The following is a 1,153,433-nucleotide window of genomic DNA, read 5'->3' as shown; positions in this document are numbered from 1 at the left end:
CACTTGTAAAGATCTTAAAAGAAAAGATTCATTAAACTTGACTCCCGTCTTGACTATTCGTAAAACTTGATATAAAACTAACTTTCGAAAATAATTAATTTTGTAACTAAATCAAAATTCGTAACAACTTTATTATGTTCTATAAAATTCAAAATATGTTTAAATATCAGAGATTCATTACTCAATGATAAAAGGTGTAATTAAAAACTTAAGGAAAAACGTTTTAAAAAGCTTTTCTTTCAAAGCTCTTAAGTACTGAAGCTGGAGAATTCGCTTATTTCACCTTATAGTTAAACATTTCTATTCTTGGAGCTTATGAGTGTACTCTCCCACACAATTTAGGGAAATTATTTTATTTAATATTGAAAAAATACTTTTCTAAGATATGTTTCACGTTTTCTTTAACATTTCTATTTTTAGAATTATCTTTTTTGTCGCTAGTAATAACAGTAGATAGAATACAGAACTTTTTGTTTGTAATAGTTATGATATAATATGTTACAGTAATAGTTATGATTTTTCTCAACCCTGATATTTATTTTGTATTCATCAGACTGTTTTTTGTTATTAAATGTCAGAGTATTAAACATTACTGATAATTACAGTTTAGAAATGTAGCAAAATGTGCCGATGAAAAATGTTTCCTGTCGCTGGAATTACATAAAAGAAAGTATTTTTTATCTTGTTGAGCATGATTACGTTTGAAAAATTTGCATAGCTGTTCTAAATTGAATCAATTCTAGTTGTGTTAAAATTTATGAATAACCTTTGTTTAACAGTTAGAATTATTATTATATTTGTAATTTAATTTTGAATTTTATTAAAATTATTAAATAAAATTTACCTACTTACGTCGCTCTTATACATTGTTATATATCGATTTGCCAGGTTGCAGAATAATATTACCTTCTCGTAAGAAAACATAAGTCTGTTTAATTAAGAAACGGTTGAAAAATGGCTATCAGACGTCAGCATAATAAAGAAAAATTTCTTACGGAAATAAAAAAATGAAAAAGGAAATTTGTAGACCACTAAAGGTGATAGCAAATCATACCATTATATTTAGGAATTGTTTTTACCCACGAGGAACGTAGGTTGATTTTATATAATATATTGTAATGGGATGTTGTAAAATCTTCCATTGAAAGTAAGGCCAAGCGGTCAAGTCGCTGAAAACTGGTAGTTCAGTCCGAGGTTCGAATTCCGCGAATGGGCTGGTTGCATGGCATTTTAGTGTTTTACCCATATGTAACGTGTATATGAGCAATTTTTCCTTAGAACGTCCTCCACGATGGCATCCCTTCCCATAATCGAAGACAGCCCTCAAAGCTTTGCTAATTATATTACTTAATATATTAAGTGTACAGGCACTGGTTTTTATTCCTTATTGATTCCTAACGAAATACAAGAATGATATAACAAGAAAAATTTTCTTGTATTTATTTCATTATTCTTTCTTTAACTGCCGACTTCCTTTAAATAAACAAATAACTATTTTCTCTAAGTTAAATGCCTTAAAAATACAGGTAACTTGTAAATCGTACTTTTTCTGTTACTTATGTTATGGTTTGTTTCTCTTGTCAGTGTTCTATTTAGTTTAGCAATGTCGTCCCTAGTATTATCCTATTAATCAGAGCTTAACTTTGCATATACTATGTTTATAGTATGCAAGAGAGAATTGTTAAAGTTAACTGATAGAAAGGAAGAATAATTCCTTCCATGGCTAAAAGAACATATTATCATTTAAGAAACTTTAAGATTTAAGTATAAATGTCTTTAAGGTGATTTTCGGCCATCAAAAAGTTGTACTGTATAACAAATCACACGATTATCTTCAAATAAAAGCAATTCACCAATGTTTTGTAAAAATCTCTAGAAACATGACATCTGAAATCTTACTCTTTCTCTTAAATTTAGGTACGATGTTACGTATCTAAATGTGCAGCTCTCATGACTTACGGTTTAGATATGTGAGTTGGTACATCGGTATTTTAATGCCTTCAGTTAATGATTTTGATTTATGCGCCATGCTAATAGAACTCTTAAGTTCATACATCCTTGTCTGCCTGTTTATGAGGGAGTTTCACAACTATTTATGTAATTAAATTTTCATAATTTTGTTTCATAATTTTGGTAGGTAAGATGCTAAATGTAATTGATATGTTAGAAAGTTAAAAGAACATTGTTAAAAGATATTTGAAAAATAAACACATTTCAGTGCCCGGAAATTATTTCTGTAAACATTATTTAGTGAATATTATGGTAAGCCTTCAGTCCCTTAGAATTTACAACATTTTGGATCTCCAAAATTAAGTTCAATTTTTCTCATATCTAACCGATTTTGAGCTTCCATTTTGTTGCCGTTAAATATTATATTGCTTCAGCAATTAGAATTAAATTCTAGTTCTTAATCTTGGATGTCTGCAACATGGAAGTTTGCTTTATATTATTCTGAATTTAACAACAATCATTTAGTGATTCTGATTTGCAGCCTAAGTATTTTAATTTAAATCCTTTATATTAGTTATATTCAGAATTTTGCGATATCTAATTTGACGTTAAGTGAAATTCTCAAATTTCTGCCCTTATATTAATTAGGGCATTTTATATTAATTAATGCAATATTTTTGTATGTTATCTTTCATATACCGTGAAATAAGCATTTTTTAATTTTAAATATTATATTCCTAGAAATTCTGAATTATAAATTTCAACAGTACTTAAAGTAAATGTAAAGTTAATTTTAATTGCAAAAAGTTTAATTTTTTGCCCTTTCTGCACCGGTGCTATCTCAGCGTTTCCTTCCTATCTCAGCGAAATAGTGCTACACATTCAGCTATTAAGAAGATTCCGTGCTTTCAGATTAATAGAATTCCAAATGTAAATTTTAGAATACAAGCTAAACTGTTCTTATTACAAATTAATTAATGTAGGATATAGTACATATGCACTGAAAACTGAATCTAAATAGAAACTGAAATAAGACATTTTGTTTTCTATTTTTATCTTAATATCGGTTGCGAAATTGAAAAAGAAATTTCTTGAGATTACGTAATGCAAAAATGTAGCAAGATGTCTGTTAGTTTAAAGCCAATGAAAAGACATGCTAATCAAATTAGGCAACACCGATTATGAAAAAAGTAATTTTTTATACAGCTTAAAGGAAATCCCTCACGAGTTCTAAATAGCTTTCAGTAAGTGCAATTGGTGTCCTGATAAACCAAAATTTGGGAGATACACTTGAATGGCAAATTTGTTGTAAGCTTCTTGCGTAAGCGATGCAGTGAAATAAATGTACAGCTGCGTTTTAACTATTGTTTCTTCTTCCTTAAATAAGCAAGCATTCACCATTTAGGGGGGATAATTTCCCGATTCATCATTTGAAGGCGATAATTTATGATGAAATAATATCGCAGCAATGATATTGAATTAAATATGATATAATACAGTAATAATTTAATTCTTATCTTATAGTATAATTATATTATATACCTCATTCTAGTGCCTAATATATTCTTTATCCTTATAGTATTAATTCTTAATAGTGGGCTAATCACCTATATTTAGCTTGATTCGTTGAGTCTTTAAACTAGAATTATCATAACAAAAATTATATTGGAGGTTTTTAAAATTTTGATTTATATGTATAGCTTTAAAATTTGTTTTAAAATTTTGAAACTTTGAAAGAAAACCACACAGAGTGACAGACTGTAATCTGAAATTTAGTTTTTCTTTAAACTCTTATTTCTATAATTTTATATTAAAAGCAGATCTTTTGAAATAAGATGCTAGCATATGTTTCCGAACGTTTTGTACAAGCCATATAAAAATTTATACATTTAACAGCTTAACCAAGACAATGAAATATAGTAACTACGTGCTGTTCCTACTTACAAACAAATGCGCATATAAAGCTTGGTTTCATGCAGTGTTATAAAATGTAGTTTGTATATTAGCTTGGTTTCATATACAAAGTATTTTGTTTTAGTAATTTAAATAATATAGTGGAATAAAATGCTCTTAGTATTATAAATACATTTGTGAATAAATAATTGCAAAGTTAATAAATGTGCATACATACGACGCTGTATAATACTTTTGGCAAAGAAAAAAGCAGATGTATTCCTTTAAAGATTTTGAAAATAGCTTACAAATATATGTCATGCATCTTAGTTTATTTTGAACAAGTTTAGTATGTAACCATTTAAAAGAAGAGTGTCCTCGGTTTTAAAAATTAAAGAATTTAAAGAAGAGTGCTTTGAAGCCTCGGTTTTCTATGATAAATCTGAAATAGAAATAATAATTTTAAAGCTTTCTCCTAATGTGATCATGCTGTCAGTTCGTAAATCATCCCTTTGCACTTAAAAAACACCGAAAGACCTGTTGCACAAATAAATTTAATTATAGGCATTTCCTGTTAAGTATAAATAACAGAACTTCGTTGCGGAGAAAACGCAAAATTTGATGCTCTATTCCTTCACTTCTAAGACTATAATTCAGGGTCATTACGTGATTTGTTAATAAATTAAAACATTTCAAATATAATTATGTATGGAAATTCTTCAAGGAATATCTGATTGTACCATTACTCATAAAAATTATGTGCAGCCATTTATTGTTTTTTTATTTAATCTGTAATAGTACGTTTCTAATATTTATTGAGAAGAAACTATTTAAACTTTAATTATTTATCAATGTAAATGTATTCAAATGAGATACCTTTCATTCACTCGAATAGCTGAATCTATTTGGATTAATTTGCTTTGTCAGTTATCATAGATTCAATTATTATGCAAAATATATTTTTTTTAAATTTGATGTTAATTAAAAAAGCTGCTTTATTGTTCATGATTAGATTAGACAATCTGAATTAGTGTATATTAAAGTTCAGAAATTTTTCAAGATGCGCGTTCCTTTCAAAAATAACGATAAAACTTGCTCAATATAATATCATTTGCCTATGAAATAAGATAGAGTATAATATAACACATTCCTCCAAGCATAAGATAATCTTTAACCAATTTTCTAAATCTTTCCGTGCTCTGTACGGAATAAATGAATACTCAGTGTTGTTAATTTTAGTATTCAGCCTGCTTAGAATAGATATGAGAGATAAAAAATTTAACTTCTCATTGCTGCTCTTTATTGAATGAATTATTAAGAAATAGTGAACATTATTTTAAAACTATTTACATAAACTAAAGCACGTTAATCCCTAAAAAGTGCAGTAACGCACCGTAAAATATAAATGAAATAGTTACCTGCAAATCTAACAAACATTATTTAGTTGTGTATTATACTTTTTTATCAAACTTTTATGGCTTTTATTTTAACCTTCGTATTTGTTTTTTATTTGGCAAATGTAGAAAAATAGAGTTATATAATGATTGGGTAATTATGTACGTAATTGTTGAAATTAGGTTTTGAAATCCATCGAATATCGCGTTTCAAAGAAACTGCATTATAAAAAATTATACATATGAAAAAGTATTTTAGAAAAATTCGAAGGAAATAGATCAAGAGTTGTTTCATAAATTCTGTTGCTAAATGCACTTTCACAATTCTTATCACAAATAAATCTCATTTCCGATCTAGGTATTCTAAAATCAAAACAACAGAAAAACATGCCAAAGTTTAACACGCAATTAGCATAGCAACAACCTTGTGTTCGGCGTAGATTTAGTCAAGAACTCATTCGATTTGGAGTGCAAACAGGTACAGGTCCGTTACAAATTCTATTGCTAAATGCACTTTCACAATTTTTAAACAAATGAATATCAAATTTACAAATAAATCTCATTTCCAATCTAGATATTCTAAAATAGAAACAAAAAGGAAACATACTAAAGTTAAACGTGAAATTAGCAAAGCCTCGTGGCTGGCGTAGATTTAGTCAAGAACTCAGTCGATGTGGAGAGCAAACAGTTACAGGTCACTCTTTGTCAGGAGGAAAGAAATTGCTCCCGATGATGTACTTGTTTGAATTTGAAATTGATTGAGTTCTTGACTAAATCTGTTCCAAGCACAAGGTTGTTGCTTTGCTAAATTTATGTCAGATTTATTCTGTTCATGAATTATAAACACAAAATTGTAAACACAAAATTGTAAACACAAAATTGTAACAGCTAAAAAACTAAACAAAAGTATTGGAAACCAAAACGGAAACTTAATGGCACGCCATAGAATGTCATAACCACTTAATGTCACACCATAGTAATGCCAGCTGGTTTATCATCAGTGAAATTTATTCATATCGTTTTTTATGGAAAATCAGTAAACAGTTTATCTAACGAAGGTAACTAACGTTAACTTTCTGTAAAACGAAAATCATTAGTTATAGCTTGTGCTATATAGTTTATTTCTTATGTGGGTGCAAAAAAATAAGAATTTATATCATGATTGACGAATGACATTTTGCGAAGTGTCATCCCTAGTATTTAAATTCGAATCAGACATGTAACTGTTCTCTAATAGATTAGTTGAGCTTTGTTATAAACTTTTATTTTAAATGTTTTCACTTAAGGAAATGTTTTGAATTTTTCTTATTTTAAACTTTAGTTTAATATTTCAAATGACTTAACTTTAATTATTTTAATGTTTTCAAAAAGAAAGTAATTAATAAATCTTTAAAGGGTGTATACCTTTTATGCTTTAAACTGGGGTTTTCAAGCAGTGTTAACTTTTATATTTTAGGATAATATGTCTTGCTAAACTCCTAAATTTAATGTTAAAACAGGTTTTAAAAATGTGAATCATATAGTAAGACATTCTGTGGAAACCTCCTAAAGCAGTACGAATAAAAATGTGATTAGCTACAAAGCTAAGAATTTCTTTCATTTGAGATAAATTACATAGATATTAAACAAGTACTCAAGTGCCAAATCCTGACTATTCTAATTTCTCTAAAGCTCAGCAGTGTGGATTATAGGACCAAATGATAATTTATTTCCAGACATTTGAGGAAATGAATTAGCTGCATACGTAACTCGATCCCCGTACGTAACGCTGAGCAAAAATGAGTATTTGTTTCTTCTTTAGCAAAGTTTCCAGAAAACGTATGAGAATTTTCCCTGACATGCAAATTATTCCGACTGTCTGTTTATCTAATAATAGCAATTAACTTAAAATTTCTGCAAAGTGTTAGAAAATACTTTCTGAATTTTTAAACATCGTTATGAGATTTTAGCTTCCTTAAAACAAAAAGTTTCATAATGTATTTAAAATTGAAAAGATGTAACTAATACCAGGATAAATTTAGAAGTACTACAATGAGCTATTATTTCGTATGAGTAGGTAGCAATAATGAAATCACGTGTTTTTATGTTTTGAAAATGTTAAAAACAAAACTTCCGCAGACTGTCAAAATTAGAAGCTTTAAAAACTAAATTCGTCTTGTAGAACTTGAATAACCTCTGGGTAATATACAGTATTTCCATATATACAACATGATTATTTTTCTCAATGCACATTAATCCGATTATGCCTCAAAAATCTTGTAACAAGCTTTAAAAAATCAAACATACGGGTTTTGTGTTTAGTCAGATATTTAATTTCCTTTAGTACCCTCCTCCTAATTAAAGTTTTTTATTGTGTATGTGATGGTTCAATAGATGAAACAAGTGAAGAAAATAAAGGTGTTAAATCATTAAATTTTAGTTCTTGTCAAATGAACTTTAATCATTTGTAAACATTATTATAACGAATCTGGAAATAACGAATTTTCGCAATTACCTTGAAAGCATGTACATATAATTTATACTCCGTATAAGCTACCCAGTTTTTATTAAAAAGGTTTGAAACTCAAATATATATATATATATATATATATATATAAATATATAACAGTATATATTTACTCTGATGAAGGTAACTAATGTTAAATTTAGTTTCCTTTTAGATGGGTTTTAAATTAATTTCATCAAAATATTCACTTTTACGATTGCAGCAGAAGTTCTATTTCGAAACGAAATATTACAGTTATTAACTCACCTTTAAGAGCACATGAAAATCACCTATGAGTTTTCTTACAGGTTGTTTCGAGGCTGATTTATATCTCCAACGATGTATCCAATCACACTATAAAAATCAATCATCTCAGGATGTGATAATCTAACATCGTAGCAAACGCACTAGGCGTGGTTCTGTAGGGTAATGCAGCATCAGGTACCTGAAGTACATGTATCATCGAAAAAAGGGAGGCGAAGTATTTGGTATTTTAATGCATTGTTTCGGTACTTAGATCACTATTACTCCTACTACTAGTGGTCTACTGGTCTGCTGTCCGCAAGTCTCGACCGAATGTTAAACAGAATCCATTAAGAACACGATGTTGTCCATAACTGTCGTGAGCCTAATTTATAGGCACAGTGTGGACGTTATTGAGGCACCGTATCAATTAGAGCGATTGATGAAGCGTAAAAACGAGTGGAAGGCCGATATTAATCATGTCAATCATATGAGTTCTGGGAATCAATCATATTACAACGCTCACACGTATGTTAACTGCACATTTTTCTTTTATGATTTCTTTCATTTCCATAAGCAACTTGATATATCTTTTATGGTGTACTTTCGACCTTGTGAATTCACTAGTAGCAACTGCTTTTCATAAGTTGTTCATAAGCTCACTTGGGGAAAGTAAAGTGAATCAGATTACAAATAATAAGTTTTCTTTCCTTTTCCCACCTACATAATCTAAAAATTTTAAGCGGTGATATTTTTCATTCGGTAGAAAAAATATTTTGATGTTTATATAAGCGTATAAACTTGCTTATGTTATAAGCGTATAAACTTGCTTATGATATTTGAAGACATGAATGTACTAAACGTATCTCTAACAGACTCAGTGATTTTCTAATAACGCTTTATTACTAGTACCTAATGAATAAAACGTCATAAATGTGCTTCTTTCCTAGAGATCTAGATAATAGATATTAGAGAACACTGTTACACATTTAATAAATTGGTTCGAATTTTGAATGAAACAATTTAATAGGTTGGTTTTGGTTGGCTACGTTGCAGTCTATATTAACTGCCGATTAATCTTGATATTCATAATAATTGACAAGCCTGCTATTTTACAACATTCTCTGGCTGATAATAGTAACTTAATGTTCTAAAACTTTAGCAGTATTTGGAAAAAAAAAAAAAAAAAAAACTCATTTCAATTTGGAATTTATACAATTGAACTATTTTCGCAATATTTGCCTGCGGTCCTAGAGAGGAAATCAATAGTGTCTTATTACAAGAATGATTGAATTGAAACAAAAGTGTTGTTGTAAAATCCAAACTGTTTCGTTTGCGACAAACATATATGATGTAAACGCCACATGACTTCCTTGTCCAGCCTATTAAGTTATAGACATTTTTACTGCACTTCATTTTAAACTTATTTTCTCGAATTTCATTAGATTCTTTCAATAAATTCGGCTCTTACTTCAAAGGAAAAAATGCAGAAAAGCTCGAAACGTCTTCATTAAAAATTGTAAATACAGAAAAATCTAAAGCACCAAATAGTTGCAAATATTTCTAAAATTATTATGCACTTAAAATTAGAGTTTCTACGCAAAAGCAAATAATGCGGCAGGCAGGTAGAAAGAAAAATTTTCAGTGCACAAAATTGAAAGTTAACTTCCGGTCTCACTGGGCAAAACCACACTGAAGTTGGCGTACCAACTGACTTAATTCTCAATTCTACTAAGATTTTTAAATGTAAATAGTTGGTGTCCTCGTTAGCCTTAGCAACATTTAAACTTTAATTGTTGTTGATTCTATAACTATTGCATGCAGATTAACTAAAGGCATGAAGAACTTCACCAAACACATAAGAACAGCATAACTCATTTATTTTTTAAACAAACGTGCACAAATTATGTACAAAATTTCAATGTTCTACGGCTACTCGTTTTTTTTTTTTGAGTTATGCGAGATATAAATATACATACGTGCATACAGACGTCACGAAAAAAATATCTTTTAAATGCACTTTTATATCCATTTTACAATTCCTTTTGGAAAAAATCATCCTTTATTTTATCCATACGTTCAGATGTCACTTAAATGTATGGTGCAAATGGATTCGAGAGAGGTCAAAATTATATTATCGTTGAAATATTATACTCGAAATTTTTCGCAATGGCAATACTTCCTTCATACAAGAAAGTAAAAAGACACATACAAATGTAAAGAAATCAGTGACAGGACAACTGAAGGAGTCCAAAATCTTGAAATCTAAAAGATCGTCGTTTTTATAATGAAATACGCTCAGTGGGTTAAATCATGTTAACCAGCGAAACTTTTAAATAAATTGTATAATTTTCCATAAGTCGTATTAAAATTAAAGTATTTTTAAAGATAAAAGTATTTTTGCTATTGAAATAAACTGAAAAATATTTGCAAAATAATGATCAAAACTAATTTGGACTACAGAATTCAAATTACAGCATTTCACGAAAGGAATTGCTAAATTCTGGGCCTAGCATGATTGTCCATTCAAATGACGCGTAACGCAACCCGTGTCAGATATTTCCTTTGTACGTATCTCACAATAATACTTAACTAAGGTTACATTCAACCATAATGTGTTATCATGGATTCCGAATAGATAATCAGAAGCAGGGTATAACCCTATAGTTTAAAATAACATTTATACAAAATATTGCGATGTTTTGAAATATAAATGACGACATAAAATACTCTTCGATTACGAATGTGAAGGCTAATAACTTTTTCTATTGGTTTGTACGTAAGTGAAATAATCATAAATATTGAATAGTTATTCTGTGTCATCCTTTACAACATTTGACGTAATTTTATGCTTTATATTTTACCTTTCTGCTTTGGTTTCAAGATACTTATGAAAATTTCGGTTGTGATATTCATAGACAAATAAAAACTATTTTCTCTTAAGCTTTACGAATAGGAAGAGTAGTATTTTGAAAGCTTATAGTTTATAAATGTAAAGAAATAAATACGCGTTCCTTCTTCTAAAATAACCGTTATGTCAAAGTAAGAATTGTCCTTTCTTCGCTTTAATTTCTTGTATTAAGAACAATTAAGACTCTACGCAGCCTTCGGTCTTAAATGTTATATACTTCACAAGGAATCATACAGGTGAAAGCATTGAAGGAAATACTTGCCATGAATTAAGGACAGAGAAACTACCGCTTCCAAAAATGTAAAGATAGTTAATTGCACTTAAGTATTTACTGCAGTAAATTAGAAAATGCTAGTTATTTGTTTTAATTTAAGCTTTGTGATAATTAACTGCATTACAAAAGCAATTTTAAAAATAACCAAAAATATCCTTCACATGTAGTTAATATTGATATACAGCTTTAGAAGTTATTATGACTTAGTTTCACGGGATTTTTAAGTATTTTGAAATCAAATATTCCACCCAGCTACCATGCAAGTAAATCACATATTTCTTCCATAAATGTGTATTGTATAATTATAGCCTGAGAAAAACAAATCTTTTCTACGATTTCTTAAGGGAACGGTGGACTTTAAAATAGCTAAAAATAAACCAAAATATTGAATTTTTTTCTTTTACTCTCATAATATTCCATATAAGTAACTACATTGTATGAAAAAAACCGAGTTCAAATATTCTAATTTTTAAAGAAGCTACAAGCATTTAAATGTGTAAACAACGTAAACTTTTCCCTTTAAATTTTAGAGAAAATTTTTAAAAAGTGTATTTCAACAGTTATTTACTGATGAAATTATTCATACATTTGCCAAAAAGAAGTGCTGATTTCTAAAAAAAGGCTAGGAATGTCAGAATGGACAACTATTAATTGAATTTAACTTTGGTTACGTGAATGCTATACACGTAGAACAGGAAGAAACAAACTCGTTTTCCCTACTCGTTGCAAAAAAGCGTGATCAATGTCCCTTCAACCAAAGCAAAAAGAGATCTTTACCTGCTTCGAAAAAAACAAAAATAGTAAAAAATATTGTAAAGCATTAAAAGATAATGCAAATGTAACAAATGAAGGTAAAACATATGAAGTGAGTGAATTTTAAAAGTTTCATTGGATATAATGCGTAAATTGTTTCTGCCTCTAACTTCGAATCACATACCAATTTGCGATATGTTTATTTTTCTCATGTTTAATATTATGAGATTAAAAATAGTTAAGTGATACGAAAATGTTATCTGGTGTCAGCATATTCATAGTTAAAGGTAATTTGATGTTTCTCATGAGCATGTACTAAAGGTAAGTTTGAAGACCAACTTTAAATTCGGTTTTCTCAAGACACAATTTTTCGCTGTTCGTATGCCTTGAAAATGCTCCCTTCGACTCATTTTTAGTCAAAAAAAGGATATTTGGCAGAAACTATCTTGTTATATGTTACAATAGATCTGTGTATGCATTTTTGGATATGAGGTTATTAAAAAGTTTAAACTTGTGATAATATTTAAGAAAAGGTGACGTTTTCCCGAAAACCGGGTTTAAGTTCACAAAAATCCTTTTTAAAAATTTCTGATTCATCATATTAAATAATGGATACACAAAACCTTTTGTCAAGTCTATATAACTAACTAAAAGGAAAAATTAGGAAAACATATTGAAAATTAGCGCGAAAGGAGCATTTTAAATATCTAATTAAAATAATTAATAATTTGTTTCAAAATTGTTAATTTAAAAAAATGAAATTTGGAACATATATTTTATAAACTGATGTTATAATACCTATATGTATAAAAGTTCTTGTTGAAAACACAAAAACGTAAAAAACTAATTTTTAAAGTCCACCGTCCCCTTAAACACAAAACAAAGAGAAACTTCAAAAGAACAGCACAATACTTATTACACTTTAGATGTTTCATATGGTAGTAAAAATCGCTGACTGCTGCACGGCAAATTACAGACATAGCGATGTCTTCTGAAATTATCGTCTAATGAGAGGAAAACTCAGAGATATAGGTCACATGTATCAATAAATATTTCCTGAAAAAGGAAATAATAGCACAAATTCTAATGGAGTTGGTGAAAAGCAAACAAGCAAACATGGACAATATTCTGATGTGTAGTTCATTATTTGAAATATCAGTTTCAAATAAGTAGGTCACTTTCGGATACTTCAGAGTTAAATGTAAATCCCTTTTCTCTGCATTAAGAGATATAGTGTAAAGAAGTTACCATAATGAATAGTAATTTATCAGTGCTTTAGGTCTATCTTCTGAGGTTTCAGTTTGTCTGAGACATGAAAAACTGAGAATATAACTTTGAATCTGTGTTATATTTAATGTTCTACCCCAAATGACGATCTCTGTAATACGTGAAAAATCTATTGCTATAGTTAAGAGCTCTGAACAACTAACCACACAAACAAAGCTGACAAAATTAAATTTTCATGTTCGATAATGAAATTATAAGTAAATTTGCGACGTTTAGTATATAGTTTTCTAATATTTTCTCGACCATATCACACAAATATTGAAATTCCTAAAAGGCATATTCTTCTATCTGTCGAGAAAACGTTCGTTTCTCTTATTCTACGGTATTTTTTGCTGAATAGGTGAATTCTGCATTGATAAAAATGCTAATAATAATAATGTTCAAGGGTGAAACTGTAAGACTTTATGCAGTAGTTCTTCTGGAGTACAGAAAATAATTCAAGCTCTTGTTACTATGCTTTTGTATATTTTGTGTCCATCTTCTTTTCAAGCGTAACACTCACGATCAATATGATAAGACATTAATCTCAGAAATGATTAAATTCGGAGTTATATAGCGCGATTCGTTAAAGTATCAGCAAAGTATTATCATGATAAAAATATTTCACTTGAATGTAAATGGTAGTCAGTCCTTGACTTATGACGAGAGCTACTTTAAGGGTTCAGTTGTATGTTGATTATGAAATAAGCTAGGGATTCATATTTTTTTCTTTATATCTTTGACAACATTTTTATAAATTCTGTTTAATCTAAAACAGGTTTAAGAATGTATAAATACAGGTAACATGTATAAATAATTTATATTTAAGCATATACATATGCACTATACACATACATATTTTATAAAATATACCTATACTCTTCTTTAAATTAATAAACAGAAGCAATCGCATGCAAAAATATAAAGATGATTTTAATGAAACACAATACTTGAAAATATCAATTACTTCTCATTAGTTTTGATCTGCACTTCTGAGTAACTGAAGTCTTTGATTTAATTTTAAATAAAATCTTGACATTATTTTATTTCAGTAAACTATTTTGACGGCTTTACATTTTTTCTTCCTCATTAATAATTTTATTGTTACACTGTAAGATATTTCTCCCACTTCCCTAGCGTGACTTCGTGGTGTAACGGTAGCGCGCTGCGCCGGTATTCCGTGGTTCGATTCCCGGCGAAGGCGGTTGCATATTTTTCATCTTTTCTGCTTCCAATTAACCTAATGACTCTACAAGCAGTTCCATTTTATTTGTATAATACTAATTCGTACACATCCTCTAAATCTATCCTTTTCCTTGAAATGGTTAAATGCAACAGGTTTTCGTCTCTAACTATTTCGCAGTTATTATTTCATTCTCGAAAACCTTGATAATATTTATCCTGAAATTATAATATACAGATATTCTTATCCTTTTTACTATGCTCGATTGATTTAGAGTTATCCTTATCTTTTTTATAATGATTGATTTTTTTATCACTACGTCGCTAGCTAGGCATTAAGACGGAATATAAAAATTATGTTACATTATTCGACTGCCACGGAAACTCCAATCGATTGAAAAGAGTGAAAAATAATAAAAATAGGTGTGATTTGACTAAGGCTAATATGTTTTGTAACGACGTTTTGCAGCTGCGCCTGCAAAATACCCTACGTGAGATTTGCCGATGATTTTATTTTCCCTTATTCACTTTTTGTGGTAATTATCAGAACTGACGAATGATACCAAATATCTGTATCGCATCATTTTTCAGATAATTTTACGTCTCAAGAATACTTTACCTCTTCCTACATCAAGCAAATAATGAAAAATAAATAAAATCGGTAAATTCCACATAGCGCATTCTGTAGAGCAGCGAAGTTTTGAGAAAATAAGACATCAATGTATATGCTGGCGGTAAACTTAAATTAGAGATTTTTTATTTGGGTTTTTACCCGCCGTAACAGCGGGACATCATATGTCGGTGCTACGCAAATCAAGGACTATCTGTACTTTAAACACTATTAGATCCCGAAATAATATTCTTGTACTTAACTGCATATTTTTTTCTCATTTCGTTTGAAATACAATACTTTTAAAGTTATCACGAAATGAATGACAGATTCTTTTCGCTTCAAGTAATTTAATTATAAATAAAAAGGTGTAAATGCATAAGCATGCCTTGAGTTAAATGTTATCTATATTGAATATTTTCAAATTGAAATATATAATAACAAATTCGAATAAATATGCATTATAAAATCTCTCTGATTGATTGTATTACAATATTTCTTGAATAATTCTTTCGTTATTAAATTAATGAGAACTCGTAAATTAGCGTAGAGCAAATTTAGTTTCATGCAATAGTGTATGCATACTTACTTTTATTTTATGGCTTATTTTAATGCTTCTAGCTGCATGCTGACCAAAATGTTCTAAAACATTTTAGAGAAATTAGACCTCGAAATTGCATGAATTATTCTATTTCAGATAAAATCATTCTGTTTCAAATTAAATAATACAGGAAAATGAGTGTAATATAGAAATGAAACGTTTCCTGTTATAATTTTACTAAAATAATTTTGAACTGCACAAACCTTTTCGATTCCTCAAGCTGTCGAGAATGCATCCCAATAAGTATATGTCAATGCTTTGAATCATGCATATCATAGTGCAGAACATAATAGCGAAATATTTAAACATACCTTACCAGCGGAAAATTACTTATTATAACAATGAATATAACAGTGTTTATATTGCGTGGCGTATCCTCACAGGATGCGTTGCATAGATGTTATCAACATTTTACGACTTATGTCGGACTATATGCTGAGTTACTTGAGTTACTATCTCTTACTTGAGTTAAATCTTATGAGCGGCCATTGCTAATAGATAAGCGTGTATCGATTTACTGGTCCACACACCATGACACGAAATTTCTATGATCCTAAAACGCTGTTTATTACCCGATGAAGTGCAGCGCATACACAGTCCAGATTATTTGATTTCAGTTGCCTTCCCGGGTTTAAACAAATATGAACGTGTCTGTTGCTTTTGGCATTTAAATTGTGATTTCAGTTAAAACTAGTACAGCTGAATAACTCATTAGGTATGAAAACATGTTCATGACAATTCAAGTTTTAATCAAACAAACATGTTTAAAACAAAGTTTTAAGCATGTTCACGACACAATTTTACACATTTTTAAACTTATGCATTTTTAAACTTATGCATTATATATAAATTTTTAAACTTATGCATTATATATAAAGACTTGAATAGGTATAAAAAATAACATCAAACTGCATGCAATACTTGTGAAATTGTTTTGTAACTTTTTATGCCTATACAGCTTACGGCTGTGTTGCGGAGTAACTTGAATTGTAAAACGAATTGCGAATAGGAAATTATATTAAAGACCTGATATTGTTTTCAATACTTAAAGTCATACAAATAAAATATTTATATTAATAAATTACTATTTAAAATTCCTAACAGTAATGATTTGCTACAATAATTAAGTTTCAGATTTAAACTAACGTTTGAATTTTAAATTCCAGGCATTGTAGTATACTTATTCAGGCATTCTGTGTTTTGTAATTTAAAAAATATCCTTCTATGTCATTGATTTTGCTATTCTGAAAACATTGGTACTTGGCATCAAATTTTTGACAGTTTTTTTAATTCTAGATATGTTTTCCAGTATACTTTAGTGAGACTGTCTGACTGATGGATGCATTTAGAGCAGCGTTCTCCAGTCGGGATTCATCAGGGTTCCAAAGATGTTTTAAAGAAGTGCACAAGGAAAAAAAATGCATTTTGGGGAGAGATAAGGGAACTAAAATGTTCCTGACAGCATACTATTAAAAGTAATTTACCGATAATGAAATAATAAACTAATGTCAGAATCCAGAAATATGAGGTTAAAATATACTCGTATATTATGGAAACTTCTTTAGTTTAAAAGGAAATAATTTCTGTCCGTGGAAAACTTTCGAACCCAAAATCATTTAAGCAACAGCTAATCTTGAAATAGTCCGACATTGAGATATAGCTTTTTCATTTTTCAGTGAATAATTGGTATCCCTGTGGTGAAATTTATTCTTTGTGTTACTGAGCGTTATTGTTTTAGTGGATTATGTTTCCATGAGTACTTACTTATAAGTAGTGGCGTCTCCTGAGAGATGTGGTTTCCTCCGAACACCTTCCAAAAATAAAATTAAAAAAATACTGCTTTCCTGTTAATTTATATATATATATATTTGTAAACTTTTTGCATAATTCAATTTTCAGTTTTCAAACTGTGTTGCCTAGAATTTCACAAATAATAAATATTAAGATTACAGTACAGCACGTAAGTATAGCAAAGACTAAAGAAATGTGCAGCAGTATGACAGTACCATCTGCGCACTGCTTCTTGTAGCACAGACAAAATAACGCCATCAGTATCACTGAAGTTATGCAGATATTAAGACACAAATAGAATAAATAATTAACCGTACATAAATTTAATGTTATAATAAAAAGGGTATTTAAATATATTTACACTGTGTTGGAATTTTTTAATTTTTGTCTTTTAACAACCTAACAATAAATATTATACTTACAAACTGTTTGATGGTCTAACCAATAACTTTCAGTATCTTGCAAGTAATATTTCGTTTAGAAATGTTACATATATGTCTATGAGATTCCATACATACTTAAAGTCAGGACTCGGGGGGGGGGAAGTCTTTACAAGCAAAAGAAGGTTGAGAATCCTTGATTTAGAAACACAGGAGAAACACACAAGAACTTAGCTTTATTTATCATATATTGCAAGTATTAGAATTTCAAGAAGGGTGAATTTGTTATTTTTATAAATCTTAATAACAATTTGAAATGAGAAACGCTAAAAGACATACAGTATGAAAGCGTTTTTAATTCTTGATGTTAAAACTGTTCCTTTTGCAAAGCAAAGCACAGATAAAAAGTTTAATATATGCTATAATAAGCTTTTCCACTGAACTGAGCTTGCAGTCATTCCAAATAAGCGTACTTCCATTTTTCGCAAAATCATCATTAAACACACCATCATTCTTTGCCCTGTACAGGAATGCATTCAGTTAAATGAAAGAGCAAATTCTGCACTGTTGGGTATTAAAATGTCTCTGTAATTCAGGAATCGTTAATGTTTGTTTTCCTGTCTGGTAGATAATGATTTACAAATATCCGCCGAAATGTCAAAATATGAAAAAAATATACCGCTAACCTTCCGCTGTGCAATGAATTGTAAAATTTTAATCCGCCTAGGAGAGGAAATTTAGCTTTAACAAATAAATTTCCGAACCAGAAAAAAGGCGAACTGAGTAATTTATTTCGATTTAATTCCCTTTCGGAATATTAAATTAAATAAAAATCGTAATGACTCTTCTGGAGCTAAAAGTTTTCATAACATTTTATTACTCGTTCATTGCTATATAATACGTACAAAACAGTATTATGCTTTTTTATTTATGACTAAATAATGGATAAATTGAGTTGTAACACGGAACTAGCGTAATAAATTATTGCTTGAGTCTAATATCTTTTATTACTTTTCTGAATACAATAATCTACACAATAACGTTTTTATTCTTGTGTTTAGTTAGAAGGCAGGTATAATAAGTAAATTATGTTTCTGACATTTTCGATTAAAAATGCATTTTAAATTTAAAATGCATAGCTGAACTGTAGTTATGAATTTTATTTCAGTTTTGTTAGTTTATGAAAAACTAGTATTGTGATTGTAATCTTATGTAAAATAATCGTGAAGTTAACGTGTAAGTCATGTAATTAACAATTCATCTGTACGTTATTCATCTAAGTACAGAGGCGATGAATTCATAAATTCAGGAACTTCATATATCTTTAAGGTAGTCCAAAACTTTGAATTCCTTTTTTACATAAGTATTTATATATATATATATATTATATTATTTGTCTAAATTCCAGATCCAAGTATACATACCAAAATATAAATTCGGTCATGACCTATTAGTTAATATTTTATTCCATATTACAATGTAGTATTTAACATGAATGAAAGACCCAGAACTCATTTTTCTAGCGATTCTTTCATATGTGTGCTGAAATCTAAACTCTCACATTTCAGAAAATGATCCTTTATAAAACTTCCCTTCTAACATGTCTGTTCTTTCTTTGCGTGCTACAACATTTCACAGAGAGGAGTTTGCCACATTTGACCTGCAGGTCACATGCTCGCTGATTTTCGTATCAGCAAACCCGGACAAGAGTATCGAAGTTTTTTATTAATTGATTTATCTCTGATACATGTATATTTATATATTTTTCTGAGATCATATAAAAGTTAATTAACCTTTTATTATGGTTTAGTTCTTTACTATAACGTTTCTTTTCAGTAGTTTTTTGCTATAAGTATTTCCGCGCAGCTCTGTTTAAAAGAGATATTCCGAAATGCGGGCCAATAGAATATCTAAGCCAGCTTAGTTTTAATCTATTTAATATGTTATAAAGTTTAATTTGAACTTCCTGTTATGTTAAGTTAAAAAAGTCATGGGTGTTTCGTCTGCAGTACAAGCTGTGCGTGTTCTGTTATATTAAGTTTACACAAACGTGCTATTTTAACCTTCTTCTGTATGTTGTTTGTTTGTAACGTTAACTCATTATTTGTCTAGTAAGATGTGCAGTGTTTTTGCTTCCTACAGACGGTCTTTGACATTGAAAAAGTGCGCAGGAAATATACCTTAACTAAAAGCGTTTAGTCGATTCAGAGTTCCTCATAGTTTAAGGAATAGATTCATAATTTAGTCAAATCAAATTTTTAATGTTAAAACATATTTGAAAATGCCAATATGTATGTAAATGTGCCTTTTCAAGTAAAAGCAATTAATTATCTCAATCAATGGCTTCACCGAAACGGCTTCAGTTTGAAATTACTAGCATTATCGGAAACTCATTTTCGTTAAACGCTTTGTCTCTCTTAATATCCACAAAGACTTATCACATTTTTATTTTATGTTAATATTTGTTTAACAATAAAATTTCATTAGATTTTAAATCTTTAAATTTCAGTTCACAATTATTTAGTGAATCATCCATTCAAAAATCTGTTGTTAATTCTGTATGATCTTATATTTTTCCCTAATTCCTGTCTTTTGCGAAGATATTTCGAAATAATATAACATATCTTTAGAAATAGTACATTTTCGTTCATCTTAATATTGGTTACAACACTTACTTTGGAACTCATGAAGGCAACACTTATTGGTCGTCATACATATTGGATCCCTTTAAGCAGATAGCCCGTGAACTTTGCCGCAATTAAATAACCTAGCCTAACCAAACAGTTCAAACCAAACTTGGAACTGTTCATTTTTGCCGTAGTATATTACAGGTACATTTAAATAATTAGATAAGTTTCAGAAGGCAATTTACCAGATGTTTGTTGATCATAAACGATTCCAATATTATGTATCATTTCTTCTAAATTCCTAACCAGACAGCTTTCCCAAAACACATATTCGAAATAAAATATTAAAAATACTTCTATGTAAATGTGTGTGCATTCATGAGTATCAAAGTATATAGTTAACGAACTCGGTAACTATACAGGCTTAATGTAGCACCTGTTATGATGTAATTAGTATTCAAATGCGCATCTGTAATTTTATTTTATTTATATAATGATTATGTTTTATTTTAGAGATAATGTAAATATGCTACGTAAATTGTGACTGCTATTATCTGCAATAAAAAAGAAAATCTGATCATGATTTTTTCGAATCAAATAATCATCACTGGATTTCATCATTGAATTCATAAAGCTGAAATATTAACTTTATTTTAGTAAATAAAATATATAAACTACATTTTATACAATCTCAGGCATTCACTGTTACTGCTCTATAACGAAACCTCTTGAAAACACAAGGATAATGGAGACGAAAGCTCTAAAGTTCCACCCTGTATCAAGTTAGCTTCTTAATGGAACTCTTTTATATGCACAGCCATGCGTGTGACTGCAAAGATTTTAATTTTAAGCACGTGTAACGAGTTTTAATACAGGTGCTAGCTTTAAATATGCTTCATAACTCTTGTTAACAACATTTTTTATCTGAGGCTTCAGAAAAAGCTCACTAATTTATTCCAGACTTTCTACATTTCATGTTTGGATCTGGCTGCATGCCCTATTTCCTTATCCATGGCAAACATTTAATATTGTAGCTTTACTAAATAATTATACGGAATTTCAACACTGGTGTAAACATGGTAAGAAGACAGTTATCATTTCTTGTTTGTGGAAAATGGAGAAATAAAAACATACTGTTGAATTATTTTCCGATTTATTATTTAGAGAGAGAGGTTAATAGTAAACAAATTGTGCATTAAAGTACACAAAGCATTTCTCACACACTTTACCGATTCAACAAATGAATGATAAGTTTGCATCTTAAAAATAAACCGTTCCTTTTTTCAAAAGTTTGAATTTTACACAATTGTATCAGTCACATCCAAATTTTCTGTTCCATAGCATGTAACATAGATGTCAAAAATTGTCCTTTGGTCAAAAATTAGTCAAATTTCTTATTCTCAAGAGACTATAATAAGTACATTCGAATAAAAACAGTTATTATAGTAATAGTTTCTTAATCTGTGCATTCACAAGTATAAACAATCTGATGTGTATACCACATGACTTCCTTGTACGGAATATTAAATTATACACATTTTTTCTTGCATTTCATTTAAACTTTATTCGATTGAATTAAATCTACTTCGTCGATAGCGCATAAACCACAATAGAATAAAAGCACTCTCTAAAATTTACTACATTTGTTTACCATAGCGACACTCTGGCGTTAGGTTCACTTAACAGCGTTATATTTAATTCATATTATATAACTCAGAATGCGCAAAATTTCTATCATTTTTTATATCATTAGAAATATCTAACCGTTGCTACATGTTTTATTCAAATACTATAATAAATCTAGAACGATATATAAAAGAAATCAAGCAAACAAATAAACAGTTTTTCATAGACGATTGTATTTCTCATTCAATTAATTCAAGTCTTACTTCGCGACAAGGCAAAAATATAAAAAATTGAAAATATCTATATTAAAAATTACGAAGTAAATCCTAAACACTTATTTTCTCGAATAAACTTCCAGAATGGTTTAAGATAATAAATTCCAGAATGATTTAATTCGCAATAATAAAAGAATGCGTTATCTTTGTTGTTGCAAAGCTTAGTTTCTCTAGATTGGCAACAAATCCGTTATTCTGCCAAATTTCAAATGTAAACAAACATGGCCGCCATCTCAAAAATAATTAGGCTTAGCCACACTTAAGAAACTTTTAAATTGTTGATAGCTCTAAAAGTATTGCATGCAGATTTATTAAAGGCATAAAAACCTTAAACGGAAGATAAGAACAACATAAATCAATCATTTTTAAAGCAAATACATCAAATTTGTTTTTAAACTTCGATTCAAAAATTTTCTGAATATTAATAAAGCAATGAGCTTAATTTCATATCGGTATTTTAGTTAGAATATTTTGGAAAAGCTATTGAATCAAAAATTCTAAACTTATTTTCTGTAGTTAAGTACTTATTTATTGCCCTAAACGATCTAAGTATTACAAAGAAAATTCATCAGTTAGAAGAAATGAAAATTTTATAAGTTCGAATTCAAAACGGATGATTTTTAATTGAATAGCCTATTTGAGGAAAACGGTGTATAACCTATTTATGGCGTAGGACAGTGAAATATATATATATATATTAGCGCGTGTGTGTGTATTGTTAGTTTCTAATTATGTGATATGAAATATCGTTTTACATTTATTTTTGAACTATCAGAATTCCAAACAAGGTAACTAAGAAACAAATTAATCTGGATTAGAATTAAACCAGTGTAATGCATTTATGAGCAGAAATAATTATTATGAGCACTGAAGAGATTTCCATTATAAAAAGTGACATATTTATAGCAGATTTATTGTAACAATTCTCTAGATTTATGTTAAATATCTGTTTCAAAAATGATTAGTATAAATTATTATTATAAATAATAATTTCATCTTCCTGAAAAAATGAATATTTTAATAATTTTTGCTGCCTTATATATTCTTTAATGAAGTTAAATACACGTAAGATGAAAAATAAGTAAACATATATAATGGTATTTATGTGTACTTCGTCTTACGCAGATGTTGGTCATATTATTATGTTAGTCTCATCGGTAACAGCGAAATCGGGAATACATTTGATGAATTGAAAGCTGTATATTTTACTGAAAAGAAATGCTTTTTATTAAAAGTAAAGGATTCATATTATTTTCCATCAAAAGAAGCATGTATATACTTTACTTCCATTTGCAATTTGTGTGCTTCTGAAAGTAAGTTTTAAATCATTTTATAAAACGGGACCGAGTCATAAATAAAACGTCTCTTTGTTTCTATCAAAGAGAGAAATATTGCTGCTAGAAATGGATGGCAGAAAAAAAAATTGATGCTACCAGTATTATTTATTTTCTTTCTTGTCTTTTTCTATTCCTGAGTTACAAAGCTAAGCTCGGTGATTAAAGTGTGCAAAAACGAAAGAAAGAAGGATTCAGATTCTCTTCTGGGAATTGCAGTGACTCAACAAATCTTCATTAAATCAGGATGGGGGATAGAGTTAGGATTGGACCCAATTAGGAATTCGACTTCGGATGTGAAGTCGTCATTTCTGTAACCACGTGAAGAGTCATGAGAAAGGGAGGGAAAGAAGAGTACTTCCTTTAGCAGATTTGTAGTTAAATGCATTCGCAGAATACTCTGAGTTTTCAATACCATCAATTAAATTTCATAATCATGCACTGCAGTTTTCTTATCTTAAGATAAACTACAGCTAATATGCGTGCATTAAACAAATTTACCTTGACTGAAGGCTTTATTAATTACCATAATCCTTTCACATAAATAGAACTATGTATGCCATACCATGGAAGTGATTATTTAATTAATGACATTTAACGCAAATTAAATAAATACGCACATACTCATTCAACTTCGGAATGTAGATGGTGATTGTGTGTGGGCATCCATATCACTTTATTAAATTTGTAAGCAGAATGATCGCATTAAATTTTATACTTATGTTACGTAAAACCTTTAAATGATACAATTCCGTTATAAGGACCGTACGAAATGGCAGAAAAAACATGTGCGCAAAAGCGCCTGCCAATTTCAGAGCTCTTAAATTTAGATAGTTCCACATCTGTAATTCGGCATTGAAATACTGGTTTAATTCTAGAATTTTTTTTTGATAAAGCTATGGATCTAACAGTTTGAGAATTGCCCAATGACGAAAAGTCTGCAATACAATTTTTTCAAAGGAAATGCATCATTCATGATAGAAAATAATGTTCGGAAAACCATGAGATGAAATTATGCTTTAGTGGTAACTCAGTAGCGAAATAGCGATATAGGAAAGAAAGATTAAGAGTTCAAAATTGGTTCGAAGGATCAAATATCCCCTTCCTTAGAGCCGTTAGGTTCATTTGTTTTTGCTGTTAGGAGAAGACATCTACAGAATTTCGTGAACTTCAACTGATACATGCATGAGGTGTGCGCCACAGCTTTAATTGCTCGGCCTAAATTGAAAATCGGCGGTTGTGGCAAAACTACTGAAGTAGACGAAAGCCACTGAAAGAAAAAATAACATTAGACATGTTCTTACGCCACAATAGATTTCTGGCGGATTGTGCAGAGAATCAAATGAATATTTCGTCGTCGCTGTTGTAGATCGATCGGCTAAAATCTTATTGAACGCCATAAAAGGAAAATGATTTATACTGATTTTGCTGGAAATCATCTAAGTAAGATGGACTGCGAGATGCAGGCTTTGAACATTTTACTGTCAACCACAATTTTGTGGACACCCTATGTGGGTGTCATACACACACAACAAAGTGGTTATGGAGCAGTGCTAAATGGCGTAATAAACGCCATTCTAACAGTGTTCGATAGTATTTCGATTCTTATTTGCCCAAGGTTATGTACAGATGTTTGCATAAAAAGTACTGAAATTTTCTCTGCAGTGTTTTAATTTCACTTATATTAAGCCGTTTCTTTATAAATCAAAATAAAAGAAAAATATATCATATGAAATTAACATTTCTTCAAATTAAATTATTTTGTATAGTTAATTACTACTATGCTTTCTTTCAGCTATTTTCAACCGTTTGTATATAACTTATAATAATAAAAAGTTATTACATAAAATTAACCTTTCATCTATATTCAAATAATTATTTTAGAAAGTTAATAATATTATGCTTCTTTTCTTGCGTAAAGGTTACCATAATTATTTTTGGCGTCACTGACATCAACAATAGTTTGGTGATTTGTTACTGCATCTATAACGGAATTGTACTCTTTAAATAAATAAAAACAAATTTCAGTCTCTGAATTTTGGTTGTAATCTCAATTAAATGATGCATTTGAATTTATTACACCTCCACGTATTTAAATGTGCAAATTTAACATTATAATGATAAAGAGTAAGAATCATCTAAAAGTGTTTCGTTACCTTCAATATAAGTAGTTAATAAATAATTATAGGTATAGCTTTAGTAACATAGTTTCTGGGTAATATGGTAGACGAAGAAATGAAATCCATCCAAGATCTCGAACGTTTAGGTAAGGTGTTACACAAATGTTTGCACTGCGTTGTCATGTATCAGATTCACATAATCCTGAATTTCGTTGAGATTTGCAGCATTGTGCTTAATAATTTCAATGTACAACTGTGTAAATCATTTACTCTATTTCTATCGCCACGCCTTACTGTCTAATCTATGGTCAATCTTTAAACTGTCCATGTATATAATTTTACTGTCTTTTTTCAAATTGACTTAAAAGTATATTTATATAATTTAAGCCCATCTGCATTCATTCAAATGTATGTCACCGATCCTCCTCAATTATCTCAGCAAACGACCAACAGCCACAGTAAATAAATTCAAGTGGAGTATGTTCGCTTTCGAGGTATACTCCCTCTCCTATTCCATCAACCGTCGCATGGAGTTCGTGAACTATTCTAAGCAATTCTTAAGTATTTCCGTGCCTAATGTTGTTTTGTGTGCATATTTATAACCACACGCTGCAAAATTTCTCTAATGCACTCTTTTGCCAAAACATCGAAGCACCATGAAGGAAGTGGTTGTTTTTGATGACATTGAATACATATATAGCTCATACACAGGTAATAACATGATTAAAAAATAAAGGTCACAGTACCTGTTCACGACTCACAGTCACCCACTGAGTGTTCAAAGTAGTAGATGGTCGAAACTCCTCTAGCGGCAATGCTTGCTTGAATTCTTCGAGGCAAGGAATAGTAGAGGTTCCTAATGTCATTCTGCGACACATTCTGCTAAGCATTCATCAGTTTTCGCTCCAGATCTTCGATATTTTGTGGTGCCCGAATCTGGAGGGGTACTATGCTCCAGACATGCTTGATTGGTGAAAGGTCTGGTGATCTTGCTGGCCAAGGAAAAGCATCAACCGCACAAAGACATTTCACAGATATGCGAGCGGTATGTGGCCTGGAATTATCTTGTTGGAAAATGGGCCCAGGATGGCATGCCATGAAGGGTAATGCAACCGGCCGCAGGATGGTATCAACATATCGTTCAGCTGTTAAAGATGTAGGGAGGATGACTAAAGGTGACATGCTGTCATAAGAAATAGCGCCCCACACCATACTAGGGGTTATGCCTGTATGTCTTTGTAAAACAAAGTCTGATTAGGACCGCTGGCCATGTCTTCTCCAGACACGAACACGGTGGTCATCTGCTCAAGCGGGATTCATCGCTGAACACTATACGACGCCAGTCTGATGGCAGCCATGATGATCGGCTGCGACACCACTCCAGACGACTCCGCCGATGTTGTGGGATCAAAGGCAAACGTCTTAAAGGCCTTTCTGAGCGTAACCCCGCCTCAGACAAGCGCCGTGAGATGGTGGACGGTACCACAGGCGTATAGGCGTGGCTGGTAGTGCTTCGAATAGCCGACAATGATACCGTTGGGGCAGTTCCGGCCTGACTAACAGCCATTCGATCTTGCTTCGCATTTGTGCTCCTTGGCCTTCCGGAGCCTTCATTTCGTCGACAATTTCCTTGTAGAAACCATTGCTGCCAACATCTTTGCACAGCAGTGTCTGTAGCCTGCAAGTGGCGGCCTATTGCTCGGCATGAGCATCCAGCTTCACGCACCCCTAAAATACGACCACGTTCGAAGTCGTTTAGTTGTCTGTAAGGTCTTCGGTATCGTCGTCATGGCATTTTTCGTTGCTTCTTTACGGAATTACAATGGCAGCAACTAAACAAGATACGTTTTCTGCCTCTGTTACTGGTATTATACTTTGTGAATTGCGCACTAGAAATGCACGCTATGATCGCAATTCATGTTCATTCGCCTTGAAACTTTGAACATTTGCATGTTCAATCAAGATGTTTGTGCGTACCAAATTTCATCAAGATCTCAAAGGTCCTTCTTCGTGCTTCGAATGATTCGCAAAAGAGTGTATTTTAGACAATGATTTGGAAGAGTTGTAAAAATTCCATTGAACAACTTCCTGTGACAATAATATTTACTTTCATTTTATTCCCGGCTATCATGTAAATCATGGAAAACAGTTATCATCTTATTAAAGGGAAAGCTATGCTATATTATTAAAATATAATTACATATTAATTATCCGTGTAAATAAATGCATCCATAATATAATATTTAAAAATTTATGGTCACCCATCCTCTTCTAATCGAAACATTAAATTTCATGCTTTTTTTCATGTTGAGAATGTAATGCTACTCAAAATAAAGTACAGCAAATTAGTTACTGTTTGAGAAAATGGCAGTTTAATCAAATTTATAAAATGATTATTTTATTTCAGTAACTTAAGGGGAGTCATACACCTTAAAGCCCGTAAGATCTTCGAATATGTGACTGTAGCAAGAATTGAAATATTATATTTATTTTAAAAGCAATTACTTCCATCTTTTCACAGCTGACTACATAATATAGCTGCTTTCTGAAATAGTAATCAGAAAGTTTGTGTTGCCAGAAATACTTTTTTAATTTAATCCGCTTTGTGACAAAATGTTTTGTCATGTTTTCAACTTAACGCGCACAGTTTAAAATATTCTATTGCATAATTTAATTCGATATTTAATATATAGCTTTTATAATATTTGGAAACTAATGTGAACCAACAATTCTAAGAATTTCATGTTACATTTTTATTTTATTTGGAGTTGAGTTTATAAAATGTTATTAATTAAAAAATTCGGTAATGTTTTCTTGCATAAATTTTTTAATATTAAAATATTCATCAGGCATCAAATTTCAAGTATGTACTATTAACCATTTTTAAAATATCATGCACTCGAGGTGGAAACATGACGAAACATTTTGTCACAAAGCGGATTAAAATACAAAAATATTTGCGCCAACACAAACTTTCTGGGTACTAGTTCCCAAAGCAGCTATATTATGTAGTCAGCTGTAAAAAGTTGGAAGTAATTGCTTTTAAAATAAATAAAATATCCCAATTCTTCCAACAGTCACATATTCGAAGATGATAAGGGGTTTAAGGTGTATGAGCCCCCTTTTAACTGATTTCATAAATACTTATTCAATAATACTTCACTGATACTTCAACTTAGAGAGGAAACATTGCAGTGATTAATCACAGAACTGAAAATATAAATTTGTGATAGAAGTAAGCATTATGCGTATTCTGGCTTTAGATTATATAAACACCTTGTTCTCGTTACATACAAAACATGCTTGTTGCTTCTGTGGAAAGAAGCCGAGGATTTTGTAAGTATCTGGAAAATAAACTATAGTTAAATGAATATCAAAACTAATAGCACTAGATAAATGAAGCGATAACTGACAACCATTGTCTAAGGAAAGTTTTCGTGTGAAATATGAAGCCTTGCGTAGTTTAAATTACATTTTGTTACATCAGGTATAGTTCAGAGACACAATATTTGCTAATGACAGAAACATACAATTGTGACACATTTTAAATCTCACTAAATATCTATGAGTGAAATCTTTCTGTTAAAGTCAAATTTTGTTAAACATTATTATTGTATTAATATATTTACGTTCCGTTTCTGTCAAAACAGGAACAACGTAAACATTGTGCACAAATTTGAACATATGATGCCAATAAGCAGGTTATAGAGACATTAGGTATTGTTTAGAAGCAGGCAAGATGAAAAATTAGCAATTGCCTTCGCCGGGAATCGAACCACGGACCTCTAGAATACCGGCCCAGTGTGCAGAACCACCACACCATGAAAGCACGCTAGTAAGGTGGGAGAAATACCTTATATATTCCCCCTTTTTCTTAAAGTGCGACAGGTTTTATAGGGCAACCAATCGCCAAATCCTGGGTGTGGAGAATCGTCATCCAACACCCTTTTAGTTCGGGCGTTACTGTAGAGACTTTAGGTATTTTTTGGAAGCAGGCAAGATGAAAAATGAGAAATCCCCTTCGCCGGGAATCGAACCACGGACCTCTGGAATACCGTCCCAGCGTGCAGAACCACTTCGCCACGAAGGCACGCAAGGAAAGTGGGAGAAATACCTGATAAGGTGGTTAGTTATAGTATTATCGATATGAATGAAAAGTATGGTTTATTGAAAAGATATACTGTATAATATTCTAAAAACCAATAAAACAATAGTAGATGAATGCACATAAGAACCATTCTGACAATAGGAGTTGACTAAATGGCCAGATTTATGTAAGGGTGAGATTAAACACGAAATTTAAATCCATAATAGAGCAAGATAATTCAATCAAAATGCACAATTTAAGTTTTTAAATTCTTCTCGCTTAATTTATAAAACAGAACAGACGCATTTATTGAGCAATATTTTACGGAGCAATCTATAGTGCTTTCAGAGATACTGTGTATCCTTGATGTTTTCCTAAATATTATTCTTGATGGACAAAATCTGTCCAATTGTGTTTAGAGTGTTTATAAAAACAATTTCAGTTCTGAGAAAAAGAAATACCTTAAATGTACAAAAATATAATACTTTATATGCTTACCGTGGAGCAAAATGTGAAATAGATAAAAATTGTATTTTCGTTTATAATTCAAATACATAATATTCTATGTTTTATATGCAGAATTCGTCATGATGCTAGAAAACGAATTTGCTAATGTATGACTGTTATCACTAAACATTCGCACATTTTAAGCCAAAGTTAGGGAAATGGGCGTTACCCATGCTCATGCTTAACGATTCTGTACTGAGACAAAACTCCCTTTTAAATTTGTTTGAGGACATATCAAAATATTTCAAACGTAAAGTATGTGGAACATCTTGCATTTATCGAAACATTATGAACATATATTTATTTTCTAGGGAATTAGATTCGATATTCACAATTTTCTCTGCCCTTAGTGTTAAAACTAATTTCATTAAATATCTACAGTTTTTAGCATGCTTGAGCTTTTCTTTATTAGTGTAGACTTTCAATGTTTTTCCTAAAGTAACTGGAAATGCAGCTCTAAATCATGTGTCTTCCCAGAATTATGTTTTAATAGAAACGTTTTTAAAACTATTTTTTTCTTAAAGAGCTTGGTTTCCTTTGTCATTAAACACCAAATAGAGATAATCTACTGAAATACACTTTCCAATAGATAACAACACAAATAAACGTTAATCAAGATTTATTTTGCAGAGTATTACTAGAAGAAATCACCAGATTACGCGGAAATAGTCTTTAGAATTAAGAAGATATAAGAGGAAAAGGATAATAATAAATAACAATAATTTCCTCCGATCCTATTTAAGTGCATCTGTTTATTTCCTGGAGATAAACGGAATTTGCTATAGAAGTAATGCTTGAACTCTTAGTATTCTTCAAATTCTGGTGTTATACCCTAATAGAACATGTGTGATGAAGAGATGCCGAATGCAATTATAAAGAAATATATACATACAAACAGAATATATAATACTATTGTTTAATTTAGGAATTTGCGTTGACTTTTTAACCCCTGAAATGACCCCTTGTGGTATAAGTATGCACATAGAATTTCAAGATTAAAAGAAACGGTATGATGACTAACACATTCAACTATTAATAATCTATTCTTAATTGATGTTTCTTGTCTGTATGGTTATAATAAATTAAATAACAGTGCCATCGCGTTTCGTCAAATGTCAAAACTGAAAAAAGATAGATGTAATTAATGTAATTAAGTAAATGTTTTTGAATGACAGAGAAAATTTTAAATTATAAAAATTATGCAAGACTGAAATGAATTTCAATGACTTTTATTATTTTATTTTTAAATGTATAGTATCATTAGTATCATGTATCCTTTTTATGTCTACTTCCAGTAAATGTTAACGATGAAACTATGTACTGCTTGAAATAAGTTCTTAAAATCGCAAAAATTTAAGGCTGTCTTAAATTTCTTATGTAGCAACCTAAATTTAGAGGTAATCAAGTTCCTTTTGTTACAATAATTCTGTTTTCAATTTCGGGTTCTTTATACGACAAATTCGTACACTTGCGTTCTTCAGCATTGTAGCATATATATCCCTCTGAAAAGTAACATTTACTGATATCTTATTTAATAGGTACAGGTAAAAGTGAGGCCAACATCTCTGTAATACAACAGGTGATTGAGGCATTGCCAGATCTAGCTAACTGTACGCTTCTGCCCCAATATTGAAGGCTAACACCTTAGGGATGCGATCCGAAAGTCTCTCACCCCTCTTCCCCGGCCGACAATCTATCGAAAAGACTTTAGGCTTGCCGCGTATCTTGAGTGCCCTTTTGCCTTACAGACATTGTAGGGTTACACATATCCATGCCTTAGCCGGGATTTGAACCCAGGCTCATCGAAGTCAATGTCTCTAACCATTACACCGGCTGGGCGGTTCTTATGCAGTAACAATGTAAAATGTTAAGAAAAGAAACAGACATAAAAAAAACCTTCAAAAAAAGAAAGATATTGCAAAATTACTTAAAAATGGCTTTTATATGAATCACTAGATAATGATACTCCCTTCCTAATAATTTTAACATAAGAGATGCTTAAAAAATTAATTTAATTTTTTAAGCATCTCTTATGAGATGTTGTTTAATTATACAATTATTTTGCTTAAAATAAGAAATAGGCATTTTAGCTGCATCATTTGCTTAAAGGTCAGTATAATCAAGTTTGATGCATTCAGAAAATGCTTTTCTATCTACTGTATCTTAAAATTATGTTCATATATGAAGATCACAATCCCGTAACTAGTGATTTATACGAAATGAACTCCCAATTACTTGTGCTAAACACAAACAATCCGGAAACTGGTTAACTTAACATAAGAAATACACTTTTGAGAGGTTTCGAATGATGACATGGATCATGCGAATTAATAGTGAGTTTATTATAAATAATGGAAAGAAAATGGGGAAGAACATGAGCGTTGTTTCGTAGCAAATATGTACTGCATTCCTTTTGTTGAGATATAAATTGACAACGTTTCAGGCAATCGCGAATGTTTCATTAAGCAATGTTTCTATTAATCTCGAACTTAGCTCCGTTTGCGCACGTCTTCGGAATTTACATCACTTACTTTTACCCCATCATTTGCCTAAATGTGATATCTTGAATACCTTGCTTCTTTTTTTGTTTTTCTTCACTCATTCGCTGAATTTTACCTGAATCTCTTTTAATGTTCTTTTCTCTTAGAATATCATAACAGAGTAAAATTTCATAGCTTTCTCATAGAGTACTGACTTTGCGTTGGATTGGTTGTTACTGGAATTATTCTCAGTTTTTGTTTTGAAATTATTAAATAACATTAAATTTCAGAGCTACAGTTTCGAAGTTGAATAGAATTTTTCTCCTAAGCTGTAGGAGTGAAAATTAAGAAAATGAAACGTGTTTTCTTAAGAACAGTAGAGATGTTCGAAAATGTTTAAGCGTAATGATAGAAACGAAACATCTACCATCATCTTATGGCTGAAAGTGACCAAAAAGTAAATAAAAATTACGTTTTTTAAAGGCTGACAGTAAAGAAGAGCAAGAACTCGATAAAACGTAAGACGTTTGTTAATAATTTTGGCTGAAGAGGGAAAATGTGCTTTTTTTAACGAGTAATGAACAACAGCGGCGGATATATGAGTTTCAGCTTTTTTAACTTTAAGTCTCCTTTTAAGAGCGAAATTTTAAGATCTTATTTTCTCTGTTTCATGCATACTAAAACAAAATGACAAAGAAAATTATGCAGAAAATTACATATATGGAATGGAGTCATTAAGTATTGAACTAACAGGTTTCTTAGAAGGAAGGGAAAAAATGAAAAAAAAAAATGTAAGAAATCTAACTGAAAATACAAGCAATTTTAAAAGTAACAGATGGAAAGAATGCAATTGCTTGCAGAAATCATACCATCGGTTGAAATGGAAGAATGGTCATTTTTGTGTCGAGATGAATATATTATACGTTGTTGGTTACCACTACAGGTTGAGAAATTTCTGGCAACGACAGCCGTTTTTAACTTCAAATACAACTCTTCGATGTATTCTTCTTTCTCTTATTTTCCTTGCTTTACTTATCATGTCCCTTTTTTCAATCATGGTTATCGGGAAATCAAAAATACGCTTTTGAAAAGATAGGGATAATTGAAAATTCAAGGAGTTCATTTACACTACTTGGAATTTCCACTTTGACTTGCTTCTAAAACGATATACAACCTTGCATATAGATAATGCGGGTAAATAATGCGAAGGTATCCAGTGTAGACTATAAAATATGTAATACTTTAAAATGTGACAAGTCAGTCGTGTATTGCAACTTTAGAAAAGCACATGTGAATTATTGTTTACGTATGAGAACCTTTCAATAATAGCAATTTAAAGAATAGTATTCGTATTTACGCTGAACTTGAGTAAAAGAAACAAACCACTAAGTACACAGTTTGTTTCACACGAATAAACTCCAAAGCGAAACTATGCTCAACGATTTTATTCACTTGGTCACTGGTGGGAACAAACTATCAGGTTAAATCTAAAAATTCTGCTTTCTTTCTTTCGTCGTAAGTATTGACGATAAAACGAATAACTCACAGTTGCTTAAACAACGTTAAACCTATGGACCAGTAAATAATTTTAAATCTCACCAATATTTTATCTTTCCTGAGAAATGTCACAAAGCTGAGGTTTATAAATCAGCATGGGTATACTAGTTTTACTTAATTGCATAATATATCTTCTTGATAAAATATGCAGATAAGAAAAACGGGAAGACTATAAATGCATCCTTTGGTAAGTTCTGTCGTTATGTACAACATACAGTCTTTAATTTATCTTCCCTAAACTTTCGTTCGTTGTGGATTTCTAGAGTGTCACCTCAAGCAAATCCGAAAATTTTGTTTCATTCTTCTGCTGCTGATTATCAAATTAAGCAAGTTAAAAGAAAAGTGTTTATATCCGTAAAATACGAGGCCTACACACAATTTATTTACCATGCAACCTTGCACGTAGCCGGTTTTTAATATGTTGCAAATTTGCAAATATGTGAATTTTTATAATTTTTTATTCAGATTTAATTAGCTTGTCATTTTGCTATTTCTCAAATATAATAATCTAGTTGTTTATTAAAAATCTGAGCGATTCAAAGCAATAAACCTAATTCTGAATTTAAATTTTTATTTAAATTGTTTTAAATAATACTTCTTATTGGTATAAGGTCAGTATGCATTTAAGTTATAGTATGTCCCACTGAGCGTTTTATGGTAATTTACACCGTTTGCATCTAATAAAAGATATTTTAATACCTCAAGAAGAGGTTAAATTTTAAAACGAAAATTCTGACATAATTCAGATACGCGGTTCTGTTGAAAATGCTTCGGCTGCTCTTTTCAACAACATTTTTTATATCAATTTCATTATTTTATTTTATTAAATTCATTTTGTTTCAGTGCTGATGTGTGTACATCAGGTTAGACTGGTAACACATTTCTTGATCCCGTTTGTGATTTAATATCTCTTGATTATATATATATATATATTTGTTGATGTTGTTTTAATGCACACTTTTTAAAAAATAAACTATTAACGGTAAGCACTATTTTGAGGTGCTAGATTTCAATTTAGAATCTTCAGATTGCAAGTTTAATTTTTGTAATTAGGAGAGGAAAAACTTAGAGTTCCAATGATCCAAGGACAAAACTCGATGTCATATAAATATGCTATAGAAGTAACACAATTTTTCCTAAAAGAGTGTCATATCAAATGTAATTACGGCGCGCTGCTATCATATCTCAAACGATTGAATCTAGAAAGAAAAAGGCTGACGCACAAAAGAGCACATCACCTAAATTAACAATATTATTTTCACTCTTGTTTCGAGTGAACCTTATCTTCTCTAATCATTTCCTGTAACATCAATAATACACATACAACTTCTTCGGACAGAGAAATGATACGAAACAAATTTGAAGCTATGCAAATCTTTCCTTATATATTCGAATTCCAACATTTAGTCTATACCGGCATCGCTTCGTAGCTTTCTTCACAGCCGAAATTGTGCAATGAAGATAAAGTGGTATACAGAGCGGGAAGAGTTTAATCGAAAAATCACATTTTTCTCTTGTCGAGTTTTGTTTTGGTTTAAAGAGTTCGAAGTCAAATTCAAAATTCTATTCGGAGGGATTTCTTTTGCACAATTACTGGTTCTGATCAGCAGATTTTTAAAACTACTAGAAAAGTTCACAATATAATGTAATTATCCTTCTTTCTGTTATACGTACTTTACAAATATTACTTTGAGGTCACAATGCAAGTTGTGGGTTTGTAAGTTTAAAAAAAAACGTCGAAACTTTATAATATTTTATATACATATAATAATAATATTTTAAACTGATGCCATATATTTCTATATTTCTTTTATAAAGGGTCGAATAATACCAGCTTAAGGGTAGGATGTCCTTAATCAATTTATGGATAGACTATACAGTTCCATGACACCTGATTTAAATATTTCGTAACTTAAATATTTGATTTAATTGAAAACGAAATTGTTGAAACCATAAAAAAAAATTATAGTTTAGAAAACTATAAAATTGTTGGCTATTATTCAACATTTCATGTTCCTCTTACAAAATGCCGAATTAATGCTAACCTTATTAAAAATCTTGCCTTCGAAATCGATAGAGATTTATTCAAACTCTCGGCCAAAATAAGGTTGCTCGTTACTAAATGAGCAATTAGTTTTGCTCATGACTTAAAACTAGTGTTAATGTACTTATTATAAGGCTAGTTAAATTATTCAACATTTCATGTTCCTCTTACAAAATGCCGAATTAATGCTAACCTTATTAAAAATCTTGCCTTCGAAATCGATAGAGATTTATTCAAACTCTCGGCCAAAATAAGGTTGCTCGTTACTAAATGAACAATTAGTTTTGCTCATGACTTAAAACTAGTGTTAATGTACTTATTATAAGGCTAGTTAAATAGAAGAATTATGCTCAGAATTAAGTTGCAGCGTCGATTCAACAATGCTTTGCAAATGTCTGTTTGTTTCTACTCACCTTGCATAGTTACGTGATTTACATTATCAGATATACCTTAAGAAGATGTTCGCTTAAACCAGACAGCTTTACTTTTGTGAACTCACTCCTCGAGCTTATCACTCTTCCTGCAAACAAAACAGCAAATAGAAACAAAATGTTATAAAATAGCAAACAAAACTACAAATCTATTGCTAAAATGAAAGTAATGGTTTATTTCTCAGGTGACAGTTACGTATATTGACATTTATTATTACCAGAAAAAATAAAAGTATTTATTTAACTCTCAAAAGACTTACCCGCTATCTCTAAACTCATGTTCAGTGTTATGTTGAACTAACTGAAAAGCAAAAAACCTACTTAGTGCTCCTCTGATACTCTTCCTATTACGAATAAATTCATTGCTTCTCGAAACTCCATTTCTTAATAACTTCATTCTCATTAGGACTTAATCAATCAATTAAAAAGATTTAGCCATTCACAATCACTTTATTTTCCCATGAGTTAACCGCTTTACTGTTAATTGCTGGAAACAGTATGTTAACATTTGCGGTGGAGCAAGAAGTAAATTGTTCCCATACGCGTTGCGTTTCGAGTGTCGTTGCCTGAAAGACCGTGTTCTTGTCGAGAATTAACAATTCTCCTGAGCACAATTAAGGTGGCTGTGGTGGCATGGAATTGAAATGCTGAAGGTGAAAAATTAACGCTTTGGGGGTGATGTTGCGGCATTCAGATTTCGGTGGTTCCATTAATGACGTGATTACAAATCTGAAGTTAACATATAAAGGAGCTAGAGACAGTTAAACTCTGCTCAGCTCCAAACTCGTTTAACCAGAATGAAACAGTTAAGATTCAGAATTAGAAATATTTCCCACATTTGGATACACTGGACAATGAATGCTGTGATAAAAAAGCGTATTTATTTTTAAAACTATTTTCAGAGAGAGATTAGTGGATTCTACTGCATGAGATGAAAATTTTGGTAGTTTTGTTTCATGCTAGCAGGATTTCCTTTTAATCACCAATTTGCCGTTGGAAATATATTTTTTTCTGGTGAAAGAAAATATAGTAAAATATCTTGTCATCTTTTCATGGTTCCTCATTATTATGTAATCTGTAAATCTTTAAATAAAATATCTGTAATATTTAAATTTGTGATCCTAGAGACATTGATAACAATTTCTTCTTTTATTCTTACATTTCTGTTCAGAAGACTTTGTTTACATCATTTAAGAAGCACATTTTTTAGAAATACTAATACGTAAATATGTGTCAGTTAACGATAGAACCTACCGGAGATTGTGATTAATTTTATAAGCATAAATTTAAACACAGACACAATACTATGTTGCTGTGATTTAGTGTTAAAACTGCGCCATGAGTTTGCATTACTTTTGAAAAGTTATTATTATGTACGTATCATAAAAGAACATTTTAGAAGTAGTTGAGTTTCTACTAGTTATTTCGATTGCATTTTCTGAAAATATAGAAGGAATATTGTATTTGATGTAATGCACTTGATAACAATCAGAATAAAAAATAATTTTACGTCTAAAATTTGCATTATTTTCTTCCATTCAATATAAAATGAAATCTAAAGAGAAAGTTAATATAATCTATACACATATTCTTAAGGAAAATCGTAATGACAACATAGGTTTTTGGTTTTATTTTCATTCCGATTAATTTTGATTCTATGTTTAGATACTTACTGCTTGTACTTACCGAGTTCTTAACAGAGATATTAGCGTTGTCATTGCTTTCTCTTTCGGAGTACTAAACGTGGCTTCATAACACAATATAGATACAGTTGTTAAGCTTAAAACAAAAGCAAAACTGCTAATTTAATTATAGGTTAGAGAACATCACATTTAAAAATTTTAATCGTGGATTACGGGTTGGGACATTTTACTTTCTTCAGATCTACCTTATTCAATACCCCTTTGCGATGTCGCAATATTTTTTATTGTTTCGTAAATTTCTTTGAAGAATTTAGAGTTCAATCTTATAAAATCTTTGAACTGTTACTTGAATATTTTTTGTAAAACTGTGCTAAGAAATTAACTTGTAATCTCATATTTTTTAATCATATGAAAAAATTAAATTACAACTAAAATTATAAAAGATTCGTTTTCATTAAATTATAAAAGATTCGTTTTCATTAAATTATAAAAGATTCGTTTTCATTAAATTATAAAAGATTCGTTTTCATTAAATTATAAAAGATTCGTTTTCATTAAATTATAAAAGATTCGTTTCTAAATTATAAAAGATTCGCTCGATTAAATTACAAGTAAAATTATGAACGATTCGATTTCGGTGAAAGATATTCTGATAATACATACGCTGTTCCAGGATCTTTAAAATTTTCATTACTCGGTTGCCTTGTTCACCACAAAGGTTTTTTTATCAAAATGTTGCCAGTTGAACACAAATGAAATATTATAACTAGCACTTTTTTTCTCAATCAGATGTTCTGCAAATTAAAAGGAACAACCTTAAATTCCATTACTTTTAGAGAATGTCAGGTTAAAATTTAAGAAATTATGTATAAATATTCGGATAAATATATGTATATGCAAACTAGTGACAGTTACTCGTGACTTTTGTTTGAAAGAAAGGAAAGAAAAATTTCTGCTGTGTAAAGAGTCGAGAAGAAAGTGCATTCACGAAACGATTTGATAACATCAGTCTCTTGCTTTTGTTTTAAACTGGCGATTCATGTACTAAAAATATTGATCTTTATAATAACGGCGAGTGAATTAAATACTTATTTACAAGTGCAACAGACAGGAAAATGAACGACAACATTCTTATTCGACTTCAACTGATGTTATGGCAACAGTCCTTCCTTTTTTATTCTTACGTTTCAAAACAATACTTACATTTTATTTACCTATGTACTATATTTGCAACAATAATCAGAATTGCGAATAATAAAACAAGCTATTTTTCTCATCTTTTATAGAACTTACACATTTTGAAAATTATTTCTTAAGTGCTGGTGGTAGGGCGATCTGCAGCAACGCTGGCTTTAAAGGTCCTGGCACTCTGAAACAATATGAAGTTGCCATTGCAGTTTGAATATGACTATTCTTATGCTGTGTAAAACTGAGCTTCTTGATGCCATATGAAACTAATGGATACGCACTTTTTATCGTGCATATATTCTTTTAACATATTTAAACTGATGATCAAGACTAAAAATCTTTTGATTTTTAAAGTTAATGCTTTTATTTCATATTTTATAGTAGTATCATTTTGAGTATCTAAATTTCCCAAAATTTATTTTGCGATGCCAATAAAAAGTATATTTTTAACAGCCCATCATGTTATCAAAACGCCTCAGAAATAATAGATCGAATATTAAACCAAAAATGTATAGTTAACAGTACTGTGCTAAAAAATGAACAGATCCGATAATAATTTTAACAACGATCAGTGATCTTCATACTTAATGATCATACTATGCACAAAACAAAAACTTTTATGCATAATTCTGTAGTACAGAAAAACCATCCTTTAGAACACGTCCCAATACATGAATTATCTAATAAATTAAAGCTGCCGTCAAATATGTACTACACATAGCAAAAACAAATATGAAATTCTCTATATGTTATTCAAAATCAAACTGTTAATTACAATGTATTTAGCACATGTTTACATTATTAATATTAAAATGTGTTATTATTTTGCGTTTCGTTTATAACATCAGCGTCCGGAGCAACTTATCACTTGCTAAACTAACTTTGAAGATCAGTATGTTTATTTGAACTGTCACACAAATAACTCATTAAATTATATTTCCCTCCTGTTTTCTGTAAAATGCATTTAACTTGTAACATACAAAAGTCTTTGTATGCCTTTGATATGTAAATGATAGAAAATAAGATTTCTTGATACACATTCAACGCCTTCTTAAGAACCCTACGGTTGATCTCACGTTGCAGATGAAATCTCAGTTGCAGGTGCACTATTTTATAATTTTGTACCATTTGGATGCAGTATTTTAAAGTGGTTCTGAAGATTAGCGTTACTGAGACAGCCAGTAATTATAATTATTTCGCAGGCTTTCAGTTTCTTGACATTGCATCTCAAATGGTGAGAACATAATGACATTTAGAGTGATTTGCAAGCACGGAAAGTGTGCATTTTGAATTCTGCACCTACCTCGTAGCTTCATGAACAAGCTACTTCGTCCAACAACTGGTATCCGCATTCCGGAAGGAAGGGGAATTCGAATGATGCATTTACAGCTATGCTAATGTGAACTGTTCATTTTAATTGGTAGAGGAATTGAAGGAAAGGGGTTAGAGAGCTCGCAATAACGATTCTAATGTGCGCTGCACTTCGTCGAAGGAGAGTACTAGTTTGCAAACTGATGCTCGGTCCGAATTGTAATGAAAATGGCGACGGAATCCCGAATGCCACCTAATGGAATGAGTCTTTTGTAAAGCGATATAAGTATAGCTCACAAGGAAGTGGCATGGGCGTTTGCATTAGTAAGAGTGAATCACCGAGATTTATCTGGCAATGCATGCTGCGTGTATATATAACTGCAAGTACGAATTGCAGCGAATGTAGATAATGACAGCTTGGAAGTGATAACGGGAACCTTTGACTTAAAGGCTAACTGTAGAGCTGTATTAAAGCTTTTCAACTTTAATTAGTTGTATTATACCAAAATATATTGGTAAGTAATACAAATTTAGTAATTACTTCCCGATCATGTTTAGCGATCACAAACAGTTATGCAGTGCACCCTAATGTTTCACAACCTGATGTATTTTAAGAATTACTACTGCCAATGATTTGAGGTATTGAGCAGGTATACAAGTTGTTTTTATGAAAAGTATAGTATGACTAGCACTTTGGCGGCAAGCCGCTTTAAGTAATTATTATAGAATATATATATATATATATATATATATATATATATATATATATATAATAAGTCCAATAAATCCAGTTAGTTTAGTTGTTTAATTTCACGGATCTAGCTAGAAATTAATAGAAATCAAGAACAGCATTTATTGCTTTTGTAACGTCATTTCTATTATTTTGGAATAAATAGCTATTTTTTATGTTTTCGGTCATTACTGTCACTTCTCATTTCCGTTTACCTACTGGAATGTAAATAAGAGGTATTAAGAAAAGGTTCCGAGAATCTAATTCAGAGCGTGTTCTGTTTTTGAGGCGTTATTATGTTAATTAGCTCGGATACAATTGTATATCTCTGCATTTTAGATGCCGTCATTTAAATTGTTACACTGGTAGGAACTTTTCAGTCAACAGTGCGTTAAATCCTTTGTGTAACTTTTTGCTAAGTTTAAATACTAAATGTTTAATTTTAATTTACAGTTTCTTTACATTATCTCACTATAAGTGGCTGGCGAAACTTGTAAGCGCCAGTCGCGAACTCAAACTTCTGACTTAATACAAGGGTTTGTTTTCAAATTTGCTTAAAACTTCTGTCTAGACAATAGCGATAATTTGACGTCTGGTCAGAATTTTGACACCAGTTTATGCTATTAAAGGAAGTCATATTTGACACTTTTAAATCGCTTAGTTTGTTAATTAATAATAGACAGCTAATTAAAAAAATTAAATATATTGCGCTTTGTGCAATGGCTACTCTCTAGCTCGTGGAAGATGGAAATATTTTATTTAAAGCAATGGCAACATATTTCTTTTAATTCTATGAAATGTAAAAATCTTGAAATATAAATATGTTAAGCTTTGTCGAGTAGTAAAACATCATACAAAACAGAAAATTAAAAACTTAAAAGAATTCGGGTCTCAGGTTTCGAACTGCACATGCTCGAAAGGAGGATTACATATGTTCAAAGTATGGTGGCTTTACGTGGCGTTGTTTCCGCAATGCATACATTCATACGTAAATACATGCATACACGCGTGTAACAAATTAAAATTATTTATGGACGTGATATGAACGCTTGAGGAGTTTTCGGCGATTTGTGCGTTCTTTCATGACATTTGCTGCGTTTCTCGCAAGAGTTGAGTAAATTTTATAAGGAATAATATTATATATAATTATAATATTTATAAGGTATTTTGTAAGGCGTACCTAAAATGAGTAGCTATGAATGTGTGAATGACGGAATGAGATGGAAAATCGCGGTTAGCTTGGAGGCAGGCCACTTACAAGCGCAGGTGGCTACAAAACTCAATGTAACGCCTAGTATCACCTGCAATTTGTGTAAATAGTTTCAGGACATTGGATCTATATCGAGAAGACTTGGGCAAAGCTGATCAAGAGCCACAACGAGAAGTGAGGATGGTTAATTGGCTCTTTCAGCACGGCAATACAAGACTAAAAACAGCTACATAGTTCTCACGTGAACTGCATTTTGCGACGGAACTCAAATTTCATAATATGTAGTTGCCCAAAAGCTTCATGTAATGAAGTTGTATACCAGAAGACCTGATGTTTACGTACCGCTTACATACAAGACAGCGCGTTTAATATGGTGCAGACATTAATGTCGAGATTCAGTCTGGACATTGATTCTCGCAGTACCTGTATCTAGAGAGAGAACCTGGAATTCTGATTTTCGGAGAACCAGTATTTAGAGAGAGCATGGAATTCGATACCATCCCTCCCTCATCAAGAAAAAGGAAAGTGGTGATTACGATGATAGAGGTAAAATAGTTTGTGCCGTCCTTATGTTCGACAGCATGTTACTGACAATGGCTTCCTGACTGCTATGACTGCTAAAACGAAAAAATCACTTATTAAAAATGTTTATTAATTTATAAAAAGTTTATGTGCTTTTAATGAAGTATATCGCAGGAGCCAAAATTTTGTGACCTAAAATGTACTTTTTTATTTGACTTATTTTGATCAGTAATTCAAAAGTTATTTAGTTAAAAAAATTTTTAGGGCCCATTACCGGCCGAGAGGTAAAATCCCTAAACCCTGGTAGAACACATGAATTCCGTTGAACAGGCAGGCTGCGTGGGCATTTTCGTGTTTTTTCCCATGAATCTTATATATGAGCCAGTTTCCGTCTTCATGAAGGATTTATCTACGAGAAGATAAGTCCTTTATGAAGACTTATCTTCTCGTAGACAGTTAGTCCTCGCGAGCTTTGTCATAATCAAATAAAAACAAATCAATGCACAAAATCTTCTTGAAAGAACCTGCTACGAGTTATATAGCCAATATGAAAACAATATGGTTTTCTCATGCCCGTCCCTAATCTTGAGCGTTAGTGTGCATGAGCGATTTATAACGACTTTTCATTTCTTACGTGATTGTTTGAAAAATATTCTGTCATCGTATGAAAGTAGAGTCTGCTGTGTAATTCAGGCAGTATACATTTTGATTGATCTACCATATCTTGAATATTAAGCTAAATCATTAACATTTGTTAAAGCTCAAAAGCGCAAGAGAAATCTAGAGTTGAAAAACACTTGAGCATCACCTTACTTTGTGAAAATGGTTAAAGATTCGTTTTCATACTTCATTTATCACTGATGCTGTCTCTCCGTACGAGTACATATATTTATATTAAATGCACCCTATTATTTTCATTTATTGATTCTTCTTATCTATGTGCGTTTCTTTTGAAATGTAACCTAAGCAATTGGAGATTATCTCTCCAGTATAATGTCTAGGAGATAGCTTAAATTCCTTCTTTTTTTCTTTCACTTCCCATTAGATTTTGAAAGCAGCTCGGATGCAACATCAAGAAATGCCCAATTAATTCTATCTGCAATTCTATATCCATTATCATCTCCAAAGCATTTTATTTTGCTTATTGACAGCCGTGTAAGAAAAGTACGTAGATCCTTTTATATGCAGTAATCTTATACTTTATTTATCCATTATTTATATCCTATTCCATTAGAGGGATCGTAGCTAATCTAGCAAACCCATCATACTTCAGCGAGAAGCGGTATGATAACATGAGGGAGATCTCATGAAAATATATACCACTATTACTGATGTAATTACCACGGTGGAGAGGCGGATATCTACGGGTGGGTGCAACACTGATATGTGGTTTGTCAGCATTGGATTATCTCCGCTGAGGTCATGAGGAAAGGTCGGGGGTGTATAAGAACTAGAGGGGGGGAAGTAGATGCATGCAAATGAGTTTGCATCGCGAGACCGCGCCCAAAACCTTCCTGTAATGATGGAATGTGGCGGATTACGGATGAGAAACCGAGGTGCACGCCATGCTGTAAAATGTTATGCGTGTTTATAGCAAGAGCAGCAGTTTAATAAAGAAAATACATTTTTTATATTCCTCGGCTCAACTGTTTGCGTAAAATGGCAGTGATGTTTCGTGTTTTTCTTACATTCTGAAGTGTATGAGATACGAAAGGAAATGATTCCTAATTAAAGGACAATCTAGCATGTAAATGCTTAGAACAGAGATTTATTTCATTTACAAAGTAACTGGCAGTGCGCTGAAACTTAAATTTTTATTAATGTGCACTTGTTTGAAGAGTTTTCTAAAATGCGGTAGAAATGAAAATTTCTTTTTGGAATAATACCCGCTAATCTAATCAGGCAGAAACTTAATTCTCCTTCTTGTAAAATGAGAATTTTCTTTATAATTTGAGAAAAATATGTAGTAAATTAAGCACACTATTTCCATCTTATATTTGACATCTTATATCTAACTAGAAATATTGTTATCGATTTGTACATCTACAGAAATAGTCGATATTGCGTTTATTAGACAAGTGGTAAAAAGCGCCGATTCAAGCCTATCTTTGAACGTTACAGTGAGAGAGGTTTACGACAAGACCTACGACAGGGCATATAATTTCGATTCACGCAAATTTTAAAGAAAGAACATAAAATCATAAAATATAGTTAATTTGCTTTACATTATTACACTACGCTTAAGGAAAGATTCGATAGTGTAACTGCGTTCAATATCATAAAATCCTCCTCCTCCCCGTCCACTGAAAACTGATATTAGGAATTGAAATCAGAAACTGAAAACTGACTGCATCATTTACTGCAGAGTACTTTTTAACTGTGATGTTCAAAACGGATTGAGTATGGCCTATGACATCTTTTCTTGTAGGTCCAGTAAGTGCATTTAGTAAACTTACTAAAAGAAAATAAGTGCATCTAAATTAAGCATTAAGCAGGTGTTAAGAAATAATTCGAGAAACATTTTCCTACTGCAAAACGTTTAGAATGACATGTGAAAAATGAACTTCATTTACAAAGCGCAGAAATACCTTATAATTATGAATATAAATAATAGCATTAACCATGAATTCTATATCGTTCGGTATGACCATCAAGGAATAGTTTGATCTGAATGCCCAAAACATTATAAATTCCAAATTCTAAAAATTTATTTCCTGTATATTTAATTTTATTTTGTCTTCGGATTATATGTAATTCCTTATTCGAAAGCAGTAGGCCGTAAATTAAAAAATCATTAAATCAAACGTGCCTTTCTACTTCCTAAGATTTACAAATGTTCTTAATTGATGGTTTATTTTTTGCCTTCTACGATTTCTTAGAACGCATTTTGATATTTTCTAGTAAAATTAAATACGAAAGAAAAAAGATTATACAGCGGCTTCATTTACATTGGTTAGTTTTATGTAAATATATGTACATTATTAAACGATGTTGTAATACATTTAGTTACCAAATAGTTTCGAATTTAAAAGTATACTAACTTGCCGATCGATACCAGACATACAACGGCCGACATGGAAATATTTTAACTTTTCTTGCTCTTCACAGTTCATACACGCTAACATTCCATTTACAAATCTAGACACAAGATACAAAGTGTTTATATTTCTGTTAACCAGTTAATCACACCCTCTGAATATTTGCTTTTACATCTTTTATCCATTTATCATTCTGTATTTCAACTAATGTACATTTTTGTTGAAACAAATCTCTTATGGTGCATTCTAATATAGCACGTAATACCTTAGTCCAAAAATTACTAAAAAGAAAATATGGCAACATGTATCTATACAAAATGTTTTGCCATTACATTTTTTTTTTTGAACAATTACTTCGTTGTATTTGCTGCTTATTTTTTGTGCTTTAATCATCATTAAACTTTACGCAGACAGCACATTTTAGTACAAGTTATCAAGTTCAGTAAGAACATAAATTTTTATACTGTATTTATAGCAGTTACTTTGCATGTATTGATGAAACAATTGACAGCTGGGCCATAAAAACTTAGATTCATCTATACATGGTTGTTTAACTGGATATTTCGTGTACCTTATTAAAAATAATGGTAGGAATTTATTGAGCCTTTCTTTGGCAATTTTAAGGAGAATAATTTTACTCAGTGAAGAACCCTCATTATAAGATGAAATCGATTTCTGTTAATTTGTTCTGTGAAATATTTCAATTTTGAACAATAACTCGCATATTTAGCTCTACCTAAGTGAGATTTGTTTCAATATGTAGTAAAATAATTAAGTATTATAAATATTTATATATTCGTGAAAAGTAAATTTACGTCATTATTTATTTGGAAATTTCTCATGTCTTCCCTTTTGAAAGAATTTGGTTATTCATTAATTTCTAGAAATATTTAATTTCTAAATTCCATCATTAAAATTACTTTGTAAAATCACATTGAAATAATATTATTTGGGATTTATATAATACGCCACTACCGGATTATTTTATTATATGCATTGCTGGTGAATAATTGGATTGTGCTCTTCTAATTCATGTTGCCTCTTCATTTTGCGTGTTATTTTCAGGGTGGTTTCGGAGCATTTTCCAGCTCTGTGTTTACCATAAATATGTATTTTACACTTAAAATATTCATCCGATAAAAATACGTATCATTTAAATTTTAACAAATTATATATATGTATCTGTTGCAATGTGAGTGATTCTGTAAATTTCAGAACTGTGTAAATCGCGTAAAACTGAAAGAAGAAGAAATTGCGCTAGCCAGCATAATAAAACCACCCAAGAATATTAATCCTGACAAACATGAAGTACGAAAAGAAATAAGATAAATTTGCATTGCAGAAACTAGCTCTGCTGCATTTTAAAGAGCTTCTAAAAGATAAGGGTTCAATACCCAAATTATTTTAATGTCAAACAAATGTAAGTATAATTTTCTATAGCACTGTAGGGATGGCGGAGATGAATACAAAAACCTGAAAACGTTTTTTAAGGGCATTCAATCTAAAATTAGTATTAAGGTACATTAAACAGAAATTTGCTTTTTTCGAATTTTAACGAAGCAAATAAATCGAGTTAAGATAGCTGAGATCTGAAATTATCTGAAACATAGAGTCTGCAAATTATGGGCCGGCCTGTGTGAAAGGGCTTAATTCTGTAAGAAATAGCTTTTAATTAAATTAAAGAGTTAATCAGTTCTTTATCCTTCTTTATCTTTCTATTTAAATTTTTAGTTAGCTTTCTTTCAAACATCTTAATTCGTGATTTATTTTTGAATTTATTCGACTTATATTCTCACTCAATATATTACTCCAGTTGTTTCTGTTACTTTCTTTATAGTAAGCGTTATATTAGTCTACCGATGTTTTGTACCCGAATTCGTCAACATCAAAGAATCAGCCGTTCACTTGCTATCTAATGGTCAAATAGTTACAAGTATTACTAATCTTCCAAATCTTACCAATCTTATAAGCTTTTATTTATGCATCACGTTTGCTTAAAAGTGGCTTGCTTTCATATTTTCTTAAATGTGGCATAGCTAAAAAGACTTTGTGCATAAAGTATTTTACAGAATGCAAAACTTAGGTATTGCATATTGTTACGGATTATATATTTAATTTGCTATTTTTAGTAGAATTATAATTAAAATTGTTTTAATTTCCCGTGGAATGCAGCGCGTGACAAGTTGTAAGAGAAAGCTACGTCAAAAAAGTAGAAACACAGGAGCACGCACATTTAAGATTTAAAATAAATATTAGATATCTCGTAATTGTACTCTTTCGCTTTTCAGAAATCTCGAGAAATTTCCAAAATGTTTTCATGCGTGATGAAAAAGCTTCAAAAAGCTGGACCGAAACACCGGATCTCAGTTCAGTTGTTTACTAAGATTGTGTTGTTGATTTTAGCGAATTCGCTGTGAGATCGAATGCGATATTGTGATGTGTGATGTTGTAAGAATAATTGTGAGGAAAATGGTCAGCATTTTGTTTTATTTCTTGTGATAATAATAACTTTTATTAACTTTGCATAAGACTTGTGCATTCAATCTATTACGCACCCGTACGCACGCAACAATAATATTTGTATACAATATTCCTTATTCTTGATATTATATTTTATTTATTTATCGTAAAACATAAAAATATAATAAGATATGTACTTGTGTATGGCTCTGAAACTTTGATCTTAATTGAAGTAGAAGTTACTCATTCAGCTGTTTTTAAATGGAAAATCCTAAGCAACATCTTTGGGGTTGCATGTAGTGATGACTTGTGTCGAGATAGATACAAGAACGATTTATATAAATTTTACCAAGAAAGTGTTATTATATGAACCTTTCTGGTAAGGTTTACTAACTTAAATTTTCTTCTTCAAAATTCTTAACTTTAAACCAATGGGAAAATGTGTCACAGGAAGTCCCCAGCTTTCATGGCTGAACTGCATCATTTTAACATTATTTAGTATTACCAACTGCAAAATTTAGGAAAAAGGAGAATGGAATAAAGGAGATTTTAACAAAGGCCATGGTTTACCCTAATCTATTCTGTTAATATAATATAAAGCAGAATTCTAGGGATAGTTTTGACGTTAAGGATATTTTCACTGTGAAGTCTCTCCAAATTCTTTGGTTTATTATGTTACTTACATCGCGCTAACACACCGTTGTTCATTCACGCGATCTAATTAAGTGTCGTACTGAAGAAGATATAAAATTTTTAATTTATATTTCGTATAGATTCTAATTCCATAAAGCTGCCTTTTGGTTTAATGATATCTTTGTCTTTCAAAACCCAAGTGCTGGACAAATTGGAAAATTTTGAAGCAATACATATATTTGTGTAATGTAAATTTTTATTTTATGTTTAACAATATATCTAAATTATGTTATTACATACGTATTTTATTTATCATATATACAGTCGATGAATAGGAATTTTTGTACCATTACAGTAACCTTTAATTTTCCTCAATTTATCTTTCAAAATACAAGTACTGAACAAACTGAATGCATTTAAAGCAAGAAACACATTTCATAGAGTAATTTCAATATTTCATTTTATGTTAAACAAAATATCTAAGTAATGTTATTACATAAATGTTTTATTTATAGTATGTTTAGTTGATGATTATAAATTTTTGTAGAATCACTGTTACTGATAAAAATAGCTTAACGACGTATGTTACGCAATTCTATTCAGAATGGTTTGGTTTTATGTTCTCTTACAGAAAATATTTTATTCCTTGAAACAAGATAAAAAGTATAACTAACTTAGCCCATAAGGAAGTTTCGTTTCTATAGCATATTAAGCAATAAAAAAATCTAGCAGGTGATTTATCTTGGGTTTTCCTGAATTGCGAGAAATAAATGATTCATTCTCTTCGGCTTTAGGTTCAACGTAAAGGATTTGATTTACAAAACATTATTGTAAAATCCGTTACTTATTTTGAAAATATAGAGAATATTTTTCACTTTCTTAACATTGTTTAAGAATTTTCTTTAAATGTATTTAATCAAAAATCTCAAACGACATTCTTATCTTTACATTTCACATGTAAACTTTTATTTAAACAATACATTTGAAGTAACTCGTAAATTCTTAAGAAAATTGTTTTCTTCTGTACTGTGAAAGACTTAAACTTTTGCAATTTGATGAAATTTTTCTTCCTTCTGTTTCATATCAGAAATTTTCTTATGAAACAGAGTAAAGAAAAATTTCAGACAGCTTAATTCGTGGCTAGATGTGTAAAAGCTTTCATGCAAAAGAAAATTTTCTTTTCGGTCTTTTATGCTTTTGAGTAAAATATTGTTTTCTGAGTAGCTTAATTAAAAGATATTTATATAAAGTGAATATTTTTATATTTTCCCATTAAAATATCTCCCCAATTCTTTAGAATAATTGAAATCAAATTTCAAAAAGATATTCATGTTTAATTACCTACTCCCCAATAACTGCTTTTAAATAGACTGCAATACTAAAGTTAGAATTTTAAATTTTTTTTTCCCATCCTAAATAATTATACATCACATATATTTACTGGTTATTACATTTTTTATAAATTTTTAATCCCAGATGAAATCCTCATATTAATAAACCGCATTGTTTTATGCTTACGGAGAAGCTCTTTATTAATCTAAGTATTCTAAATACCTTGTTCGAATGCTGTGCGACATAAGAACAACTTAGCAACGATTTTAAAGATATTACAGCTAGCCTTCCTGGTGTTGTGTCATTACCGACCAGGTATAAAGATACCCTTCGGATAAAAATGCGGTACTTAATTAGATCACACAGATAAGTTTTTGCCCGCTTTTATCTGATCTAGTCTTTATGTCTAAGAAAACGCGACAAGAAATGTCAGGACCAGAGAGTGAAATTTAGACACATTTTTATTTTAGAGTGTCCATTTTGCCTTTTATATCTGGGGAAATGATAAAGTATATTTTTAGGTATTAAACTTTAAATTCTTTACTGAAGTAATCAAGAGTTGATGCACTTTTGGCCCCATCTGGCTAAATTATCGATATAATTTTTACACGTTCGTGCGAATTTTCAGTTTGCTCAGCCTGGATAAAATATAGATGATAAGTGCCATTGCAGTGCTTCCAAACGGAAACCGTGTGATTTCAGTCGTACCAGATGGAAACATTTTGATCAGTATGTTTTCAGTCGGTACGTATAATTTAATGAGAAATAGTTTAAACGTTGTTAAGTTTCCAGTGCTTAGTTTCCATTTTAGTTTTTAAATTATTTCCCTATCAATTATAAATTAAATGGAAAAAGAAAAAAACGACTTTTTCTTTCACAATAGAATGTAGTGAAAAATATTTAGTTGAATCGTTTAAATAATTACAAGAATTTAATATATATTTAAAAATACATGAATTACGTTTCTCTAATTCATGAGCATGCAGAAATATAATTAGTAGGAGAGTTGCATTGTCTTTTAATGAATACGGTTGCTTTTCACAATGTATGCAAGCTGCTTTTAAATTCCTCAAGACATTGATGTCTTCAGACGATGGTGTATTTTGAAATGTGCTAATTAAAATCGCGATTTCTCTTTGAATAACTTTAAAGGGGAATATCAAATCTTACTACTAAAACTGTTTATACATTCTTTAAACAAACATGATGTTAACACAGATACTCTTACTGCCTGCATTTGCAGCAACAATCATTTTCTCACATGCATTGTTTGTCATTCTTTGTCTCCAGTGGATTTCTATATAAATTACATTATTTATTCATGCATTTGGCTTTCCACGAACTATCATTTTACTTATTAATTGTTTGCATGTCACGCTTTCGTTTAGCTTTTCCCTCGCGAATCGTATAACGGATAGTGTTCTTTAAAACGTTTATTTTTAATTCAGTGAGATCACATTGAAAGTAATTGTATAAAATATATTGCTCATTTACAAAGTATAAATGTTTCTCCGCTTAATAATGTTGCCTCATTCTTCGTTTATTTGCTTGATTCTATTAAAATATGAGTGACTGAGTTTCCATTGTTCTGTCTAAGCCTCTCTGTAAAAGAAACCGCTGATTAAATGTTTCTATAAATAAATAAACGAAAGTAATTGAATTTTTGAAAAATATTCAATTAACATGTAACTCAAATAGGAGAAAAGCACAGACATCTAAAATCTAAAACTAGGGAAAAAAGGTCAAATTGTATGTTCATTTCCTTATTTGAATAAAAAGCCTGATCTAAAGTAAGCAAAAATGCTGTTGTTCCTGAAGAAGAGAGATCTGTGTCTCATCACCTTCGACATGGATAGAATTTCATTGAAAGTTTACGTTTGCCTTTTTACGTAATTTTAAATGTCATATGACTGCTCAAATTATAATACAATTTAAGATAAAAGACGTGTAAAGCCATCTTAGAAGTTTAAAGTTATCTTACTTATTCACGTAGTGTGAAATATAAAATTCGGAACTCCAACAGTCCGACACAAATATATATAGATTCAATGTTAACAGATGTAAGCAAATAACTAACAAGGCAGCTCTTACAATGTTAGAGGACTAAACAGAGCATCCGTTTTCTGCTTCTTAAAAAGAAACATCTCATATTTTTGTCCTCCATTCATAGAAATTCCTAATAAAATAGAGTACTGAGCATTTTTTTAAAAATGAATATACTGTTACACAATTAAAAGTAAAAATAAACATTTAAACAATTGCTAATCTCTATCCTGTTATAAATTTTTCTTTCATTCTAATTCCAAAATTTTTATGATCAAAACTCCTGGGGTTCAAAATAATGAGAGAAGTACACAGAAGTTGTATAAGCCCAGAAGTACAAAATACATGAAATACAATCAAATAGACACGATAAAGTTATAAAGAAGAGCAATCGGTATATCTCTTGCTTTCCGATTTCAGAATACCTAAAGACTGAAAGCAATTCCTTGATATTCAAAGTAAAAGAATATGTAAAAAAGAATGGAGAATTGACAAGAAATGTTGAAAGGAAACCCAATTTATATGGCCCGAGACTAGCAATCACCACGTCAGCACATATCGGAGATTTATCGCTATAAGTGAGCTTTCAGCAGAGATATCTAAAAGATAGCTTGCAGTAGTAAAAATGAAATACATCATCATATACTTCAAATTTTCATTTTCTTATGAATTCTGACAAAAGAAGAAGCAAGACATGTCAATCGAAATATTTATACTTTAAAAAAGGTCTTGGGAAATAATAAAAAAATCATAATAAGGTTGAACTGTAAATATCAAACGCTTAAAAAATATCATAACACATTCAGATAAAAAATAAATCCCTATAATTGAGTTTTTTTATTTTTAATTTAATCTTTATTCATTTTTAGGATATCAAATATATATTTACTTTATAAGAAGCGAGAATATCATGTTTTCGTTTAATTTATTTTTTAACTTTGCTTTAACTATTACTACTAGGAAAAAAATCTATAAAATATGTGTAAATAAAAAAAATTAAAAATTTAATTTTTCGGCAGCCTAAAATTTTAATTTTTTAAGATTTTTTGTTTAACTTAACAATAAATTTAAAGTTTATTTACCTAGGCTTAACTTTTAAAAACAAAAACTCGTTATTTCATTTATTCTAAGAGAAGAAGGTATGATCCGGATAATCAGTGTTTCGGATATCCTGAATGTAGAAGATTCTAGATTTAGTACTCTCAGTTTCCAGCACGTGTAAGCAATGTATCGCAAAAATAATGCATTTCACTACTTAACATATTTCACTATTCGCATGCAGATAATACTTACTTGACTTTTTTCCAAATCATTGCAAAGAATACTCTGCTAACCATAGGAATAGTATGCTTAAGTATCCTAGCTGCATCGACTTCTGTCGAGCGACAGAGATGCGAAACACTGGTAACCAGTTTCGGAATCTATGTAGATGAAGGTATCGGTATAAATAAATTAAAACAGATCACAGTAAAATATATTTATTTCCAATGATAATAGCTCCTAGGGTGTCTCCCAATACATAAATGTTGTTGAAACGATTTAAAATCATTCTACAGACGGTAAACTACGAACGTACATAATTTTAATTGAATGACACAGAAAAAGACCTAGAATTAATAAGTGTCCTAAAATTAGCTTTGATTCATAAACCATATAAAAAAGTCTAATACTAGAATATTTTCATTAGGCATGATTTATTGCGTTTGCTTAGAATATAATTTAAAATGCTATTCATTTAATAGACAACATATTCAAACACATAGCTTTGTAGAGACATATGTTATTTTGAAGCAGAAGAGATGAAAAAGGAGCACTGCCCTCGCCAAGACTCGAAACACAGACCTCTCGAATACGCGCCGAGCGTGCTGAAAACTACACTACTAAGGCATGCTAAGAAGGTGGGAGAAATACCTTACATACTCTCCCTTTTAGAAGGGCGACTGGGGGTTAGGGGGTAGATAACCATCATCCACCTGCCTTTTAGTTCGGGCGCCACTGTAGAGACATTAGGTTAATTTGGAAAGCAGGAGTGATGAAAAATGAGCAATGCCTTCAACGGAGCTCGAACCACAGACTTCTCGAATACTCGTCGAGCGTGCTGAGCACTACACTACGAAGGCATGTTAACTCTTTCACATCGAAGTTGACCCAAACGCCTGAGCATTCAGACAAGTGCAGGTCGCCCCCCGACAACCTGAATAATTTCCTACCTAGTGCTTTCTCCCATCACGTTTTTGCGTTGCTCATTGCTTTCAAGAGTTGCTAAATGGCATGCCAATCATTCTTTTCAAGCAAGTAAATATAGTTCTGTTATTTTAATGCACCTTCTTTTTCCTTTGTTTACTGTCAATGATTAGCTATTGATTCCCAAAGTTGCAATGCCGTCCCAAAGGGAAATTTCAGCGTGAAAGCGTCCAAGAATGAAGATTTCGCTTTTCTTAAGTAGGTTATTGTTTGCGCGGTAATATTCAATTTGTCATGGGAGAAGAAAAAGCATTCCAACAGAAATTCGTTAACATGGGCGTTTTTTATGTTTGAGTGAAAGAGATTTGATGCCAAGATGCAAAAGATTTAAGAGGGCGGGAGAAATACCTTACAGCTTTACTTACATAAATTGGGTTAAACAACTAAAATATCCAAAAATACGCAGATACCATGCTTAAAAGTATTTTCGAAGATAAGTGAGCTAAATATGTCCTTTCACACAACAGTAGGGAACTTCTCTAGGCGACCATTATGAAAAACGTTCAGAAACATTTTGAAAGAAGTTGATATTTAATTTGAATATTGTCTTAAATTAATGCTGCTTTGTTCAGAGGGGAACAGGAAAAGCGGTATTAAAAAGTGTTTATGCTGGATATCAAAGTTTTGTCGACGATGCAAATTAGTGAACGTCAGCTATCAATAGACGTTATTAGAACTCCTAATGACATACATAAAGAATATGGGAAGTAATTCAACATGACGGTTGCGTCCTTGCAACGCTACAAAGAAAGAGTAGTGAATTCTTATGATATTTGATTTTTATTTCAGAAAAACGTGAAACTAGCGGATTCAACATCAGATAGGAATTCAGTACAGTTTTAAGTCTTATAATCTAGGTTTATATGCATAGATCGAAAAGGTAAAAATTTGTGATACTATTGTTGTTCGTTCGCTAGCTCTAGAAATCATAGTAAGTAAATATTAGAGCTGTTGTAAACGCGATGCTAAAACAATCACATCCCAATCAAAGTATGCGTTAGAAGGATGTGTGAACGCATGCCACTGAAATGGAAGAGAAACATGATGATCCTGAGAACTTCTGCATGGGTATGAGTTTAATAACGGAACAGTTCTGCTGTATGTTAAAACTGCAAATGATAGCAAGATACATTTCTGAGTTTTTTTTTAGTCTCAGAAAAGTCTGAACAATGATGATATTAAGTCGGAGGTGTACGAGCGTTTACGTGCACAAACAGAATTTTCTTTTCTCTCTGGTGAGTTCACGCATTTATTGAGCGCATCTAGTCAGGCAAAGATTATGTTAAACACTGAATACGTAATACTTTGATTTTCATAAAAGATACTCTGTTTAAAAAATTCGATTTTGAACTACGTAATCATAAAATAATGTGACTTATCTATTTGTTTATTTTATTTCTAAATAGTATGTTTATTTAACTTTTTCTGTTTTTTATAAATTACTATTGTTTTTGATACGCATATGTGATAACAAACGACCATCATATATTTGTAATGGAAAAAAAGAAAATTTAAAATTGCATTTCCTTTGCAAAGAGATCCTGTTCAGTGTAACAAACGTTTATTTCAGTGTAACTAATTATTTCTTTCAATATGCTTAAATTCTTGATTTTTGTCGGTAATACAGTTTTATAAGAGATAGAAATACACTAATTTAAAAATATTTCAAAATTTTGTATAGGGTTCAAATAAAATGACAGTAATTTTCGATTAATTGCTGCAAATAAGTATTTGCCAATGTATTCGATAATGCAGTAAGAGAGACTAGCCCCATGCAAAGGCATTCAGTATTTCCCTTTGGTTGCCAAGTATAGGCTTAAGTTTGCCAGAAGTTTCGGCAATATTCACAATATGTAAAAGCGTTCTCCAAGGCATATATTTTACTCATTTTACCGCACACAGTTTTATAGCTTTATATTTTATGCATTATATACAAGAATTCTCATGCTAGAATATTTAAGATCTTAAAGAAATTGAACAGTTTGTTCAACTTGAAAATGCGATCTATTTTAGAACATCTCGATCGACGGTTTCCTTATGTTAAGACTATGAAGCAAGAGCAGTAAATGTTTACAGAGAGTTCTACTAAGAGAAAAAAAAACTTGTCCATTCATTGCTATCTATAAATAATGTTCTCAAAACTTTGGCAAACTCATCCAATAAATGTTTAAAAACTTTAAAACGGCGTAGTAGCTCGTTCTATTCCAGGTTCTTCCATAGACAATTCCAGCCTCTCAACGCATATCACGCTTTCTCGCAAAATTTCCATCAACCCTTTTTACTTCTCTTCAGAACCACCCTGTCTGATATCCTTGCTGCCTGCTCTTTCTTCCCCACCACTTTACGGTTTCCCTCCCCAGCCCTCCCCCAGTGAACTGTAAAAGCTGCGATAACGCGTTAAAATGATGGAGTTGAGGCGAGTAAGAAAATTAAATTAAGGCTCTGCTACAGATCCGCTTCCCCAATCGACATTCTCACTTTTGTTGGAGCAGATCAGAATGAACCAGAACGACTTTGGTTTTAATAGAATTTGTAAGGAACTGCTATAGCTTATTCTTTCGCTCTCTTGTTATGCGAGTTAAGGGCATTAAGAGGACGAGGCGCCCTCGAAAGAAAAGGACAAGAGAGGAATAGGGAAGAGGTGACAGAGGAGACAGGAGAAAAATAAGAGACCTAATTAGTGCCATTGATAGTTTGGGGTTAGAAGTGACTCTTGTAATTACAAAGCTTTTTTCTGCCGGAAAATGCTGAGATTTCTAGAAACCATTCGGGCTTTGTGTTACTAGAGTCATAATTAACTTCTGTTTTTGGATCTTATCTTAACTCCCTGAGATGGAGCTTCTCCCTAAAGCAGGCATCAGACAACTTTGTACCAAGTTAAGATGATTATATTGAGAAGTTATCTGATACTCTTAGAACACGTATTAGCTCTTAGTTTAAATGTTTTCCCTAAGGATATAGGTATTTCGTAAAAGTTACTTGTTGAAGCACATGTAGTTTAGGAGATTTTAACTGTCATGCGCGAAAACTTGCTAGTGAAGTAAATGTCGAACCTTTAAAGAAGGACTATCAAATTACTAATAAGAATACATAATGAATAGGCTAAAGTTTATTATTAGTCAGTTAAAATATAATTTGTAGATAAAAGGCTTTCACTGACTTGAATGAGAATATTTGCAGTTCTTAAGCATTTCGCAATATATCGAAAATTTCTGTAGTTGTCTGGATGCTTGAAGAGAGCTCATTGTTGTAATAAAAATAGTGAAATATTATACTAAAAATTTTTCGTCACGAATTTATTTATAAATTAATGCTCGTTAAGGTTGTAGGGATTTATGTTTATTTTAAATAACCAATGTAAGTTTATGTTGTTTCCCATAAGCCTTCATTCCCCTACTTGTAAATGCCAGAATATTTAAATTTGCAAGCGCTCATGAAGTAATGCAAATTCTACTTTGAAGAGGAACAGTTTAAATACCGAGTTTTAGAAGAGAACGTTAGAGAGTTTGGGCAATCTTCGCCACCTTTGTAGCGTGAACTTCTATTTCTGCATTTATTACTACTTAACGTGGCGTAGCAGCTATTACTTTGCTGCCTCTACATTTCGACACGGGTTTAAGAAAACAGGATTATCTGAACCCTGTAGAGTAATTTCTAGTACTTGATAATATCTTTGAATTGTAGTTTAATTCTTGTTTTTTGAGGTACCGCTCGAGTGAGGTGTAGTGTATTAGTGTCCAGTCGACGCATTGTGAATTTTAAAGAGTTTAATAAAGGGTTCTTTTAACTCTTCTCCTGTGTAGTTCTTACACAGACAGTTGTCACTTAGAGGATAAGCAAGTAGATCTTACAAGGTAAAGTGCGTAACACGAATAGAGTAAGTTATAGTGATAATTCTAATTCACCCATTATGTAAAGTCAGTAGGTAAAGTAAAAGTTAGTTAACTTTTACGTTACCTACTAACTTTAACTACTAACTTTTAACTTTACTATCTACCAACTTTTACTTTGCCCATTAGGTTGTGGGGTTTCAACCTTTTATCTAACAGCTAAGTGTATAGGAACCTTGTGAACAGGTAAGCAAATAGTCGCTTTAATACTGAAACGTAAAACTCAAGAAAGGATACTTAGCCTTTTTTTCTCAAAATAAGAACTTACAGACAGCTCTTTCTCCAAGCCTCCACTTGGGCTTGAACACAAAGTAATAAGAAGTAAAACTTAAATAATGCTTAACTAAAAAGATATAGCCGAAGCTATCAAGACTTACAAGTATTTAACCCTTAAATACCAAATAAACTGGCGAAGCTATCAAGGGCCTAAAATACAGTCGAGCGAGGTAATAGCTTAGAGAGAGTGTAGTCAAAAGGCTAACGCGCGCTAGTCAGAAACTCTGGCCCTCTAACGAAGTCAGTGGAACATCCACTTAAATACCACTCTTACTCATTTGCATTAAATGCGATTCAAAAACCTCATTCTGGTAGGAAACCGTAAGCTGAAATTAGGAGGTACAGGGAAGTAGCTTTAACTTAACATATTCGTTAAAAACTTAAGATAAGGTTATTGTAAGGTAAAGTAAAATTGTGAAAAATAATGAGATTTATCAGAGAATAAAATTAGATTAAGATTCTTTGGAGTTATTTTCTTAGCAGAATAAAGCCATAAAAGAATCTCTTTGTTAGCTCAGTGCCACAGAAAATTATCTAAAATTCTTTATTTATTGTTAGACCTAATTTTTTTTAATCTAACACCTTTAATGGAGTTCTAATTTTCAATTGAATATGACTGACTAATGTAATGTAATGCGTTTGATTAGATAATTAAAGACAGGCCTAGAAGCAGAGGGAAAAGTAAAGTTTTTGCTGCGAGTTAGAAGTAACTTCTCTAAACTTACAATGAGTTTTCACTTTGAAACATATATGAAAACAGCTCTTAAAAAATACGAGAAAGCTTCTTTAATCGCTTTTTACATATAAATCGAATAAGTGTCGAAGTTTCAAATTTCATTTGTTAGAACTTTCAATTAATTTATATCCTAAAAGAAATTTGTAAAGCCAGAAATCCATATGGCATATGATACATGACCTTTGCTAAAGGAATCTATCCAAATTTAGCGACAAGCGCAATTTCTCCATACCCTCAAGCATGTCAGCAAACTAATGTGAAATCGCAAACTTTGGAAATTACTTCTCAGAATATTACTTACCTATAACGGCATTTATTAAAATGTCCTCCCTCTGGCAGGTTTGTTTCCCTTCCATTCCTAATTAGTTAGGTCCAAAAGTGCATTGGGCAGATTAAGGTATGACCTTCGGAATTTATTATGTTAAATTTATCGCATGTTTCTTCACAAAGATAAACATGATTCCGAGAAAATTACTCAATTTTAATGGTTGTTATCATTATGCCAAAGTGCAAAATGGTTGAAAGAGGAAAGTGGTTATTTCAGAATTATTTTTTGAATAGCATTTTCTTTTTCTTTTTTTATTGTAAATTAAAAGATAATGAATTGAAATGAAAACTGAGTTTTAAATTAGAGAGAAAAATTAATTAAATAGAATATGTTCATTTTATTTAAAGTGGTGCTTGATATTATAACATCAGAAAAAATAAAATCAATGAATTTTGACCTTAGTTGTGTACTATTTTTCTATAATTGCAATTATTATGATTTTTAGACCTTAATTAATCTTGTAACTTTGCCATTTTGCTTTCTGATCACTTTCATTAAAAGCAAAAAAGACGTTTTCATGCTCAATAATGTAATATGATTATTTCAATGCAAAGCGGAACTTCAGATGATCTGATCAGACGCTACATAATTCATTAATTTTCTTTTAATAATATTAACTTAATTTTCTACTTAAATGTTTTACTTAAATTACTTCGATGTTGTAAGTGTAACTAATTCTCTTCCATAATTCTTATAGTATAAATATGTGCAGTCATGCAGGTTGCTCCTTATGATAACAATGTACCTGAAACGTCCTTATGCAGTACGACTTTACAAATGTAACAAATAGTAAACGGCCGTTTGCGGTCTTGATATATTTACCATAACGTAATGTATAACTATTCATGTACACTCTCCTTACTTTTCTGTGTTTTGTTTTTGGCTGCTGCCTGCTGTATATATTGTATATTTTTTCTTTTGTATATTTTATTATTTTCCATTACTGTATACTTTAATATTTATTTACGTAAACTTGTGGTCACCACTTGGACTCTAAAATTCAGCGAGAATAGGCAATTTCTTTTATCCATACATGCCACTGCCATGCGTGCTTAACTCCGCCAAGGCCTTCAGTTACTGGAGTATTTTCCTCGGACTCATACATCGTTTCTCCCCAGACTTTTTTGTTATGAACTCCAATTTGTATCTTCGAATTTTTCACCATGCATTCGAAACATCACAGATTCGAAAATCGAAAAACATCTACGCCGGGATAGCGTCATAACGCGGGGACCCGAACAGCGAAAACTCGTCGAGTTTGCCTGAGCCGAAACATCCTTCGGAATAGATGATACGGCTATAGTTGTAACCAATTAATTAATTACTCGATTTTAACGGAGAGGGATATTAATAATAAATCCGAGAAGTCATGAAGTGTAATTTCGTTAAGTTTAACTAGTTATTATTGTTGTTATACTCTTATATTTATTTTTATTTTTGCATTAATTAATTTATATTACTTTGTTGTTCTATGTAGTCTTTCGTGATAGCCCAGTCTGTGCATCACTTTTGTGATATATGGGGGCTAGCGATTATACCAAGTGCCTTTGCAATAAGACTTAAAAAAACGGGTGATAATACTGAAACGTTAATTCACAATAACAGCATTTTCCATTACGCTCCATAAACATTTGTTTGCTAACTTTATGAATGTGCAGTTTATTAAATGCTGTTTAACGTACAATATTTCTGACGTTTAATATAAATACTTATTCTATTTATTATGCAATTTCTCTTCATCTAGACTTACCGTTTTCATTTCTCAAGCATATTATGTTTTCTTAAAATTAAGTACTATAAAAAAATGGCAGGATTTTCATGTTATCCGTCAAAAGAAAATGATACATTTTGACTAGTCGGAAGACACTAAAATAGAACTACATAGAATATTAATATATGCATAAAAAAGCGAATAAGAAACACACAATACTGAATGAAATACTCGTATATCTTATTTTTAGTAGCTGAAAAGTTATTGAACTGGAATTTGCAAGACGTAAAATTTTCCTGGTATATTTAAAGTGATATCATTACAAAAATTAGTTACAAATTATATTAAAAATTAAATTAAAAAATAAATATTAATAATTAATAAAATTAAAAATTAAATTACAAAAATAATTACATTCTAAGTTTTCGTTCTAACATTTAAGAAAAGAAATATATGAAGGATTAAACTAATTGTTTACTTTTACTTTCCCATTCTATTCGCTTTTTTGGGGAGAATATGCGTAGAACTGAAGATGAAGCTAACGAAACAAATGGCGATGTAAAACATTCACGCATGAACTTGAGAGCTTTTCATTCACTCTAAACTACAATTCCTTGAATTAAGGCTCTTGAAAAGTCTTAAGGAAACTTACAACAAATTGAAATAAATTACTTTTTCTCGGTCTGATGCTGAGGAATAAATATTCAGAAGTATAGTTTCAAATTATTTAGTTAAAAATGATCTCCTTTAGGTGCTAAAAGTATTTCTCTCTGCCTAATTTTGAATTAAATATGAAAGAATTAAAAAACAGATAGTTTGCTTACATAACCATTTATATAAATCATAATCTTGCAGTCTGTACAATCATCTTTACTCACTTTTCGTTTACATGGGGGAATAGGAAAGTTGTGTAAACTTGTTCCTTTTTTGATTATTCATTCTGTAAATCATTAAGTGAGGCATATTTGTAAAAATTAAGCTATAGCGTTTCATCATTAATATTCTAAAATACTCGACACCCCTACTTAGTAAATACATCACCTGTGTAACCTTAGGTCACAAATTAATTAAAGCCGTCAACACTCGGAACAGAGCACAACTTTGACCTCCTCTCATAACCTCTGAAGCAAACCATTTCAGAGGTAAAATTAAATTAGATTTCGAGCTCCGTAATTACTTGATCTCGTCATTTTGTGGACGCACATATTAAAATATCTCATCACGCTTCATGTAAGCTCCGTCTTTTGAATCGAAAGCTGCGGCTCAATTTGTATTTATATTGTCTCATTTGCATCAATTCGGGATTGCCTGTTCTGGTGCCGTTTTGTCTTGAAACGAGATATACATATTTAAGTAATGCCGAAAGAGCTCATTTACATTTCATGAGGGAGACAAGAAAACATTAAAGGTGCAGTTAGTTACTCGAGAGCTAATTTTGTACGTGACCTTATATTTTCTTGCAAGGGTTAATCTGGATTTAATTTATTTGAACTAAGTACATGAAAATGACAGATTCAGAAAGCTATTTGTCATGCGATTATCATAATCCTAAGCTAAATGTGCATGGTGGACATTTTCCAACAAAAACCTTATATCTAGAGTAAAAAAGGAAATTTGTTTTTCACAATTAGAATTGTAAGAATTTATTAGCATAGTCTAAATGTTTATTACAATTAATTACTGGCTGTACAATCAATAACATTATACATATATTATAAGCTTCCGCAACGAAAATTCTTTGTAAAATAGCGCACGTTTACCATTTATTTTATCGCATCAGAAAGTACATCTTTAACCCTATTAAAAACATTTGTGTTTGTGTCTTACCTTAATTTATTTTGCATTTAAATCATATAAAATTTAATTCAACAGTAATATCACAAAATATTTAAAAACTGCTTATCTCTAGAATTTTCGGTAAAGATTCTTGTGCGCTGGAGATAAAAATGTGTTTTTTTTTTCGTACGCTACCATTGCCCACTAAAAAATTCGTTTAAGTTTCACAAAATGTGAAATAGGTAATAAAACAAATTCGAAATTCAAAATTTGGGCTTCCAGGTGCCCGCGTTCGAGTGGAGGATTAATTTTTCAAAAAGCGATGGCTCTAGGTACCGCTTTTCTTCACAATGCCATAAATACACATACATTCATACATATTCTTAATTATTTAATTTCTTTAAATGTAACAGGCGATGATATTTGGTGGCAACAATTTAAAAAGTGATAAGCCGTTTAAAGTGAACCGACGCAAAATGTCGTTTCGAGACTAATAGCCGTCTGGGCTAACGTTCATTGATGCTAAAAAAATATGAGTACCCAATCACAGTTAAGCCTTTTATTAATTGCTAAGTAAACTGATTAATTTCTAACGATTTGTCATAAAGCGAGAATCAGGCTTTAGCGTTAATAAGTAAAATATTAGTAGCTTAGTTTGGCGATATATATGTATAATGCAAAAAACAATATATAGGTCTTTTCTGTCTTTTCTTAAAATAAATAAGCAAAGAAAACTATTTGTGGAAAGGAAAAAGTTAACGAAGCAAAAGGCGATATAAAAAATAGTCATGCATTTATAGAAAGCTGTTCGTGAGTATGAAGCTTAAGTTCTTGGACATAGGTGTGAAATGAAGTCAGCATGCAGCTTGTAGAACTGAGAAAACTTTAGATTATTGCTGGGAACAAATAGCTTGTTCAATGAAAAGAAATCTTTAAATGGTTGCTTATTAGCACATCGTAACTGATAACTACAGACTGTAGTCTAATACCTCGAAGTATTTATCACTTAATTTGAAAACATTTAAAAACTAAAATTTAAACATATATAATAATAAGTTTAAAAATAAATTGCGATCGGATCTTAATATGGAGATGTCAGCTAAGCTACCCAAATTAAGATGCTAATTTGAGGGTTTTTATAGAAAAATTAGTCCTCTGAGAAATTAAAGATTCATTAATTAAAGATAACGTAAAAAAGATTAAAAATAGCATAAAAATTGATATTTAAAATCAACTTTTCAAGTTAGCATATGCTAAGTAAATGAAAACTTTTCTCATGAGCTTTAATTGTCACTCTTCCTAAGACAAATATTTTGTATCAAACATGCAAAATCTATATTACCCTTTAAGAAATATAATATGATGGCATAAGTAAACTGTTAGAAATGAGAAAGAAACATAAATTACGATGTGACTCCTATTGATCAACCTATTTCAAATCTCGGATTAAAACATTACTGTGTAAAACCTCATATTTTTCTAATCATTGTGTCTGTAAGAATTTTTCTCTCGCCCATAATGCTTAGCTTGTGTACAACTTTTGTATATATGTTTTATTTGTTTTGAAGAAACGAAACTAAAGACTTTAAAAATTAAGAAATTAGAGAAAATGTTAACTACCATACGATCTTAAATCTTATAAATTACCGTGTATAAAACAAGGAGTTAATTTTGGTAATATGCTTTATAGCTCCTTTTACTCACTTTCCTGATCACTCCTTTTATCCCAAAAATATCCATATGCCATTTTTAATTTAATTTAGTATCTAATTTAAAGCTGCCAGAAATGATAGAACTATCAAAATCGTAAAACACAACCTTATATTTAGCTTAGGTATAATGAAACACTCAATCGATTTCGAGGGCAGCTAAAGGTCCCTCCTCATCAGGAGAAAGAAATACATAGAAAGGAGAAAATAGGAGAAGGAGTCACAGAAAGACGTGGTCCTTATCAGCACTGCACGTGGTTATAACTAGATTTTTAATCAGAGTTGCACTGGCCGCCTACTTTTACTGAGCCAGGCTATCTGATCAACCATAAAGAAATATTAGCGAAGTTAAAATAGGGAGCGAGGGGCAAATGCACCTTACGCTCAAAATCTGAACTTCAAATAATAGAAAGCAACCACTGAACGGATTTTTATACCCTCTGGTAGTACCAAGCGCGAGGAGGTAACGCCATCTATCGGCAAAAATAACTGAATTAAGATAGTAGAATTTTAAAGGCATTAGGAAGGACTTGGATTGGACTTCAAATCATTAACTAAACTTGCTAAATCTTTGTGAATGTGAAAAGCCTCAAGAAAATCCAATTCACCTATGGAAGAAGCCTTTTGGATGATTTTTGCAGACCCAAAATCAAAATTATGGTTAAAAGTCCAACTATGATACGCTATTGAAAACTTGTTAATTTCGCCTTTTTTGACATAAGATTCATGTTCCTTAATACGAAACTTCAACGCTCTTTTTGTTTGGCCAATATATCTTAAACCACACTGATATGATATACTAAATATTCCCCAAGAATTCAAGACAGAAATAGAACTATATTTTTCAGCGCATGCTTTCTGGCATAGCTAGTGTTGTCAACCTAGGTTAATCGCTAATATAGTTCACGTATAATGTCCTCATGTACACTGCAACAATAGATGTGCACTCGTGCTCTTGATTTTGGTAGTTTTCTTATAAAATCGGGTAGGAAAGATACGAAAATTTCGTTCCAAGGCCTTTCTTTCTTAGAGGAACGAATCAAGCAATAGAAAGGACCCATTTGGCGCCTGGGCGTGTTTTTCCCCATCCCGTCATGTAAGTTACATTAGCCACATCCACCCATTTCACCATCGCTTAGAAAATAATATTCCCTCCCCTCCTTTCCAAAACCCGAAAAATCCATATAAATATTTATTTAGATTCGATTATTTTTAATGTGTTTTATGAATTAAACAAAAAAAGTTTAGAAAATGTTGATAAACACTAAAACTTAAATTAAAGTAGCTTTTTATAGTTGTAAATTAAAACTAAATCCTTAACAACTGAATAAAAGGCTGACTGCATCCTATTGAAAATATGAAAATTCCCGCAGGTACTAATTACCTTGGTTGAGAACCTCTGGTATTGAGGAACTCTAGAAACGCGGATTACACTTGCATTCGACAACAAACCATGATTAAGAGCCCTAATGACTAAATTGGCACACTATTGTTAGATTATATATGTCAGATCTCAGTGTATATGATTTTTACCGTATATTTCTTCGGACTACCGGAGGCTTCAAATCTCTCCGTTTTGTTTTATTTAATGTAATAAAATGCTTTTTATAAAACATAATGCTTTTATAAAATGCGTTTTTTACATAAAGAGTTATGGTGAAGACGTGGGCATGTATTTTTCAGGGATCAGCATACTTAATGCGTCCGTAATAAAACTAAAGAAGTCGTAACATCGTCTTTACCATTATAACATGGTATGTATTACAAATAAGACTGGTAATATGTTGTGTATGTTATATTACTAATACGACTATTATTACTGAGTAACTTTATTTAGCCTACAGCTGAGAGCATTGCTACATATTTTTAATATATCCGACAAATGATTTATTTAATTTTTATACTGTGTTTATTGGACCAATGCTGAGTGCTTTATAACATGATTTTCAATTATAACTTTATTATTCTGTAATTATGAATACAATACAGTTTTATTCTTAAATACAGTCCCAGCTCACAACCATACAAAATAATTGTAAATTATACTTCTGTATGGAATGAATTGGATTAGAATATTTGAATATGCCAAAGCGTATAATAAACACTATATCACTAAACAGTACAGGAAAATTTTATTAGATAAATAAAGGATTCCATAATATTACCTACAAACTAATAGAAACAAAGAACTAATAGAAATATTTCAGTTTATCATCACGGTTGGTTTTCTATAAATTGTCTATGCCTTCCTGTTAAAGACAAATAATTTACATTTTATTATATCAACAAAACACGTTGCTTATTTTTTCACGCATGATTTCAGTATTTTGGAAACATTATTGAGAAGACGTAATCTCATATCTAAATCGCACATATCTTGGTAATAAATATTAGCAGCTTTTTAAAAATTTAAATTCAACCATATATATATATATTAATATTTTTACTTTCTCCACTGTACTTAAACATACTATAAATTCTGATAGCTTTGTCCGTTTATTCCAAATAAGTTTCGAATAAATCCTTTGTGATATACAATAGAATAATAAAACTATCGTGAACTATAAGCATAAAATGAATACAAATACAAACTATACTCTGCAGAGAAATATCCTCTTCAACAACAGAAATTCTTCACTTCTACAAATCATCATTGCTTTATTTCTTTTGATATCTTTCAGAAAATATATTTTATGTCCCGTTCAGCCCATTTCTTTTAAATTGACCACTTCATCTAAATGTAAAGTCAATCCTCTTGAGAGCCTTGAAAAGAGATCAACAAGAGCTGCGCTTTAAAAAAGAAGCTTAAACGTTGAATCGATTTTTAGGGGGATAGTAAGTTTAACTCTAACATAGTGGAGAATGGCGATTCAAGTGAACGGAACAATGCCTTAAGTAGGTTATACTGCGAATTACATCGTTTGTAGGACGTTCTCATTCGCCAAAAAGCAAATTTCTGTACCAGTAACTTTTTTACGGTGTGAAAGACAGAATACCCTTTAAAATCCGTCCTCAATTTCATCAAAAGTTGTTTCATACAGTTAAGAAAAAAATAATCAAGTAATAAATAAATGACTACTGAAAGACAAAATTCCCATATTCAAAATGTAAGGTACAAAACAATAAATTAATATAGTTGTCATTTTGAAGCTGCAAATAAATTTTATTTATAAATAAAATGTTCAAAGAACTTAGCTAGTTTAAGAACAATGGATCAAGTGATCTTACTTCAATTAGGTGACATTTTGAGACCTTAATTCAATCTGAAACGAAATAATGCATTTATTAGTTGAGAAAGGTAACATGCTACATTGCATTTTAAATAATACAACATTTTTATTAATGCAGTCTTCAGCCCCAACTACGAAATTATAAATTAGCCATTTATTTTATTACTTATTATACTTTTCATATATTTTACGCTCTATGATATTATATTTCTTTAAAAGTGGAGGTAACAAATTAATTTATTACTGACTATTTATAATAGAAGTCTTCAAAAAATTGAAAAACTTTTAGCTTTGCAGATTCTTTTAACTGCATATTGTTTTTATTATTCTGAGAAAAGTATTTGTTTGCTTTTATTAGTTTTACTTTAATTTTTTTGTGAATTTATTATTTTTTTATTTACATTTGAGAAATATTAATTTTCGAAATCATTTTCAGACTTCTAAATCCATACCATTTCTTTATCAACGCATCCTCTGTAGGTTTCCAATCATCAAAACAATATATAAAAGTCACATTTATTAAATAAGGTAGCTTTTTACTTTTTGTGGGGAAAAGTATTTAAATAATAAATAAAGCTCTTTATATAAATGAAAGTGTTGTACAGGTATAGTTTTTCCTTATTTTAAAATGCACTGATAGATTTAATGGCATACATTTTCCCTTTTTCTCCAGGCGCTCATAAAGATAATAAATAAATTTTAAAACTGTAATAAAATTAATTTTTTTCTCATTCAATTAGTTTATTTAAAAAAAATTGTTTCTTATAAAGTCGATCCATTTGGGAAAATAATAAACATTCTGACTTGAAGGAAGCACTTTACATTAAATTATTAATTCTACTGAAGTTTACGCTTCTACCGATAATTTTTAGTAAGAGATTTGATATGTTTTCTTTATATAATTTGAATATATGTTCTTTTCTGAAAGGACAGTATTAGGTCTCTTAATTATTCGAAATGGGAAAAAAATTCACTCCTACTTTTAAGCTTCTACTTTATCTCATGTATATGGCATTATTTTCTTGCAAGAGTGTCTGCTGTTATAACCTTTGGCCCAGGTTCGCATTGCAGAGAAAGCTGGATGTTTATAATTGTCTGTTTCCTCTCATGCGGCTGTAAATTCCTATGGTGAACGTTGGGCAACGTTGTGAGGAATCATACGAATAAATAGCCGATCAGTTCCGCCATTAACAATACTTGTCTAAGCAAGTGTTAGCATCGGTTATTGAATAAGAATTAAGTTTAACTAAAAAGTGCTTAACGTCAATAGGAGGGAAAGAATGTAGAGTTCCTCACTTTGTAAATTCTAAGCTACTGCTGGAAGTGAAGAATCTTAAGAACTGATAAGCGAATAATCGCTTGAGTTCGTGTGACAGGAAACAATAAGATAGAAGGGTAACTAACCCTTTATTATTTCAACTCAGATTTAACTAAACTCCGTCTTGGAGTGTACAATAAAGCCGACACTTGGGCTTTGAACTTAAGAGACTAAGAGTAATACTAAACTAATCTAAACTAAAGAGGTATAACTGAAGCTATCAAAATTTTAACAGAGTTGTCCCTTTAACGTTAACAGACTGCGAAGCTGTGAAGGACCTAAAATACGGCCGAGCGTGATAATAGCTTATGAGAGAGTAGCCTAAAAAGGCGGACCTGGAATACCTGGTATCTCTCTCGCTAAGACCGAAGAACTTCGCGGTTAAATAACGCTCTTCCTCATTATGTATTCAGACGTGATTCTAAAACTACGTTCTGGCCGGAAATAATAAGAATCGACAGGAAAGGAACCTTAACTCAAATTTAACTGTTAATAAAATTAATGTAATCCTTACAAGGAAAAAGAGGAAATTTCCTTAAGGCAGAGTTTCGCTTGAAATATACATTTTAAAATTTTTTTCATGTTATATTTGTATTTTATAGCTGACTAACAAGCTGTATTTCGGGGAAAGCAGCATCATAATTGTTTTCATTTTAGTAGTAGGATCACTATGGAATGCTCGCTGTGCTGTTTTCTGTGAAAATCGGAATATTATGTTTTATATGGAGAAACATATTTACTTCTTTTTACGAAGCAAGAGAAGTATTGTAATCGCAAAAAATTTCGCGGATCATATTTCAACAGAGATATCCACTTTCACAGCCCTGGAATTTATTTGGAGGATTTTATTTTTGAATGGCATCTGTCATACGGACAGAATAGAGGACTCTTTTTCGTAAACGGATCGCAAAATGGATTTAAGGGCATTATTATTGGGTATAAGTGTATTATTATTATTTGGGGCAGGATAAATGCCTTTTGATAAGTTCACGCTCATCCGAGAAATATGCAATGATTTACGTAACTTTTTATGCACTTACTGTTCTATTTTATGTTTGTACTATTATTTTCCTTTTTCGTTTTCAAATTGTGCGGTTTTGATACATATTTTTACAAATTTTAAACTTTTAAAACATTTATTAAAATTTTAAGAGTTTTAACACATTCATCTTAAGTGCTAACATTTCCCAATATCAATTTTTAATAGCTTTTACACTTCCTTTCCTAGGAGATAATCGTAAATAGAAAATTAATAATGATATATATATATATCCATCCCTTACCCGGATAAAAACTCCTGATCCGATTTTTATTTTCGTAATCTTTGATCGTAGATACATACTTCCAGTTAGAGAAGTGTTTTAAATGACAAAAATTTTCATGTTTTAGCAATGTCAAATATTAAAAAATAATTTCTGACAAATAACAAAATTTCAAAATTCTGATCACATTACCTTTCAGAGAATGAATACTTCCATTCTTATTTATTTAAAATTCAAATTACCATTAACAATCTTTTTATTCTGAGTGTTCGGATATTTTATTTATAGATTTTTAGCAGTATATAAATTTATATACCTTTAGTTGCTTTCTATTCAAAATGTTAAGTTCTGGGAATATTTTATGATCTGTACAATTTTCTATGAAATTATTCTGGTCAAAGTTTACGAGTTCCAATCACTAACAGTGCAATTGGTTTGCTCTTTCTCCCCCAATATCAGAATATTTAATGCATTTCTTATGCTGTAAATACGCGAGTAGAAGGAATGTATAGCGGACAAAAAGGAAGTTGATGTTCAATGTGCGGAGAGCTTCCATTGTTTGTATAACGTCTCATTTTTATGAGGCTTAACTTATAAATCTGAAAGAAAAATCTTCGGTCGTAAAGTAAAAACATTTGCCTCATAAATTTTGAATTGCATGCCTAACATAAAGTAGACGGCTTCCTGAAAACAGTGCTATAAAGACAGAAATGATACAAATCTGATGGAATTTCTGAGTTACAGCCAATATCAAAATCCATGTTTTTCGGACTTTTCCTGTCAACAATATGAACTTCCTTTACCCTTGTCTGAAATACTTTTTACTTAATGAATTATTGCGGATATAAATATTCAGAAGTTCTTTACCGCCACATTACAGCTGATTTCATGCAAATTCACTCGTGAGAGATCATTGCAAATTTTAATTGTTTGTTAAGAAAATAAATTTCGTCCGCAAAGGACAGATGGCAGAAAATTTTGTTTAAAAAGCATTCCTGCTTATTCTTTGAAATGTCACATTTGTCATGAACAAGTCTAGGAGGCTTTTTGTAATGCCTGCATTTACCTGGACTATTGTGGTTTAAACTTTGAATAGTTTATAAGCATGTTAATCTTAATATTAATTATGAATATTACGCAAAGAGATTTGGAAAATATTCTCCAAAATATTTTGCATTTAATACCCATTTTAATAGTGAAGATTTAAAGGACAATATAACCTATTTTAATAAGGAAAATTGAACGGGCAATATAAAAATATAAATTTATCATTCAGAAAGCGTTTTTCATATGTAATTTAAAACTTTAGTTTTAGAAAGTTTAGAAGATTACCTAAAACTTCTGAACTAGGACATAACACAAGACTCAGATCGTATTCTTATTTTGTATTTGTAATTTCCAGTTAAAGCATAAAGCGATGCAAATACTTTATTCTTCATTTAAGATGTAGGTTTTAACTTTATATCAAATAATTTCCCGATCATTATAAAAACAGCAGTGGGAAAGGTATATTCTTTGCAACAAGGGAATCTCGTTTAGAGCCATTTTGCAAAACAATGTTCCACCAAAACAAATAAGAAGGAAGAAATCTGTTGCTGTCATATAAATACTAGAGTGCTTTTTGTTCTGTTGGAAAGCATCTTTCTGCACTTTAAGACTTTACGATTAATAATTATCTGACATCTTCATTCTTGGATTTGCGATTAATAATTCTCTGACAGTTTTGTCTACGAATTTTAGTGATAATGTAAAATTTATTCTGATATATCTTCATCTTTTAAGTGATACCATTATTTTATCGGTCTGAACAGAGTCAGAACTATGGAATATTATCACTCATTTCCGGAAATCAAATTTAATGACGAATCGAGATGAGTTTCTCTTTCGTTGGGTTCTTGCTATTGCTAGTTGCAGTATATCTCTTTTTCTGAGGCAATCAAACTCAAAGAATTAAAATTTAAAGCACTCAAAATAATTTGTTAACAAGTAGATTAAAAATTGATCTAATCATGATTGATCCTTTAATATTTTGAAGTAATTCCATCACTGTTTAGAAATAAAAATTGATGTTACACATTTCAGCATATTTTTGACTAGCGGTTATTACTCTGATTCTTTAAATTCTGTCAATTTTTGGTGACTGTGTTATTGAAAGTTATTTTCAGCGCAGTAAAAAGAATATAGTTCGAAATGATTCAGTATTTATGCGTTTACCATTTTAATAGTATCATTAGAGCAAACCTTATAAGTACTTGATGTTATTTTTCCTGTATTGAAATCTCTGCAGTTTATAAAATATTTTCTTCCTCCTTACCGCTTACCTTCATAATGTATTTGGAAGTCTGGAGTTTGAATCGCGACGAGGTTATCTAAGATTTCTTCCATTTCCTTACTTCGAAAGATTCTAAAGACTCAACAGTCACATCCAATCTAAAATAGGGAAGGCATAAAAGACATACATAAAATGTAAATAAATGTTGTACATACATGTACATAGAAAAAGAGATCGATCACATTTTGCGTTATGCTGGTTTCTGCGTTTCTACTTTCTGTTGCATAAACAATGAGAAATCTTCCACATAGAATTTTATTAAAAACTAAAACATTTTTATTGTGATCGCACAGCGGCGGGCACATATTAAACAATCGTCGGGCGCCATGGTTCCCGCGGGCATAGGTTTTGGTACCCGTGGTCTAGACCATCATCTGCGTGCAACTGTGAGATAAATAATTTTACAGATCATAATAAATCCCTTGTGTCTTGAGAATAGTTTCATTTATTAAATCATCTTTGACAGAGTAACAACAAAATTCGTTCTGGCTTGGCATTTCTGAGAAATGTAAGATTGGCTCATTTTGCAGTCAATTGTTAGCTATGATAAGAGCAGAATCAAAACTACTACTGCTATTTTTATTTGGGAAGAATGCAGCTGTCCAAGCTTAAAAGATATTTCAAGTGCCGTGTGACTGTGGAAGATATTGCTCCCACAATCATTTGTTATTTTCGTGGTTTTCCCCATGTGTAACGTGTATACGAGCCAGTTTCCCTTAGGAAATGAATGAACCGAATGAAATGAAAGTATACCTAAATAAAAGAAGAAATGTTCTTATTTTATTTCATTAGTAAATATTTTATTTCATTTCTGTTTCAAAATACATGGCTAACCTAAATAGCTTATAATAACGTATAATCCGTATCCATACAAAGTATTTTCTTCCCTTTTAGTTTAGCAACATTGAAATTTTTCATTTTGTATTATATCTAGCACCATCAAATCAAAATCTCAAAATGTGCAATTTTATATATGCTAAATAGAGAGAAAACAAACAACGTATCAGAAATCATTCGAAGAAGGAAAAACCAGCAATTATTACATTTACGTCAGAATGGAACATGACAGAAAATGTAACGGTATTTGATTAATTACCAAGCTTTTTGATGCGTAAATGAGATAATTTTGCAAGTGCCATTTAGTCATTAATTATGGCATGCCATTCAGAAGTTACTTTTTACGCCTTCATTTGGACTGATTTGTTCGGAAAAATAGAATACTATGCATGGTACTTTACATTTTAATTGTGCATGCATATTATGAGAATTATTTACTTCAAATCCGGCTAATGCATTCCAATTTTCCCATTTTCTGATATTATATGGTTCAAATATACTATGTTGCAAATGAGGTTAGTATTAATGTTCACATGTTACGATGCACATTAGATGACTACAAGTAAGCATTACTATTTACTCGATTACTTTGTAATTTTATGTTAACAGTTTGCTGTTATAGGTAAGAAAAACTCGGTGATGCATATAGGAAACTGATATATATAAGTACACAAAAAACAGAATATTAGTTTTTTACACAAATTATGAAGAAGATTATAGCTTTTAAAATTAACAAAACTGTACAGAAGAATGTATTTTTATGTTCGGTGTCTAGAAAATTGCACGGAATGTGCTCGGAACAATACATTATACGGAAATTTCCAATATTGACAATTTCATCAGGATAATTTTGTAGCAGCAGAAGCACGTCATTCATTCCAGTTTTCATATTTTACTCTACGAATTCAATCTTGTATACTATGCTTGTGATTTTGTAATTTGGATTTTACACTTAAATTATCTAAAAAACAACGCATCAGAAGGGTTTGGTTTGGTATATTTAATTATAGAAACGCACACTAGAGCTATCTGCCTAAGGGGAGGAATGCCTTCGTGGAGGACTCTCTAATGGGAACTGGCTTGTATACACGTTACACGTGGGGAAAACCACCATGCAGCCAGCCTGTTCGCGGGATTCGAACCTCGGACCGAACTACCCGTGTTCAGCGACTTTACCGCTCAGCCGCTGGTGATCCCCGTATCAGAAGGGAATGGTTTTATAAATAATGTTAGTTTACATGGGGATGGCAGTTTAACTCGCACTAAATTGCAGCTACGTTTCATACGGACTCCGGCACAGTTTCACTTATAAAGCACATCTCATATACAATTATTAAATGAAAAAATGTGATAAAGTAATTAATTCTAACGGAAACAAAAATTGCGAATCATATTAGAATTTACATATTAATCTAAATTTAACTCTGAAATAATTCCATGAGTATAAAATTCATTCTGAGCACAATTGTTTAACAAATGATATTAGTCTACTCTGGAATTCAATCTATTTATATCTTCATATGTTGAATTAAAGTACTTAGTAATTCGATAAATCTATGTGAAATCTGATTTTTCTGCACTGTTTTCAAAATTAAATTATGAAACAAACCAATCGAAATCACAGGTTAAAAATGTTAGAATGAACAATGTTAATGTATCTTGCAATCTTGATCAAATACCAAAGAGTGTCTTTTTAGCTTCGCCAGATCTTTACCAATTGCCAGATTAAGAAGAACAGATCTGCTTGACAGATCTGTTTTCTGGACTACAAACCTCGAATAACCAAGTTTTTTTTTTTTTTTTTTTTTTTTTTAATTGATTTTTTTTTTTTTTTTTTTTTTTTTTTTTTTTTGGTTGAGAAAATTGTTTCTTGGTATCTCCACTTTGAAAATTTAATTAGTTTAATGTGTAAAGTATATTTGCTTTTAAACATTTAAATTTCAGTTCTAAGCACCTAGAATCACTAGGTAACAGTTTATAAAAATTAGTTCATATTCATACTGTTGCATGCATATGGGTTCGTAATAAATTGAATGTACAAGTCCGATGAAAAGTGAATAAAATTTATTCAGCATTTTTGTTTTATTTATTATTGCAAGAAATAAACCTAAAATGCTCTGTGCTCGGTGTATGTACGAATATCTCTGAAATTTCTTCAGAGAAGTTCCTACAATATCGCAATATCTCACAGTAGTCATATTTTAAACTACTAAAACGTTTTACAGAACGCAATTCAAAAGAGATAAAGCTAAACCGATCTCACCGCGAATTCCCTACCATCAGTATCAGCAATAAGAAAACAACTGCTAAACAATTGAATTGAAATATTTTCTTTCAGCTTTTATATGCTTTTTAATGAAGCACGAGAATTTTCTGGTATTTTCTCGATTTTTCCGTAAGACAAAAGCGTACAATTACGAGATATATAATTAAGACACAATAACACGCCGAATAAATATTAATTCAGAAGTCAAACAACAAAAATCAGCGTTATATTTAAAAATTTTTCAAATTTTTCAAATTGTTTGGGTCTGTCCTCTATTTTATAATGGTTATTAATGAGCCTTCAATGTACAGATAGATGCCTTTGAGAAGCTGTAAAAGGTAGAAACTATAATAAAACTTTTTCCATATGATTTTAATGTTTCACATGAATTTAAATTTATAATGTAAGTATTTGAAATACGTTTAGAATTTGGAAGAATTTATTAACTACATACTCGAAATTCTAACATAATTACATAACTTTTTTTATAACTCACGTTCATTATCGGATACAAAAAAATAATAATATCTTGTAAAAGGCCACTTTCAGTTGGCCCTTGGCAGTTTAAAATCTAATTACAATAATAACTAAAAAAAAAAAATCTTAACTTCATTTTACAGATTCCACTTGGGCGAATGAGAATCTTATAACGAAAGTAAATTATTAAATACCCGTTATCAGGCAGAATACAAACTGTAATTTTATTTTGTTCGCAATACTTAATTATAGTATTAGAAACACCGGTTATTAATTACAACAGTACTGAACATGTGCATACAGGGTGATTCTAAAATGTTTTTTACAAATTAAGAGGGGTGATAGTACTCATCCAGATGAGCTATAACTACCATAGAACATAGGGTCGCATTCCACTCTGAGAGGCAGAAAAGATGAATATTAGAATTCTAGCCTGAACTTACAATATTATTGGGAGAGCGAATCAATGAGACCAAAAGTTGCACAGTCGGTTTAGTGAAAAACTCACAGAGAGTGCACAAAACGGATAAACCCGAAAACTTGGCTTTCGAGTGTTAATTCGAGCTCAGACTTTAATGACAAAGGCTCAAATGCACATATTTAGTTGGCAAGGTCTCAACTTCGCAAACTATTGCAACAAGTTAATTATCTAATAAAGGGCTGAATATTATCAACTAACTCCAACTTCCGCTGTATGCCAAGATTAGAATGAAACGTTCATGCTGTGCGTCTGTTAATTTAGACTAAACATACTCATTAAATCAGATAAATGAGACGGCCCGCTTGAATCGACGAACAAGAAGTTTCTTTAGAGGCATAAACATTTTATTTCAATTATTTTCAACAAAACCGCTTAATTACAAACTCATTTCTATATTTAAAATATTTAAAGTACTGTTCGAATCACAGTCTCGCGATAAACTGAGACGTTTCTACTCGTTTTCAAACAAAGTTTTAACTGAGGTAATTTACTTACTGTAAGTGGCGCAACATTCTCCCCACTTGAGTTTTAAAACCTTTGGGAGAAGACCCAACAAAATATAAACATTAAGTGTAAACTTTCTAAAATACATATAAATATTCAAAGTATAAAAGTTCTATTTCAAGTTAATGTTCACATTATTCGAATCTTCGATAACTTCTAAGGGGTACAGCCTTTGAATAGGTCTGAGTAAAGATACTTTACAAATTTTCAATTTCACTAGTCTTGTACGCTCGTCTCTCCCAGGAAAGAGTTAGATCACTCTTGCTAATGGCCAGAGAATTCGTTTTTTTATCCTCTCTACTGATACGCATGTCAAAGGTATATTATTCATAACTGATTCACACTCACAGACGAGAGTGAAGAGTTCTTCGTAAGTCCGAGATGAACGTCCTAAGTTTTTTTCTGAGGAGATCTTTAAGTATGCCGTTTAGTCTTTCCCAGAATCCTCCCCACCATGGGGCAGGCTTTGCATTTTTGTCCAATGAAGATGTTTTAAGGAGGAGTTATTCTTGACTTGCTTGTAGTAGCTGCACCTTTACAGTACTATCAGAATATTCGCAACTGAAATTTCTTTAGATCAGGAGGTGTAAGGCCTTAATTTGTATCATTTTGGCCTTCAGATGAAGCCAGAGGCTGATCAGATGGTGTGAGGCCTGAATCCCTGTTCTGAGAATTAGGAACTGTTGAAGACTGAGGGCTGTTAACTGTTCCAACACCTTCATAATTGGAGGCTGAAACAGAACAACCATCAGGTGATAAATTTTGAGGATTTGAAGAAACACTCTTAGGGTCTGTTGCAAGATCTGCGTCAAGGGAAAGTGAAGGATCTCCACTGTCTGTAGGCATCACATCATCAGTATCACAATAATCTTCCTTTTCTGATTCTTCCTCGATATAATCAGCTGCTGCTGGATCATAAGTTACCAGATCTCTGTTCATAGTAGGCAGCAAAAACCAACCAGAAGTTAGATATTGTGAATTTATTCAATACAAAAATCTCCCTTATGTCCGCAATTTCTTCTCTTGTATCAAAGATAACATCCCCTTTCTCATCATCTTCCAAAGCTAACAGCAGCACAAGTACAAATACACTTTTCATAAGCTGTGTCTTCTTACAGGGTCGCTTATTTACAGCATTTTGGGAGAAATTCTTTCTCTTTAAACGGCCCACCAGCGGCCGAGCGGTGAAGTCGCTGAACACTGGTAGTTCGGTCCGAGGTTCGAATCCCGCGAACGGGCTGGCTGCATGGGCGTTTTCGTGGTTTTCCCCATGTGTAACGTGTATACGAGCCAGTTTCCCTTAGAAAGTCCTCCATGAAGGCATCCCTCCCCTTAGGCAGATAGCCCTCGAGGCTTTGCCATAATCACATACACACACACACTTTCTCTTTAAACAAGTTAAATTCTTGCCAAGTTTGATTTCAGTACTCAAAAACGGATCACTTAGTTTTTCTTTCTATTTCTTTGGCAGTTTCTTTCCTATTTTGTTGCTCAGCCTTTTGTTGCTTTGCTAATTTCTGATGCAACTGATTTGCCAAGTTGTATGTATACTCCAACTTTTTACCATATATACAAGAACTTCCTTGAAGCAGCAAAGCAGCTGAATTAAAATTTGGGGGGACTCTTCCTCGAACCAAATTTGCGAATTAAGCAGCAGTTCAGCAATATTGACACTGAAGGACTTCTCAGGATCTTTAATAGGATTCAAAAGTTCTTTGTAATGAGCTTCAATGTTTGGTGGAGCCATAATTCTTAACCTTATAAGAGAAATGAAGGAGCTAAGGTTTTTAAATCTATAAAATAAAACCCATCGCATATTATGACAAAATTGCAGTTTAACATATAAACACCAATAAACAATAATTCTAATTTATTATAGGCCTTCGTAAATGAAGCCTTTTCAGCGGTTTTGTTTCTCTTTATTATTTCCATTTCTACTATCTTAGCTATTCACATTAAATTTCTAAAACTTTGCATTTTAAATACATATAAATTACCGTTTAGGTATCAAGTTCAATTATTCAATCTTCAAAATTCAAGTATTAAATCTTCTCTTGCCTTTTCTAGTTTCTTATCGCCGTTCCATTTACGTCGCCCACCCTGGGGCGCCAAAAATGTCTTACTTTAGACTAAAGATACTCATAAAATCAAATAAATGAGACGGCTTGCATGAATTGACCGATAAGAAATTTTTTAGATGCATAAACATTTTATTTAAATGTTTAGCAACAAAACCGCTTCATTACAAACTCCTTTCTATTTTTAAAATCTTTAAACTACTGTTCTAATCACAGTCTCGCGATAAACTGAGGCGTTGCTATTCTTTTTCAAAGTACTAACTGAGGTAATTTACTTTCCATAAGTGGCGTAACACTGTGTTCCGACTGCCAGAATTTCGTGTCCCATAGAATGGCGCTTTAAGTAGAATGAGTGCAGCACAGTAAGTCCAGCAGGAAAGGATAGAAGATAGTGAAGGGGAAAAAACTGCTACCTTGGTACTTTATGTCAAGGTAGCAGTTTTTCCCCCCTAATAGATAATTTCCACCTAATAATTTAGATGATTAACTTGTCGCAATAGCTTGCGAGGTTGGGACCTTGCTAACCAAAGATGTGCATTTGAGTGTTTGTCATTAAAGTCTGAGCTCGAATTAACACTCGAAAGCCAAGTTTTCGGGTTTATTCGTTTTGTACGCTCTCTGTGAGTTTTTACTAAGCTAATTGAACAAATTTTGGTCTCGTTCATTCGCTTTCTCAACACTGTTGTAAGTTCAAGTTTAAATTCTAATAATCCTTTCTTCTGCCTCTCAGAATGGAATGAGACCCTATGTTCTATTTTAATTGTTTCTGATCTGGATGAGCACTATCACCCCTCCTAATTTTTAAAAACAATTTAGAATGACCCTGTATAAGTTATCAGTCATATAGGAATTATTATATGTAATAACAAAATATGAACTAATTGCACTATGTCAGTAAGTCCAGCAGGAAAGGATAGAAGATAGTGAAGGGGAAAAAACTGCTACCTTGGTACTTGATGTCAAGGTAGCAGTTTTTCCCCCCTAATAGATAATTTCCACCTAATAATTTAGATGATTAACTTGTCGCAATAGTTTGCGAGGTTGGGACCTTGCTAACCAAAGATGTGCATTTGAGTATTTGTCATTAAAGTCTGAGCTCGAGTTAACACTCGAAAGCCAAGTTTTCGGGTTTATTCGTTTTGTACGCTCTCTGTGAGTTTTTACTAAGCTAATTGAGCAAATTTTGGTCTCGTTCATTCGCTTTCTCAACACTGTTGTAAGTTCAAGTTTAAATTCTAATAATCCTTTCTTCTGCCTCTCAGAATGGAATGAGACCCTATGTTCTATTTTAATTGTTGCTGATCTGGATAAGCACTATCACCCCTCCTAATTTTTAAAAACAATTTAGAATGACCCTGACCCTGTATAAGTTATCAGTCATATAGGAATTATTATATGTAATAACAAAATATGAACTAATTGCACTATGAATTGTGTCAATTTTAGCAGTTAAAATTAAATAAAGATATGCTATGAAGAATACAATTTTTAAATCAATCACTTTGTTAAGAAATTCATTAATCTGAAATAAAAATTATAGCACTGTTCCATACCAGATGATGTTTGAATAATGCCTTCATAGAAAATTGAAACTCTTTGACTGTCACGATATTTCATTTCCAGGATTTTATTATGAAATAAGATTCTATGGAACGTGTCATGTACCAATAATTTGACTTTATATCAGCACCTTTTTTATTAAGTTTCGTTGGAGAGAAAAGGAGGGAAAAAGCGGGCCAGATATAATAATAAAGCAGACATATTGCATCAGCAAATAACACTGCATATGCTAGAAATGCAAAAATAATTTATATATATATTAGCATGCGAAATTAAGAGTTAATAAGGTACTAAAGTTGAAAAGAACCTTTAGAAAATCTATCTTGCTTGAAATTATACTCGTAACACATGTCAAGCTAGATCAAACGATGTAAAAGTAACGTTTGTCACGTTACGCATATAAACTTACAATTTTAACATCTACAAAATGTTTAATAGAGAGAACGAAACTAATAGCAGTAACAATCGAAAGGAATGTGTTTACGTATACTTTTATATGTCTAATACCAATATTTACTCCTTTATCCATATTCCAAGATTTTAAATGTGTAAATAATTATTTTTAATATGTTCCTTGTTAACAATTAATGTATTTATAATAAACCAAATGCACGAAATTTGATTGCATTAAATCTGAAAGTTGTTTTGTCATTTGTTAAAATAAAAACCGAGGTTAGCAATCAATTTTATTTAAACAAGCAGGAAATGTTGAAACTGATATTCCTACTTTATACATGTTAATTTCTTTTCTCTCTGATATTTATATCCCCCTAAAATGTTTGCAACCAACTTGAACATAATTCTAGCGTTTTCTAACAGGGTATCAAAAATTCATAAATGCAGCGAAAAGGTAAACGAAACAATGGTAATCTACTATTTAAACAATGTAAGTCAATTTACTAAAGTTAAAAAAAATGTATACTGAACAACATGTTTATCGTTTTCTTTTGGCAAAAAGGAAAACTTAAATTCTTTCATTAAAAATTTTTAAGTTAACAAATAAAAGGAGGTATTGCTAGTAAAATCATTTTCCAGGAAAGCAAGGAAAATAATGCTCAGATATTTACTTTAAAATATTAAATATATCTTTAAACTCTTTATAATATTTAGGTACGAGTATTTATACAAAATTGTTTATGCCTTCTGACTGAAAGCATAGCTTCCATTTGAACTTTTTTTTTTCCAACAGACATTCATTTCAAAGGTTATTAGAATTTTAAATCTGTTCTTTTGAATGGATGAAATTTTTCTTTTAATATTTTTTTTCAAACGCAATTTATATTTTATTTCTAAAGCAGGAAACCTGTGAGCAGAAACTCCTAACCAAGAACAACGATAAAGAAATACAAGCCAAAACTAGATAGAGACCAAATTATATATATAAGATGTCAAAAACGGTAAACGTGAACAAATACAAAAAAATTCAAATTCAATAAATTTAGCATGTTTAAAAATTCATCAAGCTGTCTTTCGCCACAATTTCGAGCTAAAATTATACATCTTTTTATGTAGGAACTAAACATTTTCACTTTATTTTCACTGTTTAAAGAATGGATCTACTTTTGCCTCTATCACTATATTTTGCTATATGAAAAATATTTCTACCATCTGAATGGAAGTAATTATTTCTTAAAACTGATTAAAAAAAGAAAACTTCCTTTTACCTTCTAATAGCCAGACTTGGTAACAAAGAGTTCTGTGGCTTCATATTCGAAACTTGCAACATGTTTTGTAATGGTTTAGGACGAAGGGAGCAAATTATAAAATAGGTTGTCAGAGATTGTGTCACATCTGAAACACGTTTATGCACTTGTTTAGCAATATAATATATTTTTAGGTATAGATCTGTGCCCAAAATTTGTTTTATTTGTGTGTTGTTATGTGTCTTCGATTTCTTCACTACGTCAAATAAAATGAAGAAAATATATGTTTGTCTCTTAATAAAAACGAAAGAAAGAAATAAAACACGTGTCTTAATTAACTTCAGAACATAAGCAGTTGCAAATAATTCACTGATATACACACTTTTGTAAAAATATCGAAACACCAAGAAAGACTTTTGCAATCTTGAAGAAATTTGGTATTCACAAACATCTTGATCGAATATACAAATGATCGAAGTTTCAAAGCAAATGAACAGGAATTGCGATCACAGTGCGCATTTCTAGTGCGCAATTCTCAAAGTATAAAACCAATAACAGAGGCGTAAAATTTATCTTTTTTTGCTGCTGCCATTGCAATTCTGTAAAGAAGAAACTAAAAATGATATTACGACGATATCGAAAACCTTACAGACAACTAAACGACTTCGAACGTGGTCGCATTGTAGGGTTGCGTGAAGCTGAGTGGTTATACCGAGCAATAGGCCGCCACCTGCAGCGTACAGACACTGCTGTGCTAAGATGTTGGCAGCAATGGTTGCTACAAGTAAATAGCCGACGAAATGAAGGCTCTGGAAGGCCAAGGAGCATGAATGCGAGGCAAGATAGGATGATTGTTCGCCAAGCCCGAACCTCCACAACGGTATCATTGTCTGCTATATCAATCACAACGGTATTCAACGCACTACAGCCACATCTATACCTCCCGTGGTACCGTCCAATATCTCACGGCGCTTGTCTGAGGTGGGGTTACGCTCACAGAGGCCTTTAAGACGTTTGTATTTGACCCCACAACATCGGCGGAATCGTCTGGAGTGGTGTCGCAGCCGATCATCATGGCTGCCATCAGACTGGCCTCGTATAGTGTTCAGCGATGAATCCCGCTTCACTATTGAAGCAGATGACCACAGTGTTCGTGTCTGGAGAGGACGGGGACAACGGACCCAATCAACCTTTCATTTACAAAGGCATACAGCCATAACCCCTGGTGTGATGATGTGGGGCGCTGTTTCTTATGACAGCAGGTCATCTTTAGTCATTCTCCGTACGTCTTTAACAGCTCAACGATATCTTGATACCATCCTGTGGTCAGTTGCATTGCCTTTCCTGGACCATTTTATAACAAGATAATGCCAGGTCACATAGTGCTCCCACATCTCTGGACTGTCTCCTTGCGGTTGATACTCTTCCTTGGCCAGAAAATTCAACCGACCTTTCACCAATTTAGCATGTCTGTTACATACTAGGCCGCCAGATTCGGGTACCACAAAATATCGCAGATCTGTAGCGACAACTGACGGATGTGTCGCAGGATGACATTAGGAACCTCTACACTCCTTTCCTCGACAAATTCAAGCATGCATCGCCGCCAGGGGCGGTTCGATGAACTACTAATTTAAACACTTAATGTGTGATTGTGAGTTGTGAACAGGTACTATGACCTTGATTTTTTAATCATTTTACAATCTGTGTATCAGCTATACCCTTATTCATTTTCATCAAAAACACCACTTCCTTGATAGTGCTTCGATTGTTTTGCAAAAGAGTGTATTATAAGAGCCCCATAAGTAATTGCTCCTGTGAAAATTATCGCTACAGATACACAATACCGTACTGTTTGGTTTACTTTTAATGGCACAAAACCTTGAAGGTTATTATGCGCCATAGAAAACAACCCCGTACTGAATATTTGTATAGAAAATTTCGCATGTATAAGAAAAGCACCTAAACAAAGAATTTTATTATAGTTAGATGATCTCCAATTTTTATGTATTCAAAAAGCAAATATTCTTTAAAAATGTGAAGAAGCCTTAGACATATTGCGCCAACAATAAAATTAAATGTATCGTGAATTTTCACTCAGAGCTTGAGAGAAAAATATTTTTCGCAATAGAAAAAAAATATTTTCCTTCTAAAGAATTTGTCTTATTGCTCATGCAGAAGTTACAGGATTTCTGTCTTTTCACCTCACTTTACCTCAGTAACTAGAAGCCATGTATTAAATATAATCTACTGTTTTAAGTAAAAAAACAGCCGATGATAGAAAAATTATATCTAAAACAATTATTTCGAGTTTGAAATCGGAAATAATAAAAATGTAAGAAGTCAAGGAATATGATACGATGAATCAGTTAGTTGGATTAAATGCACTTCCTTGAAACCATTGCGAACTTAATTTGATAAGTAGGCACTGTTAAAAATAAATTCTTCTGTAGTACACAAGAAAAAACTGAAGCGAGTTTAATCCTAAAACAGATAAATAATTTTTTATACCAGAACTTCGTCAAAGATACCCTCAACTTTCTGAGCGTTTCAGAAATTTTGTTTCCCACCCAGTGGCAGGCGCTCAGTCGACTTAGGCTTGCTCCCCTACTAAAGCCAGAAATGGTAGTCACTTTACTATGGAGGCATGTGTTAGCAATTACTTCCTTTAGTCAAAAACATTCCCGTCTAGCAATACCGTTCAAACGTTAATTGTTAGATACTTGCTTTATTCAAAAACACTGCCGTCAAACATTACCATTTTAACATTACCGTTCTAAAAAAAACTGTTGTTGCCAATCGGAAAAATACATTTAAAAAAAAACGTTTACATTCGTGCATCCTGACTTTTTTCCGACCTCAGAACATTAAGAACTTATACTTCAAAAATTAAATCTGTAATATTAAAGTTATAGTTCGAAAGTCTTTAACTGTCATATAGTTTCACCGTCGTTTTCTGTTCTCTTTCCGTGTCCTAGTTTTAGTAATATGCGGCGTGTTGTTATCGTTATCCCCAGCAATACTAATGTCATCACCATCATCATCGTCCTCCTCTGATTCAGCTTGACACTGTCATGATTTTAATTGGCTCACATGAGCTGTCGTACTAAAGAAACGTCCTCTCACCTTCTCTTCTAATTGAGTCACTCTACATGTATCACTTGGTAAAACTTCTGTAACTACGAAAGGTCCTCGATACTTTTGTTGTGTTTGGTTGATTCTCCAGTTGATTTGGGTACTCTTCTCATAACTACTATTTCTCCTCCTTCGATTGTTAAGGAATTGCTTTTCTTCTTGTCATAATTTGCTTTCATTTTCGTCTACATATCTTCAATTCTCTTCTTTAACTTATAAAATTGTCTCCATTTTAGATATACTCTTTCACCAGTAATTGCTTTCCTAGGAGATCTCTCTGTTCCCTCATTTATCTTAGATTGCTTTACAGATGGATTTACATCTTCCAGAGGTTTATTTCCTTTTGCAATATCTTTTCCCGGTTGTCTTTTATTTTGTTTCTCAAGTGCTGTAATTTTACAATTCTTGCTATATTTCTTAAGGTTTTGATTATAATATTTTTCTTTAATAAACTTACATTCTTTAATATCATTGATATCATCACTTCTAGTTTCTTCTATTATTTATTTTCTTCACTTTTATGCTGTTTAACGATTTTCTTTGAAGTCCTTTTCCTTTTCAGTGAATTTTTATCTTTGGAATTAGTGACTTTTATAGTATTTCGATTTTCAAACTTTTCATCATAATCCAGAGTTGCTGCTGATTCTGGACAGGAATCTTCATCATTTAAATTAGAATTGTCTTCTGATTCACTTTCATTTTTGCAATTTTTAACTATTATTTTTCCATATCTAAATGCTTTTACGTTTTTGTTTGGCAAAGTGCTTAACTGTTCAGCTTCAACTATTTCTGCTACTTCCGCTCTACCGATGCATTGATTCTCTTTTCAAAATAAATTTTCGATCGCTGTAGTTAGTGACTGGTATCACTGTTTCTCCCTGTATTACATCCAATAATGAGCCCAACTCATCTTCCGATCCACTTATTAAAACATAACCGTTATTTACTTCATCAGTTTTAACTTTCACGAAATTAACCGTATTACTTTCGATTTCAGTTTCATGGAAAGACTTCTGTTTAATTCGTGGAGTGTTGATATCATTTTGCAACTGTGAAAATGGACAATCATTAGCATAGCGTATGTGCAAGGTATTACCTATCTTCGCGTATGCAATTCGCGTATCAATATGTGGTAAATCAATCCATGTTCAATCAACTAATAAGTCGCATGGTTGCGTTTCATCTTCTACAATTAGAACTGTAATGTCCTTCCCTTCCACATTATCAATCTCTAAATTTACAGTTACTTTTACCAATGGCTAACTCTTCCCAATGCCAAACAATTCCTCCACATCAGATTTTATAATAAGATTCAGTTTCTTAGCCACAGACTGTTTCAATAAACACGAACTAGAATCCGTATCTATGATTGGAGTAATTTCTTCTCCATTATTGATGCGACCATACTTTATATATACAATTGGTGAAACACCTGAATTCTGGTTCGAGGATAAATTATTTTTAACAACTGTGAAGTCTGAACTCTTAGATATACACTTTTTAAAAGTATGACCCTTTTCATTACATTTTTTGCAATTAATTTCTTTTTTAGGTTGAGGACAATCCGTCACTATATGTCCATAATCATTACAATTCAAGCATTTCGCCTCACGCTTTTCATTGAGGATACTAGAATTATATCCCCTTTTTCTTTCGTCTATTTTATAAAATTTATCTCTCAAATTGTATTTATTATCAAAACCGAAACCCACTTTGAAATTACCATCTGTCTGCTTAGAATCGTTAACATTTCTGGGTCTTGAATACTGATTATAGGATCCCTCAGAAAATTTAGAACCAAATTTAGGCTTAGAATTAGCCTAAAAGTTTTGTTTTCTACTTGAAGTACTTTTATCCCTGCCCGAATATATTTTCATATTCATCTAGCTTTTCAGCCAACTCTTCCGGATTAATGAATTTAGACCAATCATCAACGAAATGATCTCGTATAGCAGCGGGGACCCTTATCTTTAATTGAACCGTAATAATAAGCTGTTTTAAAAAATCAAAATCTGTTACATTTAATCCAGCAAGCCACTCTTCAAAATAATTTTTTAATTCAAAGGTGAAATCTCTCCACGTATTAAGTAACGTTTTAATATGATCAACGAACTTTTGTCGAAACTTTTCAGGACTTAACTTAAATTTTCTCAATAGCAGTTGTTTAAAGTGCTTATAGTCGTTAGCTTTTTCTTCTGATTCAAGGGCAATTAATTGAGTTATTTCATAAGGCAATAGACCCAACAGTTGAGAAACCTAATTTTGTTCTTCTAACCCAATACGTCGTGCCTGTCTCTCAAATAAGACTAAACAAAAACTTATATCACCTTCATTCAAATCATACTTATGAATTAATTTACTCATTACTTCTACTATTACTACATATTACTTCTACTAACATTAAAAGGAGCAGAATCATTTACATTACTACTTCTAATTTCCGCTTCTATTTTAAATTTTTCGAGTTCAAATGTTCTTTGCTTATCTTTTCCTAGCCTTTCTTTTTCTAAAATTTCTAACTTTTCCTTGTCTAAACGATCATTTATAATTCTAACATTTGTTTAGTAAAGTCTTCGTTACAGTTCTTACTATTCAAAATCATATCCCTTAAGCCTACAATTTTAATATCAGAAGGAACATCTACATCAAGTTCCAAGGCAAGTTCTTTTAAGTCACATTTCTTGCCCCTTGCCAAATAAGCTATCTTAGACTTCAATTTTCAAATAATAATACAAAAATTATACTTAAGTTCTTTCCGTTTAATACTTAAACATAACATAAACAGTTTATAAATGCATGTACTTTTCTACCTTCAGTTTTGACGAGCTTCTGCATTCAGTTTAGGCTTAACGTACATTAAGGCAGTACGTTATTAAATCCTAGGTAACAATTCTAGTTAATTCCATATCTGAAATGTTAGCAATTACTTCATTTATTCAAAAACAATTCAGTCAAGCATTACCGTTCAAACATTAATTGTTATAGTATACTTGCTTTATTCAGAAACATTGCCGCCAAACATTACCGTTTAAAAAAATGTTGTTGCCAATCGGGAAAATACATTTAAAAAACCTTTTGCACATGTGATAAGTGGGCCACCTTTGCCTCCTATGAAGGAACGGATAGTTACAACCATGCATTCACCGGGATCCGAACCCTTTGGTATTGTAGTCGTCTCTCTTAACCACTATACAGTTTGGGCGGCAGAATTTTGGATGTAAAGAACGAGTATACAAATATACACAGAAAAATTTTCTAACGATAAAACTATCAATTAAATGCTGGTATGAGTATCAAAATTTACCGACAAGGAAGTTCCCTCAGGTTTTCTTGCTCACTCCCCCTTCCTTTACAACGGATATGTGTTTGATATACTTTACAGCATTAACTCTACTCAGTGGAACCTTAAGTATCGCAATGTAATTATAGAGCATATAGAAATTAGTAAATTTTATATGCTCTATAATTACATTAACAAAAAGCAAAGATCTTGAACAAATTATAGGAATGAGCAAACTTCTCAAACTTGTTAGTAATCTGTTTTATGTTTTCATAAAACTCGCTCTGTTTCTAATTTGAGTTCGATGAAAGTGATAAGAGTTATCAACTAATAAGACGTGAAAATTATGTTAAATTTGTGAGTAGGGCTGCCATTTTATTCTGCAAATGAAGCCACATTTTTGCAATTTTCTTTCCGCTAGTGATCACCAATAGCCTAGGTGTTTCAAATTTCTCACCGTTGCTTCTTTCATCTGAGGTTAGATTACTGAATTTGGAATAAGATAGAAAATGTGTGTTTTTATGAATTTTATGAAATCCATCACACCACGAATGTATCCATCCCATCAAGCAGACAGCGTGATATTATATAATCTAATAAATCCTGCCCCTTACGCTAATGGCCATCTGTTTTACTTATTTAGATAGCTTATTCGAAGATGTTTTCTGATAGGAGGACAGACTTTTAGACTTTCAACATAAATAGCTATTGTTCTTTTCTTTGAGTAAAACAAAAACTGTATGTATTTTTACATTTTGAGGCTGTACATTTCAATTACTGCCACATTGATTCCATTCCACTGCATTTCCTACAATAATAAAAATAAGGGAAAAGAATGTGATACAATTTCTTTCCTTCATCCCAGACAATTCTTTTATTATTATTACTGCTTTTCTTTACTTTCAATGTCTTTCAGTTAAAGTAGTCATACTAGAGATCTGATCTCCTAAGTTTAGTTCAATCTATTTTCTCTCTAGGTTATATAAGTCTTTTTAGGGTTCTTAAAAGAAAGCTTCTGAACTGCAACATTGCCCTAAGAATCCACTCACCTAACTGAAAAACAATACACCAGCGCAAGCTTTCTGAAACTCATGGCATTCTTTTGTCTTATTTAAACCTTCTATACTTTAAATTAACGAGTAGCTAATATCGCTAAGCAGTGGATATGTGTCTCTTTTCTTCATCTCCTGGAGAATTTTTTTTTATCTAGTTGTGCATAGCACAGGTTAACATATGCCGCAGCTATTTGCAGATCCCTTAAGGTATTTTCCTAAATACCTTCATATAAACATTTTATATGGCATTTTCTCCCTCCTTTCTGTATGTTTTCGTGGTGTAATTGTAAGCAAACTTGACGTGTATTCGAGAGGTCCAGGGTTCGAGTCCCGGGGAGGGCATTGCATACTTTTCACCTCTCTTCCTTCAAACAGCTTTAAACAAAGAAACCTGTCTTCGTAATTTATATATATATATTTTTTTTTTTACTCTGTCTCTCTCTCTCTCTCTTTTTTAAATCCAGTTTATATTATTTAACACATTTTTTGATTTGACTGAAGATAAAGTTTTGGCAATAAAGAGCTATCATATTTTCGAAAACGTTATTGTTATGTAGATTGTAGGTTGTTTATTATTCTAATTAACTATTTACTAAGTTTTAGAGCTTTATGGTCACTTCGTTTCGTTTCTATGCCGGAATACAAATTAGTTCGTTAGTGTTTAAACTGAGATTTTCAGATTGTAAGATACAGCGTGTTCTGCCTCTCGAAGTCACACTATTAAGTGGCTGTTGGTTCAGATAAGATTTATAGTCTTCGGCCTTGCATTATAATTGCCGATATCCGAATATCTACGCCGATTCGGTTTGTGAGCTAACTTCGGGTTAAAGTGATTTGTGTAGTCTTCGGCTAATAGCTTATTTTAACATTTACATTTGACTGTTAATTTAAGTTGCACAGCCACGACTGGTTGAATGAGTTGTAAGCACGAAGCGTGTCTTCTGCTCTTTTTACATCCTTGTACGAAGTAAAGGAAGTATTGTAATCAGGAAAAATTCCGGGTACCATATTTCAGCGAAAATACCCATTTAGATCGCTAACAAATGCAATTTAATGATGTTTTTTTTTTTTTTTTTTTTTTTTTTTTTTGTGACATCTATAGGTAAGGACAGATTAAAAGACTCTTTTTACCCAAACGAATTATAAAACTGATTTAAAATGGTTTCAGGAGAGATTTTTTCGTGGCGTCTGTACGTACGTAATTATGTATCTCGAATAATTCTAAAACGAATAGCCTCAGAACGTTGAAATTTTGTATGAGGAATGTAGATGCTCACCTTTTTTTCTGGTTGCAATCGGCCGCACAGAACACATGTATATATATATATATATATATATATCCACTCTATTACTCGGCTTGGTGGGCTCAGTTTTTTTATTCTAATATGTTCCTAAATTGTGCATATTTTACTTTAAAAATGATTGAATTATGTTGTTCTTATCTTCCGGTTAATTTTTATATGCCTTTTGTTAACCTGCATGTTATAGTTGCAGAATTATCAACAATTTAAAAGTTTTTTAAGTGCAGCTAAGTCTAATTATTTTTGCCATGACGGCCATGTTTGTTTACATTTGAAACTTAGCAGAATATTGGATTTGCTGTTAATCTAGAGAAACTAAGCTTCGCAACAACAAAGATAATGCCTTCTTTTATTATTTCGAATTAAATCATGCTTACTCCATTCTGGAATTATTATTTAATTTATTAAATTATCCCGTATATTGACTCAGCACACAGTCCACAAGAAATTAAATCAGTTTCTACGCCTTTAGTATCTTTTTGCTGAGTGAGACCAAAACTAAACTTTCAGTTTTCTGCATCAAAAAATCTGTCTTCTTGCCCGCTAACCGAATTGTTTGTTTTTGTGTAGAAACTGTAATTTTAATTGTAAAACAGTGTTTTTAATTTTTTTTAACTGTATTTGGTGTTTTATGTTTTTCTATATCTTTCAATTTTTAATTAAGATATTTTTAGTTCTTATTACTTTTGCCTTGGCGCAAAATGAGAACTGAATTAACTGAATGAGAAATATGTCTTTACTAAGATTCGAGGAAATAAGTGTTTCATATTAACTAAAGACACTGTCGGCGGTCTATTTCGGATAAAGGAGAATGTTTACGAGAGCATGCGCATTAAGTAAGCAGCTCTGAATCATCTGGGAAAAACTGCTTATTATTAATTTAGAAGTCAAGCAACAAAAATCAGCGTTATATTTTCATATTTTCACAGACTAGTTTCGATGGTTTTACCGAACCATCATCCTCAGCTGCAAAAGCGCAAATGAACGAAGTAAGATACAAAGTAGTCCTGTGAAAATTTGGAAATATAACACTGATTTTTGTTGTTTCACTTCTAAATTAATATTTGTTCAGCGTTTATTTTATCTTGCTTATTTTTTATTTGTTTAATTTCTTTTATGCATTGTTTTAGATTTATTATAGTATTTGAATAGGACATGTGGTAACGATTAGATAATTCTTCAGATGATTAAATTTTTATGCATTCTGAGTTATAAAATGAACGAGATGTAACGCTGTTAAGTGAATCCAGCGCCAGAGTATTGCTATGGTAAATAAATATAGTAAATTTTAAAAAGCGCATTTATACTATTGTGGTTCATGCGCTATCAAAGAAGTAGATTTAATTCATTTCAATAATTTTAAATGAAATGCAATAAAATGCGTAAAATTAAATATTTCGTACAAGGAAGTCATGTGGTGTGCACATCAAATTTTTTAATTTAAAATATGTGAGTCTGTCTAAAATTTGGTTGCAGTTTTAAGATAGCTGAAAAGACTAAACATTATAAGATAACTAATTTGTGGAGTCATGCTAAATTTAATTTCAATTCGCAATTTTGAACATGCATAAATGTGCGTTATATATATAATGGATATAAGTGGATATAAGGTAATTGTGAAAATTCTCTTCAAACTGCGATAAGTATGCAATTTCAGGAGCAGTTCTTGCTTTTACGTTTGATTTCAATGTGGCGTGGGGAGATTCAATTTTTTAAGATACAAAACGCAATTATTATTTATTGCAATCAAATACTCCACTAAAATGTTTAATAGCAATTTAAATGAATTCGGGAACACAATGTAATAATACTGCTGTAGAAAAAGCTAAGCTTTTCTATATCTTATGCACTTTTTTCTTTACACGGCAGTGTATGCATCTATGTTACATTACATACGCCTAAATTACGAACTACCATAAATAAAAAGAGACTTATTTATCATGTACCTTAAAATCTTTACATAGTAATGTGTAACAATTAAAAACTTTATAAATATCGAACAATTTTCAATTAAATGGACCGATTATTTTTACTTAAGTTGAAATTTATTGCTGTAAAAACGTCCGAATTTTCGCATTAATTTTTTTTTGTTTAGTATTTCATATACCAACAAGTGTTTAGGTTGTCCTTAAACAAATAAAATTCAACATTATATGGTAGAATCATTCTAAATCGTTTACGCGCTACTATACAGAAATGTCTTATGTGGTATATTTTATATGCATGCCTAGACAAGCATTACTAATTTTGTAAAATAATAAATAAATTTATTTCTAGGATATAATTCCATTTAGATGTATATGAAGGAGATTGCCCAACTTTCAAGTAAAATATACGCACTGTGACAGTTAAATATTTTTAAACTGCCTAATATATTTGAAGTTTTTATTGTTCTCAGAAAAGAACATTTTTGAATTATTCTAGAATGCGAACTTTTGCCAATTATATGTTCCGTATGGAGATATACAATATATTCTTTAATGTGTCGTCATTAAATGGGTTCGAGTAAAATCAAGATCTTAACGCACCTGATGCTGGTATTATCTTTGTAAGTCTGCTTAATATAGTCTATATACGGATGCTAACGATTGATTTTTCGTATTTTTCAGGTAAGAGTTTCTTGTTTATCTGGAGATGGATATTCTAATATTGAAGTAAGCATAATATTATGGTTACTATATAAGAGTTTAAAATCATATCCTTAGCTATATCAATGAGTTTATTTTGAGGTAGCAGGTAACTAATTTACTTTTCGTGTACTGCTTGTTACGTCCTTCCTTAAAACATACTTCATATTTGTATATAAGACCATATTTCCATTAAGATTCGTAGGAAATTTCTTGATTCGAGAATGAAATCCCAATATCAAAATGAAATTTTTTATGAGGAGGAGGAAAATAAATGGCAAAATTGTTCTGTCAGTATTGCATTTACATGTTGAAGTGTACTCCTTTGAAGTCTGCTAATTACATCATATCACGAATTATAGCGTTCCGACTGTCAATGACAGTTTTACCCTTCGTATTCAAATTAATCTGTAACAATATATACATCTTCTTCAAGTACTATCATTCTGAAAGGTTTACCGCTTTAAAAAAGGACAATTGTCTTCTTCCATGAAGTACATTGGTTTCCAAAATTTAAGGAAAAATCCCCAAAATAATGATAACTCGCCCTAAAGAAGGCCAATCCGAGTAAAATAAGAATTACAGAGGAAAAATGCAGTATGCAAATTAGTGGCTCTGCGATGAGCAGAAAATTACGTGTTTCAGAGCAGGCCTGCAAATTTCGCTGTGATACTAAGATGAGAAATCTGAGGTAGCCAATTTGTAACAATGACCTCCAAGCATCATCTGGCCGAAGCATTGCGATGGAGAGCTATTGGGATCCTAGAGGCAGGAGACAGAAGTGGCCATATGGCTAAATGTTAACCGTTCTGTGACCAACCGCTACGACGGGCACTGATGACTGATATTTTTTGTTATGTGCATGAAGGAATAGAACCTCAACTCCGCCTCAACTCAGATCCTTTCACGATGCAGCCACTGGAAGGTTGGTGTCAACGTCAACCGTGCGTAGAAGGTTTCATGAAGAAAGTTTGTACGCGAGACGAGTAGCCATTTGCGGGCGCCGCTCACGTCACGTCATAGAATGAAACGTTTGAGGTGGGCACGTAAAATGCCCAATGATCAATGGAAGGCTGTTCTCTTTAAAGCTGAGTTCAGATTAGGCTCTAAAGCGACAGTAGTCGTTATTTGATTTGGAGAGAACTTGGAAACCGTTATCATTCATCAAACTTCCGTGAAAGAGATGTTTATGGAGGAGGCATTGTATGTCTGTGTTTCTCTTTGGGTTGGACGTACAGACCTCCCTATCTTTCCACGTGGAACCGTGAATGCTCAGGCCTATAGAGACGACATCCTTGATGCTTATGTGCGCCCTTATGCTGGGATAATAGAGAGTAATTTTCTGTTACAGGCCGACAAAGCTAGACCGCACAGGCCTCGTATCGTGAGGGATTATCTTCAGGAGCAAATTATTCAGCGCATGGAGGGGCCAGCTCGACCACCGGACCTGAATCCTATCGATCATGTTTGGGATGCTTTAGGAAGATGTATAGCTGCTCTCAATCCTCCTCTTCAGATCCGTGCCACGCTTGCATCTGTTTTGCAAGAGTATCTCTCACTTCCTACGGTCTGATAGATATGCACACCAAACAGCATGGCACATCTCGGTATGTGCTGTATTGCTTTTAGGCGAGATCATACTCCATATTGAAAGAAATTTTCCCAAACCACACTTACACATTCGACTTGTTCATTTTATGAATATGCTAATTTCTATGACCCCATAATTTTATGAATATGCTAATTTCTATGACCCCATAATCTGGTAATTTCTTTTCATGTTATTTTATACCTTATTATGTGCTGTATACTGCGGGTGAGTTTAAATAAATTCTACATATAACTTTCTTAATAATCGTAATTTTTTATTTTTCATTTATCAATGATAACCAGTGCATATAGATCAATTAGGCGTCTCAAAATAAACGAGCAAGTTACGTCATAAGGTTGCTTTACTCTGAACTACCAACGATAATTCACGGTGAGTTTCATTATTGATCGAGAGTCTGTTATTATCAGTCTGATTATATATTAGTCGAGACTGACATTTTGAGAATTCCAATCAATATATAAAATTACTGTTTTAATGCTGTTTAATGTGGCATAGAGTTTCTCGTGCATGTTACTCGAATTTAACTAATTTTGAGAATTTAAAAGATGATAAATTGTTTTATGAAATCTCTAATTTTATTTGAACATTTGTCATGAAACGCTGTGGTGTCAAACGCATTAACATAATCTATCATTATAATATTTGTCTCTTTGTATCAGACTAAACTGAAAGCGCTTCAATAAGATTATAAATTTATATCAGATCAAAAATATTTTTAAACAAAAATGCTAAAACAACAGCAATTGGCAGGCAACTTACACATTGTTTTAGTTGCCAGAAATCAAAATATGATTCAACAGTTAAAAAAGAAATTCACATGAAATTCAGATAAACACTATCTTTTCTCACTTTTTTTTTATTTTTATTTTTATTTTTATTTTATTTATTTATTTATTTATTTATTGTAATAGTCGTCTTTAACATTCGACAGAAGGTGTTGTTGTGGTGTATTTAATAATAGCAAAGCACACTAGGGCTATCTGCCTAAGGGGAGGGATGCCTTCGTGGAGGACTTTCTAAGGGAAACTGGCTCGTATACACGTTACACATGGGGAAAACCACGAAAACACCCATGCAGCCAGCCCCATTCGACAAAAGACCAATAAGAAATGTGATATATGAAGTCACCAAAACCCGTTTTGAAATGGAACGAAATAACTTGCCAAAGCAAATATTCTCCAAGTCTCGTAAAATAAAATGCGAAATAGTTAAGAATTGAATTACTTAATTGTAAATTAATACTTTTAAGAAGCTCTGTATGATTGCAGACTACAATATTAAAATATATATATATATGAATTCAAAATTTTCGTACGACTCGAATAGAATTTAATTTTCATTGTGAAATAAATTACAGACGTCTGAATTTCCAATCGCTTGACATAAATTTACTAGTACCACCGTTTACAATGTAGTGTTACGGATTTGGTATTTGATTAGTGAATGTTATTAGAAGTATAAATAAAATTGTTTTATTCCCTGGGCAGTGCAGCGCGTGACGAATATTAAAAGAAAGCTAAGAACGAAAATAAAAAATACAACTGCACGTAAATAATAAATAAATATCTCGTTGTGATTTCGAGAAAATACCAGAAAATTTTCGCGCATTTGAAAAGTTCATATAAGCGGCATGAAAACCTCTCAATTCGTTATTAGTTAGTTGTTGTTTTAAGAGTTTGTTTAGAAAACTGCTCTTGTTGACTGTAGAGAATTTGCGGATTAGCTTTCTTTAGCTGTTTTGAATTAAGTTCTGTTGAATGTTTGAGTAATTAAAAGATAACTACTGTGAGATATTGTAATACGGTACGGATATCTGAAATTTAAGTATTTTGTTTTATTTATTTGTTATAAAAATAACTCTTATTCATTTTTCATCGGACTTGTACATTCATTTCATAACAAACCCATACGCACGCAGCAGTATTTAAAATAGGATTTTAATGTTTTTAAATATTCAAAGCAATAATGTCTTCTTCATTTAGCAAAAATCTTGATTAACAATTTTCATCTTACATTAAATGAGACACAGAAATGTTTTGTATCACATCTTGATTTGTTTTAGTGTTTGGAATATAATGCTACCGATATCACATAAGGCTATCTTAAGTAGATTTAATGATGCTGTTTGGAAATATTTCACATGCTGTATTCTTCAAGCTTAAACGCTATTCGTTTTATGTACTAAAATACTATATATTTCTACATACTAAAAATAAAAGATATATTATGAGATTATACTATACAATAAATTAGTGCTTGGGGAAACTGTGCTATAGAAATCTACTTTTATTTTAAACATTTCACTCTCAAAATAGATTATCAACTTTGAAAGAGTTACTTGGGAACAGCTTCAGTATAGCCCACCTTTAAAGTTTGGCGAATTTGTTTTGGCGACAAAGCACATGAAATACGTTGTTTTGAAAAATGGTTGCCATCCAGATTTTCGACGAAACACCGTATTTCAAAAATGGCGGCCATCTTGATTTCACCAGAAATCATGGATAATAGAAATAAATTTGTACTATTACACACGATTTTAAAAGAAAGAAATATTAAGGAATGATTAACGAAAATGATTAAGGTTAAAAGGGTGTAATTTTAAAAACAATGCCGGAAAATCTCATCTTTGCTTGGCTTTCTCAAATGTCAGATACCACCTTTGCTTAGATTTTTCACAACAAGTTTTATCCTTGAATAATCCACAATCGATTAAAAATCCTCTAAAACGTTCACACTCTCTTGTTAATTTATAAATAAAATATCTCTTTGGAATGCCTAGCTTTCCCAAACTTTTACCCTTGTTTGAAAACTCCCACCTTAAATTTTCCTTTAAAATATCTCAATACTTAATTACAACATCACTGCTGCAGGTTTAGAGCAATCCATAACTAAATGCAAAAATCTCATCTCAAAAATAGTATTCTCCACAATATCTGAGCGTTAAACATTCGCCGAAAATAGTGTTACGAATTTTGTGTAAATAGTTAATTTTAGTACAATTCTAATTTAAAAATATGGCTAATCTTTGGAATATGGTAACAGGTAGTTTGGCGACATTTTGGTAAGGCGATAAAGGTTACTAGGTAGGACTTTAGCAATAATCTGAGAAGTACACAGTTCGAATCACAGATTATTTTGTCTCAGAGAAATGAGAGATCATGAGACATGTCATGCGACATTTTCCGAAAAATTCCGATCGTGATTTTAGCTAATAAGCACTTAAAAACAGTTTCGATGCTAAAGTGCAGAATCGTCCACTTATTTGTTTGGCGCTTTTTACAAGAGTAAAAAAAAGTGGAATTTTGTCTTTTTTTTTTTTTTTTTTTTTTTTTGACTTTTTAAGTGAAAATAAGTCGATGTGTCCATGGATAAAGTCAAGAGTGTGCGCAATGCCATTTTTGCGCAATTCTGGGGTGTTTTTTTGAGTGAAAATAGGTCGACGTGTACATGGATACCGCGTATGTGCAATTCTTAAAAACGCGCGAAGCAGTGGGCGATTCTGCACTTTCTTCCAATTTCCCACCTAATCTAATCAATTTCGCACCTAATCTAAGCACTTTTCCATAAAAGTTCTAGCATAAGCGTAATTCGGCTAGCAGATTGTTGGAAAAAATGTTGAGTTAAAGAAAAAAATGCCTTTTCTGCACGAAAACAAAATGGCGTCCAAAAAAAAAAACTAGCAGTTGCTGTAGCAGGGTTGGTCGCCAAATTTTCGCCAAAAAATCATTAAGTTACCATAATCCGAAGATCTACCAAAAATATTGTATTTTCCCGTGCAATGCAGCGAGAGATAAATTTTAAGAGAAGCTATGTCTGAAAAGTAAGAAAACATTGGCACGTGTATTTAACTATGAGTAAATGGATATCTCGGTAATATGTATTGAAATTGAATAAATATAACTGACTACTATATTAGCTGTAACCGTAATTCCATCCTCTTGTTTACATTGCGTTTGGCGAATAGTATGGTTTACCACATCATATCATTTATAGCCGCTCTTGGCGATATTTTTTGGTTAAAATTCTGGGTGGGCTATACTGAAGCTGTGCCTGTGCCGTTACTTGCTCCATCTTATGCTTTATTAATAATTGATTTGCAGTGTCTGAATCATAAAATGCGTCAGAAAATATCATTTATTGTATATCCTTCTCACTTTGAACATCATTATAATCACTCTGTGGTAGATAAGTCAATATAGACAACAACATAGTTTAGTGATCTTGTAAAATTTCTTTCTAATCTCCAATGGCATCTATTCTGCAGTTTAAAGTTTCTTTTCAAAAAAGGAAATTTCAAAAAATGTATGCAAATTAATTTGTCCATGGAAAATGTGTCAAAGAGTGGACTCTCTAATTGCTTTACACTTGCTTTTCTACCCCATTGTTTTAAATTGTGATAATTCCAAAATAATTTAATATCCTACGAGCACGCTTACGGTAGAGCATAAAAAATGAAATGCGTTCATGGATAAACTACCGGTAACTATGACAATATTATGCATTTAATGAAACCTATGTTCTAGTAATATTAACATTACATTATCTAATAAGATATCTTCATTTCTACCTCCTTTGAATTTCGCCCACACTTCAACTACTCTCCAGATCTTACGTGAATTACGTTCTTTGCTACAGCTTGTCATCGTCTTTATCACAGTTAAATCCACTTGTCTCGTGCAGTGGTCTTCAAAACCACTATGAGCATCATGAGCATGATATACTTGTTTTCTTCACGGTCTTCATAATAATTGCTTCATCAGTCAGAACCCATGAACATAAAATCAGTCAACGTCCAAGACAAAAACAACCACTAAGTGAACTAATTCGCCATAAAAAAAATAAAAAAAAAAAATTAGGGAAGCTATTTGCATTTTGAACATTTTAAGGAAAAGAAAATTGCATGAATGTTAAAAAAAAAATTCAGAACATTGCGTTAAAAATCTAGAGTGGTGTATGGTGTAAACGCATTCTTTTCACATTTCCCTTCTCTGTCGTATAAACAGTGAAATGCTTATGAGATACGTTACTACAAAAATTTATGAATGTCCTCTGATGCTTATATAACTTAAATAACACATATTCTTACACAATGGTAAAAGCTTAAGCAGAAATGATTCTAGAATTATAATAAAAGTTTTATTAACCAATGGTAGTTAAATGTTATTAAGTTAATCTATTGAGAGCTATTGTAACTGCTTTATTTTTAATATAGCATAATATACATAATCTTCGAAGTTTTGTCTAACTGCCATACATTGTATTGTTTCTTTTTATCGCCTAGTTGCAAAATTGCAAGAATGCGATACCTGTTATTATAATACAAGAGCAACCAGCGAGCTTTTTGCGCAAATTTAGCTTTACAATCCTTTCTTTAAACACATTGTGCCAAAAATAAAGAACTGTATTAACTGGTTATGACTGCATCTTTATTGTATAAAAAACCATCCACCTCCATAAGCATCATCTGTAGTAACACAGTCAAAATTTCCCGACGCATATACATGTCAGAATTATTACAAAATGTTCAATTTTAATATAAATATATCTAAGAAGCAATAATGGTTAAATATATCTAAGATATAAATATATCTAAGAAGCAATAATACGTAATGGTTATTAGTAAAGTGACTTTACTGAGATACTTGTGGAGCGCGTTCTAGTTAATGTATTTCGTTGAAACCTGATATACACGTTATATGGACAATGGAGGAAAAAGACAATTCCGGAAAAAAATTAATTCAAATGTGTTTTACTATTATATGAACCATGGTGTAAAGACAAACTGCATTGTTACATATTAGTTCCAATTAAACGCTAGAATACGCTCCTTATGCATTTTGAAAAGCCATGAGGACGGGAATAGATTTCAAATGAAATGTTGTGCTACGGTTGATACAGCGCCTTATTCCTTATATTCTTCAACACGTGCTCTAGCCGTGTCTTGCTATTTATTTATCCTTAATCTATGGTACGTATTCTGCGATGTACGTCGTGCAAGATCCTCATCAAAGCCCTGGATTTGCTTGCTAGTTTACTGCGCCAATAGGCGTTTGTAAAGGACTCTGAGTATTTTGTGGTCAGATGAAGCGCATTTTCCCTAAACGGAATAGTGAATAGTCATAACGGTAGTTTATGGGTTATGTAAGCCTCAATACCGCGCATGAATAGCCTGTACACAGTATGATGTGACTGGCTTTTTTTTTCTCTGAGGACAGCATAACACCGCAGGCTGTTGCAATTCCCCCAAGAAATCTTTCGTACTGCTGTTGAACATGCTATAACTCGGCTTGCTAATTTGGTTGACGCAAATGGAATGCACGTTTAACAAATTATGTGATTAAATAAATTTGTATGTTTCCAGTTTGTTTTTCTAGTTCTTTATGCGTCATGTTTTTACCTGGTGGTCGAAATTCGAATTATTACAATCATCGTTTTCTCCATGGTCCATATAACGCATATGTGGTATTTCAATGAATCACATCAACCAGAACGGAATCCATTCAGTTAAAAATGTCAAGCTCAGTTGAGCAAGTATTTTAAAAGGTATAAATATATTCTATAAATATATAAATAGATAGGCAGAAAGGCAGATATAGATATAAAGGTATATTGCTCTATGTATAAACATATAAAGATTTCGTAAAAGATGAGGCTTCGTAGCAAACACAATTTTAGACTTTACATGTGTTGTATTTGCCGGATATCATAAGTGTGGATTGGGTACGCCACCTATAGAAAAATAAAAGAACTAACGAACAGAAACCGGCTTAAGATTCTCTTTAGATATCTATATAGCATCTAATTAAAATCGTCAACAAATCTAAAATCCAGTTTTGCGATTTTCAATATCAAAAACTAATTTCAGATTTCAGTTAACTACTTTTGGGCTAAAAAGCAATGCAGCCTCAAATGTGAACTAATTCTTATCATTCATACATTCATTTGTGTATATAGTTAATGAAAGCATAGACATTATAAATAAAATCACAGTTTTAATTCTGATTCCCTTTCATATGCATTAAAGGAATAATTTTGTCGTTTTATATACTAAAATAAGTGAAGGAAAAGTAATATAAGCTTAGTGACATCAGCATTCCAATAACAATATCCCAAATTTTGTGAAAATAATTGGATTAATGCGTATGAATTCTGAAATACAAATATTGTGTCACTTAATCAAATACTGGAACTCAAATCAACTTATCTGCAGAAGCAAAAACTTTGGCTTAATTACTAGTTGCTAGAGAGAAATATATTTCTTGAACATAAAGCTTTTTTATCACTAATTTATATTCACACATCTCTCTCCTAAGCTCTTTATTAAGGGTGAACGCATTTACATAATTAACATCAACCTGTTCTTTACCACCTAACGAAGTGGAGTTAATTCGAACTTAATGAAAAATACTGGACTCGTACTGCATTATTTCTATAAGCCAAAGCCAAATTAGTTTCCTAATTTATGTATGCATGAATGCTATGTATAACCAGAAACAAGTTAATAAAATCATATCGACTGATAAAAAATTTAAGCATTAGTAATTACTGAGACACAGCATAAATAGGAATGGTTTTAATAATTATTGAGACACGCATTACTGAAAATGGTTAAACATAATAATAAGCTTGCATCTTGCAGACTTCGGAATAATTAGTCGAATATGAAGTAGTGAACTTTCGAAATAATTTGTAGTATATTTGTCATTACGTATTTTTAAAGATAAATGATAATATATATATAAATAATTCATATTTTCATGATTTATATTTTCATAAAAGCTAACATACTAAATGAATATAATAATCCTTGATGCAGAATGAGATTTTTTACGAAATTAAAATGACTTATTTGTTTGTAATGTTAAAAGGGCTTATTTGTTTGTAATGCTGCAATATACCAAGTTAAAAGATTTATCCTGTGGCATACTTCTACTTCAATGCGCTAGACTAAAAGACAGAAAACATGTTATAACACATTTATATAAGGTGGTGGTGTATTTAATTATGGTATAGCACACTAGGGCTATCTGCCTAAGGGGAGGGATGCCTTCGTGGAGGACTTTCTAAGGGATACTGGCTCGTATACACGTTACACATGGGGAAAAACACGAAAACGCCCATGCAGCCAGTCCGTTCGCGGGATTCGAACCTCGGACCGAACTACAAGTGTTCAGCGACTTTACTGCTCGGCCGCTGGTGAGCCACATTTAGATAAGATATTCAGTTTTTCGAATATTTAATGCGATTCAGACAAACTGACCACTTTGTAAACACCAAACAATTTTTTTAATGACTAAATCATAAAGAAAATAATTTTAACAGTACGTGTTTGAATATTAAAAAGTATTTTGCATTTCATGAGATTTCAGCACACATTGTCTTATTATTTTATTTTTGTAAGAATTTCTTCAGTTTCATTAAGTCATAGGTGGATGAAAACGTTTTAAAACTTTTAATTATATATTATCATAACGTAAAGAAATCCAAGGAAAGCACATTATCTATAAAATTCATTACGTAAATACAGATTTTGCTATTTTAATGTATTTAATGTAATATAAATCGTGTGCCAGTATTAGTTTCGAGTGCAAATGTGTTTTGTGGTCAACATGTGTTTCTAAACAAAAGGGCTTTATTAAACAAAAATATGTTTTTAGACAAAAGTGTAAACATTTGCTTGATTCTAAAGTGGGGTTTTAACCAAATGTGTGCATTACAAGAAGCTCGAGTTAGCTGTCGATTGCATTTAATTTTAAAGTTCCAACTGAGCCGAAACGAATGGAGAGATTTATGACGGTTGTTTTCATTAGCATTAAATAAGATTTCTTAAAAATTATATAATTTATTCTTCAGAATTTAATAGTTATCTATTAATTTTTAGAAGAAATACTCAAATTTTTCTTTTTCTTTTCTTTCTTTTTTGTTTCAGTTCGATTACATTATTTGCGATTTAATTTACAAAGCTCAAGTGTTTTATGTGTGATCTATTGAGTTATGCTTTATTATTATTATTACTTTGCTTTACTCTCTCAGGATTTCATTTTTCTTTATGCCATGTCTAGTTTCATTATTGTGTTTGCATATTCATTTGAGCTGATTTATTACCTACATGAAGCTGAACTGCTAAATAAAACACGTTTCTACATCTGCTATGCTGAACAAGTTCACTTTTATGTATTTATTGCATCTTTATCTGCGGAAGCTTATTGTATATCATAAAAGTTAGTTTAAATTTTAATGTCATGTTTCAAATTCATATATAATATACGTAAACCTATTCATTCGAATAATCAAAATGTAAAAATCAGCCTAAACACTCTATAGTCATAGTTAAAATTAAGGACAAAGAAAAAAATCTTAAAGGTTTCAAGTTTTAATGTTGCACCAATGGGTTTTCAAACCCTCTGGCGTGACTCTTTCAGATGCATGTGTATTACAAATAACAGTTATAAGCGTTCTAAAAATAAGTTTTAAGAGTTACACGTTATCGTTCGAAAAGCAAAGATTCGACAACATGATAATTTTAGCGGTATAAGTGTCCGTACTTTATTTGAAAAGTGAATATAGTCGGGAATTTGAAAATCTAACTTTACATTAATGATTCTGCTCGAGGTATTTAATGCAATTTATGTTTCGATAAATATTAGTATGTTATTAAAAATGCAAAAACGACAAACGTTAACAAAGAATGCGCGTATTATTCTTAAATCTTTCAGCTTGTTGAACAATCACAAATTGTTTAAATTCAAAAAATAAATAAAACAAAATTATATTTTGCTGAGCTGCAGCTGTCTTAGAACTGTTTAACCCGAAGGAATATATGATATTAAGACCTCTTGCATCGTGTAGATGTGATGCTTGCTTGACAAAGCAGAAAATGATGTTTTCAGGATAGGATAAGATAACGTAAGATAATGGTCCAAACATTTTGAAAAAATTCAGCTAACGATGTATCTAAATGGTTAACAAAGCCACTACAACCTTTCTAGAACTACTACATAAAACGTATTCTATCTATTAATACCAGATGCACATACTAGAACAGCCTAGTTAAGCCGTAGGGTCACTTGCGGCCAGAGGGTGGGCTGCTTACCAAAAACAAACAAACCAGATAAATGCAGAGAAATGAGCCCATAATGAACGTGAAAGAATATAGAAAATATAGCAATAGTGGATATTTGTTCGTTTAATTTACTAAACAGGATCTCCGCTATTTCTCTCTCTATTAAAAGCGAAAGAGATCAAAATAAATTGAATATCTTACTTTTATTATAAAAGTGCAATCTAAATGCATGAAAACACATCTCAAATATATTTCATCGTCTAAATTCGTAGTTACTAAAGTATATCTTTAAACGATAAATGGCCCACATCAGAGGAAAATGTTAATAAAAAGCAGGAATGACGTCGCCGTACAAATATAGACTCATTACATTATCCGTCCCGGCCTGTCATTGATGTTCAGGTAAGCTGGAAACCTAAAAGATTGTGAATCAAGATTATCTGCCCGGATCCAGAATTTTATGTCCACTATTCCGCGTTCGATATAGCTATACACTCCATAAATTTAGAACGTGCTGCTGAGACGGTCATTTCATACTTTTTTCGACTCGATCAATTTCTCCGTTATTCCCATGGCGAGATTTAAGATATTTTTAAGTCTTGAAATGTTCATCTAAGTTTAATACCTAAAAAACATTTTTCTTAGCTTAAAAAATGCTTTCCTATTAGTTACGATTTCAGATGACGATACAAGGGTTATGGAAAGTCAGATTTTGAAGTCTTGTTTATAGACATACTGTTCTGGAGATAAAACTTCTGAATAAGTTTTCTTTTCTTAATAGGCATTTGTTGTTGTTTTACACAAATGTTTTATAAGAGCATAATTTTGCTTAATTCTAAATAGTTTGTGGAATATTTCTAAAATGCTCATTTATGGGGCACATTTTGTGCCTTGAATTTTATTTTGCGCAAAGGAAAGAGAGCATAATTTTTAACTATCTTAGACTTGTATAATGTTAGCTTTGGAAGTAAACTGACGTGCAAGTAAATGTGAAAAACAAAAGAAATGTGCTTTTTATTTTTTATGATGTTTCATATAAGTATAATAATAAATTAATCTTTCAGAATATCATTATTTTAATGGTTATTTACCTTCCTTTCTGTCCATCGCTCCTTATTAATTTTTACTTTACGATTTCTTATCATTCTTGCCATTTTTTATGTATTTGTTATATTTTCTTCTATGGGGGAACAGAACCGCGAGTTTTTTTTTTTTTTTCAAGTTTGTTTCCTTAAAAGGAAGTTTTAATTTCATATAAGAAAAGTTACACAGTGGGTTTAATGCGACAAATATTTTTAAATGCTTAAAAAATTTGTCTCTAGCCGTATTATTAATTTCAAGGAAATTATCATTTAATATAATTAAGTATTCAGATTCGGTGTAATATACCTTATGCTTTTACAGCACTGCAAGTAAACAATCAATCAATCAATTTGCAATAAAAGCTATTGCTAATTTCCGTTTCTCTTGTTCGTGTTAAATATCAGTCTCTTTCTCTTTTAGAGGAATAGTGTTAAATGGCTGTGAGAATAGAGATTTCTTTAACCAGACAGGGCTATTTTCAGTTTTCTTATTATTACTTTTATTGCTGCTGTTAGCAAACTCAACAAAATACAACGTGATGTTTTTGTTTAATAAATTATGTTTTCCTGAGCAAGATAATGGTGCTTTATAAATCTAGACTATATAATTTATATTTATAGAGACCGAAAGCTATTAATGGTACGCAATATTTTTTGTGGTGGTTTTCTGATCTAAAATATGCTTGCTTCCCTCAACTTATAACAGAAAATGGTTTTATTTGCAAATATCAACCTAATTGAAAAGGTGTTATTTTTACGTTGGAATAACTGATACACTACCTTTCACATAAAATTTGGAAAAGAAAGTCCAGATAATCTGTTAAACTAAAATTCTTAAATTGTGTGTCGAGATTAAAATGCTTTGCATAAAATAATATGACAGTACATCTCTTATTAATTTTATGCAACCAAAAATACCGAATCTAGTATATTTAGATATAAGTATTCTAATCCCGGAGAAAGCAGGGATGTTTGCAAATGTATAGTGTTTGTGGGACTTGAGGGCGCTCTAAATATGCCACGAGCCGAAAATTCTGTCGAGAGGTGTGAGGTTAGGGGAGAGGTGCTCTCCGTCAGAATTTGGGGCGGAATTCAGCGAAGTCGTACTGTCGCCTGTACAGTGCTCAGTGTTGTGTCCAATGACAGGCGCAGTTTTGAAATCCTTGCCACAACGAATTTCGTGGGCTTCTCCTGATGTTACTGTCAGAGAAGTGAGAAAAGTCACAACAACAACAATGTTGCTAAATTATTTTAAGACAGTCGTTAGTAAATATAATTTATTATTTCGTAATAATTAGTAAAAATATATCACCTACTATTTTTAAAATAATGAGGGCTTGCAGTACTGAAGTCCTAAGGTAATATTCGGGACTTGTGCGTTAATCAGAAAGCGTGTTAGGAATTTAAAACGTAATCGATTCATCTAGATCCCTTTGAAAACTGTTGCGATGTCCATCCGTAATCCTATATTTATATAATCTGATATTTATAACCTACATTATCTCCTATATTTATATTGAATCCTATATTTATCTTGAAGTTAATGCAAAGTAAAAATGAGAGAATTACCTAAAAGGTTATTGTTTCCATTTAGTATAACCTAATATTTTGCGTTCTTATGCAGAAGCTGTTACTTATTATGTTAATACCTTTCAATGAAATCTAAAGATTTTATCAAATGAAGAATGTATTTATTTGAAATTTTTTTAATTAACTAATTCCATTTTAGATTTATTTCAACTCTTAAATTAAATTACTTTTATAATTTGTCGAATTCTGAATAGTTGAATGCTATTTTTGAATGTTATTAGAGCAGTAAAGTCCAAACATATTGTTTGTAAATTCTTTAATTTCATAAATCATGTTATATAATATTGTGGTACAAAATTAAGTATGTTTATGGCTTTTAATGGGTTGCACATTTTCTCTCGGTATTTTATTGCAAAATATGGAAATAGACGTATTTCACTCTAGGATGTAGACGTTTTGTTTTAACTTCATCTTTACAAGAACTAGATCTTTTAAAAACTAGTTATAACGGTATGTTGAGGAAAGAAATGATTTCGAATAAAATAGCCGTATAACAATCTTAATCTTTTGCTGATCGCACTGAATCAAAACAATATTTATGTGAATATCAAATTGGTCCCCTTCAAAAATGAACCAGAAATAGCATTATCTAATATTTTATAAAATCATAAATAAAACACGAATAAAATAGGAAACGTTTTCGAAAATCCAGTTAATTTTTTTATCATTTTACAGTAAGAAAAAGCAAAACATGTGTTTTTGAACTCCAATGGATGCGTTTCTAGAGTTATCTATTGACTAGTTAATCATCCTATGTGACTCAAGATTTTCGCTAAAGATGCAGCGTAAGAAAAAATATTATTCTACTGTCGAAAGCCGCACCTTACGAAACATCGCTACCAAAAACATTCTGACACTGCTGAATACAAATCCTTAAATTAATATTATTTAAAATTTGTATGTCGACATTTTTTTTAGTGTTAAATAAAAGTTATTGCTGTGTTTCATCATTGGAGTTGCTTCATTTCGCCAAAGAAGTATCACAAGCTCAATCGGTAAACTGAAGATTACGGACTTAAGAGGGCTGGTAAATTTACCTTAGCACAACCCGAAATTCCTCATAGCCAGTTATAGGCAAATGCCGTCATTTCTTACGTAATATTTCAACAAATAATCTTAAAAATAAATTAACAGCTTATTATAAAAATTAAATTTTAATATCTCATGGGTTTTGCATTTTGTAATAGCATTTTTACCTATGTCATGATAATTTTAATTATGTGAACGAAATTAAACAAATTTGAGAAGTTCGTTTTTAAATCGGCATATTCAATTTTCGCAGCGCACCGCTTAAACTCAGGAATAGTTTCTGAAACCTTTTCATTGATCTTTTAATTTAAAAGCATTCAAATACATTGCTTCATTCATTTAAAGCAAAAAATTTTATTTTTAAAATTATTTATTACAGAACACCTTGCATTCTTTGCCAGCTGATGCCACAGTTTTAATATAAGGATAAATTCGCATTGTGCGAAATTTGAATTATTTGAATCTTACTATATATAAGTCCAACCGAATACTGGTGTAACTGTGTGATGAATTCGAATACTTTATCCGGAAAGAAAGGTGACAAAAATATCCAAACAAATATATTCTATTGTTTAGCACAAAATTATTTTTATATTAAAATTTTCATTTTGAATATTTTATACAATTTTAATTTAAATTGATTTCTTAAAATACTTTTACATAACATCTTAATGCTATTTTTTTCTTATGCACCGAATAGAATAACAGGGCTTTCGCCCTATCTTAAATTTGATTAGATAGCTAAAGTTATATTCAGCACTTGGCATTGCTTTTCACTAAGAAATCCAATTCCAATTTTGGTACTGGAAACTTAATTCTCCGAATGATCACACAGCAGATCTAAGTTTAAAGTTGCAAGTTAAAAAGGCTATCTTTTTAGCATCAATTTTTCGTCCTTGGGCTTACTACTATCAGATGGCACCAATGCATAAAGACCAGAGACCCACCCTGTCTAAATACCTATCATCCATCCATCACTATTAGCGTCAAAATCCTAATTAACTTTCTCCTTAACTCTAGAGGACAACACTAAAGTACGGCCTAGCAATTAGTAATGACCTTTCCACCGATATTGGCTGCAATAGACGGTGCTTGGTACTCGGAAGAAGGCTTTGGGGGTTAAAAAAGAGTAAGCCTGTTGAAGTTGATATCTTGGCTGACGTTCAGACTAATGGACCTAGTTTTTGTCTGAAATACTAGAACAATATCGTTTGTGAATATATGAAGTTATTCGCAACGTTTCCATATAAGTTATTCACTAGTTGAAAATTAAATCTATTTCATCTTAAAAGTGATAAACGAATTTTGGGGCTGAAATTAAAGAATGACTGGGATTAAATCATGTTTTATAAAGGTAATTTATTTTCGAACTCTTTTATACATCTGTTTGCATATTATACAGAGTAGCGAGTTAGAAAAACACGAGTAGGTTGGATTAGTCGTGTAAGTAAATTTTCGTTAGCTGTGAATGTTTGTATTATTCTAGTTACTTTTAAACAGTCGGAAAGTTTCAGAATTAATTTGCAAAATTATGCAGTATCGTATATTAAACTAGTATGACAAATGATGCAATATTTCATAAGTTTAAAATTATTATGAACATGACAAACTATTTCCCATTTATTCTTTATTAGATGTTCTATATACATCAGAGTGTAATCTATTTGTCACTTATGACTGAAATGAATTAAAGCTGAGCTGTAAACATCAGAGTTGGTTTATACTTTCCATCAAAATTTAGCGAATATGTAAAGAGACAGGATCTTGCACTATGCTTGTTTCAAGGCACTAAAATAGCAATTTAGATATCATATGCTAATTACTATGTGTAATTCAATGCCTAATTCAAAGAATAAAACATATATGCATGTTTTTGTTTTCAGCTCTGTTTTCGTGGAGTATCAGGCTTCCTTTTAATTTCTTTTTACAATTTAAAGAAGCCTTGTATATGTTAGTTAGTGTATTGTTATGTTTACTTTTTATGTACTTGTGTTCTTGGATTGTTGTAAAAATTATGAATAGTTATTTACCATATTAGCGCATATTGCAACAATAGCAGTATTGTTGCAATTATGACGACCTACATATAAACACTTAATATCTATTGTGAGATGTTCAAAGCTCATGTTGAGTACATAGATAAACTTTGGCAAATGTGTGTATTGGATAATTAAGTAAATCAGTTTGTTCTTTAAGGGCTCAGTTATAATTTTTTCTTTGCTATTATAGCTCATTAGTTTCATTACTGAGACTTTTAAAGTATTTAATTAATAGGATATTTTGAAAAACGCTTCCATCATGTAAAAATTTCTGAATCTAAGTATCCATCTACGCAATCACTTAAAATAGCTATTAATTCACAGATTTTAATTATACAGTATTATGAGAGACTGATTGGAGATTTTTTTATTATGCTGGATTAGAACATTTATAAGAAAAAGTTTCTTACTACTTACAATTCTTACTTGCAGAGAATATAACGAGCAATCAATAATAAGACCAGTCTTTTACAGCATGAACTGGCAACCTTTGCTTCAGCACGATTATAAATGTCCAGTCCACCACCATACAGAATTTATAATTACTGCACGATGAGTTTTAATCTCTACTCTCGTTAATGATTAAGGGTATATATTAGACTAGAATAAAAGGCTTTTTTGCTGTTGCAATTATTTATTTATTACTACTATCTGCAGTCTTGCTATAAACTTATACTTATGCTTTTTGCATAAGGTGTTTATGTTTAACCGTATGAAGTAAAACTCCATTACCCCAGTTTCACCCAACTATTCTACTCTTATTAATGAAACTTTTAACCTGCTATAAGATAGATTTAATATATATTTTCCTTCATAGTAATTTTAGATCTGAAATATAAAGATGATGAAATATATTAAGGTAATATGATATAAGCACGTTTTGCCGGTAAACAAATATATCATTTATAATGGGTGATTGAAATTATAACATCGTGTGGATATTATAATAAGGTAGATTTGTATTATTAATAAGTATAAAATAGGTGATTTCCAGTAGAGCTTCGTTACAGAACTCAAATCTGCCTCTTTCATACTTATTTTCCAATTCGATTCATTTCAGTTAATACTTTAAGATGCAAGATATGCGTTCGATTTTTCATTAAGTTACTTCCATTTGGTTTAGTATTAATTCAATAAATTTAATAAGTAGAGATCTTTAATTTAGGTATAAGATCATTTTAACTTATCAACGTACAAATTGTGACTGCTTTATTTAATGTAAACGCGATCAAAATGTGAAGATCAACAATATGACATAAGTGCAATCAATAAGGTAACTTTTATTATTCTTAAATTTCAACTGAGATAACTTAAACTGGAGTGTTGCAGATATGTACAGTGTAAGTATATAGTAATGTTTAAATATTCCAAATAATTTTCCCTGCAGGTTTTATATGAAGAAACACATACTCTTTCACTAGCTAAGCTTGTAACACCATTCAATATGTAGATAAAATAAAGCTTTTTTTTTTTTATCAAAGATCTTATTTCTTAGTAAAGAAGACTTAAAATACATGCAACAGAAAGGCAGTGTTGTAACTGTTTTGAGTTAATTTTCATTCTATAGTCTGTATGCATCTATATAATTAAGACAAGGTTTTTAATGAAAATATTCTACAGATTCTGAGATGCTCTTTGGCACTTCAGCTAAGTGTTTCATGTTTAAATATTATTCACTTAGCTACCTATCTTGGCGAACTACCTTTCACCAACAGTCAAATGACAAATTTTTCTGAGCCCTAGTTTTTATCCCAGCCCCAGGAACAAAACATACTGGCTGCGCGAAGTATTCTCGTCAAGTCAGATATGTGCAGTGCAGCGTTACAGAATCTCTTCATGAAAGTTGCTATTTTCTAGAAGATTTATCGCATGAAATGCCTAAAGTTTTTTCGATTCCATGATTTCATTCGGTTCCAGTGTTTTTAATTTTATTAACTGAAAGCAAGTTCTGAGAAAAAAGTATTAATTTCACAGCGAATTTTAAAAAGTCAGCACCTGAAATTTTATTTCTTTGGAGGTCTTTACTATGGAAAGTAAAATTTTCATTATTTCAGTTATTTGATAAATGTGAGTATCTTGCTATCTATTATCAAATAATAAATTTACTCAGCGGATGATTTTTCTAATTTAATCTAACGATATGCTACTACATTTACACAAAATACGTCTTTAAACTTCAAAACCAACATTTTTGAACGTATGATTTTAACATAAAACGTATTTCCTTCCTTATTTTCCTGTCATATATAACTAACCGATGCCTCTGGAATTTCATTCACCTACATATTTATGGCGAACAAAGAGCAATGGTAAAAATAAGTACCTATTATATAAATTAAATAATCTTTTCGAATTTTTGTTGATTATGATCTTTATTTACATCATTTGATTATGGTCTTTACAGTTTTGTTTTCATCTTAGCTTGTTTTGGTTCATCTAAACTATTCTGCATTTGCATTAGACACTAATGCCAATGTCGAGATTTTCCGATTTTATTGGATTTGTTATCATACTATAACTATTTTTAGTTCTTATCCAGTTTTTATATTATTTCAAAATAATTCTATTGACTGATGTATTGTTACAGTATATTTATTTTCCGTCTATATCTTAGTAAAAGCGGTACTAGAACTTTAAAGCTGCACTTATTAAAAGGGAACAAAAAAACTACCAGTTTCTACAGCGCAGAGGAGCTACTAGAACAATAACTAAAAAGGCAAATTTCTGAAAGGCAATACTTATACTCCTAATTCAGGAGCGCGAAGAGCTAATATGATTAACCCAATTTTCTTTTAATCATTCAAAGTTTTATTAAGTACTACACATTAATTAACATGATATGAAGGTGTGTAAGACTGAGAAATTTCAAAATTATAAGGCAAGCAGAGTTAAACCAATGACTAGGGACATCGATAGCTTGTAATGTTAGGTTTTATTTGCTCATTCTTTTACTTAATCAATTTTTACTCAGTTCAAAACATATTCAATAATATGCATTGTTTTTTTAATGAAAAAGAAATAATTATACTTCTTACAAATAATCGTATATAATATGTACAAAGACTGCCACACGTCGAAACAAATATTCCAAAGCAAGTGATTACTGATTCTAAGTTCAGATTGAAATGATGTCACTTATTTAATGCATTTATCATAAAAGTCATTTTAAGTAGTTATTTAATACATTTATCATAAAAGTAATTTTAAGTAGTTATTTAATACATTTATCATAAAAGTAAAGTTTTCTTAATATAAGACTGGATCATTAAATTATTATTATATATTTCTTCCCTTTTTTTAAAATTTTAAACGCTCCTAGATAGCAAAGTATACACTACCAGGTTTATAATAAAACATTCAATGATAAACAGTGTTAAACTAATATATATAAGGAGCTTTTTTAATTCGTTTATTTTTTATTATTTTGCACATAATATTCATAATAAGGTAGAAATTCGAAATGTAATAAATTCGAAAATAAATTAATAAAGTAAATTCAAAGCATAAATAATTATCTTATTTAATAGATACTTGTATTTCGAATTTAAATTCAGCGAATTAATTTAATGAAGAATTTCTCCTACCTTTAATTATTAAAATGTTTTTTTTTAACAAAGTACGGTTTATTTGAATTTTACGGACAAAAATGTATTTATTTTGAAAGTAAATATTTTTTTATTGAAGCCAGATCTTGTTGAGTTGTCATTAATGCGTAAAGTCGTTTTATTAGGAATAGTCTTTAATAGAGAAACAGATGAAAAATTATTAGTAAAATCTATTCAACAAAAATGCTTTTCCTAATTAAATGTGTGAGCAAATAATTTCAAAGTTAGTATTCCATTTATGAAAGGAATGAAGTATGTTTTCCATCTAAACCAAATTTTGTAAAATCAAGCTTTCAATAAAATTGTTAAAAAAATAAAAATTTCATATAAATCTTCCATTAAGAAAGTTCCATTTAGCAAAATTGTGTGACAGCCTTCAATTAAATGCACAGATTTTCAGATTTTACGAATCTGCTACAAAGTAAATTCTAATTTTGAAGTTTTCCTACTTGCATTGCTTTTATCATACTTATGATGTTTTATAAAAAGGAGAAAAATAAATAAAAACAAATTATGTAATATATTATCTAATGTGCAAAATCGTATCTGAAAAGATATTGTCTAAGCTAAATCATTTTCCCTCCTGAAAAGAAAGACGGAAATTTTAATTTAAGCAGCAATAAAAATTTAATTACTTTAGATGTTACAGCTTTATTAAATACACAGTTTTATACTAATATTCTATTAACGCAAAATTACAAATTTTAAAAATAAATAATAAACTTGTTATTTCGTTTTGGCATCATCTTCATACAAACATTCAAATATCTAATTAATTACATTCCAGGTAATTTTGATCGAATGATGCTAGATTTCTTCCATTTGAATAAATTTGCTGCAGAATATAGTTTGAGTGAAATTTCTTTCACTTGACCCTACAAAAACATTTATTTTTAATCAAAGTTATCTTGTGATTAAACTGTCATATTCTTCAAAATTACGTTATTGGTAATCTGATCCATTTTACGAATTTTGTTGTGGCCAAAAAGAAAGGATGGCGCTTGTCTTTGGCTCAGGCCCTTGGGCATCTAATTTCAAAGAAGAATACAACCGGAGATGGATACAAAGGTACCTTGCCTTTCTTTCACTTCCACTATCCTCTCGAGAAGAATGGACTCGGTAGTATTTTAAGTGCTATCATGCCACAAAAACACTTTTAACAACACACATTCCGAGATTCATGTCCTATCCCAAGACTGTGGCAACTGGCTACTGTACTAGTGTCCAACAAGAATGACACAAATTTCTTAATTTTTAAACAAGGTTCGACAAGTAATCTTTCAAAATAAATTTATTCGTGAAATGATACTGAAATATCCAATTTAATATTTACTGTCTATTATACTTTAGATTAAATAAAATAAGAAAAATGAGCTCACTGACATTTGTAATAACAAAATCCCAAAATTGCCCTGATACCCAATATAAAAGGTAATTATTTCAAGATAAATACTTTCTAAATCAAACTTTAAGCCCTAATTTTTATATGGCAGTTACTTTCAAAACTCTTTAGTTATGGAAAAATATTTTATATTAATTAAAATGATCTGCTACAGAGAAATGTTCAACGACATGTCAGTAGTTTATACCCTGAATTTAAATGCAACTAAATTACCTTTTTGTATTATATAAGTATTTGCTAAAATCAAGTTTCTAGCGAATAGGTTGAAATGCAGATTGTGTTGCAACACCTCTCAGTATAAATGAATATGGACATGTATCATGACAGCATATTTTATTCGTCATAAATTAAATTTGAGTCCAAAGAGGAATTTCCATGTGAAAATGCAGTTATAAAGTTTTATCTGAAAATGAAACATCTATCGCTCTTCGTTTACTAATTTGTTAGGCACTGTACTGAAATATATAAGAGGGAAATACCGGAAAATGTATAGTAACTGCTTCTCAGTCATCGAATATCTTGATAGAAACATTCATATGCATGCATTTGATAAATTGACACAAAACCTTATAAAATGTGCATTGCATACAGAAAAATGGTATGCTGTATTTAAATTGAAACGTTGCTCTCGTTGGATATTTTTTACATTGCGAAACTTCAATTGACTTGCTCTTGTGATATTTCAATTTTTGTTCCATTTCATGACGTTAGACTCACATACTAGGTGCAGTCGAAAGTAAATTGAATTTATATTTTTCTCAAATATCGCTTCGTGTTTTGGTCTTTCGAAATTGGGTTTTGACGTTCCCATCTTTGGTTACTGAATAAAATTTCAACAAGAAAGCAAGGAAATTTACATGTTGTTGCTTCAGTATAGATAAAGTAATATCATACCCTTATTCCAAGAACACAGAGACGCCAGCAAATACTAAAAAAAAAAAAAAAAAAAAAAAAAAAAAAAAAAAGACGCTACAAATATATGTTGAATTTCTGTGTAAAAACAGTGATAATTTAGTGACAGTGGAGTGAAAGAACACTATCATTTAGTTTTTTAACGTTTTATCATAGTACTTTGCATGAACTTCCTCTCTCTATTCAATATTAGGTGTACAGTCCTTTGGTGCAGAAAAATATGCCCATTTTTCTATTCCAGAAATTTACTCTAATTTAATTTGTTCGTGAAATAGAAGAAATTAATAATTTCATTATATTTCTCAATACGATATTTTGAATTGTACAGACATTTTAAAAAATATTTCACTTTTGAATTTTTATTAATGTAATTAATATTTTTGTGCGAGTTCAAAAAATTTAACTTTGCTACGAACTTATCAGAAGTATCGTTGCATATATAAAAATAGTGATATTATATGAAAATATTGCTGCCTTATATTATTCGACTTCTACTCGATTCATAATGCAGTTTATGACGTATAGAATCCTGCCCTTACTTCCAGTTTGTGTAATGTATTGTGATGCTTTAAGTTGTGGAAAAAATAGCTGTTTTGGGTGGGGGGGGTCACAAAACCATTAAAAATTAGCGCTGTCCTCGGGGGAATTTCAATCATGAATCTTTCGCTTCCCAACTAGATATGCTAGCAGTTACGCCACAAAAGCACGTACAGAAGTTGATAATTCCTTATATTTTCCTCTATCTTAAAGAGCAGCTGGTAAGAGAAAGAGAGATTTAATCTACTAAATTCAATTGATAACAAATTATCTTCTCCAGCAGTTTAGTGGAGTGCTACTATTGAAACATTAGACATTTTCCAGAGCTAGAAAACTTTACAAATCATTATATCCTCGTTCAGATTTAAACTTCGGACGAGGATTTAAACTTTAGATTTAAACTTCCAACTGCTAGCCGTATATGGTAACGCTTATCACACGTGGGAATGCAATAGTTCCTTATAATATTAGTTTCAAACTCAAATTGCATGCGGTTCGAATGCACAGGCTAAAAGCTGTTGACGGGCCGTAATTTCTTTTTGTTTACAAAATTAAATATCTTTCTAAAATTTCTGTTATTAAATTCTTTTTAAAGCATACATAAATAATTACAGCAATAATAATACATAATTTAAAAATTCAAATTTATATTTATTTTCCTAAAGTTTGGTAACTGTGAGAAATTGCTACTGGTTGCACTTTGTAATTCTAGTCTATTTATAGATAAATGTTATTAAATTTTCAGAATGACATTTAATTTAATGAAAGGTATTTACGGCCTAATTCAGCGAATTAGAGACGAAATAACTTACTTTTTGCTTAAGCTAAAATACACAAATTATGAAAACTTTCCAGATTCCAGAAAAACTTTTTCAAGTGGAATAACATTAAGAATAAATAATGACAACTCTTTCTTCTATTTACTAAATTTTTCCTTCAATACATAGCAAAAAATTGCAAATGGCGTACATAATCATAAAATTGCATAAATGTCTAGTTATCTTGAAAATCATGTCGCTTTCCGTTCATTTTCCGTTTACTCTTTTTTTAAATACATAGCCTCTGCGGTTTAATATCTCAGTTAAAATCTCTACTTTAATTGTATTTGCAACTATAATTCAACGTGATGAATTTTCACATGAAATCAACGGTCAAAAGTTATATTCAAATCTATACGATAGGTACAGATACGAGATAAATTCAACAACAAACAGAGAAGCAAATAAACAGGTTCCAGCTCTTCTTTTAACCTGCAACCGTGATGTCTTTCTTTAGAAAATGCTCCCTATTAATTAATTATTTCAGTTTTTATTTCGATGATGAGGGTATAGTTGTAATAATATTACAAAGGTACTCTGTAAACAAAGCGTCTTGATACTTAGTTCTTTAATTTGTCTCTATCTATACAGCAATATAAGCTGCCCAGCTGTGCATCCAGGTGAACAACCAGCGATTAGATCAAAGAAAATATATATATATATCAGGACCATTTCAAAAAAATTAGTAACTGTAGCAATAATAAAAAACTCGAAAATAACACCAGAATGTTGAAACATCACCAACTGTGAATGGCAAAGAATATTTACTGATTTTATCGACATGCGAAGTTTTTCCACCTTACCCTAGTCACGTGACTCGGCATAAATTTAAAATTTATGGACACATTTTTAGCAACCTGTAAAAAGCCGTATATCACTGTTTCATTTTGCTCCATTTTTGCACTCATACACCACTTTCTTACAAATACTTCGTGACATTTAACAGCGAAGTATGGCACCGTTAAAGATGTACAAGGGTTGCCATAAGGACAAAAGAACTCTCCGAAAGAAAAGCAAAAGTTTATCTTCCGCAAAATGAAAATTCAATATTGAAAGTAAGAACCCGAATGTGCATGAAATGTTAAATTGGAAAGTGAAAAGTAACTCGTAAAAAAAGGGAGCAACCAAAACATTCAAAAATATGACGAATGCATTTTCTTTGTATTTCGAATGTAAATATTACTTAAGGGACTGTATTTAGTTATGTAATGGCTCCATTAAACCGCGGAAGTGCACAGTTTTGGATGTTTCTTTCATATTGAGTAAATAGAGAATGGGAAAAGTGTAAAGCAAATATCCAGTGCTTTTACGAGGGATAAGTAAAAGAACTGAAACAGCTAAAAGTTTACTTTATAAATTAGTTTATCTGAGACATTTTAAGAATGTAAACAAAAACCTTTCAAGAGCATTGTTAGATCGATAATGCATTAAACGTAATTAACGTAATAGGTTTAAAATTCTTCAAATTCTCAAGGTATTTTAGGAAGTCTTGCGTATCGATAACAGTAAATTTACTCTTTGATACCATATTACATATTAATTATATGCATTAAACCCTTTTAGTTACTTAATGACTTTTTCTTACAAATAAATGTGTTTTTCATTCTATTTATCAATTATACCTTTATTGAGATTTACCAAAAAAGAGAAAGAAAAGAAAAGAAACAGTTTAAATGTATCTCAAAATATAGAAATATTATGTAATAAAAATAACATTTTCTTGTTCATTTGCGTAAGGAATTTAATTTGAACATGATAGTAATATTATACGGGGAAAATTCAAACTTATAGGATAGAAAAAATTTATCAAACGAAGGTAAAGTTAATACACGCACGGATTTTAAGCTGAACTGTGTTATTTTTTTTAAATGCTAAGATGGTATAATGCTATCTCTAATTATGTTTTAAAATAAATATACAATAAATCAATTTCAAATCTCGCCGCCGTAAAGTCGCTGAACAGTAGTAGTGCGGTCCAAATTTCAAGCGCCGCGAACGGGCTGTCTGCTTGGGAGCTTTCGTGGTTTTCCCCATGTTTAACGCGTATGTGAACCAGCTTTTCTTAGAAAGTCCCTTCACGAAGACATCTCTGCCCTTAGGCAGATAGCCCTTGCGGCTTTGCCGTAATTAAATAAGTGAAACCAAACCAGTTTCATATCTAATGTAATTAATTATTAAGAATTAATTTCTTCCCTTGAATGAAATATTACCTAAATTTTAACAGTTTCTCCATAAGAAAGTCTGTTTAAATGCCAAATCAAAAATTCTGAAAATCACGGTTAGCTTAGAGAAGGTTCTTGTAAACATTTAAAAATTTTAATAAAAGATGCATTTCAATATATAATAAGCATTAAAATTAAGTTATAAATATAGAAATATGCTTTCACTTTATGATAGACAGTCAAGAAACGTAATATATTTAGAAACGGAACCTTATAATAATAACGACAAAAATAAGTGCAAAAATTTAGCTTTAAAATTTACTTTTAATGTTTTACCTCATAGTTAGTACTTACAGCCACCAGAAAACTTACTAATAAAAAATTAGACAAATTCTGCTTTAGATTTTATGCAAGTACGTCGATTTTGTGGAAAATATCTATAAACTTCCTAAGTTATTTCAGTTCTGAATTTAGCCGAGTTTTAAATAATTAGTATGCCGCTTGCACCGCATACTTAATTAACATATTAGATGTTCGTAAAATGAATGATAAACCTATACAATTCACAGAATATATATTAAATATTCTTGGAAAGTAAATAATGAGCGCATAGTTGTTCATTTTATCTGGTATATATATATACACTAGTATTTTAAAGTAACATAAGCAGGTCATTTCGTATAATTTCCTGTTGTAAATTCATTAAAACCTTTAATCAAAGATATTTAATTTAATTTGGAAAACATACTATATGTATTTATATTGGGTTGGCAAGAAAGTAATTTCGTTTTGAACTTAGTTAGCGTTTCCTTCATTTTATTATTATTCCGTTAATTATATACTATATAGTATATATTGAGATCTGGCTAATGTGCTACACTTTCATGTGCTAGAGAAATAAGTGCTGTGTATTTTTGTTTATAACTGTCAATTTTAACATGGGTACAAAGATAAACATTTTCGGCATATTTTACTTTTTATTTTCATAATGGGAAGAAAGCGGCTGATACTCGCAAAGAGATATGTGAAATTTACGGTGCTGATTGCTTAACGGAATGCAGCTGTCACTATTGTTTTAAAAATTTTCCTTCTGTAGACTTTTCAGGTCAAGATGATCACCGTTCTGACCGACAATCTGAAGTTGACGATGACAAAATTAAAGCCATCATTGAATCGAATCGTCATATAACTGTGTGAGAGAATGAAAAAAGATTAAATGTATCACACACAAAATTGAAAGTCATGTAACAAACATATCTTAGTTTCGTTAAGGAGCTCGATATTTCCATTCCGCATGAATATAAAGAAATTCATATAACGCAATAAATCAAGATTTGTTCTTCTGTAGACTTTTCAGGTCAAGATGATCACCGTTCTGACCGACAATCTGAAGTTGACGATGACAAAATTAAAGCCATCATTGAATCGAATCGTCATATAACTGTGTGAGAGAATGAAAAAAGATTAAATGTATCACACACAAAATTGAAAGTCATGTAACAAACATATCTTAGTTTAGTTAAGGAGCTCGATATTTCCATTCCGCATGAATATAAAGAAATTCATATAACGCAATAAATCAAGATTTGCGACGTGCATGTTAAATGTAATGCAATCGATTGGTTTTCAAAATAATTATCACTGGAATGAAAAATGGATCGTTTACAATAAGATTAAATGACCAGTCATGGTTCAAGCCCGATTAATCAGCACAAATCATATCGAAAGCTAAATTGCAACTGAAAATGATCATGTTCTCAGTCGGGTGACATTACAAGGTATTGTTGAACGATCGGCTCAGATGTTACTGTCAACAACTTATGAAATTGGAGAAAACAATCTAAGAAAAAAGGCCAGAATTGGCAAATCACAAAGGAATCGTGTTCCACTAGAAGACCTGCCAATGCAAGGCCTCAAAAATCTTTAGCAACATGTCGAAATTACGGAAGCTTGATCGGGAAGTGCTATCGTATCCCCCCATATAACCTCGATTTTGCACTATCGGATTATAATTTATTTCGAAAGATACAATACTTCTTAACTAGTAAATGATTCAGTAATAGCGGTGACCTTAAATCGCACTCGGTTGAATGTTTGAAGATTGAAGTTACCAGAAGGAAAAATATCATCGAGCAGAATGGAAGATATTTGTTCGATTAAAGTTCATTTTTCATACAGAAAAAAACTGAGTTTTATTTCTCACTAGAAATAGAACACACTTCCTTTCCAACCCTATACTTTTATATAAACTATATTATTAATATAATTAACTATAATCATAATTAGTTAATTATGCAGAATTATCGTTTAAAGTGTTCTTAATGTTTCCTTGCTATACTACTATACACAAATATTACACACATATCATAAAATAGCATTCTCTAAAGAATGCAAGTATAAATTTGTTGCAAAATTTGAGTCACATTTCTTGGTGAAATTTACATTAATACAGTTTTGAAAAACGTAATTTAATTAACGGAATGTGGGCCAATTTTCTCTATACCTTGTTTCCTCTCATTTGCTAGATAGGAACGAATAAGGTTCAATATTCATAGTATTTTTCAGTTTTATTTTTCTTATCAAAAATTATGCAACGAGGAATATGAGACAAACTACGGCCGCAATATCTCGAAATTAAGAACAATTTCATAACTCAGTTATATTAGTTTTTTTATCTTAAATATACTATATGATTAATTATTCTTATGTGTAGAGACAAAAGCTTATCCGACTGCATAACACTAAATTGTTATTAAATTCTTCTATTTTATTTATTATTCTGTTTTTCAAAATCTGTGCGAATAAAATATTTTTTGTGTAATTTTAGAGTCTGAGAAATGCTTACACATGATTCTGAAAAGTATTGACTTTAAAAAATTGCGACTTTTAATTCCATCGTAGGAAATGAGGAATACGCGGGCTCAACGCGTTGATGCCATTTTCATTTCGAAGCATTTACTGAGAACCTAGGATTTCGATTTTTGATCCTATAGAATCTGTTATAATATTGTGTACTTTATACTAAAGTAAAGATATTGTACCTGAAGATTTGGTAACAGGATTTGTTTGTGTGCAGGATGTGTTTCACTGAAACCTATCGTGAGAAGAATAGTTCATGGAACTTGATATTTTTTTCTTCGTTTCTTTCTTTCCACTGGCCTTCACTTCCACGATCTGGTCACGGAGTTCGGAATATTAAATGTTTTATTTATACTGTGTTTCAATATTCCGCTTCGGTTATCTTTTCATGGTGAGTTGGAAAAAAAGAGCTGATTGTTTCTGGTCCAAGAGTTTTGTTTCTCCTTTTTTTTTATTTCTTTAACTTGGCAAAAGTTATAACCTAAATTGTGGAGAATGGAATACTGCTGAACTTGTTTTAGGCTATACGAAGAATTTCAATTCAAAATTTGATAACGTGGACAAAAATTAAGCTACTTTTTATCCAAAAATATTTTTTTTTCTTTTGGATGTTCTGCATTAAATGCTGAAATCCGTTTTTGTGAAAATTTAAGTTTGTAAATTCCATATTTACTTTTTCATCAGCTTCACTTTTGCTGGTGATTTCAAATGAGAATATTGATAGAAAGCAGTACCTAACACGTAAATTGTATTTCAGTTAGCAGGTTGCGTTTGTGTTAATTCATTTTTGCCTCTTCCCCCTTATTTCTTTTTGTCGTCGGTAACTAGAAAGTAAATAATTTTAATTTTAAATAACGCACAAAGTTGTTATTTAAGGAAATGAACTACGAAAAATTTCAGTACTAATCAGTGTCTTTTCCATATGTTAAAGTCGGGACAGAAACCCGTTAGGTAAAGCCGACTTCATTGCGCTAAATCTAAATTACAAGCTACATTGATTCAAATACGCCTGTTCTTGAATTTACGCAGTTCGTGGTGATTATCGTTTGTTAATTTTGATTTGTAATATTCGTAAAATGGTTTAATAATATTTTTAATGAAGTTTTATCTGTTGTCTATGTTACTGGATTTTAGTCAGATTCCTGTTTAATTGTTATGATAAAAATTCATGGAAGAAAGGTTAAGTAAATACAATTACATTGCTAATTAAATTTAATTTTACAAAATTAAATGCTCTTCCGATTGCTTTTAAGTTAATCATTTACTTCAATTAGTAGTAACTAAAAAGAATATTTTTAAATTGTTTAAAAATTCATTATTATTTGTTACCCTTTACGAGTATGCTTTCTGATGTTCTTTAATTTTTTTTTCTATCTCGAGCGTTGAAATTATAAAACATCCGCTTAACTAGGAATGCAAAGTATACCTCAAAAATTAAATTCTTAATTAAAAAATATGGGTGAGTTGGGTTTGAATATTAACCAACGAAAGCCAGCAAGAAAAGTATACAGAACTTCCATGGCATAATAGTTATATTTTTCTTCTAACCTGTTTAGTAATCAGAGAGCATATATATATATATATATATATATATATATAGACTGCCCACGTAAGTTTGGTACCACCCGTTTAACTGCCGAACGCCTGCCTCTGTAGTCGTAAAAGTGGTGTAGTAAAGTGGTTATACGCTATTAGACGAGACTGCTTACAGCTCTATCTGGTGGAAAAAGGCAGAGCTAGCTGTGAATTACAAGTTGCAGAGCATCATCGCTTTAATAAGAAAAGACATCTCGTGGACACGAATGTTAAGAATAGAACGTTTTAAAAGCACGTTTGTTCGCAATTTCCTACACTGGGACGGGATGAAACGTTCTCAGAAAAATAAAGTTATCACAATATATCACAATTATTTTCTATATTCAAATTTCTCTCCGTCAGCTGAAATACCGTCATTGTAATACGGCTAGTGACACGATTGCACAAGCATCTGCAATACGTCGCCAAGCTCTTGCACTATTTACGGAGGGGTTCCATAAACCTGCTGTTTGAGGCATTCCCACAGGAAAACGTTTATCGGAGACCAAGTCAGGTGAACGTGAAGGCTACTTCACGTTCTCCGAATTCTTCATCAGGCAGCGCTTCACTGGTCTTATGTGCAGGTATGCCATTCCGGAGTTGAAGTAATGGAAGTTTCTTAACAAAACTAAGTATTACGTCTTGCAGATGGTCTAAATATCATGCGACTGTTGATGTACCTTGTTAAAATATTAGGCAGATTAGCTGCTATTGTAAATTTCACAGAAAACATTAACCAAAAACCGTATTTGATATCCAACGTCGGCAGAACATGATGCATTTTCTAGTGCCCAGTAATGGGTGTTCTGACTATTCTGCATTTCATTCGGCGAAACACGTCTACTCTATGCCTGCCTAGAATATTGGCTGAACCTTTGTTTGGTTCCTGACGAAGTTGCACTATGCTAAACGTCTCTCAGCATCCTCGTCCGGTAATGTCCGATGAAGTCGTTTAAGATTTTCTGAATGTGACTTTTTGAGAGGCCACATATTTCACTTATCTTTCTTCTGCTATTATTCGTGTATATGAGGGCGTATGATTATGCATCTTTCGGTTTTACTAACCGTTCTACTTTAGTTAGTCTGCCGGATCGAAGTCGGCTTGCGCAGCCAGTCTTCTGTAAATATTCACAACTTGTAGGATAGCTTTGCGTGAAGGATGCGGGCAGCGAGGAAAAACATCGACAGTGCCAATACAACCGCAATGTTGATCGTGCCTTGCACCCATATTCACCTTAAAGTGGAACAATCTCACATTAATCACTGTAGAGACATTAGGTATATTTTTGGAATCAGGAAAGATGAAAAAACCGCCTTCGCCGGGAATCGAACCACGGACCTCTGAAATACAGGCTCAGTGTGCTGACCATTACACCATGAAAGTATGCTATCAAGGCGGGAGAAATACCTTATATACAACCCCCTTTCTAAAGGGCGACCAGGATTTTAGGGGCCCTAGTCGCCAAATCCTGGGTGTGTAGAATCATCATCCACGACCCTTTTCGTTCGGGCGCCACTGTAGAGATATTAGGTTAATTGGAAAAGCCGGAGAGAAGAAAAATTAGCAAACGCCTTCCCCGGGAATCGAACCACGGACCTCTGGAATACCTGTCAGCGTGCAGAACCACTACACCATGAAGGCACGCTAGGAAGGCGGGAGAAATACCTTACATCACTTTTGAAAAATCTCTTCATGATCATAAGCTTCAATGTACAACTCCAAGGAGATAACTATTTTATAGCTGTCTCAGGTGAACAGGTATGATCTTTCATATACTATTTGCATAATGCACAAATTTTGCACACCAAGCTCAAATTAAGTTGATGTGTTTCGGACATGGTTGTACAGGATCTTCATACTGTCTACTCTGTTAGTAAAGGTAGGCAACGATGCACTCCGCGTGGTTTAAAACTCAGTCATCTCGATTTTGAATTGAAAACGATACCAATATGCCACGATGACTTGTCTTTCGTCTGAAAGTCAATCTTTCCTCCTTTCGTTCAAGTTCACAGTTTCGGAAATCGAGAAGAAGCAAATGCGTGTTTTTGGTATTCTCTTTTTAATATTCATATCCACAAGATATCTTCCGGTACTAAATCGATAATGCTCTACCACTTTTTAATTCCCTTTTATTTTGTCTCGTACCGTTTTCGAGATACGAAATCCAACTCCGCCATTTTCCATTAGTTGGGGCTGTACGCGGTCTCATCTACTAGCGCATAACCACTTCAGTATATCTAGGTACTTTTATGACTATAGCTGGAGACGTTCGAGAGTTAAAATTCTGGTACCGAACTTCAGATAGCACCCTGTATTATACATATACGTGCTATATAGATATATATAATAATTTAAATGCGTAGAATGAGGAATCCGGTACTGTAGAATCCATTAATGGGTGAGGGTGAAGGCTTGATGTAGCAGATAACAAAACTGAATTGAAGAATCACCATCATTATTTTTACACATCTCAAATCTCTTTGGCAGATAAATTTGCTTTGTAATCCTATTTGAATACAATAACTTCTTGTATACGCAAATAGTAGGATACTACGTCATTTCAGGCAGGAAAGCATAAGCGGCGCAGAGTTGCTTGCATAGCAGAAGTCAGGAAGAAAAAAAAGAGGGCGTAGTTCCTCCCAAAGCCGTATTTATACTAGGTAGGTTCTAAAAGGATTCTAATCTATGATTGCTCATTATTAGTTTTAGTTACCTTTTTTAAGCAGTGTTATGTAGTTTGGAAGGATCTCGAATTTGGGGGCAGAGATGAATTTAGGGAGAGAGCAAATCTAGAATCGTTAATTCTGAGGTAGCCAATTAATTTTTAAAGCAGCTATCATATTTTGTTATATCTTATATATATATAAAGTAAGAGATTGTGGTGAATGGTTAAGACTTATTTTCGTTATTCGTTATTTTTTCTCAAGAATATGGCAAATCATAAATTATATGACAAAAATGAAATACCTCCGTTTTTTTCTGTCAAAATTAAAATCAAGTTATTCGAGAAGTATAGCATGTTAAGCAGCTTTATCCAAGTAAATTTACCTTAATAATAGATTTCACCTGCAAAATGGGTACTAGTAAATTGAAATACCATTTCCTTTGTATTGAAGAATTATGAAGCTTGCATACTATTTTATGCTTTCTGTGATTTCAATAAATGAATATCACTACCAGTTCTCTTTCAGATGAACATGCAATGACGCTGTAAGCGCTGCCCATGAAATAAATATGTAGCTCTCTCTAGAGACAGCTGGTTTCGAAGTGGATGGTAAAATCACCATGGTACGCCGTAGATGATTACAGGTTCTGCCTTTACCGAAGCTCCATCGGCCAGATGAACACGCACTTCACAAGCGTCTTCTGTTAGCCCATTTAAAAACATCGAATGAGAAAGAAAGGGAGCAATGGTTCACTATGCCAATCATAATTGGCCCCACGAGACTGGCTAGGTCTACCAAATCAACAAAGAGCGGCAACACTAACCAAGTCCGCTCCGAAAACACATCTTTGCTTTCCACTCTTCTTCTTCTGCTTTGCATTAATGAAAGGTAGATCATAGTTAGTTGTCATTATCAGAAAATGATACAAGTATTTTGCTTTGAATAAAAGGGAGCAACATGGCAACATTCATGACATTATTTGTAGAAATGTTGTTCCTGTTACCCTTAAGCAAGGTAAAGTGAAAACGCAATTGCATTATTCGGCACAGTAATTAAATCTCGAAGATTCTATGTATTTGCATCGTTTGCTTCCCCATTCCCGCCCATAAATAAATAATTTATTTCCTATCAAGATTTAATTTCCTGACATATTTAAATAAGATACCACTAGATTAATGATACATAACTAATCATAGAATTTTTTTGTTTCTTTCATTGCAAAAACCACAGGCAAGCGATATAACAGACTCTTAAACATTTCACGCAAAGCAATATCTTAAATATGGCACAAATTTAAATATAAAGAGAAACTGTGCTGGTGATTTATAAATTCTGCCAAAGAAAAAAAATCTTGTTGCCTATTTTACAGAATAATCAATGAATATCTGGTTGAATTTCTTTAATCGTTGTTCCCCTGTGTAAAATAACTCATAGAAAAGATTTTGTTTCTAATCCATTTAATTTCTCCTCAATATTTATTAGTCTAAATGGGCTTTTAGTCTCACATCGGCATTTTTCTACGAATCCCTTTAAATGTCCGAATCACTTTTCAGATTGTTGCCACTAGATATCATCGCCCTTTATTATATTTAAAGAAACTAAATAATGAAAAAAAGCAACAAAAATCTGAAAGCTTTCAGATTATGTATTATGCCCAAAGGAGCGTTATTTAACATTTTGTGTTTTACCTTTATTTATTAAATGTCATGTTCTTTGCACTTAAACCATAAAATTCACAAAACCATAAAAAAATAAACTTTAGAATTTCCAATACACAGTCTCGCGCCCTAGAGATAAAAATGTTGTTTCTCCGTATAGTGCAGTCACTGTTCCCTTTGAAATCGTTGAGTTTCTTAATCAAGAACTCATAAATGCTTTATGAAATATAAAAAATCTGACGTGTACACCACATGACTTCCTTGTACGGAATATTAAATTATACGCATTTTATTTAAAATTATTAGATTGAATTAAACCTACTTCGCAGACAGCGCATAAACCACAATAGAATAAATGCATTCTTTAAAATGCACTTTGTTTACCCTAGCGACATTCTGGGGCTAGTTTTACTTAACAGTATAATATTTCGTTCATATTATAACTCAGAATGCACAAAATTTATATCATTTAAAGAATTATCTAATCGTTGCCACATGTTCTATTCAAATACTATAATAAAGCTAGAACGATGTATAAAAGAAATTAAGCAAACAAAACAAAAGAGAAACAGTTTTTCACAGACGATTGAGTATTTCTCATTCAATTAATTCAGTTTTCACTTCGCGAGAAGGAAAAATACATAAAAACTCAAAATATCTGTATTAAAAATTACGAAGTAAATCTTAAACGCTTATTTCCTCGAAAAAATTCCAAAAAGGATTAAGCATGATTTAAATAATAAATGAAGGCGTTATCTTTGTTGTTGCGAAGCTAAGTTTCTCTAGATTGGCAACAAATCCGCTACTCAGCTGTTTCAAATGTAAACAAGAGCAATGGCCGCCATCAAATTAGGCTTAGCGGCATTTAAACAATTTTAAAATTGTTGATAATTCTAAAAATATTGCATACAGATTTACTAAAGGCATAAAATCCTTAAACGGAAGATAAAAACAACATAATTCAATCATTTTTAAAGCAAAAAATGTACAATTTACAAACATATAAGAGTAAAGAAACTGAGATCACTGAGCCGGGTAACAGAGTGGATATATATATAAATATATTTATATACGTTTGGCGCGGCCGATTGAAACCAAAATACGAGGTGCACATCTACATGTTATAGTAGTCTTATATACAAAATTTCAACGTTCAGAGCCTACTCGTTTTTGAGTTATGCGAGATATGTACGTACGCACGTACGTACATACGTTCGTACAGACGCCACGAAAAATTCTCTTCAGAATTCATTTTAAAGCAGTTTTTTAGTTTTTTGGGGGGAGGAAAAGATTGTTTTATTCTGTCCTTACGTACAGATATCACGCAAAAACATCGTTTAATTGCATTCGAAAGGGGGCAAAGTGGATATTTTCGTTGAAATATGCTGTCTGAAGCTTTTCGCGATTAGAATACTTCCTTTTTACTTCGTGCAAGGAAGTAAAAAGATAACACAACAAATTCTAAATTCAAGCTTCCAGATGCCCATATTCGGGTGGAGACGAACGTTATTCAAAATTTGATGGCTCTATAGGTACCGTTGCTTTATCACAATGCGAGAAGCATACATACATTTATGCAGATTCTTCATTATTTAACTTCTTTAAATATAATGCAGAACGATAACATTTGGTGGCAATAATTTAAAAAGTGATTCAGACTTTCAAAGTTTTCGACGCAACACGCAAAATGAAAATATTAGCCCTTCTGAACTAACGCCCTTTGGGCTCATAATCTGCCTGAAGGTATGTATGTTTCTCGCATTGTGATAAAAAGAACAATATACAGGGTAACCAAATTTTGAACAATATAGTCCTCTACCCTAACACCCGGCACATGGAAGCAGGAATTTGTTTTACTGTCTATTTCATAGTTTGAAAATTTTAACGACTTTTTGATTGAAAAACTCAACAATTTCAAAGCGCGCAGTGACAAAACTGTAAGCAATAAAACATTTTTATCTCTATTTATCTTTCTATCGGAAATTCTAAAAATATACTATTTTTAAATATTTTTAGCACAATGCGGCGTTACTCCAAGTGCTCTCGAAACGTGTATGTCTGCAAATGTAAAAATCTGAAAGTTTCAGATTTCTTTCATTTTTGTACACTGTACGGAAAATCTTTTTTTTTTTTTTTTTTTTTTTTTTTTTTGACATTTGTCGTCATAAGACATTTACAACGTGTTTCTTCGAATTTTGCAGTTTCAATATCAAGCCTTATATTTAGTTTGTTAAGCCAAACAGGTGAAGATTCAAAAGAAGGAAAAGAAAAAAATAACTTCTAGTCAAGGGTTATATGAAAACAAATACTCCATAAACCAAACAAAAACAAGTTACAGCAAGCGAATGACAACGATATTAAAAGAACAGTGAATATCAGCTTTGAAAATTTATCATAGCCACAAAAATGAAGCGACTGCCACTTAACTGTGTTATAGCATTTCGTGTTCAACCAGCATTTAATGAAATATCGTCAAGATAGTGTGACAGATATTAAAATTTATGCTGCTCTAATAATATTTTTGGAGAATTATTTATCATTGCTTGCGCTTAATAAGGTTAATGTATTAGCTGATATTGAGGAGGATAATTTTTTTGAGGTAGAATAAATAATTATAAGGAAAATGATAAATAGAAACAACAAATGTACCGCTTAGAAGTATCTGAAGTAAATTAGGCACAAAAACTGGCAGATTCAAATATACTTGAATCATACATTTGTAAAGAAAGAAGTTTATTTTAATCAATGGTGGCGAGAGAAATAAGGAGAGATATGAAATAAGCGTTTAATGCGATAGTCACTTCTGCACAACATATTCTTGTTATATATTTTGTAAACAAATTTTTAAGATTTGATGCTACCTTGTTAAATCCATGCACGCCGCTGGACATTTTGAATACTGCAAAGAATAAATAAGTTGTCACCTGTATGCTAGTGTAGACCTAACTCGCAAACCAATTCCCACCATAATGTAATAAGCAGCCATTTCTAGAAACATGCAGCAGAGTATCATTAGTTTTAGGCTTCGGGATGCAATGCATCTCCTTTGAAGGACGATGTCGCTTTGATCTCGCTCGTTCATCGATCAAGGAAATTCCCGAAGGTATTCCCTGGAAATGACATTCCCACCCTTTATGAGGAGCTTCCTTATCGATCCACAGTGATCATGATGACCGACTTTTCTGATTCGTCATGCGGTTGACACTTTCTTCGGCATTGTCTTATGTGATTCTTTGCCACATAAAGATTTTCAGGTCAGCCTTTGATTCGTCACTGAAATTTAAAATACAAGGGAACAGAAATTTGGCACTTATAACTGTTTACCTGCCATTAGGAACAGTTATAAAAATTATCTATATTATTACTTTCTAAGCAAATTTTGTAGTAGCTCATTTGTTTCAATTATTAGTTGAGTGTAAAGTATTTTTAAATAGGTTATTTCAGAAAAAGTAGTGATTTATTTTTCTAAACATACATTTTATAACACTTTTTATTTCTTTCAAATTTAATATTGGGACAACAGAAAAATGCCATATAAATTAACTTAAAAGACAATTTCAATTCATTATTTTATATGTGTATTGTATAGATTACATTTTTGTGTTTGGAATGCAAAAATATTCATTAGTAAAAGATAGAAGTGGATATGGGTATTTCAATAAAGGCAGACGTGGAAAAAACAACTAGTGTTTCTACTGTATAATAATTATGTTTTTTTTAATATCTTTTAAATTAGGGGTAAAACATTTTAAAAAGAATATATAACATAACTTAACTTGGCAATCAAGTTAGAAAAGCTATGAGGTATTTCAGTTCCTGTCGTACTCATGTTAGAATATCCTTTGTTAATGATACGAATAATTCAGTTATCCGATGCTTTCATTTCTGTAAGTCTTGGGGAAATGGAGACACGAACACTTCGTCTTTAACAAAAACCCCATAAAAAATCACAAGGGGATATATCTGGGGACCTCGGTGGCCAACAAAGCAATGGCATATCGTTTGATCCAGCACGGAGAGTCCAGCGATGAAATAGCCTATCGCTCAGGTTCTCGCGTACGTTTTTTTGCTAATGTGGCGGAGCACTGTCTTACTGCACAATGAAGCCGGGAATCGTTTCCTCCAACTAAGAGAGCAACCACTCTGATAGCATGTCTTGGTGAATGTACCCGTTAATCTAGTTTCCAAAGGAAAAGAGAACCAAAAGCAGGATTGTAGAAAATCCGATTGTACAAATGTAAATTTATAGCATTATTTTCAATCACAAACTTTCTATGGTTTAAATAAAAATAAAAAGAAAATGAGAAAAGTATAATTGATCGAGATGCATATAAATGACCTCCTGTTGCATTTTATTAATAATTATGCAAAATCAATGTGATGCAGAAACTGTCATCATATACTTACTTGCTGAAATTGACTGATTTATGACTAGCGTTGCATTACTCAAAATGTAGTTAACATAGATTAGGCAAACAAATCTCTGTCTTTGTAACGCTGATTGTTTTATGAAGACTCTATATTTCCATAAAAATACTGAATTCAGCTTTTTACAATGTATCATAGAATATTAATATTCTTGATACCTGAGCCGATGCAGTATTCATCTCGGAAAAAGGATAAAAAGCGGGGAATATATGACATCTTGAGATCCATCTATCACAAAGAATTCATACGTGAAAAGATGCATTTCTCCTCCAGTGAGCATGCTATGCTTCACGACGTCATCTGACAGCCTCCGTCATTTCCAAGGAATGCCATCGTTGTGTGATTTATGAATACCTATCTAAACATCAATACTGCAGAAACTGGCAGATGGCCGGAATTCTCCAGCTACCATCGTCATTTTCATATGTCTCTCATTTCAAAGCAGAAGCTTAAGCTCTTAGCTTAATAAAGAACTTCTTGAAATTTGCTGCGCGATATAGACCAAAATGCAATATTTATCTCTTCTGTTATGCGAAATTTTATTATGCTCAATTCATATAAAAATTAACTGTTGTAGGAAAACATTGTTACGTTGGAAATAACTTTATGTGGCATTAAAGTGCACAAATGAAGGTGTTTATCAGAAAAATTACAACAAACAAACATGAAATCGATTGTTGCTTAGATCTTTGTTCGAAATCACTTCTAGCGTTATTATAGAATTGTTGTGAAAGTTAAATCTGCAAAGATGCATTTCTTGGCATAACAGAAACACTCAAAACAATTTTTCCAAGTTTTCGGCAGAAAACGCGACAAGGTAGTACATCATTTACCACGTTGCTACGAACGTCGGATGCTTCTGAAATTCCCGAATGAAAGAACGAATTAGAATGAATAATAGCTTTCGTTTTTGAAAATTGAATATGAATTGTATCCTAAACGGTATATGCTAATAAACCTCTTTTTCCTCTTTAGTATAGAATGTATTCACATAAACGAATTTCAGTTACCTTATAAAATATTTCTGCCGCCTTCTTAGCTTGCTTTCGTGGTGTAGAGGTCAGCACGCTCGGCGCATATTCGAGAAGTCTGTGGATCGAGTCCCGACGAGGGCATTGTTCATTTTTCATCTCCCCTGCTTCGAAATTACCTAATGTCTGTACAACCTTTGAACGTTTTCTTTATATGCAATGCTCCATTCATAAGAAATTTTGTAAATGCCTCATGAATATTCTATTTATGCATCTGAGAAATTCGCATTATTGACAGATTTAAAAATATTATAAACTGTTCAACTTAACTTGTTTTAGCTCGTATTACAGTCAAAGTATGTGAAACGCAATTGGTAACTTTTAATTCAAAGGCTTTATCTGAGATTTATTTCGGAGCACTGGAGAAATCTGCGCTAACGACAACTTTCTACGACACCTGGGAGAAACGTTAGGTTCGACAATGTGTTTCTCATAGATCAAAAATAAACGAGAAGGTATATTCACGAATTTTAACTACACAAAATCCTTGAAAGCAAATTGATCCTTGAAACAAAAGATTCCTCAAAAAGTTGCTGTCGGTAATTTATTAAGTGACTTTGTTGTACTGAGAGGCAAAAATGAAAGTTCATGTTAGGTTTAAAGCACATAAAGAGATCTGAATGTTCTAAACATTTTTTTATATGCGATAGTGGCGAGGAAAACAGGATATGTGATGTATCATGTTTATAAAATGTATCATAGATAAATATACGAAAGGTATATTTAATTATCAGATAAAATGATAATACTAATAATTATAATGAAAGGAAACCGTGAAAAAGTATGTAAAAAAGGATAATATACACACTAGACCACTGAATACGGATAATCAATTTTTCTGCTGAGTTCGAACTGCGGTAGCAAAATACAATGGCTGCATGGCATTTTAATAGGTAACATTTTTTGTGTGGAATCCACAATATAATGTTTACTTAAGACAATAAAACTTTATTGCACTTCTTATAGCATTTACCGTTAGAAAGGACAATTATATCTGCGAAATTCCCTTCATTTAGAAATAGATTTCTATTTGATGTTATGAATAAAAACTAATTTTCTCAAAGCAGTGACTGTTTTGAGTAATTTTCTCAAAGCAGTGACTGTGAATTTCTGTAGAGAATCCTAATGAAGTAATTTCTACGACAATTTAATGAAGTAATTTCTACGACTAATTGTAGCTTAATCGCATTTCAAGGAAAGAAAACTACCTTCTATATCCATTATACAACCTTTAAATTAACATTTAAATTATTTCAGAAAGAACATGTATTAATTGCATATCGTATCATGGCATTATGTATTTTTATGTAATTTTTGTATATAAATACAGAGAAACATTTCTAGCACCACTATCCACGATTCCAGGTTATTTGGATCTTCTGTGGAAATAACGGACATAGACTAGGGCCCATGTAATGTGGATGTTTGTTTATGTTCTCAGAGATATTGGCTCCTTTTCAGAGGCAGTTACACGAGAGATTGTTGTCACGAAATTGCCGATGAATATTGCAGCTAGTCTGTCTTAGACAAAGGAGAACGTTTAGGAGCGGTGCGTGCTCATTTATTTTAAGCGTGTATGAATAGTCTCTAAAATCTATTTTTTGATTTGTTTAATTTTTGTTATGTATCATTTTAGTTTTATTACATATTTGCATCGAATATATGGCAATGATTTTATAACTTATCATGTGATAAAATTTCCTGCTGGATTCTTTTTCTGTAATATAATTGAGCAGTTGCATGCGTTTTTAGAATAGCGCCTGAGTGTTGCTTCGAAAATAAAAATTCAAGGGTGATGATATTATCTTTATAATATGTTTAAGAGTGCATTTATCAATGAAGTTGAATCATTTCAACTGTCGTTATGAAAAGTTGCATTGTATGTATGTTACATCTTTTAATGCTCATTCTGCAATAAGGTTGTAAGCAATTTTGTAATCCAGAAAGAAAAAATAAAATATAACGTTTGATATTTTAAAGTAATTATTTTGTCATTCGATATTTACTGATACTATTTGTATGATCAATTGACTCTCATTGTCACCTCAGGCTCTAAGCGATCATCTGTTCTGTAGAAAATCCTAATGAAGTTAATGACCTGAAGCTATAGGTGATTCTGTAAAGAGCACTTCAGTAGGGTATGTCGCCATCAAAGAGGATACAATTTTAAGAAATGGTCGACTTAGCTGGTCACTCTGAAATGTTTCTCTGCAAATATCGAATAATTGAAATTAAGTGTCTTGAACTCAGATAAATAAAAAAAGAAAATGGAAATTTTCAAAACTTGGTTGTAAAATAACACATTTAATACCCTGCAAACAGTGAACTAAAATGCATTTTGCGTAATTATGATGAGTTAAAATGTTTTCGTCATTGACGCCATTCAAACGAAAATGAACTGCGGTCAGTTGACATTGGACTGACTTAGATCACTATTGAATCGAACTGCTGAAATTTGCAAGGTATTATAAAAACATGCTATGAAGGAAGAAATCTGTATTCTTATAAATGTGTGAATGAGATTATGTTATATCGCCCTGAAACATTAATGTGAAAATTTAAATGTGAATTTTTAGATTAGCTGAAATGAAATATGTTTAATAAATATGTAAATATTTGTAGGGCTCTAAATGAGTATATTCTTCAACCAATGTCCTTCAGACCCCAATAGACTAACAAGCGAGTTATCGTTTAAGTCTGAAGCAAGATAGCAAAGTATTATGAAGGTTAAAATAATATTTTATTAGAACTTATAAGGCATTTCTCGCACCTTCGTGGTGTAATGGTCAGCACACTCGCCGCGTATTCGAGAGGTCCGAAGTTCGAGTCCTGGCTCATTTGCTCATTTTTCATGTTTCCTGCTTCAAAATAACCTAATGTCTCTACATTGGCGCCCGAACTAAAAAAGGCGGTGGATGATGATTCACCACCACCAGGATTTGTCAGTAAAGTGCCCTAATCTCCAGTCGCACTTTAAAAGGGGGAGTATATAAGGTATTTCTCCCACCTTGTTTAGCATGCCTTCGTTGTGTAATGGTCAACACACTCAACGCGTATCGAGAAGTCTGAAGTTCGAGTTCCGGCGAGAGCATTGCTCATTTTTCATGTCTCTCAGCATCAAAAATCCTATTGTCTCTATAAACTTGAAATTTAATAGAAGGCAGTATTTGTGTAGAGAACGAAACCTTGTCACTTTAGAGATTTGAAATAACTAAAACTTGAATTCAGATTTAAGTAACGTAGTCTGAGTTATATAGAAAATAGTCTATTTTAGCTGGCTCAGGTAATTAATGGAGCGTATTTAGCGTCGGCTAGCAAACTGGCTGAAGCCGGAATAAACGTAGCTATCAGTGCTGGCGATAGGAAGGGAACTGCAAAGCGAGGCTGCCAAAAACACTCATTCTAGGACATCCAAAACCTCGGCTTAAATACACAATTACTCTGAACGATACCTGTTTTCAAAATCTGTGTCTATGATTGTAGACATAAATTTCATTCAACTTTGTGTTGACTGGAAACCCATACTTTTAATAATCTCATTTATAATATGTTCGCTGAAAACGTTTTTAAAAAGCATTAGTTTTTAATATAATGTATTTTTCACGCATTCAAGATATTAAACTTCATTCCATGTACACTGCTTCAAAAGGATTACTTTGTTTTAACTTTACATAGAAAATGCGAAAGAGTGTTTATTAGTTGCTCCTCTTATTTGACTTGATTTTTTTGTGAAAATTTTCTACTACTTCAAATCTTTGATATTAAAGTAAAATAATCATGTTAGACACGAAAATAAAATTCTTAAAAGTAGATGAGTATTTTTTGTTAGCTGTCTTGAACTTAAATATTCTCTCTTGAAGTAAAACCAAAGTTTGCTAACATCTTTGCACTTTATATTATAACTTACATGAAATAAACTTCCACTTGCAGAATTAAAATAAATTTTCGCTCGTCTTTGTTTTTGTGAGGGACCTATCTTCTTTTTCACAAATTCATTCCAAGCTGATTAAGTCACAAGTGGTCCCTTCGATTCGTCTAAAGAGGCTAACCTGGCTTATCTCCTGGTCTCTTTCGTTTCTTGATTCAGTCTTTGATTCTCGTTAATTTCCTTTTAAGCTTTGGTGTATTCTGGTAGTGATGTTTGTTCTCTTCCTTGAAAAGTTCCTTTGCAGTTTATGATCTGCACCACCTGTTCTGCAGTTTATCTCTATTTTCTGATTGGTGTGAGCCTTTTAACTACCCTTCGTATCGGTTCTTCGTTCTCAAGTAATTAACGGTCCGTATTTAACGTCGATTAACAAAATGGCTAAAGCCGGAATAAATTTTAGCAGAGCTGGCGATAGGATGGGAACTCCAAAGGGATATTCCACACACAACTTTAAAAATGTATGTAATGTCAAACTATTCCTCTAGAACTACGAATGTACCGTACATGTGAAAGTTTTCAAACTAACTGTGTTGGTAGAAAAGAGTTCAAAAATTAATTTCAAGATCTGACTCAAACACAAAAGCCAAATTAAATAAATGTATGTAGATTTTCTAAAGACTGTGCAATCGTAAGCACTGAAAATAATCAAACTGACTCCTAGTGCATATGTCTGACATTTCACAATTTTGCGTTGAATTATGGCTTCATGATTTAAAAGAGGGGAGATTTCCAGCACAGCAGCATCGAACTGTTACTGCTCAGAGAACTGCATGCATAAAAGTGAAATACTTTTTGTCGGCGCTTGATTAATATTCTGGCGTAATATATCCTTCTAACTCATTCTAGAATGCAAAATATAGAGAAAATAAATCAGTTTGTGTTACAAGAGTTTAGGAGTACATCCTCACTCGGATTAATTTATCTGATATAAATTACAGAAAAGCTTCTGGAGTAATTTTGGATAGAACGCAAAAGGTGACATTTTACAAATTCGTTTTCTTTCACAAATAAAATACGAGAACGGCTTTTATTAGGGATTTCAATTTGCGAAGTCATATTTCATGTAAATTCTATTGATTTTGAGCTGTTTTAAAATTCCTCTTTAAATATTTGTACATTTGTGTAAACAGCTGCTTATATAAATCATACCCTGATATTTTAATATGAATAGATAAGAATCTATTACTATTATTATCTATTATGAATAGATAAGAATCTATTACTATTATTATCTATTATGAATAGATAAGAATCTATTACTATTATTATCTATTATGAATAGATAAGAATCTATTACTATTATTATTATCTGTCACTATTATTATTATTATCTATCATTATTATTAAATAATCTATCATTATTATTAAATAATCTATCACTATAATTAGAATATCTAACACACACCTATATCAAACAGCTACAGTTGAGTGGGGGTTAGTTAGTATGCGAGAATCATTCGGTGTAGAATACTGTCCACGCTTTCTCTTAAGAGTATGGAATATGAAACCTCGTTGAATGTAGCGTACGAACACCTTACCTTGATTCCCAATAATATATATCTGATGATAGTCTTCACATTTTAATCTCGATTATGTTGATCAGTATCGTTTTGCATCACGAGGGAAAATTCCGATTTCACCTTTCACTCGTAGTCGTGAAACGGAGAGAAAAAGAATAGAGCGACTGCACGTCTTTTCTCTTCTTACGGCCATTGTGTGTGAAGAAACTTTTACTTGTTTCAGATATTTGAAAAGATATTTCTGCTGGAAGACAAAGCATTGATCTGCCCAACCATATCTGGTCTAGTCTAATAGAAATCATGTACGTGTAAAAGGAGTGTTATTTCATCGAAGAAACGAGTGATAATCTTTATGGGTAAGAAGCCAAATTCTCTAAGCATATTGGCTATAGCAGATATAATGTAATATTCAACTGTCAATAAAATTCATACAATTAGATTCCTGTAAATTTTCTAATTTAATACTGTTATAATCTGGTTAGTTAAGGCGCCACAAATTTCAAGCTATCAACGAGAAAATAGACATGTTTCCTAGCTGATCTATGTACTCCTTAGCAACCAGTTCTATTTCAGCACGTGAAAAACATTTCGTGAGAGCGCGGAATTCGTATTACCCTGGTCGTGTAGATAAGGAGGATAATTACTAGAGTATATGGATCCTTATTTGGAACGATATTATTTCAGAGTTTTACGCACGCTGCAAACTTTGCACCATATTTCTATTGATGAGTTTCAAAAGGATGTCGTCGTGTATGTCTTCGTTGGTCTAGTACTATTCAGTGCTATCTGTATTTATCTAACACAAACCGCGTGAAACTCAATTGGGACACAGACAACCATCCGGATTTAAACCAAAATCTTTTGCTAGGATTATGTCAGCAGGTCAAAAGTGATCTTGCTCAAATCTTACATTGTCTTCAAATCTTACATTAATAATATGGATTATGTTTTTCACTGCTGGATAAGGCAAAACAGATTTAACACGGGACTTCTTCACTTATGGACACGAGTGCGTGTCTGAATGCATATTTCTATGAAATGAATTTAATTATTACGATGCTAATTACGATGCTAATATAAAAATATACACATTGCTTTGTGTATTATAAAAGACATTATAAAATCTTATAATACCTTACACCTGTAACTCCTTCTATGACCGTTAACAAGAATATCATTATCATTGAATCAGTTTGCGTAATTTCTGCCATTTTGTAGAAAATGCTTTCAAGAACAAGACTGAAAAGAAGTGCAAAACTATGAGACGTTGAAGTTCTAAATCACAGTTCTATGTGAAGAGATTAGTCAAATTTTAAAACACCCAAAGGAACAAATGTTATAAAATGTACTGTCATTTTTGTAACGAAACCGTACTGTTTGCATTTCTGTGCGCCGTTTTTAATAGCATTGTTCACTTAGAAAATTAATATATGAATAGTTTCCTTATGGAAAATAGAAAACTATTATTAGACTGGGAACAATACAAAGGGAGAATTAAAGAATGTTTTCAAGAATATTCAAAGGATTTTATGATCACTGAATGAATGGAGATAACAAAAAACTGACTCTGAATTGGAAGTATTAAGTATTTCTTATGAACATAGGATGCCATTTTATCAAAAACTCGCCGAGAAATTTCTCACATTTTGTTATTAGTGAGGAACAAATATACTTGTGAAGTCATATACTTGAAAAATTTGTATGTGCCTCAATTTGTTTTTAATTTGTCGCTTGCCAAAAATGGGACTGACTAAAAACGGGGTAGCTACATCATTGTCTTCTGCCACATATAAGCATATGAAGAATTACAAGTAATAACTCAAAAAAGCAAAAGAAATCCTCATAGAAGTACAGCTATAAGAAACTCTATAAATACATTTATTATTACTCATTAACAAAACCTTAGAAATCCACACTCTTTCGGCATATTCTGTAGTTGTTTCATAAAACATAATTCATACATTCTCTAACTGGAGAGTTTTCGATTTGGCTTAGAATGCAAATTTAAAAGAATAGAATTAGTTAAGAATAAGCATTCTGCAGTTCTCGCATCTAAGCAAGCGTCTCATAATTTTCATCCAGTTACCAATATATCTACAAATGCATATGAAACATGAAACTCATGTGAGTCTGACAAGAACTAAGTTAAATTGAAAAGTGTATATTTGTATTATACTTTTTATTTAAAAAGAATTGTAAAATATTTTAAGTCATTAGAAATAGTTTTCATTCTACTTTATATAGAATTGTCGCGTATTACACTAAGAGAATCTCTCGAATTCCGCCCTTGTAATGAGCATGATATTCCTTAAAACAGTATCGATGCTTGACGCAGAAAGAGGAATCAAGTTCATCGTTTTAAATCATCACTCTTTGATTTGCTTTCAGACAGCAATATCATAATCAACAATTTTGGACAATCTGAGAAGCTTATGTCTCAGATTATCCTTATGCGTATCTTATGTGTATTTAAAAATGTATTAAACTTACGTGTTAATACGTTTTTATGCGTTAATACGTTTTTATACGTTAATACGTTTTTATGTATACACATAAAAATTCAATAAATTTATTAAAGGCTAAATATTTATAAATAAATGCTAAATAAATCAATTTTTCGTTATTTATTTTCATTAAATTTAAAGAACATATAATAGATAAAAATTCTATGCAAAGTCCCCCCCCCAACTAATTTTCCTTCTTTCCCATTTTTCTAACATATATGAATCTACGCACACTTTAAAAACTGTATTCCTTTTAACAAACATTCTATTGCTTCATTTATTTGAGAAAAAAATATCAATTTGCTGTGAAAGTTCGGCAATAAAATAACATCAACTAAGAATATGCAGCTATTTCATGCTTGCACACATTCATAACGCTCATGCAGTTTAAGGCATACGAGATATTTTCGTATGCATTAAATCTTTATCCTCTAGGGCGAAAAAAAACTGGCGATGCTAAATACACAGATACTGCTTAATTAAGCTGTTTATCCAAGTTGAATTTGGCAATTATGTCTTCACTAGCGGCCCGACAGCAATGTAATAATTCATAACTTACTCCACGCTCTGGTGGCTAGCTTTACCAGGAATAAAATGCTGTTATGGCAGCGGCTGAACTATTCTTCACTTTTAAGCAATGCCCTTCTTAAAAGATAACCAAATAAAAAGACGGTGACACTGAAAAGCCGAAAAGGAAATTAAAATAATTTTTAAAGTCTCGTAAGGAGAGCTCTTGAATTCAAAAGCTTAGGTTCCGTTTTTTATTACCTATTGTATTAAGTCGTTCGTGATTAAGTACAATAACAGAAGGTGACATTAGTTTAAGACTTAAAACCTTTCTTGAAAGAGTCACTCTTCTCAAAGCACTATCCTTCTCGAATGCATAAAAATTGCACCATCGTAAGTGCTTTTGTGCCCATTGTTCATTTCCAGTTTTGTTCATGAATTAAACTATAGAATATTCAGTTATTCAAAATGAAGAGAAAACTCTGAATTACAATTCATAGTAGGTACATAATGAGATTATTTGCGACGTTTTTCTTTAAACATGATTTGAATCCGAATCAGAGAATTTTGTAGTAACCTGAAACGAAAAATGCTTTGAGTCATCAAACTCATTTTCATCCTCGTGAAACTAACTTTCATACGTAGCAAGCGAAGCATTCTTCAAAAGTTTCCGAAATAATAGTTCATTTACACTACCAAAACATGTTTAAATTTCAACAATGATTTCAAAATGTCTTCATTAAAATGAATAAATAAATCTATATCTGTACTTGGGAGATCAAGTATTTTAAAGTGTTTTTAAATCTTTAAAAGTGTCTTAAGTAAACTTCCGCGATGAATATGTGTATGATTTAAAATTATTTTCAGTTCATCATGTATTATCTATTATTATCCCTTCAACATTCTATTGTTGTGTGCACTAACCTTTAAAGCATATCATTAAGATGATATTCAATAGTCCAACCCAATTTTTATTTTCGCCCTTATGTTGTGTTTTTCAGTATTACTAGGATACCATGCCCCTAGCTTAAGTACGTATTTCAATAATGCCATAATTCATTTTTCTTGTGCAGGCACGGTTTTTATATATCCTCAGAAAAATAATCCACGGTTGATATGTGGACCATTTTGCTGGTCAGCTGATCCTCTTTGTATAACTTTCTCATATTCTCATATTCTTGGCATAACTTCCTTTTTGTAATGACACATGATTGAGCATAAAGTTTTACTTAATAAGTTCAAGGGATTTTTTTGTTTAATAAAAAAAAACAATTATAGTCTCCTATGACTGGATAAGATGGATGAAATTAACCATGTCAATATGCATAAAGTTTGGATTCATGGAAAGACAGAAGCTGGTGACCGAAGTGTTTTTACATAGCTCTGATATCTGACAGTTCAGAGGACGTCTCTCACAAAGCGAGCAAACACTGACGTAAGTCAGGTTATGATATATGCTAACAAAGCTACCTACAAGAAAATCTCCGGCAATAGTTATTAGAATGATAGCACTCAGCAAGATGAGAGTGCGAATTGCATATGCCTGAATCAAAGGACGTCTAGTATAGTTAGTGACACGTTAGAGGAATGTGGTATATTCGATCCTATGATCTATGCTAAAGATTCTTCTGATTAAATGGGGATCAAGCATTGATTCCAAAATATACTTTTCGTAGAAACAATGCCCAATGACTCATGACAAATGTTTTCATCTATCATCAGTGATTCTTTTCAGGCTTATCTAAAAGACTATTGGTTGATTTAGTCTGAATTACATCCTTTGTAATGCAATCTATCGACAAAAAGCTACCTTTTCAAATGCTATAAATTGTTTAGATAATTTTTTTTTCATGTTTGTAGTTTTAAGAATCAATATCTCTTTAGCTCTTTAGCATCATATTGTTGTAAGACGTTTTACATTCCGGATAAAATATCAACAATTTTATATTTCTCATATCAGGATGTTTTATAAAAAATATTTGTATTTATTTTCAAAAGCTTTTTTGGTTCTTTCTGATTACCTCGTCTTCTGTTTCAGCATCCTGTAAAATTCCTGTTTTAGACTTATCTTCGAATATACACGAAATAGCAGCCACCCATGAATACGCATAACATACATATAAAGACACTTGGATTTGGTTGCTTCATATATATTTTTATAATTTTTATAATACTCAACGACTTAACAAATATAAGCAGCCATTTAGGCTTTTGTAATTTTTTCTTTATTTCTAAACTGCTTTTTCATTATTATTTATGAATAGTACTTATAGGCCATACAAGATACTCAGAAAAATGACCTCTGAAATGCCTACTTTTGTGAAGGTGCGGATAGTTAGAAACTGCATCCTGCAAATCCCTTACCTTTTCTTTCATCAAATATATTATCATAAAATTTAGAAAATTACAGCTATGGTCAAGATTGATTGCGCAGACTGCTCCCAGTGCGATATGTATTACGTACTGAGAAAGTACTCGGGAATAAAATAGAATTTGTTCGTCAAAACGGTTAACATTTAACTATAACTACATTTTTACGCATCTATACACCATCAGTTGCATCATAGTACACGCACATATACGCGCACATAAACACACACACACGCATGTATGTAGTATCATATTTTTTTTATTAAAAACCTAATTATTTACAGAATTTTCGCGCAATATCCTGCTGAAAATTGATCCGTCTAGACAAAAAGTAAGAAATTTAGAACCTATTTTACACAAAGGCCTACAAAGAAGTTAATGCAGTCCCAAAGGATTTCAAAATATCCTATAAATATACAAAATAAGAAGTAAAGAAATGTGAAATTAAAATCTAAAATTATCAATAACTGGAACAAAAATATCAAAAAAATAAAGAATAAGAATTCAATTAAAGCTTATGTAACAATATAAAGAGGAGGATGCTTCAGTCTCAATTACAATCTACTTTTGAGAATTCTTTGGTCATTTTCAAGGAACAGACTAAAAATTTTCAACCGAGCGGCGCTTCTGAGTTATATCTGAATGATTGTTAATTTCGGAAATAATATTTAAAAGAAAGGTGCAAAGTAAATATTAATTTAATAAAAAATCTCACTGAACTCAGTTTCTTTAAAAGGACAATAAAATGAAAAATTTCAAAACTTTTAAAAATTAATTAATTTGAATTACAGTTTAAATTAATCATCTGCCAAAATTTTGATTTTCATTTTAATTCATGTTCTTTTATACATTTTAGGCTATAAGCCTTTCATTTTTCATCTTTTCTCAGTTTGGAGGCTCTTTTTCATTAGTTAAAGCTATTTTGGATTCTTCTACTTCTTAGGTTAATTTCTTCTAAGTAAATTCGTTTCGTCAAAATTATGAACTTTACAAATTTGTGCTTTTATTTAACAAAATCGCTTCTAGTTAGTAAAGTTCTTTAGTAATTCTGCTTTTACTTTGGTTCGAAATTTAGTTAATATTTCTTTATCACATTACTTTTAATTTACTCACTGTTTATTCTCCATTCTCTTCGAAGAATTATTTTTCATCTTTAAATAGTTTTCAACAATTTTATTTGTAAGGTCACGTCGGGCGGATATTATATCCCAATAATTAATTTATAAATAAAACTAATTAAATTTTAAAAGTTTCTAAAATTTTTATTTTATTACACTTTTAAAAGACTTTAATTTGGTAATTTTTATTAAAATAATATTTATTTTGCAACTTCCTTTTAAACATTCTTTCCAGAGTTCACAGTCATTGAGATGTAATTCAGAAACGTGGCTGTGTTCTTCTCTTGCTCCTTCATAAAGACAAGGAATTTTTAACATTTTTATAGTAGTTTTATTATTTTGTATTAATTATGTTTTATTATGTTGTTTTTATTTCAATTTTACTGAACTGTTTTTGTTTCAGTTTTAATATATGTACTTCTGAGTAGGTGGTTGATCCTTTTTCTTGATTTAATGTTTTATTTAATTATTATTTTTTTATTATATATATGAAATGTAATTTCTCATACATTATTTGTTTTGTGCAGCCGGGGCAACAGGAATGAGACAAATTTTGGAATATAAAGTGGTAGGTTTATTTTAGCATCCATCTCACAAGCGTTCTCCTCGTACCTTAAGCAGAAGCCCTACTTATACATATGTGTACATCACGAGGCTCCTCCAATCAGCGATATTAATTGAAATCACGAGGTGACGCTATCTTCTCATCAGGAGTGTTCTAAAGGACTTTATGTAATATGACAGATTTATGAGTTTGGCGATTTGGCGGGCGCCAACAGGTTAATATATTTTATACTAAAGAAAGGATTTCGCCAAAATTTAGGAACAGGATGCAATTTAGGTAGAGAATCGCCATCACATTATTAAGCAATATTATTAGAATTTAATTTAATCAATTAATTTACAAATATCATTACAGATTATCCCCCCCATCTGAAAAGGCTTGCAGTCGCGGCCGTCGACCCAAGACAGTCCAGATAGTGAGAGCAGAAAATTTAGTTATTAGGAAATTAAGTGAGTAGGAAAACTGATTGGATTTACCTCAAGGGACACAAAATGTTTACATAAAATATGACATAAAATATTTGAATATAATTAATACAGTATATAAAATATAATAAATGATTAATGAAATTATAATATAGTAACTAAGTGCAGAACAAATAAAGCACTAATAACAGATTGCTGGTTAGCTACGCGGCAATAGGAAATAGTAATATAACTGAATTTGTAAGTTTATATCTTAGGGCATGCCATTCACAGTTTGTGTATGAGTCCGTACAATCATTAGAGTTGTCATTCAGGCTCATCTTTAGTCTTTTACTGGTCTTTGGAGATCTCCGGAGCATTTAATTAGCGCTAGAATTATGGATCAGCATTGGCACTGAAAACATTTGAGTTTTTATGTCACGATACTAGAGCTCTTATCTCTTGTTGAAAATACACATTTTGCTAGGTTTTTAACATATTTTGTCACTCTATTTTTCTCTTATTAATGATAACAAAACAAAATTTAACTTCCAACATCCATACCAGTTTTTTGTACACGATGCTGCAGAAACATAAAATGAAATTCAGAAATTTCAACAACTGAAATTTAACTTTTTCAACTGTTGCTACAATTTATAACACAAACATAGGAAAACATGAGCTCAAGGAAATGTGAGGGTATAGTACTCTACTTGTAGTATAGCCTCAATTGAGTGTTTCCCACACGGAAAGTGCATTGAACCTGAAACTCAAGTTTGAAGGAGCCCAGTAAAAGAAAACGGCAGACAAACTTTTCAGGCACTGAGAGATACATCAACTATTAAGGGGGACAACAGGATGAAAACTAAAAGAAGGGTTATGGATTGTTTATTGATTTATAAATTTTGATTTATTCATGATGTAATTTAAAGTTTTCAGGTGGATAATAGAACCTTAATTTTGACGCATGTACAATCTCAGTTGGTTTCTTCGTGTGAAAATTTTCCCTGTCGATTTCATAATTAACTTCAGATAATTTATTCATAATCTGATAAGGGCCTGAATAGGGTGAAGTCAATTTTCTAGTATTTGGGTATTCAAATTCCTCGTAAAGGACAAAATCTCCAGGTTGAAATTTAGATTCTAGAAATCTGATGTCATATCTAGTTTTATTCTTTCGGTGGTATTCGATAGTTCTTTTCTTTGCTAAAGCCCTTGCTTCATTTAAGGAAGGGTATTTATTTTGATCAATTGGAGATTCAAAAGGGAGGTTACCAAATAGTAAGTATGCTGGGGTGAACTTAGTTACCGTATGAGGGGAGTTGTTATATTCGATAACAACTTGCTCTAGCACTTTAGTCCACGGTACTTTTTTAGAAGAAGAATTTACTTTACATTTTAGTCGACTTACTATTGATTGATTTACTCTTTCTACTTTACCATTTGTCTGGGGATGGTGAGATGAAGTTAAAAGTTGTTTAACATTATGCTTTTTAAGAAATTTTTTGAATCTAGAGGAAGTGAAGGCTGCATTCCTGTCACTCAGAATTTTTTCGGGGACTTGTATTTGAAATATTTGTTTTAGACAATTGGCATAGGTTTCTGAAGTTACACTTTTAGAGGGAAAAGCCCAGACATATCTTGTTGCATGGTCAATAACTATATGTAAATATTTTTTTGTAGAATTATAATAATTAAATCCTCCCACAGTGTCAATAGAGAGACATTCGAAAGGTTTGTCGGTTGGGGGTACGTCTTGCATAAGACCAAATTTTTTCTGTTTTTTCTTTTTATTAAGTTGACAAGTATGACAATGTTTAACAAAATTTCCGATATCTTCGCTAATATGAGGCCAATAATATTGAGGGGTGATTAAGTTAAGCATAATTTGAACTCCCGGGTGACCAAAATTTTCATGGGTTTTATTCAACAATTTTAATCTTAAAGATTTAGGTACTACAATTTTATAAAAATTCTTTTTCTTAATTACCATCATATCATTTATCTCTTGGTAATTTTTTCCGCAGACATTATCAGTTTTTTGTTGTTGGATTATTTCATTTCTATCAAGTAAATGTACATAATGTTGGAGGTGCTGTGAAACAGGATGTCTAGAAAGCATGTCAGCTTCAATATTGGTAGAGCCCTTCTGATACTTTACTTCATAATTGAACATACTTAGTTTGAGTGACCAACGGAAGAGTCTACCTTTTAAATTTTTAACATTTTTGAGCCAAACGAGGGCCGCATGGTCCGTATGTATAACAAATTTTTGTCCATGCAGATAGTAATAGAATTTGTCTAGGGCATCTACTATGGCCAAACATTCTAACTCAGTAATCGTATAATTTTTCTCATAATTTCTTAAAGTTCGGGAATGATATGATACAGGGTGAAGGACATCATTTTCATCTGGTTGTTTCAAAACAGCTCCAACAGCAGTTTGAGAAGCGTCAACAAAAATATGACATGGCCTACTGGAATCATACAATTGTAAAACAGGTTTGGAAATCAGTATTCTTTTCATTTCGTCGAAAGCTTTTTGACATTGGTCATCCCATTCCCACTTGACATCTTTCTTCAAGAGTCTGTTTAATGGAGCTCTAATAGTTGCATAATTCGGAATGAATCTATGATACACATTCACACTTCCCAAAACTCTTTGTAACTCTTTGGTGTTACTGGGGTTTTTAAGTTTCTTAATAACTTCTATATTATGGTTATCGGGAATTATTCTACCATTTTTTATTTCATAGCCAAGAAATGTGATCTGATCTCGGGCGAACACACATTTGTTTCGATTCAATTTAATATGCTCCTCTTTAAACACCTCAAATAAAATTTTTAAATGTTCTAAATGTTCCTTCTCAGAGGAAGAGTAAACGATTATATCATCAAAGTAACTGCAAGCGAAATTAATTTTATTTTTTGTTAATATTCGTCTAATTGTTCTGTTAAAAATTGCAGGAGCATTTTTGAAACCAAAAGGGAGTCTTAACCATTCGAATAATCCAAAATTCGTGCAAAAAGCTAATTTCTCAGTATCTGCAGGGTGAATCGGGATATGCCAGAAACCAGATCTCAAATCAATTGTAGAAAATACTTTTGCTTTACTTAATTTGTCTAACAAAGTGTCAATGCGAGGAAGAGGGTTTGCATCTGTTTTAGCCAGGGAATTCAATTTTCGATAATCTATACACAATCTAGTTTTTTTTCCTTCCTCACGTTTAAGTACTAAAGTCACGGGGGACGAATATGGGCTACAACTTTCTTTAATTATACCTGCTTGTAATAATTGATCAATTTGGGTCTTAATTTCTTCTTCTTCCATAGGGGATGTTCTATAAGGTCTTAATGATACAGGCAAATCAGAATTTAAATTAATTCGTTGAGGTTCAATATTAATTTTTCCTACATCATACTTATTTTTAGAAAACACAGATGAATAATCATTTAACAATTTTTCCAAGTTATACTCTTTGTTATCGACAGTATTAGAAACAGCATTTTTCACATAAATGTTAGACTGAGAAACTAATTCCTTTGGATTTGTAGTCCGAGATTTACAAGTTGGAAAATTTCTTACATCATCATTATTAACACATGGATAAACATTTGTTGTACCACCTTGAAGTTGGAGGTGTAGAGATATGGGTCGGCTGTCAAAATGGCAGTCATCATTAAGTACAATAGCTCTCTGTTTAATTTTTAAATTAGTACAATCAATACTCAACTCAAATAATTTGCATTCATAAAGTCCTAAAATTACATAATTCGAATTATTATCAAGAACAAACAAGGTAATTTGTTTACTAATCCGTCCAATTTTCATTTGTATACAACATATTTTGTTGAAGATTATTTTTCCTTTAGTTTGGGTTACTGAAAATGATCTAACTCTTTGTACTTTTAAACGTAATTGTCTAGCTGTTTTGGAAGAAATTATTGATATGGTGGCACCACTGTCTACAACACACTCTAGACGTTTCTTATTGGGCAAATATCCCGACACCTTTAATAGTCAACTACTGTGAGGGGTTTCTGGGGTTGGGTCTATTGCTAGGGGCGTAACATTAGGTGTATCAGATCTCTCCCTTCTGAAAGGACAAACCTGAAACCAGTGAAAAGCATTTGGGATTCCGTTCCGGGTGCAAAGTCTACAGGGACTAGGTGGCAATGGCAATCTATTTTGAGAATTATAATGGCTTGTAAATCCTGGACCACTGAACCGATTATAAAAATTACTTGGTCTCTGAAAACGTTGGAAATTGTTGGGTCTAGGAGAATATTGTCTCACAGTAGCTGAAATTCTACTTCTATTAAATCGATTGTAATCTTGGGAACTGTTCTCAATCGGAGTAACAAATCTGGGAGGTGCACTTTTGATTTGTTGATTTTCTCTAATCTTAATAAGCTTATGGACATGAGTAAGCCAAGAGATGGGGTCAGAGGGTGCGTTGATCGTCATTAAGGATTTTAATTCTGTAGGAAGGCCATCCGTCAGACCCTCCAAGATCATTTCATGAGTTAGATTTAATTTTTTACCAATATCTAATTTTTTGCGAAAATATTGCGTTATGTCCTCTTTATGATTGTACTTGTAATTGGCAAAATCACCAAACGTAGTTAAAGTGGGGTCGAAAAAATTTTCCTTTAAAATTTGGACTAATTCCACATATTTAGTAATTTTATGGCAGTTTTTGACATATACGCTAAGTGCATTACCTTTTAGATATCGAGCTACATTATTAAGCTTCCACGTTTCATCTTTATCTAAATGAGTTTTGTTAAAGTACTCAAGCCATGAATTTATATCCATATCATTCTGCGCGTCAAAGGGAATTATACTTGTTTCAGGTTCAGCGCTAGCTGCCCTTAATGAATCATCAGGATCAGAGAGGTTTTCATTAGCCATTATTCTTTTAACAATACTTTCATAAATAAAACTAATAATACTTTATAAATAAAACTAATAATACTTTCATAAATAAAACTAACTCAAAAATAATATTCTTTAAATTTTCCCAAAACAATATTAAAACCAAAATACATCCTTTAAATACCAAATTTAAAATACATTTATACCAAAATAATACTTTTTAAAATTTTCAAAATAAAAACACTATTATTAAATCAGTAATTATAACTCAATAGTAATAATATCATTTGCATCGCCAATCTTTTTACTAATTGCTTCTGTTTGACTTATTGTGACGAGAATACGAGTGATGAAATCGACACGAAAATACACATTTTTGCGCACTCTTGTTTAGATTTTCGCAAAACACGATCAATCACCACACAAGCACAAAGCTCTCGAGAGCAACACAGAACGCCGTAGACGTAGGGAAAGATTTCCATCCTCAAAAGTAGGTCAACGGTAAGAGCACATTTGATGAACGACGAACTTTCGATGGAAACACAAATCACACATCACAGGGGGCAGAAGGATGCTTCTCTGGACGTAAAATAATCTGCAGAATACCAGAATACAGGTAACAGAAGGATGATTCTCTTGAAGCAAGAACGCCTAGCGAAAAATGTAGAAACATAGAAGTCGCACAGCGGGAAATTCATCTAAAGTGCGTAACATTTTATCCGTATAATCCTTGGGGTATCTTCTTTTTTAGATAATCCCTTTGAAGGTGGTATCCTACCGGCTTTCTGAAATGTAATTTCTCATACATTATTTGTTTTGTGCAGCCGGGGCAACAGGAATGAGACAAATTTTGGAATATAAAGTGGTAGGTTTATTTTAGCATCCATCTCACAAGCGTTCTCCTCGTACCTTAAGCAGAAGCCCTACTTATACATATGTGTACATCACGAGGCTCCTCCAATCAGCGATATTAATTGAAATCACGAGGTGACGCTATCTTCTCATCAGGAGTGTTCTAAAGGACTTTATGTAATATGACAGATTTATGAGTTTGGCGATTTGGCGGGCGCCAACAGGTTAATATATTTTATACTAAAGAAAGGATTTCGCCAAAATTTAGGAACAGGATGCAATTTAGGTAGAGAATCGCCATCACATTATTAAGCAATATTATTAGAATTTAATTTAATCAATTAATTTACAAATATCATTACATATATATATAACTAAATAAATTTCAAAACTCTATACAAGAAAGAAAAAGCCGCATAATTATTTTTATGCCAATCTATTATTACCCTGAATCAAATTAAATTAAAAAACACTAATAAAAGAAAATACCATATTTTAAACAAAATTTACATTTTAAAGAAAACAGTAAAAAAAGAAGGAATTTTGTATTAATGAAAACGAAAACAATAAAAGTTTTATTCATCACCTTTGCTTAATGCTTCAAGCCTTAAAACAAAATGATTAATGAGAGACGATAAACATGTTTCGTTCAAAAGTACTCACCGCTTTTAAATTAATCCAGTTTCCTTTACATATTTAATTTAATTTAAGAGTCTCATTTATATAAAAGATATTATTGCAGAGAAGAAATGAAAACATAAGGAATGGCAGCGGTCCGAAGACCCTCGTGCCAGAAGGCACATCAACGTTTTAAACAGGAAAATCAAGCATGAAATTATGGAATTCGGAAACAAAAATGGGACTTTCTCCTATCAAACCTGGATCCTGAAGATCAAGCAGTATGGAAAATTGCTAAATCTCTCAGAAATAGCAGACCAAATCAAACTCATGCAATTCATCACATGGGAATCTCCTATCAATCTGAGGACGAGATTGCTAATATAATGGCTAATGAATGAGAGAAAATCTTTCAACCTCAGCCGCCTGAGAATAACTCCCAAGAAGAAGAAGTTAATTTTACCACTGACAGTATTAACAATTATTCTATAACAAATTTCATTCTCTTCACTTCACCAAGAGAAGTAAGAGAAATTATTCACAAACTCAAGCCAAGGAAAGCCATAGGCTATGATCAAATTAGCAATGAAGCACTGAAAGCCTTCCTAGACGTTGTATTACTGACATAGTCAATATTTTTAATGCCTGCATCCGAAATAATTATTTCCCTCAGCAATGGAAACACTCAATAATTGCCAATATCTTAAAACCAAAGAAAGATCCTAAGCTCGTCACTTCCTACAGACCTATCAGTCTTTTACCTTCATTAGGAAAAGTATTTGAGAAAATCCTCTGCTCAAGGCTCACTAACCATCTCGAAAGACTCAATTTAATAGATGAACTGCACGACTCATCAAATTCTCAATTTGGTGGAATTTGTTCGCAAGTTTTTACTAAGAAAAACGGGGTGGCTGCATGCTATCTCGACTTCGAAAAGGCCTTTGATAGAGTGTGACATGCAAGCCTCCTGCATAAATTGAAAAATTTTATGCTTCCAAACAGTCTTGTAAAACTCATTAGTTCCTATCTGAAAAACAGGACTTTCCAAGTTCCCTGCGGTGATGCCTTATCTGTCAGAAAAACAATTCATAGCGGGGTCCCGCAAGGGTCCGTTCTTTCCCCCCGGCTATATAATGTTTATATCAATGATTTCCCGCACCCATTCAACACGAAAATACTCAAATACGCTGAAGACACTGTAGTACTGACTGAATCCAGAAGTCCCCAGCTCGCTCTAAGTAATTTACAAATGCATCTCAATATGATCAATCACTAGTGCAAGACTTAGAAAATTAAGCTCAACGCCTCTAAATGTTGTATTGTGCTCTATCGGAGATACAAATCAAGATTAAGAGTCAATACTGATATCTACTTAGATAAAACTATAATCCCTGTAGATAATTCCTATAAATATTTAGGTGTTTACGTAGATAAGTCTCTCAACTTCAAAGATCATATTTCTTATATCTTGAACAAAGCAAATTCAGCCTACATTCCAATTTATCCTATTATCGCCAAAAAATCAAAGCTCAGTCTATAAATAAAGAAAATGCTTTACATATCTCTAATTTGACGATCATGCTATATGTAGTGTCGGCCTGGGCAATCGCCAATAAAACTGAGCGCAAAAAACTCGATATACTTCAAAATAAAATTCTACGTAGCATTGTGAATGCACCTTGGTACGTGAGAAACTGTATAATTCATAACGACCTGGATATTCCATCTGTGCATAACTCATGACAGCTCACAAATTCTTCGAGAAGATGAAGCATAGTCAGCATAACGCACTTAAACAAATGTTGCGTTATGATCCAACCATTGAATACACTGTCAAACGCCCAAGGACAATTCATCACAATTCGTCATGGTGGTAACTTGTAAATTTTAATTTTAAAATTTACTTGAACTCTGAAATTGGACTCTATCCTATTATTTGTGCTGCATCTTATACTTATGTTAATCAATAAACTTTTTTATTCAAGATTTTTATGTTAGTATTTCATTTTTTAATTATTTTGTATGAATTTTTACTTTATCGTATGATTCTACGAACTTTTGAACTTTTTACGGCCTATCTAGCCACTGCATACTTCTGAAGGACTTTCAACTCTTGTGCCATTCACAGCTTCAAACTGTCTTCGCGCCATTTTCATGATGTCTCACTACTGCTTATACTGCACTCTTACTAGCTATAGTGCACTCACCATCTGCATTTGCCATACAACCCACTGAACCTGCCTGCATGCTTCAATTTAATGCCATTGCTTATCACTGCACAATTTTTATGATGAACGCCTACTTTCGTAAGTATTAAGATGTGCCTGCACACGCAGCTGAATTTTCTTCGCCCATGGGTGTTGGTACTTCCCTAGTACCATTTATTTGAAAATATCTTTGCCTAGTGCACTTTAATACGATCTACTGGCGAAAACATTTTAGTAGTTAATGCCCAGAAAAAAGTAAGTCATAAGAGTCTCATTAAATTCACTCCGTTTCTCGACATGATTTCGTCCTCCTATAGTACGAAATTTACATAACTGCAAAAAAATGACAAAAAATAAACTAAAAAAATCTTCAGAAAGGCCTAAAAATGCTAAGCATGTAACTATCACTATAAAAAAGAAGAAAATGTTACCAATTAAATTAGTCAATTATATTTCAACGAGGAAATATAGAGGAAGCATATACTGATGTGTTAAGATGCTCACAATTTTATCCAACTCAGAAGACATGTCGGATTATATTATTGCATGTCGGTCAGGATACTGCATATGTTAGTCAGTAGGGAAGAAAAATTTTATGTTATGCAATGACTAGATATCTATTGTTGCATCATTTCAAAACATTATTTCAAACAGCAAGGTACGAGAAAATGGAATCCCGCAACGTCATGCGAAAGATTTTAACGGCGCAGAAACTTTCATGCGTTTCCAGTGCATCATCGTGTAAAACCAAACGTCAGAAATTACTTTCCTTATTGTAAAAATATTTTACATAATAGTAGTAAAATTGTATGTTTTAAGTAATTGCACTTTAGCATTGAAAGGTTATAAATTTATTGATTTATTTTGAATACTTCCTTTCATTTTTAATATTAAGTTATTATTAAAAGTAAGGTAAATAAGGATTTATTATTTATTTATTTTGCATGTTTTTTGAGGAAAAATTATATTATATTGTTAGATACACATTTAAAACGTTATCCCCTGCTTTCGAAAGAGTTTCTTGAAGAAATAGTAATAAAACATATTATACCGTGATAATGTTAATAATAACATATTATACCGTGATAGATAGTATAAATTATGCTTATAAGCAAAAGGAAAATTTAAGCCACCTGTTAGGAAATAAATTTCACTTTTTCAGAAAATACCAATTACAGAAACAAACCCTCCAAACTCTTCCCCTCCAGACTATTGTATAAAGTCAAACCTATTACTTCCCAAGCCCATTTAAGTATTCAAGCACGCTATCTATGTTGCATGTCAATATTTGTGCAATGTACATCAGATATTTTCTATGAATAAGGCAGAAAAAGAAATTAGTTCCTTGATGGTGTAAAAGATCAATACTGTGACTATTTTCCTTTTCGAAAATTTCGTTCGCAATTGAAAAAATGGTTATCATAAACAGAACTTTCCAAACTATGCTTTGAAATGACAAGTGTATAGAAATATCATGCATTAAAAATAAGACAACATCAATTTTGTTAGGGTACCATCGAATTCGGCATACGTTATGAAAATATCGATCGATGTGTATTTTTTCGAACATCAGAAGTCTTATTTGAGCTTGTTAATTTTTATTTCAGTGAAAAGAAATAACTATGTAATGTAAATCGGGAACTAGATGTATTACTTTCTCATTCCTTATGTCTTTTCATCAATCTTTTAAATATTCACCAACGCAAGGGGAATAAAATCGAATAATAGCGAAGTATGGTTTTCCTAGTTTATTAAGAAACAGGAAAGAAATAAAGCTTTCAGTCATAGTTATTCTACCATTTCTACCATGATTTAAAAAAATAATATACTTTACTTTTAATTACCCATACTATATTAGTAATGTAAATAATATTAAGTGCTTTTGGTTTCTAATAAATTTATTACTAAATTATGAAATTACAATTACTTCTGTAAAACTTCTGTTTAATTTTTTAAAAAAATAATTATAAGGGAAAGTAAAGTCTTGAAATAATAGTGGCATGGAGGGATGAAACTGATTAGCACTCAATTATCTGAAATGCAAACAACGACTATATGAGCCAATAACATCCTTCTTTTACCAACAATAAACCGACATAGCAAATACTTTTGCTACATATATTTAAATAAGTATTTTTCTTTCGGATCCTCACAATACAAAACACAAACGCGAGCCTTACTTAATATCAACAACTAATTAGCAATCAAGTATTATATTGGTAATTGGAGTGCCTAGTTAATACATGTGTTTCACAGGTATGGACGAGTTAACTGTCATCACTGAGCGCGATACAATTCTGGTTAGCAACAAGTGTACTGAGCTTTCGAGTTTCTGTGTACTTGCACTCTTTGGTATATTTTGCAGACTAAATTAATCATTGAAGATAGAATTTTTCTAAGCATTTTAAGTTATCTGATTCGTTAGATTTGAAGATAATATCAGAGAAGCTGAAGAAAAAATTATTATTTATCACCGATGAAATCACGCGATGTTAGTGACAAACATACTGCAGATCACGAAGTCAGACGCTGGATAGAGAATGTTGTAACTTCATATGGAGACATTACTTATGAAGTCATTATTTTTCTTCTGTCAGTGTCTGTTAAGAAAAGGTGACTCTAAGTTTTCGATTGCTAAGCTTATTCATATTTAAGGGAATTCATTTTATGTCTAACACTACTTCTAATATTTAAGAAGATGTAAGGACAGGCGTTTTCTGAAATCTCTATTTGAAAACACTAATTAAGTTTATTTACTCTTCTCCTACCAGTTCTTACATGACTCAAATGTAATACAAATTCATAGTGAATTACAGAAAGATAAATGCAAATAAGAAAAAGCTGTTGTGCGCACCACATGACTTCCTTGTACATAATATAAATGATACGCATTTTCCTGCATTTCATTTAAAATTATTGAATTGAATTAAATCGACTTCGTCGATAGCGCATAGACCACAGCAGAATTAATGCACTCATTAAAACTCATTGTATTTGTTTACCATAGTGACACTCTGGAGCTAAGGTCACTTAACAGCGTTACATCTCAATTCATTTTTTAACTCAGAACGCGCAAAAATTATATCAGCTGAAGAATTAGGTAATAGTTGCCACTTGTTCTGTTCAACTATTATAATAAACCTAAAACGATGTATAAAAGAAATTAAAGAAATAAAAATAAACACTTTTTCACGGACATATTCAGCACCGCTTACGTAAAGCGCATGCACTACTCGAAAACATTGTCCTTTGCCTGAAACAGCCTGGCGACAGTATTTGCTGCTAATATGAAACAGTTATTTCCTCGAATTTCATTAGAGATATATTTCACATTCAATTAATTTAGTCTCACTTCGTAGCAAGGCAAAAATACTTAAGAAACTCAAAATATCTTCTTTAAAAGTTGGAAGATGTAGAAAAAAAAATAAAACACCAAATACAGTTAAAGCAATCAAAAAGGAATTTTTACAATTAAAATTAGGGTTTTTGTACTAAAGCAATTCGGCCAGCAGATTTTTCGTTGCACAAAAATGAAAGTTTAACTTTGCTGTCACTCGGCAAAAACATCACTGAAGGGGCAGAAACTGAACTCACTATTCTGCCAGGTTTCAAATGTAAACAAACATACCTGCTATGGTAAACAAAAATTAGGCTTAGCCGCTCTTAAACAACTTTTAAATTGTTGATAATTCTACAGCGATTGTATGCAGATTAACTAAATGCACACCTTAACTGGAAATAAGAACAAAATAATTCAATCATTTTTAAAGCAAAAAATGCGCAACTTGCCACCATATAAAGACGAAAGAAACTAAGCTCACGGAGCCGAGTAACAGAGTTGTTATATATACTTAAGGTTCGGCCGATTGCGACCAAAAAGGGAGGTGCTCAACTACATAATATAGCAGTACTATTTACAAAATTTCAACGTTCTGAGGCTATTCTTATTTGAGTTATGCGAGGTACATATATACATATGTGCGTACAAACGTAGGACACCACGAAAAAAAAAATCTCTTCCATTTTTAATCAGTTTTATAATACATTTGAGGGAAAAGAGTTCTTTAGTTTGTCCTTGCATACAGATGTCACGTTAAAAACATCTTTAAATTGCATTCGATAGCGGTCAAAATGGATATTTTCGTTGAAATATGGTACCCGGATTCGTTCGTGATTACAGTACTTCCTTTACTTCGTCAAGGAGGTAAAAATGAAGGAGATCATATTAAATATAATAGTTTCTGTTATTCACGATATACAAATTATTCGTGTCCAAATATTGCACATTTTCAGAATGCACTGTTTGCTTGTTTAGAGATTAATTGTATTATATGCAATAATATATTTTCTTCCATAGAGCTTATTAAGAGGCTAGAAGGTTTCCAGAAGAAACATTTTTTGATACCACTTGTAAGTCCCACAAAATAAAGTATTTGCAAAATCATCCAATAAAGTACTGCCTGCTATACCCCCATTAATTAATTTGATTCTAACAACGTTAAAATGGTTAAAGTAATAATTATTACGACTATATAAATATTTAGTGAAAACTCATTATTATAAAAGGCGGAAATTATTTGTGGTCTTTCAAATTAGTAATGTCGAGAAAGCGTAAAGAGTGTAATTTTTAAAATCGAGTTTTCAAAAGAAAACGAACTGATATTTTTCAGAATCAAGGTCATACACTTCAAATACAGTCGGGTTTGTAATTTTTCGAAGGAGCGTATAGTCAGAGAAGATACACTTAAATAGATGGATAAAGGATTTAATTCTACAAATATAACAGAAGATAGAAAAACTAGAGATAATAACTTTTTATTCTTATTACTCTGAAGCATTTCAGACACATTAAAAGACATTGTAAAAAGCTTTTCTTTAAACAATAACATTTTAGTCGTATTCTAAAAATACCTTTCATTGTATAGTATTCAAAAATTGCTTTTGATGAAAATGAACATATTCATTTACTTTTCATAATTTTCCTTGCAAGTAGTATTTTTATTGATAATGACTGAAACTGTATATATCTGTTTTAAATCCGAAACTAGTTTAGTTATACTGCAATGCCTCATAATAGCGTCGAACACGATCCGTTGTTAACGCTTGTCGGAAGTGATCGAATTTTCCGTGCAGAACCCCTCTTCTCTCCCTTACGTTTCCCCTACGTCCGCTCAGCAAGCACGCAACGTAAAGTATATATACTCTGGAGCGTAACTGATCTATTCTCGGATTCTGGTAGCGAACAGCTCGAGGAAATGTTCATCCCCCTTTGCGTGAGCAACACAGAAGACGTCATATAGCAAGAAGACGAATGAAACCGTTTTTCCAATGGTCAATTAGCAGCGCAATCATAAGAAGAGAAGATTTTTTTTTTTTTTTTTTTTTATGCTGTAATAAATGCAAGGCAAAATATTTCGTTACAGTTTATTGCTGCGGGCAGAAGAGTATGTTTTCTGTTGCAAATCCAGTGCCTTATGGTAATAACTTCCTAAGCGTGGCCAGGAATATCCATCTGTGGGTTCTCGTAACTGTCATTTTATTGGAACGTATGCACGGAGCAATGAAAATAAACGAAGGAATTATTAATCTTTTACTGTTGATTGCCCCAATAAAAAATCACCTGTACATTGCACCCTGCTATTGGAACTAGAATCATATAAAAGGGAGAAAGCCAATCTCCTTGTGAGATGGCGTGGTTGAAATTCCTTTGTTGGACATGATTGGAATGGGAATACTCTTGACAGCAAATGAGTAATCCTTTTACATCCTCTGCTTGGCGTTTTATTATTAGACTCCGTCTCCATTTTAATGTATTTTTATTGTTTTCTCAAATACGTGCAGCTTTAATTTCAAAATCTTCTGAAGAAATATTTTTCAAACACATTTTAAATTAAAATCTTTGCTATTTTTAATATTAACTCTGTTTTCAGGTTAGCTATTCTCGTAATTAAAGCTAAATTACCCATTTAAAATTGACTCATATCATTGATTTATATCTACTTCATTGATTCATATCTATTTCATATTTAACCTGAATATTTCATATTCAACCTTTGCCTAATGACCTGATGGTCAATCGCCAGGCAATTGATAAATACATATATTTAACCTTAATTGATAAATTTAGATGATGATGAAATTTTTAAAAAAATGACAGTAGTTTATTATTTTAGAATTCAAGAGTTCATTAAGCATTTCTTTAATTGAAATACTCATAACTCATTTTCCTTCAGTATTTAAAGTATTTGTATTTTGTTGCTTTTTAAAATAGCTGGATACCTTTTTTGTCTTTTTTTCTGCACATACTGAAACTGTTTTAATGAATTTTCTTTGGATTTCGAAATATTTCTATTCATTTAATCTTTCATATTTTATGCACCAATACGTCATTATTGATATGAGTCACTTTTATACATCAATATATATTGTTAATGTAATTTTTTCTCGTTAAAATGGGAAGAACGTTTAAAACATTCCATTATAAGATATTTTTGAGAAAATTTGCTTAATTTTAGTCAGATTTATAATCTGAGACATTCTTGATATTTCGATCTACATTTCTAAAATACTTCTATGCTCAGAGATTTCGTTAAAATGCATATTCTTTAATTTTATTTGAAATATTAAAGTTAATAGAATTGTTACCTTCTAAGTAATATCCATTGGAATACACAATTTATTCCAATACTTCTAACGTTCCGGCAAGTGTTAGTAGAATATCCTCTTCGGGAGTTGTCATAGAATGGCATTCGCCTTGTTTTGGAACGCCTGAACTGTCTGAAAATATTGACTTCACAGAACGGCGTGATAACAAAAATAATGGAACGCGAGAGTGATAAATCCGACAAATAAGATAGTTATACCATGACAGTGATTTGTTTCTGACCAAAGGAATCGAAGCTTCGTGGTTCAAACGTCCTATATTCCGAATGGGATGTGACACCGAATGGTCGAAAGATGTAAGTTTCTTAGCTCAAAATAAGATACTGCACTGAAGGTTCAAAATATGTGTTTGCGCTATAATGCGAACAATGCTATCCCGAGTGATTTAATTTCATACATATCGTCGAAAGCAGGAGTTCCCAAATTTTTCCTTTCAAGGATCCATTTTAAAAGAAAGATTTCTTAATCCATTCCTGCATATCTTTCTTTCTGTATGATATAGCTCACAGTATAATCATAATTTCAAATGATTGTACATTAAATATCTTAAAACTAACATATAGACTTAGGAAATGAACAAAAGTTTTAGAAAAGGAAAATTGTATATTAGATTTATGTTTTATTATTGTTTTATTTACAAATATAAATAAGCCTTCAGAAGCAAAATCACGGATTCTAACTGCACAGAAGTTTGACTTTAATGAAGATGATAATTGGGCTTTATTGATGCAACATTTTAAATACATGAAATTATTTAAATTCTTAAATCAGTTCGTTAAAAAATATTTAACCTGTTTTTTTGTTTTTCGATGTAAGTTATAAACTTACTACTGAAGTTAGCAGTTAGTTGTCAGCTTCTGCTAGGTAAGAAGAAGGAAATGTCAATATTGTTGCTCTAACAAATTTTATTTTGGGTTATTTTCTCTCGGCTGACGTCTTGCGATATAATATCAGTATCAAATAAATAACAGTTAAGCGGTTCTATAAGCCTTGATGGTAAGAGAACATTTCAAATCCTCTTTTAAACTTCGGCTGGAATATAACAATTCATGTTTTTAGGAACTTTTATGTTTTGACGGTAAGGGGATTTCTTATGTTCCTGAGTTTTAGTTTTTAGGAAGTATTGTAATCGCGAAAAGTTTCAGGCAGCATATTTCAACGAAAATATCCATTTTGACCGCTATCAAATGAAATTTAACGATGTTTTTGGCGTGATGTCTGTACGTAATTACAGAATAAAACAATCTTTTCCTCCAAAAAACTAAAAAAACTGCTTTAAAATGAATTCTGAAGAGAATTTTTCGTGGAGTCTCTACGAACGTATGTACGTACGTGCGTACGAACGTATCTCGCATAACTCAAAAACGAGTAGCCTCAGAACGTTGAAATTTTGTATATAAGACTACTATAACATGTAGATGTGCACCTCGTATTTTGGTTGCAATCGGCCGCACCAAACGTATATAAATATATTTATATATATATTCACTCTGTTACCCGGCTCAGTGATCTCAGTTTCTTTACACTTATATGTTTGTAAATTGTACATTTTTTGCTTTAAAAATGATTGAATTATGGTGTTTTTATCTTCCGGTTAAGGTTTTTATGCCTTTAATAAATATGTATGCAATAATTTTTAGAATTATCAACAATTTTAAAGTTGTTTAAGTGCCGCTAAGCCTTTTTTTTTTTTGGCGGCCATTGATTGCTTACATTTGAAAGAGTAGACTAGTGGATTTGTTGCCAATCTAGAGAAACTTAGCTTCGCAACAAGAAAGATAACGCCTTCATTTATTATTGCCGATTGAATCATGCTTAATCCTTTCAGGAATTTTTTCGTGGAAGTAAGTGTTTAAGATTTACTTCGTAATTTTTAATATAGACATTTTGAGTTTTTATGTATTTTTGCCTTCTCGCGAAGTGAGACTTGAATTAATTGAATGAGAAATACTCAATCGACTGTGAAAAACTGTTTCTTTTTTGTTTTGTTTGCTTAATTTCTTTTGTACGTCATTCTAGCTTTATTATAGTATTTGAATAGAACATGTGGCAACGATTAGATAATTCTATTCTTTAAATGATGTAAATTTTTTGCATTATGCGTTATAATATGAATGAAATATAATACTGTTAAGTGAATCTAGCGCCAGAGTGTCTCTAAACAAATACTAGAGTAAATTTTAAATAATTCATTTATTCTATTGTGGTTTATGCGCTCTAGGCGAAGTAGATTTAGTTAAATCCATTAAGTGTAAACGAAATGCAAGAAAAAATGCGTATAATTTAATATTCCGTGCAAGGAAGTCATGTGGTGTACACATCAGATTTTTTTTATATTGCACTCTTTGCGTTAAAAAATTATAAGATTTTCAAAAGTATTTTTAGTTTCTAATATATGAAATATTTTGGTGTATTCCCTCCTAATATTTATTTTATATGATATCGTTTTACGACATTATATACCATTATATTATAAGCAATTAATTAGCAGTTTTACAGCATTAATAAATATATGGATGGATAGATAGACAGGTATTGTAAACAACGGGATCTTCATTATGGCAACCAACTGTTCTTGCATATTCGGCTATTTATCTCTTGAACATAATTGATCCCCTTGGAAATTTCATCGACCTCCAGGAAATAAATTGGAACCTCTGGTCTAAAGCCTTTTAACAGGCAAATTATTACAAGTTTCATGCACGTGACATAGTGTTTCAGCAAACATTTTAAACAAGAGAAATATTTAAAATTTCACTTTGATTTAACTTAAAACTCTCGTTAAAACTGACTCTACTTAAACTGACACATTAGTCAATCGACTGAAATTTAAAGATTTTAACAAAATATGACTGATCGTCAGTATAAATTCTACTTATTTAATTCACGTTCATTAAAATATTAGCTCAGCTTCTTAAAATACAAAACAAGAATTATTTGAAACACTTTCTGATTAATATTATACTGATTCCAAGAATGCTTGTAGTTGCAACCTACGAGCAGCATGTGAAGATGGCATTGGTTAATTCATCTTTGTATTAAAGGTGTAAAGTCTTGAACGAAAATGTGTTATTAAATTTCTAAGATGAGAATTACATAACACGTATAATGTTCTTTCTGCCACTAAATTGTTGTTCAGTAACTTAAATGCTGATATATAACGGAAATATAAAAATTATATATATATTTATTTTATTTTCTTCGAAACGTTTTGCATATTGCAGATTTTGAGCTAAATTTTTAAAAAATGTTGAATTTACAACTTAATTGTTCTTTTCAAACCTTAATTCATTAGCTATGATGTTAGAACTGGCCATATTCGACTTATATTAAATATTATATATATTAAATGTTTATATTATATTATTATATTATATTAAATGTTTTAATATGCAGTTAAAATATATCAAACCTATTTTCAGAATACTCAAAGACATATGTAGCTGAATATAATCTTCCACGTTAATTTACAAACAAAATAATTTTAACTCGAATATCTTAACTTGAAGAAGGTATTTTCTTATGATTCATTTAAATAGTTTGAATCCGAAATGAAAAGATACGATCAGAACTTCAATATTATTTTATAATGCATGATTCTATGGCATTTTTAATCAAAGTTCCCCTTTACAGCAGCGGCTCTCAACCTTTTGACTAACGCATATAACTAAACAAAAATTGAAAACCTTTAGTACCACCACTACAAAATACTACTACCACCACCAACCACTCTCGAACAAAGCTCAGTTGGCATAAATTTACGAGTGTCAGAGAAAAAAAAAAAAAAAAAAACTCAATTAGGATGTTGGGGTTTTTAATTTTTGAACTTAATAGTTAAAAATACTTTGCTTCTTTGCATACCACCTATTTTCTCTTGCGTACCCCCGGTTGAGAACCCCTGCTTTACAGGAATTAGGGAAGATTTCTGGTTATTGAGAACTATCTGCTATAAATAATAAACAAATATATTGCAATGTGCGTATAAATCACAAACTGTCCTTAAGCATCACTGAGATTTCAGTTATTCTATTTAATAATATTATCAAGAACCGTTACTGATCAGTATTATGCAGTATTTTATACGTTAGCAAAAAATCTTCCAACCCATTACTGCTGCATTAAAAAGCCCATTACACAAGTCGAATATGGCCAGTTTACTGAAGGATTTCAGGATGGAAGACATATGTGACACATAAATACCTTTCTAAACATAAAACGTTGGGGATATTTAAATACTGTCATTAAAGTTTATCATCAGAAATATAGCATTAAATCTTTAGAAAATAGTGCTATTCTAAACTACGCATGTAAGCGTATGCCAGCAGTTAGTTAATTATTGCACATGTCCATAAGAATAATTTTTAGGTCTTTATCTTTGCATTCGTTTGAAGCATACCTATACTTCCAATTGCAAAATGTTTCTAATGATGTAAATATTCGTGTGTTGACAATTTTAAATTTTAAAAAATCAATTTTCTAAAAATTACAAAATGTAATATTTTATACGTTTTATCGATTCTTTTATTTAGAAAAATATTTTATTCAGTATTAAAAAATACAATAAAAAACGTTCGATTTCTATACAACATACAAATTTACCGATATATTTCATCTTTAATTCGGTGATGGAATTCGAGAGCCGTACACAAATGTAAGAACAAAATTTTGCATTTGTATGTAACTAAAAAAAAAGAAAATAGCAATGTAGGAAAGGATTCCTGAAGTCAATAAATTAAGGAGAAATATTTCTGTGCAGATTGTCTTAAAAAAGTGTTCATCAGTTCTTTTTGTTTAAAAAAGTAGTGATCTGATTCGCAGAATCTTATGGTATTTGCGTTAAGGAAAATATAGCAGGTATTAGATCGTAACATCATTTTCAACAATAAGAAATTAAAAATTATTCAAATTCAATGGATTTTTGCATGATTTTTAGAGAACGATTATGGAGTAATAAAACCTTACGTGAATATTAATAACGTATTTTAGTTTTTGAAAACATATCAATTGATTATTCTTATTTATTAATTGACCCCTCCAGGCAAGCTAGAAATGACGTCAAATATCAGAAATTAAATATTTTGATAATTTTTTTGGACAAGGATCAAATGTTTTGCGTTAAGTATAAAATTTATGAATATATGAAATAAATGTTATATGTAAGCTTGCATAAATATAAATAATACCATAAAAATTTTAATATATAAGTATAAAAGTTATATTTATTATATATCGTAATGTATTAAATTAAAAATAATTATAAGACCGACCGCATAAAAAGTTAGTTGTCGTAATTACAAGAAGAACTGTTTTCAAGAAACTGATGTATGTAAATTTACTAATGCTAAAACCCGAATATTTATGCCATTTAAAACATTTTTATGACTGATAGCTTATATTTACGACCAACAGTTGCGAAAATAAAGGCCAGTTAAGGACTTTTGTTCACGTGGTGAATTTTATATGGAAAGAGACAGTTTGTCGCCACTTTAAAACTAAATAAACTTTTGAAACTGAATATCTAAAGCTATCTGATGCTAGATATATAATATTAATTATATGAGTAAATAAGAAAAATTACCAAAATAAAAATATGCATTAGTAAAACACAATGGGATGAGATTAAAGGCATATTTAAAAAAAAATAAATAAGAAATTTTCTCTGTAGAAAGTGCAGATATGGATTCTCAAAAATGTGCCAAATGTTTCAACACTGGGCGAGCTGGTTCTTTAGTTTTCTGACTTGAGCATGAAAACAAAATATTTTTATTTTAATGAAGACAATTGTTTTTCTTCCCTCTTAAAATGCAAATAACTCAAAAAAGTACGCTTTTGTCAGTAAATAAAAGTACTTAAAGGTATGCGTGTAAACAATCATAAAATCGAAATACGCATATTCAATGGCATTAAGAAAATTTGGGTTGATTTTTACTTCCTTGCACGAAGTAAAGGAAGTATTGTAGTCACGAAAAATTTCGAGTATCATATTTGAATGAAAATATCCATTTTGCCGCAATCGAATGAAATTTAATGATGTTTTTGCGTGACATCTGCTGTACACCATAATAAAAGACTGTTTTTCCCGAAGTGAATTAGAAAACTGATTTAAAATAGATTCAGAAGAGTTTTTTTTGTGTCGTATGTACGTACGTATGTATCTCCGATAACTCAAAAATGTGTAGCCTCAGAACGTTGAAATTTTGTATATAGGACTGCTGTAACATTTTTGGTAGTTGTGCACCTTCCTTTTTGGTTGTAATCGACCGCACCAAAAGTATATATATATATATATATATATATATATATATATATCGCTATGCCTTTAGTTAATCTGCATGTCATAGTTGTAAAATTATCAACAATTTAAATGTTAAGACGCGATAACACGCCGAACAAATACTAATTCAGAAGTCAAACAACAAAAATCAGCGTTATATTTTCAAAATTTTCACAGGACTAGTTTCGAGGGTTTTACCGAACCACCATCCTCAGCTGCAAAACCGGGAAAAAAAGTGCAGCTGAGGATGGTGGTTCGGTAAAACCATCGAAACTAGTCCTGTGAAAATTTTGAAAATATAACGCTGATTTTTGCTGTTTGACTTCTGAATTTAAATGTTGTTTAAGTGCGGGTAAGCCTAATTTTTTTTTGCCATAGCAGCCATATTTGTTTACATTTGAAATTTAGCAAAACTCTGAATTAAATCTTTCTGCACCTTCAGTGTCTTTTGTCGAGTGAGAGCAAAGGGAATATTTTCGTATCGGCACCGAAAAATTTGCCTTCTTTCCCGTTGGCCATATTGCTTGTATTTGCTCAGAAACTGTAAATTTAATTGTAAAAATTGTTTTTAATTGTTTTAACTGTATTTGGTGTTTTATATTTTCTATATCTTTCAATTTTTAATGAATGCATTTTGAGTTTCTATGTATTTTTGTTGTGCCGCGAAGTGAGAACTGAATTAACTGAATGACAAATGTATCTCTAATGAAATTGGAGGAAATAAGTTTAAATGAAATGCAAGAAAGTGTGCGCATAATTTAATATTCCGTACAAGAAAGTCGTGTAGTGTAGCCATACGATTTATTTTTATCAGTTACATAAACCAACCAACATGTAACCAAGCATGTGAAAAGTAACATGTAACAAAGCTTACTAAAATGTGTCTGTTTCGTTCATAATACAATCCGCATTTCATTGTTCAGTGAGTTCACTAGAACAGCCGAATTTCAGACTAACCGAAAACCGCCATTGGGTGTCAATTTGACCCTCATAAGAAATGTAAGTAGAAACACAGTAAATGAATGAAATGACCACATAAAAGAGTTTTTACAGGTTTTTATTTATTTTTTATACTTTAGAATTTTTTTCGTGCAATTAGTGCAAATTAGCACACAATATCTTTCAATGTAAGATTACAAAAACAAAAACAAAATCTATGAAAAACAAACAAAAGATACAAATGCAAAAAGTGGAAAATAGAACATATGCAAAAAATTAAAAAAAAAAAAAAAAAAAAAAAAAAAAAAAAAAAAACATAAATTGGGAATAAACACACAATGTTATACATTACCGCAGGTGATACAATATGAACGCTTGACAGTGACAGCAACACATTTAGCACAAATTGCTTTCTGGTATCCCTCACAGCTGACAACAGTCTTGTTTTGTCACTTGCAACTTTAAAATGCACAGTTCTTTCGTTTAAGTGTATCTATTTTAGCAACTGGGGGGGGGGGATCTGTTGCGTAGTGCACCAACTCGTAGTTCTTCCACGAGTGCAAGAATAAATTCTCGACGGGAAATAGAGGTGCCCAAGGATTCTTTGAATATAATCCAAGCATTGAGTGCAGCAATGTCAAGGACGTTGTAAAAAACATGTACAGGCCATCTGCGACTTCCACTACTTGTACTATATTTCCTCAGCATCTGATCTGCGACATCAACGCCCCATTTTGTACTGTTGTAGTAAGTGACAGTGTTCGGGTTTTTCTTTATGCTGTCGTCAACAAACAAAATTACTGTGCATCGTACTCAGAATCACGACATTCTTTTTGCTCTTGCACCTATATATTGTGAGCGTTTTGTCTCCATTTTTCAGTGCAAAAGATGAATAGCGTGCCGAAGAAGTGTCATGAGCAATAGGGGGTAATTCTCGCTTATTCAGACGCATCATCCCGACAATTGTGGTTTTTTTCGCAGAAAGTTCATCTGCAAGTTTCACAGAAGTAAAAAAATTGTCAGTTGTGACACTGAGTCAGGTGTTTAGATGTGGTTGCAGTAATTTGAGAACTACACTTTCCCAAAGTTGTAAATTAGTTCGTCGTTCTTCATCCTTGCCCAGATAAGGATAACCATTCAAAACATATTTGGATTTTACATCAGTTGCTAGCCAGAATTTGATACCAAACTTGTCCGGTTTATTCGCCATGTACTGGATAAATCTACATCTTAATTTACAAGGCAACAATTGTTCATCAACGGTTATTTCTGGTCCAGGATTATAGCATAAATAACAGTTTTCCATTAGCTTGTACGAGGTTTCAGAAGCGTGAGCAAATTTGTTAGTTGCGAGACGATCAGCTCTGGTGCTTCGGACATCGAATCTGAGATACCGCATTATTTCACGGAACCGATTGCGTGACATTGTTTCTTTGAACACAGGTGTTCCCCAATTCTTGTTCCACAAATCATCTGCACAAAGTTTTGAATCGCGTAGTGCCCCACGGGCATACAGGAGGGCAAAAAAGGCATCAAGTTCTTCCAGAGTAACATGCCAGTTACTATCATCTCTAAGTTGGCGTCGTGCCTCAGCAACTGTACATGATTGAATGTGTTTCACCATTGATTCACTCACCATCAAACGCCACGCTGAAGCAGGATTTATTCCTATATTACGACGAGCAAACGACGTTGGTCCAATTGCAGTGGTTTAATATTTCGAGTTGGCGTGCGACCTGAAGTGGAAGCGGTGCTGCTAAGGTTCATAGGGGTCCAGAGAATACCGCTGGAGGAGATATACTTCTCATTACTGCTGCCTCGTCCTTGACCACGACCACGTCCACGTCCGCGTCCACGTGAGCTTCCGGCTTCCCGCATAGGGATCACATTTCTAGAATTGTCCTCGACATCACTATCACTGCTTTTAGAGAGCGACGCATACTGTAAGTTCACATCAACCACTTATATCACCACTTATATCTGATTTCAACTGTTCAAGGAGGGCAAGGCACTCTTGTGTACTCAATCCTCTTCCTCTCGGCATTGCAATGGAGAGAGAATATGCTCCGTTCTGGATTTTATTTTTCTCCGAGTCATCGCGATAAGAGCTGCGTGTTTCTCAATGCGCAGAAAACGAAAACGTGGCATCGGGAATTCGAAAACGGACATTCGCTTTAAAATATGTCGTTTTTCTTATGAGGGTTAAAATGACCCCAGTTGGCTGTTTTAGGTATATCTGCGATTATTTATTTAAATAATTAACGTAGAAATATGAAAAATTGGCATAGTATACTTGGAGACATTTTAGAAAAAGTAAAAAAAAAATGTATGTTAAAAAAAACGCGGAAAATTGGAAAAAAAGGTCAAAATGAACCTAACGGCGCTTCTAGTGTTAAAGAAATATTTCGTTTGAGCTTTGAACGTAAATACCGTGTTTATGATTTTTTTATATTGCCAGAGATAAACTCATAGGGAATTTCTTGACGTAAAAAGCTAATCAACTGCGTGTCCAATAAGTTAGGCCACGGATGCAAATTTTGAAATTTCAGGGTGACGTCTTCTTAAGTAAAGAAACTTGTTGTCCTTTTCGCAATGCAATTTGAGTTAAGACTTGCAAAGTGGAGAAAATTTTAATTTTTTTTGGTATCGCTCACAAGGTAGATTTGTTATTTTGGAATTACCTCCTGTACCTTATGCGAAACCTTGTATTAAGGTCTAAATCTTGCTGAGAAAATAAATTTTAGAAAAATATGACTATATATCAAGAGATAAAGTGAATCAGGTAGAATTATTTGAAATATTAAACATGGAGAATTGCAAAAAATAAATATCAGTTTTTTTTTTTTTTTTCAATTAATGTTCTAAAACTCTACAGACATTAAAGTTTTGCATTTATACATTCTTTGGCTCAGATGAATAAGTTCTAAATTTTAGGTTATTCAATCTTTGAAATTCATTTTTTTCTTTCATTACTTACCCCTCTATTTTGCCTTTTAAGTGGTGAGAATTTCATTTTGCATTTTTCTGTGAAAGCAAAAGAACTGGAAAAGCTCAAGGAATTCAGTAGCATGAGAGTGATACTTTTATCTTATGATAAAATATATTAAAGTAAAAATGTATTGCCTTTATAATTAAATTAAACACTACACTTTAATTAACACTTTTATTTATTTTTCAATCATAGCTTAAAACGGTAATTTAAGGCCAACATTCTAATTACGCAGTACTAAACTAAAGTTGTTAAACTGTATTCTGTTTCTGTTTCCAATTATAAACTACATAAAAAAGAAATTTATTAGTATCATTTTATGTTGCACTGTTATCCTTTTACATGCAGACTAAACTTAAAAATTATATTATGACTTCTGTCTGAGCTCTACGGTATTACGTTGCATTATATTTATACTTTATGCATATTTACAGTACATTAAAAACTTCCGTCAAAAATGTATTTAAATCGTAATGAATGATATGATAATTAAGACCAGTTAAGAATAGTTTATTCTTAGCATTGATTTTATATATTACTCCTTTTACAAAGATCAAAACTGGAAAATTTCTTAGACATTTCTTAGACATCAGATTTTTCCACTTTTTCGGCTTCAAAAAAAGAAGAAAAAAGTCTGCATTTTATGAATTGCACAAGTTAGGTAAACCTTAGAAGTTTCTCATTTCATGGTTGAATTAAAGTTTTATTAGTAGGATCTATAAATGGAAATGTACCTGAGGTATATTTTGATGAGACCGATTAAATAGTTATATATTTTATTTTGTTTATTGTAGATTCTTCTTTTCATATTAGAACGTATTGATTTTCAAATATGGAATACGATAATTGAGTTTCTATTATTTTTTTTCTTGATAGCATTCCGTAGGGGCTTTATTCTCACTCTTGGGCAGATGCGTATTCGGTTTAGTGTATAAGAATACGTTGGTGATAATATTTATTGCCATATATATATGTACAATTTCAGGGTTTGTCTTTCCAAATTAAAGGCAGACTATTTTTTGGAAAAAAATGTCTTTAATAGAATAGTTAAATAAATGTGTTGTTTCCTCATAATATCTGAACCTATTTAAATATGCTATGATTTGATGATTTCAATATGCTATGATTTGATGGATTTTAAAACCTTAACGCAAAATGTATCCACTTTTTTTTCACATTTCTGCTGTTACAGTTACAAGGTTTTTCACAAATGCAATGAGTACCAATTTATATATATTGAAAGCAAAAGAGAAAGACGCCAAGTGAAACATAAATTTAGTAACAAAATAACCTTGAGTTTGGGGTAGATTTAAGTAAATCTACGCCAAACTCAAGGTTGTTGTATTACTAAATTTATATTTTTATACATTGTGTATAAAATCAAAAGTATAATATAGCGGCATAATCCTGATATAGAATTCACTTGCACATTCGCGTTTCAAAATTATCACTTTCTTAACAATCCATATTAAAATAGTCTGAAGTTGAAATTTTACTATTTCACATAATTGAAAGACAGAAATAGGAATAAAACTGTGGCATTAAATGCTCATTTCAGATTACAGATATGCTATCGGTAATCCTACTGTCGATGAGATGCATCAAAGCACCATTAAAAGTCAGACTTATTACTGCGCAAATTATTATAGTGTATTTTATATCAGTGCATGTTGAACAAATAGTATAAAATTTTAGTTTAAAAGATGCTCATATTTAGCAATAAATCACTGATATCCACTACTGTTTTGTCTTTATGTCAATTTTTTGTCCTTAAGTAAAGAAGAGAAGTATATCTTGATAATATTAAAGTAAATATGTTACACAGAATGAAAAGACAGATTTACGTTTTAAAATGAGATATGAAACTGTATTCTTAGAAAGTAAATGTGAAAAAAAGGATATAAAATTATCAATTTTCAAAAAGTTACAAAAATCAAATTAAATATAATTTGACAGTTAAAGATGAAAGTAAATGCTAAAAATATGAAGTACGCTTAAAAAACGGGGGAATAAAACGGCTAATAAAAGTTTAACTTCTTAAACTCACTTTTTAAGGATGGAAAAATAAATAAATGAAACTAAATTTAATAAATGAAGCCACAGAAGGAAAAATGCTTCAAAAGCATTATAAGTTTCTTTTTACATTATAGTAATAAAAATGCAAAAGTGCAGTTTTCAGTTTCGTTGATTCATTCATTCTGATTTAAACAGTATCTCAAGAGAGCAGCTTTTATTCTTTTCAATGAATTTTATTGTCAATATTTTTTCTTAAATTACTATCCAAAAACCTGACGAGGATTCTGCTTATTTAGGTTTTATTTGCAATGTATATTTCACAAAGTAACACTGTAATGATTAATTAACTAATGAGAGTCCGAAGTGTAAGTGAAAAACAATAAAGAGGAAAGTTGTCCTAAAAACAACTTTAAATAGGTTATAAATGGATATCAGTCAATCAAATAGGTCGTAAATTAAATTAAGATGAATTTTATAAAACCTCATAAATTAAAACAAGAAGCGGAAATTTTAATTAAAATAATTGCAAGTGAAAGGTGAAATTAAGAAATGAAAAATTATATGTTATTTATGCATTATCAGTCTGGACGTATATGAAACAATTTTAAACTAAAATGAAATAAAGTAAATTCCAAGTACTTCATACAACGAGTAATATGAAAAACATAATGAAAGACTATGCATCAAATTTTAGACTGACCTTTTGCCGGTAATACTCGCACTTAATCACAGTATTACTAACTATTTTGTACATCATTATATTATTAATTTTCTCAGATTTATTTATTTCTGTTAAACGAAAGTATTGATTAACAATGCATAGCAAGAAGCTCATTTTTTGCTTTATTTAAAATTTTGGCGATACATTTATTAAGAAGAATCTTTATTGTCGCTTTAATGAGCTATATCAATGGATTAAACTTGATTTGAAATTTTTTTCTACTTATTTCGGAATAGAAAAATATTTCTCAGCAGAGACTAAATTACAATTGTGCTATCTATAACTTCATATACTGATATTAAACATAATAAAATTAAGTAAAAACAAAGGAAAAGCTTGAAAAAATATCCTTCATTAATGTAATGGTCAATGATATGATATGCAGCGTTGGAGACTGAGAACTTCAAAGAGTGTTGTACTAAATAAGTTTCAAAAGGTATACCCTACCTAACTAATACTAACTATTTTTTCGGTAACTTTTCACTAATAATAATTTTAAGACTAACTATTTTTTTCAACGTTTTTCATATCTTTTACAAGAACTACGAAATTAAAATATTAATATCTTATTTTAGTAGAATATAGAATTCTGCTAATGCAATGAAATAATCATAAAAACTCCAATGTATAAGAACCATATGGTAAATATATGTTAACAAAAAGCTGTAGATTCCAGTTGCAAATTTCATCTCCTTCTAAAATTTGATGCATTGTAAAACAATACGATTATTTCGAAAATAATACGATTATTTCGAAATTTAAACTGCATAAACAGCTTTCAAACATAATAATGATTTTTCTATTTCTGCTAATAGCAACTGAAATTAAACCGTTTTCGTAAGAAGCAACGTTTAGAGCCAGGTAATTAAATCCTGTGACATAAGTATTGTAATGAAAAAAGTACTACACGACGAGAACTTTGCCTTTAATCTCATAGTTAGTGACGAAACGACGTGTAAGTTCTGCAGATCGGTCAATCGTCGTACTGTATAATATGAGGATCAATGTGTGGAATGTGATTCAAAAGAATTAACGTCTTCTACGTCATTTCACAAATAAAAAAGGACGAGTCGTTTTCCTTCGAATACACTCTGATAGGTATCTCGTTATGATGGAACTGTGGATATTTTCTCAAATGCAAGAGGATTCAGAAAATTCTAAATTTCAATAAGATAGGATCCACTGTGATGGCACAAATAGAGGCTAGGACAGAACTTCTGTAGTACCACAGGTGATTGCGGTATTGCTTAGCCTAGCTAGCGGCTGCATTTTCCGCCTCCAATGTCGAGACACAACTGCCCGTGTGCGGTCTGAGAGTTCCAAACCCCTCTTCTCTAATCACTAATCTTTCGACAGGACTTTGGACTCGGCGTGTATTTTGAGTATCCCCTTGCTACTCAGATAATATACGCTTGCAAGCATACATGCATCTTCCGGAATTCGAACCCATACAAAGCATGGATGATTATAAGTGTTAGCAGAGGTGCAGGTTGCACTAAGCCTCGCACATGTATGGCCTTTGTGGCATATTAGTTATCGTCGAGTTTTGTTAAGTGTTAAGATTTCGCCACTGATGGAATTCCGAGGAAGAGCCCTCTGGGGGGGTCTGAGGATCTTCCACCCCTCCTACCTCAACATCAAACACTCTAGTGGATGTCCGGTTGGCCATGCATTTTCAGTGCTCCCTTGCCACACAAACACTATATGCTTACAAACGTCCATCTCTTTTCCGGGATTCGAACTAGAGTCTTTCGGTACGGCAGTAAGCGACGCTCACCACTATCACGTCTGGACGGTGTAAACTTTAGTAAAGTGAAATATATCGCTTCCTGAATAAACTCTGACATCGTTAGTCTTTTCTATATGGCGAAGATAACTTAGCATTATCCAGATGGCCACCAAGTCTTCTGACTTCTGCCCAGTGATTTTTTTTTTTTTTTTTTTTTTTTTTTTTTTTTTTTTGTATTATGTGTGCGTGTTAAAACAGTATTTATGTGCGCTCCCCATCCAGCACATTAAAAGAGCTTCAGGACTGCCTTACATCTGCCCTGGTGATCACCACCAGGGAAACATTACAATTTGTATGGGCAGAATTTGAGTACGACTTGGACATCTTGTGTAAAGAGGATCATATACCGAACCTTTAAATTGTTATGATTATAAGAAATATTGTTATGGAAGACTTGTGTTTAATTTCATTTAGTACAGAATTTCTTTTCTAATTTCAAATACTAAACGAAATACTGCGCTTTGAATCTCAATGAATAATTTATAATCAACATATACATTAAATTTAAATTTTTATCAGGTAATAATCAGGAAAAGGTATTAAATTATTACCTTTTTATCAGAATTTCTGTTTTTTCTACAATGTTAGAAGTTTACTAAATTTAAACATTCTCTGCCATACTGAAAGCATTAAAACATGCAAATATAAATGAGTAACGTCTCTCTGAAAGCAATCATTTGCTTGGGTGAAACTTTAAAAATTTGTAAGTTCGAGACCCAGACGTAGCGTGGGGACTTTTGCATTCAATTTCCGTAATTTATACTCGATCCAAAGAGAGCAGTTTCTTCATATAAAATAAGTTAGCTTTTTCATATGTTTCGTACTGAAGATTAAAGTTATTTTCGATGCTACACAGGCGAAAAAAGTGATTTTTCTTTTTGTTTCCAAATTCTTGCTAAAGTCTTTGGAAAGAAACACACAAAACAAATTATAGATGAATTGAACCAGCGTTTATCTATTAAACCTTAAAAAAGATTCAGGGAAAGGAAGCAAACTGCACTTTAATTCTAGAAAGTTAGGACAAAGGTATAAAAGAAAGAAACTTTCTTGCCATAGAAAACTGAAAATGAACTTTAATTTCACAGTCGAATTTCATTTGCTTTAAACGATCGTATCGTCACACGGCAACTTCTACTCTGCGTACCTGTACTCTATTGAGCGGAAGGAATTCAAGTGATGTTGATTAACTAATGGCGTAAGATGGCGGCTTCCATGCATACGTAATAAGACTTCCGCACTGTTCGTTGGGCAAATGGTATCAGCTTTAATTCACGCGTTCCTTAGCGTGGTGATTATTTTACAAAAGTTTGGTCGAACTTGGGAATGCAGCACGTCTAAAAAATTAGCTTTGTTTAATGAGACGAATGCATGTCTCTTTCTGTTTGCAATAAAATTCAGACCTGGATGTCATCGTAAAGATGCAATGAATTGCCTTTAGTATTTTTAATAGTGCTTTGTATAAAGCCTTATTATTTCCCTGTAATAGAAAGGGAAGTAAAGAATTTGAATAGTTATAGAGTGTAATAAAAGTTAGTTAAATTTAGAGGCAAATTTTTAGGAATTTACGCAAGTAAACGAAATTATGAAAGTAAGGTTAAAATAGGTAAAAGTGTAAATTTTCAAAGTTTGACTATCTCAGCTTAACACATTTGCAAGTGTATTTTCCATTTTCTGACAGCTTAATACATGTATACTAAAATGTAAGTAGTCTTTTATCTCCATTATGTTTATTTAAGTAAAGAGGAAGAAATTATGGAACTTTGTTCCGCATCTTTAGATATGGAATTGAATTCTATTCATAATAATTTAATTTTCCGAGTATTTATTTTGTCCAAATTGTTATTAACAATTGTGAATAATGAATACATATTAAAATCTCTATAAGTGAACTACGTTTTTAAATTCTCTTAAACTTTTAGCACTTTCTGCCATCTAGATATGAAATTAATATATCCAGAAAGTCGCTATCATAAATTAAAGAAATATTTTTAAACTAACAGACAATATTATAATACTATTTGGTTAATAGTATATGGTGTTATATGTTCTTCAAATAATATTGCTGCATAATTATACTTGAGATTATTCATAAGTTACTATGTTTTAATGTTATTAATTAATTGAAATTAAAGCAACGATCTTTCTCAGAAGAAATAAAGGTGAACCTGAAGTCACGCGATAGATATGTTTGATATTTTTAAACTTACAACTAAAAGCATACATATGCTAAATATTTCCCAAAATCATTCACGACTGCAACGTACTCACTACACGCAATAGCTTACCCCCCCCCCAAAAAAAATGTCTGAATGTTTCAGATTTTATATTACGCTTAAAGGGGAATTTTTTTTGGGGGGGGGAATCTAAAACGGGATTTGAAAAGTGATAAAGACATTCAAATCCCGTTTTGAATCCCCAGTGTCATTCGACACAACATACATTGTAACATCTTTGCTATGCTACGTTACTAACATAATACCAGTAAGAAATGTAAAGAAACCTTGTGCATAAAATATCCGTACTTGAAGATGAACGCAATGTCAATGAAACGCTTTGAAATCTTTGAGTTTTTTAATCAAAAATTCGTTATCGTTTTGCAAAATATGAAATAGATGATAAAACAAGTTCCAAATTTGCGCATCCAGATGCTCATATTCGAACGGAGGACTACGTTATTCAAAATTTGATGACTTTAGGTACCGTTGTTTTTTCACAACGCGAGAAACATACAAATATTCAAGCAGATTCTCCATTATTTAGCTTCATTAAATATTTCAGGGCTCTAATATTTAGTGGCAACATTTTTTTTTTCCCTTTGAGAACATACAGACTCCCCGTGCACCACATATGTACAACACGGGGCTTACAGAAGTAAGTTAACTAGAACATTAAAGGTTACATGTATAAATAAACATTAAAAATTACATGCATAAATAAAGCGAACAAAAGCAGAGAACAGCAGTCTGGACTTCACGAAAACAGATAAGTTCACTGGCCAAGTCACTCCGAACGTTTTCAAATCGTTCTGTAAGCATAATCTAGGGCCATCAAATGTAGGGCACAAGAAAATCAAATGTTCCGCATCTTGAGGAACTCTTTTTGAACATTCACATAAATTGTTTGATCGTAGATTAAAACGAAACAGATAACTTGCAAATTTACCGTGACCAGATAAAAACTGAGACACTTTAAAATTTAACGAGAGGAAAGACTCGGAATTCAGTCTATGGTAAACAGAAGGAAGGAACTTTTTGGTGAGTTCAGCATTACAAGATGAAATGTATTCCTCATTCCACATAGCTAAAAGCTTTTTATAATGAAAGGACTTCCAATACCTCTTTGGAATGCTAATTTTGATATCAATGGGTAAATTTAAGGCATCTTTAGCTAAGAAATCAGCTCTTTCATTTCCGTAGAAACCATGATGAGCACGCACATAAGCAAAGCAGATATCAATACCTCTAATTCTAAGTGAACTAACAGTTACTAGGGTTTTGATAACTAATTTATCGCAGCTGGTAATACTGTTCAAGAGTTGAAGATAAGAAAGAGAATCAGAACAAATAAGGTACTTTGAGGATGCTGTCCCATGATCCTGGATCCACTTGACGGCAAGATAAATGCACAGAAGTTCTGCTTGAAAAACTGTACATTCATTCCGTATACGGTGTCTAAGAAAACAAATCTCGGAATGGCCTTCAAAAAGAACAAATGCAAGGCCAACCTTGTTGTTCATCTTGCTGCCATCTGTAAAGAAAACCATATGAAAACTTATTTCAGCACTCTCTTTATAATCGCAGAAATTTATGGGTTCTAAAGAAGCGGGATGAGGAAGATCAGTGAAGGGGACAATTCCATTAATACAGTCTTCCGAAGCATGAGTTGCCAATGACTCAAAAATATTATTCTTATATGCAATTTCAAAATCAATAGGCGGAACTCCTGCAAGAACAAAAGTAGCCTCATAGCTTAAGGTTCTATAACCACTAATAATACGAAGAAGAATTCTCCGTTGAATCTTTCTTAAATTTCTTTTGTTAACCTTCTTGGCAAGAACATTTCCCCAAGCACGACAGCCGTACGAAATGAAAGGTACAATACATTGCTTATACATGAGTTTCTTAACATCGTAGCTTACTCCAAAAGTATTTTTGGCAATTCGGTGAAAGCCATTAATAATTTTTTCACATTTAGCAGAAAGGAATTCAATGTGCTTTTTCCATGTTAATTTTTGGTCAAGAATGACACCAAGATATTTAACATTTTCTACAAATTCCAACGGAGAATTATCGAGCATCAAAGAAGCAATATTTTGTTCATCAAACGTACTGGGAACTAGCATAGCTTTACTTTTTGAAGGATTCAAAGTGAGTTTATGAGAAATCGCCCAACTGGAGACAAAATCTAGAACTTCTTGTGCTCTCAAAAGAATGTTATTCAAAATCCTTCCTTGGAAAATTAATAGTAAGTCGTCTGTAAACGCAATTTTTAAACAACCGTCGAGATGACTTAAAAGATCATTTATGATTATGTTCCAAAGAGTAGGTCCGGATACAGAGCCTTGAGGACAGCCTTTTTCTAGAGAATAAACCTTAGCTTCGTTCCCAAGCTGAAGCTCAGCAGTCCTCTCGTTCAAGAAGCTTTTAAGAAGGTTATAGATATTATGTGGTATACCAGCATCTTTTAAAATTTTTAAGATAGATGGCCACCAAGCATTATCAAAAGCTCCTTTGAAATCCAAAAAAATAAGAAGTGTAGTATACTTCATTTTCTTTGCACACTGCAAGATATTACAAAGGCGAATAATGGCGTCTTCAGAGGACTTCCGAGGAGTAAATCCGAACTGAGAATCATTATAAAAGCATTTTTGTCTCAAATACCAATTTATTCTGTTAATGAAGAGAGTTTCAAGACATTTTCCCAAAGTAGGCAAAAGACTAATGCATCTAATATTATCAAGATAAGGGGTTCTTGTATCTAACGTTTTAGGAATCAAAACAACCCGAGCTCTCTTCCATTGTGCTGGAAAAACTGCTAATTGTAAACAAAGGTTGAAAAGTCTGTGTAGAAATGTGCTATCCACCGCATGAAAGTGCTGTACCATTTCATTAGAAAGAGAGTCAAGCCCAGGTGATTTGTTCTTCTTGAGATTTTTAATAACACTGTTAACTTCTGAAGTAGAGAACGGACAGTCCATAAAAGAAATATAAGGTCCATCAGACTCAGTGCGCATAGTTCTATGAGAATTTCTATCATCACGCGCATTATCTCTTGGGAAATTCTTTGTCATTATAGCAACAATTGTATCACTCAAACTCGAAGTAACACTGCCATCCGGGAGTTTAATTCCCGAAATCTCAATCCTTTTCGCAAAATTGGTCTTAACCCCATACTTATATATACTAGATTTCCAGACATTGTGAACAGTAATAGTTGAGAGAAAATTTCTCCACGACTCAAGCTTAGCATTAGTTAATTTAGCCTTGTACTTATGCCGCAATTCGAAATATGTAATTTTATAAATATTTTTAAGAAGACAGTTTCTTTCTCTCTGGAATCTACGCCTAGCAGCATTTACATGCTTTCTATAACAATCAATTTCCTTAGACCACCAAGGGACCCCATTCTTCTTACTTTTCTTCATCGGAATTGACAGTAAAGCACAATTAAAAACAACGGCAGAAAGTCTGTTTACAACATTTTCTAATGCAATACAATCAGAGCAACTGTTAAGAAGGATATTCAAGTCACACAATTCTCTCTTACAAAATTCAGTAAATAAACACCAGTTCGCTCTTTTTAAATTAAAAGTACACAAATTAGAAGATATAATCGGACGGCATAAAACAAGTTCAAAGATAATCATTTTATGGTCAGAAAGAGAATCTTCCTTAGAGATATCCCAACCTTGAACGTATGGCAGCAGTCCTAAGCTACAAAGCGTAAGGTCAATATAACTCGAGCCTTGCGTGGAACAGAAAGTAGGTCCGCGATTTTCATTAAGTAGAAACAAATGATTCGCACTAATAAAATCACTAAGTTTCGTTCCTCTAGCATCAGTAATAGGACTATGCCAAATCGCTGATTTGCTATTCGAATCGATTCCACATAAAAAATTGCATGGTTTCTTCATCGTTAAAATTTGTGAAATTTTTAATAGTTCTATGTCAATATTAGTTTGGGGCTCGAAATAAGCGGAACAAATAGTCAAATCAGATCCGTTGATTTTTATGTCTAAAACAACAATATTATAAACTGTATGATTTAAGTCTAAAAAAGGAGAAAGATTCTGGTTGCGAACAATAACAGCAGACTTGACAACCTCTGCTTCGGAATCATAGTAAACTTTACATTTTATTGGAAAGCCAGGAAGAACACCTTTATAAAAGTGCGGCTCCTGAATCAGTGCGACTTCCGTGTCATTTGCCTCCATATATAAAATAAGTTGCTGAGTAGCAAGTTTTGATTTGTGCAAATTTATTTGTACAAAAGAAACAGACAAATTGTCGAACTTACCCATAATAAAATTTTGAAGCTGCAAGATTCATCATAAATGTATGGCTGGGGCAAGTTCCAGAAAATGGCTTATGATTTACATCAACTTTCTTAGTTGCATTTTTCGTCTTTTTATTAAATCTTATGCAATTAATACACACTTGCACTTCTTTTTTATCACATTCTGAACTCTTATGCTCACCAGAGCAGCAATAACAAGCCAAGGGATTTCTGCAATCAAGACTTCTGTGGTAGCCTAAACATTTAAAACATCTATTTAAAACAACAAAATCTTCAGCTTTACACACATCCCACATCACTTTAATACGCCCAAAATTTAAAATACGCTTGCGCACAGAAGGATGCACCTCAATAACCACGCTTCTGTCACATTGAAACTTTTTTAAAGTAAAGCGAACTTTAACGTCTTTCCAAGTCTCTTCACTCACGGTAATTTCAGGATTTTGTTCTTCAATAATTTTTAACAGTTCATCATTACTAATGCTGTTTGGCACATTTTTAAGTAAAACTGTAGGATATTTTCGTCTTGGAATAGAGGGATTCAAAATAGATGAGTCTTCCTGCAAAGCAGTAAACAGTTTTTCTTTATCATATCCCGAAGCACATTTCACCATTACTTTATTGTTATGAACTGTTCGAATATTGCTAATTCCAATTTTATGTTTCCGAGGGTTCATTTCAGCTTTAAGGAGCTTTTTAACTTCATCAGATGTACAGTTTTGGGCACTCACAAAAACACAGCAATCTGAATCAGTCTGATTTGTCCCAACAGATGGCGCCACAGCATTAGCATACGATTTCGTTTGCATGACTGAATTCAATAAGTTTTCTTTACAAGCTTCACGAAAATTTACAGATTTAACATGCTCAACATACCTAGTAATCAAACTTTTAATCTCACCCAAAGCCTTCGTCGCATCATCACGAATCTGCGGATTCATATTGCATTTCGATAGGATGGCTGATTCCACCTTTTGAAGCTCATTGTCCAGAGCTGCATAGAACTTGTAACCATCACAATCCGCCATGTTGGCGATCCCGTGGCAACAATTTGAAAAGTGATTCAGACTTTTATAGTGAACCAACGCAAAATGCCAAAACGAAATTAATAGCCCTTCTGAGCAAATTACCCCTTTGAGCTAATAAAGTACGTAAGTATTTAAGAATTATATTCTAGATTTTCAGAATATAAACTTGCATTTTATATAAAAAAGATTAAGATTTCTATTAATTGGGCGTTTATGTGAATTATTATATCTACTGTTAGTTCATTTTGTAGTATGTTTTTAATCTTAAAAAATATCCCTCTTCGAAACTTTGTCGAGATAAAGAGCTAACGATGGTCGACTTATGTTACTTTGGAAAATGAATTTGTCTTGACTTCCAGAAGCTAAATTAAGAGCAAATATCTACAAGTGAAACTAATCTTAAATATTAAGTTTTAAAAAAGTATTTTTGCTTCGTAGTGAAATTTTTAAGAAAAGAAAATTTATAAATCTCTATTTAATAAAGAATAAAATAAAAATATAACTCCTTTCCAAAATACATCTATATTTGTTAAAACGATATAAACGAAATTTAGTAAATGAAGTACATAATTAATACTCTTGAAACTTGAAGCTTATTTTTTAACATAATTTGACGAAACATCTTTGAATAGCACTTCAAATTTTGAATCACTTGAAAAAAAAACAGTCATTAGAGATTTTTGATGCCGAGGGACTGAAGAAATCCGCATTGACCAAACCTGGATTCGAACTCCGGACCTCCCGAATATGCGTCGATCGTTCTTCCAGTTACACTACGAATTGTCATGCTCAAAAGGAGGAAAAAAATACCTTATACACTACCACATTTAAAGAGAGAGGAATGAGAGCAACTAATCGACAAATACTGGTGATGACGAATTATTGTCCATCACCTTTTAGTTCGGGTGCCAGTGTAGAGTCATTTAGAAATTCCCGATGTCAGGAAACTGCAGAAATCCTTATTTCCATCGCCGAGATTCGAGCTCTAGGCCTCCCGAATACCCGTCCAGTATTCCTCCAGTTACATCAAGAACGCATTCGGAGAAGGAGAATATACCTTATAAACTTTCCAAAATATTTTAACATCAAAGCTAGTACAAATGAAGGAAAATTTTATTAAGAATCAAACATCGATAAACATTTTACACAGAATGCTAAATTATCTCAGGCAACTTAAGACAGATAGTTGGGACGCCACGAAATGGCATTAGTGATCCAAGCGAACTGAAATAGCATCAGTTGCGTTCTTTTTGTAATGGGCGCATCATTTTCATATCTGCCCAAAATTTTGATAGAAAATTTTTAACAGTTTTTAAGTTAGGACTTTAAAGATTCGAATAGCGAAGAAAGATCGAAGATACGAATAATGGAATCTTTTGCATGTTTCGGAGGACTGGGGGAAGTCAGACGCTCCGTTCATACATATGATTCAAGTTCCAAAATATTGGCTGGAGATTTGAAATAAGATTACTTTGTAATGTATATTTAGCATTAATTCTAATGGATATTTGTATTAAAGAAATTTAAATACGAAACATACATTAAAAATATAAATAACATTTAAAATATAAATTTAAAAAAAATGAAAGAAAGTATATGAAACTTGCAAACAGCCTCAAAATAACTTGATAATGTCAGAATCTCAGAAATGCCTTGAAATTCGCAAAATAATCACTCAAATTCGTGGTGAGAAAAAAATTCTTCCCGAAATATAATAGATGTATAATAAGTTATAAATAATTATAAATTATTTGCTTTATTTGAACTACTGAATTTTGGACAATACTTTCACATGCTTTTAAAAAGAATGTAGTAATATACCACAAAAATTATTAATTTCTGAAAGCTAGGTACTTTGAAAGATTTTATATTTTTTTATTATACGTATATATTAGTTATAATTTAATTTTTAAGTTTCATAATATAATTATTTTATAGCTTCACAGCAATCTATAAGTGAAACAAAATGTTTAATAAGAAAAGCACTTTTTTTATGAAAAAAATTGCAAACGATAAGACATTTATATGAAATACGTTTGTATATCTTTTAAAATATCGCAGTCATTATGTTATGTGTAAACGAATAAGTAGAATAAAAATTATTCAAATATACTTGCAAAAATGTTTATGAGAAATTAGTTTATGTCTTAAAAACATCGGGTTCTTAAAATAAATATTAAACTCGAAATAAGTTATTTTAAAACTGAACTTAAATTTATGAGATAATATTGAAAATTAAAATAATGAATAATAAAGCTTCAAAATAACGTGCTTAGAATTTCATGAATGTATTTGAATTAAGCTGATACAAAATTAATTCAAGAACTTAATAAATTTCATTAATTAATTACGTAGTAAATTAACAAGTATGAAACCTGGAATGCAATTAAGGAAACGTTTTAATATTCAGAATTCGAAACAGTAAAAAATAAAAACGAGCACTATTAAAAGGAAAATAAACTGTAGTATTAAATAAAATAATTAATTTGAATATTAACAGCAAAAATCTTAGCATTTATTTGTTATTAGCTTTCTTCATTTAATTAATTAATAAATATAATTTAATGCTCCATTTGTTTTAATTTCCGCAAGGAAATGAAGCAATTGATGAAAAAGAATCGTTAAGAATGAGGAAGCGCATTATGTAGCATATTTAAGTAGCGTTTAGTGTATCCCACACTAAATATACACTGAAGCTGATGAAGGATCTTAAATGAGTCTGAACATTTTCTGTTCAATATCGTATTTTGTGCTTAGCAGCCATGTGTAATTTAGGTAAAAGGCACAATATAATGCATAATTTTAAGTAATGCTGGAATTGTTATTTGTTTTCTGTATTATGCACTGTATTGTGTAAATCAGAGGTGGGGAACCTTTTTACAATGCGAGGCCACATTTAAATTAGGCAGTGATAAAGGAGGCCGCATAAGTTGATGTACCTATAAATGCGACAATTGTGACATTTTGTGAAATTAGTTTAGATTTTGCATAGTTTTATCACTTTATTGCTTTATATATAGATAATACAAAATATCATTAAGTCACTTATTAAAATTAAAATTTACAATATAAAATATATTTGTATTCAGATAAGGCTAATATTAATCTTTAAGAATTCTTACTAAACAACTGCATATATTTAAATGCTGTTTCAAATAAACATAATAAGTAGAAGTATTTTTCAATAAATGCATTACATTATAAGGAAAAACAATAGAACAGTAATAATATTAAGTTTTAATTTTTGTCATGAGAGAAAATGTTGACTCGCATCAGGAAGTACTTCCAAAGTAGGAAAGTAAACGGACATAGCAGAAACTAGCCCCGAGCAGTGTTCTGTAGATATATTTGCCGATTCAAAATGCTCACGTTATTTAATTCTGTTAATTTTTAAATTGTCATAATCTTAATTATTAAATATTAATTAATACAAGAGCTAGATGCTGCACTAGAAACTCACGGAGGCCTCAAGGCCGCGCGTTCCCCACCTCTGGTCTAAATCTTTATATTATATTTTTTTAGTTTGCAAACTTAGAAAAGTAATAAGCGGCGCATTAATTTTCACTAGTTATAATATAAAGTAAAGCTGCGCGTTAATCTTCGGTAATTCTAATTTGCGCATTTAATTACAAATTTATTCAAGGAATCTGAAATAATTGATTGAATTTTTGAATTTTAAATAATACGAACGTTATTGTGAGCAGAAAGCTTAATATATATATATATATATATATATATATATATATATATTTTAATTACGGGTCCTTAGTCGACTTTGCCTTGGCCACTGCTACAGCTAGAAATGGTGGTCACTTTGAAGGCACCTAATACGTGGGCCAATTTTGTTTCCTATGAAGGGATTGAAAGTTACAACCATGCCTCCTCCGGGATTCGAACCCTGGCCCTTTGGTATCGCAGTCGGCTTCCCTAACCACTGTACCGTCTGGGCGGAATATTTCATATGTATATGTAACTTACGACGAAATATCATAAAATAGTTACTTACACATATTTGATATGTGGAAATAACTATTATATGACATTTCATCGTAGGTTGAAGTTGACATGCTTTTATATATAGCATACATCTAATTATATCATATATATAACGCAAGTCAAATAATATTGTTTCTGAGCAGCCTATATGCAGTGTTTCGTGTAAACGAGTTATGACGTCATATTGTATAAATTAAACAATTTCGGAATAGGAATCTTTATCTTCACGTTTTATGGCATCTTTCAATTCTGACAAATCTCGTGGAGATAAACCCAGAAACAGATATCCATCGGAGTTAGGTCGGGGAATCGAGGTGGCCACGAAGCTGCAAAATTACGAGAGATAACTCTATTTAGAAACGCTGTTTTGGAAACTGTATGAAACTCAGCTGTAATGTGATTTCTATTCAAAATTCTTTAGTACCTTAAAGAATTACCATATTTTTCCAGTACTTGTAACAATTAAAGTGATAGACTAGAAGAGAAACACGCTAATGTGACAATCAAAATCGTGAAAACAACCTTGTATATAGCGTAAGTATATTGAAACACTCAATCGATTTCGAGGGCAGCTAAAGGACCCTCCTCATCATGAGAAAGAAATACATAGTAAGAAGAAAAATAAAGGGGAAAGAGTCTCAGAAACACGTGGTCCTTATCAGCACTGCACGTGGTTATAACCAGATTTTTAATCAGAGTTACACTGGCCGCCTACTTTTACTGAGGCAGGCTATCTGATCAAACATGTAACACAAAGAACAAGAAAAATTAGTGAAGTTCGTGCTCTTGTATTTTTAATTTTTCCGGCTTAGCTTTCTCATAATATTCATCACGCGCTGCACTGCACGAGGAAGAAAACAATTTACAGTTACGCTAGGCAACCAATAAACTATCGGCAACAAACAGATGTTAAATTTATTTATTAAATGTTAAATGCACATGCTCTTGTATTTTTAATTTTTAAGGTTTTGCTTTCTCACAATATTCGTCACGCGCTGCACTGTACGGGGAATAAAACAATTTACATTTACGCAAGCAACCAATAAACTATCGGCGACAAACACTTAAGCCGGTTATATTTATGTATAGAAGATGCTATTACAGGTATGTAAAAAGAAATTTTAAAATGATAAACATATTAGTATTGCAAGAGAAAATGCAGGTTAGGGAGACGATAAAAATTTAAAACATAAATCAATACTAAAAAGTCTCTGTGTCTTTCCCTGAAGTCTAGTAATTCTGTATTTTTGTACTGATTTTCTGTATTTTGAGATGACTATTGAACTTTGTGATATTGTAAGAAATTACAGGCAACGTTGGAAGTATACCTTTAATTTCTTAAATTATTCCCACCTGAAGGCATTCGCGATAAAACCCTCCAAAAATCGAATATATTTTAAAATTGTATAAAAAAATTATCTTTCTTCGGATAACATGTTATTCTTAAATTATCAAGATACATACAAATTAGATGTATGAACTGAGCTATAGTTTTAATAGTTTTTAAATTGCTGTAAAAGGATATCCAGTCATCGGTTAATACGAACGTACAGCGTTATTTAAAATGATTCATCGTGCTTTGGGGTTCTATAATTTCCAAGCTATCGATGAACTAGTACGTATATTCTTGATTCAAACGTAAAAAAATATATCTTAAATTTTTAAATTATAGCATGTTGTTTTTCTTGTGACCAATCGCATAGCAAATATGAGTCCCATTTTCAAAATAACAAATTTAGAATATAAGCATTCTGTGTTTTGAAGTATAAGAAGTGGTAATTTTGAATTATTTTCAAACATATTTTTGAAACCATTTTGATGCAGAATCACTCCAGCATTCTGCTTGATACCAATAATTCAAGAACGCTGGTTGCTTGTTTAAAGCCAAGCTTTCTAGCTGCCAAACGTTTCTAACAAAACAGCAAAAAAATGTATCTGAAGTTTCCGTGTTCCAAATTGCAGGTGGGGATAAAACATTTTGTGAAGTGTTTCACGATCTGATCTTCTCCAGATCTCTTGAATGCATGCATGAATGAAGACGTTTAACGCCCAATAATTGATGAGTAATTTATTTCTTTTCAGTTTTTTGTTAAATTTAAAGGTATTATTTAAAATTACTTCATGAATAGCACACACTAAACACGTGAAAGAATTGTTTATACATAAAAGTTCGTGGAAATTAATATCTATTCTTATTTACCTCAGAGAGAAAAAATGGCAGCATAAGCATTTACTAATGAGAGCATGCATCGTAAGTAGTATGAGACTTAGCAAGATGTGTATCTAAGTTCGATCTTTGAACCTTCTGTAAGACTGCCTCTTTGCCATATTTTACTAAGTAGACTAGGATCATCATAGTATATTCTATAATTCACTTGGAAGCACAGGCAGTGCCCGTGCTAAATTGACCAAGAATGCTAAAATATCTCAGTTTCGTCCTGAATCTTAGTTTTGCGTTTGAGCTATTGAAGACATGAATTTCGAATATTGACGATTACCTCTACTACTCATTCCAAGGATTAATTCCTGGTAATATAAACAGTCTGTTAACACTTTGTCTTTGTTACGTTATAGAGTTTAACTCTTTCTCGTCAAACGAAACAAAAGACAAAATCTATTCCCCTTAAACATCTGAAACGCCTGTGTATACGAAATTCTGTTGGAATGGATTTCTATCCCAGCTGTCAAGTAGAAATTTATGGCATGCCAAATGGTAACTTCTCTCTTGGAGACTCCTTGTGAGGTTTCACCCACTGTGCGCAGTTTCCCTTTAAAACAGAATCACAAGTGCGAACATCAGTAACTGAACGTTGATGCTAAACAAAGGAGAGTAATGGCTCATTCAAATAAGAGAGCTTCTTTAGTCGATTGAGAAGAATGATTGCCATGCCATTTAACAACTCTGAAACCAATGAGCCATAACGGATGAGGAAAGCACAAGGTAGGAAATAGACAAGCGCTTCGGGCTGCCTGCCGATATGTGAATGCACGGGCGATGTGGGTGATTTCGATGTGAAAGGGTAAAGTTAATTGACTCATTCCGTTATGATTTGAGTCTATACTATAATTTCGTTTTTCCATTAGCTCCCTCCAGGTTGCAAATGAGTAACTATGTTTAAGGCGGAGCTCCTTTTCGAGCAGCACGTTTACAATCACTTTGACTTTTTAAAACCAGGAAAGTAAAAAAAAAATAAAAATTTTCCTGTCAGGATTCGAATTCCAGACCCGCTAATGCTAGCTGGGCGTACTTCCAGTTACACCACCAAAGCACCCAGTAATGAAGGAAAAAATGCCTTGTAATATTTCTTCTTTTTCCACAGGTTTTGGTTACCTGAGATAATTCATTATTATTGTAGGCTTTCTTTTCTTTAATTTTTATTATAGTTTACTTCACAAAATTTAACAAATCACAATGAAGAATTTTCTTCTCGAGAAGCTTAAATAAGCAGAATTATTTCGCATAACTAATGTTTAGGTCTCCAGTCTCATTTTTTATATTAAAATAAAGCATCGCTTGCACATATGTCTCAATATGTACTGAGTAACATCTTTCCGAGTATATACTTTCCAAAAGTTGCTGCTTATACAAGCATAAAACGTCCAATTTTAATATATTCCAGATTCTGAGAAACAGTTTCTTACTCTTAAAAAAAGTAATTTCATGAAGTATAAGTCTAGAAAAACAATTGCTCTGAATGTCTCAAAACTAAATAAAGATTCAGTAGTTTCTTGCAAATATTCCACTTTGAAAGTTTGACTTTGAGATGACACGAGATTTTTCACCGTGAAAAGGGAATTGCTCGCCTGAACTTTTGGAAATTTGAGTTTTGGAACTTAATCTGAAAAGATTTCCTTTTTATTCCCTGTTTAAGTTGTTCGTCTTCTGTCTCGGTTCATCTATGTCACGCATGAAAGAATTCTTGATATTCCACGCCCCAGCGAATCCTTTAAAGAGAATTCTCAGAGAAGAATTTTTCAGTCAAATAGTAATACTGCAGAATCGATTAAATGTTTAATTGACGAATGTTCCGCTCATCAAAGAATGTATATTAAATGCAAGTTATTAAAATGTCTAAACCTATAAGAGAAACTATGAATCATATAACAAGTCGTATGCAGATGACATTTTCAATGTAGACGAACACAATTTCCTGTTTCATTTGTTTAAAATGTTTTAAATGTAGTTCTTATATTTTTATGTGGCTTGTGATAGTTTTGTATTATAATGAATTCAGCTGTGTCAACGCATAATGCTGGAATTAAAAATAAAAAGATTTGCATTAACGAAAAGGTATGAGAAGTATTTTGCAATAACATGAAATAATCAAAATATAATGCATATATTTATATTAATAAATTTAATTTAAAGTAGTGTTATTTTGAAAGTGTATCCAAACTGTTTACAAAAATTATTCTTGTATAAATAAAATATTAATGTCTGAAAAAATCCTTCTTCCATTTCAGAATTTACCCTGTTATCAATCAACTATTTAAATCATATCAGATATCGAATCTCAAAGAAGACATCAAAATGTGATGAAAGTGAATATATTAAAATTTGCATACTTTATTTTCATACCAGTTTTTGATAGTTTTAATGAAAGAAATAAAATATATTTCTTCAAATACTTAAAGATTAATTCAGTTGCTTTATCTGGTTCAAAAGCATTAATCTTTGTTTTATAAATCGGTAAGGAAAAGCAACCGATAGCATACATTTAAAACAAGCACTCAAAGGAAAAGCTTTAATATTTTATGAATGAAAAAAGCCAAAATTAATCATAATGCTTGATACTTAATATCAACAAAACATAATTGGATTTTTAATTTAAAAAACAGGACAAAATTTTAGCAGAATGTAGCTGAAAACCATTAAGCATGTATACTAGTCAATCAAAAAATTCTTAACCACACATTCTTTTTCATCTCCTTGTAAGCCGAAATTCCTATGGCGTGTAAATTAAGTAAAATGACATTTAAATACAATACAGTGTCTAATTAAAATGTCATTTGAATGCAAAGCCGAATAAATTTCAAGACAAAATGTTAAGTAAATTGTTTGAAGATTTAGGTAATAAAATGATTCTAGAATAGGCTTTTGAAACTCCAGTGATCTGCTTACGCAATATTTAATTTTTTACTTTTGTAAAAAGGAAATAAAAAAAGGTCGAGTAGTAATAATCAAAATAAATTTATAAGTTAATATATTTCAGATCTCTTTCGAAAGTTATAATGCCTAACGTACGCTTATTCTCAATTTCTGATTTCCATTTGTTAAGTAATATATTTTTTCCATATAGGGAATTCCACAGTGTGCATGATCCAATAATTTGTTGAGCTTGTTGTTGAAAACTTTTAGCTCCTATTCAAGAAATGAATCAAATAAATTAGTCCTTTCAGAATGCGAAATTTTCGGTCGCGACACGGCTTTTAGTAAAATTATACAGAAATTAAATTTTTATTCGTCCTCGGAAGGAATTGTCGATAAAAAAAAATGCTTTCTCTTCTTAATCGAATCGATGAAAACAAAATTCACTTGCATGCAATCAAAATTATTGTAAATAACTACAATTTTTAGGGATCATTTGCAAAAAGCATAAAAGGTTGCAAACATGTAAATTTCGAAATCATACATCTTACATCAAACAGTTGGTGAATGCCAAAACATGAGTTTCATTTCCCATTTGCAGAAATGTAAATGTGTGGTACTTTAGACATATTCAGGTCTTAAACAAGTCTTTCCAAATTATAACTGTCTCACTGAACAAACACATAAACGGCCCCGAACAATTCATCACAATGTTCGGTGGTAACATCTGTAAATATTCATCATCATTTCGTTTTACTATTTAGCCAAGATTATACTTCAAATTTATGAACTTTGAACTTTAATTGAAGTATATGACTTATTTAACCAAGATTTTACTTTACTTACTGCATTTGTATTGGCTGCTCAGCAGCCACACCCATATAATCAAGTTTTTATTTATTCACAATTCTATATTATCTGCATCATCATTATATAAATTTTCTACGCTAACTGAGAACATTTGTATGCAATGCCAAACATCCACGAAGGCATCCCTTTTCTTGAAGATAGTCATCGAGGTTTTGCTATAACCTCATAAATCCAACCAAATTTGCAACTTTGGATTAAAACGCATCTAGTGGCCTTCATTTTCAAAATGTTGGTGTTACTTTATTTATACCTTGTATTGCAGCAATAGTTTTAAGTTCAAGCATCCAACAACTATTTAGTCGTTTAATAATTTTACGTGCCTTATATCTGAGACAGAATGATCAACATATGAATCAATAACTTTCTAGATTTTCTGTTCTTTTAAGCTTGTTTGATTAAGTGTTTTATCGTAGATCTTCTTATGCTTTAACAAACCAAATAAGTAGATGATGAGTGATAATTGAAGAGCTTCTTCCAAACAGTGTAATCTGAGAGTACATACGAGTGAAAATTTAAGCGGAGAATACCTGTTTTGAAGTTCGATGGGGAAAAACATCAAAGCCTTGCCAACAGATTTTTGACTTTTGAGACAAACATTAAACAGGCGCCCTTTAAACTTTTTTTGTTAATTTTACTCTAGCTTTTAATTTATTGCACTTTACTTTTGTCCTTTCGTATTTTTTTTAACCTGCCGGTGTCTCCTTTTCTTAATCTTTAACATGATTTGGAAGAAAACAGTAAAATAATATGGCTTAAGAGTCCTACATATTTGTAAAAATACAATGGTGTCCAAATATTGCACCGCTTGAACCACAGTGATTGGAGACAGAAACTATTTCCACAGAGACACTATTTCGCGAACTATACCACAGACCAGTATAGACAACAGAGACACTATTTTACGAACACTATATACCACAGACCAATATAGATCACAGAGACACTATTTCACGAGCACTATATACCACAGACCACTATAGACCACAGAGATACTATTTCACGAACACTAGATTCACCATTACCATTCTAGTATTTCTTGTAGAGCAGATATTCACACACAAAATAAACACAAATTCAGCATTCTCGCGATAATTTCACTCTCTGAAGGCAGTTGAAGTAAGTAGATACACAATGCGTTCTTTGATTGATAGTGAATTACATTTACTTTTAATATAAGCAATATTATTTATATCAGTCATTGCTTGATTCAATTTCAAACAAGAAGTCAGTCTTTCCAAATGCCTTCAGACGGCATCTTTACCAAATTGCTTGAAAGAACTGATAGAATCTGAATTAATTGCGCAGTTGTTCGAATTTGCCAACTAGCCTAAGCGCGCAAATCTCGAGATGTTCGTTTATATAAGCATCGAGTAAATAATGTACAGGTCTGCTTCTGACTGTCGCTGAGTTTTCCGCCATATATATTGGACAGCCGTTAAATATGCATCGTCTTTTAACATTGGACGTTTTTTCGGAATTCTTACGTATTTTTATTACTAATTAAATTTAATAAATTAAAAGTATTTATACTAAATTTACATTTCATTAGATGAATCTACCTTAGATTATTATATTTAGTTGAAATAAAGTAATGAAACATTGCAAAGTAAATCTTATACGGACTTCAGATTCCTGAAAGGGCAGATTTAGTCTCTTTTCATTCTAAAAGTAATGCTGATGAACTAAAAAAAAAGTGCTAATACGACCATGTCTAAAATAGGTCATATCATGACGTTTCAGCGACGTCGATAAATTGCCAAGATGCAACGGCAAATATCTTGCGTCTTCGTAACGTTGTAAAGACGTCGTAAAAGTTACCGACGACCACTTTGCAACTCCTCGGACCAGTTTGCAACGTCTGTGCAATGTCATGTGCTACTTGGGACATGAATTTTCTACATACTGGTAGTTTTTTTTTTTGTTTTGTTTTTATAAGGAACAGGAATGGGTATTTTTTTAAAGGATATTCGAATCCTGTGAATTTTAAAAATGATTCCGGGTTTTTTAGAAAAGTCGAGAAACCAAAATTATAATAAATTGTACAGTTATATACTCGAATCTTTGCAACTTTTTTCATAATTTGTAATTTTTTAAACCTGGAATGTTTTAAATAACTCTCAATAAAAAAAAATCATTAAAAATCATTTTTAGTGGACCTAGATGAACAGGATCATTTTGCATCGGCCCTCAAAAATACATACTTAATCTTTAAAAATTATAACTTCATTCTTAAACATTAATACCTACATTTATTTTTTAACAAACGGAAATTACAAATTTTAATTCAATTGAAACCTTTTTAATGTTGAATTTTTTACTTTCTTTTATATGAGAATACGAGATACCACAGATGCGAGAAACGATTTGAGAGCCGCTTAAAATTAGGATTCATATTTGAATTCGCAAAAATGTAGGATCCTTTCTCTGTATTTTGTAAATACTATGAAGAGACGTTACACTTTTGTGAAGAATATAAATCATTTCTGAAGATCGTTTCCTTTAATTACGAATATAAAGAGGTTTTCATTGCTAAAAAAATATTCTAGCAGAAAATTTTCTTAATTGTATTTTATAGGATTCCTTAAAAGATTTTTAATAAAATTTACGTGTCAAAGATACGTGTAAGAGCTATAAAGAGATCACGCATTTTCTTTCTTTTTATTTCAACGTAGCTCTGAAATATCCTGTCAAGAATCCCCCTCCCCTCCACGAAAAAGAAAGCTGGAAAAAAAAAAGTACTGATGATTTTAAGAATAATTCCATTAAAGAAATATTTTTGAATAATGATTATCAAAAAGGGAAAAATTATTAATCTTATCAGCTGTTTATATAATTACCCTAACAAAATAGCATTTATATGCTTTTTTGAATTCAGCGAAAAGACGACGCATTAATACTTATATGAAAAGCGAAGATTTATTACGTCATAAAGCATTAAAATAAATCTCGCTGTTTCAGCTAACTACATTTGAAATTGCATAGCTATCGTGATTTGTTTCGAATGTCTGTCAAATTGAAATGAGCGGAAAGGTATTTAAGAAAATCAGCAAATTTTTTATGAGTTCATAGTTCAGATATTCTTGAAGAAAAAGGAAGTATTTTTTTCAAACTTGTGCTCGTTTAAATATATGACATTTATTTAATAAAAACACTTCAAACGCTTTGATCTGTAGAAATCTTTACATCTCAAAGAAAAGACTATTTAATTGTTTCTTTAAAATCTTTCGTAAACGATGTTCAAAGTTCATCAGATAAAAATTAGAAGCTTAATACTAAAACATGGTAGCCTATAAATTGCATTTTAAATGTTTTATATTCATCGGATTTTATGTAACGCATATGTACAATGCGTTTGCAAAAAGATGAGATAAATTCAAGCTGGAATTATTACAATTTCGATGATATTTGAATTATAGTAAATACTGCATGGTTATTTTCTGGAAACAATTATAATCAATAAAAATTAATTTTAGTTTTAAAAATATTTAAAGTGCAATGACAATAATTTCAAAAAAAATGTGTCTGGGAAAGAAATTTATGAACTTGTACAGTCTTGCGGAATTACGGTCCATATCCTTGCATCCTGGAAAAAACCTGTCTCGCTGATTAAAGTCCTGAAATTTATAAAAAAAAAAAAAAAAAAAAAAAAAAAAAAAAAAAAAAAATGTTGCCAGCAGCTTCGCACAGTCCTGTCCATATGGTGCTGGTGGCGGCTTATTATTCGGTATTATCAGCCTCGTTCACACATCCCTACTATTGGACCACTTGGAAGTCCTCCAGTTGTCTATAAAGTCTTCAACAACGTGATAACGGTAATATATTTTTCTGTCTCCAGAGAACTGCAAAGCCCGCAAGAAGGAAATATTAACCTTCCGCAACTATTATCTATTTTATACGATGCTCGTTAGGCAGTAGAAACTCACTCTATGATCAAACTTAATACTCATTTTCTTTGACAGTTTTAACATTTGCATATATGGTACGAAGGATTTACATACAAAATTTCATTAGAAGTTCATTATTTTAAGGTGAGCATGAAAGCGGCAATGCCACTAGTTTGTTCATCTACCGGCAATAGAATTCGCGGCAAACTATTTTGCAAACTATTGTCTGTCGTAAAATTGTCTAGTCGCATTCAAACAGACAATTTAGCATGGAAGTGTTTCGAACTGAATCGAGATCATTAATTTATGAATTCGAACTTAACTTTTAAAGCCCTCCCCCTCCGAAAAAAATTGTATTGCATTATCAAAACATGATTTTCTAAAATTCCTTTAGATTTTCTAAAAATCATATGTGAAAGTAACCACCTTGAAATATTCCTCTTAGAACAGCGAACATAACCGCGGAAAGAAACCGCAATGATAAGGATAATGCTAAACCTCGACATTTAAGAAACTGAGCGTTTTGTTGCTCTATGCAAGAAACTCGTAATTAATTATTTTTATACTTTAATTGAGGCAGAATAACATCAATTAAATATTTAAAAGTTATTATGTTCCCGATCATGCCTATTAATTCGATATTATGTTCTCGATCATGTCTCTTCATTCCATATCTACCAGTGACCAAGTGGTTAAGACAACTGATTCCTGGGTTATCAACTTGGGTTCGATCCCAAGCAAACGGGTTGGCTGCTTGTCAGATTTTCATGGTTTTCCTCGTGTGTAACGTGAATATGAGGCACTTCCCTTTAGAAAGCCCACCTTGATGGCATCCTTCCCCTTAGACACATAGTCTTCGTATGCATTTCAGTATTTAAATAATTTAACCTAATCTAAGCTTTCATTCTGACTGTTTCTTAGTTTTCTTTTATTGTACAACTACGTTGCAAAGCGTGCATTAATGATGCTATATATACGTGTAGTTTCCAACATATTTATAACAATGAGGATAATCGGAGCAGAAACATAAATTTTCTGGTCATTCAAGATATGTGAAAGTAATGGTTACTTTTTTTAGAGCATAAAGCTAGCAGTTTTGGGAAAATTATATATTTGCTACAATTATAAAGATAGCATGAGATGTTGATTCAATATTGATCAAAAACTTTAAAATAATTCTAACTTCTTTGGCATTGGAGACGAGATTTCCACTCTAAACATCCCCAAAAATCTCTGGAAGTAGTCTTGTAAACTTAACTGAAAGTTAATTTATGTAATTACAGGTAAAAATGTATAAAGTATTTCATCGGAAGAGCTGAAATCATTAGTATGCGTATTCATATTTAAACATGCATATTTTGTTGTCTGGAGTGTGTTAGGTTTGTATTAAACAATTTAACGATTCGTGTTAAACCATTTCGTGTTGTTGTTGTTTCAAATGGTCGGAAACTTTCAACTTAAGGCTTTCATTGGGAATAGTCAATAACCATCGGTCCTTTAGCTATCTTATTCCGGGGAACTTTATCCAGTTTGTAGCATAGGGCGCGACCAAATTTACAGCCGAGTAATGAGAAAAGTTCCACCCATTTGGATGGGGAGCTCCTCAGTGTACGGATCTGAGGGCCTCTTAGACCTTTTCTTCTGCTATCAAAACTATCGACAGACCGTTCGGCTCGGCAGTATTTTAAGTATTCCCATGCCGTACAGTAACTATACACTTAAAAGCAACCAAGCCTTCTCCGGTATTCGAGTTCTAAGTTGAAGACTTGGCAATGAGAACGCTAACTATTGTATTGCAACCGGGCATCAAACTGTTAACAATGGTACTTACTAAACTTGTTATTAAAATATTACTTTTAACCACAACCAAGTAAAAGTAGTTTTTTTAAGGATACTGAAGTGTTTCATACAAAATACGTGATGGAAACATAAATAGTTTACCAGGAGTTACTGCTGTACCGTATAAGCATAACACTTCAGAGATGGTTATACAGACAATTTTAAATAAATTTCTGGAAAAAAAAATCCTATGAATAAAAATCCTAAATACATGGTAATATTATGTCAAATGCAACATTAAGCATGAACATATGTACAACATAAATTGCATTTTTTTTGGAATGATGAAAGCAGTTGCAATGCCGCCCCACCCCGAAAACAAAAATTTAAATTTTTGAAATATAACTGTCCTTCAGAAAGAGCCTGTAGATCATAAAATTATTAAAAATTCTCAGCCATATGGTAGAGATTTTATTTTTCTAAAATCCAGTGACTGAGGCATACTGAAAAGAGACTATATAAGTGACATTTTTACAAAGTGACAACAAGAGATGAGTGATTAAAAGCTACCTTATCGGAAACATATTGTTGGTAATGGAAGGCTAGTAGAAGAGTTGATAAGCAATTTATTACAGTGTTGCTCTTAGGAATCATTGTATTTCAATGATAGAGAAGCAAAACGCAGTAAGAGCAAAGTTTAATGTTTTTATTACATATATTTAAATGAGTCAAACCTTGCTCATGAGTTTATATCACATACAAACATTTCATCGTATTCTTATCATAATGCATGCAGAAAATATTGCCTAAACTTTTATGAGTAAAATTTTATTTCGCATTCTGCTTTTTGGAATAACCAATAAGACATTTTTAACGAAGTTTCTACGACATCATTATTAATGAAACGCTCAAGACGGTACTCAAGAGGTCTTTGGTTCCGAATACGAGATTGGAATTAATATTAGTGAAAACCAAATATGAATGCCTAATTCTGAATATTCTAAAGCTAGAAATTGCGATAAATTGGATGCTGAGGCAAATGTAAGACTTGAATGAAGTGCGGGACATATTTTAGGAATACCTTAACCTGAAAAAATTTATTTTGCAGATTATTGTAGAAAACAACATGCTATATATGCAGTTTTTCTCTAAACTATGAATTACTCTCTATGAAATGCTTCTCGCACGTTTATTACATATATTTGCGCACCATATATACACAGAAATGTAATTCGTGTCATCACATATAAAACATTTCATGAACTATTAAACCTAAATGTTTGTTTATTTACATAAAATGTTGACAATTTAAAATCATTTCGATATGAGATATTGTATTCTAATGATTAATACTAATTAAATTAATTATATATAATCGAACTAGGGGATTCAAATATTTATTGTACAGAGTATTAAGATTTTAAAATGCAAGTGCATTTAATAAAAATTATAAAATAAACAGTATCGAAAGAAATCTTTAATGATGCGCGTAAGAAATTAAACTACTCGTTTTTAGATAATTATGTGACATGCAGCTCAAGCAAGCGATAAAAAACGTTAAGACCGTTTGGGCAGTAAATACTTATTATCCAGTTTTTTGCTAGAGATACATCTGTTATCTGAGTATATTAATTATTTTGTTTGTTCGGAAATCTTTATCACGACTGTATGTTTTGCATAAGTATGTTACACTGTGGTTTTAATATAAACTCTTTAATGATTAAGCGAAAAATTAGCTTGATTAATTAAAGCACGCTATTATACGCTAAAATAATTTTGCTGCAATGAATAATAGAAGAATATAATTTTTATATTTATCGAAATGTAAAATTACATTATTTAATTTACATATAAAAAATAAAATATGGTAAAGTAGGAAAAAAAATGAAACGTAAAAATTAACTGCGAAAACTCTAAAACTTAGGATGAAGAAATAGACGAGTCTTCTGCTAAGCAATTCGTTGACATACCCTTTCCTCGAGTTTTGCTCAGTTAAAATTTCTGATAGCAGACATTATTTATTAAGAAAAAATAACAGAAGGTAACTTAAGAAAAAAAAAAAAAAAAAAAAAAAAAAAAAGAAATATAAAAATGAAAAAAATCGACGAGTCTTTTGTTATAAATTTATCTAAAGTTTATCAGTTACTAGAATTTCTGACAGCAGACATTATTTATTAATAATTAAAAAATAAAGTATAGTAACCTAGGAATAAATGTAAAAACTCTAAACCTTAGGCTGAAATAAATAGATGAGTCTCCTACTAAACCGTTCGATGACATATCTTTTTCTAGATTTTAGTCGTAATTAGAACTTCCGTTAGCTTTCTGCTGTTTTAAGTACAAACCTAAACCTCTCATTTCCTCCCATAACCTTTCCATCAGTACCTGCTTCCATGTAATCTGCTTTACAAGAACCTTCCATGCGTGAATAACCCCTTACGGATGCCTTGTCGAACCTCCTGCTCTGTAATCTCATAACGTTGGAAAGGGATTTCAAGACTCTTTAATGGCGCAGTAGATCGTTGATGGAATGAATCGATGTTATTATGTCGTAATCGATACCCCGATTACACGAGAGAATCGATAGTTCAACTTGCCAGGCACAGGTGTGTTATTAAGCTGTCAGAGTTTGTTTTGGCACAGTGAGAAGCTATAGTTTGGCAGCGCGGTCATATAGTTTAACTTTGTGGTGGTATCTGTATCGGACGTTTAATCGATTCAATGTTAGTTTAGTTAATAAGCTGAATGGCAGTTAAAGTAGAGGAGGAGGGTGGTAGCTTTACTAACCTATTTCCCGTATTTAGTAACATACATAGCGATATGTCAATAACATGTAAAAGTGATTAAATTCCGATGTTCGGAAATGGTACTAGGATTATAGGAAAAAATTATTTCTTCACGACATTATTTGTATTGAGTTTCAAATCTCAAGTGGCTTAAGGAAGTAGCTATTTTTCATGTAATACTGCTTGTGCTAAATTTTGAAACTTTTGTAAGCGTTACTAGAAAAAAAATTAAGCTATCAGGAAAACAAAAAGTACTGTGAAAAACTCATAAATCTTACAGTGATATTTCCGAAAACACAATTAGAAATACTTAGAAACTGTAGAAAAATGTAGAACGTCTTCCTGTTTAGAGTATACAATTAATAATGTATAGTTATATTTATGTTTTTTGAATCAAGTCCAGTCTAGTTTCCCAATTATGTAATCTAAATACACACAGTTTTCTTTTCTTATTAAATGTTGTAGAAATTAAATTCTTATTCTTTCGCAAGTAGTTTTGCTTCAGTAATACAATTTCAAAACTAGTTTAAATAAGTTTAAAACTAGTTTAAATGCGGTACAGTGACAGTCTAATACAGTACACCACCTTTGTTTATCAATTTTTAAGTTCCCTCAGACAGATTAAAAAATCTGCAGTTTAAATAAAACAAAATAATGATTATAAAATGTGCAATCTTATTAAGATATTTGGAATTTTTATGGAAACTCGATTACACTGCTGTTATTCGAAAAACAATCATGTTTATATGAAATAATGGACCCTGGAAATGTACTAGTTATTTCAGAACTTGACAAACTATCTCTTAATCCATTAATGAAAGCATTACCTTTCACTTGAAGGAAATCTTAAAAAATATCATTTTTTGACGTATTGTAGAGTAATAAGGGAAAACATGTAACGGGAAAAACATTTATTTTGTATTTAAGATGCAAAAATGTTGCGAAAATACAGCGACAGTCAAAACCCATTACGTTTGGGATACAAGGAAATCTTTGAAATATTTGTTATACGAAGGACATAACATTTATTACAAGCAGTTATTGTTTGACTACCACAATATTTGCATCCTTTAGTTTTGTTTGTCGAATTTTTCTCGATAATATTATTTGTGGGATACTTTCTTGTTTCGCTTAAGGCTGAATTCTGAAAGAACAAAGTGTCGGACAACAAAATCAGTATATGGAGATGAAAGCTGTGAATTTTCAGAATATTCTTCCTTTGCTTTGAGCAACGCAAGTTTCTTTGAAAATTTAGCAGTGAAATTTTCGGGTTTACAGTAATCTTATAAAGTATCCATGCATTTGATTTAGGTGTCAAATATCAACAAAATAACAAAATTCATAAAAATAGTCCTCCATTTCTTATCTGCACTCTATATACACTGCGAAAAAAAAAATAAAGGACGGTTGTATATCTGCCGTTTTACTGGGCCGATTGACAAACTTCAAATTACATTTTTCATGTCTCGAAAGTGAGACTTAGAATATATATTAGACTTATATATAGCAATTTTCTAACATAGGTATTTTGACACAAAATCGGACGTTTTCTGAAATAATATACCAAAAGTTTCTACTACTCAAATTATGCCCAGATATTAAATTTCGTAAAATTTGGTGAGAAATTTACGCAGAAATTCAAATTTTTATCTTAGAGTAAATTTTTCAGTGGATAATTCACTTGGCGAACTTCTTAATATATGGCAACCAATTTTCCTTTCCCTTCCATTATGCCCATGGAGGTTCCTACCTCCATGATTATGCCGGAGGGGGGAAAAGACACCCCGTTCCTTTCCTCTTACATTGTGCATGAGCAGGAAAAAAATTACTTCGCTCCTACTTTTAAATAATTTTGCAAAGTGTCTACACCACGTTTGATGTTTTATTGCCTTCTAGAAGTATGCCAAATTTCAAAACGCGCCAATATATAAATTCACGTATATCTTCGGAAATTTTTAATAACAAAACTGTAATTTTTTGCAAATTTGCTTAGAAATACGTCTACTTTAAGATGATGGTAAAATATTTTATAGATAATAATACAAAATGTTTTTTGAAAAATTTATAAAAATTATTTAAAAATTCAAATTAAAAAAATAAATCATAAAAATGGGTGAAATGTACTTGGAAAGAAAATTAATTAAAGTAAATTTCGAAATGTGAAAGGAAGAATTATAAGTTTAATAAAAAAAGAGAGATTAATAAATATATACCAATCTTAATGAACATGGAGAAGCTAAAATTTTGCGAGCTAATTTTTTAAAAACGATTTTTGCAAAACTTAGTAGTTTGCTGTAATTTGAATCGTAGAATCAAAATATGGGAAACAATTGTTATGTTATTTCAGAAAAAGTCCAATTTTGTGTCAAAATACCTATATTAGAGCATTGCTATATATAAATCTAGTTCGTAAGTCCCCCTCTTGAGACAAGTTGAATTTCGTCAATCGGCACAGTAGAACGGGAGATATAAAACTCCCCCCCCCCCAATAAAATTGTCCAGAAAGTCCACGCATGTATATATTTCTTGTATTCTTGTAATTCCTGATAGGTTTAATTTGCTTTATGGACACAGATATTTTTTTTTTTTTTTTTTTTTTTTTTGAGTACCTCTTGGCTACGCAGACGGATAAATTGTAACAAAGTTAGCTACCATATCTATGACGGAATTGTCATTAGATCGAGTTGCTGTGATGTCTTGCTCTTTATCAAATAGTGTGTGATATGTTTCACATTCTTCTTTTTCTCTTTTGTCCATAAAATTTCAGATCATTCAATTACGACAACAATATGTGTGTCGTAAAACAGTCGTCGAAATGTACGTAACGATTTGAGGGAATTTCGACCACACTTAAAAATCTGTTACTACATCTCCGGTAATTCATGATAAGTTAATGTCTTTGAAGATTTTTCTGAATATGTATATCAAAATAGCATAACTATACTTCGTAGGAACTCAAAACTCCAAATTTTGTACTCGAAACGAACGGTTTTCCTTTGACAAACATTTAGTATAAAAATGTACGAACGTAAGGTATCATTTTCTCGTATGTACAAAAAGTGTTAAAAAAAAAATATTTATGCTGCATGAAACTAGTATTTGAAATATTTAAGTAGAGGCGAACCTTAGTCCATTTTTCGGTTTTATGTAATGCATCATTACCAGCTAAATGCAAATTTTCCTTTATTACTATAAGTAGAATGTTTCATTGTTAAGTGTACTAATGGATTTTTTGTCCACAAGCATCACTGCGCTTACAGGAGAACAATTTTTCAAAGCTCTTTCGTTTCTCTTTTTTATGTGATTTAGATTATTGTTTTTACCATTTTTTGATGAAATCGGTACATTTTTACGTTTTTTAAATGAACAAAATCTCGATCTCACCAGTTTCATCTTTCAACATTGTTAAATTATCACTTAACGCATCATCAATGCATTTCTTATCAGCAGAGCTAGGCATTGGTCACGATGTCTGGATCTGAGGGAATCACTACTAAATCTATTTCACCTTTACCATAATCATTAGATGAAAGACCTACAGCATCAAAACATCACACTTATCTAACTTCTTTTATAAACAATAATGCTTTCTTCAATGTTAAAAATCGTTGTCTCGGATATTCATTATTTTAGAACTGAGGTATATTATGTCTAGGATTTCATTATTGTTTTGCCGTCTGTAACTTAGATTTATTATGTCTCGGATTTCATCATAGTTTATTGAATCTGTAAACTAAACCACCACTATATATGAAAATTTATGTACATTTATAAAACCACTGTTAACTGTGTTTTCGCAACATTTAAGAAAATTCATATTTATACGAACAAAAACAAAATAATAACTTAACTTTTTGACACCATTATACAGTTTAATATTTCTAAAAGATTCTCGTGTCTTCATAAAATTATTTGACTGTGAAAGATAAACTACAGGTACTAAAAACGATAATTTATAATAAAAATTTTTAATGAGGGAGAAACAATTTTTTTTGCCTAAGTGTTTTAATTACTGCTGCTAAAATACAACGTCAATCGATAATGATTTAACCGAACTGCGCTCGAAATTTCTCCTATAAGATATGGAAAGGAAATAAAATATGCAAAGTACAAATGCAACATAAAAGATACTGAATTTAAATGGCCTATATCAGAATGACATCTCATGAATTCTTGAAAACTTTTTTTTCATTCAATGGTCTCTACTAGGAGTTCATATTCAGACCCAGACAAGTTGTCACACTGAACTGGCCTCGGTGTAGGACGTGTGATAGAATGAAACGCATGTCTCATTTCTGATGTTTCTTTAATGCCAATTTTAGACTGAAATTAATTCGTTTCTGTTCAGGATGGCCTGCAGCAACTGGTCACAACAATTCTTCTTATATCTGCGCCTGAGGTGTAAGGAAGACAATGTAGCTATGATGGACCATTCGCATACACTGGACATGACGAAAAGGGCTTCAAGAACTAAATAATGCATCTAGCTTTCAACTTCGCTGTGTTAAAACGACTTTATCTGTACTGGAGTACAATAACATAGATATTTTTTTTTGAATTCTGTCATCATAGAGGATGAAAAATAATTCGTTTACAAAGTTCTAGAGTTAGATCAGTTACCTACTAATCCTAGACTACAACGTAAAAGAACGAATTGCTTTGACCATGAACAAAATATGGATTCTCATTCCGCATAAAATAATCTTCTGTGTCAGTGATATTCTCTTGGTGTAATTCTTCAAGATCTACTGACTCCGATAGCGGCACCATCAAGAAATATGTTAATGGAGAATATAGCCCTTCACTGACAAATTCATTGACGCGGACGCAATATAACGCAATTCGAATTTGCATGGCAAGGCAGAACCGCATATGGCTAAGCAGTCCGTAAAAGCTATTACAGGGTTGGTGAGGAATTTTTTTTATATTCACTATACATAGAACAGGTCTTGCATTTGTAGTCTGTAACTGCGTCCTGTTACTGAAAACGTGCTTTTAAGACACGGACCAGGTTTTCTTCAATTTAAAGTCGAACTGAATCAATGGTTTTCTGTCCTTCTAGTGGCTTAGAGTTTTAGAAAAGATCCGAAATTTCTGTAACTGCTAGCTAGAATTAAGCCGATACAAATGACGCGGTACTTTTCAGCATGCTCAATTTTACCGACTCTGTGCAAAATAAAAGTACTTGATGTGATCCTATTGGAGACGAAATATTACGAGCAACTTAATATAACACCTAGGAAAACGTCTGGATTCAACGTATCATCATAACTAATGATATACACTCTTAGTAAGCGCGATTATTACTTTAAACTTTTCCATTTATCAAGTAAATGTTTTTGTAATTAGGAAAATATTTTGAAGTATATATTTGCCAGATCGGGAGGATGATAAATATGCTAAAATGTTATGCCCCTAAACCCAAACTGGAATAACTCTGTTATAAACAGTTTTAACTTCAGTAAAGTAATGGATATGGAAACGAAACGAAAGCAGATACAATAGCAAAAAAATCTTCAAAGAGTGAATAACAATGGAAAAGACATACATATTTTAATTAACGTAGACGCGACATAAATAAACTGCAGATGATTGTATCCATGAGGCCATCAAATGATGTAGGGAGATGTAGAAAGCATGATTAGATTATTATTATTTTTCTTTTATAGCAAAAGGTTTGATAGTTATCACCCTTGGGAGAATGTGCTCGTGGAAGGCTGTTAGGGAAATTCGTTCGCTACCTTACATATGAGAAACATCAAGAAAGCTTCATACAACCATCCACTTAAGCCTTCAGGAAACTGAAATGGGGGATGAACTACCACAGTATATAAATATGTAACTTCTTCATTTGTAGGCGACAGGAAGAAGAGGAAAGGAAAAATATACACCTATAAATGTGACTTCCTTATCCAGTATGGCTGTCATGAAATGTATAACTGCAAACAATTCTCGAAATTAAATAAGGTGAACAAGTATAAATAAGGTAACTTAAATAGATATTTAACGATAAATTCAGGGGCTACAGTATTTAACACTAAATTTATGCATTTGAATCCTCTCTGTGTCCTAGAGTAATCTTAAAAAATTCATTTAAATTGGCAGGTTGCGTTATGTTCATTCTTGGATGCAAATTACTCCAAGGAATTTCGATGATGTTAAACTGGAATAAAAGATGCTTTAATTCATTATAAAGCAATTTTTACAAATAAGCTTGAACATTTGACAAAGAATACGTTTTCGTTTAATATTTATTTTCCAAAACTCCGTTAAAATCAAATGACCTTATCAAAATAACACAAGTAATTAGAAAAATTAATATTATTTAATTAAGAAAAATTCACTTTTTTCTGCTATTCTTTGTTGGGAGGTTTTTAGCCTGAAATAACATAGACCAAGAATGCTATCGTTTGCAATATCCACACTATTTTTTATTTTCATATTTATAGTATATTATTAACCATTTTATTTGTGGAGAATAGGAAGTATAAATGTCCTTAAAGCCAAAGCGAAGTGCTTTTAAAATGCATTTACTGTAAATCACGATAAGATGAAGCAGTCAGTTATCTTGCAAAGCCGTTACATTCTAATGATGTTCTAGAAAATGATGAGGAAAAAAAATCAATTAAAAACCGTTTTGTTCTAACCTCAAGGCATGAAAACAATCTTATCTCCGCACCCAATAAGCAATAAAAAGAGTAAAAGCTTTTGACAGGATAATTTATTATTTTACTGGAAACTAACTTGTACCTTGATTCTATTATAATCTTTCTTAGTAGCTATCTATTTTTAATTAAAAATATGTAAAAAAGAAGTTGCTTTCGCTTTTGGTTTAAATCTTGTATGTCAAATGCTAGCTTTGGCACATTTCGCTTAATCTGGTCTTAAGCACTTTATCAAGGAAAATTATTTAAAAATGTCTTTAACAAACTGAATTGTTCGTTAGCATTTTAATCGTTGCACATTTTCCCAGATACTAGATTCTTGATAGACTCTTTTACGTTAAAGCTAAGGCTGATGAAAATAATGCCAAAATTATTTTCTCATTTAAAGCATGAAGCAGTATCTGTTTTCTGACGAGATATTTATTTGTCAGTTAAGATAAAAGTATCATTAACATTGCATTACATACAAATTTTCTTCTCTCCACTCAAATATCTTAGGATAAGAAAAGAATTCAAATTAATAAATTGGTAAGGGTGTTGAGATATTAGGTTAATTGGAAGCAGAAAAGATGAAAAATATGCAACCGCCTTCACCGGGAATCGAACCACGGACCTCTGAAATACCGGCTCAGTGTGCAGAACCACTACACCACGAAGGCTCGCCAGGGAAGTGGGAGAAATACCTTATAAGGGGTTTTAATAATTTAATATTCTCATATACTTAAATATGATAAAAATTATTTAGCATTCATATGCCGTGCTAACAGTTTATGTTGAATACAAAAAACGCGTAGAGGATAGCCATTATACATGAGAGAGTTGGTATCGAAAGTAAAGACTCATGGTCACTCTGACAAGTAATTGCATGTCAAGATTTTCCTTTTAATAGATTGATAGATAAGTATGATTAGAATTTTGCAGTTTAAAAACCTACAATTTGCTGAAAAATTTCCGACTTTCTCCATTTGGTGTAATTAAAATCAGAATGAAACTCAATTAGCGAAATGTAACTGCAGGAGGTTCGAAGACATGCTCTCTTATGCTCTGTTTTGTCATAAATTACGTATGTCCATCCGGAAAACATTGGGAGACGCATGATTCGAATCCTGGAAAAGGCACAGTTGATTTTTAATTTACCTGCAAAGAAAATCTTAATATAATGTTTCTGCAAATTCTGCAAGTTCCTCCAAGAAAACCTTATGTTAAAAACTGTATCTATGACTTTGCTGGTAAATATGATTTTGTTATATATTTCCAAAGGTCAAGACAAATAACGTGCCCTTTTAAAATGCAAAGAAACACAACATCTGAGGAAATATGATAACTATTTCATGTTTGTAGAAGACAGCATTCAGAAAAATGCAGTTCGAAAATAGACACGTTTTAAAGAGTTGCTTTATACCTACAAAGCATATCTACACCTTTTCAATTTCTTTGCGTTAAGCCTACGGGAATTGCAAAGCTTTCAGTGCTTCTTGACATTTATCTTACCGCAAACCACAAAAGAATATTTTTCAGCTATCTAAGAAAAAATACTAACTTTCTTAAAAGTCTTTTATAATGTATTTTTGAATTTATTTATTTCCGTTCCGTAAGTTTATTTATTTATTTTTTTTTACCTTTGAAGCTTCTTTAGCGGTAAGCCAGGAACGTTAATAACGAGATGTCGCCAATTTCGGGGCATGACTCTTTCATTTATATATGTTGCATCAGTGTGCTGTTTACTAGTAAAACAAAATTAACCACTTGAAGATTATATAATACTTAAAAATATTGGGCGAATTTGCTACATTAACAAAATTGCTAAATAAATGCCGTCCTCCAAGGGACATCACTCCGTTTTTTGTAGGACCTAACTGAGGAGCACGTGATAAATTCAACAATTATATACACCAAGAACATTTAATGTTTTCAAATTATTTTAATGCGCAAGTATCCTTCGTTGCACGCCTACCCTATCATTACAGATGTAGTAGTAAGAACATTTTATGAAAAATTTCACGTATCTTCTCAATGCTTAAATATGGTATCATTTCTTTAAATAGCAAAATTATCAAAAAGATGTGTATTCACCTTTCGTATACTAATTTTATTGTTAATAAACATTTTATGTCCTTTTTAAAGCAAATATTATAGCAAGATACTTATAATTTTACCTTTATAATACAGTATGCTCAGAGTGTCGAAAAATCAGAAAATATTATGCTCTGAATAATTTTTTTTCTGGAAACGAAGGTCCTATATCATATTATCTAAAAATTCATAACATGTTCCATAAAATCATTGTTAGTTTAAATTTAAATTTTATTTATATTTAAAAGTTGAGATTGCACTGTTCCTCCCCCACCTCTACCAATTGCAAGCACTGACTGAAACGACGAAACGTTTAGACACTTTCATATTTTCTCTACAGACGAAATGAAAGTTTACATAAGAACATGTGCAGAGTTTAAAAAGTAATGAAGCGAACACTTCTGTATAATAGAAATGTAAATGCGTACATCGTCTGCGATGATATATTCAATAGTTACATTTTATCATTTTCTGGAAAATGATTCTGTCTGCTTACGAAAAAGTGCTGCGAAACTGAGCACTCTAATAGCGCGTGCGAAAAGAGTGAGCAATCTTCATTTCCACTTCAACGGAACAATAATTGCACTCGCAGACCTCATGCACAGATTTCTCTTTAAGCCACACGTACCCCAAGTTTTCCAGATTTCTAAACTATAGCAAAATGAAAACAGTTTTCTGTAATAGAAAATCATTGCTCGGGTGCGCGCCATTAAAGAACTGCTCTCTGCCTCATTTGCATACATGCATCCTTTCCGGTACATAAACCAGTAAAGTTGGGGTTAAAATTCATGATATTCCGTTCTAACCGAAGTCGTGGAGTTAGTCATCAGTATGAACAGTACAGGAAGGAGAAAGCGATGAAATAAATCATTCTCGTACATCGAGAAATTCAGTTTCTTTGATAAAATAGAAATGCAGTTTCCTTACTTAGTACTAGACAGTAATAATTTCTCGGATAATTTAATGCAGAAAGTATTGCATGAAACAAAATTTCAAACACTTTAGAAATACAATGAACGTAAATTTTAAATAAGCTATCTTGTACTTCATTCCTTTCTTTCAGTTTTAAAATATTTAAAATTATAAACGATTTTTGAAGAATTAAACGGAACATTCTGCTAAAGGAAAATATTCCTCTTAAAATACCTAATTACATATAAACATATGTGTTTTTACTACAGTTTTATTACCACAGCCGTTATAAATATTATTGCGGTCAATAATAGTTTAAGTACGATGCTAATCTTAAACAGATCTGGAATGATAAGGAAAATCAAATAAATTTATTTCAATTTTCAGTTTTCAGTAGTTCTCGAAGCTCAATACACTTAGTCTATCATTTCTCTAAATTTCGATTTTTTTCTCAACTTACTTTTCTAATCTGCCCAAACACTCATTATAGCAATCGCAATCATCTCTTCATTTGGGGGAGGGGGGAACTCTTTCAGCAAGGAGTAGTTTAACTTTTGCGAGCAAACGGAATAATGATGAATGTAAATCAGGTAATTGTAATTAATAGGGAAAGATTTGGAGTTACATTTTATTGTGCGACTTCATTGAGCAGTAATAATATCGGGGTCAAAGAAATAACCTTTTCTGAAAGCCTAAATAGTAACCTTTTCTGAAACCTTTCGGCTTTCAGCGTGTTCAGAAGTGTTGCATAGTAAACATGGTTCCTGTTTCAGGATAATAAATTATAAGGTATTTCTCCCGCCTTCTAGCATGCCTTCGTGGTGTAGTGATAAGCACACTCGGCGCGTATTCGAGAATTCCGTGGTTCGAGTCTCGGCGAAAGCATTGCTCATTTTTCATCTCTCCTGCTTCGAAATAACCTAACGACTCTACAAAATAAGTAAATTTATTTTCTCATTACAAATCCTAATGCCATCATCATCTTTATAGCTGGCTTCCCTTCTTCGAAACTGGCTCAGTATCGACGCATCAGAACAATTGGGTTTTAAATTCCTTTTCAAGAACTTCCAAACAAATGAGTTTGAATGTGTTTGCTCTCAAGATTGAGCATATGCGGAACTCATAAGCTCAAGACTGAATGAAAGCTGTACCTATTAGATCAAGATTGAACAAACGCGAAACCCACTGAGGAAAGCTTTCTTTAAGATGAAGTGTTCGTGCAAAATGGGAACTGCTTGTTCTTAAGAGATGCTAAGAACGGCTCCAATATCACGTACATTTGTACAGTTTTTGTTACAAATATGTTCTGAACGAAGTTTCTCATTTGTGTGAATGCGGCCATATGTATTTCATGGTGTTTCCTAAGCAGTGTTTGATTAGAAACTGATATTAAGGTCTATTATTAAGAGCTTAGAGGTGGTCATATTTTATTTGGAAGATCCTTTTGTTCAGCATGCAAGAAAAGCATATTGATGTATTTATATATTTTATTGTAATTTGTCTTGACTCAACTCAGATCTGACTTAAGGCAAATATTTTACGGAGGAAAAGTTGGGCTTTTGCTAGCATTTACAAACTTGGTCAGTTCCATGATACTGTTTTTTTTTTTTTTTTTTTTTTTCCCGCTAGCCAGAGCTCTGAAGGCACAACAAATGATTTTCGATACATTTATTTTGATTATGTCTTCCGCAACTCCAGTAGTGGTCAAGTAGTTAAGAGCTCTGAATACTGGAAGTTCGATTCAAACTTTCAGCTTCAAGTTTTCCCGTAGAATGAAAGATCATATAATTTTTAATTACGTAACGTAGTTCAAATAAGTTGTTAGTTCAAATTCAAATAAAACTATCCTTGTAACCCCAAGCATGCAGCAGATAAAACACGTAACTTATCGTTTTACAAGAGTATAATTAGTGTTACGGGATCCGTATTATTCTTTAATTATTCCATAATTAGGATTCACTGAATTAAAATCTTCCTTAAGTTGAAATAAAAACCTTTTAAGCAAAAAAAAAAAAAAAAAAAAAAAATGTAGATAATTAAATAATTTTCCGATACAAATAAAAAACATCAAATTTGTGTATTATGAGATTCATGTATTTACAGACAAATAATTACTAAACAATTGAAAATTATATTGAAATAATTTTTCCAAACCGGTATCTCCGGATGTATTAAAGCATTCTCAGAATTGCTAATAAATATGTTGTAAAATGTACTGTCCTCTTAAGTTATTATATACGTTGCGAATATACACTTCATGCTATATTAAACAATTTTAATTTCCCCATCATTAGTAAACTTGAGATATTGAATTTTACAATTTCAAGCCTTAACATTTTCACAAATATGCTTCATGAACCTCACTTTATGTAAACGTGTAATTAATGTTTATGGAGGATTATTAAAGCTTAAAAATTAGGCGAGTGTAAGAACTATTAAGATTTAATGAGAATTTTAGTTAAATTAGCCTCTAATTGGAGGAAGAGTTTTCCCCATAGTTTAGAAATTATATTAAATTTAATGATGAGCCGTCTTTGTTTTGCAACTAAAATTATTTTAATGTGTTTCGTTGTTCTTTATATGTCTCTAAATCCATAATTAAGGAAAGTCGTTTGCAAACATTCATTTAAAAATGCAGCTGTGATGAAACTTGGAAAGCAGAGAAAGTCATTACGTAATTGCGTAAGGCTTTTCGGAATGTTTGTTGAACTCTATTTTCGTCATCTCAAAATATCTCAATGCGTTGGCTATTTAATGCGCATTTCAAATCGCTTGCTGAGCAAGCAGAAAATCTGAAAATGAAAGAAGGGTAGCTTTTGTATCGCAAGTTAATTTGCATCTCGTTTTGATGAAATAAATGCGAATCACGATGTGAAACTAAATTGTTTCTTCTTTAAGCCTTCAAATTCTTTCTCTTTCAGACTGCAGCATGAGGATATGATTGATAAAATGCACCGTGCTGAATTCAGCGATAGAAAAAGACCTCCAGTGAAACGGTGTAGCACCAGAGCGCTGGGTTATCGTGAACCCTACCCCTTGTAGAATAAGTAGTCTGTTGCGAATAATATCAAGGCAATAACCACAGTTAACATAGATCAAATGAGTATATACATAAGATTTTCTTTTTTTCTTTTTCTTTTTTTTTAATATTTATATAACACATATACATATTTTAGCATTTCTATTTTTTTTTTTTTTTTTTTTTTTTTTTTTCACAAACTAGGAAAACTGACAAAACAATACTTAAAAACTAGCAAAATTCAGCGATAGAAGAAAGTGTTATTTTGAGGACTAAATAAGAAGTGTTGCAAGGATGTGTACTTCTACAAAACATATAAATTAAAAATTTCTTTGTGAAATTAAAAATCTTTTTTACCTTTACCAATCTTTATCTTAGGTTTGCATGTATCTTTTTTCGATATGCTGGCGTTGATCAACAATTTAAAATCAGCAAAGAAAGTAAGAGAATTTAATATATTTTTGGGTTCTGATTTCAAACCCATAAATGAACTTTTCTTTGTCTTTTCAAGCTTTCGAATGCAAAATAAACGTTTTATATAAATTTTAAAGCAAGTTCTTATATTTTATAATTTGTGTTCTTAAAATTTACAAGAAAAGCTTGAAGCAGCGGTGAAGCATTTGTTTTACGCAAATTTAGTTTTACGTTCGTAGTTTATGTTTCTTGTAGTCTTTTAAATTAAAACAAGTTATGAGAACCAGAACTATTAACCTGCTAGATTTTTTTCCAGCATATAACCAGCAGAGAATGCATTCAGATGAAGTCATCGTATATCATGAACTGCAGAAATCTGATGTCTATTCTTATATATAAATGTTTCTGTCTGCTTATTACTCATAATTATTAAGTCAAGAGTGCCGGGGTTTTCTTTTAATATCTAGAGAGCAGAGTTCCTCTCTATCGGTAAAGTCGCTGAACAGTGTAGTTCGATGCGGGGTTCGAATCCTGGTGAATGAGCTGATTGCATGGACATATTATGTGGAACGTGTATACGAGCCAGTTTCTCTTAGAACGTCCTCCACGAAAGCATGACTTCCCTTAGGCAGATAGCCGTCGATCGCTATGTTGTAATTAGATAAACTAAATAAAAGGAAAATATACCCCCTAATCACTTTAAATATATGATACAATAATTCTACTTCTGATCCTACAGTACCCAAATCTCCTAAATTTACATATAAATAGTACATTTATATGAGAGATTAATGCAACTTCAAATTTTTGTCAGCAGATCAGATAACCATAGGTATTCATTGTAATAATTTTGTATATATTACATTAAACATAGAATGGAAGGTAAAATAGTCTTCCGAAGCATCCAAACAAACAAATAAATAATATTACATAATCCTGAATTTATTTATTGAACGGATTCGTGTTTATTTAATTGATTCTTTAGTTATTCACTCATTAAATAGCCCTTAACATTTTCCTTTATAATTTGAAGAGAGTCTGGATTATTCAGCTTAAATCAAATTCCTGAAATGTATAAATTTAACGCTGCCCATATATTTATGCAAATATCACTACTATTTGGGAACTGCATTCACATTAATAAACTAATAATCACATGCACACGTAAAAGCAGTGGCTACTATAATATACATTCTATTAAAGGATATCTTTTGAATTTTATTTTCAATCGGAATACAATTTTACCCGGTTTATCACAGTCTCTTCCAACACATAATAAAATTACGTCAAAATAACGTTTCTAACACAATCTGTCACCAGAGGCATGTAAAGTTAATAAATTCGGTATTAATTAAATTTGGAGAGCCTTCCGGAGGATAGCACATGCTTCATTTTCTGTTATTTACACATTAAAGGATTTAAATTGACAGACTATTATAAACACACACACACAAAGGTAAATGGTTACTCTAATTTATGTTATATTTAAAGAAAAAATTTCTTTTTTCATTCGGGGTACAAACTTATCTGGTTTGTCATTGCAATGTCTTTTTTAACGCATAATTTAATTATGTCGCAATAAAAATAATAATACAATCAATCACTTGGACTATGCAGAGGTAAAAAATCAATATTTGTTAAACAAGGTGAGATTTTTAGAAAGACTGCACACACTGCATTTTCTGTTGGTTATGGAAGGGTTAAAAGATAAGTAAGAATGGAGGTCTATTTGAAAGCTGGCAAGAACAGAAACTAAATGGAATGGGAATTAATGCGCCAATTTTTGTGCAAGGAATGAAATTTCATAAATGAAGTCAAGGATAAAATTGAAACTTGAGCAAATCTCTATATGATCTTTGTAGTCCATTAACATTCGGAATGTAATTTTGGGAAGCACAAATCTATTCTGCAATAGGAGAATTTCGGTTTGTTTTTTATCAGATAATTACACTGTAGCAAACAGAATGATAAAACTATTCTCCGAAACCTGTTGTTTCTGAGAAAAGTTCAGAATGCCGAGCACCTTCTCTGAAATCATTTCAGGAATCTGGCCCTACAGTTTTCTAGCCAGAACTTCATCCTGAGTTTACCAACGTAAAGCTCCAAGTCAACGATCGAAAGGGCTTTATTACACTCCGTGAGGTTTCTGACAGCAAATCATTGAAAGGAAATAGTGAGAAATTCACATTTGATAAACGGTCACATCTTCGGCAGATATTTTTCTGCTCTGTTACATATCTCCCCTCAATACTCACTATGTTACTTTATTCTAGTAATTATTTAATCAGATGCAACCCGTAAGCTGCCTTTTCTTTGATCTTAACTAGATAAAAAAGTCATCATTAAATATTATCGATGAAAAAGTAAAAGGATAATCTCATTACTAAAAATCAGTCATTTCTATTTTAGCTGCTACAAACCTGCTCCAATGCAATAAATATTCCGTCAAGCTTATGAAAGATCACCCTTAGCCTATCAGTTATTAAAATTATCTCTTTTTCTTTGAAGTCATAGGAAAGAACTCAGGAGGACATACTCAGTGGAAGATAACGTACTTGTAACCTTAGCAAAAGCTAAATAATTAGGTCTATTCTTCAGACTCTAGCCTAGTGTAAAGCAAGAAAATACCTGAGCATTACATAAAATATGTACATTCCGAGTACATTGGCAATTCTTCCAGAGCGTTAAGTTTCCAAGAAGAAGATAAAACAGGGTGTTTTCCTTGTAACTAGTAAAACTAAAATCCATCGAAATTAAAGTCAAGCTTTCTAATCTGTATAAAGATAATTCTTATTTTATATTTATCTGACACGAGGAAATCGTTCTCCATTCTTTGCTTATCCGTATGTCGACCCAGCATCCCTGAACCAAACTTAAACTAAATACAATTCAAAGTATCTCTATCAATAAATTTTCTATTTTTGTTTTTGTTTTGTTTTGCTTTTGTAAATAGCTATTGTATTGAGTCAATTTCTGAAAATCCTGGACCAATCCGAAACTGTATTACAGCAAAACATAAATGACAACGGCTGATGAAATTCTCACAAGACACTAAGCCTATTTTTGATACCTAAGTATTATCCTTCTGTACGCAGATGCATGCTGTAAGCTCGTGCGCAATTGATCACTGAGCATTATATTTTTACTTTCTTGTACGAAGTATTATAATCACCAAAAATTCCAGCTACCGTATTTGAACGAAAATATTCATTTTGACTGCTATGGAATGCAATTTAGAGATGTCTTTGCGTGACACATGTACGTAAGGACAGAATAAAGGACTCTGTTTCCCCAAACGAATTATAAAGCTGATTTAAAATGGATTCAGAAGAGAATTTTTTATGGTGTCTGTGCGTACGTACGCATATATGTATCTCGCATAATGTAAAATGAGTAGCCTCAGAACGTCGAAATTTTGTATATAGGACAGCTATAAGATGTAGTTATGCACTTGCCTTTTTGGTAGCAATCGGCCGCACCAGAAGTACCCACTATGTTAATTGGGTCCATGATCTCAGTGTTTTTATTCTTATATGTTGGTAAATTGTGTATTTGTTCTTTAAAAATTATTGAATTATGTTGTTCTTATCTTCCGATTAAGGTTTTATGCCTTTAGTTAACCTGCATGTACATGATTTTATGTTTTGCATCTTGAAATTCTGGGAATCAATTCCTATATTAAATAATAAACAATAAATGCTTAGATTATACAATCTCAGATGTTAAATTAGTATTTAAACACGAAGGGCAGACTGCGATATTTTTATAATATTACTTTTAAGTTTTTAAAACTTTTAACAGTAAAATTTGTTTAAAACTTTGGATTGTAATCTGAAGTTTACGAAACAAAAAATTCTACGTCTAGATTGGTGAACTTTTTTTTAACTTTGCTCGGTTTAAAACAAAATTTTCCAAATCTCAGCTTTAGGATTTAATTTCTTACAAAACGCTTCTCAGATAATTCGTCTGCAAAATAATGTTGAGTCTAATCCCAAACTGTATGAATGTTACATTTTGAATTTTTCTTTGCTATGATTATACTTTTCTTTCTTTCAGATCCCAAGAAAAATAGATTTGAGAAATCATATAACATTTTTTTTCAGTACTCGCTTCAAGAAGATGCACGTGATGATTCATTTTTAATGGGATGAGTTGGGAATCCAAAATAACATTAACCCAAAATGAAATAATACGGCGTGCGTGATATTTATATTTTGTTTTACACTTGCAATGGAAAGAAATTCTAAAGAGATGCGCCATTTTGGCTCCATCGCAAGAAAAACAATTTTTAAAAGGTGTTTACTTTCCTAATAGGAGTAGGTTTTGAAGATTAAGTAATTAATTAGTTATCCTAAAAACGATTCAAGAGGGAATTGGGCAAGGTAATTAAGAAAGAGCAAAGAAAATTTAATATATATATATATATATATTTATAATAATTGTAATAGCACTAAAACTATTTCTCCTCCGAATCAATGTAAAATATTCGCCACTTACCTGTAGGTCATTCTGAAAATTTAATATACGTCTTTCAGTCTTTCACGTCTTTCAGTTTCATAAACAATTAAATTTAGGTCATATTTATCACCTATAAGGAAAGGCACATAATTTGCGGAAAAGCATCCCAGAAACATGTAGTTCTATTTTTAGTAACACATAACCTTTAATATTTTAATTGACATTATATTTTATCTTCTCTTTAGTTTTCGATATTACTAAACTACTTTAATTAGTTTACTGCCTTACTTTTATAGACGCCATTTTCAGATTTCAGTGAATCAGTTTTATTAACGGATTTTACTATGTTAATTTCCTCATCGCACAAAGAAAAAGAGGCATAACTGTGCAGAATCTTCGACTATTGGAGGAGATATTTTCTTTTCATAATTATATTTGCCTTTAATTTTTTTAAAAACCTTTAAAGTTAAAATCATAAGTAAAAAATAATAGCTTATAAAAGCTATAAAAGCTGCTGTTGCTTATAAAACTAAGCTAAATTATTTCTCTTTCTCTCTGTTAAAATTTATTTTTATGTTACGTATTTATAATAACTCCATTAATAATCAAATACAAAATTTTGTTTTACATATGTGTACCAAAAATTAAGAATTTGATATCTGTAATAGGTAAACACTATAAGTAATTAAGAACAAATGTATGAAATATTTGCTTTTATACATTTGTTTTTAATTCTTTATTTCTTTAATTATTTTAATATCTTATTGCTTTGCTGTAAAAATATTTGCTTTAATATTTATGTTCATAAATGTTCTGAAAGTTTAATCCATCAGAACAGTATAAACAAAAGATCTTTACATAATATATTTCTGATTCTATAGTTTACTACCAGGTACCACAATTGTCTTGTGAATTTTATCCGTTAAAGAGCATGAAGAAAAATGTATTTTGAAATAATAGTTTCTAACAAAGGAGAAGTAAAATTTATTTATGCTAGAAATGAAGAAATAATAGCTGAATACTTATTTATGATTTAATAATTTTTTGCAAACATCATAATATTTCATGTAATCCCTTAAAAGTACAATTTATGATCCCATACGTTTGAGAAATTCGCCAAAATACATATTTTTTTTTTACTTTTCTGCATTTGAACCGCGGAGAAACAGACAATCGTTAACAATTGTATTCAAATTTTTAGAAATAGATGATAAACAGATTGTTACGACCGTACTTAAATTTGAACCTGATTCATAGCATATTTTCATTTCAAAAATTATTGAAACGTGATTAAGAACTATATATACCAAAGATGCCTTTAAGAAACTATCTGTAAATTAAAGTTCAAATATTACTGTTATCATTTGAGTTCAAAAAGAAAATTACTGAAATATGTTCCGTAACTTTCAAATCTGCAGTTTCTGTGTTATGTGTGATAAAATTTCATATTTAAAATTTATTTCAATCGTTATACCGGAATTCAATATTCATACCATCCAATAAATTTTTGAAATTTTCCTAATATTTTCCCTTCAATTTTGATTAATTATTCCTTACGTATTTTCTGTAAATAAATTATCACACGGGACTATCAAATGTTTATTCTATTAAATAAACTACCATACTGGGCTAACCTAGTCACACTGAGCTATCAAATATTTCAATTTTTTCTCCGTTTGGGTTATGGATTTATATAGATTTATGACTATTAGCAAATAAGTGATCAGTGAAATCTGTACTGACATGAATATAAAACATATATCTTTAAAAAGGTTGTAAAGCTATCGCGGCCCGAATTTCTATAAATAATTTCTCGAATTTTAAAGAACTGAGTATTATAACGATGATAACTGCAAAGAGTTTACATGCAGAATAATTTGGATCGTTTTCGTGTTGGCGCAACTGGCGGCAGATCTTTCTAGAAAGATATATGCGCTAACTTATACTTGCAGCCATATGAGGTGCTACTGCCATCAACTCATTTTGATTAACATAACATTTCTCAGAGTTATTTGAAATGTTACTTAGTTAAGTATCTAAGTAAACAAAGAAGGAAATAGATTGCACGTATTAAAAGCGAATTTATTAACAAGGCTTAATTAGTAAACCAGAAAACATGTTTCAAGAGGCTAGAACAACACATTTAATTAAAGTGGTCAACTTGTAACGATGCCTCGTATATGTTTCTGTTTTGCAAAGCCTTTTGGCGCGTGTTTTCCGATAATGGAAAAGATTTAGTAATTTCTGTTTTAAAATTTAATACTATCCAGTTTAATGAGAAAATATATGTATGTGCAATATAATGCATCCAGCTGCAATCTATTTTAATGAAAACAATTATCTCAAATAACAAATTAAGTTATCAGAATTAATTTATTTAAATTGTGTAATAAATAGTTATTGAGTGGTATAGTAATTATTATTATTATTGTTATTTGTTATTATCATTTTGTTGCTGCTGTACTGAAGATTTGTTTGAAGATTTTGAAGATCGGAAATGATACAGTTGTCAGCTCATGAACTGCGGAAATATCATCATTCTACTAAGAGTTAGGCGGTATTGCCTCGCATGTTTAGCACATATTACGGTGTAATATTACATCAAATAACATTATAAAGCATAATTTCCGTTGAGCTCAGTACATTGTTTTCTGTTTAAAAATGCAAAGTTCAAAGTACTAGAAATGGTTTACAAAATTTACTTTATAAAATACATATTTTAAAATAATGCACTTTACAAACACACTTAACACAAACACTTTATAAAATCTACACTTTAAAAATATACTTTATGCACACTTTACAAAACAAAATAAAGTCTACAAATAAACTTTGCAAAAGCAGCATTTTGCAAAACGTTTATTTTACAAATTTTATAATGTTTTGACAAGCATACATTGCAAAAGGTTATTTACAGTCTGTTTATCATGAGAAAAGCTCTCGCCAGTTAGTCTGCAGCTGTCAGTTGCCGTAGAAACGAGCCTTGACCCATTTTCCGTAGTGATGTCTTCAAGACGAATGATAACTCTTTTCACCTCAGCCAAAAGTCGCCAAAAACAAAATAACAATAAAGCAATCCTTGAGTCGCCCATTTTGAAATATACTAGCCTTGTTGCTATAGCGACCGCCGCCCGCCTGACACTGTGGCGTGAGCTGTACTCGTAGACAGACAGTACAATAGAGCAGAAATTTACACTTTTAGAAACAAAATTTATTGTCTAAAGAGTGAGCACCGTTCTTATTCAGAAACATTATACGACGAGGCATAGGTAAGCACCATATTATGCTACAGCGAATCCCATACGACTGTGACAATTTCCCAAAATTATTACTGTACGTCACAGACAGAAAAAGACAAAGAAATGTTCCTTACGATAAACTACTAAACTATAACTCATCATGACATGTAACATCTCCCCAACACCGTTCTATTTCAATAACAAAGCGCGAATGAAAATTATCTGGCAAGTTTGCAAAACTACTCATAACCCATAAAAAGTATTTAACATCACTATTAATGTACTTCGCGACTTTGACTACACGTTTAATCTCGCCGAATGGTGATAATGCTAGAGGAAATTAGGTGGTGGTATCTAAAATTCAAATCTTCAAACGGAAAAACAAGCCGTAACGATATCAACCAGACTCATTTTATTCTCTCAAAATGCGGCCCCTTCCAGATCTTCCCACTCACTGCGAATGCGAATTGCTTCAGGACATCTTCTTATATGTATGGATTTCATTGTAAGCTGTCATTTATTATACTTTCCCATAACTGAAAGAAGGAATGCTGCGTTAAAACCAAGTCTCTGCAGTTTCGTGGCCTCTCAATCATGGAGAACTTCTCGGTTATTAACCAGATCATTGTAGGTAAAGATCAGTTGCAGATGAGTGATTTCTGACCTAAAGGCAGTATTGAACTGTAACTTGTTGTTGCATATCGAGTACTTACCTGAATAATGATAAAAGCTTGAGTATGTAATATTTATCTGAAATAAGAAAGGTGAGGTTTTGAATTTAATATATCATTCACACTTTCCCTCTATAACATCCAGTAATAATAATTTTTCCGCACTGAAATTCTCCCTCTTTGAATTAGCCCAAAGATCGTTAGCCCAGAAGGACTATTAATTTTGTTTTAGTATTCTGCGTTGAATACTTTAAAAGTCTAAATCACTTTTTTAAATTGTTGTCACCAAATATTATTATCCTGTGTTATCTTTAAAGAAATTAAATAAATAAGAATCTACCTAAATGTATGTATTTTTCTCGCATTGTGATAAAACAACAGTTCCTTGAGCCATCAAATTTTGAATAACGTACGTCTCCACCCGAATACGGGCATCTGGAAGCCGGAATTTGGAATTTGTTTTATTACCAATTTCATATTTTGTAAAGCATGTATGAGTTTTTAATTAAAGAACTCAATAATTTCAAAGAAAGCAATGGCAACACTGTACAGAAAAAAAAAATTATCTCCAGCGTGCAAGACTGCGTACCGTAAATTCTAAGGATATGCTCTTTTAAAATTATTTTGCGATATTGCTGTTGAATTGAGTTTTATAGTTTACATGCGAAGAACATGATATTTAATAATCAAAGGTGACACACAAAACGTTAAAAAAAACACTCCTTTTGACGTAATATAAAATCTGAAAGCTCTCAGATATTTTTTCTTTTTTCATTTTTACAGAACAACAAGTTAACAAGACGTGAACAAACATGGAGACTCTACTCAGCTTTGTTATTTAAAGAAAATTCACCGCTGCACCATTGTTATTCACAGCTCGTATCTCGCTAAATTTCTAATCCTGTGGAAATAATCCTAAATGGCTTTATATTTAGAGAAGTATCATTCTATTATTACTTGAGTGACATCAGTTACTTCATATATTATGCGTAAAAAGTACAAAAAATTCAATTGCCTAGCTCAACATTTTATGGGCGTCATGAATTTTACGTACGTTTAAATTCACACTTCGATGCCTTCGCGTGTTTCCACAAAATTTGGTCTTTTCTTAGCTTCGTAGAAATATAGTTCGGTGCTTTGTTCTTTGGAGGTGAGAATTTCTTCGGAAATTAATAGAACGCTGAAAAGAATTTGTTATTACTTTATAGGCCTGCTATTTATATTAAGTTCAGTGATAAATTATCGCAACAACTCCTTACTTAAGAAAAAGTGATGACATTTTTCACTAATTTATACAGCGCCATTCGTGTGTTAACATAAGTGCGTATATATTAACAAATTTTTCGGAATAATATATTTTATGCTTTAGAAAATCCCTAGAATATGACAACGGTGTATGACATCAGTGTAACGACAGCTTTAGAATTCATGATTTAACGAAACTGATAGCTTTTTATTTTAAACTGGCAAATGTGATAAGTATTTAAGAAAATATGACATTTTAGCTGCCTGGTTGCTTTTATTTATGTGTGTTATAAAAGATAGCGTACACAATTTAAGTTACGAGCGTGCAGGTTGTAAAATGAGGTATATAAGTTTGTCGGGCAACAAAGAATGAGTCTTAAGCAAGAGATACAGGTAAACGTTGTTGGGCATGATTACTGAGAGTTACTGAGAGGCATGATTTGAGAGAGTGAGTTCCACCCGTTTATCAGATGCAAATTGTAATTTGGTTCAGTTATGTCAGAGATAACAATAAAAGACTAGAATCTTAAAAAAAGCAAGCAAAAGCTAGTATAGAGACACTTCAGGCAACCTTGTCCAATGGCATTTTTTACACTTACTTCGAGATGTAAAATGTGGCATAAGTAATGTGTTTATCATTTTAAAATGAAAGCTGAAAGGAATGTATCGTATACTTTTTGCTGTACGAATTTGTTGAAGGTACTACCACAGTGACAGCACATGCCACCTTTGTTTTAGGAAATTCTGGATTGGAGACAGATAATGTATAGATCAGTCATGTTTTTAATCTCCGTGAGCGATTTTTGATACCTTCTGGATTAAATGATAGAAAATGAACTACTTTTAATGATTCACATCCTAGCGGAAACGTTTTTGGTACACTCAACAACAATTACAAACCTGATGCAATCACTTGTGTTCAACATGAAGTTCGATTGTGATTTCCAGACGAACATTTTGTGAAATAAAGATAATATAGAGTTAGTACCTATAATTCTTTCGTGTTTCTGAAATCAAATAGTTTTCGAACGAATTGTGATAGATGAGACACAGATACTGTACCATGATGTTACGGATTGAAAGATTGTGTGTCTAGTAGTAGAGCTGTGCTATCGACCTCAAAATAACGGCAGCATCTCAAGAAGATTTGGTTAAGTATATAATGGAACGTCAAGATAATTATTTGCTAGAATGCAATTAGACTGTAAATGCTGATCTCTGCTAGCAACAGCTGCACAAACTCAAAGGTTAGGTTATTTTATTTTATTTTAATTATGGCGAAACACTTTAGGGCTAACTACCGGATAGACTAACAGACATTTTAGACAAGGGCTTAACAGACATTTTATACAAGGGCTTTAGACAAGGGCTCACAAATGGCATAACTTATCGCAATTGCTTCGTCCAACCAGACCGTGCTACATTGCATTCATGCAATAATTGTGTCTAAAAATTTTGCCTAAATGTAATCTAAAAATTCTCATCTTTACGCAAGATCGTATAAGAATCGACTTATCTCAGCGAAAACAAACAAGACCCGACATCCAGTTGACGATATCGATGAGCCCGTTGCACATTCATGCATGCGCAAATTCACCTTCTCTGAATAGCTGCGACTTGTATAGTGTTGCGCAGGTGTGAACGTAATAATGGCTTTCACATTTCATAACTGTGGCAGTTGAGACAATTTAACTACCGCCTGAATGTCTTCCAAGAGGAAAGTGATTTCTAAACTCCTAGCATTTATCGATCCTAAAAATATTATCTTTCATAATGATGAAGTTAAACGCTGAGTTAGTTATTTGGCAATAATTAATAGATATTGATGGGGAAATAATATCTCACTCAGGGTAATTTCCTAACCTTGCATATTTAGACTACCTCTTCATTCGATCATCATCTTGAACTTCACTTTCCAAAATTTGATGATGTGAAGGCTAGAAAGATAGTATTTTGACAAATTTTTCCCCAGTGGCGGACACTAGCCATCATAGGATCTGACCACTACTAAAGCCGCGAGCGGTGGTGACTTTATTATGGAGGCACCTAATAGGTGGGCGACTGTTGCCTCCTATGAAGAGACAAGCGATTTACATCCACGCGATCTGTGGGATTCGAGCCCGGGGCCTACGGTATGGCAATCAAAGTCATCAACAATTTTACCGTCTGGGCGGCGTTGACAAACACGTACTATTGTAATTTTTTTGGTAAGCTGTGTGGGATAAATTTTCTGCCTTATTAATGATAATATGTTATATATAACAATGAAAGTTATATAAAAAATACCTTTAAAAAATACCTGTTCTGTACCTTTTTTATTATTTGCTTGTTTGTTTATGTGTTCACTGAAAAGATGCAACAGTTCTGCGCATTATTACCAAATCGCGTTAGGTGAATATAATAAAAATATTTTCATTTTCATGCATCTATCAATTAATATAACTCAGTGTATGTATCCATCGGATTTTACACACACACACACATATATATATATATGTGTGTGTGTGTGTGTGTGTGTGTGTGTGTGTAAGAGGCAGTAAGATAAATATGCAAATCAAAATTATAATTTAAACTAACGGTAGCCTTTAAATTCTCCCTCTCTTTTAAAAATCATAATATCTTCTCTGTATTTTCTCATTTTTAGACCAGTCCATTTTGCATGGCCTGCACAGCGCTGATGTCATGATAATTGGGAACTGAAACTCTTTCAAACAAAACCTTTCTCTCTGTGTGCTTCCATCTTCCATAACTACTCACTTCATCTTCGCTTTCTAGCCTCCTAGGATGTAATTTCGCTGTCTTGCTTGCTGTTGCAATAAAATCAAAAATGTAAATATTCTGTGAATAAGCACGACTAGAGTGCCAAATAATTGTGATCACAAAAGTCAATTGCAAATTCGCAAATAAAAATGGAATTAAAACTGCCTCGACTCAAGTTTTTTAGATATTACGAAGTCAACATATTATCATTCAACGAAATGTGAATTCCTCCTCTTCAATATGAATCTACGATCTTTCCTATCGAGGTATTACGCATCAACAGTGTTCCGGCTTTTCCTTGCTGTTATTTCGTTTTAGCCCGTGGGATAGTTTCCTGCAGCCTGAGATCGCAATGAAAAATTTATTCAGCTCTTCAAATCATCGTTTTGTGATAAATTCAAAGGCTATGTAAAAGAAGTGAATCATCAATTTATTTTTTTTTCAGTGTTTAAAAAATAACCTATCATCCTTCTATGATCTGATCGGATCTGAACAAGTATGGCTGGAGTAGCGCGCGAAGCGCGCTGTTTCCAGCTCAATCATTCTTCTACTGTGGTGTTTTGCAAGTGCTTCAAAAATAATCAAGTGTAATGTTTACAGAATGAAAGTAATCTAGTTTGAATGCCTAGTGAAATGAAATATTGAATTTGCTTCGGTCATCTCTACATTATTTAAGGGAAAAAGAAGTGCTTTAAATCATCAGTGAATTACCGTTTAGGAGATTCAGCATTACAGTGTTTTCAAGGTCATCAATCTGAGTTTGTGCTCTGCAAGTATGTGCGACAGAAAATTATTTGCGCTTCCGCTTTTTCTAATAGTACTTCGTCCATCGACAGCTCAAAAGTTGTTATAGTCGTGTGATAACTCTGGAACGAGACAAAATTATTTAATATGCTGCGGATTCCATACTTTTCATTTAAATTTTCGTTAAAATTTCTGCAATTGTACTGTTTTGCAAAAATGTGAAATTTTTTTCATTAATTTTCCAATTTGTCAGAAGTATGTGTGAGCAAATTAAGTAAAGAATTTTTAAGCTATTTATTTATAGGGAAGGATATTCAGGTAAATAATACTATTTTGGAATTTATGATTAAAATCTTGAATTGTTGATGAGAATTTTTAAGTGCATGAAGTAATTTTGAAAAACTTTGTGTAGAATATGATAAACAAATAATGTTTTTGAGTGTTGTTGTAGATAATATTAAAGTAGTATAATAAATATGATTAGTTCAAGAAACTGTATTATTATTATAAGTTGTATGGAATTATGTTAACTAATTTAAAAAATTACGGATCATAATATGCTCAGATAAACTTTGACGCCTCCCACTTTTACTTTTTTTGGTATATAATAATTTTTATTTTTTATGTAATGGAGTTGTTAATTTTTTTTTAATAAATGGAATATTTTAGTGCAGTCAAAAAAGGCCAGTTGCCTTTAAACCAAGGAACGGAGGCCTTTATAAATAACTACCGCCAGCGTCTCGCAACTATTGGTGAAAATTCGTTCACTACTTTGTTGTTGTGGATTTGCCCATAAGATGGAAATATTCGTATTAACAGAAAGCTGTGGGGTCTTCCAGTTTGTACAAAATAAGTAAATTAAAAATTTAGATAATCATAGTATATTATTTCAAATAATGTTTCAAATGAAAATATAAATATTACATTACAATATTTTGAAATTTTGCAATGTTAATGGATGCGTTTGAAATTTTTATATTTGAAAAGTTTATAAAAGCCATCCCTAAACAGGTATAATTATGAAACTTACTTTATTATTTCATATCCACAAAATTATATGACCTATATTATTATTGTAGGGCAGTGTAGAATTTAATATGTCTTTAATTTTTGTATAGTTGTTTTTCATTTCATTTAACTAGCTTGAAGACTGTTATGGCCATAATTTATAAATGTAAACTTTGATAATTATACAATACTAGAAGCCAGTTACCTTTATTAAGAAACGGGTGCTTCTATGTGTATTTAAGCATCCTACAGCCATCAGCAAGTTGACACGCTGATTTGCGTTGTAGAGGATTTGCTCATTTTCATCAAAGTTTATATTGCTATTGTAATGAATTTTTTAGCTTACTATACATTAAGTTATAAATTCTATTTTGCATTGCTTTACAATTAAGCAAATGGGGATTATTTTATGAATAATCACTTGATATTTTGTGAAACTGTAAAAGAAAATTTTGGTTTTATATTGGCAACATCAGGTTTTGTCAAAGACTTTTAAGCTAAGGACTGCAAAATATTGACTATAATTAATATTCAAGCAAAGATTTTACTGAACTGTGAACTTTTCCAGTATTTCTTGAAAAAACTAGGACATTTCTTACAGAGATTTACAGAAAAATGAACTTGAAGACTTTTAAATTTCAATAGAATTTTCAGTTTGAATCTATTGTTGAAAATGATATCAACAAAGCTTTTTATTTCAAAATATTAGTTATATCAAATTCTATGATATTTCCTTTGTTTTGCTACTGCTGTAATGTTTTTTCTAAAAAGGCTTTTCCGTCGCCAAGCCTTTTTCTCTATGAAGGAGGGAATGTGCAAGATAAATATGTAAATCAAAATTATAATTTAAACTAGCGGTAACCTTTTAATTCTCCCTATCTGTTTAAACCGTAATAACTTCTCTGGATTGCGTCATTTCTAGATCAGTCCATTTTTCATGGCCTGCGCAGCTCTGATGTCATAATAATTGGGAACTGAAACTCTTTCAAACAAAAACCTTTCTCTCTGTATGCTTCCATCTTCCATAACTACGCACGTTAGATTCGCTCTCTACCTTGCTAGGATGTAATTTCGCTGTTTTGCTTGCTTTCGCAATAATATCAAAAATGTAAATGTTTTGTGAAAGGCACGACTAGAGTGCCAAGTGATTGTGGCAGCAAAAGTTAATTGCAAAATATTGTTGCTAGTTTAAATCGCTGCTAGTTTAATGTCGCTAGTTTAAATTATAATTTGCGAATAAAAATGGAATTAAAACTGCCTCGACTGCCAAGTTTTTTAGATATTACGAAGTCAACATATTAGCATACAACGAAATGTGAATTTTTCCTCTTCTATCTTAGTGCGGTATTACGCATCAACAGTGCTTCGGCTCTTCCTTGCTATTGTTGCATATATATATTTTTTTTAATGTCTAAAATTTTATTGAGCTGCAAAAAAATTTAAATATATGTGTTTGAGAAGAGCTTGAATTTTTAATCGTGTTCATTTCATACCTACAGATTTTGATGTTTTGTTCGATATCAAAGCATCCTTAAGCAAGCTTTCGTTAGCTCATTTAAATTACTTGACAATTGACTCAACTGCTTGCAATTGGTTGCTTAGTTTTTTTATCTATTTTTTATCTAACAGTAGATTTGAAACGTCTAAAAGAGAATAAGAGAGAAATTTCACTTTACTTAAAGAGTTCACTTTTCTCCCTCTTACATTTTTATTTAAATCAATAACATTAAAAAGTAGAAAATCTGTTCTGAAGGATAGAGTTATACTGTTTTTGAATCGTTACCGATTGTTAACCCGTAACAGTCAGATTACATTCGGACTGGAAAGCTAAATATCTTCTTGCTTTTCCGAGTGTCAACACGTTCCCACGTAGAAGATAAAAGTATTTCGTTTCATGCAGTGTCTATACATTGGTTTTAAATAGGAGAGCTTGTAGATTAAAAACAAAAGGTAATAAGATAACGAAAGGCGTTTTGCAGAATGGCAACAGTCTGCCCTGAAGGTAAAAATATTTGATTTGAAGGAGCTGCCTCTGATCCCTTTTATATCGCATATTGCTAAGTTTGTTAAGCAAAAAATTCATTAAATTCGACAAAATTCACAGTCTGAATTTAATGAAATAAATAACAAAACAAATTCGAAATTAAAGATTTGGGTTTCGAAGGGCACATATTCCAGACAATTGGTTTATGTGATTACTGCAAAGCCTCGCGGGCTATCTGCCTGAGGGGAGGGATGCCTGAGAACTAAGTGAAATCGGCTAGTATACACGTTACATATGGAAAAAAACAATTGACAGACATCCCGTTCGAGGGTTTCGAACCTCGGACCCAACCTAGCAGTAAAATCGCCAAACTCGGTGTTCAGGGACTTTACTGCTCGGCCGCTGGTAGGCCCATATTCAGACGAAAGACTACGCTTGACGGCCGACCGGGATAGTGGTCAAGCGACGCTGAATGCTGTGCCGAAGGGCGCGGTTTCGAATCCCAAAGAAGGCATTTGTTTTGTAAATGTATAGAGTTTATACGGCTTGGGGGCTCGCTAAATATGGGAAGAGCCGAAAGTCCTCTTGAGAGGTTGGTAGTGGGGAACAGGAGTGAGAGACCCTTGAACCCATCCTCCCCCTCTGAAGGTGTTCTTCAAAACTGGGGGCAGCACTCAGCAAAGCCGTATTGTTAGCTGCATGGTGAAAAATCTATTTCCCATGACAGACGCAATCTTGCATTCTTTTCATAATTTCGTGGACTTGTTCTGATGTCACTCTCAGACAAGTGAGCTAAGTCACAACAAACGCCTTTAACGTTTGCTGGCTAGGTGCTGCCTCTTGCTCATAGTGCGAAGAACAAACATAGTGCATACATGAGTACAGATGTTTTATTAGTTAATAGTAAAGACAATGCCTATTCAGTTTTTCTTCAAAGCAACGAATTTTTATAATTTTGTAAAATATTATGCTGAATTTAAACAAATTTATGTTTACGAATTGGTGACAGAAACTTCATCATAATATAAATTATTCATTTTCTTAAAGAAGGAAATAATATCATTTTATTCAGTCGCATATATCGAATCCCAGTACACACGAACTATTTATCAGCTTGTTTTGATAAGCTGCATTCTAGAATTATCGCCGCCATTCGTAAAAGTTTCTTCGCTTAACTTGCCGAATTGTGGTAGGAAATAGACTTTGAGCGATAGTCTTCGAAATTATATGAGGCGGTTACTTTGGCAGAGATTGGTTATATTGGTCATATTATTACTGTTTTTAGGATAGAAAGGAGACTTAGCCATGTTAAAATGGGGAATAAAAGGGAATATTTACAATTTAATTTAGTACTGTGCTTTCATATTTTATATTTTTATGTATATAATATAATTTGTATATGTATTGCATGTATATACTATATATACATATATATAGTACGTGTGCGTGTGAAAGATTCAAAACACACATACATATATTATATGTATGTATTTACTAATTATAATTTTTAGTATATTAAAAAGATTCATAATGATTTTTATAGTAATTTTTTTAGAAAATTTGTCAATATGCAGACGTGAATACTGTAATAATGCTTTTTAATATATTTTTTATACTTTTTAGTGATTAACACTAAACTATCATCTTTTGTTTTAGGTAAGCCAAAAAAAGCGAAATGCTGTAATATTTCGGAATCAAGAAATGGTAAGCTATTTCTCCAAGTACATTGATTATATTTCCAAAGTTCATTAATTGAAAACAAAATCGTTTATATTGCATGTGACGAATAAATTTGTTGGAACAGTTCTTCAACGAAATGTATTGTGCGAAATCTTTAATAAACTCACAACAGAAATCAAATTTAGATTCATAATAAAATATGCGGTTTCAACATTTTTTCTGAACGAAATTGGTTTTTCCAAATATAATTATAAATTGGATTGTCAAACGAAAATCAGTTTTAAAAAAACTGAAAGATTTCAGAATTAACGTTCGCGCAAAAGGATTTGTTAAAGTTTTCTACGCTGTCGCTGAGATCGCTCCCTATCAGTTTGTTTTTGCACTCACTTCTGATAACCCACTTCTTTTTAAAAAAATTTAGCCTCGTTTTCTTCGCACTTACCCCATATATAGTTAAACAACAAAAATCACAAAATTTTTAAAAGTGACATAATAGCGTGTGTTTAGATTTCCCGATGCATTGTTGAGTGTTGGCATATATTTTTGTATTTTTTCAGTCCTTTTTGAATACTGAAATGATTAAACTGAGATTTTAATCATTTCAGCATTCCGTTTTTCTCAATAAGATGGTTTAAAAATGAAATAAAAAATGTTTTGTCTTTTCATTTGAAATTTCTTATATCTTAACATTTTTATTGAATATCACGTCCTCGCACTTACGCCACATAAAATTCAATTGAACATCAAAATATTTGAAAGCAGCATATCTTTAGAAATTGGCCGGTTGAGCTCATCTTTATTTTTGATAAAGTACTGTTGATTCAAACTCAACTAAACTGGCTTCTTTTCTTGAATATTTGCGATTTTGTATATTTAACTTTTTTGTATATTTTATATTTTTGCAATGTACTAAAGAATAGCGGAGGACAGCAAGCTTGTAAGGATCTTAAGTTTTACTAACGTTTATTTTATTTTAAATCTTTACTATCACTTCTTATTTTCTACTTCCGGCCAGAATTAAAAGCTTTTAACTTATTTATGCAAATTTGTCTTGCGAACGCCAAGTACTTAAGTTGTGGCTTTTTGCCAAGCAAGAGAGAGGAAGGAGCTATTAGAAGCAGGCCGCTTGCCATAGCAGTTTTACTCGGTTGCTGGTTGCCTTCAAGGCCAGAGGTTTAATCCTCTTGATAATTTTAAACGTATCGTAGTGTTAGCAGTTCTCTGTACTACATACGGCTTTTTGCTAATATACGGCCAATCTTGGAGTAGGCACTTGTTTGATTAATCCAAAGTTAGTTTAGTTAGAGTTTAGTTAATATTTTTATATTCCTACGTTCAGACCACAAGTGGTTGTTCTCTGTATTCCGAAGTCCGGAAATCATTGTAAAGAAAGAAAAATAAAGGGTTTCGTATACCCTTCTTGTGTGTATTGTCTACTTCCCAAATTTATTGAACATAGCTTTAGTAAGCTCCCTGTTCCGAGTCAGGATAGTAAATGTTTCCAAAGCAAGTAAGGAGTAACACAGAACCTGATAAGCTTGCAAACCAGAGAAGCTGAGAAAAAGTATGCAGTTGCTAATTTAAAGACAAGAGATAATGAAACAGTTATCCTTTCACATTCTTCCTATTTACTAATTAAGATTTTAGTTCGAAAATTTTAGTATTATAAAAGGCTGACATATTTGGTAAGTACTTACCTTTTTAGCGTTGTGTAAGTATCATGTGGAAAATTTTAAATTTGAAATGACGCAGTTTAGAGAATACGCAGTTTACTTAATTATAGGAAAGTTACTATTTTTAAGATAGAAATGAGAAATCCATTTTTCTACAATCAAATGATCTATTTTCGATTTAATCAGTTGTCATTGCGTACATGAGCAAAGAGAAGGAAATCTCAATTTGTTAGATAGATCAAAATTTTACAGACGTCAAATTTGCAAATTATATATCGATTGATGCAAATTTCTGGATTTTGGAGATGCAGTGTAATGATAAGCAAACATTGAATCCAGAGTTTATAATGCAAAACCAATAAAGCAAATTACAGTCGCAAATGCTGACAATATACAGTCTGCCAAAATTTTATAATGAACTGTGAAGTGAAAGATAAAATACCTAACGCACTTTTTAAAAGAACTTCAAGAAAGAATTTCAGATTTCTTTGTAGAAAATAATGCACTACTTAAATTAAAATTATAGAAATTCTGTTGTTACAGTCTGGTGCAGAGAAACCTTTATTTATTCATTAGAATCAGATTTTTAGTACAAAATAAAATTCATAAATTTATATTTCATTACAAGACTTTTACATTTATTTCATTTTCTTGAAAAAAAAAAAAAAAAGAATAACAATTTTTTACTCCTTTAAGTCTTTCGTCAGTTTGCATTTAAAAAAAGCAGTATGATGTCAAAAAGAACTGATCCATTTAAAATGAGTTTTTATTGGTGCAGTCAACTTCGGACTTTAGAGAAAATGGGTATTGGAGATGTTCCTCATTGATTTGTTACAGTACGTTTTTGCTAAGAAATTTCGTTATATGTGAAAGAAACATTTTGCAATCAAAGTGAAATAAATATATGTATTAGTATCGTAAATTAATCAATTTTAAACTGATTACAAAAATTAATAAGTGAACATTATAATGCTCTCAATAAAATTTCAAGATAACTGAAATCAGAAAACTCGAAATAAACAAACCCACACTAAAACATTTTAATAATGAACATTTTAATAAATAGTCCTACAAACTGTTGTTTGTAAGACTATTTATTAAAATGTTCATCCAATGAAGTTTGCATACTTATTTTGCGCTTTGATTTATCGCTCTCATGCAAGGTTTTCTTGTTCGTATATTTGCTTTTCTTTGTTCTATCTAGTCTGCATGTCTTATATTTAACTCACTTTCCTCCGCTGTGGTGCAACCTGACAATGTTTTGTGGCATGAGACGTTGAAATGACTTAATCGTCTCTTGCTGTGTCCCTGTATTAAAAAAGTAACAGTTTTGAAGGGCAAAATAGTATGACAGTAATGAAACTTGACAGGAAATATGGCTTGTTCAGTAGCTTCTAATAAAAGTTAAACTATATGAATAAAGGATACTTTTCGTATTCGGGGTCTGTTGCAGATAAAGAGAGAATGTTTACTCTTCCCTTAATGAGAAGCCAACCACAACGGCGGCAGCGAAACAACGTTGTGAAAAAGATGTGTCACATGTGAAATTGTCAGAAAGCCTTTCGTTGTAGGAGCTAAACTTGACTTTGAGCATTTTCGCTGTAATTTGTTTACAAGTTCTTTTGACTGCTATGCAAACAAAAGAATAGACAAATGCATTGTTTTTATAATAGATGTTGTCTTGGGGTGTGATTTATCTCGGAGAATTTCGAGAGGCAAATCCGGAAGAGGAAAACACCTTACTTTTCATTTTATGGCGCCGTAGAAAATACGTGCGGTGCTTAATTGTAATTGCTACGTTGTTGTAATTAGTTCAGAAGAGACTGCAGTAGATTGCGATGGACCCGTTATATTCCAGTTAGTCATGGTTGCGTTAGAAGGTTCCGTTAAATTAATAATTAGATATGGAATTAAATAAGACAGCTTAGGACAGTAAAGGGGTCTATTAATGTTTAGATTAGTTTCGGACATACTTTCAGTAGATAAAGAGCTAGCGAAAATGCAGGGAAGAAATAAGAAAGATTTTGTCAAAAATAGTTTTTTTTTTTTTTTTTTTTTTTTTTTCGATGCATCGCTTTTTATTTTGATGAGGAGGAAAAGGATGGGAAGGAGCTGTGTGATGTGCAGGAGAAGCAGGAAGACAAAATTCTAACAGGTGTTCCCCTCGGAGTTTAGCAGCATGAAGAAGAAAAAAAAAACGGAGAGGGAGAGAGAATGTGGGTGAAAAAATGCAGTACAATACGCAGTTTTTTACTGAGATGGAGAAATAACATTTTATTGGCGATAACTTATTGAATAGTGTGACAATGGAGAAGAGAAAGCACAGTAATGCGATGATGACTCTCGAGTGTGTATGAGATTGCAGAAAATTTACGAAAAAAACCTCGGCCTCGACCTCGAAAAGTACCTCGTGGAAGATGATCAGCTGTATTGAATGATTAAGCGTATGATAAAAAGAGAAATACAGGAACTTATAAAGCCTATGAGAAGGGAATGCGACTATCTGTTCAGTGTTCCCTGAGGGTGTTCCTGTAAGCGAACTACAAAGAGGCTATTCCGGACTCAATAGAATATCGGCTTCTGATTTTGACTGATGATGTGAAATTAATTTTTCCGTTGTGTTCCTGTTTCCTAACGTGTTATAAAGTGAATGTTAGTAATTGATACATAGGATGTTCAAGTAAATGGTTACACATTATGAACAATATTGAACAGTGCTAAGAATTGTTAGAGGCTAAGAATTGTTAAGGCCAGGTTTCATGAATTCATTTGCACTCTGATTTTCGGAAAATTAAACTTCAAGATTGCGTAAGTTTATTTTAGCTTCCGTATTCGTGTAGCCTGCTCAGTGTAAATTCTCTATACTTTCTCTTTGCATGTAGAGATGATTATGTAAACCTAAGTGATATTTTTGTGAATTTAATATTAATATAGTACTGAGGATATTATGTTAAAAAGGTTAATATTTATTCGGAAATTTAGTCCGAGATGAAGATAAGTTGTATTTGTATGTTATTTTGATTTTAATATGTTACTGTGCTACTTATAATAATGCAATAAAAAATTTAGTAGCTAATAATATGTGTTCATTTATGACGATGTCTTCTCTCCACGATAGTACAGTAAAAGAATGATAAATTGTGTATGTTAAAGGAACCTTCGATAAATTAATTGCCTTTGTATTTCTACTTAATTGCCTAAATATTCATTAGGGAGTAAGATTAAAATTTTGTAGTTTAATCAAACTTTCATTTGTGATTTTTCCGCACCAGAATTTTCTACACAACATTGAGTTTGCATTTGAATTTGTAATTGTATTTTATAGATACGATTAAATATTGATTTTATCAATTTAGTATACATTCCCCGGCATTGTAAACACGACACGAAGAAGGAGGGGGCAGAAAATTATGCAAATTTCAGGGTAGACGCATGTCACAGAGTTATGCGAATGATGTGAAATGCGCAGCTGTCCAGCCTACGTTGAAGAAGATATAAGGGAAAGAACCTGAAGAATGTTTAATTTTCGTGCCGTTATTTCTGACAAGTAAATCATCCTAAAAAACTTCTTTCAGAAGGCGCGTGTTATAGCAGAGAATGCGATACCGTTGTCAACGAAGATAGTTCCAGCAGACAGACGATTTTACGAGGGACATGGTGATCAGACTGAGAAGGGCAGATTGTTCTCAGCTGTGACACACATGGACGCGTCCACAGTGCATCTGCTGTGGCAACTAAGGCTCGAACAAGGACATATGGCAAGTTTGAGGGGTACTGGTACAGCCAGAGTGACGTCAGCACGAATGCATGACGCATCCGCCGACAAGGCGGTGGTACACCCGCTGACCACTTCTACCTCCATTCTGCAGCATGTTCAAGACACTCCGGATGTTCTTATATCGACCAGATCCATCTGCCGTCGACTGGTGGCTAGTAGTGGGGTGAATAGAAGCCGTTAAAAAGACTGCTATTTACCCCACATCATAGACACCAACGTCTGCGATGGTGCTGTGCTCGAGCGATGTGGACGACAGAACGGCACATGCTTGTGTTCTCAGATGATTCACGCTTCAGCTTCTCCAATGATAGTCTCCTCGTACGAGTGGGGCGTCGATGTGGAGACAGGTCCAATCCGGGAGCAATAGTGAAACGTCCAACCGCACGACACCGCGGCATCATGGTTTGGGGCGCAATTGCGTAAGATTCCAGGTCACCTCTAGTTCGTATTCAAGGACTATGTTGGCCCAACGATACGTGGATGATGTGCTGCAGCGGAGACCTTCCCTTATCTTCAGGGAGTGACCTGTACCCTTTATCAGCAGTTGACAATTGAGAGCAGAATCTGGACACCCATGCGGCTTACTTAGACTATTCGGGTCTAGTCCACGTTCCGCAACTATCCGGGGCAACACTTCATGGGCCCTATAAGGGCATACATTGATCCTGTATACATGCTTACATAGTTCATAATATATGCTTATAGTTAAATAGTTCATAATGCTTATATACAAGTATTTCATAATACATGCATAGTTCATAATAATTTTTTCATTGGCCATAATACATACATGTTTCATAATATATACAGTGGGCCGCAATACATACAGTTAAAAAAAAGATTGACAGAGAACTATTCCACACTGCACAAATCTGTTCAGCACCAATTACTTGCCCTAGCATTGTATTAAGAAACTAATATATGAATATGTATATGTATTATGCGCCTATTGTATATGTACCCAATGACAATTATGCACCCTATAATTGCGTATAAATGCATTATTTTTAAAATACTATAAAATTAATTGCATCAATTATCCTCAACGGCACTCTACAATGTACCATCTGCTCATGTATATAAATGTGCCATGTACCTATTGATTATGAAATCGAATGATATAAGCATTGTAAATAGGTATATTGTAAATAGGAAAACAGTATAGCATTGTAAATAGGAAGCTGTACCCATGCACCCGCATACATTTCTACGTAACGTGACACAGTAAGGCAAAATATCAACGTAGTGTCCTATTATGAAATTAAATAAGCACCTATTACTAGTTATAACATTATTTTATGGATCTAGAGTTTCAGTATATGAAGTAAGTACGAAATGTTTATGTCATCAATGACTATTGTGTACCAAAATATAAGTGTATATACGCTTTTGTCTATATGTAATTGTGTATGTCCTTGTTTATATGTAATTGTACCCATGTATTTACTAGTGTTATCACATATCTTGACACTGTATAGTTAATATACATCTATTACGCACTGAATAATCATGTACCTAATGTGTCTGTATATATGTATATGAATTTATGTTCTGTATATATGATAATGTAACTATGCATTTGCACATTTTATCCTGTAACATGGCACCATATCGCAAAGAACTAACTAGAGCCCCACTCTAAAATTAATTGCACCAAAGACACTGTACTACACAGTACTAATCTAGGGTCTAACTTTTAATTCACTGTACTAATTACTTATTCCAGCATAACATTGCGCACCTAATATTTCAGTATGTACATGTCTTCTGTAATCTAATGATAATGCTTCAAAGGGTCATAGTGTACACAACATGTGAGTACACACGTTATGTATATATGCTACCGTATCCATGCTTTTGCATACACGTTGTAACATGGCAATGTATTATCCAGTGTCTAACATTAATTAGCTTTAACGCCACTGTATGAAGTACCAAATTTGTATGTATGTTTATATATTAGTATATTAGCACAATGAACACGTATGGTTATCTAGATAAAGGTGGACGTGGCGCTATACCGATTAACCGTATTGGTAGAGGGGTGGTGCCCACGACCTCCGTCGCATGTCGCATGCACAAATCTGTTCCCAATTCCTCCAGTTTCTGCATTATCTTGCATATTTTGATGCGAAATGCTGGCTGTTTGATCAGATAACGCTATGAATTGCCTGTTCTAAAAGCTGCGCATGCCACTGTGCGGTTAGAGGGCAATGGGTCAAGTAATGGTCTGGTTTACCAATGCCTCCACAGACACACCTTATGACTCAAGACGATCGAGCGAAACTTTATGGTAATATTCATAGGTCTTTCTGCTTTGTTCGGTAGTGTCCCATTCCCATTGCCACTGGTGCTGAGCTAATGTCCTTGTCACTTTTTTAAGGTGAGACCACGGGAGTTTGGTAATAATGCTTTGTGCATCGATATTGAGAGCTGCTTCTTTTGCTAGCCTGTCGGCTTCCTCATTACCTTGAATGTCGGCATGCGCCTTTATCCAAGATATGAGGATATTCAATGTCGGCGAACGATCCTTCAGCATGTCCTGAATCTCCGCTATGATAGGAGAAGTATGTCTGAGATTCCGTAAGGCATATATTACCGAGAGGCTGTCTGTAAAAATATTAATAGTGGATCCTACTGTGGGGATTTTTAACTCGATAGCTTTGAGAATCGCAATTGCTTCAGCCTGGAAAACTAAATTATTCTGTTCCATATGACCTTTGCATGTTATCAACGTTTCCTTGTTCTTAGTTACTATAAGGCCACAGCCTACTTGTCCGTCAACTTTTGAACCATCCGTATAAACATAGTATTGATCCTCTATGTCAGAGTCATCTTTCCATGATGTGTGGGCCGAGACTCCTTTTCCGTAGTTAGACGAATGGATGACATTTGCTGGCCTTATTTCTTCATGGGGGCTGTGCTGAGAGGTGGTGTGTGCTATAACCCCTTTTCCATGGTGTGAAGGATGGGTTGCATTTATGAGACGTTTTGTTTCATACTCCTCTGGATCATAGCAAAGCGGTCCAAAAGCAGTGCAGAGATGTAATTGGAGGACAGTCGTTACTGCTGCTTCTTGTGCTGCTCTAATATGTAATGGCAAAAGTCCCGCCAGTATTGTGGCTGCCACTGTCGCTGTTGTACGGTATCCTTTTGTAATAGCCAGAGCAAATGGGTGTTGTATACTACTGAGCAATTTCCTTTTCCTTTCGTTCTTTGGAGTTGTCCAGATTGCCGCTCCATAGAGGGCCAATTTTTCCACGACGGAGATTGATAGAGGATTTTTAGGATATGTGGTCTAAGGCCCCTTAAAACTCTTTATCAGCAGGATAACGCCTGATAACACACTTCTCTCATGAGCCAACGTGCTCCGCAAGGTGTTAGTTAGTTAGTTAGTCAGTTCTAAGCACTGGCCCCAGTCCAGCTAGCAGGCGAAACCTGCCATATGGCTATAAGAGGACAGGCTAAGCCACAAAGCGAAATAAAACAAAACAACAACAACAAAAAAAACGTAAAGCAGATACATACATTCCAAAAACTCTCGGCGAAATAGTATATAAATGTGTCGTTTCCATTTCTGTATTTTTTCCTAAGTTTAAAATCTTTATAAGTTTTACTTTCAATTAGTTATTATTATTCAAATCTTTATATTACCAAAATTTATCTTAAATTTATAAGTTACTTCAATAATTTCTGTTTTCAGTATGATTTTCTGCTTTATTATATCTCGATACAAATATGCTTCTTATTCACAGTTTGCATAATATTTCGTACAAATTTTCTAAACAATTAATAGTTACTAAATAAATCCTCAAACTTCGCAAATTTATATTTTCCTCTCACACTTCCAGTCAGGCAACAGTCTTCGAAGAAGTGCTTTTAATCACCGAATTTATTACAAACTTTACATATGTCATTTTCCTGGAGTTGGAACCTTTTTAAGTAAGAAGAGAACCTTCCATGTGCAGTGAGAATTTGATTGACACCTACATCTCCTAAATTCCCATTTTTCCTAATTTTTAAACATTTTAGATAGTTTTTGTTTATTTCAGAGAGATCTCATAAATTTTTCCAGTCTCTAATAAGCTTGTCATATATTATAGTACATGTCTTCTTTTTCGAATCTTGAATAAAAACCTTCTGGGTCCCATCTCTCAGGGCGGCTTCTTGCGCTACAGCATCCGCTCTCATTCCCGCTATGACCAGCGTGAACTTTGATCCAAGGTAAATTCGAATTATGCTTCTTTCGTAGTTCTAAATATATATGCTTAATTTCATTAACAATATTATTCTTTTGAAAGCGGCGGGAGAGCACCATAAGAGCAGATAAGGCATCTGAGTATAAATTAATGTAATAACCTACGGATAATTTCTTGATCCAGGATAAAGTCACTTTAATTGACAATAATTCTGCTTGATAAACTGAATTTCTTGGTTTTAAAGTAAACGTTTTGTAATCAATTTCAATACCGTGGAAAAATACAACGAAGGAACAGCCGACGCTCTCCGCAAACCCTGATCCATCTGTATAAATTTCAATTTCTCCAACTGAAATATAGTCTTTATCGTAGGATATAGCGTAATATTCGTTAGGATGACTTGAACTCAGATCATGTTCTAAAAAAGCCTCGCTGGTAATTGCTTTATCTTCATACACTATTTTCTCTTTTATATTATATTTCAGACAAAATTTGTCATAAGTAAATTTAAATTGTAGTAAGAGAGGCGGTACACCAGCCAGTAAGCACGCAACTTCTGTCGGGAACTGTCCTACATGATCTTATGATCTTTTAATTGCAAGTGTCCAGGCTCTCTGCAATGAGTATAATTTCTGTCTTGTCAGCTCCCCTGCTTGATCACCCCATGCGCCAATACCACAAAGAATTTTCAGTATAATAACATTTTTGTAAATATCCCTTAGAGTACAGCTTTTGTCAGAAAGAGTGATCGGAGTAAAAGTATTTTATAATATTCTATTTTTTTTCCTATCTTTCGTTGTATTGACTTAAAATGCTCTATAAAATTCAACTTATATTCGATCATTACACCCAGATATTTAATATTGATACATTTTATTCTCTTTTGATCATATTTCAACCTGGGGGTTCTAACATTTCTCCCTCCCCGAGGGAAAAACATACCATTTGTTTTTTCAATATTAAAATCTATATTTTGCGCAGTACTCCATTTCTTAAAAAACATTTTTAAGCAGGTTTAAAGTAGCCTCTATTTTTCTGAGGGAGTCTCCTGTAATAGTTACCATAATATGATCCGCATAACATGTTATATTCGTATCAGGTACATTTTCTTGCAGTAATTTATTTGCTATGGGGCTCCAGAACAGAGGGGCCCTGGGGATTACATGAGCCCTGGGGACAGCCTTTTCAATTTTATAATGAAGATTAATTGTATTAGAGTTGCCCAGAAAAATTAATTCTCTATTCTCCAGATAACTTTTAATTATATCAAATAGATCTCTTGAGATGCCAGTTTCTTTCAATATAGACAGTAGGGAGAACCAGCTAATAGAGTCAAATTCCCCTCAGATATCGAAGGAAACCAAGACCACATGTTTACTTTGTCGCTTTTCTCTGACTTGTTGGATCACATTGTATAATGCTAGATCAGTAGACATATTCTTTCGAAAGCCATATTCAATTGAACTGATAATATTATTTTGCGTTAAAAAATGCTCAAGTCTTTTTGTGATGAGTTTATCTAGGATTTCCGCATGGGTCTCTAATAAGCAGATGGGTCTATGTCCACCTGTAGATTTAGGAACAAGAATACTTTCCAAATAGAACTTCCCAAATATCAGGAAAAGTCGTTAAAACCATACATTTGTTGTATAATGCTAAGTAACATATAAAAAGAGGTGAATTCCCCAAAAAGAATTCTAATTAAAGTAGTCCCGATTCCATCAAGTCCAGGGACAGTGCCATCTCTGAGGCTAGAAATAACATCAAGTATCTCTTCATAAGTAAACGCCCGCTCTACCTCCTCGTTGTCTTCCATAAAAATATTTCGATAATCAGGATAATTAAAACAATAATCCAGCCTCAGGTTGTCTTTAATCAACTCCTCATAACATTCCATGGCAGACGTGGATACACTACAATTATCTCTATATAAAATAACTTTTTCCTTTCCTTTCTTTGTGGCATATTTATAAAACTTGTCATATTAAATCTTATTTTATTGAACAAATAATTTCGAATGTTTCTTTTTGTCTTTTTAATTGCATTTTTAAATACCTCTTAAACTCTTTTGCAATTAATTTTCTTTTGTAATCTTATCTCCACGTCCAAACACTTTATCTGAGAACTTTTTCTTGCAACTTTTGTCTTACGTCTTAAAACATCTAATTCGGGGTCCACCAGGTTGTCCTCTGACACCCATTCTTTATTTTACGTCTTAAAAATTTATCCATGTTTTTTTAATCTTTTTTCTAGCCTGAGAACCGAATTCGTATAAATTATTAATTTTTATAGCATTTAAATCAAAATAAATATATCTATGGTCACGCAGGGCAGGTTCACCTAAAATGCTCATTTCCATAGAGCTAAAATCTATACTTGATGACTCTAATACCAAATCGGTCCAACCAATTTCCACCGGGGAGGAGAAAGTCGGAGGTGAGTCATCTTTATTGAAAAGTTTCAAATCATGAACCATAATAAAATCATAAACTAAAGTACCTCTTTGGTCTAGTGCCATAGCACCCCAATTAAAGTTTTTAGAATTAAAATCACCTTATATTATAAAGTTAAAATTGTACATTTTTTAAATGTTTTCTAAAGCATACAAATGTGCATTCAAATCCTCCGCCGGTGAGAAATAAACCGAAATAATTATAAACCAAAGTTATAATTATTTCGGTTTATAAATAACCAAAGTTATTTTGACCGAATAAACCAAAGTTATTTTGACCATCAGACGTGGAGACAGCCACAATACAATCTTGTACTACGTTCACTACAAATTAAAGATGTTTCTTAGTAATAATGATAGCGGTTCAACCCATTTCTGCATGCACAACTCTCCAAGTCCCCAGAGCATGCGCAATTTTATTTTGAATATAATAGGGCTCTTGTAAAGTAATAACGTCTATTGATATATTTATTTATATTTCTATATTTCTTTGATACATTTCTTTGATATATCGTCTATATTTCTTTGATAATGGTATCAATTGCAGAGAGCCTCCAAGCAGCGGCAGCACAGTGATTTAAATTAGAGTTTAAAATTTTCATAGATAAAAAGGGTTCAGAGGTAAATAAGAATACAAATATATAAAAAAAATAAAATATGAGTTCACTACTTTGTTGCAAATATTTTATACTAAAATTGATTTAATCAGCTAAACAATTTTTATAATTAAAATCATAAAATCACAGTCTCTAGATCAATTATAAACAAAATCTAGAGTAGCCGCTGTGCGTAAAAGATCAAAATGAATGGTAAGGGAAAATTCTTTTCATTACAAAAATTCATTAGAGTGCAGAAATGTAAATCATGAATAAGGACAATGATTTAAAATGTCCCAGCCGACTAAAATAATTTTTGTATATCAAGATGGTCTAAGTGTAATCTAATTTAATATAATAAATCTAATAAATCTAATTTCTTCCAAATACGCAGGACATTCCTTAGAAAGAGCATCGTGTTCCTCATTATATTTAGTACTGAAACGTCGATTGTATTCTTTGCAATTAGTACAGCGAACGAAATCAGAAGAACACTTAGAACGCAGGTGATTCTCCGCGCACATTCCACAAACGGTTGTGTTTTCACAAAATCTTCCTCCAAAATAAAATCTATCGTGAAACTTGAAAATCTCTATGCGATATTTGCTGTTCTGAGACTTTCATTTTAAACAATGGACGAACACAATTAGCAATACCTGAACATTCCATTTTTAAAGCCTCTATAAATACTTCGTCTAATAAGAGAAATAATAAAAGAAAATTCTAATAAAAGAAAATTAGAAACCTTTTAAATAATAACCTTAGGTCGTATAAGTTTTCTACGTTCTGGCGTTACAAGTTGATTACGTTTTGTTATCAATAACCGCTTTTTCCAATTTTCTACATTCTTCTCTGCTCTTTATTCTAACTACCATATCCCCATTTTTCCTGAAAAAAGAACCTACAACACCGATTCCAATTTTTTGGATCAATATTATTTTTTATTTCATCATATACATCGATATCTTTCTTGAGGGGTTTTAAGATGATTTGTTTATTTCTCTAGGAATCGGTATCTTCATTCTTCTTATAATTGTGTGTTTCACTTGATTTTTCTTCACCTCTTCCTCTATACATTGTCAGTTTCTCGTGATCTAATAAATCATGTATCTCACAAACTTCTTTGGCAATAAAATAAAATTTGTCTTCCTTACGTAGATCCCTTTACATTTCAACATGTTCCAAATTCTTTAGGGTAATCCATTCTGTGATCTTGTTAATACCAGAACTATAAGTTTCAATTAAACCTTTATAAACACGTTTTCCTTTCAAATTTTCCACTTCTTTGTTAATATCACATATCGTATTAAAGATATCATCTTTTGTACTGTCATGTGCAAATTCTCTCTCACACTCAGTAGTAGTTTTCTTAGATTCAGACATCTTATAAGGTAGGCAATAGAACAGAAAAACAATTTAATACATAAAAGATAAAATTTTAACCCAAAATTTAGTACATAAAATTTTATAAATTCAGTAAAAATTAAATAAAATCCTTCAATCAAACGCATGTATACACTAATATAGACACCGAGCAATTAAAATTTGAAAATACGTAGAAATATGTTCTTACATAAAAGCGCAAAAATTTCGAAAGTCAAAAATTTTCATAGAGTTGCAAGACAACTTTCAAATATAGACAAACCATCTCCTTGCAAAGCTTATCTCAGTTCGAAGTTTCAGATACTCATAAAAACCTAAAAACGTTGTAAAAATCCATGGAAATCAATTTGTAGGTAAATAAAATCATGTAGAATCATAAAGGTGCTTCGAGAGTTATTTTCATAGTACCTAAAGTTCAAAAGAACGTCGAAAGCACTCAGTCGCCGCACTTCAAGGCCAGCTACATTTAAAAGTAAGATTGTTTATAAAATCCAAAATAACGCATATAAGAACACCGAAAATAGATAAAAATGCATCGGAATATCTACAATTTAAGAAAATATCATTCAAAACACTCTTATAAAAGGATTCCACAACCAAAACTAGCCCCAAAATAGAGCTAACCAACTTGCGTGTTGTTTTCAGCCGAGTTGAGTTGTTGAGTTATCTGTAAGGTGTACCAGATGCTTCTCTGGATACCATTCTCTCCTTATCTTTCACAAATGAAACAAATTTGGAATTGTTGGACGCCATTGCAGACTCTGCCATTGGCACGTTCAGAAGACAAACTGTTGCAAATGTTTGACAGGGAATAGAGATCCATTTCTCAGTACACCATCCGTAGTCTCACTCACTTTGTACCTAAACGTGTTGCTTTTGTGTATCTCCGTCCAAATGGTCCTACAAGCTACTGAGCCGACGATGTTCTCGCTCTTTATTAAGCATATCATTTCGAAATTAAGACCACTTATTTTTTTTTACTGTCTCTGTTTGCCCAGTTTCATCACTTTCTGTCCACTCCTTTTTGGTATTGCATTTTTAATGTCGGCTAGTGCACAATTATTGTAACTTATTTCTGTCAAAACAACAACATTTTATCGAACAATCAAAATTTGATTGAATTCTACAGCATCTGAAATGTTGGCGAATGTAAAATCTTTAAGAATTAATTTAGCATGGTATTGTGTGGCAGATGACGTTCTGCAATATTACCTTTCCTCTTTTCTTAACATTTTTTCCCATGATATATTAGTTAAAAACAATTAAAACCTTTACAGGCGATAAGTTAATTCTGTATAACCATAGATTCGCCATTGATTCGCACCAGGATTTCTCTGCCGTAAATTCGCAGTTAAAGTGATCGTAAGTGAACTCGCATTGGATAAAACCTATGTAACTTGAAATACCTATTCTATGTTAAGGAAACTTAACAAAGCAATTAATAATATGATGCACAAATTATAAGTATCACAGTATCTCACAGGTGATGCTTTCACTGTTATAGAAATGAACAAACAGGGAGAAATTATTGTTATATTAATTAATACAGAAGATTTTATAAGTACACGAAAGCCCCGGATTGTCTAAAAATGGCTTCCAAAATTTAACCAGATTTTGTTCATTAAATATATAAAGATAATGCCTCTTTGCCATGTAATAGTATCTAATATATTAAGCGAAGAGAATGTACTACGTGTAAATGTATTTTCTTAACTGCCTCACTCATTTTCTGGGGAAAATTGCCAAACTTTGATTTAAAGTCAAATAGCAAGTACACTGCTGCACTTTCCCTGATATGCTTTCAATTATTCTGGAAACTCAACGATTCTTCCCGTTTTATGAATCCCTTGGCGGATGGGTACGGCAGGTATAAAGTTTCATAATACGACGTATCCGTTGCTTTCCTTGTTGCATTATAGGTCTCTGATGGGAAGTTTCTCTCATCATAAAAAGGAAAGGTTCTTCTTGCTCTCATGAAAAAGGTTGGTCTCCTTTGAGTTTGAAGGCTCCTGCTGAGCGCAGCCTTTTCGTTCATGTAAAAGATTTAGCTGTAAAATAACCCGCACATACTTATCCTTAAGTTTCAAGTATTCGACCAATCCCAAGTTTTTAATATTAATTGTATTTAAAAGTACCGATATTTTCCAGTTTTTTTTTGTGCATATGCATATATGTAAAAGTTGTTTCGGGAAAAAAAAATATGTAGACCAAGTGTTCTCAACCGGTGGTACGCGTACCACTGGCGGTGCGCAAGAGAAAAATAGGTGGTACGTAAAGAAGCAAGATATTTTTAACTATTAAATTCAAAAATTAAAACCCCAGCCTCCTGATTGAGTTTTTTCTCTTAACACTCGTAAATTTATGCGATCTGAGCTTTGTTCAAGAATGGTGGTGGTAGTTGTATTTTGTAGTGGTGGTACTAAAAGTTCTCAATTTTTGTTTAGATGGTACGCGTTAGTCAAAAGGTTGAGAACCGCTGATGTAGCCTATACTGAGGTAATTTGCAAGATGACCTTCTACCTTCCCAACCGATTTTAATTTTATGCGGTAGTGGTTGCTTCAGAGAGCTGATGTTCAGTATCGATGTATATTCTACATCTAACAGGAACAGAGCTCCGTTCACACACAAGTACTATACTTTAACGAAATTACAACACAAATAATTCCATTTCATCTATTTCTTCCGCTGTAGAATCCATCATCCTGGCTCATTAGAGCATTCAGTATTGCCCTTTCAGACACCTGGAAGAAATAACTATGAATACATGTTGCTATCCAACAATAAATAGCACTTTATTTTCACAATACATTAAAACCATCTCTTGTACTTTCCATAGCTTTTTTAAGTTTACCGAAATTTACCATTTTTACGAGTCACATTTACTCAACACTTGTACCTTTTTAATTGATTTTACAATCAAATATAATGTTGTTAAGGTGATTTTGATGGCAATAACATTCAGCCACAGTGGCAAATTTGTCTTCTTGAGTGTCATACCGTCAAAGCTATTGCCCTGTGAATTGAGATAGGTCATAAAATCTTCTCTTGTAATCAATCCTCCGTTTTCCTAGAACCACTTATATGATAAGTAACAGATAACAGATTTTGTTAAAGTAATGAAATTAATTTAACAAATTAATTAGATTAAAGATTAAAGATATGTAATTATCATTAATTAGATTAAAATATATATATATCATTGATTATATTATTATTATCATTAATTAGATTAAAGATATGTAACAAACTTGTTGAATATTATTATGTGAGAATTCTAAATTTCGTTAGCAGTTAACTATAGCTTCTTGAAAAATCATTACGAAAATTACATTCTTTGATGAAGCGATTAATTTACGAAGAATTTTCAGGATGTTAAATATGAAATATTCAGTTGTGTACGTACTAGCTGCATATTATTTATTCAATTAAATTTTCATGGCCAAGTTCACAATAGCAAAAGCAAATTCAGCTTACAACAAAGATAAAACAAATGTGCTTTTTTAACACGAATTATTCAAATTCCTTGAAAGTTATTTTTTCAAAATCCAGCTAACAATAGAAAAGTATAAAAATACCATTTATGCTTAATTATTTTTAACGATCTGCTGCGTTGCTTCTATTGACATAGAATAATTAAACATTCGAACCGTAATCACATTTACAGATAAGATATATTTTTAGAATAAACGCTTGCAAACACGATAAGAAGCAATTTATTTGAAGTTCCTTTAATCCGCTTCTTGCTTTGATTTATTCTTGATTTTATTTATTTTTGATTTCCTTTATTTTTGATTATTTTTTTTTTATTTAGAGTCATCTCTATTATTGTTTCCTTCCACGTAATGCTGCATAATTCCATATTTCATCCTACTGGCTGGTTTGGGAATTATTTTTTTCGTAATTCTTCTTGCCATTGTGTGTGCGTATATGTAAAAATTTCGGTGTTACTTTGGTTTATAATTAGCCTCTAAGAAATCGCTTGAAAATAAAATTATATGTAACCACTCTGCATAATTTGCAACCTGTAAATTTTTCGTGTTGCCCCCTTAAAAAATAATGAAATAAAAAAGAATCTGCAAGCTTTCAGATTTTATATTACGTCCAAAGGTGCGTTTTTTAACGTTTTGTGTGTTACCTTATTTGTTAAATATCACCTTATTCGCACTTATGCCCGATAAAATTTAACTCAAGAGCAGTATCACAAACTATTTAAACACAGCATATCTTTAGAATTTCAGGTAGACAGTCGCTCACGCTGGAGGTAAAAAAGTTTTTTTTTCATGCAGTTTTACCATTGATAGCTTTAAAATCGTTGAATTTGTTAATCTAAAATTCCTTAAAATTTTACAAAATATGAAATAGATAATAAAGCAAATTTAAAATTCAAAATTAGGGTTTCCAGGTGCCCATGTTTGGATGGAGGACTACGTTATTCAGAATTTGATGGCTCTAGGTAGCGTTGTGTTTTCTCGATACGAGAAACATACATGCATTCATGCAGGTTCTTCATTATTTAATTTCTTTAAGTTTAATACCGGGCGATAATATCTGGTGGCAAAAATTTAAAAAGCAATTCAGGCTCTTATAGTGTGTAGAGACGTTAGGTAGTTTTGGAAGCAAGCAAGATGAAAGCAAGATTCCCTTCGCCGGGAATCGAACCGCAGACCTCTCGAACTTGCCCAGCTGCAGACCACTACACCACGAAGCAACGCTAAGAAGGCGGGAGAAATACCTCATATACTCACAATTTTTATGGGCGACTGGTGCTTTTAGGGGACCCAATCGCCAAATCCTGAGTGTGGAGAATCATCATCTACCAACCTTTTAGTTTGGGCCCCACTATTGAGACATTAGGTTTTTCTTGAAGCAGGAGTCATGATAAATGAGAAACGCCTTCGCCGGGAATCGAACCGAGGACCTCTGAAACGCGCCCAGCGTGCAGGCCACTACACCACGAAGTCACGCTAAGAAGACGGGTGAAATACCTCATAAGTGATTCAACGCAAAATCCGATTTCGAAATTAATAGCCCTTCTCGGCTACCGCTCCTAAAACGTCCTAAAACGGCTAAAAACGTCCTGGGAAATATTAAATAGTTGCATTCTGTTTATATAAACATAAAAGTTTCGTAATTTCATACTGATACATAGAAACATTTTGCGACTCATCTTTGATGAAAGATATTCTTAGAGCATTATTTTATGCTAACATTTTCACAAAAGTGTTTAGGTATGCGATAAATTGTATCGAAAACTATGATAAATATAACTGTTGACAATACTGAATGAAATTAGCTCAAAGAGAAAAAGATATTTTCAAAATGGAAGCAAATGGAATTGCTATGATTAGAAAATGGGATGATTAGAAAATGGAAAGAAAATGCGATGATTTATGTGTAATATTACGACAAAAGGAGACAATTTTAATTCTTAGTTCGTTTTAATAGTTTATAGTATCCAATAACTTAACAATATTAGCAAAGTGTAAAACAAGTGGTAAACGCATGTAGAAAGAAATAAGTTCAATTCACTGCCATCCGTGTAGAATGTTTTAACAAAGCGTCCTTTGAGCCGTACTATTTATTCCTTTACTTTTAGAAAAGATTGGGATTCAAAGGAAATTAGAAAGAAAACAGAAAAGAACTTCTTTTGTTAGATCCTTCTATTGCAATATATTCTATGACAAAATTGAAAACACTGAAATAATTGGAATTTGTATTTTATTTTTGGAAATAAATAAAAAAAAGAGTAGAAATGGAATGCTAAAAGTGTAAATCTAGAATAAGTACAGAAATGCCTGAAATATTTTAAGACAGTCTCTTCACCTCATACTCTTTCAGTGTGGCTTTATAAGGCAGATTTAAGTGACTAAGCCTAATTTAAACTAAGCTATGGCAATATGGTAAACAGAAAGAAGGAACAAAATTCTCTAATTATTAAATGTATGAACTTGAAAAATGCTTATGGATAATAATCAATTTCTTTTAGAAGTTTATTAAGTGGTTTCGATCTTTATTTCGTGCACAAATCTGCCGTATATGTTGGTGCTAAGAAAATTCTCAAATTTTTAAGAGTAGAATTTTTGTTTCTTAAATATTAATGCGAAAAAGAACTATACTTCATTTTTGATGCATTTCTGGCATTATTTTCATTTTCTGAAATTTCCTTGTTGGGTAGTAACAGTAGTATTCTCAGAAAAGACCAAGAAATATAGATCAGATAAAAAAACAACGTAGTAATTGAAAGATAAGCGTGTCGCGGTTTCCTTTTCGAGAAAATTATAACTAGTGCATAACAATTGACTACAGCATCATTACATGCAAGCATCTTTGGCATACTGCCCGGAATATCTTAAATCTTTATCTTCCTTACGACAAGAAAAGGATAGAGAAAACAAAAATTATACGGTATTTACACGCACGTTTCTTCGACTTGCGCGTATTTTTCCATTTATGTTTTCAGCGTATTTATAGTGCATTAAATTCTGACGTGTAATACAAGATACAAGCATTAACAAAGTGTAGGTAGACAGCAAAATACATTGTTAAGGTAGAAATGAGAGTATTTTAAATTATAATTTTAGCTCATATGTTTGAAATATTGAATTCAGTAGTATAACTGTATTTATTCACATGTACTTTTCATCTTAATAAGTTCTACCTTTAACCCGTTCCTTGAGAAATAGTATAGACTGCGTGATATTCCCTTTGAAAAAGGTAAAAGTAGGGAAAATACGCCAATAAATTATTGATGCAGAGTGTATTTTCTAGAAGATAACACTTGACCGAATAATTTTTAAAAAATATTTTCATACGTAAGTACGTAAGTATGTTTCATGTGTAGGAGGAAGCATTATTTTAAAGATATTTTGTAAGGGATTACATTGCGTTATTTAATTACGCCAAACATACTAGGGCTATGTGCGTAAGGGATAAGAAAGCTTCGTATAATTAAAGGGAAATTTCGCGGAGACACTACTATTTCTTTTAAATCTTAAAACATGCAAGAAGACCAGCCAAATCATTAGAATTCAAATCAGTGTCGGACTACCAATAAGTATTCAGTATCGATCAGCATTGATCTAATCGCTTACTAGCTGGTTGAGTAGTGGGGCATATTTTATAATGAGAAAGAACTTGTATATGAGAAACGCAGGTGGCTTTATAAGGCTGTTTCCTGGAAAGAACATTAAAATTTTCTCAATAATATACTTTGAGCTAAAATCAAGCCAATGCACTTTTTAAGTAAATGTTTATGAATAAATAATAAAGTTTTACAAAAAAAAATTACAAATTTCTTTTAAGTATTAAAACATATCAGAAGGATTTTCAGGAAGGCCACTACGAAAATTCAACTCAAAATTTGCAAATAGTGTAAATAGCTCTTCTTTTGATACTGAATGTGGATATTTTAATCGTTATTGAATAGCCTGTTAGCGGAGTATTTTCGCCTTATTCGCATCAGTCTCGACGGATTTTCAACTTTCCGTGATTTGTTATTTTTAACTGAATTCAAAATTTTATGCATGTTGTTTAATCCTTCTATTTTCCCTTAATAATCTTTAAATCTCTTTTAAGTTATCTTTGATACTAATTTGAAATTTGTAACTTGTTCTATTGGTGAATATTTTAAGATGCCCAGGCACCATCGTGTCCTAAACACCGTTATATATGAAGACTGCTAACATAACTGCCTCATAAAACTAACTAAATTTATTATGCTCCTATTATTTATCTTCTTGAGTGTCAGAAACGTCTTATCTTCTTGAGCCCACGGATGTCTTCAAGAACTGCCAAGCGGAACAGTAGACCTGCCTTTGATCACCGAGCTTTAGCAGCACGAATAAAAGTAAGATTTAGTTTTCTGGTTAACTTCTACCTAATTTTCATTAAAACTGCGAATGAGAACGAAATTCGATGACTCGGCACTCTCTTCCTCTACTAGCCATGCAATTGAAAAAGAAACATTAGAACCATTAGAGCCGATGGATACCTCTTTCATAGAAACGCGACAAAAAATGTCACGGATTTCAGTCCAAGACCATCAACAGTGTTCATTGAACATCTGAACGTCCGGATGGCAATCCTATTATTTTATCACGGAATCAAATACCTTGAAGTATTCCAAAAATTAAATGACAGTGTAAGCATTCTGAAGGCAAACTCTTTAGCACATTAAATGAAACGCGGGAAACATTACTTTTAAAAGATAAAATGTCACACTACTTAACTTTTCTAATGTAACCAAAAGTAATATTTTTCGTCTTTTAATGACAACAATGAGTCCTAAAGTTTGTTTAAAACAAACACGCCATTTCGCTCTTGAACTATCTCTTCCCTCAGTGATAAAAGCAAATGTAAGGCTCGCGTGTGTAAGTAATGAGATTTTCCATGTGCTTCAACTAAATGCCGAATAATGCGTTGTTTACGGTAATGTCCATGGGACCAAAGCACTTCTCGTGTAACAAAAAGATTCGTCCTACAGAACAAAAGCACTTAATCGAATGCAGTTTTCCGATGTCAAAATGCTCGAGTAATTTTCTATTTAGTGCTCGAAGTTCGATTGCCATTCATGTGGCTGTACTTTTGCTGTGATTTATGCAGTCAACTGCCGCAAACGTGTCAAGATCGCATGCTTCTCAGAGAACACCGAACAAAAGCTTAAATTTGTTGGTTTTGGTAACTCAAACTGATATTAATCTTGATTTCGAAACCAAACTGTGTCAATATTTGTGCATGTATTTTCTTTTATAGCATGTGTGCGTGCCGAATGTGAGTGTTCTGTAAGCTTTGGCTTTTGTCGCAGTGTTTAACCGTGTATTTTCCACGGTAGCTGTTTTCAACTTAATTTGTAGTAGTAGACTGATGTGTGATATGTAGTTAAAATGATTCTTTTCCTCTATTTAATTAGAAATGTGGGTTTTTATTGTTAATGACTGTACCATTTGTTCTTCTTTTGTTAACAATGCTCACATACATCCATTGCGTTCAATTAATTTTCGTTTTAAGTATTTCTCTCATTACGATACAACTCTGAAATTGTATGAATTGAAAAATTTATCCATTTCATGTTTTATTAAAGCGTTGAAAATATTTGCCGTTTTTATATTTTTAATATATGTTATATAATTTCTAGATATTTAGTAATAATTTTATTTTTGCTCTGGAGATATGATATTGTTTATAAAAAAATTTGGTTGGCTTTAAAGTTTCAAAGCATTCATGTTATCATAGTATGTTTCGATTATTTATTTTATTAATCACATTTATCTTATTGTTCTTATTTAGTTGCAGTCCAAATCTGCGAAATTATTAAATATGACAATTGCTACTCTTATAATACCTATCAGGAATGATAGCTGAGTCATTTTCTTACGGTGGTTAATAGAGGTAAAAGCTAAAAAAAGTAAATACATATATCAGGAACGGTTCTTTTTATAAAGTGTAAAATTTAGATTTCCAAGCCTACTTGAATTAGACCTACCGCTATCAAACTAGGCGTTTAGAAATCTCTTCATCCATTGACTTAGCGATCACCATTTTAATTGTTGTATGCTATTTTGACAGTTTAATCATTGTGACGAGTCTGATAAATTTGGGATATTTTCGTTTATGAGAGGTGCCTGCTTAAATACCAGCACATCTATATTTGTCCAACTATTAGTAGTTTTGCAATTATCATTTTATAACATTTAAGTAATTTATCTTGCATGAACTTAAATCTTTTTTAAATGCAGCTCTCACTTTATAGTGACATCACAGTTCTGCAACTCACGACATATTCTTTCGATGCATGAAATAGCGATGTGTCCATCAATACATTCGAAAACGGATCAATTTCTTAACCCGTTTATGCCCAAGTTTTTTGGCAAGTTTATTCATTATTAAAGAATTTATACCGCTTAATACGAAAGCTATAAATACACTTTAGGGGTCAAAGTGATCACGATTGTCATATTTGCTGAGTTAATTAGTGTCCTGTTTATGGGACACTGGGCATACGTGTAAGCAAAATACACCTGTACTCGTATTTGGAACTTTCAGTGTTGAAAATCATTAATAATAAGTAAAGGTTAATATAAATAAATTTAAAAAAGATTTTATCATTTTACATAATATAAACAATGGAAATGTAAAAATAATAAATTAAAAACAATTATTTTTCATGAAATTGTTGAACGCGTTTATCATACAATCCAACGTTCTATTTTTGACATTTTCCTGTGGACTTATTTGGCATTGAGAACTCATCCTGTTTACTCATCTTTGTTGAAGCGGTTGTTCTTCCAGGTTTGGGAAGCACTGCAAACTGTTAATTCTGTGAAATGCTGCCGCAAAATTCCAGTTGATCCGTTGTGACCTGTTTCTTGCGAAACATGCGATGAATGAGACATGAATTTTGAATTGAATACACCTGTATTCGAAACTTTAACATCATTAAAAACAACGAATTAAACATGGTATTAAAAGCAATCATCATAGCAATCAAAAAGCATGGCAAGTGGAAACCACCATTTCTTTCCACGGAATCCAATACGATAATTTGAAGTATTATCATCCATTCGATCGGTACCTCCCATAAACCGGCTGTATGTAATAATTACCATCTTCCTGTTTCTCAGAAGCTGACCAGCGTTTGATTGAATTTAATGGATTTACTTTGGTACAGTTTGAAACTCTTCTAAAAACACTCTTGTCTTTCGAACGTACAATTATTACACCACCAGATGGCATTCTTTCCTGTAATCGATAGCACCCCTTTCTTTTTTCTCTCGGATTTTTAACGGTTTCAACCGGATAGTTTCCAAACGTGTTTCTCTGGGTGTACTTACAACCGCAATCCAGAACATAACAACTCCTCATTGAACTTTGTGGAAGTAAAGTAATTGTCTACTGCTATCCTAGATAGATATATGCTTTATTTAATGTTAAGTATCTGAAATAATTGATCGAGGTTTACCAATAAATAGCAATTAGAATTTGTTTTGTATGCACAAAATAATATAAATCATATTTTTGTTTCAATAATATGCGTAATCTGAAAAATGCATTTCAAGAAAAATTAAAAATTCATTTTTTCACAGTTTTACGAATATATTTTCTGTACACACAAACATATTTTAGCGAATATTGTTGAATTTAAATATTTTGTATACAATAATAGTAATAAGAGAGTAGATTTTCAAGTTCTATCGCATAAAACATGCATATTTCGAATAAAACTGCTTGTAGGTTATTGATAAGAGAGTAAAATCTTTTAGGCTTAATGCACGCACAAATGCCCAGTGTCCCATAAACAGGACGCCAAAGATTAAACGTAATTACACAAAAATGATATTGTTATTTTTGCAAAATAACTTTGAAGAAGTTTTTTGTGATCCATTTTAAGGAAATCGTTTTAATGTTTTTTTAGTTTTATGAATAAAAATGTTTGCAAAAAAATCTTATTTCCTGTGTCTACCCATCATTTGTCGATGCTCGAATGTTTCCTATAAAAATAACTTGTTCTAAAATAATTTTAATGTTCATCTAGTGGTTCCATCGTTTGCTAACAGTAAGAACAATCCTCAGGCGCATGAAAAATTGCTTTGGTTAAAAGATACGTATATGCACTACAAGATTTCCTACACAGTAATTTCCAAGCGTCCCATATTTTAGCCACTAGGCATAAACGGGTTAATAGTGATGACGACTCACTTCTCTTGGTGCTCCACGAACAGTTGCTGTGGAAAACACTGACGGAATTTTGTGACGAATCTGTGTATCTGTCTTGCTTTGTGTCTGCATCTATCTCTTTTTGTATACTGACAATGATTTTACTTGTTTGTAGACGGCTGAATGAAGTTCATTGTTTATGGTCTTGCACAGAACTTCATCGTAAACCACTGATATGAGTCCAAAATATGACTGATCTCAACAGTACCTGCTTCTATCCTAAAATTCCTGAAGCTAAGGCTGACATGTACTGTTGAAAATGATTAACAACTGCATTCATTCCGTTCTGGGCTTCTTATCGTCTTCTATTTCAAAACTTCGAGTAAATGAGTTACTTTGACAAACTCAATGCTTTTGCATATTCAATCACCCAGTCCTTTGTTTTTAAAAGATTGAAGTCAAACACTGTCATCTGTGATGTAAGGTATCACAGGGTGCATATACAAATTGTGTATGAAGTTTAAACATTCAGTGTCAAGTAAACTTTTACCGCTGATTAAATTGTAGTAAAATATACATTCCCTTCTGTTAATTTGTAACTACACTCTACTTAAATTCTATGACTTTTAAGTTGATACGTAGTTTCTTTCCCTTAATCTTTTTTTATCTTTTTCAGGTGTAGGAAACATTTTGCCTTCTGGGAATTTATGTAATTTCACATGATTTAATGACATTAAAAGTGACTTGGTATTTCCGCAATAGATATATTATCAGATTCAATATTCCGTCTTTACTTTCTTTGGGAACATATAAGGACCTGACTCGGAACAGGGAGCTTACTAAAGCTATGTTCAATAACTGTGGGAAGTAGACAAGATACACAGGAAGGGTATACAAAACCCTTTATTTTTCACTCTTTACAATAATTTCCGTACTTCGGAATACAGAGACCAACTACTTGTGGTCTGAACGTAAGAATATAAAAATATAACTAAACTCTAACTTAAATTTGGAATAATAAACGTGGAAGATTGGCCTTATATTAACAGGAAGCCGTATGTAGTACAGAGAACTGTTAACACTACAATACGTTTAAAATTATCACGAGGATTAAACCTCTGGCCTGGAAGGCAAACAGCAACCGAGTAAAACTTCTAAGGCAAGCGGCCTGCTTCGACTAACTCCTTCCTCACTCTCGCTTGGCAAAAAGCCACAACTTAAGTACTTGGCGTTCGCCAGACAAATTTTGCATAAATAAGTTAACGCTTTTAATTCTGGCCGGAAGTAGAAAATAAGAAGTGATAGTAAAGATTTAAAATAAAATAAACGTTAGTAAAACTTAAGATCCTTACATACTTCCCGCCAGAGTTAATTAGTTTGAAACTGAGGTCTAAAACGACCTTGTTGAAAACTTTTAGTTCTAGAATCTAACGCGAGGCCAATCTTTTACAAACATTTCTCACTATAAACTAGAAATTTAAAAAAAAAAAAGTTGTTTTTACAATAGCAGCTCCATGGACACCCAATTTTTCATCTGTACTGCATCTAAACAGGAGCTTTTATTCAAATCTGGTTCCCTCCAGATGAAATGTTACACAATGAAATGGCAAGTAACATGCATATTTATATTTCTCTTAACATTCTTATTTCATTCATGACTACTTTAATTATCTCTCCCCGTGCTCTATGACATGTGTTGTAAAAGAACACCAAACATGAAAGTGTTTATGTATACGTGTTCAACACTGCCTCCTACAATCAAAACACTAACGTGTTAAAATTCAACATGACAAGACCTCGTAACACACCCTATCTTCAACTCTAAACCCTGAGGTACTATTCTGAAAGTGGCTAACTCTGAAGTGTAGCGTCAGAGAGCCTAACTACATTCATTCAACCTTTAACACATATTCACCATAATTTGGTCTTTTTTCACTCACACAAACAAGTTTAATTTTTTTTTTTTTTTTTTTTTTTTTTGCATTACTTTCACTTTTACCATATCACAGTATTTCTTAACATTTAAAATAACAGTTCACATTGTATATAAGAACATATTAACATGCCGTTAATTTTATGCATTTTAAAACATACATTAGTAGTACATTGTTAACTTTTATTCTTTTCAAAGCAAGTGCCAATTCTTCTACATTGAAATACTACATTTCAAAAAGTCTTTCAGACTAAAACTTCTTTCTTGCCAGAATGTTTTAAATAAAATTTATACAATAACTTTTACAATATTTAAGTATTTACACATTCCTATTATACATCAACTTTAGTTTTACGCGCGAGTAATTGAAAAACATAATACCAAAATCGGTAACAACTCATTTCTCGCCTTTTTGGCGATAAAGGTAGACCTCACATGAGGTAAAACTTCTTGAAATCTGCCACTTGCAGTAAGAATGAAAGATTAACTTAAGTTTGCAAAGTAACATAAAATTTTACTTATCTTTGTGATATTCGGACATTCTTTTCTGAGCCCAGTCTTGGAAGGTAGCGCAGATTCTCGTTTGATTTATCCTCCTTCTTGTGCGAGCTCGCCCTTCAGTTTCTTCCTCTAGAAGCTTTCTTTTTCCTCCAGTTCGGTCACCCTTTATTACCTTCTTTTTCGCCTCTGCCTGTGGTCTTGGCCGTTTGATGGCAGCTGGTCTTGGCGGAACCGGGACACTTCTTTCTCGTTCCTGCTTGGACCTCGTTGCTGGCCGTTCAAATTTTCCTTGTAACTTTTCCTCCGCCGCTGGTGGCCCTTCCGCAGTTCGGCGACATTTTCTGCGGAGAGTCCTGTCCGATGAGTTGATCTTCCGTTTGGGAGCCGGGCTATAGTTGCCGTTATTTCTCCTGGCCTTCTTTGCATTCGTCGTACTTCTCCCTTCTTCATTCTGGGGGTGTTCGTGAGCTCTCTTTTCTGGACGGTGGAACGGCTTCTTTTTCTTGTTACCTTCAATTTTCCAACGGGGAAACTTTCTTTTCAATTGCTCCTGCCTCCTAATGGCTTGTCCTTGGGCTTGACGTTGTTCCACCTCTGGAGCTTGTGCCTGCCGTGTCTGCCGTGCCGAATCCTGCAAAAGATCTTTGAAAATTTGCATTTTATTACGATCATAGTAGGGTTTTATTTGATCAATGTTTGTGGAGCATTTTTCACCATTCCTGGCTTTTAACACCACTACAGCGTGAGTTATTTTTTCTATGACATATGGTCCTTCAAATCGTGGAAAAAATTTGGCAGTTTTATCTTCTGGTGCTGAAGAAAGTGAATGCTTAATTTTTAACACTTCATCCCCTACTTTATGAGTTACTCCCCGTCGTTTCATATCATAATAAAGCTTCTGTTTTCTCTGTGCTACTTCAGTATTCTTTTTTGCTTCTTTAATTAATTTTTCTATATCACCCATTTTAAATTCTGGGGCTCTTTGTTGCACATAAAATAATTTATCTAACGGCGTTATAATCTTTCTGCCTAAAAATAACTCAGCAGGAGTTTTGCCCGTTGTGTCATGTTTTGCGGTCCTAAGGGCGAAAGGAAATTCATTGACATAGTTATAACAGCTTTTATGAAAATTTTTAACATAACTACGGATAATTTTCACTATATTTCTATTGACCCGTTCCGCTATATTTGATTGCGGCCGATACGGGACCATTTTTAAATGACGTATGCCCAGTTTTTGGCACATGTCTTCAAATACATTACTTACAAATTGAGGACCATTATCCGATATAACTTTTAGGGGCGCCCCGTATTTTAAAATATATTTATTTAAAATAGAATCAGTAACTAATTTCGCGGAGGCTCGTTTTAAGGGAACAATTCCGGTCCACTTACTAAAATGATCAACCATAACAAGGAGATAGCGACTTTTATTTAACTGACTTTTTGGGAAAGGGCCCAATAAATCGATGCCAATTATTTCATTTGGAAATTCGGATTTAATACTCTTTAGAAACCCGGCCGGGCGGAAATTAATATAATAAACTGCTTGACATGTTGGGCAGGACTGGACATACGCCCTTGTTAACTTTTGCAGTTCAGGAAAATAGACTGCCTCGCGTACGCGTTGGATAGTTTTTCGAATACCAGCATGAGAAGCTAAAGGGTTGTCATGCAACTCCTGCAGGATATTTAATCTAAGACTAGCTGGGATAACAGGTCGAAATTCGTTGTTGGAATTTGTGGTTTTTGTATAAAATAATAGACCATCTATTAGTTCGTAATGGGCCGCCCTATTTCTTATCGGCACAATATCTTGGTGGCTAAAATTTTCAGGATCCTTTAAATACTCATAAATGCTTCCAAACTCAGGATCCTTACCCAGTTCGGTTATTAGAGTTTCTCGGGAATTTATTGTACATGCTGTGAGCATTGCCACCTTAACAGTATTACCTTCTTCATCTATTTTAATTCTGGATAGGGCATCTGCCACGATATTTTCCTTTCCGGGGGTATGCTTGATTAACAGATTATATTCTTTCAGCTTGAGTGCCCATCTTATTAACCTTGGAGATAAGTTTTTCCCTGAGTACAATCTAGTTACCGCCGCATGATCAGAGTACACTGTTATTGGCGCCTTTCCAAAATAGACTCGGAACTTTTGCACTGCTAACAGAACTGCAAGTGCCTCTCTCTCAGTCGCGGAATAGGTTCTTTGTGTTTGATTTAAAGTTCGGCTAAAAAATGCCACGGGCTGCTGATTTTGTGAAAGTACCGCTCCTACCGCATAATCCGAAGCATCCGCTGAAATTTCTAAATTCTCATCCTTTTCAGGAAATTTCAGCACAGGGGCTTGCGTTAATGCTTGTTTTAATTTTTCGAACACACTATTGGCTTCAGCCGTCCACGAGAATCTTGCCTTTTTCCTTTTTAATTTTAACAATGGTTCAGCAATAGCTGCAAAATCTTTTATAAAGGACCTATAATATGAACAAAGTCCTAGAAAAGAAGAGAGCTTCTTCGCCGTGTTTGGAGTCGGATACTTTTGTACAGCGATTATTTTTGATTCGTCTGTCTCGATTCCTTTCTGAGATATTTTGTAACCTAAATATTTAATTTCAGGGGCTGGAAATTTGCACTTTTCGACATTAACTTTTAGACCGGCCTCATTTAATAAAGAAAACACCTGTCTTAAATCCTGTACATGTTGGTCGAGATTATCACTAGTAATAATGATATCGTCTAAATAGATAAATGTGGACTTTCCAAGAACAGGCCTTAACACAATATCCATACATCGCTGAAATGTTACCGGTGCCCCTGAAAGGCCAAACGGCATACGCAGAAATACATAAGTGCCAGACTTGGTTATAAAAGCACTCTTAGGCACGTCCTCAGGCCTAACACCTATTTGAAAATAACCAGTCGTTAAGTCTAAAGTCGTCATATATCTGGTCGATGTTATGTTCCTTAGAATTTCTTCAATAATAGGTAACGGATATACCGGATATTTAGTTATGGAGTTTAATTTACGGTAGTCAATAGCCAATCGCCACCTTTTTGGATGTGTCAATGGATAGTCATTATTTTTCTTACATAAAACCACAGGGCTAACATAACTACTTGACATGGGCGTTATGATCTTTTTACGTAGCATATCGGTGATATGCCATTCTATAATTTTTTCCTTATTCTTATCATACCGGTATGCTTTGTGGCGAACTGGCATTGAATCTCCCGTGTCAATACTATGGTTAGTAACCTGAGTAAATCCTGGAATATCACTAAATAACGAAGCAAATTCACTTACCACTTGTCGGATTCTTCGTTGTTCTTCATTAGACAGGTGGTCAAGGTTTAACATCGGCGGTTCAGCCTTTTCTTCTCGAACTGGTTTCATCGTCAGCTTAAGGGACGCTTCATTAAATCCAGCGTTGCTTGTGCCTCTGAAAGGAAATCTATTCCTAAGATAATATGTGCTTGCAGATTCTTTACTATGAAAAACATAACCTTTACTTGTTCGTCCTTGATACGGATGTATAGCGGTAATTTACCTATGCACTTACATCTTTCTCCTTGCGCAGCTAACACTGTCGTATTATCCGAATTATACATGCGATATTTACGAAAATACTTCCTAAAAAAATCTTCTGCCACACAGGAACACTGCGCGCCTGTATCCAGGAGTGCGGTGGCTGGGATATTATGCAACAACACTTCAATCTTCGGAAGAGTCAAATTTTTCACCATTACTGTATTTAACTTAAAGGAAGAGGGGTTTTCTTGGCCTTTGGATTTCCGCACCCTCCCGTCAGCAGAATTCCGTTTTAGTTTAAATCATTTTTCATTTCCATGCTTTCCTTCTTTTTCCACTGGCCTTGAGACTTTTTTCCTGGATTGCTATTGAACTGTCGACGTTCGCCGGCTGTTTTTGAATGCTCGGGATTCCTTGCCCACTGATTCGCTTTGCTTCCGTAGCCGTGTGCTTGACTTTGCTGTGGTCTTGGCGCACCAAATTGGTTTCGTTGTTGATATTTTCGTCTTCTTTCAATGTCCGCCGTTCTTCTACTTTCAAACTGGATTGCTAGCTCAAATAACTTTTCCAGTGTAGTCGGATTTCTTAATTCAATAAAGTCTTGCACTTGGGGAAGTAACCTCGGCAAAATCACTTGAATTATCTCAGGATCCGGACGGTTTCCATACAAGAGTTTGAAGACGTGAATTTTTCTTAAAATAAAGCTTGAGAGATTTTCGATTGTTTGCTGATATATGCTGAAAAGTTCCGTTTCTAATTTCGCACGATCCCTTACGACAGGGAAGGCTTTTACTAGGGCAGTCTTGAAATTTTCGTAAGTATAGGTGGGACTTCCTGCCTGACCCAAGAGACTTCTGCCTATACATTTGAACCAGTTAAGCGCCTGGCCCCTCAAAGCGCTGGTAGCTAAGGTAACTTTTTGAAACTCGTGCACGGGGTAGAGCACGGAGTGGTCATCCAATTTTTCCAAAAAACTGGTTACCGGTGAGTTTCCATTAAATGTTGCTTCTGGTTTCATCGAAGCGCGCATGGTCTGGACGATGTAACCAAATCCTTCCAGGGCGGCAGCTGGAATTTCTGGATTCTGAGCCGTTTCTGCAGGCAGCACAGGTTCTTCTTGAAACTCGGCCATGGTTATTCTTCTTCGTTGGGCGCCACTATCAGGTTCAATATTCCGTCTTTACTTTCTTTGGGAACATGTAAGGACCTGACTCGGAACAGGGAGCTTACTAAAGCTATGTTCAATAACTGTGGGAAGTAGACAAGATACACTGGAAGGGTATACAAAACCCTTTATTTTTCACTCTATACAATAATTTCCGTACTTCGGAATACAGAGACCAACTACTTGTGGTCTGAACGTAAGAATATAAAAATATAACTAAACTCTAACTTAAATTTGGAATAATAAACGTGGAAGATTGGCCTTATATTAACAGGAAGCCGTATGTAGTACAGAGAACTGTTAACACTACAATACGTTTAAAATTATCACGAGGATTAAACCTCTGGCCTGGAAGGCAAACAGCAACCGAGTAAAACTTCTAAGGCAAGCGGCCTGCTTCGACTAACTCCTTCCTCACTCTCGCTTGGCAAAAAGCCACAACTTAAGTACTTGGCGTTCGCCAGACAAATTTTGCATAAATAAGTTAACGCTTTTAATTCTGGCCGGAAGTAGAAAATAAGAAGTGATAGTAAAGATTTAAAATAAAATAAACGTTAGTAAAACTTAAGATCCTTACAATATAACCACACAATAAAACGACCTGCAGTGGATATATGGTCATTTCTCAACATAACATTTTTCCATCTTTGTGATAATTATAATGATTTTTGTCGGAATCGTTTTTTAGATTTATTTCAGTATATTCTGCTATTGATATTTTATTCTTAAGAGTTGACTCCTGTTTATTTTCTAGGGACATTAAATCACCTAAACTTTAATTTTGGATACAATGAAAATATGATAACTTATTATACTTTGTAGTCTAGTGAAGCAAAAAACGTTATTTCTATAGCGTGGTAGAAATGACTAATTTACATTAAAGTAAAAATAGGTTGGATATAAGTCAACTAGTTATTTAATTCAACAGTTAAACTTTATGCGTTCTGTGGGCAAAAGGTTTGAACCTTCATGTATATGCGCTGCGTATTTTGACAGTGTTTAACATAAGCAGCGACATTATGTTTTCAGATATTAGAAAAATGGCAGACATTTTTGGGAAAAGGAGAAAAGACTGTAGAAATTCGTTATATTTATTAAATGCAATAATATTACATTTAGTAATAAACATATAAATATTATAAGCTCATTAATTGTAAGTAATTTTAAATTTATATGCTCTTTTAAGTATTCTTAAGTATAGTATTTTCAATATAATGGATTACTAAGAATTCACCCCTTTATTAAGAAAATATTAGGAGAAAATGAAAATTTGATTCAAAATTAAATAGATTCTCAGTTAGCAATTCAGCATGGACCGAGCTCCTCAGGTTCCATCCAGCGTGATGAAATGATCCAGTGAGGAACACATAAAAATGCTCCAGATAGTTAACCACCGAATACCGGCGTGTACCGTGGCTGTCTGACATGAGGAATGCAGTGGTTCTTGCCCGCAGTGTATTATGCTTTAATATATTGTACCTGCGAAAACACAATCTGGTTTATTTACATAATATATATATTTTTTCTATTAAAATAAAGTCTAATTTGATCTATCTCCCAGTGCATTATGAAACACAACAGCCTTTTAAAGCACTGCATATCAGATGTACAATTGATACACTATTATTATCCAGCGAATGTTTGCTCATGGAAAGGGTGAAATTTGAGATGGTGTAAAATTTTTTATCTTTAAAAATGTAAACAATAATCTTTTTTGAGATATAGTAATATATATGAGTAGACTGCATATTTATTCAGTACTTTACGTTAATATGCCATGTATTTATTCTAGTATATTAAAATGTAACTAGCATTTTAGAGTGTATTTTGAGAATTTCAACAGATACATTTTAAATATGTATAAAAATGTTTCGCTATATATCATGTGGTACCTTGAAACAATTCCGGAGTGCACGAAAGTGGAGTATAAAAATAACATCTGAAGTTTACACGAAACCTTTACTAGACAGACATAGACTAATTACATTTTTACAGTTTTCTCTCCGTAGAATTTGTATTATATTTACACGAGCTTTATTAAAAATTACCTTTTGCGAAATATTTTAAAATAACATCTGCGAAATATCTGTTGTAGTTAAAGGTTATTGGATTCGACTCAAAGTATAGGATGCTACATAAACAATATTTCAAATAAAATTTTATTTTACTTAAAACATAGTTTTATTCTGCATTGTAAGCTGTAAAGTTTAAACTTACGAAACTTCGGAAATTAACATAGAGTGCACTTTTCTGCAAATATTGCACTTTATGTTGATTCTGAGCTATTTTTGAGGTGAGTGGTAAATGTAACCAAGTTCTTAGCCCAAAGATTTTGGCATTTTGCGTTGAAAACTATAAACGTCAATTCACATTTCAAATTGTAGCCACCAAATATTATCGCTCTGTATTATATTTGAAGAAATTAAGTAATGTAAAATATGCATAAATTTTTCGTTTCTCGCATTGTGATAAAACAACGGTACCTAGATCTACCAAATTTTGAATAACGTAATTTTCCATCGAATATGGGCATTTGGAATCCCTAATTTGGAATCTAAAATTTGTTTTATTATCGATTTTATATTTTGTAACATGTCAACTAATTTTTGGTTAACAAACTCAGCGATATCAAAGCGAACAATGACAACACTGTACGAGGGAAAAAACATTTTTATCTCCAGCGTGCCAGAATGTGTATCAGAAATTCTAAAGGTATGCTCATTTTAAAATTATTTTGCGATATTGGTGTTGAAATGAATTTCATGGTTTAAGGTCATAGAACATTTAATAAATAAGTATAACACATAAAAGGTTAAGAAACTTTCTTTTGGGCGTAATGTAAAATCTGAAAACATTGAGATTTTTCTTTTTTTTTTCTTTCAGTTATGTTTCGTTTTCTCTTTACCTTGCAATATGAAACTATATTCTTGAATTATTATTCCGTTCACATTATTGTTGCTGGTTTCATGCACATACGCAAATACTATGGGTGATAAAAATAAACTTAAATGCTAAGTAAATGACGTGTTAACAGGATATATTGGCCAACAAGTGTAACTTTTTACTTTAACTTCTGTTGTATGTTAAATATTTGTATAAGATAGTTTAAAATTTATCTTTGTCTTATCATATGTGGATAATCAAATAACTGTATGACGTAGATGCGTAGTAACAGAAAAAAATGAGTGTTGTTCTAGGGTATGTGTTCGCTGGATTCTGTTATTCAAGTCAGATATTTCGATATCGTGCTGATCATTCTATCCTCGTTCGAAATAATTACATTTACTGCTTTTGAAGTACAATATTATAAAACCATTTTGCTCTGATAATGACTTCTCCCTCGCAAATACGTTCTTCAGTAAACATCATGGAGCAAATTTTATTATTCTTCTAACAAGAAAAAAAATCAATTATTTGTTACTTACTGGAAATATCTCTTTTATATCTCTGTGATACACCATATCCCCTAGCAACAAGAGAAAAGAAATCTTCGGAAATGAAAAGATTTAAAACCTGAAGTTAGGGAAATGTAGTCCTTTTTCAATGCATGTCTCTCAGAAGCATAATTTTGGAAAGACACTCAAGATTAAATTGAATAGAAATAGCAATTAACAGGTAAGGGGTTGCAAATTATTTGAAATTGCTACTTTGTTTCTTGTTTATTTTCGCAAGATAAATGGAAATACTGAATTGGCAGTCAAAGATTATAAAATGCGGTTTCATTAAGTTGAGATATTGAGACTTTTGCAGAATTTTGGGCTGATCATGAAAATTTTTTTTAAAAATGTTGTTTTGCAAAATAGTGGCTGTTCCAGAATATCTTAAGAGGCAGTGAAAGATTTAGTTCAATGGCAGTTAAGATCTTGAAAAGATGGAATAATTTTAAATAAAAATTAAGAGCACTTCGAAAATTATATTTTAAACTAAAGCTGAACATAAAATGCGTTTCTCACATTATTTTTTAGTAAAATCCTTGTATATCTCTTTTACGCATTAATTTTGTATCGTGGTAAAGCCGTATGTTTCTCTTAAAGATTTCTAAAAAACTTTACATTATTAATTTTCGTTAATTATTCAAAGTTTAATTTTCTCCCAATATTTAGCTATGCATCTGTTGAGTTGTCTTAAATGTCATGACGCATTTTTTTCTATGCTTCTCAAATGTTTTTTATAGGCGACTATGATACGCTTGGCGACACTTTTCATCCAAATTTCAATAATTTTTCTCAGTGATAGAACTTGTGTGTGGTCTTTTTTCCAAGCTCTTACCAACGAGCCAACAAATCAGTTCTAACTTATGCTGAAGCCTAGTGAACAGCTTCAACGAATCCATCTTCGAGAAACTCCCAGAACTCATTGATCGTTTAGGAACAGTATTCCGTCGCCATAACGCAAGACCATACGCAAGTTTGATCACATTTAGTACCTAATTATTTTCAATTGATATTTCTGCAATTAATTAAAATTTTTAATAATGTAAAATATTTTTAAATGAAAAAATTTTTATCAAATAATACATAGGGGAAAATAAATACTATAGCGTTTTATAATTAATTTTTTAAAAAACACCCCCCTCCCTAATTTTATAAAATGTACTTGATAACATGAAAATTCTTGATAAAAGTACATAACTCATTACAGAAGCTCATTACAGAACTTGCATTATTAACTGGCATAGAAAATATTTCAAGAACTTCATTTCTAGATGTCATTCTAGATATCATTCATTTAACCAACCGAAAAAAATTAGGATCACTATTTTCTAAACATATGCAGTAAATTTGGATGCATTATCTCAAATCTATATGTTAGATAAAGTGTGCCATTCATGTATTCCATGAAGTGAAAGTCATTTTGCTTCATATTTTTCACTAGAAAATTTGAAACACTAATATATTTTACAGATGGAATATAAGTAAATTTGTCATACTTTTGTTTAAAATTCAAATTTATTATCAAAAAAGAAAAAAATATATATTTTGTAGTGGATTAAATGGTTTTGTTCCAAGTGACATATAATGTACTTAGATGTGAATACAAAATTCGGAAGGGGCAACATGATAAGTAAAAACGCTGAAAACTTTCTGACTTTCTTATTTGCTTCAGCACCTGGGCCTCCAAAATCGTTTTGGCTTAAGTATGATATTTTACCACTGCGGTTACTTTTTTGCGTCTATTTTCCAAAGTTTTTAAAATGTTATATAGAAAACTTTAGAACCATGTCACAAAATTCCTCTATCCTCATGCTATACATGCTACTAACGTATCAAATGAGTTTTACATTTGTGCAAAATAAATATTTCAGTGAAATATTTTTATCAGGTTATTTTATTTATTTATTGAAAATTTTGCATTAAATTGAAAAATGCTGACCTCACTATTTTCATTATTTTTCCCCCCTTTCTAGACGTTTAAGCATAATTTTTTAAGCATTTTTAGCATAATTCTGAATTTGCCTAAAGTAATAGTGCCTAATTTAATTACATATACACAGCACATGGGATGCTTATCATTCTTTACTCCTGACAATATTAGTTATACGGAATTATGTCCAAATACATTAAAGTGTGCATTATTCATATTTTAGTTACATACATTATATTCGAATATCAAAATATTGGGTAAATACTAACTAATAAATCCTTGAACATTCTATTAAATTATTACGTTTTGGGTTAAGTTTTATTCTGGTTAATGAATAAAGATACCCATCTATACGTAACTTAGAAACATTCTTTCGTTCGAACTAATAACAAATAAATAAATCCAGTTTAGAACCAAGCACGTTAAACTCCACTCAAAAACAGCCATTAAAACCTTCCTAACTTTCACTTTCTGCACAGGGTGATTTTGCGAATGTTTTTATAATAATTTTTTAGTTTAAAAACATGAAGCCACAAATATATTCATTACTTCTCATGCGTCTTTTATTTTAGATTCAAGACTTGATTTATAATATTTTTTCTAGCCTTTACTCATTTAAGAAATATTTTTAATTTCATCGTCGACAGTTTTGGTGCTACGAATTGCTTAAACTTTTTTTAAATCTCCGTAAAATTCGAAGCGTAGGAGTTCTTTTACATTAAAAATCTTTTATATTTTATCTCATCGTTTTCAGAGTTATCTAACAAAATACTTTATTAATCTCCGTCTGTATATCATTTCAAATAAATTTCGCAAAACCTAATGGGTTTGTTATATCCGTCTATTGAAGATGTTAAAGTCATGAAACTTGCAGTACTTCATTTTCACTGTCCGTAAGTATTCAGGATGCAATTATAGAAGAAGTTTACGAAATAATATCAGCAGAGACAACTTAGCCTATGCTTCTGTTCAAACAGAATTAAAGCATTTTTCGATTACTCTGCGTGATGCCATGTCCTGAGTAGTGAGAGTTTGAACAAAGAAGCCCGTATTTCTTTTATGAGAATGAAATACCGAAAATGACTCAACAACCTATTTTATTATATTTCTCATCCTCTTTCGTCACTATTCTCTTCTATTAACAATTTCATAGAGCCACTTTTTAGCTCAACGCAAGTTCTCCAAGCCAATGATATGGTTAAGCTCTGACTGATGCCAAAATAATGCCTCAGTTCTTTCAGCTTCTCATAATATTTTAATAATTTCATTCACTTACAAGAAATTATTATATTATGATGGATGTTACTTCAAAAGTGATTAGGTAATATATTTTTATTTATAAATATATGTCTTATATGCATTTGCCTCGAATATTTTAAATATACAGGTACTGTTTATTTTCCTTTCTTTGTCAAATCTTCTCGGTCTTTTCAGAAATTAGAAGCGGTAATGAAGCTATCAGAAACACTAGATGGATAAAAAATATAAAAATATAAAAATGCAAACATCGTTTGATGTTAATGCTCCATGAAAACATCTCTTCCCACACGCACTTAGTTCTCAGTTACTTTTACTGTAATCAACTAACCAGTAAGCAGCAATTGTTTGATAATACAATCATGTGTCATTTTTATAAGATGCATTTTCTTTCTTTATTTTTCAGTGTTTTCGTTTAATCACCAATTCCATTTATAAAATAATTGTATGTTTCTGTTTCCTGTAATTTGCAATATTTTAATGTGCAAGATCCTGCGATTTTAGTTGAGACCTATTTCTTACGCAAAATGTTTGCTACTGGTTGCTATTAAAGAATTTACAGCTATCCTTCGTACATGTATTTTAGTACTTCATTCATTTATTACGTTTTCAAGCAGTCGTGAGTCGATTCAAAACGAATGGAGAAATTAAATAAAGCTTAGTTCCTCTGTAAGTGCGCTACATTTTCCATTAGCTTGTTTATTCTGATAACCTGTGTAGCAATGAATCTAAGGGAAAACGTTCTTCCTGTATAGAATTCTAGACTGTCGTATTATAACATCGAACGAACATTCCATTGATCAAAATAACTTCAGATTGAAACACTACTCCTTCTTTTGTGTTCAGCTGCGTTCAGCGTACCAAACACACAGTTATAAAATTTGAATAAGATCTAAGAGCCTCGATTCAAAGATTTGGTTCTAATTTTCCGTGAATCCTTATTTTCTAAGGTGAAATAATTTTCTAAACTTTTGATATAACGTTCAGCAGTCATATGGTTGCAACGACTATTACACCGATTATTCCGCGACTTGAGACTGCACACCAAACAATTGCCTTGGGATGGAGAAACTTGTCGATCGCGAAATGAATATTTTCATTCCCCCTAATGCGGCAATTCTGCCTGTTGACGTACCTATCCAAATAAAAGTGGGCTTCTTCGCTAAACCAAACAATACTCGCATTAAATCCTTGTTTGTCGAGTTATATCGGGAATAGTGTTAGCGAAATACAATCGCTGTTCGATGGAAATGGCGTTCTATAGCTGATGAGTTTGAATTTTATAAGGACAGAGTTGTACTCGTAGGTCTTGAAAAACAGTTTACCGTAAAGACTCCCAGTTGATTACAATCTGATGCGGAGGTCGTCTAATCGATGTCGTTGGGATATTTTAAAACACAGATCGTATTTTCTGATTTTTTGGATATTTTCAAGCGTTTTCACACTTGCTCGAAGGCTAACAATGCCAACACTGTTATCACAATCACTACCAGTTCTCTCAAACATTTTAATCAGGTTTTTAATTGTTATAACACTTGGACCGGTGGTCTTCAGCTTGTACTCGGTTGCAAATTTCCTTTGAGCCGCAGTCGGGTTGTTTTTGTTCGAATAGTATGCTTTGACGACGAATAAATGTTCATAAATGCTGTATTTCGACCTTTTCAATAAAACACGAGCAACAACAACTACAGCGCATGCTCAAATTCCCAACATGGCCTGCATTCAACCGCCAAGTTCGAAATTTTAAAATATATCTAAAAAATTAATAATAGTTGCAGATTTAATGTGGCAATAAAAAAAATTTCACTTCAGCTGAAGCAATTTTATTGATACAAAATATATGCACTATGACATATACAAAGCAAAATTTTTATACGTTATATATACACCCTGCACATTTAAATCTGCGTCATTACTTTTTATTTTCGATTAATTTAAAATATGTAAAGTACATGTATTCTGAAATCGCTTACTCAGAAAATAAAAGCGGGATTTTTTTCCCGCCTTTTCTCATGCAAGGAAGTAATTGCTGCGTCTCCCGATATTTCCCTCTCCCTAAAGCCGATTCCGATTACATAGATACTTATATTCATGCATCATCGAAACAGATTTCCGCCAGATATCTCATTTCCTCTAAGCACATCCTCATTACTGAATATTCGGAAAAAAAAAGAAAAAAGAAATTTGCTGCGGCTTTTCGTATTAAAGCATATATTTGTTCTTCGTGGAGATATCATTGTAAATAAAACCGATAAATTTTGCATATGCTTAAGTAAGTGCTTAGAGTAAATACTACCTATCTAATCTGCAAACATCACATTATTGACATGAATGGATTAAATATATAAAATGGAGAAAACTAGGCTAGTGAATAAACTTTCTGATAAGGGAAGATACGAAAATTTATTTATAAGTAGTCATAAATTTTTTATTGTTTTGCAAATTACTCACTGTCATAGTGAACTGATCAATCCGAATAGTTATTCCCGAAATAAAGTAAAATCATTTTCCATAATAGGTCTTTTTACAATCAATTGCAATTTCGTCATGTCTGCGGTGGTTAGGTAAGGAAGTGGCTTGAAATTTTGCCTTCATTTTGGGAAGTAAAAATGAACTGTAAAATATTATGTAAAAGCTATGCAGAGTGTGTGAGATATAAACAAATATTGCTTTTATTTATGAATCAACATCAAACAGGCGTATTATTATGTTTAAATAACAATTAACGCAATTAACACGTTAATAATCCATTTACTTTTAGAAAAAGAGGATTTCTGTTATGATTTTAATCTATACTGAATAAATATATTAATTACAGTCAAAAAATGAAATCGTAACGTTATGAATTTTTTTTTTTTTTTTTTACTTGCAAGTAGTATTTGTGTTGTTAAAGCATTTGTATTATTTTGATATGAAAATATATCTGCTATAAACTAAAATCGATCACTAAACGATGATAAACAAAAACATAGTGAATTAAGTAGCAGCAATTTTCTGTCGTCAGTGTCTTCTGTTATAGTGTAGAATGACCACAACTAGAAGCTTATGCTGGACTGCGTCGACTCATAACTAGAATAACTTATTTTGGTTTGGGGCATCTAAACCCATTAACGAAGCAGGAATATTCTTAGCTAGAAAGATCCCGAGAGATATTAAATGTCTTTCACGTACTTTCTCTGCATGCTTCACTAAATGTCATGTAAATCTAAAACGATGTTTATTACATTGTAGATACTGTATTAACTAAGCAACAACACCATAGTAAGGATCCAAACAACAACTGCGACAGAATTGTCGCAGTTGTTACAGACTCCTTCAGTCTGTAAAATTCAATCTCACACAATTCTTTCTCCACATGAGCCTTTGATTCCTCTTTGTAAATCTGTGAAGTGGTCTTGTGATGGAAGAAGAGTCCCTCACAAATCTCCTATAGCAATTGCAAACTCCAGGACTCTTCTCAGCGGATGAACATTTTTGTGAATTTTCCAATCTTTCAATTCTTTTCTTCTGAGTCCACTTATACACCTCCGGCGGAGATGACATATCCGTTGTAACTCATTTCATGCACGATCTATCATTTCATGTACGAATTTGGCAGGACTTAAGATTCGCTTCCTTCTGTTTCTTCTGAAATCACTTCTAATATTTTCCAGGTGCTCTTCAAAACTTTTCCCTACAATAATGATATCATAAAGGTATATCAGACAGGTTTCGTAGGGAAGACGCCTCAGTAGGATCTTCATGAGGCGTCCAAAAGTTCCTGGCGTGTTACATAATCCAAATTTCATCACTTTGAACTGCCAAAATCTTTTTCTGGAAGTAAATGCCGTTTTTTACTGTCAGGGTTTATCTTTATCTTCCATTTGCCATAAATAACGATTCAAATACAACTTGTTTCCTGAAAAAGCGCCCAGAATATCATAAAATCTGGGCAGCTGTCTTTCTTGTTAATGTAGTTCAACCGCTGATAGTCAAACCAAAATGTTGTTGAACCATCTTTCTTTTTGAATAGGACACTTTGAGAGGTCTAGAATCCGGTTGAAAGTTCGATTACATGATTTTGGATGTATTTTAGAAGTTTTAGAAGTCTTCCTGTTTAATCTATAGACGTCTTGGATTTTGCTTGATATGTGGATAATCTCTCCGTATCAATCCTATTCCATGCAAAAATTCGTTCGATCTACGTCATGATGCGTGGAAGAAAACATCTCGAAAAATGACATCTTTGACAGTTCTCCTTCTATTCATTGCTTAATTGTGCATTCCCACTAACTTCGATGTGGAGGCTGTTCAAAGATACAGTGACTGCAGGACTGTTTTTTCGTTTAACGCAAGTCATTGGAGTACATGTTGGAACCACTTTGCATTTCCTATTGACCTTCATTTTATCACTTGCGTTGGCAATTCTCACCAGTATGACGGTCCTTGATAAGTCGACAAGAGTCACTAGGAAATCATTCGAGCTGTTACAATTGTTAGAATACGCCATTTTTCCGTACCGGAAATGTCTATATTCGCTATGGAGAAAGGTAGTAAAATTTCCGTTCTTGCTGGTATTGTGATATCGTGTTTAGCTCTTACTTGGTCGACAGTTTCACTCCTTTATATGTGACTCCGAATAGGATTGTGTCCTCAGACACAGAATACATGTCATTATTTTTTAAATTCCAAGGAAAAAGTGTATTTCTTTAAAAAATCTTAATTCGAGTATGCAAGGGTCTGTAATATCTGCCACATATGCCGAGTGATAGTAGACGGCACTTCCAAACGTGATAGTAACGTTTAACGTTCCATGAATGTCGATTGTATCATCGGACGCAGTCTGGAAAATAAAGCAGCTCAGCGTTCAGATGAGTTTACCTTCGACTCTTTGAGACAGATCTTTTCGGACGATATTATCTTTTTCCCCGTGCCGATGGTCTTATTGCAAAGAACCTCCATTTCCCATGATGTAGAATCCATAACTGCCGTCACTGGAGAAATATAAAGATCTGTAAAGAAGGTAGCTGAAGGCTTCAGAATGTCTGGCAAACTCAGTCCCGCGAAATGGCCACTAATTTAATTTGCCTTTTCCATTCTGGGTGTGGTTTTAGATCCTGTGATTAGGGGTGTTCTGCAGTTACTTAGTGGATTGGTTTGTTGCCACTCATATTCCACTTCACGGCAATGAACGGACTGGATAAATCGTCTAAACAAGCAGTCACTTGATCTACTGGCTCTTGGATGTGAGCAGGTCTGATTCATTGGAGGTCATCTACAGGATGCTTTCAGGTCTACCACGAATTTCATGTCGTACACTAAACATAAACGAATTTCATGTCGTACATGCTTTTTGATTTTTCAAATCCTCCATTCTCAAGGCTTTCTGTATGTAGGATACCGGATGTCGTTGTCGAAGTTCCATAGGTACAGGAAACCTCTTGTTTCTGGTGGGCACTCCAAAAATATTATATGAGATGGCTACTGCTGCGTCTGCTCTCAGAGAACCAGCCAGATGCTAGGCTTTAGTTTCGGGATCCCATCCATTTTCGTCTGCCACTACAGGACGACGCAAATCCTTCTAGTATTGTGCATTTCCCAGGAGGTTTTTCTGTCCTAAGTGGATAGCTTTGGAGAGGATCGGTAAGAGATAGGTAGGAATTTAAATCGTTTCTACTGTGGCAGTAATTTTTCTTTTCATTTTCTGTTTATATGCATCATTCTTTTCTGAAACTTACTTTATGGCTCCTTCCATTTTTCTTTGCCTGCTTTCATCTCTTTTTAATGGCTTTCTATTTTTCATTCGAATGCAGCAAATGCTGCCATCTTAGGTGTTCACCATCTCACTGGCAATCAATGCCACTTCTGAGATTAAAAACTGTTACATGCTTACGGGTTCGTATTGTATTGAATGCACACAGAACCGGTGATAAATTTATGATATTTATAAAAAAGAACTATGAAATCATTTTACAGCTTTGATAGTTTTCATACACAAGTACTTTTACAGCTCTTCGATGTATGGTAGAACTCGATTAGTAGTTATCACTTGAAACTAGCTTGGAGCTGTATAGCGAATTTGGAAAGACACCCATTTACCTCAGTATTGCATGAATTTACTCCTCTAACGCAAGTTTTCCCGCAATGCTTCGCCTTCTGGACGCTGTTCATCTTACTTATATAAGTGATACTACAATTTACATGTAATTTCTTTAAACTTATTTGCATGTATACAAAAATTGTAACACTATCCTTCTAAATTCATGTGATCATTAATTAATTTAGAGTTAAAAAACACAATTTTAGAGGAAAGTATTAAGAATAATTTTCTGGAATATTACTAAAAAATGTTTTACATAAAGAGGAGTCATTATGGAGTTATTTTTATGTGGGTAACTTTATAGCATTTAACAAATTCATTTGATAATTCAGTGAATTTTATCACATAAATATTCTTTTAACAGGCTAATAATAATCTTTTACTCCTTGCCATGTAATCAGAACACATTCCTCATACATTGTACATTCCCCAAACTTATTAGGTGTTCTGTAATTTAACAAAGACGTTCTGCGAAGCTTGCATTAGTCGTACGCTTTTCTAGTTTGCAGTGTTAGATTCTTCAGTATCGTTTTGCTCAACTATTACTATATGCTAACGGATTATCAGTTCTTATCTATGCTACAGCTTCCTCATATTCTCATATCAACAAACTAATTGGCCTCGTAAGACTAACAGCTGATTCCATGAGTAACCTGATGCTATTTTCATCTCGCTGGTGAAAAGGAAGGACACATTTTCTTCCAGAGGTTTTTTGGGAAATTTCATTCCAAGATTCTTCAACGATTCTAACTGTCTAAAATATAGAACTTTGCAGGGAAACGAAGGAGAAGAAAGTAAAGTACCGCGTAATTCAAGTAAGTCAGAGTAGCATAACTTAGGATATTACAGTGTCTGTATGTATGTTAGAGCATTCTTATGGTTTGAAACAAATTTGATTAAAATTTCAAATTATTGATTATCTAACTGAATTACGCAAATGTACTGACCGAAAGAAATGCATTTTGAAATAATAAATAAACTTATGGCCTAATTTCAACCTCACTAATTTTTTGTTGAGCCTCACGTATTACTGAGTACATAGAACTTCTTTAACTCTACGCTTTAAATGTGATAAAAATTTGAAAACATCAGTGACGGAATGAAATGTACTTCTTGGCTTCCCCCCCCCCCCAAAAAAAAAACGCGAAGGAAAGATTTGCGAGTAGTTTAACACAACGTAAATAAATTTAGGTTTTTCAAATGTGCAGATAAAATTGCATAATCAAATTTCATGAAGCTTATAATAGTGAAAAAGACATTTTAAAAATAGAAGTCAGATAGATTAAAAGCCATTATTATAATAAAGATTAGTAATTGCTCAAAATGAGCATGCCAAAATTTGGAATGAGAAATTTAAAAGCTAAAGAAATGAGACGAAAGTTGTATGGCATTCAATTGAAGGATCTAAAATTCTCAAAATGTACTAAATTCTCTGAAGTGAATATATAGTGACAAATATGTTAAAAATTCTGTAATTGATTTCAAAATAGCAGTTAGTCGATCTGTTGTAATTATTTAAGTCAAATAAAGAATCATGTAACGTTTTGCAGAAACAAATATATTCCAATAATTTGGCAAATGATACTGTAGAGACATTAGATACTTTTTTGAAAGCAGGCAAGATGAAAAATGAGCAAGCGCCTTTGCCGGAAATTGAACCTCGGACCTCTGGAACACCGGCTCAGTGTGCAAAACCACTACACCACGAAGGCACCCTAGGAAGGCGGGAGAAATACCTTATATACTCCAACCTTTTAAAGAGTGACTGGGGTTTTTAGGTGACCCATTCGCCAACTCCTGGGTGAGAAGACTCATCATCCAACACCCTTTCAGTTCAGGCGTCACTGTAGAGACATTAGGATTTTTTTGCAGGCCGAAGAGATGAAAAATTAGCAACCGCCTTCGCCGGGAATCGAACCACGGACCTCTGGAATATCGGCCCATAGTGCAGAACCACTACACCACGAAGGCACGCTAGGAAGGCGGGAGAAATACCTTATAATACATTTAAGTGTTTAATAAAAATAAACCTACCTTATAAGTGTATTCAAGGAAATTAATTGAAACTGTTAATCAACATATTTTCTTTAAATATTTTAACTGCAAATTTAGCTAGCGTCAATACGAGATCTGCACTGAAATTTTGGTCTTTTTGGTTCATCAGAAAATGTTTCAATAGATGTGAAAAAGTTGTCATTCCGACTTCAATTTTAAATGATTATTAGCTATTTGTTAATTTGTAGAATAATGTTTTAAATAACTACATTAAAACGGAATTAATTCATTGTATAGCTTCATCAATTTCAGTGGATCAAAATGTATCATTTAAGCTTCCAAAGAGAGAATCAAATTAAAACCACTGCCGCAGAAAGTTCGTTATGCTTAAGTTCGTCCAGTAAAAACACAACGAAGAAATTTTATATTTTTTGCTTCAAAATTAAAACTATAGCGTAGTTGCCAATGGAAGAGAGTTCCTGGTTTGAAGCTCTATTAAAGACCGTGGCGGGGGGCGAAAATTAGAAGTAAAAACTCTAAATACTATTAAAGATATAACTTCAAATGAAGTTCTGAAACCAAATGTAAGGCAAAAGTTTTCAGAGCTAGACAGTACTCTCTGCCAACATTGTATATATGAAGGTCACCCCATCATAAAATAAAATACTCTAATACAGTGGTCGTCAAACTTTTCAATGCGTTCAGGTACTTTGATATTTCATCGGCCAAGGTTTTGAATAATCTCTTTTGAACTGCTTGAGCTCTAATCGTATTCAGAATTTTTCCTACCAATTTCATAATGTTGTTTATTTTTAGAAAATTTCGACAAAATGCTTGCTGATGGATAATGCAGTGGTAACAGATAAATTTCGGAAAATTTTAATCTTTACGACATAACAGTACCAGGCACTTATCCCAACCCACCACAGCTGGAACACGATTGGCTCTTAAGCCTACCATTTCCGATATTGGAATTTTTTCAGAAAAAATAATATTTTTGAAAGAAAAAATTGACTCCTGACTAGCAGTATATTCTTTCAGTGGAATAAGCTTTAAACGATCTTCTTTAATCGTAAAATCACTAAACACCATCCTGACAAACATGTCCATCTAGGAAGTGTCAACCACATTAGTTGATTAATCCAGTTGCAATGAAAAATAAATACAGTTATCTGAGTCAGTTCTTAACTGTAAAAAAAAAAAAAATAAATAAATAAATAAATAACATTTATCATTACTTCCACTCGTCTCATCATTGTTTTAGCAGAAAGTTGCATTGATTTTATAACTGAAACTATCTCATTTTTATTTCTACAGTTGGCAAATAACAATCTGCAGCTTCTAAAAACGCCTGTTTTATAATTTCTCCGTCTTCATAGGGTTTTTTTTTTTTTTTTTTTTTTTTTTTTTTTTCTGTGAAATTATCTAGGACACACGATATAATGCTTCAGTTGCACACTTTTTGTCGACTGTTTTCGAAAATATTGACAGCTGTCCAATTACATGGTTTTTAATTTTTTTTTTTTTCAATTTTTCCTTTCTGTTGGCAGAATGTAATAGCAATTAATAGCAATGCTTTTCAAAATTCGAATGTACAGTTTTATGATGCTTCTCAGTATTTTCTGTTTTAGCGGAAACAGAAATATTACATACCAAACATACATCTTTATTTTTAACTTCTGTAAAGAAGTGTTATTCTTCCCATTCCGAATAGAAATGGCATGTCTTCATCTTCTTTCTATTGCTTGCCATATTTTTTTTTATTGCTCTGTACTTGCTCAGCCGCTGGAAGTTTATTATGCCATTCAGTTTTAAAATGAGCGCAGTGTCACCGAGCAATGCATATTTATCTCGTTCAAAGTAACCCTGATCATTTTTTAATACTAGTTTGAGTTCTAGCTGATTCTAGCCTGATGACGTAGGCGGCAGATCGCTCACCTCGGTGTTTCCACTACTTGTGTTCATAAATGAGAATTTGCGGAAGCTTCTATGACTTATGCACATTTGTATTTTTAAAATATAAATATATTGTGAACGATCAGAATTGTCTTAACTAGAGGTAACTCGCAATCGAGAGGTTGGCGACCGCAGGTCTAAAAGTACATTTGTAGATTAGCAGTGAAATGATTATTAAAATAAGACAGAACATAACCAATGCTAATGTATTTATAACTGTTCTTCTAGTGAATGGAGGTTCAGTGTCTTAGAGTGAAGCCCACACTTGCACAAATTGCACTAATCTTTAGAATCAAAAATTCTTTATAAAACATAGACTTTTATACAACTACTGAAATAGCTGTTATAGAACTATGAAATAGTTGAATAGTTGAAAAATTGATGCAATTATGAAATAGCTGAAATGGAACGCACAGACGTTTTCATTCATTTCAGACTCAGCTTATAGAATATTTTGCATAACTATCAAATAATATACAATTATTATGCTTAGTACCATACAATTTAGAAGTAAACAGAGGAGCTAAAAAGGAAAGAAATACTGTTTAAATAATATTATTTACAATTTATAATGTTAATATATGATTAAAAGTTTCTAATCAGTTACTTTATGTTAATTTAATTTTCTATCACCGCGTTTTCAATTCCCTGGCAGAATGTAAATTTCTAGCTCGCGCAATATTCAAATTAAGTAGAATGAAGGAAGTATTTAAAAGAAGGTTTAGGAGGGTGAAATCAGCTTGTTTGAAAGCCACGTTACTATTCTGCGGCATGTGTTATTCTTGCCATCAAGCTTGTTTGCGCCGAATTCAGTTATATCCAGCTTGCGCGCTTGTTATACTGTGAAGCCATTAGGCAATACTTAAATTTCATTAGTTTTAGTTCATCTCCTAGCTTTGATTTAAAGCCAAAGCTACTGACTTCTGCAAGCACAATGCTGTCCTTTTAACTTACAAATAATTTAGATTAATAAAGGGCCCTTTACACTCTTTCCTGGTCTCTAAGGTACTTATAACACACAGTGAAAATTCACCAGTTGTCTTTTACAGTTCCGGTCTAATTGTATGCTGCCTAAAAAGACCAGATATATGTATTAGTGATCTTAGCTATAAATCAAAATCGCAGAAACAAATTTAATAACAGTGCAACAAAGGTGCACTGGTTTACTTAAATTAGTATATTTATATATACATATATATATAAATTTAAACAAATTTAAATTCTAAACAAATACGTATAAAAGTAAAAAAGTAGAAAAGCAGTCTGTCTCCTGCCTACTCTACGATCATTCACATATGCATTTTTAAAAAAAAATGTTTAATTTAATTTTAATTTATTAAATTAGTAGATTTATTTTCATGGATAGATTTTACACTTGATTTACTTATGCTTCTGAATTTAAATGATATTGTAGATTAGTTTGAGAATTAAATCTTTTACATGTTTGCACTTTTTCCCTTTTTTTAGAATTTAAATTTGCTTTTCTACTTTTTTACTTTTATACGTATTTGTTTAGAATTGAAATTTGTTTATATTTAATTAAATATATAGTTAAATTTAATTTTTTTAATTAAACTCAATTTATTCTTTTGAAACAATACATATATATATATATATATATTAAATTGAAATAAGTGAATGATTTAAGCACGAAAATAGTTTGAATTCAAGGCGGTAACTGATATTTTAAATATGTAGCTTGATATGATGTAAAAGGATAAATTTGTGAAACAAAACGTTATTTTTTCAAGATTCAAATATTTCCTCAATTTAAACAAATGTTAGATACGTTAATACTTCCTCTGGAACTTTTAATGTACTGGAAACGTATCTGAATACCCCAAACACATTTTCACGTTTTTCCAGTCATTTATTTAAAACGGTGTGGCTTATAAAAGTAAGATAGGTTACCTTGACGTATCAATGAATTAGTTAAATGTTCCAGCTGCAGTAAATACGACTGAAAAGTTGTTTTACTTACAAAAATATATAAATGATGTAAAACTGTTGCAAAATGTAATCTTTCTAAAATTCAGATGTACTTTTTATTTTACCATTCATTATCATTTTAATGAAGTAGATAAATTAATTTTGTCATGAAAATTTACAACACAAGATTTTATTAATATGCTTACTTACCTTCCATATACTGGTATATATTCCAGTTTTATTCGGATTTATACAAAGAAAAAAACAATAATTTGCATTTCGTATGCAACATTTATGATTGACGTTGCAGAAAATGCCAAAGATATTACGAAGCGCAGACGAGCTTTTGGATAGATATCCAACTCAAATAATTTTCCGCTATTCTTTCGTAGTCCATGCACCTAAATGACAGGCCTGTCTTTGCTTTGCAGAAAAATGGAAACGTGTTTCCTTGTCTAAAGAATAACACTTCCTAATCGGAACTGTCACCCAGCTAGAAGAAAAAATAATAAATAAAAAAAAGTCTCGAGAATGAGATAACTCTCGGGAATTCCTTTCCTGAATTGCTTTTCCGATTTTTCTTTTTAGTTTCTATTTCCTCTTTCTCGGAATTTAAGTTATGATTTAAAATTATACGCGAATATCTTTCAAGCGCAAAGAAATGGAAGAATATATGTATCAGTTATTTTATTAAAAGCCTTTTGTTTTTTTACTGAACTTTAATACCGGTTGAGAATTGTTTTTGCGTTCTGCATTTATTTTTTAATATCAGTTTAGACGGAGAATGAAAGCCGGATAGGTTGGTGCTATCAAACTGATATTAAATAGAGAAAATGCTCCTAAAATACTTCTCGTAAGACAAATTAGCCTATGTATGTATGCATTACTCTGAATGATTCATATATCGACTATTATGTTAATATCATGGACCATCATCTAAGTATTATTACTTTTTAAAACTTTCTTTCAGTATTTTGAATATTTTACACGAATCAGTTTTCACTGAAAAAGGATCCTTTTCTTCTTGATGTTAGGTAAAATGATCCACATATTTAAATTCAGAAGTATTCTTGCAATGATCTCAGTATATTACATTTACCACAAATCTTACCAATGCAGCCTTTTTTTAGCATAAATCTTTTCTAATTTTTATGATCTTCATCATAATGCGTGATTCTCAAGAGATTCTATTAACTTTCACTTGCATTTGCTGAATTTCTGTAAAATGAAAGAAATGCGCTAATCCAATAGCAGATCTGTAAATTCGTGCTTTCTGTTATGTATATAAACGTTTTGACAGAATGAATTGCTATTTAAAAGTTAAAGTAAACAATAGTTTTATAACTTTCACAACTGTTACCTATAACCTAAAATCTCTATTTTTCTGAAGCATTTGCGTTTTACAGATTGTATAAATTTATCGAAATTAAATGTGTCATTAAAATTAGGTGCCTTAAAGAAATATATGGTATAAAATGTATAGTATTGAAATGATCCATACTAAAAGAAAAATATAAAATTTTTCCACCACTTGGGCTGATTGTAATTTGCTACATTTATTTATAATGTAACAAACTTAAGAGCGAAATGATCTATCAGATATAATAATAGAATAGCAGCCAAGTAATACCGGGAGTAATTTTATCTTCAAATATAACTTCAAAGTAACCAGGTCTTAAGTGACAAAATTTACAAACAACTGCCATCAGAATTGACCAGTTTGGAGCTTAAAACATCTATTTTCAATCAGTTGCTTCATTGTATTGTTTTATTATTTATTTACTTTATTTTTAGTAGGTACATAAAAATATACATTGTTAAAAAGGCGAAAATAAATCGTGCTTATTTTGCAAGCAATGTAGGCAAAACAGAATTTTTGGCTCTAAATAGGAAACTTTAATTTCTCCCGCTAATGCTCACAATGCATTTGCAATTACGCATGATGTGAAATGGGACATACATGCTATGTATCATGTAACAGCATCCTTACTTTGCACACTAGTTGTGGGAGAACTTTCTGTCTTGAGAGATCATTTCAAATTCTTTTTGAAGAGATCTTTTCAGGCTCTTTTCTACCATCTCCATATTTTTGCCTTAAATTGCAACTACAGTACGGTACAGAGCGAAGTACAGTAGAATCTGTCCTAACCAGCAGCAGCAAGATCTTATTGATTCTGGAAAGCTCAATATATATTTCTAGAACTTACTTCTCTAAGTTTTGTAATATCATATATAGAAATTGCAGCATGAAAGGTCTCTTGGTCGCATTTTTAGATCGATCGGCTATTATTAAATACATACTATCCATAGTCGTACCGACAATTCAAAATTAAAACACATACACATGATTCTACATTTCAGAAAAATAGCATTAAAAATTGCATTAAATTTACCAAAATACTCTCGCATGAAAATAATGAATTTCTTAGAGAGATTACATACCATTATGTATACGTTTGAAGTCTATTTTTGAAATTATCACTGGAGTTTAAATCTTGCTGTGTATGCAATTAAGGGTAATAACATCATGCACAGGTATCGATGAACATTGTGGAGGAAATTTTATAAACGTTTGAAATCCTTCGTAAGCTTCCTTCCGCATAACTGTATTATTATGTATGCCTATTTTCGTCCTCCCCTCTTCATCACCTTCTTTCTGTACACGTCCCTGTACACCCTGTACACGTCCGATTATTTCTTTCTCCTCTCAAGAGATTGTGATGGGAATGTTATTTTCTACATTCGTAGGAGCCTGCACCTACTCTAAACAAACTAACTCTCTTCATAAATTTCGAAGAAAGGGCCAAAGTAAATGTGGGGTCTGTCACATTTACTTTGGTGTGAATTATTTCTGGAATTCATAGACGCTACTTTCAAAATTCACTCATCGACGTTTCAAAAGTGACCTCTAATTCATTTTTGTAGCTTGGATAATTCATTGGTAGGATAAGGCTTGTCACGTTGGGCAGAAGGAACGTAACACAAATGTTTTCCACATTTAAATTTTGAGATTGTTAATACATTGCGTATTATTTGTCAAAGTCCTAAATCTCGGATTTAAATTCAGACCTTTGAAACTGTCGTTATTTTAATATTGCCGATTAATTGGGTGCCAGTTACGAGAGATTTAAATGTAATTAGATATCTAGTAAAGCGCTTAAGCTTTTCTAAGTTATCTTTATTTGATAACAAGTGTTTTTTGTTTACTATGATTTTATTTATTTTGAAATTTAAAAGAAAATGTCATAAGAGTTACATACAACTTTTTGCACGTTTACATATACACGCAAACGAATTCTTATTTTCACATTGTCTTTGACACTGATTTCATTCACTCGAAGTTATATTACATAATCGTAGACAAAACGGTTCGAATTACTTATATTGAACGATATTTTCTTTGATAGGAATATGTTTTTCTTAGCTTTAAAATATTAACTGATTCCATTAGGTTTTATTAAATTTTAAAATTTTCTCTGATTGAATTACTTATGAAGTCTCTAAAAAAATCTGAATTGGTTCGTAATACTTTTTTAAATCCGTTCTTATAACCCAATGAGATATTTAAGAGTTCCCCAAAAAATTTACAACCTAAATTCACATCGTATTTTAGTATCATGTGAGATTAAATATTTTAATATCTAATGACATATTTTAGAACCAAGAAAACTGCAGTAGCATATAAAACTATTTTTATATATATAGAGAGAGAGAACATTTTTATTGCACTAAAATTTACGCTTATAATATACATTCAACCCAAAGTTATCTCAGTATCAGAATTTTCCTACATTGATTACGTATTTGAGATATAAGACTGCAATATTGGATTAGTTTTTGAAGTATGTACTGTTTTTCGATGTATTACTTTATCATCTGATCCTTATGTTTCGTTTCTAAGAGCACCGCTTAGTGTCAAGTCCTAATACACTCTTTCGTCAAAAAATCCAACCACAATGAAGGAAGTGGTTGTTTTTGATGAAATTGAATATGTGTGTAGCTCATACGCAGATAATAAAATGATTAAAAAATCATAGTACCTGTTCACAGATCACAATTCCCTATTGAGTGCTCAAATTAGTAGTTGGTCGAACCGCCACTGGTGGCAATGCATGCTTGAATTTCTCAAGGCAAGGTGTGGTAGAGGTTCCTAATGTAATCCTGCGACACATTCTGCCAGCATTCATCAGTTGTAGTTCCAGATCTGCGATATTTTGTGGTGCCCGAATCTGGCGACCTACCATGCCCCAGACATGCTCGATTCGTGAAAGGTTTGGTGACCTTCCTGGCCAAGAAAGAGTATCAATCGCTCGGACACTGGCCAGCTGACATTATCTTGTTGAAAAATAGCACCAGGATGACGTGTCATGAAGGGTAATGCAACCGACCGCAGGATGGTATCAACATATCGTTGAGCTGTTAAAGATGTACAGAGGATGACTAAAGATAACTTGCTGTCATAAAAAATAGCCCCCGCACCATCATACCAGGGGTTATGGCTGATTGGGGCTGCTGGCCTCTTCCTCTCCAGACACGAACACGGTGATCATCTGCTTCAAGAGTGAAGCGGGATTCATCGCTGAACGCTATACGATGCCACCCTGATGGCATCCATGATGATCGATGATGGATGCAACACCATTCCAGACAACTCTGCCGATGGAGTCAAAAGCAAACGTCTTAAAGGCCTCTGTGAGCGTAGTCCCGCCTCAGACAAGCGTCGTGAGATGGTGGACGGTACCACGGGAGATATAGACGTAGCTGCAGTGCGTTGAATACTCGAGAATAATACCTTTGGGGTGGTTCGCGCCTGGCGAACAATCATCCTATCGTGCCTCACATTAGTGCTCCTTGGCCTTCCAGAGCCTTCATTTCGTCTGAAATTTCCATGTAGCAACCATTGCTGCCAATATCTTTGCACAGTAGTGCCTGTACGCTGCAGGTGGCGGCTTATTGCTCTGTATGACCATCCAGCTTCACACATCCCTACAATGCGACGACGTTCGAAGTCGTTTAGCTGTCTATTAAGGTCTTCGATATCGTCGTAATGGCATGTTTAGTTCCTTCTTTACAAAATTACAATGGCAGCAACAAAAAATACAAATATTCCAACTCAGTTACTGGCTTTATACTTTGCGAATTGCGCACGAGCTCTTTCTCATCGGGAGAAGGCAAAATCTCAATTCCCCAAACATCGAAAACGCCCGTATCTAAGAATTTCTCTTGGAATGCTTTTCCTTCCCCCATGACAAGTTGAATACTACAGCGCTAACAACAGCCTTACTTAAGTAAAGCGAGAACTTCTTTCTTCGACGCTTTGACACTGTGTGAAGTTCCTCCTTGGAACGGGATTGCAACTTCGGGCATCAAAAGCTAAACACTGACAGTAAACAAAGGAAAGGAAGGAACAAAGGAAGCAAGGAAGCTACTTTTAGTAGCTTCAAAAGAATGATTGACATGTGATTTAACAACACCTGAAAGCAATGAGTAATACAGTAACGTGATGGGGGAAAGCACTGGGTAGGAAATTATTCAGGCGTTTCGGGCGTCCAGCCGATGTCTGAATGCTCGGGCGTTTGGGGCGACTTCGATGCGAAAGAGCTAGAAATGCGCGCAATGATCGCTATTCCTGTTCATCTCCTTGAATCTTTGATCATTTGCATGATCGATCAAGCTGTTTTTGCATACCAAATTTTGTCAAAATAGAAGTTCTTTTTGGTGCTTCGATTTTTCTTTCTTTTTTTTTTTTTTTTTTTTTTTCAAAAGAATGTATTTTGGCAATTGCTAGGACAAAATGTAAGAAGAAAAAATACTATTTCTTTGTTATTCTTCAAGAACGGTAGCTTTATACCAGACAGTTGGCGAACATAAATATTGTTGTTTCAGACGTTAAAAATGAATGTGAGTTTAATGCTTTTGTAGGTGAAAGCTCAAAACTTAGTGTAAGTGAGATAGATGGGAGCTTCAATTACCTGTCATTCTTGGGACCGTCATTGCGGCAGATAAGATGATTAGGCAGATGATAGAAACTTCTCAAAACTACTATCAGATATGGGTAGCCGTTTTGGAAGATCCGTTTCGAGCATTCCACAATATACAATTGCAGATAAATATTTTGATTCCTCAATAAATAATTGTTTCCAAACGCTTAGTTCTTTACTGAACTTTATAATTTTTTATATTTAAAGAACAAAGTGCAGCACCAAACGGTAAGGCTTGGAAGCAAAATGAAAGAGAGAGATTGCGATATGTCAGAGATGAAAATTCAGTTCAAGACGTTTTGGTTTTATTTTGTTATGGTTGACTAATTCTAAGTTTTGATGTGCAAATTGAAAATTATTTATGTTGTGTACAGTAAGATATAAGTACCTGCGTCATGCATTATTAGCATTATGTAAATTTTATAAGAGAAAAAATAAACTTGAAGACGCGATTTGGAGTGATTTTTTATAAGTAGCTGCTAACAGATTCAATTAACAACCTCAAATTATAGATAAACTTCACATATTTTTATCGTAATATATATAAAGAGAGAACTTGTCTTACCTTGTCGTCTGAGAAGACACTTCCAAAAATGTCTGAAACTTTCAAAGGATCGATACAAATATTATTTTCTCCCTTCTTTCTGCATGGCTTCGTGGGATAACGATTAGCAAATTTGGTGCGTATTCGAGAGGTCCAGGCTCGAGTCCAGGGGAAGGCATTGCTCATTTTTCACGTCTCCTGCTATAAAAAACCCTAATGATTCTACATTGGCGCCCGAACTAAGAGGGTGGTGGATGATGATTCTTCACCACCAGAATTTGGAGATTGGGTCTCCTAATTCCCATTGCCCTTTAAAAGGAGGAGTATAAAGATATTTTCTCCCTCCTTTCTGTATGCCTTCGTGGTGTAACGGTTAGCACACTTGGCGCGTATTCGAGAGGTCTGGGTTCGAGTCCCAGCGAGGGCATTGCTCATTTTTCATGTCTTCTGGCTATTAAAAAAACCTAATGACTCTACAGTCCAACTGACATGTTCAGTTGAACATTTGATGGAGATCATTAACAATGTTTACCCATTATGAAAACGGACGATAGGAATGTGAATATTCAGAGGAAATTCGTCACAATAAAGAATAATAAAAAAAGATCTTTCATCTTTAATAATGTAGTACAAATCTTTAAACATTTTATGTTGAGATAGCGGCCTCGTCAACTTTTTTTCACAAAACAATTCTCTCTATTAACGTACAGCGCCATCTGTCGGTCGTGAAAAATGATATCCCACATACATATATTTAGTTCGCAGACTTGGTAATAATAAGATTTTTTATTTTTCTTGTATTGTATAATTAAACTCAGTATTTTGCTCAAGTTAGTAGTTTTATTAAATTGTTATATTTGTCGAGGTTAGTCACTATATTGGGCTGGCTAAGTGTGATATAAAACTTCGTTCGTCGCAGAAAACGTTTATTCTTTTTAACTTACAAGGACAATCCCAGAAAAAAGGTTTCCTATTTTTTGAGGACGTAGAGAAAGTTTTAATACGGTTGTTGGCAACACTGTTGTGAGTGGTGCCTTCTCCGCTACCACATAAGCACGCAAGCGCTTCGCTCGGATGCTCAGTCTTGGCTTGGCAGCCATTCGAAATGGAGCTCCCGATAAACGTTACGCCAAGTGCGAAGTGCGCGCAGTTATTCAATTTTTGAACGCAAAAGGCGTTAAACCGTTTGAAATTCACCGCCTATTGACAGAAGTGCATGAACAGTCGTGCATGGATGTCAAAAACGTTCGCAAGTGGTGTAGAGAGCTTACAGCCGGTCGTACTGAAATTCATGACGAAGAAAGGAGCGGGAGGCCGTAAATTGCCGACGAGACAATCGCGAAAATTGAGGAACTCAACTTTGTTGACTCAACGACAATACGTATTCGTTGAGTTTCGCGATTGTTGAGTTCGTAAAATGCGTAAAGATCGGAGGATCATCTGGATGCTCCTGAACGCTTCCTGAAGGGCATGGCGGCAAGCTGGTATGACATGGACATTGCAAAACTGCTACAGCGTCTACAAAAATGCATCGACCGAAATGGCGATTATGTTTAAAAATAAAGCATTCTGCAATCTTAAAAGTGATGTAGCAATTATAGAAAATAAACGGTTCTTTGTATATCTAAAAATCTAGGAGAACTTTTTTTTGGGATTGCCCTCGCATTTTTATATTAGCCTTTTATACTACACTTAGGGACTAAACAAACGTTTTTGACTGGACGATATGGCTGAGTTTAAGCATTTTTCCTGCCTTCTTATTTTCATTTTTTAATTTGAGAGATGGATTCATCTATTTCAATATCGTAAGTCTTGGAGTCTACAATATTACCTGATGAATCCCTATCTAATTCAATTAACTAATTAAAATTTAATAAAACTAGGCTAGCAAAAACCTAAAATAATCATAGAAATATAAGTGCTAGCAAATTAAACATAAGTGTGATCGTAATTACTGGTAGTATAATGCCTAGTGTTTTTATACATCGGGGACCGTGCTCAGATAGAGATCAGATAAGTGATAGATACAGTACGTACACAAGTGAAAAAAGATAATTTCAAATTAATAAGTTTATTAAGGATCAGATTATTATCTGCTATTTTACAGTTACCTATAAATTCCTATTTCTGAATTTAATTTTTGGATCGTAATTGTTATAGACAAGATGAAATAGAAAAGAAATTCATTTTTATTAAGTATTTAAATATTAGAACAACAATAATTTCAAAAATGGAAAACATTCTTATTCTTTTACATTACAGGGAGCTTTCGGATCAATAACTTCCTCTCTGAGAAATGATTCCAGTCCAAGGGCGAATGAATTAGAGTTCTGCTAATTATATTTTTAATTAGTTTCATACAAGTTTAGTGAGTGAGTGAGTGACGGAGGACGTGGGCACCATCCCTCTACCGTTACGGTTAATTGGTATGAGAACCACGCCCGCTCTTATCTAGAATGACATAATTAGGTACTTAGGTTATCGCTACCCATTCAGACTTGCATGGTACATATTGCCATACTCTGACTTGCACGCCTATTACACATGCCGTACCATATTCGGACTTGCTTATTCATACTTGCATGGTGCATTTACATTCATATTGCATGGTACATATTTCACACATTTCATATTACACATTACATTTACTGGGAAATTGAATATGACTTATGTTTAAGGTTCTTTGCATCCGTAAGGTTCAATATTTACGTTAATTATACATGATTAGATACTTAGGTTAACTCTATGCATTCATTATTATTTACAGACTTGCATGGTGCATATTACACACAGAGAGATTGATTAATACTTATGTTAAAGGTACTTTACATCTTAGGTATTTAGGTTAACACATAGTTTAACACTACGCATTCATTATTGTTTACAGGTTTGCATGGTGCATATTATATACATTACATAGTACAGCTTATATTTACTGAGAAAACTTGCATTGTATATAGTTCACGCATTACATAATACAAATTACATTTCTAAGAATTTAATTATTAATTAATAATATTAATTAATACTTGCATGGTACATATCATACATATCATACACATTTCATAGTGCAGTTTACATTTACTGACAGATTGATTAATACTTTTGTTTAGGGTACTTAATATTTATGTTTAAGGTACTTTACACCTGTTTGATTCAATTCTTACTATAAGTATGTATAGCTGGGTTCTTAGGTTAGCACATAGGTTGGCTTTACGCATTAATTATTATTTACAGTTTGCATAGTACATATTACACACATTGGTACATATTACACACATTAAATAGTGCATGCTAATTAATTAGAATGGTACATATTATACACATTAAATAGTACTGTGAATATTGACATGGTACATATTACACACAATTACTGAGACATGGGGTATATTTGCATGGTACATATTACACACATTTACAATTTACAATTAAAAAAAAAAAAAAATACAATTGCTGAGAAAATTAGCATGTTACATATTACAATAATATTAACATGGTACATGTTGCACACATTAAATAGTACAGATTACAATTACTGAGAAACTTAATAGTACTTAATTTCGTTATGTTCAGACTTGCAGAATTGCATTTACCTATTACCATATTCTGACTTGCATGACTATTATATGTTCTATACCCTATTCAAACTTGCTTGATGCATATACATTCATATTGCATGGTACATATTCTCACACGTTACATACTATATATTGCATTTACTCAGAAATTGTTTTTACTTATGTTTATGGTACGTTGCATCCGCAAGGTTCAATATTTTAATATTAATTAAACATAATTATGCATTCATTATTGTTTACAGACTTGCATGGTACATAGTACACACATTACATAATATTGATTACATTTACTAAGAAATTAATTAATAGTTTATGATATTAATTAATACTTGCATGGTGCATATTACTTGCTTATTATAGTACAGTTTACATTTATTGAGTGATTGATGAATACTTGTCTTTAAAGTACTTAATACGTTCAGACTTGCAAATCCAGGCTTGTATGATACATAAACATTCATATTGCATGGTATATATTTTACACATTACATACTATATATTGCGTTTACCTGGAAATTGAATATAACTTATGTTTAAGGTACGTTGCATGCGTTGAGTTCATATTTACGTAATCATACTTAATTAGGTACTTAGGTTAACATTATGCATTCATTATTATTTACAGACTTGCCTGATAGATAGTACATACATTACATAAGACTGATTATATTTACTAAGAAGTTCATTAATAGTTAATAATATTAATTGATACTTGCATGGTACATATAACACACATTTCATAGTACATTAAACATTTAGTGAGAGATTGCATAGTGCTTAAGTTTAAGTGCTGAGAGTGTTAGCATGGTACATATTACACACAATTACTGAGACATGGTACATATTACACATAATTACTGAGACATGGTACATATTACACACATTTACAGATTACAATTACTTAGAATATTAGCATGGTACATATTACACGCATTTACAGTTTACAATTACTTAGTATATTAGCATGGTACATAATATAATAATATTAGCATGGTACATATTACTACAATATTAGCATGGTACATATTACACACATTAAATAGTACAGTTTACAATTACTGAAGGATACATTAAGCAGTTTCTTACAATTCTGTGCCAAGTTTTACATAGTGCATATTACAAACCTGCATTTCACATACTACACACATTATTATATAATGCAGGTTATATTAATTTGCATGTAATATACATGCAGAAAAGGTCACTATGTTGAAATATTGTAACATTACTAATTGCACAAGGAAAGGTAATCTGCAGATTGGGTTGCAGTCTGTATATAAATAGTCTGATGTGAAAAATAGGCATAGTACATGCATAAATTTGTGATTCCTATGTAGTAGTCACTATGCTGCTTGACACCATAAGTTACATTAAGCAGTTTGACACAATTCTGTGCCAAGTGTCATTAGCTTTGACATGACGGCAGTGATTTGGCGTATTGTTGGCTTATGCTTAACGAGGAACCTGCAGAAGGCCTGCCTATCCGTTACAGGAATGGCAATATGGTGGTCCTCTGTAAGGGGACATGCAGTGATGTAATGGTCTGCTGTGCCCTCTTCGCCACAGATGCATTCGTCAGTGCTGGTGATAGCGTGTCGATGATAGTACTGTGGGAAGGGGCCATGACCGGATATGTAACGTACCAAGAGGGGACTGGCGATAAGTCTTTGTAAATCTACTTTTGGCTTGAAGTAAAAAGTTCTTCTGCCGGTTAAGCTGTTCGTCCACTCCTGCTGCCATTTATTGCAAACAATTTGCCGTAAGGTCTTTTTTAGATATGAGGTAGGCCATGGGATCTGTACTGTAGTAATGTTGTTCCCAGTGGCGGCGTCTTTTGCCAGGCCGTCTGCAAGTTCATTGCCATAAATACCTGTGTGCGCTTTAATCCATTTTATGACGTAATGATTGTGAGCATTTTCACGTAGACTTTTTTGAATGCCTGCTATTTGCGGGGAGGTATGTTCTGAATTGGTAATTGCTTGCATAGAAGACAGGCTATCTGTATGTATTAAGGCTTTGGAGAATTTATTATTCGTTAGATAGCGTATGGCCTCGTGAATGGCGAGTGCTTCACTCTGGAAAACGCTGTTTTCAGTGCTGAGCTGCATCTGCCATTGGTGAAGGGGTTGTTGTTGTTCACTGAGCACGACAAAGGCGCTGCCTACCTTTTCGTCAATACGAGAACCATCTGTGTAGATGGAGATGTAGCCGGATGGTGCCACATATGCTGGGTTCTTCGTGAGGTGAATTCCAATACCCTTGATTGCTGGGTGTATATGAAGTTGTGAGGTCTTATTCTCAAACTGTTCTTGAGAGAAGGTAACGTAATCATAAGTAAGTGAAAGTCTTAACTGATGAACCTGTTGTGTCACCGCTTCTTCTTCTATGCGTAGATGAAGTGGTAGCACTACTGCCAAGATGTTTAGTGCATCAGTAGATGTTGTCCTGAAGGCTCTTGTAATTGAGAGTAGGAAGGGCCTCTGTAGTGCAGACAGGTGCCGGATTTTCCTTCCCTGCATAGGGAAGGCCCAAATGGCCGCTCCATAGGACACCATCTTCTCGACGACAGTAAGATATAACGCTTTTTGTATGTAAGAATTAATCCCCCAATGAAATCCGCGTTGCATTCTGAAATGCTGTGCTATGATTGCTGTACGCTTCCTTAAATTAAGTATGTGCGGCATCCATGTCAGTTTTTCATCTATGTAAAGACCGAGGTATCTCAGGACACGGACAATTTTAATTCGACGATTGTTGATGCGGATTGTCGGTCTTCTAATCAGTGATCCTCCCTTCTTTGCGATTAGTAGAATTTGACATTTGTGCTCTGCTACTTGGAGTTTTTGTCTGTTGCATTGCTGGTAGAATAGATTGCAAACTTCGTTTGAGTTGGCCTCCAATTCTGCTCTAGTACGTCCTCGGACAAGTAGAGCAACATCGTCTGCATATGCGAATATGGAGGAATGCGTTGGCAGTGTGAATTTTAGGACTGAGTTGAAGGTTGCGTTCCACAAATGGGGGCCTGCACAGGACCCCTGTGGACATCCTCTGGTTTGGGTACGCTTGATAATCCCACTGTCGTGCACTATTAGAAGGCAACGGTCCGTTAGGTAATGTCGCAAAGTAAGGAAAATATTGCGTGGACATTGAACTGTTCTGAGTGCTTCTAAAATTGAGGGCCACCACAGCATATCAAATGCACTTTTCAGGTCTATACTGATTAGAGCAGTATGATAGCCGTGGTTGCGATTATCGTGTATAGCTGAATGTATATCGTGGAGTGCATGCAGTGTTGATGACCCTGTTCGAAATCCATATTGCTTGGGGTGTAGATATTGGCCTCTTTCTAAGTGGTGTCGTAAGCGATTCATTAGAAGCTTCTCATATACTTTTCCGAGAGCCGAAAGTAAGCAGATCGGTCGGTACGAGGATGGATCTGAAGGATCGCAATCCTTTTTTAGGAATAATACGACCTGGCCGACCTTGAATGCTTTTGAGAACGTACCTGTTTGTAGCAGCTTATTAAAGAAGGCTATAAAAAGTGGCAAAGATGCTCTTATTGCTGTTTTGATGATTTGATAGCTTATCCCGTCTGGTCCCGGTGCCTTGTTATTGGGAAGGAGTTTCAGGACTTGTAAAACTTCCTGCATGGTGAAGTCTGGATCGTCTGCAGTAGACGGAGTAGATTTGTTACTGCGTAGAGATTTATGATATTCCGAGTCGTCAGAATTGTCATCTTGACTAAAGACATGGTCCAGGATATTTTCTAGCGTATTTTAGGTGGATTCTTCCGTAATTAGACCTATAAGCACCGTCTTAGCTGGCTTCTCACATAAAAAAAAAAAAAAAGAAAAAAAAAAAAAGAAAAAAAAAAAAAAAAGAAACTGCCGAGCGAACGTCCTGTTCCCCAAAATTCTAATGGAGACTCTCAAGCGACCACATCGAAGACAACCAGCAAAAGTCCTTAAAAATTCAATTTCAAAGTTTTTAGGTATTTCAAAAATTCTTACATTTATTCAGAAGATCGCCACATAAAATGCTGTTCTCAAATTTTAGTTAAACATGCTGCCGGGGAGCATAATTGCCGCTCCCCGCCGTGACTGCTGACAGACGACAACCACTTCACTCCATCCAACTCAGCCCAAGTGTAAAAGTCAGTCTTGTGTCCTGTACTCGAATTTTGCCTCACTTCTCACAAGGAACACAGGCTACCACAAAACTGGTTTTTCGCCCCCACCATTAGAGACCAAATTTCCGTTTTTCACCCCCAAAAGCTCAGACAACTCAAATTAAGCACGCACGACTTATTCAAAAGCGGGCCAAAACCGGATACTTAGATCGCCAAGCAATGACCTGCCTTGTAGGGTGAAACGTTAACCCCTCTGACCTTTCGTCACGTACTTCCTGTCATTCAAGGCAACTGAAATAAATCAATTTCTTTCTAAAAAGATCTACGGAAGTACCGCAGAATGACACAGCAAAAATTCGGCCAAAACCGGAAAAAAAAAAAAAAAGCGGGCCAAAACCGGATACTTAGATCGCCAAGCAATGACCTGCCTTGTAGGGTGAAACGTTAACCCCTCTGACCTTTCGTCACGTACTTCCTGTCATTCAAGGCAACTGAAATAAATCAATTTCTTTCTAAAAAGATCTACGGAAGTACCGCAGAATGACACAGCAAAAATTCGCGCCTTTCTTAATCCTTTCAAAAATCTTTCTTGGTTAAGTTAAATAAAAGCTATCATTGAAGCATTGATTTTTCTAAAAAATAAGAATTTACCTAACAAAATATTAGTACTTTAAATTATTAATTCAAGGAATTAAATAAAAGTCAATAATTAACTTAGTTCAGATACCATTAACACAACACTCATATGTCATAGTGGCTGAATGCAAAACAGCAAATGACAATTAAAAATTAACGCATAATGGAATTTACACTGCGTATACTTTCATTTAAAACGTGTGATAAATGTTAATAACGGCTTTTCTGATTTAATTATTAGATTTATCATCGCAAAAAAATTAGTGATTTTGAAATAGTTATTGCGTAATAAACGAAAATTAAATTATCATTATACTTGCCTTTTTGAAGTTGCTTGTTAAAACGTAACAGTGTCATTGCACGTTTTCATCAAACGAATTTCGATTAGTAATGTGTATGTCCCCCCAACCCATTCACCCCACACACAAAATGTTTTTGTAGTAAAGAATTGGAAAAGCATGCTCTTAATAGCTGTGCATACATTCAAATTACTGTACAAACGATAAAATGTTAAAAAGGCAAAGAGAGCAAAGCGAAAATACAAGTGGAATTATAGCATTCAAGAGGAAATATTTTAGTATATGCCAGCATACGTTAGTCAAAGCGGGAGAGGGGGGAAAACACTAAAATTACACCAAAAGCAGAAATACATTTTCAGAAAAGAAATAAAATAAGAAATACGAAACAAAAATAAGAAACGATTTATTTCGTGATAAGTAAGAAAAATCGCACTTGTTTCCGTAATCGAATTTGTAGTTTATGCTACTGAATTATGATTATTTACAATCTGATCTCATTAGCAGAATAAATTTTGAAATTAATTAAGACTGCCCTTATTTAATGACTAAAACATAATGTAGATTAACAGAAAACATGGAATTAATTTCTAAAGTATTACTTGGAAGAAATGGAAAACAAAAAAAGGATAAAAATGATAATTGATTAATAAAGAGCAAATCAGAATATATTAATTGAAAAGAGAGAGTGGTTAGCAAGTTATATTGAAGTTCTTTAATTAAGCGAATAACAAAAGGGCTTTTAAAAAGGTGTGAATGAAAGGAAATCAGCGGAATTTAGTGAAGGAATAAAATGGATTAACCTTTCTAAAGTAATATAAAGTCCTGATGAAGAATCAATAAAATATATATAAATAGTTTTGCACCAAAAAAAGTGAAGTAAGAAAATTAAAGCAAATCAATTAAAGTAAAAATAACCGATCTTTAAATATAAAGAAGATCGCATATCGCTTTGAAATATCATTAGATTAATATGAATCTTTTAATACGATTCGGCATCATTATAGGATCACTAGTATCCTTAGAGACAGTTATCTTTTTGTGCATCTTATAAAATTATAATTATCTTATATAGTTACGAAATTTTTTCATAATTGATGCACTAGGATTTATTACTTCTATACTACAAATTTAACTTAATTTCATTTTCAATTTATGAATGAAAATTGATTCAATACTAGAAATTTAACTGTATTTCATTTTCAATTTTATTGCAGCAATTAGAGATGTTTATATTAAAGTATTTTGCAACTAGCTTCTATATCTTTTGTAAAATTGCAGGACTGATAGAAAAATGATCTGCTCCCTTTTTTATATATTACACTGAAAGTAAGATTTTCTACGTTATAAGTTTTACAATTTATATTTATATTATAATTTTACATAAATTTACCCATGTTTAAGCGAAATTTACCTTTGTTTAAGCGAAAATTTTAGAAAGCAATTACGCGTTTAATCTTTGGTTGAACTTGCATATTTGAATGAAATTAAGTGAAGCGAATTAATATATATTTTAGAATTACAAGCAATTTAATTTTGTATTTAGGGAATAAAATAATTTTCTGCTTACAGTAAATTAATGTAGTAAAATTGCATAAATTAATTAAATTGCTTAAATTCTATCAAGTTGTTTCATCAGAAATAATCTTTTTTTTTTTTTTTTTAATTTGATAAAAAAATACATTATTAGATACGTCACGTTCTGATGATAACATGGACCACCATGGAAACTGCATCAATGCTAAATTTATGAGTAGTTTATGTCTATACCTGCACATATCTATTTTTTTTTTTTTTTAATTTTTATTTTTTTGACTTGTCACTGCAGTGAATGAGAAACCGAGTAGGATATCAAAATCTAATCTAGCAAATTTTATTCTTTCTATGCTCCTGTAGCAATATAATCCTAGTGGAGTTTAACGTTGACTAAAATACATCAAAAAAAAAAAAAAAAAATACATAACGTATACAAAATCTTTTCTGTACTAGAAAGCGTTTTTCTCTGCTGCTTTTCCCGTAAGCTTACTCTTAACGACATTTATATAACGAAGACACGTGAACGATAATGAGTTTAAATAGCATTCACTATTGTAACCAGGGCATTTAATATAGACAGTAAAACGACATCACAGCATATTCAGTGTATGCAAAATGACGTGAAGATGACAGTTTGCTTCGAAAGATATTTTTATGCGGATTTACTCTCACGAAAGTCTTTTTGTATTGTTTTTAGTGACGCGACTCATTTCTCCATCAGTGATGAGCGAGTCAGAATTATGATAATAAGATGATTTATCAGACCTTTACTAGTTCTCTCCTCAGTTTTTGAACTTTAGATTTCTCCTTTTAGTAGTATTATTCTATTTTGTATTGGTTAAACAATTTGTATATTCCTACATAAATAAGATTTGTGAAAATTTGAACAAACACAAACTGAATATGTTATAACAATATACTTATAAATATAGTAATATTGTTAACCATAACTAGAGTCTGCATATCTCTATTCCTTTGTTATTTTATATTTTAATCTAAAATAATCACCTGAAAGATCCCCTGTGAATCAACCACCTGAAAAGCCAGGATATAAACTTTTAAAATTCTGGAAATTCAGAAAGCAATATTGCATTGCCAAATACTTCTGTACCTTACATATTTTATTAGGTTTAATGTTTTAGTAGCTGATACTTGATTGCTATGTTGTTTTAGAACAGCAAATGAAAAATTAGTTTATTTTTAAAAATCTTATGAATCCAAGGTTGGCATATCTTCCTTGTGAATGGCACGGAGTTATAGCAGATATAAAGAATATATACATAATAAGCTGCTGAATGTGCTGGTGTTTCATTCTGTATTCTGAAACATGTTTATAAGAAACAGAAAGAGGCATAGAGCGTATCAAATTAACCTTTGGACTGTGGTCGGAAGAAAGCTCTCACTCATCAGGACTGACAGGAAGTAACCTAAAATCCGATTTATAATGTTAGGTTTTTATAAGATTGAAGACAAGTCATCTGTATAATTCTCGTTTCTGTCATCAGAGTTATGACGCAAAACGTACAATATACACCAGGTCGCCTAAATCTCCCCCAATAAATATTAAAAGAATGTGGTACACGTGTTGGGAATTGGATGTCTGATGTTCTCGGGATGTCCCAGATACTCGGATTATTGTCTCACTGAATAGTTTATACTGCACACATTGCCACAGCAATTGAACCAATAACCTTATATTCAACTTAGGTATGAATTCAAAATGTGTATTAATTGTTGCTAAGCTACTAGTAGAAAATAGATTTGCAGGGCGGTAATTGTAAAGTGTATCGGGCCCGAATTAACAAAAAAAGTTAAAGGAGAATTCTAAGATATTGAGTACTCCCGAGACGGTAAATTCCATTGACATAAGGCCTAGAGAAAAGTCTATCCGAATACATCTCAAATACGGAATTTAAATCAAATACTTCTATTGAAACATTTCTGATGAATCGAAAAAACCAAAATTTAAATGCCTGTCTGGTATTCCTTTACTTTCAGTTAATTTCCATGAATATATTCCTATATATTTGCAAATTATTGTTACATTAAGTTTTGCAAAATAATCTGTAGAGTCCATGCCACGGTAAATTGCTGCAGTCATTTCTGCCAAAGGAAGGTTAATAGTTATTAAATGCAAGGTTAAATTAACTGTAGTTTACCGTAAACCTTAAATGTATCCCCTTTTCTATGCATTTTATTAAATACTTCGTCTTCCAGTTCTTTAATCTAAAATTTAGTTGACACTGACGTTTCGAAATTCTTCTTATGAATCTCTCTCTCGCTGTTTTCTAAATCCTGATTGTTAGAGTAGTGCAAAACTAGACTTTAAGAAAGCAAGTTTTTCAGTAGCGGAGTAAACAGAAAGTGCTTGGAAAATATAATATAAATTTCCTAAAATAAATCCAGTAACTATTTTCTTAAATATTTTTTGCCTGGCAGTGGGAAAACATTTCCCATTTCACACGCCCATAAGCTTCTGTCATCAATTCAGTAACATTACCGCGATAAATATTTTGCTGATTCTTAACAATAAATTTTGATACGTTGTTTTGTACATTAACCATGCACCCAGGGGATTATTTTATTACAAATTCAGATTGGTTTGTACGTGTGTTTTATTAAGATATCATTTTTTTATTAAACTGGATCTATATTTTGGACAATATTTCAGGTAAGGAGATGTCTTCGAAGTAATGTGATTCACAATTTAAATAACGTCTTATTTAAGAAACTGTAACACTCTATCCAAATGCATTCCGGGCATTTGAAATATCTTAACTGCACGAATACTAATACTGATATTATCTTTCTTTGGAATTAGTAGAAACTTTCAGTAAAATGACTATTACTGAAATACTAAGTATGAATTTAAAAGAAAGATGCTTTTCCCAAAAATATTTCTTGAAGCAATATTAATAAAGTAATTATTTGGTAACAAATTGTATAAAACCTAATTTTATTTCATCTTTCAATTTTAAACGAAAGAAAAAAAAATAATAAGCAACGGAAAAATGGAAGCAATGAAAAAAGAAGTCTTCAAAATACACTATAAAAGAAGATTCTGGGGCAAACAGAATTAATGGGTTGGATTTATTTTCGAGAAATGATTCTCTATATGTCAATTGCAAAAAAATAAAGAAGAAATAGAAACTTTATTTGTCGACGCCATCCATTTGTGCTGACGATTCTTGTCGTATTTTAAAATGTTCCATTTTATTCGCCCTTGATAGGATTACGTAGAATGTTTCATTTGCGAAAATCTTCTTTTCGTTTCTCTTCGCTAAAGAGAAAAAACCAGTGTCTAAGAAATTGAAAATGTCCACATGATACGTGATCGAAACATATATAATTGGTTTAAATGAAGTTGTTTCCAAAAGCGGGAGATTTTTCCTATTTCAATTAATAAGAAGTTCAGTGTGTTTGAAGCTCTTTAACTTTTCCTTATTTGAATAATTTCACAGTCTTTGAGATTTACATCCGAAAATGCTTCAGGGCTTAAAAGATATTTGACATTTAAGTGCTGGAAAGTGATTCAGACTATGCAATCTTTACTTTCCCATTTGAAATTATAAATTTCTGTTCATTGGTGTATATCAGCGGTTCTCAACTAACGCGTTTCGACTAACGCGTAGCATCTAAACAAAAATGGAAAAACGTTAGTACCACCACTACATTTCGTAATGATTATTTTTCAGTTTCTCAATAGAAATATTAAAAAAGTATATATATATTGCCATTTGCACAACCTAGTCGCTATTTGAATTAAATATGCACTCATTAAAAAAAATATTATATTAAAAATTGGTTACCACTTTAATTATCAAATTTAAGTTATAATCTTTACTTTAATTTTCAAATTTAGTGTGAAATTTAGGCCTGTTAAGAGAAATCAGTTTCTTTACGTCTGGTCTTAATTTGACTTAGCTTTAATCGTAATCAAAATGCACTTTTAATTTTTTCTGTATTTATTTTTCAAATATAACATGGAAGAAAATCCTTGTTCACACAAATAGATTGTGCAAAAAGGGAATAAAAATTTGATAGCTTTATTTGAAATGCCTTTAAATTCTTTCTTTTCGGTTCATCCAAAAGTTAACAAGCGTGTTATTTTTGAAATCTTCAGTTAGAGTTCGATCACAGGAAATTTCCATCGATTGCCTTTTTTTTTTTTTTTTTTTTTTTTTTTTTTTTTTTTTTCGGGAGATTTTTGAATTTAATTGTTAAAAATACTTTGTTTCTTTGCGTATCACCTATTTTTCTCTTGCGTACCACCGGCTGAGAATCCCTTCTCTAAGCGGCTATTGACCTTGAACAAAGGTCAGATCGCAAAAATTTACGAGTGTTACAGAAAAAACTCAACCAAGATGTTGGGGTTTTAATTTTTGAATTTAATAGTTAAAAATACTTTTCTTCTTTGCGTACTACGTATTTTTCTCTTGCGTACCACCGGTTGAGAACCCCTGGTGTAGATGCATTAATATATGCCGTAAAAAATGAGCTTAGTATAAGCAAGTGTTTGCTGGTTTATTGATTTTTAGTTTGTGCCAAGTCAGTGATTCAAACTAATCTGTGAACTAATAACACGGCTGTGTCGGGTTTTTTAGTATTGACGTTTTCGAAAGAGTGAAGTTCAGTTGGCTATTGGTGAATATTCTGAAAGGCTGAAAGTATTTCACAGCAAACGTAAGTTCATCAGCAGGATTTTTCTAAGTTAGAATACATTTTTGAACTCTCCGCATTCAGGCATCGACGTTTCAATTCCATTTACTGGTTTATATGATTTACGCGATACTTTTACTGCATTTTCTTTTTTTTTTCTAGTTGACTGTTTTGTTATGCTGTGTGTGTATGTATACGAATGAGTGAAAAGTGCTGGAATGTTGGTATCATCGAGAGAGAGAATATCTTTCAAGTGTTTACTGATATAATGCCCTTCTTAGTATATTTGTTTCTGACATAAATCTCAGTACACATATACGAGTTCTTCTAAGCTTAAAAATTATATTAGGTATGTGTTGAATACTTTTGCTTATTTTAAGCAGATTCGTAGCACAACTTTGGACCTCCTTGAGATACGAGACATTATCCTGCTATCTTTATTGGCCTCGAGTAATAGAAATTTATGTCTAATACTCAGAAAAACAGTTGGTGAAAACAAAATAAATTTTTCAGCCATCTGAGTTTAAAAATATGTACTTGATAAAAGTACAAATAAACTGTAGCCAGTCAGTGGCTGAGAATCTGCAGAACATTGGTACTTCGATGGAATTTATTTCAAGGAACTGACTGGTTTAGCACTTTTGTGATTTCTCTCTCATGTAGCATGAGCCACTGAAAACGTCATATATAAAGGCATTCCTTTTCTGAGATTGCTCTCTTACGAATGAGCATTAAAATCTCTTAGTAGTAGTTCCCCCCTGAGCTGAAATTTTGAGCAATAGGATAGATGCATAAGAATTCAAGATTTGATCTGTGTGTAACATGAGTATTAGAGTTCTGTATTAGTATTTTCTTATTCCTTCGGCAGATAGCCAGCGGGTGTTTGCCGCAATCCAAATAATCCAGTCCAAAACCTTAAGCAAATAACTCCGCCTGTTTTGCTATAAATGATTAAACAGAAATTGAATTAATTATAGGTCAAGCGATCACATTCACAAGCATTTGGGGAGTAAAGAATGATTATTTATGAGTAACTTTTCATTTTTTGAAATTGTTACATAAGTTCTGATGCTTCTTTAAAGTCGTCCATCAGTAAAGTAGAATATAATTTGTTATCCCATTTTTCTAGTGCATTTTGCCGTCATGTACGTGGCTAGCATTTCAATTAAGAACTGGAAAACCCATGTTTTCAACTTCCTCAAATCCACTGGTAATTTTTCGTCTTTCGATAAAACCTTATGGTCAGGTAAAACTGTTTCCAAAAATTAAACGTTCAATCTTCAATCTTTTGCAGTACATCAAACTGCAAGATGCTGTAGTTTTCAGCAATGAATTCAATAGTAAAGAATACTTTAACTTAAAGACTAATAATGCTGAAGATGTTATTAAACGGAAGTTAATTGTAAATAAGTTATTCTTATTGACGTTTTCTCTCAAATATATATTTGTATCTTTCGTATTACTTGTCACAAATGGCTGATATTATTTAAAAACATCTGTTAGGTTACTATTATTTTGAATAATCAGTTTTTAATGATTTAGATCTTTACTGTCACTTCACTTTCCGTTTCCTTACCAAAATGAAAATTAGGTTTCAGAGTATTTAAGTTGTTGTTCAGATTGTAAGCCAGACCGTGTTTCTGCCTCTTAAGGCTACGTTACTAGGTTTTGCTAGCTAAGATGAGACTGTAGTTTTTTTCTTTGCATTATAATTGCCGACATTAAAATTGATGCGCTGGTGAGAAGTTTGAATCAACTTCGTGTTAATATCATCTATGTATTCTCAACTTTAATTTGAACTTGACTGTTATTTTAAGTTTCATCGTCACAAATTGTGGTGGATTATATCAGCACGAGAAGTGCCTTTTTGTTCAAGTTCTGTTTTAATGAAAGGCTTTGTTCAAAAAATGCCTAAAAAAGTTTTCAAGTCTCTGTAGTCTTCTTTTCATTTACCGCAATAATTTGCTTAACGTATATTAGGAATTTATTGCTAGATTATGCTAACCAAGACAATCAAACTCTTCACATCTTTTATCTAGCTTGAAGAAAATTTGCAAAATTTGATTAAGCACAGAGTATTTTACTAATTCAGAAGTCAAACAACAAAAATCAGCGTTAATTTACAAAATTGTACAGAGTATTTTATTAAGATATTACATAGAGCTATTCTTGTAATCAAGGGAAATATGATATACTAATTTTATTAAAATGCATCTAAGTAAAAGTATGGGGACACTTTGCGAACTGAAAGCTGAGAAATTAGTTTAAAATACCACTTAATATCAACTGCAATGCTTTCGAAACGGTTCATTGATCGTATTAATTCTTATTTATTAAATAAATTAAAAAAAAAAAAAAAACTTTCGAGTACTTATGAAGAAACCTTTTTGTCATTAATTAAAGGCTAATTAAATAAATTCTGATATCCCAAGTTAAGCAGAAAAATTTCGGAATGCAGATTTTAATTTTGGTTTAAAAATTTTGTTTCAACTATGGATACGCCAGCAGATAGTTAACCTTCCTGCGGCCCCCTTGGAAACTGAAATGTTATTCTGAGTCCTATAATAGTTGACGGTTAGTTTATATTGCAACAAAGCTTCAAAATTTAATTTACGAGTAATAAGGAACGAATATTTGCATATAGCTGCTGTACCCTAATATGAAATGAAATGGCAGAATATAAAATTAAAGTAGTTTTAAACTCTCTGCATTCCGAATAAAAGTCTAAACGAAGCAGTAACATTAGGAATGATAGTATACATACTTAAACGGTTGGTTTGGAATCTGTTCAAAACGCACCTGGAATGATAGATTGCAATTTCGGAAAGCAATATTTTAAAATATTTAGAAAGAAATATACACAAGGAACAATGCTAAATCCAATGAAACCGAAATCTCTTGCCTTAGATATGAAGGCGACGCATCTGAATCAATTTGAATATATTTCGTTTAAATAAAAATCTAGTTTATGAAAGCATACAGTTGGAAGGAATAAAATCCTTATGTAATTCCGAAATAGATCCCGCATATATTTGTTTCTATTACTTCCTCTTTCTTCTACTGTTTCGCATACGTTTCGTGGAGCATTTGCTTTCTTTGCTTGTAAAAGAGCAGTGAAAGCATTTTGAAACGGATTTATATAAATCAAAACCATTTATTTATTTCTGTTAAAAATGTTTTGAGGTCGCCAGCTTAATTCACTGTCGCCGGCTTAATACATTACTGATTTTCCTTTCCTGACATACGTATGCTCACAAATTTATATCAGGTCTTTAATGTCATTAGTCTGTGAGAAACTTTCAGGATGTAAATAATTTTAAGGTAGGAAAATAAATCTACAGAAATGGAAGATAGATATTATTTCAACAAAAAAGCTATGCAAAAAAAATTTTAATAATCCATTTACTAAATGAATAATTAAAATATTAATAAGGAAACGTTTCAAATTAGCTTTGGTGCACAGTTTCATATATACTAGTTTCATATGTACCATTCTATTTAATCTTCTTTAAATCACTAAACTTAAGTTTTGCTAATGAAGTCTTTTATTACTGTTTGTAAGTTTACTTTCAGGTCTTCAACGAAACTTTCTGACAAATAATGAACGTTTCTAAAAGTTTTTACGCGGTGGGTTTAGTGCAAGATATGTTCGGAAAGAAGTAGGACTGGATTTTAAAAAAATTAATCACAATTTGGATACATCGAATTAATAGTTTTCGAAATATGTCCCTTCTGAATGAACACGGCTTTTCCAGCGACTATGAAAGCTCAGGAACAAAGAAACTGGAATGCTCTTATACGGTTCCTCGTTACGTGCTCTTGAATGGCCTGGACCGAGCCGTGGTGTCGTCCTTTTATGACCCCTTTCAATCGGGGGGGGGGGGGGAAGAGGAAGAAATCTGACGGAGTGCTATGTTAAGATAGCAACCTTTATAAAGCTCATAGCTCATGAATAATTACTGTAAACGAAGGGATACGCTCGGCTGCGAGTTATCAGACTTCTGTTGCCTATCCTGTGGGAAAAAAGTTTACGTACAACAAGTACTTATATTATTGCAGTATAATTTCATTTTCTAGAATTGGAAACAGTGAGCGCATAGTTAATAAACCTGAGTTTGTGATATTGATGTTCAATATCACTATCAGCAACCAACATCACTATGATGAGGTGAGTAATAGATATTGCGTTGGTAATAGTATTGTGTTATGCTGAGACATGGAGTCTTGGATATTGTAATATGTTGAAGACTCTGGTGCAAACAACCTATGAAGATAGAAATTAAATTGCATTTTATCATCTTTTGAAGCTAATAGATATCTACATCTATCTCTGCATTCATCAATGCCGAACATTGAGACTTATCACCAGCTATGTCTGGAGTGAAAACTTGGAAATAAAAATCTGATATGTACACCACATGACTTCCTTGTACGGAATATTAAATTATACGCATTTTTTCTTGCATTTCATTTAAACTTATTGGATTGAATTAAATCTACTTCGCCGACAGCGCATAAACCATAATAGAATAAATGCATTCTTTAAAATTCACTCTAGTATTTGTTTACCATAGCGACACTCTGGCGCTAGATTCACTTAACAGTATTAATAATTATATAACAGTTAACTTATATAATAATTATATAACAGAAACTAAGTTAACTGTTATATAATCCAATAATTATATAACAGTTAACTTATACTATATTTCGTTCATATTATAACTCATAATGCACAAAATTTATATCATTTAAAGGCAAGAATTATCTAATCGATGCCACATGTTATATTCAAATACTATAATAAAGCTAGAATGATGTATAAAAGAAATTAAGCAAATCAAGCAAAAAAAAAAAAAAAAAAAAGAAAAGAAACAGTTTTTCACAGACGATTGAGTTTTTCTCATTCAATTAATTCAGTTCTCACTTCGAGACAAGGCAAAAATGCATAAAAACTCAAAATATCTGTATTAAAAATTACGAAGTAAATCTTAAACACTTATTTCCTCGAAAAAATTCCAGAAAGGGTTAAGCATGATTTAATTCGCAATAATAAATGAAGTCGTTATGTTTGTTGTTGCGAAGCTACGTTTCTCTAAATTGGCAACAAATCCACTACTTTGTTGTTTCAAATGCAAACAAGCAATGGCCTCCATCAAAAAAATTATTAGGCTTAGCGGCACTTCAACAACATTAAAATTGCTGATAATTCTAAAAATATTGCATACAGATTTACTAAAGGCATAAAAACCTTAACCGGAAGATAAGAAGAACATAATTCAATCATTTTTAAAGCACAAAATGTACAATTTACAAACATATAAGAGTAAAGAAACTGAGATCACTGAGCTCGGTAACAGAGTGGATATATATATATAAATAATATTTATATACGTTTGGCGCGGCTGATTGCAACCAGAATACGAGGTGCACATCTACATGTTATAGAAGTCGTATATACACAATTTCTGAGGCTACTCGTTTTTGAGTTATGCGAGATGCGTACATACGTACATACGTTCGTACAGACGCCACGAAAAATTCTCTTCAGAATTCATTTTAAAGCAGTTTTTTTTTTTTTTTTTTTTTTTTTTTTTTGGAGGAAAAGAGTCTTTTATTCTGTCTTTACTTACAGATATCACGCAAATACTGTTAAATTGCATTCGAAAGCGGTCAAAATGGATATTTCCGTTGAAATATGCTGCCTGAAACTTTTCGCGATTACAATACTTCCTTTTTACTTCGTACAAGGAAGTAAAAAAGGATATTTCATTGCTTAGAATCACACTGCTTGCTGTTAAGAAAGTGTTTGAGGGCACACTATATGTTCTGTAAATCTGGACTTTTCTATCTTGTCCTTTGAGCACCAAAGCCATTATCAGATTTTATGAAAGTAAAGCGGTTCAAGAATTTTTGTAAAATTCAAATGCACCAGTGAACTTTCACAAAGCGACAAGGCTGTGTACTAGAACTGAACACAAAACTTTCCACATAATAATAACCTAATTTATGTTTATTGTCATAGGATTTAAAATGAAATTTGAACTTAATGGCCTCTAATTAATGAGTTACATACTAAAGCTAATAAGTCTGATTTTTTTAAGTTGCGGGATTTCAAAATAAATTCAATTAGGAGCATAAATACATTACCCAACATTTTAAAGAACCGTAACATTTAATTCAATAAGTTATGCCGATGAGAAGTAATGTAAGCAGATAATGTAATATATTCTCAAAAGTAATGTTAAGCTGCTTTTAAGGAGTGGGTTTAGATGAATTAATTGCATTTATTAATCTCATAGCTACGTTTTAGGAAAACTAAAGTCAGGAGATACAAATAAAATTTCAAGCTTATAAACTTGTTATCAGTTATTGCTCTTCCCTATGTTTGTTTGTGTTATATAAGAGTGGTTAGCACCTCGTCTAGGAAATGGAAGTTATGTAATTCGAATACGTGGAATTATTTGAACTTTCAAATGCTTCCTGTCTTCAAAATCTGATATTTACCAAAGGTTAATAAATATGTATCTCATATTTAGTTTCTTTTAAAACATGTCTGAAACAAATGCTATACTTGCAGATCATTACTGGAATCTATATCTTAACTACCAACATTGAAGAAATAATCCGCTGTCTATTATAATAAAATCATGCGCATTATGGTACATTCACAATCATTTAAAAAATATTAAACAAATTATTTCTGAGTAGATATTGCCCTAATTTTCTTTCCGAATGAAATAGCTGTGCCTTTTACAAAATGCACGAATTAATAAACTATTAATTTAGTAATAGTTAATTTAATAATAGTCCCTTAATTCCTCATTTTTAATTTGGGTATTTCCTCTCTCTATTCTGAAAATAATAACAGCGTTTCTTGATTTCATCATTTCTAGATTAATCTATGTCGCATAATGTACTTGACGCTGACGGCGTAGCTTATTCGAAACTTACTCTTAAGAACTGAAACCTTTCTAACCTAAACCAAACGCTGCTCTTGGTGAGCTTCTATACTTTATAACTCCGCACTTGTTTTCTACTTTTGTTGCTGCTTGGGCGATTTTTCGCTGTGCTCTCTTTCTATTGAAACAGTATTAATATACATTTTATGGAAATAGGCATGATTAGAGTGTCAAGTGAATTGTGGCCGCAAATGTCGGTTTAAATAAAAATGGCATTTAATCCGCCTCGAATGTCAAGTTTCTTAAAATTACGAACCCAACGTATTAGCATACTACGCAATCAAAGGTGTTCTTCGTCACTAGTACGCTCTGTGAATTGTACGTGCTACCTCATCAACATTGCTACTATGCCTTTTTCTATTTTTTAATCACACACACACACACACACACACACACACATATATATATATATAGGGGTTATCCACAAAGTCCCTGTAAATTTTAACAGCTTGTTATTGGTATTGGAACATCGTATAGCTTTAATACTCATCACACTTTCACAAGAAGTGTTAGAAATTTTTATGCACAATCCCCAGTGTTGAAAAAGGAACTCGCGCGCAATGCCCGGTGCTGAAAAATGTCACCCTTTTTTAAGAATGTTCTTTCTTAGAAGATTGCCCGATTTTGGACAATTAATACCCACTGTAATTAATAATGTAATTAATTAATAAATTTCAATCGGTAGTTAATCAATGTATCGAGATTGACTCCATCTGTTACTGTTTTTCTTGGAAGAACTATGGTCCTAAAATTTTGTTGTGCAGCATCCTACGCCAAGGAGCTGCCCGCTTCACCCTCGTGACATTTAGATTTTCAAGTCCCGAAAACCTCATATTATATGTATATTAAACCAAAATAAACAGTTAGAAGAAAACTTTTATCTATGTGTAATAACACCATAAAAATTTACTGCACTATTCCTTAGAGGACACCAACAGTAATATTGTAAAATTATTCATGGACTTATATATCTTATTTAATATTGTTCAATATATCTTATTTAATATTGTTCAGGTACTTTGTATATCTCGTTTAATGATATATTCAAAATTCCTGTCAAGTTCTAGTAGTTCTATAGAAGTTTCTTCTGTATGAGAAAAAATATATTTTATTATTGAGAAACCATAAACGACACTGCGAAACACTTCAAATTTATTTATAGTCCGTTTTAAGTATTTTGACTTTGAATTAGAATTGAGTAAGATATTTTCTGGAATAAAATTCTAATTAAATTTTTTAATTTAAAGCTCATATAAGACAATTAAATAAATAAATAAAAAAGACTGTGTTTTTAGCAACGTGGGTATTGAAAACGTTAGCAATTTTTCAATACCGACATCTTTATTTATGAACAAATAATACCAGCGTACACAATTCCGCCTGAATTTATTTTAGGTGTAAGAGAAAAACGTTAACTCTGGGCAGAAAAGACAAATATTTGAATAATTTAAACATAGATTAAATTTGAAGTTTCTTTTTAAAAAATTCAGGTTCAGAGATTACCCTTAATTGCTGTTACGTTGAGTTCTTAAAAATGTAAACATTATTAAAAATTTATCGATTTTTTTCCCTTTAAAAGCGTTAAGAATAAGTATAGGTACAAGAAAATTGATTTGTGCGTTATTCTGATTTTCATTGCTTGGAGTGTTAGAATGTTTGTTCTTCTCTTTAAAGATGCCAAATATCAACAGACTCATAAATACAAGACCTTGTAGCAAAACAACACTTCGCTGTTTTTAACGTATATATTATCCGTCTGAACAATGAAGAACGAAACAGGGAACCTGTATAGTTTAGTTCAATGGCTCATGACAGATCTTCTTCCTATTTCTTAAAGGAATGACGGAATATCTGGAATTCTAAATATATTCCGCCTATATTTCACCCAAACGTTGCACCTTAGATGATGGCAGAAGTTACCGGGGGAGCCCAAAGACGATGGATGAAAAGCGAGATTTTCGAGCCAGCGAATCGAAATTCCGCAACAGTATTCAGGAAGGTAAGAATAAGAACAATGCGAAATAGTTCCTTTTTCTTTGTTGGAGGTAAGCGGATATCTGTCACTCCTACGACATAACAAAATACAGGAGGAATACTGAAGGGAAAAAGTACGGAATGTAACGGAAATCTATAATCGTCCCCCGTTTTCTTCGGGAAAGGAAATAACTTGGAGAACATTCGAGGAGGAAAATGTATTTCTCTGTTTGTTTTTATTGTCAGCTACATACGAACAGAAACAGGCTCGCGGATTTAAGTTTACAAACAGCCAGAAATAAGGCAGAAAACGGAATACAAATATATGGATTATTTTCGAAGTTTTTAGTTTCAATATGAGAAAACATTCGGCGTTATTTGCTTTTATTTTTCCTCTTCGTCTTTCATTCGCTTTCGTGCCGAAGTTAATGTTATTTCTTACGCAAGAAAGAAATTGGGTCTGAAATTGGATCGGCTGAGTATACATAAAGATCTGGTATGCGTATAATGAATATGCGTACGGCAAACAAGGAGGACGCTTGCAACTGCTTTCGTACTACATATAATGATGGTTCAGTAGTAATTTTAGGAAAATTACAATATTCGATTTAGTTTGCAATTTATATGCAACTAAATATTTATATGCTTTTATGTTTTGCTATTTTATTGTTCTGAAATTACAACTTACGTGCATTTATGTTTTGATGTTATTCAGTTTTGAAATAGGAAGTGGAATTTTTTAGTCATTTTAAGATCAGAGATCATGGTCTAAGATATTTTCTTCTTACTGTAAAGAAACCACTTTGCGATTACGTGTAAGTTCTAAAGCAAACTGAATGACAAAGATAAAATAAAGATGACCTGGAATAACTGTTACTGCTAAATAAAACAATATATTTCGCGTAGATATTAATATTCTGTATAACTTTAATTTGTAAAACAAAATGGTATGCCGCATGAAAGTATTCATTTTTCTCTTTTCAAAAATATTTTACGTATTCTTGCATAATTGAAATCGCTTCAGAACTATTCGGGATTTATTAAAACTATTCACAGAAGTCCGTGTCTATCATCGTGATAATTTAATAATCTAGCTCATGAAAAATAAATACATTCCAACAATATTCTGCACACTTGTCTACTTTTTTAAATGCAGGAGGATGGTAATATGCAAAAATGAGTGAACTTATTGTTTGTTGCTCCTTTTTCTTTAAATTATGGTATTGCAAGATGTCTACAAACACAGCAACATTGATATATTAGTGGAGTGTTTCAAAACATGATTTTAATGACAGCAAATTACAACGCAAATCTGACACAGGGCCTGATTCCTCCTATCCTGCTTTAATATTTAAAATATGTATTTTTTTATTTTAAGTTTCGAAAATATAAAATGTGTAGCATGAATAAAATGCTAACTTGATATTTTAGTTTCTTTGACTTTATTTGAAAACTGTTTTCTATAAATTTGAAATTAATAAGAAATAATTTATAAAAAGAATTGTCATATATATTTCACTATAAACTACAGATTATTAAACTAGGATTTATAATAAGCGAGACGACTTTCTTAAACTTTTGCAAAATTAGTTTTTAAAATGGTCAGGATGTATAAATAAATGGCAGAGTACCTTTCAGAAAGGAATGATTTCGCCATTTGACTAAAACAGAAGTTATTAATTCAACATTTCATTCTTATAAGATAAGCTATATCTCATTGTTGAATCGCTAAACAATTTAATGTGGCCATGTCCTCATTATGTATCATTGTATAATTAGTTTGTGTGTTAAGACGATTAAGAATATTTTAGGGTTTTTTGTTTTATTAGAAGAAAACAAGATTCAGATATAAAATTTGTAATTTTTATGTTTTGAGCAACACGTAGTAAACTTAAAGCATGAAAACAAAACACGTAAAAAGATGAAATATACTATCTGGTTTAAACACCTTTAACGAAAAATAATGGTTAAATAATTTTCAATGAAAACCATTGAGATATATTTATTGAGACTTCAAGAAATATTTATATGAAATATCGTTTGCATTATATGTCATTTACTTCAGTGACATCTACTAAGTTAAAAAAATTAAAGGGGGACTACATAACAGGCTTTGCCCAAACAAGCCATGGTCTGAGATAAACAAATGTTTGATGATAGAAACGAAGTACTGATGTGTAGTAATAAGTATAATTTTTGTATTACTTTGGAACATATGCAGCTGAATATTTCCTTTGTGTTAAATCGAATTGTAATCATTTTGATACATTTATTTACTTGGACAATATGCATATCAAATTTTTCGAAAGTTGACGATTTTATTTGTTTAGTTTTGGAATTTAGTATTTATTAAAAAATGGTGTTTTGTTTTACTTTTTATTTAGTTTACCAAATAGTATTAACTTTTAATTGCAGTTCGTTGCTATCAGGCTTACTGTATAAGATGCAATTTACGCAAGCAATATATACCTACAGTTAGCCGAAAATATTCTCGTAGATCTAAAGGAAATATATTTAAGAGATTAAGTTTCATTGTTTCATTCATTTTAATGATCAAATAGATAAAGCAAATATTTAGAATCATAAAAATGTTTTATCTTTTCAAGAACTTAAAGCAATGCACTCAAAACCTTTATAGAGTAGTCTCATTCAGAGATCATTTTAAACCTATTAAATTCCTACTAGTAATATTCCCTTTATTTCTAATTATTTCGGCATAAGATGCATTGTTAATCCTGATGTCACAAATATAATGTACTTACTTTCTACACAACAGAAAATTTGTCATAAAACGATATAATACTTTGTAGAAGTATTTCAGTTTAAAACTCTATCATTTAAACATTGACGATATTACAAAACTTTAACTTTCACTTCATATAAGTGACTTAGTAAAACAAATTCTAATAATTATTCGTTCCCACCAGCGGCCGAGCTGTAAAGTCGCTGAACAGTGGTAGTTTGGTCCGAGGTTCGAATCACGAAAACGGGCTGGCTGCATGGGAGTTTTCGTGGTTTTCCCCATGTGTAACGGGTATACGAGCCAGTTTCCCTTAGAAAGTCCTCCACGAAGGCATTCCTTCCCTTACGCAGATAGCCCTTGAGGATTTGCCATAATCACACACACACACTAATCACACACACACTAATAATTAGTCTCTGAAAAAGCAAATGCATAGATTTTCAGTCGTCAAATTAAATAGTGAGTAAAATAATTGGAAATTAATATTGAAAATTCATTTTAGTTTGCAGAAAAATAATTTCTTATTTCTCAAGTGAAACTAAATGTCTTAGAAAATAATTTGTCCTAACATTAAATGCAGAAATAAGATGACGATGTTAATTTGAAAGTGTTTTAAACCTAACTTAGGTATGTTTTGAATAATCTGTGCAGTTCAAGGAAGTGAAATGCGATTGAACTATTTTGGTTAGATAATAATTATTTTGTAATATTTAATTAATTTACATGTTATCACGTATGTATGCATTTTTCTCTGTATTTCAAAATAATTTCTTTAAAAATGCGTTTTATGTACTTATACAAAGCACTTGTTAGGCAAAATGGGAGTTAGTCCAGAAAAGCTATTAGTCTCGAAGTGGCATTTTCCGTCAATTCATTATAAACTGCCGAATCACTTTTCAAACTGTTGCCGGCAAATATAGTCGCCCTGCATTATATTTAAAGAAATTAAATCATTATTTAATTTATTAATTTAAGAATAAGCATGCACGTATGAATGTTTCTCGGGTTGTAAAAAACCAACGGTACCTAGAAACACAAAATTTTAAATAACATAGACCTCCACTCGTATATACGCACCTGGAAGCCTGATTTGGGATTCGTTTTATTATCTATTTCTGAACGAATCTTTGATTGAAAAACTCAATAATTTCAAAAGAAGCAGTGGCAACACTGTAGGGAATAAAACACTTCGAAGTTCGAAACAGTTCGAAGAGACTGTCTATAGAAAATTCTAAACATATGCTGTTTTTAAGTATTTTTAACCCAATGTGGCGTTAACCAAAATGCTCTCGAAATGTGAATGTGTCTGTAAATGAATAAAAAGCCCGTTTGAATAAAATCTGAAAGTTTCAAATTTTTATTTTTTTAACTTGCCTGTTTTGACATTTTTTGAAATTTGGATTTAACAAAATTGTTTATAAGCTTTCGAATGATTTTTAAATTTCGAGAATAGTTGAATTTTTTTAATTAATAAGATAAATAGAATTGTAATTATAAATTATTTGATGTGGTTACAAAAATATTCATATCAAATCTCGCAACATCAAATAATTTATATTTATAAATTCAAAGATTTGAAAATTTTGAAAAGGATCACTAAGTCTTTTTTACTCTTTTACGAAAATCTATTAAGACAATAATATTACATTACGTGCTGCTAGAGAAGCGCATACATATGATAAAAAGTAAAAATAATATACTTCCAAAGAAACCCAAATGACGGAATCTATACTATTAAAAATCTGTTTGCGTCTGTCTGTACGTTTGTTTGTTTTTCACATCATTTTCTCCGGAACGGCGAGAAGTTGAGTTTTGAGAGATGTAACCTCCCGAATCCCAAAATTTTGTGGAAAGCCATTTCGACCATTCCCATCTTCCTATGGCTTCCTTCAGCCCACATGTTAATTAAAAACACTGAAAATGCGAAATTGCATAATTATTTTTCCTAGTGAAAACAGTCTCGCGCGCTGTACATAAAAATGCTTCATTTCGAAAAGTGATCTCACTGTTCACTTTATATAAAAGTGAAGTTTCTTTACTGAAAATTTGTAACTTTTACAAAATATGAAATAAATGTAGCATTGCCAAACATTAAACATATTATTATTATATTAGGTCATATTCGAACGTTGAAGAAAGCATGTGATTACATGCGAGGTTGTATGTCAAAAATGTTTCATTAATGTCAGCATTTTAAATAAATAGCAGCATTTTTTAAATTTCAGTTTAGGATAATTGATACCATGTGTTATTGTTACTCTAATTCTTTTACTGGTATTGAGAAAAAGTTGTTACATTAAATTTAAATTATGACGTAATACCTGTAATGTCAAAAGATTTTGTTTCCTGCTTTGGCAGCAAAAATATAAACTACCGTACATAATTTAAGAAAAAAGATAAATCATTATTTTACAAATGATTAAATTTAATTGTGGGCTAGTGCCCCTGACTCACATTAAGAATTTTGGAATGTACAGTGTTACCATAAATAAATATTCATCACTTTCACGAGCGATTTTCGAACAGAAATATTAAACACTATGTTTGTTGCATACTTTTATAAAATAGTTAAATAATACCCAGAAATATAACAATCCCCAAGGATAATGTAGTTTGAAGTTGTTCTAAAGGTATTTTGACACAAAAGTATCTCATTATATATACAGAAAACCCATATAACAATTTATCGTAAAGAACTTTCATCACAATACCTGCTCATTCATATCCTAAGCTTGCTAACTGATAAAAAAGTATGTGATAATATTTTTGTTCGTTGTAAGTGTAACGGATATATTTTTAACCTTTCTTTTCAGAAGTAAAGGGATTTAGTCTACGCAATATCCTAAAGGTGCTTTATCATCCCTAGCGGAAATGGTTTTCATCCGTAGTTTTATTTGCTCCAGGGCATCTGCCATAATCTATACAGCTCGAAAAATGTTTATTTTTTACGAAGGAGATGGTTGGGATATGTATCGGGAGAAGGTGGCCTTTATCAGTATGAATCGCTGATCGCTTGACGAAATGTGTAAGCTTGTGTACATTATACGGTACCTGCTTCTGTAAATTACCAGCTTTGATTTAAAAATATAAGACCAACATGCAGGTGCTGTTGATATCCGATGCTTAGGTTATCAAACTTGCCATCGAAATATTTTTGGTTTTACGAGATATTTATTCAGTTGGATAAGCAATTTCCATTTCATTTATATGAAATAGTATGGAATAAACAAGATTCATACAGCAATTTATATCGAGATGTTTATTTTAGCGCAGTAAGGCGGTGAAATGCGCTTTTTAGTACATAATTCTGTTTTCGTTAGTGAATTAGAATTTTGAGTGCAGGCTTGTAAAAATACATAATTATTAACAGATGTGTTTCATTAAGCATTTTAAAGTGCTTTTTAGTACAGTTCAGGACCCTTAAAAGTTTCTATGTTGGTTTTTGAAACGATAGTTCTATAAACTGAGTGCTTCAAAATGTCAGGCAATAATCTACGAATTATGAAGCTACTGCTCATGTGACGATTGATTAAAATTGTGTTCTCACATTTTATTTTAATAGTTTTCATGTTATAGGCATATTTTGAGTTGTTATGTTTATAATTCCACTCTTGCAATAAAATGAGCATCGAAATAAAATCTGTCATAACAGTGCAAATTTATATTTATGCTATATATTTTATAATATGTGCAACACTGTGTTTTTTTGCCTTTCTTATCATTTGTGCTTAGTAATTTCATTCCCTGCGATACTTTTTGATGCAATGTATAACACACGAACTAAAAAATATAATGATTCGCTATTCCGCGGCGTACAATGGTTTTGTTAAAGACAAAACATAATTTCTAATTGCATAAAAACTCAAAATTTTTGTTATCAGCTCAAGAATGAATTTAAACATTTTTTACTCATTGTACATTTTTGTGCACATTTTTTCTAATTTAACGATAATGTTGGTTAATGTTGGTTTCCTTCAGTTACCCTAGGTAACGGATAAATCTTTCGATCACTATATATATTTAGTAAGTCCTCAATGTAACTTTTATAAGAATTTAAAGTTAATCTTTCTACATACCTAATAAATCATCCATTTAACTTTTAAAAAACTGGGCATTTCTCTTTTTTAAGTGGAAGTAAAAGTGCAATTTTTATAGACGTTCTTGAAATTATATCGAAATTTCTTTGAGATCGTTTTAAAGCGCTAAGGGTATTTGAGTAATTTCATAAAGAAAAGCAAAACTTTAGTTTCATATTATACACGAGCAGTGGACGATAAAAAGCATCTCATTAGAATTTTATAATCATCACTGCAAACTGCATATTTAGTAATACAAATTGTATGCTCTACAAAATCGATTTTGAGTCGTAGTATTTATTTCGTTTTCATCCAGTTTCATTGAAGACTTTTATGATTGAGGAAATACATATCCGTATCTTCTAAATTAATTCATTATAAATAAAGAAGTTATATATCATTTTAGTACGACAAAGTAGTGGTCACAAAAGTTATTGTTGCAAAGCACTGGCTGAGGAATTTTGTGTATATATTAATACGCAGGCATACAGTTCGCAGTTTGCAATTTCGGAAATGCATATCGAGAATGCAACTATCACTATATATCTCATTTACTGTTCTACCACCCAAATGCTGCTAGTAATTGCCTATAGGTGTAAATATGATAGCAATGATCAATTACCACTGCACTTCAACAAGCTCACATTTACAACTGTATACTAATTAATATATTGTTACGAAATGTACAGGTAAGGTAAGATAGCTTCCCCGCAAAGCAGTTTTAAGGTAGCCACATTTGGCTAGAAATGGCCCCTTTGGCGATATTTGGCGACCAAATTGGCGATATGCCATGGACGGATGGAGAACCTCCTGGAACAAATTCTTACCGGTTTAGCCCAGAATGTTCTCGAACACAAGCCGAAAGCTATACAAACCCTGCTGGTCCATAGTGACTTGAGTCTGCCTCCTCGAGAGGGCGAGAGTGTGTGCCTCGCACAGAGTGCGAAATAGTTAGTTAGACGTTAGTTGGTGTCTCGTCTAGCGAGTCAGTCCGTGCGGAGTCGATCGAGTTGACAGCAAGGCAGAGAGTGCCGAGTGGGTCGTCGAGTTCACCGAAGGAGTCTCTTAGTACATCGCGGTTAGTGTATCGTCGAGAAAGCGTGTTGAACGCCGGGAACGACTGAACCGAAGAGTCGAGAGCCGTGCTTTGTCTGTCGTCGAGTGCTTCGCGAGTTGTAGTGTGGAGAGTCTCGAGAGTACGTAAAGTTCCGAGAACGACCAAGCAGAGTCGGGAGCTGTACTCTGGTGCTTTGCAGTGAAACTGTCTCCACCGTGATAGGCTGATTACCTAAAGGCTGTGTCGCTGATCGTGTCAGCGTGTTTATAGTAGTTCCTCGACGACTGTAAAACGTGTTTTGGAACTGTCCTGACAGTACTGGCTAATAAAGTGTATTTCGATACTTCATCAAGTGCTGTCGTCATTATTCACTCCTAATCCAGACGAACCCCGTACGAACGTGAAGGAAGAAAATAGCGTAACAACTGGTGTCAGAAAAGAAAAACGCAACAATATGAACCTCTGGATTATGCTGAGTTTTAGACTAAAATATTAAAATCGTATTCGGGTATGTTGTGTTATCTATATATAGTGAGAGTCAGTGTGAAAGAGACATTTGTAACCTATAATACGGAAAGTATAGTAAGAAATAGACATAATATCGTTTCAGTTATTGAACACATAACGTACTCTAAAATAACACATATTTTATGAGACAACCTCTGAACGGCATATGGTATTGTTTGAGATCAGAAGAATAACTAAATGAATTTTTTTCGAAGGTCATGACTATCGTGTGAGAGCTTTACACGCAATCTTTCATATACTTTGTTAGCTCGGATGAAGGAGATTTCTATGAAACGGGCAAAGGAATGTGCGATATTATCTCATACATCATCTTACAAAACAGCACAAATTTTCCGCTGCTTAGGTTATCAGGTTCAATGTTTCTTCTTACCTTCTTCGGAAACATACAATGACCTGACTAGAACAGAGAGCTTACTAAAGCTATGTTCACTAATTGTAGTAAGTAGACAGGATACAAACGAAGGGTATACAAAACCCTTTATTTTTTTCTTTATATACAATGACTTCCGTACTTCGGAATACAATGACCCTCCACTCGGGGTCTAACTTAAAAGATATCAAAATAAAACTAAACTCTAATTTAACTTTAGAATAAGATTGGCCTTATAATAACAGAAAGCGTATGTAGCACAGAGACTGTGAACACTACAATACGTTTAATTTATCAAGAGGATTAAAACCTCTGGCCTGGAAGGCAAAGTAGCAACTGCGTAACTTCTAAGGTAAGCGGCCTGCTTCGAACTCACGGCTTCCTCTCTTCTGCTTGGCAAAAAGGCCACACTTAAATACTTGGCGTTCGCCAGACAACTTTGCATAAACTCCTTCACGCTTATAATTCTGGCCGGAAGTAGAAAATAAGAAGTGATAGTAAAGATTTAAAATAAAATAAACGTTAGTAAAACTTAAGATCCTTACATACTTCCCGCCAGAGTTAATTAGTTTGAAACTGAGGTCTAAAACGACCTTGTTGAAAACTTTTAGCTCTAGAAACTAACGCGAGGCCAAACTTTTACAAACATAACTTAGCTAGAAACTAGAAAATTTTAAAAGAAAGAAATTTGTTACAATAGCAGCTCCCGGAATATACAACAATCTTTTTTCTTTTTCATCTGTACTGCATCAAAACAGGAGCTTTATTCAATTCTGGTTCCTTCCAGAGATCTGGAAGGAAAACTAGTTTGATGAAATGTTACAGAATGACATTGTAAATAACATATAGAATATACTTTTCTTAACATTCTTATTTCATTCATGACTATTTTAATTATCTCTCCCCGTGCTCTCTGACATGTGTTGTAAAAACACCAAACACGAATGTGTTTCTGTCTATGTGTTCAACACTTCCTCCTACAATCAAAACACTAACGTGTTAAAATTCAACATACGAGACCTCTTAACACACCCTAATTTCAACTCTAGACCCTGAGGTACTATTCTGAAAGTGGCTAACTCTAAAGTGTAGCGTCAGAGAGCCTAACTACATCATTCAACCTTTAACACATATTCAGCATGATTTAATCTTTACAGTCACACGAATAACAAATTTTTTTAACATTACTTTCACTTTTACCATATCACGGTATTTCTAAACATTCAAAATAACAGTTCACATGTATACAAGAACATATGAAGATGCCGTTAATTTTACACATTTGAAAACATACATTAGTAGTACATTGTTAACTTCTATTCTTTTCAAAGCAAGTGCCAATTCTTTCTACATTGAAATAATACTACATTTCAAAAAGTCTTTCAGACTAAAACTTCTTTCTTGTTAGAATGTTTTAAATAAAATTTATACAATTTAAGTCTTTATACAACGCTATTATACATCAACTTTAGTTTTACGCGCGAGTAATTGAAAAACATAATAAGAAAATCGGTCACAACTCATTTCTCGCCCTTTTGGCGATAAAGGTAGACCTCGCATGAGGTAAAACTTCTTCAAATCTGCCACTTGCAGTAAGAATGAAAGATTAACTTAAGTTTGTAAAGTAACACAAAATTTTACTTATCTTTGTAATATTCAGACATCCTTTTCTGGGCCCAGTCTTTAAAGGTGCTGCAGACCGTTGCTTGGTTGATCCTCCTTCTTGTACGGGCTCGCCCTTCAGTGCTTTCCTCTGGAAGCTTCCGTTTTTCACCACTACGGCCACCCTTGAACATCTTCCTTCTGTCCTCTGCTTGTGGTCTTGGCCGTTTGAAGGCAGCTGGTCTTGGTGGAACCGGGAAACTTCTGTCGTGATCCTGCTTGGACCTCGTTGTTGGCCGTTCAAATTTTTCTTGTACTTTTTCCTCCGCCGCTGATGGCCCTTCCGCAGTTCGGCGACTTTTGCTGCGGAGAGTTCTGTCGGATGAGTCAATCTTCCGTTTCACAGCCGGGTTATAGTTGCCGTCCTTTCTCCCGGTCTTTTCCACATACGTCGTCCTTCTCCCTTCTTCATTCTGGGGGTGTTCGTGAACTCTGTTTTTTGGACGGTGGAACGGCTTCTTTTTCTTTGTACCTTCAATTTTTCCGCGGGGCAATTTTCTTTTCACTTGCTTCTGTCTCTCATTGGCTTGCCCTTGTACTTGTCGTTTTCCCACCTCTGGAACTTGTACCTGCGGTGTCTGCCGTACCGGATCCTGCAAAAGATCTGAAAAGATTTGCATTTTATTACGGTCATAGAATGGTTTTATCTGGTCAATGTTTGCGGAACAGGTTTCACCATTTCTTGCCTTTAATACTACAACAGCGTGAGTTATTTTTTCTATAACATATGGTCCTTCAAAGCGTGGGAAAAATTTGGCAGTTTTATCTTCTGGTGCTGAAGAAAGTGAATGCTTAATTTTTAGTACTTCATCCCCTACTTTATAAGTTACTCCCCGTCGTTTCAAGTCATAATACAATTTTTGTTTTCTTTGTGCTACTTCTGTATTCTTTTTTGCTTCTTTTATTAGTTTTTCTATATCACCCATTTTAAATTCTGGGGCTCTTTGTTGCACATAAAATAGTTTATCTAACGGTGTTATAATCTTTCTGCCTAGAAATAACTCAGCAGGAGTTTTTCCCGTTGTATCATGTTTTGCGGTCCTAAGGGCGAAAGCAAATTCATTGACATAGTTATCCCAGCTTTTATGAAAATTTTTAACATAACTACGGATAATTTTCACTATATTTCTGTTGACCCGTTCCGCTATATTTGATTGCGGCCGATACGGGACCATTTTTAAATGACGTATGCCCAGTTTTTGGCACATGTCTTCAAATATATTACTTACAAATTGAGGACCATTATCCGATATAACTTTTAGGGGCGCCCCGTATTTTAAAATATATTTATTTAAAATAGAATCGGTAACTAATTTCGCGGAGGCTCGTTTTAAGGGAACAATTTCGGTCCATTTACTAAAATGATCAACTATAACAAGGAGATAGCGACTTTTGTTTAACTGACTTTTTGGGAAAGGGCCCAATAAATCGATACCGATTATTTCATTTGGAAATTCGGATTTAATACTCTTTAGAAACCCGGCCGGGCGGAAATTAATATAATTAACGGCTTGACATGTTGGGCAGGACTGGACATACGCCCTTGTTAACTTTTGCAGTTCAGGAAAGTAGACTGCCTCGCGTACGCGTTGAGTAGTTTTTCGAATACCAGCATGAGAAGCTAAAGGGCTGTCATGGAGCTCTTGCAGGATATTTAATCTAAGACTAGCTGGGATAACAGGTCGAAATTCGTTGTTGGAATTCGTAGTTTTTGTATAAAATAATAGACCATCTATTAGTTCGTAATGGGCCGCCCTATTTCTTATCGCCACAATATCTTGGTGGCTAAAATTTTCAGGATCCTTCAAATACTCATAAATACTTCCAAACTCAGGATCCTTACCCAGTTCGGTTATTACAGTTTCTCGGGAATTTATTGTACACGCTGTCAGCATTGCAACTTTTACGGTATTACCCTGTTCGTCTAATTTAATTCGTGACAGGGCATCTGCTACGATATTTTCCTTTCCGGGGGTATGCTTGATTACCAGATTATATTCTTGCAGCTTGAGTGCCCATCTTATTAACCTTGGGGATAAATTTTTTCCAGAGTACAATCTAGTTACCGCCGCATGATCAGAATATACTGTTATCGGCGCCTTTCCAAAATAGACTCGGAACTTTTGCACTGCTAACAGAACTGCAAGTGCCTCTCTCTCGGTCGCGGAATAGTTTCTTTGTGTTTGATTTAAAGTTCGGCTAAAAAATGCTACTGGCTGCTGATTTTGCGAAAGTACCGCTCCTACCGCATAATCCGAAGCATCCGCTGAAATTTCTAAATTTTCATCCTTTTCAGGAAATTTCAACACAGGGGCTTGCGTTAATGCTTGTTTTAATTTTTCGAAAGCACTATTGGCTTCGGCCGTCCACGAGAATCTTGCCTTTTTCCTTTTTAATTTTAACAATGGCTCAGCGATAGCCGCAAAATCTTTTATAAAGGACCTATAATATGAACAAAGTCCTAGAAAAGAAGAGAGCTTCTTTGCCGTGTTTGGAGTGGGATACTTTTGTACCGCGATTATTTTTGATTCATCTGTCTCGATCCCTTTTTGCGATATTTTGTAACCTAAATATTTTAATTCAGGGGCTGCAAATTTGCATTTTTCGACATTAACTTTTAGACCGGCCTCATTTAATAAAGAAAACACCTGTCTTAAATCCTGTACATGTTGGTCTAGATTATCACTAGTAATAATGATATCGTCTAAATAGATAAATGTGGACTTTCCGAGAACAGGTCTTAACACAATGTCCATGCATCGCTGAAATGTTGCTGGGGCGCCTGAAAGGCCAAACGGCATTCGCAAAAATGCATAAGTGCCAGACTTGGTTATAAAAGCAGTCTTAGGCACGTCCTCAGGCCTGATCCCTATTTGAAAATAACCATTCGTTAAGTCTAAAGTTGTCATAAATTTGGTTGATTTTATGTTCCTTAAAATTTCTTCTATAATCGGTAACGGATATACCGGATATTTCGTTATGGAATTTAATTTACGGTAATCAATAGCGAATCTCCACCTTTTTGGATGCTCCAAAGGATAATCATTATTTTTCTTACATAAAACCACCGGACTAGCATAACTACTTGAGATAGGCGTTACGATCTTTTTACGTAGCATATCGGTAATATGCCATTCTATAATTTTTTCCTTATTCTTATCATACCGGTATGGTTTTTGACGAACCGGCAATGCATCTCCGGTGTCAATACTATGGTTAGTAACCTGGGTAAATCCTGGAATATCACTAAATAAGGAAGCAAATTCACTTACCACTTGTCGGATTCTATCTTGCTCGTCATTAGGCAGGTGGTCGAGATTTACCCTTGGCGGTTCAACCTTTTCTACACGCACTGGCTTCATCGTCAGCTTAAGAGACGCTTCATTAAAATCCAGTGTAGCTTGTGCGTCTGAAAGAAAGTCTATTCCTAGTATTAAGTGTGCTTGCAAATTCTTTACTATAAAAAACATCACCTTTACTTGTTCGTCCTTGATACGGATGTACAAAGGTACTTTACCTACGCACTTACATTGTTCTCCTTGCGCCGCTAATACTGTTGTATTATCCGCATTATATATGCGGTATTTGCGAAAATACTTTCTAAAAAAGACTTCTGCCACACAGGAACACTGCGCGCCGGTATCCAGGAGTGCGGTGGCCGGGATATTATTTACCAAGACTTCAATCTTCGGAAGAGTTAAATTTTTCACCATTACTGTATTTAACTTGTAGGAAGAGGGGTTTTCGTGGCCTTCGGATTTCCGCACCCTCTCGTCAGCAGAAATCCGTTTTAGTTTAAATTATTTTTTCTTTCGGTGCTTTCCTTCTTTCTCCACTGGCCTTGAGACTTTTTTCCTGGGTTGCTATTGAACTGTCGACGTTCGCCGGCTGTTTTTGAATGCTCGGGTTTCCTTGCCCACTGATTCGCTTTTTCTCCGTAGCCATGTGCTTGAGTTTGCTGTAGTCTTGGCGTACCAAATTGGTTTCGCTGTTGATATTGGCGTCTTCTTTCGACGTCCGCCGTTCTTCTACTTTCAAACTGGATTGCTAGCTCAAATAATTTTTCCAGTGTAGTCGGATTTCTCAATTCAATAAAGTCTTGCACTTGGGGTAGTAACCTCGGCAAAATCACTTGAATTATTTCAGGATCCGGACGGTTTCCATACAAGAGCTTGAAAACGTGAATTTTTCTTAAAATAAACCTGGAGAGGTTTTCCATTCTTTGTTGATATATACTGAAAAGTTCTGTTTCTAATTTCGCACGATCCCTTACAACAGGGAAGGCTTTTAGTAGGGCAGTCTTGAAATTTTCGTAGGTATAGGTGGGACTTCCTGCTTGACCCAAGAGACTTCTGCCGATACATTTGAACCAGTTAAGCGCTTGGCCCCTCAAAGCGCTGGTAGCTAAGGTAACTTTTTGAAACTCGTGCACGGGGTAGAGCATGAAGTGGTCATCCAATTTTTCCAAAAAACTGGTTACCTGTGAGTTTCCATTAAACGTTGCTTCTGGTTTCATCGAAGCGCGCATGGTCTGGACAATATACCCAAATCCTTCCAGGGCGGCAGCTGGCATTTCTGGATTCTGAGCTGTTTCTGCAGGCAGCACAGGTTCTTCTTGAAACTCGGCCATGGTTATTCTTCGTCGGGCGCCACTATCAGGTTCAATGTTTCTTCTTACCTTCTTCGGAAACATACAATGACCTGACTAGAACAGAGAGCTTACTAAAGCTATGTTCACTAATTGTAGTAAGTAGACAGGATACAAACGAAGGGTATACAAAACCCTTTATTTTTTTCTTTATATACAATGACTTCCGTACTTCGGAATACAATGACCCTCCACTCGGGGTCTAACTTAAAAGATATCAAAATAAAACTAAACTCTAATTTAACTTTAGAATAAGATTGGCCTTATAATAACAGAAAGCGTATGTAGCACAGAGACTGTGAACACTACAATACGTTTAATTTATCAAGAGGATTAAAACCTCTGGCCTGGAAGGCAAAGTAGCAACTGCGTAACTTCTAAGGTAAGCGGCCTGCTTCGAACTCACGGCTTCCTCTCTTCTGCTTGGCAAAAAGGCCACACTTAAATACTTGGCGTTCGCCAGACAACTTTGCATAAACTCCTTCACGCTTATAATTCTGGCCGGAAGTAGAAAATAAGAAGTGATAGTAAAGATTTAAAATAAAATAAACGTTAGTAAAACTTAAGATCCTTACAAGGTAACCTAGCTACATTGAATAAACATTTTTTCCTTTCCTTTTTTTCTAACTGATCCGCATCTATAAGCAAATTTACTTTGAATAGTTTATTTCCTCTTTTTGTACATATGTACATTGTCCCTGTATAGTTGTTTTCAAATTATGGTAAACGTTTCCATTAATTTCCATTAAAATCCTTCTCTAGTAATCATATATTATGTCGATTTTTGAAATTTGAGATTTGGGTTCATTAAGTGAGATATACAATTCATTAAAAATTGGTTTTAATATGAAGAGCACTACTAGGGACATTTATATTTGTTACCATTTCACAGCTTAATTAAAGTTTTAGCTTGGCTTCTTTTCTCCAGCTGTTCCATATCATTAAAGAAAAGAAACAGCTTAGATAACATACATAATTTAAATGATTATAGTCAGATTTTATATTTCTCTCTCGTTTATTTTTACTTCCTTGTACGAAGTAAAAAGGAAGTATTGTAATCGGAAAAAGTTTCAGGTAGCATATTTCAACGAAAATTTACATTTTGACCGCTAACGAATGCAGTTTAACAATGTTTTTGCATGATATCTGTACGTAAGAACAGAATAAAATACTCTTTTCCTCCAAAAAAATTATGAAACTTGTTTAAAATGAATTCTGAAGAGAATTTTTCGTGGCGCCTGTACGAACGTATGTACGTACGTACGTATTCAAAAACGAGTAGCTTCCGAATGTTGAAACTTTGTATATAGGACTGCTACACCATGTAGATGTGCACCTCGCATTTTAGTTGCAATCGGACGCACCAGACGTATATAGTAAATATATTTATATATATATATATATATATATATATATATCCACTCTGTTACCTGGCTCAGTGATCTCAGTTTCTTTACTCTTATAGTATGTTTTTAAATTGTACATTTTTTGCTTTAAAAATGATTGAATTATGTTCTTCTTACCTTCCGGTTAAGGGTTTTATGCCTTTAGCAAATTGTTATGCAATATTTTTAGAATTATCAACAATTTTAAAGTTGTTTAAGTGCCGCTAAGCCTATTAAATTTTTTGATGGCGGCCATTGCTTGTTTACATTTGAAACAGCAGGATAGTGGATTTGTTGCCAATCTAGAGAAACTTAGCCTCGCAACAACAAAGATAACGCCTTCATTTATTATTGCGAATTAAATCATGCTTAATCCTTTCTGGAATTTTTTCGAGGAAATAAGTGTTTAAGATTTATTTCGTAATTTTTAATACAGATATTTTGCGTTTTTATGTATTTTTGCCTTGTCGCGAAGTGAGAACTGAATTAATTGAATGGGAAATACTCAATCGTCTGTGAAAAACTGTTTATTTTTTGTTTTGTTTTCTTAATTTCTTTTATACATCTAGCTTTATAATGGTATTTGAATAGAACATGTGGCAACGATTTGATAATTCTTTAAATGATATAAATTTTGTGCATTCTGAGTCATAATATGAACGAAATATAATACTGTTAAGTGAACCTAGCGCCAGAGTGTCGCTATGGTAAACAAATAGAGTGAAGTTTAAAGAATGCATTTATTCTATTGTTGTGTATGCTTTGTCGCCGAAGTATATTTAATGCAATCCAATAGGTTTAAATGAAATGCAAGAAAAAATGCGTATAATTTAATATTCCGTACAAGGAAATCATGTGGTGTACACATCAGATTTTTCTGTTTATTCTATTAATTTTGTTTATTCTATTAAAGTGGTTGTGCTTTTATGTCTGTTGTTAGCAAACAATGTTTATCCTAATTCTTTACTTCTTTCCGGCACGCTACATTTTAAAGTCACAGTTTTGCTAAAAAAAAAAATAAATAAATAAATAAAAAAAAAAAAAATAAAAAGTAGGCAGTCTAATTAGGCCTAGAGGAGTACACAAGTAAAATTTTGTGAAAATAGCACTTATAGTTTTAATTCTGTGGGTGCGCCCAAAGTGGCACACTGATTGAAAAGAGCTTTGATAAAAAAAGGTAGGCAGTCTAATTAGGCCTAGAGGAGTACTCGAGTAAAATTTTGTGAAGATAGCACTTATCGTTTTAATTCTGTGGGTGCAACCAATGTGGCACACTGATTGAATAGAGCTTTGTAAAGAGTGCTGAAAAAAATACTTTGAAAAGCATTGTTATCAATGAACTGGCCGATGAGATGCAGAGAAACAAAGAATACAGACTCTCAGTTGTCCTAGATTATCGGTGAGCCCGGTCTGGGCACACCTAGGGTTCGCCGTTTGATTTTAGGCAAGATTTCAGTGTAAAAAAATTAAAACTAATATAGAATAAGGAGATTAGAATACAGCCAAAAATATAACATAGAAATTCCTTTTCAAACAATTCCTTTTATACCTTAAAAAAATATGGAAGATTTCTTTGAAAAATGAGGGTCCTAAAAAACTACACATGGCTAAAATATATGGATTGGTTTGTGTTGAGCTGCCATCTACTGTCAATAAAGAAGGTTCAGAGTAACCTATAGTAACTTATAAATCCTTTTTCATTCAATTTTTCTGCGCGTACAGAAAGAAAATTTTAGGCGTGTCCAGACCGGACACACTGTGCCGCAAAGGGTTAATAAGTTATGAAATAAATCACATGTTTCTATTTTAAACATCAACTTTTTTTCATTTATATTTTCTACAGATGTCAATATAAGTTATTTTTGAAAACTTATGTTTAATGGTTATACCATCGTGCAAAGTAATTTACTGAGGTTGTCACTGGAACAAGAGATAACAAGCGCACCATCAGCAGCAACTCCCAGTGATAGAAACTCTAATATTATATATTCTTAGACAGCAGAAATTATTTATTCCTTTCTAGATTCCGATACTGAAATTTATTCCGATACTGAAAGAGAAATGAATTAGCTTTCACTTATAATTGGTTGAATGGCTGACTAGTTCAGACGTAATCTGAAATGCACATTAAAATTGTAGTTTGATTATTAAAGTATTTCCAGAGATAAATAAGTGCATATCCATCGTCGTATATTGATTGACTGGTAACGAACTTCTCAAAAGAAATGGAAGAAAGTAGTAGGAGTCTGACAGAAGTTAATAGCTAAGAACATTGAGATTTAAAACTAGACTTACTGTACTGATCTAAAGAAAGAGAAGAAATTCACGTCACACTGTCAGTCTCCAATCCACTTGAGGAAAGAAAAACCTTAAAATTTTGTTTTGCAATTCTTTTATAAAGCATAATTATACTGAAACCAGAAGCTAATCGTTTACAGTTAGTTCTAGTTCAACTGAATCTTTAAATACGTCATTTTTCAGTCTGGATTTTATGGTAAGAAACAGTTACATTTTTCTTTCGCTGTAAAATAAAATTTATTTTATGAAAATGAGAATGATTTTCTTTTAGAATACGACGAATTTGAATGAAAATAATAATATTGATAATAAGCGGATAATATAGAGTCTAAAACTAAACTCAGTGGCGCAACAGCTCTTGTGGGCAATGCTCTGCTGTGCCCGATGTTATCCGCCGAAAACATAGCGGCAAAAACATCGCGGAGAAAAAAAACAACGCAAGGCAAAACCGTCGAGGTACAAAACATCGTGAGAGTAAAGAAAGCAAAGCGAAAACATAGCAGTTCTAAAATATCGTGGTAAAAAATAAAGTACCTACAAATCATCGCTTGACGATAACTTCACACATATGCGTTTTTCAGGTTTTAAAAGATATTAATGCATTTTTGCAAAACGATTTGGGAGCGAAGAAGGAAAGAGGGATATTTTTACTTTTGCATTTCATATTTTTGAATGAACTAATAAATTTTTTGTCGAAAAAGTAAGAAAGAAAATTAAGCATTTAAAAATTGGAAATGATTGTAGCCTATAGTACTTAATACACTCATGTCCATAAATTAAGGATAATGCAAAATCAGGCAAAGGAAGAGTTAGAAGCAAAATAAATTTGACTTATTTGTAAAGCTTATTTATTAAACAAAAGGTAAAGAGCAAAAAAAAAAGATGCTATATGTTTGATATTATTAAAAAAATTAGCGACTTGCTGAACTGACTTGCTGTTCTCCCTGGAGCAAATTAAAAAAAAAAAAAAACTGTTTACAAAAAAAAAACAATATTACATGGTTGGTATGGTTATTAATACATTGTATGTCTCCCAGACGATGCAATACAGTCCGTAAAACGCCTAGGCATGCTGAGTATCAAATGATCTGTCTGATCTTGGGGGATGTTACACCACTCAAAAAGCAATGCCCTCCGAAGTTCTGGTAGACATGTAGGAGGAGGTTGACGAGCTGCAACTCGTCGGCCAAGAATGTCCCACACGTGCTCTACTGGATTCAAGTCCGGTGAGAATGCTGGCCAGTCCATACGGGTGATATCCTCCGATTGAAGGCATTCGCTTACGATTTTTGCACCGTGAGGACGGGCGTTGTCATCCATAAACACAACTTGTGCGCCCATGGCGCCCCGAAACAAACGTACATGTTGTTCCAGAATGACGTCTGAATAGATTTGGCTTGTTATGGTTCCAATTTGAACATGTAGGTCAGTTCTGGAGCCCAGAATAACTCTACCCCAAACGAGCACTCCTGCACCACCGTAACGGTGTCGTTCAATGATGTTTTCTTGGTGGTAACGGGTACTTGGAGCTCTCCATATGAAAGTCAGGAGAGAATCAGACTGCAAGCTAAACCCGGACTCGTCGAAAAACATCACACAAGCCCACTGTTGCGGTGTTCACAATGCATGCTCTCTACTCCAGGCTAACCGAGGCGACAGTGAGTTGTAGTAAGTGGAACGCATCTGACAGGTCTACGAGCATATAAACCAATCACCCTAAGCGTCTGTACACGGTCTGCCTTGAAATTGTCATACCAGTGGCTGAAGAGAGCTGACGAGACAGGTCTGAGGCTGTGCTCCGCCTGTTTCTTTTGGCAGTAACTGCCAAATACAGGTCCTCATTCGGCGTTGTAACTCTGGGGCGACCTGTGCTGTAACGTCTGCTCACATTACCATCATCTTGGAATCGTTGCCAAAGCCTGGAGATGACACTAGACAATTCCAAGTTCGTCTGATACATCCAGTTGAGTACGCCCACATTCCAGACTACCGATAATTCTACCATGTAAAAAACCATCCAAATGCGTCCTTTGTGTCACAACTATTCGGTTATTGCACTGAAATGCTTATAAAGCGCCTGCGAACAATTTTACTTCTTTGCCTGTATTCCTTATGTATCACTCTCTTACACTCCCGTCATTGTGACGTACCATCGGTGTCATCTGGTTACTTCCTGAAATTTGCATATGATTCTTGAAGATGTGTGCAGTGAGTTTACAGGTGATATATTTATTTTATTCGATTTCCGCGTGACTCCGAATTATACCTTATTTATGGACATGAGTGTATAATTTTAAATTTACATAGTTAATTAATAAATTAATCTATTTTATAAAGTTGTACTTATAATTTTTTATGAAAAATACAGCCCCAAAATATTTAGAAAAATGAAGATAATTAACTGCATGAGGTTACCTCTATAAAAACTGCTTAGTTAATTATCAAATTACTTTCTTTCACGTTTGTTAATCTGATATTGTTTTGGTAAAAATTATATCTTGCTTTGTTTCCGTTTATTCTTAAAGTGTCGATAACATTGCTTTCGCTTTCAAATCATGAGCTTATGACCTGGAGAAGTGGTCAGCTTGTCTTAGTCCTCCCCCCGGTGTTTAGAACCCAAATGAACTTGGTGCTCATTTTATCTATCCACTCAAGGGTTGAACAGCTGAGTCAATCCTGCCCTGCCCGGGGATCGAAACCCGGATCTGTGGTGCTGCTGCGCCACCGATCCTTTGAATCTAAGGAAACTTTAATGTACTCTTCTTTTTTCCTGAACTGAAGGTACATAGCTTTGGACTAGACATGTTTCAAGGAGATTTAAATTCAGCAAAATAGCAAATTTATCTTGCTAAGATTTTGAATAGATTTCTGTCGATTTCGATGGTAATCAGACAAAGATCCCTCTTCTTCAGATGAAAAATTTCAAATTGTTAACTTCACTTTGACACCTCTAAATGTAACGAAGCTGAGATTTCACACGTATTAATGATTGCATTGCAGATTTACGAATTTTTGGTATTAACATTTTCATACTTTTTTATCCAGATATAATGCAAATAATTATCAAGTTTTCAATATTGCTCCACATGAAGTTAAATTAATAGCTTCGAGTAATGGCTTGATTGGACAGGCGATGTTTTAAATTGTGCAAGTAAATCATAAGGTTACTGGTAGAATAGTTTAGCACATAAAACAGGTCTAGCTCCTTAACCTGTTTAATAACATCATATATCTTTGTCAGTAGATTTATCTTTCTTCCACATTTCTGTGACCCATTGTGTTTGTAGTTCTTTCAAAATTTATCAAATTTAAACAGCTTGATTGATTTATTGTTATTGTTAAAATAAAAAGCAGTGCAACATGTAATATTTGGAGGCGATAACTTTAAAATTGAAATGAACATTTATATTGAACGGACGCAAAAAGGCCGTTTTGAAACTAATATCCTTCCGAGCTAACGTCCCTTTGGGCTCAAAATTAGTTGTGCTGCGCTCATACTAGAACTGAGGACTTATTCTCTAAGCACAATGTACTTGCCAGATGAGTTATCAGAATTCAGTTAGAAATTCGAGAACATATCTCCTTAGTGATGACATTTATATGACTGTGTAGAGTTACTATGCTTTTGTATTAGCAAGATACATGACAAATCAGCTGTGCTGTCGTAAGTAAAAGATTTGAAATCTTCCATTAAGTAAGCGGATATGCTGACCATTACAGCTCAAGGACATGTAGGAGAAAACGCTTTTAAATTACTTCTATTTGTCTCGCTTTGCACTGCAAACTTTAACGGAGGGTGCACTTCAAAATGTCACTTGTTTGTCACTTTTCCTTTAACTGCCAAAGCAACTCATTCATATTAAACTGGGTATAGTCCTTTGCAATATGAATAACCCTGTTCTGATTCGAGTTCTAACAATTTTGTAATTAAACATTTAACATGTTTTGTAAACAAGCGAATGGATTTAAATAGAATCAAACATATTCGAAATTATGCAAAAGAGCCTTTCTTTCCGGATTCACCAAGTGCAAAATATATACATTTTCTTATGTCACCTAGAATCTCGGTGTCACCTTCCTAGACGTAGTTTTCTTCGACAGAAAAGGTCTTCGCTACATCGGGTTTGTTTGTTTACTGTGAGAGTCACAAGAAAGGAAAGCTTTTCTGTCTCCCTTTATTTGTACCTTCAAGTTGTTTCCAAATAATTTGCGAATGCTTTCTGTCCAATTGAGTAGGAAGAGTTGTAAGATTTTTAAAGCCTACAGAGACGGAGAGAAAAGAAATTCTGTTTTCTTAGACTACGATTGCATTTAGACAGAAAGCCCTCTTGCATAAATCAGATCAAATTGTCATTCCGTATGCAGGCTTGAAACAACATAGTCGAATTCAAAATTGCTCTCTAGAATATATGCTGCTTTAAATTTGTATGTGAGCTTTCTTTTTTATTTATTTGTTAATTTAAAAAGATCCTGCTTAAATGTAGCTTCCTTGAATATTAAATTCTTGTTTTATACTGCATGAAACTTCTTGTATTGCTCGATATTCGTTTAAATTCTGCATAAGAATTTCGACGTTAATATTTTTCATCTTTTATGCAGCTACTATTAATATTTATAAAGTGAAAACCAAGCTGGTTGTGGAGAAGGAAAAAAATTCGAAACGTGAGAGAGTCACGAAAATAAATAAAGTTTCTTTTAAATAATGAATTTTTGATTTGTAAATTATTCTGCCATGTATTTTTGAACATGTCTGAATTGTTTCAAACTACAAATGAAATAAAAAAATATGAAAATTTTAAGTGTTATAAAATTTTGTGGCTTTAATACGTTATTCGGAATTGAGAAATCAGATTACTCTAAAAAAGATTTCTAAGACTCATCTTTTAAAATAGATGATTTAGTACGTTAAAAAACGTTGATAAAGAAAGTTTCAAATACATAGTTTCATTTTGCGAATTAATTTATTAAATTTAATTTGTCTGCGCGCTGGGAAACACAGTTGCAGTTGTTTTTTAAAATTATTTCACCATAAATTATATGTTCATTAAGCTATATATTGTATAAACATAAGCTACATACTATAAGAATGTGTAAAAAGAATAATGCACAATACGAATCTATGTTAAATCAACAAAACTTCACCCACAATGTTTCAACCTATAATGCTTGTGTTACTTCCGTTTGCATTTGCAACGATTACAAAATGGCAAATAATAAGAAATTTAGCTATCAATTTAACGAAACAAGCCAGTTTCCCTTAGAAAGTTCTCCACGAAAGCACGTAATGATAGGAATACCCGTAAATGTTAATAATAATAGAATTAATCCCAAAGGCTTAATATCCTTTAAACAGATGGTCCCAACAGAGCAACGCTTGTCAGAATAAAATCGTTGGTATACTGGAGCGAGATTTTAAAGTGTAGTAATTACGGCGGTATGCCTTGCCCTTGCTGGTATCATTTCCATGTATGCTTGAAAAATTTTTGTATATCAAACAGTTGCAAACCTTGCTTGATTTCTTCAGGTAGATTGCATTCTGCTTGGTGCAACCATTTTTGGAGGGCGGGGGAGCAATCTTTTCTTGGCTAAAAGAAGAATTAATGTACATAAATCTTCTAAGTAAAGGGGACCAACTGAAATGAGCCTGCAATTTCTGTAAGGAAAACTAGGACATCAAACATCTTTGGTTATAGGTGTATTTTGCTTTTTACACATTCGCGTTGCGAATTAATACGTTCAGTTTTTCATTTCGCGTTTGGAAATCAAAATGAATTAAAAAATTGCTAAAATTGCTATAGCTCTTTCAAAGGCTTAATAATAAGCTTCCGTATGTTTTTACCGTTCCGAAAATTTTAGAATTATTTGTAATTACTTACGCTTTCGATTACTTCATTCCTTCCTATTCACCTGTACTAACATAATTTTAGTTTATAAAATGTACTCCATCCAGAACACTTTCAATGTTAATACGCAAATATCTCGTTCTTTTCAACTGCATGCCTTTAATTTATTCTCTTATTCACCTGAGAAATTCATATTTGAAATGCAATTTCAGAAATGATACGTTGAAGTATTAGAGTAGTGTATTTGGGACATGTCTAATATTCATATATTAGAGAATGATTTTAAATAAAGACAAAATTCAACCCTTACTTCGGCTTTCATCAAAATATCTCTTTTGTTTCTTAACGAAAAGTGCATCATTGCCAGTTTGTTAAGAAAACAATTTACTGTGAAGCAACATAAAATTGAATTTTTCTTTAAGTTTCAAATCACCGTGCTTCTTTCTATACCAAAATAGTGTTATCTAGTTACTAATAATTTTAACACAGAGTAACGTAGAAACTAAATATTAATTAAGTGTTACACTACTGCGTCATTGGTACATATCAAGTAACCATACGTACATTATTTGGTTTTCTTTGCAATGTCATAAAAGTGTAACCTATTGTTTAAAAAGCATATTTTTATACTGATACGGTTGATGCATCTGGAGGTATCAATCTCACTCTATAGTGTATAAAATGGCAAAAATATTTCTTTACTTAGTTATCGTTTCACATACAAATTCACTTCTTAAAATAAAATTGATCTTCTAAAAGATACTCGAGTGCTATTCCTTGGAAAAATTAAACATCTCAGTTTGCTATACAGGATACATAGCTCAAATAATTGTATAAAATTTATCTATATATAATTATGCATGAAAGCAATTACAATGATTTTATTTACTCATTACTAAACAAAGTTTTGTATGGATATAATTTCAAATAAAAATGTTTAATTTACAGTAATTAAGTTTTTATTGCACCTCAAATATAACAAGTATAGTATTCGAAACAAGAATAAGTCGTTGCCTTTAATATCTGGAGAATGTTAATCATGTCATCACTAAGAATTTTATTTTAATTCCCTTTAAGTGTACGGCAAAAGTGAATTATTTTTTAACATTCATTTATTGGCATTCAGAAATGATCTTTACATAAATAATATTTCTTATTAATAGTTAAAGAAGATGAATCATCACGATAAAAATGGTAGAATTTTTGCCTAAACTATTCAGCTTATTACGGGAAATTCATTTAAAACACTCGTCCAATGAAAATATCATTAAAAATACTTTGACTTTCGAGAATTCTAAGGTTTCACTGTAAATCGAAAAGAAATTTTATATCGGATAATGATAGTGATGTATCGAAGCATTATAAATTCAACTAATGCGGAAAATTTCCTTGATTAAATGATATCTGAAACTAATTCAGTGCCAAATTTTACACTGAAAATTATTTATCTTCTGTTGCTTAATTATGCCAGCGGTTAATAGAAATCAAAAAGAACTTTTGTATTTTTAAGCTATTTGATTACAATTAGTTTCGTTTATTTTTTTATTCTTTGTTTGAACGAAACGAAGCTAATGCTATAAAAATCAGATTTCTTTCCGTGTGCTGTAGTGTAATGGTCTGCGCATTAACTTGGTTATTCGAAGACTCCTCATCAGATGCCGGGCTAACACAATGAATGTTTTAAGTTTTTTTCTCTCCCACACTTCTAGTTTCTTTACCGAGTAAAAGGATTCCTTTTGATCTGATCATTCGTTGCTAATACATTCATTTTTGTATGAAATTCATTGCTGATCCGCTCAGTTTGGAAACTTAATATTAATCACACATATTAAGAAATGCCTTAAGAAAGACATTGACATATTAAGAATAAATAATTTATAGTTTTATAAGACTTGTAGGTATAGTATTTTGTAAAAATGGGAAAGAAAAGGCTCTTCACATAAGCATGAATTTCGAAAATATCTTAAGACTTATTCCCTAAATTTATTAAGTGTTAATAAAGTGACTTTCAGCGTGAACATTTTTGGTTGAGTCATCTTTCAATGTATTATGTCTTATATTTACAGACTTGAATAAAATTATGTTAGTTTTAAAATATGCACTTCAGATACAATAAAATTAAATTTTCTAGTTTGATTCAATCATCAATTTTTTTAAAGTCTTTTCCTTTTGACGAAAATATATTTTTCCTACACTTGTTAGAAGCTTATCAGATGTTTAGTAAAATGTAAATCATTTGACTAAATTTTTAATATTTAGTCTATGCATACTTGTTAAAGAAATGTTGAGTGTAATAATATATATTCAACCACGTCTTTTTTTAAGTATTCTATACTGATTACTGCTATTAAAAATATAATTTATACATTACTTAACTGCCTTGGAGAATGAAGCATTTATATGATAGAATATAATTAAATAGACTTAAATAACAAACATTGTCTTAAAAAGTGACTGTCTTTTCTGCTGTAATTCTTACTTTTTTAAACGCTTTTGTTTAAACAAACTTTTTTTTTTTTAAACAAAAGCGTTTAAAAATTCGTAAAGATGTACCAAAATATACGGACAGAAAATTCGCAGTACGTAATATTTTTAACTCTTACCAGTTGTAAAATGAACAGGCTGCTCACACTAATGTACAAGAAAAATAAAAAATCCAAATGATACACAACTTAAAACAGACTTTTCGCATCCTATTCTAAACTTAAGCTTCGTATTCGGAGGCTTGAAAGCACGTGTAACGGTAGCGATAAAATCTTTTAGCTACTGTACAGAAACGGGTGTTTTACGCAAGCGGATGAGAATGCGTGAAGCCGTTTATTTAATCTTTAGAGCGGTTGTTAAATTTATACGTGAGGACAGGAACTGGACTGGTGCCTCTCCGAAATTGCTTTCTGCTGTTTTTTGTTGTTGTTGACGAAACCTGTGTCTCCCGATGTCCTTTCTCAACAAGTTTTCTAAGATCATTTAGCAATTTCACTAGAGTAATGAAAATATTAAAAAGCTGAGGAATACTAAATTAAGTATCACAGATGTTTACTACTTATTGTTCTATATCTGATTCTTTTTACTTTTAGTGCAATATGTAAAACTTCAGATTATTTTTATTACCATTTTTTAATTCAGCTCATTGCTCATTTATGCCTGAAATAAATCCTTTCTCTAGTCCCCGAAAACTTTATATGCGAAAATATGCATTAAAAAATACTGAGTAACATATGTAACCAAGATTAAAATCATTACCGAATTTATGTTGGTTGTGTACGGTAGACTTTTATTAAAATATTTTTGAGATAATAATTTGCAATTTTTATTGTAAATAAATTAAAGAAGTTACCTTTTATAGAACTTCTGTTTAATTCATATATATGCATTACAGAACGTTTGATTACTCAGCACTCACTGACGAAAGATGGAGCCATCATGCAAAAAATAATTTTCACAATGTTAAAAAAATTACATGAAATATGATTTCTGGATGTCATAATAAGTAGTAAATTAATATGTAATTTAATTGATTGAGTAAAATATGCAAATACTAAACCAGTATTTTGGGAGAAAAAGTATAATTTACTTTTACTAGAACATAATTTATCCTTTAATAAATCATTCTTAAGGCGTAACATGTGTGAGAGATTAAAATTAAATCCGGCTCAGCCACTAATATAGAAAAAGATTCAATAAATAAATAAATAGTCAATAAATTGATGTAACTCATATCTCGTAATCGTCATAAGGTGAACAAAAAAACAAACTGTCATATGGAACAATGTTATCATATATCACTCCGAAAAGCAGCACAATGTAACGGCCGCAGAGTTCCACTGATTTTCTTAAATAAATTTTTCCAAACAATACACCTTAATGCTTCGCTGCTCTTTAATTATGATTTAGAGAAATTTAAAAGTATTTTGCAGTTGTTCTGGCTTTTAGAAGAATACGAATTGAAAAACGAAACGGAAAAAAATGGATGACTATTATTCTAGCAGCACATTGTCTCCAGAAAGATGAATTACCATTGGTCTTTGTGTAATGGGCAGCTTACCTTCGTATCACGCCAAAGAGTGTTTTTAAGCCTTAAAATACTCTTGAACAATAGAATTGATATTCACTTACCGGCCTAGATTCATTGTTCCAAAATCCATTCAGAGCCAATGAATGGAAGACATTATCAGGAACCTATTTTTTAATTACCGCTAAAGAAGATGAAGCTAATGTCCCGAGAAGAATAAGGAATAATAATTTCTGTCTCAAAAGAGTTGCTTGTTGCAATAAATGAGGGTATTTAACTTCGATTTACATTTATCTTCGGCTTAAAATTTCATTAGTTTTGATTTGAGTTTTCATTTCTAAATTGGGTCTTTATTTTTGAATCAATGTTGTAATATGACTTGAAATTATTTTAAACTAATACTGTTAATTGATCGAAGTTATTTTAAATTATAAGATCTTGCATTAATAACAGTTTCAGGGTTGGCTAACTAAGCAGCGTCATTCTATGTGCTCGATTCATTTCTATGCAATGGTATAATTTGCATTTCCTTTGACTAGCTGATGCTGGCAAGAATTACGCGGACTGTTGGATTTTACAAGCCAGCTTTTAAACGTCTGAATTACTGTACCCACTTACACATTTTATTATGCTATCTTAAAACGTCACATTTTTGTAGAAGGGCAATTTGCAGCTCTTATTATTATACTAATAAATTTATGCGCTATATATTGACGTTAGATAAAGCTTATTTGTTCCCGCAACAAAACATTTCAACGTTTTTAAAACTGGGGCATGTTCATGCAAAAAAAAAAAAAAAAAAAAAAAAAAAAAAACTACTGCACTATGAGATACTATTCGAGAATCACAATTCAATTTAAAAATATTTTTTTACTTAGAAATAGAAATATAGTTAATCCAATACTTATTTCTTCATTTGCACTAAGTCAATTGCAGGTCAGAATATTGGAAGGTTATATAATGGTTGAAAAGAATTTATATAAAATATAAAGAAATATAAGATAAATATAAAGAATTAATATAAAAAAATCGAGGATTTTCATTGAAGTCAAAATTCAGTTTAAAGGTTTTATACACGCAGTGTGCAAGCAATAAAATTTTGTTCCCTCAATTTTATAGATAAGCCTTTTTGGTACCGATGAAAACATTTGTTTCAAATTTCCATCCCAAAAGATATTTACATTCTTTTTTCAGCTGAAGAAGAAAGGGTATGTGTCTGATCGCCCTCGAAGTCGATAGAGATTTATTCAAAATTGACGCCAGGCCAAGATTGCTTTTTACCAAATTTTGTTAGTTTGTATCGATAAGTTTTCCATATTTTTTTTTTTAAATATTCGAAATCAAACCGGAATACCCTCAATACCAATCACAATTGTCCAGAGACGAATTGCTTCATAGAATGATACAAATTTACTTAGTATTTCAAATTAACTTAATTATATTTATACAGTGTATTAATTTACATAATTTATTATATATATGAATATATTATTTAAAATTTCATTCATTTCATTTATGTACTTTTATATAATATCAACTTAGATTTATGATAAAAATTCACTTAATATTTAGCTATATACTCTAATGTTTCTTTGGTAACTGACATGAATCTTTTAACATTTTAAGGTTTCACAATTCATTCAGTGTCACAGAATACCTCTCACACAAAACAAATTTATTTAGCATAATCTATTAATAAATATTTTAAAGACCCCTTCCGAGTAACGATTTTACAGTCTGGAATTTTGTGAATAATTTTGCGAAAATTAAGGATGTTGTTTAAAATATAAACTTGATAACATAAATTTATTGAATCATTTAACCATTCTATATTTCCTAAGATTTTCAATTAAAACTAATTTTAAAATACGTTTGTAATATTAAGAAAAGTAAGGGAATGCTTATAGTGATTATCATACATATTTCCTCGTTTTTCATCAAATAATGCATATGCATTTTTTATACCTGGAATACTTGATAAGGAATATAAGTATTCGAAGAAAACCTGATGCATGAAACTATGTTAGAAATGCATATTAATATCCTCGGCATTTGTTTCCAGATTGACGACTCATAAAATACAATCAAATCACTCCTTTCAAAATGGTTCTGGGATCTGAACTTAACCTAAAAGTGATGCTAAGCAAAGCATAATTATATTAGAAGTATCAAAATGAACTCTCTACTGGCCAGAGTAATAGCGGAAATGGCTTCCATATTTAGCTGAAAATCACAGTTAAAATGAATGCAATTAAAAACCGCAGAAAACGGGAGCAATCTACATTAAAGTGAATAGAAAAGTATTATTAACAATTCAAGCGGTTTTATCTGAAGAATACGTTTATTTTGTTACTTATATTAAATCTCTGGGAAGACACTGTAAATACCGAAAACAGTTGAAATAAAGAAACTAAGTTATCGATGGGATTAATGAACAATATTTACAAGAACTTGAACAGTTTCATTAAGTTAAAACTCGCTTACAAATTCAGCTAATCTTTTAGTTGGCGTAGACATTTTACGCTACCAATACATTTTTCGTATCCTTTTTGTAGTTGCAGTAAATAGTTTTGTTTTTATGTTGGTGGTTTCCGAGATTAACCTTTTCGTCTTTCTTCAACTATCTTAATTCCTTTTTTAGACAGAGCCGAGTTAATCCACAACGCGGTTAATTCGCTTTGCTCAGTCGGGTGTTGGGTATATTTTACAAGTCACATTGCTGTAAAAAGTAGAATTTCTGTAGGAAATGTAATTATGTTAGAATTCAGTTAGGAAGCTAAAATGCTGCCTGATAGTTAGTGCAAATTTTCAATTTAATATACATTTACAGGAATATTTTGAGAAAAAGAAATGCAAAATTTGTATTCAAATGTGAAAAAAAAAATAAGGGAAGCTTAATGGAATAGAATATCTGAAGCATAGATTAGATTTATATTTCTGGAAATTCAAATTTGCAATATACCGTGTTAATAATGCATATTTTCGCAAGTGCAGCCACGCCATTTTAATCTCGTGCTACCGAACTGAATATTTATGATCCTGAACAAGAGATAACTCCTGTTACGCTCCCTAGGAATAATATGACTTCGCAAATCTAGACATTAAATTTAATATGTAAGTCCGTTAAATTTCTGTATACAAAAATATCAAGATAAATTTGATTATTAAATTGATGTTGTGATGAACATTTCCAGAATATGTCCATTCACTTTAACGATTAGCCACCTTAATGTCAAAGAAAATACTTATTTAACGCATGAGATTTTAAATTTCTGGCTACGAAACGGAATTTTGAGTTTAATTCGGAATAAAGATTGCCATATCTGTTCAGGTGGTTATTCGGAATTTCCCATTCTTTACATTACTCACTGTTTTATGAATTATGCATAAAATGCGCGTGTCACAACGAATTTTCAAGATGGGTAAAATGCATCATGGCTATTAATTTCAAGCACAGATTATTTAAAATTATGTGCATATGAACGTTTTATGCGAGGCGTAACTATATTATTCTAGAATGAATAGAGTATACATTTGTAGAAAGGAAAGCAAAAACGTGTTATAGATTTCATGCAGTTTAGAATTTAAAAAAAAAAAAAAAAAAAAGGTTAAAAAAATGTTTCATATATTTTACCCGAAAACGTAATCATTTGTATGAGTTTAATATTTTGTTTCTTTAATTCCAAAAATAATAATGGGTATTACTTTCAAGCATCAATTTAAGACTTTAGGCATATTTTATGAGAAAGAAAATTAACTTTTAGTTAATTAATTATTTGTTCTTAATTAATGTAAAAAGAGGTCATGGTTAAGCTAGTATATGAATCTTATATTGATTGAAATAAGTTTAATTAAAAGGCTGTCCGAGGGTCTCTCACCCCTCTTTTTCTATAACCAACCTCTCGAGACGACTTTCTCCTCCCGTGTATTTTGAGTGTCCCTTATCATACAGACATTATACGCTTGCAAGCACTCATGCCTTCTCTGAGACTTGAACCAGAACTCGTAGGTTCGGCATCACTAAACACTGTTTTTTTCCTATATGCTGCGACGGCTATATTACTTGAAAGTTATGCCCCTTTAATAAATGAAATAAGTAAGATATTTTCTTAGACTGTGACAATTAAGGCGATGAGAAATCCTTTAGTAAAACTACGGAGAATTAAAATTTTTATGCAGATTTTTTAGAAGAAAACACATATTTCGTGAAGAAAAATATTTATTGCAACCCAGTATACAGAAGAAGCAGAAAATTATCCGTATACAAAATCCCACAAGATAGCTTTAGTTAAACTTTTGACGACACATACATAAGTACTATGTTAAAGACAGCAATTCATGCATGTTTTCTGATGCAGAGAACTAATGCGAAATCCTTTGAAAAAGGCGCAACTTATTGCTGAACTGGAAGTGATATTACAAACGACTGTTCACTCTACACACAGAGTAAAATATCCACTCCAATACTACGGCAACAGGCATGCACAAGTATGGGTTCTTTTATTTTCTACTTAAAAAGTGTTAAAACTTAAAATTTCAGTTTCATATAATTCTTTTTTGATATCACGCCTTTGAAATAACATAGTCACCTTTTCTTTTGTTACTTAAAATGGTTAAAGTTGCAGTTGTTCACAATTCTAGAGCTAATTTCTCATATTTAAAAACAGATTTCCATATATAAAACCAATTTCCCTTGCAAAAGGCAAGTGAAAAATTTAAGTTTCATATTTTTATCAAAATTATATTTCGTAAGCAATATTATCTTTGTCAAAAATATGTTTTATTTCATTCATATCTCAAGTGATAATCGTAGAGTCTTAAATGGCCAGTCTTTTAAGAAATATTTAATAATGCAATCTGTTAGAAACAAATTAGATTATTGATAATGAAACCTTTTAGACGCAGGATTTGTGGTTTATCTCTCTTATCTAACCTAATAAGAGCAAGTCCACAATTTTATCCTGGCAAGGAGAGCAAAATTGCGTCTATCATTGGCAAAGGCCTTGAGCAACAGGTAAGAGCCATTATGGCTTTGGCCAGCTCCATTCCAATTTTAAGGTAAACGTCCCTGAAGGGTTTCACACCCCTCTGCCCTTGCGATCAAACCATTCGAACTAAAACCCAGCGAACGATACAGCGGCCAGTAACATTAACCACTATCCCGATCAATCTGGCAAACACGTTTGTACATGGTTTTGACGAAACAGCTAATACGGGATCTGTAATATAAAATTGATGGCAGAAACTTTTTTTTTCTGAATTAATGCAATTAAATTTTATTATGGAAGATGTGTTAATTAGCTTGTAGTAATAATAATAATGAATGCCTTTCCGTTTTGTGATGTATTTTTACGAATATTATTTTACTTAAAATAAATTTTGAGTCATTGTGTGATTGAACTTAATGAAAGAGGAAAGAGACAAGGTGAAATACCAGTGTTTGTTGAGTATGCGGGTTGTTAAACAAAAGTTTTTATTTTTCGCTGAGAAAACTAGATTTGTTTAAATCCTATTCCTTAAATTTAATCAAATGCGATGGGACATGGCGAATGTCTGAGTTATTTCTTGATGCAGTCTTTTCATGGTGTTACTATGTAAACGCAATCAAAGATTTTGATTGCCAGTGGCTTGAAGTTTTGCTTTGCTAAACTCTTTTGTATTTCATTATTGTATACATACTTACCAACAGTTTAAATTGAGATATATTGAACTCTAAGAATGATTCGTTGAATATGATCCATTCTCAAAGCGTATCAAGATAAACCAAAGTAAACAGTTGGAGATATAGTAAAGTTCTATCCTAGTGAAGGATCCGTCCCTTTCAGGAACGTTTTCTTCTTGAGAGAAGGAAGACCTGTGGGAAGAAGTGCCGTAGCGACTGGAAGGAAAAAAAATCGGAGGACAAGTCTACGTATATTTATTTTTTAACCAGTAACACTGAATGCTGCGCCATTATCATCTCGTTCTCCAAGTTGTTATTCTTTTACCAGGATCTTCATCATAGTAGGGATGCAGAGTTACATAGACAGATAACTAGCTGCACATTTATTATGAACAAACTTAAGAATAAAAAAAACAGAGAAAGACAGACCAAGAGATAAATAGGCAGATATATTGCGGACGCTATTAAATATAAAGGACACTATTTAACATTAATTTATTTATTATTTATATCATCTCTTACATTAATATAAATTTGTCGTACATTTTCGTTTTAGCCGTTACGTCTCATTCACTTGTTCTTAAAAACCAAGTTTTAGAATTTCTTTTTACCGTTGCCAAAACTAGATATAAAATACCATTTCACCAATGAATCCGTTTTCCTTTGAAAATATTAAATTGGTAAGTAACTTGCATTTATCTTATAAATGTAATTAATATTTAAATGACAACGGTGATTCCACAATGAATATTATAAAATATAAGCCGAAAGAGTTTTCACTTAGGATGAACGTGGCAGATATGTAAATGAGTTTTGCTATTTTTTACTAGATTAAAACATTTTGGCAATCTCTAAGTCTTAAAAATATGCTGCATTTAAATTGCGCTTGATTCTTCTTTATATTTGATAAAAACTGTTATGGAGTAGAAACCGTTTTTGTGAATGAGCTTCCATCACATATCTCAAAGAAAAAATAAATAAATATATTTGCATCCAAAGTAAATAACTGGAAGTTGAATTACTTATTTTCTAGGAACATCCATTTAAACAAATTAGGAATAAGTTGATCGCCTTATTTTCTGGATTATCCTGAATTTTTTAAATAAAACAAAACATATATTTTGAAGCATGAGGCTATAACTCAGCCTTAGTTCATTATTCCATTAGATTGAATGCAATCATGAATCTCTTCAGTTCCTTCCTATTTCCTAGCTCTCGTTTCTTGAAATGCGCTTAGTTATGCAGCAGTTATATAGCTCTTAGTTATATATAATGTTATATAGCAGATATGCATCAACAAATTTGCTAAATAAAAGTATTTAATTTATATACTGGAAAGATTTTAATTTCTACTATTATTCCATTACCCTGGCTGAAATTATGAACATTTTCAGAGCTTTGTTTGACAACAGAGAATACAACCATCCAAAGGATCATCATAGTTTTCATCATTTATAGAAATCTAACGTGGGATCACTAGAAACCATATTTTACAACTGGTGTCAAGTTAGCATCGACAATGTAGCCAAATTAATTCGAAAATTTTGCAAAGTAATGGAAGTTTTTCATGTTTCGTATAATAACACGGACGTTTGAATTAATGTAGTAAGTTTTATTTATTTGTTAAAATTTTTATGTATGTGCCAGGGCAGTTTTATCTACATTTATTTAATAATTTTAAGTAAAGATAAACCAAAGTTTTGATTTCAAAAAAAATTTCGTAAATTGTTAGGGGTTTTGTTAAATTTAAGAGGGGCAATAAAACTTGAGAAGTCCTAAGTGTGTGAGTGTGTTTGGTGGGGAGAAGGGAATTTTATTTCAAATCACATTGTTTTTTGAAATATGTGGTATCTAAAGTAATTCAAAACACTGGAAATAAAGCGATTAAAATTTTTATTCCAGAATTTCACACTTTAGTTCTTGTTCTTAGTTGCAGATTCGCTGTACTTGACGATATTCTAGTAAAAACGTAGAAACTTTTAATACCAAAATTATTCTTAGGCAATTCGCAAATAGTCATTGTGTAGACGGAGGAACTTTTTATGATATTGAAAGTGTCATTTGCATTTATTTACGCCGTTGGTTCATTGATGGTGCAGATATATTTAACATATTAAATTCAATGCAGATAAAGTTTCTTATTCTAAAATAAAAGAAAAATAGATTTCATGCTTATGGAAATTCATTCATGCTTATGGAATATTTAACTATTATAAATACAGGTTTTGTTCCTAAATCATTCAAATCGTTGTAATATATACACTGCATTTTGTACTTAATGAATAATGAAGAAGCTTTCTGCTAGAAAGAATAAGGTTTATTTAGATGCATAAAAGATACAAATAAGGAACTAGATAAAAGCAAAGGCATACAAGAACTGTGCAATACAACTGTAGCCATACACCTTTGCCCCTACTACTAGCGATCTGATACGATTCATTAGATCCATATTTAGTATATTTATGTGCAGCTCAACAAATTCACCAATCACAGTCTTGATAAGATTTGCGAACATAGATGTGAACTACACATGCTTCGTATTTTATCAACTGAAATAATGTTGTTAAACAAGGACATGCATTAAATCCCCGACCATAATTTGGAAATTAAATTAAGAATCGATTATAACTGGACAGGCTCGAAGTCAGGCTAATGGAATATTTAACTAAGGGCTGTTTTAAAAGTACAGGGTTTGTCTCTAAGTCGTTCAGTTAATAGCAATACATGCACTACACTTTTTAACTTGAAATATGAGAGATCTTTTTAACTTGAAATATAAGATCGTTTACCGCAAGATTAGAAATAGCTTTTGCATTAGTGACATGCGAGGAAAGACAAAGCGGAGATATTTTGCCACGAAACTGGCAACATCAATCAAAGCTATTAACTTTCTAACTGAATTATCAGTGCTTTGAAAGCATATGTGATTCACAAACGAAATTTAGGAATAAATGGAATCTAGCTACGTCCAAACATAAAAAAAGAGGTCTAAAACTTTCAGTAGCACATTAAAATGTAAGAGTTATGACATTTTTTCTGCTTTATGAAGGGAACCATTTTGTGGCCATCAAATGTATTGTAAAAATTTTAAATATAAATAAACTATATAACATTTAGATCGTTCACCCCTGAATATATGCAAAGAAATCAATCACAATATGGGTTTGTATAAATTTAAATCCTGTACAAGAACAACTCTATGAAACAGAAATAAAAAATAAGGTCACTAATAGCCTTAGAAAAGGCTTATCAATGCCATTCACGTGTAAAAATTCCTAAGAATATTTTTGACTTTATATAAAATATTTACTGTAAATAAAGAATCTCCGCCTGAAAGTTTCTTCACGTCGCTTCGAGCTTGTTTTTGTGAAGGAATTGTATTTCTTGAAAATCCTTCTTCCAATAGAAAATCCAATGAACAGTAGGATCTCAGTTAAACAAGACATGACGATATCGATTTCCGATATTGTCATCATTTCTTTCTATCAGAATGTTAGCGAAGAACTTTTCAATCCCAATCTCTGTTTTTATGTGTGTGTGTGCGCATATATATATATATATATATATATATGAAATTTTTCTAGTTATTTTTACACAATGACGTACTGGAAAAAATAAAGTGCAGGGAAATTTCTCTTATGACCCCCATTAGATTCAAATGTATTGAAAATTGTGGCATTTAGTTGGAAATTTTTGATTCTTGAGAATACTGTATGCCTCGATGAACTCTTTCTTATGCGATTAAAGAAAACTTTTCATCTGATGCTATGAGATCACTTAGAATGGAGTATTATGCACACAAATATCAGATAACGATATCCGGTGTGATACGCATTTATTCTGATCATATGTTTCTCGAATTTTACAAATCATTAACAACACATTACAATGCAAAATAGTCTAAATTGTAAGTTTTATAACTGATGGGAAAAGACTGTTTCAATTATGCAAAATTATGACATATTTGTGTAAGTATTTTGTGTGTATTTAATTATGGCAAAGCACACTAGGGCTATCTGCCTAAGGGGAGGGATGCCTTTCGTGGAGGACTTTCTAAGGGAAACTGGCTCGTATACACGTTACACATGGGGAAAGCCACGAAAACGCCCATGCAGCCAGCCCGTTCGCGGGATTCGAACCTCGGACCGAACTACCAGTGTTCAGCGACTTTACCGCTCGGCCGCTGGTGGGCCCCATATTTGTGTAAGAATATTTTGTGTAGAGATTCCTTCTGTTATTATGACTCAGTGAATAAATCCAACTAGCATCTAGAAGGTGCAGGCTGGATTAAAAATTAAGCGTAATTGAGTTTTTCATAATTGATTTGTCACGAAACAGATCGTCCCTTTGTAGGAGACATTGATTCTAGACACATATACATACAGAAAGCTTTCGTTTCAAATGTATTTTGTCTTTCTTGTATATCTCTAGTTATGTCAGCAATACATTAATAAATTAAATTTCAATATAAAGCAAAGGAATAGAACTGAAATCCTACCTTTGCAAACAAAAATTAAATTTTTCACATATTGCAAAGTTAATTTATCTGGCAAAATCTTCTATTTCAATTGGAAACTTTTCTTCTAAACAGTAAGAATTACAAATATTTCATAATTTCCATTCAATGGATTTGTATTCTTAAGAACGCTTAAATATAAATTAATGGATCTCTTCAAAATATTTTGCTATTTAATAATGTTTTGAAACTCGCTTTACTTTTCTCACTAAATTTAAGTAAATTACTCTAAAATATATAATTTGTTTCGAATTAAAAAAAAAATATCAAAAATTCTAAACAAATAATTTAAATTACATTTCTAAATATCTGGATATTGTGGCAAGAAATAAATAATTGGCACTTGTGACTGCTTCTGAGTAATATACTCTTCACCAGACTATCAGTTATGTCATTTGTCAGCTCAATTTAGCTGAACAAAATTTTGAATAAGACATTTCAGTAAAAATTTCTAAGTAATTAATTTCAGATCACAATTTCGATATTGTTGAATATATTGCAATAATTAATTAATAATTTTAAATGCAATTCAAATAAATTTTTAAAAAAAGTTCGCTTCTAATCTATTGTATGATTATGATGTTACACAAAATTTAAAATCTCCTGTTTTTCATATACCTTCCATAAACATTTGAAGTCTTACTTGGATTCTTGTTTTCAGTTATTTTTAGCCATAAAAGATTATCGTCCATTAGAACTTCATAGTTACAAGAATTTATTAAATACTACGCAAATTTACAAGAAAGTTTCCAGAAAGAATTTATTTTTCTCACTTGCCAATCGTAAATGCGCATTTTTCGTTTTTGCGTTAGAAAGAAAAAATATAATTATTCGAGTTTAAATTTAGCTACTTCGTAAAAAGGAAGATTGTTGAGCTTCCTCAGACGATTTACAGAGTGCAGTTATTATTATCGTTGTTCTGATGTAGATGTATGTCTGGAGTGAAAAGTAGCTAGAAATTAATGTTTAGTATATCTTACGAGAATATGTGTATTACTCTTTGTTTATACATACCGAAACGATAATACAGAGACTGATATATGCTTTATTTGACATGAAATTGTAACTGATATTTTAGGTTGACTAATGTATATTGCTATCGTATTTGCCCCATTTAATATACAACATAACGTTAAATTAGCGCAATGTAAATTCAAGCTACATAGCTCATCATTTATGAATTATTACTTCAAATCATTCACTAAAATTTTATGGCCAGTAATGCAGAGAATCTGCAAAGATTTGCCTAATAAAATTAATCGCAAATTTGTGAATCAAACTTATATGTAAATTAACCCTTTTTATCTGGCTGCTTGTTTATCTACCGGTCGATAGAAACTTCGAATATTTTTTTAATCTGTTAAAACATTTAGGATATTTAAACATAATACTATATCTATCATACTTTTTATCTAGTACTCAGGGACCAAAACAGTGAAGGAAAATAAAATTGCATTCTGAGACTCTTAGATTACACTTTAGCACCTACTTTATGTTTCACGATGTATATAAATAGTCTCGATGAATACAAATTAAATTTTTGTCCTTCTTCGAATTTAAATCAGTTGTTTTTCTAGGATTTCCCTCACCGCTTCTTGAAAGGTTTACACTTTGAATATTATATCACTGTTCAGCATTCAAGAATTTCTTTCAGTCAGGAAAGGAAATGAATATTTAAAATCACAAATTTAAATCGAGAAAAATTATTAGGTTTTCTGAAAAGAATGTTGAATCATACTAAAAAATTCAATGAACCCCGGATAATTTTTGGGAGAAATATTATTTTAATTTTTCAGAGGTAAATAAATCATTAATATATTCAATATGTATTAAAGCAGTGTATAAATATGTACCATTTTTATCAGTAAAACAGCATCCTCAACAATTAAAATCAAATGAAACCTTGGAAAAGTAAACTAAAAGTTTATTTTACACCTTACATTGACAATTTATTAAACTAAAACGTTCTTTTTGAATAAAATTACTTTTTATCATATACAACAATTCAAATTTAAAGCTTCGGTATTTACTTCTGCGTTTCGTTTTTAAATTAAAAGAGTATAATCAAAAGATTATGAAAACCCTGACGAAGTTATAACTGTTTCAGTAAAGTTTCAGGAAAAAGGGAATGTGCCTAGACGCTTGCAAATGTATGTTTACTACAAATTTAATTCGTTATAATTTATTTTAAAGCAAGAGTAGTGTACAGAAACGTTACAGTGACCCAGCTATACAGCGTTAGGCATCACTTTTATTTTAACATTCATAACAGAATGTAACGCTTGCTGTTGAAAAGAGAGAATGCAGAATGCATGTAATGTAGAAACGAAAAAGGGAACCGCGTATCGGTTCATTAGGCACTATGATTCCCAAACAGTTGGTTCATCTTATAATAAATAGCAATGTGTATGTTTTCGTATGTGAAAGATATAATAAATGATTAAGAACCGATTTTTTTGTGTTCTTATACATTGCACCACTGTTTTAATGCTGTTTTAATACTTGCTTCAAAATGTTGTTAAAAATTTCGAATAAAACAACTTATTAAAGATTCACTAGTTGGTTCATCTTATAATAAGTAGCACATCTGTATATATACATATGTGAAAGATATAATAAATGATTAAGAACCACCTTATGCTTTGTGTTACTGTACTTTGCACCACTTTTAATACTTGCTTCAAAATGTTGCTAAAATTTTCGAATAAAGCAACTTATTAAAGATTCACTTTTTTAACTATCAACCGATTATGATGTCTATTTATAATACCTCTTTTATCCCAAGCTGAAAACAACCATATTTCTTCATGATGCTTTCAAAATGACGAAAAGGGCTAAGTAAGGCAGTTCGTCAGTCAATTAATCAATCAGACAATCAATTAATTGAATTAGTTAAATATCTTTCGAGTTCAGTTGTTTTTTAAAATGCATTTTTAAAATACTGACGTTTGTGACGCTGTCGAAAAAGGCCTTGTGACATGAAATTTAAAAAAAAAAAAAAAAAATTTATTCTCATTTTTCTAAATTTCCACAAATTTGAAATCCGGAAGCATGTTTATAAGCAGCGCCTCTTTCGTGTCACCACAAGGTTGCAACAAGAAATTTTGAAAGGCAAATTCACCTGTCACGATCTAAGTTACTTGAAAATTAGACGCAGGTTTCTTTCAGTCAACAAGACTTTTTACAGACGCATTGGCTAATAAAGTGGCTTATGTATGCAGAGTTTGCACAATGTCGGAACATATTATATGTAAAAGAAAACAGGCGAAATTTTCTCATAGTTGTAATAACATAAATTTATTTCCTTTGACGAAGTATTAATTTGTTACATATCACGCGAAAAAAATTGGAGAATTTATGTCACCAAAATATTATTCTAAACTATTTTGTTTCCTAAAGGGAAGGTGTTTTAAGTCAACATGTGCATTAAATCCATTAGCTTAGTGTATCACATCGTATATTGTAAATCAACACATAATGCTAATTTTTCCTTCGGTTGGCATACTTAAGAATGTTTAGTGGAATGAACTTACTCCTTAAATCTATATAATCTCAAATACCATACTGCTACACAAACAGTAAAAATTATGATGAATAAATATGGTAAGGATCTGATTATCACTTTGAAATTTATATGTCATCAAGGGATATTACAAAGAGTACTTTTATATTATAGGTTTTTGTGTCATTTCATGTTTTAAATAGCAATCTATGACTAAAAACGTAAATTACGAAACCGTTATAATTCATATCAGTCATTCCAAGTAACCTAGAGTAACCTAGACTTCAATTTTACACGAGTGTAAATCAATCTTTGAATTGAAGTTACTTGAATTCGTTACTTGAAATGGTGTAGTTATGATACAATTCTAAAATAATAAATTGATATAATAAATTATGGTATTTGATGATAATAAAAATATTTATCTTTGAATGAGGATATTATTTCAAAAGATTCAACTTGAATAAATCTTTTTTCCTTTTCCAGTATGCATTTTTATCCAAGAAAAATCACTTACAATACAAATTGAGATCGTAATGCTAACGGGCGAAGCTCTTTCTTTGAATAAACTGCCACTGCATTTTTGTTCCTCCTTTCAAAAGAAACCTCCCATTTATGACGACAAATTGAACCAATATTATCGATTTCTTGGTAAGCATTCGAAATTCTACCTTGTCATTAAAAACCGATTTTTGCTAAAGGTGCAGATTTTTTTCTCTTCCTGACTCCATCGTTAGATCAAAAATGTAGATGTTCAATAAAGAATAGAAAAGATATAACGAGAAAAGGAGTTAAGAAAAAGAAAATGTTTGGGTTATTTGAGCGCATTTAAATATCCTAACGGTCCGAATACGCCAGAGTTTGAGAGAAAGTTGGAAGAAAATGTTCTTGTAAATATGCATGAAGCTCCCTAGTTTCAGAGCGTGTTGACGCCTTACTTCGGTGTATTCTTGCAATCGATAGTTTCTATATGCTTTTTCTTTCCTGTCCGGGGAATTAGTTTTATTTGCCAAAGAAAATTATTGTTTATTTGTTAAATTTTTTCTCATCACATTCTTAAAGATCTTGTTTTCGTGATCGATATGTATATTGCTTAACATAACATAAACGGCCTTCTAAAATGAGCTTTATTCAAAAACCAATATAGTTCCACATCAGAAGAACATTGAGAATTGAGCTTCACAGCTGCACTACCTTATATAACGAATATGTAAACACTCAGTAAAAATGTGTCGCGGCTTTTTTCACCTTTTAAATGCAGTGTGAAAATTTAATTCCTAAATGCTGTATGTTCATATCATATATTTTAATCTAGTAATTTCATTTTAATATAATTTAATATTTAGCATAGAATGTTAGTTTGCAATAATTTTTTATTTAGATATCTTACAAGATTATATATGGTTTCTTAATATACGAAACAAAACCTGATAACAATTTAAAAAAAAATCATCTTTACTCTTTTCTAACCTGTATTAAATTTATTGTTTTAAAACAATTTGGCTATTTAGCACGTTTACGATAACTAGGAAATAACTCACAATAAGTGTTGCTTTAGACGAGTAACTTTAAAATACTATATAGTCGTTGGGCTTGATTCGACTCAATTTGACGAATTTTACACCTATCTCGCTCTAGTAAAAGAAAGAGAGGTCAAAGCGTAGTAGAGTACGAATCAGTTCATTATTGATTACTGTTATTATATGAGGATTACAAGATACTATCATTTTTGCCCAAAAAATACCTGTTTGTGTGTGATTACTATGCATTTCAAAACTATTTTACGATTTCTATTTAAATCGATTACAAAGCGGTTTTAAATAATTGTTGTAACTTTTAATGCTCACTTGTCTGACCTAGACAGCCAAGCCCAAAAAATTCCTCGTAGAAAGGAGCAAAAGTTTACCCCTGTCGTTGGCAACAGCCTTGAGCACATTACAGGTGACAGTGCGATTTAGCTCAGTTCCGCCCTCAATTTTGACAGAGAACAAACACCCCGAAACCGAAAAGGCCGGTTCCGAGGGTCTTTCAGCCCTGTTTCCCTACAACCAACCTCTCGAGAGGTCTTCCGGCTAGCCGCATATTCAGAGTGCTCCCATGCCGCACGGACACTATACATTTACAAACATCTATGCCGTCTACGGGATTCGAACCCGGGCCCTTCGGCGGGCAGTCAGGGACGCTGACCACGCTCACGTTGGCGGTTTGAAGTAATATGGGTTATTTACATTAAATTAGCTTTCGAGACTCATTTCTAAAATCTGTAATGGCAGTCAATGTGTTAATAATGAAGCACTAAAAACTGAGTCTCCGAATTAATTGGTGAGTAATGATTGTTCATACTGACTTGATTTGACTATCAAAAGTAGAGCTATTTACATCACCAGAATCAAAATAGCGAGAAGATTCGCTAGAATTTGTATATAATTTTCACCAGGATTTAGTTAATTTTGTGTTGTTTATGTAATTTCATGAAATAGCGAAGGTAAGGTTTATATATTTTGTATTTAATTCAACTCGTAGCTTCTTGAAACTGCAATCAGAGTTTAATCAAATATTTACGTTTCAACGTTTTCAACAGCCACTTGATTCGTCGGCTGGGTTATTATTATCCGGCTTCTGATCATTGCTAAAATAGCATATTTCCGTTTCATTTTCATAAAATTTTAAATCATTCTAAATAAATAAATGAAATAAATAATGTATATAAACATGAAGTTTTAAACAAAGGACTAAATGAAGATGGCAAAAAGACTCGAAGTAATTCTCGACCTTTCCAAATATTGCCGAGGGAAATAACTAGTACGTCTTGCTCTCTTACAGCAGGAATGTTGGTGAAAGGGGTGCCGGAACATCAGTTGTACCAAGCCATTTGATGCGTGACTACAGGACTTTTACTGCATGTAGGAAAGCAATCATGATTTTTTGCAAAAAGACTGAATAAGGAGTTACAGGAGTAGATCTGCCAGTATATCTGGATATCTCATGGCTGTTTACCCTCGAGGAACACCAGGCCACCACTTCCATGTCAGAACATGCCCCATATCATGATACACCCACTAGACATTTTCACAATGCAAATAAGGCAAAATACATTCATGGCTTCATTAGTTCTCTCTAAATTCGACGTCTTCCATCAGTGCAAAATAAGGTGTAGCTTCATCCGACTACATTACTGTTTCCAATATTCAGATGACCAGTGTCTTCTTTCTCGACACCACTGCAAACGAATTCTTGCATGTCAGGCAAAAATGAATGGTTTTCTCCCAAGCAGCCGACCATACAACCCTATCCTCTGCGGATGGTTCGAGTTGAAATTTGTTAGAAACAGCCTTGGTTGACGATCAGTGTCAGTTGAAACACAGTAGTGTTCCTGTTCTTCCGTACAGTTCGTAGGAGACGACGTCGTTCACTCTCTAGGAAACCTTCGCTCGAACCACAGTTGCGTCTTCTAGAGAAGGACTGTGGGTTCTGATTCCAATTTTTGAAAACCTTTGATATGGCTGCTTTTGAGAACCCAATGAGATTTTTCGTCGGGCACCAACAATAAGCCCTTTTTCAAATGCTAGAAGATCTGTTGTTTTTCCCCATTTTACTGCATTCATCGGGAAAAGCAATCTTATACCTTACTTATACTAGCATTCTAACCGCGTGTAACCCGTGATAAAAAAAAAAAAAAAAAAAAAAAAAAAAAAAAAAAATTGCATACTTCATCCCTAGCATGCATTCAAATGAAAATCTCAAAGGTTTCTAATTCATTGGCCAGTGTGTGTATAAGAACCAGCATGCTACAATGTAAGTCCCAGTTTTCTTTAAGTAAAGCATCGGTCTCAATACTCCAATACTTCTTTTATTTTTTGAGTAATTAACTGAAAAAATAAATCTCCACCTTTTAGGATATTGTTGCTTATGAGTTAATTACTGGCACTAAATTCGAGTTAAAATTATATTCATCTGTTGAATCCGAATTTTATAAACTGCTGTTCAATTGATGTATTTAATAATAATTTAACAAAACTCTATTCAGGTACAGGATGCTTGAAATAACAGGAAAAATCGTCCGAGGGACTCGTTCGAGGTTCAAGTCCCTCGTCGGGACTCGAACCTCGGACCTCTCGAATACGCGCCGAGCGTTCTGACCATTACAACACGAAGGCATACTAAGAAGGCGGGAGAAATACTTTATAGGCTTATCTTTAAAGTTTCAGTCTGCCGTTAGAAAAGGATGAATATAAACTTGAAAAAAATACGCATGCGTTGAATTCTACCGTAGATGATTTTTCGAATCGTTAGAATTGAAGTCTTAAACATAGTGCTGCGATCTTGAAATTTTAATCAAAGACATGTCCCATTTCGTGTTTAAAACCTGCATGTGAGTAACATGAAGGGTATTTTCATGTACCATACTTCCTCTACAGCAAAACAATTCTTGAATTTTACGGCATTCACAATATTTCTTAAATTCTGAAATACGAAAACTTCAGAGCAACCACAAACCATATCATTAATATGTTATATTTTAAAATACTAATAAATCCGGTGTAATTTCTTTAATGTAAATGTAATTTATAAGGTATAAATGTAATGGACAGTTGTGGAAACCATCGAAACTAGTCCTGTGAAAATTTGAAAATATAACGCTGATTTTTGTTGTTTGACTTCTAAATTAATATTTGTTCGGCGTGTTATAGTATCTAAATTATTTATAACACTTGTTTAAATCGTATCTGCATAAAAGTCTAACTTAAAATGTATAAAAATTAAGCTAGTTTTAAAGTAAGTATTCTTCCTCTTTAAATTCCATAATTTGAGTTTTAAGACATTACAGAATCTTTAATCACTGTAAGAATACTTTTACAATTATTTTTACTGTCTGCGTCTTATCAGTGATAAATGAGGGCAACCTAGTTTCTCTCATTAGGAAAATGCATTAATTCATTCGCAGGTTGAAATTTTATCACATGAGTTCACAGTTCACGATTCAGTTCTCTCTTCAAATTAATTCTCTTATCTTAAATCTTTTGGCAATAAACATTTGTAACTTTTGACTTGCTTAGCGACTGTCTGTTAGCTCCTATAATTCTTTGCGGACTATTTTCACATAATTGTGTATATGCAAGATAGCAGAGAAATTCCCTGAGAAGAATTGATGAGAAGATAAAGGCAGTATCACCACTTGTCTCAGCATAGATAATTTATTTTCTTTGTTGTGTTAAACCTTTTCCTTACAATCTCCATCCACCATCTTAAACTTTCTGAAATTATGCATTAAAATACTTTGCCATAGATAATACTATCTTGTAGTTCTATGCATGTTCGAATGTTTATGAGTTGAATATACACTCCTGGCTAGTAAAATTTCAACTCCAGGAAGGGACGATCTGGCGAATGCCAAAATCACATGAAAGGAAGAAGACGTTGTGATCTGCAAATCATTAGTATTTCAGCGCATTTAGACGACGCAGTACTAAATGAAGTTCAAGGAATATTTATATGTCTCAGCTCCGTGAGTTTTTTTATTCTTATATGTTGGTAAATTACGCATTTTTTTGCTTTGAAAGTGGCTATTAGTAAGCGATTTTGGAACTGAGTTTAAAATTATCACCAAATTTACAAAGTACAGTATTTTAAATTGAAAAGTAACATTTCTACTTTCAAACCTTCAGTTTTTTACTTCCTTGTACGAAGTAAAAAGGAAGCATTGTAATCGCGAAAAGTTTCAAGCAGCATATTTCATTGAAAATATCTATTTTGACCGCTTTCGAATGCAATTTAATAATGTTTTTTGCGTGATATCTGTACGTAAGGACAGAATAAAAGACAAGTTTCCTCAATATATATATATATAAAACTGCTTTAAAATGAATTCTGAAGAGAATTTTTCGTGGCGTCTGTACGAACATATGTACGTACGTACGTATCTCGCATAACTCGAAAACGAGTTGCCTCAGAACGCTGAAATTTTGTATATAGGACTACTATAACATGTAGATGTGCACCTCGTATTTTGGTTGCAATCGGCCTCACGAAACGTATATAAATATATTTATATATATATCCACTCTGTTACCCGGCTCAGTGATCTCAGTTTCTTTACTCTTATATGTTTGTAAATTGTACATTTTTTGCTTTAAAAAGGATTGAATCATGTTGTTCGTATCTTCCGGGAATGTTTTTTTTTTACTTTTGTTAATCTGCATGCAATAATTGTAGAATTATCAACAATTTAAGAGTTGTTTAAGTGCGGCTAATCCTAATTTTTCTTACCATAGCAGCCATATTTGTTTACATTTGAAACTTAGCAGAATAGTAAATTAAGTCTTTCTGCACCTTCGGTGTTCTTGCCCAGTGAGACCAAAAGGAAATTTTTAGTTTTGTGAACCGAAAAATCTGCCTTCTCGCCTGCTGACGGAATTGCTTGTTTTTGCGCAGAAATTTCTAATTTTAATTGTATTTTTTATATTGTTTTAACTGTATTTTCTGTTTTATGTTTTTCTATATCTTTCAATTTCTAATGAAGATATTTTGAGTTTTTATGTATTTTTATATTATTCATTGAATGAGAAATATATCTCTAATGAAATCCGAGGAAATAAGTGTTTCGTATTAGCAGCAAATATTTTCGACAATGCGTCTCGGACAGAGGACAATGTTTACGATTAGCGCATGCACATTAGGTAAGCGGCACTGAATCGTCTCTGAAAAACTTGCCTTTTTATTTGTTTAAATTCTTTTATACATAGTTTTAGATTTATTATAGTATTTGAATAGAGCACGTGGCATCGATTAGATAATTCTTCAAATGATGTAATTTTTGTGCATTCTGAGTTATAAAAAATGAAGGAGATGTAACACTGTTAAGTGAACCTAGCGCCAGAATGTAGGTACGGTAAATAAATATAGTTCCTTTTAAAGAGCGCATTTATTCTATAGTGGCTTATGCACTGTCGACGAAGTATATTTAATTCAATTTAATGAGTTTAGATGAAATGTAGAGAAAAAATGCTTATAATTTATTCCGTACAAGGAAGTCATTTGGTATACACATCAGATATTTTTATATTATTAAACCACTGCTCATGAAAGCAGAAAACGTTGGATTCTAAAATTGAGTAACAAAATAAAGGCGTTTCTCCACAGCACTCCGAACACTTTAATATTCTGTTCAGGCAAATGAAGATGACTGAATTAAAATAAATACGAAATTTTGAGAAAACGCGCAAATTTGATACGATTTTTTTTTCACTTTTTCAAAATATATTTTTTACCTAAATAATTAAATGTTTATTTCCTTTATCTTCTGAAAGTTCAAAAATCTTGTTTTTATAGATTTGACTTAAATAATGTTAATTAAAAGATTTTTTTTTTAACTGAAGAATGCTTTTTCCTAAAATTCTGCTCTTAGAAAACACTTGACCTTACTTCATTACGTTTTTTAGCAAGTTTGTTGCAATTATATTTTTTCTTATAAACTTATTAATTGCTCTAGAATTTCAAATTTGATAGGAATATGATGTATTTCACATACCTGAAAACAGTTAGAAATGTGTTAACACTCTTTTGAAACAGGGCTAGTTCCTGATAAATAATGCAATCCTGATAGTAAAATTTTACACCATTTTTTATTTTTTTATTTAATTGAACTAAAATATTATTAGACATAAATAACATCACTAATGAGTATTGCGAATAATTGAAATAATATAAAGTATGTTATATATTAGATAATATTTGAATCAAACTATAACTTTATTGCGCTATTGACGTTCATGACTTAGATAATAATAGACGTTACAAATTTAATTTCACACATCTTAGGTTTACGTCGCAGTTGTTGCTTTGCTCTCTATTACTGTAGGTCATATATGGTAAGGAAAAAGCTTATAATTACCTTTTAAAAATAGATATTAATAATTCTACACAGTTTCAATTTTGTCATCACGTCGCCACTGTTGAGTTTCCGCTATCTGTTCTTACTAAAACAATTAGATGGCGCCGCGTTTGTTCATTCAGAACAAACAGGACTTTCCAGAACAGTGTAGAATTTTTAAATGAGAATTTAAATGCGCTGTCTGTTAGTTTTTCGGAATAATTCGAAAATGGCGAAGAAATCGGCCAAAGTAGAGGATGATTTTCCCAAAGATTGTTTCCTAAAAGAGACAACCAGAAATGAAGCATGTATTAGTTTTTAATAAAACCGTTACACGGCGACGCGTTAGTTTTACTTTGTTCGAAAGTTTCGTTCTCGAGTTTCGAAAATGTTTGCACAATTCGCCTTAAACCAAAATAAGAAAAAAATGACTATATATCTGAGCTTTCGAAAACACAACCCGCCATTCCCCTAAAGTCTCTTCACTCTGCATAAAACTAACCCTGCAACTTCAACTAAATGTCAGGTAATTTCAAGTTCGAGCGTATAAGCTTTTCAATAACTTCAGTTTTTGACTTGAAATTCAACATCAGTTTGCTTTAATTAATTATCTGAAGTTATTCGAAAGACTAAAAGTGAATCTGAAAAATAATAATTTGGCGAAAAGATTACTAACAAATATTAACTTTCTTCCCTTAATGATTTAAGTTAAAATTTAAAATATCAGCTAAGAAATATATTCAAATTTTCTTCTATGAGAAAAGATAAAAGTAAATGCAATTCTTTGATTTAATGCAGCCAACATCTACCGTTACAGATTTTGATGACTCAAAACACAGAAGCAAGATACTTTTTTAGCATAATCCAACTAGTGGCAAATGTAAGTATAAACAAAAGGTTCATTGTACACCAGCAGATTCGTCTTTGCTTCCTGAATTGAAATGTTAGCTTAACGGTTGCCATTTTAAGAAAACTGTATCGATGTATCCAAAGACAATTTCATGTCATGAATTTAATTAAATGATGACATAATTCTTTTTGAAATATTTTTAGTTTTTTTATTTTCCTTTCTTGAATCTTATCCATTAATTACTTTTGATAAAAGGACGAGCATGTCACTTAAAATGGCCTAATTCCAAAATCAATACCAAACACCACTCTCAATATATGCTTTGTAGGGGAAAAAAAAAACTACGTATTTTTATACATTTCATTAGAAAAATGCATTTCTGTACAAGGACAGTATTTGATTGCTGTTCCTGAATTTAACCATTATATTAAATTTTATTTCAACCACTAAATAGTACTAATTGAATTGAAAGTTATGTTATATATGGTTGGGTATTAACAATCCATTTTTAGGTCTCCTGAATTAAAGGAAATTTGAAACTTTTAAAATCTCCGAGCAAATAACAGTTTTTTTAAATAATAATAAAAGAAATAATTGAATAAAAAAGTATAGAAAAAGTAAGTGCTGGAGCTTAAGGAAAACGGAAAGATATCTTGCGTAACACAAAAGCAAATATTATATATTAAATGCGAAAATCACTGGCTATAATAAATTGAAAACTTTAATGATGAAAACAAGCAATAGAATTTAATAACTTACTAAATTGTCAAATAACGCAATACTTATAATAAGTAATAAAAACTTATAATAAGTAATAAATAAAATTATACAAATAAAAATCTGTACAATAGTAAAAAATAAAAAATAATGTACAAAAATTTAAATAAAAAAATCTGACAATTTAAATTACAATAATAGTATTAACTGCTGCATTATATAAATAAGTGTAGGTTTTATATTTCATTGCTATTCAGATATAATTACAGTCAGAGGGGCGGTATATAAAATAATTTAAATTGTGGTAAAATTTTGCATGAACTATAACTTATGGACCCTAAGGACACAAAATTGAGACTTAAAAAAAAATCTTAAGCGAAATCCTAAATATTGAAAGCCAGTATATATTTTATACCCGCGCCCTTCTAAGACATCTTTTTGCCAGGTAGCTGCCAATTGTTAATTTTTGTTTTTTAAATTAATTTTGCTTACGTTTGATGTGTATCTGTAGAGATAGGTGCTTGAATATAGTTATGTAAGTCTGAAGACAAAAACTTAAAATTTCGGTAGCAATTTAAAATTTTAAAAATAACATTTTTGTTTTTATCCACTTTGGTGATGCAACCCGGCTGAACATACTTACGTAAAATATGGGTAAAAAGCTTTTGAACTTGATTTAAATTCGATATTATTATTTTATAAAAAAAAATTAGTAAATATGACACTGCATGTGTAAATCTGCTGCAACTGAACTAGTATAATATTACAAAGAGATATAACAGCCGAAAAATTAAAATAAATAAATAAAAAAAAAATAAAAATAAATAAAAATTAAACACTAGGACTAAGATGAGAAAGTATGTTGTATTTTTGAAGTCATATTTTATGCTTTAGATAATGTGTAAAAAAAACTATGGTTCATGCTATGATACCAAAAAGTGCCTCCCCCCCATGCACACACACTTTAGATTATCGAGGACCGTATGGAGCCTTTTTTATTTTTTGTAAATATAGGTTGTAATATAGCTTTTTGTTCATGAAGAAACGCCGTTAAACAACTTTATTATTTTATACACCTCAAAGCTCTTATTTCGATATTCAACCCCTTTGGTCTCCTAGGGGCTGCTTTTCAACTTTTGAATAAATTCTAGTTTGCATCTAAAACGGGCCTTAGAAATATTTTCCCTCATTTCAACAACTGTGAAATTTATTTCAAAAAACCTATTTGTAAACAAACCCTAAATTTCTCTTGCGTTTTCTAGTCCATCATCTGAAATTAACAAAGACGATAATTAAATAAAAGCATGCTTTCAAATCAGCAGTTTTTGTGATTACAATAAGAGATGGACCTTAAGTGCACTTCCATTTCCGGTATTTTTAAGTGAGCTTACTCTTTGTGTGATCTTATCACACCACACAAAGGGAAGAAGGCGTGACTCCCGAATGACAAATCAGTTGTCAATCACCTCCTTTCATTTCGTTGGATTCTAGGATTTTGGAAAACACGAAGCAACGGGTGTCTTTTAGGAGCTAACATGCCACATTTAACCCCTATAATTATGTAAAATTTTGACCCCAGATGGAAGTTTTGAAATCGATGAGTCTTTCTCTTGGGAAAGGGTGAAGTGCTGAAGTTAAAATTTTAGATAGAAAAGAATGAAACTCGCGCAGAGTTTAAAAAATAAATAAATAAATAAATAAATAAAAAGAAAGAAATATAATTCAGTCCTAGTGTAGGGTCACTAAACTCCCATCCCTTCATGAACAACATAATACTGAATCCTAAAGAGCTTGTAAGTTAATCATAAACAAATTATTATATCATTATAATTATATATTATTATGTAAAGAAATGCTGTCATCTCACGCAGTAGAGAAGGAGAAGCCTGGTGCTGGCATCTATTGGCAAGGTTTTTCTCAGTAGAGACGCCGGTATATATTATATACCGGTAATTAAAAACGTATACATAATCTTCTTTTAATTATCAGTTTTGATTGAAATGCAGTAAATATAAAAGGTTCAGCATGTGTACGTCATATATTTACAGATTTTGATTTTTTTTCTTTCCCTCCAATAGAATTTATCAATCTTCAAACATGATACCTTGGAACCTGGTATGTTAATTTCATAACTGCAAAATATTGAGCATTCATAGGGTGGTGCTGCCATTTAGAATTGAAAGGAAACACTAGAAACTTACGATTATAGCTTTTGGAGTAGAGAAATTAGCATTTTTTCCGAGGTTAAAAAATTGACAAACAACCGGTATATATTACACACCGGTGCCCTTCAAAGGGTTAAAGCTATTTTATATAAAATATGCGCTTTAATATCAGTCTTTCTTAGATATTAGTATATATTTTTTTCTTTGTAACAAAATAATATTTCAACAGACATACGAACAACCGGAGAAATACGGCGGAACGAAAAGCCAACGACTTCGCACAAGTTTTCTCCCGCTAACTTATTGATGGTGAAAACGATGTCTAATTATGTTGTCAGCGGGAAACACAATTCATTGTGAAGGAACAAGCTGAAATATTTAACATATTACTCATTCTTTGTAGGGTTATCATTTGACATTTTCCTTTTCAGAAGTTGTTTTGAGTGTTAAAATGATGTAAGCCTGCACTCAATCATTTCAGATCGAAATGAAAACTCGGTCAAACATTGAGATATTTTTTAATGTCGAGTTTAAACTACATGTAACAAAATATAAAATTGTACAGAAAAATTATAAGCGTTTATTTATCAACTTTCATGGGAATTATCTTGGTATTCGTATGTTAGATTAAAATCTTGTCAGTGCATAATGAACACAATTATGAAAACTGGCTCTAAATCACATTTAATCTCTTCTTACTGGCAATAACAAACTGAAATGTTTAAAAGAATCAGCAACACGCAGTGGAATTTTAAATTATAGTTTCACGCAACCCGAAAATGTACCTTTAAAAATTTACATTCGTATTAAATTACTTTGCTCACACACTTTAAAAACCACTCATATTATAATATTTAATTCTTTCAGAAAATGCAAGTATTTGGTATTATTAACAAATAAATACATTCGGAAACATTTTCTTTATGTTTTAAATGTATAAATATATCGAAGGAAATATCTTCAAAGTGTCTCTCTTCATTTTAAACTTTTTAAGCCCCCTCCCCAAATCGCAGATTTCTTATTGTGGCAAACTAAAAAATATTCCCTTTTGAGCTAGATGCTTGTTGCAAGCCGCTTGCACGGGTGATACGGTTAAATGAATAGGCAGCAATAAACATTCATTAAGCGTAGTAATCCTTCATATAGAGTAATTTTACGGTAAAATAATATCGTAGACATTCTTTCCTTACTATTAGCTTTGCCATTTTATATAGCTCATTTTGGAAGATCTTGTATTCTATACGTACATTCTATATCCGGTGTACTAATTGCTGTTTAAAAGTCTTCTCGTAGCTGCTTGCCGTAAAGTTGTTTCAGATGTTAAACTGTAATCTATATATCAAGAACAAATAATAGTTTTTTAATATTAGGATTTTTATAATTCTTTAATTTTTAAATAGTTTCTTCAAGTAGCATTTCAAGTAGTTCGTTTTAATATTACAGGTTCCAGATTATGATGTTATTTTTTTTTTTGTTGTTTTGTTTTGTTTTGTTTTATTTTCATCACTTTATTCAAGCATGTAAAGCATAACCAGCTGATTCATTCATGCAAACTATATATTATAAGTTTTTTGAAAAAAAGAGCAAACCTCCTTTTTCAATTTGCAGTATGATTTGATGTTAACTGAATGCTGCTAATAGAATTTTTTTTCCTTTCCAAATTAAAGCTTTAATTTTACAGATAATAATTTTCATACTGAGATATTTTTGAATATTTGTATTAAGTTAAAAACTCTATTTAGAGCTCTTTGACTCTTAATAATTGTTTAATTCATATAACTTGTATTATATAATAGAAATGGAAAATAATGACATCAATCCTGCATTCTCTTTAAAAATTTAGCCTTGATTTTATGGCAATTTAGGTTAGCATTTGAGTTTAATATAACTACTTTTTATTAAGTAATTATTTAGTTCTTAATTGTTTAAATATGTATTAAGCTGCACTTGGATGCATTAAAATGCTGACGATGAACGATAATTACTAAATGCTATTATTATACTAAATCACGGAGTTTTAACTTTTAAAAAATGTTGCAGTTAATGAAGAATTAATTCAGTGCTATTCAAAGTTACTGACCTGTCTATATAATGAAATAAGTTAGTTTATTGAAGTATGAGCCGGGTAACAGAGTGGATATATATATAAATATATTTATATACGTTTGGCACAACCGATTGCAACCAAAATACGAGGTGCACATCTACATGTTATAGTAGTCCTATATACAAAATTTCAGCGTTCTGAGGCAACTCGTTTTCGAGTTATGCGAGATACGTACGTACGTACATATGTTCGTACAGACGCCACGAAAAATTCTCTTCAGAATTCATTTTAAAGCAATTTTATAATTTTTTTGGAGGAAACTTGTTTTTTATTCTGTCCTTACGTACAGATATCACGCAAAAGCATTGTTAAATTGTATTCGAAAACGGTCAAAATAGATATTTTCGTTGAAATATGCTGCCTAAAACTTTTCGCGATTACAATACTTCCTTTTTACTTCGTACAAATAAGTAAAAAACTGAAGGTTTGGAAGTGAAAATGTTACTTTTAAATTTAAAATACTGTACTTTGTAAATTTGGTGATAATTTTAAACTCAGTTTCAAAATCTCTTACTAATAGTATTATCACACACCTTTGAAAATTCGTTCTGGGTTACTAATAACCTAACCTAATAAGAACATCATGCCATCGTGCTTTTAGTTTAATTTCCTCATATTTAAACGCAGCGTTAAACCTCGATTATATAGAAAAAAATTCGCAAGTTAATAATAGGAAATTTTGAGTCATATTCCCGAAAATATTTCTTCATTTTCTCAAGGTTTATTTTTAAAACAATGAAAAAAATATACGCTTCGGAATTGTTTAGCTGCCACAGGGAAAAAACGCTGTATGGGTTTCTAACTGTTCGCTTAATTGAGTTCTGTCTAAAATAAGGCAATTTTATTTAAACGACGAAATACAATGTTGATAAAAAAATTACTGAAACATAATTACGACGAGAGACCGGGGAAAAAAGCGAAAAACTATAACAGAAAATGAGATATAAATGAGATAAAAATAAGTTATTAGATGACGAATGCGCAACCAATTTGCATACATTTGAAAAACCATTAAGACATAATTGTTTTTAACTCCAGGCCAGTCTCACAACTCAATTATCAAGAAATACTTATGCTTCTTTGGAAGCAAACAAAAGAATGCCTTAAACAGCATGAACTAATCGGGTATTCTTTTCTTACGAAGTAAAAAAAATCGGTATATCCGAAAGCGAAAATGGGAAAAATATTATCTAGACTTAACATTAGCATCCATTTTCCCGCATTATGTATTTTAAGTATTTTGCTTGAAGTAACAGACAGCAATTAGTATTTCCAGGTGAGTTAAATGTGCCATAATCGCCTTCTTAATGCGGCTACCCAGAAGTTTCTTCGGAAATAATTCTTTATAATTTGGTTGAAGAAGCAGCTAATTATTGATGACAACATCGAAAATGTAAATTTTCTTTATTTGTTATAAATTACACTGAAAGACATTTTCTTAATAATAACGTTTTCTATCGAATGATCTCTAGCATTTCGTGTTTGAATAGACAAAATTATAAATGTTAAGTACTACCTTCCAGAAGAGCAAGAAATTCGAAGTATTTAATTAATGATAATATACCACATTATGTGCTTTAGTAATTGCTTTCTTGAATTGATGATACTGTATAAAAATGTTAACATTAAACAGTGAAATCTCGCTATGTGATTAAAAACTTCAGTCGCTGATAGGAAAGTTCCTTATATGCATATAAAATGCTAATTCGATCTCTTAAACATAAATCTAAAATATGGTAGTTTGAGCAGTTAAACAAAATTTCGTATATATATTTTTTTAAAAAAATGTGAAGTATGTATGTATTATTAACTGCCTAATTTAGACCTGCGAAAGAAATGGGCTGTTTCTTTCTCATAAATGCGTATAACACAATAATAAAAGTTTCAATGGTAGATATATGACTATGAAACTCTTACATAAAAGTCGAATATCATTTCAACAAGTGATATATTATCGTAAAAATATGTTTCATTCCTGGTATAATTAACATGAAACAGATGATGATATTTCGAATATTATACTTAAGACACATAACAAAATCTTTTCATTTGGATAATTTACGGAAATTACTGGAAACGTTAACAATAACAGAAAACGAATATGTATTTCTGAGTGATTTTCTGGTATCTCAAAGTCAATGTAGATTAAAAATATGGTATGATAGAATAGAGTAAATACTTGTAGATAATGTGTTAAACTGTAGAAATAAAATATATACAATCGCACCCCGAGTATTTTAATGAAATTATAAACACGCAAAGATTTTAATGAGTCTTAAAACAGTTGCCTAACATTAAAGCTTCAAACATTATTTTCAATAATTTAAATTGGCTACCATAAATATTTTAAAATTAATGCTACACATAATTTGGGGAACATTAAATGTAATCTATTGGCTGTTAAAGCTTCAAATCGTACTTTGTTCAAGAAACATTAATGTAACGAATTTGAGAAATTCTTAAAATATAATTGTGTTTTCTGCAATAAAAATCACATAAATGGCAAATTTCATTTAAAAGGGTTCTCGGTTTCTAACGATGAGATGTACTTAGTCGGAGAGCCATCAGCGTTTTTTGAGCATGGCAATCTCAAGTGGAGGTCACTCTATGATTGAGAATGTCTCGAATGGGAGACCGAAGATTATGAAAGAATTTCAAACTATGAGTTCTATCTCTAGAAGATCTGACCAAAGTCTTTCAAAAATCGAGACATGTGAGAAGATCAATATGTGTCACTAAATGCACACGCCATAAAGAGATGTGCATTTAAGGACAAGGCAGTTATCTCAGGACCTTACAGCTGCTAAGTCTAGAATAACATTTTCCACGAAAACTATCAGAACTGGCCGTTTACGCCTGGAAAACAGTGGTAGACATCTCTCTAAAAAAAATACAGAAAAGAGCTCGTTTCCGCAAAGCTAGGTATATCATTTTAGTATAGACAGGAGTAAGGAGCGTCATCTTCCACTACGAGTCGAGTTTCAGCAAAGAGAATGCTTCTCAATGAGTATTCATATTGAACGAGCGTGGAAGCCGCTATCATCCCTCCAATAAAAGGGAAACAAACTTCGTTGATGGAAGTGGAATCCTTGTATGAAGAGGTATTTTTTCAAATGGTTGTGTGTAGAATTGTACTTATCTGCAATCTTATCTAAGGTTCTTCCAGGGAGGGTTTTTGAATAAACCATTTTTGCGGATGACAACACAGACGCAAACAGTTAGCAATTTTTTGGAAGAAAGGGGTTTTTTTTCCGATGTAAGTTGGGGCAATCAAAATACGCAGACATAAACCTTATAGAATATATTTAGGGCGCGCTAGGAAAAACCGTTGCATCATGTCACCACTATTCCAAGAACATCCAGGCATTAAAACTCTTGGTTTTGGAAGAATAGTATGTATCGGCTACAAGTTATGATTACCAATATGATTTACTGTATGAGAATCCCTTGGTCGGCATGTAAAACTCAGCAGGAGAGCCGCGTTCCTTGCTAACCGGACATTTTCCTGGAAATATGAAGCGCCATATTTTGGCTGCCTTTACTTTCATTTGCATATAGTCAGTTATTTATAGCATAACCTTATTGTTATCTGTCTTATAGTACTTGGAATATATGTACGAAATTTCGTAACAATAAACCAATTCGTTTTTGAGGATTAGTTGCTTTGTGCTAACCTTAATTCTGGACTCTAGTGTATGTCCGTTATGAAAAATTTTTGGCTAAATACTGTTCCATAAGCATGAAATTCTAGATTAATCATGAAATTTTAAAATTTGTATCCTAACGGCACACACATTCACATAATATACAGAGTTGTCATAGAAATACTATTCCTGTATATGAACCTGTAACTGCCTATTCGCTCAACCAATCAAAATGAAATTTCCAACATTCTGCTTTCCATTCTATGCTAATTTAAAACAGTAGCTATTAGATTATTTCGAAGCGGGAGCCATGAAAAATGAGCAATGCTTTCGCCGGGACTCGAACCACGGACCTCTCGAATACGCGTCGAGCGTGCTGACCACTACACCACGAAGGTATGCTAAGAAGGCGGAAGAAATATCTTATACGGTTTCTATTGCAGTAAAAAAAAATGTCGAAATTTTTGAATGCTAACACCCTATTTTTTTCCTGTGCATTGAAAAGCCTTAAATAGTGCTGGAACGTTTCACGTCTAAAGAAAACTACCGGCGTAAAACATTTGCAAAGAAGAGCATTGTAAGAGATATATGACAAATAGTAGAAGTCTGGCGTTTAAATGTCTTTCTTAATTATACGTACTTTTAATAACAATACTTTTTAGCTTGATTATGATCCTAGTGTTTAAGTGTCTTTCTTCATTATACTTGCTTTCGATAATAGTACTTTACAGCGTAGTTGTGACAAAATATTAGAAAAATTAGTGTGTTTTGTCTATATTAAACTTAAATTTATAAATGAATGCTAAAACTGAAATATTCTAATTCATAGCTATTTTTAATTAATTTCATTTTTCAAACAGTTGAGCTTTACTGTTTGAGCTTACTTTTACCATTTTAAGCTTTTTATAATTAAAAAAATATATATATATACTCTTTTTTTCGTTAATGTTATTGTCTCTTAATTAAGAGTCTGCTAAGGTCAGTCGAATCAACTGCGATTACAGGATATACAAGATTTTTTAATTTATTTTTTTTTCCTCCTGCCATTTCTCCACTTTTTATTTCCTTTCATGCTATGTTGCTTACTGGGGGGCTACATATAAAAAGAAGCTTTCTTTAATTTTAATTCAGTTTGGAAAAATGCAATCTGAAACTATTTTATATGTATATATTCCGGATAATACTAAAAGATAATTGTTTTCATTAAATTGCTTTCTTTACTTTTAATGTAAAATGACTTTCTCTTCATAGTTTATTGTAATAAATTTTTTCTCATTTCAGTACATTTGCTTTTATATTGTATTTTATAGCAAAGCATTAATATCAAATTTGGGATTAATATTTAGAACTAATATTTTAATTATTTATTGTGAAACATTACTTTACTTCTTACGTAAGTACTGCACAGTAAAATTTAAAAAGCTCAGTTAAGCCACAATCATTACTCATAAGAGCTGCTATAACTGTGCTTGTTATTAACTATTAAATTCGATTATTAAGATTATTAGATTTATTGGTAATTTATATATGATAAACACATGAGAATTAAATATATATTACAAAACTTAATGCCACATAATTGCGTGTAAAGTACATCTGCATCTATTCTAAAAATATTAACATATGTATATAGAAACGTGTTCAACCTAAAATGAAGCAAAACAACTGTCTTATTTTGGCATAGAATTTAAATAAAATTTAAATAAATTTGAAGATGATCAGACAGAGGATCTCTTCTTCCAGGATCAAAAATAATTCTTTATCTGATTTTTTAGTTCCTGAAGAAGAGGAGCCTGTATCTGTTGCCCTCCAAATCGACAGAGTTTTACTTAAATTTAACACCAAAATATTGTTGCTGTTTTACATTATTTAAGTTTGGCAATGGCATTATTCTCTTCTTGTCTGATATATTCAACCCTCAAGTTAGAGTTCGACAGCTAGTTTTTTTTTTTTTTTTTTTTTTTAAGGTTTTGGCAATCATCGCTCATTTTAGATTACAGAGGACTGCTCTTATTAACCACTAGCTTTACCCGCCCGGCGTTGCCCGTGCATTTAGAAAATGCAGATAAGTGAATAGCGCAGGAATAGTAGTGTAGGACATGTAGACTGTCTCTCTCTCTTCCCCCCCCCACAAGCTACAAAAAAGAAATGAATTGTAATTAATCGATTTAATGTATCGTCAAAACAGCAAACTAACGCTAGAATAAAGAAATCAATTGTTACAATCGAACGTTATTTGAAAACAAATAATAATATCAGTGAGTCAAAAAAACCGTGATTAATTAATTATAAATAATTTTTTTAAAATTTTTCTAATTCAAAAATCGAAAATCGGGCTTCGAGGTCTGGTGGCCAGCCCCTTTGTGCTTCCGTATAAAAAATTCCAGGTCCCTGCGTGCGATAGATTTGGCTGGAGAGCTCGGTCAGACAGACAGACAGACAGACACATTACACTTGCTTTTATTATTAAATGCCAGCGAAATACCACCGTCTCCTTAAAATCAGGTATAATTGTTCTTTAAATGAACATATTACTTTGCGCATGATGACGTGCTTTATTTTTATTGAATTGTCTAATCTAAATTTCGGGAATTTTCCCTTCCCTCTTGTCGCCTTTTTTTATTTCTAATTTATGCCTGTAAAAGTTAATTTTTTATATTTGCTGAATTTGGCATATATTTCATGCACTTATAATTTATTCTTCAGCTAAAGCGGATGAATGAAACGCATTGCATAAAATAGTATGTGAGAGAATATATTTACTAGATCTGAATTGAGTGCTAGGAGGTGTCACATTAATTCGCAATCAATGCCTAAATTGTACAAATTTCCTTAGTGTAATATAACTTTGTACAATATCTTAAAAATCTGCAAAGTTTCGTATAGAGAGAGTCGCGTTTTTCTTTCAAGAACTGAAGAAATTGTGAAGGTGCTCCACCCTTTCTTATTAAGATGTTAAAATTAGAGATCTTTCGATAGCGAAAATAGTGTAAGAACTTGGAGATTGAGCATTATTGCAAACTGAAATCTCTAGGTCTAGCTGCAGTCTTTGATACTTAATACAGGTGTCAAAATGTAATACTTTTTGGTTCAGAATTCTCAATAACATGCTATTTAAAATAATCTTTAATTCTCTGTCATGAATGAAATACAGTAATCCTATAGAACAACACCATTAGTACTATTTTTCTGAAAAGCCAAAATATATTTTCCTTATTGGTTGCTTTTTTATGTTTCATTTAGATTATGACCAGAAACGGAAACTATTATTTGTTGGGAGGGTAAAATAAAATGTTGACAAAAGAGTGTTCTGTTTCAAATACAGAAGATGAAGAAACTTGGAGAATTCAATGTGTAAAGGGGAGGGAGATTAGGCACTTTCTTTTCCTCCTCTCTTAACTAGTATCTCTAGAAAAATATATGAAAGAGAAGGAAAAAAGGAAAAAGAAAGTACTTGCATCAGTTTCGTTACGTGTCAGGAATCCCCAGTGAGAATACCGCAATGCTAGTTTTACTCATGGCGTCTTTTTCCTTTTGCATTAACTGGCGGTTGATAGGGCCGAAAAGCGCATACCCAAAAAACTCCATCCACTCATAAAATGTTTGCTTTCACTCTAGGTTGAGGACCTCAGTGAATATTTATCTTTTTTTCATTGCCTCTTCCAGGCCTCTCATAATGTTTAACTAGTCTCAAGAATCCTCGAGAGACTTTAATGATGCATTTTTCGTAATTCCGAAGTTCGTTCAAAGTTAGTTATACAGAATCGTCTGCTCTACATAAATTTCGTAATTAAAGATTAAGCTTTTAAAGGCAAAAAAAAGATTATTGATTATGTGTATTGCATAAAGCATGCGATATTATTTTTTCTTTTTAAAGAAAGAAATTAAGCTGCTGAATTTGAAGCAAATCATCAGTTAAACATTCAAGAGTTTTGTCCAAATAATAAATATTGAATAATTAGTCTAACACGAAGTTTAGTGAATTATAATTATGAAAAATGAATTATATTTACTTAATGACTTTGCTTTAAATGAATACTAAAGTTTCTCCTGTATATAAACAACAGAGTGGCGCATGGGATACCTGACTAGTGAGCGTTTAAATAACAGCTATTAAATATTATTAGAGAATTAGTTTTCACCAAGACTAAGTATGTATTAAAAGTTAGCTAAAATTAATATTGATAGAAGGGAATTCTTTTGCTAAGGTATTACGAGATTACACACTTATAATGGCATACATAGGTATATGCATGTGTGCATGGGTGTATGTGCGTGTGTGTGCGTGCATGTGTGCGTAAACATCATTAACATTAAACCGGATAAAATTCATTAATCAAACAAACTTTAATTAAAGAGCTTAAAAGTATTTTTATTGCTCTCCCACTTAATAAATTCTGGAACAGATAAATTACTGGTTTGAATGTATTTTTAACTTACTGCCTCATTTAGAGAATTTTTTTTTTTTTTTGTCTTCAACTTCTATGATTTACTATATTTCTTGAAATCTCGTAGCAGATTTTTGAGATAAACAATTGCGTTAAACTGAGTATTACTGAATATTAATATTGTTTAATAAATATTATTCTATGATGGAAGGCATAACGATATTATTTTATTTTCGATTTAAATGCACTATTTTAGCTGAGCTAGATTTAAGGCTTCTTTCAGATGTCGCGCAGCACACAGTATATGGTGCTTTCTTAAATACTGTTGTTCTTTTTTATTCAAATGCAGAGTCTCCCACAAAGGGGTTTACACTGTTCGAACTTTAGTAACTCGAATATTTTTTTTTTTTTTTAGCAACAAGATAATTTTTAAGTCACAGAAATGTTTAAAACATTACCGATGATATTCAAAATGTCCTTCATCGGCAGCAATACATCAACTGCAACTCTGTGTAACAAATTGACAAACACGTGATATAGTTTCCATAAGAATATATTCACAGTCACAATCCTCCTTTTCAGGATATCCAGTGTACGTGATTTTTTTGGCGTAATCAATGTTCTTATAGTACACTACAGAAAGAAGTCTTATACCGTGAAAACAGGGGGCGGGGATCTGGGTGGACTCGACACTTCCTCGCCGGCCTATCTACTTTCCAAAAAATGTTTTATCCAGGAAGGTAATCGAGGTCTCGAGGGTAATGTGGTTGTACTCCATCTTGTTGAAAAAACGTTTTCACCTGGATACAGTTTGTTGTACGCAACACCTGTCACGCAGCTGCTGTCTATTCCTTCAAAATTTTCTCTTGCCCGGTACACACAGTTGAGGCGACTGATGGTTCCATTCAAATTAAAAGTTGCCTCATCAGACCAATCAATCAAATCAGTCACCCGTTCAATACAGCAAATCCATTTACACAAATGTGGAAGCACTTATCAGAATCGTCTTCATTTATTGCGTGAAGTAACCTAACATAGAGTTTAATTTAGCTTGCTTTAAAATGTGGTGTAAATGCTTTAAAATATGATTTGGACACATGACTCACACGAAGCTTCTTTACACAGTTCCATTTTTCTCAAACTTGTTGTGTAATTCTGCAATCGTTGCACATAACGTTGGCAAGAAAGAACAGGTATGATCTTATTTAAAAAATGCTCTAAAAAGAAATATTATAAAGTTATAACCATATTGTACCTAATTTGAACAAATAGCAGTTGGAAAATGAATAGCTTTTCAGCAATCGCTTTGTAATTACTCTTGTAACTAAAATGCACAGTTGTCTTAAAGAATGGGGCATTATTTTTCTATGTTGAGGTACATGTAGAGTGATCAAGTGAAACAGTATTTCCGGATTTAAGGTTATAAGTGATTATAACACTTATTTTCCGCTTTAATACAAACATCAACACAGTACAATGTAATATGTTACATTCTGAGCATATAATATTTTTAACGGTTTCAGGTTTTTATTAAAATATTAAGTCCATTTTAAAAGTCCGTTGTGAAAGCATTAATTGTAAGTTTTGCCTTCTCGTTACACTGCATGTGCTAGTTGTAACAGTGGCTGGTAGCGCTTTAGCCTGGAATATTATATTGATGCATTTCGTTTCGGGCATTCGAAGAATGTGACAATTGTAACGTCTTTGCGTTTCTACGCTATGAAAATAAATATGGAGAAATATAAATCTTCGCGCATGAAGATGTGTTGAAGATCCTTGCGCTGAAAATGCCTTAGTTCTGTAACTTTAAGAACACAAAAAATTAGGTGTTCGACCAAAATGATAAAATTTTCTTTTAAACACTTCACTACAGCATATAGCATGTACTTTTCATTCTTATGTGCATTGTTATGTGTAAGGAAGTTTCAAAATTGTTAAAGTGAAATTGCCGTGAATGCACGTGCATATAGTCTCAGGAATAATAATAATTTATATGCCCAAGTTCATAACCGCCTACAGATATATTTATGGCAAGATTTAAAAAAATGCTTTAAAATGTTATGTAATAATGAAAAGAGAATAATGAACTAGATTTAAAAAAAGAACTGAAACTAATTATTCTTCCCACCCTATCGAATACTTTTTCAATTACAAGCGATTCATTACAATTTAATGTTTTAATTGACCTTTGCATGTCCTTTCAAACAGTAGAAGACAAGTTCTTTCTTTTGGCACTTTTATCCATTTAATTGGCAACAATCATACTGTTTTTCTCGCTGTAATTTTCGGAAACGTTGCTATCGCTTTTTCTTAACTAATGGTGCGGATCGATAACAAAGAGTTCGAATTATAACCCCTTATTCCTACTGTTCCGTTACGTTTTTGTAGGAGAGAGTCATTTCGGTCTTCTACACTGCCCTTAATGACTCTCTCTGAGTAAGGAAAGGGTGGAAGAGGTGAAAGGGGTCGACAGATACGAGAATACCGTCATCTGTCCTTGAATTGCTTTTCTCTCCTTTTCTGGGTTTTACTCTGATTTCGGTACTAGAACCAGACAAAGCGAAAGAGAAAACGATTTTTTTTTTTTTTCAGATAATACTTTTATCTACATTTCTTGTCCTCTATATACCTTTATTTCTGCTCTAAGCGCATAAGTATTTTTACGTGTATAACAGTGATTTTTTGAAGTATGTATAAGAGCATTCTTCAAATATTGGAGAGAAGGCGAAAGGTAAATACAATGAAAAAAATTATATCTCAGCGAAGAGTATAATATTTATTTAAAACATTTAAATCAGGGATGTCAAACTCATAGGTACACTTGGGCCAAACAAACGAGGTTTAACTTTAGGCGGGCCAAAAAAAAAAAAAAAAAAAATCAATATTCAGAGAAACGTAGATTTATTTCGAATAATACAATAATAAGCATATATATATTCATATAGAAAAGAACAAGAAAAATTTAATGCAATAATAAATTTGCAATTTTTTCTGCGTATTTTTGATACGAACAAGTATCATCTAAACTTGATTTGTTCATGCTGCACGTCGGGAAGTGCGTCAAATCTTCATTTTTAAGTTGTTTTCCCCAAAGAACTAGTTGACATCTGAATGCTTTAATTATGTCAAACATGTTCGTAATGATATCTTTTCCTTGTAACGATAAATTTAAATCGGTTAAGTGTTTGGTTATATCAACCAAGAAAGATAAATGTTGTATCCATATTGGATCGTGAAACAAACTTACGTCTTGATTTTTCGTTTTTAAAAACTGACATATTTCTTCTTTCAAATTGAAGAAAGAATTTCTTCCCAGAATTGTTTGAGAATCTTGGAGCAAGATAACCAACGTACCTCGGTATAGTAGGACAAACCCGAATATTCACTATCTAACTCACTTAAGAAAGCAGTGAATTGACGCTGATTTAAACCTCGAGATCTTATAAAATTTATAACTTTTTTTATATATGACAAAACATTCTCCATATTTATTACTTTCGTGCATAGAACTTCTTGATGTATAATACAATGCATATGATGAATGTTTGAACCGTGAATTTCACTAAGTTTTTTTCTTAGTAATGCTACGAAGCCCTTGTTTTTCCCGGTCATTGATGGAGCGCCATCTGTAGCTACAGAATTTAATTTTGACAAATTAAATTCTGTAAAAAAATTCTGTAAATCACAAAGGTAGATTGTATTTCCGCAGAAGTCCAAAAACACAAGTAAATATATCTTCTCCTGTGGTAGTACCAGGCATAGGTATTAGTTCCAGTAATTCCTCAAAAATGTTAAAATTCTTGTTACAAGAACGAAGAAACACTGCTAATTGAGCTTTCCACTAATGTCCGTGCTCTCGTCACAGGCAATGGAGAAACTTTCGAAACTAGATGATTTTGCTTTGATCTGATCACTTAAATTCGTGGCTAAATCAGTAACTCTTTCCGCAACTGTATTTCGAGACAATGAAATTGATTGAAAAGCCTTCACATTTCCAGGACAAATAATTTCTCCAGCTTTCGTTAGGCATTCCTTGATGAAATCACCGTCAGTAAAAGGCTTCGAATGTTTAGCTATCAACTCGGACAAGACGTAGCTTGCATGTACCGCCACTTCACTTTCTTGCAATACTTTACTAAACATGGACTGTTGCGTTTTCACTCCTAACTTGAGCTCTTTCAACTTTTCTTCTTTCATTAATCCTTCGTAATTGTTATATTTCAATTTGTGTTGTTCGTAATGACGTTTAATATTATATAACTTTGGTACATTAATAGTATTATTACATATCAAGCAGATTAGTTTATATTTTATTTCATAGCAAAAATATTCTAATTCCCATTTTACTTGGAATATTCTATGTTCGTTAGAGATTTTTCGTTTAATTTTACTACCACTTGGTTTTGATATAGACATATTGAATACAAAGGGCTGGAATAAACACGGTTAACGTTAAAAAGTTAACAAAAATTTATTCTTTCCACAAGAGATAAATCAAAATGCTGAAATATTTCTTCAAAAATATTCTAACAATATCACAAAATGTCAAACGTTTAGCAAAAATCAATTCAAAACAGAGAAACTAATTCTATCTCACAGCGAAATCGCTACAAATCAATCACAGCATTAAGTAAACAAACAGTTCGCTAGAACTACAGCTACTACTGAGATGAGTTGTTTGTTCTCGGCTTTTATAAGCTTTATAATTAATTTCTTTTATAAGCTTTATAATTAATTTCTTTTATAAGCTTTATAATTAATTTCTCGAATATACTGGAAACATCTATAAATATCTGGATTTTTGTGGATGGCAACAGCAATTACGAGATATTTATTTATTAGGTATTAAATGCACGCGCTGTTCTATTTTTAACCTTCCAACGCAGCTGTCTTTTCAAAAATCGTCTGCGTTGCTAAGGCAACATGAAGCAAATCTAATTACAATTCTAAATAAAAAAAACTAAATAAATAAATAACTATTAAATCCGTAACAATATGAATTAAGTAATAATTAATAATTAATAATCCAAAAATACTTAATGTCTCTACAAACTTTTTATTCATTAAAATATTACGAGTGTTTTCCTTTAGGAAATGTACCATTGTACGAGTAGCCTATACAAAAGGTTAGGTTTTTTTTAACATTGTTTATAGCACCTTTTTACGCATAATGATAAAACGTTTTTAATATATTTCTCTAACTCATTTTAAGAAGTTTAGCCTTTTTATTATTATCATTATTTCTATTATTGTTGTTAATATTTATAACTATTTTTGCTGTTGGTACTATTTACTAATATTATTTGAAAGCACATGTGTAAGATAGATAACGAAGACAATAGCCACCTTTCCGAACAGTCTATTTAAGGGATAAAACAAAAATGGTGTGTTCGAATTTCTCTAGAGGCCTACTGGCTTACTCTGTTTTCAAGAAGTTGCTATAGTTGTGTTTCAACCGCTCTTTGAAATTCATTCGGATAAAGAAATGGAATGTCTTGTGTAAATATCACACGTAAACCTTTTTTTTTTTTTTTTTTTTTTTTAGTATTTTGAGTTGATTTTAGCATCAACATTTAATTTTCCCACTGTGAGAGAATCTTATGACATTCGTAAGCCCTTTACTGAAACTTTCTTTGCATTGTCGGAACCAAGTTCTTAATTAATGTATTTATATTTATCTTCAGCTAAATAATTTTCATACAAGGTTCTATAAATTGTTCTGTGTTGAGTCATATGCCTCAGGGAAAGCTGATGAACATTGTTTTTTAAGATCTAAATCTTGTTTTTTTAGTTTATGTATTTTTGCTACAGATGTGTTTAAAGATTTTGTAATGGATTTCTGCGTCAGCGGATTTTCTCTTGTTATCAATGTTAACTTTAGAAACGTTAGAAACAGTACGTACATCGTTCGTGTATTCATTTGGAATCACCTTTTCATGTACAAATAACGAATGGAGGTTTTTCTCTTTCGTGTTGTTAGTGTAAATTATTTTGCAGTTCGACATTTTAATGCCATGCATTTCAAATGCTTTTTAAATTATGGAACGGGAATATTTTATTTCGAAAAAAGAAAAGATATATCCTTGCAACGAGTTTACATGGAACATTTAAATTGAAAAGTAGCATACGATACTTCCTCATTTCAAATAATAAGATATTGTCAGAAGTTTTAATTCGACAACATTCAATTTTTTAAAAATAGTTTATCGAAAACGTTCTGGAAATGTGTAAACATCCTCTGTAGCACCACATCCGTTATAATGCATCAATCAAAACATCAGACAAATGAAAGGTATGAAAAGCGAAATAACGAATATACTAAGCCGTGTGAAAGTAATTGCAACGATCTGCAAATCAGATAATAAAAATACTGAGTCTTACACATATTCCGGAGATCTTTTTTCATTTTCAGCCTGAGAATAAAACTTTATTAAATCTTGCAGCTGATTTGGTGTATTCCTGTATTTGGAACTCTTGGCTCAATTCTTTTGGGCATAGCCAGTAATTAAACTTTGTTTGGTGATATCTGTCAGAAATTCCCTATTTTAAATGCGGTCACTTTAATAACATTTAAAGTGATCGCATTTAAAATAGGGAAATCAAGATAAAGTAATAATATAATTTTAAGATGTGTGTGTGTTTGTGTAAAATATAAAATATCTATCTTTCAAACAATAAATTAATAATAGACCTATAACTTTCATTTTCATTCTAAAAATTACAGGGCAATAATTTTTCTAACTAAACTCTCTGTAGTTCTGATGCGCACTTATAGATGAAATATGAACTCAACATCTGGACATTAATCTGTCATGTGAACTGAAATTATATAAAAGGTATTTGCGTCGCAACTCCATCCCTAATCTGTTTTCTTCGCTGTCTCTTCTGCTGCTTTTCACTGTGTCGCATTGGCGCTAACCACGCAGAGTTTACTTTTCTAATTTCGTTCTTTAAGATGATGTAATCCGCACAAAAATTGGAGGTGGGGCATAGCGCACCCACAGTGATGATGTGCATTATCAGCAAATAAAATAGGAATTCAGGCCATGTCTCTAAAAATTAATCTAGATATTTGATTTCAAAATTGGACATCATATATGGAACCCGAACACAACTTGAAGAGCTAAATATTTTCGTTTGTGCATAACTAAAAATAAAATATTGTTTAGACAAATTATTATTAACAGATTATTAACGAATATTTCTATGCCAATTATTTTGAAAAATATTGACCAATATAAAGTTTTTCAAAATTGAGATCTATTTTCTAAATTTTATAAAATTCGGTTTCAGAACATACTGGAAGGATTCAGTATTGGTACGTACCAGCTTATGATATTATTTGCGTTGATTAAAAATTAAAAATGCTTTTATTTTAGTACATTTTTATGATTATCAGATTACTAATATGCAATAAACGTGTAAAATAACGTGTGTGGAAATTCTTTCGGCGTACCAAAGTGTAACAAAACTTTAAATACAGTAGTAAATCGCGGAAAAATATCATTAAATGGTATTGGGGGGGGGAACAACAACCTCCAATTATTCTAATTTATTTATGAAATCCTCAATGTAAATTCAGAATGACATCGAATATTGCAAATTTTAAAATTAAATATCTCGATGAATTATTGTTGTAAAAGTCTTTGCCTTATTATAATGAGTATATAAAATTTTAAATATAAGGACCGGAGGAACGTGTAAAAATTTAGATCACGTATTTTATATGAAATTGCTTTCTTAAAATTTAAATATAAGAAAACATAAATCTTTGCGTCATTTAAAACTTTGGAAGTGGAAGCATATATCTAAGACCAGCGGTTGCAAAAATAAACTACCGGTAAGAGCTTTCGTGAACAAATTGTATATATAATTGTACATAAAACGGAATGGTTTAAAATTCGTATTGCATGTACATTTTTACACATGTGTAAAATTGTACATGCAATACGAATTTTAAACCATTCCGTTTTATTTTTACTTATATATATATATTTTCGCCCGATGTTGAGTTAGTTATCTTTATAGAAAAAATATTCTTTCAGTTATAAATATTAAATCTTAGAAATTATCATAAATATTAAATTAAGACAGACTGCTAAAATTATTTCTAGGCGTATAAAAACGGATGTAACTTAACCGTTAATATCGTTGCAGTTATATTTAATAGTATGGCTTATTACTATTATATTTATTGAAAAAATATTCTATTAAAATTATTACATAACAAGAACAATGAAATTTTAGATATAATTTTTAGCATCAAAATTTTACCATATGTTTTTATTTCCGTACACATTTCGAAATTCAAATGGAACTAATCAAGACATTAAGGAAAGAAAGTAATCATATTTCCAGCATACAAAAGTTCTCTTTTTTTTTTTTCCAGCATTCTTAAATAACATCATTCTTAAATCAAGATCAGCAAAGAAAGATAATCGCATCCAAGAATGACAATGTTTTTAAGTGCTTCTTATTTTTTTTAAGTCGACAACATAATGCACTCATTTTACTCGATATTTTGAGATCTAGCTGTCTTAGCGTTCATCAGATACGTAATAGTATTCGCCCACAGGTTTGGTAAAAATTTCCATTTTAATATATCTTGTATAAATCGAAAGGGGGAACGCTTTGTTCAATAGCATTATTATTACCACATTATCTCGAAAGCCGTATCCTTAAAGAGGTTTCTTTATTATTTTTTTTTTAAAAGCAAAAACCAGAAATGATACTTTCTTCCGTCATTTAATATTTAAATGGATCACGATTTTCTACGTTAATGACATACTTAAGTAATCATTTTGATTTGCTTGTAAGCAATTCTAACTAGTGGAATGAAAGGGATAATTGGTATTATTTCCGCTCTGAAAGGATTTAAAATGCCCCTTTTATATATAAATCTATAATTACGCTTTGAGAACGCACAAAATGTATATCCGATATATATTTCCTTATTCCTTTTCTCTTAATTTAATTGTTTTACTCAAAAATTAATAATTACATATTATTCAGTAAACTTTACGTAATTTGTTTACGATCACAGAAAGTTGTATTGGCATATCTATTTCCTTTTACTGTTTTCTTTATATGTTTTCTCTATTTTTATGCGTTGTTTTTTGCGGACACCACAAACTCAAAATAATGTGTAATGAAGAGTATGACAGTTTTGCATTCATTATGATTACAGTTTAGCTTTAAAAATCTTAAAATGTAATGGATATTGAAACTTTCAATACGAAAACGCAATTTACAGCATCGTAGCATTATTTATAACAACAGATACCTACCTAGTAGAACGCAGATTTGATTTCACCGCATTGTCATTTTTAATCTCTGTTAAGGTAATCAGACCTAATTAAATTGATCCTCATGCAATTCAAATTCTCGATAATTCTTAGGTGTTTCAATCCAAGCTATAACCCCAAAATTCACATTTTAGTGGTAACAGTAGTACAGGCAGTCACAATCTATTCTAAATTCCATTAAACATACTAAAACTAAATTCCATTAAAAATTCTTAGGTGTTTCAATCCAAGCTATAACCCCAAAACTCACATTTTAGTGGTAACAGTAGTACAGGCAGTAACAATCTATTCTAAATTCCATTAAACTTCTTGTTAGACTTCTAGCATATATGGGACTTTCGTAGTACGTAAATGAGAGACAAAATAAAGCTTTTTCTTATTTCGGTATTTATTTACATATTTCTAGAACCACATAGAGAAATTTGCAAAGAAAAACGAAACTTTCGTGAGAATGAACAGGTTAGGCAAAATCACAGTTCTTGCTATAGTTAAATATTGCAGTAACAATTCAAGCCTTTTGATTTTTTTTCTTTGTGAAAGGTAAAGGTGGTATTGTAATCGCAAAAATTTCGGGTATCAGATTTCAAAGGAAATATCCATTACCGTTCCCCAGTCCATCTCGACAATTTTTTTTACGTGACATCTGTAGGTACGAACAAAATAAAGCGATTTTGTTTTTCCGATACGGTTTGTAAACTGGGTTTAATAGGGAGTTTTTCGTGAGGTTTGTACGCTCTAACATATGAATATACTTCACATAACTCAAAAACTATTAGCTGCAGATCGTTAAAATTTCGTATATGGGACTGCTATAATATATATTTTTGCACCCCTCTTTTTTTATTGCAATCAACAATATTAAGTACATACACTCAGGTGCTCGCGCGCGCGCACTCACACACACACATAATATATATACAAAAAGATGTAGATATAGATATGTATATATACACACCCACAATTTACCCGCTTTAAAGTCCTTACTTGGTCTTGATTTTCGTAATCGTTGGTCGTATTCGTATGCTTCCAATTATAGAAAGGTTTTGAATGACGAAAATATTAATGTCTTGGCAATGTCAAATAAAAAAATAAATAAATAAAAAAAAAATAAATAAAAGGTCTCATATTTTAACGGTTTCCCAAAATGGTTTCTTAAGGTTTTTCTGCGCTGTCGCTGAGTCACACTCTGCCAGTTTGCTGTTGCACTCACTGCTGCTAACCCATTTTACCCATTTCTTTTTGTGTTTTTTAGCTTTATTATTAAGCATAATTTTCTTCGCACCTACGCCATTTGTAATTTAAAAGCAAAATTTAAAAAATTTAAAAGCACTATGTGTTTAGCATTTCCAATAAAGTTTTAAGTGTTGGCATCATTTTCCTATTTTTTTCCAAGACTTTTCTCATTTCATAATATCAGTGTACAGTTTGCTTAGTAAGATGGCTTGCAAAACTCTTTTTTATTTTGTCTTTTATTATTTTGTTTTATGTTGTCTGTTTATTGTTAATGTTTTCTGTTTTAAATAATTAAATATCATGTTCTTCGCACTCGCGCCATATAAAATTTAGTTGAATAGGAAAATCACAAAATATTTAAACATCACATCTTTAGAATTTCCAATATATATACTATCCTGCGATTGGGGATAACAATGTTTCAATTCCTACAGTGCTGGTGCTTCTCGCTTTTCAATCCTTGAGTTCGTTAAAAAACTTATTAACGTTTTAAGAAATAAGAAGTATAAATTTCGAAATTCAAAATTGAGGGTTCCTTGTGCCCATGGTTCGTGCGGAAGACTACGTTAATCGGAGTTTGATGGGCTGGCATTTTTTCACAGTGCGAAACATACATTCATGCACAATTTGCATTATTTAATTTCTGACACAGAAAAAGTAATACAGGATACTATTTCGTGGCAATAATTTGAAAAGTTATTCAATCATTTAAAGTGATACACTGCCAAATCCCGTTTCGAGACTAATAAGCCATTCGAAAAGAAAAGTAATTATCAACGAGTAGTGAAATTAAGATCAAATAAAACGCAGAACAAGTATAAATTTAGAAGTCAAACTACAAAAATCAGCGTTATGTTTGCAAATTTTCACAGTTGCTTTTAACAGTAAAACATTTGACTGTCAAAATTTGCAAATATGACGCTTAATTTTGCTGTTTGATTTCTAAATTAAGTAGTGGAATTTAAATTTTAATGCTGTCTTAGGGTTTCTATACTTACATTTGGGAAAGTTTGATGCTTAATGAAAAAGTAAAACTATAAAAAGTTTGAACCCCATACGACAAAATTTCGCCTGGATATTTAATTTCACAATTTGTAGTTTTTAATGTCATTTTCAACTTACGTTGAAAGATCGGTTAATTAAGTTATAAAAATTCGAGGAAATAAATTTTAACCAAGTGCAGGTAAAAATAAATATAATTTAATAGACTGTACAGGGAAGTCATGCGATGTCTATATCAAATATTTTTAAAATTTGAATCTATTTTTAACAGTGTGCAGGCTCATTGTGCACATTGTTGGACTATATTTTTATAATCTAGTGTTATTTGCTTAATCTGCGCATAGTTTGCTTTATGGCTTCTATCGCTGATCAATAAATATCAACCTGTTCGCGTGCTGGGGAAATCCTCAAAGACGTTAGGCTTCCAAAGTAATGCCCCAGCATCGACGTCACGAGTTATCTGTGACACACCTGTAAGAGAAGGGAGGAACCTGAGAAATTTTTTAATGCCGAGACACACTAACATCTCTACTATAAGATATCGATCGAAGTAGAAATTGTGCAGAACTGATTATCAGTTTCGGAAGCACAAAATTGAGAAACACATAGAAAGTTAAGAAAGTTCTTATTCAAAACCTCAGTCGAAGCTTATATAAATAATACTAGAACTTTATATTAAATGTAATTCATCAAATAAATATTAAGTTTAAATGAATGCAAATCTTATATATCCGCAGTATCATTCATAATACAAAACAAGATAAAAACGTAGTTTGTGAAATTAAATGTTTTAGGTCCTTTTCCATTAAAGAAATTGTACAAATGTTAATATGAAACTTAATAATATAAATATGAAATAAATTTTCGTAGAAATCATGCTGTGTAAGTTTTATATTTTTAAACATTACTTTTAGATGCGAAATTTTGCAAAGAAAATATTGTTTAAATGTATCCGAAATGTGGAATGTATTTTGACAGCAAAGCAACGTAAAGGGACTGCAGACTGTAGACTAAAACATTTTTCCTTTTAATTAAGCTGCCATTTTGAAATACGCCACACTTCGCTTCTGCTTCTCATGCTAGCTCATTTACTGCTCTGTGTCCCTTCAAAATTATATTTTTAAATGCAAGTATTTCGAAACCAGGCTCGATTTTTCAGGCTTTTAATAACGTTGACTTAAACATGTATGCTAACCAAATAAAAATAAATATTTAAATTCGGCTACGACTGCAACTTCCTCTACGCATCTACTATTTTGTGCTTTTACATGACTTCAAAGTTTTCCAAATTATCATTTTCACTTTAAAATAGTTTGCAAATTATTTTGAAATTATTTTGCAATAGTGAAATTATTTTTGAAGATGCAAAATACTATTGCTAGAAACTGAAAGATGCTTATTCCAAAATCCCCAGACAAACCAACAAAAGAAAAAATGAATTCCAAACAAAAATAACTGCAATACAAATTTAAAATACTGTAATAAGTGTTAATGGATTTCACATCTCCCGGTTCATTTTCTTCAGGATTTGGTGTAGGCCAGAGACATGTTATGTGTATATTAATCTAATGTATATCTCTTGCTTTAAGTGCATATTTTAATGTCAAGTAATTACATTTACAAACAATACTAATGTCTAATTATGCAAAATTAATACAGCTTGAAAATTATTAATTTGAAATAAAGTCTGAAGGAATGAAATGAATCTAATTCAAAAATGAAAAATGAAAGTTTTCGCAGCTTTTCAAAGAATAGAATAAATTACAGAACTGTCTTAAACACAATCATCAATAATGAAAATTTATTAGACAGTTTTTATTCCGTAGTTTTTCCGCTATCTTCTAAAAAGAAATTACTAGTTTTGAAATCTCTCGACATCTCTTGACAGAAGATAGAGTTAATGAACAGATGAATACAAAACTTCAGTATTGGACGACTATGAAAACTTATATAAATTTCAGCATATTGTAGTATAATGTAATATGCAATACTTAACAGAGAATGTGTAACATCGGTAAAATCTGGTTGTATAACTCTACAATTTGCAAGGAATACGCAGCTGAATAAATTATGTACATTACTTGAAGTGCAAATGTGTCAAGTAATAAGTTAACGAGATAAAGTGAAGAGAAACGTCAAAGGAAGAATACGATATGAGAATGAGTTAGCTATGTATTAGTAATACATGGTATCATTAAGCCTAGGAGACAGCGTTTAAACAGAAGTTCATATCTGCATATTATCATGAGTTTGGAGAAACGTGTGCAGTCAACAATAAAAATTTTTTTGGCATGCGAAATTATGGCTAAAAATTGCTTAAGCGCACAAATAGTAGAATCACAAGTTTTTAAACTTCTAATTATTAATATTATTGTAATTCAATACCTAGTAATTTTCAAAAGTTCTTGTTACTGAATAGTGAGACGTTTGCTCTTTAAAGTACGAAAAAAGAAAGAAAGATAGATAGAAGCCTTCCTATTCAGTATACGTTAAATTAAAATTATAAATTATAATTAATAAATTAAAAATTTAAAACATGCTAATAAAGTTGTTTTAATTGAATTTTTTTACTACTCGATATAAAAGAAATTATTTGTATGTACATATTTCCTAATACTTACTGACCGAAATGTTGGAAAATGTATATTTACAAAGTAACAGTAATTACATTACGATAATGACTGAAAAATGTGAATAGCAGAATAGGGTGAAATCGCTGGTATTTATACAAAACTTCTCCATTAAATCACGATTCTTAAATACTGATCTCATCTCATATAATCGTACAATGTAATATTTATTTGTTAAAGAACGTAAGAATGCTCTACCGGATAATTGTTAAACTTGCTGAGAATGGCTACGCTTATATACTGCTATTTAAGCATGCAAACAATTAAACATAGATCTGGTGTGATAAATCATCCCAGAAGCCAGTTTCCCGAGTTTAAATGTCAGAGAGAATTTTAATAGTAACGTATATACTGAACTGAAATTCTGACTTATTCATTTACTCTCTCACTTGCATCCCACTTTGCTCCAATACAACCTATACAAGGTTTCCTTCTCATGCATTAAACATGAAGAGCCAATTAAACTGAACACGGCCTAAAACTTCTGCGAGTCATTGTTTCTGAGGAGAAATTGTGAACCGGTAAACAAATTCTGAATGCATTCCAAAATGTCAAGGTGAGAGAGATTGCTATAATAATTTATTTCTCGTGTGATAGCATATCAGTGAATATATAGGAATTGGTGAAGTTTTCCGGCTGGAGCATGAACATGAAAGAGAGTATTATAGAGTACTATTAATTATAGGTTTATTAAATCGTCAAATAGGTAAGGTGCATAAGAGATGCAACTTATACTGAGCCGTTGCTAAGAGCTAAGCTAAGAATGCCATAAACTTTACAAATATTATGCATAAATATTCCCAAATATTCACGTAGGCAAATGAAATTTAAAATTGTCTCAGTCGTAAAAACATATATAGTATATGGAAATAAAAATTAACACCGAATTTGTAAATAAATTGATAAGATATTGAGTAAAATACACGGTAAAACGATCAAAAAAAGATGTTTTTTTAGAAAGAAAGTAGGGAAAAGAACAGTAAAAAAGTAAAATGCAATATTCTGTTACGTATCGCAAAGAAAATACAGCACCTAAAATTGAAGATTTTAATTAAATAATAATTTAATAAAATAGTAATTTAATTATTACAGTATTGGAATATTTATTGTTGAACATCTCCAGATTTCACATACAAAAGACATGCAAGACGTAATTATAACGTAATATTACCTGAATCCCACATACCTTACCAGTGTGCTATTTTACTATATTAAGCCCAAATTGCAGGTTGTGACCTGATTGATCTGGACATGACGAGGGTGTCATCTACATATTTTTCTGTTTTTCAATATAGAGACTCCGGCATATCATTTAGACATATTAAATAATGTTGGAGGTAAGACCGAGGCTTGTGGAACTCCAGCCCGTATATTCTTTTTAAGGAGCGTATCGCCGACTGTTACTTAAAAAGTACGACATTTTGCATAGGAGATGAATCATTTTGCTTGGTAACTTGACCGTAGTAAGTTTGTATATCGCTTCGTTCCAGATTTTATCAAAAGACTTTTCTTTGTCTAAGAAACAGGCTGCAATGCTGCATTTGTTTGTGGAGGCTTCGGCAATCATTTGCAATTTGTAGCGTAGTACTGTGATTCTTTCTGAAGCCAAACTGATTATCTTTGAGGATATTGTTTAAAGTAAGATGTTCCCTGAGTCGGTCTATATATCATACCCTCAAATATTTTTCAAGATAGGGGAGTAGGCTTATTGGTTTACAATTGGTGAGAATTTTCGGGTCTTTGCCCGGTTTGAAAAATGTAATAATGATCGCATATTTCCACGGTTGAGGAAAATATGCTAACCTCAAATATGCATTAATGAGGTTTGTAAGCAGAGTGTAACATTTTCTTGCAGCTCCTTTCATTGCTTTGTTGGATATTTTGTCATATCCGGGAGGTTTTTTCGTGCCGAGGTTTTTGATTATTTTTGAGATTAAATTGCAAGTTTCATATGGAATTGAGTCACTGTTTTGCATATATGTAAGTAAGTGGTTTCGAATTTCTTCATCATATTGTAGGCTTATCAATTGGTTTGGATCAAAGGAACCCTCTAGGACCGTTGGGAAGACTTCTGTGATTCCCTCTTCTGACCGAGCAGTGATGTTTGAATGCTGCAATTTTTCAATGTTTTTAGCTCTTTTCGAACTTAGGGATCTGATTTTTAATTTAATGTTTTCAAGTACGTAGGCAGGGAAAGGTGTTGGACGTATTCAGTTGATCAGAAGAAGAAAAATTGTCATTGGAAAGCATTTAAGATCTTGTTTCGTTCAAATGATATTCTACTGCAGTATCCCATGGCGTCGTCTTCAGGAGGCGAATGAAGAGATCATCATGATTAGAGGACCCTCAAAGGAAAATAATGTTTCCGAATATTGGCACTGAAAGTATTTTATAAGAAATGTGCGATGAAGTCTGCACGAATAAGGAGGAAGTAAAAAAAAAAAAAAAAAAGGCATAAAATTAGGGCCTGTGGGAAAATGCATTTGAATCTGCTGGTAATTGGGACTCAAAAATGATAGGCTTTCTGAATGAGGAGAAACAGAAAAGCTGCGGTTAACCCATTAGCCGCTGGTGTTGCGTTGACGCAACGGTCAAAATAAATGCGTATATAAATATAACTACCTAAGATATTTTATACCAGCAGATGATTTTGTGTAGGGAATATTATGAAGATTATTTCTGTAAAAAAATATTTGCCTTCAACAATCATTTTGTTTATAGTAATTCATCTCATACTTTTAGCAAAATTTAAGCAAAATTTTCGACCGGGTATTTTTGCTAAAAATTTTTAACGAAAGAATCGCCGTCTTTATGAGTGATCTATTTTTAGTCAAGGTCACCGTTTATCAGAACATTACATCAGTCAGATGTTTATATTTGTGTTGGGAGGGATGGGAAAACAGGTGTTGCGCTGACGCAACGTCAGCAGGAAACGGGTAGTCAATCTCCTTCTTCACTCCTTTCTTTCGATGTTCTCGTTCATGTTCTAATTGTTTAAAAATGTCTAGAATGAGGTATCTTACGTTAGAAGAAGCCCTTCAAAGATTTTTTGACGAAACAGATGATGATACTGTTAATAATGACCAGAATGAAACTGATATTGTTGTTGTTCCCCCAGAAATTGCAGAATCTAGTGACGAAGAAGAAAGTAATGGCAATGTTTTAAATAATGATAATGATATTTTACCAAATGATACTGCTGGGGAAGTTGAAATTCACGTAAGAAGTAAGTTTCAGCCTTCTAAAAGCAGTCATAGTCATACTAAAAAGTTTAAAAAGCAGAAGACGAAAATCTTGAAGTGGATAAAAAAGGTACTGTTAGTTATGTCTCAAGAAGAACATGAAGAAAGAGATAGAAGAGAAATTATAAAAGACAAAATACAAGATAAAACTAGTGCACATATTTTCGATTTTCGTTTTGGTTTAGACATTTACTCTCTTCTCTTTGAACAGACAAATATATACGTTCAGCGAAAAAAAAGCGCCCAGAATTTATTGCATCTGGAGCCTATATGAGAAGATTTATTGGAATATTATTGCTTACAGGATATCATTCTTTACCTCAAGAAAAAATGTATTGGTCTTTTGATAAGGACATTTCTGTTCCTGTTGTACGAGAATCGCTATCACGTTTCCAGTACAGGAATATGAAGCAGAATTTGCATTTGACAATATTCAAATTGACAATACTGATAAATTATATGAGGTGAGACCGTATCTAAACTTACTAAATATCACCACATTTTACTACTGGAAATACAAAGTATCTTTTAGATTTCAGACGCGAGAATGCATTATTCCTTTTGAAAACTCCTATTGAGAGTGTAGAATCAGCCAGAAATAGGTCAGCAACAGGAAGACCTAGTAAAATCAGCATTCAAAAACCACTGAATGGAGATGGTAGACATTTTATCGTAAAGTCCGTTGATAACAAAAGACTTTGTTGTAAAGAGTACCATAGCCAGACTGTTTATAGATGCAAAGTATGTAATGTAGCTTTACATCATGATTGTAATCAAATTTTCATGCTTGAATCTTTCAATTGAAATAATATGTATTTGTAAAAGAAATACAATGTATATTTTAATATTAAATTAATTACAAGTAAAGTGATTTGTAGATTTATAAAACGTTATACAGCTAAAAAATAATCTTGCGCTCCACTCAAAAGAAACATCACACGAGTACAATCCTACTCACTAAACATCCGTAGTCTTATTCCGCTGACGTTGCGCGAACGCAACACTCGCGTTTTCCACAGGTAAGAGCATTTTTTTTTTTTTTTTTTTTTTTATTGTCAATGTAAATTTATGTTATAAATGCTTAATTTAATATTTGTTATTATTTTCAAGAGAAAAGAAACATTCCTTGTAGTTTTGGCGGTTAATGGGTTAATGAAAGATGATTAAGCAAAAGACTATAAGGAATTCATTGCTACATAGTGAAATTTGCAATAAGTATTATGCAGTATTATAATATGTATTGTGTTACACCATAGAACGTTATAGACGATAGAATTTACCCGCGGATGTCACGTGCCATGTCCCACTTAAGTCTTCAACTGCTAACAATTGACATGAAATGCAAACGGCATTTCATCCATAGTATTTTATTCATTAGATACCTGGTGTCATCCGAATGCTATCTAAGGTTAACTGAATGCGATGAATGAGCCCCTGTGTTCGTATCAAGGGTTTATAGCTCAGAACTCATTTCAGATGGCCAGATGTGAAGAAGTTGACGAGCTTCTGTTAATTTCTAGAAAATACGAAACCTTTGTTCGTCCAACTTGAAAATGATATCAGAAGACTTTGACTCACATATCTTACGAAACACGAAACCATTCTATTCTTCTAAACTTACGCTGTGTTAAGTTGATATACTTTTTTCTAGGACACCCTGAATATTTTTGCATAGCTTGACCGATAAATAGATACACAGATGCAATCCGGAAGTTACTGAGACATAACCAGAAATTGTAAAGTAAATATAATGTTTTCATACGATGTATTGCAGAATTAATTAAATAAGCAGAGGCATGTTAAAATATCATTTTAAATGCTAAACTAACAAATGAAAACCGCAGAAGTATTTTCCTTTGATTTATACAGTATAAGATAATTGATAGTCAACATTTTGCATACAACCTTAGTAAAATTTAGTTAATTCTAAAAATGAAGATGTACTTACTTATAAGATAAATCTGAAATGCATTTAATATTCTTTTAAAAATCTGAAGACGAAATGTATTTTTATTTAACGTTTTATGGCAGCCTTTCTTTGAGTTAAATGAATGCAAGGCATGTTATATGCAGATAAATAGTTGGAAAGAAATAATAAACTTGAATAATTTGTATCAGACATTCGAAATCACGTGAATTGAATTTTCTGTCGCATCGGTATTGAGGTTAAACGTCATGTGTATGATCTATGCATTGTTTCTAAAAGTCCATGATATTTCTTTATTTGAAAAAATGCAGTGTTTTAGAGAGTAGCATCGATTTTGGTACTTGATTGAAATATGAAATGAAATGTAATACATAAATTACAGTATTACTATTTTTTAGTTAATTAAAAACTATTTTTATTATTGTTTTCCCTCTGTGCCTCTTGTAGAAATTTCTATATTTAAAAGTATTTAGAAACCTTAGAAAAAATGCTGTTTTCTAATTCCTAAAATTGCTTTATATGAATTTAAATATCTTGTAGATTTACATTTAAATATAAATTATGTTTAACGTAAATCTGCTTGCTTTGTAATCATTAAAATATCATCATGTATACAGTGTGGTAAATCTTAAACTAAAAATACATTTTTAATGTTTTTTAAGATTGTATAAGGTAGTATTTTCTCCATCCTTTCTTTGTGTCTTTGTAACCGGAAGCATACTCGAAACGTATTCGGGAGGTCGGAATTCGAATCCCTGAGAGAGCATTGCGCATTTTTCACGTCTCCATTGTCAAAAAAGAACCTAATGACTCTACAATGGCACCCGAACTAAAAGTCAGGTGATGGACGATAATTAGTCATCGACAGGGATTTGGCAATTCGTTCGCTTTTTCACCAGTCTCTTTTTAAAAGGGGGAGTACATAAGGTATTTTCTCCCTCCTTTCCGCGTACCTTCAAGGTGTGATAGGAAGCACGCTCGAAGCGTATTCGGGTAGACCGGAGTTCGAGTCCAGGTGAGGGCATTGAACGTTTTTTATATCTCCTGTATCGAAAAGCTTAATGACTCTATAACTTTTTCAGATAATTACCCCAACGTAACAGATCAAACAGTATCAGCTGTTATGCAGTGACAAAGAAGCATATTAAGTTCATGCATTAATCAGATAGGAAATACTTAGCAAATCTGACAAATCGAAAAGAAGTCTCATGTTTTAAATTGCATAATCATGAAGTTTAAAGCAAATGCTTTTCGCAAAATATATTCAAATTAACTTTTAAATAAAATATGGAATCGCCTTTAATTTTCTTCTCTTTCAAAGATGATTTAGAGTTGTAAGTGGACATATTTTAAACATGCTTTTGTACTTACATAAGAACTGCCCTAATTTTTTGCATGTCAACAGCGCTATTAATTAAATAAATGTAGAAAACTAAAACTCTTCAAAATATTTTTCATATTTCTATTACTACAATTTATTGAATTTCTATTACACTTCCTATTGTTATAATTCCTTCTGCACACAGATACGAATATATAACGTTTACTTATGAAAAAGAACCTGAATGAATACTCTAATACCGAGACTTCTTTTGTAAAACTATGAAATAGCTTGAGCAGATTTAATTTTAATTATTTTTAATTAAAGTTTCCTTTCTAATGAGATAAAAATATAATTCTAATATATCAAAACAAGGTAATGAAAGCATCGCACTTATCTGCTATAAGAAGTGAAAATAAATAAGGGAATAGAATGAAAATTTGAAATTTGGTAAGAAAAATGCGACGCACAAAACATTTTCCTGATTTAATTTTCCTGATTTCACAAAACATTTTCCTGCTTATCCTTAGATGAACTTATTCTTCTTAAATTTTGTACTTATATATCTCTCGAATTTTTTTTGCCATCACTTTCAATTGAAAAGATCATTTTAAAAGCATTTTGATGATTGTCCATCAGTTAAAGAATTATTACAGAATTACTTAAAAATAAATATTAAAAAAAATAAATAATTTGAGAAATGTACGCAGTAAACTTTTTCAGTTATATAGCACAAGTAAAAATGAAAGTTCTTGAGGACTGATAATTTGCAATAACATTTAATTTCCTTGTTATTTTTAAGTTTCACATTTTAAAGTCTTTAATGATACTCAACGTTGTAAAACGAAATTTTTTAATTAAATACTTCATTTGATGAATTAATTCTGTACAAATTAACCCTATTGTGGATACTTTAATCGGTTTTGCAAGCAATATATATATTTCCATATTCGTGAACACATGAACTTGTTTTTAAATGAATATTTCTTTGTTTGGAGTTTAAGGGAAATTTTATTATTAGATATATTTTTGATGTAATACCTCTATTTTAAGAAAATAACGAATATTCGTTTAAAAGCTAGTATCTATATATTTCCTTTTACGTTTTCGAATAAGTTTAAGTAAAAAAAAATTAATTTAGAAAAATATTCGAAAAAGTTTCTGTTACATTTCAAGATGGCAAAACAAAATATATTTTTTAAGGTGTAAGATATATCTTACTTTTCATAATAGTTAAAACAAGATATTATATCTTACTTTTCATAATAGTTAAAACAAAATATATATATAGTTCATTCACTATTATCAGTACAGTAAAGTAAAATTATAAAAATATTTAAATGAAAATTAATCTTTGTTGATATATTATTTGGTCAACTGAAGGAAAGGTCACGCTAGAAATGCAAATATTGATTGTAAGAAAGCAAATTAAAATGAACGGGCTGAAAGAAATGGAAAATGAAAGTAAATTGCTTTCTTAAGTCGTTAAAATGTAAAAATAATACTGCAAACCTTTTGAAAACATGTTACTGAAATCGGTGTATATCTCATTTAATTAAGCAACGTGATAACAATGCAATTAAAATTACTCTAATACTACGTACGGGTTTTACTGTTTCAGGATGAACGTTTAATTTAATTATAGAAGAAATATTTTAGCTATGCAAATACTGTAATCAATTAAAAGTAAAAATCTCCAAAGTGTATATTTCATAGAAAATTTCATGCAGTCAGTGTTATCTGTGTAATTGAATATTGCTCCATTTAATTTAACTAGCTCCTTATGAATTTAAATTCTTTAGATATTTATTCGCTTATTTCTTTACAAAGGAGATAATTAGCTAGATAGCAAAATGTGCTGAGAACCTCTGATAAAGTTATGAAAATTAATAAAGAATATAAATAACTTGCTATTAATCATATGTCTAGGCATGCAGATTTACTCTCGCAACCTTCATTCAGTTATGTAAATTAATTAATGAGCATGAAATCGATTTGCATTATATGTACACTGAATTAATTACTTTGATAATGAATTAATTACTTTGATAATGGTTTAGCAAAATTTGAGTCATAGAATCGAAATATGGAAAACATTGCATTTGCAAACATTGGCAAAAGTTCGATTTTGTGTCAAAATACCTATTAGAAAAATCATATATATATATATAATACGTATTCTAAGTCGCGCTTTCGAGACATGAAAAACGCAATTTGAATTTCGTCAATCTGCCCAGTAGAACGGGAGATATAGAACTGTTCCATTTTTTTTCTTTTTTGGCTTAGTGTACATCACCATAATAATTATATTGCATCTGGCAGTCTAGGTATTGACGAAAATTGTACTTATTTTTCAATTTATTCTTACATAATGTAAAGTTTAAAGCAGATTGAAAATGTTGATTTTGTATTATTTTTTGTATAAATGAGTTTATTTGTATTTAATTTCTCTGGGATAATCCCTATAGCCCAAGCGCCCAGCACATATAATCAACATCTGTTTGAAAGGGGAAAAATTTTAGTTGATGATATAAACCCGAAAAATTAGAGATATACAATGACTTGTTTTTTCAAATATATTACGAAACAGAACATCATTAAAGTATCTAAAGTTAAAATAGGAATTTGATCATTTATTCTTCTTAACTAAATGTGATATTTAATCAAATAAATTAGGTTTAAAATTTGACATATTATTGAATGTCTGATGTAAACGTTACAAAGAATTTGTTCTCTATTTGCTATAAGTAAATGCATAACTTAAGATTTTATAACTTTGAAAAAGAGAAGTAGAGTATTTTTATGTATATTCTTCTTCGCCTCATGCTTTTGTCCAGTTACTTCAATGCAACTTCGCATTTTTCCTGTTTTTGTTGATGATGCTAGGTTTTGTTAACGTTTAGGCATTGTTTTCTTCACAGGGAGTTAATAGTTTTGCTTTTGCTACAAAGCATGGTATTTATCTCTTAAAAAAATGCAAAATATATAGTAATGTTAAATTACTTTTCAATGTAATAAAATGATAACATATTGACTTTCTAAGAATAGCTAATACTTTAATAAGTATTAATATTTATTGCTAGCAATTGCTAGTTAAAATAAGTATGAGATACGAAGCACAGGTTTACGCAGTTGAGTCATTATCCGGTATTCATTACCATTTTCCTTTAAAATCATTGTTCTCCTCCTATCTTTATTAGCGAGCGTTAAATGTGGGCATATTTTAGTACTCTTTTTTTTTTTTTCCAGAACATGTATTGTTCCCGATTGAAAAGACAGTCGATTATGAGTAACTACACAATGGATCGGCATTTGCAGAAAAATAACACTAAGCATTTGCATTGACAGGGACATTTCGCATCTGACATTTTTTTCGCAGTAACAGATGTCCCGTTTTATGGCAGCATAAATGTCATAGTTTATAGGGAGCTCATATATTTGAAAGATGGGGTATTGTTAGTATTTCCTATTTAAACCGTTGTATCATTTCTTAATATCACTTCAGATGCGTAATTTAAAAATGTATTTTAATCAAGGAAATATTCAAAAGCTTGATATTTCTTTTTAGTTCATCTGTATTTCATCGCCATTCATGGAATGTAACTTCTAAAGGGCACTGTAACTCAAATTTATTGCCAGCTCATTGTCTAAAGAAATGTTTCAGTATTCTTCTGAGTATATTGAATAATACATTGTAGGTATTATACGTTTTTGGTTTTTCATCTCTGTTTTGCTTATATTGTAAAGAATAATTATTTAGCAGCATATAATTTTCTCTTACACTGTAAAAATGGTTTATGCGTAGTTTATTGAATGAATACTAATATGCAGAAATAAATGAAACTGTATTATTCTTTTGATGCTTATACTGTTAAGATTTTACATGCAAGATACAATGCTTCGATCCACTGTAAGGCAGTATCTTATAATTGTGCCTAAGAGTGTGATGACAAAGTCGAATCAAAAGTATAATATAGTATATACTCGAACTAAGTGTAGCAGCCATTAAAATCCATGCAAACATATAAAAAAGAGTCGCCATATTTTATTTTTTATCATTAATTATGAATTATATACATCTGTTTCAAATTATAAAGTTTTTCAGAATAAGGAACAAGATTTTAGGAATTTGAAGGATAAGGATGCTTTATAAAATGCAAAATATGACTTTCTGTAAGTATATAATAACTATATAAATTATAACATCTGGCTTGGAAAACATTTATGAAATGTAGAGTAAAAAAATAAAATTTCTACTTATTTACATAAAAAATAATTCAAGGAATATTAAGGAATGAATTCACATTTAAGTTATCATTATTTTTTGTCTCTTGTAATTTAAAGTACCTCACGAACTGGATATTTTGATTTTAAAGAGTAGGTTGAAAAGTTAAATTTTATCTCTACACGTCAGTCTCATCCACAGCACTCAAATATTGTTACTAATTTACTTACTTATTTTGAAACGTTTGTAACTGAAAGTACCTTCACAAAAATAAATGTACTTCGTAAAGTTTTACTAACACCTTAGATAATAGAGATTACGAAAGATCAAACTAGAACTATTTTCGAGGAGATTGTTCTTGATTAAAACCGGCTCATGTTCTCGTTACATATGAGAAAAACTCAAACACTTTTATGTTTGACAGGACTCTAAAAATATATCTAAATAAAAAAACTGTAAAACATATATACATACATATAAAAACATATAGATAACCTATAATATGAACTACATATAACCTATGATATAGAAACCTATAACCTGTATAAAGAAAAGGAATAAAATATGAAAAAAAAGGACTGTATCAGACTGTATTTCTTGGTCCCTCAAACTGAAGATTCTGATTCTAATTGAAAATAAATGGAAAATTTTTCACTAGTGTTAGAACCCACAAGCGGCTGAGCAGTAAAGTCAAGTAAGCCAAATCAAACCAACCCACTAGCATTACATAGCCTGTATATTTTATCTCGAAAAAAGGAATTATTATGTCAAAGAGCACGAATATTTCGTTAATTGGTATCAAATACAAAAAAAAAAAAAAAAAAAAAAAAAAAAAAAAAAAAAAAAACAGAATAACTTTAATTTATAATGAACACTTTTCATCAAACCTAGAGCTATTTATGCGTACTTGTAAGGAAATATTTCAGAGAAGATTACATAAAATCTATTTGACGTTAGTGAAGAGATTTTAAATTTGTTCTAATTAACTATAAATTTTATTACGAATTTTTGAAGCAATTTTATTTCATTTTATGAATTAAAAGGGTGAATATTTATTTTGTTATCTTTCACTCGTTGTAATCTGTTCTTGATGTTTCGTTTTCTTTCACTGTATGAAATCTGGTCAGTCATTTATCAGTTTGGAACAGGAATTTTGTCCGTTGTTGGAATTTTTAAACCTGTAAATAAAATTTGTCTTTAAAGATGAAATTGTTTGTTAATATATAGTGCGTACTTAATTGTTGAGATGCAAAGTGTTTTTAAATTATTTGCTTACAGAATATGTTTCTAATAAAAAGTTTCATACAATATGCATTTTCTTTTGAATGTGGATGTAAATATGTAATTTAAACCTCAATTATAAAGACATCTAAACGTAATTGTTTTTTTAATTACTCGTCCTATAATCACGTTGCTAAGTAGCGCTTAATCTGCGAAATTAGCATTTAACTCATACGTACTTCACAGCTCTCAATTTATTAAGGAATAATGACTAATTTATTCAAACAAAATCCAGTTTGTACGAGTTGTACGAGTTGTAAAAATTGTACAAATGAGATAAATATTAGAAAATCGCAAACATTACTATTTTTTTCCAATGATGCAAGTTTTACCTATAACGAATAGGGAAATCCTTTTGGATACTTTCACTGAAGTAATACCTTTTCCGTAAATCTGTAACTCTGTACTCATTTATTTTATTAAAATAATGGTTCCTCTATCTTGGAAAGTATATAAACACAAATTCTGACATTTTATTACACTTATCACATTAGCTTTATCTAAATTAATAAGATCTGAATAATATGTGAAACCGTTCTGCTAACATACATCTTTTATAATTCAAAAATCAAGAAATAAATTGTAATGGAATAATTCATATTTATCAGTTCTATCGGAAATTTTAACTACATTAACTTTTTCATTGCAAGTTACTGACATTTTGTACGTAATATGGTTCGAAGAATATTTATAAGCTACACAATATGAAATACAAAGAAATCTAACATATATAGCTTTTATTTTATAACCATCTTGATAATTCAGGAATTTCTGGATAACTGTTATGGCTAACACGAAAGCACCAATTGATTCGTGTATAAGTATTCTAAATATAGTATCATAAAACGTCACTTCTGCATAACACGTCTAGTGTTTAAAGAAGTTTGTATTTTAAACAAAATAATAAGAGTTGAGAAAAAGCACTCTTCCATGAAAAGGTAAATTTTGTTACCAAATGAAAAACCAATTATGCTTAAAAACTAAGAGGAAGTTCTTCATAACTAACTGCAAGCGCTGGAAAAATAATTCCCTTGTGTGTCATAATTCTCTGCGCCAGCGACTAAATTAATCTGTGATTTGCATTCATGTACTACAAAGTTTCGTTTTTTGCAAATACTATAATCATTTAACACATTATGAGGAGGGCATTAAATGATCATTAACATATCATACAGACTAAATGAATTTGTTAATTAATTGTGCATTATTACCTTAATATGAAAGTAAAATAAAAGTATTAGAAGAATGACTAGCACATCGTGAAAATATTAACTTTTGTTCCACCTTTCACTTAGCAGTTTTACTTAACCTAACTATTTATAAATCCCTTTAAGAAAAAAGATTATTTATTTTTTAGATTTTCATATATTTTCTGCAGCTTAAAATATTATTAAATACATCTATTAAATAAACAATGAAATTGTAAAATAGCGGGAAATGTTACGTTCACTTTTTCTATAACGAATATATCAATTCTTTCTCTATGAACATAAAAGTTAGCTTTTCCTCTTCAGTACACTTTTGTACAATCAATATATTATTATTCTTTTAAATTATAGTTCGCATTCATGTAGAAGAGTCAGTTTTAAAACATTACTTTATGAAGAATTAGTTTCTGAATTTTTGTTTGACGTATTTTGGCTCCAGAACGTTATCGAAATTGCGAATTATTTAATGGCCATAAAATCTAAACATATATTTTACAATGCTCCGCGTCTCTTCTACTTGCCTTTGCTTGTTACAACCAGTTTAACGAGAAAATAAATTCGCCTTTAAATAAAATATACACTGGTATGCAAAAATTGAGGACGAAGTCGAAAAATTAGCATATCAGCTGATTGAAGAGGCAGAGCGGACAGAAAGACCAATCAGGAGATTAAGTAAGGTAAGGTGATGTACGGTAGCACATGCGCAGATATGCAGGTAGACGTAATGGGGGAGTGTCTGAGTAGTATAAAGCATGTTGTCGGCGTAAGATCAGTATTTCTGGTAAAGAGATTTCATGCCGTACAGTTAAAATCACACCGAGTTGCTGCCTCAGCGAGAAATGGCGAATAATCAATCTGTTAGACGACATCTGGATGCTTTTATCCGAGGTCGACTCATTGGGAAGTTGGAGGAAGGCCGCAGTGTGACAAGTGTGGCTGCAGAGTTCGGAATTGCTCACAGCATCGTTTCACGACTTAAGAGACAATTTCAAACTACAGGAACATCTATCCGGGGGTTTAGTAGTGGTCGTCCACGAGGAACCACACCCGCAGATGACCGGTATATTGCCTTACAGGCCAGAAGAAACAGGCGGCAGACAGCGGGAGAAATCGCTAGACACACGACACAGGCGACTGGACGACCGATATCGCGTTTTACCGTGGCCAGAAGACTGCGCGGTGGTGGTCTATTTGCACGACACCCTGTACGGTATGTACCTCTAACGCCTGCCCATCGTTCTCTGTGGTGCCGGGAACACCGGAATTGGAGAGACAAAGAATGGGGACGAGTACTCTTTACAGATGAGAGCAGATTCAGTCTGAGTAGCGATTCTCATCGCATACTCATCTGGAGAGAACGGGGAAGCCGCAATCATCCCTCGAACATCATTGAAAGCATGGAGGTAGGAAAGGGAGGAGGGGCCATTCCGCGCTAGAAGTGAAGCACTGCTTTGAAGCTTGGGTCACCAGACGGGGTGTTCTTTGTTTACATTCAGAAGCTCGCTTGACAAGATTCTGATAGTATTTCGACACACGACAGTTCCATAGAAATCGAAAAAGGGACACTCTCGCATGAAAGAAACATTCATAGTGTGATGGATAATAGCAATTTGTATAGTTTAGTGACATTTACGCAAAAATCACATCTTGGTTATTTTTCGATAACTAACAACAGCGATTTTGATTATGAATTTGTTTTATAAAATTCTAAGCTGTTACACTACAAAAATATAGATTTTAAGAAAATTGCTAAAAGAGATGTGCCAAAATTTATTTTCTAGAAGATTTGAAAAGTTTGAAACTTGATGGCTAAATGTAAATATAAAATTATGTATGTTAAAATATTTGTAATTAGGCACGTAGGTCAGATTAAGTTTTTATTAAATAGAGTAACGCATGCAAGGGCTATCTGCCTAAAGAGAGAGATGCCATCGTGGAGGAATTTTGAAGAAAAACTGACCTTTGAGTGGGTATTAAAAATAATACTCATAATTTTCATTCAAATTATATTCATATATATTTTTTATGTAAAACTTTCGGGTGTATGCTAAATTAGTGTAAATTACTTTAGACGAAAAATATAGTGAATGCACAGAAATTAAAGATTTGCACATGCCGGAAATGAAAAATAGGAAATATGTATGGGTATTTATGCATGGGCTTGCAAAAAGCATGTATCTGCCTTTGACAAAATACTTAAATATTCATTTAATTATTTATAAATGTGTTTGAAATGAAGAATTTATTCACTTATAAATAACTGCGAAAGTACTGTGAAGAAATCTAATTATTAAATGTATCTAATTTATAATGATTATAAATGTTATCTAAATACGAGTATATAATAACCTTAATATTGAATTGTAAACATAAATTGAAATCCTGTTGACAAATACGTTATAAAACTATTTAAGCAAGAATTGTTCGTATTGGAAAGCAATCTGTTAAAAGGTATTGTAAAGCAAATGCTATGAGATGCGCACTTAAGAACGTAATAAAGAGTTTTGGAATATGTATTGTTGAAATGAAGGGTAAAAAAAAAAAAAAATCTGATAAGTATAATTAAAAGAATTATTCCCTTTACATTTTATAATAACTCAGTTACAAGTTTTAAATAATACTTAAAAAAAAAAAAAAAAAAAAAAAAAAAAAAAAAAAAAAAAAAAATTATTTTATTCCCTTTCAGAAATGTTCAGAGAAAGTCAAATACTATTTAATACCTATTTAATTATTAGGAATTAGCGAAATACTTATTTAAAGTATTTCGCTAATTCCTAATAATTCTCTAATTTAAAATGAACCGAATAGAGCATTAATTATAAATTGATTTACATTTTTCGATTTAAAAAAAGCCAAAAAATCATGTCATATTTAAGAAAGTATTTTAGGAAGAAGCTCTATAAATAGAAAAGAAATAATGCATAATTTTAATATTAATAATACAATAAACTTTGATCTTAATTTTTGTACCTTAACCGAATAAAATCGAATTATCTTATTTTTTTTTTTTTCTAATGTAATTAACGAAAACTTGTGAAAATATTTCATTCAAATTAAACCATTCTGAGTAAACTGTCCTGTGAAAAGTATAGCATTTAATTCCGTTCAGAATGAAATGTTTAAAAATATGTTGTTTTCACATACTTAGGACTCTGAAGTGTTGTAGAAAAAGAAAATATATACATTTATATGTATATTTGCGACGTAATTACAAAATATTTACACCCGAACGCGTCAAATCCCATAGAACTCAATGGTAAATGACCCAATGTTTTGGTCACCACGTAGGGATCGCCGGTGCTTCAGAGCAGGGTGCGGAGAAACTTGTTTAGGGCGACTCCATCTTACTTCCTACCTCCATGATTGAAAGGGATAGATATGGAGGTGGCGGTGTACTCGTTTGTGGAGGCATCATGCTCGGTAGTCGTACAGACCTTCACATCTTCGACGCGGGTTCAGTCAACGGAACCCGTTATTGTAACGAGATTCTTCTTCCATATGTGCGTCTTTTTAGAGGCGCTATGGGTCCGCATTTCCTTTTCATAGACGACAATGCACCATGTCATCTCACAGTAGCTGCCGAACAGCTCTTAGAGAGTGAGGATATTGAACGTATGGATTGGCCGGCACGATCTCCGGATCTCAGTCCCATCGAGCATGTATGGTATTTTCTAGGCAGACGCTTGGCAGCTCGTACCTTACCACCAGTAACGATTCCGGAGCTTCGATTGGCGCTGCAAGACGAATGGGCAGCAATGCCTCAACAACTCATTGACACCCTCATTCTCAGCATGGGCAGACGCTGTGAAACCTGCCTAGCAGTCTGGGGAGATCATATCCCCTATTAAAGACCGGATGTTTCTTGCTGGACACCCATCACAGAGATGTTTCGGCCTTCAGTCGCATTGCGCTTCATGCTACTTTTTCAATAAAACTTCTTTTTATCCCTCTGATTTCTCTTTTAGTAAGTGTTGCTTACATGACTCATGTCCTTACGTATTGGGGATCTTACGGTATTAAATGTGTTGATTTCGAAAGCTTTTGTACAAAGTTATATTGAAAAAAACCGTCTCGTCCTTAATTTTTGCACACCAGTGTAAGCATTCTACTTAGATCATAGTTTGTTCTACCTCTTTATGAACTTTTGAATCATAGGCAATCCGTAACTTATAATCATTGGCATTGGATTCTTTATAAAAGAGAAACCACCATTTTCTCGCATAAACTTCCAAAGCCTAACTCAAAGAATAGTTTGCTGCAGTAAGACTAAAATCGCAAACGTTTCGCTTTCGTTTAGTTCTGAGTAGTTTTACTAGTGTCATAATGAACAATAAAGATTTATACTCTGAATATTTCTTCGCAACTAAGAAAACATACAATATGCTTGATGAATAAGGAGACAGCATTCTAAGAGAACTGTAGCTTTTTTTGGAAAAAAATAAAATAAAAAAAAAAGGTATCACATTTTACATCGCATAGTACTTCAAACTTCAGATACGGTATACTTGGTTGGATTGACTCACCGAATCTGTGCAATAACACTCTTCTATGCCAACGACAGTGTCCTCGACAAACTTTGTCACACCGCAATTTTTACAATGCGGAATGCTGTACAAGGCGAAGAATCTTAATCAAAATTCAGAATAACTATTTGTACTCACCGGGAACTTTAGTATGAGTACACTTGTACGGAATATTATGTTAATTAACCAGTTCTTTATCATTCAGCCTTTACTATAACTTTTCCTTCACGTATTTCTCGCCAGAATGCAAATGCGTGGCCAGTATTTAAACTGAGGTTTTTGGATTTTAGGACAGAGTGTTGTTTCTGGCATTGATTGCACACTACGTATTGGTTTCGTGCCAGCTCCTGATGTTTCAATTATTCGGCATTTTCTTGCTGCCGACATTTTAATTCTGATGCTGCCGTAGAATAGTAAGTTAGCTTCTAATATAGTAATTAAATGTGCTGTCTTTGACTACTGTTCCACTGTTAACTGAAATTTGACTGCTCTATTTAGTTTTATCGCCACGAATTGTAAGTATATTGTAGCATAAGAGAATGCCTTTGTGTTCCAAATTCTGTATAAGTAAAAAAAGAAATTTAATTTTCTCACGACTTTTCAAATCTAGCGATAATTCGTTTCACATCTGTTAGGTTAGTGGACTAAACAGCATTATAAAATAATAATAATAAAATAATAAAATAAGTGCAAATCTACACGTTTACTTTGAAAATTATGCATGATGGTAAAATTTGTAATGACCTCAGAATATATATAACTTACATAAAATTTTAAGATTATATTTTTCTTGTTGTGATAATAAAATCTTTGTAGATTAGAAGAACCCTACGTTGATCTCTGGAGTAATAATTAATGCCATTTTCTTCCTTTTAGAAGTTTCTCATAGTATACAAGGATATACGAGTATTTTTTCCTTTCCTATATTCTTTTACAAATTTAAATCACTTAAATTTGTAAAAGATTTTGTTAATTTGTTTGTTTGTTTGCCCTAGCGTTCAAGGATCTGTATTCCGCCTTCATTTTTATTTTACTCTTCATTTAATTTTGAAACCAACACTGCATACACTGTAGGCCTAGGATTATGTTCCTCAGTTTCTTCGCGCCATTTTTTTGTGATTAAAATTTAGAGGACAATACGGAAGGAATTTCTAAACATCTGAATTCATGATTTCAACGTATTCAACATCCATATCCAAATTAAATTTGCTTCCGGCAAAGACCATTTCCCATGAAGTATGATTCCGAAAATATACTTATATTCTTGGCAATAAAAAACGTCTAATGCATTTAAATATATGAAACATACACTTGAATTTTCCACACATACATACGTACATACGGGAACCATGCATACGGGAACCACACGTACGGGAACCATGCAGCCCGGCATTATTCATTAAAAGTGTGACCTACTTAATTTAACGAAATTCTTCATTAGCTTGCATCAAAAACATAGTTGCGGGTTGGCCCGAGACAACGTAAATGGGAGTGTTAAGTTATAGTATTTCGAGAAACAAAAATGTGTTCCACTTTTGTTACAGCTTCTATAGATACACCCCATTCTGCAACGAAATAGCTTCAGTTTAGACGAAAATGCTCACTGCTCACTTGTTGTTAGATCACTGAATTAAATCATATACTTTACTAAATCACGTAGCAAAAATCACTTTCCATTTATGCTTCTTCAAGTTCATTTGTATCTGATTTAAAATAACACGCCGAATTTCGATTATTGGAAGTGTCAAGGCGACAGTAATCAGCGTAATATTTGTAAATTCGTATTTCGTTCAAAATAAGTGTTACAAACCAGATGGAGGAATTATTCATTGGAAGCCCTGTTAGTTCTATCCTTGCTGTTATCTATATGCATTATTATGAAACAAAAGTATTTGTAATTTTAGATTTTTGCGTATGGTTTCATTAAGTTGACGACATATTTACTCTGTTTGACAGTAGTAAAGATGATTTAAATAAAATTCTTTCAATAATGAATTTCAGTGCTCCTGCTATTCAGTTAAATTTTAAACTTGAAATATCCAGTCCCTTCTGATCTTCGACATATTGGTCTCACGCAACATATCCAGCTTCAGTGCTGCTGCTCACAGTAAACATTCATCTGTTTGTCTTCCACCGCGTTTCAAATCATGTATTTCGACTAAATGGAAGTTAGCTTCATTTTATTCCTTCGTTTTCCGAATGCTTCACATTTGCTCCTCCAAATCGGCTCTTTATAAAGAACTAAACTACTTTAAAGTAGATGCAATTGACAGAGCCTTTATATCTAATATTGCTGACCATGCGGTTAACAAACCTTTATGTTAACACATCAAAAAGCACTCTTTAGAAGATTTCAAGAATTTTGCTGTCATTCCTTACTTCCCATCGATTAACTATAAAACTGCACTTATTTTACAGAAATTCAGCTTTAAGGTCATCTTCTCTTATGTCAATAAAATTAATATCTCCATGCTTAAAGACTCCGGATATGAACTTAGATTCCGTATATGAATTCGTGCCAATGTGGTTTAATTTACATTGGTCAAGCTGAGACAGCCTTAAAATTTCTCTGCAAGGAACATAAAGCATATGTCAGAAAACCAACCAATCTTCTTTTGCCCAACATTCTTAGTCATATTGTAGAGACATCAGGTTAATTAGGAAAGCCGGAGAGATGAAAAATTAGCAACCGCCTTCCCCGGGAATAGAACCACGGGGCTCTTGAATACCGGACCAGCGTGCAGAACCACTACATCACGAAGGCACGCTACGGAGGTGGGAGAACTAACTTATAATATAAAACTAATTTTAGTCAGAAATCAAATTTTCCGTTTTCTTCCAATCCATCTTTACTCTCAACTTCTAAGGAAGTTATTTCATAGCTGTTTGCATGTTTAATCAATACATGGCGCCAGTATCTTAACTTCCTTCTTGCCGTTGTTATAGCCTGATCACAGGTTTCTCTTTCCCCATTTGCGTAGTTGAAGAAGAATGTTCTATATTTAAACCTTCGAAACTAGTCCTGCAATTTTACCAGTACTATGGTGATTCTTACTGTCTTTAATACTTCCAATAATTCCATTCGTAGTTAGAATATATTGGAAACTGTTGCAAGAATTGAACATTTTAATGTGCATGAACACTTTGTCTCTGAAACAAAAATTTTCTGGATTCATATCCCGGAAACTATACGAGATTTTATAATCTTGGATTGTTTCTATAGCTTCCATAAGCAATAGTTATTTCTTATCAAGAAGAATAAGATAAGAATACTGCGATAAGAATGCTATAAAGGTACCTATACCTGGAACATGCATATTCATTAAACATAAATTTATAAAAACTTAATAACTTAAACAATTTAAAATCATTAGTCTTTTTTCCGAGTTATTTTATTTTCCTTAAACAACAACCAGCATGAAAGAGATTTCTCTGAAAAAACAAACATAAGTTAGTTAAAAGGTTTTTAATAAATGGGGACTTTTTGTTTATGATTTTATACAAGTAATCTAATCGGCATACTAAATCATGTCACATTAAAAAACATTAATATTTTGGATTAAAAATGCATTGCTGTTCGAGTGTCTTCTCTAAAGCTAAATTAATTTTGTATTCAAAGAAGCAGTTAATTTAGTGTTAATTGAATTGGAAATGATTATTTATATGAATGCCTGTGCAAAGTTACTGACTAAATAACATAATTAAGTAGGAATGAAAATTTGGTTTAATGTATAATTAGTGAACTTGGTGTGATAAGAAATTATTAAAGACATTTTTTATTCATTTAAAAAACAAAATAAAACTCTTTTGTATTTGATTAAAATATATTTACTAAGTTAACTGCGTTAAAAATAAATATTTAACAGGCGAAGAATTATTTGTTATGTGACAAAATTACCAGCGACGAATTCAGTTTTAAAGTGAAATTATGATGTACTCTTATTGTCTTAATGTAGATGCTAGATACATGCAGTAATCGCATAACTCTTCATTTTAGTTTTTGTACTATTCATTTTAGTTTTTGTACTATTGTATTTTGTACTATTGTACTATTTCTATTCAAAGTATAGTGTTGTTTATAGCAAACATCTCTAAACTGCATCATTTACAAATTAAACCATGTGATATGATTTTTACGTAACGCTCCGAGTTTAAAAACGTACACAATCTTTCAGCCTTTTATAGCTCTGTTAATTGCCCAACAAATGATGTCGAAATTGAAGCTGACTAATTCAGAAAAATGTGCACATATATATGTAATATATATTTATGTATAGAAAGAAAGAGATGAATTTAATTATTAATTTTCTAATACAGGTAGATAGCTAAATAAATAGATAGACAGATATACGAATATAGATATTAATATATAAACTTAGTTATTAATTTTCTATTTTTTATCTATCTTCTAGGGAAAGGAAAACTATTCGAAACTTGTAATAAACTCAAAAATAGTTTAACTTGTCATACACTTAAAATTTGTAATCTTGTCCATTAAAACCATACATTTACTTTTTTGAGAAAATAATAGCACATAAGTAATAATAGGGAAGAACAGAGCATACATAAAGAAGCACGTAAATTATTCCCGATTTTCCGAAAGAGGTTTGATTTATCAAGGGGAATTAACCCTCCCCCCCCCCAAAAAAAAAGAAAAAAAAAAAAAAACAATAATTTGAATATGATCACGTTTCGTCTCCTTCATACGTTTGAATGAATTCTTCAAATCTCGAAAAATTTAATATATAAAATTTGTACTTAAGTAAATAGCTAGTAATTTTCAAACATTTCCAACGCGATCAAAAATGTACATATTTACAAAAATATTTTTAAAAAACCTGATGGGAATTTAGACGTATTAATGCATATAAAGCTAGTGTAACAGTATTATACAATTTAAGCTATTATATAATCATAATGTCTTAATTATATGCATATACAAAAATATAGGCTAAAAATACATAATTTCAAACCTTACTGACAGTTTAAATTCCATAGTTGCTATTGGAATGGATCCTTGAAGAACGCTTAGGTTTACTATTAAAAAGAAGTGGAAGAGAATGTTAAAACTGTAAACGTAGATAAGAATGGCAGGAAAAGAATGCGAATGAAACCGACTGATTGGCAATAAACCAAGAATTAAATATGTTTTAGTGTTTGCATATGTTAAATTGCTTATGTTTGCGAGCTGTTCATAATAATAATAATTTTAAGCGTTTTTAAATTTTGTTTATGATTTTGATGCTTTATTTTTGCAGTTAATTACACTAGTTACTTCGAACTATAAAGTTCAACTGATAAAGAAGCGAATTACTTTGGTGGTTTCTCTGAGATTATTTTAAACTTTGTATCTTTATCTGTTCAGAAACTTTATATATCACTTACCTCTTTCTCTGCACGAATCCACGGATGACGGAGCGAAAGATGGAAATTTCTTATTTCATTTTTGGTTTTAACCCTTTTTCTCCCAGCTTGCCACCGCGTTTTCTGCTAATTGGTTCTTGCATATGTTTATTCCGAATTTAATATGAGATAAATTTTAGACGAATAGTTTTTAATTTATTTTGCATTATATATATATACTGGGCGGCCATAATTAAACTGACAGTGCTCACAGTGCCAGCTGCTTGGGTTTTAAAAGGCAATGTGTTACGCTTCGAATCAATCGGATTGAAAGTTTATGTGCAATGTCTCCTTCTTTAGTGGAGCGTGCGTTACTGGTCAGATTTTTTTACCTCAACCAGTGCAATGCATTAGCCGCTCTGTGGATTCACAGCGAAATTATCTTAGGTCCATTCTTCTATGAGAACATTACCCCGACAGGACCGAAAACCTGTTCTGTTACTGGAGAGAAATATCGCTCTGTCATTCCGGGACATGAACAGCTCTGTCATTCCGGGACTTCAGCAAAGACAATGCCTGGGAGAAATCATTTTCATGCAAGATGAAGCCCCTCCACACGTTGCTCTACGGGTGCAACAGATGCTACGACAGAAATTCACAACAGAAAGAGTCATTAGCCGCTACTTTCCAACTGCATGGCCACCTCGGTCGCCTGATCTTACCCCATGCGACTTCTCGCTATGGGGTTACCTTAAGTCCAAGGTCTATCAAGGAGTGGTCCAGGACCTGGCTACGTTGAAGGATAACATATCACGGACTGTACGGGAGATTCCTGCAGACATGTTACTTTCTGCTGTTATGCATACTGTGCACAGAATCCAATATGTGGTCCACAACAACGGCAGCCACATTGAACCTCATTTGAATGCAAAATAAAAGGTAATTTCCGTATTGATTTGCATTTGTTTACACTCTATTTTCTATTACACAGCACTCTATTATTATTATTTACACTCTATTTTCTATTACTATTACACTCTATTTTCTATTACACACAATATTCCCCTAGCGGTGACTTTTGGAACTAATTTGTTTTTTCGCGGAATCCTTCGTTCCCGTCTTGTTTAATCTTCTTACAAAATGTGCCGTCATTTTCGCAAATAGATCGCGCTACAGAACACTGTGAGCACTGTCAGTTTAATTATGGCCACCCGGTATATATATGTGTGTGTGTGTGTGTGTAAGATATAACAAAATACGATGGATGCGCTAAGAAACGCTTGGCGACCTCAAAAGTAACTATTCTAAATTTGATGTTCTTCCCCCAGGTTCATCTGTTCTCTCAAATTCGAGATTTTTCCATGTTACATAACAACCTAAAATTAACCAATATCAGCTTAGATTCATCTACTACTTCTACTAGAGCTTATTCATCTACTTAATATAATTACTGCTTTGCAAAAAAGTATGTCATTCCTTTTCCTAGCTTCCGCCATGCCAACATCTCTATACTGATATGCCCTCCTTTGTTCTTATTCTAAGATGACGTAATGTATTTCTAAAATTATTATAATTGCTAATAATCGAAAAGTATATTGTCTATAAAGAAATGACTCTGATATACCTAAAAATAAAGATATAAATTCGCTGAACTTAGTTTTTGTCTATATCTTCTTCGTGGCATTCCACTCAGCCATTACGACTGCAAACTAAAAGTACCAGTGCCTAACTACGCACTCGAAATATAAACCTTCAGCCCAAAATTGTTTTAGAGCTCTGATAATCACTCAATCAAATGATATCGAACTCGAAACTGACAGATTCTGATTTCATAATTTGTCCTGATCACTTCGCAGATGTTTCTGCTTCCCTTGCTAATTTAACCTGTTATTGCCTGTTCTCTTCAAAAATTTAAAAATTTTGAAACAAGCTCGTATATTGCGGCCAATTTATTTATGTTGGCTTACTGAAGTTATTTTCTTATTAAAATAAAAAGGAATATTTATGTCTGGCTACGACTGCAACTTATTCATTCAGCTCGTACAACGTATCATCACGACTTCGAATTTCATTGTATAGATATAGGTTGGCGCGCTGGAATGAAAGATATCGAAAATGGCGTAATGCATACTATTATTACATATAGCCTTAAGTAATTCTGAATATAAGAAGGTACCACATACCACTTAACACAGAAACATAAACAATTCATTTTCTGAAAGTAACTTCTTCTAAATGGCGTCCCTTTCTGGAATAACATTTCTGCATTCGCGAATGGATGTAAGAAATTTAGCATTTTCGTTGCATTTGTCTAAAAATTTTCAGCTAACGTTTGCCGATTATTTAGATTGTTATCCTGCAATAAATGGGTTACCTAAAGCTTATATATATATATGTATATACATATTGAAATTGTCATGCAATTTTCTACCCTAACTGAGACGTGTAAATAACAATGACTTGGCTTGTCGTCGTGAAAATTCTTTGCTCAATCACTGCATTTACTGCTTGAGTAGTCCCTGGAGTTCGTACCGTTTTTTGTGATCCTACATGTTTCAAGTTCAGTGTTGACCACGTTGCTTCAAATCTTTATATCCACTTCTTCACAAGTGAAATTGCACTGTATATGTGATATTATCATGGTATCAAGGTGTTGCTGTATTTATCAATGACAGTGTGCTACCCGATTCAAAATCTCATACTCCCGCACGCCATCGTGTAAAAACATATTATACAAATCATGATATAATAGACAGAAATGTTTGAGAATTTCAGGAAAATAATTTTACTAAAATAAACCATTTACTAATGGACAGAAATTTTCGAGAGTTTCAGGAAACAAATCTTGTCTTATATGAAATTAAGCTTGTATAATATATATATGCGTGATATCACTGCTAAGTGAATAATTAAAAGATAAAACATCATCCCACGCGTTTCATTATCCGGCAGACAATTAATAGCATAATTCTCGATGTTTTATTTAGCTCTTCCTTGAGATTTTCTTAGAGCTTGTATAATAGCCAGTTTTATGAACTGGTACCAGAATACTTACAGCAGCAATAGAGCGAGACATACTATACATTTTGGAAATGCATATAGAGAGAATCCTTTAATATGTAATTTCTAATAATCGTCAATTTCTTGATCCGTCTGGACATCTTTTATGGGACTACCTTAAGGGTTTCCGAAAGTCTTCGAGCGTCATAAAACGCCTTAGATATCTGAATGCATAAAGAAGAACATTATCGACGAAATCAGAAAGTTTAAATATATAGATTGTGACATTATTACATTGGGATATCGAAATCAAAAATGCTGTGACAATATGACGTCGGACACAAGTAACTTTAAATGAATAGTACTGGATATGAGGTTAGTCAAGTTTACAAATATCCTTAACACTTCCTGAACTAAGTGGAACTTTAGAATTCGATTTCGGACGAATCAGTCATGCATTTTAACGGATTAAGCTCTCTTAAATTAAATCATATCTAACTTCTGGTGTATAATATGATCATTTGAAAAAATAAACATGGACACCATAAAGCTCGAAAGTTGCATAGTTACTCTTGATATTAAATAATACTAAGGTAAATTAAAATGGTATGAATGCACAAGTTCTTCCAAATATATATAAATTCAAAATATGTATATATATATAATGTTATATTTATTTGAGTTAGGTGGAATGGCTTAATTTTTCTTTATATAAATTTAGTAATGATCAAATACTGATTAAAATTACCTACTTCTAAACAATAGTCTGTTTAGTCTGCGTGAAATATTTCTTTTCTGTTTTTAACGAATTCGATTTTGATCAACCGTTTAAATAAATTATACCTTCTCAGATAAGGCAATTATGATAACCATTAGGGCATTTGTTTTGAAAGCAAGATAAAAGGCGTCGTGAAAATGTTTGCTACTCAGCAAACTCTTTAATTCGCTTATCTTAACACACTTAATAGATTCAATTTATTTATTCAACTAGAAGCAACTCTTAACTTTTACTTCTTTAACAAGTCACTTGTCTCTTCCATTCTACTGGAAAGCTATTTCAGGAGAGCACTTACATCAGTCACAGCAAAAGCAAAGAGCGAAGGACGGATGAAAAACAAAGCAATTCTCCAATCCTTTAAGAGGTGGAATTGATTTTTGTGACAGCGTAAAAGTAAGAAACGTTGCCTTCGTAATTAATGAGTAATCAATAAATTAACTAGTGCTTCACACAAAAACATGTTCCTCTTTCGTTAATGCATACTCCTGAAAATTTCTTGGCCATGTTTCGTGATTATAAATTCGATTACATTCTTTAAAAAAGTGTAGTTATGCATGAAAAATTTATGTTCAGTGTATTCTAGTTAAATGTATGTGACATATTCTTTTTAAAATAGATCTACTCCCACTTTAAAAATTACCATAGCTACATTTTTGCTTACATATTTTAACACGAGTAAATAACAAGAGCGTTCCTTCTTTTGCCTAGGAAAAAGGAAATTAAAGGAATTACTCAGTTGTTATTATTAATATTCGCTTTAGCTTGCCTTCAGTTGACACTATATATAAGAATATAAATTGCTTCAATGCATAATGCCTTTCTTTTAATAACCTTTAATAATAATGCAGCGAATAGTCCTTAATTAAAAAAATAATAACTCATAATTGAAACTATAACTGATGAACTATAATTAACGTATATTAAAACCTATAAATATATATTAATTAAAGCCGATTGTACTTAATTGTTAAACTAAAAACAAAATAAAACATAATGCAGCTTAATACTTATAGGTGCAAAAAATGAGACAAATTTTAGTAATGATTCTAGAAATCATAAAAAAGGTAAATGCTAAAAAATACTAACCGAAATATAGAAAAATTCAAATATTTCATTAGCATTTATTATGTAATTTAGATTTTTATACTTGCTTAGGAAATGTTTGATTGATGTTACGATATTGATATAAGAATTAATAAAAACATATATAGTGTATTATTGCTTTTTTCTAAAGCGTGAATTAGAATTGTTTAATGGGAGCCAATTAATTGATTATAAATATATATTTATATTTGTATTGTTCAAAAATATTTATCAGTGTGTAAAAGAGGAAAATATGTATCAAGGGCTTCATTATAGTATTTGTGTTGTAAAATTACGAAAAATGAAGATACAACGTAAATACTTTACATTATATTTCATATACGTATTTCGCTTACTGCTTGAATAATTCTTTTCATGTTAAATTCAGTATAGTATTCTTCTCCAAACCTTAAATATGTTATAATAATACTTTTGATTCTTTGTAAATTTTTTAACATTGAACCGTACGAATTAAGTTTAAAAATAAGATAAAAATTTTTAAATAAAAATTCAAAATGCTAGCTTAGTAGTAATTCTCATCTTATTCAAAATTGTAGCTAATCGGCATCCTTAGATTTTAAATGTGCATCTGTTTATGGCATAATATACGTGATCTAGATTGTGGGTATTCTCTAATGGGACTTAACAAGAAAATGAAACATAATTTTTCGCCTCAATAATAACAAATGATTATTATAGACAAATATTATGATTAAATTATATTATTATTAAATGATTATGTTATGATTAAATATACATGATAATAATTTTACTGAGCAAAATAATAGAGTTAAAATAAGTACATTGTATACTGCGAGCATATGCTTTGGTTGTATTAAAATATTATTGCGACTTTATCACCCCAAGAAAAGATTCTTATGCAAAAAAAAAACCGCGCTATTTATCATTTATATGTGAGTTATTTTTAATTTAAACTTAATTTTAGGATCAAAGAACAAGGTTATTATAATTTACGCTTGACTTGGGTTTCTAACATTAACATCAAAATTTTTAATTAATGCTTATAAGAAAAAAGCTTCTTAAATTAAGGTTGAAAAGATTAACGAGATTTCTTTGCATACCAGCCTGGGTTAATGCAAAAAAATAACATTCGTATTAAAATGTTAAATAAATTTAGATCAGTTTATGCTAGCGTAATATGCTCAAATCACTCATAAATGAAATTTTTACTTATGTATAACGATCGTGGAGGGCATTATCATCCCTTTCATTTAAATGGGAGAGTCTTGGGATATTTTATCTATTTATGTAATAATAAAAGCACAAGGAAAAGACGGGAGCAGTGTGAATGCGTGCTTAGATCCATATTGAAGAAGAATTTTGATTGCGTAGTATGCTAATAATGCTAACTTGGTAATATCTAAAGAAATTGGCAGTCGTAGCAATTTTAATTCTATTTTTATTTGCAATTGATATTTGTGGCCACAATCGCTTGGCACTCTAGTCGTGCCTTGCACAGAAGATTTACATTTTTGATATTGTTGAGATAGAAAGCAAACCAGCGAAATTACATCTTAGCACAGTAGAGAGCAAAGCTGAAGTGCGTAGCTATGCAAGATGGAATCACGCGAAGAGAAAAATTTTGGTTTGCAATGTGGTTATTGGTCAAGAGGCATCTGCATTAAGGGTTACGTAAGATCGCATGATTAATTTGAATGACGCAGTTTAGACTTAAGCGCTATTTTTAGGACAGATAGATGAAGTTCCCAAATGAAATAGAAAATAACAGAGGTTATAGTGAATTAAATTTAGAAGTTTGCTTTCATATTTTTTATCTTACACACACACACATACACACACACACACTATATATATATATATATATATTCATGAACTATATCAAAAATGGGAAAAAGATGATTTCTGCAAAATTATTTTATCATTGATTTTAAAATATTAAGAATTATTCTTAGAAATATTAATATGAAAATGATAAAAATGATATTTTACTTTAACATTTGGAATGAAAATTACTTAAAATTATCAAAATTGCACTTAAATATATTAAAACGAGCAATGGTTAACGTGTATATTTTTCTCGGACTAATACAGTAAGCATGATGTAAGCAGTATCGCTAACATAAAGATATCAGATAAGAAATGTGTTTTTGTTGTATTTAGCAGACTTAATATAATTCATTTTCTCATGTAACATATCTTTACAACTGCAATTCATAATTTTTGTGTTTTAAGTATTTAAACCTAGAAATAGACGTTGTTAAATTAGGTTATTGTACTTGTGCAAGTACAAACATTTTCTTTAGAGGTGTTAAAAACTATTCTAGAAATTTGATTATTTAATTCTAGTTAATATCAATAAAATATGTAAATAAATCTTGAATGGCAGCCCGATTTTAGTTGCTGAACGATATTTTTTATTTTGATTAGTTAAAATCAAAACAAAATTGTTTAAACACCATTTTTACCAAATTTTAACTGCGGTATGGGTATCATTTTGATATCTTTATACGCATTGGCTCAAGGAAGCTAAATTTTTCAAGTATATTAGAAAATTACTAATATATTATTTCCCTCCAAAATGTCAAATTTTCATTTCATGTAAGTACCAACAATTAACTCTTACAGCAGTTTAGAATGTTCATGTGTGCGCCAAATTAAATTTGTCAACCTATATCTTAAATAAAAGATTTTTAATGTGATAGGGAACTAAAGGCAAGACAGCTGCGCCATCATGCTTATATTTGTTGAACAAAAATCCGGTGATTTTGGTTACATATTTAAAAGTAATTCCTTTATTATAACTTCTGATAACTAAGATATCCCCTATCGCTCATTACTCAGTGAATGTAATTTACATATTTCTATCAATAGACTCCAACAGGGAAAATATATCAAAACTTCATCCATACTATATTAAAGGATTTTTATCTAGGTTATTCTCACTAATGAAAGCTGTCAAGAATTTCAGTGTCACGAATGCTATTCAGATCAGTAGAGAATGAACACATATCTCTCGATTTATCATTGTCATCAACTGTTCTATTGGTTGAATGACTGAAGCATTCTTTCCGCTCATAAACTATTCTATCGGCTGAATCATTGAAGCATTCTTTCCACTAACTATTTTCTACTTATTTCTAGGAAATCAGAATCTCTAACTAAATATCTGTTTAGCAGTATGTTGTTTCAAATTCCGAGCACTTGCTTTCAACGCATAAGTCATTTCATTCATTTGGCCATCTCAACACCAGTAATATTGCCTAAGTTGCGCACAGAGGGCGTCCAATGTCACATCCGCGAAAGCGCGAAAGTTTTGGTAGACTGATCTGAGGTTTTCTACTCTTCTTTACTCACCACAAACCCTTTCCAAGGAAATTTCGGCTCACCAAAATCTTAAAAGCCCTTAAGCCGCATAAATATTAGGCATATACAAACATCGAAGCTCTCTACAGGTTTCGAATCAGAGCCTAACCGTATAGCAGCAAGGAACGCTAACAATATAAAGAAACATAAATATAAGTAGATAGATGCATATATATATATATATCAAAATAGGTAGTTAGTTGGATATGGATATAATCAGACCGCTAACTATATAGATACATAAATAGTTATAAATATGGAGGACTTGGCAGATGGGCAGATATATATAAAGTATGTAGTCAGAATTAGATAGCTGTTGATAAAATTGCATGATTTCTCCTAATTATTTGACCTATTTAATGTAACAGATTTTTATACATACGTGTAAGGCACGACTGCGCTCTGTATATGTCAGTATCAATAGAAAGACTGCAAGAAATTTGTTTTTAAAATGTAACGTATACTTGGCTTTTCTTGCTGCAAAATATGCGGCTATTTGAGTGTCTCATGGTGCTATATTTCTGTCTTTTAAAATATGCACTATCCATTCAGTTTAATAAATTATCAATCTCTGAGTTTTTCCGCCTCATAAAAGACCAATGTACAGAGTAAGTATTGGTACAAATCCATCATTCATAAATTATTATTACAATATGGAATGTACTATTTTATATTCTTTTGACCGAATGTAAATGTATAAAGTATTTTTGATACAAGTTGATGTTTATATCTCGTGATAAATCTTAAATAAAATTTTACCACGCAAGTTTTTGATTCAGCAGAAAATCAAGAGGAAGAACTCAAGTTTTTCGACCATCTCGTCCGTCAGTCCACTGATTTGATCTCCGGCCAAAGAAGACAGCTTCTCCCAAAATGAGATAACGCCCTCCCTCTTGCTAAAAGAAAACCTCGGTAAAAGAAGCAAAAAGAAGAGGAATGGGGTGGCGTGTTCTTCCAACTGCAATCTCAAAAAAAAAAAAAAAAAAAAAAAACGAAAATGGAAAAGTGGGTGAAAAGCAATAGTATTCCTTTTTTCTGGTTCCTTTTCCTTTTGCTCCTTCAAACCCTTTATTTTTCACATCCAACTTGAAATGGCACTTCTCTCCTTGTCCATGTGGCGTGCGAGCTCGAAGGATAACTTAAGTAACCTTCCTAGCGTGACGTCAGAAGTAAATATCTTCTTGCCTGAGATTTCTGTTTTTTAAGAATAGCAAGGAATGAAACAGAAAGGTTGCTTTGCTTTCATCTGCCACTGTAGTTTCCTGAGGCTGCTATAATTCACATGAAAGTTTTCTTTAGAAATAGTGAAATATTTCTAAGGTACATACACATTTCTTTCACGAAATAAAATATTGTATTTTTCATAAATAAAATATACAGGTTTCACCTCTTTTCATGATGGCAGAGATGTCTGCACTCAAATGGGATGAAGCCAGTATTTCTGAGAACATAATGATATTGAGCATCGCTAATAATAATGTGATAATAATTCTGATGTAATAATATTTACAGGAAACGAAAACTGCTTTAATCGTTAATGGTATTAGGGAGGTTTCGCTGTATTTTTCAAGATCACTTGGATATTTTAAGTGCATTTTGATTATTTCATAGATTTCTTACTCTTTGCGTTCGTAGTTAAAAACTGCATTGTAGAACTTTAATCAGACACACACATCATGATTTGTGTCGTAAATGGCCTGCAGACTAATGAATTATTTCCCAGACGTTAGATCATTACGGTATTTTTAACAACGCATTGTGAGAAATATTGTAATGATCATAACAGTATTTCCTTATAATGCGAAAAGTTCTCGTTCTTTTCCGTTCATTTATAGTAATAAGGTCTGTTCTTGATGTCGTGTGTTATTCCTCAGGATAGACGTCGACAGAAATGTTTTTAAGGTGGATTGGGGACAAATAATTCTATCAATATTATTATAAATGCAGTAATACATTATTCCACAAACTTATCCACAATCAAAACTCCATTTCTCAGTTTCAGGGAAAAGTTAAAGAATTGACCAAGTTGTTTCACCTTCAGAATGCCCATGATTTCCAGTTTTTATCTTTAATTGATGCTTAGATTTAAATTAGATTTATTTAACAGCAAAGTCAGAAAATTTCTTTAAATTAGGGATACATTTAACTTTTATACTGCGTGTTCATGCAAAATTCATAATTTATACCACGAACTCGAATAAGCTTACATTACATTACATTGCCTTTAGTTATATATAAAATTTTGAAAATAGATAAAAATTAGCCCACAAAGGAACATAAATATTATGCGAAAAGCTATTTAGTAGATTTGCACACAAATTTTGGTAAAAATGTTAAAATTTATGTCGTGAAATCTGAAGCATTTTTTTTCCTAAATTTCAGATGCATTATAGACCATTTTTGAGAAATAATTAATTAATATAAAATGATCTACTATGTAATCAAATGATAAATATTTATCACTTGGTTTAGTAATGAAAAGTCAAAAAAGGTTGGTTTAATAATAATAATAATATCAAGATAAATTAAATGTTATTCCTCAAATGCGAATTCTTTAATTATTCAATGTGCACTTTCAGAAAGACTCTTGCAGTGTTCTTTTATTTTAGGCAGCAAAAATATACTAAATTTAAATTTGATCAATGAGACGAAAATTATTTAAAAATAACTTCCACGTAATACAATAAAATATCTCATCAATGATTTGGAATTTTAACAAGGTATAAGCATATATAATCACATTAATGACTGGTATTAAACGTTTAAGTAATGATATGCTTCATTAGCTATATAACACCTCCATAGGTTGAGAAATCCTGCGTATATTTCTCGAATGAATTAATTTTTCGCAACGTTTTCTAAAAATTTCGAGCGCTTGGAAGAAAAACTCAAAACTGCATTGACATTGTACGTTCCGGTCTCAAATTAAATTTCTAATGGACATCATATCCATGGAAGATAAATAGAAAATAAAAATGAGGCATCCATGGTTTCGAAAGCGTGCTGTCAGAACAGTAGTTCTCAAAAGGAAAGCTGAGACAAAAAATACATGTAATAGTGTGGTGTGTGAAGTTATTTCTTAGGAACCACTGATCTACAGACGAGGATATTTAATCACTTAAGTTTCCTGTTCACTTAAGTTAAATCACTTAAGTTTCCTGTTCAAAATAAATTTTTATAGAAAAAGACATTATGTGCATATGATTAAAAAATATTTCTTCCAGGTACCTTAAATATAAATTTGCCAAAATTTAATAATTTTTCAAAAATTTCCAAAGTCTTTACATTTTAATTTACAAAAGTACGCTTTAAAATTTGGGAAGTCAGTTAAAAATATTAAAATTTGAAGAATAATGATAAAAGTAGCTAAAATATGTATAAGTTACTAATGGTAATTAAGTTGTTTCGTTTAAAAGAATTGACGGAAAGCCTAATTTAACTTTATTTTTCTTTTTAACAGCAACTCAAAAGTGAATTCTTCAAATGCCCCAATTATTGAATTATTGAACTTTAAATATTTAAATTGCATTTTTTTTTTTTTTTCCGAAATTCGTTTCATCGTGTAAAACTCATATTGAATTATAAATATTTAAACTGATTTATTTTTTCCAAATTTGTTTTACTTTGTAAAAACCGCAAACCCTATATTTTTGAGCAAGTTGGATAGGTTGTTGACGAAATCCTTGTAGAATGTCCATGATGCTGTATTAAATTTCAGTACTATATTTTCATGTATTGATTTAATCAAGAGAAATTAATTTCGCCTTAGTTCACTTAGCAGAGAACGGAACCAGGTCGAGAAGGGGTTCATTGTTGTGGAAGCGATAGATGAACAGCCAATATCCTCTGCAAATTCTGCGCCAAATTATTATTAGAAACTCCTTGCGAACACCGCCCTGTTTGCATCAAATATGTAAACTTTGCCAGCTACGAACGAGTTAAACACTTACCCGTTGCACTTACACGAGCCCTAACACGATTAGAACTTATTTACTGTCCTCGTTAAGCCGCGTCTGCTTGGTGTTCCTAATGAAATGATTTTACCTTTCGGAACATAAAGTTTCTTAATAGTTTGGCGCAGTGATCGTGGAAGTGCTTAGATGAAAGTATTTTGTTCTCGGTCAGCTTTAAGTAATGTTCTTTTAAAAGATTACTGTGCTGGCAAGATAACAGTTTAAAAATTTTTTCCCCTTTAGAATGTATTTGGAATTTAATATGTGATAAATTAGACTGTGGATAAAATAACACCATATATTTATTTTGGTTTAAATTAAAACGAATGTTCGAATTAACTTCAGACAAAAAAGGTTTAAGCGTTCAAAATTAACGCACTGGTATAGAAAATAAAGTAAATAAATAATAATATAGATAAATATTTGTTCGCATAGGACAAGAATCACACACGCAGACACAAAAATAAATAAATAAAGCAAATAATTACGTTCAAAAGGGCGTTTTTTGACACTTTGTGTGTTACTTTTAGATATTAAATATCATATCAATTAAACCGTAAAGTTCAATTCAATGGCAATATCACAAAATATTTAAAGGGGCATATCTTTAGAATTTCCGATACACAGTCTCGCGCGCTGGAGATTTTTTTTTTTTTTTTTTTTTTTTTTTTTGCTTAACAGTTGTCATTGCTCGCTTTGAAACCATTGAGTTTGTTAATCAAAAATTTTTTAGTGGTTGTCAAAATATGAACTAGATAATAAAACAAATTCTAAACTCCAAAGCTGGGCTTCCAGAAACGCCCAGCTTGTTATTGTTGCTTTTAATGGAGGACTACGTTATTCAGAATTTGATGTCTCTAGGTAGCGTTGTTTCTCCACACTGCGAGAAACATGCATACATTATTTAATTTCTTTAAATATAATGCAGAGCTCTAATATTTGGTGGCCACAATTTGAAAAGTGAACCGGCATTTAAAGTGAGCCGACGCAAAATGCCAAAATGAAATTAATATCTCTTTTGGGCGAATTGCTTCTTTGGACTAAAAGAAAAAAAAAAAAAAAAAAAAAAAGAGAATTATGGTTTTTATTAGCAACAACACAATTCCTATTAAAATTTTTAATTTATGGGAAAATAATGCTTTAGTATACTCAAAAACTGAAAAATAGTCTGCTGTTCTGTGAATCTATTAAGTCTGAAAAGACCGACCATTTTACTGCTAATGTAGAAAAAAGGGGCCTTAGCGTCTAAGAAACAGTGTGTATTTAAATCGTTTCCAAAATATTGTCATTTAAAAAGTATTTTCTATTCGTAGATTTAACTAATTAGTTATTTAACAATTAAGTATACATTCTCACTAAGACGACTAATAAATATTAATTAAAGAAGCTATTATTATTTTAACTTAAAATAAAATTAGAATTTTAGTTAGCTATAATTTTTTGTAAATTTATTGTAATCGCTTGATATTATAATTAATTACATGCAATTAATTGCTTTCTGCCTATTTATTCTTGAAAACCAAACATAAAACAATCATGAAAATATCGCGAAAATGGCTTTTAAGGAAAATACCACTTATTCACTGAAAGAGCTATTGTTGTATTGCAACAGAACCTTCTTGGCTTGAGAATAAATATTAATAAGAATGGATTACAACATACTAATTAGACATTGTATTTTTGGCTTACGAGTGACCGAGACACAAAATCTCCGAACACTGGTTGTTAAATTCGGATCCACGACTGGCGTAGTTTTCCCCAGAGCCAGTAAAGATTTTGCTCTTTTTAATGCTCTTCCTTCCTTAGTGATGTCCGTTGACCTGAATTGGGAGAACGAATACACAAAGGCGGTAGAGAGGAGCTCCTCTATTGTTGTTGTTGTTGTGACTAATCTCCCTGGTCTGACATCAGAACGAGCACACAAAATTCATAGCGGTATGGAGTACAACAAGATTACGCGTATCGTTAGTCAGAGCCTTGGGCACCATATAGGTAACAGTACGATTTTGTTCAGTTCCACTTCAATTTTGAGGGAGCCAACCCCTCGTCTCTTACCACCAGTCTACACAACAGAACTTTCGGTTCGTCACACATTTAGAATACCCTTATGCCGCAAAGACACTATACATTTACAAACATCCGTGCCTTCTCCAGGATTCGAACCTGGCCCTTCTGTACGGTAGCCAAACTCATTAACCACCATCCTGTTTGGGCATCTAGGATTTCCCTTGGATAAACTATGATACAAGGACTTTACACACAAAATCATTTTTGGACATAAGGAGAAAACCGTGCAGTACATTAACCTTGGTTTTCCCACATGTAACGTGGATACGAACCAGTTTCTCTTAAAACATTCTCTGCAAAGGTATCCCTCCTGTTATATAGATAGCTTGGTGCTCCTTGCCGTTACTCAAGTAATATTTTCATCTTTAAATTTTTTTTAAAGTTTCTTTACAGTACGTCACGTTATTCATTAAAGTAATAGGCACAATAAGTAACTATGTGCAAACTAGTATGCTAATGTTAAAAAACTCATGTATAGGTCGCCCACTGGAATATAAGATACTTTTATGTGATAAGTTAAATTCCAGTAAATACGATCTCGATACGTCCGAAATGGAACACGGTATTCCCCTTAAACTATTTCGAAAGCAGTTTGCCTTTCGTTCTTTAAGATGGATTGCATTTCATTTACTGACGGAAGAAATATCTTTCTTCAAGACTTCCGCTTGTACCGTTTTCTGAATAAATATATTTGACAATTCAGATTGCAGAGGACACCACCTTTTTTTGGAGGGAATATAAAGCAAGTTGGTCCTCTGATTTGTAAGAATCGGGCTTTCCTTTGTTTCCCTTTTTTTTTATTCTATACAAAAGGTTTTCGAAAGTGTATCCTTTCAGAGGATTTTGGTACAATTCTAAATGCAATTTTACTTTCATTTTATATTGCTGATAGCGTCATTGTGCATCTGTGAAATGATTGTTTTTATATTCGGAAGGATTGAATACGTTCAGACTATTATAAAAATAAATATATCACGCAGTTTTATTTCTTTCAGCGAGAAAGTCTTTAATGTTTATCTCCAATAGCGTTAAATGTATCACTTCAGTTCCATGTATGCAGCTCTCTGAATAAAGTTTAATTTATTCAGAAACTAAAATAAATAGTTGCATTAATATATAGTACTCTAGTTTTTAGTTAATATTCTTAGAAAATACGCCACTGTATTAGCAGCAGTGTTTTTGACAGAAATTAATGTATTATTCGGAATGAAAAATTATTAAATAATCAAATATTCCCCCAAAGAAAAACATTCTAAAGTAAATAATAATAGTAATAATAATAGAAGTAAATCTAATAACTTAAAAAATAAATTAATTATAAATATGCGTAATCTAAAAGTTATAAAGAAGTTGAATATTAACTCTAAAATCCTATTTATCCAGAATGTGGTTTATAAAAAAGGCAGATGCAAGGATTTCGAAGACGTCTTTCCCCCACGAAAACAGTATTTAGATTCGACAAGAATTTTGCAGCGTTTAATTAAATAATCCTATCAGATACAACTAAATTTTGTAAAAGCAAAGTCATCATCTTAAAAAAAACACCAATAGCGACACAGATTTTAAAATATATGAAATAGAAAATTATCAGTTTAGTTAACAAGAACATACATAGTAGCATTTATAACGCAAAAATGCCATATATTTAAACTAATTTATATACGAGTTTCAAGTAATATAAATTAAGCAGTGTAAAATACATATTTGAAACTAAAAATTAACTGATGCATAATAATACAAATACTTATAGAGATCGTTGCTTTTCGTTGTTATGTTGTTTCGATATAAAGAAAGACATAGTTTCATAGTTTCAGATATAGTTTTAAAAACATAATAAAAAAGACATTGTTTGCTTCATGTGCTCCAGTTCTGAGAAAAATACTTGAACAGTGGAACTGCGAAATGTAAAAATCTAATGCAGTAGGTCGAGCAAAACCGACATAAAAACGATTTATGCTAAGTATAAAAGAAGTATTTACTTATTAGAATAACTAGAATTGAATCGGGACACAGATGAAACCACGTATATATGTAAAAGACATTATCAGCAATTTAAAAGTTATTTAAGTGCGGGTAAGCCTAATTTTTTACCATAGCAGCCATATTTGTTTACATTTAAAACCTAGCATTATAGTGAATTAAGTCATTTTCTGCACCTTCAGTGTCTTTTTGCCAAGTGGAACCCAAAGTAACTTTCAGTTTTGTGCACCGAAAAATCTGCTTTCTTGCCCGCTGGCAGAATTGCTTGATTTTGCGTAGAAACTCTAATTCTAATTGTAAAAATTGCTTTTTTAATTGTTTTAACTGTATTTTTGTTTTATATATTTTTCAGTTTTTAATAAAGATATTTTGACGTTTTGTGCATTTTTGCCTTGCCGCGAAGAGTGCACTGAATTAATTGAATGAGAAATACTCAATTGTCTGTGAAAAACTGTTTCTTTTTTGTTTTGTTTGCTTAATTTATTTTATACACCATTCTACCTTTATTATAGTATTTGTATAGAACATGTGGCAACGATTAGATAATTCTATTCTTTAAATGATATAAATTTTGTGCATTATGAGTTATAATATGAACAAAATATAATACTGTTAAGTGAATCTAGTGCCAGAGTGTCGCTATAGTAAACAAATACTAGAGTGAATTTTAAAGAATGCATTTATTCTATTGTGGTTTATGCGCTGTCGGCGAAGTAAATTTAATTCAATCCAATAAGTTTAAACGAAATGCAAGGAAAAATGCGTATAATTTAATATTCCGTACAAGGAAGTCATGTGGTGTACACATCAGATTTTTTTTTGTATGCATTAATCTAAATATGTTTAAATTGTAAATATCATATCATATTTGGTATCATATTTTCACATCTGGTGTACATTACATACATAAAGCGTAAAATATATAATTAGTTAACTATACGTACCAAATAATTTAAATTCGTGCTAGGTTTTCTGTTAGCATGATATTTTAATTCCAAAATTTATTTATTACTAGCCAAGATAAATCTTTGATAAAGCAGATAGCCATCTTGAGTTCCCCTTTCTTCAATTAAACCATATAGACATCTGATTTCAGTATTAACGCATCTGAATTAGAAATATCAATTACAGCATTGTTCACATTTTATTAATATCAGTAATAGAAAAGTCTCACGAACGAGTAGGAATTCCTTGCCTTCTGTGCAAAGAACATTAGATGTAGTTTAGTTTCTGAAAGCATGACAAAAGCGGAGAAATGGGTGCTTTCTGTAGTGAGTTATGAGTCACCTGGGAAAATGTCTCCTTTGTGAGAACGTTTGTCTTTCTAACACAACACCAGCCGGCAATTGAATAAAAGCCGCTGCCAAGGGAACTGAAGAAATATATACAGTAATAAATATCCTTTTTTACGCTGATATAACTTATTAGTCACATATTTCTTCATTAGTTGCAGATATTCTTAGAACTTACATGGCTGTTATACAGAATGGAATAATTTTAAGATGTTTTCAAAATCTAATGTATTAAAGAAAAGCTGATTCTTATGTGCTCTTTCATTCATTGAAGAAATAAATTATAGTTCTTGCCAGTTAATTACCAAAAATTTTCATTCGTGTTAGAGTAACTGTGATTTAAAAAAAGTATTTAGATATACTTCAAAAATTTAATAGTAGTATAAATGCTAGAAATTTGTATTCATTGATACATATTGTATAAAAAAAGTGACGTAACTTTTGAAAGTTGTGATACATAGCATTTGAATTGTGCTCGTGAACATAAATAAGAAACAAGAAATTATGTTTGAATAAGTTTTGAATGAGCCGCCCAGATGGTATAGTGGTTAGGGGAGTCAAATACGATACCGAAGGGTCGGAATTCGAGTACCGGAGAAGGCACGGATGTGAAATGTCTGTTCCTCATAGGAAGTAACGATGGCCCCCTATTACGTGCCTCCATAATAAAATGACCGTTACTTCTTGCCTTAGTAGCGGCGAAAGCCTGAAAATGGCTAGTGCTCGTGATTAAAAAAAAAAAAAAAAAAAAAAGTTTTGAATGAAAAATTTTAAACTAGCTAAGACGCTCTTTGACTTCTGATTTAATAAATAATAATTTAATAAATTAAAAAGTTAGACCGAATTGTTTAAAACGAAATTTAACTGTTTAAGTAGCTTCATTAAAAGCTTGTTATCCACTTTGTCTCTTGTGCTCTGATACATTGCAAAAGTACACATAACCTGATTTTTGAACCAAAGTAAATACAGAAATACATAAGGTATTAATATTATACATAATTAAAATTATTTTAAAAGAATTGCTAATGAATACGTGAAAACAATAAAATTGCTTTTATAAAATCATTAAACCATGCTTAAGCATTAAATATAATCATCAACCCAGACAATCAAGTTATACAGCGACACCCACATTAATAGTTTGAAGATTAATATATCCATAAGCAGTAAGAATCCACAGATATTTTTTAGTTTGATGTACTATTATGGCTTGATTTAAACTGTCGTACCATTTTAACATTACATAATATGTCATAATTATATAAAACTTTTATTCCAACATAATACTAAAATATTGTAACATGATTAATATTGTAACAGGATTTAAACTTAAGAGCTTATTTTTTATTTAAATTAATTATCAAAACTGTAATTATTAATAAATAGTTTAATGCAGTCTTTGTATGATGTTGATTGATGAAGGGATTCAATGCCTTTTTACAGAAGATGTATTATCTGTAAATACACTTATTGTATTAGCTTTTTCATCCATATAAACAAGGTTTGTAAGTATTTTATTCAGTCATCTAAGTAAAATTGCTGTACTTAACAGAAAACCGAATTTACGCTCATTATCTAAACGTTTCATTACACACTCCATCAAATAAAAGTACTTTTCTTTTTCCCATTTTGCTCAATAAAAGACTCTATCAGTGCATCAGCTTTCCTCGCAAAGGAAATTTATTTAAAAAATACCAAATATATTTCTTTCTTAGTAGAAAGTTTATTTTACTTATTTATATATTTGTTATTCAGGTTAGAAAGAAAGTATTGCAGGTAAAGTTATTCTGACCTTGTTTTTCGTTATCTTAAATAATAATCCGATGATTTTAATGATAGAAAGGTAATATTTTATTTATTTTTGCTAAGATTGAGACCTTTCAGGTTGGTTTGGTTTTGGTTTATTAGATTACGGCAAAGCACTTGAGGGCTATCTGCCTTAAAGGAGGGATGCCTTCGTGGAGGACTTTTAAAGGGAAACTGGCCCGTATACACGTTACACATGGGGAAAACCACGAAAACACCCATGCAGCCAGCCCGTTCGCGGGATTCGAACCTCGGACCGAACTACCAGTGTTCAGCGACGTTACCGCTCGGCCGCTGGTGGGCCTGAGACCTTTCAGGACTAAAACGTTTCAGCTGATTTTTTATACTTATTCTCTCGTACTTATTCTCTATACTTATTTTCTTGTATTAAGAATATCGGAAACTTATCAGTATTTTACTAATAACAGAAAAATCGCACTGATAAATTAAATACTGCAAATGAATATTTAAGACTTTATGTTTTTAAGAACTTTTAAAATGCTTTGCTCTTCAGTGTTTTAATAAGTGTATAAATCTAATAATTTGCAAAATATAAATCGGATAAAGAAGATTGTCCTAATATGAACGTCACATAATCACGTAAAAATTTTTTTTCGGTACTTACGGATTATCGCTACCACCTCAGCAGAACTCGTCAAAGCTTCAGGATACACCAAATTCTGATAACCACTCGCATAACAGTTATTCAGGCAACCGATATGCATGACAAATATTCATTTTCAACGTAAACATTTTCGTATTCGTTCTTATTCTAAATTCCAATGGCTTTTATCGAAAATTTTTTTGTTTTTGTCTTAAACTCAGTTTTAAAATTTGTTCTTATAGGATTTTCCTACACTAGAAGAAAGGTGAAATATCTGCAGGTAAAACATTATTTAGCCGCAAAATAACTATAGGAACAGTTATAAAAGAATTTTTTCAAATTGTCTCAAAACGATTGCTACGAAAGTTCCATCACAACAAAAAGAAAAGAGAAATGTAACTAGGCTTACTGACTGCCTTGGTGTGTGTGTGAGTGATTATGTCAAAGCGTCGAGGGCTATCTGCCTAAGGGGAGGGATGCCTTCGTGGAGGACTTTCTAAGGGAAACTGGCTCGTATATACGTTACACATGGGGAAAACTACGAAAACGCCCATGCAGCCAGCCCGTTCGCGGGATTCAAACCTCGGACCGAACTACCAGTGTTCAGCGACTTTACCGCTCGGCCATTGGTGGGCGACTGCCTTGGAATATAGTTGAAACGTAGAGTATGAACATATATACGCATATGTATGTATGCAATATAATAATTTTTCGCAATAACTGTCATTCTCATCCGTAAAATTCGCCAAAATCCGCCAAGGTAGTTCCGCTAAGACGTAAGTACTCCTTTTTTCCACAAGAAAACTTCATATTGTACTTAACATTTTAATACTTAGCCCTTGAACTTTTATAGTTGTTTAATAATATTATATAGTTAATCGTTATATACTTACTGTAAATCAATAATTGCTAATTTTTTATAAATTAATGTAACAAAATTGTTATTAATCTCCTTTAAATTTATATCCCGGTTCTGTATTTCTGGAACCGTATGCTGCTAACATACTTAATCCTTCTTTCTCTCAATAAAATCTGCAGTTTTAAACTAATTTTCTAACGTTTATAGGGATTGTGCAACAAAATCTACATACGCGCTTGATATGAATAGCGTTCAAAGACGCCTCCATTATACGTTCTTAATGAACTGATTAAGTTATATGACTGATTAAGTTATATGATTTATGCATAGCACAGTGAATCGTAAGCTAGGTAGAAAACCATTTAAATTAGCTATTGTTTAGGTATTTTCGAAAAGAACAATACTTACATCCCATTCTATTTAGCCGTGTTTGGCGCCTTAAGATTATAGTAGAGACTCTCAGATGCGTACAACTGCTTAAATTTACATGCAGCTTCAGCATTTGAATAAGCTATATGTTTAATAAATAATAAAAGGATTGGCTTTATTTCTAAACTTTAAAGAGTAAATATTAAACAAATGTTTTAAAGAGTAAATATTAAACAAATGTCGCAGTAGCTTCCCATCTGATTGATGCCATTCAGAACTTTCTATCTGTGCCCGCTAAAATATCCTAAGTTCAGTAAAAAGCAGAAATTTCATATAAAGTAGGTTCCAAATGCTTCTGATCTCAATCAAGCCACAGTATTTCTTTTAAGAATTTAAATTAGAAGACAAATCATAAGACTTTGAAGAATGTAACATAACATATTAAGTTAGAAAATTAATTCAGTATAGATTTTCTTGTTCTACGTTCGATTCTAAAAATATGGTATTATTCTTCCCAATGCACCAGCTTCCGATGTTGAAAGTATATCTTACTTCTCTTCAATAGCTTTCCCATTAATAAGTTTTATCCTGTTAATTTCCTTCTAAGTGGTTGTCTAGGAAAGCATGTAACGCAAGTAATAAAACGCGTCTCTCTTACATTAAATACCTTACCAAAACTAGCTGTCATGTAGAAGTCTACACACTGGGGCTAATTTGTATGCGACGCAATATCCAGGCTAATTCAGTTATTGGAAGCTAGCAAAACGTGTCTGGAAAGAATTCTTTTATATCATGTCCAACTTCAGGATATTTTTTTTTACTTCTAGCCATCAGAGCGCAACCATGGATTACACGGAAGCCAAGTGGAAAGGATGCTAAGTCGCCAAATGTTGCGTGGCTTCTCGCCAAATTCTCTGAGCTTTAGTGAAGTACTGTATGGCGATTTCACGCTTCAAAGAGTTATTTGTCCGCTTTCATTTTATTTCTAGAACTGTTTTCTTAGGATATTTTCGCGCGTGACGATGAAATAATGATGAAGGTCTCATGCATTTCATGGATAGCAGTCATTCATCAAATCTGAATTTGAAGACAGCTTTTGATAATTATTGTCTTTCACTTTTCAGGAGTTTCAGAATTAGTTTCAGTTGATTATCTCTCTTTTTCAGCTTTTCTAACTAGAACTCTTCATTCGTTAATAGCCTACCGACGCGCACTTTCGCTGGTTTTCTTTTATTATTAAAGTATTTCATTCCATTATTTTTTTCGTTACATAGGAATCTCTCCTCAGTTTCCTTTTTTTTTTTTTTTTTTTTTCTTTTTTCTTTTTCACCTTTAACTTCAGCGCATTGTTAAATTACCTTTCACAAGTCGCTGCTGTACACACATCTGCGCAAAATAAAACCGGCTTACGCTCTAATATCATTAATTGCCAGAAAATATATTTCACGGTGAATGTTTTTTCCTTACTCATATACTTTATCTACGTCTAAAGAATATACATTTTATGGAGTACACATACGTATGTTACAATACCAGACATTCTTTTCTTGAAAAATCTCGACATTCTTTCTCGAGTTTTCTGCTGGACAGTTCTAATGAAATAGCTGTTTAAATTTAAATGCATATTAAAAAGTCTGATGCTTCAGCATTAAATTTTTGGTCGGAATTTCGCCCTCATTCCTTGAGTAGAGTTGATATAAGATCAACAGTTTTTTTAAAATCAAGACAAACATTTTTTACAAACAAATTCATGGATGAATTTGAAAGTTTATAGTTATTAGTTTACGTATTTAAAAGGCTTCGTTTTAACTATCACAGTGACAAACAGAAAATAAATTAATATAATTCAGTAGGAAAAGTAAATTAATGTTAATTCCGCAGAGGTAAGCAACTTATTCCTATAAGTAACTTAATTGTATTTGATTATTTGACTATAGCAAAGAACACCAAGACTATCAACCTAAAAGTAGGGATAGCCTTCGAGGTGCACTTTCTATGTTAGGCTTACGTAATTAGTCATAGCATACAAGATGCCGTTTGGGTTTGGTGAGATTAACTCGAGGGCTATCTGCTTATGAAGAGAGATGCCTTCGCGGAAGACTTTTTGAGGAAAACTGGTTCTTATCCAACACACGTAAGGAATTCAACCGGGCAGAACTAACAATGTTTAACTACTTTACCTCTTGATCATCGGTGGACCCTAAAGATGCCTTTAAGGAAGACTTTTTAACCCTTTGCGGCACAGTGTTTCCGGTCTAGACACAACCTAAAAAAAAAAAAAAATTAAAAAAACAGAAAAATTGAATGAAAAAGGATTTATAGGTTACTATAGGTTACTCTGAACCTTCTTTATTTATAGTAGATGGCAGCTCAACACAAACCAGCCCATATGTTTTAGCCATGTTTAGTTTTTTAAGACCCTCATTTTTCAAAGAAATCATCCAGATTTTTTTAGGGTATAAAAGAAATTCTTTGAAAAGAAATTTCTATGTTATTTTTTTGGCTGTGTGCTAATCTCCTTATTCTATATTAGTTTTAAATCTAGGACAATTGAGAGTCTGTATTCTTTGTTTCTCCGCATCTCATCAGTCAGTTCATTGACAAAAATACTCGTTGCAGCCTTCTTTTGGAAGCTCTTCAATCAGTGTGCCCACTGTGGGCACACCCACAGAATTAAAACGATAAGTGCTATCTTCACAAAATTTTACTTGTGTACTCCTCTAAGCCTAATTAAACTGCCTACTTTTTTTTTTTTTTTTCCTTTTTTTTTTTTTTTTTTTTTTTTTTGTTTGTTTTGTTTTCAAAATTGCAACTTTGCAAGGTAGCGTGCCGGAAAGAGTTAAAGGACTTTGGCTCGTATCTATATAATGCTTGGCGAATGATTTTCATTTCTTCAAACATTTCTCCATTAAATATCTTCCTAAAGTAATGTCGGAGTTACATTTGTCTCTCTGGACAGTAGTACTCAAGACAGTAGCATTCCTTTAAATCTTTCTTACAGATTATTTGAGCGTTGATATACGACATTTTATTTATGAGAACATGCGAAAAGACGAAGAAGAAAGGGAAAAATGTTCTGTAAGAGGCTAAGCTAAAAACATTTCTCTTGTACAAGAAATATACCTCTGATATTTTCTCAGTGAAAAGATGTGGAAGTCTTAACCCACATTTATAATGTTTTTCTTGTATAGTAAAAACATATATGCACTTTTAATTGTTCATTTGTACTTTTTAACCTGTAAGGTAAAAAATATTCATATATAAAAGCAAAATGAAATTACGAAACACAAAGCTTGCAACAGAAGTACACAAGGTTCGAAGAAAATATATCACGTTTTCAACATTTGATGTTGGGGATAAACTTTGTTATATTTCTTCATTTAACAATGTTAAGGAAAGGAAAGTACCTTTTTTCGTGATGCATTTGAATTGGAATTTGTAAATAATATGTATTCTGACTGATAGTTTGAAATAATGTTTTTTTAAATAGCTAGATTTAAAGGTACTGCGATTGAATAATAATAATGCGAATTTAGAATGCCTTAAAAAAGATAAATTATGAATTTATACTAAAAATTCTAAGCCATAGGTTGTAAGCATACAAAACCTGATACATGAGATATTTATAAGCGTTAATAATATCAAATATTTAGATTTTTAAGCGCATCTTAACAACTAAAAAACACTTGATAAAAATTAGATAATAATTATAAGCAAAGATTTTTATTGATAATTTATTGGTAAATAAAAGGCATAGTTATTTCAAAATTTGACCATTTCTGTCATCTGCATATAGAGAATAAAAGTTTATCTAAGTTATAAACAATTATATTTTAGTTAGGAAATGTTTAAGCAGTAGAAGATTTAGAAGATTTCAATGCAAATTTGAAAGAGTATTACTTGAGTACCTATTAAAGATGTGGGCCATTGTTGACATTGCGTAAACTTCATGCAATGTACACAATGATGGATTTCCCTATTTCCATTTACGATAAGCATGAAGAATAGTATGTGATCATTATCTACGAAAACTTTATTGCCTTATTATTTATGTCGAAGCTTTTGTTCAGTACGGCAATCTAGTCAGCAAGCTGTTTTGTAACCACAAGGTAACACAAACTGAGCAATGACGATGACGGTGACAATGGTGATGACGGTGACAATATGCAAGTTGTAGCAGAGCTGTACACAGAGAGCAATTCCAGCAACATTAAATCTGAGGCCTAGAAGTAGCAATTTACAACAATTAAAGCCGGCGAGATTCAAGATACAGGGAAGCATAAATGAAGATATTACATCAGATGCTTGCAAAAATATTATTTTATATTTTGTGCTTCCATCAAAGCATTATTCCTAGTTCCTTTGAAATAACATTCATTGGAGTAAACACAGACCTGATTTAGCGTTCCTGAAATTCATGGAAGTGTCTGTAGAATGTTTCGTAATGTATTTATACAGGCTGATCTTTGCACCGTTTTTGAACAGTCGGAATTATCTTAAATTATTGACTCGATAGAACCATTTGGTAAAAAAGAGTAACGAAGTCAGAGAGTACCAAAGCTGGCAAAACCATGGCTGGGATATAACAGAGCTATATCTCTGTCCTCTCCCCTACCAGAAAAATTAACAGCTTCTTTCCTCAAATGCCTTTCGCTCAAAATGGGATATCAGACCAAATAACTGAAAGATGCTTGAATTCCATCTGTATTAAAACACAAACTACGCTGTCCTAGATAATTTTGTTTCTACAAAGAGTACACTAAAATAAAGGAGATGTACTCAATTATCGCAAGTGCTGCGTTGTTGGTGTTGAAAGTTTTTGGTCTTTTTCAAGGAGCAGCCCTAGCTTATGTATTTTGAACAAAGTCACTTTTCTGAATTATATCTAGGTGATTATGAATTCTTAAAATAAATCAAAGGAACCTGACAAATAAAATATATTTAATTAAAATGATTAATTACAATTTTTTAAAAAAGCAACAAAGCACAAATTTAAAAAAAAAAAAAAAAAAAAGTTAATCAATTAGATATAATCTACTTCAATATCATCTTGAAACAAAAATGTAAAAAATAACGAGAATAAAAAGATAAAATTAAACATAATAAAATATTTCTGAAATTACGAATTGCCAGTAATCGCTCTGGGCAAATAAAAAGCAGGGAGCTAAATAACTATTAAATGCATTTCGAACCAAAGAAAGAGCAACTGAAATTTCTAAACTTTGCTTTATATATATGTATATAATTAAATATAAGGTTACACATTAATAACATGTTTAAGTTTATTTAGAAATTCCATTTTTCTTTATAAATAGCAAATTATACGAATAACTGGAATTCCTGTTGCTTCACTAGAATCACTGAAAATCTACCCGAAAAATTTAGTATAAACATTAAAAGATATTATTAATATTAATATAGCATTAATATTATTAATGTTAAATACAAATCTTTCTTGGAAGACAATAGATGAAGTATTTTAGTAACTAATAACCTACTCTAAGCAAAAGAAGAGTAATTTATCCAGGACTATATTACACAATGAATATCACCCTTTAAGATGAATGCAAGGTCTCTGTGTCATTATAAGCAATCTGTTAAAGTCAGACATAGTCACCTTTTGATCGAATAGAAAACGAAAGCAGTAATATATATTATTTACTCCTTTCGTTTTCTATTTGTAGCAAATCATAAAATTGATCCAAATTTCTTCTATAAAATACACAAAATTTTCTTTTTAGTAAAGACCTCACTTAAAGTGCATTAACGAATCTTTGCTGTAATTTAAAATCCTTACATATCCGAACCTCAACAGTGGTCGAGCGGATAAAAGCACTGAACACAGAGGTATTTTGACTAGGACTCAAGTACGCGCAAACGGGTTAGCTTTCCGGGTTTAGTGTTTTTCCCACGTGTAATACGACTATGAGCTGTTCAATTTCCCTTAGGGAGTTTTCCATCAAGATCTCATTTCCCTTAGACAACTCTAGTGTGTTTTATCATAATCTAATAAATCCAGTCCAGTTCTTATGTATTTAAATTAACCGATTATTTTTACAATTATTAAGTTTTAATCTAAAGCTATCTGTCTACACACAGGCTACGCAGAACAAATATATTCCAGAACCAAATTCCCACTACATGTGACTTATGCCTGTGTAATTTTCTTCTCTTCTGTTCTTCCGAGAGCTATCTATGACCCACAAAAGTCTGTGAAGATCCACTATTCCAGAAATGGAGTTAGTTATCTTTCGGGCTAGCCTTTTCTTAAATGAGTTTTGGCATATAGCGAGGCTTTCTTTTATAAAGTGGATTCAGTGCGAAATCTATTTTTGGCATATAACACACACTTTAAAATATCCTGAAGGGACGGCAGCCCACAAGGGCTATTAGTCTCAAAACGGCATTTTGTTGCCCTTCCCAATAAACAGCGAATAACTTTTTGAATTTTTGCCACCAAATATTATTCCCTGTATCGTATTTGAAGAAATTAAATAATGAAGAATCTGCGTATATGCACGCATGTTTCTCGCATTGTGAAAAAGCGACGAATTTTGAACAATGCAATCCTCCATCCAAACTATTTAAGCCTTGCAACAATGGTATTGTTTTCAAAGTAAGTATAGTCGATTAAAATTTTAAGTATGTCATTCTATTCACTCTTTGTTTATTTAAATATCTAACAGAGAAAGTGCAATTTTTATACTTATATCTCTTTGTAAACATACAAAATGTATTTCGTATGCTTATAAAAACTTTCATAGTCGAAATGAACTGATAATAGAAGTATCTTTTCTGGCTGGAAATATCAAGTTCATGCATATACATTTACATACAGACACAAACACACCATAAAAGGTGTAGTCTTACACGCACTTTCCCACAATTGAAAGATTCCAGCTCTCTTCATATTATTTCTCTTCTTTCTGTCAGTTTAATAAAATCATTTTGTACACTTATACCATGTTTTCTTTATTTTCCTTTTTATATCATTTTACGTTCAAAGCATTAATGCAAATTTAAGCAACGATGCTTTTGAAATCAAAATCTTGAGTTGATTCTTCAGGCAGCTAAGTTTAGTTGTCAACAAAGAAGCTATTATTTTAATTTTAAAAGTCAGCTAAAAATTTCTATATTTTAAGTTTAAAAACATTCTTAAATATTTTATTTTATTCAAACTTTCAATGGACGCTTTTATGATTTGTTTATTGTCACCCAACGAATTCAGTTTTTTTTTTTTTTTTTTTTTATTTATAGGACCAATAGCAAAATTTATTCCCTTAGCAGCAACGCGAAATACACATATAAATAAAAAGAGAGAATTTTCTGAACCGAATATTCAGTTTATAATTCGTAAAAAAAAAAAAAAAATGCTCAGGAAATTTGAAAGGTCACAGAAATCTATATCTTCCACGCTGACGATTCTACGTGCTTTTGAAATGCAAAGGAATCACAGCTGAGGAAAATGAATGAAGACAAGGGCAAATAAATCGTTTTTTGCCTTCTTCCCCTTCTATCTCGATGGCAAATGCCGAAGGTAATAAAAAAGAAAGGAAGCAAAAAGGGAGTGAATAAATGACACGGTTTGTGATAGATTGAAAGTCAAACTAAACAAAACAACGTAAGGAAGACAAGAAATAGCTTTTGTTTATGCGTTTTAGGGATGAAAATCTAAATTTATGTTCTGTAGTACTGAGTATCACGTTCGCCAAAACGAGCAAAAACTGTAGCGTTGCTGCTTTACGTGGTTCAGTTCTAGAATGTTAAGACTGATGAAACGTTTTGATTTCTGTCCAGACAAAATTCGGGTACACTTAGTGCATAAAGCAAATGCAGACCACGTGTATAGTTTTTCTGTCGATTCCCTATAAACGGCGAATCGCTTTTCAGCGCTTTCCCCTCTTCCCCTAGGAGCAATATCAATATATCAATATCCCTTGATTTGGTACCCCAAGCCAGGTCAAACTACCAGTATTTAGTAGTTTTCACCAGTCAGTCACTTGTGGGACCATTGTATACGGAATACGAGCAGTCGTTAAAAGGAAACGATTAGTGTTCATATTTAATTTCTCTTTTTTTAATACTTCCTATTTCATTAGCGATTTTAAATTCTTTCCTGTCCTATAATTCTATTAAAATACCACGTAAATAAAAACGAAAATTAGTTTTACTCTGCGAGCCTTTTGTTCTGTAATTAAGTTTACATTATCGTCATAATTTATTTGATATGCGGTTTGATTTCGATTGCCAGATTTACGAGGCATGAGAAACGTTTCTGGGTCATCGACAATCGCAGATAATTCTTTAATTTTCTAAAACTTCGCTCGCAGCTTGCAGATGTGGTCAAAAGCATAGAATAAATCCTCAGCTGCCCAGATAGTGTTGTGGTTAGGGGAGCCAACTACGATAACGAAGGGCCTGGGTTCGGACACTGGAGAAGGTATGGTTGTAACTGTTCGTCCCTTCACAGGAGGTAAAAGTGGCCGCCTGTTAAGTGCCTCCAGAATAAAATTGCCCCCACTCCGGCCTTGGGAGTGGCCAGTGTCGAAAAAAAACAAAATAGTGCCCGCCATTCGCTGGAAAAAAGGAATACATCCTCAGCGCAATATGTGTGTGGTTTTTGCGCAATATTTCCCTCGCACTTACAGTCAACTACTGTAAATATTCAAGGTAAGTAAAACTTGCAAACTATGTTTACGCTACAAAGTGCGTGCGTTGAACACAGACGTCGTCACTACAAAGAATACATAGTAGTCTCGTATTAGGTAAACGATGAATACTTACTAAATGACCAAAAACGTCTACGCACCCCACTGCTTGGCCATACAAAAAGAACTTTGAACGACACTGAGCATGGCATATAAGCGCCTGACTTTACAAAAGTACTAGCAACTACCAGTGAGCATATCTTTTAACGTTGGCTTGTCTTAGATAAATGAAGCGCTTACAAATTAATCAACAGCGTGTACAAATTTTGAGGAGTCGTTATTCTGGTATCTTTTTTTCGCACTGCAAATATCTGGTAGTAAAATTCGGTACTAATTTTTATTATTTGTATCACAGTTATCATTTTAACAGATTAAATTTTATTGTAATAATAATTATACTGATGACTTATCCTTTAACGTTTTAGATAAATATGTCTAAACGAATAATTAAGAGTGAAAAAGCAAATACTTCTATGGCTTTTGTTGTTAATAGAAACTGATATACCATCTTTATATAAAAAAAGAAGCAGTAAAACTAAATGAAATTTTTCAATGTTATGGATAAACTGGAAGTATTTTGTGTACTATTCATTTGTTCAGAAACAAAACTTCCAAGATAATTTAGTATAGGGAACGGGTGGGATACTTGGAAATTTCATTGAAGTGGCATTTAAATCTAAAATCAAGAGTGTAAGCACTAAATAAATGGGGAAGTTTGAAAAAAGGGTGAATTTTGTTAATTCGAATGGGAACTTCTGAAGAAGGTCATTTTAAGAAAGAAAATCAGAACGTACAAAATCAGATAATAATTTGATGAAAACTTTAATTCGAAACATGAGATTAGAAATAAAATCAAAGTCTAAACTAATCCCGTTATTTTCATACATCAACACATGGGTATATTTATTAATCTATCTGAATATTGGAGACATTATGCATATGAACTTATTGAATGCATAATTATATTTTTCTGGTATTCCCTCCCCCCCCCCAGTCGATTGCAAATGAATTTTGCGCGTGAAGCGCAAAATGAGTTAAAGGAAACATTAATAGAATATAGACCGAATTCGAATTCTAGTTAAAAATTTAGAGTAAAAATTGCGACAAAGGTGCGCTTAAATATGATAATATTTAAATTCAAATGAACTAAATTAAAGCGAATACGGACTTCATGTGATTCTTAATTTGGATTTGCCAGAATTATTGGATTATTTGAGAGGAAGAATATGAATTTTTTTTTTTTTTTTTTTTTTTTTTTTTTTTTTTAATTTGATGGCTGAAAATACTTGCAGTGTACTTAGATTACGTGCTGCTGAAATTAACTCCAACTGTTTCATGAAAATAACAATTTACTGTAAAATAAAAAAGATGATTTTATTTCATGATTGTTTTTTAAATCTAGGTTATCGAGTACTACAGTATAGTATTTGGTACTACACCATAAACACAGACATGTACATAGTATTTTATACTACACCATAAACACAGAATTACTTATTATTACTGCAAATAAACGAGATAACAAATCTAAATTTTTCTTCTTTTCTTCAGAAGTCGAAAAGTACTGCTTCTACACTCATGTCCATAAATTAAGGATAATGCAAAATCAGGCAAAGGAAGCAAAACAAAAGGTAAAGAACAAAAAAAGATGCTATATGTTTGATATTATTAAAAAAATTAGCGATTTTTTCTCCCTGGAGCAAATTACAAAAGAAACCTATTTACAAAAAACCAATATTACATGGTTGGTATGATTGTTAATACATTATATGTCTCCCAGACGATGCAATACAGTCCGTACTACGCCTATGCATGCTGAGTATCAAATTATGGATCTGATCTTGGGGATATTACACCACTCAAAAAGCAATGCTCTCCGAAGTTCCGGTAGACATGTAGGAGGAGGTTGACGGGCTGCAACTCGTCGGCCAAGCATGTCCCACACGTGCTCTACTGGATTCAAGTCCGGTGAGAATGCTGACCAGTCCATACGGGGGATATCCTCCGATTGAAGGCATTCAATTACTATATTTGCACGGTGAGGACGGGCGTTGTCATCCATAAACACAAATTGTGCGCCCATTGCGCCCTGAAACAAACGTACATGTTGTTCCAGAATGACGTCCCGATAGATTTGGCTTGTCATGATTCCGATTTGAACATGCAGATCAGTTTTGGAACCCAGAATAATTCCAGCCTAAACGAGCACTCCTTCACCACCGTAACGGTGTCGTTCAATGATGTTTTCTTGGTGGTAACGGGTACCTGGAGCTCTCCATATGAAAGTCCGGCGAGAATCAGACTGCAAGCTAAACCTGGACTCGTCGGAAAACCACACACACGTCCATTGTTGCGGTGTCCACAATGCATGCTCTCTACTCCAGGCTTACCGCAGGCGACAGTGAGTTGCAGTAAGTGGAACGCATCTGACAGGTCTACGAGCATATAGACCAACCTTCCCTAAGCGTCTGTACACGGTCTGCCTTAAAATTGTCGTACCAGTGGCTGAAGAGAGCTGACGAGACAGGTCTGAGGCTGTGCTCCGCCTGTTTCTTTTGGCAGTAACTGCTAAATACCGGTCCTCATTCGGCGTTGTAACTCTGGGATGATCTGTGCTGTAACGTCTACTCACATTACCATCATCTTGGAATCGTTGCCAAAGCCTGGAGATGACACTCTGGGCAATTCCAAGTTCGTCTGATACTTTCAGTTGGGTACGCCCACATTTCAGACGGCTGATAATTCTACCACGTAAAAAATCATCCAAATGCGTCCTTTGTGTCATAACTATTCGGTTATTGCAGTGGAATGCTTATAAAGCGCCTGCGAACAATTTTACTTCTTTGCCTGTATTTCTTATATATCACTCTCTTACACTCTTGTCATTGTGACGTACCATCGGTGTCATCTGGCTACTTCTTGAAATTTGCATGTGATTCTTGAAAATGTGTCTAGTGATTTTACAGGTGATATATTTATTTTAGAGTTCGATTTCCGCGTGACTCCAAGTTATCCTTAATTTATGGACATGAGTGTATTTCAAAGACTATTCCTATCACTTTACTCTGTATTAACAGAAGGTTTTAAAAAAACTAATTTTCTTCCCTTTAATCTGAATGAATTTCTCTTGCATACTTTTCTAAAAGCTATTATCTAAGAAATAACACCCCAGATTCTAAAGATGATATACTGTATATTTCATAACATTCTAATACATTTAAATACTATTTTAATAACGATTTTAACTCTATTACGTTATTCAGGCAAAAGTTTAAATTATAAAATTAAAATTAAAATTCTGATCTATCATGTTGCATTTGTTGAATTTTGTTTTCAGATAATATTCCTACCAGCTTTTCCGCTTAAATTTTACAGTAAGATTAAATTCTAGAACCTTTAAAGCAGGTTAATCAAATTGTCTTCTTCATTGTAATTTTATTGTTTAACGAATTTAGGACTTAGTATTATTGGCGTTTTGTTTTTACCTTTTCTTGAGTTTGGAATGAATATACTGAAATTAAACTGGTGTTTAACTGAACATATACAAGGGAATAGTTATAATTACAAATATTCTGTTAACAGACTATCTTGAGAATTATTTTGTAGTTGAAGCATTTAAATATATATATATATACAAGAAGTAAATGATTAATTAGAATGTTCGTATAAATTTTTATATTGTAACTAATTTGGTGAAGACGTTTCTAGCACAATTCCTTTTGACTGAATTAAACTGAACTGTTTTTTCAGTACAGAAAATTCACATCATCGTTGCTTTGAGTTATTTGTCGTATTTTGTATGTTATGAGATATTTTAATAATTATATATGTTTAGTATTTTTTGTTACCAAACGAATTACTAGTGTGTCTTTGCAACAATAGATGGCGTTGCTGCCTGATAATTCAATTCTGGTTGCTATGGTAACGAACTTTCAACTCATAACTTATGTGATTTGTATTCTATTCCTTTTTCTTTTTTTTTCTTTCTTTTTTTTTTTTTTAATTGCTACAGTGCTAAGAGTGAAGTGTGCTGTGTCGTCACGTAGACGGCATTCCTTCTATTTGAAAGTGTTATGTAAAATAAACAAGTGATATTACAGTCCGCTTACCTTTTTTTTTGTGAACTTATTCTTAACAATATACAATTTCAGAAATTATCAGTAATGAATTATCTTTTTACTTAAATTTTCAAAATTCAATAATCGTAAAGAATAAAATAATAATACAATCGTTCATAAATAAGAAAACGTATCGTACAATATGTCATGTTGTAGTAAAATAAAATTCATTCCAACAGTTTCGTGTTTTTGTTTCAAAAATCAGTTTTTAAAAAGATCTAAACACTAAGCAATTAAGAAGCTGAAGTAACACAGAATTGTGAAAAAGTCAAAAGATATTAATAACCCAACAGAACTTTTATCTTTCATTAAACTATTTATGCTGCAATTTACTCAATGCTTCAAGAATCTAAAAGTAAGTTTGAACTTAAAATAAATAACTCTGTGTTACACAATATTTTTTTTCTTTCAATGATATTTAAAAGGTTTTATGCAGTGGATTTAACTCGAGAATTCAATCAAATGTATCAGCATTAAACATTTTTATTTACATTTGGAATTCCTTAACTCTGATGCAGTGAAAAGTTATTCGTTACGCCAAACATGTTTTTATTTTATATTTTACATTTCAATCTTAATCCATGCACTTAATTTCTAAAATACAGAGACCGAAAGCAGGAAATAAGAGAAAAAAATGGATCCCCCATGAAACCCATAAAGGAATTCTTTATGCCTTTTACGTTTCTGGAATTCTAAATCTTTTTAATGGTAGCGCATTTTTTAAAACTACTTCTGGTTTCAGATACCAAATAGAAAACTACAGTTTCATGTGTCTTGAATTTTCTTGATAAATTGATCTTTACAATTCCATTCCTTCAGATCCCAAGTCTGGGTCCGAAAATTAAAAACCGACGTGAACATTTTATTCGGGAAATGAATACACATTTTTATTTTTATCTTTCTTTCTCCAGAGTTACTTTCTTCTACGTCTTATATTCAAATTCCATTTATAATTCTTTCCTTTCGAATTAATGAAATTGTTTCCTTTTCATTTGAAACTTTAAATCCAACGCGAATGTTTTTCAATTTAAGCTAAAATGTCTTTTCAAATAAATTATTCCGACACTAAACTTCTCAATTAAAATAAAAGTGCAACTTTGAATCAATATTTAGTATTTAAGTTAGAAAGTTTTCATTTAATGATCATGCAAATAGTTTTATTGTAAAGTTAAAACAACTACATTTTGACTGTGTATATATCAAATGCGAAAATTTGAAACCTGCTTTTGTGATTATATTAAGATAAGAATTGTTCCTTATTAATCTACAATATATCGATTAGTAGTATAACCTAAAAACTACACAACGATGAAGATGTCAGTTAGCGTAAAATTATTTTAATTGGTTAATTAACGTGAGATCATTAAACGTTTTGTGTTTTATAGTACCTGAAAGTAGATCAATAAATGCACATCTCAAAATTATTCGATCAGTTTGAACTAAATTTATTGAATAACTGAAAACATCATTATAAGGATATAAATTAATCTAGAAGAGTTAGTTACCAGCAATATACTTATGTGCAAAAAAATTATCTAAGATAAATCAAAGATATTTTTTTATCATTTTTTGATCTAACATTAAAAAATGATAAACATAATACAATGCCATATATCTATCAAAAAGAGATTTCATACCTTGGCGAGACTCAAACATCGTTAATGGCAGTTAAACGTTCTGTTCTATAAGAGTAAATTTAATCCGTAAAAGATCCCTCACATGCCATATAGGGTTTAGATCCGGAGCCTTAGTTCTTAGAGACGAAGTCATAGGGTATGAGATTGATTATACGATTCATGTTCGCATCTGCTCTATAGCTTTTCTTTTGGATGAGAACCATTAAGCGAATATCTTCTTCTTCAAAGAAATCGTAGACCAGTTGAGATATGTGTGCCAAAGCAGTGTCGTACATGAAAATAAAATGGAGTTCGACGGCATGCAGAGAAAACTGTCGTATAAATTGAAATCACCACAGTGTTTCATGCATTTCTTCGGAGAACGTTTTTTAGTTGGAGCGATGATAGTGTATACTACCTTCTCTTCATATAAAAACACGATGAGAATATTTTTTTGCCCTACATCTGGACTGATTAGAAAAACGACTGACGGCTTATCATTGTTGGGCTTCGGAATAATGTTTAAGGCGAATGTAAAGCTACTTCTACTAACGTCACCTGTCCACAGTTTGACTTAAGGAAGTTTTCTCGTTAATAATGACGCTTTTGGTTATATGAATATAATCACAGCTGGTAAATATTAAAGCAAAATATTTATTACTTAGTCTTTAAATACCAATGTATTTATTGTGTATTTTTTACTCGTTACAGACATTCTCAAAATTGTGTAAGTAATTAATTCCAATGCACTTTTCCTTTTAGGCTCCGATGGGAATGCTGAGCATTTTTTGACACGTACAGAACGCAGTTTTGGAGGATCTAAAGTGGAGCCGCCTTCTCGACCTAATATATTTTGGGACGATCCGCAATATAAACCTTATTTTGACAACAGCACTGAAAGAAATGTTACAGCGCAACTCGGAAAGACTGCTTACCTCCATTGCAGGATCCGCCAGCTGGGCGACAGAACAGTTGGAGCAGTAAGTTATGAATACTTCAAATTTTTCAGTCGTTCTAACTGTAAGAGAAAGATAACTATAGATAAAGAAATCTTTTTGTATGGGATACTATGGTCCTATGATATTTGCATTCTCTCTTTCGTAAAGGGCTGTATAGTTCTCCAAAGCTTAATCTACTGTTTAACGATGGCTTCATTTTCAGAAGAGTACATTGAATTAGCTTTTAACTTAAAATTTCGTAATAGTAAATGCAGTTAGTTAAAATAAGATATCAAGTGTAATGAAAACTAAACATTAAAATGATATTTTCTACCGAATACTGAACATAAATTTATCGCTTCTCATAGAAAAACGATAAAAGAAAAAGAGAAATAATTGCGATAGTGTAGGGTGCGGCAGAGTTTATAGCGTAATTTGACTTGCGTAGTATAATGACGTAAGTCATGAATGCGCGCCAACTCGTGCCGCATTCGTGTACTAATGAGCTGCCATTTCAAGTGTGACAGTGATATCAATCGGTGACGTGCACAACATTGTGCCTTTGCTGTTGAAAGTTATTTCAAGAATAACTACTCTGTTATTGCTACCCAGCTTCTATTTCGGCAACATTTCAATTAAGGCGTCATGGGATAGTTCCAGATGGACGGACCATTGTGAGGTGGGTAATTCGAACAACAGGTTCTGTTTGCTATGGCAAACCGGGAAGAAGTGAAAGAAATGTGCGGATACCAGAAGCCGTTGAAAATGTTCGTGATGCTATATTGCGTAGCCAAAAGGATCTGTTCGTGGTCTGATTCAAAAGCATCGCAAACTTTGATATGTCCAATCGCTCATTCAGGAGAATATTGCACGAAGATCTCCATTTTCACCCATATAAGCTGCAGGTTGTTCAGGAAATTAGGTCTCGCGATTGGGGTTCCATAAGAAACACTTTGCTTAACCATGCGTGAACTCCTTCACCTAAATCCACAAATGTTGCACACCATCCTAATGTCAGATGAAGCGCATTTCGAGTTATGTGGTTCAATGGTTAAACAGAATATGCGTTACATGAACTGCACATCAAGCCCTTGAACAGTTCTCGCGTCACAGTGTGGTGTGGAGTTGCTTCTTTTGGGATTATTGGCCCTTACTTCTTGAGAATGACCATGGTGTGGTTGTGTCACCAGTGAACGCCACCTAAAGATGCTGCAAGACTTCTTTCTTCCCCAATTAGATATGGTCGATGTGGGTGTGGAACTATTATAGTTTTAACAAGACGGAGTGACCTCGCATACAGCTGGAATTTGCGTGGATTTCATGCGACAGACATTTCCGGGTAGAGTAATTTCCTGTAGTTTTGACATTCCCTGGCCGCCTCGCTCACCTGATATTTCATGTGCAGACGTTTTCCTTTGGAGCCACCTGAAGTAAGAAGTTCTTCGAACACGTTGTGCCACCATTCCTGAGTTGAAGGATCGTATCAGAACTGCCGTCAACAATGTCCCAGGGAATACGTTACGCCGAGTTATGGCAAGCTTCCAACGCCGCCTAGATGAATGTGTTGTGCAGAGGAGGCATCATTTGACAGCCATCATATTCAAAAATTAATCCATGCAATGGAAAAAGACTTACACATTAGTAAATCGCATACTTTTAACTATGTAATCGCATACTTTAATTGACATAAGAGGTAATAAATAAATTACAGTTACTGCCTTATGGTGTGTTTGATATAAGAGGTAATAAATAAATTACAGTTACTGCCTTATGGTGTGTTTTTAATATCCTACTATGAATGCTGCCGAACCCTGTATAAATAGCTGACAATCGATAAGCATTCACCCTCAAACACATTTTTCATATCAAAGTTTAGTTCAACATTTGAGGGAAATAAAACATTGCAGTGAAAATAATAATCTGCGAGAATTTCAGACTGCGTTAAGAGTTTTTGATGTACTACTTATATAAAGAGAAAAAGAGATGTGAAATACTATAGCACTTTAAACATCGTTTAATCATTGAATCGCCAAGTAGCAGCCGAGTGATAAACTGCAACCAAGTGATAGTTCAAAGTGGGCTCAAATCTTGGTTAACGGTCTGGCAACATGGAATCTTCCGGGACATTCCCCATGTACCACATGGGTGAAGACCAGTTTCCCATTAGAAATCCTTCACGAAGGCCTATCTCCTCTTAACTGGTATCCTTGTATGCATCACCATAGTAGTAAAAGTAAACATATTTAATATACGCATAAGGGCAGAAAGTTCATTGTGGTACCTCAGTGTAAAAAGAAAACGCTTTTCGCAAATGCATTTTAAATAATAAATAACATAAGTTGCAAAATAAAAGTTTGTACCTATTTACCTGTTTAAAAAAATAAAACTTCGTATCTGATTGTTGCTCAATGTTGCATATGTGCTACCTAGAAAGCATAGTTTCGAATTTTTATGGCATAAGAAAATAATATCAGTAGATATAGCAAACTAATTTTTAAAATGTTTCTCTCTTTTCAATAGCGTAGTTTCACATGTAACAGAAATCATTAATTCGTTTACTGATATGTGTTGGTAATTCAAACTGATGAACATTTTGATGGAAACTAGTAAATGGCTCTTTCGCAAATGGGCAAATATGCAGGAATCTATATCGCTCATTATGTGAAGCAGTCTATTACTGTTGATTATCATCGACCGTGTATAACTGAATATTCATTTATACGAGATCGGTTTCTGTCAACGTTATAGTTGAGGAATTTATAATAGCTAGTTCTGTGAATATGCACTGACAATAATTAGAATTTCCAACAACAGATCAACTTACCCATTGAAAAGCTTCGTCAGCCAATGGTACACATCGTCAAAAGCCGATAAGTTATGGAGTGAGTAATAGCATGCTTCACTAAATTACATTTCCATGACACTTTCATGTTAGATGAACCGAAATACCACTGATATCTAACTAAATCATCGGAGAGTTTATATGGATTGATATCTTTTGATGTTTTGATTGCCTATCTTTAACAAACTGTATAAAATTTCAGTATGATTACAATGCATTTGTTCACAACGAATATATATAAATATTATATGCTTATAGCTGCACACAGGGAGAAAAAATGCGCGCGAACGTTGACACAAAGAACTGGTCTTAGCTATTTCGATTGATTAACAGAAGTATCTTTGAGTACAAAAATCATTTAATCGTTTATGGTTGATCTGACATGAACAGAACGTGTCAGCTGACAGAGAACGATCGATGCGTATGAATAGATTTCCATGGTTATCCATAAAGATAACTTATAATTAAATAAATAATTAAAACTTGGACACTTATTTTTTCTGTGTATGTAAACAAATTCACATCATGTAGTCTGTTCATAAAATGGAAGTCTCTATGGTAGGTTCTTTTTGTCATAATGCAAATGTTGGCATTAACTTGCTATAAATTCATTCATAAAAATTAAACGGTGGAAATTAAACGTTATGGAAACGTTTGATAGAAACATAAGATAACAACAATCAGATTAAGAAAGAATGTGCTGATGCACAAAATAAAAGCAACGAAATGGTGAATTTTTCATTGATGCAGGTTCTGTTAAGCTTTACGGAATAAGATCCTAACATATAATTCGGTTGGATGTTTGGATTACGGCAAAACACACGAGATAATATAATTAGCTTTGAGGGGAAAATTGTGCAGTCAGCCAGCACGCCGGGATTTCTAATACTGAGACTCATAAAGCTTCCCGAGCAACTACTGATATCATCACATGTTTAACCTACCAGCACGCGCGCTTGGCAATTTTACATGAGAACGCGCGAGTCGTATTTTTTACGACATCCGTTATTTTACCGTTTTTAGCACGAGAAACGACAGAAATGGGTGAATATTGATAATAAATTTGTTAAAAAGTAAAATATTAATTTTATTATTGCAAAATACAAATGGTATCACATTCAAATATAAGTAAATTATTTTTAAGTTCTCATGTTAGTGAGATGGAAATGCAATGATGTAGAATTATTATAGAAATGAATCGTTATAGAAAATTTTAAATTTATTATTTAATAATTATATTTTAAAATCGAAGCTAATTTTAATATTCACCAAAGACAAGTATAGACAATAAAAAAAGAAAACACCTTGGTAGGGATAAAAGTAAGTGTAGCATTACTTACTTCTGCAAGGAAATTTACCTCTTAAACGCATTTTAAACTAACTTTAATTTTTTATTTATTTTTAAAAGATAGAAATAAAAGAAAATAAGGAATGGAAAGAAATAAGGAATGGGAAGAAAATAAGGAATGGAAATCGCTATTGTTCTCTCATCCAAAGGTTTCATTGTCTTCCTTTTCTTCATCGGATAATTCTTAAAGAATCCGAGCAAAATCAGCTGGTTGCACATATTTTTTTGCCATGAAAACCGATATAAAATTTACAGAGCCAAATGTATTCAAATTAAAATAATACACGGCAGATAATAACACAAAATTACAAAATGTTTGAGAAAAAAATATTTTCCGAATTTTGAAACTCGACCACACGCGTGTCGTAAATATTATGAAAAAGCTGCCATGTAGCACAAAAGCCCAGTTTAAAAAAAGTCAAATGACTTCCTGTTGGCACATTCCACGATGTGGGGAAGGGTAGAAAGGAAGAATAGAAATGACTTTCAGACGTCTCAGCTTCAATATGCGAAAAATGTGCACTAAAAAATTGTCATCTTGCGATTAATATTGACTTATTTCCTTTCCTCAAAATTTTCAGTTCCATTAAGCAAGACAATAGTGCAGCATTAATTAAATATAAAACTTTACATCTTTATAAATTAATTTCTCTTTTAGACTAACAAAGGTTTTTGCTTGAACATATTTTTACATTCACTGAATCTTAATTAACAGAAACAGCGCAATAATTTCTGCAAATTATTAGAGCTAGATAGTAGTACAGCTTTGGACCAGTGTGTTAATTTATCCCGCATGACACATTACTGCTGTTATCATCATCATCATCACTGCTATATATGTTATATTCATCAAAGATCCAAGTATCATATAACTTCAACCTAAAAAATCATTGCCAAAAATCTACACTGCGAAAAAAAAAAAAAAAAAAGGGGGGGGATAGTTCTATATTTTCCGTTTTACTGTGCCGATTCACAAAATTCAAATTGCGCTTTTCATGTCTCGAAAGCGCGACTTAGGATATACGAGTATATTAGATTTATATATAACATTGTTTTAACATAAGTATTTTGACAAAAAATCGGACTTTTCTGAAATAACATATCATTATTTTTCCGTATTTCGATTCTACGAGTCAAATTATGCCTAGATATTAATTTTTGTAAAATTTGGGGCGAAATTTAAAATTAAAAAATTTAGCTTACCCCAACTTTTTTAGTTTGCGCCGAGAATAATTCACTTGGCGAACTTCTTAATATGTGGCAACCAATTTTCCTTTCCCTTATATTATGCTGGAGCGGAAAAAAAAAGGCACCTCGTTCCTAACTTTTTACAATGTGGATGGGCGGAAAAAACTCACATCGTTTCTACTTCCAAATAATTTTAGCAATATTCCAAATAATAATATATATTCCAAATAATAATAATCAAAGTGTCTAAACCACATTTGATGTTTTATCGCTTTCAACAAGTATGCCAAATTGCAAAACGCGCTAATATGTAAATTCACGTTTATCTTCGAAGATTTTGAATACGAAACTTATTTTTTGCAGGCATGCATAGAAATACGTCTGTCTTACGATGATGGTAAAAATTTAATAGATTATAATTAAATTTTTTTTTTGAAAAATTAAAAATATTATTTAAAATAAATCATAAAAATGCGGAAATTTTATTTGGAAAGAATCTAAATTTCGAAATGTGAAAGGAAGAATCAAATAAGTTTAATAAAAAAGAGAGATCGATTAATATATACCAAACTCAATTAAAATTAAGGAGCTAAAGTTTTGAGAGCTAATTTTTTAAAAATTCTCTTGCGATTTTTACAAAACTTAGTAGTTCGGCATATTTTGAGTCGTAGAATTGAAATATGCAGAAAACCCGGTATGTTATTTCAGGAAAAGTCCGATTTTTGTGTCAAAATACCTATATGAGAACAATGCTATATATGAATCAAATACATATCCTAAGTCGCGCTTTCGAGACATGAAAAACGGAAGTTAAATTTCATCAATCGGCCCAGTAAAACGGGAGTTAAAGAACTGTCACTTTTTTTTTTCGCAGTGTACCTCTATAAAGGCTATAAATTTTTATTAAGTGCTCGTTGAGTGCATCGATAGAAGCAGCCTTACTTGCTGCATAAAATAATGTCCTCAGTAATCCAGAGCGCCTCCTCAGTACTCCAGGCACCATTTATGTAAAAATTCTTCATACATTCGTCGATGTAAAATGCAAAATGCGGAATTTCTACTATACTTAAAAAAAAATCTTTATTATTTCTTTGGTACTTCTTTGTTAAAATTGCACCATTTAGGGCATTTTTTTTTTTTTTTTTTTTTTTTTTTTTTTGGTTATTTTCTCGGCACCAGATTATTTTGGCCTGTTTCCTGAAGAAAATTTTTATTACAGCCATCGTTCGGGCAACAACGTTTTTCATCTTATGTTTCATTTGTTTTTTTAAACCACACTTTATTGTCCTTATCATTTTCAAATGTTGCCACCAAATGGTATCGCCAGTATTATCTATCTTTAAAGGAAAAACATTATATGATTATACATTATATAACATATATTTATTATATATGATTATACGTTATATAACATATATTTATTATATATGATTATACATTATATTACATATATTTATTATATATAATTATACGTTACATAACATATATTTATTATATATGATTATACATTATATAACATATATTTATTATATATGATTATACATTATATAACATATATATATACTCGTATATATAACATATATTTTTATAAAATTCTAAGCAAGCATTAGTTTTAAAGAAACAACATAGAGAATATTTTTAAAAAATGTATGGTGCTTACATTCTATCGGGAGTTCCAAAGCTAGGCTGTTATTAAATATTTTGGGATTTGCTATTGAATTTTATGTGGCATAAAGGCGAAGAAAGTAATGTTTGACAAGCAAAATTAAAAAGATACATGTTAATAAAAAATAACCATACAGGTGATAACAATTAAATAACATTTAAAAACAAATCTGATGTTATTCGGATTTTAACATCTTCTAAAATGGTTTGTTTTTCTGCAATACCAGCTCTTCTGACTATCCCATTCTAAAAGTTCATTTTCTATGTTTTTGGTTTTTGGATCATTATTTTTCGTTATTGAAATTGAAATAAAACTTTTCTGAAAAAAACTAATTGCTGCACTGTATCGGGAGTTCTAAACATATACTGCTTATAAAATTTTTGTGATTTTTGTTGTTGAATTTTACGGAACGTAAGCACAAAGAAAGAGATGTTTAATAAAAATGTAGGTCATCCTGTTAAGAAAATTGAAAATTAATATGAAATTTTAAGCATTTTGTGATTTTACTGTTGAATTTTTTCGCGTATGCGCTAAGAAAGCGGTGTTTAATATTAAAGTTATATAAGTCAAAAGAAATTGGGTTTCCAGGAGTGAGTCTAATAGCAAATTGGTAAACTGCGACCTTAGAGCGAGCATAAAACCATAAACAACCCGCTGGTGAGAAGTTTAAAAATCTGTTACAACTCGTGATTGAAAAGTGATGAAAAAGTGGCTATCTTGTTTCTTCAAGAAAGAGACGTTCGACACAAAGAAATATTATGTTAGAATAATCAGCTTATGAAATTAAAATGGAGATCGAAACCAAAATAGTTATCCAACCTTCTTTGATGCCGAGCAAAAGAAAAAATAGCCAAACACAAATGTGAACTGTTGGATCATCATTGCATTCATTCAGCTTTACGATGCATTCTCTGAAAATGGTGTCGAGTTACAAGTCTTGTTTGTGTTTTCCGAGCTGAAGTTTGCTTCAAATAAATCACAACACAGCGATTAATTGAAATAAATACATTAAGAGAGGCATGTGTTAATTCCTTGAGATCTTGTTCTAGCATTTTATCTATGAAAACAAAAAATTGCAGAAACTGATAAAAGTGAATTCACAAAAAGAAAAGGGATTCTTCTCGCATTCTTCTCGCACAAGAGATTTTTGGCAGATTATGTCATAAATTAGAGTATGATCGTGATTTTTGTTCCTTAACATTCTGTTTCGTCTAGTATCGAAGGCCTAAGGAAATAAATAAATCAGGAAGACTAAAAATGCGAATGAAATAAACTGAAACCAAACGCGCTAAAAATGTAAGGTATGGCTTTAACGGAAAAGTACCATTTGTTTCCATTGGAAAGAAATAAACGAAGATATGCCAATATGGCGCTGAAAATAAGAGGTATAACGGAAGAGAAGCATATTTTTAATTATGTTTTCTTGCAATGAGCCTTAGTTTACCTACAGCAGAGAAGTAAGTAAATTATTTTGTCATACGTATGGGGATGTACATTATCATGCACAGGATAATATCGTGCTTGTGTTTTCTATTCGTATATTTCTAGCTTGTTTTACTTAATGCCAGATTTATGCTGTGCATTTTTGGAACTTCCATTATTTGCTATTAACTGAAGAAAAGGAAAGTTTTTATGAATAAATAAATTAAGAGATTAAATATATTTAGTTAGAATTTTATTTCAAACTAAGTAACACGTAATTTTTTCATATTTTTACTAAGGATTTTATGTACATGACACATCTAGGCATCTAAAGTAGCTACTTGATTCTACATTATTGTTTGTGTATTAGTTTTAATTAGTTTTTGGTACTTTTCTGTTAATAAGTACCAAAAACTTATTAAAACTAATACACAAAAAACATACCTACCTATATATATACATGCATACACGAACACACACCTACGTACATTTCTGGACCTGGTCCCAATAACAGAAGAGTACCAAAATTTTTATATTCATTTCTGGTTGCATTTGAACTTTATTTGATATAATCACATTTATTGTAAAATGAATTTTCTACTTATATTTCGTTTGGGCAGCGGGAATTTTATGCAGAGTATTTGTCGTACTGTACAAAATTTCTGTACATTAATTTGAGCATTTCTTTGAAACATTGTACACTTTCATAAAAATGAACAGTTAGAAATTCTTTTCCTTCTTCAAAGTCTTTGCTAATAATCCCAGTGTTCAAATCTGACAATTAAGGGTAAACATATTTTCTGTTCTTTACATCCTAAAAATATGCTAGATTTAATTTCGTTGAGCATAAAATCTCTTTCAAATTCCCTTTTCATTTTAAGAAGCATAAATAATATAGTTCTTAAATTCGGTTGTAGGTTCTTCTGAAACGTCTCATTAACATACGATTTGAAAAGATCGCTTTATGAATATTCATTAGAAACGTATTTTCCGAATACTAGAAGTTCAATTTGAAGTGATTTCAAAAGTATCTCGTAAGGCGTGTATGATGAACAATGAAGGTTTCCAGTTTTTTAAAAGGCTTTATTGTAAAAGAGAAAAATCCACATTGATCTTTTTATAGAAATAATGATTTCCTGTTTTGAAATGTTAAGCATACTTTCTTTTAGGAAGTAAAATTATATGTTGATTTAAATATGAAACCTTCTTCTATTTTAAGAGAAGAAAGAATGCGATATTCATGGTAAATAAACAATAATCCTTTTTCCTACAGTATGTTCAATAATTGCATGAATTTCATGCAATAGTTTTCTTTAACATTTTAAATTTTGCATTAAATAATACTATTTATGAACTTTGAGGCAGTTTATTTTAATAATTATATAAGAAACTATTTTACGTTACATATTTAGTTTTAATTTATTGTGAGAAACAATTATCTAACGCATTAAATGTATGAACGCATAAAAGCCAAAAGCACGGTGAATATCAGACATCGATTTTACAACATTGTTTCAATTCAATTTTGTTCTTTATTTAAGGTGTTATGCGAGAAATGGAATTCATGCTCAAGTTTCATGCAGTGTCATATGAAGGTTTACACACTGCATAATTAATTATTCATATTAAATGTATCATACACCGTTATTACCGAACATGTGGAGTAATGCTTCAAGCAACTTTTTTCGGCTTAGTTTAATGGCATTGGGGTACTTAAAATACTATATAGCCGGTGTCAACTCGGTTTGGCTATAGAAGAAGGGGACTGAGAGACCTCAGATTTGTTCCCGAAAGAATTTTGCTTCAAATCTGTGATAGAGCTAAGCATTTTTATGCTGTCATCTATAAGAGAGCGCTCATACGTTGCTCTAGCCGTCATTTTTATCATAGTCTTAGGTACAAAATGAATAATCAGTAATCTATCAGGGAAGGTAAATTTGTATTATGGGTGAATGTGTGGCTGATTCGGCAAAATAGTGCTTGATTTCTTGTGAATAGTCGGTCCTTATCGCAGGTTGGCCAAACTAAGTATATACATATATACGTGTTTCTGCAAATGAATGCAATACTACGGACTGGTCCCCAACTAAACAGCTCCGATATCAGTCACGGGGTGGGCATCCAGTCAAAAAGGAACCTTGGGGATGATTCGAACACACTCTGCCGAAGACCTCCCGAACCAACGAATTAAATTAACTCTCCTATCTCACCGCTGAACTACTCAGTCTGTGTCACCACCATAGCGACTAAAGACCATGGATAGGCAGTGCTATTTGCCTGAAGATCTCACTGGCCGTTAGGGATGCTACTGCCAATACTACATGGGTTCATGTCTTACACGGATTACGGAACACGGCGTATCTGGATGCTGAATAGCCCAGACGCTACCCTAGTTAGCGGAGACTTACGCCAACAGATTTATGAAATATCGTAAGAAAGCCCTTCGCCACGAGCCCTCGTGAACCGCCGGGCTCACAATTGTTATCCCCTCGTGCCGAGACTGCCAAGGTGTAAATACAAACTGGTACAGTAAATGACTCCGGGGGGCCAGTTTGGCATAAAGCCTAACCGTTCGAACATCTAGATATTATCATCATACCAGTTTGCGTGGCGTAGTAATGTCTGGCTGCTAGCAACGAAGTTCAGCTTTCGCTAATTAACCTCTGAAAGACCACACGTGAACGCTGCATAAGGTGTACAAGGACCATACCCATTGCAAACGTAATCTTGCGTTCCTGGCCAAGATAAACTTCGTGAATTGAATATCATGTTGAATATTAACCACTATTTAGCTAGATACGTTCAAGTATCAAAATCAGTGTTACACGTGCCCAATACTTGCTGGCCTAAAATTATATTTAGTACGTTGCGTCTTGACCCTATCAGAGAAATAAATAAAATACTTCACTTACCCAACAATTGGCATGAGCACTTTCACAATCACAATCTCATTTCTTAATTTCACTTTATTTACTTACTGAAGCACATTTTTAGATGTTATCTTGATTAAACAAACAATATGAATATCTTACCACACAAAAATAGAAAATTGCGCAGTTTGTCTCTAAACACAAAGCAACTTTAATCTAAAGTCATCGTTCACTTTTCTTGTTGGAAATACCCTATCATTTCGTATACACATTCGGGATGTTGCTTTACACACATCTCGTAGTCTATTTCCTTAACAAAAATCATCTTCTAATTTTAGCATGGATGATATCTCTGCTACTCGCAATTTCATTAAATAGACACGGCCTGAACCTCACCACAAGGTAACAAACTAGTAGAAACAATTTTTTGACGACGACACATGTGACCGAAATACTACTTTAGGTCAGATTAAGTTTCAGCATAATTAATTTTGGATATTTTCAACAATTTTAGCCTGCTTCTCTCCTTTTCACCATCAGTGTGACGATCTGCATTCCAAGTGTACGAGTGTGCGAGTGATGCACGGGTCGCAGCCTCGCATACTCGTTCGATCCGTAGTTAGCAAAGAGGAAGAAAAACCTGTTTGGCGAGTATTTATGTAGTAGGGGAGTTGAAGATGCTAAATAACAGTTCCAACTTTGTTTTCCACACCACAGAACATTTAATAAAGATAATCAGAAAAGGTACAAATTAGATTAAATACAAGTGCCGTTTGATACAAAGAGGATTATGATAGCTTTTACCAGTCTTATCACATAACCGATTAGTGCCTACTCGCATTTGCTGATGTATTAAACAGTACAGTCCAATTTACCACCTTCGCGTGGAAAACTACAGTTCCTTATTCTACACCTTCACGTGCAGCTCACCACCTTCGCGTGGGATAGCACAAGAGTCTCTCTGTCTATGTCATACTCATCTTTCACCTCGCTGCTGGCGCATCGGTGAGGCCCTCTGGTGGTTGTGTCGCACTTACGGATACTACAGTTCGGCCTTCCTGACGCTTTTTCGTCCTCGAAAACACGGATCAGCAACACTGGAACATCAAGACAGCACCTGAAAATAAATTTAAAAAAAAACAAAAGAAAAGGGAAAAAAACAAAAAGAAAAGTGCGGAAGAACCACACATGGTTTTATATAGTAGAAGTCCACGGCTTCATGAGATCAGCTGCTGTAGTGGTACATCCAGGACCTTCATGGTGTCCCACTTTTTCCACCTGGTAACGATCTTTGCCTTTCCTCGCTGTTACACGATATGGACCGAAGAACTTTGGCCTTAACTTTAGACCACCTCCATATTGCGTTCTTTGTATGGCAACTAAGTCGTTCACATTGTATACTTGTGCCTCTTTCCTCTTTTTGTTGTATGTTTTTCTATTCTCTTCCTGAATTTTTAGAATGTTTTTTCTTGCTTCTTCTCTCATATCTTCTCGATCTTTCATCATAGTATTTCTTTCTTCTTCTTCAAGAATTTCCATAATCTTTAAGTCCTCTCGATTTCTCATTTTAACACCAGTGAGAAGCTCAAATGGAGAACTCTTTGTGCTTCTGCTCTTAGTGCTGTTTAAGATCCTTTGTACATCGCCAACATATTTGTACCACTTGGTTGGATCATCTATGGATAATTTAGATAGGACTGGAATCAGAGTGAGATGAATTCTTTCCACTTGTCCATTTCCTCTAGGAACGCCTGTAGTTGTAAATATGTGCTGGATCTTCTCTTGATTACAGTAATCTTCAAAGTCTTTAGAGGTAAACGCCGTACCTTTGTCACTTATAATTCTCAAAGGATTACCGAAAGTTAATTGTTGCAGTTTCAGCTTCTGCAATGCCTCTTGAGCTGATGTAGACTTTACTGGATAGAGCCATACAAACTTTGTGAATGCATCAACCACGGTTAAGATGTGATTGTAGTTCTTATTTGTCGAAGGTAATGGTCCTATAAAATCGATATGAAAAGTGCTCAAAGGGATACTATCTTTTGGTATGGGATTGAGCAATCCTTCGCTCTTACCTCGTTTTCTGTCGCACAAAATACATTCTACACAATTTGAAATAACTTGCTCAATTCGTTTTCTAAGGTTAGGAATATAAAAGTCGTTTTTTAGCAGATCTTCTGTTTTAGACACTGCGAAATGTCCCTTGTTATGGATACTACGTATGATTTCTAGCTCTAATGCTTCGGGTACCACAAGTAACTCATGACCTCTGTCAAACTTGTATAATATTCCATTTTTCACTAGAAAATCTTTCTTTAGTCCTTGCTCGACTAAGGATTTTAGCAACTGGAGACGCTCATCACTTCTTTGCGCAGCTGCAATTTTGGCTGTAATTTCTCCCTGAGAACAAGTAACCATCATGACCGCGTTTCTACTTAAGGAATCCACATGCTTCATTTGTTGCCCAGATCTGTGAACAATTTCGTAGTCAAATTCTTCTAGAAGTAACGCCCATCTCGCCACTTTAGGAGTTAGATCTTTCTTAAACATGGTCTTCTGGAAAGCATCGCAATCCGTAACTATCCTGACCTTAGATCCTAAAAGGTAATTCCTGAATTTCTTTAGAGCTTCTACTATAGCTAAAACTTCAAGCTCATAACTAGATAGCTTCTCTTGTTGGAGACTCGTTTTTTTACTCATGAAGTAAATGGGGTGTAACTGTCCATCATCTGACTTTTGTAGCAATACAGCGCCGAAACCATGACTGCTTGCGTCTGTATGCAATTCTAATGGTGCTCCTTGTTTAAAAATATGAAGAACCGGACTTGTGGATAAAAGTTCTTTCAATTTATTAAATGCATCTTTTTGTTCAGGCCCAAATTTGAATTCTGCTCCGTTACGAAGAAGATCACTTAATGGTTTCGCTATTTTTGAATAATTGGCAATAAATTTCCTAAAATACCCAGTAAGGCCCAAGAAACTTTGAATCTGCTTAAGGTTTTTGGGTTCCGGGAAATTTTGAACAGCCCTGGTTTTTTCAGTAGAGGGGCGAATTGTACCATCCTCAATAACATACCCGAGAAATTCTATTTTTCTTTTCAAAAATTGGCATTTCTTAAAATTAATCTCCAAACCATATTCTTTGGCTACTTCTAAAACGTGTTTCAACTTTTCTAAGCCTTCTTTCTCATTTCGTGCTGGAATAATAAAATCGTCCATGTAAGTAACAACAGTGTCATCCCGAATTAAATCTCTAAACACATTATAAATAAATCTTTGAAACACACTAGGGGACGTGCACAAACCAAAAGGTGCTTTTAGAAATTCGTACAAGCCTGAATGAGTAATAAATGCCAAATATTTAGTGCAGTTTTCCTCAACTGGAACATGAAAAAAACCATTCTTTAAGTCTAATGTCGAAAAAACCTTTGCTTCACCTAAACGATCTAAAACTTCTTCTACTTGTGCCATAGGAAAAGAATCCTTAACTATTTTTTTATTTAACTGCCTAAAGTCAACACAAATTCGTGTCTTGCCCGATTTTTTCCTACACAAAACAATTGGCGAAGCATATTCTGAACACGACGGCTTTATAATCCCATCCTTTAACCATTCATCTATTTGATTATCAACAATTTTTTGATCAGCAAAAGGAATTCTCCTCGAACGCTGAGAAACTGGAATATCATCTTTTAGTATTACTTTCATTTTTAAGTCTGTACTGCGCGGCTTTTCTAACGGTTTATACTCATTAATAAGAGTGGAAACGGTATTGCGTAATCCTTCATCTTTAATATGCCATAAATCTGTTTCGCTGTCTCCCTCAATGGCTGCAGAAATAAAAGACAAAAAATTCCTTTCCGAAGAGACGGAATCATTTTCATATTGCGTAATCATCACCTGGTCACAACAGATCATTTTTAGACAGGAAGGGGGGAAAATACAGTCTGTTATCAATTCATCAACTATCGCTGCTTCAATCTCTTTTTGTTTTTTGCTTTCGCATAAAGAAAAAATAAACTTAGCCGTTTCCGCTTTAACCACGTGACCAAATGAACTTTTGAGTTCTATACATCCAGTTGATAATTTATTCGGAAAAAGGGATTTCTTCACAACTATCAATTCACTTCCAGAATCTATTAAACATTTTACTTTTTTACCATCAATCAACAGTTCAATAAATTCTAACTTATTTCTAGCTGCATTATCCGAGTCAATCTCTAACCCAGATACCATTTTTGGAGACAAACTTTCCTCCTTTCCTAACCGTTTGGGACAATTTCTAGCAAAATGAAATAATTCCCCTTTACTCCCACAAACATAGCAAATACGTTCTGGTTTACTACTGCCCTGATTTACAAACTTCCCTGAATCCTTGAAATTGCTCTGAGCTTTTCTAAGATTGTTTTTGGAAAAATTAAGCTTTTTATTTTCTGGAGTTTCGATTCGTGTGTTATTGGTATCAACTAAAGATTTACCCCTGGATGAATAAAAGAAATCACATTCTCTTCCCAATTGATTAGGTGGGAACCAACTTTGACCCTCCCGAACACTAATATGTTCCTTTGTTTTAGAATCAAGAGTTTCATACAACTTATCAGATACAATAAGATCACACAATTTCTTAAAGTCATCTACCTCTCTTAACTTGCAATAATAATTGAAAGTTGCACTGAGTCGAGACGCGAACTGAACATGTGATTCAGATGAATGTCTCTGCGCATTTTTAAAATTGTTCAAACACTCACGCGGTGTTGGCTGAAATTCTTTCAAGATTAGAGTTTTTAATTTATCATAATCCGCGATTTCTTGTTCAGAAACATACGTTAGAACATTATTACATTTATCACCTAATATATTAATCAACACTTCTGATTTTAACTCCACTGGTACACTTTTAGTAGTAAAAGCTTTCTCAAGTGACTGAAAAAACAAATGCATAGCTTCCGGTTTCTGAGGTACAGATATAGTTAGTGTTTTGACGCTTTTAATAATATCTTCAACACTAGTCTGCGCGTTTCTTCTATCACTCGATAATGATTGTGATTTTAAACTTTCTAATTCAATCTGCTTCTCAATTTGAGCTAATTTAAGACGTTCGATCTCTAACAAATAGTGTTCATTACTTGTTTTAGGCGTCCGATCCTCTGCGATCGACTTGACGACGCCACGAACAAATTCAACGTTCGTTTTGAAAACATCAGAATTTTCGATAATTCTTCTAATTTCAGCTTTTTTAGCATTTTCTGGAACAGTCTGTCCAATTTGTTCCGCAATTACTATTAAATCACTTTTCTTTAAATTATTTAGGAAACTCATTTTAAAAACGAAACAAAAGTATCACTATCTTCAAGAAAGAAATAAAGCAAAGTTTTCACAGTACCTTCTCTGAAGTATCCAAATATCCAAATATCTCGGACAGGGCCCCCAGATTTTCTGTAGTAGGGCAGTTGAAGATGCTAAATAACAGTTCCAACTTTGTTTTCCACACCACAGAACATTTAATAAAGATAATCAGAAAAGGTACAAATTAGATTAAATACAAGTGCCGTTTGATACAAAGAGGATTATGATAGCTTTTACCAGTCTTATCACATAACCGATTAGTGCCTACTCGCATTTGCTGATGTATTAAACAGTACAGTCCAATTTACCACCTTCGCGTGGAAAACTACAGTTCCTTATTCTACACCTTCGCGTGGGATAGCACAAGAGTCTCTCTGTCTATGTCATACTCATCTTTCACCTCGCTGCTGGCGCATCGGTGAGGCCCTCTGGTGGTTGTGTCGCACTTACGGATACTACATTTATATATGCATGTGTAGTTCTGAAATTCCGATTAAACTGCGTGTTGAGTGAAACTTTCGTTCTCACACTGGCATACAAGGGAGATAAGTCGTAACAACCACAAAAAGTGGCCCAAAAAACCCTATTTTAAAACCAGCATGTATATACTTAAATGCTTTTTCCATACCGGACATAAACGTTATTGTATGTGAGATATGTACGCTCATACCTGTCAGTCTAGTGTCTTCGCTACATATGTCTTGGAGTGAGGTATGTGCATGATATGTGCACCTTTGTGATAGGGTTTCTGATCTCTGTTGGCGAACAGAATGTTTTGGACCTCACATATACATTACTTTGGAAGTCTCTGACTGCAAATATTTGGGCATGAATGCAATTTTATACGCTTTGTTCTGGGGGTTATGGGTGGTTGCGAAATGCTATGATTTGCATCTGTAGTTTAGATTACATAATTCATTCCCCTGAAACTTCCGTTGCAGTTGCTCACAGGAAGGCCGACGTTTTTCCATGCAACACCCCTTGCTTGCCGAATGAGAAAGTTTTGCGTATAACTAACTTAACGACGCATAGCGTCTTTTCAGTGCAGACATTAGATACATTAGATATGGATTAAAATTCCTTTTGAATGCCTTTTGTGACAGTCTCATAATCACAAAAAGCATTCAAAAGGAGCATTCCACTTTTTATACACTAAAAATGACATAAAAAGCATCCAACTTGTTATGTCCATCTTAGAGTTTTTGGAATTTATTGCAGAAAAATGAACGTGAATTAAGTCTCACAGAAAAATATAAAGTTCATATGACTTCATGAAGAACTTTTTTGATCACCTTTGTGAGAGCTCATTTGGTTTATTTGATTACGGGGATATTTGTCTAAAAGGAGTGATGCCTTCATAGAGAACTTTATGTGTCACTTTGGAGTGTTTTGCTTCTGTTTTGAGTCGGAAGATTATTTATTCAATAGCAGTTATAGAATGAAGCTTAGTATTACTCTTAATGCTAGTAAATAATAATTTGATATTGTTAAATAAGTGTATGCACTGTGCAATGTTTTCAAAATTGTTCTCTTAATTTTCTGAAGTAAACCAATAACAATGTAAGATATAATTTTTGACTTATTTTCCACCTATATGTGTAATAAAATGCGCCTGAAATGTTAAAAATCTTACTTTGTTTTATCAGATGTTTATGTGACATAATTTATTAAAATTTTTTGATTGATTTTGAGTAACAATTTCCTTATCTTATTTCAAAAAATTTTTCGGTTTAAAATATAATTCAATCCTACTGAAAAGAATGAATTCTCTTTAAAGTTTTCTTTTTATGGTAAGACTACCTAAAAGAGCATTATATATTACAATTATGTTATATGAAAACATGCTGATTGATATAATAGCACTTAAAGCTGAATTTGAAAAACTGCTACAAATGAATGGGAAATTAACCATTCAGATTTATGTTTATGGCACATTTTATTCGTATATTGGATTGACGACATTGTTTGCCATAAGACTACTAATACTACCGAAACTAACAAAATATACTTTTTAGAATTCGCCAGAAATTCTAATGAATAAATCTTCTGTTTACCAAAATATTCCCAAAGTTGGATTTAATGTATGTAACATTTCCTCGCAGTTAAGGAAAAGAATGTACAAAAAATTTATCCAAAGAGGGGTAGGTCACAAAGTATCATTATTCGTACTTGTGTGATATGTTGGAAAGAAAATGTTATTTGAAAGCAGCATCCGAAGAATCTACCATCAAAAATTTCTTTCCTTAACGAGAAAATTCTTTCAAGAAATTTCCTCCTTCCGCTACATATCATCCTTAAGAATTCTTCTTCTGGACTGCAACTAGTACTTCCACAAAGAGAGACAGAATTAAATCATTAAATTACTGGGAAAGATGTATAGTGCCCTTATGGTGATATTCCCCAGATCCCGAGAAGCTTGCGTGTCGAGTTTCTGTCTGCTTCATGTCCTTGCTTATGCCACAGATTCTCCATCAAGAATGTTTTCTTGGATTCTTTCTCCAACAGCTGCCCTATGTGGCTGGCTTAAATAAGTAGACACAGTTGACTGCTCACGCAGAATTTACTCCCGCTTGATGAAGTTACTTCTTTCCGCTGTTGTCAAAATACACCTTAGGAGAATAACAGTAGTTTACAAATTGTTTTAAAGCTTAGTGATAAAAATTTTAAGGGTTATACAGTTGATTACCTTTGAACAGTCAAGAAAAAAAGATTCAGAAGCAAGATTGCATGTACTGAATTTATTAAAATTAACGAATCCGTGAATTACATTTTACAACTTTCTTTTATTCAGCTGGCGTCTGTTTTCGATAAGTGATAACGTAAGCAGTAATAATAATACACCGAAGTTTTAGCATACTTTATATGATGATGGGTTTTATCTTTTGCTACTTTTATTAAAATAGTAAATTATTATATTTCTTATTAGTAAAGTAGTAGTTACATAATAGTAAATAAAAATATCAGTTTTCTTCTTTTCTCTTAATTTAATCATAAAATTTGCTACTTAAATAGGACTAGTAATTCTGTTGGACTAGAAAGTTACGTATGAGAATCGTTTAATTTAAATTGTATAATTTAAAGTTTTCATAAAGTATATTTCATTCGTATTCTTAAAAAATAATACTTTCTTGCTCATGGACTTTAAGAAATACAGCAACAGAATTAGGCTATCCATTTTTGTTAGTAACATTCATAATAAAGTAATTTCATGTAGTTTGAGATCTAATTTCCCGGAAGTAAACGCAATGATAGTTACACTATTTTCCATCAGTCATGCAAAACATCGAAATGCTTAAGAGATATATCTTTCTCATTACTTTCGGTTTTAGTAAATCTAATTTTTAGCCTTTTGCTGAAATTCAAGCGAGAGTATCTGTTCTTAATATATAGTTATACAAGACACAATCAAGTCTCATCTGAAAGCTTTCAGTATAAGAAGCATATACATAAATAGCTGAATACGTATTGCATTTCCTTTAAAATATAAAAATCTTTAATGTTGATTCCTGTTGCATTAGGAAACCGTAGAACATTAGAAGTTGAAAACGAATAGAAATTTATCATGCAATACATTGATTTCGCATTTAGTTAGTAAAACTCGAGGAAAAAGGAATTATAAATCAAGAGGTGACCAAATTATCCTTTGCCTCTAGCTATCAGCTTAATATAGAACTTTGAAGGTCATTTAAAAGATGGTAGTCATTTTTTTCAAGGCCATTTACAAGATTTCGGGTCATGTTATTATGTATCTTTAGGGAAATGCTGGACCATTTTTATAAAACACTCAGTATTTTTCAGTGAGTATAGAATACGTCTACGAACCACAATATCCTTCAAAATATTCAGTAAATAATAAAGGACTCTTTTTCATTTTATTCAGTAAATTTTCATTTTATTCAGTAAATAATAAAGGACCGCAAGGGTTTGGTGACGGCTCTCTGCATCGATGAGATCTTCATTGCGGTTCCACCATGATGTGGTCCCTATCCATTTCAACTGCAACGCTCGTAACCACGTAGATATTATGTATGTAACCACGTATATACGAGGGCCATCCAGGAAGTAGATTACGTTTCCGTCTGTGTCCGCTAGGGGCGGGGCTAGCGCGGCCATCTTGGGGTCAGAGCGTTGCGCAGCTCAGTCTGCATCTAGCCGTGCTAGTGAGAGGTTCGTGCTGTGCTCCGTTCAGATACTGTGACGGTTTGAAATGTCTGCGTTAATTGAAAATCCCGCGAGCTGCGAGGTGCGCTCAGTAATAAGGTTTCTGACTGCAAAAAACTGTAAACCGATAGAAATCTATCGGCAGCTTCGTGAAGTGTATGGGGACAACATTATCACTGAAGGTGGAGTGCGTCAGTGGGTCATAAGATTTCAAAATGGCCGAACCAATGTTCACGACGAAGATCGAAGTGGGAGACCCAGCATAGTGACCGCCGAACTTCTCGAAAACGTCGATGCTAAAGTCCGTGAAAATCGAAATTTCACAATAACGGAACTTTCTTTGAGTTTTCCACAAATTTCGCGAAGTTTGTTGCACGAAATCATCAGCGAAAAGCTTGGTTACCACAAGTTTTGTGCAAGATGGATTCCAAAAATCTTGACAGAGGACCACAAAAATCAGCGAATGGCTGCAGCGTTGAACTTTTTGGACGCTTACCATAAGGATGGTGACTCTTTACTCGATCGCATCATTACTGGTGACGAAACATGGGTGAAACATGTGAACTGTGAAACGAAATTGCAATCAATGCAGTGGGGGCACACAAGTTCTCCCCAAAAACCCAAGAAATGCATGCAAACAATGTCGGCAAGGAAGATGATGGCGACTGTTTTTTGGGACAGAAAAGGTGTAATTTTGGTGGACTTCCTGGAAAGAGGCACTACAATAAACTCTCAAAGGTATTGCCAAACTCTCCAAAAACTCAGAAGAGCAATTCAAAACAAGCGCAGAGGAATGTTGAGCTCTAAGATCTTGTTGATTCACGACAACGCCCGGCCCCACACGGCAAATGTCACTCGTAAAGTTCTTGAATCTTTTAAGTGGGAGTTGTTTCCTCATCCGCCGTACAGTCCCGACCTGGCACCGAGCGACTTCCACCTATTCCCAGCAATGAAGAAGTGGCTGGCTCTGCAGCGTTTTGATGACGACGCACAGCTGCAAGAAGAGGTAACGAAGTGGTTGAAGGCGCAGGCGGCCGAATTTTTCGACGAAGGAATTTCCAAGCTCGTACATCGCTACGATAAATGCCTTAATTTGTATGGTGACTATGTAGAAAAATAGTATTTGAGTGTGGCTTTCATCTGTATATAATAAAATTTGTTTCCTATACTTTGTTTATTTTTTTATTCCAAAACGTAATCTACTTTCTGGATAGCCCTCGTATATGATATTATGTATAAACAATTTATCAGGCTTGAAATTACGTAACACTGCTTTCCTCGATCGCTGGATTTATCATGCCTTGATTTTTGTTTCTCTAGAAGCATCTGAAAATATTGATGCATGATACCTCCAATGACAGGGCCCAGGAACTGTATGCACGAAATGTAGTAGTTGACTAGAAGTCCGAAACGAACTTAGAACATTCGAAATTGCTCTTGATTCCGAGGTGTCTCTGTGAATTAAAGATAATTTAGTTCAGTTTAAAGATAATTTGATTCAAACAAAATGTTTCTTTTCGCAATATTTAGAAACTTGCTGATTAGGATTGCATGGCGCAAAACTGAACCTATAGCATTCGATAGACGTATAAGGGCTACGTTGCCAAGGATGCGCTGTATGGGCAAAATGATCTCAGAGAATGGAGACACGAAATAACAATCCTTATCAAGGATTTGAGGCTAGAATTATTTGTGCTGTAAGTAGCACATACCAACTGCTATTACCAAAATGGAGACAGCAAAATATTGTTTACATATTTGCACTTTAATAATTAGAATATTCTCACTGCACAATTAACGTTTTATTCTAGATACTTCGCAACAAAATAGAGGTGTTTTTTTTTTTTTTTTTTTTTTTTTTTGGTTTGTGTGTGTGTGTGTGTGTTGTAACGTATCCCACCCGATCAACACTAACATCAGATCAGGTCTCTGACATCAGAGGAAGCCGACGAAATTCATACAGACAAGGGGTCAATATTGCGCCCGTCATGGGCAAGAGCCCTGGGAACCATACAGGTGACATTACGATTTTAATTAATTCCACGCCACAATTTAGATGGAGAGTACCCCGGGCAGACGGCTTTGAGGGTCTCCCATCCCTCTTCTCATAACGTCAACCTCACGAGAGCCCTTTCAGCTCGCCACATATTTAGAGTGCCCATGCCGCACAGACACTGTACATTTATAGACATCCATGGCTTCTCCGGGATTCGAACCCGAAACCTTCGGTAAGGCAATCAACTTTGCTAACCACTATCCCGATTGGAAGACACAGTTTACTTGTATTTCAGACTTTACGATGGGGAGAATATGCTCGGTTAGATCAAGGTCAAATCAATCAATATAGATTGTATCACATAGTTTTGTAATGCAAAATTTATCTAATGAATAATCTGGGATATCTCAAACGGTCAAAGCGTATATCCGTGCAAAGAAAGTTCTGTATTCAATTGGATCCCAGATAGTTGCTCTATTAATGAAGCTTCGTAATAAGAACACAATCTCGTTATTACTCAAAGCTGTCGAATGCTTATTTTTTGATGAAGACTGTCATAATATAAATAATTGTTTCTTTAAATTACCTTCTTTTGACCTAAACATAATATATTCCATCGCTTAATTTCTAATCGTGTTTAATTTGGGGATGTAACAATTTCGCTATTCGTAGTATGAATTAATATTTTCCTTTTTCTTGACAGTAAATAAAATTGCTCTTAGTACTAGCAGACTTCAATTCAAGTTAACGATTAATTAAATGTTTTATAAAGTTTCTGAAACTATAATCTGTTTCATAAAAATTTTCCTGTTTCATAAAAATCTGAGAAACTGACATTACTTTGGCTATTATTTTCAATCCTCTTTATATGTATAATCAGCGTTCACTTTCTACAAGCTTCATACACAAATGTTCATCAGATAATGCTGAACCGATAGAAAGAAATTAGCTTAACTGATAACAATCATGTCGCTAAACAAGACATCACTAAGCAACGAACACAGGAATGCTAAGTTTTTGACTTTCTTTTGATTGCCTATTTACATTGATTAATGACTTTCTGTAACTGTCTAATTAACTTACAGCCAAACTGATATATGACTAAATAAAATGTTCAATACTTTTCTGAGTAAAGTTTGTTCTCATTGAGAAAGCTGACATTAAACTGCGAACATTAAGAGTTTTAAATTTATTTTCTGGTCTGGTATCGAATTATTCAATTAACTGCAGACAGAAGATTTTGATTAAATGCATTTAGAAATTCAATTTCCATTTAACTAATTGAATTCGGTTAAACTGTAATCATTCATTACAAGTCTAATATTTATCTTCAGATACAAATCTGTATAACGGGTTAAGTTTAGAGCTGATATCGATAGGAAAATGAAGATGAGAGTTTATTAAGTTTTCAAAGTTGCTTTGTGTAGCTGAATGTAAATTACTTATCTGTAGCAACATATTACTGAAAGTATCATGTAAATGATTTTTTTAAGTTCTGATAGATTGTAATAATGGCAATCACAAATCTTTAAGGTAAATAAAAAAAATTATTTTAGATTCAAAATTTCAAGAATCTTAGCTTAAAAATTCTAATAAATCAAGGAGAGACATTTTTTTATTTTTTTATTTCATACTTTACTACAATGGCATTATAGCATAATATAATTATTGCGAAGATATTAACTACATAATGTGATAATAATTCAAAATACATAAATTTGATGGATAAAATAATTATGATGAAGTAGTCGGCGTAGATAAGCTATTTCTTATCAGTTAAAAAATATCTTTTAATTTTCAGTATCAGTTATTTTGAATCAAAAAAATTATGTTTTATATTAGTAACTGTAAACTAATATTACTTGTTAACTTAATTTTAATCTTGAAATTGTCTTTAAAAATGCGTAATAAATTTTATACTTTTATAGTAGGGAGTGTAAATCGGTAATTTTATGTATAATGCATGACTTACTTAATGTTAATATTTTTGACAATTTTGGGGGTTAACCTTAATCTTACTTAAATTCAGCAGTTGCTCAGAAACATCAAGTTATTATCAAATATAATTTATTGCTAAGAAAAGCTCTCAAAATATTATTTTCAAGTACATTTACTTTAATTTTTATCAAGAAAAGACACTTCATTTTTCTTTATTATTACTATTAAAATATAAAAATGAAAATCATTCATCAATCGCAATAAAATTTTACTCTTCCATAAATGACACTGTTAAGATTTTAACTTGTGTGCTTTTCAGTTAGAGTTGAAGAATCTTAAGAACTGGTAAACGATTAATCGCTTGGGTTCGTGAGACAGAAAATAAAACTTGAGAAGGGTTAAATACCCTTTATTATTCCAAATTAATTTCACAGAACTCCTTCTTGGAGTTTTACAATAAAGCCTCCACTCAGGATTGAACTAAAAAAACTAAGAACTAAATTAATCCTAACTAAAAAGATATAGCCCAAGCTATCAAGATTCTAACAGAGTCGGACCCTTAATGCTAAATAACGGCGAAGCTATCAGGGGCCTAAAGTATGGCCGAGCGTAATAATAGCTTAAGAGAGAGTAGCCTAAAAAGGCGGACGCGCGCTAGTCAGAATCACTGGTTCTCCCTCACGAAGTCAGTAGAACTTCACGGTTAAATACATCTCCTCATTTGCATTCAAACGCGATTCTAAAAAGTACGTTCTGGCCAGAAGTTGTAAGCTTGAAATTAAGAAAGGATAAGAGCGTAACTTTAACTCAAAATTTAACTGTTCGTAAATTAAGATAATCCTTATAACACATTGATCATATTGTTTCGTACATCGTATATATTTAATTTTTGGATTAATTATACCAAATAATTTAATGACTGATTAAGGTTGATTAAAAAGCATTTAATTTAGCCTTATTTGCAGAAAAGGCATCACACTATATCACTAATTTAAATGATGGCATTTCACAGACAACAAACTGATTCATTGTTTTATAAGACAACAAACTTCATAACTATTCTTAGGTTTTTCTTAAATATATTTCTGCATCACTCGTAAAAAACAGGCCTGATTAAAACAAAAAGTTCTATTTTTTTTTTATTAGATTTTAAATATTTCACTATGCGTACATGTGCTCAAGCATGTACATAAAATGTTTGAAAATAAAGTTCGGGTCATTTGTTTCTCTCCTGCCGTATATCTTTTGGATTCACTCATAAAAAGATGCACTTAGGTAATACCGCATTATAGACCTTGCCAAAGTCAGGCTGTTCCCAATATTGACATCACATACGTTAGGGAAGTGGGAAAAATGAAGACACAAAGGGAGTGAGAAAGAATTTGCTTTTGAGCTGACTGAGAGCATGGACTTTCCATAAGGTTCATCCGTACATTAGGACTGCTGTTCCTCCTAATTGCCTTTGGAAACATTAGCAATCCTGAATGGGAGCAGGGAGCTTACTCAAACTATGCTCGTGTGTGTGTAGAAGGTACACCAATAAGAAGGGTTAACTTTACCCTTTATTTCTCACAGCGTACATCCGTCACAGATACAGAGATACACTCATAAAGTATTTCCTTAAAATAAATATTCCAACTAAATACCTCAACCTCCGATAAGACACCATCTGTTCTTGGAAATTAAGAAACTCAAGACAGCTTATTCAAGAAAGTCTGAATTTATATCCATCTATTACATTATAAAAAATAATTAAAATTCTTGGAACAAAAGAACGCGTTCAGGATAAGCATTTTTTCTTCCTCATAACTGGCAGCCAATACAAATAATGAATCAGCCTTGGAAAGATAAAATTTCTTCTTCCCTATAATGAGATCCAAAACAAAAGAACTCGCGTGAGGTAAAAGGGCTAAGGAAAAAGTGTTCCACAAAACCCGCCTTCTGTGCTCTGAGTAATTAAAACCAAAGGTACAAGTGAAAGGCGGTACTTCAGCTATGTGTAATGAAGGCACGTCGGTGCTTTTGTGAGATGACTAATTGAGAGCCTCTCTAATCAGATTAAGCAACACATTTTGGTCTATTGGTAGCCACTGCTTTGAAAGGGGAAGTTTTTAGAAGCTTTAACGCTGCTTTAGATTTTATTTTTGCTTAACCTCACCAATTTCCGCATTTAAGAAACTCAGTTTTCAAGCTCATATTCACGATAAATTAAGCGATATATGGAGCTGTAAAGATCTATTTATACAGGAAAACCTTTTTTTTTTTATTTTTTTTTTATTTTGACAAAATATTACGCATTAATGGCTGCATAAAGTTCCAATGACTTCATCAGTAGAAGCTATGGTTCTGCAGAAGCTATGGTAGCAACAGTCATTGAAATACACCTATTTGTCAATTATTTTATTTTTATTTTATTGAGGAATTTTAAAAGGTATACTTAATGTGCTTATTAAACTTTTTTGTTGTTTTTAGCAAACCAGTGTATTTATAGATTGAAGAATTTGTTGCAACATATACATAAAAAAGTTAATTTTGTAGTTGCAAATATTCGAATAAAATGTGCTTAAAACTGGTATGCGTTTTGTGTAAATTTAAAGTTGCAAATGTATGGTAGATTAAAAGCTATTTGAAAGCATGCAGAAAAATATTTCAGTAATTATAAACGGGCAGACATGGATTTCCGTCTCAAAGCAATGTGCATAAGGGCTACCTGATTAAATTCCATTCTGGTCTCTATTTGAAGTGGCCCAGAGGTTAGAACTTGGGGATCCTATACCATTTTCCCTTTAGCTAGTCTCTCGAGAGGAATATTGGTTTCAAAGATAAAGTGTTCCCATTTTGTAAACATCATATTTATCACAATAGCTTACCAAGGATTCTAGGCTTACAGATGCGCAGCTGAATTGCATGAAATGCGATATACGCATGCACTGCCCTTCACTGCGAAAATGCCTCGGCAATAAATTCATTATTTCTGAAACTTTAATTCTCTGTGTGTAACTTTTATTGTCAGGTTTTACATGAAATACATAGATTACATATAAAACATGAATGCAGAATATATCAAATGTCTATGAAATAGAAAATATAGGATAAATAAATACATCGCAAAAGTACATGAAACAGACTTCATGGACTTTTGAGTTATTTTTCAAGAACCTTTCTGAAATTTTTCCTACATCCAGATTCGAATTTTATTAAGTTTTTATCTGAAGTTTATAATAAAGCGTAACAAGAAATAAAAAGAATATATGGATGATATTGCTCTTTTCAGGTAAAGTTTTATTCAGAAATAATTCATATTTAAAGTAATAAACAAAAAAAATTGTACACCTAATAGACCAAAATAAAATATTGTACTCTTTAAATAGTATAGTAAAACCTTATTTTGCCTCAGAATCGAAGCGGCTTTCAGGAACTGTAAAACACAAAGGAACTACATTAAGTGTTAATCATTGCTCAGAGAAAATCCATGCAATCAACTGAACTTCGGCTACAATTAAATCACACGATATCGCTCTCGTCCTTTTTCAAGATCACTGGAGAGCGAGAGGGGGGAAGTCAAGCAGTGTTAAGCCAAGAAAATTACTCTCTCCTGTCTTAACACCAACCAAAATAAGGTAAGAAATCTGGTTCAATTAACTCTCTTAATTATCTATTTAACAACATCTGTGCAATGTATATCGACGGACTGCTATTTTGATAATGGTTAAAGTGTTGATATCATCGGAGGTAAAACTTTAATTGTTTTAATCATTCCAATGAATTCCTTATCTTTTGTATCTCAAAATAAAAATAGTCTCATGAGAGTTTTATCAAATCAGTCTCTAATATCTTCCTAATAATTTCATTTATAGAATGAAAACTCAAATATAATGACTACACCGAGAAACAAAGAATAAAAAAAAGTTCAAAAAGTACTCATTTAAAAAAATGCCGTTATGTAGAATGAAATGATTTTTTTCAGTCATATTTAGAATAAAACGTTAAAATATTGTTTCAAAGATAACAGCAGTGTTGTGTCAAATAAAAGCTCATAAAATATTCCTAATAAAACTATCAGGTTCAATGTTTCTTCTTACCTTCTTCGGAAACATACAATGACCTGACTAGAACAGAGAGCTTACTAAAGCTATGTTCACTAATTGTAGTAAGTAGACAGGATACAGACGAAGGGTATACAAAACCCTTTATTTTTTTCTTTATATACAATGACTTCCGTACTTCGGAATACAATGACCCTCCACTCGGGGTCTAACTTAAAAGATATCAAAATAAAACTAAACTCTAATTTAACTTTAGAATAAGATTAGCCTTATAATAACAGGAAGCGTATGTAGCACAGAGACTGTGAACACTACAATACGTTTAATTTATCAAGAGGATTAAAACCTCTGGCCTGGAAGGCAAAGTAGCAACTGCGTAACTTCTAAGGTAAGCGGCCTGCTTCGAACTCACGGCTTCCTCTCTTCTGCTTGGCAAAAAGGCCACACTTAAATACTTGGCGTTCGCCAGACAACTTTGCATAAACTCCTTCACGCTTATAATTCTGGCCGGAAGTAGAAAATAAGAAGTGATAGTAAAGATTTAAAATAAAATAAACGTTAGTAAAACTTAAGATCCTTACATACTTCCCGCCAGAGTTAATTAGTTTGAAACTGAGGTCTAAAACGACCTTGTTGAAAACTTTTAGCTCTAGAAACTAACGCGAGGCCAAACTTTTACAAACATAACTTAGCTAGAAACTAGAAAATTTTAAAAGAAAGAAATTTGTTACAATAGCAGCTCCCGGAATATACAACAATCTTTTTTCTTTTTCATCTGTAGTGCATCAAAACAGGAGCTTTATTCAATTCTGGTTCCTTCCAGAGATCTGGAAGGAAAACTAGTTTAATGAAATGTTACAGAATGACATTGCAAATAACATATAGAATATACTTTTCTTAACATTCTTATTTCATTCATGACTATTTTAATTATCTCTCCCCGTGCTCTCTGACATGTGTTGTAAAAACACCAAACACGAATGTGTTTCTGTCTATGTGTTCAACACTTCCTCCTACAATCAAAACACTAACGTGTTAAAATTCAACATACGAGACCTCTTAACACACCCTAATTTCAACTCTAGACCCTGAGGTACTATTCTGAAAGTGGCTAACTCTAAAGTGTAGCGTCAGAGAGCCTAACTACATCATTCAACCTTTAACACATATTCAGCATGATTTAATCTTTACAGTCACACGAATAACAAATTTTTTAACATTACTTTCACTTTTACCATATCACGTTATTTCTAAACATTCAAAATAACAGTTCACATGTATACAAGAACATATCAAGATGCCGTTAATTTTACACATTTGAAAACATACATTAGTAGTACATTGTTAACTTCTATTCTTTTCAAAGCAAGTGTCAATTCTTTCTACATTGAAATAATACTACATTTCAAAAAGTCTTTCAGACTAAAACTTCTTTCTTGTTAGAATGTTTTAAATAAAATTTATATAATAACTTTTTACAATATTTAAGTCTTTATACAACGCTATTATACATCAACTTTAGTTTTACGCGCGAGTAATTGAAAAACATAATAAGAAAATCGGTCACAACTCATTTCTCGCCCTTTTGGCGATAAAGGTAGACCTCGCATGAGGTAAAACTTCTTCAAATCTGCCACTTGCAGTAAGAATGAAAGATTAACTTAAGTTTGTAAAGTAACACAAAATTTTACTTATCTTTGTAATATTCAGACATCCTTTTCTGGGCCCAGTCTTTAAAGGTGCTGCAGACCGTTGCTTGGTTGATCCTCCTTCTTGTACGGGCTCGCCCTTCAGTGCTTTCCTCTGGAAGCTTCCGTTTTTCACCACTACGGCCACCCTTGAACATCTTCCTTCTGTCCTCTGCTTGTGGTCTTGGCCGTTTGAAGGCAGCTGGTCTTGGTGGAACCGGGAAACTTCTGTCGTGATCCTGCTTGGACCTCGTTGTTGGCCGTTCAAATTTTTCTTGTACTTTTTCCTCCGCCGCTGATGGCCCTTCCGCAGTTCGGCGACTTTTGCTGCGGAGAGTTCTGTCGGATGAGTCAATCTTCCGTTTCACAGCCGGGTTATAGTTGCCGTCCTTTCTCCCGGTCTTTTCCACATACGTCGTCCTTCTCCCTTCTTCATTCTGGGGGTGTTCGTGAACTCTGTTTTTTGGACGGTGGAACGACTTCTTTTTCTTTGTACCTTCAATTTTTCCGCGGGGCAATTTTCTTTTCACTTGCTTCTGTCTCTCATTGGCTTGCCCTTGTACTTGTCGTTTTCCCACCTCTGGAACTTGTACCTGCGGTGTCTGCCGTACCGGATCCTGCAAAAGATCTGAAAAGATTTGCATTTTATTACGGTCATAGAATGGTTTTATCTGGTCAATGTTTGCGGAACAGGTTTCGCCATTTCTTGCCTTTAATACTACAACAGCGTGAGTTATTTTTTCTATAACATATGGTCCTTCAAAGCGTGGGAAAAATTTGGCAGTTTTATCTTCTGGTGCTGAAGAAAGTGAATGCTTAATTTTTAGTACTTCATCCCCTACTTTATAAGTTACTCCCCGTCGTTTCAAATCATAATAGAGCTTCTGTTTTCTTTGTGCTACTTCCGTATTCTTCTTTGCTTCCTTAATTAGTTTTTCTATATCACCCATTTTAAATTCTGGGGCTCTTTGTTGCACATAAAATAATTTATCTAACGGTGTTATAATCTTTCTGCCTAGAAATAACTCAGCAGGAGTTTTGCCCGTTGTATCATGTTTTGCGGTCCTAAGGGCGAAAGCAAATTCATTGACATAGTTATCCCAGCTTTTATGAAAATTTTTAACATAACTACGGATAATTTTCACTATATTTCTGTTGACCCGTTCCGCTATATTTGATTGCGGCCGATACGGGACCATTTTTAAATGACGTATGCCCAGTTTTTGGCACATGTCTTCAAATATATTACTTACAAATTGAGGACCATTATCCGATATAACTTTTAGGGGCGCCCCGTATTTTAAAATATATTTATTTAAAATAGAATCGGTAACTAATTTCGCGGAGGCTCGTTTTAAGGGAACAATTTCGGTCCATTTACTAAAATGATCAACTATAACAAGGAGATAGCGACTTTTGTTTAACTGACTTTTTGGGAAAGGGCCCAATAAATCGATACCGATTATTTCATTTGGAAATTCGGATTTAATACTCTTTAGAAACCCGGCCGGGCGGAAATTAATATAATTAACGGCTTGACATGTTGGGCAGGACTGGACATACGCCCTTGTTAACTTTTGCAGTTCAGGAAAGTAGACTGCCTCGCGTACGCGTTGAGTAGTTTTTCGAATACCAGCATGAGAAGCTAAAGGGCTGTCATGGAGCTCTTGCAGGATATTTAATCTAAGACTAGCTGGGATAACAGGTCGAAATTCGTTGTTGGAATTCGTAGTTTTTGTATAAAATAATAGACCATCTATTAGTTCGTAATGGGCCGCCCTATTTCTTATCGCCACAATATCTTGGTGGCTAAAATTTTCAGGATCCTTCAAATACTCATAAATACTTCCAAACTCAGGATCCTTACCCAGTTCGGTTATTACAGTTTCTCGGGAATTTATTGTACACGCTGTCAGCATTGCAACTTTTACGGTATTACCCTGTTCGTCTAATTTAATTCGTGACAGGGCATCTGCTACGATATTTTCCTTTCCGGGGGTATGCTTGATTACCAGATTATATTCTTGCAGCTTGAGTGCCCATCTTATTAACCTTGGGGATAAATTTTTTCCAGAGTACAATCTAGTTACCGCCGCATGATCAGAATATACTGTTATCGGCGCCTTTCCAAAATAGACTCGGAACTTTTGCACTGCTAACAGAACTGCAAGTGCCTCTCTCTCGGTCGCGGAATAGTTTCTTTGTGTTTGATTTAAAGTTCGGCTAAAAAATGCTACTGGCTGCTGATTTTGCGAAAGTACCGCTCCTACCGCATAATCCGAAGCATCCGCTGAAATTTCTAAATTTTCATCCTTTTCAGGAAATTTCAACACAGGGGCTTGCGTTAATGCTTGTTTTAATTTTTCGAAAGCACTATTGGCTTCGGCCGTCCACGAGAATCTTGCCTTTTTCCTTTTTAATTTTAACAATGGCTCAGCGATAGCCGCAAAATCTTTTATAAAGGACCTATAATATGAACAAAGTCCTAGAAAAGAAGAGAGCTTCTTTGCCGTGTTTGGAGTGGGATACTTTTGTACCGCGATTATTTTTGATTCATCTGTCTCGATCCCTTTTTGCGATATTTTGTAACCTAAATATTTTAATTCAGGGGCTGCAAATTTGCATTTTTCGACATTAACTTTTAGACCGGCCTCATTTAATAAAGAAAACACCTGTCTTAAATCCTGTACATGTTGGTCTAGATTATCACTAGTAATAATGATATCGTCTAAATAGATAAATGTGGACTTTCCGAGAACAGGTCTTAACACAATGTCCATGCATCGCTGAAATGTTGCTGGGGCGCCTGAAAGGCCAAACGGCATTCGCAAAAATGCATAAGTGCCAGACTTGGTTATAAAAGCAGTCTTAGGCACGTCCTCAGGCCTGATCCCTATTTGAAAATAACCATTCGTTAAGTCTAAAGTTGTCATAAATTTGGTTGATTTTATGTTCCTTAAAATTTCTTCTATAATCGGTAACGGATATACCGGATATTTCGTTATGGAATTTAATTTACGGTAATCAATAGCGAATCTCCACCTTTTTGGATGCTCCAAAGGATAATCATTATTTTTCTTACATAAAACCACCGGACTAGCATAACTACTTGAGATAGGCGTTACGATCTTTTTACGTAGCATATCGGTAATATGCCATTCTATAATTTTTTCCTTATTCTTATCATACCGGTATGGTTTTTGACGAACCGGCAATGCATCTCCGGTGTCAATACTATGGTTAGTAACCTGGGTAAATCCTGGAATATCACTAAATAAGGAAGCAAATTCACTTACCACTTGTCGGATTCTATCTTGCTCGTCATTAGGCAGGTGGTCGAGATTTACCCTTGGCGGTTCAACCTTTTCTACACGCACTGGCTTCATCGTCAGCTTAAGAGACGCTTCATTAAAATCCAGTGTAGCTTGTGCGTCTGAAAGAAAGTCTATTCCTAGTATTAAGTGTGCTTGCAAATTCTTTACTATAAAAAACATCACCTTTACTTGTTCGTCCTTGATACGGATGTACAAAGGTACTTTACCTACGCACTTACATTGTTCTCCTTGCGCCGCTAATACTGTTGTATTATCCGCATTATATATGCGGTATTTGCGAAAATACTTTCTAAAAAAGACTTCTGCCACACAGGAACACTGCGCGCCGGTATCCAGGAGTGCGGTGGCCGGGATATTATTTACCAAGACTTCAATCTTCGGAAGAGTTAAATTTTTCACCATTACTGTATTTAACTTGTAGGAAGAGGGGTTTTCGTGGCCTTCGGATTTCCGCACCCTCTCGTCAGCAGAAATCCGTTTTAGTTTAAATTATTTTTTCTTTCGGTGCTTTCCTTCTTTCTCCACTGGCCTTGAGACTTTTTTCCTGGGTTGCTATTGAACTGTCGACGTTCGCCGGCTGTTTTTGAATGCTCGGGTTTCCTTGCCCACTGATTCGCTTTTTCTCCGTAGCCATGTGCTTGAGTTTGCTGTAGTCTTGGCGTACCAAATTGGTTTCGCTGTTGATATTGGCGTCTTCTTTCGACGTCCGCCGTTCTTCTACTTTCAAACTGGATTGCTAGCTCAAATAATTTTTCCAGTGTAGTCGGATTTCTCAATTCAATAAAGTCTTGCACTTGGGGTAGTAACCTCGGCAAAATCACTTGAATTATTTCAGGATCCGGACGGTTTCCATACAAGAGCTTGAAAACGTGAATTTTTCTTAAAATAAACCTGGAGAGGTTTTCCATTCTTTGTTGATATATACTGAAAAGTTCTGTTTCTAATTTCGCACGATCCCTTACAACAGGGAAGGCTTTTAGTAGGGCAGTCTTGAAATTTTCGTAGGTATAGGTGGGACTTCCTGCTTGACCCAAGAGACTTCTGCCGATACATTTGAACCAGTTAAGCGCTTGGCCCCTCAAAGCGCTGGTAGCTAAGGTAACTTTTTGAAACTCGTGCACGGGGTAGAGCATGAAGTGGTCATCCAATTTTTCCAAAAAACTGGTTACCTGTGAGTGTCCATTAAACGTTGCTTCTGGTTTCATCGAAGCGCGCATGGTCTGGACAATATACCCAAATCCTTCCAGGGCGGCAGCTGGCATTTCTGGATTCTGAGCTGTTTCTGCAGGCAGCACAGGTTCTTCTTGAAACTCGGCCATGGTTATTCTTCGTCGGGCGCCACTATCAGGTTCAATGTTTCTTCTTACCTTCTTCGGAAACATACAATGACCTGACTAGAACAGAGAGCTTACTAAAGCTATGTTCACTAATTGTAGTAAGTAGACAGGATACAGACGAAGGGTATACAAAACCCTTTATTTTTTTCTTTATATACAATGACTTCCGTACTTCGGAATACAATGACCCTCCACTCGGGGTCTAACTTAAAAGATATCAAAATAAAACTAAACTCTAATTTAACTTTAGAATAAGATTAGCCTTATAATAACAGGAAGCGTATGTAGCACAGAGACTGTGAACACTACAATACGTTTAATTTATCAAGAGGATTAAAACCTCTGGCCTGGAAGGCAAAGTAGCAACTGCGTAACTTCTAAGGTAAGCGGCCTGCTTCGAACTCACGGCTTCCTCTCTTCTGCTTGGCAAAAAGGCCACACTTAAATACTTGGCGTTCGCCAGACAACTTTGCATAAACTCCTTCACGCTTATAATTCTGGCCGGAAGTAGAAAATAAGAAGTGATAGTAAAGATTTAAAATAAAATAAACGTTAGTAAAACTTAAGATCCTTACAAAACATTACCGTGAAATTTGATATTCACAGGATTGCATGTTCGATATGGAAAATTTATCGAATAGTTCTGTAAAACCTCAGGTACTATAGTTTTTACTTTACAATATGAACTTCATCTTCCTCTCCTAAAACCGTGACTCAACCATGGTAGCAACTGCCTTGGAAGAAATGTCGAATCCTCTAATTTTCTAAAATCCTCTAATTCCCTCTGTGCGTTAATGACGACACACGTGACGCTCATAAATGAAGGAAGGATCGCTATGACATTGGGGGTACTTCTTTTAAACTGACAGATTTATGGCACATGAAACTTCAATAGAAAAAGTTCTTCCTGCGTACAAAAGATATAACTATTACTAAATGTGGCGAGAAGGGATCAGATTAAAGACACTTTATACCATTTCATGACTACAGAATATTCTGAACTTTTTTAATATAATATATTTCATCGTATATAACTGAAGAGTAGGTTGTAACTGAACAGACGCAAGTTCAGGAGATATAATATGGCCAGTTTTCATTTCGATCTTGAATGTTATCTGTGCTATGCACTAATGTGCTAAAAATGCATCTTTGTTATCGAGTCTCTTATTATGGAACAACCTCAGAGGTGCCTACTATTTCACTATTCTCTTATCCATAACGATAATAGTTCCCAGATTGCCGTATATTCAAAGTGCTCTGCATGCCAATTTTCGTAAGTTAGATTATTTTGCCAAATACAGGCTTAAAGAAAATTTAAGACGTAACAAACATAACTCTAAGTACTAAAATTTTTGGGGGTAACTGGACATAAAAACGCGTCAAGTAGCTTAAAATGTTTTCGATGAATTCCTTGTCTCGTTATATTTCAAATGATGTGGTCTGGGCTGAAAACTGGTAAAGAAGTTTAAAAACATCATAAAAATAAAAGTGACGCAAAGTTCTAAAACTTCAGTGATATTATTTACCATCAAGTTGATTGAAAAATTGTGCAGTAAAGTGGGGGCATAGTCACATTATGACAATTTTTATTAATCTTTGAAAGCAGTGGATTTCATTAAAATCCCTTCAAACTGTAATTTTATACGAGAAATGGCGTTGGTTTGCTTTATTATTATAGGCTTTTTAAATCACTAAGATTGGTTAATAATCAATGTGTTCGATTGTTAACTTATAACTGTGTGCCTTAACAGGTAAATAGTTAGCAAAGAGGATAGCTCGCTAGGCCAGCTATTTACATTCTTTGGTTAGCAGTTAAATTGTAATGTCAGATTTAAATTATTTTATACTGCAATACAATTTAAGTTATTCAGTTTAAAATTATTCAATTTTAATCAGGGCAGTTTTAAATTATTTTACAATTTAAAGTTGACACGTATCAAAATATTAATTCAAGATTAAAAATCTTGCATCCTTAGCATTTAGTAGAAATTCTTTGGAGGACATTAATGACTTCGATTTAGTTGAAAGAATAATTATCTTCCGTTTTATGAAGCTCTAAAGTACAAGGCTAGTTCAAGCCCAATACATCAAAACAGCGGACTCGGGAGTTTTACAAAAATGGCTATTCGTTTAATGTGTACTAAATCCTTTTAGTTAGAAGTGTAGTACAGTCATTTAGGCCGCATTACACTCTTCTAAATATCCTAAATCCTAGCATATAATCCTAAATTTCTAAATTACTGAAATATCATTCTTTTTCCATAAAAGAATACAGTAAATATCTTGCTATTTTAAAAGGGTAAATATTTCTTAGTGTTCATTCTAGGACATTATTAACTTTAGCTCTCCAAGAGTCATTACTACAAGATATGCATTATTTTCACATATGCACGATAATTTTATTTTAATTTCTACCTCTAATAGCAAAAAAAAAAAAAAAAAAAAAAGGGGGGGAAATAAATCTGAAAAAAAAGAATGACTCACCTTGTTTCTTCTGCTTCCCTGTCAGGATCCAAGCTTTAATGCCGATTTGTCGGAAATTCATTGACAAACTGTCATAAATTCTTTCAGTTCAACTCATCATGTGGCAGATTTTTTTGCTGGAGGAGAGACAAAGAGCACATTTGATAAGATAGTCTTCGCAAACTCTTTCTTAAACCTCTGGAACTTTTAGATAAAAAACCAAAGATGTCACTCTCTCATCAAAAGATCTTTCTAATCTCGAAACATCTTCCATTACCACATTTCTGTAACAAGGCTATAAATGCCAATCACAAAAGTGCTAGCGTCATTTATTTTCCTGGTATAGTAATGTGCGTAATCGTAAGAAATCTGTACCTTCTTTACATGTATTTCATAAAATCTTTATGTTTTCCCCACCACTTACGAAAATTAAGGAAAAAGACATGCTATTAGCACAAAAAAGCAAATATTTGCTTATATATTACAGCAGATAGTTTATTTGACCAAGTGAGAAATCTAAGATTCTAAAATTAGTAGTAATGCTATCAATAGTACCACAATAAAAGTTCTAGAAGATTTTTAAGGTTTACCTTTGGATTTCTAACTACGAATTCTAACTGAAGGACTGTCTGCAATGGAAGTATATTTTACTTAATTCATTCTTGGTGAATGAATACCCTAAGGCAAGAAAGGTAGAACAAAAATATGTAACTATAAGTATAAATATTGCCAAAATAAATGATCAGTTATCACAATTTAAATAAAATGTTTCAATTTCAGCGTTTTTATAATTTTTAACTTTAATAAATTTAGATTTCTGATTAGAATGTTCTAGGTTATTGATTTATTTTTCTTTGAAAAAGTGTCAATGATTTTTTATAATTGAGATAATAATTTTACATCACATAATTAGAAAAAAATTAAAAAGTGCATCAACAGGTTATCCCAAATAATACAAAATCCCTGATGCTGAATGAAGGGTCGATGAAAAATTTTCCATCTTTTATGGAGTATTCTCGAAAGTTTAGACAAATTTGGATTAAAAATATCTATTAGAAGAGTATAATATTTTAGTTCATGTTACTCTTAAATCATTTAGACATGTTTATATTAAATAATCAATTGATCAGAGAAATAAAATTCAACTATTTAAGAAAACTTTCTAATTTTAATTTAAATTTTCTTAATAAACACCATAAAGTTCTCTTGAAGTTCGATAGTTATCTGAGCAGAAATATATTCGATGATGAGGATCAGGGCTTCTTAAACTTTTTTCAGTCGCGACCTGCGCAAGTCCGACACACGCTTGAGTGATAACTGTCAATTCTTTCACTTGCACTATAATATGCCATTGCAGTTTTAGGTCATTAACTTTCATTTCTAATTTTAAGACATAAAACAATGTGAAAATTTTAAATTGGTAACAGACGAAATGACAGCGTGACGTTCAAAGCAGGTAAAATTAATGTTTATATTATTAAAAGAATTGCGTCGAAACGTTTTCGTTTTTTCTTTGCCTGTATTGTCTTATCTTTATCTGTTTTCAGATACATTGCGTTAAAATATTTGGTAATTCTAAATTATAATAAGTTAAAGAAATATCAAAACTGCTAACTAATTTCCTTAAAATCTGTATAAAGAGTAACAGAAAAAATATATATTTGAATTCTAAGTGTTCGGATATATTTTCACTATCTTTTCCCTAACGCATTGAAGAACATTATACGGCAACAAAGTTTTCCTAGCCTATCATATCCTCATCTATTCCAGCTAAATTCCAATGACGCTTTCGCCGCAATGCAATCCAGTCTAATGCCCATGAGAGTAACTGTCAGAAATTCTCTTAACCTCTGCCGACGTCCAATAATTATGTTCCCGGTTAGGGGCCTATGAACTTGACAAATGTGAAAACGTAATATGTCACTAGCGCTGATTCTCTTTCACTTAAAACGAAATGCCAGAATTGGCCATTTTGAATAATTACGAAACACGTGATCAGAGCACAAAATGAGGTGTTGTCTCTTCTGCATTTTGTTTTTCAGAGCATAGTAGGCTTTCAGATTAATTATTAAAAATCTTTTCTATACCGGGATTAATTCACAGGGTACCTGAACACATAAAGGTTTACGTTTGATGGTTAAAAGGTAGAATTTTTGTTTTGTAAATTCGTTAAATTTTCGAGGAAGTTTTTAGTTTTATTATAATTTAACATAAACAAACTCTTATGCTGTAGAATCTTGTTCTTCTTGGGGGCATAAAATGTAGATTCTACTGAAGACGAGATAGCGAATTTTCGCTGTGTCTTGGAAAACAGATAACTGCCAAGGAAGGTTGTAACAATCTTTTTATTTTAACTAAATTGAACAGAAACGCACACACTCGGTGCTTACAAACTAACCGCCACTTGTGGCGAAGTGACTTAAACACAAAATAGTATGTGCAATCAGAATGAATTTAATTTTAACTAACGACTGACTTCCTGCTTTAATCTAAATCAGATTTGTCGGCTGCACACAGAAAAGCTGAGTCTGAAATGTCAAATAAGTTAAAAATAAGTTTCTTGTACAAATGTTCAGCTACAGAGCTACTTGCAAACACGCGGCATAAACCTCGCCTGCGGCATAAACTGGTTTCCGGCGTAACCCGCTCTGCAGGTAACTGACTCTTCCACTCGAACTCTTCAAATCTACTACTTAACCTTTTGTAGACGGATGGCCAATATATTGGCAGTTGTCCACTTTAATGGCCATGTCTTTTTCCCCCATTTTACAGGCTGAAAAGTGGGGTGAAATGTCAAATTTGACGTCCCTGGGGTTTCAACCACTTATCTCTTTCAAAGATCTGCCTTTTGCGACATAGATGCACCCCTCTAAGGATCCATTAAACTACACACAAGAATCTTTGTTGCAAATAGGAGATGATTTCTTAAAGGGGGGAAAGCATTCGGTTCAAGATTTCCCGTCTTTTGGTAGCTTTTACTGCTACCAAAGCCCCGGCCTCAAAAGGTTAAATACTATTTCCGAACTCACTGAGATTTTGCATATATGTCATTTAAATTTGCATTCCGGCAGAAAATTGAAATCAGAGGAAAGAAAAGCTTCTTAAATTAAAAATAATTCATTAGTTCTCAATAAGGTCTTTACAATACAATATAAAATAATTTGAGATTAAGTAACTTGCTGATATTATTATTTATAAAGTTGCTTTCACTCATCTTAAGCAACCTAATTGGTAAAGACAGTCCTCATTTTGGCAAAGATAATCCTCATTTTTTCTATGAAATAACCTATAGCTATGTAACTTTATAAATATCGCATTAAGGAATTACTAATGAAATTCCCAACAGAATTAGAAAATCATAAGAACAAATTACAAAGATAAGTAGTATACATTCTTAAAAAGCATTAGAGAGAAGAACATAACAAGTATATGAAAAGTAAAAAAATAAGAAAGTTAAAGCTCAAAATATAACCTAAACCTCAAAAAGGCATTTTTGTACCAGGAAAAGAACTCAGTTTTATACGTCTCTCAAGCCAGCTCTACACATCAAATGAAAACCAAACTTTTATTTCCTTCTTTAAGTACTGACGGACTTAAGGACAAGAAAAAACATAAAAGTATATTAGAGAGGTATTTTTTAAACTACAAGATAAACAGCGACTCATAAAACGGTAAGAACTCTTTTTCTACCGTTTCTTGGGTCATCTTTTCCACTACTGTGTCCAGCATTTTAATTCTCCTGGGAAAAAGGTATTACATATCTATTTCGTACATAGTTTTTAAATCCTTAGTTTCATCATTTTCTTCCTTAGAAGTTATTTGCTTGAACAGTATAGATAAAAATTCTTCTGTTTGTTTTCAGTTCAGTCAAAACTTCTAGAGATCTTCAAGTCTAGAGAAAAGATGCTGGTTAAAGTACTTTAGTTTTCTCAGACAAAATTATGAAGTTCTTAAGAACAATCGGAATATATGCTTAAAAATGTTGTTTTCCCGTATCTTCTATATTAATGCGGTTACGTCTAAGACGAAATGCACAATATGTTTTCCTCATTTAAAAAGGTGAAATTTGTTGAAACCAAAATTCGATTTACTGTCAATCCTCATTCCTTACGTCAGTGTCCGAATTTATGAATAGCAGATCTTTCTGAAAGAGTAACGAAGACTTTCATAAATTTGCAAAGAAACAGGTATAACTTTTGCTACTTATGTTTGCAGATACATTGCATCAGTTTGTACATATACGTTTTATATATGTGAATGACAAATATATGCACATACTAATCCATTGCTCAAAATTTTCTGGATTACTCTGTAGAAGCAAAAATTAAAATTTTACTACACTGAGTAATTAGAACTATAAAGTTCCACTAAAATAGGAAAACTCCAAAATTTTCTGCAATTGCGAATTATAATACAAAAATTATAATACGAAGAAAAATATCACTTGATATTAAAATTTTTAAATTTACACAAAATTAGAACTCCGTGTTGAATGATAAATAAATTTATACATTTTTAAATACAGAAATATTTATTTTAGATATTCAAATGAAATTTAATAAAAAAGTACATAACGAAAACTCTCGTGTTTTGATATTCGTCATTTTTCAAAGTAATTTGTCAAAAAAGATTTTAAATAACCATTCTTTTTTCATTTTTTTTTTTTTTTTTTTTTTTTTTTTTTTCAGAAATGTTTTAAATCAAAATTAATGTAGAGAGGCAGAGGAATATTTCAGTAGTTACCAAATGTAAAATAGAATGCTTAATTTTTCCAATAAATAAAGTCTATGCCACCAGGACGTGAGCGTCACTTGTCTTGAATGTGGAATATTTCACTAGTGGCTATGTGGTTAAAATTGCTGGTAGTCCGAACCCGGTTCGAACTCAGGCAAACGGGCTGGTTACTTGGATATTGTTCATGATTTCTCCCACGTGTAAAGGGAATGAGATCCAATTTTCCGTAAGAAATCCTCTTCGAAAGCATCCTTTCCTTTAGGCAGACAGCCATTCTGTACTTTGCCACATACAAAAAAATCTAACCTAATTTGAATTCGTAAAAGTTATGTTATTTTTCTATTGAATCAATCTGTTATACGTCAACAAATATGATGCTAGAGCAAAGCGCTTTGTTTCGAGTGTTATTCCAAAATCTTTCGAGAGATTCATAATATTCAAATGTCTCATTAAATTTAAACGTTAACAGAGTAATCAAATGAATGTGGACGTTCATAGAAATATATCTGATAAAAAGCAGAATTTATATGCATTAATATATTCGAATAAAATAACTGTCATTAAATGAAATATACAATACCAATTCATCCGTAAGATGTCAATCATTTCTGATATATGAAGAAAGCTCCCAGTTCCACACTGTAATTAAGAAGCATATTATATGAGATATTATGCTTTGTAATTAATTGTTATTGCCTTTCTGTAAACATATCAGATTTATGTTATAACTAATATGGCAGACATTTACAAAAGTCTATATCTTAATGCACGCTTACTATTTAATGTCACTTGATTTTTCATGTATTTATGAATAACACGTGTTTTCGAGACTTCCTTTTTGCTACGAATGGATATTTTCATAGCTTAAGCTGCAAACGGAGTGGAAATTTTTACTTTGTTTGTTACGTGTAATTTAATAAGAAGAAACTTTTCTAAACTTCTACATCACAAAAGGGTAGTATTCTCACCAAGGCTAAGTCTTTTAAAACCATTACATTTTCTACAGAAAATTAACTCACTTAGCTCAGATTAAAGGTATTTAGATTAAAAATAACTTTAAGCTGCTTTGTTCTCTTTCATTTTCTTTCTCAAACAGAAAATTTAAGAACGGTAACGCTATTTTCCTTTATATAGTATTACTTATTGAAATTATTTATCTGCTTAGTAATGCAGACAATTTATAGTTTAAAACTCATAATTAAATGGATAAAATGCTTTTGTTATCTTAGAGATGTTTTAAAAGTAAAAATATTGCAAGTTCAAACATTTCTGACATTAGTCATATGCTGACAACGATTTTCGTAACTTAGAAAAAGTTAATATATCCCCGTGATATGCGTTCTTTTATTACGAGAGCATTTCCGTAATCATAAAGTCGGAAATTTATGTATTTATAAATATTTAAGACTTAGGATGGTTTGTTTTGGTGCAGTGAACTGTGCATTAAGAAATATTAGTTGTTAATAAATAATCAAGTTAGGACACTGAAAAGGAAATATCATTTTTCTTACATTAAAGTATATCTACAAATAAATAATGAAAAAAGATGCATCTAATTAGTAATTTTTAGACTCTCATTTTATTTACGGGATCAAAATTTTAAACTGGAGATTAAAAGTTTCTAATAAAAATGAAATATCCGATAAAATGATGAGAACAAATTCCGTAAAAAAATATTAATAATCGAGCTAGGATGCTTTGAGGGAGATTCAAATTTTCAAAATGAAAAGTCTTAAAAATGAAGCATTAAAAGTGTCCATAAAATTGATTAAAAAAGCGAAAATGACATACAAAATATTATTATTATTATTAGAAAATTCAGAATTTTAAAAGATACTTTTCGTTAACCCAAGAATTAAAACATTCTGGATAACCTTTCCATTTAGCAAACAGTTTATTTCATTTTCTCTTTTATGTTTTATCATTTTTATAAATTTTATCTATTTTATCGTATTTGACAAATTCTGTTTTACAAAAGGTTCCTTACATTTCCTAATTATTCAAATATTTTAATCAATAAGTAGTAGTATCTGTGTTTGAAACTTCAGAAATAATAAAAATCTCTTTTGTAAATGTAGGATCACAGTCCCTATTAAAGGTCGATTTGAATTTGAAAATCCTAATTGTATTACGTAATTTTTTTTTCTTTTTAATTTTTCTCGGCTTAGATAATTTCTAATAAATTACAGCTTTTGTATCTTTATCAGATGTTTCTGCAGGTGTCACTTTTATCAGTCGATGATATGTATTGTCGTAATTTTTAAATAATTTATCTAACATATATACATGTAATAAAACTGCGGTTCGATGACACGACATGAATTTGATTATGAATGCGACACAAACTTGCAATAAAATTTTCGCTGAAACAGGAATGAACTCCCATGATTCACTGTGAACACAGAATAACAAACCCGTGTAGATTTCTTCATAATTAGAACTGGCCGAAGAATGTGATAACGGAACAAATTCGGGAGCACCGATATAAGAACACTGAGATGGAGATGTGCAGAAATACTGATGGCATAGATACTTGATGCTTAGAGCGTCCATCCATTTTGATGAAGAAACTGTGGACCCGGATTAAATTCCATATTTACTTAAATTCACATCTGTGGCCACAATTCACTTGGCACTCCAGCCTGCAATTCACTTGGAACCAATTACTAGAACCTGTTATAAATCAAGATTAGAAACATGGAGAACTCGAAATAAAAACAACATAATGATTCTTCTTGAGCATTTGGAAAGCCGGAGAAATATTGTGATTGAAAATATTTTAGATATCGTGAAAGATAACAAAATATAAGTAAATTTACAATTGTTTGCTATGTATAAAATTGGAGATGAATTTAAAGAGCATTCGTTTAAAACACCAATACAGTAATGTTGGGTCCAGGTGATATTTATGCCACTGATAAATTGAATAATGTCTCAGACGAATTTATAGCAAAAGTATCAAAATAACACTTGCAGAAGTTAAATACTTCTCACTGAGAATTAACAAATACGATACACTTCATAGATCATATTATATTGTATTACCAGATATAATTAAAAACAAAAAAATTCAATCATAAATGTAAATAATAGTGATAATAAAGGTTTTATGTGATCCATTCTATCAGCTCTTTATCCTGCAAAATTTGTCCAGAAAGAGTGTGAAACTAGGAAATAAATTTTATAGGAAATTAATTTGCTCTAACCCTTGGTAATACTAAAAATTTGAGAATTTATGTAATATATCTGTAAATGTATACGATTATGAAAAATCAATGCATCTATTGAGAATAACTGGTAATAAAATAGAAAAACAAGTAAACTTGTACATGAAATTTGATAAAAAATACTCATTATTATTGGATTAAAAATATCAATATATAATAAGACGTCAAATAATTATAAATCAAATATTTCAATGTGATAGGTATTTAAAATATTTTTATTTAAAATAAGACTTAAGTGCACTTGAAACTGACAGTGTACGCAGTAGTTCTGTTGAAGCAGAAATGCCTAAAAACGATACATATATAAAACTTGAAAAAATATAAAAGATAAATGGTAGTACCATTTGCCATTTATGCTCTCAATTTATGCATCGATTTTCAATTTCTTTTAAAAAAGACAGATACTTGTCAACAAGATCAACGAAACGTCCACATATATATCATGAAACCTATTACAGAACCCAGTTGTTACAGAAAGCATGAAACCTGTAGAAAAACATTATTACAGAAACTATTACTATTACAGACACATGAAACCTATATTTACTACATTTTAAGTATGTGCATGAGTTTTATATGACACCTGTTATTTACAGAGACTATGACACTCATAATTTGTATACATGTTAGCAAACGCCGTCTGAGAAACTGAATAATTTATTGATTTGAAAACTAAAAAGTGTTAAGACTTTAGCATTCTATTAGATTATGACGAAAAGTATAGAAGTGCAAATGTTTGTCATATATGTAAAATGGAAATCATACTTGATGCTTCAGATTGGCAATTAAATTGAAAACACAGACGACTAGCAGAGAATATTTAAAAATTCAGTTATCAAATTACTAGTTTCATTGCAGTAATAATTAATAATTTACCAGAATATGATATGTATTTATTTATAAAAGAAATTAGATGTATAAAACCAAGATTAAAATTATTCCAGATCCCAATAAGATGTTCAGAATAATTTGGAAATAAACGATAAGCTATTTCCAAATACAGTAAGAAAGATATTTTAGCAAAAACAGATCGTAATAATGTAGCTGAGATTTATAGATTTTATTAAGAGTATTCATAATTTATTGCAAACTCTTAAGACTGGAGATGTTTACAGAAATTTCAGGATCTTATTCTGATGAAATATTAATTCTTATTACGCAAAACGGCATTTATTGTTATGACTACATGGTTTCTGAATAAAGCTATAAAGAAACAAAATTATCACCTAAGATAAATTCGATAATATATTAAATGAAAATAAATTATCAGATGAAGAATATAAGCGAGCGAAAAAAGCATGAGTTTGAGATTCAAAACTTGGGTGTATATACAGATTTATATGTATAATTGGATGCATTAATAGTGGCAGACATTTTTGAGAACTTTAAAGATGTATGCCTAAGACCATAGGATTTAGATTTCGCTTGATATTTTACAGAGCCTGTATTAGTTTGGGAAGCAATGCTGAAAGTCGCAAATATTGAATTGGAATTACTGAGTAATTATATCATGATTTGAAGGTTAGAAATAAGAACTAAAGGAGGTATAGCTCAATGTTGTAATACATATGGAAAAGCAAATAATAAACGTATGCAAAATACGATAAAAGTTTACATATTAGATGTTGATTTAAAATATTTAAAAGAACTACACGATAAACATTCTGATATGCCTTTAGCCACAGGAAATAGAATTTCAGATAGCTCTAGAAGCACTAGATTATTTACAAGATTATATGATAAAGAACACAAAGTTGTGCATTATAGAAACTTAGTATTATAGAAAAGTAATATTTGTATAAGGTATTTCTCCCGCCTTCTTAGCATGCCTTCGTAGTGTGGTGGTCTGCACGGTGGGCGCGTATTTCAGAGGTCCGCGGTTCGAGTCCCGTCGAAGGCGTTGCTCATTTTTCATGTCTCCTGCTTCCAAAAAATACCTAATGTCTCTACATTTGAAAATGGGTTTAAAATTGGAAAAACGTCATAGAATATTGCAACTTAAACAATCTCCTTGGTTAAAGAAATATATTAATATGAAATACAGAAATGAGAACTAAAACTATTAATGATTTTGAAAAAAAAACTTTTATAAATTTATGGATAATTCAGTGTTTACTCATACAGATTACGAATATTAACCGATAAAATAAATAAATTATTTTAAATGGAAAACATTAGAAAGAGAATTGATTTGAGATTATGCTGTAATTATGAAAATGTTAGAAAGTTAATTTCTGAACCAAACTTTAAACAACGGGCTATTTTTGATGAAAATGTAGTTGCCGTTCATATGAATAAAAATTTAGTCATCTTTAATAAACCAATCTATATTGAAATAACAATATTAGATTTATCAAAAGAATTTATGTACGACTTTCATTATGATATTTTGAAACCTAAATATTGGTATAATGCTACGCTACTATATATGAATACAGATAGTTTCGTATATTTTATTAAAATTGATGACGTTTATAAAGATATTTAGGGTATAACAGATTATTTCGTTACACCTGATTATCCAAAAATTAATAAATATAATATTATACAAGTAAATAAGAATAGAGAAAATGAAAGATGAAAATAATGGTATAATTATGAAAGAATTCATTGGATTAAGAGCGAAATTGTAGTTTATAAAACTGTAAAGGTTACAAGTAAGATGTCAAAACGTGTAAAAAAATGTGTCGTTAAAAACAAGATTTCATTTGAAGATTATAAAGCTTTTTCATATTGACGTGACGTAATAATAACGTCACCTTGCTTGATCATTAATATTTTTACTATAGAACTTGTACTTATTATTTTGGATATTCCATTTTAATTAAAAACTTTCAATCTCCAAGTTGAAAGTTTGAGCCCATAAATAAAAGGAGTTCTGAAAATCACAAAATTGCTAATTTAGACATTCTGAAATTTACAAAATTACTAATTTAGACATATCTTTTTTAATTATTTTTTTTATGTTTTCATATTAGAAAAATTAAATTTTCTTTTTGCTACCGTCTAAATATTCTGGCTCTATTATTTATTAACTACTAATATTTGAATACAAGTTTTTTTTCATGCGCTTATTAAACATAATTTATAATTACACGTTTTTTTTTTTTTGAGTGATTTAAATAGTCAGTACTTTTCCAGCACTGACTATTATTTTAGCAATGAAAATACGAGAGATGATGCAATAAATTTCTGAAATAATACATAATGCAAACGATAACAGAATAAAATTTCTGAAATAGTGTTTAAATAAGCAAAACGAGTAGTGAATTACAAATATTACGAATATTAACCGATAATATAAATAAATTATTTTAAATGTTCAGGTCTTTTTCACTTAAAATCAATAAATGAAGGAATAAATTATATGCCCATATAGAATGATTACCTTTTGTCATTTCTGCTTTAAATTATGAATTGGACTAGAGTTTTAAAAGGTTTCAATATGAAAAATGACGATTGTATAGCAACACGTGAAGAATAAAACGTTACTCAACAAGCCATTTCACCTTATTACGCAAGTTGGGGTTCAGCCCTAACGAGAGAAAATATAATCGAATTGCGAATCGCTCATCCTTTTTTGCAGATTCATTTTAGGTTGCAGTAGGACTCCAATAATGTATTTCGTCTCAAGAACGCTTGAAAAAGCAAAATGATGCATCTGATATGTACTTTGTACGTACTGCAAGGTAAGTTAAAGCTGCAGAATTTGCAAAATGTAATGAAAGAGAGCAGAACAAAGCTGTAAGAAAAAGCAGTGCCAGGTGGCAGTATATTTTTGATTTCAGAGATGGAAAGTGGGGTAATGAGAGTCAGTTACTCATTGTAAATATACATGGATTATTAATATAAAATTTAATGATTGATAAAATTATTTATAACTAAGTATTTACTACATGCTATTCTGAAGTTGAAACCATTAACTTTATTTTTAATAACCATTTTCGTTTAATAGTTAGGGCAAATGACAGGTAATAGTTTCTGCATTATAAAAATATACATATTAATTAATTTTTATTGTACTAAATATTGCCAACATCTATCTATCTATCTATCTATACGTTTTTAATAATTATGAGAATGAACAATTATTCTTCATTAGATTGCAAAGTATCCTTTTGTCATGTTATGCTTCATTCTCATACTTCATTTTACACTATACTTCTAATGTTTCGAGTAATTATTTCTTAAACATTCTTCTTTTGTATAAGAGAAAAGCATAGAAGCTTCTGTCGTAAAAATATTTATTATAAATAAATTTCTGTTTCATTCTGTTTTCATCTTCTTTCATCTCCTGTAGTGAATCTGACACTTTGTCATCAATTCCGGGTTCCTAGCTGGATAATCGCTCTGCATCCTGTCATATCTGCCTCCTATCCGGTCCAATGATAACACGATGCTCTCCTAACCAAAACACTGAATAAGGAACATATATATCACCCTCTTATTATTATATTCCCTGGTGATGACTCGTGAACCTCACCAAATCGCTGTTGATTACAACATTTCACGCCACTTATCATCTTGTTATTTTCACGTGATCATATTCGGAAGTTTCTTTTGCGGTTATGAAAGTATCCATATCATATATTATTATTCTTAGACAGTAAAATACTTTTCTTGGCTTTTTTTGTATTTCTATGGCTTATAGATATCTTAAATTATGTTTATAGATATTTTAGTTTGAGATTTGTTTAGTTCGGACAAAATTTCGTCGCAAACATCTCATTTGACAAAAGTTTTATCGAATTTCCTATCGCTTCTTTATAATAAGATGTTAGGGATTATCATAAAATGAAGAAATCATTCATAGTTACCTACTCTTTATAAATTAACCAAACTCCTTAATAGTGAGTCCCCATCAGTAGACCAATGGCTGAGATCGTTAAATATTAGAAGTTCAACTCAAGTTTGATTCTAAGCGATCCTTATATGAACGGGCCGGCTACATGGTGGGTTTTCTTAGCTTCGGTTAACATGAAAAAGAGCTAGTTTTCCATAGAAAGGTCTCCTATAAAGCATCCCTGCGCTTAAGCAGATACCTCTCGTGTGATAAACAATATTTAAATTACCATAACGTGCCTTAAACCATGAAGAAGTTGAGAAATTTTCAATGCACTAGGTACCAAAGTACTTTTAAGTGTACACTATTTCGTATTCATATAAAAAACAAAGTAATTAATTGTTTATAAAAATTACATTTTCAAATTTTAAAAGATTTTATGTTACTCTTACTTTGAGAAAACTTGCATAACAGACAGTTTCAGCTTAGTACAAATGTAACTTTTAGATCGCAACTTTATATAACGAGAAGCAGGATTTTCAAGAATTAAGACGACACCAATAAAAGGAATCTGAGATAATGAAAATGCAAACATTGTAACTTCTGAGTTTCTCAGTATAAAGTTTCTTAATGCAACTGATAAGCTAAGGTAGTCGTTTTGGCAAAGCTCAGAATGACTGAGATATACTTCGTTTAACTTTCAGCCTAACTGGAAGTCCTTATATAAACGCGTGATATATTTTAATGCTAAAGTAAAATTCATGGAAGAATGAAAAGAGTATATGAAACTAAAATAATGCCATGCAAATACAATATATGAAAATAAACAAAGAAAGAAAATATTTCTGCATAATATATAATAAATACCCTGATATACATACACACACATATAAATAGTCAGTTTAAATAGTCAGTGCTTTTCCAGCACTGACTATTATTTTGCAATGAAAATACGAGAAAATACACCCTGATACACATACACATACATATAATATATACAGAAATTTCATTTAACTCCTTAACTCTCCATTTTGATTTGCCTATTTTCATTTCCTGTTCTAAAGTAGTGACTGTTTACGAAAAACCCTCTGAACTGTGTTAGTTTAAAATTATGACTTTTGCGTGGTTCTAATGATGCAGATACGTGCAAAAGGCGTCAGCTAATAATAAATTTAGAGGATTGTTTTTAATCAGTCAAAATAAAGTTAATCCTAAACCATATCAGTCTGAACCAAGATTTTATGTTGAATACGTTGCATTCACACTTTTGTTGACTTGCTAGCTATATTGCTATAGCTGCTTATCTTACAGAAAGTCTTAAAAAATATGAAAAAATATTTCAAGAACAAGTGCGCTTACTACACCACATTGTCTGTGTTGGTTTAAAAATGGTTGTCAAAAAGAATAAAAAAATATTAAATTCTACCTTGTCTGCAACTGTCTCTTTTACCGCAACTACTTCTTTTCGCATCGGTTGTGACTGTTACCGACATCTAAATTATTTAACATACATGATCATACAATGCAGCATATCAGTATTTAAACATCTGAAATATAATTTAAAATTTATTTGGAAAATTTAATATTAATATTTTCAGTTGTCTTGAATTCATGAATGAATTGGAGGAAATATTAACTCTTGTGTGTTTCTAATGTTTTTTAATCAATAATTAAAATGCAAATAAAGGAAAGTAACTACTATTGAAATAATCATGGATTTTTCAAATCATTAAATTTATTTATATATCAAAACACAATGATTTATCACGAGACTTCCCTACTTAAATATTATTCATTGCTTTTGCAGATGTAAAAGGAAATTTACTAAATTTTGAATTTACTTCCGGATAAGAAAAATATTTTGTAATCAAAAGTTCTGAAGAAATGCATTCATTCTTGATGATTGTAGAGTAATACAGCAAATTCTATAGTATTTTATGTCCATGAGCGAAATAAAAAAGAATATACCAAAAGAATTACGAATATGGAACCGAATCTGAAATATCTTTATTACTGTGCATTTTCCTGAAACCGTGACCTTTAGAGATGAGATTCGTTGCTATAGAAACGAGAATCATCTACGAAGGTATCTCGGGAACTACCTTCTGTTTCAAAAGTTTTTCCGGGTAAAAATTGTGAGTTTATAGAAGAAAAAAAGAAAACTTTTCTGTAAGTTCAATTTGCTATCGTTCCTTTCTGGGGTTATTATAGCTTTTGTTTTCCTGTCGATAGCTGGTAATAAGAAGCTTCGCCACAAATTTGAAATTGTCCATTGGGAGCAAATCATCTGAGTAGTAGTAATACACAAAATGTACCTGGTGGGTAGAGGCATCTTTTTTATACATTTTGACCAGTTTAAAAGTTTTTTTTTCCTTCTCATTTTTCTACAGCAGCAATACCTTAGTGTGATGGATATGAAGTTAGTAGAAGATCTGAAATCAAAGCTAATAATTTCAAAATATTATATTAGAGGAAACTACTTCATACGTTTTTTAATTTCTGAATTCGTTTTATGAGCAAAAGAATCATTACGATATTTTAAGAGTAAATAAAACGTTTTGCGACTTTTTGTCTTATGCAGAAATACTTCCTTTCATTGCGTTTCATTATATCGCATTTTGAAGATATACTAAAATAATTAAAATGTTTCTAAAATAAGAATTTTAGAAAGTTGTCATGTTTAATGATAACTTTCTAAACCTATTATTAGCTGGAGCCATTTGTAAATATCTATAATTATCTTTAGTGTTACTGTATTATCCAAAAGAGAAATTAATGATAATTTATAGTTATTTTAGTATCCTAGTATAGTTATTTTAATATCGCTTGTACCGTAGTTATTTTACTTATTTTAGAATATGTCATATTCTGGGTCTTCTCATAATATTTCAAGTTTATTACATTAATAGTATATTGAAATGATTATTATTAATTCAAATAGAGAAAGAATTGGAATTGTGGCTTGAGTTTAACTTTTGACTATTTTAACAACTTTTGACAACTTGCTTGATATTAGTTTTTGTCTGTTTTACTTGATGTCGCTACTACTTTATTTGATTAACCACTTATTTGTTTTGTTTTTGCGTGGTGTCGTACGAACACCTTATTTACTTATTAGTTCTTTAATGTCTCGTAATGTGAGTCTTACTATTGTATTGTATTTTTTTTTTTGTTCTTTTTTTTTTTTTTTTTTTTTGTAGTGTAATATAGGCGCAGCTCCTTTGTGTCATATGTGGTTAATATTTAATTCATTTTTTAAGTCTTCAGAATATGACTATTCAGTTTAATTCGTACAAAGACAGAAAGAATTACCAGACATATAAAAACTTAAAGACAGAGATAAAAAATCCACAGAACTCGTGTCCCATTGTTGACACTTATCCTTCACCGTCTGTTCTCTTCAGCATCTCTTAAAAATTTGTTTATCCTTTAATATTTTACCATTTACTGTTACTCTAAAAATATTTTTCTTTGAAACTTTTTCTTACATTTTCCATTTACCATTTTCTAGACTCTGTCTTGCCGTGAACAAGTGCTCGAAAGCCGTTGGGTTACAATCCTAGTTTAATTTTTAACCCCTAGTTAAAAATTAAACTAGGATTGTAACCCCTAATTAAAAATTAAACTTTTAACTCTTTTTAATCCTTATAAGAAAAATTACTTTCTATTTCGTTCTCTGTTTTGAGTCTGATTTCATTAAATTTATAATGACGTTTCTCAAGTTGCACACGCCATTTCTAGAAAAACAAAACTATGCTGTGGAAATTAATATGTTAACAAAAGTTCAGAAAAGCGTGCTTCGTTGACTGAGCATTTGCTAACTCCCTCAGAACAGCATATTCTGCTAAAAGATTAGGTGCGGCGTTGCATTACTGGAAGTAACTTTACCCTATATTATTAGCTGCTGAATTTAAAATGAGTACATTAAAATTAATTACCTATGCTAAGTACCTATGCTTTTGTTTACTAAGTTCTAAATTATAGAGAACGTTTAATTTAGATGATGCGAACAACCCTTTTAAAAATTGTCTTGTGTAGGATAAATTTAAGTTCCATGCCTTTTGCAGCATATCCCTGCCAGTGTTCGTAACAAGCAAATGTAGTTCCTGCCTTTTTTTTTCTTTCTTTTTTGCTGTAACATTTTTTCTTGCTGCACAAACTTCAGAGAGTTGTTTCTTTTTAATCAAAATTTTGTTAAATAAATTGGAACAGCTTTTTTTATCTTTGCGTTTGTCACTTTAGTATCAGATTACGGCTACTTCGAAAACGTTTGTCTAAGTGAACATGGTGATATGAAAAACACTTCATAACATATACAAATGTAGCTTTGTAAACATATACTAAAATCGTAATACGAGAAAAAACAAACTTTTATCTTACAAAAATGTATTTTTTTTCAGATAGCTTTTCAAATTTAGCGACTTTTTTACTACAAATTACAGTTTTAATGCCAAATTTATTAAATGCAGATTTAAACTTCGAGCTTTGTTAAAATGAAGATAAAATATAACGCGTTTGAGTCCTTAACTTTAGTCATACATTCATATTTTAAGTTTAAAGTCTGGGTGTATGAAAACCTGTCTCTCAATGCTTCAATAAAATATACGTCGTCTTCAGTATGGAGCTGACTTACATATAAGCTAATAATTTTACTTTCAATTCCTAAAAAGGCAGATTTCTGGAAACTGCAGTTTGAAGAATTGGTCGATTTATTGGTTCTAAAAACTAAATGGTACCATGAAATAAATGGCTTTCAATTTGGGCTACTTTACAATTACATTGAAAATATCTGAGGTTTAATATCCTACAGTCACAGGTTTTGCCCCAGATATTTTCTTTGGAATGTGTGCTCGCTTAGTGTCTTAATCATATTTTCGTTTGCTATGTTAGCGGTGATTTGTAATACATTGATAAATTTAATCTTTATTCTGGAATCTTTGATAACAGTAAATGAATAAAATTCGGGAAATTAATTCATATATACAAAGCAATGCTAATGGATTCTGTTATGAACGGCTATTATAAATATTTCATGTAGTTCTGAAACACTGTATTTTATAAGAAAATATTATACGCATGTTATAATTATTGTATGAAAAGACCAAAAACACATCAAGATTCCTAAGTTCTGTATGTGCGTCCTCTCAGTCACATAACATTCATTCGAGCGGTAATCGAGTTTGGTCCATGCCTTTTGTAGCATATCCCTGCCAGTGTTCGTAACAACAGCACTGGCTCGAGCTCCGGAAGGTATGCATACTGTTCGAGAATAAACATACTCATGAAACACAAACACTAAGCTTTAATGGACTGTAGCTTTATTTCTTTTAACTTCTGTTTGGATGGACACTCTTGCCATCGCATAGGTGCACCTCTCAGAACGCAATCAAAAACACTAATCATGGCCGCTAGCTAACCACGTTGTCGTTTTCTCCCATCGTGGTTGCCAGATCACTTCTGCCTTAACATACCGCCCGGGTTGGGCATTTGTTACATAGTTAACAATGACCAAAATTAAACAGTTTTAAATCACCATATAGTCCAAATCATATATCAGAAAATTTAAATTGATACACATGAACAAAAGCAATAAACATAATTAACCACAGAATATGAAATGCACAACATCTAAATTAAAATACAATGCATAAATATAACAATTTTTTGAACTCAGGAAATATACATGAAATTATGTAACATCTACTGGTAGTACAGCTAATTTAGTTATTGGTCTTTTTAAAAAACCTGACTTGGTTCTTACAATACAAACTCTAACCTTTTTATCCTTACCATAAATTACCTCTTCTATTTTACCCAGTAACCAAGTCGAAGTGGGCATGTTGTCTTCCTTTACTAAAACTATAGTGCCCTTTTTAATGTTATCCTTAGAGAAATACCACTTAAATCGTTGCTGTAAATGACTGATGTAATCATTTTGCCATCTTTTCCACAAATATTGCGTTACTTTAGTAGTGCGCTGCCAGCGCTTTAAAGAACTATCAGAAAAATCAGTTAAATCAGGCTCTGTTATTGATGTTAAAGGTCGCCCGACTAGAAAGTGTGCGGGCGTAAGAGCTTCTAAATCATTGGTGTCATTTGACAAAGGGGATATTGGACGTGAATTTAAAATTCCTTCAATCTGGTTCAAAATTGTAAGAAACTCCTCAAATGTAAAAATCAATCTCCCAACTGCACGCTTAAGATAAAACTTAAACTACTTAACACTTGCCTCCCAGATACCTCCAAAGTGAGGAGCCCTGGGAGGGATAAACTTCCAATGAATTCTTTCAGATGTCAGATATTTGGTTAAGAATTCATCAGGGTATTTCAACAAATTGTAGAGTCGCTTCAATTCATTGCTAGCCCCAACAAAATTTCGAGCGTTATCGCTAAATAAGGTTGCGCATTTACCCCTTCTAGAAATAAATCGCTTCAAAGCAGCAATAAATGATTCTGTAGACAAATTTGAAACGATCTCGAGGTGGACTGCACGAGTCAAGAGGCAAACAAAAATTGCAACATAAATCTTGTGCACTACGCTCTTCTTCTGAGTTGTATACTTTATACCAAAAGGGCCACAAAAGTCAACACCAGTATGGTTAAAGGGAAAGGATGGATTCAGTCTCTCTAATGGTAAATTTCCCATCTTTTGATCCAGCAGTACTGGTTTTACTTTGGCACACGTAACACATTCTCTTGCTATCTTTCTAGCAAGATTACGCCCACTTATTGGCCAAAATTTTTGTCTCACACAATGCAAGAGCGCTTGTGCTCCAGTATCAAAGTTTCGAATATGGTAGTGTAACATAATTAAATGAGTCAGTTTATGATTTTTTGGCAGGACAGCAGGGTGCTTTGTGTTAAAGGGTAAGTTAGCTTCCTGCAGTCTACCACCTACTCTAATAACTTGAGATTCATCTAGAAAGGGACATAAAAATTTTAACTGACTATTTTTACATTACTTCCCTTCTCTTACTTAAGTTCTTGAATTTTTCAGGAAAGTTTTGACATTGGACTAAGGAAAGTAATTTATTTTCGCTTAACGAAACCTCATCTACTGTCAGATGACCTACTTGTTTTTCCTTGGATCTACAATTTCTTATAAATCTTAAAACATAAGCAAAAACATTAATTAATTTAGCATAACAATTAGTAATACTAAAAACATAATCCAAAAAAGAATTTTTAACAGTTACGGTCAAATTTACATTAGAAATAAGTTTCAGTTCGCGCACATAGTTCTCATTTGAATTTTCAAAGTTATTATTAACACTATAATTGATGACCTGTTGATGCAGAAGATTTGGTCCTTGAAACCACAAAGAGTTGTCAGCAATAATTTCCGGTCTCAGACCGCGAGAAATTAGGTCAGTGGGATTGTCTGCTGTTCTGACATGTTGCCAGCAGAAATCCTTAGTTAGCTCTTGGATACGAGCTACTCTATTTGACACAAACACTTTTAGAAGATGAGGAGATGTAGCAATGCAAGCTAACACAATTGTTGAATCTGTGTACAGAATAACTTTGTCAACATATAAACTCAAAGATGTTATTACCTTACACACAAGTTTGGAAAGGAGCTCTGCTGCACACAACTCCAGACGAGGAATGGTTATTACCTTGATAGGCGATACTCGAGATTTGCTGCAAAGTAAAGTCACTTTAACTTCGCCAATTTTAGAGACACAGCGCAAGTAAATTACTCCACCATATCCAAACTTTGAAGCATCAGCAAAACAGTGGAGCTCAGTTTCTTTAATTGATTCTATTAGAGTGCAACGAGGGACTTTGATTTGTTTCAACTCTGGTAGGGCCTTTTGAAATGTCTCCCATTCTTGTTGCTCTTTGAAAGGAAGTGGATCATCCCACTCTAGATGTAAAAGCCACAGCCTTTGCAAGAATATCTTAGCACGCATGATTACAGGCCCTAGGAAACCGAAAGGATCAAACAGTTTAGCAATATCAGCCAAAACCGTGCGTTTTGTACAGATTTTTGACGAACTAGACACAGTAAAACTAAAAGAGTCTTCTTCTGGATTCCATTTTAAACCCAGAGTCTTTACGGTGTGCTTTGTGAAGATTCTCCAAAACGATACTCTTGTTTTTCGAATGCAACTTGTTCTAAAAGAATTTTTTCGTTTGAGCACCACTTGTGCAATTCCATTTTCGCAGATTGTAGCATGTCTATTAACTGCCGCTGCAATTCTACAGCAGAGGTGACATCTTCTGCACCAGACAAAATGTCATCAACATAAAAATCGTTGAGTGTCGTTTTAGAAGCCAATGGATACTTATTTTTTTCATCTAAGGCTAACTGCCTCAAAACTCTTGTTGCTAAAAAAGGCGCTGATTTTGTTCCATATGTTACCGTAAGTAATTGATAAAGTTTAGATGCATCATTCAACGTATTTTTCCAAAGTATGCATTGAAGTTTTCGTTGCTCAGGATCTATACGAATCTGCCGATACATCTTGCATATATCAGCAGTGAAAGCCACCTTGTGTTTTCTAAATCGTAGCAAGATAGAAAATAGGTCATCTTGAACTACACCTCCATTTATCAAACAGTCGTTTAATGAAACACCAGACGATGAAGGAGCCGATGCGTCGAATACCACTCGTAACTTAGTTGTACTGCTGTCTGCCTTATAAACACCATGATGAGGCATTATGTATTTAGGAGTTTCCGTCACACTCTGCATTTTTTGCATATGCCCTAACGCTTCATATTCACTCATGAACTCACAATACATCCTAGACATGTCAGGGGTTTTGTCTAGTCTCTTCCACAAATTATTTAACCGTTGGGTGGCTAATTGCGAAGAATCACCCAAATGAACATCTTGCCTTAATGGTAGTGTCACTACATATCTACCCTCAATATCCCTCTGATGGGTGTTTCTAAAATGCTCCTCACATTCTACTTCTTCTTTATTTTTTAGTTTGAGAGATTCTGTAACAGCCTCAATTTCCCAAAAGGACTTGATTAGTGAATTTAAGTCTTCTTCGACTTTCATAAATCCGCACTGAATCGTATTGCCTGAATTTGAACCAACATTTACACCGGTAGCAATGTATCCAAATAAGGAATTTTGAAGAGTTAAATTAGAATTTCGTGGATGAATTTGATCAGCCTTCAATAGTTCATAAAAGCATTCTGCACCTAACAAGGCATCTATTTTCTGGGGCTTGTTAAAATGAGGATCCGCTAGTTTGATCTTTTGCGGAAGCTGTGAAAATGAAAGTTTAAAATAATTCACTGGTACCAAATCATTAATTTTAGGTACAACAAAGAATTCGAGAGCACGGTGTTAATCACGCTTGTTTGATATCACAGCAGTAAGCTTGGATTTTACCGATAGAGCTTTTCCATTTAAACATGAAATTGATATGTTAATTTTACTCCCTTTTATTCCAAGTCTATTAGCGAAATCATAGGTGAAACCAGGGATAAATAGAAGGGCTAGGTCATTCCTTTGTTCGACCCCTCATAGAGGGGGGGGGGACCGGAAGTAATCTGACGTATCTCTGTTGCACCTGCTCTGATTTCGCGCCTTTAAAACTGTAGTTTCATTCAGTTGTGAGACGATTTTTTGCAGATCGCATATCCCAAATTCATTTTAATCATACATATTTGTTTTCTAATAATGCAAATATTTAAAATAATTTGTGTATATATAGTTTTAGTCAGTTTTCCTTTTAAATTATATATTTAAAGTATCCTTTATGTAATATGGCTTCTTGTGCTGTAGCAACGTGCCTTAACACTTATAGAAATACGAAAGGAAGAGATATTGTATTTCATGCTTTCCCCAAGGACAATTTGCTTCTGACGAAAGAATGGATACATAAATGTCGAAGACAGGATTCTATTAATGTGAAAAAAGCAAGAATTTGCAGCGAACATTTTCTGTGCATTGATTATGAAGATAACATGAGAAATCGCTTGCTTGGATTGCCGCAAAAGAAACTGTTGAAATGCAATGCTGTGCCGAAAGTAAATTTATCGTGTGCAGTAAACAAAATAACACCAAGAAATCAGAGACATTTGAAAAAACTAATGCAGAGTGCTTTTGAAAAACTACATGAATTAAGCCCAAAGAAAATTTATTTTGAGGCCGAGAACGAAATTGAAGCTGACAATAATAAATCAAATGTGAATGATTTTGAAATAAAACTCACAAGTGACAATGCCCTATGTGACAATATCCCTGAGTGCCCTAAGTGTAAAGATAAAAAAGAATGTATTGATAATTTGAAGAACAAAATAATATCCTTAGAAAATTGTAATAAAATATTGACAAATAGACAAAAGAAAGATTTTAGAATGTTTGCTCAGCGACAAAGAAGGTGGACGACATTTAGAAAGAAATTTGTATCGGAAATTCAGAAATTAAAATCCCAAACAGCGAAATTTAGGAAAAAAACAGAACAGATCTGAGAATTTGGAAAAACGTCTAAAGCATATTTTTATAAAGACGCAGATTAACGCATTGCTAGAAAAGAAGGAAAAAATCCGGTGGACTAGTGAAGATATTTCACGTTGCATTGTCATAAGAGCTCTGTCATCTAAAAGCTACGATTTTTGGAAAGAAAAAATGGGAATTCCTTTACCTAGCACTAGCACATTAAAGAGATGGTGCACTAAATTTTCATGTAGTCCAGGAATTCAGAGTGATGTTCTTGCTGTAATGAAGGAAAGATGCCAATATTTGAATTCTGTAGAAAAAATATGCGTTCTCAGTTTCGACGAAATGCACATAGATTCTAAACTCTGCTATGACTCTAAACTGGACCAAAATCGGTCCTTTTCAAAAAGTGCAGTTTGTTTTAATAAGAGGTCTCATTTCGCAGTGGAAACAACCAATATTTTTTAATTTTAACACTCCAATGAAGAAAGAACTTCTTTTTTCACTCATAAGACATATTCAATCATCTAGAGTAGAAGTGAAAGCAATAGTGCCTAATTTAGGAGGATCTACTACTTTGTGGAAAGAGTTACAGATTTCGATTAATAGTTCTCATTTTCCAAATCCAGTATTCCAAACGAAAAAAATATGGGTTTTTGCAGATTTAGCGCACTGCCTCAAATTACTGAGTGTTGGTGTATTTAATTATGACAAAGCACACTAGGGCTATCTGCCTAAGGGGAGAGATGCCTTCGTGGAGGACTTTCTAAGGGAAACTGGCTCGTATACACGTTACACACGGGGAAAACCACGAAAACGCCCATGCAGCCAGCCCGTTCGCGGGATTCGAACCTCGGACCGAACTACCAGTGTTCAGCGACTTTACCGCTCGGCCTCTGGTGTGCTCAAATTACTGAGAAACCACTTCTTAGATAAAGGATTTGTTTTAGAAGATGGAACTGTTTTAAATGTTGATATTATTAAAGAGAATTAAATTGTGTCACAAACTAAAACCAAATTATTTAATGGTCAAGGGAAACGAGAGACAAAAAGTAAGTATATATAATATGTTTTGATTTGAAATATTTCTAGATCGCATTTTAGAAGTTCGTAAAGCATATTTCAAATGAGAACTAATTCTGTTAAGTTATTGTTACAGTTATTTTTATTGTATCCTCTGTTATTATTGATTCGATTTTGTGCTAGCTTAGCATTCTAGATAAAATATATATAAAGTATAATATTAAAGTAATTGGCATAAGAAGACCTGCCCCCTTAACCCCCACTTTTGAAAAATTAAATAATTATTTTAGGTACTGTGAATAAAGTTGTTTTGTCTAAATTAAGATAACAATCTTACATGTATTTATTTAAATGAAATACGCCTAAGTTACAAAAGCCTAAGTTACAAAATTATTTAAAAAAAAAATATATATGTTATTATAATGAATCGGGAGAAAAATATGCTAATGTAAAATTTACAATTAGGCTGAAACTCAAACTTAGATTAGCAGAAATTTTGCCATATATAACCATACACGTTTAAAACTATGCCAATTAAAGGTTATTATTTTGATTAATTTTAAATAGCTGTTATTATAGTTATCTTAGCAGTAGTACAGTTCTCTTAGTTAACATGCAGATAAAGAAATGATTAGAAACAAACAGGCATTTAAAGAAAAAAAAAATCCCTGCAAATAAAAAAAAAGAACTTTATGCTAAGAGTAGCGCATTTTATCTATTATTTTAAAATTGAGTAAGTACTATTAAATTTTGTAATGTTCAGTTTAAAATGCATACTGCAGTAACATTGTCTCTTCCAAATTATAGCTACCTTTCACACACAGCTCATTTTAAACGCTGATTCTTCAAATTTAAAACGCTAATTTTTATGTTGTCAATTGCATCTCCGCGCTCAGTGCCATCATTGCTACGTCCTCACTGCCTGTTTCAGGGGGAAACGCTCTATGAGCTAGCCCTTCTCTTTAGTCCTGGGTGAAACACGAACACTGACTTCCGCAGTCAAGTAAAGCTCGACAAGCAATAAAATTCCTGCAAGAATCTTTAACATAAATAATAGCAGTAGATAGTAATACCTTCTTCGAAATCACTTGTGAAGCAGTTACAGACGAACCAATAAATTCCGAATTGTTTATTTGGTTGCAATTAGATAACATTTCAAAACATCTGGCGTCAGGATTTAGATTCGAGTTGTCTACTAAAGGAGGGTCAGAATTATTAGCCGGTGCTTCCTCCTTCCCCACACAACTCGCTATAGTAGCAGGTGAATGCGAAATGTCTTGATTGGGAAAATGCAGTAAACTATGGTGTTTTTTCATGCATTTTGAACAGCTGAATTCTGAACGACAGTTCTTTGCAGTATGAGTCGGATTAAAACCCAAGCAATTAAAGCATAATTTATGTTTCTTAACAAATTCAAGACGTTCACTTACAGTCATTTTCAAGAAAGAATTACATTTATACAACTTATGAAAATTGATACTTTTACAACAAATACATTTAAAATCTTGACCTTTAACATTTGACACTAAGGCATTTGACCATTAACATTTGACCTTTTGAATAGGTTGACCCTTTTTTGCATTAAACACATTAGATGACTTTGACGACTGCAAAGTTCTAGCATGATTTTTTAGAAATGTAATAAGCTCAGATAATTTAGGTAACTCACTTGTTTTTGAATCTCTTTCCCACCAAAGACGAGTGGAAACATCCAATTTTTGCATCAAAATATATGCAAGAAATGTTTCTGCGAATCCCTCTATTTTTTGGTCTAATATTTACAGAGACCTTACACTTTCATTCACTGTGTCTACTAATTTCAAAATAGAAGACGGGCTTTCATTTTGTATGGGAGAAATTGACATGAAACGCTTTATCTGAGCGAAAACCTGATCACGTTTATTGGAGTATCTCTCTTCTAAAAAATCCCAAGCAATTTTATAGTTATTGTCACAAATTGTGACTGATTGGAATAATCCTAGCTGCTTCGCCATGAAGCGATAACTTCAAATACGAGAGCTTTTGGGAATCCGATAATGCATTATTATTATGAATGCTTGAAATGAAAAGATCTCGAAAGCTTAACCAATCTTGAATATTTCCACTAAAAGACGGCAAGTTTAATTTAGGTAATTTCATACCTTGTGCACTGGTATTTTCAATCTTTACATTACTTGCATCTTTAGCACTAAATTTTGACATTTGTCGTTTAACCTTAACCCACAAAGTATCAATACTGTCTTGAATAGTTTGTTGTTCAGTTACATATTTGTCAAGCTCTTTTTCATCAACTATTACAAATAATTTATCAGAAATATCTGAACATTCATTATTAAATTTTGCACATTTATTTTCAAAAAGTTGTAACTGAAATTCATCACAAGTATATTTTTTGAAGTCTGATGTCGCTTTCGTTATATTTGACTTTAAAATTCTTTTCTTAATTAAAAATGCTTCCATAATTAACGTTAATTAATAATACCGAACATATGAGCAAATTCACTTACCTCCGTTTGAGGTAATCCAAATGAACCCGAAATTTGTAAATCCAAACCCACACTAATTTTTATGTCGAATGCGAAGTAACATATCACACTTTTTTATCAATTTAACACTTTACCTTTAAGCTTTTTAACCAGCACTTTATCCATAGGCACTAATCTTCCTACCGGGTTGCACGGACCACAATATTGTTCGAGAATAAACATACTCATGAAACACAAACACTAAGCTTTAATGGACTGTAGCTTTATTTCTTTTAACTTCTGTTTGGATGGACACTCTTGCCATCGCATAGGTGCACCTCTCAGAACGCAATCAAAAACACTAATCATTGCCGCTAGCTAACCACGTTGTCGTTTTCTCCCATCGTGGTTGCCAGATCACTTCTGCCTTAACACATACTAAAACACAGTTCTTAACGAATCATCACGGCAATGAGATCAGACATGGGGTATTCGCAAGTCCTACACAAAGTGCTTCTTGCATGAATCGAATCCCACTACCTTTTGAATACGTGATATATGATCATTTGACCTTCATAGAATGACTGTAGTGAGTGACAAGCCTCTATTCCTTCTGATGTTTGAATTATTACTGTACGTTTGATACTTCTGATATACAATATTTCAAAATCTGACAAACTTTTAATTATCCCTAAATACTTTATGCCTGAAGATCTGAAGCTGCTTCTAAGACAATAAAGTTTCAACTTGGAGTAATGTTTAACGTTCAAGAAACGTAATTATGATTAAGGATGAATTTCCTCCACAGTTGTTTTCATCGATTTTTTAAGAAAAAGAGTCATTTATTAATTCAAATATCCATGAATAAAAATATAAATTCATTAAACCGTTTAATAAAATAATACAGTAAAATGCGATTTTGGAGAACGTATGAACACTTCCTAGGTATTCCAGCCGAATCAAACGTGCTTTTTCCCTTTTCTTTCGGGGTCGAACCCAAGCAAACGCTCTGGCTGCATTTCGTTGTTTTTCCTCATATGTAATGTCAAGAAGGCATCCGTCCCCCTTAGGCAGAGAGTATGATTAATTATATTCCATATCCCGTGCTCTTAACCATATTCGAATACCCTAACCCAAACCTAATCCATTTTCTTCCATTGGGCCGAAGCTACACGTATTTCCTACAAAATCAGAACTGATCTCTAATTTTATCGGTATCTGATGGAGAACTGCATCCCATTACTTTCAATTAATAAAAAAATAAACGTAATAGAGAAAGATATAAATTCATTTCCAGTAAAAGATCGAAATTTTAATTTTTCATTGAAGTTAATTGTTTTCATTTTTTACGAAAAGGAATATAAAAGGCAAATATTAATGCGTATTTTATATTCCTTTAAAAGAAGCTTTTCTTGTCAAAGATAATACAATTTCAGAGGAATTTGTCTTTAATCAAATTAAAGGAATAGACTACTAAGCTTAACTCTAAAGTTTAAGAAAAAAAAAAAAAAAAAAGAAATTATGCGAAACACAAGCAGAGCCTTTTCGGCCATAACTTTCCAGATTTAATAATTCATGCGCTCATAAATCCATTTTTACGTGCTTCCACGTGGTGATCTTCTTAAGACATTAATTCTAGGCCTTGCGCTCTTGATTTATTTTAGGCAAAAATCGAATTCCATTGCTCGGAACTGCTGCTTGCCTCGAGCTAAAAAATTTTTTTCTCTTAAAACTGAATTATATCTTTGTCATATATTAACACTAAACTATATAATACCCCAAAGCTTACCCCGATTTATCTAATAACGAAGCTAACCTATTGGCTATGCATATTATATAGAATGTAAATTGTATACCTTATACTTTAATTAACTGCGCAAAAATATAAGTGAAACGACAAAAAATGAGCTGGTAAATTTGAATTGGCTTTCAAAATAAATATTGCTTTTCCAAATTTAGAAGCTATACTGCTGGACTATAGCCAGAATGTTAGATAAGATTTCTGTACAATATAAATTTTATTAGATATTTATAAAACTAAAAAACTGAAGTAAAATTTATATTTAAAATTTATGACGTAAATTTGATGTAAAACCATGTAAATTGCAATATACGATACGGAAGAAGGAAAAGAAATTTCCAAAGGAAACATTGCCCAAAAGATTTGATTTAAAATGCATATAAATATGAAAGATACATTGAAGACATCCAAAACAGTAATAATTTTAAAATTTACGCTGTTCAAAATGTTAAAATCATTTTAAAAGAGCCTGCTTCGCTTTATGAAAGTTGTAGCTAAAAACTGTAGAAGCACGTTAAGAGATATTCAAGTTACGTTATATATTCATCTAATTAAGTTGTCAGAAGGATCACTTATTGCTGGTACACACAGAAGATTTTTTCAACCAATTATCTGATTTAGCATATACTTTTTTCCTATTATCTGAACCGTTTAAGTCTTAGAACACAGACAATTTTCATTCTACTCTACTGAATGGAGTGGCTGTATACGTCACACCTTTCCTGGTCCCCTTTTTATGTGTGGGAAGTCTTTCAAATATGGTTAAGCTGTTTTGAAAGCCGGTCTTAAATAGGTGGTTTTTAAAGCGCTTCTAATTCAATTAAATAATAAATGGATTTATCATGCGAAAGATATGATTTTTAAACTGAAAACTAAATATAAATATATTCAGAATATGTGATCCAGTTTATTTACAAATGGTGCTCATATGTCTTTATTAAATTTATAATTCCCAAATCTTTCCTAATTAATTACCTAAACTACTAAAATAATTTAGAATGTGAAAGAATTCTACTTTAAGTACGGAAATTAAATTAATATAAAATACTCAATGTATTTATAAATTGTGATGTTATATGAAACCTAAGGAAGGAACATAGTAGTTGATATAAGTATAACGGAAGTAGATACATACGACACTAAGAACGACTTCGCTAATAAAGATCGTGATGAGGTTTATAGCTACTCAAAATGATTGGCTAATACTTAAATATTTCTTAAAATGATTAATTGGTAAACCTCATTAAACCAAGAATATTTATTTAGGTAATTAAAGTATCATAACACATTATGTTGTTTAAATGACACAAGAATCAAACTACCACTTTAAACTTCTGGTTTAATTTTTAAAAATTTATTTGAACATTTATTTTACATGTGAATTCAGTCCTTTTTAGTAAAATATTTGTTAGATTTGTAGCTATTCTTTGAATATATTTTATTGAAACCTGAATTTGAAACTGAATTGGTAAGTCTAAATATCTAATAGTTTAATGATGAATGAATTAATTAATAATTTAATGAATTAAAGAACTGATAATTTAGGGAATTGAATAATTTAATGAACTGATACTTTCAATCATGTGTTTGAAATAAATTTCGATTTATAGTTTTGAAGCATTTATTGGTAAATTTTATTGCTTCATTATAGAAATAAAGTGCATGGAAGGTGATTCTGAAGTCATTACTATGGAGTTAATAATACTGAATGTGATGCTAATTCAGAAAATTAATAGAAATTACTTCTCTGCTTTGCAGACTTCTAATGCTGATGTAGGAAATGTGTAGCGCAATTTTCGATACTACCTTTAAAAGTAAAATTTTATTTAGTGAAACTTTAAAAAATGACTCAAATATTGAAGAAACTTAGTGATTAAATAGATATCTAAATGAATAAATAAAAACACAAAATTAAAAATATTCATCAAAATTATTTTGATGCATCTTCGTAGGCAGTATTTCAATATTGTTACGTTACTTCGACTCCAAAATAATGTAAGAAATGTATGTGGTATTCATTTATAATATACTGTAGGACCATTTCTTATTGGAAGTATGATAAAAAAAGCATATCAATAAAACAACTCCGGGAGCTTTTCCTCTTAGCAATAAATGTACATGTTCTACATTCAGCAATATATATACCCAGTCTGGAAAATCTTCCATTGATGAAATTGAAACTTAATCACAAGGAAAGTAAAGAAGTCTGACAAGATCTAAATCGCATTTAATGAAACAAACAAATAAAAAATATCACGATTTTTCTAACAATATAAGACGTAGAATGAAGAAAAGTAAGATAAATTCTTCTGAGACATATCTTCTTTCAGGGATTAACATCACGTGTTTTTTATTTTTATTTTTGTCCCTTTTACTTACCATAGAAAGTGAAAAAGTGTAACAACGAGATCTGGCTCTAAATCCTCTCCGCCTTAAAAAGTATCTAACAAACGTGGTTGTTCCTTTCTTTTTTGATTCCGGTGTTGTTAACTAGATAAGAGAGTTGGAAACTTTATTCAGCCTAATGTTAAAACTATCGATTGACATACCTGTGTGTGACAAGTGAATAACTGTGTATAAAAATGGTGCGTAAATAAACGTTTTAAAATTCATTAAATTTGTGCGGTATTTGCTAAACCATTTCAATTTGAAAATTTATGCATTTTTGTTTTAAATTTAAAAAATAGGAATAATCATTTTGCTTTAAAGGGTATAAGGGACAGAAAATGTACAAATTAAATAAAAGTAAAGCGTTATGCATGGCGTTTAATTGGCTTCATAACTAACAACAAACTTAATTCTTAAACAATACATTTATAAAGCTTCAGTAACTAATATGCACCTGTACACGCGCAGTCACTTTATTTCTTATTAAGTCAAAGGTTACATTAAAACTTTAAAACTCTAATCTCTGATTTATAAATGATTCATTTACAAAATAAATATTATATACTTAAATGGCTTTTTTTAGTGAAATGACGTACAATGTTTCGTTTCTTGAAGACAGAGACATTTGTTTTCTGCTAAGTGCATAAGGATTTTCTATCTAAGCGAAAAGACTTTTATTCATACAAACCAAAATTTATCTAAGACTTAAGTTTGCTTGAAAAGTATAAAAAATATTCGTATATTGCGAATTTAATGTTAAGGAACAGCAGATATAAAAACTGTATCTCTTCTGAGGAAGCACTCTTTTACATATTTAAGACAGCAGAGCAAAATTTAATAAAAGACAGATTCAGTTCAAAAGCTTAATTTATCCTTCGGCTGTCAAAGTATGGTTAATCAAACTAAAACTAAGTCATTTTTAGAAGTAAAAAGCAAAGTTTAATAGTTTGTACTACCAGACTAAGATTATATCAAACTAAGAGTTTATCTCGTAAAATTTTTCAATATTTTATTGGGAGGAACTATATTTTTCAAAGCTACGTGCTGTCTCGTATATCCAAGTCCTTAAAAAATACTTGATTAAAAGAATTACCTCTACCTTACCTCGTCAAAAGAAGAAGGGCATAAAACTTCATCTATTACTCCTAATGAGTATTGCCTGTAGGGATGTTTTAAAATTGAACAAATACAAAATGAAAACTGAAAGATATTTGAAGTGCAGTGAAAATGGGAATCAAGTAAGTAAATAAAAATAATTGACTGAATCCTTGTTGCATGGCTGAAACCTTTACATAAAATGTGTGTTATTCGCGGTTGTATCGAAAATTACGCATAAAAATACTTGCACAAATACAAATATTATAATTTAATATTTCTTATATTCTTAAAGAATCTAACCAGCAAGTATACAATAAATTGTCAGAATCATCTTTAGAATCATCTTCTTTCAATACATTCAGTCATGACTAAAGTTACAAATCTTTAAATGAACATAAACTTTTAAATTATTATATTTCAGTTAAACCAGGTGAAACGATTATGTTAAATTTATTATTCTTGTACATAGAAGTAAATTATTTCCTTTGAGAAGCTTATTATACTAAAATAAAGTGCCTGTTAAGAAAGTGGGTTATTAATTTGCAGATAGAATACTGAAAGATAAACTTGGACGATGCAAGTATTTAGAAATTTCATTAGAATAATTTCCTTAAAGTGAACAAATTGGTTTTATCCAAATTTTAGAAGATTCCTTAAACTGGGCCTGCAAACTAATTGGTAAATGAAATAAGAAACTCTGAATTAAGTATTACAGAAGTTTCAATGTGCATGCGCTTGGTTATGAAAAACATCTCCCAGCTGGGTAATTAGTAATTCTCGATGTCAGATATGATCGACATAAACTGAATATTCTTCACGTATTGAGATATCTGCGGAATTGCATTATGTGGTTATTTCTAAACAATACCTCCAAGTCGTCTTCTAAATGATGAATATGTGTAGAAGAGAAATCCTCGGAGTTAAATCGTGCTTTTATCCACAAATATGGTTCCATTGAATTTACCATCTTTCATACACGAATAAGTGCACACAAATGGTAAACTGAAAAAAAAAATGCATTTGCTTATTCAGTGATCAGAGCATAGACCGATTGGAAAAGACAAATGTAGCTCGATAACATTCCGTAGAAATGTCTGAATTTCTTAACAGGAATATTTCATGAAAGCACTGAATGTTTGAAAGAAGACTACTTTTCGTATTCATTGTAATATTATGCATTCAGTACCGACCAAGCGAAACTTATAATGGCAGCGAGTCTAAAATGAATTTTGAAAGAGAGATATTATCATCACTATTTATTTTTTCTGAGAGAGAATATTTCTCATTATAGTTTGAAGGTATCGATAATGTTGCTTGGAAGAAAAGCATACTGGATGGTAAATTTACTTTTTCGCTCAGATTATATTTCGCAATATTATTTAGTATATCAAAAGGCTTTTCATTTTCTTTGAATCTATGGCCTTGAAAAGAAAATAGATTCGACCTGATCGTACGGCTTCAATGAAGATTTCATTACATTGCATGAATTTTATTTGGAAATTATTCTATAGCATCCATTTACTATTTGGAAAAATATGAGGAAAAGATAGGAAAAATACAGAAATTTTATTAGTGAAGCAAAAGCTATATGGTCCCTTAAAATAGTTATATATGATTTAAATCACTGTTACTCTAAAGCGGAAGTGTCCTTGTTCAAAAAGAACTCTCAAAAATTACACTGTTCTCCTCTTTTGCTACTGCTGTTTGTGAGAGAAGAGGAATTCGTTGTTCTTATTCAACAAGCTCTTAGTTTTTATTTTGCTTCACTCCAAAATAAATTTATCTCTCGCTATCCATCTATTCTCATTTATTCCCTCCTCTGTGTCATTCTATAGTTATTGTAAAAGGCTGCCTTTTACAGCTAAGACAAATATGTGATACTTGTGTGCTACTATTTGTGTTAAATCAGATTTGGCACTTTCAGTTAAAGTGCTTTTCGTATAGTTTTCATTTTAAAGTAGAAAAGTATTTCTAAACAAAAGGAGCATTTCGCTTTACTTAAATGGGCATTATGCAACAGTGTTTTTTAATCTAAGGGGCATTACTTAATAATATGAAACAAATTATTGGAAATGTGTTACGCATATTTTTGCGAATTTTCATGGAGTTTTAAAATATTTTATAGTGTTAAAAACTTTTGTTTCAAAAATCAGTTACAAATTTAATTTAAAAAAATCATTTCTGAAATAAAACCTGAGCACTTTTGTTGTTTAAACTGAATTTCATTTTTATTATTTAAAACAACTTTTCAATTAACTTCAATTAAAAATTAAAAAATTCAGTTAAAAAACTTGCGTTTAAAAATTATTCCCGTTTATTAAATTTTTATCATACTCTTTGGCGTTATTTCATAAATTTATATTCGAAATAAAAGCTTTATTTTTCAGCAGTTAAAATTTATTCTCAAATCAGAAAAGTAAAATTCATTGATTATTAATATACAAGTATTAAAATAACATTGGAAGTTTACTTGAAGGGAGCAAAATTCTGTGTTTCTTCTAGATTCTAAAATGTTTGCTACATTCTGAATAACATGTTTCATTTTTAATCATGCAGGCCATCAGATTTAATCTTGCCACATTTAGAGCCCCTCAAATTTGAAACAGAAAACCCTACTGAAAATAAACACTTGGTTGCTCTATTTTAGTATCCCAAGCTAAGCTTTACTACATTGAATCAGTGAGCATTTATGTAACGTAACAAAATTTGCAATCAGGCATAATTCCCGAATTGAATACTAATTCTCATTCAACCATATAACTAAATTTTTCATAAATACTGCAAATAAATTTCTGTTCCCAGTTCATGTATCAATGATACAGCATTTCAATTTTTACAAAATTAGTCTACTTTAATTTAAGATTTTTTCTGTTATCTTCTAAAATACATTAATATGTATATAAGCAGTTTAAAAAAGATTAAAAGTCACCTCATTAAAACCTCATTTAAAATATCCCATGTTTTTTGTTTCCAAATATCCATTAAAAGCTATCCATAAAACGCGATCATCTGAATAGATGAAGAAAATTAATTAAGAATAAGGAGGAAGTTTGGTCAAAATGTTTGCTGTAACTACACCCGAGCATCGAATGGAATCAGTTGGCATCAACGCCATAAATGCAATAAAAGCCTGTGAAAATATAGAACTGGCTTCAAAGTAGCTAGAAGGCTCTTGTACAATATCCATGTTTGCTCTTAGTAATCCAAGGACTCACATTTATCTTCTATCTCTTGAATTATACGTCACATTTCCAAATCTATTAAGGTCATGTGACGGAGGCAATCGTACTAAAATTTTATTTAAATGTTCTTTTAATTATTTATCTGTTACTCGAACGCAACGCAGTCAGACAAAATGCAACAAATAAATTATACAATACATAGTATTTTAATAAATTCAAACATTTACAGAAACTTAACATATCTGTTCAACGACAACATGTGCGTATAATTTTTGTGTGTGACCTAATCGACTCTCTTCATTATACTCTTTGCAGTCACTTGCTAGCTAAATTTCTGAAATCTCATAATAATGCGTATAGAATATGCTTTTAACTCGATATTCCACAGCGCGTTTTGAAGAGATTTATTTGTGTAGAAGCTTAAATAAATGTCTTTCAGACCCTACTAGAGTGACAAGCGAGTTATTGCTCTTTCGAATTGGACAGACAATATCTTTCGAACGTTAAAATAACATTTACATTAAATTGAATCTTTATATTAAACAGAAATCACCGCTTATGCGTGCAAACAAAACTCTGCCACTTGCGGCTAGTTAATAATATGAAACAAATTATTGGAAATGTGTTACGCATATATAATAACATAAGTGGATATTGTGTTTCAAGTAAAAGTCGGAAGCTGTACAAAATGGTTTGCTAAAGCTGGTTCAGATATTTTAAAGAGCGCTTTGACATCGGCCAGCAAATTCGCTAAAGCCGGAATTATCTCTGCCAGAGCTAGCGAGGCCGCCAAAACACCTAACACTAAAACGTTCAATACATTCGACTTAAATACTCTGACAACTAATATTATTTCTGGTGAAGGCTATGGAAAGAAGAAGTTACGGCAAAGGTTTAAATTAAGGATTTCAGACCTTTTTCTTGCACCGACTCCTTTTAAAGGAATAGTGGTCTTCCTCGAACCCTTTACATTGTTCTCTATAACATACAGAATATATAGCATAATCATAATACAAATAACTGCACCTAAATAACTTTGAAGATATCAATTAGATTAAAATACGAACAAGAGTTTTGGAAAAAAATGGTTTATTCTATACATTTTAAATAGAATTTTAGATTATTATTGCATTTAATTTTAATTTTACAAATACAAACAAGTTAAACGCAGATTTTAACTGCAAAAAAAATTCGATTTTAAATAATGGGAAGGCTGCGCTTCGTGTACTGATGCAACTCTTTTCAACATTTGGGATAAAATTGAGCATATGAGTTTCACAGATGGAAGAATTTAAAAGCGTGAATTTTTGTGCCGTAGGGCTATTTAAACGAATCTGTCGACTTGGATGGACGGTATTGTGCTTAGAGATGCCTCTGCGACGTAACCGGCTGCAGTTTCGGATTTTGAGAAGGAGCGTATAGCAGGCCTCAAAGAAGTAAGTTGGTCGAACCGGCGTACCGGCTGCCACCTCGGTCGGAGCGATAGGATAGTTGCCCAGTGTTGTCGACAATGGATTACGGAAGGAATAATCTACCGTCGCGAAGGGCTAGAGCGTCCCAGGAACAGAAGTGAGCGCGAGGATCGAGCAATCATAAGAGCGACTACTTCCGCACTAACAATGTCGTTAGCATCGATTCGACGCCATTTACTACTATCCAGGCGTACAAGTGGCATGGGAAACCATTCGGAGACGACTGACCGACGCTGGTATATGCCACCGACGTCCATTAAGACGCCTACCACTGACTCCACATCGTAGGCAGTGTCGATTGGACTTTTGCCGAACTCTAGCAAACTGAAGGGTGATCGACTGGAGGCATGTGATCTTCAGCGATGAATCTCAAATCCGTCTCCTTGCTGATGACCAACGCACACGCGTGTGGAAGGCAGCCAGGCCAGCGGTCCGATCCGGCATTAGTTGTCTAGCGGCATTACACAAAGTGTGACATTGTGGGGAACGGTTTTTTTAGACTCACGATTACCTCTAGTCATCTTTCAAGGCGTTATGACGGCTCGCAGTTACGTAGACGACATTTCAACGCCGGTTTTACTGCCTATGCTATCAAGTCGTCCAGGGGCCATTTATCAGCAAGGCAACGCTCGTACACATACTGTGTCTCCCAACAATGTCTTGAAGGATGTGACGTACTCCTGTGTGGCCCGCCAGGTCACCAGACCTGTCGCCAATAGAGCACGTTTGGGACATGCTTGGAAGGCAACTGCAGCTGTACCGGAATATTGGGGAATTAACTGCCCAGTTGCAAAGATTATGGCATAGTCATCTGCGAGGAGGGGTTATTTGTGACCTACTTAATTCGCTGCCACGCCGTGTTCGTCTTGTATAGCTGGAAGAGGTGGCTATACCGCTTCCTGATTTCAAACCTTCTTCATTTCATAACATCTTAATAAAACGGTCTTTTGTTCTGAATTTGTAATCATTTGTTTATCTCCTTATACACTGTATACATTTTAAGTTTCGTAATAGTAGTTCGTTTCCTTCTGGGTGCGTATGTTTTTTTTTTTTTTTTTTTTTTTTTTTTTTTTTTTTTTTTTCCAGAATGTATTTACATGACAGTTTGTTTTTCGACTACGGTGGTGTTTTGAAGTCCATGAGTCAGAGACTAAATTATGATCCATACTTATGACACAAACATTTATTACATTCTATTTTACAAAAAGAAACTTGAACATTTCAGCGACGAATAACATCAATAATCACACCTATCAAATAAAATGACAAAATCGACTATAGTAAAAAACAGGAAGTTAGCTATTCAGCGATAAAAATTATCATCGCAGTCGTACTTTTCAAAGCCACTGTCTGACAGTTAGAGGATAAGAAAAGAATTCAAAATCAAATGATTATAACTTTTGAATGTCAAAATTCCAAAAATAAAAACAGAGGATAAATCATGGAGGTAGGATAAAATGACTCATAATATACCGCACTTCATTGTTGTAATTCAGTTAAATATCATTTGTTAAACTTGGTCATCATATTATAAAATACTGTAAATAAGTCGGATAGAATTTTAAACTGATATCCTAAATTATGCTTTTGTGTGTACTAAACTATTTACAAATATTTTAAATAACGAAATACATATATTAAACAATTAGGGATGGCTTCAAGAATTACGCATTCTAATACCGCATACAGAATAAAATGTGCTTGAAATTACCGCAATAAAGAATTTTTTTAGAATATGGAAATAAATCGGCTTTTGGGGATTTGTAAGAATCTAACAAGAGGAAAGTGTACTTAAAACTCGTTATGGATCTCCGTGCAACATTTATGACGTTCCGGAATCTAATTTCCTTCTTCGGCAGGGAGTTAACACGATAGAATCCACTGCGTTTGATTACTAAAGTCATTACAGAACCCAAAGACGTAGCAGAGGAATGTCAAAACTCGGTCTTCTTTTGAAATATGACTGTCTCTGTCAATTGAGAAGACATTTACGGAGAGAAAGAAATTATCCGATACCAAGAAAAGTGACTTCTTCTATTTATTATTTTGGATTCACATCTCAGGAAGATTTACGGTAATCTCAGAACCTGAGCAATCATTTTTCTTTAATGTCGTCATCATCTGGCTGCATCCTAATCGATCACTGGAAAGCACCAAATGATAAAGCTAACATTATCGTGGTGAACGCGTCACTAGCTAGAGAATAGTTTAAATAATGAAAAAAGAACTAAATGACATGCATTACAACGTTCAAAAAGTGTTTAATGTAATATGATTATGTTGAATAATAATAATTTTTATAGTGTCGTTAAAAATTATCTGAAAAGTGGTATTAAAAGAGGGATGATAGCTAAATTTTGTCGAATTCAAATCCTGAAAGATTTTTGAAGCTCTCGAAATCTTCAAACTATCAATGAAAACTGAAAAAAAAAAAGTGGAAATCACTTTAATTCTAGTTAAAAAAAGTGAAATGTTTACTTCAAATAGAAAAAGGAAAAATACTTAATATTAAATGTTTTCATAGAAGGACAATTTAAAATCTGCGTTTAGTGAAAAACAAATTTAAAAATGCAATTTTGAATGGAAGAAATATTTCTGTATATATATTGAAATTAAAAGTTCTTTTAAAATTTATTAAAATTAAAATTCTATTCTAATGAAATAATTCTGCATTAGTTAGAATTAAGAAACTTTTCTATATTTATTAAAACAATGCGAGTGGAATTCAGTAAATAACTAAACTCTTCAGTTTTCAAGTTCATTTAAAATTAAAGGAAAAATTATGTTTTAACTAGTTTAATGTTTGTATATTTTTCAACAATTTTCGAGATGGTTTTCAAATCAAACAAGTGTAGTTGTGAAACGATCACTTCGAGGGTTAGCATAACCACTAACCATACAATTCTAAAATACTATCCAGAAAATTAAGAAATATTAATTTTAATTGAATTTATTTTCAGGAGTTTATAAATCAACACTTGTAGCGTGTTGTTTAGTGCTACTGGAAAGCAGATATTGATGATAAACGTTATTGAAACTCCCGCAGTCACTTTTTTTTTTAATTAATGAACGTTGCTGCTGGAATTCAGTAAAAACAGTCTTTCTAAATATTTTATTTAAAATTTGTAATGATTTTTAGAACAGAATTCGAATGATTTTATTACTTATAGCACGTAGATTAGAGGTTTTTAAGATTTTCTGTTTCATGTCAAGTGCATAAGACAGCTTAGTTTCCTATTAAGCGATCGTTTCTACCTATTTCTCAATTAATGTCATCATATATGCTATCATGGGAAAGAAAAATTATTGCTTAAACATTTGTAAGGTTACTATTATTATTTTAATTAACCAGTTATACTAACTTTACTATAGCTTCCTTCGTTTTTCTCACTAGGATGGAAATTTAGTTAAAGTATTTAAGTCGACAGTTTTGGATTGTTAAGCAGAGCATATTTCTGCTTCTCGAGGCCACGATAACTCTGACAACGTTATAATTATTCGGATGTTCGTAATTGCTGCCCGGATTTAAATTGTTACTCTAGTGAGAAATTTTGAGCCAACTTTGCATTAAATCAAATGTCTTGAATACTAAGCTTAATTTTAAATTTGAATTTGACTGTTAAGTTAAATCACCAAAAGTGGTGGTTGATTTGTAAGTACAAGATGCGAGGTTTATGTTCAAATTTTGAGTAAATTGAAAGGTTATTTTAAACCCTTTCAAGAAACTGTTATTAATCCAGATGAAAGGATAATTCGCTCCATGCCTGTTAGGAGTTTGAAGCTGGTTTACTTTACCGACAAAAGTAAAACTCTATACGTTAAAGGGTAAAACAATGAACCAGAATTGATATACACTCGGAATTTCTCGAAACCTTTATAAGGAAGAGGAGTGGTGTAAAATATTTAACAAAATTAGGATAAAAAGCTATGCATATATATATATATATATATTATATTATATATATATGGAGAGAGAGAGAGGCAAAATATAAGAAATTTAGAAGACATTCTACACAAAGACCCAAAGCGTATGAAATTTAATACAAATATTTTTTTAAATCCAATAAATACAAAATGAGAATTAAAGAAATATGAAATTAAACCTAAAAATAATAAATACTTCAAATGTACTCCAGAAAAAATAAAAAAAGAGGAATTCATATATATATACATCTATAACTAAAAGCATATCACTTCTTCTCGTATTAAAATGTCCCATTCGTGAAAGTCTTTGCTAATTACAGTAACTTTTCAAACCTTACATTAGAAGATTTCTTATATTTCTATATGCTAAGGTTAAATAATATGGTTAAATTGGCTTCTTATGGCTCACTATGCAGTCATATAGTTTTAAAAAAAAGCAAAGTATGAAATGTGTTTAGTATTATGTTATTCAGTATTATTCATAAAATTTTAAGCATTTTATATACGAATACGTATGTTTTTGAAAGCTATTTAATAAACTCAAAATGTGTGTGAGATCAAAATTTAAATAAGGGTCTAACAGACCCAAAAGAGATACGCAGAGAAATAGTCAACAATCAGTTTTAGAAAAAACAAGTTCCAATAGAGCACTAACAGCTCTTGCAATTATACACGCTTCATTACTAATTAATTTCATCTACGTCATCGTCATTTTAACGTATCGAAAGTTCATTCAGGTGAAAATTATTTATTTTCAACAATTTAGTTTGAAAATACTTCACGTTGGGTAAAATTTACTGCTTTTTAACTGCTGCTGTTTAAAACTGCTGTTTAAAAAACATCTTAAAACTATATTTTAAGATGGTTTTTTTTCACTGCAGAATGTTTCATTTAACCTTTCTAGATTTGGAAATTAAGGATTGGATGAATACTCGAAAAACTATTATATCCTACTGCACCGATGCATACATGCGTGTGGAAATAAAAATAACTAGATTTACCAGCGTGTTGTATGCATTTGAAATCGCACAGAAGTCCTGAACTAAATATCAATCTATTTGTTATGTTTCTATAATAAATTTGAATAAAGTTTTTTATATTTCTACATGTATCTGCATCTGACAGTAAGGGTAAAGACACTGCATATGCGATGTTGCGTTTTAATTATTTTCTGTTAAATTTTTAATTCGCATATTCAATTTATTTAAAAAATATTTTAAATTTTAAGACAGCTCTATTTGGGTAGTTTCGATCAGAACTTCGTTTTGAATTTTACATAGAACCTGCGTACTGACTGAGTGATTAAAAAACCTCGTTAGCAAAAGTTTTAATTGTTGACAAAATGTTCTCGTAAAACAAGAGGTGAGGGCACAGATAAAAAAGATTTAGTTATATACTTCATTCAAATATACACGAAGTATACGTGAAGGCACTAATAATGTGCCAATGGCTCGTGAGTTTACCCAGTGCCTGTAATTATATTTAGAAATTTACACCCTGTAGTTGCACTGAAAAATGTTGCTGAAAAAGATAATTTCTCACTTTCTCCAAATATAGAAAGTACTAGTTTCAAATCATGAAATTGAATGTAAGGACACGGCGAACGGAATCGATGTTCAGAAACCCATAAAGTACTATATACAAATTAATATGAGAGCTCTGGAACTCGGTATTTTTATGTTTTTATTTCTACGAAGTTACTTTCTATATTTTTCCACTGTCAGTGAAAAACTGGATTATGGGATTACTTTTAACACCAAACTTTCTAAATTATATTCGATGAATATCCAAAGAAAAAAAGGATGACATTGCCCTTTAACATTAACCTTATAAAGAGCTTTTGACTGTAACAATCCGTAATCACCAGAACCCATCTCCACAATAAACAGGGATATTAAAATAAAGAAAAATAACGAAAAAGTAAAGGTCGCGTGTCAGAATCTGAGCTGCAAAAGTAAAAGTGATTTCGCGAAAGATTTAATACGACATAAAGTACGTATTAAGTTCCATACCCAATAAGAATTTTGGGGTACGTCATTTTATGGCTTTTCACATAAACTGTACTGGTTTCCACCCCCACCGCAAACTGGAACTTAGATAGAGAAGAAAAAATAGCAAGTACTAAAACCAAGCAGTGTAGTCGCCCCTCCATATCCAAAGAGTGAACCTTTAGTTTAAGAACCCATTATTTTGTGTCCGTCTGTTCTTATTAGCTGTTTTATGTGCTTTGCTAAAAGATCGCGTGACACGCACTGCAGGTTACGGATATCACATAAAAAGGGGATTGAGGTTTTTTACAGCTTCTTCTCAAATGTGTTAGTTTTTTGCACTTTAAGTTATCTTCCTGTAAAGGTTCGCATTTCATTTCCTTCGGCTTACGTATATCATTCCCACTTTTGAATTTACGTTTGTGTGACAACTAGAGCCCCTTTCGTTTCTATGAGCCTTTTTCAATTCAGATTTAATAGCTTATACCAAATGTCTTTCAAAAACAATGATCTTAACTTTTTGTTTTGAAAAGCGAGTCCTTTTTTCCAGTGTTACAACTATTTTGTAATTTTCAAACAATAAGATAAAAATTGTTACTTAGAAAAATTAGTTTTAAATACATATAGATCCTGTCCTAAATAAATTGATAATGCGTATCATGGATTTTTGGAAATTTTAGTTAGGTCTGGGATTAAATAAACTGCAAACAATTTCAGGAGTTTCTGCTTGGGTGAAAAATTAGTGAGCAGCTAATTAATTACGCTAATAAATTTAAAATGATTATGAACTTCCCTAACTGAGAAAATTAAGTCTAAAATACTTTTATGAATGGTATAGTAGGTACTAAAGTTTGTTGGTTAGTTTATTAAATGATTATGGCAACCCATGCAAAGGCTTTTTTGGAAGACGTACCTTCTAAGAAGCATTTCTGAGGAAAGGTATTTGTGTTATGTACTAATTGTTATTATTTTCAAGTTTAAGTTCTTCTTACTCAATTTTGTTTTGCTCAGTAATTGAAGTTCTTAATTTTTTTTAAACTTTAGTCGTTTAAAGTTGGTTGTAAGTTTAAACTGTAACTTTTGTAAACTTTAAATTTAGGTTTGGTTGCTTTAAATGCTTTCTTAAGTTGAAATTGCTTAGGTTTTAATTTGAGTTTAGGGACTTAAGTTTACTTGGTTTTTATACTTTTTGTTTTTGACCCTTAAGGTTGTTTAACTTTTAACTTTAATTATTTTAAAGTTTTGTTTGCTGAACTTTTGGTGTGTTACCTTAATTTTTTTTAACGTATGGTAACTTAATTTTTACCCCTCCTTCTATTAAAGTTGTCGAATACATATTTTCTGACTGGTGGTAAGGTAAATCAATAGTAATTGAAACTCAATCTGGTTAATGAGTGTGTATACTTAAAATGCTGCTGATAAAGAATTTATATAGTGCTGACATTTTTTAAAGAGTTATATTGTTATGTAATAGTTTAAGTTTTAATGTCCTAAATTCATAACTATTCACTGGTTCTGTAAATTTTTTCATCTCAACCGTTGGCTTGGAATTCATTCTCAGAATCCCTTATCAGGCGTCGCACGTGTCATGCACTTGCATGAGATCCAACTCAGCATATCCCATTGATCTGTGAAAGGATCAGAATCCCTTATCAGAGGATTACTGCACCCCGAAATTCTTTCGCCCAAGCGTTCGAACCATGGAGGTAGGAAAGGGAGGAGGGACCAACCCGCGCTAAAAGTGAAGCACTACTTTGAAGCTTGGGTCACCAGATGGGGTGTTCTTTGTTTACATTCAGAAGCTCGCTTGACAAGATTCTGATAGTATTTCGACACACAACAGTTCCATAGAAATCGAAAAAGGGACACTTTCGCATGAAAGAAACATTCATAGTGTGATGGATAATAGCAATTTGTATAGTTTAGTGACATTTACGCAAAAATCACATCTTGATTATTTTTCGATAACTAACAACAGTGATTTTGATTATGAATTTGTTTTATATATAAGCTGTTGCACTACGAAAATATAGATTTTAAGAAAAATGTTATTCTTAAAGAATGAAAAATACCTTACGGTACATTTAAAATTGTATACGTCTTTCGATACCCTTGATAGAGTATTCGCTACTTTTATTTTATTTTCCAAACGTCAAAATAGTTTAAATAAAACAAATTTTTTTCACATCCATATATTATTGTAACATGTACCTTTTAAAATTTTTTAGACTACCTCCATGGTTCGAACACATGTCGGATGACGTGTTGGATGTTTGCACCATCTGGAAACGAGACCCCGGTTGCTGTGACATCTCTAGCAGGGAAAGGTTCTGCAGCGAGTTATTGAGGAGGGGAAGTCATTGGATAGGAAGCTCTACATGGCCGAGTTGCGCCTCGAGTGAGGTTAATGCCCCTCCCCCTTTGTTTTTCACCCGCATAGTTGTTGACCCAGCGGAGTGGCCTTGGAGGCCGAATGGTTAAACTGCACTTTCTGGCTCTTTCTGGTAGTCGGAAAACCCCTTCCCGTGAAGATTTCTCTGTTTGCGTTGCTGGGCTTGGCTTCCTGCTTATCACCTTCTTCGCCAAATTTTTCAAAAGGGCGCCAGCTATTAAAGTTGCTGCGCAGCGTTTACAAGAAGCAAAATAGCAATTCTCCTTCTGAAGACAAGGAAGTGTTAATAATTAGTGTGATTATTACCCTCAGTATACCAAAAATGAAGATTTCAGAAATGTAAATGTAAATTTAAATACCGCATACCATTTATACAACGCATATTATTTGTAGGTGCTTGACAAGGGAAATGAATAGCAATCTTGCGGTTCAAAGATGAAAGATTCATAGTCATTATATATGCACTTAGTTTCAACATTATTGTAGCGTGCTGTTTTGTAATGGATTAAATGCACACAGAACCAATGATAGTTTCATAAAATTTATTTTACTAAAAGGGACATTTTACAGTTCTGGAACTTTCCACAGAATTGCTTATATAGCTCTTCTCAATATCACAGTGTACAATCGGTAGTTACACTTCAAACTACTAGGAATGTTAAATAAAGCACAGTACAAGACGCATCTAAAGAGCAAAGCTCACATGGAGATATCTCAGTACACCATTAGTCGACTCTGAACTGAGAAACTGAGAGCTGATACTTCTCTGATCTTATATAGTTATCCCCCTGCCTCCGAAAGACCTCTAATACCTTCCAATTTTCAAAATTTCTGCAAGTCATATAAAATTACATATAAGAATCGATGGTGGCCAAGTTTGGCGACCTTCTTTGGTATTTCACCAAACTTGGTGACCATCGGTTCTTGTAAACAAAAGTAGTCACTAGAATAATCGCCAGCTCGCCAATTTAGCGAGATAGCTATGTGTAGCCTTAATGCTATGTAAATCGACTTGCCGCTGTAATTCTGTTTTTCCTGCTGAGCTTCGTCCTCTTCAGACTTTTCAAGTTACTTTATATAAAATATATTATAATTTCTCTCTCTCTCTCTATATATACAGTTCTGGAACTTTTATATAAATATATATATAAAACTGGTCACAATATGTACACACTAATCTTCACAAAAACAATTTTATGTGTCAAGTGATATGCCTGTTGGCGTTCACATTCATTATATTTCCGAACGTAATAAAGATCGGACGTCCATTCACTCAGAAACTGAACTGCATGTTACTACCATTGTCTGGACCTGGAGTGAAATTGGAATTAAATTCGAATAAAGGTTTAACGAATCATAAAATTAAACACAATCATTATTTTATTACAAAGATATTTATTATTATTATTGCTCTGTAATATTTATGCTGTACTTATGACAGCATAAATATTACAGAGCATTTAAATAAGATGTAAAACATCGACTGCATCAGTGTTAAATGGATCATTTCGAAAACACCTAGAGTCTTCTCAGGATTAATTTTAACATATATTATAAAATTAGTATGAGAATCCAATTACCATTGTATTGTTTTATAATAATTATTTTTTAATACATGTAACTTCATTTTTCTTTAATGTGTACACTATTTGCTGATACCCCTTCTGACTTTAGATAAAAGATTCAAGATTTCAAGAGAACCTTACGGGAAACAGTAATGCATGAAATAGGTATTTAGGTAAAATTAGTAGTTTTTTATGCAATAAATATCATAATTTGTTAATTAATAGTTAAATGGTTTAATAACCATTTACTATTAATTTAATAATGCGTAAAACATCGCCTTATTAAATTTTATTAAATTGAAATGTTATCCCAGTTTTTAAGTTTTACGATTAATTTATTATTTTTAACTCTTAAACAGAATGCCTTACTAGGATTTTCGAATTCTTTCCTCTTCGGAGAAGATGCATTGTTTTCACAAAACTTATCAACTTCTGTTCTAGCAAAAGTGAGGAATAAATAAAACGGAGAGAATCTAGAAGCTTCCCAAGTTAAGTTTTGCCATTTTGCAAACATAAGACATTAAATTGTCTCTTCCATCCAACCTATTGTTTACCTTTCGGAAAAGCATCATAAGTTTAATTTATCTTACAAACTGAATCAGTGTTCTACGGATTAACAAATTGAGAAATCTAAAAGTAATAAAAGAACTACTTAATAATTTTAAGCTAATTTTTTATTGTCAATAGTTCATCTATTTAACAAAACTTTTATGACCAATTGCAGCTTTGTTATAATTAGCAAAAGATATACCTAATACTGTATGTTATATAACGGGATCATAATCCTTTCAAACGTTTTATTAATTCCTTTAATATTTTTATTTATTTATTTATTTAGTTAGTTAGTGAGTTAGTTTTAATGTAAAACTCTTCTTCAAGGAGCAGTTTCTCTTATATTTTATGTTAATGTATATATTTTTATTTACTAGGTATAAAACTTATAATGTTTAATATTTTATTCAAATTATTAAATTTATAATTCATAAAAGTATAGTGGCTAATTGATAATACAAATTCTAATCGATTAAAAAATTTCTTTGAAGACCTATTCTTATTCATTTTTCGAAGAATCATTATAATTAACAACATGAATTAACACTAAGATGACAACATTATCCACGATGGCTCTGAGTTTCGTTTGAAACCAATTGGATATAATATCTTTTATTACACTTTATGAACACTGAGTTACAGACAGAACAATTAAGTCAATAACAGATGTTTTCGCGCCTTTGACAAATAAACCACATAATTATAGCCGTAGAATTTCACAGAGAACATTAGCAGCCTTACAAATGGTTCGCACAGTAACGATGATGATAACAATAATAATAATAATAATAATAATTACAACAGCTTTGGTGGTATTTATGCCTTTAAGTTTCGCTCTCAGTTTCCACGTGGTTATGAATCTTCTTCCTGTAAAGGGTAATGGTATGGAAAAATAATGAGACGTTCTTTAATGTTTATGGTGGCGTAGTACTAATAGTCGCGTTCGCAGTCAAGTGATTATTGTTTACGTTCCTCTTTGGGAATAAAGAATTTTACAAGAACATCTAATTGGAAGAGGAAGAAGAAAAATGAGTGATGTACCCGTAAATAGTAATTACTCCTAATCGATACAGAGGTCTGATCCGCTTAACAATTCAGAAACAGGAGTACATTTTAAACCTCCGTAAATGTTCTTTAAGAAGAAAAAATACATAATTTCTCTTATTTTATGAGCTATTTTTACGAAGCGTTACAGATAATTACTTACAATTACACCGAAGAACGGGTGTTCTCGATACAAAGTTTTTCTGAATACGTTGTGAAATCTACTTTAGACAAGGAAAAAGAAACCTTAATCTATTCAGTTAGGTTTACATTTTCTTTTATATCAGGTTTTCTTTATTTAATACAGTGAATGTTAAACATATGAATGAGAAACATTTCATGCTTGCATACATATATTCGTACACTGGTATGCATATAGATGGGTAGCTAAACAGCTAGAGAGTTTGGTAAAAAAATGGTAAAGTTAACATTGGATAAATAGTGAGACAGGCAGATATATGAATTCGTATCGACAGGAATAAAAAACGGCTGAAAAATGTTATGTGTTTCTATTTTTAAAGATATTTCACGAGAATAAAAGGAGACTTTCCATACACGCAGTGAGGTACATACGGGCATCAGGCAAATTCCATAGACGCCAAAAGCCAACGCAGTTTTAAATTGCCAATATGTAATTTTCCCCTTATATATATTTTCTAAATTACTATTATTACCCTAAAACCTTATTGAAAATAAAAACAAATCATCGTTAAGCATCGTTAAACATTTGAAAATAAATCATCGTTAAACATTTTCTCTTTACTAATTTCTAATAGATGTCGAAAAGGCCTCTTTTTAAGATTCAGGTACTCACTTTTGGTTTTCCTTGCTTCACAATTTTTTCAATTGCAACTCTTATAATTAACACGGCCTACAAGCGCCTGAGCGGTTAAGTCTCTGAACACTGGTATTTCACTCCGGAATTCACATTTTCCAAGAACGGTGTGGCTGCTTGGACGTTTTCGTGGTTTTTCCGCATGTGTAGCGTGTGTACAAGCCAGTTCCTTACAAAACTTTCCACTATAGCATCACACCCTTAGACAAATATATAGCCTTATATGCCATACCATACCTGTAAGTACAGAAGTGTAAACGAACTTGTTTTTAAAGCTAAAAATATGTTTTACCAAATAATGCCGGATAAAATGTGAGTTTTCTCCAAAATTGGTCACTTCAACATTTTACAGATACTTTAAAGCAGGATTCTCAACCTTTTGACTAACGCGTACCATCTAAACAAAAATTGGAAACCTGTAGTACAACCACTACTCTTGAACAAAGCTCAGATCGCATAAATTTACGAGTATCAGAGAAAACACTCAATCAGGATGTTGGAGTTTTAATTTTTGGATTTAACCGTTAAAAATACTTCACTTCTTTGCGTACCACCTATTTTTCTCTTGCGTACCACCGGTTGAGAGCCCCTGCTTTAAAGAAAACAACTTATCGTCTATGAATAATAACTGCTTGTAGTTATCATTCGCCTCAGATAAGATTGATGGAAATCAATCTTATCATTACAGTCATCGAACATTACAGTCATCGAACATTATAGAGACATTGTGAAATAATACATATCAGACTTATCAATACATGACTTTCACATATTAAAAATATTGAAAGCAGTTTGCAAGAAAACACCTAACGGACTAAATACGACACTTTGAAACTAAGTACTCGTGTTTTCCTTTAACTTAATTTTTCTTTTAGCTTAAATTTTAGGTGATATCCTAAGTTAATTTTTAAACGATAAGTAGCGCGTATAAATCTAATACAATTTTCGCATGATCATTTCATAATGAAACATAAAAAGTGCAATCTTATTTTGATAAAGTGCAACTCGGAACAATTCATAAATTTATTCTTCAAAAGATTTATACAAGTGGTTCTCAAATATTTCTGTGTCTTGTACAGCCCTTTCACGATTGCTAGAAAATCATTTCCCCCCCCTCCATTCCGAATTATGAAAAATACATATATGTACATTTATTTCGATTTAGATTATTTTTAATCTGTTTTATAAATTAAGCAACAAAAAGTTTTGAAAATGTTGGTAAATACCAAAATTTGAATGAGAGTAATTTTTTATATTCATAAAATAAAACTAAATAATTAACAGTTAAATAAAAGGCTGACCGCATTCTCCCCTGAAACTTCCGAATTCCTCTCTAAGGAGAATTCCTCTCGATTGAGAAACTCTTGGTTTAGACACATATTTTGTTAAAAATCTTTTTACATCCGAGATTTCTTCTTCATATGCAGCTGCGTATTTATTCTTAAGATCACTTATACGCCACTGACATGTAGTTATTTACGTCATTTTTCTATACTTAAAACTCCTAGCTTTTATTTTTTTTTTCGCAGTCTATAATGCATGTAGAAGATGTCACGGTTCAAATGCAAAATACGGAAGTTTCGACGTTATTCAGTGTTATACAGTCATTTTCCTACATAAAAAAATTCTAGTTTTTTATACTATTTAGCAATTCTTTTAGTTATTCATTACTGATTTGTTCATCCGCAATTTCATCAGAATCGATGTTAGAAACTGATTCAGTTTTATGCATCGAGTATGCAACAATTTAATACTAGAAACAAAGATTATGTATATAGAGGCTATAGGACTAGGTTATTTTAAATTTGATGTCTCTAGGTACCATCATTGTTTTACAATGCGAAGAACTGCATGCATAGAATGCAGATTCTTCATTATTTATTTTCTTTAAAAATAGTACTTGGCGATATATTTGGCGGTTGCAATTTGAAAAGTGATACGCCGTTTATAGTGAACAAAAGCAAAATCCTATTTCGAGACTAATAACCTCTTTTGGGATAATAACACTGAGTATTTTACTAATTTTTTTTATTTAAATACTTGTGTTTTTATCACACTTAGTACATTACGAATTCGTTAATTATATATTAGAAATTTATATTATGCATTATTTCAATTGTTTATATTTCCTTCTTACTACTTTTGAAGGCTTGTATAAGATTAGTTTCAGACAATATTATTAAACGGATTTTTTTCCTTGGGGTTACCTAAGGTGGCAATGCTGAAGATTTCCAAAAATAATAAAAGACTTTTGACTACAGTGATCCATTCCTCGCATTTTCGATTTCTTTTATTATGAGTTATGAAAAGATGTGTGCGCGAATAGCTTATTCACGTTATACTTAATTTCTATCGCAGCCCAAACTATACAGTGGATAGGAGAGCCTACTGTGTACCGAAGGGCCCTGGTTCGAGTCCCCGAGAAAACATGGTTGTAACTGTCCTTCTCTTCATAGGAGGCAAGAGTAGCCGCCTATTAGATTCCTTCACAGAAAAATGGCACAACTTCTGTCCTTAGGAGTAACCAATGCTAAATAGATAAATGTCTGTCACTAGGTTTTCAAAAATAACACTTTATTTCTATCGCTGTAATAGTTTTGCATCATGAAATAGTCTAAAGTGTGTGCCATATGCCGAAGCGAAGTCACAAAGACAAAGCAAATCACGCTACGTGTCAAAATTCATTTAGGAGAAGGCAAGCCCGAAAGATAATTAACTGCGTTTATGAAACAGGGGATCTCCACGGAATAAAGGAACACATTCACTGCTCTTGTGTGCCATATAGGTGGTTCTTGGAAGAATAGAAAAGACGAAAATTACACAGGCATAACGCTCATGAAGTGAAATCTATGTGGCCTGTCTGCAGACAGAGAGCTTTAGATTAAAACTTAAGCAATTTATGTGGTAAAAGTAACTGGCTAATTTAAATATGTAAGAAATGATTTTGATTTATTAGATCACGATAAACCACACTAGAAGAAGAACAGAAGTTGATAAAACACACTGCCTGGCTAAGGGAAATGAGACCTTGATGGAAGACTTCCTAAGAGAAGTTGAACAGCTCATATTCATATAACACTTGGGAGAAAACACTAAAACGCGTAGCAAGCCTACCGAGCACGTGGTCAAGGTACCTGTGTTCATTGCTCTTTTCCGCTCGACCAGCCCACCAGCGGCCGAGCGGTAAAGACGCTGAACACTGGTAGTTCGGTCCGAGGTTCGAATCCCGCGAACGGACTGGCTGCATGGGCGTTTTCGTGGTTTTCCCCATGTGTAACGTGTATACGAGCCAGTTTCCCTTAGAAAGTCCTCCACGAAAGGCATCCCTCCCCTTAGGCAGATAGCCCTAGTGTGCTTTGCCATAATTAAATACACTACACCACCTTTTCCGCTCGACCACTGGCGGGGCTCAGATAAGCAAGGAATTTAAATTACAGCAAAGTTTCTTTAACACATTTTAAGTGAGGTTTTACTTAAAAGGAAAGGTATTACTTAAGGAAAATATTGTGTATTACATGGAAGAAATTTCTGTCAGTTTTATGACTTTCTACAAGTAATATGTATTATTTCTTTTCATTTTCTATTTGATCTAAAGGTTACTATATTTTATGCTTCAAACAGATTGCTTATAATGTTATACAGACTACATTCGTCTTAAAAGCTAATGTCCAATGTAGAATATAGTTAGATTAATCACTTCTTTCGCTTATAATAGATTATTGGTTGCTGAAGTACTTCATTTATTACCTTCTATGAAAGATTTACATTTAATTTTAATATCATTTAATGTTTATGCTCCAGCTTCTCGGCTAGATTTCCAGTGATTAGTGTTTCAAGCAAAGAAATTCCAGTTATTCATATCATTTGCTCTTTCTAAAGTTAAAGGAAATTTCTAAATAAAATTAAACATCTTATTAATGTGTATCCTTATATTTAATTTTTATTCATTAAATACATGGCACAGAAAGATATTACAGTTTATTATATCATTTTGCGTGTGGGTGTATGTATAAATGCATAATTATATCATATCACGTGTACATAATTAATTTTATTGCTTTTAAATTACCTAAACGTTATTGAATCTGCTTATTAAAGAAAGTACGTATGCAACAATATTTGGCAAATAACATAAATATAGCCTATAAAAATAGCAAATTTCGTTAACATTAGCGACATAAAACACACTTTGACAAAGATATATCCAACATATCAAATCTTCGTGTTTTGTGAAAGACACATATCGAAGAAGGATTATTTTTGTAATCAATAGACTTTCATAATTTTTACAAACTGTGCCTTTAATTTGTTAACTTGGCACCTTCTCATATTTTCAAAATCCAGTAGATTATCACAATATTGTTATTCCGCAAAGCGTAAGATCTTTAATCACATTTTCAAGTTTAATCTTTACTGATTAACAAATTGAGCAGTTTAATGCGATTAAGGCACTTGCTAACAGCTTAAAACTTTATTTTTTAAATAATATATATATATATTATATAAATTAAATTGCACTTTATTTTTAACCAAACTATATGAAATTTTGGAATCCATTTACAGATTTGTTTTAATTGATAAAAAAAAATGCTTTAACTTCGCACGCGATGTAATATAAGCAGGATCATTTAATTAAATTTTCATTGCATGCTAAAATTTTTAATTCTCTAATGTAAGTAAATTTAATTATTAGAAATTTGTAACGTTAAACTGTTTTTGAAGTGGTAGACTGTAACTTGGAATATTCAGAATTCCTTTTATTTATTTAACGCCGTAAAGAAAAAATCCTAGTTAGTTGTAACTGATTAGATATCGAGAGTTGTATTTGTTTTACATATGTGGAGGTGAGGAAAAAGTTAGATTTTAGTACGGTAAAATTAAAAACAGCGTTACGTCCTTTGTTTCAGGGTTTCCGTAGATAAAATATAATTTCATTATTTTAGTTTAAAGGAGGGAAAATGACTGGAAATGGTTTAATATAAATAATAAATTACCTTATTACTTAATTTCATGGAAAAGTTTGTAATTTCTTGAAAGAAAAAGATGATGAAAGACTACGTTTTATTTTATTTTTTAAAAGAAATTTGCATTGAATTTTTTATGAAATACGATAAATAAAAGTAATAAATATTATTATTTATTTCTTTATTTACATTATCATAAATATTCATTGCTTCTACAAATTAAAGAATTTAAATATCCTTGTTTTTTGAAACATAGAAATTAAAATGCTCAAGATTAATTGATATGTTTGAATTGGGTTGCATTTATTACAGCGAAGCATATTGAGGCTATCTACCTAACGGAACTGCTTTCGCAGAGAGTTTCCGAAGTGAAGATAGCTAATGCATGTTATACTTGCGGTGAATATATCATGCAAAACCCACTCTGCTAAACCATTCCCGAGATTCGAACTCTGGTCGAACTGCCAGAGTTCACTAGTCTTATCCACTCCTTTACAACAATATTAAATTTCCCACATACAGCTGGCGTGCAACTAAAGATAACTTTTATGTATGTATTCATTTTTTGTTAATTCTCACCGCTCTAGAGATAAAATGCTTTTCGAATTAAATGCTCTTATTTGGTTTTAAAAAGTTTCAACATAAATTATAGTTTGTGTTTTCTTTCTATTGCATTTTTCCATTTTACTGCGTTTCGCATCTTAGAGATTTCAGCTGAGTTTGTTAGTTAAATTATTTTCATTAGTCCAGCTACTTTAAACCGCTGTTAAGATATGCTGCAAATGCATCACACTTAGTTTGGTAAGATCAACAGAATATAGATCACATTTTAGGAAGTCATAAATGAAAAATACTACAAATAGAACCTTAACAAAGATTGTAACAAAAATGCACTTAACTGCCTTATCATGAATTTATGAATAAATATGAAATATCCATTCATCAAAAAATTTATAATTCTAGGAATCTAAAAAGGAACTATATAAATTTGTAACAAGAACTTCCCATTTTATATTCACACTCTTATCTTTTTGAAGAAGATCTGAAAGTTCATTGAAAATTTAGTAGCCAGGCTATAAAGAAAGTTGCGTGTCTTTTCTTTTCCGGTTCCTCTTTTTGTTTTCTTGTGCATCTTCGATAGAAAGGAATGTAGAAAAAGACCTTGGGTAAGCCGCTAATGGGGTGCCACTCAACACCACGGAACACAAACCCCTTAAAAACTCTCCTTGTGTTCTCTAGACAGCTGTTATTTCTTTTCTTCGAAGAGTGAGGAAAGGAGTTATTTGGTAGTATCGAGCCTGTATTTTTCCTTTTATTACAACTTGGGTCGATGAATAGACCGGCCTGCAATTTTTTAAAGAAATAAATTTCCAAATCACCATTGAATGATAACTGAATTTCATACATTATGTAAATAAGACTGTATCTCGTGAACGGAAAATTACAAAGAAAGGAAGAGCGAAACTCATAATGAGCACTGAGTGCATCTGTTCAAAGCGATTTTAAATGAATGTGTTAAACATATTGTTCCATAAGAGCTGTATTTAGATCATGAATGTAAATATTTAACATTGAATTTCAACTTGAATGGCATCATTTTTAGTACACCATATGCATACTACTCGATTCACATAAAAAAAAGGGCTTTATAAGCTGGAAAGTAATTTTTAAATCCCTCAAGTTGCTGATCATAATTTTTCGTTCTAAATTTAAATCGGTATCAAATGTGTAATTAAAACTAATTTTATTATTGTTTTTTTTTTTTTTTTTTCTTATTTTTAACTGATCTCTTTAATCATGTTGGGTTATGCAGATATGTGCGAATCACCAACTGAAAATTAAAAAAATAATACAATACGTCTATGAAAACTTACGTCATGTATTTTATTGTATAAATATTAATACAATTATTTGTTTAAAATAAAATGAAAATATTGAAGAAAAGCAGAAGCATATGCAATATAAACAAAAATGTGTTGCAAGAAAATCCATAAATATTTTTGTAGATTTAGTTTAATGAAAGTGTACACCAAACGTAATTACTGAAATGAAATAGTGGGAAAGGTATTTGGTTCCTAAAACTTCAGAAACAGGGTAATTGTAATTAAATGTGGCATTACGTTTAATTGTAACTCAAAGGGATCATGAAACTTGCATCAAATTTGTTAAGTGAACTCCAAACTAAATCCAAATATCCCTCAATCAACCAAAGAAAAATTATTCATTTTATAAGCATTTTCGATAATATTTTTTTTATATAATCTGAACAATTATAGACGGTTATGCAACTAAAAATATAATGTAGTGAAACATTTTTACTTCGAAATAAATATGTGTACAAGAATGTGTTGAGATTGATAGATATAATGATATGTATTGAAAACGGTTTAAAAAATGTTACATTTTGATAGTTTAATAGAATAAGACATACGTTCAGCTATAAGTAGGTCTAGCATTTTCGTGGTGTTTCGTTAAGCAACACAACTTACAAAAAATAAAACGTTTGGAAATCAAGCATTTAAGCATGTAGGAATCGAATGGAAAAGTGAAGTATTGCATTTAAAAAACACTAAATTCTGTTATTATATTGCAGCAAATAATATCTGATATTTTTGTAATACTCAGGCGACTATTTATGAAGTAAAATGTAAATTAGAATTATTTTTTAAACAAACATACTGTTTAATGTAATAAAAAAACAGATCGAAACAAATTTATTCATGGTTAGGAGGAATGTTAAAATTTTTGCATTCGAATTGTCGTTAATTAGATAACTGGAATTTGGTACTGGGAAATCATCTCCAATTCATTAATTAATGAATTCCTCAGAGAAATAATTTCAAACATGAATAACTGAATTTGATTACTTGAGAAAACTATCGAATATGAAAATGAGTACAGGAATTCAAATTCAGGTAATAAATGAATTTATTAAGTTTGTTTTGATTGCATAAGAATTTTAATTATATATCGTAAACATTATTTATAATATGATTATTTATTTATACAGAGTGTTTGTAAAAGGTATTGCTCCTACACATACACTTGAAAAGTTTCTCAAAATAAGGTAAACATTTATAGAAATCATTTTAACACTGGCTATTAAAATATTTTAATAAATACCAATCCTTTTTATACGATCCGCGAATCAAAAATAAAGATAGAGAAAAGAAAATCACTGAGCGAAATAGTCAGTAGGGTATCGTTAGTTTATAAAGAATTTTATTATATTTTTAGTGTTAATGAGTGGACATGTAAGAAAGCGTTTTCAGACCTACATTAATCTTCAGGGCATGTAATCCAGCAAATATTATGACTATTTTCATTTGAATATGTAGTTAAGCATTAAATGAAATGCTGCTAATTTTGAATATTAATAGTTCCGAAATTCGGTAAAGTAACGATATATATTATCTTTACTAATTAGTCAGATGTAACTATTTATTACAAATATGTCTGGTTGTCTTATGAAGACATGATGATATACTTATGAAGACATGATATACTTATGAAGACATGATGAGAAAATTTTGCTAACTTGAAATTTTGTTTTGCAGAAATTCTGTAAAATGTTGAATATTTTATTTACAGAATCGAATACAGTACTAAAGCAAATTTCATTATAATGCTCTACGTTGTTTTGAAAACCATTGCTTCAGGAAGCTGTTGATTAAATACAGCCCCGTCTTTACGAGCATATTATATCCACCTTTTATTAAATCTGAAAATAATCAGTCATAACTTCAAACGTAGGACGTTATTTACTGTACCGCTTGCTTTTGAATGCTCGCTCAATCAAAGAATATTTCATTACGTTAAAAAATTCATTATCGCACCTCTCAATCAGAAAGTGAAATATATCATAGATTACTTTATCTTATATTAGACTTGAATATAAATATTGAAGCATATGGAATTTTTAAAAGTTGTAAGTTTAAAACTCATTTCTAGAGTTGGAAATATGACGTAGAAATGCTCAGGGCGTTTCAATTCATCAATATGAAAGTGTTCTCGGTTAATAACGATGCGCTATGCTTTTATTTAACTAACCTGGGGGAAAGGAATCTACAATCCAACACACCACGTTCTTGCCACTTTGCTGAGCAGGCTATCCACGAATATCCGCCTTAAAATTACCCACTGTCAAAAATCTGATGCACTCCTAGAAGCACCACTTCAAGATTAACCTCGCAAAATTAACGGACCGTAAGACAGGGCACAACTTAATTATGTTATATTTATGAATGTAGGGATGTCAAGGACATCCTCTTCTGTCCCTAGGGGCAACTAGACCCTTTCCTGTTAATCCGTGTACGGTTTGTGCGCACCTTGTCAGGAGCTCTTCGTTTTAATTAGAATACCTCATAAATTGCTTTCCGACTCCAACTCCGTCTAGTGCAGAGAGTTATACGGTCAAGCAAGAATTGTCTGACAGCTAGACTGCATACGTAGATTGTTAAAACTGAACAGAAGAATTATTCATGGTTAAAATATCTGAGCTCTGAAAATTTTAGAATGTCACAAAACTGTTTTATTACACAATAATTTTTCCAACTTCAGAGAAAGCTTTTGAAACTATTTTTTTTTTCAATTTTAAATGTTTTTGGTTAAGTGAATATGTTTTTGAAAACGTGCAAAAGACTGTTTGATAGCGCCTCTTCATTTGATTTATTAAAATAACTGGTATTTACAATTACTTTTTCCTAAATAAAAAAATGAATTAGTTAAATACAGCGTTAGAAATTCTACATAATTATATATTTAAATAACCAGCATTCCACCCGTTTTTAATAATTATATGATTTCATTATTTTTCGCTGTAGTGAGAAACATTCACAACATTTGATCGTAAAATGAAATGTAATCGTGTTGTGAAATTTAAAAGCGTATATGAAAAGTAAATATTTGCGGAATTTCTTTCAATGGTTTTAAACATTAGGTAGGAAAATAATTTTGTAATCTCGGTGATTTATATTCTTTTGTTAGATTTATCATGCTGTGTCATAGACTCCCGAATTATTTGTTTTTTAATTCCTCAGAGATCAAACAAATTGGTGGTTATAACTAGCTTGCAATTCGATACGACTAGAAATGGTTTATTGTCTTCTATTCTACCCTTAACATAAAATTTTATCCTGAAAGCTTCTGAATGTAAATCTTAGTTTTTGAATACCAATACTTGAAATTTTTACTGAACTGTTATTGCAATTAATCAGCATGCACAAGAGTAAACGAGGACTTTTACCACTAAGTTATAACAGTAAAACGAAAAGGAAAAACAAAACGTAAAAAAAAAAAAAAAAAAAAAAAAAAGAAAATGTATAGGAAGATTTATGCGTCGAAACGCTTTCGTGAACAAATCACGTTGTCAAAGTCACACATTTTTCACTTTTCATCCTGAGGCAAGAAATGTGAGATGAGTGCTCGCATTAAGTAACTTAGTGAGTGAGTAATACTGTGAATTACAAGAAGAGCTTTTATGAAAAAGCAGATAGATACTAGATTCAAATATCAGCCAGTGGAATCATACCAATGGCATCTGACAATGCAAATATATTTATTATCAGTTTAATCTCAGTCGCTGCAAGATAGCTACCAAACATTTTGTATATCTATTGCCGAGATCAACAAATTTAAAAAAATTAAATTTTTATGTGTGAAATTAGTTTTAGCATCTTTTCTAGATTTTATTTTCTTACAAATACTGGGAAAACGCGTTTACCTTTGCGCATTTAATTTCTGTAATTCACAGTAAACAATGTTCGGAAATATGTTAATGAACATATTAATTTCTATATAGTTTTATCTCAATTTTGTCATAACTAGAGAAATCAGAAGACTGAAAAAGATTTCGTGACTGAGTATCGAATTCAGGATATCTAAATCTTCACCTGCATGTTATCGCAGGTGAGATACAGATCGTTTTGAGTTCCGTTTTCTTCTAACAAAATAGGTGCGGCAACGATTTCTTTTCCCCCTAAATGGGTTTCAGATCATGAGCGTCGTTTACGCTATTAAGGGTCTGTTTAGAGCGACACCTCTGTGGTATGTTTATCTACGACGCAGTTTAATATTCAATTATTTAGTACATGTACTTTTAATTAGTAGTTAAGTGAGTATGGCTTTGAGTTCTTGAATATTCTATATCTTCTGATAAATGGCTTTTGAGCCTGTGTTCTAATCTCTAAAATGCAGAAGTTTTCATCCATTCTTTATTTTTAATTATTAGGAGGTCGTTATAATTTTATAAACACCATAAATCTATAAACTGGTACTAAGACATAATTTGCGTAACATTTGTTATGAAACATCTTTTCTTTTAAGAAATAAAATCTGTTATAACACGAAGATTACACATATGAGTGGCACCTTAAGCCAATGTCTGCAGTTTTGCACTTAAACTACTCATCTTTGTTTTATTTTTTACCTCTATTTCCTACTACATCATAAATTTAAAATTGTAATTTTGCTATTCTGTTATTAATTACTGCAAAATAAAGCTCTTTTTTTTCTCATTTCGTTCATTATATCTTTGAGCACACAAAGACACAATCGAATGTAAAAGAAAGAAATGCAGATACAGTGTAACTTGAAAATATTGAAGGAGTTTTAATTTTGAATTTATCCCAGAAGAATTAACAGAATTATCTTTAAATCATATTATACAAATGAAACATGTTTCTACTAACATTATTTACTGCTTCTTATCTGAAATAGTGAAACAAATCTAATAACTTGACTTTGTCTGCATTGTGAATTTAAGCTATTTAAACTGTTATCTTTTTTAGTAAAATTTATTTTTTTTCATGTTCCTATATTCCTTGAATAAAAAAGAGCTCGAAATCAGAACTAAAAAACTTATTTAGCCTAAATTTTGAATCTTGTCAAAAGTTTTCTGTTTTTTTACTTAATTGCTTTCAATTTCAGTCATTTTCACGGGAATCATTTTAAAAGAATTTTTTTCTTACGGTTATGTGCTACAAATAACACATATAATTGTTCCAGAAAGTGTAAATGAGAAATCAGTTCGATTTAATTGAGGTATTGCGTAAAACAAGAAAAATATTATTGTGAATAAATTATTATGAATGCTGTCATTGGTCACTTGGTTGGACTCACATTGGCGGATCAATGCTTGAGTGATAACCTTCTGTGCAACGTATTTTGAAATGATGCCACTGCGTCTACGATTTCTTTCTGGGGAAGCTTCATTTTTCAGCTATCAGTTCTGATTAAAAAAGCAAAATATTTAGAAAAGAGCATGTCTCAAATATTTTTATTAATTTTTTTCAAGTTCTCTTGATGAAAGGATTGTTAAAGTTATGCGCTTTAATACAAAATGTATGTGAAATTTTAGTTTGTATAATTGTACAATACTAACAAGTTTTTAAAAACTTAAAATAAATTATTTGTGGTAGCAAAATGCTTAATAGCACACATATCTCTTTAGATATTTTATTTTAGATTTTAAAAATATTACATTTGAGACCTACACATTGACATGTTTTCCACTCATTTACGAAAAATTCCTTTTTAATTTCTCTTCTGCTAAAATTAAATCTACATCAGTTACGCTGGCTTATTTATAGCCATGTAAGAAATCCTTGTTTACAGAAAATTCCGAAGTTAAACGTTAAAATAAATAACTTAAGTGATTATTTTCGCACTGACTCATTTATTATATTTTTCAGGGAGAAGGAGGAATAATTAATTCAGTTACTTCTAAACAACTGGTTTAAACAAAACCATTAAATGTTTGGAGTGGTCAATACAATACAAACAATGGCACGCATTTTCCTATAATCTAAATATTGTAGCATATTTAAGAGAATTTAAACCATACTGGATTCAAATTAAAATAGAGCATGGGCATAGCTGAAAGATTATAATTTCTAGAATTAAATTATACAATGTGAGTTTTTAGAAATATACAGCTTTCTCTGAATTTTCTCGGAATGCATGAATACGTATTATAAAATTAATTACAAAATTCATAATGAAAAATTTAAATGATTAAAATTTCATGAAATATTTCATTATAAAATTCATGATACATAATTATGAAACTTTAAGAAATGAGTAACCGATGTTTATTTAATATTAATGAAAAAACATACGAGACTTCCTAGAAAATAAACATTTCCACATTACAGAAGCAGTTTTTCATACAGATGAAGAAAGTTAGTTATGCTTGTTAAAACGTGCTTTCAAATGGGACGTAAAAATTAAGACAATAGAAAGTTTCGCAAATAAGTTTAGAAAGAAAATTTTATAGCCTATATATTCTTAAACCTTGAAATGCTAGGAATGATGATTTGTGAGGCAAATGCTATTAAAATTGTTTACTAAAAAGGGCCGCATTTTTTTCCTTCTTATGAATAAGGAAAGTACAGCCCCCTGAATGTAAAGCAGAAAAAACACAAAGCAGCGACAAAAGTCACTTTTGATTTTTCCGTTATATAGTATTTCAGAAATCTTTAAGCAGACTTCTAAGACTCTCATTAGTCTTTATTTCTGCAATCCTTACATAATCTGAAAGGGGATGTTTTCATTTAATGACCGCAATAACGTTTTATATGCTTGTTCTGTTAATAACGGTGCATCCCAGCAGCTATTTCTCAGTCGAAACTCTCATTTAATGTTCTGAATGTTTTATTGGGGGTATGAGTACCATTTACTTTGAAATACTAGTTGCATAAATACCATGCATAACTTTCATATGCATGTTTCATGGAGCAAAACTCGGTAAGATTTTGAACAAGAGCAAATAAATAAGTCTTCACTGTATGATAAAATATTTAGTTTTATTGTTAGTTTTAAACTCTCTTGCAAAAGCATATTATTCTCCTTCTTTTTTTCGTTTTTCTATTATTTGTTTTGTTTTATTCAAATACTTATTTATTATTTTACGAACGGCCACTTTCTCATCTGAGTCCATAGTTAGTGTTTCTAGCCAACATATCTAATAAAGCAGTTTTTCTCTAAAATCAAGCAGCGTATGCATACGATCAAAAGGATTTGTCATCATACCTTAAGTAAAAGGATATGCATCTCAGACCATTAAAGTAGTATATTTATTGGCAAAAAATAAGTTACAGCACAAAAAGAAGCTTCATTTTGGAATTATAATCAAGAAAATACCATTTATTTATTGCTTTTGGGGTAAGTTTAAGGTTTTCGGGCCGAAAAACCTGGCTGTTTGGAGGGTTACGCGCGTTTGGTCAATCCCGATAATAATAACATGGAAGACGGACAATCTTAATCCTTCTGCAAGGCTAAATTACTGAGGAAGGTAAAATAAACTTTTTATCTAACGTTTTGATGGCTATAAACGAGCTCAGCTCGCATTCCAGTTACGCACAACAAGTAAGCTCAAATGAACTAGCTCGCATTACAAATTTACATATGAAAGAATTGCTTAAAATCTCTCAGCTGCCAAAGGATTAAGCAGAAAGCAGAGAATAAAGGAATTCTCGTGTCTGCCCAAATCGTGATGATTCAAATTAAAAAGAGAACAGTCCAAATGTAATCCAGTGTTAAACTGGAGTCAACGACTACATGATTAAATACTAGTAAAAGCTCACTCGTTAACTGAACTGCAGTATCAGAAATAAAGTGTCAGCTGCGAGAACACCCCAAGCCGAATAATTAAAACTATGACAGCTGGAAGAAAAATAACAACGTAGTGTGCGCGCTATGCCAGAAACGCGCTCCGTCTCAAAGCAGAATGCCTTAATTTAAATACTCGCTACTTATTGCATTCTTATTCAGCAAATTAAAAACAGCTGATTGATTAATATGGGATTCCCTAAATTTTTCCCACCAGAATTAAAGTACTCGAAGTTAGATCAGATATAAGCAATTGCGAAAATTTCACTAACTGGTTGAAAGAATTTGAAGTAAATACAAACATACAGGGGTTGGACAAAAATATGGAAACACCTTTAAAAAAACATTTTTCTTTGCTTAATATGGTGTAGGAAACCCGTTGGCATCCAAAACAGCTTGCAGTCTTCTCGGAATGGATAAATACAGTTCCTGTATGTTTGCCAAGGAAATATTATACCATTCTTCCTGCAAAACAGTTGCAAGTTCAGATAACGATGTTGGCGGTGGATAACGAGAACGCACTTTCCGTTCCAATGTAGACCACTAAGGTTCGATAATATTCAGGTCTGGTGACTGTGGTGGCCAGGGGAGATGGGACAACTCATCCTCGTGCTCAGAAAACCAGTCCTGGACAATGTGAGCTGTGTGAACTGGGGCTTTGTCGTCTTGGAAGACACCATCACCATCGGGGAACAAAGTTTGTACCATGGGATGAACTGGATCGGCCAAAATGTTCACATAAGTCTTGGCAGTCATGTGCCCTGACACAGTTATCATGGGGCTAGCAGAGAACCACGATATGGCTGCCCAAACCATAACAGAACCCCCGCCATGTTTCACTCTTGGCAACAAGCAGTCTGTATTATTGGCTTGAGATGGCGTTCTCCAGTCGTAAACTCGGCCAGAAGTGGGAAACAATGTGAAAGAAGACTCGTCAGACCATATTACTCGCTTCCAATGCTCTATAGTCCAGGCTTTATGACTTAAACACCACCTTTTCCTGTTACGGGCATTAGCATCACTGATGAGTGGCTTCTCCATTGCAGCACGGCCAGCAATTCCCTGTTTATGAAGCTCCCTTCTAATTGTTTTGGTACTCACAGGGTTCGGTAACACAACATTCATTTCAGCAGTAACTTTTGCAGCTGTTGTCTTCTTATTTTTCGTCACAATTGCCCTTAATGAACGTCTGTCACGATCACTCAGGACACACTTTCGTCCGCGCTGTGATTTAGCAGATGATGTTTTTTCCGCTTTTCAAATATGCGGAATAAATCTTCGATACAGTACCTCTTGAAACACTAAACACCTCGGCTACCTTGCTTACGGAAGCACCTACCATACGTGCTTCAACAATTTGCCCATGTTCGAAGTCTGATAACTCTGACACAATGCAATGACAACCTCACATAACAGTACTCCGACAACAACTGAACTGTTTAGCACATTTACGAAGTTGTATAGGTGGCGTCAGTAGTCAAAAACGCCAGCGCCACCTAAATATTTCATTAAAATCAATCTTTCTTTTCAAACATGCATTTCACAAGGTGTTTCCATATTTTTGTCCATCCACTATATGTTGGACACTCCGCAAAAATATCCATGTGAAATATTACTTAATAAATGGTAAATAAGATTAAGGAAGAAGTTTGTGACAAACATCTGAGCCCAAATGCTATCTTTACATAAAACTATGAGAAAAATATTTACACCAATCATACATGTAAATAGAAGTCAGCACTTTTTATTGCAGTCTATATGAAAAAGATGTTCTATAATAATAGACAATGCAGAATTGTATTCAAAGTAAACTTTGCTAATTTGCATTCGTACACAATTAGAGTGTAAAATTTCACATTTAATAACTGCTCGCTATTAATTTTACTGTCGACACAAGAAATACTCATCAAACAGAATTAATTTATCTTATTCACAACGAATATATTCAATTTATTCACATATAACTTTTAATGTTAACAAGTCTTTATAATCAGGTTATACACAATATGTATTCTGAATCTTACACTTTACAAATTAAAAGAATGCTAGCACTAAAATAGGAAAACACTAGATTCATAACACTTCCAGTCCTTCTCAGTTCAATTAAAAAAAAATAAAAATAAAAATAAAAAAACTATATATTTGAATTCTCTGAATCCACAAATGTTAGTAAATGCATAATATTCGAGGCTAATTGTAGCTTGAGTCATTTTCTCGATGTGAAGAGCGATAATATGCCGTGAACATCAATCCAAATATTAATGCATGATAAAAATCGCGAAAGTGAAATTTCAGCGATTAATTAAACTTATAAAACAAAAGCACAACGAGATTTTCTAATATTAAGCCATAAATTTATAACTGTGAAACAAATGCAAATTAAAGCGTAAACAACATACGCTCACATGCACGAAGATTTAGCAATAGCAAGATAGCAATAGCAAGAGCAATAGAAATTCATTGGTCCATTTTAGAAACCCCTCGCTCAGTGGCAACGCTGATGTGCACTTGTGAAATATGCTGCCCGTGGACCTGGTGATATAGCTAAAGATGTACAGTATCTCGTTTTCGGGATGTTTGAAAAGCTGTTTTCATTTCAGCTGGGTGAAGCAACGAATAGCAGCAATAAAGATGCCCATTTCATTGCTTATATTCGATTTTGCGATTATATGTCAGCAGTAGAAGAACACTGTTCTGAAAACCAATAGAATAGAAAATAACCACACTTGCTTTACTTGCTATATTAAATGACTTTATAAACGAGGCAAAACTAAAATGGGAAAATTGCGTCCAGTATGCAGCAATAGTGCTCCTTCAGTGTCTGGAAAATTCCAAAGCATACAAGCGACTGTGAAATAAAATTATATACAGTGTATATGGACACATTTTTGCTTCTCAAAGAAGCTCTGTCTTCCAAAGAAATCAATCGCTTCTGAATATTGTGCTAAAGACGGTTGTAACCATAGTAAATTATATAAAAATGAGACTTCAAGAATTTTTTCTGCTCTTTGTAAAGACAAAGGTGTTGTTCATTAAGCACTACTATTTTATTGCGAAGCAAGATAGTTTTCTGATAAGAAATGTTTGCAGCGGTTTATGAATTAAGAGATGTAATCACTATTTTTCTAGAATGACCTAGAAAACTTTCAGCAGCCATTTTCTAGACCTAGAAAAACCGACCAGACCAGGTTATTTGGGATGAAACTGAGCTTCTTGATGACATATTTGAAAAATTAAATGCCTGAATCTTTAAATCTAAGGAGTAAATACTCATACGTTGGATACGTGTGATGACGTTAATGCTTTTAGTAGAAAACTAGAATTGCATGGCAAGTATTTAAAGAAAAATCTAAAAATGTTTAGAAAGGGGGATGAATGTGGTCGCAAGTTACGCGAGAAAAAATTAGGTAATCATTTCAAAATACTTCTAAAAGTCTTTCCACTGCAGAAGAACTATTCATAAACTTCACGGCAAGTGGCGAAATCAAAAGAAAATTTAGTAATAAATCACTCTTTGAATTTTGATCAGGCGTGAACCATTTTCAACATCCTTTCTTTGAGAAACCGGGTTTTCTAAGTTGGCTGCTTTGAAGAGAAAATATAGACCTCAGATAAATATAAGTAAAAGAACTCAAGAATGTCTATTTATAATATTAAACTTTTTCTTCTAGAAACATTGCTGTTAAAGACAGGCCTAAGGGAACCGCTAAATTACTTTAGATGTTACTAATGCATCTGTTATCAGATGTGAATTACTCTAATTTGTGTGAACAGAATCCTTCTATTTGAATAATAATCTAAAAATAATTTGAAATAAGCTTTTATAATAACTTCGCATCACTTTTGTGAAACATATGGCACGTTATAACAAATTTCAGGGTAAATTAAACTTTCCTCCAGTGTCTGTTTAAATTTATTTTTCATGTGCATTTTCCCTTTAAATTGTAAAAATATAGAAAGTAGATATTTTCCAAAGATGAATTTGATCAAATCTGAATTAAATTGTTTGAGAACAATAGAAATTTCTGTTTTTCCTTAGGTATACACACACATATTATGCAGCATAAAAATTAGCAAATAGTAGTACCGAAAACATTAGACTAAAATGCTTGCTTTGTGTAAAATAATATATTATATACTGATAACATATGTTTATATCACATCCATTATAGCAAAAAAATTATTAAAAAATAATTGCTTTCAAATTAGATCCTTAAATAAAGAACGTAAAATTTACATTTTTTTTTTTTTCGTAATAGACAAAAAACAAATCTTCATTAAAAATCCCGAAAACGCAATATTAATTAAGTCTGTCTTTTTTTGCCTTTCTATTCGACAAAATCAATACTACTAGCTCGCAAAATTTGCAATTATGTTCTTTGGAGAAGAAAAAGACTTTTTTTTTAAAATTATTTTTATTAATTTCCGTCTACTCTGACTAAAATAAACAGGACTGCAGATATTTTTGCAAAAGTGGATCAAGTCAACTTATTCAGGTAAAAGAATATTTTCCTCTACTTAATCACCTTAACATTTTTGTTTGTTTACAAAACAAGATTTCATCTTCTAAGGTAATTTTAAGAAGAAAATTCCTGATTTATTCGTTGCAGTGAAATGATTAAAATTAATATAGTAAACCCTCATTAACATGACTCTCAAGGGACTGAAAAATCTAGAGTTCGTGTTAAAAAATTCTTCTTAACTGGCGACTCAAATTTAAATTTTGGAATAGTATTTTCTACACATTAATCATCTACAAGCTATAGTTACATAACTACTACTACAGTGCGTTATGTATGTCGCTGTAGAAAACACTGTACTATTTATACACTGAACTGTATCTTAATAAAATGCACTCACACATAATTTTTTTGTTAAAAAATGTTAATATAATGCTTTGTCGCAGACGGGAACGAAAATACCCGGTAACTTCATGGTCAACTGTACTCATGGCTTTCGTAAAACTGGCAGTCAATTCGGATATTGTAAAAAACGTTCTAAGGTGTCCAAGGCGTGTATCATTTTCCTGACAGATGGGCGAAATGACGCACTCTTCACTTTCTTCTGATGACATTTCTTGCATCCCAGACATAACTGCCTAATACACCATGGCCCTTGTCACCTTGTATTCTGAGGGTGTGACTTGGGAAAAGATTGAAAAAATGTCTAGTTTCGCCCATATTGCACAAAACATATATTTCACACTTGGTCAAATTCGTGCAACCAATTGTTTGCTCCTTCCTCATCAACATTATTTGCTTCACCCCAAATTATTAATGATGAAATCGAGTATCTCTTTTTAAAACCTTATAAGGTATTTCTCCCGCATTCTAACGTGCCTTCGTGGTGTAGTGGTGTGCACGCTTGGCGCGTATTCCAGAGGTCCGTGGCTCGGTTCCCGGCGAAGATGTTACTCATTTGTCAAGTCTTCAGCTTTTAAAAACCCTAATGTCTCTGCAACTTTTGCAACCAACAAGCGGAACAACTGAAATATTGAATGTCTAACATTTTTTGCAAAAGCGTTTACTTTTAATTGAATTATAGCTCAACTTAAAGGTACATTTGAAGTGCACATATGACTGAACCATTCTAGAAGTAAAATTTTGACATCTTCGTACGTAGCACTGCGAAGTCGCTTAGATTTTTAGATTTATTCCAGGAAACCGATGCAGCAGCATAAAGAATATTTTCGCGTTCTTTACGTATTGTAGATAAGTAGATTCAGTAAGTCCATATTTTTAGGTAATTGCACTTTTCTTCTACATACCACGGTCTTCGTCCTCTAGGATTTTAAATTTTGTTTGCAGATGTGTGCCGGTATCCTTCCTCTTGGCCATAAATCACTCTCTTACTGCTCGCGGTTTAATGTTGGCTGAACCGTCCATAGAGCTATCTACAGGTTTACAGCCATCTACAGTGCCGCTAGAACTTTCGGAGAATAAAGATATGTTGGTATGCACTGAACGTTCATGTATAACTAAACTACAGTTCAGTATATCTCTGAAAATATTTTACTGATTTAAATTTTGAGCCCTTCAGAGATTCAGATGGTTTAGCTTCTTTGATGATTGAACATATTCAGAACCTTAGTCTTATTGTTGAGAGAATATTAATCTTAAGTTGTCACAGCGGGTGTGATGTATTTAAGCAAGAATGGTAAAAATATTTTAAAACCTTTGTCCAAGCGTGCAAAAACGTTATTTATGTAAAATGAAAACTTTAAAATTATAGCACTCTTTCCTTTTCTAAAATATTTTGACAAGCTTCAAAGTTTAGAAAACAATCGTATAACCATGAAATATGTTTCCTATAAAGTACACTCAGTTGCGAATTTAAATCTTGTAAGTCAATATGAAAAATTTAATGAAATTCACAAAGCTCTTGTTCTTGCACATTTAGAACCAGTGAGATGGTTCTTTCCTCCTCACGAAGAGGAAAAATATTTTATTACGTAGTGCTGTTATCATTCTGTTTACATATTCATGAGTTACCTCTTTAACAAATTAAAATCACTATTAAAATGTATCATAATTACTGTTTCCTTAATTTTATTTCGATACATAATTCAGTACAAAATAAAGATTCCAGGTCAGCCAAATATTAATATTTCATTAGTTACATCCACTGCACTAAATCAACATATTTAATCGACGATAACTTTGTAGTGCTTATATAGCAATCACTTGAAAGGTGAGTATTTCCGTCAGAGGGTAACAAACTATTGAAAACTGGATTAAGCATTTAAATATGAAAATTCATGATTATGAAATACATTGCTAAAGCAACAAATCCAAAGTGTATTTAATCTGTTTATGTACAAAGGGAGCAAACTGCTTAGATGAAAATACTTTATTCTGATGCTCAAGATATCGTATGTTTTCCTCCATATCATTATAAATGATTATAAATAATTATAAATAATAATTTTTCATTAGAAATAATATAAATTATTATAAATAATAATTATTCGATACACGCGTTTATTATTATTTATTCACCTTATTATTATAAATAATCTTGAGGCACACCTTTCAATGATTATTATAATCTTTACTTTATTATTCTTAATCATTTATGAATTCTATCTTTTTATCAAAACAGCGACGAAATCCTAATATTTTAAAAGTGTCAAGTCATGTATATTAAGAAGATGACGTTATTGCTTAATCAATAAATAAAATACTGGAACATTAACAAACAGTTTCTACAGTAATAATGCAGTACGTAATATTGAAACAACAATTCAGTATTGATTGTATATCTATTTACCTTCTATAAATTTATTATAAAATTCTAAAAACGTGTGTGTGTAGATATTTATGAAAATGGGTGTATTGGTATCTGAAGTAAGAATACACAATATACCTTGAACACAGTAAAAGTGTTAGATAATAATTTTAAAATTTAATTGTAATTTCAGTTTTCAAAATTTATATGCTTGTGTATCTTGTTTTAATTGTGTTTATCTTTCGTCTAATGTAAAATATTGTAGTATTTACTTTAACAAAGATTTTCTTTTCAGGATCCTTTTTCTCTCGAGGGGGTATGTATTGAAAATCATAATTTTAATTAATTTTCTAAAGCCCCTTAACTCTTTTTAATTAGGACGTTCTCCTAAATTGCGTTATACATAAGTGACTTTATCCTTCAATTATTCTCTTCTTGATTAGCGTATGATATTTATCGTATATCATAAATATAGTAAAAACTATGGCATTTTGGTATCGGTTATTGCTAGTGGAAATACAATCGAAGTAAATTTTCTTAAGCCTCCACCCAATATCATGCATTTATAACTTCTTAATTACCAGTATTTTTATGGTGAAAATGCCACATTCAAGAGAGATTTCTTAATTATTTAGATCTTCAAACTGCAGTAATTCTTTCATTGCTATGATACCAAAGTACAATTACACAAAATTTCAGGCTTTGGATATAACCTATACAAGCGCTTATTTACACTAAAATGTCTATGCTACGTACATGCATCTTTCCCTATATCTTTACTGCGGCTAAGCGAATTTGAAATAAAGATATAAGATATGTGCATTTTCTAAGTAATATATTCTCTACATTACTCTCTAAGAACTGTTTCTTTTACTTTAAGCGATGAGAGTAAAAAACTGTTAACTAGTGAAACAATACATAAATGTAAAACCAAATCCTCTATTTGTTTAGGTTTGCGCGATGGTTTACCATCTTGTTTTATGATGTTAAACTATACTGCAGTAGGGAATGAATTTTACTTCAGTTGGCAAACATGCAGCTTCGTTACAGCAAGCACGCATAAAGTTTTCTGATATGCTTTCTATGTGAAATTCGAATCCTAACTTTTGTGAATTTTTACTGAATAGTTACCGTTAGTGTTAGTTAGTTTTTTGAATAGCTATTAAGTTACAGTGTAGAGTTTATTTCTGTGGTGACGTGTTTCTTTTTAGGGTGTAATATGTGTGGGACTCTGCGCTGCGTCTAAGGCAAGTGATAAAGCAGTTAGTTAAATTATTAACAGGTGCGGTCATAACTTTGAACGATTATCTAATCAGTAATCATTAGATGGATAAGACTTGACTTCTCTATATTGAGAAGTGTTTTCTAAAAATTACTCCAATAGAATGTTAATACGTATAAATTGATCCATAACTGAAATACAACGAAAGGAGGATGACACATTTAGTATTAAATAACCTACATAAATACTTACAGACTGAATAACATTATGAAATTTAAATATCAGAATAAAAATTAAGTATAAAAATTAAGTATAAATTAAGTATAATTATAATAAATCAAAATAAATTTTAAAAGAAAGAAAAGCCAATCAGGGCTTTTTTCATTTTACATAATTTTTTTTTCTTTTATGCTCGCTTGTTTGTTTTGTCTTGTTTCTTTTTATGTAGAGTGGATAGACACTAAACTATAGCATATATACTTTAGTATTTTTGAAATTTTGCTTGCTACTTTATCATATTTTGTCGTTATTTATATAGTTGCATTATATAGAGAGAGAACCGAGATGCATACATACAAATGCAAGGAAGATGTAAAAAGTTCAGGCATTAAATATTTATCAGACATTTAACTAGAAGATGTCTTATACTAAAGCTTCTTTGAAGAGCTTTTCATATGTATCCATTTACCACCTATGAATTTTTATGAATATTCATGCATACATAGCGGCATGTTATACATAAAAAACCTTTCATACTTTCATGCAATATCTAGAATAAATATGTTCCATAACATATCTTATTAAATTTAGAATCTTAGTTAAATGTTTTCAAACTGTATGCTACACTGAAATATTTTTAAAACTATTTAAAAAATATTAATATATAATTTCGCAAAATGTTACTTAGCATTTCTTCTTATTTTTATAATCACAATGGAATTATTTCAAAATGCATTGAACAGAAATGCACCTTTAGAATAAATTCCTAACAATTTGAAATACAAATATTTCGAATTCTTTTATTACATTTCACGGCTATTGAATTACGTTATTACATAAAACAAGCATTCACTTCAAAATAACTCTTTATGAAATTGCAAATATACATTTAGAACTTTGCTGAACATAGAATAATGTAAGTAAATGAAATTTATATCACATGCAATTATACTGAATATATTTTATCTCATCTTAAATGAAATTACATACAAGAAAAGTTAAATGTATGCGCTATATGTGAGAACTTTGAAATTTATCCTGCCACATACCATCTCGACAGATCTGGACAAAAATGTGAGTTGTCGAAGAACACTTTTGAATTTAACCAATATGTTTTTGTTAGCTGGTGAAGGATTTTAGAAGCTTATAAATACTGTGAGGTCTGCAATTTTATTTCCATTCAAAAGTAATATATATTATTGCGAACTGATAAACAGAAATCATAATCTTCAAGATAAATAAGAATTTTATATTTAATCATAACCTAAGCAGTTTTTAATGGGGGTTTCCTTTATGATTTTGATTATGATGTTATTATGGTTTTATATTATGATTATAATTTTAAGTGTAACAAACCGTGCTTAATGAGTAGTTGAATCAGATAACTATATGAAATGGAAATTTTAGAAGTTTTGTAAATGCAAGATATTTAACTAAAAGTTTTTAATATTATTAAGTTACTTTTTTCTACATAAGTGTCAATCTCTAGCAAGTATACGATGAAGAATATAAAAAGATGGAAACTCATAAAATTGGAGTCTTTAAAATAAAAGTAAATAATTAAATAAACCACTATACACACATGAGTTGTACTTTCTACAAATGAGTTTAAATTTTAATAATTAAATAATTAATCTCAGTGCAACGCTTGGTTTTGTACATATCAAGTGATTGTAATTTTGAAAAAAAAATTAAGCCAGATTTATTATTATAAGAACTAAAGAATATGCTTCATGATTTTTAGGTAAATGAGAGTTACAATGCGTGCTACATAATTACTAAAATATATTACTGCTTTTTTAAGTAAATGATGTGAGTGTGTGTGTGTGTGTGTGTGTGTGTGTGATTATGGCAAAGCCTCCAGGGCTATCTGCCTAAGAGGAGGGATGCCTTCGTGGAGGACTTTCTAAGGGAAACTGGCTCGTATACACGTTACACATGGGGAAAACCACGAAAACGCCCATGCAGCCAGCCCGTTCGCGGGATTCGAACCTCGGACCGAACTACCAGTGTTCCGCCAGTACTACCAGTACTACCGCTCGGCCGCTGGTGGGCTAAGTAAATGATGTAATAGGCCTTAATGCAAACAAATCATTATTAACATGAGTGGTGAGAAATATAATATTCTTATTTGAAGGTTCTTTTTAAAACAGGCAAAGTATATTGTTTAACATATGAAAAATGGTATTGATGATTATATCGAAGAATTGTATGCTTTTTAATTAATGGACAGCCGATTTTATCTAGCAGGTTTTATATTTTTTCTATTCAGAACTTTCAACAATATAATAAGTGATATTTTAAAATTTCTGTCATTAGTTGCAAAATATTAGCTTATAAGCAATGTGATATATGGAATTTTATTTTGATTCAAAGGGAATATTTATTATAATAACATGTTTTTAATTCTAAGCAAGTGAATTTCTTGGTTACACTAATATGCTGCAACTCTAACTATTAATTAACATTCCTGAAAATTCGTATTTCTACGCTAAATTTGATAATTACATGTATTTCAAATTATTTGAACTGAAATGCTAGTAATATTTAAGTATAAAAAATATATAACAAACCGCTGTTCCAAACGTAGATTACGCTAAACGCGCAGTATGAAAATATCACCTCTGACTGGTAATCTTGAAGGTACTTCTATGTACTAATAGCATTTCGAAAGTTATTGCCAGGGATATATAAGAATGTTTCCTCGACTGTTCTTTATTCGTTTAAGAACTTAATGCTTAGTCTAAAGTTTACAATCTAAATTTACCAAATATTTGATCTGGAATAAGGGACATGGTCTCGAAAGAATAGACTTAATACAGAAGATGTTAGAAAATTTGGAGTTTTCTATATTCAGATTATTTTCAAAATTATATATTTTAGACAACTTAGAAAGTAGTCCATTACTAGATATCGAAAAGAACTATAACTTGCTCTCCCAAAATTGTGTAAATAAATAAAATTATGTAAACCGCAAAAAACATATATAAAATAAAATAAATTGAAATATATATATTTTAATTTATTTTGTTTAACATATGAAAATTTTATCAAATTTTATCAATTTTATCAAAATAAATCAATCAATTTTATCAAAATAAAATAAATTGAAATATATGTATTTTAGCTATATTAACGTTCTCTCACTCATCATTATTACTGTAAGTTTAATAAAACGTTTTACAGGCCAATAATCATCTATTAATACTTATGAATCCTGTCATTTGCAATCCACAATCGCATATGCTACTGTAACTGTAGTAATGAGATTATGAAATAGGATTTAGAAATTTATTTGCCCTAATGATGAAATATTGGGTGCATTGTGAATATCTCTCCATTAAAAAGAAAAAGATCTGGCACGTTCAAAGCATAGCAGCATGATCGTGTTCTAGGAGCTTCTTTACTGTTTTCTGCGTTATACACGTAATTTCAGCAATGCAATATTGGAAAGCAAGAACTTCGTACTGCACTTGAATGCATATGGATGATATCCAACATGTTTTTTTTATCTGGGTATCATTATTTAAAAGGGAATACATTTTGCATAGGTCAAAATTGAGTATTTTTGGATTAAAGCTAGAATAAACGAATAGCATCCTAATGGTCCATTTGCTTAACCTAATTAGGAATTTTCTCTTTATCAAACAAATTTTAAACAAAATTTGTTGTCTTAACTTTTAAAGCAGTTCAGTAGAATCAAAATTTAACTTTTATTAGCCCAGACGGACTATTCCAATTTGCGTTGAAAACTTTAAATGTCGGTTCACTTTTTAAATAGTTACCACCAAATATTAGTGCCCTGTATTTTATTTAAAGAAATTAAATAATAAAGAATTTGCATAAATGTATGTATGTTTCTCGCATTTTGATAATACAACGGTACCTAGAGCCATCAAACGTTAAATAACGTACGTTTAAACAGAAATATGAACTTCTGGAAACATCAGTTTGGAATTTGGAATTTGTTTATTATTTGTTTCCTATTTTGTATAAAACTTTAACAAATTTTTTAATTAAGAAACTTATAAGGTATTTCTCCGGCCTTCCTAGCGTGCCTTCGTGGTGTAGTGGTTCTGCACGCTGGGCCGGTATTCCATTCCATTCCATTCCATTGACGGAAGACGCGAGCACTGTACCTTTACCATAGGGTGAATCAGTTCAGCAACGCGCCCCCAAGATCTAGAGCAGCCAGAGGCCACACGAGAGCCGAGCACAGAAAGACCAAGCCGAACGCCGGATCCACCCAGGGCAGTTCAACGAACCAAAGGCCCATAGGGGACCCACACCCCGTCGCCCAGGCGTCAGATTTATAAAAGAAATATTTACATGGCCAAACAAGGGCATAGAGAGATACAATTAAGTACATTAATAAGTACAAGGATTGTACAAATTTAACAATAAGAGGTAAAGATTACAGGATTACAAGATAAAGCAAGTTACAAGAAAATGAGTACAGAACAGGCGAGTGCTCATTTTTCATTTTGCCTGCTTCCAAAAAATCCTAATGTCTACAGTGGCGCCCGAACTAAAAAGGTGGTGGAGAATTGGCGATTGGATCCCCTAAAAACCCCAGTCGCCCTTTAAAAGGCGAAGTATATAAGGTATTTCTCCACCTTCTTGACGTGCCTTCGTGGTGTAGTGGTGTTCTGCACGCTAGGTCGGTATTCCAGAGGTCCGTGGTTCTATTCTCGGCGAAGGCGGTTGCTAATTTTTTAATTCTCCGGCTTCCAAAAAATATCTAATGTCTCTACAAACTCAACGATTTCAAAGCGAGCAATGGCAACGCTGTACGGAAAAAGAGACATTTTTATCTCCAGCGTACGAGACTGCGTATCGGAAATTCTAAAAATGCTCATTTTACAACTATTTTGAGATATTGCTGTTGAACTGGAATTTAAGGTTTAAGTGTGAAGAACGTGATATTTAATAAAGAAAGGTATCACACAAAGCGTTCAAAAAACGCCCCTTTAAGCCTAATGTAAAATCTGAAAGCTTTCAGAATTTTATTTTTAATTAAATTTAAAAAATTCAAAATTTATCACTAAAAATAATTGCCTAAACTATATCTATACTATTAAAACCTATGGGGGTCTGTTTGTTTGTGGCATTATCATCTTCGCAATAACCAGAGAATTGAATTTTAAGAGTGGTACTCCGGGATTCTAAAAATTCTTGGGAAGCCATTTTCCTACAATATTTTTAGTGGCAAAAAATTTTAAAATTTGGATGATGTCCAAAATGTCCTCTCGAGATATTTTGCTCAAAAATCAATTTATTTTTATGGGTCCGGGATTGAAAATCTGCACATTAGATGGCAAAAGGTTGTTGATAACGAGGGTGATTATATTATTGATTAAAAATAAAAACTTGTTAAAGATGTGTTCATTTGATTTAATGTAAAAACCATAAAAAGGAAATTTTTACCATAGTTCATGAGGTACACTTATCAATAGGCATGGTGGTAGAAACAGTATGTTAAAAGAACTTCAAAAAAAAGTACAAAAACATTACTACCGAAGAAGTCACGATTTACTTAAATTTGTGTGAAAGTTGTCCCCCCCCCCAAAAAAAAAAAGACAAGGTACCTAAGAAAGGACTTGTTGTTAGGCCAATGGTCTTTCAGGAGATGAACTCAAGATGACAGGTGGACCTAATTGACATGGAGTCGCAACCAGATATTTGTCTAGTTTATATCTGTTTATCAAAACCACTTGACGAAGTTCGTACAGTTGCGTGCCCTAAAAAGCAAACGTGCAGAAGAGGTTGCTTGTCATCTAATTGATGTTTTTACTATATTTGGAGCCCCTAGTGTACTGCAAAATGACAATGGTCGTGAGTTTAGTAACAAAATCGTAGAAGAAGCTTGTGCAATGTGGCCGGATCTGAAAATTGTGCACGGAAAACCTAGGAACAGCCACACTCAAGGTTCTGTTGAACATGCAAACCAGGATATTGAAAATATGCTAAGTTCTTGGTTGGAAAGCAATCACAACAGTAAATGGTCCGAAGGGTTACGTTTTGTGCAACTTATGAAGAATAGAACATTTCATGAAGGCATCAAGTGTTCTCCTTATGAAGCAATGTTTGGGACGCCTGCAACATTTGGCTTGAAAACGTCTTCGTTCTCGAATGACTCTATCGAACATCTTAGAATGAAGAAGAGCTTCAGGCATTAATCGTAACAGTTAATAATGCTTCTGAAAACACCAATAACGAAATAGAAAATGTTTCTAATATGGACAATAACGATATATCTCAAAATGACCCTCCATCTGAAATTAATTTCAAGACTCAGGAAGAGAATGAAGCAGCAGTTGCTCTAATCCAGACAGATATTTTATGCAGGTAAGAGCAAGCAAGAAAACATAGAATGAGTGCTAAAGAAGGTTTAGAATTACAAGCAAAGAAAATGTTGAAGGTTTCAAATCTTAAATTTCCTGCTGGTAAAATTGGTGACACAGTGAAACTGCGAATACCAGAAGTTGACAGAGCAAGAATTGATCACCGAATTTTATTAGCGGTGGTATTAGAAGTTCAAAATGAAGAGTTTTATCAGTTAGGAACGACACAACGAAGACTTTCACATTTGTATACCAGAAATCAATTCACAATTTGTGAAGAAAAATTTATTCTGCTTGACGATGTTCCAGATCTAGCAATATCACTTCGAGAATGCGTTAGAAAGACATCTCTGTCTGGAGGTCAGGGATATCAGCGATGTGTTTGTAAGGGACGATGCGAGTCTGATAAGTGCAAATGTAAAAAATCTGGTAAACTTTGTAATTCTAAATATCATAATAGTCTAATATGCTTAAATAAGTAAACTTAAAATATTTAGTAATTCGTAGTAATAGCATTTACCGTTATTTGAAAAAATGTTTTATTTCCCTCTAGAATATGGGCTTAGTTTGTTTTTTTATATGCAACTGCAGTTTTTTTATGTGCAACTGTTTTGTATAAGCTCGTGTAAATTCCATTTTTCTTTCATTTCACAACACCTGTCAGGTCCTTATTCAAATTTCGTTCAGGCTAAATAAATGTATGTGACCTAAAATAAGCATTTATTGACTTTTTAATTGTAAAATATAAAATATTGTAATTCGTGGTCTCTTACGCCATATTGTCCAACCAAAAAAAAAAAAAAAAAAAAAATATCTTTCTGAGTAGTAACTACTCAAAAAAAAAAAAAAAAAAAAAAAAAAAATGCACTTTATTCTACTGTCCCAATAAGTCATGATATTTATCACATTTACCATTACGAGTTGGATATTTCCAAAATTTAGTGGTGATTAGGATGATAAGTGCAAATGTAAAAAATCTGGCAAGCTTTGTAATTCTAAAACAGTCTGATACGTCTAAAGAAGTAAACTTACAAGTAAATGCAAATAAATGATTTTCCCCATAGAATATGGGGTTGGTTTGTTTCGGCAAAATAATCCGAATTTATTACCTTCCCCATTACGAGTTGGGGATTTTATAAACTAACCGGTAAATTTGATAAATATGAAATAATTTGGTAATAATTATCACATTTACCAAATTCAGTGGTGATTATGTATAATCATCGGTAGTTTTATATAATCAACGATTTATCATTTTTACTGTAACATATACACTAATACGTGATGCGCGTGCGGCAACGAGTGCTCGCATCGTGTCCCGCCATCCCTTGAAAACAACTGTGATTAGTTGCAGCTGTGTAACCTGTACGGTCTGTTCTGTGTCTTTAAAATGTTCAAGAGCTGTTTAAACAAACTTGGCAACTATGCTGAAAAATAGAGAAACGTATGCAGAATCTGAAAATCATTTCGGTTTTTGAAAATTTTTGTTTCTTTTGGTTTTTATTTTCAAACGGCTCTTACTTAAAAAACATCCCTCGTAGGTAAAAGCGTATTTTAAATGCTAAATACCTATTGTATCCTCATGACCAACGACCAATGCTAAAAATTTGCTGTATTTTAAAAAGTGTTGCTACTGCTCGCTTTCAGATGGCAGGGTTTGTCAATAAGAAATTGTAAGTTTTGCAAAATACGAAATTAAAGTAATATTGACAAACGTTAAATATATTATTATTATATAATCTCAATATTCTCATGTTAAAGAAAGAACATGATTGCATGTGACTTCACTGTATGTTAAAAATTATTCGTTAATGTCTGCATAGCTGCTGTTGGCCTCTTTTTTTTGCATCAGGTTAAGATAATTGACTGCCACGCTAATTCTTTTATTAATAATGAGAAAAAGTTGTTAATTACGTTAAATTTAAATTATGACGTTATGCGTATTAACTGAATTACCAAAAGGTTTTGTTTTCTGGTTTAGCAACAAAAACTTATTTGCGAACTGCTTGTTGCTGAGAAAGAAGGAACTTATTTTATTCATACTGAAATATTATGCATTTTCTTTTCATGTGCACATAATTATAAACTTTAATTGTACGCAACTATATTGTACAGGTGTACCTAATTATAAATTAATGATTATAAATTTAGTTTGGCCGAAGTCCGCTCATTCGGCAGGCTTGTCCGCTAATATGTTATAAAGTATGTACCCGTTTTTGCTTGCAAAAATGCGTCAAATACTTGAATTTAAAACAATGTAAAATCGCCCTTGTGACTTTGGTTAATTTTTAGGAAAGAAATTTTAATTTTGTGATAGTTGGTCGTTGATTTTCATCGACTACGATGTACTTTTTTTTTATCTGTACATACCTTTATTTACAATTTTTCCATAAAAAAACAGAGACCTCATTTAACATCTCGAGCCATTTTGTCTTACGCTACCATTTTTCTCTCCTGTTGTGCATAGATACCGTTTTCCGGGCAAGCCCGAAAAAGACTCTAGCAAAGAAGTCTTGACAGGTACTTTTTAAGGTGCGTTGTCTCGAGATATACCATTCTTGCCTCAGTTTTGATAAAAGCTGAATCTTAGCAAAAGTTTTCCGTTCGCACTATGTGGAGAACTTCAGAACATCGAATGAAAATTTCTTAAATATTTTAGATGCGTTGTATTAAAACTCTGCTCTCTGAAGCATTGATACTATTTTGGAATGTGTGTGTGTGATTAATGGCAAAGCCTCGAGGGCTATCCGCCTAAGAGGAGGGATGCCTTCGTGGAGGACTTTCTAAGAGAAACTGGCTCGTATACACGTTACACATGGGGAAAACCACGAAAACGCCCATGCAGCCAGCCCGTTCGCGGGATTCGAACCTCGGACCGAACTACAAGTGTTCAGCGACTTTACTGCTCGACCGCTGGTGGGCCGCCTATTTTGGAATGCGATAGGAACAACTATTATGTGATTACATTTGGACGCTAACTGTAAAAAATCCCACTTTGAATTCCATTTTTATTTCTATTATTTAGAGTAGTGTTTCAGAAACTATGCTCCGCAATCGCCGCACAGCTGTTCCTTGATCGCCGTAGGAAATTAAAATAACTAAAAAGGGAATGAAATTAAATATTAAGGAAAAGTAGAATGCAAATAAGAAATTTAGAAATTATATTCTGAATGCCGAAACGTGTCTCCTCAAGCAGGCGATGTCTGGCCTTTCCTTGAAATTGCAGTTCATGCTCATTCTCGATCTTTCGACAGTTTCTAGAACCCGCTGTATGTTTCTCCAGATGTAGCCGCATATAAACATGGCTAGTCGCTGTAGAATCACTTCACAGTGAACACTTAGAGGAATAATTGATTTTCCACGAGTTTTTTTATGCGTTTGATCTCTTTGTAAAGTTTAGTTGCCTGGCTAGTAAGTTTTCATTAATAAGGATGGCAATAAAAATAATAAATTGTACACAAAAACAGATTCTATACACTAAATATGTGAAAATTATAAGAAGCTACCATGTGTCTTTCCTGCTGCACACTGAAGTCAGATGTTGTATCGACGAAAGACATTGACAAATTTGATGAAACTGCATGCACAGGTAGAAGAATTTTTAATGGATCATAAGTCTACCTTGGAGATACTTTGAAATGATGAGAACTGAGTGTGTAAATTGACGTATTGGTTGAAATCCATAGCAAAATGAATGAAATGAATATATCATCGTTAGAGGAAAATTCCACATTTGTTTTATGAAAACACCAAAGTATCTTCTTTTAAGAAATAACTTATGCATTGATAAAAGAGCATAGAAAACAACGATATTAGCTGCATCTTTCTTACAAAAACCTTTTGAAAAAACTAACATCAGGATTCTAGGGAAAATGAACGCAAATATTTAAGCGCCCGGTGAAGCTTTGAAAGACTGGTTTGGACTTAATCTGCCGACAGCTCAAAAAAAGGTGCATAAATGATTCTGGATATTGAATGCGTTTAGCCTCAATAAAAAAAGTATGCATACATAAAGTAAACTCAACATAATATGAGACCCTCATAGATCTGACATGTCACAGTGAACTAAAAATGCTGTTAGCAGTAATGTAAAATTTCTATTGTAACAAAAAAAGAATTGATTTTTTAGCTTTCAAATAACCTTTGTGTATGACTAGATACCTTTGTGCATGGCTAGATTTCGATAATATCACGTTGAGACTAAGTTTAGATATTATAGACAGTGAAGATAAATAATAAAAAATACCTCATAAATTAAAATTATTTTAAGTATAATTTCATTCTACGGTCATTGCATAACTATTTAGATTACATTTCGTTCCGTTGCACAAATGTTTTAATTAGATTTCTTTCTCTTGCTGTTTTTAACTTTTTGTGTGTCTCCTATACTATTCTTAAACATAATTTACTTATAAGACATATGATAGGCCTATGGTTACCAGAGAAACGAAAAAGATTTCCTCGATTTAAGAAGTCGGAAAAAGGCTGATTTAAGCAACTGATGGCTCTTAAAACTTTATATGTTTACTGCTCAAAATGAATTTTACTTTGAGCCGTAAAAAAGTTACATCTAACCTTACTTTCAGTGTTAGTTCATATGCAAATATACTACATGAAAAAAAAAAGCTAACAGTATTTAAGATATTAGATTTTAAACACGCAACATTTCTAAGATTCGAGTCGCGATTCTTAACGACGACATAAAATTTATTTTATCCTAAGCACAAATAATTATTTTATTAAAAAAGCGCAATTTAATTAGAGTAATTCATGAATGTCATAAAACTTCGAACATAGTTTCACTTTTCATAAGAAAAAATACACTGTTCTTTTAGTTTTAGGTACTTTATTTATTTATTTTATATTATATATAATTTTAAGGCAATACATGTAACGACAACTAACTGACAACTGACTTAATCCATTTTGCGTTTAATCCTCTTAAAAGCAAACAAAATTGGACTTTTTTCCCACTTTGATGGAACGTCAAGACCTTTTAATTGACCTCGTCAGAAAAGACACAGATTTTTACTCTTCTATAGCTTGTTTTAATTAGTAATTTATATGCATTAATATTTTTATGAAAGTTTGGAAAAATATCGCTTACCGTGCACCTTCTTGGAATTAAAGCTTCTTCTTTTTTTTCGGTGTTTGCTTTCATGGGAAAATATGCTTTAATTAATTCATTTCTCTTAAAACTTCAGGTACATAAATGCTTTTTATGCATCAATTAAGAAATAAAAACAACAAAGGCGCTCTTTAAGTAAAATAATTGATATGAGGCTGAGTTACTAAACGTGACACTTAATTTAAAATGATATTATTCATGCAAACAGATATTGTCATTAATTCTTACAAAAATGCTAATGCCTTTGTCACCAAAGTAAAACTTTTTAGATTAAAAAAAAATATAAGATTTAATTTTTTATATCTCTAATCACTGCATATAATCCTCTTATCTCAGCGAAATCTGCGTTCATTAATATATTTCTAAGAAAACGGAAGAAACACTGGATTTCATAACTCAAATTACCGACGCATTTCTAGAGGTATTTTGCCGTACTTCTAAACTCAAAGAACTTTGAGCCTGGTAATAAATATCATATTTTTATCTGAAAAATAGACCTTTCTTCTGGGTGACATTTCTTCTGGGTGAAATTGCGCAGTCTTGAAGTAGAAGTGTCTGCATTCTATGGGATTACATATGGGTATAGGTTACTTATGTAAAAGGGTAGAAGGGTTATTTGCAGTTTAATATAGTCGATACCGAAAAATCATTTTAAAGTTCATCAATTCGGTAAATGATCACGTAAATTATTTGAAGATGTTACAAACAATTATTGGAGACGATTAGGTATTTTCTGTTTAACGGCACCGGGATCAATTTGATGCGTTTAAGGCACAATTAGCATATCGAATATGTTCTTCACTATGAAGCTGTATAAATTAACTAGAAATAATATAATTCTTAGGTGCAGTTACTCGAGTCTGTGAATGTAATCGCTGGCAATGTACTGCTCTGCATCTAGCTATGAACATAAGCTACAAAAGCGGTCTAGTTACAGAGCCTAGAATCTAGACATTTTGATTTTGAAGATAGGAGCAGAAGAATGGAAGATAATCAAGAGAATACTTTCTTCCAGAACTTCATTCTTCGACTCGTATTTGACACTCATTTCTTTTAACCGATTGTTGCCCTAGAATCTTTTACAAAATATTAGAAGCACAAAAGTTACTTTTCTCTGTCACTTGAAATGTAAAATCGCACTGTCACTTTTAGACGAAAAATGAATGCAGTCCATAAATAATGAGCGAAAATCATTATACTAACATCCCGTATATAGGAAAAAGAAAGGTTCAGAAGTCGTCAGCCTCCCAAGATGTGATCTTCAGATTACTGAAGAGATTTGGTTTTTCTCGGTTTCATTCCATGTCCACTCAACTCTGAAGTCCGCGTTGACAGCTGTTGAGGATGTTGCTTTTGGACTGAGTGATTTTGAAGTTAAAGCCATGCACGTGCAAAGAGAATTCCGCTATTTATTCCATGCTGAAAATTATAAGATCGTTCTTTAATTTTTTGTAAGTGAATTAGAGTTAAGATATACGCTAATTGTAAGTTTTGTTTTAGTAGCTGTCAAACTTTCATGCCACTAAAGACTAACAGTCTGATTAATTCTTTTAAGTGACTTTCGGTGTTAGGTACTAATAAATACCAATAACGCATTTGTTACAGTATTTTCTTTCCTTCAAATCATACGATCTTTAATTAAATACAGATGTAAATGTTATTGTTAGCATTCTCTCCATACGGGCGGACAAAGGCCATACCCAAAGGGCATTCAGCCGTCTCATAACCAAGACCTTTAATCAAAATGCATTACAAGAGGTGTCCGATATTATATTGTCCGAAGTTGGGAGAGGCTATACACCTGTCGGGATAAACCTACACTTCGATTGGGATTAACAGTCATTCTCTTCTAACAACTAGCGATGGATTTAACTCAATTACATGACGATGGTATGTTGAAGTCTGTGATGCCCCTTCCCACCTTTTTTTTTTTAAGTGAACAACAACTGTTTATCTACAAACAGAATAGCAAAATGTTCCTCGCTTCTTTTATAAAATTATCTCTAAACTTTACGACGGAACTTTTATTTGCGATAGCAGGTTCTCCTATAATCCTTACCTTGGGTAATCCTATTCTATGTTCAAAGCAGTAAAACTGATTTTGCAGCAAGACTAGTATCAGTATACTCTTAGAAGTTATTTTCTTTAAGCATCGAGAATATATGAGATTTGATTTGGAGGATTTTGACGAAAAGTTGCCTTTTCCTTTGTTTACAATTTTAAGTCTAAAATATAGCAGCAACTCTATTTCAATGTTTAATGGGCTTCTGTTTGAAGTAATTTGCATGTTCAAAGAAACTGGTGCACATTTTCCTTGTTCTTTATACTCCAGTTTCATAACCAAATATTGTGTTTCTTTTGAATCGCTGGAGACCAGATCACGTTCGATTTTCATGTGCTTTACAACGGATTCTTGTTATAGGATAGCTCCTGTTTTCCATCTAAACTTATCGTTTTTCTCTTTCCTTCTTAATATTGCTGTTGGGGATATTGATTTCTATTAATACTTTCCTTTGCGAATATATAATTATGGCTATTCTTTGATCAAATCATGAGTGAAGTCGCAAAATTTAATGCTGGTGACACAGTAGTAACATAGTTGCGTTAACTTTGTTCTCCTACTCAGTGTTTCCACATAGTAATTCATACAGGTGTCGTCTGGTTGATGTTGAATACTTACCTAAATTTAAAAGGTGTTCTCAGTATAAAGAATATTTACTAAAACAATACTTATTCAAACGTTTACCAGCTTCATTCATAAAATTAACATTTTCTGCTTTTTATTACCATCATATAAATTCATGGTGTAATGTAATAATTATATGTGAATTTAAATACAACTTTCGAACAGTAATTGTCCTCTTTTGTTTGGTTGGAAAAAAATCTGTCAAAAGGTAATTTCACAGCACAGTCTGTGAGATGCGTATTTAAGGAAGTAGAAATTTTAGAACGTGTTTTTGAAATCAAGGGTAAAAAAATTGCTAAATATTAAAAGAATTATTTCCTTACAATTTATAACTCAGTTACAAGTTTTAAATTATCTTAAAAAAATCCATTTTTAATTCCTTTCAGAAATACTCTTAGATAGTTAAGTATACGGAAATCAGTAATCAGCAGCAATATTTAACGTATTTCACTAATAAAATAAAAGGTGTTCTAATTTAAAATGAACCGAACAGAGTAACTATGATTTTTGATTTAAACTGGACAGAAACTGAAAATCGTACCGTATTTGAGAAAGTATTTCAGAAAGAAGCTCTGTAAATAATAAGTAATAATGTGTAATTTTAATATTCATAATACAATAACTTTGATTTTAATTTTTCTAATTGTTAACTGAAAAAAGTCGAATTACCTTAAAATTTCGTTCTAATGCAATTAACGAAAATTGTGAAGACATTCCATTCGAATTAAAACTATTTTGGAAAATGTACAGCATTTAATTCCGTTTACAGTGAAATCGTGCTTAAAAATGTATTCTTTCACGGACTTAAGACTCTAAAATATTGTAGAAATGTTTAATTCCGATAATATATTAATGTTTAATTCTGATTATAAAATGTTTAATTCCGATAATGTCAAAACTTATTGATCCTTAATGGCAAGTCACTGAATGTTTTGGTCACCAAGAGGGGTGCTTTACTGCTTTAAAGCAGTGTATGGGAAAAACCAGTTCGGGCCTCTCTTTTATCTCCTACCTCCGTAATGTAACCAAAGAATCTTGGTGAAACGTGTATATGTTAGAAAATCCTGCGCGAGTAACTAAATTCCACATTTCCGATATGAACTCCAGAGGTATCTATAATAGTATTTCCTGCCAGTGTGGCTTCAAGGGAAGAAACAAAGTTTTGCTTTAAAAAGGATAAGAATTAGATTCGTAGAAAAGAAATTTAAAATCCTCAGTTGCCCATCGTTAATGGCCAAAAATTAGCCTTTCTCATTTCCCTGCAACAAAAATTTCCATGAAATGTCTTCCGCTGGTAAATTAGATTTCCTGGAGGCGTTTCATATTTATAAAAGTCTCTGGACTCTGGCTAATAATCAGAATTCTAATCCCTTTTTATTCTTATATTTTAAATAAATTACTTCCTAGTTTCTTTAGGTTTTCATCAGTAGATGACACCAATTGTTTTACTTAACTATTCTTTAGTAAGAGCTTTTTTGAATATTTTACCTATTCTTAGCACATTTCACTGTCGCTGTTTTTACTCCTGCTGCTCAAGAAAGACGTCCTATTCAAGTTTCGAATCCTGAAAATTTACGCATGTTACGTCGTTGTTGTTGTTGCTAATTATCAGTATCTTTAATATCCATAATGTATTTTATTAACTTTGTGTGAATGATCAGCAACTTTTAGGCAGCAAACATCTTGGGATTAAATGTTCAAATTCTGTTATGATTTGTTTATCTCGTGTTCATCATAAATTTAATTAAATGTCTTTGTGACCCGATGCATCTGGATGGCTTCTAATCCTAGTAAACGGGCTTACAGCTTTGCGTATTTTTAGCGGTATTTCCTACCTTTATAAACATAATATAAATAGAAGACCATTTTCCTAAAAAAATTTCTCCACGAAATTATGCTTTTTCTTAGGTAGATAGACCTTATGTACTTTGCAATATTCAGTTTAACAAACACACGATTTGAGTCAAACGAACACACGCAAACGAGGTAAAAAGTTTTACGGTGCCTGGAACTGTGAGAAGCTGCATGTTTACGTCTTTTTCGCTTTACATTTAATTTGTTGAAAAGGATACATTTTTGACAAATGTGGTTGATCTTCTGGGGCAAATGAAGGACTTTCATGATGTTTGAAAATAACTGCATTCACAACATTTCATGAGCGACGTATTTCAAAATACTATGCAGCAGGAAGAATTGTAAAAAAATGTCTTGAAAAGTACTGAAAATTAATTGTGAAAGCAAAAGCTGTACATCGTTATTCTTTGCTTAGCCATTTTCGTTTTCTCACAGGTCAGTTGTAAGGAAGAGAAGAAACAATAAATGGCAATAAACTAAGGTAAAACTCATTTCGGGAATGAACGGGGAGGGGCATTTCGAGAGACAACTAACTCACTTTTCGCTCCATTAACCTTTTCTCATTCTGTGAGTTTCACTCCATTTTCCCAGATGGAACTGGCCTTTCTCTTCCCATTATGTGACTACCAGGTACTCAACTTTTTCCCCCTCCAAAAATTCGATGGTATTATTTTGACTAGAAATTTCAATTTAAATGTGTGAGAATAAAGAATTAACATTCCAGAAATTAAATTAACAGCTATAAAAATGTCATGAATTCATGAATTATGGGAAAATATCGCATTATAAATGCTTAGTATTTAAAACGTATACTAATATAACATGTCTTCCAATTTAGTGCTGAAATTGTCCTTCCGATTAATTATATAAGGCTTTCTATTGCTGGATTAATATATGAGGTTTTCTGTAGAGATGTTTTCAGTGATAACGAAATTTAAGCAAATTTAAATATCTTGCTGAATTTCAACTCATAAACGAAAAGACTATAGTTTATAAATCATAACAGAATTTTTAAAGAATATATAGAATTTCATCGCAATGTGTTATAAGCTGGAAAATATATTTATTTCTTTGCTGTAATCGCCTGAATATTACTGAAATATTATGAACTCGTATGTCAAAGAATCGAAAATTAGTTTCCGAAGGTGTATAAAAATATCTGACTTTCATCTTTTTAACGTCTCGAAGGGAAAAAAAAAAAACGCCTTTAAGGAATTTATTGTTTTCAAAAGCGTGTTATGACATCTTGGCAAGATAAAACGTTTTGCCACTTAATGTAAAAAAATAATAATGTTAGTCACATGCTGAAGTGATCCAAAGAAACAAATGCACAGTTACATCTTGAATAATTAATTCTTAAATAGACACATAATTCACTACGTAGTAATAATATTTTATAAAATAATAACCATCGGTATTTTTTTTTCTTTACCCTTTTTAATAGTTTATTTTGAACATGTTTAAACATATTTATGTTCTGTACCCTGAAAATTTTTAAGATTCAATTCTTAAACTATTATTCTAATGGTATATGTTTCAATTAAAATTATATTAAGCATTTTTAATCATCATACGAAAATTAGATTATGCATTTTTTTTAAAGTTCATGATTTTCATATTTTTAATATCCTTAGTTCTTTTCAGGCATATTTAAAATTTTAAGGATTGTTTTTCAGAGGTTCTGCACTGTAATCTGGAATTTTGGAAGCGTAGTTTGTTGTTTCAGTAAAAAGTACTCTAATTTTGAAATAACAAATGTATAAATAGATTCAAAATCTAAAATCAGTGGGTCCAGCTTTTACTAAATGTGAAAATTGTGCAAAATTTCAGACAAACAGAGAGTTACTCGAGCTTTATTTGTATGTATGGAATAAATTGCTCTAAGCATGCATTTTATTATTAATGAAAAAAAAAATCTGATTTTTTTGGTAATGAATTATGTGTTCAATATGTAGATAAATAATTGAGAATGAAAAATCCTCCCAAAACTGAAGGAATGGCATGCACATTTAAAGTTATATTACGATTTGAAAATGTGCTGTTAAAATACTTTGTATAAATAGTTATTTAGCTATTATATATGATTCGAATTTTAATAGCATTTAATGAAATCTAGTTATTATTTTTCTTATTTGTTCCTTAGAAAGTCTGCGCTAAATAGTTTCGTATTACAGCATAAGATTTTGTAATAGCGGTAGTACCGATAGTTTTGACATCTAGCTTCAGGATTAGAATCAGTGATTTCTGACGTTAACTTTGGAAACATCCATAAACTAGAAATTCTGAGGCATTCACATAGCGCAGCTTAGAAGGATTAACGTTGTTAGACTGCACGGTATTGTCCCGAAAACATTGTTTCGATGACAGACGAGGCATCGACACGTAGGAAGATGGAAGTGTTTGGAAGTGAATCACGCAATATTCGCAAACAGAGTTTGAACAACCAGTCTATCTCTTGCAACTTAAATGCAGTCTATTCTGGCTTGATAGTTCATTACAGAAAAATGCCAGAAGCGATATTCTAATGTTTACAGATAGAAGGATAACAAAAGGAATGCGTAACAATAATCAGTCATTGTGAGTATTATAATTGTTGTTAAAAACAAAACAGATTTATTTAAAATATTTTTAAGTGGAATTTAAACGGAAACTATGGGTAGAAAATATAAATGTTTTGGTATGGTATAAAGAAATTTGTCCGGAAACTCATTAGCTCACTATATTTCTCTAGATCAACTATGATTATAGCTAATTTTTATATTTAATCAATTACCTTTTCATTAGAATATAGTAACAGATGACATAGCCAAAGCTTTTATGATTTTATTAAATTTTTATTCATTTCATTAGTATGCGTATGTACGGCTAATGTCTCGCATAAGTGAACACATGTCACACTTTGAACTTAGATTTTTAAAAAAAGGTCAATTTCGTGACAACACTTCGATAGCTTTACTTTTTAAGAAACTCGTATCGGTGTCATGAGGTTGCTCTATTCTGACAACCTTGATAAAGAAACTTTTTTACAAAAAGCTGTCTTCTGCGTCAAGTTGGATACTTACACGCAACATCTTCGTCCAATGGCGTCGCTATTTTATAAGGATTATCGCGCGCTGTCAAACGTGAACATGTGGTTTACGTTTTTAACACATCTAGTTAATGAATGGAAGATCCATGGCTCGAATTCCGAGGAAAAAATAGTTAGTTGTAATCTTTCGTGGTAACAAATGTCTAATAGCTTCTGCACTGAGACCTGAACTAACGTCTGGTGTTAATCTTCATCTCGATGTGGTCCACGGGGTGTCATTTCTCCTTATAGTAGCATTTAAAATAGAGCCAAATAGGAAGAACTATGTACTCTTCGTGCGTACTTTTATTATATAAGTAATTTCACGTCCAGTTAGCAAATGGAAGATTGGCGGTTTGAATTCCAGTGAAGGTTGAGAATTTTCATGTCTCTTGGTGTAAAATGTCGTATAATCTGTATATATTTTTTAATGAAATTTACATCAAAGATGAGAACATCTCACGGGGGCAAATCTGAGCTATAAAAGACGCATTTCGCATCTGAAGTTATACAGCTGATTTTTTTAAATCCTGGCAGTGCGCCGCAAAGTAAGATGTGCCTTCACAGATACTACGGCGATGTTTCATCTTAGTTGCACTTTTGCAGGTCCCGGAAGGAAGATTTTGTCATTGGAATCAAGCCCAAATGAGATCATTTCAGCCTGATTCCAACGAAAAAATCGCTGCCTGTACAGTTCACCCATCGATGGTTCCAACATGATCTTACCAAAACGTAAAACAAACTGTCAACTGACTAACCTTTTTTGCAAATAGACTGAATTCTCACACTCATGCCCCAAAACATCGCAGAGATCAACTTAAGATGAGTAGATTCGATCATATGCTGAATATATAATTCTGAGATAACTTGCCAGTAACACATGATATCAGTTCACTCTAGATACACAGACAACATCCCTATAGAACGGAAACCTTTGGATCACAAATTCTCCTGATACTGTGTTTCGAGAATGTGTTTTCTCAAATCTTCCACAGACTCGTCAATTCGGAGAAAAATTGCCATTTGGCAATTATCTACAAAACATTTGCTACATATGAAAATATATATAACACAAAATTTATAAATTAGAAGAAAAAATTATACCATCTTTTAAAAAGTCTTTAAATTCAATTTAGAAAAAGAGAAGCTACTGAATTTTATAAGGAAGTAAAATGTAAATTCAGAAAAAAAAAATTAAAGTTTTCATAAATTCCTCGAAGGATTTTTCAAACAAACTTTAAGTGAATATACACATTAATTGTTCATATTCTAATGCTTCAAACCGACATTTCAATGGGTAATAATTTAAAACATTAAAACTTGAACAATTAAGGAGCATTTAATTCACGTTTCATTCCACTTGACTCTTTGAACAAAATTAATATAAGAATAAAAATAAAAGAAAAGAATAAAAAGCAACTTTTATACCATAACATTTACGCCAACTCTCAAAGCGTCAAGCCATTACCCCGACGTGATTTCAGTCTCGACAACAAAACGTAGTACAATACATTTATAACTAATTAAAAATAATTCAAAATAAAATCTAGTTTTTATCATGTCAAAGGTCAAAGAAAATACAACGGTCAATTTAATCTTAAAATTTAAAATTGCTGTTTTTTTTTCTCAACAAATTTTTCTCAATGACTAAGAGCCTATAAAACAAATTTTTTAGTAAAATATCAAAAGTCTTTAAATTCCACTGAAACCTACTGCATAAAAATGAAAAATGCGGAAAACATCCCTGTAAAATAAAATAAAACAATAGGAAAACCTTACTGGAATTTCTGAACGAAATAAAAGTGACGCAAATCTTTGGGACCAAAATTTAAATGGCGCAATATGTCAGTTTTCAAATGTGCAGGGTAGAAAATATGGAGCAAGGTTGCAATTTCTTGTAAAAATCTTTCAGATGCCGAAATACTCAAACTATATAATGTACTTTGAACAAAAATCGTGCCAAAATTATTGAAAAAAAAAAAAAAAAAAAAAAAAAAAAGGCGTGGGCGAGAAATTCGGCGGCAAAAAGGAAGAAGGAAGAATCTTCAAGAAAAAGTTTTCTATGTCAGTAACGAAATTTATGTTTTTCAAAAAGCAAGTGGTGAGACAATGTTAGTTCTTTTTTTTTACTTATTACGTGCTCCGCCCTTAGGCTCTACACGGAAAGGGAGGGATGCCCCGTGGAGGTCTTTTTAAGGGAAACGTGTGTTTAACATGTTTTAAGGGAAACACGTTACAGATAGGAAAAACCACGAAAACGTCCTTGCAGCCAGCCCGTTCGCTGGGACTCGAACCCCGGACTACCAGTGTTCAGCGCTTTTACGGCTCGGCCGCTGGTGGGCCAACGATGTTAGTTCAAATGTTAGATTCCCAGTGAATTAATTTGATAGCGTTAAAATTGAAGTCGATTCGTTTATCCTAAAATTTGATATTTTTGATATTTTGACATACAAAACGTATCCAGATTAAACCATTGTAATTTCCTAAACGTATCCAGATTTTGATGTATTATATAAAACATAAATAAACACATTTATACGCAAAACGTATATATTAATTTTAAGTACCTACACACAAAACATAAACAAACACAAATTCAGTTACGTACAAAGTTATTTCTAAAGTTATCAGCTATAATTAACAAATGTATAATTTATCTCAATAAAACATTGAACAGTTATATTCATATCTTATACATAAAAACAACAATGCAATCAAAAGCATTTAAATATTTGCCTAAATTTACAACAATATGCGGTAAAAGTTTACAATTGGGTGCTCCTTGTTTCTTGGCGATTCTGTTTTGACGACAAGATCGGCGCCAGGAAGGCACAATTTCAAGATGGCCGCTACAAAAAACCAAAATAAGAAGTCAAAGAATTGCACAAAACCTGTGTCCATGTACACATCGATCTGTTTTCACTTAAAAAAACATCCTAGAATTGCGAAACTGGGCATTGCGCACTGCGTTAAATTTGTCCATGTACACATCAATCTATTTTCGTTTAAATAAAATCAGGAAGCTAAAACAAAGTTAAAACTATCATGGTAACCAGAAGTGAGGTTTCATCGCCAAATTTTTTAAAAAATTGTCGCTAATCAAAGGGGCACCCAACACTAGACTTCTACACTAGAGCCCAATAGGGCTCTAGTGTAGAATAATATTAAATATAATATAGTATTAAAATGAAATTTGCTTTTCTGAGTTGCATTTTATTTACTGCTTCATTATATTACGTTTAAGGAAATTACTAAATTATCGATGCTTAATCATAATTACTAAATTATCGTTTAAGGAAATTACTAAATTATTTAGCATTACCACTTAAAAAAGGGTTACACGCCTATATTTAATATATATATATATATATATATATATATATATAAAGAAACTTCTAAGTTTAATTTGTGAGTATTTCCTTTTATTGTTCATTTTTATTTGGCTACTTCTCTTTTCTTTCCTTAAATTATGAACTGTTTATACTCGTAATATGTGAATCTAAAGTGCATCATCTCAAAATTAATCCGCATCATGTCATTTTATGTAACACATAGCAATGAAGATATCTTTTATTCAATCACAGATCAATTTTGAACAAAGGCGCCGTTCTGTCTCTCCCTGCTGTTGAATGCGTACTTATTTCTCCGTTTTCCTCTTGCTAATATGCATCGCTTGTCTTTCTCCGTCGTTTGTCTAAGATGTAAATTTCAAAGAATATTATTAAGATTAGGTGCATATTGCGCCCAAGAAAATCAGATTATGCTTTTCGAGGCTTGCTTTATCAAGAAATAAAATTGTGTGACGCATCTACCAGTACATCTGTTAGTGTCTTCTGCGTTTTGCATTTTTCAAGTTACACAGTAAAACAACTGTTTAAATCCATTACAGCTATCCGCAGTCATCAGGATATATATATATAATAAATATTCTCTATTCGTATAAAGCAAATATAAAATTAATTTTTAAATTTAATTAAGAAGAAATTAACTAAGAAATTTTAATTACTATTAAAATTAACTAAGAAAATTTAATTGCAAAGAAATAAAAATAAAAAATAAAAATACCATTGCTGTGAACTACATCATTTAAAGTCTAAGAGCATATGTAAATAATTCATTCTTGCAGCAATGGCGAAAAAGAATTATTTAAATTTAACTTAACGTTATTATTTTCTTGTGAAACAGTATATATGTATATATTCAGTAATTCCCATTCTTATTTTGCATTTTTTTGGAGACAGGAATATAGTGATATGATTAAAATGTAACATTATTAATTGATATCTTGAAATATTACCTGCTTATTTGAAGTCAAAACTTCTTCAATGGAGTATTTCGGAATTTCCCCGTTCAATATTTTACATTACACATTATATGAAATTTGTAAACTGTTCTTGGTAGATGTTGTTCTTGCGAAAGCCATAAGGCCTCAAATTCATCTTGAAAGCGAGTTCATGCCGGCCATGTTCTCAATGCGCTGGCATTAAGGAAAGTATGGTTTTTAATTAAACCTTAAATTTTCCTCAGTCTCCAACTGTTTAAAGTAACTGAAAAATTCAAAAGCAATAAATATACTGTTTAGTAATTTAAATAGTTCTTTTATTTTTCATAGTATGATTAATTCATACAGTTTTAAATGTATTGATAATAATAAATAAGTAATAAAAGTAATTTCTAACGCAATATATTACGTACGTGACACAAATCGTTTGATTTCTTGGAAGTATTAGAATGATTCGTTATTTGAGTGAGTGGAAAGAGAGAGAGAATGTGGCAATACCATGATATGTATTCCATCCAGTGATACATTTTATAAATAGTTTAAAAGTTTTTGCATGATAATTTTGACTGAACGTACTTATATCATAAGATTTTTTAAAAAAACATTTAAACGACTTTTGTTTTTGTATGTGATAAAGCAATAGTATAAAATTTGCCAGTCTTTCTCGTCTGCATTATGATTAATGATGTATTTTTCGATTTGCTACATTAATATATTGCTTGTCGTTAAATAGATTCGCGTGCTTAATATACAACATAGCATTATGTATATTAATAGAATAGTTTAACATGGTTCTAGATAATAGGATATTCACAGAGATCAATAATTGAGGTACGAAAAGTATACTAAACATTTCCGTCAATAGACTTTCTATATTTAGGGTGCTTTCTTTCTCCATGCTCATCTTTTTTTAAAGTATTATTATATTTTTCGCATGCAAGCCAATATATTAAGCCTATCAAAGTTTTAGAAAATGCTCTTTATGTAAATGGTGGTTATGCTGAATATGATCTGTATTCTTTCATTTTTGTCTTCTTATTATATCTTCTTAATTTTCACATGTACTGAAGGCTTTTTCGGTATTTTAGTAGAGGCTTGCTTGTGGTGACACCTGTGGGTCGAATCAGAAGTGCGATGAGAGATTCTTGCATTGACCCTTTTAAAAACAGAACCTGGGTCCAAATCATAACAGTGAAATAGGCCTATGGGTGGCACAATGTTTAAGTCTCTGTACACTGGTAGTTCGTCCGAGGTTCCAATCCCGTGAACGGGCTGGCTCTTAGGCGTTTCCGTAGTTTTCCCCATGTGTAATGCGTTTACAAACCAGTTTCTCTTAGAAAGTCCTCCACGAAGGCATCTCTTCTCTTAGGCAGATAGCCCTAGTGTGCTTTTCCGCAATTTCAATAACCCAAACCAAACCATGAGAGTGAAATACGTTTACCTAGTCACAAAAAAGCTTTTCGGTTCGAAATCAACTTTTGCAATTTTGGCGAATGTTGAGTAGCTCCTCAGACGCCCTAATAATTTAATGTTTTTGTACTATAAGTCGTTAAAAACTACATTATTCTCTAATTAATAAACTGAAAAACAAAGACATGGCTTAAAAAATGTAGGCATTCAGAGGCTAAACTATTCAAGAGAATATAGAATGATTACTTTACCATTTGGATTACCATTTTTTGATAAAAATTTAGATTATAGTATAAATGGTCAAAAATCTATCAAATGATGCTCTACAAGCTACTTTCAGTAACATATAACAAGTATTACCTTTATGAACCAAATGCACTGCAAAATCATGTTAATAAACTTTAAAACGAAGAATTACATTAGTTTTTAATGTGAAACAAGTTGTGTTATGTACTTTTTCTTTCTCTTGTTTGTTGCTGGCCTAAGACAAGATTTTCCTCTTGTACACATAACATAATTTCGTTCTTGAAAAATAATATATTCAGAAAAGCAGTTATGCTAAATAAGTAAAATTTTTCAAGATATCATTTTGCTAATATTACCTTACACGCAGAATAATTATTTTCATAAATGCAAATATATATATATATATATATATATATATATATATATATGTATGTATATATATATATGTATGTATATATATATATTTGATTATTCCTCCTGTAAGTGTCTTGGATAACTAGGTAATTTTAAACTATACAAATGACTTTACTAACCGGAATATTAAGCTGTGTGTTAAAATGACCATCTGAAAATCATATCCTTCTTATTAACACAGTTTAAGATTATTAAAATAGGTTATTATCCCTGAAAGTTAAAAAACGTATATATATTTAGATTCTTTTCGCCAACAGAAGAGCAGCCGAACCACTGGGCGTTAACATATCGGCTGAAAAGCCCCAGTGTAGTAATTATCTGTAGCATAATTCCCTGGGATGCCTATGTTTAGAACAGAGTCTTTGCGAAATACGTATGTAGTGCAACTGACAAAGGTAGAGTAAACTATCTAAAAGGATTGTAAACAAATTTCCAACAATAGTTCGTCGAAAGGGCGGATGAGCAAATGCAATAAAAATAAATAAATAAATGTAAAAATGAATAGAATAAGTGAATAAATAAATATACAGAAAGAATGAAAATATACATGTACTTGAAGCAGTGCCATTATACAAAAGTACAGAAGTAAGGTTGCGTCATATTGCTAGTAATTAAACTAAATGCAATTAAAAAAAGGGAACTCAGCGGATATAGCAAAGCAATGATTACATAATACACATGGTAGATAATACATTGTGAAGGCATTATATTTGCAAGTCTACAAACAAATAAATTAGACGGGAAACTTAAATATTATAAACGCAGAAGAAATAAACTTAGAAATGTGCATGGACAATATAATTCAATTTCACAATAAAAAAGATACACAGAAATAATGAAACAAAATCGCAGTGGCAAAAATAATTTAGATGATGTTCGGTGAATGATATGATACAAGTAAGAGCAGAGATTTGCAAAATAAATGTAGCTTAAAAAAAGAAGAAGAAAAGCGAGGCAGAGAGAATATTATAAATAGATTAATTACTGTTACATTAAAAATACAAAACAAAATTACAGTAGTGGAACTAAAAGGCAATTAGACAGTAAAGGATTAAATACTAATGAAATGGACAGTTGCACGAAGGAAAAAATAAAGTTCAAGAGAGTAAGAAAGAACTCAAAGGTGGCAATGCCTGCTATTGTTTGCAGGAAGTAATTTAATCCATAATGTCGGGAATAGGAATGGCTATTTTTACACATTTTTGTACGCATATGAGAGCAAGACTATATTTTAAAATGTAATGACTGCCATGTTCTTACACATGAATCTACAGGTTTCCGGAGATGATGTTTAGCGGTATTTCGGAAACTGAAAAGATAGTGGTCGTGATCTCTGATTAATCCAAAAGCACATTAATCGTTACCACGTAGGTTGAACTGATGCAACCGGGTCATAAATGTATCGTGCCCAGCTAAATACTGACTAAAGTGTGAAGAGCCATTAAATTGTTTTCCATAAGTCATAGAATAAGTCATAGAAGACCTTCGGTAATCTCTATTTTGGAGGAATTTTAGCGCATCATGTTACCACAAGGTGTCCTCTAAAGCGCCTCGAATGTCCAATGGAATAATCAATGAATGCAGTTTCTCTCTCTTGTGTTCCTCTGTTATGCTATGAAAATGATTTAAAGCACGGTCAAAGGACTTTCCTGCAACGATTTTGTATTAGCGGCTGTTCAGTGGTCTTCATGTTGTTGTGTACTAGCCTCTTCAGTATAGTTCTTTCCAACACTTTACTAGGTGTGGGTAATATGGCAAATTTTCCTGTATGGTGATGCTACGATGGGATTCTTCAGTCCTTTTAAAAATGAGCTATTTTTGAGACATCTACGTTCTCGGCAAAATGTCTCAACATGCAGCATACCGTAATATAGGCAAACAGAACAACTAGGTGAGTGAACAACAACAACTATGCTCTCTGAACGAAACAATTATCCATACCATCTAAGCTTGGAACCTTGTTTGTATTCTGAGCTTTGAGTTACTGAGCTCTTTATTTGATAGAAAGGGCCCTGAATCTCACATATTGGACCTGGAATCTCACATTTGTGAAGTTTGACTAAGTCTGATCTTTTTCTTGTGCGGGGGGTCATCGTTTGCGATATCTTATCTGAAAATCCTATTCAGGATATGTGTACTTTGCACAGTATTGAGATTTGCACTATACTGAATTGCAACGACAAAGCTGGTTGGTCTGAACACTTTGTCATGGGTGATTTTAAAAGCGGCAGAGTGTTTTGCGAGTATTGTGGTATAATAGCTTTGCTACAAGGTCAAGTGGCTACTTGGCTTTGTTAATATTGCATTTAAAGTAATTCCTATGTTCATTAAAAATTATGGCCAGGGCAACCTTTCCTTAGTAATATAGCACTTTTGCATTCAGGCTTTCATACGATCCGCTGCCAGCTGAATTTTCACCAGTCTGTTTTACTGTGGATTACATTTATTACATTTTTGCGGGGTTATAAATTTCGCCGCACAATAAATACAAGATATTTATAAGGCTATTATGGAACTCATAAATAAACCTAATTCATTTTTGTAGTTGTTGCGCTGTTCTACCATGCTTTGCACATGTGGAATGTGGAACTAGACGAGATCAAAGAATTTAGTCAATCACCTAGCCTCAATGACTTACTGTGAATCTATGCATACTCCAAACTCAATGAAACGATGATCTCTGAGCGAAGGGTGTTCATTAACTATCCAATCATTAATTGACGAATGAAATGCTAGTAGTAGCTAAAATAATGTTTAGCCACCCTTGGACCCTCATAGTTGAGACAGTTGAAGAACTATAAATTGGATTAAAATCAACTAGGACTATAGCTTGAATTAATCTTTGGCAACTGCAGCACCTAAGTATTCTAGAAAAAAGAACGGAAGGCTATGGAACTAAATCCGATAAACAATCTGCAGTCACGTTTGACAAGTTCGCGAGCCGTTTATATATATATATATATATATATATATATATATATATACTAAAGAAATATTGATTATATTATCTCCTAATATAAATTTAGTAGAAGTATCAAAAAAGAGGGAACCCTTATGTAGGAAGTTTAATTCCAAAAATTGTGTTTTAAAGTAACTTGTATGTGAATTATGAAAAAAACTTTTTACATTCAGCATTCAAAACATTTTCATTACAAAAAAAAAAAAAAAAAAAAAAAAAAAAAAAACATTTAATGTCCGTAGCGATAATCCTAATCAAACTTGTCTTTCATCTCCCTCGGGAAAAAACATCTCTTGCCTTCGGGGCTTTTCTTCCAAGGAGAAAAGGCACGGCGAACTGGAAGGAAATTCACGAAGGTCACGGAAAAGGCCAAAAATGACCGGTTCTTCCTATTGTTACCCGACTAACGCTCGATACGCAGACAAACTGCACTCTTACAAGAATTCCGTTAAATTCACAATAATAAAAATTACATCGAAATATAGAAAATTCGTTTTGGCGTATGAGGTTATAAAAATAATATATGCAGAATTGAAAAATTTGGTACATTCTTTTGTTTCAACGGGAGAACGCAAAAACCCGACTACACAGCAATTTTCTACTGCATATTATTTGCTATCTTTTAATTTAAAAGTATGTTACTCAGACCCTTTTGATTATTTTTGTTGAACAAAAGTATGTCATTTCATATCCTTAGTCCGGTTAGTTAGTTAGTTAAATGCGATCCATGTACGTAGCGTATTCGGAAACTAAGTACCGTTTCATTCTAGCGCCGTCGCAGCGCTGTGGTAGGCGTCCCGCGCATGCGCACTAGTCTTTCTTGTTGACTGACTTTCAATTGTCGCCATTTTGGTTGCTCTATTTTGTGTTTTCAGTTTGCTGTGCACATTCAAAATGTTTAAGACAATTAGTTCTCCAGCTGACTGTGAGATTCGTGCCGTGATTAAATTTTTGAACGCGAGGAAGATTAAATCGGCCGAAATTTATCGTCAAGTGACAGAAATTTGCGGTGAATACGCGAGAAGTGATGGAATGGTGAGAAAGTGGGTAAGAATGTTTAATGCAGGTCGAACAAATGTCCACGCCGAGGCTTGGAGTGGTCGGCCTTCTGTTGTCACCGATGATTTGGTAAGGAAAGTTGATGAAGCAATTCATGAGAACAGATGCTTCACAATGACAACTCTTTCAGAGGCATTTCCACAAATTTCACGTACTGTTTTGTTCGAAATTGTGTCTGACCGCTCGAGTTATCGCAAATTCTGTTCCCGATGGGTTCCAAAAATGCTCACTGATCTTCACAAAACAAAGCGACTTGCTAGTGCCCTGACATTTCTCACGCAGTACAGTGATGAGGAAGAAAACATTTTAAACCAAATTGTGACAGGTGATGAAACTTGGGTGTGTCATTTCACACCAGAATCGAAACAACAATCGATGGAGTGGAGACACACGCATTCTCCGAAAAAACAAAAGTTCAAAGTGACAATGTCATCACAAAAAAATCATGTGCACTGTCTTCTGGGATAGGAAAGGCGTTTTGCTTACTGAATTTCTTCCCAGAAGTGAAACTATTAATTCGGCACGATATTGTGAGACTTTAACAAAACTAAAGCGTGCCATTCAAAACAAACGAAGAGGAATGTTCAGTAAAGGAATTGTGTTGCTCCATGACAATGCTCGGCCCCATACTGCTGGTGTCACTCAATCGTTAATTCGACAGTTTCATTGGGAGAAATTCGATCACCCGCCGTACAGCCCGGACTTGGCGCCGTCCGACTATCACTTGTTCCTGCACATGAAGCGCGAGCTTGGTGGCAAGCGCTTTGGATCTGACGATGACACGAAAAATGCTGTGGAGTCGTGGTTATCGAAACTGGCGGGAAGTTTCTTTGACGATGGTATACAGAAACTGGTCACCCGCTATGACAAGTGTTTGATCTTTGGCAGAAACTATGTTGAAAAATAGTTTAAGACATGTATTTTCATGCAAAAATAAAATTGGATTCGAAAAAATAGTTTTACTTTTTTTTTTTTTTTTTTTCCAAACGGTACCTAGTTTCCGAATACGCCTCGTATCTAAACTCGTAACCAACTCTAAAAATTTAGAGCAGTCAAATATGCGAGGAAGTGTTATTTTGGTATCGCTATGGAACTTAATTTTGCAACATCATGTAACTTATAATATCATATTAAATATTCATAAGAAGGTATATGTGTCTTACAATGTAAATATTTTCTGTGTTGGTTACATGATTTAGATTAAGTAATTCTATAAAGATGTATTTATTTTTATCTAACCAGTTATTTTATGTTAAGTAGCTTTACTGTCATTCTCTTTTTCCGTATTCTTCCCAAAATGGTACATTTACTTCGCGCGTGTTCAAATGGAGGGTGGGGAAGAGATAGTATTTATAGGTAACTTTTAGATTGTTTAGTCACAGCATGTTCAGCCTGTTGATGCCCACGATATTATAAGCTACGTAACTACTGCTACCTCGTTATAGGTGCAATTCTTCGATAGCGTCGGTTTTCGGCGTTGTGTTATTCTAGCCAATAGTGCTTGTTACGGCGGTATAGGATTGAGCAAAGATTGTACATTTCAAAGAAGCCTTTGGCTAACTTGCGACTTAACTTAGTTTTCATTCGAATTCTTTAATTTTAAGTAACGCCATAAACGCTGGGTGGTTTGTGAGCGCAATAAAAGCCTTTTGTTAAATTATTTTGAGATCTGAATAAAAGAGTCTTTTATACCCTTTTTAAAATGTGTTTCATGTTGGACATCGCGATAAATCTCTTACACGGGTATTCAAGATTTTCTACAAGTTACAACTTTTACAGGCATAATCCTTGCAATTCCTTATCTCTTTTATTTTATTACTTACATTGCTTTAATAAGTTTTTTAAATAAAAAATATTAAATATTAGAATACGGACTTATAAAGTCTTTTGGTTTGCAATATTTGACACAACGATAAATACAAGCACAAAACAGTTTTGCACAATGCCGAATATATAAATGACAGATGCTTTTGGCTGGATATTCTTGATTGATGTTTTACAAAATTATAGGGATCTCGCTTAGCACGGTTAATTAATCCTTTTGAAAGACTGCTTTAAATAAAATCATTTTAATCGAAATATAAATACGTAACAGAAATATTAATTCTTTAACTCTCTCTCAACACCTGCATTTGTATTTCTCTTTAATTATACAAAAGTAAAAGGAAGTGAAATGAAACATACAATTATAATTTTTTTCCTATATTAAAATTTATCTTTGCATATTTTGGCATAATTATCTAAAGTGTTCGAAATTCTTCACTTTACCTTCCGTTTGACAGTTTTCCTTATACCAACTCAGGGATTGTCATTTACATAAATTGAATACTTCTTTCCAGATTTACATCCGATTCCATGATTCATGTTTCAGCACTTCACATGTTTTACTCTTTCTCAAAGCTCATTTCACTTTGAGTGAGTTTTGTTCATCTGAAAATTCATCATTCTCAATTCTATATGCTTGTTGTTCGTCAGAGTTAACAAGACTGGTATCACTCGAATGTCGGCGATGTAAACTCAACAACACTAGCCGAGTCAACAACTCATTAAAACCCAATTTATGTCCAAGGCTGAAGTGATCAGCTGTATGTTTTACCCAACGTAATTCAATGAACAATGGGGAAGAAGTTGTTTCCATACAGCATTAATATTTAACTGCATTTCTTTATCCTGCATTTGTTTTCAGATTTCGATTAGTGAAACAATGTTATGTCTCATAGTACCTTGTATTATTTGTTCTATACTAGTTTTAGATAATTGACATTAAAACAGGAGCGGACCTCCAAGATCCATGGGGTGCAAAATATACAAAACAGGTTGCAGTTAATAAAGTGTGTTAATTCGAAAATGTAAAGAATTGATGGATTCCAGCAGTACATTTTATGTACAACTGATTTAAGTTTTGCTATCAAAAATTCGGAATTAGTTATGTTACACGTTAAAAATATCTTCTCATGTTTCTGAGATACATAAAGCCTTTCATGCATTTCAAGGTTTTAAATTCTGATGAAAAGTAAAATGCTGATGCGGGCGTCGGAGCTTGGAGCTGATATATCGTTTTGAATTTTATTTCTAATTTTGTTTAAGGACGTTTTCACGAATTAAAAAAAAAAAATCTATAACAATTTAATAACTTCATGTTCTAGATAAAAATTAAGATTAAAGTTGTTATCTTATTTTTATCCTATATTAATTCTTTGCCAAAACCTGTACCCATAAAATGTTAGTTACATTTTTCTTATTTTACTTCTGCTTATCAAATGAAATAATAAAAGGCACATCACCTTGGAGATTTTGTAATGAGAGACCTAGTGTTCAATCATTTTATATTGTAATGATAATGACCACATAATAATGCACAATAAAATAATCGCGATGCGTAATTTATGGTCTTAGAAACGTTTTTTATTAGTTATGCTAAAAGTATTACGAAATTCTTTACAGGAAAAATGGGATAAAAAGGGAAAAGGTTTTGATAATAGTCATATAGCTTTAAAAATATAAAAATTTATGCAAAATTGGAGGATTTCAAGTACTTATATTTTTTCCTTAATGAGTCATATACAGTTATAAACTGAAAAATAAATTAAAGATCTTATGTCGCACGGATTAGCAACAGTACTAATCAAATTATCTCAACGCATGTGTCTTAAAATTCACAATTACCTGATTAAAGATCCTTCTGATCTCAAAAATGGTTTACAATACTAAACTGAATAGTCATAGGAGGAATCACAATTGTCAGAGTCTTTTGATTATTTTAATACTATACACCCTATTAATATAATTACTTGCTTAATATTTCAATAAATAAAAATTCGCATTCATTTTCCTCCATTATCTCTTCATTTCTGATTCATTGTTTCCATATTAATTGAACATTTCAGAATGAATAACAGACCGCGCAGAAACACCTGGAATGCAAATTCTGTATTCAGAAATCCCAATTCTCAGGCGTTGGAACTGTTTCATCCCTAGCGTCTTAATTACAGGGATCCTGAATTAATTCCTTCCTTAATTAGACTTGACACTTAATTAGGAGCCATATGCTGCGCTATTTAACGTATTTTTGCGGTGTCGACTATCATTGCGTTCGAGGCACTTCCCAAGGGACAAAATTCGATTCATTCTGCCCCAAAAGTTTCGAGAAGCAAATTAGTATTCTTTTTAAGTACACTCTGTATGATGGAGATATCTCAAAGTCTTTTCCAGTTAAATGGATTGAGCATAATAGGAATAGATTTGAGGGGGAAAAAACACAGTTTCTTGAACACAGGAATAGGAATATGCTGCAACAAAAGGGTTTAACTTTTTAAAAACTAAATGCATAAACTAAAACAATTATTTGAGTTGATTACTAAAAGGAAATAAATTACACATAAACTAGAAATTTAGTATAATACGGACTTGTATTTTCTTCTGTAATTTAAATTGCCTGCATTAAGCATCTTGAAAAACGTATGCAGTAATCTGCATTTAAAATATCCTATACTGAATGTAAAAAATAGTATTGATATGTATTTGGAAATTAGTAAGTGTATTCAAATCTTCAAATATATTAATTCCACGCATCTTAAGAAAAAATCCGAAACTTAAAAAAAACGAATTTAGGAAATTATTTTCTCATTCAGTCGGGAATGTAGCAAATGATTTATTAAATTGGTATTTTAAACAGCTATTAAAATCATAATGGCTACTAAGATTACGTAGTTATTTACTAAGGTCTCATTTATTACACAGACCTATACTTAAAATACTCTCATTAAATTGCACTTTCATTCTTTAGTTGAACTGTCTTTCCAAGAAATTTAATAAAGGTGGTTTATGCAAACATTAACTGTAGATTATGTAAATAGCACCATACTTATACTCAAAGGTACAGATGCCTTTTACTGTAGTATGGAAAAGGCCTTTGAAATAGTTTTGCATGCCAAAAATTAGTAAAGAAATAAATAAGTGCTTCTGCACTAGTTTGAAAGCTTTTCATTCTAACCCTAAGAATCCTTAGCCGGTAGAAGTAGCGGAGAAGAGAGTCTCGGAGCTGAATCGATAAAAGTTTGCTTTAATTCATGTTTAAACTCAATGAAGTTGAACTGTAATGCATATGTGTCTGCATAATATATTATATTATTAAAACATTATGTTGCTGTTGTTGTGACTTATCTCACTTGTCTAACAGTAACATCAGAAGAAGTCCATGAGTCGCGGCAATGAGTGGCAACAGTCTTGAGCATCATATAGGTGAGAGTGCGATTTTTCTCATTTCCTCCCCCAATTTTGAAGCAGAGTACACCGGAGGGGCGTGTTCGACAATCTCTCACCCCTCTTTCCCTACCAACAACCTCTGGAGAGAACTTTCGGCTCGCTGCATATTTAGAGTGATCTCCATGCCGACTATAGGCAGTACACATTCACAGACACTCTAGTATATTTACAGACATCCATACCTTCTCCAGGATTCGAACCCGGCCCTTTGGTACTTCACTTAGCGTTATTAACCACTTTCCCGGTTGGAGAGCTTAAAAACTTACATCTTGTGGTACGTATGCAATAATAAGCCGCTTTGTAATAAATTGCAACTATTAAAAATATGGCATTTTATATTACTTTAATAAAGCTATATTAAGGTTTGAAATATTAATGCATTTAGTTTATGTGGGATGAAAGTGCACTGTTAGCTTAAGGCGCTGAAAATGCAACATCCAATTCTTTCTACCAAAGAATCATTAGGTTATTTTGAAGCAGAAGAGGTGAAACATGTGCAATGCCCCCCGCCGGGACTCGAACTCTGGATTTCTCGAATATGTGCCGAGTATGCTTCCGATTACACCACGAAGACATGCGGAAATAAAAGAGAAACTTTTTATATTCTCCACCTTAAAAAGCGACTAGGGATTAGAGAACCCAATTACACTACGAAGGCATACGGAAAGAAGATATAAAATGTTTTACATACTCTCCCTTTAAAGAGTGACTTGGGATTAGGGAAACCAATCACCAAACCCTAGCGGTGACGAATTATTATCCACCACCTTTTAGTTCGGGGGCCACTCGCAAAGTCATTAGGTTATTTTGAAGCTGGATGAAAAATGAAGCAGATGAAAAATGTCCATTGTCGTCACCGGCACCTTCACATCTCGAATACGCGTCGAGTATGCTTCCAGTTACACTATGAACATAAACGAAAAGGAAGGAGAAAATAGCTTATAACACCTTCCTTTTAACTCGACTAACTGGTGAAATCGGGTACTTTAAATTCTGCTTTTATGATTTAAGATATTCGTACATTTATTTTCTCAGATTAGCTGGTTAATTAGTTTAAACGACTTTCTCGCCTAAAATCATTCAGAAAATTAATATAAGATTAAGAAATCTCAATGAATTTTAAAATCTAATCAAAAGGTATGGTTAAATATCAAAGGTAGCGAATTAAAAGTTCGTATAAACTCCGCTAAAAGCTTTCCTGGTATTAAATTGTTAGAAATATGAAATTATGTTATACCTGCATGCACATACTTGTCAAAAAATTCTTAAAATATTAAATTAGACAAGATTATATCTAGATAAATATTCAGGACTAAATAATTTATGAAATGCTACCATTCAGATTAGTCCTTGTCAGTTCTAACAGAAATGAAATATATTAATCTGTGGTCTAGACATTTTTTCTCTAGTAAACATAAGATATTAAATGCGAACTACGTAAATTTTATTTTTTCTGTTACTTAATTTAATTCAGTATGAAATATTTTTATTTCATTAAGCATTATTAATTCTGGAGGTTAATTACTTTTCATAGTTTAATAACGTATTATTGTTTTGTTATTTTTATTTCTAATTTAATTATTATTTTCTCTACTTTTCTAATTTTCTAAGTTTTCCAAAAATATTTAACTCGATGTGAAACATATCATTAAATGACTTTTCCGTTGCGAAAACGAGTACTAGAAAGTTTTATTAATGTTTAATTAAAGTTACTTTTTTCATTAGCATTACATTGATGTATGGAGTTTAAATTAGAACTCATTCGCTGAAGCATCTAACTTTTATCATCATAAATCATACTTTTTATGTTTTTCTTGCCAAGTTCTCTTCATTCCTTATTTCTGAAATATGCTAAGATGCAGTTATTGTAAAGATCAAGAACAACATTTATTATTGGGACATTTTGCCTCAGTTTTAAATCTTTCATTTTATTTAATATTATTAAAAGTTAATTTCAAATATAATCAGTATGCGGTAAAAATTATTTTATCCCATACTGATTATATATGTGATACTGATTATGATTTAGTTTTATTAATCAAATACTATATATATGAATTCCTACAATAATTTTTAAACTAAATACAAATAATAGCAAAAAAATAACTAAATTATTTCTAAATACAACTTATCAGTATTTTGTGCTTGAGGACGTTATGTAAGATTCATTCATCTGAACTGCTTTTGCTCTTATTATCTTTAAAGATCTCAATATAATTGAGAGCAACAAGAAATTAAACAATTTTGGACTGCTGAAATCCACAAGCGACAACTATGAAGTGCAGGATATTAAGCTTGCAGTCTTCTCCATTGAAAAGTTAAAATTATTTGAAAATAGGATCTTACACGGTTATTCGTTTGTGATGTTAATAATTACTTCGATAAATCTTCCCTCGGGCAAAATTAATTACAAAAATATATCTTTCACTAGGAATAGTTATTGTGGTTCATTTTTCAAGCAAAAATAAATGGTATCATAAACTGTTAATAATCAGTATCTAGTTGTTTGGAGCACCCACTAAAATCAAATTTTCTGTTAAATTTCCGAATTTAAGAATTAATAGTAATCAATGTAAGTATTCGATGTAACAGAAAATTATTCTTTATATTCAATTGTGCTGTTATGATCTCAGAGACAAACTACTGTATGCTTTTTAAATGACTGAAAGACAATTTTATGCAAATTTAATTTAATTATTCTTTAATATCAAGAATGAAAATAATGGCAGGTTTCATACATAGTGCTGCAAATTTAATTTAATTATTCTTTAATATCAAGAATGAAAATAATGGCAGGTTTCATACATAGTGCTACTTTTTATAGGCATACCATTTTAATATTGGTATTACTGCATAACGTTCTGTGTTAAAAGTATGTATTGTTAAATATTCCTGGTCGCTACTGACTTCTGCCTTTTTCTTAGCTTCATTTCGTAAGGGTGGGAGGGATGAATACATCTCTCTCCTTTTCTTGGAAAAAAAATTGCACTCTTGAAATGAATCCTAAATTTTATCGACTCCGAATCTTAAAAGGCTCTCGAATATTCTAATCACTTTAAGAAAGAAAAGAATATTGTTTAAACATTATAGTTTGTAGTTAAACTAAATTTCAAATCTTAGTTAAATCTAGAACAAGTTTCAGATTAACATTATTAAAACCCGATATATGTTTATTAAGAAGCTACAAATGAAATTTTATAATTGAATTTTCCTCAACATTATTTTGAGAAATACATAACAATAACAACATAAAACACAGCATAAAAGTTTCTGTGCAACTGTTGAAATTTTAACTAATATTTCAAAATCTAACAGCTATAGTTGAGTAATTCAGCTGGTAGACGATAAATTAATTGTCTGTCACACTTTACATAAATGTTATGAGCGACGGGACATTTATATATCGTGAAATGAATTTCAAGAAATAGTTAAGACATAAGTAGCATTTATCTGCCGGCTGCCAATGCCATGGTAGCCGACTCCACTACAACCATGCCCACACAGCGGAGAACCACAGATCTTTCAAAGCTAGCCATATGCGCTAACCACTTACACCGCGAAATTCTGCATGGAAATATGCCATAATTTTTTACAAAAATGTTCACAGATGCTGCAGAAACACTGTACACTTACAAGCATACAAAGATTCTAACCCGGCTCAATTACCGAGAATTTTCGAGAAAATGCAGCAAATTGGTTACAACAAAAATCTTGCATATTCCCCCAGGTGAGAGCTAAAATACTAAAGTATTCACAACCATCACGAGGTAATAGTTTTGATCCTCAGTCGTAACCAGTATATTGGTTAGCGCTTTTAACTGATATAATTGATCCTGTGTTCGAATGTAGAAGGTACAGTGTTCCTTTGGATTTTTGTAAACTTTTATAAAGAATTATGGCATTTTTTCATGCATAATTTCTCGGGGTAAGTGGTTAGCGCATACGGCTAACGTTGGAAGATCTGTGGTTTGCCGCTATGCTGAAATGGTTGTAATGGAGTTTGCTGCCACAAGATTGGGCCGGATTTGAATCTCGAAGGCTTAGTTATTTGTAAATGTATGGTATTTTTGCGGAATGGGTTCAGTTTAACACTGTCGAACCAGAGATCCTTGAATTCCTCCTCCGAGGTTTCTCCTTCAAAACTGAGATCGCAGTTTCCCATTGTACCTTGTACAAAGACGGTCGAGGCCCACCAGCGGCCGAGCGGTAAAGTCGCTGAACACTGGTAGTTCGGTCCGAGGTTCGAATCCCGCGAACGGGCTGGCTGCATGGGTGTTTTCGTGGTTTTCCCCATGTGTAACGTGTATACGAGCCAGTTTCCCTTAGAAAGTCCTCCACGAAAGGCATCCCTCCTCTTAGGCAGATAGCCCTAGTGTGCTTTGCCATAATTAAATACACCACACCACCACACCACAAAGACGGTCGCTCCCTCCTTTACGCCTTGTTCAATGTTCTCGGAGATGAGATAGCTTAATGACCGGTGGGTATTGTAGATTCCCGATGAGGCATTAAATTGCATGAGCATTTGATATTGTTGATCCGATACCGCTGAAATTACAATAATCGCCTTCTTTTTTATTGAACTCTTCTGTACTGAAAATCATTGAAATTAATTTTTTCAGGGTTTGAGTGTTGGTGAGAAATTGCATAATCTTACTACATGACAAGAACAGAGCACTTTGAAAAGGTTATTTGGTTGTAATTGTGATATGAAAATAAGCATTAGGCAGTTGAAACAATTTCCCTTAGCCATTTTTAAAAGACAGCACAAGGTATTCAATAATTATTTTAAAATAAACGTTTGCTGTCATATCTTAAGGTAATAAATAATAAACAGGTTCCTATGTTCATAATAAGTCTGTCAGTAATGTTCAGACAGAAATGACTTTCATTTATATAAATCACAGATCTAAGTCCGCCGCCTGTTGGCGTCTAGCATGACACCACTGATGATGCATATGATGGTGATTTAGAGATAAAGCTAAACATTTATAAGATAACGAGAATAGAGATAACTCCTGGAAAAAATTTTCTATAAGTGCACGATATTACAGTGTTCGTATAGTGATGTTGGTTCTCAATGAAGTTTATATCTATGTCACACGTGTATCCAGCTGCAAGGGTCATCCTACGGAAACGCTGATATTCCCTCGATCGAAGCCACTTCTGTTCTTGTAAAAGTATCTTTGTGAGACCACTCATGCCAACAGTTACATATTGTGGAGACGTTTTAATACAATTCTTTTGCAATTTTATGGTAAGAAAATCAACTTTCTAGACAACCTATGACATGGCTTTGTTCAAACTGAATTAAATGGATAAACAGAAGTCGCTGCCGCCTTGGAGGTACTCTTTGCTTTCAGTAATCCTAAACTAGTGGTACCAAAGGAAAAGAAGGAAAAGGGTTAATAAAATATTCCGTGGTAACTTGATATACATATTCAACATTATCCAAATAGCGCTACCTGCTTTCTATGAATTCAGCAAATGGCTTAGATGCCATTTTTCTAATATCACGAACATGTCTTCAAAGATGCATTTAATCCATGCTACTTTACGTACATAATGGTAAATATTACTTAATATTTCTTAGTATTAGGATTTCATTTTCATACAAACAGCACATCATTATAAGTTTGATATATATTACACTTAATGATAATATTAGAGCTTTAGTTGCGGATACTGTATCATTTTTTGTAAAATAAACCATTTATGTTTACTTAAGAAATGCTTCAAATTACATATTCATTCCATTTGGCCGAGGTCATTTACTTGTATAAAGAAGGTTTAAAGAAGATGGCTTTCTATTTTGTATCTTAAGCAGAGAAATTATTAAGCGTTATTTTGGAATAAGAAAGATTCTCAAAATAAAATACATGAATTTATAAAAATAATATGAACCTTAAGCTGGAAGGTTTCTGTAAATAAGTAATCTTAACTTTTAATATAGTCCCAGTAGAACAAAATATTCTAAGTAGTAAAATATCCATCATGCTTTTTAAGTATTGTTAATTTATTACATAGTTCACAGAGGTATATTTAACACTGGCCAGCTACAAATTTATTAGTAAGTGTTTTGTACTGAATGTGGAGTAGTTGATCTCCAAAACAAACATCATCATTATTGAGTTTCACATTAAACTTGATACAATTTTTTTAAATTTGTGTACGTAAAAGACTTTATGCTCTTTGAAAGTGCTTTAAATCAATAAATTCGTTTCTTGAATATAGTTGCAAAATTTCTATATAAAGTGGTTGGAGAATCTTTCGTTGGAGATAATCAGTATGTGACGTTGGACAAAATATTTATTGAACTACAATAAACAGAACGAGATCTAGAGAAACTGGCAGATGCACCTGTACTTTCATTTTTAAAGTCAAGCACAAATAGACACATAGCCATCTCACAACTGACTGATTTTATTACGGGATTTTGCCCCTTTCTAACCTATTTTCAGATACAAGTACGTGCACATGGATTAAAATAGAAGGTTTACCTGACCATTATGATTTTCACTTTCCACACATAGGTGCCACGTATTTACCTCAACCGCTCTGTAGCATGAACTCTTTAAAATATTCATTATCAAAACCGGTACATCAATTAAGAACATTGCAATACAATTAAAACTATTTCAGATATGAAGCAAGACATTTGTCAAACAGAATGAAGATGGCAAAAAAATTCAGAAGTGAAAATTACGATAGAACAAGTGTTAAAGCAGCATCCAAAGAAGTTTAAATCAAATTTCTAAGAACTGACACAGACACTTACCTATTAGCATAACAATTGAAATTTTACTGTAGGTTTCAATAATTATAACATATGCACTTTAAACAAAACAAAATATCTGAAGCCTTTCTGACTTTATATTACCCCCAAAGGGACTTTTTTTAACGTTTTATTCGTACTGAAACCATGAAGTTCAATTCAACAGCATCATCGCAAAATAATTTTAAAATGAACATGTCTGGTGCTGGAGATAAAAATGTTTTTTTCGTACAGTGTTCCCATTCTTCGCTTTGAAATCGTTGAGTTTGTTAACAAAAATTCATTAAAGTGTTACAAAATATGAAATCGATAAAAACAAATTACAAATTTGAAATTTTGTCATCTAAATGCCCATACTCGGAGGAGGATTACGTTATTCAAAATTTTATGGTTCTAGGTACCGTTGTTTTATCACAATGTTCTATACATTTATGCGGATTCTTCATTATTTAATTTCTTTAAATATAATGCAGGGCTCTAAAATTTGGTGGCAACAGTTTGAAAAATGAACCGACAATTATAGTGAACCAACGAAAAATGCCAAAATGAAATTAATAGCCCTTTGGGCTAATAAATTCCTTTTGAGTGACAATGAGCATCGATAAGCAAAAATATTTGAAAATTGAATTGAATATCGAAAAAAATTGCGAGAATAATAATAAATTTTCTTAGTAAATTAAATTTTCAACTATTCAAATTCTTTCTTGAAGCCTAACATTTCTGACTTGTCGAAATTCAACTGCATTCCATTTATAGCAGTCAGAATGTTAATTCACCCTTTGACACGATTTTAGATGAGTTGTCAATTCAATATCAAACTGAAGATTACCCATAAGGCATTTACGTAAGCATTACCCCGTAAATGTAGGAAATTTTTAACTTATTAAAGTTGCATTTAATATTTCATAAACTGGAGTATTTCTTGTGAATGGAACATGTAAAATTTTAGAATTTTTATTTGAGAATTCTTTTACCCACATGATCGAATCTAATTTCATATATCATATATGTTATTTTAATATGTATTGTACTTGAATGGTGACTATTAACACTTATAATTAAAAATCAAAACATTTAGTCGCCTTTTTAAAATGTCATGTTTACATTTTCATAACGTATCTTTACAAATTTCGTTTCCGTAACTTTTATAGCATTGATTCCTTTCATAAAATGCTATGTAAATAACGCATTCGAATTCAAACAATATATTAAGTAAATATTTCTACCCAATTTCGTATTACGGAGCATCAGTAATGTAACCGTATATTTCTATATATAATAATATTCGTTTTAAATCATGCAGATATCAAAACAAATAATGTACGAATGCATTGCAAATTGTCGAATAAATAAGTATTTCTAAGTGCAATACCTGAATGCGGTAATCACAAGTAAATTCGCGAAATACCCAAGAATAAAATTATTTCAGTGTTGGATGTAAACATCTGCTGTCCAAACAAAGATTATATGTTGAGTCTCTAAAACGACGATATCAGAATTTAACAAAAGGGATCAAGTTTATTATAAAGCAGCTAAAGGCAAAAGGATCAAGAGTTTCAGAGAGGATTTTGTTGTACATGAATACAGATTTTATTTCTCTAATATTTTTAATGGATAAATATGAATGTATTTTTTTTTCTCCTTTAGGAAGATTTGCACAACATATTTTGAATGCTAGAGCTTACGTACATTATTCAGATGAGATTTATATTCCCTTGAAAGTTTAACATAAATAAGCTAAAAAGGCTGGAAGAGAGATTTAAATTATTTTTCTGTTACTCTTCCAGCAGGTATACATATATAAGATATTATTTTATTCATTATGCAATTTTTAAAGTTAAGTATGGGTATCAAAAAGGCCATTGAATTTTGAAAAGTGTAATTACATTGCTCAAAAGGATTCAGTAATTTGAAGATATTTTTTGTATTTAAATATAAATATTAAATATAACATAAATTTGTTCAGATGATCGATTACATTGAAATACAGAATATAAGAGTTATAGGTCCCTTTTTACGTTAACTGTGTTATGTCAGTTAAAATATTTATATTCAAATTTAACTATTAATTTTAATAAACGATACATGCAGTTTGAACAGATTATTTCTTATTTCAATATTTTTAATTTAATGGCAGATTTCTTTATTGCGAAAAATTAAATTTAGTAAAATTCTGGAAGGCGCTACCTCGACATAGAATTAATATTAGTCGCTATTAGGAATCCATATAAAATATAATGTTATGTTGGAGAGAGACACAGCTTCAACAAATTGCTTAAAAATATGATTATGTTACAATCATCTAATATTTGTTATAAAAAGCTGACGAAATGATGTTATAAACTTTGATATTAACTTGCTAATCTGTTTTGACGCATACCATTGCGTTGTACGTGCATCAGAAAAATTCGATAATATTGTTACGAAATATACAGACGCGGTAAGATAGCTTCCCCTCAAAGCAGTTTTAGGGTTTCCATAAAATGACAAAGGAAAGCATGGTTGCCACATTTGGCGAGAAATCGCCCATTTGGTGACAAAATTGGCGATATACCATGGACGGATGGTGAATCTTCTTTAACGAATTCTTACCGGTTTAGCCCAGAATGTTCTCCAACACAAGCCGAAAGCTATATAAACCCTGCTGGTCCGAAGTCAGTTAGTGTTGTGCCTCGTCTAGCGAGCTGATAGTCAGTCATTGAGACAGTGTATCGTTGAGCGAGTGCATCGTCGAGTTTTGTCTTAGACTGTGCTGAGTCGAGAGCTATACTCTTGTGTATTGTCGAGTGCATCGCGTGGAGAATCTCGAGAGTACGTGGAGTTCCGAGAACAACCAACCAGAGTTGGGAGCTGTACTCGGGTGCTTTGCAGTGAAGCTGTCCCCACCGTTATTGCCCGAGAGTGTGAAAACTGTGTCGCTGAACGTGTCAGCGTGTTTACAACAATTCGACGCCTGTAAAAGTGATTTCACAGCTAACTGATTCATATTGGTAAATAAAGTGTGTTTCGCTACTTCATCAAGTGTCGTCGTTATTCACTCCAAATCTACAAACGCCGTACGAATGTGAAGGAAGAAAATAATGTAACAACTGGTGTCAGAAGTCGGCTTCGAACCCACGCCCACATTCATGGACCAGAAGCAGGGTTTATATAGCTTTCGGCTTGTGTTCGAGAACATTCTGGGCTAACCCGGTAAGAATTCGTTCCAGAAGTTTCTCCATCCGTTCATGGTATATCGCCAATCCCGCCAAATGTGGAAACCTTGCTTTCCCTTGCCATTTTATGGCAAACCTAAAACTGCTTTGCGGGGAAGCCATCTTACCACGCCTGTATATTTCGTAACAATATAATTCTCACGCTGCACACAGAAGCCCTGATCACAATGACATTGCTATATTAGGAAATATTTTTAATAAAAATTACTTTTTAAGTCGAAACAATTATTAAAATTTTACTGATGAGTAGATGAAGGCAATACACTGAAGCTCACATTTTGTTATTTTTTATTTTTTGAATCAATGGAATCACAGTATATATTAGCTATTATTTATGAACGTAAAATTATTATTTAAGAAAATGTTTTAAGGTGTCACTCGTTGTTTAAACCTTAATTCACACAAACCAAGTTTTTATTGCTTATAAACTTAAGAATATGCAGAAAAACTTCATCTTTACAGAAGATGATTTTTACCAATATAAATAAAAAATAACGCGAGATAAACACTTATCAAAAATGTATTACATTTTTTTTCTTTCTTTCCTTTTTTCTACATGAATTAAAAAAAAAAAAAAAAAGAATTAAGAGAAAAACCCATTGCTCTTTATCCGTTTTGCATACACTTTGTGAAATCATATTAGCTTATTGAGCAAATCTAGGAAAATGATCTACTTGAAAATACGTATATGCTTACATATAATATTTGTTAGAACAATTTTGTTGTTATAGTTCTGTAATATGTCTTGCATCTGAAACGTATTTTTATAAAAAAGAAACCCTAAAAATAAAATATAATAAGCAACATAATGTTTACTTTTCATTTGTCACAATATCCAGAGTATGTGGAATTTGACATATTCGCAGTGATGAATTCATATATATCTGAGCTTACAAATTGTTGCAGTAGATTTATTTAATCGCATTAATTCCATATGTCTGTAACATTAGCAAAAATGTAGCAGCTGTAATGTATATCATTATTCTTTTTAAAAACAATTTTAAAAATTTTAATTTATTTGATACTTTTGAAAAAGTTTAATGTTTTTATTAAATGGTAAAAAAGTCTCTTTCGGTTTGAAATATTTAAATATTTTTATGTACTATAGCTTTTAAAGAAATAAAAATAATTCATATGTGTTTTATCTTCTAAACCTTATTATCATGATAAAGTTGCACATATTGTTAAACATGCAATCATTATCACAATAAAGCAGAAAGTATTCATACGGTTACTCACACTGGACATTTATTTTTGATATTAACATAATAATATTAAAAATTTCGTCTTCAATACGCATTTTTTATTGACTAAAATAATGATTCTAATAATAGACGGCGTGATTCTGCGTATATAAGTCTGTGCATCATGAACGGGGAAAATTTTTTTAGTATCACTAATTTTGCCAGTTGAGATAAACTCATTATTCCAATTCGCAGTGTACTCTTTATGTCAAGGTATTTTTCAGAATTCTTGGGAAGCTAAAGCACATCAGTTGCACATAAATACCGCCTCTAACTAAAATTATAATTTTTTATTGCAGTGAATTCCGCAGTATCCTCGAATATAGATAAAAAGAATTTTGATATTTCTCCTGTTCTTGAAAGAAATAATAATAAAAAAGTTATTCAGTGGCAGATCTTTCTTCAATCGACGTATTTTTGGAAAAACGTGGTTAAGAAAAGCACTACTTAAAAAGCGTTTTGAGTCAGAATTTCCATATTTTCAACCATCTGAACACAAGAAAAATGCTGAATAATTTCGCCAGGAAACTATTTTATTAATTAGGGATGTATTGTTATCAAGACAATGCTTGAACTCTTACAAACTGAAAACTTAAAAAGAAGTCTTATTATGCAAAGATATGTTTTTGAAGTGCTTTTCAACTTTCGTTTCGTAATTAATTACTAGTGTTTTTCACAGCAGCTGGATGTCGAAAGTTACAAAAAGTAATTTCCTGTCAAATGCTTCACCAAAGAATAGCTTAAAAATTTAAATTAAGGTTCACTTTATATTTATACTCAATTTTCTAACCAATAGGAACAATTTCATGCAATCTCAAGTGTTGTGTCATACATGAAGATATTTGTACCCTCTAATAGTAGGTAGAATACTTCATTGAATCGTCTTTATATTGCGCCAAGTAACTTTGCTTGTCATAGCATGCAGCTATGTATGAGATTTGCAAGAAATAACAGAACATAATTCCGAAGAAGTAAACGGGGTAAAATAAGCAGCATTTGGCTGTACGGCAAAAGCCTGCAAGGAGTTTATCACACTTTGTAAAAACGTTTTCAGTATGATTTTTGATTTTAATTTTTTCACTGATAACTCAAAAGGTATCCCGCTGATTGAACAATCGTAACTTTACTTCTTATAGGGTTGAAATTAAATTTGCGAATATTTGCCCAACAAGAAACAAAATTAAATACGGTTTACCCATTTTAAGAGCTTTCCTTGAAAGACAGGAAGAATACCATCGCCATAATCAGGTTTGGGCAATCATAAAGACGAATTAAGCGACCGTTTTTCATAATATTCCAAAGAGCACGTCCAGAAATGGAACCCTAAGGACAATTTTTTTTCCAAGAAAAACAAATTCCTTTCTATTTTAAATACAATTTTACTGTTTATTTATTTAAGTAGCTTTTCGAAATATTATATTTATTTCTTGGAATACCTGAATCCCCTGAACTGTTTAAAAGAGATATCCTTTAAATACAGTCAAAGGGCACCCACTTGAAAACTAAAAAGTTGAAAGCGGAAGTAAATTTTTTTTCTGCTACACTCGCTATAGGCTATAGGATTTATTTTGAAGAATGAATCCAAACTGAAGTCAGAATTTTTTCTGAAGTGCCATGTGACTCTCTGTTAATGACGATGGCTTTAAGGCATTTTTGCTAAAGAAAAAAGCACGCTGAAGCAACCGCATTATTTATTGGAATTATGGATTCTTAATTCCAAAGATTTGGAAATATGAGTATTCATTGCAGCGTAAAGGCACCTAACTTTAAATAAAAGTTGAATAAATTATGCAAGACAACAACTCACTTCAAACAGACGTTGAAAGATTTAATTTGTAAAGTATCCGACCCAGGTGTGTTGCTTCATTTTAGGATTTTATTATTATACCTCATAACAAAAACACATAGGAGGAACAGTCCATTCCAAAACACGTTTGCAAATAAGACCGCGTTCTTGTACATAATTATACTCATCATCAGTCAGAAAACGCCTAACCGTAACAACATATATCACTGCATTCAAAGGGAATTTGTAACCAAGTTGTGCGATTCCAGAAATATCTAATTTAATCATGAAATTAGTTTTAATTCAATAGTTACAAATATTTTTCCAAATATTGTCTACATTGATATTTGAAACACTGATAAGCTAAGAAAGCAGAGATTTTTATTAATAAAAAGCGCATTTATTTTTTTTAAATCTCTTTGATTGTTAAGCAATTGTAATTTCAAAGATAAATTGAACAGCTTATGTCATGTGGAATGGGAACATTCTGGAAAGCTGTATTTTTCACGCCACCTGTAAAATAAATTAAAAATATTTTAGTTTAGATCACTTGCCTTGTTTTATGAATGATAAATGGTGCGGGAGGAATATACGTAACGTAATATAATATTTTTATAAGTAATATAAAAATGTTCAAAGACTCAGCTAAGGCATTTTTAGAGTAAATAGAAGAAAATATGAATGATTAAGAAGTATATTTATTTTTAAAGCTATCGGTTTTTAAAATGTTGCGTATTAATTAAATATTAAGGATAAGTCATATATTATGTTTTAACATTTGTCAGTACTGTGGAAACTTGTTATTTGTAAAGCATCATGGAAGTTAAAGTAATTTAAATTTTGGCACCTCTTACGAGATCACGTGTAGGATAACTCATCTGAGACGTAATTTAAGATTGTAAGAACTTAGAAAAGTTAAGAAAATTTCCTAGTACACTCTCAATGATTTTTATGTTACAAACGTCTTTAGTGAATTCGCAAAATTTTAGCGACGTTAATTTGTTGCGTTGCTTGTCTTTTCTTTAAAATCCTCCCATCTCAGTAAAGGTTGCTGTTATAACAGACATGAACTAATGCTCTTTGAGAATGACAAATAAAAATCTTCTAGTGTTTTTCATTCCATATAACATGAGAATGTAAGTGTATCTTTCAAAGCATAAATTATTGACAAACTATAGAATTTAAAAGCAGTAAAATATTCTTAATAATATAAATCTCAATCTGTCTTTTTTTTAAATCTATTTAACTAATATAATTTAAAGTACGTGCAATTTACAGTAGATCCAACTGAGAATTATGAGCAATTTCAACTTTGTTGTAATTAATAGGAATGTTTATAACGTCATTAGCCCACCAGCGGCCGAGCGGTAAAGACGCTGAACACTGGTAGTTCGGTCTGAGGTTCGAATCCCGCGAACGGGCTGGCTGCATGGGCGTTTTCGTGGTTTTCCCCATGTGTAACGTGTATACGAGCCAGTTTCTCTTAGAAAGTCCTCCACGAAGGTATCCCTCACTTTAGGCAGATAGCCTTTGTGTGCTTTGCCATAATTAAATAATCCAATCCAATCTATAACGTCATTATATTCCGTACATCGGGTTAGAATAATAAAGAGACAGTATGTGCGTCATTGACAAAATTAAATTATTTCCTCAGTTGAGTTTCCAGAGTATTTATTATTTCTATTTGCTTTAAAATTATTAGGTAATGAAGTATTTTAAATGAGCATTAAGTTGTGACATTATCTTCATAATTTAACCGCAAACCCATCAGATACAATTAATTGGACGTATATGACAAGTTGTGGTATACGTTACATTAATCAAATCAACAAAGTTTATCCCCGCTGGGCAGTAAGTTTTGACATACAAATTAGGTTTTATTGTGACGAAAAGTTGTTAAAAATATTCAGGTGATCTACAGAATGCATTATTTTCCATTACAGACGATATTTTAGGAAAAATGAGACCAATGAAACACACTCCGAATAAGCAACTTTGGTAACTCCTCGTAGAATCTTCTTGAATATTTATTAGCTCGTAGACTAGAATTATGTAGTCTAAATGAATGGCACAAAAATTCGATCCTCTCTTTCAAATGAGTTAAATTTAAATAAAAATAGCCAACAACTGCATGCGATATTTTCGACTTCAAGGAATTGTTTATGGTATTCATCTTCTTCTGGTGCAAGCGAACCAGTAGAGAAAAAACATTTTTGCACAATAAGATCATTTTCAATCAAACAAATCGCAGCCTCAATTTTTAATGCTCCAAGAAATTTTCTCGGTTCTTCTAAAAATTCAAGAAAAAAAATGCAAGTTATTTACGCAGTGCAGACTATGTATAATGCATGATGAAATCTATTTAGGAGATAACACGAGCTGTCGAAAATGGTGGTTTTTAATTTTTCCTGGGAAGAAATGTTGCAAAGCATTAAAATGTTGTAAGTGAAGGCGTGAAAATGTGGTTCTAAGTAATTTGCATTTAAAGCACACCGTGCGTGATTTGCATTCTGAATTCTATACATTATGAAAATTAGGAAAATTGCAGAAAGCCAGTAAAAAATGCGAATATGCTTGTTGCGTTGTTTTCTCTTGTTCGCTGATGCAGGATGAATTACGGCATGGAAATGAACATACGCTTGATAGAATATATTTGGAACCCAAGAACCATTACAGCTTCAGATTTCTTCAGATCCCTTCAAGAAACGCTGGCCACCAGAGTAAAATAACTTTATATAATATTTACTACTTGAAAAGAAAGAGATATTATGTGTTGACGCCAACTTTCTGCGAAGAACAATTTTATGCAAATTAAATCTTTATTCTTATCACTCTTACGTTCGTAATTTAGAAGGATAAAGATAAAACTAACTTATCAGAATTACAATATGTATGTTTACAAAACGTAAATGAGGAGAAAATGTTAAAAGAAAATGATAAGCGCTGGATCTACTTTAGATTAAAGAAAAATAGAATTGCATAAAATTGCATTTTAATAGAAAAGCAGAGAAAGCGAGTTAAAAAAGCAAAGGAAAACAATGTATCTATTGAAAAGAAACCAAACTATATCATTACAAAAATGTGATTTATTTGCTATTTTATGCAGAAAAGAAAGCTTATGAAACACTTTAATTTATGCTTCTGTCCTAATTTCTTTCCCCATATTACTTTGTACTGGTTGTCAGAACAGAACAGCAGTTATGTTACGGTTTTCTTACATCCTTCTTTAGTTCTTCTTCAGCTATAAGAACTGCAATATTCTGTAAGTAAATTTGTAGCATAATTCTGTAGTAAAACCTTCGAAACTAGTACTGAAAATTCTAAAAAATAACGTTGATTATTGTTGTTTTGAACTTCTAATAATTGTTATAATTGTTATTCGGGTTACATTCATTTTCAGTACCTGTAGTCCAATTATGTAATGCACGGCTTTAGCAAGTTCCTTCCTTAACGATGATAATAACAATTGTGAAGCAACTAACATTAACTATAAATCAAAATTGACAATATAAATAACAATGAAATCAGTGTATGCAAGCTGCAGTTTCAAAAATGAATATTTTTGCAGGAATGTTAGTTATTTGACTATGACAAAGACCATAACGATTATCTGCCGAAGGAAGGAATTCCTTTTCCCTTTAACGAACCTTTTAGAGAAAAATTATCTCATATTCACGTTATACATGGGAAAAACAAACCATGCAGCCAGCCCGTTTGCCTGGGTTCGAAGCGAGCACGAACTACCAGCATTCATCAATCTTCTGCCGATCATCAATGAATAGGCATAACACAATTGTAAAATATGAAGATGTAGGCTGATATACACCGAACTGTTGTAATTTGGAAAATAAAAGAACAAGTTATTGCTACATATTTTGACACTAATTTAGCAGCGTAGCTGTCGTTTAATCTTATGAGCCTATCCTAAAAAATACATGTATCTAAACGTACAGAAAAAAAAGGGAAACCAGGCACTACTCTTTCGTGTTCATATTAGAATATTATTATTAATTTTAAACTGTTTCATATACGTTCTGGTTTCGAAATGTGATAATTACGAGTTTTGATTTTGCTTTCTTATAGTAAATTAACAAAACATATTTATCTAGAAACTGCCTAGAATAGAAAGTGTTCAATATTATGTTTCATTCCTGAAACTTTTCTCCTGATAACGAATTTGATTTCTTAAATATGTCCAAATTAATCTGCCCTAAAAAACGCTGAATGAATATCAAAGGAAATAAACATAGTTAAAATGTTTAATTAACTTTCCTAATTAAAAAAAGATTCAAGGTATAAACATACTAAATTAATAATTATGTGCTCAAGTCTTTACATTTTTTAATAAAAATAACCAATTTTAAGAAATAAAACAATTAAATTTGTTTTGCTCGCGTTTACTCTTATTTTTCTATAATAAATGTTTGTGTCTATACGTTTGTGTGTTTTTGTATGCAATAAATTGGAAAATCTAATTGCATAGTTAGATGTTGAAGCATACAAATGATCCATAACGAAGAACAAACTGGGAAATCGTGTAGACGCAATAATATGCATAACTGATCGATATCTAATGCAAGACATCTTATTAAAATCAATTAAAATATTTCTATCATATAATTCAATTAATATGACTTTATTTTAAAGGATAAAAACTGAAACCATTGACACTGGTAAAGAAATTAATGAAATGTCAGGATTTAGAGATATATTAGTTGTAATAAAACAGCCCGCTGTTTTTTCCTTTCTTGTTACTAGACATATCACAGCGGTTCGTAACTTAATGAAAATACAAAAGGACTATCAATTTGATAACTAAGACGAATACTTCTTTTCCAAGTCTATTCAAGATTAATGAATTTATAGGGTTGCTATTGCAGCTGGAAGCTAAATCCTGCAGACCCTACTAGACAAATAGCATGCTACTGCTACGGTTATAGCTCACAAATACTGAATTTTTTTTTTTTTTTTTTTAAATCTCCTTAGTCTCAAACTGAAAAGGAAGACACAAATTGTGTTACTATAAAAATTTGGAAGGAAGTATTTGGGAAACCGAAATGGTAATTAGTCAATTCAAGTGGTTAAATCTGGATCCAGTAAAGAATTCAAATAATATTGAAGCTTTACATAGGATATTTTAGATACCTTGATTCAAAAAATAGCATTTGCACCAGGTTCACCGCTTCGAAGGGTTACATGGCTGTATTCAAGATTATGATTCTTCCTTGTTTGGAATTGATGGCTGCTTTAGTAGCTTCCTAATTGTCTAAATATTTGACAAATTTGTTTTCTGAACTGTGGCATCAAACGTTTTTTGGAGCAATAACCAAATAGCTAGCCAATAGATAAAGAAGCATCTGATGCTCTGTTATATTTGAGAGCTCGCCTCAGATATTGCTGTTTTTATATAGTAGAATGTTCACGCAAGTGGCCCGGGTTCCATTCCCAGCTGATATACTATATAAAATCCACGAAGTATGAGGCGGCCCATCAAGTATAACACAGCATCAGATGGTTCTTTATCATTTGTTATACCGTTTTATATATACATATATACATTTGTCGTATTATAAGATGAACCAACCTTCACATGATTCCTTTTGCCTAATCGACCGATACGCAGTTCCCCTTTTCATTCCTACATTGTATGCATTCTGCTGCAAAGCAAGGCCATCTGTTTTCTCTATTTACAACAGCCACAGAAAAATGCCCACCACTTGGGAATATTTAATATAGCGATAACAGCAATTAAATTTAAATGTTGATCACGTACCCTAAGGCTACACATTAAATAAAAAAAGCTGATTCAGATATTTTAGCGGTGCATATTTGAACATCGGCTAGCGAGAATGTTAAACCCGGAATATCACTTTTAGCTGGCGAAAATACTAACAGCAAAGCGCTATTGCTAGAAGCTCTTGTCTAAAGATTCAGAACCATCAGCTTAAATGCATGCAAAGGCGATTTGAATCCTGGTGAGGAATAAGGAAAGGAAAAGTCATAAAAAACATTTAAATCATAATCACTGGTTAATTAACATAAAATACTTTACAGATTTCTGAATCATATTAATTAGCAATTACATTTTAAGATGGCAAACATTAATTCACTATATGCTATCAAAAATTTTGCTTGCTCTGAAAGCGCAGAATAAATTCCTGAGCGCCCGTGCACTTCGCATTGTTCAAAATAAATGCCTATAAACGTCAGTACTGCCCCACGAACATACCCTCGAAATTTCCATTTGGAATCATATTATAATTTTAAACTACGTACGCTTATCTCAATGCGATTTCCGAAGCCGTACGTCATAAGCGCACTTTTATCATTGCAAAGACATCTTTCCATTTCCTACGGGAATATTTTCCGAGATAAATGCGTGACGACATTCTGTCCTACCAGATTTAAGGAGTTAAACCAAATCAACCGTCTATCGAATATAATGAAATTACCTCACCTCGTCGCAGCGGATTGAGCGCAGCTAAATAAACAAACGGGAAAGGATACAATCTACGTTGATTGCTTCTAAAAAGTATCCTCGTTAGGAGCAAACGGCCGCTTTCATTACTGCCTGTCTCAATCGCCATCAAATAAATGGGGACAAAATTGGCGAATCGTGTCCCCGAAGCGAGCGAGCAACTAACTATTGATGAGTTTATCGGCCTGGCAGTAACGTGACTGCTGCTAGACGCGACCCATTGGCAAAAGAGAATGAATATATTATAACGCAAAGGCCACACGCGGGACAGAAGAATGAAGTTCTCTTTCGAATATGGATGCGTATGATAATTGTTGAGATAATTCATAGTTCATTTCTGCTTCCTGTACCGTCATCTGCTGAATTAAATGCACCAAAATTTAGTCGCGCAACATTTATGATGCCAACGACAATTCCAGAATTGTACATTGTGCAAAGGATTATTTCCGTTGGCTAATAAATTTTATCTACATCTGTGACTGATTTTCTTCTCAAAGCAATGTCCCTGATGATTAATTCCTTTCCCTAAGTTTCCATGCGGAAGTCAGGAACTATATAATTGTCGTACAGATTTTTAATTATGTATAAGCAGCAAGTTCAGAATAAAGGGATACGTATAAGTATCATTCACATATTAAAGGAATACGCAAAATGTATAAATATCATTCATATGTCAAATCATGTACGTGGTGTTTGCTAGTTGAATACGAATCATATGCATTATAATTTCAATACAATATGCTAACTACCTTACATTACATAGGAAAGCAATAGTTATTATAATATTCACATTTAATGAAACTGATGGTTCAACCCGATGTTGATTCTTCAGAATTAGTTGTACCTTTAATATATTTTACAAAATAATTTATTCTGTGTTCTAGTTTTTAATGGTAATTTGTATTTTATGTACGCATACCTTTTCCCCAAGACGAACTCAGAAGTACTGTTTATGAAATAAATTTATAAATAATGTCTAAAAAGTTCCCTAACTAAAAAAATCGAATTCTGAAGAAAATTGTTGCATTGGTAAATAATATAATTAGATTAAGTAGGACAATAACAAAAGTAAATCTTTCAAGATTTCATGGCCAATTTTTATTGATTTCATAAAACGCTCCAAAGAAGGAACAAAACTATTTGTAAAAAAGATTATAAAACATTATCATTATAGTAACATAAATATATGATAAAACTTCAGAAGACCTATCATATAAATGCTATAATATTAATGTGTTCCAGATAAATGTAATCTGCCAAAAGTAAAGTGTGCATTTAAGAATTAACTTTAAATTCCTATCAAATTTTATTAAATAAGTAATGCAACCTTCTTCTTAAATTTAGGCAAATCTAGTTTAGCTCTTAATTTGTGTATCAGTTTTTAATTGATTCTTTAAATTCAAAATTAGAAGCATTTTGCAAAACTCCCAGAAGTTTACTAAATTACATTAATTCTTAATTTAAGTTCCTTTTGGTTTTGAACATTATTTACACTTATAAATACGGTATTGCGGCTTATCATTGAAAAAGTCACAAGTGACCGTAAATGACAAGCAAATTAAATGATATGATGTAGTATATTTTATATGGTTTTTATTACTTATAATATACATGAATGACATCTCTAATTTAATTTATAAACAAGAAAACTAAAAAAGAAATAAACTCTTCAGCTTCAAATTACCCTAAATATTTTTAAATTAAATTTCTGGCACCCGCATATAAATATTCCTGAATTTAGTTATCTGAATAAATTTTTAAATTCATGTTTCTCAAATATACATTTTACGACAGAAGAAGACTTAGTAAAGTTGGATTTCGTGTTCTGGTTTTGTAGAAATAGTAATAGTCAAAAATATTTATACAAAGGATATAGCTTTTATGCGGCTTCTAAAATCGATACATTTTGACATTTTATTTCGTTAGAAAAAACAGGAAAAGTTTTCTCCCAGCAGATTTGGATTATTATAGTAAACAAATCTATTTTCTCGCTTTAAATATCTTGAAGGAAACATTCTCAAAGTGTTTATTTTTTCCACTAAAAGAATATGGCAATTAGAAAAAATAAAAAGCATTGTCAATAAAAAGAATTATTTTTGCACATCTCTTGTGTAAACGACCGAATGAAACAAATTCACACAGCGTCTTGAATAGTTAAATGATGCCCTTATTTAATAAGCACATAATCTTCCACGTGAAGGTAATTTATGAGAGAATAATCTAAACAATAAATATCTCTACATATCCGTAGCGTATTCGGAAACTAAGTACCGTTTCATTCTAGCGCTGTGGTAGGCGTCCCGCGCATGTGCACTAGTCTTTCTTGTTGACTGACTTTCAATTGTCGCCATTTTGGTTGCTCTATTTTGTGTTTTCAGTTTGCTGTGCACATTCAAAATGTTTAAGACAATTAGTTCTCCCGCTAACTGTGAGATTCGTGCCGTGATTAAATTTTTGAACGCGAGGAATGTTAAACCGGCCGAAATTTATCGTCAAGTGATAGAAGTTTACGGTGAATAAGCGATAAGTGATGGAATGGTGAGAAAGTGGGTAAGAATGTTTAATGCAGGTCGAACAAATGTCGACGCCGAGGCTTGGAGTGGACGGCCTTCCGTTGTCACCGATGATTTGGTAAGGAAAGTTGATGAAGCAATTCATGGGAACAGACGCTTCACAATGACAACTCTTTCAGAGGCATTTCCACAAATTTCACGTACTGTTTTGTTCGAAATTGTGTCTGACCGCTTGAATTATCGCAAACTGTGTTCCCGATGGGTTCCAAAAATGCTCACTGATGTTCACAAAACAAAGCGACTTGCTAGTGCCCTGACATTTCTCACGCGGTACAGTGATGAGGGAGAAAACTTTTTAAACCAAATTGTGACAGGTGATGAAACTTGGGTGTGTCACTTCACACCAGAATCGAAACAACAATCCATGGAGGGGAGACACACTCATTCTCCAAAAAAACAAAAGTTCAAAGTGACAATATCATCACAAAAAATCATGTGCACTATCTTCTGGGATAGGAAAGCGTTTTGCTTACTGAATTTCTTCCCTGAGGTGAAACCATTAATGCGGCACGATATTGTGAGACTTTAACAAAACTAAGGCGTGCCATTCAAAACAAACGAAGAGGAATGCTCAGTAAAAGAATTGTGTTGCTCCATGACAATGCTCGGCCCCATACTGCTGGTGTCACTCAATCGTTAAATCGACAGTTTCATTGGGAGCAGTTCGATCACCCGCCGTACAGCCCGGACTTGGCGCCGTCCGACTATCACATGAAGCGCGAGCTTGGTGGCAAGCGCTTTGGATCTGACGATGACAGGAAAAATGCTGTGAAGTCGTGGTTATCGAAACTGGCGGGAAGTTTCTTTCACGATGGTATACAAAACCTGGTCACTCGCTATGATAAGTGTTTGATCATTGGCGGAAACTGTGTTGAAAAATAGTTTAAGACATCTATTTTAATGTAAAAATAAAATTTGATTCGAAAAAAATGTTTTACTATTTTTTTTTTTTTTTTTTCTTTTTTTTTTTCAAAACGGTATTTAGTTTCCGAATACGCCTCGTAATAAAAAAAAGTCTGTGTGTCTTTCGTTCGTGCTGCGCGTAAGCCAATAGACCCAGGACTACGAAATCTGGTACAAAGATGCATCTAGACAAGATCCAGTGCACCTTGAAGAGATTTTTTCAAAATTCGAATCAGATTTTTTTTTATTTTTTATTTTATCTTTTCGATTTTATCGCATCATTTTGAATAGTTTCATTTTTTTAGAAATGGGGTTTTGGCAACAGTTTTTCATTCAGTTGTATACTGGATTGCTGACTTGAAAATCAGCACTACTGCCACTTGGAAAAATGAGGGCGATAATTCTGTGCAGTTTTAAAATTTAATGTTTCTCTTGGATACTGGAGGTTTGTTGAAAGAAGGCAACGGGAAGTTGGTTAATTTATTTATTAGGATAATAATATTTGTATTAAGGGATATTGCTTATTTCATTGTAATCTTGTTATATGTAATAATTTTTAATTAATTTATTTATTTTATTATTTTTTTATGAAGATGTTCTCCAGAGTACAATTTTGCGCAGTTTTTAAATTTAACGTTTGGTGTTCCCTTCGGGCATTTTCTTAATACATTTAAAAGCCAGACGAAAGCTGGCAGCGTAACTGCTAGTATGTAATAAATGATTTTATATTTTATATCTTCACTTGTATGAAGATTAAATCTTAAATATATAAGCTTATCATAACAGCTTAAACTTATTTCAATTGTTGGAAAGAAATCTGGATATTGACATCAGACTGCAGTTTCATTTTGAGTTCTTATATTTTTTACATATACCGTACAGCATTTAAATATTTTTTTAACTCTAATATCTTAAATAATACTGAAAGCATTAATTGAAGTTTTCAGATCGCAGTTAAAATAATATGGAAAATAAAGAAACAGGATAAGAACCTTAATAATGGTACTTTGTTTTTTAAAGCCCAAAGGGGCGTTAGCCCAGAAGCGCTATTATTCAAGAAAAGGCATTTTGCGTCAGATCTTTTTAAACGGCATATCACTTTTTAAATTGTTGCCACCAAATATTATCGCCCTGTATTATATTTAAAGAAATGAAATAACGAAGAATCTTCTTGAAGGTATGCATGTTTCTCGCATTGTGAAAAAACAACCGTACGAAATACATCAGATCTTGAATAGCGTATTCCTCCATTCGAATATGGACACTTGGAAGCCCGAATTTGGAGCTTATTTTATTTTCCATTCTATATTTTGGAAAACATTAACGAATTTGTGATTAACAACTCAAGGATTTCAAAGCGACTAATAGCAGCACTGTACGGGAAAAAAAAAACTTTTATCTCCAACACGACTGTATATCGGAATAAAAATATGATTTTTTTAAATATTTTATTGTGCATTTCATACTTTGTTAAACTTTAACGAATTTTTGATTACCGAATTCAATGATTCCTAAGCGAGGAATGGCAACACTGTGCGTAAAAAGGAATTTTATCTCCAACGCGCGAGACTGACTATAGGCAATTCTAAACATATGCTGTTTTTAAATACTTTTAGCCCAAATGCTCTCGAAACATGTGTATGTATATAAATGAAAGAAAACGCCCCTTTTGGTGTAATAGATTTTTTTTTTTTTTTTGTTAGGCAGTCTGCGTAAAAATTTAAATATCATATATTTTTATTGAAATCTGTCAAACGATGAATATAATTGATGAAATTTAAAGGAAGATTTTATTTCATTCTATTCTTAAGCCGAAATGATCTGCTTATGATAAAATGTTGAAAGTTTAGAAATATTTCGCCATGAATTCTTTTAAACGCATCGATAGCACTGAGATTTTAAAAAATTGCAATTTACGTCTGCTATTTCAGATGAGAACTTCGCATTTGCGTTAATGAGATCTAATGTTGTGATTTTATCTAAGATGAAATTTAATCTGATCTTGTTTTATATATTTATGCTGTCTGCAACTGGCTTACAGTTCCTTATTCTCGATCTTCTTCATTAGATTAATTAATAACTTTTGTTTTTCTTCAATATATATCGAAAAGTAAAACTTTAATATGTTACCTTATATGCTTAGTAAATATAAATGTATATTTTCGAATTTGATAAGATAATGAAAGATATTATGCATCAACTGAGAGGAAGAGTGTAATTAAAATAAAATACTGCCTTTTGGAGTAAATATATGTAATTTTTGGCTTTGAAAACAATAGCGACCGATAATATAATATATTGTTTCGAAACCTTCCTTAAAAATCTTATTTTTAAGCTTTCCTTTTGAACTACTAAGTTTGGAACGAGACGTCTTAGACTGGCTAATTCGGAATCTTTCAGATTTTTTTTATCGTTATTAGTCCAAAGGGATTTGAATCCCGAAGGACTATTAGTTTCGTTTTGGCATTTTGCGTCGGACGGATAAATGTCGGTTCACTTTTCAAACTGTTGCCATAAAATGTTAGAGTCCTGCATTATATTTGAAGAAATTAAGTAATGAAAATCTGCGTAAATGTATGTATATTTCTCACATTGTCATAAAATAACAGTACATAGAGTCATCGAATTTTGAATAACGTAATCCTCCAACGAATATGAGCATGTGGAAGACCAAATTTGAAATTTGAAATTTGTTTTATGATCGATTTCCTATTTTTTAAAACTTTGACGAATTTTTGATTAACAAACTCAAGGATTTCAAAGCGAGCAATGGCAACGTTGTGCAGAAAAAAACATTTTTATCTCCAGCGCGTGAGTCTCTGTATCGGAAATTCTAAAGATATGCTCGTTTTAAAACTATTTTGCGATATTGCTGTTGCACTGGATCTTATGGTTTAAGTGCGAGGAACATGATATTTAATAAAGAAAGGTAACACACAAAATGTTAAAAAACGCCCTTTTGGACGTAATTTAAAATCTGAAACATTTCAGTTTTTTTTTTTTTTTTTTTTTTTTTTTTTTTTTTTTTTTTAAACCTACAGTGTTGCCATTGCTCGATTTGAAATTGTTGAGTTTGTTAATAAAAATTCGATAAAGTATTAGAAAATATGAAAAGCACAATAAAATAAATTATAAATTCGGACTTCCAGGTGTCCATATTCGGGTGTAGGATTATGTTATTCAGAATTTGAGGTTGTACCGTTGTTTCTCCGCAATGCGTAAAACATGCATACATTCATGCAGATTCTTAACTATTTAATTTATTTAAATATAATATAGGCCGATAATATTTGGTATCAACAATTTACCCCGTTTATAGTGAACCGTCTCAAAATGCCATTTTGAGACTAATATCCTGTCTGAGTGAACGCTCGTTTGGGCTAAAAAAGGAAAGAAAAAAAAAAGAAAATTGGAGAAGCTTAAGCAGAACAAGAAATTTATTAATACTTTCTTTTGAGGAGTAGTAGGGAATCTGCATAAAAATTTAAATACTTTTAGTAAGAGCTGCTCATTATTGAAGTAAGTGATAATGAATGAAGGCGTGTTTCATTTTCATCTTTCTTCAAACCAAAAGAATCTAGCTATGACAAATCGGTTTAGAAGTATTTAGTCGAACATTCTTTTGAAGTGCATCGCATGTGTAACCACTGTAACTATATTTTGAAAAGTCTTTTAGTCATCAATTTGAAAACAACTACTATTTTGAAATCATTGTTCAAAATTTATTATATCACATATCTCACTTCATTTTATATAATTTTAGGTACAGCAGAGTTCCGTTAGTCTAACATGAATAGTTCAGCATAAGTGTGGTCAGATACCTCAATTTCGAATAATGGAACCACTGAACGATATGCCAGATGGATGTAGTTCCTGAACATTGAAATCAATGGGCACTATCATTTTTATACTAGTAATAATAAACGCTGCTCACTAAAAAATGTCATGATGAGTCACTAAAAAAGTCACCTCAGCTACTGTAGAATGAAAACGAAATCTATTTTAGTTTCAATATGTACTCTATAAGTACCAAATTACGTTGCGATAAAGCCAAAAAATATCATGATGAGTGTCTACCGGTAATGAGAAAAGAGAATCATTCAGAAAGCTGTGACTCGCTTGAATACAGTACTTGTGACGTACCTTCATTGAAACGCGTTTAGCATGGATAGTAGTAAAAATAATTATGAGTTTATTAAGTTTTCATAATATGTAAGCTAAAAATGGAAAGCCATTAACGTATATTTTGATAATCGGAAGTTCTTTTCAACCGTTGCATGATACTTAATGTGTTATGATACAAATATACGTTTAATATTATATCTTTATTTATTGTGATGACCTAACTTATTGATGTGTTTTAGTACTCAAGTATGATATATTTCTAAGGGCTTCATATGCATAAGGTTGATATGTTAAAGGTGTTCCATAACAAAAATATTTAAATGGCTAAATGTTACACTTTAAAATTAATTAAGTAGGTTTACTACAATATAATATAAAAACTGAGGAATAAGAGACAAAGTGTTAGACTTTGCTTATCAGATAAATTCCATGATTTTCAGAAGGATATTAAAAGGAAAAATTATTATTGTATAATTATTTTCGATATCTGAAAAATTTTTAATACCAAACAGAATGTAAAATATTACTCCAAAAAAAGGGAAATTAGAAAATGAAATTTAACTGTATTTTATTACACGAAAAGCAATGTAAAATATTACTCCAAAATAACTTTTGAAAAATAAATTGCCATTTTTATCTTGCACTTCTTGAAACAACTTCAGAAATTTTTGTTTTAAGAAATGAAACATATCGAGGAAAATGAATTATGGAAGTATTAAAGTAAAAGCTCCCAATCATAAATCTTACATTTACCAATTTTGCGAGTGGCTAGATCTGAGAAGATGACTCGCTTCTGAGCTTGTAAAATCTCAAATACTTTTCAAGTGCAAAGCTTAATGCAATTATGCAATATCTGCCGTTGCATAGGAGCCTGGGAACTTAATTTAAATGTCCGAAATGACATAAATTCTAAAACAGCAGCCAAATTAATGAAGTTTCTGTTCAAGTATGGAGAAGCGATTCATCACAAGAAATTCTTCGAATTAACTCCGCTGAGAGTAATACCAGAGAAAATTACGCTTTTCAATCGCAGTAGCTTTTGTTTTTTCTATGTTTCTTCTGAGAAAATCACTGGTTGCAATTTATTAGCTTAATAGAATGAAAATGTAATCGCACGGGATATTTTTTATTTGCATGCTCGTTTTCATGGTAAAATAGGTTTTTCACTTTTAGCCCAATTATTTTCTGGCTTATTTCTATCTTAAGGGACAAAAAATAATTAGGTAATTAACACATATATATTGTGTATCCATTGACCTTAAACTCTTCAGTAATAACACATATCTTGCTCTAAGACAGCATAATTACTTCATAGAGAAATTAATAAAAAAATTATAACTACCTGTAATTCAAAATTTTATCACACAACAATGAATTTTTCTCATTCGTTTATTTATTAAGAGTTCTTTTTTTTAAATATGTAGCCTACTTTTATAGCGATTAACATTCTTTTTTTCGAAATGTGAACTCATATTTCACCGGCGAAGAATAGCCTTTTATTTTTTATTTTTAAACTGAAACTTAAGATCATCTATTTAGCGGAGAATTTTTAAATTTGGATTTTAAAGATTATTAAGTTACTTTTGATTAATGTAGGATGTAAATTCTTAGGGAAAAAAAGGAGATAACTCTATTTCAAATTTATTTTTTAATGATTTAGCTGATTTATACTTGCTGTTGTAAATAATGCACTGTAACTCGGCAAACTTATTGCCCGCTTCTATTTACCAAATATTAAATTGGAAATGGAAGGGCATAAATCTTCGAGGAAAATGTTGATACTTCTGAAAGGCAAGTCAAGAACTAAAATATAAATTCAAGGACTTAGGTGCATATTTTTTTTAAAAAAAACATCGTTTTATTAATTAGTACTTGAACTCAGCAATGTTTTTCACTCTTACGGATGTACAAATTAAAGATGAGTCAGAAAATTTTGCTTTAACTGAAATGCATTTATAAACTTACTAAAAACTACTGTATTGTCGAAAAACAGTTTTCATTATTTAAATAGCAGTACTTTTCAGTAAAACGAAGACGTACATATTTTTTTATATTTGATTGAATCAAATGTAATATTTTTTTTAATAAAAAGGTTTAATAAGTTAGTTGTCATGTTCATTTAAAGCGCCACTGGCCAGCAAACGCAGCTCCCAGTCTGATGAATTTGGTTTCGAATTCCAGACAAAGCAGATACGTAGAGTGTATGTAATTGGAGTACAGACACCTAAAATTAATTAGTTCGAAAGTCCTTCTGCATTGATTGCTGGTATTCATGGAGGATTCGCATTCTGCCGCTTCGAATCTGCTCTTCAACAAAATAGATTGAACTGAGTAAATTCACCTTGTGCTTAGTACGAAGTTCTTACTTCTATGATTATAATACATCCACTTAATATTTCATATATTTATGCGACAAATACCAGGTTTAAGTACACACAACCATATCGAGAAAATTTAGTTTAATAACTCATGATATTCAAAGCCAGCAATGGCAATTATAAGGCATTTTCTCCGTCCGTTCTGCATGCCTTCGTGGTGTAAGAGTAGCGCACTCGGTGCGCATTAGAGAGAGGTCCGATTCGAGTCCCAGCGAGGGCATTGCTCATTTTTCACGTCTCTAGCTCCAAAACAGCCTAATGTCTCTACACAATTAGCTTTAAAATTTGGCATAGAACCATTACAGAAAGAGTAATAACTTACGGAGTAGCAATCTGGGGTGGTGAACTTACCTCTCATATGAAAGATCTTTGCTCTCTATTCAGAAACAGCAGCTACTTCAAGTATGCAGGGCCTATCGTACCACGTCAACACTAGGTAGCCCTACAACAATTGGCAGGAATTCTTCCCCTAGATTTGATTGTAGAAAGGGAGGCAGCTATCGAAAGGATTACTGGCTGGGTCAAACTTCAACACTCTGGGGTCATAATTATCATCACTCGGACTACGTAGAGCAAACATCTGCAATACTTTTCATCCAGCAGCTTTTAATCTCTCCAACGGTATCATTGTAAACGACCAACCAATTCAAACCAACAGTAATATTTTTCCACACATGGCTCCAAAACGGAGAACGGCACGGGCAGCGCCTTCTGTAGACTGGAAAAATGGAGTTGTAATATTAGAGTCAAAGACAAAACTATGCTTTGACAACTAGGTATACCAACCAGAGCTTCAACTTATCAGTGTTGCAATAAGATATCCGAACACATGTCAACAGGAGAAATTCTCCATACTCAGCGATTCGGCATCAAGTCTGGCGGCTATTGCAGGTCAAACCAGCCGGAGTCCTTTGGTATACCAAATTCAGAAACAGCTTCTGGCAATGCCTATCTCGCAAAGACCCACTTTAAAATGGGTTCCTGCTCACACAGGGATTCAAGGTAATCAAGCCGATGACATACTGTCCAAACAGGCAGCCAACTGCACGGATATATTAAGACCAACTAAACTTGCAGAGGTAGGACGAAGGACATTTGGCTTACTTCAAAAAGTTAGCATGGAAATAAAGACCCACTGTGATAGCCTAACACCGTCCTTGACAGGTTATGGACCATTCTCAATATACCTCAACGGATTCAGACTTAGGTTTACTCCTTTCTGCGAATGCGGAGAGGAAGGCGACACGGAACATTATTACTTTGTAGAGTTCCTCACTTGTAAATGCTACGTTACAGTTGAGCGTGAAGAATCTTAAAAACTGTTAAGCGAATAATCACTTGAGTTCGTGTGACAAGAAACAACAAGATGGAAGGATAAATAAGCCTTTATTATTTAAATAAGATTTAACAGAACTCCGTCTTGGAGTGTACAATAAAAGCCGACACTTTGGCTTTAACTTTAAGAGGCTAAGAAGTAAACTAAAACAACTAAACTAAAGAGGTATAGCCGAAGCTATCAAAGGGGAGTTGGCCCCTTAAACAGGAGATGACTGCGAAGCTGTCAAGGACCTGAGTACGGTCGAGTGTAATAACAGCTTTGAGAGAGAATAGTCGAAAAGGCGGACGCGCGCTAACCGGGAACTATGATTCTCTCTAACTCAGCAAGTAGAACTTCGCGGTTTAATACCGCTCCTCCTCATTATGTATTCAGACGTGATTCTAAAACTACGTTCTGGCCGGAAGTAGTAAGTTGAAATTAAGAATGTGACAGGAAAGAAGTTTAATTCAAAATTTAACTGTTAATAAAATTAATATAATCCTTACAACTTTCATTGTGTACATACAAGAACCTGACACTTGAAGAAATCAGCGAACTGTGCCTGGGCAATGTGGGCATCTAACACACTCAAAAACAGAGTAGCTCTTGGTAAAATAGAGAAAATCTCAAGACACTGCGTAAGCATAAACAACCGTGAATAATATTATGTTTGTTAAGGCAGAAGTGATCTGGCAACCACGATGAGAGAAAACGACAACGTGGTAAGCTAGCGGCCATTATTGTGGTTGATTGCGTGCTGCTTGTATGCGATGGCAAGAGTGTCCATCCAAACAGAAGTTAAGAGAAATAAAATTACAGTCCATTAAATCTTAGTGTTTGTGTTTCATGAGTACTTATATTCTTGAATAATGTTCAAATGTTCAGAACTTAAAGCAGATAACTAGAATAACGCTTAGTGCCTGTGGTTTTCAAATTGTAGAAACTGTTATTAGTATGTAATATTCAACCTTGTTACTTTGAACTCTTTTCCGCCGTAATGGTACATTCCGTTTGGTTCATGTCCGTGGTCGGAAGCCATCATAGCGGTGCACTCACTCACACAATTAGCTTATCAAAGCTGAGGTGGAATAAAATAGAAATGGAGACAAAGGCACGTGTCTCAGTACGAGGATTAAAAATTTGTAGGAGGGGTAGGATCTGGAATCATTTAAGAATGTAGAGTCAGAAATGACAGACACAAAAATAATCAGAAATGAAATGACAACGCGTAAATGATTAAGAGTTTGAATAATAAATGTCCGTTCAAGAAAGTAACGCAGGTAAAAGGAGATAGTCTAAATAACCTCAGTGAACTGTAAATGATTGGCGTAACATCCTTGGTGCATGAAGTTCCGAATATTTTTGAAGATTCTTGGCGTGTCTTGGACTTTTCCGGTAGTTCTGTGACACGTATACTAGTTCCTAGGGGCTTTCAACGGGAGTTTCATATACCAGTGTTTTCATAGAAGAAGTATAGTATGAGAATATCACTCTCGATCCAATCGAGTTGTTCGTTATAGCTGAAAGGGATCACGCTAGAACCATAACGAAGATCGCATGGATGCAAAAAATTTTTCATCATCCAAAAGCTGTGGTAACACGTGCCACAGAAATATCATGTAGTTACTATCGGGCAGCCAGAAAGGTAAGATGTAAGATGAGATTTGGCGATTTTCCTTTACACCAGCCTAAACACTTGCCACTAAAGGTTTGTGCTTCAGGACTCCATATCGCTCTGCGGTTTGCCATCGACCGCATATTGGCATTTTGGGAACTGAACATTCTTTCCCTCGTGAAACACGACTCAAAGGTAAACAAGACAAAAACAAAGGAAAGGGGATCTGTAGCTTTCTGTTGCAGAAACTGTGATGCAAAATCATAGAAAGTACAGATGAATAATTATCTGCTTGAGGAACCTGGATGCGCTGCTGTGAAATGGATAAACTTCGTTTCCTGTTCAAATCTCTAGATTCTGTAACGAAAAACTTCACTCCATGCGCACTTGTACATAGCACAATAGCACAATCTTCTCTTCTCGATGTTCAAAGTTATTGATAATCGTTCCTGACTCATGTCAAGTATCTGGAAGAAGCTAGTTTCAGCTAACATCTTATCTTCTAGACCTTCAAAAACATGGCCACCAAAGCCATCTGTCGCGTCAGGAGAGCATTTACAACCCTGTACTAATAACATGTGATTCCGAGTTGTCTAGGTGCCCCATACCCATCTTATCTATAGTAACCCTGCTACTGAGACAATTTGTATTTCGAATTTGCTAGCTTAATTTTTCTTCAAAAACTGCGTAAGGATCCTAAATTTTACTAACGTTTATTTTATTTTGAAACTGTACTATCACTTCTTATTTTCTACTTCCGGCCAGAATTAAATGCTTTAATTTTGTTTTGCAAATTGTCTTGCTAACGCCCAAGTACTTAAGTTGTGGCTTTTTGCCAAGCGGGAGAGAGAAGGAGTTTTATTAAGCAAGCCGCTTGCCACTGTAGTTTTACGAGTTTTCACTCGGTTGCTGGTTGCCTTTAAGGCCAGAGGTTTAGCCCTCTTGATATTTGCAGACGTATCGTATAATTCAAAGTTAGCTTTAAGTTAGAGTTTTAGTTAGTAGTTTTTATATTCTTACGTTCAGACCACAAGTGGTTGGTCTCTGTATTCCGAAGTTCGGAAATACCTGCAAAGTATTGAAAATAAAGGGTTTCTTATACCCTTCCTGCTTGTGCTGTCTACTTCACACCTTCTTGAACATAGCTTGAGTAAGCTCCCTGTTCCTATTCAGGATCATTCATGTTTCCAACGCAAATAAAGAAAAACATAAGCCCTGACTGAAGGAAACTGAAGGAAAAAAAGTGTCTTATAAGATAAAATAGAAAATTCATAAGATAGGATTTATAATATTTCAGTTAAAAATATATAATTTATTTAAAATATTTTAATAGTTTTAAAGAACACTCAGTCTTTTAATTTATGTGATAAGCTGAGACATTTTTGCCACCAACAACAGCTATATAATACAGCAAGTGCTCCTAAGTTAACGGTTTAGAGTTTTCTTGTATGATGAAGAATTAAAGAATTAACTGGAAGTGTTTCCATTTTCTTCCTATAATTCAAGTTCATTTTTTGTATTTTTATAAAATAAAAAATTCTCAATATCAGATATATAAAAACATCTTAATTTAGAAGGTTGTAAATTTTGATCCCGCGTATTCACCTTTTCCATTTCATTAAAATGAAAGCCGAATCATAACGATAGGTAATATAAAATCTTGAGTATTCGAAAGGTTCTTGAGTATTTGAAATATGTATTGAGTATTCGAAAAATGTGAAACAAATTTAACTGTTTTTTATTTCTCTATAAAATAATACTAGATGCTCAAAATTATTTAAAAGCTGAAAGGAAATGGGGTCAGTTTTCACTTTTAGAAAGAAAGTTTTACACACGCCAATTAAGGGAACTAAAAATACATAGTTAATCTTTTAGACTAAAGTCTTTATTCCGCCGAAGATTCAGCAAAAGGAAATAAATTTCCTAAAGTTAAATGAAGAAACAATTCTCAAGGAAACATCTGTTTTGTTGCTGTGTTCTTCGATTTCAACAGCGAGTTGCCGTTTTCATCCTCAACGCAAATAGTCATATCATAATAGCAACTTGCACGACCCTACTAAAATAGCAAGTTAAAAAGAAAAATTAAAGAAATTCTATACAAGATGACTAAAAAATAAAAAGAACCGTAAAAAGGAGATAGTCACGCTAAACTTCCATTTATAGGTGAAATACTCCAAAAACGATGTAAAGACAAAAGAACTCTGCTGTGTGTTCGACACGTACTGTTCCATGTCACGTTATAATACCATTTGACAAAACCACAACGAAGTTCTCGTTTAAGATTTCTTTTATCCGAGTGTACTTTATTACGAAAAAAGACACTTTATGCAGTGCATGTGAAACGAATAAATACTTATTGTTGGATTTATTAATCTCAAAACATTTCAACATCAAAGAAGAAATATTCCTGAAGTAAAAGAAGAGATTAAAGAAACTATTCTGCGAACATTGATCCATGTATTTCTTTTGCATGCCTAGTTTTGAAGCTTTATTAAATAACCATTTATCATCAGATTTGTTCTCTTTGGCAAGTGAAATATCCATTTCCCGAAACAAAAATTTAAAAAATATTAAAACGAAATTCTAAGATAAATAATAATAACATAAATAGGATAATATAAGCTAAGACTAACAGGAACATTATATTTTCAATCCCAGAAATACATGTTTGGTTTGTTATCTCTTTATATATACTGCATCTAATTTCAAACAGTGTACAAACATCTGCATGACGTTTCTTACTTATATGTAGAACTTCTTCGGAGCGAGCAGTTAAAATGCTATTATAAAATGTTAATAAAATATTTCATTCAATAATTTTCTGCAAATGAAATAAAATCAGTAAAACCGGTTTAGAATTTATCCATCACATGAACAAGAAGAGCATCATCGTAGCGGTTTGCTGTAGCTGATGCAAACTTTAGCTCAAATAGTGCGTCTTTGGCGTGCGCAATCGGAACATACAATGAACCTCGGTCCAAAGTTCAATACTGACAGATGGAAAGTGCCACATTTCATCAACACATGGTGCCACTGCAATCTATGATGAATCTATATATAATGATTGCTCTTTCGGACTACAGTGTAATTACAGAATGGGGGTATTTAAAATATTGTTGCCTAAAATTCTTATAGAGAGGCGAAAATACTTTCCACTAAAGCCATACCGCTTGCCTCCATATATCGTCGTTTGGTTTGGCTTCTTTCTTGATCAATACTGTCGTTATAGCCGACCGCTTTTTTCATGTAATTATTTTTTTAATGCAATGGATTTTACGACTTGGGGTTTTTCAAAAGATGAACAAGCTGTGAACTTACGAAATTAAAATGATTCGAAATGTTTATCCAAGCTTCTTTCATGCCATGCAAAGAAACGAATAGCGAACACAAACGTAGTTTGTTGAATCAGTTTGTTTCTGTCGTACAATTCGTGTATGGATGACTGGAGCTATTATTTATTGACTTTTGCGAACTAAAGCTTGCTTCAAATGAGTCGCAACACGACGGCAGATTTGATTTATTAATCGAGATATTTATTCCTTGTAATCTCGTTCTAACATTAAAATCGATGGACAAAACTAAATTTTGGAGAAAATATAGGCAGCATTCTCTCACTGGTTTAGAGGATTTGTCGTGAAATTACACATTCTCCCCCCCCTTTTCCGGATCGTTCCGCTGCGTCTATACTGGTTTCAAAAAATTAAACGGCAAACAAGAAACTGGTGATAACTCAAACAGTATGCAAGCGAAGTGTATGAAACTTGGTGAAATTATTTATCATACCTTTTGTAACTTAAAAACGTAAGAAATTGTTTTACAGATTATTTGCATTTTACGTAATGAATAGGAACATAAAATGCTCTAAATTCGAGCAAACTAATAATATAGAAAAAACTTCTCAGTAGTTAGTGTGATCCCACCGAATAGCAATAAAGGCCTGATAGTGATGTCTCATACTATTTATGATTTTGTAATTGAGCTGCATGGGTGGCAATACCCACTGTTTATGTGAAACAGTTCTAACCCCATCTAGGATTTGGAAAGAGGGTTGGACTCCAACAACACATTCCCGAGAGCGTCCCACATATGTTTATTTAGATACAGGTAGCGAAAGTGTTCTGACGTTTTCATTTGGATTATAGTTTTATCTTCAAGAAATGGGACACGAGGTGAGCAGTGTGAGGGAGGGTATTATCTGCTTGCAAAATAAAGGTGTCGCCAGTGGCGGCAGCATACGTGCGAACAATGGGATCCAGTATGCCGTCGCTGTATCTCTGAGCATTCAGAGTTCCATATAGCAACACTTACAACTTTCTGAGTCCACCTTAAAATATTCGTACCCGCACAAGAACACTACCTCCTGTACATATATCGCGTTCCCGTATGTAGACGAGAGGCATCAAGTGTTTGCTTCTCTCCATATGTAAATGCGTTGAGAATCACTCTGTAAAGCAAAGTGGGACTCGTCACTAAATAGAACAAGGTCTCCACTAATTTTATATCCAGTTCTTATCACTGCATGTCCAATTCAAGTGCTTCCTGTGGTGACGGGAGGTAAGCGGGATGTACAGTGCCGGTTGCCTGGCATATAAACTTCTTTTACCCAGCCTTCTGCTTACTGTCCTGGCTCATACTGTCCTTTGTCTACGAGAAATAAGCTTAAAACTAAGCTGAGAAGCAGATACAGTTTTGCTGCGACCCGCACTAAGTCGCAAAAACAGTTATCTGCAGAAGTCATAAATCTTGGTTTACCTTCGGTAGGTCTTCCGAAAGGCTGAATCCTTTATTAGAAATTGGTTCCACAACCGTTTTACTACGGAAACTAACAGGTGCGATTTATCATTTAGCCATTTTGCAACGTTAGACTATCTTTCACTTGCTTCTAATCGGCATATGGCTGTATAACAAAATTCTGTTGGCAAATGTCCCCTGAACTAATTTTTATACTTTAGCTATCTCGAAAGTTTGTAATATATCGCCGTTCATTGAATAAAGATTCCCTCCTAAACAGCTGGCTTTAAGCTGCATCACATTGACTGAAAGCACACTTTTGTGCACACATTTTTTGCTTAATGTACTCGATGCAGCTTGCATTTATTCATAACATGTTAAAATTTCAAGAATTTCAAACTACTTTTAATAGATTAATCGAGATTATTCATTTTGTTGCTTAACTTTCGGAAATTAGTGCAATATCTAATCCAAGGCTAGGAGAAAGTTATAAGCAGAAATGCAGCATTATGATGCCTAAAATGTGTGGTGTGGCTTTTACGGAAAAATCCCAAGGTGAAAAAGGTGCACGAACTTTGAATTTCATATCTGGCAGTCTCCTTGATCAAAGCTGGTACTCAATATCTAGGATTAATGGCATGTCAAGTCACAAACGTATTCACATGCAGAATACTCCTATGCCTTGGGATAAATAACACAAATATAAGGACTTTCAAATAGGATTTAAATGAGTGAAATATTCAAAGAGTGATAGAAAATCATTATTTCTGTTTCGAACAAGTGTAGAATTAAGCAGTGTAAAACACTTATTTTATAAATTACGTATCAATTAAAATATTTGACATTTAACTTTTGATGTATATGTAACAAAAAAAAAAAAAAAAAAAAAAACACCATTTAATTTTAAATGCTTTTTTGCTACAGCTGTTTAAGAGATTAAATTTTAGCCATTTGGTTGAGGTTAATATAATGAGGTTAAATTCTATCGTCCAATACTCCACTAAAAAAATCTGAATCTAATATATATGTAAAAATTAAGAGAATAATCTTTATTGCTATTTTTTTTTTAACTATAACTAAGAAAGATTTTTTTCGCAAAGTATTCATGTAAACATCGAACGAAAATAAAAGAGGAAACAAATTCTTCTAAAACGCAATAAAAGAACTTACGTGTTTCGAATTTTTTCCTATGGCCTTTTACTCCTGATTAAATTTTGACCATTATTTAAATTTGACCTGATTAAATTTTGACCATTAGCTAGCAAGAATCGATTTTTTTTTATTTTGAACTGACATTTATTATGCATACACATTTTTAACTCTCTTTAATATTTTCTCTACTATATTAATTTATTTTCTGTGTCAATATTTCATTCCAAAATCCAACTTTAGATTCAGTGCTTAAATGCATGCTTATTTTAACAGTATTTTATGCAATTACATTAAAAATCATGCATGATTATTACACGGAACAACTCTATCAGATTACAAATATTGTCCAAAATCTTACTGTTGCTATTTAGTTACCGATTTTTATATATTTCGTTTTTGTGATTGAGTCAAGACTTCATATCGATCAAGATATTTTTTGGGATAGGGATACAAAATGGGTACGAAAGGAATTTAAACAGGTTCTGAGTTGCTTGCTTGTGCAGTGAAATCTTTCTCTAGCGACCAGCTCTCGTTCCAGATGGTTCTGATGTTCTATGTAGGTAACTATTGGTGTTTTGTGACGATATTTACATTCTTAGAAATACTAGTCACTTCCAAAAGCGGCCGTCTTAGGAATTTAGCCACTCAGAAAAAATACATTATGTTTTGAATTTTTTGTAATATTGTAAAAAACATTCAATTACAATTTGGTTTTCGAAATTGTTGAAATTAAATGTTAAAAATCATGTAAACCATTTATGCAATTTTTGGAATCAGAAGGATCTTCTATGATTTATGCTATGTAAATAGTTATATAAAAGTAATTCTAATGAAAGTATTTCTTATATAATTTCTGAAACAAAATTAATTCCGCTGGCTTTGCAATTTTAATTTTGATATAAAAAACACATATGTTACTATGTCACCAGAGTTTGACTGCCAAAGACCACAAGTATTTTTGTTTTCCGAAATAATTAATACTATCATGCCCTTTATAAACCATTATGATTGATAAATATTTACTGTAAATAAATTAAAAAAGAAGTTCTGCATACATTTATTACATATTAATTATACGATAAATTACGGAAATACCTATATTTTAATTGAAATCATTATAAAGAAGTAGCATAATACACAATAAGTATTCTTTTGAAAATTTTCATGAAGAGAAAATTATGAAAATGTTATAAAAAGATATGCATCATTCTGAAATATCTCAAGTTTTCTTCCGAATAAAGGATTACAGTATTAGCATAATTTCTAAGATATATATCCAGTAATATTATATAGATAATATATCCAGTAAGTATTTTCATATTGCTGATGCAAAACCAGCGCATTCACATAACGGTGCCGATCCCGCTGTATAGAACGATAGAACTAACATAAAAATGTAATAATTTGGATGCAGCATTAGAGGAAGAGGACAACGTGTTTGAGTGTGCAACATTTCTTCACAGACATTCAAAATTGTTCAACACCTTTATCAAATTAGACACAAGAGAAAGTTAAAATCTTCTTTATACAGTTTTGAGGGAACGTGAAAGACGGTTGTAAGATTTAAGTCACATATAATGGATTTTTATGCCAAGGTAGTAGCGTTAGGGAATTTCCTTTTTGAGGACTCAATGTAACCATATAACAAGTTCCATCAAGTTAGGCAACATGATGTACAATTATCTTGATCACACAGAGAACATTTTAAGTCAAATTTACGAAAGTTTTACAACTTTTTATGCCATTTTTTCGGGTAAATGTAACGAAGGTAGGATAAAAGGACATCACTTCATAAAGGATAACTCTGTCTAAATGGTACTCCAGCATGAAAAATGCTGTGAGCTTTATAATTCTAAATAGTCGATCTGAATCCATCAAACTTTAATATGATGTAGCACTTCTCCAAGGTAGAACCGTTTTAGTAATTCGGAAATAAACATGATTACTTCACTACAGCTAGGTAAACAGTAATGAGTAAAACTGAAAATATTGTGGTGTTGTGTGATTAAAGATATCATAAATCATAGTCAAATACACAGTAGTACTGCATTGCCTCAATACATATATATACAAAAGAAATTAGCAAAAGCAATATTTTTTATATTTTTTAAAAAGATTATCTTACCTGAAGAAGAATGTGTAGGATAGTAAAATGGCCGCATGTTAATTGGAAGTAAAACAATTAAAGCTGGGTAAAAAAATTTCTTCTAATATTAACTTGAAATTATAAAAATGTATGAAATGGAGAAACAAATAAAAGTGCAAATTAAAATTATTAATCATCATTTGCTTAATATTTTTAAACAGAACTGTCCCAGGGACTGGTATTTGAAACATTATACCAACAAGAGAGGAAACAAGCCTTACTATTCTTTCATTAACTTGCCAGTAGTTCATAGATTATTTAGCTTCATATCTGCAGACTTAAAGCGTTATTCAGATTACTTGCTTTAAATTCAGATCATTTTAAACATATTATTAATCACGGTAATTTCTGCTTACTCAGTATCTTGAGAGTTTCTCTATTTTATCGAGAACTACTCTGTTTTTGAGTATGTTACACATCTACATTGCCCAGGCACAGTCTGCTGGTTTCTTTGAGTGACAGGTCCTTGTATAAATTCACAGAAAGTAATAATGATCCGTAGCCCCTTCCTCAACGCATTCGCAGAAGGGAGTATCCCTAAATTTGAATCTGTTGAGGTATATTGATAAAGATCCATGACCTGTCAAGATTTGTGTTAGGCTGACACGGTGGGTCTTGATTTCCATGTTAACTTTTGGCAATAATCGCAATGTCCTTCGTCCTACCTCTGCCTCTAACCATGTACATTGCCAATTTTGTAGCAAGCTTATCAAGTTGTTCGTTTAATGTGAGGCCAAGGAAGTTTACTTGGTCGTTCTAGCAATTCCGTGGCATTGGCTGCCTACTTGACCAGAAGATCAGCCCCTTCTTCGATAGTTTCACATTTTTAACGTGAGACTTGGATTGTATAAGATCATTTGAATATGCCAAATCAAACCAGACTAATTGGCTTAAGATATGCCTTTATGATGGGCTTTCTAAGGAAATCTAGCCATCATTAACGTTTTACGTGCGGAGAACCACAAAGATACTCATGCAGCTAGCCAGTTTGCTTGAATTTGAACCCAAGTCAAAATACCAGTGCTTCGAGGTCTTATGTGCTGCGCAAGTTGCAGATCATAAGGCATGATATAGTGGTCAAAAGCCATTATGTTAATAATAGCATCGGGCATTTCAAGAAGGTATCAGTCCTTAAATTCCTCCCATGTATATACTTCTACGTCTTTGATCATTTGAGCGGCGCATATAATAATTACAGATTGTTTGCTTCTTTGTTATAATGGATATGCACGAGATAGCTTGTAACTAAAAATAGGTAAACCACTGTAGATTATTTTCGAAACTGGTTCATATTAAGTGAAAATGGCTCGTATTTATGACACACATTGAAAAAGGCCACAGAAACTCTTCTACAGCCAGCCCGTACGCTTACATTTTAATTTATCTGTATTCACTGGCTTTCTCAGCCATTGATGGTTTGCATATCAATTTTCATATCTGTGTTCAGTGGCTTTCTCAACCATTGATGGTTTGCATATCAGTTTTCATCAAATATTGTTGATCCAGTGTCCGAAATAAGAAGTATGGTTCCTGAAAGAACTATCAGAATTCCTCTCCACAAATTTATCGTAGCTCAAAGAACGATAGTCCCACATTTGAATTCCTGCAGGAAGTCCAGTGGTCTTCCACCCTTCTTTTCTATTATAGCACTCGAGAGGACATTCGGCTCGTCGTATATTTTAAGTACCCTTACGATAAAAGACACTCTACATTCATAAACATCCGAACGGTCTCCGGTATTCGAATCTGGAACAATGACACGGTAGTCACTGTGCCGATTAGGGCAACACGTATATGTACTGAGTTATTTATGATTCGCAAATATTTTCATACGGTATAAATTGAGCTTCCTGCTAGGGGTCAGTTACAAACTGAAAAGAGAGTGGGTTCCATTATACGATTCTCGGATTTTGGCAGGGTCGATGCTTTCGACATTTCTTCATTATCGAATAAGACAGAAAGAGCAAATATTTGGAATTCATAGCCATATAAATACGAAATTACTATAAAAAGTAAGTAGCGTAATAGAATCATTATGTTATGACTGTGTTTAGTTAAAATGAACAGAAGTTCATTCTAACTAAAATCAAGATCGCGAAAGGAGTAATATAGAACATGTCTGACTACACATCCTAAATTATTCGAGGACAAAAATATAATCATAATATTGTGATAGCATAACGAACTATTGTTCAGCATGAGTACTCTTAAAATGACATAAATAATACCGTAAACGGAGATCAACATTTCTGAATATAGCCCATTTTGTGCTACTGTTATGTTGAATATATTTAATTTTCCTCCAAATAAAACATTATCAAAAAATCTTTTTAAAGACATTTCAATGCATCTACAATAAATTGTTGCTATCCATAATGGCTATATCTTTACATAAATTTCACGATAATATAATTATATTAGGCTACTACCTCGAAACATACCTCTAGTTTTCGCATTTTTCTATTTGTTTCACATAATTAAGGGAGGAACAAATCTTACTAACCGTAGTTTCTTTGAATTCTAACTGAAGCAAAAGGATTGAGAATCACGGATTCGTGACCATAATCATTATGTCCAGAATAATACAGCTTGGTCATTAAACGGCCGCTTTCATGTGAATCATAGAAAATCTAGTTATTCGGTTGGCAACACACGTGAAAGGAAAAATGGAAATTTATTTACAGTTTTTACTTACTATTTCCGTTTTCTCATAGTATTAAATATTATAATTTTTTCTTCGTACTCTTAGATTGAGAAACAAAGTACCGTTAAAATATTTTTTCTTTCGAAGTGTACTGGTTTTCATAGTTAATGTATTAAAAAATGGATAAATTCGAAATTTTTTACCATTACTATTTCAGCCACTGAGTGCACATTTTTGATAAAGAAACATATTTATGTGCAACATTGAAAATAAAACGCATTGTGAGTTCGTATGTCAAATAATTAAGCTAAATGTATTTCATTTCAAAGAATTTGTTTTCCTTTTAAGTTTGTTAGACTTAAAAGGAGAATATCTTTTCCCCAAGAATATATAATAAATGATATGATAAAAAAAGGCGTTGTTATTATGCAAAATAAAATATCTTTTCCCCAATAAAATGCATTTTATTGGGGAAAAGATATTTTATTTTGCAATTTAAAAATTATTTAAAATTATTTATTAACAATAGGCAGAAAATACAAAAGGGAATTAGGAGGCATACTTGTCTGTCATTTTACCACATAATCACCAAGTTTATTTAAGCATTTATATGAGCGCAGAACGAACTTGTTTAACCCGATTTGCAAGAAATCACGTCCCATTCCACTGAGCAAGTTTCGAGTAACTGCTTTCACATTACTGTCTGAAGGGAACCTCATTCCAGATAATGTTTCTTCAATTTCGGAAAAAAAGCATATAAACACTGTGTTCTAAATCTGCGCTATATGGGGTGACTCGAGACTTCCCACTTAAATTTTTTCAGCAATTTGTAAGTTTGGAGAGTAGTATGAGGCCGGGCTTTGTCATGCAGGAAGATGACGTCATAACTTAACATGCCAGGGCGCTTGCGTCAGATGGTTTCACGAAACCTTGTCAAAGTGGCACAATAACAATCGGCAGTAACGGTATGGTAACGTTTCCAGATACTTGATCAGGATAGCGGATCACGGCTTGCACCTCGAAGCGAAACCTTTTTTTTAAACATCTTGCCATTTCAATCTCTCTGACGCGTGTGCGAAAATACCCTACCAACCTGCACAACCGCTGCTAGACAACTAGCGCTATCTGTCTACACCTTCACAATAATTACTTTTCTAATGCTAAAGCTTGTAGCCTTTTTTTTATTTATGGATCCATCTACGCATATAAAATATACTTTAGAAATGACGCGGTCTTCTTTTAGAGTATGTTTTTAGTTAGAAACAAGTTAACAAAATGTATTCTATATAATTCACAATGCAATTTCTGTTTTAAGTATTTCCTTTCAATTGCATATAAACATGAGTATCGGAACATTCTGTTTATTCTAGCCATTTTATCAGGAAATAAAACTGAATTTAGGGATTTTTTTCAATACGATTTTAACTACAAATAAATAGCATTGAAACCTCATCCGTTTTTAAAAATTTCCTTAAATGTATAAACTGTTGCAAATTCGGGAATAAAATACTTCCGCGATAAGTTTAAATCCAAGTATTGGGTGCTATCGGTTTTTATCAGTTGTTCTTGTTGTCTTTCCACATGGAACAATGGTTTCCAGAACCTACTCCAAATAGCGGTTGAATTTCTGTTTTTCACCTCCAAATCTGAGGTAGAGCACTCCGGACGGGGGATCCGGGGGCTCCCACTTTTTTCCACTTCCACGAATCCACACGAGAGGATCTTCAACTCGCTGCATATTTGGAGCGCCGCGATGCAGAACCGACACTATATAAACATCCATGCCTTCTTCGGAGTTCGAACCCGAACCCTTTGCTACCGTAGTAGACTCGCTTGGGCGAAGGCTTTATTCAATGTTTAAGAAAAATTTAATTTAGAATGTATTAGACAATACGTTCACTTTATTGCTTTCTCTTATTACGAGTAAACTGATAATTGTTTCCTAGTTCTTCGACTTTTAAATTACACGTTTTCACTATGCAAAGTACCCAGACAGCATGCATTCGCAAATTGCACGAGGAAAATACGTGCAGTTTACGAATGGCTCTTCGTATAAAAAAACGTTCAAGGTTGAACGTAAAAATATCATGAAAAATGTCCAGGAAAAAAAATAGTAAATATTTACATATATTTTTACTTTATAATATACGTAAGTTTTACGTAAATTTTAGGTATATTTGTGCGAAATATTGCGGTTTATTCGTGAATTTTACGTATAATATACGTAAATTTCAGAGATTTACGTATATATTAAGTTACAATTTGCGTATGTATTTAGTTACAATTTACGTATATTTATCGCATATACGTAAATTTCTTCAATTTTTTAGTTTCACATATGCGTATATGTTTAGTAAAAATTTACGTAAATCTTTCCGATTATTTACTGTATATAAACGCATACATTTGATAGAAATTCACGTAGATATTCCCCGCATTTTGCGATACAAAAACGTATATATTTGATAGTAATTTACCTAAATCTTTCCTGTATTTTCTTTGCATATGTGAATGTGGTAAACACTTAGTTCGCTGTCTTCTCCTCTTTACTGTGTATAAATGCACATTTTTGGTAAAAGATTTGCATTAGTCCTCAATTACCTTTCTATTGCATTTTTCATAAAATGTACTTATTTTATTGTCATATGTTTTATATAAATATATGCAAAAATTTTCTGCATGTTATGATTAAAAGTGAAAGTGTCATTTTTATATCAAATTTTTACATATCCTCCTTTTAAGTATGTACAGCAGAATGGAATATATATGTAACTGGAAAATTTAAATGCACTAGTAAATGCAAAAGAATTAATTTCTATTCAAAATTTACGTTACACTTAAAGGCTGAAAATCACTTTTAATAATTCATATTTCATTATAAATTTCTAAACATGAATTCTATGTTTTAAATCAATTAATGCTACCGTTCATTTACATGCCACAAGAAAATGTCCTTCAGTAAAACAAATAATTTATTTAAAGTGTTATTTAGCAAAACTGAATTTAGTAAATAACTTTAGCAAACAGTTGTTTACTAAACTACAATACACTTAATCACCGAATTCAGTAAACGACTGTTATTCTCTAATATGCTTTATGGTATTAAATGATTTAAAATGACGCAACTGGACAAACGAAAGCAATTAGAAGTTGGCTCAATTTTGATTAACTTGTTGTCAAATGTTGTGCATTTTGGATTGCGCTCATATGATGACTATGAGTTATTTAAATTAGAAAATTAATTTGAACTTACCCCCACATAAATTAACAAATATCAAAATGCAAGTTGTTTTTAATGAATTGTAATACTTGCGGAAGAAATACACATGTTAAGTTTATTTTACAGGTATTCAAAAATTGCAATTACTGTTAAACAATAAAAACTAACATTAAATCTCATAGCATAATTTTGTTCAATAATAAATTTCAGCATAGAATTCATTCAGCTGCATTTTAATTGATCTGAAGTAAGTGGAAGTAAGTGAACTTACTTCAGATCAACTAAAATGCAACAGAAATCTTGTACCGACGAAATCCGTTGTTAAAATGAAGAAATGATGTTCTATGGACGACCTGATTGCTAGCAGTTTCGGTAACCCAGTGGAAGAAAGGGAAAATTCTTTTGTCGTAAACAAAGTGACCGCAGGCGAGCATTTGCCCCCACAATATCTCTAAAAGCCAAAGTTCCGGATCCTTTGCTAAAGGTTATTTTGAACAAGGTTACAGGGCGCGGGAACTTCCAGCATTTCTATTCGCATGAAAGCTATAGAGTAAAACACAGAATTCCCGAAAATGAGTGATTGAGCTTCTGAAATGTAGCATTTTGAGGACAGAAATAAAAATTGCTCTCAGTAACTTCGGAAAATAAATTAAAAAATTACTTTCATGCGTACCTAATGGGCATAAACTCTTTGATTATAATTAAAATCATTTGGTCTACATTAAATTATTGTTCAAGAAGTTAAACATTTTCGAGCATCGTCTGTTTTATTTATTATTTTATCCCTCGACATAAAAGATTTGCTAGTCTTGTTCCAATTTAACTGCCAACATTTGTTAAATAAAGTAAGACGAATATTGTACCAAAATTCAGTAAGTACATAAACTTAATATACAGCTTATTCCAGTTAAATGGGTAATGAGATTTTCATAAAAGAAATTAAATTGTGTAAGTTAATGTAAGTGTTGATATGAATAAAAATGACAAATTTGATGTAAGAAAATAAATAAGTTATTTTTAAGATCTTTAAATCAAGAATATATATATATATGTGTGTATGTAAAATATAACAAAATAAGATAGCTGTTTCAAAAAAATAATTGACAACCTCAAAATTAACATTCTAAATTTGGTAATCTGCCCCTCTCACAGGTTCCAGACTTTTCTATCTTATTTAACGTTTTAATGCAGATGCCTCTTGTCCAATCAAATTAACTGTAAACCAGAACTGTGAACTGAAACTTTTCCGACTCCCACCCTTCTTCCTCTGAAGTTCTATGATACTCTGCCCTTTTCCGCGTTAGCTCTCCTGCTGGTAAGACGCTTTTCATCCATGCTGCTGCCGCTTACTTGCTTAAGATGACGTCGTACTTCAAAATGGGTGTTATTCTATTCAAATATTATTAAGAAACATCTTTTCTGAAAAAGGATTATTTGATATGCATGGAAAAAGAAAAAGATTGTGATTTTTCAAGATATGTTGTGCTAAATTGCGTCATCATGCTTTCCACTCTGCCACCTCCAAGCCACTACGGTCTTCTCAGTCATGTACGCAGTATCGTAAGCTGTTGGGAGGTCCACTGCTTTCATCTACGCATTTGAAATCATTACATATTTATAAAAAGTCAGGACAGGATTAACCTGGTGCAAGTTTTCCCAGATGGATTTCGAACTCTGCTGCCTCAAACTACCAGTGAATCATCAAATTCGTTTCCTGTGTGTGATTTAACGGCATATTCAAAAAGTGTTTTAAAAATGTTCGAGTATCTGTAAGTTAAAAATTGAAACTGTTTCAAATCAAGGTCAGTGCCACAATGTAGTGGAATATGGTTAATGGTTTTCGCTCGCTTCGAATATGCGTATTATTTATGCAGTTCCGAACATCGCGTAAAAAGAAAAACATCCGAAGTGCTTTAAACGTCAGCAACCTCATGAGTGAAATAGTGTTTTGTGCACATTCTGGGTTTTTCAGTGCTCATATTCAAAGAATGAAATATTATCAAAAGTTATTAATATGATAGTGAAGTGGTATTAAGTTCCAAATGGAGTAAATTGTGTTTTTGAATGACTTTGCATTATAAGTAATTTTGCATTTATAAGTAACTGCGTTGTTTTATGATCTGTTAATGGTAATGTTTTGCTTAAATCATATTGAGCTCAAAGTTAATAATTTAAAAAATTTATCATTTATTTAAAATGTAGTTTTGTATTTCTGAATTGGGAAAAAGAAATTATTGAATTTGGTAAAAATTAGGAATGTTTTACTTAAGGAAGGTTTCTAATACGAATAATATTTTTGTACTATTGTTTAATTTTTTTTTTTTTTGAATTTTTACTGTATTTTAAGAATGAAATTATTGTTTGAAATTTTTGAGTTGTAAGAATTGTTTTAATGTTTTTATGATAAACGTTCAAGGCTCTCACCTTATGAAAAAATACATTTTTTTAAATCTAAGTATTTTTATTTTTTCATAAAATGGAGTGTGTTTTTAATATTTATATGGAATGACAGCAGTTCGAAAAAGGCCAGTTGCCTCTACAGAAGGAACGGAGGCCTTTTCTACAGTAACTGCTTATTTGGCAAATCTTTTGGCCACTGGTTAAGAATATTAAACACGAGTTTGCTCAACTGATAAACCAATATGATGGAAATGCTAGTATTTAGATAAAGTTGTGGAGTCTTCAAGTTTTGTAAAGAATAAGTAAATTTTAAATGTCTTAATAATAGTGAAAAATTTGAAATTGTGTTTATGAATGATGTTTTACAAAATTTTTATATTTTAAAATGCCTTCCTTGAAAAACATAATTAAATAATATGAAAATTGGCATCTTAATTTGTAATATAATAGAAATATTTTCATCAACAAAAATTTGAAAGAATTTTATTTGAACATTTAGTTTGTGAAAAAATTTGAACTTTTACCGTGTGGAACTATCAAGAACTTTACAAAATTTCATTGGACATTCTTATCTCAGAACACTAAAATGTGCAATTGTTTTAAAAAAATACAGTGTCTAAAATTATTATTGAATTCAAAATTTTATGACATTCAGTGAAATGTCAAAATTGATTCAAAATATCGGTCAAAATTTTATGACAATAATTTTGTTTAAAAGTTAATATGTTTGTATTTTCAAAATTATATCTTTCACATTTTGCTGCTCTAATGCTTGTTCTTCCACCCTGCTCACCCAACTTTTCTTTTGAAGGGCGGTGATATGTAAGATATAACAAAATATGATAGCTGTTTCAAAAAATAATTGACGACCTCAAAATGAACATTCTAAATTTGGTAATCTGCCCCTAAATTCATCTCTTCTCACAAGTTCCAGACTTTTCTATCTTATGAAACGTTTTAATGCAGATGCCTCTTGTCCAATCAAAATAATGGTAAACCAGAACTGTGAACTGAAACTTTTCCGACTCCCACCCTTCTTCCTCTGAAGTTCTATGATACTCTGTCCTTTTCCGCGTTAGCTGTCCTACTGGTAAGACGCTTTTCATCCATGCTGCTGCCGCTTACTTGCTTAAGATGACGTCGTACTTCAAAATGGGTGTTATTCTATTCAAATATTATTAAGAAATATCTTGTCTGAAAAAGGATTATTTGATATGCATGGAAAAAGTAAAGATTGTGATGTTTCAAGATATGTTGTGCTAAATTGCGTCATCATGCTTTCCATACGAACTAGCGTATTTTGAACAACAATCCTAAATTAACTAGCGTACGAACTAGGTATTTTCTTTTAACTATATATATATATATATATATATATATATATATATAGTTATATATATATGTGTGTGTATATATATATGTGTGTGTGTATATATATATTATTTTTCTTTCAAAAATTTACATAAAAATTTAGCTCACATGTTAAAATCCTTTGAAAAATTTTAGCCTTATATTTGAATGCTAAAATAATGATTAAAATAATTTAAATTTATATAAAATATCAAGATGGGTTTAAATACGTAGAGACATTTAGCCAGAGGAAAATTAATTTTAAACGTAAAGGCGATTTAAAAACAGAAATAATTTTGATAGCATATTCAAATGCTGTTGGAAAAAATATTTCCATACCCTTTTTCATGTTCGTGGGAAATGGAAAACAAAGTAAAATTCCAGAAATACACTAAATATTTTGAATTAATAAACTTATATTGTGACTACCTGTGATTTTCAATCTTTTAAGAATTCGTATAATATCCGTAAAAGTGATGAGTGAAATATACTATAAAGACGGTAGTTTTTTTTTTTTTTTTTTTTTCTCTAGTACATTCGTATTCGTATAATTCTCAAAAATAACGCGTGGAAAATAACGATAAAGAGTCAAGAGTATCTTCAGCCTTTTTTATTCGCATAAATTTCATAAAAGTAACGTGTAAAAAATACCATACCTTTATTTCATCAAAATTATATTATACGTATATTTTTGGAGACGTGCTACCTGGGTATTTCTTTAAGTCATAATATTTCATGCTGATTTAAGGACTTTGTAATGTTTATTGTTCTAGACACATTTCCTATCATATTTTTTACAATTATTCAATTTGAACTTGATTTGTGAGCAAAATAAGTGTCGTTTTATGCAACATGAATTTCAAATTAAAATGGAAAAGTAAAAAAAGAAAGCAATGCAAAATTAAAAGATTTTTCTTATTTTTTTTTCTTCGGATGATCTAAAGCAGAAGTTACGAGAAAAAGATCTTTTCTGTAAACATGGTACTTTCATTCCTTATTAAAGAGAGGATTTTTCTTTCTTAGTCGTAATTACGAGAACGCTGTTTCGTTCAGATCGTTTTTCGCAAAGTATTGTACTTTAATGATCACGCCGACCACTTTTCTATGAAATGCATGTATGAGACAAATATGCTTTGAATTTTTTGCGCTATTTTCTTTCTCACTCATGAAGTAAGTTTAAATTTTTGTTACTTTCTTCTGTACATTACTTTTCTTAGATATAATAGTTGAGCATTTCAGAAGTTTTATTCAAGACATTTTCCGTGTTTCCCTCTTTATATTTTTTTTTCTTCTTAGAATAACGATTTACGCGTTTATTTTGAATCTATTGCAGCGGCATGGGAATCAGCCATATTAAGTAACAACTAAAATATTAAACTTCAGAACAGATTGGCTTAATTTGTTTTCTAGAAGAAATTAAATATGCGATTATCTTGAATAGAATGTTCTTAAATTGATTCAATGTTTCTTATAAAACCATATCCACTAAATGTAGTAAATTCTTGTGTATCTGATCTTGGCAAAGCAGGCGAGTGCTATCTGCCTAAGGGAAGAGATTTCTGGAACAAATTTCTGGACCAGATTATGAAATTAAAAAAAATGTATTATTTCAAATATATGTTTAAATATGATAAAATTATTAATAATTATTAAATACAAAGGATGCAACATTTGTTCAGCTTCGTTTCCCTAAGTTATTATTTTGCACATTAATAGTTTTCTTTGGCAGTTTTAGCAGAGAGATTTTTTGGGGGGGGGCTTGGATAACTTTGAATTTATAGTAAATAGTTATGTGTTTCCATATTCAGCATTGCATATATTTTACATATTGCAACAACTTTAAAGATACCAATTTGTTGCAAAAATAATTTTGCATTTTGGTTTAATAAATAGACGTCGTTTTCTGCTTATTTCTTAACCTGAAAGAAGTTACAAAGCATTTATTGGAAATCAAAGAATTCATATTTATAGAATATATATTCCTATGTATACTAGCAATGTAAATTGCACATTTGATGGAAGAAATGGAGAGTATGTTTTCATTCTGTAAAATTATACGAATTTTTGCATGAACAAAATATTAATGTGTTATTATGCGTAAGACTTATATATGCTTCGTGGACATGCTTCGCAAATATAACTTTAGGTAAAGATAAATGAAGCAAAATGTGTATATCGAAATTACTGTAACAAGTTGTGTTCAGGAAACTATGCTCTCAACGAAGATAATCCCAGATCTTTCAAACAATTGAAAATTTATAATAGCCCTTTCAAAAAACTGAAGAAAATTTGCGTCAACTCACATGATTAGTGAAACGATTAGTTTTTCAGTCAAGTGATGGATGGATATCGTTTTATTGTGGTCGGCGAAAAGCAAAGCGTATTGAAGATGAAATATATATGCTTTAAAACAGGGCTTCTTAAACTTTTTCAGTAGCGACCTTTTTTTATCACTGAGAATATTTCGCGACCCCAGGACTCATAATATTTGTGAAAATTTTGTCGGACCCCACAAACATTGCAAAAATCCGAAACGCGCGTGAATAAAACTGTCAATTTTTTCATTTGTACTGAAGCATACAATTGTAGTTTTAGGTCATTAACTTTAATTTCTAATTTTAAGACATAGAACAATGTGGAAATTTTAAATAAATAGGAGACGAACTGACAGCGTCACGCGCAAAGCAAGTAAAATGAACGTTTATATTATTAAAAAACTGCGTCGAAACGTTTTCGTTTTTCTCTTTGTCTGTATTGTCTTATCTTTATCTATTTTAGATACATTTATTTTTTCAGATACATTTTATATATTTTTATATACATTTAAAAAAATGGTAATTATAAAATTATTATAATAAGTTAAAAGAAATATCAAAACAGTTAAAATTTTTGGCGACCCCCTGCTGCAGGTGCCGCAATCCACACTTTAAAGAAACTCTGCTTTAAAGGAGAAATTCAAATTCGCGAAAGCACGTTTTGAGAACAATAAATATTTTAGTGTTAGTATAATTTCAAAAATAATAATAATAATATTTTAAGAGCAATTTGAGCTGAGCGAACTCATAAATTCAAACATTTCATGTTCAACATTTTGATTAAAATGGTTGTTGCAGCAAAGCAAATAAGCTTTGTGAATCGGAAGACAGTATAGCTCAAATAATATAAGCTATAACTCATCTAGCAGTATGTACAGAAATAAATAATTTGAGCTTTGGAATTCTTATTCAATCTTTATGTTTTACTGGTCTGTATGTTTTACTGGTATTTATCTTTATGTTTTACATACTCATTCATGTACGCATTTTATTAGAAAAATCGGTGAAATTGAGAAAAAAGTAAAGTAATTTTCGCGCTAGTTAAAATATGTATAGCAGAAATTTGTATCTAAAAGAAATAATTTTGAATTTTTTAAATTGATTATTTTGAAATAATGCGATGAATTTTTATAAAAATGTTACTAATACGAGGTGTGTAAATAGAATAACGAACCCAAAAGTTTAGCGTTCGATTTGGCAACTATGGGGACTTCGCGACTGGACGGAAGAATGAGGAAACAATCGATGCGTATCCAGTTCATATTCGAACCTCGCCCTAAAAGCCTTAAACCAGTTCAAATTCGAACCTATAAGTCACATAGTTGTCTGCAGGATTTCTTTTCGTAAACAGGATGCTCTGCGTAACAGGAAAACAGAAATTCGTGAACAGGAAAATCTCTGCGAAAATTCTTTCGAAAAACATTTTTCAGGAACTAAAGAATAACAGGAGCTGTGTATGCTGATAATGTTGATGAGTCTTGTTTTTCCGAGTGTGATACAGAAACTAAGTGCCGAACTTGGAATAGCACACGTCAAACTAAAAAAAGCCGAGGATCGAAAGCATTCTGATTTGCTTTTTCGATGACCAGGGAGTCGTCGAGAAAGAGTTTGTGCTTCTAGGACAATCGACGAACTAACAGTTTTACCGAGGAATTCTTGAAAGTCCTCGAAAAGCTGTCATTGATATGAGATCAAGAATCAAGACCAGCTGATGCTACATCAGAACAACGAGGATTGTCACACCAAATTTTTAGTTAATGTGTTTTGGCAAGTAAAATCATTTTCGTGGTTCTTCATCCCTGTTATTCTGCTGACTTAAGTCTATGTGACTTTCTCGAATTTCTAATATTAAAAATCCACTTCAAAGGACGCAATTTTGGGACACTACAAAGCATTAAAATAGCCGTAACCGACCAGTTGAAAGCAAAGCCAGTATACGAGTTCCAACATTGCTGTGAAGAGGAGGGGAGGCAGATAGTCTGCAAAGCTGCTGGCTCCTTAAGGTGAATATTTGAGAGAATAACCTGCAACCGCAATTTTAACTGAATAAAAAATTCTAAATATCAGTCTCATTATTTTATTTACACACATCCTACATCTTTAGATCACTGGGGGACCACCATTAATAATGGAGGAAATTACATTATTCAATAAATATATTTTTAACATAAAAAAAAAAAAAAAAAGAACTGGTATATTTTTTGCAGTGATAAAAGCGAAAATTATATCGAACAATTCTATTATCATTCAAGAAGTTATAATTGGTATTAGCAACTAAAATTAACATCAGGTTATGTTGACAGTTTGTACTATAAATTATCGTTTTCAAAAATATAAAATCATCTGAAACAGTAACTATCTCAGCGTCAGATAGAAATTCCCAGATGTTTTTACTTTCAAATTGTATTTTACTTTATAGATCGGAGTATCTTAAGCATTGTCATTGGAAATGAGAAATGCCGGCAGAACAAAACTTTATTTGGCAAACTTTCTGCCAACTTTATCTGGCAGAACTTTTATTTGGCAAAGTTCAAATTTTTTCTGTTCTTAATTCCTAAGTGCATTGATTGTAATATAATTTAATCCACAATGGCAATGCAAGTGAGACTTAGCTCCATCTGTTAACATAAAAAGAAGAACCAAAGAAGACCCAGGCGTATGCAAAGCAAAAATGAAAATTCGTTACGTATTGGGTGATTAGAATTAGGTTCTTTGACAGAATTTTTCAAGCTTTAATGGATTTAGAGCTTTCAGATAATATTATTCCAGCTGCTGAAAACGTTTGCTTGAAAATATTCAAAGAAATTAATTAGTTTCGACATGGTAATCAGTTGAAGCAGTAAACAGTTGAAAATTTATTTATCGTTGGAATTACTAATTAAATTCATATAATCTAAGTAAATGTGGTTTCTGCTCAAAGGAAACCTAAAATTTAAGTTTTTTGCAAACTTATATAAAATTATAATAATTATTTTGCATTTATTTTCGATTAAAACTATTTTTAATCCTAATTTAAGAAAATCTACTTTAAGCTCAGATGGGAATTAGAAAAGCACGTACGCAATTAAAGTTCTTAATTCTGTTAGCGTTTATCTTTTGAATACATTCTTTGCACGCTATACAAATTAAGAGTACCTTAATTATAACTGAGGATGTCTAATTATAGTTTAGATGAAACAACAGCTTCAAGAGACTCAGTGCGCAACTTTTGTTATTAACGATAACTAATGAGGTGATTTTATTATCGTTAATAAGGTGACCTGATTATCGCCGAGGATTTCACTCTTGTAATAAAATAATTAATCTATTTTGATATATTTATTCCCTCGGAGCGCTGGTAACTAATTTATTCTATCAACTACCTATAAATATCAAGTGTAGAAATGGAATACTGACTTTTATCCAAGTAAAAGTCTAAATCCCTAGTGTTTAGAGTAATTTAAAAATATAGAATTACAAATGAATTTTTCTTAATTAATTGTAGATCATTAATTATTTTGAATCAGTATTTGATGGCCTAGAAAAGTTTTCTTTAATGTTTGGAATGAGTTTGTCTTGTTTATAAAATAACTTTTGCAATAGAAAACAATCTTTATGATGCATAGCAAATAGTGCATTTCTAATCTTAAATTGAGGAAGATATCATGTCATTATATTTACAGTAATAGTTAGAAAATCTCAAAATGAATGAGCTTCTGTTGATTTTGCATTAAATTTTCAATGAATTTGATATTATTTTAGTGTGAAAAATTACTGATACTTCCATCATTTGATGAATAACAGAAAACTAGCGTTCAAATTATATAAGTAATATTTCTTATTGCTTATTCTAATTTTACAAATGTTTGTCTACTTAAATGCGCTAATTAATATTCCGTAATAAGTAATAAAATTCAGTTATTCATTAACATTTATCAGTAATATGTATATTTCTTTTTCTTTAAGAAGAATTAAGCATGAAATGAAGATCATAAAATCAATCAGTCGCAGATTAAAAGCAATATATTTTACCATTTATTAAATTTTATATTAAATGCGAAGCACATATTATCCTTAGTTGAATATAGCAAATATATTTCTCTTAATTTTATGTTCTTAAAGCTACTGTTAGTGTAAAATCTTATGTGACTACTTTCCAAATTTAATCTTCCACATTTCTAGCTGAAATTCCTGAAATTGATCAAATTTTATAATTTTAATTCTAAAAAGGCTACAAAAGTCACTTGGAAATTGTTAAAAAAATATACAGATAACTATATTAAATTACACCTTTTATGGGTTTTTAAGTAAGGAAACATTTAGTACACTTACCTTAAAAATGTTAATTTTAATCTGATATATTAATATCCGTTTGTCTAGAGCAGTGCTCCGCAAACTTTTCTCACTTGCGACGCACAAAAATTCTTTCTGGAATTTCGTGGCACACCAAAGAGTTCCGAGTTATCAAGGAAGTGCCGAAAAAATTCAAATGCTGACACACATAATCACACACACAACCACACAATAGTGAAATATATAAAAACATTTAAAATAGACATTATTAAGGAAAAAAATTGTCATTGTGTACTAAATACATGATAAAAAATTGCAAAATGTCAAATACATGTATTTGATTGCGGCACACCTATATCCTACTCATGGCACACCGGTTGCGGAGCACTGGTCTAGAGCATTGGTTCTCAATTCATGTACCTCTTCCACATTTTCAAGAAGATCATTCCCCCTTTCCAAAACTCTCTCTCTATATATATATATATATGTTTGTTTAGATTTAGATTATTTCCTCAAGTATTTTATAAAATTAAACTACGAAAACTATAGAAAATGTTCATAAACGCGAACACTTGAGTGAAAGCAGTTTTTCACATTCATAAATTAAATACCTAACAACTAAACAAAAAGCTGATTGCATTTCCCTTTGAAATTATTAAATTCCCATAAGAGCGGGATTCCCCTTTGGTTGGGAAATCCTGGTGTACACAAAACCTGGACACTAACCATAAGATTTCCATAACTATTCTCAATTTAAGGGAAACATTTATACTTGTGTCAATATATAACTCAGAATGTGCGTTGTGTGTAACTATACAGATATCGATCTGTCTACATAAAATAAGCTAAGAAATGGATTCTACGCGTAAACAGGTGACGCTGCTCATTCTTTGTGAATTGAAGTTAAGGCACTCGAAGCTATATGCCGAGAAAGTTTGTGCAAATCGATTGAGCGAGAAAATGGTTTCCTATAAACAGGTGAAGTAATGGTTCCATCGCTTTTTAGTAGGCGATTGCAGCTTTCGGATAAACTCCCTCGGACTTTCATTGCGAGAATGAAATCATGCACCTGTTCAAGAAATGACAAGAAGTAGTCAATAAAGATGATTCATATGTACTTCGGTGTTAAAATTGTTTTAAATAAAAAAATAAAAAATTGAAGCCAGAAAAATGTCAGATTATTTCTTTATACATCGAAGAGTTTATCATTTAAATAGTAAAAAGTTAAAATATATACTTAAAAATATAAACATCATAAATCATAAATATCATAATATTAAAATACGTACAGGGAGGTCTACGCAAATTTTAACAGCTGGAATAAATTTAAGCAATTACGACATACTAAACAGTAGAAAACCATATCTATGACTGTCGTGAGCAAAACTCTCAAAATGTTCTTATCGCTATATATTATTCCTTCGCACGCTTGACTGCAGTCGGCTCCGACTTAGAATGTGTAGTCAATTACGACAAAATAAAATTAACACTTTGAATTTTTTTAACATTTAATGCAATTCTATTTACAATTATATTTATGAATTAGACACACCTATAATAACATAGAAAAACATAAATAACATGCCGCGAATGAACCTGGAATCTTTTCTAAACGCGAAAGCTTTCGAAAATTGAACATCGCAGACTTAAATGCAGGAAACCTTATTTTCTAAACCAGAAAATTGAAAGAATTCCCTAATATACGCAGCGGATTTCGTCTCATATGTCACGCAACAAAACCCAGAACTCAATTCTATATCGCAGAATTAAAAATTAAAATTAACTTTAGAACAAAATAGTCAGTCTCAAACTGTTATGCTAGAAAATCACGGTACCAATATGTTATGTTAAAGTCATGGTACCTAAATTGTTATGGTTTCCTAAAGGTATGGTACCTAAAAGGTTTCCTACTCTGTTGACATAACACTTAAAATTTTCTAACAGTAATATACTAATATCAATAAGCCCTGTACATTTGCGTTGTGTTTTCGGATTAACCCTGAAATCAACTTGAGAATGAGACGGGTGAAAATCATGAGCACACACACAAAAATTTAACCTTTGAATAATCTAGAAAAACTTATTTATTTAACTATTAATGCCAATTATAAATATATATATATCCATTAGTTGAAAAAAAAATATCAAAATATATTCAACAAAATTTGAACTATTGTTTTACACATCAAACATTTCCAAGTAATATTTTTTTTTAACATCCTTGTAATTAGTATTAAATTTAATATTGCAAATCTGGTAAAACATACCAGAATAAACTATAAATTTAAGAACACTACCCTCCCCCGGGGAGAAAATAAAAAAAAAAAAAAATTAACAAGTTACACTTTCCACTTTCCACTTCACACAGAATTCCTCAATACAACAAAAACTATTGCTTAATATTGCACTCAATATCATCATTTAAATACTATTATTGCACATAACAATTTTATTTATTTAATTTTTTTTTCTTAGATTAATTAAATATGGTTTAACCGGATAAAGATAAGTAATGACACATTTACTATTCTACAAACAAGTTCGTCCTGAGAAACAAGAATGCTCTAATACAAGCACTATTTCAAATCATCGTCACCAATGAGTAATTCAAAAAAACATTCAAGTAAATAATTTCCTGAAGAACTTAATTTTCTTAACCATTAAGTTAAGTTACAATAACTTTAATAAGGTTATAAATCTTTATTCCATTTAATGCTTTTACTTGATTGATACACCAAAGAAAAATGATTTCTATAGAGTTAGGATAAAGTTATCAACTACAAAAAAATTTAGGGTTCAACAAATTAACAAATTAAGTTAATTCAATCATTTTAACTGCAGAAATCTATAATATTTAACTAACCAAGAATTAACCAAAAAAGAAAAGAACTTATCTGTTAAGGAGCATCAGCGAATTTAATTTAATCAAGTGATTCATAAAAATCAAAATTGTAATTTGTAATTATTCAAAATTTGAGCTACACAAGTTTGGTTATATTCTTTTTGGGCCTATTAATTCTAGTGTAATATATTTTGGCTTTCCGAGTTTACGCGAACTGCGTCTTCATTCTTGTACACGCAAACAATGGATAAGTATTTTTTCCTACGTAATAAACTCAGTTTTTCATGTCAAAAATTAATTTGATTTCTTAGTATTTAATATCATTAGTTGCAGAAAAATTAGCTCTTTAATTTGGCATAACTTTCATTTTTCTAACTTTAATTGCATTTCAGTTATGAGCTTTAATTAGTAGATTTTTCTTCGTTTCGCTTGTGATTTAGTTAAAGGGGGATGAAATGTCTTCTTTCCGGTTGAAAAGTCACTTTTTGCGAGTTTTCAGCGTTCTTTCGTTGGGACCCTTGCAGGGTTGTTGAAATTCCTAATCTCCCCCGGTCGCAGGTGGTGTTTGTTTGGCGAGGGTTTGGCGACATAGATTTTCCGTTGAGGTTTCAAAATAGTGGTTTTGGCGAGTTTGATAACATGAGGGTATGCTGTGGTTGCAACTATTTCAGCTTTCGGCGAAAAATGGGTTGCGCCAACTTGGCAGTCCGGCGCTCTCCCTTTTAACGGGTTGTTTTGTGGGACGAGTGCACATTTTACACTTTTTGCACTTTTCTGACACTTCTTTTGCCCTTTGAATTGGCCGGAGGCGACAGCTGACTCCGACGAAGAAAATGGAGCTTCGCCCCGATAGTCTCTTGGCTAAGCGCTGTGAGCGCGGGCCGTAGGTATGGGCATCTATGTCTTCAAAAAAAAAATCGAAATTCTTTCATCAGTTTTTGTTGTGGGTGTTTGTGTATCTCAAGAAAAATATACAGAAGTAAATTTCTAGAAAAATGATGCGCACCATTGATTCGTCGCTTCACTCGGAACCAGAGCGTTAATTTACAACCGTTGCTTTTGGAACCTCATTTGCTCATCCTAAAATCTACTAGAACTTCAAGGCTACCGTAATGAATCCATACTGTTCTACGAACATTTTTTCCATTCAACAGGCCGCCAGCACTGTATTTCACTTATCTTGCCGTATTGGAACATTATTTGTTCATCCTAAAATCTACTAGAACTTCTAGGCTACCGTAATGAATCCAAACTGTTCGACGAACATTTTTTTTTTTAATTCAACAGGCTGCCAGCATTCCTCATGAGCTTCGATGGATTTCTTTTGTTTGATGCTCCTTAACAGATAAGTTCTTTTCTTTTTTCGTTAATTCTTAGATTGATTAAATATGGTTTAACAGGATAAAGATAAGTAATGACACATTTACTATTCTACAAACAAGTTCGTCCTGAGAAACAAGAATGCTCTAATACAAGCACTATTTCAAATCATCCTCACCAATGAGTAATTCAAAAACACATTCAAGTAAATAATTTCCTGAAGAACTTAATTTTCTTAACCATTAAGTTAAGTTACAATAACTTTAATAAGGTTATAAATCTTTATTCCATTTAATGCTTTTACTTGATTGATACACCAAAGATAAATGATTTCTATAGAGTTAGGATAAAGTTATCAACTACAAAAAAGTTTAGCGTTCCACAAATTAACAAATTAAGTTAATTCAATCATTTTAACTGCAGAAATCTATAATATTTAACTAACCAAGAATTAACCAAAAAAGAAAAGAACTTATCTGTTAAGGAGCATCAAACAAAAGAAATCCATCGAAGCTCATGAGGAATGCTGGCAGCCTGTTGAATTAAAAAAAAAAATGTTCGTCGAACAGTTTGGATTCATTACGGTAGCCTAGAAGTTCTAGTAGATTTTAGGATGAACAAATGAGGTTCTAATACGGCAAGATAAGTGAAATACAGTGCTGGCGGCCTGTTGAATGGAAAAAATGTTCGTAGAACAGTATGGATTCATTACGGTAGCCTTAAAGTTCTAGTAGATTTTAGGATGAGCAAATGAGGTTCCAAAAGCAACGGTTGTAAATTAACGCTCTGGTTCCGAGTGAAGCGACGAATCAATGGTGCGCATCATTTTTCTAGAAATTTACTTCTGTATATTTTTCTTGAGATACACAAACACCCACAACAAAAACTGATGAAAGAATTTCGATTTTTTTTTTGAAGACATAGATGCCCATACCTACGGCCCGCGCTCACAGCGCTTAGCCAAGAGACTATCGGGGCGAAGCTCCATTTTCTTCGTCGGAGTCAGCTGTCGCCTCCGGCCAATTCAAAGGGCAAAAGAAGTGTCAGAAAAGTGCAAAAAGTGTTGCGCCAAGTTGCCAAGTTGGCGCAAACCATTTTTCGCCGAAAGTTGAAATAGTTGCAACCACAGCATACCCTCATGTTATCAAACTCGCCAAAACCACTATTTTGAAACCTCAACGGAAAATCTATGTCGCCAAACAAACACCACCTGCGACCGGGGGAGATTAGGAATTTCAACAACCCTGCAAGGGTCCCAACGAAAGAACGCTGAAAACTCGCAAAAAGTGACTTTTCAACCGGAAAGAAGGCATTTCATCCCTCTTTAACTAAATCACAAGCGAAACGAAGAAAAATCTACTAATTAAAGCTCATAACTGAAATGCAATTAAAGTTAGAAAAATGAAAGTTATGCCAAATTAAAGAGCTAATTTTTCTGCAACTAATGATATTAAATACTAAGAAATCAAATTAATTTTAGACATGAAAAACTGAGTTTATTACGTAGGAAAAAATACTTATCCATTGTTTGCGTGTACAAGAATGAAGACGCAGTTCGCGTAAACTCGGAAAGCCAAAATATATTACACTAGAATTAATAGGCCCAAAAAGAATATAACCAAACTTGTGTAGCTCAAATTTTGAATAATTACAAATTACAATTTTGATTTTTATGAATCACTTAATTAAATTAAATTCGCTACACAACATTCCTCCGATGATCGTGAAAAAAATTTTTTTGGCGAAGCCAAAATAATTTTAGGACCCACAGACAATGGAAAAGTTTTACATAAGTTACTAAATACGAAGAGAAAAAAAAGTACATAATGGTACCACATGTTAATCACAAAGAAGGATACATATACCTATTTATAATTAATCCTACCATAAGTCATGGTTAGCAAATATAAATCCTACCAAAACAATGGTTAGCAAATCCAAATCCTACCATAATTGTATGGTTAGCAAGTCCAATTCTACCATAATTGTATGGTTAGCAAATCCAATCCTACCATAATTGTATGGTTAGCAAATCCAATCCTACCATAATTGTATGGTTAGCAAAGATCCCTTAGTGAACCGAGTAAGAGGGTCAAGAAGTGTCCCTGGCACACAACAAGCATACATCAAAACAAAATAAAAGTGTTGTCAAACAACACGTGACACGCCCTAAAATAAAATGTGAAAAGTAAAATGTGAAATCACGAAACCCCCCCCAAAGGCAAATCAAGTGAAAAGTGTGTAAAAACAAAATATATGTAAATAAACAAACACCACTGAGTATACGAGTGTTTAAAGCAAAACAATTCAAGAGCTACTGGCGCTTGACACAAAATGTAAACAAACTAGTTCTTGCAATCACCCATTGAAGTGACAATATCAACTCAAAAGTACGCTTAAGGAAAAAGTGTACCGTATAAATCCTAAGTTTCCCTAACACACAGAATTTCACTTCCCTAAGAACTGACACCCCACCAATACGAGAGGGCAAATGAGTAAACACCGCGACTGTACAGCGCAGACTAAACTACTAATAAATCCTTGGCATAAGAAAACTAAAAACGAGTTGCACTAAGAAGAACAGAAGACCATCACCACGAAGTGTTGGCTGGAAAACTATCTAGTCAAAAATTCTAACCGAAACAAATCCCGACTACCATGGCTAAGGGATATCAAGAGAGAGAGAAAAAAAAATTTTTGAACTTAAGAAAAGGAGAAAAGCGGGGACCAGCCCAGCAAAACCTCAAAAAAAAAAAAAAAAAAAAAAAACCCGGGCTATTGAGACTAGAAAGTTCCCAGCCAAGACAACTTGATCACAACCTCACATGCCAAAACATGTGAAATCCAAATGCAACACTCGACCAATGATAAGCCAAGAAGACTACACAACTGTACTAATTGATTATAAATTTGACTACAAGAATACAATTACCAGAAACAAATAATAATTTAACCAAAATTGTATACAAAACACACTATTTCTCAAAATATTTCATTTCACTTTTTCGACACAAAACCATGTGTATCTCTAGGCCTTAGATGGTAAGGTGAATCGTGTGATGAGTTCTTTACATTATCTGTCAAAATTGAGTCATCCTTTTGAAGTGTGGGAAAAATAATTCTCTCCGGTACCTTCGTGAGTCTGTCCACGTGTATCGTCTGAATCCGATCAGGATTTGTAATTGAAGAGATTTTATAGTTAACTTTAGTCACTTTCTTAATAACCCTGAAAGGTCCCTGATTCAATTTAGAGAGTTTTCTAGCCATACCTGGCTGAACTACTGGAGTGTATAAATACACCAAATCTCCCACTTTTATGTCCTTATCATGAGAATTCTTTCCACGTAAATTTTCTTGCTTATCAGCAGCCTCTGTTAAATTCTGATTTACTAATTTAAAAGCCTTTTGTAATCTCAAAACCAAATCTTTAGAATAATCGTTTGTGTCATCATAAGTTCTAAAATTGGTTTGCAATAATAAATCAATTGGTAAGCACAAATCCCTGCCATATAAAATAAAAGCTGGACATTCCTGAAGTGCACTATGACGACCAGTTCTGTGTGCCAATAAGGCAAAAGGCAGATGTCTATCCCAATCCTCCTGAGTTTGAGAAACTAAGTGACTAAGTGAATTAATTAAGGTGGCATTTAATCTTTCTACTACACCATCAGACTGTGGATGATAACTCGTAGTAATATGTTTAGTAATCCCCAATTTCTTATAAACTTCCATTATAGCTTGAGAAATAAAATTAGTACCTTTATCTGTAACAATGTGCTGAGGTATACCATGTGTTGAAATAAATTGTTCTAATTTCTCAATTATGGATATGGATGTAGTGTCCTGCAAAGGATAAGCTTCAGGCCATCGTGAAAAATAGTCAGTTACGACCAAAATATATCTGTTGCCTGCCGTAGTAACTGGAAGGGGACCCACTATATCCATCGTAATTCGCTCAATGGGACGGGTAGCCATAGGCATTCTCATAAGGGGAGCCTTATGAGCAGGTCTATGACCCCTCCTCTGGATACAGGAGTGACAGGACGTAATGTAATTGTTCACCTGTTTATGCATACCCTTCCAGAAAAAAGACTTTTGAACTCTATGAAGTGTTCTGTGATAGCCTGAGTGTGCAGCAATAGGAGAATCATGATGCTCCTGCAAAATTCTTAATACTAGTGTTTTAGGAACAACTAGTCTATCTTGTTTCTGCCAACGTGACTTGGGTTTCTTGTATTTGCAATACAAAACATCTTCCTTTACAAAAAATATCTGAGAATTAGGTGTAGGAGACTTATTAATCTTAAGATCAGTTACAATCTGTTGGCAAGAAGGATCAGAAGCTTGTTCTTTTTTGAATAAATCCAACAATTCAGGAGTAATGGAAGTTTGAATTAACTGTGTAATATTTACTGCTCTAGATAAATAGTCTGCTGTTAAATTTAATCTACCTGGTTTGTGAACAATCTTATAATCAAACTGGGATAAACCCATAATCCAACGTGCAATTCTAGAAGTGGGATCTTTAAGTTTTAAAACATGAGATAATGAAGCTTGATCAGAATATACTGTAAATGGTTTACCAAGAAGATATTGTCTAAAATGTGCTGTGGCCCAAACAACTGCCAAAATTTCCCTCTCTACAGTACTATAACGTGTTTCAGGACCTTTTAATTTTCTACTAGCATAACAAATTGGATGTTGGAAACCGTTAGAATCTTCTTGACACAAGACAGCACCCAATGCATAATTAGAAGCATCTGTACACAAGGAAAAAGGTTTAAGAAAATTAGGTAAAGCCAAAACGGGTTCATTCAGAAGTTCAGCTTTTAACATATCAAAAGCATGCCGAGCTTCATGTGACCAATAAAATGGAACTTTATCTTTAGTGAGCTGAGTTAAAGGAAGTGCCTTTTGGGCAAAATTAGGAATGAACCTTCTGTAAAAGCCAATAAGGCCTAAAAATCGCCTAACTTCTTTCCTATTTTTAGGTGCAATAAAACTCTGAATGGTCTTTAAATTTTTATCATCAGGCTGTATAATACCCTTGGTAACTTTATATCCCAAATACGTAATTTGTTCTTTCAGAAAATGACATTTAGAAGGTTTAAGTTTTAAATTATGCTGTTTTAGTCTATCAAAAACTAACTTCAATTTTTCCAAATGTTCATCAAAAGTTTTAGAAGCAATGACAATATCATCAATGTAAATCCCTATTTTTAATGGTGAAAGATTGGCCAAAACTATAGACATCAACCTTTGAAAGGAACTAGGAGCATTTCGCATGCCAAAAGGTGTTCGTAACCACTCATAGTGCCCAGAAGGAGTCGAGAAACCACTTTTGAAGGTGTCATCAGGATGAATTTTCATCTGGAAAAACCCTGAAGTTAAATCAAGTGTGGAAAAATAATTCGAATCTCCTAACTGTTCTATCAATTCAATCATGGAAGGCAGAGGAAAACTGTCTTCTATCGTTTTCTCATTCAACTTGCGGAAGTCAGTGACTAAACGGTAGGTGTTATCCGCTTTCTTAACAAATAAAACAGGAGCACTGTAAGGGCTGTCACTTCCTTGAATGATGCTGGCTTCAAGCAGCTCTGCTACCTGTCTATCTAATTCATCCCTGAGATGGTAAGGTACTTTGTAAGGCTTTTGCCTAACAGGAATATTATCACGCAAGTTGATGTTGTGTAAGATAGTGTCACACTCTGTTAACTCAGTGACTGAGGCAGCAAAGATGTTACTATACTGATTGAGAAGGTGTGATAAATGTTGTTGTTGCTGCTCAGGTAAATGTGTAAGATCAAATTCACCACCCCAAGACTCGAAATCCTCACCTGTTTCTATGGTGGTATTGTTTACAAGCTCAGAGTTATGTGTGATGACATTAACAGGTTGGGCACTGGCCAATTTCATTCCTTTATTGAGATGTAGTGTATTCGGTGAAAAATTTGCAATTTTGATATAAAATTCGTTAGATGAAGAAGTCTGATTAACTGACCTGGCTATGGAAAATTGACTTTGAGCATGTTCTATTAAAGGTTCAATTAAGACAGTATCAGTAGTGAAATTTACAGAACGAGCAGTGAGCTTAATGATATTTTCAGAAAAAGGTGGTAATTTATGTTTGGTTACAGAGTAACAAAATGACTGAGAAACTGAAGTTGAGAAAACCTTATTATTCATAGCACTAGGCTGACTTAGATTCCATTTAAGAATTACATTTGATCCTAAGAGTTGAGAAGTGGAGAAATCCAAATGCTTATTGTGGTCTGCAAGAAATTTAGTTCCTAATAAAGCACCATACTGAGATGAAAGAGGTGTGTCAGTAATTAAAAATTCTGTTTCAAAATATTGTTGTTGAAATTCTATTGTTAAATTCATTTTCTTATTTATTTTTACTTTTTCTGCAGCAATACCCTTTAAATATATGTTACATGAATCCAATGAGATTTTATTTCCAAAACATTGAATGTATTTAGCTTCTATGATGTTTACAGTTGCCCCCGAGTCCAATAAAAACTTTACTTTATTTCCCAAAATAGATCCCTCAACAATAGGCAACGACGCCTCACTAGTGGATACTGTAAAAACCGATGGCACCTCCAAAAGGGTTTTAGGAGACGAAACGGAGACTGGTTTCTCCCCACCCTGAATTAGTTTAAATTAAAACTTGGTGCTTGGGGATTCAAAGCATTTGTAGCTACACTTGTGGTATTTGGAGCACCCGAAACAGCTGGTGTGGTGTTATTAGAATGTCTCCTGGCTGTTTGGTTATTTCGAAATCTCTGTTGACCCTGTCTAGAGTGCTGATTAGGCACAATATTCGTATAGCAGTCCCTGCTAACATGCCCTATTCTGTTGCATCTGTAACAACGAGGCTGTATGGGTCTTGAACGAGTACCTTGTGATATTAAACTCTGCACCTGTGTTTGGAGAGTGCCCATCATTTTTGTAAGCTGAGCTATATTTTCCTGCTGCATCTTAATAGCTGTAGTTAGCTCTGAGTTGGTTACTGATGGTGGTGTAACTGCCTTCTCGACTGCTGGCTTAGCAGCATTCCCTGCTCTAACGTCAGCTGTTGCAAAATCACTACTAGCATGGCTCTTAGCCCACATGTCTTCCTCAATAATTGCATGCTGTTTAGCAGATGCAAAAGTTTTGTGATTCTGTGGCAGCAACAAGCGTCGCAAATGCAACTGCAATCCTTCGATAAACACTGACAGAAGTAAATCCTGTCTCTGTGCTTCTGCTGCAGGGTCACTGCTTCTTTCCACTGGTACAGTTTTGTACGAAAGAGCCTCTATACGTGCTGCAAATTGTCGCACTGACTCGTGTGGTTTCTGAAAAGCCTGAATAAGAGCACGGATGTTAGAGTGCAAATTGTGCACTGAACTGAACCTCTCTTTCAACGCTTTCACAACATAGTCAAGACTGGCTTCTTTCTTTAACCTAGGATTATTCCTAATTAATTCTGCAGCCTCACCTGCCACCTTGACTCTGATCACTGTTAACTTATCTTCATCTGACCAACCCACATGAGTGGCAATGAGATCAATCCTATCTAAGAAGTCATTCAGACTAATTCCCTTGTCTGCACCTGAGAACAGAGGAACAGAATCCAGAGGATCAGATCCAAAAACTGATAGAGTCATTACTTCTTGACTCTCCTCCCAATCTATTGCACTATTACTAGCCGCTCTGGCTGCTCGTTTTGACACTTTCTTTGGCATTTTAAACCGCGATCAGCAATTTCCAGCACACAAAGTAGGGATGTATCCCAATGTGTGATTAACACGCGTGCCTTTTAACCTTATGTTGCAAACATACAGTTGCAAAAGTGTGAAACAGTAATCCTCAAAATCAATATGTAAACATGCAATACAAAATTTTGCACAACAAGAAAATACTTAACTAAACAGGTACTGCGTGAAAATGTTTGTGTTGGATACAATAGTTGTAAAGTCCAAATGTGTATCAGTAGTACATATCTGGTATGCAACCTCAAACAATAAGTATAAAATAAGCACAGTAATACGACCACTGTATAGGCCTGTCACTGTAACTAACTAACGAGTAGGGTTTCAGTAAAAAGCCTAGACATGTGGAAGAAAACTTTCACATAAATATGCAATAGTACACATGACAATCACCAGTCTCAAGTCAAAATTAAGTTCCACTATAAGCGCAAGCCAAAAGTGATGCAAAAATAAACAGCACAACAAAAATTGTTAAGTGCTAAAAATTTGGTTCGAAAGTTCACGGCACCAATATGTTATGGAGAACATCACTGTACCAATATGTTATGTTAAAGTCATGGTACCTAAATTGTTATGGTTTCCTAAAGGTATGGTACCTAAAAGGTTTCCTACTCTGTTGACATAACACTTAAAATTTTCTAACAGTAATATACTAATATCAATAAGCCCTGTACATTTGCGTTGTGTTTTCGGATTAACCCTGAAATCAACTTGAGAATGAGACGGGTGAAAATCATGAGCACACACACAAAAATTTAACCTTTGAATGATCTAGAAAAACTTATTTATTTAACTATTAATGCCAATTATAAATATATATATATCCATTAGTTGAAAAAAAATCTCAAAGTATATTCAACAAAATTTGAACTATTGTTTTACACATCAAACATTTCCAAGTAATATTTTTTTAACATCCTTGTAATTAGTATTAAATTTAATATTGCAAATCTGGTAAAACATACCAGAATAAACTATAAATTTAAGAACACTACCCTCCCCCGGGGAGAAAATAAAAAAAAAAAAATTAACAAGTTACACTTTCCACTTTCCACTTCACACAGAATTCCTCAATACAACAAAAATTATTGCTTAATATTGCACTCAATATCATCATTTAAATACTATTATTGCACATAACAATTTTATTTATTTAATTTTTTTTCTTATATTAATTAAATATGGTTTAACCGGATAAAGATAAGTAATGACACATTTACTATTCTACAAACAAGTTCGTCCTGAGAAACAAGAATGCTCTAATACAAGCACTATTTCAAATCATCCTCACCAATGAGTAATTCAAAAACACATTCAAGTAAATAATTTCCTGAAGAACTTAATTTTCTTAACCATTAAGTTAAGTTACAATAACTTTAATAAGGTTATAAATCTTTATTCCATTTAATGCTTTTACTTGATTTTTACACCAAAGATAAATGATTTCTATAGAGTTAGGATAAAGTTATCAACTACAAAAAAGTTTAGCGTTCAACAAATTAACAAATTAAGTTAATTCAATCATTTTAACTGCAGAAATCTATAATATTTAACTAACCAAGAATTAACCAAAAAAGAAAAGAACTTATCTGTTAAGGAGCATCAAACAAAAGAAATCCATCGAAGCTCATGAGGAATGCTGGCAGCCTGTTGAATGAAAAAAAAAAATGTTCGTCGAACAGTTTGGATTCATTACGGTAGCCTAGAAGTTCTAGTAGATTTTAGGATGAACAAATGAGGTTCCAATACGGCAAGATAAGTGAAATACAGGGCTGGCGGCCTGTTGAATGGAAAAAATGTTCGTAGAACAGTATGGATTCATTACGGTAGCCTTGAAGTTCTAGTAGATTTTAGGATGAGCAAATGAGGTTCCAAAAGCAACGGTTGTAAATTAACGCTCTGGTTCCGAGTGAAGCGACGAATCAATGGTGCGCATCATTTTTCTAGAAATTTACTTCTGTATATTTTTCTTGAGATACACAAACACCCACAACAAAAACTGATGAAAGAATTTCGATTTTTTTTTTGAAGACATAGATGCCCATACCTACGGCCCGCGCTCACAGCGCTTAGCCAAGAGACTATCGGGGCGAAGCTCCATTTTCTTCGTCGGAGTCAGCTGTCGCCTCCGGCCAATTCAAAGGGCAAAAGAAGTGTCAGAAAAGTGCAAAAAGTGTAAAAAGTGCGCTCGTCCCACAAAACAACCCGTTAAAAGGGAGAGCGCCGGACTGCCAAGTTGGCGCAAACCATTTTTCGCCGAAAGTTGAAATAGTTGCAACCACAGCATACCCTCATGTCATCAAACTCGCCAAAACCACTATTTTGAAACCTCAACGGAAAATCTATATCGCCAAACAAACACCACCTGCGACCGGGGGAGATTAGGAATTTCAACAACCCTGCAAGGGTCCCAACGAAAGAACGCTGAAAACTCGCAAAAAGTGACTTTTCAACCGGAAAGAAGGCATTTCATCCCTCTTTAACTAAATCACAAGCGAAACGAAGAAAAATCTACTAATTAAAGCTCATAACTGAAATGCAATTAAAGTTAGAAAAATGAAAGTTATGCCAAATTAAAGAGCTAATTTTTCTGCAACTAATGATATTAAATACTAAGAAATCAAATTAATTTTAGACATGAAAAACTGAGTTTATTACGTAGGAAAAAATACTTATCCATTGTTTGCGTGTACAAGAATGAAGACGCAGTTCGCGTAAACTCGGAAAGCCAAAATATATTACACTAGAATTAATAGGCCCAAAAAGAATATAACCAAACTTGTGTAGCTCAAATTTTGAATAATTACAAATTACAATTTTGATTTTTATGAATCACTTAATTAAATTAAATTCGCTACACAACAAAACCCACAAAAGCGTTTTCCTAATTTGCTCGTACAAAATTCTGCGACCATGGTTACCAAGGTTGCCAAGGTTTACTCTGACATATAACATGAAAGCCACACCATCCTCCCACACTGATTTTCTCAAAATCAGACGCTATGCTTTATTTTCTAACGTTAAGACCCAAGTAGAAAAACAACGTTTGTACATAAGCTAGTAAAACGTGTTTAAAACACAATACACATATGACAATACAAGATAAAATGAGATCAACAAGAATAAACTGAACGAGAAAACAATTATTACTAAATAGAAAGTTTTAAAGTCCAAAAACACTATATTGTATATAATGTTTATGAGCTTTTTCTTGGTTTTAAAAGTCTCCTATATCTAGATATCTTTTAAGGTGCCAGGGTTAGCACAGAATCGCTGGCAGCTGAAATCTTTAGTGGACATAGTTTTATGTTTGTTTTACAAATATCCAACTGCTGCTTTTCATTTATACTGCTCTTTTAGCACTATTTTTACTGTTACAACTTTGATTATGGGCCACATTACACGTTTTTTGTTCTCTAGTTCAATGAAGACTACGTCTCCAGCTTTTAGCTCTTGACATGAAACACTGGACTTCTGGCAATATGCGTGATTTGGCCACAACGAGTTTCACATGAACTCTGTCTTCTTCCTTACTTCGTAAGAAAACAGCGGTCGCATAAGCGGCTTGACTGGCATCGCAAAAGATGTGTAGTGTCCATGAATCCTTCTTTCCGTCACCTATACAACCAAGTAATTTAATGCGGGAAAGACTAGACAATCCCTCATCTCGTAAATCTCGTTTGGATTTCATCTGGTAATGGTATGTCCCAATTGGGTTTTATTGTCCACGCCTCTTGACGTATTAGTTTTGCAGAGAATATTGCGGGCACAAACATACCCAGCGGATGAAAAATCGCATTAACTAGACAGCAGTTTTCTTTTTGATAAGTCTCAGCTAACGATTTCTATTTTGACGGGAATTGTAAGGCAATCACTTCTGTCCCATTGTAAACCTAAGACTGCCGAGTAGCTCAGTTTCTTCATCCGAACTGGAAGTCACACATTCGTAAATCCATTTTAGCTTCTGCCATAATAGTAGCCGACTGATTCATAAAAATTTTTAACTATTCCGCGTTATCAACTGACATGACATAGTTTCTAAAGTAAAAGGATTTGGCAAGTTTTTTCGCAACAGCTTTAAACTCTTATGCAACATGCGACGAAATGAAATCACCAGCGAAATGAAATCAACAGCTGCCACAAATACGGGCTACTAGTTAACCCAAATCCTAAAATCAACCCCTTTGTGACGGAATACTTCGATTCTGTTGTTTACCCACCAACGAAATTTCAGGTAGTTTTGGTCTTCGCGCTGTATCTCGAACCTGTAAAAAGGCCCGCCTAATTTCGGAAGTTACACCAATCTAAACCGGATTAGAATGGCTGGGATTTCCTCCACAAGGTTTGGACCTTTTTATCAAGCAATTATTTAGCGAGGGCGAATTACTTACTATGCTCAACACATCGAATACGGACCTAATATTTGTAGAGAGACTACCTAATTTTATAATCGTGGTAAATAATGATTGTGATGGCAATGACCGGATGATGTGATAAATAGTAGTTTTCGTTACTCCTATCGCTGGATACGTTCTTATAGCTAAATATTATATAGACAAAATAAAATACCATTCTGGGTTTTTGTATTTATTTAGCTATTTTTAGTAGAATTTGTAATTAAAATTGTTTTATATTCCGGTGTAATGCAGCCCGATACTTATTTGAAAAGAGAGCTATGTCGGAAAAAATATTAAAATACAGGAGCACGCGCATTTAAAATTTTAATAAATAGATATCTCGTAATTGTACTCTTGCTATCCATAAAAATCGAGAAAATACGAGAATGTTCTCGTACATTTAAAAAGCTAATAAAAGGTGGTGGAAAACATCTCAATTCACTTGTTGTTGAGTTGTTTAGAAATCTGTTGCTGTTTACTGTAGCGATTTCGCGGCGAGATCGGGTTAGCCTTCTCTACGTTTCTATGTCTTGAAATGAGTTCGGTAAAACGCTTTAGTAGTTTAAAATGTAATTGCTGTAAGATTTTGCGATATTGTAAAAGTATCTCCGAAGAAATTTCAGCATTTTGTTTTATTTGCTGTGATAAGAATTAATTGTATTTACTTTTCATCGGACTTGTGCATTCAGGTGATTAAGAACCCTTACGCACGCAACAATATTTACAGATTAGACACACCTACAATAATATTAAAAAACTCTACTTATCTGCATGTCGGGAATAAACATGGAATCTAAACTTGAAAGCTTTCAAATATCTAACATCGCAGATTTAAACGCAGGGAATTTCATTTCCTAAACGGAGCAAATTGAAAGAATTCCCTGATCGCAGAAAATTTCATCTCGTACCCAGAACTCAATTCTATATCGCACCGTTAAGAATTAAAATTAACATTTGAATGAGATAGTTTCAAACCCCACGCAAAATTCTGTAACCATGTTTAACACTGCCGTTGTTGCTAGGTTTACTCTCGCACATATGTGAAAGACACAAAAATGACATTACTTAATCGCAAGTTAACTCCAGGTGCAGATGTTTCCACTCGTATAATAAAGAAAAGATTTAATTATGATTCTAAAAGTGCATTTATTCCACTGGATCGCTTGCAGACGAGACTTATAATAAATATATCCCTTTAAGTGGTAACACTTTTATATTTTCCATCGCAGAAAATCTGCTTGATGAAATCAACAAACACTTTGATGAAGTGTCGTTCGAGATTTTTAACAAAAAAACTGCTGCGCCTAAATTTTCTAATACGATGTTTTGTACCGCTTGCAGGTTAAGGAAAATTAAAATTTAAAAAACCTAATGTGGATACTGCGTGACTTCCTCGTAGGGCCTACTAAATTATACATAGTTTTTGCTGCAGCACGAAATTTATGTTAAATATTGCAAGATATTTACAACAATCAATTAATATTAAATATTGCTACATATATAAACTGTTATTATGAGTTGTTTATTTGTTTTTTAATTTGGCATTTCCAAACATGAATAATTTCCTCATTTAAAACACTTTTGTAATTGGAAGTATATGAATACGACCAACAATGCGAAATTAAAGGCTGTTTAGTACTCCCATTTATATATTTGTACAAATATATATGTATATTATGTACAAATATATATGTATATTGTGTACAAATATATATGTATATATAGAGAGAGATACACTTTTGGTACTGCCGATTGCAGTAAAGAAAGGAGGTGCACAATTAGGTATTATATCAATTCTATATACAAAAATTCAAAGTTCAACGGTTAATAATTTTTGAGTTGTGCGAGATATATAGATACATACATACTTACATACTTAGAGAGGCGTCACAAAATAAACCCTTTTAAATCTATTTTAATTTCATTTTATAATCCGTTTTGGAAGAAAAAGTCCTTTATTTTGTCCCTGTGTACAAATGTCACGAAAAAAGTTGTCCAAATTGATTCGGGAACGGTCAAAATGGATATTTCCGTTCAAATATGATACCTGAAAATTTTCACGATTACAGTACTTTCTTAACTTCGTACAAGGAAATAAAAAAAGGAGGACAGAACCTCCTGCACTCATATGCGATTTTATAAAAAAAAATTTAGAGGGCTGATTTGATTATAAAAGCTAACGTTAAAACCTTTAACCAAAACTTATTTCAAGACTGCTTTCAAGAATTCTAAAAGCACTTCAGAGTTTCATACGAAAACATACCTTAATCTGATTTATTTCTTTTACATAAGGTGAAAGCCTACTTGAAATGGAAAGACACCCAGTTTCAAAATATGCATTGTATAATTTGCAAAATTTTTATTATATTCTTCTGTTGATTTATTATGTATCTAAATATATATGCGATGTAAAACATGGCTATTTATTTCTTAATAGTAATTCATGCATGGCTTAAACACTCAGGTCTTAACATTAATTATTTTAATTTCCTTCATAAAAGTAGACTTTAAATAAATACTTAAAATTAATATCCATGCATTTCATTTAAATTAGCGATAAAATGTTATCTTTGCATAAAAATATGAATATGAAAGAATAGACAGAATTTAAGTTAATTTTTAATAAGAAGGGGTTCTTAATACTTAAAATAAAAGAAGAATATATCGAAACAAAGCACATTCTCTTTTCCTAAAAGAGTTAAATCTTCAGATATCTAAGCTTTTGTTCGTTTTAATATTGGAGATAATTCATTCGGTTTCGACTTTTCTGTACTTAAATATTAAAATTTCTATGCATATTTTATGAGCTGAGCTTCAGAATAGACAAAAGCCATTTTTATATGTGTGTGTTCCTCGACAGCACTTAATTAATAACAATGTGCTTTTTATATGCAATTTTATTTCTATCATAATTATGCAACACTTACTCTGTGCATTTCCGTTGATTATTTTTCTGTATAATTCCCTATTTCTTCTCTATTAAGAGCTGCATATATCTTAAAGGAATAACGAGCTTTCTGTTCTCATCTTCATGCTATGCCGTATACGCATAACTTTATTATACTAGACTTTCCTTCGCAGTATATTTTTCCTGTATATTTCAGGGCAACTAATCCGGACATATACGTAGTCTGATGGGAATGCCTGGTGCTTTACAGATCGTTTTGCAAGTTATTTTCATCTTTTATTTTCTTTTCTTCTGAAATTTCTTTGAATTCACAATTTATGTTACTTTTCATTAAATTAAGGTGATATACAATGCGATAGAAAAATGTGATTACAGGTATTATTTCCGCAAACATAAACCCTAGGTATGCATTTCATTTACAAAGTTTCGCAGATTTTCTGAAGAATTTTACGGTTTAGTATTGGGTTATAAGAGTTTCCTAAAACATAAAGTATAACTTTTAAACATAAAGTATAACTTTTAAACATAAAGTATAACATTTAAAACTCCCCGCAGAGTAAAATTAGCACTTTCGTACTCTGTCACGAAAGTACAGGTTGTGCTTTCGTGAGTGGATAAAAAACATAGGTTATCGAAAATATTTACGAAATTTTGCCCGTGAATTAGCAATTTTATTTGCCTTTGTAATTTTATTGAGCCAGGTATTAATTTAACAAGGACTGTGTTTTGCTCATAATATACTCCTTCTTAATCGCCGAAAAGATATTTTTGTGTACCTTATAGTCAAGCCCACGGAAAGTTGGTAAATATTGTTTAGCAATAGTCACTGAAAGTGATCTAAGTCAACCATTTTTTCCCTTAATAACTCCAGAAGTGTTGCATCTAAAATTATGAAACTTTTAGCTTTGGATATAGAGGGATAACTATTTAAATATATTTGTAATAATTTTTACAATAAGCTGTAATAAGCTGTTTTACAATCAGCTATAATAAGCTTACAATAAGCTGTAATAAGCTGTTTTACAATCAGCCGTAACTGTCTCACTTTCCCGATAAATATCTCAACCACTATGAAGTGTCCAAATTTTGTAATTTGCGGGTTTCGCTTCTTGGCAAAATACGAAGTATTACTCATTAAAAGTATTGAGGGAAATATTATTGCAGAATGATATAAATATGCAGTTACATCTTAAACAATTAAGTATATTTGATAAATGCTCGAGTTTCTTCTCGTATTAATTTATGATAAGTAATATTATGGAGCTTTTTTTCGTACAGTTTGGCTTTGCGATTTGAAATATCTCATTTTTTTCAGATTTTTCGGAGTTTGTTAGTTTGTCAAACTAAAATAGGCATGCCAGATTCACACTGCAATTTCTTTTTAACATTATTTTTTATATTTAAATTTTTTTCAACTATTTTAAGTTTTAGTGATAAAATCATCGATGTATTATATTGTAATGCGAAATTTTTCGATTGCAGTTCTTTTAAGAATCAAGTTTCGCATTCTTCGTTTATATTGATGCCCGTTAATCTTCCTAATCTACCTCATTAATGTGACATTTTCTACACGCAGAGGTTCAGGTACGCTTTCACTTTGTCTCATATTTTATAAGACATAATATGTACCTACCTTTAAACACGAATCATCTTATCTACTTTATCTTTAGTACTTTATGCAAACAAAAAATGCGTTTTCTTCTTGTCTTAGCAATCCGTTTCGATTTTGAATCTTGGTTCTGAAGTAATAATTTTTGACGCTTCATACATATTCGACAACAAGAAATCGTGAATTCGAGTGTACTTTTCCCCTGGATCAATAGTAAGATCAGCGTGTATCATTTTAATTACTGAGTAAACCTTGTTGCTTTCCAGAATGTTAATTTTCTTCCTTCTTTCTTCGTCACTATAATGTTTCAACGAGCGATTTACATTTTTACCCGTACCTTATGTATACCTGTATATGATTTTGCAAGTTATTTAATTTCTTCATCATCACTTTCAGCAATTGTCCATTAAGTTTTCTGCTTGAAATAAATTTTATTAAAGTTTCAAATAATGTAAATCATTTGTATTTCAGTTTTTTTAGGCAAACATTTATGATTTACTGAGTCCTTAACTCATTTTAATATTCATCCCCATAAATTATCTTATTCAAAGTTTTTGCTTGGTATTAAATTTTAATTTTTTGACCAAAATTAATACGCTAAGTAATTCTTTATATTTACAACTGTCACGCTGATTTTTTTGTTTTTAATAAAGAATGGTAATTGCATCTGATACATCATATTTGTTTCACATTTATGAAGTATATTTGGAAAAACGACCGAAAAGAGTTTAATTTTTTGTAAGTTCTTTTCTTAACACATTTATTTTCCTCTAGTCTGTTTATAGATTAGATCTAAACCGATTAACTGAAATATATAAATTTTATTTTTATTTTCGCTCCTTCATTTTTCTATTTATTCGATAATTATGTAAGAGTTAAAACAGGGCTGTTTTGTTATTCAGTTTTATTCTATTTTTTATTTTACTTAATGCACGTAATGAAACTAAATAAATAGGTTTGTTGTTTCTTCAGCAAATATAAAGAAATATGAAAATTATGCAAATGACATGAATTTTATAAAGTCGAATATCGGGGACAGAATGCTTGCGCATAGCATTGACTTCATAAAGTAATAAAATAAGAAGGTATCCTATTGCACACCTCCTTATGTGATATTTATAGAAATTACTACAGACAGATGTTATTACTATATGCATTATTTCACGTTTATGACCGTATGATTTTAATATAAAACCCACTACCAAGCTTTTGATGTTTTAAGACGCTCTAGAGCACATGATAAGTGCAACGTAAAAATAACGCAAAGCTTCAATTCAATGTATGCAAAACGTAGACTCTGGCTATAGAAATTTTGTAACTATTACATATTGCTTTCCTTTTTGGTAATTTCTTATACATTTTTAAATCTATCACAGAATAAAATAAAAGACCACAGAATTATGAAATTTTTTATATGTTAGGATTAAAGTATGCATTAAGATGCATTAAATTTTGAATCTATATATTATTTATAAATGAGATTTTAAACAGATATATGGCAAACGAGTATAGTACAATCGTATGAAGATTAAAAGCTGTTTACATTAGGGTAAATGCATGTAAAAAATTCTGATGTGTACACCACATGACTTTCTTATACGGAATATTAAATTAGACGTAGTTTTTCCTGCATTTTATTTAAATTTATTGAATTGAATTAAATCTGCTTCGTTGATAGCGTGTAAACCACAATAGAATAAATGCGCATTTTAAAATTCAGTATATTTATTTACCATAGCGATGCTCTGGCGCTAGTTTCACTTAACAACTTTCATCTCATTCATATCATCTGAAGAATTATCAAATCGTTGCTACATGTTCAATCCAAATACTATAATAAATCTGAAACGATATATAAAAGAAATTAAACAAATAAAAAATAAACGGTTTTTCACAAATGATTCAGCGCAGCTTATCTAATGCGTATGCGCTACTCGTAAACATTCTGATCTGTCCGAAGTAAACAAGCGAATTATTTTCTGCTAATATGAAAGACGTATTTCCTCGAATTTCATTAGAGATGTATTTCTCATTCAGTTAATTCAGTTCTCACATCGCGGCAAGGCAAAAATAACAAAAACACAAAAATATTTTTATTAAAAATTTAAAGATATAGAAAATACATTTATACCAAATACAGTTAAAAATTTTTAAAAAATTATAATTAAAATTACTGCTTCTACGGAAAACAAGCAATTCGGTCAGCGGGATTTTCGGTGCTTAAAACTGAAAGTTTACGTTTGGTCTTAGTCGGCAAAAAGACACTGAAGGCGTAGAAAATGATTAAATTTTTTGTGGACGCTATGCTGTGTCAATATATTTGATAATTTAATAACTTAAATGATAATTCCAGAGTGTATTGAGCATAATTTAATTCGTAATAATAAAAGAAGATGTTACTTTGTTATTGCGAAGCTTAGTTTCTCTAGATTGATAACGAATCCACTGTTCTGCAAAGTTTCAAATGTAAACAAGTATGGCTGCTACGGTAAAAAAGTTAGGCTTAGCCGCACTTCAACAACTTTTAAATTGTTGATAATTATACCCCTATAACATGCAAGTTACCTAAAGGCAAATAAACCTTAACCGGAAGATAAGAATAACATAATTCAATCATTTTTAAAGCAAAAGATGAACAATTTACAAACATATAAGAATAAAGAAACTCAGCTCACTGAGCCAAGTAAAAGAGCGGAATATATATATATATATATATATATATATATATATATTTATATACTTTTGGTGCGGCCGATTGCAACCAAAAAGGGAGGTGCGCATCTAATGTTATAGCAGTCCTACATACAGAATTTCAACGTTCTGAAACTATTCGTTTTTGAGTTATGCGAGATACATACATAAATACGTACATAGGTACGTACCCGTACAGACACCCCGGAAAAAAATATTTTCTGAATCCATTTTAAATCATTTTTATAATTTCTTTAGGAAAAAGAGTCCTTTATTCTGTCCTTACGTACAGATGTTACACAAAAACATAGTTAAATTGCATGCAATAGACGTTAAAATGGATATTTTCGTTTAAATATGATACCCGAAAGTTTTCGCGATTAGAATACGTCCTTTTTACTTCGTACAAGGAAGTAAAAACGTAATACCCGGTAATCGGGAAAATTCGTGCCGTTTTCGTTACTCATTAAAAACGGCCGATAAAAATTTTAAACACCGATTTCATTCTTCATAATAATCACCATTGGCTTCAGTTACATGTTCCCAACGAGAAACAATCTTATAAATGTCTTTTTTGAAAAAAAATCATTTTTTCTGGAGTCCAAGAACTGTTGTACAGCTTCTGTAACATCCTTGCGTTTTCGGAACTTCTGTTCCCGCAGGTTATCTGTGGTTAAAAATACTCGTAGATAATAGTGGCATTATCGTGGAGAATAAGAACTCTTCTTTTGTTAACCAGTGCTGGCTGCTGCTAGTACAGTGGAACTGAAACTCTTAAAAGTTTTGAGGAGCAGACTTCAGCTGTTATGGTTTTTCCTCTTTCTAAATATTCATAGTAGAAATATGCCAGTGCTGGTCCACCAAAAACACAGCATTACTTTCTTTTAACGAATGTCCGGTTTAGCGTCAATGAGACCGAATCAGAAGTCGATCAACGATGTTTCCTCTTCCGGTTATCATGCACGATCCATTTTTCGTAACATTTAAAGATTTGATCCAGGAACGATGTTTTTCATAGCGCGACAGCAAAGATAATCAGATGCTTAACCATTGGAGCTTATTCTCCTCGGACGACGTGAACAACCTCTTTGCTTATTTTCCATGTCATTCCAAGGTTATGAAGATGTAATCGAATTATTTCATCACATACTTCAAACCTGTGTGCAAGCTCCTGGCAGGTTTGATATGAGGATTGTGCTTTATTTCCTCCCCCAGCTGGACTTTGTTGAGGGTGGATGGATGACCAACACGAGTATTATCTTCAAGGCTCTCGTCTTCAGAAGAAAATCGGCTAAATCTTTTTTGAGCAGTCCGTTCACTCACTGACGTTTTTCCAAGAACGGAGTATATTCTTTTTATGTCTCTACAGCTTTGGTTCCTAATTTGTACTGGTAAAGCAAAATAGACCTCAAACTATCTTTATCCAATGATATGTTTAGTATGACATGCTTGGAATGTATGTTATCTTTATCCAATGATTGCGCTTTCTACAAAACAAATAGTGAAGCGTGAGATACACTGAACAACTCTCTACTGAATAAAGTTTGAAAGGAGTGTATGATGTCATCAAAATCAATTTGACCACACTGACAAGCCTAAAGAAACTGTTTCCAAAAATCGCACGAACTTTCTTGGTTACCTGATACATAGTACATAGTAATTATTTAAATAGTTTGTTGCTGCTTTCCGTTCCATGAATATTTGCTTCAGCTTTCCAAACCCGTTGAGATTAAGCATACATAGCACTAGTTCCCACAGTAAAAGTATTAAATAGTGAGCTATGATAAATATGTACTTCTGGTATCCATAGAACATACTGACAATTAAACTGCACTGATTTCTTTCTTAATTTCATAATCATTTTTGCTAATTTACAATTACATTTATCTTACACCTGTTTATAATATGCTTAAAATATGAGACCGTCAAAAAAAAGGTGATCTAAATACAATATGAAAAAAAAAGTACTTCATAAAAATTTTCACTGATTTCTTATTTTTAATTATATTTTTCATGGAAAATCTTCTTCAAATAGAATTAAATACAGATGTGTCAGGAAATAGGAATATAACATAATACAGGAGTTTCGTATCGACAACTTGCTGAAATTCTTTCGTTCGTTTTGTACCACTATCCACTTGAGAATCCTAGATGCTAGAAACGCAAAGGAAATAGCTCATAATTACAATAATTTCCGCCCAGCGCTCTGCTGCAAACTCGATCTGTACTTTGCATTTACCTGAGCCACCAAAAAGGTCCATTAGTGGGTTCGTTATGCGTCTGGGTATCATTTGCACGACTACCTTCTGCCGTTTTAAATAACAACCTATCTCCATGTGATTAATTGACGCCATTTCTACCTGCCAGGCGCTCTTCATTAGGAAGCAATATTCCTAAATCTTCTTTTAGCATCGGAATGGAAGTTACCCTGCTTCGAGGAAATGGATAACAATCATAGATGTGATGTTTTCTGGATCCTGAGCAGTTTATGATTAAAATGCACTTTTTTTTTTTCCACCATGAAGAACTGCAATTTTAAATAAGCTATAAAATTTAAACTGTGGTACTAATTTTGAATATTGTTTCTAAAAATAAATTAGGTGCTTATGGCTGGTTGTTTCAGATTCTTTGAAATATTTAATTAGAGTCTTATTAACATTTTCTAAATAAACGCGTATACACCAAAGTTACGCCTCCTCAGTTTCTTTTTACTTCCTTGTACGAAGTATTGTAATCGCGAAAAGTTTCAGGCAGCATATTTCAACGAAAATATCCATTTTGACCGCTATCGAACGCAATTTAACGATGTTTTTGCGTGATATCTGTACGTAAGGACAAAATAAAATACTCTTTTCCTTCAAAAAAATTATAAAACTGCTTTAAAATTAATTCTGAAGAGAATTTTTCGTGGCGTCTGTACGAACGTATGTACGTACGTGCACGTACGTATCTCGCATAACTCAAAAACGAGTAGCCTCAGAACGTTGAAATATTGTATACAGGACTGCTATAACATGTAGATGTGCACCTCGTATTTTGGTTGCAATCGGCCGCACCAAACGTATATAAATATATTTATATATGTATCCACTCTGTTACACGGCTCAGTTTCTTTACTCTTACATCTTAGTACTCTTACATCTTAGTACTCTTACATCTTAGTACTCTTACATCTTAGAACTCTTACTGAGTTCTCAGTTTCTTTACTCTTACATGTTGGTAAATTGTACATTTTTTGCTTTAAAAATGATTGAATTATGTTGTTTTTATCTTCCGGTTAAGGATTTTATGCCTGTAGTAAATCTGTGTGCAATATGTTTAGAATTATCAGCAATTTTGAAGTTGTTTAATTGCCGCTAAGCCTTTTCTAATGGCGGCCATTGATGTTTACATTTGAAACAGTAGACTAGTGGATTTGTTGCCAATCTAGAGAAACTTAGCTTCGCAACAACAAAGATAACGGCTTCATTTATTATTGCGAATTAAATCATGCTTAATCCTTTCTGGAATTTTTTCGAGGAAATAAGTGTTTAAGATTTACTTCGTAATTTTTAATATAGATATTTTGAGTTTTTATGTATTTTTGCCTTCTCGCGAAGTGAGAACTGAATTAATTAAATGAGAAATACTCAATCGTCTGTGAAAAACTGTTTTTGTTTTGTTTTGTTGGCTTAATTTCTTTTATACATCATTCTAGCTTTATTATAGTATTTGAATAGAACATGTGGCAATGATTAGATAATTCTATTCTTTAAATGACATAAATTTTGTGCATTATGTTATAATATGAACGAAATATATAAGTTAACTGTTATATAATTATTGGATTCTATAACAGTTAACTTAGTTTCCGTTATAAAATTATTATATAAGTTAACTGTTATATAATTATTAATACTGTTAAGTGAATCTAGCGCCAGAGTGTCGCTATGGTAAACAAATACTAGAGTGAGTTTTAAAGAATGCAGTTTAAAGAGTGAATTTATTATGAGTTTAAAGAGTGAATTTATTCTATTGTGGTTTATGCGCTGTCGGCGAAGTAGATTTAATTCAATCCAATAAGTTTAAATGAAATACAAGAAAAAAATGTATATAATTTAATATTCCAATACAAGGAAGTCATGTGGTGTACACATCAGATTTTTTAGAATACGCGATAATTATAGCTATGATTGGCAATGTACTACATTTTAATCGGAAAAAAAAATATCCAGTAATATTTTATTACAATTGGTATAAGTTCCGGATTCTGTGACAAGTTGCTGTTTATGAAGCAAAAAGAGTAAATTGAACTAAAATATGTTAGGTTTGTTATAGCAATTCCAAAAGCTATAGGTGCATATACAACGAAAGCGAAGACGTTTAGAGGATACTATAGTGTAGCATATCGTGCATTTCTATCTAGCATTTATAGTATAAAAATAGAACGTGAGTTTAAAATTGAATGACTCAGAGAAACAGTTGGGATAAAGACATTAAACAGTAAAAATAAATTACGAATTCCACTACGGAAAATATTTTTTTTTTTTTTTTTTTTTTTTTTTTTGTGCGAAGAAGCATGTGGAGTTATTTGTATTTACTGTCTTAATGGACGCGTAATGATTAAGCAGCTGATTGGAAAATGGATTTTTTTAAACGGCCTTTAATAGCAGATCTCATCTATGATACTCGTCTAGACGCGATATCTACAGTACATCATGCAAGTCCAGACAATTAATAAGTTTAATTTAATTTAATTTTTGTTTCATTATTTGTTAATCACTTAATGAGCAGCCGAATAGCTTTCTGCTATTTTGACCAATACTAGTAGGTGAAAGAATTGAAACCAATGATTCACTCGAATACAGTGGAATAATATTAGATAAAGAAAACTCTAATAAAATAGCATCAAAGATAAGTGAGCTGATTTTGCGCTCCAACGAAAACATCTGAAATGAAAGTATTCTACAATATAGTATCTCTTCTAATAGTTAACAGTGCATCATATTAGGGCTATTGAAGTCTAATAACAACGCAAACATAGATCTAGTATATATAAATAAAGAGGAAAAAGAATGCAACATATAAAATTTTTATAATAATAATGAGAAGAACAAGGAGAAATAAGCGAAATAAGGACTACATCACACCAATATACGCATGGTGTCTTATGTATATCTCAGAACATTTATGTATTTCTTATTATTAATATGATTAATAAATTAAAATAATAATATAGCATTACATTCTTTGTTTCAATACTGCAGATTTTTCTCATAAAATATTTGCTGATATTTTTACTAAAAGCTATTTTCAAATATTTTAAGACATTTATATTTTACATTGCTATCATGTAAGTTATTATTTAATAATATAATTTTAACGTATTTTAAAAGTTTTTAGTATTTTAGCAGCATGCTTTTTAAAAGATTTCTAAAATCCAGAATAAACTAGTTTTAAACTTGCAAGTATGCTTCATTCTGACACTTAAAATATTTATTACCGATCCATTAATTGTTATGGAATTTGATGACACAAGTGAAATGCATTTTCAGTATTCTTGGCATAACAACGTTTTTCAAACATTGATACAATTTTGAGTGCAGGAAAGCAAAGTAAAGTAGAATTTATTGTAGCAGAAACACTTTCAATAATTCAACCCGCCTTCTTTAGCGGCAACTAAAACAAATGGTATTTTACTAACGTTAGTTTTTCAATCAACGTTGATTTTCTTGTACTCGATTTTGCATCCCATGTTATCTTTCACAGCTTACAGTTTAAATAATTAAGGGATTTTGTTCCAAAATGAAATGAAGGATTGTAAATTAGGAAACGTTGATGAAGTAATATTTAGGTCATATATATACATATATATAAGAGAGAGAGAGAAAAAGATGCACAAAAGAAATACATCAATATATAAAAGACTATTGTTTCTGCTGTATTCTTCCCGATCTGATTCTTAAAAATGACGTGCTACTCTAGGTTTTGCAGTTAGAATTTAATTTGAATTTATCTGAAAATCTAAAAAAGCATGAATATAAAATTAAGTTTTTTTTTTTTTTTTTTTTCCCCAATGTAAAATTTATCAAGTGTAGAACAGTATGATTCAATTTAAGATTGTGCACAGTTTCTAAATCCAGTGTATAGTATTGGCATTTAAAAGTTTCCATTAGCAAATCATATTCATAGATTTCTTACGTCACTAGATGGCGCACTATTTGGCTATGCGAACCATGGAGTTCCTACCTCCATGATGCGAACAGTCGAAAGCCATCAACGATAGTGCTGTAGAAGTAACGAGAAATTGTGTACCCGTATGTATTCGTTACTCGGTGAACAAGTACTCGTTACTATCGTATCGTTACTCGTTAATTTCCGTAAAATCCATCGGTATTCGTATCCTGAGCCTATTTTATCGGTATACGGCCCTATGCGAGATAGGGAGTTTTACGTCGTATTTTTGGATGGAAATAATTCACCTCTTTTTGTGGTGTCACAAAAGTCAGAAACGCCTACAGAAGGCCGTCAGGAAAATAGGGAAAAATAAAATAATAAATAAATAAATAAAATAAATATTACAATAATAACATTAATTAGTAATTAAAATAATAAAAAATTACCTAGTAAAAAACTTAATAATTAAAATAATAAAAAATAGTGATTAAATTAATGAATAATTAAAGTAACATAATAATTAGCAACTGAAATATAAAATACTTATAAGTAAAATTTAACAAAAATGTAAAGACAAATAAAAATTAAAATAATTCTTAAATTTATGATGAACAGTTAAATTATAAAGTAAAAAACCAGACCTTGGCATATTGGCTTAGTACCTTTTCGTCCTTTCTCATTTCATCCGAGCCTCAAAAAGTGTCATTTCGTTCGCTGCCTTCCCCCACCAATTCCCTCTTTCCCGTTTTATCCGCTGTTTGAAAAATAGGTGTTTACTTTATAATAATAAGACGAACGTGATGTTCACTACCAGTGTTTGTTTATGTTCTCAAAAATACAGATCTCTTAGAAAGTGACCTCTTAGTGATGTCGTAATTAGATGATTTGCTATAATTATTTTCTAATAGATAACGGAATTAATGTAATTTAATGTCAATAACTCGAAGAAGCAAGTTTAAATACGGTGCAACAAAAATACAGAAGTATTTTAAATGACGAAAATATTCATATTTTGTCAATGTCAAATTTTAAAAAGAATTAATTTTGGACAAATTATGAAATCTAACTTTTAATGTTGTCTTCTGGTTCCTATATTTATAGCTGGCAAAGTTTTATACTCGTTATGAAAAATAAAAATACAAGAAGTTTGAGTCCCGTAGACAGAGATTGACCGGGAAATTTAATTTCAAAATTTGCAGTGTTTGATGCCATTTGTAACTTGCCTTCGGGTATCGCTTAATTAAGTTAGAATAATTCGAGGAAATAAGTTTAAATGAAGTGCAGCAAAAATAAGCATAATTTAAAAAGTTATGCGGTATCTATATCAAATTTCACTTTTCATAATGACAATAAAACTTTCCCAAATACAAATAAAGAAACTGGGTTGGTGTTGGTGTATTTAATTATGGCAAAGCACACTAGGGCTATCTGCCTAAAGGGGGGATGCCTTCGTGGAGGACTTTGTAAGGGAAATGGCTGGTATACACTTTACACATGGGGAAAACCACAAAAACACCCATGCAGCCAGCCCGTTCGCTGGATTCGAACCTCAGACCGAACTACCAGTATTCAACGACGTTACCGCTCGACCGCTGGTGGGCTAAAGAAACTGGAAGAGGGCATTAAAGATTAGATTTCGTTATTTGTCCTTTATTCGTAGCTGCTTCTCCCCATTCCTTTCATCATAACCGCTAATGACGAAAGGGTGAATTTCTAGTAAAGCATGTATATTAATGTTCATTATACATTTGTCACATTTTTGCTTTCTTTCAAAACAGCGATAATGTGGTTCTAAACAGCGATAATATTGTTTTAGAAATTAATAAAATGGGCCCTATGTTATAAAAACCTAATTATATTCAGATACACACCTTTTGCACATGTTTGAAATCCATTATTCTAATCAGAATATCTACAGAAAATATTGAATCAATATTAGAAAGCTAAGTGAGAATGAAGTAGTAAGAGTCATATCGTCTAACCTGTTTTAATTGAAGAAAACAGGTGCTTGCTTTATCGTAAAGTGAACACCTATTTTGCAAACAGCGAGAGCCCACGAGCGGTCGGGCTTACAGGTGTCCATAATCAGGTGGAGACGAAAGTCGCTGAAGACTAATAGTTCGTTCCGGGATTCAATTCCCGGCTAACGGCTGGCTGCACGGGCGTTTTCGTGGCTTTCCCCATGTGTAACTTGCATATGAGCCAGTTCCTTTAAAAAGTCCTCCACGAAGGCATCCCTTCCCTTAGGCAATAGCCCTAGTGTGCATTGCCGTAACCAATTAATCCGAAACCGAAAAAAAAAAGGGAATTGGTGCGGGAAGGCAGCGACGAACGTCGTTTTAGAAGAATAGGCTACATAACCAAATTTCTATCTATACTCTGGTAAAATAATAAAAGCCAAGTAACTTACTTAGTGATAAATAAATAAAATAAAAACCAAGGCTTTTATTTTCGCCTTATTTGGCTTTTATTTTATATTTATATATATGTGTGAGTACTTTACATTTAATTATAAGGATATATATATATATATATATATATATGTACTTTACATTTAATTATAATTTCTTTAAAATATACATATTTACGTTTTGTAGTATTACCGATTGCAATAAAAAAGAGAGGTGCACATCTAGATGTTATAACGGGGCCATATACAAAATTTCAGCGTTCTAGAACTAATCGTTTTTGAGTTACGCGAAGTGCATGCGTACTTGCACATCACGAAAAAATCCCTTTCAAGTATCAACTTAGAGTCATAATTATTTGTCATAAGTATTATCTTAGAGTAAATGGGATTACATTTAACAATCCGTTTCTGGGAAAAAAAAAATTGTGTTTGTACGTACAGACGTCATCCAAATAAATAATTCACATGGATTCTGTAATCGTCAAAAATGGATATTTCCGTTGAAATATGACACCCAAAAATTTTTCTCGATTACAATACTTACTTCCTTTTTATTTCGTAGAAGGAAGTAAAGAACTTATATTAACCTACATATTCTTGTTTAAACAATATCTAAGTGCAGTATATAAATATTTCAAACCAATAAAATCTCCCTATGGCACGCTCAAGAAAAAAAATCAATAATCATCTAAATTTTCAAATTACAAACATAATATGCACTATAAATCTAAATGTAAAAAGCAAATACAAAATAACGCTTCACGTTATCAAAATTGATCATTTTCTTAAATATCAACAATTAAACAATATTTCAACTGAAACGCATAATGTAAACAAGAGTTTGCCCGATGAGTTAACCAAAAAAAAAAAAAAAAAAAATTCGAAATTATTAATGAAAAATGTGGCACACTGGTATTGTTAACAAATGTATCGTTCGTATTCGAACAGCAACCGCATCATTCGTATTCGCATAGAAACCGCATCATTCGTATTCGCACAGCAACCGCGTTATACGACAGATGCGAGTAACGAAATGAATTTGTGAGTACCGAATCGGTACTTCGAGTCAACCGGTGTACCCGTTACTCGGTAACGAATACATGCGATTTGCTCCAGCTCTAATCAACGACCTACTGGCATGGGCAAAGAGGTCGAACGTTACTTAAAATGTTATCGATGCTTCGCTCCACGGTACTTAACTAATTTCCAAATGCAGATAAGAGCATTCGGGGTTGCGCTTAATCGAATCAAGGCGCTCTAAATGACAGATATCGGGTAATGAGTCTCCCCAACTGAAGGTTTGTTCACCGTTTTGAAAAGGGGATGCCCCCTTCTATTCAAATCGGAATCTTAAATCCCACTGGCAGGTTGTCTCCCTTTTAATTATAAGGGGATTGTTTGAGCTCTGAGTGGGATCTTTCATGAAGGATGGTGAGTTTGTATGCATTTAATATCGGAGCAATAACTTAATAAAGACGGTATACCGAAGAACCACTTATAAAGATATTTTGTCATCAGGCATTTATTATTTTTATTCGTTCAATAAAATATGTTAACCTCATTTTTGTCAGTATATATTAAGATAACTGAAAAAAAAAAAAAAAAAATACTGAGCTTTTACTGCTTTCAGGGTATACCCAAAAGCAGCGATTAGACAGGAATACTTAATTTTCTCAAATTCCTTGAATCTTTATAATCTGGTATTTCTGAAACCTTACGATCAATACGAAGAAGAAAGAAAGAAATGTTTATTTAGTATTAATAATAGCTATTAACTAAAAATAAATGTCAAATCTTCATTCTATGAAAACCAAATTTAAGTATACACATTAAAATACGTATACTTATCAAAAAGTTACAAATGAAATTTAGTAAATGAAACATTTAACTGAAACTCTTGAATATCGAGATTCATTTTCTCAGGGTAGGTTTTAAGAAAAATTTAATTTTTAGTCTGGAAATTTTTAGCCTTCAAGTTGAATGAATTCAAGTTGAATCAATGAAACATTTAACTGAAACTCTTGAATATCGAGAAATTTTCTCAGGGTAGGTTTTAAGAAAAATTTAATTTTTAGTCTGGAAATTTTTAGCCTTCAAGTTTCTTCTTAAATCAAAGCAATCTGTATTTAAAGTGTACGTTCAAAAGTCTTACAAACACTACCCCAAAATTTGACATAAATAAACACTAAATTTGGAACTACATTCTGTCCAGGATGCTAAGAAAAAAATCAGAAACATTTTGTTAAAATAAACGAACAAATCATTTTATAAAAAAATATAAAAAATCAAAAGCATTTTATAAAAACGTATACTGAGAGAGTCACATAGGATTCCAGAAGATTTATATAAGGTTTCACTATCAAGGTTTTACTTGCCGTGCAACATTGGCATTCTTTTTCAAAAAATGTTTCTGTTCCCTTTAGTAAAGCTAATTTTTTAAATCTTTGAAGCACTGAATTGATCTACTTAACTTTTTGTTTTTCTGGGACAAGAAAAATTCAAATGTCGAAAGAAGCGCAACATTTCGAATTTTCAAATCTGTTTCAAGATTTATAAAATTCGATTATTTTTTTCCATCTTTACAGAAAAGTGTACCTTCTTTAGTGTATTTTTGAAATTACAAATTTAAGATTTATTCTTCAAGCTCTAGTCACTGATTGTGGATGAAAATATATCCATGAGTCACCAAAATGACGTTTTCCTCTTAGATTAATCACTAGACTTTCATTTTTAAAATCCAAAAGGATGTTCTCTATGTCTCCTATAGTAAAATTGTCCGAATGACAAGAGTTGTCACAAAAATGATAATTCAAAATCTTTTCGTGTGACATAAAATAAATTTGTAAAACACAATATTAATTTAATAAATTTCATTAATCTATGTCATTAGTGCATGACACGTAGTAATGAATTGCAATACACTTATCCAAATATATTGCTAAAACATGGTAATTCTTATCACTTGTGTATACTTTCAATCGGTTATACTTAAAGTAGACAACAACAGTACAACAACAGTACATCAGTACAACTGATGGTGCTTTTATCTTCACGCTTTAACTTAAACCACTAAATAAACCTCTGAGAGAAACAGTGGTCGTAAAAACAAGTACTGAGGTCTAATAGCCTATTAAGTTAAGCGAGTAAAGAATACCGCTACATCTTCTGCATCATCTATATAAAGAAAGAAGCGTGTTCATGAATTTACCTTTCATACAAATCTATAGTTTTATTCCGATGTTAATGAAATTTGGCACACTTGAATTTCAAAACAAGATGAGGGGCACTGTTTGCATAAGCTTTCTCAAAATCCATTCCCTGGTGTTTACAGTCTTTATAAGCATATATTTTATGATAATTTAGCAAAATTTGATTAAAAACTCAGCGATTTAAAAGTTTTCTGTTGACATTCTGCAAATTGTGAATTTTTCAAATTTAATGAGAAAACTCGATAACATAAAGAAATGTGTTGGCATTCGAGAAAATGCAATATAATTGTCTTTCGAATTTAATAAGCAAGCTCAGCGATTTATAAGAAATGTATTGCCAGTGTCCAAATTAAAATATTCTTAGTGTGTTGTCATTCAGCAAAGTGTAAAATTTTCAATTTTTCTTTCCAATTTATTATGCTATCAATTAACGAACTGAGCGTTTTAAAAACGATGAATACAAATTCATTTCAGTTATTATTAATAACTAGCTGGAAGCATGAAATTACTCTGACTGGATTTATTAAAATTAAGTCGGTTTTTTTGTTTATGCTTGTGCCAAGCATACATATCTGCAGTTTTATTCCAAATTATTTTGATGAAATTTTGCGTACTTGACCATCAAAATAAGAGAAAGCTCATTGTATATATAAAAAAAAAAACCTCTTGGGATATACATTTAGGGCATTTATATTAGAACAGTGCACTCACGACATCCATCTTGCGCAGACATCACCCGTCTTAGGCTCACGTCCTCGTTGCTACATTCGCACTATGACTCATACATGCTAAGTAAGGAATTCATATTTTTTTTACAAAAATAAATATTAATATTCCTACATAGTTTCAGGTTTGAATTCAAGTCACCTTAGCAAGCTCAGCGATTTCTTAGGCCTAAGCTTGCTGCTCAGCTCAGCTTAGGTTCACGACGCTGTTGTTGCGTTTCCGCTATCAGTTCTTCTCGTCAGATGTATCGGTTTTCGTTTGCTGTTTAGAACGAGTAGAACTTTTAAAACCCAATTTAAGTGCTCGTTGTATCAGTTTTTTACGAATATTTCGAAAACCATTTGTAAAACTGTCTAAAGTGGATGGTTATTTTAAACTTAAAGATAATTTCTGAAAAGAGACAAAGGATAACAAACCAAAATTCAACTCTTCAAATAATCGATCGGCAGATAAAAACTAACTCATAATTCATAATAACCTTATTAAGGAAAGGCTTCCTGGAAATTGTCTTAACTTTTGGTCCATTGATTCAATAATGGGTACAGAGCAAGCTGTGTATTGCCCGGCAGAATTTTTAAATATCCTTGAGCCCCTAGAAGTATCATCACACAAGCTCACTGTAAATGAATGAGCCCTTATCAAATTATTACGTTAAATCGATCCTCCAAAACTGTGCAACGGAATTAGGCTCATCATGAAGAATCTATAGTCAAACGTAATAGAGGTCATCAATTATCTCGAGGTACGCCGCAACCGAAGATGTATTCATTCCGTGCATTCATTTGCTACTTAGATATTCAAATATGTCCTTCAATTTCAAGCGGAAGCAGTTTCTCGTGAGATTTGCATTTGCTATTAATTATCAACAAGGCAAACACTTTGTGTATCAGGTATTAACTTACGAGCTTCATGTAACTTAAAAGTGCCATATTTTTCACATGACCAGTTATGCGTGGCTTTCTCAAGAGTTAGCACGCCGGATTGTATTTTTGTTTATGGTCCGAATGGATAAACGACAAACACTGTGTACCCTCAACCTTTTCGATGTGAGAAAAAATAATGTTTGTTTTCTATCTAAATAAAATCTATAGTTTTAGCTTGATAAAATTTTGTACAATTTTTCTAGAGCGAAAATAAGAAGAAAATAATTATCTACTTGAGACTCTGAAAAAACTTCCCACATACCTGTAAATTAAACCTATTCACTTTGCGTAAAGCCTGGGCAGCTTCAGCTATAACTTAGTCTTAGAATAAAATTATTTCAGATAACTGAAATGCAGTAACAATTACTATCTTATGATTAAGACGTCTAAATTGTGCGATGCTAAATTAAATTTCATTTGTTAACCATTTCTCTTATTAAATCTTTTTCAAATTTGGTCCTGTGCAGAGTAGGCAAAGTGGTGCATCCAACGGATAACTAGCAGTCATTGAAAGCAAATAATAGTTCTTAAAATAATTCAAATGTAATTTGATATATTTGTTATATGTAAAGTGTATCTTTCTTTTACTTTGAATTAATTTGGGTGAAATTAGAATGATTTGCTTAGAAAATGAGATTAGGAAGGACCCAGTACATTGTCCTATAGTGAAAATTTGAACTTCTTGATTATGATTTTGATTTTACTTACATGAATCGAAAATTATATTGTTAAAAATCAAAGTTATAATGTCTAAGTGTAAAACTAAACTCAGTGGCGCAACAGCCCTAGTGGGGCACACGGTCTGCAGTGCCTTTTTTCTACTTTTTTGATCTGTGGGCACCGGAATGCATCAGCATATACCCTGGGCAAGTGGTCAGCTTGTCGCAGGACCCCCGGCGTTTAATATCTAAGTGTAGAGCTCAATAAATTTTCTTATTTACTTTGCATTTTAAAAAGTTGCATTAACATACGTAAATTTCATGTAAAATAATTAAACGAAACTTTGTTAAAAATGCAGTAGCATGAAATGAATTTAAATGTAATGACAACAGCAATATACAAATGAAATGAAAGGAAGTAATTTATCATTATATTGCATAAAATAACTCTAAACATTTACCTAATCCCGTTGTAAAATTTTGCTGAGAAATGAATTTCACTTACACTGAATTAATTTCTTATTTTGTGCCCATAATAATTTTTAAACAACATAATACTATTTCAGTTACCAAACTCTTTACTGCGAATTCAGCTTTGCATTCCATCTTCGGTAAACGCAAACAAACAGTGTATAAATTTATCAGACAGCATTATCCTGAACACTGTTTGATGAGTTTCGCTAATTTTTAATGTACTGTATTTGAAAAAGATTGCATTATGAAATATTTTTTGAAGATTTTTTCATAGGCTTATGATTTCTATTTAAGAAATCCATCAAAAAATTAGGCTTCGAACCTAAGTCAAAATTTTACTAATTTAATAAATAAATCTAATAAATGAATTTAATAAAATTTGTGGAGACATTAGGTTAATTGGAAGCAAAAGGTTTGAAAAATGAGCAATGCCTTGGTCGGGAATCAAACCACTGAACTCTGGAATACGCGCCCAGCGTGCAGACCAGACGAGAGAAATACGTTATAAATTGATTAATAAATTTTCATCATATGATAACAAAATAACTTCATATAATGATATCGGCAACTTTTCAGTTAAAATATACGTTAATAAGTTAATTTTTTAGGCGGACAATCTGCAGAAAAAGTTCTAATCAGTAAGTAACTTCTTACTGGATCTTTTGAGGGTCGGGAAACTTGTAACATATTAGCCATGTAAACTATCATATGATTTTATAACTTAACCTATTTTCACCTGACGAAAGGTTTTTAATTTCCATGAAAGAAAATTTCAAATACTTGCTTTTGCAGTAATTTTTTCTCATGTAAACTCTATCTGAGTGTACGAAAACAATATTGGTTGTGAAGATATTTATTTCAGTAATTCAGCATTTTCGCCTCCTTCAGCTACAGCTAAAAGGAAAGGCAAGTACCGCAAAAAGAATGAGAGGCTGACGTATTTTCGAGAACTTGCTAGCATTTAAACCCGATGGCCTATATAATGAAGGAGCACAGTGAATAGGAAACGAATTAAGTAGTGCCATCTAGGGATGGAAAATGGTTTCAGAAATTATTTGTTTACAGTTGCTTAGGGAAAACAGATTAGAATTGACTAATTTAGAAATAAAATAAAGAAAACATGGAGTGCCTGTAGGAAATGTAATTAACTAAAGAAGGTTTTGAGAGATTTTGGCAATAACAAAATTGAATTTCTGGTTTGCACCTAAAAATCGCTGAATAATACACGACTTCTTGATTCCTCTTTTTCATGCATAAAACTAAACTTCCTATAAATGATATCTTTTAGAAATCTTTATTCTAAAATTTGGTCATAATATTTGTATGAATTTTTTAACAAATATTTGGGTACGATCCCCAAGATCTTAAGTGCTTAATCGTATGAAGATTTTTCCTTTCAACTAAAACATTATTCTCATTTATTTTTTTTCTCCTGCGGAGCATATATGAATATATAAATTGCATTTGTGTTTACTAAAGATGTCACACAAAAAATCTATCTCACTGTAAAAGATCTAGATAATTTGATTCATTTTTTAATCGGACAGGTCTGTGAATAGTCAGTGAATAGATATTCAATCGCGCAAGCTTTTATAAAATACGTTTATATATATGTTTCAAATTCCTTTTTATGTCTAAAAAATGAATATTGCTGAAATGCAAATTCAAATAAGTACTGATGCCATTAAGCATTATTATAATACTGGGAGACTGAGAGTTTAGCTATAAATAATCCTTTTTTGTCAGAATTTTTATTTTTCTTGGAAGAATAAATAATGTAAGAGAAAATAATTTAATCCCTATAATCTGGGGGTTTGAACTCTTCATCTTGAGTCGCGCACTCATTAATTAAAAAGAATGCTAACTAACAAGGGATAACTAATGTTTCACTCTCCAAAAAAGGAAAGATATGCATGGAGAAATCCACTTGTTTATGCAAAGTGGGTGTTAAATTAGAGTAGGCTATTTAAGCTAAATAAGATATGTACAGAATAAAACATGAGAGAAATTAATTACAGGAGTTTATTACCATTAAATAACGAAACAGTTCACACGCACTCTTTATAACTGTGTTTCAGCACACTTATCTTCAGGTATTCTAACACAGTGACATTTGTATAACGAATATAATTAGATTTATAATATTATCTTTACTATATTTAGAGACATGATTATGTTAACAGAGAGAATAAACCTTTAATTCTTGTGTTTGTACTTGCATACCATAGATATGTTTCGGATATAAAAACTCGCATTCTTTCGAATCTCAAGGGGGGAAAAAGGTGTATTATATACAATTCGAGGTTCTGAATGAACCTTTTTTTCTTTTCTGTACTTAATGTCACTGTAGTGTGGGAATTTAATTATTTACGTTTTTATTAAATATTATATTACGCGTTTTATTGTTCAAAAGTCACCCACAGCGTTATGAATATAAGAGGGCCTAATACAAGATCGACGAGAAATTTTAAAGATGTTTTACGGTAGAAAAGAAAGGGTTTGGATATAAAATAACCCTACATGCCTATCAATTTACAATGACACGTTCAAAATATTATACAAGAGAAGAAGCAAATTGGTCTAAATATAGCACAGAATTAAATAACGGTATTTTCTTTAATGTTAAAATAATTGAAAATTGATATATTTTTAACATTACGCTACTTTTAATATCGATCGTGTATAATTGGATTAGTTTATAATTACCTGAATTATGAATTATTAAATAAAATATGAATTATTCTTAATCAGATTTATTCAGAATCGGCTTACATTTACTTTCTTTCTTGCACTTACCTGAAAGCTAATATTATTTATAGCGAAAAAACCTTAACATTTAAGTATTTATATATTATATGCAGTTTTTCGCTTACAAATCTTTTCGATTTGTACAACTGTATTGTACAAAATATGGCACATGAATTGATTATTCAATCAGCATTATGATGTGCTATCAAGCCATTAATTAATCATCCATGCTTCCTCTAAAAGTTACTAATCCACTCGGTCTTTATCTTTTAATTAAATATATTTCTGCACAGTATAAGTAAATATATTTTATATGTATTTACCTGTTTTTAAATAATTTATATCTGGAAGATTATTATCTCGTAGATATAATCTGGAGAAAAATCTTATTATATAATGCAAATTTATAATTTTTAGCAAGTATAAATAAGTTCTAATCACTTGCATCTTTAATATAATTATTAACAGATGCTTCTACTATCATACAGTATATACACCGCAATGAAATTGCTTCGCCGAATGAAGATTTATTTTAATTTCTATCTTTGTGGGAATTTAGGTTTATTATTTCAGAGAGCTACCTATGCTAAAAGAGGCGCATTATTCAGATAAGAAAACATTATTTTAAATCGCAAAGGGAATGTTTAAAAGCGTCCATGCCGTTTGTTTCCCGATGGGACTGAAACACTGAAATTGTAAACGATTGCCACTCAAACACTTTTTATTCAAAAATCTGAGGTAGTCAACGCTGACGCAGCCACAGTTTATACAACCGAAAACCGCGGAGAAGAAACAAAGGTCTAAAATGTGCCGATTTCGCGAAAAAAAGTATTTTTCAAGCATTTTCTCCCATTGTATCAAAACTCTTTTTCACCCCACACACTCAACAAAAGCTGTCTTCTTCCGGTGCGTCATTTCCGCCTGAAACCTGAATAGCCGCTTCGGCAGTAATCTCAAGATCGATACCAGGCTGATACAATGCGATGTGAAAACGACATTTGTAAATTTTCTTTCTCTACGTTTTTAAAAACTTTTTCTTTTTTCAATTTCTTTTCTAAACTTTTATCTCAAGTTTGCTTTTTTTTGTACGATATTCTTTTCATACGTGTGTAAAAATGACGGAATAGCCTGTTATTGTCGACGAACTAAAATATAAATCAAATAAAGCTTTCGGGCAGTGTTTTTACTATAACAAAATTTCCTCTTAGTTTATATGTTCAGCAAAAGCTAACAGGAAATTAACATTACTCTTAGTAAAGATATCTGAAAAGTACATCAAATACATTATACCGATTTTTTGTGAGACACAAATATTTTTAGACATTGTTTATTTTCTTTTCAGTTCTTTCAACTCTCTTTAAATATTTTTGAGGAAATATATGAGTATAATTAATTTAAACATGTTATTTAGAATTTCGATTTTTAAATTATTCATGAATTTAAAACAGAAACGTAAAATAGTTATACTTTTGAGAACATAATTTTAAATTAATTCTATGAATTAATTCATTTACGAAGCTAGGTCGTTAGTAATAGAAAGCGAGGAAAGGGCATATGTAAGAGAAAGAAAGAATTTCTCAGGGAAATTAGCTTGTAATTTTTCTTTTAATAAATTGTCACAGAAATAACTATGCAACTACCTGGAGAGGAAGAGCTACCAAAAACCGTTAAATATTCACGACATTTAGTTTATTTGTTAATTCATAACAAATAAACTAAAGAACCATAATCTGCCAGTTTCAGCTTCTTTTTAAAATGGGATACTTTTATGATAACAATAACTTAAAGTGTTTAAAAAAATTAATGTGCTAAGAAAAGAAAACTAGATAAAATTAGACTGAAAATTCAGTCACTTTCGGATTAACTAAACACGATAAGCTTATGTATTAAAAAAAATATTAAGAGGAAATAAACGTCAGCATTAAAAGTTGTGGTAAATAAAAAAAGTAAAAAATAAATATTAAAAAAAAAAAAAAATGTGAGCGTAAGTAACAATAAAGTAAACAAAACAAACAAAAAAAAAAAAAATCTTAAAGGTTTCAGATTTTAAATTACGTCCAAAGGGGCGTTTTTTTAACGTAGTTAAATTTATTTATTAAATATCATATTCTGTGCGCTTAAACCATAAAATTCAGTTCAGTAGCAATATCGCAAAATAATTTTAAAATGAGCATATCTTTAGAATTTCCGATACACAGTTCTGCACCCGCTGAAAATAAAAAATTCCTCCCCCCCCCCCCGCCGTAGAGTGTTGCCATTGCTCGCTTTTAAATCGTTGAGTTGATACTCAAAAATTCGTTAAAGTTTTGTAAAATATGAAATCGATAATAAAACAAGTTCCAAATTTAAAATTTGGTCTTCCGCATGCCCATATTCGTAGGAGGATTACGTCATTGAAAATTCGATGGCTCTATGTACCGTTGTTTTATCAGAATGCGTGTGTGTGTATGTGGTTTTGGCAAAGCCTCGAGGGCTATCTGCCTAAGAAGAGGGATGCCTTCGTGGAGGACTTTCTAAGGGAAACTGGCTCGTATACACGTTACACATGGGGAAAACCACGAAAACGCCCATGCAGCCAGCCCGTTCGCGGGATTCGAACCTCGGACCGAACTACCAGTGTTCAGCGACTTTACCGCTCGGCCGCTGGTGGGCCTATATCAGAATGCGAGAAATAGACATGTATTTATGCAGATTTTTCATTATTTAATTTCTTCAAATATAATGCATGACTAACATTTAGTGGCAACAGTTTGAAAAGTGAAACGGACATTTATAGTGATTCAACGCAAAATCGCAAAACGAAATCAAGAATAGTCCTTCAGGAACAAAGTCCTTTTGGACTAAAAAAAAAAAAAAAAAAAATTGTTAGAATAACAGCAGTAATAGTAGATGATATCTGCCGCTTGAAAAATGAAAAAGAATGGAAAGTTCTAATGATGATATCAAACTGATAATATCAAACTGAACTCCAAGATATTGTTCAAGCTCTCTTGTAATTATTCTTCTTGAATACCATTTCTATCTTAATCTCTTCATTTCTTATGATGCCATCATTCATAGTGGGCTCATTTGCTTTAAGTACTAATTTAATTTACGTAACCAATGTATTTATTCTTCAGAGGAAAAAAAATTACGTTTAAAAAATATCTGAAATGGTTCAGATTATAACAAACACCCAAAAGAGCACTTTTAAAGTTTAATATGGTTTATCAGTATAGATTATTGATTCCAGGTGGAATAACGAAACATTTTTAGTATATTAGATGACTATGCATTTAGACTAACATGGGAACGTTATACAGCTTCGGTATGTTTAAAACATCTGTGTGTACACCACATGACTTCCTTGTACGGAATATTAAATTATACACATTTTTTTCCCTTGCATTTCACTTAAACCTACTGGATTGATTTAAATCTATTTCGCCAATAGCGCATAAACCACAACAGAATAAGTTCACTCTTTAAAATTCACTAAATTACCATAGCGACGCTCTGGCACTAGGTTCACTTAATAAAGTTATATTTCATTCATTTTACAACTGATAATGCACAAAATTTATATCATTTGAAGAATTATCTAACCGTTGCCACATGTTCTATTCAAATACTATAATAAATCTAAAACGATATATAAAAGAAATTAAGAAAAAAAAAAGGGGGGGAAGAGTTTTTCACAGACGAATCAGTATTTTTCAGTTCAGTTCTCTCAGTTCTCACTTCGAGACAAGACATAACTCAAAGTATATACTCAAATATCTACATAAAAACTCAAAATATCTATATTAAAAATTACGAAGTAAATCTTAAACACTTATTTCCTCAAATAAATTCCAGAATGTATTAAGCATGATTTAATTCCCAATAATAAAAGAAGGCGTTATCTTTGTTGTTGCCAAGCTTAGTTTCTCTAGACTGGCAACAAATCCACCATGACAAAAATAATTAAGCTTAGCTGCACTTAAACAACTTTTAAATTATTGATAATTATACAAATATTGCATGCAGATTATATAAAGGCATAAAAACGTTAGCCGGAAGATAAGAACAACATAATTCAATCATATTTAAAGCAAAAATTGCACAATTTACAAACATATAAAAATAAAGAAACGGAGATCACCGAGCCGAGTAACAGAGTGTATATATATATACTTTTAGTGCTGCCGATTGCAACCGAAATACGAGGTACATGTTACAGCAGTCTACATGCTATAGCTATAGTGTTACATGTTATAGCAGTCCTATATACAAAATTTCAATGTTCTGAGGCTACTTGTTATTTCGTTATGCGAAATACGTACGTATGTACGTGCGCTCAGACGCCACGAAAAATTCTCTTTATTCATTCATTTTAATGTAATGATTTATTTTTCCTTTTGCCCCCCTTCATGCCTGCGTCTTTTAACTTCTATTTCATCCACTCTGGTTTCTTTGCTCTCTTTTGTGGAACTATCATTCTTGAAGTTGAAGGACCATCTTTCTTCTTGACGCTAGTACTTCCATTCTGCTAGAAGGTGATTCCGACAAATTATCTTAGAAGATTGTCTTATCATCGCGGTTATGATTTTATTTTATTTGATGAACATTGGCCGTAATATTCATTACGTTATCTCCATTTAGTTAACAAAGAGTTCCAGAAATTTTTTAATAGTGAAAGGCCCTACAAATTTTGGGAAGAATTTTGCAGTTTTATATTGAGGGGCGCAATACAACGAATGGTTAAACTTTGATACTTTAATCCCCGACCTTAAAGTCGAAATTTTTTTATTCATAATATAATATTTGTCCTTCTCTTTCCATGTCTGAATTTGCCACGGCTTCATTAATTAGTTTCTGAACATCTGGCCTCACGTTTTTGTACGAAGGACAATTTATCCAAGGAGGTAATTATCTTCCTCCCCCAAAATAATTCTGCTGGCGTTTTCTCGACAGTGTCGTGTTTGGCTGTTCTTAGGGCAAAACGCCAATTCGTTGACGCAATAAAAAAAGCATATATGGGCGCACAAGCACAGTAGGTCTAAGGATAACAAAGAAATTTATCAGTGTTTAACTGCATGTTTGGAACCGAAATTTCTTTGCATGTAGATACAACGTTCTCTTCTTTGGCGGCTTTTCTGGCTAAGGCACTAACATTTGTTAACCAAGCCCAAAAACTTTTGCTTTTACCGCTTTTCTGAAACATGTTTTCTTTATTATTTTTGTATGTTTTTCCCCCTTACTAGCCATGGCGGATTTTCTATTATCCGAGTTTTATGACTATTTTTTTTTTATTATTATTTCTGTGCGAAGATGTTTGAGGAATATGAATCGTTAAAGTATGTTTTTATTAATAATAATGAAATCGTTATATGAAGACGTTGTTTAAAATGTTCTGCATTTAATATTTATAAAATAATGATGATAATGTTGTGGACATTTCGATGCATCGAAATAATATTAAGAAGTAACTGTGATTTAGTTTGTGTCATTAGTAAACGATATAATATTGGTAGGAGATAAAAACAATTTAAGCGTGCCGTTTTGTTTGCAATTTCATCGATTTTCCGACCATCTTTCTTTTTTCCTACGAGAAAGAAACTTATAATAATTTTCAGTAACTCATCTTACTTAAAGCAAGTATAAATTCAAATCTCTGATTAAAGTATTGTATTATTTTTTAGCAACTTAAATTAATTTAAATAAACAACTAAAGCATATTCGAATCAAATTTCTGTCGGTATTTTTTTCTGAGATATAATATCACCTGACTTTTGATTCAAAAAAAAAAAAAAAAAAAAAAAAAAAAAATGAAACTTTGGTCTGAGTCTCTGCATCGAAAGTTTCAAAAATTGCGCTTCTGCAGTCATTAAACATTCACTGTATATATTTAGAATACATGAATATATAAATTTCTTTCATAATAAACCACCATATTAAACAGGAAAGAAAATTCCTTTCTTCCTCAACATATTTCTGAAACTGATAAAGCACCATCTGCGTTAAATTAAGCATGAAAATATATATCTATAACATGCTTTGAGACTCTACTACTTATTAATACATAACATTAACTCAGCCTTTGTCTCACCCAAAATCGCCATGACTCGAACATTATAAGAAAAGAATGTGAAGTAAGATATTCTGCCGTATGATTTCAGTTTTCAAATTAGATCTAATAAAAAAATGCAATTATTTTCCAACAAAGGTTCAACATAAATAATTAATTCCGTAAAATGTTAAAGAAATGCTTGAGAATATGATTTTCTGTCGTAGTTATTCATCCAGAATCCCAGCTTCTCAGCCTTCAAAAGAAGAGTGGAGAATATTTGAATAGAACTTAATTATTAATGCATTCTTAAAAATATTTGTCTTAAGTATACATAAATTATATTAATTCATTGTTTATTATTTAAATAAACAATAGCATATAACCTGGAATCAGAAAAACGATATTTGCTTGTTCTTAGAAGGAGAGATATTTCTTGATTTAAAAATCGTTTGAGCGAATTTGTGTGCCTCTCTAACACAAATACGATTTTTTTATATGTACTTCAAATAGTATTAAAAAGCATAAAATCTGAAAGAAAAAAAATTACTTATTACAGGAAAAATATTTTGAATTTAGGTTTTTGATCTGATTAAGTTCTTTACGATTTTGTCTTTTGAGTGCAGTATTATGTAATACTATATATTATTCCTACGCGTTATTCTATTCAAATCCTATGTCCTATGTAGTATTTTATTCAAATGTTATATTTTATAATACAATTGTGTGTGGGAACTTAACAAACAGAAACTAATGATAACTCCATATTTATTTCAAAGATCAGGTTTCTGAAATATCAGAAAATCTTATTATGTCTATCTATTTAAGCGTTAGAATGTAAATATTTGATTATTCTGAAATTTTCTGCCTTTAAATGTTTTGTGTAGGTGATGCCTTAATTTTATGCATTTAAATATTTTCTTGATATTTTTACCTTTGACTTTTTTTACCTTTAAATATTTTGTGTACATATGATTTATTTGCTTTTTTATAGAGACAACTAATAATTTTTGAAAGAGGATTTAAGATTTTTTTATTTTTTTAAATCATTTATGAGTGAGACTGCCGAAAATTGTGCACCGAAGTCATGACCGATGAATACGTAGCGGAGAAAACAACGCACGGGAAAACACAGTCATAACCAAACATTCTAGTAGAAAAGAACGCAAGAAAAAACATCGTGTTATAAAACAAAGTGGCACAAAATCTTCGCGATTTTAAAATATGATGATTGATTACTGGCATTTTCAGATTTTTTAAAAATTTTCAAATGCGTATTCACTTTTGCAATCTGTAATGAATCTTGGGCCAGTAAAAAAATGAGAAATATTTTCATATCTAGTATTTTAGGTTTTTGATTCCATTCATAAAACATTACTGATAACCTAAAAATTAAATTTAAGCATTCAAAATTTGAAAATTATTAGAAATTACTACTAAGTATAATGGTTATTGAAAATTTTAAACTTGTATAGTTAACTAGTAAAAGTATTAGCAAATTTTCATGAAAACAGGATTTTACGTGTCACACGCACTACATACAGACAGACAGCTACACACAGACCAAAAAAAAGAAAAACTAAGTATTTAGTCCAACACTGAGTTTTGAAGCTGTGGAATTTTATAGCCGTTTATTTTATACCACAATGTTTTTTAGAATTGCGATATATTTACCTTTCGTTCTTTTCAAGCACGTCGTTTCTCTTCATGCTGTTTTCTCGATGACAGATTCTCGTCCAGAATGTTTTTAACACCATGATAACTCTAATTTTCTCTAGTTATAAAAGGTCATAAAATGATAATATGTGTGAAGAGAGGAAGAACACTTGTCATGCAAATCGATAATAAAGTGATCGACTTAATTCATATATTTTAAATGTTTCTTTACCGAGAGCCATTGATAGCCTACTGGTACTGCTTGCGCCTATTATATCCAGTTATTTTAAAATATGAGCTTCAAGTTAATTTTCTGCAGCCCGATTTAATTAAGTATGGGAGCAACAATTGAGGAAAAAAGGTCGAGATACGCACTTGATTTGTTTGGCTTCGTGAAAAGGGCAAGAATGAAGGCTGACTTGAAATAAGCCTCAAATGGCGTTGTTAAAATAAATTAAGCGGCGATGACGACGAGAGTTAGTATTGCGAGAAGAAGGGACTGCAACGGCCTTGAAGTGTCTAATTTGAAATAAAGGCTACACATCAAATCCCGTTACCAGGAGAATATTAAAATTTATATAAATGTAATTTAGTTAACTGTATTTATTAACTCACAGAAGCGTTAGCTCACAAGGGCTATTAATATCGTTTTAGCATTTTCACTATGAACGGCTAATCACTTTTGAAATTGTTGCCACCAAATATTATCGCCCTGTATTATATTTAAATAAATTAAATAATGAAGAATATGCATGAATGTATGTATGTTTCTCGTACTGTGATAAAACAACGGTGCCTAGAGCCATCCAATTTAGAATGACGTAATCCTCCTGCGAATATGGGCATCTGGAAGTTCAAATTGAGATTTGGAATTTGTTTTATTGTTGAATTCATATTTTGTAAAACTTTAACGAATTTTTGATTAACAAATTCAAGGATTTCAAAGCGAGCAATAGCAAAGTTGTACAGAAAAAAAAAAAAAAAAAAAAACATTTTTATCTCCAGCTCGCGAGACTGTGTATCAGAAATTCTAAACATATGCGCATAAATTATTTTGAGATATTGCTGTTGAACTGAATTTTATGGTTTAAGTGCGAACTACATGATATTTAATAAATAAAGGTAACACACAAAATGTTTAAAAATGACCCTTTACTTTTATTTTGAAAACGATTATTCATAAAGCATCCTTTTAAGGTAGTTAGGCAAACATTGAAGAACTACGAAAATTTTGCAATAAAACCCATTTATTTATTTTATTTTAAATAAGCATGTTTTTCACATATTTATATAAAATTGATCATTGTTATCTATTGTAAAATTCTTCAATTATATAACACTGGCATCAGGTATGTTGATGATTTACTATAATTTCTATACATACTTATGAAAAATAAAAAAGATTTCAATAAGGGAAATACGTGTTATAATCTTATAAAAGCTAATGCAAATGTATTCGCTTGAATTTTTAATAACCCTTATACAGAAGCAAATTTAATTGCTGTAGCCATCATTAATTTAGTGTACCTGATGCATGTATTTTATATTTTGATTCCTTTTATGATAAATAATACTAATTATTGTTTCTTTTACAACATTATTCCCGCAAAATAATATTAATGAAAAAATTGTATTTCATAATTTAGTAACGTTTAAATAATCATTAAAGATGATATTAAGGACAATTGTGCAACGTTGTCCTTGGATTTAGGCATATGGTTACCAACTGGTCAGCGGCGCTTTCATAAGGTTTGGTTTATTTAGATATGGCAAAACATTATCTGCCCAAGGGAAGGGGTGCCTTCGTGGACGACTTTCTAAAAAAATTGTCTCTGTATATACCTTGCACATGGAGAAAACCACGGAAACGCCAGTGCAACCAGCTCGTTCACGGGATTCGGATTCCGGACCGAGCTACAGCGCTTGATCATTAGTGGGCCTTCTCAGTAAGAAACGAATTGAACAAATATGGGAAAAAATGTTTTAATCTCGATTTTCTGCCTATTGTTCAGAGACGCATTTCTTTTATAATTTTCCAGAATTTATGTGAAATCGATGTGACAGTGCTCTTTCTATGCTAGCAGTAAGCATAAGCAGACTTCTATAAATCTAATAAGATACACTTTCTGAGCCTAGTAGCAATGTACTTAAATAACTCTTTATTTCCTTTGTTTACTTCTGCTTATTATCTAACGTTTGCTCTAAGACTACATTTCGTCCAGAAGAGAAATTTTAAGTATTTTTATAATGCAGCCAGAAGTCATGGCAGCACAATTTGACCGTTATTTTCAGATATTTTGAAAATACTAAAGGTAACAAAAATTATGTAATGAAAAAACAAAATTGCTTGTAAAGCTTAGTATCTTTTGAACTAATTTATTTGAAAGTGACATGAATTACTTATTGCTAAAGAAATATATGGACAAGTTCTAACACAGAGACCCACCAGCAATCGAGCAATAAAAGCCGTTAAATACTGGTAGTTTGATCCAAGGTTCGAGTCCCGGCAATCAGGCTGGCTGCTTGAGCTTTTCTTGTGGTTTTCCCCATATGTAACGTGGATACGAGCCGGTTTCCTTTAAAAAGTCTACCATGGAACATTCGTCATTTTCCATGTAGTGCTTAATGGCGAAACGCGTAATAAATAAATAACTAATAAATTCTAGCTCTGTCGAAGAGTTTATCAATAAGTCAATATTTGCTAGTCAATATTAAATTTCTACTAATTGCTGGTAATTAGAATCTTACGAAATAAAGTGATATGAGTTCTAGATACTAATGCATAATTAAAACATTTTTCATGAAATCAAAAGTAATATATTTATAAGGTATTGCGAGCATTTATGCAATTAAAAATACTAATTTATGGAACTTCCTACCATGTAAAATTTAATATATGTGCAGTATGTAAAAGAAAACATCTCGATCATAGGAATCATTTTTGTATATATACGTATTTACCTGTGCTTAAATGAATACATATTTGTGAATTATGTTTCATTTCTAGATACTTAAGGGAAAGTTTTAAAAGTTTTTTTTTTTTTTTTTCAATACCTTCCTTCTTCACACAAACGTAATTTTAAAAGATAAGCCCCTAAACAGTGAAATTGTTCTCTGTAAATATACTGAGCTGGAAAGGGTGACAATGCATAATTTTCCTCTTTGTGTATTTACCGTTGACAGTAAAGGGCAGAATTCTATTTTTGTTAACGAAAGAACTGTTGTTGATATGATAGAATGAAAAGAATACAGTAACCGTCGTTTATGACTGAATTATTTCTTTCTTTTTTCAGGAGGGTGTATATTTCACTAATTTCATATTTTCAGGATCTTTGCTACCAAGATGATATGCATTTTCGAACCGAGAGTTCCTCCCTCCTTATTTCAGACAGAGGAGAGTTTTTATCTTCTCATTCCCTTTTTTGAAAAATCGCAACAAATTGCTACTGGCGTCATTCCAAAGGACGACCAACATCTCGATATACATTGTCTGCAGGGAGAACATTTGCCTGAATATTCTTTTTAATTTAGGTTTTCGTGTTTAAAAGTAATTATTTATTCTTACATGAAATATTTTTAGAGGACCTCTCGATTTCATGTCTGAAAACATTTTATCTCCATATGTTCGTTTTGTCTCCTGTTTAACACATGACTCATAATTCTTACATTCGCACCAGATTAGTGTTTTCTTATTAGTGAAATCACCTTCCCTTATTGCCCCCAAAGATCTGTTAGTCTCGAAACGCGACTTTATGTTGTTACACTTGAATGCATTATTTCATTTTTCATTTCAGTTTGTTGCCATTCGAGAAAACGTAAGATTTTACTCTTTCATATTTAATCTGTCTGTTATTAATTAACAAACTAAATAGATGGACTTCTTAAGAAAATAATTTTTAATTTTTAATTTGATAGATTTAAATAAAAGTGTATTTATTTCCTAATATATCTAATTAAAAACATTAAATATTTGTATTGAATTATATTACATATATTTTTTACTTGTAAGATATAGAAGATATGTATCTTTCCCAGGTCAGTCTAAATACATATTCATTTAATAACCTATAAAATATTTTGCCATACCACCTGGGCCATCTCTAGCGATAATCCCTAATTATAAACCAAGTTAGACTTTAAAAGAGCCCTTTTGCGCGATCTTTAAAATTTAACGTTTTCAGATTTTTAAATGTTTTAAAGAATACGCTCTTCATCAAACATTAACAGGAGACAAAAGTTCTTCAAGGCTATATGTAATTCAAAACTATTTATTTTATTTTATGTACTTGGGGGGTGTCGTCAATGCATATAGCAGAGTTGTTGTTTTTCATGTGTTTTATATACTTATTCTTCACTGTAACTAAGTACTGTCATTAATCTCATCTAGCTATAAGGAACGTATAAAGTTACATATCTTTTCTAATAATAATGAAATTATTCCAAATATGTAAAATGCTACTTGTAGTTATCTAGTAATTTATCTGTGAACTACTTATATCCAAATTAGTGTATACTTTGAGCACTGGTAAGGGTTTTGCAAGTATTTTACATTTTAAAAAGTGAGCCGTATACATGAATAACTGTACTTTAATTTTCATTACATTAGGTTTCTGCATGCTGAAAAATTAGTAAAAATATTAAGTAAACATTTTATAAACTTAATTTCCTTCATAGGGATGGTTATAGAAGGTATAATGCAAAGTTAATAAGCTCAAATTTAAAATATAAGCAATGAAGCAATTAAATATTTTGTTTGGAATTATTGGAAGAGTTAAAATGAATATGAAAATTAAAGAACATCTTTAAATATGATAAAAATTAATTCTAAAGTTAGTTTGGGATATATTAAAAAATAATATTCAGTTTGTTGCTTGTTTCGAATTATAAAATACGTCAAATATCAAAAGGTATTAATAAACACGCAGTTTAAAGGTGAACGTTGAAATCAAAATCATTAATTATCACGTCCCGAATGTGATAGTACAACAATGAAATGTATTAAAATATTACGATAGACTTTCACTTGAAATAAAATGTACAGTAAAAAAAAAAAAAAAAAAAAATTATCATCTTTATTACGAATTCAAAGCATGAACAGTAGTATAAAAATACGGGTTCTGCGACACGCGGTGTGCGGTGTGGGCGTGGTCAATGACGTCACAGAGGGCGGGGCCAAAGGGAACGTCATCACACTAGGAGGCGTGGTTTCGAGTGGAGTTGAGTTGTTTTTAGATTGCTGATTGAGTTGTAGACCTCCTGCTTCTCATTTAAAGTTAGTTTTTTTAAATTGGCAACGGGGTCATGGCGTCCTCTAGGGATGAAAAATGAAAATAATCTGTTTAGGAATTGCTCATGGCGTCCTCTACGGACGAAAAAAGAAACTAATTTATTTTAGAAATTTCTTTTTTTTAAAAAAAAAAAAATTCTATTATTCAAAATATAGAATTGAACTCTCAAACAAAATATCTCACCAGCTCAGTAGTTTGAAGATTTTAACCACTAAGCTGATGTGATACATTCAGATTCAGGTAAAAAAGCCTATTTAAGAAAATGGAATTTGAATCGACTCATCAATTTATTCTGATACTCTTATCCTTTCTAGTTTTTCATGAAACTTTAACTTATTTCTCAGGTTTTCTGTTTCATAATAACATATTCATTTACTGTCATATTTTTTTAATACTTAACGTTTCTAATTTGTAATATTTTATTTAATTACCACATACTATTTTTTTTCATACCTTTCATAAATTTCAGAATACCTGATTTTTAACTTATACGTTATATTTCACAAACGTTCCCGCACGTGCTGTTATTTGTTACATTACTTAATTTTAGATGCAATTTCACACTTTTTTTAACGTTATAATGTTCAATATATTCTGAATTTTAACTTCATTTACTTTTTTTAAACCATTCTAGTATTCTATACACACTTTAACTTAGTGGTATGAAATTGTATTTAAAAAGAAACGTTTATTTTTCATGATCTTAGTTCTTTTACTAAATTTTCTACAGAATTTCTAATTTCTTTCACGTGTTTAACAATATCGTCCTTACATTACCGAATATTTTTAAAAAAAAACTTAAGTCTATAACTGTTAATTGCTTTTCTTACGTTCATGATTTCCCTTCTGTGTTTATATTTCTTAATTCTAGCTTAACTTATTTATAATGTTTTTACTTCTGTCTCATCATCCGTAATTCCAACATTTTATCCCTTTTTATTCATTTTAACGATATGGATTGTTTTCATTTACTCCATATTCAAATATTTCCTTGCAATTTTTAAAATACTTGTTTTATTCCTCGATCATAATAGATCATCTACAGGTTTTACTCAGAAATTTTATGGTCTCATAGTTTTATGGTCTTCAAAGTTTCTAACATCATGTTTAGTTTTAAATCCCGATTAAGTGTGTTGATAATTTTCATTTCTAATTTTACAACCACGTTCAGTGTTTCATCCACACATACCAAAATATTTCTTACATTTTCTGATATTTAGTCTATGTCATATTTCAGTACTTGAAATGAATTTACACTGCTCACACTATTATTTTTTCATGTTTTAGAGACACTAACTATACTAATTTTACTATTTTTCCTGCACTAATTGCATCTATGTCAGCACTCATGATAAACTAGCAATTGTTTTGCATCACATGCATAAAGAAATTCTTAAAACCAACTTTTTCAATATCGTACTCAAATTACTGTTTTCCAGATGGGAATTACCAGTATTCTTTGGTTTTACTCTGTTACATCTTTTTAAATTTTAACATCTTACTTTTAATTCTAACATACATCTTTTAAACAGTTTTTTCTTTTAATGATAGCCTTACCTTATTTGTTCAAATTAATTCTTTCATTCACCTTCTTTACTACCTTTCAGTACCTTCATAATTCACTATGCAAACGCAATGTCTTTCACTGACATTCTGTTTAATAATACCACAAGTTTCCTTAATTGACAAAAAGCGAATTATTTCTCATTTCAAAATAGAACTACTATATTTTTGCACAAACATTACCTTTATCCATTCAAGCCACCCCTTAACCTGTAACTGACGTAGCGATAGGAAAGGAGATTCTTATCATATGCTCTTTCGACATTTGAGGTTTCTAGAACTTCTTTGACAAGTATATCAATACCATCAGAAAATATACTTAACACTTTTACCCAGTTTAAAGGCAACATACTGTTATAAGAATGGTTTTAGTTAAATTTATAACACAAATAAACGCATTTTGTGCTAAATAGGCATAAACATTTAGATTCAGAATATTTCTTTTTAATCTGATGTAAGACTTGAATTTCATTCATGATACGGATTGTCTCTTGATTTTCTTTTTGTTTACCTTACACTAATAGAAAATTTTTATTTTACAAGTTCAGCTTTTAATGAAATAGAAATAAAAACTACGATACACCTGCTGTTTTTAAGAAAAGAAACTTTGATATATTTCTGGAAATGTAAATGCTTTTAGAGTTTTCTTTCAATAACGTTGATTTTCATTACTTTACTAACTTCAATAATTCTCTTATTAGCTAATATGAATGAAAGAAGATTGTCAAAAATGTGACACAGTATAATTCTTACGAACATACGTACCTTTACCAGCATACAGATATTACCGATTGAAATGAAGAAAGATACAGATATTTTACTCCAATCTACATTAAATTAAAAAAATATTTAAACTTTCATACATTCCAAAGAATAAACGAAAACTCAATAGATATTTTCATGTTTGTATATATGAGATAAAAGTTTTATGAATGGTATTTAAAGTAATGCTTAGAACTTCATAAAAGCGAACATTCACCATGTTAATACACATATCATCAGTTATTTACATTAATCAATGTAATATTAATCATTACATGTACTATATGCATATATATTTAAAGTTTAATTGTCTTACAATTGAATAATTAACTATTGAGAGAAAGAGGTTCATATCTTACACTATTTAATTCACATGGAACAAATTTTTCCATCAACCACATTGAACCACGTTTATTAAATTCGCCAAAGCTCTTTTATTTCTGCATTTTCACACTTACGACACATTTTAAATGTAACTATTGATTACCATTTCAAACACCGATATCATAACTCAGTGTAAAACTACATCATAACTCATTTTTTCCCTACTAACTACAATTTTATATATTCAAGAAGTACATCTAAGACATGATCATTTTCTATGTTCTAGCAAATCGATTCAATTGCGAACATACTATTCAGACTTGCGATTTTAGAAGACTTGCATGTATTAACGATGTCAACGTTTCTTCGTTTTTGTAAGATTCGTATCAAACCATTTCGCATTCGAATGTGGTGTAAGAGATCACTTTTTCTTTTAAACACTTGTAAACAATGGATGCAATTTATAAGAAGAGAAGTATCATGCTGTTTCAAAACATCATCATCAGCATATTTCTGTTTCTTTTGACACCAGTTCGTGAGATTTTCTTCAAATTCTGTTTTACTTGAAAAAATGTCCGAACATTCAATACGATGTAAAGATTCATATTGTTTTAAATTCTTATGCTCACTAAATATTTTTTATCATGATTTACTCTTAAAAGTAACTTTATAAGTTTTCATATCCTTTTTACATGAAAAGAACTTGTGATTATTCACTACAAAATTCTAAGACGAGAAGCTTCGCGACTTTTCAAACTATAAACTTAAATTTCTTAGGACATACACTACATCTGATGTTTCTTTCATGAGATTTCAAATATCTCTTCAGATTACTCGTATTCAAGAAACCTTACAAATATATCACATAAGTTCAGCGAATAATCGCTTCATAAACTCTTAAATTTTCAACACGAGGGAATCACTTGAAGCATATACTGCACTGTAAACATACAATACTTAAAAAAATTGTTATAAAAAATAAAAATACATTCATTTCACCAAGAAGCTTTTCTATTAAATACATTTATTTATTTCCAAAGAACAAGTTTCTGTATTACACATAAAATATACTTAGAATTGTCTTACATTAATTAACATAAAATTAACAGCAATATCCATTTACTGACATTTGATGTACATGTTTGCTTTAAAATGAAAACTAAAATTTCAATATATTTCTATTAAAAAATACATAAGGAAAAAAAACATAGTCAGAACATCAAACAAACACAGAAATTTAAATAGAATAGCTGTACTTATATTAATGCATTTTTATAATCTTCATAACATTTCAATTCAAAAAACCTATCACAAAATAAATGAAAATTTTTTTTCTGCCTTAAAGAATCTCTTATATTTTTAAAATTAATACATAAAAATATATCTTCACCAATATATTTAATTCTATTATCAACACTTATTATAATGCAATCATGTCTTGTTTGTGAAGGATGATTTACAATGCAACCTTCGCATTTAAATAGTTTTTTAATCACTGAATTTAATTCAGTTTTGATAGAGTTTATGAGTTCTTTAAAAAGTTCATCATCATCACTTACCATATCCGAACAATTGTTTTTACATTTGATTTGCAACGGTAAAATAATTTCAAAAATACTTTTATATAAAGTATTAGATACATCAGGAATAATTTCTTTCAATTTTTTTAAAATATCACAGTTTACTTTTAGGTATGTAGGTTTTAGTTTAAAAGAATTTTCATCTTGTTTAAAAACTTGTTGAAAAATACACTCACCTTCTTTGTTGAAAACTATCAACTCATTATTGCAAATGATGCTGGCACTCGTATAGAGAAGATTAAATTCATATATTTTTGAGGAAAATTCTTGCCATGTTGCAGGAGTTATAACAACACCGCGTGTAGTAGGGTATAATATTTTACTTTGTTCCACACATTCACGTAGATGAATGTTCATTCTGTTTTCAAACTGATTTATGGACACAAAATATCCCCAACCAAGAGTCCACTGTGCAATCAACTTCGAACTTTCTTTTTTCTGTTCTCGATTATTCGGCATGAAGATATTTTCAGGAACAGATTTCGTATAGTGGGAAAACCAATCATCCTCTGGAAGTTCATCCTCATTATCTTCCAAGCGTCGTTTTTTAATTTTCAAAATTTTTATGTTTCGGAATGTGATACTAATTCTAGGATCTTTAACGTCAGGTTGAGAGGGTATTCCATGCATCCAAAATTGATTCGTTGGGGGTTTCATTACAAGGAGAGTTCCATGAGTTAAGTCCACGCTTCGAGATGTGAAATTTCGCCTGGTAAATACCATTTGACGTTTTGCACCTAAACTGATGATAGGTATATCACTTTCAGGTTCGAGACAAGTTTCATTGTCTTTATGCGTTGAAATTTTCGCCACTCCGTCAGGATAATAGTTCAATAAAGCAAAATTATATTTTTTGCCAGTTATCGTTTCAACATAATCTTTTACATTTAGAAGAGTTTGAGTCCATGGTTCTGCACAAATGCTCGTTCCAGAGAATTCGTAACTAAGTCCTTCATCACCAAAACCGAGTACTTTTCTTCGTGGAACATACTGAGTCCCATTAATTTCAAAACTAATATTTTTAAAATCATAATTTGATAGTTCATCTAGCAAAATATCAGCTTCATTTCGTGAATAAAATTCTTCGTATAATTCCACATTTAACTCTGTATCACATATATTCCTCATATTCGCTTTTGAATCTAACGACAATTCTGAATGATATAGAAATACGTAGCATTATTAAATAGCAAAAATTATCTAGAAAATACATTAACGAAATGATTTCATCAACACTTATCGTAATAATTCTTGTCATGTCTTGTTTGTGAAGCCAGTCTTTCTGGCGTCATATGTGTAAAAATAATCATGATAGGATAGTGGAAAAGAGTTATTAGTGTCCTAATGTTGTTATTCTGAACCTCGATATTACATATATGCATAAGAAGAATCTTCCACTTATCATGATAGAGTAATGGAAAATTTCTAAAACTCTGATAATCATACGCGAAAAAAAGTATTATTTTAAGATTGTTGTTGCTATTCCAAGTTTGACAGTACATACAGAAGTGAAGGAAGATCCTTGATAAGCGCTATAGACTTCACGTTATCATGATAACGTGCAGCACTTATCAAGTGTCTTCCTTTACTGTAAGACAATTAAACTTTAAATATATATGCATATAGTACATGTAATGATTAATATTACATTGATTAATGTAAATAACTGATGATATGTGTATTAACATGGTGAATGTTCGCTTTTATGAAGTTCTAAGCATTACTTTAAATACCATTCATAAAACTTTTATCTCATATATACAAACATGAAAATATCTATTGAGTTTTCGTTTATTCTTTGGAATGTATGAAAGTTTAAATATTTTTTTAATTTAATGTAGATTGGAGTAAAATATCTGTATCTTTCTTCATTTCAATCGGTAATATCTGTATGCTGGTAAAGGTACGTATGTTCGTAAGAATTATACTGTGTCACATTTTTGACAATCTTCTTTCATTCATATTAGCTAATAAGAGAATTATTGAAGTTAGTAAAGTAATGAAAATCAACGTTATTGAAAGAAAACTCTAAAAGCATTTACATTTCCAGAAATATATCAAAGTTTCTTTTCTTAAAAACAGCAGGTGTATCGTAGTTTTTATTTCTATTTCATTAAAAGCTGAACTTGTAAAATAAAAATTTTCTATTAGTGTAAGGTAAACAAAAAGAAAATCAAGAGACAATCCGTATCATGAATGAAATTCAAGTCTTACATCAGATTAAAAAGAAATATTCTGAATCTAAATGTTTATGCCTATTTAGCACAAAATGCGTTTATTTGTGTTATAAATTTAACTAAAACCATTCTTATAACAGTATGTTGCCTTTAAACTGGGTAAAAGTGTTAAGTATATTTTCTGATGGTATTGATATACTTGTCAAAGAAGTTCTAGAAACCTCAAATGTCGAAAGAGCATATGATAAGAATCTCCTTTCCTATCGCTACGTCAGTTACAGGTTAAGGGGTGGCTTGAATGGATAAAGGTAATGTTTGTGCAAAAATATAGTAGTTCTATTTTGAAATGAGAAATAATTCGCTTTTTGTCAATTAAGGAAACTTGTGGTATTATTAAACAGAATGTCAGTGAAAGACATTGCGTTTGCATAGTGAATTATGAAGGTACTGAAAGGTAGTAAAGAAGGTGAATGAAAGAATTAATTTGAACAAATAAGGTAAGGCTATCATTAAAAGAAAAAACTGTTTAAAAGATGTATGTTAGAATTAAAAGTAAGATGTTAAAATTTAAAAAGATGTAACAGAGTAAAACCAAAGAATACTGGTAATTCCCATCTGGAAAACAGTAATTTGAGTACGATATTGAAAAAGTTGGTTTTAAGAATTTCTTTATGCATGTGATGCAAAACAATTGCTAGTTTATCATGAGTGCTGACATAGATGCAATTAGTGCAGGAAAAATAGTAAAATTAGTATAGTTAGTGTCTCTAAAACATGAAAAAATAATAGTGTGAGCAGTGTAAATTCATTTCAAGTACTGAAATATGACATAGACTAAATATCAGAAAATGTAAGAAATATTTTGGTATGTGTGGATGAAACACTGAACGTGGTTGTAAAATTAGAAATGAAAATTATCAACACACTTAATCGGGATTTAAAACTAAACATGATGTTAGAAACTTTGAAGACCATAAAACTATGAGACCATAAAATTTCTGAGTAAAACCTGTAGATGATCTATTATGATCGAGGAATAAAACAAGTATTTTAAAAATTGCAAGGAAATATTTGAATATGGAGTAAATGAAAACAATCCATATCGTTAAAATGAATAAAAAGGGATAAAATGTTGGAATTACGGATGATGAGACAGAAGTAAAAACATTATAAATAAGTTAAGCTAGAATTAAGAAATATAAACACAGAAGGGAAATCATGAACGTAAGAAAAGCAATTAACAGTTATAGACTTAAGTTTTTTTTTAAAAATATTCGGTAATGTAAGGACGATATTGTTAAACACGTGAAAGAAATTAGAAATTCTGTAGAAAATTTAGTAAAAGAACTAAGATCATGAAAAATAAACGTTTCTTTTTAAATACAATTTCATACCACTAAGTTAAAGTGTGTATAGAATACTAGAATGGTTTAAAAAAAGTAAATGAAGTTAAAATTCAGAATATATTGAACATTATAACGTTAAAAAAAGTGTGAAATTGCATCTAAAATTAAGTAATGTAACAAATAACAGCACGTGCGGGAACGTTTGTGAAATATAACGTATAAGTTAAAAATCAGGTATTCTGAAATTTATGAAAGGTATGAAAAAAAATAGTATGTGGTAATTAAATAAAATATTACAAATTAGAAACGTTAAGTATTAAAAAAATATGACAGTAAATGAATATGTTATTATGAAACAGAAAACCTGAGAAATAAGTTAAAGTTTCATGAAAAACTAGAAAGGATAAGAGTATCAGAATAAATTGATGAGTCGATTCAAATTCCATTTTCTTAAATAGGCTTTTTTACCTGAATCTGAATGTATCACATCAGCTTAGTGGTTAAAATCTTCAAACTACTGAGCTGGTGAGATATTTTGTTTGAGAGTTCAATTCTATATTTTGAATAATAGAATTTTTTTTTTTTTAAAAAAAAGAAATTTCTAAAATAAATTAGTTTCTTTTTTCGTCCGTAGAGGACGCCATGAGCAATTCCTAAACAGATTATTTTCATTTTTCATCCCTAGAGGACGCCATGACCCCGTTGCCAATTTAAAAAAACTAACTTTAAATGAGAAGCAGGAGGTCTACAACTCAATCAGCAATCTAAAAACAACTCAACTCCACTCGAAACCACGCCTCCTAGTGTGATGACGTTCCCTTTGGCCCCGCCCTCTGTGACGTCATTGACCACGCCCACACCGCACACCGCGTGTCGCAGAACCCGTATTTTATACTACTATGAACTGGATTTTTTTTTTTTTTTTTTTTTTTTTTTTTTTTTTGTAATTTAGAACTTAAAAAATTTCATGTATATATCAGTGCATATTGGTTTAAACATAGTCTCAGAATAGCAGCCAGTATCTCAAAAGGAAGTACTATAAACAATTTGGAAATTGCCTTGTCCAAACTGTGTCCAATTTAACTCGAAGTTTTATTGGCGATTTTTTAAAATTATAATATGGTTCCGATTTCTGAGTTCATGACCTTTTATAGATAAGTTAAAACTGAAACAATATGCTTGTATTATCAGCATAAGCTTTCTTTAGCATTCAAACTTAGAATAATTGCCTATCAAAACTTTCGTAAAATTAAAATTAAAGGTACATCCTGTATTAGCTATTTAAAATTAGGCTTCAATTTTAAAGCAGAATTACTTTTCTTCTGTCTAATTAATAAATTTTTAAGCTGTATTATTTTGTTCTGAAATAAATTGAATACAATTTGAAAGAAGAGTAATTACCATTTTTCCGAAATTATTTGCTACTAACCAATATTAAAACTAAGCCAAGATGAAAGAAATCATAATTAATACAGTTTCATCATATTTAAAATTGTTTCTCGACACTCGACATTTCAATGATTTTGTTTTGAGAATATAATGAAAGACTTAGAGATGGCATCAAAATAATTCGTGAAATTAAATTTAAAGAATATCGTTCGTAAACTGGGACCAAAATTTTAAATTAGAAACTTTTGTTTAATGTTGGAACATAACATACAATTTTAAATCTCTTGTGAGTTTTGCAGTTCCAATAATCTTACAATTGCCGCCCAGTCGGTATGGTGGTGAGGGAAGCTGACTGCGATGCCGAAGAGCCTGGGTTTGAATCTCGGAGAAGGCGTGGTTTTAACTGTCCGTCCCTTCATAGGAAAGGCGATGGTGGCCCACCTATTAGGTGCCTCCATAATAAAGAGACCACCACATCCGGCCTTGCATAGATTAATTGACTGGGCTACATTTGTAATTGTTCACAATCTGCCATTGGAAAAAAAAATAATAATAATCTTACAATTTGATTTGGATGCTAACAAAAATTTTTATATCATTATATTACTGAAGTTCAAAAACCGCTAAAACTTGAGATCTTACGTTAAATGCTAAAAACAAACAAATTTAGAATTTACTAATTGGAATGTGTCAATAAAAGATTAAAATGAAAGAATTCACAAAGATTTATCGACATTTTACCGCCTCACGTTTTCCGGGCTCTAGTAATTTTAGGGCTTTTACTACGGTAACAAATATGTTAGATCATTTAATAGTTACTTTTACTAAGAATTAGGAGCGAAAAATACAGACGATCTCGTTCATCATTTTTATAAATTTAGAATAATATAAAAGTGTTTTACTCTGAAATATGCTATAGGAAATTCAGAAATCGAATAAGAAATATAAAAGCGTTTGTGCGAATTGGGAATTCTGAATGAACCATGACTCCTGAAAATTACCTTATTAAAATTCAGTGCTTTTCAGCCCGGTTGTTTCATGCAAGACATTTTACTATTAATTTTTCACAATTTGAGTTGCTCCTTTTTGACAGGTTAGCCAGAAACTTTGCGAAATTAGTTATCACACTATGGCTACATTAGATGATATTTTAGGAATAATTAAAATAAATGATTAAAAATATTGCATTCGTATTAGTCTTATCAATACATGGAGTGAATTTTGCCTGGGCTGGCAGAATTGACTACGTTCTCATTGATGATTATCTAAAGTCCTATCTGTTTGAATTGTAATAAAAAGTAATGACAACATTAAAGGGAAATACGAAGCAATAAGCGTGAGCTAGTACTCTACTAGCTGACGTAATACGATTCGCCTCAACAGGAGAGATTTTCCAATACTTCTCTTCCGCGATGGAATCAAAATGTCCGAAGCACCGAGCAGTTGCAAGCAGTAATGAGATATTGATTTTGTTACTTTCCCATATCGCAAAATCTGAACATTCCGTGTCCTCTCGAAGCCGGGGAGCGTGGGGTGGGGAGTCTCACTTTGCTGAAATGCTTCGCCCTTCTGTCACTATTTTCCTAGCACGCAAATATCATGCTGGAAATTTTTCCCACATATATGCGTTTCAGCAGCTTGGATTACAGTTTATGACAACTCGGAATCTCTCTCAATTCTTCGCACGTTGCTTTTCTGCCAGAACTGAAATTTTTTGAATTGAGCAGATACATTAGTTTCCTAACGCCAAAGTATATTCATCTCAATCTATGCACATTGTATCTGTCATTTACGATGCACGTATTCTGTTGTCATACGATTTTTGTCAATGCACAGAGTTCTAGAATATTTCTAATTAAGTTGGAATCAGCAGTCATTGCTTCTAAATAGGCCTTTGGTTACGGATGAAATTTTCCCGGCAAGATTAACTTCACTAACTAGGAAATAAAGAGAAACTAAAATGATCCAGTTAGATCTTCATCTGAATGAGAATGAGACTAGAGAAATCTGAATCCTTGTACGGTCTGTTAAATTATACATATTTTTCCTGCACTTCATTTAAACTTGTTTTCACTATTTTCATTACAGATGCACTTTTCAATCAATAAAATTCAGTTCTCACTGTACGGCAAGGCAAAAACACATAGAAACTCAAAACACATTTACTAAAAATTGTAAAATTAAAAAAAAAAAAAATACCTACAGTTAAATGTGCACCAAGTTAAAGTTAATCTTCCCGCCCCACTGGACTGAAAGACACTGGAATTGGTTAATCAACTGCTTAGTTCACTACACTACTAATATTTCAATGTTTTTTACTGAGTCTCAGATCTAAATAAATTAACGCCACGTTAGGCTTAGTTGCATTTGCACTTTTAAACTGTTGATTATTTTACAACTATTGCATGAAGATTCAATAAAGGCATGAAAACGTTAACCTAAACATAATAATAACATAATTCAATTTCTTTCAAAGCAAAAATTGCACAATTTACCAACATATAAGCATAAGAAAACAGAGCTAACCGAGCAAGATGTATATATATGTATACATAAGTATAAACTTCTGCTATTGAAGTGCCCGACAACGATCAATGATTGCGAAAATAAAGGCTGGGTAAGGGGATAGGTATCTCTCTCTCTATATATATAATTGAAAAGGTAAGTACTGTGCAGTAAAACCTATTTGGTCTTAAAAAATTTTTGTGCAATATGCTGCAAAAATTATGAAATAATAAGAAGAAAAATTGTAGTGAGCTCGCCAAAAAGTTACCAGGAGGTGTGGCTCCAAGAAATAGTTCAACACAGTAATTTTTAAAAAAACAATGACATTGAAGGGGAAAAAAATTAGGCACTCGCGAAATAAAATGTAGAATATAAAAAACAGTTAAAATTAATCGTTGGAAACATGTGAATGTCAAAAATTACAGTAAAAACCTATCGATATGATAAGTGAAAAGTTAACACATATAAAAAACCGATCGACGTAACAAGTTAAAACAAAATTAAAACATATGAAAAACATAAATGTACAAAAATTATAAAATTAAAAAGCGGAAAATGGTAAATTAGCCTAATTCGACTTCCAACCTGGCTTTTCAAGGGAAATTTCAGTTGGACGTCGAACTAAGCTAACACCATTACGCGTTAATGAAACTCTTGTGTGACGAAAAATTTTTTTAAATAATATGAATTGTCCCAGAAAATCTTTTGGAGTCTCAATTCTCTGTTCCAATTTCCCGACGCGTCCGCAAAAAATGACACATTATGTTGTAAAAAATGTAAATGCAACTCCGACGTACAACTTAAATTAAAATTTAAATAAAATAAATAGCGGTCTACTATTAGTCAAACTATACAATAACGTACGGGCTGGACCTGCTAGCTGAAAGAATTAAATCTTTATAAATTTTATAGATCTGAAATAAAATTTAAATGAAAACAAACGCCGTGGGTCTTGCTAAGACCAAGAAAAAATTTTAATATATATGTTTGGTAATGCCGATTGCAATAAAAAAAGTGGTGCACAAATAGATATCGTAGTCCCCTATACAAAATTTCAACGTTCTATAGCTGATTGTTTTTGAGTTATACTAGATGCATACATACGTACGTACTTCACGAGTAAAGTCCCTTCTGAATCTATTTTAAATATATTTTAGAAAATGCGTGTCCTTTATTCTGTCCGTAAGTAAGGATGTCAACCAAAAACGTCGTCCAAACGGATTCGAGAGAAACCAAAATGGATATTTTCGTCGAAATATGATTGCCGAAATTTTTCGCGTTTGCAATACTGTCTTTACTTCGTATAAGTAAGCGCAAGAAAGTAAAAATTTACATCTCAGTTTGCAATCCTGACTTATAGTTACGAATTAAAACTGGGTTGCAATTTTGATTACATTATTCAAATCTAATATTGCTACTCTGGTACTTGGAGTATTTAACTTGATTAAACTATACCTAGAGCTACACTGTCTAATATTTTCACGGGACTCAGACTGATTTAGTTCAGCAGAAATTTAAATATGCCATATGAAAAATGCAGGCGTTCAGTAAACTGTACATTCTTCGAAGCGGAACGAAAAGTAACTGGACTCTTTATCGGAAGAGCTATGTGGGTTTGATGAATCTCACAACATTTAGCTTCATTCTAAGCTCTTCTTCTAGTATTCTTTTCCTATGCGCCACATCTTCTTACTTACACAATTATTATGTATTTTTTGAGAAGGGTTAAGTTGAATCATGAGAAATGATATAAAGGAAACGAATGGATAAATTAAATAAAATGTTACAAAGAAGTTAGTGCCAAAGGACTTTAGAGTTGACAACACATACTCCTTTCTAATCATACTTTCTATTTAGATGCTTAGAATCAGAATTATTTTTTGTATGCCAAGATAGAGGTCATTGCTTAAACGGATATATTTTTAACATTTTTCTGAGTTGATTTACTTTGCTTTATTCACTGAAAGAAAGCTTTTTGGATTTGGAGTACTACTTTAACAGATTTCTTAAACAATAACTGAATATAAAATCTCGAGTATTTCCTTTTGAATTCTAATCAATAAAAAATGAATCTAGAATAATCCCAAAGGTTAAAAATAAAACAGAGAACTTAAAAAAAGTTCAAAAGCAAAGCACTTTTAAACTTGCTCTGAAGAGTATATCATTAAAACGATATCTGCATACAGAAAGTTTTTTATCACTACACGTTAAAAGATTTTGAATAATTGTATTAATAACATTTAAAATAAATTAATTAAACGGTACTTTTATATTATCAAACGCATTAAACTACGTAATTAAAATTTATTAGGATAAACTAAATGCAGTCGAGAATACTTTAACATAGCTCGTACCTCGTTGTAGAAGAAGTGAGAGATTTTTCAAAAAAGCATTATTATGTTAAGGATACAGAGCTAATTCACTATTTTAAAAAAGCAGCTGCGAAAAATAAAATAATGAAAACATTTTATTTGTAGTTCTTAAAGTACATTACTGAAAATAAAGTTATATTTACATACAATTTTCCTTAAGAACTTCTTTTTTGCATGCATAAAATAATCTGATAAGAAAATCAGTTGGTGAATTATAAATCGTTATGTCCTGGTGAATGAAGTATGATACGTCAGTGAAAACTGTCATTTTGAACGACTGGGAGAATAATTTTTTAAATAAATGGTAGCTAGAATTTATACAAAAATCGACTTTTTTGAAAAACAGGTTTTCTAATTCAATATTTCCAAAATTTCGAATGTTTTCACCCAAAAAAAATAGAATATGGATAAATATTTTATTTAATTTATATAAAATAACAAAAAACAAAATCAATATCAAAGTCAAAATATTAAAAAAATTAAGAATTGCATATACATATTGCTTACACAAAATAACGAAAACTGAAACAAAATTTTCAATTAATATTTATATTTTTTCACTACTTTTAATTTCTACTAAGAAAATAGGATATTAAGAAACATAAAATAGCCAATGAATGGTGGCTAAAGTCTTGTTCTTATTTTAGACACAAATTTGCCTGCAATTGAAATTTCTCGGTCACTAGCTACTGAGCTTGGTTTTAAAGTTTTCGGGGCATCAAATAACAAATTTAAGTTTTTGTTCTTTTATTGGTTATCTGAGATAATGAAAATTCAGCTTTCAGTGTGTTATTGGATTTGTAAGTTTTTCTTCAGGGTTTTCAAGAAACTTATGAATATATTTTTCATGTCTTCTTTTAAAAATGCATTACTCTGATGAGTACATTCTTCGACTTGCTCTTTATCAGAATCGGTTTCCACATAAGAATTTGGAAATAGTCTAGACAAAATCTTTCCAGACAACTTAATAATTTCGGTGTTTGAAGCTAAAGAAAGTACACTAGATTTCTTCGCTGAACTAGAAAAGTTTTGTGGATTTTTCAAATACATTGCAAACTCTATTTGTCGTCTTTCTTGAATTCGTTCTTCTAAAGCATATAATAATTTCAAACTTATTTCTGTGTTTAAATTGTTTAGTTCGTTTAACATAAATTCAAATATACTTTCACTTGTTAGTAAATCGGGATCTCGTCGCCCTAAGCTTTAAGCTGCTAGACGAATCTGCCCCAAAACTTTATGAAGTTCTAAAAGTTTAGGTTTAGGATATTGAGCTTTATTCCACATAAAATGTGTCTGCTGCCATTTGCATAGAATGAACAGCAAATCAAATAAGTTTAAAATTAATTTTTACATAATAATATAAATTCTTTCCGGTTTCCTTAATTAAAAATTTTCGAGTGTAAGAAATTTACTTTAAAAAACGGGTTTATTAAAACCGGGTTTGACAACTTTTCAAACCCTAATGGTAGCACATACAAGTATCAGTTAGAAGACCTGTGATTCAAATCCCAGTAAATGCGTAGTTAATATTTCATGTTTCCTGGTCTTAAATGGATATATTCTATACAGTGACGCACGAATTAAAATGCGGTGAACGAAAGTTTGTCAAACTCTGAATTAAGGCGATTGAATCTCTTACTCCTTACATGCTCTCGTGGTTTCAGGAATCGCTCACAACAGTAGCAAATGGACACAGCACATCCAGATAGCAAATGGCAAATCGTCGCTTCGAATCCTGACGAGAGCAAAGTTGATGTCTTTTATTTCCAGTCTCAAAAAGATTTACAATTTTTACATTTTTTCCATTTTTTTAGCTCGGTAGTATATAGTATAAATTGTCCAGACACGAAATTTTAAATGTAAGAAATCACTGTTCTTAGTAGCTGCATAAGATTCTCAAAAGAGATGCAATGCAAATGCAGTCGCGAGTAAAGATTCAATTGATATCAGTCAAAACATATACTATGCAGTATTCGCTGAAATATCTTGCGACTGGAATAAAATATCTGTATATTACCACTTTACACTCTTAGTTTCCTTGATATGTTTACTAAGAATAAAGCTTGTTTAAATCAGTTTTTTGATGAGCGTCATTCACATAGTCATGTACTAAATCTTTTAGTTGGCATTATACTAAGTCAGGTTGGACCTTTTTGTGAGTACATCAAGATAAATTGTCATTCATACACACACACAAATATACATGTACATATATATATATATATACAATGAAAAACGCTGTTTATCCGAACTCTGAATAACCACACTGTCCATTTATCCGAGCAATCTTGTGTAAAGCTCTAACCACTGTTTGGAATAGCTAAATAATTTGCAGTATGGTTTAAATTTGAGGACAATGAAAATAATTATTACAATAATGATTTAATTTCAGAAATATTTAAATACCAAAATATAGTTACGAAATGCTTGGAATGACAACATTGATTGATCTAATTTGTTTCTTAGGTTTAACAAGAATTCGTAATATGGCCATGTAAAAGAATATCTTCTTTGTACTGGAAAAGAGTTTTAGATTTACCATTCATAATGAAGAAATCATATTAACAGAATTAATTATATTTATTAATTGAATTCTCAATTACGTAAAAAAGTTGTATATTTTTAAAAGATTGAAGATAGCATAAGTCTGCACTGTTTCTTGCAATCGCTTGTGCGGCTCTCGAATGAAATTTGCAGTTACTTTGAAGTTACCCGAAGTTTTTCTTTGACTACTAATATCGAATTTAAAATTTTAGAGAAGTATTATTAAATCCTTATATCGCACAGATGCATTTGTCACGTACTTTCTTTGACGCATTCAGGTAAAATTTAGCAATCATCAGATTCTTCCAAGCTTAGAAATGATTCTATATGGGAATACGTTTGATAGTTCTTAACATAAAGGATCTTAGATTTAATGAATTATATAAACATAGAACAAAACTATTCTCTCTGTAAAATTTCTTTCTCAGATTCATATTCCTCTTCCTTCTCATAACTTTTAAATCATAATTCCGCATATATGATATATGAGAAGACTACGTAAAATTCAATTTGGCAATCTAAGGAAACACATTTTCTCATAAAGGATGGAATTTGAGCTGCGAGATTACGAATTGCGCTTCTTAAAGAAAATCCTTCTTTTCTCGCACGATTAAAGCACCACGTCTGCTGCAAAAATGCTTTTGTTTCCTAAATCTCAGCTTTGAAATAAATAAAAAAGAAACCTTATTTGTTTTCTGTCACGCGTTTGGGCGTCATTGACGTTTGGATGTTTACCTTCTTTCTGCATAGAGGCTATGGAGATTTTTCCCTAGACATGGAAGAAGGCTGCTCCATTTGCATCCTATAACGGAAACTTTAGAACCCGCATGATATAAAATCACATTCCTTCTTCTGCCTTCGGGTAAATGATTTTCCATCTTAAAATTTCTCCCATGTGCCTGTACGCCACAGATGTTTACATGTTTTCCACGAAAGATCTGAATAAATCAATGTCAACAGGTTCCAGCTCAGAATATTTTGTATAAAGATTGAGTATTTTAGGTTTGTTCGACGACGAGTTGTAATAAAGCGTCGATTTTTTTCTACGTTCCTTCAAGCATTAAGATCAGTGTTTGACTTTCAAATGTTGACTTTATAGGGCGTCTCTTTCAAATGGAAACTTTTAACTTGGGATTGAAATGTAAATAGCTTTATTTATAGTTTGCTTATTCAAGTAACTAAATTAAAAAAAAACATTCAATGGATAGCAGATTTAATTTACATCAGCACGTCAAGAGAAAGAATGTCAGGGTTAAAAAACATATTCCTTAAAATAAATGTATGATTAAATTGCTTAAATTTTAAGGAATTCGACCGTTTTTGTCTTACCTAAATAGATTTCAGTATTCTGTTGATTTCTGACACGCAGCCTGTAAGTTATTAGCTCATTCGTGTGTTTGTCGGTATAGTCAAATGTTTGTTATCGATTCTTAAACTTTTCTATTCACACACAATGTTTATGGATAACAATACAACGCGACGAAGTGATGTTTTTAAAAGTCAGTTTAATTTTTTTTAATTTAATGTTGAAACGATTTTAACATATATCTGCATAAACAAATATTCTACTCAAAAGACTTTTTACCTCATCATATAGAGGAAAAAGAAAATTTTAAGGAAAATTTATGTGGTAATTTCTGATCTTTTAGCAAATTTTCCAAAATTGCTCGATTTGTTCGTCTATTTGGCACCTATCATTTTGAAATTTCAACACATAAAAATGTATCGGTTGCATAGTTTCGAAATCGCATATCGTAAAACAAACTCTTTGCCTTCTTTTAAAAGAATAATAATAAAAACTATATTAAATGCGGAGTTTTTTACATTTTTACTTCCTTGTACGAAGTAAAAAAGAAGTATTGTAATCGCGAAAAGTTTCAGGCAGCATATTTCAACGAAAATATCCATTTTGACCGCTATCGAATGCAATTTAACGATGTTTTTGCGTGATATCTGTACGTAAGGACAGAATAAAATACTCTTTTCCTTCAAAAAAATTGTAAAACTGCTTTAAAATTAATTCTGAAGAGAATTTTTCGTGGCGTCTGTACGAACGTATACACGTACGTGCGTACGTACGTATCTCGCATAACTCAAAAACCAGTAGCCTCAGGACGTTGAAATTTTGTGTATAGGACTGCTATAACATGTAGATGTACACTTCGTATTTTGGTTGTAATCGGCAGCACCAAACGTATATAAATATATTTATATATATATCCACTCTGTTACCCGGCTCAGTGATCTCAGTTTCTTTACACTTATATGTTTGTAAATTGTACATTTTGTGCTTTAAAAATGATTGAATTATGTTCTTCTTATCTTCCGGTTAAGGTTTTTATGCCTTTAGCATATTGTTATGCAATATTTTTAGAATTATCAGCAATTTTAAAGTTGTCTAAGTGCCGCTAAGCCTTTTTTTAATGGCGGCCATTGATGTTTACATTTGAAACAGGAGACTAGTGGATTTGTTGCCAATCTAGAGAAACTTAGCTTCGCAACAACAAAGTTAACGCATTCATTTATTATTGCCAATTAAATCATGCTTAATTCTTCCTGGAGTTTTTTCGAGGAAATAAGTGTTTAAGTTTTTCTTCGTAATTTTTAATATAGATATTTTTAGTTTTTATGTATTTTTGCCTTCTCGCGAAGTGAGAACTGAATTAATTGAATGAGAAATACTGAATCGTTTGTGAAAAAGTTTCTTTTTTGTTTTGTTTGCTTAATTTCTTTTATACATGATTCTAGCTTTATTATAGTATTTGAATAGAACATGTGGCAACGATTAGATAATTATATTCTTTAAATGATATAAATTTTGTGCATTCTGAGTTATAATATGAACGAAATATAATAGTGTTAAGTGAACCTAGCGCCAGAGTGTCGCCATGGTAAACAAAGTGAATTTTAAAGAATGCATTTATTCTATTGTGGTTTATGCGCTGTCGGCGAAGTAGAAATAATCTGCAGTTTGAAACTTTATCAGCAGTACGTGTTTCTATTATTTTCCCCCCCTTCCGTAATGGTGAGATAATTGTTAAAAGTAAAAGAGGGATTATTCGTTGTTAAAAAAGATTTTTGAATTGAATAATTTTACGTGACAGTGACACTGATCAGATGAAAAGAAAAAAAAAAAGTTTATATGAAAAAAAACATTTTATTTAAAAACTCGTGAAATCATTAACGGGTTAAATGAAGAAAAATAATTTATTATTATTTAATGAGAACAAGAGATTGAATATATCTCTTTACCGAATGCATCTATAATTTTACATGACAATCAGAATGTGTGTGCTTAAGTTATAAGGTATTTTTCCCGCTTTCCTAGCGTGCCTTCGTGATGTAGTGGTTCTGCACTACATCACGAAGCTAAATAATTTTCAGTATGGTAACCACGAACCTCTGGAATACCGGTAAGAACCCGGTATTCCAGAGGTTCGTGGTTCGATTCCCAGCGAAGGCGGTTGCTAATATTTCATCTTTCCGGCTTTACGAGTTAACCTAATGTCTTTACGAAATCAAATAATAAAATTCCACTATCAAAAATATATATTATGTTTCTTTATTATTAGTATTTTATAAATTTATCAAGGCTTTTATTATTCGTGATATAAAATTGTAGATGAATTTTGTAAATTCATCTGCAGTTATTTAATCTCTTGTTCACAATAAACTGCATGTTAAATTATATTTCTTATTTTACTGATTGAAAAAATACTTTTATGAATTTAAAATTAAAGGTTTTTTTTCCATAAAAAATATTATACATTTTCTATATTTAAAGTGCTAGCTGGCGGAAATATCATATTTGTCCCGAATAATAGTCCCTCAGTATTTGCTTTGCGTCTCTCGAATAAATTTTACGTTACACTTAACTGAGTTGCTTTTCGGAGGGGGGGGGTAAGGCCCGTAAGGTCGGATAATCAACGTTCAATATTATATATTGTTTGGCGTTAATCTCAAAATGTGTTCCATAAAAATTCGTATATTCGTATTCGTATTTGTAAGCTAATAACAAAATGTATTCCGAACAAATAAAATTAATTTATAAAAGTAAGCATGTCTTTTTTTTAGTGCCATTTATCAGTTCTATAACATTTACCCTCGTTTCTATTTTTTCCCGCCATGAATATCAAGATGTGGTTTCTAATAAAGTAAAAATTCCCCTCAAATTTAATTTCGTTAAGTAGTTGGTGCATTCAGTGCAAAAAATCAATTAACCTTCTATTTTAGAAGAAATGAGTATAAAAACTAAGTATTTTAAATATTCTTTGAACGAATTAAATCATCAAAATATCAGATATCAGTATATGATTTATTTGGATATCATGCTGTTTTGTTTGTTCTCTTTCCCCTACTGAAATTTAATTCTTTGTTAATATCTATATAGTATATAAAATTTTCATTAATTTTAGACTTGAATTTTAATTTATCTTTTATATGTAAATTAAATTTTAAAAGTAAAGTTCATCGTTTATATCAGGATTAAAGCCGTTACTTTTTATTTTCATTTATTGTATACATACATATAATATATTTGTAGATATGAGCATATCTTTATATAATATATTTCAAGGAGATTTCATGATGATCCTTTGAATGACTGTCTATAAAGTTATCATTCCAGTTATGAAGTATTTAATAAACTAATTTATAAGGGGTCATAGTGGCTTTGTAAACTCTTGACATTTTGTTTTCTTTTTTTTATTTAAACATATTCATTTGTTTAAAAGAAATATCAAAATATCATGTAGCGTGTATGAGATCCACATAACTGAATTATGTTATCTAAAAATTTCAAATTTTAAAAGCTTTATAAGTTGTACAAGATATAATTTTTGTATCCGTGTATCTTTTGGACTTTTTATATTTTGGAAATCTGTATTTGAAAATGTGCACGCTTTGGCGATATTTGTAAAAGACCAGCAAATATTAGTTACTACAGTTGACGCTACTTTTAAAAAACTCTCATTATAATTAGCATTGATTTAGAGGGATAGGGACAAAAAGATCTGTCCCTAATTATAATTTTTAAAATCCACTATAACTTGGAACCAATTTAACAGACTCTTATGTGAGACACAAGATTGTTTTAATAATAGATTGTTTGTAGTATCTTCAGCAATGCTTAATTAGATTGAGTGCTCTTTGTTTGACTATTTCTACTATGAAAAACGTTCTTCATGTTGAAATTGTTTTCCGTAAGGCTTTTATAAAATTTATCGTTTTACATATAAATGTGACATAACAAAATATTGTCGCTTCGCTAACAGTCTGACATATTGAACTTTTTCCTTAACTCCGAATTGTAGATCTATTACCAGTTTCTAGAGCCGTATTTAACAGCGTATTCTGCCTGAAAACCGTATTTTGCTCGTTTAACTTTTTGAAACAAGCAATAGATAGTATAAAATTAAATATCGCATAAAAATGATAATATTTTGTACAGCAGTCCCCAGTAAGTAATATCTCATCATGCAATGAAAACATGTGAGATTTAAAACATGCATGCGCTTTTCAGTAAAAATAATTTAAAGGAAATGGAAAACTTTAACGTAGATGTTCTTTAATCAGTGCAAGGTAAGTTCTTTGCAATTTTAAAAGAGAAACAAACTTGAAACTTGAAAATGCACATCTTTCTTCAGAACGCATTCTTGTAAAATTAAAAATTTGTTTATCTATTGCATTTGTTGAAATACAGCATATTATTTAAATAATTAATAATTAATGTGATTCTCTTGATCAAAATTCAGAGCTTTGTTTCTTTATTTTTCATTATCTGTGTTTTAAACTGACACAGAGTAGTGTAAAATAGAGTTGTCTTTTGATGTCAAATTCAAAAGCTGGAAACAATGCCACGAACCATAAATAAAATTATGAAATGCGTAACGCAGTCGGTTTATAAGGCATCAAAAGCCTCTGTATCATTTAAAAGTTGCTAAAAAATTTCATTTTCAAAGAAAATCGCTTCATTGAAATGTCTGATATAGAAAAATGCAAATCATAGTTACATGGCTAAATAGTAAACAGAAATACTGCAGAAGGATTAATTATAAATCCCCAGTCTAGGAAAACTCTCAGAATTATTTTAAATAAGCTTGTGTCTCGAATGAATTATTCAAGTATCAGAAAACTAGTTATAATTAAACTGAAAAGACAGACAGCAACTGTTAATGAAATGCATAATTCCCTCACTCATTTCCATTTCTTACCCCCGGTGTCTTTTATTCATAATATCAAGTTATTACATTGCACTGTAATACTTCGATAAGCATCTATGTGTTTAAAAAACTGCATAACCTTTTATATATATTAAATTAATTCCCCAGCCTAGTTCAGTACAACGGTGAATGTACTATTTCTTAAAATTATTGATTACTTATTACCTGAAATTATTCATTTAAATTTATGCATTAAGAACATAGAAAACGCATTAAAATTATTTATTTGAAGTTGCTTTTTTAATTTCTTTTACATAAAAATTTCTAACACCTCAAATAAATCTATAAATACTGATCTTTTTATACACTGTTTTACTCGATTTCCCCCGATTGTTTGAATAAATCAGTTTTCCAAATTAATAACTGATCAGTATTGACAGATTCAAAATGAATTTTCAATATACGTATTTGCGATGATAATATAATTTTCTCACAAAATTGGTTTCGAAACTCATAGAATTTTAATGCTTTTTTTACATATCCGTTGTTATTGCTCAAACTAGTCGTAACAATATGCTCATCTTTACACCGTTGAATAAATCAAGCAATAATATTCCAAAGGAAGGTTTCTTAGAATTTGTAACTTGATTTTAGCGGCTTTCAAAAGTTACCTGTTTTTTTTAATTCAAAAAGTTTCTAAGAATAATGGATTTTTAAATCAAAAGGTTTAATCCATCGTTATTATCAGATAATGCTTTTAATTAATCACGACACAGGATTCTTAAATCAAACAAAAATTTTAATTAATTGAACGTAACTTACGTCATTGATAGATCGGGAAACTTTGAAAGAAAACGTTGACGTCACGCATATGCCGGTTAACAGAATTAATATTCTGATTTTCAAAAATAGAAGATATTTTACTTTTTGTATTAATTTTTTTCATATTATAGACTGAAAAGTTATAGAATAATGAATGAAGAAAAACGTATTGAACTGCATAGGTAAATTTCACTAAACGCGTTAAAATATAAAAAAAATAATTTTTAGTTATCGTAATTGTTTTCGTAAGATCTTACTTCCGCATATGTACTATAATAGAATTGCAAAAAGGGTTTCTAGTACAGAAAACGGCATGTATAAGAGTAATGACATTCAATGTTTTTTTCCTTCCGAGGGGAGGACACAGGTTTGATTTGAAGATACATCCAAAACAAAACAAGTGTACCAGCAGGAATCGATGCCAAATACAAGTATAAAACAATAGCAGCCGTATAAAATTAAATGAATTGATAAAATGATGACTAAGTATTAAATTGATGAACAAATAAATAAAGCATATAAAGCCTTGTAAATGGAATTAAGATATAAAACAGGGGTAAAACTCAATCCATGAGATGCGTTAAAGCGCATAATATTGAAATATAAGCACACAACCTCGAAACTAAATCAGGTTAAATACGAGTAATAAAGATTCGTCCCTTTTCGGTATTCAAATAAATTGGTACTGACCTCATTTCCATTTATATTATCAAGAGGCTGTCACACTCATAATGCTTCAATCAAAATCTGTTGAAATAGTTGATATTCTGGAGAAAAATGATGAACAGACGGAACACTATCTCAATTAGGACACACTGACTCACCTTTTGCTTTTAGAAGATGATTGTAAGTGATTCGCAAATGACTGGTTCGAAGCCGGGTTAAAAACACTTCCAAATTCTAGCATTCTTCCAGCATTCCTTCCTGGGTTTCAAATTGTCTTAACTTGAAGGCATCTGCGTTTTACTGCTACCTGACAACTTTGAAGGCAAATTATTAAAATTTGTTTTGACACTTAATGTGGTCTGATTTGATACAGTTTTGACTGAATTTACTGCTGCTAGATAAGATATTCATTTGGAACTGGCTGATTTTCAAAAGTACTATGTGAACTTCTCCGTGTGTAATGTTTCTGATGGACTTAATTTGTTGAACCTCCTTTTCTTTCTGTCAAGTGGGACAACATCTTTCATGGACAGGATGATTTCCTTTGCATTTCCCATGGAGCGGTACAGAAGTGTAGTTAGCACTCTTATGGCCAACAAGAAAGCATTTTACATATGGGGGCTTGCTACGACAAGTTTTCTTTGTGTGCCCAAACCGCTGGCTTTGGAAGCAATGCTTAGAGTTTACACATATGGCAAGTAGAGAGAATGCAAATAGCCAGCCATGACACTCTTTTAAAGATCAAAGGTCTTAACTTTTAATGTAATATTGTTAGTGGAAAGCAACTGGCCATTCTTTGCAAACTTTATCCTCTTAGCACCACTCGCATTTTGGTTTGACGCTCCGTTACAATTCTCTTCTCAATCAATGATATCGGGTCTGGATTTAAGATTACACCTTGCGAAAAATTTAGATATTAATGAGCTGAAATTGTAACTGAAATTTTCATAAATGTCATCTTCAGCAGATTTCAGAGTACTAGTTGTTTCAATGAGAAAGTCACCATATTTAAGTCGATTGATGTTCTTTTGTCACCCACATGTAAAATGCGTTTATAAATAAGGAACGGAAACATTTTCCTTAATTCGATTTCTGAATTACTTATCAGTAAAAAACGCGGAGGTCGATCAGTATACTGATAGCCGGCATTTTCTTCGTTGCGAAGCTTTTCAGTAATGTTACAAATTTCAGAATTTAGAGATGCCATACTATATAAAGTAAAGATTCGCGTCTGATCGCCCCACCCACTATAAAACCCAACGAAAGAACACAGATTCCCGTGTTATAGGTAGCTGGACGCAAAGCCCTTCAGTCGGCTTTCGCGCAAGCAGGTACTCCCGAATGTTTTCCCCCAAGCCACTGACAAAAGAACTAGTGATCAGTCGATTGACACTAAGGACAGCTAAGTGCTTCCCGTTTGGATTGATGAAAGCGCAAAGCAGCGTGTTAGGACTGTACCTTTCCCCTCAACTACTACGATTCTCTTCTCCAGCCGTACATGTCACCACGCGAGGTAAAAACGCAAGCAGTTTTCTCACCATAGTAGGCCAGATACAATAAATTTGTAACAGAATCTCACAATGAGCCCCATCTTCCAAAGAGGAAACCACAAGGGAGAACAAGAGCAAAAAACTTAAGCAAAGAGGAAGCGAAAACTAAAGAAGGATAGATCATTAGGTCTACGGGATTGTGAAACCTGTCTCACTAATACGATAGGCCTTGATGAGATAGGACACCACAAGATTGTTACAGCTGTACTCACTTCGTCCTATGGAGCCCCTGTAAAATATGTCTTCCATAGTAAAATATGTCCATAGCAAAATATTTCCATAGTAAAATATATCCATAGTAAAATATGCCGAAGATATATTTTACTTTCTGTGCCTTCAACTAAAACCGAGCAGCTTAATTTAAAATAAATTTTGATAGATTTTATATAACTTAATTTTGGAGAGCTCTGACTTCATAAATAACGGGTCATCGGAAAAGAATGTGGGAATCTTATAAGCATACTTCTTTCTTTCTTTATTGTTAGAAGTAGCTTGTGGTTTTAAATGATGATGAGATGAGATTTCTAACTCAAGCAAAAATTTAACTCATTTGGATGTTGGTTTACACCACTGATAGTTCGCTATATAGCGTTAAATATGTATTGCAAGTACACCAACGTAACTTTTAAATGTATTCAAAATGGTTCAAATCTTAAATGCTATTCACTATCTAAAACTTCCGTGTTATCTTCATAGGTTTCGATATTTGCTATGTTTATCCCAGGGAAGACCTCCAGATTACATCTGATATCTTGCCAAATCCGATTACTTCTGTATTTACAAATATTGCGTTCTGCTGCTATCTTTGCCTTAATATATGAAAGAATTAGCTGCTGGATCATGAATCTTTTCGGCGAAGACAATGTTGTACACGGAAAATAAAGTTCATTGTTATAAAGTAGTTCTCTCTAAAATTTAGAAGCTTTGATTTTATTGTATAAAATTGATGCTTCTTTATAGAGTAGATGATATTTTTATCGCATCCTTTCCAGAAATTCAAAACTTTTTCATTTTTTTACCTTTATTCTATTTATTTATTTAATAATTTTAATGAGGTCACTGTTTTGTTTATTTTCTCCAAAATCGCATCGTCGTTTATGCAGCTATTCTACCTAGAATTCGCTATAGTAGTACAGCTGTGATTTTAATTACCCTTTCCCCCAGGTTCATTAGAAAGATGCAATATGTTAGGGAAACAAAAAAAGTTTATTCATTGTTTCATTTCCGGGTCAGATAAGTGTAAAGAACCAGGTTTTCAATTCAAAGTCTCATCATAAAAATCTCCCTCCCTCCAAACAGAATCATTCATGTGAAAGACTACATTCAGCTTTATATTATATCGAAAGGAAAATATATTCGTACTCGAAACTGTTTCGGAAATTATTTCTGCAGAAAGAATAAACTTGCGATAGCTAAACTTTTATAACAACGTTATTATTCCTTTTTTAACATAAAGTGATTTTTGTAGGTAGTAATAAAATTCTGTAGATAAAACTTTCCAGCTCCATTCGTATGTAAGTTTGTGCATATTTTCGAGATCAATTCTTTAAAGAAACATGTTTGGAATTTCTCAGTAGATTTGGTATCATTATTCACTACAGAAATTTCAGTTAGAAATCTTTGTACAAAATATGTAGGTATAATTTAAAACAACATAATTTTACTTCTGTGTAATAACACTAAGACTGAGCCGAAACATTGCTTTAATTCTAGATGTTAACGATTTCCTTTCCAAAATTTCACAAGCAAGTACGCAAGTATCATTTTTAAGGAAATCAATAAAAGTGCTATTGTAAAATTATATGTAATCTGATATCCATTTAACCAAATATAAGTGTATTTTTACATAGAGATTAAACAATTACTTTTACTACCAAAAACAAAGTGTAATATTTTGATTAAAAATAATATTGAATTATTATTAAATTAGTCAATAAATTTATCTGCTACTCTAGTTTTTTTCATTAAATTTGGAAAGATGCCAACCTATATAAAAGTATTTATATATGGTGCATTGTTTTCTTATATATGTTTTGTTAGTTAATTAGTTGTGACAAAGAACAGGTAAGTTTTTTCATTAAATTTGCAAAGATGCAAACCTATATAAACGTATTTATACCTGGTGCATTATTTTCCTATATATATTTGGTTAGTTAATTAGTTGTGACAAAACACAGATCAGTTATGTTACAAAAGGCTATCTACTTTATAAAAGCAAGATTCGTTCAGGAAAGTTTTTCTAAGGTTGATACAGGCTGTTTTCTCTTACGTATGCAGAAATCCCCATGCAGCCAGCTGAATATGCTACTGGCACAGAACCCAAGCGGAACTGCCAGCATTTAAAGTTTATAGATATTCAAATGTTATTGAGCTGTAACCGCATTAGTAGATTATTTAATTTTGGAGAAGCAGATTAAGGCTGTCAGTATGTAAGAAATATTAACTACATGTAAGTATGACATAATTAAAGTCCCCTTATTAATTTAGAAGTCAAACAACAAAAATCAGCGTTATATTTTCAAATTTTCACAGGACTAGTTTCGATGGCTTTACTGAACCATCATCATCAGCTGAAAAAGCACAAATGAACGAGATAAGGTATAATGATAAGATACGACAAGAGAGCCTGGACAGGAGATAAGCTACTGGCGCCATCTGTTGATGAAACTAGAACTAAAACATAATTTCTTTAAAGGCTGAAGGCAAAGATGGATTGGAATTAGAATCGTTAATTAGAACAGAAAGATTTTTTTGAATGTGAAATGCTTCTAGAAAATCCATTTCAAAAATGAAAGATGTTTTTTGAATAATTTTGGCAGCAGAAAAATGGAAAATGTGATTTTCGGACCAACAATGTTGGGCAACAGAAGACTTCTGTGTTACCTTTTTTTCTAACATATGCCTCATATTCCTTAACGCGCAATTTTAATTTGCCCTTTTGCAGCTGAGGATGTTGGTTCGGTAAAACCATCGAAACTAATCCTGTGAAAATTTGAAAATATAACACTGTTTGACTTCTAAATTAATATTTGTTCGGCGTGTTATTGTATCTTAATTAAAATTCCCTTGTTCAGAACTACTTGCAGCCGCACCAGATAGTGAAAGAGTGCAAACCCCAAAATTAAAAATTAAAAAAAAAAAAAAAAAAAAAAAAAAAAAAAAGAAATAGCAGTTAGGTATAAATATCGCCAGTAGAAGGCGTATTTGTAAAACACTCGTAGTTTACAGGATAATTAAAGCAGTTCCACAGTGGAAGCAAGTCCTCTGAGAATGTTTACCAACTATATATCAGCTTCTGCGTGATGTTGAGAAGGATTTTATGCGAACTATGATTGTTTCAGTGTAATGCGTTTTCTAATGGCGTTATTTATAACAGATTGGTTTACCATTAATTGCTTTTCCAACCCCTTTGAACGTCATATATAAAGTTCGCTCCTTTATGATGAACATTTTGCAATTTAGGCAGCTCTGAACAAGAAACTTTAATCATAGATTTAATTATGGACACCGTGTATATACACTTGCTTTCTCATAGTCAAACTTACCAAAACCTTAAAAATATTTTATGTAAGCTCAGTCGTTGATAAGTAATCAATTTCTTGCAGTCCCGGGTTTAAGAACTTACCATTGGGAAAAACCTTTGTAAAGAATTAAAGATGTTCCTTCCGCGTATTATTATGTTATAGTAATTAACATATCCATCTAGTTAATTTAATCTTTGGTTTCAGTAGTCAGCGAGGGCTCGATTTAACTTTCAAGTTTCTCTTTCATAAAATCTAGTTCCTTTATGCTTGCCGTGATGCTTAATGTGTAATAATGAAAAGTTCTTTGACAAGCAATGTAAATATCTTTGCAATATTTTTCATGTGATTTAGCTAAAAAATAAGCAAATGTAGCGAATGTTGATGCTTTCAGAAAAACACCAGCTTTCATAAACTAATATTCAAGAATTAGAGCTCAATGAATACCTCTGCAAAACAATGCTATGAGAGGGATTTTAATAAAAGAAATTTAAAAAAAGAAAATCGATCTGTAATCTACTTGCCATTATTATCCAACACATCTCAGCTTTACATCATTTAATAACCCTCGCTCTTAGAACATTGAAGCATACCTTTAAATTTTGTTGCAGCTCTTAAAATCCCATAAAGTGCGAGTGAGGTATTTTTTCTTACAATTTCTAATACTTTAATCAAAATCAAATATTTCAATCGAATTTAATGAAAAATATGTTAATGTTTTACAAAATAAATAAATAAAAAAAAGATTTGTCTGAAGTAGAGCAAAATCTTACGTAACACTTTCACTAAATGCTGAAAATTTTTGATTATGTGAATTCGAAAACCGAAACATAGTCCAAAAATTGTTATAGTGCGTAATTCCAAAAATTATTGAAAATACATTTTTCCTTTTATAAATACCATAAAAACGGTTATTGATATATAACTCATTAAGTCCATTATTGCTAAGCAGAGGCATTTTATATTAACTTGATCAGAAACTAACTAATGTGTTTTCCTTCAAATAAAATACTCTAACCTGAAATTTCTTTTGCAGTCTCTTGTTTCCATCAGATTTTCAGAAAAAAAAAGGTAGTTCATTATTTTTTTTAATTTCTTTTTCATCGGAAGATCTAATTGTTCTTTTTCCATCCTTTTAAACATACTGAAATAAATTACGTACACATGTGTAATTTTACTTTGGTAACTTATTTAGTTGCATGGAGAAATATTTTACTTTAATGAACAGAATATTCTGAATTCAGCAAATATTCCTTACACATATATGCATTTTTTCAAAAATTTACTAAATGATGTAAAATCTCTGACACATAAAGTTACAGTTTTTTATAAGTAAATATTTGTAATAAAGTATGACCTCCAGCCAGTGCTACAATTCGAAATTCTGAAAGTACTGCTTTGCTTTATAACTGGCGTTTTGAAAGATAGACGTTAGGTTTACCTATTATGAAACAATAATGCTACTAATCCTCAAACATTTTACTTAAGCATTTAATTAAATGCCATCCATGGGGGATGGAGCTGAACTCAATGCAGCTGTTCTCTTACTTTAAAATTTTGGTTTAGGACGACATGTAGCTATTTTCCATATGAATGGTCACACAGATGCCCAGGCCTGAAATTGTTTCATATTTTGCTTAGAAATTGCCTGAAATCAGGGTCATAGAGAAACCATCCAGGTTTATGTACAATGTGAGAAGATATCATGAGATAGTGTATATCAATGATTATTACAAGAACGTTACTACTGATTTCTCTACATCCTAGCACACCTTCAAGCAAGAGTTTTGTTTTTTTCTTGAACCACTCATGGCTGCATTTATCATGCTTTTTTTTTATGAAAAAAGAGATATCTGATAGTTATGGATATAGTTATAATTTTAAAAATGGCGCTTAATAAAGTTCTTTATAGGGAAAATCATGAATTCATGTATTTGTAAACTAAGTTTTTTTAATGACTCACTGAAGTGTATATATATATATCGGAACACTGTACATAAGCTTAAATATTTAGAAAAAAATTAAGTTTAAATTAATATTTTAATTTGGGAACCTAGCGTTACGCTAAAGCAAACCCATGTTATAGGAAATATATGTTCATAAGGAATTGCCTAAACTTCTATATCTGAAAATATGTTCTCTCAGAGAGTAAGGGAGAAGAAATAAAAATAAAATAATAAAATAAAACGCAAAATTAGACGAAGCAAAAACTTTATGTTTGGCGTAGATTTTTAATTAAGATTATTTAGATTTCGAAGGAGAAAAGGTGCATCATTAAGGAGCACGAATCTGATGGCCAAAAGAACGAACAGGAAACTTATGTTTTTGCATCATGCAATACAAATCTTATATACGACAGCAAGAAATAAATAAATCTTCAATAGCTAATTGTAATTGAAAACTTAATCACAACTTTTCTATGGGTCTGCAACAATTTTTCAAAATATTTCTTCAGTTGGTGTATTGGATTCTGTTGCAGCTTTTACATTCACAAAGTTTTACCTTCTTTAGTTAGTTCCAATCAAGTCCTTCCTAACGCATTTGAAAATCTATTAATTTAATTTTTCATATTTCTTTACTAATTCTATGGAGAGATGGCGTTACCTTCTTGTTTGGTTTATTCCTTTGCTTTTGGGATAAATAGTATGTGGTTCCTACCTGCTTTGCAGAATAGTTTTCCTGATGAAGAGGTGACCTCTACCTGTTCTCCCACTAAATAGATAGATTCTTACTTTAAACACGTGTTTAGATGCGTAAAATTACTTTAAACACGTGTTTTTAAAAACCAATAAATATCTTCATAACTATTAATCACTTTATATATGAATAATGCAAATGTCTGTGTTTCAATTTAATGAAAAGAAGACGGATGTCAGTTTTTAGCAGCATTAACAAAAAAAATTATTTTTATTCTTCAGATATTAACAGTGTCTTAGCAATATTCATGTGTTGGAAAGAATATATTTAAGACACTATGCAAATATGCATAAGTCTTTTTATTTTCATATAATGCAGTGAGGTAGTAAATTAAATACGTGTTCAATAAAATTTTGGATGTGACTTTTCAACCATGCGTCTTCCTTCTAATCGAATGCTTGCAATCCTTTTAACGCTGCAAGCAGACAAGAGAAAGTTAATATGATGACGTCACTTTCTGCTTAATCCCCGGCAATCTTTTCCGCAAGTGTGGGTTTCCTTTATGCACAATGACACGTAAGCATTTAATGGATTAAATCCATTTATGTTAGATTAGAAATTCGAAATGGCAGTTTTCCGCTTTTAGCTTTACATTTACGAAGGGCATAACAGCCAGCCTCCTTAATCTTTTGGGTCACTAGACTACAGTTCAGTGGCGATATTGAAAGCAGACGTGGGTCGAAAGTAATTATTACTGGCGTGGAAAAGAAAGGATTAGATCGGGAGAATTTTCATCTTGTTCTATCGAAATTTTCACTTAAAAAAAAAGGATTTTTTTAATTAAAGAGTTTTAATTCCGATTAAACTTCATTTTTAGTAAATGGGATTCTGTTTTAATTCATACGGTACTTATATCAATTCATTTAGTTTTGACAGGTTTTGGTACTTAATCTCTGCACTTCATCTATACTACTAAATTCTGTGCGCATCTGTCTGTTAGTTTGTGGCATTATTTCCGGCGAGTTGAGTTTCGAGAGAGGTACCTCCCGGGTTCCAAAAATTCGGGAAGAGCCTTTTAGATAATTCTCATCTCCGTACAACTCTAATCAGCCGTGATATTAATTATAAACATCGAAATGCTAACTTATTGTACTCATTTTTTCCGAGTGGCAATAGTCGAACACGCTGGAGATAAAAAATCTGCTTCATAAAAAAATCTGCTTCATATCGAAGTTGTGGAATTTGTTCATAAAATCATTTCGTGTTTTACAATATATTTAATAAAAATAGCAATGCCAAACATTAAATATATTATTATTATATAGGGTTCTGATGTTGAAGAAAGCGTGCGATTGCATGTGACGTCCTTGTGTAGTCGAACATTTTTCGTTAATGTTAGGATTTTAAATAACTAGCTGGTGTTATCAACTTTTCCATTTCAGATTGAGATAATTGACACGATATGTTATTGCCATGTTAATTATTTTATTGGTATAAATGAAGCTGTTATATTACATTCAGTTTAAATTATGACGTCATACGTGATCTGAAATGCTTTTGTTCCCTGGTTTTACGAAAAAAAAAAAAAAAAAAAAAAAAAAATTACAAATTGGCTGTTGCTAGGCAAGAATGAAGTGATTTTATTCATATTGAAATGTTTTATGTGTTTTTTTAAGTATTTCATTTCTTTTATTACATTGTTTAGTACAATTTAAACTTTTATAGGTATTTAATGTATTTTAGTTGAATTTTAATTTATTTAACTTTTGTATAAGTTTTGTTCTGTGTTGGTATTTAAAATTTTGTAGTAATTATTATTTTAGTACAGTGCTATTTGTTTTTAAATTTATTAAAATACCAAACAGCAAAGAGTTACGGAAGATGCATAAGAAGGCAAACACCTGAAGCATAAAGGTTACGGCTAGCTACAGAAAATGAAGAAGAAACCACTAGGAGACTAAACCGGCAAGTACAACGGCAAGAGAATTTTTGTGCTGAAGAAACGGATGAGGAAACAACTAGGAGGCTCACCAGGCAAGCACAACGAAAAGAAAACTTACGTACTCAAGAAACTAAAGAAGACGACTAGGAGATTCAATAGGCAAGCACATCGACAAGAAAACTTACGCGCTGAAGAAAGTGAAAAAGCAACCAATAGGTGGATCACCAGACAAACAGAAACTGAAGAAACGTTGTGTGCTCAAGAAACTGAAGCAGAGTCGAGTAGGAGGCTCATCGGTCAAGTAAAACTACGACAGAATATGCGTGATGAAGAAACTGAAGAAGTTGCAAGTAGAAGAAGGACACAAGACTTACCATCACCGTCAGATTCGAGTGTAAGGCTTAGAACAGTGTTCTGACTGCCTAACGGTCAAATTGGCAATCGTAACAAACATGATGCCACTAAACGACGAAATCGAGACGCTTCACATAACAGACAAGTCCGATCTGAAGAAACAATGGATATACGAGAAGACAGGCATCTCATGAGTACAGCATGACATTCACGCAGCACTCTTCATAAGGCAAGAAGATGCGGACTCGAAGTTTAAGTTGAGCAACACAGTGTCGATTCAATGGATGCTTGCTGCGATCTCTGCAGTGGACTCTTTTTTCCTTTAGAAAGGAACAGGTAAGATACGTGAACTGCTGTCACTATGAGAAAACTGTAGAAGCTAAAAGAAGATATCCAGAAGAATGGAGTAATTTAATGAATGGGAACCATCAATTTTTCTCAAGATTTTTTTTTTGTTAACATACCTATAACTGTCTTCTTATTTTTGCTTCCTTGGGTGCCATATAGAAATGCCTACATGTTCAGGTCCCTATTGTTTTAGAATTCATGGTGTTATACATCATTGAGAAAACCACCTTCATCCACATCATTCTGATCAAGAACAATATATCAAGCTGTATATTTTATATTCGTATGAAGCCCTCAGACAGAGAAGGAATATACTTGGAAATGCTGCTCTAACTGCTGAACTGCTGACATAATTGGATGTAGTTTTAATGAATGTGAATCCATATAAAGCCTACAAGATTCTGAAAAAAATTCGAAGAAGGAACTCTACGAGAGCAAGGTGCTGAAAATACTGCTACTATCCATATGTTGCAGCTAGTTTCAAGAGTGCAGATGGCTTTTCTTCATCAAACAGAAATATTGCAATACATGTAAGATGTGCTGGTCTCCTTAATATCAGTACTTTAAATCGTAACTTGAAACGAATGGCGTATGTAATTTTCTTTCCTCATGATGTTCAAGGATTCAGAGTTTGACAACAGTACACAGAGTAGGAGTTTTATAGTCTCAGAGTGTCTGTACAACTACAATGGTACAACCTTATTTTGCATGGCGTTAAATTGTTAATGAAGCCAAAATAAAGCTGAAACGTTTCATATTGAAATGTTTTTATACATTTTCTTTTCAGATGTACATAGAAACTATAAATTTTGTTTGGCCGAAGCCCGCTAGTTAGATGTAAATTCTGATACTTAGCTTTTATCGTCAACTAAGTGCAAGTACTAAACTTAGACACACGGCAGTTTGTCAGCCAAGCTCGGAACATACTGAAAAGAAAACAACGAGACACCGTACCGTCCATGTGTATCTTACACGATCCATTTCGAGCTAGTCTGGATTCCCCCATTACTCAAAAACTATTAGATCTACAAACTTGTAATTTTGCATGTCTAGTAGAGAACATTTGACAACGTCACCAATAGATGGCGTTGCCGGTCGCCTCTTTCTCCGCCACTCAGATGCTAATCAACTTTGCCGAAAGTGAAGAACAAACACCTATTCATAATAGATGAAATGCTAGCGTAGATGTAGAGTGCATGACCGGCTGTTTTTTTAAATTTTCGAAGTGGATTCGGGCCTTACTACAACGACATCGCGGTAAAGCAACACGAGCCAGAAATAAAAAAGGAAACGCGAATCTGTATTTTAAAATAAGATCTGAATATTTATATTGTTTAATAATTAAAAACTGCTGTTTAAACTTATTGCTTACATTTTTACGTCATTTAAAAAATCTAAAACTTCAAAAAACTACATTATTATCGAGATAAATGAAAGAATTCTCATGGGGAATGTCGACAATTTAATAATTATTGTTTACAGTCGGTCACGAATGCATAACGTCAATCAGGTATCAGATTACATGCCATGGATGAAATAAATTGCTCTCGGTTCTTAACGAACAAGGGAAACTTTAAGAAAAAATAAGAATGGTTCTTCATTTACTGAAGGTTTGGAAAAGCCATCCTAGTCAAAATATGAGTGCTTGTAATGCTGCGTAAGAACACAGACGTTAGCAAGGGGCTGGTAAATGGATCGATCAGACAAATAGAAAAAATACTTTGGGACGTCGACAACCATAGCAAAGCATGAAAAATTAAAATTGAATTCAGCCGTAACATTAGATACATGTTAGAACAAGTGAAGAATAAGTTTCAGATAATGAATAATGCATATGCTCACCGAAAACAATGCCCTTAGATCCAAGCTAAAGTAAGGCTCAAGAAAGCTCTATTGGTAGAGTACAACCACCTACGAATGTTATACTGCCCAAACTTGGTAACTTTATCGATAAGCAGAAAACGTGTCAAAAAATACCAGACACTGAATGGGCTACTCGCTTTAACATTTGCATCCTTATGGAAAAAATAGAAATTGCGAATAAAGAGAAACCAGTGCAGCTTAAACGACAAGTAAAAAAATTAAAGTCACGTATTTCTTTAGACGCTTTTTCATTATTGAAAATTTTTTAAATATAATTTCTTAAAACGAAAACCAATGCAGCGTAAACGCAAGAAAAACAATTAAAGGTCACGTATTTGTTAAGACGCTGTTTTGATTTAGGTGTCTAAATAAGAACATAACCTTTAATTTACCTTTTCAAAAATTAATGCTATGATGACAACAATATAAATATGAAAAAGCGCCAGTTCGAGGGAAAAGACATTCGATGTAGTCGGCGTCACCGACAAAAGAGTTGAGATCTAATGGATGGCAAGTTCCATAGCAATTCCTTTAATCATGACTCTAGGAATGTACAACGTTCTTCAATTCATTTAATTGGATTTAATAATTCAATTCATTCTAATTGGAGATGTCAATTTTTTAACCCAGTTTATTGACAATTCAAATTTACCAAGTTATCAAAGAAAATAATAAATTGTTTTTTAAACGAATTGAAGAGCGTTGTATATTTCTACATCCATGATTAAAGAAACTGCTATGGAACCTGCTATCCGTTAGATTTTAATTCGTTTATCAATGACGCCGACTGCCTTGGCCCCTTTTTCCCATTTATATTGTTGTTGTGATACTACTTAACCATATTCAGATAGCTCACTTTCAAGTACTACTTATTATATAGATTTTTAATAAAATTCTGAAGTACTTTATGAAACATAGTTTGGTTTCAACAGAAACACATAAGATTTTTAATAAAAATCAAAATATGTTATTTCTTGAATACGAGAGCTTATCATATCAGACATTATTTTGTTATGATAAGTTTTCTTTTCCCTAATGTAGACCAATTATTCGACTCATTTTGTAAATGGATAAGATGCTTTGCATCAAATTCAGTTCATGTTTACATTGTTATATTCTTTGTTTCAGGTTTTACAAACTGTTATATGATTCTAGGAACTTAAATGTGTACATATTTCAATTTCCATAAAATAAAAGTTCCGTCTTATGAAATTCAATTTTGCTATTGAAAAACTAAACATTTGCAATAAAAGAAAGGTTTAACATAACATGAAACACTAATAATATACAAAGCTGTTCGCTTCTTTAGAAATAAATTTTTATTTCTTAGAAAGAAAATATTTTAAGCATTGTTTCCTGTTTATGTTTGCTTAAGTTTTAAATGTGGTTTACATTTAGTAAAACGTATCTTCGTTTATTTATGACACATTTAAAAACGTCTCTGAATAAGTAAAAGAATAAATCTAAATACTAGTTTATAGGGAGTATCACTTGTGGCCAAATGTAAAACATCACTAAATACTGGCAACTTATTCTGAGTTATTATTCCAGACAGCGGAGAGTTTGTTTGGATACGTTTTACACATACATAATTCAAATATGTTTCAACCTTTTTTTTTTCAAAAAGTTGGTCTGTGAAGACAAATTGAAATTAGACTTTACTTCTTTACTGTAATAAATTTACCTCAGCTTTTCAACAGCTGTGACTTAGAAGCATTGATTAGATTTAGAGCGTTGGAAATAAATGTGAAATTGCACTGCATTTGCAAGGAAATAATAGTTCGGAATACTCATTACTGAAGAAACCGTCCTCACCTGGCTTATGCAATTCAGCTTCTGCCAATCTAGTAATCCAACCACGTTCGAGGTCCGTGAGATGAAAGTAAATTTGGGTTAGGCATTGTGCAGTCAGTATTATTCTGCAAAGTTGCAGAGTGCTTATTTTTGCTGCGCTGCAAAATTTCACATTCTTTGCTAGAACACCTGCAACGCGGGACTCAGATAAATAGACTGCTTTTGCAAGATATCTTAGCTGCGGAAAAAAATACGCAAATGATTGATATAGCAATGGAATGCACACTGATTTTTGGACATTGTCAATAACTCGCACCAAGGTGAATAAACTCACTCAGTTGTCAAATAAATAATTGCAGTATACGCAAATCCTAAAAGCAATTAGAAACCATTTCGATTGCTTGTTTCTGCAGCTAAGTAAAATTTTTTAATAATATTATTTTCCTCTTTCAAATATAAAGGGGCATATATGTGTGGGATGGCATCGTTCATTATAATCAGATTACGCGACAAGCTGTGAAAATAAATCTTTTACTTTTCCGATGATAGAAGGCAGACGATTCCGCCATTAAGACGATGACGCGACTGAAAGATGTTCACATGTAAAAGACGGTCGATTCTCTTTCATCTGTAAATAATCTCATCTGTTTCCTTCTACGTATGTAATTACTCTGTAGTTTGTAGCAACTATACATGTTTCATTAAATATTCAAGTTTTACATATATCGGACTAGTTTATTAGCCCCTAGACAGCCACCTAAGAAGTAAGTTTACGAACATCATATTCCTAGACAGTAAATACCGATTCTACAGATTTGGGCGCTCAGGCCGCGATAAGCCTAGGAAGAAGCATGATGAATATTACAAAAGAAGAGAAGTAAGTTTTGTTTCGATTATTTCCACATTTTTACTTCTAAGAATAGTGTTCCATGATACTGTGAATTAAGATGACTACCTTAAATTCTATTCCTAGAATTTCAAATTCTTTAAAGACTGGGCCTACTAAGTCAATTAAACTTTTACATCAAATTGTATTTGGAACTTTGGGTGATCGAAAAAATAGGAGCTAGATTGCGTAACTTTTGTCGTTTTCCATCTGATTTTAATATTGAAGAAACAAAACACAAATTACTTAAAACTCTTACTGCAAATGATTTTATTTCTGTGTGTAATTTGTTACATCTTAATTATGACTCAAATCCTGATAAAAACTGTGATTTAATATTGAATAGTCTTTGTGATTTTAAGCTTTTAAAATCCGAAAGTGATGACGATGATGAGTTATCTGAAAACGAAAGTGTTTATGATTCTGATAAAAATGATGATATTAATTCTGTTCGGTCAGAATCACCTCCCACAAATAACTCAGTGGATGAAAACATTATAATGCCTAGCAATATTTCCTTACATTTTCGTGATATCTTAGAAACTGTTTCTGAATTTAATGGCACTGATACATATCCAGTTGAATCCTTCATTGGTGATTTAGAAGAATCTTTTAAATTATTTAAGTTATCGGAATTACAGAAAATTGTGTTTGCTAAAAAATTGCTTACTGGTTCTGCTAAAGTATTTATTAGGTCTTTGAAGGGTATAATATCATGGTACAAATTAAAATAAAATCTTTTATCTGAATTTGGTTCTAAAATAAACAGTGCACAACTTCATAATTTGTTACAGAATCGACACTTAAATCCTGGTGAATCACTTTCCGAATATTTAATTGCCATACGTGAAATATCCAGTCGCGGTTCTGTTGATGATTCATCAATTCTTGATTATGTAATCAATGGGATACCAGATCAGAGTAGTAACAAAATTGTTTTGTACGGGTGTAAAAATATTTCTGAATTCAAAGAGAAATTAAAAATATATGAGAAAATTTGAGTTCCAGATACGAAGAATAAGGGTTATTCAAGTACTATCATACAAAATAAGGCACGCACTATATATACCTAAGAGTAAGGAACCAAGGTGTTATAATTGTAAAAGTTTAGGCCATAAGTCGAATTTTTGTAACAATATAAGTAAAGTATTTAAGTGTTTTAAATGCGATTTGTTTGGACACAAAGCCGTAGATTGTTCGAAACCATCATCTAAAAATATCCAAGATGCCAAAGCTGTTACTCCAATAACTCATACAAAATAAGGCAATTATATTAATTAATAATTGTTATTCAAGTACTATCATACAAAATAAGGCACGCACTATATATACCTAAGAGTAAGGAACCAAGGTGTTATAATTGTGGAAGTTTAGGCCATAAGTCTAATTTTTGTAACAATAAGAGTAAAGGATTTAAGTGTTTTAAATGCGATTTGTTTGGACACAAAGCCGTAGATTGTTCGAAACCATCATCTAAAAATATCCAAGATGCCAAAGCTGTTACTCCAATAACTCATACAAAATAAGGCAATTATATTAATTAATAATTGTTATTCAAGTACTATCATACAAAATAAGGCACGCACTATATATACCTAAGAGTAAGGAACCAAGGTGTTATAATTGTGGAAATTTAGGCCATAAGTCGAATTTTTGTAACAATAAGAGTAAAGGATTTAAGTGTTTTAAATGCGATTTGTTTGGACACAAAGCCGTGGATTGTTCGAAACCATCATCTAAAAATATCCAAGATGCCAAAGCTGTTACTCCAATAACTCAGACATGTCAGAAAGAAATGCATAAAACTGTTAATTTGGGTAATTTGCAAACTGATGCTTTAATAGATACTGGTAGTCAGGTAACGTTAATCCGAGAAGATAGGTTCTCCTGAACTGAAGTCGGCAGAGCTACAGTTAACGGAATTTGGCAACAAACCTATAGAGAGATTTGAAGGTGAATTCCAAATTGATGGTTCTTTATTTAAATCAAATATTTGCGTTATCGCAGAAAATAAGAAATCTGATAGTGATTCCGAAGGGCATAAAAATGCTCGTTGCAGTGGAAATGGTTCTGAAGAAGGATATGGAAAAGTTGTTAATTATGGTGTTTTACTTCCAAAACCAGAAACTAATCCTGTTAGTATAGTTCCTGTTACAATAGAGAATGTGATCAAACTGGATACTTCATCTACAGTTAAAGCAAGTGGCATTGATTTCCTGATTGTGAATTCTGACGACGTCCAGAATGATGCAGATTCTGATATAAGTAAAAATGATGCTATTAAAGATGAACTTGAATTAGTGCAAAAAGGAAACTCAAGCACAATGCAATTAGCTCTGAAGGCAATGAGGAGAAACGCCACTGCAGAAGGAGATTCTGAAGAGAAGCATTTTCCCGAACAAGAGTCATTTGCTAAAGATGATGAATCAAATGCGAATTCTACTAGAACAATTTCAGTAAAATACCTTGCAATAGAGAAGCAAAAAAAGCCACTGGAGACGAAGAAATTAGAGACCAACGAAGAGGAGAAGATTGAAAAGCAGAAGTCAGTCAGAAAACCTGATCACAACAACGCTGATACGGAAAGCAAAGACGGAACAAAAGAAATTAAAGAAAGTGAGAAAAAAGAAGCGAAAAAGCAGATTCAGAAGATCCAGGAAAAAAATTGAAAATCTTTGATAATGAAATACCGATTTTGATTATTCCTGATTTAGACGTTTTTCCCAAGTTGACAAATTTCTCCCGATTTGACTAATGGACTATTATTTTAAAGACGTGAACTAATTTAAGAAGACTGAAGATGATGTCTAAGGATAAAATGTATGAAGGAAGACGGCTTAAAGAAGATGATTTTTAGAAGACGCATACGAATGACGGATTTTGAAGATATTTAAGACGCATTCAGAAGACGGTATCCAGACAGTATCTAAGAAGACGCATTTAGAAGACGTATCCAGATGATGTTTAAGAAGACGCAAATACGAAGACGAATCCAGACGAATTGTTCCAGACAACATGAAAGGAAGACGTGTTTGTAAAATACATGTATTCAGATAGACTCTTCGAGATGAACGAGCACTGAAAGAGCATTTAAGAAGAGCTAACGCCGTTATTTCTGAAGATGTTAAGATGATGAGAAAAGATGGCTGAAATAAACCATTTAAGACGACTTTTCCCTCAATAGTAACTAAGAATCTTTTTTTTTTTTTTTTTTTTTGTTTTTTTAAATTTTATTTTTCAGATCCCTAGATGAGATGGTGGTGCTACTAGAATGCGAGGCCGCATTCCATCAGGATGGACGAGCATTTGTGGGATGGCATCGTTCATTATAATCAGATGACGCGACAAGCTGTGAAAATAAATCTTTTACCTTTCCGATGATAGAAGGCAGACGATTCCGCCATTAAGACGATGACGCGACTGAAAGATGTTCACATGTAAAAGACGGTCGATTCAATTTCATCTGTAAATAATCTCATCTGTTTCCTTCTACGTATGTAATTACTCTGTAGTTTGTAGCAACTACACATGTTTCATTAAATATTCAAGTTTTACATATATCGGACTAGTTTATTAGCCCCTAGACAGCCACCTAAGAAGTAAGTTTACGAACATCATATTCCTAGACAGTAAATACCGATTCTACATATATTGCTAAGGAATTACACAAAAATGATAGCACTCGTTTTAGCATTCCACTTGAGGAAAACGTTTCATTTCTCAAAAAATAAAATATGTAAAGATGCAAGAAAAATTTTATTTTTATCGAAATGTATATGGTATGCATCTACAAGAACTTCTACAAGCATCTACAAGAAGAAACAGTGGATATATTGTTGCAAAGAAAGCAGTGTCAACAGAACCATACTACATAGTAACAGACTAATTGCAACCCACCTGAAAATCGGAATTTAATTAAGCTTTTCCTCTAAACGTGAAAAAGCTTAACCTTTAAAGTAATCAAAGAGGAAGTAAAAATTACATCTTTACTTACACAGTCGATTACTTAAAAATATATGTTAAGTAAAAAATATCGTAGGATCTGTTTTGAGGAATTTTTCCTACATTTCTCATTCCTTCATTTGCAGTTAAGTGACGCTATATTAAACTTTTCTCTAATGATGTTTTTGCATCACCTATTTCTGTAAGAAATGTTAAAAAGAATTCGACAAATACACTTTGATTGAGAGTCTCTCATCCACCAGAAAAAGTGAAAAAAAAAATGTATAAAATACTGAAATAATTGAACTAGATTTAATTTATATAAAACCACTCCTCAAAATACTTTTCAACTAGAGAAATGTATTACCTAAAACAATTTTTAAGGCAGTAAAGAGTAATCATTACATGTATATTATAAGTTTCTATTTTTAAAATTAAACGAGAAGGAAAATTGTTATGGGAGATGTCATATTATTGGATCACATCAGCCAGAATAAATATAATATGATTTAAAAATTAAAACGATTCATAAATTAAAAAACGGAATAGAGAAACAGAATAAAAAGAATGTTTTTAAATAAACCTAAATGTAAGCAATATTATTTATGAATTACATTCATGTCAGGAGGATTAGTCATAATGTAAAACATATTAAACTGACTTACTAAGATACAGACAACTGAAATAAATCCAGTCTGTAATAACAATAAATCTAATTATGGATTAAAAAAATTATTAAAAGAAAAACTGAAGAAATTTTGCGTGAATTAAAATTAATGGTAAATAAACAATTTTAAAATGTTTAAAATTATATTAATAATAAAAATATTTACGAAAACCTAGTATTGAAGTTAAAACTGTTAAAGTAGGAATGAAAATGATGTTTGCAGAGCCTGATGCAAAGGTTACGACAAGACCTTGAACTAGGCTGTTTTTAACTTGCAGGTTATATAAATACGTTGGCAGTTATTTTCCCTCATCTATAACCAAACACTATTTCATTTACAGTTTTTTTTTTCTTTTTTTGTTTTCCTGGCATTTATCCCTTCTAAATCCTGTTTACATCCACTTCGCTTTTGCCATTCTCTGTCTTCTCATCTGTGTCGTATTATTTCAACTTTTGTACTCAAGACGTTTAGTTTATTAGAGTAACAGTATCACAGTCAAATGTGAGATTGGTGACGCTATTCGTACTTGGCAAGCAACAGCGTGTTATTAATGATATAAAAATGAATAATTCTTAATTTTACTCGTCATTTAAATAATACGAGAGAAAGTCATTAAAGGACTTGAGTCAGAAATTAAGGTGATGTATTTGAAAATGGCAGTGAGTACTTTTCATGTTAATAATCCATGTGAATTACTGTATGTTAATAGGTGACAGAACGTATTCATTTCGTTAGTTACTAAGTAATAGTTGCACTTGTTCAATTCAGTTTGAAAATGCAGATGGAAATGTATGACTATACAAAAGAAGAGCAGGAAGCGGTTATCTTTTTATTTATTTATTTATTTTTGCGGGGGCGGGAGGCAAAAGGACTTTACGAAATCTTTCCTATTTAAGAATTTAAGAAATGAAGCGTTTGTTACGCAAAGCCGTGGTCATATTTGTCAGAAATTTTCTAAATGCCGTTCCAAAGTTTGTTATGAAAAGCAAAGGGGTCTTGTTCACTTAGAGACGGACTCTGCAGCGCAGGTGAAGGAATTTTCTGTACACTGTAACAACAACAGTAGTATTTCCTATTTGGTCTACTAAAATCATCTTCCAGGGAAACGCTCTGCAAGTATGTTCAACGATGTTCAAGATGAACTCCTATTGTGGCTGAGATAGCAACCCAAACAATTTTACGCAGATAGTACTGGGGGCACTGATAAAACGATGAGACCGGTGTATTTATAATTAGGAAGATTATATTAAAAAATAAAAATCGTTTTCCCCTAGGTGATTATATCATTAGTTTATTTTGTAATTGCCTTTTGCGATATGCTTATTTTCATTGCACATCATACTGTGTAGAGTACAGAAAGTGCATTTCTGTACTTCTTATTCGTCTTTTCCCGATTATACTAAAATGTTAGACTTTTTTTATTTTTATATAGGTACAAGAGAGACAGAGAAAATGTATGCTGTAGTGCGTAATATAAGTTTCTTTATTTAATTTAGTTGAACAATACGTAAGAGCATACACTATACATTACTTCGACTTTATTTAATGTTTGTAATTTCTTACTATTCGCAGTTTATCACTAAATTAAGTATAATTATGTATACTGCAAAAATATCCTGTTTTAGTAATGTACGTCACCAACTGTTATAAATTGATAGCTCGCGCCGGTGTCGCTTTGAGTGTCTTGTCTCTAATGTTATTACTTTATAACTTAATTTTAGTTTGATGGAAGAATGAAGGTGTTAAGCCTAATATTAAAACAAGACGTGCGCCTAATAATAATGATTGTAACTATTGTATTATATGTAAATAAATTTGTGTGTATTGGTAACGTAGCGGAATCATCACTTACCTCTGGATTTAATGCTCTCTGAACGGTAATAGAAATAGTTACTACACCAACAGCAAAAAATATCGGAAAGCCCTACACATGGGTACGAGGCACTACTGTTGCTTACAAATGTCTCCTACACAACAGGCTTAGGTGCCACTGTTAGCGCCTAAGTCCATTGTAGCTGTTGAGGTAGATGTTAAATCTACATATCTTTCGCGTGAATAATTTGCATAGTTAGAAAAGTATATTAAGTGGACTTTCCTCTTTAGCTGTTTTATTTTATATTACACAGTGCGTATAGGAACTCGCTATACACATCTTCAAACCATCCTTATCAACGAAACGAGTTCACTTGGTTATTTGTCCAAGAAATCCCTATGAGTCCCATTGTGATATACACTGCAGTTTATGAATCTTCAAGTCATCTATGACATTTTTGCCATCATTTCAGGCATGACTGAGGCTCAAAGAATATTATTCAAATGTTTTGCTTGGTCAGTTAACATCATGTGCCAGGCTGCCAGTGAAGTCATGTCAATTCATTCTTTGCCTGAAAACACAATATATAGAGTAAATAACCATAATGTGTGAGTATAAAAATTTCTCTGGCACAATATATAATAGGTGTTTCATTATTGTATGTCAAGGTTGAACATGTGATTATATATTACCTTTTCAGTCGTAACTATAATGCTAGTTATTTAGAAAATAAATGAGTAATTAGATGACACTATGCAACGGCACAGGTAAACTTTCTCAGGACAAGGCTTATCAAGAAGACTCATTTAGGGCTTTTTGCTATGCAGTTAAAAATTGCTAAAATGCTTGGGAGAAAAACTAAAGTAAATTTAATTAGGTAAGTTTACACTCAGCCTGTTTTAATTTCCTTCGAGAGGTGTCTGTCTTTGAAACGTGATGCACAGAGCAAACACTAAAGAGATTCAGGAACTTAAAAAAATGTTTAATCGCATTTTTACATCATCGGTTTAGATCCATCACACGGCCGAAATGTTCTGAATCAGAAAAAGTATAAAATCTTGCTATCGAAACGATTATTCGAGAATCGGGGAATTTAATGAAATTTGCGATTTGTCTCGTGAATGGAAAGGAAATTACTTGAAAACTGAGACTAGCAAACGAAAAAAAATTGTATAGAATTTAATAATAAAAAAATGGACGCCTTCTAGGATATTCTATTTCGCATCGTCTCTTTCTGGGAGATCTGCATTTCCTTTTTATGTGAAATAAGTGTTTTGTTTTCTGGCAGCTTTTACTTTTGTTTAAATGTACGAAAACTCTAATGTATTCAGATGGTTATTGTCACTGATTCCCGCGTCTCTTCAATTGAAGTAAGGCATTTCTTTTCATTTAAAAGTCCTTCCATAATGACAGTTTGAGATAAACATAGCACTCCATGTGATCATTGATGCAATAGTTTGTAGGTCATTTGCATTGCGCATCATTTGCAGTCAGAAAGTAAAGTAATATATGATATCAGAGGAGAGAGGAAAAAAAATCTCGTAATGGGAGGAATAAATGGAGATAGGGTATTACATATTTCGTTACATTTTCTGAATGCTTTAACTTTTAGCTGCACTTTTTTGAGCTATGAATGTTAGAAATAATTAGAATTACGTGTTTGAAATTATGTCATATAAATTAGAGCATTTCATTATAATATTTTATATATAAAGCTGATATATGGTGAGAAATAATCTAACAAATTTTAAACATATTCAAAGCAATAATTTTATTCATATATAACGCACTTGCTAATGGTATAATTCGTTTACATTTTGTATCTCCAAAACCCATTTTTGTACTTCTTAAGCGTACAGTGGTTGTAATGGCTTACGATAGTACTTTTGGTTCATGCATGTTTGCCTCAGACATATATGGGATCAGGTGAATTTGAATGGATCAGTGAATTTGAATTATTCTAGGTAGTGATGATAAATGGCTCCGTATCGTAGAAACGTAAAGATATATACATCTTAATTATACTCAACTGTCTAAAAATAATAGGTAGGCATAAATAATGATCATGCTCAAACCAGTATTTACAAAGCTCACTTATTCTTCAATTTTTATCTTGACATTTCTTTTATTGAACTTAATCCCCTGTCAGTGCGATTTACTGAAATCTATCTATTTGAGAGCTACTGACAGACAGGGAGCAAGTCATATAGTTCAGGTAATCACACATATAACTATATCATGAAATATATCTCCCCAGACGTGGAACTAGTTCCAGGAGGTGTAAAGATTTTTGAAGAAAGATTCCAATCTGTGAAAAATACCAATTAATTATTAAATTCGGTTTCGTAACTATTAAGTAATAATATTTCCTTCATTGTACTAGTTTTTGGGCCACCTTTTTCCAGTCTCCCCACATAATGACCTTCACATTAGAAATTGTAAATGATATATCTTTATGTGAGGCACCCAATATTGCTATTGCATTTATGTACATCTTGAATAGAAAATAAAAAGCGTAACTTAAGCCATTCTCTTATCTCAACATAAAGCAAAATCCAAACTTATCTCTTGATAAAATTGTTTCAGCGGTTACAGAAACAAAATGATTCCGTCATTTTTGATACGAAATAAGTAATTTAATGTTAAAATATTTACAAAGTTATGCAACACTAAATATAAAACCCTGTGTGATAAAATAGTTATGGTAGAGTTTCCTGTATTCTGAAAGGAAGAAATGTGCATTCTGAAAATTTCACATTCATATTTCTACAGCTGTGTGAAATTCACGCAAAGAATTTATTCTTATTGCGTAAATAATAGAAACACGTTTTTTTGTAAACTGGTGAAAATCATCTTAACTTAAAAATAAAACAAAACATACAAATATACAGTTTTGATTTAAAAACTTTAGCTTTTCTTTTCCTTCTCTCCTTTCTTGAACGAAAATTAGTTGTAAGTAAGAAAATATTAAAATGCGAGAAGTGCGTTATCATCTGTTTAAAACTTTAAAAAATACGTACAAATGATCGAAATCTACATTTGACTTCAAACTTTCATGACTACCGTTAAGTGTTATATTTCATACAGGCATATTTATACTAAAATGTCGATTTAGAACTTTTGCAATCAAAATATTACATAGTATTAGATTTATATTAATGGTAAATAATTAATGTTAAATGTCGCGTTATTTTATTTCGTGTAGGAAATATAAGTTGCTTTGAATTTTATTTCTTTGTTTCTTCACGGAAATATGCATATCTGATGAATAGGACAATTTTTAAATGCTGAATACTAATCTTAAACTGTAAGTCATAAATGAAAGAGCTTATGTCTATTACATCAATTACACCATACTATTTTGTTTAATTACAAAATTTATTTTTCACGCTGTTATTAATTACACACTTCATACGTTAATGAGACAGCAGAATTATTGCATAAAAATTATCCTGTACTTGCAACATCCATACATTTCTGTTACGTTAGCTAAATGGGGAATTTTATATCACCAATACGTACCTCTATTTCTGTGGCATGAGTCAAATGATATAAATATCATGGAGCTCAAGGTTTTTTAAAGGATGTTTAAGACAAAGAGACATTAAATAGTTAAAATATTTCCTTTCTGTTTCCTCTAGTGATCAGTTGTCAGCGCATGAGTCCAATGATCGGAAGACTCGGCTTCGATTCCTGAATGTTTGAAGAGATCTCGCTCTAAAACACTCCTAACATGTCTTGAGGCATCCGAGCGGAAATAAAATAATATAAATGTATGAAATGTTTCAAAATGATATTATAAATATGATACAACTAAATAAGTTTAAAAATATAACATAATAATATATTTAAATTTTTCGAGAGGGGTTATATTAACTATCAAATTAAAAAAATTGAAACATTGAACCATTCTGTGTATAAACAATTTTGAATATGTTTAATTGTAATTAGCAGCGTTTTAAATTTCGCAAACTTAAAGAAACTCATTCCTTGAAACTATAAAGCTGGCGCAAAGAAACAGCCAAAGCTTACATCTCCTCGAAATTTGAAACAATGCGACTAATTAAAGTAATTTGTTTTAATTAAAACTGTAAATTCTTTCTTTGCACATTACTTCTTAGTACCAACTCTATTAAATTGAAGCTGAAGTAAAACTTATTCATGATTGTTCTTTTTCTCTTTACTGGTATTAAAGCTCTTCACTTTCTAATCATTGCCTCCATGACTCTTTTCTCTCTTTTCAATAGAGCCGTGTCTAATATTTTTCGCATCAAAATGCCCAAAACCTTAATTATAGGAAGAAAGGATTCGAGAAAACTCAGAATTACTTCTTATAAAATTCTTTGTTTGATGAGATAGTTTTACGAAATTTTTATCTTAACAGTAACTCTGAGAAAATTGTTTGTACGCTGATATCATTAGCTTAATAATTACAGAGAATATTAGGAGGTATTCTTATTTAAAAGAATAGCATACGAGTAAATCTCAATAAAAAGTAATTCTTTTTGTTTTCATGGCGAATGCATTAATAAGAATATAAAAAATTAGTTGGCAGGATAAATATTAAGAAAAGATTTCTAAGGATATAAAGACACAAATATGGGCGGCTAAATTTATAAAAACCGATATAATTTAGCACATGTATGAAATATAGTTGATCCAGTTTCGAAGTTTGAAGATGATAATTTAGAATTTTTTAATATGATACGGTATAGAAAAATTTTGTTTATCATTTCGACAGAGCTAATAGAATTACAGTACTATTATTGTCCTCACAAATGTAATAAAGATAATAGATTATTAAAACGCTTTTGCATTATTCCTATTTAAACTCTATTCAGTATGTGACACTTTTATTCTTCGTACTTTTAACTTTTGCGTAGTACATCGGCAGATTAGCATGATCGGCAGATTAGGATGACTATCGGCGAATTAGCATGATTTGCTTTCTTACTCAACATTTTTGCTTTTAGTTTATCTTTAGTTGTTCAAGTATAATATCATTCTGCACAGATCATATACTTAATTTTATTTGCTCATAATTTTATACAAAACCATAAGCATTATGAATTTAAAAATCACAAATTTGCCTTGACCAGGTGGGCAGTATTAAAATTAATATTTAACGCCGACATCAGAGTTTACGAAATAGCAGATGGTGGAGGTTTCAGTTACATTATGGCGAATTCTTACGTCACTTTCACAAATGAATGTTACCTTCTCAAAAATGTTCTATGTGTTGAATATTTTACGCTTGATTATACAACTGTAAAAATAATCATGCTCAGCATTAACTTTGAATAAGGAAAAAATTTCAGTAATAGCCGAAAAAATTCTCATATAGCATAATTTGTAATAATTGTAATCTCTGTTGTTACAAAAAGTTTTCTTTTGTAAAATCAATGCAATACGTGACGAAAAAATTCCTTCAAGTTAAATTTCTAATTTGGAAATCAAACCAACAAATTTAAAGGCAACACGTATTTTAAGTCTGTGTTTCTTTATTATATCCGAAGTATTATTATATCCTGCACAACTCAACTCCTCTTATTGGTTTAGAATATTAAAAGAATCACAGTTAAAAAGATCTCATGTAGCCAGGACATTACTTTCTTCTAATTCCATGGTATTCTCCCATGCAATGGAGAATGATGACAATGATACATCGTTCGTGGTATATCTTCTGGTTATATAGCATTCAAGATTCACAAATCAATAATTTAACAATAAGAAAGCTGTTAAAAGCATGATATCTTTAGACTTTCCGATAGCGTGTTAAGTGTTGCCATATATTTATTTTTATATTCACTATATTATTTATATTTCCTATTTTATTTCTTTAAAAGTATACAGAGCAATAATATTTGATAGAAGCATCATTTTATTTGAAAAGTGATTCGAGACAAAATTAAAACAAATATAAAATTGAGAACTGAGTCTAATACATTTGACTGCTTCAAAATAAGAGCTTATGCTCATAATGAACTTATTCTTGTTGCATTTAGCATAATTCTTAGGCTATATTTAATGCTTATAAATGTAATATATTGTTCTGAATCACCTATTTACTTTGAGTATCAAAACTGTGAAGTTTTGGATTATTCCATAATATATTTTTTACAAAAGTCTGTTCAAGTAACTTAATACTTCCGATTTATGATGTTCTTTTTTGATCAAATTTTGGTAATAATTTCTTTCTTCAATAAATTAAACAGATTTGGTTTTAATGTAAACGGTCAAGCAGATCTTGAAGCTTAATAGACTAATAAGTTATTTATCTTTATTTTTTCCCATGTTTTATATTCTAAATGAATCTCGTGAAATCTTCATTCCAAAGTATACGCATTCGTCTTTATACTTGTATTTCTCCAAGTTCATGGCATATTGTAGTTAGAATGATGCTGATGTTTAAATACTGTCATCTGACATTTCCTAATGACAGAAAAAATTTATTGCGCTATATATAGATATATGAAGTCGTTCACTTGCTGACACCTTGCTTCCAGATGACACTTTAAGTGAACAGAAAAGAGGAAATATCCAAGGAAACAAAACAAAAGAGAAAGCTTCAAAATTTATAACGTTGTCGATAACAAACCACAATACAACGAGTAGTGGAAGTTTCTTTTTATCTGTCAGAGGTACGTTTCTCCAAAAACTAAAAGTCTTTAGATGAAGGAGTAGTAAACCGTTTTTTAGTTTCCTTTTTTGCCTGAGATGTTAAAAGAGAGAGCAAAAGGTCATTTTTCTGTTCCATAACGGCCAATGGCAACTTTCGTTACATCTTTAAAGCCCTAGGGTACCTGGAAGAACAGTGAGCGCTAGTGGCCGAAGATTAGGGAAAGATAGTACGTGCGCTGAAAGTAAGATAACTCTCACGGACGATAAGAAATGGACCAAAAGGATTAATCTTCACCTTCTGGGCGCATTTTTCCCCCTGTGGTCTCCCAAGAGAGCCAGATTATTGCCTTTCGATGGTCGTCTTATCTCAGGTGTATTGAATTCTCCACTCTTTAGTGCTTAGTTCAGTTATTTTTACTGTTTCGATGCCTTTTCATGGTAACAGTATAATCCTATCGTAGTTTACTTTCTAGAATAACAGCCTTATTTTATTAGTAATTGTTATTCACCGCGCTTAACTTCTGTAAAGGTTAGTGGTAACCATAAAATTACACTTTCAGTGTGATGACACTGCAGTTTGTCTGAGCTTAATGAATTAAAATGTATAGTGTGATTATATTTTATTATTTGCATTATCTTGTTGAAATTTAAGAACATTCTGGGCCATTAAACTGAAACAAACAGAGATAGTTTCTTGACCTTGAAATGATTCAACTTCATATACTGCATTAAACAGTGTTCAGAGAGATTGCAGATGTAGGAGACCTTTCTTTTATTAAATAATTTTACATTTGATATTTAATGTGTAATACAAAACTGAATAATACTTTGTTAAATTGGGTTTGGCAAACATTTATCAATACTACTGCGAATAAGCAATGAGAAAACTTTTTCTCAGTTTTACAACATATTGTAATTTTCAAATTGCACTATGTTTTTATCGCCGTAGAAAAGAAATATGAAATCGATATTATTTAGTCTATTGTAGGAATAACCACACTTCAAAATGACGTAATGAATTTAAACTGGTTGTGACAGCATTTATTAAACAAGTAAACTTTTAATAAAGAGCTAATACACATACTTTGAGTACTGTAAAAACAGGTGTCATTTATGCTGATTATAAATTACTGATTAAATCCTCGTTTTTATGTAAACTGTTTTTCATATTACGGGTGTTTATGTATCGCGAAGGAGTGAAATCAGTAACATATAAGAACAAATGTAAATGAACAAACTAGGAAAGAAAGCTTAAATATATTATAATGTTTTAATCATGACACATGATTTTTAATTTAAGAACTCTGGTTGTAGAGTCATTACATTTTTTCAAGGCGGAAAAATGAAAAATGAGCTATACTCTTGTTTGTATCTGAACTGCGGAACTGGTGTAATTGAAAGCTCGCCCAACTAGCACGACACCATGAAATCACCGATTTCACAATATCACTTTATTGTGATAAAGAGAGGGAGAAAATACTTTGCTTTCTCTTCCACTGAAGGCCTTTGGTTATATGGGCACCAACCCGCCAAATCCTGGTAGTAATGAATTATCATCCACCAGCGTTTAGTTGGGGCGCTACGTTAGAGAGACTTTGGAGTTAAGAGAGATTTTTTGGAGTCAAAAAACATGAGGAATCAGCAGTGGGTTTCTCAGGATGTGAACTCCGGTTAAGTGTTAATTATAGCTAGAAATATTTAAACCTCATCTAAAACCTCAACACGAATTTTAATTTTTTTATGTTTACATGGCTGCTAACATTATAGTAATAATTACGCGTAAAAACAATGCATATTTGGATTTATCAACATAAATTTGCGTGCAACTATTGCATCAAATGAAGTAAAGTATAGAAGCAGTAAATGGTAAAACAAATACTCTCATATTCGTGGAATGTGTCTCCAAGGAAGTTCTGTATGAAATGTAAAAAGTATTACCTATTCATTTTGAAAATAGCATCCATCAAAAGGCATACATTCGCTCAAATATCCCTGGTATTCCAGGGAACACTGGGAAAATGTGTCTTTTGATATTTGTTACAGGCTTAACACCTACCGTTTTGGACAGCATGAATTACTCTTAAACTTTGATTGCGGAGAATCATGTAGATAAGAGTTAATAGCAGAGCTACAGTATGAGAGGCATTGTGATTATCTAAATAAAGTGGCAGAAATCTGGTTTTGAGCAAAGAAACGCAAGCTGATTTTCTCACATACTCTTTGTTCAAGATAGTTGCTCAAGATAGTCCAATAATGCTTCGCTATTATGTATGCCCTTGTTTCGTGTATTTCTTCGGTGGAGGGTGTGCTGATTTCTTCTAATAGTCATACAGGATTATTAGATATGACCTTTCTGAAAATTTTCCGTAAAAATAAATTGGAATACCTTATAAAATAAATTGAAAAAAAAAATACTTTATGGAAGCATAAAGCAGAAGAATTTAGTTTAGAAAAATTTGAGTCATTTCTAAAAGACTCTTATAAGTCATAAAATATTTATTGATCATTTGATAGTATTAGAGCAAATAATTATTCTTTATTTCCCAAATTTAAAAATAAAAAAATATTTCGTCCGAAATCCATTTGTGATAAACACCATGTCGGTGTTGTATGAATTAACTTTGAAAGAAGCGGAAGGACTAATATCGGTAGTAATTTAATTGCAAAACATTCTGAAGATTCAATTAATTGCTTTTGGATTAATCTTTGATACGATTATTTGACAATATCACGAACAGCTTTTTTGTGTTATTACAATTTATATTTATCGTTATAATTTTATTTAGAAATGACTACATACATGCTGCTTTACATTACGTGATATAAACACTCCTCTTGCCTAAAACGTCAATTCGTTACACTGATAAATAAGTAGAGATTTAATTTCAAATATATTAATATGAATTAAGTGAAATCTAAACTATGACATGCTGTCGTATAATTATATTGATAAATATATTCTAGTTAATATATAACATGGAACATTAACAAACTTGAGCAGTCCATTTCAATCAGCTCATTTGGATTCTGACATGTTGTAATGTAGAGTTTCCCTATCATTCTACATTAATGGCAACTATACCTCAGTTTCAACGTCTGCGTTCTAGTGCTTAGGCTGACAACAGATTACGTATGCGTACATTATACCATATGCGCATGGATCACCGGGATGTGCTGACTTCCTTACGGACTGTATCGGATTTGATAATGAGAAATACACACTGCGCTTTGCAATCAGTCACCTGTTTGGTTACCTGGCCTCAAATGTTATTTGATCATGACAGTACATCAGAATTAAGTACGATTTGATTAATAGTGGTTTAAGTCATTTTAGATACCATCACCGTGAGAATCATAATTAAAGAATGTGAATAGTGAATATGCGTATTAAATTATAATTGGATATGAAATTCATTTAGAAATGTATTCATATTAACAGATTATTAAACTCAAATGTTAATTTTAGTCCTCTTCCTGAGTTTGAATATAGGATTAATATACTTCTTGAAAGTGAAATGCAGAAATACTTTCTACATCGATAAAGAGAAAAGCAAAACTTTGCCTTTAAGTAAATATTTGATCACTTTTATAGAACTATACATATTTTTACGAAGAATGAAACTTTATAAACGTTTAGTTACTTTTATTAGCTTATCCAAATCGATTCATTATTTTTTTATTGAACTTTAACTTTTGTAGCTGAAATTTCGTTTCACTATTCCATGAAAAATTTGAAACCTTTCATGAATAAATCAAAATGATAATTTAATAAGTGAATTAAAAAACATTTACTTTAGGATAAGTAATCTAAAAGGCAATAACATACAAGTCCTTTTAAAATCAAGTGAATTTGTTAAGATTATATTAATAAACTAAAAAATAGTTTATTATTCAGGAAGACAATACATTTTTATAGTCTATTTTTGTAAACACTGTTACTACGACAACTTTTCCTGTTGTCTTAGTAAAAAATCCTGCATACTTTAATCGCAATCATTTCAATATAAGTGGCAACAAGAAAATTCTGCTGATCATCTGCATTCTCTACACATTTGTGAGTAAAGTTTACTTGTGTTCAACACCCAGTTGCTACATATTTTCTCCCTACTTCATTACCTTCATATAAGCCTTAATTTTGTCCCTCGAACCGAAGATTTATATTATTTGGACAGTCAAATTCAATTTTATATCCTATGTCAAAATTTTCAGAATTTTTAGTGACGTAATGGTTAAAATACAGTGATCAGTGGTACTGCAGCATATATCCGTTTTGAAGTTCGTCCAACTTGGTGTAGTCCTGTTTTGAAGCGGAAAGTTTTATTTGATAGGATATTTGTCTGGAATACGACTCGAATTCGATGAGCCACAATAGCTTGCACTAACTGCCCTTGTTTACCTCTCTCAAGAGCAATGCCACTACTGCCCATGAGTATCAGTACGCCTGTTGCTACTATTCAGTAAACAACTCGAGTTATATAGTCTGAATTTCCAAGTAAATTTTTTTTTTTTTTTTTTTTTTTTTTTTTTGAGTAATTGTTTTGTAAACTCATCAGCGACAAGTTCAAGAAAAGCTAATGAGAATAGTCAAGCAACGAAGAAAATAATTAAGATCACCATGGAGGTGAAAAATAAAAAAGTCTGTTGGGAAGTATGAAATTAATATGCGTAATCCGGGACTTGGCTATTGCATACCGTATGCCAAATAAAGTGATGTCTACGACCGCGAAAAATCGGCTAACTTTGTGAAAAGGGTGAAACAAAGATCAGAAACGCTAGAGTATATTGAAAAATTGCTTTTGATCAGGATGTCAGAAAAGCATTTATGCGCTATAAGGTATTTTCTCCCTCCTTCCGACATGCCTTCGTGGTGGTATATTCGGCGCGTATTCGAGAGGTCCGGGTTCGAGCCCTAACGAGGGCATTGCTCATTTTTCCTTCTACTTAAAATACCTGATGTCTCTACAGTGCTTCATTTATAGGTAATATATATTCCAACCACCGCACTTATATTTTACAATGATACTATATTATACTATAAAAATAATAATGGGATTTTTATTATAACGGATTATTTATTTTACCGTTATTTCTTATTGAAAAAAATTCTTTTGTATGCATCCAAATATCTGGAACGGATTAATGACGTATACCGAGGAGCTATTGTATCTATTTTATTCACTGTTCTATCATAAAATTCTATTGATCATATTCATAATATATTTACTCCAAAAGAAGCGAAAATATTATAGAAAAAATAAATAAGAATTTAGTGTCTAGTCTTTAAGATACATTCACAAGAGTAATTACAAAAATGGTTTTGTTGAATTCGTTTATTTGTCCATTTCGATCACTACAAAAGCCAGAGGCACCTTAAAGGTAAGAACTACAAAATTTTATTTAGTTTTATTAAAGTGTAGCAAAAGTGTGGACAAGATATTTGAAAAGCGAAATGTGCGTAGTAAATGAAGGCGTATAGAAACTCTGATAATATTTCCTTAAAAGTGTTGGTAATTCTGCTTCTAATTAAAAGTTTGCCTTAAACACACAAAAAAATAGACTTGCAGTACTGAAATTTGTTTAATTTTTGAAGTAGTCAAAACAATTTTTTTCCAAATTTAAGACAATATTTGAAAGCAAATAAAAGAATATTCAAATATTTATTCTATTTAAATCGAACATCTCAGCTTATACATAAAACGCAAATAAACGCGTTTGTAATGTTATGGATATTTATTCTACTTTGCTAATTGGCTACGCCATTTTTTTAATTTAAGTTAATTTTTGTATTAAAATATATCATTATTTTCTCTCTCTTTTTCATTTATTTTTTGTAAAAACAGAAAGAATTATTACAATTAAATGTGTAAAAATAAAGGCGTGTTAGGTGCTACGTGTCTCAGTTGAACTAGTAATGTATTAGTAAAGCATCTTATATTCTACACCTATTGAGACAACACAATGCATTTGGTAAGTTAGAATAATACATTCACTTGTATGCATCAAATTCTCTGAGGTAAGAATTTTTAGTAGTTTTATGCAAAACATTGTACTATTTATACGTTTTTTATAAAAAGCTTTGAATATTCTTTCCTATTACGAATCATTCGATATAATTTATTTTGGCAAAAGGTTACCTCATGTTGTAGTTTACATGCCTTTTAAAAGAAACAGGTCTAGATAACCATCGTCAGTTTTTATTGCCAATATCAGTGCCCAAATACTTAGTTTTAAGTAGAAATTTCATACTTTTTTTTTTTAATTTTAAAAATTTAAACCTTCATTCAACTCAAGTTCACGAGTAAAGCAGAAAACATAAAATATATCGTCATTTGCTCGTCTTTTGATCGGTATTGGTTTGGTTATTTGAGTATTGCAAAGCATACAAGGGCTGTCTGCAGAAAGGGACGGATGCCTTTGTGGACGAATTTCTGAGGGAAACAGGCATATATTCAAGTGGCTCATGTAAAAACACGAAAGCAAACCGTGTAGTCATCCCTTTCACCAAACCCTTTCACTTGAGTCCGAACTTTAAGATATCTTTAACCGCTCGGCTGTTTGATCGGAAAACAGCAGAAATGAATGACCTTTAATTAATTAAATATCCGTTTCATTTTATAACTAGGTGTGAATTGCTAATTCTTTTCGTTTTGATAATTTTGCGGTTCCGTAAAGGTATCTGTGTATTTACATTTGCAGACTAAGAAACAACATATATTAACATTATATGTAAAAATATTAGACAATTTTAAAATACGTGCTATTTTCTTTTTCCTTTTACGGTTCGTATTTTTTTCTTCCATGGGGAAGTATTTCAAAATAATTACTTATGCATAAGATACTTACCTGTTTCTTTATTCAGTCTATTTCATCTTCTCACTAATTTTCTCTTATGTACATTGAATTTCATTATAATAATCTGGATTAAAACATAAAACTATGTCACGTACCTTATATGTGCGTAAAATATTTAATCAAGTTCTTGTAATATATCTGTTCTACCATGCTATGAAAACTTAATCAAGCTGCAAGACGATACACATGTCCAATTCACAACAGATATACTTTCTACGTATAACACAATTATTGTATCAAATTATATTCGTTCATGTTTATTCGGCCACCGTAATCAGACTGATAATTTAACTAGGTTTATATTCTGAGTCATTGTTGATAAAATGAGGAGTAATGTGTTTCGTATACTACTTCGTGTCTAAGCATTACTTATCATATTATGCGACAATCAGTCGATGATTTAAATCTCAACTAAATTCTGTTTAAATCAGATCGTTTCATCATACGTTACATCATCATCTCTAATATCTATGATTAATGTAGACCTATCAAATAATATCAAAATATATTATGCTGTTTTTTAAATAATTTTCTAAATATATTTGAATATTGCTCTAACCACTTTAAGCATGGAAATATTCATTCAGCTATAAATTAATCATAAATTATAATCGCAAGAATTATATAAGAGTATATTATTTAAATATTGTCTTAAAAAGTGTACCATTTTGAGACAAGGAAGGAAGAATTACTGGAAGAAGAATTGCAAATTAAAATGTTATTTGTGAAAAATATCGTTAAATCACTCATTGATATTAATGAATAAAATAATTTTGCATTTATTAAGTTCTTTCTTTTATCTGCCTTTATACTCAAAATGTGAAGTTTAATCTTTCAATCTACATCGAAGTGTTCTTAATTATTTTAAAGTAAAAATTAAAATGAAAACAAAATATCAGTCCAATTCTAAAAAGTTTGTAACTTAAAAATATAACGTAATATATACTCACCAATAATGTTTTCTTGCCTAATTATGAAAGTAAATAATAATATGGAATTTTGGTGAAGTAAAGTCGCTCATATTTTTTTTCTCTCATATGGCATAAGTCATGCAAATTAAATGTGCGATTATATTGCTAGCCTTATTCACTGCCAAATATGGCATATTTGCTTAAAGGCCGTAAAATGTACGTTAAACGCAGTTCAGTAACTACCTGTGTATGCAGATTATGTCTTAGACTAGACACTAAATTGCCCCCGAAAGTGAGAAAACTGAAAATCAGTACTGTGAACACAACGTTACATGATTTCTGAGAGGCATTAACAATCACAGCATTTTCATTCCTGCAAAATAAACGTTAATTGTCCATAGAAGAACTTATTGAAAGGATAATGAAAAGAATTACTAGATAAGCAGTTTTAAGAAAGCAGCTTAGAATATTTGCATTCACAACTTGGTGCTGTGTAGTGTTACAAAATGAAAATTATTTACCATCGGAAAGACGCAGTTACTTCTTGAGAAATCTTGTTTTCTGAATTTCCAAAATAAATCCATGATGTATTATAAAAAATAAAAAAAAAATGCTATAACCTATTTTTGTTTTGCTTGTGTTATATGCTTTGGCACACAGATACTAAATAATTTAAAGACATTTTGAAGTGTTAGCCATCACCCGCATATTCAGCAAAATGAAATTTTAATACGTGATGAACATGTCAGAAATAGTCGACAAAAGATTGTCATGAGTATGAACGTTGAAAGCTACCTAGAGATTCCCGAAGACATACACTGTGACAACCCATTCTTTAGACACTTCAGTTTTTGAAGGTATTTATTTACACGGTATCTACAAATAGAAATTTAAAAAGAGAGAGAGAGAGAGAGAGGAAGAAGAAAAGAAAAACAAATGAGACGAAAACATGTACATTGACTATTGCGTTTTTCGTCTCTATGGCTAACCTGTGTTCAGATTTGATATGCGTTTGAACGGGAAGATTCATTTTCAACTTTAATATGGAATAACAACAAAAAAATTTAAATAATAATTTAATGCAAAAATGCGCGTTTGAAATATTACTTGATAAAAATCACATGTTTTGTTTTAACATTATCATCTTGTCAATAAAATTCAGAAAACACTTTTAAACTTTTCTCAAAATTTATTCCTGTGTTATTAAAAGTTTAATGTATGATCAAAGTTTGCTTTAACCTGTATTCATAAAACTAATCGAATTTTTATTATTTTTCAGATGTTATTTTTTCATTTCATTACTATAATTATTAATAGTAAAGGCAGCTGCAATAATTTCGTCTTAAATTAATTTGCACAACGCCGCAAATTCTTTAGGCATTTCACAAGTACAAAAACAGCGCAAAGAAGTCTAAACAATCACCATAAGTGCAATTTTACTTTATTCAATACAATTTCATCCTCCAAATTTGAAATAGAATCCATGTTCCTGCGGAGTAGTTTGTATCCCAAATGATACTTGGAAGAATTGAGTGTTAAAAACGTGATTTCTCATTTCTTTAAAATTGAAAATGTGAATATGAGAAGAAAAACTTGTTTTACTAATGAAACATAAGTTTTACTGGTACATTATTAATGCTTACTTATAAGAATAAATAAGGTAATTCCGTTTACAGCTGTGATTCCTTAAGGCGTTTAGCATATCCTGTTTACAGTGTATATTTTTCAAGATCATTAAAATTAAAATTAATCTGCTTCATTAGAACCAGCATTTCCTAAATCTTAATCGTAGTTTTCTTAAGCATGCATCATAAAATTTCTAAGTGTAATTTTCAAGCTTATCCAAACAGTGTTAAGTAATCTGTATCAATACTTGTTCTTTTGTGTATTCTGAAATCGATAATCTTGCAGCTTTTGCAAAACAAATTCTCTTATCTCTTCTAATGATATCTTTTTTCATCCTTAAATGCTCAGAAGATTCTTAAAGTACTCCAGCTAACTGAAATTAACAGTTAACTAACTACTTCAGCAAACAAAAGTAATTACGCTGACGAAGGCAGCAGTTGTGTTAACAACGGGCATCAATCACTGAAGAGAAGTGCTGTTATTTTTTTGCTTGTCCTCATTCCAAGTTCTTCTTGCGTTATTTTTTCTTCTTTTCAATTTTACTTTTCTAAATCTAGTACAATGTGCCGTTTTACTCTTATAACCGAGAGATTAAACAAAACATTTGTCATTATTTAGCCGCAGGAAGAAACAAAGGTGCAGAGCGTGTTTTTTCCATAAGTGTTGCTGGTTGTTTGTCTTAGTTTGTTTTCAGTTCCACCCTCTTTTGTTTGCGTTGCCAAAGTTTCAAAGAGGAAAAGGTGTAAAATAAATAAGAAATGAGTGAGCGAACTGCAGATGGGGCTGATTTATGGACATTTGCGTAATGAGCCCGCAGGTGAAAAATCTGAGTTTCGTGATGAAAAAGAATTAAGCGGTGGGTTTTTAATTGTTCGGTAATCGATAAAAGGTTGAAAGAAATTTGTCTTAGGGTAACCGATTTTTATTTTTAGACACTTCCGTAGTTCGTTTAAAAGTATACCATAAGTTATTCCCGCTGTCTCTCCGACATGCGATACTAGACATGGGTTCTGCGAGTCATTTCTTTGCACAGAAACTTTAAAATTCTGATTAGAATTTTATTTCTAAACGTGTTTGCAGACTGAGTTTACCTACGCAAAATTTAATTAACTTTCCGGTTGGTCTCATTTCTAGTTTATACAGCTGCTCTTAGATTTTGTTTATTACTAATAACAATGAACCTGGGATAGGAACTTTTAAACTGGAAATTAACTCTTTCAATAAAATTCAACAATAATACGAAATGCTTATAACTGTAGTATAGCTGGACATTATTACTCTCTCTTTTTAATTTATCCAAATCTTTTTTTTTTTTTTTTTTTTTTTTTGGTTGCAAAGTAATCGAGTATTTTTATTTTAATCTTCTTAATGAAACAAAGAGAAAATGTTGAGATGTAAAACCCTCTATCAAATGCAATTTTTTATCTTTGACCTATATGGAACTATAAAAATTATATTTCATATTTCATTACAAATTTGCAGATTTAAAAAAATCTAAAAATTAAAACACGCCTGGAACTCAAATGTGTAATCCATATAAATTATACTAGAATAACATAACCTACGGATATATTCAGTTAAATAACGATAGTTTTCTTAAAAATAAATATTTAAAACTTTTCGATTGCCAAGTGCTTTATTTAAGCAAAGCAAAATAAAAATAATATGCCCTAAAACAGAGATTTAATTAAACTCACGAATAAATGTGAAGTTTTTGAATGAATCATCCATTCATACAAAAACGCGTACACACAAATTCAATTTCTTTTTCTTCCTCTCGACTTTTAAGGAAAGATTGAAAGTAGAGCACTTTTTTTAAACTTATGCTTCTTAATTAAAATAAAAATGATAAAACTTGATAATTAATTAAATTAAGAGTTAAAGTACTGGAAAGTATTTTCAGTTAAACTTTATTTCCTTCACTGCATTTTCAGTGTAAAAGAAATAACTGTTAACTAAGTTCTTTGAAATGAAATAATTGGTTTTATATTGCAGTTAATTAAGCATTTCTCAATCAATTGTTAAACTCAGTTTAATGAAAATCTCTGTTATAAATTATGCTGATTTTAAAGTTTTAAATACGAGTAGAAATTTTAATGTTTCATCTACGAATCGAAATATTCACTTCGAGAAGTAATTATAAAATCCGAGCATAACTAAATCATACAGACAATATATTACATTTGAATTATGAATGACTGCATACTGTCAATTTTCACTATCCTTCTGGCTTGTTTATGTTTATTTACATGCATAGAATACAGGAAATTCCGTTCTTTAAAACTGATTTTCTTAAGTATAATTTAGTGGGCAGTATGCATTTATTATAGCTATTTAGAATTATCACCCGTAATAAATATAAGTTAACTACTCCGAGTTAAATTTTAAGTAAAACTTAAATTTTATATTCCTTTTTAAAGTAGAAAGAATGAACAATGCATTTTGAGATAATTTGATAATAGATTCTCTTCCCCTAAGAACAAAAATATTCTGTTGTTAATCCTACTAATTCAATTGGCTTAAGCACGCAAAAGAAAAGAAATGCAGATATGCGTGTCATCTATTGAAAAAAAGTACTAATGAAGAAAAGTTATGCATTTTTTTAATTAAGAAAAGAAAATCGAGATATTTTCTCTGGAAAGGTGTTATGGTGAAGATTTTGATTATTTCTAGGACTTCGAGGAACAAAGCCTAGCCTGAGAGATGGGCATTAGGATGTATAAACAGATGAACAGACGTGAAGGCAAAATGGTAAATCGTGCACGATTGAATTAAAGAATAGTACAGAATAGAAAGATTATGTGTGTTCACTTGGACGCCCTCTCCAAATTCTTTGAATCTCTAATCTTTGAAAGAAAACCGAAAAACAACCTTATTTAAACTAAGGGCCTTGAAAAGCTCTTCATAAGTTAACTAAAATTCTCAGAGGAATATCTTATAGCTTAGCCTCAGGACCTATGCAAACTTAATTTCTTTTTATTGTGTTTAGCTTGAATACTCTAAGAACTTGAGCATAAAATCAGTTAATTCATTATCATTATAAGAAATTGTTATTAATAAAAAAGGGTCAAATTAAAAAATGTATATTCAAGTGTGTATTTATGCATATTAACGAACTTTTATTCAAGTGTTTATCCAGTATTCAGTATTAATGTATTGTTCATGTAGATTAGGAACAATTAGCGGAGAACGCAACTCAAATAAACAGATTTCCTCAAAGGTACAAACTTTTTCATGTTATTAGTGCTACTACAAGGCTGAATTCAGCTTTGTTTTAAATTTTCACGATAAAGACACAATGTATGCAACGGATTGCAGTGAATCAGTTATCTCGTACATATTTTTACTGCCTACACTTCTTGGCATTATCTGATCAATATTATTAAGGATCAGTGTTTAATAACAAAACTTATTATAAATCAACGTTCCAATTTAAAACATTAAATCAGAAATAAGTAATAAATGTTTCTAAGCTTTATTCAGCTAGCCGCAGTGACCAATCACAGTTTCTAATTTCAGAGTTTCAATTAGGGGTATCATTTGTTCAGTCTAATACCAAATTCAATTTCTTCTGCCACAAAGGCAATTCCTCTTCATTTGTTCACTCCAAAATCTTGAATAATAAATGTGGCGATTAATTATTAGTTCGGATTAAACTCACGCTCTTCTGATTCTAGAAGACAAGATGAGTCAGGTATAATCCTATCTGTATCAGATTTCTGGAAACTATTTACTGAGCTTTAGTCGTCTTATCTGAGTGCAATTTATATTAAGTATGTTATTTGGCAAAATTTCAGGAGATACCCTGCATCATTTAAGAGCCGTGGTCAATAATTAATTACTTTGAAAATAATTAGTTTCCGTTTATTGTTTCCCTGAGGTATAGAGACTGTGCTCGCTTGTTTCTGTTGATTTTAATTACAGAAATTGAGACTCGGCTAATGATGTAATACTGTATGCGTAAAATATTTTCCAGGAATACGCACTGCAAAAGCGATTAATTGAATATGCATTCTTCAGATACATTCTCAGAAAATAAATATAGTAGTTAATTTAAAGAATGATTGCAGTGCTGTGGTATAAATGATGTAAATATTTCTGAAAAGGCATTTTTCTTAAGCTGTAAAAAATTCTGGTTAATTATATTTACATGCCTGTTGTGTATATTTACATGTCCATTGCGTATATCGTACTTACCTATACGGGGAAAAGCTACTGTAGAAAAAAATTTAGCCGTGCGTTTTATAATAAATCTGTGAAGAAAAGATCATATTTATTACGGGCATAATACGAATCGTAAGGTATTTCCACTTTCACAGATTTAAGTGCATTAATTTTTGCAATAGGTTTTGAGAAAAGTCTCGAAATTAAATTTAATAAAAAATAAAAGCAAATATTCCCTTATCTGCAACATGATTACTCAGTTCAGGTAAAAAATTCTGAAGCTAAGAGTCTTAATAAGAGTTCAAATAAAATTCTATACAATATACTTTCTTATTGATTACTTTTAGATAACATTTATTCTTATTTCTTTTTCATAAATCAAATATTTATAACGTACTGAAAGTTGTTCATACATTTTTAATTGTGCAATATTATTGCAAATAGAAAAAAAATTATATAGGAATTAATTCCTGACACAAACTTTACTAAAAAAAAAAAAAAACCTTCCTTTAAATGAAACTTTATTCAACTGAAATACCAGTCATTCCCATTTTTTAGAATTGTTTATCAGGACTTGTGTTTCTCTTAATTTGCTTTGGAAACGTGATGTGTCCTGATTAGGAACAGGGAGCTTATTCAAGCTATGTTCAAGATTTGTGTGTAACAGACGACACAAGCAGGAAGAGTATATGAAACCCTTTGTTTTCTATACTTTTACAAGTACTCCCGAACTTAGGGATACAAAGATCAACCACTTGTGGTCTGAACGTAAGAATATAAAACTACTAACTAAAACTCTAACTAAAAGCTAACTTTGAATTAGTATACAAATGCCTAGCACTAAGACTGGCCATTATTTAAAAGGGTACGTATGTAGTACGCCGAGCTGCTGAAACTACAATACGTTTACAAATATCAAGAGGGCTAAACCTCTAGCCTTAAAGGCAACCAGCAACTGAGTGAAAACTCGTAAAACTGCAGTGGCAAGCGGCCTGCTTCCTAAAACTCCTTCTCTCTCTCTCTCTTGGCAAAAAGCCACAACTTAAATACTTGGGCGTTAGCAAGACAATTTGCATAAACAAGTTAAAGCATTTAATTCTGGCCGGAAGTCGAAAATAAGAAGTGATAGTACAGTTTTTAAATAAAATAAATGTTAGTAAAACTTAAGATCCTTGCATGTTTTCCTTTTGTTTTTCATTTTTTTTTTAAATAAAGATTTCACTATAAACATGTAATCGTGGTATGTATATGCAAAACTAATGACCTGCAAACCGTTGCCTTATAGATAAGCTTTCAATACCACGCTCATTAATGCATTATACCATATACAATATTAGCTAAACAAAAGTTTTTTTTTTTTTTTTTTTTTTTTTTTTTTTTTTTTTTTTTTTAAATAAGTAAACTATTAAGTGCGAAAGCACCAAAAATTTCAGTAAGGTTTAAAAATTATTGCGATGCATCTGAAATTATTTTGTATTCTGTGAGAATAACGCTTTTCTTTCTTTTTTAAAAACAAATTCATCTTATCACTAGCGGCAGAGTGGTTAAAGCCGCTGAATACTGTTAGTTCGACCCGCGTTAGGCAAACAGGATAGCTGCATAGTTTGATTTTCTGATTTTCTCCCATCTGTAACGTCAATGCGAGCAACTCAAGTTTATTAGTTTCTTCGTGAGATTTTAAGTAAAAGAAGTTTCAAATGCAAATTTTTTAATTCAGTTTATTATAAATATATTTAAAATTAATATTACTATGGAGAAAAAGACGATTTAAAACGGGATATTTCTATTCAATAAAAACTTACAATAGCTAAATTTAGTGTTATTCGAAATTGCTCCATTTAGTTTGCATGAAATTAAATTAAAAATGCATAACTTGAGGTGACAAGCTTCTCTCATTTTCTTCCATTATCTATTATTATTAAAAGTAGAACTCTAAATTGCCTCAAGTTACGTATTTCATATGAAAGCTATCTTATCAAGATTGTTTCTGTATTTGTATTCGTGTAATCTAGTGCTACAATAAAAAACATCACTAATACAAATTTCTAGTTAAATGAAATATTTTCCGTTTTTTGCTTTAAATTAAGAAGTGATAACAAAACAAATCAAATCAAAATAAATAAATAAGTAAAAGTTCATTTCTCCTTAACTTTGAGAGGAGGAGAAGTACACTGCTCAAAAAAAAAAAAAAAAAAAAAAAAAAAGGGGGACAGTCCTATATCTCCCGATCTACTGGGCCGATTGACAAAATTCAAATTGCGTTCTTCATGTCTCGAAAGCGCGACTTAGGATATATATTAGATTTATATATACCACTATTCTAACATAGGTATTTTGACACAAAATCGGACTTTTTCTGAAATAACATACCAATGTTTTTACATATTTCGATTCTACGACTCAAATTACGCCTAAATATGAAATTTTGTAAAATTTGGAGCGAAATTTACAGAGAAATTCACAAATTTATGTTGGCACTTTTATGTCAGTTTGCGCCAAGAATACTTCACTTGGCGAACTTCTTAATATATGGCAACCTAGTTTCCTTTCCCGTGAGAGGGAAAAAAGTCACCATCGTTCCTTTTTTCCAAATAATATTCTTTATATTATATTTTTAATTATTATTTTAAGTAATTTTTTCTTTTTCGAATTTCATTTTAATTGTTTAAGTCGCACTTTTTTTTTTTTTTTTTTTTTTTCCCCGAATAACTGTTTTAAAAATTTCTGTTTACCTATTCGAACTGCGTAAATAAAGGTGCAGCGATTATTTTTTTTCAAATAGTTTTCTTTATATATATTTTTCGTCATAGTTATTATTTTAGGTAATTTTTAAATTTTTATACTTTTATTTTAATTGTTTGTCTCTTCAGATAATTGTTTTAAAATTTTCTATTTATTCCTTCGAACTCATTTTAAATATATTTATTAATATCAATTTTCCAGAATTTGATTTTATTTATTTGAACTGCGTTTCTTTCGGAAGAATACTTTGTAACCCAGACTACGATGAGTTTGAAAACTGCATACTATATTATAAGAGAAAATACAGTAAAGCACAGTTTTACACGCCTTTCAATGTTCCGTTCAGAAAAGATATATATAAATAAGAGAGATGTATAACCGACATTTTAACTTAGGATGACTTGCATACACTGCTTTAAACAGTTCTATCATTGTGCCCATTGCTTTACATAATTTTATCCTACATTTGGTTTCTTAAAATGTTATTCATATTTTAGTCAAATATTTTATTTTTGAAATCGCAAGAATCAAATATCATAACACTGAAAAGTTTTAAATTAAAAAAATACAAATACTAAATTTTACGAAAAATTTATTTTTCTTCTCTTTTCCTTTAAGCATTCTGAAAGTAGATTAAAAAGTATCCAACTTTTCGAAACATTTTGGTATTTCTGACAATCATTTTAAATAAAGTTATCGCCTTCCATTTCTTAAAGGCCCACAAACGGCCGAGCGGTAAAGACGCTGATCACTGATAGTTCGGTCCGAGGTTCGAATCCCGCGAACGGGCTGGTTGCATGGGTGTTTTCGTGGTTTTCCCGATGTGTAACGTGTATACGAGCCAGTTTCCCTTAGAAAGTCCTCCACGAAGGCATCCCTCCCTTTAGGCAGATAGCCCTCGTGTGCTTTGCCATAATTAAATAATCCAATCCAATCCTTAATTAAATATAATTGATTTGTAACTTCTACTAGAACTGACGTTAAGAATTGAAGTGCAAATAAATAATATCGTGTGCAATCTTGATTAATATAAAATTAAAAATATTTGCACAGAAAAATATTTGCATTCAGACAGAAAGTTTTTTGAAATATTTGCAATTACTTTATAAGAAGGATTTATTAATAACCGTAATAATTACTTATTATATTACTGATGATTAGGAATCAGTTCTTGACAATTACATTCTAAATTAGAATTCTAAGAATTATTAGAATTTTAAATTAGAATAATGAAAATACGCTACGCACAAAAACACATTTTTTGATAAAAAATGAGTTGATTTTTTATGTTTTAAAACTTCTTGAATTCATTTAATAAACATCGTATCCTCGTTGTTAATTGAATTCAGAATGTTGGGTGTCGTTTATATAATTATTTTTACTTGTCCTCGGAATCTGCTGACTTATACAGCGATTAAGTAGCTGCAGATCATTTCTACATAACCATTGAACTTCCATTAATTCAGTCTCTAGAGGGTTGTATATTTATATCATAATTTGACTTTTATAAAAATGATTATTCTAAATTTTATGTTTCTATAAAAATATACTGTGCTTTAAAAATATGGATGATAGTACCAGCCGCTCTTTCAGCCACTTCAAAAGCATCAGTTTGTTTAGAAATAAATTGTGCAGTTAATGTCATAAAATTCAAATAAACATCAAACGAAAATTCTCAGTTTTAGACAATTCGATTTAAACGAAGTAACGTAGCAAACGATAAAACGCCGGAGGTAGAAATTTACTCTTACAAAAATGTACTCTTATTAAAAAAAAAAAAAAAAAAAAAAAAAAAAAAAAAAAAAAAGATAGAGAGAAATTTAAAAAAAATATTAAAAAATTTATTTAAAAAAAATAGCTTTTCATATAGTATTAATAAATATTTATTACGCATCATTGAGGGAAAAAATGTCATATAATTAATTCTCCGTAAAATTTTACTTGAAATTTAAGGTTAAAAATAGCTGTGGCAATACAGTGTAACAAAAATCCATAGACCACATCTGGCGTTATTATCGCTCAAAAAAAGATGCCAAATTTCAAAACGCGAAAATATGTAAATTTGTGTATATCTTAGAAAATTTTGAATAAAAAAGTCTAATTTTTTGCAGATATGCTTAAAAATATACCTACTTTAAGATGATGGTAAAATTTTTTTATAGGTTATAATTCAAAATTTTTTTCGAAAAATTTATAAAAATTATTTAAAAATAGAAATTTAAAAAATAAAACACAAAAAATGGGTAAATTTTATTTGGAATGAACCTAAATTTCGAAATGTGAGAGAAAAAAATCAAAAAAGTTTAATAAAAAAAGAGATATAAATAAATATTTGCCAAATTCAATTAACATTGAGGAGCTAAAATTTTAAGAGCTAATATTTCAAAAACTACTCGTACGATTTTTACAAAACTTGGTATTCTGGCATAATATGAGTCGTAGAATCGAAATATGTAAAAAAAAATTGGTATGTTATTTCAGAAAAAGTCCGATTTTGTGTCAAAATACCTATGTTAGAATAGCGCTATATATAAATGTAATATATATCCTAAGTCGCGCTTTCGAGACATGAAGAACGCAATTTGAATTTCGTGAATCGCCCCAGTAGAACGGGAGATATAGCAGTCCCCCCCCCTTTTTTTTTTTTTTTTTTTTTTTTTTTGAGCAGTGTACCTTAGTCAACACCTACTTTGTATATATTTCCGTGGTATGCGCAAGTAATATATTTGATGACATGTTTACGTTAATTTTAAAAATTCATGCAAACTTGTTATCACATTTTAAACTGGGTTGGATATCTGTTAGCATGGAAGTATCTTCATTTTTCGATATATGGCGTTTTTATAATTATACTTTTATAGCTTGTTAATTTGAAACATTATAGATTCTTCCGACATAATTCGCAAAGTTTTGGTAAGTTAAATAAAGGTCTTTCTACACATTTCTTTATAATTATATGCATATGGTGAAAAAATAGGCTGCCTCAATCAATTCCAGGTTTAAATGTTCATTTTATATTTTATTTCTAACTTAACTTTAGAAATTAATATTTTATCCACCAAAATTTCTATTTCTTTTTTAGTTAAAAGAATACATTAACAATATTGTCATAACGATTAAATTTTAAATAACAGAAATTATACAATTGCTTATCAATATTCTGCAAAATGCATTAATTTGAATTTGATAAGATATACAGTTATGCGGTATTTTTAGAAAATTCAATAATAATAAAACTATTTTTCATTTCTAAACATTTCCCTTTGGAACTAAGAAATCGCCCTTAAAATTTTAATGAGAAACCTCATAGCTTTATTAAATATTATAAATTTGCAAATGCCATGCTTAAAAATTAAAGAGAAACATTTTAGTTTATTGGAATTTTATTCCATGGGAAAATAAATTTTCATCTACGAGTTACAGAAAGCTTTTAATGAAAATTATTATTCAGTGATACTAATTCATTTTTAAGGAACTTATATATTCAAAGGCAATGCTAAATGTGGAATTATATGCAAAGATTTTAATACTTAAAATTTTTCCAAAGCAGTAAATATTATTTTTATTTGGTTTACATTAAATCGCATTTTAATTTAATTTTATGATCAGTAAGGAGCCTACTTATGCAACAAACTTAAATAAAGAAGCTGCAGTATCATGCCACATCATTTCTAAGGCAGATTCCATGTTTACAATTATTCTATTACCTTATAAGCAAACCACCTCCCCTCAGAATTTTATTATTTATTAATCGGAATGTGAAATAAAGTTATAATTGCTTTTATAAATTTTAAAGTGAATACAGAGGGAATATTCTAAACGTGAATTTTTGTTTTCGAAATAATTCATTTTATTATTTCCAAATAAGGACATTGAATTGTTTATTCAATATTGTATTGTAAGCATTGGAAAGTGAATTAAACAAAATTTCTAACCTTTAGCATAAACCAAAGCAAAATTTACATTTGTTGAAGGAAATCTGTATAATTCCTCGACGCGTTTTACAGTATTATTGAACATTGTTAAAGTATTTATGACAGACAACTTTTTTTTTTTTTTAATCCTGTTTTCAGAAATGGAGCTGTAAAGAGGAAATAATTTCAAGATTCAACCCAAATGAACGCTAAATATGGAATGATAAATTCTCTTCATAAATTTAAGATTGCTGCGCTTATAATATCACTAAATAATAATTAATGATTCAGGAACATGAAATTTGCACATTCGTGTTTTTATTTCAATAAACGATTCCACGAGCCTTCGATAAATCTTAATCATTCAAATTTGTTGATTTAATACTGTTGCGTTCTGCGGATTCGTGGATTTGGAGTGATTGATGGCAACACCTAATAAAGAATCAAAACACAGTTTATTCGTCAGTATTTCACAGTACAGTTCAGTTCCAAAGACTCCTTATAGTGGTCAAAAACTATGATAAACACCCTGAAACAATCAGCAACACAGCCTTTAGGCTATCAGGCTATAACAGTGAAGACAGCTTCACGGAAAAGCGCTCCCAACTCGGTCGATCGCTCTCGAAGTTCAAGGAACTCAACGTACTCTAGATACTCGTCACGATAAAACTCAAGGTACACTGCTACTCCGCGTACAGAAAGGGTTTATACAGCTTTTGACCTGTCTTCGAGGATATCCTGGTGTAAACCGGTAATAATTCGTTCTAGAATGTTCTCGCTCCGTCTATGGCATATCGCCAGATTTGTCACCAAATCGGGGATTTCGCGCCATATCTTGCAACCCTCCCTTTTCCTTCCACTTTCTGAAAAACCTAAACCCGCTCTTCAGCTGTCTTACCGCAGCTGGGAATCTTCGTAACACCAATGGCGAGATTTGATATCCGAACCTCTCTGTTGCTAAACGGACGTGCTTTTGTGTAAGTGGACGTAAAAGTACGTGCTTTTGGACGTGCATAAGTGGTGCTTAACTGCGCCATTTAGGCAAGAGGTAAGGCAGAAGAAAAATCCCTTACACGTTTACCGGGCATCCAAGTTTATAATTCAAAAGATTTAAAAGACGTAAAATATGAGAATATTCTTTCAAACCATTTTCATGTTTTGTAGATTTCTAGGATTCAAATGCCCCATCACTAATATTTAAAAAAGTAACATACAATATAATAGATTGAAATTCAAGTAAAAGGTTAATAATCTCTACAGTTTTCATGAATGTAGCCGTTTTAAAGCTTCTGTAATTCTACAAACATTTCAAAATTCGAAATATGCCTCATAAATTAAGCAAGTCTTTTAAATGTACGAAAAATATTTAAACATGTACAGTCTTTATTTCCTTCCTATTTTCAATATCTTTTTATCTGATTTTAGGGATGGAAACTTATCTATAAAAATTTAGTGAACCGTAGGATGTTCCTATAGAAATAAGTAAAAAGAAACAAGAGAAATAAAGTAAAATTTTTCGGTCCATTTACGCTCTCTTATGCGTCAGAAACCCCAAATCTTAAGGCTTCTTCTGCATGCGAAGTTACTCCTTTTTTAGCTTCCTGTATTATGATTATGACTTCCCTACTTTCCATTGTTTCCCCCCATGCTGATCCTATTGTAATAACGCCAGGTCTTCTCTTTTCTGTTCAAAATGCGCCAAACTGAGCATGATGGATAAAAGAAGTGGATGCGAGTCTTGGTAAAGAAAAGTACAAGGGATTTTTTTTTTCTCTTAGAATTAATGGGTCATGCGAAGTTAAGCTAAAACTTCAGTGCTTTTCTCGTTCCTTCGTTGGAAAAGGTTCGTTAGGTTCGGACAATCTAGTTCTTTGTTCAGACTTAATGGGATCATGGACAGACGGATGAATGTCGTTTGTAGCTGGCCGGAATATACTCAGACTAAAAGCTGGCGTAGCAATTTTTAGGATCACGATTCATTGACTACGAGTTTTATATAGCTTCAGGAGTTACTCTGCTTAGACTGCTTACTCATGAAAAATCCATTTGTAAGTTTAATGTAATGTTTGCAATGTAGTATTCCTACCGGAGTTAATCAATCTTATCTCAGTATAACCTGAAAAGAAATATGTTCCTTTTTTTCCGAAAGAGAAATATACCTGAAAATCCTATTAAAGAACAATAAAGTGTACAGACTTACTACCTGACAATATTTATAGAATATTGTCAATTGTGATAATTTATAGAATAAATCACTATTCCGTTTTTCTAAATTTCCCCTTATTTTTCAATAAACAGTTTTATACAATTAAATTGTCATAATTGTCTCCAATGTTGTTTCAAAGGTTATTTTCAACGTTGTTACAACTATAAATTTTATTTCCATTTTAAAAAAGTAAAAATTTCTTTTCTAGACCCAACATTTAACAAAAAAATCCTTCATCTCTTTAGTTCAGTTTTATGTCGAATATATTTTTCGTGCCATAGCATTATAATTTTCTAAGCTTTGAACATCGTCATGCATTGCAAATCGCGGTAATACATTATTGACAGTACATTGAATGCGTCCTCTCATTTTAGTAATTTATGAAAGTATTACTAAATTTGTAAAGTTTTCTTTTCATCAAATAAGTTAAACTGTGTATTGTAGAACTGAACATTCGAAAACTTATTTTGCAGCGCATGATAGAATGTATTGTCTCATTTGCGAAAAGAACATTTTAGAAACCATGTACAAATATATAAAATAAAATAAAATAAAAAATACATTTAAAATTCATCCTATATTTAATTCGGAATATAGCACAAGTCAGGTTTAGATGGGAAGGAGGCAAAATATATCAAATAAAAAACTAAAACAAAAGTGAAATCTACATCGTTTCCCGCATCGTCATCAGGGAGTTGCTGCAACGGAAGAAGTAAACAAATAAAACAGCCTGATTATGAACCGGCAAAGACACAAATTAAAACTGTCATATTTATTTTGCCTTCCAATTTTTGCAGTTAGCCACTGTACTTCTGTCTCTTGGTTTTGCACGTAGTTTATTCCGAGTTGAATATGGGAGGAATTTTAAATGAAATTTAAAAGTATTTTTTATTTATTTTATTTTGCATTTTTACCATCACTTGCTGCTGCTATCAGAGCGCAATTTGATTAGGTTTTGAATTGCTTGTATAATATATATATACATATTGGCCAATGAATTAGAAAACCGAAGATCAATATTTTATTAAACCACCGCTTGCACGGATAACTGCTCTGATTCGTTTAGGCATCGAGTCTGCATGCTTCTGGAGTGCATTTACTTCCAGAGAATACCATGCATTGGCCATGTAGCTTTTTAGATCTTGTAAGTTAGGTGGAGGAGGAGAGTGCTGTCGGTTGCGTCTTTCTACCATATCTCAGACATTTTCTGTGGGGTTAAGATCCGGGCTGTGCGGTGGCCAGGGAAGGTGTTACAAGTCAGACTAATATTCAGCGAACTAAGTTTGAACACTTCTGGCACGATGTATAATTGCATTATCGTCCATGAAGTACCCGTTGCCATCAGGGTGAAAATGCAGCATTAGAGATTGATCTGCCAGCATATTTAGGTATCTCATGGCTGTTTGTTTACCCTCGATGAACACCAGGGCACCACTTCCATGCCAGAACATGCCCCATATCATGATACTTCCATCAGAGCCTTGCACAGTGCGAGTAAGACAAGATGGATGCATGCCTTCATGGGGTTCTCGCCAAATTTGACGTCTTCCATCTGTGCAAAATAAGATGTAGCGTGATTCATCCGAAAACATTACCCGTTTCCAATCCTCAAATGTCCAGTGTCTTCTATCTTGACACCACTGCAAACAAATATTTACATGTCGGGCAGAAATGAGTGGTTTTCTCACAGGCACTCGACTATGCATTCCTAACCGCTGCAACTCTCTGCGCATGGTTCGAGTTGAAATCTGTAGGGAAAAGGCCTTGGTTGACGATCTGTGTCAGTTGAAGAATAGTAGAGTACCTGTTCTGCCGTACAATTCGTCAGAGACGACGCCAATCACTCTCTCGGAAAACTGCGCTAGAACCGCAGTTACGTCTTCTAGAGAAGGACTGTGGGTTCTGATTCTAGCTTCCGTAAACCTTTGATATGGCTGCTTCTGAGAACCCAGCGAGATTTGCTGTAAACCGAAGCCCTTGCTAAACGAGCACCAACAATAAGCACACTTTCAAATGATAAAAGATCTGTCGTTTTTCCCATTTTACTTCATTCATCGTGAAAAGCACTCTAACTTACTTATACTAGCATTCTAATCACGTGTAACCCGCAATAAAAAAAAAAAAAAAAAAAAAAAAAAAAAAAAAAAAAATTGCATACTTTATCCCTAGCACACATTCAAATGAAAATATCAAGAATTTCTAATTCATTGAACCAGTGTGTATGTGTGTATATTATATATATAACTTTGTAAGTTATGAATGCGCATGTTTCATGAAATTTAGGAAAATGTTACTGAAGGTAACACTGTAGAATCATTAGGATATTTTTGAAAGCAGAAGAGATAAAAATTAGCAACTCCTTCGCCGAGACTGGAACCACAGTCCTCTAGAATACGCGGCGAGCGTGCTGACCACTACACTACGAAGCGATGCTAAGAAGGCGGGAGAAATACCTTATATACTCCCCCTTTTAAAGGGCGACTGGGGACCCAATCGCAAAATCTTGGTGGTAAGAATCATCATCCACCACCCTTTCAGTTCGGGTGCCAATGTAGAGACATTAGAATATTTCGAAGATGGAGTTGGGAAAAATGAGCAAAGACCGGAATCGAGCCCCGGGACTCGAGCCAGGAGCCCCTCGAATACTCGCCTTGCGTGCTGACCACTACACTATGAAGGCATGCTAAGAAGGCGGGAGAAATACCTTATACCCCATCTATTTTGTGCTGAGGAGGAATCAAATAGGCTTGTGAAAAGGGCAGTTCCCAATCTCATGTACCGGTTGAAATAAATTTTTAAAGAGAGACTGTTAGGCACTATTGTAACACATGGACGTCTGCTTATCTATTTAGTTTAACAGCACAATAAACAGATGATAGTAGACTTCTAGATTTTAAATACAACTCATAAATGAATTACAATATTTACATTTCTTTACTATAAATTCGAGAATAATATATATGCGAGTGTTTTCGCATGTATTTTTATGGAATTTTGATTTAAAATGAATGGGGGATAGCCAGTTATTTTCATTTTCAAGTGTATGGTGATTTAATCGTGGTTCAATGGAACCTTTTATAAAAGTCTCCATGCAAAGTTAATTTCTAAAATTTTCCTATTTTAATATTTTTAGGATTTATATTTATAGGTAAGATATCAATTACAGTTATTGTCTCTGCAATTTTCGTTAATAATAAAGATGCTATTTAGAAACAGTTTGCTGCTTAACATTTTTTGATGGTCTAAGTAATTTTCCCTCTTATTTATGTTTGTAGTCAATACAACGTTAAGGCATATTGATTATAAGAATAATCAAGTAAAACTGAGCGTCAACCATGGAGTAAGTTAATTCAAAAGCAAAATTCAAGATTATTCTTAATTGTGAAAAATTTAAAGTAAACACAGCAGAAATAGGGATAAGCTCTAGAAGTTTATCTTATTTGTTTCACAAGAGCTCAACGCGTTCAACTTTACTGATGCAGTAGGCATCTCTGTGATAATCTGCTTCAGGCGTTCTAGTAATGATGTTAAGGAAAACCATATCTATATTGATACGGTGCGAGGATCCTTGAGATTAATGTGGAGTGAAAGCACATTCTTGTCAAACCTCCATAAGAAAACGTCGCAAAGAAATAAAGCTGAAGACCGGGATTAACACTTAACGTATCAACGCCTCATCTGTTACATTTACATGACGCCTGTACATCCTATTCATGTCTAGGGAAAATTTTGTTTTAAGTATTCTTGTAACAAATGTTGTGACAATTTCTTAACAAACTTCTTGATAAATTTTGATTGATACAATCTTGCTAGTAGTTTTGATAATGGTTTATATGGTAGTGATTCAGAAAAGTTTCTTGATGAAAGAGATTTTCAACATGATTTTCATTCAGCTCATTTAATTGTACCATCAACCAACCTCCAAGTATATCCTCTCAATAAGGGACACATCTGTCAAGGTGGGCATACCAACATTTGTGAAACGTGCATAAAAGGTAATAAATTTACTGTTTCAGTGTAGTACAACTTGGCATCGCTAGGGTGACTTATTTCCGATACAAAATATTGCTTTTTTTCCGTTAAAAATGAAGAATTCAAGTTTAAAATATTTATGACACACTTTTAAAAGTTACAATTTGTCATATAACTACTACTAGATTACTAATTATTGGTGTAACTAAAACACGTAACTTATAGTAATAATTCTGTAAGATTTGCCGTTCTTTGAATTTAATTATGCTTAATTGTGATGCATAATAACAAATAAAACAAAAAGTAAAAAATCTGAAAGCTTTCAGATTTTACATTACGCCCAAAGAGACGTTTTTTAACATTTTGTATGATCATGTTTCTCGCACTAAAAGAATACATAAAACTCAGTTCAAGAGCAATATCGCAAAATAATTTTAAAATGAGAATAACTTTAGAATTTCCGATACGCAGTCTCGCGTTCTGGGGATAAAAATTTTTTATTTTCGTATAGTGTTGCCATTCTTCACTTTGAAATCGTTGAGTTTCTTAATGAAAAATTTTTTAATGTCTCATAAAATATGAAAAGATAATAAGACCAGTTCCAAATTCCAAATTAGGGCTTCCAGATACCCATACTCGTTGGTGGATTACGTCATTCAAAATTTGATGGTTCTAGGTACTATTATTTAAACACAATGCGAGAAACATACTACATACATTTATGTAGATTCTACATTATTTAATTTCCGTAAATATAATATGGCGCTGTAATAGTTGATGGCAACAGTTTTAAAAGTGAATCAAAGCAGAAAGTGAATCGACGCAAAATGCCAAAAGGAAATTAATAGCCCTTCTGGTCTAACGCCGCTTGGGCTAATAAGAAAAACTTCCATTGTAACCATTATATTGTTTAGTCATTTCATTTGACTGGATTATGTGTTTTGCAACAGCAATTGTTGAAAATCTCCGACAGGGAAAAAAAAAAGTTTTTTTGCATCTATGATTCGTCCGCTCATTAATTTTACTAATATCATTCATCAGTATAACTTACTTTAGATGGGACATCAATGATTTAAATCTAGCAGCCCGTTTATTAACCTATTCTCCTAGATCGAAGGACTTGTTAACACTTTTCTCATTATGAAAATATATTTTAGGGTGTGGTGTCAAGAAAGATTCTTTCACAGCTTAAAATAAATGGGTTAATGTCCATTGATAATCTGTCTTTACCACTCCGTCTTTTTAAAAGAATACTTTCACATTGGCCATTTATTTGATTTTCGATAGTTGATGAAAAAAATAAATAAATAACGATTAATTTTTTATTCATAGGATAAATTAATAAGGCAATACAAAGTCAGAGTGTATCAAAGTAAATATCCCACATTTGATTAACGGCCAATATTTTCATATTGAAATATCTTTTCATGTGAAAGTTATAAGTTTCATTAAGAACATTAAGAAATTAGCATTAAGAAAATATATGAATTTTTATGTCAGTTTTTAGTTTCACGAGAGTGATCATGATATTTTCAATCCATTCTAAATACTGGAACTCTAAATTTGAGTTCTAACCTAGGCTGTTTTGATACTAACTCCTTATCTTGGACTAGTTACGGTTTTGAAGTAACTTAATTTAATGTCCCGCATTAAATTTTATTGATTCCGATAATAACACAACTAGCCAAAATTGTTAATCAATAGAGATTTGGAAATCTCCATTGTCGCAAAGCGTATATTTCAGTTAAATCTCATAAACAGGCTATGTAGGACACGGTGAGTTAATAACGAGGAACATTTCGTGGCAACGATGAGTCTTTTTTTTCCAGAAATAACTAATCACATTAAATGTCGGAAGTTATAGTTCAGAAACTGCAGAATTTATATTATTTCGTGCATATATTTTGGAACTTTTTGAGTTATTGCCATGGAAGCAGGAAAAAGTAGAAGATGTTAAAAGTAAAAACTCATCTATTGGAAAATAATATTATTGTCACATGATGTAGATGAAAAATACCGTATTCTCCCCTCGCGTTTTCGCACTAGTTTCTGAAAATTAAAAAAAAATATATATATTCGAATAATTTCCCTCTTCCGCTGTTGTACATAGCTTTTCCCCATGAGGACTAGTTTAGTAATGAATTTTATTCTTTTGATTATTTTTATTTTTATTCAGTGTATTCAATTTCCATTTGAATTTTCGTATTAGCATTTCGCCCATTTTATTTATTTATTTATTTATTTATTTATTTTTTTTTTGCATTTATTATTTGACATGTATTTTGTGCAGATTCTCCGTAAAGCTACCTAAACGTGGCTGTTCTCACACTTAATAAGAAACTTCCTAAACAAGTGATTCCATCTCATTTCCATTATTTACTTTCCAGCTGATTATTAGCTGATTAAGCTTCCAGCACCTATAGCTTATCTACTGGATGTTCCTCTTGGGAAAGTCAGAGAAGACTTCTTTTGTTGATGTGCCCCTGTAGCTTAACAGCGTGATTGAGCAGAGCACCCCGCCAGTTATCTGCTCAATATCTCTCAGATATTGCAGCTTTAATATTACTGTGCATTCTTATTGAAATTCAGGTTTTTTTAAAAAAATAATATTGTGATGTTCACCAGCAGTTGCTCCATGATTACGTTTATTCTGTTTATTTTTGTTCTATTTCTATAACCGCGTTCTTTAGAAATTAAATTACCGCGCAATTTTCCCCGCTGGATTTTCAAACGAAAAATTTAGTAAAATTTAGGCATAACTTTAATCGTATATATAGTATAAGTGTATAACGTAAAATACAAACTTTAATCTTTAATAGCCGCTTAACTGTCATTTTCATTTTCACCTTTTTTCCTTTCATTACTAAAAATAGAAACCGATTGTAATAAATCATTTTAAACCGCACCATTTCCAAATTAATTCTTCCCACATGAATCTTGCATAACACTAATGCTGGAAGTGCTTATGTAACGCATCGGCCAATTATAATATAGAAATCTGCAAACTAAAATCAAATTTAGCGGAAAAGTAAAATTAAAACTTAACTAAACCTTCTTTTAAAGAAGTACGCATTTTTCTTCTTGCTTGCAAATTTGCTATTCTCTACGTCTCTTTCTTCTTCATATATTTTCAAAGGAATAAAATTATGAAGTATTAATTCTACAAAAGGTGCGCTTTCTACGCCAGGTTATTTGTGGCTTCACTAAATATGGTGACAATCATAAGAAGTATTCAAACAGCCCCTACTGCATTTTCTGAAGTGCATTAGATATCAAGGAAATTCAGCATAATGGATATTTCATTCAAAAGCTGTACCTCTGCTATTTGTTACCTGAAAATAAATTTTAGATGTATTATTTGGATTTTATGTCAAGTGTTATTAACAAAACTAAAAATTTGAAACCACGTTAGATCAAATATTGAAGTAAAAACTGCACTGAAATATTTAGTCCAGCTAGATTAGAGTTGGGTGCCAAGAAAAGAGGGATGTCAATAGTTTTGAAGTAATATAACGGACGTGATGAACGATGTCAATAAACCTAAGTTGATCTTTTGAAACGACTAGTGATATGTCTTGATCAGGGACATTAAATTTAGTACACAGCCATTGCAATCAAAAATTTCTCTAGTACTTAGGATGGGTATGTGTCTCGAAAATTCTTAGGTACCTAAGTTGCCTCATGATGTCGCAAGAGATTACGTGAAAAGGATTGGGTAAACGTATGACCTTTTCGATAATTTTTCAATACTGCTGGAACGTTTTTTACTAATAATCAGTTAAAAAGTATAACTGTTGACCAGTTTTGTAAATGTGAATAAAATGAACGCTGAGATATTTTTTTTCCATTCAAGGGCAAATATTATGGGATATCAATATCATAAACAGCAGAATTAGTATACTACCCTTATTAATTAAAATTTTTCTTTGCATTTTTTCCTCAGAATGAACTAAACCTTTTTTTTTTTTTTTTTTTTTTTTTGAATCCTTTTGAATCAATCTAAATCTGAAATCTCTATTTTAGATAACCAACGAGCTGTAAACGCTTAACAGTTTTAGTATTTTATATAAAATTTATGTGATATTCTTATGCAAAATTTATTTGCTATGAATTATGCGTGCAAGGAATGTGTGGTAAAATAATTGAGAAGATTGTTGGTGAAAAGCTGTGATAGATTTAAAAAGGCTTCACACATTCTTTGTGTATACTATTGCACTGCGGTTAGAATTGAACACCAGCTTCTTTCATGCTTTTTTCTGGATGTCGCTCAAGTCGGCTTCCGTCCGTAGTGTTAGATATCTGTTCCCTACCGCATGCGTAAATGTCCGTGTCTCTATGACGGAAGCGTTGCAAGTAGCAGGCAATAGACCATTCAGTAAAGTATTGTGCCACTGACGCGCTTCATAACTTTGTTGCCATCTTTGAAAAAGTAAACAGAAACGTCCTCTAACTAGTGATATCTGTGAGAAATCTCTCCTGTCAAATTTCAGCATATGTTGTAATATTTACAACATGTTCCGAATACTAAATCGTCGAATTGTTCATTTACGACTATTGTCGATGTTTAGCATTAATCTGAAGGGAAAATAGTTTATACTTTTTCGACATTCCTATGATTTAGATGTCAAAAATCTTCCTGAATGTGGTTCATCTTCGTTCATTTTCCGGCAGTCTAAAAATTACCTTGTGTAATCTGAAAATTTTTGTTTTCAATTGAGAAAGCACTATGCACGTTTACGATTGTGTATACATCTTGTAAACATATTGCAGCCTGATATATTTACAAATTTTATTCAAAATTTGATATATTCATAAAATTTGAATCTCCAGTTCTGTAATAAATAATCAATAAAAATCGTTATAGCCTGATAACTATAATTCTTGAGATCTGGTGTGATGCTGGCAAACAATCCAGATTTATATCCATCATCTCAACTGCATGAATGCTTGCACTGTTATTAATACAGAATTTTCCAGCTCGTTTAATATGCTTTTAGATGAATATTTTTAATTTGCTATTCTTATTTTTAATATAAGCTTTGGAAATTTTCAAAAAACTTGATATAAATGGAGTACGTACCATTTTATACACTTTTTACAACACGCGCACTATAAATAATACATATTCTTAAACAGCACTACACCTGCGTTTTCTAAACGCTTCATCGTTTCCTTTTAAGAGCATCGAATCTGAGCCTTATTCTTATGAAAACCAGGTACGAGTATAATATAACCATAGGTACGAGTATAATATAGAATCTTCGTGTTTGTGTGTTGTGGTTTAACTCTTGGCTGTAACATCGCATCAAGTATACGAATTGTATTGATGCTGGGCTGTCAAAGTTAGGTCTGTCGTCGGCCTGGGAGGCTTATTGGTGACAGTAGGAATTTGCCAAGCCCCTTACAGTTTTGAAAAAGGATCTCCAAGGGGACTATTTGAAAATGTCACACCCCTCTTCCCTTACTACCAGGCTTCTCGAGAGGACGTTCGGCATTATTTTACGTATCCCCTTACTGGACAAATACCATACACCTAATAAACATTCAGAGCTTCTTCAGAATTCACATCTGCTCCCAACAATACATTATCTCTAATCAGTAATCATCATCTTTAATTATTATACATATCAAGCTACATAAAGCCTTCAAAGCCCTAAATTTTGAGTCTTACTGGTATCAGTTTTCAATATTATTATTGTCTTCCCGGTACTGACATACTTCAACCATATAAAATTTCATGTATTCAGTATCTTCCAATAATTAATTTTTAACTTTTTAAAGCAAATAGTTAATCAGTTTCTTTATTTGAAATCGGTTATTCAGAAATACGATTTGTGTTTAGTGATCATAATATCAAATAATCAATAAATCCCAAATGAAAAAAGCTAGTGAAAAATAATTTTCTTAAAATATGTTAGAGAAAGAACAATAATCATATGTCAAAAATGGAACCCCCAAATCGCAAAGATGAGGCCTTTAGAGCTATTTAGACATAAAGAAATCAACTAGCTTCCTATTAAGGATAATAGTGCAATTTAATTTGAAATTAATCTTTTGTGTTAATGTTGCATAAAAATTATGCAAATGTCATATTGTCAAACCTGTAAAAGAATGTTAAATCCTATTGCATTTCAAACAAGAATGTAACCGAAAAACTTTTATAGTAAACAACCATTAGTAGTTAAATAAATTGAAATAATTATTAGAGAATCAGTATTAAAGTGTATATAAATTGTTGCAAAATTTGATGGCAGGGTGACATAAAGGAAAATCTCAGATATTTTACCCGACACTTCGAATGAGTCATTGTAACAAAACCCGTCATACCCAGTATCCTGCAGAACTCATATATGCGTTTATCAGAATTTCGCATGCAAAATTAGCTTTAAAAATGAGATCTTTTGAGATGATTCACGATCATTTGGGTCTTCAGAATTGCTATGTAAGTACTGTAATCCATTTTAGTATTTTTTTTTAAATATGTTATTTTCCTCAGAGTATACTCAACTATCGCCAAACCAGTTTTTCTGGAGATGGTATAATTCTTCTGTAATTGTTGGCAACAAAGGAAGGAGGGCACAAAGATCCTTAGGTTCGATACAACACAGTATTCTCAATTAAATCTGGGTTGAAGCTTATGCAACTAGCTCTTATGTGTATCGTTTTCATTAAATAATCGAACTGGTGTAAAATGATTTAAGTCACCATCGCTTGCAATTAAGAGAATCGCTGTCCTTGGAATGAAACAGAAAGCTTTTTAAATGCAATTAAACTAAATAACTATAGTAGAAAATAAAGTTAATTTGACATGCACCGATAAGAATATTTAAGGCCGGTTTTACATATAAAACAATCGAAATTGCGCCTGGTGAATAATTTACAGGTGGCAGGTACGCTTTCCTGAAAACTACACCTAAATGACAGCGAAGCGGAATATTTTAATCAGAATGATTCTAGATATGGAGGACCTAGTCAAGCTTTGTTTTCAAGAAATATCAGCCAGTGGATGGTAAAATAAATCATCGTGGTTATGTTTTCCACGTTATCTATCAATTATTGGTTGCTTAAATAACGCCACTTTGTTGAAGAAGAGCGCATCCAGACCTAAAATGTTGAGTTTAATTCAAAGTTATTGTAAAGTAAACAAACAATTTACTCTTCAAGAAGAGAAATATACTTTTTATTAGAATCGCATCTATGCATGACTAAGAAGATGAAGTTTCTGACTAAGTACTTGAGATTTTAAGAACACGTGTTAGAGAAAGAATATTTTAAATTAAAGTAGAACTTAAATTTATAATGAAACGTTAATGTATTTTTGGTATAGAAAGTAATTTTTCATATTCCAGAATTTTTAGACCACAAACGTAATTTAAAAATTTTGATGATTATTATTTCTACTCTTTCTTCTTCGAATTAAAATTTCGTGTGAAATGCTGTCACATCACATATTTCAAATTAAGGAAATTTGCCTAGACCAAATGGAATAAGTACAGAATATTTTAACCGAAGAGAACACGTATCTTCGAATTTGTCGTTTTGAATATTCACAGAAATATTAAACATTTAAAATTATACTTGTCATATGATAACTCTGAATATGAGGTTTCCCTATATTTCCTTTATGATTAGTTAAAGTACAGAATGCCTTCAGCTGTCAGTTCATTAATTCTAAACATCCAAAAAGAGTGCTTTCATAATAAAACGGAAAGGCTTATTTTATTTTGTAATGAAAATTGTTCTGTTTAAGACAACGAGAAAATATTTCTATGTATCCTAAACCACATTTGCAAGTATCCATCGAGACTTGAGAGTACGTTTTCATATTTAATCATGCAAATTAAAGATTGGCATACAATTTAAAGAATAATGCATAACTGACGCAGAGTAAAATTATGGTTTTGTTGCTATATTACATCAAGTTGAAAATTAGTTTGTTGGTTACCTAAAAAGTTTTTTTTTTTTTTTTTTTTTTTTTTTTTTTCTGTTTTAGGTTTCTTGGGTTCGTCAACGGGATCTTCATATTCTCACAGTGGGAAAATATACTTACACGAGCGACCAGAGATTTACTTCGATTCATCTGGAAAATTCTGAAATTTGGACCTTAGAAATCAAATATACCCAGAAAAAAGATGCTGGAGTGTATGAATGCCAAGTGAGCACGGAACCGAAAATGAGTCTCAGCATAAGGCTCAATGTCGTTGGTAAGGAAGTAGTCATTTTCAATTTTCCTGTAAAATAATTATTTATTTTATTGTGCACTTTACTGAGATTTCTTCATTGCAACCTAACTGTGCCACTGCAATATGCCAGTTACCGATAGTTTGGTACTTCGTATTCCAGAAGGGCTAAATACTATTTTTATTATTCAGTTTTTTTTTCAAATAATTTGCCAGAGATATAAATAATCTTGCATATTCTAATCTGCATTCCAAAAATACAAGTCCGCAAAATCGCTGATTAAAGTAGGGAGAAATTAAACATTTAGTATCTCTCTTTGTTTGCAGAAAAACTTTTAAAGATTTCTAAACTTTCATAAAACAATAAGTACTAAAAACAAAATGAATGCGAAGTGAACAAAAGCAAAATGTGTTTAAATTTGTAAAACCAAAATACTATTTAATTTACCATTTAAATACTATTAATTTCTATTTAAAATACTATTAATAATAAATTAAATATGTTCTGTTCTAAGTTTTAGCTTATTAACTAATAGTATTTTACTTTGTTTTTCCATGTAATAATTTTGATACTTGCATTTATTTTAACAATATGCCCCAAAATTATGCTCAAAGAAAGTATTATTATATATAAATAACACGTGCTCTTTCTTGCAAAAATAGTATTTCTAAGACCGAAAACAATATTTTATCATAAACCTTTATGAAACTTACGAAATTCCAAGGAATTTTGGAGAATTATATAAATTACTTTCGGAGAATTAAATTTTTAAAAGTGCGGATTGGCTCTAGACAAAATCCAGAAATTATGGTATTAGCCTTTATTCTTCCCGACTGTTTCATTGTAGGAAATATCTCACTTGTGAGAATTCTCTCAGTGTTATAGAAAAAAAAAATATTTCAAAAGATGGCAGAATATTAATTATCAAAGGAAAAAATGAATAATTGTATGATAGCATATGCCTGTTAATAAAAATAAGCTTGAATAGGAAGCATTACCTTTTACGTGTTAAGTAAGCCTAATTTGAAGATTTCGAGGACATCAAGAATTATAAATTCGAAACTTTGCCCACTTCTCAAGTTTGTTGCTCTGTTGAAAATTATAAACATTTGCATGCTGTTTAAAATATCTTTGTTTTTAAAGTTTTGTCACTGTTAGATGTGTTGTCCTCTTATTTCAGAAAGGGAAATAAATGTTTTCTTAAGAATACTTCACAAACTGTTTAATGACAATGTTAATTACAATTCATGCTCAATAAACTAATAAATCTGTGTTTTTCTTGTTAGAAATGTGTCAGAGTTGCATAAGTTAAACGTAACTTAAGTTCGTGTTAAATGCATTAAATGTCTAGATGGAAGCATTAGATCATATGCAATTCTCATATGAATGACAACAGTAAAATGAGATCTTATTTTAGATTGTGCTTTGAGTCAAAATAAATACCGCTTCAGGTTACCAAAACGTAGCCTTAAAATCCTTGGTTCGCCTGAGTAATAATGATTAAAAACGTTATGCTGTTTCAGAACCATATGGTGAAGACGCAGTGTTTCTGTTACAGCATTTCGATGTTTAAGGACTATTCCTAAAGCAAACAACCAAGCGAGAAGGAAAGTAGTATGGTATACGACCATGTTCGCTGAACTCTGCAGTATTACTTTTCAGCTTTGATGAAACTTCAAGATTTCTTCTGGAACATTTTACTTCGGTGCCTTCAGCAGAATGCATGGGTTCATATAGGAAGTATTGTGAAATAGCATTTTATTAGAAATAATAAGTCATGTGTTTCAAATCCATTATGTAGCTCATAATTGGTATTATGAGTCTTCTCTCCCTCGAATTCCTCGTCGCCTATTGATAAGATGCTTTCCTATGTTATTTAGTCCGTACAATATATGCGAAATCAAGCTTAAAGTACATCATAGCGTTTGGCGCAGAATAGCAAGTCTAATATGTGAAAAAATTCTTTAGAGAAAATTTAATCATTTAAGAAAAGATTTTAAATAAAATTCATTCCGAAAAAATTCATTCTGCTGCTTTATTAAACAGCCTAAATTATTTAGGTTTTCAAACATCTAAAATATTTAGTTCTGCTAGAAGAATGCAACTCCTGACTTCAAAACCTTTTGGAACCATGGCGTAGTAAAAGTTACGCGCTAGTTCGCGATCAATCTAGGAAGCTACCACAGAGCTTAAAACGTTTGAAGTTCTTTAAAATGTTTCCGTAGTGTCAAAGCAATTGATAGAAATTTGAGGGTTGACTGATCATGCCTTATTAGCATTTTAAACCATTGAGATACACAGAAAAAAATATTTCAAAGCATATGACGTTACTGAAATGTTTACCTACTTTAGAGGTAACCATATAAAATTACTGCTAATAAGTAGTCTGTGTCTTTTCATTTTTCATGAATGTTTACTTTCCATTTCTTTTATGAATAACAATTCACTCATGCATTCATAGAAACTTACAGTTCCCATTCCTAAATGGGAACGTATTTCCCTTTCGTAAACAACATTTTTATTCTTTGTTTCTGGAAGAGCAGTTTTTTCTTTCTATTTGAATAGAATAAGGTTTTTAATTATGAATATTCCTGTACTGTTTATTTGTGCTCTTGGAAATGAATTTTTCATATTTTTCTTGATCTTTGAAATCATTTATTTTTCTGTTTACCTAAGCTGATGTTTAGCATGAAACATACAATTTATTTTAAAGTTTTCCTTTTCTCTTTAATGTTGAACATTCTTGTTCCTGATGTTAATTATATCTATTACTTTTTACCACAATTTAACTTCCAAACATAACGTTCCAAAATAAAAGTTGAGCAATTTCGTTGGGTATTATTGATATGTATGCATACATATATTGTTCTAAAAATATAATTAGCATAGATGTTGACGCATAACGAAGAGCAAATTTGCGTTTCGAGACAAATTAAATATTCATTTTCATCTCATCGATTTCTCATTTATTGATATCTGTGGCAATAATTCACTTGGCATTCTAATCAGCTTTCTTACAAGAAGCGAAGCTGCAAACAGCAGTCTATCTATGCTGAGGTTTAAAAAGTAAGTGCTTATTATCTAACATGCAAATTGATTAGGTGAAAGGTTTTCGGTACTGGAAATTTTGGGTTTAACTACGTGCTCATCGTTATGTAATAATCCTATGATGTGGATTAATTTAGAAATGGTGCTTTCCAGAAGACGTTATTAAGCAATTGCAATTTTTAGGACTAACAGGGAAAATATCCAAGTGAAAAAACTAAGGGGCTGTTGCTAATTTAAGTTATAATTTTGATTTAAATATATTTTATCCCTCACATACAAAGACACACGCATCAATACATATGATATATATATATATATATATATATATATGTGTGTGTGTGTGTGTGTAAGATAAAAAACATCCAAATCAGCTTTATAACTTAATTAAGATCTTAAATTATCATATATCATTTGGGTGTCTCCTCTCTGTATTCTAACAATCGAAAGAACTTTTCTGGACTACGCCATTCCTAGATCAGTCTGTGTCACATGGCTTGCGAGACAGTCGAAAATCTCCCCGATGCTCTGCTTGATGTCTCCCGTATTAATCTGTGTATATGAAAAATTATTGTAAGTGCAATCAAAAAGTATATTGTCTACGAAGAGCGATTCTAAGGTGCTTAGAAATAAAGATGGTAATTAGCTGAACTTGGATTATGTCAACATCGTTTTCTTGCCTTTCCACTCGACTATCGAAAGCTGTCGTAAGTTCCAGTGGTATGTGCGTATTTACAACATTACATATATATCATACATCTGAGATTATTAGACTGTTCATTTGCGATCTTATCTCCTTCTCTTTGGAAATAAAAACTTGTATTTGACACTAAGTACTTATAATGAAAAAAGATATAAAAAATTTTGTGGAGTTTATATACGACATAGGATCAATAATGCAGCAGACATATTTTATTAGAGCGCTATTAACAATTAAAGTGAATCTTAATTATTAACGTTTACCATGAATTTTTGGGGGTATTTAATTACTGTCTATACGGCATAGCTAAAAAGAATTCCGTAATGCTAGCAGTATTACATTTTGAAAAGCATTATACAGACAAGAGTTTAAAAATTCTAATTGAAAGTTACTTCAATTTAAGATGCGACTTTTAATTAGAATTTTTAAAATAGTGTCTGTATAATGCTTTTCAAAATGTAAAACTTTTTCTTTTCTTTTCTTCTTCTTTCTGTGTATGTATGTGTGTGAGTGTGCACGTATCTGTGTTGATAAGAACTGCAACTTCATGTTTTTAAAAGAACTGAAAGGTTTTGCATATGTTTTTATTGTATTTCATTCCTAAATTCAAAATAATCCTCTTACTTCTTAATCTGTTAATGAGAAAATACATGAGCCTTGAAGTTGGCAGGAAATGTTCCTTCCAACATGTTAACTTAAATAAATGTCTTATGTTTACTATATTTCCTCGAATCAAAGGTGTATTTTTTCATACAATTTACTATGAAAACAAAGTTCGTAGAATAGATTAATAATTTAGATGGATATCTTATTGAAATTATTAATCGATCACAGATTTTAATATGTGATTCCATTCATTTTATTGTCTTAGAACTGACATTTTTCTTTTCTTTTCTTCTTCTATGTATGTGTGTGTGCATGTATCTGTGTTGATAAGAACTGCAACTGAGGAAGGCATCCTAAAATTTAAGAAGTACAGTAATTATTGTAGCATCTGAATTTTTTGTAATAGTGTCGCGATAATTTGCTTTGTTTGAATTTTTAACACATTGCATTTGCATTTTTCATGGGTTCGGGTAACTTTTACGAACTGAATTTTTTATGCTTTTGTGTGACACTACCATTCTTTTTCAAGCGTTTTAAAGCAAAACACATTTAAAAATTTCGCTTTAGAAACAAGACTATGGAAAAAAAATTAAGCTTTTGCATTTTCAAGGGCGAGGTGGTTTGTTTGCATTTTCATTTCACAATGTTACTAGAAATGTATCACTTAATCTTCGCATAAAGTGCTTTTGTATACAATTGTGTCTCTATATTTATTAAATTTATAAATGTAATAGGGTTAAAATTTAAAAAGTAATTAATCTTCCAGTTTTGATTTTATATAAATATGATTTCTCTCCTTGAGTGCCTAATTTCTCTGAACAGGTTGATTAGAATTCCGAGAAAATTTAATGAATTGTACAAACTCTACATTTCTATAACATGGCTAGTTATTGTGCTTGCGGGATTGGAACTTACAGAGTCTCACCTTTTTGGGAAACGTGCATTAATTCGAGACTCTAGATGGATCTAAGCGACATATCACTGTGTCCAGTAAGAATACAAAGAAAGGTAAGAAGGGTGTAAAAGACCCTTTTATTAAGAATTCAAATTGTGAACAGAAAGCACTTCTTGTGTTTACAAACCAGCCAACATTTATGGTGTAACTCAAAAAGTAATGAATTCAAACTAAAACTAAGTTAAGTCTTAAATTTGCCAAAGGCTACTCATAAAAAGTAACTCGCATGTAGACTAAATTCTATATAGGCGTGACAAGCCCTATTTGCAAGAATTAAGCAATACCGAAGACAGACTACTATCGTAGAATTTCAGCTGGTAGAGCAGCCTTCAGCAGTCGGAACCCGCTCTGATTAAACAATCCAAATCTTACCTTTAAATACTATCTCTTTCGACCTCATTTGAATACGCGCGAACTAAAATGAGCATTCTGGCAGGAAAAAGAAATTGAGAACGACATTAAAGATACTAAAAATAGAATAACTGGTTAGATAAAATAAATGAATAGTTTACAAACTTTTAAAATTATAATTAAGTTTGAAATCGTATAAAAATTTTGACTCGCCAGTCTTCATTCTCTCAAATAAAATAATTATGCATGCAGTACTGTATATATATTATATATATAATTTTGCATAATTGTAAGGTATTTTCTCCCTCTTTAACATATGCTCTCGTGGTGTAATTGAAAAGTAAGTCCGGCTAGCAATCTAATGATCTGAGTTCGAATCCCGGTAAGGTTACTGCGCAATCTCCTGCTCTGAAATAAAATACCTTATGGACCTTTCTTTATTAACATTAGGAAATTAATGTGCATTTACAGGATTAGAACCTAACTATATTCATAAACTTATATTTTTCTAAACTATAATTTTATTACTTGCGCGCTTGATTTCCCGGAAAATGAACAACTTTTTGCTTCTAGCATAAATTTTTAGAAAATGAAGTTTAATTTTATAATAAAAAAATAATATACTTTGCATTCTCAAATTAAAAAATATATATATTATTTAAAGCAATATTATTTTTGAAAATTAACGCTGATTTTTGTTGTTTGACCTGTGAATTAGCAATATTATTAGGTTTTTATTAATAAAGGTTATTTTGATTGCGAACTATTTTTCTAATTTGTGAACAAAAATTAGGTAAAAATAGTGATTTATTCCATCCTCGGTTCCTGGGCGCAATACCGGATTAAGATTTTATGTCGAGCGCAAAGGGACTATATTATTTTTATTTTTATTTAAAATATTTTAACATATGCCACATAAAGTAAAAGTAAAAAAAAATACTGTGCAAAGTATATCGAAATACGTATGCAAAATTTCCCGATCGGAGCTCATTATTTAATCAGACACTGAGATTAAAAAATATGTAAAATGTTCAGAATATGTTGATATTTTAAAGGTACTTCTGTTACAGACTGTTTGCTACATGATCCTTGAATATATGCGCATTCTTTTCCGAAAATCTGATTTTTAAATCGCTGCAAACAAATTTCCGTCGTTCATAATGAATTCGATGCTCAGGTGTTAGAATGTTTTGCAATCACAAACCCGTCTCCCTTCTGTTCCTTCAAAGAAATAATACGTTAACCCTTCAAAATCTTCGCCTCTCTTCCTAGTTTCCTCTCTCTTCCACGAGCCCGAGGCATTCAAATCCATCCCATCACTCCTGGCCGCTACTATATTTATTTAGAAACCGAAGGTTCGTGCAATTTCCGATTGGAGGAGAATTCATTTTGCAGCCGGTCGGCCCTCCTTGCATCAGGATTGCGTGAAAGTCTTCCAATTTGCACGAAGATCAGACGTCCCCCAACGTAATGGAATGGGATGGAGTTTATTAACCTCTGGGAAAATGACAGAATGTCCTGCGGACCCTGTCACATAGCTGTGGCATGTATAATAAGCCTTATTAAAGTAGGAATTATAAATACCATAACTGTTCCTGTAAATGGTTCACTAGTATTCCATCATAGGAAAGTCTGTATCTTCAGAAATTCGATTTCCTCAAAGTTATAGTAACCCCAAATTTGTTTCTAGTCTTTAATCAAACATTAGATTGGTGTTCAAAATTTGCATGTCTCAGGAAAGTTAGAACTAAGAAACATATTACTTGGGTGTTATTTATTCACTTCATGCTTAAGTATTACCTGTTAATGTGAAATGGCTTTATTATTGTACGCAAAAAGTTACTAGAATGTTACTGAATTTTGCATAAATGGCCTGAAAAGTTAAAGTAAATTATCACAATAATTATACGTATATTTAAAAAATCAAGCCTGATTTGTGCATTAAGATATATTTCAAAGTATAATCACGCTTATATCTATTCCATCTGATGGATTATGAAGACCAAAATTTCATGATATATGTGTACCTGGATGCAATCGATTTTACTTACTATGAAGTTTCATTTTGATTTCGTAACAATGTAAATGGTTTATGTAATGAAAATTTTTTTATTTCAATTTATTATTTGTTTAATTTATTTTCAAACAGGCATTGTAATAAAATAATAGCTAATGTTTCATTAGTTGAAAATAATTTAAGGAACTCACCCTGTCACCCTGAAAATTTTTACGTCGATGCAGAGTAAAATTGCGCCTCTAAGTTTTAAGCAAAATATTTTGAGTTTTTTAAAATGTTGTAGGTGTAAAATTCAACCCTCAGTAAAATATGAAATGTACATATCATAATTTTGACACAATATTTTTGGTTTAAAAACTACATAATTCACCTCTTTTTATTCTTAAGTAATTTCTTTCAGAAAGCATCGTTAAAGCTAGACTCCCGCCTCCTTAACATTCTCAATTTTTGGTAAAAAAAAAGCAATAAAAGCAATGCAAATTCAAATAATATGCCACTTGATATGTTGTAACGAGCGTGTTCACAGAGCTAAACGTGACAGATATGCAGATGTATGAAGCATCCAAGACGGTAAAGTGTAGCCAACATGTATTACAAGTATTTTGCCTTTCCTTGTCGATCTCGAACACCGTATAATAATACGTAAAATATTCTTCATAGCTAATACGTTGTGTTAATGAATATTACCTGAAAGATTTAACACTAATTTAATTAATAATCTCAAGTTAAATTAAAGAATTAGAAAAAATCACCAAAAATATTTTTGCTCAATGTCTACTACAGTTTAACGGCGGATCCGCCATGGATTTACATAGATTTAATTTAACTGTAAATTTTCTTTTACCTCTATTTAGAATAATATATACTTCCGAGGTCGGGTGGAATATATTTTCATTACGTTTTGCTTTGTTTGTCAATGTGTATTTATTAAACCTTCTCATAAGACATTTCATTCTTCTGTTTATTCATGTTTGGCTAAAAGTAATACGCATTTTTTTTTTCTTCTCAGAGCAGTGAATTGCCAGTCGACAGAGAATTGCTTTAATAATGCGAGTAATAATAAAGCAATGAAGTATTATCTCTATCAAATAGCATTACATGTCTAAGAAATTTAAGAAGTTCTCTTTAAATGAAGCAATGTAATAAGCTCTAGGTGTCTTTGTCACTATTTCCGTGACCTGATTCATCAGCGTGTCATTTACATAGAAATGAGCTCGAGATACCATGCATCTGTCAGCACTTAAAGTTGGCAGGCCGTGAGCTTACCCCTCCTCCAAGCAAAGCAAATATGCCAGTTCATTTTACCAGCCTGGAAAATGATTAAATATTCATTTCCAAAAGACTAAACAAAACGAGTTTCCGTATACGAAGGATATTACTTTGTACGGTTGTCTGTGGAAGGCTTTAATATGCAGCAGATGGAGTACGGATCATTCCCAAGTTAAATGATATATCTGGGTAAATGATTTTAAGTATATCAAACGAAAAAAGAAAGTTAAAATTCTCGAATTGTCTTTTTCCTGTTTGAAAAAGGCACATAAAGCTGTTTCATGCCTGAAACTCCCATGAGTTTTAATTATATTGCATGATTTGTGTAAATTTGTTCTGGCGAACTCCTTTTTTCATTTAAAATAAAATATGTTAAACTGCTGCAAAATTCCTTATAAAGTTTGATCTTCTTAGCATTCATAAACTAGATCTAAGCTTTAAGTAGACTGACCGCAACTTATCGTTAATCTTAAAGTAACAACTGAAACTTGAGAAGGGTGTATTGTAACTAACTTTATTGTAACTAACATAGAAGAGATTGCGCATCTGATGCTCACACACTCAGCCAACTCTTCTGGAGAGAAAATTTAAAATAACAGTCAAATGTAACTTATATTTAAATACGTTAGTAATCAGAGACTACACAACTAAGTTTAACCCGAAGTTGGCTTACAAACTAAGCAGCGTAGATATCGAAACACCGGCAAATATAACAAAACTTCGAATAATACAATCTTAACTGAGTTAGAAGAAACCTAGTAATGTGGCCCCGAGAGATAGAAACACGCTCAATATTAGAAGCTAACAACCTCAGTTTAAATATTCAGTTTAATTTGCATTCTGTCTGGGAAACGAAGGAAGAAGCAACAGTAAAGATCCAAAACATAAAATAACTGGTTAACAAAAAATAATTAGAATCTTAAATCCTATTTTGGGGAATTAATAGACATATGTAAAGAGATATTGGTAACAGTTGAAATAAAGAATCAAATTATGTTGCTAAAAGACTATAGGTAAGAGGAGGAGTTCATCAAAGAATTGTGTCACTAAGTTCCGAAATGGAAGATATATATTTCCATTTAAAATTTCAAAGGCGACTGAAGACTTCCTATTTTAGGACTGTTTTAGGACCTACAAGTATTAAATCTCTAATATACTAAATAGACGAAGACGAATCTTGACAAGCATGTTTATCTTGGTAATATTGGTTCCAAAATTCTTTCGCTTAAAAGCATTTTACGACATTTTGCCTCCTCATCTCTGGATTATAATCTTAGCTAAAATGCATAATAATGATATAAAACTGAGAACAATAAATATAAATTTTTAGCGTTAATTAATATCATTCTCATATCGTGTATAAGGCTACAATACGTAGAAACTAGCAATTAAATGGAAATAATTTGGATAAATGAGTAAACATTTTCTTAAGTGCACAGCAAATTCTCAACTCAAAGTCTGCAAAACATATTTTTCCGAAACATTATGAATATGAAATTATTTCTGACTCAAGGAGCAGCAGCATTACGTGCTAAACTGCTATCGATAAAGGCGTCTGAGTTGTTAATAATTTTAATACTTCCATAAAAGAATAGAATATAAATGCAGATTTTAAGAAATGTCCAATAAGTGTTTCGGAGTAGTATTCTTTGAATGAGGTTGTATGCGAAATTAATAGTCTGGAATATATTTCATTCAGTGAGGTATGCGAAGCATGTGAAGAAATATGAGTGAGTAAAGCTATAAAATTTCGTTAGCATCTTTCACAAATTTATTGAGCAAAAGCTAAAATAAAATGTATAATTAATTCATTGTTGGGTTTTAATTTTCAATAATATTTTTGAAATGAAATTTATTTCACTTTTAGATTTCCTTATAATTCATTTAGTAAATCAGAAGTAAACTTTTTTGATTGAAAGATTATTACCATTGTTAATTCTTTTAGATATTCCATATCTTTCTAAAAATACTTCATTGAATGATTTGTTATAAGATCTAACATTCTATTAACAAGACATTTTATTTTAAGGAGTTAAACGTTTTCCTGCTTGCTTAAATTCTACTATTTCTCCAAAGGGTACCCATTTAAAATCCTTCCGATTATTTAATTTCATTAAGGAGCCTTTGAAAATTGAATCGCAGCTGGGAGATAGAGCCCCAAAATTCATTCACAATCTTTTTTGTAGACTTTGCTAATGTCCAAAATTATTCATGAAATGCTGGCTTATTTCACTTTCCGACGTATTTTTGATTCACTGGAAAGCGTTCATGAACCGTATGATGCGATACTACTAAAATTTGCATTAACTGTCTTTACAAAACAAGAATATTTACAGAATCCTGGATTTCGGATTATAGCCTGAAGCCGAATTTAGTATTGAAATATTATTAGTATTTTCCGGCAAAATCCGTGAAGTCTTGCCACTTAAAAATGCAACTAAAGAATATGTCTGAATTATTGAAAAATTCTTCACTCCATTAAAAGCAATAAAGTTTCACTACTTTCAACTGATAGTTATTTAAAGCTTAAGAATATTTAATTCCTTTTAAATCACGTAATGCACTAAACTCATTTTTATTTAAAAGTATACCAGAGTTAAATATGCATTTCAAAATGCAGACTTACAGCGCCTTCCAAATGATATACAAATCTGTTTTAATTATTATAATAATAATTGTATCCAAACATAACTGCTTCGAAACACTCTCGAATAAGCATGCATGCCAAAATGTAATATGCTGTTCTGGAAAGAAGCTCTTGCAGTGAGGAATATGATTCGAAAGCTTGTGACTGAGCGCTAAAATATCTGTTACAGCTCCCACAAACTCTGCATCTGAACACAAAATAAAATGAATAGATTTCATTCATCGGTGTCATTAAGAGATCATTTCAGTAGTGGATTTAAAAAAAAATCCATGTAAATACACAGACTCCATTGCAGTCGTAAAATTATTCCATACAGTAATAAAATTCATTACCATCTTCATATTAAAATTCACAACTGATTTCATGATTCATGATTTTGACTTGAGAGACAGCATAGATCCACATATGCCCATATATTATTTTTTTATCCTTCCGAAATAAAGCTGCGTCTTATCTGCATGTTTTATTGCACCCAGCTTTCTATATAGGTATTTTTTTATAGCAAACTCATTATGTACCAGCTCATGGACTATTCTAGAATACTTCTGCAGTTTTAAATTCTACATAAAGACAATTACATGTGCGGAAACTGGAAGACGACAAAGAATTGCCTAACCACAGTTCCCTTACATCAAGACATTATTTTCATTTTCCCTATTCAAATCAACGAGCGTATCTTAGATATAATTTAAAAGAAAAGCTCTCAAAGCAGCGATATTCATGATCATGAAAATTCTTTTTCAGTATGATCAAAGTCTTTGTGCAGTAATGTAGTCTGAATATTTATACTTGTCTATTTTTCGCATTCACACATGCGAAATTGCAGCCACGTTAGTATCCAGATTACATCCCGCATCACAGTATTGAGAGCAATGACAAATAATCCATGTAAGTAACGTAGTCTATAGAAGGGAAGGTGAGGAAATATTTGTCTAACCGGCTATAACAAAGTACCTGTATGCCCATCTGTTAACTATAGGAAGTTTAGGCGCCAACTTTTACACCATGTATGTTATGCAGTTACGCTGTTTATTAATATAGATTATACATTCCCTAACAATCTTGTCTCTTCTGTGATGTGAAACCCATCTGCCGTGCTACTTAATCTGGAACATAAAGAAATGAAAATCTTAATCTGAAAAGTAACTGATTTGCGAGTACAATAGATGCTGCCCATATCATTCGATGTTCAATAGTCTCCTACTCACCTGTGCTGTATATACTGCTTAAATTTGATCTTACTGAAATTCGTAAAAGTTTCAGCTTTCAAATTCTGTATTTTACCCGCTGCAAACATTAATATACCTCCTTTATTATCTACACACATTTTTTATTCTTCACATTCAATGTCAAATGTAGTTTCGTAGCTAGAAACTACTTCATTTCAACAACATACCATTGAAAACAGATTTATATACCATAAAATAAGCCTAAAAAGCACTGATTAAACACTTCGAAAGAAATCTTTCCTATATGTTTTTGTTTTCAGTTTGCAGGTTTCGATCGCTAGCAAAATAGAAAGTATTGCCACGTGACGAAAAATATTAGTTGTTTACCATATGCGCCAGCGATCCTCTGAAACATATGAGTCTGGAAATAACTAAATCTTTTCTACATTAAATGAATGAATAGTTTGTACACGGCGTGAATCTACATTCTATTCATACCGTTTTCCCCCACCATTTGAATTTGCCATTTCGAACAGTTAATAAATTTTTACATTAAAAAATGTAAAAATTTATATTCTATTTTTTAAATTTTGGAGGACTATTTTTTAAACTGATAGACCTATCTTAGTCTAATCACTTGTAAACTGAAATATACACATCAAGATCAAATTGTAGTTTCTTTTTAAACTTTATGATTTATATATTTTTATATTTTAACTATTTACTTTTTAAACTTTTGATGCTTTAACTGTATACTTTTCGAAGTTTCGTTACACTATTTTATCACTGCAGTTATTTTATTGATTTAGTTTATTTTCATTGTAGTATTTTTCCTCCAAGTTCGCCTATTTCCTAAAGTTAATACTATAGCGTATTGTAACCTGAACGATGATGGAAAGCGCATTCGGAAAGGCGATTATTGAAATTCTACTGAAAATATTTTTCTCCTTACATATTCAACGGAAGTTAGTATTTCCTTCAATAATTCTTTAGGGCAGAATTAACTGAGAAAAAAAAACGTTAACTGTTTCTTTTTCTACAGTACTATCATTTGTGTACACTACGCATATAAGAATAATTCAACCTTGAATCTGTTACGCTCTTCCTCAAAAAGTTTCGTGTACATATTTCACAGGAATGTAATTAATTTTGATATTAAGTATTGTCCATAATTTAATCAAAACTTTCCTTTTGTATTTGGTAGTAAATATTGAATAAATTGGCATAAATAACTAGCAGTTTTAAGCTGTGTCGTATTATTTCCATGAGAGATAACTGTCTTTAACCAAGGGAAAAAAAGAAATGTTTACGAGAGGAGACAAGTAATTTCAATATACTGAGGCAAACCACAATCTTATGCCTCAAAATTCATAAAAAGTAAATATATTTAGTGCTTAACTCTTAAATTCTACTGATTATAATAAAATAGACCTATTTTTAATGGTACGATAAAGGTGAGTGCAGTCGAATGACTGCGCGACAAAGCCACAAAGAGCTCAGAAGTTGAAGCCACATAAAAATCATCGACCTTAGGAAGTGAGCAGAAATTGCAGAGTTTGATGCTAATTAGCAACAAAAAAAATCCTGTAGAAGTAATGAAATTAAAAAAATTGTATGAAAGAACCATTCTAAGAAAAAAATGCATTGCAATAAACATTAATGGCTACAGTAATACTAAGAACATACAGAAAATAGTGTTGAACTGTTGAAAGGCTCTCGGAATACGCCCACTGATCTTATTTATTGTATATCAAAATCTTCGCTACTACATATACGAGCATCTGCAGTAAATTCACTCCCAAAAGAAATGCTTAACACCTCTTATTTTCAAGTGTTTTAATGCACATAGAGTGTATAATATCTATTTCTGTAAACGTATTAGTGCATGGCTGATATATTGATGAACTCTGGGTTCTTACCTTTGAGTTTAAGAACTTGCTTTCGTTTATAAGCCTCGAAACCTAATCACAGTATGAAAACTGCACCCAACTCCCCCCCAAATGACCTAGCTACTGATTTTGGTCAACGCACCCTTATGGAACCAGTGGAGTCACTCTTATACAGAATATTTCAACGTTCGGAATATCACACAAACATCTTTAGATGTTTTGTCTAGCATGTCACAGATTTTGTTTCCTTGCTGGTAAAATTAATATTTTAGAGTCACAACATAGCACGTCGCATAGATCAGCGATTGTCAATCCTTAGAACTTCACCGATCACTACATATATAATTTTATATTTGGCGGACCACTATAATATGAATTAAAAAAAACCTTAAATAACACCTTAAAAACAGCATCTCAATACGCAAAAACAATATTCAACTTTCCAATACATCTAATTCTAATTTTCATTTGTAAGTATAATTTTCGAAACATTTGGCGTTCTGCAGCATGCCTTTATGGAAATTCAGGCTACGCCCCTGATTATGAGTAATAATTAAAACATTATTAACATCTCACTGATATTTCGTTCATATTGAAAAATTATATGAAAAGTACAAAAATCATACCTTCTTTTACAGAAACCTTCACATTTCCATATCGCTGAAAAGGAACTTCATGAAAAGCAAGAATAAACCAAAAAACGCAAAGCAATATCAATAAACTGAAAGTGTTATGCCGCCAATTTTTAATTATTGTAAACATAATAATCATCGCATACTCTGCAATGCCGGCATCGATCAACAGTTAGACAAAAACGGAAATTTCCAGTGGCGCAATTATAAACAAGAATGCAGATGGTTCTCATAAAAATCCATCAAGTTGCCTTTTGACATGGAGGAAAAACTGTGTTATTAACGACTACAATAGCATGTGTTTGTAATGCAAAAGAAAAAAGAATTCCAGTTCGCGGTATTATTGATAACTGAAGCATATCCATGGACGCCAACTCTCGCTTTCAAATCTCGCTAGAGTCGCCTACAAAACTAGCTAAAAGACTGCTAAATTCAGAAGGAATTTTGCTAAAAGTAGTAGCTAAATTTTAAAAAAAAGTATCCATATTCGATAATAGGTTTCGTTACTCGTCATTTTTTAAACTGATTCTTCATAAAATTATAAATAATGTCCCAATTTTTCTGCGTACCATCAAAAACTTTTCACGGACCACCGGTTGGCGATCGCTGCTATTCCTTTTCTCTGATTTGTACAGTATGAAGAATATTTTCAAATTTCGTTCTAACTTCCATATTCTCAATTTATTGATCGTCTTACTCAAATTAAAATCCTCTTACTCAGCATTTGTGGGATAAAATAGAAGAAAATGTTCGATTTGAGGCCACTCAACTAAGTAATAAATTCTATGGCAGTCAGATTAGGGTACGGATTTGGTGCATTTGCTGGAAGAACATTTTGGATTTTGTCTAAAGTTTTCTTACGTTACTTACTGCCTCTACAGAAAATCAAATAATTAGCTGAGTAAAAAGCGCTTCATGCCACGCAAAATACTTATAAAAATTCTGGATTCTGCATTTCATCGAACAAGATTGGTGTTGAAAGGTCTCGGTTCGTAATAGACCAGATTTTACAAAATCGTAAAAGATTCTGTTTGATATAATAAGGAATGATATTTTTTTGTTCAGTTATAATTTGCGATAACATATTGAATTACTTCATATATCTGCTGTGTATACTGTACTGTTTTATACAATACTTTTCTTCAAATACAATATCAATATTTTTCTTCAAAGAAATTTTACTGCAAAATTTACTAGTTGATGAAATTATAGCTCTGTTTGAAATCAATACATAAATGTACTATACATTTAAGAAGAGATATATAGTGTTAACTGAGCCTGTCTTCCATGTCAGTGGTCGGGGTTAGAATATCGCATGAAACACAGACTTTTATTACTACCCAATATCTTAGCAAGACGAAGGTTGGGCAGCTTTAAAAACGTTCCGAGTTCTTTCGTGCAGACATCTCGCGAAGAAAAGAGAAAACTCCATCCACTACGGTATTCTATGTCAAAACTTACAGACATAGAATAAATGTACGGAAAGTTGTTAATTTGGTGCTGAATAATGATCAGTGATCTACTTTCCGTGCACTTAGTGAAACAATCCACTCTATCTGAGCAAGAGGATTCTGTTAAAATCCTCTTACTCAGATTCCTCGGATTCTTTAACAGAATCTCAGAATTACATCCATTCTTATAAAGAAATGAAACGCAAATATTTTTGCAAAGTTTTATATCAGTATCAAATCTGATTAATGAGGGCATACCTCAGAAATACTACTTTATATGTATTCGGATTCCTATTGGCATCTGAGCCGAGGAACTCTATTTCAAGCAGCAAAGCTGCTGCTGGGCAAAGAGAAAAGATATTCTAGCAATTGCTTCTTTAAACTGAAACTAAGATCTTTCAGCTTGAAGATGTCAACTACGGCCGAGCAGTAAGCTTCCTAAACTGTTGCACCTAACTCTGTGTGTCAGTTGTTCTGTCTGTGTGAAAACAAAGAAAGTAAGTTTGCTAAATACAGATAGTTGAATCCAGTTTCAGCAGTTTCCCGTAAACATCCTGCATGAAGGCATAAGTTTTCTTAGGCAGGTCAACCTCCTGAATTTTATCTTAATTAATTGACCAAACATCTACGTCCATGAGTTCATGATCAAATATAACATAAACGTCTTTTTGGTAAAATATGTTTCATTTTAATCAGTTTTAAGAATCTTTTGCATATCGGTTTTTTTATACGCTGAAATACAACTGTGCAATGAAATTTCTTCGCTTTAAATAAGGAAAAAAAAATCTATTCTCTAAACAATTTTATCTGCTTGCTCAAGTTCTGCTTTTGCAACTGCAGGTAAGATCTTTATCTTGTTGAAATCGATGCTTCGGTATATCCAGTTAATAATCGCGACGCTGAGACATTCGCTTGCATGTCTATCTTATATCCAAAGTCATCTCTCAATGCTGAAATTGAAATATTGGAAGTGCGCTCTTATACACAAAAATGATTACCTCAAAATCAACTACCGTGCACTTCTGCTGAAAGACGTGACTGCCGTACGGAAACTAATCAATAATTCAAGCCGAGATCGAACGCCCCCACCAAAGGAAGATAAAAATATTACAAAAGCGAAAAGAAAATACAAAGAAAAAGTTGGGTATTCCTGGCGGCTCTTATATGCGCTAAGAGTCACGCCCTGATTTATAATGGCATTATTCATAGCCCAGCCAAACAGGAATATCTTCCGCTCTTCGTCACGTGGTGGCGTTTGCGTCGCATATCAACACTCACCGAAGGCTTTCGCACCTTCGGGGATGTTGAGGGGCAGGGGTATGCAAGGAATAAATATGCAGAAAGGTGTAAAATAGTATTGGAGGGCTACGGTGATGTGCTATACAGCATTCTAAGATTTACTCTGCTTTGTGTGTAAGAATTTGGAAGATATAAAACAAAAACGCCTTCCTGGAGTTAACGAAAATTCCGAAAAACGCACATGAATTTATTAGTATGTTAATATTCATGGCATTTTAAACCGAACACTCCAACGTGAAGAGATTTTCGGTTGATGTTTTATAAAATATTTATTGCTTTCGTCTGCGGATTTAAGTGAATAGAGGGAAGTAAAAATGAAATTTTCAAATGTTAGAAGCATACAGTGTCAGGAGTTTCCAAATATACTTACAGGCAGTTTTTTTAAACATTTGCGTATGAATTTGCATTTGAAAATTTAAAATGATTTTTATATATACGTATAATATGTATATGCTGACAGTTTTTGCATTTCGAGAGTGCGATATTAGTATAATTTGCAAACATAAAATCAGACTTATAGAATTTGAGTAAATTTTTTCTAAAATGAAATTCTTGCAGTAATATAGATTCATTGTACATTTGCCTTACCAGAAACATCTGATGTGTACACCACATGACTTCCTTGTACGGAATATTAAATTATACGCATTTTTTTAAAATCATACGCACTTAAAGTATTGGATTGAATTAATCTTCTTCGCCGACAGCGCATAAACCACAGTAGAATAAATGTATTCTTTAAAATTAATTCTATTTGTTTACAATAGCGACATTCTGGCGCTAGGTTCACTTAATAGTATTATACTTCGTTCATATTATAGCTCAGAATGCACAAAATTTACATCATTTAAAGAATTATCTAATCGTTGCCACATGTTCTACTCAAATACTATAATAAAAAGCTTGAACGATGTATAAAAGAAATTAAGCAAACAAAACAAAAAAAGAAACAGTTTTTCACAGACGATTGAGTATTTCTCATTAAATTAATTCAGTTCTCACTTCGCGACAAGGCAAAAATACATAAAAACTCAAAATATCTGTATTAAAAATTACGAAGTAAATCTTAAACACTTATTTCCTCGAAACAAATTCAGAAAGGATTAAGCATGATTTAATTCGCAGCAATAAATGAAGGCGTTATCTTTGTTGTTGCGAAGCTAAGTTTCTCTAGATTGGCAACAAATCCACTATCCTGCTGTTTCAAATGTAAACAAGCAATGGCCGCCATCAAGAAAAGTATTAGGCTTAGCGGCATTTAAACAACTTTAAAATTGTTGATAATTCTAAAAATATTGCATAACAATTTGCTAAAGGCATAAAAACCTTAACCGGAAGATAAGAATAACATAATTCAATCATTTTTAAAGCAAACAATGTACAGTTTACAAACATATAAGAGTAAAGAAACTGAGATCACTGAGCCGGGTAACAAAGTGGATATATATATAAATATATTTATATACGTTTGGTCAAAATGGATATTTTCGTTGAAATATGCTGCCTGAAACTTTTCGCGATTACAATACTTCCTTTTTACTTCGTACAAGGAAGTAAAAAGAAACTTCACAAAACGGCCACATCATGAGATCACGGGTGAATCCAAGTTCAGAGAAGATTCGAAAATTCCTAGGTAGATGTATTAAGAACGTATTATTATTGGCTTTAGTGATTCAATAAACTTCTTTTCGTACGATAAGGACTAATATGTGATTCTTATTAAGGACCAAAATTTTTACAGCGACAACTGCAGAAAAATACATCTCTTAGTATGGCAAATCTTTATTGCAAACGCTTCAAATGGCTGAGAGGCGTCATATCCCTGGTAACAGAAAATGATATGATCGGAAGCACTCATGTTGGTACTAGGAGAGACTGGTTAAAAGTAGTTAGTGGTAGTGTCCTCAGGCACGGTGGCCTCAAAATTTTATAGAAGCTGAAATCACTTAAAAAGTGCAGAAATGGGTATCTATTTTACAACTGTATACAACGAATCTAGATTTGTTTTAAAATATTATTTTGAAATAATGCATACTAAACAACCAGTTACATAATATTTTGTTTCCTATTTCAGCAGGTACATACAGTAAATATGTGAATTTTCATTTCCCCTAAATATGCATGTGTCCTATAGGCATTAAAGTATGTACAATAAATGGAAAGATTAGAAAATGCAAAGTATTTTAGATTCCTATAAGAAAATCAAAAAATATTTTTGGATGTCAGTGTACAACGTACATGTGTAATTAACACTGTTGCATAACTTTTGTATAATTATTTCCAAATATACAACAATGTTAAAGAAATATTAAAGAAATTATTGTCTTTGAAGTTCGATTGCTTGCAATAGAAAAGGAAACACGCCAATACAAAATATTTATGTAGGGAAAACAACAATCTCATTTATAGTTTGAACAGAATTCTTTGGATTTCGATGGCGATCAGTACACAGGTCTCTCTTTTTCAGGTGCAGAAAAGGGTCAGCAAAATGGGAGAACCAATTACCGTTTCTGTACCGAACTATTTAATCAGTAACATTAATCCCAGACTAATCCTTTCTAACGCTTTTAGAATTCTAATATTTTCTTTATCATGTGTCATTACTATTTCCCTTGACAGATGGCGATACACTGGTGTTTGCTTTGCTCCACCCATTGTTTTCAATATCAAAACGATTGTTACTCCTCTCATTTTGCAAAAATATTTTGTTCCTGAAGAAGAAGGACCTATATCGGATAACCTTTGGAATTTATAACGTTTTATCTGCTGTATCAAGATCTGCTGTAAAATAACTTTGCTTTTTGCCTAATTTAAAATTGGAATATCTTCTTTTTGAGAAGTCTCTATCTGTTACTTTAGACTTATGTGTATATGTAATTAACACAATAGTAATGGAACAAATAGTTTTTTTTTTTAATTTTTTTCAGTTAGTTTTCATAATTTCAAAAATGAGACATATATTTTAGAGATTTAGAGAGAAAGTTTTGCAACACTTTTTTCCCTGCTGATTCAAATAAAAATATGCCAATATTTTTTTTTCGGAGCGGCTGACACTTACTTAATAAGTGCAAGAAATATTTTCTTCAGTTAAGAATATAAAAAATAATATGTTGCACCTTATATTTTCAACTATCTCTCATTTGATGAAGATAGCATTTTGGTAATGCGTCAAAAATACGCAATTTAACTGTCTCCTAAAACATTAGCTATCATTACATAGCAGTGACAAAAGAAAAGTTACAGCATTTAGAAGAAATTCAATTATTGAGAATTATATGCCTCCGTTGTGCTTTTAGCGTTCATATTCACTTTACTTTGTCATGCCTATTAAGGTGCTCATCCTTTTCTTTCCAAACCTTGGGATATCCACATTCTGCGTTAATAATTTGAAAAGAGATATTTTCGAACTTCGTGTTTTTTTCCGCAATTCAGATTAGAAGAATATAAACCACCCTCCAATTATGCTTGGTGAATTAACATTACCTAAAAATTAATACATAAACACAGATATTGGATACTAAATGAATTGCAAAATAACAAGAATTATTATTTTGTTAGCAGTCTTCTCGATTTCTAGCTAAAATTCAATACCAATAATATATATTGGTTCAAATGTTTTCAAACTATTTTAACATTAATATTACTTCTTAATAAGCTAAAACGATGGGATGGGATAAAGAAACTTGTGTAAAATCTGAAACCTTCTGCACCCTGCAGTCTTTCATACAGATTTGATCAGGAAACAGAGTACGTTAAAAACATACATTAGAAAAATAAAACTCTCAAAACTCATATTTAATTTTAATGTAACAAAGAATTGTATTTTGAACTGCGAAGCAAGAAAAAGAAATGAAAACAACTTTTAAATATACACGAAGTATGAATCTTTAAAGCAAATAAACAAAAAAGCTTAAAAAATTCTTTAACTTAAATGGTTGAAAAAGACTTAAATGGTTTAATGGAGGAACAAATGCAATTTTTGAAAATTCTAATTTGAATAGACCGCTCATAAACTACTGCTATATGAACTACTGAGATCTTGAATACATTAATTTATAACCGAAAGTTTCAATATTTGAACGTAAGAGAAATCTGACAATTTCTATTTCAGTTACAAAAAGCTTTCTAATTCATCTAAAGTCAATTTATTAAAATTTTAATCAATTCTTTCTAAATTTCGGTTTAAACCTGGAACCTGAGTCAGGATTTAGAGCAACTCGGAAATTCAAACCTGGTGCATAAGTCAATAACATCCATTGTTCTTCCTAAGAAACACCCATCAAAGCACCCTGTCACATAGTTATTAATCTTCTTCATCCCGCAGGTTAAAATCCAGTAACATTTTTCAAGGCATTGACATTTTACATGAAGTCTGAGGAAATTCTGATTTGCTATAAATCAGGACCCAAGAAATGTCTTTTTTCCTTTGAGTTATCGTTGTTGTTTTGATGGCGAAGTCTTGAGATTTTTGTTCTTATATCTTCTCGGGTGAGCATATGTTATTAATGATGCAGAGTAGAGGATTTTCCGTGGTTCAGGTTCAGAGCTTCGAGGAAAGCATCTTGTATTTTTCCAATTATGCTCACTTTGCGCCTGATTAATGTTAGGTGAAAGGAAACCGGCTGATACACGAATTTCTCAGGGGAGAAGTGGTTTGATACCTGAATAACACTGTTGCCACCTTGTAGACATGCACACTTCCTGACACTGATAAATTGCACTCGAAATTTAGTTTAAAGAATGTTAAGGTGTATAAACATCCCAGTTTGATTCGAGAGGTACAAGATTCTTCTAAGGTTCAGAGATAATACATTATCATAACAATGAAACTAATTAAAGGCCGTTAAGTGTTTGTGACATGTAACACTAGCGTAATGAACGCTACCTTTGCCCATTAAGTTAATCTATATTTTTCTCCAAACAAAATCATAGACTTTGGCTTACGGATTTAGATGAAAGAAAAAAATAATTTTACTAAAGCTGAGTAATCTTTATTTTATATAATAAAAAGTAATAGTACTTCCTTTTACGCAAAACAAAAGAAATTCGAATATGTAGTTTATTTTATAAAATTCTTATTATAAAACGTAATGCATTCCAAAGGATACTGTTGCGAGCGTACGGGTTCGTTATGAAATGAATGCACAAGCCCGATGAAAAATGAACAAAAATTTATTATTATCAAAACAAAAATGCTTAAATTTTCTCAAATTATCATGCAGTATTACAATATCTCACAGTAGTTTTCTTTTAACTACTCAAATGTCCAATAGAAGGTAATTCAAAACAGCTAAAGAAAGCTAATCCGCGAATTCGCTACAATCAACAAGAGCAGTTTTCTAAACAACAACAAACTAAGCAACTACTACGAACTGAGATGTTTTCCTCCTTTTATAAGATTTTAAAATCACGCGCTAGAATTTTCTGGTAATTTCTCGAAATCAAAAAAACATATTTATTAAATGTTTAATGCACGCGCTCTTGTATTTTCAATTTTCCGGCTTAGCTTTCTTTTAATATTCGCCACGCGCTGCACTGCGCAGGAAACAAAACCATTTAATTTATAATTGAGCTAACAGTAGCTATTTAAATACCAAATTCGTAACACTGGCCCCTTCCCAAGTACTGCACGTCCCGGGCAGTACAATCCCTGGACAGGAAGCCAAACTTACAACTATAGTATATACAAAATACAAACTTACAAAAATACAAATCAAATACAAAATACAAATCAAATCAAATATGGTCAAACAAAAAGGAAATAAAAAGGACCATGGTCTTACACTATTTACAAATATTTACATTACGTACTATGGCCATATTAATGAGCTAACCTAACATGTCGTAAAGAACGACTTTAGGTTCAGAGTTCGAAGACTTACAGATCCGAACTACGAGGTCATTCAGCCTGTTTAGCACTGTATATGGACCATCCGAAGGTAATTCCGGTGTAATTCCGGTAATTCCGGTGTAATTTAGAACTGAGTCCTTTTCGTTGAATCGGGTTCCACAACCACACCTTGCCTCCTTTGTTGGATCTATGTCCAGTAGCTCTCGTGTTGTACCTGGACTTCACTTCCTCCGTCACCAAGTTCACTCTCTTTCGTGCGGAACGGTGCATCATTTCGAAACGGGCCTTGACATCTTGGATGTGTTCCTCAGGCGATGAAGGCGCATCCGTATGGCGATCAAACAGGCGGTCACAAGGCTTACGAAGGTCTCGACCGAAGAGCATCTGAGATGGAGAATAGCTGGTAGTCTTGCGTTTCTTTTCGACCCTAGCATGATTTCAGCAGCTTCTCAAATTGGTTCTTTCGGACAAAGCGTCGGCATTTCCAGGTGAGGATCCCTTCTGAGGATGGATAGTCATGTCTTCAGATCCTGAAAGCAGTTTATTGTTTTTGAAGTCTAAGGAAAAATTGTATTTCCTTAAAAAGTCCAGTCCGAGTATGCATGGATCTGTAATATCCGCCACATATGCCGTGTGATGGTAGGCAGCACTTCCAAATCAGACGCAGTCTGAAGGGTAATACAGGAGGGCGTCCAAATAAGTTTATCTTTAAACTGTTCAGCTAAATCTTTTCTGATGATGGTAACATTAGCTCCTGTGTCAATGATCATATTGCAAGGAACTCCATCGATATGCCCGTTGATGGATAGTCCGTTAGTGTTGCCACTCACTGTAGAAATCTGGAGCGCTTTAAAACAAGGTTTTTCATTATCTGGCAACCTTCGTTCCTTAATATGGTCATTAATTTGTTTCCTGCGTCGTTGCTGAGAAATGGTCTCAATTTTCGTACCCTGGGGTGTTCTGCAATTCTTTCGTACGTGGCCTTCAGCTCCACAGATCCAGCACTTTGGTTTATTGTCAGTCCTTTTCCTTCCCGTGGCATTTAATTGTCTGTTTAAATCGTATGCCTTATTTTCCGTGCTCTGGGGTGTTCTGCAGTTCCTTCGTAGGTGGCCTTCAACGCCGCAATTCCAGCACTTTAGGGTCGGTTTCTTTTCACCACTATTCCGTCTTAAAGCATTCACTGGTCTTGTCAACTCATCCGTTTTATTATCCGTGCCCTGGGGTGTTCTGCAATGCCGTCGTAGGTGACCTTGAGAACCACATCTCCAACACCTTACAGCCACTCGATTCTCACTGCTACTCCGTATCAAAGCATCGACTTGTCTGGATAAATCATCTAAACGAAATATCAATTGATCCACTGGACTCGCACAGTTCTGACTGGGTAGCGATCTCTACGAGTTGCTTGCTGGGCTGCCTCCGATTTCACGGCGTACAACAAAGCGCTTTTTACATCTTTAACATCCGCCATTCGCAGAGCCTTCTGTATTTCGGGATCCCGAATGCCATCGATAAAATATTGCAGCGACAGGATTTCCCTCGTTTCTCTCGAGCACTCCGTAAAAGCGAGGTGGGACAGCCTTTCAACATCCGTAGCGAGCTCCTGGAGTGATTCGGTGGGCTTCTATTGACGGGATTTTAATTGAAGCCTGCTGTAGTCTTTTAAACGTATCTCGCCAAAGCCCAGCTCCAATGCGCTGGATAAAGCTTCGAAGTCAAGTCTTTGGTTTTCTGGAAGCGTCTGCAGGATATCCGCTGCGTCTGCTCTCAGAGAAGCGGCGAGATGACAGGCCTTTTGGGAATCCCATCCATTCGCATCCGAAACGATAGAAAATTGTGTTTTATACACTTCCCAGGCTATCTTCCCATCATATGTGGATAGCTTCAGAGATGGACGAGCAGGCATCGGTAAGAATTTAAAACTCTCAGAATTGCTTCCTTCTGTCGCTATGCTCTTCTTTAAAGTGTCAACTTCTTTGGCAACAGCAGCAGAAACCCTTTCCTCAATTTGTTGTTGGACGGCAGAAACTCTTTGTTCAATTTGTTGCTCTACCGCAGAAACTATTTCTTGAATTTCTCCAACTTTGTCTTCAACTGTATCTATTCTTCCTTCCTTAGCTTCGAACTTGTTTTCTATTATGCAAGTAATTTCTCTCTTCAATTCCTCTTGAACTAGTTTCATTTCCCCTTTAACAGATCCCTGGCCCAATTTCATCTGTTCCTGTGTCACTTTCATTTCTTCCTTAAGGGATTCCTGGCCCAATTTCATTTCTTCCTTAACGGAGTTGACGGCCCCTTCCATCTTTTCTTGGAAAGCAAGAAATGTAGTCATCATTTGGTTGAATTGTTCTTCCATTGCTCTTGTAATTGGCATTCAATATCCCACTTCTGACACCAAGAATTGTTGCGAGCGTACGGGTTCGCTATGAAATGAATGCACAAGTCTGATGAAAAATGAAAAAAAAAAATATTATTATCACAACAAAAATGCTTAAATTTTCTCAAATTATCATGCAGCATTACAATATCGCACAGTAGTTTTCTTTTAACTACTCAAATGTCCAATAGAACGTAATTCAAAACAGCTAAAGAAAGCTAATCCGCGAATTCGCTACAATCAACAAGAGCAGTTTTCTAAACAACAACAAACTAAGCAACTACTACGAACTGAGATGTTTTCCTTCTTTTATAAGATTTTAAAATCACGCGCTAGAATTTTCTGGTAATTTCTCGAAATCAAAAAAACATATTTATTAAATGTTTAATGCACGCGCTCTTGTATTTTCAATTTTCCGGCTTAGCTTTCTTTTAATATTCGCCACGCGCTGCACTGCGCAGGAAATAAAACCATTTAAGTTATAATTGAACTAACATTAGCTATTTAAATACCAAATTCGTAACAATACTAATCTCCAAAGTTTTCCTATAATTTTTAACTTAACTCTTCTGTACATTGACCATATCTTTAATGATTTTAATGTTTACTTTTTTAGACAAAATAAGGAATGCATTGTCCGTGTATGTAGAACTTGTAAAGTTGTATGAGCCGCAAAATCACCATTAAGCTTTCCTCGTTTACTAAGATTAGTTTCTTTTTCTCTCTATCTCCAGTGTTACTCAAAATTTGCATGTTAGTTTTATGAAAATGCAAGTTTCTCGAGACATGTTTTCACGTAGAATTGTGCTAATAGTTTCTGAATCTAAAGATCGAATTAAAAGGATTTCCTAGGAAACACTGGAAATAAAATTGATGTTTAAGGTTAATGGCAGCCATTATTCGGTTTGTTCCAATATGGCAATATGAAGCTTAGTTATTAAATGCTAAACAATCATTCATTATTTTTTGTTTGTGGTTTTTCGCAAAAGAAGATGTTTAAAACGTTTATGAATTTTCTGGTTATGAACGGATAAACATCAAAATTATGTTAGAAATTTGTTTTGATAATTCAGAAAGAATTTATCATGATTATTATTTTAACAAGACATCATTAAGCGTTATTTTGATCATATGAAATTTATGAGCCTATACAACTAAACATTAGAATCAGGTGTAATAAGTTTTAATTATGAAGATAATGTAATTTGTGAAACGTAACTCTTGTTGTTTTATTTTTAAATCTGAAAATTATAATTCTTTCCTTCATAATGACAATCTATAAGTACTAATTTATTAATTTTTCAATAACGTATATTTGTTAGTATGTAGCATAAAGTGATGTAACTTAAAGGATTCCTATTTTTAAAATATCGTAAAAGTAGATTTATGCATTGCAAAAAGCATGATACAAAATATTTAACGTTGATTTTGCGAAGCGTTTAAAAACGTTTAGTTCCCTTCAGCATTTAATCTAGTTTTCAGTTGGGTGGTTTATAATCATTTTATATTGTGCAGTATAAAAGAAGTTATAAAAAAACCCATCAATCTCAGGTTTCACACTACATGTGTTTTGTAATTTATCATAAAATAAACATTTTGTTTACTTTATATTACAATTATTTCATATTTCATTGAGCATTATTATAGTATACTACTTTTACGAAATATATTACAGCTTCATCAACTATTAACCAAGTAAAAATATTTTAAATATCTGATTGTTAATGTGCCGCCAAATTTTTCCGTCCCTTTAGCTAATTTGCATCTACATCTGGAACGAACTTTGAGCGTGTGAAGTATGATGAAAAGACAAGACAGAGTAAATATTTTAATTAAAGTACCTATTTATAACGAACATTATAATATTATATTTGATATTTTATTTTAAGAATGTGATTTACAATTGATTTGATATTTTATTTTAAGAATGTTGCAATTGTTAGGATGCTTCTTCTTTCGTTCTGCATAATTTTAATAAAAAATAAGAAATAATAAATTATGAAAAATTCAGAGTACGTTATCTTGCAATTATTTAATATGAAACTAGAAAGATTTCTTGAACAGAATAAAATCTAATAGATGTAGATGAACGTAATACTCATGAAATTTGGTAAATCAAAAATTAGGTTTTTGCTTTTTTATTTGCAAATGGAAGGTCTCGGCGCATTTTAATATCAAAATAACGAGGCTTTCCTCATTAGAAGAAAAAATAATTCATTATTGTACAGTATTATGATCATAATTTAGTAATATAAGACGCTGTTAGTAAGACACGCAAAATTAATCTGTTAAATTAGTTCATCTTGCAAATAATATTTAAAATTTTATTACAGCTTTTTGGATCCTGTCATTAAGGAGATTGTTTCTAAAACACTATGAAAATGTGGAATTACATGCTAAAAGTGTTACTTTTGAAAACATGTTGATTAATTTTTTATTGTCTTACATATTCCTTTAATTTATCAGTCGGTATTAAAATGCTTCAAAAAATTTTAACTGTTTTACGTGAATTTTTAACTGTTTTACGTGAATCATTGCATAAAATGAGGCGTAAAACTAATTAAGTCTCAAATAAATTCTTTGCAATACATTTTAGACACATTTTACTCAATTGCTTAAAATTAGTTTTCACCTTCTAATACTACAGGAAAATTAATTGGAAAATTTACTACGCAGTAATAAAATATATTTTCACTATCCGATTTTAATTAATATATATAAAAGATGTTCAGCATATATGTCATATCTGCTAATTAATTCTAAAGGTACCTAATTAATTCAAAAGGTAAATGAGTCATTAGAATGCGCTCTTTATATAAAACAAAACGTAACAAAAAATTAAAAAATTTTCAGGATGGCTTAATTGTACGTACAAGAACATCAGTTAGTTATTAACAACAAGCACAAGACTTCTAGCCTGAAGGAACAAATTAACAATCTGAATGTTCGTAAAATGGTATCTTGTAAAAAGTTAAATTAGTTATTACTAAAATCAGCGTAAAGTATTTACCTACTCACACTTAAGTTTATATAGAAATAACTGAGCTGTTCCATGTAAATAGTTGTATTATATAAGCTTCTGTCTGTTATACGTTAATCAGTCTGTGCCTTTTTTCGTTGAAGAATTATAAATATTGTTTACTTCTTAAGAAGAAAGATTTATGCGGAATGACTCTCGAAATTGTTATAGATATTTGCAAAACCTTTGATATTTAGAGTATGCCTCCATATTCTTCTTATTATTTATTTTTACTGTGTAGTTCTTAAATTTGTTTAGTTACCTGAATAAAATTTATCTTATAACACCTGATGTATAGAAGTTAATCCTGCTGGCTACTATATCGTTGCGTTGGGTTTCAATACAGAAGGAGGGGCTTAAAAGCTAGAAAGGCGGAACTACCTGTACGACCAATGGTGAATTTCTAGTCCACTAATACAGAGTCCTAATGTCCACTAATACAGAGAGTTAGGTATTGCTACACGATTTCGGGGCGTTTAATTAATATTTAAATTGTAAAGAGTATTTTTTAAATGCTCGATCTGATAGTCTTTTTCTGGACTAAAAATCTGCATCTTATATTAGAAGGGCTATTTGTAAAATTTCTAGAGGTATTGATTTCCATTCATCTTGCACTACTTTTGAGAGTGTATCAATAGTGGTGGTTTTGCGCTTAGGAAGAGCCATTTTCAAGAGACCAGAGGCACAATAATCTATAGAGGAAACGTCAGGATACTTCGTAGGAATAAATTGCAAAAGTATATACAGGTATACTGATACAGGTATATATTCAATACCTGTATCAGTCTTAATTTTTTCAAGGAATGCAGTGGTACAATTCGAAGTAGGATCTTTTGCTTTGTCTTGATGAAATTTCACTCTTTGAAAGTCATTCGGATAAAGAAATGGAATTTCTTCTGTTAATATTGGACGTAAAAACTTTCCTCTTGATAGTATTTTCAGTTGATTTTAACAATTTTTCCGAGCCTTCTTATTTTTAATTTCCTACTCTAAGAGAATCTTGCGACAATCATGAACCTCTTACTGAAACTTTCTTTGCATTGACGGAATCAGATTCGTACATTTTTTTTTCCAGCTTTTTAAGCTGCAAGTCTTCGTTTATTATTTTACGAATTTTTACGACAGATGTATTTAAAGACTTTTCAATTAATTTTTGCTTCAGCGAATTTTCTGTTGTTACCAATGATTTTCAACTTCAGAAATGTTAAGAACAGTACCTGTCTTTTTCGTGTATTCGTTGGAAGTCTTTTCTCCATGTTGATTGACGATTTTGCTCTTTCCCATAAATAATGTAACTTATTCTACACTTTTAAATTTTAATACCATGTATTTCACTGCTCTTTTGAATTATAGAACAGGAATATTTCTCTTCGGAAAACGCGAAAACCTTGTTTTCCACGGCTTGTTTAAAATCCACGGCTTGTGTACATATGGCATTAATAATTTTAATAGTAGCAGACGATATATCATTTCAGATACTAAACTGCTGCTAGAAATTTTTATTTTAAAACACTTGCATTTTTTAAATTCTTATCGAAATCGTTCTAAAAAGGAGTTAACTGTCTCTGGACCCTGTTACTTGTACAACTTAATTTTACACTTACAATCATGAACTTCTTTACATGTCTTTTTATTTGTGCGCTAAGCAACATGCTGTGGAAATGTGGTATATTTCTTGCAGAACATATTGTGAAAATTTGGTGTATTTACTTTTGATATTTTCAAATGCTTTGAAAATGTTTAAGGAATATGAAAAAAGCCTTGATAGGGGACAAAGAAAATCGAGAATCTGATGACCCGCTTCAAAACTAGCGGTTATTCTCGTTCCATAAAGCATATACTAGTTATATACCATAAAGCATATACTAGTTTAGTACGTACAATTAAGCCATAGCTAATCCGGATACTTTATAAAAAATTAATTAGGGGTTAAGAAACTTTTACTTTATGTTAATACGATAAACGAAAATATGATATAAAGAAACAAAAACAAATGAGAAAGCCAATCAACAACAACAACAAAAAAAAGTCTGAAAAGTTTTAGATTATAAATTACGTCGAAAGGGGCATTTTTTAAACATTTTGCATGTTACATTTATTTATTAAATATCACGATCTTCGCACTTAAACCATAAAATTCAGTTCAACAGCAATATCGCAAAATAGTTTTAAAATGAGCATATCTTTAGAACTTCCGATACAGAGACTCGCGAACTGGATATAAAAATGTTTTTTCTGTACAACGTTGCCATTCCTCGCTTTGAAATCCTCGAGTTTGCTAATCACAAATTCGTTAAAGTTTTACAAAATATGAAATTGATAATAAAACAAATTCCAAATCTCAAATTTCAGCTCCCACATGCCCATATTCGTAGGAGGATTACGTCATTCAAAATTCGATAGCTCTATGTACCGTTGTTTTATCACAGTGCCAGAAACATACAACATTTATGCAGATTTTTAATTATTTAATTTCTTCAAATATAATGCAAAACTCTAACATTTGGGGGCAACATTTTGAAAAGTGAAGCAGACATTTTTTAGCAAACCACCGCAAAATCACAAAACAAAAAACAATAGTCCTTCAGGTACAAAGCCGCTTTGGACAAAAATATTCGAAATAGTCAAAGTAAATTGCATTTTTCAGGAAATCTACTGCGGAGATCAGATCATTCGAGGATGATTAATGAAATTATCCGCTGAGATTAAAAAAAATAAAACCTCTTATTTTTTACCCATATTTCCTGTGTCCCAAGAAAACCATCACTAAAATTTCACGTGCTTTCCTTCCTTCTTCTTTAAGTGTGCATGAGTTTTTCTTCCTCAGCTTGTATAACCATTCTTTCAAAAATACCACATACATTTCTATCCATAATACAACTCTGAACGCAATTAGAATCCAGAACTGTCGAACCTAATAATCCAGTAAAACACCAAAAATAACTACTCAAGTAAATATTTGCGCATAATTTTATTTGCAACATTGCGTGATGTATGTAGCCGAAACTGAATCTGCGTTAATGCAATTAATGATGAAATTAAAATTATTTTCTTATCTTTCTATTCTTCCATACAGTGTGTTTCTAGAAACCAAATTTTTGTGTGTCTTGAAACTTAATGAGATATGACAAAAATTTCTTTGTTCGAAATAAATAATTCAAATCTATTACTCTTTTAGTAGTCTATCAAAAGTAGTAACGATAACTCAGATACTTCTTCAAGAAAGAAAAACACTGATGAGATTTTAATGTCTTTTTCGAAAATTAAAGTACTTCGAAATTATTCGGATCAATCTGAGCATGCTTTATTCGTGGTTAATCTGCACAAGGACTTACTGTCAAGTGCCATATGACTTATTTATTTTCAAAATTAATTTTCTAGACTTTTCTATACATTAGACATTGATTAAAGCAATAAATCATTTTTGACATTTAAACAAATTGCTTAATCCAAAGACTATCAATTATATTTACATCTTAAAAACAAACTTTTATTTCATGCTGCAGTAAACACAAATGTGAACATTCTAGAAAGCGAGAGACATTGAAATGATTATGTTAGTATAAATCTAAATTAAAGAATCAAAGCATAAATTCAAGGAAGAGAAATTCCTACAAAATTATTTGATTTAACAAATTTTAATAACTTTGTAGCACTTGGCACTTCTGAAATTTTTGAAAATATGGTGGCCATTGAAGTGGTCAAACGGTAAGAACGCTAAATGTTAGAAGTTCGTGTTAAAATCTCGACAAAGAAGGCTGGATGCATAGAGGTTTCCCGCAGAATGCAAGCCAATTTCCTTTAAAATGCCCTCCAAGAAGTCATTCCAGCACTTAGTCAGATTCTCGAAGTGCTGCTAAGATTTCAATTGGATATAGCTGATAAACATGCATATTTTTTAGAAAAAAGGTTAAATGTTTTTCTGCCATTTTTTAAAACCAATAAGCGGTATCAAGTTTTTTAATAATTAATTACTCAAAAGTTCGGATATCGGTTAAGGCAAAAGTTTTTTTGTTAAGATAATGTGATTTAACCTAGTCAGCTTCTGTATGATTATAGTTATATGGACCTTGAAAATATGCGATGAACTATAAAAAATGGATAAATAATGGATGCATTTATTTTATTTTTTGTGTTGTTGTTGACTGTAATTTTAACTTCCTGTATTCCACAAAGTATACCACAAGGCTTACATAAGTAAATTACAACACTAGCAAAATAAATAAACAAGTGTAAAATCGCACTGCAAATGGAACAAAAACTATTAAAAAATAATTTTATAAAAATAATAAATGTATAAAAAATAAGTAAAAGAAAAAATAAAATTAAAAAGTAGTAAAATAAGAAAACTCAATAATCTAAATTGAAAATAAAATTTCGAAAAGCAGAAATTGTTCTTAAGTTCAAAAAAAAAAAAAAAAAAAAAAAAAAAAAAAAATCAGAAAAATCGATGCCCAAGATACAGGCAGGCGCTTCAACAAAGTTGCCTGGAATATCATCCTCTGCTGGACATGATAAACGCAGTCAAGAAGAATATGCTTTCACTTTTATCGCCGTTATGGCAGCTGCAGAAAGGGCTTGAAATAAGTCTAGATCACTCTAAGTAGCTTTTGAAACTGCCATGTCCAGTCAAAAATTGAGTTAATTTAAAATGTATTGAAAACTGTTATCAGCTTTTATTATGGAAAAAATTATAGAAAAAAAAACCTTTGGGCATTTGTGCTTTTGGTGAGACCAGCTATTCTCTCTTCGAAATACAGATAGCATCATTTCTATAAAAGAGCTTCCGATGAGAAACAGGAACACGGAGATTTATATCAATGTGACGTTTCATACCTAACTTTGCTAAAGCATCCACTCTCTCATTTCAGAAATTTCCAGTGTCCACGAATGAAAGCACAATGAATGTCTAAAACTTTAATTTCCTGTAATAATTGTAGCGAAGAAAGATAATCACTGCATATTAAAATGCGCATTCATCTCACATAAATACAAGAATATTGAATCCATTGCACAGCAAGATTTTAAGCATAGTAACTCAGCTTGAAAAACAGATCACTTATCATAAATTCTAAGCTATATGAAATCTCTTTCTTATTTGTCTTCATAAATAACAAAAGCAAAGCCAGCTTTATCGTTTATTCCACTTTCGTCTATAAAACGAATTAATTTGCACTCTTCAAGCACAGCATCAGAATGGCAAACAACTGGTATGGGATACAATTATTTGAAGATTAAAATTTTAGGTATATCCTTTGTATTTTTAAAAATTGTTGATTCACATTAAGAGATGAAAGCTTAAATTCCTAAATCGTGCCGAATTGTTATTGCCAGAAATAACTGCAGAACTTAGTCAGACGAAATCGTAAACGGCATCCCTTTTAAGATTTGGTCATTTATAAATCTAGAATCTTATTTTTTCGCGTAGATTTTTTCCCTATTGTATTAGAGAAAATATCATACATTTTCTTATAATTGTATAAACTAATTTTGATGTGATATTCATTCTTCTGAGCATGGTACATGAGTCTTTCTAAAAATTTATCAGAATTTACAACTTTTCTTTCATCTAGTTATGATCCCAAAATATAAAGTGTTCAGACTGAATGCGTAATAAAATATACTCACAAATAACGTAAAGAAATCTCCTACATAGAGATGCGATCACGTCTTCAAGTTTGCCAAAACTCATTACACTTTAATCCTTTTTAAGAGTAAAACACTAAATCCTTCCCCCAAAGCAATTTTGTTGAAATACATTATAGGATTATTTCAAGAATGATACAGTAAGTAATGAATAATTATTTTAAAATATTTAAGCTTTTATGCGTGCCTCAGTTTAAGTAAAATAATGTTTCGGAAAGAAGCTTATGGTTACCTTTCAGAATAATAACGAACTGCATTTGTTAACATAAAATAGATGTAAAAATAAATTAAAATTACGGGCATGTAATGAAAACTAAAAAATTACAGTATATCACTATAGGCACTATAGGGGTAGGGCTTTCATATATTTGCCAAAGAGTTCAATAAAATTAAAATTGATAAAGTATAAAATAAATAAATAAAACTAATGATATTGATTTGCATACGTCTGTTTTACAGTAATTATAAATGTTAAAGCATATCATAAACCAACAGTAGTGAAATTTGAACAATGGTAAACAAAGTCAAATACGAATGCGGATGAATAGAGACTGGATCTGGATGCGTGTAACTTCTGTGCAGGCGAACGAGACTGTGTTTCCCACAAAATAGCCTCCGCAAAGCCATCTTTCCTTTAAACCACATAGTCATAGCGTACTTTCCTGTAATACAGAATGTAGGGGACTTTGTAGGGGACTGATCAGTTTTCCTAGTTATCATACGTTTGAATATTTTAGAAATCAATAAATGAATTTGATATATATTTTATGTTTCATATGTTTAATTGTGTGTGTATATTTTTTGAGTTGTCTGTCATGTCCCTCCATTTGTTTGAGCCGGGAGGCTTTTTAAGAAACATGGAGCTTTTATTGAATTTGTGTTATTGTTTTCCCTAGTGGGCTTCATAACGCTATTGTACTAACCCATTACCACTATACGCTTGTTCATATGATTATATGATTTATTTCATTTTTAGTTAGTATGTCTGGCACCTAGAAAGTTTTAAGATGAGTTAAAGTTAAAAGTGTAAAACACCTAAATTTTCAGATATTTAACAATAGTACCATAATGCCCAACATCATCGCTTTAGAATTTTCGGTGGAAAGTTTGATAATAACTGACTTATAGTCTCCATCTTGTGTCAGCAATTTCTAATTATTTAAAATATTAAACGAGTTTATGGGTGAAAGTAGTTTTTCTGCCAAAAAAGCGTTCTAGCAAAATAGCTGAATTCCTCAGTAGATTGGCGGCACAAGTACAGACGGAGATGTACAAAATCTCGTACAACACGATAGCGGCCTTAGTGCTGTCTATGTGGACTTATAATCCTATGTATGATTCATAAAATAAAAGAATGTTTATATGAAATAAATTATGTGTTTCATTGCTCAGGAAATGGTTACCATTTCCTGAACCAGCGGTATTTTCTATTGCCACGTATAAATGTACAAGTCATAAAATAGTAGATAAGCAATTAAAAGAAAGTAATGATATTTGAACTATTACATAATGATAATATTGCAATTGGCTCAATTTCATTTCAGTTATAAACTAAGCTTAATGGGACAAACACATAACGTTATTTTATGAACAACAGTATGTAAACAGAAATTTAGGTAGTTAAAAGGAAATAGTTTAAAAGCTCATTTTATTATTTGCACTAATGTTATAAACATTTATAAGGAATTACTTTACACAAAATCAATTCCTATATTAATAATATAATCCTAATTACAATCCTATATTATAATCCTAATTATTACAATATTATTTATTTAAAAAAAACTCACAATCTGAAAGGAATAAATAGGAATATTAACAAACAGTATCAATTCCTATGCAGTGTTCTTGGACTTAATTTATTGTTTCATCTATAAATGTGCACGATTTAATTTTCAAGTAGAAATTAGCATCTAAGTTGCCCTAATTTTCTAGGGCTCTCATTTATAAAACAAAAATGAGAATATCAGTGCTATGGAATGGAACCACGCATGAGAAGAATTTAATCTGTTTGAAATTTGGAATTACATCATTATACAGTTTACGTATTATGTTTATGATGTTCAGTTATTATCAAACTTTCCTTTATTATAAATTTTTATAACATGGAAAGTTATTATCAAACCGATACAATTCTTTCGGTCACCGAAATAATTGTATTAGAAAATGCATTTTGTGGTATTCACGTATCTTACTAGTCATCTTACTAGTTCATTCAAACTGTATGGGTGCAAAATTTGAACTTTATAACTTATTAGTTCAGTAGTTTAAAACTCGATGACAAAAGTCTGGCCATAGCGGCAAACACCATGAATGAGCTACATAAATTTAGAAAAGAAATTATGAAAAAGAAAAGAAATTTAATCTTTTTCAAACTGTGGTTTTATCTAGTTAGGCTGAAATTTTACTAAAGTTACGCGCATATTTCGTGGAAATACTCTATGTTAAGATTTGCAGTACCTACAGCTGTCCGAAAGAAAAAAAAACCCTTACAGTGTATTGAATTATTAAAATACTGCATTACATTTCTTATAATAAAAAATAATTACTTTCATTTTTTTTCAAAACGTGTTTTCCACTCTGTTTTATATAAACTAAAAATATTTTTAACCATGCTGTCTGTTTGGAAATAAAGTAAGCAAAACGCAAAAATAAAATAACTTTAATTTCATATCATTAAATATATATTTGATTTAAAAAAAGTCAATCCAGTTATCAAATTCTGAACACACTGATTGTGGTTTTATCTAGTTCGGATATTTGGAATGGATATTTTTTCATGAATCCTAATTTGTTTTTCAGTGTATTTTCAGCGTTTGCTTTTTCTAACAGGAAATTTACTAAAACAGAAAAAAGTGAATTGTACACTACATTGAAATTCTGAATCCCAACAATGTGTTTCCAGATTTCTGTTTATTTATTTCATGAATAAAATTATGCTTATCAAATTATCTCTACCGTATCATTTTTTCAGTCTTTTTTTACCCGTTATTGAATTTATGATGATTATAATTTATGAATTTTGCTATCCGCATGTTCGAATCGATTATATCTACTTAAATGCAGTCTTTCTAATTTGTTATATCGATTGCGCTTCTATGGTAACTAAAATCGATTTAATCTGCACATGTTTCGTTTGGTCATTGCATTAAGTTTTATCAGCCAGAATTCTTTCAAATATGCTTTAATAAAAAGAAAATGCTGTATAGTATAACACCCTCAGATTACAAATATAATGAAGTGTAATTTGTGCCAGTTTGTTATATTTCTGTACATGTGAATTCCGCAATTCGCATACATACGGTCAAAATGTGAGAACAACATTGCAGTATAAAGTAGAAAGTTAACCACAGAATAGCAAAGAAACGCCTAGGAGCTGAAGACGTAAAATTAAATGAATGCATGAAGTAATTAATATGAAGTAGCCGAATACCTAAATGTCGCAAGGCGGTCTGTAATTTATTATTACTTGAATTCTTAGCAAAATAATATCTCTCGTGTTATCGTTCGTTAAAGATAATTATTTCCGATTGTTATGAATTTTCATTCTGATTTCTGTATGCTTTGAATAATCTCCGAACGCCTAAAGATACTGATATTTGCTTAAATTGTATGAATATGAAAATCCTGACATTACCAACATTAACAACATTACAACTGTATTTTATATTTTAATATATTAAGTTCTAATTTCTGAAAATTATTGTATTTATTTATTCCTCAGTAAAAATGATGTTGAGAAAATGAATGATAAACTACGCAATATTGAAATAAATTTCTTTCTTTCTCGAAATTCGTGTTTTTAACTTTAAAAATATTATATAGTTGTAAGTAACTGAAAGTACTCTAACAATATATTAAAAATGATGTAAAATTCTGTAAGTATCTACTTCAATTCTGTGTGTAAGAAACGAGACATACAAAAATTCTGACGTTACTTTTTTTAAAGTTTTTATATTCAAGACAGAGGAGAAACATGCCTCAAATACATCATAAAAGTGAAGCAACAACCTGTGTTAGGAGTAGATTTTTAGCATAGAAACTCTGTCGATTTTGAGGATGGACAAAGTCCTTCTTCATCAGAAGCAAAGAAATCTGCAATTAAAAAACAAAGTTACGAACATATTTTGATTCTAAGGAAGTCGAGAGAGTAGCGCTATCTGTTAGCAGAAATAATAACGAAAGCCGAAAAGAAAATTTTGCATCTAAAGAAGAGAAGGTATGTATCTATGTAGATATCTAGAGAATCTATGTATGAAATATGTCAAAATGATATAGCTATGTTGCAGCGCGATATGCGAAATTTTCGTGCAAGATTGTAGGATTGCATTAATTGCAATGGAAACCATCTTTCTAATATTGTTTTTAAGATATGAATATGTCATCTAATAAAATGGTGTTGTTCTAGTTCTAATAACATACAGATTCTAACACATTACCCATTAAATATTGAATATGTATTAAAAATAACGAAACGAACGAAGTATTTGCGTTGATGATTGTAATTTTGATTTCTTTAAGTGCAAAATAAAAACAAAAATTGTCATTCGGATTCTTCAGATTTTAAGTGAATTCTTGAAAGATTACATAAAGTCATGAGAAATGTTACATCATTGTACAGTTATTAAACTTAAATTAAACAGGTATGTACACTGAGCAAAAAAGAAAAAAAAACAAGATGGGACATTTCTATATCGCCCGTTCTAACTAGGCCGATTGACGAAATTCAACTTGCGTTTTTCATGTCTCGAAACTGCGACTTAAGATATGTATTAGATTTACATATAGCATTGTTCTAATATAGGTATTTTGACACAAAATCGGACTTTTTCTGAAATGAAACGCCAGTTTTTTTTTTTTCCATATTTCGATTCTACGACTCAAATTATGCCAAACTGCCAAGTTTTGTAAAACTCGCGCGAGTAGTTTTGAAAAACTTAGCTCTCAAAATTTTAGTTCTGTAATACTAATTGAATTTTATAGATATTTATTAATATCTCTCTTTTAATAAAATCACTTGATTCTTTCTTCCAGAATTCGAATATTAGGCTTAATCCAGAAATAAAGCGCCCATTTTTATGATTTATTTTCAAAATTTTTATTTTTAAATATTTTTTATAAATGCTTTGAAAAACATTTCAAAATATAACCACCAACTCATAGTAGATGTATTTCTATGTATACTTGCAAAACTTAAGGTTTTTTTATTCAAAAATTTTTAAGATATACATAAATTTACATAATGGCGCGTTTTGAAGATTGGCATCTTTTTTTTGAGCGATAATAACGAAAAATGTGGTTTATGCACTTTGCTAAAATTATTTAAACGTATGATCGATGACTTTATTTCCGCTCTTCTACAATGAAAAAAAAAAGGAAAGGAAAATAGGTTGCTATAAATTAAGAAGTTCTCCAAGTAAATTATTCTTGGCGCAAACAGAAAAAATAGGCCAAAATAAATTTTTTTAATTTCTACCTAAAGTTTTCACCAAACTTGACAATATTTAGGCATAATTTGAGTCGTAGAATCGAAATATTGGCATGTCATTTCAGAAAAAGTCCGATTTTATGTCAAAATACCTATGTTAGAATGACTGTTATACGTAAATCTAACATATATCCTAAGTCGCGCTTTCTATACACGAAAAACGCAATTTGAATTTCGTCAATCGGCCTAGTAGAACGGTAGATATAGAACTATCCCTCTTTTCTTTTCTTTTCTTTTCTTTTTTTTTTTTTTTTTTCGCAATGTACATTTTAAATTAAAGTGTATAAAGTCTGAACTTTGCACTAAACTTTGAATCTGTGTGATCTGCAAATGAGTTTTTCACATCTCATTTAAAAAAAACAAATAACACTGCTGTTATTTCATCAAATAAGTTAAAACCAATAAATGATGTTTGCAATCAACATATTACTTTGTTTCCAATCAACATATTGCTATGGAATATTTTTATATTTGTTACTGCTATTATGCTTTATTTTTACATAGGTAACATTGTCCGAATTAAAAATTTAGTACAGCCTGATAATATCTGTAAAACCCGAGAAGCCTGAGAAACAGAAAAATCTGTAAATTAAAATAAGAAAGTCAAAGAAAACAAGAAAGTCAATTAAAAGGAAACTTAATACCCAGCATTAAAGCATATCATATTATTTAGGATCATATAAATGTTTGCAAAATAAGTATACCTAACAAAGTAACATTCTGCTTGTAAGTAACAATGAAATCACACACACACACACCATCACACCAAAAAAAAAAAAAAAAAAAAAAAAAAAAAAAAAAATCTGAAAGTTTCATATTTTAAATTACGTCCAAAGGGACGTTTTTTCAACGTTTTGTGCGTTATCTTTATTTATTAAATATCATGTTCTTCGCAATTAAACCATAAAATTCAGTTCAATAGCAATGTCGCAAAATAATTTTAAAATGAGCCTGTCTTTAGAATTTCCGAAACACAGTTCCGCGCGCTAGAGATAAAAAGGTTCCCACCCCTGTAGATTGTTGCCATTACTCGCTTTCAAATCGCTGAGTTTGTTACTCAAAAATTCATTAAAGCTTTACAAAATATGAAATCGATAATAAAACGAATTCCAAATTTAAAATTTGAGCTTCCAAATGTCCATATTCGCAGTAGGATTACGTCATTAAAAATTCGATGGCTCTATGTACCGTTGTTTTATCACAATGCAGAAATATACATACATTTATGCAGATTTTTCATTATTTAATTTCTTCAAATATAATGCAAGACTCAAAGATTTGGTGGCAACAATTAGAAAGGTGAAACGGTCATTGATAATGATTCAACGCAAAATTGCAAAACGAAAACAATGGTCCTTCAGTGAAAAAGCCCCTTTGGAGTAATAAAAAGTGAAGTTCAGGCAGTAAAATGTCTACTAATAACCAGACTGTCATTGAAAATATCGATATCTGATTTATCTATATTTTATTATTAACAGAAAATTTATTATCCAAGCAAGTTTTTAACATCAAAAATCTATTATCTCCCCAGAACTGAATTTTTCTGTTAATACTGGCGTTGAAATCTATACGGTTGCCGTTGAAAAATAATGCTATATGTAAATCTAGCATATATCCTAAGTCGCGCTTTCTATACACGAAAAACGCAATTTGAATTGAAGTTAATGCAGTTCTCATTTCATTTCATTCTTCTGATAGTTTTGGAATTGCACAGATGCTTCAGACGTTCAGCTTTTAAGTCATTATCTTAAATAAAATAAATTAAATAAATGCATTGCCCGCTTCCTAAAGATTCAACCTCTGCCTTCAGTTCTTGGGAAATTGATACCATATCTTTCCAGTGTGATTTGAGATATATTGACCAAACTAAAAGTGCGTTAAAATTTCGCGTCAAGGAACACAAATCTTATGTCCGAAGAAAAGAAATAAACACATCTTCGATAGTCACTTATAGTTGTAACTTAATCACAGTTTTGAGTTAGATTTTGCGAAAATGTCTTCGGTTGGTGAACTGGATTTCGATGAAAATTTTCATGTTCTCAAAAATTTATCTTTTGTAGTCAATGACATTAATTCCAATACAGTGTTTCTTAATAATTTTAGAATTCAAATCTTTTAACTTTTCACGTTTCAATACATTTTTCGTCAACAGATGGCGATATGTGCATTGCTCAGCCTATTGTTTTCCGATAAAAATGCGGTAATTGTTTCTCCAATTTTGTAGATTATCTCTTCCAGATTGATGGTGACCTGGTGAGAGTTTTACTTTACTTTATTAAACAGACAGAGCAGCTGGTAAACTTGGAGATGGTGCTTATCAGCCTGCTTAAAATCTGTCAGTGATTTAATTTTTTTTCGCAAGTCCGAATGGAGGAAGCTGTCTTTATAGCAAAGAGCAACGAATGTACAGTGTAACGAGTGAAGTTAACGTGCAGCTAAAGCAGTCTGTTTTGATTATACTACTGTTAAACTGGAGGGGCAGTGCATGTGGTGTTCTTTTGGTTTTGTTTTGAAACCAGAGCTGTCGTTTCGTGGGTTTTCGAAATACTACACTGCTGTAAGCGTACTCTTTTACTCACTTTGAAACATATGTGTGGAAATAAACTATTACACCTTTTAAAGAAAATAATACTGTACAGTATATAATAAAAAGTCATAGCTAAGTACTTGAAAACTATTGTGCAGTACCAAAATATTGGTGCACCAGTAAACGTACAAATTACATACATATAACGATATGATACAATTACTGGAGAGAGCTGAGGAAACTCTTCTCAATACACGTGATAGGCAATTATGGAATTATTATTAAAGAATTATTAAAGAAACAATATCAGTGAATTTTTCCTTTAACGCCTCCATTTTAACAGTGACAAGCATTTTCTTGCATGATGAAAGAAGAAGTACAGCACAAACTTTCATTAAAGTCGTCATCCGAGGGCTTCCTGTGGTTACATCGTAAGAAGAAATGCTGTTGGAACTACGCAACAAGAGCCTTCCTGTGCTTAAAGTTAAGCAATTTACTCAAAAAAATCAAGACTTAGTGGAAATGCTTACTGTGTTCTTCACTATAATCAGTAGAATAAATGAAGTAAAACTAAATCTACACTGTCCGATACTTGTGGACCTCCACGTGAAGATTAGAATATATATACCAGGTTAAAAGCCACAGATTTGCATAAATGTCAAAGATTTGGACACTGGCAGATCTTTTTCACTAACCTTTCGCGTTGCCTCAAATGTAGTAAAAGTCAATTTGCGTGCACTTGCAATCTCTCTAAAGAAGAGAAACCCATTTTCGTGCGGAATTACCAAAACGAAGTTAATTCTGACCCTGGATTTGAATTCTACCCGAAACGTCGCAGATTTCGGGAAAAGAATCGCAGATCGAAAGCAAGCTTCATACGTCTTCAGCGATTCCACCAGAACAATGTCTACAGAAAGGAATGCATCCTGTATCCAGCACTCTCACCGTACAGGCGCAAGTTGGTACGTTCAACAGCGGATTATAGATTTTCTTTCAGAAAAAAGACTCGACGTCTTTTTTCTGAAAGAAAATCCATCTTCTGCACAGTTGTGTAAAAATTGCAGAAAAACTGGTAAGTCGAAGACACCGATTCAAAATCTAAAATTGACACTTTCGATCTTAGATTTACTAGAAGCTGGGAAATTGTAAAGATTTTCTCGCCATAAAGATGATTCTTTATGAACAGTTACATGACATACCATTCCTTTCTAAATTTTTATTTGCTAAGATTTCTAGCTCATTCATGAACAATTAATTCGTCGCTGCAAGGTGACTCATTTTCTGTCTTTATATTTCTTCCTGCATGGATACAGCTACAACATTATACACGTGAATTGCCCATGAGGCGGTAATAATTTGAAATTATCAAGTCAGAAAATTTCTCATCCAGTTAAACGTAATCAACTAACTATCGGAATCTCTACCATTTTTCTAAATTCTTTCTTCTGAAGAAGTAAGATATATGTCTGCTTGGCCTCAAAATCGATTAGCCAAAATCTGAATTTTAAGGAAAAGCGTGTTTTTAAACGACTTATTGTGTCATTTTAATAAACATTTTATTGCCATAATGCAGAACATGAATAGCGAAAGATCTTACAATGCATGAAATGACAACAGCTTCTGTGATAGGATCGTTTATTTTAGTAGTATAAAACTATGCATGGCCTGGAAACAACACTTCCTGTTGTTAATTACCGTCAATGCCTTAGTTGCTTTTCTGTGCATGTGTTAAACGGTGCATGTACAAGAAATTAGAAAATTATTAAAGTTATCAAAATATATATGCAAAATATTCCAAAACGTTTGCATCAGTTTCTTTCATATCTGTGTATGGTAAAGAAAATGTTAACAATTTTGCTTCTCACATTAACTTATTTGCTCGGATGGAATAAAATTACAGAGCAAATTATTAGAAATTATTTCAATGTTTTAAAATAAATTTTAAACTTGTTTCTTATCTAATTACATTTCTTTCGAAATCAAATTGTTCAGAAAGCAGTAAAACCAAACTCCACTAAACTTTCATACACCACTTTCCCCTTTATTGGAATATTTTGAGCATGATGCATGCGAGTCTTGTTTTAGTGAGAACTTCTCTCGTATTCTTGATTTATGAGGTAAGTATGCTGTTCCGTACGCCACAAGATAATGCGATATTAATCGCTTCTCGAACAACATTTTCTGAGAATGACATTTAAATTGGTCTTTGAGTAAACGTTTATCTTGGTGGTGAAAAAGAAATTTCTCCTAACCAAAGCGTATGTTTGAATTTAGCGTTGATCTAGTCTGTTGAACATTATTTACATTTTCCGAAATCGCTTACATCAATTTTTCTTTTCCTGGAGAAATATTTTAATAGTTAAAGAACTCTTTTGAAATTAATGTTTCTGTATGTCATAGATTAAGGATAAGATAACAGGAAAATACATTTTAATTTCTCATCAATTATTTTCAGTACACTTTTTGTCTGAAAGAACTCCACAGCATAATTGTAATGGAATAGATTATAACATATGTCATTCAGAATAAAGTGATCTTCGTGTTGCAATTTTGGAATGCTTGCATAATTGCTTTGAGTAATTCTGATTCCTAGTTTTGCAGGGAAAGAAAATTTAAATAGAAAAGAAGCAAATAATAAACATTATTTGCTAAGTAGCCTACTTAGCAGGCTAGTTAGAAATGTAGAATAATTTGTTACAATCTCTCTTATAGGTAATATCTAATCGGTAGACCTTGCAAAACCAAATCTACATCACTTTATTCGCAATTCTCCTTCGTACTTTTGCTATATTCTTGTGGGATTGGGCAATACAGATAATTGCTTTTATGTGTATTCAAATAAGTAGAAATGGATTATACTTTTATATGCTTAATTTTCAAACTTATGTTAACACTCATGTTTCAAACAAAGCTTTAGACTTTGAAATACGAGAATTTAGTTTGTACATGTATATATATATATATATATATATATATATATAATATTCGCCATTTATAGAGGGTAGATAAAATTCTCCATAATAAATTTTTTCCACATAAGTTGCGTTTTGCTGCATGTGTACAATGCATGCAATGGAGCTTTTCCGACATAGTTAGTCATGTAATTAATTTTTGTATGCAAAGAAAATCTGTATGACAAAAGATGAAATAATTTATATATTCCTTAACTTACTTTGCAATAATTTTTAAGACCAAATATGTTATCATCACGTTCCAATGAAGCGGAGAAGGAACACTACACTTTCAGCCATGGTTATCTAAGGGCGTTAATGAAGGCCCTAGGTATCTAAGGGCATTGATATTGCTGTGTCTCGTGTGGCTAAACGCTGATTATCACTTCCACAGGAATATTATTCTAACCAACTGCAGCCACCAACCTCTGCTTATTTCGCAGAAATTCAGCCTACTTAGCCGGCTGCTTACCCTTGTGCTAATGGATAAACTTGAACTTTAGCAGAATCTTCCGATTTGCTAACCTCTTTCTCCAAGAGAACACACACGGGAGGAATAGTTATACCTTATAAGGTATTTTCTTCCTCCTTCCAGTATGCCTTCATCGTGTAACACTCGGTACGTATTCAAGAGGAGGGTATTGCATATTTTTCATGGCCCCTGCTTTAAAGAAAAACTAATGTTTCTAAAACCTCATAAAGTAAACAAAAAACACAGGAGATATTTTACAAATTACAACAACTGGTTTCAAAAATTAAAAGTCTTCCCTCTTCAGCGTTTAATTATCAATCGCCCTTAGGATGCTCGTTCACTCTAAAGTCCTCGTAAGCCGTAGACCTTTTTAAATCCTTTAGGCTGTAGCTCTGTGTTTTATTTTCTGTTTAGACATAACTACTACCAAATTGTTACCAAATAGCTATATTTTCCTCCCATTACAAAATATGTACTACCAAAATTCTGGAAATGACTCCAAAATTAAGTGCAAAGGCATCGACTGTAAATATTTATTTGTATATTACATTCAAAATTGATAAATATGGAAGTGTAATAAGGCTATACCCATCTACTTATAGGAAACATTGGGTGCCCTATTACATTTCAACCTGTACCTGTTTAGACATAACTTTCACCTTAAATTGCATTGTTTTTTGCATTGTTTTTCTTTTAAAAACTTCTTACATCCTTCTCTTAGAATTTTGCTGTGATTCTTAGATATCTGAAACCATTGGATTTAAATGTGCCCTTTATTTTTTCATTGTCACAAATTTTAAAGAAACAAAAAATTAAACTGACTTTTGATTTGATTGAAATATAGTGCTACATAATCCTCAGGTAAATAAATATTTCCTTTCCGATTAAGGTTCCATATGCTTAAATCTGAAACAATACTATCGAGTACCAAATATTTTTTTTTTATCATTTAAAGGCAGTGCAAAATTCAGCTAGGTCTTGCACATAAGAAACAACAGTATTTAATAAAGCATATTAGCATTCTTATGACTAATGTATAAATAAGCACGGAAGATTTACTGAGGGTCTCCATAAAGTAACAGCTTCTTCATAATGTAACATATTTTTAGGTAATGCTACAGCAGAGAAACAAATATATTCGCAACAAAAGGAAAGCTTCCGTTAACTTGTTTTGGGCTAGAGGATGAAAAGCCTTTAACTTTCCAAGTTATATAACTGCACTTAAATTCAACGAAACCTATTTGATCATCATGACAATAATGATTTGGTAGTACTCAGAGTCTTCATTCATGTATTTAATCATATAGGTATTATATTTTATTATGTTTGCATGATCATTTATAGTAATTTCTTTGGTTAAGCTTTTGTAAGTAATTATATTACCACATGCGTGTTATCATGGTATAAATGGTTACCACGCTTAGCTAGTATTGGAAGATCTGTGGCTCAAATTCCGACGAGAACACAGTATTTTAAGATAGCTGCCTTGGACCATATCTTCTACTGAGGCGATCGAACTAAAATATGGTACACCACCTGGATCTGCTAATCTGTTGCTCATGCCTCTCCCAGTCGTCTTTTAAGTGAGAGAAAACGTAAGGAGTTATAGCATTTTCCTTTGCGTACTCTCATGGCCTCAAGCTGTAGATACTTGGGAAGTCCAGAAAGCATCAGATGATCCATGGTTCGGTTCTTGAAGAATGCTCATCTAACATTTGTTACTGCTTCAAAAATTGATGTTTTTCTGCATGTTTAATTCAACAACAGCACTTCACGTGCTTAAGACTACATTTTTAATTAAAAAATTATTTTTTAAAATACGGCTTTAAGAACAGTTTTGGAGTAAGAGAGACTTTGCACCATATCTTCGATCCAATCAAAGCAGACATTACACTACGCTGACGTTAACGTTTAAAGAATTTGATTAAGTCTTAGTTTCAAAGTTTGTGATTATTAATTCCATTAACAGACATAATCAATAAACTGATATTATATAACGATATTTTCCGAAGCTATATGGTATAATTGAAAATTAAGCGAATTAACCTGCTTCTTACGTAGCTATTATAATTCTAACAAAAGCTCTCAATAAAATTCAATTCATATTCACTCCATTTCCAGCTTAGCGCTTTAAAAAAATATGCTGGATGAAAGAAATTAATATTGGTTCTCTTCTTGCTGAAGCACTAAACACCGCATCAACATTAACTACAGAACGTTCTTATGTCAGCAAATTAGTCCATAATAACCAAAAATACCGACATGATTCATCGACTTCTAAATGCGCTGGAAATTATATTATTTTATGAACGACAGCAACTGCTCCATACAGCTTATTGTAAAATTGTAAAATTATCATCTGCAGTTCTCTGCTCGATGTCTCAATTTCTCCAAGCTTTGCACATAATCTGCGGTAATGCATTTCGTATAGGTATAAGTGGATGAAGACACCTATTTTACACCAATAAGTTATCAGATGTGTCATATAATGCCGGGAATTTAATGGAAATCTTACTGTAATTGTAGAAGGAAAGCTGATTATAAGATATATATATATATATATATAAAGGCATAAAATTCAATTAAACATAATTAAAATAATATGACAGATAAAATCGAGGAAAATACATCAACAAATTGATAACTGATTTTATCACTGGAATATTTTAGTGCTGCTTGAATTCTTCATGCACCAGCCCTTCAAACCGGGTTAAATTAAATTTTCTCTTACTTTTATGCCAGAAATTTTAACTTTGTTAGTAATTTTGTACAATTTTTAATTCATTTTATTTATGCTTATTTTATTTAATTAATCACGTTTTCAAATTTAATGCTTTTAGTTTCTTAACTGATATCTTATGAGTAAGTCTATAAAAAATTATAAATTATACCTAACTCGATAAAAATAGCTAAAATATTTAATTAAAAGGTTTTTTTAAGATATTTCGCTTCCAGGTTCGGTTTACTTTGAGGTTCGATTAAAAATCATTAAAAATAATTAGAGGCTAATTTTGCAGTTAATGTCATTCTGTGATATTTTGTTATTTACTAGTGTGCAACATTCTTTAAGTTGCAGTTTTGTTACATTCGGTGTACCGAAGAATTTCACTCAGGTAATCGGTAAGTTTTCAAATGCTAAAAATTCGCTAATATTCACATACAGTTTTTTTATTATCATAATGTAATAGTTAATAGAAAAAATTTTATTGAGATAGATAAAAATATTTTTAATTTTTAGTTTATGCGAATAATGCCGTGCCCTGGCTGTGCTGCCGTGCCCTGGCCCTGTTGAAGTCTGGCTATAAACATGAATTCCATAATATTTTATGAATAGGATTTCTCTTTTTGGGGAAAATAAAATTTGTTCACCAGAATGTTTCGGAAGAGAGTGCATATCAAAGCTTCGATAGTTATACTATCAATATTAGGAACCTTTACGCAAATAGATAATTCATTTAGTTGCCTGTTATAGATTTTAATATTTTGCAATTCAATATGTTTGCTCTTCCTGAATTTCCAGGAAATATCATCTCAATCTTTAAAATTAAACATCTTGGTGAACTCCTATCATATGGAATTCAAGTGTTCTGTATTTTAATTTTCATAGGTAGTATAAACGTTTACTAAACATCCTAAGGGAACTGTGTAGATTTTGTAAATTTTGCAAAATTTTAAACAGTCAAAATATAAATATTTGTCTTACTTAAAAATGTTTATAACTGGATACATATGCTTATCACCAGTGGTTTCAAAACTAAAATACGTGTAAGGATTTTATAGATATGCTGTATAAACAAGCCAGTCGATATGAGCTCTAAAGTTCTCGAATATTTTATTCTCTGTTTTCGCTCGATAAATACAAAAGAAACGAAAAATGAGAAGGGACCTTCTATTTTAGATACAATACAACCTATTTGTGCCGAAGAGTTTCTTCAGACTTTCTTATTAGCAAATGGCTTGCTGGTAATGGCGAGATTGAAATGAAAAATACCATCTTTGATACCTAAAAGCATATGATAAAAGAAGCTTCTTACTACCCACTGTCCTGTTGTTTACCAAGTTCGCAAAAGGACAGGAAGTAAAAAAGCAGCCTCCAGCCTTTTCTGCTATTCTGAGAAATATATTTGAAGTGATGTTTGCTTGATAAGAAAATGCTCATGGGTAAGTACCATAGCAGTAAGAAAACTCTTTCTTACTTCCATGGTATGTATATATTCAGACATTTACTTCATCTCTGAAGGAGATACTGAAGCATCCCCTTAAGAGATGTGCATGAGATACTTCTTGTCACGTGGAATGCATGATACCCAATCCAAAAGAATCAGAAAATGTTTGGAAGATTTAATTAACTTCAGCAAAGCACGGGAGGGATATCAACCTAAGAGGAGGGATGCCTTCGTGGAAGACTTTCTTTCTGAAACTGGCTTGTATTTACGTTAAATATTAAAATAAAATTACACTACTAACCCCCCACGTAGCCAGCCCGTTTGCTGGGATCTGAACACGGGTCGAACTACCACTATTCAGCGGCATTACCTCTTGCCCACAAATGGGCGAAATAGGGAAGAAAAAGGTCTGAAAATAAAATTTAGTAAAATATTATTGCCGTATTTTAAGATAAGTAAAAGAAAGACTTATTTTCATTGTAGGACATTTATTTTGAGGATTCATCGTAGTATTACTTTTAATCAAGGATGACCGATTGGAAAATAAGACTGAAAAGGAAGATAAAACTTTGCTTTGCTTATTTATAAGAAAGTCGAAGTATATATTATTTTTCAATATTTAAAGAGTGCGAATACAAGATTTGCCTAAAAATTTACTTAAAATATTATTTTTTTCTACTGTAAATTTAATATTAGTGTTGAACAAGTAATGTGATAAATGGGAAAAAGTACCTTTTATGCTTTTTCGGCGCACAAAACTTTGGGACATATTTATTATTTCTGTAAAATGTTTCTAAAACACTTAATAACTGTTATTAGGCAATAATAATATCATGATAATAAAACGCTTCTAAAGAAAGTTAAAATTTACTTCTTTACAGAAACTTTTTATTCCGACAGCTGCAAAAAAATTAAAGAATTACATGAATTTCTTCTAATTCTTATAGCCACCGGTTATCAGTAACCTAACATTTAAATGTTTTTCGTGTTCTTTAACGGGTGGAATTCCTTCCAGATTCTCAAATAGCAAAGCCTCCTCCTATCATACTCGTTTATAGCTCGTGTGTCACGTGAGCCTCGTCTGGTAAAAAGCAGAAACAGCTTAGAGAGATGGCGAAAGGGTGTGACATCTATTTTTATAAGAATTTTTAGAAGTTCGAGTTATAGAAGAGGGCTGATATTTTGAATGCTTATGTCCTATTCCAACCAGTTTCCTATATGGAAGCAAAATTTCATGTTGAATTAATTATGAAGTAGTGGAATAATAAACGTCCTAACAATCAGTTATATATATTTAAATGACGCTTTTTCTTCTTGCCTAGTGATGTTAATTCCAGAGTAATACTCTAATTCCGTAAATTTAAATTTTTTAATATCATTAAAAATGTAATGTGATCGAACAAAATTTAGTTTTCTTCTTTCTGCGTTCAGACAATTTCATGAATTTGGTTTTTAATAATTTCAGTGTCTCGAGCTCATATACCGGAAGGCCCCAATCTCTACATCCAGAGTGGCTCAACTATCAATCTCACCTGCATCATTACGGAAAGCACATCTCCACCAGTATATGTTTTCTGGTTCCACGATGACCGAATGATCAACTACGACTCTTCCAGAGGAGGTATTCGCGTAACCACCGAGAATGGACCGACCACACTTTCTCGGCTGAGGATTCAGAATGCTCGACCTACCGATTCTGGAAACTACAGTTGCCAACCTTCATATGCTGATCCTGCGAACATAACGGTCCATGTTTTGAACGGTGAGTATAAATTGCATTACTTTTAAATAACAATCTATTGCTGCGTTGTAGGTTAGTACAAGAAGGCACTTGAATATTTTAATTAGAAGAGTGTCATAAAAAAGCATAAGTAAATCTAGCATGAGAAGTACCATATAAAAAAAAGGCAGGCTAATACTCTAATTGGTATTAATGATTATAATCAAATTTGATTCATTTTACTTGTAAAATTGCATAAAAAATTCGGAAAATGAAAAATAAAATAGCCTACTGTGATGTTTCGAGTGTATGCGCCACAGATGGATATTGACATGATTATGTATGACCCGATAATGTTATTCTTAGTAAAACTACTGAGATTAATGAAAGGCAAGACAGTTTTTTTCCTGAATACGTTTTCTCATTTAACATTTCAGAACAGGTAGGGAATGCAGCAATTTTTTTCTGCAGTTCTTGGTTTCCCAAGCCATAAATTTCAACAAATTTAAAGTATGAAAGAGGGATACCGTTTTTTAATACTGAAGTTACTGATATGTGCTTCAATTTTAAAGAATTGCAAATAATATTTTATTTGCAGAATTTTTACCTGTAAATAATATTTTTTATGAAAATAGTTGTTGAATAATGCAACCAATGCTCCTATACTGACATCTGGTTATAGATGGCATATCGTTATAACGGCCTGTACGAAAGGCTTTCATCTGATTAGAGTATATTATACTTATTTTAAATTAATACCAGTATGAATCGAGAAAACATCACCAGACAGAAGATAATAGACGTGGTTATAAAGCTGCAGTAAGTGTCAGTCCTACCACTTTGCTGTTACAGCCACTTTTTGCAGCGTTTAATTCCTGAATAACCCGAAATTTGTAGCTGTGTACATTTACCCATCAAACAAGCTCTATGTTTAAGCAAATGTGATTTAAGCTGCTATGTTAAGCTGCATCATTAGTAACAAATGGCTTAATGAAATGTATCCAAAATTTTTAATTTTTTTATTTTTTAATATTCATAAAATAAATGGCGTAGTCTGTAGCATTTTTTACTGAACGCATTTCAATAAAATGGACTGAGATTTCACTTAGGAAAATGCTTGGGAATAATCAGATTCTGTTGCGTTTTACAATTTTACTTTCGGGTCACCTTCTTTCTATCCTCCTGGCTGGAAAACAAACAGGGTGTTTTATTAAATTTATGCACTTTTGAAACCACATACCGCAGTTCTCCTTAGAGTATTCTGAGAATATTACTCATGGCCCCAGTATACGTCCTGAGAACTCCCGGAATTGTTCCCTAACCTCACATCTTACACAGTGCGTAATACCACATCATTGTATATATTCATAGTATATATCATTTTTATATTCCGTAACGTGCTCGCTATGTCATCGCGGCAATTATAAAAATGCCCTGAGTACTTAAAGTCCTACCCATGACTTCCCAAGAACATCATCGGTCATTTTCTTATGATCGCTGTAGAGCAATAAGGCATATTGCGAAAACTAAGATCCCGTGCACACCACATTACAGAGAAAACCTTCATACTTCGTTATAATGGCCTACACGTAAATTTTAAATTATTTTAAATTTGAATTTTAGTTTATTTAAATAATCCTTAAGGAAATCAAATGTGTGCAAGTATCGTAAAATGGATTTTCAGTGTAAGTGCAACAGGAAAAAGTCTATATTTTTCAAATTACTGTTTAAAATATGAAAACTCTTTTGACGACAGTTAAATATCCAGCAGTTTAGAATTTACTTATTCGTATGTCATGGGTTACAAAATCAATTTTCATTTAGTTAATTTGTTTTTTAAAATTACTTAAGAACATAAAACATTTATTTATTTATTTTTCAATTATAATAATTCCTCCCCACCTAATATATATTTAAAAGGAAACTTAGTAGGATTAATTAACTGATCGAGGCAAAACACGCAAATATTATCTGCTTAAACACAGGTGTGCTTCATGGAAGATTTTAAAGGGAAATACATTCACATATTCTTGGGTATGTGTAATAAAAATATGGTGGGCGTGCAATAACCCACAAATACTTGATAACGTGCAGAATGAAATGTGTGATCTGAAAAAAAAATATGGAATTAAAGTAACTTACCCCCAAAGGATGACACTTCAAATAATGTGAATTAAGAGAAATTTATTATATCTTGACATCGTAAAATTTTAAATTAATACCAGTATGAATCGAGAAAACATCACCAGACAGAAGATAATAGACATGGTTATAAAGCTGCAGTAAGTGTCAGTCCTACCATTTTGAATCCTAACCTTTCGTACAAGAAATGCGTAATGTTCCAATCAAAGTAAATCTCAGATCATCTTCGCTAATCTCAGTTCATAATTATATATTTTTGAAGAAACACAAAGCGAATTTCCGCACCATTAGGAAAGTGCAACACGTGGACATGAAGTCCTCTCGAGGATATTTGAAGTCGTAGAACATCATTCATTTGCTGCAGAAGTCAGCATCTAGATAAATTTAGTTGAATCTTCAGTACCAATTTCTATTTTCTTGGCAAAATGCATTTTCTTCAAACTATATGGAGATGGTCGTCAGAAAGACACGAAAAAGAACAAAATTGCAGAAACGCGTCATCCGCGGTGAGAACGGCTAGAAGCCGTGCTACACCTTCAGAGAACAGTTGCAGAAGAAAAAAAACCGGTTGTAATGGTCAGTCTCGCTCTGTCATTGAACGGTCGCAGTGAACAGACTTGATGTTGAATAAATGTGGAGGCTTGCCTGCACAGTATGGTTAATCATTTTATGAACATACACATTTATCATAGTACAGGTTTCCATAAATTAACTAGTAGCTTTGAGTTGCTTCCATAAATAACCCTCAAAAATAGAATTACCACTAAATAGTTAAATCTACCCCCATAACACAAGACATCCTCAGGATATCCTATTTAAGTCGCAATCTCCCGGGAAGCAGTTAGGATATCCTGAGGATGTTGATTCTCAGATATCCTGAGGACTTCTTAAGTCAACATCCTGAGGATATCCTATTCAAGTCTCAATGTCCCGGGATATATGAAGATCTCCTCAGGATGTTGATTTTCAGATATCCTGAGGACATCGTAAATCAACATCTTAAGGATGTCCTGTTCAAGTCGTAATGTCCCGGGATATATGAAGATCTTCTGAGAATGTTGTTTCTCAGATATCTTCAGTACTTACCTTTTATGGAAGCTCATATCTGAAAATATTAAAGTAACCTTGTACCACACGCAAGTCATGTTATAAGAATCGAAATCTTACTCTATGGATTACCTATTCTGCATATGAAAATTTAATTGTTATGCTTACACTGAATTTCGTCTTGTATATGTTGGCTGTAAATATTAAGTAATAATATTTTCAAATTTTTGTTGTTGTTTCACAGTGCCTATTGATCAGAGAACTTTCTTACAAGTTATAGGCACGCGTTTTCATTCGTTTTTGAGTTTCATATTGAAAGTGTGTTTAAGATTAAATTCTAATTGCTACATAATATATTTTGTAAACATTATTTTAGATACTTTTCTAATATCTTTGAACACAAATATTATGTACGTTACAGGTTAACTCAGAAAATCTTTTACGAAGACATTTATCCTATGAACAGATGGGCATGATGTGCATCCATGCCTTATATGGCATTCGAACTTGAGCCCTTCTGTACGGCAATCTGTCAATATAATCACTTACCCGTCTCTGAGGCACTAATCAGAAATATCAAGTTATAAAAGTATTCTATTAAATTCATCGATAGTTCTTAGCATAGAAATAACTGTACTTTGAAACTGCAAAAGAAAAAAAAAAATACTTTTTGATCTGTTACACTATGATATTAGTAATGAATGATGTTTAGTGCTGTGCAGTAAGAAGTAACAATATATATATATATATATATATTTTTTAACAAACGAAATTTTAAATTACAGACGCAGTTAAAAACTAGTCTGTACGAGGTTTAACTTGCTTTAATTTGAATTTATAAACAGAAGAATAATTTTATTGGGCTAAAAAATTCATTGCAGTTTCTTCGTTCATTTTATGGTAAGTTCTTTAATAATGAGAATTAGTTTTTCAAAGCGACTGAGGTAAGAAGTAACTTATTTTTTACCTCTCTGTAATAGGAAAATAAGGTTTGAGAATGGGAAGAACTAATATTAAGTTCTTACTCTCCTCAAACCTCACTTTGCTACCTCTTTAACCATACAAATATTCGGTCTTTGCTAAAAAAAGCGCGAAAAAAATATATCCAGCGCTCTGCAGTCTTATACGTTATGCCGACAATGCTACATGACTCCTCATAATTTAACAATAATTGCTGCTTTATTAATTTATTTGTAACATCCAGAAAATGCAGTAAACACGTTTCTTCAAGGTATATAACACAAAGTTAAATGTTTTTATGAAAACTCAAAATTAGATAACGGATTAAATAGATGTTCAAACTTTAAATTAAAATGATTTAATTCTTAAATTAAACGCGTTCTTTAAACTCAGCAGTTTTATTACTTTATTTTATACTATAAATAACAATTGAAGCTGAAAATCTTAAAGTTTTGATCATCATTATCATTGGTCGTAAAACCGCTTTTCAAATTTTCTTTGCTTTTGAGAAACCGAGCTCCGCTCAGAATGTAACACCTCTGAGCACTTTTTCTGTAGCCGATGCCCCAAGAAGATTTCTCTTTTGTTAACGTGGCAGATTTATGTGTCAGACCTTCCCTTCTTTTGTATCCCCCTACAACGGAAACATCCCTTCACATCCCTTCCCCCTTCACAACAAAGTCGCAAAACGCCCCCCAACGGTTTTAATTGCTCCGTAAAAGTGATAGCCTTGAAGAACCCCACAAAGTGGAAAGTACACGTACTTACTTTCTGATTTCCAGAATTCAGCTATTCTGCTAAACGTTAATAGCCGTCGTTCCAAATTCTCTTTCAGTTACGAACTGACTTGCTGACGCTTGCAAGCGTTACATTGACAGAGTGTGAAAAGTAAGTTTCTAAATGTTTCCTTTATTCTACAAAAATGATCAGAACTAGAAAATAAAAAATATCTCAGATATCTAAAAGACGGATTTACAGCAGAATAAATCAACGTATATTATCGGATTCGTCAGAAGATGAAGTAGTATTTAATTATGAAAAAGGACTGTGTCGAATTTTCGCGCTAGCAAATATTCTTTAAGTTCCATTTCAAACTGTGATTCGAAATATGAACTTTTATGTCTCAAGAAGAACTGACTGATGACGATTACCAAACCGATTATCCCATTTTAAGTAATATTCCAAATATAGGACTAATAAATAGTCCGTTAGACTTTATGTCCCTTGTGTGCTTAGGAGTAGTACAAAAAATTATTACTATTAGGATAGGCGGAGGCACCTTACAAGCACGATTACCACATAAAAATGTTGAACTAATTTTTTTTTTTTTTTAAATGACCAGTTTTTAAAGTCTTATGTACCAATTGAATTTGCAAGAAAACCAAGGAACCAACTCTAAAAGAATTGAAACACTGGAAAGCTACAAAATACCGTCAATTTTTACTGTACACTAGCCCACTTACTTTTATTTATTTATTTTTTTAATTTAACAAAAAGCTACATGATAATTTTTTACTACTTCATATTTCGATTAGACAGAATCAGACGGCAATTGATAAATACGCACAGTCTCTATTAAAACTCTTCGTAGTAAATTTTGGGCTTTATTATGAAAAACAGTATATTGCTCATAATGTTCGCGGCCTACTGCATATTTGCGAAGATGTAAAAATGTTTGGGCCGTTAGATAATTACAGTGCATTTAAATTTGAAAGCTATATATCTTCTATTAAAAAATTGATTAGAAAATCTTCCGCTCCATTACAGCAAATAGCAAGACGAACTCATGAGCTGTTTAATCATATTGTAGCCATGAATAATGATTCAATCAACATAACCGACTTAAGTTCAGAATTTCAAAATTTACACACATCTGGTCCACTACTTAAAGGTTATTAAATGCTTCATTTTATTATTGAATTTTGAATACAAATTAACTGAAGTTAGAACTGCATTTGTAGAATAATTTAATTATGAATATATCGAAGAATTCAGTTTTGGGCTATTGAATGGTTAAAAATGATCGAAAGATTTTTAGTACTTTAAAGCAAAATTTTCTCTTATAATATTTTGTATTAATAATTCATTTCAAGTCTCTTGCTCAGTTTTAGATATATTTACAAATTATTAAGTAAATTGAAATTCAAATTAGAAAATAAATTGTATAAATATTCTTAACATTTCTTATTTTTCCACAGTAACCACAGATGGAGGACCTGAGACTGTCTGTGGAAAATAAGCAAATTTCAGGTTATCACAACACTTTCACTGGAATATAAAGAAGATTTCTGGGGATATACTGGGATGTAACATTAAGCAGTTGAGAGTATGTATTTAAGAGGTTAAAGGGATATTGTAACTAGTATTTCAAATCCTGATAACATCCCATACGCTGTCGGTGGGACCTAGATAGGATGTCCTAAGGATATACTGGAATGTGACATTAAGCACTAGGGAGGATGAGTTTAGGAGGAAACTGGGTTATTACGGGATGTCCTGAGGATGTAGTAAGTAGGACTTTAAATCCTAATAACATCCCATACGCTGTCGATGGGACATAGATAGGATGTTTTTAGGATATAATGGGATGTGTTTAGGAGGTTAGTGGGATATCCCGGGATGTCCTGAGGATGTAGTAAGTAGGAGTCCATAATCCTAATAACATCCCGCACGCTGTCGATGGGACTTAGTTAGGATGTCCTGAGGATATCCCGGGATGTGACATTAAGCACTTGGGAGGAGGTGTTTAGGAGGTTCGCGGGATATTCCGGGATGTCCTGAGGATGTGCGCATATCCCGCGAGCAACATCCTCGGGATATCCCAAGGATGTTTTTGTGCTATGTGGGTAATGTCTTCAGTATTTTCCTAATCTCCTCTTTTACAGAATATCTCGCATATATTTTTTATATGTCTTGTAATGAGTTCATTATTACAGAAATACTAGTTTTCAAGCATTAAATTTCCTTATGGGGCTTCCCATATTTTATACTATTTAAATTGTATGTAGTGTATCAAATGGGCGAGATTCTAATTTTCAGAATTCAGCATGTCAGTGTCAAGAATATTTGTTTCAGAAAACAACTTGAGAATTATCTACATTATTAATAACATGCTTCTTTATAAAATTCATATAAATTCTCAAAAAAAATTCCTCGAAAAGGAAGCAAACTTTATGAATAAATTATAACCCCTACAGTAGTATATCCTAATAAAGTATATCTCAATTATAGTTTAAATTTAATGATATTCTTTTATTTAATACAGATTTTTTGAATTAGGTACATCAAGTCCTGATCTGAGTAAAGACTAGCTGTAAATTTTAAACGTATTTATCCAAACGTTTTCAGAAAAGGAAGTCTTTTAGAATAATTTCCAGGTATTTTCAGATAGTTGAATTTTGGGATTAAACTGTTTGTTCTTAAAGGGCTGTTAACAGAGTTCGCAAAAGTTTTGAATGCTGACTTTTAAAGCTTTATGTATAATAATTCAGAAAGAAATCATTAACTTTAAATACTTAATTTTGTATTTTATGATAATCTCTTACAGGTAAATCAGATTTATGGCTATTTTTAATAGCTTTCTTCTAAAGTTTTTGAAATTTCTTGCACATTCAAGAATGTATCTTACAATTCCTCCAACATACACATACACTATTGTAAAGAGTTACTTGTTCCTCTAAGCTAATTTCTAATTCAGCTGTATCTTTTGAAACATTAAAATTTTCATCAGCATACTGAATGTGTTGAATATAAATTTTGACGGTAAACGCTTAACCGGTAGAAGGTGAAAAATATGAGTATTATTTGTATTTGATTTTAACTGTTCATTGTATTGTTTCTGTTGTCTTTTAATCCTTTTGTAAAATGGCGTAGTGATAAGCTGACATCATTTATTCATATTCCTTTTTTTCTCCAGAAAACGTCATCCATCACGCTTACGATTCACTTTAAAAGAAAAACAAGTTCCATCCGTGAATTATCTACCGAAATTTTATCAATTCTAAGATATTAGTTAGTGTCATACAAGATTAGTTTGGACACAAAACTTTTCTAAATGAGTTTGTTGATTAGTGGTACATGATCTTAAATATTTTATTTCAGATCTCAAAGCTTCAAGGTATGTTCTTATATTCATCTCAGACTATCACTTCTAAATGATTAGAGGTACACTGCATATACAATTAAGGCCTTCGCGCTTTGTTATTTAAAGAAGTAATCGTTAATGTAATTTTTTACCAAACAGTATTCCATCACCCCAACTCTCCTATTTCACCCGTAATAATATTGTTAGATGAGAATCGTAGCTTCTTCTTATTTTTATATATGCATAGAAGAAAATTGTAAAAATTTCTGTTCTTCCCGAAACAGTAAGAATAAGTATTGCAAAATAATGCAAGAAATAAAAGCTTTATTTATATGATTATAGCAGTAGCTCGAGGGCTATCTGCCTAAGGGAAACGATGCTTTCATGGAGGACGTTCTAAGAAAAACTAGCTCGTATACACGTTACACAAGAAGAAAGCCACAAAAACTTCCCTGGAACCATCTCAATAATGGGATTCGAACCTCAGACCGATCTACCAATGTTCAGTGACTTTACTGCTCGGCCGCTAGTGGGCCTGCCTTTGAAATGTGTATCTTCAGAAGGGGGCTAGGAAGAGATGCTAAAACGCATTACATTTGCTAGCTGTTTCCATGACTAGTGCACCCGCTATCTCATTGTCTTTAATTCGTTTGTGGGCTACGACATAGCTGAGACTGATATTGAGAGCTGCGTTGTATCACTCATATTTGGAGGATTATGATAAGCGGTACAATGAGTATTATCAGGAGGTTTGCGCCAGGTTTCTGATGCACAACAATACAGTTAGGAAATTAATATTGGCTAACCGTCTTCTACAGAGAGCACCCACACCAACTATAAATTCTCACCGAAGTGGCCTTTAAATTAAGCCTACCTTTCTAACCACAATGATACGAAATCGAAGAGAAGAATACTGTGACAAAAGTCCCATTTCGAACTGATGGAACTGAGAAATAGTTGAAACCGTTACTGTAGAAACCAAACTGAACTGACACAAATACAAGACTGTGCAGTTTAAGATCATGAACTATGAGATATGATGCTGCTTTTAAAGTAAAAGATATTTTTAAATTGAGATTCTACATTTGTGAAAATTTTAAACTGCTCGATGACAATCTGAAGTTCGTTTGCTTGGAGAAATTTTCAGAACCAATTTACATCTAAATCAGAAATAAAATATTATTATAATAGACCGAAACAAAAACACTTCGTTGGAATTATTTCATTAAAATTATATAGCTACAAACCCATTAAGCTAAATACTTCTGTAACAAAGTTTCTGTATGAACTTGTAACCAAAGTTATAATCTAAAAGAATAAATTTACATGAAAATAAAAGATAAAAAGAAAAAGACTTTTTATAGTCTGCAAGTACCTAATTAACCATATGCATATATCAGTACTCAGTAAAGAAAACAGATATATTCTATTATTTATTTTAGTAACCCGTTTTCAAATCATGGTTAACTGCAGCTTCATTTAGTTTTAGGAGCAGTAATTACCGTACAGAGAGATGTCTGCAGTAAAAGATCTAAGTAATAATTTAACACGCTTCATTTAGAATAACGATTTCGCCTTCTACTAATTAGTGCATCGTCTCTTCTGTGAGGGAATGCGAGTGATCGATTCACATTTTAGAAAGTTATGCTCCGCTGTGATTAGTTCCTTAAAATGTTACTAGGCAAGTCTCGGCAGGATTTTAATGATGCAGCCGAAGAACTCTTCAAGTGAACTTACTTGCAGAACACTTCCGTTAATAACTACAGAAAGGGAATCCATATGTATCTCGAGTAATAACTAAATTTCATTTCTTGTACGGGAGAGAAAAAAATTCTCATTTTAATGAGGTATAGAATCTCCAGGGGATATTTTCCCGTTTTTTTTTCTTTAATTTATGTCTATATTTCATTTAAAGAGTAATTAGAATTTATTTACAACTGATAACGCGCGTTGGAAGTTATGTATTTGTAAAACAAATGGTGTGTTGTTGTGAATGAGTACTTCCAATAAAAAAATTCTGTTATTAATTATAACATTGAAAATAAACATCGCAAACAAATCGTAAGCATGCACACCATTCATTATTACATAATGACAAAAGGAAAATGAGAGGGAAAAATTTTTTAATATTTATAAATTAAAGTTAAATCGAAAATCTGCGCTTAATGAAAAAACAAATATAAAAGTAGTTTTCTTAGATTACTAAGAATATACGGATAAAATTTAATAAATGAAGTACATTTTTAAAACTCTAGAAATTTTAGGTTCATTTCATGCAATAGAATTCGTTCAAGATATGCTTGAGTGACTGTTAAAATTTTAAACATTTTCTTAGAACACGTTTTAGTCAAAGCAAATGTAGCTGAGAAACGATTTTTCAAGACTTAACACAAAGATAAGCATTGAAATAAAAAACGATAAATTCTGTCCAGAAATTAAAGAGTCTAATACCAAGAGCCACGACCAATATTACTGGTGAACAAAATCCACTAAAATTATAACAACGCACTCCTTTTTAATGAACTGTTCCTCTGGATATCAGTAAATGTGATGTGCCCAAAAATACGAGGAAAAAGAAAAATATGTACATTTTTTTTCCAGGTTAGGAGTTAAAAGATTCGAATATCAGGAAAGAATGCGAATATTTGAGTTTACGAATCTCAAGTATTTTGAAAGTTCTTGCTTAGGTTAGCTTAATATATCAAACTCCCTCGGGCTATCTGCCAAAATGAGCGGATGCCTTTGAAGAGGAATTTCTAAGGGAAACTAGCTAGTATTTGCATTACACGCGAGAGCAACCATGTAGCCAGCCCGTTCGCCTGGGATAGAACACCTAGTATTCAGTGGCCTTAAAAACTCAGTTACATGTGGGGATCGTCTCTAACTTCTCCGCGCACAAACCACGTTCTGGACTTTTCAAGCTGTCAGGCCATTCATGAGATTAGCTTAGTTGTCTGACAAAAGCGAATAATATATTCGCCGAGTATCAGAACAACACAGAAGAGAAGAGAGAAGAGAAACACGCCTCAAATAAATCATAAAAGTGAAGCAACAAACTGTGGTAGGCGTAGATTGGCCGCCCAACCAGTATAGTGGTTAGAGTCGCTGATTGCCGCGCCGAAGAGCCTGGGTTCGAATCCCGGATGTTTGTAAATGTGCTGTGTCTGTGTGGCTTGAGGGCACTCTAAATATGCGGCGAGCCGAATGTTTTGAGAGACTGTTGGTAGGAGAAGAGGGGTGGGAGAAGAGGGGGTGAGAGCACCACTAACCCGTTCCCCTCGGGGTGCTCTCCATCAAAACCTGGGGCGGAGCTGAGCTAAATCGCACTGTCAACTGCAAAGCAATCAAAGATAATTGGCCTTGTTTCACTGCAATTTGAAAGGCAAAATACCTATTATAGGCTATTTGAAAGGCTAAAACCAAATTACACTAAACCTGTCAAAGCATTAAGAATATTTCAATTGCAATTTGCAGATAAGATAAGAGGTAAGAGGAATGATAAGAAGAAATGGGAATGATTATTCACTCAAGGATGAAAGGATTTGTTTCATTCACAACATTTAAATGTAAATACTGTAAATACGTTTTCAGGCTTTATGATGAAATCACAAAATTATTCAGGGTACAGAAGTTTTGATGTAGCTTGGCATTCAAATTTCAATTTAATCTAATAACTACAAAAGTTATTTAATTACATTCATGCTTCCATGTGTAGCTTACATTTCTGCATTCAGTAAAACTCTAAAGTAGGGCATGTATAGTAATTTAGCAAAAACATGAGTGCAAAGAGGGAATACAAATGGTTCAGACGGAATACATGGTTCTTTTGAGAATTATGCATTATTATTTAAAAACAATGCACTGAAAACTTATGATTTTAATTTCGAATTATATTCCATTATATTTATTTTGAATATATGACGTTATCGTATATAATGTCTGTCTATATTCTACACAAATAAATTAGGCTTTGGAAGAAAATCGAGAATCATATACGTAACAATTCATTTTGTTTTAGTTTAAATAATTACTTAGTAGTGAAATACATGAAATAATTAAAGTAATCAAGGGAATAATAAATTTTTATACATAATAACGACCAGTAAATATTTGCCTAATTAACTTTCATGTGAAGCTATGAGTCTTACAATGATAAAATAATACTGTTAAAAATATAGATGCTCTTTTATAGTTTTCTGAAAGATTATTTCTAGAAATTATTCCGTACTTTTTAGAACGACGATTTTTACTGTCTTCATTAATAATTGTCCAATAAAACTTATTTTAATTATTTCTAAAAAGGATACTGAGTAAAGCACTTAAATCGTGTTCTGCTCTGTGTTTGAAAGAAATGCTCCTAGTAAATGCTAATAAAAAGTGAGCGACTGATTTTTACCTTATGCTAGAAATGAAAAATATCCTTTGCAAAATGTGTATCATATATTGCACGAGATGTGTTTTGAACTGACTAAGTATTGAATGAAAAAGCTATTTTTTTTTTCATATTATATAACAAAATACAGTGTCTGCAAATTGCAATTTTCTTCGATTGTACCTACACGCATATATATATATATATATGCGTGTAGGTATATTCGAAAAAAATTGCAATCTGCGGACACTGTATTTTGTTATATACACTCTTTTGCAAAAACATCCAAACACCATGAAGGAAGTGGTTGTTTTTTCTGCATGTCTGCAGTATTTTGTGGTGCCCGAATTTGGCGGCCTACCATACCCCAGACATGCTCAATTGGTGAAAGGTATGGGGGTCTTGCTGGCTAAGGAAGATTATCAACCCCAGTCCAGAGATATGCGAGCGGTATGTGGCCTTGCATTATCTTGTTGGAAAATGGCCCCAGGATGACGTGTCATGAAGAGTAAGACAACCGGCCGCAGGATGGTATCAACATTTCGTTGAGCTGTTAAAGAGGTACGGAGGATGAATAAAGATGACCTGTTGTCATACGAAACAGCGCCCCACACCATCCCACTAGGGGTTACTGTTATGGCACCATCACACCAGGGGTTATGGCAATCAACTTTTGTAAAACAAAAGTTGATTGGGACCGGTGGCCCTTTCCTCTCCATACACGAAAACGGTGGTCATTTGCTTCAAGAGTGAAGCCTCTGTGAAATCTGAAATGCCTCTGGTACCGTAACCCTGCCTCAAACCAGCGGCGTGAGATGGTGGACGGTACCACAGGAGGTATAGACGTGGCTGTAGTGCGTTGAATAGTCGGCAATGATTCCGTTGGGGCGGTTCGGGCCTGGCGAACAGTCATCTAATCTTGCCTCGCATTTGTGCTCCTTGGCCTTTCAGAGCCTTCATTTCGTTCGCAGTTTTCTTCTAGCAACCATTGCTGCCAGTATCTTTGCACAGCAGTGTCTGTACGCTGCAGGTGGCGGCCTATTGCTCGGTATGAACACCCAGCTTTACGCAACCCTACAATGCGAGCACGTTCGAAGTTGTTTAGTTATCTGTAAGGTCTTCGATATCGTCATAATGGCATCTTTAGTTGCTTCTTCACGGAATTACAATGGCAGCAACAAAAAAAGATAAATTTTCCGCCTCTATTACAGGTTTTATACTTTGCGAATTGCGCACTAGAAATGCGCGCTATGATCGCAATTCCTGTTCATTTGCCTTGAAACTTTGATCATTTGCATGTTCGATGAAGATGTTTTCGCATACCAAATTTCGTCACGATTGCAAATGTCGTCCTTAGTCCTTCGATGTTTTTTTTGCAAAAGAGTGTATATATATATATATATATATATGTTGTATGATCTTAAATCCATTTAGTGCGAATTATATATATATATCATATATGTATATATATTATGTGTGTGTTAGTGTAGATTTCCCCCCCCCCAAAAAATGAGACATGAACAATTGCAGTTACTATACCGGATGTCTCAGTACCTTCTTTTAGAACTTCTAGCAGGAGTAGGGGGCACCTCGATGGCTTGGAATCATAGAGTAATGCAGGGTCGAAAATGTTTTCCTTACGCGGTGGTACACACAGATACATCAAAAATAAAAGATGTCATGTAAGTTAACATTCATTTTAATAATTAATTACATGAACAAAAGTAACATGGGTAAAAGATAATGTTAAAAGTTCCATCCCCCGACTTCAGTGCATCTGCGCATATGGAATTGAAAATGTTCTTGAATATTCCATCCATATTTTGATTTTTCCTGGCAGCTACTGCGTTTATGCAACCAGCTTCGCGGCCTTGTCAACGGGGCTCTCGTAAACCAGTGTGTTTATATGCCCCCATAAAAAATCAAGATATGATAGGTCCGGTGATCGAGCAGACAGACTCTCCAGATACCACGTCCGATCTATTTTTGGCCACACCTGACGTCCAGAAGGATACGAATTTTATGGCTGAAATGGACATCGTGTTGGAACCATACTGTCTGTCTCATCGATGCAGAAATCTGTTCGTCATCCGAAGGTTGTGACAAGACTTGGTTCAAAATGATCAAGTAGTTACAGTAGGTTAGACGTAAAGGTAAAAGGTAAGGTCCGATGAGGTGATCCTCTACAAGCCGTCCGCACATTAAATGAAAACTGACTCTGTGCTGCGCGACGTCGTATTACATGAGAGTTATCCACCTCCAACAAATGGGATTTAAGTGTGATGAATATTCATTCCCTTATGAAGGATACCTGATAGATGAACAACATGTTAGCAGGGAAACGGGGATTTGCAGCACATGTTTCTATTATGCAAAAGCGATGCAAGCTGAATAATCATCGACTGAAGTGCTTGGACACGCTGAATGTGATACAAATGCATTTCGTTTTCTCTGAGAATCCTCCAGAATGGGAAACTCGACTGCGTGCACTACACATCGCGTATTTAACTTATGATTCCCCTGCTCATGATGTAACACATTCCTTTCGATGATTGGTGTCTGTGCTGATCGTTCCTGATTCGTCACAGCTGTTTGAAAGTCACCTGTTTCAGCTAACTACCGGTGCAACCTTGCAAAGAAATTATGGCTGGGAGTGCACTTCATAGAATACCGTTCCACGTACAAACGCTAAGCGGATGAACCACTACAATATGCAAATACATATCAGTAAATTCCGCGTTCGTATAATTAGTCATTTTACTAACTCTGCTTCTTTGTGCTAAATGATGATTCCCTGCAAGAACGCTCTGAACTTTCAAGCAACATCATCTTCTGTCTCAGAAAAGAATTTCAGATCCTATATTGCTATATGATTCCGAGTCGTCGGGTTGCACCCTACACGTCATAGAAGTTATAAAACATGGTACCTAGCACAGGTATATGGAGAGCATCCCCAAACTTCGTGCACAGATGTGGAGGTAGAGAACATCGTTTGAACTTCTACTCATATAGGAGAAAATGGGCGAACATGCCACTCAGGCATGATAAATAGACATAAAAGCACATGAAGGGCAACAAAACAAAGTACGAAATTACGTACAATCATCAGAGAAGGTGTTCGAAATTACACTTCCATTGACATTGATTTATGCATGACACCTATATCTACACATGAATAGGTAAAAATTGTCGAAGATACGTGGCACTTCGCAGATCGCAGCTGCAGTGATGCTGATTCATACTACCATCTCCATTTCAGAAATTATTGCTATGCCATAAAGAATGGCCTTCATAGCACTCCATAAAAATAATCCAGAAGAGATAAATCAGGTGATTTGGGGGTTCATGCTAAGGGTCTGCTACACCCAATATAACGATTTCCAAAGGTCTGGTTTAAAAGGTCACGTACGGTTATGGCGTAATGTGATGGTGCCCCATCAAACTGAAATCACCTTCGGCGACGAACACTGCAGGGTCAGAGTCAAGCAATTTCGAAAGAAGCTCTTGAAGGAAGATCCTTATCCCGATACTTTTGACTATCTAGTCGTGGAGATAAGAGTTAAGGAATGACGACACTGTCCACCACGATACCCGTATTGCACACTGAAGCGACTTTGTGCAGCATGTGGTCAGGTTCCGTGTGAATAATCTACGTGCATTGTGAGGATCAAAAATCCTTCACGTGAAAAGGTAGTTTCATCGCATAACAAAACAGAACTGGGAAATTGCGGGCAGACAGCAGTTTGGAGAAGTAAGTATGGTGCAGATGCGACACATAGCGGGTGATCGTTCGACTGCCATCCTCCTCTGAAAAAAATACGGATGTTAACCCTCGCTTTGTTGCTTGACAGTGGGGGAAAATAAAACAGCTGATTGAAATAATATGGTGACAGATAAACTCAGTCTAGGGCTCCAATATCTAGTTGAATAACTACCCTTATCTTGGATGCCAGCCACTTGCCGAGGACGGTCAGGTAGGAGCATCCCTCACGGTTCAGCATTCGAAAGGCTGTCCGCGACCTCATGACCGTGACAAATATAATGAAGACTGCCCCAGCACGCAGTCCACCACTCTGGTGCGGAGCTTAACGAAATCCCGCAAAGACACCTTTGTAGTCGGTCACCATTCCAGTCGCTCAAAGAATATCACACACGATGTTCTTACTGTGATGCATTTGGCCATGTGATGGCTACGCAATCGAAAACCAGGCAAAACTATTCCCACTCCGACGGCCGCTAACATCCACCACGTAGCGCAAAATCACGGCCAGCGGAACAAACAAGAGAGTACTAGTAGGTTCCTTGCGGAGCCTGGTTCTACTACAGAATAATATGTGGTTCTAGTCCTGTGAAGACTTATTTTGTCCCCGCCCCCGTGGTTGAGACTACCTAAGTACAGATCCTAACCAGTACTTCGCGGGAATTCTTCTGAGTCAACCCCCGGGGGATGATATAACAGTGAAAATACCCATATTACAGGATTTCGTTCCACAGCGCATACGAGTTCCTCTTCCAGTACGGGTGGTCGTGCTACTCGCGGCCGCTCTGTAACCTGCATCCTTTCTTCGAAAGATCTATTTTCCGCAAAGTTCGGATGTGCCCGATGATTAATGATTTGGTTATTGCCTCGTTTGATATCATTCTCGATACATCTGTAAAGCAGCTCCTACATTTCCATTAGCTAGGCTACAGACAAAGTGCACGCTTGTCAACTCAGTGTTCGTGAAACGATTCATGTTCACCGCACGCATTCGGCGAATGAAATGAGAAAGACCTTCAAAGGTCGCTTACAGCTCCATCTATCGGTTTCTGCCTCTGTTTTCTTATTTGATTATGAATTTTAAACGACGCCTTATATTTGCCCTTCAAGTCTGTACCCAAAAATTCGGGACACTTTATATATGTTATATATATCATATCAACTGCTTTAATACTAGAGAATTTAAATTTATTGAAATATTGAACACTTTATATACCCCGTCATGTACACAATGCTTGTTATGATAAATATAAGAAAATTGTTTCATTATTATACTTATTTGAGGATTGCTTTGTGTACAAATTATTGTAAATACGTATAAAATTATATGTAATTATTAATATACACTTTAAGACAGAGCAAAATAAGCATCAACATTAGACGACTGAGAGGAAAGGGATTTCTACTCGCGATGCCCATTGCGCAGACTGCCACTCACCTCCGCACACCGAAAAGCGCGTTCGCAGTCCTTCTCTAATCTTTCGATCAGGAATTTCGCTGATTATAGAAGAATAGCAATGAGATCCGCTGGTCGGATAGTAAGACTGTTACCTGTGACAACCTTACAGCACACTGAAGTCATGTTATGTCCCATTGTGTCTAATTTCTCTTTTAGTCAGCGCGAGCTAACTTGTAACAAAATGTTGCTATGGCATGCTATTTCTATTTTATTGATTGTCTCCCTGCTTGTGAAACACTTCGCTGGTACGCTAATTCGCCAGATCGTTCACCAACTGAGAACATCCGGAAAAGCAGCTCCGAGAGTCTTAGACTGCCGTCACTAAAGTTCGCCAGTTGAAGAGAGTTAGTAAGAAATTCAACAAATGTACGTGTGAATGCGAAGCCAGATAACAGCTTGTATAAGGACCAGACATGGATCAATGACTTATTTATTTATTTTCCAGTTATATTATAAGGTATTTCTCCCAGCTTCTTTGCGGGCCTTCGAAGTGTGGTGGTCTGCACGCTGGGCGCGTATTCCAGAGGTCCGTGGTTCGATTCCCGGCGAAGGCATTGCTAATTTTTCTTGATAATACATATATATCAATTATTCATTAATATTTATTTGTTTATTTATCTGGTGATTTCTTAGATATGTAACTTTATGATTTAACCAGTTTTAAAGCGCTGAATATTAGACATTTTAAGAGCTTTCCAAAACTGTTAATTTCATTATTTGTCATCAGTTTTTCTTCTTTGATTCATTATATTTTTCTGCTGTACGATGTTATATGCTTTGGTCTGAATAGTATTTTAATTATTTATTGAATTCTTTTCAATAAAGTAACAGAATTGCATTTCTTAATGTGAGACTACCATATCAGAACACAAAATAGAAGAATATTCGAAAGTTAAACCAGCAGTTTCAGACTGGTCCAAAATCTCATATTAAAACTATCACTGTTTCTTCATAAAATGTAATGTTTAATGTAATTACTAAAATTATTTACATCAAAACACATACGTTATTTTTATTATTTGTGGATTGTTATCGGAAAATAGAAACAACTGGAATATAAACATAAAAATATATTTTTCAATAGTTAGTAAATTTATAAACACTTAATAGAAAAGTATTCATTTGTGTTAATAAAAACGATTAGATCATGGAAATTTAACTTGCAAGTAACATTTCTAATGATATCATTATCTTATTATATCGTTTACCACTGTTAATTTAGTGAAAGGAGGATGTGGACATATTTACGACATACGAGCTCAACGACTATCGAAGAACTTCCGAAGTTTAAGCAGTTATATCTCTTGTAAAAGAATGTTAAATCTCTTGAGACCTTAAGTCTTCCATTCCACATCGGATCTTTAAAAGTCATTTGGAACCATAAAAGGGATATCCTTCGGAATATTCGTTTCGAAACTTAAGTAAGCTTTCAGTAAGTGAATAAAAGTAAATCCTTCTTTATATTAAACTACCTTTAGAGAAAATGCGTGTATGTTGATTACTGAAAAAAGTAATGAGATTGTCTCCACACAAGCTTGAACTACTTCTCAGTTCAAAAGGTTCATGGGAAACTCGTATCATATACGTAAAACTGTAAATAATTGAATTTTGTTGTTAGAAGTCGTCATTACTCTCTATTAAAATGTGTGAAGTGCTTTCATCCGGGACAGTGCAGTTCAAAATGTGTGACACAGTACAAATGACGATGAGGTACAAATAAAGTTACAATGTCTTTTGACCATTCAAGGCAGTGTTTGAGAAAAGAGCATTTGAAACATACATTTTTTTAAATCAGAAAGGGATTTCTGTCATGTTATAACCACCTGACTTACCACGTTTCCCACCTGAGATCCATCTCTATAACTACTTTCAAAACATGTGACTAAGAACTTCTTTGATATGTTACCAAAATGGTCTGTCAGCGTACTTTCGCATAAAATATTCCTATAGATCGTAACTCTCGAATCGGCCTTTATCATATCAAAGATTTCACTTCCAAGCATGTAAAACTCAGAAGCGTGAGGTGTGGTAAATAATGAGAGTGTATCATTGTCACAATACTCTCATTGGAATCAGTAGACATATGCAGGCATCTTCCTATCGTCATATAAAACTGCCTCGATGACACTGAACCTTGTTTCGTAGTAAACAGCGAAAACATAGCATTGTACAAAACAACGCTCTGTAGGTATATACACTTGTGCATTTCTTTGAAGTTTTTTTTCATACAAGCCACGTGTTAAGCTTTTTCAAATGAAATGGCTTATTTTAAGGACCATTTAAAAAGAAGATCTTAAGAAAACCTGGTTAATCAAAATAATTTTCATCAGAATAAATGCATTGGTGCCAGCGTGTTCTCAGGTCATTCATACCATTGTAGTCAAATCAGTATTTCAATGATAAAGAAATGAATAGGTCTATCGTTTCGAAAAGCATTTCTGGGTCCAAATCAAGGCAAAAAGGAATAAATGCCGAAAGAAATGATAATCTGTTGGTAAAATCCCAGGAGAATATTGAAAATAAGACATACTTTGTATCCCAAATTTTGACTTCCTGAGTGGTTGGCACTGAAATATGTTATCCTGAAGCAACAGGACTCCATGTCTACACACAACTGTATTTGCTTTAGTCACAATTCATCATTCATTTGCCTCACATCTGTACAATATGCAACCTGAATTGATTGGGATCCGAAACTGACATTATGTTTCTAATATTCAATGTTTAGTGCTTGCTGAAAGAAACAAATACTAAAATTGTATCAGCCACATATGACATGGCCCCATGACATAAAGCATTTGCATGAAATGCTTTCTTCCGCAACCAGTAGTAATCTGACAGCATTTGTTATTTTCTATTTACTCCGTTTTTAAATCCTTGCCATGTTACCGGAGATGTCTGAATACTATCCTTTTGTTTTAAGAATGAAGGGAAATATTCTAATGATAACTGACTGAAACTATAAGCTGCTACTGCAAAAGCAACTGCATTTTTAAAAGTTTTGCTTTGATAGTATGACATAAGTTGCTACATTTTGATTCCTCGTCGTACGTAGATGGACTTTAAAGAACATGAATAGTTATATGGATTTGGTATATTTTTATTAATTGATGATATTATTACAAAAAATGCAGTGTAACGTATTTAAAAGTTTTACGAAATAAATTTAAAGGACTACATATACTTTTAAAATACATGTTACATATTAAAAACAAATGAAGCTCTTTCTTCATATGCAATAATTTTATTTAAAAATGCGTGTTTGAAGAAATTTCTGTTTTCTGTTTTTTTTTCCCTTTATTTCAGTTTTAAACTAAAATAATTGCGATGCCTAATTATTCCATGCTCTATTAAAGTTTACTGATAACACTCCTTACATACATTTTATATAAAAAGTGATTTTACAAGCTAATTTTCCACGTTCTATTTAAATTACTCATTCTTCTCAGTTTAATTCAGAGGAAATAATATCTTTATTTCAAACTGCCTACGATACTTCATTTAAAATCAAAATGCAGTTCAAATAAGTCTGATATATACTCCTGGTTTATAAGGTATCTATGAGCATGAAGCATTCAAATTTCTTCCGAAAATCGGCACGTGTCATGCAGCTTAATGTCCCATTAAGGAATTGCATTATTCTGTTACATAGGTTTATCCATAATCAATCAAATTTATTCGTACTTTCCTACAGCTTACTTTTTACAGCAATTTGCACCGAATACACTCTAAATCAAAGTAACGAGACTATTCAAAAAACATTAAGGGGGAAAATTGCCAAGATTAATAAATTAAAAATAAGTTTGAAGTATGATCTTATCATTTCAAACAGTTTTTAAGGTATTTTCTGCCACTTTTCCGCTTGCTTACGTGATGTAACTGGAAGCACCCTTGATGCGCATTCGGAAGATCCGTATTTCAAATCCCGACGACGGCACTGCAGATTTCTTCAGTTTCCTTCAGTCGACGTGTATTCGGGAGGACCGGAGTTCGAATCCTGAAGTTTTCATTGTCCATGTTTCAAATTCCTTCGTTGATATAACACAATGACTCTACAAATTAATACACTCAGATGCTAATTATGGATGATGACCGGTTACAGTGAAGCCACACATACAGACTATACGATTGTAAACGATTTCATTCTTCTGTGAATTTGGTCAGCTTAGAGAAATTGATCTCTTCAGTTGTAGAGTCTTTAGTTTTTTTGTTTTTTTTTTAAGCAGGAGGCGCGAAAAATGTGCACTGGCCTCACCGGGATTCGACCCCGGACCTCTCGAATATACGTCAAGTACACTTCTGATATTGCAGATGTATTAGGATATTTTTGAAAGAAGGAAATGTAAAAAATGAGCAATGCTCTCGCCGGGACTCGAATCTCGGACTTCTTGAATAAGCGCCGAGCGTTCTGACCATTACACCACGAAGGCCTGCTAAGAAGGCAGGAGAAATAACTTATATATTACCCGTTCTAAAGGGCGACTGGGAATGAGGGAACCCAATCACCAAATCCTGGGAGTAGAGAAGCATCATCCACCACCTTGTTTTTAGTTCGGGAGCGACTGTAGAGACATTAGGTTATTTCGAAGCAGGAGAGACGTGAAATATGATCAGTGCCCTCTTCGGGACTCGAACCTCGGAACTCTTGAATACGCGCCGAGTATTCTGGCCATTACACCAAAGACATGCTAAAAAGGCGGGAGAAACACCTTATAATATACACTCCCTCTTTAAAGGGAACTAGGGATTAGGGAATGTTATCGCTAAATCCTGGTGGTGACGAAAGGACACGAAGAATACTGGACCTCTCGAATACGCGTTCAGTATGCTTCCAGTCACACCATGATGGCATGTGGAAAGGATAGAGAAAATATTTTATACAGTGATGTGAAAATATTGGTATTAATTTATCTTCTCAGGCCACACTGTCTACTTTTATAGGAGATACCATATATTTTTTTTATTGCAATATTTTGTTGCTTCTATTGTTTTCAGTAAGCGGTCTTCAGTCGCTAATGATATTATAGATTTAACGGAACATGCTCTTTTTTTATTACGGGAAAATTCTTAAATTCATGTCACTTACTTTTAGTTTTTATACTCGTAAAACTGCTTAATTTTCCGGATACTTCGTATCTTTTTAAACGGAATGTTTCATTTAGTAATTGTGATCAGATAATTATTTTTTGTCAAAATACTTTCTTTTGGAGGTTAAGTTTCTTCTATATGTTCACATCTTTTAACATGTTTGGAAAATCCTTCAAATGATTTAATTATACTATCCATTTTCCAAGTGTGAAACGTAACTAAAAACAAACTCGAAAATTCTTCTAGAAACCATTGTTTTAGGGGATTTCATGAGCTTCCTAAAATATATGTCTAGAAAGTAGCCGCTGTGATCGTACAGCGATTACGGTGGTTGATAATTACTTTAGGTTGGTCAGGGTCTGAATCTCGAAGAAGCCTTAGATGTTTGTAAGTGTATACTATCTATATGATGTGCAATACATTTAAAACTCAACGGCAAGCCGAAAATTTCCTGGACAGGCTGGTTGACAAGAAGAGAGCGGTGCATTCTTGAATCCGACCTCTGGGGTGTTTTCCATCGAATCTGTGGCAGAACCCCTTTCTCACGGATGTAATTTGGTCGCCCCGTGCAGGCTAGCTCTTGTCATCAGCAACGTTCTTGTGATGAGACGGCCAAATAAAGGTCAGGTATTGGCCATTCCCGACGATGGCATTTTTGTAACTGCCCAGCAGTTTCATATAACAGTATATCTAGAATATACATGTTTGATTATTGAACATATTTCTCATTCCACAAAAAACTTCTTCATTATTGTATTTAGCGGCACTAGTAAAATTCATAATAGTTACTTTTATGAAATGTTAGAATGAGGGACATTATCTGGGCATTAACTGAAGAGAAACATTAATAAAAAGCGATCCGGCATTCAGAATTTAAATGTCGTTCTCATTGTTTCCTTGGTCGCCAGAAATGTCTTTATGGATGCATTGATAACAATAACTGTAACTGAGGCATGCTAAATAAAAGCGTTAAAACGTTTGGCTGAAATGAAACTTATCGGGGATACTTATCGTGGAAAGGTATAGAAGTGAATCTTATACTAGCGCCATTCAGATAATGTGACTGCAAATAATATGACTGGCTTTAATAAAGCATGAACTCTCTCCATTAAGGATTTGGAAAATTATGATCCCTGTAAAACATTCATATACTAAAGGTTACAAACTTTTTTCCAAATACTTAAATAATAGTTTTGCCGAATTCGGAACTGTGATAGCCTCATTCCCCACTGGATCTCGAATTCAGGATCTTATATCCCGGGATAGCTGTTTCTTATCAAACTGAACTGTCTGTGACCATCCATATTTCCGAATAATTTCTAGTCAACCAAGAGTTTTGTAAATTCTTACTTGATTAACTGACCTAGTACACCCGTCCCGAAGTCTGCTAGACATAGTTTGTGGATGCAACATATCAGGGTCGGATTTAGACTTGATGAGGCCCTAAGCCATTTGAAATATGGAGCCATTTAAAAGTCTGTTATACTATGTTTTAATACTATATTTTAAATTTTGGGGCGCTAAGCGTATGTAGCTTATACGTAAATTCTGCACTGCAGCATATGCATATAAAAAGATTAAAGCATCCTCTTAAGCTCACTTTTCCTATAATGATCAGCATACCAAACCGGTTATTCGGAAGTCGTACTTTCGACTTTAAGAGAGTCACTCATTATTTTAAAAGCTTTCTCGCTCGCAAAATCCCTCCCATCTCAATAATCGGGATTGAATTAAAATACTATGAACGCTAATTTGTGAGCAGTCTTGGACTAGTGGACTGAGCTTTGTGCACCGTCCCGGTGGTTGTCTTAAAGTGAGGGGAATATAAGGTATTAAAGACATTCCTCTCATAATATTTTATACAGTAAATATCATTAGTAATTCGATGAAACGAATTGTTTTTTACATTTATCTCCCCACACTCAGAACATTCATGCAAAAAAGCAGAATCCAATATCTTTTATTTTATGTTTATCATTCAGCTCTGCATTTGTGTTATCTATGACTCAGAGAAATTGTCTCAGCTAGAGAGATCGGCAATATAAAAGCAATGAACTTTACAGATTCTTTCTACTTCTGCAATGGGCTTTATAGAGGCTTACAAATGCTTCCTACTTCCTAAGATAACAGCTTACAAATAAAAGCGTCATATTGTTGAAAGAAGTGCGTATCGACGCTTGAAGTACTAGTAGGCGCTCAGGCTTATCATCAAGTGTGATGGAATATATCTCAGTAAGAATTGGTCGATCAGAGAGAATATCTAATTGATGCCTTATGCTACGTTTCATATTATACTAACAGTGCGTCTTGCACGAGAATTGGCTTTAGGTGGTCTTTATATGGGTTATGGTGCACTACGGCGTCATATTTCAACAGAAATAGTACTTGCATATATACCTAATGACAAAGTCTTTGTAACAATAAATTTTTGTAAATGCAGTACTAAGTGATCCGAAAATAGTGCATATCAAAGTTTTAAAAAGTGGAAATTCTAAACTGGATATTAATGGCAAACTGTTTCGATGGATAATAGATAACCCTATACTTTTGAAAGTAATATATCACTTGAAATTTCAGTTGCAGTTTATTATGTTAACTTTACAAATCCGTTTTATTTTGGTGCAAGATGAAGATGAGTTTTGTCAAGCAAAACGAAATTTTATGATTGAGCATTAAGTACTAGGTAGCGCATAAATAGGATTTTTAGAATAACACATAAATTTAAAATTAAGCCAAAAAACGAGCGGCTACTTCATTTCATATGAAGAACGATTCCAGTTTCGTAAAATCAAGTTACAAAGTGAAATCATTGTCTTATTAGGTTCACTTATTAGGAAATATTTTTATACGCTTCAGCAACTTTTCATTATTTCATTATTTTAAAAGCTTTCTCGCTCGCAAAATCCCTCCCATCTCAATAATCGGGATTGAATTAAAATACTATGAACGCATTTCTCGTTTAGAAATGATAATTATTATTGTTTTTTCTAACACTACATATAAATTTATAAATGTCTGATATTAATAAATTTCGCATTTTCTTTCTTGTTTATTTTGGTTTTAAAGCTGCAGGAATATACAGTTACATTTATTCAAATTCAGATTTTTCCTTCTAATTTATTTATTTATTTAAGCACCGATGCTTTAAAAGTAATGAAAATGAAATATCTCTGCAGTTAAAATAGTTGTTCGTTTTCCTTTCGATTTGCTTGTTTCTCTTGGCTACATCAATGAGATATAGTCGAAAACTAAAATGTTCTTGGAAAAAAGTCACAGCAACTGCTGAATTTAAATGGTTGAGCTACTTAAAACAAATTTTAAAGCATTAAAGAATTAATTAAAATGTAAAACTGCAAACAGCACGAAAAACGTTTTAAATTATATTAAAAGATCTAAGTACTTTACTGGCAAAATCCTTATTCGCAGTCAGGTGGATAAGCAAAATTCTTTCAGATTTAACATTTTTTTTTAAATCATTCAACACGTGGATGCGCCATAATTATGCTGTTGATTAATCATTCTTAGAAATATATTTTATTGCGTTTCGTGGAAATATTTTTATGTTTCCCTGGTTTTTCTTACCATGTGTTGTTCTCATTTGTTAAGCCTCTGCAAGATCAGAAATTTGCTCGCGATTGCTCTTTGTTTAGGCGAAAACTCTTGAACAGATTATTTTTTTCTTTAAACTGCAACTTTCGCTTCTGTTAATGAGAATTCCACGGGGTCGCAATTGCTTTGCAGAGTGAATTTAAAACAAGAAATATAATCTCTAGGAAAGTATAATGTGGAGGTTATTTTAAAGTTGCTTTCGTGAAGTAAAGTCTTTTCTTCGCCATGTAATTTAATAAAAAGGCCACCCAAAAATGATATAAGTTGCATAGAAGGAGCTAATTGAATTTTATTTCATTGTTTTCTCCAAATAATAAAATACGAAGCTTAAAAGTGAACATTATTGTTTGTTAAATGACAGATAACGAAAATTTGGTAACGAAAGATTTAGTAAATTATCAGCCGTCTTTCAAATTATCACATATGATTTCAATGTATCACATATGATTTAATATATTACTTTCGAAATAATTTTAAAAGGATTTTCTCTGATTATTTTAAAAATAATACTTCTTCATGTATGAAACGATGATTTAGTATACAAACAAATATTAGTCTTTTTATAAACCGTAAGTTTTGTAAGTAAAAATTATACGCAAACAAAAATAGCATAATTAAGACACAATAACACGCCGAATAAATACTAATTCAGAAGTCAAACAACAAAAATCAGCGTCATATTTACAAAATTTTCACAGGACTAGTTTCGATGGTTTTACCGTCCACCATCTTCAGCTGCAAAACCGCAAATGAACAAGATAGGAAATAATGATTAGATAAGATAAGAAAGCCTGGACAAGAATAAGCAAAGTGGCGCCATCTGTTGGTGAAACCAGAACTAAAACATAATTTCTTTAAAGGCCATTAAAATAGCATTCTAATCTACAAATACGATTAGAACCATTTCAAAACATATTCCTTGAATTATTGAAGAGCAGTTTAATGAGATGAATAACAACACATAACAAATAAGGTAATAAGTTGTCTTAATAAACTGAATGATAAATGTTTTGTTAGAAACTGATATTTTTAGCTAATCCCAAGCAAAAAAAAAATTTAAAATAAAACATAGAATAACATATTCCATCAGATATAATACGACATCTAAAAATCTTTTTGAAAAGAGTGTAGATATTTTATAAGAGCAAACAAAGTTGAATAATATATTTAAAACACACACACACAAAAAAAGAAAAAAAAAAAAAATTCAGATTTTATATTACCCCCAATAGGTCGTTTTTTTTTCACTTATATACAGTTACACGTTTGGGAAGCATTTGGGCTAATGTCCCTTCGCGCGGAAAATATTTAAAGACAGCTTTAGAATTTAGCTTTAAACTTCAGAATTTCCGATTGACAGTCTCGCGTGCTTTAGATAAAAATGTTTTTTTTTTTTCGTACAGTGTTGTCATTGTTCTCTTTCAAATCACTGAGTTTGTTAATCAAACATTTATTAAAATTTTACAAAATTCGAAATATGCAATAAAGCAAATTCGAAATTAAAATTCGGGCTTCCGTGTGTCCATATTCGTGTGGAGAACTACGCTATTTAAAATTTTAAGGCTCTAGGTACAGTTGTTTTTCCACAATGCGAAACACATGCATACGTTCATGCTAATTCTTGATTATTTAAGTTCTTTAAATATAATATACAGGATGACAACAATTTGAAACGTGATTCAGACTTTTATAATGATTCAGCGCAAAATCCTGTTGGGTATTAGTCTCAGACTAATACCCATACGCTCCATTGGGCTAATAATATTATCTATTACTTATTCATTTACTTTTATACTAAAAGAAAATGTTTTAATTTAACTTAAATATTTCGAGTTAGGAGAATAGGGTTAGGTTTCTTGTAGAACTCTTTCGCCAAAGCAAGTTACTTTTTCTTTCATAAAATATCTTCAGAAGTGCAGAATCATTTTTTTATGTAAGAGTTTGCCATGTATCTGGATCCATGCAGATTTAATATTTTATCATTTGTATGAAAAAACACACACGTACGCCCACGCATATAAATAGATAGATACAGAAATATTATTCATAAAAATATATAAATCCATATATATATATATATATATATATATATGGATTTATGGATCTGATGAAGTTAGTCTCTAATTCTAAGTATAATAAACTTCATAATTCTAAATTATAAAACGGGTAATAGTGTTTGACTCATGCTGGACGTATTCACTTACGCTATGTACAATGCAGCATGTGAAATCTACGTAGCAGAATAGTAGTCGAGCCATCAGTAGCCGAGTGGTTCAATTTCGTAAAACCGGTAGCTTTTGTGAAGTTCTGTTTCGCACGGAATGAGTTACCTCATGAAGATGATTTTGATTTGTTCTAAGCATAATACAATCAGGAGCAGTTTTTTTTTTTCAGACAACGCCCCTCAAACGCAGCCACTTAAGGCATACAATTTTCATATAAATAATTTAGCGTGAAAGGATAATTGTTGATAAATATATACAATATAAACATATGTTTTTGGAAGGTAAAGAATCGCAGAGGTGAAAAACCATATTTGACGTTAAAGAATGTCATGAAAATACCTCACCTGGTGCCATAAAAAGAACATTACTTCCTCCATTTTTTCGAGAAGAAAAATAAGGTTTGGTTCATTTATGTATTTCAAAGCACACTAGGGCTATCTGCCTAAGGTGAGGGATGGCTTCGTGGAGGACTTTCTAAGGGAAACTTGCTCGTATACACAGAAGAAAAATAAGCATTGACAAATTTTCTTATGTGTATAATATTAAATACGGTCGCGATAAAAAATGCAAGATGACTTTACATCTGAGAAAGATTGAATTAATGAGATACGCAATATAATTTAGAATGATTATACTCTTCAAGGGGGATATTTTATAGCAGAAGGTGCGTCAACGGAACTTGTCTAGAGATAACTCATCATCTTAATATGTTTCTTGACTGAGATCTAGGAAGTATGGCAGCCACTTTATACGCTTCGTTGCTTCTCCTTCGAGCACCAGATTCACCAGCTTTTAAATAAGACCCTCACACTAAATTTCATGGAAAGCGTTTAACACGTCAAGCGTGAGTGGGAGAACACTTCGTTTATTGTGAACAGAAGCGTTAATAAATTAAACTACACCCGCAAGCTTCATCATTGCTGATAATCCTTTTCGGAAGACAAAATTAGTTATTCACGAATTTCACGAATTTATACATATGTTTTTATATATATATATATATATATATATATATATATATATATATATATTCAGAATGATCTTTTCATAGATTTTTCCGATAGACAAATTAGGCTAATCAGTCTATAGCAATCCGGATTCTCATGATTCTTCATTTATTTCTGAATGAAAATATTTTGGTTTTCTTCGAAGCCATTATATCAAATAGGGAAATATAAGTCATAGAAACATGCACCGAAAATGCTTTTTAAGCCTGACAGTAATTTTATTAGGAATGTTTTTAAGGAATTTATAAATAAATTGCTCTAAACCTGGAGCTATTTTCTGTTTCTCCCTTGGTTTTGTTCTTCAAGCTAATATGTGTTTGAAGAGTTGTTAAGTCACCAATTATGACGCAACAAGGTGAGATTCTGAAGTTGTGTTTGTAAAATCTAGAAACCCTTGTCTGCCGAAAGTTAGAACAGAAAGTGAACAAGGAGTGAATGGGTTCTTATATCAGAAAAGGCGAACAGGAAAAAAAATGTGTGGCGTTGTCGTATTCAGTTAATCTTACAGGTCAAACTGACTTCTGCTTTCTGTTCTCCCATAACGCGAAATAGCGGCCAAACTTTTCCCTATCTGCGGAATGGTGCGCTTATTGCGTCAGGTGAAAGTTAATTTTCTTAAATTTGGCACAATTAATCATTACATTTTATGCATTATTATTATTGTTTTATCTATGCTTTTACCCGAAACATTGTGTACAGTGAAGTTTTCCGTTAATTTTGTGAACTGATTTATTTTCTTAAACTTACTGCTCAATTCGAGTTCCGTTGTAAATGTAGAATAAAGCAATAAAATGATTATTCGCTTTCCTCTAATCTTTATTTAATATTATTTATTTATTATTCAGTTTTGTTTAGTCTTATCGCGAAATCTCGAAATGTGCGTATATAAAACTTTAAAGTTGGATTATTTTCTGCTTTTAATTCTGCCATTCTCATTCCCAGAAAACTCATATCGTAATGAGTTTTAACGCGTTCACTTAATCTATTCGTGAGAGTATCTGAAGCTTACTTTTTAGTTGTTCGAATTATGGCAATGCAATCAAGGTCTTTCTGCTGAAAGTGATCCTTTCGTGGAGGACAGTTTAAAGGAAACTGACTGGTATTTAAGTTATACATAAAGAAAAACGCGAAAATTCTCAGGAATAATAGCTGGTTGTCGAGATTTGAAATCAAATGAACCCATAAGTGTTTCGAACATTTACTACTTGGCAGCTGGTACGGTTTAACAAAGAAGAGTAGCTAAAAGGCCTTTAAGGCATATTTATGTTTGTACTGCATACTTACGAGAGAATATTTCTAGGAACATTCCAGGTTATTAAAAAATCCATTTTGTACCCCGCTTCTGCACTGCCCGAAGCAATTCTTTTACTGATGTGCTTAGCATATTAAATAATGCTATTTGTTTCTATTTATTTCCATAATTTTCCATTTTGTAATAAGTTAATTAGGAGTGGCCAAGGGATTCTCAACTGGCATCCAAATCAGATACAGTTAGTTTGTTAATCGAGTCATTTGATGTATTTAGCATGCTAGAAGACACAACATTTTTGAGTACATATATTTAAATTTCAGACTCATAGAATAAAATTCAAAATGATACTTATTACATTAAATAAACTGAAGGGCTTTTATCACGCAATCGTTTCTTATACGCTCGCTCGTTCCATGATTTTATAGTTGAATGATTCTATGATTTTTCTCTTACTTATGACCGCTCTATGATTTTAACGTCCAACTTCGTATTTAGTTGTTACATTACTCTTGTTAGTAAGAAGCATTATAACATTCAGAACCAACCAACGAGAATTTCAGATATTCAATATGAACACAGAATTAGTTACAGCATTATTTCCAAATTTTAAAAGATTTAAATAGGTATTTTTCCTTCTTTTCTTAAGGAAGTTTATCAATGTCTATCGCAATAAAATACTTAACTATTACTTTAGACCAACGAATGTACAAAAAAAAAAAAAAAAAAAAAAAAAAAGTTAAATTTTTAAGATACACACTTTTTCGTTGCAAACAGTTTGAATAGACATTATATTAAAATGTGATGCTGAATAATTTTAAATACATTATTAGCAAGTTTAATTCACAACTAAGTTTTTATAACCAATTTAATCTAATAAAAATATTTGAAATATTTTTAACACTTGAATCTATTTTCATTTTTTTAGGAGAAAAACCGGCAGCCATGCAGCATGGAAGGTCTACCGCTGCTACAACGAGTCCTATTCCGATCTTCTTCACAGGGTTGTTGAGTTTCCTCTTCCAGATTGCGACCATTCGAAGATAACCCTCCTGTAGTTCCACCCGCGAGAAGATCTCCTTGCAGCTGTCGGATAGAGACGATGCAAAGAAGGGACACACCAAAGTGTGTGCGTCACAAAATAAGTCACCCATCGTAACTGTCTTCAAGAACACTCAGTGATGACAACAAAATACCAGGCATGTTGCCCAAAGAATTCGGCAGTGGTGTATATTTGTGTGTTTGTATATTTGTGTATTGTCATATCGGGCACAAATTCTTCTGAACTATATGAAGTGCGAATTTTTCACTCACGAACTGCATTCTTCTGCGGTTCATCAGCTCTGTCACCTTCGTGTTGTTATCTCCGCCCGGTGAACCGTGTGTTCATGACGGTTCATTATGAAGCTTAAACATCCATTCAAAAACCTCAAATATTTAAAAGATAATCATGATTTCTCCAGCTTTTACCTACAGTGACGAAGGCAAAATGCATAGATTCCATATTTCGATAAGTTGGACTGAATGGAATTTGACCTTTGCTACATTTTAGGTTTTACCCTCTGAGAAACTTTCAGTGAGACAATTGTTCCAAAGTCTACAGTGATTTACATATAATTTTGTTGTAAATTTGTTTGTAAATAATCTGTAATGGAAGAAGGAAGTTTGGCTTGATTTACATTTCCACTTCTTATTCATATTTATAAAATTCTATTCCCAAAACAGATTTTCAAAATATTTACATGTGTTAAATAGCACATATATAGTCATGTACATTAAGTTACTAAATTAAAACATAAAACTAGGGCTGCAAAACTTGGATGTCTTTGTGGACCAAAACTTACAACCAATGTGAGCTGTTTTCAACTTCGAGAATGTACAGATTATTAAGAACCTGATGATATATTTTCATTTGCCTGTAAAAATATAAACAGCATGTATTATAGGGTATAGATTCTAAATGTAAAAAAATGCACTGTGTAAAAATAAATTATATATAAAGCAAGAAAATAAAATTAATAGAAATATTTTGTATTTAACACTTAAAGATATTTATTTATATTTATTTAAATAACAATTTGAACGAAGTAATTAATTCAAATACAATAATTAATTTCCTTTAATTTTAATATTTTCCTAATAAGCATTATAGCGAGTAGATTTTTTTTGTAATTAAAGGGGTTTGTTTACAATAATATTCTTGTATCAAAGTCTTTTAAATTTTTAGTAATTTTTTAACCTAAGATACAAATAATCAAAATGATTTTAAAATTTGAGTTTAGATAATTGAATTATTTCAAAGGTATGTTTATTGTTTAATTCGAAATTATTAATTAAGTACGTACTTGTGAACTGTTTATAATTAAGAAATCTATCTGTTTCCTATGATATTTACTTGCAATCTTTTTCTCTTGTTGTATTCTAAATAAATATGTAAAAATATGGAATGTGAGCAACATATAAGCATTATAAGTGGAAAATTAAAAAATTAATTTCTATTTAAAAAACATAATGTTTTTGTTTCATTTGTCAAAATTAGAAAAATTTGAAAACTTTATATTTTTCAGAAGATTTATTATAATTTGCAATGGAAATGTGTTCGGAAGTTTTTTACGCAAGCACGCGAGTTGGAAATAGTCTTTACCTTTTGTGCAGTAAAAAAGACTTTAGTAAAGTGTTCAGTATAAAATACTTTGTGGTGTAGAATTCTATATATAAAAAGGAAAACATGTTTTTCTTATATTGTGAACTGCTATGACAAGTCATAGAATATAGACACTTCACACTAATATTTTCACACTAATGGAAGTCCAAAAGAATATAGTTAAGAACAAAAAAGAAGACTGTCAAGCATTGAGGGAAACAAGTGTGAAAGATATTGTTATTTTTGGTAGAGAAAAAGGAAAATGATGATAAGAAAACGCATCTGTGTTATTGGTGGCGGTTTGTGATATCGGTGTTTTAGTACTTTATCTGCTCGAATTAATCGTGCAGAGTTGGATGGAAACACATGTCATTGATATACAAATATACATATTCATATTACGTTATTTTGTAATTACGTTTCGTGATGAAGCATTGTTTTCTGTGAAATGCGTGTCATAAACTTTGATCTTGAAATATCAAGAACCCTAATATTGTGCAAAAATTGTGTTTCTTTGAGGATGTTTTTGAAAACAATGCATTGATCTTAGATGTATGCTTAAATGTATAACTTCATTATACTATTTTAAGTATGTATATATAATTGCTAATTTCATTGATTTATGAATATTTTAACTGCTTTGAATTTTATTTAAATTTTCTGTGCTTTTGATTCAGAAGTTAGATTTTAAATGCTCATTTGGTTAATAATTGTTTATTTTCAATTGTTTATGTAAAAAAGGATATGAAAATAAAAGAAAGTTAGTTTAAATGTTGTTTCTTACTTTTTGATGCAGAGACAGAAATTAAAATAGGCCAGTTCACAATTAAACCAAACCTATATATTTCATGAATTTATATACATAATTAGACAATTTATAATCTTTAAAGTTAAATGTTTTTGCTGTGAATTAGTAAAAATGTGGTGTGCACTTCCATATTAGTATTCATGAGATAATGAAAAAGAGAACTGTTTGTAGCATGTATGTCTTCTTACATTTAACCCAAAGAATTTAGGTTAATTTTTGCAAACATTTCATGCTTACTGTTTTATGTTTCATCTAGGAAGCAAAATTTGAAATTTACTGATTAAATTGTTTTTCTTAAGTTTTCAAAACCTCATTTAATCGTTAAAATAACAAATCAAATGTTCCTCTTGAAAGAAAAAATTAATTATTTATATTTAGTCATTTACAGATGCACCGCAGAGCCACACATTTATAGCACAGTTTTAGCATAGCGTAAGAGATTAATAGCTACACATAATACTTAGATGAAATATATTTTGTATGAATATGTATAAAATGTTTATACGTCAAAAATGTATTTTCCAGAAAGTTTACATTAGTCTTAAGTTATTGATCGAAATTCAGTCTTAGATTATTATTGGTTTTATAGAAAAATATGCTTTCTCAGAACATTTTATTCCATGAGCAAACGTTTCTGTACCTCATTTTTTAAAATATATGAAACTTTTCTGTGAAATCAAAATATGCTCAAAATTTGGCCATTTTCAATTTCGCATCGACTTTCTACCCTTTAGTACCTTAAGCTTTAAAATTATTTTCCAAGACTTCATGATTTGAGCTTCAAATGATTATAGGGCCCTTAGACCTCCTTCTGTGCATCTTAACATCGTCGTAGCTTTCTTGAATGAAGCTAAAATGATAGGAAAATAAAATACACACACACAATTAATATTTTGTTTACTATTGCAATTTTTGTCATTTTTAAATCTGAAGAACCTCTCCCAGAAATTATCACATTTCCTACTGGTTATATACAATTTGGTAGGATGAAATGTAGTCATTTATTTTTATTTCCCGAATTTAAGACGAATATATTATTGACATCATTTTCTATAATTTATTAACATCATTCTTAGCTTCAGATAAGCTTAAGTACCATTGGCAAAACCATGCGACAGATAATGGTTCGAGGTAATGGACAGTATACCCAGAATTAAGAAATAATATTTCAAAGATGCCTACGGAATAAAACAGTCACCAGAAAAATTGTAAAATTTTTTGACTGACTTAATTAAGGAATAGGAATATCTTTCATAGAAAAAAAAAATTAGTTACAAATACCGCCACCAGAGGTCACTATAAATAAATTACACATTTAACCACACGTTGACACAAATTTTATTGAGACATAACTTGTTTCACTTGATGGACATCATTCTCAACTGCCATCTGAGATCACAACATGGTATGTTTCACAGTTGGCAGAAGCACATGCTGGCTTTAAGATCAGGTAAAGTTCTTGGATTATCACGACTAACTAGAGGTTTCAAATGCACCTAAAATTAAAAAAATACAATGGTTTACGGCTCGGGGAAGTCACACAGTGTGGACTGGTAACACTTTTGTTTTATAAAATGACTGTATAATAAGCATTGGTATTTTAAGAATCCACAATATATCTATCTTCCAACATCAGCCCCTATCTGGCAGTGTTGTTTTTCCTGGATAACTGCGGGATTCGGACGATACCCGAATAGTCAGTGAAAGCTGCCCGGGTTTCCGGACCCTGCTCGCACCTGTCACCTGTAAAATGACATTTAAGAACATTCGTAACACACTGGACGCCATCACGCATTTGAGTAAAGTTCCATTATGTGGTGAAACTCCATCTTGCCTAAAGATTGTGAGTGCAGGGCACTGACGTGCTTACAGAGCTGGTACAATTTCGTTCTTTAACAGCGATGCATATCGCTGCCGGTGATTGAGCATCTTGTTGGACCTATAGAACTTATCTCCTGGAAGAAATACAGACCGAGCATAAATGATGCAAAAGATTCACACTATGCCACCACTTTTGGTGAATGTAAACAGAACCTCTAAGGTAGGGCGCGGATTTTCTTGTTCCCATATACGGCAGTTGTGAGTATTCACTGCAATGTGCAAATGAAATTGCGTTTCGTCCGTCTAGAGGATATTCCAAGGCCAAATCAACCTCACTGCCAGCACGAAACTGAAGTGAGAACCGGAGTCGAGCCTCAGAATCAAACGGAAGCAACTGTTGGACCAATGAAAGTTTGTAAAGATACTATCGGAGGGTATTCTGCAAGATCTGATGGACAGTTGAATGGAGCCTCTGCTTCACGTCGGACATTAGTGCCAACCTGAAAGTTTGGAACTATTTCCTTTTCATCTGGAACACAATCTCCTCTATTGCTTCTGGAAACATGTTTCTTCTTCTTCCGGAACGAATAGATAATGACCCTATTTCCTCAGATTTCATTATCATTTTCAGAAGATTTTTAATTGTCATTGGACCTCTTCGAATCCTCAAATGTTCAATTGTTTCCTAGAGCAGCTACTGCGGAATTACTGTTTTGGCAAAACAATATTACTTACAAAGTGCGAACTCGTAAACTTAATCGCCACTGTGAGGAGCTAGCTCATTAAAAACAAAATCTCCGCAAATGTTTCTAAATTTTATAATAGCTGCTTGGTGACGCCGACAAAGATTTAATATTTACTACATGCTTCCGAATTAAAACTCCTCTGGTGATGCTATTTGTAACTAACTATTTTTTGCTGAAAGACAGAATTAGGTCTCAGAAAATTAAAAAATTTTCTGATGACTGCTTTCGCCTATAGGCAGCTATGAAATAGGGTTCTTTAATTCTGGACAGCCTGCATATTTCAGCATATGAATTGCTGTTTTTTTCCTCTTTATGCGAGAAAATGCATAATCTGTAGGTCTACACATAATATAAGCAAATATGGGAAATTTTAAATTTTGAATTAATTTTTGTTTTCAATGCAATGTTCCTGAAGCTAGCTGTCAAGCATCTGACTTTACATTCCATGAACAACTTTTACTTAGGAGTATTGTAAGTTACTATAGATTTTAGCAGCAAGATTCTTAACAAAGACGTTCGCAAATTCCGAGAGATTATTAATTTGACGTGTTTCTTCATACATTTTAATATCTGCAGACGTTGTCATTGAAACATCTGATTATTCATAAAAGAAAGTAAGCATGTTCACTAATACACTTTACTCTTTAGCAATTTATGTATATAATTTATGAGCATGTATTTAAAGGTAAATTTACTCAGCTGTAATGGATATCAAACACAGACATTTACATATTTCTCAGATATTTTTGCAAGTCGATACATGCAAATATCATTCTCATTTATTTGAATTAATATCGAAGATAACTTCTATTATACAGAAATTTTTCTGTTATATATTGTTCTAGAGATTATTTGTTGAATGAGAAAACTTTTGAATATACAAGGCCTCTAAAAAGTATCATGATGAATTAACTGGAATTCAGAGATTGAGGAAAGTGAGGAATGCATTTCAAATTCTATATAATAACTCAGGCTGACATATGCTTGCGATATTCGAAAACAGGATATCATGTATTAAGTAAACAGGTATAATGCATATCATTGTTTAGAGGTAACGTAATTAGTATATTTCGAAAATTTTCAATTTAATTACAGAGATTTCACAATGGCTCGAGATTCTACAAGACGAAAAACAGCAGAACGCGTTATAATGGTTTATGCAGAATGTAAATTCACAGAGACATCGATTAAATAATAACAAGAAAAAAGCATAGGTGAGATAGAATTCATGTTCTAGATTCTGAAATTAAGAGTGACTGAAATCATCTGTCGAGCGGAGCAAAGAGCAAATGTCTTCTCTTTCTTCTTGTTTCTTGTATGCTATTTCTGGATGTAACACCATTTGTGGATGTAATACCACCATATAATATTAAAGGGACCAACAGGTCCCTTTAATATTACATCCACAAATAATGCGTCAGTTCATGAACTGATTCAAGAATTGTGGCCATGTCTCGCAGAATACCAAGAAGCCATTTAGATGCCGGATGCTAGGCCACTTCATGAGACCGCATGAGAATTAAATATTTAGTTAAAAACAATATTAGTAAATTTGTCATGTACTGTTATTTTTCTAACTCATGTTTTCCGTGCTCCTGGTTTTGGTTTTACGTAATATGTTTTAAGTCTATTTGACTAATTCTTGTAGGTAGAGAAGCTTGAAGCTATGAAATAAATTGTATTGAGAATATTCGAGGTACGGTTTCACTGTGTATAACCGTTATTCATACTTTGCTCTTATCGTTTCCATTATAAATAAATGTAACCCTGAATTATTCTACACTATTGCAAGGATTTTTTTGCTTTTCACCTTTAAGGCCGCCATTAATTGGACAAGCTATTTTATAACCATTTTTTTTACTTATTTTTATTATTATACGCGTACAGGCTATTTTGAATTTACTGTTGTTACATCTGTATTCTTCATTTGATTAAACTCATTATTGTTCAAGTAACTATTTATATTCATATAGATCTATAGCATTAAAATAAACACAGCGCAAATCTTATCATTAATTAATATAAATATGATCTTGTCTGTTTTTAGCTTATTATTTTTATTCCTCCTTTATTTGTCCAGTCAACTCCTTAGTATTCAGTCGAGATCTAGTTCCCAATAGACAAATGATCTAATTTCTAATCAACAAAAATCTGATTAAACTCTTTTTGTTCAAGTCATTTGATTAAACTCATTATTGTTCAAGTAACTATTTATATTCATATAGATCTATAGCATTAAAATAAACACAGCGCAAATCTTATCATTAATTAATATAAATATGATCTTGTCTGTTTTTAGCTTATTATTTTTATTCCTCCTTTATTTGTCCATTCAACTCCTTAGTATTCAGTCGAGATCTAGTTCCCAATAGACAAATGATCTAATTTCTAATCAACAAAAGTCTATTTTCTAATGGACAAATTTCAGAGATTTTGACAGGGCTCTTCTAAATTCGCCGTTGCGCATCCGAAAACTAACGATATAAGTTCTCACTTCACTTTAAGATTAGCATATTTAAATCCAATGTCATTATTCTTTTTTATTTTCTTTTATCTTTTGCTTGCATTAGATCTTAAAAAAATATCTGGTAGGTCTATTTCAAGACAAACGCGATTTCCTATAATCTCGAAATGCAAGTTTTTTCTAATCTTCTTAATTACAAAATTAAAAATAACTTTATGTATACGAATCCTTGTAGACTAGTTCTTTGACTTGAAATCCGATGAAAGTGAAGCAAATAAGACAAAATAGAAACTGTCTTTGGTAATTAATAACGAGAAGGATTTAACGTGCAATAAAGTTCAGCCAAAGTTGTCACTCAGTTTCTTGATTATTTCAGTATTGTGATCATAGTCAGTCAGTCAGTCATACCGGTATCGCAGAGATATTGCGCGGAGCGCGACGTGTCCTGCTCAATGATAGAATTAGCCGTATCGGCACATGACGGTAAAAACAGGACGGGCCAAGGAGGCCATGGAGGTAGGAAGTTCCTACCTCCATGAAGGAGGCATCGGAGGTAGGTGAGAGGAGGTGACCATGCGTAACAAGGGGAGAAATACCAAGGAGAGGCTGGTGTCGCGCAATCTGACAAGTGTCTGTTCGTGGCATATACATGTGTAAAACAATACACATCATAATTTCTACATGAGGCATTTTAGATGAGACATTTTAAATTTTTACTGGAAGCTACACGTGCTACACGTGTCTTGAAACAAAATTCTACGATTGCTAAGGATATGTCTGTTTCCTGTGAATAAACACCTACTTTTTTTTTTTTTTTTTTTTACTTTTTCATAATACTTTTATGTATAAGAATTAAAATTCATTCGTTTTGGATCTTCGTGAATATGATAATTAAAATGCAGTTTACGTTTCGAAGATTATTCTGTTGCGATGATAATGATGGTACTTATCCAACAAATAACTGTTAATTATGCTATTATGGCCTTGTGAAGCTTATCTACCAAAAGTTTAAGCTGAATCATAGCTGAAAGTTTCGGTGTTCATCTCAATAAAAAAAAAAAAAAAAAGAAATTAAAATTCCGAAAAAAAAAATTAAAAAAAAAAGTACTGAACAAAATTTAAAAAATAAATAGAACTTCAGAAAGAGAATTAATCATTCAATAACAATGACATGGGTACTTGTTTAGAAGCAATTATAATATGACAGAAGAAGAATAATTTGAACTGCAATAAATACAGTGCAAAAAAAGCTCAACGCCTTGTATTGGTGAATAAAGAATTAAAAGCGGATGTCAAATTTGACGTATACGGAACTTTTGAATAGGCAGTATTAGATAAGTGATCTTTTTATTATCCATAGATTTAGATCAAAAGGACGACCTTGACGGAACAGCTGCTTCTCCAGTTAAAGAAATTTCTTAAAAATGAAAAAACTAGAATGGCTCAATAAGAGTTAACGATGAATTTTTGTTTTGCATATCATATTAATGATAAATTTTAAAACTCTCTTAGCTTGACAAATGCATAACAAAGCACGCTTGCAAAGACTGGTATAAATTAAACTAAGATGTTTACTCTCAATTCTTCTCTAAGCACCTGTTATTCCTTTTTTAAGTCCAATTCATACTTCACTATTAACTCCTTTCAACTTAGGGGCATAATTTGAAATGATGAGATATAAATCTTTCAAGACCTATAGCTAACTCTGGTATAAATCACTGACTTCATCACTGAAATCATCTTCTATAGGATCTTAATTTAAATTTAATGGTAATTTTCCAATTCACTGCTCCGTCTTATAATTGAAGTTCTAATAGGCATACTCTTCTATGTATGCCTATTGGAAATTAAGTTATACTACTGTATAACTTAATTTCTAATAGGCACAAATTAAGTTATACTACTGTATCAAATTGAATAACAAAAATATTCAAATTGTGAATTTCTAGTACATTAATAAAATAATGATGTGCCTAGCCTTTGTAGTATTTTCATTGAGCTGCCAGTCTCCTGATAATTCAAATTCGGCAGCATTCAGTTAAGCTTTTATATGCTAGATAAATGTAATTCTTAGCCCCAGGCTTTGGAATCGAAACGAAGACCAACTAACATATCTATTTAATGTATGCCTTCAAGAAAGCTACTTTCCAGATGCCTCGAAGAATGCCTAGCTTGTTCTTTTCAAGAAAGAGAGCAAAGACTGTAAGCATCCGAATGCATTTAGACCTATCTGTCTCCTCTCCGCTTGAGGAAGAAAAGTCCTAGACAAATTAATAACCAGACGTTTCATTTTCCCCCTGGAGAAAAATCACCTCTTGAAGCCGTATAGCATCAATGCTCTTCACAATCTACAACATCAAATACACCATAACAAACAGCAAGGTCTCCACGCGTGTGTTATCTCCTTAGACGTGGCCTTGGCCTTTAACCAACTCTGGTGGCCATCCCTCAGGGACATATTCTTCAATGTCCTAAGAATCTCCTTCGGATCATAGGCAGTTATCTTCACAATCGTAAAGTGAAGAGGGGTGGGAGATCCTCGGACCCGTTCTCTCGGGTTGTTTTCCTTCCAAATTGGGGGAAGAACTGAGAAAAGTCATACTATCACCTATATGGTGCTCAAGGCAAGCTCAAGGTTCTTTCCAAAGACAGGCGCAATCCTGACCCCTTGCCAAGATGAATTTCGTGGCCTGTAAATGTATTCAGTATGATTTCAGAGATCTGGTCTGATATTACTGTCGATCGTGAGGTATAAGCCACAAACAAACAAGCAACAACATATTGATCACATGTTTGAGTTTTGATATATCAGTTAAATATTTATAGATATGACGTTAGCGATGTTTTAACTAGCTTTTGAATCATCTTTTTTGCAATATGCTATTTCAGAAGTACTGTTGGCTTTCTTTGCAAAAAATGTTCCTTCTGAAATCCTATTTATGAGCTTCTTGGTAAATTTCTTCAGATTTCTTTTTCATTCGTTTTATGAAGCAATAACAAAATAAAATAAAATACGTAGACCAAATACTGAATATTTACTCATTTGCTTATTTTTTTAATAACTCATATTTTTTTAATATGAAACGTACACATAAGCGTTTCAAAAAGTGAATTGTTCAGAATCAAAATGTTTCTGCTTACCCTTTATATAAGGTTAACGTTTAGTTACTATTTGCCATAAAAATGCGGCTCGGAAACATTTTTATGATGATGGAATTGTTTCTCTTTGTGGAAGCTTAGTTATCCTAATTAACCTACAGATATTAAAGATGAAAAAAAAAAGTTATATGTGCTTGTATTTCTTTCTGTCCTAAGAAAGAAATATGCATGTTTCGTGAGAGCATTTCGGGAAAGTCTGGAAATCTCCTGGACAAAATCTCCTGGACGGAGCTCGCATTTACCCAAATATGAAGAATGACCTTAATTTACATTTTACCTCGATAGATAAATATTAAACGAATTGCGTCTGTAGGCAGTACTATAAATGTTTAATGCAGATTATGGAATAAAAACCTTTCAAATTCATTTCAGTCTAATCAGGAAATATGATTCAATTTCACAGCTATTTGGAAACAAAAATACTTAACATATACAGCTTTATTCAAAAGTCCGTTAAACATTAAAAAAAATAAGAGAAAATAAATTATGTTACCAGTATGTCATACTTAAGTATTTATTCAAGATCTTTTCAGGTGGATACCAACAAGCCTGAGTGAAAACAAGCTTGGCATAATTTTAAATAAGAAGCATGAAATTATTTCCACTAAGTAAATTTACAATATATCTAATATAATTTACCATTACTATTCGCAAACCAAAAATAAGGAAATAAAAACATAAAGATATTCAGACTATCTGTAAGGTTTCATTTCACTAAACATTTTTCTCCTTTAATGAATGAAAACTTACAGGAATACTTTACACTTATTAAAAGACAGAACGGCCAGTATTTCTACTCAAGTAATAACGAAAATATAAAAAATGAAAGATATACTTCGAACAGAATTAACTAAATCTAGTTAAAATCTATACTTAGCATAACGCAGTTGCACAGCCGGATTTAAATGAAATTAATAATACTATTTTACCATAATATTGCAATTCAAAGTTGTAAATTTTTAGATCATAAGACATGTATAATAAAAGAATTCCAGAAATGGATATAACTTGTGAGTAAGTCTAGGATCGACCAAGGCCTTCTGATTCCTTTGCCTCTGTATTTTGTAGGCGTGAACGGCACAGAATATTGCAGTTTCTGTATACTGCCTTCATAACAGTAAATACAGGGCCAAAACTTCCAAATAAGGAACGACCACTTTCAAGTAAGATTAAAAATATTTGCAATGTGTGAAGTTGTCTTAAACAGGATTCACAGTCTAAAAGATTCGCATCTAAAAGATAACGGATTATTACGCAGGATTTAATTTATTATTATGTCTAAATAGACATCATCAGCAATTATGCTTAAAAATGTCTTAAGTTTTGAAATGACAGTTTTGAAAATTTTTAATATAAACACCGTTTCTGAATCCTAAAATTATATATTTTCTTAATTATATGAATAATTATAAGATAATTTGGGATGCTTGTAAAACACGGCGCCTTCCAATGAGGACTTGTAAATGAAGCTTCTAATAAAGGCCTGGATTAAGACTTGAAACAAAATTGATAGATAAAACTTTGGTCCATAACACCTGATTTAAAAAATATATAATAAAAGTAAGATTTGTTTCAATTGTTTTCAAAAGATGGCAGCACATAATTTCTTAAAACAATTTCTTCATCGTTAACATTCAAAATTGAAGTAAAATAAGGGGCTTCATAAATTTTAACATGGAGAAACTTCAATAAATTAGAAATTTATGTGTTATGTTTATTAAATTAAAGTAGTAATATTTTTCAAATTACTACGAATCATATCAGGCAATAATTATGGTTTAATAGTTTAGCAGCAAAATTAGAGACCAAAAATATATTAAGAATATTAGTTGTAATTCTAGTTCCTTTATACAGACACATTAACAATTTTGAAACAATAGAAAAATTATAGGAATTAGCAAATAAATTTATGCCATTTTTCTAACCCTGCATTAATAAAATTGTAGATTTATAAGAAAGAATACAGATAAAATACTCGTATGCTCTTTTCTCCCTGTATTTTATTTAATGGGTCTTTAGGATTAGTATGCTAAATATGTTAGATGGTTACATGAAAAAAGAAATATGTCGACTCATTATAAAACTTTCATAGGTAATTTTTATATTTAATATATTTCTTATATTTAAGACCGAAAGCTATCTTTATAGTTTCATCTGAAAATAAATTCTAAGAATCCTTGCTTATTCTAAGAAAATTATTTATTAGAATATTATATGCCATGCAAACCTTTATAATGAAAGAATGGTTAATTTTTAGAAGTTCAGTTATATTCATTTCTTACAAGCTGTTCTCCATTATTTCGAAACTGAAGGCAGGAGGTCACGTTCCAGTTGCATTTGAATATAAGAAAATAATTATAAAAATTGAGAGCGAAAATTATGTAGATTTTGAAGAAAATTCTTAATATATTTTTGGTCTCTTAATTTTGCTGCTAAACTACTAAACCATAATTATTGCCTGATATGATTCGTCGTAAGTTGAAAAATATTACTACTTTACTTTAATAACACATAAATTTATAATGTATTGAAGTTTCTCCATGTTAAAATTTATGAAGTCCCTTATTGAAATTTATAAATTATCACTTTATAGATTAATGATTCATTAATGAAATTTATTGTTTACATAATTCATAGTCACTAGGAATTTTTACTTATAACGAATGTAATTTAGACTTCAAATGCTTGCTTACAAAATTATGCATCCCTGTGTAGAAAATGTTCTTCATTAATCTAGACGAAGCTTTGATTCCTTGAAGAATGCGGTTTAAAATCTCGTTCTTCAGTGAAATAAATGATATATTTAAAACACTAATGATTGAGGTAGTAAAAGATAATTCTGAATTCTTTTCTCGTTAAATAAAAAAAAGGGGGGGAGAAACAGAATTGCCATTATTAGGGTATGCCTTCCGTCTGATACGAACTTGTAATTTTTTTTAGAAAATTTCTGCATTGCAATTGATTTATGGGCTGATAGTTTTTCATAGATAGGCTGAGAGTTTTTCATGATGGTTTGGTGGTCACTCGAAATAATTTTCTATTAGTTTTGATATAAAGTCATAGATGGCAGCACTGTTTATAGTTGAAGTTTCACGTAGAATTGTACTTCTAGCGGGTAATTTCCAAAAATATCTTCCGAAAAAGAAAACTTCCGCGGGAAAGAAAATGTAGGAACACGATTTTTTTTAAATACTATGATAGAAACAAGTAAATACTCGAAGGCAAATGTTTAAGAGTACATATGTGTTAAAATTCTGTTATCTAAACATTTAGTAACATAGTTTATTTTTGAGTTCTGTGAAATGAAATTCTTCTTGAGCTTTCCTTGCTTGCGTCAGCTATTGCTCAATTCTAAAGACTTTATTTATATTTATTTGTTTGTTTTAATTTATGTTATTTATCAAATTAGAAATTCTAAAATAAGATATAGTGTAATAGCATTCCAGGATAAAAAGCATTAAAACTTTAGTAGTTGCTAAAGATACCAGTTAAAGTTTAAAGTACGTAACTGTAATTGCTCTAAAACAGGGTTTTCTTAAACTTTTTTCAATCGCGACCCCTTTTTATCACTGAGATTTTTTTGCGACCCCCAGGACCCCATAATATTTACAAAAATATTATAGGACCCCATAAGTATTGCGCAAATCCGACACACGCGTGAGTGAAACTGTCAATGTTTTCACTTGTACTGTCATTTACTATTGCAGTTTTAACTGTAATTTACTATTGCAGTTTTAATTGTAATTTACTATTGCAGTTTTAGGCCATTAACTTTAATTTCTAATTTTAAGACATAGAAAAATGTGAAAATTTTAAATAAGTTACAGACGAAATGACAGCATCACGTGCAAAACAAGGAAGACGAACGTTTATATTATAAAAAGAATGCGTAGAAATGTTTTCGTTTTTTTGCTTTGTCTGTATTCTCTTATCTTTATCTATTTTCAGATACATTACGTAAAAATATTTGGTAATTGTAAAATTATTATAATATGCTAAAGAAATATCAAAACTGCTAAAATTTTTGGAGATCCCTGCTGCAGGTCTGGGAGACTCGACCCACAGTTTAAGAAACCCTGCTCTAAAAGCAGTTTACATGGAAGTACATGGAAAAGTTAACATATAAAAATTATTCAGTGCGAAACGAAAATCTGAAACCGACAGTGATACTTGGCTAAAAAATGAAACGAAAAACTAGAGCTTTAATTTATCTGAATATTTCAGATTCACAAATTATACATGTTTTACGCAGTAAATCTGTTAATGGAGTATGACAGAAATTAAAATCAGTTGATGAATACCTAAATTTAACAAACAAACTCTTTTTTTTCCTTAGAAAATTATATTCTGGTATACGCAGTGAATGTTTGAAAATACTGGAAAACACTGAAGCAGTATTAGAACTGGTTTGAAAAGCTGCCTAGTATAGGCAATGAAATTAAACAAACTAGTTTTATAACAATTTTACTATGCTGTTTGCCAAATTCTTACAACTCGTTTATAACTGGAATACGGAGTAAATCAGGAAATAAATTACTGCTAGAATATGTTAAGAATAAATTAATAGATGGATGTAGACGTATTTTAACGAAGCAAGTTCAAAAATGGGATTCAGTCGCTTTAAAAGTTCGAAAATAAATCAAAGTATTATGTTATACGATACTATGCTTATTGTCATAAAAATAACCTTGTAAGAAGTGAAAGTTTTAATTTAAAATGCAAGGCTAGGATTTCCTCGAAAATTGATGTAAATGAAAATGAATAAATAAATAAATAAATAAATAAATAAATGAAATACAAAAAAATTCGCAAATTCATAAAGAGAATTCATCCCAAATTCTAGATGCTCAAAATGCAAAAAACGTAAAACCAAAACAAGATAAAGACAGTAAATTTCTCAAGAAAGTTAACTAAACTGGGAATTCACAAATTCGGTTAAATCAAGTTCTAAAATTAGAACATGAACCTAAAAATGGGTTATTAACTCTGGAGTTTCAGCTCGTGTGAAAAGTGATATAAATGTTTTAGTAGCTCAACTGCACGAGTCAGAAAAGCAGACAGTATCTGTAGCAAATGGTGCTAAATTAATTTCTCATGGTGCTGGTAAAGGCCACTTTAAAATTCAAAATTTAAATGGTCATATTTAGCAAATAATGTTAGAAAACGAACTCTATGCACCAAATTTAGACAGCAAATTACTTCTTTTCAGTCTTGTTTGCATAAAGGTTGTATTGTTGCAATTCAGAGTAATAACGTACTTATAGCTTAATGCTCAACGAGGTTAATATATGTTGACTGAGAGTTCAATCAACAGGAAAACATATTTTGTTAATGCAACGTTGCGTTCGAATACAAACTGCATAGTAAAATGACAACAATAGTTAAGAGGTATAAATGCGCTTAAAATGTTTGACAAAGATGATCTGGCAAATGGCCTAACACGTAACACGCATAGCGTTTAATGTTCGACGTGTGTATTAAAGTAAAGTTAAAAGAAAACACATATGGAAAAAAAATAGATACATGAAAATCCACTAGTTTTAATGCATACAGACGTATGGAATAGATGGAAGTTGATAGCTTAAGAGGAAAAAGATATTTTAACATTTTCATTGAGGAATCTTCGCGTGATACTCACATCTATTTTATTCCTTCAAAGGATGAAGTACTAGATAAAGAGTACTTTGTATCGATAGCAAACAAATTTGCATAGGAAATCAGAGTTCTCAAGTCTGATAATAGTATAGAACAGAGTTTCTTAAACTGTTGATCGCTACCCCCGAGCGGGTCACGGGGCCTGCAGCAGGGGGCGGCCAAACATTTTAGCAGTTTTGATATTTTTTAACTTATTGTAATAATTTTACAATTACCAAATATTTTTACACAATGCATCTGAAACAGATAAAGATAAGACAATACAGATAAAGAATAAACGAAAATGTTTCGACGCATTCTTTTATAATATAAACGCTCATGTCTTAAAATTAGAAATGAAAGTTAATGACCTAAAACTGGAAGAGTATACTACAGTACACGTGAAAAAATTGACAGTTTCACTCGCACGTGTATCGGATTTGCGCAATGCTTATGGAGTCCCACAAAATAATATTTCGTAAATATTATGGGGTCCTGGGGTCGCGAAAAAATCTCAGTGGTAAAAAAGGGTCGCGACTGAAAAAAGGTTTAAGAAACCCTGATATAGAATACTAAAACATAACTGAAGAAATTTGGTATTTTTCCTCAGACTACAGTTCCTTGTGGTGATGGTCAGAATATTAAAATGAGTGATAATTGTATAGAATACTGGTGATAATAGTATAGAATTCCTGAATACCTAATTTTTCTTAGTTTTTAGTGATAATGGTATTTTTCTTCAGACTTCAGTTCCTTGTTGTCTAGCATAGAATGGTGTAGCGGAAAGGAAAAACACTTCTCTAATACAAATGACAAGATAGCACTAATCAGCTCAACATTACCGAAAGATTTTTATCGGCTCAAGGAGCAGCTGTTGTTAAACCTGTTTCCAAAACAGGTTAACAAGTAAAGCTAATGATACGGCACTGTAGGAAACTAAAGTCAAGTCACTTATGAACATTTGGCTGCACAGCACACTTTTATGTGAACAAACAAAAGTGGCATCAATTTAATAATAAAGCGCGAGAAAAAATATTCACGGAATACCATTTACGCAACAAACGAGACGGGATTTTTAAAGGTGAAAGATAATAACAGTAAGCCCAGAAGTAATACTTTTCGAAAAGGTCTGACGTACATGTACAAACCTGCATTGAAGGTTTAGAATAAATTCATTTCGATATATCGCAGAAGGATGTCGTGCAGTAAGCAGCATATGGGTGTTCAAAACCAAAGGCAATGAAACTCGTAAGAAGATAAAATACAAAGCAAGATTAGCTGCCAAAGTAGTATTTACTCAAGTACATACTCAAAACTACGGAAATGATTGTGTTGAAACAATGGTTACTTATCCCATTAAAATGCAAAACCTTTTGCATTAACTTTGGTTAGACGGCAAAAAAAAAAATAAAAAAGTTAAATTAAGCATTTTAAAATGAAATTTCAGATTGAGGATATTCTTTAATATATTGGTGTAGGGTACTTTTCCGTTTCGCCGGTGCAGGCGATAAAGTCGCCAAAAATGGTCCAACCCATGCCAAACGGAATATCTTCGCTGGTAACCTTTCATGCCTCATTTTCAAAACAAGTCGCAGCCATTTCTTATCAGATTGATTGTTTCTTTCAATACTGGCATACAATTACATAGAATTTCTACCAGATAGTTCAATTATATGCTCTAAAGATATTTTCAGTAATTAAGTCAAATAGGATGCAATCACACCGCTCACCCGTAGGCGAAAATATAGAAAAGGCAAAGTGAAGGGTTAAATTTATCAATTCTAATGAGAATGCATTAGCGAAGTAAACCACTGCGGTTTTACATACTTTCTGAGTAAGTTATTCGTACGAATTAAAATGATTCTTGCATTTAAACTGCTATTCCGTGTTAAGATTTAACTTGAAATTAATGTAGGTAATTACTAAGAGAATTAGATTTTTGTAGAGTAGTTTACGTGAGACGACATGATTTGGGGTCACGTGTTATGAACCTGCGGATCAGGATGCTGTACCATGAAAGCATAGTAAATTCTTAAATTAATGTCGTTTTACAAATTTATTGTCTTTTTACAAAATTTTAAATGATACTAAAATATTTATGCCTTCAAAATAAAAAATTCTTAGAGCTAACATTTGCTAACATTTTTTATGTGTATACGGTATGTTGTCGCCAATAAAGTCTGCTTAGCAAGATTCGCGCTGGCGAAACGGAAAAGTACCGAAACAGTTTCTCCAATAGTGAAACGTACTGTAGAAGTTTCTTAGCATTGCCTGCGTATAACATACTGCATCAAGTAGATATTAAAGCATTATTTCCGTATGAGAAACTAAATGATGAACTATACAACAAGAACCAGAAGGATTCGTAGTTTCAGAGGGAAGAATAAAAGTTTTCAAATTAAAGAAGTTATGATCTGAAAAGGACAGAAAAAAGTGCTAAATACAGAAACTGAAAATACTTTAAAAAATGCTGGGTTCAATCAAAGCAAAGCGGATTCTTTTCTTTACACAAAAAGGGGACTGTGATAAATTAATTGATGTAATCGTCGTCTCGTTGCAGATGCTGGTTTGAAAATAATGAAATTGCATCATATTAAGATAAACTATTTTCTTTCTACTAGAAAACTCCGGGTTACACTGGGTCTCTTTCTCAGCATTACGTTTTCTCGTAACAGAGCTTACCACACTAGGATATGCATTTCACCCCAAAGCTCCAAAGAAGCGGTGTTCTTGGCAATTTTTCGTTCAATTTCTTTTCCTTTATTGCAAGCTGCGTCAACGCCTCACATCCCAGTGCTTATTTGTAACTATATATAACAAAAAAATCTCCTGGTTTCACTGCTTGTGACGCAACATATTCTTCCCTTGAACCTACTAGGTTCAATAAAAAAAAAAGAAAGTAAATTAGTAACAGTAACTCATACACAGTATATAATTCTATGTAAGCATAAGCGTTTAATAGTTTTATATGAAATGTACCAACAATATTCTTGAATAAGAAAATGAAAATCTTCGAAACAGCTCTTTTAAATATGTCATGTTTACTCTTCAACAACTTGTATATTGTGGCCTCCTCCTGGACAAATATGTACCACTCTTCCTAGTAACTAGCATGTTTTCTTCCTTAATGATAATCAGAGTCTCTATTTTCCCATTATTCTTAGCGAACATCCACTTATTTCGCAGTTTTAAATTGTTTAAGTAAGTACGTGACCATTTTCTTCTAAATGACTTGAGTAAATTTTGTTCCACATTGCAAATAGTAAAGTCTGTTATCGGGCAAAATACTAAACAGTTTCTCAACGATATCTGTTATTGAATGACTATTAAAAGACTTGCAGGTGTTAACACTTCGAGATCATCTGGATCTGTTGACAGAGAGAAAATAAAATAACTGTTAAATATTCCTTCAATCTAATTTGCTACTATTAGAAACTTTTCTAAATTTAATTTTGCATTACATGTACAACGCTTTAAATAGTACTTGAAAGCCCTCACCAGCGCTTCCCACAGTCCACCAAAAGTGGGGGATCAGGGAGGAATAAAAACCCATTCAATGCCTTTGGTAGCTTGACATTCCTTTAATTTTATTTCAGTGTCAGCTCTAATAAATGTTTTAGCATTATCACTAAATAATCTGTTGCTTTTACCACGTCTAGGAAAGAACATTTTTAATCATTTTAATCTAAATTTAAGAAGTTACAAAACAATCTGACGTTTATATCTGATAAATGTGAAATTAAAGACATAATTTCGACCTTGAGGAAAGTTATCTAAAAGTTGATTTGAGCAAATTGCTTTGGTTTGAAACAAGATATACATTTGTGCACAATCTTTCTACATAGTGATCTAGCATTTAATGTTCAAAAGACATGTTAAATATAATATAGCACTGACTGAACTCCAACATTCAAACATTTCCTATGGAAATACTGCACAATGTGTTTTGTTAGCAAATGTTAATCCGGTAAAATGGGTGGATGCTACTGGCAAAATTTTAGATTGGTATTTTCCAACCTAACACCAACTCTCAAAGCACCGTCATTATTTACAAAAAAAAAAAAGTTTTCAAATTAAGAATGCGAAAATTTGTTTAAAGATTTAATGCTTCAAACCTCAACCAAACTCAACCATTTTACCTTTAGTTTGTAACATTAAAACTATCTTTTAGTGTTTTACAGTATTTTTTTGCTACTTTATGTTTCCCATAGACGAAAAATATTCTTCAAGTGAGTCTCCCAGCCAAAAAAATTGCAGAGACTACGATCTGCTTAAAGGACAGCCAAGAAATAAGAAAATTAATATTCTAATTCATGAAATGCCTCTTCAAATGATCAAGATAACATAGCATCCATCATATAGCATACATCATCTTGCATAAAAGTAAGAGATTCTAAGCTGTTATTGTGGTAAAACAAATGTCTTCAGTTCTCTGTGACCTCGCGATATATATCACAGTGTCAGTTGTAGTACTATCTCAAAGAAGAATGGTTCGAGGATATATGTGTGAAAATCAATTCAAATGAAGTTTCAGTCATTTCATACGAGACAGGCCAGCTTTAATTACAGTCACCGCGTACATTTTATTCCATTAAGGAGACAGTGGACGATGATATTAGCAAAAATCGACCAAAAATTGGGAAATAAAAATTTCATATGATAATATTCTATGGTTTTAACTCTATCGTCTACAAAAAAAAAAAAAAAAAAAAAAAAAAAAAAAAAAAAAGAAAATCTCGCAAGTGTAAAAATTTCAAAGAAATTATAAGCATTTGAACACGCTTGTTTACCTTTTTTGTGACATTTAAAAAGACACTTAAATGTCAGTAAAAAAGTAAGAAAACATTTGAGAAACTTTATTTTAATTTACGAAACTAATATTTTTTTACTTTTAGTAAGATGAATATGTAACATATGAAGACTGCAAAAATGCAAGTTTCTTTCATTGTTCTTCCACGAATGACTGACCCAGACATTATAAATGCCCAATAGGTGTCATACCATGTTTTTTTTTTTTTTTTTTTTTCAAAGTAGTATTGCCGAAAACAAGAAACCTAAACCTCATTCAATTATGAAAACCAAATTAGCAGTAGATGCCAGCATTAACAGTCTTTGATACATTAGCAAAATATTACCAATGTATCAAAGACTAGCCCAGTAATGAGCTTTTAGCAAGATGCATATCTGGAAAAATACAAAACCTAACGAGAGTTTACATAGTGGCATTTGGAAGAACTGCCCCAAGGAAACACTTGTATTGAAAAACAGATTCGAAATAGCTGTCATTTTTTTAATGAATTTTCAATAAAAATAAAGCAAAAATAGCAAGACACGGAAAAAAACGAAGTCACAGGAACACTTCGAAAAAATTAAAAAGAAACATAAAAAAAAATTAAATTGCAATGAGCCAGAATTTTTTTTGAAAGATATTTGATATAATTATGGTAAAATTATAGATATGATATAATTATACATAATTCAGAAGTCAAACAACAAAAATCAGCGTTATATTTACAAAATTTTCACAGGACTAGTTTCGATGGTTTTACCGAATCACCATCCTCAGCTGCAAAACCGCAAATGGATTATGTTCTCTTGAATATTAATTTATTCTTAAAGAAAAGAGAAAATAGTGCTTCAGTGAGAAGATAAATGTTTCCCAACACTCAATAGATGGCAGCACCAGTATTTGTAAATTTAACGAATTCTTAGTGAATCGTAAGTCGTTTTAAGTTTTAAAATCGTAGATTAAAGAATAATTAAATTATATAGACATCAGTTGTTTTATTTATGAGAAAATATGTTTATACCATGAACAAAGGGTATATTTTTACAATATTCTTTCATAAATTCATTTGTTTGTAAGAAAAAGGTTTATTATAAAGTAAAATATTTACATTTAGTTAGAATAAATACAAAATTATAAGATTTATTCAGCTTAGTACAATAACCAAAAATTATATTGAATTAGAATTTGATGTTGGGTTACCAATTATAAACTTACTTAAATTTCAGAGAGAGTTCATATTCAGGCTCTTGAAAGAAACATTTTTACAAATATTCACTAGATGGCAGCATTAGAAGTTCTCTTTAACTCAATTGAGTTGCTGAAGAAACAAAGAAGTTTACTTAAGTAAACAAGTTTTAATTACTTAATTTGTCAGATTTCATAAAGTAATAACATAATAGCATTATTAATCCGTTTTACTTATTCGCGAATATGCTAATACTGAACGTTTTCTTATTAATATCTTTCAAACTTTGCGAAACTAACTGGGGATTTTTTAGAGTTTTACGTTTTTGGCCTTTTTGTGCCAAAAATACTTATAATTAAGTAACATACTATTCATTCTTATTAAATACGAATCTGGATATTATATGATTCATTGAGTTGGTACGATGAATATTAATTACTTCATACTGGAATTAGAAATTCCTATATTCTGCTATGGAACATAACCTCGAATAAATATTTTTAAGTAAAGACTAACTGACTAACTCTTCAAAATAGAAGAAATTTGACCTTTATTAAAAAAATAAAACAAGATTTCTTTTGAAATAAGTTTTGAAAATTGACGGTTTAATTATGGAATAACGAAACTCCTATTCCCCGCATTTTTTTTTTTTTTTTTTTTTTTGTAAAAGATGCTTGCAGCGTTTTCTATGATTCTAGAGTTACAGCTATCTGAAAAATTTAACGAGGTTTAAAGAACTAAACAAATAATTCATTTTACTTTAGAATAAAACTTTCATATATGAGAGATATCGTATTAATGACATTTTTTAATTATGAGGCTCCCACATTTTGATTTAGAACGATATTTTACTCACTCTTAGAGAATGTAAATAGTAATTTTAATATAACATGTATTAATATCAGATTAGAAAGGAGAAATCCATGATTAGCTGTAAATTATTGTAAATTGACATTGACAACTATACGCAAATTTTCAAATTTCACATAAATTATTCTGGAATTCTCGGTTTGCTTCACTGCATCATATATAAATATTCAAATTTACCGCATATACATGGATGAAAATATGGTTTACACAAAGTAAGGAAGATTTCTGCATATTTAACAGCCTCCATTAGCTTTCCAAATTAACGGAAATTTCAGATTTTTTCTACAGAAATAGCATAAATTTGCATTTAATACAAAGAATTAAATTTAAAACACAGAAAGATACGATATAGTATAATAGTTACATACATAATAAATTATGTTTTGCTCTTTGAGCTAATATATTTAAGTTATCACATATAGTTAAGTATACTTACAGCCGTGGGAAGGTTTGTAGAGACATTAGGTTATTTCGAAGAAGGAGACATGAAAAATGAACAATGCCCTTGCTGGGACTCGAACCTCGGACTTCTCGAATGCGCGCCGAGCGTGCTGACCATTACACTATGAAGGAATGCTAAGAAATTGGGAGAAACATGTTACAGGTTTACCTCAAAGTATTAGAAAATTTAAGGAGATAGATTTATTCTTGTCTTCACTTGCTTCTTCTTCTTAGTGAGCATTCTTCTACATATAAGTGTATTACACTTAACAACTTATTGTTCATTTAGTAATTTTATATTACGATTTACCATGATGTACTAATTTTTCAGGTGTACACTGTACACGGTGTTTTAAAGTAATGATAATTTTAGAAAATTAAAATAACAAGAAAATTTAAAATTTGACGAAATAAAATCTTTAATTCTGCATACATTTTGAAATGAACTCTATAAATTTTGAGGGGAATCAGACATAGGTTCTCTCATTTCAGAAGCACGAAAATGGCTTGCTCCCAAAAAAGAAGGCATTTTTGTCTAAAAGCTGAAATAGATAAAGTGTTTTTCAAAATCTAAGACTACAGTTGCTGTTTTATTCTATTTTAAATTTTACGCTGCCTTGTTCTTTTTACGGTTAGAACAAAGATACTGTGACGGCTTGATTGGATACTTTGTATTTGAAGCTACAATGTCTACTCTAAGCAAGCCTTAGCGCGTTTAGGCGTTCTCTTGTTTTTAGATCTTAATTTGTCTTACGGTAGTCATTAATGTACGTAAGATGACGGCATTCTTTTTCAGGATATTCAAGACGACTTTAGAGATACTGAAAAAGCTGAGAATTAGTCATGTGATTCAAATACAATGCAGGTCAGAATTTTTTGCTCCGTCACTACGATGAACGTAAGAGCATTAAAATAATTTCAACCTGAAATAGTAATCGTATATGATCTAAAAAAAAAATGACTTTGCAGAAGTGCAGACTGTATTGCAGACATTCGTGAAGTCCCGGAATACAGCTATGGACACTGAATGATACGTGGCATGTGACTGAGACTAATACTATTCGACGGCCAAACTCCTTACCAGAATATTAACCATGCATTTTCTTCCGGCAAACTCCAGCCAAGAGCTGGGATGACAGAACAGACAGCATCATTATATTTCTATTGATAATAATAACGTGAGAAAACAAGGCTCTTGAAGACAGTATATACTTTTAATGTAGACACATCATTATGGTATTGTTTTACAAACGAAAGGAGTATTGCATTATATAAGGTGGAGACAGCTTATGTGCAAATATAAATATAAGCTTATGCAAATATAAATGCACAATTCAGTTCCAGATGTACATGCACAAGTTAAGAATGAAATAAAACTAGAGTAAGTACACTATAATGGAACAATGGGATAATAAAATGCAAGTAGATATAAATGCAATTAAATATAAAAATAAGAGAAAATTATATACATATTACAAATAGGACTCTTATGATTCTAGTCCAAGTTCACAACGTATAGACATAGACATACGCGTATTATTGCTTGTTGGCTCATTATTATCATATGTTGCATATTCTAAAAATTATTGCAGTTACGTACATACATTCATAAAGAATTCCATTCATAGTAGTTCAAAAGAATGTATATTTTCATCGTACGTTGATATGCATTTATGTGACTGAGACTAACTGTGTCGCCTTTTCCAAAGATGTAATACCTACTGTATATAACCTCTACTACAGCGTTGCAAACTGCCTGCCAACGGTGGTAGTTGGCAACGGTGCTGCCAACGGTGAACATGCCATTTTAAACATTTATAACTTCAAGAAAAATGTTCAAAGTTCAATATGTCAGTTATTGTTCAAACAGTTTAGTTTAGAAGAACCCGCATTTGATAAAAAAGCAATTGTTTACAGTCCCCATGCAATTGTTCTTATTTTCATGTATTTGAGATTCGAAGGGATTAAAAAATAAAATTTGCTAAAATATCATCAATTGTAAAGATTTGCTCTATAATAAACTACAGATTAGTATTGTTAATAATGTAACAATAGCCAAGGAAGAAAAAAAAATAATATACATTCACACATACAAACCCACACATAATATATATTGAAAACTAATAGAGGATCTGCGTAAATTGCTGCAGTATCGGAAAAAAAATGCAATTTTTTAAAAGGAAGCTCAAATGGTCTTAGTTAAAATGCAAGATTGCAATCCGTATTGCATGCAGGTCCTAATAAGCTTTTACCTCGATTTTCTGAAATGTCATACTCAAAGGTAGTACACAAAAAATTAAAAATAGAAAAAATGGAAAGCTTAACAATTTCCAACGCTTCAAACAGAACTTATCAATGAAAAAGAGTTTTCAAGCCCAGAATCAATATGATCAAGGAGTTCCGAATACAAGTTTCATTCCTTTGAGAAATTTGAAAAGCAGGCACGTAAATTTTTAAATAAATTTCAATTTCATAAATTTTACAAAGGTTCTCAAATGCCTTGACCTTTTCCCGACTTGCATTCGTAATTCAAAAAACATCAAAATTTACACAATGCAAGCAAAAATTAGAATACTAAAACGGATATATACATACGTACATATATATATATATAAACTGGTCTTGGCAAGACCCTTGCTTCAATTACTCTGCTTTATTATTATTTAAATTTTAAATTTAATTTTTAGTACTTTTACAAAGTATTAACTCTTTAAGCTAGTAGGTCCTCTCATAAAATCTTATATATTTTGACTAATAGCAAATCGCGATTTATTTTATTTTGTACATCGGCATTACATTATTATATTTTGTACATCCATTACCTATTGTCTTTATTACACCTTAGTGTGTTTCTTCAAGCGGATGCGTCGGGAAATTGGAACAGAGAATTGACACTAAAGATATTGACAAAGTTTTTTTTAATTCATTAACAAATTTTTCGCGTACAGTTTCAATTGTCTGTTTCGGCGAAATGCGATATGGAGTTAGCATGATTCGAAATTCATTAAAAAATAATTTCCCCTGATGAGATATAATGAGATTCGAATTAGGCTAATCTGCCATTTACCGTTTCTTAGTTTTTATATTTTTATATTTTTGCTCAAATAATTTGTTAGTACTTTTACTCATGTCTTAAATTTACCTTAATTAGATTAGCATATTGCTTACTGTTAGTATTGATTTTTACTTGTAAATATTCAAATGTTGTATTTTTCTCATGTAACGCATTTCATTGCAACTTATTTTGATTATGTTAATGTTTTCACGGAACCAAAGTATTTCAGCAGCTTTTTAGCGTACGAACTAGGATTTTTCTTTTAACCTTTTTCTAAATTTTGCAACACAATGAGCAAAGTGTTTGACCACATAGGTCTTTTATCGTTTTTACTTTACTTTAAATTATATATATATATATATGTGTGTGTGTGTGTGTGTATGCATAAGATTTCTGTAGCCAATAGTGGCATTGACCAATAACATTTTGAAAAGCTGTTTATGGCCAAATGTGTCTTAAGTGGTTAGGCTTATTAAGAGGAATATCTTATTGAATTGAGCCGGGTTACTAACGAATAACTTAAAAACGGCCACGAACACCAAAAGACACAATTTAAAAATTTATATATGATCTGAATTTATATATGATTTATTAATCGTGAGTCTACGGTTTCGTAGCACTCAGTCATAGTCGAAAATGCTTACAGCATAATTATATGTTTCTTAACAATATCTCAAATCTATTCAACACTATACTATACGGGGCAATACATCACAGACATATCACCTGAAAAACGAATAAAATCTATGAAAAGATTAGTGTTTCGAACACATCTATAGAGTGTGATATGTGTCAATTGTCAAATTACAAATTTCGTATCTTCGAAGAAAATAAAAATGGAGTTCTTCTATTCATATTTGTAAAGCGTTTTAAACTACGAAACATTTAGTAAAAGAAATTCCAAATCTGTAAAAGAATATTTATTTCCTACATTTCGAATTTAAAATTCATTCTTCCAAATGGAGAAATTTTGATCCAGAGTTTACTATCTTAAACTTCCAGCTGCAGCGAAGTCATTAACACTGTGTTCCGATATCAAACTACGAGATCATTTGAAAAATAAAAAGCTTTCTGATTTACGCACACATTGCTTTTAACCATGGAAAGCATTTAAAACGAAATTATAATGAATATTTTTCTCTAAGTAAATGACTTGATGGATGCCTCTATTTATACCTTTTCCAGGGCTTTCGTACCCACAAGTGTCTCTGAAGTAAGACCGCCTCGCATTAATTCAACCCCGACTCTAACCTCGGCAAACATGTTAGCTGCATGGGCATTTGTAAATTTTAAGCGAACTAAATAAATCTCTTATTAAGGCATGGAGTTAATAAGATTTCCTAAAGGGACTAATTCATAGTATGCGCTTCCTTTAAAATGCTGAATAATTTTTAGCCAGTGCCGAGAGATGGCAGCACAGATCTTTCTGTTTACGTTCATTGTTTGAGTTGCAGCAAAAAATATAATTTCTATTGTCTTACAAGTTATTTCGAACACATTATATAGTGATGTTAGATTTGTGTATCCTAGTCATTCTGAACTTATAGAATACATCAGAATGTATAGTATCAAAATCTACGCACAGGAGAGTAGGTTTATTAAAAAGAATGAAGGTTGAAGAAGTTTTATTTAAAAATCAAATTTTAATACATACATTTTTGGAAAATTTAATGTAATATGCATAATATTTAAACAATGTGGGTTAGGTGAAAAATACACTTAGGTGACTTAGCGACTGAAAAAACATTTGGGTGAAAAATACAAGGATGCAGCATTTCGTAAAAGCCTTTCTTCATAAAAACGATTTCAGTAAAATTCCAACAAATATTTTTTTCTGATTTTTTATCCCTAAAATATTTTCTTCAATTTTTAAGCATAAAAGTAATTTAACAAGGAATGGATTGCGTTTTCATTTACCAATCACTATTTTCAGTCTAATTCAGTTTGAGTCAGTTGTTCAGATTCAGAAGACGTGTTAGTATGATCAAAATCGTAAAAAACAACCTTATATTTAGCGTAGATATAATGAAACACTCAATCGATTTCGAGGGCAGCTAAAGGTCCCTCTTCATCAGGAGAAAGAAATACATAGAAAGAAGAAAATAGGAATCACAGAAACACGTGGTGCTTATCAGCACTGCACGTGGTTATAACTAGATTTTTAATCAGAGTAGCACTGGCCGCCTACTTTTACTGAGCCAGGCTGTCTGACCAAGCATAAAGAAATATTAGCGAAGTTAAAATAGGGAGCGAGGGGCAAATGCACATTACGCTCAAAATCTGAACTTCTTTTTTTTTTTTTTTTTTTTTTTTTTTTTTTTGAGCGTAATGTGCATTTGCCCCTCGCTCCCTATTTTAACTTCGCTAATATTTCTTTATGCTTGATCAGACAGCCTGGCTCAGTAAAAGTAGGCGGCCAGTGCTACTCTGATTAAAAATCTAGTTATAACCACGTGCAGTGCTGATAAGCACCACGTGTTTCTGTGATTCCTATTTTCTTCTTTCTATGTATTTCTTTCTCCTGATGAGGAGGGACCTTTAGCTGCCCTCGAAATCGATTGAGTGTTTCATTATATCTACGCTAAATATAAGGTTGTTTTTTACGATTTTGATTGTCACATTAGCGTGTTTCTCTTATAGTCTAGTGTTAGTATGAGTTTGCAGTAATTTATTTTCTTTCATTATTTCTTCGTGCTTTTGCTATAATTATAACTGAAATACTACCCAAACGTTATTCTGACAAAATGAAGTCGAAATACAATTTTCTAAGTGATACCCACAGTGCACAAAATGCAACAATATATATGTGACGATAAATTTTGTATATGAAAACTAAAAAGTGTAAAAAAATAAATATAAAAAGAATATAAAAATAAAGTATTTGTATAAAGTATTTTTTTCTTTTCTAACAAGCCTCAGATTATGCTAAATATCTAATGGCATGCACGGGGATTTTTATTAAGAAAGAAATTTTAAATGTTAATGTAATGAACAATTATAAGAATAAAATTTTAATTATGAATATATTCTGATATAGAAGAATTCTATAACACTATATTAGTACAGAAGAATCATAGAATAAATACTCAAAGATTGAGCCTCGGATCCCGATAAACAACGAAACTTCTTTGTTTCTTTTTCTATGTGTATATATACCAATGTTTGTGAAAATTGCAGCACCATGAAAGAAGTACGCAAACTGAACCAAATTTGCAGGAAATGTAAAGTGAGATAAGATACTGTTTATCCTCCTCTATCAGCAGTGAGCGTTTAATTAGTGGTCAGTATGTCTCGTTCAGGTGTCTCACCAACAGCTAATGGGGTTCGAACGAGGCCGCAACGTCAGTATGCGAAAGGGTAAACTTCCGTATCGAGCATTTGCAGCCCGCACGCAGCGTAATGTCACATCAGTAATGAGTGTTTGGGGAAAAATGGGCAGAGGATTACCCGATAAGGCGAAATCCTTGCAGTATGGCACGCAGCAGCACAACGTCAGCACGGGACGGCAGATGCCTCATCTGCATGCCTGTGATGGATTTTACAGCGTTCTTTCGTGTGTTAGCAGAACGTTGGAGGACGGCTACACGTGTTCTGTTGTCAGCTCCACGGCTTTTCGCCATCTGCTGAACTGTGTGGAAGAGTTCGTCTATGCAGGAATTTCCCTGTCGCCGAATCACAGACGACTCCAACTTCAGGGGGCGCTGCAACAGAGTTTATTGCATGCTCCTGTGGCAACAAGTTTTTTCTCAGATGAATCTCTCTACAATGTGGAGTAAAATGATGGAATAGAACGTGTCAGAAGTTACAGAGGGAACGTCAACTCCCTAAGTACGTCATTCAGTGTCATACCGCACAAACACCTACCACAATGGTGTGGGAAGTTATTGGATAACTAGATGGGATCGACTGCACTAGGTGGGATCTAAAGATCCCATCTAATGCAGAATGCGAGCAACCTCAGCAGTGATCGCTACGTAAGGGAAGTTTTGGAGTCCTCCTCGTTCTTCGACGCATTCCGGACGCTGTATTTCAGCAGGATAATGCCCGCGCACATGTTTTTCAGACTGCACAAGCCTTCTTTAGACCACAACAGGTTTGACTTCTTCCACGACCTGCTTATTTTACGCGTATGTCCCTAACTGAGCATGTCCGGAATTTCATCATGCCAAGACAAGTACAGGCTCTCATCATCGTGACGGACACACAGAATACTAATTTCCGACGTTAATTTTTTTGTCTTATAAATATGATAGTTTATATGTACCATTATCAGTAATATGTGGAATAAATTTCATTCGTTCCCGAAATTTCCTTCATGGTGCTGTATTTTTCACAAGCATTAGTGTATTAAATATCAGGTAACGCCCATTCATACCTTATTAGGGAGATTCCTGCAAAACGCACAAAAAGTTCATGTGTGGTGTTTTCTCACAAGTTGCAGTCTTGGGGCTGTTACGAGGTATGAAGTGACATGCTCTGACATTACAGGAGCAATAACATGTTCAGTAATGCTTCCACTTGACATTACAAAAGCCATAATTTCACAGCCAGGAGAATTAAGAGAACTGCGCTGTGTCTATCATCAAGGCCACTGGAATGCTGGGTTCCGACTAATCAATATTCCAATACCTCCTCTGGGGCTCACCAGTGGCCGAGCGGTAAAGTCCCTGAACACTGGCAGTTCGGTCCGAAATTCGAAACCCACGAACGGGCTGGCTCCATGGGCGTTTTCTTGGTTTTCCCCGTGTCCCCATGTGTAACGTGTTAATAATAGCCAATTTCTCTTAGATTGTCCTCCACGAAGGCATCCCTTCCTTCCGTGTCGTGGCTTAGGACTTAACATATAAATGATAATAATAAGTAATAGTATACTTCCTCCGATATCTTCTTTAGTTATAACGAATCAGAAGACATTAAAAATTAAAACTGCGTGGCTAACTCAGTCTACAAATGGTTGCAGATAGAACAAGTAGACGGAACGCTCTAGAACAGCTGTTCTCAACCTTTTGACTAACGCGTACCATCTAAACAAAAACTGAAAACCTTTCGTACCACCCCTTTTAAAGTACTACTACCACCACTCTTGAACAAAGCTCAGATCGCATAAATTTACGAGTATTAGAGAAAAACCTCATTTAGGATGTTGGGGTTTAATTTTTTTTTATTTAATAGTTAACAATACTTTGCTTCTTTGCGCATCACCTATTTTTCTCTTGCGTACCACCGGTTGAGAACCCCTGCTCTAGAACTCTCGACTAAAATTTTGCCGCTAACAAGATTTTTACATAATGAGAACAATACTTATCTTATAGATAATTCGTTTTGATGCATGCTATATTAATTGTTAGTTTTCGTCATTATATTATTAACCCATTAACCGCCAAAACTACAAGGAATGTTTCTTTTCTCATGAAAATAATAACAAATATTAAATTAAGCATTTATAACATAAATTTACATTGAAAATAAAAAAAATGCTCTTACCTGTGGAAAACGCGAGTGTTGCGTTCGCGCAACGTCAGCAGAATAAGACTACGGATGTTTAGTGAGTAGGATTGTACTCGTGTGATGTTTCTTTTGAGTGGAGCTCAGGATTACTTTTTAGCTGTATAACGTTTTATAAATCTACAAATCACTCTACTTGTAATTAATTTAATATTAAAATATACATTGTATTTCTTTTACAAATACAGATTATTTCAATTGAAAGATTCAAGCATGAAAAGCTTGATTACAATCATGATCTAAAGCTACATTACATACTTTGCATCTATAAACAGTCTGGCTATGGTACTCTTTACAATAAAGTCTTTTGTTATCAACGGACTTTACGATAAAATGTCTACCATCTCCATGCAATGGTTTTTGAATGCTGAATTTACTAGGTCTTCCTGTTTCTGATCTATTTCTGGCTGATTCTACACGCTCAATAGGAGTTTGCAAAAGGAATAATGCATTCTCGCGTTTGAAATCTAAAAGAGGCTTTATATTTCCAGTAGTAAAAAGTGGTGATACTTAGTAAGTTTAGATACGGTCTCACCTCATATAATTTATCAGTATTCTCAATTTGACTATTGTCAAATGCAAATTCTGCTTCATATTCCTGTACTGCAAACGTGATATCGATTCTCGGACAACAGGAACAGAAACGTCCTTATCAAAAGACCAATACATTTTTTCTTCAGGTAAAGAACGATATCCTGTAAACAAAAATATTCCAATAAATCCTCTCATATAGGATTCAGATGCAATAAATTCTGGGCGCTTTTTTTTTTTTTTTCGCTAAGCGTATATATTTGTCTGTTCAACGAGAAGAGAGTAAATGTCTAAACCGAAACGAAAATCGAGAATCTGTGCACTAGTTTTACCTTATATTTTGTCTTTTATAATTTCTCTTCTATCTATCCGTGAGGCATAACTAAGAGTTCCTTTTTTATCCACTTCAAGATTTTCGTCTTCTGCTTTTTAAACTTTTTAGAATGACTGTAACTGCTTTTAAAAAGCTGAAACTTACTTCTTACGTGAATTTCAACTTCCCCAGCAGTATCATTTGGTAAAATATCATTATCATTATTTAAAACATTGTCATTCCTTTCTTCTTCGTCACTAGGTTCTGCAATTTCTGGGGGAACAGCAACAATATCAGTTTCATTCTGGTCATTATTAACATTATCATCATCTGTTTCTTCATCAAAAAACCTTTGAAAGGCTTCTTCTAATGTAAGCCTCGTTCTAGGCATTTTTAAACAACCAGAACATGAACCAGAACATCGAAAGGAATGAGTGAAAAAGGAGATTGACTACCCGTTTCCTGCTGACGTTGCGTGAGCGCAACACCTGTTTTTCCTTCCTTCCCAACACAAATATAAACATCTGACTGATGTAATGTTCTGATAAACGGTGACCTTGACTAAAAATAGATCACTCATAAAGACGGCGATTCTTTCGTTAAATATTTTCAGCAAAAATACCCGGTCGATAATTTTGCTTAAATTTTGCTTAAAGTATGATATTAATTATTATAAACAAAATGATTGTTGAAGGCAAATATTTTTTACAGAAATAATCTTCATAATATTCCCTACACAAAATCATCTGCTGATATAAAATATCTTAGTTTTTTATATTTATATACGCATTTATTTTGACCGTTGCGTCAACGCAACACCAGCGGCTAATGGGTTTAGAACTTCTTGTAGCTATATAATAAATGTTTTTTTAGTTCTGGAACCGTCTCAGTAGTGCACCATAGTTCTCCAGTGAGACCGAAAACTGACAGCATTAACGATGATTCATAAACTACGAGCCACTATTCTGATAACTAAACGAGCTACTCCGATAACTAAACGACCGCAAAACTTCCAATAACTTCTGACTCACCTACATTTTTAAATAATTCCTGAGTCTCCTGCATCTCAGCTGCACAGCAAAGCTCTTCATACATAATTTGAATGCAAACTTACGATGTACAGAGGGTACAAGAGCCGTCAAATACGGATTATGTGCCGCGTGTCACATTTGCCAGGTTGTTTTTGAAACATACCTCCGTAGATCCAGATTTTTAAGCACAGATGATATTCACTAACGAATGCGCATTCCAGAAATAGAGCATATCGAATATTCATAAATATCCTCTTGGCAACAGATATTCGACTTATCATAAGTACATTGCCATTCAAGCCCAGTTTTAGAGGAAACGTATGGCCAGAAATCGTGCACGGCTAACTGTTTGGTTCATACCTGCTGCCTAGTTGGCTAAAAGAATATTCACACCTTATATTTTTTGTGACAGGTGCTGCCAGGACTACTGAACTGTGTTCCAGATGACATCAAAAGACACCCATGGTTCCTACTTAACGTGGCAACAACCCATTAAGATGCGAATGTACGGAATCTCTTGCATGCTATGTATCTGGAACGAAGAATTGGGTCTTTTAAATTGGCATGCTTATATTAAGGAAACGATGGTTTCATACTTTGATTGGGTAATATTTCAACGCAAACAACACATCGAGGTTGAGGATCCATTTCACCTCCATTCCAAATAAACCCAAATGATAAATAACTTTGATTATATTTTCGCTAAACGATTTTAATTTTCTTTTTAATATTTTTTATTTTTTAATCTCATCACATTTCCACTTGGTCATGCCTAGCCATTTTTTCATTTTGAAAATCTGCCTTTATTTTATTATTTTTTTCAAAAATATTTAAATGTACAATATATTATGAGACAACAAACGGCGGTATCCTCAAAACGCTTCAAGAAGGAAGGAACAGAAAGCAACAAGAAGACAAAAGACTTGCTGTTAAAGACAGCAAATCGACGTAAAAATGATTCTAATTGAAAATAGAGCAATATGAGCCCGAAAATATGGCGACATAAAGTACAGATATGCTAAAAAATCGGTCAACTCTAAAAGAATTAATGAGATACTATTATTCTTTTATAGGAACTTATTCTTATGTCCTACTAAATACAACATTCATTTCTATTACTCCTTTTAAAAACATCATTTATGACAAATTTTGTTATGTCTGTGATTAAAAGAATATTTGTGAAAATAAAAACGGATTATTTTGCTAAAGGTATATGAGCGGCTATTCGTGAACAGGATGTTGGGGTATTTAATTTTTGGATTTAATAGTTAAAAATACTCTGTTTCTTTGCATACCAGCTATTATTCTCTTGCGTGCCACCGGTTGAGAATCGTTGCTCTAAACCATTGTAAATTAATTTGCTTTTTGAAAAATTATTTCTCAGGTCGTCTTACACTATTGAAGCGTTTCCTCGACATACCATTCAACCTTTTCGAATTAAAATTAAAGTAAGAATAAAATCTTATTAAAGTAAAAATGTGCAAAATAACAAACTAAAATTTTAACGTATAAAATAAGTTAAATTGCAAGATAAACCTGTAGAGCTCTAGCTATGAATTACGAAAACGTTGTTCATATAAGTTATGAATTACTAACGGGTAGTCAAAAGTACAATTAAATAAAGCGATCTCGTAAACCTGAAGTCTCATCTAATTTAACAGTTTAATTAATTTTAGCTCAATTAATATTTTAATTGCACATTTTTAACTTTAAAAGAGTTTTAATTCTTTAATTTTAATTCGAAGAGGTTGAACGGCATGTTGGGAAAGATCTTCAATAGCGTAAAGGAAAGCATTTTCGACCCTGCATTGCTGTATGATTTCAAGCCATCGAGGTGCACAATACTCCTGCTAGAAGTTCTAAAAGAAGGTACTGAGACATCCGGTATAGTAACTGCAGTTGTTCATGTCTCATTGTTTTCGGGAAATCTACACTCACACACACGTAATATATATATATATATATATATATATATATATATATATATATATATATACACTCTTTTACAAAAAAAAAATCGAAGCACCAAGAACGACATTTGCGATCGTGACGAAATTTGGTGTGCAAAAACATCTTCATCGAACATGCAAATGATCAAAGTTTCAAGGCAAATGAACAGGAATTGCGATCATAGCGCGCATTTCTAGTGCGAAATTCTGAAAGTATAAAACCAGTAACAGAGGTGGAAAATTTATCTTTTTTTGTTGCTGCCATAGTAATTCCGTAAAAAAAGCAACTAAAGATGCCATTATGATGATATCGAAGACCTTACAGATAACTAAACGACTTAGAAGGTGCTCGCATTGTAAGGTTGCGTGAAGCTGGGTGGTGATACCGAGCAACAGGCCACCACTTGCAGCGCATAGATACTGCTGTGCAAAGATGTTGGCAGCAACGGTTGCTACAAGGAAACTGCCGACGAAATGAAGGCTCTGGAAAGGCAAGGATGACAAATGCGAGGCAAGATAGAATGATTGTTCGCCAAGCCCAAACCGCCCCAACGGTATCCTTGTCGACTATTCAACGCACTACAGCCACGTCTATACCTTCCGTGGTACCGTCCACCATCTCACGGCGCTTGTCTGAGGCGGGGTTACGCTCACAGAAGCCTTTAAGACGTTTGCCTTTGCCCCCCCCCACAACATCGGATGAGTCGTCTGCAGAGGTGCCGCAGCCGATCATCATGGCTGCTATCAGTCTGACATCGTATAGTGTTCAGCGAGGAATCCCACTTCACTCTTGAAGCAGATAGCTATCTTGTTCATATCTGGAAATGACGGGACCAGCGGTCCCAATCAGCCTTTGTTTTGCAAAGGAATACAGCCATAACCTCTGGTGTGATGGTTTGGGGGGGCTATTTCTTATGACAGCAGGTCATCTTTGCCATCTTCCGTACATCTTTAACAGCTCAACGATATGTTGATACCATCCCGCGGCCGGTTGCGTTACTCTTCATGGCACGTCATCCTGGGGCCATTTTCCCAACTAGATAATGCCAAGTCACAGACTGCTCGAATATCTCTGAACTGTTTCCGTGCGGTTGGTACTCTTTCTTAGCCAGCAAGTTCACTAGCCCTTTCACCAATCGAGCATGTCTGGGACATAATACTCCGCCAGATTCGGACACCACAAAATATCGCAGATCTGGAGCGACGACTGATGAATGCCTGGTAGAATGTGTCGCAGGATGACATTAGGAACCTCTACCATTCCCTGCCTCGAAGAATTCAAGCCACCAGGGGCGGTTCGACCAACTTCTAATTTGAACACTCAATGGGTGATTGAGAGCGGGGAACAGGTACTATGACTTTGATTTTTTAATCATATTATTATCTGTGTGTGAGCTATACAAATATTCAATTTTATCAAAAACAATCACTTCCTTCATGGTGCTTTGATTATTTTGCAAAAGAGTGTATATAATCAAATGAATGAAATGCGAATGAAAACCAAGTTGTAAAGGCTACGAACTAAAGGTTACTGACTTTCATTCTGTTAAGTATTACGGTTTTGTTTTATTTTTAAATCATTGTGCTGCACATTTGGAATGGCTTAAGCTTTCGATTTATTTCTTCATCAGGCTTCTCCTTAAGGTCCGTTTCGTGGTAAGAAATCTTAGGTTGCTAAATTATGGTTTCAATTATGCTGAGATGTCTCTTTCATTGAGAATACTAACATTGTTAAATTAGTGTAAATTAACGTCTTGACTGAGTATTTAAAGAATTATTGTTAGTCGTAATGCTAATGACGAAGGGAAATATATTGGGAAATGATAAATTTAAGTTATCAGGACGCCACTACGAAAAAAAAAAAGATATAGCAACTCTATTTTTAATCTGTTCTTCCATTATTAAACTGCTGTATTTCTTAGTTCAGGTTGCTGATATTCTAACTGTCAACTTCCTAAACTACTAACTGAAGTAAACAATTCTATAAAATTGCTCCTCCGAAGAACTAAAGATTTTTATAAAGCGTGGAGTATATCATACACGCAAAGATCCATTTAAAAAGAAAAAAAATGCAACATATGTTAGAGTTTTTTAGTCTTGAAATTTTTAGTTTTTACTATTATAAAGAAAGCATGAACATTTCTTAGATTGATTGAAAAGACAGATAGAATCGCCTTAACCCAAGACCGCTTTCTTTAAAAGGGCTCTTTTCCTATAATTTTCTGAGGGAGATATTATTCATATAACTAACCTTAGCATCCTAATTAAATTTTAATAAATGGATTGCTTTTTCTATTATTTTTTGAAGTTTTCATTCTTTTCTATCTTATATTTGTCACTGCACTCTGAAGATAAAATTCCAAAAAGAACCTAAATTTGTGATTTTGTATTCATAACAAAAGTATGTTCTTTATAACAGTCTATTTTAAAACTCCGTAGTAGGAGAACTTTGCGTTACTGAACAGACCCGAAGGTGTCACGTTGATATATCCCAGAAGAAGTAAGTCCAGATTCAGCTTATAGTTGGGGAAAGCATATCCGATGACAATAATGAAACTTAATTTAGAAGGAGGAGAAAGAATAAGAAAGAGAGAAATAGGAATTAGGAACATGAGCATCTCGTGACGATAACAAGCAGATATAAGTTACCGTAATTTCCGGCGTATAACGTGCACCGGTGTTTTGGGTATATATTATCCGTATAACTCGCACCAAATTCTTCACGAAGAAACCTAGTTTTAAACCTATTGCATGAGCAATTGTTTTATCCTTTGAGGTCACTTATTCGGAGGTTTATCTTTGGAACAATGGTATACCGAATTGTCATGCAATTAGGGGAACAATATGTGTGTGGGTTATATGCTTGAGGGAGTAAATGTTTCTGCAAAGAGGGTGGATTGTATTAAATGCGGATGTCCACAAGAATGCTATTTTAGGCTTTCGAAAAAAGGGGAATATAATTCAGAGTAAGAATGCACTTCCAACCTGAATGAGTTCGTTGAATTAGGAGTTAGATGTTTCCATTTCCTCTAGTCATTTGCAGCCGTGATTTTAAAGAGAAAATCGAAAGCTTTAGTAAATCGCATTTGCTTCCGTTGAAATACGGTTGAACTAGTGTTCCTTTTAGTAGTAAATCTGGCCCCGCGAAACAAAACAGAGTACTGGTTTTAAATGCAAAGCCTTTCATACTGAGGAAGAAAATAGAAATCTTGCTCCAACAAGGGTGTTTGATGCTGGTGAAAGATAGAACGGATGATGATGATGATTTATTTATGGATCAGAGTTACAATGGTGGTAAAGATGAAGCCAAATTCGATGATGTGTCTGAAGATATAACGGAAGACGAAGATGACGAACTTTTCATGTTATCCGATAATGTAAATTTTTGAAGTTCATAAGGTATGTTCTTTTAAATTAACAGCATTTACGTACATATAGAAATCTATTTTTATGCTCATTCCTTATTTTTAAATCTATCATTTTTATGCCTGTGTGGTGTAGTGTTAATGCTTCAACGGTGTGGTGTTGAACTCCAATGAAAACGCTAACGATGGAACACCACATGGAAATTTTATTGAACGCCCAAAATAAGTGTCTACATACAATCAACAAGAGAAAAACCTATCTGTTTCCTTAAAATAAAATTCTATACATTTTACGTGCGAGAGCAATACGTGGCTCTCGAGCCTGCGTTTTTTTAACATTGCCAACAATTTAATTATTTTAACAACTAATTTAACAACTATTGAAAACGTATTCCGAAGTTAAATAATAATAATTTTCATCTTATGCTCACGAGACATCCTTGTTCATATTAATCTTCAGTTTCTTCTTCCTTTATGTGACCTTATCTCAACTCCTCCCCTCATAAAGGAATTTTTTCTTGACTATGGAAGAAAAAATTCTAAATAACTTTCACTGCATTCAAAACACAAGTGGTGACGATTTAAGGGATAATAGAGAAGCCACTTACATTACCCTGCACTTATTTCTAGATAACATAAACGCAAAAATACAACAAAAATAATTTAAACTACTTCCTAATGTCTGCCTCATAAAAAGTACATTCCTCAAATTTTACAAAGTGTTAATACTTAAGATAAAACATTTAATTCTAACAATTTTTTTGAAAATGAAACACACAATGCAAACAATTTTGAATCTACACAAATATAATTTCCAAAACGCTACAAAAATCATTTTCACCAATTTTCATTAAATTTTACCTTATTTTGTATCCACTAGTGATATTCAGTCACTAGACTAGGGCACGACTCAAGCCGTCTGCATTACCGTGTAATTTGACTGGCCTATGAATAATTTCAAAGTTGTACTGTTGGAGACTTGAAGACAGAATGTCCAGAGAGTCAAACGAGAATTTGATCCCATCATTTTGTTTAAAAAAGTCAACAGATTGTGATCCGTCTAGATTTTTAATTTTTGTTCGTCTAAGTAATGATTTACTTTCTTCAGTCCATAAATAATAGCCGCTAGTTCCCTTTCAATGGTGCTATAATTTCGCTCCGCTTTAGTATAGGGTGTTCCTCCCCATCCTAATTTGAGACAACCCAATACCTTCATCATATAAGCTGGCATCTGTCTGCACAATAAATACTTTAGAATAATCTGGTGCAAATAAAACCGAACTTTTTACTAGTTTGGTCTTCAATTTACTGAACGCCTCGTCGTACTCTTTTGTACAAAACACTTTTTCTTTCTTGTTTTTCCCCTTCAAAGCGTTTGTCAAAGGTGCCGCAATACGCGCGTAGTCTTTTATGTACCTTGCATACTAGCCCACAGTACCGAGGTAGCAATATCTGTGTGTTAATAGTGGGGATCGGAAAATGTCTGATTGCTTGAATCTTGGGGTCACTAGGCGAACTTTCCCAGACCCTGACCCAGAAATTTCACATCGTCTTGGGCGAATTTGCATTTCGAGGGCTTAACAGTCCATTTAGCCTCCTGAAGGCGACCTAAAACCACATCCAAATCCTTAATATGCCTGTCCCAAATCGGCGAAAAGACTGCGATGTCGTCAATATACGGTAGAACAAAATTGTCCAGCCCTCCTAAAATTTGAGCGATCAATTTACAAAAATAGAAAGGCGCATTTAAAAGCCCAAATATCATTTTCTCGGAATGAAAGATCCAAAAGGCGTCACAAATGCGGCATTTCTCTGTGCACGCTCTGTGAGTGGTATCTGGAAGTATCCTTTGGTTAGATCCATGATTGTGATAAATGGAGCTGCGCTGACTATTTCTACCACTTCTTCAATATTGGGAAGAGGGAAAAATTCGGTCATAGTTTTTGAATTTAATTTCCTGTAGTCTATACATGGACGAGGATCTTTACCTTACTAAGATCATAGGTGAATCATAATCAGCTTGCTCGACTTCTATGACTTCTAACTCAAGCAACCGCCTAATTTCCTCTTTTAGGATGTCGGTTTGTCTCGCCGACATTCGGTAAGGCCTGACTCTAACCGGAGTCTCATCCAACAATTTAATATCCATTTCGACTAAAAACGTACAGCCGGGGTCGGACGAAAACACCGCTCCATATTTCCCTATAACTTCCTGGAATTTTCCAATTCCTCTGCCGAAGCTCTTTCTTCTAGCTTACTATCTCCAACTATTTTCCAAAAATCTACCTGAGTTGGATCAGCCAAGGGATAAGGAATAGCCACTTCTCCCTCAATATCTTCTATGACCTCCTCCATCACAAGATTTATAAACTCGGGGCGCTGATAATAAGGTTTCATCGAATTTACGTGATAAATGGTGTCACTGCTACACTTACCCGGAATCTCTACGGTAAAATTGGTTTCGGAAATTACACTAGTTACTTTACCTGGCTCTATCCAGTTTACAGCCATTTTTTGTGGTTTAGATGTGGCTAAAACAAGTACGAGATCTCCGACCTTAAACATTTTCGTAACAGCGTTGCGATCATACCAGAGTTTGCTTTTACACTGACACTCTTTCATCCTCTCGACAGCCAGCTCCTGACACTTCTTTAATCTGTTTATTAAGTCTAGAGTATACTCGACGACAGTGGGGTCTGAACTTTCTTCCTCTAGCCAGTTCTCATACACGATCGTTTGAGGCGTTCTCAAATTTTTTCCATGTACTAAGTCGCAGGGACTAAAACCTGTGCTCTCATGGTTAACAGTTCTGAGGGAGAACAAAGCACATGGCAAACATTCTTTACAGTCCTTCCCACTTTCCAAGCACAAAGCCTTTAATACCCTTTTTAAGGTGGAATGCAATCTTTCAACATAATTGGTTTGAGGGTGACACACAGAAGAATGATACACCTTTTTCCGAACTTGCTAAAAAACTCAGATGTAAGTTCACTGGTAAACGATCTTCCCAAATCCCACTGAATTTCCTTAGGGTAACCTGATCTAGAAAAGATTCGTATCAAGGCTTGACTCACACATTTAGAATTTAAATTATGTACAGGAATGGCATCTTGATATTCGGAAGCAACACAAATAGACATTTATTTTCACGCGAACTAGGGATCAGAGGTACTTCTGACACTTCTGAGATAACGGGCACAATCTTCATACGGGCTTTCTTTTATCCTTATTGTGACTTACACGCTGACAAATATCGCACGTCCTCACAAATTCTTCAATTTCCTGGTAGCAATTAGGCCAGAAATAGTGTGTCAAAACTCTACCCTTGGTTTTTGTTACCCCTAAATGACCAGAGATTTCCTCCTGGCATAACTTCAAGATCCCTTTCCTAAAAACGAGAGGCACACACAGCTGACGCTTATCTTCCCCTTTTTTAGAACCTGCCACTCTGAATAGTCTTTCCTTGACAATTATAAACTCTTTTTCATTTTCGCTTTTCACTTTTTACAGAGGGTCGCTAAACTAGCGCAAGTTTTTTGCGCTTCCAAGAATTCTGCTGGCGAAACATCCGCAAGGATAAACCTTTCTCCTAAACTGATGTCTGCAATTTTAATTGCCTCCTCCGTATTACTGGTTAACTTTCTTTCTTCCGAATGCTCATTATTGACGGCCCTTTCACTTTCTATTTCTTTTCTTCCGATCTGGAATCTAAGTCTTCTGAACTCGCTCTCTCTAAACTCCTGCACGCATGCGCCTGACTACAGTCTCCACAGCATTAAAGAGAACAGGTCGTTCCCTAATTTCCTCAATCAACTGTGCAGTTTTATTCCCTAACAAATAGTACTCTTTATCTAACTCTACCGGAGTAACCGCTGCCTTTGTGGTGACCACCCCAAAATCACCTTCAATGGCGACTTTCGAGAAGATAAACATTTACATTCTGTGTCCAAAGGCTGTTTCACCCATGCAGTTTTCCCTAATAAGTCATTAGTATTAATCCAAGTACTATTACACAGATCTATTCCAGCTCCAGTATCTCTCAGATATTCTCTCTCTATCCAATTAATTACTGCTTTCTTGAAAGACGGCTCAAAACATTTTCCTAAACTCTCCGTTCGTAGATTATTCACCAGATTAGCCTTATTCTTTTCCAGCGATGGACAGTTAGGTTAGATATGTCCGTCCTTTCCACATTGGTAACACCTTATTTACCGCTGTTTTTCGAAACTTGCTTCATTGAAAACTTGCTTTTTTTAGGAGCCTCCACTTTTCTATGCTCCTCTGATTTAATTCTTTGATGACCACTACTTTTCTGATTATAACTACCATTGGAATTTACATACCTATCTCTATCTTTCTCAGATGGTTTCTTTAACCCCGCTCTCTGCTCTAACCTCCTCGTATCTCTTCGCAAAGCCTCATACTTGTCGCATTTCTCTGCTAAAATGGAAGGTGTTTTAAATTCTTCCCAATTGTCTAAGTAATGATGTCTTATTTCTAGAGGGACTCGCCGCTTAATTTGCTCGGTGAGCATAAGTTCCTTAAGACTTTCAAAATCTTGAACTTAAACTAAATCCAACCAATTCTCTAAATACACTCTCAGTTCATACACTAAATCCACCCATAACATTCCGTTTTTTTAGAATGTTCTTCAAATTTTGTTTTTAGTGCCCAAGAACTAAGCTTGAATCTCTGCATGAGTAATTTCTTAAAAACGAGACTTTTAACATGCTGATAATCATCCGATTTATCTGCTGGTTCTTTCACCATTAACTGGGCTATATCGTGAGGTAATAAAGGACTTAATTGCGAGACACAATTAATCTCATTAACGTTTTCTTTTTGAGCTTTTTTCTCAAATAGCATAAAGAATAATGAAATATCTGTGTTACTTGGTTCAAAAGGTGGTACTAGATCTTTCAGATTAACCTTTTTTTCCCTCTAGATTGTTCAACTGTCGAAATTGTGGAAACTAGGCTATTAGTTTGAACTACATTCACCAGTTTTAACCTTTCCAATTCAAAAACTCGCTCCCGCTCCCGTTCCGCTCTCTCTTGTTCACGTTCCCGCTCTGCTCGCTTTTGGTCACGTTCCTGTTCTGCTCTCTCTTGGTCACGTTCCCGTTCTGCTCTCTCTTGGTCACGTTCCCGTTCTGCTCTCTCTTGTTCGGCTATTTCTTCTGCTTTTTTTCTGCTCAGCTGCTGCCCAAATTCTTACCGCGTATTCTTTCCTCGCTTCTTCTTCATAGTCCTAGGCATTTAGAATAGCCTGCCTAAGTTCTCTTACTCTATTTGCCTGGGGGGTTCTGCGCAGGTTGTCAGCTATGTCGCATGGTGTGTTGGTGTGTGGTTTTTGAAATGTTTATAATTCCGTGCATATTTAATTTTGCTTTGGGAACCACTTTTAAATGATTGCTTAGATGCTCCGGTTTGCGAAAAGGTGCTACACTTGACTGGATGTTGGATACTTTTGAAGATATGAAGATTTTGAAATTCAGCGTTGGTCAATCGGCTCATCTGCACATGAAAAGTTTTCTTTCCTTTATATCTTTTTAGATATTATGTGTAAATAACTTCTGATTGTATATTTATAAACCTTGTTACTTACTCTAACTATATATGAAAAAGCACGGCTCTAGCTCTTTTGGTTTTATAAAAATACGCGTTTTAAAACTTTGAGTGGTTTTGGATTTTAATTGATGCCAATCGTTGACAATTGAAAGCCTTGTATTTTGCACCTTCTGGTCAAGTCTTATTGCCAAGTGGAAAAATCTTTTGAAACTGTTTTGATGTTTTTTAGGAGTAACTAATTGATAAACTGGTGCACCTACGTTTGAAACTTTTGGCCTGTCTGTCGATTTTTCTATTTTTGTGTAGAACTCAATTTTACGCATGTTTGAAGGTTTTTTGGCCTGTTTCAAAAGTATTTTAGGCCATTTTTGAATATTTTATGGAACTGTATTGTGGGATTTTGTTTATTTGTTTATTGTGCTACTTTTATGTAATATTGATGCATTTAAATAGGAAATTTTGAATGTTCTGGTATTTTATTGATTTTTAGAGATTTTTAAATTTATCATAGCACGATTGTATAGGCGTGCATTGTGTAAACATATATTTTTTATTTGCTTTTATTAAGCTTTAAATGTAGTTGGATTTGAAATTAGTGCAAATTAGTATTCTGCGTATTTAGAATTTTGTAAATTCTTGTAGTGTTATATATTTTATATTAATATTTTCTTTTTAAACTGTCTGTATGTACTACAGAGTGTGCGGAATTTTGATACTTTTGATAAAAGATTGCAATTGATTTCTTTTTAACTGTATTTATGTATTTTTAATACTTTATATTTGGAACCCGGCCACTTAATATAATTTCATTATGCCTAATGCAGATGATAAAATAGAAGATGAGGTTAATACAACTGAAGATGAAGAAAGGGACATTGTGCAAATCGTTAATAGTTTACAAAAAGTTGTCGATAAAATCAAAGCACAGCGTAAAATTGGATGTACTTTAACTGACAAATTGACTTATGGGCTAAACATGATTTTGACTTGTGCTGAAGTTCTCAGAGATAGGAAAAACTCTCAAGTTACCGGGTATGTTAGATGTGAAAATTCTAATGAATTAATTGCTTTGAGAGAAGAGATTGTGAAAATGAGAAGTGAAATGACCTCTGAATTAGAGAAACTGCACGGAGATGGATCTCCTACATATGCTAAGGTCACGGCTAAAGAATTGGATGAGACAGTGATTAAACCTGCGGTTCCAGATATTAATGCATATGATGAAATTTGCGATAAGTTTAAACCGGAAGAGATTGGGATTAACATTAAAAAGTCTTCATTTGGAGAAAGAGGTGAATTGAGATTGCAATTGGGAGACAGAGAGGAAGTTAAGGGGCTGGAAAGAGCAATTGCTGATGATGAAGGCCTACAAAAGAATTTGATTATTAGGAGGAAACGCTTTATCAGGCCTCGTGTGATTGTATACGATGTTGATAATAGTTTTACAAATGACAAATTGGGAATTCTTTTAAAGAGAAATTGTTTGTGTTCCGGAGACTGCGTTAGACCTCTTTTCAATTTACCAACAAGAAATCGGAATCATAGTCATAGAATAATCTTAATGAGCGCTTCTTGCCAGAAAGATCAATTACTGTCAAGAGGTATTAACCGAGGTTGGAGAAATTATGACCTAAAACTGTTTCTTAGACCTAGACAATGCACAAGGTGTTTTTCGTTTAGTCATTCCAAAAAGAATTGTCAAGCTGAAATTTGCTGTTCCAAATGTACGGGGGCTCATTTGAGTAAAGAATGCAGTAGTAAAGAATTTAATTGCATTAATTGTACTTATTCAAATGAAAAATTTCAGACTAACTTTGATATGAAACATAATGCCATGAATAAAAATTGTCCATGCTACTTGAGTGAGTTAAATTTCCTGAAGGATCATCTAGATATTGATTGTGAGTTTTACACTTTTTTAATTATTTGTGGCTGGGTTCCAGGTTTTTCTGTTTTATTGAATTCTATTCAATTTTATTGTAAAATTTTATTGTAATTTTATTGAATTTTTATAATATATTTGTTCTTTGGAGATTAATCATGAAAGAGTCTGGTATGAAAATTGTGAGTATAAACTTAAATTATTGCGCACTCGCCCAAACCCAGCTCCAGGTACTTAAAGAGGTTATTGGTTCCTCTCCTGAAATAATTTGTATGCAGGAGCCCTACGCGGTACAGAATGAATCCTGAATGGATATCCGCATATAATAGTGGAGGAAGAATGGGAATTATAGTAACTAAACCAGATGTTGATTTCACACGAGACTATGAAACTGATATTATTACAGCTATTTCTATTTATTTGTCTTCGGGCAGACTGGGCATCATTACAGTTTACTTCTCTGCGGCAGAACACATAGAGGAATATCTCTCTCAACTGGAATCTGTGATGAAAAATTATAATAAATTCATTGTTACCAGTGATTTTAACTCTAAACATCCAAGCTGAGGCGTAGGAGATATTGATGCAAGAGGGCGATTGGTATTTGACTTTATCGTCTCTAATAATATAATTTTACTAAATAATTTGAGTTTTCCTGCAACTTTCAAATCTACCATCGGTGAGGGATTGACTGATCTTGTTATGACCTCACCAGGTTTGTCTATCAATTCTGGAGCTCTGCAAGTTCTGATGGATGAGAGTCTTAGTGATCATCGTTATTTGCAGTTGAATTATGATGAAAATATTCATTTTTCTCCTAAGATTGTTTTAACAAGAGATGCCCACCGGATTACAAGGTATTGTTATAAAATTGCTCCGATAATGCAGAAATTTAAATTAGATTTATTGAAGTGTGAGGATTCTGATACAATTGAAAATTGTATTGAAAAATTTTTGAGGATCTGACTATCGATGTTAAAAAGAAGTTACGAACAAAATAAAAGGGAAGTAGGCAGATTTCGTGGTGGACTCCACAACTTACTTGTATGCGACACCGGATACGAGCTTTGAGGAAAAGTTCGCAAATTTTGAATTTAGCGGACAATATACGTAATGAAAGGAAAATTGCATATAAAAAAGAATTGGCAATTTATAAACGTCTAATTCGGAAGACAAAATTTTAAACTAAGAAGAAATTTTTTCTTAATAATCTTTATTATTATGATGGTTTTTATCGAATTGCCTCTAAAAAAGTGAGACGTGCTGTTGCTCTGTATAATCCTCAGCACGTTGGCAGTTTGATTGAACTCAATAGATAGAAGCTTTTGCAATCACTTAAATTGGAACACCTGGGGATATTTCATTAGATGAGGATAGACTTTCTGATTGCCCATCGGATGACGCTGTAATTACAGAGGCAGAGATCAGAAGTGCAGTTGAACAAATGAGGCGTCGAAGCGCTCCGGGGCCGGACTGCTTTAATCCTATATTTGTACAGATTTTAATTTTTACATATCTGGATATTTTTATATTGCTTTTTAATTATTGTTTTAAATTTTATGTGTTTCCAAAAAATCGGAAAATCGGTCGAGTTGTTTTAATTCCAAAGCAAAATGACAGATATAGACCAATTGTACTTTTGAGTGTTTTTGGAAAAGTGTATGAAAGAATCTTGGTTGAGAGATTGAAGTTTTACCTGGATAGTAGAATGATACTCAGTCGGCGACAGTATGGTTTCACAGCTGTCTGTTCCGCAGAGGATGCATTATATGATACTATTGACTTTATTAGAAGCTATAAGGGTTCGCATCACGTAGTGCTGCTGTCCTTGGATGTTTCGTCTGCATTCGATTCAGTGTGCTGGAACTCTATTTTACAAACCATGATTAACCTTAAATTGCCAAGGAATTTGATTCAATGTTATAGGAGTTATTTTAACAATCGCAAAATCTTGTTTAATGCTTTTAAGGATGAGACTGCAGAGATAGAACTAGAGATTTCCATTGGTTGTCCGCAGGGCTCCTGCAGTGCTTCCCTGCTCTGTAATACCATATTAAACAAATTTCTTATTTTGGAATTCCCCAGTGATGTTAACTTTACTGCATATGCATATGATCTTGCTGTTCTGATGTATGGTGCATCATTGGAAAAACTCGAGAAATCATTTGAGAATGTTATGTTAAAACTGGAAAACTGGAGAATCGGCGAGGGTCTTGAATTCAACTTAGAAAAAACTTTTGCAAAAACTTTCCCGCGGGCTGGGATCAAAGTGAGAGCTTGATGTTTTACGTGAGATCTTTTTCTAGTGAGACACTTTGTAACAAATCATGCATTCTTAAAGATATTTTGAATAATGTAATTATCCCAAGAATTTTCTATGGAATCGGTGCCTGGGGATCCAGAGCCGGGGATTTGGTCAGGTTGAGGAACAAACTCGATGCGATACAGAGGAGCTGGTGCTTAATGATTACAAGATGTTTCCGTACTGTCTCAACTGAGGTGCTCTGCGTTCTAGCCGGCACGCCGCCTCTTTCAATTTTATATAAATTATATTTTGAAAAATTTTTGTTCAGAACTGGTAGACTTGATTTTAAATTGTATAAAGATATTTTGATTACAAGGCATATGTTTGAAAGAATTAATAATATTTTGGTATATCCTTCTGATTTATGTGCTTTTGAATTTGATTGTAAACTCCCAATAATTGGAGAATTGGATATTTATACTGACGGGTCCAGGCAAGATGATAAATTGGGTGCAGCATTTGTGATTTATCATTATGGAACTGAAATTGAAAATAAAAAATATAAGCTTAATAATTATAATTCTGTATTTCAATCGGAATGCTGTGCTTTGCTTAAAGCCCGTCAATGGATTAAGAAAAATTTGACTTGTGTTAATTCTATTCATATACATACTGATTGTATGTCTTTGCTTCAATCCTTGACCTCGGCCCGTCCTACTGATTTATTAATATTTGATAGTAAATGCCTATTGAAATTTTTGATGCAGAATATGTGCATTCATTTACACTGGATAAAAGCCCATGCTGGCTTTGTTGGAAATGAAAGGGCCGACGTGCTGGCTAAAGAAGCGACCACTAATGATGATTGTGAATATAATAGAAATTTCTGGTTCGAGAAGTTATGCAATTAGAAACATGAAAAAGTTTTATAATGATATTTGAAATACTAGACGGAATGAATCAGAGAGGTGCGTGGGTCTTTTGAAGTCTATTAAAATTCAAAATGGTATGCGACCAATTAGTAATATTGATTTAAACCAGTTTTTAACTGGGCATGGAAGATTTCCCGCGTACCTCTCGAGATTTAATTTACAAAATTCAGACTTGTGTGGTCATTGCCATCAAGTTGGTAACGCAGATCACTTCTTGAATCATTGTTCCTTATTGGAAAATTTGGGAAATAAATGTTTGGGAGATAAGTCATGGAACTTGGAATCTTAAAAACATATTCTAAATGGGCAATGGATTTGATTAATTCTAATAGAGTTGAATTTGGAATATTTGTTTAGTATTGTGTATATTTATCTTTTGATTATATGTATTATATTTATAGGTTTACAACGAAAATTTTGAAAGTTTTCTGTGTACTGTTTTATTTAATGCATTGTGGATGTTTTGTACATGCGGTATTTCGAGGAGATGCAGTTGATTGTTACATAGATATGGCCTTGCAAATGTTGAGAATCCTGATGGATTACCAGATTTAAATTATAGAAATTAATGGTGGTTTTGAGTTTTAGGATTTTGATTTTTAAATTTTATGGAATTTTTATGTTTTTTTCTTAATTTTTAATTGTAGTTTTTTGATTTTAAAATGTTCTGAAATTTTAAAGTTTTAAGATTTTTCTTATATTCTGTTCTTAAATTATTAAAGTTTTAATATGATACATGGCAATCTTGAATTTTTCCAGTTTTGGTTATTGGCAGTCCTGGAGCTTCTTTTCTATGATTAATAAAGATAATTAATACATTTGAATTCAGATAGTGGTAAGACTATTAAAGTAAATTTTTAAAATAAATTAATAGTTTAACTAGAATTATGATTATACAAATAATATGCTATTAAAGTAATACTGTAGAGAATTCGATTTGACCTTCTGCAGGTTATTTAAATTGGGAATTCCTCGATGGCTTTGTACCGCCTGTGCCTGTTCCGAAAATTCATGTGAATGAATATTTCTTGAGAGTTTCCGCCACTCTGTTTGCTCGTGGGGTTTTTAATTGTTTTTGGATTTTGAATGTTTGGTGTTGTGCTTCGTTGTTTGAATGTCTCCTCCTTATTTTTAGTTCGTTAATTAACCTCCAATTATTTTAGTTAATTAGCTTCTTTTTCTCTCTTCTTTCCTTTTGTGGTCTTGAGGGGGTCGACCCTTTATAATCATATGGTCCAGTGGGACTAGGAGGATTGGGTCTTCCCTGTATTATGACTCTGTTTGCCTGAGACACATTTGTATCAAACTCCTCCGCTAATTCCAATAGCAGAGCTTTCGAAAATTTGCTCATAAACTCATCCTTTATAGAAAATTAAAGAAAAATAACCTACCACAAAATACACAAAAACTACAACAGGTCTATTTCTCCAAAACTGAATAATACCCTAACAGTTCTGTACTCTAATTGCCTTACGACACTTAATGATAATACCTATGCCTACATACAAAACGTATACATAAAAACATGCTAATTAAGATGTAGCATTTTCCTGCGCTAACTCAACTAAATAAATATTGTCCTCTAACTCTGGACTGATTTTAAAACTAAATTTTTCTAAAGCATACCGTTACAATACTTCATACGATTTAAACAGTTAAATTCCAATTAGCAAATGTAACCACAATACTAACTTTCAATAACCACAAGAAAACTTTTGATCTCCAAAAACAGAGCTATATCCAAAATAAACCTAGTCTGGAATAAGTGGCATAACTTCTCCAAAATCACGAAAATGGTACTCACCAATTTTGAAAACGTCTTCGATTGACTCTCTTGGCACTAACTTGGATACTCTTCCAGGAAATGTCACTATTTTGCGGCACTAGATCACGCTTCCTCTGGCGTTCCCTTCTGACACACTGTCACTTTTCACTGGCATTTGTCACTTAGAGGCTTCACTTAGAGGCTTCACGCAAACTATCCTTGCACGAAGAATTAGATCGTTCTTGTGCAGAAGAAGAAAGTCTTGACTGCTCACATAAAACTGAAGTTCACAGGCGAAAACGTCCGTTCCTAAATTTACTCTCAGGAACAATTCCTAAAAGCTGCCACCAATTTTTAATATTTACTGCTGTGGTGTAGTGTTAATGCTTCAACGGTGTGGTGTTGAACTCCAATGAAAACGCTAATGATGGAACACAACATGAAAATTTTATTGAATGCCCAAAATAAGTGTCTACATACAATCAACAAGAGAAAAACCTATCTTTTTTCTTAAAATCAAATTCTATACATTTTACGTACGAGAGCAGTACGTGGCTCTCGAGTCTGCATTTTTTTAACATTGCCAACAATTTAATTATTTTAATAAGAACTATTGAAAACGTATTTGGAAGTTAAATAATAATAATTTTCATCTTATGCTCACGAGACATCCTTGTTAATTATTAATCTTCAGTTTCTTCTTCTTTTATGTGACCTTATCACACCTGGCATATAACACCTGGCATAAAGCTAAAACCTGGCATAAAGCTAAAATATGTCTAATAAGTATGTTATAAAACATATTATATTATTTTATTTCATCTTATGACTTTTATTTTTTTGTACCTACTGAAGCGACGTTTGACATCATGTTCCTAGATGAAAATGATCTGTTTCGGTACAAAGGATCTGATCTAAAACATTTCTAAGAAATTTCGAAAATTTTATGTTCATATTGCAGTTTTCAAAACTGTAATTTGAAAGAATTATTCCTCTATGTGAAATTTTGTACCTAAAACACAAACTTAGGTAAACATTTACTACTACGCAAAATTAATTTTTATTATGCACCAGAAATCTTTTACCATAGACTTACCAAGTTTAGATAAAGGTTCGCTGTGTAAGAGATGTAAACATATATTCAGTATACAAAATATTTGAGAGTTAACAGTACAATTAAGCAATAATACATTATTAGATCAACTCCAGAAAAATGCAGGCAATTTTAAGTAGTAGCTGGTGCAATTATGTATATTTTTGATTAAAATGTTCATCCTATGATTTGTTTTCCCACTCAGAATCTTATTTATTTAAAGAAACTCCACCGAAACATACTAGTTTGTTTGTAACCTGAAGCGGAATTTTGGGTCATTTCGAAATCAAAACCCCAAAATCCCTTATAAATTGGTCATTCTTATGCCTCATTGGTCTGTCTTGCGCTGCAAAATTGTGCATGTACATAGTATTAGAGAAATGCCTATTAATAGCTGTATCAGTTATAACGTACTACTTAAAGAACTTCTAGAACCCTCATGTTGTTAAAACTGTTCTTCAATCTATGCCTGAAGTGACCCATTCTTTTTGCTATTGACGCATAGACGCATTTTTTCAGAGACAGTTTGAGGAAAAAAAAAGTTGAATATGGAACTGAGGATAACGCTCTCACAGACAATATAGTAGTCTGTTGGGAACATGGTTTTACTGATAACTATTACATCTCAGCCTGCATGCGCAATCTATAAATACGTATGTGTTTATCTACTGTGAATGATTATCTGTAGTTAGCGCTGCTGCATTATACAGGTAAATTTCTACCTTTTGGCTGAAGCACTTTAGAAATCAGTGAGATTGTTCGTGATACACTATCACCAGATAGCTTGAAATACCATCCAGGAGTAAGGGGAATCAGCTGCGATATCTAATATATAATTCCAGATAGTTTATCACGTTAACTAGATATTATTTCTGTGCATTATAGAAACAGCTTATTTTGAATTTATATCGCTGGAAGCATGTATATAGTTTCATACATTATCTTTTCTTCGAACCGCGAAAAGTGGTTATCAATAAATGTTTAGGATTTAATATTTAGCAGTTTATAAAGTATTATTTCTGATACAAACAATAAGTAGCTGAAATATGTAACTCAGATATAACTTCGAGTACGGCAAGCCAGTGGCTAGAGAAAATAGCCAAAATATCACCCCAGATATTCCTTTGTCTGGGGACTGCTCTAAAGTCTCGTCTGCTGTAAAGTGCTGTACGTATGTCGTTCCCATTAATGCAGCCATACTCCGGATCTCAGTCGATTGTCCTTTTTTATTACATAATAATCCTTTTCTAAGTCTTTAATCTCGAAGAAAGATCTTTGATCGCTTTTTCTTAATATCATATCAGTCGTTATCACGCTGTACAATGAAGTGATTTTACACTTTTTACTCACATTTTGATGAATATGTGTAATGTGAATACGAGCCAGTTAACCTTGGAAAGTCTATCACGAAATACCCGATGATTGACGTGTGATTTGACGTAATAAAGTAATGCTGATACTAAATAATGTCTGACTAAATGTAATTAAGTGATGGTGAATATTATATTAACACTTTCTTACTTAGACTGAAATCTCAATCTCGTATAGCTTGCTTCCAACTAATATGTAATAATTCATGACTAATTCATGATAAATATACGATGATATTTTTAAGAATCCCTTTGTATAGCGTAAACTGTATACTGATATACCTTAAATTTGGATTACTCGCTTTTACGGCAATAAAAATTTAACATCAAAAATAGTCTAAGATTTAAGTCTACAGCCAGCATATAATGCAAACAAGCTTTTTTTGTTTGCTTTTGTTTTTCTTGGTTTCGTGCATCGCGATGTGAAGATTAAAACATCAGTGGTGCCTACTAAATGCCTTATGCGATCTTTGCCACTGTTGTTTATTTTCCAGTATTTGCTTCTTGTGGCAAGTAGTAAAATACCCTGGAGATGTCGAATATCTGCGAAAAAGCGTTATACGACATTTCTGGAAAAATATGAAATTGGTCAGTGCATCTAGAATATAATAACTCCATGGAAAGACAGTTCAGAGCAATGTATGTGAAGAATTGGGAGAAAACTGCTGCCGCAGGAATTTCTGAAGTACACAATCAGCATTATATATTTTGGAAGAAATTTGGGGGAAATATGAATGCTGGATCTAGGAATCACTATAGCTACACAAAATTAGTGGACAACGAAAAAATGTGAACTGACTGATGACGATTTGATAATTTCCGAAATGAAATGATTGTAGATGAAGAAAGGAGCCAACCTTTCCGAAGATCACATTATCTAGACATGAGTGGGGTGTACAGAGCTTTTGATCTTGCAGCCACGGACAATGTAATAACCGAAAGATAATTTTATCTGTGGAAGTAATGATATAACCTCAGTCACCTTTTGCAGTTTACAAAAACATTGAGCGCCGGTTTGCCAGCTGATAGTAGCAAGGAGGTTGCCACGTGAATCTTTGGTTAAGATTTTGGAAATCTCTAAAGGTGGGTATTTCCCAAATTACTATATTTGCTTACTTTATATATTATGCTTTCCATAGAAGATAACTTAGAGTATCTTAAGAATTAAATACTGTATAATGTTAAATAATAGATATGTTAATTTGTACTTTAATGCATTAATTACCTTAAAGCTAATATTATTTAGATTAAAATTTTAGATTTAGATCAAGGTGAGAAAAAGGAATTTATCATATTTTTTCTCCTTAAATTACCGCCTGAAATTTCAATTCCAAAATAAGCAACATTTATTTCTTTAATTATCGATATATTCACTTGAAAAATTGAAATCAGTTTCCAAATATATATTTGTAATTCTGCAAGGAAGTGATTTAATAGCATCATGTTTATCGTGACGAAACTTCTTAGACGACAGCAATATTTTAGTGTTTTATTGCTTCACTAGAAGAAAGATATCTTCGAATTTAGGAGAATCTGTGAATGATTATTTTGATTCGTACGTTATTCTTGTGTAGTAGATAAATGAACTGAGATGATTAATCGGTTGTATTCGAAGCGTATGGAAACCCTTTTACAAAGCAGAACCTCAAAGAATTTCTTGTCTCAATGAAATACTTTTATATCCAGTATCTTTGTTTATTTTCTTTTCGATGCTAGTATTATTTGTCAAATAAGAATATTTACGTCATTGTTGATTGATCAACATACTTCACGAAAACAATCCTGGGAAGATTTATACATTATTCTGTTAATATCTATTTATTACAAAAATTACAGTACTGAGTTGCAGTTAAAAAAAGCTGTTATTCTACAGTGTCTTTATTCTTATGAAAATTCCTGTCCTTTGCTAATTCTTTATTCTTATGAAATAAACCACTTAATGCTATTTATGGTTAAATATAACTCAAATGTAATTAACTCAATAAAACATATTTTTTTTAAATTCACTGAGGTTAGAAATTCAATTAAAAATGTGTAATTTTAAAACATGCAAATTCTGTACTCAGATGGCTAATGGCTCTACATTCAAATTTCAGTTAAATTCACTCACGAACATAAATACTTGTCCTAAGAGTATCTGTTTGTTATATTAATGTAATCATCAATAAGGCTGAATGATTCAGTTGTTTCTTATACTATCACAGGGGCACTACTGAGCTTCCTAGGTCTCAGGCAGGATTTGAACTCTAGCCTATCTAGCTTTCGTTGCCAACCACTTTGCAATGAGGGCAATAGTTATCTTTCGCTGATATTATTTACTCGGTAACAATAGGAGGAAAGATATTGAAAATATACCATTGTGTTGCAAAATTTTGCAGAATATATTTCTTTTCCCAAAATATATAGATTTTCAAGATAGTTTGAATGCATTTTGGTTATAAATTGTGCTTTAATAAATAGACCTATCTTCCTCATAGATTTTTATCCCATTAGAAGATAAAATATGAGCCACAATCAACTTTGGATGAACTGGGATAATACCAGGAGTGGGTCAGTTGTGACGCCCACATTTCATTCAAAAATCATCCTTAATCAGAAGGTTAAAAAAACACAGTAAACAAAATAATAATTACTGTTAAAAATACTATTAAAGATTTACCTGTATTTTCAAGTAGTTTAAACCTCCAGAACAGCTTCATCTGTCACATAAATCAAATCAGTATTCAAAGTTGTTCTCTTGAGCCCACGCTCCATCCTCTTGCTCTCTCCATTTCTTTGACGCTTCGCGGGGAACATATTTCGTTTCATGTTTCGCACATATTTCATTATATATTAAACGATGACACATATCTTCGTTTCTGTTTACATTAATCTTGCATTTCAAAAGGACTCAATGTGAAGCAGAAAATTAATGGCTTACTTTTTAATTTTTTTTTTTTAAATGAAGCATTTTACTTTTAAATGATGGTTTATTAGTGATTATATACTACGCATTACCCACAGTTAATTTAAGCACTGTTGTCAATAAAAACTGCTCTTAAATAGCAGATATGATTTGCCATCACTGCTATTAAAGAATTTTTTTAAATCTTTTTCTTATTTTTCCTACACAGATTTGTAATCTGCTTTCGAAAAATCGAGAGTTGAATATATATCACTAAAGTGGTCAGGCATTTGCCAAAGAACAAAAGGGATAACTTTCAGTAGCAGCTAACGTAAGAATTTCGACCTTAGAATTGCCTTTAGCGATAATGTTCTAAACTTCTGTTCCATAAAAACATGCACGTTTTTATCGTCACGCACTTTGGTAAGTGTTGAGATTGAGCGAAACATAAGATATTTAATTTATTTTTCACGCGGCCTGGTGCAAAGCTGATTCTTCGTTTGTTTAATTCAAAACCTTTCAATATTCCGAAAAAAAGATTAATTACTTTCAAATGTTTTCATCAGGCATCGTCCGTATTTCATTGATGTCACAAAAAAAAGTTTCAGTGGGAATGGATTTATTACGGAATGAAGAATATTAAAATAAGAACGAAATTGGAAAAAAAAAAAACATTTTTAAACGAAAGACGACGTAAACATTATAAATTGAAAAACAAATTCAGTCAGGTTCTCGTACACTGATACGATCTTAATGTCTAAAATAATTTTATGTAGTTACGACAACACTACTTTTTTATATTTAAAATAAGCAGCTCAAAATGAAAAAAAAAAAAAAAAGACATACAAAATATAATAGCATATCAATGATAAGGCCATGCAAATAATTATACGCATATTTAATAAAAAATTGTTATTAAAAACGTATGATCAAACGTGGAATCACCTGCACATGAGCCTTGCAAAAAATTTTCTATCAGGTGACAATACATTATGTTTTATTCGAGCGCAAAATGAGTATTTCATCTCAAAGAAAATCATCTCAAAAATTATTCTTCGAAACTTTAAATAACTTCACGCACTCGGCCTGATGTATCACAAAAAGAAATGCAAATCTATTGTCCAATTTATATGAATACTCTACATATGTTAATGAGAAATCCACTAAAAATATCCAATAACATGAATTTCGAAGAGATAAGACTGTATCTAAATTGTCGCGATAAATCTTTACGAAATAGTGCAAAATTTAACCTGGATTAAATTTATGTTAACGAGACCGATATTACTGAGGAAAACGACATGCAGATGGTAACTGCTTCAGGAATATCGAACGTAATCACTCTTTAAACAGATGATTCAGTTGTTGGTTTTCTTTTTATAAACATAAACGAACTGGGACACTCCGATTCGTTGAATCTTCATAACACGAAATTTATCGCAAATTCTGGGGTCATAAATACACATAAGCTGCCTTTGTTGTCTTCGAAGACAGAAGCAACGTACTATAACCATAAGGCTAGGAAGTATCAAAATGAAACAAAAATCTGACTTGGAAGAAGGGGAAGAAAAAGAAAACACAAAATGGTTCAAAAAATCCCAGACACCGCAGTCCAACATTGATAAATGGCGAGGATTACTTTTATGGAAGAAACAAAAGAGAAGTCCTCTGGCCGAAAGAAATAACACCGCGACCCGAAGAAAACTATTCGCAATAACTGAAGAGGAAAATCAAGAATGATGAAAGGAAGAGAAGAGACTTTCTTGAAGAAAAAAAAATAAGGTGCTTGGAGAGACAGAGCGTGAGGAAGAAAACTATAAAAGGAAGATGAAAGGTAAAAAAAAAAAAAAAAAAAAAAGAAAGAAAGAAAAATCAGAAAGGAGGAAAAAATCGAAAGGAGTGAGATTCCCAAACAAAAAGCTCTTCTCCTGGTACTTGGACCATCGACCAGTGAATGATCCAGTGTGTTTCGATGTCCCAGTATCTTGCCTCCAGTTCCGATCACGGCCACTAAATCAAGAGAGCGACTTCACTTCGATAGCTTCTATCCACATTGACTCTAGAATAGGTTTTGGACTGGGGACTGACCTAAAATTGCTTTAGGTGTTATATCGGCAATTTTGAAATAATCGATGATGCAGCTGATAAAATATTTAATTTTCTTGTATCCTATTTACATGTTCATGCTATTCAGTTGTTGCAGTCATGATCGGACAAGAATGAATGAATCGCCGCAGTTTTCTGGCAATTGGTTGAAAATGACAACAATTTGTGATCCAAAAATTTCGTCCACTAGCTTCTTTATTATTTACTAAATAACCAAATTATCATCTGATACTTGACTAGCCGTTAAAACTCCTAAGATGTACCATTCCTGATTAAGAACTGAATTGTAGTAGGAGTATTCGGGCATAGAAATGGCATTACAATATAAAGATTTATTTAGTTTCACTAAACAATTATTTTATATTAATTATCTATACTGTGTTTCTTGCTTTTCGTTTTCCCGACAGAATTCTAATAGTCCATGGGTATACAAATGAGATAAGAAGAGGTAATATTTAAACGAAGGTTTTTAGATTGTAGAATAAGAGCCTGTTCCGCCTGCTGAAGGCCAAGTTACTAACTGTATCTTTTGATGGCAGTTATCTAAGGCGTAGCGTTATTCTAGCCGTTAATCTTGTTACACCGATATTAGGTCTAGGCCAATTTGCACCCATTCTGTCTGTGTAGCCTTTGGGCTAACTAAAAATGCACCTAGCTAATTTTAACTAGTTACTTTTGATTTACGCAATAAATGCTGGCTAGTTTCGTAAGCAAAAGTTGTATTTTCTGTTAATTTATCTGAGTTAAACAAAAGAGTCTTTTAAACTCTTTAATTTCCAAGACATATCTATCATTCACTTAAGTCTTCCAGAGTGCTCATCTAGTTTATGATACCAAAGAAGGTGAGACTCCATAACTATATTTTAGTTTTAATAAGGACGTTAAAAAATCACGCATCCGTGATGCACTGAATGCGCCGCACTTTTAACACTGTAACATTTACTATGAACTAAGTTAAACTGCGTGGTTATAAGGTTTCGCATATTTTTTATGCAATTTAGAAAACATAAGCCCAGTTTTTGTATAACAGTTCCACAAACAGATTTAGAATAACTAAATATGGAATAAATAACAATAAAAATCTAACCCTTTCTAAAATGATCTCAACCTGTAAAGTTTTGTGTTCTTGATACACAAATATTTATCATAAAATGCCCTACCCATTCTTTCAAGCCCCCAAATTTTCTATACCCAAATTTGCTCCCAAAAGGGCAGCATTTGGCTCCCAAAATGGCAGTACTGTTATTTTGCAATTATTATTTACACTGTAGAAATCTGTTGCGGATTGCAGAGGGTTAGAGATCAGAAATGAATTTATTTTTAGTATTATTGATTTATACCTATTATCAAATTTGTTTTCACTTGCGTTTACGTGTGGGATAGAAGGATACAAAAAGCTATGGATTTGATTTGATTATCTGTTTTTTGCAAAACACATCAAAACTAACTGCTTAAGGAGAGAGATGACTTCGTGAAGAACTTTCTAAGAAAAACTGGCTCATAGTCACATTACACATGTAGAAAAAGACGAAACCTCTATGCAGAAAACCCCTTTCACTAGAGTTTGAGCTTGGGTCATCAGCAGCCTTACCCATTGAGGGACTTTTGGTACCCAAATATTATGAATCGTGATGTTATTTTCTTACGAGTATTAAAATGAAATTTTCTGACATACAATCATGCGATGCACGTCTTGTTAACAACTGAAGTTCTAAAAATATACGTTTTCAGGCGGCATAAAATAACTGGAAAATGTCTTAAATAACTAAGAACCCTTAAATAACTGTCTTAAATAACTTACCCAAGCGTTTAGAACTCTTATCCTTTTCATATTTAATTCTGCTATTTTTAATTTCTTCTTTAATGCTGATGACTCCAGTTCAAACTCTAGTGAAGATGTTTACTACATGGAGTTTTCATCATTTTCTACATGTGTAACTTGAATATGGGGCAGTTTCTCTAGAAAGATCTTCACAAAGGCATCTTGTTCCTTAATTAGATAATTTTGATGTGTTTGATAGTTTTCATTGTATTCTCTGCACATGCAGCTATTTTGATTTTTAATTTATCCTTGACATAATTGTTGTTCATTGATTCTTTATCATATCATCATTAAGAGCAATATTTTCCGTCCACATTCTGAGAAAATTTGTCGATAATTATTAAATCGATAATTATTTGCTTATTAATATAGGTCTAGAGAAGTCAAAAGTATTTTCAGGGTCTATTGTAATACACAGTTAAAACTAAAAACTTAAAAACTGTCATTATCTACATTTTTCCCTTGCACACTTGGGGGGTTATGAAGCATCATCGGGGCAAAATGAGTACATTTACTGTATGATATCTGCTCAAGTGGATTACAGTTTATGAATAACATAAGTTGTACAGAAATACTAATAGTAGCCTCTCCCGCAAAACGAAGATTTCACGAAGATTTCAGTCTTAGTTTCCTCTTTTCTGAGAAATGTCGAGCTTGATACCCAAAGCCACTTTAAATAAATATTTGAACAGCAAAAGTCGTAAATTTCTATAAAGTGTGTTTTAACGAATTCAGGTTTCTTCCACACTTTCATTTTATAGGCGATTTAGAAGCAGTGTTTACGAAAGGTTTCTGGATAATCGGAAATTTCGCCAAGATAATAAAGTTTCGAAGTCTCCGTAAGATTTAACAAAGATGCTTAAAAGGAATATTCCGTTGTAAATTATTTTACTCAGAGATAAATTTCCATGAAATTTCTGTAATACAAATCAAACACACCTGATGCAAAATAAAACATTCCAGCAAAGTTAAATTATCTTTTAAAGCGCGTTCATTTAAAAACTGAGTTTTAGAAAACATTTCGAATGCAGTAATTAAAATTTTAGTTGCAGTTACATTATCTTTTACAGATTGCTAATAGATTAAAGTTCCGATTTGTTTGCTTTATTTTTCACTAACAATTATTCTTTTAATTTTGATTCATATTTAACTCACTTAGTATCAAGGGATTTTTGCTAGAAAAAGATGAAAGACCTACTGCGTATCTTAACAAATAATAAATAAAATGTAATTTCTTTTGTCATTCCTTACATTTAAAATAAATTGCAAAACAGAACTAAAAAGCCAGAACTTTGTGGACAGTTAGAAATAGCTATCCTACGGCAGTTAACAGTTACAATTTAGATGTTTAATCTAAGAGACAATTGGAAATAATGTAGCTCTGAGTATAGAAATTCCAATTCAATTTCCTACATACCAGCTGGTGGAAATTTAGTCAACAGCAGCGTAGCGAGGGAATCCCAAAACGACGAGTAATTCTCTGACGCAGGAAACAATCTTACCTAGACTAAGTTGCAGTTTAGAATCAGTACTATTTCAGCTTCATGCTCGCTTAATTTGCATTGAGCCTCTGAAACGGTAAAGTTAGTCAACGGAAGATGAGAAACGTAAGCTTAAGGAAAATGTTTATCTGCTTCAGTTTCTTCATTTGATGATTAAAGAGGAAGTTAAAATACTTTGCGTCATAATTTAGATAACGTACTTTTCAGAGAAAACGCAATAACTTTCTTTAAAACGTTTTATAAAATAAATTGCATTGATTAAAATGTGACTTAACGCATTTATTATTGCATGACAATTAAAGTTAAAAATTTCCCTTTAAATTACAGTTAATTTTGTTTTAAATTCTTAAACTATCACTTGAAAACATAAAATGAAGCTAAAGGATTTTGTTTTTAAATTATATTCTGCAAGTTACCAATTTTTGTGAAAATGGACTGTTTTTAATATAATATATTTTATATATTTCATAAACTGCTGCCTAGAATCAATGTTAGATCGTTGTTTATTGGAAGGTTTTACGAGAGGAATATAATCTATGAAATTATACATTCACCACCTTTTGCGTCCCAGCGTGATTTCTTTTATGTTTATATAAACAAGTTTAAATATTAACTAAAGTAACACCAAGAACAAATATAAAGGTAATACAGCAACAAGGGTCAGCGTAAGTCACATACATGTGCAGGACTAGATTCGAAAAGTTTAAACAGATTCTTCTTTTTCAACTGCAATAGTGAAAATGATGAAGGGGAAGTATGTGCTCAAGCGATAATAAAAGATAAAATATTCGCTAAAGTTGCAGAAAGAAAGTCATTAACTAGAATTAATTCTAATTTACTAGAATTGGAAGATTTTTATCAATGTGAAAGCCTGTTAAAAATTTAATTCGCAAAGATGATGATTTTTTAATACTTTGGGCTGCAAAGAGAGGGAAAATGTGATTTTTGACCAGCAGTGTTAAGAGTTATGTGTTTCGGCTTTTCTAACATATACCAAAATCTCCTTAGAGCGAAATTTCAAAGCTCTCTTAGTTTCCGCAATGTATATTAAGCCACGTTAGCAAAGAATATTGTAAATATCCCAGGATTCATATCCTGAATTACATTGGAACGAGAGAAAACGATCCAATGTTTGCAATTTGTATGCAAAAATGTTTGCAATTTTGTAGCTAATCGATGAAAAGAAAGAACCGACTATTAAGTTCTTAGAATCGTTCAAAATAAGAGAACGCGTTCAGTGAGACAAAAACTTTGTAACCGCTTGGTCAATAATTTGAGGAGTAAACTGATGAAGTCACCGATGGCTCCGCGCACTACTTCAGAGTCATCTAACATTCTTATAAATTCGCCTATATTTTAAATCCTGTATTGAATGTCCACGAAATATTCCTGCATCTCATTCAGTAGTTCCTGTTTAAACTGATCGATAACGACTAGTTCTTTTAGATAGCCACAGGTTTTTTACTTCTAAACCTTTAATTCCCCCCAAAAAATGCTCAATGCAAAAGCGGGCAAATATAAGGTAACTTCTTTCTTATGAGAAATTAAATTTTATCTGAACGGCTACCTTGTAAGGATCCTAAGTTTTACTAACGTTTATTTTATTTTAAATCTTTACTATCACTTTTTATTTTCTACTTCCGGCCAGAATTAAAAGCTTTTAACTTATTTATGCAAATTTGTCTTGCTAACGCCAAGTACTTAAGTTGTGGCTTTTTGCCAAGCAAGAGAGAGGAAGGAGTTATTAGAAGCAGGCCGCTTGCCATAGTAGTTTTACTCGGTTGCTGGTTGCCTTCAAGGCCAGAGGTTTAATCCTCGTGATAATTTTAAACGTATCGTAGTTTTAGCAGCTCTCTGGACTACATACGGCTTTTTGTTAATTTACGGCCAATCTTAAAGTAGGCACTTGTATATTAATCCAAAGTTAGTTTAGTTAGAGTTTTAGTTAATATTTTTATATTCTTACGTTCAGACCACAAGTGGTTGGACTCTGTATTCCGAAGGTCCGGAAATCATTGTAAAGAGAGAAAAATAAAGGGTTTCGTATACCCTTCCTGTGTGTATTGTCTACTTCACAATTTATTGAACATAGCTTCAGTAAGCTCCCTGTTCCGAATCAGGACATTTAATGTTTCCAAAGCAAGTAAAGAGAAATATCAGTCCTGATAGTGGCGCCCGACGAAGAAGAATAAGCATGGCCGGGTTTCAAGAAGAACTTGTGGTGCCTGCAGAAGCGGCTCAGAATCCAGAAATGCCAGCTGCCGCCCTGGAAGGATTTGGTTACATCGTCCAGACCATGCGCGCATCGATGAAACCAGAAGCAACATTCAATGGAAACTCACCGGTAACCAGTTTTTTGGAAAAATTGGATGACCACTTCATGCTGTATTCAGTGCATGAGTTCCAGAAAGTCACTTTAGCTACCAGCGCTTTGAGGGGCCAAGCGCTTAATTGGTTCAAATGTATAGGCAGAAGCCTCTTGGGTCAAGCGGGAAGTCCCACCTATACTTGCGAAAATTTTAAGACAGCCTTAGTAAAAGTCTTCCCTGTCGTAAGAGATCGTGCAAGATTAGAAACGGAACTCTTCAGCATATATCAGCAACAAATCGAAAATCTTTCCACCTTTATTTTAAGAAACATTCACGTCTTTAAACTCTTGTATGGAAACCGTCCGGATCCTGAGATAATCCAAGTGATTTTGCCGAGGTTACTTCCCCAAGTACAAGACTTTATTGAATTAAGGAATCCGACTACACTGGAAAAGTTATTTGAGCTAGCAATCCAGTTTGAAAGTAGAAGAATGGCGGACATTGAAAGAAGACGCCAGTATGAGCAACGAAGCCAATTTGGTGCGCCAAGACCACAGCAAAGTCAAGAACACGGCTACGGAAGCAAAGCGAATCAGTGGGCAAGGAAACCCGAGTATCCAAAAACAACCGGCGAACGTCGACAGTTCAATAGTAAGCCAGAAAAAAATCTGAAGGCCAGCAGAAAAAGAAGGAAGGCATGGAAAGGAAGAAACAGAATTTAAACTAAAACGGATTTCTGCTGACGGAAGGGTGCGGAAATCCGAACGCCAAGAAAACCCCTCTTCCTTCAAGTTAAATACAGTTATGTTGAAAAACTTGACTCTTCCAAAGATTGAAGTTTTGGTGAATAACATCCCAGCCACCGCACTCCTGGATACAGGCGCGCAGTGTTCCTGTGTGGCAGAAGATTTTTTTAGGAAGTATTTTCGTAAATACCGCATATATAATTCGGATAATACGATAGTATTAGCTGCGCAGGGAGAAAGATGCAATTGCATAGGTAAATTACACTTATATATTCGTATCAAGGACGAGCAAGTAAAGATTCCGTTTTTTTATCGTAAAAACATTTACAAGAACATGTCATTTTGGGATAGATTTTCTTTCAGAGGCAGAAGCAACGCTGGATTTTAACGAAGCGTCCCTTAAGCTGACGATGAAACCAGTTCGAGAAGAAAAAACAGAACCACCGACGTTAAACCTCGACCACATGCCTAAAAGCAACAAAAAATTCGACAAGTGGTAAGTGAATTTGCTTCGTTATTTAGTGATATTCCCGGATTTACTCAAGTTACTAACCATAGCATCGACACCGGAGATTGGCTGCCAGTTCGCCACAAACCATATCGATATGATAAGAATAAAGAAAAAATTATAGAGTGGCACATTCGAGATATGTTACGTAACGCCCATCTATATAACGCCCATCTCAAGTAGTTATGCTAGCCCGGTTGTGTTATGTAAGAAAAATAATGACTATCCGGTAACGCATCCGAAAAGGTGGCGTTTTGCAATTGAATCGTAAATTAAACTCCATGACTAAATATCCGGTATATCCGTTACCTATTATTGATGAAATTCTAAGGAACATAACTTCTACCAAATATATGACTACGTTAGACTTAACGACTGGTTATTTTCAAATAGGGGTTAAACCGGAAGATGTGCCTAAGACTGCTTTTATAACCAAGTCTGGCACTTATGCATTCTTGCGTATGCCGTTTGGCCTTATAGGGGCACCGGCAACATTTCAGCGATGTATGGACATTGTGCTAAGGCCTGTTCTTGGAAAGACCACATTTATCTATTTAGACGATATCATTATTACGAGTGATAATCTGGACCATCATGTACAGGATTTAAGACAGGTGTTTTCATTATTAAATGAGGCCGGTCTAAAAGTTAATGTCGAAAAGTTCAAATTTGCAGCCCCTGAATTAAAATACTTAGGTTACAAATATCTCAGAAAGGAATCGAGACAGACGAATCAAAAATAATCGCTGTGCAAAAGTATCCGCCGCCAAATACGGCGAAGAAGCTCTCTTCTTTTCTAGGACTTTGTTCATATTATAGGTCCTTTATAAAAGATTTTGCAGCTATTGCTGAACCATTGTTAAAACTAAAAAGGAAAAAGGCAAGATTCTCGTGGACGGCCGAAGCCAATAGTGCGTTCAAAAAATTAAAGCAAGCATTAACGCAAGCCCCTGTTTTGAAATTTCCTGAAAAGAATGAGAATTTAGAAATTTCAGCGGATGCTTCGGATTATGCGGTAGGAGCGGTACTTTCACAAAATCAGCAGCCCGTGGCATTTTTTAGCCGAACTTTAAATCAAACACAAAGAAACTATTCCTCGACCGAGAGAGAGGCACTTGCAGTTCTGTTAGCAGTGCAAAAGTTCCGAGTCTATTTTGGAAAGGCGCCAATAACAGTGTACTCTGATCATGCGGCGGTAACTAGATTGTACTCAGGGAAAAACTTATCCCTGAGTACAGTAGAGGTGGCAATGCTCACAGCATGTACGATACATTCCCCAGAAACTGTAATAACCGAATCGGGTAAGGAACCTGAATTTAAAAACATTTATGAGTATTTAAAGGATCCTGAAAATTTTAGCCACCAAGATATTGTGGCGATAAGAAATAGGGCGGCCCATTACGAACTAATAGATGGTCTATTATTTTATACAAAAACTACGAATTCCAACAACGAATTTCGACCTGTTATCCCAGCTAGTCTTAGATTAAATATACTGCAGGAGTCACACGACTCCCCATTAGCTTCTAATGCTGGTATTCGAAAAACCATCCAACGCGTACGCGAAGCAGTTTATTTTCCTGAGCTGCAAAAGTTAACAAGGGCGTATGTCCAGTCCTGCCCAACATGTCAAGCAGTTAATTATATTAATTTCCGCCCGGCCGGGTTTCTAAATAGCATTAAATCAGAATTTCCAAATGAAATAATTGTCATCAATTTATTGGGCCCTTTCCCAAAAAGTCAGTTAAATAAAAGTCGGTATCTCCTTGTTATGGTTGATCATTTTAGTAAGTGGACCGAAAATGTTCCCTTAAAATGAGCCTCCGCGAAATTAGTTACTGATTCTATTTTAAATAAATATATTTTAAAATACGGGGTGCCCCTAAAAGTTATATCGGATAATGGTCCTCAATTTGTAAGTAACATTTTTGACGACATGTGCCAAAAACTGGGCATACGTCATTTAAAAATGGTCCCGTATCGGTCGCAATCAAATATAGTGGAACGAGTCAATAGAAATATAGTGAAAATTATCCGTAGTTATGTTAAAAATTTTCATAAAAGCTGGGATAAGTATGTCAATGAATTAGCTTTCGCCCTTAGGACCGCAAAACATGATACGACGGGCAAAACTCCTGCTGAGTTACTTTTAGGCAGAAAGATTATAACGCCGTTAGATAAATTATTTTATGTTCAACAAAGAGCCCCAGAATTTAAAATAGGCGATATAGAAAAATTAATTAAAGAAGCAAAAAAGAACACTGAAGTAGCACAGAGAAAACAGAAGCTTTATTATGATATGAAACGACGGGGAGTAACTTAAAATGTAGGAAATGAAGTGTTAAAAATTAAGCATTCACTTTCTTCAGCACCAGAAGATAAAACTGCCAAATTTTATCCACGATTTGAAGGACCATATGTCATAGAAAAAATAACTCACGCTGTAGTGGTGTTAAAAGCCAGGAATGGTGAAACATGCACCGCAAACGTTGACCAGATAAAACCATTTTATAATCGTAATAAAATGCCAATATTTCGAGATCTTTTGCAGGATCCGGCACGTCAGGCTCAAGCTCCAGAGGTGGAACAACGATAATCACAAGGGCAAGCCATTACGAGGCAGGAGCAATTGAAAAGTAAGTTTCCCCGTTGGAAAACTGAAGGTAACAAGAAAAAGAAGCCGTTCCACCGACCAGAAAAGAGAGAGCACGACCACCCCCAGAATGAAGAAGGGAGAAGTACGACGAATGCAAAGAGAGCCAGGAGAAATGACAGCAAATATAACACGGCTACAAAACGGAAGATCTACCCATCGGATAGGAGTCTACACAGCAAATGTCGACGAATTGATGAAGGAACACCAACTGAGGAGGCAAAGAATCAAGAAAAATTTGAACAGCCAGCAACGAGATCCAAACAGGAACGAGAGAGAGTTGTCTCGGTTCCGCCAAGACCAGATGCCATCAAACGGCCGAGACCACAGGCAGAGGCTAAAAAGGAGGTCTTCAAGGGTGACCTAACTGGAAGGAAAAGAAAGCTCATGGAGGAAGGAACTGAAGGGCGAACCCGCACAAGACGGAAGATCAACCAGACTGTAGTCTTCGCCACTTTCCAAGCCTGGGCAGAAAAAAGGATGTCTGAATATCACAAAGATAAGTAAAACTTTATGTTACTTTGAAACCTTAAGTTAATTTTTCATTCTTACTGCAAGTGGCAGATTTCAAGAAGTTTTACCTCATGTGAGGCCTACCTTTATCGCCAAAAAGGCGAGAAATGAGTTGTTACCTATTTTGATATTGTTTTTCAATTACTCGCGAGTAAAACTAAAATTAATGTATAATAGGAATGTGTAAATACTTGAATATTGTAAAAGCATTGATAATCTGTGAGAAAGGTACGTTAAGAAAATTGTAAAAATTATTGTATAAAATTTTATTTAAAAGATTCTGGAAAGAAGGAAGTTTTAGTCTGAAAGACTTTTGAAATGTAGTATTTCAATGTAGAAGAACTGGCACTTGCTTGGAAAAGAATAGAAGTTAACAATGTACTACTAATGTATGTTTTAAAATGCGTAAAATTAACGGCATGTTAATATGTCCTTATATACAATGTGAACTGTTATTTTAAAAATTAAGAAATACTGTGATATGTTAAAAGTGAAAGTAATGCCAAAAATTTTAACTTATTCGTGTGACTGTAAAAAGAGCAAATTATTGTGAATATGTGTTAAAGGTTGAATGAATGTAGTTATGCTCTCTGACGCTGCACTTCAGAGTTAGCCACTTTTCAGAATAGTACCTCAGGGTTTAGAGATGAATATAAGCTGTGTTCTGAGGTCTTGTTATGTTGAATTTTAACACGTTAGTGTTTTGATTGCAGGCGGTAGTGTTGAACCCTTGTACACGAGACACGCTCGTGTTTGGTGGTTTCCTTTACAACACATGTCAGAGAGCACGGGGAGATAATTAAATAACGTCATGAATGAAATAAGAATGTTAAAAGAGAAATATAAGTATTCATGTTACTTGCCATTTAATTGTGTAACATTTCATTAAACTAGTTTTCCTTCCAGATCTCTGGAAGGAACCAGATTTCAACTAAGAAACTCCTGTTTAGATGCAGTACAGATGAAAAATCTTGTCCATGGAGTTGATAATGTAAAAACGACTTTTTTTTTAAATTTCTAGTTTCTAGTGAGAAATGTTTGTAAAAGATTGGCCTCGCGTTAGATTCTAGAGCTAAAAGTTTTCAACAAGGTCGTTTTAGACCTCACTTTCAAACTAATTGACTCTGGCGGGAAGTATGTAAGGATCCTAAGTTTTACTAACGTTTATTTTATTTTAAATCTTTACTATCACTTCTTATTTTCTACTTCCGGCCAGAATTAAAAGCTTTTAACTTATTTATGCAAATTTGTCTTGCTAACGCCAAGTACTTAAGTTGTGGCTTTTTGCCAAGCAAGAGAGAGGAAGGAGTTATTAGAAGCAGGCCGCGTGCCATAATAGTGTTACTCGTTTGCTGGTTGCCTTCAAGGCCAGAGGTTTAATCCTCGTGATAATTTTAAACGTATCGTAGTTTTAGCAGCTCTCTGTACTACATACGGCTTTTTGTTAATTTACGGCCAATCTTAAAGTAGGCACTTGTATATTAATCCAAAGTTAGTTTAGTTAGAGTTTTAGTTAATATTTTTATATTCTTACGTTCAGACCACAAGTGGTTGGTCTCTGTATTCCGAAGTTCCGGAAATCATTGTAAAGAGAGAAAAATAAAGGGTTTCGTATACCCTTCCTGTGTATTTTGTCTACTTCACAATTTATTTAACATAGCTTCAGTAAGCTCCCTGTTCCGAATCAGGACAGTTAATGTTTCCAAAGCAAGTAAAGAGAAATACCAGTCCTGATCACCTGTTTGGACGCTTTGAAGCTATTCCGTTTGAACAAGTCAAGCTTACGATAGTAACTTCTCAATACTTAGTGAGAGCACTTCTAAAAGTTTTGTGACCCAATTTTTTGGGTATGTCTGCTGAATATTTTTAAAAATAGCTTTAAATTAGAGGTGCTCATCCTTTAACTTGACGCGAGCCAATTTAGAATTAAAGCGTTATGGCAAACCATAATTACATATTGCATTTTTAATATTTCAAGTACAAACGTATATAATGCATAAATTATAAAAACGTGTGGCATAATACCTTGAAGAAAATTGTAATTATGTACTCTTTATATCACTATTTCTTAAAAATTTAGTAGGATGCAAATTAAATATAGGAAAAGCAGATTTAATGTAAATCCTGAGCCAGACGTCATCTGTGATTTTAATGTACTCTGATAGATAGCGATGTTATAGCTAAATTCATGCAGTCATTTTAACTGTTCGTTTGTTATTCCGGATCCTAGATCTGGATTGATTTTAACAAGTTCATTATTGAAAAATGTCTTTCGCAATGATAAGGTTATCTGAAACAAGAGTTTAACCTTTGACACGTTTCTTTTTAGTACACATTTGTTCCTTATATACAAATATTCACATTCCTTTTGCTAATCGTAGATTCCTGTTTTTAATTGTTGTGAAATCAATTACTCCAATTTCTATATCAGTAAAATTTGTGTTTAACATATTTGCAATCTGTTGCAGTATTTCCCAAATATTATTATCAATAAATGGATGAAGCAACAGACCGAACTTTACTAAAATCGGAAAAAGTATTTTCAAAATTATTTTAAGCTTGGCGACATTTTCAGGACACTTAATTGTTTCAGGTTTTTTATATTTCTTAATGTAGTTCTCCAAATTTATAAAGTATCAAAAGTTACATCCTTTTATAGAAAAAAAAATACATTCAAAAGTCACAAAGGTTACAAAAGTAATTCATTATAATTCAAAATTTACATCTTTTTATTTGCTGGAAAGTTTTATTTATTATCCGGAAAATTAAGTTTTATATAAATGTATTTATACTTCTTATCCTCAACAACTTTACTTTCTTTACACTGAAGTTTATGCTGCAGTCTATTCGTTTTGGTTGTTATATCTGTAAAGAAAGCCTAAATCAGATAACCAACTATGATTACTAAGTTTTCATAAGTTGCGTTTCTGATTTCTTGGATTATAAAAATTATTTTATTTCTGGAAGAAGCTCTGAATGTTTTGTAGGATTTTTAAGCCATCTAATTTCAGAATGTAGCATTAATGTCCTATACTCAGCAAGGAATTCATTAGTCAATATTTTTAAACTATCTGCTCTGAACTAGTCTGGAACGAAGAATTTACTATTTTTCAAATTTCAGTTTAATAGGCTGATATATCTACTTTGCGTGTGTTCTTTTAATGGCAAAACCAAGAGTATGGCTTCCTTCTTTAAAAACCGTCATTATAAAATTATTTACTTGAACTACATTGCAGAAATCTGTTGATTAATCACACTGTAAACTTAAGGGAACTCATTTTTCGAAATCATTCTTTACCTGGCATCTTCAGACATAGATTTTATTTTATGAGTGACGGAATTCCTAAAGAATTGGACATCTTGGATAGCTGACATAATTTCATTCCTATTTTTTGTCGCAAGTTTGCAAGTTTGCTGCATCGGATATTTTTTTCACAAAAATATCCGCTGCAGCAAACTTGCATGCAATCCGATGCATTGCTTCTTTAATTAAATTGCCTACTCAAAAGGGTTTTTTTTTTGTGAAATGCAACTATATATGCAACCTTAAATGATGCAAGAATATGAACCTTCATTGTATTTGTGTACTCGGTAAACATTGATTGCTGGGCAAAGAATGTGCTTTGCATTTTCTTAGATTGATGTTAGTATCCTATTTTTTATGAACTGTTGAAAAATATCATTTGCCTTTTTTCCAACAGAAATTATTTTATTGGGTCACATATAAGACAAATACATTTGTTCTTAAAATTAACAAAAATATGTCTTCCTATTCATCTTTAAAATTATAACTGTAAGTATGATTTACATAATTTTGGCTTTTATTTGTACAGAAATACTAATAGTAGCCTCTCCCGCAAAACTTGAGGACGTGATTAGAGCAACAAAAATCATCGATACCTGTTAAAACTATTAATTAACATACACAGGAGAAGCGAATAAAATACCAGTATGAAACCACCAAATCAGATACTTCACACGCAAATTTGAAAATTCCTTCTTTGTTCACTGCTGTGTGTTTTTTACAGGCTAAGGTAAGAAGCTGACGGTGACGGCGTAAGCTAACTAGACGTTGTATGGCAGAAGTATTCGTAAGACTCAGCAAATGAAAACGTAACATTAATTTCATTACAATCTGAAGCAACGCCCTATGACGTCAGGGATGTCGCATGGAATATTGACAGTAATGTTGCGGCGCAAGGTCTAGTGTAAATAGTGTGTCGGCTAAAGTCGTATGAAGACGATCTATTCTCAAAAAGCTTTGATCGGCTGTGTCTTTGAGCGCTTGGCGTACCTGGAATTAGACTTTTCTTTTCCCCTCTTGGACTTGACTTAACGACACTGAGAAGGGATCACACGTGCAATGCCTGCCACATCGAAAGGTCGCGCGAGCCACATACGGCTCGCGAGCTACGAGTCGGGCTTCTCTGCTTTAAATAAAGGCTGATATTGCCGATTTCATTATGCTCATACTTCCGTCATCAGCTTTAATGAGTCATGACTCATGTTATTTTTGAGAGCTTCAAGGAATCTGGATTTTCCAAAAGTTCGACCTCTAATTCTAATTTTGTCAATTCAATCTCATGCCGTGTATTTTTAATTTAGTTAATTCCTCAAACTCTGCTTTTACTCACTGCCAATTTGATTTTCTCCTTCTCTTCTCGGTCAGCGACAACTGTGTTCAATAAATCTTATAAATTCTTCATTATAATTTTCAACTTTAGCAGTTACACTGCATAACATTACATCTTTGGATCTGGCGGGATAGTTACAGCCATAGGTGAGGATAGTTATATATTAATGCAGTTAAATGGTTCTTATCTGGTTTCGCTAAATAAAACCTTTTGAGAAAAGTAAATAAAAATTGTGCTCAAAATTCGGAGCTTCTATTTTCATAGGTTATCGTTATTTTCCCTAAACCTGACTAAATAGAATCAAAGACATTGTTTAAGGCCTCTACTATACCGCCTAATTTAGCTTCTTTATTACCCGGTCTGCCCCCAATTTATTTGAATTCGCAATCAACTAGAACTAATAATATATACTGATATTTTGATACAATAAATTAACAAAAATCATAATTAAACTAAAAAATATTTTACCGTGAATCAATCACAAAAAATGCAAATACAACTAACAGGTACAATCTTTAGGAATCAGTTCTCGTCATTGCCAACTCCAAAAGGTAATGAGAGCATAAAGTGGGATGATAGACCTCCAAAAGGAAATTATCTCTCTCTCTCTCGATATATATATAAATATACAAAACACGTGCATATATTACGAGAACAAAATTAATAGTTTCATATGTGTTATGCATTATATGCAGCTTTATTCAACGAATCTCCTTTTAAAGTAAATATGCTCGCTATGGAAACACCGCAGTACACTTTGTCACACAATCTTCAACTATTCCGACATATATGTATAAGTGTTATGATATGTTCCTTGTATTATTACTTTTATTTCAAATTCTTCATAAGTTAACATTAACACTTCCCAAAATTAATGAAAATATCTTATTGCACAATCTTGTGAAATAGTTTAATACCGCATAAGTAGTTTTGCTATTTTTCTCACTTATATGAAAATGTAACAGGCATTAAAAATAGCAAAACTACGAAGGAATGTTAGGTTATCTAATCCACTGTAACAAAGTTTGCTTTTGCTTTGGGTCTTTTTAGTTGGCTGGACTTAATAAGAATCCTTTTGAAATCTACTTTCATTTACGTACCTTAAATAATTATAATTAGGGAAATAAACCATGAAGTAAATTACTACTTAGTACTAAGACCTATTTAATGAGGTGAGTCACGTAAGAAAACTAAAGCTGCAATTACGTAGCCATTCTTAATACTGAAAATCGTATTTCAAGGAAGATTTACTTTGCACCTACAACCTGTTAAATTTTCAAACTTTGTTACTCAAATAGGTAGAAACTATGTTGCGCTCAAAGTCCATAGAGATTTCCCGATAGATAACAGAGAGACTGAATGTTACCTCTATGTGTACCCGAATGCCGGCTGCGCTCTCTGTAGCATAATTAATGTATGTGCCATGAGCATAATACCTCTGAGTGTGTGCCATCTGTATTTCCATACAATGTTTCGATGGCAAGGGATTCCTCTGATATTCCATTACTAGTGGTATTTGTATTCGTAAGGATGCACAGCGCTATATCATGCTTCCTGTTAAATGGAATTTGATTTTCCTTAAATTCCTGTGATTGTTGGTTTTCCGAGTAAAAAAAGAAAACAAAATCGCCAACAAATGTTATCAAGTGTTTAATAAATTAAATTTTTTATTATTTCATTAGATACTGGGCCTTAAGCATTAATAAGTAACAATATTGGAAAACTGCTTTTGTCGTTAAAGGTTTCATTAAGGTTTTTACTTACCTTACCAAAAAAAAAAAAAAAAAAAAAAAAGACTACATATACATACATACACACACACACAACACACACCATATTTTATATGCTAATAGCAGCTATTAGCGCTATTTATCTCTTTTCTAACGTACCTACTTTACATATTATCTCCACCTTTTATTTTTAATTTTAAAATTTTAAAGTTCTATTCACTCTTTTAAGATAATCGTACTATAATTAAACTTCGGAGATAATATAATCAATTAATCAATATTATTTAGTAAATAAATTATTATTAACTTACTTTGCAGCAATTGCGCAAGTAGTAGTAGTAACTTTTTTTCGCACTAAATGAATTTAAGATCATACAACATTTGATATGCTAAATAGCAGCTATTAGCGCTATTGATCTCATTCCTAGTGTACCTACTTTATATATTATCTCGACCTTTTATTTTTAATTATTTTTAAGTTTTAAAGTTCTTCTATTCACTCTTTTATATATATATATATATATATATATATATATATATATATATATATATATATATATATATATATATAAAGTTTATTTAAATTAATCTTTGTTTATGAATTTTCTGTTATTTTACAGCAGTAAATAAAATAATAATAATTGCTATTAGTTTGCTTTTGAACTATTGCGTATTTTAAAAGCTGTTCCGCATCTATTTGGGTTTGATATTTATTAAGAATGCAGAAGGAAAAGATGAGCGTTCCAGCTGCAGTTCCTTAATACTTAAGAATTTCAACCAAAATAGAATATGAGTCCTAGCATATATATATTTCTTGGTTTCATTTGCAAAGCTACATGACATACCTAAAATATCTGCAAATTTATATTCCCACGTGTTTTCAACATTCAGCTGGCTTAGAATGGAGAGATTGTTTTGGTGTTAAATCATTTTGCTCGTACATATTTAGAAATAAGGCTATATAAAATTTGTGAAATATATAATTAATAATTTTTGAAAATTTAGTTAATGTTATATCAAAAACTCTTATTACTAATATTACTGTATCATATTACTAATAATTAAAAAATGATTTTTTACGCGCAGATAAAACTATTTAGTGAAACCCGGCTAGTGTATCGTATGAAATGCCGCTAGATTGGAATTTCTATGTTTTTTATGCAAGAGAGTACAAAAACACACTTAAAAATTACTTAACAGTTCAACAGTTAAATGTTTAAAAAATACAATTGCATTAAAAGCTTCATTTTAATGAATGGGATTAGTAATTAAACAAGGTAATCTACTACTATTTTTCAATACGTCTTTAGCAATTATAATAAATAAATTTTTAATTTGAAAAAATAAAAATTATTTACAACATGTAATTTTTTCAGATTTGTTTCATGTGCCGATGCAGTCATGATTTTCATACTCTGCAAGATGAAACAAGTTATAAGACACGCAACATGTTTTGTCACTTGCTTAAAAAGAAGGATTATTTTTCAGTTTTCAGTAATTAAATAGTACAAAAACTTTGGTTGCTTGGTTAATTAATAAAATAAGCATGGGTTATCAAAATAACAGTAGATTATTTAGATACTTCAAATGTAGATTCTTTTTTGTATCTTAGTAGCCAAATCACTGAATGGGAACTGAACTATGAGTATTAAAAATTTTATGTCTCTCACTTTGATGTCAAGTACTGAGTAATTGGTCTTGGCGGAATAAAATTAATTGTACTTTGCATTTATCCTCACATTTTCTTAAGGCAAATAATTTAAAATTTAAAAGACGATAACGAGATTCGAGAACTTATGATTCTACTGAAAAGAATACGCTGAACTGCAAAACTCCAGTACCTTTTGCAAAACGATGTCAATCGATTTAAACATCCAGAATGTGAATATGTAATTTCGATGATAATTAAATCAAAGAATCAGAAACTAAATTAATCATATCGCCAAACATTATCATACTATTCATTATTGTACTTTTCATATAATTTTATGATGGACACTTCTATCAATATGTATCTTAAATCCTGCATTAATTAACTCAGTGAATCAGAAACCAAATTATTCATTCATCCCAGTCATTAGACTCAAATGCAAAGATAATGCTATCGTAACTTTGTAATTGTGTTGGATGTGAATGGTTAGAATATATTTTTTAATTGCGAGATATTTTATGAAGGCATTGTAATGCTCTGTGATGGCTTCTTCCTGAGTGTTTTGTGAGCTTTCGTTGCGACTGTTCCATAAGATAAAAAATTCGTATCAACAAAGTACCACAAATCTTGTATTAATTACCTCAGTAAATCAGAACTAAATGAATTATGTTGTCAGTTATTAGACACAAATATAGGAATTATGTTATCTTAACTTAGTTATTGCACTGGATTTCAATGGTTTAAATATTCCTTCAAGATACAGGGAATTTTACATAAGAAATTCAATATTCTATGATGATGTAATTGCTAAGGTCTTGCAAGTATTTCGTTGTGACTGCTCTTATCATCTTGCAATGGATATACGTGCCAATAGAATAAACCAACTCCACCATTAAATGTCTTAATAAATGACTATATCTATTTTATTATTTTATTTACAGAGGTACAAAATCATAGATTTTAGTCCCGAATAAAAATTTTGGCAATTGCTTACAATTCATTCTCTTATTTATCAATTGTAAAGATCGGAAGTATTAGAAAACATTGCCAAATATAAATCAGCAGTAAAGAAATGTAGGTTAAATATTTCAGCAGTAAAGAAATGTAGTTAAAAATAATTGCTGATAACTGAATATTGTTCATATTTAAATTTTCATTGATTAGAACCTTGTATTTGTATTTTCTTTCAAGTTTTTTTTAACAATAAATTGATATTTATTAATCAAATTACATATCTATTACAGCTGTTTGATATTAAAAGAGTAGGCACAAATATGTGCATTAAATTTTACTGAGTATTTAGGCATGAAAATAAATATCTAAATTTAAGGGCAGATATATTTTGAAAAATATTTTATTGAAATATATCAGTCTATTGAAACTGCAAATATTTCATTCCTTATTAAAATTAATTTGCAAATACAACATTAAATTTGCTAATTGAAATTATATTTTTTAAAAATTTTTTAAATATTTACTTGACTATTAATTATTTATCTAGTGCAACCTGAATTATAATTGCTAAAATATTTCTGCAGTTAGTATTTGAACTTGAAAAATAAACTAGCTAAACAAACAATCTTTTTAATAAATCTGTTTAATATTCTCTAGTCCTTTCTTTACCAGCGAAGAAACACGTAGGAAAATACTTTAACAAACATTTTAAATGTCATTACATATTTCACTGGAATTTCACTCGAAGAATTGCTACCCCAACTTCAGCAAAATATATTCCTCAACTTCCGTTTTCGTTTAAAAGAAACATAAAAAAGACAGATAACAATTATGAAAGCAACGTCTCTTATAGTAAACCTATAACAATATCCCTTTATCTGTCACAGCATCGTTTATTTGAGTAAAGGACCTTGCTGATTAATGCCGTCTACATCAAGAGCGGTATCACTAGAGACAGCTATGAATTTCTCTATCGGGGAAACTGCGTGTTCTCGACGTATCCTTCAGCTATGCGTCCTCAGCAATTCTACATCAAGAGATGTGTTATAACCTGAGAGTGGATGTGGCATAACCCATCATGCGAAGGTGTTTCTCGTTAACAGCTTCTCGGAAAAGGTACGATCAAAAGGCGAAACTTAAAGCAAAGGTGGTGTAAGTTTCCCATTAAAATTTTCCATTTTGGAATCAGTTGCATGTTATTACCTCATAACATGAATAACAAACTAGCACTTGAATTATTTTAGGACAACACGATTTACAATAAATTGACATAAAATCTATTAAACCATTTTTAGTTTATACGATTTTATGCAAAAGCATTTGATTTAATATCCCTGATTGAATATGATGCCTAAAATTTAGCTTTTAACTGTCACGTTCTTGGCCACAAGGGGCTAACTATTAACCCTTCTTGTATATGCCATTTCTATACTACCTCTTCTAATGTTCTATGAAATTTAATTAATATCTTTAATTTTTAATAACATACGACCAAGAATGTTATGAGAGGTATAAAAGGACACGTTTTTCACGTTTTAGTATAATTAACCAAAACCACGTAATTTAAAAATGATCTTATGTCATACACTACTTTTAAACCTACAGAATGGGGAAAGTTATACTTTTAAACCTACAGAATATACTGTTCTATACTTTTAATCCGACAAAATGGGAAAAAGTTTATATGCAAATTAAAAATCAAGTCCTCCGAAAGCAGTGGAATTATTCTAATAAGGAATAAAAATAGTTTCATTTCAAAATAAATTTCTATAGTTTAGAAATCTAATCTCATCCTCTGCTTAAATCATGGAGTTTCCAATAATGAAAAAATAATTTTAATTTTAAAATAAATTACTATTATTAATTGCACGATAACTGCAAATCGAGAGATTTATGAAAACGAGAATATGCATATATATGCGAAATTTAGAATTCAGTAAATTAGAAAAACCTCTTCATTTATAGTACAGAAGATTTTTTTTAATCTATCCGATGATGTAAAGATCAAAATACTCCGAGAATTAGTTGCTTTTTAATCAAGGATTTGTGAGAAACATTACGCGTTAAACAAAATGTGTTTATACCAATGTAGAGATATTAGGTATTTTTTGGAAGCAGGCAAGATGAAAAATATGCAACGCCTTCACCGGGAATCGAACCGCGCACCTCTCAATCACGTGCTGAGCGTGCAGACCACTACCTTACACCAAATTTTGAAAGATATTGTCTGGAATACCTTTATGCTATCACAAACACATGTGCATAAAACCTTTCAAGAAAATCAGGTCGAGAGAAGGTGTCAAAAATTATCATGAAGATTGACTTAAACAAACAAATAAAAAATATAGAAGCAAACCAGAATAAAACCCCGTCATAAAAGACTAAGTTGCGAATAATTTAATCAATGAATGTTATCTTCTGTCAGTGCAGTAACACATTCCGTAACTCACTTTTGTGCATTTCCGCAGGTACATCAGGTGTCGCCAGGCATATTAACTAGGGCTCTTCACACTCAGGTTTTCTGAGCTAACAGAGTCTGTATCATGTGTCGATTACCTCTGCTATACCTGAAGTTCAGATTTTTCAACTAAAGAAAAACTGATTTTTTCAAGACCATGGTGCTAAGTCGGCTCTGCCGGGTATCTTTGTTAACTCAGATAAACCCTAGCACGCATAACACCCAAGAGGGGGCCGATGAGAACCCCGTCCACCCTCGCTCAGCCACTCAGCGGATCAAAACTAACCCGTGAAGGCACCACTGCGCTCATTTACTAAAGGCAAAGAAACTGTTACCGAAGATTATGTTTTCAAATGAAGTCAAAGCATCGTCATTAAGATTTCGTTCGTGGCACATACTGCATTTGTATGTGTAATATCGTATCGTCCGTTAATGAAAACAAAATAAACATTTAGAACTTTTATTGAAATTTCACTTAGTAAGCTTAATGAATGACTTTATGCAACTTAATCAAGTTAAAAATCAAGTAAATTTAGGAAAGAGAACAATTGCTAAAACATATTATGCTCCTTAAGATGTAACTTTAGTAAATGTCTGCCCTCTTAATTTTAAACGGTTGAAGAGTCTCTTACCTACGTTGAAGAGGCTGTGGAGTGAAATGAATAATCATACGATATTTTTTAATAACACTTGAAATGAAAAACTTTTAATCTTATACCTCACAGCAAAGAATACGAATGAAAGGCTTCGATAAGGTTAGGCTGATATATTGTGAAGTATTACCGGTAATGATCCTTTCAGATTCGTAATGTTTAGAAGATCTTTTTATTCGTGCAGATGGTTCTAAAATTGTTACCAAAGCCAAATAACGTATTCTCAGTATAAAAGCATAAACTAATTACACAGTTGGTAACATGAAATATTTTCTTTTCTTATAACAATCAGAGAAAAATAGTCAAAAATATAAAGGTAATGGCAAACAATCGCTCTTCAAGACAGCTCAGAGAAAGGCACGTAGGAAATCGTTCGATAATCTTCGGAAAGTGGACGTAGGTTCTTTTTGAGGGCTATCCCAACATTTCCAAGAAAATATTTCCGTATGAATCTTCACTTCTATATTGCGATTAAAAACATTTTTAAATGTAACGCTATAATGGTAAAGAAATAAATATCAATAGCTAATTTTTGTTTATGATCTTAATTTATAATAGTTGCTTTTCAAATACAAGATTCATTTTCTACATATTTAAGTCACACATGAAAGAAAACGTATATTTAATATATCATTGATACTTCATTTAAATATATTATCGATATTTCATTTAAATATATCATCAAAATACTTAAATATATCATTGATATTACACTGGTCAATTATTCCTTTGAAATAATTGAAATAATTTTGAAAATTATTTAAAAAAAGGTATAATGCATTTCCTAGTACGATAAATTATATTTATATTTCTAAAAATGAAATTTTCTACATATTTCAAGACGATTACTCATTCCTGTTTTGCAGCTGTCGCCCAGACGGAAAAATGGTTAGTGATGACTGCCGTACCGAAGGGCACGGTATCGAAGGGCCGAAATACACACGGATCTGGTTTGAAAATATTGGTTCAAACTACACAATCGGCACCAATCCATATTTTATATTTGAAACAGCATTCACGGTACAAGTTATAGAAGTTCTTAAAAATAACTCTAAAATATTCATTTTTAGCCCAAAGGCACAATTTGCAAAGAAGGGCGATTAATTTCGACCTGGTATTTTGCGTCATCTACTATAAAATGGTGTTCTTTTTTCAAATTGTTGCCACGAATATTAGCGTTCTGCATTATATTTAAAGAAATTAAATAATGAAGAATCTGCATGAATGTATTTATGTTTTTCGCTTTGTGATAAAAAAACGGTACCTATAGCCATCGAATTTTGAATAACGTAGTCCTACACTCGAATATGAGCATCTGAAACCCCAAATTTGGAATTAGTTTTATTTTCTCTTTAATATTTTTAAAATTATTAACGGAATTTTGATTAGCAAAGTCAACGATTTCAAAGCGAGCAATGGCAATAGTGTACCCCCCCCAAAAAAAAAACCTTCAAACAGACAAGACTGTGTATCGGAAATTTTAAAGATATGATCTTTTTAAATATTTTGCGTATTGCTGTTTAATTTAATTTTAAGTTTCAGTGCAAAAAACATGATATTTAATAAATAAAGGTAACACAGAAAACGTTAAAAACGCCCCTTTGAACGTAATATGAAACCTGAAAGCTTTCAGAATTAATACAGTTATTTTACAGTAGTATGAAATACTTTAGAATTTATTCATTCGTGCAATTTCAGTCTCATTATAAGAATAGGCAGAATAATGTTAATAATAAGTTATAATTTTGTAGGAAATTATACAGCAGTTCCGTTAATTATTTAACTTACATCGCCCAGCTATCACGGAATATTTTCTTATTGTATTTTTATTGCATTTTCGGTATGTTTGTTTTAAAGTAACATAGGCGAAAACAATACATACAAAAATTGACAATAAATACCCTGCTGGGAATTTAGTTAGACGTGAAATAAACGTGCTTAGTTACATAATTCACGGTTTGCAATCCATGGAAATTGCAACATTAGGGTAGCGATAAGTAACAGTTGGTGTTTGGTGTGGCAACGCAATTTACAGCTTGCGGTTCCATCCGTGAATAATGGCTGCTCCTATGCATAGGCGAGCTCTTAAATTACGAAACACGCATAATGCAGCACCTATTTCCACATCCGTAGTCTGCTTCCTGAGTCCTGACTTCCTAGAGAAGAAGGCTTAATGCTCGATGAGGTAGATAATTCTTTGATTGAATATTTTGATAAAATAATGACTTAATTTTAACCTAATAAAGAACTTGAAATATGCTATTTTTAATTAATAATGTGCAGAAACTAAAAATCTTTATCCTGTTTGGGAAATAATATATTATCACACACACAGAAGATATTCATTACAAAAATCGAATGATTCCTGTTTACAGCAATTTATTAATTATTTTGTAAATTAATTTTACTGATTGACTGATTCATCAATGTTTCAGACTGTAATTTTAAAATTATGATCTCCATTTACATAAAGTCTAGGTTTATTCTGAATAGCATGTGCATGATATTTCTAATATTGTTCAAATGTAGATGCTTCCTTGAAAAGCAGTGCTTCTGAATATGTACTGATTATTTCCAAAGTAACGAATTAAAATATATTTCAGCTTTGATTACCTGGACTCCATATATCTAGGATTCCACATATTCGTATTCGTTGACATTAATTAATCAAAATTAATCTGTCTCGAATTGTTAACTAAGATTTAACTGTACAGTTAAAGATAGAAGCTGGTGGACCTGCTATTAAAGCTAGGATCTTTCATTAGATAAACTCCAGATTTTTTAGCAACATGTTTATAACATTTGTATCTTTACTTATTTTAATTTAAAGTATTTCCTTAAACGCAATGTTTCTGAATATGCATTAATGATTTCCTGACTAAATAATTAAAGTACATTTTGGTTTCAGAAAACTGGATCCTACATCTAGGATTCCAAGTATTCGGATCCTCTGATTTTTCTAGGTCAGTTAAAATTAAACTCACTATTAATCTCATTTTTTTTATCTTTTTGATTTCTTTTATTAGCATACAAGATAATGTAGTGTACCATATAATATTTTAGAAACTGTTGAATTAATTTAGGCTAATGCGTACGTTAGGCTAATGCATTTAGGCTAATGCATTACTTAACAAATATGCAACACATAAACATTAATGCAAAAGCAATTACTTCGTACATGTCTACTTTTTATAATACGCTGCTGAGTTATTTCTCAATTATATTAAGAGCTACTTTCAAAGTTGGCTAAACAAACGCGGCAACATTATTTCGAGTCTCTTAACTCTCAAGAAATTCTTGAACTAAACACGCAGTATAACTACAATCACATTGTTACTCTCTGTTCGTCTTGCAGTTTATGTTAGCTATTTTTGGCGCTTAAATAAAACAGCAAGACGTTTTTCTAGGAACTAGTTAACGTGCATTACGCGTGTACACGTTTCTTAAATGCTTAAACATATGCATTTTAATACTTAGTTTTTTTCCCTAAAAGTTTTATTTGCTAGTTATTGTCCAAAAATATATTTTATATATAGTGCGATCTAACTTCTGTAATGCCTTATTATTAAATTAGGAAAATTTTAAGGGTTAAAAATTAGAATATTAAATTGATATTTTCTGAATTTGGTACAGAAATTTCAGTTTAATATACTGAAACAATTTTAAGCTAAAAATTGAAGATCTGACTAATTTCTATCTTAAATAATGCCATGTAAAGATTTGATGAATTATTTAATGAAGAAGAGATTTAATTATTAAGGATGTAGCTGTGCATTTATTTCATTGTTTCACTATCATACGAAGCTTGCTACAAATATTTCTCTAAATTTTTTTCCCTAAATTTTTAGTTTTGCCAGGACAGAAATATACAGATTGAAAAAAATAAGACGGTATCATTCGAGAAGTTTAATAAAATAAAATCCTACCCAGGTGACTGAAAGGCAAAAATATATAAAGTTATAATTATCCTGACTTTTGGTATATTCGAATCGGGTTTTGGTGGCTGTTCAGATCCCAATATTTGAAGATATAATATTGTGTCTTCAATTGTTAACTAAAATTTAATTGTATCCTGGCTATTTTCAATAACCTGGCTATTTTTTAACCTGGCTATTTTCAATAGCCAGGTTACAGTTAAAGATAAAGAGTATTTTCATTACACTTTATGTAAGGAAACAGTTAATAAGATTTATTCAGATGCGAAAGAATTTTTTAAAAGTTTAGAAACTGGATTGTAAAATTTCGAAGTATTTTAACTTGAGTAAAATAGATCAAAGAATGCAGTCATACTGAAAAATTCTGACCGTCAAATATCTTTTGTATTAGAATCTGGAATCCAAAGTTAACACAGTACAAATAAAAAATGTTCCTTTTATTTACTTAATTATTTATTTAATTTTTAACTATAATTTTCATTATTTTTCTTACTTTTTTGCTTGTCGGTTTAATTTTTAAGCTATAAATTAAGTTTAAGGTGAATTTTATATACGCGAACTCTTTAGACCTAAAATGTTGTCTTAAGCAAATCCTTTGTTTACTGATGCAAAGAAAGCAACACCTAATAAATCACTGATAGTCGTATGCTTCTTATATGCACCATTACGTATATCAACATTTTCTGCTTTTATTCAATGCAAACCTTAATATCTGAAAGCAGAGTCGCACTCTTCTTGTCATTCTGTTATTTGATACTACCCGGAATAGAAGCGACTAAAGGACCCGCCACCTAGCTGCGGTGGGCCTTCCAACTTGGGGGCTCTTGAGCAGATCTTGGTAGTACATATAAATATCTTGTAGTCTTGTAGGGACAGGTAGGCGTGATTTTTCGTTAGAATTTTACAGTGTACGACTACTCAAGCTTTTGGACTGGATAATTTCAAAACTTTATTACTTTGTGCTAGATTAAAAACTAACTTTAAATTAACTTTTAAATTTAACTAAACTACCACTGCCACATTCTTATTTTTAATAACATTTTTAAATTATTCCTGAAAGGATTGTAACACCAAAGTCTAAGTTTATTCCAAAATATTTAATATGAATATAAGAAGGATGAAAAATGTCAATTTAAACGCATAATCATGATTCAGAGAAAATTTAGCTGCTCTAAATCTATTTTCTGCATTTGTATATATAATGTGGAGCGAAACTCTTAGTAATCTAAAATGACAAATCTGAAATCACTAATATGGAAATGGAATGCTATATGGAAATAATAATATGGAATAATATGACAACTACAATTATGCAATTATTTGTAGAAGATGCACAGGAGGATTCTTCTGTGCAAATTTGCTTTAAAAATGACAGAAGAATGTCTTTTCGAAATCGAGTGTATTTTTGTCATATTGCAGTATTCTTTAAAATTTTAAATATAATCGTTATTTCGAAGAAGAAGAAAATGGAACTTCTCGGTTTAGTACCGGGATGCTTGTAATGGCACAAAGTCATCAATACAACATGGAATTGAAAGTTCATTGGTGGTGGATCTTGTATTCAGGTCGGTAAGCGTCTATCTTTAAATAGAACTTTTGCAGCATATTTTTCATTGCTAATAAAAGGAACATAAATCTGCTCTTATGATTTCACGTACTTATTTGTACGTGCACATTATTAAGTAATCTTTCCCATTGTCGCTGGGTATTTCAAGTTACCTACTATACTACTTATAGAACATTTCTTAAAATTATGTAGAAATATTTCTTGTTCGAAAACAAGATGCTTTTGTTTTTCGTATAACACTCTTCCTTTTCTTTTCTTTAATGCAAACATTCACACAAACGCAAAAGTTGTTCAATATAAACATGTATTTGCTCTGTGGGAGAGACTTCAATGTGGCAAAATCGCCAGTTCAAAAGAAGCATTAAATAGTCATGCATTGTTGTAGTGTGAACAAACAAGGATGCGTCCTTCCAAATAGCAAAAAGTTTGATTCCAGTGACAGACAGTGGATTGTGAATTTCTAATAAAAAATGCTTCACTGAAACAAAATGGGCAAATATTTAAATACCTTCTTAAAAAAAGGTCAAGTCATACCACATGACTTCCTTGTACGGCCAATTAAATTATACGCACTTTTTGCTGGACTTCACTTATTTCCTCGAATTTCATTACATATATATTTTCATTCAAATTCAGTTCTCGCTTTGCGGCAAGGCAAAAATGCATAAGAACTCAAAATATCTTCATTAAAAAGTGTAAAATACAGAAAAAACGAAAACGTCAAATGCAGTTAAAAAACGATTTTTGCAATTAAAACTTGAATTCCTACCCGAAAGCAAGCAATCCGGTTAACGGGCTGTAAAACAAACTTTTCGGTGCACAAAATTGAAAGTTAGCTTTTGGCCTCACTGCGCAAAAAGACACTAAAGTTAGTCCACCAAGTGGCTTAATTCTCAATTCAAGAGTTGCAAATGTAAACAAATCACTGCCTCGTTAGGCCTAGCGCCACTACTACTTTCAAATTGATGGTATGTCTACTACTGTTGCGTGCAGATTAACTAAAGGCATAAAAATCTTAACCGAAGCATCAGAACAACATAATTTAATCACTTTTAAAGCAAAAAATGCACAATTCATACACATCATATAAGAATAAAAACACAGATCTCACCGAGACGGGTAAGAGAGTGGGTATATATGTATATATATTGTGCTGCCGATTGCAACAAAAAGGGGGTATAATTACATGTTACAACAGTCCAACATACAAAATTTCAACGTTCTACGGCTAATCGTTTTTGAGTTATGCTAAATAAATACATATGTACATACATCCGTGCGTACAGACGTCACGAAAAGAATCCCATCTGAACCCGTATTAAATCCACTCTACAATCCGACTCAAAAACAATTCGTTTTGAAAAAAAAATACCTTTATTCTGCTCGAACGTACAGATGTCAAGCAAAATTAAAATGTTTTACATGTCTAATGGTTTGATTTTCATATGTATTAATTTTTTTTTTTTTTTAAACGTGTTGAACTTTTTGGAGCAGCAACTCTTGGTAACTTTTAGGCGAGCTTACTACAATTTTTATATTTTACTTGTTTTGCAGCATATTGCGCAAGATGTTTTCTAGACCAAAATAGTTTTTTTTTTTTTTTAATTATAATTAATACCTTGCTCGTTATATATATATATATGTGTGTGTGTGTGTGTATAATATACGTTGAATTTTTGTATAAACATTTACATATTTTGTATATTTATTTATATATTCAGTGCATTTCTTTACATATTTGTATATATATGCACACATACATATATTTACATATGTACATGTCTTTGAGGAACACTTTTAAGAATCTATAATCATGTAATACAAACAAACATAAATTATAGATATTGCCGTGTTTTATTAACTAGGGTATATCTTACATTTTGTGACATATCAGAAAGTTTTATGACGATATTTCGTTTGCTTTCACTTATATACCTACTATGATTTTAGAAATCTCTTCCAACATCCCCGGATGTTTTCCGATGCTTTTCTATTGTTTTATGCATATCATTTTCATAGCGCATGAAGTGGTGGATTTCGAGATTATTGTTATTTTAGATCCATATAAAGTGTTTCTTTACACCAATATAATAATTTTATTAAAACAATAATTAACGCTCAGTTCTTAATTGAACTTTTATAATTTTAAATCCTGGATATAGATGTACTACGAGCGCAGTTTCTAGATATGTAATTCTCCTTAACTTTATAAACCACCTGCAAAAGTTCCAAATCTCGTAATTTCATTGCTAGTAAACAGAAAGAAGTTTCCTCCTTTCCTCTCTGAAACGTTTCATTTGCTGTTCGTCTTTCCCCTACTTGAAAATAATAATAAAAAATAAATAAATAAATAAATAAATAAAAATGTTTTTTTTCTCTCTCTCCTTTACTCTTTTTTTAATATTTTAATAATGACCTATTAAAGTATCAGGCAGCAATGAGAAAGCACTTACACCACTTTTTCCTTTAAAATATATGCAAAGCGGGAAGGAAATTTTCAGGTGCCACTGGATTGCATTAAAGTTAAAATGATTTCCACCATAACTCTTCGGCTAATGAGTTTTAGCACGCAAAGTGGGGAAAACTAGATTTTGGACTCAAAATATATAAGTACTTTATTCTACATACTTTAAGCGAAGGAAGGGACAAATGGACGTCAATTTCATTTCGATTAAAATGGTGAAATGTTGAGAAATATTTGAATTCTCTGCTTTTGCGCTTCTTTAAACAACTACATTGACAGCTTTGCAATGCATACTTCTTGATAGAATCATTAACTTCTAGAAAAGTAGTTAATTTATCAGACTTTCATTTTACATAGTTCAGGCTCGGTAGTTAGTTACACTGTCTTTAAAATAACTTTGCTGCTCATAAGATACTGTTTCTTGAACTTACAATTTTCATTAATAAAACGAATTACTCTTTGATAGTTCCTGTTGCTTAGCAAAAATCTGGTTGTGAATTTAAAGTCACCAAAACCAGTCGGTCTATATAATAGTTAGTGGAAGCAGTTACAAAGTCAGTAGAGCTGAGTTTGATCCAAAAGTAAAGCATGAATGTTTAATACTATAATATCTTAATGAGGAGCCTTCATATTCATCGGTCCGCTTCCGTCCTCTGAGACATTCTCGAACAGATTTCGGAAGGAGTTAGGTGAAGCCATACCGTAATGTCGCTGATACTGCTAAACCTCAACGAGCGATACCAAACCCAAATGCACCAAGGCGTAATAATTCATTAGGTATACTAGAGGGTCAATGCGAAAATTCGGAATATGTAACTATTACAGTTTCAAAAATCACCTATAGAATATTTTATCCTTTATTGAAGAAGACGAATTCACTGATTGTATTGTAGATTTTCTCTACGACCGACGTCTACCTAAGCAGGAACTTTATCGTAATTTAAATATATTCCAATTTATTTAGCATATGCATCAACTTTAAAATCACTAGTGCTTCAGCAGTACCAGGCCCACCAGCGACCAAGCGGTAAAGTCGTTGAACGCTGGTAGTTCGGTCCGAGGTTCGAATCCCGAGAACGGGCTGGCTGCATGGCCGTTTCCGTGGTTTTCCCCATGTATAACGAGCCAATTTATCTTAGAAAGTCCTCCACGAAGGCATCCCTCCTATTAGGCAGATAGCCCTTGAGACTTTGCCATAATCACACACACACACGCTTCAGCAGTACCCTCTTGATAATACAAGAGTAACATAGTAATATCTAAGTTGCAAATTTCCTCCTCACAGAAGGCCATCGCTTTGATGCAATTAAATACACTATGCTTAGCGAGCTCTTTTGGGGTAAAATATGACATAGGAACAATTAGTTATAGAATTTGGTAATTTACGTGAAAGGAAAGAAGATGAAAGAGCATAGTTATTATTCTTATCGAATATAGTTATTATTCCTATTGAACACAGTTATTGAAGGTAGACGATTTGTTAAACTGAAAATCTAAACGAGAAACGTTCCATTTCAACCATTTTTACTTCCTTGTAAGAATTAAAGGAAGTATCGCAATTGCAAAAAAAATTCACTTATCATATTTCAACCGGAATATCCAGTCTGACAGGCCCATCAGCGGCCGAGCGGTAAAACCACTGAACACTGGTAGTTCGGTTCGAGGTTTGAATCCCGCGAACGGGTTGGCTGCCTGGGCGTTTTCGTGGTTTTCCCCATGTGTAACGTGTATACGAGCCAGTTTTTCTTCGAAAGTCCTCCACGAAGGCATCCCTCCCCTTAGGCAGATAGCCCTAGTGTGCTTTGCCGTATTCTCAATACACCACCTGTCTGACCGTTCTATTCAACTAGAATATTCATTTTGACCGCCATTCGGGCGTTTTTTTTTTGCGTGACGTATGTGCGTATGGACAGAATAAACGGAATGTAAAATTGATTTAAAATGGATTGAAAACGGATTTTTTTCGTGACATTTGAGCGTACGTATGTACGTATTTCGCTTGATTCAAAAACGACTAGCCATAGAACGCTCAAATTTTGTATATGGGAATTCTATGACATCTAGTTTTGCATCTCTTTCTTTATTGTAATCGGTAATACCAATATATTGATTAAGTTAAAATTGAAACTAAACAGGCGAAAGAAAAACGGGGAAGAAAATAACGAAAAAATATTTTGAACAAATTAATGGTACTGCAAATTATGAATGAAGTCAACAGAAGTTTGCAAAATAAAATTAAAAAAGGAGTAAAAAGAATTATTACGGAATAAAACACAAAGTAAAAAAATAAAGGAAAATAAAACACAAGAATAATGTTATAAATCAAATTGAAAATTGAATCAAAAATTGAAGATGCTGCATTATTACCTTCAGACTTTCACGTTGTCAAGAGGAGGCAAAGCCATCTTATGATAATACAAGGCAGATTTCTTCTTTTGGCAGATTTATACTGTTTCTGTAAGCTTAAAATTATCCGAGGCACTGAATTAATAATATAAATACTTTAGACACCTCTGAAAATTTAAAAACTCTTCCCCTACAGAAAAAATTTTGCTCCCCCCCCCACACACACCAAAAAAAAATTAAATTAAATAGCTACCTGTCCCATGTATGTGAATACAAGTGAACACATTTCAAATATATATAAAAAATGTAGTACTTTTTAAATTTTAGTCTATTATACTTAGATAATAAATTTAAATTTGCGTCATATGTATAATGATAAGAAATAATTACAGCAATGAATGCAGAGCAAAAGATATAATTAATTCTATCTCGTTGAACCTCTAGTAAAATAAATGACTGTTATAATCTGGAATTTTGACAACGGGCGAAGGAATGTGCAGTCAGGATTGCTGATGACAACCTTTTATTTTTGTTTTGGTGATGACAACCTTTTATTTTTGTTTAGTATTGTAGTTTTAGTGAATAAAATCGAAATTTAAAAAATAGTAACATAAAAAATTAATTTGGACAAGAAATGAAGAATGAAAATTAAGTAACACATTTTAAAACACTCTTCACGCTAATCGTCAAACAGCAGCGTGTTTAGGAAAGAACCACTGCTGATATTTTAGTCAAATAAATAATAGAAATATTATATAAATTTTACAAAAATCATAATATCTACATTTTCATGTTATGAAATTCTTTCTCAAATAATTCTCTCTCTTCTTAAATAAAGGTTTAAAAATGGCCTTCATAACGTTAGATAAAATTTCACAGGCCGTAGACAACTCCAGCTTTTTTTAACCGCAAATTTATTAAAATCAACGGTAGCACACTCGGCACGTGTTCGAGATATCCAGAGTTCGAGTTTCGGTGAGGGCATTGCACACTTTTCATGTCTTCCTGCTTTAAAATAATTTAATGTCTCTACAGTGGCGCCCGAACTAAAAGGTGGTGGATGATATATTTTCTTTCTCATTTCTGCATGCCTTCGTGGTGTAACGGTAGCACAATCGGCGCGCATTCGAGAGGTCCTGGTTCGAGTCCTGGCGAGGGCATTGCACATTTTTCATATCTTCTTGCTTTAAAATAACCTAATGTCTCCGCAATCACAATTGTCTGTTGGTAAAAGTATATATATCTGCTTAGCAAGATTTTTAGTTAATCCCGTAGTATTAAATAAATCTTGAGAAAGGAGTTGCAGGTTATTAGCATTAAGGGCGATTGCGCGTGCTTTATTTCCTCCTTTACTTCCTCTAATAGTTTTATTGCTGAAATTATCAAATTGCTCATAATTCAAATTTGGAATGATAATCATTAATATAAGAATTAAGAGAATGCAGGAAGAAAGTCCTGCATTTTAAAATATGAAGAGATCTTCTAAAATCCTGGTTTCGGGATCAGGAATAATATCCAGGATATTAATTGCAATGTCATGGAAACTGTACAAATGAAAATGCTCCGCTTCTTTCCTAGCTACTTTTGAATTTGAAGAATTAGAAGATGTTAAGAAGATTAGAAGGTACGTAATTTATAGTTGGTAATAATCCTAAGATTTAGATTGAGTTTAGTTTGGCCCATAGTTTACTAAATTACATTTTTACAACTATCTGTATAAATATAATGTTTTTGAAAACGACTGCCGCTGTTTGACAAAAGGGTTAGCTGGAGTTATACGAGTCTACAAGTTAATCAATTGGAATTATTACATTCTTTTATTTCAGTTATTTTTATAAGAGCACTTAGTTGAAGCAAAAAGGGAGTTAGCCTTAATTATAGTCAATTTTTTAAGGAAAATTCGTGTGCCAGTAATAATAACGGTGTAACGTCCATAAATACTAATATTATAGCAGAGCCTTAAAGTTGCCATCTATATTAAAAATGCTTAACTTGAGAAAAACCTTGTAATAAGGGCTTTAAAAATATTAATATAATTCGTAAATGTTAATTAAGTTAAAACTAAACCTAAACTGACAAAAAAACAAGTGAGAGAATAATCAATAAAGCATTTTGAACAAAGCAAATAAATGAAACTGCAAATTATGAATAGATTCAACAGAATTTTTGAAAAATATAATTAAGAACAGAAGAAAAAATTCTTATAAAATAAAGTACAAAATAAAAAAATCAATGAAGTAAAATATTGTGGTATAAATTATTAAAAATGGAAAAAGCTCTATTATTAGCTTCAAACTCTTACGTTGCGAAGAGGAGGTAAAGCCATTTTATTATATAATACACATTTTTCTGGCAGATTTATTGTATTCCTGTAAGCTTAAGAGGCATTAAATTAGTAATGTAAATACCTTAAGTACCTCAAAGCTCAGCCCTACAGAGCAACTCTTGTCCACCGAAAAAAGAAACATATTAAATATGTACCAGTCCTGGACACGTGGAGACAAATGAACAAATTTCAAATCAATATAAAATAATATAATAATTCTTAAATTTTAATCTATTGTACTTAGACAATAAATTTAAATTAGCGATATATATATAACAGATTTTTTTTCCAATTTAAATACCTATATACGCACCCCTTATCCGGCATAAAAGTCCATAACTGGCCTTCAATTTCGCAATCGTTGGTCATAGTCATATACTTGCTATCACAAAAGATTTTAAATGATGAAAACGTTCATGTTTTGGCAATAAGAAATAAAAAAAAAAAACTGAAAGGTTTCAGATTTTAAATTAAAGGGCGTTGAAAGTTTGAAAAGTGAAACTTACATTTATAGTGATAGTACTCTAGTACTATAGATACATTTATAGTGATTCAATAGCAAAACGGAAACAATAGTCCTTCAAGGACAAAGCCCCTTTAGAAAGGGCTTTTTTTTTAAAAAAAAAGAGAGAGATAGAGAGAAAACAAACAAACAAATAAAAAAAATCCGAAATGTTTAAGATTTTATATTAAGTCCAAAGAGGCGTTTTTTAACGTTGTGTGTGTTACCTTTATTTATTAAATATCATGTTTTTTGAACTCAAACCATAAAATTCAGTTCAGTAGCAATGTCGCAAAATAATTTTAAAATGAGCATATCTTTAGAATTTCCGATACACAGTTCCGCGCACGCTGGAGATCCGTAGCAATCTTGCTTTTAGGCAAGAAGAAAGGAGATGAGGACTTTGGCGAACTCCGTTTCCTCCAGTCTGTGAGGACCCGCTGGAGATAAAATGTTTTTTTTCCCCGCCGTACAGTGTTGCCATTTCTCGCTTTTAAATCGTTGAGTTTGTTACTCAAAAATTCGTTAAAGTTTTACAAAATATGAAATCTATAATAAAACAAATTCCAAATTTCAAACTTGGTCTTCCACATGCATATATTCGTAGGAGGATTACGTCAGGCAAAATTCGATACCTCTATGTATCGTTGTTTTATCACAATGCGAGAGACAGACATACATTTATGCAGATTTTTCATTATTTAATTTCTTCAAATATAATGCAAGACTCAAAGATTTGGTGGCAACAGTTTGAAAAGTGAAACGGACATTCAACACAAAATCGCAAAACGAAAACAATAGTCCTCCAGGTACAAAGCCCCTTTGGACTAAAAAAAGGGGGGCAGTTCTATATCTACCATTCTACTGGGCCGATTGAGGAAATTCAACTTGCGTTTTACATGTCTCGAAAGCGCGACTTAGGATATGTATTAGATTTATATATAGCATTATTGTAATATAGGTATTTTGACACAAAATCGGACTTTTTCTAAAATAACATACCAAATGTTTTTTCCATGTTTCGGTTCTTTGACTCAAATTACGCCAAACTACCAAGTTTTGTAAAAATCGCAAGAGTACGTTTTAAAAAATTAGCTCTCAAAATTTCAGCTCCTCAATGTTAATTGAGTTTGGTATATATTTATTAATCTCTCTTTTTTTATTAAACTTATTTGATTCTTCGTTTCATATTCCGAAATGTAGGTTTATTCTTAATAAAACTCATCCATTGTGATTTATTTTTAAAATTTGTATTTTTTAAAAAAAATATACATTTTTTCAAAAAGAATTTGAATTATAATCTATTAAATTTTTACCATCATTAAGTACACGTATTTCTAAGCATACGTGCAAAAGTTACAGTTTTTTATTCACAATTTCCGAAGATATACGTGAATTTATATATTGGCCCATTTTGAAATTTGGCGAATTTGTTGAAAGCGATAAAACATCAAATGTGGTTTAGATACTTTGCTAAAATTTTTTGGACTTAGAAACAATATATTTTTTTTCCACTCATGCACAATGTAAAAAGGTAGGAAGGTGGTGCCTTTTTTCCACTCCGGCATAATGGAACGGAAAGGAAAATTAGTTGCCACATATTAAGAATTTCGCCAAGTGAATTATTCTTGGCTCAAAATGAAAAAATTGGACCAAGATAAATTTTTTAATTTCTCCGTAAATTTCTCACGAAATTTTACAAAGTTTAATAATTTGAGTTGTAGAATCGAAATATGAAAAAACAAATCGTATGTTATTTCAGGAAAAGTCCGGTTTTGAAACGCAGTTTGAATTTTTCAATCGGCCTGGTAGAACGGGAGATGTAGAACTGTCCTTTTTTTTGCGCGGTGTACATACATTTTCTTTAAATGAACATAAGACGAAATGAAGACTGTTCTGGCTATAAAAAATTATCAGAAGAAAAATATACATCATGATATACGTTTATTTTCTAGGGCAGATGTTAGAAAGCTGAGAAACATACTCATAAGAAAAATTTCTAAACCTGGTATTGTCTGTTAATTTTAAATTCTAAAATTTTCACGAAAACTAAGCAGTAGTTGTGGTGGAACGATATTTGTACATAAAATGTATCATGGTAATTTACCAGCTTTATTATTTTCCTACTTGCTTTTCCCATTCTTTCCAAACTCTGTGGTTGTAATTGCAGGGTTTTCGTGCCACAGTGTACGCTGTGGCACTTCATTTGAAAAATGACTGCTTCATTTCAAAGAGATAAATAAACTTCCGGGAAATTTTAACAGAAAAATAAATGATGACTAGAGAAAATGATGAAACTTTTTGTCTGGCTCCAAACTGTGAAAAATAACGAAGATATAACAGTCGGGATATAATCCATTCTCTCAGAATATTTAATCCGTATGTAAATAATATTTAGATTATGAGATGAAGCTATGATAATGAGACATGGACTTACCTAATAGTTCCTAAAAGGATAGTTTGTAAAGGATCATATAGCATGGAACAAAACTCTTAGAAAATTAAACTCTGAAATTCTGATTAATGTGCATGATAGCTATTTTTAATTAAAATTTCAATATTTTCATTTCAACAGGAATATTTCTGCATTAGTATTACTATCACGTGTATTTTTATCATTACTCTCTAATTTTTATTAAAAAAGAAAATTTGTCTTTGCAAAGTCTGCTCCAAAGGTTGGAAATCATTTTCAATACAATAAAATCTATTAAAATAACAAGCGCATTAAACAGAAATCTACAAAAAGCCCTGTTTTAATAACATATTAATTGTTATAGTTTTCTAAAATCTTCTATTGAAAAACTGAAAATTTAAACTTATCAGTGCTTCTAATGATCTTTGCTTGATCTCTTAAATGAACATCCGTGCTGTCAAGAGATCTAAAAGCACAAAGATAATTATTCTCGATTAAATCAAAGAAAAAAAAATTTCACCCTAGTAACTATTAAAACGCATGAGTTCATATTACCTATCTTTGCCTGCAAAGATTTCTACATCTGTGGTCTCTATTTTAATACCTGATTTATATAGCAGCCTTTCTTTTTAGTCATTCTAACACTTCACTTGATTGTTTACAGTTCTCTGAATATTACTTTTCACGAAATCCAGACACTCCGACTAGAAATTCGAAAAGAATATGTTTCTTTATAGCTAACATGCAAATAACTTGCTTTTCGACGAAGTCATCTAATTACTAGACATCACGAAAGATTTCTGCACTTCAGACTGTCTAGCAATCGTTTATACTTACTCAACCATTTCGGTTATAGCAACGATGGTTGATTTTTCATTGCCAATATGTCATAGTGATTAAATTCTCATTGGCAATAGAGATAAAGATTGATATGTGAGATGCCAATAACGCGTTTTTCAACGAAACATTGCTTCGATCTCCGATCTCGTTAACAAGACATATTAGATCTCTTCTTTTACTAGAATCACGAAAGATTTCTGCACTTCAGACTGTCTAACAGTCGTTTATACTTTCACAGCGATTTTGGTTATAGCAAAGATAGTTGATTGTTCACTCCCGATATGTCATAGCGGTTGAATCCTTATTGGTCAACCGAGATGACTTATACATATATATGTAATATTTTACTTGCGTAGAAGACACCGGTACTTTTAGCTTTCGATAGTCGCAGTGGCTGTACACATGGTTGAGGGTGAAGGATTGATGAAGCAGATAACAAAACTGAATAGAATAATCACCATCTTTATTTTTACACATCTCAAATCATCTTTATGGCATCATCTCCTCACGAAGCCGTATTTATACTACGTAGGTGCTTTCTGTAAAGCTAAGCCGTGACTCGTTAATTTTAGTTTTAGTTACCTTTTTCAAGCAGTGTTACGTAATTTGGAAAGATCTCGAATTTGAGAGAAAGAATGAACTTAGGGGGAGAGCATAAAATCTAGAATAGTTAATTTTGACGTCGCCAATTATTTCTTAAAGCAGGCATGGTATTTTATCATAAAAATATTTCATTTTTTCCAAAAGGTATTTAAGAAAATCATTGCTCTAATATGAGCTGTTACAGTTTATTTTAAAATAATAAAATACCACAGATAAAACCACTGAATGTAAATTTTAACCACTGAATGAATTTTCACTTCGCGTTGAAAATGTACAATGACGGGAGTTAAAAGTCTCACTAACAACTGCAAGCTATTTTATTGAGCTAAAAACAAGGAACTCTTTCACTCTTATGTCAAATGGATTTGCCTGATACCCTGTCTTGATATCTTTATGAACGAAAACGCATAGCTCTCACTGGAGACATTACATTGTTCAAGAATAAAGATCTTTGACCATATACGATTTTGGAAAGATGGCTAGTAATTTCTGTCGAAGAAAAGAGCTTAAAAATGTAGGATAAGTTACTTTATTTGCATGTGACATAGCATCAGAGTAAGATGTCAAATTCAGTTGAAACCTATCTTAGATGAACGTAGTTTTAAATAAGTCTATATACGTGCGCAGCAACTTATAATCCGTATTATCCCAGGGAAATATTAGTCCATAATTAAAATTTCATATTCCAAATGCTTATGCATTATGTAATAATCATAATTACCCCCTAAAAGTGATTAAGTCGGAATTAATTCCTATCTAAATTGACAGACTGGTTGCATTTAATTTTGTGAGTTCTTTTTATCTTTGACGGTGTGACTACAAGCCATTTTTCTTTAAGCTGCCTCCTGACAGCACTTTTTCCCTAGCACGTCGCTCAAGAATTAGTTTTAAACAAAATAACCTAGTTGTTTCGAAATTAACTGCAAAGGAGTCATCTTCCCAGAAACAAGATCAATTTTAAGAAACAGTCAAACTTCAAAATTACTCATAAATTAATGGAAGCCGATTAATTTCATCATTTATTTAACTGTTTTGCTTATTTATTTTTGGAAAGAGTTACAATTTCCTAGACAAGCGTATGCCTTCACGAAATTATGATATTTGGTCAAACATTGCTTCCTTAGCACTATCTTCTCAGCATCAAATGGTAAGTATTGTGTATCGAGAACTGAGAATTGGTCATTAGCTCGGATTTTAAGTGCTCCATCTCAGATAACCCCTTTCAGTCTGCGAATGGATTTCGAAAAATCGTAAAAATTGAGAAATCACAAAAGGGATAAGGGCTAAAATTCGAAGTATAATTTAAAGCTCGAGCTTTTTAATAAGCATAACTAAAATAGACCAATCGTTTGAAGTAAAGGACCACTTTTACTATAAACCATACTACATCCAAATAAGAGGTGAGATTTTTGAAGAACGCTTGGTGATACAAAGTCGAATGAGAAACCAATTTAATCTTATCCTTATATAGTTATTAATTGAAACGCGTGACCTATTGCATAGCTTTATTCATGGAAGTAGAAACAAAATTTCGTCATACCTTCAGGGTTTACTACACATTAATTTTCCAAAGATGAACCCCTTTTCAAGATGCTAATACAACCTATGTTCTTTGCCTTAGCTACATAATAAACAAACGAAGAAGTGCGAGGCAGATTGCGAAACTTGAGTTTTGAAACTGAAAGTTATAGACAGGCAGTTTAAATTCTCAGTATAAATAATTTATTAACACTGGAAAGATTCAAAATACTGTTCTATATAATGATATCATTGCTTATTAGATACTGTTCCTGCATCATTAATCTTATTGCAAGCAACAGGAGCAAATCCCAGATTGCAAATTAAATTCTAAAAATAAAATATTATTTATGGTATTCTTTGGCCTAAAATGCATACAGCAATTGTATTAAAGTCTAATTTTCGAGTATGTTTTGAAAAACAATTTAATAACAATTTTAAATGAAGTACTTAATAATTATAAAAATGTACTAAAATGTTAAAAATGAATTAACAATAGCTGAATCAAACAAAGGTTTGCGCATGAGGAATTACTAAAATGTAATGTAGTTATTAATAAGTTATGTTTAAAAGGCATAATCTATGACATCACATCTTAACGGTATCTTCTTAACGGTATTTAGGCGCCGCTGTAGATTAAACTCATAAAAATACGCAAATAAAAATTCTTAGCTAAACGAAGCGTAAATCAAAATTGTTTTGACAAACAATAATAAGTAATTTATTACACTTTAAAACACAATTCTTTCCTTCATTCGTAGGAAAATAGTATGAAGCTATTAAACTCAGGCAACTTCATGCAAAATTTTCAATTCTGAAAGAAACGCAACGTCTAAAAACAGATTTAAGTGTCGTTATTCAAACTTTTAATCAGAGCAACAAATTTTGAAAAATTTTTTGCATAATCTATTAGTTGCATTCATTTGATAGTCTCCGAGGATTTTCGTTCTTCATCGTTATATTTAAGGAGAGCAAATATTTTGTTTAAGCGGCACTCAATCTGTCTATGTCAAAGAAAGCATCAAAAAGAAATAAATTCAATCTCCGTTTACCAGTATTAAGTATGTGGCATCTGCAGTTGTTCTCAAGGGAATGCATTGAAAATGTTATTTTCCAAATGTTAGAAAGATAAGCAGTTTTAAATTTACTGCATTGTATTAAACCTAGAATTAAGAAAAATTTCAACTGTATTTTTATGTGTTCAGGTGTTTCTTGGCATTTATTTCTAACGAAAATTCAAAATTTTTGTTGGTTCAGATTGATGTTCATAAGTGATAAATTATCAGGTTGTTAATGCAAACTGTAAGATGGGATCTAGGCAGATAGCCTTTTGATGCCTTTTCTAAATCAAATAATGTAATTCACGAACAAAGACAGAAGAAATTTAAACAATAAGAAATATTTGAATTTGAGCTGGTCTACATATGACAAATATTATTTCAATCAGACCATTTGCTTCATTTTGCTTAGAAAAATATTAATTTTAATTAGGGTAAGCATTTGTTAACTTTTGTGTAATTTTAATGTGCAGAAAAACTAAAATAATAAACATACGCATACACTTTCCGAATTTTTTATATAAGAAATTTTGCTAATGTAGCTTCCGAATATTTCAGCAAAAGTGAGGATATTGCCATTTAAATTCGTTCATTGTTTTAGAAAAATTTGTGGACAAACTCGAAGCATTAACAAAATATTACCCTAATAGAGACATCGGTAAAATGTTCCGAATTGAAGAAGGTTCCCAATTCTATGACCGCGAGCACCATGAAGTCCGCCGATCGTTTTAACGTGTGCCCGCCGCTGTGCGATCAAAATAAAAGTATTTTAGTTTTCAATAGAATTTTATGCGAAAGTTTTCTCATTTTTAATGAAATAGAAAATGCGTGCAACACAGATACCAGCACAAAGCGAAATGCCACAAATTTCCTTTTCTATGTTGCATGTGTTATTAACTCAATTCAACTATAAATTCACCTTGAAAAAGTAAAGGGTGCCAGATGTTCAATAGATATTCTAGAATATGATCTTAGGGTAAAAACGTTTGGGTACCCTTGGTGTAGGGCATACGGAAATTTCTCATATTTTCCCTCCTTTATACAGGTATGAGTATGCCTAAATAAGGGAAGGTAAATAATACCTCCCTTACATAGGCATACTCATACCAGCTCTGCTGCCAATCATAACCCAACGCGTATCCTGGCGAGATAATACGTCCATATAAAATGCAAATTAAAATTTGCATTAATTTTGCAAATTTGTAAATTTGCATTAATTTTAAATATAACTCGAGTTTCGAGTTAGCAGTTTCGAGGATTTCTGTTACTTTTGTAACACTTTTCAGCAAGAGTTCGTAGTTCTTTCAGTAGTTCTAAAAGAGTTTGTAGTATAGAATAAGGCTGTGATGATGCAGAACGATGCTTCCCCGAATGAGGGAACTTGAGAATGAAACACTTTTTTTTAAGGTACTAACTTATATTTATATTACCACGAAAACTCTCCTAAAAGTTCACTGCACTTTACTGCACACAAGAATTTATAATGGATATATAATGGGCATATAGTGAATTATGATAAATTCTTTGGTGAAAGAGCTACAAACTGCTACTTTAATGCAGACACTTCAAGGTCGCAGCGACTCCCTCTTCACTTGCTATTGTAACGAGTGTCGTAACCCCCCGCAGCAGACAGAACTAGAACATTTTTGTTACCATAGTTATGAGGCATGGTTTGTATAAAGGAGACTGCTTTGAAGTGCCTATTCTAAAATAGTAGGCTATAGTGTTGAGCAGTTTAATTACTCGGTCGCTGATGAACGAGCCTTCCCGAATCTATCTTTTGGTATAGCTCAGAAAATCTCCAAATGGAATTGTATTTTTCCAAACAACACAGCCGCAGAAGTACAGTGTTCAACTCCAAATTACGGTATTCAAAACTATCGAACACTTAAAAAGAAAAAAAAAAAAAAAAACTGGCATGATTGATGCTTTGAATGCTCATTAGCGATTTTTCAAATCAAAGCATTTTATATATTTATTAATTACGCGTTTTCAATGTCAATACGACAAAACGAGTTTCGTGCCTTTAAAACCGTAGGTGTATTATCTGAATTCTGAGTTAACAAATTAGAAAAGATTTTAATTAAAATGATATCTTAGTTTCACGCTGGCAGAAATATCTCTCCTGTTGCATTAATTTTAAGCTTCCATATTTAATACATCATCTAAAAAGAATCCGCCTTTTTTATAAAAAATGCATCATTAGTAAATTAAGGCAGCCAGGGCTGAAAATTAATATCTATCGCTTCACTAAAGACATGCATTTCAAAAGTAATTAATCGATAAGAACAATTACGTAAATATTTTGTTCCTGTTCGCTCTTTAAAATCAATAGCTGTGTAAAAACGACAGTTCATCCCTTCTTGAATAAATACTATATTTTACACGAGAACCAAATCTCTCCTTAATTATAAGACATCTTTCATTTATTCTTCTTCTTCAGACAGTGAATAAATTAGATTAAGGGGAAAAAGAGCTCAAATAAAAAGAAATTGATGATTAAATATGTAAATAAATAACACATAAGACGACAAATAAGAAACTGTGCGGTAATGGAGCGAAAATGAATAAAAAATAGTAAGAAAAATAAAATATTAATTTCCCTTCGGTCCGTACAGTATGAATACGCATTTTGGTTTTCCCTTTAGTAAATTCATCATATATCTTTAGACTTCAAACTCGGATAGGGAAAAATTTAAAGCTTTTACAGAATGTCTTATCTTAAAATATCCGAATAATCTAAAATTATACAGAAATTTTGCAAATGACCTACTATATGGAATTCAAAACTAATATCTTATGATATTGATGGCATAAACCAGGGTTTCGTAAACTGTGGATCGCGACCCTTAAGGGAGTCGCCGGACCTGCAGCAGGGGCTAGCCAAAAATTTTAGCAGTTTTGATATTTCTTTAACTTATTATAATAATTTTACAGGTACCAAATAATTTTACACAATGTATCTGAAAATAGATAAGGATAAGACAATACAGACAAAGAAAAAAGTGAAAACGTTTTGACGCGTTCTTTTTATAATATAAACGTTCATTTTCCTTTCTTTGCACGTGTCGCTGTCATTTCGTCTGTTACTCATTTAAAATTTTCATATTGTTCTATTTCTTAAAATCAGAAATTAAAGTTAATGACCTAAAATAGCAATAATTTATTACAGTGCATGTGAAAAAATTGACAGTTTCATTCACGCGTGTGTCGAATTTGCGCAACACTTATGGGGTTCCACAAAAGTTTTGTAAATATTATGGGGTCCTGGGGGTCGCGAAACAATCTCAGTGATAAAAAGAGGTCGCGATTGAAAAACGTTTCAGAAACCCTGCCATAAATTTAATGCCATAAAAACTGACTTATTGAAAGATATTATATTATTCAGTGGTTCAGGTATAAAGAAATTTTAAATCATTAAATTAATGTTGTATTCAGCAATGTACTTTTATAACATTATTGTTCCGGTTTGACTAGAAACTTTCACTATGCCGATGTTCCGGTTTGATTAGAAACAAACTTTTCTCTGCCTCAGAATGGCAACAGTGAGAACTTGACTTTCGATTTGTTATGACGCAGCTAGAACGCTGCTCATGAGATGTAACATTAGATTTGATTCTAGATTCTAGATTAGATTAATTTTAGTATTTTAATAAATCCTTTTAAAACTAGATTGAGTATTTGATCGTAGAATTATAGCTGAACCACCGCTTTCAGAAATTTAGATGTGGCATTTGGATACGTCGTTAAATAGTTAAATGCTCAGGCAGCGACATTCGTGATTCGATTAGTGTACATTAGTGCGTACATAAACATTTTTTTTTGCGTCGGCCGGGAGGCTGGCTAATATTCGAAAAATGGATTCGTAAGTATGGATGGCAGGGTGTGAAGTGTGCGAAGCCTGCAAAAAACAGGTAGAATAAGTTTTCTATTTTAAAGTGTAATTATGGAAGATCCTGTCGCTAAGCTTAAATCGAAACGCAAAGTATTAAGCACCGCAGTGTCCAAGGTACTAAAGAAAATTGAGACAGAATTAAGCAAAGATGATGTTAGTACAAATGTAATAGAAGAAACTTTAGACATATTAAACGAAAAAGCAAAAACTCTGAGCGATTTAAACACTTAAATCGAACAGGAATTGAAGGTCCCAGAGGATGAATTTGAACTTGAAGTTTCATCCGCTCTAGAATATGAAGAAATATTCCAACTGTGGCAATTTAGAGCAAGAAAAAAATTGATGGAATTACACAAACTCGAAAATTCGGATAAGGAAAGTATGAACATTCCTAATGAAACCGCTATAGATTCCAAACTTGAAAATAATAAAATTATTCGCCTTCCAAAATTCACTATCGCTAAATTTTTTGGTGATTCTAGCAATTGGCAGGAATTTTGGAGTCAATTCGAGGCAGCTATCCATAACAATGACTCGCTATCGAAAGTAAATAAATTCAGTTACTTAAAGTCATTACTAGGTGGGGTAGCTTGTAATGCCGTTTCCGGACTCTTGCTTACAAATGAGGACTACGATTCAGCTATAGAACTGTTAATTAACAGGTTTGGGAGAAAAGATTTGGTAATAAATGCTCACATGAACAAACTGTTAAATCTTTCCCCTGTTAGAAATGTAAGGGATATAGAAAATCTTAGGAATTTATATGATCAGTGTGAAACTCAAATTAGATGCTTAAAGTCTATGAATGTGGTATCAGAAACTTACGGTAGTTTACTTTGCCCAATATTGTTAAAATTAATTCCATCAGAGATAACATTAGAATACAGTCGCAGTAGAAACAGTGACCAAACATGGAATGTTAACGAATTAATGGAATTTATTCGTAAAGAAATAGAAAGCCGCGAAAGAGCTATGCAGTTAAATGAAAGTAAAGGAACAAAAACAAAACACCGAGCGGGAATGATTCATAACTGGAGGCATAAATCAAACGATCGTCTTCACTCCGCTCACGATAATGTAAACAACAAGCGCAGTAAACAGTTTGAAAGAAGTTCGCCTAAAACGTATGAATATGTTGCTCCAATCGCTAGCAGTAAATGCATATATTGTGACGAACTACACGATTCGGAGCCCTGCGAAATTAAAACCGTTGAGGAGAAAAGAAATATTTTAAAATTTCAAGGCCGATGTTTTTTGTGTCTTAAATCTCAGCATAAAATTAAGCAGTGTAAGGAAAGAAAAATGTGCAAAATATGTAATAAAAAACACAATAGGTCTATTTGTTTCCAACTCGAAACCAAATCAGAGAAAAACAAGGTCGTGTCGACAATTCCATCCAGTAGAGAAGATGTTCAGATTAGTCAATTAAAAACCGAAACTTTCCGCAGTGCATTGCTACAAACATGTACTGTGATGATACGTCCATTTTCTGAGAAGGATAATTTAGAACCAGTTCGTATTCTATTAGACAATGGATCGATGAGAAGTTTTATAATTCGGGACATTTCAGAGAAGTGTAAATTACCTGTTATTCGAAAGGAAACTTTGTCCGTATTTGCCTTTCGGGTTAACCAGGCAACAGAACAAACTTACAATGTTGTGAAAGTTAAACTAAAAAACAGAAGTAAACCATCCCTAAATATAGAAATTGAAGCTTTAGAAACTAACCAAATATGTGCAACTAATTTACCTTTCCCTGATATCCCAGTTTCCAAAATTAACAAAGAGATAATAGGACTACAATTAGCTGATTCTTATGAATTCAGTGACAAAACTATTGCTGTTTTGATCGGAGCAGATTACTATCATGAAGTAATAACTGGTATACTTAAACGTTTTAAAAAATAAACTTATAAATTCCGAAACAATATTTGGATGGTGCCTTCAAGGCCGGACTGATTCTAACGGTGAATTGTTAAACATGGACATCATTGTTGACGACAAATTGGTCTCAACACAGTTAAAGCAGTTTTGGGAATTAGAAACATTGGGAATTGAACAAGGGAAGGAAATTAGTAAAATAGATAATGACATTTTAGAGAATTTTAACAGAACTATCAAATTTAAAGAAACGCGATATGAGGTTAAACTCCCTTGGAATGAACATTCGTCTGAATTAAAAACGAATTACGTAAATGCAGAAGTTCGCTTAATTAAACTGGTTAAAAGATTAAGAAATGATCCACTGCTTCATCAGCAGTATCACTCAGTTATAGAACAGCATTTAAAAATGGGTATAGCTGAGGAAATTGATCCAAGTTTTGAAGAAACAGGAAGAATTTATTACATGCCTCACCAGCCAGTTATCCGACCTGATAAACCCGTGAGAGTTGTATTTGATGCATCCAGCCATTCGAAAAACGAATACTCTTTAAACGATTGTCTCTATTCCGGTCCTAATTTAAATCCACCATTGTTAGAGATATTAATACAATTTCGTACACATAGCATAGCATTTACTGCCGACATTGAACAAGCTTTTCTCCAGATTTCTCTGTCACCTGAAGACAGGGATGCTGTAAGATTTTGTGGGCAAATAACCTTACAGATAAGGATGGGAAACCTAACACGAAAATACTTAGGATGACTCGCGTTTTGTTTGGAGCTACATCTAGCCCACTTTTGCTTGCCGCTACTATCAAACATCGCATAAATAGCTTTAAAGAAACAAATCAGAAAGCAGTTAAACTATTGAACGAATGTTTATACGTAGACGATTTAATAGGTGGGGATGAAGACGAAAATGAAGCTAAACTCATATATGAAGATATTAGATATATATTGAAGGTTGCTATTTTCAACATGCGAAAATGGAAAACAAATTGTGGGAATATGCAGGAAGTTTTGACGAATACGAAAATGGTGAAATACAGAAAGTTCTGGAACAGAAGGTATTGGGATATAAATGGAATTACAAGGAAGACCTAATGAAGATAGAATCACAAAATCTAACTAATCAAGGGAAAACAAAGTTAATGACAAAAAGAGAAGTTCTTAAAACCATTGGAAAGCTTTACGATCCCATTGGATTCATAAGTCCATTCACTATTAGGGCAAAAATACTAATGCAGGAAATCTGGCAATTTGGGGTAGATTGGGATGATCCGTTACCATTGGACTTTGAAATCAGAATGAAAAAATGGATTAATGAACTGTCAGCGATTCAGGATGCAAACATTCCGCGACATTACTTCCGAAAGACTAACAAGTCTGAATTGAGAGATATTCAAATGCATTGCTTTACCGACGCAAGTCAGAAAGCATATGAAGCTGTGATATACCTGCGATACGTCACGACGGACAGTGAAACAGGAAGTAGTTTTGTCATTTCCAAAACCAGAGTAGCTCCACTGAAGAAGCTGTCCCTTCCAAGATTAGAGCTGATGGGGGCGCTGATCGGAGCAAGATTAGCCTCGAATGTGAAAGAACAGTTAGAGAAAAGACTCCAGATGAATGTATATTTTTGGTCAGACTCTTCTGTTACGTTACATTGGATAAAGGGCGATTGAAATAAATGGAAGCCATTCATCTAACATCGAGTAATGGAAATACGAGAGAAAACATCACCTGAGTCCTAGAATTATTGCCCAGGAGATGCAAATCCGGCTGATATGCTGACCAGAGAAACAAAGACAAATTCCACGAAAATAATAACGTTATCTGAACTACGAAATAGTGACACGTGGTGGTATGGACCTAAGTGACTGTTACAGAGCATCGATTCGTGGCCTAAACTTGCAGAATCAGTAAGAGATTTCAAGAATCATGAAGAGCTTGAACTTCGAAGGGGAGCTGTAGTGAACTCAACAGTCACAGGTGAAAATTCCATTGAGAACGAATTCATTAAAAGGTATTCGTCATTCAGCAAATTGATTAGAACTACTGCGTGGTGTTTAAGGTTTTCGAACAACTGTAGAACCAATCCACCATTAAGAAAAGAAAGTTTTTTGAGTGCTTCTGAGCTAAAGAATGCAACAAAGGTGCTAGTCAAATGTGTACAACATTCTGAATTTCAACCTGAAATTAAGTGCCTGCAGTCGAAACGATCAGTTCCAAGTAATAGTAAGGTTTATTCCTTAAATGTATTTCTGGATGTAGATGAACTTTTACGAGTTGGTGGGAGACTACGTTTCTCCAATCTTTCAGAAGACCTTAAACATCAACTTCTTTTACCCAAAAGACATCATTTCACTGAAATACTCATAGCTTATTATCACAAAAAATCTCTTCATTCGGGCTCTTGCATAAACTAACGCACAAACACTTTCTCTTATTAGACAATTATACTGGATACCTTCCGGACAAGATAGAGTTAGACGCGTTATAAGTAAATGCATGACGTGCTTTCGAACAAGGAACCAAACCATAAACCAAATGACGGGAGACTTACCTAGAGATAGAGTTTTAATAACTAGACCATTCGAAAAAATAGGACTGGACTTTGCAGGTCCAGTTATCACCAAGCCTAATTTGAAAAGATCTAGAGTTACGTTTAAATCGTACATCGCGATATTATTTGCTTTAGTACAAAGGCTATTCATCTAGAAGTAGTATCGGATTTGTCTACTGAAGCATTTCTAGCATGCCTTAGAAGGTTTATTGCCAGACGATCTAAACCATCCCTTGTTTGGAGTGATAACGCTACGAACTTCAAGGGAACGAAGAATGTTCTTGATAAACTCTTTAGAATTTGTAGATCGGATAATATTCAACGCTTTAGTTCCGAAGAAGGTATAACATGGAGATTCATTCCTCCTTCTTCCCCGCATTTTGGCGGGTTATGGGAGGCTAATATAAAATCCATGAAGAGAATTTTGAAAAAGGTCGCGATAACGACAATTTTAAACTTTGAAGAGCTGTATACATTAATTACACAAATAGAAGCCTGCTTGAACTCTCGACCTCTATCACCTATTTCGGCTGATCCAACAGATCTTCAGCCTTTGACTCCAGGTCATTTCCTAATAGGAGCTCCACTTTTGTCGATACCAGAAGCGAATGATTCTGTAGATTCTTTGACCTTGTCTTCTAGATGGACTTTAATTCAAAAACTTAGAGCTAATTTCTGGAACCATTGGAGCGTGGAATATCTTAATCATTTGCAGAACCGCTCAAAATGGAATCAAGTGAGATCCAATCTCAAGGCAGGACAACTAGTCTTGTTAAAGGATAAAAACAAGACACTTATGAAGTGGACACTAGCTCGCATCGAGGAAACCTTTCCTGGTCCAGATGGACTAGTACGAGTCGTAGACGTTAGAACTTCAGATAGAATCTTTCGCCGAGCAGTCTCCAATATCAGTCCACTCCCATTTCCAAATGATGTTGGACAATTGTCCAACGGGGGCCGGGATGTTCCAGTTTGACTAGAAACTTTCACTATGCCGATGTTCCGGTGTAATTAGAAACAAACTTTTCTCTGCCTCAGAATGGCAACAGTGAGAACTTGACTTTCGATTTGTTATGACGCAGCTAGAACGCTGCTCATGAGATGTAACATTAGATTCGATTCTAGATTCTAGATTAGATTAATTTTAGTATTTTAATAAATCCTTTTAAAACTAGATTGAGTATTTGATCGTAGAATTATAGATGAACCACAGCTTGCAGAAATTTTAGATGTGGCATTTAGATACGTCGTTAGATAGTTAGATGCGTAGGCAGAGACATTCGTGATTCGATTAGTGTACATTAGTGCGTACATAAACAATTATGATAAATGAAAAAAAAAATATTCATAGTCATTTTGTGGAGATTTGTGATTTTTTTAGATCCAAGAAATATGTGCTGTGTATTTCCTCTCCGAGGGTTGAATTTTGTCTGAGATTATTGCTACAGTTTCTTTTCTCCCATCCATTAACGCAACAGAAGTTTGAGGATTTTAAATGACATCATTTCTAGATTTTGACAGATTAACCACAGGTTATGTCCAGAGATGCTCTTAAGCGTGCTTAAGAGAGTAACACTCTTTTATGTAAGCATATTTGAAGGTCAGACGAGTTCTTTTGTCGGATCACAAAGGTGTCTAGATGATCTGTGAAATTTATTCTTGCAATAATAAAAATTTCACATACTTAATCTATTATGCGTATTTTAACTCTTATCACATGCACTCTATTTTATCCCCTTACTCGTGCAAACAGAAACATTATTCCATTTAATATTTTATTGCCACTATTGTTAAATTGAAGTATATTTTTTGCTGTCGTTGGTCTGTTGAAAATTTCGAAATTGAGTTTAACTCTTGATAATTTGGTTTGTTTATCAATGTTAGATTTATTCATTACTTTTCCATCCCCTCCTACCCCAATCTCAATAACTGAGAATAAGAATTTTCAAAGTAGCATTAACAGGCATAGAATTTAAATATTTGATCATAATTCTAGTTTTTTTATTTCCCCTCTGTTCTTTTGTTTTCCTAGCGGCTAATTGCATTTTGTGCGAAGCATTTTCAAGTTGATGCTGTTTTTAAATTTTATATATTATGTCTGCATACTACCATAAAATTCAGCAACCCAGAATGAAAGAATGGCGAAGTTACTCACGCTCTTTTATTCCTCCAAGACTGCACTCTTAGTTTGAAATAAAAGAAAATAATTGACTAGCGAAGTTTCGCTCCCGTTTAACCACCTATGGTTGCTTTGTTATGATCATAATTGTGATTCAGTTTCTCTTCTTTATTTTCATACGAAGGAATAAGTGAACTGTGAATAAGTATAATGCTTATGTTTTTAAACAGCACAGCAGTGAGACTGTTATGTATGTAGAAGATATTTTATTATAAACTACATTGTCACTGATAACTACGGAAATATTTCTACTAAAAATACCTGAAAGAACGACTGTTAAGCAAAAGACATATATAGTAAGTCCTATTTTCTTTTCCTTCCCTACGAAGTCGTGGAGGTGTTTGCATTTCACAGATCATTAGTTAATCTTAACACTTTGAGAAATACTCTTAATTTATACTTCTTTTATTACTATTTAATTCACTGTATTATTTATTTAGCTTTACGTGCACTCATTAAAATATTTCACGCTTTTACATGATTCCATTTATTTTTCGATACTTATATATATATGTATTACCATTACCCATATAATAAGCCTAACATGTAATATGCACAATAAGCATAACATAATAAACTCCTCCAAATAAGCTGCGCATATCTTATCACGTAATGAAGACTTAATTGTGTATATATGGGCAGATACATAATGTTATTTCAAACGCATTTTTTTAAAAAATTAGAGTTTTAAGACTGAATGAAAACTTAGTGATACCTGAGCATTTTGAAAAAATCTTAACAATAACAATACAGTGTCAAGAAAGAATCAACAATGAAGAACTGTTAAAAATATCGCCCTTAACCTGCAGCTAGGACACTACAAAAGAACGACAAGCTTCAACCAGAAAGCAATTCATTTGGGATATAAAGCATACAAAGCATCTGAGGAAATTTTCACTTAGGTTATTGTGTCGTACTTTAGGGGGAAGGTAATAAGCAGACAATGATGGCATAACTTCTAAAAAATTATGATCAACTTAATTATAATTTGTCTTATTTCTCTATTTATACAGTTTTGTACTTTCAGCTGGTATATAAGAAACAACTGAAACATGAGGCGCTCTTTTGACACAGACTTATGTCCAGAGGCAGCTGAAAAACTGCAGGTATAGCAATTTCAAATTTTTCAGTAGAACGAAACAGTGTGTTCACGAGCAGGAAATTAAATAGTGATAAGGAAAGGCGAGAGGTAAGATGAGAGAGGTAAGAAAAACCAAATATTGGTAAATAATTTGATAAGCGATCGGATGTTAAAAAAAATTTATGATTTATTGGTGGTAATTTTTATAATGATTACCTGAATGAAATGTTAGGATTTTTTACCGTGGTATTTTTCTTAGTACTGCGACTGTTTTATCAGATAATTGCTGATTCCCATTCACATCCGCACTTTATTTATAAATTTCATTCCCATTTTTATTTCCGACATTAGTTATTCGTTTGCATAACTTTAATTAAATCGGTAGGTAGAAAAAGGGCATATGTAACAATTTGTTCAAAAATGAGATTATTGGCGGGAATGCATCGCTTTACCAAGCTTCACAAACTGCAACAATTATGCTGTCAGCTCTGAGCCCAAAACGGTGAAACGGGAGGTCGTGTCAGATTCTTTGGTAGTGTTTTCCAGAAGTTGTTAGCGCACATGTGTAAAGCATATGCTATGCAAGGGCGGGCGAGACCCTACTTTTTTACTTTAAGGTCAGTGACTGACTATCTTGACTGATTAGGTATAGCCGGAATACCGGCTCAATCAATTTATTGCCACATAGTCGCATCACGTGAGACTGTCAGTACATAGGTAAAAAAACAAATGGAAAGGCAACAGAATTACTACAAACAAACAAACAGCTGTGTAACAGAGTCTAAGTCGATTTAACCTAGCAGGTTGATTCAGAAACCTACACCAGCGATATGCTAAGTGGGGCGGTGGAATGCTAAGCCGAGATTCAAAGTTCGGCAACTGGTTGAATTAACAGCATGACATCAAATAGCGAAACCACGCTCTGATTAATCTTACCTATTATTTTATAGATTTATTCATATATTTAGATTACCATCTAGGGCAGAATCGCCTTTTAAATTTTCATTGTAGTAATGATAGTGGTAATTAAAAAAATTTTCATTTTTAGATAAGAACTAATATTGCTTGCGACAATAAACTAACTTGCATAAACTAACGCACAAACAGGTCGAAATTGTTTAATGTTCCTGCTATTTTTAGTATAATCTAATATGTTCTTTTACTACAACTGTAGTTTGTTTACTTTATTTTTATTATACTTCATTTAGTAACACATGTAAGTAAAGTAAATAAAGTAATTTAAAGACACTTTCTGTGGTCATCGTAAGTTTCACTACTCGTATTAGCCATGTTATTTATGAACTGAATTCTGTTGATAGTTCAGTTTATTTATGAATTTCTCACTCCTTGATTTACTTTGATATAGACGTTCCTAGTGTTAAAATAATTTTGTTGCCAATAACGCAAACTCGCTGTAAAGTTTCAAGCATCAAACTTTCAAATATGTCGTTTATTTTATAAAGTAGTTGAGGTTTAATAAATAAATCTCATAACAAAGTCAATGATCTTTCATGATAAAAAAATCTCATGAAAATTACTTTTACCGGTAAATGGTATCTGAGTACAGGACTGACGCAAAATAAGAAAGAATTTAAATGCCAATAGCTAGTTCTTTTAGGGTGGTTTAAAAAACTTCGTAACAGGGTAAAAGAATTAATTTAATTCTGGAAGAACATTCGCAAACGGTTGCTAATCATGAAGTTTAAATACAGTCTACTTACGTAATTTATCTTTGATAATTACAGAGTATGAGCCATTACCACTAACTCTTTATTTACTTTAAGTATATCTAGAAGACTTTTGTTTTTGAACCAAACTTCTTTTTTATACAGATATCCAAACTAGATAGCTTAAATTGCAGAAAGAGAACACAAGAGTGTCTTAAGACGTAAAGAGTATTACGCACGTTAATTAAAATATTTTAGAATGAAAATCACGAAATTAAACTAACTATATTCAAAGACGAAAGAGATTCGTAGACAATTCAATTACGCAATGAGCTCGAACGATGCTATTAAAAATATAAAAAAAAATAATTATCCGTATTTAAACTAAATATAATCCCCCCCTTTCATTACAAATATCTCCTTTACGTGCGATGCTGCTTTAATGAGCAGAATTTACTTTATTTTAATTGAATTAGAGCACAGTTAGACCAGGGTCAGTAGCCAGGGCACGTTAAAGAAGCGTCAATAATGAAAAGGTGCCATGAGATGATTAAAAACTGGGAGTTTAAGATAAAAAGTTCTTAATTAAATTTACAATTAGCCAATCAGTGCCATGCATGCTGAGTAAACACTGTTTTCTTCATGTCTGGTTTAAACAACCTAAGATCCAAGGAAAGACCACATTTGTATTTTTCGTAAAATACTTCTGCGTAGTGACACACTGACGCTGAAAAACTCTGAGCAGGATCATGTTCTTGCTGCCCATGAAAGGGAAATAACGATTTTATTTTATTTTATTTTTGTCCTTTAAATTTATTCTTATCGAAGATGATTAAAAATTGACAAAAATTTTTAATTTACTAAATAAGCTAAGTTTTCTAAAAATACGAAATTAGTTTTTCAGAACCAATCCTTTTCCAGTTTGAATCTTAAACTGTCTGATTTTCAGGGGAAGAAGTTTTAAATGTAAAAATCATTTTAATAAATTTTGTAGCTGCGTCAATTAAATATAACACCTTTTATTGAGTTCGAATTCATTGATATATATTTACATGGTTATTAATATTTTTATATGGTTATTATTATTAAAGGATGGTAGAAAATTTGTCCTTTATCTTACAGTTTCTATAACGTCGTTCAAAGAACAACTTCCATAAATAAAACTTTTCATAAACTTGAAAATGAATAAAATACCTATTTAAAAGTAATGTTTGCAATTTTCGTCTTTTCAATGTTAAGATTTCAGACTACACTTTCAGGCGTTTTATAAAAATGGGTATAAAATCTTCAATTTTTTTAATTGTATTTAAGACCTAGCGAAATATTATTACTTTCCCTCAGGACCTATCTTAACTGCTAATAACTCGCTTACGGACCAGAAGATTAATTTGAAATACATCTGAAAAGAAGCGGAAAAAAATCACTTTTCGCAATGAAAGATGTATTTTTCGTTTCAAGGAAGTTGAGCCTCGAGGGTAACCTATTTGCAATACTGCACAGTTCTTTTAATAATATGCACAGCTCTTTTAAAAGCAATGCTGCTGTCTGTTTTCTCATCATGGAGATAATATATGCATTAGAAAAACATTTTTCTCTCGAAATAAAAATTTGGACTTTTTGAGCTTTGAGATTTGGATTTAAGTTAAAGATGAATATGTAATGACAGACGAAAATTATGAAAACTGTTCGACATGGCAAGAAAGACTTTTATTGAGTGGGCATGTTTAATCAGTTACATTTTCAAATTTTGTTTCAGTTTAACATTCTTTTAATCGTGTACATAAATTCAGTTTCACTTAGGCTTTAATCGTGTATATAAATTTAATTTCACTTCTGTTTACAGAACTTCTGCCTGAAATGCAACTAAAGTCACTATAGAACTTCTTCTAACTTCTGCTTCTGTAGAAGGCGATCACTACTTAGGATATTTTTTTTTTAAACTTATTACGTGCTCCACCCTTAGGCACTGCACGGAAAGGGAGGGATGCCCCGTGGAAGTCTTTTTAAAGGAAACTAGCTCGTATCCACGTTACATAGGGGGAAAACCACAAAAACGCCCATGCAGCCAGCCCGTTCGCCGGGATTCGAAACCCGGACCGAACTAACAGTGTTCTGCCGCTTTTACCCCTCGGCCGCAGGTGGGCCACTACTTAAGATTAAATGCACTTTTCTAAAGCTGTTGCGAATGGGCGTTCAATAAGTATTTGCTGATCTGTGTTAGAAGTTATCAAATGCTTTGCACACGAAGACGAATTTAAGATGCACTTGTGGGTATATTTTACATTCATTAGCAGGTTGCGTAATAATTTGTTTCGTCACTATGTTAAATAGCGTTTTGGAGCAATAAACAAAGATAGTTTTAATATAGATAGGGGTAACATTTATTTCAGATTATCATTTCTTACAAAGTCATAGTATAAGACGGATTACAAATTTGAAATCCCAATCCCCATCCAATCTAGAAAACATTTTATAATCAATTTATGTCCATATATTACAAATCAAAAAATGTCACATAAGGCAATGATAAAAATCACCCATTAAAAACAATAGTTTCAAGCACTGCTGTGAAACGCCAGTACGTCAAATATCAGCGATACTGTTATTGCCTTTGACGAGTTTAGAAGATAAGTTTAAGAAAGGGGTAATTACACTTAGAGATTTAAAAAGTGCTTAAATTTATGTAATATATGAAAGCAAAAATTAACATTTCTCCGAGTGTTATAATCGTCTTTTGGTCAGGGTCGTATGTCACTGCAAAAAATATGCAGTGTCATTTAATGAATAAGTCATGCTTCTGCTTCTAAACTGAAAGAAAATTATGAAATCAAATACATACATTAAAAAGTTTCATTTCATAGTGACTAAAGTACAAATTTAACTTACTTTTCTCTTCACAGTACGATATGATATTTAACCTTTGTCGCTTTCTGAGTTAAAAATATAAATGAGTATTTCAATAAAAAATAAAAATTCAATTTTAATAATAATATTATATTGCATTTTCATTACAACAAATCAAATTGTGCATAATACTCATGAAAAAAATTTAAAAGGTTGTTTTATCAGATTCAGAGAGGTGAAAAAACTTAGAATTCGTAGAGGTAATCAAATAGGAGATAGTAAACAATTTTAGGCCAAAAGATGTCATGCGAAGCACTACTTCATACAGCTGCGCAACTACAGGGCAAAATACTTTTTAGATTGCTTTCCGAAGTTTAATAAAGGAATCGAAAATATCGCACGGAGGAATTCGAGTGGAAGGAAAATAAGAAAGGAAATCCACATCTTTCTGTATACACGCTAGGCGACGGGATCGAAGCACTTGGCGTGTTTATTTTATGCTCAGAAACGAAGTAGCATGCATTCAAAATATCAAGAAACATGAAATTTCAAACGTGATGGGCTCTCGGAAAGGATATTAGATAGAAAGAAACGACATCTTTTATTGACTTGTAGTGTGAACTTGTAGTGTTTATTTCTATTACGTTTTCGAGGATTCGAAAGAAATGAATGCTTCGAATTTACGTCCTGGATGCAAAAGAATTTTAAATTGGAATGCTCGTCATTATAACACTCGCTGGGAAAGATTTTTGCTTGTTTTGGTCCACTGAATATTCGTAACTGTTTGTTCAGTATTGCTGGACTACTTGCTTTTATCGCGTTCTGGAAATTTCTGTGAATATTCAATTTTCTTGATGATGGAATTTTTAAAAGAATAATATTACACGTAAGTGCATGCAAATATGCATATTACTCATACTTGAAAGAGATGAAATTACTCATGCTCTTTTCAAATTTTTAAACTAAAGAGTAAGATATTTGTTTCTTTTTAGTCCATATTGAGATAAAACTCACTGTCCCTCAAATCAATGAAATAAATTCAAAACTTTTCGATAAAATTCCGTCTTTGATAATATTAACAAATTTTATTTCGACTTTTGAAAGAACAATCATATAACTACTTAATCTTAAACAGAACTATACTTTTTATATTAAAATCCTTGACATATATTTCTGAAGTTGACATTCCAGGAAGCGTAATTCTGTTGCCTTTATTTGTGGCTCTTTTATAAAAAAGAATGACATCTGCGGAAGTCAATTTTAAAGTTCACAGAACTGTACACTAGGGTTAGCGAAATGAATGCTGGGATTTTAAAGCTTATGTTTCTTAAAAACCGGTGCAGTAAAATTAATTAAATGTTAATTTGCATAGAAATGACTGAATGTCGCCGATGAGAAAGTTTCTTATTATTAATGCTCCACAGTAGACATAAGTGTATAGCAAATAAATGAAGAAATTCGATATAAAACTAACAAAAACAAAAAAAAAAATGTGTCGTCGACTGCAGTTTTATGGGAACTTAGTCCAACTTCATCAAAGCATTGCTATTATGGTCAACGTAGTAGAAATTGTAGTAGTGCTTCAGGCGGAAATAGAATTGAAGGACGATGGGGTTCAGAAAAGGTTTTCAGCCTGTCTGAAGAAATGGAGAGGAAATGGAATCATTAATAAAATTGCTATGCAGGAAGTTTTGGAAGTCTCAAAAATTTCTTAATAAATACTGAATTAGAGCGAGGAGTAAAGTGTTCCTCAGAAAAATTAAAGTACAAAATGAGGCGCTACTGAGATTTTTAAAGACATTCTATCGAAGATTGTTTCGCATATTTTGGCAGCGTACGGGATGTGTTGCTTTAACCTGAGTTTAAAGATCTGCAAAATCGTCCCGTCTACCCAAAACTCATTACAAAGGATCAAAAGAAGGGAAAAAGAAAATATAACATTCTGAAAAGATTGTTGTTCCTCCTTATCATTCTTTTACCATTCAAAAGCATACCATTCCGTATGCAAGGATTATTTTAGATTTTCATACTCTTCAAATTTAAGTTTTAAAACTATGGACATTTCACTTCTTTCCATTTGTCTACCATTCACTCCTGAATTTGAAACTTCAACCGCTTCAAGCAATATGATTTTCTGACTTTATTTAACTCGTCAATAAAAGTAAGTTCTCAGTTATAAATCCCGTAATAGTGAATATTCATTAACGAGACATTTATAAAACTCTTTCAGCTTACGTCACATGTGTGGTGTTTTTCCCATGCTACTCATAAAGTTTACATTATTATTATTCATTTAATTTATCTTTTTTGCTACTTTTACTCCTCATTTTTTAAAAATATAGTATATAATAAATTTTTTAAAAATTTAAAAAGTTTTTAAAAATATAGTAATATTTTAAAAATTTATGCTCAGCCTTGAAATTAAATTTTATCTTTGTAGCGAATTGTTTTCAAAAATTGATTTGTATCAGAAGAGCATAAAAATCTAAGTTTCAGTTTTGTTACGTTGCGATTATTTAAAAAAATTTTAGCTTTACTACGTAGTTTTGAAAACGTTAATTTGAGTTTTGTTTGTGTTTCACTGACGTATAATTAATTATTTAAAGAAAATATTTCTGCGTTTTCTTAATCTGAGTATTTAAATGAAAGTTTCTGAATTATTTATATTACTCTTGTAGCTTAGAGAACTTACTAACATTACATTTTTGGAAACAAATTACTTAATTCATAATAAGCAATTTAAATATTCTTTATCTAACTATACAAATTTACATCAAAACTATTTTAAATATTTCTGTTACTAGAAGTACTGGTATTAGAAGCTCCAACCCATTTTAGAAATCTAAACAACTATATAAAACAACTATATTTAAATTATTATAATAAATCAGATAAATTAGCATAAGAAATCAGTTAAATTAGCATAATAACTCACAGCATCATGTACTCCTTTCACGATTTTTTTTAAGTGTGGAAAAATCATTTAGAGATGTAACTAATGTTAATATTTTGTGTTATTATCAGCTGAGCGCAATACGTTGATATGTTGTTCTACTTTTTAAGCTTATATTTTGCGATTGAAAAAAAAATTTAATATGTTTTCAACCTGACCAAAAGTGATAATAGGTAAAAACTGTTTCATTTTATCTGTAGGGATAGAAGACTTAAATAATCATTTACGCTATCAGTTACATTATTTTATGTCTCTCAGACTTCTGAAACGTTTTCAGTCCTCTAAAAAAATACAAATTAATACTAATGCGGAAGTGAGCTATGTGCTAGGTATTTAAGTTCGAAGTATTTTAATATGATTGATTGATGATGTATTGATTGATTACGGTATGATCAATATAATTGATTAATGAAAGTTTGATTATGATTCAAAGTACATTTATAGTATTGCATTTACACTACTACTCTAATTTATGAGCCTTCAATCGTACGTCTGTGATTTCAGTATAGGAATACGTTAGCTGTGAGTTCCACATTACCTATAAACAAAATTCTAAGCGATTTTCTGAAGCGTTTGATATGAATCCCTCAGATAAAGGAATTTTATTAATTTTATACTGGTATTGTGAAAATTTGATGTGGAATTATGAATCTGCAAGTGACACTGTATTTTATCTTGCCCTTGCTGTATATATTATTGCCTTAGACTTCCGGACAATACCGATGAATGAATTCCGCGTCAGCACTGTATCATCAAGAAAAAGCCACTCATAACAAAAATTCAAGGCAATCCGCGACATCCTGGCAGCACACGGAGTGGATCTGTCTGATACTAATTACTTAATGTCTATTTTTACTCATTTTCACACGAGACCTCCAAAGCAATATGCAATTTTTTTTAAACATCACAGCCATTCTTACTCCTTTATATTCCTTGTCAAATCACAAAGTGAAGCGGATTCTAGTACAGCGGAAAGCATGGGACTACACTTGCCTAACGATCAAAGATGACGGCAAAGTACTGGTGTCCTTGTCTTCCGTTACCTATTCCTATAGTTATGAATAAACTCATAGTTCATATTAGTTTTTAATTCATATTATTTTTGCCGAGTTAAAATTTAGTTATGTTATAGCATCCTAAGCAACCTAGCTCAGTGTTTCGTACCTTTTTGCCATGAAATGCTATTTAGCCCTGTTCATTAACCGATGTCTAAAATTATGTAGGTTAGCATTAGTGGGATAGGGTGTATAAGAACAACGATAAAGCATAATCTTAGTTATGTTACATACATCATAACACACAAGCATCAAAACTGCAAAACGAAGAAATGGCATTATTAAGTGAATACCTGAAAAACTAAATCTCTAATGTCAGAGTTACGCTGCTTCAAAGCGAAGCTTGTTCCAGTATTTGTATTTGACGAAATTGAGAAAATCATTTTTCATATACACACACATTACATATATATATATATATGTATATATAATTGAAAAAGAAAATGTAAAGCTAACAATTAATTAGACGTAAGACCTAGTTGGTCTTAAAAATTTTTGCGCGTGACCAAACAGGGATGACTCTGTCAATAAGTTGAGTGGTCTTTAGACCACAACTAAGAAGTAGAAAGCATCTTAATTTCCATTATATATATATAAATAAAAAATTCTATTAGTACTTTTCTTCAAACCGCTGACAAAATATCTTAATAAGAAAACAGATTTTCAATTTAATCCTGAAAGTCAATGTTTTATAACAAATAAAGAGCGAAGTCTTTAGCCTGTTCATGACAGCAATTTCTAATGCCTTCTAGTCGCAAAAGCACATCAAGATTAAAACGCTGCTCATTCTGTTGAATGAAACTTTGAGAAATTGGAAAAGAAAGCATAATAAAAATACATGGCTCGGTAATTGTAAATGACTTATAATTAAGATAATGAATAGAAATTTATTGATGAAGGCAATTTACTAATACACACGCTCTTATAATTTTATACATTTAAATTAAAAATTTACAGTTTCCTATTACATAAAAGTCGTTGAAAATGTTCACATTAAGTAGTAGTTTAATTATCATTCTATATGATGTAGCAGAGTTGGTAATGATTTTAAAGCCGCCACCGATGTTTTGGCCATAAAAGTCCTGAATTCCTTTTTGCTGTATGAATTTGTTAATCAGTTTCCATGTGTAGGTTCCGTTGTTAACAATGATAGGTAGTATTTTGTCAAAAATTTTTTTTATATAGTTATTGGGAACTGCTGAAGTTCTAACAGTATCCTGTTTCAATTCATCATCATTAGTAGTGTCCATTTGGTTAGAATCTTGAGCTGCGTTTAATTCTGAAGTCAATATTTGTCTGTTGTCATTATTAGACTTATGCACAAGTTCATTTCCATTTTATTAGCCAAATCCGATTTGGAATTCGAAAACTGACTGTTTTATCATCGTTTCGTAATTTAGGGAATGATTCATGATCGGAGTATCGTCGACCAAAGGGTTTTCAGTCGCAAAAGTAAATCTGTTTTTCTTCGATATTTTGTACAGGCTTTTCGGATTTCTGTCAGGTTTAGCAGATCGTTTAATAGCATGTTAAACTTTGGGCAGTGTTTCAGTAATTTCACAAGTTTGCATAGAATCTTCATGAGAAGTTGATGGCGCAATATTGTTTGAACAGCGATTTACATCATTATTAGAAGTACCATTAACTATCTTCGTGATTGCTTTAAGAATGTTCAGTTTATGTGCTTTGTGTCATTTAATGTGCCTGTAGTGAGCCAAGTTTGCTCCAAACCATATATTATATATATATATAAGCTACCTCAGTGTATTTTTGAGGGAGTTGATCCATGATCTAAGTGGAAGTTTAACTAGATCCAACCAAAAGGAGAAAAAAAAATCCACCCCCCGCGTATTGCCGCACTTGAAGGTGTACCAGTCAGCGGATGGGTTCCTTCTTGCTGTATGAATTTGTTAATCTGTTTCCATGTGTAGGTTCCGACGTTAATAATGATAGGTGGTATTTTATCAAATTTCATATTAATATGGTTATTGGGAATTGCTTAAGTATTAACAGCATCCTGTTTCAATTCATCATCATTAGTAGTGTCCATTTGGTTAGAATCTTTGGTTTCCATAGTAGTCAGGGGTCCACAAGGGCCCCTGACTTCCACCCGAGGCGTAAGCTTGTAGGTAACTATCTGGAATAGACAGCAATAAGCAAGAAAAGAAAGGGAAATCACCAACAGCAGTGCAAAACGAAGTCTAAGTAGGTGATTATAGCGGTAGTTCTTTCATACAAAGGGAAGCAATCAACACAGACAGCCAATGACGAAACGAGAAAACAGCAATAGCAGTACTCTCGGCAATCAGAGATGAGCAGATTGTTACCTCTGATGCATAGCCGCTTTATGTACTCCAACATCAGCGGCGCACGTACAGTGGTTTTGTTCCTGGGTGAGCCTATTGTTATAGATGTAATGGCTTAGCTCTTCGGTGTATATGACAAATGATTCAATTTGTATATTTTTTTAATATTAGGTTGTAGGGTTTATATTTATTTTAACTAACATTTATTTTAAGCTATCTTTCCTGTCAAGCCTTTACTTTCCCCTATAATTGCCAATGCCAGAGTATGTAAATTTTAGTAGAACGCGCAGAGTATTCAAATTTTTAGCAGAAATAATTTTGAGTTAAATAGAAGGGAAACGAGATTTGTAAGTGTGCTTCTTGATTCACGAGCGTGAAGGTTGCTTGGTAGAAATTTAAGAATCGCGCGTTTCGGCCTGTGTGCTTACTTCGGCAGCTAGTTGAATCTTTCAACTCCTTAATCAGAAAGTTTGCTGAATCTCAGCTGTATCTTAGAACGCGGTTAAGATAGTTAGAATTATAGAGCCTCGTAGATAGTGACTTCGTTAGTTATTCATCCTGTCATTCATTTTTAATTGTACTTTTCTATTTTTGTTTAACCGCCGTGTCGGCGTAGATTGTGAGCGTCAAGTGAACGCAACTGTAATTTCTAAAGTTTGAAAGTTTGAAAGTTAGAAAGTTTGCTGAATCTCAGCTGTATCTTAGAACGCGGTTAAGATAGTTACAATTATTATGCCTCATAGATAGTGACTTCGTTAGTTATTCATCCTGTCATTCATTTTTAGTTGTACTTTCCTATTTTTGTTTAACCGCCGGTCGGCGTAGTTTGTGAGCGTCAAGTGAACGCAACTGTAATTTCTAAAGTGAAATAAAAAGGGATTAAACCCTTCTTACGAGTTTGTGTAACTTCCAGTTCATAGCAGTCACTACTACTGTTGCGGACAAGTTGGGGCCACGCGACATCACAAGGTTACGAAATTAACTTGATTATTCGTTGAGAAGGGCATTTTAAGTGAAAATATAATTTTATTATTTTAACTAATACAAGAGTTTTGTAGCTTAGGCAACCTAGAGAGTGTATTTGGCAATACAGTATAATAATCACTTGATACAAAGAATTAGAAAAAGAATATGAAACAGAATAATCGGGAAATTATTCAAATCTGTTTTAAACTTAAAACGATGAATTTGTATGGTATGTAAATACATTTTTAATAAAAGTAAATATTTTAATAAAATAATTTTTATTCTAGAATTATGGTATCAAGTAACTCATGCCTTATTGTGATCATGCAAACATTAAAATGATTAAAGCCGTCGGATGATTCATCGCGATGATTCAATATACCAATTGCGAAAGTTCCAGGCGTTTCTTGTTTGTCTGCTGTTGATAATTGTCTTGTGACAGTTTTCATTAGTAAGGATGGGATAAATTCCTGTTCATAGTTGAATGTACGCATCAAGAGTGTAAAATTCAGTTCAGGCATAAAATATAAAACTTAAGACAATGCATTAGATTTCGTACAGTGTTGCGTCAGTTTATTAATATAGCATCTCTCTTTCAAATAGGTATAGGAATATTTCTTCAAACGTATTAAATTTTATAAATGCATAAAGGAAGCACACTACAGAGGCATTATGTTTTTAGGGGGAAGTAGCAAAGATAATGACATAATAATGCTTCCGCCGAGTTTCGAACCACGGATCTCCCGGAGGTGCTACCCATTTACATCACAAGAGTGCGCAGTGGAAAAGGCTAAAGTTCTTCGAATTTTCACAGCTCAAAGAATAAGTGGATATGGAGGAAATTCAGTTACCATATCTATGTGTGGCGAGGATTTACGTCCATCGTATTTTGAGCGAGCGCGTAGAGCTTTCAGAATTTTCTTAAACGAAAATTCTGAAGTCAACAATTCCAAGACCTGAACTACGGACTTTTCGATTGCCAGTCGGACGTGCTACCAGTACACCACGAGGGTACGTAGGGGAAGGATAAAATTCCTTATAAAATAAATTAGAAATTTTATCGATATATTGAGCAAAAATCTGAATATTGAAAGCTAGGTTTAACTGGAAAATGAAAACGTTTGTTGTTGTGGTGTGACTACATTATTTCAGATTTCATTATTGGGCATCGAGATAAAATCGTTAACATCGTCATTCTTTTACTACAATCTTTTTATCATTCTTTTGATAGAATTACTTAAATTCCACCTTTTAGGCCTCTAAAACATGTGTCTTTTAATTATATATGCCTTAATATTTATCATTACTAAAGGTTTTAACTTATTTTTTCTATTTATTGTGCGGAAGCAATTTGAAATTAATTATCGATCCGCATTTACTGATCTCAATATCTTAAAATGTTTCAGAAATATGTATTGTGATGAAAATACAATACTCCACATGAATTTATTCAAAACTATTTATGGATGTTTTCTTTTACTGAATGATTAATTTTTTATGCAAATATTTATTTAAAGATCAAAGTAATCATCGCATAAATTTGATCTTCAGAATGTTTTTTAGACTATAAAAAGAATATATTGAAATATGAATATGAGTCAGCTTTCCTAAAGTCTTAAAACGAAGGCCTTTCTGCCTTCAGGGGGATAGCTTTCGCGTGTTTTATTTAATCCAAATACTCTTAAGTTAGAAAAACAATATAAGTTAAGCATTTTTGAAATTTGTAATACTTTGTCGAGTTTCGTTGGTTTTCAAAATCATTAAATTTTTTATTGGAGGTGTAGTTGTTGAAGATGATGATCAGTCAAAAACAAAAAATGAAATCATTACATGTTAGCAGTTCTTTGGTTTAAAAAATGAAGAGCTCGGATTCCTAAATCAAATAAAAATATAAATGAACTGAAAGTAATCTCAGATCTCATTTTTGACAGAATGAATTTCTTACGTTTAGAGGAAGTGATTTTCTTTTCTTTTTACTACATATAAAATAAAAATTCTTTTTAAATTATGCGTTCTTAATTGATATATATCACTTATATAAAAATGATCATATTCAGTTACCTTGGTATTTCTTTTTAACAATTTTGTTTTAAAATCAGCCATTTTTAACCGCAATACGATTTTAATTTAATCCCACAAGACAAAGAAGATTATAAAAACTGAAAATTACTTTCATACTGTTAAATATATTAATCTGAAACTGCGTACTTAAAAATATTGTTATTGTATCTTTTATAAAATTTATAAGATAACTGGTAATATTACCAAGCCTAAATCTCCCATACAAAACGTTATTGGAAATCCGAAAGATATATTCGGTAAACCGATGTTTTATCTCACTGCAAAATCAATCTTTTGAATCATATTTAGTTTACAAAATCCGAATGTTTGAACCCGTATTTCGCAGAACACTTGCGATTCTTCCGTGCAAACGTTTAAAACACAGAGAGCAACCTCGGCAATTTCTACGTCTATTCATCTTCTAGCAACAAACATTCAATACACAAACAGTTCATCCGTTGTAATACCTCAAAGAACTCTCCGAGTAAGAGTATTCCATCAAAGAGATGATTGAGTGCCTCCACCAAAGAGACGTATCTCTAGAAAACAAGACATTTCTCACTGTCATTCCGAGAAAGTAAATTCATATCGCTTCAAATAGATTTTTCTATTATTCAATGATATATTCAAGGAATATTGCCCTTTTTTCGTTTCTTACAGTAAACTTAATAATGGTGGGTAAGGATAAAAGAAAGAAATAACTGGAAATTCGGAGAAAAATGGAAATAAGGCTATTATATTCGTGCAACGTGTGTCTTTGCGAAATAATGTATAAACATTTTTGGTATGTTTAAAATGTATAGTTTCAAGCGTTTGTTTCTTTAAGGTAGAATATTATTACTTAGCAAACTGTAACGTTTCTGTAAGATAGAATATTCCTACTGAACAAAATATAAATTTTATACCTTACAAAGCAATTTCATCTGTACGTGATAAGAAATAATAAATATTTGTATATATATATATATATAATGAAGCAAACTTAGCTGTAATGTTGTAGGAACACTGATAGAGTAGATTAAAATTACTGCATTTTCTAGGAGTAGATCTATAATGAAGAGCAACATGGCAACCGAGCTAGATTAAATATTCATTTTTATTTCAGTAAACATTTTATTTAGACAAATTCTTCTTTATTTCGGCTTGTCTATGTCTTGATAGGAGGTAACGGTAGCCGCCTATTAGGTGCCTCCATAATAAAATGACCATCACTTCTGGCCTTAGTAGTGGCGAAAGTATAAAAATGGCTAGTGCCCACCATTAAACAAAAATTCGGTAAACATTTGCGGCTACTAACACAATTTTACCCTAACTGGTGCACCATATTTTGAAATATATTTATTTAGAAAGGAATCGGTTACAATTTTCGTTGAGGTACTAACTATTTTGAGAAATAATCTACCATAATCAGTAAATATTTATTTTTATTACTTTCCCTTTTTGGAAATGGGCTCAGTAGATCTATTCCAATTAACGCATGAAGAAACGTAGCTCATACACTATTTGGACACCCGAGCGGGCTATAATTTACATCGTTAACTAACTGACATGTACGGCAGGACCTGACATAATCTGTTACCACTCTTTGAAGTTGCGGGGAAAAAACGCCTCGCGCACTCTTTGTACTTTGTACTATTTTCTGAATGCCTTGATGACCAGCAGTAGCTGTGTCATGCAATTCGTGTAAAATACTGAGTCGCAAGCCGGCTGGAATGACTGGTCTTATTTCACTATTCTCATTTGTTGGTTTAGTAAAAAATAATAGTTTATCAACCATTTCATAGTTTTCTGCTCTATTCCTCATGGCCACTATATCTGGATGTTCAAAATTATCTGGGTCTTGTAAGTATGCATAAATATGCTTATATTCTGGATAATGATTTAACTCAGAAATAACTGTTTCCCTGGAATCCAATGCTTTTGATGTTAATAGGGTGTATTTTATTTGTTTTCCTTATTCATCCAATTTTATTCGAGTTAATGCGTCTGTCACGATATTTTCCTTCACCGGTGTGTATTTAATTATTAATTTGAATTCTTGCGATTTTAATGCCGCTCTTATGAGTCGCGGGCTTAAGATTTTGCCGGATTATACTCGTCCCATGGCGGCATGATCTGAATACACGACTTTCGGTGCTTTACCAAAATAAACTCTGAACTTCGACAGCGTTAAAAGTACGGCCAAGGTTTCTCTCTCTGTTGCAGTGTAATTAATTACGTTACGTTTGAGTTAGGGATTTTGAAAAAATGCTACGGGCTGCTTGCGCCAAAACCGCACATGTAGCAAAATCCAAAGCATCAGCCGAAATTTTGAGATTTTCATCCCCATCCGGGAATTTTAAGACCAGCGCTTGAATTAGCGCAGATTTTAATCTTTAATCTTTTAAATGCTGTGTTTCTCTCAGCTGACCACGAAAATCTGGCTTTTTTTTCTTTTGAATTGTAAGAGCGTTTCGGCTATCTGTGCAAAGTCATTTATAAATTTTCTATAATAGCTACACATGCCTAAAAGGAAGAGAGCTTTTTTGCAGTGTTGGGCGGTGGAAAATTCTTTATCGCAGTTACTTTCGAGTCTTGAGTTTCAATTCCGCATTTTGAAATCTTATACCCTAAGTACTTCAGTTCTTCTGCCGCGGATTTACTTTTACTCGCATTTATTTTTAGGCCTGCGCCTGTTAATTACGTAAAATCTTCGTTTAAATCTTTTATGTGTTTCTCAATATTTTCACTTGAAATAATTATATCGTTGAGATAAATAAACGTTGATTTCCCAAGGACAGGTTTTAATATAATGTCCATGGTAATTTGGAAAGTCGTCGGGGCTCCACATAAGCCAAAAGTCAGTCTAAGGAAAGCATATGTTCCTAATTTAGTGATGAATGCCGTTTTCGGCTCATCCTCTGGTTTCATTGCTATTTGGAAATACTCTGAAGTTAGGTCTACGGTGGTCATGTACTTGGTGGACCTAATGTTTCTTATCACTTCATCAATTATAGGTAGAGGATAAACGGGGTATTTAGTTAAGCTATTTAGCTTTCTGTAGTCGATAGCTAGCCTCCAGGTTTTAAAATTTGAAGAAGGCAGAGCATGTTTTCCTACACAGCACGACAGGACTCGCATAAAGGCTGCTTATTGGCTTAACTATTTTATTTTCGAGCTTGTACTTAATGTTTTTCTCAATTATTTTTCTTTTAACTTTATCATATCACTATGCCTGGACCTTCACGGGCTCCTCACTTTTTAACTTAATTTCATGATGTACTAATTGAGTGAGGCCAGGTGTTTCAGAAAATAAATCAGAGAAATGTCTTATCAGTTCTTGTAGTATTCTTCTATCTTCAGATTTCGCATGTTCCAGGTTGAGGTCCGGAGGTTCCACAGCTTCTACTTCTCGCGGCTTCATGTGTAGCTGCAAAGTTTCATTCTGCAAATTAATTTTGCTCCCGCTGTTTTTAAGAAATCGGTGTCCAATATTACCGAAGCTTGTAAATTTCACACAAAAAAGTATAGATTTTTGAACTTCATTCTTTATCTCCACATTAAACGTCGCTTTGCCTATACACGCACAATGTTTGCCCTCCGCTGCAGTGACTTTAGTATTTTGTGTCTTAAATAACTTCTAATTCTTAAAATTATTTCGAAAGAAATGTTCGGACAAAAAGTTTGCTTACGCTCCTGTATGGACCAAGGCCTTTTTGGCACCTTATTTAGTCGAATGTGAAACACAGGTAAGGAAAAATATTTTATTACCACCGTATTCAATTGAAATTTTGAGGGATTTTTATTCGAATGGGGTGACTGTACGCCCTTTTCACCAGCCACCCCGTCCTAGTTTAAATCCTTCTTAACTGCACCTTTTTAAATCTTGCGGCCTATTTTGGCGATCGCCTTTCTTTTTATCTTGAAATTTATTCCCGCTATAGGATTGTTTCGCTTGTTCCTCATATGGCCTAGCAAACTGTCCGTTAGGTCTTTGGCCAAAACTTCTGGTACGTGTACTTTCTGCTATCTTCCTACTCTCGAATTTCACCGCTCGAACAATTGTTCTAGTGTGTTGGATTTTTTACTTCAATATAATCCTTGCGGCAATAGTCGAGGCAAGATAGTTTGAATTAGTTCTTCTTTGGGCCTTTTTAATATATAAAAAATTAGTGACTTGGACCTAAGATGAAGTTAGAAGACTCTTCAATTTTTGGTACTTGCCGTACAATTCGGCTTCAAGCCTAGCTCTATCCACGGGGAAAGCTTTTACCAGCGCGGCTTTAAAATTATCGAAGGTATAATTGGAGCTTCCAATTTTCCTTTGAATCAGCTTAATACCTGTTCTCGTAAAGCGGCCGTTGCTATCGTAATCTTCTGTACTTCAGGAACAGGGTAAAGTAAATAATTATTATCTAAATTTTCTAGGAAGCTAGCGACTGACGTTCTTCCGTCAAATGTCACTGCGAGTTTCATGGAGGCCATCATTGTTTCAACAAGATAGCCAAAGCCTTCCATCATATTGCCAGTAGCTAGCGGAGTTTGCGATGTCGATGGAGCTAACTCAGCTGCACCTTCGTTGTTAGCCATGAGTTCGGAAAAATTTGGGCACCACTTATAGAGTCTATCTCTTTTTTTCCACATAAACTAGAATAGACCCTATAATGACCTGGCAAATTCTCGCACAGGCATGAATAAAAACACTATTGACTCAGACGAAGAGTAAAAATAACCCTTTATTAAGTCAAACTAGTTAACAAAGACACTGTCAGCTTGCGGGGGAAATTAAAACTTAGAATATAATACAAGCGAAACCTGAAATAAATAGTGTAAGATCGCACTTAAGTTACACCTAAGAGGTGGACTCACAAGAATCTAACCGGCATTATACTAAACTGATAAGTCCAAGAGGCTTACTAGCTTGACCGCGAAATAACAACGAAACGTGGCTAGCGCAGCACGCCCTGAATAAACTGAGATAGTCACACGTTTAAATAATCACTTCACTTAACTTTAAATTTACATCCTGCCGAGAGAAAATGAGGGGACGTTGAGAAGTCTAGAACAGGTATCAAACTTAAAATAAATTTGTTATGCAAAATAAGGAAAACCCTACAAGTTTATATATTTTGGTTACCCTTCTGCATGTTTCAATTCAATATAGCTTCCGTATGTTGAAAGAGAAAATTCGTCAAAGAGATTATTTAAGAGATATCTAGGTAAGAATAATATTATCTAATAAAAAGGTACTTAAATACATGTAAAATTAGGGCTATAATCTGTAGTTGTTTCCTTCGAAACTGAGATTATTATGTCCATGGAAACTTTATTACCAAGTTTTAATTGTATTCCGATATTTCTATGTCGAACTACCCACATAGTATTTAGCACGATACGTTTCACCAAAGTTATCTTTGCGCATTTTATTTCTATTGGCCTCTTTCTACATAGGTGCTCTCTTATTTAAATACACGATAGTATTCGATCATGTAAAGATAGAATCTCTAACTTCATTCCACGTCTGTGCGCTGGGCTGCTTATATGATCTCCGTGGTTTCGATAATTGAAGATAACGAATCGGAACTAACTCTGATTAATTAAGAATACGACATTTAACGATAGAAACAGTGCCTACTACGTACAATAATTATTAAGACAATCCTGTTAAAATGAATGATTTAGGTCAAAATACTTCCTGCAGATAAAAGTTACCGCAATCCCTACTCCCGCTGTCCATACTAATTTCTTCCAAGGGTCTGAAATAACTGCAAACTAATTTCATTCTTTCCTCTGTTATTAAATATACAGTAAATGCTGCCGTCCAGTTGATGTTTTTTGCACATATGCTCAGAAAATTTCACATCTTGATGTTTGTTACAGGAATGGCATAGTTAAAACTCAATATTTTATGTTAAATTATTTTCTGTCAACGACGCAGATCATTTGGAAACGAAATTAGAATCTTTTAAACAACACTGGCAACAAAGACAAATTCGTCTTGAAAATTATTGGTTTTATAATAGAAGTACGGTAGAATTTAATCCTTGAAGAAGTTAATCCTTGAAGAATACAGTTACTCACATCCTTTTATGGCGCTCGCACGCATTTCGATTTAATATGCAAGAAAAGTTTTCCGCCAAAAAAGTTCTTAATAAAGTTAGGAAAAAAACATAAAATCAGTAGCTTTAGTGCGGGTAGTAATCACCACCCAAATCTATGATTGTCTGCCAAAGCGTTGGTATTTTTTTCAAAGCCTTCGGCCCAGAAACATGGTGGCCACGAGTCCAAAATCACATCAACCTCACTTCGGATATCCTCTGCAGAGTGCAAGATAGCATCAGCAAGATGTAGCTGCAGATGTGAAAAAAGGTAGAAGTCCGAAGCAGCGATGTTGGGGCCATATGGCGGGTGTGGCAAAAGACCCCATTCCAGTCCGTACAGCCGGTGAATGCAGGCGCATGTGGTCTTGCATTACCTTGATGGAACATTTCGTTTTTGAGCCAGAACTCATTTCGAAGTTTCTACTTGATAGTAGCGTCAACACGGATTAGCATCTCGCTACACACCTTAGTATGGAGAGTTTTACCTTTTTTCAGATACTCTCTGTGTATAATACTTCGGCAATACCACCAGATACAAAGCATGAACATTTTGTTAGTGAAATTGCGCTTTGAGACGCTGCCTTCGGGCTCACCGGGCGCAGACCAACCCCCGTTTTTGTCCGTGTTGATGAAGTAAACCCATGTTTCATCACAGGTGAGGATTCGGTCCAGAAATTTGTCCTTGTATTGATATTCGAGCAGATTAGTGCAGGCCCGAACATGTCTGTGCTTATCTGCTTGATTCAGCTCATGCGGTACGCAGCGATTGAACTTGCACGTCACATTTATACGATACAAAGCAATGGACAAGGCACTAACGTGTAACTCTTCAGCAAACTCTTGAGAGGTTGATTCTGAATTTCTTCCACAGGTTCTTCCAGGCGGACCGCGTCAACATCAGTAGGCCGGCCAGAGCGATCTGCTTCTTGAATGTCACAGTCCTTGTTTTTGAACTTTCGGTACGGTTCACGCCGAAATGAAGTGAAGCCAATATAATGTTTTTGTATTGTTTTCATTTATTGGATCTGGCAACTCAGTGTAGAAAAGAGTACGAGGTAAGCTGTCAGCCATTAACTTGGTGTTTTCTGATTGTGTAAGTCTAAGGCCGTTTTGCTGATGAATTAATATGTACTTTAATCCGGATGGCTAGAGAGACCATCCAAGCAAAGAATATAAAGTTATTGTCATGTTTAAGATACATAAAAATTATACAGTCCTTTAAGATTGTGAGAACTTCATTGTTTTGGCTTTCAAGTATGAATTTTGTGACTTTCGTTTTAGTGTGATAAATTGCTATAAATTGATCAGGTACCAAACCTTCACAGTGTCATATGATACAACATTAGTACACATGAAATTATGGCATTCTGTACACATGAGTTTGTGTTAAAGCTGTAAAGTTCCTGTTCGTGTAAGCTCAAAGCTGTACACATGAGTTTGTGGCATTCTGTAGCAGACGTATTGCAACAGGGCTGGATTAAATGATAGTTCTAATCTGGTAGCGTTCAAATTCATTTTCAGACACCTTGTACATAATGATATTTGTTTACAAATTTCATAACACATTGTTTTAAATCAAATCTCTTTCTTTCAAATTCCAAAATCATTTGACAAAATATGTTAAACACGCCAAAGCGAACTGTTTGCGCAGATTATATTTGCGGTGGCGGGAGACTATCGTTAAAACCCGATATTTCTTACAAATGATATTAATAAAAATTCAGGTGACTGAAATAAAGATTCCGAAGTTAGATGGACTCTTCCCTAACTTTTAGACACGGATTATGATAATTACTAGGGTTATTTAAGTGAAACGGGGATACTTTTTTGGGGGTCTTTCTAAGCAAACATAAGTTCTTGAATCTTGATTCTAATTCTTGAATCACCACGAAAACTTTGTTTTCAAGAAGAATTTTTAAAGAAATTATGGACCAAGCGGCGTTTAGCCTCATATAGTAGCTCAAGCTGTGATGTTTAAAGGTGATAACATATCGTTATTGAAAACGGTGGTTTTTTGGAGTCTCCAATTCGATTGATTTGGTGAATGACATAGTAAACAACCAGAAATGAGCCTTTTCTTTCAACAAGATGAGTCAAAATTGATCTTGTTGTTACTGTAGTGAATATTTTAGGTAAGTTGGAAAAGTCCGTTTTTGAATTGAAGGGCCTGCAGCAAGAAGGGCCCAGTTCGACGTTTTTAAATTTCGGAGAATTTAAAAAAGCATTTCAAAAATTCATTTTTTAACCTATGCTCTAAGTATTTTGGCTCATTAAAAGTGTTAGTAAAAACGAATTTTACGACTATTATCGTAGCAGTATGTGTGTTTAGTTAGGCTACATTATTATTTAAATTTAGGAACCAGGATAAAGAATTTAAGAGCCAATGCCTGCGAGGAAAGGTTTATTAACAAAGAAAGAGAAGTGTTATAATATATGAAAGAATAAAATAAAACAACATAATATGAAAAAAATGGATTATACAAATCCGTATTTCAGACAAGCTCATTTCAGCATCTGTTCTTCTCAATAAAATCATTATTTTAATGGCAATTATATAATTACTCTTTATTATTCATAGTAAAATTCCCCTTCAGTTTCTTCAGCATCCCTGATTGTGAAGTTGTATTTTCTATGAACCAGTATTTCTAGGAATAACTTTCCCTCAAGTTGAAATATGTCTCTTACTTTCATTCTGGCTCATTTTTCATTTATTTATTTTCACAGATCCCGATTCAATACCTTTCTTTTCTTCTTTGACCGTTCTTTGTTATTGTCCTCAGATAGTATTCAACAAATGAGCCCGGACTGGTAGGTTCAGCTTCACTTGAACTTCTGTCACACATGTGAGAATATAGAAAAGCATAACAACAGTAATAAAAATACAGTTATTGTACACTTAAATAATCAAGAAGAACACTGCTCGAAAAAACCCAAGTAAGTAAAACCTTAACCTATAGCTGCTCAACTCAACTGTACAACGACCTCCATCTCTCGAGATTTTTGGAAACTACTACTCGGAGCTGAGCCCTTTTTAATCCAATGCAAAAGAACGTTTTTTTTTTTTTTTTTTTTTTTTAAATTTTTAATTTTTTTTAGCAAAAATCTTGCTGCAAGTGCGTCAATTATTGAAGATTCTGTGAGAATTCTGCATTATCTGGATTTTATATGGGTAGAGACCTGGCACTTTTCATGATATTCCGTACTATTTTTCTGCTATTTTCTACGAAAAGCAGCTATTTTCACGTCTTAATTAAAGCAAGGTCGACTACAATTTAGTGTTTTCAATTTCTGTGGCTATTTACATAAGGCGAAAATGCGTAGCTTGGCATGCAGACAGTCTGTTCGCTGGGACATGAATTTCAATCTACCAGCAGTATTCAGCGCCTTAAATTTCAGCCACTGTCGTGCCGACCTAATGTATTATGCTAATAGATTAAGAGCAGTGCACCATTTTAAATATTAAAAATTAAGAAAAATAGAAGATTAATATTAGTTTTATTATTCTTACTACCATTATTATTAATTAAGACACAATAACACGCCGAATAAATACTAATTCAGAAGTCAAACAACAAAAATCAGCGTTATACCTACAAAATTTTCACAGGACTAGTTTCGATGGTTTTACCGAACCATCATCTTCAGCTGCAAAACCGCAAATGAACAAGATAGGAAATAATGATTAGATAAGATAAGAAAGCCTGGACAAGAATAAGCAAGTGGCGCCATCTGTTGGCGAAACTAGAACTAAAACATAATTTCTCTAAAAGCCGAAGGCAAATTTGGATTGGAATTAGGACCGTTAACTAGAACAGAAAGATTTTTATGAATGTGAAATGCCTCTAGAAAATCTTCTCCAATGGAAGATGTTTTTTTGAATAATTTTGGCAGCAGAAAAATTGAAAGTGTGATTTTCGGACCAACAATGTTGAGCAACAGAAGACTTCTGCGTTTCCTTTTTTCTAACATATGCCTCATGTTCTTTGACGCGAAATTTTAAGGCTCTCCTAGTTTGGCCAATGTAAATTAAACCACACTGGCAAAGAAATCCTATAAATACCCCAGGAATTCATATCCGGAATGGGGTCCTTGAGTATAGAAGTTGGAATTTTATTGATGGGAGAATAAACAACCCGAAAGTTAAACTTCTGCAAAATATGTGCAACTTTATAGCTAATTGATGGAAAGAAGGGAATGACAACAGAATTTTTATAATCTCCTAAAATAAGAGTGTGGCTTTTAGTGTGTTGAGATGAGAATTTTTTAACTGCTTGATTAATAATGTTGGGTGAAAAGCCCCTGTCAATAGCTATTGCTTTTAAATAATTTAGTTCTTCATCAAGGGCTAGTTTGGAGGAGCAAACTTGAAGAGCATGGAAAACATAGGAATAAAATGAAGCTAACTTTTGTTTAGTCGGATGACATGATTTAAAGTGTGGTGGAAGGCAAACCGATGAAGGTTTACGGTAAACTGTAGTACTGAAGTTGGGTGTGTTACGTGTAACCAGAATTTCGAGAAACGGAAGAGAATTGCAAGTCTCAAGTTCAAAAGTGAACTGAATAGCAGGATCAATAGAATTCATTGTTGAAAGAACTTTATTTAAATCATCTTTATTACCTTCAAACAGGGTAAAAGTATCGTCTACGTAGCGGAACCATGCCGGGAAGTTTAAAGTTTCAAACAATTTTGATTCATAATAATGCATGTAGATATCAGCCAGGATGGGACTGAGGGGGCTTCCCATGGCTAATCCCTCAGTTTGCTTGTAATATTTATTTTGGAAAACAAAATGTGTTTGTTTCAAACAGAGTTGAGTGAGAGAAATTAGCTCATCAATTTCGATGCAAGAGAAATGAAATTCGCGAAGTCTGGTTTCTAGACATCTTAATGCACCCTCCACTGGGACATTGGTGAATAATGATTTTACATCAAAAGAAACCATGAGTAAATTACTAGGAGAAATGTTTTTAACCTTTTTTACAAACTCTATTGAATTTTTTATGGTGTAAATGTTATTGTCTAAGAGAGTGGAAAATCTAGAAACTAAATATTTAGCTAAAGGATATGAGGCAGTACCTAAATTTGATACAATAGGGCGGAAAGGAATACCACTTTTATGAATTTTGGGAAGAGCATATAATCTGGCACAATTCGCAACAGATGGGATAAGCGAATGTTTTAAGTTGCTTGAAATGATTTGCGAAGATTTGATCGCAGTTTTTATTTTGGATAAGTCCGAAGGTGAAGGATCTTTAGGGATCGGATTATATGGTCCTTCGTTTAAGAGTTTAGTGACACCATCGATGTAAGTGTTCTTATCCATGACGACTATCTGGCCACCTTTGTCAGCCTTTGAAATGATAATATCCGGGTTAGAATGAATTTCGCGCATTGTAGCTCTTTCTCTCGCAGTTAGATTTGGTTTCAAAGGTTTATTATTGAATTTCACATTATGAGCGATAAGATGCCTAATCATTTCTTTCTGTGAATCTGAAACTTTACTGAACTTGAAAGCTTTTTCGATAGGAGCCAAAATCTTTGGAATCGAGGGTTTACAGGTTTGTGAGAAGTTAAAATTATATTTTAGAATTCTCTCTTGTTCTTCTGAAAGACTAACATTAGAAATATTAACTATTGGCTTGATGTTTACAATGGGAAGATTTTTTGAACTACTTGAACTGGAAGACCGTAAAAGAAGTTTTTCGAATTTAACTGCAAGGGTGTTTTTATGAAGGTTAACTGCATTCTCCGTTCTAGACCAAGACTTTTGTTCAAGGGCAGTGAATTTTGGATATGATTTAGCGAGTTCCAGATGAAGCTTATAGAGTTCATGTTCAATTTTGGACAATTGTTGACGTGTATCCCTTATCACGGACCGAAGTAAGGCAAGCTTGCAATTTAACAGAATTCTTGAAACGCGACTCGAAGGTTTTTGATTAGATTTGATTTGAATAAAATTAGGGATCAATTTTTTACATTTACATTTAAGTAAAAAGTCAAGATGATTCAGGAATTTTTGCCGTTTCAGGCGTAATTTAGTGAAACAATTAACGGATGAAGGCATGATAAACAATGCAAAAAATCAAACCAAATTAACTGAGCAATAATAAAGTACACACAAAACAGCAGAAAAATCCCTCACTGAAATGAATAGAAAACAAAACGTTTGTAAGCAAAATGCATGAAATCAGACAAGCAAAGCACAATATCCAAATGTACAAAACATAAACATAACTTGAAAATTGCAAAAATGTACTCACCGAAACTCCTACAATCACAAAATGGCGGCCACACCACGTGCAAAAAAGAAAGCAAAATGTAAGCCTGTTTGGGGCTTCTATAATTAAGACACAATAACACGCCGAATAAATACTAATTCAGAAGTCAAACAACAAAAATCAGCGTTTGTAGGTATAACGCTGATTTTTGTTGTTTGACTTCTGAATTAGTATTTATTCGGCGTGTTATTGTGTCTTAATTATAGAAGCCCCAAACAGGCTTACATTTTGCTTTCTTTTTTGCACGTGGTGTGGCCGCCATTTTGTGATTGTAGGAGTTTCGGTGAGTACATTTTTGCAATTTTCAAGTTATGTTTATGTTTTGTACATTTGGATATTGTGCTTTGCTTGTCTGATTTCATGCATTTTGCTTACAAACGTTTTGTTTTCTATTCATTTCAGTGAGGGATTTTTCTGCTGTTTTGTGTGTACTTTATTATTGCTCAGTTAATTTGGTTTGATTTTTTGCATTGTTTATCATGCCTTCATCCGTTAATTGTTTCACTAAATTACGCCTGAAACGGCAAAAATTCCTGAATCATCTTGACTTTTTACTTAAATGTAAATGTAAAAAATTGATCCCTAATTTTATTCAAATCAAATCTAATCAAAAACCTTCGAGTCGCGTTTCAAGAATTCTGTTAAATTGCAAGCTTGCCTTACTTCGGTCCGTGATAAGGGATACACGTCAACAATTGTCCAAAATTGAACATGAACTCTATAAGCTTCATCTGGAACTCGCTAAATCATATCCAAAATTCACTGCCCTTGAACAAAATTCTTGGTCTTATCCCATCTGTTGCGAATTGTGCCAGATTATATGCTCTTCCCAAAATTCATAAAAGTGGTATTCCTTTCCGCCCTATTGTATCAAATTTAGGTACTGCCTCGTATCCTTTAGCTAAATATTTAGTTTCTAGATTTTCCACTCTCTTAGACAATAACATTTACACCATAAAAAATTCAATAGAGTTTGTAAAAAAGGTTAAGGGGTCACACGACCCTTGAATGAGTCGAAAGATGAATTTTTTTACCTTTTTTAAATCTTGTGCAACTTTTTTAATTCTTATCAAAAATATTCAATATTTTGTTCATTATTAATTTAATGTCTATTCTTTAATTAGATGTACTTGAAATTTGAAAATTATAATAAAAATTGTAAAAACAAATGTTAAATTATAAGACAATTTTCACATCTAATTAATCTGTACGCACACTGCGCGCACATGTACAAGAAATGTTTTGTACCAAAATGTTTAATTTTTCTTTTTTTATGCAGAAGAATGTTTGAGAATATAACTGAACTAAAAATATTACACAATTCATGCATTTTTAATTTTTTTTATGATATATATATTAAATATAATTTTTTGCTATATTTTGATTTTTACATACCTTATAAAATTGAAACATTTCATTAAAATACCAAAATTTTAGTTTAATTAATTTAGTGTAACATGATAATACTATGGTACAAATTTCAGAAAGATACATTAAAAAGTTTTTGAAATATCATGCGCGACGCATTAAAAAAATACGTTTTGAGATAAAGACCTGTAAAGTTTGCATCGCTATAAAAATGAGTAACATTGTGACTTAATGAGTCTTAACTCGTACTATTTGGTACCTAATTTGTATTTTATGCTTTTTGTTTGTGTTTTGAATAAAGTTAATGACAGAATATATATTTATAATAAGGAAACTGCATCTGAAAAACAATTAACAATGCATTGTTTAATGAAAGTGATGACACAGTCAACCGTTATCAAGGATACATTATTGCAGATAAAGATATATTTTTCATATACATGAAAGAGAATGCAATGTGAAAACTGTGTTATAAACCTATAAATATTTCTGAGAATAAAAATATATTAATAATCAGTTTCTTGAACAAGATGTTTAAATTTTTGTCGACACATAACTTATCACAAAATACTATTACTATTCATAATATTTATATACACAAATTAAAAACCTCCAGGTTCATACATTATTCCTTCTTGATCAATTTGCTGATGTTCTAAACTTGTTTTGGATCTTTTCCTTGCTTTTCGTGCTTCTATAGTGTTTTGCATTGCTCTCTTCTTAGTAGTATTTACACGTTTCATATCACTGCGAAGTTGAGATTTTATTGCATTTATACCTGGATGGATATCCATTTGCCTCATGACAGATAGCCTACCCTTTTCGCCCATGTTAAATAAAATTGCTGCTTCATATACAGCAATTTCTGCAATTCGTTTCCCAGATCCAGAAGTTTTCGGACACATCTGCCATATGAGGGAATTAAAAGATTCATTCGGATTCTGAGTGAAGCTACCAAGGCATCGTTTCAAAAGATCTGGACTTGATAAAGCTTTAAAAACAGGTTTTATAACATCCATGACTGAAGATGGCAAAGTCACGTTATGATGAAATTTACCCACTGAGCCATTTGAAACTGCTTGTTGATATTTACACCATGAGTCTGCACCAGCAGGACAAAATGTATGTAACGGTTCAGCATCAGTTGATCTCGTATGAAAATAAACTGCCCAAATACCCTTACGCATTTCATCAACTGACAAAGCATTTGAGCGAATTGCATATCCATAATACTGAGTCAGCCTATTTATCATGGTGTCTGTCAGTCGTCCTTTGCCTGATAAAGGTTTACCGTCCTCCAGCTTTTTACATCTATAGTCTTGTTTTAGCTTTCTCAGTCGAGTTCCCATTCTTTTTTGTTAGTGACCAACACATTCAAGTTTTGAAACAGTTTCATCATCACATGATTTGCTGTCAGTATAGCAGGGAATGTTCTAGAATCACCATCACCAATATAATTAATATATTTGAGACCTCTTTCAGCTTCTGATCTGTGAAAAATTTTTATCATACCATCGACTTCCATTTTTCCTGAAGAACCGATATGATTTTTCTGACAATTTGGCAAATGTTTCATTTGCCACTCTTCGAAAGCTTTCCCAGATTTTTTTGCTTTCCATAGATCACATCCTTTACAAGTGGACGAGAGAACTTCAACATCTAAAACCTTCCCTGTTTCAGCACCTATTACAGAACATACTCCAATATGTGAAGTATGTCCTCTCGTTTTCCATGTTCCATCACCACTTATGGTGACAGAATTTGATGCAGTTTTGCATGCCTCTTTTTCTGCAGCAATTTTCATACTTTGAATGGCGACAGTTTTTGAAGCTGCATTTATATGTTTGCAGATTTTGTCATAAGCATTCTGTGTCACAGGTTTACCCAGATCCATTACACCACAAAATGTTTCCAGAGGTTCCAGACCTTGACCAATGCATCGCATAGCATAAACAATTCGTCTGTTTAATTCAGGAACATTTTTATGTTCACCAATCAACTTTGAATTATTGAATTCTGTTTTAAAACTACACTTTTCACATTTCACAGTAATTGTTGAAAATAATCCAAAGGGTTTTCTCTTAGAAATATTGACAGAATTACAGCACAATTTGCACATTACATTCTCTTTCAAAAATGTAAACAATATGTCTTTATCCATAATTATACAGCCATGAAAACGATTCATAATGTCAGTATCACTTTCATTAAATAATGCATTGTTAAGCTTTTTCTCGGATGCACTTTCTACATGTTCAATTTGAGTATTATGGTCATCACCTGATGAAACCAAGCTTTTATCAGAAAGTTCAGATCTGATATTCGTGTAGCGGTTGCCGTGGAAGCGACGTTTTTTAGCTCGCTTCCCAGAAGCTCTTTTATTATTTACCATCACAAATATAATATATAAATATACTTATTATTGCAGCAAAAAGACTAACGCATAAAAAATTCAATATACACCAAATAAATGCTGCAAACGTCAATACAACTTCGCAGAATCAAACAACGTAGTAATAGCTTACGGAAACACGATGTAAACATTCAGAATAAGTATTAAGTTGAGTAGAATCATTGCTACTGATTGGTGACGAAATAAAAATAAGACTTGAATGTAGCAACACTCAGTTATATAACGGCTAGAATGTAGCAACACTCAGTTATATAACGGCTAGGACAGCTGTGAGCAAATAACGTGTCCCTTTAAATGTTTATTTACATACGTGATGAAGGATTCTCGTGTCAGTGACCTTTACGTTTTTAATGATATCTCCTAAACTACACGGAATATTTTAACACGGTTTTTTTTAAAGTGCGCAGAAATGTTCAAACTAAAACATATATGTTTTTCAAAAAATCGATATTTTTGAAGATTTAAAGGTCGTGAGACCCCTTAAAGGTTAAAAACATTTCTCCTAGTAATTTACTCATGGTTTCTTTTGATGTAAAATCATTATTCACCAATGTCCCAGTGGAGGGTGCATTAAGATGTCTAGAAACCAGACTTCGCGAATTTCATTTCTCTTGCATCGAAATTGATGAGCTAATTTCTCTCACTCAACTCTGTTTGAAACAAACACATTTTGTTTTCCAAAATAAATATTACAAGCAAACTGAGGGATTAGCCATGGGAAGCCCCCTCAGTCCCATCCTGGCTGATATCTACATGCATTATTATGAATCAAAATTGTTTGAAACTCTAAACTTCCCGGCATGGTTCCGCTACGCAGACGATACTTTTACCCTGTTTGAAGGTAATAAAGATGATTTAAATAAAGTTCTTTCAACAATGAATTCTATTGATCCTGCTATTCAGTTCACTTTTGAACTTGAGACTTGCAATTCTCTTCCGTTTCTCGACATTCTGGTTACACGTAACACATCCAACTTCAGTACTACAGTTTACCGTAAACCTTCATCGGTTTGCCTTCCACCACACTTTAAATCATGTCATCCGACTAAACAAAAGTTAGCTTCATTTTATTCCTATGTTTTCCGTGCTCTTCAAGTTTGCTCCTCCAAACTAGCCCTTGATGAAGAACTAAATTATTTAAAAGCAATAGCTATTGACAGGGGCTTTTCACCCAACATTATTAATCAAGCAGTTAAAAAATTCTCATCTCAACACACTAAAAGCCACACTCTTATTTTAGGAGATTATAAAAATTCTGTTGTCATTCCCTTCTTTCCATCAATTAGCTATAAAGTTGCACATATTTTGCAGAAGTTTAACTTTCGAATTGTTTATTCTCCCATCAATAAAATTCCAACTTCTATACTCAAGGACCCCATTCCGGATATGAATTCCTGGGGTATTTATAGGATTCCTTGCCAGTGTGGTTTAATTTACATTGGCCAAACTAGGAGAGCCTTAAAATTTCGCGTCAAAGAACATGAGGCATATGTTAGAAAAAAGGAAACACAGAAGTCTTCTGTTGCTCAACATTGTTGGTCCGAAAATCACACTTTCAATTTTTCTGCTGCCAAAATTATTCAAAAAAACATCTTCCATTGGAGAACTGGATTTTCTAGAGGCATTTCGCATTCATAAAAATCTTTCTGTTCTAGTTAACGGTCCTAATTCCAATCCAAATTTGCCTTCGGCTTTTAGAGAAATTATGTTTTAGTTCTGGTTTCGCCAACAGATGGCGCCACTTGCTTATTCTTGTCCAGGCTTTCTTATCTTATCTAATCATTATTTCCTATCTTGTTCATTTGCGGTTTTGCAGCTGAAGATGATGGTTCGGTAAAACCATCGAAACTAGTCCTGTGAAAATTTTGTAGGTATAACGCTGATTTTTGTTGTTTGACTTCTGAATTATTATTATTAATGTTTATTTGATTTATGCAAAACACACAAGGGATATCTGACTAAGAGGAATGAGGTCTTCGCAGATTACATTCTCAGGAAGCCCGGTTCTTATTAACTTTACACATGCAGAAATACGTGATTTGAACATAGGTTGAGCTACTTGAATTCAGCCATATTAGTACTCAGCCTCCACTAGATTTAAGATAATTATTTCAGAATATCTTGATAGATGTAGAGAACAAATGAAATGCAAAATATGAATGGGCAGAAGATTCTAAACATTAAATATTTTATAAAACAGAAATAGATTAAATTTATTCGATAAAGTTAGTAAAATTTTTGCATCCTTCTTTCTATAAATTTTTAAAGCAAGTTGTATTAAATTACGTAATCGATAAAGATAATTAACTTTTTGCATCCTACTTTCTATAAATTTCTAAAACTATTTTGTATTAAATTACGTAAAAGGTAATATTATATTTCACTATATTCTAGTCTTAGGAGTAACTGGATTTTATTGATATGCTTTTAATCAGAACTAATACACTCACTTCAGCCCAGTAAATGTGAATCGCATGTCGCGGTTTCAAGTGAGCCGAACGCCTCTGTATGCTTCGGAAACGATTCATCACCGTTGACACTGAAGGAGTTTTATATTCTGCTGAGAATAAACACTCTTGGGTGTGGAGTAATGGAAAGCGAAGTTATGAAAGCTCCCCCGAAGCATAGCTGTGATTAGGCGCAAACATAAGTTCGAATTACTTCGAGATAATCAAGCAGATGATAGACTGGTGGTTCTGAGGTACTTAAACCTTTTCTGAAGTACAATAATGTGCCGTTTTGTTTGCCTCTCTTTATGAAGTTTTGTTAATTTTTTTAAACTCTCCCATGAATCATTATGATCATTGTGATTGCTAACTCTTACCTTTTCAAATGTTTCATCAATCATTATTACCTCATAGGATCGAGTGTTACTGAAACCTAAAAAATTCAGTTTTAATGTTTAATAAGGTTTAATAGTTCACTACCAACGTGAGTTTTTATATTACACTTGATTATTTATATTTTTTAACTTATTTTAATGTTACTTCCCTGGGAAATGTGACACGAAGAAATTCTGTTGTTTTTAATGAATAAGAAAAATGAAAGTACCCATTCAGACAACACTGAAGTTTATATGAAACAGGAATAACAGAACATAAGATATCCCAGAATTTAAGAAAAAATGTCAATTATTTGTTAGTTTTATACTGAAGCATCTTTCACGAATCTCATTCTCCAGAATTTCCGTTTTCCAACATTGGCGTTGAGGTAATCTGGGACGCGGAAAACATTGTTGCATCCACAAGTCGCTATACAGATATTAAGAAGATGCCAGAAAAATTCATGCAGGGCTAAATATTTGGTGGCAACAATTTAAAAACAATTTATAGTGAATCAACGCAAAATGCCGAAACGAAATTAATAGCCCTTCTGGGCTAACGCTCTTTGGGCTAATAAATAAATAAAAAATCTAAAAGCTTTCAGATTGTATATTAAAAATATAATAATTTGCTACGATTTTGTAACCTGTACCTATTGGATTCAAATGTCAAATGTTCTGGAAATTCCTTGCCAAACATAAACATTTCCAGTGGTGTTTTGGCTTAGCAGTACATTTGGGTTTCAATTCACTCTTTTCGGTAGATCTTTATCTACCCACTCAACAATTTTCTCAAACTGGCATTTAAAATAAAATGTCTAAAATTACTAATTATGAATAAAAAATGGCATTATAAGAAAATGCAAGCAATATTATATAATGTTTACTATGAGAAATTGTACTAACTTGGAAACAGAAGTAGCAGCCATTTTCCAAATAGCAATGCTTTACTTAGTGATGCTATACAGCCATCTATGATCGCCAGTTGAAAGTTCTAATAATATAGAATGAATAAACAAGGAATGGAATCTGTTAAGGCATTTATAGAAGAATAAACAAATTTAAACTTGTGTCTACTAGAGTGGAAACGATGCAACAAAGGGTTAAAAACACTTTACCCTTGCATATCCTACAATTACGCATAAATTTGAGGTTTATTATAGTACAAATTTTGCATTACTTTGACATTTATTAAAAAAGAAGTTAAGCAGAGATTCCAGAATTTGACATTTATTAAAAAAGAAGTTAAGCAGAAATAAAGAAGTTAAGCAGAGATTCCATTAAAGACTTTAAAATAACTATATTTTTAAACATTTTGAATTAACACACAAATTAATAAGCAAGTTTAAAGCATCTTAAAACATATCCTTTTGAGTCGCTGATACCTATCTACAACTAATTTGTTCTCATACTTGGTTTTTTGGTAATCCAGATTGTTTTACTGGTTTATTAACTACATCTCTGTGCCTAAACAAATTGTTTAAATTTTCTGTTTTGGAAACACATCTACATATACAACGCATTTACATTAAATGCCTGATACAACCTTATGATACTCCTACCGAAATTTTGTGTGGAAGTATTAAGCACATTAACTAGCGAAAAAAAAAAAAGAATGATGTAATTTTGTTTTTGCTCTTTTGAAAATTTTTATGTTTATTCATCGAACAGAAGAATTGTGGTTGTTACGTCGAATTATGCACAGTTGCATGATGTGAGAGAGAATGAAAAAAAAAAGAATGGCGTGAGCATAAAAGTTCCTATTTCGCCTTGTCTGCAGGTGAGATCATAAAAAAAATGCAATCTGTCTTGATTGGATATTTGACTTTATGGTGCTTTGGCGATAAACGAAAATGACCTGAAAACTTTGAGGGTAACAGTCCTCTTCAAGCAAAAATAAGCGAAGGAAAAAAAGTCAAATATTTTATTTATTCTACGGTACTTTGTTGTCTTCTTCGCTCTTTCCCCACAGCTATCTTGGCATTCCACGTAACATAGGTAGGAAGGAATGTAAATAAAACTAAACAAAATACACACAGGGAGGTGGATAAAGGAATTTTATGCAACCAATTTCACTGATAACGTTGTTGAAAGTCGTAAAACCCGCTGACTGATCTCGAATCCGGGTCCTATTGTTTTTACGGCCGCCATTTTTACTGCACGCAGATTGCTTCTTGCATATCACGAGCTGGTTAATGGAGAAGAATTATTACTGTAGTGCTCCAGAGAGTTTCTATAAGCTGATTGCTATTATGACTACTACCGTTATTATACGACCTGTTTAAAAAAGCATTACTTGTAGTATTACGCTTTTACTTCTTGCCATTTTCTTTTAAATGCATTCCTGCTAAGACAGAATCTTTAGTTTAACTAAGTTGTATTATGAATTAAATAAAATTTGATAAGTAATGCAATTTCTGCTATAAAAATTCACGTGTAGAAACATTAAAAGTGATAGTGAAATATCTAAAGTAGTTTTAGGAGATTTAGTTCCTAGCAGGTAAAAACATTTGCTATTAGATATAAAAAGTTCTTACAAAATTTTTGCAACTTAACTAACACATGTTTTAGCAGTAATTATAATTAAGAAGTTGAATGCTATAGCGCAATTATGAAAATTTACACTTTCCCGATTTTATTTAATTTGGATAATTTTTTTGAACTTAATCTTGTATTTAGCAATAAGTACATTCATTAGCTTTTAATCATGCTTATTTTTAAAGTTTTTCATTTTGCAGACTTATAATACGAAGTTATTCTCTAAAAATTAAGATTTATCAAATTAAAAATTAAAACAAAAAATACGTATATTAAACTAACAGCTTCGGAAGAAAAGGGATCTTCCGCTGGAAATTTAAAACGAAAAAAAAAAAAAAAAACTGCATTATGCGTTGCCATCCTTTGACACACGTTACCCTTTGCACAGACGGAAATATGAACATTTATTAATCCTTTTAACGTATTCGAATCAAGCCTCTGTGATAAAGTTTGAAATTCTTCTAAAGTGTAAAATTAAATATTCATAAATAATTAAATTTTTTATAAAAGTTATTTAGCTAAACTTAAAATGTAGCCCTTGTATTTGTTTAGTCTTTCTCTCTATGTTAAAGAAAATCTGAAGTGAAAACAGTCAATTGTCTAGTCAGTTTGATTTGATTTAGTATGTATTTTAGATCTTTACCGTATGGTCGTCTTACTGATAGATTTTAATACCGTGTTTTCCAACGTGGGTCCCCCGCCCCACAAGGGGCAATGTGACTGTTAAGGGGGGCAATTCGAAAATGGACTCGTCCAGAGTTTAAGGGGACAAAGGACGTTCTAAATATGTTTTTTAAAGTCAAAATTGTTTGAAATTTCCTTTTTTATTCGCCAAAATAAAGAAAAATGTAAGTGATGTACATGTAAAAAGGTTTTTAAATTACGGTGCAATTTAAATGTTTTTAAAAGAATTCTGGCTGTAGACATGGACATTTAAATGCTTTTAATGGCATTTAAATAACTGACACATTATGCTTTCCAGACGTTTCTCGCACATTTCAGCCAACGAATTAATTTTATTTTTTACTGTAGGAATGGCAACCGGTGTATTAGTCTTTCCTTAAATGGAAGCTTTGTTTATATTGATCTTATATTTATTTCTTTCAGCCCTTAGTGAAATGAGGGGTGCAAGCAAGAAAAAACGTTCGTTGGTATTCGGAGGCATATTTAAAATTTGGTTTCATAGCCGGTCCATTAAACGGTCAACTTTTGTCTTTTATGCCAATAATGCCTGACCAACGAATCAATGAAACTAGATCGTCTTGAGGCACATTTAAAGGCGAAGCATAATGCTGATATTAATTCAGATTTGAATTATTTTCATATTTTAAGGAAATTTTTTGAAAAAAGAGTAATATTAAAGTCTCTATTTAATGCTCATAATGCAACTGTTAATCGTGCTATTGAGGCTATTAAATTTTATTACTCATTGCTTAATCTGGGAAAAGCTGTACTATAGGGGAGAATTGAATCAAACCATCAATATCAGCATTTAAAACTGTTCTGGAAAAAGATGACAAAGACGTTAAAGCTATGCCACTAAATTACAATTACTTAGATATAAAAAATATAATACATATTGTACTGCAGATGGTGCTCCTAATATGATAGTTGAAAAATAAAGCACGGAATAAGAAAAAGGGTTGCTTAAAAGTGATAAAAGATGAGAATCCAGAAATGCTTCTTGTGCATTGTGTTATTCATAGAGAAAACCTGCTAGCTAAAAACAATTCGCCTGTTCTAAATGAAGTACTAAATTCAGTTATAAAGTATAGTGTTATAAAGTGTATAAGTAAAGCGTATAATAGTGCTATTAAAGCTAGGGCCAAATGTGAACGTCTTTTCAAGTTATTTTATGAAGAACAAAATGAAGACTATACGAGATTTGTACTTCACACTGAAGTAAGAAGTCTGTTGAAAGGGAACAACTTGGAAAGATTTATAGAACTATTTGATACTCTTAGTTATTTTATAAGCGACAAACCTGAAATGAAAAATCCGTTAACTGATGATAACAAGGCAATTGTGGGTTATTTAGCCGATATCTTTGAAAAATTAAATATATTAAATAAACAACTTCAAGGAGCAAATAAAACTTATGCAGATGCAAAAGGAAGATATTTGGTTTCATTATCTTTGTTGAATTATGTCAGGCATATACTATTTACTACAAAAATTTCAAAAAGTCTCATTGGCCCCAAAAATGTGACATGACTACCGCTATACTTGTTATTGCCGATCATCTGAAAATTTTATCGGCTGATTTAAAAGATTTTGTAACTTAAAACAAATTGATTTCCCAACTTGGATGATGCAGCCAATGCTAGTGGATTTGGCTGATATTTCAAATATGCAGTAAAAAGAACTCGCTGAAATGCAAAATGATGAGTCAATTAAAACTTTATTTAATATAAAAGGAGTGATGACATGTGTTTGTGAGGAAACCAGAATCAGATATCCAAATGCAACAAAATTTGCAAGAGAACTATTGTTACCCGTTTCCATCTTCATATTTTGCTGAATGCGGATTTAGTGCCATAAATGATTTGCTGCTAAAAAAAAAAAAAGAAAGAAAGAAAAGAAATCGGTTGGATATAATGAAACCGGGAGACTTGAGAATCAAGTTATCTAAATTGAAACCTGACATAAAATTTCTTTGCAGCAAGTATCAAGCGCAAAGAACTCGCTAAATTTAAATAATAAAAATTACTAATACTTAAAATGAAAAACTTTCACTAAAATGAGTTTTATCTTGAATTTCACTTCTCCATGTTTTTAAAGTTCACTTACTGTGTTTGCTCACAAAATTTCGTAGTCATTTCTTCCTAAAAGCTATCATTCAAGTTTCTTTCGTGAACATTTCAATTTTTAAATATTAAAAATTATGTATATGCTAGGGGGAGCTTAAAAATTTTAGAAAGATTAGGTGGGGCATAGCACGAAAAAGGTTGGGAAACACTGTTCTAATATATAATGGTCTTTATTTAAGTTCTCCGAAATACACATCAGTTTTAAGGTGATAGCTTTGAAAAAATCCACTGGATATTAAAATGAATTTATTTGTAGTAAAAGTCATTATCTAACCATGTTTAGGACATTAAATATTCTGCATGTTGTTAAAAAATATCAGCAGTTGGGTACCTGAATGGAGCTAATCAAAAAATGTTGACAACTAAATTCAAATATTTTCCAAATGTGTAGTGATTTAAAGTTAAATGATCATAATTGTTAATGTGTGTGTAGTTAATGATGCTAACTGAATGGGCACAATAATCAACTACTTAGACCAGTTATGTGGACAAAAATATATGTGGGGAAAAACTTGAAAAGCTTTCCGATTTTACACCCAAAAGAGCGTTTTTTTTTTAAAAAGTTTTGGGTGTTACCTTATCTTATTAAATATCATGTTCTTCGCACTTTAACCATAAAATTCTATTCAACAGCAGTATCATAAAATAATCTATAAAGAACATATCTTTAGAATTTCCGATATACAGTCTGGCGGGCTGGAGATATTTTTTTTTTCCGTACAGTGTTGCCATTGCTCACTTTGAAATCACTGAGATTGTTAATCAAAAATTCGCTAAAGTTTTACAAAATATGAAATAGATAATAAAACATATTCCAAATTCGGGCTTCCAGATGCCCATATTCGAACGGAAGACTAAGTTATTCAAAATTTGATCGGTCTATAGGTACCGATTTTATTTCACAGTGTTAGAAAAATACATATATTCATGCAGATTCTTCACTATTTAATTTCTTTAAATATAATGCAGGGCTGTAATATTTGGTGACAACAATCGGAAAAGTGAAACCCCGTTTACAGTTAAGAAACGCGACATGCCAAAACGAAATTAATAGCCCTTCTGGGCGAATAGTCCTTTTTGGGTCCTTTGGGCTAATAATACATTGGTTAGTTGACAATATGCAGGTGGCCACTAAAGATAAGACCATTTTTATGTGAATGCATATATATAAAACCATTATAGGTTATCCTGCATTACAAGTATCATCTTGTATCCAGAGGCCATCCATGTATATAATAAATAAATTTTCTACTTTCATTTTTCATGTAAATTTAGAATATTATATATATATATATATATATATATATATATATATATATATATATTATTAACACAAATATATTATGTATGTGTGTTTATGTATGTGTGTGTAATAAACAACTGCTACAGAATAATTAGGACACAAATAAGAAATTCTAGAGCCTTTTTCAGTTTCTAGAAAAGTATAAAAAAGACAGTAAAATTTATATACAGTATAAAATGCTAAAACTTATATATATATATATACTGAAAAAGGGGATACTGAAAAAGGCGCTAGAATTTCTTATTTGTGCTCTAATTATTCTGTAGCAGTTGTTTATTACATATACTTATATAATATGGTGGTGGTGTATTTAATTATGGCAAAGCACACGAGGGCTATCTGCCTAAAGGAAGGGATGCCTTTCGTGGAGGACTTTCTAAGGGAAACTAGCTCGTATACACGTTACACATGGGGAAAACCACGAAAACGCCCATGCAGCCAGCCCGTTCGCGGGATTCGAACCTCAGACCGAACTACCAGTGTTCAGCGTCTTTACCGCTCGGCCGCTGGTGGGCCACTTATATAATATATTTGTGTTAATAACAGTATAGTATGAGATAATTACTTGAGGATTAAACTTGAAAATACAATGCAAGTGGAGAACTAAAGAAGAAAAGAAAAACAAACTAGATGAATGCACGAATGCACGCTCAAATACAAAGACTGTTTACAAAATTATTAACTGAATCGCATCAACGTGCACTGTAAAGAGCAATTTTTTGAAATATTGTATTTCTCTTTCTTTTGATGACAGAAGACAATATCTTACGGAACTTAACATGAGCCACGCTTTAAATGTGTAATATTCAGGGAATACTGCATACTTTCAAATCGCGTTTCCCAAGCCATAGCTTTAACATTCCGATGAAATATTCTTTTGATTACAGGTTTGCGTTTTCCCGTGACTTTCAAACCACCTTTCAGGTATACTTCGCATTTCAGACGGACAATTTTATTTCTATGTAAATGCAATATTTTTGTGTTTGATATTTGGTTTCATTTCCCATTTTCCCCATTGTACTTTGAATGCTTCTCACTCAAGTTATGAAAAACGATTCTGCCTACTCTTCCTACTACTTATAGTACCATGCTACGGTTAGTTTGTATGACATGCGACTGTCGAATACTTTTTGAGAACGCACAGGTTTTAAACTTATGCTGAGATATAGGAAACAGTTTATATTTATCCACATGCAGGCATAAGCAGTCAAGAATTCATGGAAATTTTACTCAGTTTCATCTTTGTTTCTTTTTTTTTTTGTGTGTGTGTGTGTGTGTGTGTGTTTTGTGCAAGAACAGAAATAGCATTTCTTTTTATTTCAGATATGAACAGAGAAGTTTATGAAACTTTACCATTGTACAAAAAAGCGTAATAGTTTTCAACGCAAATATCATTTTTAGCTTCTACATTTAAAAGAAACTATTTAAAAACTGATTTTTGAAATTTTTAGATCGTTTAACACTTATATAAAATTTATTTAAAAAACAAAAATATAAAATTTAAAAATACTCAAAAACGTAAAAAATATGAAAATTTTAAGTCTAAAATGAAACTGCAATCTGATATGGGTATCCATATTTTAGTTTAACACTTTAAATAATTTTAAATTTGCTAGGGTAATCCTCTTAGTTTAAGAATTAGTCCCGAAGAAATTTAAGATGCGAGACATAAAATCTTATATTTAAGATATTTCACTTTGAGGTTCTTAAAAAATTGGTTAAATAAATCAGATTCAATATCGTATGGTTAAAAGGCATTTATTAAATATTATTCTTTTTTATTAGAAATTTTATAATAAAAATACATGGTTTCCTTTTTCAAAAACGTTCGTCTGTTAAAGATCGAACATCCGTAGTTCGCAAAGTTCGAACATCGGATATCTTTAAAGATCGAACATCCGCAAAGCTCGAATGAATTCACGAAGCTCATTTGGGCCAGCCACATGAACGGTATGAATGTATAAGAGATATTAGGCCTAATTATCATATTCTAGCCGTATTCTTAAAAAAAAAAATCTGTACCTATGACAAACTGTGTGTGGCTCAACCCCCTACATACAATATAGGCGATTCTGCTCCCTGTGGGCGCTTCTTCTAAGAAAGCGTAACAGCATTAAATGGAGGGCACGAGCATATCAAAAAGAATATAATATTAAGAAAAGGAAAGCGAAACAAAGTACATTATGGCATAGTAAAAACTAAAATTAACATTAGCACTGATATAATACACTTATAATTAGGATTGTGTCAGTACTGCAAAATGTATTTAATAAATAACTTATCAATTAGAAACAAGTTTACCAATTGTGAGTAACTTCCTTGGGCCTATCTTGCATAACAAATGTTTTCGGAAGAAGTTTTAACATTAGAAATAGACATTATGAGTTCTTTGTATATATTTAGCTAAGATCTATATTCTATCTTTAAAGCAGCCAGAAAATCCAGTTGCGCAAAGGTAATATATTAAAAATAGTAGTAGTGTACGAAAGGCTTATGTGTTCAATGCGGAAAACTCAACATCCACGCCTGCGCGCGCAAAATTCAAAGTGTAATTTATTACTAAATTGTCTTTTGATTTCGTTACTTACCTTGAAGACTTTAAAAATTTCTTCTTTGTCAGTTAACACACTTTCCGCGGATTTTTAAATGGATCCTTTAAACCACTTGTGACTTGCTACAAATTGTTGTCGGCTAGAAAATACTCTAAAATTCTTTGTCTGCATGCCTGAATAATTTTCAGTCGGTACAAAAGCAACTTTTTAATTTTATTCTTTAGACTTGTAAGTTTTAATGCATTCATCCACATTTGAAATCATTTCCAGGTGTTTTTACTTTAAATATCCTCTCTACAATTCCAGGTTTCTGCAAAAATCATTATCATTTGCATCCAACATATGTGTATTTACTCATACTTAAGAGATTTAATTTTCTGAATATGTCTAACAAGTAGCTCAATTCTAAGTAGCTCTAGCAGCCAATCGATTTTAACTGTTCGTTAGCTGTGATGGCGAGTTATCGCTCTTAAATTGACTATGCAAATTTACAAACCCACCAATATATAAAATAATAACTCAGCTTTATTTTTGTAACTAATTGTAATTTAAATTAAAATAATGCAAAAATAAGCTTTCGCGAATTTCAGCTCCTGGCTGGAAAGTACAACAGTTAACTGGTTGCAGTGCTAGTGTTTCTGCTAGAGGCAACAAATAAATCGAAGAGACTAATTCTAAATTAAAATCACATTTACCAATCCGTACCTAATGCCTGGTGATTATTCTTAAATCTTCCAGCAGCATCAGAGAAACGGCATGTCGGTAGTCGCAGCAGCAGCAAAATGATTCTACTACCAGTCACGCGGTTAAAATTGTTCCTCTCAGTTAAAACTGCGTGCCTGTAAACTCCGCATAAACCTTAATAATCGTACAAAATATACTTTTAACTATTAGTTAAATTTAAATAAAATTTCACACAAAGAACGGGAATTAGAATGAATCCTTGTGGCGGCTTTTAGTAAAGTTCAGAAAAGAACACACTGGAAACGAAAACGGGACACTATAGAATTTTTAAGTTTGGAGAGTTTGTGAATTATGCATACAAACCTAAAAACATTTGTTTTACAATAATTAAGCATCATTTTCTTCCTTTGAAAGCCAAAAGTCGTGGACTTAATTTATAGAGTTTGACATTATTTGGTAGCATAAATTAAGCGGTGGGTTCTTTAGATCTCTCAAAATCAGAAAATGTTTGCCTAATGGTTGCAGAAAGACTAGAGCGACAACTGCAAACTATACATTCAGGCATAGAGCTATTTTCTTTTTTTTTGGGGGGGGATTTATGCATTCAAATTTAGAAACACTTTTTTAACATCGTTTATCTGAAATCTAAAGGTTGATTATGGAAGCGTTTTTTTTGTTTATTTAGTAAAGCGATGATAGGGGTTAACCAAGAATGTGGAATTAATGAAATATTACAGATTACAATCTGTGGAAGAACCTGTGAATACGAACGCTGATTAAATTTGGTTTTCAGGTAATGATATATGAATGCTAACGACTATTATTTTGGGCAACCGTTCAAGCACTTGCTGATCTTTACAATAAACGGATACTTATTAGTTATGGAAAAGCAGACATAGTGTTAAAGGGTTTGTTCGGGTATGAAATATCGTTTATTAATTTTTACTTCCTTGTACGAACTAGAGGATGTACTGCGATCGTGAAAAATTTCGAGTCTAATATTTCAACGAAAATATCCCTTTTGACCTCTCTCGATTCCATTTGAATGATGTTTTTGCGTTACATCTGCACGAACGGAGAGAATAAAGGACTCTTTTTCACAAAACGAATTGTGAAATGTATTTAAAATGGATTCAGAAGATATTCTTTTTGTGACGTCTTTACGTATGTGCTTACCTACGTATGTATATATCTCGCATAACTCAAAAACGAGTAGTCTCAGAATGTTGAAATTTTGTGTAATTGACTGCTATAACATGTAGATGTGCGCCTCCCATTTTAGTTGCAACTGGTCGCACCAAAAGTACATAAATATATGTATGACCACTCTGTTATTAACCGGGTTCGGTGAGCTAAGCTTTTTTTATTCTTATGTGTTGGTAAACTGTGCATTGTTTGCTTTAAGAGTGATTGAATTACATTGTTCTTATGAACCGATTAAGGTTTTTATTCCTTTAGTTAGTAGGCATGCATAGCTCTAGAATTTTTAACAATTTAAGAGTTGTAAGTCTAACTCCGCCGACATTTGTTTACATTTGAAACTTAGTAGTATGGTGAATTAAGTCAGTTTCTTTACCAATTTCAGTGTCTTTTTGCCGAGTGAGACCAACAGTTTTTTGCACCAAAACATCTCCCTTCCTGCCTAATTTTAATTAGTTTAATAAACTCTAATTTTAATTGTAAAAAAATTTAAACGGTTTTAACTTTGTTTAGTGTTTTAGTTTTTATCTTTTTTTTTTTTTTTTTTTTTTTTTTTTTTTTTTACAATTTTTAATGAAGGTGTTTTCAATTTTGATATATTTTTTTCCTTGCCGAGAAGAGATAACTGAATTGAGTGAATGAGAAATATATCTCTAATTTGGGGAAGTAAAAAATGTTTAAATGAAATCCTGCAAAAAAATGTCCATAATTTAATAAAGCGGGCAAGAAAGTCATGTGGTGTCCACATCGGACTTTTTTAATATTATTTATTTCTTACGTTAAACAATGAGACAATTAAACGCACTGTAATATTTTATAAAACTGATTATGTTATTTTCTAATCGAATTGCATAATATAAATGATTTTTTTAAGAAGCTGCCTTGATAAACCTAAAAAAATCAAGCTAGTGGAATAAATCATTTTAAATGCATTGATGGATCATTTTGAATCTATCGTATGAAATTATTAGTTTTATTTTAGGATGGGTAATTATTATGAATTGTTTTTAAAGATTTTAATGACTACATAATTTAAAATTTTTAAAATAATTAGAAACAATTGTAATTCTATACCCAATTAATGTTAAGTAACGCATGCTGTTGCTGTTGCTTAAGCTCTCTTGTCTGACATAGTCAGCCAAGCCCACGAAATTTCTCCCGGCAAGGAGCACCAGATTACGTTTGCCGTTGGCAACAATCTTGAGCACCATTCAGGTGACAGTGCGATTTAGCTCAGTTTCGCCCCCCAATTTTGAAGGAGAGCGCCCCGGAGGAAGACGGTTCCGAGGGTATCCCACCTTTCTCCCTTCCACCAAATCATACGGGAAGGCTTTCAACTAGCCACATATTTGGAGTGCCGCCATGCCGCACCGACACTATACATTTACAAACATCCATGCCTTTTCCGGGTTTCGAACCCGTGCCCTTCGGCACGGTTGCCAGCGATGCTAACCACTATACAGGTTGGGCGCCTAAGTAACATATTTATTTGTTTGTTTAAACAGTTATTACAAAAGCGCAGACAAAAAGCTGATAGTTTACCTCCAGTTTTAAAATTACATGGTTGGCTGATCTGTAGTTCGGAGCCAATCGTTGGCAGCACTTTCTTCCGGTAGAAATATATCCACGATTAACTGCGCGGTAAAAAGAAAGAACTAACGAAAGATACTTTATTAATAAAATATTAAATAAAATATTAGCAAACTATGAGCATTTTATGCTTAATTATTGTCTTAAAATACTAAAAATTTACTTTTTCAAAAACAGCAAGAAATTAAACTCTGAGGAAAAATCAGGCTCCTGAAATTACTAAATAATATGTCCAAATTTAAAATTGATGCTATCAGTCATTGAATATAGAGAGAAATCCTCAATAAATACGTGTCAGGAGCATGCGAATTTGAATTTCAATAGCAAAATTCAGCCCTACATTAAGGTCTACTGAAAAGCCTTATGCATTAGTAGAGTTCCACACTCCACAGAATCAGCGGATGAGACAATTGAATACTGATAATTCAACCCGGGTTGAAATTACAGTGAATAAGACTGGGTATTTAGGAGTTTTAGTAGTTTATCCATTCGCAAAGTGAATATGAGCCAATTCTGCTTAATGAATAAGTACTCCACGAAGGAATTCCATACATTATCTGTTCGTTTCCCCTTCTGTTCGTTGATATAGCCTAGTAACGTAGCCTTAAAATATCGCACATGTATTCTTCTTGGAGAAAAATACCATTGCCGGATTTCCAAACATAATAATCGATCCTTCGATAATCCAATGACAACGCTTTAAAGATAATTTTATTTAAACTCCAGAGAAGTGTTAGAATCCTTGGTGTTTTACACTAATTTGATTTTCTAATTTCCTTGAAATAATTTTAATCCAAAGTTGTGTAATAGATATTGTATATAGTTTGTAATAAAGGAAATAATAGTTTTCACTGAAGTAATAGTTGTTTTACCTAGGCCAATTTTGAAGTTTCCTTGAAATGATTTTTGTTAGCATATAATGAATGAGTAGAATAAAATTTTTTAATATGCTTATCACAAAATCAAAAAGCTGGATACGATTTAAACATCTGAAGCGAAAACTGTTCACCTACCTAAGGCAGAAGTAGAAAAAATTACGTTTATAATACACGATTTGAAACAGACGTATAGGAAAATTCCAACATCAAAACACATTTTGCGTCAGACTAAATCCCTTGAAATCTCCACGGGAAGAAGTTTCCAAAACATATAACCTCAGAATAGGCAATATCTGGAATTCAAATAGTCTGTCCCACGCGCATTGAAATATCGGAACTATTGTTCGGCTGAATGTCATATCGAGATTAGAATTCCATTCTTCCGGATCCAAAGAGTATAAGAAATCCCCTTTTCCTTACTCGGAGGGGAGAAGCACGATTGAAAGTGAGGAGACGACAGACGGCAACTCAAAGCATTAGATTTCCAACCTTATGTAATGAATAAAATGTAAAATAGCTTTTGCTATCACTTAAAAACGAATATCGCTATATTTTATCATATTTCATTGTAATGTTTTTGCATTTCAAATTGATTAGAGGAAATTAAATTACTAGGAGTAAATTTTTATATGGGAGGCTGGTTTGGTTAGTTGCATATAACAAGATACTCCATCTTATAAGCTAAAGTGTATTTGGTAATATTAGATTATAGCAAATCAAACTAGCTCTGTCTGCCTTAGGGGTAAGGAAGCCTTCGTGAATATTTTATAAAGGGAATTTTCTCCTATTCACGTTACAAGAGGGAAAAAATAATATTTCTATTCACCGGCCCATCTATTCACCGGCGCATGAAATGGATTTGCAATACCAGTGTCTGTCGGTCTTATCCACTCGACCGCTGTTTATTTAGCTGAATATAGCAAAGAATTAGAAGACTATTAGCTTAACAAGAGATGCTTTCATGAGGTATTTTTTTTTACTTAAGTTAGCTGATAGTTATATGAGAACAATTGCAACATGAAAAATTTGTGAATTTATTGAGAGGTAAAGTTAAAAAAATGGTGAAGAAGCGAAAAAGGAGGTGACATACAAAGGGGAAAAATAATTGTCCTTGCTGACGATCTTGAAGATAATGAAGCAACATTTGTTCACTCTTTTATTTCTTATTATAAGATTATAACTATATCATTGCAATAGTAGTAACCCTCTTGCTGTAAAAAATTACATTGTATTTATAAATAAATAATTATATTGTTATAAGATGGTAAAAATATTTTTATGTCTAAATAATGTTTCTTTTTTGTTAGTGAATTACTTATACTTTAGAATCGTCCCATGCCTTTCCATCCCCTTTATTTCACATCTAGGAAATTAAATCTGCAAAATCTGGCATGAATGAAATCAATAGTAAAATTTGAAAATATGTTTTGCGGAATATTTATTAAAAAATTCTGTTTACTTTGTATTTAGTGGAAGTAGGAATAATCAAACTGTAAAAATTTATTTATGCTAATAAAACATACCATTTTTTAATTCATTTACTTTAAAACTTAGTTTTTCAGGAAATCCTAAAAACTCATCGCAGTATACACAGTACCATCACAGTATATACAGTATGAACATAAGTGTACAAAACATCGTAAAACACTCGATAGAAAATTTCATGAGTATTTCAATAATGCCTATTAACCCTCTCACTGCGTACGTTTTTTATCAAAATATATTCAAAAATTGCGTATTTTCTACGACATATTTCAAAGCTACATATATTTTAGAGTTGAAATATACAAAATATATACTCTTTTGCAGAAATATACAAAATGTTTTTGCAAAACAGTTTTTTTTTCAATATAGAATTAAATCATAGTAAAAGGTTGTCAGAATAATGAAATTGAAGAATAATGATATAAAAGGAAAATTCTGAAAATTAATATTGGTTAAATTATGATTTATTTTATAAAATACAAAGGTAAAACATATATACTAATGAAAATATTTGCATAGCGTAATATTTTGCATATCAATTTTGCACCACTGTCCAACATTTTCAATAGAAACTGAATTTTCAGATTCATCACTATCTGCAGAAGAATACGAGAAATTCTTATCAGTTTCGCTATAACTATCTTCAATGTACTTGAAATCAGAATCAACACTACTATCAGTGTCGGAAATATCGTCAGAAATATAGGTTGCCAGACATCTTTGAATTCTGAAAAGCGAGCGCAAAATACTACATTACGTATTTGTATATTTGACAAAAATGTGGACAACTAACACCATCTGTTAGTCCACATCTAAGTAAACAATTAAACATCAGAGAAAAGCCGAAAGGAAACCTTGAACTAGGAAAGAGCGAGTTGCGTAGTTAAATAGATGGTAAAAACTCCTCTCCGCGGAAATCGCGGGTTGCGCAAATTTTGCTACTTCTACGTTGCCGAAGAGGTTCAAATCCCGCGAACGGGCATCCCTCCCCTTAGGCAGATAGCCCTAGTGTGCTTTGCCATAATTAAATACACCACACCGTCTACGTTGCCCGTGGAAATCGAAGGATGCGCAGCGAGAGGGTTAAGTTATTAATCTTAACTGCAGATGAATAAACAACCTTTTATATAAGTTTTTCCGTAAGTCTCTGGAAATTTATGCATTGTTAAAACCAAAAGAATCTATACACTGAATGACACGCCCATACTCAAATCTGAAAAAAAAAGTTCAGGGAAGGATCAGACGCCTTCCATGACGTCACTTTGTAGCTAACCAAGCTATGTTCTCCAGTTGGCCGTGCTTTGAGCTACCAAGCAAGAACAATGATATCTTGTGAGATTTTTATTTGAGAAAGAATAAAACCTATAAAAATTCCTCGTCAAATGAGAATTCACTATGATGGTAAGTCGTACATAATTGTATAAATGGGCTGTAAAATTAAAGACTCTTGTCATTCATGTGGAGGGTTCCTCGAGTGGGTGCAGCCAACATTATCCAGTCACGGAAGACAACCTTACAGCTATGGAGAATGTAATGCGACAAACCTGAGTCACCACAATTACCAAAGTGGCGTCGCTATTTAACCGTATTGTTGAATCAGAAAAACACATGATTCATAAGGAAAAAAGAAACTCTCCTAAAGTGTGCGCAGTTTCGATGCATAAGCATTTGATACCTGCAATAAATGAATAACATATCGAAATGTGCTAAGAGCTTATTCGGCACGAGCCTGAAACGTTGTAGCATCTTTCTAGCATATCATAACTATACAAAGTGGTGGAAACACTTATGAGCAGAAATAATTTCCGAGTGATTATAATGAGTTTCTGTGAGCGGTAAATGAATTGCTGCGTATCTGTGAGAAAGAATTTATTTCTTGCTTCATGTAGGCGCTTATCAAAATTTATATATGGACTGAAATAGATAGATAATAAGTTCAATAACGATATTGTAATAACATCAGTATTTAATATAAAAATTCTACAAACAGTATGTTTTCCATAATTTTGTACTCCATTTTTTCTCTGTCTGATTATTAAAAGTAATTCTATGCTTTATAATGAAAACATATAACTGTAATATATTTTCATGCGACAATAATTCCCTATGAGGACTCTCGATTTTCAAATAATTATATTATTGGATGGATCACATCGAATAAAATTGTTTCTGTGCTAAAAATGTTTCTCAGATCGAGTAAACTTAATCCGAAATGAAACCCGAGAAATTAGGTCATTTATAGTACACTATAAGTCTTTCATCAAACTGAATGTTGTGCTGCAATTTGTCAATTGAATTCTTAAGCATTTTTTATTCATTAATTAGATGAGTCTGAACTTTGATCATATAATTCCAAAATTTGATCATATAATCCCCAAACCTATGGAACATAGGTTAAATTTATAACAATTATGTAAGGCTCAATTTTTTTAAAACTCAAAACATTAGCAAAAAAAAAAAAAAAAAAAAAAAAGGAATTAAGCATTTATTTAATAATTCAAAGGATTAGTACTTCCTTTATGTGATTCTGATAAAAAATAAATTTATTACAAGCGAAATCTCATTAATCTCAAATTCAGGTAACCAGAAATTTTCTCACGTTAAAGCTACTAAGCCCGGAATATCTACTTAATTTTAAAAAATACTGCTTTCATGGAAGAGATAGTTTCAAGAACGGGTTCATCTTTAGGATCACTTCCGGATTTAATTCGTAGCTAAGAAAGTATACTGTAAGTATACTAAGAAAGTATACTTATGATTGCAATAAATTGAATGCACACAGGTCCGATGACATGTTAATAAAATTTATTTTATCAAAAGAAACACTTCAAAGTTCGGAAATTTTCCACAGAAATACTCGTACAGGTATTTACAGTATCACAGAGTACAATCAGTAGTTACACTTCTGATAACGTTAAACACAAACCTACTGCTAATAACGTTAAACACAAGGCAATGCAAATTGCATCTAAAGAAAAAGCTAACCATGGGAGATCTCAGTTCACGCACAACAACAAGTAACTAAGAGCAGATGCCCCCTCTGCGGCCTTATATAGTTTTCAACCGCCGCCGAGATATTTCTAGTACTTTCTCAAAATTACTGGAAAGAAATATGAGAGTTGAATTAACGGTTGCAGCTAATATAGCGATCAATTACATTTATTCAATTACAATGCCTATAACGATGATACAGGAACCGGACCAAAATGCCGCCAAATCCGTTTAGAGCTTAGCGATATCTCGCCAAACTAACGAGATGCCCATTTATTAAATGTTAAATGAACTTGCTTCTGTATTATTAAGTTTCCGGCATAGCTTACCTCTCTAGATTTTTTCATATTACATTGAACTGGAAAGTATAACAATTTCATATATAATTGCATTAAAATCAACTATCATGTACAAAATTCTTAACCATATCATAAATTGTTTAAAAGCATTTAATCTTATGAAATCATATGCTTTTAATTCGCTTAATGATTCACCATAATCAACCGCGGCTTACTTCCCCCGTTGTATGGTCTATGTGTTGCAGGAATTGATCCCTATATTATTTTTTATTTGGTGGAGTGTACATATCCTACAAGTTCATTATAAAAAGATATGTACAAGGAATTTTAAGTTTATGGTAAAAATTAAAATTCTATTCCTTTAAGTTGTGTAGGAGGACAGAGACCATACTCCATGGCTTTTTTTTCCGCTTCTACCTAAATGCTTAAATTTATATTTTTTATAATTGCAATGCAAGAAGCCTAGGAAAAGGAAATATGCCTTTGTGGAGGATTTCCATACGGATTTAAAAAGTTGCATATGTACTTGACAGCCGAACTATATTGAGTGGATTTGGATTTTAGACATAAAAGTTCAATAATCAGATGACTTAGCTGTTTTGTGGAGATGGTTGCATTTTTTCTGAGTTTTAAGCCTGAGGGTACAGCATATTGGTCCAAAGAACATATGCAGCTACGTTCAGTAATGTCAATCATCTTATATCAACAGTGATTTTGTATAAATTTAGTGGATTATGCAGAACCCGAATGCATATGTTTTGGCCTCATCTCATATACATACCTAAAATTTAAAACTGTTTTATATAGAAGTAATCGTACGTTTTAATTATTGTTTCGTTTACGTGAAAATAGAGTCGCAATTTATCAATATAGCAACAACAAACTCTGTCCGGAAAGAATATGAGCTTCTGAATTTGCAGTGATAGGTTACTTAATAAAACATTGCAAAAAGATTTCATCAAGTTAATGAAAGGAGTGTTTACAAAATCGAGGTTTACAATCCATTTGTTTGATTAAAGTTCATTTTCTTTAATGATTAATCGTTTCCAAAAAACAAAATTGAAATTTGTCATAGGTTTTTGGATCTTTATATCTCAAAAAGATGCATTAATTGCTATTTACATTTAATCATGATGAAATGTGTACAAATTACATATTAGAGCAGCAAAGTGCTTATGCAAACATATATTACTGTTTATGATTTACTGAATATACACCGCTCAAGATGCACGAAAATTTAGAAATTCTTAAAATTATTTAAATTATGATTATGCATCACTTATATGTTCGCAAAATATATAAACACATTCGCAATATAATACATTATAAAAATATATGAAATATGCATACACATGCAGGGCCACCCAGTGAGTACGAGGCGTACTTGTGCAAAATTGTATTTCAAAGCCTCCATAAAATATACTAATATATGGAAATTAAAATAAATTTAATTTCAAGCAAATTTTACTTATTTAGCATATTAAATACAAGTTATGCCTAGTATACATAGATATGAATCATTTAAACAGACAACACCAGAGCGTATCTGTGCATGTCGACATACACCGGTCATGGTCCGAATGTATAAAAATATAACTAAATATTCATGATTACACCTGATGCGCGCATTACTGGCCAAATTACCAACTCGCAGCTAACCAGTTATATTTTTGGTTAAGGTTCATTTCTAACATACTTGTATCGTTTTAATATCTCGAATACATATATCTGCGTCTGCGGAAATGGTGCCTAGCAGGATCACTTTGCTTTCTACTGCCCGCTAACGGCGGCAAATCATCTGCATCTACCAACAATGTTGAGCCGTATAAAAGGTTTTTATTTATCACCAACAGAATGGCAATTAATAAAATGTGCAGAATGCTAAAATTTATAGTGGCGGTGGGACAAGATTTATGACAACAACATTAGTGAAATCAGAGGCGCTCACTAAGTTACACCTCTTTCCAGCAAGTGCACAATTAACATAACAAAAGTTATGTGTGTAATATTAGTTTTATTTTATTTTAATTTTCAGTTTTAGTTTAATTTTAATATTAGTTTTAGTTTAATTAATATTATTTTATATGTCATGCTCCAAAATTGCATGTTTAATTAGACAACACGTTTAACTTCTGTAAGACAAACTTTCATTATGTAGTAAGAGAAATAGATCATCTGTAATGTATTATGTATGTACTCCCGCGCTTGCCAATACTTTGTTTTGGTAATAAACTCCTGATAGGACCGCAAAGACAATTTTTGCTAACCTTTGGTAGCCGCCAGGAGTCGATACTCTCCGTCACCTGTCACCGGTAATAGAAAATTTTGCTTACCTACATGAGTATAGGGTAAAAATTTCAAAGAGACAGAGAATGAATAATTTCTTAAGCGAGAAATTTTACTAAGGGAAAGATAGTATTAACTATTCAGTTTCAAATAAATAAATAAAACCTTTTTTCGTTAAATTTAAGGGGAAACGAGTTATCTGTTTTAATAGTATTGCAATGTTTTTAAGGAATAACAGCTGGAACTGGAGTTCCATTTTTCAGGAATAAAAAGTGTGCTGTCCCTAAAGTACCTTGATTGCGAATGCATACTCGAATCTCGATATCTCTTACTATTATTATTCTTTAAATTTTCAGTAGAATATGTATTCACATAAAAATTTGGGGGGGGGGAACAATGGGACAACTAAGACTAGCCTTTACAACTTTTCTGTAACAACATTTTATCATGTTTCTAGACAATCTGTAGAATTTCCTAAGTTCATCAAATTAAAGTAGTTTTCTCTAACTGCTTCTTTCCGAAATACGTCGTAAGACGCAATATCGACAAGATTTTGTTGCTTTTAACATATGGTTCTTACTGTCTCTTTTATCTAAGATAACTTCTGTCTATTTCATACTTGAAGCATTTTTCACCTGCGCTTTGATCGCAAATAGGAACATTTTTAATCATTCTTGAGTTTTGTGTGGTATTCCGTCATGAGTTGATTTTGGTGTAAAAAATATAATTGCTAAAAAAGTATGTATGTTCTGGATAAACATGTGTCTATCTGACGTTCTGTAAGGTATATGAGACAGTTTTCCAAGTGCTAATAATGTGCGCTTCTATATCAAAATTGGAAAAAAAAATTTTGAAAATAAATAAGCCACCACTTTTTCAATGTGTCCGATATGGACACGATGACAATGACGATATGGAGTTTTATGCTTCAAATATTTTATAGCGAATATCATCTTATAATTGTAAATAAATTTGTTGCAAATATTGTAAGCTAAAAACGATTAACTAAAATAGATCTTATATGAAAATTTGACAGTACGCCAGGTTTCGCTTTACTCCTTTGATATATTTTAGGAATATTTTTAAAATAAATAAAAGAAGGTGCTTTTTTATTACTATCATGCTTGTTATATACACGATGACAGAACTATTGCCAAGTGCCGAATGGGGATTTAAAAAAAAATTAAGATCTTAAGAATACTTAATTTCCTCCTATTGACTGAATAACTGGTTTACTGGGTTATTGAACAAAACTGTTGAGGAGCAGTCATTTCTTTACATAATTTTACACCTTACTTGTAAGCGTAATGCGGAAGTTACATATACGTAAATGCAAGTGTAAGGCTAGTTTGGCACTTTACTATATTCATTTGCTTTTTTCTGCAGGATGAGCCTTCATATACACCCATATATATGCATGAGCTTCCTCGAATGTACTACTCAATATCCAATGACAGTTTGACACTTCACAGATGCCAGAAAGAAAAAGAGAACATTACGCCTATTATTCTGTTAACCTTTAGAGCTTTCCTTAGGAAAGCTACATTAATAATTATGTGTAACATATGATATTCAATAATTATTTACGTATAGTATATATGATACCTAAATTACTATCCTATATGTCTCTTTATATGTTACGAAACACTGCTATCCAAACGAAACACTGATATGCAAACTATCACTTGAAATTTTATCCACAGATTTGTAATTTAAAACATGAGACATACTAAACGCTTAACTATAATATCATAAAAAATTATACTGTTACTAAACAGTAATGCAGATTACTTACAATATTACATAAACCTATACATCACAATATATTAAAAAATATATCGTACAATGTTGCATTTGAATGTAATTGTAAATGAGTATCACACGCAGTTATACACTTCGCATTTACTATGATACAATAAATAATTCACATATCTGCGAATATTCACCTATCTGCGAATATTCACTAGATGCTGTTAATGAGATTCTTCTTTCTATCCTCATAGCTATAGTTGATGCCACTTGAGAGCACATTTTAATTCTATTAAGCGTGCAGTTGTTTCCACTCGTGTTTGCGCCCATGCGTGCAATTTAACCGATGACGGTTTCCTAAGGTGGTTTGTGGCAGTCATTATTCTGTCGAAGTCATTACAGCTTACATGTTTCATTCTCCCGTTCGTGGTGGCATAATAACTGTTTGTTTACTGAATATTTAGGCTTCTGTTCCATCAGAATTCTGCCGCAAGGACTGGTGCAACTTTGACGGAATCTCCATCAACTTTCATGTTCGACGTGATAATATGTAAGAACCTAATAATGTTAGGGTTTCGTCCAGCGTTCCCTTTCTAAATGATGAAGATAAATAAAACTGCTGTTTCTTTATAAATTCGATTGTTGCGATGGGATTTATTCACAGATATGAGAATTTTGTTAAAACTTTCCAAGTGTTTCATCATAATTTGCAAAGAATAATTTATATTCTTTATGTTCATATTATTTCTACATGTGATAAAAATTATGTAGTGAATCTTCAAGACATCATGTGCTAACATACAGGAAAAACTTTCTCTGCAAATATGATGTAAGTCTGTAATCTTTCATCAACTTCCTTCGACGTAACTTTCTTCCGTTGTATATTATCTTCATCGTCATTCTCTCCCTCATAATCATTTTTCTTCTTTCCATTTATATGTCTGATTATTTCGACATATAATGAGAGAGTGTGATGGAAACAGAATTTTCTATATTCATCCTAGCCTCCCTTTCTCCGAACATGTACCTAAATTCGAGATACCGATCGCAGTCGCAGAATGTGTTTTAAAACCTAGAAAATCAACGTCACTTGACTCTTTTTCTATGAATATAATCAAAGTACATAACTTATGCCACCTGCGACATAAAATAAAAAGTTTACTTCTTTTCAAGCAAGCGACACTGTAAATTTGGTGTCTTTTAATATGAATTATTTAAAATTTAGGGACATTATCTTCAAATCTGACACACTGAAGCATAAAAAGTTTAGTTATCCTAGACAATTTCTTGGTCCATTGACTGGACAAGGTTTGGTACATTGGGTCACAGAAACGTATCATAAATGTCTTAAATTTAAATTTTCAGACTTTTGGTCCATTATTCATAAATATATATATTTATATATATAAACATATTTAATAGGCTTACATTTCGGATTTTAATTTAGAACTTCAAAAGTGCAGTTATTTTGATTTTTATGGCTAAATGGGAGCAGGTTACGAGAGATTTAACTGTATTCCGGGGTGCATGAATAACCTAAAATAAACTCATTTACTTCACATTAGTAAAGCTAGGATTGTAAGGAGTACTACCGAAAGCATGTCACTTCGAAAGCTCTTCTCAGGGGAAAAGTATAAAAACATTACTTAGGGCTTTCACTAAGAAAGCTCAAAAACAAGGAGCGAAAGAAACTCTCAATTCTTTATAACGGACATCATGATTTCGGGAGTTATTATTTTAGGAAAAGTACATGCCAACGTGTGGAGGCAGTTGCTGTAAGAAGCAAAATGGCTTTTCGTTTTATGGTTCGCATCTTTTCAATTATCTTATTCCTTGACGCATAAATTTGTAGTTCCTGCTTAGGAGTTCTACCGATTTACTGGAGAAAATGTCATCAGTATATTTATGTATACGTCGCAAAAAAATATTATCGGCGTATGTATGTAAGCGTGTGGATACATGTATATATATTGGAAGAATGAGTGTAGGGAGAGATAAAAATAATAATAACGAAAGTTGCCGAACGTAATTCTAGGACGTGGTAGAGAAGAAACAACAAAATTTGGTGGATATCCGCGTGTAGGTGAAAAATACAAGGAGAAGAGAATTGTCTGATTGTTAAGGATGTCGATGGTACACATTTTCCTTTTATTTCTTGTCTGGCTAGTTATCTCAGATTTTCTCCCTACCTTAGAAGCAGCAAAAAGTAACCGTTAAAATGAAAATGCTTATATTTTTATATTGTCCAGTCTTATTTTCTTCTCCAGCAACTTTATTATCTACTTTTGTTAATATAAAATATTCTTTTATTTGTTAACTTACGAATCAAATCTTAAACTGGCTTAAAACTTAAATATCTTAATTTTTACTCTCAAAACTTCTTCTTCTTTTATTTTTACAGTCACATGCGATCTTTCAGGTATACTTATTTCACAGATCACATGCGACTGTTATCTTTCTATAAAATAAGATGATTTACTCCTGATATATACTGTTTTATGTATACTTCAAAAACTCTTGATATTCTTTTCTTTGCCATTATGCAGACATCTGCGTATCATTCGGACTTACTTCGATAACCCCCCCCCAAAGAAAGCAATTAAATTGCATCACAGACGTAATTTTTTCTGCAATAGATAATATTTCCAAGTATGTTTATTTGTGTGTGCGACATGAATTGCTCTATTTAACAGTGATTATACAGTGGCTCACATTTCTTTTCCGACACTTGTATTTTTAAAATTTATCAGCAAAAACATCCTGTACTAAATAGTGAATCACAGGCTTCAAATGATTTTCTAGTAGTATATTATTGTTTCTCTCTTTTCATCTTTGTTTGCTGTAAAATAATTAGCATCAAGTAAATTCTTGCAATAAAGTAATTTGTTAAAAAAATGCTAATCATTAACTCTCATAATAATTTGGCCACTCCAAATTTACGTTAAAAATTTTTCTAGACGATGCGTCTTGCTATAATTTTTGTTGTTGTTTTAAATGGAAATATTTTACAACATTTATTGCCTGAATTTCATAGTGACAGTAGATTGTATTGTATACAATGCATGCGCGTAATTTATTGTTATGTATTTTTAGGTAAGCAGAATCAGACATAATAATTTGACAAATACTGAGAGTTTGAGGATGGAAATCTTCGGCAAAGAAGAATCTCCTTAGAAAGTCTTCGACGAAGGCAACCCTTTTAATGTAAATGTTAAGATTTAACTGGCATACACCGATACTCTTTCAATACTGAATTGGAGATATCTGATGAAAAAAATGTATTTGCAAGGTCAAGAGATCGATTAAACAAGTCTTTTGACTTCTTCCGGGTTCCTTAAAAATCGTATCAAACTGAAATTCCTTGAAAATCACACCATGTGTTTCCTGACAGCTTGTCTCTATTTCACAAGAGTTCTGCTAATAAGGTCCTCAATCGAACCAGTTTCCTGTTCTTAAAATGCTTTCAATTATTAGGATATGTTGGGATTTTGGATATAAACTACGATTCAGGAAACATTTTTTTACCTTATAAGGTATTTCTCGCGCCTTCTTAGCGTGCCTTCGTAGTGTTCTGCAAACTCGGCGCGAACTCGAGAGGTCCGTGGTTCGATTCCTGGCAAGGACAATCTTCATTTTTCCAGTCTCCTGCTTCGAAATAGCCTAATGACTCTACAACCTGATGAACGATCGATATTGTTTTAATGCATGAGGAACAAAAATTACGTTCAGCAGAAGAAATAATTTAATTTTAGTTTCCTTTTACGCCAGGAAGCAAAAAATGCAAATTTTGTACATGTCATAAAAAGTAATAAAAAATGTAATACCTAGGATAAAAATTTGTTTTAATAAGATGGGTAGTAGCTCCTAACCGAAAGCAATGTTGTACATTTGTGGAGAATGGCACAGGTGAAGTCATCAAGAAGGGACAGCGGTACGCTCTCCCATTCCTCTAGAATATCGGCTTTCTAGCTGCTGAACGTTTTCTAGGTCTGATAAGCAACCTGCGGCCACTCTCCAGGTAATGACAGAAATATTTTCAAGAGCGTCCGGAAAGCATGATGTTCATTCGAAGTTTTCCTTTGCTATAAGAAAGTCTTCTAGTAGACGAACACATCGTGTTCGAGTGTTTCAACGTAAAGGATAAAAAAGGTCCATGGATCTCATCCTTACATAGATGAGCTGTGTGTCCATTTCCGATGATATACAGATTATTCTGTATTAATACAGATAGAGGCCAGAAAGTACCTTAGCTTTCTGAAATCGAACAATTGCAGTCACAAATAATAGAATATTTTGAGTGTCACATTCTGCTCTGGCGCCTTTTTTGAAGGACACCAAAACACCAAATTAAATTTTCCTAAAATCCTAACCTAATTAGAACTTTGCATCGCGTTATGTTTTAAAATTTCGAACAACCCTTATTTCAAATGAAAATACGGCCACCAGCGGCTAAGCGGTAAAGTCGCTGAACACTGGTAGTTCGGTTCGAGGTTCGAATCCCGCGAACGGGCTGGCTGCATGGGCGTTTTCGTTGTTTTCTCCATGTGTAACGTGTATACGAGCCAGTTTCCCTTAGAAAGTCCTCCACGAAGGCATCCCTACCCTTAGGCAGATAGCCCTCGAGGCTTTGCCATAATCACACACAAACTCAAATAAAAATATGAACTGGTGTTATCAGGTGTAATAATACATAGTATGGGAAATAAAATGCATCACTAATTTCATCCAAAAATAAAAATATGAATTTATTTATTTTACCAAGGTACATGAAATAAGTTAAATATCTTGGAGCTTACTATGGCTATTATATTTAGCTAAATAAGAACCCTCCCCGGGGAGATAAAATCAGTTAAACAATTCCGTTAACGAGAATCATTATAACAAAAGTTTCCTAGTTGCTATTAATAGTACAAATCGGAACGGATATGATGTATAAATTTTCTATTGCACAAATTAATTTCTTTCTTAAAATTTTACTTCATAGCAGAAAGGAAACAGAAAACATCTATCTCGGAACATTATCTAGATTTTAATTCTACTACTTAGACAACCTAAAATTTTCGCTAAACATCTATCATTAACATGGAGAGAACTCCATAGGTACTGGATAGAACAGCAATTTACTTAAACTGATCAAAATTAACTAGGCTAAATCCTAAACTTCTTTTAACTTAGTAAAGAATTAATTTTACATTTTAATATGGTTGAAAAGCTTCCTGAATAATTTTTAACCAAACAAAATAAAATTTTAACTTATCTTGCATCTTCGGAAAGTCCAAAATTTTTTATCAAAAGCCCACTAATACTCTGGTGGAGTCGCCGCCCTCTGAGATCCAAGTAAGGAAACGTTAACCCCAAACAGATGTAACATAACGGTGGAGATTAATTAGATTCTCTCAGGAAATTCCTCTCCGCAGTCTTTATGATTAAATGGAATGAAGAACAAGGCCAACCAGGAAACCTTAGCTAAGACAGCAGCCGCATGAAGAAAACGAACATTCTATTTTCGATGATAAAGGCGACAAATGAATAAATTCATCTTGAATGTGAAGTCGCTACTTACGTAGCATAACGGAAGGAATAAAAGGAAGATTCTGCCGCATCAAAATGCCTCAGGGCATAACAGCCTCTACAAATTCGCCGCTAACATTTTCAGCCACTCAAGTGGGAGCTAAATCGTATCGCACAACAACAAATCTGAAGCCGAGAGAGAAGAGGCGCGAAGGCTTGCAGCTCCTTATAGACGTGACAAGACTGCCACATTGGCTAACACACGCCCGAAATTGTGAAAAAATCAGTTGTTACCAACACCTCCTTAGGTTATGTAAAATTTCTCCTTTTCTCGCGGCGTTGAACTAAACTCAAATTTAAACATCGCCAAATTCACACCAAACCTGGCGCCAGGCCTGGGACAGCTGCAAGGTCGAGCTGGCAAACATAAACTCTACCTCGCCGGAAATCTTAAGCAAGGAACCACAAATCTTGTTAAAAACTGTGCTTTCTATCGCTTTTACAATTTTATTCCCCCCCTCCACTACTTTTCATACAATGAGAACTGCAATTTTCGTTAAATAAATTACTATACCTCAAAATCTATTAAAGTTAGAATCTTGCAAGTGATCTTAAATTAAGGAGCTAATATTTCTGCTTCTAGTGATATAAATTAATAATGGTTAAACTTAAGTAAAGTACTATAAAATCAAGTTTATTACTTAGAAATTCACCCGATTCCATTGTGTGTTTCAGTGCGTTTACAAGTAACGAGCGAAAAGAACGTACCAAATCTTTCGTACAAAACTCCCAATTAAAATTAAACAAATTAAAGCAGTTATTAAATAAAATACACGTTCTGTAGCATAAATTTTTAATTTAATAAATTAAATTTTTAATAAGTAGTAATTTAATACTTAAGTGAATTTGCTACATATGTTCATTGTTTCTAGTCTCTTCCTACATAAATAATACTGTTAATATTTTTAATTCTTATCAAAAACTCAGAATGTTCGAAGTCACAGACAAACTTTCCACATTCGGAAGCTTACACATATCATAATTTTATTTTATTTTATAAAATTTAGTATAAAGAATGATAGATTAAATGGTTGATTCCTATCGAACTCACAATATTTCCTAATTATTTTGAGCAGCACATTTCAGAATTTTGTTGGCAATTATTAACAACACATTATCATCATATATCTTCAGTCATATACAGTTTTATTGAGCAAGAACTAGAACCCTCTTAAAAGTGTCATCGAAGCAAAAGAGAATGTGCCACCTTAACCATCCCTCAGATAAAAAAAAATGACTGAATAAATAAATTATAAAAATAAAAATGTACACATTTCTACAGATTTTTTTAATAATTTCATTGTATTTACAATAATATTTTACACAACATTTTTGTATTTGAAATGTTCTATTTGACAACCTTTATTCTTCATTATTCTACATCATTATTTCCAAGGCAATAAAGAAATTTTTTTAGTAGTGAAAGAAGTATTTTATCCCATTCATCTTAAATAGCATTTTCTCTTGACTAGCTTCCTAAATTGTAAGGGGAGTCTGTAGGTCGACGTTCGAACAATCCGCTCTTTAAAAGTCCAAAAGTGCAAAAATTCATGTGTGATACACGAAAAAGATTTACTAGGTAATGGGTGAAGGGTATGGCCTTGATACCCATTTCTTGTTTAATTTTTTCTGGGAAATTAACATTAGATTTTGTTTTGTCTTGATGCAGTTCTACTTATTGATGGTACTGTGGTATACAGAAGGTATCTCGTATTTGAAAATTAGTATAAAATATGTTCCAGATAATATGTGGATTTGCTTTAACATTTTCTCACTCTTTTTATTTTTAATTTGCCATTATATGAAAAACCAGCAACTATCATAAATTCCTGTGAAAAAATTCCTTTAGATTCTTTGAATAATGTTTTAAGTTTTTTCTGCTCTTTTAATAATAATAAATGGATCTCCTTTTATTGCAGTCATTTAAAGGCTCCCAAGGTTCTTCTACGGTGATCAAAATTTTCCATTTTGTCCGAGTAAATGCTTCTCAGAAAGACATCTGTAACGCGCTCTTCGTTCGGCTATATATAGCGGAGAAGGACCACGTATATTATGTTTTTTCACCTTTTTAAGATTCAGATCAATAATAGTCACTGTAGAAGATCAATAATAGTCACTAAAATGCTGAGTGAGCATAGTCAACATTCAGCATTTTAGCGATTTTTCAACTCTCCTTTGAGTTAAAGAATTTTCTTTTAACATTAAGAATCTAAACTTTGCAACATCCCAGACATTCCTTTTTTTAGGAGGGTATATGTATTTGGAACAATGTTTCCCCTTGAAGCCAAACCTTGATGTTTTTATTTTCCTTTCTTGTTGACAATATTACCTATCGCATTCAAAAACTATGGACTTCACAGCGCTTTTTGCTAACTACATGCGAATACTTTTCTTCAGAAAGAGCACATAGCCTTCCATCCATTGCTCCTTTCAAAGTGTTGTGTTGCATAAAAACCAGACTTTGAAGTAGCAGACGATAATTTATACTTTCAAAAATATAGCTACAATTAAAAAGAATTTCCAAGCAGACAATTTTTATAGCGAAGCAAAATCGAAAAAACAATTCGGGAACAGTTTCTAGGGCCGGTCGCGACATACGTAAGCAAACGAAATCCACAAGTGTGTAACTGGTGGTCTATTCGAAAATATCGGCTAAGATTATCTCTCGCTTATTTTCCAAAGTACTTTAATACTTTATTCTTCTTTTAGTAAAAACCTCTTCAGTTTTTAATAGTAAGAAACTAACGCTATTTTAATCTTCCTAAAGAATTTTTGGAAACTAAATTCCAACTGCCAACTTCCAGTGTTTTATTTATTTACTCCTATTCTGAAATAACATATTAGGCAACAACTCCTAAAATGGAAGTGTATTATGAAATCTTATATGTATTATGTATTATGATATAATTAATGGGAAACTAACTTGAAGTAGTTTTAAAAACAGAGCTAAAACGTATATATGGGTACAATACAAATGAGCTTAAATTTTGCAATTAATGAAAACTTGCTAAGTAATTAAGAAAAATGACACCAGTTTACAATGCTAACGTCATGTATGCGTGTGCTACATTATATAGTAATGAAACTTGAATTCATTTTTCATATACATTTATTGATGTTATTTATTTATTGACTGATTTAAAATAAATTGATAACTGTAAATGTGATGTTGATTATAAACAGGTCGATTAAAATTCTTCTATGTGTAAATATGTCTACTACTTATGCTCTACCAAACATAAATGCATACTACTACGTGGTTATTTGCACGCAATATTGACAAATATGTCGAATGCGAGCAATTACCTAAAAGGAAGACATCTCGTTCATGTCCACCTTAAATGTAAAATTCGAAGTTTGAAAGTGGTTATATTTTGTTAAAATTGTCTTCAAGGCAAAAACTGTAAGTGAGAAATAGTCCCAAAATATTAGTACAACATACTCGAAAACACCTGTTTCATCAGCAGAGAATTCCAATAAACTTAACAATATTGAACCACTTTTCAAAAATCGGAATTGATAAACATTTTGCTAGGTCGTTTAATGGTAAATGCAGTACCTGAATGCCATTTTTTGTTATTACAGGTACGAAGAAAGAATTTTACGCAAAATCTAGATAGTTGATTTTTAGACCATTTTTACTACATAATCGTAGTCTAGAAAATCGTAGTTTTCACGATAAGAACTAAAGTTTACTTTTTAATATAACGAAATCAATATGCTTCCTAATTAGTGAATTACTGACCAAAGCAATTTCGTAATAGAAACTGTCGGGAATAAATGGATTATTGGTATTAAGCTAATAATAATTAATATATCAGTACTATAATATTCTTTTTTGAAAAAGCTGATTCAAACACTTTATGTATTATTTCAAACTAACGTAATTTATGTATTATTTCAAACTAATTACATGTTCAGGTATTAAATTCATAGCAGGTAGATTTTCTTTTGCAATGGCGTTTATGATTTCGAAACTAAAGGTGTTCATTTTATTTGAGGGTTCAATGCACAAAATCCATTCTTTACACATTTTACCTTTAGTTCACTATGAATATAAAATGAATGAGAAATAGCTAATGAAACTTACAAATTTTGCTCTTTTGACTCCGTTTTACAGATCAGGGAACCAATCTATGTAACTAAATATTAATTTTAGTATTTATCACTGTGAAATTTGGAAAAACATGAGTTTATAGATCTCAAATGGAAGATAACAAGTTCTTGTTCTGTCAAACTTTGTAGTGCAGTATGCGCGAGTCTTTTGCATTTTAATATACAGCCCATGCCTTCAAAGCACAGCCTCAAACTGAAAAGGACAACCATTTCAGTCTCTTCAGAGAATCAAGGAGTTATGCTTTACCGGTAGTCAGAACGCAACTTTTAATCAAATGTTCTGCATTCTAAGCTCAATTCTCGGCAGAGTAACTTTAAATATTGATGCGAAGGGGCCTCACGAGGTATTGAGGCAAAGATAGGAGAGTGGGTTGTCAGCTCTGTGATGCATAATGAGAGGCAAACGCATTTAATTACGTTGTTGGTGCTAAACAATAATTAATGATACCGTGAGAGAACTTTCAGGAAATCTTTTATCTTATCTGCCAGTTTTGAGAATGAATGGAGTGCACCAAATTTCAGCGAAATTTCCGGAGATGAACTGTGCTCTCTACTTAGAGCCATTCTCCTGGCATGAACTCTAAAATGAGTAAATCTTGTGTTCTGAGAGGCATGTGCAATATTTAAACCTGATAGCGAAGCAGATAATGCAAGATATAATTTTCAACTGTGTGTACAAGCCAAGTATTTCTACGTGATTATCAAAGTGGAAAATTATAAGCTTTATGAAGATTCTCTTACTTGTCTTTAATAAAATCTTAAGGATATTAATATAATCTTAATAATAATTGTCTTTAATATAATCTTAAGAATTAGCTATTTCTAATACCTGAAGCTGCTGTATAAAATCAGTCCCGTTTCTATCAGAATTCAAATTTTGGTAACACTTACAAAATGTAAAATAATAACAATAGCGTGCATGTGTATATGTGTATGTATAATTGTATATGTGTGCATAAATATTAGCTCAATAAAATATTTCTTAAAGTCGAACAAATAAAAAATATTTTAAAAAATTCATGATTAAAGTTCCGAATAATATATATAAAATTATACTTACAGCTCAAAAATCGATACTTATGCAATTATGATTAAAAATTAAGTCAGATAATCGAAATTATATGCCACATATAAAAGAGGTAGGTAATCAAATAATGCTTAAGTACATTATACACAATGGTAGCACGAAGTATGCGAATACGCTTAATATTATCAATAGTCTGCTGTTACAAAATTTATATTTTGATGACGTTCATAGTTTTCAAAATACATTCATAGAAAATAATACATGGAAACGGATTTTTTTAACAGAAGGTATTTCTCTATTTTACTTTTCATGCACAGTTTCTAATTTTGCAGCATAGAGAAGTTTTGTATTTCTTTCCTGAAGATTTTAAATTGAATCTTATTTTAAAATGTCATAAAATTACAGATGCCGTTAAACTCCTCCATATTCTTCCATTAGATGATCTTAAATCAAGCTAGAACGGCCGCTTCTTGTTTCTATACTAAATCATCTTAACCTTTAGGATATGTTTATATATACTCAATATGTGGCAGAATCCAGAATTTAAAAAAAAAGTGGAGTTATTTCAGTGGAGTTATAATTCTAACAACCGAAAGTCGGATTCATTTTGATAATAAAATGAACAATTCTTATTTGTAAACATAATATGTTTAGTAATAAATTTATTTGTGTGTGCAGTTTTCATAATATAAATAGTGGAATTTATGTTCAAGTTTTCTTTTAACTAATTTAAAGAGGTAATAATCTTCTAAAATTTACAACGCATTGTTAATTTAATTTTGTTGCTAAGGGACGTTCTCCTCAAATAAAAACGTTATTCTGAGCTATCGAATTTCATAAGGGCGCGCTTCTTTCTTCTTTCGCTCCACCTCAGTATAATTATGTATGTATATTCCGTTAAAGACACATCAACAAAAAATAAACTAGAGTAATCACAATCGCTTTTTTATTGGAAAACTTCAAGTTCTCTAGGAATGTATCATTTCTGAACAAAATTATTACGTGCACGAGCACACTTATATGTACATGCGGAGAGAGAAAATGTGAAAGAAAATTGAAGTTTTATAATGTTACGAAATTTAAATTACTAGTTTCGCTGAAACTCTAGATCATTATAGGGAACAATCAAATGTACATGTCCCAGAAATCTAAATAGCAGTTTTTAGAAATAAGTTAGGAAATAAGGCTACATTTCAAAAGCAATACACATTTTGAAATTTCATTGGTGCACACAAGCTTAAGAAGAGGGGTCATTATGTGAATTCCAGTAGCGTCAGCTGTCGTTCTTATCGATATTATTAGTACTTTTAATATTATCTATTCTTAAATGAAGTTTATTAATAAAAAATGAGCAAAATCCAATGCATTACAGCTGATAAAAAGAATAATTAATTTTTTTATTTCTAAATTATTATAATTTTTCGCAAACATTTATACATTGCATTAAACAATATTTGTCTTTAAAGCATGAAAGTGTAAAATATTTCGTTATTAAAAGCATTGAAAAAGTTAAACTTATCCTTTCTTACTCTCCGTCGGAGCACTTGTTTTAATTTTAAAAGAAATTCACACTTCATTATCTTCATTAACATTCATTCTCTTTATGTTTCACTAATGCTAATATAACACACTTTAATTGAAACTCTACCTAAAAAAGTAGAATATTGAGTTGTCTGTGTGTCAACGAATAAATTTTGATTAAATTCTCGAGAAGAGATTTCGGAATTTGAGGTAATTTTTTATACAAACTACTTTGAAATTTGTAAGATTGCATGTGAATTTTTTGTTGTTGTTTTTGTTATTATTCTAATAATAACAATTTCATAAATGGTTTTTCTTTCAAATAAATTTCTTTTCAATATTATTTATTAAAAACATTACAAGAATCAGGATTCGAATTCAGATTTGATTGCAGAAGCTGCTTGTTAGACACTGTGCCATCAGCATTTCCAATGCATTGAGAAACTAGATATACATTATTTGTTATTTTAGCAGTTATATCCTCGATCATTATGAGATCGTTATCAGTATGATTTTTAATGTCTAATGCCTCTAAGATGCTTTTAATGTTCGAATTTAAACTCATTTGCTGAGCTAAATCCAAATACTTCATTGTAAGTACCAAAAAATAAAAAAAGCCTTATTTAATCTATCCCAGCCCCCCCCCTCTAGGAACAAAGAAGCACTGGAGTTAATAAGCAGTTTTAAATGATAAATTATTGAGAGGTTAATATTGCACCTCAAAAGAAACTAAGAAAATGGGGAAAAATCCTCTCAGAGATAAGTTAGTATATTGAGAAAAAATTTCCATGTAAAATACACAAAAACATAAAATTAAGCAAATAACAACCTTGTGTTTAGAATGGATTTAATTTTATCAAAATCTGACCCAAAACACAAGGTTGTTGTTTTCTTAATATTACATATCAGAAACCTATCTACATTGTTCGTGATGACAGGAAAAAACTGGGACATATTCTAAGCACTTCTAAAAATGTGGCATCACTAGCTGATAGTACCAACAGTCTGTCCTGAAGCATCAGCTTGATGTGATACGTTAACTGTATATTAAATCAGAAAAATTCTCTTCAAAGGCGGATATCTTTCTTAATCAGCACAACATACGCACTTCGGAAACAAGTGTAATAATCAGTCTTGGAAGCCTCAAACCAATACACCTAGAAACGCACTCCTAGGGGAGGTCTTACTTCTATCTTAAGTGTCGATGTCATCACATACCATACCAGCTACCTGAAGACTGACTATGAGAAGACAGTACCGTCATCAAAAACCTGTTCTTCACGTTATAATTATGAGGTCTTTATGAGTGACATAGCAGAAGCGACAGCAGAACTTGAAATATATACTGATGGTTCTAAAACATAGGATAGTACAGTCAGAGCCTTCTACACGAAAGATAAGGAATAACTTTATTTTTCAACGTTCAATTAAACTAAGATGCTTTAATTGTCTTTTAAGCAGAGTTATTTTCAATTGTTTCCAAAGCAGTAAAGTATGCTGTCGGTAAAAATTTAGAACAGTTATATGCACAGACATTAAGTCAAGTACTGAAGCTGTAAGTGGTGGAGCCTCTAAAAGGGAACTGGTATATGCTGTTAAGGAACTTCATGGCAATGATATCATCACCGTGCAGTTGATCAAAGACCACCATCAGTAGTAATTAACATTGAACAATAAAAATATGTGACATAGTTTTATATTAACAATATTTGGAAAAATCGCATTCAAGTAGAATAATGCGATCCGTTTCCGAATTTTCACACACAAATTTATTTGTACGTCTTTGAAAGTACATATTTTATAGTTTGAATATTTATTATGGATTTCGGAATCTTTCAAAGAAACGTAAGTAAGGTAACGATCATTTTTGTTATCAATTCAGAAAATCTACCAGGAGCTAGTTTTTAATTAAACTTTGCTTACAAAACTCGAATAAATCCGTGTTTTCGCACTCCAGCAATATGTTTTCTTGTACATACATTTGATATGCAAAATGCACATATTGTTCTAATATATAAATGCATTCATATATTTTATACTTATATCTTCAAAATACAGAAAGCAGAAATGGTAGCGAGATTTAGCTTAAGTTTTAATTTACAAATGACTCTGAATATTATAATTTAATATAAAAATTATGGTCAGTTATTAAACGATGTATCAAAACGAAAATTTATTGTTTACATATTAAAAATATCGAAAACACATCTTGCAAATAAATTCAAATGAAGGCTCATGCAATTTTAAATTACAGTTAATGCAAGAAAGCAGCGAAATCTATTTCTCACATTCTATCACCGTTGAAAATTGTTAAAAAATAAGTAACTTTGGAAATGAAGATTTGACGTACGGTGATTATTAATACATTTCTAATCAATTAATATAATTCCAAGGATATCATCTTGGTAATAGGTTTCGAATAAGGTAATAGGTTTCGAATATTAGATCCATACTTGTTTTCGGAAAGAAAATTAATGAAAAAAATCTGATGTATACATCACATGACTTCCTTGTACGGAATATTAAATTATACGCATTTTTTGCTGCATTTTATTTAAACTTGTTTCCTCGAAATTTAGTAGAGGTATAGTTCTCATTCAATTAATTCAGTTCTCCTTTAGCGTCAAAACAAAATTATATAAAACCTCAAATCATCTTCATAAAAATTGAAAAGTATAGGAAAACAAAACACCAAATAGAATTAAAACAATAAAAAACTATTTTTACAATCAAAATCAAAGTATTTACGCAAAAACATGCAATTCGGCCAGCAGGCAAGAAGACAGGTTTTTTTTTTTTTGGTGCACAAAACTGAAAGTTTACATTTGGTCCCTCTTGGCAAAAAATACTGAAGGTGCAGAAACTGACTAATTTCACTATTCTGGCAGGTTTCAAATGTAAACAAATATGCCTGCTATGGTAAAAAAGTTAGTCTTAACCCCACTTAAACAACTTTTGAATTGTTGAGAATTCTACAACTATTGCATTCAGATTAACTGATGGCACAAAATTCTTAACCGGAAGATAAGGTAAGAACAATATAATTTAATTATTTTTAAAGCGGAAAATGGACAATTTATCAATGTATAAGAATAACAAAAACTGAGCTCATGAAGCCGACTAACAGAAGGGTGTGTGCATATATATATATATATATATGCGTGTGTATATATAACAGAGGGGTGTGTGCATATATATATATATTATATATATGTGTGTGTGTGTGTATAACAGAGGGGTGTGTGCATATATATATATATATATATATATATATATATATATACGTATCCACAGACGTCACGAAAAAACATCTTTTCTGAATACATTTTATATCCATTTTGGAACACTTTTTGGGAAAAAGAGTTCTTTATTCTGTCCTTACGTACAGGTGACAGGTGACAGGTGACGGAGGACGGGGACGCCTGACGTATAACATAGGTAAACAGGCATATGTCCCACGTCCTCCACTATCTCGAAGAAGCAACTCGCTGGAGCCCCGTGAGGCTGCACCAGGAGTTTACATGGCCATACAGGGGCTAGATGTCGGGTAGTTTTTGCATAGGACGTTGTTAATAACACAAAGTAACTTAGAAAGAATATAAAGGATAGCATAAAAACACTAAAACACTCATATTAGCTGAAACACATAGATATACAAAATTAAACGTAAAAGCATAAAAACACACTCGTAATTACGTAACATAAAGACATAGAAACACACACGAAAATACATATCATGACACATAGAATACATATGGAAACACGTAGAGCACATAAATGCAAATATTACACTCAGAGGAAACATATAAGACATAGTAAGGTGTGCGTAAAGCAGTAGTGCTGTGCGGAAATATGCTCAGTTCCCATAATACATAATGTACATACTTTCATTAGGGGCTTCTGTTGCATGAATTACATATTTCGTTGCATACACTACATTCGTGCATTGTACGGATATTATATATTTCGATTTACGATAACACATCATTCCATTGGGTGCCCAGTGCTTTACACTGATAAACATGTCAGTAACATTATATCTGCAAGTTGGTGGCTATTGAAAGCAGATGTTAACACGAGGATCGAAATTGAATGTGGAATGTGTATTACAGAATGTGTACATACTGCGAATATCTAATAGTTGAGTACATTGTCTGCAGTACCATGCTACTGTGGCTCGCAAATGTCTTGCCCTAGGGCGTTGATTTGCTGTACAACTGCGCAGATGCTCCTTATAGCTGGCGGGTGTTTGATTATGAAACGATAGTAAAGTGTTCTATCATTCGTTGGATGTGGTAAGTGGTGGTTTGTTGTTAGACTGCAGTCAAATAGATAGTGCTCGGGAGAACCTAGCATGCCACAGACACAATTGTCAGATGCTGAGATGCCATGACGCATAAAATAAGAGGGAAATGGGCCATGACCCGTTATGTACTGTGTCAGTGGGGCTATTGTTATAAGACGTTCCGTGTCTACCTTTGGTAGGAAGTTATACGTCCTTCTCCCTGTGTCTCCACTATTCCATTCTTCTTGCCACTTTTCTTTACAGATGTTACGCAGAGTTTTCTTGAGGTGTGAGACAGGGGTAGGGGCACTTATAGTTTGAGCGTGGATGTTGTTGGCAGCCTCATTAGCCAGTCGGTCTGCGACGTCATTCCCTTCGTTGTCGGAGTGTCCTTTCACCCATAACATGTTAAAGCGGGCTTGATGATTATTGCGTAAAAGTTGCTGTATATCTATGATGATGGGTGAAGTGTGGTGGTGATCCCTGAGTGCGTGTAGCACTGACATGCTATCTGTGTAAAAAGTCGCATTGGTAAGGGAAAGGTTGAGGGCATGTCGTAGCGCATTCAATATTGCTAGTGCCTCTGCTTGGAAAATACTATTGCTGTTAGTGAGATGTCCTTTCCATACCTTTACTAGTGTGCCATGTTCGTAGTGAGCAAACGCGCAGCCCACTCCCTGATCATGTTTTGATCCATCAGTGAACAGTTGTGTAATCGCACAGGAAGTGCGTTGTCTGGAGTGCGATGGCTGATGTTGGATTTTGACATGGATCCCTCTACCTTTGATGGCAGGGTGGATGTGTTGCACACTGCCAGGGAGTTCATAGTCTGTTGTTCTGAACGTAATTCCTGCATATGTGGCTTCTTGTCTGTGATGATTCTTGTCTGTGATGAGTGATTCGTACATAGGTAGCCTCTGCCTCTGCCTTTATGTGTAATGGCAGCAGGCCTCCAAGTATCGTGGCGGCGCTGGACGCTGTTGTGCGATAACCTCCGCAGATGTTTAATGCAAACGGCCGTTGAATTGTGGTCAGTAGCTTGGTCTTTCGGCTGCTCATTGGTTGTGCCCATATGACTGCTGCGTAGAGAATTATTCTCTCTGCCACTGTCAGATATAATAGTTTCCTGATATGGGGGTTTTGTCCCCAATTTCTCCCTTGAAATTGCCTGGCTTTCCTTGCGATGGTCGATGTTTTTGTACGTATTTCTTGGAGGTGCGGTAACCAGGTGAGTCTTTGATCCCAAGTGACTCCTAGATATTTAATCGTCTTCGTTATTTTTAAGTTCTTGCCCAGTAGCTTTATACATGGACGTCTTGTGGGATTTGTGCCAGGATGTGGAATTACGATGGCTGCGGACTTTTGCCGAGAGATGGTTAACTTAAGTTTATTGCATAGGTCCGTGAATATCGAGCAGGTTTCTGTGGCATTCCGTTCCAGTTCATCTCTTGTGCGGCCAGACACCAGAAGGGCTACATCGTCGGCGTATGCTATAATATCTGTGTGCAAAGGCCATTCATGTTGTAGTATGGAGTTAAAGGTGATTATCCAGAGCAACGGACCGGCGCAAGAGCCTTGTGGACACCCTCTTTCCTGCCGCTTGATAGTGAGGCCATTGTTGTTGGCTACTATGAGGCTACGTGCATGTAGATAGTCCGTGATGATGTTAAAGATGTTTTTGGGACATTTGTGTTTCTGCAAGATTGGTGGTGTCTGAGTCATTGGCTGATTGGGCATAAAGCTGGTCAGGCTTGTAAACTTTATTTGTAGCTAGTTTATGCAGGATTCCATAGACGTTGGTATTAGCTGTGCAAAATTTCCGCCAGCTATAGACTTTGGCTCGTAGTATGCATTTTTTATAATGCGCCCTTTCCCTGCGGAATGTGGTCAGCAATGCCATTTTAGTGGCTTCGTCCATTACACCTCGGAGACGCCGTCTTAGGGCTCTGCACTTTTGCCGTAATTGGCGTAGTTCTTTAGTCCACCAGCATATGCCTTGTATGCGTTTAGCAGTGCGAGTCTTCAGGAGCTTGTCGCAAATACATCGCAATGTATTGAGGAGATGATCTGTATAAGTGTCTAATTCCTCTGGGCTATTTATTTGGTCTATTACTTCTTCTTCACTCTGTAGGGTATCAGAGAAGGCTTTTGTTAATGCACGCAGTTTATTGCCTGGGATCTTGTAGCGCTTAAGGATAGTGATGCTTGTGTCGGTATTAATTGCAAAGTGGATATATTTATGATCAGAGCAACTCTCGTCGTCTATGACCCTCCAATCTGTTATAATGTTGGCTATGTTACTTGTAGCTATTGTTAAATCAGGCCATCCTTTGTTGTATGAGTTGTCGAACGTCGGTGGGGCATTCTGAGTATTTATCAACTGTAGATTGGCTGTCATTATAAATTCTTCTAACGCTGTTCCTTTCGGTGAGGTATTTGGGTATCCCCAAATGACGTTGTGCGCATTTAGGTCTCCACTTATTACGTGAGGAATGGTAGTATGTTTTCCGTGTATTTCTGCTATACTATCTACTGCATTGCTGATGTCTTCTGGTGGAGAGCTGTAGACGGATGATAGGATAATCTGGGAGTTATCATAATTCAGAAGAATTGCAACATGATCTCGTGCCTGCTTGATAATGAGTGGGGACCATTGTGGATTACAACAAATGATCGCCGCTCTCGGGGGTAGTTCGTTAAGTTGCGCTTTCCGCTGGAAGATCTTCCATGAGAGTGGTAGGCAGGCTATTGCGCCGTTTCTGCAGTAAGGCTCTTGGAAAAGGATGATATCTATCTCATGATCGAGGACATGCTGCACTAGTTGCGTATTAGCTGCTTCTGCCCGTTGGAGGTTAATTTGCGTGCATTTTATGGAGCCTGCTGAGGAAACGAGTTAAAATCAGGTTGGCTGGGTTGTCGATATTTGTCGGTAGGATCTCTTGTGAGATAGTGTTGCTATCTTCAGACGCATTAGGTAGTAATGCGCATTGGTAGGCTGCTGAGATGTTATAGCTTCAGTATTGTGTGTTGCAGCGTGTGTTGTAGACGGCTCTCTGGTACATCGGGCATTCCGGGTGGTATGCCGGATGTTCAAAGTAGTAGGAGGTGCCGTTGCGGTAGTTACAGTCCCCGCAATTGATACAGGCTGGTGACTCTGCTTGACAGACTTGACAGACCCAGCGCAGAAGGCACAGAACTGTTTCTTGCTGCGGCAGAGATCCTGGGAGTGCCTGAATTGCTGGCATCTATAACATCTACGGATTTCCAAGAACTCCGTGATAGTATGAGCCTGCCATGCTGTGAACAGACGTCTGATGTTGATGGCGATTCCAAAGCTCTCCGTGGTACAATCGAGAACCCATTTGACTCTGTTTGCTCGGCGCTCTTTAAGTCGGAACAGGGGTTTGTATACTCTTGCTGATAGACCTGCTGTTGCGCTGAGCTCTGCGATGAGCTGTTCTGGTTTAACATGTTCTGGAACATTATGGATGGCTATTCTCGGCTGCCTCTTTTGCCTGAGACGAACCTCTGCCTGGACCTCAGCTTTTTTGATGTGCTCCTGTAACTTGAGTACCTCCTCGTTTGTATTACAAAAAACTTCTAGTCCGCCTTTTGGAGCCGGTTTAATAGCGTTGACGACAACTGGGATCTCACTAAGTGGAACCTTTTCCTGTAACTGTGTTCTTAGATCACGTGGATGGATACTCCCTAAAGGGTTGATGATCAGACTGGGTTTACTGAACTGTTTAAGCACTGCCGCAAAGGTTGGTTTCTGGGGCACAATCGCTGATGGTGTTGTCGCTGACTTCAAGTGGCTATGCCTTTCCCCAGTGTTCCTGGGAGCCTGCGTAGTTGCTGTTACTGGCAGGGAGTCCGTGTTTGTACTTGAAGTAACCACCTCAGGGTAAGGGGTGTTAGTGCTAGTGGTACAGCGTGAGATTACAGAAGTGTTCACGTCTTTGTTGACTACCTCTGTTCCACGTAATGCGATATCCCGAAAGATCTCTAGAGTGGCTATGAGGCGTGGTAATATATTTTTATTACCTCGAACTGTATTGGCTATTTGTACGCTCTCGTCGAAGACCGCTTTTATTTTTTCTCTATATGAGAAGTCAGTTGAAACTAAGTGATTTGGCAAATCTAGATCACTGCAGTGTGTGGAGGTACGCATTTCAGACATACTGCATTGAGTCTATTGTATGAAATCACTAATGATAAAAAAAAATATTCTGCTATTCCGCAGATTCACTAATTGCTATTGGAATCTTTAAAATTATGCACTAAGTCTCTAATTTCACTGTGTAGACTATCTCACTGAATGCTGTAGAAATCTCTATATTATGGCAATTAGAGGCACTATACTGAGCACTAAATTGTGGAACTATAACAAGGAACTATCTTAAGGCACTGTAATCTCTATATTAAAGCACTGCTGTTGAAGTCTTATATTAGGAAGTTGTTGAGATCTCTATATTAAGGCACTGAGTCTCTAATTCACTGAATACACTAAATCACAAAGCCACTGCGTAACTGTAGTTCACTTGAGCAGTGCTTAAAATAGAGCCCGCAGGAAGAATTACAATGTAAAGTGCACACAAATTATCACTTGCGCAGAACTTGAAACTGAGCACGTAGTGAGAGTTACAGTACACAACACAGCAAATGTGTGATGGAAATAATTAATTATTAATGCACAAAAGTTTCAGTAAGTACAATAAATTGCAGTACACATGATATTTTGTAAGTATACACATATATTTAATTATTTAAGTGATAAACACGTAAACCGAGAGGTTGTAGTGGTATGCCAGAGGCCCGAAGAATGTTAATAAGTCAAAGATAGCAAAGAGAAGAGATGAGTGATGAAAAATGGGGGAGAATGTAAGGAATAGCTGAAACGTGAACAGAAGGAGAATTGCAAGTGCAGAAAGAGTAGTAATAGGAGAGCCTGGACCTTAAAGAGGTTGCGGGTTTACAACAGGAAGAATGTGGAGGTGTTTCCACTAGAGGAAACTGTAAAAAAAAAAAAAAAAAAAAAAAAAAAATTATAAAAATACAACAAGTGTATAGTTGCAAAAATTGCTCGAAAAAAAAAGGATTAATTAAAATATTAAAAAAATGTGAGGAGGGGGTGGAGTGTAAAGAAAGAGGGGGTCAGCAAAAGAAAAAAAAGAAAAGAAGGTAAAGTGTCAAGAGGGGAAAATGAAAAGAGGGCGCTATCTAATGTAGTTAAGGAGAAAACTTAGAAATTAAAAGGGAATAACAGGATAACAAGGGGATGAAAAGAAGAGTTTGAGGCCGCTAAGTTACATAGAAGCGAAGTTATCAGAGAAATAAAAAGAAGGGGAAGTCAGTTAAAGGGGGAAAGGAGAGGGGAAAAGGCTTGAAGACAGCTTAACTAGAAAGTCATAGAGGAAATAAAATTAATGTTGGATTGAGAACTTATACTACCTGTAACTTAACCCACAAAATACAGACATTTTAGTAGGAGAGAGAGAGAGGAGAAAAAAAAAAAAAAAAAAAGGGTTAGAAAGTACAAACACAAAATTATTAAATTTATATCAATAGTCAGTAATTTGTACATAATACAATCAGTAAATTTCATTAATCAATAAATTTACATCTATAAAGTATAAAGAGATTCTAACATAAACATGAATGGGCGAATAAATGACAAAGTTGAAGTTCGAAACATAAACAAAGCCGCGCGGTAAAAAGTTCTAAGGTCACAGGTGTCAACAGGTTCTGTGCCAAGCGCGCATGCGCTTTGTAGGTGGAGGGGAAAGGTCGTTGTTAATATGCTAACCCTGAGGGGCTTCTTGAGAAAACAACAATCTTGCAACCCCTGCGTCGAAAAATTCGACTTGGAAGAAGTTAGTAGGGAAAAACACGAGTTACGGATTATAAAAATAACACAAAAGTGTGCATAGCAGATGAACTAATAAACATAAATTCAAAGCAAGGGTACCGAAATAAAGAGTACAAGAAGACCTACTTTGCCGAGGATAAATGATGATGATATTCCAAATAGAAGCCAAGATATCCTAGACGAAATCCGCAAAAATGACACTTTATGGACTCTAATTAAAATAATTATAACTATGCTTAAACACACACCACAAACACAATTCTTGCACCGTTAGAAAGCGGAATGCGCCAGCTTTCTCCAGATATCTGTATTGAGAACAGAAGGCAATTTGGTCGCGAGTAATCACTTAACAACGACGGAGCATAAAGCAGCACTTCATTTTCTTTTTCCGGTTCTTCATTCAAAAACATAGGCTCATGCGTTGACAATGGATGAGAATTTAAAAATTTCAATAACTCTGGAATTATAAGACGTAGGAACACAAATCAAGCATCACAATTTGTAGCTTGTTGAGACCTTTACGATGTTACTAACTTTGTAGACACACGACAAATATTACCGCGGTTATAACTCGTTCAACGAGGAGCTCCTAACACACTGCTGCAGCGTTGTCACGGGGCCTGCCCTTTCATCACGCAAAAACGTCCTTAAATTGCGTTCGGTAACTGTCAAAATGAATATTTTCGTTCAAATATGATACCCGAAAATTATCGCGAAAGCAATACTTCCTTTACTTCGTACAAAGAAGTAAAAAGGCTTCCTGTAATAAAAATTTAAAGTTTATAGGGTGGAATGTAAAATTGTGCTTGTATGTCAGTGTTTATTTACCATTCAGAACTGACACAATTGGACTTTCATCACATAATAAAACGCTAAATTAGATATTGCTTATTCTGGATGATTATATTTTTACGAATTTTGTATTTAGATAGGTAATTTTAGTAGAATTATAATTAAAGTTGTTACATTTTTCTGTAGCGCGAGGCATATTTTAAGGGAAAGCTATGCCGGAAAAGTAAGGATACAGGGATTCGTGCATTTCATTGAGTAAATTGGTATCTCGGTAATTCCTATTGAAATTGAATATAGTATATAATTGACCGCTAGATTAGTTGTAACCGGAATTCCACCCTCGTATTGCTTTCCAGTAATTTTGAGAAGTAGAAATTACTAGAAATATTTCGCGGTCGGTTGAAGATTATTTAAGGCCGAAGAGAAAGTATTTTGCTCTCAGTTATTTAGTTAGCTGCTGCGGTTATTTTTGGGGGCTCAGCGTGAGATCGGATTAGATTCTTCTTTAGGTGCGCTTTACATTATGTTGTGTTTAACATTTTCAGTAGTTTGATGTATAACTACTGATCATACTGTGTTATACTGTGAACACATCTATGAATATTCTGTGGAAAATTCCAGAATTCTAAAATATTTCTTTTGATAAAAATAAATTTTATTAACTTATTATCAGAGTTGTGACTTCAATCTCTTAACGAACCCGGCCTCACGCAACATATTTTGGTTCAGAAGTGCGATTGAATTTTAGTAACAAGATTGATGGAGGAGCAGTTAAGACAGCTGGTGGCATCCTTTGCTAAAGAAAGATTGAAAGCAGTTTGAAACAGATTGAAAGCAAGAAAAGATTTAAACAGTTCAAGAGGAAATAAAAAGAGAAATCATCTGCATAATGAAAAAAATTTTAAGGCTATGGAAGGCATTATGAGGGCGGTGAAAAGTAAAGTTGGAGAAATTGAACAAAGAGTTTCCTGTGTCGAAGAAAAGACAGAAGAGAGAGTTCCTGTCGTGGAACAAGGAATAGAAAGAAGATTTTCTGCCATCCAATAAGAAATCTAACAACAAATTGATGACAGAGTTTTTGCGGTCGCCAAAGAAGGTGATACCTTGAAGAAATTCGTAGCGACGACAGGGAGCAACACTGATCGTTTCAAATTTTACCAGTGTCTTCTCGTACCCTTATAAATTATTTCTCCCACCTTCTTAATGTGCTTTCGTGGTAGGGTGGTCTGCACGCTGGGCCGGTATTCCAGAGGTCCGTGGTTCGATTCCCGGCGAAGGCGTTGTTAATTTTTCGTCTTGCCTGCTTCCAGGATACCTAATGTCTCTACACTTCTTTGAAGCTATCCGCTTATGGTGTTGAGACCTCCTGGGAAGTTTATAAGACAAAAGTTTTGTAATGAAGGATGCGGATGGATGTCCTTCAGACTCTTCTCGAAAACTACAGACTGCATTTCGAAGGTCTGTCCAGCGCGTTGCAGCTGCGCATTGGCGAGAAATGTTTAAAAGATTACAGCACGCTTCAAATAAAATTCCATTAACAGAAACCCAAAGAAGTACTCTAGGAATTTGCCACGGGTGTTGAAAGGCTGTCTCATCTCGCCTTTTCGGAATGACCGACAGAAACGGGGGAAGTCATATCCCTGCAGTAGTTCATCGATCGCATCTGGGATCGTGAAATACAGAAAACTCTGAGAATTTCAGATGCCAAAGATTTAAAAAACGCTCTGGTGTACGCTATGAAATTCGAGGCAGCCCAGCAGAAAGCTCGTAGAGATTGCAACCCAATCAGAGCTGCGCAATTCCAGGAGTCAGTGGATCAATTGACTGCTTGTCTAGATGGTTTAACCAGCCGCGTAAATGTATTGATACGGAATAGAGTGAATAGAAAAAAAAGTGACTCTAAAGGGTTGGAAATGTGGTGCTGAAAGCCAAGTACGAAGGTACTGCAGTATACCCCCTCAGAACTAAAAATAAAACCAACTATTTAGATACACAACTCAATGCCTTGAGACGGAATATGAGTGACATGAAACCATTCCTAAGGTGCTGGAACTGCGGTTCTGAGAGCCACGTACGAAGGAACATCAGAATACCCAAGAACACAGAAATAAGACCATTCTCCAGCAACGACGCAGGAAACAAATTAATGTTCATATCGTGAATCGGATAATCAGAAGCCCCATTTTAAAGCGCTTCAGATTTCTGCAGTGAGTGACAACAATAATGGACTCTTTGTCATGGGACATATCAATGGAGTTTTTTGCAATATGGCCACCGATACAGAGGCGAATGTTACCATCAGTCGGAAAGATTTAGCTCAACAATTGAAAGATGAACTCATTTGGACACCACCCTGTTTTATCCTCCAGACAGAGTTCGGTGATCAAATCGAAACAGATGGGAAGTTCAATGCAAACATCACGTTTGGAAGTGCCGCCAACTATCACACGGCATAAGTAGCAGATACTGCAGATCCTTGTACACTCCGATTGAACTTTCTAAGAAAATATAATTTTTCCTTGGACTTTAAAAATAATGACCTGTATTGAGCCTCTGAGGACATAACTATCCATCATCAGAAGGGATCCTCACCTGCAAATGACAACCCCTTGTCTGGATATTCTGCTCAGAACGCTGCCGTCATGGTACCAGTGTCGAAGAGAAACACAAGCTGCTTAATACGGTCGCACGACAAATTACAACATCAGCATCGGGTGATTGACACCCATGGGTGACAAAGCGGTCCAGAAAGACCAGTTGGAAGACACCACCATTAAACCCATAATTGAATTAATGGAATCTTCAAACAGAAAACCTACTTGACCGGATATTTCGATCTATAGTCATACGACGAAACAATATTGTGCTGTCTGGCACTCACTCCTCATTCGAAACAGCGTCTTATACCAGAAATCTGAATCGGATGATAGACAGGCTTTAAGATGATAGCTGATACTTTCAAGATCCCGGATGCCAGATGTCCTTAAAGAACTACTTCGCAGCCCTACAGAAGACCACTTCGACAGCATTGGATTTCCAGGTTCGGAGTGCCTCTTCAGTTACATTTCGATCAAGAAAGAAATTTTACCTCGTCTGGTAATTAAAGAACTCGGCATTGACAAAACTCAAACGACACCATTACATCCCCAGTCATACGACATGATAGAGAGGATTAATCGAACCATCCTTAATAACCTCTCCTTGGTAACTTCGAGAAATCAACAAGACTAGGACTAGAAGTTACATCTATTCTTACTAGCTTACCATGGTGCTGTCCACAAAACTACTGGCTATTCTCCGTCCCAGATGTTCTTCGGTCGTGACCTTTCTCTGCCTTGCAATCTCTTATTTGGTAGCCCTCCGGATGCGCCTTCATAGCCTGAGATCTTCAGGCAAGGTTTGAAGTGATACACAGGTTTGCATGAGAGCGAGTCAACCTGGCGACGGGGAAGATGAAGACAGAGTATCGATTCAACGAAGGACACAAGGTGTGGTTGTGGAATCCGATTGAAAGGACTCTGTGCTAAACTACAGTCACCTTGGGATGGTCTTACACAGTCCTTAAACAGGCTGAACGACGCCTAATTCGGATCCGTAAGTCATCGAATGCTAAGCCTAAAGTTGCTCATTAGGAAAGACTAGCTTCTTACTATTGCCATAATAAGCAGTGTATATAATGTAAATAGTATATGAGATTATGGATATATTTGTTTCTAATTTCGTAATTTTGAGGACTGATTTTTTGATTTAGTGTTTGATTTCTATTAAGGTACTTTTGCAATTATTGCTTATGTTATTTTTATTGTATTGTAATGTTTATTCTTGTATTGATGCTTTAGATGTAAGTATGGCTTCCTGTCCAGGGATTGTACTGCTCGGGAAGTCCAATCCTTGGGAATGGGGTAATGTTACGAATTTTGTATTCAAATAGGTAATTTAAATAGAATTCTAATTAAAATTGTTGTATTTTCCCATGAAATGCAGCGCGAGAAAAAGTTTAAGAAAAAGCTAGGGCGGAAAATGAAGAATACTGGAGCACGTGCATTTAACATTGAGTAAATGGGTCTCGCGTTAATTTGTATTGAAATTGAATAAATGTAATAGATCGCTATGTGAGTTGTAACCTTAATTTCAACTTCGTAATGCTTTTCAGTATTTTCGAGAGGTAGAAAGTACTAGAAATGTCTCGCGGCCGCTTAAAAAATATTTATGACCGAAGAGAGAGCATCTGCTCTCAGTTGTTTAGTTAGGTATTGTTACTGTTGCGAGTTCAGCGTGAGATCGGATTAGCTTTCTCTTTAGATGCGCTTTGCATTGCTTTATATTTAACGTTTTTAATAATTTGAAGTATAACGACTGATTATACTGTGTGATACTGTGAACACTTGTACAAATATTTCTGTGGAAAATTCCAGATCTCTGAAATATTTCTTTTGATAAAAATAAATTTTATGAACTTACTGTCGGACTAGTGCGTTTAATCTATTAGGAACCTGTACACACGCAACAATATATTTAATATTTATATTTTGTAGCTATGGCCACATTCTGTGAATTTAAATTGTTTATCAAGACAAAGCATTCGCCTCCTATCTGTTTTAAGAGAGACGCTTTTTTAAGGTCGATTTTGTAAAGAGTTACTTACTGTAATCTGTTGCATTTGAGAAAAATCGCAAAGCTCCTCCATAGTCAGCTTTTTCAATCCGCAAGAAATCGAAGTTCAAAGTATGAATCATTAAAATTTATTTATTGACACATTTCATTTTTCCATATATGCTAAATTTATTTCGGTAATGATTTAAGATGGGCATTATTTCATTTTTCAACCCCTCCAGAAATGCATATTACACTCCATTTTTGTGACGAGTTTCCTCTGTCGCCTTGATTAGATATAGAATTACAAAATAAACATTGATCCCAAATTTATCTTGATCCCACAAAATAATTTGACATTCAAACAGTAAGCAAAACGAATAAATCTGTTTGTAAAATATGGAAAGTTGAAGTCTGACGCTGATGTGATTATGAAAACAGAATTACACATTTTTTATATTTTTAATAATCTGCTTTTATAATGAGGGAAACACCTAGTGAAATGATAGTGAGTTTGGCCAATAGGAATTTCAAGTGCAAATTTGACAGAAGTCTAATTCATCCGAAATAACATACACATACATTACATATCTATTACATATAACGCCATTAATTGAATAGAAAATTTAAAAAATTAATAGTACGTAGTGTGTAAATAACCGTGCAGCACAAAACGTCTAGATTGTAAAGATTTTAATACTGGAGTAAAAAGATACAGCATTTAAATAATTCCATTCGAGGAGCTGAATTCTAATAGATAGATTTGTTTTCTTATAAATTGAATATTCAGGCATTTCACTTGGATTGTCAGAGCTTTGCCTAGCAAAAATAAATACTGTGCAACAGCAAGAAAAGGGATGGTCCCTAGGTAGAAATTAAAATAAAAGGAGTTCGGCCTTTTAGCCCTGAGCTAGTAGCCCACAAGTCCGAAGAAGGATTTTTGCCCCTAATCCTCAACAATCAGCCAACTTTTTTCTTTGATGATTCTTCTTTCTAGCTATTTTTCTTTGGACTGCCTTACTTGTATGTTTCCATGGATACTATTTTTTTTTTCGTCTTGTAGATGCAGCTGATCTTCAAAATCTCTCGCTTTAAGCTTCTTTTTTCTTTCCTTACGACACGGATTTTGCTATGAGAATGGGGCTGTGTTTCTCCATGCATCGTATATATTATTTATTCATTCATACGCCCTTCTTCGATGTTAACAGACACGATAAAGAAAATTTCTGTTCCATTGAATCTTGGGCAAAGTCATTTGGTTTAGATAGAATAGTGCTTTTTATTTCCTTCTTAGCTCGCAAATGATGAAATTAAGAGTGTTTTTGAGTTTAAATTAATTTAAGAAGTTTCTGTCAGCCCATATTTAATTAAACATATTTAGTAACTTTATGTGGAAATGGTCGATGCTCTGATATTTCTTAAAAAAGTCATTTCCCGCTTCCCTTCCAAGTAAATTAAATGTATATTCTGAACTGCTTACTTCGTAAGACCAGAAAAGAATATAGATTTTAATTAAATTTATTCTTTAGCTAACATTAAATATTAAGTAGAATTGCAACGATATATGATACGGAAATGAAATTATTCTCGTAACAGAGAGGTTAAATGTCCGCGTGAAGAGCTGCAGAAATAATGCTGATACGTTAACTTAAATATTGAGGATGGAAAACAATTTGCCTACTTAGTCTTCATCTGATATTACTGTACACCGCTTGTTACAAATCAGTAACTAAGTAAGTAAACAATAAAAGTTAAATGAGCTTTACTAATTTTTTTAGCCTTCTTGTATCTGCGTTTCGAAACCATTTGAAAGAAATACGCCTACACAGATAATTTTTCAGATCTTTCACTACTGGAAACAGTGATCAGCATTCTGCTAGACGTTAAGCCACTTATCGCTATGTCTGAAGTACAACAGAAACTTGAGAAGGGTGTAAAAGAATTTTTACTTAAAACGTAATAATATGAAGAGAAGGCACATTTGGGACATACAAGTCTTCTAGCATTTACGGTGAGAAACTCAAAGTTGAAGTTCAAATGTAAAGCTACATTTAAATACCTAATAGCCAAAGGCTACACAGTGCAATTTAGCTTGAAGTTGGCTCGGAGTACACTGGCATGACTTTAGGAATCGGCAAGCATAACGCAAGACAGGAAGTCTTATCTTAGAATAGCAAAGCTAGTAACGTGGCCTTCAAAGGGCTTCAACACGTTCTGACCTAACATTCACAAACCCTCACTTAAATACACGAGAAGTCATTTGCATTCTGGCGGAAAAACAGAAAGAGAAAAATTACATTAAAGATTCTATAAAATAACTGATTATTCACATTAAAGAAATCCCACATTTTGCTGTTTAACTGCGCTGTACTCACAATATCTTATTTAACTTAGCTGTATCCCCAGTGTCTTGCTCCTCAGTTTTGCTATGCTCATAACTTACATTTCAGATTGCTACTGCTCAGAAAAATCTCAAAATTGGCATCTCTTGTTGGATTTCTTTTACCTTAATGGCAAGGGAATCATCGCCAAATAGTAGATGAATTAATGGAAGTAGCCATGCAATATGAAATCTCTAGAAGTTTCAAGATGAAATAGTACTTGGAACAGAATCGAAACCTGTATCAACGAAAATAACAAATTTAAGTCATCAAAGAATATTTAGTTTGATTGTTCCTTTAACACTTTTCCTTTTGTAAAGGATGATCATCATTTCAAGATATAACCATGGGCTTGCATATAGAGTCGATGATGCTTAAAATCGAAACTGCAGATCGTGGACACTGTACAGAATCTTCATTGCTTGGCTTCGACACGACAAAAATCGATGCTGGTATACGACGGACGCTAAATAACAACATATGAGCAAAGAAATATCCGATGTCTTTCAGCTTTGTTTAATTAATCAACGAACCATATAATTTTATTGTTTCGTTCTTCCTTTTTCTTTTGTAAAGAATAATTTTCACCTAAAATTATAACCATGTTTTTTTTTTTTTTTTTTTTATGTTTTGTTCATACAGTCGACATTGCACAGGATCTACAATGCCTAGGCTTCATATTGCGAAACAATGGGAGAAAATAAAACTAAAGGGAATCTTAGCTAAAGGTTATCTAATGAAATATTGAATGTCCTGTTTTTTTCATGTCTTTTTTTCATTTAATTGTCATTTGCAAAATGTCCGAATACTTATGTTATTATACGTTTTCAAAACTTTTTGAATATATTTTTTATAACGTTTTTTCAAAAGAAGAAAATTTTAAAGTAGATGATCAGTACTATATGTGAAAGAAAGAAAAAGTGATTTTGCTAATATTTAGTAACTAATATTTGCAAATAAAACTTAAAATAAATGTGAGACACTCTATACTAAAGCTTCCTCAAGAGCGTCACTTCAAAATCACTCTGTGTCATATATTTCTTATTTAACTTTAAAAATGACATATATATATTTATGTACTGGTAAAAGTGAAAGTAATATCTTTTGTTCATTAAAATAAAATTGGAATTTTAAGCCAATAGCAATAAAGCGGTGCTGTGTCTCTGAGTTGAGACTTCAACTAACTGTACCATCCGCAAATAACATAATCTCCCATTTTTCTCATACACTCCGTTATCGTGATACGATGTTTATAACTTCTCTGTTTTCTGTGTCACTTGCTATAATTACATAAAATGTAAACTTATAATTTTGAAATAGTCAATATTTCTGCGATTGTATATTTTTAAGTATTTTATTTAATGAATTATACAACAGAAATTATCTGGGATCGTGGTTAAACATCATTACCTTCAATAACACTCAAAATGTTAATTTATGTAAATATAAATAATTATACACGCGAAAGTTATGAAACATAACTAATGTTTAAAGGCGTATGAAGCTTAAGCTAAGTGAAATAAATTAGTTAATTAACGTTATTAAATACTTCCATTAATTTTACATAAGGAAATTTAATTATATATATATATATATATATATATATATATATATATAGTGATGATAATTCAAAGTAATAATACATCAAATGTATATAATTCGGGAAAACAATGTTTTTGGATGATATAGACTAGGTTATCTGGATTATGTCAAATCACAAGGTGCCCTAGTAGAGGACGTTTTCAAGGGAATTAACTCCTAATACGTTATACATGACAGAATTGGCAAAAATGCCCATTCAGCCAGTCGCTTTATGGGGATTTTAACCTTGATCGAACACCCAGTGTCCAGCAAGCATACCGCTAGTCTGCTGGTGGGCCTGTTGGAATGAAAGTTGATGTCAGATGACTATAAAAACAATCTTGATCAAACAACAAGCAAACAGAAAAGAGAACATGTGTGAAAAAAGAGTAAATAATGTTTAGGAAAATATTTCTATAATCATTTAAAAGTGTATACTCTTTTATTTTATTTTATTTTTTTTTAATATGACATATGTTTACTTTCTATTTGCTTATATCAGAACTATATTTGCAATAAATTTTATTGACTTCTGTTTCAGCGATATTGGATTCTCGATTGCATATATTTGCTTTTTCTTTGCTTTTGATTATATTTTCTTATGGAAATTTTAACATGTTTTATTATTATTATCTATCCACAATTATAATCCCAGCTGGATGGGTTTGTACATCGGTTGGAGAACAAAAATGAACTCGGAGGATATCAATTTGTGGCTAGAGGCGGTCTTCTGTTCTAACGAATAGTCAAATTAAAAGACTGATGTATTGTGATCCTTATTCTACTGTAAATGAATTTGGATGCGTTTAATAAAACGTTAGGTTTAGCGCTGCCTAAACATCCTATCAAAGGACAGTAGCCCCATATTCGGCTAACTGCCAAACGATTAGCGACAGATGTCTCATTGACCCTCAAGCCACTGTTCTGTAGACATTTCGATGATAATGGAAACTAGAATGAAACACTTATTCTGTTCAGCGATGAATATCGCTTCTGTCTCGAAAGCAGTGATAACCAATTAGTTCACTCTGACCTCAGTTATGTTTGATTTTAAAGTGGATTCATTAGATTAGCAGTTCTGTAAGATATCTTAGAAAATGATTTTCAACATGACAGCGCCTAACAGTATTTCGCTGCGCTTACTTGTTGTAAGTATCCTGCTTGAATTGGACATTATACCTTACTCTATAGGACCTCTATTGCAAATCCTTTGAAATATACTGAAATTAAAATCTTAAGCTGCCTTATATATTATTACGTCGATTTATGTTTATGTGTCAATGAGGATCGCACATCTTATTGAATGATGTCGCACATCTTATTGATGATTTATTGAAAGGCTGAATTGTTTGTTTCATAATGGAGTTGCAACGTGCTCATCAACAGACTGATGTTTTAGAGCCGGCCTAAGTCAGATTTCAGAGTGTGGTGATTATTAATTGCTGATGTATGTTATAATTTTACTATTAATTAAAAAAAATGCTTTCATTTATCTCACTTGAAATAAAACGTTTCAGGCGGAAACATTTGTGCTTAGATCACTTATTCAGTATTTCATGTATTTGAATAAAATTTTTTCAATAAGTATCTTAACCTTTTAGTTGAAAGTATACGCATATAACGTATTATTTTATGTGCTGTTAATTTAAATGCTGAGAACTTGTTTGAAAACCTTTCAAATCTCCTTCTGATACTTTATGATCCATCACAACAGCATTTCAAAGCTTCGCAAAGTGCCAATAATACACTTCCCTCATTCCATTGAATACCGAGAAGATATTAATATTCATTAGTCTTTCTCCTCGAGCTGTGGCAAAGTCTCATAGCTCACTTCAACCCACTTCATCCTTGAATGTATTAACCCTTGCTTTAGCATTTATAGGTACTCAGCAATAAACTTTTACGACGTCTGATACAATTGGCTTACGACCAATAAGACCTGTCTATCCGTAATGTTCTTCGTTACTTTTAAGACCCAACGCGACAGAATGTTTTTCATTTAGACTTCATCTCCCTCCTAATAAACCTTAAGTTTCTGTGAGAGCTTTGGTTTATACGAGAGGGTGAAGAATTAGTTCAGCTAACTTCGCGGTTTGAAGCCCGTCCTTTTTCAGAATAGGGTTATTTGTGGTTGTAAGGCAAACATTTTTATTAACAGAAAAGAGAGACAGATCAATATCTTTAGATAGGTTCTCCATTGGGTTAATGGCTTTCGGATAAATAACGCAATTCATTTTCATTAGTTTGTTTTCGCTGGATACTTTTTAAATTTTGTGTAAGAATTTACAGAATTCAAAAGGATGTTTAATGTTAGTCGTTGCTTTGGTGATTTAACATTATCAGAAAAATAACATTAAATGTGTTATAACTGGTACAAAATTATTGGAAATATTTTATGAAAAGCTTTCTGATATTCAATCCTGTAATCTATTTATATATGGGATGATTAAAATTATTACTGTGAACGTGATTTTATAAGATAATTCGTTCAAACTTTATTAAATAAATTAGCATTTATCATAATTGCTTTCACTTGTACCCGTATTATATGTTGTACACAAAGCATTTTATTTATTACTACAATAATATAAAACAATCATTTTAAAAGATTATCAAGAAAATATGATATGATATACGAAGATAAAAATCACTGTTCTAAATCATTCCTTTATTACGATAGTTAATAAAGCATACTGAGAAGAAATGTAAGATTTTAAATTTCATCTATTAATAAAAACGTCTGATCTTTATTTGCATAATATAGAAAACACAAAGATAAAGCGATAACGTCTTTGAGAAATGATAATGAAAGGTTATAAGGTATTTCTCCCGCCTTGTTAGCATGCCTTCGTGGTGTAATGGTCAGTACACTCGCGTATTCGAGAGGTCAAAGGTTCGAGTCCCGGTGAGGGCATTGCGCATTTTTCATGTCTCCTGCTAAAAAATTCTAATGACTCTACAGTGGCGCCCGAAATAAAAATGGTGGTACATGATGATTCTCCACCACCAGGATTTGGCGAATGGATCCTCTAATCCCCAGTCGATATAAAGTATTACTCCCGCCTTCTTAGCATGTCTTCAAGGTGTAGTGCTTAGCACGCTCGATGCGTTCCGTGGTTCGAATTCCGACGAGGGCATTGCTCATTTTTCATCTTTCCTGCATCGAAATAACCTAACAAGGTTAATTTTTAATGTTTATGTAAACATATAGATTTCGGAAAGGTGCGGTTAGAGAACTTTTAGTTATTAGTATACGAAAATAACACGTAAGTGTTATTTTAAGATCATTAACATAACCACATAATATTATACTATACTGCAATTTCTTAGGCTAAATATCATGCTTAAATACGCGTTACTTGTGTTATCAGGTTCAATGTTCCGTCTTACTTTCTTTGGGAACATGCACAGACCTGACTCGGAACAGGGAGCTTACTAAAGCTATGTTCAATAACTGTGGGAAGTAGACAAGATACACAGGAAGGGTATACAAAACACTTTATTTTTCACTCTTTACAATAATTTCCGTACTTCGGAATACAGAGACCAACTACTTGTGGTCTGAACGTAAGAATAAAAAATATAACTAAACTCTAACTTAACTTTGAAATAATAAACGTGGAAGATTGGCCTTATATTAACAGGAAGCCGTATGTAGTACAGAGAACTGTTAACACTACAATACGTTTAAAAATTATTACGAGGATTAAACCTCTGGCCTGGAAGGCAAACAGCAACCGAGTAAAACTTCTAAGGCAAGCGGTCTGCTTCGACTAACTCCTTCCTCTCTCTCGCTTGGCAAAAAGCCATAACTTAAGTACTTGGCGTTCGCCAGACAAATTTTGCATAAATAAGTTAACGCTTTTAATTCTGGCCGGAAGTAGAAAATAAGAAGTGATAGTAAAGATTTAAAATAAAATAAACGTTAGCAAAAATTAAGATCCTTACATACTTCCCGCCAGAGTTAATTAGTTTGAAACTGAGGTCTAAAACGACCTTGTTGAAAACTTTTAGCTCTAGAATCTAGCTCGAGGCCAATCTTTTACAAACATTTCTCACTAGAAACTAGAAATTTAAAAAAAAAATTGTTTTTACAATAGCAGCTCCATGGACACCCAATTTTTCATCTGTACTGCATCTAAACAGGAGCTTTTATTCAAATCTGGTTCCTTCCAGAGATCTGGAAGGAAAACTAGTTTAATGAAATGTTACACAATGAAATGGCAAGTAACATGCATATTTATATTTCTCTTAACATCCTTATTTCATTCATGACTATTTTAATTATCTCTCCCCGTGCTCTCTCACATGTGTTGTAAAAGAACACCAAACACGAATGTGTTTATGTATACGTGTTCAACACTGCCTCCTACAATCAAAACACTAACGTGTTAAAATTCAACATCACAAGAACTCGTAACACACCCTATCTTCAACTCTAAACCCTGAGGTACTTTCTGAAAGTGGCTAACTCTGAAGTGTAGCGTCAGAGAGCCTAACTACATTCATTCAACCTTTAACACATATTCACCATAATTTGGTCTTTTTTTCAGTCACACGAAAAAAATTTTTTTTCATTACTTTCACTTTTACCATATCATAGTATTTCTTAACATTTAAAATAACAGTTCACATTGTATATATGAACATATTAACATGCCGTTAATTTTACGCCTTTTAAAACATACATTAGTAGTACATTGTTAACTTCTATTCTTTTCAAAGCAAGTGCCAATTCTTCTACATTGAAATACTACATTTCAAAAAGTCTTTCAGACTCAAACTTCTTTCTTGCCACAATCTTTTAAATAAAATTTATACAATAACTTTTACTATATTTAAGTATTTACACATTCCTATTATACATCAACTTTAGTTTTACGCGCGAGTAATTAAAAAACATAATACCAAAATCGGTAACAACACATTTCTCGCTTTTTTGGCGATAAAGGTAGACCTCACATGAGGTAAAACTTCTTGAATCTGCCACTTGCAGTAAAAATGAAAGATTAACTTAAGTTTGCAAAGTAACATAAAATTTTACTTATCTTTGTGATATTCGGACATTCTTTTCTGAGCCCAGTCCTGGAAGGTAGCGCAGATTCTGGTTTGATTTATCCTCCTTCTTGTGCGGGCTCGCCCTGCAGTGCCTTCCTCTAGAAACTTTCTTTTTCCTCCAGTTCGGTCACCCTTGAATACCTTCTTTTTCGCCTCTGCCTGTGGTCTTGTCCGTTTGATGGCAGCTGGTCTTGGGGGAACCGGGACACTTCTTTCGCGTTCCTGCTTGGACCTCGTTGCAGGCCGTTCAAATTTTCCTTGTAACTTTTCCTCCGCCGCTGGTGGCCCTTCCGCAGTTCGGCGACATTTGGTGCGGAGAGTCCTGTCGGATGAGTTGATCTTCCGTTTGGGAGCCGGGTTATAGTTGCCGTTATTTCTCCTGGCTTTCTTTACAGTCGTCGTACTTCTCCCTTCTTCATTCTGGGGGTGTTCGTGAGCTCTCTTTTCTGGACGGTGGAAAGGCTTCTTTTTCTTGTTACCTTCAATTTTCCAACGGGGAAACTTTTTTTTCAATTGCTCCTGCCTCCTAATGGCTTGTCCTTGTGCTTGACGTTGTTCCACCTCTGGAGCTTGTGCCTGCCGTGTCTGCCGTGCTGGATTCTGCAAATGATCTTTGAAAATTTGCATTTTATTACGATCATAGTAGGGTTTTATTTGATCAATGTTTGCGGAGCACGTTTCACCATTTCTGGCTTTTAAAACCACTACAGCGTGAGTTATTTTTTCTATGACATATGGTCCTTCAAACCGTGGAAAAAATTTGGCAGTTTTATCTTCTGGTGCTGAAGAAAGTGAATGCTTAATTTTTAACACTTCATCCCCTACTTTATAAGTTACTCCCCGTCGTTTTATGTCATAATAAAGCTTCTATTTTCTCTGTGCTACTTCAGTATTCTTTTTAGCTTCTTTAATTAATTTTCTATATCACCCATTTTAAATTCTGGGGCTCTTTGTTGCACATAAAATAATTTATCTAACGGCGTTATAATCTTTCTGCCTAAAAATAACTCAGCAGGAGTTTTGCCCGTTGTATCATGTTTTGCGGTCCTAAGGGCGAAAGCAAATTCATTGACATAGTTATAACAGCTTTTATGAAAATTTTTAACATAACTACGGATAATTTTCACTATATTTCTATTGCCCCGTTCCGCTATATTTGATTGCGGCCGATACGGGACCATTTTTAAATGACGTATGCCCAGTTTTTGGCACATGTCTTCAAATACATTACTTACAAATTGAGGACCATTATCCGATATAACTTTTAGCGGCGCCCCGTATTTTAAAATATATTTATTTAAAATAGAATCAGTAACTAATTTCGTGGAGGCTCGTTTTAAGGGAATATTTTCGGTCCACATACTAAAATGATCAACCATAACAAGGAGATAGCGACTTTTATTTAACTGACTTTTTGGGAAAGGGCCCAATAAATCGATGCCAATTATTTCATTTGGAAATTCGGATTTAATACTATTTAGAAACCCGGCCGGGCGGAAATTAATATAATTAACTACTTGACATGTTGGGCAGGACTGGACATACGCCCTTGTTAACTTTTGCAGTTCAGGAAAATAGACTGCCTCGCGTACGCGTTGTATAGTTTTTCGAATACCAGCATGAGAAGCTAAAGGGCTGTCATGCAACACCTGCAGGATATTTAATCTAAGACTAGCTGGGATAACAGGTCGAAATTCGTTGTTGGAATTCGTAGTTTTTGTATAAAATAATAGACAATCTATTAGTTCGTAATGGGCCGCCCTATTTCTTATCGCCACAATATCCTGGTGGCTAAAATTTTCAGGATCCTTTAAATATTCATAAATGCTTCCAAACTCAGGATCCTTACCCAGTTCGGTTATTACAGTTTCTCGGGAATTTATTGTACATGCTGTGAGCATTGCCACCTTTACAGTATTACCTTCTTCATCTATTTTAATTCTGGATAGGGCATCTGCTACGATATTTTCCTTTCCGGGGGTATGCTTGATTACCAGATTATATTCTTGTAGCTTGAGTGCCCATCTTATTAACCTTGGGGATAAGTTTTTCCCTGAGTACAATCTAGTTACCGCCGCAGGATCAGAGTACACTGTTATTGGCGCCTTTCCAAAATAGACTCGGAACTTTTGCACTGCTAACAGAACTGCAAGTGCCTCTCTCACGGTCGCGGAATAGTTTCTTTGTGTTTGATTTAAAGTTCGGCTAAAAAATGCCACGGGCTGCTGATTTTGTGAAAGTACCGCTCCTACCGCATAATCCGAAGCATCCGCTGAAATTTCTAAATTCTCATTCTTTTCAGGAAATTTCAACACAGGGGCTTGCGTTAATGCTTGCTTTAATTTTTCGAACGCACTATTGGCTTCGGCCGTCTACGAGAATCTTGCCTTTTTCCTTTTTAATTTTAACAATGGTTCAGCAATAGCTGCAAAATCTTTTATAAAGGACCTATAATATGAACAAAGTCCTAGAAAAGAAGAGAGCTTCTTCGCCGTGTTTGGAGTCGGATACTTTTGTACAGCAATTATTTTTGATTCGTCTGTCTCGATTCCTTTCTGAGATATTTTGTAACCTAAATATTTTAATTCAGGGGCTACAAATTTGCACTTTTCGACATTAACTTTTAGACCGGCCTCATTTAATAAAGAAAACACCTGTCTTAAATCCTGTACATGTTGGTCGAGATTATCACTAGTAATAATGATATCGTCTAAATAGATAAACGTGGACTTTCCAAGAACAGGCCTTAACACAATGTCCATACATCGCTGAAATGTTGCCGGTGCCCCTGAAAGGCCAAACGGCATACGCAGAAATGCATAAGTGCCAGACTTGGTTATAAAAGCAGTCTTAGGCACGTCTTCAGGCCTAACCCCTATTTGAAAATAACCAGTCGTTAAGTCTAAAGTCGTCATATATCTGGTCGATGGTATGTTCCTTAGAATTTCTTCAATAATAGGTAAGGGATATACCGGATATTTAGTTATGGAGTTTAATTTACGGTAGTCAATGGCGAATCGCCACCTTTTTGGATGTGTCAATGGATAGTCATTATTTTTCTTACATAAAACCACCGGGCTAGCATAACTACTTGAGATAGGCATTATGATCCTTTTACGTAGCATATCGGTGATATGCCATTCTATAATTTTTTCCTTATTTTTATCATACCAGTATGCTTTGTGGCAAACTGGCATTAAATCTCCGGTGTCGATACTATGGTTAGTAACCTGAGTAAATCCTGGAATATCACTAAATAACGAAGCAAATTTACTTACCACTTGTCGGATTCTTCGTTACTCTTCATTAGGCAGGTGGTCAAGTTTTAACATCGGCGGTTCAGCCTTTTCTTCTCGAACGGGTTTCATCGTCAGCTTAAGGGACGCTTCATTAAAATCCAGCTTTGCTTGTGCCTCTGAAAGAAAATCTATTCCTAAGATAATATGTGCTTGCAGATTCTTTACTATGAAAAACATAACCTTTACTTGTTCGTCCTTGATACGGATGTATAGTGGTAATTTACCTATGCACTTACATCTTTCTCCTTGCGCAGCTAACACTGTCGTATTATCCGAATTATATATGCGATATTTACGAAAATAGTTCCTAAAAAAATCTTCTGCCACACAGGAACACTGCGCGCCTGTATCCAGGAGTGCGGTGGCTGGGATATTATTCACCAACACTTCAATCTACGGAAGAGTCAAATTTTTCACCATTACTGTATTTAACTGGAAGGAAGAGGGGTTTTCTTGGCCTTCGGATTTCCGCACCCTCCCGTCAGCAGAAATCCGTTTTAGTTTAAATCATTTTTCATTTCCATGCTTTCCTTCTTTTTCCAATGCCCTTGAGACTTTTTTCCTGGATTGCTATTGAACTGTCGACGTTCGCCGGCTGTTTTTGAATGCTCGGGTTTCCTTGCCCACTGATTTGCTTTGCTTCCGTAGCCGTGTGCTTGACTTTGCTGTGGTCTTGGCGCCCCAAATTGGTTTCGTTGTTGATATTGGCGTCTTCTTTCAATTAATGCAAATGTTTAATTTGTCTTCTACTTTCGAACTGGATTGCTAGCTCAAATAACTTTTCCAGTGTAGTCGGATTTCTTAATTCAATAAAGTCTTGCACTTGGGGAAGTAACCTCGGCAAAATCACTTGAATTATCTCAGGATCCGGACGGTTTCCATACAAGAGTTTGAAGACGTGAATTTTTCTTAAAATAAAGCTTGAGAGATTTTCGATTCTTTGCTGATATATGCTGAAAAGTCCCGTTTCTAATTTCGAACGATCCCTTACGACAGGGAAGGCTTTTACTAGGGCAGTCTTGAAATTCTCGTAAGTATAGGTGGGACTTCCTGGTTGACCCAAGAGACTTCTGCCTATACATTTGAACCAGTTAAGCGCTTGGCCCCTCAAAGCGCTGGTAGCTAAGGTAACTTTTTGAAACTCGTGCACGGGGTAGAGCATGAAGTGGTCATCCAATTTTTCCAAAAAACTGGTTACCGGTGAGTTTCCATTAAATGTTGCTTCTGGTTTCATCGAAGCGCGCATGGTCAGGACGATGTAACCAAATCCTTCCAGGGCGGCAGCTGGCATTTCTGGATTCTGAGCCGCTTCTGCAGGCAGCACAGGTTCTTCTTGAATGTCGGAAATGGTTATTCTTCTTCGTTGGGCGCCACTATCAGGTTCAATGTTCCGTCTTACTTTCTTTGGGAACATGCACAGACCTGACTCGGAACAGGGAGCTTACTAAAGCTATGTTCAATAACTGTGGGAAGTAGACAAGATACACAGGAAGGGTATACAAAACACTTTATTTTTCACTCTTTACAATAATTTCCGTACTTCGGAATACAGAGACCAACGACTTGTGGTCTGAACGTAAGAATATAAAATATAACTAAACTCTAACTTAAATTTGAAATAATCAACAAGGGCTAAGTGTAAGATTGGCCGGATATTAACAGGAAGCCGTATGTAGTACAGAGAACTGTTAACACTACAATACGTTTAAAATTATCACGAGGTTTAAACCTCTGGCCTGGAAGGCAAACAGGAACCGAGTAAAACTTCTAAGGCAAACGGTCTGCTTCGACTAACTCCTTCCTCTCTCTCGCTTGGCAAAAAGCCACAACTTAAGTACTTGGCGTTCGCCAGACAAATTTTGCATAAATAAGTTAACGCTTTTAATTCTGGCCGGAAGTAGAAAATAAGAAGTGATAGTAAAGATTTAAAATAAAATAAACGTTAGTAAAACTTAAGATCCTTACAGTGTATTTAAAATTAAATTCATTAAAAAGATTTCAATTAGAAATTCTTAAGAGAACTTTGAACGTATAAAAGAAAAATACCTGCGTCAGTTTTGTAAATTCTGGAAGGCTTCCTTTAATGCAAATGCTTAATTTGTTTACTAATTCGTGCATTAATGTTTCCTTGAAATATTCATATTTTCACTTTTCCTTGATATGTAAGGAAACTTTACTTATTTATAAAGCCGTTGTTGACTTAGGATATAATTCGAATTGAGCTAAATACCATCACGCCTTCACTTTATGTGGAACTAGAAGCTGTCGTATGCAGCAAATGAAATACAAAATTTATGTTTGCCTATTAAATGCAATAATAACATTTAAACAGCATCTTAGTCCTATGTACCGAAAAAAGAAAAAATACACTTTCTGCATAAAAAATAGACCGCTGCGTTAATGAATGTTTGCAACAATAAAAAGTAAGCGAAATAGAAAAATCTTAAGCGTTTAACGCAAACAAATATAAAAGTTTAATGGTATATTTAAAAGGTAGAAGAATTTTTAAACTGTAAAAAATCCATAAAGGAAGTAAATTTTACTTTTCAGAACTAATATTTTCTAAACAACGATAAAATAGTTCCTTAAATTTTGCTTAAATTTAAATGTTCCTTAAATTTTGCTTAAATTTAAATGTTCCTTAAATTTTGCTTAAATTTAAATGTTCCTTAAATTTAAAATTGTTCCTAATTGTTTGCTTTCTTATTTTGGGAAACCTTCATTAAAAAATCTGATGTGTACACTACATGACTTCCTTGTACGGAATATTAAATTTTACGCATTTTTTCTTGCATTTTATTTAAACTTATTAGATTGAATTAAACCTACTTCACCGACAGCGCATAAAACACAATAGAATAAATGCATTCTTTAACATTCACTTTGTTTACCATAGCGACACTCTGGCGCTAGGTTTACTTAACAGTATTATATTTCATTCATATTATAACTCAGAATGCACAAAATGTACATCATTTAAAGAATTATCTAATCATTGCCACATGCTCTATTCAAATACTATAATAAAGCTAGAATGCTGTATAAAAGAAATTAAGAAAATAAAACAAAAAAGAAACAGTTTTTCACAGACGATTGAGTATTTTTCCTTCAATTAATTCAGTTCTCACTTCGCGAGAAGGTAAAAATACATAAAAACTCAAAATATCTATATTAAAAATTACGAAGTAAATCTCAAACGTTTATTTCCTCGAAAAAATTCCAGAAAGGATTAAGCATGATTTAATTGGCAATAATAAATGAATGCGTTATCTTTGTTGTTGCAAAGCTAAGTTTCTCTAGATTGGCAACAAATCCACTAGTCTCCTGTTTCAAATGCAAACATCAATGGCCGCCATTAAAAACAGGCTTAGCGGCAATTAAACAACTTTAAAATTGCTGATAATTCTAAAAATATTTCACACAGATTTACTAAAGGCATAAAATCCTTAACCGGAAGATAAAAACAACATAATTCAATCATTTTTAAAGCAAAAATTGTACAATTTACAAACATATAAGAGTAAAGAAACTGAGATCACTGAGGCGGGTAATAGAGTGGATATATGTATAAATATATTTATATACGTTTGGTGCGGCCGATTGCAACCAAAATACGAGGTGCACATCTACATGTTATACAAGTCCTATCTACAAAATTTCAACGTTTTTGAGACTACTCGTTTTTGAGTTATGCGAGATACGTACGTACGCACGTACGTACATACGTTCGTACAGACCCCACGAAAAATTCTCTTCAGAATTAATTTTAAAGCAGTTTATAATTTTTTTGAAGGAAAAGAGTATTTTATTCTGTCCTTACGTACAGATATCACGCAAAAACATCGTTAAATTGCATTTGATAGCGGTCAAAATTGATATTTTCGTTGATATGCTGCTTGAAACTTTTCGCGATTACAATACTTCCTTTTTACTTCGTGCAAGGAAGTAAAAAGGAACATCTCTAGATAGTCTTTAATCTAATTCATCCGATATAACAATAATTCTGAAATTATAGCTGTATGAAAAGTAAATTTGATGTAACATATTCTACTGAGTAGCTGAATAATTTAATTTCGAAACATAGAATAAGATTATATTCTTTAAATAATGTTCTGTTATTCCATTAGAACCTGATGCAATTTAAATATAAAGCTTCTGTAAATGTATGAATGGAATGCATTTCCCTTATCCTAATCGACAATTTAAAACGCACTTTCAGTCCTTTCTTATTTGCTTACTCTTCGGGGTCTTTTAATAGAACGAGATGTTCTTTCACACATTCTTCTTTCACTTTTTTATCTTTCTTTTTGCATTGTGTTTACATCCATTAAATTCGAAACAAGCAGTTAGCAGGCTGAAATAAGTAACGAAAGTGTGTTTGTATAAGAATAAAGGAACGCTCAATAAAATTTGCTCACTGGGCATTTTGAAACTTTCTCTTTTGTTCGGAAGTGGTTTATCGGACATTAATTACATTAATGTTTCTTACTTCTCAAACACATTAGCAGAATAAATCTTATACAGAAAGATTCGATATTCAAATTTTCTCCCTGTTTTCTTCCCTCATCAATTCGGCTGTTCTTGCGGTTAATAGTTTTCATCTATGAATTTCTTTTCTTGCCAACACATTGTCTTCTCCTTTTCCTTATAGTGCAGGACAGAATATTCTCCTTTTTACCATTTATCGGATTTCCATTTAAAATGAGCGCTTCGAAATGCTGCTGTTAATTAACTCTCTTGTAATGATTAAGAAAATCAATGAAGAGTATTTCAGAATCTAACACTACCATGAGCAGTAATTGGAGGTGCAGTGGAGTAAGTAGTCAAAAAAAGTGGGAAATGGAATATTTATTATTCCGCTGGACGTAACATGGAGAAAAAATCTTACGAAAGTTTAAAATGAAAAAAAAAAGTTACATTTAGGCTATTAGTCTGGTAAATTTTAGATAAAAGCCGTATATTTTTAATCCTAACACAAATTGTAGAGATATTATCAATATCATAATTATTATTTCTTGGATAAGCAGAACAAAAGTAAGATACGTAATCTGCATCGAACAAAATATATTGTATGATTTTTTTAACTGAAAAGAAGTTTTCTAATAGATTTATATATTTATATAAATTTGTATTTTATAATTCAAATATTCATATTATATTTATATAAATTTTTATTTTATAAAGTAGTTCATATTTCACGATGTCAGATTAAACTATAAACCTTATTGTGTAAAAATATTTATTTAAAAATTTATGTGATTTTTTACATTGGCATAAGTTTTTTCCTATGTTTGGCTAATCAAATTTGTAACTCCCACGTGCTATTAATACATGATAAGCGCGAAAAATATTAAAACGGATTTCTACGTGAGCTCTTCCCATGTTTCACTTAAGAACAGGTATGTTTACAAAGATATGTTTACATGTAAAACGTGAGCAACTGTGTGTACACTTTTGTACAATATTGTATTTTTATGAAATTTTATTTAGTTCACTGATGGTGTTTTTTGCTATGATCAACTACGTTACGATTTTTAAACAACTTTTTCTTTTTTGGATAAGCTATCGAATTCAAACTTTTTGTACTCGTTTTTGTGGATGACAATGCACTGCAGTAAAGCGATGTTTTCCGACTTCGATTTTTTAATTTGATTTAGGTTCTTATATGAGTGTTTCAGTGTTTTAATGCTATCCTTTATATTCTTTTTTAAGTTACTTTGTGTTATTAACAACGTCCTATGTAAAAACTACCCGACATCTAGCACCTGTATGGCCATGTAAACTCTCGGTGCAGCCTCACGGGGCTCCAGCGAGTTGCTTTTTCGAGATAGTGGAGGACGTGGGACATATGCCTGTTTACCTATGTTATACGCCAGGCGTCCCCGTCCTCCGTCACCTGTCACCTGTCAAATAGAAACGATCCTCATCGTTGTACCCCGTGTGAAGAAGTCTTGATGTTTTCTTGTAGCCCTGCTGATCATGCAGTCTTACATTCAGTTGCAGAAGTATTCCTGTAAATGCACTTTCCTTTCTTCTTTTTAAATTCACTTGCACTGCGTGCACTGTTCCCTCCGTTTTGAATACCCTGATGTACCCTCTGACGTCATGTGCTGATAAGTGCATATGCGTCGCCCCCCTACTGAGTTGGCTTTTCACTACACTGTTCGCAAAAAGACTCGTTTCAATAATTTCAGGTTAAATGTTGAAAAATGAATTTGTAGCTTTTGCACACTTGTGTAATAGGTACGAAATAAGGCCTTGTTATTAATAGTTACGTTGTTCATACCTAGCTTTGCGGAATAATACGCCATTGAAGGCAAGGAAATATCTTATGAAATATTAAAACACATTTAAATTTCGAGTTTTAAGAATGCTGTAAGTAAATATTGTGATAGTTAAATATATATATATATATATATTTAAAATATTCAAATATTGATTTTCCTGATAGACAGAAGTATATATCAGTTAAGTTTCCAGCATAAGGAAAGAAGGTGTCTCTCAGATATCTTCTCACGCAGTTGCCAATTTAATTCATCAAAATATCATATATGAACTAGTAGAGGCAGTGTAAGCTCCTTATGTTCGTTTACAAGCTTAATATTTTAATTGATATGAATAGTTAAAAAATGAAATTCTTTTGTATTTTTTTACCTTATGACACTAGGAAAATAGAATTCTTTAAAATTTTAAGTAACAACATCTAAATAATGTGCAGGTTAAGAGTGAGAGGAATCGTCCTAAAATACTTAGAACACAACTTATTTTACTGTTACTTTAGTTTTTTATAGTGTTGAAAATGATATTTTTTAATGCTTATCTATCACATTAAATCAAATCTCTCCTGTCGAGATATACATATAAGTCCAAAAATGTTCTTTTCACTAGTTTCAACTACTTCACCTCAAAATGTTTCCAAACAATTAAGGCTGTATGTCTGATGACAAAGGACTGTGCTCTGGGCAATTTTCGTTAGTGTGGGAGGATGTGCAATCTAGAATCCATGCTATGCCGCACCGTTGTCGTCACCAGAGCGAAAGGGTGACCTATACTCTCCTATAGTAAGTTACATTGAAATAAGAATTCCAAGATCATTTTTCATGTCGCGATTAGACTCGCAACCCTGCAACAACAACAAAAAAAGCTGAGGATAAAACGTTGACTCGCATAATTTTTTTCGTTATTTCATTTCCATCTGGCGAATTGGAGTAATGTAAAGAAGATTTAGATGTAGAAAAGGCAACAACTATGAGAAGGAATTAATAATAATAGAGAAATTCTTAAATTTATGTATTTACTCAACATTCTTGGGGGAAAATATACATTCTTCGCGAAATCTGTGTAAATCCTCCAAACATTGAAAAATATAATCGGTGAAAAGTATCTACCGCAATAAAGTTTCTGACATAAACATAACGAAGAAAATACCTTTTTCGTACAGTATTTCCGAGAACTTTGGGATATACGGACCAAATTCCGGGAGGGCTTTAAAGAAATACGAGGTCAGGTGGGAAATAGTCTATAAAATAAAGAAATCTGATTTTGGTGACATGATAATAATCGTAGCTGTTTATGAAATTTACTACAAATGTTACGCCTAGTCATTCAAACTCAATTGTTTTCTCTGGTCTTGTACATTATTTAAAATCATTTTAATAATAAATCGCAGAACATTACAATGATTAATACTGGCTACCGAATTTTGAACGCCTTGCTCCAGCACTGAACTAATATAATATTAGATTTTTGTCTTGTCAGTTTTTTTCGTAATGGAATATTTAATGTGTAAAAACAAGGATGTCTAGAAGAAATCATCAGAATTTATACTGGCCCATGGAAATTGGTATTGCTTAAATATATGGGTAAATATCTTTACAAAAGTAGAAGATGTCAGATTATTGTAGTGCAATTTCTGTCTCAGTTGATTAACTGGTATGCTCTAGATGTATATCATGCATGCATAGTTAAAGATTCTAAGATATGGAGTGTCAAATACAGTCCAGGAGGAAGATCTGTCTGTAAATGTTTTGGGGACGGGCGTAGGCATGTTCAGTCATGAGAAGAACATATTTACATTAATAGATTAGCTTTATTAGGACGATGACGTAAATTTGCTTGGAAAACTACAGAAAGGCCTAAACTTTAAAAAGGTAACCTTAATGCCGTGCTTGGCGGGGAATTCGTTATTGAAATTTTCTGGGTATGATAAAAATGGTACAAAAACTGGTCACCAAATATTTTCAAAGTACTATGATGCTATAAAGACAATGGAAACGATTATCAAGGTACTGAGCGAATAGAAAAAGTTCTATAAAAAGTTACTCTTATAGTATGAAACACTTATGGAGTTCTAAAGAAAATCTGAAAGGTTTCAGATTTTAACGGCCACCCTTAAGAGTTTGTTAAAGTTTTTTACCTTTTCGCTGAGCTCACAATCTACCAATCTGCCGTTATACTCACTCCTACTAACCCATTTTTAGTTTTCATCTTTTTAGCTGTATTATTAAGCATGATTTTCTTCCCACTTGCGCCATATAGTACAATTCAACAGCAAAATTACAAGAATTTTAGAAGCAGCATAGCACTATATGTTCCGAATCCCCGATGCAGTGTTAGGTATACTTTTCTGTTTTCCTTTTTTCAATCTTTTCTCAGTTCATTATATCACTGTTAAGATTTTTACTAAGAACTTGCAAGATGGTTTTACAAAGATTTTTTTTGTCTTTTTATTATGAACGTGTTTTTTACTAACTTTATTTATTAAATAACACATTCTTGGTGCTTACGCCACATAAAATTCGATTCAGCAGCAAAATCGCAAAATTCTTCAAAGCAACATATCTTTAGAATTTCTGATACACAGTCTCGCGTGCTGGAGATAAAAATGTTTATTTTTCGTACAGTGTGCCATTCGATGTCTCTAGGTGTCGATGTTTGTTTCACAATGCGAGCAACATGCATACATTAATACAGATTCTTCATTATTTAATTTCTTTTAATATAAGGCCATAATATTTGGGGGCAACAATTTGAGAAAGGATACACCGAAACGCAAAATGTATTTCGAGGCTTGTATCCCATAGGAGGCTAAAATCCCATAAACTCACTTTACGGCATTGTATTGTCATCAACAAACAGTGTTCGTAAGATATTTGAACTTAGCCTATCAGAATAAAAACCGATAACAAAATTCCGACGCTAATGAAACGCTATGAGGGAATAAAAGTTTAAACAAAAAATGAAATTTATCATTATAATATTCGAATTTTATCTGAAAAGATAAATCTTATTGAATACTTTCAAAGCACTTTCATATTATAGATTTAGGTGCATATCGTTCTCAATTTATGACGTTAACAAAGCGCTATTTCTGAAATAAAATTAAGTTTTCTTTAATTAAGTAAGCAATATCAATGGATTAATCTAGACAGCGTGTGTCATACTTTTAAATGAAATTAAATGATTAAATTTTGGAACTTAACGTTCGATGCTTAATAAGATTTGCAATATTTTTTCCCTTAATTTATTGACTTGAAATTTCGTTATTGGATTACATGCTTGTGAAAGACATATTTGTGAAAGACTTAAAAAATAAGGAGCAATTGTTTTCTGTCTTTCAGAAAGTAAATTTCCAACATATTTGAAACAAAAGTATTTTTTTGATCTCAACCATTAATTAGTATATCATAGACTGTAATTTATCCAAAACTTCCAAACTCTTTCTTTCAGAAAACATCAATTAATCCCAAGTTACATTTAATTACATCAAAATATGAAACGGAAAAGCCATTTAGGCAACTATTTGATCTTTTACAGTGACTTCTCAGTAGTGCCACAAAGAGGTTATAAGAGAAATAAAGTATTAAACACATTTTTCACATTTATACAGTTGAAATTTATACAAAGAGTACTTGCAAACAATCTAGCAAATCTTTTGTAAATCACAGTAGAAATATTATGCTTCTGATTTATGTACAGTCAACTATACAGGAACACAATATATCATTTTATGCTTGTTCGTGGGACAAGAGTTGATGATTTTCCCTTTTAGATATTAAAATTTATTCAAAATGTTTTCCTTTAATTTCCAGAAGGAATTACTGGAAAAAATTATAAAACGGTTATTTATTGAATTGGCAAAAGAATAGAATCATAATTAAACTCAAAGCGAAAAATGGTGATGTATTCAAAGGACCTATAACATTGTTTCATTTGTTAATATGTTTACTAGTGAGACCTCTTATGGGTCCAGTGGATAAATGTATTGGTAATGCAGCCAGAATCCCATCTCCTCAGGAGCATTTTTAACAATATCACGGTCACTGTACTTGTAATAGAAAAGTATAGCGATATTAAATTTGGTGATGTCCGTTTTATACATCTTGATAACAAAGGTCACAATGAGAAATATCAGTCTGAATGTCCACGGAGTCTGTCGCATTAGAAAGCCTTGCTGGTTTTCGCTATTCATTTCATCATTGTTGATTCGCAAATACACATCTTTGAAAAAGGTCCACTCGCAAACTAAAATTTTTGTTGCAAATAAAAATTGATCTAACGGAATAGAGCACCGAAGGTGGCAAGAACTCAATTATTAAACTCTTTAAAGATTCCAGAAACGTTAAGTGGAAAATGTGCATTCTAACTTCTCGCATAAGTGAGACAGAACGGAATTGGTTCAAAATTACATGATTTTAAAAAGCAAAATTTCAATTGTATGTAAGGAAACGCATTAACCGTTTTATTCATTAGCCGTCTGCGCCACCAGTCTCTTGAAATATTAATTCACATTATGCAAAATTCTGTTTTTTTCGCAACACTTGATGTTTGAAATCATATGGAACTTATTACTCATAAGAAATACAAGAGGCACTTCTCTAATTTTGACCAAAGTAAGGTTTATTTATTTTTTATTTGTTTTTGATAAATTGTTTGCTTCTTATTTTTAACGAAATTGATAAGCTTGTCATCAGTCTATATTCATTATAACTGCCTCGGATGAATCATACCTTTTTATTAGCTAGACATTTACTAGAAGTAAGATCTTCACGAAAGGCCGAACCCATCCACCATTTAGCTGCCTCATCAAGCAGCATGTTTTCTCATGCACGCCGCAGGGAAAAGAATAATATCCGGCTAGTGAGAAGAGGTGATAAATAAACCAAGACGTGCACAAAAATCGAACCCAAATCCTTAGCTTCGGGGACTGATAGCCAGATTCCGCTAACAGCTCTACCATCCACAGCGACTAATTTTGTAAATAGCCCTTAAAATTTAACCATCAATTGTATAAACCAATATTTATAGAAAAAAAAAAAAAAAAAAAAAAAACTTAAATTTTTCATTAAGATAAAATCGGGTGAAACCGATAAAATATGCCCTATAGCAATTTTAAGCATGTAGTTGAAAATACTGTAATCATAAATGGTAGTTCAAGCATGGAGAGCATTTTGCATTTTATATATTAAGTAATTGTAATGAATAATATCCGAAGTTCTTTCAAAACTATAAAAAATAAATAGTGATGTATAGTTAAAAACTCACTTAAAACGTTAAATGAATGTATAGCTTGTTGCACATAGTGGAAGCATGAAAATTGATTCTAAAAACATTTGGCCAGAAACAAGACCAGTCAATCAACTGAGACAATTTTGGATTGCTGGATTATCTAAGTACGGAAAAAAATTGGATTTATTTCCTTATGCTTCCGTTTTTTCGTTCAGAATGAAGATATTTTCTGCATTTAATAATGAATTAAAACTTTATTTACGTTTGAGGTTATACCTATGAAAGGAACGTTCTGATTTTTCTCTGCAGAATGCTGAAATATAGAATTACAGAGATGTAAGGTGATAAATATTGGTACTTGTTCCTTTTCATAAGTGATGAAGTTCGTTCACATTGATATATGCTGCTAAATATGGAAATCACGTACGATGAAAATTTGCGGCTTTTCGGGAACCGTACGGGGAAGTATTTGCAAAAGTTCGTGGATTTCTTCGGATTTTTTCTTATTTCAGTTATTCTGAATTTCTGTTAATTCCATGTGTCAATGGGCTGGCACATTCTCAACATCGATTGAAAAAATATTTTTGTAAAATAACGGTTTCAAGAGTCTGTTTTAGGACCCAATATTTTATATACGTTTCGATATTGGTGGAATTCTGACTTATATTAATATCTTGCAAATATACTTTCTGTTATTTACTTCAGATGAACCTTGGGTCTCAGAAAAATAAGTCAAGGACCGTGATTTTAAATGTGTGGTTTAATGGTAGCAATATATTAAATAATAATAATATCTGTACAAAAATCATCTACAAATGTTATACCATGAAAAATTAAAGCTTGGAGCTTCCCTGATAAACGTATAAAATGGCTAATACTTTTCACGATTGAACTTGATTATCAGATTTCGTTATTTAAGTACCTGCACTTTTATTATTTTTGGTATAAAAGTGCAGACGAAGTTTGCAAAGATAATTTTTTAATCCCTTGCGTTTTTACTATTCGTAATATAAAAACGTTGATGAATTTATTAAAGAAAATTACTTACTTGTTCGCTTTCATGAAACTATATGATAAATTATTATTCTACTTTTAGTTCATTAATTATTTTATGAGATTATAATAAAAAATATAACGAAAATCGAAAATACTTTTTTTTAGTTTCATGTTATTAATCTCAATGGCAAATGAGATTATTAAATTGAAAAATCATATTTTCAATAATGAATAACCATTCTTTTATTTCCAATATTTGGTTACGTGAAATGATCGAAAATGATTCAGCCAGAAAAATCAGAAATTTCATTTAAATCTTTTAAAAACTTCATTTGAAAGATCGATCTCCGATGGTACAAATAGCAAAAATTTAGAATTTTTAGTTTGTTCTTAAAATTATGAAGATATGTACCAAAATCATTTCAGTATTAAATTAAAAAAAACTATTCACCATATTGCATTTTCATCTACAAACTATACTATATTTTTCATTAATTCAAGAAAATTTTTGAAAATATTACTGTTCTTCATAATATTCTAATTTTTTTATTGCATTTTATGCCGCTAATTCAAGATCATTATTGAAAATATTGCTGTTCTTTTAGATCAAGAAATTTTGCATTTTCCAGAAACATTTCTTTATGACCTATGAAAATTGCAAATCTTTATAACGGACACATTTTTAGATTTTAGAATTTTAAAGTCCCACAAAAGAATATAATATTACGTACGGCAATAAAATTAAGAAAATTAAATCTTGAAATGCTGAAACAATATACCTAAAATTATGAAATGGAAAAAAATAAAAAATTGTGCGGTATTTCTCATTATAATGCAGTCTTATATACTTGAATGTTGTATTTTTCAGTAATGGAAGAACTTAATGTATCGCGTTTCAGCATATCCCTTATAATGTTGCGCGCTTCCAACCTGCACGCAACAATAGTGGTGACTGCTGAGAACTGGGAAGTAGACAAAGTCTTGAAAAGGGTTTAAATCCCTTTTTATTCAACTTTAGAAATTACAAATGCGTGCTCTTGACGCTCACAAACTACGCCGACCCGGCGGTAAAATAAAAATAAGAAACTGAAAAGAGATAATAACAAGTGACAAACTACGAGGCTCTCTAAACGTAACTAACCTCACCGCGTTCTAAGATACCGCTGATAATTCAGCAAACTTCTGAATATTACGTTGAAAGATTAACAATCTGCCGAGGCATGCACACAGGCCGAAACGCGCTGTTCTTCAATTTCTAACTAGCCACCTCCACGCTCGTGAAGCAAGAAAGCACACTTTCGAACTCGTTTCCATTCTATTTAACTCAGATTACTTTCGATGACAATTTGAATCCTTGCGCGTTCTACTAAAATTTACATACTCTGGCACTGTCAATTCCAGGGGAAAGTAAGGCTTGACAGGAAAGATAGTTTAAACTTAAAATAAATGTTAGTTAAAATAAATATAAACCCTACACCCTAATAAAAAAAGTATAGAAAATCGCCCAGATAATATTTTTTGTTATTTTAATTTTAAAAGAAGGAAAAAATTAAATTCAAAATTTTGTGACCCATATATATTTCTAGATGTTGAAATTTTAAAATTATAAACTACAAATAATAGAAAAACCTAACGACTTTCGGAAATTTGCCAAAAATTCAAAATGGCTTTAAAACTTTAATACAAATTTCATTTAAAAGATTTTTTTTACAATCTATCTGACAGTGCAGGCAGTAAATTTCTGAGATTTTTTTGTTCTTTGTTAAACAAAGATATATGTAAAAACTCATTTAAACATTAATTTTGAAAACAATCGCTTCATTACATTACATTGTCAACCGCAAATAATGAGATTGAAAAGATTGAACTCGATACCTTATCAAAAAATAGGTTAAAAATCGATGAAAAACTAGTGATTTTTGCGACAAGCACCATGAGTGAACTAAACAATAGATTATAAAAATGCATTTTGTATCATTAAAATTGATTAAGGATTTTAAAAGATTGAGCAGTTTTCAATAAGAAGTTAATTTCCACCCACGCTGTAGATAGATAGATTACGTTTTATTTTCCCGATCTGATATTTGGCAAAATCAAAAGAGAGAGTTCATTTGATTTTCGTGAAGTGATCAAATTATATGTGGAAACATTAAATGAAAAGTAAACTTTTCTTTAAATAGTTATGTACGAAGCACGACATTTTTGCCACACGTGCTTCCTTCCGGCACTCAAACCATTTTCTCTCTGATGTATAACAGCAGAGATATTTGGAAGAAAGGGCTCGAGGGAATTACGTGGTGAAGTGTTACAAAAAACCTTTTAGCCCCCACGATCTCTCAGTGGATATTAGAACTCATTACGCTGACAAATTTCACCTGAAGTAATATCGAAGCGTCTTTTTTTTTTTCAGCCTCTTAATGCTGGTTTGTTTAATTCACTATTTGTGGAAGCTATATTCTGCGTTTACGAAAGTATGGATCCTGTTCCAGCTGGAAGAGCCCACATAGATCTTGTTTAAGTAAATATTTTCTTTTAGATTGTCATGTTACTAATTGACTTATTATGTGTGACTTGTTAAAGAGAATAAGTAATTTATTACCGATACAAAAAATATTAAGTACCTGATTAAAGCTTTATTAAAAACATCAGGTTTATAATATTGTATATTAAATGCTCTGAATTACGGACCAGAATGACTAAATTATTTATTTTACTTCCTGAGTCATGTTTGCTGGAGATAAACTGATTTACTCCTATACAGCAAACATTTCGTTAAATCGCTATGTAACCGCTGTTCATCATAATACTCAGTTATGCTGAAATCTAGGTATTCTGAATAGAAAAGTTTAATATTAAATTTTAAAATTTATGTTTAATATTAAATATTTAAACTTATGTTTAGGATTTGATGTTTAAATTTATGGTTAATATTAAATGTTTAAATTTATGTTTAATATTACATGTTTAAATTTGTGTTATAAGGTATTTCTCTCGTCTTCATAGCATGCCTTCGTGGTCAGCATGCTCGACGCGTATTCGAGAGGTCCGTGGTTCGAGTCCCAGCGAGAGCATTACTCATTTCTCACTTTCCTGCTTCAAAATAACCTAATGTCTCTACATTGTTTAATGTTTAATTCCGTGAAGTTTTTCTGTATTTCTAATACAGCTGGCAATACGGAGATCAATCTCCTTGTGCCATACAGAGATCCAAAAAACTATAAAAATACAACAATAATGCAAAGAATACATAATACAATAATGTAAACTGAAAAGTTTGAAGTACAAAGAAGAATTACACAAAACGCAGAATGTAAGTAAAGGTAAAATTAAGGTAAGTTCAGGTAAAAGTTATATATAAAGGTAAAAACAAGATCAAGTCTACAATCTGTTTAAAAGGTGTCTAGCCTCCCAGTATCTGGCAAAAACACTGGTCTGAGAGAGCATAAGCAGATGAGGAGATGTCCAGCGTTCATCACCTCACCAATGCAGGAAAGAGGGCAGGCAGGACCATCGACTATTTGAATTGTGAAGGTGTGCATGTAAACAATCATGCATGGCTGCTAGACGAAAGGCAGTAGCAGCGCTTCTTCTGAGGTAGTCTGGGAGATTATAGATGTCACCCTTCCAGAGTTTATCTCTGTTATTTCTTTTAGTTGCGAGATTTGCTTGGTCTTGAAAGTCATATTGATTTTTGACGAGACATACTAATAACCAACCTGGCCATTTGAAAGTTGGATAATATAGCAGAAGATGAAATCTCGTGATAATTCAGCGAGACGAGATAATTCAGCGATAACGAGATAATTCTCGTGATAATAAGTTATATATAATAGCATAATTGTTATAAATAGTTGACTAAATGATGCAAATAAATGAACGGGTTTTCATTAGTTCAGGAACAAGAACTAATATTCATGATAATTCGAATGTCGCTAAGGAAATGCCACATTGATATATATATAATATGAAAACAAGTCTAAATTGCATTTGTTTGTATAACAGCACATAGGAAGTTTAGTAGATCTTTATTTCATTTCCTAAGGCCACATTAACAGTTTTGAAATAACTATTCAGAAAAGCTTTTCTCTTTATTTATCAAAATGAATTGTATTGAAATATCTCATTGGCGAACTTATTGCATGAGAAATTCCTTCAGAAGCAGCACAGTGACTGGACTTAAACATGTTTAAGTTGTTCCTTTAGTTCAGTTAAACAAGACCTAGATTTAAGAACCTTGTTATAAGGCTGAAATATGTCACTATGATTCATTTTTATAACAACTATGACAAGTCAGTTTTTGCTGAGAACATATGTCTTCATGACGGTAATTTACAGTCTCAGAGATCAGTGATTTAAGTACGTTTAGCATCATGCCACAGGAAATAATAGTTAAATTGATTAAATTGATGAATGAATGATGATGAGATAAATGAATTAGATTGGGAAATAATTTTTATTCCCTCTCCAGTGAGATGCACATAAATAATAAAGCAAAAGTCGAACCTTCGTCTTTAATTTCAAGGATGTAGGTTTTAATCGAAATATATGTTACTCGGGACGCTTACTTCTCATCGAAATTAAAGTATATATAGAGATATATAATCAGTTTATTTATTAAAACTAATTAAGCGGAAATTGTACAAAATATGATTTAACATAAGTTAACATGTTTGCCCAGGCTATAGTTTTTGGCTAAAGCATTTCCACATATTCATTGATGTTCCGTAGTTCTTAAATTGGCCAATTCAGAGAATCCTGCATGATATACCAGAAGTGAGATGTATAGGAATATTATCCTCTATCCTATTGCAACACAATTAATTTGAGGTTTCTTTGTTTGAGTGGGTGGTAACGCTAGAAAGTACAGAGCACAATATGATCGATGCACCTCCATGCGAAAGTCATTCAGCTCTAATGAACTCTGACTGAAATTTTATCGAGCCTAGCGTATTTCCATAAATAATGCAATGCCTATAACTACGTTTCTTTGCATAATCTTTATTTTGAGACTCAGAAACATTATTTAAAATCATCTGGGGGAAGGAAATATCGAAAATCAACTGCACTATTTTCAAGATTATTCTACTTTCCATTCAGACGTAGATTCCAGTTCCTATTTATATCGCAAGTAACTGTGATAATTTTTAATAACTTCAACTTCTAATTTTATTCCAAAGCGAGTTACATAGGTCTTTAAAGTCTAGCATATTGATATACAAATCAGAAAATTCTACTCAAAAAGTGGCTATACTCCATTCATATCATAATGGAGAGGTACTAAATTACAACTGCTTGAAAAAGCCTCCTTTCTTTTATATAGAAGTCAAATATGATTATCTAGATTTTGGCGAAGCTTGCGAAGATATCTTTCTCGAAATGAGATACTTTAATAAGGATCTGGAGGTCTTCATGAAGGAAATCGATTCATATTCTCATTATGCACGGATATAAAAATACGATGCAATAGCTTCTTGACTTTGCTTTTTAAATTTTGAATCTTCTCCTTTCTATTCAAAAAATAATAATTTCTAAAAACATATCTCTCTAAAATGCATCATTTTAAAGAGCCTGGAATGAAAACCTCCAATGCAACCAGCCCGTTCGCCAGAATTTGAATCCGAGGTAAACTATTAGCGTTTATTAACACATGAAGCTGATGGGCGGTTACATGATGCATCTGGTTTCTTGAAAGACAAATACATTAATTCACTCAAAGACACGTAAGAATATTTCTAAAAATCTATATTAATACTTTTTTCTCTTCTCAATTATATCTTTATATTCCGTATGCGAAGATAAAATGAAAAATTAATGCAAAGATACTTACAGTCGTACGTGATATTTTTTTATTACTACATTTATCAAGTTTTCAAGTTTATGCAGTCGACATTTATCTATTCACTACTTGCACCGTTATTTGCATCATAGAAGTTTTTAATAGTTATGTATACATATATATATATTACACAATAAACAAAGTAACTAAATGATAGGACTATCACAGAGCTGTGGCCTTTAATCGCTCTACGTATGAATTATACGGTGGATGCTCACGAATTGAAATCACCGGCCTCCACAAATTTAATTACCACCATTACGTAGCTCATTTAAGGGACTCGACTGGACCAAAGCGCGACGGGAAATCGAAATGAATTTCATTTAATCAGTTTCTCGCTTACACGTTCTAGACAGAATGATACAGAATGATACCAGCTGGGATAGTAGACTCAATTTGTGTCAAAGAGCTTTTAAGTTGGCTCTCTTTCGATTGTAAGAGTACTTTTTTATCAGCCGACAATATTAAGAGTTTATCATTCTTTATCCTACATTTTCCTATAGTAAATTACTACATTCATTTCTAAAGTATTTCAGGCATATATTTCGTATGTTTATGTTATGTATACTAGGCTGAAGCAATAATGAGCTTCAGCCTAGTATGCACAGGTTCCGTAAAACCGTTTCCTGAAGTATTATTAGTTTATCGAACTGGTTTAAACTTAAGTACAATATTCATTCAGGCACTTGATCAGAATACCACGTGTTTGGGTAAAGGTGTTACTTTGTGGCAGACCTTTAATGACTAGAGAAAGAAGCAGAAATACAATGCAATAGAGCAGTTAGCGAGACGCTTGTACCAATCGGTTACTTTATTTTTACTACTGTTAATGTAAGATAAAAATATGTGAAATAAAATACTAATTTACAATAGCTTCTTGACTTTGCTTTTTTAATTTTGTAGCTTCTCCTTTCTATTAAAAAAAAAATAATACTTTTTAAGACCAGATCTCTCTGAAATGCATCATTTCAAGATTAATCCTTCTCATATGATTTTTACTAAGCTAAGCCACCTATATAAACCCTAGCCAATCGCAATATAAATATTTGCTGAAACTGATTGGTTAATTTAAAAACCAATCAAAGTGAAGACGAAACGAAACTTCTGTATCCTGAACCGGCACTTGCCAATCCTATCCTGAACCGGACCGTCATACTGGGCACTTGTCAATCCTGCTATCGTTCTTTGTTTTAAAACTTATTATTCATTGTTTTTCTTTTCAAAATACAAATAATTATTAAGCTAACTATTAAAGCAACGATGTGCTTGTTTTCGTCAATTTAGCTGTCTTTCCATAAATAATGTTTTATCAAGAATGAAGTGAGTTCAACTTGCCAAGACTATATCCAGTCATGATTTGGATGCCGTTATTAACATCTTCAACGTAATCAGCATATAAGTTATTATTATGATGATTCCAATTCAGGTATTTACCCTTTCTGCCCTAAAAATGGAACTGCTTCTAACATATCTATCTAAGCTCCGTCATTTCAAATTAATCCATATCATATGATCTTACATAACGCTAATGCAGGTAAGTCTTAGCCCAGCAGCGATTCAGAATTTAAAAATCAAAACATTTTTTGGGGGAAACATAACCATTTAAATCTCTCCCTGTCTTCCTTTAGTATGGTTGTCCTTTCGTGCTTTGCCATTTTAAAGCTAATGTGTAGTCGCTTACATATTTATTTCACCCAATTTACTTTCTTAAGATGAAGGAAAGGTATAAAGATGCCATCAATAATAGCGTGTGAATCAGAACTGGTTTCTAAAGAATTGCTTTGTCCAGAAATAAAGTATGTTCAATAATCACAAAGCTGCATCTGGCTTCAAATTCGCATTCTATAAACCAAAACCATCTACAACCATCGGCCATGGTTAAAATTATTTGTGTCCTTTCTCCCATCCTAAATTATTACATATATATGTAATTTTAAGAGTACTTCTGCGTATTACATTCTTTCACAGTACATACAGATTTATAAATAAAATGTATTTAATTAAAATTAAACAAGAAACAAAATTGTGTTAAGGAATTTTAAAGTAATGAATCCATTATTAAATTATCACAATTCCACCACTGGTTGTATAACTGGTAAGATATTGTACCAGATATAAACTGCATGAGATGTTTGGTGCATGGGTTACAAATTTCCAGAGACCTCTGAAAGAGCTAGTTGTAAAAACATTCTAACACTTTTGCACTATTTCCTAACAACTGTGTTTATATGATAGGAACAAAATCGGAGTTGCGAAATTTGGTAATTTTCAGTAACCGAATCTCCATTTTTAAAGTTTGTAAATAAAACACAAAATAATTTTAATATTAATGCAATTTATAGTTATTACTAAATAATCAAGCAAGTGTGATCGACTGAATATTTGGCAGCACTGCGATACTGCAAATTCAAATATTACGAAGTATAGTTAAACAACAAAGAATAAAAGTTGTTCTTTATTTTAAGCATCAAACTCCTAAAGCACATAGTATACTGTAATTATGATTTATATTTCGCGAGTTTGCCTCGAGGATTTTGAAGCTCTAATAACAGGTATGATTAATGTGATATCTCGTGGGCCATAAAAGCCATCAACACAAGAACCTTTGTTTCTTTCATGCAAAGCCATTCCAAAGAAAGCAAGCGCGAAAATAATGCTCATAAATGAATTACTTACATAAGTATATTTTGATGTTTAATTCTTTATCGCAAACTGAAATGTCGAAAATTAATATTTGTACAACAATTTATATATATATATATATCTATTTATAGCATATCATATTAAAACAGACCAAACTCCGATGAGGAAAGACGAATGCTATACTAATGCCCTACCAATTAAACATTAAATTTTTTACTAATGCAATTTGTCGGAAGATTATATAAATTTGTTAAGTTTGTCACTGTCATTTGATCAATTGTTTCAAAGTAGGAGAGAGCTGCATCCGTTGGTAGTTTCTAGTGTTTTATGCATAAATTTACTGATATTAAATATCCAAAAATCTATGTTATTCATCTGACAAATAAAGAATTTACTTTTAATAATTATGAAACATATGTGGGTTTCTATTTTCTTCGTCTGCATATGCACAATATAGTACATATTGTAGATATCACAGATTGTTCTTAATATGCACATATTCCATTTACATACTAGTTGATACTTTTGCACTTGATGCAGAATCGACAAGATCCCAATAGAGTTATACATCCCACAAACTGACAGGAAAACCAGATATGGTCAATGAGGTAATAATAGCTTCTTATATCTCCTTCTAGAAATGTGACAACAAAAGTACGTCTTGGAGAAAGATCAAAACTTACAGAACCCTCCCCATTTCTAACCAAGTATCCTTTCTAAACTCTTCGGAAAGAATCTTTAATTAGGTATTGTAAAGCATCCTAAGGATCTGAGATGAATGGTTAAGAACGATGAATAGCAAGTCGGTCTGTCCATCCTTCTCAATATGGCCAATGACGACTGGGAGAGGGGGGAGACACCTCCGTGTTATGTCATCGATTACCCGATGAGGCCGCTCTGTGTTAATTAGACTCACCGACGCCCACTTTAGAAGACAACGGGTATCGATCTCGAATTGGGTGTCTCGGCGAATGATGCAAATTACTTTATCGGCCATTGTGATTAAGGGAGGGGGACTTGAAAGCGAACGTGTCGGAATGCACAAGAGGAATACATATATGCTCGAGAAATTGGAAAGACCGGCAAATCACATTGGGACATTCCGGTGAAAAGTTTGGGACATCTTTGAAATGATAAGGGGTAATTTAAGCGGCTTGATATTGATGTGTATACAAACGAGTTTAGTGGAAAGGGCATTTCTGCTGGCTGCTAATTTACTGCCTGTGTTTATATATACCGGGTGATCATAAATCAGTGAATTTAAAAAAAAAAAAAAATTACTTCAGTATATTTAAATTAAAAGTAATGCAAACAAAGCTGAAATCTGTAACACTAGATTTAATTTTATTTTTATTTATTTATTTATTTATTTTTATTTTTTTTTATTTTTTTATTTTTATTTATTTATTTTATTTATTTATTTATTTATTTATTTATTTATTTATTTTTGTTATAAGAATTCTTTTTTAAATTTTAGAGTAGATTTAGTTTGGCACAGAGTTTCTGTTATGTACCGTATTTTAAACTTCCCTAATTATTTACAATTTTTTTTGCAGTTTTGTTTTCGCTTTCTTTTTTTCAATTTATCAAAACTTAAATGAATTTGCAAATTTGAGATTTGAGACTTAAAGTGCGAAATTAAAATCTCATATTTACAAATTAAGCATAAAATTACGGAAATAGTTTATACAAATTTATTTTTTATTAATTATTATTTTAAATTTATTTACTAGAAGAGATATGCCTATCAACGCCTGTTCATTCATGAGCATGCTGTATCTCGTCAACTAAAGTTAACTTTTAGGATATGTATCTCATGCGGATAAAATGATTCCTATAAAATGAAAGAAAGTATTTACAATTAGGAAGAATATATTACGTATTTAGAATTAAGTTGTGTATCTAGTGTTGATAAATTGATTCATATAAAATAAATAGAACTTCATTTATAGAAGCACGGTATTATTTAAAATATTTATAATATAACCACGGAAGCTTGAGAAAATCTGAACTAATAACAAAGCTAGATAAAGATTTCAGACTAAAATCATCTCTCTGTTTGAATGCAATACTTATTATAAGTTTTCATGAACTCTATTATATAAGTTTTCTGATATTATATTTATATAAAAGCCTTTAAACGCCATTTAATTATGAAACATATAAATTTCCGATGCCTAATATACATTCCATCATCGGAATCGAAGAAATCATTCATTATATTAATTTACATGGCTTTTATCATTAGGAATGTATAATGTTACAGTAGGCGCTTTTATCATTATATCAGTAATTGTTAACTGAACAATTTAAAGTACTTAAAGATATTTAAAAGGCTTCATAGAAAGTAATTTAACTTAAAATAAAGGGTTAGAAAATTAAAATGAACCTTACAAAATAATACGTCATTACAGTCTAATTTATATGAAATAAAGAATTATTAGCACGTCAGTAGATAGAAAATGGGCGTTCTGCGACAGGTGGGTCAGTGGGTCAGGGGGCGTGGTCAATGACATCACAGAGGGCGGGGCCAAAGGCAACGTCATCACACTAGAAGCGTGGTCACGAGTGGAGTTGAGGTGTTGGTAGACTGCTGATTGAGTTGTAGACCTCCTGCTTTTCATTTAAAGTTAGTTTTTTTAATTTGGCAACGGAGTCATGGCGTCATCTAGGGACGAAAAAAGAAAATAATGTATTTAGGAATTGCTTATGGCGTCCTCTAGGGATGAAAAAAGAAAACAATCTATTTTAGAAGTTTCTTTTTTTTAAATGTTCAATGATTCAAAATATAGGATTGAACCCTGAAACAAAATATCTCACCAGCTGAGTAGTTTGAAGATTTTAACCACTAAGCTGACGGGATACATTCAGATTTAGGTAAAAAAGCCTATATAAGAAAATGGAATTTGAATCAGCTCATCAATTGCAATTATGCCTGCTCCAGGAGAAGCCACCGTTGCGGTGTGTTTTTACACTGTTTTATGTGTTATTTTATCATCCATCTATATTTTTACAGAATTTCATAAAATTCCTATTGATTTTACGCTACGTCTTAACGACAGTGAGAACTTATCATTATCCATATGAAGAATAATTCAATAGGTTATGAATATGAATTTATCGTATCAGGATCCGGCTCATGTTGCAAGTTTTGGTGGTGTTGAAGCTTTACATCGTGCTGCAGGAGGTAAAGTTTCCAGGAAAGAGATTCAAACATGGTTAGAGGGAATAGATGCGTACACGCTTCACAAGCCAATTCGCCGAAAATTTCCAACGAATAGAGTAATCGTGTATTCTATAGATCAACAATGGCAAGCTGATTTAGTGGATGTTTCACATTTACGTGATCATAATGATGGTTATCGATATATATTAACCTGTATTGACATATTATCCAAATATGCATGGGCTATTCCTCTGAAACAAAAGCGGGGAGAAGATATTGTGAAAGCGTTTCAAAAAATAATGAGTCAACGTAAACCAAAATTCCTTCAAACGGATCAGGGCACCGAATTTAAAAATAAAGTGTTTATAAAATTTTTAAAAAGAAATCAAGTTAAACTTTTCAGTACATTCAATACTACTAAAGCATCCGTGGTGGAAAGGTTTAATCGCACTTTAAAAACAAAAATGTGGAAATACTTTACGACTCGAAATACATATAAATATGTAGATGTCTTGGACAAATTAATAGAAAGTTATAATGCTACTTTTCATTCAAGTATAATGCGAGCTCCCATAGAAGTCAATTCAGAAAATGAGAGTGACGTATGGTTTACCTTGTATAAAGATCATCCTTCTAACGTTTCTAAATGTATATTCGCTGTAGGAGATGTGGTACGTGTTTCCAAACTAAAGCTTACTTTCGAAAAAGGCTATGAAACCAATTGGACGGAAGAACTATTTGTGGTGACAGAGTGTGTTAAAAGACATCCAGCTGTGTATAGAATTAAAGATTTACTTGGAGACTCAGTAAAAGGAACGTTTTATGCACAAGAGTTGCAGAAAGTGAGACTGAAAGAGGAATATCGCATTGAAAAAATTTTAAAGAAACGTATACATAAAAATCAGACAGAATACTTTGTAAAATATCGCGGTTATCCCGACAAATTCAATCACTGGATTCCAGCTTCTAATTTACACTCGATATAAAGTGTGAGAAAATACTGTATCCGAATCATTTATGAAAATGAGTTTCTACGTAACACTTCCGAGCGATAGCTCTATGAATTATTTCCCCGAAAATAAAATTTCACATTTTATAACACGTTTACCTGTTCCCATTGAATTAAAAGGTATGTGGGAAGTTGGTTTGGTTGAATTGCTATATCCGCACACATGGCACAATGTGAATGTAGACAATAACTTAATTGGATTTGTTTTAGAGAAAGATGGTGAAATGTTAGGTCGTAGATTACCTCCAGGATGTTATGAAACAGTACCTGATATTTTAAAAGCTATTTATATTAAAGAACATCAAAACAAAATAATATTTAATTATAACCCAGTAACAAAACGAGTGAAAATCAAAGTGAAAAATAACGCTAAAGTGATTTTACATGATGGGTTAGCACAAATGTTAGGTTTTGAACCTATGGAAATTACATCTGCAGATGATAGTTCCGAAACTGTTGTAGAAAGTCCTTTTGCAGCCGACCCCTGTGCACATTATCGTGTATTAATGATATATACGGATATTGTAGAACCTCAAATCGTAGGAGATGTTTTAGCTCCTCTTCTTCGAATTGTAAGAGTAACTGGTAGCGATGGAGAAGTGGTGAGTGCACTATTTGATAGACCTCATTATTTACCTGTGAATCGGAAAATGATAGACACTTTGGAAATCGATATAAGAACGCATATGGGAGCATTTACGCCATTTGAACGAGGAAGGTCATACGTGAAACTTCATTTCCGTCAAAAATACTTGTCATAATGTATGTACCTTATCAGTGTTGTCAAAAATCTTTTGAAGATTATTATGTACAACAAACAGGACATGGATTGAATTATTATCAAGGTAATCTTTATCAGAGAGGATACGGATTAGGGGGTCTATTCAGATCCTTCTTTCGCGCTGCCGTACCTCTTATTAAATCAGGAGCCAAAGCAATTGGAAAACAAGTATGACATAGTGGACTGAATTTGTTAAATGATGTATCACAAGGACAAGATGTAAAAGAGGCTGCTAAGCGTCGACTGAAAGAAGCCGGAAATATATTAACAGATAAAGCTGCTACTAAAGTGAAGAACATGATTGGTTCTGGACGAGTTAATAAAAAGCAGAAACGTAGGAAAAAGCGTACCATTTCTCACCGATCAAAGAAGGTGAAAGCACAGGATATTTTCTCTTAAAAAAAAGTATGACTTCGTATATTCATCGAGACTCTCCCGTTTGCGTCAAATCTGAATTAGATTTATTTACCATTCCTCCTACGCAAACAGCTATAGAAAAAGGACAGTTTGTGGAATATCACCCTCTCGCAAATATACGAGATGGAGGACCTATCGAATTTAATATTTCTGGCAGTGGTGAAGACTATATTGATCTAGCTGCTTCTTATATACACGTGAAAGTTAAAGTAGTTAAGGCAGACGGATCCAATCTAACAGACAAAGAACCGGTTGCCCCTGTAAATTTATTTTTACATTCTCTCTTTTCGCAAGTAGATGTAAGTTTAAATGAAAGAAACATTTCATCTGCGACGAAACCTATCCTTATAGAGCCTTCATCGAAACATTATTGAATTATGGGGAAGATGCAAAGAAAAGTTTACTCACCTGCGAAGGATTTTTCCAAGACACTTCACCTAATAAAATAGATGTCTTAGCTCAAGATGCGGATGCTGGACTAAAAGCTCGCGGTGAACTTATAAAAAACAGTCAAAGTGTGGATTTGATAGGACAATTACATTGTGACATTTTTCAACAAAATCGACTCATGTTAAATTTAGTTGATGTGAAAATTAAAATGGTGCGTAGTAAATCTGCTTTCTGTCTAGTTTCTACTGAGAAAGATGCCGATTATAAAGTGATCTTGGATCATGCTTCTTTGTTTATCAGAAAAGTAAAAGTAAACCCTGGAGTCTCTCTCGGACATCTAAAAGCGTTGGAAAAAAGTTCTGCTAAATACCCTATAGATCGAGTATTATGCAAAACATATTCAGTTTCTAAGGGAAGTTGGTCTTTTATGCAAGATAATGTATTTTTAGGATTGATGCCCAAGCGAGTCATTATTACTTGTGTAGAAAATGCTGCAATGAATGGACAATATTCAATGAATCCTTTTCTGTTTGCCCATCATCATGTCAACTTTATATCGATTTATGTAGATGGACAACCCGTTCCATGTAAACCAATGGATCTTGATTTCGAATCTAATCATTATGTGCGTGCTTACCACAGTTTATTTTCAGGATTTAATCGCGACTAAGGCATCTATTTATCTCGAGAAGAATTTGCGAAAGGACATGTGTTATATGCTTTCGATTTAACTCCAGATATGTGTGATGGATCTCATTTTAACTTACAGCATCAAAACAATTTGCGAGTAGAAATTAAATTTGCTAAAGCTCTCTCTGTGACTCTCTCGGTGCTAGTCTATGCAGAATTTCAAAACGTGATTGAAATAACAAAATCTCGCCATGTACTATGCGATTTTGCTAATTAAGCAATGGACAGCCTTGAAATAAACAGAGCACTCTCTCAGAATGCAAAGACACGAAAAGCATTTCTGGGAGTTTTTGCAAGTGATCGACTCCCTGTTGAGATCAAGAAATATCCAAGTTGCTTTATAGCTAATGTAGATCGTGCATCTGAATCCGGTAGTCACTGGTTAGCCTTTTACATTTCATCTCCACAGCATTTAGAATTTTTCGATTCCTATGGACATGACCCATCCTATTTTCCTGGACCGATAACCAAGCATGCAGAACGATTTCCACAGATGGACTTTAATTCGATGACTCTCCAAACTAATGTAACAGCAGTATGTGGTCAATATTGCATATACTATTTACATTGTAAATGTCGTGGACAATCTCGCAATGATATATTGTTATCTTTCATACCTCAACATATATCTAATGATATTAAAGTATATAATTTTGTAATCAAGAAATTTCATGTAAGATCTTCTTTCTATCAATAAACTATCTATCAATAAACTATGATCTTCTTTCTATCATTTAAACTTTATACATTATGTGTCTTGTCTCATTTAATATGGAATTTCCAAAGCTACAACATCCTTTCACAATGGTGATTTCGGGATCCACTGGATGTGGGAAAACCTATTTTGTACGAGAACTGTTAAAGTATAAAGAGGAAATGTTTTCAACGATTCCCGATAAAGTAGTATGGTGTTATGGAATTTACCAACCTCTGTATAATGATATACCGAATGTTACTTTTGTCGAAGGTTTACCAATTAAATATCAAGAATATTTAGGTTCCAACACATTATTCATCATAGACGATTTGATGAGCGAATGTGGGAATGATAAACGTCTGACTAACTTATTTACAAAAGGAAGTCATCATTTAAATTTAAGCGTTATTTTTATCACACAAAACTTTTTTCACAAGGGAAAAGAAATGCGTGAAGTGACTTTAAATGCACACTATTTGATTTTGTGTAAAAACAGAAGAGATGTCAGTCAAATCGTACATTTAGGAAAACAGCTCTTTCCGCGTCATTTAAAGTTTTTTCAAGAAGTATATGAAGATGCAACCAAGAAACCTTTTTCTTATTTATTCATTGATCTGCGCAGTGAAACTCCGGAAGAATTACGTTTACGCACCCAAATTTTACCTAACCAAGTACAGTATGTTTATCAAATGAAACATTACTAAAAAATAATAAAAACAACAGCTTTATAAAATGCATCATCATTTTATAAAATGACGCTGGTCAAGAAACAGCTAAGACAGTTACAGCTGTTAAACATTTGTCCGTTAAAGTTACGGAAACAGCTATTAAAGAAAATTAATATCAATTGCATAAAAGCTATATGCGAATGTAGTTTAAACATACTCAAAGGAAACGTTCCATTGTCAGAGCAAGAAAAGAAGTCTCTCTGTAAGCATAAAACAACTTTACGAAAATTAGGAAATCGTAAGATTTCTCTTGTGAAGAAACGAAAATTAATTTTACAAAAAGGAGGTTTTCTAAACGTTTTGATTCCTGCTGCTCTCAGTGTTCTTACAGGACTAATCAATGGAGTTCACTAAGAAATATGTGTTAGTTCCAGAAGAGATGATGACAAAGCATACCATTTCTGATAAACAGTTAAGTGAATTGGATAAAGCCATGATGCATATTTTAAACAGTTCAGATGACGATCGTGAGAAATTAGTGCGTTATTATGAACTTTTACAAAAGAAATTCAACTTAAAGGAATACAATTCACCCTTTAAACCTCCTAAAGACGACTCACAAAATTCTTTAGACGATTCAGCTGAGATGAAGAAAGTGAAAGAGGAAGAAGAAGCCCCCTCATCTGTGACAGACGGCGACAAACAGATGACTGTAACTGATTATTCTACTGTTATCTTAGACAGTGTACCTTTACGAATGAGAAGAAAAGCACAAAATGCATTAGCTATTTTAAAGCGACATCCTGATATTCTTAAGTGGAATGATAAAGGCGAGGTACTTTATCATAAGGAAAAAATTAAGCATTCAAATATTATAGACTTATTCAATATCCTTTTTACAACCAAAAAGAAAAAGATTAATATTCCTGCTAAAAACGAATTTTTAAAAGCCTTGACTGAAATCAACATGCCAATGGACTATATCAAAAATGAAAATTTACAGAATCATGATGTTAATATGAAAAAAAAAATATTGCATGTTAAATCTGTAAAACATATACCTTCTCCACGAAAATGGGAACCTTATTAAATGAATAAAATTATTATTTTTACATATAGACTCTTTCTTCTCTCTACAATCAATATTTGTTTTACATCGTTTTTAAATGTTATGAAACACATTCATTTCACCAAGAAGCTTTTACCTTTCAATACATTTATTTTCAAAGAATAAATTTCTGTATTATACATAAAATATACTTGGAATTTTCTTTCATTAGTTAATATCAAATTAACATCAATATCCATTTACTAACATTTGATATACACGTTTGCTTTAAAATTAAAACTAAAATTTCAATATATTTCTATTAAAAACATAAGGAAAAAAAAATAGTCATAACATCAACCAAACACAGAAATTTAAATAGAATAGCTGTACTTATATTAATGCATTTTTATAATCTTCATAACATTTCGATTCAAAAAACCTATCACAAAATAAATGAACAATTTTTTTTCTGCTTTAAAGAATCTCTTATATTTTTAAAATTAATACATAAAAATATATCTTCACCAATATAATTCATCAACACTTATCGTAATACATTCTTGTCTTGTCTTGTTTGGGAAGGACAGTCTATAAGGCGTCATTATATTATTGCGTTATCATGGTAAGATAGGTTAATGGAAAACTCTGATAATCACTGAAAAACTATTTGAAAGAAATGTTATTCTTAAGTTTGACATTACTTATACATATATGCATAAGGGTAATCTTAAAAGCATCATCCACTTATCATGATAGAGTAATGGAAAATTTCTAAAACTCTGATAATCATATGCGAAAGAATGTATTATCTTAAGCTTGTTGTTGCTATTCCAAGTTTGACAATACATACAGAAGTGAAGGAAGATCCTTGATAAGCGTTGTAGACTTCACGTTATGATAAGGGTTAATGGAAGTTGAAATCGTATTCGAAAGAAAGGGTTATCATAATGTTGTTGTTGTCCTGGTTCAGATTATACAAATCTGAAATGTTTCGAGAACATTCTTTAATCCCTATAAAAGGTGTTTCAGAAATGGAAAAAGTCAGTTCTCTTCTCAACCTTGAAAAGAGCAAGTCTTCCTGATTTGATTCACAGAGCTTAATATTTTTTTGCGATGGCTTTTGAACAAGATCACCAATCTGTTTCTTCCAATGTAAGTATTAGAACTGTTATATATTATTTTAATTATTATTTTTTTTTCAGACTAGATGAACTTTTTAAAATGAATTATAATCAATCTATTTTTAATGCATGATTTATATGTTTGCTTCAAGTATGATTTGAATTAAATAGCCTGCTTTTTACATAGTTTAGAGTTCAAAAAAAGTTTTTTAAAGCATTTGTAAGAGTCTGAAGGAAATCAGTTGAGTTTGTATATCGTTGCATGATATTTTTAATACATGAATGAACTATTTTTTATGAGAGAAGATGCTTTTATTTTGAATCTTTATTTTAAAAGTATATTTATTATAAGATAATGAATGAAGTATCAAATACTTTTAAACAGCAGTCACCATTTTTGAATATTCTAAAAAAATATTTTTTATTAACACAGTTTTTTTCTCTTTTTTTTTCTTAGTTTATCGACTTTGGAATTCAGGAGGAGGAATTCAACTCTCTAACTTCTGAAAGAATGGAACCTCAACCAAGTACAAGAGAGGTAAATTTTTTTTTTCTTTTTAATAGTGACTTGCAGATATAGTTATTTATTCAATGGTTCTCTTTCCCTTCAGTCATTGTTGTATAATGTGTGATTATTAGGAAAAAAAGTAGTGAGAGAGAGATTTTTAAACTAAACTAAAATTCTTTAAACGTAAAGAGTTAATACTAAACGATTTCTAAAATGATTTATGTAATTAAATTTTTTTTAGTGAGGGATGATTAAAAATGAGTAATTTTATAATGAGGAAAGCATGCATATTGAAAGCGGCTTTTTTATCTTTCACAGGTTTGCGACATATGTGGTAAAAGTTTTAGCAATAAAAGTCATTTAGTTCGTCATTCGAAAACACATGAGGGAAAAATCTTTCACTGTGAAGAATGTCAGGCTCAGTTTACGAGAGCAGATAGTTTACAAAGACACATACAAAATATTCATGTTAAAAAAAATACCTTTTCATGTGAAAAATGCAACGACGTGTTTAGCAGAAAACATGATCTAATGAAACATGACCGTACTCAACATGGTACTGTTCAAAGTATTAAAAGGAAAAGTAATAATCCCCATCCATTAAACAAGCGTATGAAGCATGCAGCTGTCTTCATGTCTTAATGTCTAAATGCCTTAAATGTCTTCAGTTCTTTTACAATTATCGCCACCAAAGAAATTAATCAAGATCTAGAAATATTTTTAAATAATATCAAATTCAATATTATGTCGAAACTCGAGGAAGAAATCAATGAGAAAAAGGCTTTAAAATGGTACATTATAGTAACAGCACAGTTCTCTAGAATAGGACATGATGGGGACGAAGAGGTTATTAAATCACATTTTAGATCTACCTGCCTCACAAATTTAACAATAGAGAATATTGAAGAACAATTGAATGAGGCCTATAACAAGATAAAAAAATCGTTTGAAGAATTTTTATAAAATGGCTCGGGATGTACATTAGATAAAATTGAAAAATTAGAACTCTGCACAGCTCGATATCATCCTTTAGCCGCTAGTAGTTATATACCTCTTCCCAAAAAACTTGCCATTAAAAAAGCCATTTTAAACATTCAAAATGAGGATCAAAAATGTTTAGTGTGGTGCTTATTTGCACACAAATATGATCTTTCTAGAGAAAATAAACCAGAACGAGTAAATCGTTATAAACCCTATGAACATGAAATAAAATTAGGAAATATTGAATGCCCTGTTCCTATTACAAAAATATCATCTATTGAAAAACTAAATAATCTTAGAATAAATGTATTTGGATATGAAGAAAAAGAAGTCTTTCCCCTCTACATTTCAAACAGAAAAGAAACTGATTGTATTAATTTACTTTTAATCAGTGATGACAGTAAACAACATTATTGCTTAATAAGAAATATGTCCCGGTTATTAGGTAACCTTACAAAACACCACCCAAGCATGTTCTATTGCATGAGATGCTTGCATAGATTCACCCGTGAAAACCTGTTAGAAGAACATACAAAATACTGTCAACATCAAAACATACAGAGAATTAAAATGCCATCAGAAGAAGAAAAAATATTAGAATATACCAATTATCAATATGAAGAGTCTATTCCGTACATTATTTATGCTGATTTTGAAGCTTTAATTGAAAACATAGACACTTGTACACCTGATGTAGCTACTGCGTCTTTTACAGAAAAGATACATCATCATAAAGCTTGCGGATATGCTTACATAATTGTAGGACCTGATGGGAAAAGCGTTAAACCTGTAACAGTATATAGAGGTCCAAATGCAGTAGACCATTTTATACAAAATAATTTACGTGAAGAAGAGGAAATAGCCGAAAAATTATATAGTATTGTACCTCTTTCCATGACATCTCAAGATGAACAAAATTTTAAAAATGCAACTCATTGCTACTTATGCAAAAAAAATTTGAATAATGATCGTGTAAAAGATCACGATCATCTTACGGGAAAGTATAGAGGAGCTCTGCACAATAAGTGCAATTTGAAATTTAAATTTCAAAAGAAAATTCCTGTCGTATTTCATAATTTAAAATACTATGATGCACATTTAATCATGCAAGGCATCGGCAAAATTCAAAACAGGGAATTTCATGTTATACCTAATAATATGGAAAAATATATTTCTTTCAGTATTAAAAGAAAATGGAATAATCTAAGAATATCTTTAATTTTTATTGATAGTTTACAGTTTATGAACGCGTCTTTGGAAAAACTTGTATCTAACTTGCCTGAAGAAAAATTTAGGATTTTAAAAGAAAATTTTCCCAATGATCAAAACATAAAATTATTAATTGGAAGGGAATATATCCATATGAATATATCAACTCTTTTTATAAATTTAAAGATACTCAGTTACCATCCATAGAGAACTTTCGAAGTACTTTAACTGGTGAAAGTATATCTTCGGATGATTACATTCATGCTCAAACTGTTTGGCAAGCTTTTCATATTCAAAATTTAGGTGAATATCATGATTTATACGTAAAAAGTGATGTTTTACAATTAGCAGATGTGTTTGAAAATTTTAGACAGCTTTGTAAAACTTACTATAGTTTAGATTGTGCGCATTTGATGACTGCACCTGGATTAGCTTGGCAAGCCTGCTTAAAAATGACTGATCAAGCTTTGGAATTATTAACGGATGTTAATATGCATTTATTTATAGAGCAGGGCATTCGTGGAGGTGTGTCCATGATTACCCAGCGTAAGTCTGTAGCAAATAATAAATATCTGAAAAATTTTGATTCAACTAAAGAAAGTAAATATATCTTATACCTTGATGCAAACAATCTCTACGGGTGGGCTATGAGTCAACCCTTACCCTATGGAAGTTTTGAGTGGGTTGAACCTCATAAGAATGTCATAGAAAAGATTTTGACTTTATCAGAAGACAGTTTGGATGGATACATCTTGGAAGTAGACCTTGAATATCCCAAAGAATTTCATAATGCTCATAACGATTATCCCTTAGCTCCAGAAAAAATGAAAATAATAGCTAATCATCTTTCACCTTATGCAGTCAGTGTACTGAAAAATAATAAATTTATCTCGAATACTAAATTAGTTCCTAATTTAAATCCTAAATTTAATTATGTCATCTATCATAAAAATTTACAGTTATATCTCTCTTTAGGTATGAAATTAATGCATGTTCACAAAATTATAAAATTTAAACAAAAAGCTTGGTTACAACCTTATATACAGTTTAATACAGATCAACGTAAAACTGCACAGACAGGATATGAGAAAGATTTTTTAAACTAATGAACAATAGTGTGTACGGTAAAACTATGGAAAACGTGAGGAAACATGTTGATGTCCAATTAGTCAATACAGAAAAAAAAGCGAAAAAATTGGTAGCTGCACCAACCTTTCATAATTTCAGAATTTTTGATAATGATTTGGTTGAAGTACAAAGGTTGAAAAACTGTGTTAGTTTAAACAGGCCCATATATGTAGGATTTGTCATACTAGAACTTAGTAAATATCATATGAACAATTTTCATTACAATCATATCAAAAAACAATATGGAGAAAGAGCCAAGCTACTTTTTACTGACACAGACTCTCTCACGTACGAAATTTTAACAGAAGATGTATATCGAGATATGAGTTTTCATACGCATCTGTACGATATGTCAGATTATCCGAAGACTCATGCTTTATACAATATCAATAATAAAAAGAAAATTGGATGCTTCAAAGATGAAATGAATTCCGAACCAATACTGGAGTTTATAGGACTGAGGGCGAAAATGTACTCTCTACTGTTGGATGAAAGTGAGAAGAAAACCGCGAAAGGAGTTAAACGAAGTGTTATTAAAAGGAAACTTAAACATAAAAATTATAGTGATTGTTTAGAGAAATCTATCTTCACCAGAGAATTACAATATAATATTCAGAGTAAGAACCATCATCTTTTTACCATGGCTATAAATAAAATCGCACTTTCAGCTTTTGATGATAAAAGATATATTTTAAAGGATGGAGTGCACTCCTTAGCCTATGGGCATATCAATATAAATAATGTTTAATGGAAAACAAAATGGATTATTTTTAAAGTGGTCAATGATTTCACAGTGGAGTTATGGGAAGGGGCTGGCACCTGGGTATTCAAAAAAACCCCATGACTGTGAAACTGTGAAGAGAGACCCTCAGGTGTCAGAAAGCTGAGGCTTTCGATAAAAGCCCATGTGTGTGTGTGTGTGAAATTTTAATGAGTATTATGTTATTCTTTCCAATATTTTAACAGTTATTTCTTTCCAGAAAAGCAGATATTTTGTTTCAGGGTTCAATCCTATATTTTGAATCATAGAACATTTAAAAAAAAGAAACTTCTAAAATAGATTATTTTCTTTTTTCGTCCCTAGAGGACGCCATGAGCATATATCTCAAAAAATCCCCGTTGCCAATTTAAAAAAAACTAACTTTAAATGAAAAGCAGGAGGTCTACAACTCAATCAGCAGTCTACCAACACCTCAACTCCTCTCGTGACCACGCCTCCTAGTGTGATGACGTTGCCTTTGGCCCCGCCCTCTGTGATGTCATTGACCACGCCCCCTTACCCACTGACCCACCTGTCGCAGAACGCCCATTTTCTATCTACTCACGTCAATACATAGAAGATTAAGTAACAGTAAACTTGAGAGAAACTTCTAAGAAAATAAGCAATATTTTGAAAACAATTCATAACAGAGTTAATTTATAAGTATTAATACATGTTTTATTAATTTTATTTATCTTCACAACCATGTAGACTACAAGTCTCTGTGATATTTATAGTTTTACTTGAAAAAGCAAGTAAAAAATAGTTACTGTTCTATTAAATACTTACTGTTTACTTTACTGTTACTTTTTAACTTATAAGTGTAAACACTACAGTGGGCTCTAAATGACTATGAATGCAAACAAAAGTAGTATTACATATATTTTTCCTGTAAGACTCCATTAGAAATCAGTAATTACCAGCAATTCCGAACTGGCATAAATTCCTTCTGGTTTAACAACTTAACAATAATGGGAGTTTCAAATTATGAACTGGAGTAAAACAAATTTTAGTTTCTAAATATGACAGTCACTGAAGAAACTTCCGTGAACTTCAAAGATTGAATTTTCAGTTTTTGATATATATAGTTCTTGATGCATTATTTTTAAATCACATTTCCTGCCGTATATTTGCAAAGTTTAGTCTACATCTTAAATTGAGGCAAACATAAACGGAGTTGTATCATTATACTTCTTCATTACACATTATACTTCTGACATTTCACCAGATGCATTTACAGACAGTCGATGCTTTTCGGATAGAAGGCGAAAAGTATAGCCACGCAGATAGCACTGTAAAAAATCATAAACGCTCTTTCTGCTCCTTTCTACCCCCAAAGATTGATTTAAAGCAGTAGCCTACCGAATGCGAACAATTCTAGGCATTCCTGGCCACAATAGGCCAGAGAATATAAAAAAAGGGAGAAGCATGAAGCCCTTGCCAATACCTGATCATCATCGAAGGAGGGCGGCAGGCCACACATTCTCCGCAAAGCCCCTTCTGACTACCCCCCAACTAAGCGATCCAATGCAGGAATTCCCAATATCATTGAGAAATGTGAAAGAGCAATGTGTGTACCACCCTTGAGATCGATTTAGGGGCTCGGTTGGGTGAAAGAAAAGGAAGACGAACGGCTTTCTGTCCATCCATCTTGGAGCGAAGGTCTTCACGGGAGATTGGGCCAACGTTTCGTTTCAAACTAGTGTTTTCTTTTTATCCCGTGGCCCTCCTTTCACAATGTTAAATATTCAAATGCCTTTCCTCTGCCATACTTGATAAGAAGCGGAAAGGATAATTAATCAAAAACTGCTCTTCTTCAGCTAAGAGATTTATAGTCCTTGGAATATATTAGTTCATAAAAATATGTCGGCCAAGATCCAGAAGGTTAGAACGTTATCAACGAGGTGCAAGACTTAGCCCCTTCAATCGCACATTTCCTGTGGAAGTATCGTATGCGGACTAGATTAATCTCGCATTTTTTTTCTTTTTCCTTCTCACCAACTTTTTTTATGTTTTTAATTCCAAAAGCAGACATTTAGCACAAAACTGAGAAATTCAATTAGAAATGGTGCTTATTTAAAAGTATGGTACGGAATGTACTTTTCGTAAAAATATTAATATAATATATATAGTAACCCTTACAAATTATTCCAGATTCACCGCAGGATCACCAAAATAATAGGACAACTGAAATAGAGTGACAACTAACATTCTGTATTTTCTATCACATTATCAGCTAACTGAAAAAGTAGTGCAGTGTACAATTATTATGAAGAAAAGATTGTTTTCTTTAATAAACTTTTTTTAAATAAATCAGAAGGCACTAAAAACTGACAAATAGGACCCACCAGAAAAACATTAAAAACATTAAAATTTTTCACAAAAAAGAAGGCATGCCAAAAATCCATTTTTAAATATGAATCAGATGCACCCGTGTATATCATTCTCACAAAAATTTTTGAATGAATAAATATCAAGTTAATTCATAAATTTAAATATCAAGCTAGTTTTAAACGGCATAATTAATAATCCTCAATGACAACGAAAATGCTTCATTGGTACCCATTTTTATGAGATTTCATTGCATAAACAATGAGAAAAAATGAGTTCTCTTAGACAAATTAAAAGATATTAAATCACTATTGAAATTCATTAAAATCTATCAAAAAACAAATTATAAAGCAGTATCATGTTGCAGAAAGGAATTTAATAATATTTATAAATCATAACTATAAATGCTCACAAAAACTTAGTTGTTTGCCCATTGATTTTTTCTTAAACTAATGTACAAATAACGCAGTTCTGATTTGTAAAATTATATATTATTTCTCGCGTACAATATGACTAATATTCGTTTCAAGTTAAAAAACATATTACTTGTCTGAAAAAGTGCATTAGGCAGAATGAAGACTTCCCACATCAGCTCATGTAAGAGGGACAAACTTGAAACAATTTTCAATAAATGGAGTGAAACTGTGGCAAAAAAATTATCATTTCTTTTGTTCAATTCATTCGAAATCCTGATTTGATGTCTTGTTCATTTCGTCATTTTTTTTTTCTGAAAACGTAAGTTATTTCTCTAGGAATAAAACTTAAAATATTGTAAGAATTTTTTATGATTTGCCTTCAATTCATATAGACTGCTGTTTCTTACTCCAGTATTTGTTTTGACTGAGGAGTTTGAGAAAACACGTAAAATTAATGGTTGATTCTTTCCACATTTTGGAGTTGCTCTAAAGTATTTAGCACTTTTTTACAGCTGTGGCTTCATCTTTCGAAAAACGGTTGATAGTATTTATAATTACTTCGAAATATGAAGAGGAGCGGTATTAGCTGCAGACAGCCATCTTTCCCACTTTGTAACGAACATTGTTCTAGGTGATAAAGGAATATCCAGAGATATTTTCTGGAATATCCAAATTTTGTAAGGAGGATGAAGAATATGTTTCACCTATGACATAATAGCCGTTATACAGTAAAAAATAACAAATACGAACTTTGGGGAAAAGGATATGTAACTCTCTAGGTAATTTAGTTTAACGCATGAGCTGGGAGTAATAAATGAAACATGGATGAAAAAAGAACTCTGATGACCCTTGTTGCCTTTTCACGTAAGTTGCTGCATCGATTTAGTAGATTAATAAAACTCTGCCATACTTTACTCTCTTTCGTCAAAAAAGTTTCAATGCATTGATGAAAAACTGGGCATTGCAATGCTAATCATTTTTTCCAGTTTCTGTACTGTCAGTAAGAATAACTAGACATTTCTTTTCTTAATCCCATAGTACCGATCAAACCTGAATTTCTAGAATTAGTTTAAAACCTTAAAACAGGAGTCAAAATTATTACCAAAAGTAAAATCACAAGATTACGTTTCTTGCAAATACATTTGGAATAAACAACGAAGACATTTTTTTCGGTATTCTAAGAAAGGATATTAGATTCAAAAAATGATTTGCGTAGATCCCTTGGAAATTCGAATTTTTAATTGATACAGTTGCACAGAAGAAATGTTTGATTCCCATTTTTAGTTTCTGAGTTTTGAAAATGTATGCTTACATATTTTTAAATGTTTCACTATATTTTTAACGTTCTGTTTATTCGTACAGAATAAAACATTTCCATTCATTAAGAAAAACATTTGATCCGAATTCCTGCAACAAATTATTTAATTCTTTACTCGGGCTAACTATTAACTAAGCGCCATACACTATAATCAAACTGAAAACTCAAATCTGTGATGTAAGAAGAACTTCAATGTATATTGTATATATAAAACTTATATATGCAGAACATTGTATATATAAATAGCAGATATATTTCCCTAAGTTTCCACAGACAGCTAGACAGTCACACTTCTTCGATTCCCTTTCGCAGATGTAGACCATGCATACTTCTGCGACCAGTGAATAGTTAGTTTTGATTACATCATAGAATCAAACACATCATAGAATCAAACACATTGTTTTACACATCTCGAAAGCAAAGATTGCTATAGTCTGCTTCTTTTGAATAAGCATTTCAGGGCCATTTTTAAATGCCCGACTTGCGTCATAACCATGGTAAGAACAGCTGCGGCGGAGGATTCAATCCTCTAAAATTATTTTTTCGCACTCCATTTCCGTTGAACATATTCCGCTTCGTGAAAAGCTCACGAATGAAAGCCGACTTGAACTACAGCATGAAATGAGGTGAAGAAAATAAATGCACACATGTCACGATCGCAAATTGGGCAGGACAGACGAATCTTGAGTATTTTAAAATAATAGACTGTACACAGTCACTGTTATATCAAAGTATGAAAATGAGCAGCTGTAAAAGACAGCAAATAATTTTGTTTAAAATAATTTAATCTAAGTAATAAATAAATTATATAAATTAAAAATGCTCATTTATTGTATAAAAATCTCAAAAATGCATTTTTTTCCAACATATCTGCGAAACTCGGAATTATTTTTTTAAGTAAATAATAAATAATTAGTGCTTTTGCTAAAGCAAGTATTTTAAAAGCCAGTTGTACTCAAGCGTTAATAAAGATGAAAGAACTATTGCTTAAAATTAAAGGGAAAAATAATTCTGATAATTTTTCTAAAACATCCCCCAGTTCGGAGTATTAGTTGCGAAATAGTTAAATTTATGTGATATTAAACAAATTTAACAAATTAATTTTAACGAAAATATTTTATTTCTTTTCTATTATTAAATAAAGTAAACTCATTAAAATATATTTCCCTAATAAAGAGAACGAAAACTGAATTCCCAATTAAACGCAGGAAACATTTACTGTGATTAATAAAGCAGCTTGCTCCTTTCAAAACTACCTCTTTGCAATGTTTCAAGCAAATTATTCAAATGTAATAGTTCTGAATTGCATTCGTATTCGAAAAGATAAGTAAAAAGTAAAATGTCTCTAAATAATCAACTCAATCATTTTCGAACCTCGAATCAACTTTAATAATCCAATTTCTATTCTGCTTTTGAATTAAAATTTTAAATAGTATAGGGAATTGAAAAGGGAGTAATCAAAAATAAAGAAAGTGTAACAATTTTAAGAAGACGATAAGTCTCTCGATAACGATTTTGCCATCATCTTCGAGCTTCTTCTATTATGCAAAGTAAAATACTGAAAAAAGTCTTATGTCTCTCTCCCTCCTTTATGTCTCTCTCCCTCCCTTTTCAATTTCATCTGAAAGACTACCATTTTATACCCTTGTGCATTAAAACATAAAGCTATTTTTACTTTAATTTTTTCTGTACAATTCTATATATTCATTTTAATTTATTTGCCATGACTGGATTTTTTTTTCACAAATAATCAGTTGAATAGAATGGCTATTGGCAAGTAGTTTGGAAAGTTCAAAGATTACATGGAGAGAGATAAATAATTATATTGAGACATCAAGCGAATAAAACAATTCAAACTTCAAAAGGACTGAGAGTTTGGGGTCTATATCCAGTGATTCATTATGTCCGTTTCGATACAATTAGAACAATTGTAATTTCACAACAAATTTTATGAAGTTAACTTATCAACTCTGTAAATGTTATTTTCATATCATAATTTCAAGTCAGAAAACGTTTTGAAAAACGAATTGTACCAGAAAAGTGCTTAAAATACTTATATTTGGTAAATATAAAAAAGCTTTTTCAAAATGTGGGATTTTGTAATGCAGTGTTAACTGATCGTAATTGTAATATTTAATTTTTTGATTCAGATGGAACAGAATATTCTGCCATTAATTTTTTTTTTTTTTTTTTGAATTCTTGAATTGCTTTTTGTTTAAAAATATGAATACATTATACAAAAATAAAAATGAGGCCTTATTGAAGTTTTAAAAAAAGCTTTTAAACTCATGATAATATATTTAAATCGAAATAGCTTTTAATAAGCACTGAAACTGCTATAGAAGAATTAATAAAACATATGTTATATTTTCTCTTAAAAAATGTAATTACTTTTTTTATAAATGTTGTTTGTATATAATTGTTCATGTTTTTTATAAATGTTGTTTGTATATATTTATAAATGTTATTTTATAATGTTGTTTTATATTGTATGGATGTTTTAGCTAATATACATTTCGTTTCATATGGAAAATGTATTACATTATTTTGTGATTACTTCTAGAAGAATATTCAGATTTAGTGACTGTGTATTGATGTACTTTTATCAAAATACGAATTTGCTTTCCTTATTGAAATTACCCTTCAGTGACCTAATGTATTCGACCATTAGGTCCTAATGTCAACTCTGCATGAAAACTCGGTGAATATACTTTTAGAGGTTTTGTGATTTATGGGTTTTACTTTTATGGGACCTTTGTTATTTTCTTCATCTGTAGCTTGGATACGAGCAATTTCGCTTAGAAAATCTTCCACCAAAATATATCTTAGACAAATACCACTCGAGTGTTTTGGCTTTATCAATTAACATATCAAATAGCCACCCTATGTAAAACTAAATAAAAGAACTGCAGAATCAATGTGTAACAAAACTAAAGTCGAAAATGTCGAGCATAATTTGTTGTTTCAATATGTATTAACAAATTTAAGACGAAATGTCACCTTGTATTAAAAAGAAATTATTAAATTATTTATTAAAAGTATACCATACAAATCTAGTACCATAAAATCGTACTTACTTACATTTACTTCATAAGAAAAATAGCATTTGATATCTAAAGCATAGTATCCATCTATATCAGTCGATCAAAGTCAGAGAAATCTATTTCTGCAAGGAAACCTTTTGAGAATATTTCTTAAGAAAAATCTGATTGCATCAGTCATCTAAGAAACAACTTCAGATTTAAAAATCTTCAAATACGAGGAATATTATTTCTCCACCAGTTCCTTTTCTTAAGATAAGTTCTCTAAGGAGTTTCTAAGCGCACTTAAAAAGTTTATGGATACTTTTATTCTGCATACATTTTACATTTCCTCGGGCCATGTAAAACTTAAAAAAGTATTTGTCACTCTTCTTTTCCAGAAATATTCCTTAAAACTTTTCTACAGCTGGTAAATCACGGAACTGTTATCTAGCTAAAAATTAACACTGAAAAAGATAGAAAAAGAGATTTTGCATGCCATTAATAAATACTATACCCCCTATTTCTCAAGAAGACCTTGAGAGATTTTATATTGATAGATTTTAAGTAGCTCCATTTCACGAATTTTGTGGTACATCCATGCATGATTAGAAACATGTGCAGTTAATTCTGATAATCACTATACAATTCGAAATGGTATTTTGTACGCTAAACAGCACTTAAGATGATATATTGTGAAGCAAAAATAAAATAGCATATTAATTCTGCTTCTTCGTGGTAATGATTGGTCAATGTAGGCTTGTTATTCTTTTTGCATCAGAATTATATATCTTGGGAACTGAATAATGAATTAAAAATAATTTAATATTTGCACAGAATGTATTTGCATAATGCGACATTTAAAATTTGAAACGGAAGTGAACGCGAGTTTAGGTGATAATCTCTAATTATGGTAGTTAATTTACACTGCCAGCTTCCTTAAAATGTCGTAAGTGGTATTTTCTTGATCTTAATTCCGAAATGACCCTCTCGCTTATTTTCCTGATTTCTTTCCTTCCAATATACGTCAAATTTGAAATAAGATACAGTAAAAATCCTTTCCTTAATTCAATATAATGGATATTGAACCTTGTAGGAAGATCAAAGCTAAATTTTCTGAATGAACAAAATACTTTTATTTGAATTTCAGAACAGAAACAAAAAATAAACGCTGCAGCTCTTAACTATTAAAATTTTAAACTCTTAACTACTATTCTTAAAACTCTTACAACTATATATATAATCTTCCGAATTCTCTTCTTGTTGCCACACCGTAAAATGCAAGTTCTTGTCCTATTATTTATACTTCACGTTCTCTTTCAGTCACGATCTTTACAAGGTATGATCTTTACGAGTCATGATCTTTACAAGTCACGATCTTTACAAGTCCCCCCACAAGAAGCACAATGCTGCTCGGAGTTCATTGAGAAAGAAAGAGTTAACTGCTAACCTTGACAAAGCATCAGCATTCCCATGTGAACTTCCCTTGCGGTATGTCACAGTAATGTTATACGTTGTAACGCTAAGGCCCAACGAGACAGTTTAGCACCATGAGGGGCGCTTTGGGTCAAGTAGGTGAGGGAATTGTGATCAGACACAATCTGCACTTTGGCACCGAAAATCAATGTGTCAAAATTTTTCAAGACTTCGATGACACAAAATGCTTCTCGTTCGATGGTTGACCATCGTTGTTGACAGGGCGTTAGTTTCTTGCTGAAAAATGCTATGGGCATTTCTTTTGTAAATGGCTTATCTTCATTATCATTCTCACCTATGGTAGGCAATCCTAGTAGCTGTTGTTCCTTATCATCTTTCTTCTCTTCTATCTTTCCAATGGCTTTGTCAAGTAGCTCATAACATTCATCAATTGTTTCAGCTTTATCAATTTCTTCAAATATGGGATTTCTGTGCTTGGTGAAAGTCATATAAACTGAAAGAATCTCAGCAATTTTTTCTTCTGCTTTTTCTAAAAATTCTTCATCAACATGATGTAGATTGTCTACCTCGGGATCTTCTATTAATTCAGCTAGTCTTTCCGTTTCTTTCTCGTCTTCCAGTTCTTCGCTGTCATCCGAATAACTTTGTTCACTTCCACGCCTATCGAATTAATTTCTACCTTTTCGTTGCCCTGCGTTGGCAACACGCTTTTGAGATTTGTCGTTCGTAGAATTCTGTCGCTAAAAGCGTAGCTAGCCTGTAACATTGTAATTCTTATTTTATGCTTATCTGTACTGCTGAATTATTACCAAATGTTTACGTGTGAATGTTTGATTATTAAATGTATTCAGTTTGGTTTAAATAGACGAGAGTGACTGAATTTATTAAGCATGTTTAAAGTCGAAACTGCGTCATCCATGTCAGCGCCATTCTAATACGAGGAACGTAAACAAATTTCTGGAGGCACCGGCGAGATCAGATCGAGAATTCGTCAGCTGTTCAAGTACAGATAAGTGATTTTTATTTCGATTTACATCTGAATTTGATTCTTGAAGTTTTATATCTATTTTGTATTGATTTTGATTTTGAACTTGAATACTTCGATTACTTATTATGGATCAAGCTACTGTCATTAGATTGCGTGGTAGGCAAAAGCGGCCTTCACAAGGCGGCCTTCAGAATACTATTTATTCCGATTTATCTAAAAATAAAGTAATTTTGCATCTGGAGCGCTTGGAAAGGATTTATTCAGATTTCGATAAATTTGATGCCCAATTACCAGAAGAGCAGTTAGAAATTGAAGATTTTGAATCGAAGTATTTTAGTTTGAAACTTCAGTATCAAAATTTATTAGATGTATTAAATGTGGCTAATGGGCCAAATGTTTCAGGAAATTCTAATATTAGTAACTTTAAGTTACCTAAGTTAAATATTCCTATTTTTTCGGGTAACTTTAATGACTGGATGAATTTTAAAGATTTATTTGTTGCAACAGTGCATAATACTTCTTTATCGAATATACAGAAATTTCAGTATTTAATCGGATCACTTGCTGATGAACCAGCTTCTATAATTAAACATATTCCGTTATCAAATAATTCTTATGAAGAAGCATTGGGCAAAATTGCTCGCTAGGTTCGATAAAAAGAAGCAAATCGTACAATCGTTAATTAAAACATTTATGGATCAAAAATGTATTTCACATGTTGATAATGTTAATTTACGACAATTAGCTGATACTTCCGATGAAGTTATCAGAGGTTTAAAAGCTCTTGGTGTCGAAGCAACTTCTAGGGATCCATGGTTAATATTTATGTTGCTTCAAAAGGTAGATTCAGAAACTCGAAAATTATGGGCACAGAAAACAGCGGAAGATGATTTTCCTACATTGGAATCATTTTTTGAATTTTTAAATTTAATGTGTTCTTCTCTCGAAATTATCATAAATAAAGAAACGGAAGCTAAAGTTGTTGATAAAAGTAGTAATGTTAGTTCTAAAACATTACAGAATTCTAAATTTAGTAATACTAAATGTTCGAAATGTAACGGACTTCATGCGTTATATAAATGCGTTAAATTTAAGAATTTGGATGTTACTGCTAGAAAGAACTTTGACGAAAACGAGGATTGTGTTTTTTATGTTTAAATTCACATCTAATCAAAAACTGTAATTCACAGTTAAAGTGTAATTTCTGTAATTCAAAAACACATAATAGTTTGTTGCACGAAGATATTAAAGCTAACAACGTACAGCTTTTAACAGCGCCAAATGAAAAGGAAAGCACTCCAGAGAGAATTTCGAATGATTCATGCGAGGGTCAAGGTCAGGTAGTTAGTAATACGATTCAAAATTGCAACTCGGCGATTTTGCCTACAATTCTCGCACTCGCATTTTCGTCCAGTGGCGAAACTATCGAAATTAAATTATTATTGGATTCCGGAAGGGAAAGTTCGTTTATTTCTGAACGAGCTGTTCGAAGATTAGGATTAAAAAGAACAAATCAAAGGTTACTTTTGCGTGGAATTGGCGGAGTGCCATCTTCCAAAACTCGTGGTTCTGTTGATTTTAAAATTCGGTCAAAGTTAAATAATCAAGTAATTGATGTTAACGCATACATTTTGGATAGGTTAACTTTGCCATTGCCAGAACAAGTGATTAATGTAAAGCATATAGAATACATTAAATCTATTCCGTTAGCGGATCCGAATTTTGCTCAACCCAAAGAAATTGATTTGCTTTTAGGAGCTGATTAATTTTTCTCCGTTTAAAGATGTGGCCAAATATATGGTTCGAAAAATGAGCCTGTAGCTCAAAATACAATTTTCGGTTGGGTGATTGCTGGGAAGGTCGGAAATAATATGGAAGGCCCAAAAACAGCAAATTCACACTTCATAAAGTTAGAAGATAATATAAATATTGATTACGAACTTAAGCGTTTCTGGGAAATGGAGGATATTGTCGATGTTGGGGAAAAGGAATTTCTGACACCTGAGGAACAATTTTGTGAATCACATTTTCAAAACACTCATTCTGTTAATTCAGATGTGCGATTTGTTGTAAAACTTCCATTTTAGAAATCGCTTTTGAAGTTGGGTGATTCAAAACCGGCAGCAATTTCTAGGTTGCGTTCCATGGAACGAAAATTCAAAGATAATCCGGAATTTGAAAAACAGTATAAAGATTTCATACATGAATATGAACAGTTAGGACATATGACTGTGATTAATGATGATTTATCTAACAGATCGAATATAGAAAAGTTTTATCTTCCTCATCATGCGGTCATTAAACCTTCTAGCACAACGACAAAATTAAGAGTAGTTTTTGATGCATCCTGTAAATCTGAAAACGGTATATCATTGAATTCTCTTTTAGGGTAGGTCTCTTTTAGGGTCTCCTTCGCAAGGTACGTTGTCAACCAATTTCTCACGGACTACTGAAATTTGTGCTCCCGTGTCTACGATTCCATTTAGAATAATATCTCCACATTTAACTCTGACAAGTTTTAATTCATCGATGTTTCTAGACACCCACTGATTTTGAGACAGGAATAGAGATCTTGGCAGTTAGCACTTCTGGTTTTTCTTTTTCTGCAAGGGGTGCTTGTGTTTGTATTAAGTTGTTTTGTGCTGTTACAGAAGCACTTCTTGGTATCCGATTTTTGGTACATAACTTAGATGTATGACCTTCTTTTCCACAATTATAGCAAGTTAGTTTGAAACTAGGCTTTTGTGGTTCGTCACTCTTAAGGTATGGGTACATTCTTGGCGTGTTTACAGCGGACAGCGATTTATTTCTCAAAGCTCTTTCTGGAAGTGGAGAACGAGGTTGCCATTTTTCATTAGTTCTGTCTGTTGATGGATTACCACCAGTCCGTTTTGAGATATTACGAACACTGTCATATTCGTCAAGTTTATCAGCTAATTTGGTTGGAGAAACGAACTTCGCCCAGTCGTCAAGAAGATGGTCTCTTACTTCATAGGGTACTCTTTTCTTAATTTGGTCAGTAATAATCAAGTCTTTTAACGCGGCAAAATTTGTGATTTCAAGACCATTGATCCATTCTTCAAAATAACTTGTAATTTCGTAGCAAAAATCTCTCCATGATTTTTCAGCGCTCTTTTGCTGCATCACAATTTTTTTTTCTAAAGCTTTCAGGATTTAATTTAAATCTCTTCAATAAAATGGCCTTAATATACTCATAATCTTCAAAATTTTCTTCAGATTCCCTACTAATTAATTGAATGATTTCAGATGGCATTAAAGTCAATAAACACGAAACCCAATCTTTAGGATCAATCTTTGTCCTTTCAGCTTGTCTTTCAAATAAGGATAAATAAATCACAATATCATCGTGTCTTAAATTAAATTTGGGAAATAGCTTAATTAAATCAAAATTATGATGTCTACTTTCATTTGTTGGTGGAGTTTGTGTTAGTCGAACACGAGATTCAATTTCGAGTTTCCTCAATTCAAACTCCATTTGCTCTCTTTTCTGCTGTGCTTCTAATTCTTCTTTCCTTCGTTGTTCCTCGATCTCTTCTTTCTCCTTCCTTCGCTGTTCCTGAATCTCTTCTTTCTCCTTCCTTCGCTGTTCCTCTTCTTTTCTTTTCCTCTCTTCAACAATCGTTAAAAACACTTCTTTAGCAAATGCTTCATCATATGTATCACTTTGAATTATTTCATTTTTTATCGCCAAGATTTTCATACTTGGATCTACTTGAATTTCTAATTCAGCAGCTAAAACTAGCAAATCCTCTCTTTTCCCACGTCCCATAAAAGCCATGTCTCGATTTTAAATAAACCTTATTCTTTGCAAATTTAATTAAAGAAAACTAATTTCTTGTTAATGCGTCCTTCAATTTATCCTTAACATTAGTTAAAGTAAGAACTCCCTGATTGCGGTTTTCTCTTTCTTTGGGGAAACAAAACAAAAAACATCCTTTCTATGTGTAACACTGTAGCAGCTGGCTGACGCCAAGTACTGATTTCTGATTTTATTCAGTCAATAGATTCTTAGTTTTATAAAAAGCAAATTTTTTTCTCTTTTCTTTTTCTATTTAAATATAATTCACAATGAATTTAATTTTATTCGGCACGAAAATCAATCAGTGGAATCAATACTTAATCAGTTGTTCACCTACTCTGACGAATCAAACGAAATTACATTTGAACACTGGCGTATTCATAACTTTGACAAGTAAATAAAATAAGATTCCATGACGGAAACAATAATTAACTTTTCATAATCTTAATTAATTATTTTACGTTTACAAGGTAAATTGAGCTCTCACCTGAGTTATTTTGGTTCGTAATTATATGCGGGGAAACCCCGATCCTGTCGACTGCGCCAGTAAAAATCCTTTCCATATTTCAATATAATGGATATTGAACCTTGTAGGAAGATCAAAGCTAAATTTTCAGAATGAACAAAATACTTTTATTTGAATTTCAGAACAGAACCAAAAAATAAATGCTGCAGCTCTTAAATATTAAAATTTTAAACTCTTAACTACTATTCTTAAAACTCTTACAACTATATATATAATCTTCCGAATTCTCTTCTTGTTGCCACACCGTAAAATGCAAGTTCTTGTCCTATTATTTATACTTCACGTTCTCTTTCAGTCGCGATCTTTACAAGTCATGATCTTTACAAGCCACGACCTTTACAAGTCACGATCTTTACGAGTCATGATCTTTACAAGTCACGATCTTCACAGGTACATTAGAAGATAACTGAAATTTTCGTGTGTAACAAATTGAAAAGCTATCCTTCTATGTGGAATTTTGCTCCCATGACCCTTGGAAGATTAAAGGTACGGAAATTCAAGCAATTGATCTAGAAAATATTGAAAAACGAATGTTATGTTAGTATTGGATGCTATGATAGCATAAAACCCTGACGATAGTGTTTAGGCAATATTTCAGGTATATGCACTCTGTGGAAAACTGATACGCAAAGACCACATAAATTCCCGAAGAAAATTTATTATTATCTTAGAATTTTGAACATTTCCTTTGAAACAAAAAACTACTTACTTATTATATTATTATTATTATATTATTACTAAAAATATTTTGAATTATAGGTTTTTAACCTATAATTATTTATATTTTTATAATATCTCTAATTCAATTAACTATGTTTTATATATATATATATATATATGCGCACACTGGTGAAAGTACAAATTTATAAAATTTATTAAGAAAGTAAAAATTTCCTTCTTGAGCTGCAAAGGGTTAAATTTAAAAATGATGAACATTTATAAAATTAAAAGAAAATGATTATCATATCTTAGGAAATATATATACGGAATTAAAAGTGCTATTAGGCAATCGGAAGTGATAGTGCATTATTATTTGATAGTATTATTTATATTATTAAAGTTGGAAAATATTTGGCAAATTTTCTACTTAAAAGGTGAAAGGAAAAAATAATTGAAATATCAAAAATATACAATACTATAAAAAAATTAAAAACTATTGTTCATCTTTTCCTTACTGTTTGAAATAAAACTTCTCAAGAAGTATTTAAAAAAAAATTAAACCTGGATACTTAATGAGTGCCGAATACACATTTCGTTTATCTTGTCATTCTGAGATCCATACCGTTACAAACTAATTCCCCGATTTTGTTAAATAATATTTCTTTTTTTGTCTCAGAATGATATAGAACCACCCCGAAGTGTTTTTGATTCTCTGTATTAAAAAGCAAACATTTAAAAGTAATATTAAAACAATCTTAATTGGAATGCGAAATTTGTACAAAAAATAACACTCATAAAGAGAGATAATAACCTAAAAAAATCTTACACAAAATGTTCGAAAACATTATTCAAATTAATAATTTATGAAAAATGAGCGAATTAATCCTAAAAACAGTATCGTATATTAAATGAAGCTGAATTATAAGAAATTTCAATTCCTTAACGTGCTATTGATAGAAGAATTTTTCTAAAAAAGAATTGGATATAAAAAAGATATTCAATTCAATTAAAAAGTGAGTAAAGAAATCGAAAAAGTCTTATATTCGTTTTAGTGCTGGAATACTTTAAACTGCGGAAAGGGGGAAAAAAGCAGTGAACTCACATCTGCAGACTTTAGTGGCCGCGGCAAAATGTCTAAAAATATTTTGAAGCTTAAATGTGCAGGAAAGCCCTAGGCTGCCATATCTTGGTTGCATGGGCGTTTCCGTGTTTTTTCTCATGTGTAACCTGTATACGAGCTCGTTTCCCTTAGAAAGTTCTTCCCGAGGACATCTCTCCTTTTAGAGTTACAGCAAAGCAGATAACCCTGCTTTGCCGTAACTTAATAATTCAATTGAATTCATTTCATTAGTATTTGGTCAGAGCCTTTATTATTCTTATAGAGGCTAGGCATTTTGAAGGCATGAAATGAAAAGAAAGATTGGTTTCATCAAGAGGGAAAACGTCTTTAGATTATATCCATATACGTCACTGGAAAAATTCCTGAATCTTCAAATAATTCGGCTAAGAAATCATGGGATGCTTGGTTTATGATACGACAGGATGTTCTATAACGAAATTTAAATTTATACAACCATATAGTTGATAAACAGTCGCTCTTTACTTTGATCTGCAATGATATTGTTAAAAAATTAACTTTATTTTTTTTTTTAGTTTCTTTAAAAGTTTTATTTCAAATCAAATACCAAAATTCTGCCTACCTGTTCTTCCCGGGTGATGACAGTATCTTCGATGTTGATTCAGCATACAATAAATGATAACGTAACTAAATGACCACAGGGTTAGACTTACACACTAAAATATATTTGAAACAATATTAAAAAATACAATTCAAATTATACAGTCTCAAGAATACGTCGTTAGCATGTCATGGAATACATCTGTCTCTTTTTTCCGCCATTCGAAGGGCGTTGAAGCTAGAGAAGAGTTGAGTTGTAGTTTGCTTCTCACAAACGATAACTATGCGCGAAATTTTAAAGGCTCTGTTTTTACCAGATATCGTTTTTGTCTTTTACGTTAGCACAAAGTCAATTGCTGCTATTTGCTGGTATAGACGTCCAGGTGTTTTCTCTTTGAACACCCAACTTCCTTGAAGTAGATCCCCCTTTAAATTTTTGCTTCATTTCCCCCTAATTTTCTTCTTTCCTTCTACATTTGTGTTCAATGCTGACACAGGAAAATTAAGATTTTTCGGTTGTTACTCTTCCATAAATTTTTTAAAATATCAGTTGCATCAAATGCGTTTCAGCTGAAGACAGCTTTTCAATTTTCTAGACATTTTAACTATAAATAAAGTTTAAAGCAAAGTCCAAAGGATTTGAATTAAAAGATTTTTGTTAAATGAGGAAGAAATAAACCACTCCAGCGCCTATCATATATCTCCGAGTGACCAATTCTTATGTGGGGTGCAAACAATCTAAATCATATTATCTAGAGTTTTTAAGACTAATAATTTCTATATTGAACATGTTTTGATATAATCTACAACACGAGAGAAAATAGACATAAAACATTCTTTCTAAGAGGATTAATATAAAAATTTATATTTATATATATTTTTTAAAGCTGGGACATGACCAAAACTGTCAACGTCCTGTTTGCTTAAAACCATTGTGAAAATAAACATCAAATGAACTTTCTCAGTTTTAGACAATTCAATTTAGAGGAAGTTAAAGTAAAGTAGCAGGCGATAACATGGCGAAGGTAAAAATTTACTCTTATAAATATTTACAAAAAAATGGAAGAAAGAAGGAAATTTTTAAAAAAGTTAAAAAATTGAATAATATCATCTATAACTTAAAAAAAATAAGCTTTTCATGTAGTATTAATAAATATTTATTACGCATCATTGAGGTAAAAGATTTCGTGTAATTAATTCTCCGTAAAATTTTATTTGAAATTTAAGGTTAAAAATAGCTGTGGCAATTCACTGTAACAAAATCCATAAACCACATTTGGCATTATTATCGTTCAGAGAAAATATGCCAAATTTCAAAACGCGCCAATATGTGAATTCCTGTATATCTTAGAAAATTTTGAATAAAAGACTCTTAATTTTTTGCAGGTGTGCTTAGAAATACACATACTTTAAGATGATGGTAAAAGTTTTATAGGTTATAATACAAAATATTTTTCAAAAAAATTATATAAATTATTTAAAAATACAAATTTTGTAAATAAATAATAAAAAATGGGTCAGTTTTATTTGGAAGGATTCTAAATTTCTAAATGTGAAAGGAAAAATAAAAAAAAGTATAATAAAAAAGATAATAATAAATATATACAAAATTCAATTAACATTGAGGAGCTACGATTTTGAGAGCTAATTTTTTAAAAACTACTCGTGCGATTATTACAAAACTTGGCACTCTGGCATGATTTGAGTCATAGAATCGAAATATGGAAAAAAATTGACATGTTATTTCTGGAAAAGTCCGATTTCGTGCAAAAATAATATGTATTTTTTTTTATTCTAAAATATATCTAAGCATTATTCTAACATAATTCATTATGTTAGAATAATGCTTTAAATAAATGTAACATATATCCCAACTCGCAATTTCGAGACATGAAAAACGCAATTTGAATTTCGTCAATCGGGCCAGTTGAACAGGAGATATAGAACTGTCCTCCTTTTTTTTCCGCAGTGTACCTTAACTGCACTAATTGTTTAAATCTTAGTCTTCTATAATTTTTAAATATCCAGTGAATATGGCCATGGTGTTGATCCACCATAGGCATATACCATAAAAGGAAGATTATCTGTTAATTTGCACAAAGAAGTAGCTTTAGAATCTAAATCATAGTCAGGGATTAAAATGCTTAAGGACTTTGTATATTTGCAACGGGGACTGCTTTGTAATTGTTAGCTGGAAACAGATGCTGAAAGTAAAGATGTTACTGGTGTAAAGCGAATCATAAACCGAATGACTGAAGTTAAAAGAGGAGAAAACTGCTAATGCAGTGGTACAAAATATACTGCTAAACAAAAATAATTTGATTAAAACCCACTTTACAACTTAGTTTTGTAATCGTTTTCTCGAAAGACTTGTTATTTTAGATTACAAGGTCAAGATTCCAGAAACGCTCCTAACAACTAAATCAAGTACAAACACAATTGAATGAAAAATCAAACTAAGTTTTATTTATTATGGCTTGTAGGTTAGATACTGAAAAGTACGTAACATCGTAAAGGTATGTCCTCTCTCCTCACTGCGCGCCTTCTTGGTGCAATTGGAGGCATGTCCGGCACGTTTTGATATCCTGAGTTCGATTCCCGGCGAGAGCATTGTACAATTTTCATGTTTCCTGTTTCGATAAATTTAAAATCTCTACAACACAAGTTGATAGAAATATAAGAGTTTTCCTTAAAAATCACCGTTTACGTAATACTAGTTAATTTACTAAAGTTTTATCAAGATGCTTGGAACTCAGATACACCGAATCACTTATCCGCAGTTAGTATAAAAATGACCATTTTGTGTTTACCTTAGACTAATCCTGGTATTTCAGCTGAACAGAAATCAGTAAGACGTCTTCATTTAATGCAAATAATTTTCACTCTGAGTAACAATCAGTCAATAAACATTCCACTTAATCTAAACCTATTTATGCCTTTTTGAATTATTGGCTGTGTTTCTTATTAGTATTTTCTTATTTTTACTTTCATATAACAATATTTGATAAGAAAATCTTTCTGCTAAACTTTCCTTGATGAAATCCAAGGACACTTGGATTTTTTGCCATTTTATCATACGTAAAATTTTGTTTACAGCTATTTGCAAGTTGTTTTTTTACAAACGAACGTTCATCTTACTTTCTATAGTTGGCCTCTACATCTCAATCAAAAAATCCGCAAAGCGGTAAGAAGAAATAATAAACATAAAATAATAAGCATAAAATAAAAAAGCTGCGCTCTCTCGTGGGCTGCAACATGAAACAAAAGTCAAAATTAGCAACACCTGGTTAAGAATTTCTGTCCTGTTAATCCTGCTATTTAACATAAAATGTTAGACAAAATTGCTTATATTCGAGTAATTTTTATGAGTTCATGATAATGATTAAAGAATACAAATAGAATTAAAGGATTAAGCTACTAAAATTGAGATATACGTATGACCGGCAAATGGTTTAGGAAATATGTATGCTATCAAAAGGGAAAATTTCAAATAACCTCAGAAGCCAGTTGAATTCTTCACTTTATTCCTAAATCAGTCAAAATTACCATTTTAAAATTTTAATTTCATTTACGAGGGAAAATATAGCGCTAATAATTTTTCCCTCAACAAATTTATTGTTATCGTCACTTTATTTAATTCGAACTTAACTCAACTCAAAATGTTACTCTTTTGAACTTACCATTTGAAATCAATATAATAAATTAAAAAAATTACAGATTTAAAATATTGGATTAAATAATTAAAACTGTTGTTATAAAAAACGGAAACCCTGGAAGTTTGTACAGAAATCAGCGAGATAAATAATGCATTGAAATCTGTTATTGCTTAGTTTTTCAGCTGGGCAGAAATACTTAGAATTAATAATTTTACAATCTTCTACTGAAAATAAAATTGCACGTAAATTCTGCAAAATTTAAGTAAAAAATAATTAACAATTTTCATTTCTAAATTTCCATCTTCATCTCATTGAAACTGGAACGAAAATTTTATGCAGGCAATCAATTCCTGACTTCCCTGACATGCGCTTCGGAATTTAGTTTTGGAATGCATGTTAATGTATCAGACACTAATTAGAATTTCACAAGTGGGAGTGGACAAAAAAGAGGATATTTATTATTGCAAAATTTCGTTACCTTTCAGAAAATAACTACGTTGATACTAATAAACGACATCTTATACTTGCTTACGCATTTTGATAGAACGGTGGTTCTTTATATACATGCATTTAACTTAATAGGATCATAAGGAAAATATTTATCATCTTATTACAGCAGGAATCTTTTCCATACCTTATTAAATCTGCAACTGGGGAATAATTTTGCATTCTCGTTGGTTAGCCCTTACACAGCTAACGATAGCCTAAAACAGATTCTCGGGCGGGGAGAGAAAAGGAAAGAGGATGCAGACCAGAACCGCAATCATTCTTCCCAAACGATTTTCCTTCAAGCTCACGGGCCATAACAAAAACCAAACGCCGAGGTATGTTGGCAAGCAATGCATCAAATGTGCAGGACAGCCAACGAAAGCGATAAAATGTGAGTGAAGTAATAAAAAAAGCAAAACAAAACAAAAACTATACTAAACTTTTTTTTGCTCTCTTGATTAGAAGACATCGCGTTTCGGGACTAATAAAGGTCGTAAAGAAGATTTCCTCACTTATCTTACCTCCCCAAGGGAAGTCTGAGGCGCCCTTCCGTCACTTTTGTAAATAGACATCAATGATGGGGACTTACCCGACCGGGTAAAGTATCCCATTTATGCTTTTCTATAGCGAGTGGCAGTACTCCGACCACCAGCCGTTGGGCCAGTTTATGACCGGGATTAGTGTCAATGTTAACGCGCGTTATAATCCGATTTCCGACGTAAAATCTTCTGTTTATGTTGCTTTGGTTCGGAATCTGCGGTCTTGGAAGAGAAGCGGTGTTTAGTTATAAGTCGACACTTGACAGTTTCAGCGGAGAAATAAATACGCTGAAATTTGGATTCTTTACATCCAAATTTAGCTTTTGGATTTGTTTTTAAAGTGCGTTGTTTATGAAATTCCCAGGCAGTGTATACTAATTCTAAAGCCTGACCTTTGCAGATAATGGGTGAAGTATGTAAAAACACAAATTAAGGTACGAAACATCAGTTACTTTTAGTGAAAATCATCAGGAAGAATTAATATCCACGACAGGTAAAGTGCTTATTTAGTGAGTGTTCAAAACAGTTTCCATATACCTTTTGCCAAGCTATGTTAAAAATGTTGGTATTCTTAAATATATTTAAAATTTACAAAATTTTTGTAGTACTTATTCTTAACACAAAGTAATTGGATTTACCAATAAGTCATTTTACATTTTATTAAGTCATTTTACATTTTGAATTTTGGTTCTAAGAACAATATTTTTCAATTTATTTGTTTCTTGAACACTATCGACATTCTCTATCATTTCATTTCGTATTTAGAAAGTATTGAGGACTGGTTTCTGGATATTGAACTAAGAGAATAGTTCTAAAATATTTCTATCCCATGCATCCCTTTCATCCTTGCTAAAGGATCATTCCTGTCTCCTCCTTTTCCAAGCTCGAAAAAAATACATATATGCATTGGTGTCCTCCCAAAACTTCGCGGCAAATACATCATGGCCGAAACGCCACAGAGAAAATAACGCAAGACGAAACCATCGTCGTACAGACATCATAGGAGAAAACAAATCAAGAAAAAACATTGCAGTTCTAAATTATCGTGGTACAAAACATTGTCATGGAAAATATCGTGGTAAAAAATAAAGCACCTACAAATTATCGTATGACGATAACATCGCAGACCTGCGATTTTCAGGATTTAAAAGTTGTAAATGCATGTTAGCATAATGATTTGTGAAGTGAAGAAGGATTGAAGAATATTTTTATTCATATATTTCATTTTTGTTACAAATTTTAGCTGAAAAAAGAAGGATATTCAAAAACTAAAAATGAATTAAAAAATAATGATAGTTATACAAATTAATATAATTTTAAGCTAATGTAGTCAACAAATAAAGGCCATTAATTTATTCATCTATTTCTTATCGCATCGATATCTGTGTGCTCAAAGCTTTCGAGGTCTTTCAAATATGCATAGATACTTCCAAATTCAGGATCAGGTTTCAATTCAGCAATAATTGTTTCTCTAGAATCTAAAATTTTTGAAGTCAATACAGCGCATTTGAGTTCATTTCATTCATCGTCCAGTTTTATACGAGAAAGTGCGTCAGCTACATTGTTTTCCTTACCCTGTTTATATTTAATTATGAGATTATATTCTTGAAGTTTTAAAGCCCATCTTATTAACCTGGGCTTTAGGTTTTTCCTCGAGTAAAGTCTACCAACAGCCGCATGATCCGAAATGACTGTTACTGGCGCTTTGCCGAAATAAACTCGAAATTTGTGTACAGCCATTAATACGGCTAATGTTTCTCTCTCTGTAGCTATATAATTCCTTTGTGTAGGGTTCAACGTTTTACTAAAAATACCAAAGGATGGTTATTTTGCATAAGAACCGCACCCACCGCATAGTCTGACGCATCTGCCGCAATTTCCAGGTTTTCGTCCCCCTCAGGGAATTTTAAAACAGGGGCATTAATAAGCGCTTCTTTTAATCTTTCAAAAGCTGTGTTAGCTTCCGCTGTCCACGTAAATTTACTCTTTTTTCTTTTGATTACTAAGAGTGGTTCAACAATATTAGCGAAATCTTTTATGAAAGATCGATAGTAAGAACATAATCCAAGGAAAGAAGAAAGTTTCTTGGCGGTGTTGGGCGGTGGGAAATTCTTAATAGCTTTTATTTTTGAATCTTGCGTTTCTATACCCTTTTGCGAAATTTTATAACCCAGATATTTAAGTTCTTTAGTTGCGAACTTGCATTTTGAGGCGTTAATTGCAAGACCGGCCTCTTTTAATAATTTAAAAACTTCTTCTAGGTCTTTAATATGTTGTTCCAACGTACTACTCGTTATAATTATATCATCTAGATAGATTAAAGTCCCTTTTCCTAGGACAGGCTTTAGAACAATGTCCATAGCTCTCTGGAATGTTGACGGGGCCCCACACAACCCAAAGGGCATGCGTAAAAATGCATAAGTGCCCAATTTTGTTATAAACGTGGTTTTATGTATGTCTTCGGGTCTCATAGCTATTTGATAGTAGCTAGAAGTTAAGTCCAACGTAGTCATGTATCTTGTAGATTTAATCTTTCTAATAATGTCCTTTATAACCGGCAAAGGGTAAACTGGGAATTTAGTAACACTATTAAGTTTTCTGTAATCGATAGCAAACCTCCAAGCCCTTTTATCCGAAGGAGGAAATTCGTTCTTTTTCCTACATAGTACGACTGAACTCCCGTACTCACTATTTATGGGCGTTATTATTTGGTTCTTTAACATTTCCTGAATATGTTCTTCTATGATTTGCTCTTTTTGTTTATCATAGCGGTAAGGTTTAGTCCTGCAGGGTTTGTCGGCAGTTAACTGTATCTCATGCGTAACTATTTGATAACTACCAGGCCGTTCTGAAAACAAGTTTGAAGATGTACTCACCACTTGCTGGATGGCTTGGCTTTCATAGTCATTCAAATGGCTAAGGTCGACTTGCGGTTGTTCCACTGGTTTCACCACCCTCCGATTCATCTCCAGGACAACAGAACTTTACTGAAAATTGAGTTTGGCCTTCGCGGCTTTTAAAAACTCCATACCTAAAATAAGTGGACTTTGCAAGTTTTTTACTACAAAAATTAATACTTAAAGGCTTTAGTTTTGAACTTGTATTTTTAATGATAATTTCCCAATGCATTGACAAGTTTTTCCTTGCGCTGCTATGATTTCTGTGTTTTTATTTTTAAATAATCGCAACCTATTAAAATTCTTTTTTAAAAAAATATCACTCATAAAATTAGCTTCTGCTCCTGGATCCATAAGGGCTTCTACTGGTACATCGCCAACCAAGACTTGTATAATTGGTAATTGTGAGTTTTTTTAGGATGACCGTATTTAAGTATCTTCTTGAGGGTTTTTTCAAAACTTCCGGGGTCTGGACCCTCGCTTTCACAGGCCCCTCTACTCGTTTAAAGCTTTCCTTTCAACTTCTGCCTTCTGGGTACGCGGACGGTTGTTTTCAAATTTCCTTTTTGGGCCTTGACTTTCGAGCTTCGATGAGTTAGCTTGATAGCTCTTTCCCCCATAAGAGCGATTTGCGTTTCTGGTTTGCTCATTTGAAGATTGCCTTCGGATACTTTGAGAATACGATGCCCCTCTAGCTTTTTCCGCTATTCTGCGATTTTGGAACTTGACCGCCAATTCGAAGAGCTCCTGCAATGTGCTTGGGTTTCTAATTTCGAAGTAATCTTGAGCAGCAGGTAGCAATCTTGGTAAGATTATTTCAATAATCTCCGCGTCGGGTTTCTTCCCATACAGCATATCCGTCAGCTTAATTTTTCGCAGAATAAAATCCTTCAACTCTTCTATATTCCGTTGATAAAAACTATATAGTTCGGCTTCTTGCCTTGCTCGGTCTTTCATTATGGGGAAGGACTTTAATAACGATTTTTTGAAATTTTCAATGCATATGTCTGGCCTCCGAATTCCCCTAATAAAAATTTGCCTATATTCTTCCACCATAGCGAGGCCTGTCCTCTTAGTGTAGATGTGGCGATGGCTACTTTTTGTTTTTCAGGCACAGTGTAGAGCTGGAAGTGATTTTAGAGGGCTTCTAGAAATATCGCCACCGAATTTTTTCCGTCGAAATTGACGTTTGGCTTGATTGACGCTCTCATTGTCTGGACCAGGTATACAAATCCTTTCAATTGGCTTGCCATTTGTTGTTCTTGTCCAGCAGCTTCCATCCAATTTTCGGCAAAGTCTTGAGAAGGGTTTAAATCCCTTTTTATTCAACTTTAGAAATTACAGATGCGTGCTCTTGATGCTCACAAACTACGCCGACCCGGCGGTAAAATAAAATTAAGAAACTAAAAATGAATAATAACAAGTGACTAACTACGAGGCTCTCTAAACGTAACTAACCTAACCGCGTTCTGACCTACCGCTGATAATTCAGCAAACTTCTGAATATTACGTTGAAAGATTTAACTATCTACCGAGGCAAGCACACAGGCCGAAACGCGTAGTTCTTCAATTTCTAACTAGCCACCTCCACGCTCGTGAAGCAAGAAAGCACACTTTAGAACTCGTTTCCCTTCTATTTAACTCAGATTACTTCCGCTGACAATTTTGAATACTTTGCGCGTTCTACTAAAATTTACATACTCTGCCATTGGCAATTCCAGGGGAAAGTAAGGCTTGACAGGAAAGATAGTTTAAACTTAAAATAAATGTTAGTTAAAATAAATATAAACCCTACAATTTTATTAAGTTTAGCAATAAAATCGTATATGATTCGCCTGTAACTTGCTATACTGATGGCAGCAAAATTGATGGCAAGGTTGGTCTCGCATTTGTTGTCTTCAAAAATGGTCTTGAATTTAAGCACTTTCAATTTAGAATCAGAGATGAATGTACCGTTTTCATAGCTGAACTTTTGTGCTTAAACTTCGCCGTCAAATGGGTCTCTAAACAAAACAGTGCTGTTTCAGACTATCTCATTTGTACTGATTCCCTTTCATCCTTGGAGATCTTAAAATATATTTCTTCTTCTAATAATATCATTATCGAGATTCAAAAAGAACTAAAAAATTTAAAGGATAAAAATATTTCGGTTTCATTTTCATTTGTTCGTGGTCATACAGGTGTTGTTGGGAACGAACGAGCCGATTTCCTTGCTAAGACTGCGACTAAGCGAGAAATTGACACTTTTGTCAATATCCCTGATTCCTTTTATAAGAAGGTCATGTATGAAAGCATTGTGGAGTCGTGGAATCACGAATTCATTAATTCAAATAAAGGGAGTCTTAACTAGGAGATTTTTCCCTTCTATTAAAATGAGATTATCATGTCATCATTTCTTCACAAATTACAAATTAACCCAGTTTCTTACTGGACATGGGAATTTTAAAAGTTATTTGAACAGATTTAAGTTGAGTCCTGAGTATGTGTGTGACTGTGGCCTCGGCGGCGAATAGAATGTTGAACATGTGCTTCTTCTATGTCCTAAATATGAGAGCGAAAGAAAACTCTTGAAACTGGGACTGAAAAATTTTAATATTAACTGGCCTCCAGAGTTTTACCAATTTATTTCCGAGAGAAGTGCTTTTGACACTTTTTGTCAATTCATTGTAAGACTTTGTAATCATCCTTAATTTTATTTCAGTTTTCTCTTCTGTTTATTTTATATTGTGTTTCATACTTACTTCTGTAAGCCCCATGTGATACTATGTGGTACATGGGGAATTTGTTGTGTTTCTTTTAATAAAAAAAATAAAATAAAATAAAATAAAATAAAATTTAAAAAAAAAAACTCTCCTTTATACCATTTGGGTTCTTAAGATTTTGCAAAGGGAAGTTGGTTAATTTGTTTATTGAGATAATTAATATTTGTATTAAGGTATACTGCTTAGTTCATTGAAAATTTTTATATACTCGTATGTAATATATTTTTATTGCTTTTTTTAATAAAGTTGTTCTGGAGAGTGAAATTCTGCGCAGTTTTTAAATTTAATATTTTTCTTGGGCACTGCACTAATTATTATTTGCGTTTTCAGAATATGTTTTAGAAGATTCTTGAAAGTATGCCTCAGCTGCCAAGAAAAAAGAAATGTTCGCGTGCAAGACGAGCAAGTGATAGAAAACGTGGAGAATTATCCTGGGCAAATGAAACATCATAAGAAAGAGAATCGAGACGAGAAAGAGAATCGAAACGAGAGAGGGATAGAACATTTAGAACAGCAGCAAGGGTAAGGGAAAGGCCTGAAGAAACAAACATAAGGCAAGGAAATAATAGGAGAGCTACAGCACTAGCGAGGTCAAGGGAAACACGCGAAGAAAGAGAATCAAGACAAGATAATAATAAGAATACTACAGCAGTTAGCAAGAGCAATGGAAACGCCCGAAGAAAGAAAAAGAAGGCAAGAAAATAATAGGAGGGCTAAAGCACTAGCTAGGTCAATTGAAACGCCCGAAGAAAGAGAATCAAGGCAAGAAAATAATATAAATACTACAGCAATAGCAAGGGCAATTCAAATGCCCGATGAAAGAGAAAGAAGGCAAGAAAATAATATGATACTACAGCAGCGAGGGCAAGGGAAATGATTGAAGAAGGAGAAACAAGGAAAGAAAGGGATAGGACGCTTAGAGCAGCAGCAAGGGCAAGGGAAACATCTGAAGAAAGAGGAGGAAGATTAAAACATGATCGACTTTTTCTGCTCGGTTGCAGATACGGAGAGAAAAAGTAAATGCAGCATTCTTCTATAATCCAGCAGTGGATTATGCTTCTGATCCAGCATGTGACATTGGATCAATGTCAAAAAGATGCCAGTACTGTTCTGCTATGAAGTGGAAAAGTGAAACTCAAAGTATGTGTTGCAGTGCTGGAAAAGTTCACCTGCCTTTATTGATGGATCCTCCAGATATATTATGTAGGTTGTTGACCTCAGACTCCAGAGAAGCCAAACATTTTCAAGACAATATCTGACATTACAATTCCTGCTTCAAATGACCTCTTTTGGGACTACAAAAGAAGTCAGAGAATGTGGTTTCATGCCAACATTTAAGATACAGGAACGAGTCTATTATCGTATTGGAAGTGTGCATCCTTTACTAAGCGAGCAGCCTAAATTCTTCTAGATTTATTTCATAAGCGATGAAGGGAAGCAAGCAGAAGAACGTTGTAGAAATGTTGCACAAGGAAGAAAGGAACTGGTACTCCAACTACAAGAAATGCTGCATTGGGAAAATACTTATATCACGGGTTTCAAAACGACTCTGGAAAAAATTGCACCTGAATTAAAGTTGGTGATTTTGGCAGACAGAACCCCACCTGGTGAACATCAGAGGAGATCCAAACTTCTAGCAACGTCAGAAGTTTCAATTATCATTGCAGGGGAACAGCACGGAGTGTGAGATATAGTTTTGGAACTGCGAAACAGCAATGTTGTGAAAATTGCAGATACACACAGATCTTATGATGATCTACAGTACCCTTTAATATTTTGGCAGGGAGAGGATGGATACCACTTCGAACTCTATCAAATTAACCCAACTACTGGATTAGCATCACAGAAAACGATGTCTGCAATGGATTTTATGCGCTCAGGATTATGGTGCGGTCTTCAAATTTCAATATATTATTGCGATGTAAAACCCTTTTCCAACAATTTATAGTTGATATGTATGCAAAAATAGAGTCTAGTGTTTCAAGAAATAAATTCCAACTTTTTTGAGTAAAGCAAAAAACATAACTTATTTTTATTTACCTAACACTGCATAAACAAAATTCGCATTTACGTAAAATGCTGAATTAATGCACCAACATAGTGATGTACCGTATTGTTATAGTTTTACTAATAAAACTTGTAAGAAAGTTTTCATTTTGACGCTGAGCATTTTAAATTTACGATATTTTAATTTGGAGCAAATGAGCAGTATCCCATTTTTTTTTTGTCCCTCCATCTAGGACTGAAGTAAACCTACAGCTATGAATATAAGAGATCGATTTTCTAAAAGCCAGTACCATCGCTATCGTCACTAATCTCTTCATCATATCTTAAATTGTCAACAGTTTTTTTTTTTTTTTTTTTTTTTTTTTGTCAAGAAGTGGTATCTTGGATTATTTTAGTGACAAGAAAGCCGATTTT

At 32.2% G+C, this 1,153,433-nt stretch overlaps 1 protein-coding gene and 1 pseudogene across 1 annotated transcript; one reads left to right on the top strand and one right to left on the bottom strand.

Annotated features, from left to right (window-relative positions):
• Positions 1 to 194,904: 194,904 nt before the first annotated feature.
• Positions 194,905 to 883,592, top strand: LOC118186611 (titin-like; the record flags this gene model as incomplete). The annotated part of the gene is made up of 7 exons (XM_085814383.1): positions 194,905 to 195,001; positions 235,716 to 235,763; positions 455,106 to 455,323; positions 563,904 to 563,924; positions 796,738 to 796,948; positions 848,921 to 849,217; positions 881,106 to 883,592. Coding segments are annotated over 7 exons (1,011 nt in total), but the record flags the coding sequence as incomplete, so codon positions are not given.
• Positions 883,593 to 991,117: 107,525 nt separating this feature from the next.
• LOC146997720 (uncharacterized) lies at positions 991,118 to 1,023,118 on the bottom strand (annotated as a pseudogene).
• Between the last annotated feature and the right edge of the window lie 130,315 nt (positions 1,023,119 to 1,153,433).

Source organism: Stegodyphus dumicola, chromosome 4 (assembly GCF_044657685.1).
Source record: "Stegodyphus dumicola isolate Sdum_Otavi_A_Nest chromosome 4, ASM4465768v1".
Taxonomy (NCBI): Eukaryota; Metazoa; Arthropoda; class Arachnida; order Araneae; family Eresidae; genus Stegodyphus; species Stegodyphus dumicola.
Note: the sequence above shows the minus strand (reverse complement) of the source record. Positions and strands in the feature narration are given on the sequence as shown.